The 1,153,433-nt window shown below is 47.2% G+C and overlaps 4 protein-coding genes and 2 long non-coding RNA genes across 24 annotated transcripts; 2 read left to right on the forward strand and 4 right to left on the reverse strand.

Annotated features, from left to right (window-relative positions):
• Window positions 1-175,170: 175,170 nt before the first annotated feature.
• On the reverse strand, window positions 175,171-178,326 carry LOC147097345 (uncharacterized). The gene has a single exon (XM_085972021.1). The coding sequence runs from the start codon at window positions 177,829-177,831 to the stop codon at window positions 175,768-175,770; it is 2,064 nt and encodes a 687-aa protein (XP_085828147.1). The 5' UTR covers window positions 177,832-178,326; the 3' UTR covers window positions 175,171-175,767.
• A 20,305-nt stretch (window positions 178,327-198,631) lies between these two features.
• pkma (pyruvate kinase M1/2a) lies at window positions 198,632-245,589 on the reverse strand. 4 transcript variants are annotated; one of them, XM_085972251.1, is made up of 12 exons: window positions 245,460-245,548; window positions 244,882-244,973; window positions 232,084-232,265; window positions 228,760-228,851; window positions 224,479-224,610; window positions 222,371-222,557; window positions 221,085-221,355; window positions 214,822-214,972; window positions 212,888-213,040; window positions 206,190-206,356; window positions 199,401-199,582; window positions 198,632-199,268 (listed from the first exon to the last, which is right to left on the reverse strand). In XM_085972251.1, exons 3-12 carry the CDS (start codon window positions 232,244-232,246, stop codon window positions 199,162-199,164), a joined length of 1,605 nt encoding a protein of 534 aa, XP_085828377.1. In that variant the 5' UTR covers window positions 232,247-232,265; window positions 244,882-244,973; window positions 245,460-245,548; the 3' UTR covers window positions 198,632-199,161. The 4 variants fall into 4 exon arrangements, with proteins under 4 accessions (XP_085828377.1, XP_085828376.1, XP_085828378.1 ...); XM_085972250.1 differs by lacking the exon at window positions 244,882-244,973 and having other exon boundaries at window positions 245,460-245,589; XM_085972252.1 differs by lacking the exons at window positions 206,190-206,356; window positions 244,882-244,973 and adding an exon at window positions 205,607-205,773 and having other exon boundaries at window positions 245,460-245,584.
• A 114-nt stretch (window positions 245,590-245,703) lies between these two features.
• Window positions 245,704-312,497, forward strand: LOC147097347 (uncharacterized). The gene is made up of 3 exons (XR_015074367.1): window positions 245,704-246,080; window positions 246,205-246,259; window positions 311,115-312,497. It is a non-coding gene; the product is annotated as an uncharacterized LOC147097347 (long non-coding RNA).
• Window positions 312,498-337,451: 24,954 nt separating this feature from the next.
• Window positions 337,452-459,281, forward strand: LOC147097348 (protein mono-ADP-ribosyltransferase PARP6). 15 transcript variants are annotated; one of them, XM_085972238.1, is made up of 25 exons: window positions 337,452-337,632; window positions 355,299-355,457; window positions 363,205-363,321; window positions 365,434-365,511; window positions 378,929-378,967; window positions 385,666-385,760; window positions 390,762-390,822; window positions 397,521-397,611; window positions 400,270-400,336; window positions 403,012-403,161; window positions 404,757-404,907; window positions 406,875-406,928; window positions 412,210-412,305; window positions 416,416-416,508; window positions 419,840-419,965; window positions 420,645-420,710; window positions 430,426-430,508; window positions 436,515-436,563; window positions 439,832-439,944; window positions 441,991-442,063; window positions 445,541-445,610; window positions 451,040-451,122; window positions 453,887-453,950; window positions 456,727-456,811; window positions 458,821-459,281. In XM_085972238.1, the coding sequence occupies exons 2-25, from the start codon at window positions 355,455-355,457 to the stop codon at window positions 458,921-458,923; spliced, it is 2,010 nt and encodes a 669-aa protein (XP_085828364.1). In that variant the 5' UTR covers window positions 337,452-337,632; window positions 355,299-355,454; the 3' UTR covers window positions 458,924-459,281. The 15 variants fall into 15 exon arrangements, 11 of the variants coding, with proteins under 11 accessions (XP_085828364.1, XP_085828365.1, XP_085828367.1 ...); XM_085972239.1 differs by lacking the exon at window positions 337,452-337,632 and adding an exon at window positions 354,879-355,170; XM_085972241.1 differs by lacking the exon at window positions 337,452-337,632 and having other exon boundaries at window positions 354,879-355,457; window positions 451,040-451,119.
• On the reverse strand, window positions 347,054-367,834 carry LOC147097349 (uncharacterized). 2 transcript variants are annotated; one of them, XR_015074366.1, is made up of 3 exons: window positions 367,452-367,740; window positions 348,508-348,629; window positions 347,054-347,218 (listed from the first exon to the last, which is right to left on the reverse strand). It is a non-coding gene; the product is annotated as an uncharacterized LOC147097349 (long non-coding RNA). The 2 variants fall into 2 exon arrangements; XR_015074365.1 differs by having other exon boundaries at window positions 347,054-348,629; window positions 367,452-367,834.
• Window positions 459,282-478,561: 19,280 nt separating the features above from the next.
• Window positions 478,562-823,639, reverse strand: LOC147097350 (CUGBP Elav-like family member 4). Its single transcript, XM_085972256.1, has 12 exons — window positions 823,596-823,639; window positions 585,202-585,237; window positions 571,541-571,669; window positions 569,415-569,494; window positions 562,386-562,529; window positions 559,670-559,814; window positions 556,426-556,575; window positions 550,506-550,568; window positions 541,802-541,882; window positions 537,110-537,253; window positions 510,151-510,300; window positions 478,562-481,450 (listed from the first exon to the last, which is right to left on the reverse strand). The coding sequence occupies exons 3-11, from the start codon at window positions 571,644-571,646 to the stop codon at window positions 510,173-510,175; spliced, it is 1,041 nt and encodes a 346-aa protein (XP_085828382.1). The 5' UTR covers window positions 571,647-571,669; window positions 585,202-585,237; window positions 823,596-823,639; the 3' UTR covers window positions 478,562-481,450; window positions 510,151-510,172.
• Window positions 823,640-1,153,433: the final 329,794 nt, after the last annotated feature.

A 1,153,433-nucleotide genomic window follows, 5' to 3' on the forward strand; every position in this document is an offset into this window, starting at 1 on the left:
AGCCCCTAGCCAGCTTTCATATAGGTTTCTTCGGTAGTTTTTCTACCCTCCCATTTCGTCAATGGCCCGGGGTTGGTCGATTATCTCCCGATGTTTTACCCCGGGGCGGGACGCCGACTCGAACCGTCTTCTTCTCCGAACTCCAGCTGCTATTGAAGGTAACGGTTATTACCAAAGATCCCACGAAGATGATGAAGAAAGGAACCTCTCTCTTCCCAATATCTAAGATGAAGCCTCTTTTGCTACCCCCGGTGTCTCCCAATTATACTTCTCAGTAGAAGCCCTTATCTCGCGCCAAATCAGGTTAGTCTTTTGTTTTAATTTTGGCGGGCTGGTTGCACAATGGGGTAGTTATTATATTTTAAACTGTTCTTGGATGGCCGGTAACGGGCCATCTCTGGTCTGGAATGACCTTCATTGTTTTTAATGTCTTCTTGATGTCTTTAACGGGTCCTTGATGCGTTCTTTATGAATATGGAACTGTTCCCCTTTGTCTGGGTAAACATTTAGATGGCCTTTATCTACAGGCCGATCTGACTGGATCTGCATCCAATCTTTATGTATGTGTGGGTGTCTGGTTTCGTTCTCTCAGAAACGGCTTCCAGAACCTACTGTGGGTTGAATCCACAAAGCTGTCTGAGGACTGCAGGAACCATTTTAAAGTGTCCCAATAAGTTGGTCACGGGGTCTGGAGGCCATTTTGAATGCCCCTTTTTCCTGGGCTTCTTTTAAAATAGTCTTTAAAATCATGGCCTCTTCTGCCATTCGACCCTTATTAATACAATATCAATTTTGCGAATCTTACAGCCCTAAGCTCTGGAATTCCCTCCCTAAACCTCTCCACCTCTCTAGCTCTCTCTCCTCCTTTAAGACACTCCTTAAAACCTACCTCTTTGACCAAGCTCTGCCCTAATATCTCCATATTAGGTGTCAAATTTTGTTTTATAATACTCGTGTGAAGCGCCTTGAGACGTTTTACTACGTCAAAGGCGCTATATAAATGTGAGGTGTTGTTGTTGTTGTTGATTTACATCATTGAGCCTTATCCATTTGAAGATTTACCACACATTTTTTACTCTGTGTGTTTTGAGGCAAATATTTTACTAATTGCAACTAAATAGCTTGATTAATTGGGAAGTCCCACTCCAGGACTTGAGCACATAATCTCGGCTGATACTTGAGTGCAGTTCTGAGGGGGCACTGCACTGTTGGAGGCGCCATCTTTCAGATGAGATGCCAAGCCGAAGCAAATGTTCAAAAGAGTTGATTGATTGTCAAATTTGTACTGTATGTACCTTTAAGGGGAGAACTACTTTTTACAGCTCTTGTATACTGTAGTGCCGGCAGTGACCACACCTGTATAGAACCCTGAGTAGGGATCTGTACTGTTTAGTTTTAGAGCAACCCTCATCCAGTAAACACCTGTTGATTGTTCCTCTGCAGTCTCTGTCGATTATTTGAAGGATGCACTACCTAAAGATATCCAGATTTAACATTGGCGACGAGTCATTTCGAACCTACCTGCAACTCTGAAGAAGAAGGCCGATTCCACCAGTGCGGGCGTCGACCATCCAGGGAGGACTTGAGCATCGCAGAGGAGGCTGTGGAGAGCTGGGCTTGGTTCTCCAGCCGTGACGATCCAGTGCAGCGGGCTGGCAGCAGGTACGGCGCAGACCCTTCCCGGACAGCGGCGGTGGGAGCTGACCGACGGCACAGAAATAGGCCGAGCAGCGTCAACGGGTAAGAGAGAGGGCGCAGCCGGGGTTGAAGACCGAGCGGCGTCAACAAGAGAGGGTAAAGCGCACAGGGCGCAGCCGGGGGTGAAGACCAAGCGGCGTCGACAGAAAAAAAAAAGAGAGAGAGGGTAAAGCGCACAGGGCGCAGCCGGGGTTCTGGACCGAGCGGCGTCAACGAGAGAGGCGCGCAGGAAAACGCGCAGAGCGTGGCCGGTGTTCAAGGGCTGAGCAGCGTCCGCGGGGGACGAAAGGAAGCGCGGGAGATGCCATTTGAGCCGCAACGGAGAAGAAGGGAGAGCGCAGGAGACACCATTTTGAGCCACAGTGGAGAAGAAGGGAGAGCGCGGGAAGAAAGGAAAGCGTGGGAGACGCCACTTTGAGCCAGCGGAGAAGAAGGGAGAGCGCGGGAGATGCCATTTTTAGCCAGTCTAACCACACCCAGGGATGCCGAAGAGTGGCAGTGTCACAGCGTTCGGCAATGAAGTCGAAGATTGGGCGACATATGTAGAACGCATAGAAGTGTACTGCAAGGCGAATGAAGTGCCAGATGCCAGGAAAGCACTGGTATTGTTGAATTCCATGGGTGCAAAAACGCATGGCTTACTGCGAAACCTAGTAACCCCAGAGAAGCCAGTGGAAAAGGATTTTGAAAGCATAGTGGCAATCCTACAGGACCACTTAAACCCCACACCGCTGCTGATAACAGAAAGATTTCAGTTCCATAAAAGGAACCAACATAAAGACAAAAGTAATGCTGAGTATTTAACGGAACTGCGCAAGCTATCGAAACACTGCCACTTTGGAACGGGACTAGCAGATACTTTAAGGGACAAGTTTGTGTGTGGGCTTCAAAGTGAAGGAACCCAGAAACGGCTTCTATCAGAAAAGGATCTTACGCTGGACAAGGCTTTCAGCATGGCAGTATCACACGAAGCAGCCGCACGGGGCGCTGCAGAGATATAACGGAGACCGCAAGAATATGGCACAAATGAAATGTCATATGGAGCAGGGAAGTGTTATTGCTATGGCAGAACAACACACGACCATAAGGATTGTTGGTTCAAGGACCAAGTGTGCAGACAGTGTGGAGAAGTAGGACACATAGCAGGAGTCTGCAGGTCGGGTAAGAAAACCAGCAGCAAGAAATCTCCACAGGAGAAGTACAAAAAGGTACATAAGGTGCCGGAGAGTAGTTCAGACGAACAGAAAAGTGATACAGACTCTGGAAGCAAGGAGCTGGGTTGTCTGAAACTACATAATGTAATCAAAATGGAGGATCACCAAACTATCTGGGTCACGCTCAAGATAGACAGAGTCCAAGTGAAAATGGAATTGGACACAGGATCAGCCCTAACAGTTATAAACCGAAGGGACTACAAGCGGCTATTCTCACATATACCCTTGAGAGATACAGAGATTGTCTTGAAGACATACACGGGGCAAAAAGTCTACCCCAAAGGAAAAATAAGGGTGAACGTGATATACAACAGCAAGGAAACACCAAAAATGGACCTATATGTATTGCCAGATGGAGGACCACCACTACTAGGACGTGAATGGATCCGGAAGATACAGTTAGATTGGCATGCCATACAAGCACTGACGGTAGATGCCAAAAAGGATGACGACGTCACACCTGGACGACTGTCAAAAATGCTAACTGACGCACAAGAAGTGTTCCAGGAGGGACTCGGAACATTAAAGGCATAACAGCGACGATCAAAATAGAGGAAAATGCAAGCCCAAAGTTTTTTAAGGCCAGACCGGTGCCTTATGTGATCCGCCCAGCCGTCGAAGCAGAGCTGGAAGGTTTGGAACGTTCTGGAGTACTGTCCAAAGTGGACTGGAGCGAGTGGGCTACACCCATCGTTCCTGTAATGAAGAGGTCATTGAGTAATACGCCTGGGGAACCAAAGAAGGTTCGCATCTGTGGGGACTTTAAGGTGACAGTGAACCCAATCCTTCACACGGTACAATATCCGCTTCCGCGGATTGAAGATATTTTCGCCTCGCTATCTGGAGGAAAATGCTTCACTAAGATTGATCTGGCCCAGGCATACCTGCAAATGGAGGTAGAAGAAGCCTCAAAACAGTACCTCACGATCAACACTCATAAAGGTCTCTACCAATACAACCGGCTGGTGTTCGGGGTAGCATCTGCTCCGGCTATTTGGCAAAGGGCAATGGATCAAGTCCTGCAAGGGATTCCAGGGACTCAGTGTTATTTGGACGACATCCTGGTCACGGGCGAAAATGACAGTGATCACCTCGCCAACCTGGAGCAGGTGCTCACTAGATTGAAGGAATATGGGCTCCGAGCTAATCGCCACAAATGCGAGTTTTTCCAGAAGCAGATCTCGTATTGTGGCCATGTTATTGATGAAGAGGGGTTACATAAGTCCCCTGAAAAGATTGAGGCAGTAGTCAAGGGTCCAGCACCGGAAAATGTGTCACAACTGAGGTCGTTCCTCGGGCTGGTGAACTACTACCATAAGTTCTTGCCAAATTTGTCTACAGTACTACACCCACTGAACACCCTACTGCAAACGGGGGTACCATGGAAGTGGAATGACGAATGTAAACGAGCTTTCCAGAAGTGCAAAGAATTGATCACATCAAAAGAGGTGTTGGCTCATTTCAACCCAGCACTACCAATTCGGTTGGCGTGTGATGCATCACCCTATGGTATTGGAGCGGTGCTGTCGCACAAATTCCCGGACGGCTCGGAGAGGCCAGTAGCCTTTGCGTCTCGGTCACTAACCTCAGCCGAGCGTAACTATGCCCAGATTGACAAGGAGGCCCTCAGCCTAGTGTGGGGAGTGAAAAAGTTCAACCACTATCTGCACGGGCAAAAGTTCACCTTGCTGACAGACCACCAACCACTTCTCTCCATCTTTAATCCAAAGAAGGGCGTTCCGGTGATGACTGCGCAACGGCTACAAAGATGGTCCCTTTTTCTAGGGGCGAACCATTATGAAATACAGTATAAGGGCACGAAACAGCATGGAAACGCTGATGGGCTATCACGCCTGCCACTGCCTACTGCGGAGAAAGCACCAGCAGTGGACCCTGTCGAAGTATTTTATTCGACTATAATTGAACGCTTGCCAGTAGAGAAGGAGACCCGAAATGACCCGACACTGTCTCGGGTATATGACTTGATGGTGAAGGGATGGCCAACACATGGCGACTCACTGTTGCCAGCATTCTCATCCAGAAGAGAACAGCTGTCAGTATGCCAGGGGACCTTGATGTGTGGATCCCGAGTGGTAATTCCACCCAAGTTAAGGGAGAGAGTGCTCAATGAGCTTCACGAAGGCCATCTGGGAGGGGTGAAAATGAAAATCCTTGCTAGGGCTTATGTGTGGTGGCCGGGGATCAATCAGCAAATCGAGGACCTGACAAAGAGCTGCTCAGGATGCCAGAAGGTCCAAAATGCACCACCACATGCCCTTCTACACCCATGGGAGTGGCCCTCCTCTCCATGGCAACGGGTGCATATTGATTTTGCTGGTCCATTCATGGACTCAATGTTTTTAATAGCCGTGGATGCGCACTCAAAATGGCCTGAGGTAATCAAAATGTCCTCCACCACCACGGAGAAAACGATTGCAGTCCTACGGACCATATTTGCCAGGAACGGCTTGCCAGAGCAGATTTGCTCTGATAACGGACCACAGTTTGTGTCCGAAGAGTTTCGGAAATTTATGAAAAGGAATGGGGTAAGGCATTACTCATCCACCCCGTATCATCCAGCCACAAATGGATTGGCTGAGAGGTTCGTACAAACCTTTAAAAAGGCAGTAAGGGCCATGTGCGATGACGACATTCCACTGCAGCATAAGGTGGCCAATTTCCTGTTAGCCTACAGAAATGCGACACATGCAGTTACCAACCAGACCCCGGCCATGATGTTCTTTAACCGAAGGTTGAGATCTCGTCTGGATTTGCTCAGACCAAATGTACGAAGAAATGTTGAGAATAAGCAATTCCAGCACATCAATGAGAAGCCGACAAGGAGCTTCAATGTAGGGCAACTAGTCTTGGCCCGCGACTACCAAACAGAGAAATGGCAACCAGGAACGATATGCACACGGCAGGGGCCACTAATGTACACAGTGGATGTTGGGGAGAACATTGTGAGACGCCATGTCGACCAGATCCTAGCGTCACAGGAACGAGTCAACCCCATGTCTCGCGTACCTGGTAATGAACCCGACATACAGGTAGCATCTACCCCAGAAACAGTAGTATCGGAAGCTGATGAACCAACCGACGACAGGGGGCCAGAATCGCCTCCGCACCAAGAGCAAGACACTCAGGAAAGGCGTTATCCAGAAAGGATCAGGAAGCCGCCCCAAAGCCTGAATTTATAAATGGACTATTTTCAGTTAATATTGCATGTTATAAGTGTTAATTGTTAAATGAATGTTATGGTACTGTTAATCTAAAGGGGAGGAATTGTAGTGTATGTACCTTTAAGGGGAGAACTACTTTTTACAGCTCCTGTATACTGTAGTACCGGCAGTGACCACACCTGTATATAACCCTGAGTAGGGATCTGTACTGTTTAGTTTTAGAGCAACCCTCATCCAGTAAACACCTGTTGATTGTTCCTCTGCAGTCTCTGTCGATTATTTGAAGGATACACTACCTAAATATACCCAGATTTAACAAAATTCATCTATCCAAATCCACTCGGAATATATCCTCTTGTGATGTGACTTGATGTAAAATTCCTCACTCGCTGGTGGCAAAGTAAACTTCCTTTCTTCCTAGAAATGAAAGCTAGAACTACCGAAAAGATTTGGGAAGGTCAGAAAATCACCTTTAGAACATGAGCTGTGTTCTGCTTCCGGTCATTAAAAGAGACTGGCATTTATGCAGCACTTATCACATCTCTCAAAAACGTCTCTGGTTCACATATGATAAATTACTTTGCAACGCAGCGACTGCTGTTGTACAGGCAAATATAATAACAGAGTGCAGCAATTTGCCTTATCAGCCCAGAGCTCGTGAGTCATTGTACCAGCACACACATTAAGGTTCTGGTGATCCAACCAAGATGACCATTGCAGTTTACAAAGTACTGGAGGTAATTCTGAACCAATTGAAATAACCCTTGTTTGACATTGCTAATGCAATTTCTCCTCGATTGTATCATCTATATTATGAAACTCATTATGGATCTAATTTTCGCTGCCACATATATCATACTTGTATAGAAACATAGAAACATAGAAGATAGGAGCAGGAGTAGGCCATTTGGCCCCTCGAGCCTGCTCCGCCATTCAATGAGATCATGGCTGATCATCCAAACTCAGTACCCTGTCCCTGCCTTCTCCCCATATCCCTTGATCCCTTTAGCCTTAAGAAATATATCTAACTCCTTCTTGAATATATTTAATGAATTGGCCTCAACTGCCTTCTGTGGTAGAGAATTCCACAGGTTCACCACTCTCTGGGTGAAGAAATTCCTCCTCATCTCAGTCCTAAATGGCTTACCCCTTATCCTTAGACTGTGACCCCTGGCTCTGGACTCCCCCACCATCGGGAACATCCTTCCTGCATCTAGTCTGTCCAGTCCTGTTAGAATTTTATAAGTTTCAATGAGATCCCCTCTCATTCTTCTAAACACCAGCGAGTATAAGCCCAATCGACCCAATCTCTCCTCATACGTCATTCCTGCCATCCCAGGTATCAGTCTGGTGAATCTTCGCTGCACTCCCTCCATGGCAAGAACATCCTTCCTCAGATAAGGCGACCAAAACTGCACACAATACTAAAGGTGTGGTCTCAACAAGGCCCTGTACAACTGCAGCAAGACATCCTTGTTCTTGTACTCGAACCCTCTCGCTACGCAGGCCAACATACCATTTGCCTTTTAAACGTATGAAGACTCATCCTTGGTCTACTTATGGTGCTATGCAATTCTAGATTGAATGAGCATTTACAAAGTACATATTCCATTGCACATTGAGTCTTACCAGCCCTATCCTTTCCAAGGTTCACCAGGAAGAGCCAAATGTTCATCTAATGAAGCGGAAGGGTTCAATAGAGACTGAGTAAATGTTATGTTGGATCTCCAAAGAATTTCCCGAATGTCAGGGAAACCATGTGATCTATCCTTATAGATCAAGGCTCCCTTTGAGCATAGCCGCGCAATAAATTGCTCCGTCCTGTTCAGCATACCATGCATGCAGAATACCATGCATTTAATTTTAAAAGCATCAAACGATCTAATCCAAGTATCCGTGCTGAGGCAAAGTAATGGGCTTAGAATTCCCATTGATACATATGATGGCCTGGCCCCATCCGTCGGATTGTCCCTGGAAACACATTAGCGAAACGTTGTATGTTTCCAGAGGTGAAAGGTCAAGCGGCTGCACTTGCCCGTTGCAGAACTGTGTTCCTAAATAATGTAAAACAACAACTTGAATTTATGTCGCGCCTTTAAAGTAATAAAAGGCACTTCAAAGGAGCATTACCAGACAAGATTTGGCACTGAGCCCCCTAAGCAGATATGTGAGGTAGGTTTTAAGGAACGTCTTAAAGGAGGAGGGAGGTGGAGAGGTTCAGGGAGGGAATTCCAGAGCTTGGGGCCTGGACAACTGAAGGCACGGCCACCAATGGTGGGGGGTGAAGGAAATCAGATGCCAGAATTGAAGTAACACAGAGATCGTGGAGGGTTGTAAGGCTGGAGAAGGATACAGAGATGTGGAGGGACGAGGCATGTTAAATGCAAGGAAACTTTTAGCCTTACCCAGCTAGAATTCACACCCTGGTTTTTAAGAAATGAAGCATGTTGACAGTGTCAAGGTTTACGTAGAGCAAAACTGGAAGTTCCCACTATGTATAAGGCGAGCCCAGTTCTGGGTAGAGTTAATACAGCCAGTGTCAGGGCTCTGTGCAGTCAGTTGCCACCTAAGCTGCATCTAAAATGTTGGTTCGTTGAAATATCTGACGTTTTACAAAAATAGAACTGTAGAAATCCATTAAGGTCACCATTGGCAGCCGTGCTTTCGGTTGATTCCTGGGATGAAGGGGGTTGACGTATGACGAAAGGATGAGCAGGTTGGGCCTACTCATGAAGAATGAGAGGTGATCTTATTGAAACATATAAGATTCTGAGGGGGATTGACAGGGTGGATGCTGAGAGGATGTTTCCCCCCGTGGGGGAATCTAGAACTAGGGGGCATAGTTTCAGAATAAGGGGTCGCCCATTTAAGACAGAGATGAGGAGGAATTTCTTCTCTCAGAGGGTCGTGAATCTTTGGAATTCTCTGATGTGCCTCAATGAATCCGAGACTCGACGTTTATGGAGCAAAGCAAGGCTTTTATTAACTCAGAAAGTAATACACATTGGAGAAGTGTCTCTCATCCAGAGATCTGCTGTACTGCTGTGAGACACACTGGGGCTTGCTTAAGTAGGGGCCAGGTATGGGCGGAGCCCTACACACAATACAATACAGGTAAGGAAATGAAACTGAAACTAAACTAAACACAGGGAATACAGTGCCTGATGAATGGCATATTTCATCACATTCTCTACCCCAGAGAGCTGTGGAGGCGGAGTCATTGAATATATTCAAGGCGGAGATTGACAGATATTTGAACTACAGGGGAGTCAAGGGGTACGGGGAGAGAGCGGGAAAGTGGTGTTGAGGCCAAGATTGGATCAGCCATGATCTTATTGAATGGCGGGGCAGGCTCGAGGGGCCGAATGGCCTATTCCTGCTCCTATTTCTTATGTTCTTATGCCTAGGTCCCGTGCTTTGCAATTCCTCTGTAAAATGCAGCCTCTCCGCCTCTCGCTCATCCTTTAGAGAGGCCCTCCTTAAAACCACCACTTTGCATCTTGGGTCCAGCGTTTATTGCTCTGTGAACCTTCTTGACATGTTTTTCTACACTACAGGTGTTATATAAATGCTTGTTGTTTTTTTTGTTGTTGACCTAAATCTCTCCAAATTTGGGTGGCTAAATTGCCTAAATCTGTACCATTTCCACAGTCCGTATTGGGCTTGTTTTTAAAAAAAACTCATAATTTTTTCCTGTGAGTGTATGGCAGTTTTGATCCTCATACGGAGTACAGTTTTTTTTTGCTCCTGTCCTAAATATTAAAAGTTGCATTTGCACGAAGCCTTGTGTTTATGCAGCTCTGAGATGTTGGACTTCAAATAACTCTAGCATCCAAAAATATGAGCATACATAGAGATTGTTCATTTAGTTTGTTTTCTTATGCAACATAAATGGCTAGAAGGATGTGCTTGCAGATCTCACTGCCTTTCTCCTTAGAGGTACCTGAAGCAATCCCTATGCCAGCCTGAAGGACCACTGTGATGATTTATTTGCATCTGCCATAAGAAGGCATACGGGATACTTTCCTTTATTAGTCAAGGCATAAAAGTGGGGAGGTTATGCTTGAACTGTATAAAATACTAGTTAGGCCACAGCTAGAATACTGCATACAGTTCTGGTCACCGCATTACAGGAAAGATGTGATTGCACTGGAGAGGGTACAAAGGAGATTTACGAGGATTTTGCCAGGACTGGAGAATTTTAGCTATGAGGAAAGATTGGATAGGCTGAGGTTGTTTCCTTTGGAACAGAGGAGGCTGAGGGAGACTTTATTGAGGTGTGTAAAATTATGAGGGGCCTAGATAGAGTGGATAGGAAGGACCTATTTCCCTGAGCAAAGAGGTCAGTAACCAGGGGGCATAGATTTAAAATAATTGGTAGAAGGATTAGAGGGGAGTTGAGGAGAAATGTTTTCACCCAGAGGGTGGTGGGGGTCTGGAACTCACTGCCTGAAAGGGTGGTAGAGGCAGAAACCCTCATTGTATTTAAAAAGTACTTGGATATGCACTTGAAGTGCCGTAACCTGCAGGGCTACGGACCAAGAGCTGGAAAGTGGGATTAGGCTGGAGAACTCTTTTTTGGCTGGCACAGACACGATGGGCCGAATGGCCTCCTTCTGTGCCGCAATTTTCTATGATTCTATGATATTTTATCATCTAATGCTGCTGATAGATTAGTCTGTTTATTCCTAAACATTCATTGCATAGCATATTTGGAGATCGGGCAGGAAACTGGAGTTGAGGTCGAAGATCAGCCATGATCTTATTGATGGCGGAGCAGGCTCGAGGGGCCATATGGCCTACTCCTGCTCCTATTTCTTATGTTCTAATGAAACCCTGGTTCAGAGATCAGATACTTCGACCAATGCAATGATTGGCATGAAGGATGCAATTCACAGCAGCACTGGTCTCTCTCTGTAATTTCTTTCTTCTTCCTTCTCCAATTTTATCCCTTCCTCTTCGGAAGCTGCTGGCTCAAACTGGGTCAGAGCTTAGGATCCAGGTAGCCGAAAGCACGACCGCCAATGGTGAAGGGAAAATAATTGGGGATGTGCAAGAGGCCAGAATTGGAGGAGCGCAGATATCTCGGAGGGTTGTAGGGCTGGAAGAGGTTACAGAGATAGGGAGGGGCGAGGCCATGGAGGGATTTGAAAACAAGGATGAGAATTTTAAAATCGAAGCGTTGCTGGACCGGATGCCAATGTAGATCAGCGAGCGCAGAGCTTTATAGGGGTGAAACATGAATGAAAGGGTAAAAAGATTGTAATGACATAGAAAGTGACAGCGCATTACATGAAGTGATTGATGCTGCAGTAATACTGGGTATATTGTGGTGAATGTCTACAAGAGAGGCATGTGATTAGATAGAGAACAGCAGATACCCTGGCGAGATCCAATGATAGTAATCTCGCCAAGAGGTTCTTGAACCATGAGCAAAAAGCTCAAATTGTTTAAAGCTGTCACAGGAAGCCTTGCAATCACTCCCATGTACACATGTTTTCTTATACTGGGCTGGTGAGGAGGGATGATATTACTTTGTTTTGGGGTCTTTATTCCACCCGCCCCTCCCAAGTAATGGGTTCCATAGCAGATGCTTAAAATCCACATAGTCGATACATGGTGACATCTAGCGTAAAGCAATACAAACTGTGACTTAAGACAGTAATGAGACAAGGAATGTATTGCTTACATAACCACTGCAAAACTTAGTAATTACAGGAAACTCTTTTTTATCCGTCACCGACGGAACCGGTGTGGTGCCGGTTTATCAAAAAGTCCGAATTACAGAGAGGTATAGTAAAAGGTACGAGAGCCCCGTACCCAGCAACAGATCCAGGCTTCCCTGTTGCTTAGCAACAGGTGCAGGAACCCCGGCCACAAGATCCAGGCGTCCCTGTTGCTTAGCAACAGGTGCAGGAACCCTGGTTACACGGCCACAGATCCAGGAACGGCCACTAATATGAAGTAAAACTTACCTGAACCTACTCCTGAATTTTGCCGGTTAACAGAGATTTCCAGTTATTTAGGTGCCGGTAAATCGAGAGTTTCCTGTAATAGTGGATTATCATTTGATGAGAAAAACACACAGTGCAATATTACAGCAGCTGAATAGCTGAAACTACATACTGAGGTATTTACTCAAAATGGGGGAAGCGATTTATTGCTAAGGATAAATAGAGGGCACTATTATTCTACAGCATATTTCAAGAATTAAACAAGGAATTTTGCAATGTCTGAACTTTTTTTAAATTCAGATTTTGACAAGACACTTTTACAGAGTATGTCCTTCCAATGCACGGGATGAGGAAAGAAGAATGAACATACAACAACAACAACATGCATTTATACAGCAACTTTAAAGTAGTAAAACGTCCCAGGGCGCTTCACAGGAGCGATTATCAAACAAAATTTGGCACCGAGCCACTTAAGGAGACATTAGGACAGGTGGCCAAAAGCTTGGTCAAAGAGCTAGGTTTTAAGGAGCACCTTAAAGGAGGAGAGCGAGGTAGAGAGGCAGAGAGGTTTAGGGAGGGAATTCCAGAGCTTTAGGCCGAGGCAGCTGAAGGCGCGGCCGCCAATGGTGGAGCAAAGGAAATCAGCGATGCGCAAGAGGCCAGAATTGGAGGAGCGCAGAGATCTCGGGGGGTGGTAGAGCTGGAGGAGGTTACAGAGACAGGGAGGGGCGAGACTGTGGAGGAATTTGAAGACAAGGATGAGGATTTTGAAATCAAGGCGTTGCCGGACCGGGAGCCAGTGTAGGTCAGCGAGCACAGGGGTGATGGGTGAACGGGACTTGGAGCGAGTTCGGGCACGGGGCAGAAGAGTTTTGGATGAGCTCAAGTTTATGGAGGGTGCAAGGTGGGAGGCCGGCCTGGAGAGCGTTGGAACAGTCGAATCTAGCGGTAACAAAGGCATGGATTAGAGTTTCAGCGGCAGATGAGCTGAGACAGGGCAGAGACGGGCGATGTTACGGCGGCAAAAGTAGGTTATCTTTGGTGAGGGTGAGGATGTGGGGTCAGAAGCTCAGCTCAGGGTCAAATAGGATGCCACAAAATTCTATTTCAGCCTCAGACAGTTGCCAGGGAGAGGAATGGAGTCAGTGGCTATGGACAGAGGCCACGATTTTGCTCACCTCGGCGGGTCCGGAGCAGGCGATGTCAGTGGCGGGTCGCAGCCCTGCTGTTGGCTCCATCCCGCTGTCTAAAATTAATTTACGTTGATAGGGCTTTGTAAGCCCGTGCAGCACGTTTCCAGGCCAATTAGAGCAAGCGGGTCTGATGACGTCATTCATGACGCGTCATCAGCCGGTTTCCTTAAAGGGACCATGGCCAACTTTCTTTTGACATTTGTGCTGTCAGTGTTCTACAGCTGCACAAAATTGACACTCACTGCACAGAGGCAAAGGGCTGCACCCAGGTTCTCCCATGACTCCCTCCATATTCTTATGGAGGGAGTCACAGCGCGCAGGGAGAACCTCTTCCCTTCCGATGGGCAGAAGACACCTCCCCAAGAGACCAAAACAGCCTGGTTGCACATTGCACAGGAGGGCACAAGCAGGGATGTGGTCAGGAGGACCTGGGTGCAGTGGCGCAAACGTTTCAATGATCTCAGTAAATCACGAAACATTAGTACAAAGCCACACTCAACCTCATCCTGCTGTGCCTCTCATCACATCCCCATCACTCTGCCTTCCCTACCCTACTCCTGCACATCCTTACTCACACCAACTTACCTTGCACCTCCACCCATCCCTCTCTATCTACATTATCACTTCCCCATCTCACTAGCCACCCCTCACACTCACCCTTATCCTAGTGCAATCATACCAATGAACAACACACAAGGGTAGCCACTTGGGTGTTTTCGGCAATGTTTATGTAAGGTTTCTGTTAATGTGGTGTCAAACATTGAAATCTTTATTTTCAACACTTTGCATTCTTGGACAGATTTGTGTGCACCTTTGGAAGTGTCTTAGTGAGTTGCAATGAATGGTGAGGCGTAACGGTACGTCCCGCAATGGAGATGAGTGTGAAAGGAATGGCTTGGTCATTGTAGGGATGCTTTGTGGTGTTGGTGTGGGGTGGTGCTAACCTGGCACATCGTATGACAGCCAGGGTGTACAGCTTCAAGTGAAGTAAATCTGGCCATGATGAGACCATCTCTGGCCTCCCGGGCAGCAGTGTGCTCGAGTGCTGATGCCGTGTCCTGTGTAGCATCAGGTGATTGCGGAGAAGGTTGGTGTTGTTGTTGGTGCTGCTGGTGTTGGGGCTCATCGTGGTCTGATTCTGAGGTGAGACAGTATAAATGGCATCATGTTGATGGAATAGATGGCAGGTGAAGTACAGATGACAGAAGCAATCAGTCAATGGTAGGAGAGGTAATGAGGTGAGAGTGGATGGAGACTTCACAGAATCACAGAAACCCCACAGTGCAGATAGAGGCCATTTCGGCCCATCGAGCCTGCACCGACACATATCCCACCCGATCCCCGTAACCCCTACACCAACACATATCCCACCCTATCCCCGTAACCCCACGTATTTAATCCCCCTAACACTAAGGATCAATTTATCATAGCCAATCAACCTAACCCGCACATCTTTGGACTGTGGGAGGAAACCGGAGCACCCGGAGGAAACCCACGCAAACACGGGGAGAATGTGCAAACTCCACACAGACAGTCGCCCGAGGCCGGATTCGAACCCGGGTCCCTGGCGCTGTGAGGCAACAGTGCTAACCACTATGCCACCGTGCTGAAAGACTTGCAGCATCCTGAATCTGTTGTGGAAATGCAGTGAGGAACAGCTTGTGGCTGAGGAAAGTGACCAGGTGGGAGCTTTTACTGTACATTTAAATCTGTCAAGTAATCAGCTGGAGCAATGGCCACTGAACTCCTGCCTCAGGTTGACAGACGTGGTCACCAAACAGCATGGTTCCCACGGCCATGAAGTTAGTGTTAAAAAGTAAGGTAAAAAAGCCTGTTAAGGGTCTGGTAAGTAAATTATAATTCATTTAATTGGGTTGCCTGCCGCTGCCTATTGGGTCTGCTCAGCGGTGACAAACCCGACATTGGGAAAGGCACGTTGCGGCGGGTTGACAGTGGGTTCTCGAGCCGCTGTAAAAAAAAAAACACTTTCCCACCCGACCCGCCACCGATCTCGCCTGCTGACACCCCGGAAAATTCCGGCCAATGGCTTTGGTCTTCCTAATGTTTAATTGGAGGAAAGTTCTGCTCATCCAATAACGGATGTCAGACAAGCAACACAACAAATCAGAGGCAGTGGAGGTGTTGAGAGCAGTGGTGGTGAGGTAGGTGCTGGGTGTCGTCAGTATACATGTGGAACCTGACGTCATGTTTTCGGATTATGTCACCGAGGGGCAGCATGCAGATAAGAAATAGAAGGGGCCTAAGGATAGTTCATTGGGGGAACTCCAGACTTAACACTGTGAGAGCGGGCAGAGAACCCACTGCAAGTGATTCTCTGGCTACGACTGGATAGAAAGCAGTGGATCCAGGCAAGGTCAATCCCACCCAACTGGACAACTGAGGAGAGGCGTTGGAGGAGGTTGGTGTGGCCAACCATGCCATAGGCTGCAGACAGGTTGAGAAGGACGAGAAGGGAGAGTATACCATGGTCACAGTCACATCGGATGTAATTTGTGACTTTGATAAGGGCCATTTCAGTGCTGTGGCAGGGGCGGAAACCTGATTGGAGGGGTTCAAAGTTGGAGTTGCGGGAAAGATGGACACGGATTTGGGAGGCGATAACACGTTCAAGAACTTTGGCGAGTAAAGGGAGGTTGGAGATGGGGGCGGTAGTTTGCAAGGACAGAGGGGTCAAGGTTTTTTTTTTGAGAAGGTTGTCAGTATACAGTACATAAAATCAATGCTGTTCCACCACAGTTACAGGAAGAGGAGTAGGGGGTGTTGTTCCTCATTTGTTACGCGTGTGGGCAAGATTTCTATCTGTGTTATTTTAATGTCATTGTTAACCTTCTCAAAATAAATGGGATAGTGATTTTACTAAAATAGCAAACAGGAATCTTATTTTCATGATGCTGTTGTCTCTCAGAACAATGTCTCACCACAGCCTATGCAGTATCCATGTGTGAATGATTATTGGTGTGTCAGAAAGCCGACCAGATGTGATTGAATCAGTTGTATGGCCCAGCACAGGCGGCTACACAGCTACCTGAATCCCAACTGGCCATTATTAAAGTCCTGCAACCATTGAGACCCAGCCTTCCACATGGAGTTCATGGTAGGGATCAATTGTGTACATAAGACCTCGGCATTAAGGGGAAGTACGGTGGGAAAAGTACAGCACTGTCACTCAAACATCACATTAAATGGAGCAATACTTTGGTTGCACTGTATTCGAACTTCTGTTCAGAGATGTGTTTTGTGATTTTGTCGAATTAAGGTAGCAGCACAACAAAAGATGGCCTTTGGTGTAGTTCAGGGTGTGCAGAGGGACAGTGTCACTGAAGGTGATGTGAGCTGTTCAATTGTGTCCAGGTGGATAGGAGCATTCCTTAAAGACTGAATTGTACCTTGGATGAGCACTTGGTGACCAGCCTTTCTGGTGTTTCAGGAGCCACATCCTCGTAGCCAGTGTCCGCCTCCTGCTTTGGTTTCAAGTTGGGATTGGCTTCCTCCTCCTTAATGGTTAGGCCTCTTTGTTTTGCAAAGATTTTGGAGAAAGCAGCAGAGGATGTGTTCTTGGAGTCCCTTGGAGCTTCACTGGAAGGCAACCCCTGATCTGTTCAGAGATCTGAAACATCAAGAAGAATTTTTTTTTATTCGTATATGGGAAATTGTTGTCACTGGCAAGGCCAGCATTTATTGCCCATCCCCAGTTGCCCTTGAGAAGGTGGTGGTGAGCCGCCTTCTTGAACTGCTGCAGTCCGTGTGGTGAAGGTACTCCCACAGTGCTGTTAGGGAGGGAGTTCCAGGATTTTGAGCCAGCGACGGTGAAGGATCGGCCGATATACTTCTAAGTCAGGATGGCGTGTGACTTGGAGGGGAACTTGGAGGTGGTGGTGTTCCCATGCGCCTGCTGCCCTTGTCCTTCTAGGTGGGAGAGGTCGCGGGTTTGGGAGGTGCTGCCGAAGAAGCCTTGGCGAGTTGCTGCAGTGCATCTTGTAGACGGTACACACTGCAGCCACGGTACGCTGATGGTGGAGGGAGTGAATGTTTAAGGTGGTGGATGAGATGCCAATCAAGCGGGCTGTTTTGTCCTGGATGGAGTCGAGCTTCATGAGTGTTGTTGGAGCTGCACTCATCCAGGCAAGTGGAGAGTATTCCATCACACTCCTGACTTGTGCTTGTAGATGGTGGAATGCCTTTGGGGAGTCAGGAGGTGAGACACTCGCCGCAGAATACCTAGCATCTGACCTGCTCTTGTTGCCACAGTATTTACGTGGCTGATCCAGTTAAGTTTCCGGTCAATGGTGACCCCCAGGATGTTGATGGTGGGGGATTCGGCGATGGTAATGCCATTGAATGTCAAGGGGAGGTGGTTAGACTCTCGCTTGTTGGAGATAGTCATTGCCTGGAGCTTCTGTGAAAGAATAATAAATGTTTGGGATAATATGCAAGGGAAGTGAACAAAAAAATGAAGGATGCTCAAAGTACAGTTGGATGATAAGATAGGAAGAATTCGGGTACAATAGTATAAACCCAGCTCTTAGTGAACATGGGCAATCTCAATCTAATTCAGAGAGGCCATCGGAGGGTTTGTGTGGTAAATGTTGCACTGGTGCAGTAAAGATATTTTTCTGAAGCTGAATATTGCACAATCTTTTGGTGCAAGCACATAAACTAACACAAGATCAGAAAATTCCCCCCAATATTTCCACCAATTAAATTCTAAGCCTCAAGATTCCCTTCTGCAGGACCTATTTGTGGCTTTGATTTAATCTATTAGGAAGAATGTTAGACTTTTTATTCGACCCAGTAAGCCTGTCCCTTTTTAGATCAGCCACACCTATCCGCCATCTCACCAAGGCCGAGAAAGTACTGATTGTGATATTATTGGATGAATGCTTGGCCTCCAACCTAAGGACAATGACCTCCGCAGTATGCAAGTAAGTATAATTCTCCCTACTCTTTGCATGAAGCAGCTTCCGCTCAATCTCACCAACAACAAACTTTCCAAACAGGTAGCCAATGGTCTGTGCCTGTTGCTGGGAAGCATCAAGACATTTGAGGCCCCTTCCGAACAGACAATTGTACCTAATAGGTACCAAAACTAACTAAAAAGGCTAAGGAAATGTTGGCCTGTATCTCAAGCGGGCTGGAATACAAAGGGTTATGTTACAGTTACATTTGTGTCACCTGTTGCTCAGTTGCTAGCATTCTTGTGTCTTAGTCATGAAGGTTGTGGGTTCAATTCCCATGCCAGGGACTTTCGCACAACATCTAGGCTGACACTCCAGTGCAGTACTGAGGGAGTGCTGCACTGTCGGAGGTGCCATCTTTTGGATGAGACATTAAAACGGAAGCCCGGTCTGCCTTTTCAGGCGGACGTAAAAGATCCCATGTCACTGTTCGAAGAAGAGCAGGGGAGTTATCCCCGTTGTCCTGGCTAATACTTAAGCTTCAACCAACATCCCTAATACAAATTCTCTGGTCATTATCACATTGCTGTTTGTGGGAGCTTGCTGTGCGCAATTGGCTGTCGCGTTTCCTACCAAGAAAGAAAGACTTACCTTTATATAGCGCCTTTCACGACCACCGGATGTCTCAAAGCATTTTACAGCCAATGAAGTACAGTCATTGTTGCAATGTGAGAAACGCGGCAGCCAATTTGCACACAGCAAGCTCCCACAAACAGCAATGCGATAATGACCAGATAATCTGTTTTTGTTATGTTGATTGAGGGAAAAACATTGGCCAGGACACCAGGGATAACTCCCCTGTCTTCTTCAAAATAGTGCCATGGGATCTTTTACGTCCACCTGAGAGAGCAGACGGGGCCTCGGTTTAACATCTCATCCAAAAGACGGCACCTCTGACAGTGCGGTGCTCCCTCAGCACTGCACTGGGAGTGTCAGCCTAGCTTTATGTGCTCAAGTCCCTGGAGTGGGACTTGAACCCACAACCTTCTAGGACTCAGAAGGCAAGGGTGCTACCAACTGAGCCACAGCTGACACTGACACTACAGCAGTGACTACACTTCAAAAAGTACTTGCGCTTTGGGACGTCCTGAGAGCGGGACAGGCGCTACATAAATGCAAGTCTTTCTTTTCTTTTTATAAAGCCTTGGTCAGGCCCCATTTAGAACACTGCGTTCGGTTCTGGGTACGGCACCTCAGGAAGGATGCAATGGCCTTGGAGCGGGTGCAGCACAGACTCGCCAGAGCCTAGCCCACACTCGTTTAACTCTTGGAGCTTGCAGAGAGACGCCTTCATCCCCTACTTCTGAGATTGGATTCCAATTTAGCTGCTGTGGGTAAACGAAAAATATAACCCAATGCCCGTGCCACAACAACTCTCAATTCAAACCAGCTCCGCCCCCAGACATTCCAGTCTGCATTCAGTGAGAATCTACCCCCAACTCTGGCAAAAAAAAATTAAATCAAATTCAATATTTCATCAGGAACGACAGATGTATCATTTCAGACACCCGATTTCTAAATCATATCACATATGAGGCCCAACAATTTAGCAACATCTTTGTCCAGTTCACTTGATCTGCTAGACCACATATCATACCCCATAGGCATCATTTATTTTATGCGACACATCTGTCTCCCTTGATAACACATCTCTATATTTTAATTATTTTTGATCCTGAAATGTGAGCAGAGAATAACAGATACTGGGAGCCACTGCAAGGCAGTAGTCCAGTCGAGAGATCGGGCTACATCAAACGACAAGAATGGCTTTATTTAGTCTGTGTGTTGGATCCGACTGCTTGCGGAATCTATTGAGTTGAAACACAACGACATGCTGTGAAAATTAATGATAATAGTGTTACCGCAGGTTTAACACACAGACAAAGATGTCAATTTGCCAAATTGGGCACAGGGACTCTCAATTTTTAAGTGCGCTCAAGGGTCACCGAGCTCGCTTTGTTCAAATTTGCAGCACGAACCCGCCATGTGTACAGCGCCTAATTCAGCTTCCCGCTGGGTCCTGTAGCTTGTCAGCCAAACTCGAAGCCTCATGATCAATTCAGGCCAAGCCTCTGCTCGATCCCCACCTGACCAACTTTGTAAGTACTTGAAAAGGTCGACGATGGCGCCTCGCGGTGCTGTTTGTGGGACGGCATAAGGTAATAGTAGAGCGAACATTTGTGTAAAAAGTTGACCAAATATATTTTTGTAAATATGTAAACAATGCGTAAAAAAGTAATATAGCTCGTCTCTCCACCATTGGCGGCCATGCCTTCAGCTGCCTACATAGGATTACATTCCCGTCTTTCCTCATCAATTCAATTCAATTCAATTCAAATCGCTTTATTGGCATGACAAGGTACATCTTATGTTGCCAAAGCATCGAAAAACATTCATGGTTGTACACAAAAATACAGATCTATCCATACAGTGTATAAACAGATATATCCCTGAGTGTATAAATATACATTCATATAATTTGTATATACTCTTTTCTTATATTTAGTGGTTGTCCCTCTGTTTATGGCAAGCTGTAACATAGTGTGCCGCTAAGGTTACACAATTTCTCTCTTCCCCTAGTAGGTATGGGAGTTTTTGGTCGTCATTCAAATTTCTGAATTCCGGGCATATTTTTGTGAATTTTGGGTAGAAATTCTCCCTTATGCCCTGATATTTTCTACAAGCTGTGAGGAAGTGCATCTCTGTCTCCACCACTCCCTGACTGCAGTGAGAGCATATCCTGTCCTCTCTTGGTAGCCGGGTCTGCCTGTGTCTACCTTTTTCGATCGCCAGGCTATGTTCACTAAGTCTGTACATTGTCAAGGTTTTTCTCAGTTTGCTATCCTTTACCATCTAACGCTATCCTTTACTCATCTAATGCTATTGGCATAACCCTCTATTCCCTTCTCCCTCATATGCTTATCGAACCACCCCTTAAATGCATCTGGTTCGACAGGCTTCGTCATACAGTTCTGGATGAGCAAGAATTTTCTCCAATTAAATATTGGGAAGACCGAAGCCATTGTTTTCAGTCCCCACCACAAACTCTGTTCCCTAGCCGCCGACTCCCTCCCTCTCCTGAACATCTGTCTGAGGCTGAACCACACTGTTTGCAACCTTGGTGTCATATTTGGCCTTGGTGAGGCCACACCTTGAGTTGTGTGCAGTTTTGGTCGCCTTATCTGAGGAAGGATGTTCTTGCCATGGAGGGAGTGCAGAGAAGATTCACCAGATTGATACCTGGGATGGCAGGGATGACGTATGAGGAGAGATTGGATCGATTGGGCTTATACTCGCTGGAGTTTAGAAGAATGAGAGGGGATCTCATTGAAACTTATAAAATTCTAACAGGACTAGACAGACTAGATGCAGGAAGGATGTTCCCAATGGTGGGGGAGTCCAGAACCAGGGGTCACAGTCTAAAGATAAGGGGTAAGCCATTTAGGACAGAGATGAAGAGGAATTTCTTCACCCAGAGAGTGGTGAACCTGTGGAATTCTCTACCACAGAAGGCAATTGAGGCCAATTCATTAAATATATTCAAGAAGGAGTTAGATATATTTCTTAAGGCTGAAGGGATCAAGGGATATGGGGAGAAAGCAGGGACAGGGTACTGAATTTGGATGATCAGCCATGATCTCATTGAATGGCGGAGCAGGCTTGAGGGGCCGAATGGCCTACTCCTGCTCCTTTCTTCTATGTTTCTATGTTTCTATGAAATGATCTTCCAACCACATTTCCGCAGCATAACAAAGATCGCCGACTTCCACCTTCGTAACATCATCCGTCTCCGCCCCTGCCTCAGCTCGTCCGCTGCTGAAACCCTCATCCATGCCTTTGTTACCTCTGGACTTGACTATTCCAACGCACTCCTGGCCGGCCTCCCACATTCCACCCTACGTAAACTTGAGGTCATCCAAAACTCGGCTGCCCGTGACCTAACCCGCACCAAGTCCCGTTCGCCCATCACCCCCTGTGCTCGCTGACCTACATTGGCTCCCGGTTAAGCAGCGCCTCGATTTCAAAATTCTCATCCTTGTCTTCAAATACCTCCATGGCCCTCGCCCCTTCCTATCTCTGTAATCTCCTTCAGCCCCACAACCTCCCCCGAGATATCTGCTCTCCTGTAATTCTGCCCTCTTGAGCATCCCCAATTATAATCGCTCAACCATTGGTGGCCGTGCCTTCTGTTGCCTGGGCCCTAAGCTCTGGAATTCCCTGCCTAAACCTGTCCGCCTCGCTACCTCTAGTTCCTCCTTTAAGATGCTCCTTAAAACCTACCAAGCTTTTGGTCACCTGCCCTAATTTAATCTTATGTGGATCAGTGTCAAAATTCTTTTTGTCTTAAAATACTCCTGTGGGACTGGGGACGTTTTACTACATTAAAGGCGCTATATAAATACAAGTTGTTGTCATTGATGTTGTCTGCCATGATAACGCCTTCAGTAATTTGTAAAAAGAAAATTATATTATAACGGAACTGGTGCCTGGCTTATGTTTTAATTCAGTGCATTTGATTTGGTTATGAGCAGCCTACAGATTTAAGTACTGACTGAAAAAGGAATAATGGCTCTGTTGTTCTATATATTAATATAAAAATATGTTCAGGGCTGTTGGTAAGAACGGCCTGATTAAATAAGACCAGTTGAAATCAATCGAAACAGAATTATAGCCGCTAATGCTTTTCTTCTGTAAGTGCCCTGTTCTTGAAATATAAAATTTCCGAGTTTTCATTTAAAATGGAATTCCCTCCCTAAACCACTCCTCCTCTCTACCTCGCTCCTTCTTTAAGATGTTCCTTAAAACCTACCACTTTGGCCAAGCATTTGGTCATCAGTCTTGTTATCTCCTTATGTGGCTCAGTGTCATAGAAACATAGAAAAATAGGCAGGAGTAGGCCATTGGGCGCTTCGAGCCTTGAATATCTCTTAATGTCTCTTCTTTCATCCCCTCCCCCATTTCCCAGCCCCCCAAACTGCCTTTTGTTTCATTTCCTGCCTTTTCTCTCAGTTCTGTAGAAGGGTTTCGACCCAAAACGTTGACACTATTTCTCTCTCCACGGATGTTGCCTGGCCTGCTGAGTTTTTCCAGCATTTTCTGTTGTTATTTCGGATTTCCAGCATCCACAGTATTTTGCTATCGTATTAGATTGAGAAGGCATATGGGATATGGGATCCTTGGCTTTATCAATAGACGAATAAAGTACAAAAGCAAGGAGTTTTGCGAAACCTTCATAAAACACTGGTTAGGCCTCAGCTGGAGTACTGTATTCAATTCTGGGCACCACACTGTAGGAGGGAGATAAAGGCCTTAGAGAGGATGCAGAAGAGATTTACTAGAATGGCACCAGGGATGAGGGACTTCAGTTACATGGAGAGACTGGAGAAGCTGGGGTTGTTCTCCTTGGAGCAGAGAAGGTTAAGAGGAGATTTGATCGAGGTGTTCAAAATCATGAGGGGTTCTAGGCAGAGTAGATAGGGAGAAACTGTTTCCATTGGCAGAAGGGCCGGTAACAAGAGGACACAGATTTAAGGTGATTGGCAGAAGAACAAAAGGCGACAGGAGGAAACATTTTTTTTTACAGAGCGAGCTGTTATGAACTGGATTGCACTGCCTGAAAGGGTGATGGGAGCAGATTCAATAGTAACATTCAAAAGAGAATTGGATAAATACTTGAAGGGAAAAAATCTATGGGGAAAGAGCAGGGGTGTCGGATTAATGGGACAGCACTGCCAAAGAGCTGGCACGTGCATGATGGGCTGAATGGCCTCCTTCTCTGCTGTATCATTCTATGATTTATCTCATTGCTGTCTGTGGTACCTTACTTTTCCTAAATTGACTGTCTACCTACATTACTTCAGTGGCAATACTTCAAAAGTACTTCATTGGTTGTGGGATGTCCCATAAGAACATAAGAATTAGGAGCAGGAGTAGGCCATACGGCCCCTCGAGCCTGCTCCACCATTCAATAAGATCATGGCTGATCTTCAACCTCAACTCCACTTTCCCGCCCGATCCCCATATCCCTTGATTCCCCTAGAGTCCAAAAATCTATCGATCTCAGTCTTGAATATACTCAACGACTCAGCTTTGGGGCAGAGAATTCCAAAGATTCACCACCCTCTGAGTGAAGAAATTCCTCCTCATCTCAGTCTTAAATGGCCGACCCATATCCTGAGACTATGCTCTGTCGTTCTAGACTCTCCAGCCTGGGGGGAAACAATCTCTCAGCGTTTATCCTGTCGATGCCCCTCAGAATCTCATATGCTTCAATGAGATCACCTTCATGCTTCTAAACTCCACAGAGTATCGGCCCAATCTACTCAATCTCTCCTCATAGGACAGCCCTCTCATCCCAGGAATCAATCTAGTGAACCTTCATTGCACCGCCTCTAAGGCAAGAATGTCCTTCCTCAGTTAAGGGGACATCCCGAGGACATGAAAGGCAATATAGAAATTCAAGTTCTTTCTTTATAAAGTATAAACTTTTCTTCCCCTGCTTCCCCCTTATTGATTATGTTAAACTTTAGATCCTTTGCTGCTGGTTTGAGGATTATAGTTGACATCTACACCCGCTTGATATTATTTAATTTGTATTGCTAGCGACAGCGAAGAATTATAAATCATAAAATAAGCAACGACAAGTTTAATCAGGTAATAACGCAGTCAGTATTTATTAGAATAATAGCCTGAAAGCTAATCTTTTATTTCCAATGTTATTAGTTTAACAGCTACACCTTGCACTGCAGTGAGATGCAAGCACCCTGGCCCTGCAGGTATAAACTACCAGATATCAAACATGCATTTTTAAACAGTATCATTACAATGTTATGCTGCTTTCAGCCGCTCAACTAGAGTGGAGATTATTCACAAAGTGTTGATGATAATGCAAGAAGAAGGCAGATGACTGCGCGAACTGATACTTCTTCTCTCTTAGGCAGTCCCTCGGAACCGAGGATGACTTGCTTCCACATTAAAAATGAGTTCGCAGGTGACTGATGAGTCCAATGCGGGACCTACAGTCTCTGTCACAGGTGGGGCAGACGGTGGTTGAAGGGGCGGGTGGGTGGGGTGCTTGGGTTGACGTGCGCTCCTTGCGCTGTTTGCGCTTGCCTTCCGCTTGCTCCCGGCGAAGAGACTCGAGGGGGTCGATTTTCCTGGAGCAGTCAGCCGGGGTTTCAGGCATGTGGGGGGGGGGAAATCCCGAATTCGGGGGTCCCGACACCATCCCGCCCAAAACCCCACCCCACGCAAGTTTCAGGGACGGCGGGTACCCGCCCCACACTGGGACCCACCGAAACCAGGCGGGAAGGGATTAGTGCCAATTAACTTAACAGGCAGTTTTTAGCCTAATCCCTATTTTGAGGGGTTTCGTGTGGGATTCCCGACAGCTCCAAACCACGCCAGGTTAGAGCAGGCAGGCCGTCGGGTTGAAGGAGTTGGAGGGGTCGTGATGTCGGTGTTCAGGTGAGTGATGGGTGCATGAGTGCAAAGGTAAGTGTGTTTGGTGTGTCTAAAGTGTGTAAAGAACTTTTACTTACCTGTACTTACCTTGACAGCCTTTCTTCCTGTAGCCGTCGGGAGCCCATCACTCAGCCGGCACTTAAAGCTGAACAGCTGCGATCTGTGAAAAGTGACAGCCTTCAGCTTTGAGTGCTGCTGAGAGTTCTAACTGAGTCTGCGTAGAAGGACTCATGTTAGAACTCAGACTGTCAGTGCTTCACAGCTTCAAACAGCTGTGAAACGCTGATATTTCATCTGTCAAGAACTCTTGACAGATGAAATTGCAGTCTGTGACGTCACCTGTTGCCCGGTGGCCCTTAATTGGCCTGCTGAGCCCACTGGGTGGGCTCAACAAGGTCAATCAAGGGAAAATCGCGCGGATTGGCCGGACGTCGAAGTAGGCGGGTCTAAAACCCGAAAGTTGTAGTCCCGCCTTCTTTCCGACAGCTTCAGGAAAATTGACCCCGAGGTGTTCGGCGCCTTCCCGGATGCTTCTCCACCACTTTGTGCAGTCTTGGGCCAGGAATTCCCAGGTGTCAGTGGGGATGTTGCATTTTTCAAGGAGGCTTTGAGGGTGTCCTTGAAGCATTTCCCCTGCCCACCTGGGGCTCTCTTGCCGTGTCGGAGCTCCGAGTAGAGCACTTGTTTTGGGAACTGATAACATATAAGGTCTCACTCGGCATCTGATTTGATCAGTTTTTGAGTTTCTCTCTCAGTTGTTGAAGGTGTTCGAAAGTGAACCCATGCATATTCAGCCAAGTGTTTGATGCTTTTGGGAGTTTTCAGCAGGTCTCATCTGAAACACTAACAGCATTGAATATATCACTGGGTATGGGACTACAAGGACTGGCATTGCTGCACGCCAGCCATTCGATACGTGGCAATTGATGGCAGATTTATTTCATAGAAACATAGGAACATAGAAGATAGGAGCAGGAGTAGGCCATTCGGCCCCTCGAACCTGCTCCGCCATTCAAAGAGATCATGGCTGATCATCCAAATTCAGTACGCTATCCCTGCCTTCTCCCCATATCCCTTGATCCCTTTAGCCTTAAGAAATATATTTAACTCCTTCTTGAATATATTTAATGAATTGGCCTCAACTGCCTTCTGTGGTAGAGAATTCCACAGGTTCACCACTCTCTGGGTGAAGAAGTTCCTCCTCATCTCTGTCCTAAATGGCTTAACCCTTATCCTTAGACTGTGACCCCTGATTCTGGACTCCCCGGCCATCGGGAACATCCTTCCTGCATCTAGTCTGTCTAGTCCTGTTAGAATTTTATAAGTTTCAATGAGATCCCCTCTCATTCTTCTAAACTCCAGCGAGTATAAGCCCAATCAACCCAATCTCTCCTCATACGTCATTCCTGCCATCCCAGGTATCAGTCTGGTGAATCTTCGCGCACTCCCTCCATGGCAAGAACATCCTTCCTCAGATAAGGCGACCAAAACTTCACACAATACTCAAGGTGTGGTCTCACCAAGGCCCTGTACAACTGCAGCAAGACATCCTTTGCTCCTGTACTCGAATCCTCTCGCTATGAAGGCCAACATACCATTTGCCTTCTTAACCGCCTGCTGAACCTGCATGCTTGCCTTCAGCGACTGGTGCACAAGGACACCCAGGTTTCGTTGCACTTCCCCTTCTTCCAATCTATTGCCATTCAGATAATAATCTGCCTTCCTATTTTTGCCACCAAAGTGGATAACCTCGCATTTATCCACATTATACTGCATCTGCCATGCATCTGCCCAATCACCCAACCTGTCTAAATCATACTGGAGTTTCTCGGCATCCTCCTCACAGCACACACGCCCACCCAGCTTTGTGTCATACCCTTGACGGTTAAATATGTATGAGGCACCACGTAGTGATGGAACAAAGCCTTTCCACTGCAGACCTCAAGGTCAGAGAGGGGTCACTTTGGTCCTCATAATGCTTTGTGCAACTTCATTTTTAATCATTTTGTTACTTAGGGAAGCAGTTTTTAAATTGATAAGCGCCATTTTTGTACCGATCAAGGCAAGGTGTTTACTTCTCAGACCCAATGTCTTATCAAGCACTCAGATACATGATGGTGGTTCGATACAGACTAAAGATCTCTCTACACTCCAACACTGTACCTTGTGTCCTGGGCCAATATTTATCCCTCAACCAACATAACAAAAATAGGTTATCTGGTCATTATCACATTGCTGTTTGTGGGACCTTGCTGTGCGCAAATTGGCTGCCGCGTTTCCCACATCACAACAGTGACTGCACTTCAAAAAGTACTTCATTGACTGTAAAGCGCTTTGAGACGTCCGGTGGTCATGAAAGGTGCTATAGAAATGCAAATCTTCCTTCCTTTTTTCTTTCTTGCTGCTAAGGTGAGCTCCTCCTACTGCAGTGTGAATTTTCTACTGCCTCTGTCTTTTGCCAAGCCCAAAAGCATTTGCGGGATTTCTCACAACCACAACAACAACTTGCATTTATATAGCGCCTTTGATATAGTAAAACATCCCAAGGCGCTTCACAGGAGCAATTGTCGAACAAAATTTGACACCGAGCCACATAAGGAGATATTAGGACAGTTGGCCAAAAGCTCGAACAAAGAGGTCGTTTTTATGGAGCATCTTAAAGGAGGAGAGAGAGGTGGAGAGGCGGAGAGGTTTAGGGAGGGAATTCCAGAGCTTAGGCAGCTGAAAGCGCGGCCGTCAATGGTGGAACGAAATAAATTGGGGATGCGCAAGAGGCCAGAATTGGAGGAGCATAGAGATCTCAGAGGGTTGTAGGGCTGGAGGAGGTTACAGAGATAGGGAGTGGCGAGTCCATGGAGGGATTTGAAAACAAGGATGAGAATTTTTAAATCGAGGCGTTGCCGAACCGGGAGCCAATGTAGGTCAGCGAGCACAGGGGGTGATGGGTGAACGGGACTTGATGCGAGGTAGGACACGGGCAGCAGAGTTTTGGACGAGCTCAAGTTTACGGAGGGTGCAAGATGGAAGGTCGGCCAGGAGAGCATCAGAATAATTGAGTCCAGAGGTAACAAAGGCTTGGATGTCACGGGAAAAAAACACTTAGGGGGAAAAATTGGGTATCGCCCATTTTGGGGCGCTAATATCGGCTGGGCGCAAAGTTTAGCGCCTGGCGCTAATTATCGCCTCCAACTGCAAAATTAGCCTCTATCGCCCCTGGAGGTGATTTGAGCGCTAAATCAGGCGCTACACACCTCTCTTAAGGTGCTAACGTCAGGGAGTGAGGCGCTACCACAGAACACTACCGAAGCTCAGGCGATGTCCGTTACCATGGAAGCCAGACAGACTGGCGCCGGCCAGTTCTTAAAGGGGAGGGGCCATCTTGCTGGCCAGCCACTCCCTGCTCATTGCAGCCTTGAATCTCGGCCTGGAGAGACCTCAAAAGCAATTGTGTTGGAAGCACTAATGGATAGGCCCAGGGAAAGAGCTCGGCGCTTAGGAACCTCAAAAGTGGGGCTGAGGGCGGTAAATCTCTCCAGACGTCTCTTTCCCTCTCAACCTGCGTGTACGAAATATGTTGCCGACAAGAAAAGGCAGGAAGCGCCCGCCTTTAAATAGCGCTCCCCCAGCCCCTTCCCGACTGGAAAACGCTCCCCTCTACCTGTCGTTCCTAGCGACAGGCGCCAAGGCAGGGGGCGCGACTCAGTATCCGGTCCGGGGCGCTACCGGGGCGTTGCACGCTTGACTGACATCACGATCTGCGGGCGCAGGAGATCGTGGCGGTAGTGTCTAGCGCCGCCGCAAAACGACTGGTCAATTTGGCGAGCGGCGCTAAAATCGCTGCGCTTGGGTGCTAAGTTCCTAGCGCCACATTAGCGCCCCCCTGGAGGCGCTAACGGGAGGCGCTAACCAACTGAATTTTTCCCCCCTTACTCTATCAATGATTTCTCGGTACGGGTGTGTTGGTCTGAACTCACTCCTGCTGTTCTGACTCCTCCTGCATCTTCTGGGAACGTCGGGAATGGCAGTCTGAAAAGGAGCGATCAACAGTTGGAAGAATGTCCACTGGATCACTGAAAGCGCACCTGCCGCATCAGGTTTGACATTTAACAACGGGATAGTCACTCAATGTGTGGGTATCTGCACACTGTTTGACTAAAGATGTTGACCGAATGTAAATGCACATAAAAACAAACACTGGTGATCTGAACAAAGTTGGATTACATGTTCTGAATGCAACTTAATATGTTAGGGATTATATCGCGGTACATTCTTCAATAAAAAAAAATAACACGGGCAGGAGTTTGTGTGCCTGCAGTGTTATTGGGACAATTCAGGGAATGAATCAATTGGATTCTATGCTTTGAATATTCTCAGAATCCGCTGTGAAGGCCACTCACTCACCACTAATTTGTTTCTTTTCGTTCAAAAGTGCACTGCCAAAACACACAGATATGAATAGGAATACCTAGGTCCGTGTGCATGGCCCATTCAAAAGCATTTCCTTTGCTCTCAATGCCACGCCTCTGTCCATTCGCTGTGTTATCTGCTCACATGTAGGACCGGACGTCTAGCTCACTAATAAAAACAGAAAATGCTGGAAATACTCAGCAGGTCAGGCAGCATCTGTAGAGAGAGAAACAGAACTGACCCTGTCAGAACTGACAAAGGGTCATCGACCTTTTTTTAAAATTCATTGATGGGATGTGGGCGTCGCTGGCTGGCTAGGCCTGCATTTAGTGCCCATCCCTAATTGCCCTTGAGAAGATGGTGGTGAGACGCCTTCTTGAACCGCTGCAGTCCATATGGTGTAGGTGCACCCACAATGCTGAAACGTTAACTCTGTTTCTCTCTCTCTACAGATGCTGTCTGACCTGCTGAGTATTTCCAGCATTTTCTGTTTTTATTTCAGATTTCCAGTATCCGCAGTATTTTGCTTTTGGCTAACTCACTACTTGGGGTTGAAATGGGGGAGGGACTCCAGGGGGAGGGGCTCTTGGGGGAGGGGCTCCCATGGGGGGCGGGGCTCCTGGGTGAGGGGCTCCTATGTATTCCATCATTGAGGTAGATGCTACTGTAGTTGACCTTCAGGAGCGGACTCACCTACTCCTGGCCCAGTGCTGCTCCCTTGTCTATTCTGGACTCCCCAGCATCACTCGCCTCTCTCCAGCTCCTGCCATTCTTTTACGAAGAGATGAAATTTTCTTTCCGTGATTAGATGATTTAAATATCAGAAAAATAGTGCCTTAAAATTACAGGTGTTAAACTGCTGTCATGTGGCATTGTTCTTAAACAAAGAACTTGCATTTACTGAGCGTCTTTTATGACCTCGCGCGGTCCCAAAGTACTTCACAGACAATAAATTACTTTTGAAGTGCAGTCAGCAAATGTCGCAGCTAACTTAAGCACAGCAAGGTCCCACAAACAGTAATGACATCAATAACTAGTTAATCTATTTTGGTGGTATTGGTTGAGGGATAGATGTTGGCCAGGACACTGGAGGAACTCCCATGCTCCTCCTTGAACAGTGCCATGGGGTCTTTTATCTCGACCCAAACAGGTAGATGGGGATCTCAGTTTAGCATCTCATATAAAAGACTGCAATTCTGACAATGCAGCACACCCTCACTACCGCACTGGAGTGTCATTCTGGGTTACGTGTCCTGCAGTGGGGCTTGAACCCAGGACATTCTAACTCAAAAAGAAAGACTTGCATTTATATAGCGTCTTTCATGACCACCGAACATCTCAATGAAGTATTATTTGAAGTGAAGTCACTGTTGTAATGTGGGAAACCCGGCAGCCAATTTGCACACAGCAAGGTCCCACAAACAGCAATGTGATAATGACCAGATCATCTGTTTTTGTTTAGTTGGTTGAGGGATAAACATTGGCCCCAGGACACCGGGGATAACTCCCTCTGCTCTTCTTTCAAATAGTGCCGTGGGATCTTTTAACGTCCACCTCAGAGGGCAGACAGGGCCTCGGTTTAACGTCTCATCCGAAAGACGGCACCTCCGACAATGCAGCACTCCCTCAGCACTGCACTGGGAGTGTCAGCCTAGCTTTAATGTGCTCAACATCTCTGGAGTGGGACTTGAACCCACAAAATCTTCTGACTCAGAGGCAAGTGTGCTACCCACTGAGTCACTGGCTGACATCAAGGGCAAGAGTGTCGTTCAATGAGCAAAGCTGACACTTCAGTCTGTCAACAGAGCAATTTAACACTGCAGGTAGCGGTATTAATGATGTAGAGTTGGCATTGCCAAGTTAAATGGTTACATTTTGAAAGCCTCCACTCCTTGTATGGAACCCCACTAAATAGGGACATGGGGCACAGAACGGGCCATATGGTATTTTATTCCTATAGCCAACCTGCACACCTATCTAGGACATTTACCCGACATTTATCCTATAAAGGTAACTCCGCCTCACCCTTTCGTCATGGCGATGGAATTCTGAGGAGGCAAACTGTCACACCCACTGCCATCCAATTACCAGTTATATTTTTATCGCTAATTATAAGTCTTTTCTTTACTAACATGTCTACAACGTACTAAAGGTTTTGCATATAGCGTACACTTCCACTGCATGTCACATTGACTTCCTGTGGCATTTTCCTAGACGCATTTGACAGAACGGAATTTGGCTTATTGTTTTCTGACTAACTGTGAGCACTGCCATGGGAGATTGGCTGGTAAAAGTGAAAAATAACATTAAAATTTTTAAACCCTTTTTTAAAGGGGTTGTAGTTTTCGTTTTGCTTCATTTTGGCCATAGTTATGTGGCAGCAAAGCTAAAGTGGTGTGAGGTGAACTCCTCAGAAATCCTCCGAGAGAGTTTAGGGACAAAAATTACCGAGAATTACATAGCGGTTGCAGCACAGAACAGGCCATTTAGCCCAATAGCTCTCTGCCGGTAATTATGCTCCACTTAAGCCTCCTCCCACCCTACTTCAGCTAACCATATCGGCATATCCTGCTATTCCTTTCTCCCTCACATGCTTATCTAGCTTCCCCTTAAAAGCATCGATACTATTCGCCTCAACCACTCCCTGTGGTAGCGAGTTCCACATTCTCACCACTCTCTGGGTAAAGAAGTTTCTCCTGAATTCCCTATTAGATTTATTATGATGATCTTATATTTATGCCCCCTAGTTTTGAATTCCCTCACAAGTGGAAACATCTTCTCTACATAGAAACATAGAAGATAGGAGCAGGAGTAGGCCATTCGGCCCCTCGAGCCTGCTCCGCCATTTAATGAGATCATGGCTGATCATCCAAATTCAGTACCCTGTCCCTGCTTTCTCCCCATACCCCTTGATCCCTTTAGCCTTAAGAAATATATCTAACTCCTGCATTTAATAAGTTGGCCTCAACTGCCTTCTGAGGTAGAGAATTCCACAGGTTCACCACTCTCTGGGTGAAGAAATTCCTCCTCATCTCAGTCCTAAATGGCTTACCCCTTATCTTTAGACTGTGACCCCTGGTTCTGGACTCCCCGCCATCGGGAACATCCTTCCTGCATCTAGTCTGTCTAGTCCTGTTAGAATTTTATAAGTTTCAATGAGATCCCCTCTCATTCTTCTAAACTCTAGCAAATATAAGCCGAATCGACCCAATCTCTCCTCATACGTCATTCCTGCCATCCCAGGTATCAGTCTGGTGAATCTTCGCTGCACTCCCTCCATGGCAAGAACATCCTTCTACGTCTATCGTATCAAACCCTGTTATAAAGATTCTGTCTGTTCCTTTAAGCAAAGCCTTAACGCCCGACATAATACTTGTACTAGATTAGTGGACAAAGGTATTTACTATCGCACAGTATGATTTCAACCCAATTTCCTTGAACCTTATATAAAAATAGAAAATGCTGGAAATACTCAGTGGGTCAGGCAGCATCTGTGGAGAGAGAAACAGAGATAACGTTTCAGGTCGATAAAGGTCAGGGTGGATGGAAGGCAGTCTTAACTTGTCCCATTACCATCTCCTTTTGCCTTGCACCATTATTCCTCTTGTCTCTTAATCTCTCCTGCCTGCCATCCTATCACAGACCTTCCCTTTTGTTCTTTCCTCCCCTCCCCCCCTTTCCCGGCCCCTACACTTGCTTAAAAACCCGTTCCATCTGCAGCTTTTTCCAGTTCTGACAAAGGGCCCTCGACCTGAAACGTTAACTCGGTTTCTCTCTCCACAGATGCTGCCTGACCTGCTGCATATTTCCAGCATTTTATGTTTTTATTTCAGATTTCCAGCAGCCGCAGTATTTTGCTTTTGTACCTAGAACCTAACGACCCAGTGTCCTGAATATTTTTAGAGGCGTATACACTAAGTATGCCATTAAACCATGGCCCAGTCATTTACTGTGTACTAGCCATACGGTGAAAACACGCAGTTATACGTTCGAGCACTCCAAATTATATAGTCTACTGAAAGGTCCCATTTGAATTCTTAACCCATCCTGTTCATTCAGATGTTTAATGACCCTCTGTGCTCTTCCAACATTTCCAGTTTGTCTTCAGATTGACAGTTTTTAGTTTTATTTCTGGGATTTCATTGTAGACATTAAACTGCACACTCTCACCCTATACAGTGTCAGCCATGGCTCAGTGGGCAGCACTCTCACCTTTGGGTCAGAAGGTTGTGGGTTCAAGTCCCACTCCAGTGACTTGAGCACAAAAATCTAAGCTTGACACTCTTGTGCAGTACTAAGGGAGTGCAGCACTGTCGGAGGTGTTGTCTTTCAGATGAGATGTTAAACTGAGGCCCCATCTGCCCTTTCAGGTGGACGTAAAAAATCCCACGGCACTAATTTGAAGAAGAGCAGCGGAGATCTTCCCGGTGTCCTGGGGCCAATATTTCTCCCTCAACCAACATCACTAAAACAGATTATCTGGTCATTATCACATTGCTGTTTGTGGGAGCTTGCTGTGTGCAAATTGGCTGCTGTGTTTCCTACATTACAACAGTGACTACAAAAGTACTTCATTGGCTGTAAAGCACTTTGGGACATCTGGTGGTCATGAAAGGCGCTATATAAATGCAAGTCTTTTTTTCTTGCGGCAGGAAGCTCGGTAATGGTACAAGCTATGGAGCTGCACTGGGAGGCACCGGTAATTACCTTCAAAATCAAACGCAAGATAAATTAATAACCCTGAGTGGGATGAATCAGATGGTTGCTTGTAGCAGGCAAACCACCATGTGAAAACCTGCCCATTGTAAATGGCTGTAAATTGGAAGAATTGTAAATTTCCTGAATAAGTCCATTCAATTTCCCAATGTTGTTAACAATCAGTCTAATTAACAGATGAAAAGATAAAGGCTTGTTTAAACAATCAGCAGAAATAATAACACAGGCTCAGCTGTTCCGCGAAAATCAAGGTGCTGTTTAGCACATGTGTGAGCTTGTTGCTCTTTCAATCAGGCGTGAACTGTAACCCTTACTGAGAGCAAGCACGAGAAGCTCTCTCCGCTAACGTCAGCTGGTAAAAAGGATTTGCTGTTCAAAGCGAATCACTTCTCCATTATCCAGGCATCATTACTCTGCTTGTTTTCCCTGAATGGCTTGTGATTTTCCATGGAGGGACATGAGCAGCCTGACACAAATAAACCGGGAGCCGAGCTCAGGGGATTTCAGAACATAAAATCAAGGATGAGGAAAAGGCCACTCGGCCCATTGCAACGGATCCTGGCGACCAATCCACAGCCCACCGCCCGAACGGGACGTCAATGATACATTTTCCCTGCGTTAGCTTATTGATTTGAATTCTGTGCTACCGGTAACAGTGCACACGGGGTTAATTATTGTTTCTGTGGGCTGTTGCTGCAAGGTATAGAAATACACATTTCATTCGGAGGACAACAACAACTTGTATTTATATAGCGCCTTTAAAGTAAAGCGTCCCAAGGCGCTGCACAGGAGCGATTATCAATCAAAATCTGACACTGAATCACGTAAGGAGATATTAGGACAGATGACCAAAAGTTTGGTCAAAGAGGTAGATTTTAAGGAGTGTTTTAAAGGAGGAGAGAGAGGTAGAGAGGTGGAGAGGCTGAGGCAGGGAATTCCAAAGCTTGGGGCCCAGGCAGCTGAAGGCACGGCCACCGATGGTGCTGCGATTAAAATCGGGGATGCGCAAGAGGCCTGAATTGGAGGAGCGGTGAGATCTCGGAGGGTTGTGGGGCTGCAGGAGATTACAAAGATAGAGAGGGGCGAGCCCATGGAGGGCTTTGAAAACAAGGGTGAGAATTTTAAAACTGAGCCATGGCTTAACCGGGAGCCATAGTAGGTCAGCAAGCACAGGGTTGATGGGTGAACGGGACTTGGTGCGAGTTAGGAGAAGGGGCCACAGAGTCAAACTGGTGAAAGACAAATATTGGACTGTCATCAGGAAGATCTTCACACAAAAAGAGTACTTTTTTTTATTCGTGCATGGGATCTGGCATCGCTGGCAAGGCCAGCATTTATTGCCCATCCCTAATTGCCCCTTGAGAAGGTGGTGGTGAGCCGCCTTCTTGAACCGCTGCAGTCCGTGTGGTGAAGGTACTCCCACAGCGCTGTTAGGGAGGGAGTTCCAGGATTTTGACCCAGTGAGGATGAAGGATTGGCGATATACTTCCAAGTCAGGATGGTGTGTGACTTGGAGGGGAACTTGGAGGTGGTGGTGTTCCCATGCGCCTGCTGCCCTTGTCCTTCTAGATGGAAGAGGTCATGGGTTTGGGAGGTGCTGCCGAAGAAGCCTTGGCGAGTTGCTGCAGTGCATCTTGTAGATGGTACACACTGCAGCCACGGTACGCCGGTGGTGGAGGGAGTGAATGTTTAAGGTGGTGGATGGGGTGCCAATCATGCGGGCTGCTTTGTCCTGGATGGTGTCAAGCTTCTTGAGTGTTGTTGGAGCTGCACTCATCCAGGCAAGTGAAGAGTATTCCATCACACTCCTTACTTGTGCCTTGTAGATGGTGAAAAGGCTTTGGGGAGTCAGGAGGTGAGACACTCGCCGCAGAATACCTAGCCTCTGACCTGCTCTTGTTGCCACAGTATTTATGTGGTTGGTCCAGTTAAGTTTCTGGTCAATGGTGACCCCCCAGGATGTCGATGGTGGGGGATTCGGCGATGGTAATGCCGTTGAATGTCAAGGGGCGGTGGTTAAACTCTCGCTTGTTGGAGACAGTCATTGCCTGGCGCGAATGTTACCTGCCACTTATCAGCTCAAGCCTGAAATACAAAAGGAGTATAGACAACAACAACAACTTGTATTTATATAGCGCCTTTAATGAAGTAAAACTTCCCAAGGCTGCATGGGAGTATTTTAAGACAAAAAATTTGACACCGATCCACATAAGGATAAATTAGGGTGGGTGACCAAAAGCTTGGTCAAAGAGGTAAGTTTTAAGGAGCGTCTTAAAGGAGGAAAGAGAGGTAGCGAGGCGGAGAGGTATTGGCAGGGAATTCCAGAGCTTAGGACCTAGGCAACAGAAGGCACGGCCACCAATGGTTGAGAGATTATAATCAGGGATGCTCAAGAGGGCAGAATTAGAGGAGCGCAGATATCTCAGGGGGTTGTAGATCGATAAACATATGGAAATTCCTTGAACTTTGAGAATGTAGCCTTGAGGTTCCCTCATGGACAATAGAAATTTCAAATGATTACATCTTTAGAATTATATTTGATTGATGCTGAAACATGGTTCCCAGAGCACCTGAAGTACTGTGGTAGCTTGCCCAGGTCATCACTCTTTATTCGTATGCCTAGATGGTGAAACTTGCCAGGCAGTGTTCAACCATTGAAGGCATTAGTGCCAAGTGTCACCCTTTCCTCACTGGAACCTCCACGTGTGTGTTTTCCAGTAGGAGATATAGCTTGTGATCAAAGGCAGGAGCTCTGACTGATCAATCCCCTCCCTCACCCAGGTTAATCATGGTCCTAGGGGGAGAAATTCGGTATCGCCCCGTTTGGGGCGCAATTATCGGCCGGGCACAAAGTTTAGCGCCTGGCGCTAATTCTCGCCTCCGACTGAAAACTTGGCTTCTATCACTCCTGGAGGTGATTGGAGCGCTAAATCAGGCGCTACACACCTCTCTTAAGGTGCTAACGCCGAGGAGCGAGGCACTACCTCAGAGCGCTGGCGAAGCTCATGTGATGTCAGTCAGCATGGAACACAGACACACTGACGCCGGCCAGTTCTTAAAGGGGAGGGTCGATCTTGCTCTCCATCCACACCCTGCTCATTGCAGCCTTGAATCTCAGCCTGGAGAGACCTGTACATCAAATCTGCTGGAAAGAACAATGGAGAGGCCCAGGGAAAGAGCTCAGAGTGCAGCCCCCATAGTCTCTTCTAAATCGATGCAAGGAATGATCAAATCAAAATGAACCTGCAAAGTGCTGTTCAGTACCCAAAACTCCTTCACACAGCGTTGAATCTCTCCAGAAGTCTCTCTCTCTCTCTTTCAGAATGCGTGATGCAAAAATGTCGCCAACAAAAAAAGGCAGGAAGCGGTCACCTTTAAATAGCGCTCTCCCAGTCCCTTCCCGACTGCAAAACGTTCCCCTTTACCTGTCATTGCTAGTGGCAGGCGGAAAGGCAGAGGGCGCCAGTCAATATCCGGTCCGGGGCGTTGCACGCTCGACTGACGTCACGATCTGTGGGCGCAGGAGATTGTGGCGGTAGTGTTTAGTGCCGCCGCAAAATGGTCAATTTTGCGAGCAGCGCAAACATCACCACGCCCGGGCGCTAGTTGTTTTGCGCCCCATTAGCGTCCTCTTAGGGCGCTAACGGAAGGCGCAAAGCAACTGAATTTTTCCCCCCTGGTGTCACCCTAGCTCAGCACAGATCATCGATCAAAGCCGTGATCACTGTCATTCAGTATTGCCATTCTAATCCGCTTTACTGCCGTTTGTTTTGAGTTGTTTCTGCTGGGAAACTGCTGAAAAGAGTCAAGGTGGGGTGGGAGGGGGAACAAAATGGAAGCACGTCCATATATGGGTTAAATGGGCTAGTGTCACTGATTGGCTGAGGGCGGATGATGTCATGGTCATGTGGATGCCACATGGAGTTGGGTATCTATAAAGAACTGCCTTAAGGAGGCGGACAGAACAGGAGCAAAGTACAAAGGGCAGACAGTTTTAAGACATAATCGCCTGTTTGTTAAAGGATTGAGGGGCAATATCCATCTTCTGTACTTACAGCCTTGTTACTGTGTGTAACTAGTTGTACTCATCATTAAAATTACTGAACTGTCTTGCCGAACTGTCGTACCACAATGGAGAGTGTGCTTAACCCCTCAACAGTCTCCTTAAAAAGAACAAGACACCTCCCTTTGTTATCCTGGCACTCAACTAACACATGCAGCCACTGGGGCTGAAGACGTGTTCCTTTGCCTATCAGTGTGATTGTGATGTAAAGCATCGCACTGAAACCTGCCTCTGACACCAATGTCTGATACTCTCAGAGGGCCAGGAATGCTGCAGTGATTGAGAAACAAAAACTGCACAGCTGAACTGCTCAATGTGTCTGGCACCTTTCCAAACATTTGGATGAAAAATATTCCCTATAGGGATGGACATTAATGTGACAATACCGCCACCACCCCCCCACCCACAAAAAAGTTTCGCTTCCTGCCTTTACTCATATGTTTCAGGCACCTCAAAGCACTGGAAAGGTACCACCAACGCTGCCTCCGCAAGATCCTGCAAATCCATTGGCAGGTTAGGCGCACCAACGTCAGTGTTCTTGCTCAGGCCAATATCCCCAGCATCGAAGCATTGACCATGCTCAATCAGCTCCGATGGACGGGTCACATTGTCCGCATGCCCGATACGAGACTCCCAAAACAAGCGCTCTACTCAGAACTCCGACACGGCAAGAGAGCCCCAGGTGGGCAGAGGAAACGCTTCAAGGACACCCTCAAAGCCTCCTTGAAAAAGTGTAACATCGCCACCGACACCTGGGAATCCCTGGCCCAAGACCGCACAAAGTGGAGGAGAAGCATCCGGGAAGGCGCCGAACACCTCGAGTCTCCTCGCCGGGAGCAAGCGGAAGCCAAGCGCAGGCAGCGCAAGGAGCGCACGTCAACCCAAGCACCCCCACCCCCCGCCCCTTCAACCACAGTCTGCCCCACCTGTGACAGAGACTGTAGGTCCCAGCATTGGACTCATCAGTCACCTGAGAACTCATTCTTAATGTGGAAGCAAGTCATCCTCGGTTCCGAGGGACTGCCGAAGAAGAAGGGATGTTTCTTGCTATGCTATTTGAACAAACTGCTTCCAAACTTGGTAATATTGGACAAAAGCAAAATACCACGGATGCTGGGTATCTGGAATAGAAACAGAAACCGCTGGAATCACTCAGCTGGTCAGGCAGCATCTGCGGAGGGAGAAACAGGATTAACGGTTCAGGTCCATGGCCTTGTGTGGTAAAATTGGAGATGGTTTTTGGGACCTTGTCACGTGATATGGTGAAGTTAAGTTATTAAAGTTCTCAATTAACCGGCCACAGCACCGAAGTAAAGATTAGAACTCCCCCGACCCCGTACCGCTCGCTGTTCAATTTGGGACTTGGCCACAGGAGCAGGAAAGTATGTCACTGAGAAAGTGAGAATGGCACGATGTCAAAGAAGGACTTACATTTCTGTGGTGTATGTAACCGTTCCACCTCTAAGAGAACTATTTTAAGAGTTGCACTACTTTATCTTGGCTGCTGTATACGGTAATACCGGTGGTGACCACACCGGTATATAAGTGCTGTGTAATAATTTATTGGGCAGTTCCGCCCTGACCTTCGACTAGTAAAGACCTGTTAAAATTTACTCTTGTGGTCTGTGTAATAATTCTCATTATAACACACAGACTTAACAGTGGCGACAAGTACGATCTTACCCTGCGGCAGAGATACATCCAAGGCAGTTTAACGGGCGTTGAGAGGAGGCATCCGCCCTCATCATTCTGCTGAGAAAAGACTCGGGTCTGCAGAGCAAAGGAAGAATTCTGACACGAAGCCTTCCAGCAGCAACAGGCAGTCATCATCCCTTCTATCACGGTGGTGGGTAAGCCGATCAGCGACGAGCAGCAAGTCGGCCACGTTGGCTGTGAAGTAGGGGAGGGAAAAACGGAGGATATAAGGGCGGAGAACTCGACCACGGCCGGGGAAAAGAGCCGGACAGAAGTCGGGGCCAGAGGCGCTGAGACTGGGGCAGCGTAAGGCACGGGAGCCGCGGTGAATGCAAACGCAGCCGGTGTAAAAGACCGGGCTGCAAGCGGGCTGGGAGACGCAACAGCGTCGAGAGAGAGCTCGACCGCGACCGGGGAAAAAGGCCGGGCAGCTACCGAGGCCGCGAGGCGCAGCGACCGGGTCAGCGTAAGGCGCGGGAGAATTTTTTTTTTTAAAAACGCGGAGAGCTCAGCCGCAGCCGGAGGAAAGGACCGGACTGCAAGAGGGGCTGGGAGGCACGATTTGAAAACCGCTGGGGAGGGCGAATGCAGCAATACAGCAATCGCCATTACAGCCAGCGGGGGAGAAAGGCAAATGCGGGAAGCCGCCATTTTCGTAGGCGGGGGAAGAAGACAAGCGCGGGAAACCGCCATTTTGAAAAAAAAATAAAAGAAAAATTTCTTTTTGTTTCTCAAGAAGGTTGCGAAGATGCCTAAGCATGGTAACATCAACGATTTCGATCCCAATGTTGAAGATTGGGCCACGTATGTAGAACGCATAGAGATATATTGTAAGGCAAATAAAATATCAGATGAAGATAAAGCACTAACCTTACTAAACTCAATGGGTGCGAAGACATACGGGCTATTGAAGCATCTTCTATCACCAGCTAAACCGGCGGATCAGACTTTCGCTAAAATTGTTGCTGTCCTGAAAAATCATTTGAACCCCACACCGCTGATGTTAGCGGAACGATTTAAATTTTATGCGAGAACGCAACTGAAAGAGGAAAGCAACGCGGAGTATTTAATTGAACTGCGTAAGCTAGCGAAATACTGCCAGTTTGGGGAAAGCCTGACAGAGGCACTGAGAGACAAATTCGTGTGTGGATTGTCGAAAGAAGGAACACAAAAGCGGCTGCTTGAAGAGAATGATCTTACACTTGATAAGGCTGTCTCTATTGCAGCATCGCACGAAGCCGCAGCGAGAGGCACTGTGGAAATGCAGCTGAAGGCAGCGGTACTCAGCGTAGATCAAATGGCTTCGGGCACAATGGAATGTTATCGTTGTGGGAAGACAACACACGATCAGAACCAATGCTGGTTTAAAAACCAGGAATGTAGAAAATGTGGCAAGCTTGGTCACATAGCTAAAGTATGCCGGTCAGGAAAGAAGACCAGCAACAAAAGGTCACCGCAGGAAAAGTGCAGAAAGGTACATAAGGTGGCTGAGAAGAGTTCGGATGAACAGAATTCGGATTCAGACTCCAACAGCAAGGAACTGGGTAGTCTGAGAATTCACAATGTGAGTAAGGAAGTTGACCGACAAACTATCTGGGTCACACTGCAGATAGCAGGAGTCCAAATGAAGATGGAATTGGACAACGGATCGGCGTTGACAGTCATGAATAAGCAAGATTACAAAAGGTTATTCAAACATATTCCCCTACGGGATACGAAGATAGTATTGCAGACATACACGGGGCAAAGAGTATACCCCATCGGAAAGATAAAAGTCAAGGTGGTACACAAGGGCAAAGAACACCAAGGAATGGACTTATATGTACTACCTGAGGGAGGTCCACCACTTCTGGGACGGGAGTGGATCAGGAAAATAAATATGGACTGGCACTCCCTAAACGCAATAATGGTAGATTCCGGAAAAAAAGATGTCAAACCTGAACGATTGTCCAGAATATTGGATGAGGCTAAAGAGGTGTTCCAACAGGGACTGGGAACACTGAGAGGAATTAAGGCAAAAATCAAGATTGCAGAACATGCAAACCCAAAATTTTTCAAACCTTATGCGATACGACCTGCTGTGGAAGCTGAGCTGGAAGGGCTAGAACGTTCAGGAGTACTGTCTAAGGTGGACTGGAGTGAGTGGGCCACGCCCATTGTTCCCGTCATGAAGCGTTCATCGAGTAACAAGCCAGGGGAACCGGGGAAGGTCCGCATCTGTGGAGACTTCAAGATCACAGTTAATCCGGTGCTTCACACGGTGCAATATCCGCTTCCGCGGATTGAGGATATCTTTGCTTCATTGTCTGGCGGGAAACGCTTCACCAAGATAGACCTGGCGCAAGCGTACTTACAGATGGAAGTTGAGGAAGAGTCGCGCCAGTATCTCACAATCAACATGCACAGAGGCTTGTATCGATATAATAGACTGGTTTTTGGAGTGGCTTCGGCTCCAGCAATTTGGCAGAGGGCCATGGAGCAGGTATTACAGGGAATTCCAAGCACTCAATGTTACTTGGACAATATCCTGATTACAGGAGATGACGATGAGGAACACCTTGCAAATTTGAAACTGGTGCTCACCAGGTTGAAGGAATATGGCCTTCGAGTTAATCGCCAGAAATGTGAGTTCTTTCAGAAACGGATCTCGTACTGTGGTCATGTCATTGACCAGGAGGGGCTGCACAAGTCACCTGACAAGATCGAAGCTGTTGTGAAGGCTCCCGCTCCGGAAAATGTATCCCAGTTGAGGTCATTCCTAGGGTTGATTAACTATTACCATAAGTTTCTGCCAAATCTATCCACGGTGCTGCACCCGCTGAATGCTCTTTTGCAGAAAGAAGTACCATGGAAGTGGAGTGAGGACTGTAAGAAGGCCTTTCGCAAAAGCAAGGCATTGATCACCTCAGAGGAAGTGTTGGCTCACTTCAACCCAACACTACCTATTCGTTTAGCTTGTGATGCTTCTCCTTATGGTATTGGAGCAGTACTCTCACACAAGTGGCCAAATGGCTCGGAAAGGCCAGTCGCATTTGCATCCAGATCATTGACCTCCGCTGAGCACAACTATGCTCAGATAGATAGGGAGGCTCTCAGCCTGGTGTGGGGGGTAAAGAAGTTTAATCATTACCTGCAGGGCCAGAGGTTTACACTGCTGACAGACCACCAGCCGTTGGTATCCATATTCAACCCTAAAAAGGGCATTTCCATTATGACAGCGCAAAGGCTACAGAGGTGGTCCCTTTTCCTAGGGGCACACCAATATGACATAGAATACAAAGGATCAAAACAGCAAGGGAATGCTGACGGTTTATCGCGCCTACCGTTGCCAACGGTAGAAGAGGCGCCTACAGTGGACCCAGTGGAGATGTTCCACTCAACCATAGTGGAATGTCTACCAGTAACAAATTCTACCATTGAAAAAGAAACGCGAAATGACCCGACTCTCTCACGAGTCTACGATTTAACGGTGAAGGGATGGCCAGCACATGGCGAACCACTGTTGCCAGCATTCTCGCAAAGAAGAGAACAGCTGTCAGTGTGCCGAGGAACCTTGATGTGTGGATCCAGAGTGCTGATTCCACCCAAACTCCAGAGTAAAGTGCTAAAGGAGCTTCACGAGGGGCATCTGGGTGGAGTGAAAATGAAGAACCTAGCCAGAGCGTTTGTATGGTGGCCAGGTATCGATGGAGACATCGAAGAAATGACCAAGAACTGTCTAGGATGCCAGAAGGTCCAAAACGCCCCACCACAAGCCCCTCTACATCCATGGGAGTGGCCCTCATCTCCATGGCAAAGGGTACATATCGACTTTGCTGGTCCATTTATGGACTCAATGTTCTTAATCGCGGTGGATGCACACTCCAAGTGGTCGGAGGTAATAAAGATGTCCTCCACCACCACGGAAAAAACCATCACAGTATTAAAGACCATATTTGCCAGGAATGGGCTGCCAGAACAGATCTGTTCTGATAATGGACCGCAATTCGTGTCCGAAGAATTCAGGAAGTTCTTAAAAAACAATGGGGTTAAGCACTACACGTCCGCCCCATACCATCCCGCCACCAATGGATTAGCTGAAAGGTTTGTCCAGACCTTCAAGAAGGCCATAAAGGCCATGGGTAATGAAGACATAAATCTACAACATAAGGTGGATAACTTCTTGTTGGCGTACAGGAATGCAACACATGCGGTCACAAACCAAACTCCCGCCATGATGTTTTTCAATAGAAGACTAAGATGCCGGCTGGATTTGATCAAGCCAAACATCAGAAGGGACGTAGAGAACCGGCAATTTCAAGGCATGAATGAAAGGCCAACTAGAACCTTCCAGATAGGTCAACAAGTTTTGGCCCGGGACTACCGTACCGAGAAATGGCAGCCTGGAACTATTTGCACACGACTAGGACCGCTGATGTATACCGTGGACATTGGTGAAAGCATAATAAGGCGCCATGTTGACCAGATCATAGAGTCATCCGAAAAGGGACAACCTACTCCACAACTCTACGCCTAATGATGAAGCAGAGATACCCATAGTATCTACCTCCGATCCGGTGATACTGGAATCAGATGAACCCGACACTGGCATTCAAGCCGAATCGACCTTGCCAAAAGAACCTACTACACCACCGAAAACTACTACACCACCGAGGCGTTATCCGGACCGAGTCAGGAAGCCTCCAGAGAGACTGAATCTGTGAACTGTTGTACATGAAGTTGTGTATATATGTTATTATGTTATGTTAATGGGGAATATATACTGTTAAGCTAAAAAGGGAGGATTGTGGTGTATGTAACCGTTCCACCTTTAAGAGAACTATTTTAAGAGTTGCACTACTTTACCTTGGCTGCTGTATACTGTAATACCGGTGGTGACCACACCGGTATATAAGTGCTGTGTAATGATTTATTGGGCAGTTCAGCCCTGACCTTCGACTAGTAAAGACCTGTTAAAATTTACTCTTGTGGTCTGTGTAATAATTCTCATTATAACACACAGACTTAACAATTTCTATAGCGCTTTTCACGGCCACCGGACATCTCACTTTATAGCCAATTAAGTACTTTTTGAAGTGTAGTCACTGTTGTAATGTGGGAAACATGGCAGCCAATTTGCGCACAGCAAGCTCCCACAAACAATGTGATAGCGACCTGATAATCTGTTTCAGCGATAAATATTGGCTAAGAAACCAGGGATAACTCCCCTGCTCTTCTTTGAAATAGTGCCAAGGGATCTTTTACATCCACCTGAGAGAGCAGGCGGGGTCTCGGATAACGGCTCATCCAAACGATGGCGCCTCCGACAGTGCGGCACTCCCTCAGCACTGCACTGGGAGTGTTAGCCTGGATTTTTTGTGCTCAAGCCTCTGGGCTGAGACTGGAACCCACAATTTTCTGCCTCAGAGGTGAGTGTGCTACCCACTGAGCCATGGCAGAGCTGATGGTAGATTCTGGTTTCTGGACTAGCTGACTGGCGCTAGGCGAGTATTATATTGTCGAGGGATAACCTGACTCATGTGTCCTGTGGCCAACATTTATCCCTCAACCAACATCTGGTCATTCTCACATTGCTGTTTGTGAGAGCTTGCTGTGCGCTGATTGGCTGCCGCGTTTCCCACATTACAACAGTGACTGCATTTCAAACGGGCTTCATTGGCTGTAAAGCGCTGTGGGGTGTCCTGAGATTGTGAAAGGCGCTATATAAATGCAAGACCTTTCTTTTTAGCGATTTGCCTGAGACAAGTTACTTTCCAAGAACAAGGACAAAGCTCGCTCCAAGGCTCCGCCCATGGCGTGGAGCCTCCCTGGTTACAGATGCCGGTCGAAAACCCGGCCCCAACTTCACGGACACAATCTGCGTCATGCTCCATTTTCCATCGAGCAACTTGGGGCCAGGAGACTGCAGGGACTGCTTGCAGCACTGATCGCACTGTCACAAATACTATTATAGAATTACATTGGCCCAGAAATTCGGGTCGGAGGCTTCCCGCGGGTGCAAGCCTCCGACCTGCACTTACCTAGCGCGCCGGCCGTTGTGCTGTGGGCCCGTGTGGGATTCCTATCCTGGGCCTCCTCCAACTGCCGGCGCGCAGTGCTTGTGTATCCCAGGGGCGCAGTTAGTTCGAAGCGTCCCCTGGGATCACATGGGCCATGGAGAGCCAATCGTAGCAGGGAATCTGTATTCATAGATTTGACAGGAAGACCTGTCAAATCCATGAATAGAGTTCAGCCCCAAAACATCACTAAAACTTCAAATAACTTTTTTTTTTAATCACATTTTTAAAATAACTATAAATTACATAAAATAACTATTTTAAACAATAATTAAAATTTTTGAAAAAATTAATTACAGTTTCTAACGGGGCTAAAAATAAACTTACCTTTCTTTAAAGTATTTAAAAATAATAAACCTGTGGAAAAAATGTTTTAATTTTACTTAATTCACCACTTACCTTGTTAAAAGTAGGCCTTGCGCCTGCTTTTTAAAAGTGTAACTGCTGGAGACTTACCCTCCCAGAGAAATCTGTGAAAAAAACGGAAGTTCCAGGCGCACACGCTGCCTCTCCGGCGCACGCGTTCGACCTGTGAATCCCTTCTTTCAAGGGAACGGAAGTTCCGGTTTCCCGCGCATGCGCAGTGCATGCACGAAACTGGCACTTTCGTTGGGCCTACGTGTGAGTACCCAGCGCGTACTCACCTGTGGGGACCCAAAGTTCTGGCCCTATATTATAGAATTTACAGCACAGAAACAGGCCATTGGGCGAACTGGTCCATGCCGGTGTTTATGCTCCACATGAGCCTGCTTCCACTCTACTTCATCTCATACTTCATCTCAGCCCATCAGTATATTCCTTTCTCCCTCCTGTGTTTATCTAGCTTCCCCTTGAATGCACCTATGCTATCAGAGGTGACTAGCTGTTGGCAATTGAAAAGGAGATCTGCCCTGCTTCATGCTACCATCTGGTGGCTATAACATATGTCTCCCTCTTCGTGGCCTGTGGCTGGTTTACTCTCCATCATCGTCTACTACATGTGCACCGTACTCCATTTTAGTGTTAATTCCCTCTGGTTAAGAAATCCAGTATCAGCATTTAGCAAATGAAAAGGTGAACTTAACATAAGTCTAAGCATTAGGCACTTTGTACTAATTAGGACAAACTTCTTTACTCAGGGAGTGGTGAGAAGGTGGAACTCGCTACCACAGGGAGTGGTTGAGGCAAATAGCATAGATGCATTTAAGGGGAAGCTAGATAAGTACATGAGTATAATGTATTATCACATGGTTTATCAATAGACATGTGGCCCGATTTCCGTTAGAAAAATTGCTTTTTTCTGTTCACGAATGACTTTATTTTGAGCTTGAGCATTCTCCTCTGCACCGTCGGTCTCAATAATGTTATTGGCCCTCAAAAACACCTCCATCCGCTCAATGCAAGAACTGAATAGCTTGTGAGCTCATGCCGAGGCTTCTGATGAATCCCGTAGGCGAGGCCATGATTGTCCCAATCCCGTCGAACAGTGACTCAGCACACTACCTGTGTACCTGTGAGAATCAGCGCCGCTGTTGCTGTGTGTACATACACACGAAGGCGAAGCACAGACAATTCTGCATCAGCATTAACAGTAAAACATCGCAAAAATTCAGTTTAGGTGTCACAAATTCACCTTACACTTTTCCACTCAAAGGTTTAACACTGTGTCCTTCCATGATCCCTAAAAATGGCTTTGGGATCCCATTCTCATCACCAAAAATGTAAAATATGTGGGTAGAACAAATGAAGGACAGAGACAGGATGAGTTGCTAGTCCATGTGCTTGCTTTGTTAGGCCAGAGCGAACTGAGCATGCTCATACTAAACCATGTGACAAACCATGTGACAATACATTACACTGAGGGAGAAAGGAATAGAAGGAAATGCTGACAGGGTGAGATGAAGTAGGGTGAGAGGGGGTTCCTGTGGAGCATAAACACTGGCATAGACGGGTTGGGCCGAATGGCCTGTATCCGTGTTGTAAAATTCTAACGTAATTCTGCACTTCTCCAGTTAGGCGCATGAATAAATGAACTGACATTTCGGCCAATCCTCTACTTGCTCAGTGCACACTTGGCAATATTCGGTCAGATAAGGGGTAAGCCATTTAGGACAGAGATGACGAGGAATTTCTTCACCCAGAGAGTGGTGAACCTGTGGAATTCTCTACCACAGAAGGCAGTTGAGGCCAATTCATTAAATATATTCAAGAAGGAGTTGGATATATTTCTTAAGGCTAAAGGGATCAAGGGATATGGGGAGAAGGCAGGGACAGGGTACTGAGTTTGGATGATCCATGATTGCATTGAATGGCGGAACAGGCTCGAGGGGCCGAATGGCCTACTCCTGCTCCTATCTTCTATGTTTCTCTGTTTCTATGTCAGCCTCCCTTTTATAGCCATAGGGGATCACTTTGTGAAGCCCCCAACGCGGACCCTCGCTAGCGACGAGTGCGGGTCGGAAAATTGGGGCTACAACGCCGTGCCCTAGCTCCACCATGGTGCTCACTGCTAGTGCAGCTGCGCACAGGGAGTGGAAACTCGCACACCAAACCCCCATAGCGAGGGATTGCGCCCGAAGCGGAAGCTCTAACCCCCCTTAGATGTATTTACATACGTTCATTCTACGCAACAAGAGCGATTAGGCAAGTGGCCAGGGGTCAATCGAGGGTCACGCCCTTGGGAACACAAAGGCGCCTGTGTTGTCTCGGCAACTCTGTCAGGGCCACTTACTAATCGATAGCGGCAGTATGTGGGCAATCCCAGTACTGATCTCCGCACAGTGTGTGCTCCAAATCTCTCTGGTAAAGAGCTTGTTGCTGCGACTGGGGCGCTCTGGCACTGCAAGGGCTGCTTGGTTGAGTGTGATAGCTTATCCTGAGGCGGAGATGGACCACGATTGCCCCACGGGAGCCGTTTCACTGATGAGGAAGAAATGTAATACTTCTAAATGTTAATCAGTTTTGGATATTAAGGCAATACCTAAACCAAAATCATTTACTGCTCGCATTTCCAAATTTGATTAACGTCTTAAAGCACTGCAGTTCTCTTGCACGGTGCAAAGCTTTATAATGTCATCAGCTAATATTAATTGGAAAGATAGTCTTGTTCCAATTCGGGCTTTCTCCCAAACACTTTTTTTTTCAGGGAGGAAAGAGTTTAATTATGAAGTGAAACTAGAGACGTTGGGGATCTTTCCATTCGAACAAACCGGGTCAAGAGGCGATCCAATAGAAGTGTTCAAAATTATCAGAGGTTGTGATGAGGTAAATAGGGAAAAAATTTTGCCACTTGGTAACAGAAGAGCTTAAATTTAAGATCATTGCCAAAAGAATGAAGGAGAAGGTTTTTAAATACAGAGTAAAGCTCGGAAATTGAATACTCTGCCAGAAACAGTGAAGGAAGCAGAATCTCTTGTAGTTTTTAAAGCTCTAGAATTCCCTCCCTAAACCTCTCCGCCTCTCTACCTGTCCCTTCTCCTATAAGCCGCTACTTAAAACCTACCTTTGACTAAGCTTTAGGTAACCTGTCCTAATGACCCAGAAATCCGGGTCCCCACGGGTGAGTACGCGCTGGGTACTCATGCGTAGGCCCAACGAAAGTGCCGGTTTCGTGCATGCACTGCGCATGCGCGGGAAACCGGGACTTCCGTTCCCTTAAAGGAAGGGATTTACAGGTCGAACGCGTGCACCGGAGAGGCAGCGCGTGCGCCTGGAACTTACGTTTTTTTTCCAGGTTTCTCCGGGAGGGTAAGTCTCCAGGAGCTATGCTTGTAAAAAGCAGGTGCAAGGCCTGCTTTTAACAAGGTAAGTGGTGAATTAATTCAAATTAAAACATTTTTTCCACAGGTTTATTATTTTTTAATACATTAAAGAAAGGTAAGTTTGTTTTTAGCCCCGTTAGAAAATGTAATTAATTTTTCAAAAATTTAAATTATTGTTTAAAATAGTTATTTTATGTAATTTGTAGTTATTTTAAAAATGTGATTTAAAAAAAATGTATTTGAAGTTTTAGTGATGTTTTGGGGCTTATAGTATTTATAGTTTTGACAGCTCTTCCTGTCAATTTTATGAATGGGCATTTCCCTGCTACCATTGGCTCTCCATGGCCCACATGATCCCAGGGGATGCTTCGAACTAACTGCGTCCCTGGGATACGCAAGCACTGCGCACCGGCAGTTGGAGGAGGCCCAGGATCGGAATCCCACGCGGGCCCACAGCACAACGGCCGGCGCGCTAGGTAAGTGCAGGTCGGGGGCTTGCACCCGCGGGAAGCCCCCGACCCGAATTTCTGGGCCATTGTCTCTTCATGTGGTTCAGTGTCAAATTTTTTCAGATAACACTCCTGTGAAGCGCCTTGGGACGTTTCTACTATGTTAAAGGCGCTATATAAATGCAATTGGTTGTTGGAATTCCAAAGCTTAGAGCCTAGACAGCTGAAGGCACGGCCACCAATGGTGGAGCAATGAAAATCGGCGATGCGCAAGGGGCCGGAATTGGAGGTGCGCAGAGGTCTCGAAGGGCTGTAGAGCTGGAGGAGGATACAGAGTTAGGGAGGGACGAGGCCATGGAGGGAACATCGGAACAGGAGTAGGCCATTGCACCCCTCGAGCCTGCTCCGCGCCATTCAATGAGATCATGGCCGATCTGCGACCTAACTCCATATACACGCGCAAATACAAAAGCAAAATACTGAGGATACTGGAAATCTGAAATAAAAAACAGAAAATGCTGGAAACACTCAGCAGGTCAGGCAGCATCTGTGGAGAGAGAAACAGAGTTAACGTTTCAGGTCGATGATGAAGGGTCATCGATCTGAAACATTAGCTGCGATTTTTCCTATCGATGCGGCTTGGGGGCGAGACAGCTGCCTTCCGGGTTCCAGTCCTGCCCCCAATGACATCAGACGCACAGACGCGATTTTGCATCAATTGGCCTTGTTAAGCCCCGCCCTGCAGGCTTGCCAGCCAATTAAGAGGAAGCCGGTGTTAGATGGCGTCAGTTGATGACACGTCATCTGTCGGTTTTCTTAAAGGGGCCATGCACAATTTTTTTTGACAGCTGGTTTTTCAGCGTTTGGCAGCATTGAGGTGCTGCAAACACTGACTGTCACTGTACAAAGGTGAGCCCTTGTACCCAGGCTCTCCAGTGACTCCCTCCTTAGGCTAGAACCAATGGCAGCTGCAGGTGAGGTGACAGAAGAGATCTGTCACTGACTGGTGAGAGAGGTTCTCCCAGTGAGGTGGGACTACACACACAATCCAAAACTTGTCACCTACAGAAAAGTGTAAATGCATTCAAAATGATTTTCCCAACATTTTCTTACCTCTGAAACTCATCTGTGTACCATTGGATCCTTCACACCACTTCTGCAGCTGTCATCAATGAAGAAACATTACAGTAGACCCACAGCACACCACAATTACCCAGGCGTGGTGTCCGGATGTCGGGAAGCCCGCAGTAGACCTGTCAAAATTGCAAAAAGCCTCTTAACTGCCTATTAATAACCTGTTAACAAGCAGTTAAGTGCCGATAATTCTCTTCCCGCCGCTAGGTGTCGGGTCCATGTGCAAATCGGGGACCCGACACTTGGGAAGATTGTTTGGAGGCGGCTTGACAGTGGGTTTCCGACCCACTGTCAATCTTTGCGATTTTACCGAATGTCCCGCCTCCAAACCCGCCCCCTGAGCGCTGGCAAAATTCCGGCCGTTAACTCTATTAATCTTTCCACAGATGCTACCTGACCTGCTGTTTGCGAAAGAGAGTTCCTGAAATGTTGACTCTGTTTCTCTCTCCACGGATTGCCAGACTGGGAGGCAATGTAGTTCAGCGAGCACAGGGATGATGGGTGAACGGGACTTGATGCGAGTTAGGATACGGGCAGCAGAGTTTTGGATGGGCTCAAGTTTACAGGGGGGTAGTCAAATCTTCCCTTTCACAGCTGAAATGTTGTGCAGTCCGTAAACGATGTGAGCTACAACCTCCCACGGAATTTCCTGTCCTTACATCAGAACGAATGGGTCAGCTCCTGTTTTGTACAGGTTGAAGACGGTGCGGTCAATCAGTTGTGATCAAAGGTGCAACAGAAGAGAATGATCACGGGGGGAAGACAAGTGATTAATTGCTCATTAGCATTCTGCATCTCAAACACCTGCTAAAGTCCTTGAGGTGTCCAATTCAATTTGCACCTAGAACAAAGCCTTTTTAAAAAACCTTTAACAAATTTCCTGATCAACCAGGCATGCCAAGTTCATGGAATACCGGTTTGCATTCCTTTTGTAACTTAGCAAAGAGAGGTCAACCTCAATTTTGACCTTGGCTATTAACAAAAAAATACATATAATAGAGACAGAATTTTCCTATTTGTCTCAATTCTGTGAAATTGCAATGGTGTATTAATTTGTTTTAAAAAGAACAAGGTGTGATAATGTTGAAGTGGGAAGGGAAAGTTCCTTCCTTCATGGCAGCTGTCCTTCATTCTACCAGCACAATTCACACCCCATCATGAGCCATCCTTTATTCCTTAACCTGTCCCATTACCAGCTCCTCTCGCCTTGAATATCTCTTAATGTCTCTCAATGTCTTTTAATCTCTCCTGCTTTCTATCCTATCACTGGCCTTCCCTTTTGTTCTTTCAACCCCTCCCCCTTTTCCCAGCCCCAAACCTGTTCCATTTCCTGCTTTTTTACAGTTCTGACGAAAGGTCATCGACCTGAAACGTTAACTCTGTTTCTCTCTCCACGGATGCTGCCCTGGCCTGCTGAGTTTTTCCAGCGTTTTCTGTTGTTATTTCAAGTTCCTTGGTGTCTTTCTGTGTAAAAGGTTGTTGTTCAAATCCACCATCCTGACTCAATGTCAGTAATTTAAAAGAAAGGCTTGCATTTCTCTCGCGTCCTACACAACCTCAGGACATCCCAAAGCACTTTGCAACCAATGAAGTATTTTTGAAGTGTAATCACTGTTGTAAGGTAGGAAACATAGCAGCCAATTTGTGCACAGCAAGCTCCCACAAACAGCAATGAAGTAAATGAGCAGATTATTTGTTTTAGGTGTTGGTTGAGGGATAAATTTTGGCCAGGACATCAGGGATAACTCCCCTGCTCTTCTTCAAAATAGTGCCGTGGGATCTTTTACACCCATCTGCGAGAGCAGGCAGGGCCCATCCATCTCATCTGAAAGATGGCACCTCCGACAGTGCAGCACTCCCTCAGTACTGCACTGTGCTCTAGTCTCTGGAATGAGACTTGAACCCACAACCGTCCAACACAGTGGCTACCACTGAACCATGGCTGACAGGTGGCATGGACCCACTGAATTCATTTGTCTGAACGTGTACTGATGTAATAAAACTCACTCCGCACTTGGTTTGAGTATAAAGCAAGGCTTTAATCAACTTGTTTCAGAACATGGAGGTCTAGTTGTACTTCACTAGTTCCTGTCTTACAAAATGTCCCTGAGCAAGCTGGGCCCACACCCGAGTATTTATACTCCTTGGACGGCGCCACCAGCTGGCCATCCAGCGTTATTTCATGAGTAGTTTCTTTATGATGATGAGATTTATAACATGTACCATTTCTGGGTAGCCTGCCTTAAACACTGAAACATTGCAAGAAATTGCGCTCTTTGTTGGAAAGCGAATTTGCCGAGTGCTCTCCAGTGTGACGTAGACCAGAAGTTCCAAGCTTCCATTCTTAGTCTGTTCACCCATCACCCCTGTGCTCGCTGACCTACATTGGCTCCCGGTCCACCAATGCCTCATTCTCTTCCTTGTTTTCAAATCCCTCTATGGCCTCACCGCCCCCCCTCCCCACGCCCCCATCTCTGTAACCTCCTCCAGCCCTGCAACCATCCGAGATCTCTGCACTCCTCTAATTCTGGCCTCTTGCGCATCCCTGATCTTAATCGCTCCACCATTGGCAGCCGTGCCTTCAGCTACCTAGACCCTAAGCTCTGGAATACACTCCCACTGTGCCTGCACCACAGCGTTAATCTTCGGACTCAATATCGAGTTCAACAATTTCAGATCATAACCTCGGCCGCTATTATATTTTTATATATTTTTTATCCACACTTTTGGCTTGTGCCTTTTCCTTTTTTTCTCTCCCACATGGCAGCTGTCTCTCACTCTGCCAGCGCATTTCACACTTCATCTAGAGCCATCTTTTGTCTCTTTACCTGTCCTATTACCATCTTGTCTCGTCTTGAATATCTCTTAATGTCTCTTCACCTCTCAGACCTTCCCTTTTGTTCTTTCATCCCCTCCCCCATTTCCCAGCCCCCAAACTGGCCTTTTAATCTGTTTCACTTCCTGCTTTTTTCTCAGTTCTGAAGAAGGGTTTCAGCCTGAAACGTTAACTCTGTTTCTCTCTCCACGGATGTTGCTGAGTTTCTCCAGCGTTTTCTGTTGTTATTTAATCTTCTATTGTTTAGCCCGTAAGAAGCAGGGTGCCTCGCTGATCAATGGAAACAATTGCCTCCAGTCACAAAGCTTTTCATTTCCACCTCCAGTCTAGACCAAAAATGTAATTGTGTGGCGGAGACCACATAGGGGCAATAACACAATTCACTATGTATAGCCAATGGTGTTATATGTACGTACTGGGTTGGGTTATCGGGGCAGGGTCCCTTTAAGAGCGTCAGTAGCATGGTGACGTCATGCGTCGGTAGCGTGATGACGTCATAGCCCTGCAACGAGGCTGGGACCCTCAGTCCTCATGGAGAGTGAATAAAGACGCGTTTTGCCTTTGCTGCAACAAAAGTCTCAGAGCCTGTTGATTTCTAGCGACTCCAACATTGGTGACCCCGCTGCTCTTTTGGACAATTCCAAAGACCTCATCCGAAATGGCGATGAACGCCGTTTCCATCAAATTACCCGAGTTTTGGGAACGACAGGCTGCCGCTTGGTTCGCCCAGGCCGAGGCTCAATTTGCACTCCGGGACATCACCGCGGATGACACGAGGTACTACTACATCGTCTCTGCTCTCGGCAGCTCCACCGCGGCCAGAGTCGTGAGCCTGCTCGAGAACCCCCCGGAGTTCAACAAATTCGAAACGCTGAAAACGCACCTCTTAGAAACTTTTGGACTCAACCAAGCCGAGCGCGCACGTCAGCTTCTCTCTCTACCCGGGCTTGGCGACTCCAAGCCCTCAGAGCTGATGGACCACATGCTGGCCCTCCTGGGCATACACAGGCTGTGCTTCCTCTTCAAGGAACTGTTCCTTCAACAGCTGCCAGGTCAGGTACGGTCAGCGTTAGCCAACTCTTCCAGTACCGATTTCCGCGACCTGGCCAAGGAGGCCGACAAATTTCTCTCCGCCGGGCAACAGTACTACGCAGCCACACGGAGCCCTGCCCCCACCGATACAGCCCAACGGCGGCAGCCCCCAAGCCTCTGCTTCTACCACGCGCAGTTCGGCCCCAAAGCCAGGAAGTGCCGGCCCCCGTGCAGTTTTCCCGCGTCGAAACAAACGAAAGACCACTCATCGGCTGCTATGGCTGTCGGCCGTTCAGGCAGTTTGTTATTTATTACGGACACCGACTCCGAATGTCGTTTTCTTTGTGACACGGGTGCCCAGGTGAGCGTCCTGCCCGCGTCAACCACAGACGTGCAAGGGGGGAACCACGGCCCCGTCCTCGAAGCCGCCAACGGCAGTTCCATCCGCACCTTTGGGAAACGGAGACGTGGCGCTTTGTTTTGGCGGGCAGCGGTTCACCTGGGACTTTGTCACGGCAAAAGTGTCCACCCCCCTTCTCAGCGCTGACTTCCTCTGCGCCAATGGCCTTTTGGTGGACGTCAATAACCGACGTCTCATCAACGCTGAGACTTTCAGCTCGCTCCCGTGTTCCCTCAGCGGGTCCAGCACGACAAAGTTGTCCAGTGCACTCTCGGCCTCCGACGAGTTTTCCCACCTCCTCGCCGAGTTCCCTGACCTCACGAAGCCCACGTTCTTGTCCGCCGCCACCAAACACAGGGTAGGACACCACATCTCGACCACCGGTCCGCCCGTCTACGCCCGTGCTCGGCGCCTCAACCCAGGGAAATTCGCCATCGCTAAAGCCGAGTTCGACACCATGGAGCGCCTCGGCATCATCCGCCGGTCGAACAGTCCGTGGACCTCGCCCCTCCACATCGCTCCGAAACCAGGCAGCAGGTGGCGTCCGTGCGGCGATTACCGGCGCCTCAACGACGCTACGACCCCCGACCGCTACCCAATTATACACATCCAGGACTTTTCCGCCCGCCTGGCCGGGAAAGTGGTATTCTCGAAAGTGGACCTCGTCCGGGGTTACCACCAGGTCCCTGTCCGGCTGCAGGACATCCCAAAAACCGCGGTGATCACCCCGTTCGGGCTGTTCGAATTCTTCCGCATGCCATTCGGCCTCAAAAACGCCACCCAGGCTTTTCAACGCCTAATGGACACCGTGTTACGGGACCTGACATTCCTGTTCGTATACCTGGACGACATCCTCATCACCAGCGCCTCCAGGACGGAGCATATGTCGCACCTTCGGACTCTCTTCCAACGCCTCAGCCAGCACGGCCTAATCGTCAACCCGGCCAAGTGCCAGTTCGGGCTGTCCTTGATCGACTTTCTCGGGCACCGCATCACGAAGGACGGGGTGGTGCCACTGCCATCGAAAGTGGAGGCCGTGATGGACTTCCCGCGACCCCTCACCGTGAAGGCCCTGCAGGAGTTTTTGGGCATGGTGAACTTTTACCATCGCTTCGTCCCCCGAGCAGCCCAGCTTATGCGGCCCCTTTACGAGGCCCTCAAAGGCAAGCCCGACAAGCTCGCCATCGACTGGTCCGAGGAGATGGCCAATTCTTTCACGGACACGAAAAGGGCCCTGGCTAACGCGACCATGCTGGCGCATCTGTTACCTGATGCGCCGATCGCTCTCACCACCGACGCCTCGGACTATCTGGTCGGCGCCACCCATGAACAGTGGGTCAATGGCACCTGGCAGCCGCTCGCCTTCTTCAGCCGGCAGCTCCGCCCCAACGAGCGGAAGTACAGCACCTTCGATCGCAAGCTTCTCGGCCTCTACCTCGCCGTCTGACACTTCCATTTCCTACTGGAGGCTCGCCCGTTCACTGCGTTCGTGGACCACAAACCGTTGACCTTCGCCATGGCCAAAGCTTCCGAGCCGTGGTCGGCTCGTCAGCAATGCCAGCTGGCCATCATCTCAGAGTTTACAATGGATATCCAGCATGTGGCTGGGAAAGACAACCCCGTCGCCGACTGTCTCACCCGAGCCGTCGCCAGCGCCGTACACCTCGGCATCAACTACAACAGCATGGCGGCCGACCAGGTCTCCGACCTGGACGTCCAAGCCTACAGGACGGCGGTCACGGGCCTTCAACTAGCGGACGTCGCGTTCGACGATGCCGGCACCACACTCCTGTGCGACGTCTCCGTTGGGCAGCCACGTCCCGTCGTGCCCGACGGGTGGAGACAGCAAGTTTTCGACGCCGTCCATAATCTTTCCCACCCGGGCAGGAAGCCGTCACAGAAGCTGGTGGTGGCAAAGTTCGTCTGGCATGGGCTCAGGAAAGACATTTGCTACTGGGCCAGCACCTGCATGGTATGCCAACGCTCGAAAGTGCATCGCCATACTAAGGCCCCGTTGGCGCCTTTCGCGGTGCCTGAGAGGCAGTTCGACCATGTTAACGTGGACCTGGTGGGGCCACTGCCGCCCTCCCGCAGGTTCACCCACCTCCTCACAATGGGCGACAGCACCACCCGATGGCCGGAAGCCATCCCGCTGTCTTAAACGACGTCCGCCGATGTGGCTCGGGCATTCATCAGCACTTGGGTCGCCCAGTTCGGCGCCCCATCTGACATTTCCTCCGACCGGGTGCTCCAGTTCACGTCGGAGCTCTGGAACGCTGTCACCCGAGGCCTCGGGTTGAGACTCCACCGCATCACAGCATACCACCCTCAGGCTAACGGATTGTGCGAACGGTTTCATCGCTCCATGAAGGCCGCGCTCCGGGCCAGCCTCTGGGACGACAGTTGGATCGACAGACTCCCGTGGGTCATGCTGGGACTCAGGACTGCCCCCAAGGAGGACCTCCAGTCCTCGTCCGCCGAGCTCGTCTACGGACAGCCGCTGCGGGGTCCCGGGGATTTCGTCCCCAACGCAACGGAACCTTGGTCCGCAGCCCATCAGCGGTCCGACCTTCTGGACAATGCCAAGGTTTTCGCGCCGGTGCCCACGTCGCAGCACGGCCTCCCGCAGTCCCACGTTCCGCTCGACCTTCGTGCGGCGGAGTACGTTTTCGTCCGCCACGACGCCCACCGGGGACCTCTTCAGCCACCCTACGATGGACCATTCCGCGTCTGTAGTGTCCGTGTGTTGATAAAGACACTGAAGACAGGAGTTGGTTCATAGGTGTTTACTAAGCAAAGTCTGGGGGGGGTTCTAACGGATATACACAATATACAGGCTTATATAGCCCGAGTGGCCATTACCGGCATTACAGCACACCTGGGGCTCTTAAAGGCACATACACTACAATTCCTCCCCTTTTAGCTAACCAGTACATCATATTTTAAGTAATTATTAATTACATGTTATAAGAAAAATAATATACACATTGCTGTAGTTAATTAATTATAAGTCAGTCTCTCAGGAGGCTTCCTGACTCGGTCCGGATAACACCATGGGGGTGTAGTAGTTTCTGGTGGTGTAGTAGGTTCTTTTGGCAAGGCTGATTCGGCTTGAATGCCAGTGTCGGGTTCATCGGGTTCCAGTATCACCGGATCGGAGGTAGATATGGGTATATCTACTTCATCGTTAGATGTATAGAGTTGTGGTGTAGGTTGTCCCTTTTCGGATGACTTTATGATTTGGTCAGCATGGCGCCTTATTATGCTTTCTCCGATGTCCACGGTATACATCAGTGGTCCTAGTCGTGTGCAGATAGTTCCAGGCTGCCATTTCTCGGTACGGTAGTCCCGAGCCAAAACTTGTTGACCTATCTGGAAGGTTCTAGTTGGCCTTTCATTCATGCCTTGAAACTGTCGGTTCTCCACGTCCCTTCTGATGTTGGGCTTGACCAAATCCAGCCGGCATCTTAGGTTTCTATTGAAGAACATCATGGCGGGAGTTTGGTTGATAACCATCTGTGTTGCATTCCTGTATGCGAATAAGAAGTTATCCACCTTGTGCTGAAGTTTTATGTCTTCATTACCCATGGCCTTTATGGCCTTCTTGAAGGTCTGGACAAACCTTTCAGCCAATCCATTGGTGGCGGGATGGTATGGGGCGGACGTATAGCGCTTTACCCCATTGTTTTTTAAGAACTTTCTGAAGTCTTCGGACACAAATTGCGGTCCATTATCAGAACATATCTGTTCCGGCAGCCCATTCCTGGCAAATATGGTCCTTAATACTGTGATGGTTTTTTCCGTGGTGATGGAGGACATCTTTATTACCTCCGGCCACTTGGAGTGTGCATCAACCGCGATTAAGAACATTGAGTCCATAAATGGGCCAGCAAAGTCGATGTGCACCCTTTGCCAGGGAGATGAGGGCCACTCCCATGGATGTAGAGGGGCTTGTGGTGGAGCGTTTTGGACCTTCTGGCATCCTAGGCAGCTCTTGGTCATTTCTTCGATGTCTCCATCGATACCTGGCCACCATACAAACGCCCTAGCTAGGCTCTTCATTTTCACTCCACCCAGATGCCCCTCGTGAAGCTCCTTTAGCACTTTATCCTGGAGTTTGGGTGGAATCACCACTCTGGACCCACACATCAAGGTTCCTCGGCACACTGACAGCTGTTCTCTTCTTTGCGAGAATGCTGGCAACAGTGGTTCGCCATGTGCTGGCCATCCCTTCACTGTTAAATCGTAGACCCGTGAGAGAGTCGGGTCATTTCTCGTCTCCCTTTCAATGGCAGAATTTGTTACTGGTAGACATTCCACTATGGTAGAGTGGAACATCTCTACTGGGTCTACTGTAGGTGCCTCTTCTACCGTTGGCAACGGTAGGCGCAATAAACCGTCAGCATTCCCATGCTGTTTTGATCCTTTGTATTCTATGTTGTATTGGTGTGCCCCTAGAAAAAGGGACCACCTCTGTAGCCTTTGCGCTGTCATAATGGGAACACCCTTTTTAGGGTTGAATATGGAGATGAGGGGTTGATGGTCAGTCAACAAGGTAAATTTTTGTCCGTGTAGGTAATGGTTGAATTTCTTCACTCCCCATACCAGGCCGAGTGCTTCCCTGTCGATTTGGGCATAGTTACGCTCAGCTGAGTTTAATGAGCGTGACGCAAAGGCTATCGGCCATTCTGAGCCATCAGGGGATTTATGGGATAATACTGCTCCTATGCCATAAGGGGATGCATCGCACGCCAGTCTGATTGGCAGTGATGGGTTGTAATGAGCCAAAACTTCTTCGGATGTGATTAAGTCTTTGCATTTATGGAAGGCACGTTTACAGTCTTCGTTCCATTTCCAAATCACTCCTGTTTGTAGAAGTTCATTAAGAGGGTGTAGAAGAGTTGATAAGTTCGGTAAAAATTTATGATAATAATTTATTAATCCCAGAAACGACCTTAATTGTGAAACATTTTCAGGTGCTGGGGCTTTTATGACTGCTTCAATTTTTTCAGGTGACTTATGCAACCCTTCTTTATTAATTATGTGGCCACAATATGATATCTGATTTTGGAAAAATTCGCACTTGGAGCGATTTGCTCGTAGGCCCCGTTCTTTCAGCCTAGTGAGCACCTGCTCCAAATTGGCAAGGTGCTCGTTGTCGTTTTCTCCTGTTACAAGGATGTCGTCTAGGTAGCATTGAGTCCCCGGAATCCATTGCAGGACTTGCTCCATAGCTCTTTGCCAGATAGCTGGAGCTGATGCTACTCCAAAAACCAGTCGATTGTACTGGTACAGGCCTTTGTGTGTGTTTATCGTGAGATACTTTTTAGAGGCCTCCTCAACCTCCATCTGTAGATATGCCTGTGCCAAGTCAATTTTGGTGAAACGTTTCCCTCCGGATAGTGAGGCGAAAATATCTTCTATTCTTGGAAGAGGATACTGTACTGTGTGAAGGATCGGGTTTACAGTCACCTTGAAGTCTCCACAGATGCGAATTTTTCTCTGTTCTTCAGATTTATCATTATTCAATGCTTTTTTTATGACTGGAACGATGGGTGTTGCCCACTCGCTCCAATCTATTTTGGATAATACGCCTGCTTTTTCCAAATTCTCCAGCTCTGCCTCGACTGCTGGACGAATTGCGTATGGCACCGGTCTTGCCTTAAAAAATTTGGGAATTGCTGTATCTTCCACTTTTATTGAGGCGGTGATGCCTTTCAAGGTTCCCAGTTTCTCTTGAAACACTTCTTTGGCGTTGGCCAAGATGTCTTTTAATCGTTCAGGTATGATGTCATCATTGTTTTTTTTCTTACTGGTCACCGTCAGTGCTTGAATGGAGTGCCAGTCTAAACGTATCTTTCTGATCAATTCACGTCCCAACAACGGTGGACCACCATCTTGTAGAATGTATAAATACAACTTTTGTATTTCTTTGCCGTTGTATACAACAGGCACCCTTATTTTTCCTTTGGGGTATACTTTCTGCCCCGTATATGTTTTTAAGATAATGGATGTGTCTTTTAGAGGTATATGCGAAAATAGCCTCTCGTAATCCCATCGATTTATTACGGTTAGAGCTGATCCTGTATCTAGCTCCATTTTAACTGGGGACCCTGCTATCGTGAGGGTAACCCAAATGGTTTGGTAATCATCTTTGGCAAGTACATTATGTAATTTGAGGCAGCTTAGTCTCTTGTTTTCGGAGTCGCTATCGCTCTTCTGGTCTTCGGAGCTACTGTCCGTCATCATTTGTACCTTCCTGTACTTTTCTTTATTGATTTTTTTTTTTTCTGTCTGTGGATTTATTTTGTCCAGATCGGCATACCCGTGCAATGTGTCCAATCTTTCCGCATTGCCTGCATGCTTTGTCCTTGAACCAGCAGTCCCTCTGGTTATGGGTAGATCTGCCGCAGCGATAACATCTTTCGAAACCCTGTGTCGTTTCATGGGTGCCGAAGTCCTGTGTCTTTTGTTGTATCTCTGCAGCTCCCCTTGCTGCTGCTTCATATGATACAGCCATACTGAAAGCTTTGTCCAATGTTAAATCCTTTTCAGAAAGCAGCCTTTTTTGTGTTCCCTCACTTAAGAGACCGCAAACGAATTTGTCTCGAAGATAATCTGCTAGTCCTGCCCCGAATTGGCAGTACTTTGATAGCTTTCTTAATTCGGTTAGGTAATCAGCGTTACTTTCATTCTTGTGTTGATTTCTCTTGAAGAATTTGATTCGTTCCGCTATCAGCAGCGGTGTTGGGTTTAAGTGCTCCTGCAGGGTATCAACAATTTCTTTAAAATTCTTGTCCTTTGGTTTGGCTGGTGTGATTAAATTTCGTAACAGCCCGTATGTCTTTGCGCCCATTAGGTTCAGCAGTACTGAAGCTTTTTTTTCATCTTCTATTCCATTTGCAATGCAATATACCTCTACTCTTTCCATGTATGTGGTCCAATCCTCTATTTCGCTATCAAAAGCATCAATATTGCCAGACTTAGGCATTTCAGAAAAGATATGGCGCTTCCCGCGCTTTTTTTTTCTTTTCTGCAGCAAAGATATGGCGTTTCCCGCGCTTTCCCGCTGCTGCTGCCGATGACAACGCTGTTTCCCAAGGTTTCCATTCTTTTTAAAAAATGTATTTACAGTTGGAGAGTCGTTCCCGCCGGACTTTCTCACAGGTCTGAACGCTGACCTGCTTGCCGCGCCGGCCGTCTCCTGAGTGTTCCCTCCCAGTCCGTTATTGCTTGCCTCTGATTTCGCTGCCTGTCTCAGCTGTAGAGCCAGCCGCTGGAGCCCCAGCCTGATGCCCAGGAAGGATTAGCGCAGTACCTGCCACCAGCTTGGCCAGCTGGTGAAACCACAGCTTCTCTCACTTTCTTGAGTCTTCTGGACGCCCAAGGAATCGATGTCCTTGAGGTGCTGCCGAATTGCAGGTAAGTCCGTTTCCACTTCGTCGCCACTGTAGTGTCCGTGTGTTGATAAAGACACTGAAGACAGGAGTTGGTTCATAGGTGTTTACTAAGCAAAGTCTGGGGGGGGTGGTTCTAACGGATATACACAATATACAGGCTTATATAGCCCGAGTGGCCGTTACCGGCATTACAGCACACCTGGGGCTCTTAAAGGCACATACACTACAGCATCCTGGAAACCAGGGACAAGACCTTCGTAGTGGATGTCGGCGGTAAGCCGGACTGCATTTCTGTGGATCGTCTTAAGCCGGCCCACCTGGATCTGGATCGACCCGTTGAGTTGGCACAGCCCCTGAGGCGGGGCCGACCTCCGGTTTCTGCACCCTCAGTCCACCACCGAGCGCCCGAGGCCCCTCCGACGAACCCCCCGGTCCCCGCCCCGGAATTGAGGAGCCGTTCCGACCGTGTGATCTGGCCCCCCCAACGACTGACATTGCCAGTGCTAGTGAATTCTGGGGGGACGTATGTGGTGGAGACCACATAGGGACAATAACACAATTCACAATGTATAGCCAATGTTGTTATATGTACCTAAACACAATTCACTATGTATAGCCAATGTTGTTATATGTACGTACTGGGTTGAGTTATCGGGGCAGGGTCCCTTTAAGAGCGTCGGTAGCGTGATGACGTCATGCGTCGGTAGCGTGATGATGTCATAGCCCTGCAACGAGGCTGGGACCCTCAGTCCTCATGGAGAGTGAATAAAGTAACACGCGTTTCGCCTTTGCTGCAACAAAAATCTCAGAGCCTGTTGATTTCTAGCGACTCCAACAATTGCATTTTTTTTTAAATACAAGTTTTCAGCCTAATCTGCAGGGAACATTCAGTCATGTATTTCTAACCTCTGTCACAAAGCAGGCAGCTGAAAGGGCGATTCTGCAATCCCAGCACGGAAGCTGTGTCCACAGGGATTCTGGTCAGAGAGTCCGCGCTACAGGTATTTACATGTGATAAATCCATGTAGTGAGACAAGGCCACGAAGAGGCGATATCGTAGAATTAACACGAGTACTTTATTAACAAACAGAGTAACAAACATCATGCCTGCATCCTGGCATTTCACCTTTGCTGACCTTGACAGGAAGCAAACCTCTGACCTTAGTGCAGCATTGGCTACAGCACCACCTGGTAGATAACCTTAATCATAACATCCCAGATTACTATATCCCTCCCCCCTTAAGATTTCAGTATGAATTTCTCAACAAACAACCATTCCTGAGGGTCACATAAGGAGTCTCCATTCATCATGTTCCATACTTGATGAATCTAACAGTTCAGCATCAATCTCTCTGGTGGCTTGCGAGGCCTTTGTGAACATCTAACAGTAAAGTCCCTGCTCGTTTATGGTGAAGCCACCAGCTGCTCCTGAGCAGTGCTCAGAGTATCTGACTCTGCAACGATGGTTTCCTCTTGACGAATAGGTTCCGGTGGAACTGGCTCTGTCCCTGGTGGTGGCACCACAGATGCACTTGGATAACTGGGGGCAACCCTGTCTTCAGTCATTGCATCTGGAACCTTCATTTCAATTTCCCCTTGTCTGGGAAGTATCTGATCTACATGTCTGCATACTACCCTACCATCTCCCAACATGACCTTGTATGATACTGGACCTGTCATTGAGTCTATGAAGCCAGGAATCCACTTTGGTCCATAACTGAAATTCCTGGTAAGGACCGCATCTCCTTCTCCAAAACTTCGGCTCTTTGTTCTTTTGTCATGGTTCTCTTTTTGTTTGTTTTGTCTGTTTTCCATTTTCATTTTTAGGTCTGGGTGGACAAGGTCAAGAGTGGAGCGTAGTCTACGACCTAATAAGATCTCAGCAGGAGAGAGTCCTGTGGTGGATTGAAGTGTTATTCTGTAGCTGAACAGAACCCGTGACACTTTGGCTGCTAAATTCCCTTCTGCACTTTTTTTCATCATCTCCTTAAATGTTTGTACGGTTCTCTCCGCAAGTCCATTCGAGGACGGATGATATGGAGCCGAGGTCACCTGCACTATGCCATTTTTTCTCAAGAACTCTTTTGTCTCTGTACTCACAAAACAAGTGGCATTGTCACTCACCACGATCTCAGGTAGCCCTTGATTACTGCAGCTCCGATGCAGGCAGTCTATAGTAGTAGTGGCGGAAGCAGAATTTACAGGATAAACATCCATCCATTTGGAATGCGCATCAATGATTATGAGGAACATCTTTCCCATGAATGGACCCGCATAATCTAAGTGCAATCTTCTCCATGGTTTATCCAGCCACTCCCAGGGGTGGAGAGGAGCTGCTGCTGGTGCCTTCCGGTGTTCCTGACAAGTGCTGCACGTCTTGACTAGATTTTCTATCTCCTCATCTAGCTTTGGCCATCACAAGTAACTCCTAGCCAAGGCTTTCATACGCGAGACCCCAGGATGACACTGATGTAGTTGCTCTAGGATAGACTGTCGTGCTGGCTGTGGAATAATCACTCGTGCTCCCCACAACACGCAATCATCCTGCACACTCAGCTCTGTTTTCCTGACACTGTAGGGTGTGAAGTCAGCCCCTTCCGGATGCTGTGGCCATCCCCTCACCACTTATTCTCGAACTCTAGACAGTACTGGATCTTTACCGGTCCATGTTCTTACTTGCTCTGCAGTCACAAGTGCTGTGTCAGTGTCCTCCAACATCAAAACTCTGTCCTCTGGAGCTGCACGGATAGGTGTGCCTGGCAGTGGAAGACGGCTCAAGGCATCTGCGTTCCCATGGTACTTGCCCGCCTTGTAGACGATGACATACTCATATGCCCTCAACGTCACTGCCCACCTCTGGATCTGGGGTGACACCATCTGTGGAACTGCTTTCATTTCATTGAAAAGAGAGAGAAGAGGTTTATGATCGGTGCATATGGTGAACTTCCTGCCATATATGTACTTGTGGAACCTCTGTAACCCAAACATTACTGCTAACCCCTCTTTGTCTAACTGGGAATAGTTTTTTTCTGCTGGTGTTAGAGTTCGGGACATAAACCCTATTGGTCTTTCAGTTCCATCTTCCATGCAGTGTGAAAGAACTGCCCCCACCCCATAAGGTGAAGCGTCACAAGAGAGAATGATGTCTTTCTCTGCATTGTAGTGAACCAGCACATCCGACGACAGCATTAGTTTCTTGGACTCACAGAATCACAGAATCACAGAAACCCCACAGTGCAGATAGAGGCCATTTCGGCCCATCGAGCCTGCACCGACACATATCCCACCCAATTCCCCGCAACCCCTACACCAACACATATCCCACCCTATCCCCGTAACCCCATGTATTTAATCCCCCTAACACTAAGGGTCAATTTATCATAGCCAATCAACCTAACCCGCACATCTTTGGACTGTGGGAGGAAACCGGAGCACCCGGAGAAAACCCACGCAAACACGGGGAGAATGTGCAAACTCCACACAGACAGTCACCCGAGGCCGGATTCGAACCCGGGTCCCTGGAGCTGTGAGGCAACAGTGCTAACCACTATGCCACCATTCAAATGAAACCCCCTGCTCCTCTCTCCACTGCCACTGTGTCTCCTTGCGCAGTAGTTTGTGAAGAGGTGCTAACACGGTTGACAAGTTTGGTAAAAACCTGTTATAATAGTTCAGCAGTCCCAGGTAAGCTTTTAACTCAGCCACATTTGTAGGAGCAGGGGCGCCTGCAGTGCTTGTACCTTCTCCTTGAGTGGATGGAGCCCGGTGGCGTCCACTCTGTGTCCCAGGAACACTGCCTCATTCCCCAGGAAAGTGCACTTACTCCTCTTGAGCCAGAACCTTGCCCTCTCCAATCTCTGTAGTACCTCTCTCAGAGTGCTCAGATGCTCCTGGTCGGTTCTTCCCGTCACCAGAATGTCATCCAGATAGATGGAAACATGTGGAATCCCTTGCAGTACACCTTCGATTGTCCTCTGGAAGATAGCTGGACTAGATGAGACACCAAACGGTAAGCGGTTATATGTAAACAAGCCCTTGTGTGTATTTATGGTGACATACTTCTTTGATTCGTCATCCAGTGTAATCTGCAAGTAGGCATGACTCATATCCAACTTTGTGAATTTCTTTCCTCCAGCCAGGTTTGCAAAGAGATCCTCTGTTTTGGGAATCAGATACTGCTCTAGTTTGGACACCCGATTGACTGTCAATTTATAGTCTCCACAGAGTCTTACCGAATTGTCCGGTTTTAAAACAGGTACTGTGGGAGCTGCCCATTCCGAACATTTCACTGGCTCCAGTATGTTCTCTCTCAATAGATGGTCAAGCTCAGCCTCTACCTTTGGCTTCATGGCATAAGGCACAGGTCGTTGTTTAAAAAACCTTGGCGGTGCCTCCTTGTCTACATAAATCTTAGCTGGGGGGCCATTAAATGTGCCAAGTTCCTCCTTGAACACATTCTCATGTTCACTCAACACTTCTTGCAAAGTCAACTGTTTGCCCGCATCTATTTGATGTACTGCTCCCCAGTCTAATTTAAGTTCTTTTATCCAGCCCCGACCTAACAGGTTTGGTCCGGTACCCAATACTATAACTACAGGTAGCTGTTCCACTGTGTCCCTGTGTTGCACAGTTACATTAGCTGTACCTAATGTCACTACTCATTCACCTGTATATGTTTTAAGATGCAGGGAGCAAGGCTTTAACTCTGGAACTTTTGCACGGTTCCACAATTTTGAGTACTCTGCCTTGTTCATTATGGTCACGCCGCACTCTGTATCCACTTCAAAGTTCACCTTAGAGTCATTTACTGTCAGTTGCAATGTGATAGGAGCCACTTTTGGAATGTTCTCTAACATGCTATACATTATGAACATGTCCTCTTCTTCCTCAGCTTCCCCACTGATGTGGTGTGCTCCATGTTTTTTCACTTCTCTCCCTTGGTTTTGCTGTCCTCCCCCTTTTGGTTTGGATTCCTCCACAGGTGATTTTGCCCTGCAAGCTCGTTTTATGTGTCCTTGTTTCCCACACTTGTAGCACTTTTCCTCCAGAAACCGGCATTCACTCACCAGGTGATTGCCCTTGCATCTATAACATGCCTTCATATGCTCACATTGTGGTTTCTGATGCATGTTCAACTTGTGCACAACAACCTGACCTGCAACTTGCGTAGCATTAGCTCTGTCTGAACCCTGTATTTCTTTTCCATCTTGGTTCACTGTCTCTATGGCTTGAACAAGTTCCAATGCTTTTTCATAAGTAAGCCCAGTCTCAGATAATAATCTACGCTGCATTCAGTCGTCCATAATTCCGCAAACTAGCCTATCTCGCAGCATTTCCTTCAGGTTGTTCCCATAATTGCAATCTTGTGCTAATTTATGCAACACCACTACATAGTCCATTACGCTCTCTTCCTCTTTCCTGTTCCTTGAATTAAACTTGAACCGCTGTACAATCTCACTAGGTTTAGGGTTGAAATGTTCTTTTAGCAAAGCCACTAATTCAACAAATGATTTGTCTCCAGGCTTTTCAGGACTGAGCAGATTCTTCATTAAACTGTAGGTTTGGCTTCCCACTGAACTAAGCAGAATGGCTTTCCTTTTTCCGGCATCATTTATTTAATTTGCTTTGAAAAAATAACCTAACACTTCACAGTATTCCTCCCAGGTTTGTGCTTGACTATCAAAAGCAGAAACCATTCCTACCATGGCAGCCATGCTCTCTTCCAGCTGGTAGCTAACCATAGCTCGTAATTTTGTTGTTTAAACGTCCTGGCAGACTTTTCTTCTTTATCCAGGGTCCTTAATTACCTCGTCGCCAAGTGTGATAAATCCATGTAGTGAGACAAGGACGCGAAGAGGCAATATCATAGAATTAACACGAATACTTTATTAACAAACAGAGTAACAAACATCATGCCTGCATCCTGGCATTTCACCTTTGCTGACCTTGACAGGGAGCAAACCTCTGACCTTAACAGGAAGCAAACCTCTGACCTTAGCAGCAGCATTGGCTACAGCACCACCTGGTGGATAACTTTAATCATAACATCCCAGATTACTATAGTACCCCTCCCCATCTCCATCTCCCTCAAGCACAGTTCCCTGCTGGGAACATGGGATTGTGGAATCACTGTCCTAGAAGTGTCAACATTAGGCAACCCTAGGTGTGGGTCACCTGTCACATCAGGTAGGATGCCAGAGGGGTAAGGTTACCCACTCTGGTTGGATGTATTCTTGGAGCGGGTATTCTGCAGCGAGTGTCTCATCTCCTGACTCCCCAAAGCCTTTCCACCATCTACAAGGCACAAGTCAGGAGTGTGATGGAATACTCTCCACTTGCCTGCATGAGTGCAGCTCCAACAACACTCAAGAAGCTCGACATCATCCATGACAAAGCAGCCCACTTGATTGGCACCCCATCCACCACCTTAAACATTCACTCCCTCCACCACCGGTGTACTGTGGCTGCAGTGTGCACCATCTACAAGATGCGCTGCAGCAACTCGCCAAGGCTTCTTCGGCAGCACCTCCCAAACCCGCGACCTCTACCACCTAGAAGGACAAGGGCAGCAGGCGCATGGGAACACCACCACTTCCAAGTTCCACTCCAAGTCACACACCATCCTGACTTGGAAATATATCATCGTTCCTTCATCGTCGCTGGGTCAAAATCCTGGAACTCCCTCCCGAACAGCACTGTGGGAGTACCATCACCACATGGACTGCAGCAGTTCAAGAAGGCGGCTCACCACCACCTTCTCCAGGACAATTAGGGATGGGCAATAAATGCTGGCCTTACCAGCGATGCCCACATCCCATGAACGAATATAAAAAAAGCTACCCCAGGACCTCCAATCGCCCCGCCCGGTCAAATGGTCTTTTCTCCCACCTCCAACATTTTTTAAACCGAATAAACAAAAGTGTTGAAAGAAGAAAAAAAAATGCGCAAGTTTGATTTTAAAGCATCTTGTGATTTTTCTCCCTGGGTTTGCTTGCAGCAGTGTCCTGGAGACCTGGAGCTTTGGTGACCCTACTGAAGGGGTGCCGTGTGCACCATTAAAAGCAGCACACTGTGTTACCACGTGAGTCACAGGGGATGGCCTGTCTGGGCTTCAGCCTAAGGTCACCGCCTTGGTTATCACTCCAAGTCACTGATAATCTTTAGTTATCGATGACTGACGTGCGTCTCCTAGGGGGTGATTTTGCCAATGGGGATGTGATGGAGGCGGGGCTGTTGCTTGTTAGGTTTCAGTCCCGCCTCCATCGACGTCCGACCAACCCATTCTATTTTGCCTTGATTGACCTTGTTAAGCCCACACAGCGGATTTAGCCGGCCAATTAAGGGAAAGTCGGTGACAGAGAACATCACCATATGATGATTCATCTGTCAAAAAATTTTGGCAGATGAATTGTCATCGTTCGACAGCTTTGAGAAGCTGTCAAACACTGACATTCCCTGTTGTTTGGTGAGTTCTTGTACTCAAGGCTCACCAAACCTATTTCCTGAGCAGAAAGCAGATGGCTGTTGCCTCGGAGAACGCGGCAACCATTCTGTCATCTCTGCTGTGGAGATGCCGGAGCTTCCGGATCCCCAACGATTGAAGCCTGCAGGAAGAAACAAAGGTAAGGAAACTTTTTCTATCGCTTTACACTCACCTCACATACTTACCTCTCCACACTTGCACCCATCACTCACCTCCACAGCACACTTTTGGACCCCTCCGACCCCCGCAGACACACTGCTCGCCTCGCTCACCCCGACGGGATTTCCCAACGTCGGGAAGCCTGCGCTTGTGTTGGAAAAATGGGGATAATCCTCTTAACTGCCTGTTAACTACCTGTTAACAGGCAGTTAAGTGGCTGTAATCCCCTTCCCGCCTCGAGGAGACGGATCCCGGCGCGGGTCGGGTACCCGCCTCCTGGGAAGATGGCACGCAGGCGGGTTGGGGGGCGGGATGGGTACTGTAGTGTATGTACCCGTCTACCTTTAAGGGAACTATTGAATGTAACCGTTCACCTTTAAGAGAACTACTTTAGGTGTGGCACTATTTGTTTGGCTTCTGTATACTGTAATACCGACAGTGACCACACCAGTATATAAGGGTTGTGACAGGATTACTAGGGCAGATTCGCCCTGACCTTCGAATAGTAAAGACCTGTTTGTTTGTTACTCCTGAAGTCTGTGTCGTTATTAACCGTACAACCCACAGACTTTACAGTGGCGACGAGTCCGATTGTACCCTGCGGCAAGACTACCAAAGCAACAAAGAGCGTCGAAGAGAGGCAACCGCCCTCGTCGTGCTGCTGAAAGAAAACACGAGGCTGCAGCAGGAGGACGGAGGAAGACTTTAGCAACAAAAGCTTCCATTAGCAACAGGCACTGACTACCCTTCTACCACGGTGCGGAGTGAGCCGATCAGCTGGAAACAAGGCGGCCGCGGAGACTGTGAGTAGGGGAAGGTGTAGAGAATATCCGGAGGATAAGGGCTGTGCACTCGACCACGGTCGAGGGGGAACGGAGCCGGTCAGAAAGCCGGGTCCAACGGCGTCGTGAGACAGTCGGACCTCGATCGGCGGGAAAAGCCGGGCAGCGACCGCAGCCACGAAGCGCTGAGACTGGGAGTAGGCGCGGGAAGAGAAACCCAGCTGCAGCCGGGGAGGGAAACACCGGTCTGCGAGAGGGCTGGGAGGCGAACAGGAACCGTGCGGGTGGGAGAGAGAGCGACAGAGCCGAGCAAGGGGAGAGAGACTGCGCGAGAGCCAGTCCAGCGGCTGAGCTGTTCTCCACCAACGGGGTACCCAGAGCCGGTAGAACCGAACGTGCGGGAGAGGGAGAGACAGAGCCGAGCAAGGGGAGAGAGGCTGCGCGAGAGCCAGTCCAGCGGCTGAACTGTTCTCCACCAACGGGGTACCCAGGGCCGGTAGAACCGAACGTGCGGGAGAGAGAGCGACAGAGCCGGGTACAGAGAGAGAGACTGCGCGAGAGCCAGTCCAGCGGCTGAACTGTCCTCCGTTAACGGGGTGTACCCAGCGCCGGTAGAGCCGTGTGGGCGGGAGGAAAAGACAGAGCCGAGTAAGGGGAGCTGTGCGAGAGCCAGCCCAGCGGCTGAACCTGTCCACTGTGGGGAAAGCGTACCCCTTCCACCAGGAAGAAACGCGGGAAACCGCCATTAGGCGGAGGAGATGACAGAAGCGGGAAACCGCCATTGAAGTGGGCGGGGAGAGAAAGGAAGAGCGGGAAACCGCCATTTTCACGGGAAAACCGCCATCTTAACTGACATACCGCCATTGAAGTGGGCGGGGAGAGAAGGAAAGAGCGGGAAACCGCCGATTTCGCGGGAAAACCGCCATCTTAGAAATAAACAAATAAATAAGAATACTTAAAGAAATACTGGTGCTGCTCCCAAGGGAAGAAAGATGCCTAAGCGAGGGAATATTAACGACTTTAATTCTGAAATAGAAGACTGGGCCACGTACGTGGAACGCATAGAGATCTATTGCGAAGCCAACAAAATAGAGGAAGACGACAAGGCGATAACATTGCTAAACTCGATGGGGGCAAAAACATACGGGCTCTTGAAGCATCTAATAGCACCAGATAAACCAGCAGATCAGACCTTCGAAGAGATTGTGGCTGTGCTGAAGGACCACTTGAACCCCACACCGTTGATGCTGGCTTAACGATTCAAATTCTACGCAAGAACGCAGAGGAAAGACGAAAGCAATGCGGAGTACTTGGTCGAACTGCGTAGGCTAGCGAAATACTGCCAGTTCGGAGGGAATCTGACAGAAGCACTGCGGGACAAGTTCATATGCGGATTGTCCAAAGAAGGGACGCAGAAGCGACTACTGGAAGAGAACGACCTCACACTGGACAGGGCTGTCCTTATAGCTGCATCGCACGAAGCCGCAGCGAAAGGAACGGCGGAAATGCAACTAAAGGCGGCGGCACTCGGGGTGGACCAACTTACTTCAAGCACAACAAAATGCTACCGTTGTGGGAAGACAACGCATGACCAGAATCAATGCTGGTTTAAGAACCAAGAGTGTAGGAAATGTGGCAAACTGGGTCACATCGCGAAGGTATGCCGGTCAGGGAAGAAGACCAACAATCAAAGGAAGCCACCACAAGAAAAGTACAACAAGGTACACAAGGTGGCTGAGAAGAGTTCAGACGAACAGAATTCAGACTCAGACCCAAACAACCAGGAGCTGGGTAGTCTGAGAATCCACAATGTGGGTAAAGAAACGGATCTACAAACCATCTGGGTCATACTAAAAATAGCTGGAGTCCAAGTAAGGATGGAGCTGGACACTGGATCAGCTCTATCAGTCATCAACCGAAGGGACTACCACCGGCTATTCTCTCACATACCTTTAAGAAATACCAAGTTCGTATTACAGACATACACGGGGCATAACGTATACCCCATGGGGAAAATAAGAGTCAAGGTGAGAGATAGGGGTAAAGAACACCCAAGAATGAACTTGTACGTATTACCTGAAGGAGGACCACCACTTCTAGGACGGGAGTGGATTAAGAAAATAGATATGGAATGGCACTACCTAAAAGCCATAATGAGGGAGGACTCGGTGCAAGCTATCAGCTCAGATTCTGAAATGGATGACGATAAGACCAATTCAAATATGGAAGACAAGGCTAAAAGGGACTTGCCGACGATGGGGAAGGAAACGAAGACATGCAGAAGGACTTATGTTACCAAGAAGAATAAAGCTGCAGAGCAGAACTCCAGGTTGACAGAGAATTCTGAGCCTGTTCAAGCAAAGGATTCATCCACGACGGAAGAACACCGAGTTCGGACTCAAACTTATGTCAAAGTATGACAACAATTAGAACAGTTGAGTGACCGTCTCGTACAAGAGATGAAAAATATGGAAAAGTTCTGGGACACCGAATGGGAGAACCTGGAAAGACAACAGAGACAGCTAGCTCAAGCAGAGAGCGACCATAGAGCCATCGTGGCCAAATACCAATCACATTCCCCTGATGCTGTTCAGGAACTAGAATATTTACAGAACGAACCAAAGGAAGAGGAATCTTCAGGAAGCCAGGATTTTATCCCAGTTCATCTCTACGACTCGTTGCAAGCAGAGTGTAACAAGTTGAAAGAACAGTATGAACAGGCCCAGACTACAATCCTGGAAGGGGTTAACTCGGCAACCTCCGAAAAGCTAGTTTTAGTGAAAGCATCTGAACAGCTAAAGGTTGAACATGAGCGAGAATTACAAAGGCTGCAGGAAATGTTTGAGGAGCTCCAGGCCAAGACAGACTCATCGGTAGAGATTCCATCCATCGAGGAAAAATTAGAGGTGGAAGACATAGCAGAACATGAAATTCAAGATGTCCAAGAACTCATTAAATTATTGAAGGCAACCCAGGACAAATATGAGGCGACAATGGCCGAGGTTCAACAACTTGAAGAACATATTCAACTAGGAATCCGGGCAGTGAAAGGAAAGGCAACTGGAAGGATCACAGAGACTGTAGGAATGGCCCCTGAACAGGAGTTAGAGAACATCAAGGCGCAACTTCTTCGAGCGCTTAAAACCAAAGTACCGGAGGAAAGGAAGGTGAAAACATTGGAGGGAAAGGTGGATGAAATGGAGAAGACTCTAATCCACAGTGTCCCCGTAGAAGAGTTAACGGCCAGCCAACTCTTACACACGCTGAGGGACAAGACTCCAAAATGGGAACACGAGTTTCAGGGTTCAAAGGGAAAGAATTCGGAGCTTCCAAAAGTCACGGAGATAGCTGAGGTGGCAACACAGCTTTTAAAAGGATGCCAAAAGTACGCTGAATTGCGTCAAGGGGAACAGAAGGGGGTGGAAACAGATACTCCAGTAGAAGGATTAAATAGCCTGACAACGACATCCCCGATGGAAGGGAAGGTATTGAACTCACAAATGAGGCCAGTAGTGAAGGAATGGCAGACATCCCCGGAAGAGCGGAATGAATATGAATGTTTGAAGAAGTCTTTTCAAGAAAGATGGTTGGGGAAGGAACCACCGTCGGCTAACGTCCAGATGGATAAGAAGGAAGTAGAAGGGCCTCTCACTGGCCTAACTCAGGACGACCCCGAATATTACCATGACCTGTTGAGTGACACTGAATATTACGAGGATCTGGTCTGCTCAGTTTGTGATGAAAACTCCCAAAGTGCTGAAATCCGGATGAAGCACTTAAGGTCTAAGGAACATAGAGAGTTGGTGGCGCTACAGCTGGCAGCCGAGAAAGGAGCTCCGAGAGTTTCAAAAAGGCAGAAAAGGAAAAGAAGAAGCAGAAGATAATAACTGTCTAAAATATTAGCACTTCTACCATCTCAGGTGGGACACTACAAAAGGAACTAAATTAGTTGAAAAACTGGAAAATATCAAGACAGCCAGTTGGTTGTAAAAGTCCGCACTGCTGGTTCAACAGGACGAAAGTTCAAGCTGTTACGTCAAGAAAAAGGCTATGGAGGAGTCACGCTAGCCATGTGAACCGGCTACACCAAAGAGATGTTGTTTGGAACGAGTCAAGATCAGAGACTGAATCTATGAACTGTTTCCGCAGAGACTGAACCTGTGAACTGTTCCCACCAAGATTATATCTGTAAATTGTTTTATATGACATTGACTCCACCGAGATTATATCTGTAATTTGTTTTATAGGAAGTTGAAGATATGTATGTTTAACGGGGACTCTGTAAGTAATAAGCTAAAAAGGGAGGATTGTAGTGTATGTACCCGTCTACCTTTAAGGGAACTATTGAATGTAACCGTTCACCTTTAAGAGAACTACTTTAGGTGTGGCACTATTTGTTTGGCTTCTGTATACTGTAATACCGACAGTGACCACACCAGTATATAAGGGTTGTGACAGGATTACTAGGGCAGATTCGCCCTGACCTTCGAATAGTAAAGACCTGTTTGTTTGTTACTCCTGAAGTCTGTGTCGTTATTAACCGTACAACCCACAGACTTTACAGGTACCCGCCCCCAGATTCTGCCATTTTCCCGGCAGTCTCGCGTCCAAACCCACCTCCCCAGGGCTGGTAAAATCGCGCCCTAAGTAGCTACACAGAGAAGCATTTTCAGCCACTCGCCAATCTGTAAGAGGCTGCCTCACACTAGGAATTAGAAAAACAGCTAAAAACGAGGCCCTACCACAATCTTCTGAAGTGAAACCAAGTTCTGGCACCCTTCTGTACTCACAGTTATTTCTATTTGTATTAATTTTTATTGAGATCTTAAGAAAGTAGAATCAGGATTTATGAAGCCATTATACATTATATGTGAAATTGCGCCTACATTTTATGAAGCCATTGTTCAATTAAAGGTACATTCACAATTATATTTTATGAGGTTGTTGTATATTTAGGTGTACAGTGACAAATTTTATGTGTAGATAATCCCATACACAGCTAATTAAGTCACTGCATCTCCCGAATGTGGGAGAAATGTGTCATCACATCCAAGCTGGCTGCATGGGGAGCGATGCAGGCCGGGGGGGGGGGGGGTCAAAGGCAGCCTGTTTGGCCCTGGGTTCAGGGTCTTATTTAGGCTTGCGGATGGTGAGGAATGACCCTGCATACTGGTGGCTGTGTTAGTTAGGGTTGGTACCCCTTGCAGGCCAATGGCTGGGCTGGGTTGCTGTGCTGAGGGGGTAGTTTGTGTTGAGTGGGTCTCCAAGAACAGGCCTCAGACTGTCCAGTATTTCCCCCACCTGATCCAGGCAGAGGCCAAACATTACTCGTCGTGACCATTCCCGTTACAGAAACATAGAAGATAGGAGCAGGAATAGGCCATTCACCCCCTCAAGCCTGCTCCGCCATTTAATGAGATCATGGCTGATCATCCAAATTCAGTACCCTGTCCCTGCTTTCTCCCCATATCCCTTGATCCCTTTAGCCTTAAGAAATATATCTAACTCCTTCTTGAATACAGGAAACTCTTATCCGGCACCGACGGGACCGGCGTGCTGCTGGTTTATCAAACATTCCGGATTACAGAGAGATATAGTAAAAGGTACGAGAGCTCCGTACATGGCCACAGATCCAGGCGTCCCTGTTGCATGGCAACAGGTGCAGGAACCCCGGTTACACGGCCACAGATCCAGGAACAGCCACTAATATGAAGTAAAACTTACCTGAACCTACTCCTGAATTTTGCCAGTTAACAGAGATTTCCAGTTATTTAGGTGCCGGTAAATCGAGAGTTTCCTGCATATTTAATGAATTGGCCTCAACTGCCTTCTGTGGTAGAGAATTCCACAGGTTCACCACTCTCTGGGTGAACAAATTCCTCCTCATCTCAGTCCTAAATGGCTTACCCCTTATCCTTAGACTGTGACCCCTGGTTCTGGACTCCCTCGCCATTGGGAACATCCTTCTTGCATCTAGTCTGTCTAGTCCTGTTAGAATTTTATAATTTTCAATGAGATCCCCTCTCATTCTTCTAAACTCTAGCGAATATAAGCCTAATCAACCCAATCTCTCTTCATACGTCATTCCTGCCATCCCAGGTATCAGTCTGGTGAATCTTCGCTGCACTCCCTCCATGGCAAGAACATCCTTCCTCAGATAAGGCGACCGAAACTGCACACAATACTCAAAGTGTGGTCTCATCTATAAGATGATACTGATGGCGAGAGGCCAGTGAGGCACACTCAGTGTACGTGTTGGGTACAAGCACAGAGCCCTGCCTTCTCCAACTTCAACAAGGGTCCAAACGGGCAGTGAAAGTGTGAATCAGCCTGAAAACAGAACACCGCATCCTTCAGAATAAAAAGACTTGCATTTATGTAGCGCCTTTTGACATAATAAAACTCACTACACACTTGGTTCGAGTATAAAGCAAGGCTTTAATCAACTTGTTTCAAAACATGGAGGTCTAGTTATCTTTCACTAGTTCCTGTTTACAAAATGTCCTGGGAAAGCTGGGCCCACGCCCGAGTATTTATACTCCTTGGACGGCGCCACCAGCTGGCCGTCCAGTGTTATTGCATGAGTCTTTCTTCATGGATCATAAGATTCATAACACCTTTCATGACCTCAGGACATTCCAAAGCATTTCACAGCCAATGAAGTATTTTTGAAGAATAGTCACTGTTGCAATGTAGGAAACGTGGCAACCAATTTGCGCACAGCAAGCTCCCATTAACAGCAATGTGATAATGATCTGGTAATCTGTTTTGAGGTGTTGGTTGAGGGATAAATATTGGCCCAGGGCAGCGGGGAGAACTCCCTTGCTCTTCTTCGAAATAGTGCCGTGGGATCTTTTACGTCCACCTGAGAGCGCAGACAGGGCCTTGGTTTAATTCTTACAGGGCTTGACAGGGTAGATGCAGGGAGGATGTTTCCCCTGGCTGGGGAGTCTAGAACCAGGGGTCACAGTCTCAGAATAAGGGGTCAGCCATTTAGGACTGAGATGAGGAGAAATTTCTTCACTCAGAGGGTGGAATTCTCTACCCCAGAGGGCTGTGGAGGCTCAGTCGTTAAGTATATTCAAGGCAGAGATCGATGGATTTTTGGATATTAAGGGAATCAAGGGATATGGGGATAGTGCAGGAAAGTGGAGTTGAGGTAAAAGATCAGCCATGATCTTATTGAATGGCGGAGCAGGCTCGAAGGGCCAAATGGATCGGCCATGCACCTATTTCTTATGTTCTTATGTTCTTATATCTCATCTCTGACAATACAGCATCCCCTCAGTACTGCACTGGTGTGCCAGCTTAGATTTTGTGCTCGATTCCCTGGAGTGGGACTTGAATATGACAACTAACACCACATCCTCATTGTTGTTCCTTCATTGCTCTGCAGTGATATCCTGGAATTCCCAATCTAACGCCATTGTGGGAAACGCTATCACCGCAAAGACAGCAGTAGTTCAAGAGAAAGGTCCACCACTATCACCAATTCATGGCAACAAGGCTGGGAATAAATGTGACACTGCCAGCGTCACCCACATCCTGAGATGAAATAAAATCAAAAATCGAAGCTTGATATTACCCGACCACTACTTCTCCCCTACTCTTTAGAGCCCTGTTAGCATCCTGCACTAGGAATCTTGGCTCGTCGTCGACACTTCTATATCTTTTTAAAAGGGACAGTAACTCGTTCTATAAATAATTGTTCTTTTTCACTTGAACAGACAGTTAATTAGGCTTATAGTAAAAACAGAAAATGCTGGAGATAATCAGCAGGTCAGGCAGCATCTGTGAAGAGAGAAACAGAGTTAACGTTTCAGGTCGATGACCTTCTGTCAGAACTGGAAAATAGCAGGAAATGGAACAGATTTTTAAGCAAGTGTGTGGTAAACCACTGTCATACCTGTCTGTGTCTGTATGTGTATTCCACTAGGTACAGGTCTGGACATGCCTCGGCTGACTCCTCCCACTATTCCAGGTATATAAGTGACTACCTCCCAGTCCCTTAGTATTCTGGACGGGTCGACCACTCGAGACAAGACCTTCATTCTTTAGTTAATAAAAGCCTGATTGTTACTCGCTCAACTTCAGTCTTTTGAGTAATTGATGGCGCATCAATTTTATTAACTAAATTTTTTATAATGGAGAAGATCCTCACACCAGCATGCCTGGACCTGGACAGTCGGGAAGCGGACGCTTCCACCAAGTTTGCTCACTGGCTCACGTGCTTCGAGACATTCCTGACTGCCTCCACTGCGGTCGAAACGGATGCGGACAAACTGTCTGTCCTGTTCTCCAAGGTGAACCACCGAGTGTACTCAGTCATCCGGGATGCGACCTCGTACACAGCCGCCCTCCAGCTCCTCAAGACCCAGTACACGCGCCCTGTGAACGAAGTATACGCTAGGCACCTTCTGGGGAGTCGCAAGCAACAACCTGGGGAATCGACTGAGGAATACCTCCAAGCACTGTCCGTGCTTGGCCGGGCCTGTGGGTGTAAGGCGGTAACGCCCACTAAGTACACGGAGGAACTGATCCGGGATGCCTTCGTAGCGGGCCACAGGTCCAACTACACCAGACAGCGACTGCTGGAGCAGAGTGACCTCACCCTCGACAAAGCCTCCGACATCGCACTAACGCTGGACGCAGCCTTCCGGGGCATGGATGCCTACTCCTCTGCACCGTGGACGCCGCGGGGAACGACAACCTGGGACACGGTAGGACAGCCCCATAGCACCGTGCCACCCCAGCCACAGCCCAACAACGGCTCAACTACCGCAGCAGTGTCCCAAAGCCAGACAGCAGTATCCCAAGGCCAGAAATGCTACTTCTGTGGCCAGGCCAAACACCCCAGAGCGCGCTGCCCGGCGAAGAATGCAACCTGCTCGGGCTGCGGGAAAAAGGGACACTACGCCAGCGTCTGCAAGGCCAAAGCCACCCCGAACGCCAGCAGCGCCGCGTGTGGGCCGTGCGAGCCGCCATCTTGGGCCTCCCCAGCCATGTGCGAACCACCGCAGCAGCAGCCATCTTGGACGACTCCAGCCACATGGGAATCATGGGCGCCGCCATCTTGGACACCAGCCGGGACGCAGCAGACCGCCAACCCCCCCCCATCTGATACTCGCAGCGACACACCGACCCCTACGCTGGCCTCTGTGACGCTGGACCAAACGAGACCGCACCAGCTAGCTCGGTCCAAAATGGACGTTAAGGTAAACGGCCATGCAATAAACTGCCTTTTTGACTCCGGGAGCACAGAGAGCTTCATCCACCCCGACACGGTGCGGCGTTGCTCTCTCCCAGTCCTGCCTGCGCACCAGCGGATTTCTATGGCCTCCGAGTCCCAGTCAGCGGACATTGGCGGCTACTGCATGGTGACACTAGTAGTAGACGGGACTGTGTTCAATAATTTTAAACTCCTGGTCCTGCCCGACCTCTGCGCTGCCGTTCTACTGGGGTTGGATTTCCAGTGCCACCTCAAAAGCGTTACGATGGCGTACGGTGGCCCCCTCCCCCCACTCACAGTCCGCAGCCAGCAGCCTCCAAATTGCCCGCCGCGCACTAGATGCAACCTCTCCACACTCAGAGTCCCACCCCCCCCACTGTTTGCTAACCTCACCCCCGACTGTAAGCCCATCGCCACAAAGAGCAGGCGATACAGTGCCGGGGACAGGGTTTTCATCAAAACCGAAGTGGAACGGCTCCTGAAGGAGGGGATTATTGAGGGCAGCTCCAGCCCCTGGCGAGCCCAGGTTGTGGTCGTTAAGACCGGCGAGAAACAACGCCTGGTCATCGACTACAGCCAAACAATAAACCGCTACACCCTGCTGGACGCCTACCCACTCCCCCGCATAGCTGACATGGTCAACCAGATCGCGCAGTACCGCGTCTTTTCGACCATTGACCTGAAATCAGCGTACCACCAGCTCCCCATCAGCCCTGAAGACCGCCAGTATACTGCTTTTGAGGCAAACGGCCGCCTCTATCACTTCCTTAGGGTTCCCTTCGGCGTTACCAACGGGGTCTCCGTCTTCCAAAGGGAGATGGACCGGATGGTCGATCAAAACGAGCTGCAGGCCACTTTCCCTTACCTAGATAATGTGACCATCTGCGGCCATGACTTGCAGGACCATGACGCAAACCTCGAGAAATTCCTCCGCACCGCCCAACTCCTGAACCTGACATATAACAAGGAGAAGTGCATATTCCGCACAGACCGCCTCGCCATCCTTGGCTGTGTTGTAGAACACGGGGTCATCGGTCCCGACCCGGACCGGATGCGTCCCCTTATGGAACTCCCACTGCCCCACTGCCTAAAAGCTCTGAAGAGGTGCCTAGGGTTTTTTTCCTACTACGCTCAGTGGGTCCCCTACTATGCAGACAAAGCCCGTCCGCTGATCAAGTCCACCTCTTTTCCCGTGACGGCAGAGGCCCGCTTAGCCTTCCACCGTATCAAGGAAGACATTGCCAAAGCCACCATGCACGCAGTGGACGAATCCATCCCCTTCCAGGTGGAAAGCGATGCGTCCGACTTCGCTCTGGCCGCCACCCTTAATCAGGCGGGGAGACCTGTGGCATTCTTCTCACGAACCCTCCAGGGCCCGGAGACCAGACACTCCGCGGTCGAGAAGGAGGCCCAGGCTATCGTGGAGGCTGTGCGTCATTGGAGGCACTACCTGGCCGGAAAACGATTTACCCTGCTCACTGACCAGCGTTCAGTTGCTTTTATGTTCAACAACAAGCAGAGGGGCAAAATCAAAAATGACAAGATCTTGAGGTGGAGAATCGAACTTTCCACCTACAATTACGAGATCTTGTACCGGCCTGGGAAGCTCAATGAACCCCCAGATGCCCTATCGCGTGGCACCTGCGCCAGCGCGCAGATCGATAGGCTGAGGGCCCTCCACAATGACCTCTGCCACCCGGGGGTCACCAGGTTCTTCCACTTCATCAAGGCCCGCAACCTGCCTTACTCCATTGAGGAGGTCAGGACCATGACCAAGAACTGCCAAGTCTGCGCTGAGTGCAAACCGCACTTTTATAGACCAGACAGAGCCCACCTGATAAAAGCCACTCGCCCTTTCGAACGCCTGAGCGTCGATTTTAAAGGGCCTCTCCCCTCCTCCGACCGCAATGTGTACTTCCTCAACATCATTGACGAGTACTCCCGGTTCCCGTTCGCTATCCCCTGCCCGGACATGACCAGTGCCACGGTCATTAAATGTCTGAACAGCCTCTTCACCCTGTTCGGTTTCCCCAGCTATATCCATAGCGACCGGGGCTCATCGTTTATGAGCGACGAACTCCGCCAGTACCTGCTCGCTAGGGGTATAGCCACAAGCAGGACCACCAGTTACAACCCCCGGGGGAACGGACAGGTGGAAAGAGAGAATGCAACTGTTTGGAAGGCTGCCCTACTAGCCTTAAAGTCTAGGGGCCTTCCGACCTCCCGCTGGCAGGAGGTGCTCCCCGATGCGCTCCACTCGATTCGGTCACTTCTCTGCACTGCCACCAATGCCACCCCTCACGAGAAAATGTTTGTCTTCCCAAGGAAGTCCACATCGGGGACATCGTTACCGCCATGGCTGACGTCCCCAGGGCCGGTACTACTGAGAAGACACGTGAGGGCCAATAAAACGGACCCCCTGGTCGAGAGGGTCGACCTCCTCCACGCCAACCCCCAGTACGCTTACATTGCGTACCCGGACGGGCGGGAGGACACAGTCTCCATACGAGACCTCGCACCCTCGGGGACCGCTGTAACCCACTACCCATTACCACCCCCCCCCACGACCCGATATCCAACCCCAGCAGCCGGCTCGCCTTGGACCGTCACCCATGAGGACTACACTCCAGGGCCCCAGCCTACACGGGACGCGACGCCGGAAGCTCCACCACCCCTGCCGTCGCCACGTCGATCACAGCGGCAGACAAGACCTCCGGAGAGACTCCAATACACGAACTTTTAAATACACTTCACCCCGCCGGACTCATTTTTAAACAAGGGGTGAATGTGGTAAACCACTGTCATACCTGTCTGTGTCTGTATGTGTATTCCACTAGGTACAGGTCTGGACATGCCTCGGCTGACTCCTCCCACTATTCCAGGTATATAAGTGACTACCTCCCAGTCCCTTAGTATTCTGGACGGGTCGACCACTCGAGACAAGACCTTCATTCTTTAGTTAATAAAAGCCTGATTGTTACTCGCTCAACTTCAGTCTTTTGAGTAATTGATGGCGCATCAATGTGTAGGGGCTGGGAAAGGGGGGAGGGGATGAAAGAACAAAAGGGAAGGTCTGTGATAGGATAGACGGCAGGAGAGGTTAAGAGACATTAAGAGATATTCAAGGCCCTCTCCCAGCTCCCGCACTTGCTTAAAAATCTGTTCCATTACCTGCTTTTTTCCAGTTCAGATGAAGGGTCAAAGACCTGAAACGTTAACTCTGTTTCTCTCTTCACAGATGCTGCCTGACCTGCTGAGTATCTCCTGCATTTTTCTGTTTTTAGTTCAGATTTCCAGCATCTGCAGTATTTTCTTTTTGTTTTTTGCTAATTAGGCTTTATCCCTCAACTTCTCTCCCTCTCTCTCCTCCTTTAAGACACTCCTTAAAACTTACCACTTTTACAAGCTTTTGGTCGCCTGTCAAACCCTGCTGTGAAGCAGCTTGGGACGGCATTACTGCATTAAAGGCACTGTATAAATGCAAATTGTTTTTCTAAGTTCTCAGTCGAAAGGAAAAAGAGACTCAAAATAGGCTGAATACAGAAATCACGGGTCACTCTAGACATGAGAAAGAAATCGATGCTGCATTCAGCAGGAGATCCTGTGTTTCAAGATTAAGACCGAGGTATAAATAAGTCACTCCTTTGAATGCTCGTCACTTTGGTGGGAGTGTACAATGGAGCTGGCTCTAATCAGCCTAGGAACACGCGGTCTGGCTGTCAGATGGAGCTCACAGACTCTCTGGGCATCAGCTGGCTGCTGCGCCACCCGCATCTGTTGGTTTCAGATTGATCTGACATGAAATTGATCTAAAACGGTAGGGTTCCTATTGACGGGAGAATTCAAAGCCCGAGTATTAAGCTAGAACGCATTGATTTCCCATCTCTGATCAAGTGTAAAAGAATATTTAACCATTAGCTTCGAAGAGGAAAACAATGCCTTATTTATTCAATCATATTAAAAACGAATTGCGATTAACTGTTGGATCCATCAGTTCTTTAATTCAGTATATTTCCATTCATTATTAAATGGACAGCAAGTTCAGGGGGGGAATCCTGTCTCCCCGGCCTGACCAGTTTCACTTGTTCTTAGCTCACGCACTGTGACTTGAACTAAACAATAAAGAAAAGGTGCATTTATATAGCACATTTCACAACCTCAGGATGTCCCAAAGCGCTTTACAGCGCTTCAGTGTTTGAAGTACAGTCACTGTTGTAATGTGGGAAACGCGGCAGCCAATGTGCGCACAGCAAGCTCCCACAAACAGCAATGTGATAATGACCAGATCATCTGTTTTTTAGTGATGTTGATTGAGGGATAAATATTGGCCGGGACACAAGGGAGAACTCCCCCTGCTCTTCTTCGAATTAGAATCTTTTACGTCCGCCTGAGAGAGAGCAGACGGGACCTCGGTTTAACGTCTCATCTGAAAGGCGGCACCTCCGACAGTGCAGCACTCCCTCCGACAGTGCAGCACTCCCTCAGCACTGCACTGGGAGTGTCAGCTTAGGTTTTATGTGCTCAAGCCTCATGGAGTGGGACTTGAATCCACAACCTTCATAAATTAGAGACGAGAGCACTACCCATTGAGAAACAGATACTGTTACGAAACTACTCAGATATCAGTGACATAGCTTTTTAAAATGTGACTTGCATTTATATAGCGCCTTACCACATCTCCAACCACTTCACACACAATTAATTATTTTGAAGTGCGGTGATTGTGGTATGTAGGAAAAATTGTAATCTATTTCACACTCGGTTATAACCCACAAACAGCAATGAGATAAATGACCAGGTAGTCTGTTTTTGGTGGTGTTGGTTGAGGGATGAATGTTGGCCTAGACACCAGAAAAAGTCCAAAACAGAAGCAAAACACTGCAGATGCTGGAGATCTGCAATACAAACATGCGAATTAGAAGCAGGAGTCGGCCCCTCGGCCCCTCGAGCCTGCTCCGCCATTCAATAAGATCATGGGCTGATCCGATTACTCCACATTCCCGCCTGCCCCCGATAACCTTTCACCCCCTTGCTTATCAAGAATCTATCTACCTCTGCCTTAAAAATATTCAAAGACTCTGCTTCCACCGCCCTCTGGGGAAGAGAGTTCCAAAGACTCACGACCCTCTCTGAGAAAATACTTCTCCTCATCTCTGTCTTAAATGGGCGACCCCTTATTTTTAAACAGTGACCCCTCGTTCTAGATTCTCCCACAAGAGGAAACATCCTCTCCACATCCACCCTGTCAAGACCCCTCAGTAATAAAAACAGAAGATGCTGGAAACAGGTCACAGAGAGAGAAACAGAGTTCATGTTTCAGGCCCGATGCCCTTTCCAGCTCAGATTTCCGCGGTATTTTCCTTTTGTTTCAGTGTTTAATTCCCTGCCACTTTTCTTCCTGGTATGCCCGCCTTGAAGAAGTCCTGCTCTTCTCTCTGACGGGAAGTTCTGGCGAAAGGTCATCGACCTGAAACGCTAACTCGTGTTTCTCTCTCCACAGATGGTGCCTGACCTGCTTGAGTGTTTCCAGCATTTTCTGTTTTTTAGACCAGAAGAACTCTCTTGATCTTTCTTCAAATACCACGTGATCTTTTAGAACCAGCTGAAGAGAGAGAAGGGGCTTCAGTTTGACGTCCCTTCCAAAAAGGCAGCCCCTCCAACAATGCGGCACTCCCTCAGTACTGCACTGAATTGTCGGCCTACATTGCGTGCTCAAGTCCAGGCGTGAGGTTGGAACTCACGGTCTGCTGACTCGGATAAGCGTGCTACCAGTGAACCAAGCTGACACTCAAAGGGCATATCAGGAATTTAAAGGCACACCCCGCACGATATTCCATCTATTGAGACAGAAAGTCACCCCCTGTGTGTAACGACATTGTAAACCCATCCAAAAAAACGATGTGATTAGGATTTTCGGACACCTGACCCACAGAGCAAATGGTTCCCCTTGTCTCGCGTTAGATCTACATTGATACTGACATAAATCTGGCACCAAGTCCACGGGAATAGAAATAATGTTAAATTCTCCGCCGCCCGGCCAATTTTCCAAATTGGCACTGCCCGCAGGGACGCCTCATCTGCCAGCTGCATGGATGGCGGGCAGCGCCACCCCACCGGCCGCGCAAACTTTGCACCATCAGCCCAGCTTCCCATCTGGCTGACTGCAATGCAAAAGAAAAGTTTCAGCCAGTTATGAAATGAATTCACTACTTTAACAAACCATTTCACTGCAGGCAGGAGCTCTCCGCAGCTGCGCCCAGGGATCAGGTGGGAAATGTTTCATAAATTAATAATTAAATAATAAATGCCGCCGCCAAAACAATTAGCATAACACTATGACTGGGGCGTGATTACTCTGGAGCTTTCTGCAAATTGGATTTTTTTTTTAAATGGATATATATTTAAGGGGCTTTTGATTCATGTTTGACTTTTTAATGGTGTAGCTATTGTTTTTCTTCAGAATATGTACAAAAGCAGGCTTACTTTTGATTTCTTTGAGTGCTAACTCACATACAACGCTGTGTTATCTCCCCATCCACCACCTTAAACGTTCACTCTCTCCACCACCAGCGTACCGTGGCTGCAGTGTGTACCATCTTCAAGATGCACTGCAGCAACTTGCCAAGGCTTCTTCGGCAGCACCTCCCAAACCCGTGACCTCTTCCACCTAGAAGGACAAGGGCAGCAGGCGCATGGGAACACCGCCACCTCCAAGTTCCCCTCCAAGTCTCACACCATCCTGACTTGGAAGTATATCGGCCGATCCTTCATCGTCGCTGGGTCAAAATCCTGGAACTCCCTCCCTAACAGCGCTGTGGGAGTACCCTCACCACACGGACTGCAGCAGTTCAAGAAGGCGGCTCACCACCACCTTCTCCAGGGCAATTAGGGACGGGCAATAAATGCTGGCCTTGCCAGTGATGCCCACATCCCGTGAATGAATAAAAAAGGGAATGGAACTCCTGAGTGGCAGCTTGCGTTAACTCGGGCACTTGATTTGATGCAGCGTAATAAATACCACAATTTTCTACACTTATTGTACGGACCACAATTTGCTACCCGACGAATGTGCCCCAAAAAATATTCCAGAGGCAGTGATATTTTAAGATAATTGTTAAAATAACCAGAGGGGAGAAGAAGAGACTGTTGCAAAAGGGCAGGGGGGGGTGGGACCAATTGGACGGCTCTTTCAACGAGCTGGCACAGGCATGATGGGCCAAATGGCCTCCTTCTATACCGTGTGATTCTATGATTCCAGCAACGTGGCAGTTTCTGAGCAGATCGTGGCAGTTTCTGAGCAGATTCAAATGCTTGCCTCAACACATCACTTGCCCGAGCAATAATGGACACTCAACCAACAAGCCACTCGTACCACACCCACAGTCCTGCTGCCGAGCTACTTATTAAGTTTCTACTGAAATACTTACGTGAGCTGAAATTAGCAAAACCGCCAACACTGCTGTTGAGTGCCAAGACCACTAGTTCTTTCCATTCAGCTGAGAGTATGAGAGACTCCAGTTGCCGTCATATTGTGAGGTCTCCTCCTTTAAAAAGATACAGCAGGTGTTAAAATTATTGCTTCCAGGGAGGCTCCTTGTTCATAGAACCATAGAAATTTACAGCACAGAAGGAGGCCATTCGGCCCATCATGTCTGCGCCGGTTGAAAAAGAGCTATCCAGCCCAATCCCACTTTCCAGCTCTTGGTCCGTAGCCCTGCAGTTTACGTCACTTCAAGCGCATATCCAAGTATTTTTTAAATGTGATGAGGGTTTCTGCCTCTACCACCCTTTCAGGCAGTGAGTTCCAGACCCCCACCACCCTCTGGGTGAAAAAAAGTTCTCCTCGACTCCCCTCTAAACCTCCGACCAATTACTTTAAGTCTCTGCCCCCTGGTTATTGACCTCTCTGCTAAGGGAAATAGGTGATTCCTATCCACTTGTTCATTCGATAAGGAATAATCAAATTTAGAAGCACTGGGCTGGATTTTGTCAATGGGAAGCTTTTGGAGGCGGGACTGCTGCTTGCCGGCTTTCAATCCCGCCTCCATCAGCCTCTAGCCAACCAGTGGGATTTTCCCCTGATTGACCTTGTTAAGCCCGCCCAGCGGGCTCAGCAGGCCAATTAGGGGAAAGTCAGTGACAGAGCACGTCAATGTCTGATGTGCCAGCTGTCAAGATTTTTTGAAAGAAGAAATGTCAGCGTTTGACAGCTCTGTGAAGCTGTCAAACACTGGCATTCTGTGTAGTTTGATGAGTCCTTGTGTTCAGGACTCATCAAACCTTTCAACTTTGCAGAAATCACCTGGCTGTTGGTTCGGTGGATCCAACAGCCAGTCTGTGAAATTTACAATGAAGATGTCGGGACTCCGGCTCCACAGTGGCTGAAGGCTGTAGGCAGAAACAAAGGTAAGTGAACATTTTCTAACTCTTTACACTCACCTTACATACTTACCACTTCACACTTTCACCCATCACTCACCTCTACATCGCACTTTCAGACCCCTCTGACCCCAGCAGACCCCCTTCTCGTCTCCTACACCCTGGCGGGGTTCCCCGAGGTCGGGAAGCCTGCACTTCGGATGGAAAAATGGGGATAATCCTATTTTCTGCCTGTTAACTACCTGTTAACAGGCAGTTAATAGGCTTTAATCCCTTTCCCGCCTCAAGGAGACGGGACTCGGGGCAGGACGGATTCCCGCCTCCTGGCAAGAGGGCACGGAGGCAGGTTGGGGGCGGGTTTGCGACCCGCCCCCAGATTCTGCAACTTTATCGGCAGTCCTTAAGGCTAAAGGGATCAAGGGATATGGGGAGAAAGCAGGGACAGGGTACTGAATTTGGATGATCAGCCATGATCTCATTGAATGGCGGAGCAGGCTCGAGGGGCCGAATGGCCGACTCCTGCTCCTATCTTCTATGTTTCTATGTCCCGCCTCCATACCCGCCTCCTCGGGGCTGACAAAATCCAGCCCACAGAGCTTCACAGCACGGAAAGAACCCATTCGGCCCATCGTATCTGTGCTATCTCTTTTCTCGGGCAGTCCAAAATGAATCCCACTGCCCCACTTTCTCCCATAACCATGCATCATTCCCTCCTCTGGCTTTTTATTTTGGAAAGTCTTGTGAAATCATATGAAAGCACAATATAGCAAGACATAAAAGGAGCAACATGGTATTGTAAATTGTGGGGCATTATTCCATGTGATCGCTCATTAATCTGTTCCTCAGTGTCAGCACACAGCTACCATTTGGGGAATAGCATTATCTTAAACATAGTAACGCCTCAGTTAAAAGAACAAAGTTTAAACCGTCTTAGTTACCAAGCTCGGCTTAAAGGTTGGCTCGCTACACTTTAGAGAAACCTAGACATTGGCATGATTTGATCGGTGTTTATGGGATGATGAAGGGATTAGATTGTGTTTGTACAGTTTGTTTCAACTAAATAGGTTAGGGAGGATCAGGGGTCACAATTTCAAGTTATATAAGGCCAGAACTACGGTAGATGTCAGGAGGTGGTTCTTCTCCCCAGAGAGTTGTGGGCCTGTGGAAAAAGCTGTTGGTTCGTGCGGTGAATGCTGATTTGTGGAATTAATTCAAGCGAGAACTAGACCTGGTTCTGGCTGGGGGTGGAGAGCACCTCTTACGGTAGAAGGTAGATGTCCTGCAATGTAAATCAGGGCCAGCGTGGTCTCCTGGATTAATTTCGATCGCCTAAGAGGGTCGGAGAGGAATTTTCCAGATATTTTTCCCGAATTGGCCTGGTTGTTTATCCAGTTTATCGCCTATCCCAGGGGATCACAAGGCTTGCAGGTGGGGTGGGGAATGTCTGTATTGTGATTCACACAGCATCAAAATTATATGGAACAGGCTAGTTGGACCAGTAGGTCTTTTCCTGTCCATCGTTTTTCATATGTTCGTGATTTTGTGTGAAACTATTAATTTCAAAGTGCAATTTCTAGTTCAATGTATAGGCCTGTGGTCACTAGAGTTTAGAAGAATGAGAGGGGATCTCATTGAAATGTATAAACTTCTGACCGGGCTAGACAGACAGGATGCAGGGAGGATGTTTCCCCTGGCTGGGGGGGTCTAGAACGAGGGGTCACAGTCTCAGGATACGGGGTAGGACAGTTAGGACTGAGATGAGGAGAAATTTCTTCACAGAGGGTGGTGATCCTGTGAAATTCTCTACCACAGAAGGCTGTGGAGGCCAAGTCACTGAATATATTTAAGAAGGAGATTGATAGATTTCTAGACACAAAAGGCATCAAGGGGCATGGGGAGAGAGCGGGAATATGGTATTGAGATAGAGGATCAGCCATGATCCTATTGAATGGCGGAGCAGGCTCGAAGGGCCGAATGGCCGACTCCTGCTCCTATTTTTTTCTACATTTCTATTTGTGCACATGCATTCCATAAAACACACCATTGAAAGTCAGTGTAGGATCCCCTCGGTCACCTGGTCAAGCTGTTACTGCAGAACACTGCCAGCACTTGTAACACTCTGAACAACTCTGTACTGACACAGTGGCTGCTGCAAGGCGACTTCTAATAGCCCAGCTCACTCCCGAGCTCCTTTCAGAGTCAGGTTGACACATAGCAAGTTGTACGTTCGATAATCAGGGGTCGGGATCAATAACCTCTCCCGGCCGATTCCCACCCCTCTCCCCCCGCCCCGGTGATGTCGTCAGCACCCACGGAGCAAAGCACTTCCCACACACAAACAGAGAAATAAACAGATGAGAATCAGGGGGCGCAAATGCTGAGGTTGTCCTTCCAAGGGTAAAACTTACCTCAGGGTGAACGGCTTGGATTTCTAACAGGAAGAAGAGTTTAACCCTCCTCCCACCCTTCAATTCCTAATCCCTCGTGGAGTCAGCAATTAACAGAGACACACATTTTAATGAGATATTTTTCAGATAATTAAACATCTCCACAGCAGTATTAAAATCTACTGGAACCAATTCAAAGATTGCATTGCACAAATCAACACCAAGATCGGAGGGGAGCATGGGGAGGGCCGCAGTGACAGTAGTGGGGAATAACCGAGTTAGTTCCCTTAAAGGGGAATGGCTCAAGATGGCTCATCAGTACTCATGCTAAAACTGGGAAGTTAAGGCCTTGGGATCAGCATGGCCATCCCTGCAGAGCGCAGCACACATCGACCTTCTCTCTCCCCCACAAAAAAGGCATCATTTTGACTAATGAACCTATTCAGGTCTTGCTCTCCGCGGTCAGTCTCCATTTACTGCTAATCTACACAGGATTACATAGGTTATACGGCACAGAGACAGGCCATTCGGCCCAACCAGTCCATACCGGCGTTTATGCTCCACTCGAGCCTCCTCCCGTCTTTCCTCATCTAACTCTATCAGCATAACCCTCTATTCCCTTCTCCCTCATATGCTTTCTACTCTCTATGTAAAATTGATATTGATTTGTCTCTTATTTTTTTACAAACCTGTCGGTAAAATAATTGATTCTGTGGAGTTGTATTGTTACCAAGCCATTTCATACCAACCTTATCATAAAATGTTGAAACGCCAACCATTGCTCTTCAACATTCTCCCACTTTGTGACAAAATGGAATTTGTCCTTTGCAGTACTTTTTTTTTTCCTCAGCAAGCTTGAAACTCGGTTACAGGAATCCTCCGATGTTTGTCCGGTTCCTGGATTCCTTTAACGTAGATTCCTACCTGCTCACTTGCCATTGCCTCCTTTGCTTCCCTTGGTCCTTGCTACTTACTGGTCCCTGGCATTTTCACAATCCTATTTCACACGTCATCCTCGGTTACTTTTCCCCTTCCCTTCTCTTTTTGATTTTCTGCACACGGCATTCCGCAGTGTTGCGCGCAGCCGGGTAATTTACTCCTCGGCCTCCGACTAACCTGCTCTGTAACTATGGAGCAGGACAATGCAGGAATCTGATCCAAAAGAATCCAAGGTTTACGTCACTTAGCCACTACTTTATGGCCCTTTACCCAGATTTTTCAGCTTCAAACACATTTTGGGAGCGATTTCAACCCTACTCGTTCAGCAGAAACCTGGCGGGCGGGCAGTTAAAATCACCCCTGGTTCTTACCTGTCCAAAAGCCGCCATGATCGCAAGGTCTGCAATTTTAACCTGCTCTCCTGAGCAGGCAGCAAGGACACACGCCCGGAGCCAACGGAGGGGTCCTTCTTTACAATAGCAAAATACTGCGGATGCTGGAAATCCGAAATAACAACAGAAAACGCTGGAAAAACTCAGCAGGCCAGGGCAGCATCGGTGGAGAGAGAAACAGAGTTAACGTTTCAGGTCAATGACCCTTCGTCAGAACTGGAAAAAAGCAAGTTTAGGGGCTGGGAAAAGGGGGAGGGGATGAAAGAACAAAAGGGAAGGTCAGTGATAGGATAGAAAGCAGGAGAGATTAAGAGACATTGAGAGACATTAAGAGATATTGGCCCAGAAATTGGTGTCGGGGGCTTCCCGCGGGTGCAAGCCCCCGACCTACACTTACCTAGCGCGCCGACAGTTGAAGCCTGGCCCCTTGTGCATTTCCTCTCTGTGGCCCGGTTCAGCTCCCGGCGCGCTGTGCTTGCGTGATCCAGCGGCGTAGTTAGTTCGATGAGCCGGCTGGGATCACGTGAGCACTGGGCAACCAATCGGAGGATGCAAAAGTTCATTCATGAGTTTGATAGTAAGAACTGTCAAACTCATGAAAACTCCGGGTGCCCAAAACAATACTTTAACTTCAAATAAAAGTTAAAGAAACATCCCACTAATTAAATGAACTATTAATAACTCTAAAAAAAACTAATTTAAACAATTATTCAAATTTTTGAAAAAAATAATTTTTTTAAAAATCGGGTCTAAAAATATACTTACCTTACTGTAAATTCTTTAAAAATAATAAACCTGTGGAAAAAAAATTCTAACTTTAATTAATAGACCACTTACCTTTTAAAACTAAATCCTTACGTCTGCTTTTTTCACGCGTAAAAACTGGAGGCCTTCACGCACGGGCAAAGCTTAAAAAAAGGAATTTCAGCGCGCACGCGCAGACTCCTGCGCGCACGCATTCGACCTCTGAACCCCTTGGTTCGGAGGAAAGGAAATGCCGGTTTTCCGCGCATGCGCTGTGCATGCTGAAAACCGGCACTTCCATCGGGCCCACGCGTGAGTACCCCGTCCGTACTCACGCGTTGGGACCCGAATTACTGGGCCATTCAAGGCAAGCGGAGGTGGTAATGGGACAGTTTAAGGAACAAAGGATGGCTCTAGGTGAGGTGTGAATTGCGCTGGCAGAATGAAGGACAGCTGCCCTGTGGGAGGGAAGAAAAAAGGCCAAACAAAAGTGTGGATAAAAAAAATGTATATATATGTGATAGGGGCCGAGGCATATAGGCACGTTGCGGCCCGATGACATCACCGAGACCCGACTGTAATTTTAACTCGGGCTTGAGCGGGGAATCCACCTGGAGTTAAAATCGGGGCAAGGCTTGGCCGAGGACTTGTTGGGGTAAACTACGAAAGTTAGCACGCCCAGCGAAGAGTGTCACTCAAACGCAAATCCATATTGGGAATTTAGAGGGAAAATCTCGAAGACAAGGGAAGTACAGGAAACTTTCGTTTATCCGGAGGTTAAATGTCCGGAAAGCTCTATCCACCGGCAAAATTCAGGAGTCGGTTCAGATAAGTTTTTTTTCTTTTCGCTGCTTTTTTTCTCCAGTCAGGCTCTGCAAGGTCTAGCTGAAGCTGTTGCTTAGCTACAGAGACGCCTGCAAGCTACGGCCGACTGTTTTGAAGCTGTTGCTAAGCAACAGGGTTTTTTGCTAGATACGGAGCTCAGAAGCTCCGTATGTTTTAACATTAGCGCTGGTTTGTCCGGCAGTTTTGATGGGACGGCAACAGCTCGGTCCCATCAGTGCCGGATACCAGAAAGTTTCCTGTACCCTGATCTCGATTCCCGAATTCAAGGCGATTTAGACAAGTTGAGCGAGCGGGCAAATACATGGCAGATGCAGTATAACGTGGATAAATGTGAAGTTATCCACTTCGGTAGGAAAAACAGAAAGGCAGAGTATTATTTAAATGGTGATAGATTGGGAAATGTTAATGTACAAAGGGACCTTGTACACCAGTCACTGAAAGCAAGCAGTTAGGGAGGCAAATGGTATGTTGGCCTTCATTGCAAGAGGAATTGAGCAAGGATGTCTTACTACAGTTATACTGGGCCTTGGTGAGACCACACCTGGAGTACTGTGTGCAGTTTTGGTCTCCTTACCTAAGAAAGGATATACTTGCCATAGAGGGAGTGCAGCAAAGGTTCGCCAGACTGATTCCTGGGATGGCAGGACTGTCGTATGAGGAGAGATTGGGTCGACTCGGCCTGTATTCGCTAGAGTTTAGAAGAATGAGAGGGGATCTCATTAAAACGTATAAAATTCTGACTGGGCTAGACAGACTGGATGCAGGGAGAATGTTTTCCCTGGCTGGGGGGGTCTAGAACAAGGGGTCACAGTCTCAGGATATGGAGCAGGACATTTAGGACTGAGATGAGGAGAAATTTCTTCACTCAGAGGATGGTGAACCTGTGGAATTCTCTACCACAGAAGGCTGTGGTGGCCAAGTCACTGAATATATTTAAGAAGGAGATTGATAGATTTCTGGACACAAAAGGCATCAAGGGGTATGGGGAGAGAGCGGGACTATGGTATTGAGATGGAAGATCAGCCATGATCATATTGAATGGCGGAGCAGGCTCGAAGGGCCGAATGGCCTACTCGTGCTATTATTTTTCTATGTTTCTATGAATTCCTGTCTCATGAGGCGCTGGTCTGGGAGAGCTTACTCAGAAAAACTACCCACTGTCTGGTGAATGTAACAAATTCTTCTCTCCCTCCCATTCCAGCTGATAAATTGGGCGGGACATTCTACATTGTGGGACTCTTACGGAAAAGATTTTGCACCAAAGAGTTACATTTGCATTTTATTTTATCCAGAGGATCCTTCCGAGACGGTCTACATGTCTGTACTTTGGAGCAATCAGCAGCAATAAACTCAACAGGGGAGCCTCACTCTGAAGGAAACTTGATAGGATTCTCTCCAGCTGTCACGAAGCAATGTGATTTCCCATTAATTATTTTCCGAGCACAGAATAATCGAAAAAGCATTTCAGAACTGGCCCACGACAACTTTCAAGCGGGGACTTGCCACTTTTTAATTGCGCGTGCTGCTTTCATTTTACTCCTTTCACAAGACTTGGATTAGTTTACGAAGGGAGGCCGCGAGGCGACACCAGCTCCCTTCGGACCGTGAGTAAAATCCTCAGCTCCCTGTGGCTCCCCTCCCCTCCCCTCCCATTCTCGCTGACCTCTCCGTCTATAGCCTCACACACTGTGTCCTCAGACAAGCTGGAGGCCCTCCGCGACCGGTGGGCACCGGAGGGACTGGAGTGTGCAGTCGACGCTGGGAAACAGCTTACGCTTTAATTTGCGAAGTTTCCTTAAATTTTTTTCTCATCATTTGGAGTTTATCGATTGTGCCCAGTGTTCCCGTTAAGCAGCGCAGCGCTCCAGGGAAACCGCGCAGCAGCATATGTAAAAACCGCACGTGCACGGTATTTTCGAACAGCTCGCGTTGCAACCCCTTAAAAGGGCCGTGCAGGGCCCCCAAAAAAATGACAGGGGACATTGGTTGTGCATCTTTTAGAAATGGGGTTGTTTGGTTAATTTTTTCCTTGGGATGTCAAACTTTGTCTGATAATCGCTCCTGTGCAGTACCTTGAGACGTTTACCTACGTTAAAGGTGCTATACGAGTCGCTGTTGGCCCATGCCGCACCTTCCCTGGGCCCCGACCCCGCTGCTGGTCCACACTGCGCCACTCCTGGGCCTTGACCTCGCTGCTGGGCTCGTCCTCGCTCCTGGGTCCCGGCCTCGGACATGAATGATGTTGTCTCTCACAGGAACAAATTAGCACTGATATTCTCGCGATCCCTGGCCCCGAGCTCCACTCGCGATCCACTAGTCACTGGATCACTAGTCTCATGGAGAAGCGTAGTCTTGACGGCAGAGAGGCCTGGGAACTTGGGAGCTAAGTTTAAGTGAAGAGCCAGTGCTCACTGAGAGCAAAGAACTGGCATGGTCGGGGGATGGACAGTGGGCTCAGGTAACTTTAACCATGCAGCTTGAACTTGCAGTCAGGGATAAAATGCACCCACTATTAGAGCCAGGGGAACTTAAACAGCAGACGAGAGGAGACTGGGGGGGGAAAAGAGCAAAGGATGGCAACGGATGGTCAAGGATGGCAAAGGAGCTCCCTAGGGAGCTGCCAGCACAGGAGCCATCAAGTACAAGTTGTTAACGATAGCAAAATACTGCGGATGCTGGAAATCCAAAATAACAACAGAAAATGCTGGAAAAACTCAGCAGGCCAGGCAACATCCATGGAGAGAAAATAGAGTCAACGTTTCGAGTCAAACCCTTTGTCAAGACTGGAAAGGCACAGGAAATGAAATAGATTGAAAGGCCAGGCTGGGAGAGAACAAAAGAGAAGTGAAGAGACATTAAGAGGTATTCAAAACGAGACGAGATGGTGATAGGACTAGTGGAGACAAAAGACGGCTCTAGATTAGGTGTGAAATGCGCTGGCAGAATGGGAGACAGCTGCCATGTGGGAGAGAAAAAAAGGGGGGAAGGGCCAAAACAAAGGTGTGGATAAAAAAATAAGTAAAAATGTAATGGGGGCCGAGGTTATGATCTGAAATTGTTGAACTCGATATTGAGTCCGGAAGGCTGTAAAGTGCCTAATCGGAAGATGAGGTGCTGTTCCTCGAGATTACAAGTACAAGTTGTTGTTGTTGTTGATTCAACGCATTAACTCCCTCTCTGCGATTACAGTTGCTTCTGTTCCGCTCCTTCACCACTCACCTCCACCCCACCGCCCCCCCATCCCGCCCGCCCAAATCACTACTAAAATGCTTTTGCATCTTTCGGTTCTTGATCAAAAGGTTTGACCCAATATGCTAAGCAGTCTTTTCCCTCTACGGGTGCTGACGAAGCTACTGTCCGACGTTCTCTAGTTTGTGTTTCAGCTCTCCAGCCTGTGCAAAGGTTTCCTTTTTCCCCTTCCACTTTTAAGAGGTAGCTTCTGTGTTACGGATGGACGGCGGTGAGCTGGGATACTGTACTTTCATCAGAACGCCACCGGGCGCAAGTGACAGCTCGGTTTTTGTGACGCATGCTTTGACAGGAGCTGTGCCATCATGTCACGACGTTTCAGGGAAGGGGTTAATAAAGGTTTGCCAAATGGTATTTGTTCCAGGCGCTGTCCCTTTAATTTCCTGCACTGAACCAGTCAAAGGAATGCGAGGAAAATGCTGGCCGTATACAGTCAATAGCCTTTTGTCAAAAGTCTGCATGCTCTTTCTGGTGTTTGTGTTCGTTGCCCCTTGAGATCTACAGACATGACCCGCAGTGTTTGTCTGGCACGCTACGGAATAACGTGGACAATTTAAAAACCCAACTCTTTAAAAATAAGGGGTCGCCCATTTAAGACAGAGATGAGGAGAAATCTTTCCTCACAGAGGGTCATGAGTCTTTGGAATTCTCTTAATCAGAGGGCGGTGGAAGCAGAGTCTTTGAATATTTTTAAGGCAGAGGTAGATAGATTCTTCATAAGCAAGGGGGTGAAAGGTTATCGGGGGTAGGCAGGAACGTGGAGTAATCAGATCAGCCATGATCTTATTGAATGGCGGAACAGGCTCGAGGGGCCGAGTGGCCTACTCCTGCTCCTAATTCGTATGTTCGTACGTATGTTCCTGTGTACTTTCTCCCCCCACTCCAGAGACTTAAGCACAAAAATCTAGGTTGACACTCCCAGTGCAGTGCTGAGGGAGTGCTGCACTGTCGGAGGTGCCGTCTTTTGGATGAGACATTAAACCAAGGCCTCGTCTGCCCCCTCAGGTGGACGTAACAGATCCCATGGCACTATTTCGAAGAAGAGCAGGGGAGTTCTCCCCGGTGTCGTGGCCAATATTTAGTTAAAAAATAGTCAGTAAATACTGAATTGCACGAAATAAGAACATAAGAATTAGGAGCAGGAGTCGGCCATACGGCACCTCGAGCCTGCTCCGCCATTCAATAAGATTATGGCTGATCTTCGACATCATCTCCACTTTCCCGCCTGATCTCCATATCCCTCGATTCCCCTAGAGTCCAAAAACCTATCTGTCTCAGTCTTGAATATACTCAACGACTCAGCATTCACAGCCCTCTGGGGTAGAGAATTCCAAAGATTCACCGCCCTCTGAGTGAAGAAACTCCTCCTCATCTCAGTCTTAAATGGCCGACCCCTTATCCTGAGACTATGACCCCTAGAAATAGTTGTCGAAATACATTTTGAGTAGCGACTTTGTAATTGGCGCATGTTTTGATCGCACCATTTGCCCGATATGGGCTGCTTCCCATGATAAGTGAGGTCGGTGTGAGTGGAGGCCACTGTATTATCCCTTCTGTTTGTATAAAGCTGGGCTGACACCCCCAGTGCAGTACCGAGGGAGTGCTGCACTGTCGGAGGTGCCGTCTTTCGGATAAGAAATTAAACCTGTAGTGCATGTACCTTTAAGAGAGAACTACTTTTACTGCTCCTGTATACTGTAGTACCGGCAGTGACCACACCTGTATATAAGCCTTGAGCATGCCTCTGTACTGTTAGTCTTTAGACTACCCTCCTCCAGTAAACACCTGTTGATTGTTAATTTACAGCCTCCGTCTAGTTATTGGAAAACATCATACTTTAAGAATCAACGGATTCAATAGTGGCGACGAGGTCGATTCGAATCTACCTGCAACTCTGCATTTCCTTTCAAGGATTCGCTCCGGGAGGACGGTGGAAGAAAGTCGAGGCCAGAAGCACGGGCGTCGACCACGAGCAACCGCCCAGTCATCCGGCAGAGAGTGAACATCGCAGGGGAGGCTGTTGAGGGCTGGGCTTGGTTCTCCAGCCACGACGATCCAGCAACAGACTGGCAACAGGTACAGCGCAGACCCTTCCCGGACAGTGGTGGCTGGAGCCGACCACGGGGTAAGAGAGAGGGTGAAGCGCACAGGGCGCAGCTGGGGGGGTTGAAGACCGAGCGGCGTCAACGGAAAACAAAAAGAGAGAGAGGGTAAAGCACAGGAGAACGCGCAGAGCACAGCCAGGGCTCAAGGGCTGAACAGCGTCCGCGGAAAAAAAAAAAGGAAGCGCGGGAGACACCATTGAGCCGCGGAGAAGAAGGGAGAGCACGGGAGATGCCATTTTAGAAGCCGCAGCGGAGAAGAAGGGCGAGCGCGGGAAGAAAAGAAAGCGCGGGAGACGCCATTTTGTGCCAGCGGAGTAGAAGGGAAAGCGCGGGAGACGCCATTTTAGACAGTTTAATCACACCCAGGGATGTCGAAGAGTGGCAGTATCACTGCGTTTGACAATGAAGTTGAAGATTGGGCGACATATGTGGAACGCATTGAGGTGTACTGCAAGGCGAATGAAGTGCCAGATGCTAGGAAAGCACTGGTTTTGTTAAATTCCATGGGTGCAAAAACTTATGGCTTACTGTGAAACCTAATAACCCCAGAGAAGCCAGTGGATAAGAATTTCGAAAGCATAGTGGAAATCCTACAGGATCACTTAAACCCCACACCACTGCTGATAGCAGAAAGATTTAAGTTCCACAAAAGGAACCAGCATAAAGACGAAAGTAAGGCTGAGTACTTAACGGAACTGTGCAAGCTATCGAAACACTGCCAGTTTGGATTGGGACTAGCAGATACGTTAAGGGACAAGTTTGTGTGTGGGCTTCAAAGTGAAGGAACCCAGAATCAGCTTCTATCAGAAAAGGATCTTACGCTGTACAAGGCTTTCAGCATGGCAGTATCACACGAAGCAGCCGCACGGGGCGCTGCAGAGATACAACGGAGACCGCAAGAATATGGCACCAATGAAATGTCATATGGAGCAGGGAAGTGTTATCACTGCGGCAGAACAACACACGACCAGAAGGATTGTTGGTTCAAGGACCAAGTGTGCAGACAGTGTGGAAAAGCAGGACACATAGCAAGAGTCTGCAGGTCAGGGAAGAAAACCAGCAGCAAGAAATCTCCACAGGAGAAGTACAAAAAGGTACATAAGGTGATGGACAGTAGTTCAGATGAACAGAAAAGTGATACAGACTCCAGAAGCAAGGAGCTGGGTTGTCTGAAACTACATAAGGTAATCAAAATGGAGGATCACCAGACTATCTGGGTCATGCTCAAGATAGATGGAGTCCAAGTGGAAATGGAATTGGACACAGGATCAGCCCTAACAGTCATAAACCAAAGGGACTACAAGCGGCTATTCTCACATATACCCTTGAAAGCTACAGAGATTGTCTTGAAGACGTACATGGGGCAAAAAGTCTACCCCAAAGGAAAAATAAGGGTGAACGTGATATACAAAGGCCAGGAAATACCAAAAATGGACCTATATGTATTGCCAGATGGAGGACCACCACTACTAGGATGTGAATGGATCCAGAAGATACAATTAGATTGGCATTCCATACAGGCACTGAAGGTTGAGGCCAAAAAGGATGACGACGTCACACCTGGATGACTGTCAAAAATGCTAACTGACGCACAAGAAGTGTTCCAGGAGGGACTCGGAACATTAAAAGGCATAACAGCGACGATTAAAATAGAGGAAAATGCAAGCCCAAAGTTTTTTAAGGCCAGACCGGTGCCTTATGCGATCCGACCAGCCGTCGAAGCCGAGCTGGAAGGGTTGGAACGTTCAGGAGTACTGTCCAAAGTGGACTGGAGCGAGTGGGCTACACCCATCATTCCTGTAATGAAGAGGTCGTTGAGTAATGCGCCTGGGGAACCAAAGAAGGTCCGCATCTGTGGGGATTTTAAGGCGACAGTGAACCTAGTCCTTCACGCGGTACAATATCCACTTCCACGGATTGAAGATATTTTCGCCTCGCTATCTGGAGGTAAACGCTTCACCAAGATTGATCTGGCCCAGGCGTACCTGCAAATGGAGGTGGAAGAAGCCTCGAAACAATACCTCACGATCAACACTCATAAAGGTCTCTACCAATACAACCGGCTGGTGTTCGGGGTAGCATCGGCTCCGGCTATTTGGCAAAGGGCAATGGATCAAGTCCTGCAAGGGATTCCAGGGACCTAGTGTTATTTGGACGACATCCTGGTCACGGGCGAAAATGACAGTGATCACCTCGCCAACCTGGAGAAGGTACTCACTAGATTAAAGGAATATGGGCTACGAGCTAATCGCCACAAGTGCGAGTTTTTTCCAGAAGCAGATCTCGTATTGTGGCCACGTTATTGATGAAGAGGGGTTACATAAGTCCCCTGAAAAGATTCAGGCAGTAATCAAGGCTCCAGCACCGGAAAATGTGTCACAACTGAGGTCGTTCCTCGGGCTGGTGAACTACTACCATAAGTTCTTACCAAATTTGTCTACAGTATTACACCCACTGAACACCCTACTGCATACGGGGGTACCATGGAAGTGGAATGACGAATGTAAACGAGCTTTCCAGAAGTGCAAAGAATTGATCACATCAAAAGAGGTGTTGGCCCATTTCAACCCAGCACTACCAATTCGGTTGGCGTGTGATGCATCACCCTATGGTATTGGAGCGGTGCTGTCGCACAAATTCCCAGACAGGTTGGAGAGGCCAGTAGCCTTTGCGTCTCGGTCACTAACCTCAGCCGAGCGCAACTACGCCCAGATTGACAGGGAGGCCATCAGCCTAGTATGGGGAGCAAAAAAATTCAACCACTATCTGCATGGGCAGAAGTTCACCTTGCTGACTGACCACCAACCACTTGTTTCCATCTTTAATCCAAAGCAGAGCGTTCCGGTGATGACTGCACAATGGCTACAAAGATGGTCCCTTTTTCTAGGGGCGAACCAATATGAAATAGAGTATAAGGGCACGAAACAGCATGGAAACGCTGATGGGCTATCATGCCTGCCACTGCCTACTGTGGAGGAAGCACCAGCAGTGGACCCTATCGAAATATTTTATTCATCGATAATTGAACGATTGCCAGTAACTAATGCGGATATAGAGAAGGAGACCCGCAATGATCCGACACTGTCTTGGGTATATGATTTGACGGTGAAGAGATGGCCAACACATGGCGACTCACTGTTGCCAGCATTCTCATCCAGAAGAGAACAGCTGTCAGTATGCCAGGGGACAGTGATGTGTGGATCCCGAGTGGTAATTCCACCCAAGTTAAGGGAGAGAGTGCTCAATGAGCTTCACGAAGGCCATCTGGGAGGGGTGAAAATGAAAAGCCTTGCCAGGGCTTATGTGTGGTGGCCGGGGATCGATCAGCAAATCAAGGACCTAACAAAGAGCTGCTCAGGATGCCAGAAGGTCCAAAATGCACCACCACATGCCACTCTACACCCATGGGAGTGGCCCTCCTCTCCATGGCAACGGGTGCATATTGATTTTGCTGGTCCATTCATGGACTCAATGTTCTTAATAGCAGTGGATGCGCACTCGAAATGGCCTGAGGTGATCAAAATGTCCTCCACCACTACAGAGAAAACGATTGCAGTCCTAAGGACCATATTTGCCAGGAACGGCTTGCCAGAGCAGATTTGCTCTGATAACGGACCACAGTTTGTGTCCGAAGAGTTTTGAAAATTTATGAAAAGGAATGGGGTAAGGCATTACACATCCGCCCCATATCATCCAGCCACAAATGGATTGGCTGAGAGGTTCGTACAAACGGCGATAAGGGCCATGTGCGATGATGAAATTCCACTACAGCATAAGGTGGACAATTTCCTGTTAGCCTACAGAAATGCGACACATGCAGTTACCAACCAGACCCCGGCCATGATGTTCTTTAACCGAAGGTTGAGATCTCGTCTGGATTTGCTCAGACCAAATGTGCGAAGGAATGTGGAGGATAAGCAATTCCAGCACATTAATGAGAAGCCGACAAGGAGCTTCAATGTAGGACAACCAGTCTTGGCCCGCGACTACTGAACAGAGAAATGGCAACCCGGAACGATATGCACACGGCAGGGGCCACTAATGTACACAGTGGATGTCGGGGAGAACATTGTGAGACGCCACGTCGACCAGATCCTAGCGTCACAGGAACGAGTCAACCCCATGTCTCGCGTACCTGGGGATGAACCCGACATACAGGTAGCATCTACCCCAGAAACAGTAGCAGCGGAAACTGATGAACTAACCGACGAAAGGGAGCCAGAATCGCCTCCGCACCAAGAACAAGAACCTCAGGAAAGTCGCTATCCAGAAAGGATCAGGAAGCCGCCCCAAAGACTGAAGCTATAAATGGACTATTTCAGTTTAATGTGCATGTTAAAGTGTTAACTGTTATTTGAATGTTATGGGTACTGTTAATCTAAAAGGGGACGAATTGTAGTGTATGTACCTTTAAGAGAGAACTACTTTTACTGCTCCTGTATACTGTAGTACCGGCAGTGACCACACCTGTATATAAGCTTTGAGCATGCCTCTGTACTGCAGTCTTGAGACTACCCTACTCCAGTAAACACCTGTTGATTGTTAAGTTACAGCCTCCGTGTAGTTATTGGGAAACATCATACCCTAAGAATCACGGAGTCTAGGTTCGGATCAGCCTATTGAATGGCGGAGCAGGCCCGAGGGGCCGTATGGCCTACTCCTGCTCCTTCTTATGTTCTTATGTTCCTCTCTTTGGCCCTGCACTGCAAGGGAAAGGTTGACTGCTCGGGGGACAAGGGCCACAGCTTGCACACTTAGCTCATGACTCCTCCAGTAAACACCTGTTGATTGTTAATTTACAGCCTCCGTCTAGTTATTGGAAAACATCATACTTTAAGAATCAACGGATTCAATAAAACCGAGGCCCCGTCTGCCTTCTCAGGTGCGCGTAAAAGATCCCACGGCCACTATTTCAAAGAGGAGCAGTGGGGAGTTCTCCCCGGTGTCCTGGGGCCAATATTTATCCCTCAACCAACATGACGAAAAGCAGATGTCCTGGCTGTTACCTCGTTGTTGTTTGTAGGATCTTGCTGTGCCCAAATTGGCTGCCGCGTTTCCTACGTTGCAACGGTGACCACGCTTCAAAAGTGCTTCGTTGCCTGTAAAGCGCTTTGGGACGTCCTGAGGTCGCTATATAAATGCAGGTTAATTTTTCTTCCCCCCCCCCCCCCCATTCGGCAAGCTTAAGCTCTGTGCTTCAGTGATGTGCTCCATCTGGTGGCCAAGCCTAGACCTGCTAAAATGTACCCATTACTAAAGCAAAGTTTGAACAACCTGCCTCAGCTGGAATTTGAACCTTGGTCCTCAACAATTTTCGCACTAAAGCCAGCAAGCTATTTCTGTTTCCTTTCCAAAACTGTCCCAAGAGATTCCTGCGCTCAGGTTTAAGTGTGTTAGCTTTAGCCTGTAAAATATAGAGAGGGACAAGAGAGCTAAAGTGTTCGAAATGAACCGCGCTTCACCCAATTAAGGTGATTCTGTGTCTAACTGAACTAAATTTTGTAGGTCACTGGATTCTGAAAGACGGCCGCAATCATTCTGTGATTATAATTACTTCTATCAAAGTGCAGTCAATTGTGCAGCGATCCATTAACTGAAAAGTGGTCCTTTTCATTATTAAGATAGGGTAACATCGCACTTTCTCTAGTTTGATCACTGTTAATGAGTGCATGCTGCGTTCTGATGGTCGGTCTTCCTGCTGCTTCCCCAGCACTTGCAGCTCGGTGGGTAGAGAGCGCGGTGCGGATATTATAATAGCATCGCTGCCAAGTTCGAGAAATATAAAGAAAATTAAAAAAAAAGGGGGGGAATATAAAGGCGAATGCTGGAAAGCTGGAAGAGAAACGGGAAACTCTGGAAGTGCACAGCAGGTACATTTGCTTCTCTAAAGTGAAAAGGCGGATTAGTGTTTCAAGTAGAAATCCTTGCTCAGAACTGGAAAGGGAAAGTAAATAAGCCCTGACATGAATCAGTCATTCAGGAAAGAAAGACTTATGAAATAATGCTGAGCGGCCTATGGGTGGCGCTGTCCAGGGAGAGTATAAATACTCGGGCACGGGCCCAGCTTGCGCAGGACATTCTTAACAGGAGCTAGTGAAGGACACAACTAGACCTCCATGTTGTAAAACAGTTGATTAAAGCTTTGTTTAACGCTTAGACCAAGTGCCTAGTAGTTTTCTTACGTCAAGCCCCTTTTATAGGGCTGACCAAAAGAAGGGAGAGAGAACAACTGATGGTGAAATATCCTGAATATTGATTAAAAACAATACAACAGTTAATGGGATTTTCTTTGTACTTAATTAATTCTCAGGATATGGGCCATGCCAGCATTTATTGTCCACCCCGAGATGCCCTACATAGCAGCCACCTTTTGTATTCCCAAGTTACTTGTCATTAAAAGCAATATAATACTAACATAGAAAACTAGGAGCAGGAGTAGGCCATTCAGCCCTTCGAGCCTGCTCCGTCATTCAATATGATCATGGCTGATCCTCTATCTCAATACCATATTCCCGCTCTCTCCCCATACCCCTTGATGCCTTTTGTGTCTAGGAATCTATCTATCTCCTTCTTAAATATATTCAGTGACTTGGCCGCCACAGCCTTCTGTGGTAGAGAATTCCACAGGTTCACCACCCTCTGAGTGAAGAAATTTCTCCTCATCTCAGTCCTAAATGTCCTACCCCATATCCTGAGACTGTGACCCCTCGTTCCTCTGCATTGGCCGCTGCCCTTACAAGGGGTGGAAGGAAAGGTGACCTTCAGTGGAAGAGACGAGGAGGAACTGAACAGAATTGCCACAGCGTGGGGGAATATTGTGCATTGTTGGACTCAAAAGTGTGGAAAATAGGATAGGTGGAGTGTGCAGAACAAGCGTGGAGAATGTTGAATAGACCTGAATAATACCTGCGTGAAGCAACCTCCTGTATTATGGCCAATTGTGAGTGAGCAAATAGATTGGTTAAACGATATTCCAAAAGGTACCCAGCTACACCATAAATGACTTAAAGCCTCCTTGAAAAAGTGCAACATCCCCACCGACACCTGGGAATCCCTGGCCCAAGACTGCACAAAGTGGAGGAGAAGCATCCGGGAAGGCGCCGAACACCTCGAGTCTCTTCGCCGGGAGTAAGCGCAAGGAGCGCATGTCAACCCAAGCATCCCACCCACCCGCCCCCTTCAACCACCGTCTGCCCCACCTGTGACAGAAACTGTAGGTCCCACATTGGATACATCAGTCACCTGAGAACTCATTCTTAACGTGGAAGCAAGTCATCCTTGGCTCCGAGGGACTGCCTAAGAAGAAGAAGAAATGACTTACGCCCTATAAATATTGTTTGCAATATTAGCATACATATGAAAGCTATTCCTTTGTCCTTTAATAGTAACTTACCATATATAGTCCAGACTAGTATGTGGGGAGACCAGGTAACCAGGACATGCAGACGTACCCTTTTTAATAAGTTACAGATGTCACACTCCAGATGTCACACTCCAGATGTCTCACATCATTACAGATGCAAAAGATTGCTTAAAGAAAAAGACAGGCATTGGCATGGAGCCTGACACTTACAAGCAATTACAATACCCTGTGATTGAATTTAGAAGTTTAGAAGCAGTAGTAATTGCCTATAATTGCTATTTACTTTATTTCCCTACAGGCAGTAGCTGGGCAATGGCCTCTGAAAAACCCGCACCTCAACAACTAAATGTTACAATCGTACTGGACCCCAGACGACCCGTGAGAACTGTCATGGGAGATTTTTTTTTTTTTTAACTCATTCTTGGGCAGCATTATTGCCCATCCCTAGCTGAGATGGTGGTGGTGAGCCGCCGCCTTCTTGAAACACTGCAGTCCATGCGGTGCAGGTGCTCCCACAGTGCTGTTAGGGAGGGAGTTCCAGGATTTTGACCCAGCGACGATGAAGGAACAGCCGATATATTTCCAAGTCAGGATGGTGTGTGTGACTTGGAGGTGGAAACTTGGAGGTGGTGGTGTTCCCATGCACCTGCTGCCCTTGTCCTTCTAGGTGGTAGAGGTCGCAGGTTTGGGTGGTCGACTAATTTAAAATATACAGGTTCACGCCTTTCTTAAAACTGCAAAGGGGTGGGATATAAAAGCTATGCAACGGTAAGCTGATAAGACAGTCAGTTCTAGGGTTCAGTGTTTGAGTCACTGTCATATTCTCGCTGGTCTATTACAGGCATGTTATCTCATGTTTGTTCTTCTGAGCTTCCTTGATTCTTTAAATCGGTGTCGACCACATAGAAGGGTCTTAAGAGTAAGAAAACCCCATGACAAACGGATTGAGAAATTCCTTCTGGCTATAACCACAAACCCAGATAAACTCAGAGTCCTGTAGAAGCTGTCTTATTACAGCAGCCGTTACGAAGTGCTATTTGGTTCTCAGACAGATTGGAGATACAGGGGGTCATATTATTCTTTGCCTCTCTTACAGAGTCCGACACTCAACAAAGGTTGCAATGCTAAAATACTGAAAGTAAAAATAGTGCAATACATGTCATAGAATCATAGAATGGTTACAGCACAGAAGGAGGCCATTCGGCCCATCAAGCCCGTGCCAGCTCTCTGCAAGAGCACTTCAGCCATTCCCAGTCTCCCGCCCTTTCCCCGTAGCCCTGCAAATTTTATTCCTTCAGGTACTTATCCTACTCCCTTTTGAAAGCTATGATTGAGTCTGCCTCCACCACCCTTCCAGGCAGTGTATTCCAGATCCTAACCACTCGCTGCATAATACCATTTTTCCCTCACGTCGCCTTCGGTTCTTTTAGCCAATCACCTTGAATCTGTGTCCTCTGGTTCTCGACCCTTCCGCCAATGGGAACAGTTTCTCTCTATCTGCTCTGTCTAGATCCCTCATGATTTTGAACACCTCTATCAAATCTCCTCTCAACCTTCTCTGCTCCGAGGAGAACAACCCCAGCTTCTCCAGTCTATCCACGTAACTGAAGTAATCTAATGTCGTCTAACGAACGCCACTGTCTCGATGGCAATTACGGATGGGCAACGAATGCTGGCCTTGCCTGCGAATGAATTTTTAAAAAAAGACTTCTATGGAAATCCTAGTCACTTTTTGCAGACTAGCCATCCCAGGATTTCTCTAATCATAGCTGAGAATACGATTAGTTTCTTGCAATATCATTTTCTGCAGCGATAAGGATGGCTTTGTTACAAATGGTGTTCCAAATGGGGTTTGCGTGTTTAGCAACAAACTGAAATGTAGAGCATGAGTAAAATGTAACTGGAAAATCTATCGATGTGCATTCACCCTTACACTTTGGACGCAATAATCCATTTGTGGGCGTTGCTGGATATCCACTGCAGGATGAATGTTTAAGACATCAATAAGACATTCCGGTTCGAAAGATAAAAACAGGAATCTCTACAAGAGTTATCGGGATCTGGAATTTATTCCAGTGAGTGAACGAAACCCAACGACTCAAAGTCCTGTGTTCAAGGTTTCTCGGTGGATTTTATTATTCAGCCGACGTAACCTGGTAACAATCTGTCCATTACTGAATTACTTGAAAAGGTTGGGAACTAAAGTTTTTTTTTTAATTTTAAAATTCAATGTTTTGTCGTTCTTGCCTTATGTGTCTTCAGAAATGATGCGAAAAAAATAAGGTAAGTGGTTTAATAGCAGCAAATGCTGGACTGATATAACAGTAATACACGTATTAAAAATTGAAACATATAAAATTCTTAAGGGGCTTGACAGGGTAGATGCAGGGAGGATGTTTCCCCTGGCGGGGGAGTCTAGAACCAGGGGTCACAGTCTCAGCATAAGGGGTCGGCCATTTAGGACTGAGATGAGGAGAAATTTCTTCACTCAGAGGGTGGTGAGTCTTTGGAATTCTCTACCCCAGGGGGCTGTGGAGGCCCAGTCGTTGAGTATATTCAAGACAGAGATCGATAGATTTTTGGATATTAAGGGAATCAAGGGATATGGGAACAATGCAGGAAAGTGGAGTTGAGGTCAAAGATCAGCCATGATCTTATTGAATGGCAGAGCAGGCTCGAGGGGCCAAATGGCCTACTCCTGCTCTTATTTCTTATGTTCTTACGTAATGGATTACAAGTTAAAATAATGGAATGGTTACATATTAGCTATTCATTGACTCACTCGTGGAAAATAAAAGGGGACATACAGGGTAGGATAAAGAAAAAAAAGGGAGGCGTATGACAGGTACCGAGAGCTAAATACTTCAGAATCTTTAGAGGAGTACAGAAAGTGCAGGGGTGCAATTAAAAAGGATATTAGGAAAGCAAAGAGAGAGCATGAAAAATCAAGGAAAACCCAAAGATGTTTTATAAATATATTAAGAGTAAGAGGATAACTAAAGAAAGGGTTTAGAGATCATGTGGGTAATCTGTGTGTGGAGGCGGGAGATGTCGGTAGTGTTATGTCCGTGTATCTTAATGTTGTGTCCTTCAATAATCAGACAACAGACTGCAGGGAACGATTCAACAGGTGTTTACTGAATGAGGGTTGCTCTAGAACTAACTGTACAGGTCACTACTCAGGGTTTATATACAGGTGTGGTCACTGCCGGTACTACAGTATACAGGAGCCGTAAAAAGTAGTTCTCTCCCTTAAGGTATATATACATTACATACATTACAATTCCTCCCCTTTTAGATTAACAGTACCATAATACTCATTTAACAATTAACATTTTTAATATACAATGTTATATGAAAATAGTCCATTCATATATTCAGTCTCTGGGGAGGCTTCCTGATTCTTTCTGGATAACGCCTTTCCCGAGTGTCTCGCTCTTGGTGCGGAGGCGATTCTAGCACCCTGTCGTCAATTGATTCATCAGCTTCCAATGCTATTGTTTCTGAGGTAGATGCGACCTGTACGTCGGGTTCCTCACCAGGTACGTATGGCCGAGACATGGGGTTGACTCGTTCCTGTGACTCTAGGATCTGGTCAGCATGGCGTCTCACGATGTTCTCCCCAACATCCACTGTGTACATTAGTGCATATCGTTCCTGGTTGCCATTTCACTGTTCGGTAGTCGTGGGCCAAGACTGGTTGCCCTACATTGAAGCTCCTTGTCAGCTTCTCATTGATGTGCTGGAATTGCTTACTCTCAACATCTCTTCGTACATTTGGTCTGAGCAAATCCAGACGAGATCTCAACCTTCGGTTAAAGAACATCATGGCCGGGGCCTGGTTGGTGACTGCATGTGTCGCATTTCTGTAGGCTAGCAGGAAATTGTCCACCTTATGCTGCAGTGGAACGTCGTCATCGCACATGGCCTTTACTGCTTTTTAAAAGGTTTGTACGAACCTCTCAGCCAATCCATTTGTGGCTGGATGATACGGGGCGGATGTGTAATGCCTCACCCCATTCCTTTTCATAAATCTTCGAAACTCTTCGGACACAAACTGTGCTCCGTTATCAGAGCAAACCTGCTCTGGCAAGCCGTTCCTGGCAAAAATGGTCCGTAGGACTGCAATAGTTTTCTCCGTGGTGGTGGAGGACATTTTGATCACCTCAAGCCATTTCGAGTGCGCATCCACGGCTATTAAAAACATTGAGTCCATGAATGGACCAGCAAAATCAATATGCACCCGTTGCCATGGAGATGAGGGCCACTCCCATGGGTGTAGAGGGGCATGTGGTGGTGCATTTTGGACCTTCTGGCATCCTGAGCAGCTCTTTGTCAGGTCCTCGATTTGCTGATCGATCCCTGGCCACCACACATAAGCCCTAGCAAGGCTTTTCATTTTCACCCCTCCCAGATGACCTTCGTGAAGCTCATTGAGCACTCTCTCCCTTAACTTGGGTGGAATTACCACTCGGGATCCACACATCAAGGTCCCCTGGCATACTGACAGCTGTTCTCTTCTGGATGAGAATGCTGGCAACAGTGAGTCGCCATGTGCTGGCCATCCCTTCACCGTCAAATCATATACCCGAGACAGTGTCGGGTCATTTCGGGTCTCCTTCTCTATACCAGCGTTAGTTACTGGCAAGCATTCAATTATAGTCGAATGAAATATTTCGACAGGATCCACTGCTGGTGCTTCCTCCGCAGTAGGCAGTGGCAGGCATGATAGCCCATCAGCGTTTCCATGCTGTTTCGTGCCCTTGTACTCGATTTCATATTGGTGCGCCCCTAGAAATAGGGACCATCTTTATAGCCGTTGCGCAGTCATCACCGGAATGCCCTTCTTCGGATTAAAGATGGAGACAAGTGTTTGGTGGTCAGTCAGCAAGGTGAACTTCTGCCCGTGCAGATAGTGATTGAACTTTTTCACTCCCCACACTAGGCTGAGGGCCACCCTGTCAATCTGGGCGTAGTTACGCTCGGCTGAGGTTAGTGACCGAGACGCAAAGGCTACTGGCCTCTCCGAGCCGTCTGGGAATTTGTGTGACAGCACCGCTCCAATGCCATAGGGTGATGCATCACACGCCAACCGAATTGGTAGTGCTGGGTTGAAATGGGCCAACACCTCTTTTGATGTGATCAATGCTTTGCTCTTCTGGGAAGCTCGTTTACATTCGTCACTCCACTTCCATGGTACCCCCGTTTGCAGTAGGGTGTTCAGTGGGTGTAGTGCGGTAGACAAATTCGGCAAGAACTTATGGTAGTAGTTCACCAGCCCGAGGAACGACCTCAGTTGTGACACATTTTCCGGTGCTGGAGCCTTGACTACTGCCTCAATCTTTTCAGGGGACTTATGTAACCCCTCTTTATCAATAACGTGGCCACAATACGAGATCTGCTTCTGGAAAAACTCGCATTTGTGGCGATTAGCTCGGAGCCCATATTCCTTCAATCTAGTGAGCACCTGCTCCAGGTTGGCGAGGTGATCACTGTCATTTTCGCCCGTGACCAGGATGTCGTCCAAATAACACTGGGTCCCCGGAATCCCTTGCAGGACTTGTTCCATTGCCCTTTGCCAAATAGCCGGAGCTGATGCTACCCCGAACACCAGCCAGTTGTATTGGTAGAGACCTTTATGAGTGTTGATCGTGAGGTACTGTTTCGAGGCTTCTTCTACCTCCATTTGCAGGTACACCTGGGCCAGATCAATCTTAGTGAAGCGTTTCCCTCCAGATAGCGAGGCGAAAATATCTTCAATCCGCGGAAGCAGATATTGTACAGTGTGAAGGATTGGGTTCACTGTCACCTTAAAGTCCCCACAGATGCGAACCTTCTTTGGTTCCCCAGGCGAATTACTCAACAACCTCTTCATTACAGGAACGATGGGTGTAGCCCACTCGCTCCAGTGCACTTTGGACAGTACTCCTGAATGTTCCAAACCTTCCAGCTCTGCTTCGACGGCTGGGCGGATCGCATAAGGTACCGGTCTGGCCTTAAAAAACTTTGGGCTTGCATTTTCCTCTATTTTGATCATCGCTGTTATGCCTTTTAGTGTTAGTGTTCCGAGTCCCTGCTGGAACACTTCTTGTGCGTCAGTTAGCATTTTTGACAGTCGTCCAGGTGTGACGTCGTCATCCTTTTTGGCATCTACAGTCAGTGCTTGTATGGAATGCCAATCTAGCTGTATCTCCTGGATCCATTCACGTCCTAGTAGTGGTGGTCCTCCATCTGGCAATACATATAGGTCCATTTTTGGTGTTTCCTTGCCGTTATATATAACGTTCACCCTTATTTTTCCTTTGGGGTAGACTTTTTGCCCCGTGTACATCTTCAAGACAATCTTTGTATCTCTCAAGCGTATATGTGTGAATAGCTGCTTGTAGTCCCTTCGGCTTATGACTGTTAGGGCTGATCCTGTGTCCAATTCCATTTTCACTTGGACTCCTGCTATCTTGAGCGTGACCCAGATAGTTTGGTGATCCTCCGTTTTGATCACATTATGTAGTTTCAGACAACCCAGCTCCTTGCTTCCGGAGTCTGTATCACTCTTCTGTTTGTCTGAACTACTCTCCGTCACCTTATGTGCCTTCTTGTACTTATCCTGTGGAGATTTCTTGCTGCTGGTTTTCTTTCCCGACCTGCAGACTCTTGCTATTTGTCCTACTTTTCCACACTGTCTGCACACTTTGTCCTTGAACCAGTAATCATTATGGTCGTGTGTTGTTCTGCCGCAGCGATAGCACTTCACTGTTCCGTATGACATTTCATTTGTGCCATATTCTTGCGGTCTCCGTTGTATCTCTGCAGCGCCCCGTGCTGCTGCTTCATGTGATACTGCAATGCTGAAAGCCTTGTCCAGCGTAAGATCCTTTTCTGATAGAAGCCGTTTCTGGGTTCCTTCACTTTGAAGCCCACACACAAACTTGTCCCTTAAAGTATCTGCTAGTCCCGTTCCAAACTGGCAGTGTTTCGCTAGCTTGCGCAGTTCCGTTAAATATTCAGCATTACTTTCATCTTTATGCTGGTTCCTTTTGTGAAACTTAAATCTTTCTGCTATCAGCAGCGGTGTGGGGTTTAAGTGGTCCTGTAGGATTGACACTATGTTTTCAAAATCCTTTTCTACTGGCTTCTCTGGGGTTACTAGGTTTCGTAGTAAGCCATACATTTTTGCACCCATTGAATTCAACAATCCAAGCGCTTTCTTGTCATCTGGCACTTCATTCGCCTTGCAGTATACTTCTATGCGTTCGACATATGTCGCCCAATCTTCGACTTCATTGTCGAACGCTGTGATACTGCCACTCTTCGGCATTTTTGGGTGTGGTTAGACTGGCTTAAAATGGCGTCTCCCGCGCTTTCCTTTCTTCCCCACTGCGGCTTAAAATGGCGTCTCCCGCGCTGCTGCCAACGCCGCTCTCGGCGGTCCTCGTGGCAAATGGCGACGCCCTGTGGGTTTCGTGCGCTGCTCCTGCGCTGCTGCCAACACCGCTCTCTGCGATCCTCGTGGCAATGGCAGCGCCTCGCGTTTTCCTGCGCGCCTCTCTCCCCCGTTGACGCTGCTCGGCCCTTGACCACTGGCTGCGCTCTGCTCTCTCTCGTCTCTCTCCCCCGTTGACGCCGCTCGGTCCTGAACACCGGCTGCGCCCTGTGCGCTCTGCCCTCTCTCTCTCCCCCGTCGACGCTGCTCGGCCTTTTTCTGTGCCGCTCGGTCGGGCTCTAGCCCGCCGCTGTCCGAGAAGTGTCTGCGCAGTACCTGTTGCCAGCCCGTTTCGCTGGACCACCGTGACTGGAAAGCCAAGCCTGGCTCTCGACAGCCTCCCCTGCGATGCTCAAATCTCCGCTGGATGACTGGCCGGTTGCCCGTGGTCGACGCCCGTGCTTCTGGACTCGACCTTCTTCCACTGTTCTCCAGGAGCGAATCCCTGGGAGGTGATGCAGAGTTGCAGGTAGGTTCGAATCTGTGTCGTCGCCAATGTTATGTACGTGTATCTTAATGTTGTGTCCTTCAATAATCAGACAACAGACTGCAGGGAACGATTCAACAGGTGTTTACTGAATGAGGGTTTATATACAGGTGTGGTCACTGCCGGTACTACAGTATACAGGAGCTGTAAAATGTAGTTCTCTCCTTTAAGGTATACATTACATACATTACAGGTAGGGTTCTTAATGAATACTTTGCATCTGTTTTCACAAAGGAGAGGGGCGAAGCAGACATTGCTATCAGGGGGGGAGGAGTGTGAAATATTAGATGAAATAAACATAGTGAGAGAGGAAGTATTAAGGGGTTGGCAGCTTTAAAAGTGGATAAATCCCCAGGCCTGGATGAAATGTATCCCAGGCTGTTAAACGAAGCAAAAGAGGAAATATCAGAGGCTCTGACCATCATTTTTCAATCCTCTCTGGCTTCAGGCGTGGTACTGGAGGACTGCTAATGTGGTACCCTTGTTTAAAAAGGGAGAAAAGGATAGACCGAGTAATTACAGGCCAATCAGCCTAACCTCGGTGGTGGGAAAATTATTGGAAAGAATTCTGAAGGACAGGATAAATCTTCATTTAGAAAGACACGGATTAATCAAGGATACTCAGCATGGATTTGTTAAGGGAAGGTCGTGTCTGACAAAACTTGATTGAATTTTTTGAGGAGGTAACAAGGAGGGTAGATGAATATACTGCATTTGATGTAGTGTATATGGACTATACCAAGGCTTTTGATAAGGTTCCACATGGCAGACTGGTCATGAAGTTAAAAGCCCATGGGATCCAGGGCAAAGTGTCAAGTTAGATTCAAAACTGACTCGGAGGCAGGAAGCAGAGGGTAATGGTTGATGAGTATTTTTGTGACTGGAAGGCTGTTTCCAGTGGGGTTCTGCAGGGCTCAGTACTAGGTCCCTTGCTTTTTGTGGTATATATCAATGATCTAGACTTGAATATAGGGGGTATGATTAAGAAGTTTGCATTTGATACTAAAATCGGCTGTGTGGTTGATACTGAAGAAGGAAGCTGTAGACTGCAGGAAGATATCAATAAATTGGTCAGGTGGGCAGAACAGTGGCAAACAGAATTCACTCCAGAGAAGTGTGAGGTAATGTATTTAGGGAGGGCTAACAAGGAAAGGGAATACACATTAAATGGTAGGACACTGAGTAGTGTAGAGGAACAAAGGGACCTTGGAGTGCATGTCCACAGATCCCTGAAGGTAGCGGGCCAGGTAGATAAGGCATACGGAATACTTGTCTTTATTAGCCGTGGCATAGAATACAAAAGCAAAGGAGGTTATACTTCAACTGTATAAAACACTAGTTAGGCCTCAGCTAAAGTACTGCGTGCAGTTCTGGTCACCATATTACAGGAAAGATGTGATTGCACTAGAGAGGGTACAGAGGAGATTTACAAGGATGTTGCCGGGAGTAGAGAATCTTAGCTATGAGGAAAGACTGGATAGGCTGGGTCTCTTTTCTTTGGAACAGAGGAGGCTGAGGGGAGACCTTATTGAGGTGTATAAAATTATGAGGGGCCTAGATAAAGTGGATAGAAAGGACCTATTTCCCTTAGCAGAGCGGCCAAAAACCAGGGGGCACAGATTTAAAGTAATTGGGGGAAGGTTTAGAGGGGATTTAAGGGGAAATGTCTTCACCCAAAGGGTTGTGGGGGTCTGGAACTCACTGCCTGAAAGGGTGGTAGAGGCAGGAACCCGCACCACATTTAAAAAGTACTTGGATGTGCACTTGGGATGCTCTAACCTGCAGGGCTACGGACCAAGAGCTGGGAAGTGGGATTAGGCTGGATGGCTCTTTGTTGGCCAGCGTGGGCACGATGGTCCGGAATGGCCTCCTTCCGCGCTGCAGCTACCTATGATTCTGTGAGCGGCTGGTGAGCAGGCCCGGGCGTTGGGCTGAAGATTGTCGGACAGGAGGAATGGTGGAAAATGGAATGGCGGCGCGCACCGACGCAGCGGCTTTGCTTCTCCCAGTCATGGGAGCTTGCAAGATCACATTTCGTTGTTCATGTACTTGTGCAATGACAATAAAGTTGAATTATTATATTGCCACACAAAACAAGCAATGCATCTACATTGTTAGAAAGTGTGGTTTCCTAAATATTCTTTAGGTGCTAAGAATTATTTTGCTTAGCTTGTTAAACAATTTCGTGGGGACCGCTTGGTGGGGAGTAACTGTGCAACGATATCCTTATTTCTTTAATGTGATAATTGAAACAGAGTATGTGTGTCAACAAGAGAAGTTAAGCTACAGCAAGAAAATCAGTGAATCAGAGCTAAATATCTGAATTGATCAAAAATATATGTGCAATTTAATGTTGTTTTTTCCCCTATTGAATGTTAGAATAGCAGTGTGACTTGGAGGTCACCATACAACAACAACAACTTGCATTTATATAGCGCCTTTAACGCAGTAAAACGTCCCAAGGTGCTGCACAGGAGCGTTTATCAGACAGAATTTGACACCGAGCCACATAAAGAGATGTTAGGGCAGATGACCAAACGCTTGGTCAAAGAGATAGGTTTTAAAGCACGTCTTAAAAGGAGGAAAGAGAGGCGGAGAGGTTTAGGGAGGGAATTCCAGAGCTTAGGGCCCGGGCAGCTGAAGGCACGGCCGCCAATGGTGGGGCGACTGAAATCTGGGATGCTCAAGAGGCCGGAACTGGAGGAGCGCAGAAATCTCAGTTGGGAAGGTGGGGTTTGTGGGGCTGGAGGAGGTTACAGAGATAGGGAGGAGGCGAGGGAGGAGGCGAGGCCGTGGAGGGATTTGCAAACAAGGATGAGAATTCTGAAATCGAGGCATTGCTTAACCGGGAGCCAATGTAGGTCAGCGAGCACAGGGGCAGATGGGCGAATGGGACTTGGTGCGAGTTAGGACACGGGCAGCTGAGTTTCGGATGACCTCAACTTTATACCAGTGACATAAAATTTATTTCACTGGACTATCTACCCATATGTGACTTTCCTTAGAATGTTTTGCAGTCTATTATTGTAAAAACAATAATACCTGGTGCTATTATGGTGGGGATTAATATCTTGCAGCAATTTTGGATGTTTTCTGAGACATACACGTAATCAGGTGACTAAATGTTCCATTTTAATCAATGCGGCTATTGGTCAGAACAGGACAGGATCCAGAACTGGCAGTCTGAGCAGACATACATACAGTACGACTTAAAACAGAAATACCTCTTTACTATAACACAAAAGCAAAATACTGGGGATGCTGGAAATCTGAAATAAAAACAGAAAATGTTGGAAATGCTCAGCAGGACAGGTAGCATCTGCGGAGAGAGAAATAGAGCTTACGTTTCAGGTCGATGACCCTTCGTCAGAACTGGGAAAAGTTAGAGATGTAGCTGGTTTTAAACAAGTGCAGAGGGCAGGGAAAGGGGGGAGGGGAGTAAAGAACAAAGGGAAGGTCTGTGATAGGGTGGAGAGCAGGAGAGATTAGATGACAAAAAGGATGATTGCCCATTACCATCTTCTTTTGCTTTGTACTATCATACCTTTTGTCATTTAATCTCTCCTGCCTTCCAGCCTATCACAGACCTTCTGTTCTTTCCTAACCCTCCCTCCTTTCCTTGCCCCTGCACTTGCTTACAACCAGTTACATCTCTAACTTTTTCCAGTTCTGACGAAAGGTCATCGACCTGAAACGTTAACTCTGTTTCTCGCTCCACAGATGCTGCTCTGACCTGTTTTTATTTATCCATGACCTCTCTACTGTGTTCTCTACTGTTTGGAAAAGCCAAAAGAGAGTTTGTGCTGTTGCTAAGTTTCCTTATGTGGTTTTTCAACAAAGTATACCTTCTAGTATTTATAGAACCCAATACAAAGCACCAGGGCCAAATGGGCGGCCCTTACGCCTTGCATTGCTCTGACACAAATGACGGAAAATGTACTGGATGGCATTTTTCTGCAATAGGTATGGTTAGCCCGCCCATATGTGAGTGGATGTGTTGTATGTTCCCCATCACTTCTGGTGGGAAATCGCTTTGGTGCAGGAATTGGCCGAGTCCTGGCAGAACAGGCCACTGACCCATTGCCCACTCCGCTCAGCCCAATTCCACCGAGAAGAGTTGGTGGCGGAGGAAAGTTGAAAAATCTGTGCCAGCGAGCCGACATTAGGATTGTCTAACTCCAAGAGCTTGTAGTTTAGTTGTAATAAATTTCACAAGAGCGCCTATTTAATAATGAAGTAGTGCCAGGTAGCGAACCTCATTAAATTACAGAATTCTGCTAATCAGTGCTTTCGAGAAGCCAACCATTAATCAGGAACGCTCTGCTGCTGACCTTCTGAGTCAGAACAAATGAGCAAAAACTGGATCTTTACACCTTCCTTGAATGAATCAATTTGTCAGGTCTGAGTGTGCAGCACTCACATGGAGGTGGGCTGCCTTATGGCCATCTGAATTAGCGAACTTCCCTGCTGGATCAATGGCAGAATTCAACAGCTGTTCCCAACAGACTACAAAATAATGGCCTGTCATAAACAAATGGGAGAAGATTAATGGTGCTCAGTTTGGTCTGTCACATTAGAGAAATCTATTAGTCCACCAGCTAAAAGTGAACTCAATCATTCAGAGGCAGCCTCCAGCAACTAATATGAAGACCTTGAGGTCTTTTCAGGCTTTGACCTTGAAGAAAGTAAAAAGGTCCTTACTATCCAAACCAGTTGACCATTGTTTTCATCGCACTCCATTTGTGAGGTACTGTAGCTCGGTTTGATGAACCCCAATTCATCATGGTCAAGTCAATGAAGTGGCAGAGCCACAATTGGACAATATATCAGTCCTTCAATTTGTCCAATAAGTGTGTGTAATAATAACCATCTGTGGAGAATGTAAATATTTTAATGACCTTAGTTACTACTAACAATGTTGGTGCAGTAGGTAATCGATGGATGTCAATATAATGGGTGAGTACCATTAAAACTGTCACAAAGGTCAGTGCTGTCCACACAAACTTCAAACATACATACAGGCCAAGTACATGTGGCCACTCCCTATCTCTGTAACCTCCTCCAGCTCTACAACCCGCCGAGATCCCTACGCTCCTCCAATTCTGGCCTCTTGCGCATCCCCGGTTTTCATCACCCCACCATTGGCGGCCGTGCCTTCAGCTGCCTAGGCGCTAAGCTCTGGAATTCCCTCCCTAAACCTCTCCGCCTCTCTCTCTCCTCCTTTAAGGAGCTCATAAAAACCTACCTCTTTGACCAAGCTTTTGGTCACCTGTCCAACTATCTCCTTATGTGGCTCAGTGTCAAATTTTGTCTGATAGCGCCTTGGGATGTTTTACTACGTTAACGGTGCTATATACAGGTACGGTAGCATAGTGGTTATGTTACTGGAGGCCTGGACTAATGATCTGGTAGACGGGAGTTCAAATCCCACCACGGCAGCTGGGGAATTTAAATTCAGTTAATTAAATAAATCTGGAATAAAAAGTTAGTATCAGTAATGGTGACTATGAAACTACTGGATTGTTATAAAAACCCATCTGGTTCACTAATGTCCTTTAGGGAAGGAAATCTGCTGTCCTTACCCGGTCTGGCCTATATGTGACTCCAGACCCACAGCAATATGGTTGATGCTTAACTGCCCTCTAGTGGCCGAGCACACCACTCAGTTGTGCCATAATGGCCCAGAAATTCGGGTCGGAGGCTTCCCATGGGTGCAAGACCCTCCGACCTGCACTTACCTAGCGCGCCGGCCGTTGAGCTGTGGGCCCGCATGGGATTCCGATCCTGGGCCTGCTCCAACTGCTGGTGCGCAGTGCTTGTGTATCCCAGGGGCGCAGTTAGTTCGAAGCGTCCCCTGGGATCACGTGGGCCATGGAGAGCCAATGGTAGCAGGGAATCTCTACTCATAGATTTGACAGGAAGTCCTGTCAAATTTATGAATAGAGTTCAGCCCCAAAAATAACTAAAACTTCAAATAATTTTTTTTTAAAACATCACATTTTTAAAATAACTATAAATTACATAAAATAACTATTTTAAACAATAATTTAAATTTTTGAAAAAATTAATTACAGTTTCTAACGGGGCTAAAAATAAACTTACCTTTCTTTAAAGTATTTAAAAATAATAAACCTGTGGAAAAAATGTTTTAATTTTACTTAATTCACCACTTACCTTGTTAAAGTGTAGCTCCTGGAGACTTACCCTCCCGGAGAAACCTGCAAAAAAAACGGAAGTTCCAGGCGTACGCGCTGCCTCTCCGGCGCACGCGTTCGACCTGTGAACCCCTTCCTTTAAGGGAACGGAAGTTCCGGTTTCCCACACATGCGCAGTGCATGCACAATACCGGCACTTTCGTTGGGCCTATGCGTGAGTACCCAGCGCGTACCCACCCGTGGGGACCCGAATTTCTGGCCCAATGGCTACGAAAAAGACCTTCACCACACGGACTGCAGTGGTTCTCGAGGGCAATTAGGGATGGGCAATAAATGCCGGCCTTGCCAGCGATGCCCACATCCCGTGAATGAATAAAAAAATATATAAATGCAGGTTGTTGTTGGCTAATAAGGATCTGAACATCTTCCTTCATTAGGACAATAACTTAGAAGAGGAAGGTGATGGTGACCTGCAACACCATCTGTAAATGTTTCACTACCATATTATAGATTACATTTGGAACATGTTGCTAACTGTAAAATAACTCTCTACTTAAGCATCAAAGGGAATAATTTGCCTGCTGTATAACACAGACCCATATGTGGAAGATCCCACCCTTTCACTTAAACATAACTCAATACACTGCACTGCAAACTATGTTTTAATAAAAAACAAGGACCATTAAAGCTGTCATTCCCTAAGGAATTCTCAAGCTGCATAATCACCTTAGCTGCTAAAGTTTACCTGGAATGGCTTAGACTGTCCCTAACTGGTATCTGCCATGGCTGAAAACAGCCGCTGAATACCTTAATCTGAAAGCAGGAAGTGAGGCAACCCGAAATAACAACAGAAAATGCTGGAAAAACTCAGCAGGCCAGGCAACATCCGTGGAGAGTGAAATAGAGTCAACGTTTCAGGTCGAAACCCTTCGTCAGGACTGAAAAAACACAGGAAATGAAACAGGTTAAAAGGTCAGTTTGGGGGTTGGGAAATGGGGATGAAAGAACAAAAGAGAAGTGAAGAGACATTAAGAGGTATTGAGAACGAGACGAGATGGTGATAGGACTAGTGGAGACAAAAGACGGCTCTAGATTAGGTGTGAAATGCGCTGGCAGAATGAGAGACAGCTGCCATGTGGGAGAGAGAAAAAGGGGGAAGGGCACAAAACAAAGGTGTGGATAAAAAATATATAAAAATGTAATGGGGGCCGAGGTTATGATCTGAAATTGTTGAACTCGATATTGAGTCCGGAAGGCTGTAAAGTGCCTAATCGGAAGGCAACCCATTCAGCCCAGTAGCTTGCCATCTGGTGTCCAAGCTTAGCAGCTGCATGACTCTATAGATAAGACATTTCCTGGCAGCGTCGGCGATAACGATAGAATTTAGCTCTATCCCTTTGGATTATAGGTGCTCGCCAGCGGAGGAGGAGAGACAATCAGTCGTGAGTCATCCTGGGCTACCCGCAAGCATTCACTATCGGTGCTTCTCGGGACAGCCAATGAAAGGGGCATCGCCGACATCCTGAGAGCAGGCAAAGAAATAAAAGTCAGCCCAACCGGGACCTTGGTGTGCATGTCCACAGATCCCTGAAGGCAGCAGGTAGATAAGGTGGTTAAAAAGGCATATGGGATACTTGTCTTCATTAGCCGAGGCATAGAATATAAGAGCAGGGAGGTTATGATGGAGCTGTACAAAACGCTAGTTAGGCCACAGCTGGAATACTATGTGCAGTTCTGGTTGCCACACTATAGGAGGGATGTGATTGCATTGGAGAGGATGCAGAGGAGATTCACCAGAATGTTACCTGGGCTGGAGCACTTCAGCTATGAAGAGAGACTGGACAGGCTGGGGTTGTTTTCCTTAGAGCAGAGAAGGCTGAGGGGGGACCTGATTGAGGTGTACAAAATTATGAGGGGCATAGATAGGGTAGATAGAAAGGAACTTTTCCCCTTAGTAGAGGGGTCAATAACAAGGGGGCATAGTTTCAAGGTAAGGGGCAGGAGGTTTAGAGGGGATTTGAGGAAAAACTTTTTCACACGGAGGGTGGTTGGAATCTGGAACTGATTGCCTGAAAGGGTGGTAGAGGCAGGAACCCTCACAACATTCAAGAAGCATTTAGATGAGCACTTGAAACTCCATAGCATACAAGGCTACGGACCAAGTGTTGGAAAATGGGATTAGAATAGACAGGGCTTGATGGCCGGCGCGGACACGATGGGCCGAACGGCCTCTTTCTTTGCTGTATAACTCTATGATTCTATGATTCAACCCGCTTGGCTAGGAATGATTCAGGATATGGAGGGAAGGGTTGGAATTAACTAAGAGGAAAAGCAAGAGTGTTTTAAAATAGGGGCAAAAACAATTACAAATATTGGAACAGGTAGTGAGCAATGTTTCCTGCGAGCTGCGCTTCTTTCCGCTTGGCCTGTTTCTTTTAATGCGCTGTCCCTTTAAATTTCTGCGCATGCGAGACATTTACAATGTAAAAGCTGGTGAGCGGCCTGCGCGGGACCGTGCAGAGTACGGCAAGGCCGGGCACATGCACCTTAGCGGGAACATTGATAGTGAGCCATTATATATTGTATCCCTGCTTTACTATTATTTAAATAAATGCCAGGTATTTTATGTGATTTGATCAAATACATTGGGGACAGTTCCGAAAGTAGAGAGCACCTTAATGAAAAATAAGAGCAGGATTAGGCCTTTTGGCCCCTTCGAGCCTGCTCCGCCATTCAATAAGATCAAGGCTGATCTGCTACCTCATCTCCACCTTCCTGCACTATCGCCATATCCCTTCATTCCCTTAATATTGAAAAATCTATTGATCTCTGTCTTGAATATACTCAATGACTGAGCCTCCACAGCCCTCTGGGGTAGAGAATTCCAAAGATTCGCCACCCTCTGAGTGAAGAAATTTCTCCTCATCTCAGTCCTAAATGGCCAACCCCTTATTCTGAGACTGTGACCACTGGTTCTAGACTCCCCAGCCAGGGGAAACATCCTCCCTGCATCTACCCTGTCAAGCCCTGTAAGAATTTTATATGTTTCAATTAGATCACCTCTCATTCTTCTAAACTCCAGAGAATATAGGCCTAGTCTACTCAATCTCTCCTCATAGGACAATCCCCCCATCCCAGGAACCAGTCTGGTGAACCTTCGTTGCACTCCCTCTATGGCAAGTATATCCTTCCTTAGGTAAGGAGACCAAAACTATACACAATACTCCAGGTGTGGTCTCACCAGGGCCCTATATAATTGCGGTAAGATGTCTTTACTCTTATACTCAAATCCTCTTGTAATAAAGGCCCAACATACCATTTGCTTTCCTAATTGCTTGCTGTACCTGCATGTTAACTTTCAGTGATTCGTGTACAAGGACACCCAGGTCCCTCTGAACACCAACATTTCCCAATCTTTCACCAGTTAAAAAATACCCTGTTTTTCTATTTTTCTGACCAAAGTGGATAACTTCACATTTCTCACCTTGATATTCTCCTGAGTCATAGGAGCTGTCTCTTGCCTAGTGTTTCACCATTATCCCAAACCAGAGAGCTATAGCAAGTAACAGGTAAAGCCCCAAGAACATAATGGCCTGGATTTTGCGATAGTTAACAGGTGGTTTTTAGCCTAATCCCTATTATTATCCCTGAAGTGTGGGCTTCCTGACGGCTCCAAACCATGCCAAGTTAGCGAGGTGGACCGCCGGGCTGAAGGTCTTGGAGGCGTCGAGATGTCCGCTGTTCAGGTGAGTGATGGGTGCATGAGTGCAGAGGTAAGTGTGTTTGGTGTGTGTAAAGTGTTTAAAGAAGTTTTACTTACATTTACAGCCTTCCTTCCTTCAGGTCTCGGGAGTCCCTCATCTCACTGGCACAGAAAGCAGAATGGCTGCGAGCTGTCAAAGTCTGCAGCATTCTGCTTTCTGTTCCGGGGAGATCTCTAAATCAGCCTGAGAGGAAGGAATTAACTTAGAGTACAGATTGTCAGTGTTTGACAGCTTCAAAGAGCTGTCAAACGCTGATATTTCATCTGTCAAAAGCTCTTGACAGATGAAATGCCAATCTGTGGCGTCACCTGTTGCCGGGTGGCCCTTAATTGGCCTGCTGAGCCCGCTGGGCAGGCTCAACAAGATCAATCAAGTGAAAATCAAGTGGGTTGGCCACAACTCGATGGAGGCGGGACTACAACCCCAAAAGTTGTAGTCCCGCCTCCTACACGCCCCCATTGATAAATTCCAGCCCTCAGTATCTGTAGAGAGAGAAACAGAGTTAACGTTTCTTTCTCTCTACACGTATGCTGAATGCTTCCAGCATTTTCGGTTCTTATTACTAAATAATTATTGGCTTTGGTTTTAAATCAGTTTATTGTGCTGAGTCTCAATCCCAGACCCAAGTATTGCTCAGGATAATAGCTACCATTTAGCAGAGAGCTGCCTCAGCTGACTTTTTATCTAGTTAGGTGAGACAACAAGCTGTTCAATAGCAGGAAATCAGTGCCTTGTGTATCAGATAACTAATGTTCTGAGTCCACATGATATCAATTGACACTAATCTTCTAATCCCCATTGATTTGCAGTTTGCCAACCCCCTTTGCAGTTCACACTTTGCACACCTCACCTCTGAAACTGGAGTTCCTCCAACAACAAAAAAAAGCTAATTGAAGAGCAACGGTCGACAAAGTTCCTTTCAATTCAGACTCTGGTGTCCGTGAGCCAGCTGTAGTGTATGTACCCGTCTACCTTTAAGAGAACTATTGTATGTAACCGTCCACCTTTAAGAGAACTACTTTAGGTGTTGCACTACTTTGTTGGCTTCTGTATACTGTAATACCGACGGTGACCACACCGGTATATAAGTGCTGTGTCAGGAAGTATTGGGCAGATTCGCCCCGACCTTCGAATAGTAAAGTCCTGTTTTAAGTTACTCTTGGAGTCTGTGTATTAATTAACTAAACAACCCACAGACTTTACAGTGGTGACGAGTCCGATCGTACCCTGCGGCAAATACTTCCGAAGCAGTTAACGAGCGTCGAGAAGAGGCAACCGCCCTTGTCGTTCTGCTGGAAAAAAAACTTGAGGCTGCAGAACTAGAAAGGAGGAAGAATTTAGAGACAAAGACTTCCATCAGCAACAGGCACTGACTGTCCCTTCTGCCACGGTGAGGAGTGAGCCGATCAGCACGAGAAGCAAGGCGGCCACGGTGACTGTGAGTAAGGGAAAGTAAAAAGAATAACCGGAGGATAAGGGCGGTGCACTCGACCACGGTCGAGGGGGAAAGGAGCCGGACAGAAGTTGGGCCCAGAGGCGCTGAGACTGGGGCAGCGTGGAGCAAGGAAGCCGCGGTACAGACAGGCTGGGGGACGCAACGGCGTCGTGAGACAGCTAGACAGCGACCGGCGAAAAAGGCCGGGCAGCGACCGAAGCCACGAAGCGCTGCGACCGGGAACGTAGGCGCGGGAAGAGATAAACTCAGCCGCAGCCGGGGAGGGAAGCACCGGACTGCGAGAGGGCTGGGAGGCGCGATTGGGAGCCGAGCGAGCGGGAGAGGCAGAGCCGACCAAGGGAGACTGAGCGAGAGCCAGTCCAGCGGCTGAAACTGTTCTCCGTCAACGGGGTGTACCCAGCGCCGGTAGAGCCGAGCGAGCGGGAGAGAGACAGAGCCCGAGCAAGGGGAACTGAGCGAGAGCCAGCCCAGCGGCTGAAACTGTTCGCCGTCAACGGGGTGTACCCAGCGCCGGTTGCCCTGCCGAGAAAAGGGAAAGCACTGAAGCCGACGCGCAGGCTGTGAACCTGAAAGCCAGCGGCCGTAGCCCGTGGGGAAAGTGTACCCCTCCCGCCAGGGAAGAAACGCGGGAAGCCGCCATTAGGCGGGGAAGAAGACAGAAGCGGGAAACCGCCATTGAAGTGGGCGGGGAGAGAAGATAAGCGCGGGAAACCGCCATCTTGGGGGGAAAAAAAAGAAAATTTAAAGAAATAATTCGTGGTGTTATCAGGAAGAGAGGAAGATGCCTAAGCGTGGTAACATCAACGATTTTAATTCCGAGGTAGAAGACTGGGCCATGTATGTGGAACGCATTGAGATCTATTGTGAGGCCAATAAAATAGAAGAAGATGACAAAGCTATAACCTTGCTAAACTCGATGGGCGCGAAGACATACGAGCTCTTGAAGCATCTACTAGCACCAGCTAAACCGGCGGATCAGACTTTCGATGATATTGTGACTGTTCTGAAGGATCACTTGAACCCCACACCGTTGATGTTGGCGGAACGATTCAAATTCTATGCGAGAACGCAAAGGAAAGACGAAAGCAACGCAGAATACTTAGTCGAACTGCGTAGACTAGCGAAACACTGCCAGTTTGGAGGGAATCTGGCAGAGGCACTCAGAGACAAATTCATGTGCGGAATATCGAAGGAAGAAACACAAAAACGACTGCTCGAAGAGAACGATCTTACACTTGAGAAGGCTGTCCTTATTGCTGCATCGAACGAAGCCGCAGCGAAAGGAACGGCGGAAATGCAACTAAAGGCAGCGGCACTCACGGTGCAGCAAATTACTTCGGGTACAACGAAATGCTATCGTTGTGGGAAGACAACACACGACCAGAACCAATGCTGGTTTAAAAACCAGGAATGTAGGAAATGTGGCAAGCTCGGTCACATAGCTAAGGTATGCCGGTCAGGAAAGAAGACCAACAATAATGAGTCACCACAAAAGAGGTACAGAAAGGTACATGAGGTGACTAGGAAGAGTCCGGAAGAACAGAATTCGGACTCACACTCCAACTGCAAGGAACTGGATAGTCTGAGAATTCACAATGTGAGTAATGAAGCTGACCGACAAGCTATCTGGATCACACTACAGATTGCAAAAGTCCAAGTGAAAATGGAAGTGGACACCGGATCGGCATTGACGGTCATGAATAAGCATGATTATAAAAAGTTATTCAAGCATATTCCCCTACGGGATACGGAACTAGTATTGAAGACATACACGGGGCACAAAGTATACCCCATCGGAAAGATAGAAGTCAAGGTGAGATACAAGGACAAAGAGCACCAAAGGATGGATCTGTATGTGTTGCCTGAGGGAGGTCCACCACTTCTGGGACGGGAGTGGATCAGGAAAATAAAGATAGACTGGCATTCACTAAACACCATGACGGTAGATTCCGGAAAGGAAGATGTCAAACCTGAACGGTTGTCCAGAATATTAGATGAAGCTAAAGAGGTATTCCAGCAAGGACTGGGAACACTGTGAGGAATTAAAGCAAAGGTTAAGATTGCAGAACATGCAAGCCCAAAATTTTTCAACGCCAGATCGGTACCTTACGCGATACGACCTGCTGTGGAGGCAGAACTGGAAGAACTTGAACGATCAGGGGTACTGTCAAAAGTGGACTGGAGTGAGTGGGCCACGCCCATTGTTCCCGTCATGAAGTCTTCACCAAGTAACAAGCCAGGGGGACCGGGGAAGGTCTGCATCTGCGGAGACTTCAAGATCACAGTGAATCCGGTGCTTCACACGGTACAATACCCGCTTCCGCGGATTGAAGATATCTTTGCTTCGTTGGCTGGAGGGAAACACTTCACCAAGATAGACCTGGCACAGGCATACTTACAAATGGAAGTCGAGGAAGAGTCGCGTCAGTACCTCACCATCAACACACACAGAGGCTTGTATCGTTATAATAGACTGGTTTTTGGGGTAGCTTCGGCTCCAGCAATTTGGCAGAGGGCCATGGAGCAGGTATTACAAGGAATTCCAAGCACGCAGTGTTACTTAGACGATATCCTGATTACGGGAGAGGACGAGGAAGAACACCTCACAAATTTGAAACTGGTGCTCACTAGGTTGAAGGAATATGGCCTTTGAGTTAATCGCAAGAAATGTGAGTTCTTCCAAAAACGGATCTCGTACTGCGGTCATGTCATTGACCGAGAGGGGCTGCACAAGTCACCTGACAAGATAGAAGCTGTCGTGAAGGCCCCCGCTCCGGAAAACATATCACAGTTAAGATCATTCTTGGGGTTGATTAATTATTATCACAAGTTTCTGCCGAATCTATCCACGGTGCTGCATCCGCTGAATGCTCTGTTGCGGAAAGAAGTACCATGGAAGTGGAGTGAGGAATGTAAAAAGGCCTTTCGCAGAAGCAAGGCGTTGATTACCTCTGAAGAAGTGTTGGCTCATTTCAACCCAACGTTACCTCTGCGTCTAGCTTGTGATGCTTCCCCCTATGGAATTGGAGCAGTACTTTCACACAAGTTACCAAATGGCTCGGAAAGGCCAGTGGCATTCGCGTCCCGATCATTGACCCCCGCGGAGCGAAATTATGCTCAAATAGATAGGGAGGCCCTCAGCCTTGTGTGGGGCGTAAAGAAATTCAATCATTACCTGCAGGGCAAGAAGTTCACATTACTGACAGACCACCAGCCGTTGGTGTCCATATTCAACCCTAACAAGGCCGTTTCCACCATGACAGCGCAAAGGTTACAGAGGTGGTCCGTGTTACTTGGGGCACACCAATATGACATCGAATACAAAAGGTCCAAACAGCATGGAAATGCTGATGGGTTATCGCGCTTGCCATTGCCGATAGTAGAAGAAGCGACTACAGTGGACCCGGGAGAGCTGTTCCACTCATCCATAGTGGAATGTCTACCAGTAACAAATTCGATGATCGAAAACGAAACCAGAAATGACCCGACTCTCTCACGAGTCTATGATTTAACGGTGGAGGGATGGCCAGCACAGGGCGAACCAACGCTGCCAGCATTTTCGCAGAGAAAAGAACAGCTGTCAATGTGTCGAGGAACCCTGATGTGTGGATCTAGAGTGGTGATTCCACCCAAACTTCAACAGAAGGTGTTAAAGGAGCTGCACGAGGGACATCTGGGTGGAGTGAAAATGAAGAACCTAGCAAGAGCGTTCGTGTGGTGGCCAGGCATTGATGGGGACATCGAAGAAATCACTAAGAGCTGTCTAGGATGCCAGAAGGTCCAAAACGCGCCACCACAGGCTCCTCTGCATCCATGGGAGTGGCCCTCATCTCCTTGGCAAAGGGTACACATCGACTTTGCTGGTCCATTTATGGACTCAATGTTTCTAATAGCGGTGGATGCACACTCCAAGTGGCCGGAGGTAATAAAGATGTCCACCACCACCACGGAAAAAACCATCACAGTGTTAAGGACCATGTTTGCTAGGAATGGGCTGCCGGAACAGATCTGTTCTGATAATGGACCGCAATTTGTGTCCGAAGAATTCAAGAAATTCTTAAAGAGCAATGGGGTTAAGCACTACACGTCAGCCCCATACCATCCCGCCTCCAATGGATTGGCTGAAAGGTTGTCCAGACCTTCAAGAAGGCCATAAAGGCCATGGGTAATGAAGCCATTAACTTACAACATAAGGTGGATAGCTTCTTGTTGGCGTACAGGAATGCAACACATGCGGTCACAAATCAAACTCCCGCCATGATGTTTTTTAATAGACGACTAAGATGCCGGCTGGATTTGCTTAAGCCAAACGTCAGAAGGGACGTAGAGAACCGGCAATTCCAGGGCATGAATGAAAGGCCAACTAGATCTTTTCAGATAGGTCAACAAGTTTTGGCCCGGGACTACCGTACCGAGAAATGGCAGCCTGGAACTATCGGAAAATGGCTAGGGCCGTTGATGTATACGGTGGACATTGGGGACAGTATAATAAGGTGCCATGTTGACCAGATCATAGGGTCAGCCACAAATGGCCAACCTACTCCACCACCTTACACGGTTAATGTTGAGACAGAGATACCCAGAACACCTACCTCCGATCTGGTAATACTGGAATCAGATGAACCTGACACTGTCCTTCAAGCCGAATCGACCTTGCCAGAAGCACCTACTACCCCGCCGGAAGTTACGACACCACCGAGGCGTTATCCGGACAGAGTCCGGAAACCTCCAGAGAGACTGAATCTGTGAACTGTCTTGCATAAAGTTGTATATATGTTATAATGTATGTTTAATGGGGAATCAGTATGTTGTAAGCTAAAAAGGGAGGATTGTAGTGTATGTACCCGTCTACCTTTAAGAGAACTATTGTATGTAACTGTCCACCTTTAAGAGAACTACTTTAGGTGTTGCACTACTTTGTTGGCTTCCGTATACTGTAATACCGACGGTGACCACACCGGTATATAAGTGCTGTGTCAGGAAGTATTGGGCAGATTCGCCCCGACCTTCGAATAGTAAAGTCCTGTTTTAAGTTACTCTTGGAGTCTGTGTATTAATTAACTAAACAACCCACAGACTTTACACCAGCTCTTGGTGTTCATGCTGTTTTCCCCATAGCCCGGCAGCGAACTCAGAGAATCAAACAACGCCAGGCTCCCAGAAACTGAACTAGATGACCAACATACAAGCGACTGTAATCCCTCTTTACGGTTCACATTTAACAGATGCAGTGTGCAAGATGTGAAACGCATGGAGGTCAAGTAGCTGTAGATCAGGGGACACCATTCAGCGCCAGAGTATTTGTACACCAATATATTAGTTCTAATATAATTACAATGGAGAAAAATGTTTGATGGTGGAAAACAACTGAATAAAATGGCGGGGAAGAAATCTGTTTTTTTTTATTTGTTTATGGGATCAGGGCGTCGCTGGTGAGAAGGTGGTGGTGAGCCACCTTCTTGAACCGCTGCAGTCCGTGTGGTGAAGGTGCTCCCACAGTGCTGTTAGGGAGGGAGTTTCACGATTTTGACCCAGCGACGATGAAGGAACGGCTGATGTATTTCTAACTCAGGATGGTGTGTGACTTGGAGGGGAATTTGGAGATGGTGGTGTTCCCATGCGCCTGCTGCCCCTTGTCCTTCTAGGTGGAAGAGGTCGCGGGTTTGGGAGGTGCTGTCGAAGAAGCCTTGGCGAGTTGCTGCAGTGCATCTTGTAGATGGTACACACTGCAGCCACGGTACGCCGGTGGTGGAGGGAGTGAATGTTTAAGGTGGTGGATGGGGTGCCAATCAAGCGGGCTACTTTGTCCTGGATGGTGTCGAGCTTCTTGAGTGTTGTTGGAGCTGCACTCATCCAGGCACGTGGAGAGTATTCCACCACACTCCTGACTTGAGCCTTGTAGATGGTGGAAAGGCTTTGAGGAGTCAGGAGGTGAGACACTCGCCGCAGAATACCCAGCCTCTGACCTGCTCTTGTTGTCACAGTATTTATGTGGCTGGTCCAGTTATATTTTTTAAGGCTAAAGGGATCAAGGGATATGGGGAGAAAGCAGGGACAGGGTACTGAATTTGGATGATCAGCCATGATCTCATTAAATGCCAGAATAGGCTCGAGGGGCCGAATGGCCTACTCCTGCTCCTATCTTCTATATTTCTATGTTCTCCATAACCTTCTCATGTGTCGAGGCAGAGTGAATCCCAAAGAATGCCTGTAGGTTTTAGAAGCATATTTTCCTTTCAATAAGAAGCAATGGCCTAGAAATTCAGTTAAGGCCCGCCAGCAGGCTAACGCCCAAAAGTTAGCGCTGCGCGCGGAGCCACTAGCGCCCGCCGGAAATTCAGTTTCAGCGCCCCAACTCGAAGGCGGCCGCTATTCAAGGGTTTCGGCGTCCCCGCTTGGGGCGCTGAAACAGAATATCGGCGCGCTAGGTGCCGCAGCGCCACCCGCTGCGGAGCGGCAGGCTGCGGTACTGCAGGCCTCCTCCTTCTCTTAAGGGGGAGGTGCCTGCAACAGCGAGATCGCCGCTGGATTGTGCCGGCAAATGAGCCCGGCACCACGGAGAAGTGCCGGGCTCGCGGAAAGCAGCCGGCAATGCCGCGGGGGGGGGGGTGGAGGAGGCCGGGGAAGGAGGTGCGGGCAGGCGGCCGCCGAAAAAGCGGCCGGCCGCACCTCCACCTTAAAGCGCCCCAGTAGCGCAGCAGTACGGCCCCGTTTTTCCAGCGCTGTTTGCGGCAGCTGCAGAAGAGGCGGCCGCAACTAAATATGGGGTTTGGGCCGGAAGCGGGGCGGAACCGGGGCACTGCGCACACTGATGACGTCATCGGTGTCGGCGCAGCGCTACCGGCTACCGCCGCCATTACCGCAGCGCTGAATATCAGCGCACCCTCTTACACTGGCGCAGAAACCCTATTTGGGCGGTAACTGGGCGCAAAGCCCACTGAATTTCTAGGCCAGACTCTTTGAAGACAGTCCTGAGCAAACAGATCAATGCAAATATTCCAGGAAATGATTATCATCCTGGTGATTTTTACAGGTTCCCAGGAATAGGTTCGTGACACCCAATGAAGCATTTTGAGACAACCATCACCAAGAGAACTCTACATAAAAAGTACGGCAGAGGAGCCCCATGGACACACAAAATGGATTGCCGAGCCTGAAACTGTCCTCACTCACGTACACATTCCAAGCAGGAGTCATTGGATAGCAATCAGGAGCAAGAATCCTGGCGGATGTTTGCCTCCCTAAACTAGAAGCTAGATGGCCAACCGTAATACCTACAGCCTTGCGCTCTGACCGAGATCAACCAACTCAGCAAAGACTAGGGAATGGGTCTTGCTGGGTCTGTGTGGCTTAACCTGACGCTGCCTTAAACAGCTGAGCCATCAGGAGAGCGAGATTGGCTGAATTAATAGCAAGGTTCACTTGCTCCAGTTCCACATTATATGGAATAACTTATACATGGGAATCTTCCACCAGCTGCCGTGAAAGGGGCATTTCCAGTTAAGCTGCAATCACCTTTCTTTGAAAAACAAAAATGACTAAGTATTCCCCAATGGTTGGTTGTGCTGCTAGAAGTGCCGACTAATCATCAAAGCAAACTGTCCTGCTGGCCCAGCTGTGACTGAAATACTAGCACATGGAGAAATCGCAGGGGGCCCAGCATGATAGAACCTTGCACCGGAGAAACCTCACACCAGCTTCAGGACTTGGCCTGGAGGGTGTTGCACGGAGCAGTCCCATGCAATATGGTTGACGTAATAAAACTCACTACGCACTTGGTTTGAGTATAAAGCAAGGCTTTAATCAACTTGTTTCAGAACATGGAGGTCTAGTTGTACTTCACTAGCTCCTTGTCTTACAAAATGTCCCTTGCAAGCTGGGGCCCACGCCCGAGTATTTGTACTCCTTGGACGGCGCCACCAGCTGGCCGTCCAGTGTTATTTCATAAGTAGTTTCTTGATGATGAGATTTATAACAATGGTTTTTAACAGGTTCACGGACTCCCAGCCTGCCTGCCTTTTCTGCAGCCTGGAGGAGTCCGCGTTCCACGTATACACGGAATGTGAGAGGTTGCAGCCCCTCTTTCATTATTTGAAGGGGCTGCTGCTCGATTTTTGGTTACACTTCAGTCCCACGCTCCTGATCTTTGGTCACCCGGTGCGGGAGGGAAGCGGGCAGATCGGAGGACCTCCTCGTAGGACTGCTCCTGAGGCCTGGCCAAAAAGGCCATTAACTGGTCCAGGCAGTGGGCGGTCGAGGGGAATCGTTCGACCCGACTGCCTGCCTCTCTTTCGCGGCCATGTTCGCGCCCGGGTGGCCCTGGAGATGGAGCATGCGGTGTCCACCGGCACGCTCGAGGCCTTCTGCAACCGGTGGGTGCCGCGGGGACTGGAGTGCATCATCACCCCGGCCAATGAAATTTTAATTTAATTTGTTAAGGTTTATTTAAAGTTTTATTAAGTTACAGACTATTTGGTTAATCACCCAACTAAAAGAGTACACCAGCTTCAGCAGATTCTAAAGGGATACCAAAGAAGGAGTTCATTAAAAGTGTAGTTATTTATGTTTAGTGTGTCTGTGTGCGTGTGAATGCATGTGTGTGTGTGTGTATGTGTGTGCGCGCGCACATGTGTGAGCGCATATGTCAGTCTGCGCACACGTGTATGTGTCTGTGTGCGCGCATGCGTGTATGTGCGTGTGAGCGGGTGCGCACGCACTGGTGTGAATGTGTTTTCCGTGCGCGCATGTGTGAGTGTGCCCACATGAGCTAGCGTGAATGTGCGCGTCTGCTTGTGAGTGTACCGGGAGGAAATGAAACAGCAGGAAAGAAGGAAAGTGAAGAATCAGTGAATGACCATGAGGGAAATCTTGGTGGATCACCCCTTGATGTCACTTTAATGATGCTGCATTCCTATCAAATTAAATCCAATTCCCCTGACACGCAGGAACAGTGTGCCTGTGATTTTTCATTAAAACGTTGCCTTGCCAATGCATGTTATGTTTGTGATAAAGCTTTCAATCGGATCTTTGAAAATTGTTGTTAAGAATATAACAGATGATGTATTATTGATCTGCCTAGGACTTTAAAACCTCAATCCTGACACTGACACATCTTGCGAGTTTATGTTCATGTAGTGCAAAAAGTAACATCACGTACATGCATACAATGTCATTGATATAACAGTACAACTATCGTAAGAAACAGCCCACTTGAATTTATAAAGTGCAGATCATACCTGATAAAAAAATCTTGATTTATTTCAGGATGTTGCAGATAAAGTACCATTTCTAGGAGAATAACTGGTGGGGAATAAGAATTAGGAGCAAGATTCAGCCCCTCAACCCTTCAATAAGATGATGGCTGATCTTCTACCTCAAATCCACTTTCCTGCCCTAACCCTACATGCCCTTGATTCCCTTAATATTTAATCTATTTGTTTCTAAATGAAAGGTTATTGAATCTTCACTGGGAATGTCCCTTTAGAGGCAATTCATGGAAGATTCCTGTGTCTGAAAGAGTTTATTTAGACTTTCAGAAAACATCTGGCAAAGTTCTACACAAAGTGCTTTTTTATTATGGGAGCATTTGATGGGACAGTGTCGAGGAAGCTTAACTCAGTCTCTGCCTCATGCTGCAGCTAACCTGGGAGCGTTTGAAGGAAAATTGTCGAGGGAGCTTAACTCTGTCCCAATCTCATGCTGGCCCTGCTCTGGGAGTGTTTGGTGAGACAGTGGACAACCAAGGGTCTAGCAAGAATGAGGAACTGAACGATATTAGTATTAGTAAAAATGTAGTACAGGTTGAGCATCCTAAATCCGGAGTTCTGGAATCCGGACTCCGGGATGATTGGTGGCAGGGGTCCGGAATCCGTAAAATGTTCCGGAATCCGGACACCCTGAGGGAGGCTTACCAAAAATGTAACCTGGGCCCAGGCATTTCCGGACTCGGCACGTGTTTCTGATGTCCGAAGTCCGGAAATATCACAACCTGGGCTCGGGCGTTTCCGGACTTCGGACATCAGAAACACATTCCGAAGTCGGAAAAAACCCGAAAACCGGTTCAGCCTCGGTCCCAAGGTTGCCGGATTCGGGACGCTCAACCTGTACTGGTGAAATTAATGGGATTGAAAGCCAATAAATCCCCTGGACCTGATGGCCTACATCCTAGGGTTTTGAAAGAGTTGGCTATAGAGATAGTGGATGCATTGGTTGTCATTTTTCAAAATTGCATAGATTTTAGAATGGTTCCCACGGATTGGAAGGTAGCAAATGTAACCCCACTATTTAAGAAAGGAGGGAGAGGGAAAACGGGGAACTACAGACCAGTTAGCCTGACACCAGTAGTAGGGAAAATGCTAGAATTTATTATTAAGGGTGTGGTATCAGGGCACTTAGAAAATAATAATAGGATTGGGCAGAGTCAACACGGATTTATGAAAGGGAAATCGTGTTGTAACTAGTAGAATAGATGAGGGGGAACCAGTGGAGGTGGTGTATTTGGATTTTCAGAAGGCATTCGATAAGGTGCCACACAAGAGGTTATTAAAAAAAATAATAATAGGGCTCATGGGATTGAGGGTAATATACTAGCATGGATTGAGGATTGGTTAAGGGACAGAAAACAGAGAGTAGAAATAAACGGGTCATTTTCGGGTTGGCAGGCTGTAACTAGTGGGCTACCGCAAGGATCAGTGCTTGGGCCTCAGCTATTTACAATCTGTATCAGTGGTTTGGATGAGGGGACCAAATGTATTGGCCCGTATTTTCCAATCGCAGGCCTCCCGCAGGCGCAGACCTGCGATCTGGAAAAATCTGTGCCCTTACCCGAGGGCTCCCGGGACGCACACGCTTCCGCTCCTGGGCCTCCCCAAACTCCAAGTGCTCAGGGCCCACGTATCCCAGAGGCGCAGGTAGTTCACAGCATCCCTGGGATTACGTGGGCCATTGGGGAGCCAATCAAAGAAGGGAATCACCCTTCATACACTTGACAGGAAGACCTGTCAAATATATGAATGGAGATCATCCCAAAAACATAGTAAAAATTTAAATATATTTTTTTAAAAGCACGTTTTTAAAATGACTTGAAATTACAATATTTTAAGTATTTTAAACAAGAACTTAATTTTTTGAAAAAAACAAAGTTTTTTACAAGGCTAAAAATAAACTTACCTTTTTTTAAAGTATTTTTAAATGATAAATCAGTGAAAAATTTTCTTTTTTTTTTACTTTTTTCAACTCTTCTCCTGGTAAAAGCAGGCCGTACACTTTTACCAGGCGCAAGAATTGTAAGGGTTTCCTGCGGGCGGAGGGACTCCAGAAAGTGGAACTCTCCGCCCGCAGAGACCCTTCTCCAGGGCAGCTGAAGGATCTGTCAAGAGCTTTCTTGACAGATCGGAAATGCCGGTTTCCAGCGCATGCGCTGTGCATGCCTGAAACCGGCATTTCCGATGTCCCTACGGGTGGGTACACAGCGCGTACACACCCATAGGGATCGGAATATCTGGGCCAATATATCCAAGTTTGCTGATGATACAAAGCTGGGTGGGAATGTAAGTTGTGAGGAGGATGCAAGGAGGCTTCAAGGGGATATAGACAAGCTAAGTGAGTGGGCAGGAACATGGCAAATGGAATATAATGTGGAGTAATGTGAAGTTATCCACTTTGGTAGGAAAAATAGAAAAGCAGAGTATTTTTTAAATGGTGAGAGATTGGGAAATGTTGGTGTTCAGAGGAACCTGGGTGTCCTTGTACATGAATCACTGAAAGTTAACATGCAGCTACAGCAAGCAATTAGGAAAGCAAATAGTATGTTGGCCTTTATTACAAGAGGATTTGAGTATAAGAGTAAAAGGTGTCTTACTGCAATTATATAGGGCCCTGGTGAGACCACACCTGGACTATTGTGTAGAATTCTGGTCTCCTTACCTAAGGAAGGATATACTTGCCATAGAGGGAGTGCAACGAAGGTTCACCAGACTGATTCCTGGGATGGGGGGATTGTCCTATGAGGAGAGATTGACTAGACTAGGCCTATATTCTCTAGAGTTTAGAAGAATGAGAAATTATCTCATTGAACCATACAAAATACTTACAGGGCTTGGCAGGGTAGATGCAGGAAGGATGGTTCCCCTGGCTGGGGAGTCTAGAACCAGGGGTCACGGTCTCAGAATAAGGGGTCGGCCATTTAGGACTGAGATGAGGAGAAATTTCTTCACACAGCAGGTGGTGAATCTTTGGAATTCTCTACCCCAGAGAGCTGTGGGGGCTCGGTTGTTGAGTATATTCAAGACAGAGATCGATAGATTTTTGAATATTAAGGGATATGGTGATAGTGCAGGAAAGTGGAGATGAGGTAGAAGATCAGCCATGATCTTATTGAATGGCGGAGCAGGCTCGAGGAGGCCAAATGGCCGACTCCTGCTCCTGTTTCTTATGTTCTTATGTTACTAAAAAAGAGAAAGAAAGAGACAGTGACAGAGAGAGGAAGATGTGCATTGATATAGCTCCTTACCATATCTCAGAGTTGTCTCAAAACACTTAAATTACAACCTGAATTCGAAGAACAGTAACTCGTTATACAGGCAAACATGACAGCCATTTTTGCACACGGCAAGATCTACAATGAATCCCAAATTTATCTCATTTTGGTGGAACTAGCTACATAAGAACATAAGAAATAGGAGCAGGAGTAGGTCACACAGCCCCTTGAGCCTGCTCCGCCACTCAATAAGATCATGGCTGAACTTTTACATCAACTCCACTTTCCCATCCTATCGCCTTAGTGCTGAAGTGGGGAAAGTGTTAAAATAACATCGCTGGCAGCTCACAGAATGGTGTAAGAGAGACAGTTGCTAACATGAAAGACCACATCCATAAGGTGTGGTCAAAATAACTGACCTTTGAGACTAAAAACAACTCAGTTGAGACATGATGTCTAGCACTTCAGCTGCCCTGAGTATTTTATTATCTGGGTCACAATGCTTCCAAGTTATCTTTTAATCAGCGTTCGGCAGTTTGGGCTAATAATTGAGGAGGCAGCTTACACATGTTTACCTTAGGACATGTAACCCAATCCGTGAAGGAGCAAGCGGGCCAAGATCCAATTAGGTTGCAAGAATGAATTGTGCATGAGGCTGCCATGCTTATTTGAATGTATAAAAATGTAGGGCTTGCTGTAACAATTTGGAGAAGTCTGGCTAAAGACAGAGCAGACTGTCTCCCCACCGATGTAATAAAGACAACTTGACTATCGATCTGAAAACCTTGAGTCCAGTGTTGGTTTAAAATACCCCACATCAGTGCCTAAAAATCTATCGGTCTCAGTCTTGAAGGGAGGAAAGATGCTGAGGACACTGGGAGACTGTCGCGCTCTTTTTCAAATAGTGCCACGGGATCTTTAACATTCACTTGAGCCAATGGAACATGCAGACGGGGCCTCGGTTTAGCATCTCATCTGAAGGATGAATCACTATCTTAGTTTTTGCAGTGGAGTATTAGCCTTATCTTATATTTTTGCTTCGGGGCTCAAAGCTAGACTGTTTTGACTCCGAGATGAGAGCCCTTTGAACTGAGTCAAGCTGATACACAAGTCAACGACTTGGCATCACTTGGAATGACTTGAAAACACACCAATGGTTACCATCATTGCCTAGTTTTTTTTTTATTCATTGATGGGATGTGGGCGTCGCTGGCTAGGCCTGCATTTAGTGCCCATCCCTAATTGCCCTTGAGAAGATGGTGGTGAGCCGCCTTCTTGAACCGCTGCAGTCCATATGGTGTAGGTACACCCACAATGCTGTTAGGAAGGGAGTTCCAGGATTTTGGCCCAGCGACAGTGAAGGAACGGCGATACAGGTCCAAGTCAGGATGGTGACTTGGAGGGGAACTTGTAGGTGGTGATGTTCCCATGCGTCTGCTGCCCTTGTCCTTCTAAGTGGTAGAGGTCGCGGGTTTGGAAGGTGCTGTTGAAGGAGCTTTGGCGAGTTGCTGCAGTGCATCTTGTAGATGGTACACACTGCAGCCACAGTGCGCTGGTGGTGGAGGGAGTGAATGTTGAAGGTGGTGGATGGAGTGCCAATCAAGCGGGCTGCTTTGTCCTGAACGGTGTCGAGCTTCTTGAGTGTTGTTGGAGCTGCACTCATCCAGGCAAGTGGAGAGTATTCCATCACACTCCTGACTTGTGCCTTGTAGATGGTGGAAAGGCTTTGGGGAGTCAGGAGGTGAGACACTCGCTGCAGAATTCCCAGCCTCTGGCCTGCTCTTGTAGCCACAGTATTTATATGGCTGGTCCAGTTCAGCTTCTGATCAATGGTAACCCCCAGGATGTTGATAGTGGGGGATTCAGCGATGGTAGTGCCATTGAATGTCAAGGAGAGATGGTTAGAGTCTCACTTGTTGGAGATGGTCATTGCCTGGCACTTGTGTGGTGCGAATGTTACTTGCCACTTGTCAGCCCAAGTCTGAATGTTGTCCAGGTCTTGCTGCATATGGACGCGGACTGCGTCAGTATCTGACGAGTCTCGAATGGTGCTGAACAGTGTGCAACCATCAGCGAACATCCCCACTTCTGACCTTATGATGGAGGGAAGGTCATTGATGAAACAGCTGAAGATGGTTGGGCCTAGGACACTGCCCTGAGGAACTCCTGCAGTGATGTCATGTGATTGAGATGAATGACCTCCAACAACCACAGCCAACTTCCTTTGTGCTAGGTATGATTCCAACCAATGGAGAGTTTTCCCCTTGATTCCCATTGTAACATTATAGCATATCTTTCACCTTGCTGCCATCATCAGCCAATCAATTTATACTCACGGAATGCTACGAGTGACCTTTACTTGAACCGATGGATAATCACTGTTGGTCACCAAGTGATTATTCACTCCTCGGACTGATGGAATTGCAGAAGTAATATCATCAGATAGAAGGGATAACATGATCAATAGCTGTCATTTTTAAGACCTCAACAGTTCCTCAAAGGCAAACAGAGTACTATTGATTTTATGATGCTTCTTGCAGCAGTGCTTTAGGTTGATCAGTTTAAATTGATCAGATTTGCAATCTGTGAAACCATAACACACAGGCGGGCGAAGCAAAGACTACAATGAACATTTGGCCAAGGGACTCAACCCGAAACATCTGCTCTCCCTGCAGATGTTGCCTGACCTGCTGAGTGATTTCAGCATTCCCTGTTTTTGCAGAAGAGCACGCACTTTGGCCTTGATTTTCCACTTCAGTGCTCTGTCTCACACCAGGAACACATATTGGGAAAAACCACTTCCCCTCCCAAGCCATGACTGGAAAATCAGTGTCCGGGAATACGGAATTTCCCTATGTGCACCTCTGCGCTAGAAGATCGTGATTTCATCGAAGTTTTCAAGATATTAAGGGGAACCGATAGGGTAGATAGACAGAAACTATTTCCGCTAGTTGGGGTATGTAAGGGTAGCGGGCATAGCCTAAAAATTGGAGCCAGGCCTTTCAGGAGTGTTATTAGGAAACACTTCTACACACAAAGGGTGATAGAGGTTTGGAACTCTCTTCCGCAAATGGCAATTGATGCTAGATCAATCGTTAGTTTTAAATCTGAGATTTTTGTTAACCAAAGGTATTAAGGGATATGGGGCAGAGGCGGGTAGATGGAGTTAGGTTGCAGATCAACCATGATCTCATTGAATGGCGGAACAGGCTCAAAGGGTTAAATGGCCTACTCCGGTTCCTGTGTTCGTATGTTGGTGAAAATCCCAGCCTTTATTTCCAATAGTTCAACCTGATGGTTTTACTTTGAGACAAAGAAAACTTAATTTCGTTGGTAGCCACTAATCTTTGAAGGTCCAACCTTCACAGTGTCAAGTTCATTGAGAAAAAAAATCACAAAGGACAGAAGTTTTCTAAATGTCCAATATAAAAAGGTGGTTTAGCCAGTGACTAACTGACACAAAGGGCACGATCTGGAGAGGCGGGTTTGGAGGTGGGACTGCCAGGAAAATGGCAGAATCTGAGGGCGGGTGCCCAACCCGACTCCGTGCCATCTTGCCAGGAGGCGGGTAGCCGTCCCGCGCCGGGTCCCGTCTCCTTGGAGGCGGGAAGGGATTACATCCACTTAACTGCCTGTTCACAGGTAGTTAACAGGCAGAAAATAGGATTATCCCCTTTTGCCCACACAAGTGCGGGCTTCGCGAAGGCTCCGAACCCTGCCAGGTCACCGAGACGAGTAGGGGGTCGGAGGGGTCCAAAAGTGTGCTTTGGAGGTGAGTGATGGGTGCAAGTGTGGACAGGTGAGTATCTGACGTAAGTGCAAAGTGTTAGTAAAAGTGTACTTACCTTTGTTTCTTCCTGCAGGCTTCAGTCGGTGGGGATGCGGAGAGTCTCGCACCTCCGCGGTAGAGATGACAGATGGCCGTTGCATTCTCCAATGCAACAACCATCTCATTTCTGCAAAAGAAAGATGTTTGATGAGGTCTTGAATTCAAGACCTCATCAAAGTACAGAGAATGTCAGTGTTTGACAGCTTCACAGAACTGTCAAACGATGACAATTCATCTGTCAAAAATATTTGACAGATGAAACGTCATACGTTGACCTTCTCTGCAACCGGCTTTCCCTTAGTTGGCCTGCTAAGCCCGCCGGGCGGGCTTAACAAGGTCAATCAAGGGAAAGTAGCGTGGGTTGGCCAGAAGTGATGGAGGCGGGACTAAAACCCGACAAGTGGGAGTTCCACCTCCAAAAGCTCCCCATTGAGAAAATCACCCCCACACAGACCAAAAAGGTCCTCGGTGAATGTCGGATAAAGAGGAACGTATTTATATCATGCCGTTCAGGTCCTCAAGATGTCCCAAAGTACTTTGCTGACAATTAAGTAGTTTTTGAATTTTAATCACAGTTGTAGTACTGTACAGGCAAATGCAGCAGCCAATTTGTGCACAACAGTGAGAAAAAAGGCCCAGAAAATCTTGTTTGAGTGGTGTTGACCAGGATAAATGTTGTCCAGGATTCATGGAGAAACGCCCAGCTCTTCCTCAAATAGCGCATGGGACCTTTTACATCTGCCTCCGAGGAGCAGACGGGGCCTCGGTTTAACGTCTCATCTGAAAGACGGCAGTGCAGCACTCCCTCGGCACTGCACTGGAGTGTCACCCTAGATTATGTGCTCAAGTCTCTGGAGTGGGACTTGAACCCCTAGCCTTCTGACTCAAGGTACTACCCCAAAGCCCACATCGAGGATACGTGGCTGTGATGCTCCTGTGGTAAAAAGGCCGCTGACAATCACTCAATGCCCAGAGCAAATCCAATCTTAAATAATATGATGAGATAGGGTAACACAGTAGGATAGCAATTAGCCTCAATGCCCTGGGTTTGGGAAGAGAGAAAAACACAATCAGTCAGGCTTCTCATTTGTGATTACAATCCAACTGGAAAGTGCATCCATGAGGACATCTGTTGAGGATAGGATCAGGCTTGTCTGTGGTGTCAAAATGCCTGCTCACACTTACTGTCAGGGCAACCTATGAAACTGTACTGAGACTAACCCCAGGATAGGAGATCAGAGGGAAAAGAGTTCTGGTAGAAATCTCTATTAGAAACACCCATACTGTGAATAAATCATTCCCATTGTTCATACACAATAGAAAATTATGGGGAATCAATTCTTGCATCTTCTTTAAGAGTGACACGGGTTGCATTGTATACCAGCGGTATGTTTCTAATATTTAGCTCAGTGTCTGTTTCCAATAGAGATTACTGGAAAGCAATGAGGGAAGAGAACCCGTGTTTATTGTGTTGCCACTCCCGAGATGTAGAACACTGATGCCAGCTGTAAGGCCCTCCCCACCACCAGCGCCCCCCCCCACCACCCCCCCCACTCCCGCCGCCACCCCAGCTAACTGGGCAGAGGCTGGAGATGGAACGCAGGATCACAAACGGTCTGTATGGTCCACTGAAGGAGGTCACTGACCCCGTTGCGCAGACTCATATCATTTGTCTTTGTCTTTGCTGAGCCGTTCCACATGCCATCCATAAGTGAAATAAGTTTGGAAAAGGATGAAAGGAAAAAAATATGATTTTTTAATGTAATGTTCACATGTGTGTATGTTTTCAATGTTTCCACTTTATGGTTGTAAGAACATAAGAACACAAGAATTAGGAGCAGGAGTCGGCCATTCGGCCCCTCGAGCCTGCTCCACCATTCAATAAGATCATGGCTGATCTTCGACCTCAACTCCACTTTCCCGCCCGATCCCTATATCCCTCGATTCCTCTAGAGTCCAAAAATCGATCGATCTCAGCCTTGAATATACTCAAAGACTCAACATTCACAGCCCTCTGGGGCAGAGAATTCTAAAGATTCACAACCCTCTGAGTGAAGAAATTCCTCCTCATCTCAGTCTTAAATGGCCGACCCCTTATCCTGAGACTGTGCCCCCCTAGTTATAGGCATTCCAGTTGTAGAAGCAATGACATTAGTTTTATACCGTCAGCCAGGATTATTCATGAAAGGATCTTGCAGCTGTATTAAAGGACAGCCGCATTCTTCTTCCAGGTCATTCGCCAGCAGAGTCACAAACAGGGTGGGGGGGTGGGGGGGGGGTTGCTGCCATGGAAACTGGACCTTCTGAGGAGGGGAGCTGACCGGGAAGCCGGACTAGGCCATGTTAAGCATACAAATTAGCCAGCTGCTACTTCCCCTTTGCAAGGATACATAGCCACTGGCACATGACACCTCCGAGTCAGCAAGTCGTGGCTTCCATCCCACACTCCAGGGCCTCCAGCACATAATCCAGGCTGACACTCCAGTGCAGCCTTGAGGGAGTGCTGCACTGTCAGAGGTGCCATCTTTCAGATGAGACGTTAAAAGCCTCCCCAGAGCAAGGGGGAGTGAGTTTGCAGAAAGAAGGCTGTTTCCTTGGGGGAAATTCCAATTTTTACTCATGATATTATGGAGGATATGTAGTGAAGACTCACACTATGGATACAAGTAGAAAACCTAATATGGTAAATATAAAAGGAAGACTTGCATTTCTATAGCGCCTTTCACGACCTCAGGACGTCCCAAAACGCTTTACAGCCAATGAAGTACTTTTTGAAGTGTAGTCACTGTTGTAATGTAGGAAACGCGGCAGCCAATTAGCGCACAGCATGCTCCCACAAACAGCAACGTGATGATTAACAGATCATCTGTTTTAGTGATACTGATTGAAGGGTAAATATTGGCCAACACACTGGGGATAACTCCCCCCTGCAATTCTTCGAAATATTGCCATGGGATCTTTCACATCTACCTGAGAGAGCAGACGGGGCCTCAGTTTAACGTCTCATCCGAAAGACGGCACCTCCGACAGTGTAGCACTCCCTCAGCACTGGCACTGGGAGTGGAAGTGTCAGCCTAGATTTTTGTGCTCAAGTCTCTGAAAGTGGGACTATGAACCCATCAACCTTCTGACTCAGAGGCGAGAGTGCTACCCACTGAGCCACGGCTGACACTTAAATATAATAGTGATTGACGGATTAAGCTATAAGGTAAAGTGAAGAGCTGTATTCACATCAAAGGATGTGTTGCTCAGTGAAATCATGAACTTTTGTTGCATCATGTATTATTTCCCTGCAACAACCAGTCAATCAGCTATGAGTCAGCAATGTTTGTGTGATACACAACAGGGAGTAAAATGTGGCACAGTTGTGAAAATGTTGCCATTTGTGCAGTAGTGAAAAATCCAATCGGTCAGGTATTATAAAGTTCTTTATTCAGCGAGTGCTATTGGTAATTCTAAAGCTCAGAAGTGTGATAACTAACTGTAGTCATAGCCTGTGCATGTTTTCCAAACTGCCTACTCTAATTATTGTAATTATTTGTATGCAAATAGATGTTGCAGACTATTTGATAGAGATTGATTGCTATGATTAGATAACAACTCCATTATAGAAACATAGAAGATAGGAGCAGGAGTAGGCCATTCGGCCCCTTGAGCCTGCTCCGCCATTCAATGCGATCATGGCTGATCATCCAAGTTCAGTACCCTGTCCCTGCTTTCTCCCCATATCCCTTGATCCCTTTAGCCTTAAGAAATATATCTAACTCCTTCTTGAATATATTTAATGAATTGGCCTCTACTGCCCTGTGTGGTAGAGAATTCCACAGGTTCACCACTCTCTGGGTGAGGAAATTCCTCCTCATCTCAGTCCTAAATGGCTTACCCCTTATCCTTAGACTGTGACCCCTGGTTCTGGACTCCCCCGCCATCGGGAACATCCTTCCTGCATCTAGTCTGTCTCGTCCTGTTAGCATTTTATAAGTTTCAATGAGATCCCCTCTCATTCTTCTAAACTCCAGCGAGTATAAGCCCAATCGACCCAATCTCTCCTCATACGTCATTCCTGCCATCACATGTATCTTGTATTATCGTTGTATCTTGCGACTACCGGGATGGTAGAAGGCAAGCTAGATGGGCCTTGGTCTTTTTTCATTTGGCAATTCTATGTTCCTGTGAGACAAAACAGGTGGCACCTTTTATCGCAAATAGGAAGGGGTAAGTCAATGTTTGAAGCAAAGGAAGATGTAGGGCTTTATGGAGATGCAGGGCTTTATGAAGATGCAGGGCTTTATGAAGATGCAGGGCTTTATGGAGATGCAGGGCTTTATGGAGATGCAGGGCTTTATGAAGATGCAGGGCTTTATGAAGATGCAGGGCTTTATGGAAATGCAGGGCTTTATGGAGATGCAGGGCTTTATGGAGATGCAGGGCTTTATGGAGATGCAGGGCTTTATGGAGATGCAGGCTTTATGAAGATGCAGGGCTTTATGAAGATGCAGGGCTTTATGAAGATGCAGGGCTTTATGGAGATGCAGGGCTTTATGAAGATGCAGGGCTTTATGAAGATGTAGGACTTTATGAAGAGGGTGGACAGACCAGCAAAGAGCCTCCTCTTGTGGTGTAATCGTCTATGGTTCTAAATTTCATGGATGTGTTACCCGCAGCTGCAGTGTACGAGCCTATTCCAATTCCAAGCAAAAGGTTGTGCACAAGGTTGCATCATTTAATGAACAGGATGGACGTTGATGGCCTTTTCACAGCTCTGTGTATGTTTTTACATAGAGTTTAACAGCACAGAAACAGGCCATTCGGCCCAACTGGTCTGTGCCAGTCTTTATTGCTTCACACGAGCCGAAACAGAAGAAATCATGGACTCCGAAGAGAGCGGTTAGTCCCATCAAGCGCACTCCTTCGGAGGCCCTGCACAAACATCTCTATCGTGGACTCTACCCCAGGTCTGTAACAATCTGAGGGAAAATTCTGCAAAGCACTGCCAATTAGCTGAATGGCTACGCATTCTACCCCAAACTCCACTACAGGGATGCCACCAATATTCCCTGCAGGTATTTTTGGTGCCGCGCGGCCCCTTTAAGGGGTTGCACGGGCCATTCAAAGTACCGCGCACGCACGGTTTGTGCATTGAAAAGCCGGCAAGTCGGCTGCGCGGTTTCCCTGGAGCGCTGGGCGGCCGCGCAGCTTAAAGGGAGCATTGGGCGTCACCCTACCAAGCAATGACTGAGCGACTAATGCTTACCCCAGGACAACTTTTTGCTACCAGCAGCAACACCATTGCTGCAGGGAGCTATTGGGAACACATGGCTTGGGCTAATATGATTGACCATGTCCAAACCACTAATCAGTGCGTGGCCCAAAGGACTGGGAAATCGAAAAACCAGATTAAGAAGTACTTTGATAAAAAGGTTAGACCTTTCGAATAGGAAGTCATGGTGAAAAGCCATGGGGCTGGATTTTCATTGAGGAGGCGGGTAGGAGGCGGGACTACAACTTTCGGGGTTGTAGCCCCGCCTCCATCGAGTTGTAGCCAACCCATGCAATTTTGACTTGATTGACCTTGTTGAGCCCACCCAGCGGACTCAGCAGGCCAATTAAGGGCCACCCAGCAACAGGTGACGTCACAGATTGACATTTCATCTGTCAAGACCTTTTGACAGATGAAATATCAGCGTTTAACAGCTGCTTGAAGCTGTCAAACACTGACAGTCAGTACTCCAGGTTAATTCCTTCCTCTCAGGATGATTTAGAGGCCTCCCCAGAACAGAAAGCTGAATGCTGGAACTTTTGACAGATCGCGGCCATTCTGCTTTCTGTGCCGGTGAGATGAGGGACTCCCGAGACCTGAAGGAAGGAAGGCTGTAAAGGTAAGTAAAACTTCTTTAAACACACCAAACACACTTACCTCTGCACTCATGCACCCATCACTCACCTGAACACCGGACATCTCGACCCCTCCAAGCCCTTCAGCCTGACAGCCCGCCTCGCTAACTTGGCGTGGTTTGGAGCCATCGGGAATCCCACACTTCAAGAATGAAAATAGGGATTAGGCTAAAAACTGCCTGTTAACTACCTGTTAACAGGCAGTTAATTGGCACTAATCCCCTTCCCGCCTCGGGGAGGCGGGTCCCAGTGTGGGACGGGTACCCACCTCCTTTGAAACTGGCATGGAGGCGGGTTGGGGGCGGGATGGGTTCGTGCCCCCCCCCGATTTCGGGATTTTAACCCCCCACACGCCTCCAAACCCGCCTCAACGGCCCAATGAAAATCCTGCCCATGGTGTTAAAACTATGGGAAAAGGAATCGTGTTTCTACCTAAATGGTGCGGGCCTTTTCTAATTTTATTTATTTATTGGATCTGGGCGTCTCTAGCAACACCAGCATTTATTGCCCATCCCTAATTGCCCTTGAGAAGGTGGTGGGGAGCTGCCTTCTTGAACCGCTGTTCTTATTAGCGATTTGGTACAACTGAGGGGCAGTTAAGAGTCAACCACATTGCTGTGGGTCTGGAGTCACATCTAGGCCAGACCGGGTAAGGACAGCAGATTTCCTTCCCTAAAGGACAATTAGTGAACCAGATGGGTTTTTAATAACAATCCAGTAGTTTCATGGTCACCATTATTCCAGATGCAATTAATTAGCTGAATTTAAATTCCCCAGCTGTTGTGGTGGGATTTCGAACTCATGTCTCTGGATTAAGTCCAAGGCCTCTGGATTACTAGTCCAGTTAAATAACCGCTATGCTACCGTCTCCGTAATTGTGGATAAGGCAAGCCCAGCTCTGTACCTTTTACACTCTTTAACCCTCAAAGACAACTAAGTGAAATTGCAGAATATCTATCCATCTCCATTATTGAATCCCGGTCACTTGATTTCCACAATTCATATTTTCTTGGACACAGTACCAGAGTAACCATTGTGTTCCATGGAATATTTGATTGAGTGGAGTTCCTCTGTCCATACTTATCATTATAAGCTTCAATCCTATTCCCAACCGGATATTTATCCAGTTCCTTTTTGATGGAGTACGTCAACATAGTATGAACTGCTTTTCCTCAGAGAATGCTCCACCTAGCGACTTACTCTGTACAGAAAAAAAGCGCCTTCTCATCTCTAGTCTTGCTTAAGGTGTAGCGGGTGGCCTGTGGGGTCCAGTCAGTTATGCCTCTGACTGTTTATGAGCGGTTCGAATCGCTCCCACGCCCCTGGGTTCTAGACACCAGACTTAGGTACAAGGCGGCGGTACAGAGAAGACTCGAGTAGACAGGCGATCGGATGTAAACAAAAACCAAGATTTTATTGAAGAGGAAAAATTGATAAAATCTTATGGAAAATTACTAGCATACACTTCTACAGGCAAAAATACCAAAGAATAACTATACTTATACAGGGAATGGGGAACACACGGCACATCGAGGGAAAACAACTATCTTAACAATCCCCTTATCCTTATCCCACCCCCTATACCTAACTAGGTTAAACTATGAGGGGTCAGAACTTCATGCTCACCAATCAAAAGGGTTTGTTGGACTCAAAACAGCGGCAGTGTTCAGGGTTCGCTCTTGGTGCTCTCTGGAGCCTGCCGTCGTCACATGGTCTCCGGGCGTTGCAAGGGCGTTGTCCAGGTTCGAGTACCCCAAAGTTAAAGGCCTAGAAATTCATTGTAGCCACTTTTGGGGCGGTAAAGTTGGGCGGCCGCTAAAGTTTGCGCCCGCCGCCAAATCGAGGCCACTTCTCTGATATTCATTAGCTTCACCCTAAGAGTTTGCTCGAGCGCTAAAACTGGCACTGGACGCCTCTCTTTAGGCGCTAAGCCGGAGGTGCTGAGCGAGAGCGCCGAGGGCGGGTGCAGCGCAGGTGCGGCCATCTCGTGATTGACAGCAGACACCCTGGCGCTGGCCAGCTCTTAAGGGGGAAGGGTCGACTTGGTCTGCTGCCACGCCCTGGATAGTGGAGCCCTACAGCTAGGCCTGAATACTGCTGCTGGACCCAAATAGCGCCTGAAGCCATGCAGAAGGCCCGTGACGAGCGCAGCGCTTCTCAGAGCGTGATCTGAGTGTGCTGGTTGGTGGTGTGGAGAAGAGGCACCATATTTTGTACCCGGACAATGGCAGGAAGGCGCCGGTCTGCGCCTACCGGAGAGCCTGGAGGCATGTCACCAGCAAGGTGTCAGCCAACAGTGAGGTCCCCAGGACCGGTGTCCAATGCCGCAAAAAGTTTAATGACCTCACTCGGATTGTCAGGGTGAGTACCCTTTCCAGTGACCTCCTCATCCTTGCATGTGCACCTCACATTATGGGCAAAGGGACCTGAAAGCCCTAATGGCCAGCCCTCATCCAGCAGCTATGGGACAGGCATGAACATCAATTGCACATTCTGCACTTAACACACTGGCCAAGCTATTCCACCATGGGAGGCAGTGCACACAAGATCAGGGCGACACACTGGCCAGGCTATTCCACCATGGGAGGCAGTGCACACAAGATCAGGGCGACACACTGGCCAGGCTATTCCACCATGGGAGGCAGTGCACACAAGATCAGGGCGACACACTGGCCAGGCTATTCCACCATGGGAGGCAGTGCACACAAGATCAGAGCGACACACTGGCCAGGCTATGCCACCATGGGAGGCAGTGCACACAAGATCAGGGCGAAACACTGGCCAGGCTATTCCACCATGGGAGGCAGTGCACACAAGATCAGGGCGACACACTGTACTTAGAGGCCGTCCTTTCTCTTGCAGGCCAAGCTGGCCAATAATAGGAAGAGCCGGACTGCGACCGGGGGAGGCCGACCCCAGATCCAGCCGCTCACCGAGCTGCAACATCGCGTGGAGCGCATCATGGGTGGCCGGGTGATTGGCCCCGTTGCATGTGGAGGTGCCGACCCTGTTCTGGGCACCAATGGTAAGGACATCAACGTTTGGACCTCTCTCGTCCCACTTGCGCATCAGATCTACATCCTTTGCCACTGTCCGACCAATGCGCTGAATGCCACCACTCATGCATCCCTCGCTGATGCCCTCTCCTCACTCTAAAGCTACTCTTGTGCCTTCCTGCTTTCAGATGGTGAGGAGGAGGTCCCTGAAGTTGCCAGTGACAGCCCCTCAGAAGAGGAGGAGGAGGAGGAGCAAGAGGAAGGCGGCCCATCAGGGGAACCTTCAGCCGTGGCAACCCATGCGAATGTAGGGGACACGTCTTCCCTGGAGGGGAGCGTGGCGGAAGTGTCGGAGGGGAGGGGAGCTCATGGGACCTGCGGCCTGCAGAAACGCGGGAGGGGGGTGCCAGCTCGGCGGCCTTCTCCCCAGAGGGGGGAAGGGTCGGAGGGGAGTCCAATTGCTGGGCCCAGCGGCGTCCAGCAATGCAGGAAGGGTCGGCCAGCTCGGCGGCCTTCTCCCCAGAGGGAGAGTCCGGCCTCCAGTCCGGAGATGATCTTCGCCGAGGAGATGGAACGCCTCAAGGACTTGTCCGCGGACTAGGAGCGCCGGCACACGGAGCTCATGGGGGTAGTGGCACGGTTGCCTGAGGCCATTGAGTCCCTCTCTCGGAGTGTCACCGACGTCGGGGCCTCACAGGCCATCAGTTTGGCGGAATTCGGGGCAGAGCAGGCAGCGAGTCGGGCGGCATTCGGGGCAGCTCAGGCAGCGAGTGGGCAGCTGATCAGTGGTGCCGTGCAGTCACTGGGTGCTCTGATGAGGTCACTGAACAGGTCAACACGGGCACTGACTGCTGCCACACTCGCTGTGTTAGCCAGGCATCGCCAGGGCACCCGGCGCGCTGCAGCAGCACAGCGGTCTGTCCCTTGGCAGATTGGTGCGCATGCTGCAGTGCTGGCCCGGGCGAGTGCCAGTGTCTCAGGCGACCAGCGAGCGCCTGCCATCCGCCAGCTTGCCCCCATTCCTCCAGCCGCCACTGCCACTCCCCCAGTGGAGCTGCCAGGAGCTGCTGCAGCGACTGATGCTGGCCAGCCACAGCTGCAGCATTCAACAGCCACCTGCTCGACGGCCAGACCTCGACTAGGCCGACCCCCAAGGGCATCTGCCGTCACGACATGTGCCCCTCTGGAGCCTGCCCCCAGCCTTGCAGCAGCCAATGGCCTTACTTTGAGGAGGAGCAGCAGGGCGGGCAGGGGCCACACAAAGATGGCCAAGGCATCGCCCTAGCGGCCCAAAAAGTCGAATGTGTGGCCAGTTGTGTTTGTTTTTTGAGGCCGAGAATTGGATGTTTGTTTTTTGAGACCGAGAATTGGATGTTTGTTTTTTGAGGCCGAGAATTGGATGTTTGTTTTTTGAGGCCGAGAATTGGATGTTTGTTTTTTGAAGGCCGAGGATGTGATGTTTGTTTTTTACGAAGGCCGAGGATGACGGCCATTTTAGTTGCACTGTTTTGTTAATCCTCTCCAGGTTGTGGGAGCGAGTAATGTGTTTGAGTGTTTTTTGGGGGTTTCGTCTGTTTTTGGTTTTCATGTGGGAAGGGCCCTGAGTTTGTACAATAAAGCATTTTATTTATTAACATTGTCCATGTTTGATCTTTGAAGTGTTTGTTGCCTTAACCGGCTGAGGGCTTGCGGAGCGGCTGCAATCATATTCTTTCATTGGCACAAGCCATTCCCTGACAGGGGGCCTAGAAGTGACGTTCAATAAGCCGCCGACGGGCGGCCCTTGGACCTTCTGCCTCCCTCCTGGGCTGGTACTCCTCGTCCTCCTCCTCCTCATGCTCCTCCTGCTCCTCCTCCTGAGGTGGGGGTCCAACGTGAGGTGGCAGTGCCTGAGTCCTGCGGATAGCCAGGTTGTGCAGCATGCAGCATGCAGCAAACGACGACGAATTGGGAGACTCGCTTCTGCAAATACTGGAGGGCTCCCCCGGAGCGATCGAGACAGCGGAACCATTGCTTGAGGACGCCGATTGTTTGTTCTATGATGTTCCTAGTCGCTTGATGTCTCTCGTTGTATGCCTCTTCAGCAGGGGTCGTGGGCGCGCGGAGCGGGGTCATGAGCCAGGTACACAAAGGATAGCCTTTGTCTCCGATAAGCCATCCTCTTGGGTGAGGCTGTGCCTGGAACATGTCAGCCACAGTTGTCTGTCGCAGGATAAAGGCATCGTGGCTGCTGCCTGGAAAGCGGGCATTGACAGCTAGGATGCGCTGCCTGTGGTCACACACCAGCTGTACGTTGAGGGAATGGTAGCCCTTCCGGTTGCGGTAATTCTCGGCATGCTCCAGGGGTGCCCGCAAAGCCACATGCATGCAGTCAATGGCGCCCTGCACCATGGGGAAGCCCGCTATTCTTGCAAATCCCACTGCACGCTGCTGCTGCTTGTCCAGGGTCATGGGGAAGGAGATGAATTGATATCTCCTTCTGAAAAGGGCTTCGGTCACCTGGCGGATGCAGCAATGCACGGCGAACTGGGAGATGTTAGCGATGTCCCCAGCAGCGGATTGGAAGGAGCCGGTGGCATAGAAGTTGAGAGCCACCGTCACCTTCACTGCCACCGACAGAGACGTCCTGCGCATCAGCTGTGGCTGCAGATCTCTCTGAAGCAGCTGGCAGATGTCTGCAACCACCTCCCTTCTGAATCGCAGCCTCCTTACACACATCGCGGCAGAAATGGTCAGATAGGAGGACTGCTGGCAGTATACCCTGGGTGGGTAAGGCCTCAGTTGGCAACGCCTGTTGCCCCCTCTGCATCTAGCCAGGGCTGCCACTCTCTCACGGCGTCAGTAAGCCCTTCTGGCATAAGGCTGAAAGTCAGCGTTGGCACCCAATGCAGCCCCCATTATATGCTGGCAAACACTGAGCTCTCAATGAAGGCAAAGGTAATTGCTAGGCTCTGGCCTGAGCCAAAAATACCTGTCCTAGTGTTGGTCCAAACCAGTAAGCTCTCCTCCTTGGTCTCTCTCCAAAAAACCGTTGCACAAGAGTGAATGCTGCAAAATGGCTGGCCGTTATAGTGCAGGGTAAGTGCCCTTTAATTAGCGCTCCCCGCGGCCCGCCTCGGCTGTGTACCGTTCCACTTCACAGTCGTTAGGGCCGCCCGGCGCACAATGGCCCTGCGCGAGTGAAGTTCCGGTTCAGGGCGCACAAAGGGCGTTGCACTAGTAAATGACGTCATGATCTGCGCGCGCAGCAGGGCGCGCGCTAAGACTTTGCACCGGCGCTAAATGTGTACTGAAGTTGGGGCGAGGCGCAGATCGCGCTGCACCCGGGCGCTAAGTGCCTAGCGCTCGAGAGCTACTCCTCCTAAGGCGCTAACGGCTGGTGCGCCCAACTGAATTTCTAGGCCAAAGTCTCTGTTTGGGTACTTTACCTTGCAGGGATGATTCTTCATCGCCAGCTGACAGTTTGAGTTGGTGTGCAGATATTCGCAGGTCGGCCAAGGCTGAAGGCCCGATAATTCGAAGCCTGCCCTCAGCCCGTCTCTTCAGTTGGTCTTCCTCAGGTGGTCTTCCCTCCTCCCCTCGTCGCGTCCCGCCTCGCCTGGCCTGAATTGTCCGTGTCCGCCCGATACGGTGCCGGGGCGATTCCAGATGGAGTGGGGAAAGGCACGGGCAAAGGCCAGGGGGTAAGCGCGGGATGGGGAAAGAGCGGCCGCCACGAGGGCGAGGGGCCGAAGAGCGGAGAGAGCAGAGAAGAGCAGCCCGCGATTGCTACCCGGGGGCCTTCAATTATATTTTTTTCGAAAACCCTTATCTGCGCGCCAAATCAGGTTAGTTCTTTATCTTAATCTTGGCGGGCTATTTTAAATAATGGTAGCAATCCATACTAACTGGTTTTAGCTGGCCGGTAATCGCGTCTACCGGCCCGATAATCGACTTGTGTTGTCAATAAAGTTCCTTGATGGGCCTGTCCAGCCTCGATGGTTCTTTTAATCTGTTTGCGATTATATATGTAGACTGCTTGATGGCCTTAACTATAGGCCTAAACTGATTTTAGATTTGTCTCCAATTCGGTCTAATACATAATTCAGAGTCCTGTCTGGTTTCAAAATACAAAGTCTCTCTTCACAGAAACTGCAGCTTGGGTTTCGATCCACAAGCTGCCTGCGCTGCAGAGTCCATTTAAAATCTCACAGGCTTTTTGCCACGAGGCACGGACGCCATCTTGGGCTTATACTCACTGGGGTTTAGAAGATTGAGAGGGGATCGCATCAAAACCTATAAAATTCTGTCAGGTCTGGACAGACTAGATGCAGAAAGGATGTTTCTGATGGCCGGGGAGTCCAGAACCAGGGGTCATAGTCTAAGGATAAGGGGTAAGCCATTTAGGACTGAAATGAGGAGGAATTTCTTCACCCAGAGAGTGGTGAACCTGTGGAATTCTCTGCCACAGAGGGCGGTGGAGGCCAGTTCATTAAATATATTCAAGAAAGAGTTGGATATATTTCTTGAGGCTAAAGGGATCAAGGGATATGGGGAGAAGGCAGGGTGAGGAAATCTACATGATATAAGGGGTTAATTTCAAGTGCTTGCTGGGTAAAAGTTTTCAGACTTGACACAGGTAAAGAGTCGATGTGTAACTAGAGCTATTGCACGAACCTGGATTACAGCCAAGAGCAGATGTCTGCCCACCTAATAAGAATGTAGAAGTGAAACAATGGGTTCCGTTTGATTTACCCAGTGACCTGATAACTTGCGACCGTAAGCAAACCTAGCCTCCCAATACATGATTAAGATTAAAGAGGACCTCCGGTTACACGATTCATGCCCTGTTATAGATTAACGGTTGACTTATGTGTCCAGGATCCTTCTGTCAATATGTCATAAGACCTGATGATTAATCTAAAATGTATCCTGATAGAGGAACAAAGGAATGTCAATCAAACTTGTTTGTTACACTGTATAAATATGGAACGCTTACGCTGTATCATTGGAATAGTAGCCTCACCCCTTGAGTAGAGGTGCTGATTCCCCTTGCAAGAGAAATAAAAGGCCTGTCCGTCTGACGAATCCAAGAGTGTATTGAGTCATTACCCAGAGCTAAGAAAAAAGGCACTTCTACAAGGGACAGGGTACTGAATTTGGATGATCAGCCATGATCTCATTGAATGGCGGAGCAGGCTCGAGGGGCCGAATGGCCTACTCCTGCTCCTATCTTCTATGTTTCTATGTTTACCCTTTTTGATTTAAAATGTCCACGCAGGGTCCCGTTTATTAATAACAATCTTCGCGGAAATGTAGAAATTTTGCAAATCTTACAAAGGCTCGATAGTTTTGTAACTGTGTCCTTTTAGCTCCAATGCCTAAATTTTTATCTGTATGAGCCCAGAAATTACCGTCGGCGATATTACCTCCTAAGTATGATGTCCTAGTTTGCTCTTTTATTAACGACATTAACCTAATTAAAAGAAGAAATGTTCTTGCCTCCTTAAAGTTGCAATCAATGAAACAGAACTCAAATATGTTAAGTTTTCATTTGCTATTGTTCGCAGCACCTGTGGTGTTTATGATTATTTGGTCATTCACAAAGAAGCTTCTAAAGACACCAATCACTGGTGTGAAATCCTGATTTATTTTATATTCATTGCTGTGAAATTAAAAATGGTGTTACACACTTGTGAAAATATCATTCGCTGTGCTATGAAACATCGCTGTCTTCATGCGCACGGACTGCGGAGTCTATTTGCTCCAGAAATTCAGATTCCTAGACCCCCCAAACTGTGATATTTGTCAAATCAAACGTGGACGCAACAAATTCAAGGAGGGGACTTTTTTTTTTACTTACCCAGAACACAATTAAGAAATAGAATATGAGCACACAGACAACTTAAAATTGTAACCCTTAACGGATTTTAAAATGTTCAGTTATATTAACATTGAAATTATGAAAAAATTATCCTGTTTCCACATCGAAGCTTCATGGGTTGATGATGAATATATTACAACAGTAACGCAGCTTCACTCTGTTTACCTCACTGAAGAGAAGGACCTTATTTGCGGTCTTGATGTAAATCCATTAGCGACACTGGTACAATTTTCTTGATGTATTCACTGAGGAGGAATAATTTTCTCATACATTTCTTGCAACCTCTCTATAGCCCCCTCCTCACCTTGCTAATAACAGACAGAAGCTGAGATTGATGAACACTTAGATTGCATTAAGTAATACTCAATTCCAAATGAAAGGACCTTAGGGTAATTAAGCTGCGATCTTCTATACCAATTTAATTAAACATTTTTTCTGATTTCATTTGATTCCACTGTTTTGTAAATTTCTTTTAAAGGGCTTGATGAATGGATAAACCTCACAGGAATATTCATGGCTTATTATAATGTTGCATTGGCTTTCGCTTTGTTCATGCATTTATCGCCATTTGTAGATCTGTTTTTTTTTAATATTCATTCCTGGGATGTGGGCGTCGCTGACAAGGCCAGCATTCATTGCCCATCCCTAATTTCCCTTTAGAAGGTGGTGATGAGCCGCCATCTTGAACCACTGCTGTCCTCGCAGGGAAGGTGCTCCCATAGTGCTGTTAGGGAGAGAGTTCCAGGATTTTGACCCAGCGACGATCTCAGGTTTTAACCTATATTGCAAGCAAATTTATGGCTGAGGTCTTGAGAGTCCCACAGACATTGGGTGAAGGCTAACAATTCATTTACATGAGCAATAAAGGATAAGCTATATGTCTCAGCTCCTGCACTATTTCATTTTTGCTTTTATACAGCACCTCAGAACATCTCAATAGATTCTTGCTTGACCTTTATTTAGCCCCTAGTCCACACAATAAGAAATCAGCAACTCACTATGCTCACGGGGCGGGATTCTAAAGGTGCTAGCCTGGGTCGCAACGTTGCCAAGAGTATCATATGCTTTTTTTTTTAATTTGTTCTCAGGATGTGGGCATCATTGGCAAGGCCAGCATTTATTGCCCACAAGCCTTTTACAGCTGAGTGTCTTGCTCGGCCATTTCAAAGGGCAGTAAAGAGTCAACCACATTGCTGTGGGTCTGGAGTCACATGTAGGCCAGACCAGGTAAGGATGGTAGATTGCCTTCCCTAAAGGGCATCAGTGGGTTTTTACAAGAATCTGGTAATTTCATGGTCACCATTACTGATTTTAACTTTTTATTCTGAGATTTGAACTGAATTTAACTACACCAGCTGCCTACAGTGGGATTTGAACTAAGCTCACATTATTAGGCCACTTTTCTGGATTACTAGCCCAGATAACATAACCACTGTGCTACCGTGCACCAACAAGCTGTATCAACAAGCAGTAGCACTCACTTTTCTAACAGAAACTGAACTGTGCTAAAAAAAATTAGCTTCCATAGAATGCATGCGATCAGGGAACCTAATACTTACAGTCTGTACTGTGCAGATACCGAGAAAGACACTGCATAGAGCAAACACCTCTAAGATACAGTCCCCACAACTTGCACCATGCTTATCACAGGCAGTCGCCTATATCGACCAAATGGCATGAACCATTTGCCACCACCATAAGAGTCAATTACAAAGGCACTGCTTATAAGGTATTAAGCACGCCAGCTATTTCAGGCATTTCTTTGCACCTCGTTAGCACAGTATTTACCGATGGGCGATGTCCATCTTTTATCCCCACCAAGGATTCCAGGAATGGCCTGTACTGTACATGCTATGTAATAGCACTGCGATGCCCTGCTCTTATTCTGGTGCCCAGGTGTTTTATCATTCAGGCTCTGTGAATGCCATCTAGTGACAATGCTGCAGAATAATCCAAACTGAAGCATGTCAAATGACTTTCATGGGTTGTGATGCAGGCATTAGCATGCTTTGTAGAAAATTCCTCTGCGCTGTTTTTAATGCCTTTCTAAATTCACTTGTTGTTAGACTGAGGAATATCATTCTACTGCACGATAACGTTTGTTAAATACCATTGAGAGGACTTTCAATCCTTCTCTTCTCTTCTCTTAGGCAGTCCCTCGGAGCCGAGGATGACTTGCTTCCACATTGAAAATGAGTTCTCAGGTGACTGCTGAGTCCGATACGGGACCTACAGTCTCTGTCACAGGTGGGGCAGACGGTGGTTGAAGGGGCAGGTGGGTGGGGTGCTTGGGTTGACTTGCGCTCCTTGCGCTGTTTGCGTTTGGCTTCCGCTTGCTCCCAGCGAAGAGACACGAGGTGTTCGGTGCCTTCCCGGCTGCTTTTCCTCCATTTTGTGCGGACTTGGGCCAGGGATTCCCAGGTGTCGGTGGGGATGTTGCACTTTTTCAAGGAGGCTTTGAGGGTGTCCTTGAAGCGTTTCCTCTGCCCACCTGGGGCTCTCATGCCATGTCGGAGCTCCTGATAGAACGGATTCTTTTACCCTCAGTCTGGTTCAGCAATCACTGAGTCAAATACAACCGGAGAGTTCAAACGATTTATTATCCGCGGAGTCTTACTCTGATATATCGGCACCGACTCCTGCAAGAGTCTGACGAATCCAACAGAGTAAGCAATTTTTCATACAGCGTGCTACATTATTATACCTGCATTGAGAAAGCATTAACACATCGTACATTCTGCACCAATCCTGAGCTGTGCACGTATACTTTTAATTTGATTTCCTGGCCTGGCAGTTCGAGCTGGGCAAGCCACATTTTACTGAATGGGTTACAGCTAAGTAAACATCACGGTAATGCATTTACAATCATGGTAATGCGTTTACGATCACCTATTCTCTGTATAACTTCTGCACGCCGCCCTACATTGTTCCTCATCAGCAAGGTGTAACATCGTGGGCGTCAGCCACATTAGCAGCTAAAGATCAGGTTAGCCTTTTTTTACTTCTTTGCTGCCTTTACAGTTTCTAGTTTCTTTTTCATTGACCTTGGTATTCTCATTCCCTCCTTTTATCATTCTATGATAACCAACCGTTATTCGGTTACGTCTATCCTATTTAGTCGATCAAATTCTTCATTATCATCGTACTTTACTTCCTTCATTTCACATTCATTGGTCTGTCTTACTATTAACATCTTCGGGCCACCTATTTTCTCCAAAGCTAGCTGCATTCTTCCTAACACACATTTCATGATTGCTAGTCCAACAAAAATACAGACGATTGCAACTACTAGGTACATAGCCATATTTATCAACCAGTCATACCATCCTCCAAATCCCCAGTTTCCCCAGTTACTTGCTCCCTTCATATCATCCATTTGTTCCCTCATCTTTGTGATAAAGCGGGTGATGTTCTCTGTCTGGTCTCGGACTCCCATAAGGCATTTATCTTTTACTATTGCACAGACACCACCTTCTCGGGCCAGCAGGTAGTCTAGGGCATATCTGTTCTGCATAGTGAATAACCTGAGTTCCGACAATTCTTTAGTGACTGCGTCGAGGGCCCCCATGGTAGCATTACCCAGGATGGTGAGGCCACAGATAAGGTAGTTCCGGTTATTGGCGGCCAAATAGGCTCCAGTGTAGCCTATAGAGAACAGGCCAGCAAATCCATATCCTACAGAGGTTCCGTGTCCTCCTAGGGATTCAGGATCTTTCCACTTGGAGCAAAACTCTTTTGAGGCTGCCCTGGCTACTATTCTTCAGTGGGATGTCCATTGGGAGGGGCAAGGTACTGTGGTAGGGGTTAAGGTAGCGATGGCTACAGTCCGAGGGGCGGTATCTACTACCATGAAATTAGTGGCTTTTCCTTGGCCCAAGAAAAAGTAGCCTGGTTTGGTATATATCACGGATATGTGTTTCTGCCTTGTGCTTAAATGGCTTGGGGGAAGGAAATAGTCAAAACCTCGGATCTCAAGAGTATCAGCAGGCTGGGTATTAGCTATTTTTACTAGTATAAAGGTTTCCCCCCCTACCTTCAGAGTTGTCCCATCCCCTTCTCCACATAAAACTTGTACTCCTTCGGTTATCGACACACATACGGATTGCTCACATGTGCAGCTACCGGTGTCAGGTCCTATCGTACACTGATGGTGGAGGCAGCGTGTCACCAAGCAGGTGTAGTTCTGTTTAACCCATACTGACCTACAACCATAGCCTGTCCCATTCCAACAATTCTCATAGCCACCAGGGTTCCTGCTTAGTTTCAGGCAATTGGCGGGCAGGGTTAAGGTATAGGGTAATGTTATATTGGTTGTGGGAGGGGGGAGGTGAGTATCTAAAAGAAAGTCCGGGGGAACAGTAACTGGGGTTGGGGCAAACACCCCCTCAACAGATATCAGGGGCGGATAACAAACAATTGACTCTGGTGAGTATAGGGCTGCGTGAGTCTGGAGGAATAGGTTGCCCGTCGGGGTTTCTTCAGGGAAAGTGTGTTGGAGATCTCGTTTACGTCTCTTTGTGAGGGTACCTTCTACCCTAAAATAGTCGAAGCTGCTCATAGGGGGCAGCCCATTTCTCTTCCTTTCCGGATTGAACTTCAGATAACGACTTTGTCCTTTGGTATCGGTAGTTCTACTGCATGGCCCTGCAGTAACAGACTTGGTCACCTGGCGTCGACAAACGTAATCAAATTTACACTCGGTCCAATAGCATGGCAATGTTCCTCTGTGTTTGTTTCTCAGCACTAGTGAGCGGTGGGGCTGTCTAATAAGCCCAATGTAGGTGTCCAAGTTGATCACGTTCCATTTCCCGAACCCGCCTGGGTTATCATCATTGCACCGAAGCACGTCTCCTTGGCATAGATGGTGTACCCGCTTGGGTTGGTTCCGCCGGCATGTTCTCCTTCTGGGCTGTTGAGTTATTCCAGGAGTGAGCAGGACACTGATGGAGAGGATCCACACTGGCGTCTGCATGGCTGGTCGGCGCGGCACGTCTGTTTAAGGAGAGATTTCTTGGAAGCAAGAGAGTTTAGCATTCTTTAAGTTTTAGGCATAGCATTACTGACAATTTTACAGTGGTGGAGGTGAACCCAAGCACTCTTTCCCTCTACTTTGGCAGCAGTTGGGGTGGTGAGTAGGACTTGATAGGGTCCTTCCCAACGAGGTTCCAATCCTTTTCGCGTCCAATTCTTGATCAATACATACGCTCCGGGCTTGATTTTGGACGGACTGACTATAGGAGGGAGGTCGACGTAGGCAGCGCGTACCCGGGAGTGCAGACTTCTCAATGCCCTGGTTAATGACAAAATATAGTTAGTCATTTCTGCCGTCATGTGGTGAAAGTGGACAGTCTTTGGGACTTCCTGGTTCCACGGGGTTTTGAGAGGTCTGCCATATATGATTTCAGCAGGGCTTAACCTTGCTGCACCAGCCGGGGTAGTACATATTTGGAACAAGGCCACGGGGAGTAATTTGAGCCAGGTAGTTCCCGTCTCGGCCTGTAATTTGGCAAGTTTATTTTTCAAGGTCTGATTAGCCCGTTCGACCAGTCCGGCGGCCTGTGGCCTGTAGGCACAATGTAGCTGCTGTTGGATGCCCATTTGAGTGCAGAATTCCTTGGTTACCTGACCCACGAAGTGAGGGCCGTTGTCTGAACTTAATCGGTTTGGAATTCCGTACCTGGGAATAATATCTCTCATTAAAACTTTTACAACAGTGGAGGCTTTGTTATCCGTAGTCGGGTAGGCCTCAATCCACTTACTAAATACATCAACAATAACCAGTACATATTTATAACACTGACACCTCTCTAACTCAATGTAGTCCATCTGGAGGGTCTCAAAAGGACCCATGGGTAACGGCGTCTTACCCATTTCACAAGGTATGCCTTTTCCCGGGTTATGCTGCTGACAAATGAGGCAGCGACTGCTAATACCTTGAGCCAGAGATTGTAATCTAGGATGCCACCATGTAGCTAATAACGTGTCACTAGTTGCTCTGGCACCACAATGAGTTGCAAAGTGTATACATTCAATAACCCATAATGCTAGCTCATCTGTCATACAAGTTTGCTCGGCAGGGGTGACCCATAGTTTAGACACACAATCATATGTACAACCGAACTGTTTCCACAGTCCCTTATCACAGTCAGGAGCGTCCTCCTGTAACTTAATGACGTCTTGGATGGTTGGCATTGGCTTTTCCGAGGGAGACTTGCTTTTATTTGAGCTTTTAGTCTGGCTCATCATTCTAGGCACAACCACTCGTTGTTCCTGGGACGCTTCCTGATATACCTATCAATTCGTCCAATAAAAAGCGACGAGTTAGGAACGTAACTAAAGGTTTTTATTGACTAAATAACAGAGCCCACCCTCGTGGGTGATCGGGTCCAACAAGGAGGAATACCAGCCAGTCGACTACCTTTATACCTGGGCAGGTAGGTGGAGCCATGGGCGGAGTCGGAGGTGGTCAGCCCAGGTATAACAGCGCGACAAGAGGCGACCTCGTATAGTGATACAACAGTGAGAACAGTGATAACAATACAACAGTGATAACTATAGTGTAACGATAGTGAACGATAAAAGTGGTTTACCACATTCACCCCTTGTTTAGATTTGAGTCCGGCGGGGTGAAGTGTACTACCAGTTCTGGTATGTCAGTCTGTCCGGAGGCCTCGTAAGCCTCTCCGATCGTCGCAGCGGCGGTGCTGCATTATCCGGTGTTAATGCTGGTGTCTGCGTGGTCGGCGAAGGCTCGTGGGGTTCCGGCATGCCGTCTACCTGGGCTGGAATTGGGGGGGTGGTGGGGGGGGGTAAAGGTGGTGTCTCCGGAGTGCCCGAGGGTGCGAGGTCTCGTAAGGAGACAGTGTCCTCCCGCCCGTCTGGGTAAGCCACGTAGGCGTACTGGGGGTTGGCGTGCAGGAGGTTCACCCTCTCGACCAGGGGGTCCGTTTTATGGGCCCTCACGTGCTTTCGCAGCAAGACGGGCCCCGGAGAGGTCAGCCAGGTTGGTAGAGTGGTTCCCGTAGTCGACTTCCTGGGGAAAACAAACATTCGTTCATGGGGGGTGGTGTTAACGGCAGTGCAAAGTAGTGACCGGATGGAGTGCAGCGCTGTCGGGAGGACTTCCTGCCAGCGGGAGGTTGGGAGGCCCTTAGACTTTAAGGCTAAGAGGACGGCCTTCCATACCGTCGCGTTCTCTCTTTCCACATGGCCGTTCCCTCGGGGGTTGTAGCTGGTGGTCCTACTTGCTGCAATACCTCTCGCTAGTAGGAACTGACGGAGTTCCTCGCTCATGAAGGAGGAGCCCCGGTCACTATGTATATAGTTCGGGAACCCGAACAAGGCGAAGAGGTCGTTCAGGCACTTGATGACCGTGGTGCTGGTCGTGTCTGGGCAGGGGAAGGCAAAAGGGAAACGGGAGTACTCATCAACGATGTTGAGGAAGTACACATTGCGGTCAGATGACGGTAGAGGCCCCTTAAAGTCGATGCTCAGGCGCTCGAAGGGACGGGTGGCCTTGATCAGGCTTGCTCTGTCCGGCCTATAGAAGTGCGGTTTGCACTCGGTGCAGGTCTGGCAGTTCCTGGTCATGGTCCTGACCTCCTCGATGGAGTAGGTCAGGTTGCGGGCCTTAATGAAATGGTAAAGTCTGGTGACCCCGGGGTGGCAGAGGTCATTGTGGAGGGTCTGAAGTCTATCAATATGCGCGCTGGCGCATGTAATTCGTGAAAGAGCATCAGGGGGTTCGTTCAGCTTACCTGGCCGGTACAAGATATCATAATCGTAGGTGGATAGCTCGATTCTCCACCTCAAGATCTTGTCATTCTTGATTTTGCCCCTCAGCTTGTTATTAAACATGAAAGCAACCGAACGTTGGTCGGTGAGGAGGGTAAATCGTTTGCCTGCCAGGTAATGCCTCCAGCGCTGTACCGCCTCCACAATTGCCTGGGCTTCCTTCTCGACCGACGAGTGTCGGATCTCGGGGCCCTGTAGGGTCCTTGAGAAGAAGGCCACCGGCCTCCCCTCCTGGTTAAGGGTAGCGGCTAGGGCGAAGTCGGATGCATCGCTCTCCACTTGGAAGGGGATGGACTCATCCACTGCGTGCATTGTGGCCTTGGCTATGTCTCCCTTGATGAGGGAGAAGGCCGCGCACGCTTCCTCCGTGAGGGGGAAGGATGTGGACTTCATGAGGGGTCTGGCTTTGTCCGCATAATTGGGCACCCATTGGGCACAGTAGGCGAAGAGCCCCAGGGTTCTCTTAAGTGCCTTAGGGCAGTGGGGGAGGGGTAGCTCCATGAGGGGGCGCATTCTTTCGGGGTCGGGGCCGATGAGTCCATTCTCTACTACACAGCCAAGGATGGCAAGGCGCGAGGTGTTAAACACACATTTCTCCTTATTGTAGGTGAGGTTCAGCCGTTGGGCCGTACGGAGGAATTTCTCCAGATTCACGTCATGGTCCTGCCGGTCGCGGCCGCAGATGGTGACGTTATCTAGATAGGGGAATGTGGCCTGCAGTCCGTTCTGGTCAACCATCCGGTCCATCTCCCTTTGGAAGACCGAGACCCCGTTGGTGACACCGAAGGGGACCCTAAGGAAGTGGTATAGTCGCCCATTCGCCTCGAAGGCGGTGTACTGGCGGTCCTCGGGGTGGATAGGGAGTTGGTGGTAGGCCGACTTAAGGTCGATGGTCGAGAATACGCGGTATTGTGCAATCTGGTTGACCATGTCAGATATGCGGGGAAGGGGGTATGCGTCCAGCTGGGTGTATCTGTTTATGGTCTGGCTGTAGTCGATGACCAGGCGATTTTTATCGCCGGTCTTAACGACCACGACCTGGGCACGCCAGGGGCTGTTGCTCCCCTCGATAATGCCCTCTTTCAGGAGGCGCCGCACCTCAGAGCTAATGAAGGCTCTGTCCCCAGCGCTGTACCGCCTGCTCTTGGTGGCGACGGGTTTGCAGTCGGGGGTGAGGTTAGCGAACAGGGAAGGTGGCGGCACCTTGAGGGTGGATAGGCTGCAGGTGTTACGCGGTGGGCGGTTTAACATTCGCTGGTTGTCGACTGTGAGTGGGGGGAGGGGTCCACCGTATGCTAGGGTTACACTTTGGAGGTGGGATTGGAAGTCCAGCCCTAGTAGGACGGCAGCGCAGAGCTGGGGGAGGACGAGGAGTTTAAAATTTTTATACTCCGTACCCTTAACCGACAAGGTCACAACACAGTAGCCGCTAATGTCCGTGGCGTGGGACCTCGATGCCATCGAGATTCGGTTGCGCGTTGGCAGGACAGGGAGGGAGTAGTGGCTCACCGTGTCTGGGTGGATGAAGCTCTCCGTGCTTCCGCTGTCGAACAGGCAGGTCGTGGCGTGGCCGTTTACTTTGATGTCCATCATCGACTTGGACAGGTGGTGTGGGCGGGCTTGATCCAGAGTGACGGAGGCTAGTGTGAAGGTAAGCGAGTCGTTGTCGTCTACGGGCGAGGCGGTCGTCGGGTCCGGGGGCCCGGTGGCAGTCGGGCGTGGTGGGTAAAATGGCGTCTCCCACGAGGTAGGACAAAATGGCGGAGAAGATGGCTGCCCCCATAGCTCACATGAGGCACTATTGGGGTCGGTTGCCTTGATCAAAGATGGCCGCCCCATGACTCACGTGTGGGGATGCTGGCCTCAGTTGCCTTGAAAGAAGATGGCCGCCCCCACAGTTCGCATGAGGCACTGCTGGCCTCTGAAGATCCGCTCCTGCAGGCCTTAGAGAAGTGGCCTTTCTTCCTGCAGGTAGAGCAGGTAGAGTTCCTGGCTGGGCAGCGCGACCTCGGGTGCTTCTCCTGGCCGCAAAAGAAGCAGCCGGCAGCCCGATCGCGGGTGCCCGATGTCGGAGCCGGTACCGGGGGTGGCGGTCCCGGTCGGGTCCGGGACGCCGACGCTGAGGTAGGTCCCGGGGGCGGCGCTGCGAAGGGTATTGCGGTAGGGGTCGGGCCCGAGTCCCAGGGTCGCGAGCAGTACCTGGAAAACGCCTCCTGGTCCTGATGGGCCACCTCTAGGGAGAGAGCGAGGGCTTCAGCTTTGTCCAGGTCGAGGTCTTTAGCTTCAAGCAGTCTTTGCCGTGAGTAGTCGGACCGTAGGCCTTTCACAAAGGCATCGCGGATATTATCTTCCGTATTTTCAATAGCCGTCACCGCTTTAAAGTCACAGTTCCTGCCGAGTGCTCTTAGCGCCCGTAAAAATTCAGCTACAGACTCTCCTGGTTGTTGCGGGCGGGATCTGAGGAGGTGCCTGGTGTACATGTAATTTACCGGGCTCCGGTACTGCTGTTTCAGTAGGTTGATAGCGGCCTCGTATGTAGTCGTGTCCTGGATGAGTGCGTATACTCTCGGGCTCGCTTGGGCGTTCAGAACTCTTAGTTTGGATCTCTGAGGGACGCCGGATTCTTCCAGGTAGGATTCGAAGCAGTCCAGCCAGTGTTTGAAGTTGAGGGCTGAGTTTGCTGCCTGTGGGTTTAGATCCAGGTACGGTGGTTTGAGGGCTTGCAGCCAAGCCGGCTGGTGTGGCTGGTGTAGCCCGGTGTCTGAAAGCTGCTGTGGCTGTGCTTCTGGGAGGGCTCCTGGCTGGTCAGTAGTAGACATCTTTAAAATTTAGTCAATAAAATTGATATACCTATCAATTCGTCCAATAAAAAGCGACGAGTTAGGAACGTAACTAAAGGTCTTTATTGACTAAATAACAGAGCCCACCCTCGTGGGTGATCGGGTCCAACAAGGAGGAATACCAGCCAGTCGACTACCTTTATACCTGGGCAGGTAGGTGGAGCCATGGGCGGAGTCGGAGGTGGTCAGCCCAGGTATAACAGCGCGACAAGAGGCGACCTCGTATAGTGATACAACAGTGAGAACAGTGAGAACAATACAACAGTGATAACTATAGTGTAACGATAGTGAACGATAAAAGTGGTTTACCACACTTCCCTAGCTTCCTGGTCAGCGCATCTATTCCCTATATCTACTGGGGTTTGTCCTGCTGTGTGTGCGGAGCACTTTATCACGGAGATCTGTTTTGGTAGCATGAGGGCTTGTAGTAAGTCAGATACTAATTTCTGATGGGATATCTGTGTTCCTGCAGAGGTTAGGAACCCTCTGTTTTTCCATAATTGTCCGAAATCATGAACCACTCCGAAGGCATATCTTGAGTCTGTATAAACGTTAACCTTTAAGTCCTTCCCTAAGATACAAGCTCGTATTAATGCGAACAGTTCTGCTTGTTGGGCGGAATACGGAAACTCAAAGGCGGCAGACTCCAAAGTGTTACCGTCCTGATCTACGATTGCATATCCAGAAAGTCTTTTCCCAAGGGGACTGACGGACACACTTCCATCTACATACATGGTTGTGTCAGGACTCTGCATTGGGGCATCAGATAGATCATCCCTGACGGAGGTATCCTCCTTGATTAAAAATAGACAATCATGTCCTGGGTCTGTTTGTTCGAGGGGTGGTTCTGTGAGAAAACATGCTGGGTTGGTAGTAGTACAATGCTTAAAAGTTTAGGATTATTCAACAGGTATATCTCGTACTTATTTTGTCGGGCCATAGTGAGGTGCTGAGTTTGTAATTGGCCTAATAGTGCAGTTACCGAGTGCGAACTGTATACTGTAATATCTTGTTGCAAAGTTAGATTGGCAGCCGATTGTAGGCTATTATAGATGGCGGTCAGAATCTGGGTGCATACGGGATGCCCTAGCGCTACCGGATCTAACTTCGAGGAGTAGTAAGCCACCGGCCTATGCTTGTCCCCATGTTTTTGAGTTAGGACAGCAGTAGAACAATCAGTGAGGATAGTGCAGTATAGCTGGAAGGGCCTGTCATACAGGGGTCTCCCCAGCGCTGGTGCTTGTGACAATGCTTCCTTTAGGTTTTCAAACGCTCTCAAGGCGACAGGATCTAGCTGAAACTCGCCCTCCATACTGGTGTATGGTGTTAGTCGTTTGGTTTCTAGAGCGATGTTGGGTATCCATTGTCTACAGTAGTTTACCATCCCCATCCATTGTCTCACTTGTTTTGCACTACGGGGTACGGGGAACTGACAGATTGGCTCAATCCTGCTTCTCTCTAGACTCCGCTCGGTTGCTGAGAGCATGAAGCCGAGGAACTTAACTTTCTGTTGAGCCACTAGTACCTTTGATTGAGAGACCACGTACCCTAGTGAGAATAGGTGATTAAGCAACTGGGCGGTGTCTTCCCGGTTACTTTGTTCGTCAGGGCTAGCTATTAGCAAATCGTCCACGTATTGGACCAGAGCGGAACCATGTTTCAAGGTCAAAGTCTGCAACTGTCCTTGTAGGCACCTAGAGAATAATGTTGGAGAGTTTACAAAGCCTTGCGGCAGTCGGGTCCACGTATACTGTTGTCCATTATAAGTAAAGGCAAAGAGGTACTGGCTTGCCGGTTCCAGTGGCAAGGCGAAGAAGGCGTGTTGGAGATCGACTACTGCAAAGATTTTCGCTTGTGCAGGGACCTGGGCCAGAATGTGAGCTGGATTAGGTACTAGTGCATGAAGCGGTTGTACAATAGCATTGATAGATCGTAAGTCCTGTACTAATCTGTACTGGTTTGGCTTTCCTGATTTTGGAACTGCAAGTATGGGCGTGTTGCACGGGGACTGGCATTTAATCAGGATTCCTTGTTTCAGTAGTCCCGTGATCAGTTTATCAATGCTAGGTATCGCTTGTTGTTTCAGCGGATACTGTCGTATGGAGGGTAGTACAACATTTTCCTGTAGGGCGATTTGGATGGGAGTTATTTTAACGCATCCTACCTGTGTGGGGTCTTCTGCCCACACTTGCGGATTGACGTATTCCGGTACCTCATTCCCAATGTGGTGGTGCAACTGTGTCAAGGCTGCCTTTGGTTCTTGGTAGAACAGGATAGTTCGACCGCCTGACAGGGCCTGCTCCTGCCGGTTATCTGGGTTAGCTTGTTCAACTGCCTGTTTTACCATGGGTCCCAGATCTTTCGCACGGTAGGGGGAGTTCACTTCCCGGGTGATGTGTGGGGCTACAGTTAGGGGTTGCTTCCTGTGGTAAACCACTGTTTGTATTCCACTGTGTACATGCCTGTACATGCCTCGGCTGACTCCTCCCACGAATCCAGGTATAAAGGTGACTGCTCCACAGCCCCTTTGTATTCTGGACCGGTCGACCACTCGAGGCACACCTTCATTCTCTTGTTAATAAAAGCCTGTTAATTACTCGCTTAATCTCAGTCTTTTGAGTTATTGATAGCGCATCAATTTTATTAACAAGAGAATGAAGGTGTGTCTCGAGTGGTCGACCGGTCCAGAATACCTTCAGGCACTGTCTGTGCTTGGCTGGGCCTGTGGTTGTAAGGATGTAAAGGCCGCCGTGTACACAGAGGAACTTATCCGGGATGCTTTTGTAGCGGGCCACAGGTCCAATTACACCCGACAGCGACTGTTGGAGCAGAGTGACCTCGACCTCAACAAGGCCTCTGAACTCGCACTATCATTGGACGCAGCCTACCGGGGCATGGATGCCTACTCCTCTGCACCGTGGACGCCGCGGGGAACGACAGCCTGGGACACGGTAGGACCGTCTCATAGCGCCGTGCCACCCCAGCCACATCCCAGCAACGGCCCAACTACCGCAGCAGTGTCCCAAGGCCAGACAGCAGTGCTCCAAGGCCAGAAATGCTACTTCTGTGGCCAGGCCAAACACCCCAGAGCGCGCTGCCCGGCGAAAAATGCGATCTGCTCGGGCTGCGGGAAGAAGGGACACTACGCCAGCGTCTGCAGGGCCAAAGCCACCCCGAACCCCAGCAGCGCCGCGTGTGGGCCGCCATCTTGGGCCTCCCCAGCCATGTGCGAACCACCGGAACAGCAGCCATTTTGGACGCCTCCAGCCACATGGGGATCATGGACGCCGCCATCTTGGATGACAGCCGGGACGCAGCAGGCCCCCAACACCGCCTCATCTGATACCCGCAGCGACACACCGACCCCTACGCTGGCCTCCGTTACACTGACCAAGCGAGACCGCACCAGCTGGCCAGTTCCACAATGGACATTAAGGTAAATGGTCACGAAACAATCTGCCTTTTTGACTCTGGGAGCACGGAGAGCTTCATCCACCCCGACACGGTGCGGCGTTGCTCTCTCCCAGTCCTGCCTGCGCACCAGCGGATTTCTATGGCCTCCGAGTCCCAGTCAGCGGACATTGGCGGCTACTGCGTGGTGACACTCGTAGTAGACGGGACTGTGTACAATAATTTTAAACTTCTGGTCCTGCCCGACCTCTGCACTGCCGTTCTACTGGAGTTAGATTTTCAGTGCCACCTTAAAAGTGTTACGATGGCGTACGGTGGACCCCTCCCCCCACTCACAGTCCGCAGCCAGCAGCTTCCAAATTGCCCGCCGCGCACCAGGTGCAACCTCTCCACACTCAGAGTCACCCCCCCCCCCCCCCCCCCCCCACTGTTTGCTAACCTCACCCCCGACTGTAAGCCCATCGCCACAAAGAGCAGGCGATACAGTGCCGGGGACAGGGTTTTCATTAAAACCGAAGTGGAGCGGCTCCTGAAGGAAGGGATTATTGAGGGCAGCACCAGCCCCTGGCGAGCCCAGGTTGTGGTCGTTAAGACCGGTGAGAAGCAGCGCCTGGTCATCGACTACAGCCAGACAATAAATCGCTACACCCTGCTGGACGCCTACCCACTCCCCCGCATAGCTGATATGGTCAACCAGATCGCGCAGTACCGCGTCTTCTCGACCATTGACCTGAAATCAGCGTACCACCAGCTCCCTATCCGCCCTGAGGACCGCCAGTATACTGCCTTTGAGGCAAACGGCCGCCTCTATCACTTCCTTAAGGTTCCCTTTGGCGTCACCAACGGGGTCTCCGTCTTCCAAAGGGAGATGGACCGGATGGTCGATCAAAATGCATTGCAGGCCACTTTCCCATATCTGGACAATGTGACCATCTGCGGCCATGACTTGCAGGACCATGACGCAAACCTTGAAAAATTCCTCTGCACCGCCAAACTCCTCAACCTGACGTATAACAAGGAGAAGTGCATATTCCGCACAACCCGCCTCGCCATCCTTGCCTGTGTTGTGGAACACGGAGTCATCGGCCCCGACCCCGACCGGATGCGTCCCCTTATGGAACTCCCACTGCCCCACTGCCTCAAGGCCCTGAAGAGGTGCCTAGGGTTTTTCTCTTATTACGCCCAGTGGGTCCCCTACTATGCGGACAAGGCCCGTCCGCTGATCAAGTCCACCTCTTTTCCCGTGACGGCAGAGGCCCGCTTAGCCTTCCACCGTATCAAGGAAGACATTGCCAAAGCCACCATGCACGCAGTGCACGAATCCATCCCCTTCCAGGTGGAAAGCGACGCGTCCGACTTTGCCCTGGCCGCTACCCTCAATCAGGCGGGGAGACCCGTGGCCTTCTTTTCACGAACCCTCCAGGGCCCGGAGACCAGACACTCCGCTGTTGAGAAGGAGGCCCAGGCTATTGTGGAGGCTGTGCGTCATTGGAGGCACTACCTGGCCGGAAAACGATTTACCCTGCTCACTGACCAGCGTTCAGTTGCTTTCATGTTTAACAACAAGCAGAGGGGCAAAATCAAAAACGACAAGATCTTGAGGTGGAGAATCGAACTTTCCACCTACAATTACGAGATCTTGTACCGGCCCGGGAAGCTCAATGAACCCCCGGATGCTCTATCGCGTGGCACCTGCGCCAGCGCGCAGATTGATAGACTGCGGGCCCTCCACAATGACCTCTGCCACCTGGGGGTCACCAGGTTCTTCCACTTCATCAAGGCCCGCAACCTGCCTTACTCCATTGAGGAGGTCAGGACCATGACCAGGAACTGCCAAGTCTGCGCTGAGTGCAAACCGCACTTTTATAGACCAGACAGGGCTCACCTGATAAAAGCCACTCGCCCCTTCGAGCGCCTGAGCGTTGATTTTAAAGGGCCTCTCCCCTCCTCCGGCCGCAATGTGTACTTCCTCAATATTATTGATGAGTACTCCCGTTTCCCGTTCGCCATCCCCTGCCCGGACATGACCAGTGCCACGGTCATTAAATGTCTGAACGACCTCTTCACCCTGTTCGGTTTCCCCAGCTATATCCATAGCGACCGGGGCTCATCGTTTATGAGCGACGAACTCCGTCAGTACCTGCTAGCTAGGGGTATTGCCACAGGCAGGACCACCAGTTACAACCCCCGGGGGAACGGACAGGTGGAAAGAGAGAATGCGACAGTTTGGAAGGCCGCCCTGCTAGCCTTAAAGTCTAGGGGCCTTCCGACCTCCCGCTGGCAGGATGTGCTCCCCGATGCGCTCCACTCTATTCGGTCACTGCTCTGCACTGCCACTAACGCCACCCCTCATGAGAAAATGTTTGTCTTCCCAAGGAAGTCCACATCGGGGACATCGCTACCGCCATGGCTGACGTCCCCAGGGCCGGTCCTACTGAGAAGACACGTGAGGACCCATAAAACGGACCCCCTGGTTGAGAGGGTCGACCTCCTCCACGCCAACCCCCAGTATGCTTACATTGCGTACCCGGACGGGCGGGAGGACACAGTCTCCATAAGAGACCTCGCACCCTCGGGGGCTGCAGTAACCCACTACCCACTACCACCCACCCCCCCAAACGATCCGATATCCAGCCCCAGCAGACGGCAGGCCTGGGCCCCGCGACTCGCTCGACATCTACGAGGACTACACACCAGTGCCCCAGCCTACGCGGGACTCGACGCCAGAAGCTTCACTACCCCTGCCGTCGCCACGTCGATCACAGCGGCAGACAAGACCTCCGGAGAGACTCCAATACACTAACTTTTAATACACTTCACCCCGCCGGACTCAATTTTAAACAAGGGGTGAATGTGGTAAACCACTGTTTGTATTCCACTGTGTACATGCCTGTACATGCCTCGGCTGACTCCTCCCACGAATCCAGGTATAAAGGTGACTGCTCCACAGCCCCTTTGTATTCTGGACCGGTCGACCACTCGAGGCACACCTTCATTCTCTTGTTAATAAAAGCCTGTTAATTACTCGCTTAATCTCAGTCTTTTGAGTTATTGATAGCGCATCACTTCCACAATTCCAAGGGAACCTCAACATATTCTGCTTTCCCCTCCGGTCCCGTAACTATGGCTCGGAGAACAACATCCCACTCAGTTCCTCCATAAGCTTGGTAAAAACTCTCCAATTCCTTATCCTTTCCACTTCGATCATAAGCTAGGGTTACATGAGATGGGGGTTCATCCTTTAAGTCCAGAGTCCACCATTGGGGGGTGATAGAGACGTAACATTGTCTTTTAGGGGCCCATGGTTTTACAGTTATTCCTTCGTTCCCACACTCAAGTCTTAATTGAAATGCACATAACAGGTCTCTGGCCATGAGATTGCAATCCAGCCCATTTGTGATCACGAATTGGTGTTTTACGGACTCATTTCGAAATGCTACTTCAACTGGTTCTGATATCGGGTACTGGCACACTTGTCCTTGGAATCCGGACAGGCTTTGTGTCTCCCCGGATTTAGGGAGATTGAGCTCCGATCGGACGGATGACATAGCTGCTCCGGTGTCTACCAGAAACGTATGCCAGTTCCCTCCAATCAGTAATGATAGAACGGGCTCCTTGTCCGACTGGAACCCGTTCACCACGAGGTTGGCTAGTCAGTACTGGGGAAACGGATTATTCTGGGAGAAGTCTGTATATCTCCCTCGTCCCCGATTTCCCTGCCAACCTCCCCGTTGTCCTTGCATATGGCCCCCTCTTCCTTGTCTTCGGGAGGGACATTCCCTGCTCCAGTGGCCTTGCTGACCACAGTTAAAACAGGCATCTGACCCTGCTTGCCTCCCTCCTCTTCCTCTATCGCCGAAATTTTGTCTCGGGGGAGCGTAGGGTGGGCCATAATTAGGGACGGTCGGTCCGTTGGGATGGCTGATATATCTGTACCCTTGTTTATCAACCCACCCTGGGACGCAGTACTGGGGCTCCATCTGATATCCTATCACATCTTGGGTGGGCTTTGACTCTTCCTTTTTCATCACATACTCAGTCTTGACTTTGACCTGGGGTTGACTCTCCTGACTCTTACTCTCTTTCCAATAATATTTCACTGCCCTGGCCATCTGGCTGGGACTATTCTCTGACCAGTCCATATTGTTAGTCTTAATTGCTTCAGACACCGAGGTTGGTAGACAATTTATCAGAATAGCACAGTATTGCGGTGAGTTTGCTCCGTTCTGGAAATTAGCATCTCCTGACTGACTCCGATACACCTCAGAGAATCTCTCTAGGAATTCCTCTGCTCCCTCGCCCTTTCGTGGTTTAGTATCCAACACCTTGGATATATCAATGGGTTTCTGCAGGGTGGTGGTTAAAGCAGTGAGTATGGCGCGTTCACGAGCAGCACCCTGTGCGTTTTGAGCCTCTAATGCGGCATGGTCCGCAAAGCCTAGGTTAACCAAGAACCGTGCATGTTCTGCGGGAGTCAAGATCTGCTGTACTAACGCCCATAAGTCTCTTGATTCAGCATTATAGACGAGTATAGTAGTCCAGAGGAATTCTACAAACAAGGTGGGGGATTTCTTCCTATCTGGCATCCCGGTTAAGATAGCCATTATCTCGTTAGGTTTCCAGGGGTAGAAGATACCTATGGTCCGGGGGTTATCGGCGGCCACGGGAGTATTCGCGTTAAAGGCAGGGTTAGGCATTTGTCTCACCGGCAACTGCCGGGGTGTCGGTTTATGTCTGGCGGGTCTCTCGGTATCGGATTCTGATTCCAGGGATGACAAGTCGTCTCCTGAATCTCCACTGTCAATGTCACTATGGTCCCGGCACTCTAAAAAGGACCTTAAAGCCTTGAGGGTACTCTGGCTCTGACTCTCTAGTCTCTGACTTTGAATCATCTGCCTTTGATTTCTCCGTTTTCGTGACCTTGATGGATTGGGTTGGGGTGGGGAGGGTGGCGTCGGGGGCGGATTATTCTTAGTCCTGAGTCGGGTGTAAAAAGCAACAGGGTCAGTATACTGGGGACCCGGTTGTTGGTCTCCCATCTGGACCGGCGGGGGATTATTCACTTGAACCGTGACTGACGGCGGTGGGGAAACGGCACTGGCAGATACTTGAGGTGTCGGCGCGGGGGTTTGTACAGTTGGTACGGGTGCCACCGGGGGATAAATGTTAACGTACGGGGGGGGAGCACGGGGAACAACATGAGCCCTGTGATTCCATACTTCCAAATCATCATCACCATCTCCCTCTGTCAAGGCAAGGCCAACCATTGGATTACGTAATCCACTCTTATCAGTCTTTCCAGACTCGCCCATGGTCTTTTCAGACTCCTGTTTCGAGCGTTTCTCATGAGCACATTCCTTTTTCAATACCTCTACTGGTTTGACTACCCCTCTTTCGGTAAGTCCTATTCCTAATTTTAAGGCATTATCCTGCCAACTTGCTAACAAGGAAGTTTCTTTTAGTTCCTGGCAGTACTGTCTCCATAGGGCAATTAGTTCTTTGGCTGTGGTACCCCTGTTACTTCTCCAAATTAGTTCTTGAGCCTTTTTAGCGGCATCTAGGTTCTTAGTTCCTCCTAGTGGCCATTGATCACTTCCTAATTTCTTATTTAATCCTCCCGACAACTGTCTAAGTTGCTTTGCTTTGTCAGGATGTTGTTCACAAAGGGTCTGTAAGGCGCTACCCGATTCAGTCGTGGTATCTAAACAATTGCCCATCTTACCCCCCTTGTGAACTTTACACAGTCGCGTTTTAAACTTGTTCAGAGCCTAGGCGGGCCAAGTGATATACAAGGTCGATGCCTTACCTGACACAAGTGCTTATTTCTAAGTTTACACAGTTCCTAGTTATTCCCTCAGTACGTATACTGACCCTCAGTGATATCCGATCACTGACCTAATCACCTATCTCTTCCAGTATTCGCCAGACTGACCTGGATCTCGGCGGGACACCACACGGGAGTTAGCGATTGGCCGACTTGTCGTCAGACTGGCGGAATCGGAGGAAAACCGAGGTAGTACAAGAAACTACTTACATCGGGGGCCCATTTCCTCCCTCCACGTCCGAGACGATTCAGCTCTTAATTCGCGAACTCTCGGTGACTGTCCGTTGAGATCCCACTTCTGACACCAAATGATAGAACGGATTCTTTTACCCTCAGTCTGGTTCAGCAATCACTGAGTCGAATACAACTGGAGAGTTCAAACGATTTATTATCCGCGGAGTGTTACTCTGATATATCGGCACCGACTCCTGCAAGAGTCTGACGAATCCAACAGAGTAAGCAATTTTTCGTACAGCGTGCTACATTATTATACCTGCATTGAGAAAGCATTAACACATCGTACATTCTGAGCCAATCCTGAGCTGTGCACATATACTTTTAATTTGATTTCCTGGCCTGGCAGTTCGAGCTGGGCAAGCCACATTTTACTGAATGGGTTACAGCTAAGTAAACATCACGGTAATGCGTTTGCGATCATGGTAATGCGTTTACGATCACCTATTGTCAGTATAATTTCTGCACGCCGCCCTACATTGTTCCTTATCAGCAAGGTGTACCATCGTGGGCGTCAGCCACATTAGCAGCTAAAGATCAGGTTAGCCTTTTTGTTTTACTTCTTTGCTGCCTTTACAGTTTCTCGTTTCTTTTCCATTGACCTTGGTATTCTCACAAGCACTGCTCCTTACTGGGAACGCCCGATTGGGGAATCAGCCCTACAGTTCCCTCTGAACTACTAGTTGATATTGCCGCTTTTCAGTGTTAAGGGCAGTGACTGACCCCACAACTAGGGTTGGCAAGTCTGGTTGGACGCATCTCCTGGGGGTTTCGTCGCATGTTCTCCCGTCTCCAACCGCCCGCCCCCTACACTCCCCGCCATTGGTCACCCCACACGTCCATCTCACGCCAACTGGAAAGAGAACAGGCTCTTCCTTGCCTGATTGGATGACTCTTGACTGTCAGTCAAACCGCCTTTTTTCCCCAACATCCATTAATTTTAGAAAAGTGTTCAAGGATAATGGGAAAAAAAACCCACAATTTATTTAATGATTCCCCCAGGTTGCTCGCAGCAGTGTCCTCGAGATTAACCTAAATTCATGGAGACCCCAGGACCAGTCTGGAGGGTTGGCAAGGCAACCCTATCCACAACACAGCAGAGATAACGACTGATACTGCGATCCTGGGAAAGAACAAAAGGGCTGGTCTGTGATAGGGTGGAAGAGATTATATCATATCAAAGATAGGAAGGAGAGATTATATTATATTAAAGATATGATAATACAAAGCGAAAGGAGATGGTAATGGGACGAGTAAAGAAACAAAAGATGGGTTTAGAGGAGGTGTAAATAGGAATGGCAGAAACATCAACAGCTGCCATGTGAAAAAATAGGGGCAGAGGTTATGGTCTGAAATTGTTCAACTCGATGTTGAGTCCAGAAGGCTGTAAAATGCCTAATGGAAAGATTAGTCTCTTTCCTCCCCGCCCCCCTTTCCAAGCCCTTGCACCCGCTTAAAATCTGTTCCATCTCTAACTTTCTCCAGTTCTGACGAAAGGTCATCGAGCTGAAACATTAACTCTGTTTCTCTCTCCACAGATGCTGCCTGACCTGCTGCGTATTCCCAGCATTTTCTATTATCCAAGAGTTGAGAAGCCAGTGTCGAACCCAATCCGCTGCCCAGCCTCCACTTCGAATTATCTGTAGATCGTTTCCATCCTGATTTCAATTTCTAAACTATAGTCCAGCACCACAAGTTATGTTTACAATAATAACAGCAGAAAACGCTGGAAAAACTCAGCAGGCCAGGCAGCATCCGTGGAGAGAGAAACAGAGTTAACGTTTCAGGTCTGGGACCCTTCAAATACTTTGAAAAAGGCACATTTAACAATTTGGGAGAAAATTGGATCTTAGAGCAAAGTGCCTGGCTCAGAAACAAAGATTTGACTGACATGTGCGACTGCTACATATCAGCAGTACATTATCTGCAAAAAAAAATGAAGGACTCATCACTTGAAAACAACATATAATAAACTGAAAAGGTTCATAGTAACAGGAGTGCCCAAGGTCAATTACTCTAAAGTAACTTGGCAGCTTCCTGTATCAAAACGCAAATAGGCCCACGCTACGGAGATATAATGCGGAGACATTTATAGGGGTAGCCTCACCCGCTTAGTGTCGGGTCATTGGGAGGGATCGTACTGCAAGATATGGGCCTGCGTCTGTTAACAGGAAGAGTTCTACTGAGAAAAAATATATCGCTTTATAGGATTATAACTTCTTAATATGGTTCCTCTTGTGAGGAAGTTTATTTTTTAATTTGTTTATGGGATGTGGGTGTCGCTGGCAAGGCCGGCATTTATTGACCATCCCTAATTGCCCTTGAGAAGGTGGTGGTGAGCCTGCCTTCTTGAACCGCTGCAGTGCGTGGGGTGAAGTGGCTTACAGAAAACGACTTGCTATTTTACCTGCAGCTGTTAACTGATTCAACAGTGTGTTTAATTGACTCGTAAAATGCAGTACCGCGCAATTTTGCTCAAGTCAAAGTTTATTAGGGGAGAAGTTCTACTTTGGCGCCCCTGCCCCGTAACAGTCAGCATTATAAATAGCTATGTCAACATTTCCCATTTAATCTTGCTGTGCCAACTGTCACAGTGTACGTGTAAATTCTGGCCACTAGACGGCTCTGTGGAGTGAGTTTCTAAAGATGCAAAAGAACCTATGGCGCTATTTTGAAGAAGAGCAGGGGAGTTATCCCAGGTGTCCTGACCAATATTTATCCCTCAATCAACATAACAAAAACAGATTATCTGGTCATTGTCACTTTGCTGTTTGTGGGAGCTTGCTGTGCACAAATTGGCTGCTGCGTTTCCTACATCACAACAGTGACTACACCTCAAAAATTACTTCATTGGCTGTGAAGCGCTTTGGGATGTCCGGTGGTTGTGAAAGGTGCTATATAAATGCAAGTCTTTCTTTATTTTTGTAGCTGTTATAGAGAGAAAACATATGCTCAAGGGCCATAAAGCCTTTCCACCATCTACAGGAAGCTTTCTGGTATCCGGCACTGACGGGACCGAGCTGGTGCCGTACCATCAAAACTGCCGTAGAAACCAGCGCTAATGTTAAAACATACGGAGCTTTTGAGCTCCGTGTGAATCAACAAACCCTGTTGCTTAGCAACAGCTTCAAAACAGTCGGCCGCAGCTTAAAAGCATCTCTGTAGCTAAGCAACAGCTTCAGCCAGACCTTGCAGAGCCTGACTGGAAAAAAAAAGCAACGAGAAGTAAAAAAAACTTATAGGAAACGGCTCCTGAATGTTGCCGGTAGATAGAGCTTTCGGACATTTAACCTCCGGTTAAACGAAAGTTTCCTGTACAAGGCACAAGTCAGGGGTGTGATGGAATACTCTCCACTTGCTTGGATGAGTGCAGCTCCAACAACACTCAAGAAGCTCGACACCATCCAGGACAAAGCAGCCCGCTTGATTGGCACCCCATCCACCACCTTAAACATTCACTCCCTCCACCACCGGCGTACCGTGGCTGCAGTGTGCACCATCTACAAGATGCACTGCAGCAACTCGCCAAGGCTTCTTCAGCAGCACCTCCCAAACCCGCGACCTCTTCCACCTAGAAGGACAAGGGCTGCAGGCGCATGGGAACACCACCACCTCCAAGTTCCCCTCCAAGTCACACACACCATCCTGACTTGGAAATATATCGTCATTCCTTCAACGTCGCTGGGTCAAAATCCTGGAACTCCCTCCCCAACAGCACTGTGGGAGTACCTTCACCACACGGACTGCAGCGGTTCAAGAAGGCAGCTCACCACCACCTTCTCAAGGGCAACTAGGAATGGGCAATAAATGCCGGCCTTGCCAGCGACGCCCACATCCCATGAACAAATAAAAAAAAATAACTGGCCTGGTTGGTAAAGGTAAAAAATGTGTTCAGTGGCTTTAATGAATTATTCATATATTCAGTTCTTTTTTCTCTCTGTATATTTTTAGCCTTTGGATTGAATTCCACTTTCCCCCCTCTCTATTGAAGACTGACAGAATGTCAGTTCCTTTCGAGCTTGGCATACGGTTACTTATTGTAGAGTGTGCATCGTTTACATAAGTACACCGTCACATACATATTCATCCAATCTTCATGGAAAGCAGCCATAGAATCACTTGGACATCCCGCATGAATAACAATGAGCAGCTACAGACACTATTGTGTCCACACACAAAGCGGCAGAAAAAGTGTTGAGAGCCAGGAGAATGGGGAGCGCCGAGTCGCTCAAAGGGCACGAGCAGTAAAATGCCTCTTCTGTCCAAAACGAGGAAAGGCAGGATGTGATCAATGGGTGACTCGGCTAATCTTCCGGACTGCCCCCAATTTGGTACGAGGCAGCCGCGGTGACCACACGAACACGGGCTTCTGTCCGCAATACGAGAAGGGCAGGGGAACTCCACTTCACTCAACTAGTTTTGCATCAGAATAGACAATTGCAGCCATCTATTGGAAACTTCGACAAAAGCATGTTACGACAAACTGCGTAATTAAGACAATTACACCGGATTTCCCAGTTGCGTTCTGCTCTGTGAAGTAAAAGAAGCCTTTTGTAGTCCAGGCAGGCAAGCTGGTGTTGCTTTGTAATTACTCAGGTTTGATTTCGAAGTCCTGTTTAATTAAAGTTTATACTCACTACAGACAGAAAACTTGTCCATTTAGTGTTATTTACCATTTAGAGTAGCCAGATTTTTTTTTTAAAAATCACCCGTCACCACAAAGCCATTTATTTTTAGTCATTGCCTAGAAATCATGCTGTGCGATAGAAATGAATTTAATGCCTCTTTTAAAATATCGAAAAATAGTAATTGAACATGGACGTGTTCAGCATTTGTACACCAACATCACATAGCTTCATTTTTAGGCCTATATTGTGTGTCAGCTGTGGCTCAGTGGGTAGCACTCTTGCCTCTGAGCCAGAAGGTTGTGGGACTTGAGCACCAAAATCTAGGCCGACACTCCAGTGCAGTGCTGAGGGAGTGGCGCACTGTCGGAGGTGCTGTCTTTCAGATGAGCCGTTAAACCGAGGCCCCGTCTGCTCTCTCAGGTGGATGTAAAAGAGCCTATGGCTCTATGGGGGGAGGGGTGGTGGCATTTTTATGCTTGGGAAAGAAAAATGTTTTATTACCTACTGGATAATTAGAATTGAGCAATTTCAAGTTAACAGGACAGGACTGCAGAGGCTAAGCAAAGATACTTTATCATATAGTCTCAGAAATGTAGCAACGCCTTCTCATCCTGTAGTATTACGTTTTCCACATTCTTATTTTAAATTAGGTAAGGGACATATTTTTCAGATGAGGCTTCCTCCTGAAGCATTCCTTTACTGTCAAACACTGCTGTTTCTGTGCTTGAATGTATTGCCGATGTGATTATCAAAATGTTGGTGAATAATTTAGTGCGAGTTAGCATTCCAGTCCACAGTCTTCCTTTGATTCAGATTCATTAGGCCCACAGAAAACACACATGCTGAAGGTAATTATACGCACCCGTAGCAAGACTCCAGTCTACTGGTATTGCACATTCCCACGTGCAGGGTACAAAGACATTAAAAAAAATCACTGGCCTTGAAATGATGCTGTGTGAATATTAGCACATGAAAACTTAATGCATTTGTGCGAAATGTCTTGCATTTTAACAGGGCCGTTGACTTGCTTAAAATACATGAGCTAATGCCTCCACTGAAATGGTCACCAGAGAATTTCGTACAAACGTCTTAAGTAGTTGTCGGCTAATATCTGTACAGCATCAATACAAGACCACCGTGCCTTTTCTGCCCAGCAAAGCTGAGGAACCATATTTATATTAAAGCATTTCAGCCGGGCTCCCTTAGTTCAGCGGGTTTACAGTGAGTGGCGAAGCCACACAGTCCAAGTAGCCCCCAGTTCGATGCCTTTCTTCAGCTTAATATTGGCAAGACTGACTCCACCCAGTTTGGCTCCTGTCAGAAATGGTGTACTCCGATTAAAGAAAGAGGACGCAGGACGTCCCAAAGCACTTCACAGCCAATGAAGTACTTTTTGAATTGTACAGGAAACTTTGTGTTATCCGGAGGCTAAATGTCCGGCAAGTTCGAGCCACCGGCAAAAATCAGGAGCCGTTTTTTTTCTTTTCGTTTCTTTTTTCTCAACAGTCAAGCTCTGCAAGGTCTGTAGCTAAGCAACAGCTTCAGCTAGAGACGCTACAGAGATGCTTGCCGACTGTTTAGAAGCTGTTGCTAAGCAACAGGGTTTGTTGATTCATACGGAGATGAAAATCTCCGTATGCTTCAACATTAGCGCTGGAGTGTCCAGCAGTTTTGAGGGAACGGCAACAGCTCAGTCCCGTCGGTGCCGGATAGCACAAAGTTTCCTGTAGTCACTGCTGTAATGTAGGAAACGCGGCAGCCAATTTGCACACAGCAAGCTCCCACAAACAGCAATGTGATAATGACCAGTTAATCTGTTTTTGTTATGTTGATTGAAGGATAAATATTGGCCCAGGATTCCGGGGAGAACGTCCCTGCTCTTCTTCAAAATAGTGCCATGGGATCTTTTTACGTCCACCTGAGAGGGCAGACGGGGCTTCGGTTTAACATCTCATCTGAGAGACGGCACCTCCGACAGTGCAGCACTCCCTCCGTACTGCCTAGATCCTTGTGCTCGAGTCTCTGGAGTGGGACTTGAACCCACAACCTTCTGACTCAAGAGACTTTTTCCACTGCTCTGCAAATCCATTTTTGCTCGTCATGCCTCAAGATTTTAGATTTGTTTATGTCTTTGTTGTCTCGGTGCCTCATTATGAAGTGTTCTGATACTGTACTTTGTTACTGTGGGCATTCGAGAGTGCTCCCAAATGAGCCACAGCTGACACGACTGATTCCATTCCCCTTTCTGACTGCTCGTTAAAGGTTGAGCCCAATGGTACGTAGCCTTGGTATACTGCTCCACCCTAAGCTGAGCTTCAAACTCCATTCCATCACTAAGACTGCCTGCTTCCACCTTTTGCAATATTTCTCACCACTGGCGAAACTCTTATCAATGACTTGATTCCTCCAACACTCACTTCGCTGACCCCCTCCAAGCTCTAACCTACACCACTTCAACTCATCCAGAACTTGGCCAATCACCTCCTGTCGCACACCCCTAGCATCCCCCATCCTCAATGATCTCCATTAGCCGTGTCCAAAAGTACACTGATCTCAAAGCCCTGACTTTCAAACCTCTTCGTGGTCTCGCTCCTCCCTACCTATTCAATGTTTGCCAAACCTGCAACCCAGCAGACAACCTCCACTCTCTTCTGACTCCAGTCTATTGCACACACCCTCCGCTCACTCAATGATGGGAGAGAGCTCGGACCATCACACCCTTGCACTCTAAATTCTCTTCCTAAAACTCTCAACTTGCTATGCATCTCCTAAGCTTCAGAAGTCTGCTCAGAGTCTACCTCTTGGACTATGCTTTTGGCCATTTCCCCTGATTCACTCCCTCTTCCTGTTGAGGCCCTCCTCCCTCGAAAGTGCACAGCGACAACTTGTGAAAGGCGTCACAAATTTACAAGCTGCTGTCGGCACAATGGGGACGAGCACCATTGTGGCTCTGCAAAATCGAAGAATTGCATTGCTTCCCTACATTTCTCGTTAGGTTTCTCTTTTTTGAGCAAATAGTGAAGTACATCAAGGGAATACAACAACAATGGTGATATCTGCAGCGAAAGCCTAATCATGTTCAGGGGCACTGATTAGGTAGCTGTCAAAAGATTATACTTCAAAACCACATCGCTAAAACCATCAGGTTCATGGTCTTGAAGTAAGATGACACGTTGATTCTCATCTTTTATGAATAAGCAATTGTATTTAAAAGGCTCTGCGATGTGACTATGGATCACTGATGGCTGATGGATGAGACAAAGTAAAGAACAGGAGAGTACAAGGACACTTTGAATTTCAGGGCAGGGTAAGTATTAAGAAAAATAGTGGCATAAAAGACACATAGCTTGTTGATGATGAATTTTATGTCAAATAAATGAATGAGGAGGGAGAAGGACAGTTAAGGGCACATTTCCTCTGATCACTGTGGTAGCGACATGCAGTGGTGAGATTTCGTATTATCGCTAATTCTAACAAAATTAGAAAAAGGATCTTCTTTATAAATAAAATGTCACCAAAACATAACAACCAAAGGAAATCTCACCTCATGTAAACTCTGGACCAAAGAGCCAAAGTCCTTCAATAATGATGGGTGGCTACCAGTTTGGGGTACAGGGCATACGGAATGCTTGCCTTTATTAGCCGTGGCATAGAATACAAGAGCAGGGGGGTTATGCTTCAACTGTATAAAACACTAGTTAGGCCTCAGCTAGAGTACTGCGTGCAGTTCTGGTCACCACATTACAGGAAAGATGTGATTGCACTAGAGAGGGTACAGAGGAGATTTACAAGGATGTTGCCGGGAGTAGAGGATCTTAGCTATGAGGAAAGACTGGATAGGCTGGGTTTGTTTTTCTTGGAACAGAGGAGGCTGAGGGGAGACCTTATTGAGGTGTATAAAATTATGAGGGGCCAAGATAAAGTGGGCAGAAAGGACCTGTTTCCCTTAGCAGAGGGGGTACAGATTTAAAGTAGTTGGTGGAAGGTTTAGAGGGGATTTGAGGGGAAATTTCTTCACCCAGAGGGTTGTGGGGGTCTGGAACTCACTGCCTGAAAGGGTGGTAGAGGCAGGAACCTTAACCACATTTAAAAAGTACTTGGATGTGCACTTGGGATGCTGTAACCTGCAGGGCTACGGACCAAGAGCTAGGCAGTGGGATTAGGCTGGATAGCTCTTTGTTGGCCGGCGCGGACACGATGGGCCGAAATGGCCTCCTTCCGTGCTGTAACGTTCCATCTCTTGTTCTACAAAACGCCCCACAGTTCTTGGAAAACAGCACCGTTAGATAGTGCAAAGTCTCTCAAAAGAATTGTGAGGAATAGCACACATTCAGTGGAAGTAAGGCACGTGCCAACCCTTCACACAGACCGAACTGACCCAGCGACAGCACCTTACTCAACTGGCTCCCACAAACTCACCATACTTGGGCTAGGTACTGGAATGATGGATGGGGTCAGACCTCAATTGGTAACAGCAGAATTCTAACATTTCAAATTAATCTAATAATTACGTAGAATTTACAGCACAGAAAGCAGGCCAACTGGTCTCCGCCGGAGTTTATGCTCCACTCGAGCCTCCTCCCACCAAACTTCATCTAACCCTATCTGCAGATCCTTCTATTCCTTTCTCCCTCATGTGTTTATCTAGCTTCACCTAAAATGCATCTATACTATTCGCCTCAACTACTCCTTCTGGTAGCAAGTTGCACATTCTAACCACTCTCTGGGTAAAGATGTTCTCTTGAATTTCTTATTGGGTTGATTAGTGACTCTTATATTGATGGCCCCTAGTTTTCGACTTCCCCACAAATGGAAATATCTTCTCTACATTTACCCTATCAAACCCTTTCATAATTTTAAAGACCTCTATTAAGTCACCACTCCGCCTTCTCATTTCTAGAGGAAAAAATGCCCAGCCTGTTTAGTCTTTCCTGATAGTTATAACCTCTCAATTCTGGTAACATCCTTGTGAATCTTCATTGCACCTTCTCCAGTGCCTCGATATCCTTTTTGTAATATGGAGACCAGAACTGTTCTCAGTGCTCCAAGTGCACTCTAACCAAGGGTCTATACAAGTTTAACATAACTTCCCTGCTTTTCAATTCTATTCCTCTAGAAATGAACCCCAGTACTTTGTTTGCACTTATGGCCTTGTTAACTTGCGCTGCTACTTTTAATGATTTGCGATTGTCTACCCCTAGCTCCCTTTGCCTCTCTACCCCATTTAGACTCTGATTTTCCAAAGAGTACGTGGCCTCCATATTCCTCCTACCAAAATGCACCACCTCACATTAACTCCATAAAAAGGTCATTAAACAAGCTAAAGGCTCATGGGGTTGGGGGTAATTTAGTAGCATGGATAGAGGATTGGTTAACGGACAGAAAACAGAGAGTAGGGATAAACAGGTCTTTTCCAGGTTGGCAGGCTGTAACTAGTGGGGTGCCGCAAGGATCAGTGCTGGGGCCTCAGCTATTTACAATCTATATTAATGACCTAGATGAAGGGACCGAGTGTAATGTATCCAAGTTTGCTGATGATACAAAGCTAGGTGGGACAGTAAGCTGTGAGGAGAACACAGAGTCTGCAAAGGGATATAGATAAAGTGAGTGGGCAGTAGGTGGCAGATGGAGTATAATGTAGGGAAATGTGAGGTTATTCACTTTGGTAGAAAGAATAGAAAAACAGAATATTTTTTAAATGGTGAGAAAATTTTAAATGTTGGTTTTCAGAGAGATTTGGGTGTCCTCGTGCAAGAAACACAGAAAGCTAGCGTGCAGGTACAGCAAGCAATAAGGAAGGCAAATGGCATGTTGGCCTTTATTGCAAGGGGGTTGGAGTATAAGAGTAAGGAAGTCTTGCTACGATTGTACAGGGCCTTGGTGAGACCACACCTGGAGTACTGTGCACAGTTTTGGTCTCCTTATCTAAGGAAGGATATACTTGCCTTGGAGGCGGTGCAACGAAGGTTCACTAGATTGATTCCTGGGATGAGAGGGCTGTCCTATGATGAGAGATTGTGTAGAATAGAACTCTCTCGAGTTTAGAAGAATGAGAGGTGATTCTGAAGGGGATTGACAGGATAAATGCAGAGAGGATGGTGCTACGAAGAGGCAAACAGGAGGGCACTCCTTGCGACCATCTTAGCCAGCACCACCGCCACCTCGGGGGGGGGTCGGGTGTGGGGCAGTTCCATCTTAGCACCTCTCGCCCTTCAGCCTTGACAAAGGCTGCCAAAGGGTCGAGAATCTCGAGATGCGTTTTGAGCTTTTCCAAAATCCTGCAGGATTTAGTGTCTCCCTATTCTAACACTTCCCTTTAATGTCTGCTTCCAATAGTGTGCTCCCTGACCTCAAACAAACCCGCAGTTGCAACTGTGCATGTTTATACAAATGCTTGGCCCCAAAGAATTGAGTTGCTATTAGTATTATCATTCTGGTGTGATTGGCACCGGTTTCCAATCATTTAGAACTGGGGTTTTATAACTTACCCAACTGTTGCACTGAAGTACCCTCAACGTTTAGCTCTTTCCCCAATTTTCTCCCCTGTATTTCCCTGATACCAGAACTGAGAGGTTATAACTCTCAGGAAAGACTGAACAGGCATGGGCTCTTTTCTTGAGAAAAGAGAAGGCTGAGATGTGACTTAACAGAGGTCTTTAACATTATGATGGGGTCTGATAGGGTCGACGTAGAGGTGATCTTTCCACTTGTGGAGGAGTCCAAAACTGGGGGCCATCAATATAAGATGGTCACCAATAAATCCAAAAAGGAACTCAGGTGCAACCTCTTTACCCAGAGAGTGGTGAGAATGTGGAACTCGCTAGCACAGGGGAGTAGTTGAGCCGAATAGCAAAGTTGCATTTAAGGGGAAGCTAGATAAGTACATACATAGAAACATAGAAGATAGGAGCAGGAGTAGGCCATTCGGCCCGTCAAGCCTGCTCCGCCATTCAATGAGATCATGGCTGATCATCCAAACTCAGTACCCTGTCCCTGCCTTCTCCCCATATCCCTTGATCCCTTTAGCCTTAAGAAATATATCTAACTCCTTCTTGAATATATTTAATTAATTGGCCTCAACTGCCTTCTGTGGTAGAGAATTCCACAGGTTCACCACTCTCTGGGTGAAGAAATTCCTCCTCATCTCTGTCCTAAATGGCTTACCCCTTATCCTTAGACTGTGACCCCTGGTTCTGGACTCCCCCGCCATCGGGAACATCCTTCCTGCATCTAGTCTGTCTAGTCCTGTTAGAATTTTATAAGTTTCAATGAGATCCCCTCTCATTCTTCTAAACTCCAGCGAGTATAAGCCCAATCGACCCAATCTCTCCTCATACGTCATTCCTGCCATCCCAGGTATCAGTCTGGTGAATCTTCGCTGCACTCCCTCCATGGCAAGAACATCCTCCCTCAGATACGCGAGGGAGAAAGGAATAGAACAGCATGCTGATAGAGTTAGATGAAGTAGAGTGGGAGGAGGTTTGTGTGATGTATAAACACTGGCATAGACCAGTTGGCCCGAATGGCACGTTTCTGTGCTGCAAATTCTACATTCTCCTGAAGAAGTGGAAGTACTCTCAGGTATGGTGTCGTGGATATCATGGGGAAAGGTCAGCGAATTAGGATTAAAAAAAGTTAGGGCAACTATAGCTAACAAAATGGAAGGGCAAACTCAGCTGGCCAAATGTTGCAGGAAATTTTGCCAGTAAGCATGAGACAGAGTTACAGCTAAAACTGCAAAGAAAAAATAGCATGTCAAACAACGGGCAGAAATTAACAAATTTCAAGTTATATTAATTATTGTTGAGCATATGCCTCAGTGATCAACACATTATGATGCAGAAAGTTTCAGACAGATATTAAAGAGCCCTGTTGATCAGTGCTATCCCAGATGCATAGTCAGCTTCGCTGTTTGACACTGTAATTTGTTAAACAACTTGCAAAGTTGTAGGCGGAAGCCGAGAACAGGATGAATACTGTCATCTCGAGAACACTTTGAGATCTGGCATGCTAAATGTTTCTCACTTCATTGGTCAGACTGACAGCTCACTGACATACAGTGTACTTTACATTGTTTCTGACATGTTCAGATCTCAAAAATAAAAGACGTTTGTGCAAATCACTGCATCTATTCAGGTAAAGGAGCACTGAAACCAGCAAATTTTGAAATAAAAAAAACCAAAATCCTACCTGTCACAATAGGATATTTAAAAAAAAAATCACGTGCTCTGACTCAAGTTAAATAATGAAACTTTTGAATAGACAAAATAACCAAGCTCTAAAGGGACATTTCTTCATCTGTTTTCTTATTACAGGTAATAGTCCGTTGAATTCACAGTAAAAGGATCTTGTTCAGTAAGAGACTGCCATCTGCAGCCCACAATAATGTAGTTGCAAAAAAAATGCACAAGCTCAAGATGTCCTCAGAATAGTTGCAAGTGTCCATTCTACAGTAACCTGGCCTTTAAGCTGTAGAGACGCTGCCAGAGGATTGATTTTTACAGGAAAGACTGGAATACCGTAGGCTACTGAAAGGAGCCAACTCAGCAGCGACCTCAGGCTGTGAAAATAGTAGATAGAGGATGGAAAAGGTAAATCAGAACATGGCTTCAAACTAAACTGTGACAGTTGGAGAAGTGGCACGGTTTCAAGCAAGCAAAAGCCAATTTTATCACTGGAGACGTTCTTCCCACAAAAAGGTGAGTAAGATGGAATGGATTTCCAGATAAAGCAGTGAAAGCTACAAATATGGTACAGGTAGATGCTGAACCATGGGGTCTTTCTGGTGGGGTGAGCCAGGATGGATCAAATGGCCCCCGTCTTGCTCCATATAATAGAATGTTACAGCACAGAAACAGGCCATTCAGCCCAGAACATTTGGGCTTTCTCCCCCCACCCCCCCCACCACACAATCGACTGATCGAATCCCACCCTCCTGTTCGCTCCCCCTACTCTTGAATGCTCTTTTTCAAGCAACTTTTGAAAAGAATTGATGGGTTTCTGCTTCACCAATTCTGTGGCAGGGAATTTACTGAGTGGCAAGAATGTGGAACTCGCTACCACAGGGAGTGGTTGAAGCGCACAGTACAGATGCATTTACGGGGAGGCTGGACAAGCATATGAGGGAGAAGGGGATAGAGGGTTATGCTGATAGAGTTAGATGAGGAAAGACAGGAGGCGGCTCGAGTGGAGCATAAGAAGTAGGAGCAGGAGCAGGCCATTCGGCCCCTCGAGCCTGCTCCGCCATTTAATAAGATCATGGCTAATCTGATCTTGGCCTCAACTCCACTTTCCTGCCCACGCCCCATAACCCTTGACTCCCATTCTTCAAAAATCTGTCTATCTCCGCCTTGAATATATTCAACGTGAGCCTCCACAGCTCTCTGGGGAAGAGAATTCCAAAGATTCACCACCCTCAGAAGAAATTCCTCATCTCAGTTTTAAATGGGCAACCCCCTTATTCTGAAACTATGCCCCCTCGTTCTAGATTCCCCCACGAGGGGAAACATCCTTCCTGCACCTATCCTGTCGTGCCCCCTCAGAATCCTATATGTTTCAGTAAGATCACTTCTCATTCTTCTAAACTCCAATGAGTATAGGCCCAACCTGCCGGCATGGACTGGTTGGGTTGAATGGCCTGTTTCTGTGCCGTACATTCTATGGAATGTAATGAATTCCACATTCTATCCCACCATTTATCTAAACAAACTATTTCTAACCACCCCTTTAATTGCTTTTACCATGATCTTAAAACTTGCGCCCTCTCGCTGTCATCTCATTGACCAGTGTAGACAATCTATTACTAATCTTATCATACTCTTTAAGACCTCTATCAGGTCATCCCTTAACCTCCTCAGCTCTAGTAAAAACAGCCCAAATTCCCAAGTCTCATATCTATTCTGTGATCCAACCATCTTCCCAAGTTATTGTTTTATGCTTTATTATTATGTAACATATGTGTTAAAGTTCAACTCAATACTCTCTTTATAAATGTTCAGTTTAAAAGAAATATCAACTAGCATCCTTACATTCTTTTCTACTGCCTTCCTTAAGTGTTGCTCACCTCAACTTCAAATAAGGTTAGGTCAGCATTTGTAGCTTTATATCCGACCCTCCTCGCCCAAAGAAAGGAATTAGATATAATCATTAACCAGAAGGTGAAACGGTCTTTGTCTGCAGTGATATTTTAGTGCATTTGGCACTCATTACAAAATTGTTATTGATTTTTGACCTTTTATGATATCTTTTATGCATTTTTCACATCAGATAGAGGTATAATTCATCACCATAAATGAATTAAGGGACAAAATCCTTGACTAATAACTTTTACACACCTGTATATCTATTAATTAATAATGATAGGACTTCGGGACAGTTGGTTCCAATTCAAGATTCTCGATTCTCAAAGCACTTGATTTGAAAGAAATTCCCTAAACTTACGTTGTTCTCTTTTCTCCAGCAACCTAATTTTTCCTCAATAATTAAATCTGCAATTTAAACTCAAATTAGAACTGGATAAATACTTGAAGGGAACTTTAAAGAGCAGGGGGAGTGGGATTAATTGGATAGCTCCACCAAAACAGACACAGGCATGATGGGCAGAATGGCCACCTTCTGTGCTGTATCTTTCTATGATTCTAGTACAGTTCCATCTACAGGCTGCAAGGTATAACAAGACCCCCCTCCCCCAAAATCACATCAGCAAGTAGCAGTACTTGAGTTCTGGGAGATTATTCATTGGAAAAAAATTAGTTAACAGCATTACTCATTTACACTTCACTCTATTGCCTCTCATCTTTCTCTTCTGTTCGCTCCTCCCTCCCTGCCTCTGATGCAAACTCGAGTCCCCAAAGTTCAGCTGCTCAACGAGAGCCTATATTAGAGCCTCCCTGAAGCAAGATAGAGACCCAGAGCATAACTGGGGAGGCAGGTACCAGAGAGGTGGTAGGAAAAAGGGTCACCTAGGGTTCCCATTCCTGATTCAACGATCTGTAGATCTTGTTTGAAACAGAGTTCAATATGGAGCAACAATATGTTCACTTGCAAAATTTTATGGTATGCAGATCAAATGTGTCAGAACATTATGTACAAAGGTTTTTTTAAAAAAAAACTCCCCACTCCAGAAGCCACAGACTCAGTGGGTGTGTATCTACAAACGCCAAGTGTCCGCTCATACTTTGCATAATCAAACTTGAAAAAAGCTATTTGACCACAGGAGCATCACAGCTGAGCCTGACTTTTTTCACCCAACGAATACAAATACACATCATCCAGTAGGTGTCACCTGACAGTAATCAGGAATGGGAATCCTGGTCGATTTTTCCCCTCTGTAGCACAAAAGGCACTAAGGCCAACTGCAGCACCCCTACCTCTGCTCGGCTAAGATCAGATAACTCTGCATAGGCCGAGGCTTCGGCCTGGAACCTTCCTCGTCTACGTGACTGAGCATCATGTCAGCCATTCACAGAAATGGCAAAATACTGCAGGTGCAGGCCATTTCTCCAGCAGTTTCCCCATTGTTGCCAAGCATTGAAGTGAATGACATGTTTGAAACCACTTACCAAAATAATCAAAGGGTTGGTCATGGTGATCTGAAGTTGTGTTCTCTTCAATGTGAAGCGTTGCTACCAAGCCTTGGTCGACAGAAAATTACTTTGAGAGCCCAGTTCCACCGTTGAATTTTATTTTAGGCAAATGTTATTTTCTTGAGCAATTTTGGTCAAGGTATTTTGACATTTAATGGCTTTTGAAACCAAAAAATGTCACCTCAATTTCCCCCTCCCCACTAAATACAAAACTTACGCTGCCTGAAATAAGACCTGCACACAGGTAAGATTGTGTTCGATTCATTTCATCTCCCAACTGTGGAAAGCAAATCCAAAAATCGTTAAAAATGGCTCATTTCCAGTTGTTGGGTGGTTTAATTTGCTTGATTCAATCTAAAGGTGTCAGCAGCTAGAGGAACTCTTTACAAGTTTATTTGGACTTTAAGGTGAAGGTTCCACGTGAACTTAAAATTAAAAACCATATTCCAGCATAGATCGAGGGACCGGCTAAGAAGTTAGTTTAAAAAGCAGGAAACACAGTACGCAAGAAAGGTTTAATGTCACGCTGTGACTAGGTGTTGAGCAGGGAACCAGAGTTCTGAGCTTCCAACATATATAGATAACCCTGAAGCAGAAACCAATTTAAAAAACTAAATTTATAAATGCTAAATAGCGAGAGTGCAGACATTGCATTGATGAATCTGGATAATTGAATGGAAAATTTAATGTAATGCTGATAAATATTAAGCATTGTATGTTGAATGTGGTTAGATATATTTCTTAAGGCTAAAGGCATCAAGGGCTATGGGGAGAAAGCAGGGACAGGGTACCGAATTTGGATGATCAGCCATGATCTCATTAAATGGCAGAACAGGCTCGAGGGGCCGAATGGCCTACTTCTGCTCCTATCTTTTAAGTTTCCATGAATGAAACAAATTGGAACCCAAGTACGTTTATGAGGATTAACAGAGACCCAAGTTACAATTATGCTACAACCGCATCAGTGTAAAGCTGTGGGTTCAAATCCCACACCAGGAATTAAAATGTCAGGGCAGCACCGAGGGAGAGCAGCACTGAATGAGAGGTTAAACAGAGACCTTGCCTGCCTGTTCCTGTGGTTCATGAAAGATCCTATGCCACCATGTGAAATGTTCTTTCCCTACCATCACTGCCAAAAACACACGTCCACCTCATTGTGGTTTATAGGATCTTGCTGTGCGCAAAATGGTTGCTATGGCTTGGCAATGGAACAAGTGACTACACTTCAAAAATTCATCAGCTGCAAAGCACTTTACCACATCCTGAGTGAGTCAAAGAGCTATATAAACAGTAGCACAGCAATATTTTATAGCCCAATGTGTTTCATCCTTGATCAATGAATCGTTGGACCCATATCACGGGGTTGCAGTACAATGATTTTTTGTTCTCAGCAGGTTTGACAATTTAGTTTTGGGGGTTGAATTTGGGGGGGGGGGAAGAAAATTGATTTTTCATGTTACTTACTGATTCCTGTAAGAGCCAGCATGCAGCTACACTGGTGAGCTCCTCAACTAGGGCAAGCCCCATACTCCTGCTGGACCATTCTGTATTTACAGAGAATGACTTGGTAAAAATGCCACAGTGGAAAAACATCTGCTCCTGTTCCAAGTAATAATGAGCAGTTCTTGGAATCTTAAACCTCATTAATTTGGGCCTACAACTAGTTCATAAGCTTACTCAAGTCAGAATTTGTGTAGTGGGCTATTCAGAGTTTGGCCCATATCAGTGCCCCACTTTAAATCTTTCAAGCGCTTAAATTCCCCAGTGTTTCAACTTCAAATTACCTGTAATACATTCCACATTATAAATCTGGGGAAAAAATCTCCTTCAGCTGCTGAATATAACCAATTCTCAACTATGCTCACTGATCCCCATTACCCTAGCAATACCTATGGCATAGTTTCCATGGCTACACCATGCTAAAATGGGGTGCCCAAAACTGCACAGTAATCATCTTTCTGGTTCCAATCCATTGCCAGACTAGATGCAGGATGTTCCTGATGGCAGGGGAGTCCAGAACCAGGGGTCACAGTCTAAAGGGGTAAGCTATTTAGGACAGAGATGAGGAGGAATTGCTTCACCCAGAGAGTGGTGAACCTGTGGAATTCTCTACCACACAAGGCAGTTGAGGCCAACTTATTAAATATATTCAAGAAGGAATTAGATATATTTCTTAAGGCTAAAGGGGTCAAGGGATATAGGGAGAAAGCAGGGACAGGGTACTGAATTTGGATGATCAGCCATGATCTCATTGAATGGCGGAGCAGGCTCGAGGGGCCGAATGGCTGACTCCTGCTCCTATCTTCTATGTTTCAGTTCACTGACTCATGAATGTTAGCGATGGTACCACCCAATTTAACTGCAGTGGAGGTCATATTTTTCCGTGGCTTCAGAAACCTGACCATGAAGTGATCAGATCACAAGCATTTCAAAATCTGGCAGACTCCCAACTTACAATTCCTCATCTCTGACCACTTGAAGCCTGCATTAACAGGACCAGGAGGAGAGAATATAAGCTGCGGAGAAACAATGCACTGTTCAGTAGATGTGGAAAGACTGCAGTAGCACAATATGGACCGAAGTGTCAAATTAACACACTCAATTAAGCCTCGAGGTAGATTTTCCAGAGACAACTGTGTCTGGTACTATATCTAGACAAGATTCAAGGTCTGTCTAGATCCCTATGATGAGATCGGAGCTTAATGTCTATGATACTGGAAGTGTCAGTTGGTACCTTGCCGATTTAAGTTTTTTTTTTTTTTTTTTTAATTCGTTTATGGGATGTGGGCGTCACTGGCAAGGCCAGCATTTATTGCCAATCCCTAATTGCCCTTGAAGGTGGTGGTGAGCCACCTTCTTGAACCGCTGCAGTCCATGCGGTGACACAGGCCATACCACTGGCTGAAGCATTATTTATACAGTAGGATAATGACAACCAAAAAGCAGAAGCTGTCCATCAATCTTGGATAGTCAGTCAACAGCTACACAAGCCTCAACAAATGCTCAACTGAAAGCATTGCGCAGATGTTACTTCTGCAGTGGTGTGGTTGGCTGGTGACAATATCCAATGCTCAACTGGCTGCGCGGTCCCTTGTATTATAAATCCAAACTGGGCTCAAAATGTGGTCAAATCGAGCTACTTTGAGGCTGCCCAATTTAAGCTAACTCGAAAGGTGGAGCACAAGTTTGCACTACAGGGAGACGGAATCATGCTGCTGAACCATGGGAAGAAACGAAGGGCCAATCAAATGATCAGATTGTGCGGCAGAGTAGATGTGACTTACACAAATGGTGTCATTACCCATTTGATTATGATACAAAAACAAGGTCTGGGAAATTACTAATTTCCTTTTGTTAACCAGCACAACTGAAAGCAAAATTTCCTTCTACTCTTTCCTAGTTAAGTCGTACCTGAATATCCTCTACTGCAGGGGTGTCCAAGCTTTACCATCTTCAATGGACACAATTAACACCCAACAGATCTTCATTTAGAAATTATCCACCTGAGGGACATGTAGACCAACCCTCGCCAAATCTTCACAATCACAAAAATTCAACAGAGCAAAGCTGTGACTGACAAGATTGAGGTATGTGCTTTGAAGGCCAGTTTGCCAAGACCCATAGGCCAGTTTTCAACCTTCCATCCTCTTCCCCACCTACAACCATACGTCGCTCTTCCACTTCCCATTGTGAAATCATAAAATTGCCAATTTAGTTACCAATCAGGAACAATTTTTCACTTTTAACCCATAGCCAGTTGGAACTGGATCAAGACTGCCTATACTGGTTTCATAGCACCCTTGCAGCCAGGAGACTTGAACTCCATCTGGGCCGGGTCTAAACAGTTCCGAGAAGTATCCAATTAGACTGGGTGGTGTAAACCGAACATCGTGACGTGTGAGATTGTCCCTTTCATAGAGCGATCTTATTTGCACAGGCGTAACAAAATTCAAGTTTTCTTAAATTTGCAAAGGTTAAATGGTACTAGTGATGTTACACCAAGTCTAGGTGCTTAAGATGGTTCACTATTTGGCCCCAAATAGCTGCAAACTCTCAACTGTGTACTTTACAGTACATACTTATCCCAGGATCCCACTTGCCAGCCAGAACACACACAGGACTGGTTAGTTCACATGGTCCAAGGTCTACAGTAATCAGAATATTCCTAGGATCCAAGTAGGAGGACACGCCAGGCTAAAGCAGCTGGTGTTTGATTATGCTTGAAAAGACGACGAGACAACTGGTGTAACGTGTGGGAGCTAGCTTTTATTGATGTCATCCACAAACGTGCAACAGTTAAGCTGCATTCTACTCCTATATTCACAACAGCGTGTTGTACCAAGTGACATATCTGGCCTAATCTCAGACACCGCAAATCAGGTAGGATTTAAACAGCTAGTACCTCTGAATAATGCACAACTCATTTAACCAAAGCACTGCCCGATTAATACTGGGGTGCATTATTGGACACTAACTTTTATAGGTCTCAACCACAAAAAAAATATATAAATAAGGGTGTGTGAAGGTACAACACAGTACACTGACTGAAACATTAGATAATGGTCTTACATCAGACAGCCAGGTGCAGTACAGCAGAGCAGAGTGATCAGGAGCAGAACATGTTAAACAAGAATGTTGCATTTTCTTTACTTTGCTTAAGTGGAGGTGCTTGAAGGTTAGCAGCCAGCAGCTGCTCTGCAGTACAAAGCTGTAGCTGCCTAAAGGGAGGAGGAGGAGGTGGTACTGCAGCAGACATCAGAAACGATTCCTGCACACTCAGGACACTTGCAGCACGCGCATGGTGTTGGTGGATCCAGAACCTGGGCGCCAGCCGGTCAGCACAATCACTAGGTCACAGGTCTTGAAGAAACCACGAGTCTTGCCTGCAAGTTTTAAAAAAAGACTCGAGTAATTATGCAGGAATAAAGACACAAGCGCAGTTGAAATCCGTTCCCAAAGATTCACGTAGCTTTCTCCCTACAAGGAAATAAACCTGCCCGATGTGCTCAACTTACCGACTTCCATGGCAAAATTCACTCGGTGGTCAACGTCGTCAGACCACGCTGCATCAGCTGGGTCTCTGAAGAGGACGGGGAAAATGCCCCGGTAAAGGTGGGCCTGACGTGCAGTCTGAGCATCACGAGTTACAGCAATGATGGGAGCTCGTGGGCGGTATCTAGATACCAGGTGTGCCGACCTAAGTGAAAACAGCAATGTTAGTACTCAAACAGCAATGGGGTAGTAAACAGTTAAGATTTTACAATAGGGAGATTTTCCAAAGCACTTGCACTTCGTGATACAGCCTGCTCACTGTCTCACATACAGCCTCAAACTTGTTCTGAAGTATTGAGATGCAATTTGATTAGAAACTATACAGTAAACATTTCACCACTCTGTCTGCAGGTCTAAGGGCCGATATTCATTTCCACCCAACTCTCCTGAAGGCACCAACTCATGCCGAGTGCCACAGGTGCATGCAGCCCCAATGCCTCGAGGGGCCATTCTTTTGTGCAAGAACCTGGACAGCAAGTGTTGTCAGGCTAGTCAACAGAGTTCCACAACCAAACCCAACGTTAGCATGGAACCAGAAATGCCCTCTCTTTTCCAGAATAGGGAGAAACTGGATCCTTCATTTTAGTATCTGGATCAAGACCTAGAACCTTGAATTGTAAAGCTGAGCTTGCACAAAGAGCAATATATAGTCAGTCCCCCTTAATTTATTTTGGGTGCGCAGCCCCTTTAAGGGTCTGTGCGGCCCATAGTTTCATGTATGCGCGCAACTCATTGAAAAAGCCGGTCCTGGGTTGCGTGGGACCGGCAAACAGCTGCACGGGAACATTGGTCAGTAATCTGTTGCACAAGGCCTAATGCATACATCTTTTCTCCGTTCACGATGCAGTGTTAATTATACTCAACCTCTAGCACTGAAAATTAACTATTCAACTATTAATTGTGGATTTTAACAATGTCAAATTAACTTTTTTTTTTACATTTCCTCTTAATCCAGCCTTTTCTTCCCTCCCTATACCAATTGGACATTGGATTCGCCCACTTACTCCCTTCAGTCCTTGCAGTGTTCATTTCTCAATCCAGTGGGTTAGTGAGAGGCACAGTTGCTTGCCCTGTTCAGTCAGGTTCCCGATGCCTAGTTTCCCCTCACTGTACCATTAGAAGCTCGCACGTTCAGCAACTTGCCACCCCAAAAAATTAACCCAAACCGGCAAGGGCAAGTCTAATTAACAGCAGATGCCGTGAGATGCTCTGCTACCACAAATTCTGGCCCAAAGTTTAGCCCAATTGCAAGCAGGAAAATCAACCAAGTCTTTCCATAGCATCCATTTTCCAGGTCAGGAAGGTTTGGCCTGGCAGAGGGAAGGAAGAGGAAAGCTGGGGACTCAGCTGGCATTTAACCAAGATAAATATCCTTTTACTGCTGAGCAGAAAACAGCCAGTCTGTTGTAGGGCAGGTTTCCTGCACATCCCAGAGCAACCATGTTCATTTTCCAATGTGCTTTTAGGCCAGCCCTCAGCATTATAGGCAGAGATCGGAACAAGAATTTGGGCTCACTGTTGGTCACATAGCTGGGCTCTGTATTCATGCAAGCCACCATGAGAAGTAATATATCGCTACAGCTTCTACCTATTTCATCAAAACAGAGAACCCACCTAGCTCTTAATGTGCATCAGACATTCATCTACTCAGCAGCACGACACGAGATCCATTTGTGGAGAATAGGAATGAATCATTCAGGATACTGAAGTGCTCAGCATATTAGATTTGAATTACACGATAAATCCAATTTGACATTACAAAAAAAAAAATCTGATGGCTATTTTACTTTCCTTCCCATCACACAGGAATTAGGAGTATCATAACATTTCATGCGCAGGGGACAAGCCAATTTATGTCTAATATATAGTTGGACTGCAATTTCTAAAGATCAATTCATTTTAGTCATCCAACTCACTTGAGGCCACTGGCATCCAAAGTATTTGAATACCCAACATAAACAAACAGCAAGCTGAAGCTGTATTCAATTCCATTTATGAAATGTGTCTAATAGAAGTATAATCACGGCGTTGCCCAGCAAAATCAAAATATGGGCAAAAAAGTGCAACCCCAGGACAGTGAATTCCATCCTGCTTGAATTTTCTGCTCAAGCCAAGAAATGTTCACACTGAGGAAGCACTACAGGTTAAGGCATAGTGCCATGTCCTTTCTGTCCCAACCTCAAAAGCACCAAGTCACTAGATCAGGGTGAAATGCTTATTTTCCACACTAACCATGACTGTCCCAAATTAGCAGGTAATTGTGCACTGAGCTCATGGGTTCAGACTGCCCAGCGTCCTACAGGACACAGCCAATAGAGACAGTCACCCTATCAGTATGGACTGGAATAAAGCAAACAGGCCAGAGAGATTGACAGGGTAGATGCTGAGGGATTGTTTCCCCTGGCTGGAGTGTCTAGAACTAGGGTGCATAGTCTCAGGATAAAGTTGGGGTCAGCCATTTAAGACTGAGATGAGGAATTTCTTCACTCAGAGGGTTGTGAATCTTTGGAATTATCTACCCCAAAGGGCTGTGGATGATGAGTCACCGAGTATATTAAAGACCAAGATAGCTAGAATTTTGGACTCATGGGGAATCAAGGAATAAGGGTATCGGGCAGGAAAGTTGCATTGAGGCCAAAGATCAACCATGATTTTATTGAATGGCAGAGCAGGCTCGAAGGGCCATATGGCCTACTCCTGCTCCTAATTCTCATGTTCTTAGGCCGGACAGCTTTCTAACTATAGTTCTCAGCATTGTTAGAACCCGTGCTCCCCATTTTCTGCTAAGTACAAGAAACTCTCTCTTTACCGGCACCTAAATAACTGGAAATCTCAACCGGCAAAATTCAGGAGTAGGTTCAGGTAAGTTTTACTTTATATTAGTTTTACTTCATATTAGTGGCCGTGTAACCGGGGTTCCTGGATCTGTGGCCGTGTAACCGGGGTTCCTGGATCTGTGGCCGTGTAACCGGGGTTCCTGCACCTGTTGCCATGCAACAGGGACACCTGGATCCGTGGCCGTGTACGGGGCTCTCGTACCTTAGTAAGTATACCTCTAATCTGGACTTTTTGATCAACCGGCACCACGCTGGTCCCATCGGTGCCGGATAAAGAAAGAGTTTCCTGTACTGGGCTGGCAGTGTTCACTCTACTGTGCTGCCTTAATAAAAGCCCTAAATACACCAAGACTTAACTTTCAAAGCGCACTTGAAAATAAGCTGAAACTTCAAGTAGCAACCTTCTATACCCTGCATTCTACAGGTTTAGGTAACTAAAATTGGAAACTAAGGACTGGATTAATGGATTGTACAAAGTAGTTGCAATGAGTAAGAAACCACATTCAGAATCAATTCCTGGCTTAGAATCAAACCGTTTGACAATTAGCCAACAGCGCAACGTGAACCCAAGATAGTGATGGAGGCAGTTAAATTTTATGCACTTTAGCATTCTGCTCTGCCACAATGCACCGTTGCACTACGGAACCAACAGCCACTTCAAAAAGGTCAGGGCAGCATACAACTGCCTGCACCGTTCCATTTCAATCCCAGGAAAAGCTGGCTACGGATGTACAGTAATGGCTGCGCTCACCACTTTCATACAGCCCTGAACCCGAGCTACAAAAACCTGGACACTACCATCGGCGTGTGCAACGCCTAAAAGGTTCCAAAGCCCCACACACAATCTCAGAGAGAAAAACAGCGCTGCAGCACGACAATGTAAAGTGGCTGAACACTGCACCACTGCTATCATGAGCCAGACAAGTCTAAATGTCCGATGAATAGCAAGAATGCGATGTCATGGATATATAAAGGGGTGAGGACGAAACTGAATCCAAAGAAAAGGGCGTACGCAAAGTACACGAGTAGCAGCTTGAAAAAGGCTAGACACAAAATTAGGAAGGCAAAGAGGAAATACGAAATGAAAATATCAAAGAAATAGTATTCTATAGGCACGTAACTAACTAAAGGAGAAGATATGGATAGGGTCACAATAACGATAAATCCACAGGAGGATACTGAATAGATAATTTTTCCAATGAAGAGGCCAGAGGAAATGCCAACAGTAGAAGGAAAGAGGGATATTTAGGATAGAAAAGAGAGAGACACTCAAGGATAAAGCCCTGGGTGCAGGTAGGGAGAAGATAACAGCAGCACTAGTATCCATGTACAAAAATTCAAATGGACAAAAGGAAATAGTGCCAGGGAACTGGTGAATAGCAAATATAATTCCTATCTTCAAGAGATGCAACTAACCCAAGGAACTAGACCAGTTAGTTTAACTTCAGTGGTAGCAAAGAGATTAGAAACTTTGCCAACAGATGAAACATGTAGAAGAATGTAACGAAAATCAGGATGGGTCTCAAAGTACAGTCACCTTTAACCAATCTTATCGAATTCCTAAGCGTAGTTGTGGGCAATGCAGTGGATGTAGTATGGGCTTTCAGACAGCCTGTGATAAAGGTGCCACAAAGAGACTCCTCAAAAGTCAGGGCAAGTGGAATCGGGGACAAGTTAGCAGAATGGATTAAGAGATGGCTGCGAGAGAGAACTGGGCTTCATTTCTAGAGGAACAGAACAAAAAATAAAACTTTAGACCACACAGAGAGACACTCTGCAGTTTTGGTCACCGTACTACAAAAAGGATATTAAGGCACATGAGAGTGCAGAAAAGATTTACAAGGATGTTACCAGAATTGAGATGATACAACCATCGTGAAAAAAACCCAGCAGGCTAGGGCTCTTGTCTGTGGAATGGAGACTCAACTAAGGAACCCCGTCATAATTTATTGGGGCTCAATTAGGGTGGATGTGGTAAAAATGTTCCAACTTGTGCGAGAGCCCAGAACAAGCGAGCATAAATACAAGATAACCATTAAGAGATGAAATAAAGAATTGAGGAGGGATTTTACAGTGGTGAGAGAGAGAGTGGAACTCAGTGCCACATGGAGTGGTTGACAGATAGCCTAGATGCATACATGAGGGAGAAAGGGAAGAGAGATACAGGGGCAAGTTGGGAAGAGGTCATTAGAGTGGAATGTAAACACTGGCATAGACCAGTTGGGGCAGTTGCTAGTCTGTAAATTCTATGGAGTTATTTAAACGTTTTGCTGATAGTGCAAAATCGCCAATATCTAAATCAGCCATCCATTATACAGCTACTGAAGTCAATGAAAAGGAAAATAGGCAGGGGGTGTATAAGAGACGGCCTATCCAAGGTCACCCATTTTACACTATCGCCCAAAGTTAAATTATCTCCCATGCAATGTCCCCTCTAATTTTCTTTCCTTTAACTGGCTGCGCGACCCATTCAAATTATCACGCATGCGTGGTTTCTTCCATTTAAAAGCCAGACCACTGCGCAGCTAAGTGCAAATGTTGCTCCCATGTATGCAATTTTATGTACAGAGGGGGGAGAAAGAAAGCAAAAATGGATAAATGGTCATGGAATACACTTTAAGAACCTAAAAGTCTGAAAGACAAAATAGTGTAGCCAAATGTGTCGGACAGCATGGGGCCACATACTTCAGTTACGACAACAGCAAAAAGAGAAGCATTGTTGAAGTTAACCAATAATAATTGGTAAAATGACTGCACATGCATCAATGTCTATGGAGGCACTCCCACACACAGTTGTCTTGAAGCTCCTTTGCTTCGTTTTACAGCACACTTGTCAAACAGAAACCCAGGTAATAAGGCCAAAAGAGTGATTCAAGAGGAAGAGACTAAATGTCTTTTCATAGCACAGTGCTTAATTCACAGGCTCAGGTCTCAGTCGCCAGTTACTGGTTGCCCTTCTAGCCCATGAAAAAGAAGCTGCAACTTGATGAGCCAATACTCCTAAAAATAGATTTTAGGCCCAGTTGCTAGAGCAAGAAATCCACAAGACAGCGCTCAGGTTGCAAGCTGTCTATACACCAGTTTCAAATTACATCTGCAAAACCATCTATAACCAAGTACTGAATGCAATACTAAGTGTACAGAATTTGGTCTTGCAACATCTTTTTAGTGCAGGAGTATGACTACAGATATCTGTGATTTAAAATCGGATTGACATTTGCAGTTTGGACTTCTCGATACACCCTGCAAGGAAAATGATAACCAGCTGACCAGACAAAAATAGGCGAGCGAAATGTCAACGGTTCAGGGACAAGCAAGGGAATCATTCCTACCTTCCAGACTTAGTCAGCACTATCACAGCTGCAGCACAGCACTTGAAAGAGGCCTCCACAGCACCGATGGCTGCTACTTCTGATGGATCTCGGGAAAGAGGCGCTAGGCGACGCAGCTCTTCGAATAGCTGCCTGTGATACATGGCAGCCTCGGCCTCGCGAGCAATCTGCAGGTGCCACATAAAACAGCACCAGGGGAAGGGAACATTCTCGTCAGTCACCGCCACTTCTGCTCCGTTCATCCTGCCTACACCCTGCCGTTTCAGGCTACCCTCACCTACCTGTCAGCCAAGCTCAGCTCAATTGATGATGTGTTGCAATCGTCGGACCCGGACAATGCTTTCTAGCCTGGCAGTTGGATGAAGCCAATAGGTTGGGCATATTCCTTCAGGATCAACATGAACAAACACTTGGGGCATTTCAAATATCTAGCCTATTTTATTATAATTTCCCCATAGCGTTTTCCAACCACAAGAAAGATTCAGCTAGCCAGCTGCCAGGCCATTTAACAATCCAGAAGCCTGCAAGGAGAAACGGTTACCTCTAAAACCTTCTGCACAGCATCACTCATTTACTACTCTACCTGCCAGATTTGGTCAAGACTATGATACCAGCAGCAAGGCATTTTAAAGAGGCCTGTACAGCACCAATGGCAACAGTCTCCGTGTGGTCTACCGTGGGAGGTGCGAGATGGGAGATCTCCGAATACATCTGTCGATGATACATTGCAGCCTCTGCCTCACGAGCTATCTGTGGGCCACAAATAAGACAGGAGAGAAAGATGCAAGGGAGTCAGGTATACATGATATATTAGTGAAAGCAATATTTAGGTAGTTGTGCAACGTTTGTATAGCAGGAATATTTAAATAGAATGAGAATAAAAGCCCAATTGTATTTTGATGGCTCTCCAGCTAGAATAAACTAATGCTGTAACCCTGAACTAATGCCCTTGTTAGAAAGGCATTGTTTCCCTCACTAAAGCTGCAAAGAATCTATCAGACATTTGAAACCAATGCAGAACTTTAATTTTCAATTGGTAAAGGTGATCAATCTGTTGAGATCCAAGTTGTGAAGTTTCATTTGAAGCTATGGTCTCTAGCCATTGCATATAAGTTGCACAACTACCACCTAAACATGCCAGTGCTCCAGATCATGCAAAAGATTAAAGGCTAAATACATGCAAATTTAGCATTCAATTGAAAAGTTAGAACTTAAGGCAAAGCTCAACAGCAACTGGCACCGTTAGTTGGTCTGATTTATTGGGATTGTTGGTCTACTGATTTATTGGGATTGGATGGGTCCTCTGATAATTAAGATTTGAGATGAATATGGGGGGGGGGGGGGGGGGGGGGGGGGTGTAAAAGGGAGAAATGAGAAAAAGAGAATACCACAAGGTCTTCCAGGGAAGTGCTGTTGGAACATCACCAATTCTTCTTCCTCCGTTTGGAGTTGAATTGTCCCCTTGCGCCAAGAGATTTATAAACTGAAGATCTCAGATCCTGTGCATAAGGTTTTAAACTCTCAATTCCAACACAATATTGATGTGGCACTAGGTTCAAAAACTTCCAAAAAAACATGAAAAGTTGGCTTCCACACCAGTAGAGTGGTCAAACACAAATGGAAATATGTTTACACCCATATTATGGGGAATAATTTCCAGACAAAAAGTATTCTATAAGTGAGCAAACTTAAGTGCAGTGGTTAAGTCCACTGAGCTAAGAGGTATAAGCCCATGAATCACATCGGTTACATATTCATTCTTGCTTTGTGCTAAGTTAATTGTGGAGGGTGCAACAATTCGTTTTGGATCCAGGTTGGGAGGATAAAGGCCATTACTGATTTAATGCTTCATCGAGCCTCTTCTAGGTGTCTTGCTACTGCAAATTGTAGCTGGACCATTAGCAAGGCCAACGTGCACGTTTGGGGTCACTGAAGCAAAATATTCAGTATAGATGGGACATGGCACTTAACTCTGGACGCACCTTTGTTTCTTGTACAAAACAAACATTTAATCCCTTCAAGAAATTCATTTAGGTCTTAAGGATTGAGCAATTGCAATTTATTTTACAAGACTTCATGCAAAGCATAGCTTGGTAGAATTTGTTCTAAAAAGCCAAGACATCCTTGAAGTTATTTTACAGAATCTACAAGAAATACACCTGCCAGTAAACTCCTCGATAATTTACATCGAGTGGTTTTGTGGCTGGGCAGCAAAGATCAATCTGGTTCTTTCACACTGCCATTAGTTTGAAGTCCAGGTCGAGTACTTGTTTCTGGGGTGCTGGCTCGCTGGTGGTGCTTCACGCTCCAGGCCACCTGTCCCTGGTTCTCTTCCTCAATAGCAAGCAGGGCAGAACCAGAAAAAGAGCCATTTTTACTTCTTTTTAAAAAAAGGACTGGAAAATGGCTGTTTGTATTAACAGAATGGTTTCAATGCTTCCTGGAGCAGCCGATTTGTGCCTGCTTCAGGTGCCTGCACGTTTGAAAATCTGGTCGCAAATTGGAGAGCCTCTGAGCAACTGCAGGGAACTCACGAGCAACACTAACTTGGGGACGGGGCCATTATGAGCGGAAAGGCAATTGGGCGGAGAGACCAATTATCGCAAAAGGACGCCATCTGGACACAAATCAATTGTGCCCACTTTTCTACGATCTTTTAGGCCGGGTATTTGCTTCAAGTCTCGATTGCACGTGTCCAGTCACTGGGCGCAAATATGCAGGAAGTTCCAGGCCATTAACTTCTCCAGTGCAGTGAAGCATTCATTGAGAATATTTGATGCACCAAAATCAAGGTAGCGTGAAGTGAAAGAACCAAACAAACCCAGCTTGTTGACTTCAGCTGGGCCCTACCACTGAACAAATTCTAAACAGTTGCTGTCCCAATGTATTCAAAAGATGAAAAAAAAAAATCACACCACTTCTGAATTTAAAGCAGCTCTCGAGATTAATGGTACCATGATCCAATTTTATCTTCTTTCCAGTTTTAACACTAGCTCAGGGGGCACATACAAGCTAAATCCAATTTAAAGTTAGAACTTTCTCATGCATCAGAACCCATGATAAAGCAATGTAGCCCACACATCTTCCAAATCCCAGAGAATGCTTTGCTAGCTCAGCAGAATAATCAATTACCAAGAGGCTGGACATTTAGCATTGTCTTTTCAATGGCCTAAAGCAGATCTCAGTCAACTTCTTGGATCAGCATGACTCAAAGCAGCATTAGCAAGACAGCATCAGTGAGCAGTTGCATGGCTGAAGGCAGGATTAGCAAGGCAAACATAGACGGTTATAAAACTGGTATCAGCAAGTTTACAGAAGAGAATTTTGACCCAGTCCAATAAGCATTAACAATGGAGTTAAATCAGTCAATCCATTAGAGTTTGAATGATTGCGGTTACTGCGCAAGAATATCTTCACTTCAGACATTCCCAATTTCAACCACAGTTGGGGGTGGGAAGGTACCAAGGGAAAGCAAACCCTTTCCTTAAAGAAAATGGGGTTATGCATGGCCACTCAACCAATCTTTGCAAAAATTCCAATGTCTCGGAGCAGACAGCTATCCACTTTCTCCCAATACTGGAGGAGTGTCACAGCCCAGTGGGTCTCCCCTCTCCAATCAACTTGACTTGCTTACTAGCGTGAGCATTGAACCATTGGAGCAAGCCCAGACTAATGACCAAGCATAAATATGTGAAGCCCTAAAGGATTTTGGGGGGGGGGGGGGGTTGGGTACAAAGAGTCCAAAAAATAGCAGGCTGAGACAAGAGGATTAATCAGCAGGTGCAGTGACCTACAGGCTAGACTGTCCCAATCGGCCAGCGAAAGGCGGAAGCACAGCGACAGGTGGCTCGGGCGAATTTGCCTTGGTCAACTTCAGAGCCGTGTCTAAAATGATATTACTGCAGATCCAGTTTACAGTAAATGCCATTTGGAAAGCAGCTGTGTGTATTCAATGTTTTGACCTTTTACTGGGCAAAACTAAGTACTTGCGATGCAAGATAGCATCATCATCAGTGGGAGGGGCTGAAGTAGCAGTAAAAAAAAAAAAATCCCTCCTTCGCCCCAACAGTTAGTGCAGTTTGGGTAAAGCTACTGCAGTCTTGGCAGGACAGTGACTGCTGTGCCTCCACATTTACAGATGCAATAATCAACCAGATTTCATGCAACAAAAGAGTTAAATCTTCAAATAAAGTCACCTATGCAGTCGACTTCTCAATCTCATGCATTTGATCATTCAATTTTAAGTACCAAATTCCCACCACTTTGCACTGCATAGTTAGTTATTGGATAAGTCAACTTAAGCACAATAACGTAGACTGTAGCCACACCCTGTACTGCGAATTTGTCATTAGTTGTTGAAGGTGCTGCAATACTTGGAAGCGTCAAGCAGATCATTTGCACAAGTTGGTGGCTAAACCGGGCATCTCATGTACAAGGCGTGCTCATTTCATTTTGCTCCAGCCAGTCTGCAGCAGAGCAAGATTGGAGTATTGGATTCGGTTACTGAGTGCTGCTGAAATGCTTTCAATTTGAAGTCTGTGCCATGCCAAATAGTTTTCAGTACAATAAAATCAAGAACTAAAATCAAAGTTGATTTGGGAGTGTCCTACACAATTTACCAGCAGCTTACATTTTTACAGAAAGATTGATAACTACTGGTGAACAGAACATGTTCAGTCAACCTGCGAGATCAAGGTGATATTTTTCCTGTTGCAGCAAGGTGCAAGTGCACATCCCGTCTTCAGTTAATCCTTGCAGGCACCAATCTTAAGGAATGTGGGTGGGTGAATACTACAGTGAGGGTAAAGGCTTGCAAGAGATCACTTCAAATAGTGAGCATTACAAGATTTTTTTTTTTAAATGTTTTAATTCATTCACAGGATGTGGGTGTCACTGGCAAGGCCGGCATTTATTGCCCAACCCTAGCTGCCATTGAACAACCGAGTGGCTTGCTAGGACATTTCAGAGGGCAGTTAAGCATCAACCATACTGCTGTGTGTCTGGAGTCACATAGGCTAGACCGGGTAAGGATGGCGGATTTCATTCCCTAAAAGGACATTAGTGAACCAGATGAGTTTATGACAATCCAGTAGTTACATGGTCACCATTACGGATACTAGTTTTTTATTCCCGATTTATTTAATTAATGGAATTTAAATTCTCCCGTGGTGGGATTGGAACCCAGGACTCTGGATTGCTAGTCTAATAACAACCACCATGCTACCGTTTCAGTTTGGGCATGTTGTTTTAACAGGCTTCAAACTCACTTAATTAGTTCATTACTGCAGATCCTTTTCCTCCCTCCCACCAGATCCTAGGACCTTGACAAAAGCAATCAGAAACTCCCAACATGGCTTTTGGAAAAGGCGGTCAAGTCTCACCAACCAGGTTGAATTTTGAGGAAGTTATGTAGGTAGCCCAGTTGAAATGGTTTTCCTCAATGTACCACACAACAGGCTACAGGAAACTTTTTTTTAATCCGGCACGGACGGGACCGACGTGGTGCCGGTTCATCAAAAATTCCAGATAACCGAAAGCTATAGTAAAAGATACGGAGAGCTGACAGCTCCGTATAAAGCAACAAACCCTGTTGCTTAGCAACAAGTGCAGAACAATGGCCACAAGTTGCAAGCGTCTCTGTAGCTTAGCAACAGCTGCAGCCACACCCTTGCACAGCAACAGACGGAGGAACGCAAGTCAATATGAAGTAAAACCTACTCCGAATTTTGTCGGTTAACCGAGATTTCCGGTTATTTAGGTGCCAGTAAATCGAAAGTTTCCTGTACTTAATAAAATAGAGCACTGTTGGATTAGCCAACATATTGTGCATGATGAATTGGTTGCATTCTTGTAGGCAGGTTTTATTAATAGCAGTGGTTCTGCACAGGTTATTACAAGTCCTGCAGGAATCTCTGAAGGTTTGTACCCAGTGTCTCAAGAGGAAAAGCAATGAGATTGCAAGTAATGGGAGGAAATATTAAATACAATACTCTTGTACAAGACCTTAGATTAGGCCTCACTAGCTGATAAGTGTCCTACTTTTTGGCTACCTCACATGGTGCGTGACAAGGGATCAGAGGAACACTACTAGATTGATACCTAGTTTAAAAGCTCTTAATTAGCACAATAGGCTGACGGCACTGGAGCTTTTTACTCTTTAAAAAAAAAAAAAATGCAGACAGAATATTTGATTGAGGTCTTTAAGATAATGAAATGATTAGATTTGGTCTCAATGGATAGTCTATGAGTTAGCTAGGTTAGGGAGGACCAGGGACATGAATACAAATTATGTAAGCAAAGAACTAGGTTAGATGCCAGGAGTCGATTCTTTCGGATTTATCAACCTATAGGACAAGTTGCCACTCAAAAGAGCTAGACAGGTTGCAAGCAGAGATTGACATTCCTGGGTTTAAAAAGGTAGGTGGGGGAAATGTACCCCCAGACAGCATGGTCTCCTGGGGAGTGTTCTACCACTTCTAGCTCACAGGGATTAAGTGTTTCTCTTTCCTCCCCCCAAAAGTTAGCCTAGCAGCTGGCTGGGGAGGGGCAGTAGAGAATCATGGTGTGAATAAGTTGCATCACGACAATATTGAACAGGCCTGATGGACCAGCTAATCTTCTCCAGTCAGCCGTTTTCATGTGTTTAACTGCTGCAGGACACACAAACGCAGGTGTCCAGAAGAGTACAAGGATTTCACTACTCAGGCTCCAATACTCAAATCTTGTTGTGTAGCATGGTTTAAGCCACTGATTTATTTTAGCAAGCCAAACTAGCCATGGTTACATTTTCTCTGCCGCTTCGCCCCCACCCTGCTGCAAGCGTGACAGATTCAGCATGACTTTTCCCACCCCCCCAATATGAAGCCAACTGCATTGATCTGGCAATGAGATGAAATGATTACATCCAGATAAAAATCACATCAACTTGCTATCGGGTAGTTAAGGTAAACCAACCAACAAATATCAAGTAGCCCCAAGGCAGAAAGCAAAGCATCATGAGCAACTATTTAGTTCATTTTAATTAGCATTTAATGCAACAGCTCAAGAATCTGCAGATTGGAAAAGGACTGAAACTGCAAATGCAACATTAATGATATTCTCCCGTGCCCACAGTTAGTCAGTCATTGTGCTTTCCCCAAAATGGTTTCCCGTCTTCCTTACAGGAACCTGAAAGTAGGAGTCTCATCGTACTACTTTTACATTCATCATTAGTTCCTGGATCAAATTCCTTGCAAGTATTAAAGGAGTAGTCAAGTCACAAGGTTACTGTTAACTACGTACCAGGTGCTGCATTTGCACAGCCTCAAGAGGGTAGTCTCCTTTCGCAGTCTCTCCAGACAGCATGATACAGTCTGCACCATCTAGTACAGCATTAGCTACGTCACTGCCCTCAGCTCGGGTGGGTCTGGGTTTCTTGATCATGCTCTCCAACATCTGAAAGAGAAAACCAGAAACGAGGGTCTAAGATGCATTCTATGAAATTTGGAAGCAAGCACTTCAAGCTCTATTAGAGTCCACCTCGCTACACAATTGCTAAACAGGTCTGACATCATTACCCTCACTTTATAGAAGATTCACCAGACTGATACCTGGGATGGCAGGAATGACTTATGAGGAGATTGGTCTTATACTCGCTGGAGTTTAGAAGAATGAGAGGGGATCTCATTGAAACTTATAAAATTCTGACAGGACTGGACAGACTAGATGCAGGAAGGATGTTCCCGATGGTCACGGAGTCCAGAACCAGGGGTCAGAGTCTAAGGATAAGGGGTAAGCCATTTAGGACTGAGATGAGGAGGAATTTCTTCACCCAGAGAGTGGTGAACCTGTGGAATTCTCTACCACACAAGGCAGTGGAGGCCAATTAATTAAATATATTCAAGAAGGCGTTGGATATATTTCTTAAAGGCTAAAGGGATCAAGGGATATGGGGAGAAAGCAGGGACAGGTACTGAGTTTGGATGATCAGCCATGATCTCATTAAATGGCGGAACAGGCTCGAGGGGCCGAATGGCCTACTCCTGCTCCTATCTTCTATGTTTCTATGTATGCAGTGTACTTCATTGTTAATAGAAGCTGCAGTTAAAATCTCTAGCTCTGCTGGATAATCAATATTCGAGGGAAAGAAAGTCCAACAAGCTTTGCTGAAGCACAGCACTATTCCAAATTATGGTAAAGGTCTAAAGTGGAGTCCTCCAAGAAATCTGGAACTTAGAAAATAAAATGCAATACAAAATTACTCCCCACACCAGCTTATGTCATTCATATTTATACCTATAGGAGGTGGAGCCGTTACGGAGTAGCACAAGCATTTCCACTGGGAGGTTCTTCTGCGGCCGAATACAGACATGCAAGCCAGATATTAGGGATGGGCAATAAATGCTGGCCTTGCCAGCGACGCCCACATCCCGTAAACAAAGAACCAAATGGGTCATGCACTGGCACTTAACCCCTGGGACCTACATTCAAACGCAACCCAGTCAAGTCAGAGAATGAATGCAGCCAACAAGCAAAGGCGACCAAGTTGCCAAAGTGAAAGGCGTTTGGGCAGTCAATGGATCTACAGCATAAAGCTGCCGCTCATTCAACATTGGGCAATCTTATTCAGATGTCAATAGGTGTGAAAGAATCAATGGTTCAGTTAAGGGTACTCTTCCAGGTTTGGGATGAGGCACAGGAGCTTTACTCTCCATAACCACACTAACTGATGTGCTAAATCCCGACAGTGGGCAATGAAATGGGGAAGTTACATTTCTTCAACACCCCCACTTTGAGGCGCACAAGTAGGTTTTTTTTTTTTTTAATTTCAGTTTTGTTTCAACATAGCGTATGATCGCAAATCTTGTGCAAGAACCACAGAAATGTGAATGTCTGCAATTTCAATTAAGTTTTTTTTTAAGTGCAAACTGTGAGGCAATTAATCTCAACAAGCCTGAGAAAGGAGGCCAGTTCAGTGTAGACTATTTGGTTACGGGACATCACAAGCCTTTCTTGCTGTGAAAGGAGGTCAGCTCCGGTACACTGTTCAGTTATGAGGACACTCATCAGGCATGAACCAGTTAGACTTTCAAGATTGTAAAATTCATTATAAATGTATCATTGAAATGTAGCCCCCAGTGAGTACAAGAGGATGGAGTTAAAAACCTCACCTAGCTGCAGGCTATGAAGGGCTCCTTTGTATAGCACAATACTGTTTGAAAAAGGTAACTACATACTTGAGTAGCACAGATGACAGGTTTGCCAGCTCTGTTGCAGCGCCCAATCATCATTTTCTGAGCAAGAAAAACTTTTTCACCAGGAATTTCAATACCCAGGTCTCCACGAGCAACCATAATGCCATCACTAGCCTCCAGGACCTCATCAAATCTGAAAAGGAGAAGTATCCATTTTAGAAGCCGATTTATGACAGCCATTGTGGGATCTTCATCGTTATCCAGATCAAGCAAACAGCTATACAAGAAATTCTCGATTTACCGGCATCTAAATAACCGGAAATCTGCTAACCGGCAAAATTCAGGAGTAGGTTCAGCTAAGTTTTACTTCATATTAGTGGCCGTTCCTGGATCTGTGGCTGTGTAACTGGGGCTCCTGCACCTGTTGCTAAGCAACAGGGACGCCTGGATCTTGTGGCCGGGGGTTCCTGCACCGGTTGCTAAGCAACAGGGACGCCTGGATCTGTTGCTGTGTACGGGGCTCTCGTACCTTTTACTATACATCTCTGTAATCCGGACTTTGATAAACCGGCACCACGCTGGTGCTGGATAAAAAAAAGTTTCCTGTACTTTGAGAATATAGTTGTCAAACACCGATTCTGGGCTAATTAGAGGAAGGATACGTCATTCTTTAAGTTACAGAAATACTTCTAATATTGGTCACTCATTATTCCACTTAGCCTAGCGAATACAGCAGTAACTAATTCAGTATCAAAGCAGAATCTAAACTAAGACTCCGGAGAGTCAGGACATGAAGATACCCGATTACACAAAAGGTACTAGGGACTTGCTCAAATAGGAAAATGTTACTTATATCGGCCTTTTATTTATGGTGGGGTCAAAACAGGATCCAGAAGTAAAAATCAGGAATTTCTCGTCTGAAAAGCAGAAGGTTGAAACAAGGTTCAAATCAAATGCTCATTTTACTGGATTCAGCCTCAAGGGCTTATGCAAACCTTCATCTTAAAGTACAAAGAGGGTTGAAAGTAATGAATGTCATTTATTAATTTCTGCACACCATTCTTGTACAGGCACCTAGAGTGGACGCTTTAGTTTCTGCACAAGTTAGTATTTGTAGCTGCAAAAGCTAGATCATTCCATGGGTCAGATCTGTTCCAACACGCCCAGTAGTTGTAATCCAGTCACTGAGCAACAGTTTCGTTAAATTTTTGAGTTTAAGCAGATTTTACAAAAAAAAGTTGGGAGCCGAGTGTCAAAAAGTGGGAGCAATCACAAAAGCTAGAGAAAATAGCATAATTTTAAAGCTACCCAGACTAATCTTCAGTATCAAACTAATTTTGAGTTGTATTTGTTAGATACAGGTTTACTTTTGCTACCCCTAGGGCTCATGGGATTGGGGAGTAATATGTTAGCATGGATTGAGAATTGGTTAATGGGCAGAAAAGAGTAGGAATAAACTGGTCATTTTCAGATTGGCAGGCTGTAGCTACAGGAAACTTTCTGGTATCCAGCACAGACGGGACCGACCTGGTGCCGGTCCATCAACAATGCCGGATAACCGAACGCTATAGTTAAAACATACGAAGCTCAGAGCTCCGTCTAAAGCAACAAACCCTGTTGCTTAGCTTCAAAACAATCGGCACAAGTTGCAAGCGTCCCTGTAGCTTAGCAACAGCTTCAGCTACACCCTTGCACAGCCACGATTGGAGAAAAAAAAGTAACTAAAAGTAAAAAAAGTTATCTGAACCGACTCCTGAATTTTGCCAGTGGATAGAGCGTTCCGGTTAATCGAAAGTTTCCTGTAGTTGGGTAGTGCAAGGATCAGTGCTTGGGCCTCAGCTATTTACAATCTATATCAATGACTTAGATGAGGGGACCAAGTGTAATGTATCCAAGCTTGCAGATAGCAGGGAATCTCGAGCGGCAGAGCAGGGCTATAAAAGGCCCCAGAGACCAGGTAAGGCCTCACAGCGTCGGCGGGAATCTCGAGCAGCAGAGCGGGGCTATAAAAGACCCCAGAGACCAGGTAAGGTGTACCAGTCTCTGAACTCGGAGGGAAGGAGAGGTGTAAAAAGTAATCCAAGTGTGACGTCACCAGAAAGCGGGTAAGTGATTGGTTGTTAAGTATTTCTCTTTTTTAAGCTTAAACTCTGTGGTTTATAGTTTCTAAGGTGCGATATTCATCATCTAGAATCGGAGCAGAGGGTATTTAAAAATAATATTAATAAATTTAATTAATTACATAGAATGGGAGATCAGGTGATGTGTTGCTGCTGCTATGTGGGAGCTGGTGGACACCATTGATGCTCACGGTGATCACACTTGCAGTAAGTGTTGGCTGCTCGAGGAATTCCGGCTCCGTGTTGAAGAGCTGGAGTCCGAGCTTCAAACACAGACATCAGGGAGGGGGGAGAGTTACCTGGACTCTATCAGGAGGTAGTCACACCAATTAGATTAATTAATTCAGATGTAGTCCGTGGCCAGGGTCAGGATGGTGTGACTAGAAGTGAGGCAGGTACGGGGATCCAGGAGGTAGTGTTGGAGGAGCCGCAGCCCTTGCTCTTGTCCAACAGGTTTGAGGCTCTTACTCCCTGTGAGGATGGGAACAGGGGCTGCAGGGAGGATGAGCAACCTGGCCACAGCACCGTGGAGCAGGGGGCCATTCAAGTAGGGGGAGATAAAAGAAATGTTGTAGAGCGAGAGTCCTGAAGGCTGTGTTGCCTGCCCGGTGCCAGGGTTAAGGGCATCTCCTCTGGGCTGGAGAGAAACTTGGAGTGGGAGGGGGAGGATCCAGTTGTCGTGGTCCATGTTGGTACCAACGACATAGATAGGACAAGGAAGGAGGTTCTGCTGAGGGAGTTTGAGCAGCTAGGGGCCAAATTAAAAAGCAGAACCACAAGGGTAATAATCTCTAGATTACTACCTGAGCCACATGCAAATTTGGCTAGGGTAAATAAAATTAGAAAGTTAAAGGCTTGGCTCAAAGACTGGTGTGGGAGAAATGGGTTTTGCTTCCTGGGACACTGGCATCAGTACTGGGACAGGAGAGAGCTGTTCCGTTGGGACGGGCTTCACTTGGCCAGTGCTGGGACTAGAATCCTGGCGAATCGAATAACTAGGGCTGTAGAGGGCTTTAAACTAATTAGTGGGGGGGAGGTTTTAAGAGAGCGAAAAATAAAAGTGACAGCAGAGAAGGCAATAGAGCAAGGTAGCAGTGGGGGAAATTAAAAACCAGAGCGTGTCAGGAAGGGACAGAATGTATAATGATAAAGGTAAAGTAGTAAAAGGGGTAAAAACAGGAATAAATTGTCAGAAAACATTTGAAAGTTCTTTATCTGAATGCACGCAGCATTCGTAACAAAATTGACGAGTTGACGGTACAAATAACTACACATGGGTATGATCTGGTGGCCATTACTGAAACATGGCTGCAAGATAATCATGACTGGGAACTAAACATACAAGGGTATTTGACAATTAGAAAGGACAGACAGGAAGGAAAGGGAGGTGGGGTTGCTATGTTAATCAAGGATGGAATCACTGCAATAGTCAGAAATGATATTGGGTCAAAGGATCAGCAGTGAAACAGTTTGGGTGGAGATAAGGAATAATAAGGGGAAAAAGTCAGTAGTGGGCATAGTCTATAGGCCTCCTAACAGTTGCAACTCTGTTGGCTGGATTATAAATCAGGAAATAGTTAGGGCTTGTAATAAGGGAACAGCTATAATCATGGGGGATTTTAACTTTCATATTGACTGGACTAATCAAATTGGGCATGGCAGCATTGAGGAAGAGTTCATAGAGTGTATTAGGGACGGCTTCCTTGAGCAGTATGTAACTGAACCAACCAGGGGGCAGGCAATCTTAGATCTGGTCCTGTGTAATGAGACAGGATTAATAAAAAATGTCCTAGTAAAGGATCCCCTTGGAATGAGTGACCATAATATGGTTGAATTCCAAATTCAGTTTGAGGGTGAGAGAGTTGGATCTCAAACCAGCATACTAAGCTTAAATAAAGGAGACTATGAAGGTATGAGAGTAGAATTGACTAAAGTGGACTGTGGAAACAGATTAAAGTGTAAAACGGTACAAGAGCAGTAGTCTACATTCAAAGAGATATTTCACATCTTTCAAGATAAATATATTCCACTGAGGAAAAAGGGGAGTAAAAGAAAAGACAGCCATCCGTGGCTAACTAAAGTAATAAAGGGTAGTATTCGACTGAAAACAAGGGCATATAAAGTAGCCAAATCTAGTGGGAGGGTAGAAGATTGGGAAGCATTTAAAAGCCAGCAAACAATAACTAAAAGATTAATTAAGAAAGGGAAGATCGATTATGAAAGTAAACTGGCAAAAAATATAAAAACAGATAGCAAGAGTTTCTACAGCTATATAAAAAGAAAAAGGGTGGCTAAAGTGAACGTTGGTCCCTTAGAGGATGGGACCAGGAAACTAGTGGTGGGGAACATGGAGATGGCAAAGACGAACAAATATTTTGTATCAGTCTTTACAGTAGAGGACACAAAATATCCCAACACTGGACAAACAGGGGGCAATGGGGGGGGGGGGGGAGGAGCTAAACACGATTAAAATCACTAAGGAAATGGTACTCAGTAAAATAATGGGACTTAAGGCGGATAAATCCCCGGACCTGATGGCCTACATCCTAGGGTCTTGAGAAGTGGCGGTAGGGATTGTGGATGCATTGGTGATCATTTTCCAGAACTCCCTGGACTCAGGAAAGGTCCCAGCAGATTGGAAAACTGCTAATGTAACACCCTTATTTAAGAAGGGAAGTAGACAAAAAGCTGGAAACTATAGACCAGTTAGCCTAACATCTGTGGTTGGCAAAGTGTTAAAGTCCATTATTAAGGAAACAGTAACAGAGCATTTGGATAAACAATTTAATAGGACAGAGTCAGCATGGTTTTACAAAGGGGAAGTCATGTTTGACAAATTTGCTCGAATTCTTTGAGGATGTAACATACAGGGTGGATAAAGGGGGACCAGTGGACGTAGTGTATTTGGACTTCCAAAAGGCATTTGACAAGGTTCCACACAAAAGATTACTGATCAAGATAAAAAAAATCACAGGATTGGGGGTAATATACTGGCATGGGTGGAAGATTGGCTAACAGAAAACAAAGTTGGGATAAATGGTTCATTCTCGGGCTGGCAATCAGTAACTAGTGGTGTTCCGCAGGGGTCAGTGCTGGGACCCCAACTCTTTACAATCTATATTAACGATTTGGAGGAGGGGACCGAGTGCAACATATCCAAGTTTGCCGACGATACAAAGATGGGAGGGAAAGCAGTGAGTGAGGAGGACATAAAAAACCTGCAAAAGGACATAGACAGGCTAAGTGAGTGGGCAGAGATTTGGCAGATGCAATGTAATGTTGGAAAGTGTGAGGTTATGCACTTTGGCAGAAAAAAATCAAAGAGCAAGTTATTATCTAAATGGAGAGAAACTGCAAAGTGCTACAGTACACAGGGATCTGGGGGTCCTGGTGCATGAAACAAAAAGTTATTATGCAGGTGATCAGGAAGGCCAATGGAATCTTGGCTTTTATTGCAAGGGGGATGGCGTATAAAAACAGGGAAGTCTTGCTGCAGTTATACAGGGTATTGGTGAGGCCACACCTGGAATACTGCGTGCAGTTTTGGTTTCCATATTTAAGAAAAGATATACTTGCTCTCGAGGCGGTTCACTCGGTTGATTCCAGAGATGAGGGGGTTGACGTATGAGGAAAGGTTGAGCCTCTACTCATTGGAGTTCAGAAGAATGAGGGGCGATCTTATTGAAACATATAAGATTGTGAGGGGGCTTGATCGGGTGGATGCGGTGAGGATGTTTCCACTGATGGGTGAGACTAGAACTAGGGGGCATAATCTTAGAATAAGGGGCTGCCCTTTCAAAACTGAGAGGGTAGTAAATCTATGGAATTTGCTACCCCAGAGAGCTGTGGAAGCTGCAACATTAAATAAATTTAAAATGGAGACAGACATTTTCCTAGCAGATAAGGGAATTAGGGGTTACGGGGAGAGGGCAGGGAAGTGGACGCGAGTCTAGATTCAGATCAGCCATGATCCTATTGAATGGCGGAGCAGGCCCGAGGGGCCGTATGGCCTACTCCTGCTCCTAGTTCTTATGTTCTTAAACAAAGTTGGGTGCGACAGTAAGCTGTGAGGCGGACAGAGTCTGCAATGGTGTACAGACAGGGTGAGTGAGCAAGAACATGCCAGATGGAGTATAATGTGTAAAATATTAGATATTGGTCTCAAGGTAGTCATTAACTACTCACCGGCGAACTCCCTCATGGTTCTCAATTTTGCTGATAATTTTGATGTGCTTTCCTTTTTCACCCAGGGCAGCCCGGACAGCATGAACATCAGCACCTTTGCGTATGAAAGAGGCAAACACCATGTCGACACCTTGCTCCACGCCAAATTTTAAGTCATCAAGATCTTTCTCTGAGAGTGCAGGAAGGTCAACTGCTGCTCCGGGCAGGTTTACACCCTTCTTGCTACCCAGGACACCTCCATTCTCAATCTCGGTGTCACAATAGTCTGCACCTGTAATGACATGAACAGGATTCGTAAGTGGGTCACAGACTGCACACAGAAAAGACAAGTCTATAAAGCAAGTAAACTTAATAGGACATTGAAAAAGGGAAAGTAACTGACTACAGATCATACCAAGAGGCAGAAGGAAGAGTCACTCCAGGGCAGTTAGAGGCTTTTAAAAAGAAACTTTGTGCATAATCTAAGATTTTGATACAATTTGACCACCAAGCTAACAAATATTTTATTGACAGCTAAGCCATGTGTTAGACTGAAGATTCTTCAGAGATTCTTCAGAGAGAGATCACAGTGCCACACAACATCTCAGGAGTGATTCTCTTTAAAAGGGTGCATAATGCAGTACTATGAAACATCATACTTCAGAGACTGAAAATATACAATCCCATACAGGATATGAGGATGTGTCGCCAGGGAAGCAATCACAACTGCTCCTTAGTGTTTAATAGCTTAAAACACACTTGCTTGTGTTTGCAGGATGTTGAACTGAAACTATGATATTTCTAATCAGCATCTGGCCCAGGAGAGGAAAACGGCATGGTTCCGAGTGCTCAAATGTCTGACAATGGACATCTTTACTAATTGACGTTAAGAAAACTACTAGGCACTTGGTCTAAGCGTTAAACAAAGCTTTAAATCAACTGTTTTACAACATGGAGGTCTAGTTGTGCCCTTCACTAGTTCCTGTTATGAATGTCCTGCGCAAGCTGGGCCTGTGCCCGAGTATTTATACTCTCCCTGGACAGCACCACCCGCAGGCCGCTCAGTTGATTCATGTCACTAATTACACCAAAGGGCAAACTAGTGAAAGTCACAATCTGAACCTCAATCCGGCTTTGAAGGAAAAATGAAGGGCCGATGCAGTTTAGTCAGTGCCAGAGAAGAGTGAAGTTCTCTTTATAAAACAAAAACTACAGGAATTTTTTTTGGTGCAAAGCAAACTAGCTTGACAGAAACCACTAGGCTTTCTAGAAAAGTGCAGATCATGATAGATCAATATTGCACTTACCTTTGGCCAGCACCCGAAGAGCGATTAAGCCATCATCTATGTAGATTTTACTACCTATTTCAACCACTTTTGGCAGATTCTTGTAGTCTAACCACAGCACATGTTCGTCACATTTCTCTTGATAGGCATCATCTAGTGTGATTTTAAGTTTAGCTCCTTTCTTCAGTTCAACTTCAGCAGTGCCACTCTGCAGAATAAAAAGGATAACTGGCTTTAGTAACAACTTGGTGAGCCACAGTTATACCTTGAACTATAGAGACATCTGGGAGACGCTACAGATGCATTCGCACCCGAACGACCAGATTTAGGAACAGCTTCTTTCCCAGGGCTGTCATCCTACTGAACTCCACAAATAAACTCTAAAGCCTGCACATCTGCCAATGCACTTTATTATGTTTATGTATTACAAGCCAAATGAATGTTGAATGTTTAAATGTCTTAATCTAAATGTACACTCTCGGGAGCCGCAAGCCTACATTTCGTTGTACTGCACTTGTGCACTAACAATGACAATAAAGTTGATGATTATGACAGGTTTGGGAACTGTTGCCTAGGCAAAGACATATACAGATGGACAGTAGCACAGAAGAGTTTATTAAGACTGGAAATGGCTTTAGGATGTTACACTCAAATTAACAATGCAATTGTTTGATGCAAAAAATGGGCGAGTTACAACTTTTATAAAGACATGCAACTGTGCAGTTTATGACTTCTTCACAAAAGTTTAGTCACCCACTAATGAGCAATGCTGAGAATGACGATACTTTTTTTTTTATTTTTTTAAAAAGCATAAATGTAATTTGTAAAGAAACTGGGCAATTAGTAACTGAATGATACAAATGGCAAGCTGATCTCATTTCAGAGTATATCTATGGCCAATGTTCACCCGAAGGTGCACGGGCACGCATTGGGAGGTCCCGCGTAGGCCGCCCACAAGCTGTTGCTACTGGGAGATACTGCGCAGCAAATTTAAAGGGATCACGCACGAAAAAAGGTAACTGTATGGCAAGGTGGTGTTTTTTTTATTTTTTAAATTAACTCCCTTTTCCACACCTCCTGGCAATATTCCAGCAGGTGGATACTGTACAGGCACCGGCATAAATGCATTCAAATTTGAGGATTTTTACATAAAATTTGCCTTTTTAGCATTTCATTTTGTAGCGCATAAACCCAAAGACCAGAGATGATTAGAAACTCATGCAATCACAGCTCTCCCATTTTAATACTGCACCCAGCAATGCACATGTAAATTACATAAGAGTAAAGCACATTTTCTGCATTCAAGTCTGCTTGGTTGCCTTTTGGGGTTTTTTTTTTTTTTTTTTTTAAGGAACAGTTTGTGACCGCACTTCGTAAGATGCAGTGTTGAACTGGAGAGCTGTGATGAGTGCAGGAGTTTAGAATCATCTGATAGTCTTTGGTTTAAGAGTGTGTGTTGTGCACTACAAAGAGGAAATGCTCAAAAGTTTAATTCCATGTAAAAATGCCAACAAAATTTGAACGCATACAAGTTGCGCCTGGTGAAACAGCTGAGCCCAAATACAGGAAACTTTGGTTTATCCGGAGGTTAACTGTCCGGAATGCTCGAGCCACTGGCAAAAATCAGGAGCCGTTTCGTTAGGTTTTTTTTCTTCTTTTCGTTGCTTTTTTTCCCCCCCCCACCAGTCAGGCTCTGCAAGGTCTCGCTGAAGCTGTTGCTAAGCTACAGAGACGCTTGCAAGGTACGGCCAACTGTTTAGAAGCTGTTGCTAAGCAACAGGGTTTGTTGCCAGATACGGAGCTCCGTATGTTTCAACATTAGCGCTGGTTAGTCCGGCAGTTTTGATGGGACGGCAACAGCTCGGTCCCGTCGGTGCCAGATAGCAGTTTCCTGTAGTGTTGTCCACTGCATTTGCTGACAACACCACGATACCGAAAATCCAAGCTTTCCTTTCATTTACCACCTCAAACATCACTTAGTTGATCCAGTAATCATCAAAAATAAGAGCTGGACCACCCCTACTTTGCCACGCCTCCCACCACCACGCAGGAGTGGAATCACCTGTACGGATTTCATTTCGAGTGGAATAGCACCGAGTTGAAGTGAAGCATTTACACAAGCTACTTACTCCCTTGATGAGTCCAGTGCGGATTTCAGGTCCCTTTGTGTCCAGAGCAATGGCGACTGGTCTGTAACTGATGGGGTTCGCGACAAAACTTTCGGTGGCCTCACGGACATTCTTGATAGTGTCTGCGTGGTACTGCAAACAAGAGTTCAGGTTACCTTTCCGAAAGTTGTTACCGAAATGAAATGCCTTCAGAAAGGCTACAGGTAAATCTTAGCTTCTTAAAAAGTTTTAGAACTTTAAAATGTTAACAGTTCGATTTTACATTCAGGTTCGCTTGTGTGCACAGTAGTTCCTGACTGCAGTAGAATATACGACACTACTGTACAATGTAATTTTACCCTTGCGAGAATGCCTTTGCATGTGTGCTGCCAAGTTTTTTTGCACGAAAAGCCTCAAGTGAAGTTACTGATTGTAGAGCATCCTATGCAGATAAAGGTCATGTTTAACACCCCAATAAAAAACACTAATCAACTTGATCATTTGCCCCTACAAGACAAAATCTACACACAAATGTTCATTAACTTTTCTGGGTGCGCGGCCCATTCAAAATACCACACATACATTGTTTTCCCCCCATTGAAAAGTCGGCGAGCCGGTTGCGCAGGAGGTCCAGATAGCTGCGCAGCCATGCAGCTTAAAGGGAACAGTGCACACCACCCAAGCGGCTCCCCACGCTGACACTGCCAGATACAAAAGGCAGCACCATAGTCAAGTGATTTGGCGCTCAGGACTTTCGGCACATGCTCTACAATATTGCATGCGTGCAACATTCCTTAATCCCATTTCCAGTTGGGTGCAGTCTGGCACAGAATCGCATGGATAGACAAAACAGGCTCGCTAGCAGAGTTACTATTACAGGCACTAAAGCCTTCTTCCCATCTCCCACCCCCTCTATTCTGCCACAACAGCCACTTCAATATTCAGAACTCGTACTCAATGGAGTAGATGCTTCAGCAGCAATGAATTCCGCAACTGTGTGCTCCAGTTACTCAAATGACCCCAGTTCAAACTTATAATCTTTATTGATGAGCTGCTGTCAATATTCTCTGTCCAGTGCATTACTTTCACTGCCAGTTATCTGGCCATTTGAACAAATACAATGCTTGATTTTTGTACAAATATTTTAGTAGTTTTTCCCACGGTCACAGGAGAATAGCAACAGGCTCAAAGTATCTTCATGCTCTAAAGACCAGACACAAATGAATCTGGTCAGAGGACAGCCATTTTAAAATATTAGGCAAGATGGCCCAGTCTTTTCAATCACTAGCAGTTATAGCACTAAGCATTTTAACAACTGTTTCACTTCCCTGGGAAGTGTGTTTATCTATAAAAGTGATAACCTCAAGGCATTATTACATTTGAATTTGTGCAATAGTATTGCAAAATATACCATTAGGCTTAGGTAATTATAAAGCTGTATAGCAATGGAATCCGAAGAGCTGAATATGGCAGTGAACGCATAGGATGTTATGCAATCTGATTCGGTACAACTTCGGGTTAAAACTTATCCAAAATGTTAGCGTTGGCTTGGCATCGCTGCCGTCTCCTCCTTTGCAAAGGGATAGAAAATAAATTGAGTTAGCAAGAATCAAACTATTTGGAACTTCAAGGCACGGCCAGGGTCAAGCAGAAGCTTGTAGTACCTGTAAGCTGGAAATCAGATCTGAATTGCTTTAATGTTCTGCAACAGAACCAATTTGTATAGCAGCAGCTGTTCCGACTTTCATTCTTCTATTCTCTGGAAAACTGCCATTTTGAGTCAACCACACAAAACAGCAGTACCATCCGGTATGGGTTCATGGAACAGCTCTAAAAGGATTGCCAGAGATCAACATTTTGTTCATTCGGCAGCTGAACTGCTTAGCTACACTGCAGAACCACTATAGGTGAAGGAGAAAGCAGCTAAATCTGCTCTGCCAAATTGTGAAAAGTCAGACATTAGTCCTGGCTGCAAACAGGCCAAGCAACCCCATTTACAGCCTTGCACACAAAGCTGAAGCCATCAGGCTCATCCAATGGTGCCATTGGCCCACTTGATTGGCACCCCAGCCACCACCTTAAACATTCACTCCCTCCACCGCCGGCACACCGTGGCTGCAGTGTGTACCATCCACAAGATGCACTGCAGCAACTCGCCAAGGCTTCTTCGGCAGCACCTCCCAAACCCGCGACCTCCACCACCTAGAAGGACAAGGGCAGCAGGCACAAGGGAACACCACCACCTCCAAGTCACACACCATCCTGACTTTGAAGTATATCGACCATTCCTTCATCGTCGCTGGGTCAAAATCCTGGAACTCCCTCCCGAACAGCGCCTCAGACTGCAGCGGTTCAAGGCTGTGGCTCACCGCCACCTTCTCAAAGGCAACAAGGGAGGGGCAATAAACGCTGGCCTTGCCAGTGACGCCCACATCCCATAAACAAATTTTAAAAAGTACACCATCTGATATGGTGTTGAGCCATACCAACAAGTTCCTATGTTTGATTTCCAAGGTGTGTAATGGATGCGATGGTAGAATAGATGCTCCAAATAATGCAAAAGGTGGATCTAAGGCAAGTAAAACATGTAGAAAATCCTATGAAGTTGCATTAGTAAAGCATCTGGGTAGGAACTTAAATAGGCCAAATCTCTTCATAGGATTTTCTACATGTTTTACTTGCCTTAGATCCATCTTTTGCATTATTTGGAGCATCTATTCTACCATCACATCCATTACTATAGGACACACCCTGCTATTTGAAGCACTTGGAAGAGATTCAATTTGTTACACAGCACAGCCAGAGAATCTATAAATAGACTCACTTGATCAATGGAACATATTCCATTTCACTTGACCTCTACGATACAGACATGCACACCAAGTGACACATTCCAGTCTCAACAGCTGAAAAGGTCAAGCAGATGGTCAGCTGGCCTCGCTGACCAGTCTGCATTTGATAGGTCAAGCATGCAAAATCCTGATCATCGATACTTCCAAGACCCGATGTGCGCCATTTGCTTTGAGCTGCCAATTAGTGGCTCATGTTCCTATCGGGTTTGTCGTAATTAGCTTTTCAATGCTACCAAGCCCTGAAGCTCCAAGGAAAGCGGCATCAAACGATATTGTACAATTTGAATATTTTTGACCTTGTGGCAACAGTAACGTCTGCTACCCACTTTCCAAGAATGGAGAGCTTTCCTTAAATACTACACAAGTGTTCACGTCTATTGCAATCATTCCATCTGCAAATCCTCCATCTTAAAACTAGCACTCCATTTACTCAGCCAAGAGTCAGAGGAAACTTTGTAAAGTTGGAAGCAACAAGACATACCTTGCTAGTGTAATTTTGCCCAACATCTTCGGTGAATATAAAACAGCAGCCACTAGTGGCCAAGGTTGAAACTTCCATTTTAGGTATAGCTACTGGTAAATTAACCTCAATTCACCCAGCATATGGTTTTTGCCAGTGACGACACGTTTGTGGGAGCTTGCAAATTGGCTGCCGCGTTTCCTACATTACAACAATGACTACACTTCAAAAGTACTTCAATGGCTGTAAAATGCTTTGGGATGTCCTGAGGTCATGAAAGGCGCTGTAGAAATACAAGCCTCAGTAACTATGGCTCTAGAGGACAGCATATTTCAAGTTGAAATGAGTCAGGGAAAGACTTGCTTCAACTACTCCCAATGTTAATGGAAGTAAAATCTTACCATTCTAAGTAAAAAAGTAACTGGAATGCTCCATTATTCCATTACTGTTTGGATGATGTATTCCATGCAGCAGTTTCATTTTTTTTTTTTACACTGGAACAACTGATCAAAAGTGTCACTGGTGAACATACCAAAACTGGCTTGCAGGGAAGGAAACCTGAACTCTCTTGTTGGGGCAAGAAATTGGCCTTTTATGAAATGGAAGAATATGAATTTACTTTTTTTTTAAATATACAAGTTTCCTAGTCCACCCTCCTGATAGTGCCAACTCTTACAGATAACAGTAGTCCTCCAGTACATTAGCCACGAGGCCAATCTTCATGTGAGCTGAGATAACTACAACTCAACAATAGACAGCATTAGTCAAGATTTTGCTAGCCTAAAATACACACGTTAACAGGGGTCATTAAATAGTTGTCAGGAGCATGAACCCTGGCTCATTGCCCCACTCCTAGCCAAGGGTGTTTGACACCCCCCTCTCCACACTTTAAAAGGTCACCCTGATGGAGTCAGCCAACTGCACGTAACAGAATTAAATCAGAACCGTCATGCTTAATGCTGCACCAAAAGCTTTGACAAATGCAGATACCTCATGTGTTCCGTGAGAAAAGTTCATCCGGGCCACGTTCATCCCAGCTTTGATCATCTCCTTCAGCATATCAATAGATCTGGAGGCAGGCCCTGGAAATAACCAGCGTAATTACATCAGTTCCTTCCAAGCACACAATCAGCGACTGCATTTCTATTTGCCTCCGACGGAGGGGAAATACAATGTGATGCCACCACACACTGGAATTCTCAGCGTGATGAGATAGAGAAAAGAGTAAAGTCAGAGGCTTATGGCTGATCCTCTTGGGGATCCAATGCAAGACAGTAGCTTTCAAATGCAACTAACATTTCCAAGTTAATAGATAAAAGGATAAACTTTCCTTTCCTAAAGGATGCAACAATCAGCAAGAGTATATCAACACAGACAGCAATGGATCAGGTGGAGATAAAGTGCAATCCTTTCAGGAAGCTATCAGGTTCAATTTAGGCCTCCAGATCAGGCAGAGAGATTAGCACTAGAAGGGAAGCATGTTGAGTACACAACACGATTGTTAAGGAAGGCTTCAACAAGGATAAATTAGAAAGTCCACGTTGAGTGAAAGGAACATTTCTGAACATCATATTGATTACACAATTAAAGGAACCTTCATTAGGAATGGAGACATCATCAAACAAGTTATAAATAACCAGGATGATGGAGGGGATTGTAGAGACAGCACCTCACTCAATCTGGTTGAAGTTAAAAGATAGGATTCCCAAGCACAACCAGCCCAACTTTAGGAAAACAAATCTTGAAGGGATGAGGAAACCATGATTGGAAGTTCAAAGGAAAAATATAAATGAGAGAAAATAAAACACTAGGAAAGGAGGAGCTTATTGGCCAAAAGTAGAGTAAGAAATATGGGGAGAGGAAAGTGTCAAGTTTAACATTGCAGGTGGAACCACAGGATAGATGAATACACGGTAAAAAGGGGTAAAATAAAACCCAAATTAAGACTTTATGCAACATTCACTACAATATATTTGCAGCAAAAAAAATCTATGAAGAGGCTTTGACAGCAAGGGACTGCAAATTGAAAAAGGTGCTTCTGTTGACAAAGAGCACTTTCCAACAGGAGGTATAACAAAAATAGAAATGATGGGCACCAAGGGTCCAACAGAGGACAAGGCACCTACTCCCCACTTAACTGCATAAGATATGTAACAAAACTAGTCACATTCCGGTGGGTAAATTTAAAGTAATCACTGGAAACCAGAATGGTGACGATTTAAGAGATCAAACCAATAAATAAAAGAACATAAGAAATCGGAGCAGGAGTCAGCCATTCGGCCCTTCGAGCCTGCTCCGCCCTACGGCCCTTCGAGCCTGCTCCGCCATTCAATGAGATCATGGCTGATCATCTTCCTCAACTCCATTCACCGGCCCTATCGATTGATGCCCTTACTAGTCAGAAATCTATCCACTTTGGTTTTGAATATACCCAATGACTGAGCCTCCACAGCCCTCTGGGGTAGAGAACGCCAAAGATTCAACACCCTCTGAAGAAATTTCTTCTCATCAGTCCTGAATGGCCTACCCTTTATCCTGAGGCGGTGGCCCCTGGTTCTAGACTCCCCAGATAACCCTGCATTTTAAAAACACACCGCAGAAATGACAACCCACTGAGCTGGACATCAGTAAAACTTGAGAGCATCACCAAGCACTGAAGGATGTCAACCTGGCCTATAGGAGGGACAGTAATGCCCACCAAGTCTGTTGGAGTGTTTTTTTTTGAAGAAATCAGATTAAGCAGTCAAGGGGAACTTGAGGATCCTGCATATCTATATTTTTAGCAAACCCAACAATGCCATGCGAGACACCCGGCCACCTTGCAATCTTGTGGATGAAAGGCAGTGCCCCGTTTTGTCCCTCAGCTCTCAAAGTCCTAAGATGTGAATGAGCTTGAAGTGGGGTATTTGCATATGGCTCTCATCACTCTATACCCCTATATTGAAGCTACAGGCAGAGATAACAAAAGTGGATACTTTAGGCACATAAACCAAGAGAGGCTCAGAAACTAGGAATATTTGAACTGGGGAAATAGCAGACGCAGTAAACTCTCTTAACCGGCACCTAAATATCCGGAAACCTCTCAACCGGCAAAATTCAGGAGTAGGTTCAGGTAAATTTTACTATATATTAGTGGCCGTGTAACCGGGGTTCCTGGATCTGTGGCCGTGTAACTGGGGTTCCTGCACCTGTGGCCGTGCAACAGGGACTCCTGCACAAGTGCCGTGTAACCGGGGCTCTCGTACCTTGCTCAGTATACCTATCTAATCTGGAGTTTTTGATCAACCGGCACCACGCCAGTCCCGGATAAAAAAAGTTTCCTGTATTAGCAAATACAATGTGTATTTTAAATAATCCACAGCAAGGGGGCACAGTCTTGATCACAAGCTCAGGAGAAGGAGGAGAACAAACAATGGAAAGTTTAGATTCAACAACTAACAGAGGGGGGGGGGGGGGGGGGGGGAAAACCATACTTCCTAGAATACAGCAGTCAATAAATTCAAGACAAGTGATTTTTTAAAAATATAAACGAGGCACAACTGTCTCTCCTGTACATTTTGAAGTTAGTTTGTTCAGAGCCGTGCAGCTGCAAAATATTATCAAAGTCGAATGCAAAGATGTCAACTAATTCCATACCACATCACGGAAGACCTCTCCTGGTCCCTCAATACCTCCTCTCTGGTGAAGGCGGCCCAGCAGCGCCTATATTTCCTAAGGAGGCTGAAGGGATGTAACCTGTCACCCCTGATCCTCTCTAACTTTCGCCGCTGCACAATAGAGAGCATCCTGACAAACTGTATCACAGTATGGTACGGCAGCTGTAGCTACTATGACCGGAAAGCCCTGCAGCGGGTAGTCAAAACTGCCCAACGCATTACCGGCACCCGGCTACCGACCATAGAGCACATATACCAGAAACGCTGTTTACGGAGGTCACGGTCCATCATCAAAGACCCTACCCACCCCAGCCACAGTCTGTTCGCCCTCCTGCCATCTGGGAGACGCTACAGATGCATTCGCACCCGTACGACCAGATTTAGGAACAGCTTCTTTCCCAGGGCTGTCATCCTACTGAACTCCACAAATAAACTCTAAAGCCTGCACATCTGCCAATGCACTTTATTATGGTTATGTTAATGTATTACAAGCCAAATGTATGTTGAATGTTTAAATGTCTTAATCTAAATGTACTCTCTCGGAAGCCGCAAGCCTACATTTCATTGTACTGCACTTGTGCACTAACAATAAAGTTGATTATGATTAGGATAAATCCAAACTATAGAAAGCATTTTGTGGCTATTCTCGAATACTTACCAATAGTACAGATAATGCCAGTGTTCCGTGCAGTTGTTGCTTCGGAGTCGATATCCAACAGACACAGGTGCTCCAGGAAAGTGTCAGCCATGGCAGCATTCAGCTGCTGGCGCTGAACGAAAGCGGTTCCCATTTCGTGCGCAGTGTCTTGCGTGGTGGGCATGGCAGCTGCAGATTCGATCCTGAGGGAGGGAAACAGAGAATACTTAGTCTATAACAACAGAAAACGCTGGAAAAACTCAGCAGGCCAGGCAACATCCGTGGAGAGAGAAACAGAGTTTCAGGTCGAAACCCTTCTTTAGAACGGAGAAAAAAAGCAGGAAACCAATTAAAAGGCCAGTTTGGGGGCTGGGAAATGGGGGAGGGGATGAAAGAACTAAGGGGAGGTCTGAGAGGTGAAGAGACATTAAGAGATATTCAAGACGAGATGGTAATAGGAGAGGTGAAGAGACAAAAGATGGTAAAGAGACAAAGACGGTTCTAGATGAAGTGTGAAATGCGCTGGCAGAATGAGACAGCTGCCATGTGGGAGAGAGAAAAAAGGAAAAGGCACAAACCAAAGGTGTGGATAAAAAATATATAAAAATAATAGGGGCCGAGGTTATGATCTGAAATTGTTGAACTCGATATTGAGTCCGGAAGGCTGTAAAGTGCCTAATTGGAAGATGAGGTGCTGTTCCTCGAGCTCACGTGGAACAATGCAAGAGGCCACAGACGGTGAGGTCCGAGTGGGAATGGGGCGGTGAATTGAAATGACTGGCGACCGGAAGCTCGGGGTCACCCTAGTCTGTATTTAGTCAATAACCCCCTCACTTGAAATTTTTGCAGCTTAAGATTAATTATTACACAGGTAAAGGGGTGACTGTGGGTTTTTTATTTAAATGGCAGGTACTGCGCTGAGTGCCCAATGGCCTAATACGTACCCCAGCAGGGAGTTTACAGTTCCTATCCTTCCACATCTCCTGGACATCCCAGAGCTTCACACCAAGTACTTTTGAAGTCACTTGTGTAAGCAAACACAACCATTTAACTCAAATGGAAATGGTACCAGTGAGCCAAAGCTGCAGTAACATTTGATGAAGCCACAACCTTTGTCACTGGTGAACCACTCCCAGAGACCCAGTGCGCTAGACATTCCACCAGTGCCACCTAACGAGTCAACACGTCTAGAATGGCCCAGGATCAAGTGGTCTGTGCTGAGCTGGCCAGTCTTCATTAGCTCAAATTAAGGCACCCAAACTGGTCTCAGCAATCCTGGGCAATGGAGAGAAAGAAGCCAGATCTATTCTAGACCATCTAGTGCAACTTCTGGAAAATATGTACAAACAAACATCAGAGGAGAACAGGAATGGAACAGTCTATAATGCTCCCACCCAGTCCAACAGCCTGTTGGCACACTCACTCTAGGCTTACATTAATATTGAAAACTTGGGCAAGATACTAGAAGGGTTAGCAGGACCCAAGTACTATAAAAGCAGAATGTAAAGTTACATATCAAGATCGAACAGGTTTTTTTAAATATAAAGAAAATCTTTTGTTGGGATTTGTCTGGTTCAGTTAGGAATACGTTCCCTAGCCACCGATTTCATTTCCCCTCTCTGGCCCCTGTCGCAGGCTAAACCAGGCTGTTGACAACCTCAGACCTATTTAACCCAAGCTGAGCTTCCCACCCCATAACCATCCACATATCTGAATGCGGAGTCTTGGCGAAATACTGTTATAGCTAAGCTTCTTGAGGAGCAGGACATCTGACAACTTCCTCATTTCCACGTTTAACTGTGCATATGGGGACAGAGGAGTTGCTGTCCGATTCACTCGAACAGCGAGCCAGTTATTGCTACTTCAAAATCTGGGCCAGTATCGCCCGTCTCCACCCATCTGCTGCTGAAACTCACACCCGTGCTCATTACCTCCAGACTAGACTATTCCAATGCTTTCCTGACCAACTTTGCAGAAACTTGAGCTTATCCAAAACTCTGCTGCCCGTATCTTAACCCGCACCAAATCCCATACTTGCTAAAGTGGCTCCTGCGCCACCAGCGCCTCAAATTTGAAGTTGCCATCCTTCTGTTCAGATCCTTTCCTAGCCTTGTCCCTCCCCGTCTCTAACCTCCTCTCGCCCTACAACCATCCAGAAACTCTGCATTCCAATTCTGGCCTCTTCTGCACCCCGTGCTCTGGAATTCCTTTACTAAACCTCTGCACTTAGTCACCTCTCCGCCCCTTTCCTTACAGCAAGCTTTTGATTACCTATCCTAATGTCTCCTTTGGCGCACTATCAATTATCTGATTACACGCCTGTGAAACCCCTGGGGATGTTTTATGATATTGAAGGTACTACATCATTGCAAGTTGTTGCATTTAATGATAGGCTGAAATTAGGTCACAAAAATTTAGAAGTCTGTTGATTTAAGATTAGATTACATGAAATAAATTTGTGCTGAATTTCAAAATTACAACCATGAGGAAGAGATTGTTGACTTCAAGACACTTAAGTTGATCTTTAAGATTGGCATCCATGTACTGTACCAGCTCTCCATGTTTAAACTACTGGAACCAGCTCCCTTAACCTGGCAGTGGGATTGCAGACCAACTGAAAGTGGAGTACAGGATACTTTCGATTAACCGGCCCCTAAATAACCGGAAATGTCGGTTAACCGGCAAAATTCATGAGTCGGTTTCAGCTAACTTTTATTACTTGCACAGCAACAAATTGAGGAAGGCAAGGGTTTGGCTGCAGCTGTTGCTAAGCTACAGAGACGCTTGCAGCTTGTGGACTTGTTCTGAAGCAACAGGGTTTGTTGCTTTATACGGAGCTCTAAGGTCCGTATCTTTTACTACAGCGTTCGGTTATCCGTAATTGTTGATGAACCGGCACCACGTCGGTCCCGGATACCAGGAAGTTTCCTGTACTGATAAGAGTGCTGCATTACTGGAGATGCTGTCCTTTGAATTCAAAACAACATTTTAAACCAAGGCCCTAACTATTCATGCGGTTCAGGCGCAAGTTAAAGATTCCATGGCATAAAGAAAGTGCTCCTGACAGTCAGGCCAACTATCAAATAGTTAATCGAGTCGGTCAGATCGTTACCACACACGGGACTGTGCGCACAAAATGGCTGCTGCACTAAAAAAGTGAATTCACTGACTTTAGTGTTGTGTAATTAATGAACCCAAGGAAATTCAGCAAGTGCAAACTGGGGTTGCTGCTGGCTCTGACAGACTTGTGCTTCAATAACCGGTGGCACAAACCACTCACCCATACAAAAGCAACTAAAATGATTGAAATCAAAATGGAACACAACTTCAGCATTTGGCCATAGGCAGTCATGCAAGCTCTACCACAAATGTACATTAGGAATGTCATTGTGTAAACAAATCATTAACAAAAACTGCTAGCAAACCTAATTTATTCAATGAGTAGCAGCTTTCTTGCACAATATTGAGAATAACTAGAGTATAACTGACTGGCAAACTTTAAAAACAGCAATTATAAGCAGAATGTAGGTCACAACAGCTCGACAAGTGCAGCTAAATTCATTAAGCAGCTAGCCGGTGTAAAAGCTGTGCTCACAGGATAATCTTTACCAAGGACAGATTGACTCCATGCTTAAGTATAGAGGGCATCATGGCTTTAAATACACTAGTTGGCACTGCACGTTAGTAACCAAGTCTTCTTCAAATCAGGAGGCTTCCTGAAGTCAAGACTTGTATTTCACATTAAAATCACAAACTAGCATCCTATTTTCAATATTCTTGATTCAAGCAGCACAAACAAGCAGCCATCAACTCCAAGCCCAATGTTAATCACTGGGACAGGCCTGCACCACCAACTGCTGACGCTCGCCCACGTTCATACATGAAGGATAAGCACTACTGCTCCTCTTAGGCAGTCCCTCGGAACCGAGGATGACTTGCTTCCACACTACAAATGAGTTCTCAGGTGACTGATGCGTCCAATGCGGGACCTACAGTCTGTCGCTGTCGGGGTTGTCCATGAGGGTCCTGATGTTCCAGGTCCCAAACTTCATTTTAAAGGGTGGAAGATGGCCGTGCGTGAATTATTTTAACGTGGGGTAGCCGTTGCACACCAGCTACCACACGGGTTGACAGAGCAAGGTCTTGGTCCAGTGGCAGGGGGATCCAAGACAATTGGAGACCAGGCTCTGCTACATCGGCCTAGCACACACAAACATACTTCAGTACAACACTTGCCAACACCAAGTCAGTATCTCCATGAGGGAAGAAAATTGGAGGCTATAAACTTTCAAGTTGGCTTCTGAATAACTTCAATTTATAGAACACCTTTAATGTGATGAATGTCGAGGTGTTCCACAAGGCATATGAAAAATGGATGCCAAGCTGGGAAGGAGAAATTGAGGGTTAGCCAAAAGCTTAGGTTGAGTAGATGGTTTTAAGAGGGTTCTGAAGCAGAAAAGGAGAAGGGGTTTAGGGAAAGAATTCCAGGGAGGTGGACTTAAGTCAGTAAAAAGCGTCACCAACAGTTGGGCCGGAAGAGAGAGAGATTGAGAAAAAAGGAAAGCAAGGGGTTTAGATTGGAATGGGGTGGGTTAGTGGAAAACGCAGCCAAGGGAGATTGAGGCCATAATGGGATTGAAAAATTAAAGATTTTTGAATGAAGCATAAGAACCATTGTAGGTCAGTGAAAAATAGGGTGATGGGCAAGTGGAGCACATTAGGTGTGGAGTTTTGAACAGGAAATGCACTGGAGTACAATAGCAAAATACTGCAGATGCTGGAAATCCAAAATAACAGAAAATGCTGGAAAAACTCAGGTCAGGCAACATCCGTGGAGAGAAATTTGAGTTGACGTTTCGGGTCACCCGAAATGTCAACTCAAATTTCTCTCCACGGATGTTGCCTGACCTGCTGAGTTTTTCCAGCATTTTCTGTTGTTAACGCACTGGAGTAGTCAGGTATGGAGGCAGCAAAGGTACTTGTAATGCTTTCAAAGCAGAGGGACGGAGATCAGGGCAGACATGAGAGCAAGCGGTCTTGGTGATGGAAAGGATACGTGGCCTGAAGTTCAGCTCGGGGTTGAACAGGCCTTCAAGGTTGTGAACAGTAGTGCACGGAGGCTGTGGTGTGGTCAGAGAAAGCAATGCTATCAGTGGCAAAGCGTCAGTCTGATAGGAGCCAAAGAGAACAGCACTGGTCTGGTCTTTCCAGAGTGGAGTTGGAGAAAGTTACAAGACTCATCCAAGATTGGCTCAAGGTGACACCAGAGTTCCTCAGCTCAGGCTTAACTTGCACCAAAGGTTCAATATGCATCTAAAAAAGGGAGGTTGGGTGTAAAGAGTAGAGAAAGTAGGTTCACCAATTTATTATCTTAACACTTAAGCAGCTCTGGATGCATAAGATGCAGTGAAATTCATTTACTGCCTTTTTAATAGATAATTGTATTACAGGAAACTCTCGATTTACCGGCACCTAAATAATCGGAAATCTCAACCGGCAAAATTCAGGAGTAGGTTCAGGTAAGTTTTACTTCATATTAGTGGCAGTTCCTGGATCTGTGGCTCCTACACTTGTTGCTAAGCAACAGGGACGCTTGGTCTGTGGCTGGAGTTCCTGCACATGTTGCTAAGCAACAGGGAAGCCTGGATTTGTTGCTGTGTACGGAGCTCTCATCGTTTAACTATACCTCTCTGTAATCGGACCTTTTGATAAACCGGCACCACGCCGGTGCCGGATACCAAAGAGTTTCCTGTAATGTAATTTAAAGTCAACATTTAGAACAGTCGTCAATAATTGCAAAATGTCTGGCTGTACAAATTGCAAGCTAGCTTTGTACATACAGAATCTGCTTGGTTCTTCGGTCCTCAAGTGCAAGTCACTGGTTACCAGCCCCCCCATTCTTTTGTCCTCCAGTTTTGGCCACCTCCCTCTGCTCCACTGTTCCTGAGGCTCTGCCACCAATGGTGGAGCAGAGGGAGATGGAACGCACAGCAGCAGAAATGGAGACTTGGAACTCTCCCTAAACCCCTCTGCCTTGCTCACCCCATCTTTAAAGGGCCTCCTCCAAATCCACCACATCTCACTTCTACTTGGTATTTGTTTCTCCTCTGAAGTGCCCTGGGACCATTACATTAAAGGGGCTATATAAATGCAAGTTACTGCTGGTACAATAGTTCCAATATTTGCAAACAGATTGTATGATTCTAAACCAAAATGTAGCACAGTTCCTGAGCAACAAAATGCATCCAGTAAGTGGTAAATTTAATTTTAGATTCAAGAACCACATACACTTGAATGAAGGAACTTTTCGTACCACCATAATTTGCACTTTGGATTCTTATTGTCAATGATTAATACCATTGCATTTCCTGTAAGATAGCAACAGGAGAGTCTGTGTTGAAGAATCCTTCCCCTACTCAAAAATCCCAAGTAATCTTCGCATTTTGCACTCGTCCACTACACATCTCCACAGCAAGTGCTTTAGATTCAGTAAAAAAAAATACCAGCTGATTCCAAAATTAATTTACAATAGAAGGAATAAAATAGAAATGGCTGAGGGAAATGCATGTTTCTGCAGAAGTGCTAACATACCGCATCATCTGGGCTCAATATCTGAGTCACACTTTCCTACACAAGTGACCACACGCCATTGGTCAAGAAGCTCTGGAATGTCGAGGTCGTAAAAGCTGCTCTTTAAATGCAAGTTTTTTCTTTTCCTCTTCTGCTACAACCTTCAGCACACCGTACTATTTTATGGCACACACATTTGGGCACCGTTCCAGTTTGCAAAAGAATACCCATGAGTCAAGACAATCAGACTATCCAACCGTAAAAGTCACGAGAATGCCTATCTTCAATCAACATCCGTATCTGCATTTCCCAAAAGGCGTCACTGATTAGTAATTGTGGGTGGCTATCGTGCCTATTCTCGCCACTCCCCCAGCCAAGATCAGTTAACAGTGTGAACCAAATTCAGGGCCTTCCATACAGCTCACTACCTGGGATGGAACTGCATTTACCCACTCGGTACTCCCTCTTCTCAAAACCACCATACACACAAGAAAGGAAGCATACTGACGTCTTGCTAAAAGTGGCAGCAAAAACAGTGGCAGTCTTAAGAATGTATCCCTCATCAGCAGGCGGAAGTTTTAAGCAACTTGTACTTCATTTATACCAGAAATGCAAGGGTATACCCATCAGGAAAGGATGAACAGGCTGGGTCTCTTTTCTCTTGAAAAGAGAAGGCTGAGGGGTGACCAAAAGAAGCCTTTAAAATTATGAAAGGTTTTGCTAGACTAGAGAGAGTGTTTCCACTTGTGGGGAAGTGCAAAACTAGAGACCATCAATACAAGATAAGACACCAAAAAATCAAATAGGAAATTCAGAAGAAACTTCTTTACCCAGAGAGTGGCGAGAACATGGACCTCACTACCACAGGTAGTGGTTGAGGCGAACCGTAAAGATGCATTTAAGGGGAAGCTAGATAAGCATACGAGGGAGAAGGGAATAGATGGTTATGTTGATAAGAGTTAGCTGAGGGAGGATGAGGAGGTTCGAGTGGAGCATAAAACTTCAACATGGACTGGTTGGGGTGAATGGCCTGTTCCTCTGCTGTATATTTCATGTAATAAAGGAAACTACGATGGTATGAGGCACAAGTTGGCTAGGCTGGATTGGGGAACATTACTTAAAGGGTTGACGGTGGATAGGCAATGGCAAACATTTAATGATTGCATGGATGAACTACAGAATTTGTTCATCCCTGTCGGGCATAAAAATAAAACAAAAAAGGTGGCGCAACCTTGGCTAACAAGGGAAATTAGGGATAGCATAAGATCCAAGGAGGACGACATATGAATTGGCCAGAAAAAACAGCAAACCTGAGGATTGGGAGCAGTTTAAGATTCAGCAAAGGAGGACAAAAGGATTGATTAAGAGGGGGGAAATAGAATATGAGAGTAAGCTTGCAGGAAACATAAAAACTGCCTGTAAAAGCTTCTATAGATATGTGAAGAGAAAAAGATTGGTGAAGTCAAGCGTAGGTCCCTTGCAGTCAGAATCAGGGGAATTTATAATGGGGAACAAAGAAATGGCAGACCAATTAAATACATACTTTGGTTCTGTCTTCACAAAGGAGGACACAAATAACCTCCCAGAGATGTCAGGGAACATAGGGTCTAATGAGAGGGAGGAACTGAATGAAATCAGTATTTGTAGGGAAATGGCGTTAGGAAAATTGACGGGATTGAAAGCCGATAAATCCCCAGGGCCTGATAATGGCCCTAGAAATAGTAGATGCATTGCTGGTCATCTTCCACAATTCTATAGACTCTGGCACAGTTCCCATGGATTGGAGGGTAGCTAATGTAACCCCACTATTTAAAAAAGGTGGGAAAGAGAAAACAGGGAATTATAGACCAGTAAGCCTGACATCAGTAGCAGGGAAAATGCTAGAGTCTATTATAAAAGATGTAACAGCAGAGCACTTGGAAAAGAGTGACAGGATCGGACAAAGTCAACATGGATTTACAAAAGGTAAATCATGCTTGACTAATCTACTGAAAATTTTTGAGGATGTAACTGGTAGAATAGATAAGGGAGATGTGGTGTATTTGGATTTTCAGAAGGCTTTCGATAAGGTCCTGCATAAAAGAGATTAGCGTGCAAAGTTAAAGCACATGGGGTTGGGGGTAAGGTACTGACTTGGATAGAGAACTGGTTGGCAGACAGGAAGCAAAGAGTTGGAATAAACGGGTCTTTTTCCGAGTGGCAGGCAGTGACTAGTGGGGTATCGCAGGGATCAGTACTAGGACCCCAGCTATTCACAATATATATTAATGATCTAGACGAGGGGACTAGATGTAATATCTCCAAGTTTGCAGACGACAAAGCTGGGTGGGCGCATGTGCTGTGAGGAGGATGCCGAGAAACTCCAGTATGAATTGGACAGGTTGGGTGATTGGGCAGATGCAGTATAATGTGGATAAATGCAAGATTATCCACTTTGGTGGCAAAAACAGGAAGGCAGATTATCTGAACGGCAATAGATTGGGAGAAGGGGAAGTGCAACGAGACCTGGGTGTCCTTATGCACCAGTCACTGAAGGTAAGCATGCAGGTGCAGCAAGCGGTTAAGGTGGCAAATGGTATGTTGGCCTTCATAGCAAGAGGATTCGAGTACAGGAGCAAGGATGTCTTGCTGCAGTTGTACAGGGCCTTGGTGAGACCACACCTTGAGTATTGTGTGCAGTTTTGGTTGCCTTATCTGAGGAAGGATGTTCTTGCAATTGAGGGAGTGCAGCAAAGATTCACCAGACTGATACCTGGGATGGCAGGAATGACATATGGAGATTGGGTCGATTGGGCTTATATTCGCTGGAGTTTAGAAAAATGAGAGGGGATCTCATTGAAACTTATAAAATTCTAACAGGACTAGACAGACTAGATGCAGGAAGGATGTTCCTGATGGCAGGGGAGTCCAGAACCAGGGGCCACAGATAAGGGGTAAGCCATTTAGGACAGAGATGAGGAGGAATTTCTTCACCCAGAGTGGTGAACCTGTGGAATTCTCTACCACAAAAGGCAGTTGAGGCCAATTCATTAAATATATTCAAGAGTTAGATATATTTCTTAAGGCTAAAGGGATCAAGGGATATGGGGAGAAAGCAGGGACAGGGTGCTTAATTTGGATTATCAGCCATGACCTCATTAAATGGCAGATGGCCTACTCCTGCTCCTATCTTCTATGTTTCTATGTAACAGTCAAGGTTTGATCTTCATATCCAAGAACCTTCAAAGTAATTTTGAAGCTGCTAACTATAGGGAGGAGAGCTCCATTAACTAGACCCAGACTACAGTAATGACCCAAAAACTCTTGCAGCAGATTAAGAGGCATTTATAAATTAAAGCAAACCTTCATCCTTCTAAAACCACACCGAAGACACCTGGATCACTGCTAAGTAATGGAGACCACTAATGCTTCAGAACAACCTTGTCAAGTGATCCAATGATATGGTCTTTTAAGGTCATGAATCCTATAATTCTGCTCCAGACCTCAAACCAATTTACAGCTGCGATTGTAGATTAGAAACCTGTTTCAAGACCTGTCAAACTTCCAAATGTGTAACTCTCAATTGCACCCACCTCATGAAGGTTAAAGCCACATGTTCTCCAATGGTTGAGGAGAATGAAAGAATTGAGCAAGCCAGCAAGTAGCTAATAGACACCTACTCTGGCAGTTAAAATACATGGTCTGCAGTCCTAGGAAAAGTGAGAACTAGATCATGACATTAAATCACTTGAAAGGCAAACTGAAAGTGCTCAAGTACCAAGTGCAACCATGGTCCTGGTCTGCCTATAGTTGAAAGCTGTAATCCACTACAATAAACCACAACCAGTGATATGGTCAGTCTTGATTAGGGATCTTCAAGAGATATTGCAAGTCTCATGGTATTGATCAAGACTACAGCATCTAACCCAGGAGAAAGATGTGGGATTTCTCCAGCGTATTGGAAACCCCCATAAAGGGTCAACAAATGTCCCATTGGTTTAAGGGACCTAGTTTGAGACACAGATGCAGGAATCAGGTCTCCAATCTGGGTCTCTGGATTATACAGTGGAGACCAGCTATACTAGAAACTGGCCCCCCCAACACAGGCAGTCAATGGCTTAATCATTTATGCGCAATTGTAACATGGAATAATACTTGTTCAACATTTTATTCTCACAGCAGGGGGTTTTATTACAACACAAAGCCAATCACATTCTAACTGAACAAAAAGTTAAATATTTTACCAGATTATTTTAATGCACGACTGATGCAATGAATTGCACATATTACTAAACATGGATTAATCAGATATGACATACAAAAAGCTGGGATTGTATTGCGGTTACAGTAATTTTGGACTTCAAGCTCATGGGGAAGATTAGGTACATCATCTCCAAAAATTCTGCGCAGCATCTATTGCTGCAAGCATTAAACTATAAACTCAATTCCATTTAAATTGTTCTGATCCAGACAGCTGCTTTGCTGGTGGGGGCAGAGAGAAGAGGCTCGATGAAGCAGGATATAAAAGGAAACGTGGCTTTTTTCTGCAAACAGATTTTGAATATATAAATGCTGCACTGGAACAAAATACTGACATGTCAAGGTCATCCAGCTCTGCGCTAGTTCTCTCTTCACTGATGCTACCTGACCTGCTGAGCGTTTCCAGCATATCTGTTTCTCTTAGATTTCCAGCATTTTGCTTTTATGGCACCATTAAATTTAGTGAAATGGAAATCAAAGGCAGGGGGAGAAAAAGGGAATGTGGAAATTAGCCTGCAACAAAAATCAGGGCAAGGGAAGGTTGGCTACGGTCGGATGTTGAGATTAGATGCTCTCTCCCTGCAGGACTAAACCTACGCACTAACAGTCACGTCCCAATAGCACTGCGGGTACGTGCCGTCTGACTCGCATCCAGACCCTGACTCAGAAAAGGAGGGCGGAAAGAATTAAGAGAAAAAAAATCCTGCGAGTACGCGAAAGGGGGAAAAAAACGTTCATCATTCCGGAAAATGACTGAATCACTGGGTTTGGGGCGGGGAATAGAATTTCAAAAGGTGGATGAGACAACCCTGAAACATCTCAAATGACTGGCACTTTAATCAGGATTGAGATTGGGGGTGGTACCAAGCTGCAAACTGAAGCGCTCCTCTTTGCCCATTCAAACAGAACAAAGGCTCGCCTGAGAACCGGCCAGAGAAAAATGTAGCATCGACCGCATGGCGACTGCTGCAAGTCTTCCGGTTTTCACAGCTCAAGCAAGCATAGAGACTCCATCTTCCCTTTCCGCCCCCACGCACAAAGAAATGCAGCAACCTGCACCGATCCTCGAGTCTGTAACTCCATACAACCCGAGTAACTCCCTCTGCCAGCTCTTGGCAGGTTTTACTGACACTATTTTCCAATGACGTCTGAAAACACGACAAAGAAATCACTTAAGCTGAAACTGAATGTTAATGTACTGGATAGAATGGAACTAGCTGGGAAAGACTAGCCCTTCGAATATAGTGAATTAGGAAAACAGGTAGGTTAACCTTTAAAAAAGGTAAATTAAGATTTCTATTTTCTTTAGAATATGGACTGCAGAAATTCTCTTATTTTACACGAATCCTATGGACCACTTTAAGGGACCAAAAATCCTGCTCAGTTAGATTAAAACATCCTAGAAATGTATCTCGTAATAGAGATAAGAAATAGCACACGATTATATAGTAGATTAGGATATATATATCTTCAAATAGTGAAGCAAGCCGGATAATTCGATAGCAAAGACACATCGGGGGTGAAGGTCTTGCCTGACGAGTGCCAGGTATCACATTGCAGACCACGAGGACTCATGACTGCCTCCTTCACCATCGGGCCATGGATATCGCTCTCCATCCTTCGTGTAAATCACTCCAGTTAATGGAGATTAAAATTAACCCAGGGAGCAGGTTACCATTCTGCAGGTGGAAAATGTTTAAAGCGACCTGGTTTCAATTGACAATTTCTTTTTTAAAAGATTTTAAATTGCTTTGGTGAGGAAACTCAGGTTAAAATTCCAATCTCCAATAAAAGCTGGATGCAAATTAGAATTGAAATGGCAAGAAAATGATGCATTACAAAAAATAAGCATGACGCAGAATCACATTTCAAGGGCATAAAGCGCATTTATTTCATCCCCTCCCACAGCAGGCCGGGAGCATCCGGTTTTAGCCTCGAGGTTAGGAGCATATAGATGGAGAACCAAAAAAACCATTTAAATTCAGCTATTATCACAAAATTATACTTAACGTTTTAAGACTGGAATGTGCTGTAGTTAGCAGATCCTCGCCTGCGTGCAAGCACAGTGCCGCATGATGAATGGGGGCAAGAAACAAATTGTCCTTCAGGAGGGAAAAGAATTTGAGACAGAGGTAAAAAAAGGACATTTAAGAAAAGACAATTGAGGGGAAAAAGAATTGAGAAAAAAGACAATTTTAAGGTTAAAAAAAGACAATTTTAAAAAGGTAAAAAAAAAAGACAATTTTAAGGGTAAAACAATCAAGGTGAATAAAGAATAAGGATTAAAAGGGAGTTAAGAAACAAGTAGGCTTTAAGAATTGTTGTAAAAAGGGTAAGCGAATGGTATCCGATTGGAAGAAGTGGATTTGTGCCGAGCCGGTGCGGGCATGGCCGGGCCGGGGGGCGGTGGAGCCGGGCCACCGCAGGCGGTGGTGAAGGGAGCCCGGGGCCGACCAGAGCAGCGCTCCTACCAACCGTCGCCAGCCCATTGTACCTCAGGTCACACCCAGGGCCCGCGATGTGGAAGGAAACTCCCCTCCCCTCCACGTTCCCACTCTACCCCACCACCATTTTCCTCCCCAACCAACCTTGCAACAACCGCACGTCAGCACAGCTCCGCCGACAGAGTGCACGCCACCCGCCGTCGCCCCTCCTTATATAGCCTCGCCTTCCCACCTCGTCACCGCCGCACTGTGGCCCTCCGCCGGAGGACCGGACCGCTTCACTCTGGGAGGACCGGTCCCCCGGCACGGCCCGATCCATCCGCCTCGCTCTGGGAGGACCGGGCCGCTTCACTCTGGGAGGATCGGCACGGTCAGATCCGACCCATCCGCCGGCCATTCTAACCCGGCTTTCTGTTCTCCTCCCCCTGACAGGATGCGACGTGGAAAAGCGAAATCATTTTCATCCCCACAGCTTACGTCCCCCAAGACGGTCCCGAAGAAGCCGCAATAGCTTCCAAACGGAAGGACTACTTTTCTTTTTGCCTTGGGGGGATGGATCTCAGCGCAGGGGCTGTGACGCAGTTGCCAGCCAATGGGAGGAGGCGCTGAGAGCCCCCACTCAGGCTCCAATGGAGCAGGCTGAGCGAGTGAGGTGCAGCAAGTGGCTCATCCTTGCTCAGTAACACCCAATCATAGAATGATGTGTACGGATTCTTGGTTTATTAAATAGTTGCAGTTTGTACTGTAAACATTATTGACTTACCTGTAAGGTTTATTGTTGTATTTATATTGTTGACCATAAATTGGTCAATGAATGTAATGGATTTACTATGTAACTGTTGAGTTGTATAAGTACTGTTGTACTTGAATGTTAATTTTTTTTAAAAAGGACAACCGGTTATACCAAGCAAAAATGAACAGTTACTAGATTGCCAGTAGGACTGGTATGTATTTTTTTTTTATTATGGGTACCTGTATTGTTGACATTGTTTTTGTCTGGAAAATTTATTATTGTATTTGTACTGTTAATCTTAAAAGCTGTTTTTTTTAAGGCTTAGCCTTCTTGTGGTTAATGAATGTAATGGATTTATCATGTAATTGATGAGTTGTAACAAGTACTACCAGATTTAAATAAAAGAGATAGAGCACAGAAGGAGGCCACTCAGCCCGTCGAGCCCGTGCCAGCTCTCTCTGAGGAAGGATGTTCTTGCCATGGAGGGAGTGCAGCGAAGATTCAACAGGCTGATACCTAGGATGGCAGGGATGACGTATGAGGAGAGATTCACAGAAACAGAAATCACAGAAACCCCACAGTGCAGATAGAGGCCATTTCGGCCCATCGAGCCTGCACCGATACATATCCCACCCGATCCCCGTAACCCCTACATCAACACATATCCCACCCTATCCCCGTAACCCCACGTATTTAATCCCCCTAATACTAAGGGTCAATTTATCATAGCCAATCAACCTAACCCGCACATCTTTGGGTCAATTGGATTGGGTCAATTGGGCTTATACTCGCTGGAGTTTAGAAGAATGAGAGGGGATCTCATTGAAACTTATAAAATTCTAACAGGACTAGACAGACTAGATGCAGGAAGGATGTTCCTGATGGCGGGGGAGTCCAGAACCAGGGGTCACAGTCTAAGGATAAGGGGTAAGCCATTTAGGACTGAGATGAGGAGGAATTTCTTCACCCAGAGAGTGGTGAACCTGTGGAATTCTCTGCCACAGAAGGCAATTGAGGCCAATTCATTAAATATATTCAAGAAGGAGTTAGATATATTTCTTAAGGCTAAAGGGATATGGGGAGAAAGCAGGGGCATGGTACTGAGTTTGGATGATCAGCCATGATCTCATTGAATGGCGGAGCAGGCTCAAGGGGCCGAATGGCCTACTCCTGCTCCTATCTTCTATGTTTCTATGTTTCTGCAAGAGCGCTTCAGCTGATCCCACTCTTCCCCCCCCCCCCCCCGTAGCCCTGCAAATGTTCTTTCCTCCAGTTGCTTATCCCAATTCCCTTTTGAAAGCCGTGAGCCTCCACCACCCTTTCAGGCAGTGCATTCCAGATCCTAACCACTCATAAGAACATCAGAAATAGGAGGAGGCCATTTGGCCCTTCGAGCCTGCTCCGCCATTCAGTAGGATCATGGCTGATCTTCTACCTCATCTCCACTTTCCTGATCTAACCCCATATCCCTCGATCCCCTTAATATTCAAAAATCTATCACTCGCTGCGTAAAAAAGGGTTTTCCTCACCGCCTTTGGTTCTTCTGCCAATCACCTTATTCAATTCAATTTTATTTGCCATGTATGCAGCAGACGTGTGTACTGCACAATGAAATGTTGATTTTTACGAGTCCTCCCAGCATTGGAATAAATATGGCATAGCAATGATAAAAATACTAATAGAAATACAGTAATAATAAATAAAACAACAGTAATAAATAATAAATTATTCGTTCATGAGGCTTATGGCCTGGGGGTAGAAGCTGTTTCAAAACCTGCTGGTACGAGACCGTATGCTTCAGTATCTCTTAGCGGACGGGAGCAGGGCGAAGAGGTTGTGGCTGGGGTGGCTCGTGTCTTTGATGATTCTCAGGGCCTTCCCCCGGCACCTCTCGGGGTAGATATCCTGCACAGCAGGTAGTTTAATTCCTATAGTATGTTGTGCAGCTTTCACCACCATCTGTAGAGCCTTGCGGTCTATGGCGGTGCAGTTGCCATACCAGGTAGTGATGCAGCCGGACAGGATACTCTCGATGGTGCACCGGTAGAAGTTGGTGAGAATCTGGGGGGGCCATTCCAAATTTCTTCAGTCTCCTGAGGAAGAACAGGCGTTGGCATGCCTTCTTGGTTACGATGTCGATGTGATGGGACCACGTTAAGCCCTCCGTAATGAATCTGTGTCCTCTGGTTCTCGACCCTTTCACCAATGGGAACAGTTTCTCTCTATCTACTCTGTCTTGACGCCTCATGATTTTGAACACCTCTGTCAAATCTCCTCTCAACCTTCTGTGCTCTGAGGAGAACAACCCCAGCTTCATCAGTCTATCCACCTAACTGAAGTCCTTCATCCTGGAAGCATTCTTGTAAATCTTTTCTGCACCCTCGCTAAGGCCTTCACATCCTTCCTAAAATGCAGTGCCCAGAATTGGACACAATACTCCAGTTGAGGCCGGACCAGTGTTTTATAAACCATAGCTAAGGTTTACTCCTTTTTAGTTTAAAATGTTGCAGATTTTGTGATATATCTCACTCCTAAAAAAATAAATGCAGCACCTTATGCTTAAATGGGTTGATCACTCTCTTTGTGAACTTAAATTTCACTCCTTCTGAGTCAGAAGGTTGTGGTTTCTAGTCCCACTCCACAGACACGACTATCGGACGTCCCAAAGCACTTCACAGCCAATTAAGTACTTTTTGAAGTGTAGCCACTGTTGTAATGTAGGAAATGCGGCAGCCAATTTGCGCACAACAAGCTCCCACAAAGAGCAATGTGATAATGACCAGATAATCTGTTTTTTAGTGATGTTGATTGAGGGATAAATATTGGCCCAGGGCACCTGGCATTCTTCTTCGAAATAGTGCCGCGGGATCGTTTACGTCCACCTGAGAGAGCAGACGGGGCCTCGGTTTAATGTCTGTGATGTTAGGGGAGGAGAAGAACAAATTAAACTCTGACATTTAGTTCCTGCAGTTCTAAATAGCACTATCAATGCGCATTTTGCAGTACAATTTAGTAATGACACTGTGGAGAATCTGGGCATAGATTTTTAACCCTTTCACTGATTGCATTTGCAGTTTAGTACAATAAGAAATATAACAAGGTTACTGTATTGTATTTATTCCAGGATTGTTATGAATATAGTCAATGCCTCTTTATATTTATATATAACAGCAATCCTATATAACAGTCACCATTGCAGATTTTATCACCCATTCTCTCCTCAAGGTGGTATCTTTTGCTGGGGTACGGTTCCATGGATTCTGGAAGCTCTTTGGTAACTTGCCCAAGAGGTCATTCTTCACCTGTTGGCCTAGAGAGTTAGGGCTGAATTTTCATTGAGGAGGCGTGTGGGAGGCGGGACTACAACTTTCGGAGTTGTAGTCCCGCCTCCATCGAGTTGTGGCCAACCCACACGATTTTCATTTGATTGACCTGGTTGAGCCCACCCAGCGGGCTCAGCAGGCCAACTAAGGGCCACCCGGCAACAGGTGGTGTCACAGATTGAAATTTCATCTGTCAAAAGCTTTTGACAGATGAAATATCAGCGTTTGACAGCTCTTTGAAGCTGTCAAACACTGACAATCTGTACTCTAAGTTAATTCCTTCCTCTCAGGCTGATTTAGAGATCTCTCCAGAACAGAAAGCTGAATGCTGCAACTTTTGACAGCTGGCGGCCATTCTGCTTTCTGTGCCGGTGAGATGAGGGAGTCCCGAGACCTGAAGGAAGGAAGACTGTAAAGGTAAGTAAATGTAAGTAAACTTCTTTAAATACTTTACACACACCAAACACACTTACCTCTGAACTCATGCACCCATCACTCACCTGAACACCGGACATCTCAAACCCTGCAGCCCGACGGCCCACCTCGCTAACTTGGTGTGGTTTGGAGCCATCGGGAATCCCACACTTCAGCAATAAAAATAGAGATTAGGCTAAAAACTGCCTGTTAGCTACCTGTTAACAGGCAGTTAATTGGCACTAATCCCCTTCCTGCCTCGGGTAGGCGGGTCCCAGTGCGGGGCGGGTACCCGCCTCCTTTGAAACTGGCATGGAGGCGGGTTGGGGGCGGGATGGGTTTGTGCCCCCCCGATTTCGAGATTTTAACCCCCCACATGCCTCCAATCCCGCCTCCACGGCCCAATGAAAATCCTGCCCTAAGTGTTGACTGACTGTTTGACTGCAGAGGGCCTCACATCCAAATCTGATCCTTTTTCATCCTAGTTCCCCATCCACACAAACAACAACAACAACAATAGTAAGATACTGCAGATGCCGGAAATCTGAAATAACAACAGAAAATGCTGGAAACACTCAGCAGGCCAGGCAGCATCCGTGGAGAGAGAAACAGAGTCAACGCCTCAGGTCTGTGAGTTCTGATGAAGGGTCACAGATCTGAGGTGTTGACTCTGTTTCTCCCTCCACGGATGCTGTCTGGCCTGCTGAGTGTTTCCAACAACAACAACTTGTACTTATATAGCGCCTTTAATGCAGTAAAACATCCCAAGGCGCTTCACAGGAGTATTTTAAAACAAAATTTGACACCGAGTCACATAAGGAGAAGTTAGGGCAGGTGACCAAAAGCTTGGTCAAAGAGGTAGATTTTAAGGAGCTTCTTAAAGGAGGGAAGAGAGGTTTGGGGAGGGAATTCCAAAACTTAGAGCCTTGGCAGCTGAAGGCACGGCCGCCAATGGTGGACGATTAAAATCAGGAATGCTGAAGAGGCCAGAATTAGAGGAGCTCCGATATCTTGGGGGGTTGTTGTGGGGCTGGAGGAGATTACAGAGATAGGGAGGGACGAGGCCATGGAGGGATTTGAAAACAAGGATGAGAATTTTTAAATCGAGGCGCTGCTTAACCGGGAGCCAATGTGGGACAGCAAACACACACATTGTCATTGGACAACAATCCTTAACGGGAACCCTGGTTAATTTTCCTCCTTCTTTAGCCCATTGTAGCATCCCAACTGCTGCCCCAGCTAAAATCGTTCACTCAGCACAGACCGAGAATTGTATTTGAGTCCATCTGTGCCTTTACTCACATCAGGGAGCTCTCACTGTTATAGATTTATAGCAAACCGTTCCTTTAGATGTTACCCAGAGCTGAAAGATTTTGCAGTCTTTACAGCCCTTTCCCTAATTTTAAAGATTAAGGCCTAGAAATTCAGTGGCCTGCGCCACCAGTTTGCGCCCAAAGAGGGCTTTTGCGCCACTGTGCAAACCTACCGCGATATTTAGCGGGGCGCTAATGGCGGCGTTAGCCAGTAGCACTGCGCCGCCACCGATGACATCATCGGTGTGCGCAGCGCCCCGCTATCGCCCCGCTGGCCATATTTGGTTGCTGCCGCCTCCCCCGCGCCGGCCGCAAACAGCGACCGGTACACGGGGCCTACCTGTGCCGGTAGTGGGGCGCGTTAAGGTGGAGGTGCGGCCAGCTGCTTTTTCGGCGGCCGCCTGCCCGCACCTCCGTCCCCGGCCTCCTACACCACCCCACCGCCCCCCCCCGCGGCATTGCCGCCTGTTTCCTGAGAGCCCGGCGCTTCTCCTTGGTGCCGGGCTCATTTGCCGGCACTCGCGAGCGGGGATCGCGCTGTTGCAGGCACCTCCCCCTTAAGAGTGAGAGGAAGGCCTGCAGTACCGCAGGCTGCCGTGCCGCAGCGGGTGGCGCTGCGGCACTTTGCGCGCCGATATTCAGTTTCAGCGCCCCAAGCGGGGCGCCGAAACCCTTGTTTAGCGGCCGGCTTCCACTTGGGGCGCTGAAACTGAATATCCCGCTGGCGCAAGTGGCTCCGCGCGCAGCGGTAATTCCGGCGCCCAGGCGAGCTGGGCGCCCCAAACTGAATTTCTAGGCCTAAGTGATAGTTACACAAATTCTTCGGACAGAAGACTCTTATCCATACAGATATAATCATAAACATGCCAATGCTCCAAGTGAAGGAGACAAGACATACTGTATGTATATTAAGATATAAGAGCATCAAAGCTCTTTCCACAGTTCCATCACCATATCACCTCGTAGTAGTCAGACTCATATGTATCTCCAGCTCATTGGGAAATATGGCTTCCTGTATAGTTTTAATAATATTGCATTTTGACTACACTGCCTCAGAATATATTTTAGTGTGCATACATTACAGATAATTGTTGGATTATAATCATGTCTCAACCTCGCTACAGTAACTAAGCAAAGTCGGCGTCACCATTTCAGACTGTAGCACTAAGTCACCAAAGGACAGTTGGCTGAATTTTAACATCAGGCAAATGCTGGGAGCCATTCTCGCATCCCTTTTCTTTTGTCAAATCCTTGCGTCTGAGAGGAAGTAATGCATTTAAAAGATCAGGAAGTGGGAAAAGGAAAAACAAAAGCACTGCCTAACAGAACTGAAAGATGATCCCCCATCAAAGCGCTTTAATGTTAGGCCCAATAGTGACACAGCACAGAACGGCAGGATATGCGCTGATGGATCACAGGAACCGGAGTAGGCAATTCAGCCCCTGGAGTCTGTTCCACCATTCAATTAGATCACGGCTGATCTGTATCTTAACTCCACCTATCCGCCTTGGTTCCTTAACCCTTAATACCCTGGCCTAACAAAAATCTATCGATCTCAGTTTTGACGTTTTCAACTGACCCCCCCAGCCGTGACAGCTTTGAGGTCGGAGAGAGAAATGAAGCTTTGCAGTTCTACATATAGCAAAATCTCAGTATGAGGCACGCAGTCAGTAGAGGCATTAAGCAGAGCGTCCCAGAGAGAGAGAATTTATGGCTGAGCCCCAACTCCTGGCTGCGGTCCTCGAGTTTATTATTAAAGTAACTGAGGTAGGGATCTGGGGGAATGGTGTGTGGACTGAGATATATGGAGCCAGAAAGGAAAGAAAATAAGAAAATGAAGCAGGAAAATAAAGAACCTATTCCTCGGTAACCTTGCAGATTATAAGTAAAAGTCACGATTTAGGACTATCTGAGTTCCAATAAACCCCTCAGGCTAACTGATGTTCTTTGTATGTGTTACTAATCCGTGGTGTGGAGATGCCGGTGTTGGACTGGGGTGGACAAATGTAAGAAGTCACACAACACCAGGTTATAGTCCAACAGTTTTATTTGAAATCACAAGCTTTCGATTTCTTGTGATTTCAAATAAAACTGTTGGACTATAACCTGGTGTTGTGTGACTTCTTACATTACTAATCCGTGGTTTAGGTTTACAGGCAAAAGCATTTTGGCCGTGTGCACGTTTAGTATTTGCATTGAAATATGACACTACAAAGCACTTGGGTATAAAATTTAGCCTCGTGGCTTATGGGAGAGAATGGTGCTGATTCATAGACCACCCCACCCCCACTCCGACTAGCTGTATAAGTGTTCAAGTATTGTAGCATGGTTAACTTTGAAAGGCTTCACTTTAGCTATTTGAAAGCAAGCACCTTCCAAGGAATCAACAGGGCCTTTTATGGTATATGACAGATCAAAGGAAAGCGTCTAAATGCACCACTCTCCCAAAAGTACTTTTAAAATGCGTCATCGGTCTCTCGTGAACTCGCGGCAGAGGGAAAGGACATGCACAGAGTGGCCGTGACTAATTGGCCACGGTGCATGCGCAAATCAGTGAGGGAGTGCTGCATTGTCTGAGGTGCTGTATTTCAGATGAAATGCTGAGTTGAAGTCCTACCTATTCAGGTGCTTATTAAAAATGCCCTCATGCTAGTTGAAGGAGCGCAGGGAGTTGGATTCTGGCCAACATTCAGCCCTCAATCAAAATCAGATTATCACAAAATCACACAGCACAGGAGGAGGCCATTCGGCCCATCGTGCCTGTGCCGGCTCTTTGAAAGAGCGAGCCAATTCGCCTCCTGCTCTTTCCCCATATCCCTGTGAATTTCACCTTTCTTAAGTATATATCCAATTCCCTTTTGAAAGTTACTATTGAGTCTTCCACCGCCTTTTCAGCTAATGCATTTCAGATCATAACATTAATTAGTTATTAATCTCATTTACCGTCTGTGGAACCTTGCTGTGATTTCCTACTTAACAACAGCGACTGTACTGCAGACATAACTAATTGGTTGCGAAGAAGATGTGATATATAAATCCGAGTTCTGTCTTCTTACCTTGTAGGCTATTCCAAATATGTACCATGCTTTGAGTAAAGCCCTCATATGCAGTAGCTCATTAGAAAATGTGCGGGCATTAGCATTTGCATCCAGATACTGCTGTTTGTATTTTTTTTAAGAGGTTGTGGTAAATGTCCTGTTTTCACCATAGCTTCGTTAATATCAGCTTGTATTTGGCAGGAAAAAAAAGGTTTATCTTCGGAAATAAAGGTTGGCTGCAGGGAAAAGCACTTTGACATGTAAATTGCTTAATCCATTCTTTCTCAGTCATTGCTGTTTGCATGAGCATTCCGGTGTGAATAGGTGGAATACATTTAAGCTGTTCATCCTTCCTCCATTCATCCCGGTTACAAAGCATTGCCATTGCAACTGAGATACACATTGAGGTCGTCTTCAGGGGTCACCGGGGTCAGTCCTCAACTCGTGGGAATTTTGTACCATCCATTATTGTATCTGCAAACATTGTGTATCAAGGAATGATAAGGAAACCCCCTACCCTTGGAAAACAGGTCAGTTCATCCTTGAAAGGCCACAATGGATATCGCACAACCTGCGCTTTTTTTCCACTCACGGGGACAGAAGAATATTTTCACAAAGGGTTCATCCGCAGCTGCTGGCGAATGACCCTGCTCACAAAGGCAAGCCCTCGGCTGATGTCACAGAATAAGGTCATCGTGGAGCATGTCAACATTTCCTTTCTTAAAAAATCAAACCTTACATTTCTGCTTATTCCCTATTTCCATTCTGCATTATAGATCTGTCTGCCATGGCTCAGTGGGCAGCACCCTTGCCTCCGTAGTCGGAAGGTTGTGGGTTCAAGTGCCCACTCCAGGGACCTGAGCACAAAAATCCAGGCTGACACTCCCAGCGCAGTGCTGAGGGAGTGCTGCACTGTCGGAGGCGCCGTCTTTCGGATGAGACATTAAACCGAAGCCCCCGTCTGCCCTCTCAGCCCTCTGGCACTATTTTGAAGAAGAGCAGTGGGAGTTATCCCCAGTGTCCTGGACTAATATTTATCCCTTAATCTACATCACCAAAAAAAAACAGATTATCTGGTCATTATCACATTGCTGTTTGTTGGGAGCTTGCTGTGCATAAATTGGCTGCCTGCATTTCCTACATTAGAACAGTGACTACACTTCAAAAATACTACTTCATTGGTTGCAAAGCACTTTGGGACATCCGGTGGTTGTGAAAGGTGCTATATAAATGCAAGTCTTTCTTCTTCTTCGCATATTTTCTCATTGCTTGGTTGCGTAAACCCTATTTCCTACAGGGAACCCCTGGCCTCCTGTGGTGAGCTGGGGAGAGGCCATCTGCTTTCCAATCAAACATCCACAACTTTGGTAGGTACGGCACAGCACGTTGATTCCGTGAACCCCCCCCTCCCCCCCAAAAGATGGGCCTTGGTTTTATCAAATGCTCCTTCAGTGATGCAGCTGGTCAGGGAACAGATCAGTGTGAGCTGCGAAGGCGGCCTATCGCTTGAGCTGCAAACAAAATCTTCTGTTAAATCAACATTTACATTTCAATTGATTATGGTCAGAGGGCTTTGATGGAAGCATTATGTGGGCTTGTTCAATTGTCCAATTAATCTTAGGGCGCAGGCTCAGTTAGATTCGCTAAATTGCTGAGACCACACCTTGAGTACTGTGTGCAGTTTTGGTCGCCTTATCTGAGGAAGGATGTTCTTGCCATGAAGGGAGTGCAGCGAAGATTCACCAGACTGATACCTGGGATGGCAGGAATGACGTATGAAGAGAGATTGGGTCGATTGGGCTTGTACTCGCTGGAGTTTAGAAGAATGAGAGGGGATCTCATTGAAACTTATAAAATTCTAACAGGACTAGACAGACTAGGTGCAGGAAGGATGTTCCCGATGGTGGGGGAGTCCAGAACCAGGGGTCACAGTCTAAAGATAAGGGGTAAGCCATTTAGGACAGAGATGCGGAGGAATTTCTTCACCCAGAGAGTGGTGAACCTGTGGAATTCTCTACCACAGAAGGCAGTTGAGGCCAATTCATTAAATATATTCAAGAAGGAGTTAGATATATTTCTTAAGGCTAAAGGGATCAAGGGATATGGGGAGAAAGCAGGGACAGGGTACTGAATTTGGATGATCAGCCATGATCTCATTGAATGGCGGAGCAGGCTCGAGGGGCCGAATGGCCTACTCCTGCTCCTATCTTCTATGTTTCTATGTTTCTATAAATGCTCTCACTGAACCTTTGCCTTCTGGATACACTGGCATCATACAAATTAACAGATCATTTTTTTCTCTTGTGAATTTTTACATCATTTCTTTCGGTATAGATCATTTCAGCCATTGACACTAATCCCTATGTCGCTTTGGAGTTTCCTCTCAGTATCGGTTGTTTTGTCTTCGCCTTCTACAATTTCATGACTGTTCTTTCATTTCTTTAATTGCGCTTTTAATTTAATTGGAATAGATTTTGTTTGCTTGAATTGGGATTAAACACAATTTCTGATCACAGTAATGAGCCTTGAATACACTCCAGGATTTCAGCGCATTACCCAGGCTGACACTCTAGTGCAGTATTGAGAGAGGACTGCAGTGAAATGCTAATTCGATGTCATATTTGCCTGTCCCAGTGATTTGGATGCACATAAAAGATCCCACAGCACTATTTGAAAAGCGAGGCGTGATCTGGCCAATATTCCGCCCTTGATCAATGCCACCAAGAGCAGACTAATTGATCGTTCATCTCATTTGCTGTTTGTTGGATCTTGCTGTGCACGCATGAGCTGCTGCATTTACCTACATAATAACACTTGAACCCAAGACCTTCAGACTCAGAGGTGAAAGTGCTACCAACTGAGCCAAGGCTGACCAATGCCATAAGCGGTTCACGTGTCTTATTGTGCCCAATTGTGCCCAAATTGCCCAATATCTAGGTACGCAATGAAATAATACAGGAGTGAAACAATGGTTACACCTTGTGATCCGAACTGATACTGTGTCTTTCAAGCGTGCACTTCCCCAATCTTTCCGGAGGCAGACTGATAGACAGGCCACATCGTCAGCATGCCCGATACGAGACTCCCAAAACAAGCACTCTACTCGGAGCTCCAACATGGCAAGAGAGCCCCAGGTGGGTCAAGTGGAGCAAGTGTCAGTAGGGAAAGACTGATCACAGTATCATAAGGTTTAGATTAGCTATGGAAAAGGACAGGGCGCAATCTAGAGTAAAAATACTTAATTGGAGGAAGTGTTAAGCCAGGTGTTAATCCAATATTGCTGTACCAATGATTCGCAAGACATGATGGACTACTTGACATGCAGTGAATAGTTTAAATGTAAAAACTGATGCAGGACTGTGGGAATGCAGTACAAATAGATAAGAAAGAACAGAAACAGAATGTTTATAGAACAGAGTAGAGACAGTCTCAGGGCTGAATTTTGTTGAAAGCTAAAGTGAATTTTAAACAGAACTCTGTAAAAAGAAACAAATGACTTGTGCAGCGCGTGATCGCCTAGTTTTCTGTATTCTCATGATGACTTGCAATTTGTGAAAATGTATAAATATTGTAGCCCCGTGAGTCTCGGGGCTCACTCTTTGGGAGGCATACTTGTGTGCAGAGACACAAAGAGTTTCTCAGAGTGAAGTCCAGGTACCTTAATAAAACTTTACTTATTTTACAGTTTCTGACTTTGTGTATTACTGAGAAAGTGATAGAACGACCAGCGTGTTTAGTCTCCTAAAGCAGCAAACCCTGACCCCAAGTTAGGGGTAGATCCTCCTCACAGAAGCGAGGGGTTAACAGAAGGACAATTTCAGTGGGTTAAGAATGGATCTGGCCCAGGTAAATTGGAATCAAAGATTGGCAGGCAAAATTGTAATCGAACAAGGGGCTGCCTTTAAAGAGGACATGGTTCAGGTACAATTGAGGTACATTCCCACGAGGGGGAAAGATAAGGCAACCAAAGACAGAGCTCCCTGGATGACGAAAGAGATAGAGAGTAAGATAAAGCAGAAAAAGAGGGCGTATGACAGATGTCAGGTTGAGAGTACAAGTGAGAACTAGGCCGAATATAGAAAGTTCAGAGGGGAAGTGAAAAAGGAAATAAGAGGGGCAAAGAGAGAGTATGAGAATAGATTGGCATTTAACATAAAAGGGAATCCAAAAGTCTTCTATAGGCATATATATAGTAAACAGGATAGTAAGAGGAGGGGTGGGACCGATTAAAGAAATTAAAGCTAGTATTAAGTCAAAGAAGGAAGCTTATAAAGTTGCCAGAAAAAGCGGTCAGCCTGAGGATTGGGATTTTTTTAGAAATCAGCAAAGGGGGACCAAAAAGTTGATAAAGAAAGGGAAAATGGAATGTGAGCACAAACTAGTGAAAAATATAAAAATGGATTGTAAAAGCTTCTATAGATATGTGAAAAGGAAAAGACTGGCAAAGGTAAATGTAGGTCCTTTACAGTCAGAGACGGGAGAATTTATAATGGGGAATGAGGAAATGGCGGAGAAATTAAATAAATACTTTGTTTCTGTTTTCATGGAGGAAGACACAAAAAACCTCCCAGAAATACGAGAAAACCAAGGGTGTGACAAGAATGAGGAACTTAAAGAAATTATTAGTAAAAAAACAGTACTAGCAAAATTCATGGGACTAAAAGTCGATAAATCCCAAGGACCGGATGACCTACATCCTAGGGTTTTGAAAGAGGTGGCCATTTGATAGTGGACGCATTGGTTGTCATCTTCCAAAATTCTATAGATTCTGGAACGGTTCCTGCAGATTGGAGGATAGCAAATGTAACCCCGCTATTTAAGAAAGGAGGGAGAGAGAAAACAGGGAACTACAGGCCTGTTAGCCTCACATCAATAGTTGGGAAAATGCTGGAATCTATTATAAAGGATGCAATAACTGGGCACTTAGAAACTAATAGTAAGATTGGGCAGAGTCAACATGGATTTATGAAAGGGAAATCCTGTTTGACAAACCTATTGGAGTTCTATGAGGATGTAACTAGTGGAGTAGACAAAGGGGAACCGGTAGATGTGGTGTATCTGGATTTTCAGAAGGCCTTCGATAAGGTCCCACACAAGAGGCTGGTGAACAAAATTAGGGCACATGGAATTGAGGGTAATATACTAGCATGGATTGAGACTTGGTTAACAGACAGAAAACAAAGAGTAGGGATAAACGGGTCTTTTTCAGGATGGCAGGCTGTGACTAGTGGGGTACCGCAAGGATCGATGCTTGGGCCCCAGCTATTCACAATCTATATCAATGATTTGGATGAGGGGACTAAATGTAACATTTCCAAATTTGCTGATGATACAAAGCTAGATGGCAGTGTCAGTTGCAAAGAGGATGTGAAGAGGCTTCAAGGGGATCTCGACAGGCTCAGTGAGTGGGCAAGAACATGGCAATGGAATATAATGTGGATAAATGTGAAGTTATCCACTTTGGTAGAAAAAACAGAAAGGCAGAGTATTTCCTAAATGGTGAAAGATTGGGGCATGCAGATGCTCAAAGGGACCTGTGTGTCCTTGTACATGAGTCACTGAAATTGAATGTGCAGGTGCAGCAAGCCATTAGGAAGGCAAATGGTATGCTGGCCTTCATTACAAGAGGATTTGAGTATAGGAGTAAAGAAGTCTTACTCCAATTATGTAGGGCCTTGGTGAGTACTCCAATTATATAGGACCTTGGTGAGACCACACCTGGAGTACTGTGTACAATTTTGGTCTCCTTACCTAAGGAAGGATATACTTGCCATAGAGGGAGTGCAACAAAGGTTCACGAGATTGATTCCTGGGATGGCGGGACTATCGTATGAGAAGAGATTGAGTAAACTAGGCCTGTATTCTCTTGAATTTAGAAGAATGAGAGGAGATCTCATTGAAGCATTCAAAATTATTACAGGGCTTGATAGGGTGGATGCTGGGAGAATGTTTCCCTTGGCTGGGGAGTCTAGAACCAGGGGCCACAGCCTCAAGATAAAAGGTAGGCCATTCAGGACTGAGATGAGAAGAAATTTCTTCAGACAGAGGGTGGTGAATCTTTGGAATTCTCTACCCCAGAGGGCTGTGGAGGCTCAGTCATCGGGTATATTCAAAACAGACGTCGATAGATTTCTGACGAGTAAGGGCATCAAGGGATATGGCGATAGGGCCGGTGAATGGGATTGAGGCAGAAGATCAGCCATGATCTCATTGAATGGCGGAGCAGGCTCGAAGGGCCGAATGGCCTACTCTTGCTCCTATTTCTTATGTTCTTATGTTCTTACGACTAGGGACCAAAATGAAGACAGAGGGCATGGCTGAGGTACTAAATGACTACCTTGCATCTGTCTTTATCAAGAAAGAAGATGCTGTCAAAGTCATAGTGAAAGAGGAGGTAGTTGAGATACTGGATAAAGAGGTACTAGAAAGGCTGGCTGTACTTCAAGTAAATAAGTCACCAGGACCGGATGGGATGCATCTGAGGATGCTGAGGGAAGTAAAGGTGGAAATTGTGGAGGTACTGGCCATAATCTTCCAATTCTCCTTGGATACGGGGGGTGGTGCCAGAGGACTGGAGAATCGCAAATAAGGATAAACTCAACAACTACAGGCCAGTCAGTTTAACCTAGGTAGTGGGGAAGCTTTTAGAAACGATAATCCGGGACAAAATTAACAGTCACTTGGACAAATGTGGATTAATTAAGGAAAGCCAGCACGGATTTGTTAAAGGCAAATCGTGTTTAGCCAGCTTGATCCAGTTTTTTGATGAGGTAACAGGGAGGGTTGCTGAGGGCAATGCGGTTGATATGGTGTACATGGACTTCCAAAAGGCATTTGATAAAGTGCCACATAATAGACTTGCCAGAAAAGGTGAAGCCCATTGAATAAAAGGGACAGTGGCAGCATGGATACGAAATTGGCTAAGTGACAGGAAACAGAGTAGTGGTGAACGGTTGTTTATTGGACTGGAGGAAGGTATACAGTGGTGTTCCCTGGTCGTTGGTACTGGGACCGCTGCTTTTCTTGATATATATTAATGACTTAGACTTTGGTGTACAGGGCAGATGACACAAAACTTGGAAGTATAGTGAACAGTGAGGAGGATAGTGATAGACTTTAAGGGGACATAGACAGGCTGGTGGAATGGGCGGACACGTGGCAGATGAAATTTAATGCAGAAACATGAGAAGTGATACATTTTGGTAGGAAGAACGAGGAGAGGCAATATAAACTAAAGGGTACAAGTCTAAATAGGGTGCATGAACAGAGAGACCTGGGGGTATATGTGCACAAATCGTTGAAGGTGGCAGGGCAGGTTGAGAAAGCAGTTAAAAAGCATACGGGATCCTGGGCTTCATAAATGGAGGCACAGGGCTGGATTTTCCAAGCCCCGAGGAGGCGGGACAGCCTGTAAAATCAGAGAAATTGGGGGCGGATGGCAAACCCGCCCCCATCCCGCCTCCATGTCCACTTGCCAGGAGGCGGGGAGATGTGCAGCTTCGGGTCCCGTCTCCTGGAGGCGGGAAAGGTTTTTAATCCTTTTTACTGCCTGTTAACAGGGAGTTAACAGGCAGAAAAAAGGATTAGTGCCATTTTATCTTCACAGGTGAAGGCTTCCCGACCTCGGAGAACCCCGCCGGGTTGGAGGAGACCTGCGGTGGTCGGAGGCACCTGGAAGTAAGGTGTAGAGGTGAGTGATGGGTGCAAGTGTGGAGTGGTAAGTATGTAAGGTGAGTGATTAGTTTAAAAAAGTGTTCACTTACCTTTTTTCCTTCTAAGCCTTTAGCCGTGCTGGATCGGGAGAGCGGACATCCACCTTGTCAATTTCAGGTAATGGCTGATGGACCCTCTGACGTTGACGTGATCTGTCAGTGACTTCTTCCTTAATTGGATTGCTGAGCCCGCCGGGCGGGCTTAACAAGCTCAATCAGGGGAAAATCCCTCTGAATGGTCAGGCAAGGATAGAGGCGGGACATTGACACGACAAGCAGCAGTCCCACCTCCAACTCACCTCCATTGACAAAATCCAGCCCATAGAGTACAAAAGAAAGGAAGTTATGATGAACCTTTATAAAACACTGGTTTAGCCTCAACTGGAGTATTGTGTCCAATTCTGGGCACTGCATTTTAGGAAGGATGTGAAGGCCTTAGCAAGGGTGCAGAAAAGATTTACAAGAATGGTTCCAGGGATGAGGGACTTCAGTTACGTGGATAGACTGGAGAAGCTGGGGTTGTTCTCCTTAGAGCAGAGAAGGTTGAGAGGAGATTTGAGAGAGGTGTTCAAAATCACGAGTGGTCTAGACAGAGTAGATAGAGAGAAACTGTTCCCATTTGCGCAAGGGTCGGTAACCAGAGGACACAGATTTAAGGTGATTGGTAGAAGAACCAAAGGCGACGTGAGGAAGAACTTTTTTACGCAGCGAGTGGTTAGGATCTGGAATGCACTGCCTGAAAGGGTGGTGGAGGCAGACTCAATCAAGGCTTTCAAAAGGGAACTGGATAAGTACCTGATGGAAAAAATTTGCAGGGCTACGGGGAAAGGGCGGGGGTGTGGGAATAGCTGAAGTGCTCTTGCAGAGAGCCGGCAGGGGCTCGACAGGCCGAATGGCCTCCTTCTGTGCTGTAACCATTCTATGATTCTAAGTTTTTCTTTCTTAAAAAGTCCAAGGCCTAGAAATTCAGTGGCACCCCGTTTGGGGCGCCAGTCTCGCCAGGGCGCCGGAAGTATCACCCCGGAAGAAGTCGTGAACGCCCGCCGGAAATTCAGTTTCAGCGCCCCAGACGGAAGTGCAGCGCTATTCGAGGCGCCCCGCATCCGTCTTGGGGCACTGCAACTGAAGTTCGCAGCGCAACGTGCCGCAGTGCCACACGCTGCGGCACGGCGTGCTGCGGTACTGCAGGCCTTCCTCCCCTTCTTAAAGGGGAGGGGCCTGCTGCAGCACAATCTGAGATCGCGAGTGCCGGCAAAAGAGCCCGGCACCGAGGAGAAGTGCCAGGCTCTTGGGACACAGCCGGCACAACATGGGGGGGCTGCTCAGGAGGCCGGGGACGGCTGCGCGAAGAGGTGTTGGCAGGCGGCCAGCAAAAAAAATGGCCGCCCCGCACCTCAGCGCCTCTACCGCCGCAGGTAGGCCCCCTTGAACCGGTTGCAAATTGCGACCGGCATTACAGCGGGGGGCGCTACCAAATTTTGCGATCGGGGTGGTAGCGGGGCGTTGCGCACACCGATGACGTCATCGGTGGCGGCGCAGCGCTACCGGCAAACGCCGCCATTAGCGCCCCGCTAAATTTTGCGGGAGGCGTGGCCAGTGGCGCTAAAACCACTAAGTGCCCTCTTTGGGCGCTAACTGGTGGCGCAGCACACCGAATTTCTAGGCCCAAATCTGTCCAAGACTTGATTGTGCACCCATATGTAGGGACATTCTTCTGGCACCTCTCTCTCGCTCCGGATTAGGAGAAAATTTGCCATCCAATTAGTATTTTTTATCTCAGTCATAAGGGTAAATTTGCTAATCCTGAACTTTCAGCGGGGGGAGGGAGGCAGGCCCTACTGTGCATAGTCTTCAAAATTAAAGGCTCCAACTGAAAAGTGTATTCTTTTAAAAACTCACATTACAAATGTTGACAGTTACAATTGGAAAGACACATTTAGGATCAATGGAGAAAACATCATACTGCGCAGGCAACATAGTTAGGACAGATTAATTGTTAAATGTTGAATCAAATGGAACCCAATAGAGATGATTCCATGATCACAGCGGAGAGTTCTGCTCACAGAGATTATCGGTTAGAGATTAGGGGCAACTATGTTATATTCTTATTTCCATATCTTATCTCCAGAGTCAGCTGTGGCTCAGTGGGTAGCACTCTTGTCTCTGTGTGTCAGAAGGTTGTGGGTTCAAGTCCCACTCCAAAGACTTGAGTGCAAAAATCTAGGCTGACAGTCCCAGTGTCAGTGCTGAGGGAGCGCGGTGCTGTCTTTCAGATGACCCTGTCTGCTTTCTCAGGTGGATGGAAAAGATCCCACGGCACTATTTCGAAGAAGAGCAGGGGAGTTATCCCTGGTGTCCTGGCCAATATTTATCTCTCAATCAACATCGCTAAAACAGATTATCTGGTCATTATCACATTGCTGTTTGTGGGAGCTTGCTGTGCGCAAATTGGCTGCTGCATTTCCCACATTCCAACAGTGACTCCACTTCATTGACTGTAAAGGGCTTTGGGACATCCTGAGGTTGTGAAAGGCGCTGTAGTAATTCTTTTCTTTTTTTCTCCAATCCACGCTCCCTGTGAGTGTGGTTATACCTGCTGAGAGGCAGGGATTATCCAGAATATTTATTCTGCCTATCTTGGAGTAATAGGGGTAGATTCCTGGGGTAAAACTGACAGTGCAGATTGACCAATGTTACGCCTGGGCAATGAGCTGAAATTCTACCCCTTGAACTCCAATACACTGATTGCAATAGGAGGGAAAAATCGAGCAATAACAGGCAGTCAATCCACAGCACCTAGGCCACCAGTTGAAAATCTTCCCCATAGAGCGATGGATAGTTTTAAAAGTTAATGGATGCCCATTGGCAGAATATCTTGTCTCAATGGTACTAAAAGTCCCTGCTTAATTTATCTATCTTCACACACATTGGGCTCGATTTTCATCGGGCCGCTGAGGCGAGATTGGAGGCGTGTGGGGGGTTAAAATCGCGAAATCGGGGGGTACGAACCCATCCCGCCCCCAACCCGCCTCCATGCCCATTTCCCAGGAGGCGGGTACCCGACCTGCACTGGGAGCCGCCTCCCCGAGGCGGGAAGGGGATTAGTGCCAATTAACTGCCTGTTAACAGGTAGTTAACAGGCAGTTTTTAGCCTAATCCCTATTTTTATCCCTGGAGTGTGGGATTCCCGACAGCTCCAAACCACGCCAAGTTAGCGAGGCGGACCGTCGGGCTGAAGGGCTTGGCGGGTTCGAGATGTTCGGTGTTCAGGTGAGTGATGGGTGCATGAGTGCAGAGGTAAGCGTGTTTGGTGTGTGTAAAGTGTTTAAATAAGTTTTACTTACCTTTACTTAATAATGCAGGCTTCCTTCCTTCAGGTCTCGGGAGTCCTTCATCTCACCGGCACAGAAAGCAGAATGGCAGCGAGCTATTAAAATCTGCAGCCTCTGCTTTCTGTTCTGGAGAGATCTCTAAATCAGCCTGAGAGGAAGGAATTAACTTAGTGTACAGATTGTCAGTGTTTGACAGCTTCAAAGAGCTGTCAAACGCTGATATTTCATCTGTCAAAAGCTCTTGACAGATGAAATGTCAATCTGTGATGTCACCTGTTGCCGGGTGGCCCTTAATTGGCCTGCTGAGCCCACTGGGCGGGCTCAACAAGGTCAATCAAGTGAAAATCGAATGGGTTGGCCACAACTCGATGGAGGCGGGACTACAACCCCGAAAGTTGTAGTCCCGCCTCCTACACGCCTCCAGTATCAAAATCCAGCCCACTGCGTATGAGCTGCAATTCTCACAGGTAGATTGGAAGACTTGCAACATATGCATGTAAGAAAAAAGCACTGGTATCATTGCTACAACTATTTTTACATTCCTGTAAAGCTGCTTTGGGCTGGTTTACCATGTTTGTTGCTCTTGAACCAGAAAGTAAAGTTTCAAATAAAAGTTAAGGCAATCCAAAAATTGCGCTAGTCATACTTACATAGTAGTTGCCCTCTTTACTTTTACAGTGTCAGCTGTGGCTCAGTTTGTAGCACCCTCGCCTCTGAGTCAGAAGGTTGTGAGTACAAATCTCCAGGGATTTCAGCACAAAAATCTAGGCTGACACTCCAGTGCAGTGCTGAGGGAGTGCTGCATTGTTGAAGGTGCCATCTTTCGGATGAAACGTTAAACCGAGGTTCCTGTCTGGTCTCGCAGGTGGATGTGAAAGATCATCATTTCGAAGAAGAGCGGGGGAGTTATCCCCGGTGTCCTGGGCCAATATTTATCCCTCAATCAACATCACTAAAACAGATGATCTGGTCATTACAGGAAACTTTGCGATATCCAGCACCGACGGGACCGAGCTGCTGCCGATCTATCAAAACTTCCGGATAGACCAGCGCTAATGTTGAAGGATACGGAGGTTTTCATCTCCGTATGTGACAACAAACACTGTTGCTTAGCAACAGCTTGTAAACACTCGGCCCGTACCTTGGAAGCGTCTCTGAAGCTGTTGCTAAGCTACAGAGATGCTTTCCAGAGCCTAACTGTTAAAAAAAAATGCTAGGAGAAGAAAAAAAACCTAACCAAAACGGCTGCTGATTTCTGCCGTTAGATCGAGGTTTCCGGACATACAACCTCCGGAAAAACCAAAGTTTCCTGTATCACATTGCTGTTTGTGGGAGCCTGCTGTGCGCAAATTGGCTGCTGCGTTTCCTACATTACAACAGTGACTACACTCCAAAAAGCACTTCATTGGCTGTAAAGCGCTTTGGGACGTCCCTGAGGTCGTGAAAGGTGCTATAGAAATGCAAGTCTTTCTCCAATCCACACTCCCTGTAAGTGTGGCTTCCCTGCTGAGAGTCATGGATCATCCAGAATATTTATTCTGCCTGTCTTGGAGTTATATAAATGCAAGCCTTTCTTCTTTCTTTCTTACTGAGGCATTGATTTGATGTGCTGGTTTTTGGATGAGACATTAAACTGATGTCCCGTCTGTCTGTTCAGGCGGATATTAAATATTGCATGGCATTATATCAATAAGAACGGGATGCTTTCCTAGTGTTCTGGCTAACATTCCTCTCTCAGTCAATGCTGCCGCAAAACTCATTGTTGTTTGTGTCATATTGCTGATGTAGATTGGCAGCTTGCATAACAACCGTCCCTACATTCGAAAAATAAAAGAAAGATTTATATTTCTATGATACTGGGCACGTTTCTCAAAAACCTCTCAAACTGCCTCACTTAATGTTGTTGTGCAAGCATTGTGTCCAAAGCAATATGATGGTTTAAAGTGGTAAATATAAGTTTGGTTACTATTTACAGGAAACTCTCGATTTACCGGCACCTAAATAACCGGAAATCTCTGTTAACCGGCAAAATTCAGGAGTAGGTTCAGGTAAGTTTTACTTCATATTAATGGCCGTTCCTGGATCTGTGGCTGTGTACGGGGCTCTCGTACCTTTTAACTATACCTCTCTGTAATCCGGACTTTTTGATAAACCGGCACCACGCCGGTCCCGTCGGTGCCGGATAAAAAAGAGTTTCCTGTAAATAGAGCTAACATAGCAAGGGGCATTGTATGGTAGTGTAAAGAACAAATGTTGGATTCAGACCAATTTCTATACAAAATCCATCCATTTTGCAAACTAAGGCAGTTCAGGGACGATTCACACAGTTGATTCCTGAGATGAGGGGGTTGACTTATGAAGAAAGGTTGAGCAGGTTGGGCCTATACTCATTGGAATTTAGAAGAATGAGAGGTGATCTTATTGAAACATATAAGATACTGAGGGGGCTCGACAAGGTAGATGCAGAGAGGATGTTTCCCCTCGTGGGTTTCAGAATAAAGGGTCGCCCTTTTAGAACTGAGATGAGGAGGAATTTCTTCTCTCAGAGGGTCGTAAATCTGTGGAATTCTCTGCCCCAGAGAGCCGTGGAGGCTGGGTCATTAAATACATTTAAGGTGGAGATAGACAGATTTTTACAAGATAAGGGAGTGAAGGGTTATGGGGAGCGGGCGGGGAAGTGGCTTTGAGCCCAAGATCAGCCATGATCTTATTGAACGGCGGAGCAGGCTCGAGGGGCCAACTTGTCTATTCCTGTTCCTATTTCTTATGTTCTTATGTAAAGGAAACATTTACATATTGTTAATGTAGCTCTTCCATTCGCTCAGTCAGTAGCTCAGTAGGTGTCAGCCTTCGCTCAGCCATAGCACCCTGAGTCAGAAGGTTGTGGGTTCAAGTCCCACTCCAGAGAATTGAGCCCATTATCTCACTGACACCTCTCTGCAGTACTAAGGGAAGGCGCAGTACTCACAGATGCCGTCTTTCGGATGAGACGTTAAACCGAGGCCCCCATCTGTCCCCTCAGGTGGACATAAAACATTCCGTGGCACTATTCTAAGAAGAGCAGGACGTGTCCTGGCCAATATTTATCCTTCAACCAACATCACTAAAAAACAGATTATCTGATCATTATCACATTGCTGTTTGCGGGAGCTTGATGTGCGTAATTGCCTGCCACGTTTCCTACATTACCACAGTGACTACACTTCAAAAAGTACTTAATGGGCCAGAAATTAGGATCAGGTGCTTGCCGCGCGTGCAAGCCCCCGATGTGCACTCACCCGACGCGTGTCACTGGTCCGGTTCAGATGTCGGCGCGATGTGCTTTCCTGATCCAGCGGCGTAGTTAGTGCGATGTGCCGGCTGGGATCAGGTGAGCACTCTGCAGCCAATCAGGGGAGGGGAAACTTCATTCATGAGTTTGATAGTAAAGACTGCCAAACTCATGAAAAGTACGGGCGCCCAAAAGACTAGTTTAACTTTAAATAAAATTTAAAAAAATATCCCAACAATTAAATAAACTATAAATAACTTTAAAAAACTATTTTAAACAATTAATAACATTTTTGAAAAAAGTAATTTTTTACGAAATCGGGTCTAAAAATAAACTTACCTTACTGTAAAGTCCTTAAAAACAATGAAGCTGTGGAAAAAATGTAATAATTTTAAATAATAGACCACTTACCTTCAAGAATCCACTCCTTACGCCTCCTTTTTATATGTCTAAAAAGTTCAGGCCCTTGCACACGCGCAAACCTGTCAAAAAGAAAGAAGTTCAACGCGTGCGCGCAGAGTCCTGCGCGCACGCGTTGGACCTCTGAACCCCTTGGAGGAAATGCCGGTTTCCCGCGCATGCGCTGTGCATGCTGAAATCCGGCACTTCCAACGGGCCCACGCGTGAGTACCCCGTCCGTACTCACGCGTTGGGACCGGAATTACTGGCCCAATGTGCTTAGGGACATCCGGTGGTTGTGAAATGCGCTATATAAATGCAAGTCTTTTCTTTTCTGTTTTTTGGTTTTACTTGTGTTAAAACAATCACTAATTTGGTAAATGCTCCAACGTATTGACACTTCTGTCAACTGCTAGCACTCGGATTAACCGTTCTCCATTGTGTTTACTCTGAATTACAAAACTCAAACTGGCAATAAGTACCACAGGCATATGGGTAAATATGTATTTATAAAATCTACCTGACTCCTGTAAGAGGATAAGGGTTTAACGATTAATCAAACACCATTATGAAATGAACTGAATTTTATCATGGTTCTATATTTTCCTAAACTCGAAGGAAAATCACCAAATATATATATATATTGAAAATATTTTTGAAAATGTAATGGCTTGTCTAAATATAATGACAGTATTAAACCATGACATTGCAGAACAATGGCCTCAAAGGATCTGAGAAGTAAATGTTTGTGAATTAGATGATATGTTGGAATAATCTCTAAAATGGAATATAAATCAGTTTGCATTAAATGCAATGAATTCTTTTATATTGTAGAGTAATAATTCTGCTTTTGAATTGTCAACATAATCGATATATTTAAGAAAAATATATATATTTAAAAGAATATTTATACATAGTCGTACCTAGTGCACTGTCTTGTACTTACACTTTGACATTACTTGTAGCGTTGCCCATCCCAATACACTGGAATTTTAAAGGGTTTGAAATATTCCTCACTTTCACAGAGCATTCAAGACACAGGTTGCTGTCCCACCAATCAGAGCAAAGTGAGGGCGGGGGGAGCTTTATCTGGTCATTATCGCATTGCTGTTTGTGGGAGCTTGCTGTGTGCAAATTGGCTGCTGCGTTTCCTACATTACGTAGGGCAGGAATGACGGATGAGGAGAGGTTGGGTCGATTAGGGTTATATTCGATAGAGTTTAGAAGAATGAGAGGGGATCTCATTGAAACTTATAAAATTCTAACAGGACTAGACAGACTAGATGCAGGAAGGATGTTCCCGATGGTGAGGGAGTCCAGAACCAGGGGGTCACAGTCTAAGGATAAGGGGTAAGCCATTTAGGACAGAGATGAGGAGGAATTTCTTCACCCAGAGAGTGGTGAACCTGTGGAATTCTCTACCACAAAAGTTGAGGCCAATTCATTAAATATATTCAAGAAGGAGTTAGATATATTTCTTAAGGCTAAAGGGATCAAGGGATATGGAGAGAAAGCAGGGACAGGGTACTGAATTTGGATGATCAGCCATGATCTCATTGAATGGCGGAACAGGCTCGAGGGGCCGAATGGCCTACTCCTGCTCCTATCTTCTATGTTTCTATGTATTACAACAGTGACTGCACTTCAAAAGTACTTCATTGGCTGTAAAGCGATTTGGGACATCCTGAAATCATTAATGGCGCTGTTGAAATGCATGTCTCTCTTTCAAGCGGTAGTCTGTCCTGGTCCTCCCAGAGATAAAGCTGCAGTGGCAAATATAAAGAGGCGCTGCTGTAGTGAGCTGCTACTTTGTTCCCAGCTCTCTGCCACAGCCTGGGAAGGCTGAAAAGTGGAGTAAATCCCGCCCATCCGCGACCATCGCAGGGAATAGAGTGTACAATAAACACACTCAGTAACATTCTGATTCAATTTCCGTTTGGACCTGGTCTTCATGGTTCAGTTCTTTTATGAGTTGTGACTCCAAAAGTAGCAGGTCCAAACTAGCTTCTCTGTTGACGACACTGGGGCCAACCCCCACTCTCGTTTTTTATGGATGCATTAAAGGCGTACGCATTTTATCCACCTCAGAAAGATGAAAGGCAGAGTGAACGCTGCCGGAGCGAGTACCCAGGACTGTGCGACCTCGGGTCTCAGATTCAACTGACCAGAGATACCTGATCTGCTGCTCTCTCGGCAGAGTGCCCTTGCACAAGAAAGCTTTCCTTTTGTTTTTCCTCTCACTGCGTCACCATTTCTAAGTGCGCTATGCTTTCCTGCAAAAACTGCGGATGGGAGTTACAAACTCACGTCAGTCACCTCTGATTGAAGGACAAGCACAGCTCTGATTGCAGTGATAATCAAATCTTTATCAAGATAAGGCCAAGAGGCTTTAAGCACACCTAATTCTAAAAGTGTAAACATACACACCATTTTGATCCGCATCTGACCTTGCATAGACTGGTAACTTAATGTTGTATTGCTTATATATATATATATATATATACACACACACATATGCATATGAGCAAAAGAACCAGAGGTAAGATAAGGAGAATTTCTTTTACACAGCGAGTGGTTATGATCTGGAATGCGCTGCCTGAAAGGGCGGTGGAAGCAGATTCAATAGTAACTTTCAAATTGCAATTGGAAAAATACTTGAAGGTGAAAAAATTGCAGGGCTTTGGGGAATAAGCAGGGGAGTGGGACTAATTGGACCGCTCTTTCAAAGAGCCGGCACAGACAGGATGGGCCGAATGGCCTCCTTCTGTGCTGTGTGGTTCTATGATATGTTTTAAAACCATATTTTTCATTCTCTTTTCCCATCTGCTATTGTTCTCTATTTTTATCACTTGCATATTTCACTTATTTTGAATCTTACTGTATTTGGTTTAATTTATTCAATTGTTTCAGTTTTACAATCTTGTTTTCCCGTGCCGCTGTGGGCTCGACCCTCATTCCAGAGATAAGGCCCACCTTGATAGAATCTGGTCGATTAATGGCTGAAAACTGGTCCAAAAGTTGGTTGCTCCATTAAATGTTTGGAATTCTCTACCCCAGAGGGCTGTGGCAGCTCAGTCGTTGAGTATATTCAAGACAGAGAGCGATAGATTTTTGGATATTAAGGGAATCAAGGGAGATGGGGATAGTGCAGGAAAGTGGAGATGAGGGGAGAGCAGACCGGCCCTGTAATGATATCAGCAAATAGTGATGGTATTTGCCTGTTTGATTATGATGCCTTACCAGCATGTTTGCCTGATTGATTACTTATGCCTGACCAGCAGAGGGCATGTGAGAGACAAGCAGTTTAGTTTTACTTTCGTTTTAGATGGATCTCTAAGATGGTGTCTCCTGTAATGCTGTTAACTGACTTGAACATACTTTAGATAAAAAGACATCTCTTTCATGAATGTGTCGTCATTGAACCCACATACAAATCGATACATGGTGTCAGAAGTGGTTGAAAGAGATGAAGAGGAAAAATCTGAAGTTAAATCAGCTCTCCACACATTAGCAAGCCAAAAGAGAACAGCTAACGAAGTGAAAAAATGGAAGGTTTACACCCACCGGCGAAGCTTCAGTTGACAGGTAATGTGGCTGAAAATTGGAGAAGGTTCAAACAACGTTTGGAGTTGTATTTATCAGCAATCGGAGCTGACGAGAAAAGTGATAAAATGAAAGCATCAGTGTTCTTACATGTCGTGGGTGATGAAGCGCTGGAGGTGTATAATAACTTCACATTCGCTGCTGATGGAGACAAAATGAAGCTAGGTAAAATAATGGAACAGTTTGAGGCCTACTGCATACCTAAACGTAACGTGACGTTTGAGAGGCACAGATTTTTCACATGTGTACAGAAAACGGGTGAGACTATTGATCAGTATGTGACTGAACTGAGAAACCGAAGCAAAACATGTGAATTTGGGGGACTGACCGACTCGCTGATAAAAGACAGACTGGTGTGTGGTATTCCAGATAATGGTCTAAGGGAAAGACTGCTAAGAGAGCAAGATCTAGACCTGGGAAAAGCCATAGCACTGTGTAGGGCTACAGAGACTGTGAAGTCGCAGGCAAAGGAGCTGTTCAGTGACAGTAGCTGCAACGTGGATGCAGTGAGTAAGAACGGACACAAACCGTTTAACAAAAAGAGCGCCAATGTGAAAAAAGAGGCGTGGCCAGTGAACAAAAATGAAAGGGGCAATCGAAAGTCATGTGGTCGATGCGGTACACAGCATACACCAAAAAAGTGTCCAGTATATGGTAAAAAATGCAATAGTTGCAACAAAAACAACCATTATGCCCGTTGCTGTAAGAACCAAGTGCAACAAAGCAAGGTCCATGCAGTAGATGAAAGCGAGATAGAGGAGTTCTATGTAGATGTTGTGTCTGAAAACAAAAAAGAAAAAAGAGACTGGATGTTGACACAAAGTGAATAACATACACATTCCATTTAAATTGGATACTGGAGCACAAGTTAATGTGATATCAGAGACTGATTTTAAGAAAATTAGACCCAGACCAAAGATACATGGAATAAAAGTGAAAGTGACAGGATACTCAGGTACTGATATACCAGTGAAAGGAAGATGCATTGTCAAAGTAACACACAAGGACAGAGAGCACACGCTAGCATTAATCGTGGTGCCAAAGGATGTGCAGGCCATACTAGGTTTAAAAGCCTGTGAGAGACTGAACCTGGTAAAGAGAGTCCTCGTTGTGGAAAGCGAAGGAGAGACAGTCTATGATGAACTCATGAAAGAGTACAACGACCTATTTAAGGGTCTAGGCTGCATTCCAGGAGAACACACGATCAGAGTAGATAAAAGTATGACACCGGTCATACATCCATGCAGAAAAGTTCCGTTTGCTCTTCAAAAGCAACTGAAGGCAGAGTTGGACAGGATGGAAAGCCTGAACGTGATTCAGAAGATAGATGAGCCAACTGAGTGGGTGAGTTCCCTCGTCGTTGTGGACAAAAAGAATGGAAAGCTCAGAATTTGCCTGGATCCAAGAGATATAAACAGAGCAATAAAGAGAGAGCATTTCAAGCTTCCTACATGTGAGGAAATCATGTCACAGTTTGCAAATGCAAAGTATTTCAGCAAGTTAGATGCATCATCAGGATTTTGGCAGATGAAATTGGACGAAGCAAGTTCAAGACTGTGCACGTTCAACAGTCCATTTGGCAGATACAGATTCCTAAGGTTATCATTTGGCATTGCCTCAGCTCCTCAAGTGTATCACAAAACTATCCATATGATCTATGAGCACCTGGAGGGAGTTGATACATAAATGGATGACATCATAGTATGGGGAACCACAAGAACTGAGCATGACGAGAGACTGAAAAAAGTGCTGGAAGCAACAAGGAAAACAAACATATGGACTCAGAAGGGAACTGTCCTGAGTGAAGTTCAACCAAGATCATACACCATTCAGACAGATGAGGGTGCTGTTCTGAGAAGAAGTCGTCGAGATCTTCTCAGGGGACCAGCCACAGCAGGTCAAAAGACTGATACTGTTGAACAACCTGATCACACAGCAGATCAAAAGACTGATACTGTTGAACAACCTAATCACACAGCTGAGAAATCATCATCGGAGGCAACAACTCAGATTCAAGGACAATCAATCAGAAAATCCTCAAGACACACGAAGCCTCCTGAGAGACTCATTGAGCAAATTTAAAGACTATTGTTACAGAAGGAAGTAATGTTATCTTATTCTTTCTTCAAGTTCCAGTGTATTTACATATTTCATGTGAACACACAAAGCAAGGTTAAAAAACCTTGATAATGATAATGATAATGTAAGTTCATTAAGTGTTACAGTTAAAATGCAGATTAATACAAAGAAAACATGTTGTTAGTTAAAAGTAAAATACTTTTGTTTTAAGAAAAGGAGATGTAATGATATCAGCAAATAGAGATGGTATTTGCCTGTTTGATTATGATGCCTTACCAGCATGTTAGCCTGATTGATTACTTATGCCTGACCAGCAGAGGGCATGTGAGAGACAAGCAGTTTAGTTTTACTTTTGTTTTAGATGGATCTCTAAGATGGTGTCTCCTGTAATGCTGTTAACTGAGTTGAACATACTTTAGATAAAAAGACATCTCTTTCATGAATGTGTCATCATTGAACCCACATACAAATCGATACAGGCCTCACTGTGTCTGTATCACAGACCCCGGGGGAGAGCAGACCGGCCTCACTGTGTCTGTATCACAGACTCCGGGGAGAGCAGACCGGCCTCACTGTGTGTGTATCACAGACCCCGGGGAAAGCAGACCGGCCTCACTGTGTCTGTATCACAGACCCCGGGGAGAGCAGACCGGCCCCACTGTGTCTGTATCACAGACCCCGGGGAGAGCAGACCGGCCTCACTGTGTCTGTATCACAGACCCCGGGGAGAGCAGACCGGCCCCACTGTGTCTGTATCACAGACCCCGGGGAGAGCAGACAAGCCCCACTGTGGGTGTATCACAGACCCCGGGGAGAGCAGACCGGCCTCACTGTGTGTGTATCACAGACACCGGGGAGAGCAGACCGGCCCCACTGTGTCTGTATCACAGACCCCGGGGGAGAGCGGACCGGCCCCACTGTGTCTGTATCACAGACCCCGGGGAGAGCAGACCGGCCTGACTGTGTGTGTATCACAGACCCCGGGGAGAGCAGACCGGCCTCACTGTGTCGGTATCACAGACCCCGGGGAAAGCAGACCAGCCCCACTGTGTGTGTATCACAGACCCCGGGGAGAGCAGACCGGCCTCACTGTGTCTGTATCACAGACCCCGGGGAGAGCAGACCGGCATCACTGTGTCTGTATCACAGACCCCGGGGAGAGCAGACCGGCCCCACTGTGTGTGTATCACAGACCCCGGGGAGAGCAGACCGGCCTCACTGTATGTGTATCACAGACACCGGGGAGAGCCGACCGGCCTCACTGTGTGTGTATCACAGACCCCGGGGAGAGCAGACCTGCCTCACTGTGTGTGTATCACAGACCCCGCGGAGAGCAGACCGGCCCCACTGTGTCTGTATCACAGACCCCGGGGAGAGCAGACTGGCCTCACTGTGTCTGTATCACAGACCCCGGGGAGAGCAGACCGGCCCCACTGTGTCTGCATCACAGACCCCGGGGAGAGCAGACCGGCCCCACTATGTCTGTATCACAGACCCGGGGAGAGCAGACCGGCCCCACTGTGTGTGTATCACAGACCCCGGGGAGCGCAGACCGGCCTCACTGTGTCTGTATCACAGACCCCGGGGAGAGCAGACCGGCCTCACAGTGTCTGTATCACAGACCCCGGGGAGAGCAGACCTGCCTCACTGTGTGTGTATCACAGACCCCGCGGAGAGCAGACCGGCCCCACTGTGTCTGTATCACAGACCCCGGGGAGAGCAGACTGGCCTCACTGTGTCTGTATCACAGACCCCGGGGAGAGCAGACCGGCCCCACTGTGTCTGCATCACAGACCCCGGGGAGAGCAGACCGGCCCCACTATGTCTGTATCACAGACCCGGGGAGAGCAGACCGGCCCCACTGTGTGTGTATCACAGACCCCGGGGAGCGCAGACCGGCCTCACTGTGTCTGTATCACAGACCCCGGGGAGAGCAGACCGGCCTCACAGTGTCTGTATCACAGACCCCGGGTAGAGCAGACCGGCCTCACTGTGTCTGTATCACAGACCCCGGGGAGAGCAGACCGGCCCCACTGTGTGTGTATCACAGACCCCGGGCAGAGGAGACCGGCCTCACTGTGTCTGTATCACAGACCCCGGGGAAAGCAGACCGGCCTCACTGTGTCTGTATCACAGACCCCGGGGGAGAGCAGACCGGCTCCACTGTGTCTGTATCACAGACCCCGGGGAGAGCAGACCGGCCCCACTGTGTGTGTATCACAGACCCCAGGGTGAGCAGACCGGCCCCACTGTGTGTGTATCACAGACCCCGGGGGAGAGCAGACCAGCCTCACTGTGTGTGTATCACAGACCCCGGGGGAGAGCAGACCGGCCCCGCTGTGTTTGTATCACAGATCCCGGGGAGAGCAGACCGGCCCCGCTGTGTTTGTATCACAGATCCCGGGGAGAGCAGACCGGCCCCACTGTGTCTGTATCACAGACCCCGGGTAGAGCAGACCGGCCCCACTGTGTGTGTATCACAGACCCCGGGCAGAGGAGACCGGCCTCACTGTGTCTGTATCACAGACCCCGGGGAGAGCAGACCGGCCTCACTGTGTCTGTATCACAGATCCCGGGGAGAGCAGACCGGCCTCACTGTGTCTGTATCACAGACCCCGGTGAGAGCAGACCGGCCCCACTGTGTCTGTATCACAGATCCCGGGGAGAGCAGGCCGGCCTCACTGTGTCTGTATCACAGATCCCGGGGAGAGCAGACCGGCCTCACTGTGTCTGTATCACAGACCCCGGTGAGAGCAGACCGGCCACACTGTGTCTGTATCACAGACCCCGGGGAGAGCAAACCGGCCTCACTGTGTCTGTATCACAGACCCTGGGGAGAGCAGACCGGCCCCACTGTGTCTGTATCACAGACACCGGGGAGAGCCGACCGGCCTCACTGTGTGTGTATCACAGACCCCGGGGAGAGCAGACCTGCCTCACTGTGTGTGTATCACAGACCCCGCGGAGAGCAGACCGGCCCCACTGTGTCTGTATCACAGACCCCAGGGAGAGCAGACCGGCCTCACTGTGTCTGTATCACAGACCCCGGGGAGAGCAGACCGGCCCCACTGTGTCTGTATCACAGACCCCGGGGAGAGCAGACCGGCCCCCACTATGTCTGTATCACAGACCCGGGGAGAGCAGACCAGCCCCACTGTGTGTGTATCACAGACCCCGGGGAGCGCAGACCGGCCTCACTGTGTCTGTATCACAGACCCCGGGGAGAGCAGACCGGCCTCACTGTGTCTGTATCACAGACTCCGGGTAGAGCAGACCGGCCCCACTGTGTGTGTATCACAGACCCCGGGCAGAGGAGACCGGCCTCACTGTGTCTGTATCACAGACCCCGGGGAGAGCAGACCGGCCTCACTGTGTCTGTATCACAGACCCCGGGGGAGAGCAGACCGGCTCCACTGTGTCTGTATCACAGACCCCGGGGAGAGCAGACCGGCCCCACTGTGTGTGTATCACAGACCCCAGGGTGAGCAGACCGGCCTCACTGTGTCTGTATCACAGACCCCGGGGGAGAGCAGACCGGCCTCACTGTGTCTGTATCACAGACCCCGGGGAGAGCAGACCGGCCTCACTGTGTCTGTATCACAGACCCCGGGGAGAACAGACCGGCCTCACTGTGTGTGTATCACAGACCCCGGGGGAGAGCAGACCGGCCCCGCTGTGTCTGTATCACAGACCCCGGGGAGAGCAGACCGGCCCCACTGTGTCTGTATCACAGACCCCGGGGAGAGCAGACCGGCCTCACTGTGTCTGTATCACAGATCCCGGGGAGAGCAGACCGGCCTCACTGTGTCTGTATCACAGACCCCGGTGAGAGCAGACCGGCCCCACTGTGTCTGTATCACAGACCCCGGTGAGAGCAGACCGGCCACACTGTGTCTGTATCACAGACCCCCGGGGAGAGCAAACTGGCCACACTGTGTCTGTATCACAGACCCTGGGGAGAGCAGACCGGCCCCACTGTGTCTGTATCACAGACCCCGGGGAGAGCAGACCGGTCTCACTGTGCCTGTATCACAGACCCCGGGGAGAGCAGACCGGCCCCACTGTGTCTGTATCATAGACCCCGGGGAGAGCAGACCGGCCCCACTGTGTCTGTATCACAGACCCCGGGGAGAGCAGACCGGCCTCACTGTGCCTGTATCACAGACCCCGGGGAGAGCAGACCGGCCCCACTGTGTCTGTATCACAGACCCCGGGGAGAGCAGACCGGCCCCACTGTGTCTGTATCACAGACCCCGGGGAGAGCAGACCGGCCCCACTGTGTCTGTATCACAGACCCCGGGGAGAGCAGACCGGCCCCACTGTGTCTGTATCACAGACCCCAGGGTGAGCAGACCGGCCCCACTGTGTGTGTATCACAGACGCCGGGGAGAGCAGTCCGGCCTCACTGTGTGTGTATCACAGGCCCCGGGGGAGAGCAGACCGGCCCCACTGTGTGTGTATCACAGACCCCGGGGGAGAGCAGACCGGCCCTGCTGTGTTTGTATCACAGACCCCGGGGAGAGCAGACCGGCCCCGCTGTGTTTGTATCACAGATCCCGGGGAGAGCAGACCTGCCTCACTGTGTGTGTATCACAGACCCCGCGGAGAGCAGACCGGCCCCACTGTGTCTGCATCACAGACCCCGGGGAGAGCAGACCGGCCTCACTGTGTCTGTATCACAGACCCCGGGGAGAGCAGACCGGCCCCACTATGTCTGTATCACAGACCCCGGGGAGAGCAGACCGGCCCCACTGTGTCTGTATCACAGTCCCCGGGGAGAGCAGACCGGCCTCACTGTGTCTGTATCACAGACCCCGGGGAGAGCAGACCGGCCCCACTGTGTGTGTATCACAGACCCCGGGCAGAGGAGACAGGCCTCACTGTGTCTGTATCACAGACCCCGGGGAGAGCAGACCGGCCTCACTGTGTCTGTATCACAGATCCCGGGGAGAGCAGACCGGCCTCACTGTGTCTGTATCACAGACCCCGGTGAGAGCAGACCGGCCCCACTGTGTCTGTATCACAGATCCCGGGGAGAGCAGACCGGCCTCACTGTGTCTGTGTCACAGATCCCGGGGAGAGCAGACCGGCCTCACTGTGTCTGTATCACAGACCCCGGTGAGAGCAGACCGGCCACACTGTGTCTGTATCACAGACCCCGGGGAGAGCAAACCGGCCTCACTGTGTCTGTATCACAGACCCTGGGGAGAGCAGACCGGCCCCACTGTGTCTGTATCACAGACCCCGGGGAGAGCAGACCGGCCTCACTGTGCCTGTATCACAGACCCCGGGGAGAGCAGACCGGCCCCACTGTGTCTGTATCATAGACCCCGGGGAGAGCAGACCGGCCCCACTGTGTCTGTATCACAGACCCCGGGGAGAGCAGACCGGCCTCACTGTGCCTGTATCACAGACCCCGGGGAGAGCAGACCGGCCCCACTGTGTCTGTATCACAGACCCCGGGGAGAGCAGACCGGCCTCACTGTGTGTGTATCACAGATCCCGGGGAGAGCAGACCGGCCTCACTGTGTCTGTATCACAGACCCCGGTGAGAGCAGACCGGCCCCACTGTGTCTGTATCACAGAGCCCGGGGAGAGCAGACCGGCCTCACTGTGTCTGTATCACAGATCCCGGGGAGAGCAGACCGGCCTCACTGTGTCTGTATCACAGACCCCGGTGAGAGCAGACCGGCCACACTGTGTCTGTATCACAGACCCCGGGGGAGAGCAAACCGGCCTCACTGTGTCTGTATCACAGACCCTGGGGAGAGCAGACCGGCCCCACTGTGTCTGTATCACAGACCCCGGGGAGAGCAAACCGGCCTCACTGTGTCTGTATCACAGACCCTGGGGAGAGCAGACCGGCCCCACTGTGTCTGTATCACAGACCCCGGGGAGAGCAGACCAGTCTCACTGTGCCTGTATCACAGACCCCGGGGAGAGCAGACCGGCCCCACTGTGTCTGTATCACAGACCCCGGGGAGAGCAGACCGGCCTCACTGTGCCTGTATCACAGACCCCGGGGAGAGCAGACCGGCCCCACTGTGTCTGTATCACAGACCCCGGGGAGAGCAGACCAGCCCCACTGTCTCTGTATCACAGACCCCAGGGTGAGCAGACCGGCCCCACTGTGTGTGTATCACAGACGCCGGGGAGAGCAGTCCGGCCTCACTGTGTGTGTATCACAGGCCCCGGGGGAGAGCAGACCGGCCCCACTGTGTGTGTATCACAGACCCCGGGGGAGAGCAGACCGGCCCTGCTGTGTTTGTATCACAGACCCCGGGGAGAGCAGACCGGCCCCGCTGTGTTTGTATCACAGATCCCGGGGAGAGGAGACCGGCCTCACTGTGTCTGTATCACAGACTCCGGGTAGAGCAGACCGGCCCCACTGTGTGTGTATCACAGACCCCGGGCAGAGGAGACCGGCCTCACTGTGTCTGTATCACAGACCCCGGGGAGAGCAGACCGGCCTCACTGTGTCTGTATCACAGACCCCGGGGGAGAGCAGACCGGCTCCACTGTGTCTGTATCACAGACCCCGGGGAGAGCAGACCGGCCCCACTGTGTGTGTATCACAGACCCCAGGGTGAGCAGACCGGCCCCACTATGTCTGTATCACAGACCCCGGGGGAGAGCAGACCGGCCCCACTGTGTCTGTATCACAGACCCCGGGGGAGAGCAGACCGGCCCCGCTGTGTCTGTATCACAGGCCCCGGGGGAGAGCAGACCGGCCCCACTGTGTCTGTATCACAGACCCCGGGGGAGAGCAGACCGGCCCCACTGTGTCTGTATCACAGACCCCGGGGGAGAGCAGACCGGCCTCACTGTGTCTGTATCACAGACCCCGGTGAGAGCAGACCGGCCCCACTGTGTCTGTATCACAGACCCCGGGGGAGAGCAGACCGGCCCCGCTGTGTCTGTATCACAGGCCCCGGGGGAGAACAGACCGGCCCCACTGTGTCTGTATCACAGACCCCGGGGAGAGCAGACCGGCCCCACTGTGTGTGTATCACAGACCCCAGGGAGAGCAGACCGGCCCCACTGTGTCTGTATCACAGACCCCGGGGAGAGCAGACCGGCCCCACTGTGTCTGTATCACAGATCCCGGGGAGAGCAGACCGGCCCCGCTGTGTCTGTATCACAGACACCGGGGAGAACAGACCGGCCCCACTGTGTCTGTATCACAGACCCCGGGGGAGAGCAGACCGGCCCCGCTGTGTCTGTATCACAGACCCCGGGGAGAGCAGACCGGCCCCACTGTGTCTGTATCACAGACCCCGGGGAGAGCAGACCGGCCTCACTGTGTCTGTATCACAGATCCCGGGGAGAGCAGACCGGCCTCACTGTGTCTGTATCACAGACCCCGGTGAGAGCAGACCGGCCCCACTGTGTCTGTATCACAGACCCCGGGGAGAGCAGACCGGCCTCACTGTGTCTGTATCACAGATCCCGGGGAGAGCAGACCGGCCTCACTGTGTCTGTATCACAGACCCCGGTGAGAGCAGACCGGCCCCACTGTGTCTGTATCACAGATCCCGGGGAGAGCAGACCGGCCTCACTGTGTCTGTATCACAGATCCCGGGGAGAGCAGACCGGCCTCACTGTGTCTGTATCACAGACCCCGGTGAGAGCAGACCGGCCACACTGTGTCTGTATCACAGACCCCGGGGGAGAGCAAACTGGCCTCACTGTGTCTGTATCACAGACCCTGGGGAGAGCAGACCGGCCCCACTGTGTCTGTATCACAGACCCCGGGGAGAGCAGACCGGTCTCACTGTGCCTGTATCACAGACCCCGGGGAGAGCAGACCGGCCCCACTGTGTCTGTATCATAGACCCCGGGGAGAGCAGACCGGCCCCACTGTGTCTGTATCACAGACCCCGGGGAGAGCAGACCGGCCTCACTGTGCCTGTATCACAGACCCCGGGGAGAGCAGACCGGCCCCACTGTGTCTGTATCACAGACCCCGGGGAGAGCAGACCGGCCCCACTGTCTCTGTATCACAGACCCCAGGGTGAGCAGACCGGCCCCACTGTGTGTGTATCACAGACGCCGGGGAGAGCAGTCCGGCCTCACTGTGTGTGTATCACAGGCCCCGGGGGAGAGCAGACCGGCCCCACTGTGTGTGTATCACAGACGCCGGGGGAGAGCAGACCGGCCATGCTGTGTTTGTATCACAGACCCCGGGGAGAGCAGACCGGCCCCGCTGTGTTTGTATCACAGATCCCGGGGAGAGCAGACCTGCCTCACTGTGTGTGTATCACAGACCCCGCGGAGAGCAGACCGGCCCCACTGTGTCTGTATCACAGACCCCGGGGAGAGCAGACCGGCCTCACTGTGTCTGTATCACAGACCCCGGGGAGAGCAGACCGGCCCCACTATGTCTGTATCACAGACCCCGGGGAGAGCAGACCGGCCCCACTGTGCCTGTATCACAGACCCCGGGGAGAGCAGACCGGCCCCACTGTGTCTGTATCACAGTCCCCGGGGAGAGCAGACCGGCCCCACTATGTCTGTATCACAGACCCCGGGGAGAGCAGACCGGCCCCACTGTGTGTGTATCACAGACCCCGGGGAGCGCAGACCGGCCTCACTGTGTCTGTATCACAGACCCCGGGGAGAGCAGACCGGCCTCACTGTGTCTGTATCACAGACCCCGGGTAGAGCAGACCGGCCCCACTGTGTGTGTATCACAGACCCCGGGCAGAGGAGACCGGCCTCACTGTGTCTGTATCACAGACCCCGGGGAGAGCAGACCGGCCTCACTGTGTCTGTATCACAGATCCCGGGGAGAGCAGACCGGCCTCACTGTGTCTGTATCACAGACCCCGGTGAGAGCAGACCGGCCCCACTGTGTCTGTATCACAGATCCCGGGGAGAGCAGACCGGCCTCACTGTGTCTGTATCACAGATCCCGGGGAGAGCAGACCGGCCTCACTGTGTCTGTATCACAGACCCCGGTGAGAGCAGACCGGCCACACTGTGTCTGTATCACAGACCCCGGGGAGAGCAAACCGGCCTCACTGTGTCTGTATCACAGACCCTGGGGAGAGCAGACCGGCCCCACTGTGTCTGTATCACAGACCCCGGGGAGAGCAGACCGGCCTCACTGTGCCTGTATCACAGACCCCGGGGAGAGCAGACCGGCCCCACTGTGTCTGTATCATAGACCCCGGGGAGAGCAGACCGGCCCCACTGTGTCTGTATCACAGACCCCGGGGAGAGCAGACCGGCCTCACTGTGCCTGTATCACAGACCCCGGGGAGAGCAGACCGGCCCCACTGTGTCTGTATCACAGACCCCGGGGAGAGCAGACCGGCCTCACTGTGTCTGTATCACAGATCCCGGGGAGAGCAGACCGGCCTCACTGTGTCTGTATCACAGACCCCGGTGAGAGCAGACCGGCCCCACTGTGTCTGTATCACAGATCCCGGGGAGAGCAGACCGGCCTCACTGTGTCTGTATCACAGACCCCGGGGAGAGCAGACCGGCCTCACTGTGTCTGTATCACAGACCCCGGTGAGAGCAGACCGGCCACACTGTGTCTGTATCACAGACCCCGGGGGAGAGCAAACCGGCCTCACTGTGTCTGTATCACAGACCCTGGGGAGAGCAGACCGGCCCCACTGTGTCTGTATCACAGACCCCGGGGAGAGCAAACCGGCCTCACTGTGTCTGTATCACAGACCCTGGGGAGAGCAGACCGGCCCCACTGTGTCTGTATCACAGACCCCGGGGAGAGCAGACCGGTCTCACTGTGCCTGTATCACAGACCCCGGGGAGAGCAGACCGGCCCCACTGTGTCTGTATCACAGACCCCGGGGAGAGCAGACCGGCCTCACTGTGCCTGTATCACAGACACCGGGGAGAGCAGACCGGCCCCACTGTGTCTGTATCACAGACCCCGGGGAGAGCAGACCGGCCCCACTGTCTCTGTATCACAGACCCCAGGGTGAGCAGACCGGCCTCACTGTGTGTGTATCACAGACGCCGGGGAGAGCAGTCCGGCCTCACTGTGTGTGTATCACAGGCCCCGGGGGAGAGCAGACCGGCCCCACTGTGTGTGTATCACAGACCCCGGGGGAGAGCAGACCGGCCCTGCTGTGTTTGTATCACAGACCCCGGGGAGAGCAGACCGGCCCCGCTGTGTTTGTATCACAGATCCCGGGGAGAGGAGACCGGCCTCACTGTGTCTGTATCACAGACCCCGGGGAGAGCAGACCGGCCTCACTGTGTCTGTATCACAGATCCCGGGGAGAGCAGACCGGCCTCACTGTGTCTGTATCACAGACCCCGGTGAGAGCAGACCGGCCCCACTGTGTCTGTATCACAGATCCCGGGGAGAGCAGACCGGCCTCACTGTGTCTGTATCACAGATCCCGGGGAGAGCAGACCGGCCTCACTGTGTCTGTATCACAGACCCCGGTGAGAGCAGACCGGCCACACTGTGTCTGTATCACAGACCCCGGGGGAGAGCAAACCGGCCTCACTGTGTCTGTATCACAGACCCTGGGGAGAGCAGACCGGCCCCACTGCGTCTGTATCACAGACCCCGGGGAGAGCAAACCGGCCTCACTGTGTCTGTATCACAGACCCCGGGGAGAACAGACCAGCCTCACTGTGTCTGTATCACAGACCCCGGGGAGAGCAGACCGGCCTCACTGTGTCTGTATCACAGACCCCGGGGAGAACAGACCAGCCTCACTGTGTCTGTATCACAGACCCCGGGGAGAGCAGACCGGCCCCGCTGTGTTTGTATCACAGACCCCGGGGAGAGCAGACCGGCCCCGCTGTGTTTGTATCACAGATCCCGGGGAGAGCAGACCGGCCCAACTGTGTCTGTATCACAGACCCCGGGGAGAGCAGTCCGGCCTCACTCTGTATGTATCACAGGACCCGGGGGAGAGCAGGCCGGCCTCACTGTGTCTGTATCACAGACCCCGGGGAGAGACCAGACCGGCCCCACTGTGTCTGTATCACAGACACCGGGGAGAGCAGACTGGCCCCACTGTGTCTGTATCACAGACCCCGGGGAGAGCAGACCGGCCTCACTGTGTCTGTATCACAGACCCCGGGGAGAGCAGACCGGCCCCACTGTGTCTGTATCACAGACCCCGGGGAGAGCAGACCGGCCTCACTGTGTCTGTATCACAGACCCCGGAGAGAGCAGACCGGCCCCACTGTGTCTGTATCACAGACCCCGGGGAGAGCAGACCGGCCCCATTGTGTCTGTATCACAGACCCCGGGGAAGGCAGACCGGCCCCACTGTGTCTGTATCACAGACCCCGGGGAGAGCAGACCGGCCCCACTGTGTCTGTATCACAGACCCCAGGGAGAGCAGACCGGCCTCACTGTGTCTATCACAGACCCCGGGGGAGAGCAGACTGGCCCCACTGTGTCTGTATCACAGACCCCAGGGAGAGCAGACCGGCCCCACTGTGTGTGTATCACAGACCCCGGGGAGAGCAGACCGGCCCCACTGTGTGTGTATCACAGACCCAGGGGGAGAGCAGACCGGCCCCGCTGTGTTTGTATCACAGATCCCGGGGAGAGCAGACCGGCCCCACTGTGTCTGTATCACAGACCCCGGGGAGAGCAGACCAGCCTCACGGTGTTTGTATCAGAGACCCCGGGGAGAGCAGACCGGCCCCACTGTGTCTGTATCACAGACCCCGGGGAGAGCAGACCGGCCCCACTGTGTCTGTATCAGAGACCCCGGGGAGAGCAGACCGGCCCCACTGTGTCTGTATCACAGACCCCGGGGAGAGCAGACCGGCCCCACTGTGTGTGTATCACAGACCCCGGGGAGAGCAGACCGGCCCCACTGTGTCTGTATCACAGACCCCGGGGAGAGCAGACCGGCCCCACTATGTCTGTATCACAGACCCCGGGGAGAGCAGACCGGCCCCACTGTGTGTGTATCACAGACCCCGGGGAGCGCAGACCGGCCTCACTGTGTCTGTATCACAGACCCCGGGGAGAGCAGACCGGCCTCACTGTGTCTGCATCACAGACCCCGGGTGGAGCAGACCGGCCCCACTGTGTGTGTATCACAGACCCAGGGCAGAGGAGACCGGCCTCACTGTGTCTGTATCACAGACCCCGGGGAGAGCAGACCGGCCTCACTGTGTCTGTATCACAGACCCCGGGGAGAGCAGACCGGCCCCACTGTGTGTGTATCACAGACCCCGGGGGAGAGCAGACCGGCCCCACTGTGTGTGTATCACAGACCCCGGGGAGAGCAGACCGGCCTCACTGTGTCTGTATCACAGATCCCGGGGAGAGCAGACCGGCCCCACTGTGTCTGTATCACAGACCCCGGTGAGAGCAGACCGGTCTCACTGTGTCTGTATCACAGATCCCGGGGAGAGCAGACCGGCCTCACTGTGTCTGTATCACAGACCCCGGTGAGAGCAGACCGGCCCCACTGTGTCTGTATCACAGACCCCGGGGGAGAGCAAACTGGCCTCACTGTGTCTGTATCACAGACCCTGGGGAGAGCAGACCGGCCCCACTGTGTCTGTATCACAGACCCCGGGGAGAGCAGACCGGCCTCACTGTGCCTGTATCACAGACCCCGGGGAGAGCAAACCGGCCTCACTGTGTCTGTATCACAGACCCTGGGGAGAGCAGACCGGCCCCACTGTGTCTGTATCACAGACCCCGGGGAGAGCAGACCGGCCCCACTGTGTCTGTATCACAGACCCCGGGGAGAGCAGACCGGCCTCACTGTGTCTGTATCACAGACCCCGGGGAGAACAGACCAGCCTCACTGTGTCTGTATCACAGACCCCGGGGAGAGCAGTCCGGCCTCACTGTGTGTGTTTCACAGGCCCCGGGGGAGAGCAGACCGGCCCCACTGTGTTTGTATCACAGACCCCGGGGAGAGCAGACCGGCCCCGCTGTGTTTGTATCACAGATCCCGGGGAGAGCAGACCGGCCCCACTGTGTCTGTATCACAGACCCCGGGGAGAGCAGACCGGCCCCACTGTGTCTGTATCAGAGACCCCGGGGAGAGCAGACCGGCCCCACTGTGTCTGTATCACAGACCCCGGGGAGAGCAGACCGGCCCCACTGTGTGTGTATCACAGACCCCGGGGAGAGCAGACCGCCCCCACTATGTCTGTATCACAGACCCCGGGGAGAGCAGACCGGCCCCACTGTGTGTGTATCACAGACCCCGGGGAGAGCAGACCGGCCTCACTGTGTCTGTATCACAGACCCCGGGGAGAGCAGACCGGCCTCACTGTGTCTGCATCACAGACCCCGGGTGGAGCAGACCGGCCCCACTGTGTGTGTATCACAGACCCAGGGCAGAGGAGACCGGCCTCACTGTGTCTGTATCACAGACCCCGGGGAGAGCAGACCGGCCTCACTGTGTCTGTATCACAGACCCCGGGGAGAGCAGACCGGCCCCACTGTGTGTGTATCACAGACCCCGGGGGAGAGCAGACCGGCCCCACTGTGTGTGTATCACAGACCCCGGGGAGAGCAGACCGGCCTCACTGTGTCTGTATCACAGATCCCGGGGAGAGCAGACCGGCCCCACTGTGTCTGTATCACAGACCCCGGTGAGAGCAGACCGGTCTCACTGTGTCTGTATCACAGATCCCGGGGAGAGCAGACCGGCCTCACTGTGTCTGTATCACAGACCCCGGTGAGAGCAGACCGGCCCCACTGTGTCTGTATCACAGACCCCGGGGGAGAGCAAACTGGCCTCACTGTGTCTGTATCACAGACCCTGGGGAGAGCAGACCGGCCCCACTGTGTCTGTATCACAGACCCCGGGGAGAGCAGACCGGCCTCACTGTGCCTGTATCACAGACCCCGGGGAGAGCAAACCGGCCTCACTGTGTCTGTATCACAGACCCTGGGGAGAGCAGACCGGCCCCACTGTGTCTGTATCACAGACCCCGGGGAGAGCAGACCGGCCCCACTGTGTCTGTATCACAGACCCCGGGGAGAGCAGACCGGCCTCACTGTGTCTGTATCACAGACCCCGGGGAGAGCAGACCGGCCCCACTGTGTCTGTATCACAGACCCCGGGGAGAGCAGACCCGCCCCGCTGTGTTTGTATCACAGTTCCCGGGGGAGAGCAGACCGGCCCCACTGTGTCTGTATCACAGACCCCGGGGAGAGCAGTCCGGCCTCACTGTGTGTGTATCACAGGCCCCGGGGGAGAGCAGACCAGCCTCACTGTGTCTGTATCACAGACTCCGGGGAGAGACCAGACCCGGCCCCACTGTGTCTGTATCACAGACACCGGGGAGAGCAGACTGGCCCCACTGTGTCTGTATCACAGACCCCGGGGAGAGCAGACCGGCCTCACTGTGTCTGTATCACAGACCCCGGGGAGAGCAGACCGGCCCCACTGTGTCTGTATCACAGACCCCGGGGAGAGCAGACCGGCCTCACTGTGTCTGTATCACAGACCCCGGAGAGAGCAGACCGGCCCCACTGTGTCTGTATCACAGACCCCGGGGAGAGCAGACCGGCCCCATTGTGTCTGTATCACAGACCCCGGGAAAGGCAGACCGGCCCCACTGTGTCTGTATCACAGACCCCGGGGAGAGCAGACCGGCCCCACTGTGTCTGTATCACAGACCCCGGGGGAGAGCAGACTGGCCCCACTGTGTCTGTATCACAGACCCCAGGGAGAGCAGACCGGCCCCACTGTGTGTCTATCACAGACCCCGGGGGAGAGCAGACTGGCCCCACTGTGTCTGTATCACAGACCCCAGGGAGAGCAGACCGGCCCCACTGTGTGTGTATCACAGACCCCGGGGAGAGCAGACCGGCCCCACTGTGTGTGAATCACAGACCCCGGGGGAGAGCAGACCTGCCCCGCTGTGTTTGTATCACAGATACCGGGGAGAGCAGACCGGCCCCACTGTGTCTGTATCACAGACCCCGGGGAGAGCAGACCGGCCTCACGGTCTTTGTATCACAGACCCCGGGGAGAGCAGATCGGCCCCACTGTGTCTGTATCACGGACCCCGGGGAGAGCAGACCGGCCTCACTGTGTCTGTATCATAGACCCCGGGGAGACCAGACCGGCCCCACTGTGTCTGTATCACAGACCCCGGGGAGAGCAGACCGGCCTCACTGTGCCTGTATCACAGACCCCGGGGAGAGCAGACCGGCCCCACTGTGTCTGTATCACAGACCCCGGGGAGAGCAGACCGGCCTCACTGTATTTGTATCACAGACACCGGGGAGAGCCGACCGGCCTCACTGTGTGTGTATCACAGACCCCGGGGAGAGCAGACCTGCCTCACTGTGTGTGTATCACAGACCCCGCGGAGAGCAGACCGGCCCCACTGTGTCTGTCTCACAGACCCCGGGGAGAGCAGACCGGCCTCACTGTGTCTGTATCACAGACCCCGGGGAGAGCAGACCGGCCCCACTGTGTCTGTATCACAGACCCGGGGAGAGCAGACCGGCCCCACTGTGTGTGTATCACAGACCCCGGGGAGCGCAGACCGGCCTCACTGTGTCTGCATCACAGACCCCGGGGAGAGCAGACCGGCCTCACTGTGTCTGTATCACAGACCCCGGGTAGAGCAGACCGGCCCCACTGTGTGTTTATCACAGACCCCGGGCAGGGGAGACCGGCCTCACTGTGTCTGTATCACAGACCCCGGGGAGAGCAGACCAGCCCCATTGTGTCTGTATCACAGACCCCGGGGGAGAGCAGACCGGACCCACTGTGTGTGTATCACAGACCCCAGGGTGAGCAGACCGGCCCCACTGTGTGTGTATCACAGGCCCCGGGGGAGAGCAGACCGGCCCCGCTGTGTTTGTATCACAGATCCCGCGGAGAGCAGACCGGCCCCACTGTGTCTGTATCACAGACCCCGGGTAGAGCAGACCGGCCCCACTGTGTCTGTATCACAGACCCCGGGGGAGAGCAGACCGGCCCCGCTGTGTTTGTATCACAGATCCCGGGGAGAGCAGACCGGCCTCACTGTGTCTGTATCACAGATCCCGGGGAGAGCAGACCGGCCTCACTGTGTCTGTATCACAGACCCCGGTGAGAGCAGACCGGCCACACTGTGTCTGTATCACAGACCCCGGGGGAGAGCAAACCGGCCTCACTGTGTCTGTATCACAGACCCTGGGGAGAGCAGACCGGCCCCACTGTGTCTGTATCACAGACCCCGGGGAGAGCAAACCGGCCTCACTGTGTCTGTATCACAGACCCCGGGGAGAGCAGACCGGCCTCACTGTGTCTGTATCACAGACCCTGGGGAGAGCAGACCGGCCCCACTGTGTCTGTATCACAGACCCCGGTGAGAGCAGACCGGCCTCACTGTGCCTGTATCACAGACCCCGGGGAGAGCAGACCGGCCCCACTGTGTCTGTATCATAGACCCCGGGGAGAGCAGACCGGCCCCACTGTGTCTGTATCACAGACCCCGGAGAGAGCAGACCGGCCTCACTGTGCCTGTATCACAGACCCCGGGGAGAGCAGACCGGCCCCACTGTGTCTGTATCACAGACCCCGGGGAGAGCAGACCGGCCCCACTGTCTCTGTATCACAGACCCCAGGGTGAGCAGACCGGCCCCACTGTGTGTGTATCACAGACCCCGGGGAGAGCAGTCCGGCCTCATTGTGTGTGTATCACAGGCCCCGGGGGAGAGCAGACCGGCCCCACTGTGTGTGTATCACAGACCCCGGGGGAGAGCAGACCGGCCCTGCTGTGTTTGTATCACAGACCCCGGGGAGAGCAGACCGGCCCCGCTGTGTTTGTATCACAGATCCCGGGGAGAGCAGACCTGCCTCACTGTGTGTGTATCACAGACCCCGCGGAGAGCAGACCGGCCCCACTGTGTCTGTATCACAGACCCCGGGGAGAGCAGACCGGCCTCACTGTGTCTGTATCACAGACCCCGGGGAGAACAGACCGGCCCCACTATGTCTGTATCACAGACCCCGGGGAGAGCAGACCGGCCCCAGTGTGTCTGTATCACAGACCCCGGGGAGAGCAGACCGGCCCCACTGTGTCTGTATCACAGACCCCGGGGAGAGCAGACCGGCCCCACTATGTCTGTATCACAGACCCCGGGGAGAGCAGACCGGCCCCACTGTGTGTGTATCACAGACCCCGGGGAGCGCAGACCGGCCTCACTGTGTCTGTATCACAGACCCCGGGGAGAGCAGACCGGCCTCACTGTGTCTGTATCACAGACCCCGGGTAGAGCAGACCGGCCCCACTGTGTGTGTATCACAGACCCCGGGCAGAGGAGACCGGCCTCACTGTGTCTGTATCACAGACCCCGGGGAGAGCAGACCGGCCCCACCGTGTGTGTATCACAGACCCCGGGGGAGAGCAGACCGGCCCCACTGTGTGTGTATCACAGACCCCGGGGAGAGCAGACCGGCCCCACTGTGTCTGTATCACAGACCCTGGGGAGAGCAGACCGGCCCCACTGTGTCTGTATCACAGACCCCGGGGAAAGCAGACCGGACTCACTGTGCCTGTATCACAGACCCCGGGGAGAGCAAACCGGTCTCACTGTGTCTGTATCACAGACCCCGGGGAGAGCAGACCGGCCCCACTGTGTCTGTATCACAGACCCCGGGGAGAGCAGACCGGCCCCACTGTGTCTGTATCACAGACCCCGGGGAGAGCAGACCGGCCCCACTGTGTCTGTATCACAGACCCCGGGGAGAGCAGACCGGCCCCACTGTGTGTGTATCACAGACCCCGGGGAAGAGCAGACCAGCCTCACTGTGTCTGTATCACAGACCCCGGGGAGAGCAGACCGGCCTCACTGTGTCTGTATCACAGACCCCGGAGAGAGCAGACCGGCCCCACTGTGTCTGTATCACAGACCCCGGGGGAGAGCAGACCGGCCCCGCTGTGTTTGTATCACAGACCCCGGGGAGAGCAGACCGGTCCCGCTGTGTTTGTATCACAGATCCCGGAGAGAGCAGACCGGCCCCACTGTGTCTGTATCACAGACCCCGGGGAGAGCAGTCCGGCCTCACTGTGTATGTATCACAGGCCCCGGGGGAGAGCAGGCCGGCCTCACTGTGTCTGTATCACAGACCCCGGGGAGAGACCAGACCGGCCCCACTGTGTCTGTATCACAGACACCGGGGAGAGCAGACCGGCCCCACTGTGTCTGTATCACACACCCCGGGGAGAGCAGACCGGCCTCACTGTGTCTGTATCACAGACCCCGGGGAGAGCAGACCGGCCCCACTGTGTCTGTATCACAGACCCCGGGGAGAGCAGACCGGCCTCACTGTGTCTGTATCACAGACCCCGGAGAGAGCAGACCGGCCCCACTGTGTCTGTATCACAGACCCCGGGGAGAGCAGACCGGCCGCATTGTGTCTGTGTCACAGACCCCGGGGAAGGCAGACCAGCCCCACTGTGTCTGTATCACAGACCCCGGGGAGAGCAGACCGGCCCCACTGTGTCTGTATCACAGACCCCAGGGAGAGCAGACCGGCCTCACTGTGTCTATCACAGACCCCGGGGGAGAGCAGACTGGCCCCACTGTGTCTGTATCACAGACCCCAGGGAGAGCAGACCGGCCCCACTGTGTGTGTATCACAGACCCCGGGGAGAGCAGACCGGCCCCACTGTGTGTGTATCACAGGCCCCGGGGGAGAGCAGACCGGCCCCGCTGCGTTTGTATCACAGATCCCGGGGAGAGCAGACCGGCCCCACTGTGTCTGTATCACAGACCCCGGGGAGAGCAGACCGGCCCCACTGTGTCTGTATCACAGACCCCGGGGAGAGCAGACCGGCCCCACTGTGTGTGTATCACAGACCCCGGGGAGAGCAGACCGGCCCCACTGTGTCTGTATCACAGACCCCGGGGAGAGCAGACCGGCCCCACTATGTCTGTATCACAGACCCCGGGGAGAGCAGACCGGCCTCACTGTGTCTGTATCACAGACCCCGGGGAGAGCAGACCGGCCCCACTGTGTGTGTATCACAGACCCCGGGGAGAGCAGACCGGCCCCACTGTGTCTGTATCACAGATCCCGGGGAGAGTAGACCGGCCCCACTGTGTCTGTATCACAGACCCCGGTGAGAGCAGACCGGTCTCACTGTGTCTGTATCACAGATCCCGGGGAGAGCAGACCGGCCTCACTGTGTCTGTATCACAGACCCCGGTGAGAGCAGACCGGCCCCACTGTGTCTGTATCACAGACCCTGGGGAGAGCAGACCGGCCCCACTGTGTCTGTATCACAGATCCCGGGGAGAGCAGACCGGCCTCACTGTGCCTGTATCACAGGCCCCGGTGAGAGCAAACCGGCCTCACTGTGTCTGTATCACAGACCCTGGGGAGAGCAGACCGGCCCCACTGTGTCTGTATCACAGACCCCGGGGAGAGCAGACCGGCCCCACTGTGTCTGTATCACAGACCCCAGGGTGAGCAGATCGGCCCCACTGTGTGTGTATCACAGACCCCGGGGGAGAGCAGACCAGCCTCACTGTGTCTGTATCACAGACCCCGGGGAGAGCAGACCGGCCTCACTGTGTCTGTATCACAGACCCCGGGGAGAACAGACCAGCCTCACTTTGTCTGTATCACAGACCCCGGGGAGAGCAGACCGGCCTCACTGTGTGTCTATCACAGACCCCGGGGAGAGCAGACCGGCCCCACTGTGTCTGTATCACAGACCCCGAGGAGAGCCGACCGGCCTCACTGAGTGTCTATCACAGACCCCGGGGGAGAGCAGACCGGCCTCACTGTGTCTGTATCACAGACCCCAGGGAGAGCAGACCGGCCCCACTGTGTGTGTATCACAGACCCCGGGGAGAGCAGACCGGCCCCACTGTGTGTGTATCACAGACCCCGGGGGAGAGCAGACCTGCCCCGCTGTGTTTGTATCACAGATCCCGGGGAGAGCAGACCGGCCCCACTGTGTCTGTATCACAGACCCCGGGGAGAGCAGACCGGCCTCACGGTGTTTGTATCACAGACCCCGGGGAGAGCAGACCGGCCCCACTGTGTCTGTATCACAGACCCCGGGGAGAGCAGACCGGCCCCACTGTGTCTGTATCACAGACCCCGGGGAGAGCAGACCGGCCCCACTGTGTCTGTATCACAGACCCCGGGGAGAGCAGACTGGCCCCACTGTGTCTGTATCACAGACCCCGGGGAGAGCAGTCCGGCCTCACTGTGTCTGTATCACAGACCCCGGGGAGAGCAGACTGGCCCCACTGTGTCTGTATCACAGACCCCGGGGAGAGCAGACTGGCCCCACTGTGACTATCACAGACCCCGGGGAGAGCAGACTGGCCCCAGTGTCTGTGTATCGCAGACCCCGGGGAGAGCAGACCGGCCTCACTGTGTGTGTATCACAGACCCCGGGGAGAGCAGACTGGCCCCACTGTGTGTGTATCACAGACCCCGGGGAGAGCAGACCGGCCCCACTGTGTCTGTATCACAGACCCCGGGGAGAGCAGTCCGGCCTCACTGTGTATGTATCACAGGCCCCGGGGGAGAGCAGGCCGGCCTCACTGTGTCTGTATCACAGACCCCGGGGAGAGAGCAGACCGGCCCCACTGTGTCTGTATCACAGACCCCGGGGAGAGCAGACCGGCCCCATTGTGTCTGTGTCACAGACCCCGGGGAAGGCAGACCAGCCCCACTGTGTCTGTATCACAGACCCCGGGGAGAGCAGACCGGCCCCACTGTGTCTGTATCACAGACCCCAGGGAGAGCAGACCGGCCTCACTGTGTCTATCACAGACCCCGGGGGAGAGCAGACTGGCCCCACTGTGTCTGTATCACAGACCCCAGGGAGAGCAGACCGGCCCCACTGTGTGTGTATCACAGACCCCGGGGAGAGCAGACCGGCCCCACTGTGTGTGTATCACAGGCCCCGGGGGAGAGCAGACCGGCCCCGCTGTGTTTGTATCACAGATCCCGGGGAGAGCAGACCGGCCCCACTGTGTCTGTATCACAGACCCCGGGGAGAGCAGACCGGCCCCACTGTGTCTGTATCACAGACCCCGGGGAGAGCAGACCGGCCCCACTGTGTGTGTATCACAGACCCCGGGGAGAGCAGACCGGCCCCACTGTGTCTGTATCACAGACCCCGGGGAGAGCAGACCGGCCCCACTATGTCTGTATCACAGACCCCGGGGAGAGCAGACCGGCCCCACTGTGTGTGTATCACAGACCCCGGGGAGCGCAGACCGGCCTCACTGTGTCTGTATCACAGACCCCGGGTAGAGCAGACCGGCCCCACTGTGTGTGTATCACAGACCCCGGGCAGAGGAGACCGGCCTCACTGTGTCTGTATCACAGACCCCGGGGAGAGCAGACCGGCCTCACTGTGTCTGTATCACAGACCCCGGGGAGAGCAGACCGGCCCCACTGTGTGTGTATCACAGACCCCGGGGGAGAGCAGACCGGCCCCACTGTGTGTGTATCACAGACCCCGGGGAGAGCAGACCGGCCCCACTGTGTCTGTATCACAGATCCCGGGGAGAGTAGACCGGCCCCACTGTGTCTGTATCACAGACCCCGGTGAGAGCAGACCGGCCCCACTGTGTCTGTATCACAGACCCTGGGGAGAGCAGACCGGCCCCACTGTGTCTGTATCACAGACCCCGGGGAGAGCAGACCGGCCTCACTGTGCCTGTATCACAGGCCCCGGTGAGAGCAAACCGGCCTCACTGTGTCTGTATCACAGACCCTGGGGAGAGCAGACCGGCCCCACTGTGTCTGTATCACAGACCCCGGGGAGAGCAGACCGGCCCCACTGTGTCTGTATCACAGACCCCAGGGTGAGCAGACCGGCCCCACTGTGTGTGTATCACAGACCCCGGGGGAGAGCAGACCAGCCTCACTGTGTCTGTATCACAGACCCCGGGGAGAGCAGACCGGCCTCACTGTGTCTGTATCACAGACCCCGGGGAGAACAGACCAGCCTCACTGTGTCTGTATCACAGACCCCGGGGAGAGCAGACCGGCCTCACTGTGTGTCTATCACAGACCCCGGGGAGAGCAGACCGGCCCCACTGTGTCTGTATCACAGACCCCGAGGAGAGCCGACCGGCCTCACTGTGTGTCTATCACAGACCCCGGGGGAGAGCAGACCGGCCTCACTGTGTCTGTATCACAGACCCCAGGGAGAGCAGACCGGCCCCACTGTGTGTGTATCACAGACCCCGGGGAGAGCAGAGCGGCCCCACTGTGTGTGTATCACAGACCCCGGGGGAGAGCAGACCTGCCCCGCTGTGTTTGTATCACAGATCCCGGGGAGAGCAGACCGGCCCCACTGTGTCTGTATCACAGACCCCGGGGAGAGCAGACCGGCCTCACGGTGTTTGTATCACAGACCCCGGGGAGAGCAGACCGGCCCCACTGTGTCTGTATCACAGACCCCGGGGAGAGCAGACCGGCCCCACTGTGTCTGTATCACAGACCCCGGGGAGAGCAGACCGGCCCCACTGTGTCTGTATCACAGACCCCGGGGAGAGCAGACTGGCCCCACTGTGTCTGTATCACAGACCCCGGGGAGAGCAGTCCGGCCTCACTGTGTCTGTATCACAGACCCCGGGGAGAGCAGACTGGCCCCACTGTGTCTGTATCACAGACCCCGGGGAGAGCAGACTGGCCCCACTGTGACTATCACAGACCCCGGGGAGAGCAGACTGGCCCCAGTGTCTGTGTATCGCAGACCCCGGGGAGAGCAGACCGGCCTCACTGTGTGTGTATCACAGACCCCGGGGAGAGCAGACTGGCCCCACTGTGTGTGTATCACAGACCCCGGGGAGAGCAGACCGGCCCCACTGTGTCTGTATCACAGACCCCGGGGAGAGCAGACCGGCCCCACTGTGTGTGTATCACAGACCCCGGGGAGAGCAGACCGGCCCCACTGTGTCTATCACAGACCCCGGGGAGAGCAGACCGGCCCCACTGTGTCTGTATCACAGACCCCGGGGAGAGCAGACCGGCCCCACTGTGTCTGTATCACACACCCCGGGGAGAGCAGACCGGCCCCACTGTGTGTGTATCACAGACCCCGGGGGAGAGCAGACTGGCCCTGCTGTGTTTGTATCACAGATCCCGGGGAGAGCAGACTGGCCCCACTGTGTCTGTATCACAGACCCCGGGGAGAGCAGACCGGCCTCACGGTGTCTGTATCACAGACCCCGGGGAGAGCAGACCGGCCCCACTGTGTCTGTATCACAGACCCCGGGGAGAGCAGACCGGCCCCACTGTGTCTGTATCACAGACCCCGGGGAGAGCAGACCGGCCCCACTGTGTCTGTATCACAGACCCCGGGGAGAGCAGACTGGCCCCACTGTGTCTGTATCACAGACCCCGGGGAGAGCAGTCCGGCCTCACTGTGTCTATCACAGACCCCGGGGGAGAGCAGACCGGCCTCACTGTGTCTATGACAGACCTCGGGGAGAGCAGACCGGCCCCACTGTGTCTGTATCACAGACCCCGGGGAGAGCAGACCGGCCCCACTGTGTCTGTATCACAGACCCCGGGGAGAGCAGACCGGCCCCACTGTGTCTATCACAGACCCCGGGGAGAGCAGACCGGCCCCACTGTGTCTATCACAGACCCCGGGGAGAGCAGACCGGCCCCACTGTGTCTATCACAGACCCCGGGGAGAGCAGACCGGCCCCACTGTGTCTATCACAGACCCCGGGGAGAGCAGACCGGCCCCACTGTGTCTATCACAGACCCCGGGGAGAGCAGACCGGCCCCACTGTGTGTGTATCACAGACCCCGGGGAGAGCAGACCGGCCCCACTGTGTCTGTATCACAGACCCCGGGGAGAGCAGACCGGCCCCACTGTGTCTGTATCACAGGCCCCGGGAGAGCAGACCGGCCCCACTGTGTCTATCACAGACCCCGGGGAGAGCAGACCAAGGTTAAACCAAGGTCCCATCTGCTCTCTCAGGTGGGCATAAAAGATCCCATGGCATTCTTTCGAAGAAGAGCAGGGGAGTTTTCACCGGTGTCCTGTTGATTTTATGATTCCAATATTTATCCCTCAATCAACATCACTAAAGCAGATTATCTGGTCATTATCACATTGCTGCTTGCAGGAGCTTGCTGTGCGCAAATTGGTTGCCACGTTTCCCTCATTACAACAGTGACTACACTTCAAAAGTACTTCATTGGCTGTAAAGCGCTTTGAGACATCCGGTGGTCGTGAAAGGCGCTATATAAATGCAAGTCTTTCTTTCTCTTTTTCATAAAATACCATTGAGGGATTTAAACTTGCAACCAATGGATTACTAGTTCAGTCATAACCGCTACACCGTCACACTCTATTTCAAGCCAGGTGATGTCCCAGCTTCGTAACTACTTACGCTCCTTTTCCAGGTGTAAAGTGCAGAGAGAACAAGATTCAAATGCGCTGTCACCGAGGCTGCCTCTTCGCCATTATTCCAGAATACTTACCGAGGCTGTGGCTTCTTGCAGGAAACACCTCGCAAGGCAGAATAATTGCTGACAATCCCAGTTCTTCACACGAATCAGCCACAAAACGTCATGTCTTTTTCCAAGTGTTCTGCCCAGAATTCTGTTCAGGTCAGAGTAATGCAGAAAAAACAAAGTAAGGGCCCAGATTTTCCAGGGGCCTATGACGGCATATGCACAGCCTGCACAGCCGTAAGTGCCCCGCAAGCTCCGGATTTCCACACGCAATGAAGTTTCAGCTCGACAGATCGTACGCACTCGCAGGAAATGGACATTCGCTGGCGGAGAGTCGGGCTATTTGCCCAGCTACTGCCCAGCGAATGCCCACAAAACCCTTACGCCTGGTAAAAGCAAGCATAGGGCCTTCTTTTACCAGCTTAAGGGTTTAAATAAATATTAAAATTCAATTTTAAATCATTTAAACATTCAAAAACCTTCAAAGTTAGTTTAGGTTATTTATGGCCCCTTGAAAAATGTTTACATTTATTTTTGAAATTGTTTATAATGTTTAATGAAATGGTATTTTAATTCATTTTAAATATGTGATGATTTATTTTTATTTAGGTTTTGTGAAAATGTCTATTTTATGTCATTCCTAATAAGCTTACGGTGATTCCGTACATAAATGGAATCCGCATAAGCATAATGGGAATCCCCGTTTTTCATTGGTTGGGCCGGCCCATGTGACCCCAGGGATGCTTGCGAACCGCGAGTGCCCCTGGGATACGTGGGCCTTTACGCTGGCATACGCCCGCAGGCCCAGGAGCGCAAGAGTCCGAAGATACGGTGGCACCAGGTAGGTGCGGCGTTTTCTTGTGGGTCGGAGGCATTCACCCGTGGGAATCCTCCGACCGCAATTTCAGGACAATTATTTACAGTCTTTATTCATTCCAGAGATGCAGAGTCTGGTTCGGTGTTCAAAATTCAGCTGAAAGCGCTATGAGGTAATTATACAATGTGCCTCGCCAACAGGGGTCCTTGCCAGTCAACGGCGGGCATTGGAAAATGGCTGGCAGCCCAGCCGCCATTTTCCAATACGTATAACGGGAATTACCCCCTTTAAATGGTGTTCTTCTTAAAATAGGCTTGAGAGAAGAAAAACTTAGCCACACCTGGAGATTTCCCCTCATCTTCAGATTTTCACTCCTCATAGTTGATGGTACAAGGTACAAGATTTAAGGTTTGGGGCAAGAAATACAGGGGGGATGTGAGGAAAAACTTTTTTACGCAGCGAGTGGTGAGGACTTGGAACTCGCTGCCGACGGAAGTGGTGGAAGCGGACACACTCAATGTTTTCAAGGGGAGACTGGATAGGCACTTGAGGGAAATAAACTTGCAGGGCTACGGGGATAGAGCGGGGGAATGGGACTGACTGGATTGCTCCACAGAGAGCCGGCACAGACTTGATGGGCCAAATAGCCTCCTTCTGTGCCATTATGACTCTATGGGGGAAAAATTCAGTATCGCCCCGTTTGGGGCGCCATTATCGGCCGTGCGCAAAGTTTTGCGCCTGGCGCTAATTATCGCCTCCGATGGCAAACTTGGCTTTCATCGGCCCTGGAGATGATTGGAGCGCTAAATCAGGCGCTTCACACCTGTCTTAAGGCGCAAAGGCCGAGGAGCGAGGCGCTACCTCAGAGCGCTGGCGAAGCAAGGAAGGGCAAATCAAAATGAACCTGCAAAGTGCTGCTCAGTACTCAAAACTCCTTCACACAGCGTTGAATCTCTCCAGAAGTCTCTCTCTCTCTCTCAGAATGCGTGGTGCAAAAATGTCACCGACAAAAAAAGGCAGGAAGCGGTTGCCTGTAAATAGCGCTCCCCCAGTCCCTTTTTGACTGCAAGACGCTCCCCTCAACCTGTCGTTGCTAGCGGCAGGCGGTAAGGCAGGGGGCGCCACTCAATATCCGGTCCGGGGCGCTAACGGGGCGTTGCGCACTCGACTGACGTCATGATCTGCAGGCGCAGGAGATCATGGCGGTAGTGTTTAGCGCCACCGCAAAATGTCTAGTTAATTTTGTGAGTGGCGCAAACATCGCCGCGCCCGGGCGCGAGTTGCTTTGCGCCCCATTAGCGCCCTCTTAAGGCGCTAACGGGAGGCGCAAACAACTGAATTTTTCCCCCTTTGACCCCTATCTTGAAGGCATTGGGGAGTAGATATTGCTCTTCAACGGGTTGGCAAGGGGAGGGTGGGGGAAAATCCTTCGTGCAAGAACCGGGTACAAGCTACTGGTGACTTTCTGTGCACATTACTCTCCACTGTGTGTGGACATAATTGTGCCGGGGTGTTGGAACTGACAATGAAGAAAAAGAAGTCAGAACCCTTGATGGTCTGTTGGGTAAAGAGATAGCACAATGCAGCATCGCACCAGGGGAAAAGTTTCAGCTACAATCCCTTATTTGTATATGGATTAGGTGGACCTCAGCAGTAGTAAGGTTGAATGAATGAATTAACTTGCATTTCTATAGCACCTTTCACAACCTCAGGACGTCCCAAAGTGCTTTACAGCCAATGAAATACTTTTGAATCGTAGTCGCTGTTGTAATGTAGGAAACGTGGCAGCCAATTTGCACACAAACAACAATGAGATAAATGACCAGATAATCTGTTGTAAGGCCAGGCAACATCCGTGGAGAGAAATTAGAGTCAACGTTTTGGGTCAAAACCCTTTATCAAGACTCTTTATCAAAAGGGTTTTGACCTGAAACGTTGACTCTAATTTCTCTCTCCACGGATGTTGCCCTGGCCTGCTGAGTTTTTCCAGCATTTTCTGTTGTTATTTCGGATTTCCAGCATCCGCAGTATTTTGCTATCGGAATCTGTTGTAAGTGTTGGTTGAGGGATAAACATTGGCCACGACACCAGGGAGAAGTCCCCTGCTCTTTTTTGAAATGGTGCCGTGGGATCCTTTACGTCCACCCGGCAGAGCAGACGGGTTAACATCTCATCCGAAAGACGGCATCTCCAACAGTGCAGCACTCCCTCAGTACTGCACTGGGAAAATCAACCAGTGCTCAAGTCTCTGGAGTGGGACTTCAACCCACGATCCTCCGATTCAGAGGTGAGAGGGCGACTCACTGACCCACAGCTGACACCATGGCTGCATCATGGGTGCAAAACCAGCCTTACTGCTGCTGGGTTTTTAAAAATTCATTTTTATGGGATGTGGGCATCGCTGGCAAGGCCAGCATTTATTGCCCATCCCTAATTGCCCTTGAGAAGGTGGTGGTGAGCCGCCTTCTTGAACCACTGCAGTCCGTGTGGTGAAGGTGCTCCCACAGTGCTGTTAGGGAGGGAGTTCCCGGATTTTGACCCAGCAACAATGAAGGATCGGCGATATACTTCCAAGTCAGGATGGTGTGTGACTTGGAGGGGAACTTGGAGGTGGTGGTGTTCCCATGCGCCTGCTGCTGTAGTGTATGTACTTTGCAGAAGGAACTATATTCTGCAGACGCTGTATACTGCAGTACCAGTAGTGACCACCCCTGTATATAAGCCTGTGTAGTAACTTTTGCATAGTAGTTCCAGGTTGTCTCCACTCAGTAAAGACCTGTTATAACCAACTCCTGCAGTCCGTGTCTCAATTATACACGGACATAATAGCTGCCCTTGTCCTTCTAGGTGGAAGAGGTCGCGGATTTGGGAGGTGCTGCCGAAGAAGCCTTGGCGAGTTGCTGCAGTGCATCTTGTAGATGGTACACACTGCAGCCACGGTGCGCCGGTGGTGGAGGGAGTGAATGTTTGAGGTGGTGGATGGGGTGCCAATCAAGCGGGGCTGCTTTGTCCTGGATGGTGTCGAGCTTCTTGAGTGTTGTTGGAGCCGCACTCATCCAGGCAAGTGGAGAGTATTCCATCACACTCCTGACTTTGAGATGGAACAATGAGCTGCGGTTTCTGATGTCCACTGTGTGGGTGCCTTCAGGGTTAGGGTGAGGGCAAGATTGGGCTTGGCACTCCACCGTCGAATAGCCTGTCAGCACTCACCATGGCCCACACAAGAAAAGAAGGCTGCCTGGAGTGAGGTGACAAACGGCTGCAGCAGGAGGTTAGAAAACGGGGAGGAAACAAAAGCGAACACCAGAAGAAACCTTCTCCACTGTCGATTGACGAAAATAAATGTGGTTTCATTGGATCAAAAGAAAACAAATTCTAGTTTAAAAAAAATCAGATTTAAGAATGAGATTGATCCACCCAATTTTACAAACCTACCATGCTGTAGATAGGATGTTCATAAATAATAAGAATTATTATTAAGTATTTCACTGAATTGAGTGAAGAACTCCCTCTTCTGGTGAAGGGACGAGCATCATTTGGCCACAGCAGCAGCAGTCACATTTTATGGCAATCGCAGAGCACTTTAAATCTTATTTATTAAAGCCCCGAGGTAACTCGTGCTAAGGGTGTGATTTTTAGCTGTCTTGGGATCGTCCATCAGAAGACAAATACGATAGATGTCATAGCAAAGAATTGCTCAGCTGGAAGCAAGCGTCATCATGTGGCTCAGTGGGTTGCAATCTCTTGCTTCTGAGTCAGAAGGTCGTGGGTTCGAGTCCCGCTCCACAGACTTCAGCACAAAAACAATCTAGGCTGACACTCCCAGTGCAGTACCGAGGGAGTGCTGCACTGCTGGAGGTGCTGTCTTTCGGATGAGATGTTAAACCGAGGCCCTGTCTACCCTCTCAGGTGGACGTAAAAGATCCCAAGGCACTATTTCAAAGAAGAGCAGGAGAGTTCTCCTGGCCAATATTTATCCCTCATCCAGTATCACTAAAAGAGATTATCCGGTCATTATCGCACTGCTGTTTGTGGGATCTTGCTGTGTGCAAATTGGCTGCCGCTTTTCCTACTTTACAACGGTGACTACACTTCAAAAAATAAAGGGGGAGAATTTCACTGTTGCCCCTCTTGGGTCGCAAAGTTTGCGCCAGGCGCTAGCGATTTCAAACGTTTGAAAAATTCGCCGTTTGAGCTCCAAGAAGTGGAGCACTAAATCAAGGAGCACCATCGGCAGCGGGCGGGGCGGAGGCTTCAGCAGCGCTGCACACTGGGCCGTGCAGCGCCGCCGCATTCAAAGGCTCCTTCCCTCCCTTAAAGGGAAGGGCCATCGCTGCAGGCTCCGCAATAGAAAAAGTGCCGACCTGGACCACCAAGGCAGCCGCGATCCCGCGTGATCAGCCCGGAACTCAAGCTGAGAGCCGGGCTGATCGATCGCGGGCAGGAACCCGCGAAAAAAACTGGAACAAGAAAGGTAAGTAAGGATAAGGGGTAAGCCATTTAGGACAGAAATGAGGAGGAATTTCTTCACCCAGAGAGTGGTGAACCTGTGGAATTCTCTACCACAGAAGGCAGTTGAGGCCAATTCATTAAATATATTCAAGAAGGAGTTAAATATATTTCTTAAGGCTAAAGGGATCAAGGGATATGGGGAGAAAGCAGGGACAGGGTACTGAATTTGGATGATCAGCCATGATCTCATTGAATGGCGGAGCAGGCTCGAGGGGCCGAATGGCCTACTCCCGCTCCTATCTTCTATGTTTCGATGTTTCTATGTTATGCTTACCTCGGCCACCTCGCCTTTAATCATCGGCCCCCGGAAGCGTCCGTCCGTCCGATGTACGCCTCCTGCAGCTGTCGGTGTTTTCGACCGGCGCCGCTGCAGGGGGTGGAAGTCAATTTTGTGTCCGGGGCGATTCCGTCACGATCTCTGGGCAAAGGAGAACGGGGCGCAATGCCGTAGCGCCGCGGCAAAACTCCGGCCGGGTATGGCGGGAGTCAATGACAGCGCCGCGCCCGGTCGTAAAGGCACCCAATTTCGCCCCCAAAGTACTTAATTGGCTGTAAAGCACTATGGGATGGCTTGAAGTCACGCTCCCAGCTCCTCACTGAGCAATGCTGTGTGCGACTTTAAGCATTTTTCTGTGCACTGTCAAGAATTAAATGAACAAATGGAAACATTGCTGTACAGCTTTTGACTTCGAGTTTGACAACAACAAAAACAACAGCTTGTAGTTATATAGCGCCTTTAATGTAGTAAAACATCCCAAGGTGCTGTACAGGATTATTTTAAGAGAACAAATTTGACACCGATCCACATAAGGATAAATTAGGGCAGGTGACCAAAAGCTTGGTCAAAGCGATAGGTTTTAAGGAGCGTCTTAAAGGAGGAAAGAGAGGTAGCGAGGCGGAGAGGTTCAGGCAGGGAATTCCAGAGCTTAGGGCCCAGCCAACAGAAGGCACGGCCACCAATGGTTGAACGATTATAATCAGGGATGCTCAAGAGGGCAGAATTAGAGGAGCGCAGATATCTCGGGGGGTTGTGGGGCTGAAGGAGATTACAGAGATAGGGAGCGGGCGAGGCCGTGGAGGGATTACCGCTCAAATGCACCAACAGAGGAATGGCGAAGAGGGGAGAGCTGCCCCTCTGCAGGGAAAATTTTAAGCACCATTTTCCTGTGGGCCTGGGAGGCCTTAGAACTGGCTTCATTAGTTTTCCTGGGTAAATATTTAACAGTACTGTATTTGCAGTGATGGGGTCAGCAGCTTCAGAATGGTGGGCCAACAAATCACTTCAGAGTCAGGGTTGCCAACTCTAGCTGGAGGTATTCCTGGAGGCGTCATCACATGACCTCCTCCCTCCAACAACCGCACGCGCCCCCACGCTTAACCCACTGGTCGGACATGTTCCTTCTCATGAGACAATGCCTTCCCTCGCCAACCGGAAAGCCAACAGACTCTTCATTACCCGATTGACTGTCAAACAGCCTTTTCGTTTCCATTTTTATAACTAGTGTTGAAAGAAAATGATTTTTCTTTTAAGGCCCCTATGATTTTTTTTCTCCCGGATTTTGCTCCCAGCAGATGAATCATTCATTCTTGGAGACTCCAGGGCAATCCTGGTGGGTTGGCGACCCCTACTTCAGAGAGAATAATGGCCCAGAAATTCGGGTCGGGGGCTTCCCGCGGGTGCAAGCCCCCGGCCTGCACTTGCCTAGCGCGCCGGCCGTTGAGCTGTGGGCCCGTGTGGGATTCCGATCCTGGGCCTCCTCCAACTGCCGGCGCGCAGTGCTCGCGTATCCCAGGGGCGCAGTTAGTTCGATGCGTCCCCTGGGATCACGTGGGCCATGGAGAGCCAATGGTAGCAGGGAATGCTTCATTCATAAGTTTGACAGGAAAAGCTGTCAAACCTATAAATACTATAAGCCCCAAAACATCACTAAAACCTCAAATAATTTTTTTTTAATCTCATTTTTAAAATAATGATAAATTACATGAAATAACTATTTTAAACAATAATTTAAATTTTTGAAAGAATTAATTACAGTTTCTAACGGGGCTAAAAATAAACTTACCTTTCTTTAAAGTATTTAAAAATAATAAACCTGTGGAAAAAATGTTTTAATTTTAATTAATTCACCACTTACCTTGTTAAAAGCAGGCCTTGCGCCTGCTTTTTAAAAGTGTAACTGCTGGAGACTTACCCTCCCGGAGAACCCTGGAAAAAAAACGTAAGTTCGATGTGCACGCGCTGCCTCTCCGGCGCACGCGTTCGACCTGCGAACCCCTTCTTTCAGGGGAATGGAAGTTCCGGTTTCCTGCGCATGCGCAATGCATGCACGAAACCGGCACTTTCGTTGGGCCTACGCGTGAGTACCCCGTGCATACTCACCCGTGGAGACCCGAATTTCTGGGCCATTACCAGTACCAGGTGTGCAGCACTGAATTCTCTATGACTTCTACAATTTCCATTAAGATTGGGTCAACTTTCTGTAAATTCATTTTGTTGCTGGAATAAGCCATATCTAAGAATATAAAAACATGTAGAAATCAATACCAGGTCTACCTTGTAGCTTTCCTACCTTACGACAGTGACGGCACTTCAAAAGTACTTCATTGGCCGCGGAACACTTTGGGACTTTTTTTGGACTCTAAGGGGGAAAAATTGGGTCGTGCCCCCTTTGGGGCGCTAACTTCACCAGGGCGCTACTTTTAGCACCCTGAAAATATTATCGCCACCCCGCACCGGAAATTCAATGGTAGCGTCCCAAGCAGGATGTGGGGCTCTACTGGAAGTGCTCCCCCTCCCTCTTGGGCCGCTACCACTCAATACGGCGGCGCTACGTGCAACAGCGCCACGTGCGTCAGCGTGTAGCGCCGCGGTACTGCAGGCCTCCCTCCCCTGATTAAAGGGGAGGGGCCTAGAGCAGCGCGCACCGGGGCCCTGCTGGACCACCGGGGAGCGAGGTGCCAGCAAAAGAGCCCGGCACTCAAGAGGAGTGCCGGGCTGACCGATCGCGGCCGGCGCCCCGCAGGTGGAGGCGAGAGGAGGCAGGTGCTGGTAGAAGGCCCCAAAAAAAAATGGCCGCCCGGCACCTGCCCTTTAATTTGCGCCGGCGCGGTTGCAAACACGGCGCCCTGACCCTGTCGGACACAGCGTCCGGCGGTAGGTCAGGGGGTGCGAGCGAAGTTTGCGTCGGGGCGCTGCGCACGGCGATGACGTCATCGGCGGAGGCGCAGTGCCACAGAGTGCCACCGGCTACCACCGCGGTAATTTTGCGGGAGGCGTTAGCGGCGCTGTGCGCCTGGGCGCTAGGGTGCTTTGCGCCCCATTAGTGCCTCCCTCGGGTTAGGGTTAGGGTCGGGGCTCTAACGGGGGGCGCAACGCAAACCAATTTTTCCCCCCCGAGAATCCCTTTTTTACTCTGTTTAACAGCCCAAATGAACCCCCCAAAACGGGTGTTAATTTGATGGAAAATCCAGGCCAATGGATTCAAATCAGGGTACTTAAACGTGCTTTATCGTTGACGTGGCTGGAACGTTCAATATGTATGAAAGCTGATTCAATTTCTACATTTTAAAAATATTCTTAAATATGGTTTATTCCAGCAATAAACTTAATTTTACAGATGGGTGACCCATTCTCAATGGAAATAATAGAAGTCATAGACAATTCAGTGCTGCACAGCTCAAAAGCTTCCTATGAGAAAAGCTCAGAGGTCACTGCTCCATCAGTTGCTGCTATTAATATAACAGTGCTTTAATAGATTGCCTATGCCCACAAATCATACATTTTAAATGATGTGTTAACACTTCACTTGCCTACTCAAGATGCAGCATTGCTGTCGTGCAGACCATACAAACAATTCACTGATGGCAACATGTCCCTCCCAGTTTGCAGATATTGTCATGTTTCCACATAGATGCCACACCTGGGTTCCTCCGTCTCCTGAGACCTCTGCCAACAAGCAAGGGCAAGAGCAACAATGACTTGGAAGCAGCATCAGCTCCAAGTGGGTCAGTATCTTGGAATTCCCTAGCTAACATGAGTGTGGGAGCACCATCACCACAAATGGCTGCGGCGGTCCAAGGAGAAGACCCACCACCACCATCTCGGGGCAACTAGGAACAGGCAATAAAAGCGTCCTTGTCACCCACATCCCATCATTTTTCTGCTTAAAGAGGCAGGCACTTTCTTTTGCCGAAATGCTCAGACCCTGACTGTGCTGCACCCACCGTCCTCCTAATTGGATATCAAGGGGGCAAAATTGGGTTGCTTTGCGCCTCCCTAAGAGGGCGCTAACGGGGCGCAAAGCAACCAGCGCACGGGCGCAGCGCCGCCCACACCTCCCGCGAAATTCAGTGGGAGGTTAGTGGCGGCGCTAACCGGAAGCGCCCCGCGGCGCTGCGCCACCGGCGATGACGTCATCGCCGTGCGCAGCGCCCCGCTCACGCCCCGGCCACGATCTTCGGGAGCGCCCCCTGACTTACGGCCGGACGCTATGTCCGACGGGGTCAGGGGGGCCTGCCTGCGGCCGGGGAGGTGCAATTTAAAGGCGAGGTGTGGTGCGGGGCGTCCCAGGGCTCCTGAATGGCCCCCCACCGCGGAATGCCGGCTGCGCTCCAAGAGCCCGGCACTTCTCTTGAGTAACGCCCCGCTTCCCTCTTGCGGCGCAACCACTCAAGTTCCGGCGCGCGGGCACTAATGTTTCCGGGGCACTAGGCAAAGTTAGCGCCCTTCAAATGGGGCGGTACTCAATTTTTAGCCCCAGAAGTCTGATCCAACATTGTGATGCGGTCCCACAATAGCTATTTGTGCCGTCCATGTTCCTGAATCCTAATACTGCAACCACCCTTGTCACCTGAGGAGATTTGACTCTAAGGGGATTTAACCATTTAGGTTTGCAAAATATTGACGATTTCAATTTGGCAAGCATGGTTCAGAATTGATTGATGTGGATAAACCGTTACTTTTGTAAATCTGCATTCACCTACATAACAACGTTCAGTGACCTTCAAAGTAATTCACTGTACATGGAGCGCTTTGAGATATTTCTGAGATGTGATTAAAGTGTCACATAAACATCGTTTTTTTTCTCTCCGTAGCAGAGACCGTGGTTATGTCAGTTAGCGCGACGGGAAACCAATCCAATATTTATGAAAAATTTGGAATGGACATGACTGGCACATTTTCATATTTAGTCAGTGTGGTGGGCCATTATTACAGCCACACAGAGTGTAAATGTGTTATAAATTTTGCAATTTGGGAGCTTTTGATAGCATCCACAGCTGTCGAAAACAACTGTCGGAAAGCAAGAGATAAGCACTGGCAGGCTGGCACTCCCACACTCAGTTCGTTGAGTGCTCAAAAATGAATCCTCTCATCATTGCGTTTAACTTTGTCATTTTTGTATTATGTTTGCACCATAATATCACATATTATTAGTCATAACACCGCCAAAGGTAAATATTATGAAGCAGCTCACTAAATCATGAGGAGACAAAAAAAAACAATTTAAGATTAGACTTACAATCTGAAAAGGTCCCGAGGGATGGTCACTAAATATTTATGCGGGTGATTGTTTTCTCGGCAGATTTCAAACTACTCAAATGTACTTTTAGGGGCAAATCTCAGAGGTACTGCCGACCTCCCTTCACAATCCTGGCAGGAGACCGGGATAACCCCTTGTAAAACAGCAAAGCAACTGTTGGGTTAACTCTCCGCTGATTGTGGGTGTTTCCTGTTTAACTTGTGAGGGACGAAGCCCCTATCTGCCTATTACAAGGCAAATTATGGCTGGCGGGAGTGGGGGGGGATGAACCAGGGACAGGGACATGCACCACCCAAACTGATTAAAGAAAGAAAGAAAGACCGTGGCGTCTTTCACGACCTCAGGACGTCCCAAAGCGCTTTACAGCCAATGAAGTACTTTTTAAAGTGTAGTCACTGTTGTAATGTAGGGAACGCGGCAGCCAATTTGCGCACAGCAAGCTCCCGCAAACAGCAATGCCATAATGACCCGAATAATCTGTTTTTTGTGATGTTGATTGAGGAGAAAATATTGGCCCCAGGACGCCGGGGAGAACTCCCTTGTAGGTAGGGAGTGATTTGCCCTCATTGCTGCCTGTGGGATCTTGCTGTGCTCTTTTGCTGCATTTGCCTACACAACAACAGCGACTGTACTCCAAAAGGTAAGTCGTCGGCTGTGAAGCACTCTGGGTTGTCCTGAGGACGTGAACGACGCCACATAAGTTCTTTTTATCTTATTAAACAAAAAAGTGTTTAAAATGCAGTCCTTTTTACAACAGCAATTAGAGGAAACTCTCTTTTTACCGGCACCTAAATAACCGGAAATCCCTCTTAACCGGCAAAATTCAGGAGTAGGTTCAGGTAAGTATTACTTCATATTAGTGGCCGTGTAACCAGGGTTCCTGGATCTGTGGCCGTGTAACCGGGGTTCCTGCACCTGTTGCCATGCAACAGGGACGCCTGGATCTGTGGCCGTGTACAGGGCTCTTGTATCTTGGTAAGTATACCTCTCTGTAATCCGGACTTTTTGGATCAACCGGCAGCACGCCAGTCCCGTCGGTGCCAGATAAAAAAGAGTTTCCTGTAGTAGGCCCCAGAGCTTAGATTATCTTTTTTCAGGAGCAAGACAATGGTTTGCTGGGGAAAGAGGGGAGAGGCACGGTCTCTTAATCTTCCTCGCCTGAGATTAAGTAGGCAAAGTCTGATGGCAGGATCATCAAAACACCAAAGCCGTGACCAATGTTAATGGGATGTCCTTCTGTGTCGCTGTGGCACTAGCTTCCTTCTATCTGAAGTGGTGTGGAAGTGGAAATCGAATTGCAAGTCTAATATTGACTTTTGTGTTATTGCAGGATACAAGCTGCCATGCATGCTTAAGCTCTGCTCTCACTCCAGTGACTAATGCAATTCAGCATACAATAGCAAAATACTGCGGATGCTGGAAAGCTGAAAAAACAACAGAAAACGCTGGAAAAACTCAGCAGGCCAGGCAACATCCGTGGAGAGAGAAACAGAGTCAATGTTTCAGGTCGAAACCCTTCGTCAGAACTGAGAAAAAAGCAGGAAATTAAACAGATTAAAAAGCAAGTTTGGGGGGCTGGGAAATGGGGGAGGGGATGAAAGAACAAAAGGGAAAGTCTGTGAGAGGTGAAGAGACATTAAGAGATATTCAAGGCGAGAAGAGATGGTAATAGGACAGATTAAGAAACAAAAGATGGCTCTGGATGAAGTGTAAATTGCGCTGGCAGAGTGAGAGACAGCTGCCATGTGGGAGAGAAAAAAAAGAAAAGGCACAAACCAAAAGTGTGGATAAAAAATATATAAACATGAAAGGGGCCGAGGTTATGACAGCATAGTTGTTTTCATTCCTCTCCTTAGACCGCAGCCTCTCCGGCTTGTAGCAGTCGGCGCAGACTAACATACACCCTTATTAAAAACTGGACAGGCTGTTTCGGGGGGAAGCAGTGAAAAACAACTCAAGCGGAAGGTGGCTGACGTAACCAGGTTGCATTCGTATGGTAACGGCCTGTCCTTAGGAACAATGGTCCGAGAGGCCCAATCCCAAGTCTTGAATAACGAAGCTGGCGACTCATTGTTTCTGGAGAAGATGAGCTCGGCTGGGAGAGCGAAACGAGATCTCAACCATCCAAACCTGGGAGGAAGCCTGGAAACCATTTTCCCTAAGGCCATGTGTCCATTAAAACCACAGACAGCGGTCTGTGTATTGGGGGGGTATATCAGAGAGCCGTTTTGGATAGCTCTCTCTCTCTCTCCTTCCCTCCACACAATGGAACATCAAGAGGAGCAGAGCCTTGCTCTTCCAACCGAGACAGACTTCGACTAAGGCTGGGACTCGCATGCCGCAAGGCCGGTATGGAACCAGGTAGCCGAGACGTACGGGAAGAAGCTGCAAGCATGATCAAAGGGCTATCTAGGTGAGCATTGCCAAGCCTGTACACCCACAAGATCACTTAGCTGTGTGAGGGGGTGCCTGTATGTTCCTACCAAACTAGAGGGGGTTTAGCATTGGAAGGGTCCTGTGATAGTTTAGTTCACGGGAGGATGTTTTTAGGCCGTGGTAAGTCAGCACGGCAGGGGCTTGTTGGACAAGTCAGGGTTGTACTGTTTTAAACTGCATTGTTGTGTTCACACCACTCGTACTGTATGCGAGTGGAGTGGTTTTTGTCAACCTTAATAAACACTGTACGGGTGAGCCCGAAAACGCTGTCCGTGTTCCAATCTGTCCTCAGTAATCCCTATCATCCAGAACTTGTAGTAAGGGGGTTTGCGTGCTCGCTACAGGCGGGGCAAAACCACTTACAATAATTGGCGATTGCGGCGGGGGCCATAGGAAATTGGCCACCGCAGAAACCGGTTACAGGCTGACTTGTTACTTGAACTCCCCCTTCCCATTAGTTTACGAAGAGTTGCTGGGCAGCCTACAGCACAGCCCGAGAGGAGAAACCTGAATATTTATTGCAAAGGGAATGGAGTAGAAAAGTAGGGAAGTCCTGTTACAACTGTACAGGGCGTTGGTGAGACCACACCTGGAGTACGGCGTACAGTTTTGTTCTCCTTATTTAAGGAAGGATATGCTTGCATTGGAGGCAGTTCAGAGAAGGTTCACGAGGTTGATTCCGGAGATGAAGGGGTTGTCTTATGAAAAAAGGTTGAGCAGGTTGGGCCTATACTCATTGGAGTTTAGAAGAACGAGAGAGGATCTTATTGAAACATATAAGATTCTGAAGGGGCTTGACAGGGTAGATGCAGAGAGGATGTTTCCCCTCATGGGGGAATCTAGAACTAGGGGGCATAATTTCAGAATTTTAAATCGGAAATGAGGAGGAATTTCTTCTCTCAGAGGGCAGTGAATCTTTGGAACTCTCTTCCGCAGAGAGCTGTGGAGGTTGGGTCATTGAATTGAATATATTTAAGGTGGAGATAGACAGATTTTTGAATGATTTGGGAGTTAAGGGTTATGGGGAGCGGGCAGGGAAGTGGAGTTGAGGCCAAGATCAGATCAGCCATGATCTTATTGAATGGCGGAGCAGGCTCGAGGGGCCGAATGATCTACTCCTGCTCCTATGTCTTACTGTTAACCCCTCGCTTCTGTGAGGAAGATCTACCCCTAACTTGGGGGTCAGGGTTCGCTGCTTTAGGAGACTAAACACGCCGGTCAGTCTATCACTTTCTCAGTAATACACAAAGTCAGAAATTGTAAAATAAGTAAAGTTTTATTAAGGTACCTGGACTTCACTCTGAGAAACCCAATTGCGTTTGCACACAAGTATGCCTCCCAAAGAGTGCGCGCTTAGACTCACGGGGCTACAATATTTATACATTTTCATAAATTGCAAGTCATCATGAGAATACAGAAAACTAGGCGATCACAAGTCATTTGTTTCTTTTTACAGAGTTCTGTTTAAAATTCACTTTTGCTTTCAACAAAATTCGACCATGAAGACTGTCTCCAACAGTTATCTAAACATTCTGTTCCTGTCCTTTCTTATCTATGTGTACTGCATTCCCACAGTCCTGCATCAGTTTTTACATTTAAACTATTCACTGCATGTCAAGTAGTCCATCATGCCTTGCGAATCATTGGTACAGCAATATTGGACTAACACCTAGCTTAACATTACGTTCTTATGTTATAAATCCAAACGCAGTTGGAAACTCAATGGGGGGGGTAGATCTCAACTTGGTACCATAGTGTAAAGTGCTTGCTCATGAGTCAGCAGCCCACTTTACATCTCTCCTGAAGTCAAGACTGGGGAGAGATGTAAAATGGGCTGCCAACTAATGTCCCCGCTAATTTTTGTGGGGGGGGGGGGCGCATGGCCCCTTTAACGGGCATGTGCGGTTTTTCCATTGTAAAGCCCCTGAGCGGCCTGCACGGGACCTCCAGACCGCTGCACGGCCGTGCAGCTCAATTGGGAACATTGCTGCCAATTCACCATCACCCATTTTATACTATCGCACAAGATCTACCCACAACCTCTTCTGCCTTCTTGTATTTTGGGTAGATATGAACTCATGTCACAAATTCCCTCGTTACTGAATGTTAAAAACCTAATACACAAAAAAATACACTCGATGAGCTCACTCCTGCTGTGCTTCTGACTGGACCTCAGAAAATGAATGGAACTAAACATAATCCAGACAACTCCAGACAAGCTGGCTTCAGCCAGTCACTCAGGATTCCTAGGTGCTATTTAAAAGGATTATCATTTCACGGTACTTTGTTATCTTCTGAGGAACCTATGTGACTGACATCACCTCTCTCTCTTTAAAAATCTTTCATTCACAGCATGTCATTTAAGTTTCCATCCGTATAACAAAACTAAGGGTTGCCGTGGGATCTTTTATGTCCACCTGGGAGGGCAGACGGGGGCCTCAATTTAACGGCTCATCCGGAGACGGCACCTCCGACAGTGCAGCACTGAAGTGTCAGCCTAGATTTTATTCTCAAATCTCGCTATTTTGAAGAAGATCAAGGTGTCTGGGGCTCAAATTTATCCCTCAAACAACACCTAAAAATGTGATTATCTGGTCATGATCACATTGCTGTTTGTGGGAGCTTGCTGTGTGCAAATTGGCTGCCGCGTTTCCTACATTACAACAGTGATAACATTTCAAAAGTACTTCATTGGCTGTGAAGTGCTTTGGGACGTCCTGAGATTCTGAGGTCGCGAAAGGCGCTATATAAATGCAAGTTATTTCTTTGTGCACAAAACAGAACATGAGCAGGAGGAAGTTCCAGCAGCAATGATGTTCTAGAGCTGCATTTACCAAATGGAACCCTCCCTGACTAGTGTGAGGGATCTTCCTCAGTAGGGCAAAGAGCAATATTTACACAGAGTCACACACAGTGCTGTCACTGAAGGACGCTGGCTCTAAGGCACACCGATGCCTAGGATTGGGTGTGTGTTAACAGTACCACCGAACAACAGCCGATGATGCTATTTTTGGCAGGAATGGAGCTTTATTGTTGCTAGGCTGATCTTGCGGCAGAGCTTTAGACACAGACACTGACTAAGAGCACTGTTTAAGGTGATTACTGGGATAAGCCAGCCTATAATTTCTTTAATTTTGTCATATTCTTGATGGGAGAAGTTGGCAGGGGTGGGACTAAGAGGAGAAGGGAGAGAGCATCTTTCAGCCATTTACTTTTCAGCTAATTTCCAAGTACATACTAGTGGTAGATAAGTCTGATTTGAAGTAGGTTCATTATCTCCAATGGGCAAATACATGGCAGATGCAGTATAACGTGGATAAATGTGAAGTTATCCACTTCGGTAGGAAAAACAGAAAGGCAGAGTGTTATTTAAATGGTGGTAGATTGGAAAATGTTGATGTACAAAAGGACCTGGGTGTCCATGTACACCAGTCACTGAAAGCAAATATGCAGGTGCAGCAAGCAGTTAGGAAGGCAAATGGTATCTTGGCCTTCATTGCAAGAGGATTTGAGTACAGGAGCAAGGATGTCTTACTACAGTTATACAGGGCCTTGGTGAGACCACACCCGGAGTACTGTGTGCAGTTTTGGTCTCCTTACCTAAGAAAGGATATACTTGCCATAGAGGGAGTGCAGCGAAGGTTCACCAGACTGATTCCTGGGATGGCAGGACTGTCGTATGAGGAGAGATTGGGTCGACTAGGCCTGTATTCACTAGAGTTTAGAAGAATGAGAGGGGTCTCATTGAAACATATAAAATTCTGACAGGGCTAGAAAGACTGGATGCAGGGAGGATGTTTCCCCTGGCTGGGGGGGGTCTAGAACGAGGGGTTACAGTCTCAGGATACGGGGTAGGACATTTAGGACTGAGATGAGGAGAAATTTCTTCACTCAGAGGGTGGTGAACATGTGGAATTCTCTACCACAGAAGGCAGTTGAGGCCAAGTCACTGAATATATTTAAGAAGGAGATAGATAGATATCTAGACACAAAAGGCATCAAGGGGTATGGGGAGAGAGTGGGAATATGGTATTGAGCTAGAGGATCAGCCATGATCATATTGAATGGCGGAGCAGGCTTGAAGGGCTGAATGGCCTACTCCTGCTCCTATTTTTCTATGTTTCTATGTTTCTCATCCTTGTTTTCAAATCCCTCCATGGCGTTGCCCCTTCCTATCTCTGTAATCTCCTTCAGCCCCACAACCCCCCGAGATATCTGCGCTCCTCTAATTCTGCCCTCTTGAGCATCCCTGATTATAATCGCTCAACCTTTGGTGGCCGTGCCTTCAGCTGCCTGGGCCCTAAGCTCTGGAACTCCATGCCTAAACCTGTCCGCCTCGCTACCTCTCCTCCTTTTAAGATGCTCCTTAATACTTACCTCTTTGACCAAACTTTTGGTCACCTGCCCTAATTTATCCTTATGTGGATCGGTGTCATTCTTTTTAGTCTTAAACACTCCTGTGCAGCGCCTTGGGACATTTTACTACGTTAAAGGCACTATATAAATAAAAGTTGTTGTTGTTGTTATTCTAATGCTTTATCTAATCTATGTATTTTTATTGAAAATAAACTTTGCGCAATATTATTAAAAATTGCATTGTATTAAACTATAAATATGATTTATCTGACACAAAGCAAGCCGCCTACATGAATATATTAAGAAAATCAGGACTCATAGGATAACCAAGTACAATCCATAAAAAGAACAAAGTGAAAATATATTGGATATAGAGTCACCTCACAGCATGAAGATAGTTTTTTTTTTGGCTTTATTTTGTCATATCCAGACTCTGTTCCAACACCCTTCCAGCTGCCCATACATTCTCCACCCTCTTTAAACTTCAACCATCACAGCCCCAGGATAACACTGCAGGAGTTCCTCAGGGCAGTGTCCTAGGCCCAACCATCTTCAGCTGCTTCATCAATGACCTTCCCTCCAACATAAGGTCAGAAATGGGGTTGTTCGCTGGTGACTGCACAGTGTTCGGCGCCATTCACAACTCCTCAGATAATGAAGCAGTCCATGCCCACATGCAACAAGACTTGGACGACGTTCAGGCTTGGGCTGATAAGTGGCAGGTAACATTCGCGCCACACAAGTGCCAGGCAATGACCATCTCCAACAAGCGAGAGTGTAACCACCGCCTCTTGACATTCAATGGCATTACCATCGCTGAATCCCCCACCATCAAAATCCTGGGGGTTACCATTGACCAGAAATTAACTGGACCAGCCACATAAATACTGTGGCAACAAGAGCAGGTCAGAGGCTAGGTATTCTGCGGTGAGTGTCTCACCTCCTGACTCCCCAAAGCCTTTCCACCACCTACAAGGCACAAGTCAGGAGTGTGATGGAATACTCTCCACTTGCCTGGATGAGTGCAGCTGCAACAACACTCAAGAAGCTTGAAACCATCCAGGACAAAGCAGCCCGCTTGATTGGCACCCCATCCACCACTTTAAACATTCACTCCCTACGCCACCGTGGCTGCAGTGCGTACCATCTACAAGATGCACTACAGCAACTCGCCAAGGCTTCTTCGGCTGCACCCCCCAAACCCGCGACCTCTTCCGCATAGAAGGACAAGGGGCAGCAGGCGCATGGGAACACCACCACCTCCAAGTTCCCCTCCAAGTCACGCACCATCCTGACTTAGAAGTATATTGCCGATCCTTCATCGTCGCTGGGTCAAAATCCTGGATCTCCCTCCCTAACAGCACTGTGGGAGCACCTTCACCACACGGACTGCAGCGGTTCAAGAAGGAGGCTCACCACCACCTTCTCAAGGGCAGCTAGGGATGGGCAATAAATGCTGGCCTTGCCAGCGACGCCCATATCCCGTGAATGAATAAATGAAAAAAAAAGAAGTGTAGCCACTGTTGTAATGTAGGGAAATGCAGCAGCCAATTTGCGCATAGCAATGAGATAATGACCATTAAATCTTTTTTGGCGATGTTGGTTGAGGGATAAATATTGTCCAGTACACTGGCGAGAACTCGTCTGCTCTTTTTTGAATAGTGCAGTGGGATCTTTTACATCTACTTGAGAGGGAAGATGGGGCCTCGGTTTAACGTTTCACCTGAAAGATGGCACTTCTGACAGTGCAGAGCTCCCTAGATTTGGTGCTCAAGTCTCTGGAGTGGGAACTGAACTGCCAACGTTCTGACTCAGAGGCGAGAGTGCCAAGGCTAACACCTTGACAGTAGGGCAAGTGACTTGGTGTGGCATGAGATCACCACAACAGATCCTGTGAATTTCTACACTTGCCATGTGAAGCACAATTTGCTTCCTGATTACTGCAAGCTTGCATTTATAAAATGCCCGTGGAGATAAGAATGACGTATGAGGAGAGATTGGGTCGATTAGGCTTATATTCGCTGGAGTTTAGAAGAATGAGAGGGGATCTCATTGAAACTTATAAAATTCTAACAGGACTGGACAGACTAGATGCAGGAAGGATGTTCCTGATGGCGGGGGAGTCCAGAACCAGGGGTCACAGTCTAAGGATAAGGGACAAGCCATTTAGGACTGAGATGAGGAGGAATTTCTTCACCCAGAGAGTGGCGAACCTATGTAATTCTCTACCACAGAAGGCAGTTGAGGCCAATTCATTAAATATATTCAAGAAGGAGTTAGATATATTTCTTAAGGCTAAAGGGATCAAGGGATATGGGGAGAAGGCAGGGACAGGGTACTGAGTTTGGATGATCAGCCATGATCTCATTAAATGGCAGAACAGTCTCGAGGGGCCAAATGGCCTGCTCCTGCTCCTATCTTCTATGTTTCTATGTAAAAATACCAGTTTCTGATTTGCTATTACTCAGATCCAATCACTTGCCCTAACAATCTATTTTCAGCACGATTAATTGAATCTGGTCAAACAGCCAACCTTTTAGCTTGCTTAACATAAGCCTAAATATTCAGGTTTTTACCACGACATTTAAGTTGAGTGTAAATAATTGGTCAATTAATAAATAGTATCTACGCTTCCAGCTACCGAAAGCTTAGAAAGCTGACCAGGCTTTTCTTGTGCATACGTGGTTGTTATAGTCATATGGAAACAATATATTATCGCTCTAATTTAGAAAAATTACACTGAGATGTGTTATTTGTACTGTAAATATAAAGGCAACAGCATGTCACTGCAATGACAATACAGTATTGGCAACGCTATTTCAGTGAGTCATGGTCTGATTCAGCACACCACATTGTGGCTAAAACTCAGTAACTCACAGCGTCACTCAGTAAGGGAGCTTGTTTTTTGTCATGCGTATGCAGATATTGTCGGGCACACCATTGCTATATCCTTCAAGACCTGCTCAGTCTTTAAATTCATTGAAATGGCTTAAATATAAACTGAGTTATACCTTATTGGAAAATAAACCAAATGGTATTGGACCTCATAACTAGGCCTTCTGGTTTTTGAATTGAAGCAATAGTACCTAACTATGATCGAAAAATTTGAATTTAGTGTTTACTGGAGTTGTTAACACTGAAGAAATACATTTTGTTCAGCTCCTGGACTCTGCTGGTCTCTCACTCCATTTCACAGCCTTAGTTCACAAACAGGCAACCATCTCAACTGAATCCTGACTCTTCTCCATGACCCTCATTGACTCTCTGTTTCACAGGTCTTCTCAGGCTCTTCTCTTCATGGCCCTCCAACTCTCTGTGCTTTAGTAGGCCCTCCCAGGTTTCCATTGGACAGTCTGCTCTATGGGCCTCCTGGTTTCTCCATGCCATAGCTCTCCCTAGCTCTCCTTTCCATGGCTCAACTCAGCTCTTGCTTCCATGGCTTATCTGGACCCTCATCCATGCCTTTGTTACCTCTAGACTTGACTATTCCAATGCACTCCTGGCTAGCCTCCCACATTCCACCCAAGTAAACTTGAGATCATCCAAAACTCGGCTGCCTGTGTCCTAACCTGCACCAAGTCCCGTTCACCCATCACTCCTGTGCTCGCTGACCTACATTGGCTCCCAGTTAAGCAACGCCTCGATTTCAAAATTCTCATCCTTGTTTTCAAATCCCTCCACGGCCTCGCCCCTTCCTATCTCTGTAACCTCCTTCAGCCTCACAACTCCCCCCACCCCCACAACCCCCCCCCCCCGAGATATCAGCGCTCCTCTAATTCTGCCCCCTTGAGCATCCCTGACTATAATTGCTCAACCTTTGGTGGCTGTGCCTTCTGCTGCCTGGGCCCTAAGCTCTGGAATTCCCTCCCTAAACCTCTCCGCCCCACTACCTCTCTTTCCTCCTTTAAGACGCTCCTTAGAACCTACCTCCTGCCCTAATTTATCCTTACGTGGATCAGTGTTAAATTTGTTGTCTTAAAATACTCCTGTGCAGCGCCTTGGGACGTTTTACTACATTAAAGGCGCTATATAAATACACGTTGTTGTTGTTGGTGTTGTATCGTGGGCCTCCCGGATCCTCCACTCCACTGCCCTCTCAGAGCCCTCTGCTCCATGAACCTTGACCATTTTAATGCTTGCTCATCCAGATTGTACTGCTGGTTTTCATCTGATCCGGGTCAAATATTGATTTTTTTTTTAAACTAAAGGAAACTGAAAGTTCCGATAAAATGATGATTTGAAAAATACGAACATTTGCTGCCTTAAAAAATGAAACGTAAAAAAAAAAATCCACTGAAGCTGGAAACCCAACTTCAAGTGGTGACATTTTAAAGGCGTGGGTTTTAGTGTCCAGCGTCAAGAGGAATTACTCACGTCACATGCTGGACTGCTTTTTATATTTTATATTTCCATTAGCAGTGTAGTGGATTCTCTGCTGGTAGTTGTGCAATTTCCAACAACTGCTTGCATGTATATAGCACCTTTAATGTAGTAAAACATCCCAAGGCGCTGCACAGGAGTGTTATCAAATAAAATTTGATGCTGAGCCACATAAGGAGAAATTTGGGCAGGGCTTGGTCAAAGAGGTAGGTTTTAAGGAGCATCTTAAAGGAGGAAATAGAGGTAGAAATTTAGGGAGAGAATTCCAGAGCTTAGGGCCTTGGCAGCTGAAGGCACGGCCGCCAATGGAGGCGCGATTATAATCAGGGATGCTCAAGAGGCCGGAATAAAAACTTGCAAATTGGCTTTTATTTCCCCCCCACTCCATCCCCGACTCCAATTTTCTTCCTTCGTCTCTGCTCCTGGAAGTTACATAGAATATCGGCCAAACCAGTCCGTGCCGGCGTTTATGCTCCACTCGAGCCTCCTCCCATCCTTCCTCATCTCACTCTATCAGCATATCCTTCTAATCCTTTCTCCCTCATGTGCTTATCTAGCTTCCCCTTAAATGCATCTATACTATTCGCTTCAACCATAAAGGAAATAGCCATATTCCAAGAGATACACCATCCTATGAACAGATTTCTGATATTATTAATACAGGACATACTGGGTTTAAAAGTCTGGAAAACCTCGGCAACACAGGCTGTCAATATAGGCTTTTGAGATAAGATTAGTTGTTAACACAAAAGTTGTAAACACCACACAAGCTTCTGAAATGGGAACTGATTGTTAATACTGAGACAATGGTCCTATTGAGACAGTAAGTTGCAGCTTCCAGAATGTCTGCAGTTTGGAACCAGCACAACAGCAATGCTCAAGTAAAGTGTTAAAAACAAACACTTCGAACAGGAATACAGAATATTAAAAAACCATGTGCCTTTGTAAAAGTAACATCAAATAAAACAGGAAACACTGTTAAGTCCGTGAATAATTGAGACACGGACTAGCAGGAGAGAAAACAAACAGATGTTTACTGGTGAAAGGCAATAACGAAACTAAACAACAGAGGCTCTCTAGCACCTTTTATACAGGGGTGGTCACTGCTGGTACTGCAGTGTGAGACCAGTTATTCTCTTAAAGGTACATACACAACAATTCCTCCCCTTTTAGATAAACAGTACATAACATTCATTTAACAACTAAATGATAACGAATTACAATCACAATTACTGTTGCTAGATACATTGGTTAAGTTTAAGCAATTATAAGTTCAGTCTTTGAGGAGGCTTCCTGATTCTGTCTGGATAACGCCTCTTTGGGGTAACAGGTTCTTCTGGCAATGTTGAGTTGGAATCAATGTCGTTGTTTGGTTCATCTGCTTCCAATATTACCGGTTCTGCGGTAGCTGCAATTGGAACGTCGATTTCATTACCAGGTGTGTCAGATAGTGGTGTGGAGTTGACGTTTTCCAGTGACTCTAGAATCTGGTCAGCATGGCGTCTTACAATGCTCTCCCCAACGTCCACGGTATACATGAGAGGTCCTTGTCGTGTACAAATCGTTCCTGGCTGCCATTTCTCAGTGCGGTAGTCCTGGGCCAAAACTGGTTGCCCAATCTTAAAACTCCTGGTCGGCCTTTCAGTCATATTCTGAAACTGCCTGTTCTCCACATCTCTTCGGACATTTGGCTTAACCAAATCCAAGCGGCATCGTAGTCTTCGATTGAAGAACATCATGGCTGGAGTTTGGTTGTAACCGCATGTGTCGCATTCCGGTAGGCAAACAAGAAGTTGTCCACCTTGTGTTGTAGGGGTATCTCTTCATTACACATTGCCTTGATAGCCTTCTTGAATGTTTGGACAAACCTCTCGGCCAATCCATTAGTGGCTGGATGATATGGGGCAGATGTGTAATGCTTAACACCATTGTTCTTTAAGAACCTCCGGAACTCTTCAGACACAAACTGTGGTCCATTGTCAGAGCAAATCTGTTCAGGCAGCCCATTCCTGGCGAATATGGTTCATAAAACTGTGATAGATTTTTCCGTGGTGGTTGAGGACATTTTTATTACCTCTGGCCACTTTGAATGTGCATCCACCGCAATTAAAAACATCGAGTCCATGAAGGGACCAGCAAAATCAATGTGCACCCTTTGCCATGGAGATGAGGGCCACTCCCATGGATGCAGAGGAGCTTGTGGTGGGGCGTTTTGGACCTTCTGGCATCTTGCACAGCTCTTGGTCATCTCTTTGATTTCTCTATCGATTCCCAGCCACCACACAAACGCTCTGGCTAAGCTCTTCATTTTTACCCCACCCAGATGACCCTCATGAAGCTCATTGAGCACTCTATCCGTCAACTTAGGTGGAATTACTACTCTAGATCCACACATCAAGGTTCCTCTGCACACTGACAGCTGTTCTCTTCTCGGCGAGAATGCTGGCAGCAGTGGTTCGCCATGTGCTGGCCATCCCTTCACCGTTAAATCATAGACCCGTGATAGTGTCGGGTCATTCCGTGTTTCCTTTTCTATGTTTGCATTCGTCACAGGAAGACATTCGACTATGGTTGAGTAGAATAACTCCATTGGATCCACTGCAAGGTCTTCTTCTTCCACCGTCGGCAACGGTAGACGTGACAATCCATCAGCATTTCCATGCTGTTTAGTTCCTTTGTACTCGATGTCATATTGGTGTGCCCCTAGGAAAAGGGACCATCTCTGCAGCCATTGTGCTGTCATTATCGGTACGCCCTTCTGAGGGTGGAAAATGGAGACAAGAGGTTGATGATCGGTTAGTAGAGTAAATTTTTGACCGTGCAGATAGTGATTGAACTTCTTCACCCCCCACACTAGGCTGAGGGCCTCTCTGTCAATCTGGGTGTAGTTACGCTCGGCAGAAGTTAACGAGCGTGACGCAAAAGCTATCGGCCTCTCCAAACCATCAAGGAATTTATGTGACAGTACCGCCCCAATGCCGTAGGGAGACGCATCACACGCCAGCCTGATTGGCAGTGCTGGGTTGTAGTGAGCCAATACTTCCCTTGAAGTGATTAAGTCCTTACTCTTCCGAAAAGCACGCTTACAATCACCGCTCCATTTCCATGCTACCCCCGTTCATAGCAGGGCGTTCAGTGGGTGCAGAATTGTCGACAAATTCGGCAAAAACTTATGATAGTAATTCACCAACCCGAGGAATGACCTCAGTTGTGACACATTTTCAGGCGCTGGGGCCTTAACAACCGCTTCAATTTTGTCAGGGGACTTATGTAACCCCTCTTCATCAATCACGTGGCCACAATACGAAATCTGTTTCTTAAAAAATTCGCACTTGGGGCGGTTGGCTTGTAGCCCATGTTCCCGTAGTCTAGTGAGCACCTGTTCTAGGTTGTTAAGGTGTTCACTGTCATCTTCACCTGTTACAAGGATGTCGTCCAAGTAACACTGAGTCCCCGGAATCCCTTGCAGGACTTGTTCCATCGCTCTTTGCCATATCGCCGGAGCCGATGCTACTCCGAATACCAATCGATGATACTGGTAAAGACCTTTGTGAGTGTTTATCGTGAGATACTTCCTAGAGGACTCTTCAACCTCCATCTGCAAATATGCTTGTGCCAGGTCAATTTTTGTAAAACGCTTTCCTCCAGACAGCGAGGCGAAGATGTCTTCTATCCTTGGAAGAGGATATTGTACTGTGCGAAGGACAGGGTTCACCGTCACCTTGAAATCCCCACAGATGCGAATCTTCCTTGGCTCTCCGGACTTATTGCTTAACATTTTCTTCATGACAGGAATGATGGGTGTCGCCCACTCGCTCCAGTCGACCTTAGACAACACGCCCGCCTTCTCCAGATTCTCCAGCTCTGCCTCGACAGCTGGACGAATTGCATATGGTACCGGTCTCGCTTTGAAAAACTTGGGAACTGCATTCTCTTCTATTTTTATCGAGGCGGTTACGCCTTTAAGCGTGCCCAGTTCTTGTTGAAATACCTCTTTGGCGTTAGCTAAGATTGTTGACAATCGTCCAGGAGTGACGTCTTCATCTTTTTTACCGTCCACCGTCATTGCATGAATGGAATGCCAATCTAAGTTTATCTTCCTGATCCATTCCCGTCCCAATAACGGTGGTCCACCATTTGGCAGTATGTAGAGATACAATTTCCGTATTTTCTTGCCATTGTATTCGACAGGCACCCTTATTTTTCCTCTGGGGTATACTTTTTGCCCTGTATACGTCGTCAAGATGATGGATGTCTCTCTCAAGGGTATGTGTGAAAATAGCCGCTCGTAGTCTCGTCGATTCATGACGGTTAGCGCTGATCCTGTATCCAATTCCATTTTAACTTGGAACCCTGCTATCATGAGGGTGACCCAAATGGTTCGGTGATCCTCTTTTGCGATTACATTGTGAAGTTTGAGACAGCTTTATCTCCTGTTCTCGGATTCACTATCGCTCATCTGGTCTTCGGAACTACTGTCCGTCATCTTTTGTACTTTCTTGTACGGTTCCTTAGTAGCCTTTGTGTTGTCGTTGGTCTTCTTCCCAGACCTACAAACTCATGCAATGTGTCCAATCTTCCCGCATTGTCTGCATATTTTGTCTTTGGACCAGCAGTCCTTCTGGTCATGGTTAGTTCTGCCGCAGCGATAACATTTTGCAAATCCCCGTGTCATTTCGTGGGTGCCGTATTCCTGTGGTTTTTGTTGAATTTCTGCAGCTCCCCTGGCTGCTGCTTCATACGATACTGCCACGCTGAAAGCCTTATCTAGCGTCAGCTCTTTTTCTGCGAGTAACTTCTTCTGTGTTCCTTCACTCAGGAGTCCACAGACAAATTTGTCCCGTAGGGTATCTGCCAGTCCTGCTCTGAACTGGCAGTGCTTTGATAGCTTGCGTAGTTCCGTAAGATACTCAGCATTGCTCTCATCTTTGTGCTGAGTTCTCCTGTGGAATTTAAATCTTTCTGCTATCAACAGCGGTGCAGGGTTTAAGTGTTCCTGTAGAACAGCAACAATTTCGTTAAAACTCTTCGCCTTTGATTTGGCTGGAGTAATCAGATCCCGCAATAGGCCGTACGTTCTAGCGCCCATTAAGTTTAGCAATATCGATGCCTTTTTCCCCTCCGCTATTTCGTTTGCCTCGAAATATACCTCGACTCTTTCCACATACGTGGTCCAGTCCTCTAATGTATTATCAAAAGCAGTGATACAGCCAGTCTTCGGCATCTTGCAAATCTAAAATGGCGCCTCCCGCGCTTTGCCTTCTTCCCCGATTTAACAAAATGGCGCCTCCCGCGCTTTGTCTTCTTCCCCGCTGTTGTTAGCGCTGCGTTCCACGGTTTCCTGCGCGTTAAATATTGATTCTTTTTCTTTTATTATTTTCCCGTCGTGGAGCGGACCCTCTGGGACACTTCCCTCCCTCTTCTTAGGTCTGAACGCTGCCCGGCTTCGAAGCACCGGCCGTGCCCTGTGTGCTCCACCCTCTCTCTCTCTCTTTGCTTCCTGACTCGCTGCCCGGCCCCGTTGAAAGGCCACCTGATCAAGCTTCAGCCCGCCGCAGCCCAGGAAGGATCAGAGCACTACCTGCCACCAGCCCGATTAGCTGGGAAACCACGGACCGAGGAACCCAGCCTGGCTCTGGACAATCTCTCCTGCAAGTTTTGAACCCAATGATTGACGGTCGATGCCCGTTTCTCGAGTTTCAATGGACTCTATTTTTTTTTTTCTTTCTTCTGGCTCCAACCTTCAACAACGTCGTCGGAGCTGCTGCCGAGTTGCAGGTAAGTACGTTTCTTACTCGTCGCCAGTGTTAAGTCCGTGAATGATTGAGACACGGACTAGCAGGAGAGAAAACAAACAGATCTTTACTGGTGAAAAGCAATAACGAAACTAAACAACAGAGGCTCTCTAGCGCCTTTTATACAGGGGTGGTCACTGCCGGTACTGCAGTCTGAGACCAGTTATTCTCTTAAAGGTACATACACAACAAACACGATTATATATGCAACCAATTGAAGTAGCTAAGAAATGCATGTAACACCCTAGTTGAAGTGTTTTTGATTTACATGTTGTAAAAGATACCTACAGAAAACTTTGAAGATATAATATCAATAGATGTGTTGAACTTGGAACACATAGGAGTCACGACTTCTGCTTTCAAACAGCAGAGGTGATTTAGAAATTGAATGGAAGTCCTTCGATAAAAATGACATCAAGAGATAAATCTGTTGTAGCCATTTTATGATACGTTTTGAAACACCTATACAACAGACAGGATTTTGAGAGTTGGCAGCTGAACTGACAGCAAGATAGAGAAAAGTCAACAGAAAGAATAACTAGAGATAATTAGCTTACAGCAGCTGAAAACTTCAAAGAATAAACTACTAAAAAAAGGTATAAAAATAAAGATTTTCAGATGGAAAGTCAGAAGTTGCTGGAAAGGGCAAGCGATTATCAACTTCAGAGGCACGCTCTGTAAGTTTTTAATTCTTTGAGTCTCGGGGATCAAAAAAGTACTCTTATTTGATTTTGGTGGATATTCTGGATTAAGATTAATAGAAATATAAAAATGTACAAAGCTAAGATTTGAGAATAAGGATCTCTGAGAATAAGAAATGTAAGCTATTTGTATTTTGAACTGTTAAAGTTGCGATTGACTCAACAGCTGTTAACTGTATGTTGGCTCTTAAATAAATCTATATATTTTTAGAATAGTCCCAAGTAGTATTTCTGTATCAAACTCGTGAACTCAATTTCTGTACACTCTTTTGTAAGGAGTTGCAGAATTCTGGCAGGGGGGGTATTCTGGACCCTCATAATATCCGGAAGGTTACAGTCTAGTTAAACTTATTAAAAGTGCTATCTGGAGGACGGTAACATCTTTACATCATTCCTTTCCTTTAGGGAGAGATAGCCTGGACCTTTAGACCCAATTAAGCGTCTTATAGAATTCGGCTATCTCTAACTTTAGTTGAAGGTGAACGTCTGGGGAATACGCCTGATCTGGGGTAGCCCGAAAAGGGCTAGGACTTGTAATTATCCCATCACAACCACTCCCTGTGGTAGCGAGTTCCACATTCTCACTGCTCTCTGGGTAAAGAAGTTTCTTCTGAATTTCCCTTTTTGATTTCTTGGTGACTATCTCATATTGATGGCCTCTAGTTTTGCTCTTCCCCAGAAGCGGAAACACTCTCTCTGTGTATCAAACTCTTTCATAATTTTGAAGACCTCTATTTGTTCACCCCCTCAGCCTTCTCTGTTCAAGAGAAAAGAGACGTTCTCCCTGCCTGTTCATCCCTTCTGAGTCTTGCTGGCCATTCTCCAGTACGTCACCTAATTGGCCAGCCTTCATGTGCGGACAGCGAGTACTGGCAGTCAGCACAACTGTTCGGAACCTCACAGCCGAGTCTTCACCTGACTTCCGCACACATGCACCTTCCAGCAGGAATCACTGGTTAACAATTAGGAGTGTGAACTCCGGCTGATATGACTATTCCCTTGCTCAGGGAGACAGAGAGCTGCTGTAGCATCTGCACTGAAATTCTGGCAGAGAGCAGCTAGTTCGACAAGAAGCAAGGGCTGAATCTGGGACTTTGCTGGTTTATAGCACTCAATTCCATTTTGGACTTACTCACAGTTTGTAATTTTTTTTCTTGCGATGTAAATCCACTTGCTACTTTGGTGATGGGGCATTCATGCCCCAGATATGACAACAAGGCCATTTTCCTTAACGGCAGTAGGATTCAAGATATGCATCTTCTGGGTCTCGATGCCTGAGCATTTCAAAACAGTCAATAGACGACATACTTTAAAAAAAAAATTCATTCACGGGATGTGAGCATCGCCGGCAAGGCCAGCATTTATTGCCCACACCTAATTGCCCTCGAGAAGGTGGTGGTAAGCCATCGCCTTGACAACCTAGTAGCTTGCTAGGCCATTTCAGAGAGCGGTCAACCACATTGCTGTGAGTCACATATAGGTCAGACCGGGTAAGGAAGGGAGATTTCCTTCCCTAAAGGACATTAGTGAACCAGATGGGTTTTTACGACAACTTTCATGATACTAGCTTTTTAATACCAGATTTATTTAATTAACTGAATTTAAATTCCCCAGCTGCCGTGGTGGGATGTGAACTCACGTCTCCGGATCATTAGTCCAGGCCTCTGGATTACTAGTCCAGTAACATAATCACTATGCTGCCGTACCTGTACCCTGACATGAATCTTGTCATTCATGTGGAAATGACTTATGAAATAATACTGGGCGGCCTGCTGGTGGCGCTGTCCAGGGAGAGTATAAATACTCGGGCATGGGCCCAGCTTGCTCAGGACATTCTTTAACAGGAACTAGTGAAGGACACAACTAGATCTCCATGTTGAAAAACAGTTGATTAAAGCCTTGTTTAATACTCAGACCAAGTGCCTAGTAGTTTTCTTATGTCATACCCATTAAACTTAAGTACAATAAAGATGCTATGATAATGATAATATGATAATAAAAGACAGCACAACACTCAAGGCCACCAGAAGACTTGGAGAGGTAGGTGGGGGCGGGGCGGGGGGGAGATTTAGCTGTCAACATTACTGAGAGTCGAGGCAGAGATGAAATGTGATAAGAGGCAGTCAGGACAACTGCGTAACTTCAGTGTGATGTCTGGTGTGACGACTGCCCTCAATACTTATATATAGGCAGATAAATTCTATCTATTTTCACTAAATTTAACTCTTTTCTCTCACCAACTATTTTCAGAACCAGGATCACCTCACAAAGTTCTCTCATTGGTGTAAAAACATAATTTTCCCCATAAAAATCGGGTGGGCTTGGAGCACAGGGCAGTTAAAGTGTTAAAAATGGGATTCCCAACCTGATCCCGCCTCCAACCCGCCCACAAGGGAGGATGGGGCGGGCAACCAACCCGTTCCCAGGGGGAGCTACTACAATTTAAATATTGTAATGAGGATAGAAGCCTCTTTTTTCCCCTCCATTTTGTTTTTACCTGCAGGTGGACGGGTTTCACATGATTCGTGAATCCCGGCAGTTAAAGTGAGGCAGGGACTGCTGCATCCAGGAGATAAGTAGCTTTATACCTACCTCCAGGATCCAGAGTCCCGACCTAACCCACCACCCGTGATTGGAGATCACCTCACGAGGCCTCCTATCCCCAACATGAGGCCTGCCCACTGCCCCCCAACCACAGGCCTCTCCCCCCAACGATCCTCCAGTGGCTGGCCAGGCTCCTCTCTCCCCCCCCACCTCCCCGCCGATCCCCAGCTGACTCCGAGCCCCCAACCCTGTCGACCCTCCGATCCTCCGGACGCCCCCCTTGATCCCTGGCTGACAACGCCCCCCCACCCCCCCCGCGATCTCAGACCAAGTCCCTGCCGATTCCCGACTCCCGCGATCCCTCACCCAGACTGAACCCTCCCTCCCTCTCCGCATCTGCAGGCCTACCCGCCCGCAGCCAGATAGCCTCTCAATCTGGCTGGCTGCGGCTGGGAATCCAAGGCCTCACATGCAAATCAGGCCCTGCCGTTAAAGTCAGCAGGGCCTGCAAGAAACCCGGCCTCCCGGGTTTCCCGCCCGCCTCGGAGGCCCCCCGCCCACCTGGAGAAAATTCCAGCCATAGTCTGGCCTATATGTGGCTGCAGACCCCCAACAATGTGGTTGACTCTTAACTGCCCTCTGCAGTTCAAGACGGCGGCTCACCACCATCTTCTCAAGGCTCTTCGAAAGAGCCGGTGCAGATTCAATGGGCCGAATGGCCTCCTTCTGTGCTGTACTATTGTATGGTTCTATGATGAGAGAATTTGTCGGTGGCCCAAGTTAGAAAACACACTGACTTGTTCGCAAACAACAGTGCAGTCTTCCACCTACGCACGGAAGACTGGATCTCCATTTTCTGAATTGGCCTCCATTATTTACCAGCATCAAGGCCAGTAGCGGAAAGGTGCAAACTGAACGTGGGAGAGTGTGGCTGATGAACATCACTCTCCCACCAGCCGTCAAAGCCTGGTTTGAAGCATCTGCGGATAGACAGAGAGAAGAGAGGCGGGGGGGGGGGGGTGGGGACAGCTCATTGCAGAGTCTATCAGGGCTCACCGGCAAAGTGGAAAAGGTCATTTGAAAAATGTTGTAAAAAGAGTGAGAAAAGAAATTAAAGGATTAACTACAAGGGCAGGCATTAACATTCTCATCTCTTCATTGAGTGAATGACACATTTATTCACATGTGGGCTTGGTGTTAAAAGGTTCTGTTGTGTTTGTATATTAAATTCGGGTTAGACATGCCTAGTGGAAGTATTAAATAAAAAATGCACTAAATTGTGGATAACGAAGGCATTGCTGCACAAAAATATTAATTATAACAATTTTACAGAGAATAAAATGGATATCTCGGCAAGAGTGCAAGGCATTGATCTAGCTGCGTTCAAATGACATCATATATCGTGACCTCCAAGATTAAAGTCTCTGCTGTTTTATTATTCATAATACAGGAAACTCTCTGGTATCCGGCACCGACGGGACCGGCGTGTTGCCGGTTGATCAAAATTTCCGGATGACGGAGAGGGTTATCTACCGAGGCTATTTTTAACAAAGAAAAATTAAAAAAATCAAGAAATGTGCAGTATACAGTAATTGGGTACTCACCTACAGAATGTTGTGTTAAATGGATGGTGGAAGATGCTTGATTAAGTACAGTACTGCCAGTTGAGGGTAATGCAATGCAATGACTACCAGCAGCGTGGGAGACACACAGTACCCCTGTAAAATGGCGGATCGGAAGAGGCTACGGGCAGCGCGGGAGAGTCAGACTCCTGTTACAGGGGTATTGAGGTGTTCTGACTTCCGACAGCGCCAAGAAGCCGAATTGTGGCAGTTTGGAGAACTACCCCCACTGACTAACTCGGCCACCGCGGGAGACTCGGACTCGGACTCGGCAACATTTCCGGTTATTGAAGTGTTGTTTTCGGAGTGAGAATTTTGCCGGTTAATAGAGAATTCTGGATATTTAGGTGCCGTTTAAACGAGAGTTTCTTGGTATATACTTCACCTAATGTGGGTGTTTTTGCTCAGTGTTGGGGCCTATTTGTGTGTCAGCAGCAGCTGTCATCACCGGTGCTGTCAGCGTGGTCTGTCATTGACTTGTGATGCTGTTCACACTGGAGGACTCGTGACTGTGATGTTATTAAGGGATACGCTTGCAGAAATAATCCTCAATTGATTACCAGGAAATTCTGCATTCAGTAAAACTGGTGTGCACCCATTGAGCAATCTCACTGGTTAAGTCACCATGAGATTTCCCCCCCCCGCCCTTATTGATAATTGGAAGCCATCTCATTGGGCCAATAGTGATCACGGAGCCGTTCCAATTGTGCCATTTTCTAGCAATTGCATCGACTGCACTGAATCGAGTGACAGACTTGAGCTTGATTGACGGTGCTCTTGATCAATGGCAGTAAAGGCAGATAAGGCAAGGGACAGGGATTCGGCAAGTTGGCTCGGGATTGGGTCATTGGTTTCTGATACCCATGTGACCATTTCCACGGTAACCACTGCCCATTGGCTTTGAGGGCAACGATCGGCCTGCGGGACCAACCTGACTGTAAAATCTTGCCATTGGTCTATGATAATTGAGTGCTGATTGTACAACTTTCTAAAGACACCTTTGAAAACATTGCCATGAAAATCAACTCGTATTATGCTCTGTATTTTGAATGCACACACGTGGAGTGTATACTGAGGTACTCATACTGAGCAAATGTTGTTATTTCTTTTATTACAAAGTATTTACAGCACAGAAACAGGCCATTGGGCCCAGCTGGTCCATGCCGGTGTTTATGCTCCACACGAGCCGCCTCCCACCCTTCTTTATCTAACCCCATCAATATATTCTTCTATTCCTTTTTCTCTCATGTGCTTATCTAGCTTCCCATTAAATGTATCTATGCTATTTGCCTCAATTATTCCTCATGGTAGTGAGTTCCACATTCTAACCACTCTCTGGGTAAAGAAGTTTCTCCTGAATTCCCTATTAGATTTATTAGCGACTATCTTATATTTATGGGCCCTCCTTCTTCTTAGGCAGTCCCTCGGAACCGAGGATGACTTGCTTCCACATTAAAAATGAGTTCTCAGGTGACTGATGAGTCCAATGCGGGACCTGCAGTCTCTGTCACAGGTGGGGCAGACGGTGGTTGAAGGGGCGGGTGGGTGGGGTGCTTGGGTTGACGTGCGCTTCTTGCGCTGCCTGCGCTTGGCTTCCGCTTGCTCCCGGCGAAGAGACTCGAGGTGTTCGGCGCCTTCCCGGATGCTTCTCCTCCACTTTGTGCGGTCTTGGGCCAGGGATTCCCAGGTGTCGGTGGGGATGTTACACTTTTTCAAGGAGGCTTTGAGGGTGTCCTTGAAGTGTTTCCTCTGCCCACCTGGGGCTCTCTTGCCGTGCCGGAGCTCCGAGTAGAGCGCTTGTTTTGGGAGTCTCGTATCGGGCATGCGGACAATGTGACCCGTCCATCGGAGCTGATCGAGCGTGGTCAGAGCTTCGATACTGAGGATGTTGGCCTGAACAAGAACACTGACATTGGTGCGCCTATCCTGCCAATGGATTTGCAGGATTTTGCGGAGGCAGCGTTGGTGGTACCTCTCCAGTGCTTTGAGGTGCCTGCTGTACATGGTCCATGTCTCTGAGGCATACAGCAGGGCGGGTATCACTGCTGCTCTGTAGACCATGAACTTAGTGTCTTATGGGCCCTAGTTCTGGTCTCACCCGCAAGTGGAAACATCTTCTCTGTGTCTACCCTATCAAACCCTTTCCTAATCTTAAAGACCTCTATCAGGTCACCCCTCAGTCTTCACTGTTCTAAGAGCCTCAGCCTGTTCAATCTTTCTATATTTAATTAATTCCAATATACAATTGCTGTTAAAAAGGTGCAGAAAATTTGAATGGGATGGCATTGCTATGCATTTGGGCTTTGGAACAGTGGCACTAAACTGATGTCCATCAGATAATCGCCTGTATTTATATTGGGCCGTATTTTCCGATCGGAGGCTTCCCGCGTGCGGAAGCCTCCGATCTGGAAAAAATCTCCGCACTTACCTGAGGGCTCCCGAGGTGCATATAGTTCCGATCCTGGGCTGCTCTAACTACAAGTGCGCAGGGCCCAGGTATCCCAGGGGCGCAGGCGGTTCGCAAGCGTCCCTGGGATCACGTGGTCCATGGGGAGCCAATCAAAGAAGGGAATCTCCCTTCATACACTTGACAGGAAGACCTGTCAAATATATGAATGGAGATCACCCCCCAAAACATAGTAAAACTTTAAATAATTTTTTTTTTTTAAATCACATTTTTAAAATGACTTGAAATTACAATAAATTAAATACTTTAAACAAAAATTTAAATTTTTGAAAAAAAATATAAAGTTAAATATGCAGCTAAAAATAAACTTACCTTTTTTTTAAAAGTATTTTTAAATGATAAATCTGCGAAAAAAAATTTTAAAAACTTTTTTCAACCCTTATCCTGGTAAAAGCAGGCCTTACACCTGCTTTTACCAGGTGTAAGAATTGTAAAATTTTCTGCGGGCGGAGGGCCTCCAGAAAGCGGAACTCTCCACCCGCAGAGGCCCTTCTCCAGGGCAGGCGTCCGATCTGTTGAGGGGATTCTTGACAAATCAGAAATGCCAGTTTTCAGCGCACGCGCTGTGCATGCCTGAAACCAGCATTTCCGATGTCCCTATGGGTGGGTACACAGCGCGTACACACCCGTAGGGATCGGAATACCTTGGCCATTGTCCTTTGCCTCCACTCTCCCGTGGGTCCATTGGAGGGGCAGGCAAAAACTGGTTGGACCTCCAATCCTTATCAATTCCTCTCTGAGGTAGATTGCACTAAAGTGTGGATCAGGAAACTTCGCAGATTGGAATATCAGTTTGAGGTAGCAACTCGGAATTGCTTTACATCTCTAACACAGTACGATGTGGAGCAAGCCCTCCATGCACAGTGACGTCCCATTTTTAATATATTACGGGTGGATCTCCTGTGGCCCTGTTCATGGTCAGTCAGGTACTAGGTCATCTTAAAAAGCCTGCCGGTTTATGCACAATGTGTTATTTTGCTGAGGTGGAGGCATCCTTTTAAGGCAACAAAGTCTCAAAGTTGTTTAGGAAACACAAACTCGGGTTATTCAGAGTTTAATCGCTGTTTAGCCTGGGAAATTTAGCAAATTGTAAATTGCTGGTCAGTTTCAGCTCCAGGTCAGAAATACCAGCATTAAGTAACTTTAAAAAAATAATCTTTCCTTTTTTTTAAGGATCATTTTGCATCTGCAACAAAGTATGATGTGTGGTATGCATTGACGTAAAATCTTAATATAGTACAGGTAGACAGATAGACATTGAGAAACCTTGGTGAAAGCCAAACTCCATCGTAAAAAACACCACCAACTTTTAACACAGTAGGAGAGAAGATGAAACCAGTCATTATTCAGGTTACATCGAGTTTGTATTTTTAAAAGTCGGTATATTTTAGGGAGCAGTGCAGTCTGAGAGAGGTAAGGAGCTCTACGTCCAGGAAAACATGAGTTAGTGCTCAGTGATTTAGGAGGAAAAATTCGGTATTTCCCATTTTGGGGCGCTAATATCGGCCGGGCGCAAAGTTTAGCGCCCGGCGTTAATTATCGCCTCTGACTGCAAAATTCGCCTCTATCGCCCCTGGAGGTGATTGGAGCGCTAAGCATCTCTCTTAAGGCGCAAACGTCAGGGAGCGAGGCGCTATCTCAGAACGCTACCGAAGCTCAGATGATGTCCGTTACCATGGAAGCCAGACAGACTGGCGCCGTCCAGTTCTTAAAGGGGAGGGGCCATCTTGCTGGCCAGCCACTCCCTGCTCATTGCAGCCTTGAATCCTGGCCTGGAGAGACCTCAAAAGCAATTGTGTTGGAAGCACTAATGGATAGGCCCAGGGAAAGAGCTCGGCACTTAGGAACCTCAAAAGTGGTGCTGAGGGCCAAAACTCCTTAGGACAGCATTAAAACCAATAATTTTGCCGATAAGAAAAGGCAGGAAGTGCCCGCCTTTAAATAGCACTCCCCCAGCCCCTTCCCGACTTGAAAAAGTTCCCCTCTACCTGTCGTTCCTAGCGACAGGCACTAAGGCAGGGGGCGCGACTCAATATCCGGTCTGGGGCGCTACCGGGGCGTTGCACGCTTGGCTAACGTCATGATCTGTGGGCACAGGAGATCGTGGCGGTAGTGTTTAACACCGCCGCAAAATGACTGGTCAATTTCGCGAGTGGCGCTAACATCACCGTGCCCGGGCGCTAAGTTCCTAGCGCCCCGTGAGCGCCCCCCCGGAGGCACTAACAGGAGATGCTAACCAACCAAATTTTTCCCCCTTAGCGTCTTGATTTCAACATCTCATCCAACTGTGCAGCGCTCCCTCAGTTCCGCACTGGAGTCTCAGCTAAGATTTTTATTCTACCCGTCTCCTGGAGTGGGGCTTGAACCCACAACCTTCGAGTGTGATACCCACTGAGCCACGTCTGACACCTAGGAGAATCCAAAGAGGAGAATCCAGAGAAGCAATGACCATTGTTTTAAATAGGGAGAGACAAAAAAGAGGTTCAAACAGGGAGAGAAAGGGCGGAGGCTATGGATGAGATCATGATGAGGAGAAACTTCTTCACTCAGAGGGTAGTAAATCTATGGAATTTGCTACCCCAGAGAGCTGTGGAAGCTGCAACATTAAATAAATTTAAAATGGAGATAGACAGTTTCCTAGCAGATAAGGGAATTTGGGGTTACGGGGAGAGGGCAGGGAAGTGGACGTGAGTCTAGGTTCGGATCAGCCATGATCCTATTGAATGGCGGAGCAGGCCCGAGGGGCCGTATGGCCTACTCCTGCTCCTACTTCTTATGTTCTTATGTTCTTCTGATTTTCTTTGAAACGACAAAATCTAGTAAATATTAAACCAAGCAGGCTTTCTAGTTGAAGCGAGGATCCCAAAAAGTACTTTAACCTGAGTTTTCTACCGGTACTTTACATTTAAGTGAATAAAACTTTTATTTGAACATTTAAAATGCAGATCTGTAACAGCCATATAAAACGCATCAGGCACAATGTGGCCATTTCAATCAAAGGATCATTTAATGAGCGAGATTGCAACAGGAGTTCCTGAGGGTGGCTCCCAGACTGTCTCTGTTATCTCACTGTTAAATACTCCATACGACACAGTTCTACCACAAATAATTTTAAAAACAAGAGATATTTTCAGTGATATACCAGCTGTTAAAAACAGACAGCCCGGCAGACTGCACGTCGGGTATAAAACTGAGTGAAAGACAATTAATTAGATGGACTCGGTACACAATGCCATGGAAAAATCAGATCCCCCTCAATGTTGTCTTGCTGGTGCCTTTATATGGCTCGGGTTTGGTAGGTCATTCAACTGGCAGTCACGTGACTCGCTCAGCACAGAGCATGCCCGAAGCTAACAGTGCCACTGTGCAGCTCAGAGTACAGCTAAATACAAGAGCTGGGAGAACACAGAGCTCAAGATTCATCCCTATCCGTCTCTCGGTTCCTGCTTTTCCTTTCCAGCATCTCTCCTGTCACAGTGATACAAAGCCAGCATACTGGGAGGTGGGGGTGGGGGGGGAAACCAGATCCTCAACATCCTTGGCCACAGTGAGTACCTTTATTGTTACTTTTCACAGCAGTATGAGCTCCTTTAATCAAACAATGACAACAGGCACTGCCGCTGAACAGCATTAAACCCACCTCCCAGACTGTTCCAAGTCAAATACTCCCCCACCCAGTCCTTCCCTTTGTTACAATTTAATATCTGCAAATTCTGTGCGTACATGCATTAAAACAATGTTTTTTTGTGTGTGTGTGCGTGCTTTGTTGATAGTTGCTTAATTTAACCAGACCGAACACCCTTAGCCAACCAGTTGTTTTGAGCTCCAAAGGGTGACATACTGTGCGGTTCTCGTCCCTCTCAATATTTGCATTCCCTTTCTCCCCGACTGGGGAGCTACTGGGCCTGGCTGCTGCCGGTCGGACGGAAAATAGAAGGGAAAAAGTAATCGGCAAATGCGGCCTTAGCGACAGAGCTGTCCGTTGCTTTTGCACTTTAGTTTTATAAATTAGTATTAAAATGGCACGGATGTAAAGTCATCTTTTCTGAGCAAGATTTAATAGGTGTTGGGGGTGGGGGGGGGGTTGGTTGGCGGTGGGAGAAAGAAAAGGAATTTTGTGTTTCTGGATTGGGTCATGCAATGTATTGATTTTATTGACTGAGCAAGTCTATTGTTGTAACAACAGATCGGGACTTGTAATTACCTTTACAGTAAAACGCACATCATTTGATTTTGTCAATTAGGCTTTCGGGCCCAATTTTTAATCCCGTGCAGTGGCTATATTATGCTAATGAAATCTAATTGTATTGGTTTAAAATCATTTTGTTTGAATGAATTATTAATTTCAATTTAAAATCTGAAGCGAGAGAATTATGAAAATTTGCACAGGTTTATGAATTCAGTGTTTGTGGTAATCCAGCACAATTTGTACCTGTGTGTCGTGTTTACGTGCACCCAGAATGGCCCTCCTGTCCAACGCACAGATTACAGGGCCACCACCATTTAATGTAGGGCTAGCCAACGGGTGGCAATCTCTTGAGCCCTGGAAATCTAGTGTGCAAATCCCGGGCAATTCAGTGCTATCTGAGCTTCTGTTTCTTGTTCAGCAGTTGGTTCTGTTCGAATTTCGTAGGCCTGGAGGTTTGGAAAGGGCTGTTATTCGTCCTGTTGTCTTATTGGTGGATAGATCCTAAATCAGCAATTTGAGATATATGCAGACGAATGGGTACAGGGATTCCAACTTAAAAGGACTCCCCCCTCCAAGGCTCCACACCTATGTGGCACACAAAGACTAGAGCTTGGGCAACCTTGATTTAATGCAAATAAGAATTTGTCACATGGTTTAACTATTTGCGAAGTGGATTGTTCATTGTGTACTCATCGGGGCCGCCATTCCTCAGCTTATGCTTCTCAGCAAAGAAGCAGCTACGAGGAAAGAGTGGCGGGATATTGGGAGGAAGTGCCACCAGGCTGTTCCTCCGTATCTATTGTGACTCTGAGCATTCCCACCCTCCCTCTTCTCAAAACAAGAGCAAAAAAAAAACACGTCAATAGTAATAACAAAATGGCCAATTGAACTTGTTGCGGCCTTGTTAAAGGTCACTAGCGAAGGACTCGCACAGCCAAGGAGGCATTTCAACAGGTGAGTATTTGACCCCAGGTCAGACTTGGCCTTGGTGAGCGTACACTTGGGAACAGCAGGACAGCAGTGATTAGTGCAGGATATTTTGACCAAAGACTTGAGTGTATGGGCCATTGCCTGGCTTATCGTGGTGGAGTTGTAGGTGCTGGAGGAGGAGAGGAAGGACCCAGAGTGTGGAGGCCATTGGAAATTTGAGTCTCAGCAACTACTACAGGAAACTCTTTGGTATCCGGCACCGACGGGACCGGCGTGTTGCCGGTTGATCAAAAATTCCGGATGATGGAGAGGGTTATCTACCGAGGCTATTTTTAACAAAGAAAAATTTAAAAAATCAAGAGATGTGCAGTATATAGTAATTGGGTACTCACCTACAGAATGTTGTGTTAAATGGATGGTGGAAGATGCTTGATTAAGTACAGTACTGCCAGCTGAGGGTAATGCAATGCAATGACTACCAGCAGCGTGGGAGACACACAGTACCCCTGTAAAATGGCGGATCAGAAGAGACTACCGGCAGCGCGGGAGAGTCAGACACCTGTTACAGGGGTATTGAGGTGTTCCGACTTCCGACAGCGCCAAGAAGCTGATTAGTGGCAGTTTGGAGAACTACCCCCACTGACTAACTCGGCCACCGCGGGAGACTCGGACTCGGCAACATTGCTGGCTATTGAGGTGTTGTTTTTGGAGTGAGAATTTTGCCGGTTAATAGAGAATTCCGGATATTTAGGTGCCGTTTAAACGAGAGTTTCCTGTACCATGGAAAGCAGACTCTCCACACTGAACTAACTGGGAATGATGGAGAAGCAATGCCTGAGGAGGCTCAGGCTGAGTGAGGGGGTTGTGAGTGAGGCCTGCCATTGGTTCCATGTAGACCCCCAGGGACAATCAACCATTCACACTGGCAGTGAAGCACGCCACTGCCTCCAGTTTTTCCTGCCACAGCGCACGTCCAGACAGCTATCGATCAGGAAGCAGTCACTCTGCCTCTATTAAGGAGATAACTGAAGCTCTGTGCGCCTTCATTACCCTTCCCAATGTCAAGTCTGACCTGGAGTTAAATAGTCACCCATTGAAGTACCTCCTTGGCTGTGCGAGTCCTTCGCCCATGACCATTAACAAGAGCGTAACAAGTTCAATTGGCCTTTGTATACAACTATTGACGAGTTTTCTGCTCCTATTTTTGGGGTGGGGCGTGGGGCAGGAATGTTCAGAGCAGCGCTAAATACGGAGGAATAATCCGTCAGCTCTTTCTCCCTATATTCCACCACCCTTCACTCGTGTCTACTGCTTTGCCAAGAATCACAAGCAGAGGGATAGTTAAACCATGTGCTAAATTCTTCTTTACATTAAGTCGGGGTTGTCCAAGGCCTGGGCTTTCTGGGCCACCATAGGTGTGTGCACATGGAACCTTGGTGGTCTCATTTTAATTTGAAGTCCACGTTCCCATTAATCTGGATAAATCTCAACCTACTAGCGCCAATAGACCACAGTGTTCTCATTTAGGATTTAGCAGCCAATGAGACAACATGTCTCGCAAACCTCTGCATACATCACTGGCGGAACCAACAGTAGATCAGCCAGGGCAAGTGTGAAGACAGGTATATGGGCATCTCATTGCCCTTGTTCTTCCAGTGAGCTCTGCATTTGGGAGCCATTATTTCCTTTTGAATGTATTTACAGTCACGGAACTGCTATTGGCCGCTCCTGATTAATTTTGCTGCGTGCCGCATATGCTTGGGTTGTTTTGACAATCAGACAACTGACACTTGAAAGGAACTTTTCCCCTTAGTAGAAGGGTCAATAACCAGGGGGCATAGTTTCAAGGTAAGGGGCAGGAGATTTAGAGGGAATTTGAGGAAAAACTTTTTCACCCAGAGGGTGGTTGGAATCTGGAACTCACTGCCTGAAAGGGTGGTAGAGGCAGGAACCCTCACAACATTCAAGAAGCATTTAGATGAGCACTTGAAACGCCATAGCATACAAGGCTACGGACCAAGTGCTGGAAAATGGGATCAGAATAGACAGGGCTTGATGGCCGGCGCGGACACGATGGGCCGAAGGGCCTCTTTCTGTGCTGTATAACTCTATGACTCTATGACACTTCATTTCCTGCACAATGAAAGAATGACAGATTGCCAAGTGTAGCAACTATGATTTTGTTTCATTGAGTTGGGCAGCGCTTGTTGTGTTCAATGTGTTCTGCTGCCGCGCTTGCCCCTTGTGCGTCGTGAGCACCTCTGTGCTGATTGCCAATGAGCCCCGCCACCAAGTGCTTCTCTAACTGAAGGAGCAGCACTGCTGGTTGGCCGCACAGCCAAATGCAAAGCTGCAGGGGGTGCAGATTTATTCGCGGATGGACCTGCTTCAGTGCTGAAGTTGCCGTGATCTCAATGCTTTTAGAGGCGGCAGCTATTGTCACTTGCGCAAGGCCACGTGATGGCACAGAACGATCATGGACAACCAATGATGGCCAGGGCTACCTGAGCGACTCCGTGCGTGCCACTGCTGGTGGGGCATCTCCTCTAAATGTCCATTGAGCTTTGGGGCATTTATAAAGCTTTAAGAATCCTTCCCTCATGATTACAGTTCTGGTCGCCATATTATAAAAAAAGGATATAGAGGCACTGGAGAGGGTGCAGAGAAGATTTACAAGGATGATACCAGAAATGCGAGGGTATATGACATGAATCTTGTCATTCATGTGGAAATGACTTATGAAATAATACTGGGCAGCCTGCGGGTGGCGCTGTCCAGGGAGAGTATAAATACTTGGGCATGGGCCCAGCTTGCTCAGGACATTCTTTAACAGGAACCAGTGAAGGACACAACTAGATCTCCATGTTGTAAAACAGTTGATTAAAGCTTTGTTTAATGCTTAGACCAAGTGCCTAGTAGTTTTCTTACATCAGTATACATATCAGGAAAGGATGAACAGGCTGGGTCTCTTTTCTTTTGAAAAAAGAAGGCTGAGGGTTGACCTAATAGAGGTCTTTAAAATTATGAAAGCATTTTGATAGAGTGGATAGAGAGAGAATGTTTCCACTTGTGGGGAAGAGCATAACTAGAGGCCATCAATATAAGATAGTCACCAAGAAATCCAGTAGGGAATTCAGAAGAAACTTCTTTACCCAGAGAGTGGTGAGAATGTGGAACTCGCTACCACAGGGAGTGGTTGAAGCGAATAGTATAGATACATTTAAGGGGAGGCTAGACAAGCATATGAGGGAGAAGGGAATAGAGGGTTATGCTGATAGACTTAGATGAGGAAAGACGGGAGGAGGCTCGAGTGGAGCATAATCGCCGGCATGGACTGGTTGGGCCGAATGGCCTGTTTCTGTGCCGTATATCCTGTGTAATTACCCAAGCAGGGTTGATCGTGACTGTATCAAAACCCAGATTTCACAAAAGATGCTCCTGCTGTGATGAGAAGCTGCATAACTGAGGCCTCCACTGTAGATGTCACTGGCATGTGTTCAGTAGCTGTTTGCGGTGCTCCAGTGTATCACTCATGAGAGATTGAGTTACATATCTCAATGCTGGACTCTTCCAAAACTACCCAGACCATCTTCTGAAGTTGGGTGCAAATCTTCACGGACCCAATTCCTTCTAAACACTCCTTCCCACATAAATCTATCGCTGTTTGCTGATGCAGTGTCAATATTTGGATATATACATTTGGAAGTTGACTATTTCCATGTTTTTATGACACGGAAGTCTTGCCTTTAAGCATAGGAGCTGTGGGGATTGAGACAGGATGATGTGGCCCATGGAAGTTCCTTCCTGCAGTGTACTCACTCTCCCATCATGGTGCGTATCGTGTGACTTGCATAACCTCGCAGTTTCCATCACTCAATACCTTACATAAGAACATAAGAAATAGAAGCAGGAATAGGCCACTTGGCCCCTCGAGCCTGCTCCACCATTCAATAAGATCGTGGCTGATCTTGGGCTCAAAGCCACTTCCCTGCCTGCTCCCCATAACCCTTCACTCTCTTATCTTGCAAAAATCTGTCTATCTCCACCTTAAATGTATTTAATGACCCAGCCTCCACAGCTCTCTGGGGCAGAGAATTCCACAGATTTATGACCCTCTGAGAGAAGAAATTCCTCCTCATTTCAGTTCTAAAAGGGCGACCCTTTATTCTGAAGCTATGCCCCTGAGTTCTAGATTTCCCCACGAGGGGAAACATCCTCTCTGCATCTATCTTGTCGAGCCCCCTCAGTATCTTATACGTTTCAATACGATCCCCTCTCATTCTCCTAAATTCCAATGAGTATAGGCCCAACCTGCTCAACCTTTCTTCATAAGTCAACCCCCTCATCTCTGGAATTAACCTAGTGAATCATCTCTGAACTGCCTCCAATGCAAGTATACCCTTCCTTAAATAAGGAGACCAAAACTGTACGCAGTACTCAAGGTGTGGGCTCACCAATACCCTGTACAGTTGTAGCAGGACTTCCCTGCTTTTATACTCCAATACCTTATTTGGTTCTTGCTAACATTTCCCTATGGCTGTTGTTTTTACAGGTATCTTTTACAATTATAATTTCCTCTCATGTCCTTTGTTACTTTACAGTACCTTTCCTTACCTTGTCTTCCTTTGTTAAGTTATGCAACTTCTTAGGGACCTCCTATGAGGTCTTCCGAGCCATAGGCACATCATTCTTCCGAGCTGTGAGGCGCTGTCACGTTCTGGGCCTATTTCGAGTACTGGGGAGGGGGCTGGCCTCCCCCAGAAAAAAAGTCTGTGCGTTACTTCATGATGCTATTAACCAGCAGTCGCACAGCCTTGGCGCACAAACTGGCTTCACGTTGAGCTACTTTTAGCCAAAATTTCAGATTCCACAGCTCGGCTCCCGGACTCTTCTAAATTTATGAAGATTTAGTGGCTTGTCCACTGCTTCGCAAGTGTGAAAAGGTCATTGCTGCTGGTTTGCCTTCATTGTACGACACTTTATCATTATTGCCAGCAGACATGCATTTTTCATAGTCGGCATTTAGGGATGCTGTGAGATCGTTTCTCACAATGGTCCAAAAACATACTTGTCACCCTCCTTCATCCAAAACTCGGCTGCCCGTATCCTAACTCGCACCAAGTCCCGTTCGCCCATCTCCCCTGTGCTCGCTGAGCTACATTGGCTCCCGGTTAAGCAGCGCCTCGATTTCAAAATTCTCATCCTTGTTTTCAAATCCCTCCATGGCCTCGCCCCTCCCTATCTCTATAATCTCCTTCAGCCCCACAACCCCCCGAGATATCTGCGCTCCTCTAATTCTGCCCTCTTGAGCATCCCCGATTATAATCGCTCAACCTTTGGTGGCCGTGCCTTCTGTTGCCTGGGCCCTAAGCTCTGGAATTCCCTGCCTAAACCGCTCCGCCTCGCTACCTCTCTTTCCTCCTTTAAGACGCTCCTTAAAACCTACCTCTTTGACCAAGCTTTTGGTCACCTGCCCTAATTTATCATTGTGGCTCGGTGTCAAATTTTTTTGTCTTAAAATACTCCTGTGCGGCGCCTTGGGACGTTTTGCTACGTTAAAGGCGCTATACAAATACAAGTTGTTCTTGATCAGGAGAAGGCTGGTGTCTTCGTTCCAAATATTGGATTGCTGCTGCCGAAACCCATTTCACTATAAGTCTTTCACATCCACAACCCTTCTGTGTCTGGATGGCTGTTAGTTGCCCGAGGTGACTACCTCTTGCACACACACAGTCTGCAACATAACACACTTTTGTAGATGCTTCAAATATTGCGACGAAGGAACGAAATTGTGTTTTTTAAAGTAGATTTTTACTGTAATTTGAAATTAACTTTTGTTGTAATTGCAAATGAATTAACATAAAAGATAAATATCAAAGCGTGTGTTATGTTGCAGCAGGTTCCTGTCTCACTTTTTCTCTGACATCACACTTGGCTCCCCAATCTTCATCCATAGTGGGGAAGGAAAAGTGTAGAATGATCCTGGGTCCAGATGTGTCTCTGCAGCTGCCCCCAGAGGTGCTCAGTAATCATCAGTTGATGGTCACCGTAAAATTCCCCCCCTCCCCTCCCAAAGGTGGATTGTTGTACTTTTTTAAAAATTTGTTTTTATGGGATGTGGGCGTCGCTGGCAATGCCAGCATTTATTGCCCATCCCCAATTGCCCTTGAGAAGATGGTGGTGAGCCGCCTTCTTGAACCGCTGCAGTCCGTGTGGTGAAGGTACTCCCACAGTGCTGTTAGGGAGGGAGTTCCAGGATTTTGACCCAGCGACGATGAAGGATCGGTGATATACTTCCAAGTCAGGATAATGTGTGACTTGGAGGGGAATTTGGAGGTGGTGGTGTTCCCATGCGCCTGCTGCCCTTGTTCTTCTAGGTGGAAGAGGTCGCGGGTTTGGGAGGTGCTGCCGAAGAAGCCTCGGCGAGTTGCTGCACTGCATCTTGTAGATGGTACACACTGCAGCCACGGTACGCCGGTGGTGGAGGGAGTGATTGTTTAAGGTGGTGGATGGGGTGCCAATCAAGCGGGCTGCTTTGTCCTGGATGGTGTCGAGCTTCTTGAGTGTTGGAGCTGCACTCATCCAGGTAAGTGGAGAGTATTCCATCACACTCCTGACTTGTGCCTTGTAGATGGTGGAAAGGCTTTGGGGAGTCAGGGGGTGAGACACTCGCCGCAGAATACCCAGCCTCTGACCTGCTCTGTTCTGAGGTGCTTCCTCTGTGGCACTCAACTGGTAAATACCTAACATCACTGGTCGTGTCTCATAATGGAACTGGATGTTTTCTGGACTGAAGCAAAAACCATGCCCATAGGAGATATCCTCGTTAAATGCAGAAAAGACTTCAAATATTAGGCAATGTAAGTTAGAAGGGAACTTATTGCACAACTTTTTACATGAGGACTTGTGGAATAAGTTATCAAGCGAGGCTAATCACGTCAGGATTAAATAACTTCAAGAGGGAATTAGCGGTATTTCTGTAATGATTTTCTCATCCTTGTTTTCAAATCCCTCCATGGGCTTGCCCCTCCCTATCTCTGTAATCTCCTCCAGCCCTACAACCCTCCCGAGATCTCTGCGTTACTCCAATTCTGGCCTCTTGCACATCCCTGATTTTCATTGCTCCACATTTGGCGGCCGTGCCTTTAGCTGCCCAGGCCCTAATCCCTGGAATTCCCTCCTTAAACCTCTCCGCCTTTCTGCCTCGCCCTGTTCCTTTAAGCTGCTCCTTAAAACCCACCTCCACCTGTCCTAATATCTCCTTCAGTGGCTCAGTGCCAAATGTTGTCTGATAACTCTCCTGTGAAGCACCTTGGGATGTTTCACTGCATTAAAGGTGCTATATAAATGCAAGTTGTGTTGTTGTTGAATGAAAAGGGATGAGGGATCTGATGAGAGGATGGGTAGGAGGGATTGATCTATCAACCAAGAATGGGTACATCTTACAAAACTCTCAATCTATCTGGGAAGTCCCTTGATCACCTATGCTGGTTCCCATGCTCTAGTTCCTAACTCTCTATTTTCCAGGTGATGGGCCTTCAATAACCACAAAACTAGAAGTTATAGACTTAAACAAGTTGGCTTTTAATCACTAAGATCAGAGCTAACATCTCAACACACCAACTGGTTCACAGGAATGAGTCATACAGATCCTGGGATCTTTATGTAAGAGAAGTCAGGGGCGGAGCCAAGAGCCAAGACCTGGAACCTCCCAGGTTAGTCGGGAAAGAGGAAGTGAAACTGTACACAGTGAGGGAGGGTAATATACATGAGTGCAAAACGAATACAGGATCAAGACAAACAGATTTCATTACACCAGGCAAATCTCCAGAACCTGTGACATGATATATATGTTTTATAAATGGAAAGCCATTTTATTTAAAAGAATCATTTTCACCATAGCCATCTTTACAAGCCAATGAGACATAAAAGCTAGCGTGACGTCCTGCCTAGCTATAAACCTCTTTGCTTGGAAATTCCAACAACAGTGCCACAGAAGAGTACGCTGGTTGTCCTATGAAGGAAGTGAAAGAGAACATTGAATAGGCACTGTTGCAAAAGAAAATGGCAGCACGCCATCATCACACATGTCATCATCTAGTGCATCAAATCTGTAGCCGTAGAGTTGATATATTACTTATTACAGAGACTTCTTGGCATCTCCCTAATGACTCCACAATCTAGCTGAAGCATCTTGCTAAAAGGGTATACACAGCTTTATTGGACTTTGTTGGATAAAGCTTAATGGCCTTTCCCTGTTCCTAGTTCCCCACATGCTTTTATGTTCACTTATATAGCTGTTGTGCCGGCCAGAGATGGTAGTGAAATTAACAGCATCTCCTCTCCCCACTAACTTATATTGCCCGAAAACACCAACCTTGCTACTGCGATGGGTATATAACTCACTTACAGCGAGTATGTGTGGCAGGTGATGGACAGAGACTGCCAGGTACATTTAATTTTGCACGGTAAACATTCAAGCAAATGAGCGTCTAGCAGGCAACTATTTGCTTGAAGAGCATGGTGCTTGAAAGCTTTAACATACCAACAACAACTTGAATTTATATAGCGCCTTTAACATAAAGAATGTCCCAAGGCGCTTCACAGGTAGGTGTAAAGAACATGGACACCAAGCCAGGGAACGAGAAATTAGGACAGGTGACCAAAAGCCTTGTCGAAGATGCCACAGAATTTAATTGCATTAAGAGCAGTTCTTGACTATCACATTTTCTGATAGCTCGTGATCTTTGATATATTTGCGGGTTCCTCTCTTAGGGAGAAACTATACGAGTCCCCTTTGCTAAAATTGCTTCCCTTTTCAGTTTCCAAAGACAGCCTTACAAAGGGGATCAACTCCAGTAATGGCTAATTGAACAAGCAAATGATGACATTAATAGCATTTAGATGTAGCATTCAGCTAAAAGGTAAAAGAAATCCAGACAGCAGCTGATAGTTTGTGGGACTGCAACATGCTATATTGATGCAGTGAAGCTGCTTATGTACTGCCATCTCTACATTTAATGGTAACAAGCTCTTTTAAATGATTCATTCCAACTCCTCTATTGCTCTTTATATCACAAGACTATGATACAAGGAGAAGGTTACCCTGTGACACTGAAGTGATATGATACATAGAAGCATTACGCGCAGAAACATTATTTCATACTTTGAATGCTTCTAATGCAAATAAGATAGACATTTTAAATTTATATTTTTGTCCTTCAATATTCTGATTTCCTCCTCTTGCTCTTTCTTAAATTGGAACTCATGCAAGGGTACAGTTCCACTCCATGTGCATTGTACCTCCATTGGTTGCATGCCCACCGGGGTAGAGAACAATACAAGGTGTGGGAGAAAGCAGCTTTCATTGTTCTACCATCTCAGTCTGGCAGAGCACCACCTCCCAAGTCCGCGACCACCATCACCTAAAAGTACAAGGGAAAGAGATGCATGGGAACACCATCAAATTCCCCTCCGACTCACACAACCATCCTGATTTTGGACATACGTACATCATTGTACCTGGGTCAAAATCCTGGAATTCCCTACCTAACAGCACTGAGGGAGCAGCTTCACCACACGGATTGCAGCGGCTCATTGGGAACATGCTGGAGGGAAGCTTTGAAGAAAATGTGGGTGGACGGATTTAAGGTGAGGGAAGATCAGGCTGGGCTCCAATAGTCTAACACCTTGCCAACACTCACCATATAGGCTCACATATAAAATACGCGCGTTCTTCCTTTAAGTTACCTACACACTAACAGAAAGCTACCAGTGCCTCTAGGTGTCAATTTTTTTTGTCTTATAACACTCCTGTGCAATGCCTTGGGGCGTTTTACTGCGTCAAAGGCGCTATATAAATACAAGTTGTTGTTGTTGTAGAATTGTACTCCAGCATGTCACTAGGGGTGAACTACAAAGCAATAGTTATTTTTGAATGTCAAATTTTGTCAGTTGGCCCATCCCTAATTTTCTTCACCTTCCTCTGATTTCCAGCTTTCCCATTTATACCGCTTTGCTCCGCTGTTGTGGCCACTTGCTGTTCTTTGTTCAAACGTGGCAGTGTTTCATAACTCAACTCTATGGAAGTGGATAAGCATCCAAGTGCATAACATCATGACATCTGTCTATGTGCCAACTGCAACAACAGGCAGAGCTCCCAACAACCATCATTTTGTCTCCTATGGAGACTGGCATGAAGACATTTGCAATTCTAAACGTACATTAGTACATGACGAGTAATCCAATGTCATAGGTAGCTTGCAGGTAAAATGACTGCATTCATACAATGTGGGTTGCCAAAATGTACGTAACCTGTGTTTAACAGTAACTTGGAAAACTTATGGGTCTTCACCAATGTTCCCCCTAATTTTTTTTGGCTGCGCGGTCCCTTTAACGAACTTTGCGGCGGCCCGTTCACAGTTGCGCCCATGCGGGGAATTTCACATTTGTGAAGCTGGCCCCAGGCTGCGCGGGACCGGCAGACAGCCGCGCAGCTTGAAAGAAGGTTGGTCTTCACCCATAGGCTCAGTGTCGGCCGTGGCCCATTGGTAGCGCTCTCTCGCCCCTGCGTCAGAAGGTTGTGGGTTCAAGTTCCACTCCAGAGACTTGAGCACATGACCCGAGGCTGACACTCCCAGTGCAGTACTGAGGGAGTGCTGCACTGTCTGAGGTGCCGTCTTTCGGATGAGATGTTAAACCGAGGGCTCTCTCAGTTGCAAATAAACGTAGGTATTACTGAACAGACAAATGTTCCCAATATCATCTACATGCACGGAACTATGAGGACACTGATGCATTCTCTCCCCCAAAAGGCTGTGGATGCTGGGTCAACTGAAGTTTTCAAGACTGAGATTGATCGACAGATTTTTATTAGGTAAGGGTATTTTCCTCTGATCTCTAGTGGAATTTCCACAATTCCTCCATTCTTGAGGCTGCTTCCTAGAAACGTGGCTCCTTTTGTGCGAATCAATTCTTTCCCCTCAACAAACCTTCGCTTTTTGTAAAGCCCACTTCTATCCAAGACTTGAATACAACTTCCATATCTAAGGAGTCCCTTTTACGAATTGTCCTGCACTCCAGATTTTGAATATTATAGAAGTTTCTCCTCTGCTAGCCATCTTGTTTATCACTTCTAACCTCCAGCCTCTTTCTGTCTCACTTTGTCTTTTTCTACCACAACATTTCTTGTCTTTGTCTGTGTTTTACTGACATGACTATGATCACTGCTCTTCTGAGCAATTGTCTCCTGCTCATCCTGAACTCCCATTACATTGTCTTACACATATTTCCTCTTCCCTGAACTTTCCAGGGGTTGAAACCGAGGTTGATAGTGTCCCCATATTCGTTTTATGGGATGTGGGCATCGCTGGCATGGCCAGCATTTATTGCCCATCTCTAATTGCCCTTGAGATGGTGGTGGTGAGCCGCCTTCTTGAACCGCTGCAGTCCGTGTGGTGAAGGTACTCCCACAGTGCTGTTAGGGAGGGAGTTCCAGGATTTTGACCCAGCGACGATGAAGGAACGGCTGATATATTTCCAAGTCAGGATAGTGTGTGACTTGGAGGGGTACTTGGAGGTGGTGGTGTTGCACCTGCTGCCCTTGTCCTTCTAGGTGGTAGATGTTGCAGGTTTGGCAGGTGCTGCCGAAGAAGCCTTGGCGAGTTGCTGCAGTGCATCTTGTAGATGGTACACACTGCAGCCAAGGTGCGCCGATGGTGGAGGGTGTGAATGTTTAAGGTGGTGGATGGGGTGCCAATCAAGCGGGCTGCTTTGTCCTGGATGGTGTCGAGCTTCTTGAGTGTTGTTGGAGCTGCACTCATCCAGGCAAGTGGAGAGTATTCCATCACACTCCTGACTTGTGCCTTGTAGATGGTGGAAAGGCTTTGGGGAGTCAGGAGGTGAGACACTCACCGCAGAATACCCAGCCTCTGACCTGCTCTTGTTGCCACAGTATTTATGTGGCTGGTCCAGTTAAGTTTCTGGTCAATGGTGACCCCCCAGGATGTTGATGGTGGGGGATTCGGCGATGGTAATGCCGTTGAATGTCAAGGGGAGGTGGTTAGACTCTCGCTTGTTGGAGATTGTCATTGTCTGGCACTTCTGTGGTGCGAATGTTACCTGCCACTTATCAGCCCAAGCCTGAACATCGTCCAGGTCTTGTTGCATGCGGGCATGGACTGATTCATTATCTAATGCTTTTCCCCAGGACCTCAAAGCTGTGTAACTCCTTCCCTTCCTCCGACAATCTACACACTCTTAAAACCCAAGCTTGGAATCACCAGCCATTACTTCATGATCGAAGCTTGCTTATCTCCTACACTTCTTCACCTGGTGGTTCCTACACTGTAGACCTTGGCTGTTCACCTCGGTTTCGTTGGGAAAAAATTAATTGTGTCACAACCCACGAGGTGAAGCTCAGGTGCATTATAAGTGTCGTCTGAATGCCTTCTATTAAGTTGCAGCTTGATAGCAGCTAGTATTACAGTAATAGGGAGGACACTATTCTGTTTAGGATCATCAAAGAAAGCTGCTATCAATGTACCTCATACTGTTGTCTGAGGATATTCATACAGAAGGGCTAACACTTTGAAAAACTTAGAAAAAACCTTATCGAAAATTGTTTGAGAAAAGTATTTAAAGCTATATAATTAATATTCATAGAGATTAATCAATGTTCCTTTTCGCTCATTCTTGCAGGGTGGATTCAGTTTCTTTCTCGATGATAATTCTATTACTGGGAGAAATTGTTTCTGTAGCAGTGTGCTGGTTTCCTGTGCGCAGGTTCAAGTCACTGTAATGAATTTATTCCTGTTTTCTTCAGGATTGAGAAACTAATTTGGAAGTGATGAGGTAACGTGGCAAAGAGCAACCTTGGCAAACACAGTTGTGATTCACCCTGTGTTTTTTTAAATGCGTCTTGTTTTGTGCTATTTAAAAAAAAACGTACTTCCTTCTCGTTTCTTTAGACCTTCTTGCGCTATAGATTGCTTTCTGAGTCAGAGGTCAAGCACAAAACATTTCACCCAGGGCTGTCGCCAAAGGCAGTTTTGAGCTGCCCACGCCTCCCTCTCTGTGAGCGCGACTGGTATTCCCCTCCCCCATTCCGACAAGGCCAAAATCAAAATGGCTGGTGTGTGCGCCACTCTGTGGCCCAGTGTCTTGAAACACCAATCTGCTGTGCCGTTACATCTCCTTTACCTGTAGAGCATAAAACTACAGCAGCGCCCTTAAATGCAGCAGGAAAACCAGGAACCAATTCCAAAAAAAAACAATCTGGGAACTTGGCCAGTGAAGAAATTTTCAGGCCTAGCTTTTTAGACTTTTGTTAACTGCGACATTGTCGGCCCCATGTTGAAGGGGATTAGGGCAAGAATCAGCCTGAATTTGCCAAGTAGACACCCCATCACTGTGCCGTATATGTTCACGGTTGTGGTGGAGAATTCTGATAGCAATACAAACTTTCTTTTTCCTGTGCCACAATCAAAAATAATTCTTTTACGCTTTGAGGTAAAAATATGGTTGTGTCAGTCTTTGATTCCATGTTTACTGCACATGTGCCAGCACAAAGCGGATGAAGGAAAAGGTCATTGTACTGGTAATAAGAACAAGGTATTTTTAGAATAAGTAAAGGCCCTCAGGCCCACAAAGCCCATCCCCTTTTTGGAAAATCAACTTCCTCACACCGTATCCCTCAATCCTTTTTCCAGAAACGCGTGACCGGCTCTTGAACCCATTCATTCTGTCAGCCTCATTTTGCTTCCAAGGCAACTTCTTCCAGCAGTATATTATCTTGGGGCTGGAAAAGTTCTGCTTGTCTCTTTATCTTACTCTTCACTTCCTATTTTTTTAACCTGTATCGCCAAGTATTGGAACCCTTCATTACAGCAAACAATTTGCCTGCAGCAACTCTGTCAATTCCCTTGAAAACTTCAAGTTTGGTCTCCTCTTATCCAAAGTCAACTTCCTCAACTTTTCCAGCAAACTTAAATTACTGATTTCAACAACAACTTGCATTTACATAGCGCCTTTAACATAGTGAAATGTTCCAAGGTGCTTCACAGGAGGGTTATCAGACATGGCCTTCGTAGCGAGAGGGTTTGAGTACAGGAACAAGGATGTCTTGCTGCAGTTGTACAGGACCTTGGTGAGACCACATCTTGAGTATTGTGTGCAGTTTTGGTCGCCTTATCTGAGGAAGGATGTTCTTGCCATGGAAGGAGTTCAGCGAAGATTCACCAGGCTGATACCTGGGATGGCAGGAATGACGTATGAGGAAAGATTGGATCGATTGGACTTGTACTCGCTGGAGTTTAGAAGAATGAGAGGTGATCTCATTGAAACTTATAAAATTCTGACAGGACTGGACAGACTAGATGCAGGAAGGATGTTCCCGATGGTCGGGGAGTCCAGAACCAGGGGTCACAGTCTAAGGATAAGGGGTAAGCCATTTAGGACAGAAATGAGGAGGAATTTCTTCACCCAGAGAGTGGTGAACCTGTGGAACTCTCTACCACAGAAGGCGGTGGAGGCCAGTTCATTAAATATATTCAAGAAGGAGTTGGATATATTTCTTAAGGCTAAAGGGATCAAGGGGTGTGGGGAGAAAGCAGGGACCGGGTACTGAATTTGGATGATCAGCCATGATCGCATTGAATGGCGGAGCAGGCTCGAGGGGCCGAATGGCCTACTCCTGCTCCTATCTTCTATGTTTCTATGTTTCTATAATTTGACACCGAGCCACATAAGGAGATATTAGGACCGGTGACCAAAAGCTGAGTCAAAGAGGTAGGTTTTAAGGAGCGTCTTAAAGGAGAGAGGTAGAGAGGTTTAGGGAGGGAATTCCGGAGCTTAGGGCCTTGGCAGCTGAAGGCACAGCCGCCAATGGTGGAGCAATTAAAATCGGGGACGCGCAAGAGAGCAGAATTGGAGGAGCGCAGCGATCTCGGAGGGTTGTAGGGCTGGAGGAGGTTACAGAGATAAGGAGGGGAGAGGCCATGGAAGGATTTGAAAACAAGGATGAAAATCTTTCAAATCGAGGCATACTGGACCTGAACCAATGTAGGTCAGCGAGCACTGGGGTGATAGGTGAACGGGGCTTGATGAAATTTAGGATAAGCTCAAGTGTATGGAGGATAATCATCACTTGCTCGTCTGTCATATCCTCCTCAGGCCACTAAGATCCTTCCCCATGATTAAGTGACCGGAACTGCAAACAATATTCCAACTGGGATCTGCTAAATATCCGCTCAAGCGATAATACGAGCTCCCTTGATTTGCACTCCATCCCCTTTGCTAATACAACTGGGCATACCTTAATCTAATTCATTACGTTATCTTGTTTAATACACGACTGGGCTGATTAGAAACACTGGAAAGTTCAAGCAATCTACCCCGAAACCAAGCTCAGAGCAACAAACTGACTTAATGGATTGCATCAGCTCAGATCCAGTCCTGTCTTTGGTAGATCATTTCCAGCAGTCCGTAACAGCAGCTACAGGCAAACTGCATGTTTGTTTTTATATTTGCTTTTGTGATGATCTATCTTTGCAGTAACAGCTGAAAATGATATTTGTATGAAATATGAGATGTTGCAATTTGCAAGCGTACGGCTACTGGTGCAGACGTTCCATCGTTCCCCTCCCCCCCCCCCCCGCTAGTTGGGAACTGTTCCCCTTGTACACTTCAGTGTGTACAGCTGTCAGCCCTTTTCAGCCAAGACACTTCTGCCGTCTCCTCTACCCCTGTGAAGTCAGCTGAGATCGGACTATTGTTTCTACTCCTGATGACATCTGTTCTTCATTAAAGATCCCTGGGCACAATGGTTCCACACTTTGCAGATGTCAATCTCTTGTGTGCCCAGTGTGCATAGTGAGCAGCTGCCAGTTTTACCTCCGCTTGCTTGACAGAAACAGATGGGGAGAGAGAAAGAAAATAATTGGAATCAACATGTCCAGAGTTCAGGCAGTAGATTCTTGCTATTAACACAGTTATTTTAAATGTTTTGAAGCATTACCTTTTCAGATCCTGAATTTGTACTTCAAAGTTACAGACACTATTGACCTGTTTTTTTTTTGCTTTGCTTTCAATGACAGAGGAAGGTGTTGGGAGACCATCCGTTGTCAAGGAGATTGCAGGGTGCAGACGCTTGTTTGACAGGCCTTTTTCTTCATTATTTCCAACCCACTCTTGGCAGTATGGAGGACCGAGGCCTGGTCCGAACACAGATGCAGCTCTGAATTTCAGCGCAAATGGTGAGCGGACTTCACCGATTTTCGCGCGGGTTGCACGTTATTCCCCGAGGGTGTCCGATGACACTGTAAGTGTGTCTCATGTCGCACACCGCCCTCTCACCCCACCGCCGTCATACTAATGTTTCATTAATTGAGCGAACTGAGTAAAAGGACATCAATAATTGATGATTTCACCTTAATATCATCGGAGCGGTCACAGAATGTGCCAGCAATCGGTGTTATTTAAATAAGATACCTTTCTGCACATTAATCGTAAACGGCCGGTCACTTGCGTTCATTCTTTAATTGCTGCAAGTCACAGGTTATATTTCCTAACATCTATATGTGTTTAATTCCCTCTGTATGGTGTTTTTCCAAGCACTGGTTAAAATATTTGCATAAATTCCTATCTGCAGTATTCAAACACATTTAAAATATATTAAAATAAGACAGACGGCAACTTGGGCAAAGATGTTGTCCAAGGAGCTGGAAATAGTGCAGAGAGAAACTGGATCGAAATCGTGGAAATGCTCAGCTTTTTAATTTTATTTTCAAATCACACGCCCTCTGTCTCGTTGCATTCCTGTATTAGATCATTTTTTTAAAAAGAAAAATGAAGACTTGCTTTTCTACAGCGCCTTTCATGACCTCAGGACGTCCCAAAGCACTTTATAGCCAATGAAGTACTTTTTGAAGTGTAGTCACTGTTGTAATGTGGGAAACGCTGCAACCAATTTGCGCACAGCAAGCTCCCACAAACAGCAATGTGATAATGACCAGATAATCTGTTTTATAGTGATGTTGATTGAGGGATAAATATTGGCCCAGGACACCGGGGAGAACTCCCCTGCTCTTCTTCGAAATAGTGCCATGGGATCTTTTACATCCACCTGAGAGGGCAGACGGGGCCTCGGTTTAAGTGAAAGACGGCACCTCCGACAGTGCAGCACTCCCTCAGTACTGCACTGGAGTGTCAGCCTAGATTTTTGTGCTCAAGTCTCTGCAGCGGGACTTGAACCCGCAACCTTCTGACTCAGAGGCGAGCGTGTCACCACTGAGTCACAGCTAACACCAAACTATCGTACATGGTACAGTGACTGGGAACCGCTTCGGGACTTCCTGAGGATGTGATAACGCTTTATATAAGTGGAAACTAATGCTGTTAGTTTGCTGTTATTACCCACTGCAATTTCCGGCCCATTGTCTTTCTGCGAATCATATCAATTATGGTTCCACCCCCTAAATACTCAACAGAGTATCTTATCTACTGAAGGGCTAATAAATTGCCTGTGACCTTGCCCACAGTCAGTTAATGAACATACATTGGGGGAAAAAGTGGGTGGCGCCCCTTGTGGGGCGCTAACGTCATCCAAGAGGAGTGTCGGGCTGAGCAATCGCGGCCGGCACCCCGCATAAAAAAGGGGAACGGGGGGGGGGGGCAGGTGATGACAGTTGGCCAAAATTAAAATGGCCGCCCGACACCTCCCCTTTAAGTAGCGTCACCGCCGCTGCAAAAACGCCCCCTGATCCTGTCGGACAGATCGTCCGGCGATAGGTCAGGGGGCGCAAGGGAAGTTTGTGGTCGGGGCGCTGCACACGGCAATGACTTAATCGCCGGCGGTGCAGCGCCGTGGGGCGCTACCGGCTACCGCCGCCGCTAACCTCCCGCTGAATTTTGCGGGAGGTGTTAGCTGCGCCGCGCCTGGGCGCTAGGGGATTTGCGCCCCGTAACGAGAGGCACAAACCAACCCCAATTTCCCCCCCCCCATTGTTTTGACATACAAGATGGTGACGGAGTTGGCCGAGAGACTTCACAAACCCGCTCCACAGAACCCCCTAGTGGGCAGAGCCTGAAACTACACACTGACAACTGACAGAGCAAAATTAATGGGAAATGTTGACATGGAACTTATAATGGTAAAAGTTGACAGTAAAGCATGACCAAAATCCATGACAGAAAGATTAGATTGGATAAGTGGATGAAGGAAGAGGGGTTGAAGGGATATGGGAAAAGGGTAAGTAAATGTGATTAAGACTATTTGCTTGCATGGAGGGTCCACAGACTGGATGGTCCGAATGTAACGTCGATGTATTTCTATATACTGTATAATTCTTATAAAGGCAGTGTTTCATGCGTAATTTTTCAAAAAAGATTTCATAGAATTTCTGTTTGTGGACAGAAAGTGCACTCTCTACACAAGATTTTTTTTAATAACATATGGATATAATACTGTAATAATGATTTCCTGTACATTCATGTTGCTCAGGGGAATTGTTAAACGCTCAACGTGTAAAACCATTGAACCTTCCTTTGCCCAGAGTAATTTTTCGACAATATAAGGTATCATTAGGAGCGCTACAATTGGCTTCAGTCCATCTGAACTAAGGAGAGTGGGGAGAAAGTCAACAAGGTTTCATTTAAGAACATAAGAAATAGGAGGAGGAGGAGGCCATTTGGCCCCTCGAGCCTGCTCCGCCATTCAATAAGATCATGGCTGATTTTCAGCCTCATCTCCACCTTCCCGCCCAATCCCCATATCCCTTGATTCCCTTAATATCCAAAAAATCTATCGATCTCTGTCTTGAATATACTCAACGACTGAGCCTCCACGGCCCTCTGGGGTAGAGAATTCCAAAGATTCACCACCCTCTGAGTGAAGAAATTGCTCCTCATCTCAGTCCTAAATGGCCGACCCTTTATTCTGAGACTGTGACCCCGTGTTCTAGATTCCCCAGCCAGGGAGAGCATTTTCTCAGCATTAACCCTGTCAAACTTTTTAAGAATTTTATATGTTTCAATTAGATCACCTCTCATTCTTCTAAACTCTCGGCAATATAGCCCTAGTCTACTCAATCTCTCCTCATAGGGCAACCCCCTCATCCCAGGAACCAGTCTAGTGAACCTTCGTAGCACTCCCTCTAAGGCAAGTATGTCTTTCCTTAGTTAAGGAGATGAGAACTGTACACAATGAGCAGTGCCGGAAGAGTATGGATGTCAGATAAGGGCAGGATTGTGCTGTGATTTCATCCACAGTCCAATAGCCTGACACCACTCACTGCCAAGTCTAACAGATGAAGAAAAGTCACTTGTGCAAGGTGCCCAACTTGAGTGTCCATGGAAACTGTATCCGAACACTAATCAGTGACACCAGAAGAGAGGGAGTTTGAGGGTGAAAAAAAATGACCAAAAAATGTCCTTCTTGTGGTACAGTTAGATAAAACACCGCTGGATTGAGCGCAGACTGTGTGATGTGCCACATTAAAAGAATTCATGCACAGGCATCTTCCACCCTTTAAAATGAAGTTCGGGACCTGGAATGTCAGAACCCTCATGGACAACCCCAACAGCGACAGACCGGAACGCGGTACTGCTCAACCACCGTCTGCCCCACCTGTGACAGAGACTCCAGGTCCCGCATTGGACTCATCAGTCACCTGAGAACTCATTTTTAGTGTGGAAGCAAGTCATCTTCGGTTCTGAGGGACTGCCTAAGAAGAAGAAGAAGATCCTACAGTTGAGATTGTCTACACACTCCTATGCCCATTTGATGAGGGTGAGCAGTGCTATCATTGTGAAGATGGTGAAAAAGCCTGTAAGTCCTGCATGGGACTAGCAAATAATGTTGGGAAGTTTAACGAGCCTCCAAGGTTCTGGCAATTTTCTTCAATGTAAATGAAATCGGGAAAGATGCATCACGGGCGGCTGATCCGATATTGCTCGTTTTACCCTGTCGCCTAAAGTCAAAATTGCCCCCAGCATGTGATGCATATGGACTTTCAAATTATGGCCGAAAAATTCGGGTGGTTTGCGCCACCCGTTGGCGCCATGAAATGCAAAAAAAAACCGGCAGCTGGCACTCTTCCGCCAGCTGTTGGCGGGTACCGCGGCAGGCCACCATTTTGGGCAGGTCATCAGCACTGCTGTTAACTGCTATAGGCGAGAGTATTTTAATGAGGTGGAGCGTGACGTCAATCGGCCTGCAGCGCCGAGTTGAAGCCAGCTCGTCCGCTTTGGAGTTCTCCGCTCGCGCCGCCGCCCGCGCTAAATCACGCCATTATTTTCTGCCGCTAAAAGGTCTTTCAGCAGCGTTAACGGCCCTGAGGAGGCTGGTGGGACCTGTGAGGGTGGACGCCAGAACCTCAAACGCCTCCGCTGCCAAGGTTCTTCTTTTAAGCTTTCAGTTCTTGCTCATCAGTGGCGGGTGCAGAGGGTCGGTAGGAAGGGGGAAGGGGCGGGCGGGGGGGGTGGGGGGGGTTGCATATTCTGGCAGCTTTCCGGGAGGCCGACAGTGTTTGAGGGTCAGAAAATCAATGGGTGAACCCCATTGCAACGGTTGAAGGTGATCTGCGATAAAATCTCTTTTATCTGCATTCATGTCATAAACAGACAAAGAAAATCGATAAACATTGGGTGGCAGCTAATATTTTTGGAGCATGTACGACAACTGTTCAGGTCACTCCTTTCCTCCCCGTTCCGCTACACAGCGAGCGGGAGACCGCAGCGACCTTTGGCCTCCTTCTGAGACTAGCGCTAGCAAATCACCGCCACGGTGATGATAATGAGCAGGCGGCACCAAAATGCCGGGACTGCCTGTGCTCTCTCGGCTGGCGGCCGTTATCCTTGGCCGCCAATGTTGCCAGCAGGTTTCCCAGCGTTGCCCAATTTCTTAGGCCTATGTCTTTTAATTTGTAATTTTATTTTGTAAAGTATTCCAAATGGTGAGAAACGTTCAGCAAAAAAAAAAGCTGACCAATTCTTTCATACTGTGCTGAAGTACCAGCCTAGACTGATACGATAGCAAAATACTGCGGATGCTGGAAATCCGAAATAACAACAGAAAACGCTGGAAAAACTCAGCAGGCCAGGGCAGCATCCGTGGAGAGAGAAACAGAGTTAACGTTTCAGGTCGAAGACCCTTCGTCAGAACTGAGAAAAAAGCAGGAAATGAAACGGATTAAAAAGCAAGTTTGGGGGCTGGGAAATGGGGGAGGGGATGAAAGAACAAAAGGGAAGGTCTGGGAGGTGAAGAGACATTAAGAGATATTCAAGGCGAGACGAGATGGTAATAGGACAGGTAAAGAGATAAAGGATGGCTCTAGATGAAGTGTGAAATGCGCTGGCAGAATGAGAGACAGCTGCCATGTGGGAGAGAGAAAAAGGAAAAGGCGCAAACCAAAAGAGGGGCCGAGGTTATGATCTGAAATTGTTGAACTCGATATTGAGTCCGGAAGGCTGTAAAGACTCCACAGCCTAGACTTCTGTTCTCAAGCCCCAAGGTGGGATTTGTAGCCACGACCTTCTACACTCAGAGGTGAGAGTGCTACCACTGAGCCAAGGCGTCACGATGGGCTGTTCTACAATGTGGGCTCACACCCATGAAGGACTGGAATGGGACCGGACTAATATATCTCGCTAGAACTCTTACAAGCTGCACGTTCCAGAAGTTCTAATCTATTGTACCACACACTCCACAATTATTTTTCCTTCCAAATTCCTGTCCCACCTCTGCCATCCCCACCACTGCTGACAATGTTGACTCCTTGCTGGGGCATGGTTACATGGGTGCATCTCCTCCAAGTGATGCATTACTGATGTGGGAGCCTTGACAGCGAGTGCTGGCAGGCTATGCTCACCTCAGAGGTGGGCACCACAGCCAAGCTTGATCCTATCTGCATCCAACATCCACCCGTGCAAACTTCCAGCGAGGTCTCTTGATAGGGAGCAGGAACCATGGCTGATTTTTCCCTTCCCTAACCGCATAAGACCAACGGCAGTGCCGTGGCTCAGTGGGCAGCACTCTCTCGGCACTGAGTCAGAAGGTTGTGGGTTCGAAACCCCACTCCAGAGACTTGAGCACAAAAATCTAGACTGACACTGCAGTGCAGTGCTGAGGGAGTGCCGCGCTGTCGGAGGTGCTGTCTTTTGGATGAGATGTTAAACCGAGGCCCCGTCTGGGAGATAAAGGATCCCACGACACTATTTTGAAGAAGAGCAGGGGAGTTAGCCCCGGTGTCCTGGGCCAATGTTTATCCCTCAACCAACATCACTAAAACTGATTATCTGGTCATTATCACATTGCTGTTTGTGGGACCTTGCTGTGCGCAAATTGGCTGCTGCATTTTCCTACATTACAACAGTGACTACACTTCAAAAACTACTTCATTGGCTGTAAAACACTTTGGCCTAGAAATTCAGTATAGCCACGTTTGGGGCGCTACAGCTGGGCGGCCGCTAAAGTTTGCGCCCGGCGCAACTTCGCGCCACCTTCGCCGATATTCAGTGGCATCGCCCCAAGAGGTTGCTGCTACGCTAAAACAGGTGATGCACGACTATCATTAGGCGCTAAGCCGGCGGCCCGGGGCGATACCCCTGAGGGCGGGCGCAGCGCAGGTTCGGCGAGTTGCTGATTGACGGCAGACACTCTGGCGCCGGTGAGCTCTTAAAGGGGGAGGGTGGATTTGTTTGCCTGCCACACCCTGCACACTGCAGCCTTGAAGCAAGGCCTGACCACTGCTGCTTGATCTGTACAACGCCCAGGACTATGGAGAAGGCCAACGTTTGCACCCATTGCAGCCCCCATTATATGTTTCCAATCAATGCTATGGCTCTGAAGTTAAAGACAAGTGCAAAGCTGTGGCCTGAAGCCACAAGTACCTGTGCGAGTGTTGAGCCAAACCAGAAAGCTCTCTACCTTTGTCTCTCTGCAAAGATCCGTCTCTCACAAAGAAGGAGTGTTGCAAAATGGCTGCCATTTCTACTGCAGGAGGAGTGCCCTTTAATTTGCGCCCCCCTCACCCCGCAGCGACTGGGAACCGTTCCCCTCTACCAGTCGCTAGGGGCGCCAGGCGCACAATAGGCCGGCGCCACTGAATTTCCGGTTTTGGGCGCACAAAGGGCGTTGCACGATGAAATGACGTCAGGATCTGCGCGCGCAGCTGAGCGCGCGCAAAGGCTTTGCGCCGCCACTAAATCTTTACTGAAGTTGGGGAGAGGCGCAGATCGCGCTGCGCCCGGCCGCTAGCCACCTAGCGCCCCACATCTCCTCCTCCTAAGGCGCTAGCGGCTGGCGCAAACAACTGAATTTCTAGGCCTTTGTCCTGAAGTCATGAAAGGCTCTGTGTAAATGCACGTCTTTCTTTTCCTTATGTCTACCTCCACCTTGGCTGAGATCAGCTACCTCAGCACAGAGAGGACCTGGGACCATCCTGAACTCAAGTTACTCACCAAATCAACTTTCTGATCTATTGCCAAGCAATTTACAATCCACAAGTGTTTACACAGAGAGTTTTGAGGCTGTGGAATTCAGCTCCAGGGGGCGGTTGAGGAAGAAACTATGTCAACAGTGAAGATTAGATTGGATAAGTAGAAGGGACATGGGAAAAGGGTAAGTAAATGTGATTAAGACTATTTGCTTGCATGGAGGGTCCACAGACTGGTTGGGCCAAAATGGCTTTTTTCCCTGTTGTAATGTTTATGTATTTCTATATACAGTATAAAGGCAGAGTTTCATGCATAATTTTTCAAAAAAGACTTCAATGGAATCTCTGTGACAAATCATAAGATTGTGATGCAATGAAATCATTTCCACATGGTGTTTAAATACTAGCAGTTTGTTCACGGGGGCTGAAGGTAAAATCCTTCAGTCGACTCATTTCAATGCCACCTGTGAGCCTGTGTTTATTTTTTTTGCTGTTTGATTGTACCTTCCAAATTGTGACGGAATTGGATGCTTTTGTGTTCTTAAATCTGGTACTGGTTTCACCTCAGGCTGGGAACAGTACAGAGCGAGGTGCCGCCTGTCTCACGAGGCTTTCCCCAGTCGTGTGGCGCTTTCCTCACTCGAGTCTGAAAGGATGGTCAGGAGCCAATCAAAGCTGTCAACAGGTGGGTTCACATTAAGAAACACGACTCTCTATGACCTACACAGTATTAGAAACATAGAAGATAGGAGCAGGAGTAGGCCATTCAGCCCCTCGAGCCTGCTCCGCCATTTAATGAGATCATGGCTGATCATCCAAATTCAGTACCCGGTCCCTGCCTTCTCCCCATATCCCTTGATCCCTTTAGCCTTAAGAAATATATCCAACTCCTTCTTGAATATATTTAATGAATTGGCCTCAACTGCCTTCTGTGGTAGAGAATTCCACAGGTTCACCACTCTCTGGGTGAAGTAATTCCTCCTCATCTCTGTCCTAAATGGCTTACCCCTTATCCTTAGACTGTGACCCCGGTTCTGGACAACCCGGCCGTCGGGAACATCCTTCCTGCATCTAATCTGTCTAGTCCTGTTAGAATTTTATAAGTTTCAATGAGATCCCCTCTCATTCTTCTAAACTCCAGCGAATATAAGCCCAATCGACCCAATCTCTCCTCATACGTCATTCCTGCCATCCCAGGTATCAGCCTGGTGAATCTTCGCTGCACTCCCTCCATGGCAAGAACATCCTTCCTCAGATTACCATCTATCAGGATTAAATCCTCTCTTTTTATTAGAACTTATTTACCGATTTTTTTTTGTACATTCTCTTCTCCCTCATTAATCTCCTGCTCACCATTTCTTAAATTTAAACTGATTTCCTCTTTTCAATCCCACACTTGCTCTGTATCCAACCAGGTGATTCACTGGCTGAGATGTGGTAGGTCACCTGCCCCCAGGTACACGATGGGCATCTGCCCTGTAACCCTTCCGCGCCACCTCTGGCGAAGCACCCAGATTTCCTCGGGCACTTAACCTGAATGGCGTTACCAAGAATGGGACCTTGCCATGTTGGCAATTGCTTTGGTGAACCCGCCTCACACCAGCCCGTGACACAAGAGGCTAGAATACTGGATCACATACTTGATTTTTCTTCAATCGTGTGATGTCCTCCGAACCTATAATACTTTGCTTGCCAATAGGAAAATCAAATTAAAATATTAAGGGGCAAAAATTGGGTTGCGCCCACTTTCGCTACTTTTAGCCCCCCAAAAAAGTTAGCACCCCTGTGCCCAAAATTCGATGGGAGCGACCCAAGCAGGAGATGGGGCGCTACTGGAGGCGCTACCCCTCCCTCTTGGCGTGCTCCAGCCCGATATTGCGGTACTACGTGCCACAGTGCCACGTCGTGCTGCGGTACTGCAGGCCTCCCTCCCCTTATTAAAGGAGAGGGGGCCTTGCGCAGCACGAATCGGGGCCCAGCTGGGCCACCAGGGAGCGGGGTGCTGGCAAAAGAGCCCGACACTCAAGAGGAGAGCTGGGCTGCCTGATCGCGGCCCGCACCCCGCGGGGGGACGGCAGGTGTCATAAGTCGTGCCATTCATGTAGAAATGACTTATGCAATATACTGGGCGGCCTGCTGGTGGCGCTGTCCAGGGAGGGTATAAATACTCAGGCACGGGCCCAGCTTGCTCAGGGACATTTTGTAAACAGGAACTAGTGAAGGACAACTAGACTTACATGTTGTGAAACAGTCGATTAAAGCCTTGTTTAATACTCTGACCAAGTGCCTAGTAGTTTTCTTACGTCAGCAGGTACTGCAGAAAAAATGGCCACCCGGCTCCTCCCCCTTAACTATCGCCACCCCGGCTGCACGTACACCCCCCTGACCCTGTCGGACATAGCATCCGGCGGTACATCAGGGGGCGCAACCAAAGTTTGTGGCCGGGGCACGAGCGGGGCGCTGCGCTCGCCGATGACGCCATCACCGGAGACGCAGTACCGCGGGGGTGCTACTGGCTACTGCCGCCGCTAACCTCACGCTGAATTTCACGGGAGGCGTTCGCGGCGCCACGCCCGTGTGCTAGTTGCTTTGCGCCCCGTTAACGCCCCCTTAGGCAACCGAATTTTTCCCCCTTAAATTCCATGACTATATATTTTTTTTAAGTTGACCCCAAATCATGATTTCTGTTTGATTTTTATTGTTGACAGGAGCTTGGCAATACTTTGCAGCTGTACATTATCTGTGTTCAGGTGGCACGAGACATGAATCTCTTTTTATATCTGTGACTTTTCTTCAGGACATCAAAGGTCAGTACTGGACTGACGAAGATTCTGATGGGGACAATGACTCTGATGAGTTCCTGTATGGCGTGCAGGTAAGCAATCCCTTGACATTGCACACTTGGGGTACAGACTCGGGTGAGAGTCTGCAATGCACCGGCAATAATCCCTTCTGCGAGTTCATCGTTAAAAAGCCACTGGTTTCGTGGATGGGGAAGGAAAGAGTATCAACAAGTCTAAAGAAACACTATCTGAAAGGGTAGAGGAAGCAGATACAATTGTAACTTTCAAAAAGGAATAGGAAACGAAAAATTGGCAGGACTATGGGGGAAGAGTAAACGAGTGGGACTAATTGGAGAGCTCTTTCAAAGAGCCAGTACAGACATGATGGGCCGAATGGCTTCCTTCTGTGCCATGTGATTCTATGACTCATTGAATCATCTAATGCACAACAACTTACATTATGCAACGTCTTTCAGGTAAAGAATGTCCCAAGGCGCATCACAAATAGCCACTGGGGAAAAATCGGATCTCGAGCCAGGAATTGGGAGAGGTGACCAAAAGCTTGGTTGAAGAGATGGAATTTGAGGAGGTTTGTAAAGGTAGAGAGGGAGGTGTAGAGGCAGGGGAGCTCAGAGAGGGAGTTCCAGAGTGTAGAATCAAGCCGACTGAAAGCTGGGGTGAAGGGACTGAAGGAAGTGCTTGGGAGGGAATAGAGGGCTACAGGAGTTTGGGGATATGCCATGCCATATTTCCATTGGACAGTCGATACATAGAAACATAGAAGATAGGAGCAGGAGTAGGCCATTCGGCCCATCGAACCTGTTCTGCCATTCAATGAGATCATGGCTGATCATCCAAACTCAGTACCCTGTCCCTGCTTTCTCCCCATATCCCTTGATCCCTTTAGCCTTAAGAAATATATCTAACTCCTGCTTGAACATATTTAATGAATTGGCCTCAACTGTCTTCTGTGGTAGAGAATTCCACAGGTTCACCACTCTCTGGGTGAAGAAATTCCTCCTCATCTCAGTCCTAAATGGTTTACCCCTTATCCTTAGACTGTGACCCCTGGTTCTGGACTCCCCCGACCATCGGGAACATCCTTCCTGCATCTAGTCTGTCTAGTCCTGTTAGAATTTTATAAGTTTCAATGAGATCCCCTCTCATTCTTCTAAACTCTAGCGAATATAAGCCTAATCGACCCAATCTCTCTTCATACGTCATACATAGGGCACATTACCAGAGAAAGTAATTAATTTGTGAAATCAACTCATGAAGGAAGTGGACCAATACCGATCAAGAAAGGAAATTCAGGGTATACAGATATTCATAGGTCTGTTTGATTGAGATGGGGGTGTAGAAATCTTGCATTTAGGTTGGGGAATCCATGATTATGGTGTTTGTGCGTGGAATGAGAAGGGAGGGGACTTGATGAGCTGAATTGCCTTTTCTTGTTGCAATGTTCTATTATTGACACACTGTGACATGAATTCTATCATTGTGCGCGAGTATAGAATCATAGAATCATAGAAATTTACGGCACAGAAAGAGGCCATTCGGCCCATCGTGTCTGTCAGCTGAAAAAGAGCTCACCAGCCTAATCCCACTTTCCAGCTCTTGGTCCGTAGTCCTGCAGGTTACGGCACTTCAAGCGCATACCCAAGTACTTTTTAAATGTGATGAGGGTTTCTGCCTCTACCACCCTTTCAGGCAGTGAGTTCCAGACCCCCACCACCCTCTGGGTGAAAAAAGTTCTCCTCAACTCCCCTCTAATCCTTCCAACAATTACTTTAAGTACTTTGACAATGAAACAAAAAAAGGCTTGCCATAAAATCTTATACGTTAAGAGCATAAAGTTATGAATTTATCTGGAAGATTATATTCCTCTTTCCTTGTTTTAATATAGCAAATGCACGTTATGGTTTCATGGTCTGATCACGGACAACGAGTAACAATGAGTTTTTTCCACAAATACCCTTGCTGCTAATCACAAAAATACCGACAACCAAATAATCAGAAAGACTACACAAACCTCTCACAAAACGGCGACAGGATTTACAGTTCCAATCTCCAGTAGGTTTTCTTTCCAAGCTCTCACCAATAAAAATTCTGAAGGATGAAAATTGTTTTTATGATTTTTCAATTAATGACAATTGTTGATGTGGAAACCTCTCCAGTATGGCTCAACAATCAGTCAGTCAGTGGCTGTGCGCTGTTTAGAGGAGTGCTGTGTGCTGCTGTAGATATTTCAATGTGCGCCAGCTTGTTATGCAAAACAGGGAGTGCGATTCCCATTGAACAGAGGTGAAATCATGCCAGTGCAGATGACAGTTGATTCTTCCCTATTGAATTCATCAAGGACAGCTGAGGTTACATGTGTTCTGTTCTAAAATAGAATGCCAACTAAAAGGGGAAAATTTCACAAATAGATTTAAAGTAAATTGGAAGCAGGTGAACAAACTGCACAGATGGTCAAAGCTCCATAGCCTATGTTATATCACACATGCTGGCATAGTGTTGCCAGTCCCAGGGGGCTTTCACAAGCAAACCAAGCTTTGAAAGTCTCCTTTTGCGGCGTAGAGGTAAACCATGCCAAAAACGCTCTTATTTAGGAGTCGCGCTTGATCGCACCCTGTCATATAGACAACATCTCCAGAACCTTGGGAAGAAACTAAAGAGTAGGGTCAACTTGATCCAGACACTCGGCGGATCCACACGGGGAGCAGACGCTCAAACCCTCCATACAGCAGCACTCGCCCTGGTGTACTCTACAGTGAGTAGTGCTCTCTGGCATGGCTATTGAGTTCGCATGTCAAATCGTTGATGTCCAGCTGAATTCCACTATGAGAATGATCACCGGTATGCTTTTATCGACACCATCGCCTTGGCTGCCCATGCTTGCAAACATCGCACCACCACACCTACGCCGCGAATATGCAGTCTCCAGAGAACACAACTGCTACACCAGCAAAGACATGCTGATCCAGGCCGACTTGAACAACCTACCACCAACCCATCTCAAATCTAGAAGGCCATTCTGGACCGTCGCCGAAGCCTTTCAGCGATCTCCCCTCAGCCTTGATGTCCAATGGCGAAATGCTTGGAAGAACTGTGACATATGGAATGGATTCCTTATAGAGGACCTTGAAGGATCAACCTGAAGGATCAAACCTTCCTCACAAACAGCGGACAACCATCAACCGCCTCAGAACCAGTCATGGCAGATGCTGCCACCTTCTTCATAGATGGAAGATTAAAGCATCCCCATCATGCGACTGTGGAGCTCCTAATCAGACCCTGGAGCACATCATTGAGCACTGCCCTCAGAGGAAACTCGTAGGCAGCCTCCAAGATATCCACGCTGTTACACCGGAAGCTTTGGCCTGGATATCTGACTTAGATATTGACATTTGATTTGCTTTGCTGCTACCATAGGACAGAAGAAGAAGAGTACTACACCACAAGACTTTTTCATATGAAGGACCCTTGTGCCATAACAACAAGATGTCAAAGACCTCCGTAACATGCCCATGGTTTAATGGCATATTATAGAGGTGCGCAGTCAGCATAATCGATCTCAAGGATCCCAGCTTTATTTCGCTGGAGCAATTCTGAGCTTGGCAGTGCTGGCTTGATTTGTTATAACTGAGACAAAGCTCAGCCATTATCTCTGCAGATTTGTCATTCCTGTATGCCAGACTTCACCCTTGCTCCTGCTGGCTGCTGCCACAGCCCCATTATCCGCCTCGCTCCCATTACTTCCCCAGTTTGAGGAAGAATTAGTTCCATTCTAATGAAGCTAGAGTTTATCCATGTGAATGCAGCACGAATCAAACTGCCGCGTGATATAGCGTCAAACTCAATTATTTCATTTCCAGCTCTGGGTAGAGTAACAATTTGCAAACAAGGATCACATGCCCCCGGTCACTGTTTGTTATAGATTCCACTGTCTCAGAGTCCAAGCATGCAAAGGACATCTTGAGAACTCACTCATATTTAAAGTCAGTCAAGAATTGAAGAAAAGTTACCACGGCGACAAAACCTTTTGTAATTGAGAATATACGAGCTGAGAAGTTGCCTCACAATACTGTCAAATCAATACAAACAGAAAAACCATATTGTGAATAGTGGGGGAAACTCTATAAACTAACTCACGTTACTGGGCTCTTTATATTCTGCAGGAGCGATTTGTCCAATTACATCATCACTATTTAAACAATAATCTTCAGAACAAAATTGAATAGGGAAAAGCAAAAGGATGCTGAGATTCATCACAGCTCTTTGTACTGGCTTGATTCTTAAAGATGATCGCTCACTTGTTAAACTCAAAAGCGAAAGATATTTGACTTGCGTGTTAGAATACACAAGGCTGCAAACTGAAATAACAACAGAAAACGCTGGAAAAACTCAGCAGGCCAGGCAACATCCGTGGAGAGAGAAACAGAGTCAATGTTTCAGGTCTGTGACCCTTCGTCAGAACTGAGAAAAAAGCAGGAAATGAAACAGATTAAAAGGCTAGTTTGGGGGCTGGGAAATGGGGGAGGGGATGAAAGAACAAAAGGGAAGGTCTGTGAGAGGTGAAGAGACATTAAGAGTGTCCTTTCCCTCCTCTAAAAGGCAACCTAAATCTATTAATGGTGCAAAGGATTAAAGCAGACCTTTGTTTGTTGGGAATCCAAACTGGGAGACTTCTGGATGTATTAAGACACATCATTTGTGGGTCAGTATGGATTTCAGCTAACATGCTGTGGCCAGTTGAAGTGGACACACCTACAGGCTTTTCTGGTCGATCAATCAAGCAGGACGTTGTTAAAAATCAGATCACAATATCAATGACCGAGTCCAAAGTTGGGTTTCACCAAGAATAGAGGTTCTAATTCCAGATCTTTGAACTCCGATTGAATGTACCCGAGCATATACATCTCTACAGACGCTTGAACAAAATTGTCACACAACCATTGCAGCAAAATTCCTCTGACCCATTGCCCCTTAACATACCGTTTGATATTATTAGTGACACTCGGGAGCAGAGTACAAACTGTATCATTACAGACCGGCCTGGTAAATGTTGGCGCTGTTCCATTACGACTACTATACTTTAAACAAAGCTATCAGCTCCCTCAGACTCACAAACATAACAGGAATGTCGTTAGAACGCAAATTGTTGCTTCACTGAAATCTCATTCAGTGCAATAGCGGAAAGTACAGCTGGGGAAGTATCTCAAGAGTTTCATAGGTACAGTTTTAACAACAGTTAAAGGTCAAGCTGACTGTCTTAGTCACTGTGATAAGCTTCATCAGTTATTACATAGAGCTTACAGCACAGAAACAGACCATTCAGCCCAAAAGGGCCGTGCTCGGCGTTTATGCACCCCAGGAGCCTCCTCCCACCCTACTACATCTCACCCTATCAACATAACCTTCTGTTCCTTTCTCCAAGAGAAGAAAGAGTGTCCTTTCCAACTGAAAACTGATAAACCTCCTTGTTCTATCTCCCCCAGATCCCTCACCTGCTGTCACTCATGTCATTGCTACAGGGTCAATACCTTATAACAAGTCATGGCGCATAAGCTGAATGAAAACTGCATTAATAAGTGAGAAAGGCATGTGCTAGAATGCAGAGTTTTCCTCGTTTTAAACCTTTATCTTATTGCAAGACCTGTTCAGATTTTAAAAGGCCCTTCAACCCCTTTAAACTTGTCCATTGAGTATGACGCCCTAACGTTTTCCCACTATAGCTCAAATGTGTCCTCATTGTCAGCTGTGGTAGCACCCTCGCCTCTGAGTCAGAAGGTTGTGGGTTCAAGTCCCACTCCAGAGACCTGAGTACAAAAATCTAGGCTGACACTCCAGTGCAGTGCTGAGGGAGTGCTGCACTGTCGGAGGTGCCGTCTTTCACATGAGACATTAAACCGAGTCCCTGTCTGCTCTCTCAGGTGGACATAAAAGATCCCACGGGCACTATTTTGAAGAAGAGCAGGGGAGTTATCCCCGGTGTCCTAGCCAATATTTATTCCTCAACTAACAAAAACAGATTATCTGGTCATTATCACATTGCTGTTTGTGGGAGCTTGCTGTGCGCAAATTTGCTGCCATGTTTCCTACATTACAACAGTGACTCCACTTCAAAAAGTACTTCATTGGCTGTAAAGTGCTTTGAGATTTCCGGTTGTCATGAAAGGTGCTATATAAATGCAAGTCTTTCTTTCGTACTCGAAACAACCAGAATGGGCCTCTATAGGAACAGGAGTAGGCCATTTAACCCCTTGAGCCTGTTCCGCCATTCAATGAGATCATGGCTGATTTGCGACCTTAACTTCATCTATCCGCCTTTGGCCCATATTCCTCAAAACCTTTGGTTAACAAAAATCTATCAATCTCCGATTTAAAATGAACAATTGATCTAGCATCAAGTGCCGTTTGTGGAAGAGAGTTCCAAACTTATGGCACCTGCAGCAATTCAGCACTCCCTCAGTACTGCACTGGAACATCAGCCTCGATTAATGCACAGGCCCCCTCGTGCAGGCATCATACCAGCAGAGGTGAGAGTGCAACTAACTGATCCAAACTGACACAGTCATGGATAACAATGTTGGGAAATTGAATGTTTTTCCCTACTTTTTTGCATCTATAAGCTCGAGCTCATACACAACACAGATTAAATAGAAGATAGAACTCCCATACACCAAGCCAACAACCCAACCTCAGAAGTAGCTAATAGTCCCTTGCTTGTTATCTATTACTGCAGTAGAGAAACTGGTATGGGCTGGTGAGGTCTTTGTAAGAGACACATGCTGGACCTTTGTGTGGAATAGGACAACCCAAACCCCAAATCGCCTGAATCTGGCAAACGCCCAATACTCGGAGAAGGTTATCAAAATGGTTCACTTTGGGCTGATTGGCTCACAGCTCTAGTAACTACACTGAATGTTTCTCTGACCAAAGACTGGAATGCAAACCAAGTTTTGGACATTGTTGACAGAATATCGATGAAGATAGCAAGAGAATACGATTTGGGAATGTGAGAATTTAGAACTCAACTTGACCAGAAACCAAAGTTGATTTGGTCCAGTGCAGTGTTAGAAATTATGTCACGTGTGATACTTAGATTGTTCATGGGCTTAACATCAGTTGTGCAGATACTCTTGAGTTTCCCATTAGAGCTTGATTGCATTTGTTAAGCTTCTGTGGGAACTCTGTTGGAACTTTTAAAAGCAATTTCAGTCATAAGCGTTTCATTACCTTAAGCATTACTACTTAGCTCAGATCCACAATGTGACGGTGAAACAATTAGGCTAGAAGCACTCTTCATTGCTGTGATCTTAATAAGCAGTCTCTATAATATAGGTGATCAATTTTATTTTTATTTGTTTATGGGATGTGGGCATCGCTGGCAATGCCAGCATTTATTGCCCATCCCTAGTTGCCCTTGAGAAGGTGGTGGTGAGCCGCCTTCTTGAACCGCTGCAGTCCGTGTGGTGAAGGTACTCCCACAGTGCTGTTAGGGAGGGAGTTCCAGGATTTTGACCCAGCGACGATGAAGGATCAGCGATATACTTCCAAGTCAGGATGGTGCGTGACTTGGAGGGGAACTTGGAGGTGGTGGTGTTCCCATGCGCCTGCTGCCCTTGTCCTTCTAGGTGGAAGAGGTCGCGGGTTTGGGAGATGCTGCCGAAGAGGCCTTGGCGAGTTTCTGCAGTGTATCTTGTAGATGGTACACACTGCAGCCACGGTACGCTGGTGGTGGAGGGAGTGAATGTTTAAGGTGATGGATGGGGTGCCAATCAAGCAGGCTGCTTTGTCCTGGATGGTGTCGAGCTCCTTGAGTGTTGTTGGAGCTGCACTCATCCAGGCAAGTGGAGAGTATTCCATCACACTCCTTACTTGTGCCTTGTAGATGGTGGAAAGGCTTTGGGGAGTCAGGAGGTGAGAGACTCGCCGCAGAATACCTAGCCTCTGACCTGCTCTTGTTGCCACAGTATTTATGTGGCTGGTCCAGTTAAGTTTCTGGTTAATGGTGACCCCCAGGATGTTGATAGTGGGGATTCGGCGATGGTAATGCCATTGAATGTCAAGGGGAGGTGGTTAGACTCTCGCTTGTTAGAGATAGTCATTGCCTGGCACTTGTGTGGCGCGAATGTTACCTGCCACTTATCAGCCCAAGCCTGAACGTCGTCCTGGTCTTGTTGCATGTGGGCATGGACTGCTTCATTATCTGTGGAGTTGCGATTAAGGGCTCTGGATCCATATTGTCAGCTTAATAGATGTATTTCTTTTTGTTAAGAGCTATTTGGTCTTGCATGGGTATTCATGAATAACCATACCCGTGAACCTTTGGAATTCTCTTCTCCAGAGAGCTGTGGAGGCTGGGTCATTGAATATATTTAAGGTGGAGATAGACAGATTTTTGAACGATAAGGGAGTCAAGGGTTATGGGGAGCGAGCAGGGAAGTGGAGTTGAGGCCAAGATCAGATCAGCCATGATCTTATTGAATGGCGGTGCAGGCTCGAGGGGCCAAATGACCTACTCCTGCTGACCTACTCCTGCTCCTACGTCTTATGTTCTTAATGCACACTTTAAGTAAAAGTTGTGCATGCCAGTGTGAGTCCTTTGAGCTGCAAGTCTTTCAGAGCCACTGAAATAAATTGAGAGCCTTATGGTCTGGGGACCTCGAAGACGCTCACTTCCAAAATGAGTGGGCTCTTGGGCTCACTCTCCCCAATATTCAATAACCTCAACAATCCCTGGGGCACAGTCTGACCACATGAAGTCTACACATCCCAAGTTTCCGAAGGAGTGCAGATAAAAAGACACACAGCTTCCACAAAAGAACAAGTTAGAAAGAGACTGTTATAGCTGGAAATAAAAACAGAAAATACTGGAGACACTCAGCCGGTCAGGCAGCAGCCATGGAGAAAGAAACAGAATTGAGGTTTCAGGTCGATGACTATAGTAATCTGGGATGTAATGTTTAAGTTATCCACCAGATGGAGCCAAATATTAAGGTTTCACATTCACCAGTTTTTAAGGTAATGGGTCATGTATTCAATGTCCTGGTACACCAGTTTATACGGTAATGTGGCATTGCATTATGGGTATGACTCAGAGGTGAATCCTCCATCTTGCCATCATGCAGTAAGAATTGGGTGTTTTGCTTGCAGCCTGTAAGAGATGTTTCTCTGCTACACCGTGTAATTAAACAGTTGGGTTTGGTTCCTAATATCTCGCTTCCCTCAGTTTCTGACCTTACCACTCGGATATCACAATGACCTTTCATCAGAACTGAAACGTGAACTCTGTCTGTCTCTCTCTCTCTCTCTCCCCCAGATGCTGCCTGACCTGCTGAGTGCCTCCAGCATTTTCTGTTTTTATTTCAGATTTCCAGCACCCACAATATTTTGCTTTTGTTTTGTAATGGGATACAGTACTCATAGAAAACCAGGGAAAATACAACTGATACAGTAATTAAGTTATCACTGGGAAATGAATGAAGGAGAAGACTTGATTATCGACATTATAAGATGCTATCAGGCTAAATTAAATTTTATTTATGGGTGGAAGTAATTAACGGACTCTGCAAGACATCACTGGGAAAGATAGGAAAGGAGACTGGATGTTAGAGCATTTGATTAGACTGCGCAGGACCCGAGAGCTTCAACACACTGTGCCATTGAGTGGCAGAACGTGAGTTTGTGCCCTTGAAGAGTTTCTGATCTGCTCCATGTTCCATGAGGAAGCCCCAAGGATATACTCAATGTAGAAATACTGGGTGACCTGACTGCACAGCAAGAGAGACTTAACAGTGAAAAATAGAGGGTGGGTGGGGTCGTCAGGCACTGACCCCGGGGACTAGGCCTGTATTCACTAGAGTTTAGAAGAATAAGAGGTGATCTCATTGAAGCATATAAAATTCTGACAGGGCTAGACAGACTGGATGCAGGGAGGTTGTTTCCCCTGGCTGGGGAGTCTAGACCGAGGGGTTACATTCTCAGGATACGGGGTAGGACATTTAGGACTGAGATGAGGAGAAATTTCTTCACTCGGAGGGTGGTGAACCTGTGGAATTCTCTACCACAGAAGGCTGTGGAGGCCAAGTCACTGAATATATTTAAAAAGGAGATAGATAGATTTCTAGACACAAAAGGCATCAAGAGGTATGGGGAGAGAGCGGGAATATGGTATTGAGATAGAGGATCAGCCATGATCATATTGAATGGTGGAGTGAAGGGCCGAATGGCCTACTCCTGCTCCTATTTTTCTATGTATGTTTCTAAACCAGCAGTTCCTCCACATAATGCTGGAAAATTTGGAGGGGGGGAGGGGTTAAACCCCAGCCTCTCTCGCTCTCTCTCTTAAGCACCTCTCACCTGATAGCTATTGCTCACCATTAACAAGAGCCTGGAGGCAGGTTAGTCTTTCAGTCTGGAATGATGTGTGGCATGGGGAAGAGAAACAATAATGATTCTTCTTTCACATTTTCATTCCAGCGGAGATCGGAAATCTAGTGTCCCCAAATGGGCAAATGCGAATTAGTTGAAGAGTACCTGAATTTTTATTGTTCAATTCTGGTTTTGATTCACCTCTTTTGTGCATGTGTGTCACCAGTTTGGTAACCTGCCCTAATGGTGGGTGACAGACACTGCTGTCCACAGTTGAAAATAACGTGAAGAGGTAAGAGTCTAGGTTGTCCATTGTGTGATAGCTGCTGGCCCAGGGAGGTAGTGCCTGAACTCTACCAGTGCGCTGGACCCCTTGCTAACTGATGGGAAGAGTGCTAACGTGGCCTCACGGCAGCGATGCATCTACCCGTCTCTAAGTAGTCTAAAGCAGAGAGTGGTACCTCTTTCCTCTCAACTGGGTCATCACAAAACGTTTGCTGCAGATTCGGAAGTGGCAGCCCACAGACAAAAGTAGTTTCCGAACAGAGAACGGAGACAATGCTTCTCTGCAAGTGGACGGTGCTTTTTAAAAAAAAAAAATAAAGACTGGATAATTCAAAGCCATATCTGGGTCAAATTTAGATTTTCTAACAATCCAGATTTGACCCAGTTTAGCGTTGGAATTTGCGATGCTGTTCATTCCCATGCAATGTGTGCCACTGAATGGCATTCTCTCCTCCATTTAAGAGAAGAGGCACACAGAAGGCGGCAGAAAAGTTCTGTCTTGCCTCTCTATAGATGTCTAGGGAATGGTTTACGCGTTGCATCTCACTGCGGGTGTGGACAATAAAGAAAGATACATTCCCCCCCACAACGTACCATCTTCTGCAGTGCTTCAAAGTTTACAAAATCATCTTCTTGCTTCAGGCAAGTGTGAATTTAGCTTTAAAATAAAAAAAACTGCACGCAAGATGTATCCGCATGTTTAGCAACAGTAGCATGTTTTGGTGGCAGCGGGCAGAATATGTCCACTGCACTGTCGCAAGAAACTTTATTTTGGATGACCTCAGTAGTGGAATCGCACTGTTACAATGGTACGGGTAACCAACCAAAGTGATCGGAAGTGGATCCCTGAGATTCCCCGTGCCCCGAGTTCCAGATCTCACTTGTAGGTCTAGGAAGGTACCAAATGGAGATCAGGGGTGCATATGTCAGTCCATCACGTCACTAGCATGTGCAACATGGGCACTGCTCAGTGGGAAGGTTCTGACAAATGCCTTGGAATGCATATAGTCAGCATATGCTGCTTAACGTTGCGGTGAGGTAGAAACACAATGAAATATAAATAATCGATAAGTCGCAGCTAGACAGCAACGCCTTTAATGTTTCCCCATCTGCCCGGGATTATTCCACTTCAGATAAATGGATGGAAAATTGCGGGTTGAGTACAGAACCAAAAAACACAAGCCAGCCAGCATCTACATGTAGAAAAGCTTCATGTCTGGTGCATGCCATTCAAATTGGCAAAAGGATATTTAAAAAAAAAAATAGAAACATAGAAACATAGAAGATAGGAGCAGGAGTAGGCCATTCAACCCCTCGAGCCTGCTCCGCCATTTAATGAGATCATGGCTGATCATCCAAATTCAGTACCCGGTCCCTGCTTTCTCCCCATATCCCTTGATCCCTTTAGCCTTAAGAAATATATCTTAATAGAGAATAGAGAAAGACTGGCAGTCATTTCATGCTAGTTTCTTCTGATCTGGAGCCAGAAATTTACAAGCGCTCGTCAATCTACAAATTTCCCTCACCAACCTTTAACTGACCTCAGGATGCACAGCACTTATTCGACTCTGTGTGGGCTTAAAGGGGTGGAGCATGTTAAATACCGCCGCAACTTAGCAGCAGAATAATAGACTGCGTTGCATGGTATAAGGCTCCTGTCATTATAAAATAGCATATTGTCTGACTGACCATGAGCAATGCCATGGGAGATCTACTAGTTTCACCCCATCGCTCCCCCGCCTATGATAACGGAGAGCTCATTTAACGAACTAGATGTGTACATTCCTCAGGTGAGCTGAAATGTCATGCACCTCTCTTAGGGCTAGTTTGCTAATTTTATTGTCTAGGGGCTAGAATTTCCCAGGGCCGTGGAGGCGGGAATGGAGGCGTGTGGGGTGTTAAAATTGCAAAATCGGGGGGCATGAACCCATCCCGCCCCCAACCCGCCTCCATGCTCGTTTCCCAGGAGGCGGGTACCCAACCTGTGCTGGGAGCCACCTCCCCGAGGCGGGAAGGGGATTAGTGCCAATTAACTGCCTGTTAACAGGTAGTTAACAGGCAGTTTTTAGCCTAATCCTATTTTTACCCCTGAAGTGTGGGCTTCCCGACGGCTCCAAACCACGCCAAGTTAGCGAGGCGGACCGTCGGGCTGAAGGACTTGGAGGGTTCGAGATGTCCGGTGTTCAGGACAGTGATGGGTGCATGAGTGCAGAGGTAAGTGTGTTTGGTGGGTGTAAAATGTTTAAATAAGTTTTACTTACCTTTACTTACTAATGCAGGCTTCCTTCCTTCAGGTCTCGGGAGTCCCTCATCTCACCGGCACAGAAAGCAGAATGGCCGCGAGCTGTCAAAATCTGCAGCCTCTGCTTCCTGTTCTGGAGAGATCTCTAAATCAGCCTGAGAGGAAGGAATTAACTTAGTGTACAGATTGTCAGTGTTTGACAACTTCAAAGAGCTGCCAAATGCTGATATTTCATCTGTCAAAAGCTCTTGACAGATGAAATGTCAATCTGTGACATCACCTGTTGCCGGGTGGCCCTTAATTGGCCTGCTGAGCCTGCTGGGCGGACTCAACAAGGTCAATCAAGGGAAAATCGAGTGGGTTGGCCACAACTCGATGGAGGCGGGACTACAACCCCAAAAGTAGGAATCCCGCCTCCTACTCGTCTCCATTGATAAAATCCAGCCCTAAGAGTCTGTTAATGAGAAGAAATACATTGCCCATTATCCCTTGTTAAACCCCGCTCCCCCCCCCCCATACACTTGAACATTGATGATTTGTTGTAATAAAAAGTACTGGACAGATATTGCTCAAAAAATAATACAGTCCTTCCTCTCTAATAGATACATGAAATGGCCCAGTCAGAAATATCAACCCAACAGGTAGGACCTCCTTTGGACAGATCACAGTAAAGCTTTCCGCTAGTGAGAGCATTCAAAATGTTGTTTATTTTACAACTGCATTTGACGGAACCGCTTTGTTATGCTAGCATCCCCTTAAAGATCAGTGATCGTTTGCCAGGGAACAGCTGAGCCGAAATAAGACTTTTGATCTTAATTAAATGGGCCTCGAAATTCGTCTCGGGCTGCGGCGCAAATAAACAGGCGGTATCGGCTCGGTCGCCTGTTATACGTTCCATGTCCAGTTCCGTCGTGGAACGGAATATCGGGCGCTGCGTGTGTAACGGGCGGCCCGAGCCGATAGCGTCCATTTTGTGCCACCGCCCGTTGACGAATTTCTAGGCCACTGTGGCTAATGTCTGTCGAAAGGAAGACGTTAAACCAAAAAAAAAAACCTACTGTAAGGTGTGATGACTGAGTATAAGAATGTTGCAGCAGATGACTTGGTCCAGTTCTGAACCATTTAAAGATTTTCGAGACCCTTCAACAGGATTTGATGTATGAACCTTTAATATTGTTTAATTGAAATTTCAATCTACCTCCGCATTCTGTTTGATGCACACAGCCTGAAGGACTGGGAAATATTATCGGTGGTTCCTGATGATGTATTTTTCCACTGCGGGACTGACTTGGGTTTAAAGAATGTGTAAAAAGGTGTTTGTTGAACACTATTGCATTGGAGAATACTTCTGGCTCTCAGGCAGACCCTCTGTTTTAATATAATTTCATTTGCCACACAGGTCCCCACTGGACTGCTGCTTTTTGTCACTCTGCTTAATGATGTGACTTTGTGTTACAGTGTAAAGCAGTTACAATTTTCAGAAATGCCTAGTAAGAGCAAAAGAATGTCCTGTAAACTTTAGATAGGTCACTTAAAGAGGAGGTGTTGAACAGATCGCTGTAGAAATAGAAGCAACTTTATTTTAAAGGCACGACGAGCTGCAACAGAGACTCAGTTACAAACTTTTAAACAGCAATTTGATAAATCATGATTAAATCCATATTAAAAACCTTATTTCTGCACACACATCCTGTCTACAAAACCTTACATCCTGTTATGGTTTTGTCATATTTTGCATGTCACCTTTTTCCACTGTAAATTCCCATGTCCACATTTATGATGGAAACAACCTATGTAAAGATGTCACGCTGTAATTACACCCTCCCGCCAGTGGTGGCGCCGTAGCACCTCAGTTTTGCATCTGCCAGCTCCTCGACTTCTAGAGAAAATCGTAGGCTCCAACCAACTCGACTTCTCCGCTTCTTAATTTGCTGTAAGCGTTACTATTTAATTATAAACAATAATAATCAAATTATTATAGAAAAGGACAGAATTTTTAACATTACAGAATTATGGCTGTCTGGCCTGGTCCAATAATTCAGGGCTGACAGGGCTGGCAGGTAATAACAAATAATATTTATTATTTTAAAACACTGTTAGCAGAATTTGATTTTAACCTATTGTTCAGGCAAGAGATTGATACCAAATTACTATCCTCTTAATAATATGAATTCTGGAATCTACACTTTTAAATGATTCAGACACAATGTCAGTGCTTTCCATTGCATTCCATCATTCACTTATGCTACAATTCCAATCCGCTTGGCGGCTACGCCTTTTCTGTTTTCTCCATCAGTCCCCTGGTCTTGCTGGGGTTTACACCAAAGGCAGCCACTCCGAAGTGACCTTCTCCCATGCCTTCACTGCTAATGCTGAGAGTCAGTCCATCCAGGCACGCGAGAGAAGCCTAAGGATGACCCTTTAAACTTACCTTGCCCTCTGTGAAGAGAAAACCTGCTGCTGACACTACAGGAACGTAGTGGTGGAGGATCAAGCCTGCGACCCACCTTTTGAAGCAATGATCTTGGACCACTGCAGCACCCTACAAAGGCATGACCTTTGTATTTACACCCCCCGCACCTGCTGACTAGTATCTGTCTGAGCCTCTCGCCAGCATCTGTCTGAGGCTGAACCACACTGTTCGCAAACTTGATGTCATATTTGACACTGAAATGAGCTTCCGACCACATATCCGTGGCATAACTAAGACCGCCTATTTCCACATCGCCAGTCTCCGCCCCTGCCTCAGCTCATCCGCTGCTGAAACCTTCATCCATGCCTTTGTTACCTCTAGACTTGACTATTCCACCGCACTCCTGGCTGGCCTCCCACATTCCATCCACCCATCACCCCCGTGCTCGCTGACCTACATTGGCTCCCGGTTAAGCAACGCTTCGATTTCAAAATTCTCATCCTTGTTTTCAAATCCCTCCATGGCCTCGTCCCTCCCTATCTCTGTAATCTCCTTCAGCCCCGCAACCCCCTGAGATATCTGCGCTCCTCTAATTCTGCCCTCTTGAGCATCCCTGATTATAATCGCTCCACCATTGGTGGCCGTGCCTTCAGCTGCCTAGGCCCTAAGCTCTGGAAATCCCTCCCTAAACATATCTTATCGAAACATATAAGATTGTGAGGGGGCTTGATCGGGTGGATGCAGTGAGGATGTTTCCACTGATGGGTGAGACTAGAACTAGGGGGCATAATCTTAGAATAAGGGGCTGCCATTTCAAAACTGAGATGAGGAGAAACTTCTTCACTCAGAGGGTAGTAAATCTATGGAATTTGCTACCTCAGAGAGCAGTGGAAGCTGCGACATTAATTAAATTTAAAACGGAGATAGACAGTTTCCTAGCTGATAAGGGAATTAGGGGTTACGGGGAGCGGGCAGGGAAGTGGACGTGAGACTAGGTTCGGATCAGCCATGATCCTATTGAATGGCGGAGCAGGCCCGAGGGGCCGTATGGCCTACTCCTGCTCCTACTTCTTATGTTCTTATGTTAAACCTCTTCGCCTCTCTATCCCACTTTCCTCCTTTAAGATGCTCCTTATAACCTACCTCTTTGACCAAGCTTTTGATCACCTGCCCTAATTTCTTATGTGGCTCGGTGTCAATTATTTGTCTTATAACACTCCTGTGAAGCGCCTTGGGACGTTTTACTACGTTAAAGGTGCTATATAAACATAAAGTTGTTGTTGTTGACTCTTGCTAGCAGATGATTCCATTGGAGCCATTAGCCTTCCAGTATCTCACTTGAGTGGCAAGTCTTCATTTGTGAGATTTGGTCTGTTATTAGACCGCGAGTCTCCTCACAGCTATCGCCTATCTTCACCCAATATCGTCACACATGCATTTTCAGTAGGGGCTCACTGGGTAATTATGGGCAGTTCTGGGCACCACACCTTAGGAAGGATATATTGGCCTTGGAGAGAGTGCAGCGTAGGTTTACCAGAATGATACCCGGACTCTGGGGATTAAATTACGAGGAGAGATTATACAAACTAGGGTTGTATTCCCTGAAATTTAGTAGGTTAAGCGGTGATCTGATCTAACTTTTCAAGATATTAAAGGGAACAGATAGGGTAGATAGAGAGAACTATTTCCGCTGGTTGGGGAGTCTATGACTAGGGGGCAAAGTCTAAAAATTAGAGCCAGACCTTTCAGGAGTGAAATTAAGAGACACTTCTACACACAAAGGGTGGTAGAAGTTTGGAACTCTTCTGAAAACAGCAATTGATGCTGGATCAATTGTTAATTTTAAATCTGAGATTGATAGATTTTTGTCAACCAAAGGTATTAAGGAATATGGGGCAAAGGCGGGTATATGGAGTTGGGTCGCAGATCAGCCATGATCTCAATGAATGGCGGAACAGGCTCGAGGGGCTAAGTGGCCTCCTCCTGTCCCTATGTTCCTAATGATCAGGTGTAGAAATTGGCTGATTATTTTACCTCCCTAATCCAGTTGCAAGGGACCGTCGGCAGCCCAGCACACATCAGGGCTGGAGCCTGAGGCCTCCCTGCTCTGTATGACCCAGTAGCGCAGCAGCCAGTGTTTACCCTCTAAACCATCAAAAGAACACAGGAACAGGAGGAGGCCATTCAGCCCCTGGAGCCTGTTCCACCATTCAATTAGATCATTGTGAGAAGTCACACAACACCAGGTTATAGTCCAACAGCTTTATTTGAAATCACAAGCTTTCGGAGCGCTGCTCCTTCGTCAGGTGAAGTGAAGAGATGCATATAGGCACAGCATATATAGTCAGAGAACACTGCCAGATGATTACAGGTAATCTTTCTAACTGCCCTTTATCCCACCTCGGCAGAGAGATAATCACAGCAATCAAAGGTGTGGATGGTGTCCAAACAGGTCAGTCAGGAAAACATTACATCAAAGAACAATGAGGTGGGGTCACCAGGGGTCAAATGTTGCAGATGCTGGGGTCTGTATGAAAAACAAAAAACAAACAAAGAACAATAAAAAAAAAGATTTTTTTGCTGGAAATCACAGCAGGTCTGGCCGCATCTGTGTAGAGAGAACAAGCCAAAAACACAGATGCAGCCGGGCCTGCTGTGATTTCCAGCAAAAAAATCTTTTTTTTTATTGTTCTTTGTTTGATTTTTGTTTTTCATACAGACCCCAGCATCTGCAACATTTGACCCCTGGTGACCCCACCTCATTGTTCTTTGATGTAATGTTTTCCTGACTGACCTGTTTGGACACCATCCACACCTTTGATTGCTGTGATTATCTCTCTGCCGAGGTGGGATAAAGGGCAGTTAGAAAGATTACCTGTAATCATCTGGCAGTGTTCTCTGACTATATAAGCTGTGTCTTTATGCATCTCTTCACTTCACCTGACGAAGGAGCAGCGCTCCGAAAGCTTGTGATTTCAAATAAAGCTGTTGGACTATAACCTGGTCTTGTGTGACTTCTCACATTTGTCCACCCCAGTCCAACACCGGCATCTCCACAATTAGATCATGGCTGATCTGTATCTTAACTCCATCTACCGGCCTTGGTTCCATAACCCTTAATACCCTTGCCCAACAAAAATCTATCAATCTCAATTTTGACATTTTCAATTGACCCCCAGCCTCAACAGCTTTTTAGAGCAGAGTTCCAGATTTCCACTACCCTTTGTGTGAAGAAGTGCTTCCTGACATCACCCATGAACGGCCTGGCTCTAATTTTAAGGTTACGACCTCTTGTTCTGGACTTCCCCACCAGAGGAAATAATTTCTCTCTTTCTACCCTATCAATTCCTTAAATCATCTTAAACACCTCGATTAGATCACCCCTTCATCTTTTATATTCAAAGGAATACAAGCCCAGTCAATGCAACCCGTCCGCATAATTTAACCCTTTTAGTCCCGGTATCATTCTGGTCAATGATATTGTATTGATGATTTTAAAAGCAGCACTGGTAAGGCAACATGTAAAAAAGTGTAACAGATTTATAAACAGAGTAGTATTCAACTACTTTACTGGCGACAGAAAAAGCAGCATTGCATTTCCATAGTTTTCTCTAGAAAAGAGAAGGCTGAGGGGTTGACCTAATAGAGGTCTTTAAAATTATGAAGGTGTTTGATAGGGTAGACGTAGAGAAGATGTTTTCACTTGTGAGGGATTCCAAAACTAGGGGTCATAAATATAAGATCGTCACTAATAAATCCAATAAGGAATTCAGGAGAAACTTCTTCACCCAGAGAGTGGTGAGAATGTGGAACTCGCTACCACACGGAGGAGTTGAGGCAAATAGCATCGATGCATTTAAGGGGAGGCTAGATAAGTACATGAGGGAGAAAGGAATAGAATGGTATGCTGATAAGGTTAGATGAATTGGGGCAGGAGGAGGCTCGTGTGGAGCATACTCGCCAGCATAGACCAGATGGGCCGAATGGCTTGTTTCTGTGCTGTAAGTTCTATGAAATTCTAAGTAACATGTAAAGTCAGAACCATGCATTAGAAAACTTTAACAATACAGGCAGTTATTGTAGCTGCTGCAGTCTGAAATTATATCAGTTTCTCAAGTTAAACTAACTTTATCAGAGAACCACTGGGGTACGTTCACATTGCAGCAGATGCAGCTTCTGATGCAACTTAATCTGTCCCGCAGAGTGACTCGTGCCGCTCATGTGGAAGAGACTGTTCCTGGATCCTGGTCTACCCTCAAAACCTTCCCAACACGACAACATGGGCCCTGTAAAAATTGAAGAGAAAGGACTTTCCCCTTTAAAGCTGAATCCAAACATCACTCATATCATTGAAGCACATACAGGAAAAGGAGGGAGAGAGACAGACAGAAAGAGTGAGAGAAGAGGAGAGAGAGAAAGAGAGAGTGAGAGAGCAAGGGAGCGACAGAAAGAGAGAGACAGAAAGAGTGAGAGAGAGAAGAGAAGAGAGAGGAAGAGAGAGCAAGGGAGCGACAGAAAGAGAGACAGACAGAAAGAGTGAGAGAGAAGAGAAGAGAGAGAAAGAGAGAGCGAGAGAGCAAGGGAGCGACAGAAAGAGAGAGACAGACAGAAAGAGAGCAAGAGAGAGAGAGCGAGAGGGAGAAAGAGAGAGACAGGCAGAAAGTGAGAGAGACACATAAAGAAAGAGACGGAGACAGCGACAACGAGAGAGAGAGCGAGAGGGAGAAAGAGAGAGACAGGCAGAAAGTGAGAGAGACACATAAAGAAAGAGACAGTGAGAATGAGAGAGAGAGAGAGGAGAGCAAGAGAAGAAGAGACTGAGCTGGCCTGAATCCTAGGAAGGCCGAAACATCAGCAGTGCCTGCAGTGACAGCTCTTTCTCAGGCAAGCCCAACAATATATTACAGTGTGTGTCTGTTTTTATAGGGTAGCTGTGCAGCTGATCTATACCGACACCCACAGCTCGATGCAGACATCGAAGCGGTGAAGGAAATTTATGGAGAAAATTCTGTGTCTGTCAGGTAAGTATTTAACGTTGCGATTTTCAAGTGTTGCAGAACTGATGGTAATTTTTATTGCGCTCTTTTTCAGTCTGACATTTTGTTTATCATTTTATGAGTTTCTTCAGGGAATAAGAGCTAAAGATTCTTTAAAAAAATAATTCCTATTTAGATCTTTTTAGCTCCATTTTTCCTCGCTTTTTATTTTTGCTTCCAGGCTTCGTTCCATCTGCCGGAGGGATAGGATAGTCCGGGATGTAAATTCTCTCCCTGCTGCCGTCGTTGCTGCTTTCTGATTACCACTGCAGTATGGGACTGGGCCTGTTAGCTTTACCTTCCACTCTGGCCAAAGATGGAGCACTCCGAACCTACAAAAAGGGCTCAAGCCTAGCAGCCTGACAGACAGCTGAGGCGTCTGAATGGCGGTCAAGACTTGGATTCAAACTTAGGCCCTCTGAGGCGGCCCTCAAACCCGCACCTTCCCGATATACAAGGCCACTTAATCCAAAGTTGTTTATTCATTTTAAGTTATTAAAGGTTCGATGAAATTTGCTTGTCTTTTCACGTCCTCTTTTATGATATGATGAAAGGCATGCAATTTATCATTCTGATATCTGAACATATTTTTAAAATGTTGTATCTTGCGCTTGACTAGTTGGGGGCCCCTTTAAAGACAATATTGTGCTGGTTCAGTGGGGCAGACTGTAAGCTACTGGTATTAATTCTGTGCCAACGAAAAACAGCGCATTTTGATCTCCGTGGTTCACCATTCCTTTTCTTGAGTCCTTCCTCCTTTCTGCAGCTCCCTCCCCCAGTTTGAAAAACCTCCTTAAGACCCACCTCCCCTACCTCATCTCCTAACTCCTGCTCACCGTCTGATGACCCTTGTAAGGCACCTGTGCACACTCTGCTGTGCCAGAGACGTTATGCAAGTGCAGGCTGGGATTCCTTCGCGGTCCTGAAAATGCTGTGGAAAAGAGTAAATTAAAGCGGTACTGTCTGCATGGGCAATTATTTTGCAGATTTATTTACGTAAATAGCCTTGTTTCTAAACATATTTGTCTATAAGTAGCCTTGCCTATAAGTAGCCTTGTCTGTAATCACTTTGTCTCATCTATAAGTAGCCTTGTCTATAAGTAGACTTATCTATAACTATTTTTGTCTATAACTATCTTTGTCTATAAGTAGTCTTTGTCTATAAGTAGTCTTGCCTATAAGTAACTGACGTAATAAAACTCACTACACACTTGGTTTGAGCATAAAGCAAGGCTTTAATCAACTTGTTTCAGAACATGGAGGTCTAGTTGTACTTCACTAGTTCCTGTCTTACAAAATGTCCCTGGAAAGCTGGGCCCACGCCCGAGTATTTATACTCCTTGAATGGCGCCACCAGCTGGCCGTCCAGTGTTATTTCATGAGTAGTTTCTTTGGGGATGAGATTTACAACAGTAATCTTGTCTATAAGTAGACTTATCTATAACTATCTTTGTCTGTAACTATCTTTGTCTATAAGTAGTCTTGTCTATAAGTAGACTTATCTATAACTATCTTTGTCTGTAACTATCTTTATCTATAAGTAGCCTTGTCTATAAGTAGACTTATCTATAACTATCTTTGTCTATAACTATCTTTGTCTATAACTATCTTTGTCTATAAGTAGCCTTGCCTATAAGTAGTCTTGTCTATAACTATCTTTGTCTATAACTATCTTTGTCTATAAGTAACCTTGTCTATAAGTAGTCTTGTCTATAACTATCTTTGTCTATAAGTAGCCTTGCCTATAAGTAGACTTATCTCTAACTATCTTTGTCTATAACTAGCTTTGTCTATAAGTAGTCTTGCCTATAAGTAACCTAGTCTATAAGTAGACTTATCTATAACTATCTTTGTCTATATGTAGTCTTGTTTATAAGTAGTCTTGTCTATAACTATCGTTGTCTATATGTAGTCTTGTATATAAGTAGTCTTGTATATAAGTAGTCTTGTCTATAACTATCTTTGTCTATAAGTAGCCTTGCCTATAAGTAGACTTATCTATAACTATTTTTGTCTATAACTAGCTTTGTCTATAAGTAGTCTTGCCTATAAGTAACCTAATCTATAAGTAGACTTATCTATAACTATCTTTGTCTATAAGTAACCTTGTCTATAAGTAGTCTTGTCTATAACTATCTTTGTCTATAAGTAGCCTTGCCTTTAAGTAGACTTATCTCTAACTATCTTTGTCTATAACTAGCTTTGTCTATAAGTAGTCTTGCCTATAAGTAACCTAGTCTATAAGTAGACTTATCTATAACTATCTTTGTCTATATGTAGTCTTGTCTATAAGTAGCCTTGTCTATAACTATCTGTGTCTATATGTAGTCTTGTATATAAGTAGCCTTGTCTATAACTATCTTTGTCTATAAGTAGCCTTATCTATAACTATGTCGATACGTAGTCTTGTCTATAAGTAGACTTATCTATAACTATCTTTGTCTATAAGTTGAGTTTTCTAAAATTCTAATGAAACACATTAATTTTGATATTACACCAGCTCTAACATGCTGAAACTAAAAATCTTAAGCTTAGCTCAGTTGGTAGCATTCATGCCTCTGATTTAAAAGGTTGAGGGCTCAAGTGTAACTGCAAAACTCGAGCATCGAGCTTAAGCTGACACTTCAGTGCAGTATGGAGGAAATGCTTCTTTAGGTTGAAATGTTAAACCGAGGCCCCGTCTGCCTATTCAGGTGGACGTAAAGGATCCCACGGCACTATTCAAAGAAGAGCAGTTGGGTTCTCCCAATGTCCTGGCCAACATTTGTCCCTCAACCGACACAGCAAAACAGATGAACTGGTCATTCATCTCATTGCTGTCTGTGGGATCTCGATGCGAATTGGCTGCCGCGTTTCCTACATTTCCAACAGTGACTAAACTTCAAAAGTAATTCATTAGCTATGAAGTGCTTTGAAACACCCTGAGGGTGTGAAAGGCACTGAATAAATGCATCTTTTCCTTTAACCTGTCTGTAATGCCACCGCTCATTCCAAAATACTTTAACAAGTTACATTTTCACCCGAGTGTGTCCTTTTATTTATGGGTGGGCCAGCCTTGTGATGTTTAAAAGTAGCTCACACTAGTTTGTGCCGGTGGGGAGAGACCCTTGAAAGAGAAATATTGTACGGTTCATAAAAATGCACAGAATAAATGCTCACGTTGTGAAGCAGGCGGTTCCCGTGGCCACAGTTTTACCCTAAGGCCCTGTATCCAATTAGTTTCATCCCCCTGAGCTACCAACGCTCTCACTCTTGCCAGAATTACTACTTAATTCATCCTCGGGATTTGTGCGTCGCTGGCAAGGCCGACATTCGCTGCCAAGCCCTAGTTGCAATAGGTGGTGGTGGACCCTCCTTCTTGAACCGCTGTAGCGGTTTGATATACCTGTTATGAATCTTATGATCCATGAAGAAAGACTCATGAAATAACACTGGACGGCCAGCTGGTGGCACCGTCCAAGGAGTATAAATACTCGGGCGTGGGCCCAGCTTGCTCAGGGACATTTTGTAAGACAGGAACTAGTGAAGTACAACTAGACCTCCATGTTTTGAAACAAGTTGATTAAAGCCTTGCTTTATACTTGAACCAAGTGTGTAGTGAGTTTCATTACGTCAATACCCAAGTGGCTCGCGAGGCCACTTCAGAGGGTGGATAAGAGTCAGCCACATTGGTGTGGGGACTGGAGTCACATATGGGCCAGACCGGGTAAGGACGGCAGGTTTTCGGCCCTAACGGACATTAGTGAACCAGCTGGGGTTTAATGATACTCCATCAGCGTCATGGTCACTTTTACTGAAACCAGCTTTTTATATCCAGATTTTTATTTAAAAACATTTATTTTTACACTAACTTCAAACTGCTCAAACTGCTATGGTGGGATTTGAACTCATATTCTCATGAATTATCAGTCCAAATCCTTTGGGGTACTAGTCCAGTAACACAGCCATGACACTGCCGTACCCCTTTTGGCATCTGCGTTGGATGACTTGCCAGCCCAGATTTTACATGTCAATTTTCAAGAGTTCCAAGTTGGAAGGCTTGAATTGGACGACATTTCCCTGGGGATTTCCAGCCATTTCTTCAGGGTTTCCATCGATCTTCTGCTGAAGTTACGGCCGAGGGGTCGGGAGAACCCCTTAGAAATTCCAACTGTTGGGGGGGGGGGGGGAGTGAGTCTAGGTCAAGGGGGCATAACCTTAAAATCAGAGCCAGGCCATTCAGGAGAGAAGTTGGGAAACGCTTCTGTAAAGGGTGGTAGCAGTGTGGAACTGCCTCCCACAAAAAGCAGTAGGTGCTAGCTCAATTAATAATTTTAAATCTGAGACTGATAGATCTTTGTTAGCCAAGGGTATGGAGCCAAGGCCGGTGGATGGAGCTAAGATGCAGATCAGCCATGAATCTCACTGGATGGCGGAACAGGCTCGAAGGGCTGAATGGCCTCCTCCTGTTCCTGTGTTCCTACATTCCAAGTGCATATTTTGAACATCACAACTGAGGAGGCCTAACACCTTGGACATTTAGACAGGCTGTGATTTTTAAAAAAAATTCACACACGGGTTGTGGGCGTCGCCGGCAAGGCCAGGATTTATTGCCCATCCCTAATTATCCCTCGAGAAGGCGGTGCTGAGCCACCTTCCTGAATAAGTGGCGCTTCAGAGGGGCAGTTAAGAGTCAACCACATTGCTGTGGGTCTGGAGTCACATATAGGCCAGACCGGGTAAGGACGGTAGATTTCCTAAAGGACATTAATGAGCCAGATTTTTTTAATTATGACAATCCGGTAGTTCCATAGTCACCATTACCAATTCTATCTTTTATAATTCCAGATTTATTTAATTGAATTTAAATTCCCCAGCTGCCGTGGTGGGATTTGAACACGTCTCCGGATCATTAGTCAGGGCTCTGGATTACTAGTCCAGTAACATACCACTATGTTACCATACCCCACTACACCCTTTACTTATTTTAAATATTTCTTTCTGCAGGGAATATGGAACGATTGATGATGTGGATGTGGACCTGCACATTAATATGAGTTTTCTTGATGTAAGTACTGACTCCAGTGTCGATTGCTTCACATTCCTCTTTTTGCTGTGCATTGTACTGATTTATAGCTGTAAAGATCAATATGTAAAAGCCCAACACACGTAGGGAGAAATATCAGTGGAAACAAAATATGATATTCCCACTGGCCTATAACATCATAATTATTTAACATATCACAAAGTAGTTTAAATATAATTTTCTTTTACATAAATTCAGGTGAAAATAAATTAGAAGTAATATATTAAAAGTCTTGCATTTAGGGACCACTTCTTGCAAGTGTCGCTCTTACTTTCTTTAACAGTTCATCTTGGTGCCCTGGCCAATATTTATCCCCCCAATCAACATCGCCAAAAAAACCCAGATTATCTGGCCATTACCACATTGCTGTTTGCGGGAGCTTGCTGTGCGCTAATTGGCTGCCGTGTTTCCTACATTACAAGAGTGACTCCACTTCAAAAGTGCTTCATCGGCTACAATAAAGCGCTTTGGGACGTCCGGTGGTTGTGAAAGGCGCTATCAAAGTGCAAGTCTTTCCCCCGCCACCCCCCGTCACACTTTGTTGCCAACACCTCTACTGTAATAAAACAGCATGCCCACTGATTCGCTGTCAGCAATGCCATGGGAGGGTTGTGGTTTAAAAAAAAAATAAAAGTCCTGCATTTAACCTGCGTCCGTCACATAAAAGCCAAAAAATAAAATAAAATCCAATCTTTAATCGCTCATTTTCCTAACCTTAGTAACCTGACCTCTTCCAAAAGGCAGGATCCAGAATTTACAAGCAGCTGCCAACCTACAAAAACCAGACATGCTTAGTTCAAACAAATCCAAAGTGGTTGTACTCGAACAGTGGGGTTAACGGGACAGCCTAGCTTGAGCACAACTAAACCTTAGCAGTTCACAATTATGAACCCGACTCCTGGCTCCATGAGAACAAGGCCACTGGAGAAAGAGATAGTCAATGCTGGGCAGCGAAGAGATACAGCAAATTTTCTCCTATTTGTCAGACTGACCATTTTTAAAAAGGACGCGACTGCTGCCAACAAAATAAAGTAGTTGTGCGTGCGCAGTTTCAGTGGCTTTTTGGTTGTTCTCGCCGAACTTCCCACAGATTGGCCAGAGAGAAAGGCGGGGAGGGGGGTGGGGAAAAGTGAGCGCTGCCGCCGATCTGAGCCGCGTCAGGAGAAGAAAATAAAAACTGAAAGTTGAATTTGTGTTTCTGTCAGCTTATGAAAGTAACATTTGTGCGCTGCCGCGGGCCAAACTGAGCCGAAAGGATTCTGAAAATTAAAAAAAAATTTTTTTAGTGGCTTATGAAAGTTAACAATTTATGCGCAGAATGCTTCTCTGCAGCTTCCGGTTCGTTGGCAGCAGTCACTCTGTTTAAAAAAAAAAAAAGTTACATTGAATTCAGTGAAGTTTACAGGCTTTCTTGGGTTGTGGCACATTGCAGGTCGCGAGGCATGACACTTGCACATACATGCAACAGGGGTCTTACATAGCTCAGCATATTACGTAAGAACATGAGAAATAGGAGCAGGAACAGGCCACTTGGCCCCTCGAGCCTGCTCTGCCATTCAATAAGATCATGGCTGATCTTGGGCTCAAAGCCACTTCCCCACCCGCTCCCCATAACCCTTCACTCCCTTATCTTGTAAAAATCTGTCTATCTCCACCTTAAATGTATTTAATGACCCAGCCTCCACGGCTCTCTGGGGCAGAGAATTCCACAGATTTACGACCCTCTGAGAGAAGAAATTCCTCCTCATCTCAGTTCTAAAAGGGCGACCCTTTATTCTGAAACTATGCCTCCGAGTTCTAGATTTCCCCACGAGGGGAAACATCCTCCCTGCATCTACCTTGTTGAGCCCCCTCAGTATCTTATATGTTTCAATAAGATCACCTCCCATTCTTCTAAATTCCAATGAGTACAGGCCCAACCTGCTCAACCTTTCCTCATAAGTCAACCCCCTGATCTCTGGAATTAACCTGGTGAATCGTATTGCATTAGCACTAGCTATTGAAGGTTACCAGACCAGGATGGTGCGTTGGGATCTTGGGCTGGACGAAATAGGTGGGTTATTGGGCACTGCCTGAATGAGGCTCATTCACCTATAGGGGGCGCCAGTCGAAGCGAAGCGGGCCACATGAACATCGCGGAAATGTAATAATTACAACACCCAGTGCTCGTGGGAAAAGAATTGAAATGAATACAATCACGTTCGCGAAGCAATTAAAAATAGCCTGCTGGCAGCCAAAAAAACAATTAGACCAACTCCATATGCTCCGCAGTTTGCTTAGGGGAGGCTGAGCTGCTTTTTCTTCCTGTTTGTTGCAAGACTTCACCCTGAGGAGTTGATTTGGTTGGCGTGGCTCAGGCAGAGAGAGCCGTTCAAAATGTCACGTCGCTTCCTTTGGTGCTAGGGTTGTGTGGATTTTAGTCATTCACTCCGCCCCGGGGAGAAATTAGCATCGTGTGGTAGTTCCTCCACGAGTCAAATGCTGATTAGTACTGGTGGAGGGAGGACTACGAGTGGGAGCAGCAGCATGAATCCTACCGTAATGCTGCACTTATTTAAGCTGCTCCAGGTCTGACTACAGAGGCTAATATCTCCGTGGATTGCTCCAAACCACGTCATACACCCAACCAGGACTACCTGGCTCCAGCCCAGTGGAAGGAAAAATGCTCTTGTATTGAAATTGTTCAAATAAAATGAAATGAAGAAATGGATTTTTCAATGAAACTCCGAGGCAGACTACAAAGGGTTATATTGTCTGGTCTGTTAAGCAGGTGAGTCTCGCCTAACTAGTGGTCCTACTGAAATAACAACAGAAAATGCTGGAAAATCTCAGCAGGTCAGGCAACATCCGTGGAGAGAGAAATAGAGTCAACGTTTCGGGTCGAAACCCTTTTTCAAAACTGGAAAGGAAATAAAATAGATCGAAGGCAGGGCTGCGATAGAACAAAAGAAGTAAAGAGGTATTCAAAACCAGACGAGATGGTAATAGGACAGTGGAGACAGTGGTCCTACTGGTTGGGGGTGTCACTGCCCATGTCTTCATTCAGGCAGATCACTGCTGTTGCCTTATTTCGATGGAAGTAATTCTGCCCCGGGGCCTTTACTTGGCTCACCTTCACTTCGCCTGTGGCCCTGCAGTGACTTGTTGACCCAGCTACTGTTGGGCCTCTGCCCAGCCTTAGGTTAGGCCTAGCTGGGGATTTAGTGGAGTTCCCTTTCATTCACGTGATCTCCGGCAAAATGAAGACAACTGAATGGTGCTAGGAAAGGAGGGTGCGCCCCTTCTGCCATAGAGCAAATGAAGAAGCTGCAATGAGACAGAACAATTTCGTAGAGCTCCTACATGCCAAACGTCCAGGTAATACGCTGACCGCCAGTATTTCGCACCTGCAGTCCACACATCTCTCATTGCCGGTAAAAATCAGTAGGGTTTTAATCTTCCTATGCTGCACTAAAGTTATCCGATGAGCCACTGTGACTCAGTTGGAACCATCTCGCTCTGCTCCCAGTGGCTAACTGATCCTTCTGATGCCAGAGGTTGAACTCTGCTGCATGTGGAAAGAAGCTAAGATGGACACGGGAAGTGACGTCAAAGGGAAGCGGCCTATCTGCCAGTATTTACATTGACTCCCAGAGACCAAACCCAAATAAATCACTTCAAACTATTAAACGTCTGACATGAATCAGTCATTCAGGAAAGAAAGACTTATGAAATAATACTGAGCGGCCTGCGGGTGGCGCTGTCCAGGGAGAGTATAAATACTCGGGCACGGGCCCAGCTTGCGCAGGACATTCTTAACAGGAACTAGTGAAGGACACAACTAGACCTCCATGTTGTAAAACAGTTGATTAATGCTTTGTTTAACGCTTAGACCAAGTGCCTAGTAGTTTTCTTACATCAACGTCCATTGCTCCCAGTAGAGGCTAGGTATTCTGCGGCGAGTGTCTCACCTCCTGACTCCCCAAAGCCTTTCCACCATCTACAAGGCACAAGTGATGAGTGTGATGGAATACTCTCCACTTGCCTGGATGAGTGCAGCTCCAACAACACTCAAGACGCTCAACACCATCCAGGACAAAGTAACCCGCTTGATTGGCACCCCATCCACCACCTTAAACATTCATTCCCTCCACCACCGGCGTACCGTGGCTGCAGTGTGTACCATCTACAAGATGCACTGAAGAAACTCGCCAAGGCTTCTTCGGCAGCACCTCCCAAACCCGCGACCTCTTCCATCTAGAAGGACAAGGGCAGCAGACGCATGGGAACACCACCACCTCCAAGTTCCCCTCCAAGTCACACACCATCCTGACTTGGAAATAAATTGCCGTTCCTTCATCGTTGCTGGGTCAAAATCCTGGAACTCCCTCCCTAACAGCACTGTGGGAGCACCTTCACCACATGGACTGCAGCAATTCAAGAAGGCGGCTCACCACCACCTTCTCAAGGGCAATTAGGGATGGGCAATAAATGCTGGCCTTGCCACCAACGCCCTCATTCCAGGAACGAATTTAAAAAACAGATACCGCTAGGCAAACAGCCCTAATATACAAATGTAGTCTCCCATCAGCAATTAACATGTACAGTGGGTCACAAAACCTATAATTAATGCATATTCTTGAAAATATAATTTAAAAAAAACCTGCAAATAATCAAATTAGATAAGAGTCCTTTATATTGTAGCCCCAACTGAAGACAGAATTTCACGTTCTCAAACCGGGTTAATTTTAGTCGTATCGAAGCCCCCTGTTAGTAAAATGAAAAAAAACTGCACATTAGCAGTGCTGGTGTGAAGAAGTGACCCATCACGATGAAGGAGGCATCTTCTTCTTCTTAGGCAGTCCCTCGGAACCGAGGATGACTTGCTTCCACATTAAAAATGAGTTCTCAGGTGACTGATGAGTCCAATGCGGGACCTACAGTCTCTGTCACAGGTGGGGGAGACGGTGGTTGAAGGGGCGGGTGGGTGGGGTGCTTGGGTTGACGTGCGCTCCTTGCGCTGCCTGCGCTTGGCTTCCGCTTGCTCCCGGCGAAGAGACTCGAGGTGTTCGGCGTCTTCCCGGATGCTCCTCCTCCACTTTGTGTGGTCTTGGGCCAGGGATTCCCAGGTGTCGGTGGGGATGTTACACTTTTACAAGGAGGCTTTGAGGGTGTCCTTGAAGCGTTTCCTCTGCCCACCTGGGGCTCTCCTGTCGTGTCGGAGCTCCGAGTAGAGCGCTTGTTTTGGGAGTCTCGTATCGGGCATGCGGACAATGTGACCCGTCCATCGGAGCTGATTGAGCGTGGTCAGAGCTTCAATGCTGGGAATGTTGGCCTGAGCAAGAAAACTGACGTTGGTGCACCTATCCTGCCAATGGATTTGCAGGATCTTGCGGAGGCAGCGTTGGTGGTACCTCTCCAGTGCTTTGAGGTGCCTGCTGTACATGGTCCATGTCTCTGAGGCATACAGCAGGGCGGGTATCACTGCTGCCCTGTAGACCATGAGCTTAGTGCCGGGCTTGAGGTCCTGGTCTTCAAACACTCTCTTCCTCAGGCGACGAAAGGCTGCACTGGTGCACTGAAGGCGGTGTTTGACTTCATTGTCGACGTCTGCCCTTGTTGACAGTGGGCTCCCGAGGTATGGAAAGTGGTCCATGTTGTCCAAGGCCTTGTCGTGGATTTTGATAATCGGGGGGCAGCACTGTGTGGCGGGGGCAGGTTGGTATAGGATGAAAGTAAAGGCAGAAATGGGTTGAACTTCACAGTGCTGTTCAGTTCAAAAGGATCGTTGCATTGCAGCTGGACTCGGGCAGTGCAAGCTGCATATTGGCCATTCATTGTTAAAATCACCCTTTCCCCAGGTTCAAATGGCGCTTAGAACCCTGTGGCAGTCTGGAAGGAGCCGGAGGCCAAGAGGTTTAGGACTGCAGTGAACCTGACGGCAGCACGCAGTACTGTCCCAGCTGTACCATTGGGTTGTAGGTCTTGTTGTGGGAGGTGACTCAACTCTGTGACAGCCTCCCTAGAGAAGCACAGCCTTCTTAATGCACTGATAACCAGAGAACTGTAAGTATGGGGGAGTGGGACTAACTGCGGTGCTCTTGCAGAGAGCCGGCTCGGGCTCGACGGGCCGAATGGCCTTCTTCCGTGCTGTAACCGTTCTATGAACACAGCCAATGGAACCAAAGAAGCCCATTAGAACACAGGCACGTGACCCACCAGGTCGCACACTCGGACAGGATCCAACCTAACCTTCAGCATAATGACAGGCCCAAGGCTTCTCTCTATATATACAATATGTGACCTCTTCCTGGGGACAGAGTAGAAAGCCCAAGCAGTTTGATATTTTCCCAGCAATACAAACCGACAGCAGCAAGATTTTCTTCCAACCGCTCCAAGCGTTCATAGATTAAAGAAATTGTGCAGAGCCCGTGATAGTTTTACACATCCCGATGGAGGGAGTTGGCTTCTTTGGCCTAATGACCTTTACATGTTTTGCACTTTATGTTTTTAGGCTGTTATACAACAGCATTCATTAAAGCCCACATATGTGCAGGCATTTTGTTAGTTTCACAGTCGTAAAATGTAAGTTGATTGTACCCGGCTGTTTCAGGATCAGATATCAAGCTAGAATCTACTGCCTACAGATGGCGTCCACAGATCGGGGCTTGCTGTATGTAACCAATGTAATTTGTTGATAGGAGGAGATCGCAACAGCCTGGAAGGTGGCGAGGGTAGAGCCCATTGTACTCAGACTGAGATTTTCTCTGTCTCAGTACCTGGATGGACCTGGTAAGTGACAATTCCATTCAAGTCTCTTCTCGAAAATTACCCGAGCGGATTGTATAGCAGGCTCTTCAATTTGATCCAAGCAAAACTCAGAAACTGGGCATTTAATAATAACCCTTAACAATACAAATCAGCAACGTCTCCAACACTTAACTTCTCTCTCTTCTCCCCCAGAACCTCTGGGCTTTGCCGTATACACCCATGGTCCCCCTCCTCACGAGTGGGTGAAGCCATACCTCCACCTCCTCAAAGGCCAGCCTACCTTGGGACAACGCTGTAAAAATGACAAGCGTACAATCAAAGCAGAAGAGATGTAAATGGTTGAATGTGGCATTCAGGAGACATTTGGCTGTTTACAGCGAATTAGGACACTTTCACCAACCCCCCTACCCTCCACATCCCCCCCCCCACCGCCCCCCGGAACCGGAGTGTCTGCATCCAACCCATCTGATTGAGTTTTAAGTCTCCCCGTCTGACAGCAGGAGGAATTCTAAGTGAAATAAGGCTGAGGAAGCCCAGCTCACCTGCTGGTAGGCGAGAACCCCCACACCAAACTCTCTTATTTGGATTTAGTTAACAACAAATTGGCTTGCCACACTCTTTTCTAAAGTTACTGATAAGCTTTTCAGGGGCTGTTCTTCTGATGGTTTCAGTTTGCTGTCATATTAGTTCCCTTTAGTCGGCATAATGTGGTATTTAATTTAACAAAAAAGTTGATCATTGTGATATAACCAGTAATGAAATAAACTCAACTGGATACTATATGCTACATGATGCATGTGAAACAGTCCTTAACTGAAAAATAAGACACCAAGTAAGTTAGACTGCTAACTTACAAGATCTGGCTTCTGGGTTATCTATTATACCACGTGGTCATTCATTTTGAGGTAAAATACCACTTCCTATCAGTGCATAAATGCATTACAACAACTTACATCTATACAGCACCTTTAACATCAAAACAGCACGGTGGCATAGTGGTTAGCACTGTTGCCTCACAGCGCCAGGGACCCGGGTTCGAGTCCGGCCTCGGGTGACTGTCTGTGTGGAGTTTGCACATTCTCCCCGTGTTTGCGTGGGTTTCCTCCGGGTGCTCTGGTTTCCTCCCACAGTCCAAAGATGTACGGGTTAGGATGATTGGCTATGATAAATTGACCCTTAGTGTTAGGGGGATTAAATATACGTGGGGATACGGGGATAGGGTGGGATATGTGTTGGTGTAGGGGTTACGGGGATCGGGTGGGATATGTGTCGGTGCAGGCTCGACGGGCCGAAATGGCCTCTATCTGCACTGTGGGGTTTCTGTGATTTCTGTGAAAGTCCCAAGGTGCTTCACAGATGTGCCATTCATTGTGGAGATAAGAACATAACAACATAAGAAATAGGAGCAGGAGTAGGCCATTCGGCCCCCTCGAGCCTGCTCTGCCATTTAATAAGATCATGGCTGATCTTCTACCTCATCTCCATCTTCCCGCACTATCCCCTGATTCCCTTAATATTCAAAGATCTATCGATCTCTGTCTTGAATATACTCAACGACTGAGCCTCCACAGCCCTCTGGGGTAGAGAATTCCAAAGATTCACCACCCTCTGAGTGAAGAAATTTCTCCTCATCTCAGTCCTAAATGGCCGACCCCTTATTCTGAGACTGTGACCCCCTGGTTCTAGACTCCCCAGCCAGGAGAAACATCTACCCTGTCAATCCCTGTAAGAATTTTGTATGTTTCAATGAGATCACCTCTCATTCTTCTAAACTCTAGAGAATATAGGCCTAGTCTACTCAATCTCTCCTCATAGGGCAATCCCCCCATCCCAGGAACCAGTCTGGTGAACCTTTGTTGCACTCCCTCTATGGCAAGTATATCCTTCCTTAGATAAGGAGACCAAAACTGTACACAATACTCCAGGTGTGGTCTCACCAGGGCCCTATATAATTGCAAGATATTCAACAGTCGTCCATGTGATGGAAGCACTCCTGAGTTTGGTCTCTGCTGCAAAAATAGTTAATATGCAGCTTCTTATATTACCAACAATATTAAGAATAAAGTGTGAGATCTTCTAAGCATGAATTATCGCAACCTTTAACTCAGATTCATTTTGAACTGATTCTAAATGTTGTACTCCACGTTGTTCAATAATTGAGTAAGACAAAGTCTCAAAAGGATAGAGCTGGGAGTGCTTGTCTACCCTACACTATCTTATGTACCAGCTTGACTTGAGTCAAAAATCTGTGGGTTCAAGTCCCACTTGAGGACTAGAGCCCATTATTTAGGTTGACTCTCTGATGCAGTACTGATGGAGGAGATGTTAAGCTCTCTGGTCTAACGATTCTGCTCCACATTAGAGTTCTCAAGGGATTATCTGAAAGAGGAGTTCTACTGGTGCCTTGGCCGATATTCCTTCCTCAAACACCACCAAAAATAGAGTAGCTGGTCATAACTGATCTTGGGATCTTGCTGTGCATAAAATGGCTGTCGCATTTCCCTGCATTTCAAAGTAATTCACCTCCTGTCAAGTTCTTTGACGTGCTTCTGAGCGGTGCTAATGCTCTATCTAAAAGCAACTCTTGCTTCTTTACGTCTTTGAGCATCACCAATTTGACTATTTGTCTTGAAAGTACCATGCGCCCTTACAAGCGACGTTATTTTAATCACCCAACAGAGCCTTCAGTAGACGTTTTCCAGCCATCCAACAAAGAGGGATTTGGCCTTGGGCTACAACTGAAGAAGTAAGTACAATAGTCTCCACCAAACAAAGTCACGAAAACAGACTATCTGGTCATTAGCTGTTCGTGGGATCTTGCCATGCACAACAGTGGCTGCCGCGTTTCCTACATTACAACAGTGACTACGTTTCAAAACAGCACTTCATTGGTTGCAAAGCGCTTTGGGATGTCCTGAGGTTATGGAAGGCGCTATATAAATGCAAGTCTTTCTTTTTATAAGAGGATATTTTAAAAGCGGATTATATTTACATGTAATTATGTAGGCATTTATGTATAGTATACTAATGTATCTCTCTAACATAATAAAAGTCTTACTAAATGGCAGAAGCATGGCAGATGGAGTTCAATGCGGAGAAGCGTGAGGTGATGCACTTTGGGAGGACTAACATGGAAAGTCAGTATGTTATCAATGGCATGATTTTGAAAAGTGTAGGTGAGCATAAAGACCATATATACACATCCTTAAAGGTAGCAGGGGAAGTTGATAAGGTGGTTAAAAAAGCAGATGGGTTACTTGAATTTATAAATCGAGGAACAGAATCATGCTAGAACTTCATAAATCACTGGTTAGGCCACTGCTGGAGTATTGTGGACTAATCCTGGGCGGCACATTTCAGGAAAGATGTCAAGGCCTTAGAGAGGGTACAGAGGAGGTTTACCAGGATGTTACCAGGGATGAGAGATATCAGTTATGAGGAGAGGTTGGAAAAATTCAGACTGTTCTCCTTGGAACAGAGAAGGTTAAGAGGTGACATAATGGAGGTTTTCAAGCTGATGAGAGGTTTTGATGGAGTAAACAGGGAAAAAAATATTCCCTCTGGTGAGTGGGCCAATAACTAGAGGTCACAGATTCAAAATCATTGGATAAAGGTCGAGAGGAGAGATGAGGAGAAGTTTTTTTCACTCAGAGTTGTCGGGATCTGGAACGTTCGACCTGAAAAGGTGGTGGAAGCTGATTCCATAAATAATTTTAAAAGGGAGTTGGACGGGTTCTGGAGGATGAGCAACTCACAGGGTTACAGGACAAAAAGCTAGGGTGTGGGACTCAGCACGACTGCTCTTTCAAAGAGCCAGCACAGGCACGACGGGCCGAATGGCCTCCTTCTGTGCTGTAAGTTTCTATGGTAAAGAGGCTTGATGGTGCTGGTTCTGATGAAGGGCCACACCTGAAACATTAACCCGCCTTTCCCTTTCGGATGGTGATTCACCTTCTGTACACGGACAAAAAGCGCGGGGGGGGGGGGAGGGCGCGCGGGGACTGAGCACGACTGCTCTTTCAAAGAGCCAGCACAGGCACGACGGGCCGAATGGCCTCCTTCTGTGCTGTAAGTTTCTGTGATTCTATGAAGCCTTGCATATCACATGCATTTCCTGTAAGCGTCACACTGACGTCCTGTAACAATTTTCCCATCACATTATAGTTGAAAGCAGCCCTATCTTTATAAAACAGCATAGCCTCCGTCTCACTAAGCAATGCATGGGAGATCTGGTGGTGTATGTGAAATAGACACATATAGCACAAGGAGCACAACATTGTGAGCCTTGGCAGAAATCTGGATCTCTAGATTTTCATAGGACCTCCCAAGGCCTTTTGGATGAGACATTAAACCGAGGGCAAGTCTGCCCTCTCAGATGGACGTAAAAGATCCCATGACACTATTTCGAAGAAGAGCAGGGGAGTTCTCCTAGCCGATATTTGACCGTCAAACGAAGAGATTATCGGGTCATTATCACATTGGCTGCCTTGTTTGATGGTGATACTGAGTGTCGTATTTCACTTCCCAGCACTAACGACCCTCAGTGTGATCAAAACAAATTTTACAAAAAGAACTATGAATAATTTCAAATTTAGCCACGAGTACTCAAATACGGAGCAAATAAACTTTTAATTATAAAATGATGGTCCTGAATTTCCTTGGACCTTCTGGTGCTTTGCCGCCATAACTATGAGGAGAGAATGAGGAGACTAGGCCTATATTCCCTAGAATTTCAAAGAATGAGAGGCGATCTTATTGAAAAATATAAAATTCTTACAGGGCTTGACAGGGTAGATGCTGGGAGGATGTTTCCACCCAGAGGGCTATGGATGCTCAGTCCTTGAGTATATTCAAGACAGGGTAGATGCAGGGAGGATGTTTCCCCTGGCTTGGGAGTCTAGAACCAGGGGTCACAGTCTCAGAATAAGGGGTCGGCCATTTAGGACTGAGATGATGAGAATTTTTTTCACTCAAAGGGTTGTTAATCTTTGGAATTCTCTACCCCAGAGGGCTGTGGAGGCTCAGTCATTGAGTATATTCAAGACAGAGATCGATAGATTTTTGGATACTAAGGGAACCAAGGGGTATGGGAATAATGTGGGAAGGTGGAGTTGAGGTAGAAGATCAGCCATGATCTTATTGAATGGCGGAGCAGGCTCGAGGGGCCAAATGACCTACCCATGCTCCTATTTCTTATGTTCTCATAACCTTGTCGGAGGCGAGGCGGAAAGCCCGTTTAATCGGGTAAATAGGTTTCCCGTCGCACTTCCGACTAAATTATGGCATAGCGGAAGCAGCTCCGAGGAAATTCCTGGCCAACGCTCCTAGAATTCCCGAGACAGAGAAGCCCCGTGTTGTTTGGGGGCGTGCGAAGGTGGGGGGGGATACGCCGCTCAATCTCTTGTGTTTCCTCCTTTGCAGAATTCTGGGAATGTTTACTTCCCAGCAGTGGAAGCACCTGAGCAATGATTGCCTGAAACACCAGCAGGAGAAGAGGCAGAGTTGGTTCAAGTCAAGCGGCACGGTGAAGAAATTCCGGTCAGGATTCAGCATCTTCTCGCCGATCCCAAAGTAAAGGACGTCTGGGGTTTTGCTGCGTGTTTTTTTTACAAAATGGTAGCACTAAGGGGAAAAATTCAGTGGGCCTCGATAAGTGTAGGGTTCGCCAACTCTGATAGGACGTGTTTCTGGAGGTTTCATCACATGACCTCACGCCTCCAACTGCCACTGCCGGTCAAACAGCCTTTTTCCACCCCCCAATCTCCAAATATTTTTACCACTAATAAAGGAAAGTGTTCGAAGAAAATGAAAAAAAAATAATGCTTCGTTGCGATTTTTCTCCCGAGTTGCTCGCCGCAGTGTCCCGGAGATTAATCATTAATTCCCGGAGACTCCAGGGCAATCCTGGAGGGCTGGCGACCCCTGTGATAGAGACTTCTTTAAGCTCTGGTCAATTATTTGAAGGTTGAGAGGAGATTTGGTAGAGGTGTTGAAAATCACGAGGGGTGTCTGAGCAGAGTAGATAGAGAGAAACTGTTCCCATTGGCGGAAGGGTCGAGAACCAGAGGACACAGATTTAAGGTGATTGGCAAAGGCGACATGAGGGAAAACCTTTTTACGCAGCGAGTGGTTAGGCTCTGGATTGCACTGCCTGAGAGGGTGGTGGAGGCAGATTCAATCGTGGCTTTCAAAAGGGAATTGGATAAGTACCTGATGGAAAAAGATTTGCAGGGCTGCGGGGAACGGGCGGGGGAGTGGGACTAGCTGAAGTGCTCTTGCAGAGAGCTGGCACGGGCTCGACGGGTCGAATGGCCTCCTGTGCTGTAACCATTCTATGATTCTATATATGATTGCATTAATAAATGTTAGTGATGTTCCTCATGAGCAATATGTGCCATCCTGCTGTTCATGAGTGGTAGGATGCACATCTGTGCCTGCAGTTCTCTTAATCTCACCTGGCCCATCGCTGTAGGGTGGGAGGCAATCGGCGTCCTTAGAAAGGGTGAGGAAAAAATTAGGCAGGTCACACCCAAATCAAGTGCCTTTACTCATCTCAAGGTGCCCAGCTGCAGAATGGCATTGGAATGATGCCACCTTGCCACCTTCTCAGCCAGGGACTGGTGGGTGGGAAGCCTAAAGAAGATAGGGAGGAAAAGGCAATATTTCACCAAACGAATCGAATATCAAACCCATTTTTAAGTCTATGGCAGTCGACGGTTTTTTAGTGACAGAAAAAATAACAAGGTAGGTGCAAAGGAAAACTGAGATTAATGACAAAGTGCAGGGCAAGTACAAAATACAGCTGTTCCCTTCCATACTTGAATGCCATGCTTGGGGTTCTATTCTATTTAGGCCATGACTTCAGTGTGAACAAAGAAGCATTAGTTAAAAAGAAAGTTAGCAGTGTAGTAGTGATGGATAGAGTCCTTTTCATGCTAAGTTTCAATGAGGTGAGAGTCCTACTGACCCGTCGCTGATGACCATATTCAACCTGTAGGAGCAGTCAGTTATTTCCATCGTTGGTAAGATGGGTTATTAAAATAATTGGATAATTAAGCGGTGGGTGTCCACCAAATGGAAAATATAGGACTTTACGTTCTGGTAACTCGTGAACATTTATATTAATCCACCAACCGCTGAAAATATCTCTCCACTTCTCATTTTAGATCTCCAAGTTTCCCCCTCATCCAGGACTCCATGCTAAAGAGCAAACTCGGGGTGCCCGATCTCCGAGTCAATCGCATCATCAATCGTTCCATCTCCTGCACTATGAAAACCCCTAAACCAGAGCTCTTTGGATACCCCTCCGCCAATCAGGCAGGTTTCGCCCCGTGTAGTGTAAATGATCTGCAACTGCTGGCTCACTTAAATGGAAAATGAATATGTAAAACTTACTGGTGTAGCGTGGATCTGTAAGATTAGGATCACAGGTCACACACAGATTACCCAAAGGGTCTTAGGAGTTGTAAGGCTTTTTATTAAAGAGCTACAGTTTTAAAGCATAATCAAATATTACATGTGGTTTAAGCTAAGTATAATAAACATACAACCCATGACAGATGAGGGCAATCTACAGCCCTGGAACGGAACGAAATAACCGGATGGACGGTGAGGCATTACGGTGGATTCCTGCAGCCTGCTGCAGCGGTCACTTCCGTTGGGTCATCCCTCGAGCTGTTGGAGGTGTTAGGCTGTCAGCCACCTCAGAGGCTAAACTTGACCAAGGTGTTAGGCCGTAGCCACCTCGGGGAAGCCTTCGCCCCTAACTGCCTGATTTCCTCTCTCGGTCGTCTATATAGTTATTTCAGTGGGCTGGTGATTACCTGGTGTCAATCATTTGTTCCCCATCCTGTTGTCCAATTGTGAAGCGGGAAGGCTTCCCTCGCTGTCCCTTTCTGCATGGCTGACGAGGCCTCCCTCTTATCTTTCTGAGGAATGTTTTGTTATGTTTCTTTAAGGACATTGTATGACTTTTCAACTCCATTTTGTCTATTATCCCACCACCCTGTGTGGTTTTTGCATTTTACGATTCCCTTATTACTTCTATTTGTCTTTTGGTGCTTGATGTTCGAGCTTGCTGGCATTTCTGCCATCTGTTCCCGGCTGCATGTTGTCAGCCTCTGTTCTAAGGATTAAAACCCCATCTTTGAATCTAACAGATCTTTAAACCGACGAATTTCACAGTTACGGAAGAATGACATTCATCTCAATTGCTTTAGTTTCGAGTGGCCTCCCAGCAGAAATGCACAGAGCACTTTTCAGTCACGACAATTTACCATTGTCCAGATTGACCGTGACCAACAATACCAAATCATTGCAAACTAAATTCTTTTCAATGAGATACTGTAGTTCATGACACCCTCCCTCCTTCTTCCTGTGGGCGAGCACCTGACATCTGCTTGCTTCCCTCCCCTAGTGCCATGGATGGCACGAGGAACGTGCCCGTGGAAAATGACTGAAGGTTCACCTGTGCCAAATAGCACCAACACACTGTTTGTGAACTCAAATTATTTTACAATGTAGGAAGAATATGATTTAAACCATCATATTGGGCCAGATTTTGCGGACCATCTCATTGGGTGCCCGGTTAGTTGGGCATTTTCCTCCACCCTTGAGCTCAATAACTACAGTGACACCACCTTAAACATCCACTCCCTCCACCGCCGGCGCACCGTGGCTGCAGTGTGTACCATCTACAAGATGCACTGCAGCAACTCGCCAAGGCTTCTTCGGCAGCACCTCCCAAACCCGCGACCTCTTCCACCTAGAAGGACAAGGGCAGCAGGCGCATGGGAACACCACCACCTCCAAGTGCCCCTCCAAGTCACACACCATCCTGACTTGGAAATATATCGGCCGTTCCTTCATCGTCGCTGGGTCAAAATCTGGAACTCCCTCCCTAACAGCACTGTGGGAGCACCTTCACCACACGGACTGCAGCGGTTCAAGAAGGCAGCTCACCACCACTTTCTCAAGGGCAATTAGGGATGGACAATAAATGCTGGCCTTGCCAGCGACGCCCAGATCCCATAAGCGAATAAAAAAAAATAACTACATGTCCTTCTCACCACCAGATCAGCCACGATCACATCGAATGGCGGAACAGGCTCGAGGGGCTAAATGGCCTACTCCTGTTCTTATGTTCCTATCTCTTTTGTTACTTGCAGGACTGCAGTTGCACATACCAGAGCTGCATTGCTCATCTAATTGAGGCCAGTATTAATTTATCATGAAGTAATGCTCCATTGCTCAATGTCTTACCGATCTTATCCATTTATCCACAGGCTGGGAGTCACTGTAAGAACATTCCAACGTTAGAATATGGCTTTCTTGTACAGGTAAACTCTGAGAAAGTTGTGGTGTTAATAGTTAGCTGAACGTAATGGGCGCTCCTGTTTCTTTTGGCACCATCTTCCCCCACGCTTGTTGCATCTAACCATCTTCCCATGTCCTCCTCCTTTGTTCAGTTTATTTTTAAACCTTCTGTCAATGAATACTGAGAAGCACAATTGAGAGGCAACCAGCGAGCTATAATACTGGAGATCCAAAAGGAATAGTCGCAAAGTGAATGTTGACACCACTGTGTCAGCCAATGAGGTCGAGGCGGGGCGGGACTTATGGTATGACTTACAGCAAACCATCCATTTACTCAGCAAACAGAGTCTATTTAACAAGACTCTCTATGAACTACAGCAAACAGAACTCATGACCGAAACTACAGCAAAGTCCCCCGATAAAAGCAGGATTATTTCTCCAGCAAAATACAGTGAGTGGGGGATAGTTACCGAATGCAAATTATGTGCATAAAATTAATCCCAGTCACTTATAGCAGTGCGCTCTCCAGGTGTGATTGACGGGGAAATTACCCAATCATCTCCATCCTGGCCGGGTCTCGTGGTGTCACTGTATGCAACCTTCTAGTCGAGACATTTGGCCCCTGGCATCTCTGAGGGGGCAGTGTCTTCATTTTCAGACTATTATGGGAAAGGGAAAGAGTCCTTGACACATGGGAAACAATTACAAAATTAAAGTGTTAATGAAAGAATAAGGGAATATTCAAGGGGGGGCGGGCAGCAGTTTGGCGATTGTGGTATTTTATGGGTTCGTTTTTGGGGCATATAAAGATATTGCATCTCGTGCAAAATTTTTTTGGTCACACTCCAGACATCACACTTTGTTGTAGATGCAAAACAATCTAAAAAAAAAAGTCATTGACCTGGAGCTTGAAATTTACAACTGTCCTCGGACCTCAATAGGTCTGTAGCTACTTATAAGTAATTAGTTACTTGGTTATTGAGAGTGCAGGCCAGTTACTAAGCTGAACGTCATAGCCATTCTTCACACTAAGCTATGCCCGCTGGCAGTTTTTTCAGTTGGAAGTTGGTAACCCCTCCAGGTATATTGAGCATGTATCTGCAGATAAGGTACAGTAGATAATGTTTATATTGTAGTCTGTTAGGGAAAAGAATCATTCTCATTGCAGTGCGTAGCGAATTAATTAATGTATTTAATGAGAAAATGTCTTTAATATGTTGCTACACATAGAGATCAAAGCAGCCCTTCCCTTTTAATAGTTATCTCTGTGAAGCTCAAGGTGCTACATTTTCCTCCCCTTTTTGTCCCTCTGTTCTTCTCCTCTTAGCCTTGCCAGCTCCCAGCTCCCCGCGGCAGGTGAAGTGGAGGCAAGGTCCAGGTAATGGTCCCTCCTGAGTAACCGTTGCCCGTGGCGCCTTGAGATCCGCCAGAAGCAAGTCTGATTTAATTGCGACAAGTTTGACATCTCTGTATTGTGCTTTGTGCAGTCAACTGGTCAAACCCCGCCCCCCCGAGAAGGGTCGACCGATTTATGCGAGGCTTTGAGTGATACACGGCCTTAGGTCATGTTGGGTCTCAGCTGTTAAATCGCTTAAATTATAAAACCCGTTATTTCGTTTTCCAGCTCCACCAAAGCTGGAACATAACCGTGTCTTGGCCAGCGAGTGCCATTTTCCAGCACTGTATGAAAGATCAGATTCAGTATTAACTTGCAAAAGGGAATTAGATACATACTTGAAAAGGCAAATATTTGCAGGGCTATGGGGAAAGAGCAGGGGAGAGTGGGACTAATTGGAGCGCTCTTTCAAAGTGCCGGCACAGGCACGATGATCGAATGGCCTCCTCCTGTGCTGTATCATTCTATGATCCTGTTCATACCCTTCCCCTCTCTTGCATGCCTTCAAACACACAAAGAATCCTGCAGCCATGAAACTCTTACATGGAACCAGGAGAAGATTTCCTTTTGATAGAACGGAAAACTTGCACATCCCAAAATACAGCATCTGGTCTTAGAATCATAGAATATTACAGCACAGATGGAGGCCATTCAGCCCATCGAGTCTGTGCCAGCTCTTTCGAAGAGCAATCCAGTCAATCCCACTCCCTCGCTCTTTCCCTATATCCTGCGATTTTATCTCCTTCAGGTATTTATCCAATTCCCTTTGTAAAGTTACGATTGAATTTGTTTCCACCACCATATCAGGCAGTGCATTCCAAATTTTAACCACTTGTTGAATGAAAAGTTTTTTCCTCATGTCGCTTCTGGTTCTTTTCCAATCACCTTAAATCTGTCCCTTTTACCTTAACCAGCCAGCAGTGTCTGTACACCAACTGCAGTGTAAGCGGTTAACTAGCAGACAAATGGCCCAGAAATTCGGGTCGGAGGCTTCCCGCGGGTGCAAGCCCCCGACCTGCACTTACCTAGCGCGCCAGCCTTTGTGCTGTGGGCCCGCGTGGGATTCCGATCCTGGGCCTCCTCCAACTGCCGGCGCGCAGTGCTTGCGTATCCCAGGGGCGCAGTTAGTTCGAAGCGTCCCCTGGGATAACGTGGGCCACGGAGAGCCAATGGTAGCAGGGAATGCTTCATTCATAAATTTGACAGGAAGAGCTGTCAAACCTATAAATACTATAAGCCCCAAAACATAACTAAAACTTCAAATAATTTTTTTTTTAAATCACATTTTAAAAATAACTATAAATTACATGAAATAACTATTTTAAACAATAATTAAAAATTTTGAAAAAATGTATTACATTTTCTAACGGGGCTAAAAATAAACGTACCCTTCTTTAAAGTATTTAAAACCTGTGGAAAAAATGTTTTAATTTTAATTAATTCACCACTTACCTTGTTAAAAGCAGGCCTTGCAACTGCTTTTTAAAAATGTAACTGCTGGAGACTTACCCTCCCGGAGAAACCTGCAAAAAAAATGTAAATTCGATGCGCACCCGCTGCCTCTCCGGTGCACGCGTTCCACCTGTCAACCCCTTCTTTCAAGGGAACGGAAGTTCCGGTTTCCCGCGCATGCGCAGTGCATGCACGAAACCGGCACTTTCGTTGGGCCTACGCGTGAGTACCCAGCATATACTCACCCGTGGGGACCCGAATTTCTGGGCCAATTGCCTTTAACCAGCAAGTGCAAATAAAAAAGTAGTAGCCCGTAAGATTGACATTGATTTTTCTGTGTTCTGCAGAAGCGCAAACCTCCCAGTGTGGCATTTATTCCTCCGTCCCTGCTTCCCAAAGTAGCACGTGAGAACGGCAAAACAGTCCAACCCGTGGATAACCTCCATAGCTTAAATCAACACAACAACAACAACTTGTATTTATGTAGCGCCTTTAACGTAGTAAAACGTCCCCACAGGCGCGTTATCAAACAACATTTGACACCGAGCCACATAAGGAGATATTAGGACAGATGACCAAAAGCTTGGTCAAAGAGGTAGGTTTTAAGGAGCGTCTTAAAGGAGGAGAGAGAGGTAGAGTTGCGGAGAGGTTTAGGGAGGGATTTACCAGAGTTTAGGGCCCGGCCCAGGCAGCCGAAGGCACGGCCGCCAACGGTGGCGCGATGAAAATCGGGGATGCGCATGAGGCCAGAATTGGAGAAGAACAGAGATCTCGGAGGATTGTAGGATCACTGATATTCCTTTATCACTGCCGGGATACGTGCTCCAGCAGTTCGATTTGGGTACCGAGTACTTTTTTTTCATAATCTGTGCAAAAGTCCACTTCCACAGGCCAGTACATGCTTCCTCTGGTGCGCTGATCATGCTACTCTGGCTCTCGGCCACCTTGGCATGCCTTCTTTCATTCAGTGCCACTGAAAGCATGACATAGAGGAAGCACCCAATATTGTGGTCAGTTTCCTTTGAGCACAGGAGCCTCCATCTACTGTACAATAACCATCCGCCAAAGCAAGTGTGCAGGTACCAGTGGTTGTGTACAGAGCATCTCCCACCCAACTTGACTGACATCCCTTCATAGACATCTCCTCTTCTCCCAAACAAGTCAATTGCAAGATTCCCTGTGGCTCCCTTTCCAGATCCCTGGAGGACACCACTAGACACATCCTGCCAATTGAAGTACACACCCGTTATCCCTACGCTCTGTCTCCTACTTCCTAACCAATTCCCTACCCATGTCAATAGATTGCCTCCAATTCCATGAGAAAGGAAAAAAAAGAAAGACTTGCATTTATATAGCACCTTTCACAACCAGCATGTGCCCGAGCTCTCCCACCGATCACCAGGCCCAAAGCCCTTTACAGCCAATGAAGTGCAGTCACTGTTGTAATGTAGGGAAACGTGGCAGCCAATTTGCACACAGCAAGCTCCCACAAACAGCAATATGATAATGGCCAGATAATCTGTTTTTGTTATGTTAATTGGGGGATAAATATTGGCCAGGACACCGGGGATAACTCCCCTGCTCTTCTTCGAAATAGTGCTGTGGGATCTTTTACATCCACCTGAGAGAGCAGGCGGGACCTCGGTTTAGCGTCTCATCCGAAACACGGCACCTCCGACAGCGCAGCACTCCCTCTGGAGTGGCTGCACTGGGAGTGTCAGCCTAGATTTATGTGCTCAAGTCTCTGGGGTGGGACTTGAACCCACAACCTTCTGACTCAGAGGCGAGAATGCCACAAACTGAACCACTGGCTGACACATTTTTGCTAATAGTCTCAAGAGGAATGAGCTTTAGTGTCAGCCGTGGCTCAGTGGGCAGCACCCTCGCCTCTGAGTCAGAAGGTTGTGGGTTCAGGTCCCACTCCAGAGACTTGAGCACATAAAGCTAGGCTGACACTCCCAGTGCAGTGCTGAGGGAGTGTTGCACTGTCGGAGGTGCCGTCTTTCAGATGAGACGTTAAACCAAGGCCCCCTTCTGCTCTCTCAGGTGGACGTAAAAGATCGCACGGCACTATTTCGAAGAAGAGCAGGGGAGTTATCCCCAGTGTCCTGGCCAATATTTATCCCTCAACCAGCATAACAAAAACAGATTATCATATTGCTGTGTGCAAATTGGCTGCCGCGCTTCCCACATTACAACAGTGATTACACTTCGAAAGTACTTCATTGGCTCTAAAGAACTTTGAGATGTCTGGTGGTTGTGAAAGGTGCTATATAAATGTAAGACTTTCTTTTCTTTCTTGATGGACCGAATGGCCTTTTTTTTTGTCCTTCACTGTTCTTCTATTCTGGTTACAACATACCAATGCAGCTCAACATCTGTGCATGTGTACCTTGAAGAATTCACTTAGTTACAGGCATATTGTCATTCATTTATATCTGAATGTTTGTGTTCAGACCATGAAATACGCAGAGCAAAGGATTCCCACTCTGAATGAATACTGCGTTGTGTGTGATGAGCAACATGTCTTCCAGAATGGATCAATGCTGAAGGTAAGCACAATTTAATTGATTTTGCGGTAGGGTAGACATAGAGTGGACGATCACTTGGTTTGATGGACGCAGCCCAGGATTATGGGGTGGCCGAACAGTGATTAACATGACTGGGTTCCCAAACGGCAAGTTTACTGTCTTGGCTGGATTGCCAAGTCAAGGAATGGTATTGCTGTGTGGAAGATTGGCCAATGTCCTCTAATGGGTGGAGGGAGAATTGGAGGGCAAGTCACCTCTCAAGAGACAGTTCCACAGAAACATTGGCTAAAGCTAAATCTGATCCAGGAAATGTTGACCGCTTCAGGCTTATGTTTAACTCAACCAGAACAACAACAACTTGTATTTATATAGCACCTTTAACGTAGTAAAACGTCCCAAGGTGCTGCACAGGAGTATTTTTAGACAAAAAATTTGACACTGAGCCACATAAGGATAAATTAGGGCAGGTGACCAAAAGCTTGGTCAAAGAGGTCGGTTTTAAGGAGCGTCTTAAAGGAGGAAAAAGAGGTAGAGAGGTGGAGAGGTTTAGGGAGGGAATTCCAGAGCTTAGGGCCCAGGGCAGCTGAAGGCACGGCCGCCAATGGTGGAGCGATTATAATCGGGGATGCTCAAGAGGGCAGAATTAGAGGAGCGCAGATATCTCAGGGGGGTTGTGGGGCTGAAGGAGGTTACAGAGATAGGGAGGGGCGAGACCATGGAGGGATTTGAAAACAAGGATGAGAATTTTGAAATCGAGGCGCTGCTTAACCGGGAGCCAACGTAGGCCAGCGTGCACAGGGGTGCTCCGAATATAGAGAAATAACTTAGAAACAGACAGAACTTGTAGGGTTTTTTTATTGAAAATATAACTCATATAGGCACAACTTAGATACTATAGCAATTTTTGGTATATTTTACAACCAGAAGAGAAATGGCAAGCAAGAGAGACGGCAAGAAAAAGGAAACCAATCTCTCATGTCTATGCACACACACACGCACCAATTCCTACCCACACACATGTGGCCTAGAAATTCGGTTGGTTGCGCCAGGGATTAGCGCCTAAAGAGGGCAATAACTGGGGCGATAGCCAAATTCCGGTGGGGCGCAAGGCGTTTAGCGCCTCGCCCCATATTGAGTATGCATTTAGCACCGGCGCTAATGCTTAGCGCCCGCTCATGGGCGCAGGCTAATTATGATGTCATCTGAGTGTGCAACGCCTTTTCAGCGCCCCAGACGGGAAATTCAGTGGCGCCCCCCCTCCGTAGCGCCTGGCGCTATTAGTGACAGTTTTCCTGGGCCTTACCAAGTCGCTTTCGGGCTGGAGGAGCGTTATTTAAAGGGGACTGGGGTGGTTTAAAAACGGCACACATTTCTGTTGCACAACTTCCTCGAGAGCTACAAAGAGTTGCTGACCTGCACACTGAGAGCCATTTGACCACTGGGCCCACGCTGGCAGAGGAACAGCAGCCTTCTGACCATCGCCTTGCTGTTGGTGAGCCTTGACAACGGGGATCCTTCCTATGGGCACTTATTATGGGGCCTGCATTGGAGGGGAACGTCCTGCTGCTGAATTATCTGGAAAGAGCACTGAGACGCTGGGAGAGGGGGGCGGGCATGGCCAGACGGAGGAGGGCCAACAGACGTCGCCACAGCAGACCTTACGCTGGCAGGGTTTTCCGACAGCAGTTTTCCTACATGAACATGCCGGAGGAGCAGTGTGTCAGAAGGCTGCGATTTAGAAAGGAGGTGGTGACTGAGCTGTACCAGCTGCTTCAGCCAGATCTGCAGCCGGTCTGATACCCCCAAGCCTGTGAAGGGCAAGATGCATGTAAATAGCAGGCATGGCCATTGTAAATGAAGAAAGTGTTTCATTACACAAAATGTGGTTCCTTCAAACATGAGAAAGCTATGGCAACAGAAAGCAAAACTAATACATTGACACATAACTGCCTCTCACACCCGGGAGACTGTCCAAAACATGAATCACATTCCGACCATCTTCCTTGGCCTTGATTCCACTGCGCCAACCAAAGCATCCAATGCCCCATCAGTGAGGCGTTCCGCCCTCTGCCTCACCCTTTCCATTTCTTGCTAGGCTGGTGCGCCACAGGTAGGCTCACACCACTTTGAAGGCCTACAAGACAGTGAGTGTGTCTGGTGATGCCAATTGACCTGCCCCTTTAAGAGCTGGCCGGCGCCAGTGTGTCTCAGGGAAAGTGATTATTGACAGCACCTGCGCTGCGCCCCGCTGCAGCGATATTGGGTAGCGACTCCGCGTTAGCGCCTTAAGAGTCGCGTGCAGCACCTGATTTACCGCCGCAAACACCATCAGGGGCGCAACGTCCCAATATCGCGCCAGGTGGCGCTAAGTCACAGCTGGCGGTACTCTTAGCGCTTCGCCAGATCTAACGCCCCAAACGGGGCTATACCGAATTTCTAGGCCTGTCTCCTAAAGTGCCCCGTTAAAGAGACAGGTGATTCTCAGCCTTTGCTTCTGGGTGAGTTTGGGCCTAAATCCCAGAGATGTTGTAACTCATTCCGCACCCAGTTCTTGGCATTAGCTGTATAAAGCAGTTGCACCCATTACCTTAATTTTTTCGTATTTGCTATTTTATTTTAGTAGACATGCTGGTCACAGGACTGCTTCTTAACTGCAAAACAATTCCATTATCATATGCCCCTTTGACATCTGTGACGATTTATTCTGCGCTGAAACGTCTCACAGTCTTCAATCAATATAACTTTGGTATTTAAAAAAAAACGTCCTCCTTTGTTCTAGAAATGCTCTCTCTCCCACCCCCCACCCCGAAGGTATTAGCTTCTTGCTGGTGTGTGGTTCCCTGATCAATGGGCAGCCTCAAGTACCTTGCCCACATGGCCATTCGAGACAGACTATTTGACTGGCACAGTTGGGCCTGATCCCATCCTCACCGTATATCTGGACACACAAACTTCCAACAGGGATTACTCAACAGCAGTCGGGAGATTTCTGTCTTTTTCTCTTTCCCATCGCCAGTTGAAGGCCCTTCACTGCTACCCTGGCTGAGATTGGAACATAGGAACAGGAGTAGGGCCATTCAGCCCCTCGAGCCTGTTCCCCCCCCATTCAATTAGATCTGTATCTTAAACTCATTTACCTGCCTTAGTTCCGTATCCCTTAATACCCTAACCGAACAAAATTCTATCCATCGCAGTTTTGAAATTTTCAATTGAACCCCAGCCTCAACAGCTTCTGGATCAGCTTACTCAGTAACCAGCTGAGCCACTCGGGGAGTTGATGTTCCTACTTTAACGTTTTTGATTTTATTGAAACTATTATTTATTATAAGATAGAAAACTGCTCACTCCAGCCACCCATCACTCCACTTGCTACTGCAGATAAATATGGGTTACACAAAGATCACGAGGTTTAGTGATGGTTGATCCTGAATTATCGTTTAAACAGAAAGACAGACTTGCACTTTCCACAGATCTATGTTTCTATATTTCTTAAGGCTAAAGGGATCAAGGGCTATGGGGAGAAAGCAGGGACAGGGTACTGAATTTGGATGATCAGCAATGATCTCATTCAATGGCGGAGCAGGCTCGAGGGGCCGAATGGCCTACTCCTGCTCCTATCTTCTATGTTTCTATGTTTCACAACCTCAGGATGTCCCAAAGTGCTTCACAGCCAATGAAATACTTTTGAAGTGTAGTCACTGTTGTAGTGTCGCAGCCAATTTGCGCACAGCAAGACCCCATAAACATCAACGAGATAAATAACCAGATAATCTGTTTTAGTGTGATATTGGTTGAGGGATAAATATTGGCCAGGACACTGGTCTTCTTCGAAGTAGTGCCGTGGGATCTTTTACAGACACCCGAGAGAGCAGACGGTTTAACGTCTCATCCGAAAGACGGCACCTCCGACAGTGCGGCACTCCCTCAGCACTGGCACTGGGAGTGTCGGCCTAGATTTTGTGCTCAAGTCTCATGGAGTGGGACTTGAACCCACAACCTTCTGACTCAGAGGGGAGAGTGCTGCCCACTGAGCCACAGCTGACATTCACATTTACAAAGGCCCGGGTCTTGCATTAATCACGTACGGTGCTTGAATTCGAGCAGACTGACAGCTTTCTTTCTTTACTCCAGCCCGCTGTCTGCACACGGGAGCTATGCGTTTTCTCATTCTACACACTGGGGGTGATGTCGGGAGCAGCAGAAGAGGTTGCCACTGGAGCAGAGGTAGGTAAACAAGTTTTGCCTGTTGCAGAAATGGAAGCGATTGGAGGCCTCCAACGCCTCAATGATAAAGTCGCCATTCCGAACCGTAGAGACCAGGTTGGTATTCCCCAGTCTGTGGCGAATTAGCCGACCTGAGCCTGATCACACAAATACCCGCACCTTGGGAAGGTAAAAAAAAAAATCAGCTCGCTGTATCCAACAACCCCCCTACTGGAAGAATTAATTATGCTTAGCTGTGGTGTCCTTCACATGGTTGAACGCTCACATGTAAAGAATAGTCGCTTGAGCAAGATACTGGAGGACAGCTGGCACCCGTGCAACCAGAGACCCAACGTCTTCAGGAGCAAAGGCTGAAAAGCTCGAGAGAAGATAAAAGTATTGCAGATATAAACCGAAAGTGTTCTCCGCGAAAACGAAAACAGCTCAGATTTACTGATCGATGTTAACCCCATGGATTAACTGGCGATGAAAAAAATCAGAAAATCTAAAGCAGCATTGGCTTCCTTTCAACGCGACTTCCCAGGAGATGGTGGGGGATTATGATATGAGGCGCAGCAACAAGGTGCGGAAGGTGCTGCACAGTAGGAGTGCAACAGTGCCGAGCGGTTTCACTGTTATCACTTCATTGAATTGGGATGAAACCCCATGGCACACGAGCATCCATGGTCCATTTTGTTTGGTTATGGCTGGGAACTGGTTTTTTGCCGTGTTTAGATTATTTCACCCGAAGGGATGGCTACTGGGAAATCTTTGTAAGGAAATTTCTTGTGTCCATCACAAATGAGTCTCTTACCGGACTTAAGGAGACAAATCAGTCCAATTATTTTTTAGGCAGCGACTGCTGCCAATGAAGCAGAAGTAGTTGCCCGCTCGCACGCGCGCGCAGTCTCCGTGTTTTTTTTCCCGGTTGTTCGCTAAACAGAAAAGAAAATATTGTCGGCATTGTAATGATATCAGCAAATAGTGATGATATTTGTCTGTGTTTGATTACTTATGCCTTACAGCATACTTGTCTGTCTTTGATTGCTTGTGCCTGAGCAGCAGAGGTCATGTGACACAGACAAGCAGGTTGAGAGTTTCAGTTTCATTTTAGCTGCAGCTGAAAGCATGGTCTCCTGAAAAGCTGTATGAATTCTTGAACAAACCTTAGATTAAAAGTTATTCTCGTTTATATAAATGTCTCATCATTGAACCCACAAGGAAATCAATACAGGCATTACAAAGGAAACACTTCCAGAGAGAAAGGAGGAGGAGGAGGAGGAGGAGGGGAGGGAGGAGGAGGAGGGGGGAGGAGGAGGGGAGGGAGGAGGAGTAGGAGGAGGAGGAGGAGGGGGGTGGTGAAAAGAGATCGATCGCTACAGCCGAACACAGTCGAGTCAGGAAAAGAAAATCTGCTCCAGCAAAACACAGTAAGCGTCCACTTTTCTTCATTTTCTTCTCCTCTCCCTTCACACGGAGCTGGTGCTCCGTACAAATAAATCTTCGCAATCACTCCCCCCACTGCAGAAATATCACGCATTAAAGCTTAAACCAACCCGCGCGCTATTATTGTACGTTAATAAGCCAACCCATAGCTCCATAGATTTAGGCCTGCGATATGATTATATTATTCTACATTCATACTTAAACCGCCACAAAAGAGTGACAAGGAGGGAGGGCTATCCTGTCATCCTCAGAGTCACCCAAAAGAAATGGACCTTAATACTGTCACTTAGACTGAAAAGTGTACAGTCCATCCCTGCAAATAACAGAACCCCTTACTTCCTAATACGATAGCAAAATACTGCGGACGCTGGAAATCCGAAATAACACCAGAAAACGCTGGAAAAACTCAGCAGGCCAGGGCAGCATCCGTAGAGAGAGAAACGGAGTCAACGTTTCAGGTCAAAACCCTTCGTCAGAACTGGAAAAAAAAAAAGCAGGAAAAGGGATAGATTTTAAAGCAAGTGGGGGCTGGGAAAAGGGGGAGGGGGTGAAAGAACAAAAGGGAAGGTCAGTGATAGGATAGAAAGCAGGAGAGATTAAGAGACATTGAGAGACATTAAGAGATATTCAAGGAACAAAGGATGGCTCTAGATGAAGCGTGAATGGCGCTGGCAGAATGAAGGACAGCTGCCACGTGGGAGGGAAGAAAAAAGCCCAGAGGAAAGTGTGGATTACTTCCTAATCCTTAGCATGTATGAAACCGAATGCATTGAGCAGAGGAATGAGACATATTCACATAATGGATTACATAGAATTAACAGCATAGAAACAGGCCTTTTGACCCAACAGGTCCATGCTGGGGTTTATGCTCCACACGAGCCTCCTCCCACCTTTCTTCACCTCACCCCATCAACATATCCTTCTATTCCTTTCTCCCTCATGTAGTTGTCTAGCTTCTCCTTAAATGCATCTACGCTATTCCATGTGGAAGCAAGCTCTACAATTCTAACCACTCTCTGGGTGAACAGGTTTCTCTTGAATTCCTTGTTGGATTTATTACTGACTATCTTATATTTATGACCCCTAGTTTTGGACATCCCCACAAGTGGAAACATCTTCTCTAAGTCTACGCTGTCAGCCACTTCATAATTTTAAAGACCTTGATTATGTCAATGAAGAAGTTAAGGAGCAATATATTCTAAAATAACTTGGACTAAAAATTGAGTCGCGCCCCATTTGGGGCGCTAACTTCCCTTTTAGCCTCCCTCTTGGGGCGCTGCGAGGGAATATCACGGCGCTACATGCCGCAGTATTGCAGGCCTTCCTCCCCTTCTTAAAGGGGAAGGGCCTTGCCCAGCACGACCCGGGTCCCAGCTGGGCCCCCGGGGATCAGGAGTGCCGGCAAAAGAGAAGTGCCGGGCTCATGGAGTGCAGCCGGCACTCCGTGGGGGAGGGGGGGGCATTCAGGAGGCCGGGGACAGGACCGCAGGCAGGTGCTGGCAGGCGGCCAGCAACAAAATGGCCGTCCCGCACCTCGCCTTTAAATTGCGCCTCCCCGGCCGCAGGTAGGCCCCCCTGACCCCGTAGCGTCCAGCGGTAAGTCAGGGGCTGCTCCCGAAGATCACGGCCGGGGCACTGCGCATGGCTATGACATCACCACCGGGGTGCTACTGGTTAGCGCCGCCGCTAATCTCCCGCTGAATTTCACGGGAGGTGTGGGCGGCGCCGTGCCCGGCTGCTAGCTGCTTTGCGCCCCTTAGGGCACTAACGGGAGGTGCAAAGCAACCGAATTTTTACCCCCTTAAGCATTTCTTCTTTTGAATAGCCTCGACTAATCCCGAGTTTGAACTAGACGTAGGGAATGCTACTTGCCTCAAAGAGTGATAACGAGGACTTTTTCCTTCAGGTGGTGGACCTGTTGGTGGCAATGTGCCGAGCTGCTCTGGAGTCTCCGAGGAAAAGCATTATATTTGAGCCTTACCCTTCTGTCGTGGACCCGAGTGATCCCAAAACACTTGCGTTCAACCCCAAGGTGAGCTGTTTTAAAAAAAACTTCACATCAAACTCCAACAGTACAACCCTAATAGCTGATCTTATATGATTGAGATGACGTCACCTCATCGAATTCACTTCTGTTTATCCCTGTGTTGCTGCAGACGGGAGATTTTGGATTTGTCCCCATTTTCCGCTGAATCTCTTTTATCCCTTCATCCCATTTATCTCGGTGTGCTTGCCCCCGTTCACCCATTCCACGTTATGTAAATACAAAGAAAAGAGCAAATAATCTAAGTACGCCAACACTGCATTACCTCAGAGGTTAATTACCGTCAACAGACATTTTTGTTCACAATAAACTTCATTGGGATCTTCAGTAAATACGGGCAAAGTTACAGTGGGTCCATAACTAAGTTGGAGGAATTTCTACCCAAGAATAGCTGGAATTTTAGGCACGATCACCAAAGAGTTCCATTGGATCTTGTGTCCATCTGAACTTTAAAGTCGGCCCTTTATTTTCTATTATCTCACCAATTCCTTGTTCATTTTACAACTCCCATCAGCTTGGACTTTAACTGCAAGCCTCTTGCGAGGAAATTTCTTTGCCTGGTCTTTGGCCATGTTGGCAGCTTAGGCTGTTGTGAACTGCTATCACAATCGTGCTGTCGCCCACGAGATGACCTGTGTCTTACCATTTTCCTGTTCCCCATTTGTAGAAGAAGAACTACGAGCGACTACAGAAAGCCCTGGATAGTGTAATGTCCATCAGAGAAATGACACAGGTAGGTCAACAGTGCATACTCTACATGGTATTATATTAGTTTCAAACTGGAAATGTTACTGGAGACAGAAAATTACCAACATAGATTAAAAACAATGAACATAGACAGTTATTGGGGTAGATTTTCAATCTGGGCGTAAAACTAGCATCGTAGATCAGCCGCCCATTCAGAAACCACCTGATTTTCATTGCCATTGGTTTCAATCAAAATTAAAATTGGACAGTTTCTGTGACGAGTGGTAAATCTGAAACACCAGATTTACGTCTGGGTGGCAGGTTAAAAATGTATCAAAATTTTTAGTTGTACCAGCAGTAGCCAATAATATTTATTCTCTTCTTATTAAAAACCTCAACTTGGCTTCGCGACTCCTTACCTCCCTCAGTCTTCTCCACCTTCTGCAATCTAAACCTCATGCAGAAGCTTTCTTTCACCTCCCCTTTATGATTGGTTCAATGTTTCTACTGCGAAAAACAACCAATCAGATACACTAGCAAAATAAAATTAAGCCGCCTGACATGAATCTTGTCATTCATGTGAAAATGACTTATGTAATAATACTGGGCGGCCTGCTGGTGGCGCTGTCCAGGGAGAGTATAAATACTCGGGCATGGGCCCAGCTTGCTCAGGACATTCTTTAACAGGAACTAGTGAAGGACACAACTAGATCTCCATATTGAAAAACAATTGATTAAAGCCTTGTTTAATACTCAGACCAAGTGCCTAGTAGTTTTTTTACGTCACCACCATTACTGTTTGCTGCTTAACTTTGCATTGCTACCCAAACAGAATTATGGAAAAGCAAAGTAATAAGTTGTAATTTATTTTAGTGTTACCTGCTGATATTTTTGACCCCATGACCATCATCATCATTTGCTGCTCCCTTCCTGGACCTCTCACTAGTACCCTTCACTTTCCCAACTGCTTACGAGCCAGACCTCCCATCCAACATAGCCAAGGTCCATGCCCTCCAATTGCTATCCGCTTGTCTCAACCTTGCTTTCCAACTTGGTTCTGGATCTTGGCTCCTTCTGGCAGCTTAGCACAGTGGTAGCACTGCCGTTTGAATCACAAGGTCGTGGGTTGGTTAGCCCTGGGGCTTGGCCACATAATTTAAGCGGACACTTCAATCCAGTTCTGAGGGAGCTCGGCATTGTTGGAGGTCTTGATTTTTGGACGAGAAGTTAACCTGAGGCCCTGGCTACCTGACTAGGGAGATGTAAAAGATCCTACGGCACAACCGAAGAAGAGCAGGAGAGTTACCCTGGACATCGGACCAACATTTATCTTTCAACCCACACAACCAAAATAGTTTAAATGGTCATTTATCTCATTGCTGTTTACGAGACCTTGCTATACACAAATTGGCTACCACTCTTGCCAACAAAACAAGAATAAGCAAACTTCAAAATAATTCATTGGTTGTGAAGTACTTTGGGACAGCCTGAGAACGTGAAAGGTGCTTTACAAATGCAACCTTATCTGAGGAAGGATGTTCTTGCTATGGAGGGACTGCAGCGAAGATTCACCAGACTGATACCTGGGATGGCAGGAATGACGTATGAGGAGCGATTGGGTCAATTGGGCTTATACTCGCTGGAGTTTAGAAGAATGAGAGGGGATCTCATTGAAACTTAGAAAATTCTAACAGGACTAGACAGACTAGATGCAGGAACGATGCTCCCGATGGCGGGGTGTTCAGAACCAGGGGTCACAGTCTAAGGATAAGGGGTAAGCCATTTAGGACTGAGATGAGGAGGAATTTCTTCACCCAGAGAGTGGTGAACCTGTGGAATTCTCTACCACAGAAGGCAGTTGAGGCCAATTCATTAAATATATTCAAGAAGGAGTCAGATATATTTCTTAAGGCTAAAGGGATCAAGGGATATGGGGAGAAAGCAGGGACAGGGTACTGAATTTGGATGATCAGCCATGATCTCATTGAATGGCAGAACAGGCCCGAGGGGCCGAATGGCCTACTCCTGCTCCTATCTTCTATGTTTCTATGCAAGTTCTTTCTTTACTCATGAGGAACGCTGAAGGAGATGAATCGGTATATTGTGAAGATTGGTGGAAGCGAACTCCATGGTACACTTTTGAGTTTCAGGTTCATAGTTGTACACAATTTAATTCTATAGGTGGGGGTCAGTGAAATTGGACGGGCGGGGACGCAAAAACAGACGGAATTGCTTTTGCCGCCCGCTGGTACCACACGCCCGATATTCAGTTTTATTGAAGTCAACGGAACCAAAAATCGGGCGGGCCGTATAACGAGCGACCGATGCGATATCGGCAGTTTTGCGTCCAAGTCCAGTTTAAGCCCCCACCCCCCCTCCCCGTGTGTCTATGATGCTGTTGGGAGTTCCAGGTGAATGCTGCAATCTTGTAAGAAATTCACTGGCATTTCTGTTTTGGTGGAATAAATATTACCTTCTCGAAAAATGTTTCCAGCATCAACCTGGCTGCAGCAGCAGATTCCCAGAACTCGGAGAGCTTTGTCCGGTTCCTGCCAAAAAAATAATTAGCCTGTTGCTCTTGTGACTTAAAGTAGGGGATTTCTATTATGGAGCACCCGATTGCTTTTCATTTTAATAATTTAAAAATGGTTCATCAGATTTTACCCCCAATTCATGAACAATTTCCACTTAATGGTCATCAGATTCATAGAATCATGGAATAGTCCAGCACAGAAGGAGGCCATTCGGCCCATCGAGTCTGCGCCGGCTCTTTCGAAGAGCAATCCAGTCAGTCCCACTCCCCCGCTCTTGCCCCATATCCCTGCAGTTTTTTCTCCTTCAAGTATTTATCCAATTCCCTTTTGAAAGCTACTATTGAATCAGGCAGTGCATTCCAAATCCTAGCCACACGTTGCGTAAAAAAGTTTTACCTCATGTCGCCTCTGGTTCTTTTGCCAATCACCTTAAATCTGTCGCCCTCTGGTTATTGTCCCTTCAGCCATTGGAAGCAGTTTCTCTTTATTTAATCTATATCCAAACGCTTCATGATTTTGAACACCTCTATCAAATCTCCTCTTAGCCTTCTCTGCTCCAAGGAGAACAACCCCAGCTTCTCCAGTCTATCCACGTAATCGCAATCCCTCATCCCCGGAACCATTCCACTAAACCTCTTCTGTACCCTCTCCAAAGCCTTCACGTCCTTCCTAAAGAGCGGTGCCCAGAATTGGACACAATACTCAAAAGCATGGGTTTGTGAATATGGTCCCCAAAATTACTGGTTAAAAATCCTGAACACCCATGTAATAAAAACACAATTTTAATTATGTCGTCACCGTAAACCATGAGCTCTGCCCAAGATCTCCCAAGAAAACCTTGTTATGCTTGTTAAGTGACCTCCAATTGTCAGCTTGTGGGTACTTTATGGAAACAAAACTTAAAGAGTCGAAAAGAATATTTGAATCTGCGGCTGTAAATGGACTATCCTTAAAGAATGATTTATCAACTCGGTAACTGAAAACAACTGATTAGCATTTTGCTGGATTTGGCCAAGGAACTGGTCACTCAATCTTGATGCATCAAAAAATAAACACGCTTAGAAACTGCATTCACGTACATCAATCACCACTGACACATCACCTCAGTAACTGAAAACGCTTTATTAGATTTTGAACGAGCTTCTTAAATGGGTTCCTTTTGAAAATGGGCAGATAGGAAGCTTTCCCCGTGTCTTGCCTACAAGCAGCAGTAGGAACTGTTACTGTCACCAAGCGCCTACGCATTTGAGTTTTAAAAGTATCTTCTAATGCGTGATTTTGGTTAAAGGTCCACAAGAGCGATGATGATTGACAGCAATTTGAAACAGATGCCTGTAGCTCCTAACAGCTCACCAAAAGAGGCAGACAGTCTGTCAAATGAAATAAGTGAAGGAGGAGGGGGAAAAAAAACTGTGAAGGAAAGGAAAACACTGAAATTGCAAACAATAAAAAGCTGAAGTGTTTACGTGAAGTGTGCAGAAGCCAACTTGCGTGCTTTCCTGTACCTCTTGTTGGTCAAACACTGATGAGAGTCACAGCATAGCCTCCGACTTGGGTACCCTGTCCACCGTTGGTGGCCGTGCCCTCAGCTGCCAAGGCCCAAATTCCCTCCCTAAACCTCTCCGCCTCTCTTTCCTCCTTTAAGACGCTCCTTAAAACCTACCTCTTTGACCAAGCTTTTGGTCATCCGCCCTAACTTCTCCTTATGTGGCTCGGTGTCAAATTGTGTTTGATAACGCTCCTGTGAAGCACCTTGGGATGTTTTACGAGTTTAAAGGCACCATATAAATACAAGTTGTTGTTGTTCTGACTGAAAAAAAGAGGAAAAATTGAGCTACAATTAAGAAAGAATTTATTTCTGATGTGTAAAACACTTAAAAATTCCAAAGCCAAATTATCCTGTATGTGGTGAATTGGGTTCCCACCGGATTCCTGTCTTCACTTGTGTCTTGGAAGTTCTTCCAGAGCATTAAAAAAAAATGTCTATCTTAGTTTCTTCCATCATAAAGCCTTGGGGGGGAAAATTCAGTTGTTTGCGCCTCCCGTTAGCGCCTTAAGAGGGCGCCAATTGGGCTGCAAAGCAACTAGCGCCCGGGCGCGGTGATGTTTTTGCTGCGCGTGAAATTAACTAGACATTTTGCGGTGGTGCTAAACACTACCGCCACGGTCTCCTGCGCTGGCAGATTGTGACGTCAGTCGAGTGCGCAACGCCGTTAATGCCCCGGACCGGATATTGAGTGGTGCCCCCTGCCTTACTGCCTGCCGCTAGCAACGACAGGTTGAGGGGAGCGTTTTGCAGTCAGAAAGGGACTGGGGGAGCGCTATTTAAAGGCGACCGCTTCCTGCCTTTTTTGTCGGTGACATTTTTGCACCACGCATTCTGAGAGAGAGAGAGAGACTTCTGGAGAGATTCAACGCTGTGTGAAGGAGTTTTGAGTACTGAGCAGCACTTTGCAGGTTCATTTTGATTTGCCCTTCCTTGCTTCGCCAGCGCTCTGAGGTAGCGCCTCGCTCCTCGGCCTTTGCACCTTAAGACAGGTGTGAAGCGCCTGATTTAGCGCTCCAATCACCTCCAGGGGCGATAAAAGCCAAGTTTGCAGTCGGAGGTGATAATTAGCGCCAGGCGCTAAACTTTGCGCACCGCCAATAATGGCGCCCCAAATGGGGCGATACCGAATTTTTCCCCCTTGGAGTCAATTTGGGACATTCTTCCTCTGGTGCTATCAGCTACAACACCCAGTTGACAACTCATCACGTATCAGCCTCGACAGTGAGTGTCAGTAGACCTCTCACAACCAGGCCTGATAATGTTACCTTAAGTTTTCACATGCAACTATCGGGGGTCATTGGGTAGTGATCGGGGATTCTGGAGGTTGTTGGAGCACCCCATAACTAATGTCCCCACTGAGATGAGCTAACTGCATAAATTGGGGGGTCAAAGCTTGCCGCTTCCTGAGCAGAGTATTTTGAGTTACACACTGGGGGGAAATCAGAAGAGCTTTCAACATTGTTTTGATTGTTGACTTTTGCCTCAGCAATCCCCGTGAGACTTGAGGTCGTGATCTAACGTACCCGCTCAGACGTTTCGGCGCGCTTACGATAGGAATGTGACTGTAACCCAAATCGCTCAAGCTAATCCTCAGGGCACCAAGCAACTCTTTCCAAAATACACACACGCATGTAGGACGTAAATGATGGAGTGTTGCAGATTAGGAAGTCACCAATGAATATCACACCAATAAGTAGCCCAATTTCTTATATTGAGAAGACAACATGGGGCTGTTTTTCCACATCGTACTGCCTCTTCTGTGTGGCAGTTTCTGAAGCGTTAGAAACATAGACATAGAAACATAGAAGATAGGAGCAGGAGTAGGCCATTCGGCCCCTCGAGCCTGTGCTGCCATTTAATGAGATCATGGCTGATCATCCAAATTCAGTACCCTGTCCCTGCTTTCTCCCCATATCCCATGATCCCTTTAGCCTCAAGAAATATATCTAACTCCTTCTTGAATATATTTAATGAATTGGCAACTGCCCTGTGTGGTAGAGAATTCCACAGGTTCACCACTCTCTAGGTGAAGAAATTCCTTCTCATCTCTGTCTTAAATGGCTTACCCCTTATCCTTAGACTGTGACCCCTGGTTCTGGACTCCCCCGCCATCAGGAACATCCTTCCTGCATCTAGTCTGTCTAGTCCTGTTAGAATTTTATAAGTTTCAATGAGATCCCCTCTCATTCTTCTAAACTCTAGCGAATACAAGCCCAATCGACCCAATCGCTCCTCATACGTCATCCCTGCCATCCCAGGTGTCAGTCTGGTGAATCTTTGCTGCACTCCCTCCATGGCAAGAACATCCTTCCTCAGTTAAGGCGACCAAAACTGCACACAATACTCAAGGTGTGGTCTCACCAAGGCCCTGTACAACTGCAGCAAGACATCCTTGCTCATGTACTCGAATCCTCTCGCTACGAAGGCCAACATACCATTTGCCTTCTTAACCGCCTGCTGCACCTGCATGCTTACCTTCAGCGACTGGTGCACAAGGACACCCAGGTCTCGTTGCACTTCCCCTTCTCCCAATCTATTGCCATTCAGATAATAATCTGCCTTCCTGTTTTTGCCTCCAAAGTGGATAACCTCGCATTTATCCACATTATACTGCATCTGCCATGCATCTGTCCAATCACCCAACCTGTCCAAATCATACTGGAGTTTCTCGGCATCCTCCTCACAGCACACACGCCCACCCAGCTTTGTGTCGTCTGCAGCCAGTGTGAAATTTATGATAAACACAAACTTTATCATTCATTATTGCCTGAACATACTAGTTACTCTTTTTCATTTTATCTGAATTGCAGTTTTAGATGATTTCGAGAGATAGAAGATTTGCAGCACAGACAGTGTAAAAGTAAATCATGTGGCTATACTTAGAACACATGGGAGATAAGAAAGAAAGGAGTTATTTTCATATATTACCTTTCATATCCTCCGAACATCCCAAAACGCTTCACTGCCAATGAATTACTTTTGAAGTGTAGTCAGTCTTGTTATATTCGCTAGAGTTTAGAAGAATGAGAGGGAATCTCATTGAAACTTAAAAAATTCTAACAGGGCTAGACAGACTAGATGCAGGAAGGATGTTCCCAATGGCGGGGGAGTCCAGAACCAGGGGTCACAGTCTAAAGATAAGGGGTAAGCCATTTCGGACAGAGATGAGGAGGAATTTCTTCACCCAGAGAGTGGTGAACCTGTGGAATTCTCTACCACAAAAGACAGTTGAGGCCAATTCATTAAATATATTCAAGAAGGAGTTGGATATATTTCTTAAGGCTAAGGGGATCAAGGGAAATGGGGAGAAGGCAGGGACAGGGTACTGAATTTGGATGATCAGCCATGATCTCATTGAATGGCGGAGCAGGCTCGAGGGGCCGAATGGCCTACTCCTGCTCCTATCTTCTATGTTTCTATGTGAGAAAACGCTAACCTCTGCAGGGCCAAGTCCCACCTACAGTAATGAGATGAATTTGCTTTGGTGGCGTTGGTTGAGGAGTGAAGGGACCTCCCTCCCCCTGCTCTTCTTCAAAGAGTGCCATGAAATCTTTTACATCTACCTGAGCAGGTAGCCAGGGTCTCGGCTTAACGTCTCATCCAAAGAAAAACTCAGCACCCCCAACAATGCAGCAAAATCTCAATACTGCTCCGAAGTCTAGATTATGTGCTCAAGTCCCGCGGATTGGGAGGTAGCAAATGTAACCCCGCTATTTAAGAAAGGAGGGAGAGAGAAAACGGGGAACTACAGACCAGTTAGCCTGGCATCATTAGTAGGGAAAATGCTAGAATCTATTCTTAAGGACTAATAATACAGGGCACTTAGAAAATGATAATAGGATAGGGCAGAGTCAACACGGATTTATGAAAGGGAAATTGGATGAGGGGACCAAATGTAATATATCCAAGTCTGCTGATGATACAAAGCTAGGTGGGGAGGATGCAAATAGGCTTCAAGGAGATATAGACAAGCTAAGTGAGCGGGCAAGAACATGGCAAATGGAATATAACATGGAGAAATGTGAAGTTATCCACTTTGGTAGGAAAAATAGAAAAGCAGAGTATTTTTTAAATGGTGAGAGATTGGGAAATGTTGGTGTTCAGAGGAACCTGGGTGTCCTTGTACACGAATCACTGAAAGTTAACATGCAGGTACAGCAAGCAATTAGGAAAGCAAATGGTATGTTGGCCTTTATTACAAGAGGATTTGAGTATAAGAGTAAAGATGTCTTACCTGAATTATATAGGGCCCTGGTGAGACCACACCTGGAGTATTGTGGACAGTTTTGGTCTCCTTACCTAAGGAAGGATATACTTGTCATAGAGGGAGTGCAACGAAGGTTCACCAGACTGGTTCCTGGGATGGGGGGATTGTCCTATGAGGAGAGATTGAGTAGACTAGGCCTATATTCTCCAGAGTTTAGAAGAATGAGAGTTGATCTAATTGAAACATACAAAATTCTTACAGGGCTTGACAGGGTAGATGCAGGGAGGATGTTTCCCCTGGCTGGGGAGTCTAGAACCAGTGGTCACAGTCTCAGAATAAGGGGTCGGCCATTTAGGACTGAGATGAGGAGAAATTTCTTCACTCAGAGGGTGGTGAATCTTTGGAATTCTCTACCCCAGAGGGCTGTGGAGGCTCAGTCATTGAGTATATTCAAGACAGAGATCGATAGATTTTCGGATATTAAGGGAATCAAGGGATATGGGGACAGTGCAGGAAAGTGGAGTTGTAGAAGATCAGCCATGATCCTATTGAATGGTGGAGCAGGCTAGAGGGGCCGAATGGCCTACTCCTGCTCCTATTTCTTATGTTCTTAGTGGTACCAACTGAGCCAACCTAACATATGCAGAGAAACATGTAAGATATGCAAAGTGTGTATGATATGAATGGGTACTGTACTCTATCTAAACAAAAATTTACAGGAAGAAATTGCCTGTCTCAACCTCAATTGCCAGACTTGTTAAATGGGGATGCAAAAAACTGCACACATAGGATATGGGACATGTACAAATCACACCCTTCCAGGCATGCATGGCTATCTACCTTTTACCCAGAGCTATTTGCTCAATTTGAACAGCTGAAAATACCTTATTTTGAATTTGTACTTAACTAGCTGCATTCTGCATGGGCTCTGGTCGGCCCACACCTTGGTTGTTGTGACCCATTTTGGTCTATGAAACACCAAGAGAATATGTACACCCTGAAGATGGTGTGAAAAGAAAGACAAGACCGATCCCTAGCATCAGAGTGCTGAATTACGAGGAACAACCGGAGAATCTTGAGCTTTTTAACACTGAAAGGGTACAACGGATAGGTGGACCCGAGAGATTTCCCAAGATGGTAAATGGTACAGAAGAGTTAAAGCTGGAGCATTACTTCAAGGCAAACTTGATCAGGGGACAATGGGACACAGATTCAAACTGGTGAAAGGCAAATTTAGGACTGATATAAGGAAATTCTTCATTTAAGGTGAGTGGAGGCAAAAGCTTATGGAGTCATTTAAGAAATAGCTGGAGGAGTGTAGGTTGGATTTGGATGGATGAGGTAGGGCGGGTTGAATGGACTACCTCATTCCCATATCTCGTCTGATCTCATGAATTGATTTTTCTTTTTAAACTAAGGCTAAGTTGCAAAGTTTTCTCAACGGCTTAACTACTTGTCATGTCTCTTATAGGGATCATATCTGGAGATCAAGAAACAAATGGACAAGCTGGACCCTCTGGCTCACCCATTGCTGCAATGGTATCTCAACTTAGTGTGTGTGTTTTTGTAGTGTCTTTTGATATTGTTCACCTAGTGCCATTATATTTCTGAACATTTTTCCACCCCTGACAGTGCATACTAAATATTTGTGTATTGAGATATTTTGAAGACAGGATTTAAGCACCATCAGCTGCTAGTATTAACTGTAACATAAATGAAAGGGAAATATGCCCAGTTGCATTGTGCATTCCAGTATAGATTAGTTGGAGTTGAATGTCTTGATGAGGTTTAATGGACGATCCACCAGAACGTGTTTACAGGCTGCTTTTAACTAACTGAAAGCTTAAAATATGACAATAAGGGAAGACCAGCAAGAATACAGATATCACAGTCTATAATCAAGGGATATGGGGGTAGTGCAGGAAAGTGGAGTTGAGGTAGAAGTTCAGCCATGATCTTATTGAATGGCGGAATAGGCACGACGGGCTTTATGGTCTACTTTTGCTCCTATTTCTTATGTTCTTATAACTCATTAAAACATGGAATATATTGTCATTACTTTTTCCAGTTTAAATTAACTTTAAAATATCACAATAAAAGTGAATATATTGGCTGAAAAGTCTACATTAGTAACTCTTTGAAGGGACAAAGTACAGGAAACTTTCTGGTATCCGGCACTGACGGGACCGAGCTGGTGCCGGTTGATCAACACTGCCGGAGAAACCAGCGCTAATGTTAAAACATACGGAGCTTCTGAGCTCCGTATCTAGCAACAAACCCTGTTGCTTAGCAACAGCTTCAAAACAGTCGGCGCAGCTTGCAAGCGTCTCTGTAGCTAAGCAACAGCTTCAGCTAGACGCTTGCAGAGCCAGGAATGGAGAAAAAAAGCAACGAAAAGTAAAAAAAAGTTATCTGAACCGACTCCTGAATTTTGCCGGTGGATAGAGCATTCCGGAGATTTAACCTCCTTTTAAACGAAAGTTTCCTGTATCCTTAAATTACAACAGCCTTGCCTATCTCATGTATCAGCAGTGAGGCGTGGGGATGGAACACAGCACCAGGCCATATACATGCATAAATCTTGCTGTTAGTTCACTGAACAGTCAGCATATGTTTTATCCCAGGTTCTGCAAGGGCATTTTCAAAGGATCTCATCTGATTGGTTTGTCCATTTGACCCTTTGTGAATTGGTTCCAGAATACTGTATTTGAATTCACTCAACACCTCACTAATATAAATAACACTTCTATAAATAGCTCTGTGAACAAATCTGTTTAGTTAGTTTGGCACAAAAGTGTCTGCCAAGGCTGCTGTCTGTTTTCTGAAGTGATGTGAACTGTGGTGGAGTTGCTACATGCTATCCAGTAACTACAAAAGGGTTCATGGCTCATCTGGGCCATGTTATCTCAGATTATTCTATTCACCACATCCTATTTTATTTTGTAGGGAGTGCGGGTTTGTCTGTGGAAGTGGAGTTTATCCACTGGGCAAAAAATATCTGGAGTGAACTTCAATTGTAATAGTGACATCTAAGGTCTTCTTCTTCTTCTTTCGTCAAAATCCAAGTCAGATATCCAGGCCAAAGCTTCTGGTGTAACAGCGTGAATATCTTGTAGGCTGTCTGCGAGCTTCCTCTGAGGAAATTCGCATCTCAACAATGTGCTCCAGAGTCTGATCAGAAGTTCCACAGTCGCATGATGGGGATGCTTTAATCTTCCATCTATGGAGAAGGTGGCAGCATCGACCATGGCCGGTTCTGAGGCGGTTGATGGTTGTCCACTGTTTGCGAGGAAGGTTTGATCCTTCACGTTGTACTGTGGAGTCCTCTATAAGGAATCCATTCCATAGGTCACAGTTCTTCCAAGCATCTAAGGTTATGTTGCACTTCAAATGCCTAGATGTGGGAGCTGGGTCTCTTCTGGTGGGATGTGTCCCATTTTATCTTTAATAATGTAGTGGGAAGGCCATTAGATAGCTGGAGAGTAAAGAGATGTTCCCCCATGTAATGCAACTATATATTTATCTACCTGTAACGGATAAGGGCAGCATTGTTTATTTACTAATCAAACAAGACTTACTGGAGTTAAAAGAAATGTTGTAGTGGTAGGGGATAGTATCGTTAGGGGGATAGATAGAGAGTCCCGAAGGCTGTGTTGCCTGCCCGGTGCCAGGTATAAGGATATCTCTTCTGGACTGGAGAGAAACTTGGAGTGGGAGGGGAGGATCCAGTTGTCGTGGTCCATGTTGGTACCAACGACATAGATAGGACAAGGAAGGAGGTTCTGCTGAGGGAGTTTGAGCAGCTAGGGGCCAAATTAAAAAGCAGAACCACAAGGGTAATAATCTCTGGATTATTACCTGAGCCACGAGCGAATTTGGCTAGGACCAATAAAATCAGAGAGTTAAATGCATGGCTCAAAGACTGGTGTGGGAGAAATGGGTTTTGCTTCCTGGGACACTGGCACCAGTACTGGGGCAGGAGGGAGCTGTTCCGTTGGGACGGGCTTCACTTGGCCAGTGCTGGGACTAGAGTCCTGGCGGATCATATAACTAGGGCTGTAGAGAGGGCTTTAAACTAACTAGTGGGGGGGAGGTTCCTAGAGAACAAATAATAAAAATGACAACAGAGAAGGTCACAGACTTAGGTAGCAGTGGGGAAATTGAAAACCAGAGCGTTTCAGGAAGGGGCAGAAGGTATGGAGTAAAAGGTAAAGTAATAAAAAGGGCAAAAGCAGGAACTAAGTGTCACAAAACATCTTTGAAAGTTCTCTATCTGAATGCACGTAGCATTCGTAACAAAATAGACGAGTTAATGGCACAAATAACTACATATGGGTATGATCTTGTGGCCATTACAGAAACATGGCTGCAGGGTGACAATGCCTGGGAATTAAACATGCCAGGTTATTTAATGATCAGGAAGGACAGGCAGGAAGGAAGGGGAGGTGGGGTGGCTATGTTAATAAAGGAAGGAATCACTGTAATACAGAGAAATGATATTGGGTCAAAAGATCAGGATAATGAAACAGTTTGGGTGGAGGTAAGGAATAATAAGGGGAAAAAACACTAGTGGGCGTAGTCTATAGGCCTCCGAACAATGGCAACTCTGTTGGACGGAGTATCAATCAGGAAATAGTTGAGGCTTGTAATAAGGGAACATCTATAATTATCGGGGATATTTTTAACTATCATATTAATTGGACAAATCAAATTGGGCAGGGCTGCCTTGAGGATGAGTTCATTGAGTGTATTAGGGATGGGTTTCTTGAGCAGTATGTAACTGAACCAACCAGGGGGCAAGCAACCTTAGATCTGGTCCTGTGTAACGAGACAGGATTAATTAGTAAAGGATCCCCTTGGAATGAGTTACCATAACATGGTTGAATTCCATATTCAATTAGAGGGTGAGAAGGTTGGATCTCAAACAAGCATGCTAAGCTTGAATAAAGGAGACTATGAAGGTATGAGAGTGGAATTGAGTAGAGTGAATTGGGAAAATAGATTAAAGGGTAAGACGATACATGATCAGTGGTGTACATTTAAGGAGTTATTTTACAACTTCCAAAAAATATATATTCCACTGAGAAGAAAAGGGTGTAAAAGAAAAGACAGCCATCCGTGGCTAAGTAAAGAAATTAAGGATAGTATTCGACTAAAAACAAGGGCATATAAGGTAGCCAAATCTAGTGGGAGGATAGAGGATTGGGAAAACTTTAAAAGACAGCAAAAAATAACAAAAAGATTGATTAAGAAAGGGAAGATAGATTATGAAAGTAAATTAGCAAAAAATATAAAAACAGATAGTAAGAGTTTTTATAGTTATATAAAAAGAAAAAGGGTGGCTAAAGTAAATGTTGGTCCCTTAGAGGATGAGACTGGGAAATTAATGGTGGGAAATATGGAGATGGCAAAAACACTGAATGAATATTTTACATCAGTCTTTACAGTAGAGGACACTAAGAATATCCCAACACTGGACAAACAGGGGGCTAAAGGGGAGAAGGAGCTAAACACGATCAAAATCACTAAGGAAGTGGTACTCGGTAAAATAATGGGACTCAAGGCGGATAAATCACCTGGACCTGATGGCTTACATCCTAGGGTCTTGAGGGAAGTGGCGGTAGGGATTGTGGATGCATTGGTAATAATTTTCCAAAACTCCCTGGACTCGGCAAAGGTCCCGGCAGACTGGAAAACTGCTAATGTAACACCCTTATTTAAAAAGGGCAGTAGACAGAAGGCTGGAAACTATAGACCTGTTAGCCTAACATCTGTGGTAGGTAAAATTTTGGAGTCCATTATTAAGGAGACAGTAACAGGACATTTGGATAATCATAATTTAATAGGACAAAGTCAGCATGGTTTTATGAAGGGGAAGTCATGTTTGACAAATTTGCTGGAGTTCTTTGAGGAAGTAACATATAGGGTGGATAAAGGGGAATCAGTGGACGTAGTGTATTTAGACTTCCAAAAGGCATTTGACAAGGTGCCACACAGAAGATTATTGCTTAAGATAAAAAATCACGGGATTGGGGGTAATATTCTGGCATGGATAGATGATTGGCTATCTAACAGAAGGCAGAGAGTTGGGATAAATGGTTCATTTTCAGACTGGCAATCAGTAACTAGTGGTGCTCCGCAGGGGTCAGTGCTGGGTCCCCAACTCTTTACAATCTATATTAACGATTTGGAGGAGGGGACCGAGTGTAACATATCAAAGTTTGCAGATGATACTAAGATGGGAGGGAAAGTAGTAAGTGAGGAGGACATAAAAAACCTGCAAGGGGACATAGACAAACTAAGTAAGTATGCAGAGATTTGGCAGATGGAATACAATACTGGAAAGTGTGAGGTTATGCACTTTGGCAGGAAAAATCATAGAGCAAGTTATTATCTTAATGGCAAGAAACTGGAAAGTACTGAAGTACAAAGGGATCTGGGGGTCCTGGTGCACGAAACACAAAAGGTTAGTATGCAGGTGCAGTAAGTGATTAAGAAGGCCAATGGAATGTTGGCTTTCATTGCTAGGGGGATAGAATATAAAAATAGGGAGGTACTGCTTCAGTTGTACAAGGTATTGGTGAGACCGCACCTGGAATACTGCGTACAGTTTTGGTGTCCATACTTAAGAAAGGACATACTTGCTCTCGAGTCAGTACAAAGAAGGTTCACTCGGTTAATCCCGGGGATGAGGGGATGGACATATGAGGAGAGGTTGAGTAGATTGGGACTCTACTCATTGGAGTTCAGAAGAATGAGAGGCGATCTTATTGAAACATATAAGATTGTGAAGGGGTTGGATCGGGTGGATGCGGGGAGGATGTTCCCGATGATGGGGGAAACTAGAACTAGGGGGCATAGTCTTAGAATAAGGGGCTGCTCTTTCAAAACTGAGATGAGGAGGAACTACTTCACTCAGAGGGTGGTAGGTCCATGGAATATGCTGCCCCAAAAAGCTGTAGAAGCTACATCATTACATAAATTTAAAACAGAAATAGACAGTTTCCTAGAAGTAAAGGGAATTAAGGGTTATGGGGAGCGGGCAGGAATTTGGACATGAGTCTAGGTTCGGATCGGACATGGCCCTGTGGGTAGCGGAGCGGGCCCAGGGGCTGTGTAGCCTGATCCTGCTCCTATTTCGTGTGTCTAATTCTGTTAGATTCAGGAGATGGTTCTGTGATAGTGGATTGGCGGTTAGGATCAGATCAGCCATGATCTTATTGAATGGCGGAGCAGGCTCGAGGGGCCGATTGGCCTACTCCTGCTCCTATTTCTTATGTTCTTATGTTCTTATGCACCATCTCTGAGGAGATCATTGAATCATGCAGCACAGAAGGAGACCATTTGGCTCATCGTGCTTGTGCCTGCTCTTTGAAAGAGCTCTCCAATTAATCCCACTCCCCTGCTCTTTCCCCCCCTGCAAAGAGATCTCTTACAAATTTTGCTTCAGATTCTCTCAGTGGAAATATTTAATCTTAATCCTTTACCAAGTGATGGGAGGGGTGGGTTGGGGGAAAATATGGAAATTTAGCAACGCATTCTTCTGTGTTTATTTTCCAGGATTATCTCGAGCAACAGGTCGCACATCGTGAAGCTACCACTCAGCAGAGTAAGTGGCTTCATTCCGTTAAATAAAACCGGCTTAATTTTTTTTTTTATTCGTTCATGAGTTTGACCAAATATAACGTGCTGCTCCGCATTAACCGCCCATCACAAGGGAAGGAGGAAGTGTTTCTGCTCAAATAAAAAGCAAAATACTGCAATTGCTGGTAAATCTGAAATTAAAACAGAAAATGCTGGAAAAGCTCAGCAGGTCAGGCAACATCCGTGGAGAGAGAAACAGAGTCAACATTTCAGGTCGAAACCCTTCTTCAGAACTGAGAGAAAAGGCAGGAAATGAAACAAAAGGCAGTTTGGGGGTTGGGAAATGGGGGAGGGGATGAAAGAAGAGACATTAAGAGATATTCAAGGTGAGACGAGATGGTAATAGGACAGGTAAAGAAACAGACAATGGCTCTAAATGAAGCGTGAAATGCGCTGGCAGAGTGTTATCGTATTATTCTATGCATGTGCCCGCATGACCATTGGACAGAGCATTTGGAGAAATCGAGTGGAACTCCTTCATTTGAACAGCCTGCTATCTAACTGCTGTTGAAGGGGACACTGCCCTCGTGAGAAGTGGCTGGCAGCAAAGATTTTATTGGAATGGCCCAGATGACCTGATGACCCAGGTGCCAACTTACACCATGTGGAACTGAGTCAAACAAACAGTGAAGGTCCCAGGTTAGATCCCTTGCCCATAGTGAATTCACTGATCTGATTACTGATCGCTTTCCTGCATGTGGACTTCAGGCGAAGACTGGATCGGGCTCAGCTGTCATATTCTCCGATTGAATATCAGGCCTAAATTTTGCTCTGTCGTGAGGTTTCTGCTGGAAGCACTTCAAGACAGGGCTGCTACCCACCGACGTGACCCCAGCAAATCTTCGGGAAGCGGGGTGGGGGGGGGGAGTGGGGGGGTCAAGCTGATTCACACATTCATGGTGGGCTGTTTCGGGATCTCAACTCTGGGTATGGGGGTAGGGGAGGGAAATAGCTGTGGTCCATCACACCAGACAAGGTGCCCCTTGTCATGAATCTTATTAGGACTCATGAAGTAACACTGGGTGGCCAGCTGGTGGCGCCGTCCAAGGAGTATAAATACTCGGGCGTGGGCCCAGCTTGCTCAGGATGTTTCTGTAACCAGGATCTAGTGATGTAACTAGAATCTCATGGTTTTGAAACAGTTGATTAAAGCCTTGTTTTATACTCACACCAAGTGCTCAGTAGTCTTTTTACATCACCCCTTTTTTGTAACTCCATCCTCCAGCTCCTTAAAGAAGCTGGCGGCCAGGAAGACATTGTGATTCCTGGCACCCAGCGCTGTGAACGGATGAACGGCCTGGCCTATTCAACGGCGCTTAGCATTTCCGGAAGTGGTGGCAGATGCAAGGGACCATTCCTGCTTCGACCCGCTCCCCCCAAAAAAAAACAGGCGTAAATTCAGAGGAAAATCTGGGCCCTCACCCCACTGTCTTAGCTTACGCATGGAGAGTGTCCACTTAGGCGCTTGGCAGCATTGGAATTGGAACCCAGTGAGAGTCAGCAGCGAAGCAAATCATCTCAAAAAAACGAGTCAACTAACGGCCTGAAGTTATGGATGAAAACGCGTGGTCCTCTTTTTATTTTGGCTCCAATCCTAACCCGAGCAGACTTGCAGGGAGATAATAGGAAAGGCAGCTTGAAGCAGCCTTCCGGTTGGCACGCGTTCCCGTTACAAATTAGTGTAGAATTTGGCAGTTCGTTTGGCACCCTTACCTAATGAAGCTCAAGTTAAACGGTGTGGTTAAGGTGCACAATCCACAGTAGCATCTGGGACCTTAATATTGTGCCTACCGCAGAGTGACTGACAATAAATTGGACAGATATTGCTGCCAATGCTAAACGTCATTTGTAGCACCAAGATCATTAAAAATCGATTCTGTTTTGCAGCAAGACGTGCGTGTGCCGTTGATTCAATATATAGTGCACCTGCTGTTGGAGAATCGGCCATAAGGAAACTTGACAGTCCCCAAATGGTAACCCATGCCAGAAGAAGTCCCAAACACTCGCACCTTGTGGGCCACAAGCTGGCGCGAGTTCCTTATCTATCTTGGATTGACGACATTGTATGCCACCTTCCCGCTGGACCACTGCGCAGTGGCGCAGAAAGATTTCAGAGATCCCTGTTAGTGTTTGTGACATCCTGTTGTGAAGTTCCCTGGCCACATCTTCCCCCCGCCACACTCCCCAGTGCTGCAATGCAGACGGAATTATGCAGAATTAAATATAACGATATTTTGGGCCATCTTGTGATGCTTGTAGTGCCGGGGTGAATAAAATTTAGCCCCCGTTAAATAATACCAAATCCCTCTATAAGAACATAAGAAATGGCAGCAGGAATAGGCCACTTGGCCCCTCGAGCATGCTCTGCCATTCAATAAGATCATGGCTGACGTTGGGCTCAAAGCTACTTCCCCGCCCACTCCCCATAACCCTTCACTCCCTTATCTTGCAAAAATTTGTATAAATTGTATATGTCCTCATGATGGCAGCTATGCAGCTAGTCTCCAGTGAAACATTACACTGGATTGAAAAATATCACTAACATTGTGGCCATTTATATCACTGATTTGGTACCTGATGTTATATTTTGATATCAAATCCAGAATGCATGGAAGGAGGGAAAACCAATGTTAAAAAACTGAATATCTCCACGTTACTACACTGAATACGAGAGGGTCCGCGAAACACTGAATCATACTTTACTTTTCATGTTAAAAGCTGTGCACCTGGCCTGGCGAGTCAAGGTATTGCCTGGCACAGTACAAAGCAATGCAGACCAGAAGGTCCCAGCTTTGATCTTCGTTCCCTGGTGTGATAGCTGATCCCAGCAGAACCAGAGGTGTGTTGCACTGCCCCTGGGCTGGGGAGGAGGGAAATAAAGAATCAGCAGGGGGTTCCTGCTCTTGATTACAATCCAGTGATCTCTACTGGAAGGTGCCCGTGCGTGGACATTATCAAGCTCGTCTTGTGGCGTTGGCACTCAACTGCCCCGAGGATGGACTCTCAGGCGACATGCCCGAGAGTTGCTGTAGAACCATACCCCAGCTCGGAGACAGCACCTTCAGGAGAATGGCGGGGGGTGGATTTATGTAACTCCAGTGGAAGAGCACGACGTGAAGTGACTCCTCGATGTCATTGAGGGGAGGGAGAGGTGGGGGGGCGGGAGAGAGGGTCCAGGTAACTGTAGGCAATGCCATGACTTCGTGAACCTGCCATGTCTTTTTTCTTCACAGCAGTTGAAATTCATGCACACGTCACATCAGTTCCTCCTGCTGAGCAGCCCGCCAGCCAAGGAAGCTCGTTTCCGCACTGCCAAAAAGCTCTACGGCAGCACCTTCGCTTTCCAGTGAGTTTCAGACCTTTGCCTCGCCGACTGTTGGCAACCCGAGAACAATGGAACATTGGCAGAAAGCGGGCGTTCACCGGCGGTTCCAAGATGTCTTTATTTTCAGATTCCCCTGGGAGCAACACTTTTTAAAATGATATAAATGTAACGATCTGGAACGCGCTGCCTGAAAGGGCGGTGGAAGCAGATTCAGTAGTAACTTTCAAAAGCCAATTGGATAAATACTTGAAAAAGTGTGCAGGGCTACGGGGAAAGAGCAGGGGAGAGTGGGACTAATTGGATAGCTCTTTCAAAGAGCCGGCACAGGCACGATGGACTGAAAGGCCTCTTTCTGTGCTGTGTGATTCTATGATATAAATGTGCTGTACACTAGGAAAGTCATGCAAAAAAGGCTCAAAGATGAATAATGACTTTACAGCACTTTTTAATCAGAAAGTAACACTCAGAAATAGTTCCATGTGCTTCAATTGAGTATCCTTAAGCGGCGATATGATTTACCAGCAGGTTATCGTTAGCTGGATGAGGTGGCCAGAGGTGCTATTGTGGCAAAATCAGACGTAGCGGCTGCCAGTCTGTGATCCCAGTTATAAGACACCGAGACCGAATCCATCTGTACCCTCATGGTGGCAGCTACGTGTTACGTTGTGCGGTGACTGGCAGGCACCTCAGCGGGAGCCTGCAATTATATAGCACCGTATCACAATCTCCGCATATCGCAGAGTGTTTTCTGTCTTGCCCAATGAATTACTTGAGAAGCGCAGCCACTGTTATTATGTGAGTAAAGGCAGATTTGTGCCCAACAGCAATGAGATAAATGACCAGTTAATTTAACCGAAGAATGGTGAGAATGTGGAACTCGCTACCACAGGGAGTGGTTGAGGCGAATAGTACAGATGCATTTAAGGGGAAGCTGGATAAGTACATGAGGGAGAAAGGAAGAGAAGGGTATATTGATAAGGTTAGATGAAGTAAGGTGGGAGGAGGCTCGTTTGGATCACAAACACCGTCATAGGCCAGTTGGGCCCAATCACCTGCTTTGTGCTGTAAATTCCATGTAATTTGTTTTTGATTGTGTTATTTAAGGGGAACATAACATAAGAAATAGGAGCAGGAATAGGCCACTTGGCCCCTCGAGCCTGCTCCGCCATTCAATAAGATCATGGCTGAAATAACAACAGAAAATGCTGGAAAAACTCAGCAGGCCAGGCAACATCCGTGGAGAGAAAATAGAGTCAACGTTTCGGGTGAAAACCCTTTGTCAAGATCATGGCTGATCTTGGGCTCAAAGCCACTTCCCCGCCCGCTCCCCACAACCCTTCACTCCCTTATCTTGCAAAAATCTGTCTCTCTCCACCTTAAATGTATTTAATGACCCAGCCTCCACAGCTCTCTGGGGCAGAGAATTCCACAGATTCACGACCCTCTGAGAGAAGAAATTCCTCCTCATCTCAGTTCCAAAAGGCCGACCCTTTATTCTGAATCTATGCCCCCCGAGTTCTAGATTTCCCCACGAGGGGAAACATCCTCTCTGCATCTACCCTGTCGAGCCCCCTCAGTATCCTATATGTCGCAATAAGATCGCCTCTCATTCTTCCAAATTTCAATGAGTATAGGCCCAATATTGGCCAGGAGACCCACTGAACTTCCTGCTCTTCTTCACATAGTGCCATGGGATCTTTTACATCCATGTTGACAAGCAGGTGGGGCCTCGGTTTATTATGTGAGCCAAAGGTGGCAACTCTGACAATACAGCACTCAATCGGCACTGCACTGAAGTGTCAACCTAAATTATATGCTCAAGTCCCTAAGTGGGGCTTGAACTCATAACCTGTTGACTCAGAGGCTAGAGTACTACCAACGGACACCTTTTTAAAAGCCTTTTGACATTCTGACTCTCAGTGGTATTGCACAAGAGCAAGTCCTGAATCTGCATCCTTGAAGGTGGAGAAAAGTAGACAATTAATTTCTAGTAGTGGTGAAGATTGAAGTATTTTACTGTCTAATGAATTTGTGCTAAAGGTTATCTCACTCTTCCTTCTTTAACAGTGGCTCACACATTGAGAACTGGCATTCTATTCTAAGAAATGGCCTAGTCAATGCGTCTTATACGAAATTACAAGTAAGTATTCCCATACGAATGCGACAACAGAATATCAATTGCATCCCTATTGTCTTAAGAATGTAAGGCGCATTCTCTCAGTTAGAATATTACGGTCATTTTTTGCCACCTTACTCTAGGAAGGATGTTAAAACCATGGAGAGGCTGCAGAAGAGATTCCCTAAGGTCATACCAGGGATGAAAGGTTTTAGTTATAAAAGAGAAACTGGGGGACCATTCAATGGAAAATAGGATTAAGAGATCTGATAAAATTATCAAGGGTTTTGACAAGGTTAATAAGTTAACGTGAGGAGATAAATTTAAGATCACCAAAAGAATGGAGTGGGCCTTTGGCGTAGCGGTAGCATCCCCGCCGCTGGGCCAGAAGGCGTAGGGTTTCGAACCCCGCTCCAGACAGTCCCGGCAAGTGGAGTCGGAGCTCTGGCTCTAAATTCTGGGTTGACATCCAGCGGGATACTTGCGCCCGTGGGTGTGGGTGGCCCCCCCCCCTCGTATGGGTTGTGGGAGCCCGTAAAACCCTCCCGCCATAGGACTAACCACCCTAATGGCTGGTATGAAGATGGTTACGGTCACAGAAGGAGCGTTAATCGCGGCCAGAAATCCTTCCACCACTTCATACAGTTCCCCAAAGGGAACAGTGTGAAGACACGTACGACGACGACGACCAAAAGAATGGAGGGAGAGTTGAGGAGAATTTTATTTTCATGCAGAGAGTAGTTAGGAGATGGGATGTCTTACCACAAACAGCTGAAGCAGAATCCTTAATAGGTTTTAAAAGGGAATTGATAAATATTTGAGAAACAAAAAATAAAAAAATGGTATGAAGGGCAAAGGACTGGGATGAAGTGAACAGCTCTTTCAGAGAGCGATGGACTGAATGACCTCCTTCTATGCTGTCAACCTCTATGATTCTAAAATGACCGTGTTAAAATGACAGGTTGTCAGAATGACTAGTGATGTAAGAAAACTACGAGGCACTTGGTCTGAGTATTAAACAAGGCTTTAATCAACTGTTTTTCAACATGGAGATCTAGTTGTGTCCTTCACTAGTTCCTGTTAAAGAATGTCCTGAGCAAGCTGGGCCCATGCCCGAGTATTTATACTCTCCCTGGACAGCGCCACCAGCAGGCCGCCCAGTATTATTTCCTAAGTCATTTCCACATGAATGACAAGATTCATGTCAACTAGTCTTAGGGTGCAATTATAAACCGGCCTGACACCAGGTGCTGAAGTATAGTTCTAGCCTACACTGCTGATCCTGTCTGACTCTACTTGGACAAGTGGGAGCTCGGCATGGGAATAGCACTGTTCCTGGATCTTAAATATCTTGAGAGAGAATGGGCGTCTCCGTATTCCCGGTACAATTAAATAACTCCCCACACCAAGAGTACTTTTTATGCCAGATTCGTTACCGCTTCGGAGTTATACTCTACATGGTGTTAAACTCGAGCAGTGTGATACTGCCTGCTCCATGTTGCAGCTATAAACACACCCCTTAGAAAAAGCTTCAAAGTATTGTGGGAAGGCTCCGAGGGGCATCTGGGTGGCCAATCGTAAAGTTGATGTTTACTCCGAGGCCAGATTGCCTTTCTGTTTGATAAATATTTATTCCCTGTTCATTGGGAAAACATGCTCCCTTACTTTTGATTCTCCTCCCCATTTCAGGCTTGCCACCTTTTACTGGAGCCTCTGCTCTCTCCCCTTTTTTCCCCCACAACCACATGGGGTGGTGGGAGGGGGAAAGCAACAGACTGGCCGATGGGCTTGACAACAGTTGTTGTAGTCTTGCGCTGAAGCCAGTTGACAGGGAGTGCACTTGTATCAGGGGGGAGATGAATGTATCCCTTCCTTGACGACCCTTCCCTTCCCTCCCGCCCCTCCCCACCCCCAACCTTACGTCACCCCACTCAAGGAAAAGTAACAAAAAGGGATTGGGTGTGGAGCAAGAGTTGGGAGAAGTCTTGGTGACGGTGACCAAATGAATGGCCATTGAGTGAGGTTTTAAGGAGTCTATTGAAGGTGGGAAGGGGGCATGGGAAGCCAGAACAGAATTCCAGTGCACAGGGTGTGACGGCTAAAGGCTCTACGAGTGATGGCGGACAGGGTGAGGGGAACAAATGGAGCCATGGGACTCCAACCTATAATATCTGGGTGGGAGCTCTACGCCCTGACATACCAGCTGGTGGTGCATTGTAAATACGTTCAGTGCATTTTACAAAAAATAATAAAGGCGAGATCATGAGAGCAAAGGGGAAGCCATGGCAGAGAACAGTGGAAGATGAACCTTCATACATAATAGTAACAGAGTTGAGAGAATAACATAATCCTGGGAAATGTTTTACAGGACTGTAATCTAACTCAAATGCAACACTACACGCAAATACTGCAAACTAGCCCATGTAACATACACATATCACGTACCTAATTAACAAGCTTTACATACAAAGCTACCACTTTCATGGTTGTTTTGCCCACCGAAGGTGCTGGGTAAATGAATACCAATTTTTCCATCACCTGCACAGTTTGCTCTGTTGTCCAGTAGCAGGTCCTCTGGTTCGGGGCATTTCCAGTTTCTAGCAGAGACCGAAGACCAATAAGGTCCCTTCCAACACAAAAAAAATTATACTACTGTTGCCTCCCCGACAACAAACAATTTGGAAAACGTTTTTACCCCCCTCCACCTCTCCTAAAGGTGCTGACAAATGCTGGCGTGCAATTGCATCGAACATGGTGTCCCTCGAGGTGCTTACCAGAGTGGTCCATATAGGCTACTTGACCATTCCGGGGAATCACAGCTTAGCCTGATCCTGTTCCCACCTCTTGCAGCTTCCAGGAGGAGCTCCTGGACAGTAATGAGGAGCAGGAGCTGTGCCCGATTTCCCCCCCACCTCCAACCCCACCCCCCCCCCCCCCGCCCAAGACCAGAAGCCTTGGCGGCATTTATCCTGCCCTTATTGGTGGCCAGGCCGAGATTACTCAGCTCAGCAGAGCGGCCAATCAATCCGTGGCCTACTCAGAGTGGCTCAGTTCTGCACGAGGCACTTATCAAGCAAGCCATTGGGAGTTTGTGATTTTTTTTTCCCCAACTGAAATGAGTTCATTTGATTCCTAACTTTTGCAACCCAAGAAAATTGGTAGGAATCCGCTTTGTAATGTTGCTTTCCAGTTAAGATTTTCTAACACTCCCTCAACAGTACCAATAATACAATTCGCATTTCAGATCTAAGTCCAGGTCTCAGTGTTCACCCATCCTAGAAATAATTAATAGGAACATTTCACCCCACCCATCGAGAATTGTTTTTTTTTGGTCACAGCTCCATATGGGTTTTTTCTGGCTTTACTGAGTACCAGGTGTGATGTTCGTACTCCATGTAGCTTGCTGTCCGTGTAAATATTGTGATATACTTAAGCCTTTGATTACAGTCCAAGTATTTGCTCATCTATAGTCATAACGATCACACTGCTGTCTCTTACAAGCTGCACGGTGCAGCCTATGGCAAAGGGATCTATCTCAGCCCGATCTCCAGCATTTCTTTCGGATACTCAGGTAAGTGAGCTTTCTGTGCACCTCGTTGCAGCTGCTTAGAAGTGAGTTTAAAAAAATCTGCCATCAGCTCCGAAATATAACACTCCCTTTCACAAACGGCCAACCATTTTGAAAGAAAGACTTGCATTTCTATAGCGCCTTTCGCGACCACCAGATGTCCCAAAGCGCTTTACAGCCAATGAAGTACTTTTTTTTTGAAGTGTAGTCACTGTTGTAATGTGGGAAACGCAGCAGCCAATTTGCACACAGCAAGCTCCCACAAACAGCAATGTGATAATGACCAGATAATCTGTTTTTGTTATGTTGGTTGAGGGATAAAATATTGGGGAGAACTCCCCTGCTTTTCTTCGAAATAGTGCCGCGGGATCTTTTACGTCCAACTTGTGACAAAATATAAATAGAAGGGAATGGACCGGGTGACAGACATTGCTTGTGCAGTTAAAGGAATACACCAGGAGAAGGCTCTGTATTGATCGTGTCCTTGTTAGACACCTTCCAAAGATTTCATATATTTTTAAAAAACATGAAATTTAACCATACAATCTCGCCACATCTAACTGCCATCATTTGCTCATTAGATCAGTGCTGGACAAACTTTGCTATTGGTTTTGCTGATCGCTACAAAACTTGTCCAGTAGTAGACTGGAATGTGACGGGGAACTTTCAATAAATATAGAGGAACTTAGGGGGAAAAATTGGGTTGCATTGCGCCTCCTGTTAGCAAAGCACCTAGCGCCCGGGTGCGGCGCCACTGACGCCTCCCACGAAATTCAGCGGGAGGTTAGCGATGGCGGTAGCCGGTAGCGCCCTGTGGCGCTGCGCCTCCGGCGATGACATCATTGCCATGCGCAGCGCCCCGCTCGCGCCTTGGCCGCAAACTTTGCTCGTGCCCCCTGACCTATTGCCGGATGATATGTCCGGCAGGGTCAGGGGGGCGTTTTTGCAGCTGCGGCGGCGCAAATTAAAGGGCAGGTGCCGGGCGGCCATTTTTTTTGGGCCGCCTGCCAGCACCTGCCCACTTCTGCTTTTTTATGCCCAGCACCCCGCTCCCCGGTGCTCCAGCAGGGCCCCGGTGAGCACAGCGCTGGGCCCCTCCCCTTAAATCGGGGAGGGAGTCCTGCAATACCGCGGCGCTACGTGCCGACACGCATGACACTGTTGCACGTAGTGCCGCAATATTGAATGGTAGCGCCCCAGGAAGGAGGGGGAGCGCTTCCAGTCGCACTCTGCCTGCTGCTTGGGGCGCTACCACTGAATTTACAGCGCTGGGGCGCTACTTAGTATTCTCTGAGAGAGACCATCTCTGCCAACACCCGTCCCAATGTGAGGACTCTTATCAGCTTCATCGGCCTTGGAGCAATTCCCAATTTAACCCCAAGCCTTTGCTTGGCTCAGCTGTTAGTAGATGTGAACTGATCTGAAGAGCAATGCTTTATGAGTGACTGAAAGCATGCAACAAGCTAACAAAATATATATTTTATAGTAGTTACTGTTTGCGATATGAGCAAATGGCACTTTAATGTGTTCACATGAGATTCCTCCGTCTGTTATTTCAAGATAAATGGATTTATATCTCTGCTAAAATAATGGGGGAAGGATTGTTAGTGCTTGTAGTGCCACAGTCATTTCAAGCCTTAAAAAGTTTTTCACAAATAGACACCACCTCTATCATAATTTTAATAGTTGCTCTTCAACTAGGCAATCTTCAACTCAGTTATGGCACTTGGGGGGGGGGGTGAAATTGTGTGCCTTTGTGCTTCCCATTAGCGCCCCCGGCGAGAGATTAGCAGCAGCGCTACAGCGTTGATCTCCTTCGCCCGGAGTTCGTGACGTCATCGCTGTGTGCATCGCCCCGGACCTGAAATTGACTTCCGCCCCCTGCAGCAGTGCCGGTCGAAAACACCGACAGCTGCAGGAGGCGTGCATCGGGCGGCCAGCTGCTTCAGGGGCCAATGATTAAAGGCGAGGTGGCCGAAGTAAGTAAAAAAAAAATTACCTTTGTTTTTTTTCGTGGGTTCCTGCCCGCGATCGATCAGCCTGGCTCTCTGCTTGAGTCCTGGGATGATCGCGTGGGATTGCGGCTGCCTTGGTGGTCCAGGTAGGTACTTTTTCTATTGCAGAGCCTGCAGTGATGGCCCTTCGCTTTAAGGGAAGGAAGGAGCCTTTGAGCGCGGCGGCGCTGCACGGCCCAGTGTGCAGCGCTGCTGAAGTCTCCGCCCCGCCTGCTGCCGATGGCGCTCCAAGATAATCAAACGCTCCACTCCCTTCCTGGAGCGCAAAACCGAATTTTTTTTAAAGTTTAGAAACATTAGCGCCTGCCGCTAATTTTCTCAACTTTTAAAAGTTAGCTCCCCAAACGGCCCTATAATGAATTTCTCCCCCTTGGTGTTTCTGAACTCGAGGTTGGCTTGTTTGGTAGTGTGTGTGTGTAAGGTGCAGTGAAACCTGTCGCAAACATCTCGCGAGATCACCTGCCCACGGTGACCATCAAAGTCTAGTCCTAACAATTACACAACGGATGAAAATTGGACAGAATATATTTTAGAAGACCACCTGTCTAAGTAATGACCACCTGTGGGGAATGAATCCTCTTGGTCGCTGTGTGTAGGGACTCTGTAAATATTTTTCACGAAAGTTTCCTTTGTTTGGTATTTCTGGTGCGATTATAAACATTCCAGAAGAAAGCATTCACAATTTGGGGAAACCTTCACAAACACATTCATTGTTACACATGGCAATTTTTGCTCCCTGAGCATCATCCCAGCGATGACCATTTGAGACAGATTTCATCCATCGTGTTTGAAAGGAGTTCATTTCATCTTAATCTTGGCCAAGTTCTGGTTATACTTTGACCACCGTGACTGGAAGGTCCCCTTAGTCACTTCATTCTATCACTTTATTCTGACGAAGGGTCATCAACCTGAAACATTAATTCTGTTTCTCTCTCCACTGATGCTGCCTGGCCTGCTGAGTTTTTCCAGCCTTTCCTGTTGTTATTTCACTTTATTCTATGTTTCTTTCTTGCTAATCTCACATCTTACATGTTTTACAAAGACCCTACTTACATGAAGTCATCAAGCAGCAAATAATTACTATCTTATTTTGACACATTCATTGCAGAACATGATAGAACATAAGACATAGGAGCAGGAGTCGGTCATTTGGTCCCTCGAGCCTGCTCCGCCATTCAATAAGATCAGGGCCGATCTGATCTTGGCCTCAACTCCACTTCCCTACCCGCTCCCTATAACCCTTGACTCCCTTACCGTTCAAAAATCTGTCTATCTCCACCTTAAATATATTCAATGACCCAGCCTCCACAGCTCTCTGGGGAAGAGAATTCCAAAGATTCACGACCCTCAGAGAAGAAATTCCTCCTCATTTCCGATTTAAAAGGGTGCCCCCCTTATTCTGAAACTATGCCCCCTAGTTCTAGATTCCCCCACGAGGGAAAACATCCTCCTTGCATCTACCCTATCAAGCCCCTTCAGAATCTTATACGTTTCAATAAGATCCCCTCTCATTCTTCTAAACTCCAATGAGTATAGGCCCAACCTGCTCAACCTTTCTTCATAAGACAACCCCTTCATCTCCGGAATCAACCTCGTGACCCTTCTCCGAACTGCCTCCAACGCAAGTATATCCTTCCTTAAATAAGGAGATCAAAACTACAGGGTTAGAGATTGGTTTACCAACTGTATAGCTATTAAGATCAGGGCATTTACCAACTTCTAAACAGCTAGATTTTTTCCCTCCACTCTAATTTCCTCTCTTCCTAGAGTGCAATTTCACATGATAATCTTCATATGTGTGCCTAGACAACGAGTGACAATAGGCTATTGGCCATGGGATTGGGAGAGGAGCAGGGCTAATCAGTGCCAATCCCAATCCTATCTTCACCCCACATCCACACAGCCGCACATTTCAGCAGGGGTCACTTTTGGTGATCAGGAGCGGGAACTATGGCTGATCTTTAAATCCTTTTCTAAGCCCGACGATGCTGGGATTAACTGTAGTGCCACCTGGTTGCGGTCAACCATCTCAGCACGGACTGGGGATTGAACCAGGATCTTCCTGACCTGTATTGCACTCGGTGAGGCACTCGCCAACTGGGCCATTGGGTTTTATTGACAGAATACGTCAACAAAGCATGGAAACTCAGATGCAAACTAATTGAGTGTGTGGCAGTTATCAAACGCTAGCTTTTCTGGCTTTGCGTATATATCACATGGCAGAAAGTTGCTGTTATTGCGAAATTTATTAACCCACCCTAACCCAATTAGGTCAGGGTATCAAGGGGTATGGATCAAAGGCGGGTGGATGGAGTTGAGGTACAGATCAGCCATGATCTAATTAAATGGCGGAACAGGCTCGAGGCGCTAAATTTTCAAACCGTTCTCGGTCCCACTCCTGTTCCTATGTAACCTCTGATGCCAAAAGAAGCAGTTGACAAAAGAGCAGTTACATGTAGATGACGTGGAATACAGGAAACTCTTTATTATCCGGCACCGACGGGACCGGCGTGGTGCCGGTTTATCAAAAAGTCCGGATTACAGAGAGGTATAGTTTAAAAGGTACAAGAGCTCCGTACACAGCAACAAATCCAGGCTTCCCTGTTGCTTAGCAACATGTGCAGGAACTCCGGCCACAGACCAAGCGTCCCTGTTGCTTAGCAACAAGTGCAGGAACCCCGGTTACACAGCCACAGATCCAGGAACTGCCACTAATATGAAGTAAAACTTACCTGAACCTACTCCTGAATTTTGCCGGTTAACAGAGATTTCTGGTTATTTAGGTGCTGGTTAAAAGAGTTTCCTGTAATATGAGTGAATAGATTCAAAATGCACTGACGCAAAACTAACATGTACACAGGGACTAAAAACAGAAAATGCTGGAGATACTCAGCAGGTCAGGCAGCATCTGTGAAGAGAGAAACAGAGTTAACGTTTCAGGTCAATGACCTTTTGTCAGATTCTGACGAAAGGTCATTGACCTGAAACGTTAACTCTGTTTCGCTCTTCACAGATGCTGCCCTGACCTGCTGAGTATCTCCAGCATTTTCTGTTTTTATTTCAGATTTCCAGCATCTGCAGTATTTTCTTTTTTCTTTATGTATATAGGGACATTTGGGTATATTTTCCAACCAGTGGTGTTTCTAATATGAGCACTTAACAGACTCATACTCTTTTTTTTTCAAACGGGTGCATTAAAAAGTTCACAGAGGAATTTAGTATGAGTGCATTAGCATCTGTACACGAACAGCGCCAGTCAGTCAGAAAATACAGCCCAGTCAGAACCTGTACCCCATTGAATTCTTGGTGGTGTTTTCTTCATCAGTTTGATGAAATCATTAAAAAAAAAAAGAAATAACATTGTGGTCATTCTGTCTTTTGTGAAGTGGAACAGTAAACGAGCGTTTCCTTTTGTAGGAATGGGCAAAGGGCAGCATCGCATGCCATCAAAGGACGAACTGGTACTGCGCTACAACCGGATGAACACAATTCCCCAGGTATTAGTACCACACTTCCTTCTTAGTCCCTGTAACAGACCGTGACTGCAAAGCTTTGTAACTGTTCATTAACCCAAACGATTAATAATTCTTGTTAAACTGGATGATGGAGTAGAAATAATGGGTGATGGGTTTGGGATAAAAACAGCCCAATTTCAGCTGGTCTATCTAATCATACAGTACAAACCTTCATTGATGGAAGATGACTCCCTTCTACAACTTTTCAGCTTCCTCATTCTACTGTTTTTCTGCTGACTTAGGTGCGTGGACAATATAGGCAAGTCAATTCAAAGAGCTTGAAATTCCAAGCCCCGTGGAGGCAGGTTTGGAGGCGGGAGTTGTGGAAAAATTGCAGAATTGGGGGCCAGGAACCCATCCCGCCCCCCAACCCGCCTCCGTGCCAATGTCCCAGGAGGCGGGTACCCGACCTGTGCTGGGAGCCGCCTCCCTGAGGCGGGAAGGGGATTAGTGCCAATTAACTGCCTGTTAACAGGTAGTTAACAGGCAGTTTTTTGCCTAATCCCAATTTTTTAGCCCTGAAGTATGGGCTTCCCGATGGCTCCAAACCACGCCAAGTTAGCGAGGCGGACCGTCGGTCTGCAGGGGTTGGAGGGGTCGAGATGTCCGTTGTGCAGGTAAGTGATGGGTGCATGTGTGTGGAGGTAAGTGTGTGAGGTAAGTGTAAAGTGTTTTAATAAGTTTTACTTACCTTTACTTTCTCCTGCAGGCTTCCTTCCTTCAGTTCTCGGGAGTCCCTCAGTTCATCGGCACAGAAAGCAGAATGGCCGCTGAACTGTCAAAAGCTGCAGCCTCTGCTTTCTGGTCTGGAGAGCTCCCTGAGTCTGAGTAGAAGGACTCAAGTTAGAAGTCAGATTGTCAGTGTTTGACTGCTTCACAGAGCTTTTGAGGTGCATCAGGACTTTCTTCTGTTTGATTGGGTGGTCAAGGCCTTTCGGCACTGAGGGAGATAATGTTGAGCCATGGTGGCGGTTGGGTGGTCTGTTGTGTGTGCCGTGCTTGGTTGTGCCCAGTGCTGCATCCTGTTATGAATGCTATCCACAGATAGAGGGGGAGCCCCTATGGATTACAGGTGTACTTTTCCAGTGGGGCTCCCAGGTAAGTGAGTTGTTAATTGATTTCCCACTCTGTGTTTCCTTCCCCTCCGACCTGTGGGAATGTTTTATCTGCGATTTGAACAGTGTTCCCGTGCGTGTATTACCATATTTCCCTTTTCCATACTGCTGTATTTTAGGTTTTCCTTCCAGCTCTCATTCCCACCTCCTTTGATATTCCAAGTTGCACTTGGAGCATACACTTTTATCTGCCGTCAGGCTGTTGGACAATGTTGGCCGTCAGCTGATTCTTAGACCTTTGCTCAGTGTTGTCCAGCTTTCTGGTCACACAGGATCGGTGGGTGAAGCTTGACTATCAATTCCTAACGTGTTTCCGAGGCTTATGTCCCATTGTATTGCATTTAATATCGCATTACACAATAATCAGAGAGGTTGCAGCCCCTCTTTCATTATTTGAAGGGGCTGCTCCTCGATTTTTGGCTGCACTTCAGTCCCACGCTCCTGATCTTTGGTCACCCGGTGCGGGAGGGGAGCGGGCAGATCGGGAAGACCTCCTCGTAGGACTGCTCCTGGGCCTGGCCAATGTGGCCATTAACTGGTCCAGGCAGCGGGCGGTCGAGGAGGTCGTTCGGCCCGACTGCCTGCCTCTCTTCCGCGGCCATGTTCGCGCCCGGGTGGCCCTGGAGATGGAGCGCGCGGTATCCACCGGCACGCTCGAGGCCTTCCGCGACCAGTGGGCGCCGCGGGGACTGGAGTGCATCATCAACCCCCCGGCCAATCAAATTTTAATTGAATTTGTTAAGGTTTATTTAAAGTTTTATTAAGCTCCAGACAATTTGTTTAGTCACCTAACCAAAAGAGTACACAATAATCAGGGTGAGGAGAGGGGAATGGAATTTCCCTGGTTCCCACCTGACGACCTGCAGGTGGACATTTAATGGCTTTCCAACTGCCTTCCTTGTGGCCATGGCATCTTAAGTTTTTTTTATTGTAGCTACTTTTGGGCTCTGGGGGGCTGATTTCTGCCAGGAATTGGCATTGGGAATCCAGCGCTGTTCTGTCACCTACCTGATGATGGCGCCACTGCGAATTGTAGGTGTTTGAAGTGTGACGGCGGAGGGGTGACTTCTGGCAGGCGACGGGTGACTAATAGTCAGAAGACTTACAGCTGCTCGATCTCCTGGGCTGGTTTCGATCACACAAGGGGGGTCGGAGAGGAATTTTCCAGAGTATTTTTCCCTCATTGGCCCAGGGTTTTTCTCTGGGGGGTTTATTTTTTGCCTTTCCCAGGAGATTACATGGCTGCTGAGGGGGGTTAGGAAGTATCTAGTCACGATGCTCTGGCCATCATGAGTGTAGGGTAGGCTTGATGAACCAGCTGGTCTTTAACTGCCTGTAACTTTTGTATATTCGTAGTTCCCAGCTCCAATTAAAAGGAAACATGGCTCTGTGTGTATGTGTGTGTAGGGGAGCAATTTCAATGCAAAGTGCCATCTCCATATTGTTGAGAAGGCAGGGACATTACAGTCTACGCCATTCTTTAAAAAATCCATTCATTCTTCCTGCGCCAAATCGCAAGAAGTACATTTGCACTAAAACAAAAATCCCAGTGTCTGTTTTCAATCTCCCAGAGCACACGGTTCAGTTATTTCTTGTGTTATCACCTGACTAATATTTATATGTTCCTTCTACAGACGAGACCCATTCAGTCCAGATTCTTACAGAGTCGAAACCTGAACTGTATAGCACTTTGCGAAGGTAGGAGCCATTTTTTTGCGCATATCCAAGAGGATTGATAGCGCTATCTACCTGTTTGCTAAGCAATTCCTCCCTCCCCCACCTCACAAGCCATCTCTTGCAGATAGTAAACAAGGGACTTCTTTTTCTAAAATAACAACAGAAAACGCTGGAAAAACTCAGCAGGCCAGGCAACATCCGTGGAGAGAGAAACAAGAATTAACGTTTCAGGTCGAAACCCTTCTTCAGAACTGAGATATTCAAGAAATATATTCAAGAAGGAGTTGGATATATTTCTTAAGGCTAAAGGGATATGGGGAGAAAGCAGGGACCGGGTACTGAATTTGGATGATCAGTCATAATCACATTGAATGGCGGAGCAGTCTCGAGGGGCCGAATGGCCTACTCCTGCTCCTATCTTCTATGTTTCTATGAGAAAAAAAAGGCAGGAAATGAAACAGATTAAAAGGCCAGTTTGGGGGCTGGGAAATGGGGGAGGGGATGAAAGAACAAAAGGGAAGGTCTGGGAGGTGAAGAGACATTAAGAGATATTCAAGACGAGACGAGATGGTAATAGGACAGGTAAAGAGACAAAAGATGGCTCTAGATGAAGTGTGAAATGCGCTGGCAGAATGAGAGACAGCTGACGGAGAGAGAGAGAAAAAGGAAAAGGCACAAACCAAAAGTGTGGATAAAAAATATATAAAATATAACAGCGGCCGAGGTTATGATCTGAAATTGTTGAACTCGATATTGAGTCCGGAAGGCTGTAAAGTGCCTAATCGGAAGATGAGGTGCTGTTCCTCGAGCTCACGCTGAGCTTCCGTGGAACAATGCAAGAGGCCGCGGACGGTGAGGTCTGAGTGGGAATGGAGCGGTGAATTAAAGTGACAGGCCACAGGGAGCTCGGGGTCCCCCTTACGGACTGAACGGAGGTGTTCCGCAGAGCTTCTTTTTCTAAGGTTGTCTTGTTTTCTGGTATTCACTCCCTCAGAGGAAGTTCCTCGTCTCTGTTCGATGGTTTCCACCAAACGTAAATCTGAAATTATGAACCGAATGTGGCAAGAATCACAGCATGAGACTGCTTTTCTTGTTTTATCACCTGACAAGGAGAGATTACACAAATTAGGGTTGTATTTCCTAGAATTTAGAAGGTTAAGGGGTGATCTGATCGAAGTTTTCAAGATATTAAGGGGAACAGATAGGGTAGATAGAGAGAAACTATTTCCGCTGGTTGGGGATTCTAGGACTAGGGGGCATCGTCTAAAAATTAGAGCCAGACCTTTCAGGAGTGAAATTAGGAAACACTTCTACACACAAAGGGTGGTAGAAGTTTCGAACTCTCTTCTGCAAACGGCAATTGATGCTGGATCAATTGTTAACTTTAAATCTGAGATGGATAGATTTTTGTTCACCAAAGGTATTAAGGGATATGGGCCAAAGGTGGGTATATGGAGTTAGGTCACAGATCAGCCATGATCTCATTGCATGCCGGAACAGGCTCAAGGGGCTAAATGGCCTCCTCCTGTTCCTGTGTTTTCAGCCAGTTACCATCGTAGAACTGCCCCATTCCAACAATCCAACTTAATCAGGGAGAAAGTAATTGGGTAATTGGTTGCCAATTGGTACATCCCATTCTGAAATATTTGCATTGTTATTAGGAAGAGCTATTATTGGATGACCTTATTATCAATGATACTGTTGGCTAGGTTGAATCTAGTCCAAAGTAAAAAGTGCTGGGAACCCTAACGTGTTCTCATGGAATGGTTCAGTGTTGACTTGTTTTTTTTTGTCATTATGCGACTTATTGACAAGTCACACATTAGTGCCTCTTCCTGTAATTTGCAGATTTCTGATGTGTGTGTGAATGGAAATATACCAACGATCAGTGGTTATAATCCACAAAGCTACATAAGCAAAAGGACCGAACATCAGCACAACTCAAGCTTATATAGGACCTGCAGTTTAGCAACACATCCCGAGGAGCTTCACATCAGAGGTGGGAGGGGAATGGACATCTTACAGGAGTTAGCACAGATAAGGGGGGGAAGTGACTGAAGGTACAGTTGAAGAGACAGATTTTGAAGAGGCTTTTGAAGGTGGGGAGAGATACAAGAAGGCTGAGGGTGTTCAGGAAGGGAAGTCGAGAGTGCAGAGTTGTGATGGCTGAAGGCTCAGGCCACTATCGGTAGAATGAGGAGGGGAGGGGGCCTGTGCACAGTAAGGCTACATCAAAGAGTAAAGGAGGTTGCAGAGATAGAGTCGGGCGAGGTCATGGAGGCACTCCTGAATGAGGATGAGGATTTTGAAATCAGTGCTTCAGGGGACGAACCTATGGAGGTCAGTGAGGACAGCAGTGATAGGTGAGCAAGCTAGTACAGTATAGGAAGCGAGCACTTGGAGCATTCCAACCCACTCTAAGCACTGCTAAAAACTAACCACTGCCACAAATAAAATCTGACCATCAGTTTAATGACTTTGGGTATCCAGGAGTACATAGGAAATTCATGGACGTGTGTCATCTTTGCAGTGGGGGCCCCACACAGTTTAAAAACCTCTGGAATAAAGCACTTATGTCATTTATGTCAACCTCCGCGAATTAACTAACAATATTAATCATTAAGAACAAAACTGGTTAAAATTAGTCGCTTCTCAGCGGCGTGAACTATCTTGAAATTTGCATGACCTTAGCCAAGATCATCAAAGAGCGAGTGACGAAACAAATTGTTAATGAGACTGAAAACGATGTTACTTTTTAACCAGTCTCTTTGTCATCTTCTGTCTTTCTTTCTCTCAGTTATAACTTCAAAAGATCTCCAGAAACATGGAAACATCTGGGTCTGTCCTGTCTCCGATCATGTCTGCACTCGTTTCTTTTTTGTGTGAGTATCATGAACGGCGTGAGGCTGAGCCCGATCCTGATCATCACCCTGAGTTTGCCACGATAAATTGGTCTGGTTTCAGGACTATATGTAAATCAGGATTTCTGCTAGGGACTAGGAATGTCGTCAATTGGCTCATTGCCCTTTCACCTGTTAGGCCTGGGTTTCAGTGTGGACCAGGCTGATGGGGATGAATACAGCATACCACATGACAGAAGAAAACTACTAGGCACTTGGTCTAAGCGTTAAACAAAACTTTAATCAACTGTTTTACAACATGGAGGTCCAGTTGTGTCCTTCACTAGTTCCTGTTAAGAATGTCCTGCGCAAGCTGGGCCCGTGCCCGAGTATTTATACTCTCCCTGGACAGCGCCACCCGTAGGCCGCTTAGTATTATTTCATAAGTTTTTCTTTCATGAATGACTGATTCATGTCACCACATGTTTGCTGATGTGATATCACATTTAAGCAGTGGGTCTTCACTTCCATCTGAAACTATTCTGATGCCGTAGCTTTGACAGGTCCACATAGCCTAGTCACTACAGTTCTGCACTAGCAATCTTAAGGTTGCGAGTTCAAATTCGTCGCTGGGTCAAAATCCTGGAACTCCCTCCCTAACCGCACTGTGGGAGTACCTTCACCACACGAACTGCAGCGGTTCAAGAAGGCGGCTCACCACCACCATCTTCTCAAGGGCAATTAAGGATGAGCAATAAATGCTGGCCTTGCCAGCGACACCCACATCCCATGAATGAATTTTTAATTTAAAAATTGCAAGTCGTGAAATGAATTCAAGTTGTCCAGTAATTTGTGGGCTGGCATCAGATAAAAGGACGATGAAAGTTGCCAGTTTGTTGTAAAAACCCAACTGGCTCACAAAGGTCCTTCACAGAAGGGACCTGTCACCCATTACCTGGTCTGGCCTACCTGCAACTCTTGTCCCACACCGGATGGTTGGTTCTTAAATAGCTTGCCAGTGTTGCCCACAATCTAATAGAAAAAATGTTCCAGAGAAATCCCATTCACTAATGGAGAAGTCAATAGGCACGAGATTCAGTATCAGTCCAGTTTAAAATTAATGGGTTAACACCTCTGTTAGGAGAGTACAGATAAGAAGTACCTCAAGTATTTGTGCAATAACATCGCCAATGGTAATTTCTACTCTATAATCTTCTTCTTCTTAGGCGGTCCCTCGGAACCGAGGATGACTTGCTTCCACATTAAAAATGAGTTCTCAGGTGACTAATGAGTCCAATGCGGGACCTACACTCTCTGTCAAAGGTGGGGCAGACGGTGGTTGAAGGGGCGGGTGGGTGGGGTGCTTGGGTTGATGTGCGCTCCTTGCGCTTGGCTTCCACTTGCTCCTGGCAAAGAGACTCGAGGTGTTCGGTGCCTTCCCGGACGCTTCTCCTCCACTTTGTGCGGTCTTGGGCCAGGGATTCCCAGGTGTCGGTGGGGATGTAGCACTTTTTCAAGGAGGCTTTGAGGGTGTCCTTGAAGCGTTTCCTCTGCCCACCTGGGGCTCTCTTGCCGTGTCGGAGCTCCGAGTAGAACGCTTGTTTTGGGAGTCTCGTACCGGGCATGCGGACGATGTGACTCATTCATCGGAGCTGATCGAGCGTGGTCAAAGCTTCGATGCTGGGGATGTTGGCCTGAGCGAGAACACTGACGTTGGTGCGTCTATCCTGCCAATGGATTTGCAGGATCTTGCAGAGGCAGCGTTGGTGGTACCTCTCCAGTGCTTTGAGGTGCCTGCTGTACATGGTCCGTGTCTCTGAGGCATACAAGAGGGCGGGTATCACTACTGCTCTGTAGACCATGAGCTTGGTGCTGGGTTTGAGGTCCTGGTCTTTAAACACTATAATCTACTCTATAATGTTTCCTTAGGTTGTTCTACTGCAATACAGTGTTCGTGCTTTCCAACATTTCTTCAAGCATAAGTAGGCTCTCAGAATGAACGTCACATTTCTAGACAACAGTTCTGAAGCTCATGACATTGTCCTTTACAGGTATGAAGATGGGCAAGTTGGAGATGCCAACATCAATACTCAGGACCCCAAAATCCAGAAGGAAATTATGCGTGTGATTGGAACTCAGGCTTACACGAGCTGAGTCCCAGCGGGATGCTGAAGACAAATTCCAAAGGATTCCCCACAGACTTGAGACCTGCCACAATCATTCCCAATCTTCCTATCCTGGCTTTTGCAAGGATTCTTTATAAATATTTTCAGCAGAAAAGCATTTTTAAAGCCAGGATAAGAGAGAGAAGTCAGACTTAGTCAGTTTGTCCCTCATGATGCATCAGTGCTGTAATGGTGTTCTAATATATATATATATATAAAAAATATATATATATCTATATATATATAGAATGTGCTTTTTTGTATGACTGTATTGTGTATGTTTGACAAGAAAATGTCATCAGTTTCATTAAATTATGTGTATGAAAAAATAAATATTTTGCACAATTTTGACTGGATATGTGATAATATATTTACTTGCTTTAGTTATATTTAAAAAACAACGTTGAACATAAGAACATAAGAAATAGGAGCAGGAGTAGGCCATTCGGCCCTTCGAGCCTGCTCCGCCATTCAATGAGATCATGGCTGATCTTCTGCCTCAACTCCATTCACCAGTTCTATCGCCATATCCCTTGATGCCCTTACTAGTCAGAAATCTATCAACTTCTGTTTTGAATATACCCAATGACTGAGCCTCCACAGCCCTCTGGGGTAGAGAATTCCAAAGATTCACCACCCTCTGTGTGAAGAAATTTCTTCTCCATCTCAGTCCTGAATGTCCTACCCTTTATCTTGAGGCTGTGGCCCCTGGTTCTAGACTCCCCAGCCAAGGGAAACATTCCCCCAGCATCCATCCTATCAAGCCCTGTAGTCATTTTGAATGCTTCAATGAGATCCCCTCTCATTCTTCTGAATTCAAGAGAATACAGGCCTAGTTTACTCAATCTCTTCCCATACGACAGTCCCGTTATCCCAGGACTCAATCTCGTGAACCTTCGTTGCACTCCCTCTATGGCAAGTATATCCTTCCTTAGGTAAGGAGACCAAAATTGTACACAGTACTCCAGGTGTGGTCTCACCAAGGCCCTATATAATTGGAGTAGGACTTCTTTACTCCTGTACTCAAATCATCTTGTAATGAAGGCCAGCATACCAGTTGCCTTCCTAATGGCTTGCTGCACCTGCACATTCACTTTCAGTGACTCATGTACAAGGACACCCAGGTCCCTTTGAGCATCTGCATTCCCCAGTCTTTCACCATTTAGGAAATACTCTGCCTTTCTGTTTTTTCTACCAAAGTGGATAACTTCACATTTATCCACATTATATTCCATCTGCCATGTTCTCGCCCACTCACTGAGCCTGTCGAGATCCCCTTGAAGCCTCTTCACATCCTCTTCGCAACTGACACTGCCATCTAGCTTTGTATCATCAGCAAATTTGGAAATGTTACATTTAGTCCCCTCATCCAAATCATTGATATAGATTGTGAATAGCTGAGGTTGAGGACCCTTGTCACTTCTTTCTTGGCAATTATTTAGAAGGACAACAGTCTGCATTAGCAGTTGTCTTGAAAAATAATCAGTGCTTCCTTTTATGTAGATGTCCCTTGTGTTTTCTTAAGTTAGCAACTAGTCGGTGTTGATCACCTACTGCATTTTGATGTCAGCTAGCCTCAATAACTTCAACTATTTGCATAATGTTAGCTGTAAATGTGTCAACTGTGGCTACGAGTCAGAAGGTCATGGATTCAACTCCCGCTCCAGAGACTTGAGCACAAAATCTAGGCTGACAATCCCAGTGCGGTACTGAGGGAGTGCTGCACTGTCGGAGGTGCCGTCTTTCGGGTGAGACGTTAAACCGAGGCCCCGTCTGCTCTCTCAGGTGGACGTGAAAGAACCCATGACAATATTTCGGTGTCCTGGCCAATATGTATCCCTGAATCCCTAAATGTATCCCTAAAATAGATTATCTGGTCATTATCACAATGCTGTTTGTGACTTTGCTGTTTTGGCTACCGCGTTTCTACATTACATTAAAATTACTACGCTCCAAAAAATTACTTAATTGGTTGTAAAACACTTTGGCCTAGAAATTCGGTGGGCTGCGCCACCAGTTAGCGCCTAAAGAGGGCACTCAGTGGCTTTAGCGCCACTGGCCACGCCTCCCGCGATATTTAACTGGGGCACTAATGGCGGCGTTAGCCTGTTGCGCTGCGCCGCCACCGATGACATCATCGGTGTGCGCAGCGCCCCGCTACTGCCCCGATCTCAATATTCGGTAGCGCCCGCCTCTGTAGCGCCATTCGCAAATTGCGCCCGGTTCACGGGGCCTACCTGTGGCGGCAGTGGCGCAAATTAAGGTGGAGGTGCGGGGCGGCCGTTTTTTTCAGCGGCCGCCTGCCAGCACCTCCGTCCCCGGCCTCCTGATCTCCCCCCGCGGCAGTGCCGGCTGTTTTCTGAGAGCCCGGCACTTCCCCTCGGCGCCGGCACTCGCGATCTCTGATCGCGCTGGTGCAGGCCCCTCCCCCTTAAGAATGGGAGGAAGGCCTGCAGTACCGCAGCGCGCCGTGCCGCAGCGTGTGGCGCTGCGGCACGTTGCGCTGCGATATTCAGTTTCAGCGCCCTAAGAGGGACGCGGAGCGCCTCAAGCCTCGCCCCGTGTCCCTCTTGGGGCGTTCAAGCTGAATTTCCGGCGGTCGCAACTGCTCCGATCGCTGCGCTAATTCCGGCGCCCAGGCGAGCTTGGCGCCCCGTTTGCGGCTCCACCCAATTTCTCCCCCTTTGGGACGTCCTGAGGTAGTGAAAAGCGCTTTATAAATGGAAGTCTTTCTTTCTAAATAGAGATGGCCAAACATAATATGCAATAATTATTGGCCATCCTGTCCTAGGTTGTTTTCCTATTGATCCTATCATTCTTTTATTGCCCATATGATTCTAACTCCACTGAAGTGAACACAGCTCACATCGCCATTCAACTTGAATCTTGTAACTTTTGGAATCTCAAACTGAGTTTCAGATAATCCACTCCAGCTAAACTGAGTTTCAGGTAATCCACTCCAGCTAAACTGAGTTTCAGATATTTGGTTAAACGGGCCCAATTGTTTTGCAAGGCGGAAACTCCATGTGGAATAGTTTGACAGTTGCAGGCTCAACCCTCGTTGCATACTCCCTCTGTTAAAATGTAGATTTGTCACGTTACGCTGTTTCCTACTCTTAACTCCTTCTCAATTCAAAACTCTGGAACCTCTCGCCTCCCTTGGTTTTCCCTCCGCTCTACAATCTGCGGGTTTTAAACCCCAATATTGGGCATTACTTAACCACTATTTCTTGATTTACCTCAAATCTCTCCTACTCTTCCCAGTTCAGTTTGTGCTCTCCATTATGGACCTTTACCCAGGCTACACAATTAAAGAAAATAATGCAGAGAGTTCAAGAAACTGTTCCAAGATCAGATTCAATGACTGTTACTGTGGTACTTCAATAGAGCAGCCTTTATACTTGGAGCTTAGCATTAAAGTCTGGCTTTGAAGTATCATGGTTAGAAATCCAGATTGACTTTCAGGTCATACCATCAACATGACCTATGACCTTTTACCTTTGACTACAATATTAGGACAATATCCCTCTAAGCCTGGTCTATCTCCTCTTGATTAGCCCCTCCCACTTCTCATTGTGCCCAATCACTCAAGCCGATAGATATATTTTGGTACCAACTTTATTTGGTAACAATTTCCAGAATGTGGAATTTAGTTCTAACTGTAGCTTTATAAAGGATTAATTTTAAAAAATCCTATACTCAAACAAGTCTCCTTGGTTTTTAAATTTCAGTCTAAATGGTTTTACCATTGATTTTCAATTTATTCCAAAGTGATGAGCCTTTCCATTTTCTGCAGGGAGGTTGTTTTCCCTCACTCTTGTTTGCGTGTGTGATGTCATTTTGGACTTTATATCAAACGTTTCGTGGGCTGGTATCAGTTGTAGCTGGAAGAGTGTGATGGACAGGCAGGAAGCAGATAACATTTTGAAAGTAATTCAGCTGTCCAGGTTGGTTCATGATCTGACCTGATATGATGTTGGCTGATGCATCTGTCCCTTATAAATGCGCTATGTGTTGGTGTTCCTTGATGACCCCATGCTGGAGATTTTTTAATATTCATTAACGGGATGTGGGCGTCGCTGGCAAGGCCAGCATTTATTGCCCATCCCTAAATGTCCTTGAGAAGGTGGTGGCGGGCCGCCATCTTGAATACAACCGGGTGGCTTGCTAGTGGCCATTTCAGAGAGCAGTTTAAGAGTCAACCACATTACTGTGGGTCTGGAGTCACATATAGGCCAGACTGAGTGAAGACGGCAGGTTTCCTTCCCTAAAGGACATTAGTGAACTAGGTGTGTTTTTACGACAATCCGGTAGTTTCATGGTCACCGTTACTGATACTAGCTTTTTCAGATTTATTTAATTAATTCCAGATTTATTTAATTCACTGAATTTAAATTCCCCAGCTGCCGGGGTGGGGTTTGAACTTGTGTCTCTGGATCACGGCCTCTGGATTACTCGTCGAATAACATAACCACGATTTGTTACCAAAACTTTAACTTTTGGTGAATTTTGACACACGGCTATTATGTCCGTGTGTAATTGAGACACGGACTGCAGGAGTGGCTTACAACAGGTCTTTATTGAGTGGAGACAAACTGGAACTAACTATGCAAAGTTACTACACAGGCTTATATACAGGGGTGGTCACTACTGGTACTGCAGTATACAGGGGCTGCAGAATATAGTTCCTTCTGCAAAGTACATACACTACAATTCCTCCCCTTTTAGCTAAACAGTACATAACATTCGATTAATAATTAAATAACATATTTACAATTACAGTTGTCATATACATTAGCTGAAGTTAAGCAATTATAAGTTCAGTCTTTGAGGAGGCTTCCTGATTCTGTCTGGATAACGCCTCTTTGGGGTTTCAGGTTCTTCTGGCAGAGTTGATTCGGAATCAACATCGTTGTTGGGTTCGTCTGCTTCCAATATTCCCGATTCTGAGGTAGATGCAATTGGTACTTTGGTTTCATCACCAGGTGTATCGGATCGTGGTGTGGAATTGACGTTTTCCAGTGACTCTAGAATCTGGTCAGCATGGTGTCTTACAATGCTCTCTCCAACGTCCATGGTATACATTAGAGGTCCTTGCCGTGTACAGATCGTTCCTGGCTGCCATTTCTCTGTGCGGTAGTCCCGGGCCAAAACTGGTTGACCTATCTTAAAACTCCTGGTCGGCCTTTCATTCATATTCTGAAACTGCCTGTTCTCCACATCTCTTCTGATGTTTGGCTTAACCAAATCCAAGCGGCATCGTAGTCTTCGATTGAAGAACATCATAGCTGGAGTTTGGTTGGTAACCGCATGTGTCGCATTCCGGTAGGCAAACAAGAAGTTATCCACCTTGTGTTGTAGGGGTATGTCTTCATTACACATTGCCTTGATAGCCTTCTTGAATGTTTGAACGAACCTCTCAGCCAATCCATTGGTGGCTGGATGATATGGGGCGGATGTGTAATGCTTAACACCATTGTTCTTTAAGAACATCTGGAACTCTTCAGACACAAACTGTGGTCCATTGTCGGAGCAAATCTGTTCAGGCAGCCCATTTCTGGCGAATATGGTTCGTAAGACTGTGATAGTTTTTTCTGTGGTGGTTGAGGACATTTTTATTACCTCTGGCCACTTTGAATGTGCATCCACCGCAATTAAAAACATCGAGTCCATAAATGGACCAGCAAAATCAATGTGCACCCTTTGCCATGGAGATGAGGGCCACTCCCATGGATGTAGAGGGGCTTGTGGTGGGGCGTTTTGGACCTTCTGGCATCCTGTACAGCTCTTGGTCATCTCTTCGATTTCTCTATCGATTCCCGGCCACCACACAAACGCTCTGGCTAAGTTCTTCATTTTTACCCCTCCCAGATGACCCTCATGAAGCTCATTGAGCACTCTATCCTTCAATTTGGGTGGAATTACTACCCTGGATCCACACATCAAGGTTCCTCGGCACACTGACAGCTGTTCTCTTCTCGGTGAGAGTGCTGGCAACAGTGGTTCGCCATGTGCTGGCCATCCCATCCTCGTCGCCAGTATTATGTCCGTGTGTAATTGAGACACGGACTGCAGGAGTGGGTTACAACAGGTCTTTACTGAGTGGAGACAAACTGGAACTAACTATGCAAAGTTACTACACAGGCTTATATACAGGGGTGGTCACTACTGGTACTGCAGTATACAGGGGCTGCAGAATATAGTTCCTTCTGCAAAGTACATACACTACAATGGCAAGGTTACTTAATTAGTTCTCAGGATATAGCTAATACCGACAAGGTCACATTAATGGCCCATTTTCTCTGTCCTGCTCTGAGAAGGCAGTGGTGGGCCATCTTAGCGACTGTTTGTTTTACAACTGTGAATGGCTTTCTTGGCCACTTCAAGGGGCAATAAGAGTCACACCAATTTGAGTGGACTAAACTCACCTGTAGGTCAGATCAGGTAAGTTCCATTCTCTCAAAGATCTTTGTTGGGTTTTTTTTACAACAATCCGGGAGATTTCTTGGAAATTTCACCAGCTGCTAGCCCACAGATGACCAGATTTATTGAATTCGATTTCACAAATTGCCATGGCAGGATTTAAATCCACAACCTCCAGGTTATTAGTGAAGTACAATTATCTGCTGTATCCACTTACAGAGAGAGGGGGGCTTTGATACTTTTTCCAGCTCAGATTAGCAACTCGATCAAATGTGTCGCTGCAGGATAAACTTGCCCGTATTCTGTACCAAAAATATACTTTAATACATAAGAGAGCCTCCAAACTGGCACCAGGGTGAACTTTTCCATTTCTTTCACCAAACACCAAAATACTGTATACCATAAGTCATAGATAGTTAGGACAGAATGATATTAAAGGAAGGGGAGAGGTGCTCTTCAGAAATTACTCTAAAATTCATAGTTGGATGATGTGTAGGGTTTCATGCTATCTGTTTAAAATTTTGCCATAATGCAACAGTGCAACGGGGTTCTCTGCAAAGACACCATTGATTAAGGATATGAGCTCTGTATGGGTCTCCTTTGTTTCTTCAGTTCAGTGGAAGCTATGGGGGAGGATGTCCTGTGATCCGACTGAAGCTTCTCTCCATCAGTGGTGGATGACATCTTCGCTGACTATAGAAGCATAGAAAAATAGGAGCAGGAGTAGGCCATTCGGCCCTGCTCCGCCATTCAATATGATCATGGCTGATCCTCTATCTCAATACCATATTCCCGCTCTCTCCCCATACCCCTTGAAGCCTTTTGTGTCTAGAAATCTATCTACAGTATCTCCTTCTTAAATATATTCAGTGACTTGGCCTCCACAGCCTTCTGTGGTAGAGAATTCCACAGGTTCACCACCCTCTGAGTGAAGAAATTTCTCCTCATCTCAGTCCTAAATGTCCTACCCCATATCCTGAGACTGTGACCCCTCGTTCTAGACCTCCCCAGCCAGGGGAAACATCCTCCCTGCATCCAGTCTGTCTAGCCCTGTCAGAATTTTATACGTTTCAATGTGATCCCCTCTCATTCTTCTAAACTCTAGTGAATATAGGCCTAGTCGAACCAATCTCTCCTCATAGGACAGTCCTGCCATCCCAGGAATCAGTCTGGTGAGCCTTCGCTGCACTCCCTCTATGGCAAGTATATCCTTTCTTAGGGAAGGAGAACAAAACTGCACACAGTGCTCCAGGAGTTGTCTCACCAAGGCCCTGTACAACTGTAGTAAGACATCCTTGCTCCTGTACTCCTATGCCCTTCCATTGGAACTTCTGACAGAACTTATACATCCAACGCCACTCAGTCGTGGAATATATGAATCCTGGGATGCACTTCTTCAATGAAATTAATAACAGAATTGGATAAATACCTGAAGGGAAAAAATTGACAGGGATATAGGGAATGAGCAGGGGAGTGGGACTAGTTTGGATAGCTCTACCAAAGAGCTGGCACAGGCACGATGGGCCAAATGGCCTCCTTCTGTGCTGTGTCATTCCATGATAAAGCAACATTTTGCGTGGCTGAAGGTACACACAGTGCGGAATGTTTAGGCATAGGCTTCTCACTAAATAAAGCAGCAATGGAGGGCGATGGATGTGAGCACTGGCGCAAAGAGAACTCGAGACAATCTTCTGAACTGTGGGAAGGGAAGTCACAATTAGGTTCCGCCAAAAAGCTTACTTAAAGGGATTGGTGCCCAGTGTCAAACCCCCTTCCCCCACTGAACATTTTAATTTAATGTACTAAGTAGAGAACAAAATATTAATTTTTCTGTCATCTTGTAATAAAGCCCTCCAAAATGAATCCTATTTATAAAAGCAGCGAGTTAAGGAGTTCATGAGACACGCGGCCAACTAATTCTCAACAATAAACTTTCAAGGTAAGCAATTTAGGGAAATGAACATAAGAACATAATAAATAGGAGCAGGAGTAGGCCATTCGGCCCTTCGAGCCTGCTCCGCCATTTAACAAGATCATGGCTGACCTTTTACCTCAACTCCACCTTCCCGCGCTATCCCCATATCCCTTGATTCCCTTAGTATCCAAAAATCTAACGATCTCTGACTTGAATATACTCAACGACTGAGCCTCCACAGCTCTCTGGGGTAGAGAATTCCAAAGATTCACCACCCTCTGAGTGAAGAAATTTCTCATCTCAGTCCTAAATGGCCGACCCCTTATTCTGGGACTGTGACCCCTGGTTCTAGACTCCCCAGCTAGGGGAACCATCCTCCCTGCATCCACCCTGTCAAGCCCCTTAAGAATTTTATATGTTTCAATGAGGTTCGATAACGTAGGAAATGTGGCAGCCAATTTGCGCACAGCAAGCTGGCACAAACAGCAATCTCATAATGACCAGGTAATCTGTTTATAGTGATGTTGATTGAGGGATAAATATTGGCAAAAGAACTCCCCGGCTCTTTTTCGAAATAGTGCCGGGGGATCTTTTACGTCCACCTGAGAGAGCAGACGGGGCCGCAGTTTAACGTCTCATCTGAAAGACGGCACCTCTGACAGTGCAGCACTCCCTCAGCACTGCACTGGGAGTGTCAGCTTAGATTTTCGTGCTCAAGTCTCTGGAGTGGGACTTGAACCCACAACCTTCTGACTTAACGGCAAAAGAGTGCTATTTACTGAGCCACAGCTGCCACTGTTAAGTCAACCCCATGATCACATATAACCTCAGGATGATAGATGGAGCTCTGACCCACATAGAACTTACATTGATAGGTATTTATACAGATACCCATTAGTAGTTGCATACCTTTAGCACAGGAGACATACGCAATTTGAACAGGAGATGGAGACTGTTTATAAGGCTGCTCCCGGTACCTGAGACGAGATACAAGGAATCCTCTTCTATCACCAAGGCAACTTTTCCTGTTTGTTGATATTAATTACTAACATTTTGCCGAGAAATGGGTTGTCAACTCTCCAGGATTGCCCTGGAGTCTGCAGGAATTGAAGATTCATCTCCGGGACACTACGACGAGCAGCCCGGGAGGAAAATCATAGGGACATTAAAAAAGTGTTTTTTTAATAACTTTCTTTGAACACTTTTGTTTATTAGTTCTAAAAAATAATGGGAATAAAGGCTGTTTGACTGACAGTCAAGAATCGCCCGATTGGTAATGAAGACTCTATTCGCTTTACAATTGGCGGTGGGAAGGCGGTGCACCGTGAGGATAGATCTTGCAGCACTGAACTAAACAGTAACAAATCGATTTTTTAAATTCAATTTAATTTGGGTGTCGCTGGCAAGGCCAGCATTTATTGCCCATCCCTAATTGCCCTTGAGAAGGTGGTGGTGAGCCGCCTTCTTGAACCGCTGCAGTCCGTGTGGTGAAGGTGCTCCCACGGCGCTGTTAGGGAGTTCCAGGATTTTGACCCAGCGACGATGAAGGAATGGCCGATATACTTCCAAGTCAGGATGGTGTGTGACTTGGAGGGGAACTTGGAGGTGCTGGTGTTCCCCTGCGCCTGCTGCCCTTGTCCTTCTAGGTGGAAGAGGTTGCGGGTTTGGGAGGTGCTGCCGAAGAATGAACCTTGTGGAGAATATCATAAACTTCAGTGTTAAAGAAAAAAGAAAGACTTGCATTTATATAGCGGCTTTCACGACCACTGGATGTCCCAAAGCGCTTTACAGCTAATGAAGTACTTTTTTTTGAAGTGGAGTCACTGTTGTAATGTAGGAAACACGGCAACCAATTTGCACACAGCAAGCTCCCACAAACAGCAATGAGATAATGACCAGATAACCTGTTTTAATGATGTTGGTTGGGGGATAAATATTGGCCCAGGACACCAGGGCTAACTCCGCTGCTCTTCTTCAAAATAGTGCCTTGGGATCTTTTACGTCCACCTGAGAGAGCAGACGTGGTCTCAGTTTAACGTCTCATCCGAAAGACGGCACCTCCGACAGTGCGGCACTCCCTCAGCACCGCACTGGGAGTGTCAGCCTAGATTTTTTACGAGCTCAAGTCACTGGAGTGGGACTTGAGCCCATAACTTTCATAACCCAGAGGTGAGTGTGCTATCCACTGAGCCACAGCTGACACTATTACCAATGAGTATAAAAATGGGGAACCAAGAACTTTTAGAACATCTTCAAATAATAAAACAAGAGACAGTATTGAAGCTTTCTACTGGACCGTGCTTTATTTCAGTCGTAGCAGAATAGCATTAACTACAGAACTACTGCATTTTTACACTACATTAAATTGTCAGAATTACAGGGCATGTCCTGCTTGTGTATACAACCTCTAATTTAAATTACATCTCTGGCAGGAAAGAAAAGGGGGTGGAGGGGGGGAGAAAATCGCCCCCCCAAAAATAAATAAGAGCAGTTGAGACAATTAAATTATTAAAAGTCAGGAAGCAACAATGGTTACAAATTACACCCAGAATACCTTAAACCTGATCATAAATAGCAAATAATAAATTATTTAAATATTGGATCTTAAATAGACAGACCATACAAATATCCGCTGTGGCCTGATTTTTTTTAAAATTTCATTTAATATTATTCCTCATGGTAAAACACTGAAAATCTTAAATTCTTTTTCTGTGAATTATAAAGAAAACCATTGATAAAGAAAGAAAAATATGCTATAGTATATATACAAGTGCAGCAAGATCTCAGTAGCTAGTTTGCAGTACCTGTAATTAGAGGAATTTGTTAATTAAAAGCTCTTATCGGTTATGCATTATTCTTCTGGCTTAATGCAAGTGTGATCGTCTTTATCCTGGCTGACTTTCACGAATGTAAAGTCTATGCAGAGCAGAAGCAAAGGCATTTACAATATCTGTGGTAATGTACGATATGTTATTCCTCTTTGTTAACTGCTGACTTTTTTTTTACATGTTACTGCTGTTTTAACGCCTCTCTTCACAGTAGAAAATGACTAAAATAAGGTCCCACAATGTAAATCACTTGTTTCTCAGGCAATGCAGTATCTATTTCTTACCGTTAAATCAGAGAAGCTTCTATTGATGATATGGTCAATCCAGTCATATTCGGGTTAGTGCGTTTGGCATATTATATTATCTAGGGTGTGTAGTGGTTATATTACTGGACTAGTAATCCAGGGAACATGAGCTAAAATCCCAACCATGGCAGTCTGAGAATTTGGGCATTGGAGGGGGAGGGTGTGTAGGAGGTCTCTGGTCACAAGGCTCCGGCCATCATGAGTGTGGGACAGGCACGACGGACCGGCTGGTTCTTTTCCTGCCGGTCATTTACGTCAGCTCGTAATCAACATCATTTCAATTTTCGGTGCGCGGTCCCTTTTTAGATTTGCTGCGCGCGGTAGCTTTTCCAGCGGAACGGCTGGCGCGCGGCCTGCACGGGACCGTCCGATCGGAGCGCGGCCCACGCAGCTTAGGGAGAACATTGCTCGTAATGTCAGGAAGGGGGCGAATGATTCTCAGCAAGGCCAGGGTTATTGCAATGTCACAATGGGATAGCGAAATATTTCACGTAAAAAAAAAACAGGTGTTGGCTTAAATCGATGACACAGCAGGTGCTGTCCACTTGCAGTATAAATAGAGGAGACTGATAGCTTGCCCGGAAATCCAATATTCATTTCAAAGAGTGTTTGGATTACTCAGGAGCAACAGAGATGTGAATTAGAAATGGCCTCATCTATGGAAACGATAATTGTATCGAACATTCTTTTCACTCTCTTTAAAAGTTTCAAAAGGGTTTAAAAAAAAAAAATAGTAAGGCCTTTTCCTTTATAATGCCAGAAAAGCAGTCAAACTTTTCACCAAACCCCCATTGTGACACGCCAACAGTGGAAAGTATAGAAGATGCTTCCACCACTTCTGGCCTTAGGTTTGGTAAGCGCGCGGGCTTGGAATCTCTGCCAAGGTTTTCCAGAGGGAGCTCAACGGAACCCCTCCAACCACACCCCCCCCCACTCACTTCCACCCCATCGGAGAAACGGCTAAACACGGCCGTCTATGCTGTTTCTCCGGAGATTCTGCCAAAATTATGGCAGGAGGTCCCTGCGGAAATTCTCTTTGTGCACTTAAGTGCAACGTCAACCAATCGCAGGGCATCTAAAGGAGTTTCTCACTGGTATCTACCATCACCAGTAAGATACCAAGAATAGAAGAGATGGTCATTCACATACAAGCCCAGCTGAATTATTTTTTTGCAGTAGAACTGCTGTTGGATTATTTCATAGGTGCACTCCTCATAAAAGGCAAACGTCAACCTTAGGGACTTTTCTAAGGTAACTTTGTAACACACAGTCTAATCGCCGTGAACATTTTCAGTGCTTTTGAACCATACGGGACGGATTAAATTCCCTTTCTTTTCCTTTGTGCAACAAAAATTTACAAAATGGCACCAAAAGCAAACGCCTTGAGGCACAACATGATAATACAAGTAAACTCTTTGCTGTTTGTGTGCACACGAATATTTGGCTTGCAATCTATATGTTTCTCTGACAATGGCATTTTTCGACTTGCCAGAGTGAGCTTTCAACACTGGACTGCCCGTCTTCCTCAGTCATCAGAAGAAGACTGATGCAAGGTAAAGGATTTTTCAAAATAAAGGGCTAGAAATTCGTCTTGGGCGGTGGCCCATAAACAGGCGGTATCGTATTGGCCGCCCGTTATACGCACAGCGCCTGATAGTCAGTTCCGTTGTCTGCATATCAGGCAATGGATCTGTATATCAGGCACTGCGTATAACAGGCGGCTGATCCGATACCGCCCGAGACGAATTTCTCAGCCCGTGTTCCTTCTTGGCCAGCATCAACCTGTACTTTGCACAGTATGGGGTTGAGGAGGGGGTGGGGGGGGTGCAGTGAAATGATTTGTGTCTATTTGATTATACTCGTCCATCTGTTGTGGCTGTGCCTCAGGGGAGCCAAGTTCAAGTGGAGTCTTCAGGTGACGTGGGGTTAGAGGTCGGGGCAATTGAACCAGGGTATGCAGATGTAAGTTTATGGCAATTCGGGGAGCAGAAGAGTTGGTTGGAGCACGGGGAGGCGGCGGGGGGGGGGGGGGGGGGGGTGGTTGTTTTCTGCTGAACAGGCTGAGGAGATGGGAGGTGCAAAAGTGAGGCGTTACAGCACCACCGCTGTTGAGAAGATGTAATTGCAACGTGACAAGTTTACATAGGCGGTTTTCATTACGAAAGCGGGGATCGGAATCTATAATGGGAAAGGTTAACAAAAAAGTGCAACAAAATTTGACATCAGGAAGTAAGGTTTTGTAGACAGGAAATGTGTGCAGATGTAAGATTTTAATAAGATATGAAGAGGTGTGCAATGATATGAAATGAATGCAATTTAATATACTGATGTAAAATGGCCTAAAAAATGAAACTGGGTTGTGGATTCAAAATGGGCAGCTTCGATTTGAAAATTTACAATGCTTAGGTTTTTAAAACCCAAATTTCATGTTACTTAATCATTACCTGATTTATGTCATCTTCTCTTTTAATCTTCTCAAACCTTAAGCCTACAGCTTGGTTTCTCAATCAAGCCCAGTGAGATGGGATGAAAAGCTCGAGGTCAAATGAGCTTGGAGTCTCAATAGACCTGATCTAACATGATGTGCTCATTGGCTTGGCATCTTTTTGGTGCAATCTATTTTAGGTTGGTGCTGTTGACTTGAAGAACAAGAACACGTCAATTCGAGCTTGCAGGAAGGGCTGGAACTCCTGGTGCATTTGCGATGTCCCAAGACACTGTCTATTAAGACGGCATTGGACCAGATTCCACACATTCTTGCTTTCATGGGGAAATATCCTAACAATATGGAGTTTGCATTTAGAAGTTCCTTTCAATAGTCGGGAGGGGTGGGTGGGGGTCTCCGCTATGGATGTAATGTCATTGAAATGCTTGATATGTAAATGTAAAGTAAGGAGATGATCGTCAAGGAACTGCGAGTCATATTAACAGAAGAATTGCAAAAAATATGATTGCTTACTGCATCATATACATAATACCATTCTAATAGGTTGAAAATGCACTGCGTGACATTAGTAAGGAACCTGTTAGTACCTTTCCTATCAAATGTCTTTGTCCACTATCTGACAAATACATTACCCTTTATTTTAATTAAGTTAAAGCCTTCATTTAGTTGAGAACAGAGGAATTTTACTTGAACGGATTCACTACTAAAATTGCACGGTGCGATTTCAACCAATGTGGCCCTAATTTCTATCTTCTGATTTAGGACTTTGTTATGGGTGTTGTTACTAAAATATGTTAAATGATTAACTTTAACTTTCTCTCAATCTACAGCTATATAGAATCTATATTCTCAGCATTGTGTGACACCTGATCTCTGATTCATCTCATTTTTGGGGGTGGGAGGATTCATTTTCGTGCTAATCGAGGTGAGGGAGGTTAATGCTGGGAAATGAAAGACTTCCCTATTTCAGGCATTTGGTCTTAGTGTGAGGACTTTCTGGCCATTGGACGTCCATCATCCTCAACCGCATCAACCTGCCTTAACCATCAACCTCAGAACAACACTTCCTATTGCACTGTGAGACAGTTCCATTTTCCACTATCTCGGTCAGAATGCCAAATGAAGGGCAGTTTTGTGTCTAAATGAGTTTGGTATTAAAATCTTACAGCCAACAGATGGAGATGACTGGCACACCTCTTCATTCCATCAATCTGGCTTGGATATGAACTCATGTCCCAACGAAAATGCAGTGCACTGACACAACTGCATCAACCAGTCCCCTCAAAGAAAACACTTTTCCAAAGAAGGCCTGTCTTTCTTCAGATCACAAAGAAAACATCTTTTTTTTTAAAAATCGGTAATTAGGCATCGCAAAAAGAGAGCGCAGAGAGAGGTGACTGTAATAAGGACGGAAGCCATACAAGGTTGAAAAGTACAGAAAGGCTTTGAGAAGTTGGAAAGGGATGGGATCAGGCCAGTACGATTCACTTGTACTTTCCTTTGCTGTCAACGGCGGCCCTAACTTTGAAGATGGGGCTGTAAAGTAAATGAGAGCTGCAGCCTGCTGAAATGCTGAGAGCTTCCTAAAGAAGGGACTTCTGCAGGTGCGTGTGGAGGCAACAGGTTCCTGATGGAAGAAGAGGCTATCGTCTTTTCTGGCCAAAGCCAGCCCACCCTAGATATGACGTCTTCTTCACTGGCATGTACAATCTTCCTCCAGCCATTGGAAAAGATCTGGCGGTCAGAAAACAAAGTATTGAACAGTGACCTTAATAACAACAGGAAATACTGGAAAAACTCAGCAGGCCAGGCAACATCCGTGGAGAGAGAAATAGAGTCAACGTTTCAGGTCGAAACCCTTCGTCAAGTGACCTTAAGACAACTGCACATGCCCAAACTTACAAACGCTGAAGGAATTTTACAACGAGTATATTACGCACTGGGTATTGTAGGAGTGCTTCAATATAAAGAAAGGCAACTGACTTCTCATAGCCGAACAAATGCTTTTCAACCCGTATCCACCAAGTCATGGATAGTTCAGCATTAAATCTACAAAGTTCCAGACACTATCATTGGCAGGACAACTGTGCAAAAGGCAGGAGAAATGTTATGAGACGTTGCAACTGAAATTCTGTGCTTATATTTTGATCTGGAATTAAGGAGTCTTAAGGCAGCACAACTGTATGGGACAAGCTGGACGGGCCAGCTGGTCATTTCCTGTCCGACATTTACGTATGTTTCTACGCTTATGCAAAATGTTGAGATGCAACAGCAGCAATTCTTGTGTTCCAGGCATAAATTGGGAGGTCTGCTCGCAACTCTTGTGATGCTGCTCCAGTTTTAATCTTGTAGAGGGCTGACAGTTTGGGCACATCTCACTGGTTTTGTACCATGCTGATTCTAGTATGAGAAGGTAATAATGTGGCTTTTTACTTTGGTTAAGTCCAGGAACAAAAGAAAGGTTTTCTAAGCAGCATCATTGGCTTCTGGTGGCAAATAGGACTGAGACTTCTTGAGGACTCCTATTCTTCTATGAACTATTCCAGCCATCCTCTCTCGATTCCTGTACTACATTTCAGAGGTGACGACCAGGCCAGTGAATACAATGCTTGTAACTGAAGAGTGGTTGATACTGTCACAGGGTATAGGCAGGAGAGCAACATCGCTGTCAATCTCTCTCAACAAACTCACTGCCTTTGTGTTCTTGGTGCATTTTTCTACGCACTGTCCCAATTTTGCTTGCAGTGATTTGTCCCTGTTCATCATTCAAAACGGGAGAGTATCCGTTCTAGCGAGGCTGGAGCCATCAGCAATGAGAACAACATTGCCGATGATATCTAACAGGCAACCAACGTGGATAAGAATCACAGAGGGGCTCGGCACACTTCCCTGAGGCGCCCCTACATAAGAGCTGCAATAAGACAAGAAAGATCGTTTTTTCGTGACCCGGTGTGTGATTCTCTAAGGGTGTTGTGTAGGCAATTGAAAAGAAAGAATTGCATTTATATAGCGCCTTTCATGACCTCAGGATCCCAAAGCGCTTTACAGCCAATCAAGTATTTTTGAAGTGTAGTCACTGTTGTAATGTAGGAAACGTGGCAGCCAATTTGTGCACAGCAAGCTCCCACAAACAGCAATGTGATAAAGACCAGATCATCTGTTTTTGTTATGTTGATTGAGGGATAAATATTGGCTAGGATACCGGGGATAACTCCCCTGCTCTTCTTCAAAATAGTGCCACGGGATCTGTTACGTCCACCTGAGAGAGCAGACGGGGCCTCGGTTTAACGTCTCATCCGAAAGACAGCACCTCTGACAGTGCAGCACTCCCTCAGTACTGCACTGGGAGCGTCAGCCTAGATTTTAGTGCTCAAGTCTCTGGAGTGGGACTTGAACCCACAACCTTCTGACCCAGAGGCGAGGGTGCTACCGCACTGAGCCACTGGCTGACCAGATATGCGGCATGAAGCCAAATTTCACATTGTGCTTGGGACATCATACCTCAAACGCTCTAAAAATACTGAGAGTTTCTGCTTTGGATTTGAATTGGTGATTGAGAATCACTCATTTATCAATCACCACATTAAGAGTGCCTAACTTTGACCGATTTAAACTCAATTTGTGACCAGGTGGCAGTTTCCTGTGTTTGAGGTCCTGCATAGTTTCTCAATAACTATAGTTTTATTGAATGTTGGTATAATTGGCTGTTGGCTACACTAGTTCGTAGCAATCGCAATATGACTTTGATCACTTCAAGTGAATAACCATGTCTACAGCCACCCACTCAGTTGGAACAAGACCATTTGCTGAGGACAGTTGAGACAAAGATAAGCTGGGAGCTTTTTGTTTCTCTTCCCTCCCACAGGGCAGCTGTCCTTCACTCTGCCAACGCAATTCACACCCCATCTAGAGCCATCCTTTGTTTCTTAACCTGTCCCATTACCATCTCCTCTTGCCTTGAATATCTCTCAATGCCTCTTTACCTCTCCTGCCTTCCATCCTATCACAGACCTTCCCTTTTGTTCTTTCATCCCCTCCCCCCTTTCCCAGCCCCTAAACTTGCTTTCCATTTCCTGCTTTTTTCCAGTTCTGACGAAGGGTCTTCGACCTGAAGCGTTAACTCTGTTTCTCTCTCCATGGATGCTGTCCTGGCCAGCTGAGTTTTTCCAGCCTTTTCTGTTGTTATTTCAGATTTCCAGCATCCGCAGTATTTTGCTGTTGTATAAGCTGGGAGCAGATGGTTCTTCTTTAGGGCGTGGAGAATAGAAGTATCTTCGTCATTAACACCAGAAATTCTCACAAGATCAAGCTTTTGAAGTCGATATTGGATGTTCTTGTACTTGATTGCGATTTGGCTGATTGGGCTGCTTGCTGCACGAGAAGGAATCAGGTCTTGGATCGCAGCAACAAATATAGTTTTCAGGAACTTAGGAGCATTCGGAACAGGAGGAGGCCATTCAGCCCCCTGAGCCTACTCTGCCATTCAATTAGATCATGGCCGATCTTTACCTCAACTCTATTTACCCGCCTTTGCGCCATATCCCTTGGTACCTGATAACTCCAGCTAGTCCACAGAGATGTCGGATGTGACTGTCTTTCTCAAGAGAAGGGAATTGCACTGTTTTGGGTCTGATATTGGAAACAGATTGGACTATCTTCCACCAGACCTTGGAGCCTCTTGGAGAATCGTGTGGATTGGAATTGTTAAGACTTGTACTTCTAAAGATCCAATGGATGAGAATTTTAAATTTGAAGGGTCGGGAGGATCACGAGCCAATGTAGACCAGCAAGACAAGGGCGATGTGACCTTTGACGGTAATTTTCTCACTCTTCACATGACTGCTGGAGAACCGGCTCTGCATACTGGGAACCTCTGTCCATTAATCTTACTGGGTGAAAAATGACAGGCAGCGAGCCCATGATCTCCTAATACATGTGACCAGTGGGGGACAACCACACTGAGGTAAGAAAACTAATAGGCACTTGGTCTAAGCGTTAAACAAAGCTTTAATCAACTGTTTTACAACATAGAGGTCTAGTTGTGTCCTTCACTAGTTCCTGTTAAGAATGCCCTGCGCAAGCTGGGCCCGTGCCCGAGTATTTATACTCTCCCTGGACAGCGCCACCCGTAGGCCGCTCAGTATTATTTCATAAGTCTTTCTTTCATGAATGACTGATTCATGTCACACACCGTGGTAGAATTAACTTGGAAAATTAATCCCCCCCCCTGCACATCAAGCTGGGCAACAGACCAGATGAGTGAGGCCATTAATCACTCTGAATCAGGTGACAGTACAACCATGATGCTCTTCTGCTTTTTTAATTAACTTTCCCAGTTGCCAGTCAGAACAAGAGCTCACCCGAGGCAGGGAATCCACACAGTGAGTTTGTAGGAGGAGCAACGTGGAATTCTTCACTATTTTTCCAAGAGTGATGTTTCTCAAAAAATGAAAGGGAAAAAGATCAACTGAATCTTTGGAACAGTTCTTTAAAAAAAAGGCTATGGACTCTATGGGAGCTACCATTGCTGATATTCCCCTCGTCCCCACCATTTTGACCCCATGAGATTATTTCCTCAAATCTCAGCCAAACGCTGCCCAGCATTTTGAAAAGAACTCAAGATCATTCTGATCACTGTTTGCATGAGGTGGTTAATAATGTTCAGAGATGGTCACATGTCCCATCCCCCCCCGCCCCCCACTGTCCGGAGGTCAAAGGTTTGGTTTCAAATTACTCCACTGGCATTAGTCAGTTCGCCGCCTGCCCATGACATAAAGTGCTTGGTGACGGCAAAGGAAACGAGAGAAGTACAACTACCTGTACCAGTGTATCTCCATCGTCACTGTCCGCCATCATGGAAATGTCTGAAACCAGGAGCAATCCACACCCTTCCCCAAACTGTTGGCACCGGATGTATCTCATCCCCCGAGCTAGAGACCTGATACTTTTAAGTACTGGTCATTGCTTGTAAGTGATGGAAGGTGGCTCCATTTTTTTAAAATTCGTATATGGGATGTGGGCGTCACTGGCAAGGCCAGCATTTATTGCCCATTCCTAATTGCCCCTTGAGAAGGTGGTGGTGAGCCGCCTTCTTGAATCGCTGCAGTCCGTACAGTGAAGGTGCTCCCACAGTGCTGTTGGGGAGGGAGTTCCAGGATTTTGACCCAGCGATGATGAAGGAACGGCCGATATATTTCTAAGTCAGGATGGTGTGTGTGACTTGGAGGGGAACTTGGAGGTGGTGGTGTTCCCATGCGCCTGCTGGCCTTGTCCTTCTAGGTGGAAGAGGTCGCGGGTTTGGGAGGTGCTGCCGAAGAAGCCTTGGCGAGTTGCTGCAGTGCATCTTGTAGATGGTACACACTGCAGCCACGGTACGCCGGTGGTGGAGGGAGTGAATGTTTAAGGTGGTGGATGGGGTGCCAATCAAGCGGGCTGCTTTGTCCTGGATTGCGTCGAGCTTCTTGAGTGTTGTTGGAGCTGCATTCATCCAGGCAAGTGGAGAGTATTCCATCACACCCCTGACTTTTGCCTTGTAGATGGTGGAAAGGCTTTGGGGAGTCAGGAGGTGAGACACTCGCCACAGAATATCTAGCCCCTGACCTGTTCTTGTAGCCACAGTATTTATGTGGCTGGTCCAGTTAAGTTTCTGGTCAATGGTGACCCCACGATGTTGATGGTGGGGGATTCGGCGATGGTAATACCGTTGAATGTCAAGGGGAGGTGGTTAGACTCTCGCTTGTTGGAGATAGTCATTGCCTGGCACTTCTGTGGCGCGGATATTACCTGCCACTTATCAGCCCAAGCCTGAACGTCGACCAGGTTTTGCTGCATTGCTCAGATGGGGGTCAAGAAAGGAACAGCAATTATCTGAGTCGCTTTCTCTACTGACATTTACAGAGCCTCCCTTTCATAGTTCCTGATTAAGTAAAAACAATGCAAATAGTGTAGCTGCTGAGGTTGGCCAATTCAGCATCCCCAACCTCTTATCTCAAGAGGTTTTCTTTTAGGATACATTCATACGATTTTAAGAGTTGGTGCTCAAGATGATCATTAAAAGTTGTTGGGTTTGATATGTAAATGAAGAAAAGTTGAGTGGCAGCCTCGGGAAGTCTGAAGGCAAGGAAAATTAGTGAGAAATGTAAATGGAACATGGGTGCCAAGTCTGACGGCCTCTGCATCACAACATAAAGTGTGAATGTGTGGAAGATAATTATACAAGGCTAGGGTTGAAGGCAATGTTTGGACAACTGTACCAAAATGGCAGGATGCATTAGTACTAACAATGCATGCAAAGCACAGAAATGTTCCATTCATCGGTACTGTCAACCATTATCTTAAACAAAGGCAAAACCAATGAACTGTACAGGGAGTACTGCTTACTTAAACTGTGTACGTTCGTGTGCTCAGCCACCTTGGACAGACCATTGTTGCTTTTGCCCCACTGAAGCCGGCAGCTCCAGTTTTGTTACTCTTTCGTTGTGTGGTTAGTGCACCTTACCTATGAGTGGGCGTTGTAAACAAGACCTCGCTCGCACACATTCTCGTGCGCGCGAGTGTCCCCTCCTGCAGTTCGGTCGCGACGAGCTCACAAAAAAAGACAGCACTCCAGAGCAACAGAACCACTACATTGCCTGAGAAACAGAACGTTAGTCATCACTGGGCTGATCTAATATGAACAGATTTAGTATTTATAGTACTAAATAAATACTTAGGGACAGCAACAACAGCATTTCTATATTTTACAAGTAACCTCTAGTGCTCTTACGGTGAAAGTTCCAGTATTTCATCAGCTACTGTACATAAGGACATAGCTTATGAGCCAGGTCTTCTGTAATATAAAATGAATGTTCCGCTCCCATATATTTGCAGAATCGATTGTCTCTCCACTGTCTGAGCGCCTCCCAAAATACTTAAGTGTTCCTAAAATAACTCTTAAATCCTATGAAGCCTTTTCTTGTACGCAAGTATTTTTCCCTAAATCACCATGAAATGTTATGATCTATTTTTTTTTGACTTACTTACAACTATAAGATAAGATTTAAAAAAGTTTGGTCCTTTGGTCCCTAATCATCTAAGGAATGATGTGATCTTTACAGTAGTAGAACTGTTAAATCCCTGTGCCAGCTTCAGAAATGTCCCTTTATCTGTAATATCCTGCCCGGTTCAGAGGCAAGGATGTGTCGTGTTGGCTGTAGGCACACAATCTTATCCAGCTGGCTTTGGTTTTTTTTTTAAAGTCAGTAATTACCATTTAATCCTCTGAACAACAGTTATTCAGTGCTTGTGGATTAACTCAGTCATGGTGTGTCTCAATGTCCTTATCACAGTTCCAGTGCGAATATGATTTTTTTTTTCTCGTCGTGATTTTTTTTTTGTTTGTTTGTTTTAGGTTTTTTTTTTTTGTTTTGTTTTCCATCCAACTTCCTTCTCTCGTTTTTTTTTCCTCTCTTCCCCCGAAAATCGCTCCCGAAGTGTTTTCCCCCTTTTTTGAAATCTAAATCTGTTTTCCTCCACAGTGATATGCAGCAAAATAAAAAGAGTCATAGTTTTCAGACTGCACTTGTGACAAAGGATCACTGAATGCGGCGGTGCTTCCATCCTGAGAGAGAGAGAGAGAAAGAGAGAAGGACAGAAAGGAGAAAAAAGATGAATTAATACGACAGGAAGACAGCAATTGGCAGTGACCAATCATAAACACTTCAGTGGCAAAGCTAGGCCCTAGAATTACCTAAAATGGATGACCTCACGTCAGATGTGGCCTAACTGGGCCCTCAGAATACAAGGCCTTTTCTCAGAACAGTGTTAAATGCCTCGTTAAGATAAAGATTGGGTGAACGCGTGCCGTAAAGGGAAAGATTTTCCCGTGAAACGAGTATGAGGAATTTCCTCCCTTTTTGCACCCAATGGTTGCAGCAAGCATTTCCAGCTCCGCCGCAACATGGAGATTCCTCCAATCTACCCCGGCAATCCGGCCTCACCACAACCTCAAGTGTCACAACAGCTGATACCTGGGATGGCAGGAATGACGTATGAGGAGAGATTGGGTCGATTGGGCTTATACTCGCTGGAGTTTAGAAGAATGAGAGGGGATCTCATTGAAACTTATAAAATTCTAACAGGACTAGACAGACTAGATGCAGGAAGGATGTTTCTGATGGTGAGGGAGTCCAGAACCAGGGGTCACAGTCTAAAGATAAGGGGTAAGCCATTTAGGACAGAGATGAGGAGGAATTTCTTCACCCAGAGTGGTGAACCTGTGGAATTCTCTACCACACAGGGCAGTTGAGGCCAATTCATTAAATATATTCAAGAAGGAGTTAGATATATTTCTTAAGGCTAAAGGGATCAAGGGATATGGGGAGAAAGCAGGGACAGGGTACTGAATTTGGATGATCAGCCATGATCTCATTAAATGGCGGAGCAGGCTCGAGGGGCCGAATGGCCTACTCCTGCTCCTATCTTCTATGTTTCTATGTTTCTGTAGCGCATCAGTTCCATTTGCTACACTGCGTTGTATAGTTTTTACAGAAATTGAGTTTGAATGTTGCAATTGGATTAGTAGCAGGCACTTAAATGTATTTACAAGTGACTGCAAGCCTACTTTGTTGACAGCTAACTTCTTTGAGAGAAACTATTTCTGCTGGTTTGGGAGACTAGGACGAGGGGACCATAGTCGAAGAATTAGAGTCAGACCTTTCAGGGGTGAAATTAGGAAACACTTCTACACACAAAGGTGGTAGAAGTTTGGAACTCTCCTTCGCAAACGGCAATTGATGCTGGGTCAATATTATGTGATTGATAGATTTTTGTTAACCATAGGTATTAAGGGAAATGGGGCAAAGGCGGGTATATGGAGTTAGGTCGCAGAAGGGCCATGATCTCATTGAATGGCGGAACAGGCTCGAGGGGCTAAAAGGCCCACTCCTGTTCCTATGTTCCACATGAGCCTCTTCCCACCCCTCTTCATCTAACTCTATCAGCATAACCTTCTAGCATCCTGTTAAATGCATCTATGCGATTCGCCTCAGCTACTCCTTAGACGGGCTGTGATTTACTTATTTTAAATATTTCTTTCTGCAGGGAATATGGGGCGATTGATGATGTGGATGTGGGCCTGCACATTAATATGAGTTTTCTTGATGTAAGTACTGACTCCAGTGTCGATTGCTTCACATTCCTCTTTTTGCTGTGCATTGTACTGATTTATAGCTGTAAAGATTAATATGTAGAAGCCCAACACACGTAGGGAGAAATATCAGTGGAAACAAAATACGATATTCCCACTGACCCATCATACACGGACTCTGATAGAGTGGGTTCGATGGGCTGAATGGCCTTTTCTCACTCTGGAGTTTCTCATGTTCTTAAAGCCAATCTTCAGCCACCATTTTAAGCCCGAGACTGTCGGGCTGATTTTACAAAATGGTGCTCCCGGGTAAGAAGCCTCACCTGCCAGAAGAGGATATTGGGAATTTGAGGGAGTGCTTGCTGCGATTCTCTGGCCGTGGGTGGAAAGAAAATCGCAGGAAGCGGACGCCCAATTTCCCGATTTTCGCTGCCAGCGGGCAAGACTCTCTGCGGGCGTGCGATTGTGTAAAATCAGCTCCTGGGCCCTTCATTTGCATTGTTTAAACTGAGCTCACCACTGTTAGACCAGATTGCAGGCACCCATCTTACCCCTCGTTTTCCACCCGACAATACTGGACATGGACAGGAGTGCGGTAAAGTTTATTGGGAGGTTAAGGATATTTATGCTGGCCCGAATGACAGATAATTAAACGGTAAGTGTCGATAGTCTAAAGAGCGGAGATCTGACCCTCAAGTCTCCATCGTCTCATCGTTCCCCTTCACCCTCTGTAAAGGGAAACTTTCCCCACTGCTGGTTTACCATTTCTGTCTCTCTGTAACATGACTGGTCTTGAATAAATAGTATCTATTAATTAGCTAACAAGACTTTTGTCATCAATGGGCTTTTCCGAACTCAACTGTGTTGCCATCAAGTGAGCGTTAAGCTGTGAATAGAAGCCATCAATGAAGCAGGGACATGATTCAAAACTTCTGAAGCAATGGAGACATGCAAGGATGGAGCTGCCAATTGGGTTATCCTTTCATACAAGTTTATATGAGTAATGATATTCTTATTAATGGCCCAGAAATTCGGGTCCCAACGCGTGAGTACGCACGGGGTACTCACGCGTAGGCCCAACGAAAGTACCGGTTTTGTGCATGCACTGCGCATGCGCAGGAAACCGGCACTTCCGTTCCCCTGAAAGAAGGGGTTCGCAGGTGGAACGCGTGCGCCGGAGAGGCAGCGCGTGCGCATCGAACTTCTGTTTTTTTTGCAGGTTTCTCCGGGAGGGTAAGTCTCCAGCAGTTACACTTTTAAAAAGCAGGCGCAAGGCCTGCTTTTAACAAAGTAAGTGGTGAATTAATTAAAATTAAATCATTTTTCCCACAGGTTTATTATTTTTAAATACTTTAAAGAAAAGTAAGTTTATTTTTAGCCCCGTTCGAATATGTCATTAATTTTTTCAAAAATTTAAATTATTGTTTAAAATAGTTATTTCATGTAATTTATAGTTATTTTAAAAGTGTGATTTAAAAAAAAATTATTTGAAGTTTTAGTGATGTTTTGGGGCTTATAGTATTTATAGGTTTGACAGCTCTTCCTGTCAAACTTATGAATGAAGCATTCCCTGCTACCATTGGCTCTCCATGGCCCACGTGATCCCAGGGGATGCTTCGAACTAACTGCGCCCCTGGGATACACAAGCACTGCGCGACGGCAGTTGGAGGAGGCCCAGGATCGGAATCCCACGCGGGCCCACAGCTCAACGTCCGGCGCGCTAGGTAAGTGCAGGTCGGGGGCTTGCACCCGCGGGAAGCCTCCGACCCGAATTTCTGGGCCAATGTGTTCTTACCAGTTTAGCGAATCTGCGAATCGCATTTCAGGTATTAAATGGGTATTTGGTCATTAAAATGGATCGCAAAAACAGAAGGGATGTAGAGAAAAGTTATCTGAATGAGATGAAACGGAATTGCAAAAAATGTCAATATAGAAGGGAACACAGTGCGTTCAAATGTTGTAAAACAGGTGAAAAGGGGATTGAAACATCAACTTGATTTGAATGCTAATGTGTCCATGCAGCTAATGATGGGATCGCTGCAGAATGGAGAAGTGTAGAAGGAGACATATGGACATAGGAATGTACAGGACCAGAAATGACCACTGCTATCCGGCTTTCTGGTCCCAGTGTCTAGGAAATCTCATATCCCACCATACCAGAATGGTTCCGGGGATGGGGGATCTTAGCTACAAGGACAGGTTGGAGAAGCTGGATTTGTTTTCATTGGAGTAAAGGAGGTTGCGGGGTGATTTGATCGAGGTGTACAAGATTAGGACAGGTTTGGATAGGCTAGACGGAGAAAGGCTGTTCCCACTAGTTGATGGTACAAGGACTAGGGGACACAGATTTAAGGTTTTGGGCAAGAGATACAGGGGGGACGTGAGGAAAAACCTTTTTACGCAGCGAGTGGTGAGGACCTGGAACTCGCTGCCGACGGAAGTGGTGGAAGGAGCCACTCAATGTTTTCAAGGGGAGACTGGATAGGCACTTGAGGGAAATAAACTTGCAGGGCTACGGGGATAGAGCGGGGGAATGGGACTGACTGGATTGCTCTGCAGAGAGCCGGCACGGACTCGATGGGCCGAATGGCCTCCTTCTGTGCTGTTATGACGCTATGACTATGACCTCTTATATCCCTCTATCCAACTATTCTCCAGGTATTTATCCAACTCCCTCTTGAATTTGCTGAGACAATCACCACTGCCACCCCCACCCCCCCCACCACACCTTGGCACACATTCACCACACTTAAATTTGATATGGCAATAGGGCCGGTGAATGGAGCTGAGGCAGGTGGTCAGCCATGATCTCATTGAATGGCGGAGCAGGCTCGAGGGGCCGAATGGCCTACTCCTGCTCCTATTTCTTATGTTCTTAAACTCTCTTCTCACCTTCCCTCTTCTAATTTCTAGACCTCTCGTGGAATATGCTTCTGTATTAAATGTATTGACTTTTGTCTCGCCCGTGGCCAAAACCGATCCAAGCGAAGAAACCCAGCTGTCGTGACCTTCTTGCTGTAAGCTTAGTGTTTAACCTTTTGAGCTATCCTGGCACTAGGAGGATGTGTCCTGGCTAGCAGTCTGGTATTATAAATATCTCCACACGTGATTAGGATGGATAAATTACAAGGAACATGAGTACATTCCATTCACCCTCATGGGTGCAGATACCCATCATGAAACACTGCTGGGCTGAGTGTATTCTAGCAGTACGTTTTCCTTCTCCCACCTCTTTCAGGTCTCTCCTCATTCCTCAGGTATGATCCTAGACAATGAGCGCCGTCGGGCTATTTGTTTTTGGAGGGCAAGACCAGCTGACGCCCGCATTCCAGCAGGGACCATTGGGCAGCGATCCGAAGCAGGAACCCCGGATGACTTTTTCTTCCCTCCCAACTCCCTCGTTCGGGGGGCAGGGGGCACCGGGGCCCACTGGGGAGCTCGTTTTTTTCCCCCAAACCCGGCTGAAATCGGCTAACTCGCCAGAGACCGAAGCTGGGATCCTCCCGCTCTGTGGGGCTCAACGCACAAAATACTGGGTCATGTAAAAAGACTACTGAGCCCTTGGTGTGAGTATAAAACAAGGCTTTAATCAACTGTTTCACAACAATGAGATTCTAGTTACATCACTAGTTCCTGGTTACAGAAACATCCTGAGCAAGCTGGGCCCACGCCCGAGTATTTATACTCCTTGGACGGCGCCACCAGCTGGCCGCCCAGTGTTACTTCACGAGTCATGATAAGATTCATGACACTGGGTACTTAAGCGGCCGAAGAAAAGTAGCGGTGTTCCTCAAACTTTACCAGGTTGAAGTAGCACAAAGCCTACATGAGTCTCTGCTCCCTCTTCCGAGCATAGGATGTCCATCTTAGGATGTTTTTAATTAAAGCTAAAAGAGCTGGGGAATATTTTGATATTGAAGTGTATTTCGTGCGTGTATGGTTCTCTGGAGTGAATTCGAATGTGTGGCTACATGGCAGGGGTGTGGAATGGTCAAGCGTTAAAGGGACAGCACATTCAACTGTAACTTGGCCTAGCTCTGCCACGGAATAACATCAAGTTTAACAATCCATCCAGTCACTACGTCTGAAAGATGCACTGCATCTGAGGTTACGGGTACTGTACAACCAAGCTTGTTAAATTAGGAATTTTCACCAAAAAACAAATTTTAAAGTAAAACAAAAGAACAAATTAAGTGATTCAAATGCTGGCACTGGTGCATGCTGGGATAGAAAGAACAATCATGCTGAATTTAGGTTCCATTGAACGCAAACACTGTAGCTCTTTCCGATACCAGAAATAAAACACAATCACAAGTGGCAACCCCACAGCAACAGCAATATCCATCGGAGGACCCTTTTCATTTGCTTTTAATGATCAGCACAGAGCTCGGTGAGGTCAATAGATGAGGTGACATAAAATTGCCTTACAGTATGCAGCCCTGAGCCCACTGACTCATGAGGCCCTGCTGCCTTGCACTCGTTTTTCTTGTGGGTCGGCTCGCTCGCTAAGCTGAGGACCGTGTTAACATCGATTCGGGATTGAGGAGAGGAGGCTACCAGAATGGTTTTCAGAGGGGAGCGCAGCGCATTGCACACACTTTAATATGGCACAAAAGGGGGTAATCGCGAGGAGGGTCTTTTGAGAGGCAAACAGCGGGCAACCGCCAAACCGCCTCGGAACCGGCCATGGTGCGGGAGAAGCAGGCCACCACACGTGGAGCCGAGCCGGCAACAGTGAGGAGGAGGCTGCGGTGACGAGGGGGACGGAGCGGCTGAGGGACATCGTGCTCCCACTGCCACGGGATGCCAAAGAATTGACTTTCTGAACACGGCGCTGTAATAATAGCTGACGTGTCCCGACGGGGAGTAAGCATTCCATTGTACTAGTACATATGGCAAATAAAATTGAATTGAATTGAATTGGATTGGTGGATGCTGCCACCTTCTCCATAGATGGAAGATTAAAGCATCCCCATCATGCGGCTGTGGAGCTCCTAATCAGACCCTGGAGCACATCATTGAGCACTGCCCTCAGAGGAAATTCACAGGCAGCCTACAAGGTATCCGCGCTGTTACACCGGAAGCTTTGGCCTGGATATCCAACTCAGATATTCACATTTGATTTGCTTTGCTGCTACCATACGACAGAAGAGGGGCAATGTCTTGGGTTAAAGCATTGACGGCAAAAATAAATTGGGACTGATTTTTATCCTCCGTGAAGACTGGTTCCTGGGATGGCGGGACTGTCGTATGAGAAGAGATTGAGTAAACTAGGTCTGTATTCTCTTGAATTCAGAAGAATGAGAGGGGATCTCATTGAAGCATACACAATTATTACAGGGCTTGATAGGGTGGATGCTGGGAGAATGTTTCCCTTGGCCGGGGAGTCTAGAACCAGGGGCCACAGCCTCAGGATAAAGGGTTGGCCGTTCAGGACCGAGATGAGAAGACATTTCCTGTCAGATGCTTAAGTTACAGTATCATTCAGCTGGAGAAATCAATTCGTAATGTCCACTAACGTTAATTTATTGGAGTATTTAGGAATAAATATAGAAAACTGTAAAATGTTTTCAGCAGGCGTTTGAATAACTTCATACGTTTTGAGCCAGAGATCTTTGTCAATTTAATTTCGATCACCACTGAATAGAAAAGGGAGGGAGCCAGAAATTAATGACGTCTTTCCGTATTTGTGAGAAGGTTCAAAGTCTCGAAATGGTCAATGACTTTCCTGTCTTAATTGGTTTTGTTTCTGTGTGTTTAGCTCTATTACCTTCCTGTTGCAGCTGTCTTTTACCTCGGTAGGAGTTTGGATGGACGGGAGCGCCAGGAGATGGAACTTGTGACGAAGGCAAATGGTATGCTGGCCTTCATTACAAGAGGATTTGAGGACAGGAGTAAAGAAGTCTTACTCCAACTATATAGGGCCTTGGTGAGACCACACCTGGAGTACTGTGTACAATTTTGGTCTCCTTACCTAAGGAAGGATATACTTGCCATAGAGGGAGTGCAACAAAGGTTCACGAGATTGATTCCTGGGATGGCGGGACTGTCGTATGAGAAGAGATTGAGTAAACTAGGCCTGTATTCTCTTGATTTCAGAAGAATGAGAGGGGATCTCATTGAAGCATACAAAATTATTTCAGGGCTTGATAGGGTGGATGCTGGGAGAATGTTTCCCTTGGCTGGGGAGTCTAGAACCAGGGGCCACAGCCCCAGGATAAAGCGTAGGCCATTCAGGACTGAGATGAGAAGACATTTCTTCACTCAGAGGGTGGTGAATCTTTGGAATTCTCTACCCCAGAGGGCTGTGGAGGCTCAGTCATTGGGTATATTCAAAACAGAAGTCGCTAGATTTCTGACTAGTAAGGACATCAAGAGATATGGCGATAGGGCCGGTGAATGGAGTTGAGGCAGAAGATCAGCCATGATCTCATTGAATGGCGGAGCAGGCTCGAAGGGCCGAATGGCCTACTCCTGCTCCTATTTCTTATGTTCTTATGTATGAAAGGGCAGCGATTAATTTACAGGCTAACTCCTCATGAGATCAGATTTATGAGTTTTATAAAGTTTACAAAAAAATACTTAGGTGAATGTGGAGGATCAGGTGTGCCCCACAGCAGTCCCGAAGATAATTGCCGGTCCCCGCTCAGCCCCATCCCAATCGCGTCCTCCCTCCCCCGTCGACCCCCCTCCCTCCCCACCCAACTGCATGCTCACGGAACCGGCGAGCTGCCTCTGTGCTACCCACAGCCGGAGCAGCTCGCTGACAATGTGGTCCGCGGCCCAGCTTCGGGTGAGCCTCGGGCTGGAAACGGACTGAACCGAATTCCCACCCCACAACGTGTTCACCTGAAGTTCCTCAATCCGCCATTTTAACCAGGCTTACATCTCCAGGAAAACAGTGGGGAGAGGAATGCCAGGTGAATGTATTAAGCGATTGTACATTAGCATTCCCCCCGCTTTAATGTCAAAGCCTGAGCTAGCATTTATTTTTATTTACAGTAACTTCCTAGCTTTGCTTTTTAATTGAGACGGAGCAAGCAGAAAACTCCCAGCGATCGAATGAGTAGAGATTGAGTAGATTGGGCCTGTACTCTCTGGAGTTTAGAAGAATGAGAGGTAAGGTATAAGATTCTGAGGGGGATTGACAGGGTCGATGCTGCGAGGTTGTTTCCCCCTGGCTGGAGTGTTTAGAACTAGGGGTCATAGTCTCAGGATAAGGGGTCGGCCATTTAAGACTGCGATGAGGAGGAATTTCTTCACTCCGAGGGTTGTGAATCTTTGGAATTCTCTGCCCCAAAGGGCTGTGGATGCTCAGATTTTGAGTATATTCAAGGCTGAGATCGATAGATTTTTGGACTCGAGGGATATGGGGATTGGTCGGGAAGGTGGAGTTGAGGTCGAAGATCAGCCATGATCTTATTGAATGGCGGAGCAGGCTTGAGGGGGGGGCCTTATGGCCTACTCCAGCTCCTAATTCTTCTGGCCTTATGTGGCTGTGCTGGGATTTTGCAGCAGAGAAGCATACAGGCAATTTTGTATCACATTTTTTCCAAAATAATTTTGATGTAATGGAATGATATGCAATAATACTGGAACCATATGAACAACAGGCACTGGGCTATATATCAAGTGAAAAAGGTCCCTGAATTTCTTCAATATTTTGGTAGATAATCAATAAAGTGGAGACATCAAAAAGGCATCAATTGCTCACATAGATACTCGTGACCAGTAGTGAAATAGCAAGGAAATTGCAGGAATAAAGCCAACTGTATATCTATTTTTTTTCTCAATAATATGTCACACATTTAATATGGCACCACAACACGGAACTCACACTACAAACAGCAAAGGTCAAAAGGTCACGATCTGGTTAAGATAGACCAATCAGCACTCCAAGTTTACTTACAACGACCACTAACGGTACCATGGGCAATACGGATAACGCACGTCACAACCGCAAAAAAAAAACGTGACCTCACGTCATGCAACGCAGCGACAGTCCGTCACATGACGTCATCAAATGACACCTTCACTGCAAACGGGCAACTTACGGGTCGGGACATGTCTCCCCCGTGACCGCTAGAGTCGCTAGGTAACGTCATAGAGTTTGAGAATGACTTGCGGTCATCTGGAGCTATGATAAGGCCCTGCCTTGTATGGTTGTGGTTAGTTGTAAAAGAAGAAAAAATGTTTGGAGATGCAGAATAATCCCGTCATCTTGACTTTCTTTTCTCTTTAGTCTGACTTTCTTATCGTTCTTACAAAGCATTTTACCTCTGTAGTACACAACTCTTTTGACAACAAAAAAAGACATTGAACAGGGTGCAACAACATAACTTACACAACAGAACAAGATAATGTGTTCAAAAGGGCATTATTACACCTTTGGGTTCCGTGCCTGACTCGGACTATGGGTAGTAGGACTTTATCAGAGCTTCATTTCATCACCGTGTCTGGGAAATCAGGTTGTCATCATGATCCTCTGCTACATTTTACGTTGCAAAGAATTATTTGGGAACAGAAGCCTCGGCTGGAGTATTGTGTCCAGTTCCGGGCACCACACTTTCGGAAGGATGTCAAGGCCTTGGAGAGGGTGCGGAGGAGATTTACCAGGATGATACCAGGGATGAGGCACTTCAGTTACGTGGAGAGACTGGAGAAGCTGGGGTTGTTCTCCTTGGAGCAGAGAAGGTTAAGGGGAGATTTACCAGGATGATACCAGGGATGAGGCACTTCAGTTACGTGGAGAGACTGGAGAAGCTGGAGTTATTCTCCTTGGAGCAGAGAAGGTTAAGGGGAGATTTAATTCAGGTTTTCAAAATCATGAGTGGTTTTGATAGAGTAAATAGGGAGAAACTGTTTCCACTGGCAGGAGGGTCAGTAACCAGAGGACTCAGATTTACGATAATTGGCAAAAGAACCAGAGGGGAGAGGAGGAGAATTATTTTTACACTGTAACAGTAGGTTCCATGCGGTTATTGAATATTGAAATTCGCTAACTGCTGCTACACCGTGGCCTCTTAAATGGACTGTGCCACACACAGATATATTAAAGTTACTGATACCAGTGAAACACCTGGGGATGAGGGGATTGCCCTATGAGGAGAGATTGAGTAGACTAGGCCTATATTCTCTAGAATTTGGAAGAATGAGAGGTGATCTCATTGAAATGTATAAAATTCTTACAGGGCTTGACAGGGTAGATGCACGGAGGATGCTTCTCCTGGCTGGATAGTCTAGAACCAGGGGTCACAGTCTCAGAATAAGGGGTCGGCCATTTAGGACTGAGATGAGGAGAAATTTCTTCACTCAGAGGGTGGTGAATCTTTGGAATTTTCTACCCCAGAGGGCTGTGGAGGCTCAGTCGTTGAGTATATTCAAGACAGAGATCGATAGATTTTTGGATATTAAGGGAATCAAGGGATACAGGGATAGTGCAGGAAAGTGGAGATGAGGTAGAAGATCAGCCCTGATCTTATTGAATGGCGGAGCAGGCTCACGGGGCCAGATGGCCGACTCCTGCTCCTATTTCTTATGTTCAGTGAGGAATGCAAACTAACACAATGTAGTAGATATTGGGGAAACTGAATGGGAAAAAATGTCGACACTGCTTAACTGGTTCTGCAAAACTGGTCACTTGAGTACAGTTTTTGGCCTAGGGTTCAGGGTCTGATCCCAGGGTCCCCCAGGTCAGGGTCTGATTCCAGAGCCCCAGGCCAGGCTCTGATCCCAGGGCCCCAGGCCAGGCTCTGGTCCCAGGGCCCCAGGCCCAGGCTCTGATCCTAGGGCCCCAGGCCAGGCTCTGATCCCAGGGCCCCAGGCCCAGGGTCTGATTCCAGGGTCCCAGGCCAGGGTCTGTTTCCAGGGCCTGTCTGAAAGTTCAGTCAGTAGAATGGAAGGTTCTGAGCTTCAAACACTAGCGGCCTTGCTGCAGTCGGTAGTGAACAGGCTTGTTCGCAAGCAACGTAAGCCAGGCCTAGTCAGCCCGTAGCTTCTCCACTATTTAAGATGGCACTCACTCTTACAGCCCAGCTGAGGACTAGCAAGCCTGGCCCAGCCGTAGCAAAAGCCCAGGACGCCAATTTGTGGCATTGTAGTCAAGCACCAAAGCACTGGGCTATTACAGAGGGCTTGACATTAACTTGAATTTGAACCTGTTTTTTGAAATTGAAACACCAATATCAATGGAAGAGATCACCTGTGTACAATACAGATATGTCCACGGCCCCATTGTTATTTGAACTATTTGAAAATCAGGCACAAATAGGCCACCCAAAGGTATAATAAAACAAACAGTGACGATGGTTCCTCGGCAACAATGCTGAGATGGCTGCTCTTGGGACCTGCAGCCGCAGTACCCTGTACTTCATCATCTGCTCTGAACAAAAACGTTTTTAAATATCCAGAGTCTCATTTTAGCTCCGTCACCACGAGAGCCCATCACAGTTTGTGTGGTACCAACTCCTTGCGAAGGTCAATTTTGATTTTTGGGGTTTTTTTTGGTTTAACCGATTGCCGAAACCGAAACCACGTATTTTTTACGTTACCGGGCAGACTTTGCCTTAAGGTTAAAAACAAAAAAAAAAGGTGGAACAGAGGAAAAACAGCATCAGTCGGATGTTGCCCCCTTCAAAAATAAAAAAACACACAGCGAATGACACAATCAGACACAGACTCAGATCTGAGCGGAGTAGATCTCAACAGTTCACATGAATGAAACCATTTGGCGGTACTTTCACTTATCACAGCAGGGAAAACGCCTTGGGACGTTTTACTAGGTTAAAAGGCGCTATATAAATACACGCTGTTGTACGTGAAATGCTTTGCGACGTATCAGAGAGTCACAATGAGATGCTGTATAAAACAAGCCTGTCTTTCTTTTAACCAAGGTTTAGGTGGGGCAAAATTAAACTGGGGGTGGGGGGGGAGGAATGAAAAGTAAAATCATCTCATTGAGGCAGAGGGTTTCGGAGGGTTATTTTGATGTGGTAATGAAGAATGGTTTATTGGATAGCTGGATAGCCAGCTTATGTCTCTTTACCTGCCCTATTACCATCTCGTCTCGCCTTGAATATCTCTTAATGTCTCTTCACCTCTCAGACCTCCCCTTTGTTCTTTCATCCCCTCCCCCATTTCCCAGCCCCCCAAACTTGCTTTTTAATCTGTTTCATTTCCTGCTTTTTTTCTCAGTCCTGACGAAGGGTTTCGACCCGAAACGTTAACTCTGTTTCTCTCTCCACGGATGTTGCCTGGCCTGCTGAGTTTTTCCAGCGTGTTCTGTTGATATAATGGTTTGTTGGAGCACGGATAAAGGTGACACCTTGGTTACAATGACGGGGTGCGCACGTGTCAAAACGGTTTCGAACGAGGAGGCAACGGAAAATAGGACAGCGTCCCGTTAACACTGCGATTCGAGTCCCAGCCCTAATTACAGGCGTCTTGAGCGAGTTTGTAAAAGACTTATCCCCCCCTCCTCAACTTCCCTTTCGCTTCAAGCAAATGTTTAATTGTAGAACGGTCACCAGCCGCCACCACCCTCCCCCCGGCTTCTGGAACGAGCAGCCCAGTCTCCGAGCACACAGCAAGCACCGCTCTTCAAAGTAACTCACGGCCTGTGTGAAGCGGTGCGTGCGCACAGCAAGATCCCACAGACGACCAGGAGGGGGATGACCGACAAGTTCAAACTAGTTTAATGGGAACCAGAGCTCTGGTTTTGTTTTTCTTCTTCTTCTTTTAAATAGAAATTCATTTTTTTCCCCCCCATTTACTCCTATGTGTGGTGATGGGGAGACGTCCGTCCAGGTTAATAAGGTTTTCAATAAATTAGCATCTGATTTTAGATTTGGCAAATGTGGTAACGGGAATATTAATTATGAACGACCTGAAGAAATTTGATATTATTTCATCCTTAAAACCGAATCAGCTCTCCCAACACTCCTTTATAGTGGATTAAACAAGCCCTCGTAAAACTCATTAATCTCGCCAGTCTGCCAGCGTTTTCAAGCTCAAATAACTTCATTGGAACAAGTGCCCCCTCTTGTGGTACAGGAAAGAATCACACCTCTGTTCAGGGACCTTCAGAACTCAACATACACTCAAAATGGAAATTATCCCCGGTGACACCTCTGCCCCATTTACATCTCGTACGGACCCTTTTCCCTCCTCCAGCAACACCCTTGGCAGACAAACAAAATGAGTCCAAGCTAAAGAGAACTATCTTTTTGGAAAACAAAAATATTTTAAACGTTTAATTCACAGGCGTCATAACGGCACAGAAGGAGGCCATTTGGCCCATCGAGTCCATGCCGGCTCTCTGTAGAGCAATCCAGTCAGTCCCATTCCCCCGCTCTATCCCCGTAGCCCTGCAAGTTTATTTCCCTCAAGTGTCTATCCGGTCTCCCCTTGAAAACATTGAGTGTCTCCGCTTCCACCACTTCCGTCGGCAGCGAGTTCCAGGTCATCACCACTCGCTCTGTAAAAAAGTTTTTCCTCACGTCCCCCCCTGTATCTCTTGCCCCAAACCTTAAATCTGTGCCCCGTAGTCCTTGTACCATCAACTAGTGGGAGCAGAGAAGGTTCACGAGGTTGATTCCGGAGATGAAGGGGTTGCCTTATGAGGAAAGGTTGAGCAGGTTGGGCCTATACTCATTGGAGTTTAAAAGAATGAGAGAGGATCTTATTGAAACATATAAGATTCTGAGGGGGCTCGACAAGGTAGATGCAGAGAGGATGTTTCCCCTCGTGGGGGAATCTAGAACGAGGGGGCATAGTTTCAGAATAAGGGGGCACCCTTTTAAATCGGAAATGAGGAGGAATTTCTTCTCTCAGAGGGTCGTGAATCTTTGGAATTCTCTTCCCCAGAGAGCTGTGGAGGCTGGGTCATTGAATATATTTAAGGTGGAGATAGACAGATTTTTGAACGATAAGGGAGTGAAGGGTTATAGGGAGCGGGCAGGGAAGTGGAGTTGAGGCCAAGATCAGATCAGCCATGATCTTATTGAATGGCGGAGCAGGCTCGAGGGGCCAAATGACCGACTCCTGCTCCTACGTCTTATGTTCTTTCTCCGTCTAGCCTATCCAAACCAGTCATAATCTTGTACACCTCTATCAAATCACCCCGCAACCTCCTTTGCTCTAATGAAAACAAATCCAGCTTCTCCAACCTGTCCTTGTAGCTAAGATCCCCCATCCCCGGAACCATTCTGGTAAATCTCCTCTGCACCCTCTCAAGGGCCTTCACATCCTTCCTAAAGTGTGGTGACCAGAACTGGACGCAATATTCCAGTTGTGGCCTAACCAGCGCTTTATAAAGGTTCAGCATAACTTCTCTACTTTTGTACTCAATACCTCTATTTATGCTTTGCTAACCACTCTCTCAATATGTCCTGCCACCTTCAGGGACCTATGAAACATAGAAGATAGGAGCAGGAGTAGGCCATTCGGCCCCTCGAGCCTGTTCCGCCATTCAATGAGATCATGGCTGATCATCCAAACTCAGTACCCTGTCCCTGCTTTCTCCCCATATCCCTTGATCCCTTTAGCCTCAAGAAATATATCTAACTCCTTCTTGAATATATTTAATGAATTGGCCTCAACTGCCTTCTGTGGTAGAGAATTCCACAGGTTCACCACTCTCTGGGTGAAGAAATTCCTCCTCATCTCAGTCCTAAATGGCTTACCCCTTATCCTTAGACTGTGACCCCTGGTTCTGGACTCCCCCGCCATTGGGAACATCCTTCCTGCATCTAGTCTGTCTAGTCCTGTTAGAATTTTATAAGTTTCAATGAGATCCCCTCTCATTCTTCTAAACTCCAGCGAGTATAAGCCCAATCGACCCAATCTCTCCTCATACGTCATTCCTGCCATCCCAGGTATCAGTCTGGTATGCACATTAACTCCCAGGTCCCTCTGTCCCTGCACACTCTTTAAAACTGTGCCATTAAGTGTATATTACCTCTCCCTGTTCCTTCTGCCATAATGCATCACCTCACACTTCTCCGTATTAAATTCCATCTGTCACTTGATTGATGCAGTGGTTTGAAACACGGACCCTGTCCCTCCAGGATCGAGATTTGAATCCAGCGCAGATTACTGTAACAAGGTGCTCGCTTCTCTTTGAACCATACATATGGTTTGAGAGGAAAATAGCAACGAAAAAATGAAACCAAAGGGCTTAACCCATTAAAAGGTCAGTCAAATTCATGCATTTTTTTTCCCCCAAAGTGTCAGGTCTTTGCACAATCCAAAAATAATTCAGCGCAATACAGCAGAGCCTCAAAAACATGAGCGCTTTGAATCTAGGGGATAAGCATCTGGCTGTATTTTCTTTTTTTTAATACAATGCTGAGGCTGGCAATTTTCCAGGGACTAAATAACGAGATAGACTTTAATTTTGTTGAGTACTGTGGAGACGTTTTACCCACACAGCACAATCTGGTTTCTCGGACCGCAAAAACACTTGCAGGTTTTGAATGCGATGCTTGCATTTGTGAGGTGCCCATACTCGTCTGTAGAAACCAGATTCATTAGATGCAGAGAAGCTGTTTCCACTTGTGATGAGGGAGGGGGGGGGCCGGAGTCTAAAACTAGGGGTCATAAATATGGCGGTAGTCACTAATAAATCCAAGAAGGAATCTGAGAAAATTCTTTACCCAGGGAGTGGATAGAATTAGGAACTCACTACCCCGCAGGGTAGTTGAGGCAAATAGCAGAGATAAATTTCAGGGGAAGCTAGATAAGCATGTGAGGGAGAAATGAATAGAAGGATATGCTGATAGGGGTGAGATGAAGAAGGGTGAGAGGAGGCTGGTGTGGAGCATAAACACCAACATTAGACGGGTTGGGCCGAATGGCCTGTATCCATCCATGTTGTAAAATTCTAACGTAATTCTGCACTTCTCCAGTTAGATGCGTGAATAAATTAACTGACATTTCGGCCAAACCTCTACATGCTCAATGCACACATGGCAATATTCGGTCAGCCTCCCTTTTTACTTTACCTGCTTACAGCCATAGGGGATCATTTTGTGAAGCCCCCGAAGCGGCCCCTCGCTAGCGGCGAGTGCGGGTCGGAAAATCGGGGCTACAATGCCGCGCCCTAGCTCCACCATGGTGCTTACTGCTAGTGCAGCTGCGCACAGGGAGTGGAAACACTAGCACAAACCAGTTGGGCCGAATGGCCTGTTTCTGTGCTGCACATTCTATTTAAATCTATGTAAACCCTTCGACTGTCTGGTCTGAAATCAGTCGCCGGCCACAATAATAGTGATATTAATAGTAACATCTTGCATTTATATAGCACCTTTAACCTAGTAAAAGGTCCCCAAGGCGCTTCACAGGAGAGTTATCAAACAAAATTTGACCCGAGCCCCATATTAGGACAGGTGGAGGTAGGTTTTAAGGAGGAGAGAGAGGTAGAGCGAGGCGGAGAGGTTTAGGGAGGGAATTCCAGAGCACAGGGCCCAGACAGCTGAAGGCACGGCCGCCAATGGTGGACCGATTAAAATCAGGGATGTGCAAGAGGCCGGAATTAGAGGAGCGGAGAGATCTCGGGGGTGTTGTGGGGCTGAAGGAGATTACAGAGATTGGGGGAGGGCGAGGCCATGGAGGGAATTTGAAAACAAGGATGAGAATTTTAAAATTGGGCCATTGCTTAACCGGGAGCCAATGTAGGTCAGCGAGCACAGGGGGTGATGGGTGAACGGGACTTGGTGCGAGTTAGGACACGAGGCAGCATTTTATGAAGTAGCTGATTTTAAGCACGCTTTGATAAAAATTGTCCAAAAGAACAGGTCTTATGGCCTCTCCCCGGGCTCCCCACTGCCAACGCATGTGATTGTCCTCCGGCTCATCGCCTTGGGGGTCAGTTCCAACAGCTGGATTTGTTCAATTTTTCAGTGAATCCGCGCTGTCTGATATTGTAAGTGAAAGTACCTCAAATGTGCCGACATAAAACACAGACAGACAGACGCACGCACGCACAAACTAACGCTCCACTCTACCCTGACGCCTAATGCTCGCAAATAAATGAGGACACGCACTGAAGATAAACAGGTTATGCATTGGAAAATCAAACGTACCTTTTGAAGTGATTTTAAATGAGCAAACATTTTAAATATAACACAAAAACAAACAGTTTGCAGTTAAAGACAGACAATATTCCCTGTGTCGGGCATGCCGACATCTCCTGTTTAAGCTCTAGTTAGGACCAACTCTATGTAATCTGGGTTGGGTTGACCGGAGACAGCATTCCAGGCAGAATGGTCACAGCTTTGCGAGAACATTGACGTTGGCACCATCTAGTGGGGGAACGTCAGCATTACATGAGAAATACAATTGCTATAAACACAGTAGGTTAACGGTGGGGGGGTGTTATTGCCTCAATGGGAAAAATCTTTCGGCAGGCTCAGTTCTGCTTAGCTCCCCTGTGTGGCCATATTTCCGCTGCATGAATTACAACACAAGTTCAGAGGCGATTCACTCGGTTAATTCCAGAGATGGGGATGTGGGAAGGGAGGGAGGGGGGGGGGAGTTGACTTATGAGGAAAGGTTGAGCAGGCTGGGCCTATACTCATTGGAATTTAGAAGAATGAGAGGTCATAGAGTCATAGAGTAATACAGCACGGATAGAGGCCCTTCGGCCCATCGTGTCCGCGCCGGCCATCAAGCCCTGTCTAATCTAATCCCATATTCCAGCATTTGGCCCGTAGCCTTGTATGCTATGGCATTTCAAGTGCACATCCAAATGCTTCTTAAATGTTGTGAGGGTTTCTGCCTCCACAACCCTTTCAGGCAGTGAGTTCCAGACTCCAACCACCCTCTGGGTGAAAAAGTTCTTTCTCAAATCCCCTCTAAACCTCCCGCCTTTTACCTTGAATCTATGCCCCCTAGTTATTGACCCCTCTACTAAGGGAAAAAGCTCCTCAGCATCCATCCTATCTATGCCCCTCATAATTTTGTACACCTCAATCATGTCCCCCCTCAGCCTCCTCAGCTCCAAGGAAAACAAACCCAATCTGCCCAGTCTCTCTTCATAGCTGAAGCGCTCCAGCCCTGGTAACATCCTGGTGAACCTCCTCTGCACCCTCTCTAACGCGATCACATCCTTCCTGTAGTGTGGCGACCAGAACTGCACACAGTATTCAAGCTGTGGCCTAACCAGTGTTTTATACAGCTCCATCATAACCTCCTTGCTCTTATATTCAATGCCTCGGCTAATGAAGGCAAGTATCCCATATGCCTTTTTTACCACCTTATCCACCTGTTCCGCCGCCTTCAGGGATCTGTGTACCTGCACACCCAGATCCCTCTGACCCTCCGTTTGAGAGGGGGCTCGACAAGGTAGATGCAGAGAGGATGTTTCCCCTCGTGGGGAAATCTAGAACTCGGGGGCACAGTCTCAGAATAAAGGGTCACCCTTTTAGAACTGAGATGAGGAGGAATTTCTTCTCTCAGAGGGTCGTAAATCTGTGGAATTCTCTGCCCCAGAGAGCTGTGGAGGCTGGGTCATTAAATACATTTAAGGTGGAGATAGACAGATTTTTGCAAGATAAGGGAGTGAAGGGTTATGGGGAGTGGGCAGGGATGTGACTTTGAGCCCAAGATCAGCCACAATCTTATTGAATGGCGGAGCAGGCTCGAGGGGCCAAGTGGCCTATTCCTGCTCCGATTTCTTATGTTCTTATGTTAACACAAAACTTTCCAAGTGTATTTTCTTCTAACGAAGATAAAGTCTCGCGGGAGAAGTTTCTGTTCCTCCCCCCACCCCATCCTACCGGCCCCAGTTTTATCGAGGGGAAAAAAAAACGCCCGGAGCTGAATCCTGTGGAGGACGTCGGTCAAAGCGTCAGCTTTCTTGCCGGTGTGGGGGCCTTTCAGTTTAGGCCTTGCTCGCTTGTTGAGGTAACATTTCTGACAGACGGCCCCCCCACGCCCCCCTCCGAGGTTCCAGAGAGCAGCCTGATGGCAGATGTGAAGGGAGCCACTCGCCAGAAAACGACATTAAAGGCCGGGAGTGCACGCAGAGTGGCAGGATCCAGGGGTTTGGGAGCAGCCCTTAGGCCCCATCCGACGTCACGGCTCCTGCTGTGTGCTGCGGGCTCTCTCTGGGACATGTGGAGACACTCCTTTGTAAGTGACAACACTGCAGCAACCTAGCTAGGAGGGGTGGGGAGGAGACTCTGCACCAGTAAGATAGGATCATAGGGACAGGAGGAGGCCATTCGGCCCCTCAAGCCTGTTCCGCCATTCAATTTGATCACGGCTGATCTGTATCTTAACTCCATCTTAATACCCTTGCCTTAAGGAAGGATATACTTGCATTGGAGGCAGTGCAGAGAAGGTCCACTAGGTTGATTCCTGGGATGAAGAGGTTGACGTATGACGAAAGGTTGAGCAGGTTGGGCCTATACTCATTGGAGTTTAGAAGAATGAGAGGGGATCTTATTGAAACATATAGGGGGAAAAATTCGGTATCGCCCCATTTGGGGCGCCGTTATCGGCCGTGCGCAAAGTTTAGCGCCTGGCACTAATTATCGCCTCCGACAGCAAACTTGGCTTTTATCGCCCCTGGAGGTGATTGGAGCGCTAAATCAGGCGCTTCACACCTGTCTTAAGGCGCAAAGGCCGAGGAGCGAGGCGCTACCTCAGAGCACTGGTGAAGCAAGGAAGGGCAAATCAAAATGAACCTGCAAAGTGCTGCTCAGTACTCAAAACTCCTTCACACAGCGTTGAATCTCTCCAGAAGTCTCTCTCTCTCTCTCTCAGAATGCGTGGTGCAAAAATGTCACCGACAAAAAAAAGCAAGAAGCGGCCACCTTTAAATAGCGCTCCCCCAGTCCCTTTCTGACTGCATAACGCTCCCCTCAACCTGTCGCTGCTAGCGGCAGGCGGTAAGGCAGGGGGCGCCACTCAATAGCCGGTCCGGGGCGCTACCGGGGCGTTGCGCACTCGACTGACGTCACGATCTGCCGGCGCAGGAGATGGTGGCGGTAGTGTTTAGCGCCGCCGCAAAATGTCTAGTTAATTTCACGAGCGGCACAAACATCGCCGCGCCCGGGCGCTAGTTGCCTTGTGCCCCAATTGGCGCCCTCTTAAGGCATTAACGGGAGGCGCACACAACTGAATTTTTCCCCCATAAGATTCTGAGGGGGATTGACAGGGTGGATGCTGAGAGGATGTTTCCCCTCGTGGGGGAATCTAGAACTAGGGGGCATAGTTTCAGAATAAGGGGTCGCCCATTTAAGACGGAGATGAGGAGGAATTTCTTCTCTGAGGGTCGTGAATCTTTGGAATTCTCTGCCCCAGAGAGCTGTGGAGGCGGAGTCAGTGAATATATTCAAGGCGGAGATTGACAGACATTTGAACTACAGGGGAGTCGAGGGGTATGGGGAGAGAGCGGGAAAGTGGTGTTAAGGCCAAGATTGGATCAGCCATGATCTTATTGAATGGCGGAGCATGCTCGAGGGGCCAAATGGCCTACTCCTGCTCCCGTTTCTTATGTACTAACAAAAAACTGTCAATCGCAGTTTTGACATTTTCAATTGACCCCCCCAGCCTCAACCACTTTTGGCAGGGGGGGTGGGGGGGGGGGAAGAGTTTCAGATTTCCACTAACCTTTGTGTGATGTTTCTACCAAAACATCAGAAAAAAACCTCTGGCCCTATAAATCGGGGTGGCGGGGGGAAGTAATTTCAACACAAGAACTTCTAAACTTTCCTGCCTCTTTAGGTTTTTCTCAAGCTAGATAGTAAGATCCTTTAAAGATAAGATTTAAAGAAATAATGAGTAACAGCAGTTAGGATGGTCAGTGTAATTGCACTCTATTCCGGTTTTGGTTAAGTGCCTCGATACCGCCCCTTTAATTGCCTAGACAGTGAGGGGGAACCAGAGCTTGGATTTTCTGACTGCCTACTCTGGAGGTGAAGCTCATCCTGATCGATGCTTTTACCGGAAAAGACAACTTGAGGGAGAAAGGGGATTTCCAGCTTGGCACGGACCTAAGGTCGACACGGATGAAGAAAGCCAATTAGCCCATTTTCCCCCTCAGCCTTCAAGCATCCAACAGCTTTCTTAGTGATTCCAGGGTTCGTGCCTTCACCGCTCTATCGAAATATCCATTCCACACGTTGATCCCTCTTTATATGAAGAACTTTCTGCCATCAGTCCTAAACCAGTTTGAACCCATGTCCCCTTGGTCTACTGTTGTGGCTCAATTGGCTGTAGTGTTCCTGATTTACCTTTACTATGCCATTTACTTCCTTGTAACATGTGGACTCTCCTCAATCATCTCCTTTGAAGAACGAAAAGACAAAACTTCTCCAGGCTTCCCTCATAACCCAATTCTCTGACATTGGGGGTCAGCCTCATGGTTACTGGCCAGGGGTTTCAATGTCTCCCTTGGGTCTTGGACGGCTAGATCGAGACACCGTACTCTTTGTCGTGCTCGGACTATTTAGCCTCAGCATCATTTACTCCAACTTACACTTTTGAAAGTCCTGTGTCATAAGCTTTCCGCAGCATGTCGGTTCCTCAAAAAAGTCAAGGTGGCCCATCAGGCCGGACCGCCCCCCCATTGACTGCTATTTGCAATTTTACTCCTGTTAATTGATCCCATTACTGCACCCAGTGTTGACGGGAAGCTGGAATGTCTGTATTTGCCTGGGTCTGTTTTGCCACCCTTTTCCAAAATGGAGACTATGGTTGGCGGGGGGGGGGGGTCATTTTACCCTAACCCTCCTCGCATAAAACAGTGGATCAGGTCGGATCCGCCACTCTTTTGACTTCAATGGAATGTAAAATCAAGCGGGTGTATGATAGGCGGCCGCTCCAATCCCGTAGGTTTCCGGCCACGGGGGTTAGGTTGAAGTGATCCGTTATACCTACTTGTTTCTACTCTAACAGGGCCTCTCTTGCATTCAAAGACTCATTGATAATGATCACCAATAGCTCACAAATCTCGTCGCTTGTCTCTCAGTACCCTAGTACCATCCATTTTAGGGATTTGCGAGTTTTGCTCTGTTTCAACCCATCGACGGTCTACATCTCATTTATGTCAGTCATTCATTCTGTATAGCTTATTGCCAATTATGGAGGACATAAAGTATTCATTTTGTATATTAACTATCTTATATTTATCTTCAATTTCTTCCCTACAACATTCTTTAGGGTTCATTTCTCTTCCGTAACTTTTTTCATTCATTCCTGGGTTGTGGGCATCGCCAGCATTTATTGCCCATCCCTAATTGCCCTTGAGAAGGTGGTGGTGATTACTCTTGACAACTGAGTGTCTCGTTAGGCCGTTTCAGAGGGCAGTTAAGAGTCAACCACATTGCTGTGGGTCTGGAGTCACATATCGGCCAGACCGGGTAAGGGCAGCAGATTTCCTTCCCTAAAGGACGTTCATGAACCAGATGGGTTTTTACGACAATCCGGTAGTTCCGTGGTTACCATTACTGATACTAGCTTTTTATTCCAGATTTATTTAATTAACTGAATTTAAATTCCCCAGCTGTCGTGGGGGGATCTGAACTCATGTCTCTGGATCATTAGTCCGGAATTATTACTGAATTACTAGTCCCGTAACATAACTACTATGCTACCGTTCCTGATAATAATTCTACTGAAACAATTTCTCACCATCATGCTTTACTTCTCCAACATTCCTCATTTCCAAGTTCCTCTTTGTCCCTTCTAACCTGTTCCTCGATGTTTCTTTATTCATGCTAATGGTTTTCCCTCATCTTTCTTTCGATAGAATTTACTTTCCAGCTCGTCTTGCTTCTGATTGATTCGATTACCAATCTAAGCTTGGGTGTTTATTTATCCTGCATGCTCAGCGCTGTGCCTTTAAAGGTGTTCCACATGTCTTTGAATTATGTGTTGCGAGGCACTTCAGCGCCCTGAGTCAACGGGAGGAACTTTACTCCCTTTATACCCATCACTTCAAGCCAGATTACTCTATCAATCCAACACAAATTCGCAGGATATGAGTTGCCCAGTCAGTGAACGGAGTTTGGTTCTCACAAAGGAAGGTTAAATGGATCTGCATCTTTCAAAAAGTTCTGGTCTGACAGCCAAAAGTCCAGTTTACATAAAATTGAGAAGGTGTGACGCCAATGAGGTCATGACCATCGTTTGTAATAATATCAAAGATGGCATTTTTTGATATCAAAGGAAGCTACAATTCTGATGGGATGGTTAATAGGGATGTTATAGTATCATTTTAAATATAAAAACAATTAGAATATTTTTCCAGTAATTCATAATTATATTGATGTCAGGCTTAATATCCTTAATGTCATTAATTTTCACATTCTGGAATATCCCTTCACTGTTTCATGAGAATCCCAACCTCCCAGTGCACAAGATTTGTAATATTTGGGGAATATTAGTGGATGACTGAAGGAGTCTGAGTTGCCATCCTTTGATGAGACATTAACAGAGGCCCTATATAAATAGGATCAGGAGTAGGCCATTCGTCCTCCTGAGCCTGCTCCGCCATTCAATAAGATCAATTGAATGGGTAACAAATGATTGACGCGAGGTATCCACTGCCCCCTCCAAAATAAGGTATAGAAATGGTCAGCCGAAAGGGAAAAATAGGCAGAGAGGGGAAGGGCTTCCCCCGGGGTGGATTCATGCTGGCTTCGGCTTAACACCTCCACCAGCCTCAGGAGACAACCAAAGAGGAAGAGATAACTGCCGCAGGCTGCAGGGATCCGAGACCACCGTTCTGCCTCAACCTCCATCCGTTCTAGGGGCTGGTAAACCATTCTCATCTGTTACGGGTTGTATGCCTACTGTGTCTATCCTGATTGCGTGTTGTATTTAACGATATTTGAACTGCCGCTCCTTAATAAAACCACCTATGACTCCTTTTGGGTAACCTGTGTGTGACCTGGGATCCAAAACTTACCTGGCTGATCTACTTTAACTCCACCTTCCCACACTATCCCCGTACACTGCCTGCCCAGGTGAACGTTGGTAATCGGGAAAGTGGTAGGGTTTCGTATTCTGGACAATGGTCTCTCTCAAATGGGACAAAGAGTCTTCCTTGTCTTGTAATCTTCACCGGCTACAGCGCTGGGTGTGGGAGATCAAACTGTCAACGAATCAAGATAATCTCTCTTAGCTTTTAAGTCCTGGGCTTATTTTTAAAGTTCAACAATAAAGCTGCCTTGTGACAGTTCCAAAAAGTGCAAATCATCATTTGAAGTCTTGGACAGTCAGAAAACATCTTTAAAATATATCCCTGCACAGATGTGAAAAAGGTAGGGAAACTCCATCCAGTCCTACACACAGAGGAGTTGAAATCATGCTGTGTGATATTAGTAATGATTGTATTAGTGCATTCATATGAACTTCCAATGCCCAATACCTATATATTGCTTTGGTCTTCTTATCTAAGGAAGGATATACTTGCCTTGGAGGCGGTGCAGCGAAGGTTCACTAGATTGATTCCTGGGATGAGAGGGCTGTCCTATGAGGAGAGATTGTGTAGAATGGGCCGATACTCTCTGGAGTTTAGAAGAATGAGAGGTGATCTCACTGAAACATACAAGATTCTGAGGGGGATTGACAGGTTCGATGCTGAGAGGCTGTTTCCCCCTGGCTGGAGTGTCTAGAACTAGGGGGCATAGTCTCAGGATAAGGGGTCGGCCATTTAAGACTGAGACGAGGAGGAATTTCTTCACTCAGAGGGTTGTGAATCTTTGGAATTCTCTGCCCCAGAGGGCTGTGGATGCTGAGTCTTTGAATATATTCAAGGCCGAGATCGAGAGATTTTTGCACTCTAGGGGAATTGTGGGATATGGCGATTGGGCGGGAAAGTGGAGTTGAGGTCGATGATCAATCATGATCTTATTGAATGGCGGAGCAGGCTACTCCTGCTCTTATTTCTTATGTTCTTATATTATCAAATTAACAGCTGCATGTATTTCCTTCTCCATTATAAATTCTTATGTCCATATTTATAATGGAATTCCCTATGTAAACATGTCACGCTGTACTTACAGCCTCCTGCCAGCAGTGGCACTGTAGCACTTCAGTTTGGCGTTCTCCACTTCCTCAGCCTATATTTCAGAGAAACTCCTACACCCCAACCAACTCTAATCCTCTGTTCCCCAAATAGTCCTGAAGTTTGCTATTTAACTGTAAATGACATCAAATCAAAGTTTTATGTAAAAATAAGAACAGAATGTATCATTTTAAAATAGGGGCTGAATTCCATCTGTGTTCCCTGGTCCAATTATCCCCTTACCCTCTAATCCTGCTTCACCCGAGCACTCTGCCTGGCCTGAACTCCCTGTGTGCAGCACCACAGGAGCAGGACTATTTTAATAGAAATGGTTGTCCCAAATGGGGCTTAAATAACCCACAATTGGAATTTCACATGATCGTGTCATTACATTTATTGTCAAATGTCACGCAGCACGATTTCAACCGCTGGGGCCATCTGGGGCACCGTTTAATGTACGACACGAACAAACAGTTTTGGTGGAAGCACATGAATCACACACACACACACCCACCCACAGATAGTCATACGTTCAAATACCCATACACCCCACCCATACAAACACCCACACACAGATACTCATACATACAAATACCCATACACCCCACCCATACAAACACCCACACACAGATACTCATACATACAAATACCCATACACCCCACCCATACAAATACCCACACACAGATACTCATACGTACAAACACCCCATCTATACAAATACCCCTACACACACACCCACCCACAGATACCCATACGTACAAACACGCACACACACAAATACCCACACACATGGAAACATAGAAACATAGAAGATAGGAGCAGGAGTAGGCCATTTGGCCCCTCGAGCCTGCTCTGCCATTCAATGAGATCATGGCTGATCATCCAAATTCAGTACCCTGTCCCTGCTTTCTCCCCATACCCCTTGATCCCTTTAGCCTTAAGAAATATATCTAACTCCTTCTTGAATATATTTAATGAATTGGCCTCAACTGCCTTCTGTGGTAGAGAATTCCACAGGTTCACCATTCTCTGGGTGAAGAAATTCCTCCTCATCTCTGTCCTAAATGGCTTACCCCTTATCCTTAGACTGTGACCCCTGGTTCTGGACTCCCCTGCCATCGGGAACATCCTTCCTGCATCTAGTCTGTCTAGTCCTGTTAGAATTTTATAAGTTTCAATGAGATCCCCTCTCATTCTTCTAAACTTCAGCAAGTATAAGCCCAATCGACCCAATCTCTCCTCATACGTCATTCCTGCCATCCCAGGTATCAGTCCGGTGAATCTTCGCTGCACTCCCTCCATGGCAAGAACATCCTTCCTCAGATAAGGCGAACAAAACTGCACACAATACTCAAGGTGTGGTCTCACCAAGGCCCTGTACAACTGCAGCAAGACATCCTTGTTCCTGTACTCGAATCCTCTCACTACGAAGCCCAACATACCATTTGCCTTCTTAACCGCCTGCTGCACCTGCATGCTTACCTTCAGCGACTGGTGCACAAGGACACCCAGGTCTCGTTGCACTTCCCCTTCTCCCAATCTATTGCCGTTCAGATAATAATCTGCCTTCCTGTTTTTGCCACCAAAGTGGATAACCTCGCATTTATCCACATTATACTGCATCTGCCATACATCTGCCCAATCACCCAACCTGTCCAAATCATACTGGAGTTTCTCAGCTTCCTCCTCACAGCACACACGCCCACCCAGCTTTGTGTCGTCTGCAAACAAATACCCACACACCCCACCCATACAAATATCCACGCACCCCACCCATACAAATATCCACACACCCCACCCATACAAATACCCACACAAAAATAGCCACACACCCCATCCATACAAATACCCACACACCCCATCCATACAAATACCCACACACCCCACCCATACAAATATCCACGCACCCCACCCATACAAATATCCACACACCCCACCCATACAAATATCCACGCACCCCACCCATACAAATACCCACGCACCCCACCCATACAAATACCCACACAAAAATATCCACACACCCCATCCATACAAATACCCACGCACCCCACCCGCTGGGGCCATCTGGGGCACCGTTTAATGTCCGACACGAACAAACAGTTTTGGTGGAAGCACATGAATCACACACACACACCCACCCACAGATACTCATACGTACAAATACCCCCACACACACACCCACCCACAGATAGCCATATGTACAAATACCCACACCCCACCCATACAAATAGCCACACACACAAATACCGCCCCCCCACATACGTGGACCCACACCCACACACACCAAAATGGCTGCCATATTTTGTGTTTGTTTCCTGTGAAAATCATTGCTAAAACCTCATCTACGAAAATAAATTGTGAAGGTCCTACACTGCGAGGCGAGATTGTCAGATTGTGTTGTTTAAAGAAAATGATTGTATTTGAATGGAGCTTGCTCTGTGATAATTCAGAAGGCCGCAAACACCGTTTTGACACAATTTCCTACGTTACAGTGCCAGCGGACTTGGGGAACGCGAGGCGGCTTTCTGACGTTTCTCGATACGGACTAGCAAGTGACTGGGGTGGGGGTGGGGTGGGGGGGCCACAGACACTGCCACCCAATCATCACTGGGCAAAGGAGGCACCAGCGCTGAGCTGCCATAGCTGCCCACGAGACAACAAAACCCCTTTTAACCTGCTACTGCCTGAAAGAGGGAAACAACATAGGATGGAGAGAATAGCTGGAGGCTCGGAGGGAGTGCAGCAAAGAAATCACGAGAACATCTTCAACCTTAACGCTTCCCAAAACAGCACAAGTATCGCTCCCATTCATTATTCCTGAGTTAAGCTGGACTTATTTATTAAGACACGTCGCAATATCGAATTAATTCTGCCTTCACGCTCAAAAAGAGTGACTTCCCTTCTGTTTTTTGGCTTAATCCCAAAGTGCTGCTGTAGTAAAAATGTGACAAGTACACTTTTTTCTAATTATTTTAACTTGGCCCGGATTATATATCTTTCGTTGCAAAAAAAGCGAGTGCTTACTCTGACATTCACATTACGGCAAGGCTGGAGTGAGTAAGCTGTGGTAATAGTCTTGTTTTGACTGCAGCACTGTGTGGTGCCATGTAAACAGCAGCCTGTTCCATGCTCACACAGTGCTGGGATGTCTACCTGTTTTAGGAGCGTGGGAAGGTCAGTAAGGTCGGTTAGCATCTTTTGGTCTTTTCAGTTGCACTTTTAGCCTCTTCATCCCAATCTGAAAGCCGTTCATAGCCTGAATGGCAGCCTGAGCACTGGTAGGATTGTCAAAACTCACAAACCCTGGAAATAGCAAAAGACACATTTCAGAATGGTGAAATCTACTGATTGCTTAGTTCTGAGGCCCCTGAGACATGGCCAGGGATTCAGACGCAAATGTCAATCACATCCTCAATTTAAAGACCTGACCTTTTGTTTTGTTTTTTCCTGCCTTGGTCCTCCACGACCCACGACCAACATTCCTGCTTATTTATTTATTTTTATTTTTTTCGGGCCCATTCGATTGCTCACCCGTGTGCGCGGTTGCTTCGATCGTAGAGCCGTTGAAGTGGCCTGCGCGGGACCCTCCCAATCGCAGCGTGGCCGCGCGTGGCTTAACGAGGGAACATTGCCCATGACCCATGACCATCAGACCGACCTGCTTACTCGTGCAGTTCTCATGAAGTTGCTCAAGGCAAGCCGGAGGACGCGTCCGTTTGATGATGACAGGTACGTTACACCACGTAACGCACAATGTGCAAGTGAGGGGAGGGGCTTACGCCCCGACAACCCCGTTATCCTCACAGACTTAAAGGGACTGACTGCCTTGAGGGAAGCTGCTAAGATGCAGCGCTTCTTAAAGTGGAGTGGCCCTTTAAGGCTCCGCGGCTCCCTAATTGCTGTTGCTCAGAGGAGTTTTTTTTTTGGGGGGGGTGCGGGTGGTGGGGTGAAAATAAATCCCATGATGCAGCTTCCCAACCCCTCAACCAGAAACTGAGAAGAAGGGAATGGTTCAGAGAGTTGTCGGGATCTGGAACGCTCGACTCGAAAAGGTGGTGGGAGCTGATTCCATCAATAATTTTCAAAGGGAGTTGGATGGGTTCTGGAGGATGAGCAACTCACAGGGTTACAGGACAAAGAGCGGGGGTGGGGAACTGAGCACGGCTGCTCTTTCAAAGAGACAGTACAGGCACGACGGGCCGAATGGCCTCCTTCTGTGCTGTAAGTGTCTATGAATCTAAGTGGTCTCTTAGTGCCCTCAATCGGAAGCTGCTTACACACCCCTGGCTCCTCACCATAGAGGACATCAAGGTCAGAAGGAACCAGCAGGAAATGATTGGCTTTCTTTCTCCATTTTTTTTTACAATACTTTTTCTTTAAAGTACCCTCGTTCATTGACAGGTTCCCTGCCATCAGTGATGATGTGCTGAATATGATATTTGAACCAATTTTGAGACGTGAAGGGATGAATTGCTCTTATCAAATGGATAAATATTTTATCCTAGTTCTATCATCATTATAGAGGAATAGAATTGAAAAGCAGAGAAGTTATGTTAAACTCATAGAGAACCTTGGTTAGACCACACTTGGAGTACTGCGTACAGTTCTGGTCTCCATGTTATATAAAGGATATAGAGGCACTGGAGAAGGTGCAAAAAAGATTTACAAGGATGATACCAGAAGTGCGAGCTAATAACTATCAGGAAAGATCAAACAGGCCGGGGCTCTTTTCTCTAGAAAAGAGAAAGGTGAAGGGGGTGACCTAATAGAAGTCTTTAAAATTATGAAGGGCTTCGATAGGGCAGATGTAGAGATATTTCCACTTGTGTCCAAAACTAGAGGCCATCAATATAAGATAGTCACCAAGAACCTGTGGAATTCTCTACCACACAAGGCACTTGAGGACAATTCATTAAATATATTCAAGAAGGAGTTAGATATATTTCTTAAGGCTAAAGGGATCAAGGGATATGGGGAGAAAGCAGGGACAGGGTACTGAGTTTGGATGATCAGCCATGATCGCATTGAATGGCGGAACAGGCTCGAGGGGCCAAATGGCCTACTCTTGCTCCTATCTTCAATGTTTCTAAATCCAATAGGGAATTCAGGAGAAACTTCTTTCCCCAGAGAGTGGTGAGAATGTGGAACTCGCTGCCACAGGGAGTGGCTGAGATGTTTAAGGGAAAGCTAGATATAGGGAGAAAGGAATAGGATGCTATGCTGATGGGGGTTAGATGAAGTAGAATTGGGAAGAGGCTCGGGTGGAGCAAGAATAGACCAATTGGACCGAATGGCCTGTTTCTGTGCTGCAAATTCTATGTAATCGCCACTTATACTCTGACTGCCTTTCAGCCTTCTTCAGACTGGGAAGGTTGCGGTGGGACAGCTCTCAAATTTCTCCGTGACTTTTGCTGCCGCCGCTGTACGCTTGACCCAGTACGCTTGACCCAGCGGGAGAGCGGGAGTGCAGGAGCGATGCCTCTCCGAGCTCTTCATTCCCCTCCCCCTTCCCTGCTCCCGAGAAACAGGAGGACATTTCCACGTCCTCTGCCGCTTGGCCCCGGCTGACCTTTAGCCAACAACCCAGCTGTTGAGATGAATGGAGGCTGAATAACTGGGATTGGAATTCGAGCATTTGGAACGGAAGTTCACCACTCAATCTCTGGAGCGACCACTGCAAGTACATCGGCTTCTTTTTAAAAAATATCGGGGGTGGGGGGGCATTTATGCTTTGTTAGCTATTTTAATAAAGTGGACACAAGGGAGAGCATTTTACACTTCCTCACAAAAAAGTAACAGGAAAATATACTGCAAGATGTCAATTAAAAACGAACAAAAAAGTGATGATAGGGCCAATTCTGGATTGACCCTGAAAATAGTGCCTCACTTGAGGGGACAGTGGATTGTAGAATCAGGCTCTGATCTCCTTGCCCGATTTGCACTCCCATTAAGTCAGGCACCATAACAAGAGCCTGACCTTGCAAAATTCTTCCCAGTTTATATATTCTTATAAACAGGAAACTTTGATAACAGTCACCCCAATAAGGCCCTAATGTTTTCCTCTCCCTAAAGACTTATGTGTATCCTTGAACATGTCATGTCTGATTTATACTGGATCTGGAGTCAATGGAGTTAAGTCTTGTCTTCACCACAATCTGGCAAAGCAGATCACCCGCCAGTTACAGATTCGCCTGATTTTCATCCCATTGATGGATGGAGGGAGCAGGGAGGTTATGATGGAGCTGTACAAAACGCTAGTTAGACCACAGCTGGAATACTGTGTGCAGTTCTGGTCGCCACACTATAGGAAGGATGTGATTGCATTGGAGAGGGTGCAGTGGAGATTCACCAGGATGTTACCTGGGCTGGAGCGCTTCAGCTATGAAGAGAGACTGGACAGGCTGGGGTTGTTTTCCTTAGAGCAGAGAAGGTTGAGGGGGGACCTGATTGAGGTGTACAAAATTATGAGGGGCATAGATAGGGTAGATAGCAAGGAACTTTTCCCCTTAGTAGAGGGGTCAATAACCAGGGGGCATAGTTTCAAGGTAAGGGGCAGAAGGTTTAGAGAGGATTTGAGGAAAAACTTTTTCACCCAGAGGGTGGTTGGAATCTGGAACTCACTGCCTGAAAGGGTGGTGGAGGCAGGAACCCTCACAACATTCAAGAAGCATTTAGATGAGCACTTGAAATGCCATAGCATACAAGTCTACGGACCAAGTGCTGGAAAATGGGATTAGAATAGACAGGGCTTGATGGCCGGCGCAGACACGATGGGCCTCTTTCTGTGCTGTATAACTCTATGACTCTATGGGCTGGATTTTGATACTGGAGGCGTGTAGGAGGCGGGACTACAACTTTTGGGGTTGTAGTCCCGCCTCCATCGAGTTGTGGCCAACCCACGCGATTTTCCCTTGATTGATCTTATTGAGCCTGCCCAGCGGGCACACCCGGCAACAGGTGCCATCACAGATTGACATTTCATCTGTCAAGAGCTTTTGACAGATGAAATATCAGCGTTTGACAGCTGTTTGAAGCTGTCAAACACTGACAATCTGTACACTAAGTTAATTCCTCCCTCTCAGGCTGATTTAGAGATCTCTCCAGAACAGAAAGCTGAATGCTGCAACTTTTGACAGCTCGCGGCTGTTCTGCTTTCTGTGCCGGTGAAATGAGGGACCCCCGAGACCTGAAGGAAGGAAGCCTGTAAAGGTAAGTAAAGGTAAGTAAAACTTATTTAAACACTTTACACACACCAAACACACTTACCTTTGCACTCATGCACCCATCACACACCTGAACACCGGACATCTCGAACCCTCCAAGCCCTTCAGCCCGACGGTCCGCCTCACTAACTTGGCGTGGTTTGGAGCCATTGGGAATCCCACACTTCAGGGATAAAAATAGGGATTAGGCTAAAAACTGCCTGTTAACTACCTGTTAACAGGCAGTTAATTGGCACTAATCCCCTTCCCGCCTCGGGGAGGCGGGTCTCAGCACAGGTCGGGTATCCGCCCCCTTTGAAACTGGCATGGAGGCGGGTTGGGGGCGGGATGGGTTCATGCCCCCCAATTTCGCGATTTTAACCCCCAACACGCCTCCAATCCCGCCTCAACGGCCCAATGAAAATCGAGCCCTATGACTCTATTGAGGACTACAACAGCACTTCTGGACTAATATAACAGGATCTCCATTTAAAGAAAGAAGGAACTTGCATTTATATAGCTCCTTTCACGACCTCAGGATATCCAAAAGCGCTTTACAACCAATGAAGTACTTTTTCGAAGTGAAGTCAGTGTTGTAATGTAGGGAAATGTGGCAGCCAAATTGCACACAGCAAGCTTCCACAAACAGCAATGATATAATGATCAGATAATCTGTTTCTTAGTGATGTTTGGTTGAGGAATAAATATTATCCAGGACACTGGGGAGAACTCTCCTGCAGTTCTTTGAAATAGTGCCACAGAATCTTTTAGGCCCACCTGTTTAACGTGTCCTCTGAAAGACGGACTTCCCACAGTGCAGCGTTCCCTCAGTACTGCACCGGAGTGTCAGCCTAGATTTTATGCTCAAGTTTCTGGAGTGGTGACTGAAACCCACAACCTTCTGACTCAGAGAGCTGTTACCCACTGAGCCACAGCTGACACTTAGGCCAGAATTTTGCCGGTGCTCAGGGGGCGGAAATCATGAGTGATTTTAATCTCCATATTGATTGGACAAATCAAATTAGCCAGGGTAGCCTTGAGGAGGAGTTCATAGAGTGCATGCGGGATGGTTTCCCAGAACAGTATGTAATGGAACCGACCAGGGAGCAGGCTATCTTGGATCTGGTACTGTGTAATGAGACAGAATTAATAAATGATCTCATAGTAAAGGATCCTCTAGGAAAGAGTGATCATAGCATGGTTGAATTTCAAATTCAGTTGGAGGGTGAGAAAGTTGTATCTCAAACCAGTGTCCTGATCATAAACAAAGGCAATTACAATGGCATGAGGGTAGAACTAGCTAAAGTGGAAAAACAAATTAAAGGGTAAGACAGTTGAAATGCAGTGGCGGACATTTAAGGAGATATTTCATAACTCTCAACAAAAATATATCCCAGTGAGAAAGAACGATTTTAAGAGAAGGGAGCACCATCTGTGTCTAACTAAGGAAGTAAAGGATGGTATCAAATTGAAAATGAAGGCATACAATGTTGCCAAGATTGGTGGGAGACCAGAGGATTGGGAAATTTTTAAAAACCAGCAAAGGATGACTAAAAAAATAATAAAGAGAGAGAAGATGAATTATGAGAGTAAACTGGCAAGAAACATTAAAACAGACAGTAAGAGCTTTTATGGGTATATAAAAAGGAAGCGGGTAGCTAAAGTAAACATTGGTCCCTTAGAGGATGAGACTGGGGAATTAATAATGGGGAACGGGGAAATGGCAGAGACTCTGAACAAATATTTTGTATCTGTCTTCACGGTAGAAGACACTAACAACATCCCAATAATGGATAATCAAGGGGCCAGAGGGAGGGGGTAACTAAAGACAATCACTATCACTAAGGAAATAGTACTTGGTAAAATAATGGGACTAAAAGACCACAAGTCCCCTGGACCAGATGGCCTGCATCCCAGGGTCTTAAAAGAAGTGGCTGCAGAGATAGTGGATGCATTGGTTGCAATATACCAAAATTCCCTGGACTCTGGAGAGGTCCCAGCGGATTGGAAAACTGCAAATGTAACAGTCCTATTTAAGAAAGGAGGGAGACAGAAAGCAGGAAACTATAGACCAGTTAGCCTAACATCTGTCGTTGGGAAAGTGCTGGAGTCCTTCATTAAGGAAGCAGTAGCAGAGCATTTGGAAAGTCATAATGCAGTCAAGCAGAGTCAGCATGGTTTTTTGAAAGGGAAATCATGTTTAACAAATTTGGTGGAGTTCTTTGAGGATGTAACGAGCAGGGTGGACAAATGTGAACCAGTGGATGTGGTGTATTTGGATTTCCAGAAGGCATTCGATAAGGTGCCACATAAAAGGTTACTGCGTAAGATAAGAGCTCACGGAATTGGGGGTAATATATTAGCATGGATAGAGAATTGGCTAACTAACAGACAGCAGAGAGTCGAGATAAATGGGTCATTTTCTGGTTGGCAAACGGTAACTAATGGGGTGGCTCAGGGATCGGTGCTGGGGCCTCAACTATTTACAATCTACATTAATGACTTGGATGAAGGGATTGAGTGTTATGTAGCCAAGTTTGCGGATGATACAAAGATGGGTGGGAAAGCAAGTTGTGCAGAGGACTCAAAGAATCTGCAAAGGGATATAGACAGGCTAAGTGAGTGGGCAAACATTTGGCAGATGGAGTATAATGTGGGAAAGTGCGAGGTTATACACTTTGGCAGGAAAAATAAAAAAGCAAATTATTATTTAAATGGAGAGAGATTACAAAATGCTACAGTTCAGAGGGACCTGGGGGTCCTTGTGCATGAAACACAAAATGTTAGCATGCAGGTACAGCAAGTAATCAAAAAGGCAAATGGAATGTTGGTCTTTATTACAAGGGGGTTGGAGTATAAAAGCAGGGAAGTCCTGCTATAACTGTACAGGGTATTGGTGAGACCACAGCTTGAATACTGCGTACAGTTTTGGTCTCCTTATTGAAGGAAAGATATACTTGCATTGGAGGCAGTTCAGAGATTATTCACTAGGTTAATTCCAGAGATGAGGGGGTTGACTTATGAAGAAAGGTTGAGCAGGCTGGGCCTATACTCATTGGAATTTAGAAGAATGAGAGGTGATCTTATTGAAACATAAGATACTGAGGGGGCTCGACAGGGTAGATGCAGAGAGGATGTTTCCCCTCGTGGGGAAATCTAGAACTCGGAGGTGCAGTTTTAGAATAAAGGGTCACCCTTTTAGAACTGAGATGAGGAGGAATTTCTTCTCTCAGAGGGTCGTAAATCTGTGGAATTCTCTGCCCCAGAGAGCTGTGGAGGCTGGGTCATTAAATACATTTAAGGTGGAGATAGACAGATTTTTGCAAGATAGGGGAGTGACGGGTTATGGGGAGCGGGCAGGGAGCCCAAGATCAGCCATGATCTTATTGAATGGTGGAGCAGGCTCAAGGGGCCAAGTGGCCTATTCCTGCTCCTATTTCTTATGTTCTTATGTTCTTAAACCCGCTGTCAACCCGCCTCCAATCAATCTTCCCAAGTGTCGGGTCCCCGATTTGCGGCGGGAAGAGGATTATAGCCACTTAACTGCTTGTTAACAGGCAGTTAACAGGCTTTTTCCAATTTTGACACTTCTACTTCGGGCTTCCCAATGTCCGGACACCACGCCAGGTAAGTATGGCGTGCTGTGGGTCTGCTGTAATGTTTATGCATTGATGACAGCTGCAGAGTGGTGTGAAGGACCCAATGGTGCACCAGTGAGTTTCAGACGTAAGAAAATGTTGGGAAATTCATTTTTAATGCATTTAGACTTTTATGTAGGTAACAAGTTTTGATTTATATGTGTAGTCCCACCTCATTGGGAGAACCTCTCTCACCAGTGACAGATTGCTTCTGTAACCTCACCTGCAGCTGCCATCTGTTCTAGCCTAAGGAGGGAGTCACTGGAGAGCCTGGGTGCAAGAGCTCACCTTTGTACAGTGATTGTCAATGTTTGCAGCACCTCAATGCTGTCAAACACTGAGAAATCAGCTGTCAAAAAAAATGTGCGTGGCCCCTTTAAGAAAACCGGCAGATGATGCGTCATCAAATGATGTCATCTGACACCGGCTTCCTCCTAATTGGCTGGCAAGCCCGCAGGGCGGGCTTAACAAGGCCAATTGACGCAAAATCACGTCCGCGGGCCGGCTGTCATTGGGGGCGGGACTGAAACCCGGAAGCCACCTGACCCGCTCCCAAGCCGTATCGATCGATAAAATCGCGGCCTTAGTTTATGTTTGACATACAGAGAGAACAACGCTGCTATTAGGAGTTCCAAAACTTTTACTTCTCAGATTTTATTAGCAACCAATTTTATGGAGACAGACCAAGGTTGCCCATCTGTTGTCTTTTTCCAGTCTCTCTTAGTAGCCAGATACCTCTAAAAGTATGTGGGCTGGATGTGATTAACAGTAGCATGTCCTACAACTGTCCAAGGAGCCATGCTCATTTTGCTGTCCCTAAAAGCTGGCCTGAATTAGATAATGAGGCTGTAAAACTGTCCCACTGAGCTCATTAGGTCTGGTGCACTGCAGTAAAAGGAGATGGTGTAATATTCTGTCATGGTTAATGATTGAGTGGTGTGGGATTACCAATGGGGTACAGTAGGAAATGGAACCTAATTCACTGAGTGATGTTGGAAAGACATAAATTCCTGAGTCTACATAATCCTGATAATCCTGGTCACTTACTTTCATTTATATCACAAATTACTGGTACCAAAAAAAAAATAATGATTATATAATTAGAAATGCTGGTGAAGGTCAAAGGTGAATACCCAAGATAAACCCAATTTGGACATTTTGAGTATGGGTTGGGGTTAGCCTTTCCCTTCAATGCTGCTGAAGGTTCTTGGTGAGATAGGTCACAGAGCAGCATCATTGTCTCAGGCCACAAGACACATACAGGTATTGCAATTCCTTCATTGTCGCTAGGCAAAATCCTGAAATCCCTATCCAACATCATCGTGGGACCAATATCACCGCAGGGATGGCAGCGGTTCAAGAAGAAGGCGGTCCCCCACCACCTAAAGGATGGGCAACAATGTTGGTCTTGCCAGCGTTGCCCACATCCCGTGAACAACTAAATAAAGGAAAATTAAGAAATTAAAATGGTCTAATGCCTTTTGGATTACATATGGGTTATGTTGACTCTGGTGTGCATTGTTTGAGATGATGAGATTTAAAGACATTTTGGCTTCTCTTTGCTAGTGACAGATTCCTACACAGAGCCCAGGAAACTCATTTTTAGCCGGGTAGTCAATGTGACCACAGTTCAGGTGATGTTGGGCGGGATCGCTGTGGAGTTTGACCACTAGCTGTCACTGAGTTTGTGCATACACTCATTTATGAGACGTCGTTTTATTTTTAAGCTTGCTCACTTCTTCTGGGCTAACTAATCGGTAATAAATGCTGGCCTTGTCAGCGATGCCCACATCCCATGAACGAATAAGAAAAAATTATAACAGCTCACAGCTGGCGTGTCTAAACAAGCGCACTATAGTGGTAATTTTATGAGGCCGTTCTCTTTGAGGGGAAGCTTCATCTGTCAAGACCGCATATCGGAAATTCCAGCCCAACCGACCACGATTTCCAACCCATCATTTGATCTGTTGGTAGGGGGTAGAAAAAGGAAGCAAAGAACTTCCATTTCTACAGCGCCTTGCACAACCTCAGGACGTCCCAAAGCGCTTTACAGCCAATGAAGCACTTCTTGAAGTGTAGTCACTGTTGTAATGTAAGGAAACACGGCAGCCAATTTGCACAGCAAGCCCCCACACACTGCAATGTGATAATGACCAGATAATCTGTTGGTACTTAGGAGTTGTGATCGGGTGGTTGGTTAAAGGTCCTATGATCTGATTGGTCAAAGGGATTCTACAGCACTACATTATTAAATCATACATTTGACAAGATACAGGAAACTCTTTGGTATCCGGCACCGACGGGACCGGCGTGTTGCCGGTTGATTAAAAATTCCGGATGACGGAGAGGGTTATCTACCGAGGCTATTTTTAACAAACAAAGAGTCAGACTCCTGTTATTGAGGTGTTCGGACTTCCGACAGCGCCAAGAAGCCGAGTAGTGGCAGTTTGGAGAATTACCCCCACTGACTAACTCGGCCACCGCGGGAGACTCGGACTCGGCAACATTGCCGGTTATTGAGGTGTTTTCGGAGTATGAATTCTGCCGGTTAATAGAGAATTCCGGATATTTAGGTGCCGTTTAAACGAGAGTTTCCTGTACAGGATAGATAGTTAGAGAGAAAGAGATGGCTAGAGAGATAGATGGAGAGAATGAGAGTTAGAGCGATAAATGGGTAAGAGATAGAGAGATGGGTGTAGTGAATTACAGAGAGAAAAATTGGGGAGAGAGCTTGCGAGAGATAAATTGAATAAAGGGAGATGAATAAGGATATAGAGAGAGAACGACAGAGAGCGAGAAAGAGATAGAATTATTTGATCCTGTCATTGCATTGTTACTTAGGTGCCACTGAAGGACAATAACCTGGAGTGGTTCCAACTACCAGCATCAGTGGGATTTTAAAGGGATTCAGAGAAGTCCAAATATTCAAGGACTAAATGGAGCACACTGCTGTTCTCCGACGGTTGACAGACAACCTGATTTCATACGACCAGGGAATTAATTCAGGACTGTATGCATATTTCAGTCTTGAAATGGCGGTGACATTTTCCACGACCTGACCCTATGAATAAAGTATTACCATCATATTGTGGTCAGAGCTGCTGAAAATTCAGAGCCGAGTGATATGGAGATATCAAGTAGCGTGACTGACAGCTCATTTTAACCGGCTGGAGTCTCTCCATACTGAAATGTGTGAATTATCAGGCTCCCGGCTGCCATTTATAGATCAGATCACACAAGAGCAGGTCACGTTACAACTTTGGGCGGGCAGATATGTTAATGTTACCCTTTAGAGCAGCACCTCGATAACAATATCTGCCCAGCTCTCAAAATGCAAGTTGTTTTTTTTCCCCCCGAATTATTCCACAAAATTCTTTGGTACAACCTTAAAGGGACCTCAGCCTCCTCGTTTCCAGGCAGGCTCGTGGGGAGGCTGAGGGCATTACATTCTTAGACCTCTGCTGCCGAGATGCCCCGTTGGGTGTTCTGCCGAGTTCGTGCTACGGTCTATCTACAGGACACTGATTGGCAAGCAAATTCCTCATGAAACCGTCCCGTCCGAATGGTTAAGCTTTTATTTTTCCTTCAGTTGCTAATCCGTCATGTCCCTGTGGACTTTGCATCAATGCCCGGAATTCTAATAGTTATCAAAACCTCTTTTACTCATGATAAGCTGGAAGACCGACTGTGATGGCGCACTGGGCAGCCTGGGGCCTGGAGTGCCCTTGGGGCCTGGAGTGTGGTTTCTGAAGTTCACTGCAGCCTAAACACTATGGGGGAAAAATCTGTGTTGTTTGCGCCTCCCGTTAGTGCCTTAAGAGGGCGCTAATGGGGCGCAAAGTAACTAGCGCTGTTTGCGCCGCTCGCGAAATTAACTAGACATTTTGCGGCGGCGCTAAACACTGCCGCCACGATCTCCTGCGCCGGCAGATCGTGACGTCAGTCGAGTGCGCAACGCCCCGGTAGCGTCCCGGACCGGATATTGAGTGGCACCCCCTGCCTTACCGCCTGCCGCTAGCAACAACAAGTTGAGGGGAGCGTTTTGCAGTCAGGAAGGGACTGGGGGAGCGCTATTTAAAGGCGGCCACTTCCTGCCTTTTTTTGTTGGTGACATTTGTGCACCACGTATTCTGAGAGAGGAGAGTGACTTCTGGAGAGATTCACCGCTGTGTGAAGGAGCTTTAAGTACTGAGCAGCACTTTGCAGGTTCATTTTGATATGTACTTCCTTGCTTCGCCTCGCTCCTCGGACTTTGCGCCTTAAGACAGGTGTGAAACGCCAATCACCTCCAGGGGCGATAAAAGCCAAGTTTGCCGTCGGAGGCGATAATTAGCGCCAGGCGCTAAACATTACGCACGGCCGATAATGGCGCCCCAAACAGGATGATACTGATATTTTCCCCCTATAAGCGGTCCGTCTATTACTGTAATACTTTCCTGAAGCAATATATCGTACAGCTGACACGGGGGTAAGATTATCACACACCTCCCTGCTGTCAAAAGATACAGGACCCTACAGATATCACTGGGTAGACTCCCACCAGCCAATGTCCCTGCGACATCTGTTCCACTGGCGTAACTTTGGCGGAAATTTGGCGTAGACGCCCTTCATGCGCCTAAACGGGGTTTCCGGCAAAGTCATGGCAGCAGAGCGGGAGAAGACCCAGCGAGTACATACCAGTGATGCAGGTGCAGAAATCGTAATGGAATGGAGTGAAATTCATGCAGGGAGCACTGACCTCCTTGCACGAATATACGCTCCTGTCGCGCAAACTTTATTCAGGAGCATTTATTTGTAAAATGTACCCTAATATTTGTAATACCGTTAACGCACCACTCTACAAAACCTGCTTTAGATGCAAATGATATGGTTCTTCCCTTCTCAAAACCACTGATACCCAGTTACTTATATTCTAAGATTATTTTGTCTTTGCTCTACCTGTCTTGCTTAAGATGCAAGGTTAACTTATTTCTTTATTTTAACTGCCCCCCTCCCCACCCCACACCTCGAAATCTTCCTCCAGTTCCTCAGTTATTGACAGGATTCTAAAAGACAATGGGGGCTAAATTCGGTTGATTTGCTCCTCCCGTTAGTGCCCTAAGAGGGCGCTAACGGGGCACAAATCAACTAGTGCCTGGGTGCAGCGCCACCAATGCCACCCGCAAAATTCAGCAGGAGGTTAGCAGCGGCGCTAACCGTTAGCGCTGCGCAGCACCGCCGGCAATGCCGTCATCGCCGTGCGCAGCGTCCCACTCGCACCCCGGCTGCGATATTGGGTGGCGCCCCCCGACTTACCGCCGGACACTATGTCCGCTGGGGTCAGGGGGGCCTACCTGTGGCCGGGGCGCCGCTAGTTAAAGGGGAGGTGGCAGGCGGCCATTTTTGTTGCTGGCCGCCTGCCATCACCTGCCCCCTCTGCCGTCCCTGGATCCCGTGAAGCCCCCGCCCTCCAGCTGCTCTCCATGAGCCCGGCACTCTTCTTGAGTGCCCGGCTCGTTTGCCGACACTTCCGATCCCTGGTGGCCCAGCTCTGCCCCGGGACGCGCTGCGCCAGGCCTCTCTCCTGTAAGAAGGGGAGGAAGGCCTGCAGTACCACGGTGTGTCGCGCCACGGTTTTGGCTCGCAGCGCCCCCTCTCGGGGTGCTACCTGGGAAAATTGGCCGCGGGGGGCGCTAACCTTTTCGGGGCGCTAAAATTAGCACCGCGGCGAAGGTAGCGGCCCAAAGGGGGCGCTGCTGAATTTTTACCCCAATGTTTTCCACTATCCAGGGAGGTTGGTTTTCCCCATCGTGAAGCCGACACCTAAGCAGGTGGTCACTTGACGTGGTCCAGGCCCACCTGATGGGACCGGCTCCAGCCACAATGCCCCCGATTGGCATCAAGCGCTTTCATGATAACTTTCCCACTGGTCATGAATCATGTAGTGTCCGTGTGTTGATAAAGACACTGAAGACAGGAGTTGGTTCATAGGTATTTACTAAGCAAAGTCTGGGGGGGGGTTCTAACGGATATACACAATATACAGGCTTATATAGCCCGAGTGGCAATTACCGGCATTACAGCACACCTGGGGCTCTTAAAGGCACATACACCACAATTCGTCCCCTTTTAGCTAACCAGTACATCATATTTTAAGTAATTATTAATTACATGTTATAAGCAAAATAATATACATTGCTGTAGTTAATTAATTATAAGTTAGTCTCTCAGGAGGCTTCCTGACTCAGTCCGGATAACGCCTCGGGGGTGTAGTAGTTTCTGGTGGCGTAGTAGGTTCTTCTGGCAAGGCTGATTCGGCTTGAATGCCAGTGTCGGGTTCATCGGGTTCCAGTATCACCGGATCGGAGGTAGATATGGGTATCTCTACTTCATCGTTAGATGTATAGAGTTGTGGTGTAGGTTGTCCCTTTTCGGATGACTTTATGATTTGGTCAGCATGGCGCCTTATTATGCTTTCTCCGATGTCCATGGTATACATCAGTGGTCCTAGTCGTGTGCAGATAGTTCCAGGCTGCCATTTCTCGGTACGGTAGTCCCGGGCCAAAACCTGTTGACCTATCTGGAAGGCCCTAGTTGGCCTTTCATTCATGCCTTGAAACTGCCAGTTCTCCACGTCCCTTCTGATGTTGGGCTTGACCAAATCCAGCCGGCATCTTAGGTTTCTATTGAAGAACATCATGGCGGGAGTTTGGTTGGTAACCATATGTGTTGCATTCCTGTATGCGAATAAGAAGTTATCCACCTTGTGCTGAAGTTTTATGTCTTCATTACCCATGGCCTTGATGGCCTTCTTGAAGGTCTGGACAAACCTTTCAGCCAATCCATTGGTGGCGGGATGGTATGGGGCGGACGTGTAGTGCTTAACCCCATTGTTTTTTAAGAACTTTCTGAATTCTTCGGACACAAATTGCGGTCCATTATCAGAACATATCTGTTCCGGCAGCCCATTCCTGGCAAATATGGTCCTTAATACTGTGATGGTTTTTTCCGTGGTGGTGGAGGACATCTTTATTACCTCCGGCCACTTGGAGTGTGCATCAACCACGATTAAGAACATTGAGTCCATAAATGGACCAGCAAAGTCGATGTGCACCCTTTGCCAGGGAGATGAGGGCCACTCCCATGGATGTAGAGGGGCTTGTGGTGGAGCGTTTTGAACCTTCTGGCATCCTAGGCAGCTCTTGGTCATTTCTTCGATGTCTCCATCGATACCTGGCCACCATACAAACGCCCTAGCTAGGTTCTTCATTTTCACTCCACCCAGGTGCCCCTCGTGAAGCTCCTTTAGCACTTTATCCTGGAGTTTGGGTGGAATCACCACTCTAGATCCACACATCAAGGTTCCTCGGCACACTGACAGCTGTTCTCTTCTTTGCGAGAATGCTGGCAACAGTGGTTCGCCATGTGCTGGCCATCCCTTCACTGTTAAATCGTAGACCCGTGAGAGAGTCGGGTCATTTCTCGTCTCCCTTTCAATGGCAGAATTTGTCACTGGTAGACATTCCACTATGGTAGAGTGGAACATCTCTACTGGGTCTACTGTAGGTGCCTCTTCTACCGTTGGCAACGGTAGGCGCGATAAACCGTCAGCATTCCCATGCTGTTTTGACCCTTTGTATTCTATGTTGTATTGGTGTGCCCCTAGAAAAAGGGACCACCTCTGTAGCCTTTGCGCTGTCATAATGGGAACACCTTTTTTAGGGTTGAATATGGAGATGAGGGGTTGATGGTCAGTCAACAAGGTAAATTTTTGTCCGTGTAGGTAATGGTTGAATTTCTTCACTCCCCATACCAGGCTGAGTGCTTCCCTGTCGATTTGGGCATAGTTACGCTCAGCTGAGTTTAATGAGCGTGACGCAAAAGCTATCGGCCGTTCTGAGCCATCAGGGAATTTATGGGATAATACTGCTCCTATGCCGTAAGGGGATGCATCGCACGCCAGTCTGATTGGCAGTGATGGGTTGTAATGAGCCAAAACTTCTTCGGATGTGATTAAGTCTTTGCATTTATGGAAGGCACGTTTACAGTCTTCGTTCCATTTCCAAATCACTCCTGTTTGTAGAAGTTCATTAAGAGGGTGTAGAAGAGTTGATAAGTTCGGTAAAAATTTATGATAGTAATTTATTAATCCCAGGAACGACCTTAATTGTGAAACATTTTCAGGTGCTGGGGCTTTTATAACCGCTTCAATTTTTTCAGGTGACTTATGCAACCCTTCATTATTAATTATGTGGCCACAATATGATATCTGATTTTGGAAAAACTCGCACTTGGGGCGATTCGCTCGTAGTTCTTTCAGCCTAGTGAGCACCTGCTCCAAATTGGCAAGGTGCTCGTTGTCGTTTTCTCCTGTTATAAGGATGTCGTCTAGGTAGCATTGAGTCCCCGGAATCCCTTGCAGGACTTGCTCCATAGCTCTTTGCCAGATAGCTGGAGCTGATGCTACTCCAAAAACCAGTCGATTGTACTGGTACAGGCCTTTGTGTGTGTTTATCGTGAGATACTTTTTAGAGGCCTCCTCAACCTCCATCTGTAGATATGCCTGTGCCAAGTCAATTTTGGTGAAACGTTTCCCTCCGGATAGTGAGGCAAAAATATCTTCTATCCTCGGAAGAGGATACTGTACTGTGTGAAGAACCGGGTTTACAGTCACCTTGAAGTCACCACAGATGCGAATTTTTCTCTGTTCTTCAGATTTATCTTTATTCAATGCTTTTTTCATGACTGGAACGATGGGTGTTGCCCATTCGCTCCAATCTATTTTGGATAATACGCCTGCTTTTTCCAAATTCTCCAGCTCTGCCTCGACTGCTGGACGTATTGCGTATGGCACCGGTCTTGCCTTAAAAAATTTGGGAATTGCTGCATCTTCCACTTTTATTGAGGTGGCGATGCCTTTCAAGGTTCCTAGTTTCTCTTGAAACACTTCTTTGGCGTTGGCCAAGATGTCTTTTAATCGTTCAGGTATGATGTCATCATTGTTTTTTTCCTTACTGGTCACCGTCAGTGCCTGAATGGAGTGCCAGTCTAAACGTATCTTCCTGATCCATTCACGTCCCAACAACGGTGGACCACCATCTTGTAAAATGTATAAATCCAACTTTTGTATTTCTTTGCCGTTGTATACAACAGGCACCCTTATTTTTCCTTTGGGGTATACTTTCTGCCCCGTATATGTTTTTAAGATAATGGATGTGTCTTTTAGAGGTATATGCGAAAATAGCCTCTCGTAATCCCGTCGATTTATTACGGTTAGAGCTGATCCTGTATCTAGCTCCATTTTAACTGGGGACCCTGCTATTGTGAGGGTAACCCAAATGGTTTGGTAATCATCTTTGGCAAGTACATTATGTAATTTGAGACAGCTTAGTCTCTTGTTTTCGAAGTCGCTATCACTCTTCTGGTCTTCGGAGCTACTGTCCGTCATCATTTGTACCTTCCTGTACTTTTCTTTATTGATTTTTTTTTTCCTGTCAGTGGATTTATTTTGTCCAGATCGGCATACCCGTGCAATGTGTCCAATCTTCCCGCATTGCCTGCATGCTTTGTCCTTGAACCAGCAGTCCCTCTGGTTATGGGTGGATCTGCCGCAGCGATAACATCTTTCGAAACCCTGTGTCATTTCATGGGTGCCGAAGTCCTGTGTCTTTTGTTGTATCTCTGCAGCTCCTTTTGCTGCTGCTTCGTATGATACAGCCATACTGAAAGCTTTGTCCAATGTTAAATCTTTTTCAGAAAGCAGTCTTTTTTGTGTTCCTTCACTTAAGAGACCGCAAACGAATTTGTCTCGAAGATAATCTGATAGTCCTGCCCCGAATTGGCAGTACTTTGATAGCTTTCTTAATTTGGTTAGGTAATCAGCGTTACTTTCATTCTTGTGTTGATTTCTCTTGAAGAACTTGAATCGTTCCGCTATCAGCAGCGGTGTTGGGTTTAAGTGCTCCTGCAGGGTATCAACAATTTCTTTAAAATTCTTGTCCTTTGGTTTGGCTGGAGTGATTAAATTTCGTAACAGCCCGTATGTCTTTGCGCCCATTAAGTTCAGAAGTACTGAAGCTTTGTTTCATCTTCTATTCCATTTGCAGTGCAATAAACCTCTACTCTTTCCACGTATGTGGTCCAATCCTCTATTTCGCTATCAAAAGCATCAATATTACCAGATTTAGGCATTTCAGAAAAGATATGGCGCTTCCCGCGCTTTTTTTCCTTTTCTGTAGCAAAGATATGGCGCTTCCCGCGCTTTCCCGCCGCTGCTGCCGATAACAACGCTGTTTACTGCGGTTTCCGTTCTCTTTTTTTTAAATTTACTGTTGGAGACTCGTTCCCGCTGGCGGTCTGAACGCTGATCTGCTTGCCGCGCCGGCCGTCTCCCGAGTGCTCCCTCCCAGTCCGTTATTGCTTGCCTCCGATTTTGCTGCCTGTCTCAGCTGTAGAGCCAGCCGCTGGAGCCCCAGCCTGACGCCCAGGAAGGATTAGCGCAGTACCTGCCACCAGCTTGGCCAGCTGGTGAAACCACAGCTTCTCTCACTTCCTTGAGTCTTCTGGACGCCCGAGGAATCGATGTCCTTGAGGTGCTGCCGAATTGCAGGTAAGTCCGTTTCCACTTCGTCGCCACTGTAGTGTCCGTGTGTTGATAAAGACACTGAAGACAGGAGTTGGTTCATAGGTATTTACTAAGCAAAGTCTGGGGGGGGGTTCTAACGGATATACACAATACTCAGGCTTATATAGCCCGAGTGGCAATTACCGGCATTACAGCACACATGGGGCTCTTAAAGGCACATACACCACAAATCACAAAAAAAGAGAACTAAGCAGCACCATCAGCTCAGGATTTTTATTTAATTGTCTTAAAATGTATTAAACGCTGAAAAAAAATGAACATTTTATATTTTTTATTTTTCCAGTGCCTCAGGTGTGGTTTGCAAATTTTCCGCCTAGTTATCACAGTGCACTCAGCCTATTGTAGTTCAACAGGAAGAGGGCAAAAACTACAACTTCCGTGATGCATACTTCTCTCACATATAGAATTTGTCCACAGTAGCTGGAAGTCCCCAGGAACCAAGGCCCTATTGAAATTTCCAACTCAAACTCCAGGCCCCAGGCCCCAGGTGTCATACCTAGGCCCCAGGCCCAGGCATCATATCCAGGCCCCAGGCCCCAGGCATCATACCCAGGCCCCAGGCCCCAGGTGTCATACCCAGACCCCAGGCCCAGGCATCATATCCAGGCCCCAGGCCCCAGGCATCATACCCAGGCCCCAGGCCCCAGGTGTCATACCCAGACCCCAGGCCCAGGCCTCATACCCAGGCCCCAGGCCTCATACCCAGGCCCCAGGCCCCAGGCATCATACCCAGGCCCCAGGCCCCAGGCCTCATACCCAGACCCCAGGCCTCATACCCAGGCCCCAGACCCCAGGCCTCATACCCAGACCCCAGGCCTCATACCCAGGCCCCAGGCCCAGGCCTCATACCCAGGCCCCAGGCCCAGGCCACATACCCAGGCCCCAGGCCCCAGGTGTCATACCCAGGCCCCAGGCCTCATACCCAGACACCAGGCCTCATACCCAGGCCCCAAGCCCAGGTGTCATACCCAGGCCCCAGGCGTCATACCCAGGCCCCAGGCCCAGGCCTCATATCCAGGCCCCAGGTATCTTTATTAACATATACATGAGAACATAGGAATTAGGAGCAGGAATAGGCCACTTGGCCCCTCGAGCCTGCTCCACCATTCAGTAAGGTCGTGGCTAATCTTGGGCTCCAAGCCACTTCCCTGCCCGCTCCCCATAACCTTTCACACCCTTATCTTGCAAAAATCTGTCTATCGCCACCTTAAATGTATTTAATGATCCAGCCTCCACAGCTCTCTGGAGTACAGAGTTCCACAGATTTACGACCCTCTGAGAGAAGAAATTCCTCCTCATCTCAGTTCTAAAAGGGTGACCCTTTATTCTGAAACTATGCCCCCGAGTTCTAGATTTCCCCACGAGGGGAAACATCCTCTCTGCATCTACCTTGTCGAGCCCCCTCAGTATCTTATATGTTTCAATAAGATCCCCTCTCATTCTTCTAAATTCCAAAGAATATAGGCCCAACCTGCTCAACCTTTCTTCATAAGTCAACCCCTTCATCTCAGGAATCAACCATGTGAGTCGTCTCTGAACTGCCTCCAATGCAAGTATATCCTTCCTTAAATAAGGAGACCAAAACTGTACACAGTACTCCAGGTGTGGTCTCACCAATACCCTGTACAGTTGTAGCAGGACTTCCTTGCTTTTATACTCCAACCCCCTTGCAAGAGGCGGGGCCTCAATTTAATATCTCATCTGAATGATTGCACCTCTGATACTACAGCACTCTTTCAGTACTGCATCAGACTTTAAGAGTTTAGATTACGCGCTCAAACTCCTAGAGGGATCATTTTAACCTCAGGGATAGTGTAAAACGCGTGATCTCAAATGAGTTGCTCACTATGCACCCCGCTCCATTTTCCTTTGCATTAAAGTCAACTCAATATCGGCCACTTTACATTATTGGCCACAGTGAAAATTACCCTCCGAGAGTAGGCCTGAGCTCCATATGTTATGGCCCAGAGGTGGGAACGCTACCCAACCGAGCCAAGCTAACAGAAGATTATTAGTATTGGGAGACTGAGAACTTCCCATTTCAGACAACCCACGTCTGCATCTAACTGTAACCTGGGAGTGTTTCTCAGCGTCAGAAAAGCGGAATCTCCATTTTCCCCCTCATTGACTCTTTGCAGTCTCCAAGATCGTCAAGAAAGAAAGACTTCTATTTATATAGCGCCTCTCAGATATGTCTCAAATCACTTTACATGGAATGAATTAGAGGTGCACAGCAAGGAGACAAATGCCATTTTTGGGGGTGTTGTCTCAAGGTGCTTGTCAGGGTGAACTCACTCCTCATTAGTATCCTGGTACCTTTAACATCCATCTGAATAGGCAAGCATGTTAAAGCCACCAGGGGACCTTATTATTGGCAAGCTCTGTGAATAGTCACCCGCTGTTGAGCCTCCAAACTCATTTCGTGCAAGATCCTTCAAGAAAGCGGCGAAGGATGGTGCCTATCTCAGCCGCCTGTGCTGGATCCAAGCCCAGGTCCCGGAGGTTAGAATGTGCTACCGCTCTGCAACAGCCTTCCGCCTTTTTGTGTAGCAACACACCTATCATTTCTATAGTGATTAATTCCCGCACTTAACAGCGAGTCCCCCTGTGTACGCATTTGGAGATAAACTTGCAATCATCATTGCTGTTGGTCCTCATGAGGGCAATGTCGATCAAAGCTCTGATCCCTAATGTCTTCATGAACAGAGATGAGAATAGAAGAACGCAAGGAGCGAAGGCGGCACTCTGCTGCTTTTCATATACTTACGACATACCTTAACTCCTTCAGCTTGTGCCCCTCAACTTTTCTACTTAAAATCTTAAGACCCAATCTTGACTTTACATAGAATTACATTTAGGGACGATAGGACAGTTATAAAGCCACTCCTGACGTTTAAATTACATGGAACTTACAGCACAGGAACAGGCCATTCGGCCCAACTGGTCCATGCCAGTGTTCATGCTCCACGCAAGCCTCCTCCCACTCTAATTCATCTCACCCCATCTGCATATCCTTCTACCGAGACTCTACCTAATCACTACTCCCCGGCTTCCTCACCTTCTCTCTTACTGTTTACAACCTGTTTCGGTCTATGGGGCTTGGTCATAAGAACATAAGAAATAGGAGCAGGCATCGGCCATTTGGCCCCTCGAGCCTGCTCCGCCATTCAATAAGATCATGGCTGATAATCGACCTCAACTCCACTTTCCCGTCCGATCTCCATATCCCTCGATTCCCCTAGAGTCCAAAAATCTATCGATCTCAGCCTTGAATATACTGTAAGACTCAGCATCCACAGACCTCTGGGGTAGAGAATTCCAAAGATTCACAACCCTCTGAGTGAAGAAATTCCTCCTCATCTCAGTCTTAAATGGCCGACCCCTTATCCTGAGACTGTGACCCCCCTAGTTCTAGACTCTCCAGCCGGGGGGAAACAGCCTCTCAGCATCTACCCTGTCAATCCCCTTCAGGATCTGGTGTGTTTCAATGAGATCACCTCTCATTCTTCTAAACTCCAGAGAGTATCGGCCCAATCTACACAATCTCTCATCATAGGACAACCCTCTCATCCCAGGAATCAATCTAGTGAACATTCGTTGCACCGCCTCCAAGGCAAGTACATCCTTCCATTGATAAGGAGACCAAAACTGTGCACGGTACTCCAGGTGTGGGCTCACCAAGGCCCTGTACAATTGTAGCAAGACTTCCTTATTCTTATACTCCAACCCCCTCCTTCATTTATGTTTCTCAGGTGTGAACTGCCCACACAAATTGCTTTCTTTCACGTTCATTTTATCGTTTATTCACGAGGGAAGTGCCCCTCAGTACAATACCATTAGACAATTCCATTAGGTTAACAATTCCTGTATAATTTTGAATTAAAACTTCAGTGTAATTCTCCAGTTGCTCCCACCTGTAAATATTATTCCACAACAATGAAATCAAAGTGTCTTCTGCCAGTCTTCAATCAATGTCACTCCCACATTACTCTTTATGGCCACCAGTGTATTTTATTGAGCTTCTATAGCATACATTTTAGTTTTTTTTTTCAAAATTATAGACAGTGACCATAGGCTGCAATTTAATCTCAGGATCCAGGTGGCATTGATGCACCACTTGAGGTGCTCCTCCGATGATGTAACGGGTACACGCACTTGGCCTGTATGGGACTGAATCACATGTACTAGAAGGTCGCAAGCTTGATCTGTGCTGATTAGCGGAATTCAACCGCGGCAGGAGCTGCCTGTACAACAGTTGGCCTCAGTACCCGTGGGCCAGGAAACGGGGGAGATGTTAGATTGAGTCAAGAAGGAGTTAGATATATTTCTTAATGCTAAAGGGATCAAGGGGTATGGGGAGAAAGCAGGGACAGGGTACTGAGTTTGGATGATCAGCCATGATCTCATTGAATGGCGGAGCAGGCTCGAGGGGCCGAATGGCCTACTCCTGCTCCTATCTTCTATGTTTCTATGGCCTAGAAATTCAGTTGTTAGCGCCAGCCGTTAGCGCCTTAGGAGGAGGAGAAGTGGGGCGCTAAGCGGCTAGCGCCCAAGCGCGGCGCGATCTGTGCCTCTCGTGAACTTCACTCAAGATTTAGTGGCGGCGCAAAACCGCAGCGCCCGCTCAGCTGCGCGCGCAGATCGTGACGTCATTTCATGGTGCAACGCCCTTGGTGCGCCCCGAACCGGAACTTCAGTGGCGCCACCCTTTGCGCCTGGCGCCCCCAGCGACTGGTAGAGGGGAACGGTTCCCAGTCGCTGCGGGGCGCGGGGTGGGCGCTATTTAAAGGGGACTCCTCCTGCATTATAAGTGGCAGCCATTTTGTGCCAGTCCTTCTGTGTGAGAGACGGATATTTGGAGAGAGACAAAGGCAGAGAGCTTTCTGGTTTGACTCAGCGCTCGCACAGGTACTTCTGGCTTCAGGCCAGAGCTTTGCACTTGGATTTCACTTTCAGTGCCATAGCCTTGAATCGCCACATATAATGGGGGCTGCAATGGGTGGAAACGTTGGCTTTCTGCATTGCATTCAAAGGGCTCAGAGACGCCGTGAGAGAGTGCCAGTCATGGCCAGACGGAGAAGGGCCAACAGGCGTCGGCACAGGAGGCCTTACCCACCCAGGGTATACCGCCAGCAGTTCTCATATCTGAACATGTCTGAGGAGCAGTGTGTTCGGAGGCTGCGATTCAGAAGGGAGGTGGTCACTGAGATCTGCCACCTGCTTCGCAGAGATCTGCAGCCACAGCTGAGGAGCAGGACGTCTCTGTCGGTGGCAGTGAAGGTGATGGTGGCTCTCAACTTCTATGCCACCGGCTCCTTCCAATCTGCTACTGGGGACATTGCCAACATCTCCCAGTTCGCGATACATTGCTGCATCCGCCAGGTGAACAATGCCCTTTTCAGAAGGAGACGTCAGTACATCTCCTTCCCCATGACCCTGGACAAGCAGCAAGAGCGTGCAATGGGATTTGGAAGAATAGCGGGCTTCCCCATGGTCCAGGGCGTAGAACTGATGAACCAGCAATGGTCAGGCCTTGCTTCAGGGCTGCAGTGTGCAGGGCATGGCAGCCAAACAAGTCGACCCTTCCCCTTTAAGAGCTGACCGGCGCCAGCGTGACTGCCTTCATTCAGAAACTCGCCGCACCTGCGCTGCGCCTGCCCTCGATGTTAGCGCCTCGGCACGCCGGCTTAGCGCCTTATGATAGTCGTGCATCGCCTGCTTTAGCGCAGCAGCAACCTCTTGGGGTGATGCAACTGAATATCGGCAAAGGTGGCGCTAAGTTGCGCCGGGCGCTAAATTTAGCGAACGCCCGGCTGTAGCGCCCCAAACGTGGCTATACTGAATTTCTAGGCCTATGAGTCTACAGCACAGAAACAAGCCATTTGGCCCAAATTTTTTTTTTTATTCGTTCATGGGCTGCCTTCTCGAACCGTTGCAGTCCGTGTTGTATATGGTCCATGCCGGCATTTATGCTCCACACGAGCCTCGTCCCACCCCTCTTTATCTCACCCTATCAACATAACCTCCTATTCCTTTCTCCCTCATGTGCTTATCCAGCTTCCCCTTAAATGCATCTCTGCTATTCGCCTCAACTACTCCCTGTGGTAGCAAGTTCCACATTCTCACCACTCTCTGGAGAAAGAAGTTTCTCCTGAATTCCCTATTGGATTTATTAGTGACTATCTTCTATTGATGGCCCCTAGTTTTGGGAAGTGACAAGGGACCATAAGCCTATGGTCAAAGTCAAGGCAGGGGGAAATCAGTCATGTTTTCAAGCTTGTGCGATTCCATGCTGGAAAGTGTGGACAGGACCAGGCTGGACTGCGATGCCCTTCCCTAGCCAATAACCCGATAAGCCTCACTTAGCTAGGCTCAAATATAGCAAGTTGGGTAAGTGACTGAAGAGCTGCGGGGAGCCCAGGGAACTGTACTCCAGCAAGAATCAGCACCATTAGGGACAAAATTGGGATTGAAAAACATTGGTCGAAAAATTAGGGCTTGGTTCTCAAGTCACCCCAGAGTAAAGGATAACTTTTACAATCCTTAGAAACCATCCATAGTTTGACATCATATCATTCGAAAACAGCAGACTGACTCATTCCTTTCCATAGCTGTTCCACCTCGATCACATTACAACTGGCTTAATGGTAGAATAGCTTATTGTGCTTCAGCTTAACATGCGCAAACATACATGAAATTACCCGTTCATACCTAAAACAGGTGATACACAAGCCTCACTGCCGCACGCCACACTTACTTTATCACATTTTCACAACTCATTTACCTAATGAAGGAACCTTACCTCATTTTAAAGGCAGTCGTAAAACTATGAATAGATCCATGGCTCAATTTTTTGTTTTATTAGCGATGGGGAGGGGGGGTGGGGCGGTGGCGAGGGCCGAGGTTTAACGCCTACACAAGATATTGACAGATTCCAGTTTATATTACCACAGACAGACGACAAGCCAGCTATCAGTGTGGCAGATGCAGACCAGAGAATCAGGACTACAGTGTTCCAGACAGATCGATGACCCCACTCTCTCATCAAACCAGGGTCTGCATCAGCAGTGGAACCTTGTAAAATTAGCCCTTATATTACGTCTCAGTTCATCCATTTAGAAAGAAACTACTGCCCTTTCCCTCCGAGCAGCAAGTGTTTCTTAACTAACTCTGAAGTCTAGGCCTCCAATGCCCAACCAAGAAGCCCAATTCGCATATTGATTACTTTTTGTGTGAAAAAAGCTATCTGACTCCTCGTTTCAACCTGTGCCCCCTTGTCATACTACTAGTTTGAAGTCATTACGTAGAAATACACAGGATATACGGCACAGAAACAGGCCATTCGGCCCAACTAGTCCATGCCGGCGTTTATGCTCCACTCGAGCCTCCTCCCGTCTTTCCTCATCTAAATCTATCAGCATAACCCTCTATTCCCTTCTCCCTCATGTGCTTATCTAGCCTCCCCTTAAATGCATCTATACTATTTGCCTCCACCACTCCCTGTGGTAGCGAGTTCCACATTCTCACCACTCTCTGGGTAAAGAAGTTTCTTCTGAATTCCCTATTGGATTTCTTGGTGACTGACGTAAGAAAACTACTCGGCACTCGGTCTAAGCATTAAACAAAGCTTTAATCAACTGTTTTACAGCATGGAGGTCTAGTTGTGTCCTTCACTAGTTCCTGTTAAGAATGTCCTGCGCAAGCTGGGCCCGTGCCCGAGTGTTTATACTCTCCCTGGACAGCGCCACCCGCAGGCCGCTCAGTATTATTACATAAGTCTTTCTTTCATGAATGACTGATTCATGTCACAGACTATCTTATATTGATGGCCTTTAGTTTTGCTCTTCCCCACAAGTGGAAACACTCTCTGCTCTGTGTCTGCTTTATCAAAACCTTTCATAATTTTACAGACCTCTATTAGGTCATCCCTCAGCCTTAACTTTTCAAGAGAAAATAATGTTTTGAATTAACCTTTTCTATACTGGTTGTTGTCTTATATACCTCAATGAGGCCCTGTCTTAATCACCTCCTTTTAAGCCACTTAGGCCAAGCTTTTCCAGTCTCATGTCCCAGTCCACCAAATGCTAATTCCTGATAAAATATAGGGACAATATCGCCTGATGCTAATTCATATCAACACTTTCAGTCTATATCTAATAAAGCTACTGCATTTCCCTCACATGTCAGGCTGAGTAAGTTCTCCCAGTCAGTTCCTCTGATGATAGCATCACTCACAGAACTGTTCCTAAAATAAATGCATCTAAATTTTAATATGAATCACAGTTGTATTTAGAGATTTAGAGGAGGTCTGATGGGATCGCTTCTTTAACTGAAACTCCATCTTGCCTAACTTTCTTATTCCCATCTTCTGTCATCGGAAGTCCTGGTTCTAGTTAGCGTTCAGTGCAAGCTCACTTAACACCTTCATACTGCCCAGTAAAAAATCCAGTAAAAGATACCTCAATAGAAAATCCTACAGGATTGCAAACGGTTTTTGCCTCTGCAAATTCTCCACTCTGTTAGTGCCCGGCATCACTATTTCTGCCCCAACAGATCAAACGCAATCAAAGGTCCCGCCCCCCAATTCCCCCTCCCACCCCCACCTGCCCCTCCACCCACCCCCCAGTCAAATAAGGGATTTCACTCACCGAAGCATTTACTTTGGTTGGTGGCACGGTCAACAAAGACTTTGGCAGAGATGACATTGCCAAAAGGCATGAACATCTGCATGAGCTCAGCATCCCCAAACTCCTGCGGCAGATGGTAGATGAACAGATTGCAGCCCTCTGGTCCTGAAGGAGAACAAATAGCGCCGTCAGATATTTACAGTATTCAAGTGCCAAGACACTCAGTATTAAATCATTCCACATCAGAGCATGCAGAAGAATGGATGGCCAAGGGAGTGACTACCTACAATGAGCACAACACATCAGCCCAGAGGGGGCGCCACGTGTCTGCGGTTTAACTCTGGAGCAACCAGTCTATTGTAACATATTGTATATCTTCTTCCATGCCTATTTGTAAATCTCTCTTCTCTTAGGCAGTCCCTCGGAACTGAGGATGACTTGCTTCCACATTAAAAATGAGTTCTCAGCTGACTGATGAGTCCAATGCGGGACCTACAGTCTCTGTCACAGGTGGGGCAGACGGTGGTTGAAGGGGCGGGTGGGTGGGGTGCTTGGGTTGACGTGCGCTCCTTGCGCTGCTTGCGCTTGGCTTCCGCTTGCTCCCGGCGAAGAGACTCGAGGTGTTCGGCGCCTTCCCGGATGCTTCTCAGTGGGAGTTTGCTGTGCACAAATTGGCTGCCACATTTCCTACATTACAACAGTGACTACACTTCAAAAAGTACTTCATTGGCAATAAAGGGCTTTGGGACGTCCAGTGATCGTGAAAGGCGCCACAGAAATGCAAGTCTTTCTTTTACTGACGCCAGCATTTGTAAATAGCCAATGATTCTGTCTTCAGACAGGTTAACTATGAGGGTAACAATAGCAAAATACTGTGGATGCTGGAAATCTGAAATAACAACAGAAAATGCTGGAAGCACTCAGCAGGCCAGGCAGCATCCGTGGAGAGAGAAACAGAGTTAACGTTTCAGGTCTGGGACCCGTCGTCAGAACTGGAAAACTCTAGCCTTTTCCAAAATAACAACAGAAAATGCTGGAAAAACTCAGCAGGTCAGGCAACATCCGTGGAGAGAAATTTGAGTTGACGTTTCGGGTCGAACCCTTCTTGAAGAAGGGTTCGACCCGAAACGTCAACTCAAATTTCTCTCCACGGATGTTGCCTGACCTGCTGAGTTTTTCCAGCATTTTCTGTTGTTATTTCGGATTTCCAACATCCGCAGTATTTTGCTATCGTTCTAGCCTTTTCCAGTTCTGATGAAGGGTCCCAGACCTGAAACGTTAACTATGAGGGCGCTGAGGCGGTCAGTAACTAAGAACTACGAGCACGTGACATTCCAGTATCTAAAGCAAAGTGATCTCGACATCTTGGGACAAGAATGTGTAGTTGATGGAGATGTGTGTCAAAAATACCGGGCAATAAGGCACCTGTGCGCCAACAGATGTCAGTGGCCATTGTAGTGTAGTGGTTATGTTACTCAACTAGTAATCCAGAGACGTGAACTAATAATCCAGAGAAGGTGAGTTCTAAATCCTACTCGGTAATCTGAATTCAATTAAAAAAATCTGGAAATATAAAGCTGGCGTCAGTAAAAGAAAGACTTGCATTTCTGTAGCGCCTTTCACGACCACTGGACGTCCCAAAGCCCTTTATTACCAATGAAGTACTTTTTGATGTGTAGTCACTGTTGTAATGTAGGAAATGTGGCAGCCAATTTGTGCACAGCAAGCTCCCACAAACAGCAACATGATAATGACCAGATTATCTGTTTTTTTTTTATTATGTTGATTGAGGGATAAATATTGGCCAGGATACCGGGGAGGACTCCCCTGCTCTTCTTCAAAATAGTGGCCATGGGATCTTTTACCAGAGAGAACAGACGGGGCATCGGTTTAACATCTCATCCTAAAGACGGCACCTCCGACAGTGCAGCACTCCACTGGAGAGTCAGCCTAGATTTTTGTGCTCAAGTCCCTTGAGTGGGATTTGAACCCACAACCTCCGGACTCAGAGGCGAGGTTGCTACCCACTGAGCCACGGCAGGCACAAAGGCAGTAAAAGTGACCATAAATTTGTTGGATGGTCGTAAAAACCCAACTGGTTCACTAATGTCCTTTAGAGAAGGATACCGGCCGTCCTTACCTGGTCTGGCCTATACATGACTCTGAAGTGGCCTAGCAAGCCATTCAGTTGTATCAAACATCTACAGACGAAGGCCATCATCACCACATCATCACCACCACCACCTTCTCAGAGCGACGAGGGACGGGCGATAAATGTCAGGCTTGCCAGCGACGCCCACATGCCCAGAATTAATGAGTGCTTTATAGTTGCCTCTGGCTGTAAAGTATACTTGTGTGGGTGTCCAAAGAGGTCACAGCTATGATCTCCTCTACAATTAGATGCTGACTGTCTGGCTTCGCACATGAATAATGACCACTTGGTGCAATAGAACCTCTGGCACCTGTGCTCAGCACAGTTCAGTGTCTTCAGGAGAAAGCTAAGAGAGAACGAATTTTATTTTTCCAACAAGTACCTAATGCTTATTCTGTTCCCTCCCATGACTTTAACGGGTTACAGCCAGCACTACATCCCAGAGTCATTTTAAAGGGACATTGACATCTCATTTGGGAAGGAACAGATGGAAATGATTAGGGTACCAAATTAAAATAGCCTAATTGGTTACTTAAACTAAAGGGTACAATTATAAAGTGGGTGCACAAACAGAGAAACCTGGGGGTGTATGTGCACAAATCATTGAAGGAGGCAGGGCAGGGCAGGGCAGGGCAGGTTGAGAAAGTGGTTAAAAAAGCATACAGGATCCTGGGCTTCATAAATAGAGGCATAGAGTACAAAAGTAAGGAAGTTATGATGATCCTTTATAAAACACTGTTTCGGCCTCAACTGGAGTATTGTGTCCAATTCTGGGCACCACATATTAGGAAGGATGTGAAGGCCTTAGGGAGGATGCAGGAAAGATTTACAAGAATGGTTCCAGGGATAAGGGACTTCAGTTACATGGATAGACTAGAGAAGCTGGGATTGTTCTCCTTAGAGCAGAGAAGGTTGAGAGGAGATTTGATAGAGGTGTTCAAAATCATGAGGGGTCTGGACAGAGCAGATAGAGAGAAACTGTTCCCATTGGTGGAAGGATCGAGAACCAGAAGACGCAGATTTAAGGTGATTAGCAAAAGAACCAAAGGCGACATGAGGAAAAACTGATTTTACGCAGCGAGTGGTTAGGATCTGGAATACACTGTCTGAGAGGGTGGTGGAGGCAGATTCAATCCTGGCTTTCAAAAGGGAGTTGGATAAGTACCTGAGGGAAAACAATTTGCAGGGCTACGGGGAAAGGGTGGGGGAGTGGGACTAGCTGAAGTGCTCTTGCAGAGAGCCGGCACAGGCTCGACGGGCCGAATGGCCTCCTTCTGTGCTGTAATCGTTCTATGATTCTGTTCTATGATTCTAGAAGCAGCAGTATCCATGGTGATGCCCTTCCATTCTGTGTATGTGTAGGTGGCCCCTTGATTCAGTATGCTTATGCTCCACTGTTTTGCATTAGAGAGTGGTAGGACCCAGATCCTCCTCTTCCCCTCGTCCCCGAACTTGCTCCATTCACTGTGAGTCCTCGATCTCAGCCAGGCTACACTGAGAGAGGAACAACATGTTACTCAACCTGTGCCACTGGCTGCCTCAAACTTCTATTGGCAGAGATGTGGGAACAGGCCACCTAGCCGCCATATTGTATTATTTTATGGCTATCAATCAGTTAAGCTTAAAAAGCCGCCACAGGAATTTCTTCACCCAGAGAGTGGTGAACCTGTGGAATTCTCTACCACAGAAGGCAGTAGAGGCCAATTCATTAAATATATTCAAGAAGGAGTTGGATATATTTCTTAAGGCTAAAGGGATCAAGGGATATGGGGAGAAAGCAGGGACAGGGTACTGAATTTGGATGATCAGCCATGATCTCATTGAATGGCGGAGCAGGCTCGAGGGGCGGAATGGCCTACTCCTGCTCCTATCTTCTATGTTTCTATGTTGGGAGAACGACTGCGTGGCAAGAGGTGGGATGGGTAAACCTAGAGGGAGAGAGACGGCTTAAAATAGTTCCATTTCCACAACGAAGCTGGTACGTGGATAGCGAACTGTTAATGCCGCTCACGAACCATGAAAAGAATCCAGTCAACTTGCAATCACGTTGGGTACAATCTGTCGGGAATCCCTAGTGTTCATTTTTAAGCTTAACTGATTGATAGCCATAAAATAATACCAAAAGGCCAAGGCCTGCCATGACAAGTGAGCCTGATTGGATTACTCGTGAAGGATGACTATGGTCACCTCATGAGTGGAGATATTTGTCATGTCATACGACACATATACTTGTAGATTTTCCACTAAAAAAAAAAGTGTTCATAATCCAAGAAAGTCACTCGAAGCTTGCTTTGTCATGTCACATTGAGACCATGTCGATAGAAATATAGTTTCCATTTCTGCTGGGATTTAACCACCCATCAGTCATATAAATCAGGGCCTGTTTTACTTCAAGCCAAAATGCTCCCAGTCACTCTCCAATTCCCGATAAACACACACCTTTTGTTGGCTAGAATTATACACCGAAGTGAATCTTTCTTTGCTGGCCACTTTGAACAATGCTGTTTCAAAAGCGGCGAGTACATTTGAAGTAAAACTGAGCAAAGCCTCCTTTGTCTTACCTTCTCTTTGTTGCTGAGGAATTATGGGGGGTTGCTGTGGAAACGCTTGACTAATAGGAGCATAGGCTGCTGGGTAGGCTGCTGTTGAGTTGCAAACAAAAATAAGTCAGTCTCACAAACCATTTAATTCCTTCAGCATATTCAAACAATGCAAATAATCAGTTAATTTAGATACTGAAAAGGGCAGAACAGGAAATGTCCAAAGATACTGGCACATTACTTTAAAGTAAAGATAGAGATGCCCTGTTATTAGAAAATGAAGTTCAATAATAACCACCGTGGACTAGAGCAACATTGGGTTCAATAACAATACTGCCATATCCCAAAACCCTGTCTCAGTTAAAAGCCTGTGGCCTTCAGAGACAAAACCCTTTTTTTTCCCCATTCCCTATTTTGGTTCTTAATAGGCAGGCTGTATTGTCAAAACATTGCTACATTTTGAAATTGTATTTAGGAGTTCAAGGTTACTGGTGACCATTCAATGGTCAGCATGGGCCGGACAGTGTGCACAAGATCCTGTGAGTTATTTAAGATGTGTTTTTTTGCTTTGAGGACTCGCACCGTCTCCCAGCCCCGCTCATCGCTCGGCCATTTTGGAACGCATTGCTTCGACGCTGCGTGGCGGTGTTGGCACACCGACAGGCCGTGCTACGTAATGGCACGATGCGGCTTCATGCCCGCGGTTTCTCACGAGGCCAACCTCGCCATCTCAGCTACCGAGGCAGGCAAAGAGCAAGAGGATAGACAGCTTCCTGGAGGGAGTGAGGGAAATGAAATGGGAGGGTGATTGACCGCTCCCCCCTCCCCCACCCCCCCCCCCCACCCCCAGGGTCACTCTGATGCATCTCCCTTCCATCTGATTCTAGAGTCGCACTGGCAGAGGCCTGGCTGCACTCTCAACTGGGAAATGGAGCATGGAGCAGGAGGACCTAAACAAGGGGAGAGAGAAGGAAAGAATTATTTGATATTGCAGCTCATGTTTTCTTATTGGCAGGAACTGAAATAGCTTATCTATCCACATGGCAGCTGTCTCCCATTCTGCCAGCGCATTTCACATCTAATCTAGAGCCATCTTTTGTCTCCACTAGTCCTATCACCATCTCGTCTCGTTTTGAATATCTCTTAATGTCTCTCCTCTTTTGTTCTCTCCCAGCCTGGCCTCTTATCTATTTCATTTCCTGTGCTTCTTTAGTCTTGACAAAGGGTTTTCACCCAAAACGTTGACTCTATTTTCTCTCCACGGATGTTGCCTGGCCTGCTGAGTTTTTCCAGCAATTTCTGTTGTTATTTCGGATTTCCAGCATCTGCAGTATTTTGCTATTGTACTAGCTTATCTATCCATCTACTTAAAAAAAAAGGATTCTTAGCACCCTAATACTAAACGCCAATCCCGCACTCCCAAAAGGGCTCAAAGGGAGCACAGGCCCAAGATAGGGTTACTCTGATTATCTGTTCCATACTTCTGGTGAGTGCTGGGAGTGTGAGAGCAGGAAATTAACCCTTTTAGTTTTTCCCACACATAATCACACAGAATTTTTTTTTAAGATCAGGAAAAGGCTATTAAGGCCAAACAAGGGCACGACCTTAAAATTAGAGCTCGGCCATGCAATGGGCGATGCCAGGAAGCACTTCTTCAAACAAAGGGTAGTGGAAATCTGGAACTCCCTCCCCCCCCCGAAAGCTGTTGAGACTCCGGATCAATTGAAAATGTCAAAATTGGGATTGATAGATTTTGGTTAGGCAAGGGTGTGAAACCAAGGTAGGAAGAAGAAGTTAAGATACACAAAAACCACGATTGATTTGAAGGCTCGAGGTTGCTGAATGGCCTCCTTCTGTTCCTATGTTGCTTAAAAGCCTTGGGACATTTTTAATCACCATGTCATTGAATATATTTAAGAAGAAGATTGATAGATTTCTAGACACAAAAGACATCAAGGGGTATGGGGAGAGAGCGGGAATATGGTATTGAGATAGAGGATCAGCCATGATCATATTGAATGGCGGAGCAGGCTCGAAGGGCCGAATGGCCTACTCCTGCTCCTATTTTTCTATGTTTCGATATATAAATGCAGGTTGTTGCTCATTTCTGATTGAAAATTAATCCGTGTGCGGAATGACAGTCTGACTCCTGCTGCAATCAGGTTAGGAGTTTATATTTCCATTTATTTCTTTGAAAAATAAATTGTGGCATAATGCCCAGTCCATGCCACTCCTGGCCTGTAATTATTTAGCACAGACTGCCAACTCCTCCTGACTCAGGGCGGCGAAGGCGCCAAATGGACTCACAAAAGGGAAAAAAAAAACGCTTTGGTTCCAGCCGCACTTTTATTTGTTGTTGCGATGTGCCACTCATTCGGGGGGGGTACAAGTATTTTTCTTCATTTTATTCCAAATGAAAATAATTAGGGAATTCAATCTCCAACCCAGCCGGTTGCTCCACCCCTGGGTCTGCCGGAGTGACAGACGCAATCTGGAGGTGGTGGTGTCAAGCACTGCACTGGGAGATGGGTTGGATGAAGGATGCACCGGAACAAACCTACAATCTGCTCAGCTCACCTGCCTGAAAATGCCAGCCCCGGCCAGCTCAACCTCGACTCTAACTTTGCTTCTCATTAAAAGAGAGTTCTCTTTTGTAGTTTTCTTTTACCGATTGCCTCCCCCTTTTGCTCCCCCCTTGCCCCACTTCTGACATACGCTGAATAATACGTACAGCCCAGAAACAGGCCACTCGGGCCTAACTGGTCCGTGCCGGTGTTTATGCTCCACAGCAGCCTCCTCCCACCCCTCTTCATCGCACCCTATCAGAATATTCCTTTCTCCTTCATGTGTTTATCGAGCTTCCCCTTAAATGCCTCTATGCTATTCGCCTCAACTACTCCTTGTGGTAGCGAGTTCTTTTGTTGTTGCTAGGGCACTAGCAGCTCTCCACTGCCTCATTCCATTCTTCACGTGTGAGCTTACGGAGTGAGTGTTAGCCAGCTATTTGGTCTTGGGGTTGTTTTTTTGTAGGGGGACTGATCCAGAGTCAAACCAGATTCTGCCCCTCACCTGATTGTCCACGTACACCAACAGGGTCACTGGATAGCAATCGGGAGCGGGGAACCCGGGCGGGCTTTTATCCCCACCCTCCCGGTTCCAGGGGCCACTGAGGACACTTGGGGTGAGCTGACTGCTGCTGCTGAAATCAGGTGGGCGGCAGAAGAGGAGGGATTGAACCTGGAACTTTTGTAGTCTGCGCGGTTGAATGCTGCCCAGAATCACATTGAATTTACAGCACAGAAACAGGCCATTCGGGCCCCGACTGGTCCGTGCCCGGTGTTAATGCTCCTCATGAGCTTCCTCCCACCCCTCTTCATCTCACCCCATCAGCAGAGCTCCTGAGGATGGGGTGGGATGGGGAAGGGTAGGGGGTGCACTAACCCAGCCAAAGCCATCAGGTTAAGTTTAACAGTACACATTAATTAAAATGATAAGTTTCCATCAAAATTTCTGGGGATGGGGCGGTGGGGGGGGGAGGGGGAGGGGGCCAGAAATATCAGGTGGAATCCAGTTCCAGCTGTTGTTCTGGGTTCTGCCCCTTTTTTTCCAAGTTGAGGTCGATAAGATTTTTGGATATTAAGGGAATCAAGGGGTATGGGGATAGTGCAGGAAAGTGGAGATGAGGCCGAAGATCAGCCATGATCTTATTGAATGGCGGGAGCAGGCTCGAGGGGCCGAATGGCCTCCTCCTGCTCCTAATTCTTATGTTCTTGAAATTCTGGGCCACCATCACACAATCTGGGGTCACCCACCGACTGGCCAGGATTGGCCTGGAGTCACCTGGAATTGAAGATTAATCTCCGGGGACAACTGCTGGGAGCAACACCCGGGGAGAAAAAGTCATCGGGGCACGAAAAAGAATCGTCTTGTTTTCTTCATTACCTTTGATCACTTTTATTTATTAGTTAAAGGAAAAATGGCCGTTTGACCAACAGTTTAAAGACTCACCCAATCGGGTTCCAGAGTCTGTTCAAGATGGGCATGTCGCGCGACCAATGGTGGGAGTGTGGGGGCGGGGCGGTTGGAGGCCGGCGGTCATGTGATAAAACCTCCTGGAATATGTCCATTCAGACAAGAGCAGGTCAGAGGCTGGGTATTCTGCGGCGAGTGTCTCACCTCCTGACTCCCCGAAGCCTTTCCACCATCTACAAGGCACACGTCAGGAGTGTGATGGAATACTCTCCACTTGCCTGGATGAGTGCAGCTCCAACAACACTCAAGAAGCTCGACACCATCCAGGACAAAGCAGCCCGCTTGATTGGCACCCCATCCGCCACCTTAAACATTCACTTCCTCCACCGCCGGCGTACCGTGGCTGCAGTGTGCACCATCTACAAGATGCACTGTAGCAACTCGCCAAGGCTTCTTCGGCAGCACCTCCCAAACCCGCGACCTCTTCCACCTAGAAAGACAAGGGCAGCAGGCGCATGGGAACACCACCACCTCCAAGTTCCCCTCCAAGTCACACACACCATCCTGACTTAAAAGTATATTGCCGATCCTTCATCGTCGCTGGGTCAAAATCCTGGAACTCCCTCCCGAATAGCACTGTGGGAGTACCTTCACCACACGGACTGCAGCGGTTCAAGAAGGCGGCTCACCACCACCTTCTCAAGGGCAATTAGGGATGGGCAATAAATGCTGGCCTTGCCACCAACGCCAACATCCCATAAACGAATAAAAAAAATTTTTTAATTGGCAATCCTAATACAATTTAAACAAGGGATGTATGCTATGTGAGCAACTCCCTGTACCTGATGGTGTCCAGCGTTACTAGGATTGTGTGTGGGGGGGAGGCGGGGGTCTGAGGGGCAGTTTAGAAATCTGAAGATGGGATTTGAAATTGTTCGCAGGGCGATCAATTGCATTGCCAAGTCTGTCGGTCGATGGAACCATATGTGCGCCAAGAACAGCACGGGCGTTCCCCCCCTGGGGTCAAGGATGGGGTCAGGGCGGTTGTCAATGGGAGGGCAGATGTTTCCCTTCAGGCCTCCCATCTCCGCAAAACCTTCCAGAATTTCACGGCTTACTTCTCTGGTAGATAGTTGGTGCAGTATTAGTAATGCTACAATCGCAAATGTCAAATGACAGCAAAGAGCCCTTTCAGAGTTCGCCCCGCTGTGTTCTACACTGTTAGTCAAATGTCAAAGCATTCTGGAAACCAAGGACTCAGATTCCAAGGATTAAATAGTCTCATCTTCATGGATAGATCAAATATCTCAGATTTTTTATGCTCATCGTTACCCCCTTGGGCAACAATTGCAGACACAGATGGCCGATTAAGCAGTTCAAGTGATGAAATAGTTTTCATCGTTCCAAGTTGTCTTGTTCACTCTGGGCTAGACAGTTGTCACTGAGGGGAACAAATGTAAACCGCCCGCCAACATCATAAAGCCACCGTTCTGTCAGAAATTATATATCTAACCTCATTCAGAAGTTGTGGGCCTTGTAATTGCTACACCGAGCACTTCAGGGGATGAAGTAACTATTGCCCCAGAGTCAGAATGTGAATGGCATTCTGTGGCGGTTTATGTCCACATTTTTGAGGACTTCACAATGAGGAAGAATCTTGACCTACCTGCGGGACATGGCAGGATACAGGAATCACTGTAATCTGCCTGTAATTTTTGTCTTTAAAAGGTGGTTCTCTCCTCACTGGGGAGATGTTGGACGAGGCTCGTGTCCATTCCAGAAACTCCACCACAAATACTTCCCCCCGGGTGACTCACTCGCTGTGTGAACTGCCCAGTGTTGACCAGATAGGGCCCAGGCTCGAAGAGCCAGGGCGGTAGCAGTTGTACTACAAAGTGGTCGCGGTGCCTGCTGAGCTCGCGACGGAAATAAAAATCAATCCAGGTCCACGCTTCCGATTGCCAATCCGGTAAACTCCTCCCGGGTGCAAATCCACAGGGTCAAGCTCATTGCGGTTGCTCCCGATACTTGAAAGCTTTGTCAACGACTCCCTCAGCACTACACTGGGAGCGTCAGCCTAGATTTTTGTGCTCAAGTCTCTGGAGTGGGACTTGAACCCACAACCTTCTGACCCTGAGGCGAGGCGTGCTGTCCACTGAGCCACGGCTGACACTGGGATTTAAGATTTGGCCACTAACGAGGTAACATGAGTAGGAACAGCAATTTTCCTGGCTCTAAGGCCAATGTCATTAGTACAGGGCAAAGCCAGAGAATAGAGAAGCTTAAAGGGTAGATCTTCCTGGCCCTTCACTTGGGTGCAGTGGGTTGCCTGGGCACAGCGAGTGAAGGACAATTGGCCAGGGAGGGAAGCGCGCCTGATAGGGAGTCCGACCAATTTACTGCTCAAAGAGGGAATCAGAAACAGGTGAAGCGGGGAGGTGCTAATCCAACGTCGTGTCACACAAAGAGTAGTAGAAATCTGGAACTCTCTCCCCCAAAAAGGCAGTGGATGCCGAGGGGTCAGCTGAAACTTTCAAGACTGAGATCGATCGATTTTTTTGGTTGGGTATGGGGATCAAAGGATATGAAGCAAAGGCGGGTAAATGGAATGTAGGTGCAAATCAGCCGTGATCTAATTGAGTGGTGGAGCAGGCTAGAGGGAGTTGAATGGCCTCCTCTTGTTCCTCGGTATGCAAGTGGTGATTGGACGAGACGACACCCAAAATCAAAAGCATATGGAACATTGGTCACAGGAAGGGAGAGTCACAGCGCTTGTGCACACTACTGGCAACGCTCATTAATGTAACAAGATTAACACTGACTTCAATGTTTCAACAAAGTTAGCTATTTCCACCCCCCCCAACAAAGAGGCTGGTGTGCCCCTCCCCCACCCACCCAGAATGCTCCAATGCCCTCTGAACCTGTCAATTAAAAAAAAATGTACATACTAGGCACTTGGTCTAAGCGTTAAACAAAGCTTTAATCAACTGCTTTACAACATGGAGGTCCAGTTGTGTCCTTCACTAGTTCCTGTTAAGAATGTCCTGCGCAAGCTGGGCCCGTGCCCGAGTATTTATACTCTCCCTGGACAGCGCCACCCGCAGGCCGCTCAGTATTATTTCATAAGTCTTTCTTTCGTGAATGACTGATTCACGTCACATACTTTAAGTTCTGGTAATTGATAGCGTCACAGTTTTTACAGTGCAGGTTAGACATCATCATTAAGTCAACTTCATAGGGTCCTGATGGTCATTATAACAATGCCACCAAAACAGAGTAAGACCCTCCCCACAGACGTTGCAGTGTTTCGTACAAACAATCGATACCTGGGAGTCTCTTCAAGGCAACAAACTCGAATATTCCTTTCACAGCTTGTGGAGTCACCCCGAACTTAATGCCTTGGAATTGCTCCTCAGTATCTATTTTTTTTACAATTTCTTCCCCCCCCCCGCCCCCTCCCCAAAGTGCTGATTCTTGCCCTGGGGCAAAGGTCCCACTGGCAATTCACCCAAACGACCGCTGTGCATGCACGAGCCTGGACTGCGATGCACCACCGGCCTACTTGACCAGAGCAGAGCCTGGTTCAGGCCCTCACTCCACAGGCGTCCAGCGCAGCAACGATGGGCGGGTATCTTGACCGATGGTCAGCCTCCCTGGCCCAGAGGTGTCCGACGCCACATGTAGCATCCCAACTGATGGCTCAGCTCACCAACGCAACACAGACCACTGATCAAACCTGGAGCTCTTCTGCTCTGCCTGCCTCAGTACGACACTGGGTGTTTTTTTTTCAATGTTATCTTCTTTATCACATTCATAGAATGATACAGCACAGAAGGAGGCCATTCAGCCCATTGTGCCTGTGCCGGCTCTCTGGTAGAGCGATCCCAATTAATCCCACTCTTTCTCCATAGCCCTGTAAATTTTTCCCCTTCAAGTATATATCCAATTCCTTTTTGAAACATAGAAACATAGAAGATAGGAGCAGGAGTAGGCCATTCGGCCCCTCGAGCCTACTCTGCCATTCAATGAGATCATGGCTAATCATCCAAACTCAGTACCCTGTCCCTGTCTTCTCCCCATATCCCTTGATCCCTTTAGCCTTAAGACATATATCTAACTCCTTCTTGAATATATTTAATGAATTGGCCTCTACTGCCTTCTGTGGTAGAGAATTCCACAGGTTCACCACTCTCTGGGTGAAGAAATTCCTCCTCATCTCAGTCCTAAATGGCTTACCCCTTATCCTTAGACTGTGACCCCTGGTTCTGGACTCCCCCGCCATCGGGAACATCATTCCTGCATCTAGTCTGTCTAGTCCTGTTAGAATTTTATAAGTTTCAATGAGATCCCCTCTCATTCTTCTAAACTCCAGCGAGTATAAGCCCAATCGACCCAATCTCTCCTCATACGTCATTCCTGCTATCCCAGGTATTGAAAGTTACTATTGAAGCTGCTTCCACCGCCCTTTCGGGCAGCGCGTCCCAGATCACATCAACTTGCTGCGTAAAATAAAAATGTTTCCTCATCCGATCCAGTTATGATAAAGAAACAAATCCTTCGATCTAAGGAGAGCTCCTCGCTCTCCCCCTACACCCCCCCACCACCTGTCTCATGCAACGGTTGCCCGTTACGATGTCAGTACAACACCAAACTCCTTTTTCTTATTAAAATCAACAGAACCGAAAGAAAACAGGCCATTTTTTTTTTTTTTTTACGGAAACAGGCCGTAATTAACGCATGCAATATTAATGACCTGTATAGTGTTGCATGCCTGCGTAAGCTTGCTGCAAGGGATCGGCCACTGTTGGACTTTGTGCTGAGGAGAGAAAAAAAAGAGGGAGGAGAAGCAGAAGAATGAATAAAGCAGATCCGTCAGCGTAAAACACGGAGACGTACACCCGCAACAATACCACCTGAAGCAGAATGGAGCCAAGAGAGAGAGCCAGCGAGAGAGTGTTTGGGGGGGGGGGGGGGGGGAGATTAAGGTGAGACCGAAGGCATAGATTCTGCAGCATATAATAACCACATGCGCTCAAGGTACAAACACAAACAATCCCGAAGCACACACATTGTATATGTACGTATATGATCTCCTGGACTGGTTTTGATCGCCTGAGGTGGGGGAGACTTTTTTTCTCTTATTGGCCCTGGGTTGATTTTTTGCCTCTCCCCGGAGATTGCCTGGTTGCGGAGGGATAGCAAGTGTCTCGTCGCGATGCTCCGGCCATCGTGAGTGTGGGGCAGGCGCCTGATGGCCCGTCATTTTCAGAGGATCACTTCACACCCCATCTAGAGCCATCCTTTGTTCCTTAACCTGTCCTATTACCACCTCCTCTCGCTTTGAATATCTCTTAATGTCTCTCAATGTCTCTTAATCTCTCCTGCTTTCTATCCTATCACTGACCGCCCCTTTTGGTCTTTCATCCCCTCCCCCTTTTCCCAGCCCCTAAATCTGCTTTCCATTTCCTGCTTTTTTCCAGTTCTGACGAAAGGTCATCGACCTGAAACGTTAACTCTGTTTCTCTTTCCACGGATGCTGCCCTGGCCCGCTGAGTTTTTCCAGCATTTTCTGTTGTTATTTCATATATCACTGAGTCTGGCACAATGTTGGATGTGTGCCTTCTAGAGGTGGAAGTCATGGAGTGCACCTTGAGATGCCCCTGCGTGGCTGGCTGCTGAGCAGCCACTTCATTAACTTATCGCTTCAAACTTCACTCATCAACTCGTCTTTGAATCGATCGAGTCTTTATTTGTGGGAGGGGTGGGGGACAGCCAGTTCATGTTAAACACATTCCTAGCTTTTCCCATCTTCTGAACTGTGCATCAAACAACGACGGTTGTCCTAATCCAACTGTATCTAAAAGAAAATGTTTCATTACACAAAAAAAACAACATGTGTAATACAACAAACAGACACTGGGTGGAAAATGCATCGTTTTCCGGGTTTAGGAATCCTATGCACCGGCAGCAATTTAATGCATCGCATTCCATAGGATGGAGTGTGAAGACCCTGGAATTCCATAGTCTGGGAAATTATGTGACACACTGGACTGAATGGAAAGTTAGACCACGGAAAATAATTTAAGACGTTGAAATCCTGTAAGAGGAGACTGAACAAGAAGTGACTCGAGACATTGTAATCTTGGATTCAAATACGCATTTAAACGGGAGTCAATAAAATTGGCTTGGTCAATATGTGCCAGTAGAATAAAAGTCACAGAATGATAGCTTAATAACACGCAGACATACGTGATGGATAGTAATGATCTGTAGAAGTGGGTTTAAAGGCTATTGAAAACAAATGGACATAAAACTTTCATGTCAATCATCTGTCTGAAATGAGCTTTGAATTGAAAGCCACCTGTAAAAGCTGGAACCTCAATCCCTTGCGTACTTGTACTAAAAACATTTATTAACCCCAACTCTCACTCAAATGGTCACTCAGGTTGACTATTAATACATCCTACATTCAGATACGATGTCCTAGTTAGAGGTTAGAGCTCAGACTCGGGTTCAAGCACCTACAATTGAATTGATCTGAAATCTGTTTGCCATTACATACATATTTTCTCAGTGAACAAGGGGTCAGGGTAGTCTCCAGGTAGGGTTGGATATCTTAGAACCATACAGCACGGAAGGAGGCCGTTCGGCCCATCGTGCCTGTGCCGGCTCTTGGAAAGAGTTGTCCCATTAGTCCCACTCGACCTGCTCTTTCCCTGCAAATTTGTTTTTTTGACGTATTTATCCAGTTCCCTTTTGAAACATAAGTGGCAATTTTGTCAATGGGGGTGCGTTGGAGGTGGGACTGATGCTTGTCAGGTTTTAGTCCCGTCTCCATCGACTTGTGGCCAACCCACGCTATTTTCTCTTGATTGACCAATTAAGGGGAAGCTGGTTACAGAGAACATCAGCGTATGACTTTTCATCTGTCAAATGAATTGTCATCATTTGACAGCCCTGTGAAGCTGTCAAACACTGACATTCTCTGTTGTTTGATGAGTTCTTGTATTCAAGGCTCATCAAACCTCTTTTGTGAGCAGAAATTAGATGGTTGTTGCATCGGAGAACGCAGCAGCCATTCTGTCATCTCTGCCGGTGAGATGCGAGACTCTCCACATCCCCAACGGTTGAAGCCTGCAGGAAGAAACAAAGGTAAGTAAACATTTTCTATCACTTTCCACTCACCTCACATACTTACCTCTCCACAGTTGCACCCATCACTCACCTCCACAGCACACTTTTGCACCCCTCCGACCCCCGCAGACCCACTGCTCGCCTCGGTGACCCTGGCGGGGTTTGCCGACATCGGGAAGCCCGCGCCTCTGGTGGAAAAATGGGGATAATCCTCTTAACTGCTGGTTAACTACCTGTTAACAGGCAGTTAAGTGGCTGTAATCCCCTTCCCGCCTCCAGGAGACGGGACACGGCGCGGTTCGGCTACCCGCCTCCTGGGAAGATGGCACGGAGGCGGGTTAGGGGCTGGATGGGCACCCACCCCGAGATTCTGCCATTTTCCTGGCAGTCCCGCCTCCAAACCCGCCTCCCCAGGGCTGGCACGATTGCCCCGTTAGTTTTGAATCTGCTTCCACCGCCCTTTCAGGCAGTGCATTCCAGGTCATAAACTTGGATGCTTAGTCTTACTGTTAGCACCTGGGAAATAGATAGCTCAATTGGGCACACCCCAGACCACTAGAGGAATAGATGCCTTGGACATGTAGGCACTAGACCTTGGGAACCAGGTTAAGCATGTGTAGCAGAAATGCAGCATTTTCCTTTTACAAATCAGCCCATTTGTACCTTCCACTTGCTGACAAAAGAAGCCACTGAATAGAAAGAGATTGGGGTTTGACTTGTGACTGCGAGTGGAGTTATGGAATAAATATTTTTTTAAAGTCCCACAATGCTTGTGTGTCAGTTCCTATAAGGTGCAGGCGTGCCAATTCACCAAATCTAGTCAATTTTTTTGTTGTCAAATAAATGCATTTCTAATTGAAATCCATTTTGGTGCTTTTCCCCAGCACTGTTTGATAACAGTAATTGTTCTTTCTGTCAAGAACTGGCCATGTTTTGTTTTACAACAGGAGTTGCGTAACTCAATCATTTTTCTTTACATGTTTGAAGTGAAGACTGAAATTTATTTCGAGTAGGTAGTCTATTTTTATCAAACAATCCATCCATATGTCTATACATCAATAAATCTATCTAGGTTCTGTCTCGCCATGCATCCAATGATCAAAGTCATCTATATCCAACTTGACAATCCATCCATTTATCCAGCCTGACAATTCATCTAATCATCCATCCATTGATCCATCTAGATAATTCTACACAGCATCTTTCAATCAAGACTTTCTTTATACCTAGTTATCTATCGCTAATCTATCTATCTGATCTACACATCTGTCTAGCCAATGCAATATAATCTAACCTTCCACTTTTCAATCTAAGCATCCCTCTAGGTATTTAACCAGTCATTTCTTAAAATCGTCTATCCATCCATCATCTGTTTATCCCTCTGGCCATGTATGTGCCTATTCCTCCATATATCTACCCATCCAACCCTCTATCTCTCAATCTAACCATTTGGCTGTCTGCCTATCTAACCATCTATCTAGTCATTCATTCATCTATTTATTTAATCCATTTATCCATCTATTATTTAGAAATCTACTATATCTACATAGCCATCCACTTCATTAAAAAAGAGTGCAAGTCAAAGACGACAACCAACTGGACCAGATCACAGACCATTAATGACTGGCCAAAACTTTGTTTTTGCTTCAAAGTAGCTATTTGATACAAAATAAGTTCAGGTTATGCTGACATATAACCTCAATTACTTTTAAGTAAATAAATTCTGTCTAATTATACCATTTAAAAATCCATTTGACTGATAGTTTCTATTTTAATGAGGTACAATTGCATTCTATTGCTGCAATGTGGTGCTCAATGATTATAATTACAGAAGAGTTCTAAGTTCTATTAGTGGGATTATGAAAATGAACACATCTTATTAAACTGAGCCAAGCATAGCCTGGTAACTTCACAGTAAGGAGAAACAAGTACAAACTCGAATAATGAATGAAAATTGATCCATGTTTATTCAAAATTACACATCTTGGAAAAAACCAACGCAAACACATCCGTGTGAGTACAACCACCATTTGAGAGTTCAGGAAAACCATACCTTGCCTGAAGCAAGGTCAACTGTGGATGTGCACTTACTCTCCCATTGGCTTAAGTCGAACTCAATGGCACCCAAGGGAACACATCAACCACCGTCATTTAAAAGACAGAACAGCTGGGTTTTTTTTACATAGAATATATTAACATCGTGTTCCATCTAAAAATTAAACAGGATGTGTTAGAATATTGTGCAGGGCAGGGGGGAACCAATTACTCTGATCACTAAGGGAAGTACTGTTGCATGATACAGAGTTTCCATAATAGCAAGTGACGTAAGAAAACTACTAGCCACTTGGTCTGAGTATTAAACAAGGCTTTAATCAATTGTTTTTCAACATGGAGATCTAGTTGTGTCCTTCACTAGTTCCTGTGAAAAAATGTCCTGAGCAAGCTGGGCCCGTGCCCGAGTATTTATACTCTCCCTGGACAGCGCCACCAGTAGGCCGCCCAGTATTATTTCATAAGTCATTTCCCATGAATGACAAGATTCATGTCAGCGAGCGTGCGTCATAAAGTAAGGGCTATAATGTTGTAGTCCCAACTCTGCTCCCTCCCGCCGGCGGGGCTCTCTGCTGGAAGTGGAGTCTCAGAAAATTACCCGTTACATGCATTCATGACTTCCTCCAGTTGGCATTTCTAGTGAGGCTGTAAATGCGTTCTCCACTTACGATGCTGTGACACCTTGGTGCCCAGACTGGCTCCTTCCCCCAGTATTATGCCATTGGACAGTTTCCTTTACCCTACATTTTGTAGAGAAAAATCAAAGGACCAAGCACAGCAAGGTCTTATCCTCTGTGATCCAACCTTGTTCGCCAAACACTCTATAGAGAGCAGCAAACTATTAGCACACACAATGTAAATTTCTGATACAGGTATACCACAATCATCGATGTGCCATGCACTGCGAATGGGGATATCATACAAAACACCCTCACAATGATATTCTTGGATATATCACAATTTCTGATCTAAGAAATTTTGGAGTGGATGTTCCTGGCTTTGCATCTGGCCATTCTGGATTGTTGGGATGCAGGGACAATAGGGCAAGGAGGAACATATGGCCACAAAAGGAAACTAAAATGGATGGGAATTTTGAGGAAATCTGGTGGCTACTCATACGGGAATGTGTTCCTTCTTGCCAGAGTTTCCTGTGTTGCACCCTGACGATTCAGAACATCTAGATGCAGGACCAGGAACATCTTACTCGATGTTATCTGTAGATACTTCATGGACGTGGAACCCTTAAGAGCAGTCCTGTCTCTCGCTCGCTCGCTCTCTTGGCAACTTGCCCTTCACTACAAGATTAGTTTAGTCTGGCCCCCAAAGGAAGGTTTTTAATTGTACGCCTGAGCAACCTTGTTTTAAACCCAGCATGTAGTTCTCTTTGCTTTAGAATTATGGCTTCAGATTCACCCCTTCCCACCCCGCCCCCCCCCCCAAAAAAGGCAAGTCTCCATAAACTTGTGGTTCGTTTTCCCAGAACGTACCTGGGTACGGATGGATGCCATTGGCATAGATGGTATCTGATGTTGGCTGCCCATTGGTCTGTGGTGGCATGGCACTGAACCCATTGACTCCAATGGGCGTGGCTATGCTGGGTACAGCTGCTGCACTGATACCAGGGGGTGTACTGGTGCCTACAGAAGAAAACGAACAACAATCTGTGAAGAAAATACACTCCGGTAAGCGAAAGCCTGAAGCAAAAAACTAGGTTGCTTAGTTACAGTGGCTGCCATTTATCTCCTTGCGAGGCCACAAGTCCCATTTGTAAATAGCGATCAGCGGTGTAAGATGATATCACCGCACTGCTTCCCCGACATGCAATAAATTAGGACCGCCAACCTATCCAATTAGTGGGGTTATTATTGTTCCAATGAATTGGAGATGGGCCAAGCAAGGGAGATAACTGGAGTAATGTTTTCAGATGAATATAAAAACATTAAAGCAAGCACAAAGTTCAGACATGTATTGCTCTAATTACTACATTTAATTAAGTACTAAAGGGGTTCACAAGTCGTAGTGGAAACAGAACAAGGTTTTTATGCATTTATGATGGCACTGCAGACAATACCTGGAGGAAATCTTCTCCATAGGTTTTCAGCACACATTTCATACTCTTTTCACAAGCACTGGTTAATTCGCTCATGTTCAATTCATTTAACACAGGCATTATGCCATTTAAAATAAACAGTTTGACAACTGTGTTAAAGTTGCGCAGACAGGAATTTGCTCCAAGCACGCTAACCAGTGCACTAAAAAGACTGCACGCAGGAAATAACCTCCCCTCCCCCGCCCCCCCCCCCACCGCATGTGGATCAGTGCTTAATGAATGGATACATTTATCCAGGTAGAAGGATTAGAGGGGAGTTGAGGAGAACTTTTTCACCCAGAGGGTGGTGGGGGTTTGGAACTCACTGCCTGAAAGGGTGATAGAGGCAGAAACCCTCAACGCATTTACAAAGTACTTGGATATGTGCTTGAAGTGCTGTAACCTATAGGGCTACGGACCAAGTGCTGGAAAGTGGGATTAGGCTGGATAGCTCTTTTTTGGCCGGCACAGACACGATGGGCCAAATGACCTCCTTCTGTGCTGTAAACTTCTATGATATAGATAGATATAATGGATATAGATATAGATATAGGAGATATATATATCTACTATATATATATAAAAGGATCCGTCCGTCTGTCTGTCTGCGTGTCTGTCTGTCTGTGTGTATGTCCGCTATACACTCAAAAGTTATAGAGCATACCTACACATATGTTATATCAAAAGAAAGCTTATGATTAGGGGAGTGTCATAGGCATATTTACTTTTTGGTCAGACAAAAATTATTCGGACAGTATACAAAGAACGTTCAAAAACCTGATGGTTGACCAATCCTACGGGGGAATCCGCTCATTAGCGTTGATTGACTTGATGGTTGACCAATCCTACAGGGTGGGCGGGGCCCAATCCTTCAAACTGCCATTTTACAAAAAAGCCTTGGCAACGCCGGGCCCCCCAGCTAGTATATATGCATATAATGTCTCAGAGATAGATAGAAATAGATAGAGATAGATAGATAGATAGATAGATAGATAAAGAGGTATAGAGAGAGATGTAGAGAGATAGAGAGAGAGATACAGAGATAGAGATAGATAGATAGTGAGATAGAGAGAGAGATAGAGATAGATAGATATATCTTGAGACTTCCTACATGTTACACTTGTTTCTTGTTGCCACAATTTAGTAACTCTTCTGACATTGGCACTCATTAGATAAACTGCCTGAAGTGTAACAGTGAAGGTTGCTTCTATTACCTTTAATAGGTAACAGTGTAAAGCCCACTTGCTCAGCGGTTATGTTCCTGCCTCTGGGTTAGAAAGCATGTGTTCTGAATACTGGATTGATGTCCAGCGGGGGGAAATTGCGTCCGAGGGGCGCGGGTGGCCTCCCTACCCACCCCCATCGCAAAGGGTAGGTGGGGCTCTTTAGCCTTGGTTGCAGCCCACCTAGGAGAAGGTACTGCGAACATTAAAACCCACGAGGAAGGCAACAGGAAGCCACCTCAGCTACTCTTCCCTAAGTAAGTAGTAAGTGTGTGAGCAACTTGAGTTCTAGGACCTGCCCTAGGGCAGAACATAATGGACTGCAAGGTCCGCTATGTAGTCCTCCCATTACTGGTGGCACAAGTCACACACATCTGCTGCCATTTTGGCCTGTTGCAACGAATACAAAAAAGATAAAAGAAAGACTTGCATTTCTACAGCACCTTTCACGACCTCAGGACGTCCCAAAGCGCTTCCCAGCCAAAGTACTTTTGAAGTGTAGTCACTGTTGTAATGTAGGAAACACGGCAGCCAACTTGCAAGCTCCCACAAACCAGATAACAGGAAACTCTCTTTTAACCGACACCTAAGTATCTGGAAATCTCTCTTAACCATCAAAATTCAGGAGTAGGTTCAGGTAAGTTTTACTATATATTAGTGGCCGTATAACCGGGGTTCCTGGATCTGTGGCTGTGCAACAGGGACTCCTGGATCTGTGGCCATGTAACTGGGACTCCTGCACAAGTGCCATGTAATCGGGGCTCCTGCACCTGTGGCCGTGTACGGGGCTCTCGTACCTTGCTAAGTATACCTCTCTGTAATCCGGACTTTTTGATCAACCGGCACCATGCCGGTCCCGTCGGTGCCGGATAAAAAAAGTTTCCTGTAATGTAATGACCAAATAATCTGTTTTTTAGTGATGTTAATTGAGGGATAAATATTGGCCAGGGACACCGGGGATAACTCCCCTGCTCTTCTTCGAAATAGTGCCATGGGATCTTTTACATCCACTGGAGAGAGCAGACGGGGCCTCGGTTTAATGTCTCATCCAAAAGATGGGACCTCCGACAGTGCAGCACTCCCTCAGCACTGCACTGGAGTGTCAGCCTGGATTTTTGTGCTCAAGTCTCTGGAGTGGGACTAGGAAACCACAACCATTCATAACTCAGAGGCGAGCCACGGCTGACCCTACAAGAGGGCCAATGGTGCAGCTCAGTATGATTCCAGAAGATGGGGCTGGGGGGGCACGCCCAGAGCTCAGTGTTATAGCTGACAATGAGGCGGTCGGACAACGGCGGTTTTGATTTTTTGCGCGAGGCAAACCCGGGGTCACAAAACACGCGCTGCATCACCACAATCGCCGCGACCACAGAGGAACTAGAGTGGACCATGGGCCTTTGGCGCAGGTCAGTGACATACCTGACGACGGTGTCATTGGCGTCGCTACGAGTCCATTCACATTAAAGGCCGCCATCTGCTGCATTTGTGCTGCTGCAATTGCAGCCATTGGGTTCAAGTAGGTGCCCTGTGCTGCCGCCATTAGGGCTGCCTGCTGCTGCATCAACTGAAAGAGAACAGAAATCGAGCTTTTCACATAAAAGCCCTTTACTGAGTCTTGCATCGTCAAGCCCGCTTACACACGGGTTGATTCCCTCACAGACATTTTCACACATATTAGCGATGGGGCAAAAATAATATGCCTCAAAACTGAATAGTGACGCATTGAGTGCTTGGGCACAATATGGCACCAGGGCAACCTCTAGCCAGGAGAGCCCAGTCCATTCGCCAGCCAGAAGAACCCAGTCCATTCACCAGCCAGGACAACCCAGTCCATTCGCTAGCATCGACACCCTTCACCTCAACCCACCTAAAAAGGCCCGAGAGGATCGCACCTTGGCTTGAAATGCTATCGAGACGAAAGCGGATCGGAGCAGGTTCCACTTTCTCTGGTGTGGTGGTAGTGAGGGCAAGGAGTATTCGGAAGCAATAAATACCGAAATTTGAGGTTGGGTAGAATGAGCCTGATTGTATTGGACCAGCTCTGTGATGGGCCAGATTGAAGTAAATTGAGTGGACAGTGGCTGGCATGTACCGATGGCACGGGAGAAATGATTTGAACAAGACGACGATAACTTAAGCAGCGATAGAACTGTACATGTACTGTCTTGTTAAATGCCCAACAGACCAGGTGTTTGAAGGGTGAGGCTGAAGAGCAGAATCCCTCATTCTTTTACTCTAACCCCAATTCAACAAGACAAGTACACATGAGGTTGCTATTAAATCATGGTTAACATTCTGTTTTTCCTTTAGTTACTGTATCAAGCATTAATGCATTGTGGCATTCTGAAAATATCCTCAGATTCTGACAGATTCTGACATAAGTGGGCAGAACAGTGGCAAATGGAATTCAATCCGGAGAAGTGTGAGTTAATGCATTTGGGGAGGGCTAACAAGGCAAGGGAATACACATTAAATGATAGGACACAGGGAAGTGCAGAGGGACCGTGGAGTGCACGTCCACAGATCCCTGAAGGTAGCAGGACAGGTAGATAAGGTGGTTAAGAAGGCATACAGGATACTTGCCTTTATTAACCGAGGCACAGAATATAAGAGCAGGGAGGTTATGCTTGAACTGTATAGCAGCTAGAATACTGCGTGCAGTTCTGGTCACCACATTACAGGAAAGATGTGATTGCACTAGAGGGGGTGCAGAGGAGATTTACGAGGATGTTGCCAGGACCGGAGAATTTTAGCTATGAGGAAAGATTGGATAGGCTGGGGTTGTTTTCTTTGGCACAGAGGAGGCTGAGGGGAGACTTAATTGAGGTGTATAAAATTATGAAGGGCCTAGATAGAGTGGATAGGAAGGACCAATTTCCCTTAGCAGAGGGGTCAATAACCAGGGGGCATAGATTTAAAGTAATTGGTAGAAGGATTAGAGGGAAGTTGAGGAGAATTTTTTTCACCCAGAGGGTGGTGGGGGTCTGGAACTCACTGCCTGAAAGGGTGGGAGAGGCAGAGACTCTCATCATATTTAAAAAGTACTTGGATATGCACTTGAAGTGCCGTAACCTGCAGGGCTACAGACCAAGTGCTGGAAAGTGGGATTAGGGTGGATAGCTTTGTCGGATGGCGTGGACAAGATGGGCCGAATGGCCTCCTTCTGTGCCGTAAATTTCTATGATTCTAAGTAAATATTAAATCACATTGCTCAGCATTTCATTGTATTAACAGCCCGAGTGATAAGATAGCATTTTTCTCAACAGGTATCGGATGCTCAGAACACACTTATGAATTTATCGATCGTTTTACGAGCAGGGACCAGGGAAACTGGGGCTGTTTTCACTCAAACACAGCAGGTTAGTAGGTGATCTGATAGAAGGGGTGCAGAATTACGAAGGGGCTTTGCCAAGTTAAATCGGGGGAAAATGATGTCAACTGGTTAGTGAGCCTGTGACCAGAGGGCATAAACTTAAGATTAGCACCAAAAGAACAAAGGGAGTGGTTAGAAGGAATTCTTCTAACACAGAGGGCTGTTGCGACACGGAGCGCAGTTGCAGAGAGAGGTGGAAGCAGAATCCATAAAGGGAACGGGACAAAATGGCTAACATTTTTTTAAAAAGAGGGGTGGCATGGGCATGATGGGCCGAATAGGCGGGGGAGTCCAGAACCAGGGGTCACAGTCTAAGGATAAGGGGTAAGCCATTTAGGACAGAGATGAGGAGGAATTTCTTCACCCAGAGAGTGGTGAACCTGTGGAATTCTCTACCACAGAAGGCAGTTGAGGCCAATTCATTAAATATATTCAAGAAGGAGTTAGATATATTTCTTAAAGCCAAAGGGATCAAGGGATATGGGGAGAAAGCAGGGACAGGGTACTGAATTTGGCTGATCAGCCATGATCACATTAAATGGCGGAGCGGGCTCGAGGGGCCGAATGGCCTACTCCTGCTCCTGTCTTCTATGTTTCTATGTTTCTATGAATGTCCTCCTCCTGTGCTGCAAGACTCGTTGGTTCTGTGCAGTTGGGCCTCTGGATTAAGGAGCAAAAATAAACACATCACATCAGCTGCGCCCTATTTAGTGAACTGCGGCGTTTACGTATAACAGCCGGACGTGGTGCTGGGTTACCTACCGCTTGAGTGTAGGCTCCATATGCGCCAAACTGGATGGCCATCGGATTAAAGATGCCCAGCTGCCCCGCCATCTGGTGCATACGTCGCAGCGTGCGCTCTTTATCAGTGTCTGCAAATTTCACCACCAGGCTGGACGATGCCCCCTGGGGGAAGGAAGAGAGACGTTCAAGCGGACAAGGAAGATCTTGGCTGGCCCGTCGGGATTTCCGCGCAGTTCACAGGGTTTGCCATTGCTGTGGGATTATATTTTCAATGATCATTTTCTTTCACTGCCTGGTTCATAACGACACAAATTCTTGGCGAAGACATTTGGTCAAGCCTGCTCCTTTTAACGAGTGGATCAATCGCAGAATACCATGACAGTAGGGATGAACATTCAGAAACTGAAGTACTGAAGCTAAAGATCAATTGCTTAATACATTGCAGGTGAAATATGACCCTTTCTAAAGTCACTTCACCACCTGTCCGTTTTTGCAGCCAGAATTTTTAAGCAGGCTGCCGTCCTGTGCGTGTGTTTTTTTAAAACATTTTGACGTACATCAAGAGGTTGATACTCCATGACATTTGGATTACATAAAGCTCAGTACTGTTGAAGGAAATGCCAGTGAGCAACTGGGAAGAGCCCACTTTACATCAGAAGGGAGCCTTGATGCAAGAGGCACACTAGACCAAGGTGATGACGCACACTCGCACAACATCACTGACATGAATCAGACATTCATGAAAGAAAGACTTATGAAATAATACTGAGCAGCCTACGGGTGGCGCTGTCCAGGGAGAGTATAAATACTCGGGCGCGGGCCCAGCTTGCGCAGGACATTCTTAACAGGAACTAGTGAAGGACACAACTAGACCTACATATTGTAAAACAGTTGATTAAAGCTTTGTTTAACGCTTAGACCAAGGGCCTAGTAGTTTTCTTACGTCAATCACCAAGCAACCAGATGCCTGGGGCAGAGAGCGGGTAGTGGCTTCCATGACCTCCACATGATCTGCGGCACTTGTCACATGCAAGACTTTCCTTGTATCTTTAATGACTGTTGGGTAAACTTAGCTACCATGCGCGACAGTAACTTAATTAATATTTTTCCCTCCGTGTACTTTTTTTTTGTATTTTAAATGACAATTTTTATTCACACCGCATCAAAATTATGGGCATCCTTTTTGTAAGAAAAAAAAGTTGCATTTCTATAGCGCCTTTCATGACCTCAGGACATCTCAAAGCGCTTTACAGCCAATGAAGTACTTTTGAAGTGTGGTCACTGTTGTAATGTGGGAAACGCGGCAGCCAATTTGCTCACAGCAAGCTCCCACAAACAGCAATGTGATAATGACCAGATAATCTGTTTTAGTGATGTTGATTGAGGGATAAATATTGGCCAGAACACCGGGGAGAACTCCCCTCCTCATCTCAGTCTTAAATGGCCTACCCCTTATCCTGAGACTATGCCCCCTAGTTCTAGACACTCCAGCCAGGGGAAACAACCTCTCAGCATCTACCCTGTCAATCCCCTTCAGAATCTTGTATGTTTCAATGAGATCCCCTCTCATTCTTCTAAACTCCAGAGAGTATAGGCTCATTCTACACAATCTCTCATCATAGGACAGCCCTCTCATCCCAGGAATCAATCTAGTGAACCTTCGTTGCACCGCCTCCAAGGCAAGTATATCCTTCCTTAGATAACGAGTCCAGAACTGTGCACAGTACTCCAGGTGTGGTCTCACCAAGGCCCTGTGCAATTGTAGCAAGACTTCCTCACTCTGATACTCCAACCCCCCTTGCAATAAAGGCCAACATGCCATTTGTCTTCCTTATTGCTTGCTGTACCTGCACGCTAGCTTTCTGTGTTTCTTGCACGAGGACACCCAAATCTCTCTGAACACCAACATTTGAAAGTTGCTCAGCATGTCCTTTAACTTACACATGTTAAGATGTATTTTTCTGCCTCCCCGTGTCTCAAGTGTTCGTCCCTAGAGGCCATGTGAAGAGATGTGTTCGAAAGAACAGAGACAAATAGACAGCACAACTTTAATGGGGGAGATTAAATAGAAATGAAAAGAAAGACCGTGTCAAGTGAATGGAGCGTCTATTTTAAACCACAGGACCTGTTTCCTACATTACAACAGTGACGACACCTCAAAAGTCCTTCACTGGCTGTAAAGCGCTTTGGTCGGGAGGTCGTGAAAGGCACTATATAAATGCAAGTCTGACTCTTGCTTTTCACTCTGCTCCCACCTCATTGAAAGGAAGAAAGACAGGTTTGCATTTATATAGCACCTTTCACGACCTCAGGAGGCCCTAAAGCACTTTACAGCTAATGAAGTACTTTCTGAAGTGTAGTCACTGTTGTAATGTAGGAAGCGCAGCAGCCAATTGGCGCACAGCAAGCTCCCACCAACAGCAATGTGATAATGGCCAGATATTCTGTTTTAGTGATGTTGATTGACAGATAAATATTGGCCCAGGACAGGCAGGCAATACATTCTGTTTTTTTTTACACTGTTTACCTGTCAGTTTGTCAAGTAAATGGACAACAAGAATAACATTGCCAAAAACCTCTACCCAGCAACGTGCTCTCTCTGGCCTGGCTCTTGTTACTCCAGTGAACAATTTGCCAAAGCGAACCTGTGTAAACTGTGAGACCTGAATCTATCAAGGTTGGCATACAAATGAAAATCAATTCTACCCCCCCCGCCACCACCCCGACTTCCACAACAGACCCCAGTTTCTATCGAGTCCACTGCTTCCCGTGGCATCTGGGCAGCAAGACTGAACCGAATGCGAGTGAGGCCGCCATCCTAATTAAAGGGCTCTCTCGCCGTCCCCGGGATTCAAGCTACTAACTTAAAGATAAGCCAACGAGCGATTTTCATGCAGGGAGAAGAGTGTTAACTTCCAAACCACGTAGATACAAGACGCGCACCACCAGACATTCCCTCAGTCCATTGACACCAGCATTTCAGGAACGGATAAGCTCAGAATTTGACTGAATCTGAGCTGAAACCTTCATAAATGTTACAGGCAGAGCACCGAAGAGTGTTTTGTGGCGGAAGCTAGTTTTTATTAACGCATATGAATCATCTATCGATGAGGAGAAATATTTTTACACAGCGAGTTGTTGTGATCTGGAACGCGCTGCCTGAAAGGGCGGTGGAAGCAGATTCAATAGTAACTTTCAAAAAAAGGGAATTGAATATATATACACACTTGAAAAGGAAAAAAATTGCAGAGCTATGAAGAAAGAGCGGGGCAGTGGGATTAATTGGATAGCTCTTTCAAAGAGCCGGCACAGGCACGATGGGAAGAATGGCCTCCCTTTGAGCAGTATGATTCTATGATCTAATATTTTACAGGGACACCTCAGCCAATTCACGTTGAATATGCACAGAATAATGGATACTTCAGAGCCACTGTGAGGCAGTAACCTAATCGAGGGTGTTCAAAACCTTGATCGAGCAGCTTCAGCAGTTTTTAAACTATGATCTGAGCTCCAAGATTAATTTTTAGGACATTTGGGGCTCAATTTTCAGTGTGCCGTGGAGTCGGGATTGGAGGCGTGCGGGGTGTTAAAATCCCGAATTCGGGGGTCCCGACCCCATCCCGCCCCAACCCGCCTCCATGCCAGTTTCAAAGGAGGCGGGTAACCGCCCCACACTGGGACCCGCCTCCCCGAGGCGAGAAGGGATTAGTGCCACTTAACTGCCTGTTAACAGGTAGTTAACAGGCAGTTTTTAGCCTAATCCCTATTTTTAAGCTTGAACTGTGGGATTCCCGATGGCTCCAAACCACGCCAAGTTGGAGGAGTCGGGCCGTCGGGTTGAAGGACTTTGAGGGGTTGAGATGTCAGTGTTCAGGTGAGTGATGTGTGCATGAGTGCAAAGGTAAGTATGTTTGGTGTGTCTAAAGTGATTAAAGAAGTGTAAATTACCTTTTCTTACCTTTTCAGCCTTCCTTCCTTTAGGTTCAGGGAGTCCCTCATCTCACAGAAAGCAGAATGGCCGCGATCTGTCAAAAGTGACAGCCTGCAGCTTTCTGTGCAGGAGAGATTTCTAACTGAATCTGTGGAGAAGGACTCATGTTAGAAGTAAGACTGTCAGTGTTTGACAGCTTCAAACAGCTGTGAAACGCTGATATTTCATCTGTCAAAACGTCTTGACAGATGAAATTTCAGTCTGTGACGTCACCTGTTGCCGGGTGGCCCTTAATTGGCCTGCTGAGCCCGCTGGGTGGGCTCAACAAGGTCAATCAAGTGAAAATCGCGTGGATTGGCTGCATCTCGATGGAGGCGGGTCTACAACCCCGAAAGTTGTAGTCCCGCCTCCAACCCGACTCCTGAATGAAAATCCAGCCCATCGTGTTTCAGTATTTTATGAAAACTTTGCTGTTAGCCCATGGCTGTGTTGGCAGTTTCTGTCTTTGTGTCCTGTGCAAAATGGTGAACGTCAGTGTCACGTGTGGCTCAGTTGGTAGCCATAGAAACATAGAAAAATAGGAGTAGGAGTCGGCCATTCAGCCCTTCGAGCCTGCTCTGCCATTCAATATGATCATGGCTGATCCTCTATCTCAATACCATATTCCCACTCTCTCCCCATACCCCTTGATGCCTTTTGTGTCTAGAAATCTATCTATCTCCTTCTTAAATATATTCAGTGACTTGGCCTCTGCAGCCTTCTGTGGTAGAGAATTCCACAGGTTCACCACCCTCTGAGTGAAGACATTTCTCCTCATCAGTCCTAAATGTCTCAGCCCGTATCCTGAGACTGTGACCCCTCGTTCTAGACCCTCCAGTCTGTCTAGCCCTGTCAGAATTTTATATGTTTCAATGAGATCCCCTCTCATTCTTCTAAACTCTAGTGAATACAGGCCTAGTCAACCCAATTTCTCCTCATACGACAGTCCTGCCATCCCAGGAATCAGTCTGGTGAACCTTCACTGCACTCCCTATGTGGCAAGTATATCCTTTCTTAGGTAAGGAGACCAGAACTGCACACAGTACTCCAGGTGTGGTCTCACCAAGGCCCTGTATTACTGTAGCAAGACATCCTTGCTCCTTGTGGTAAACCACTGTTATTGTTATTCACTGTTGTTGTTGTTGTTGCACACTGTTGTACCGATGCATGCCTCAACATGTCTCGGCTGGCTCCACCCACAGGTCCAGGTATAAAGGTGATTGACCTGCAGCCCCCTGCCTTCTTGGAACCCAGTCAACCACGAGAGGCATGCTCTGTTCTTTGCTAATAAAAGCCTTTAGTTACTCTCCTAACTCTCCGCCTTTTATGAGTAACTGATAGCGCATCACTCCTGTACTCAAATCCTCTTGCAATGAAGGCCAACTTACCATTTGCCTTCCTAACTGCTTGCTGCACCTGCATGTTTGCTTTCAGTGACTGTGACTGGTGTATAAGTACACATGGGCCCATAAAGACCAGCAAAGTCACAGTCTGATCCATGGTCTGTGCTGAGTTAGCCAATCTCAGTCAGGGTGGCAGGTTAGGTGCTACAATTGAACATAAGTGATCCTAGTGGGTGGGATAAAGCAGCTAGGTATACCATCCTGATCATTATCCCGCGACCCCTGCCAGATAGATCAGAGGGCAGCCTCACCCTGTCTCCCCTGTTGTGTGCACGTCAGGTGAGGACAGCAGTGAGGCTTCACTGAAAGACACCTCATGAAAGAAAGAAGTTACATTTATATTCTCCTTGGAGCAGAGAAGGCCAAGAGGAGATTTGATAGAGGTGTTGAAAATCATGAAGGGTTTAGATAGAGTAAATAAAGAGAAACTGTTTCCAATGGCTGAAGGGTCAATGACCAGAGGGCACAGATTTAAGGTGATTGGCAAAAGAATCAGCGGCGACATGAGGGGAAACTTTTTTTTAAGGAACGAGTGGTTAGGATTTGGAATGCACTGCCTGATAGGGCGGTGGATACAGATTCAATAGTAGCCTTCAAAAGGGAATTGGATAAATACTTGAAGGAGAAAAAATTGCAGGGATATGGGGAAAGAGCGGGGGAGTGGGACTGACTGGATTACTCTTCGAAAGAGCTGGCGCAGACTCGATGGGCCGAATGGCCTCCTTCTGTGCTGTGCTATTCTATGATTCTATGATACGGTGCCTTTCATGACCTCAAGATGTTCCAAAGCACTTTACAGCCAATTAATGACTTTTTGAAGTGTAGTCACTGCTGTTATGTAGGCCAACGCAGCAGCCAATTTGCGCACAGGAAGCTCCCACAAACAGCAATGAACAAGTGAGCAATCAGTCTGTTTTTGTGGTGTTGGCTGAGGGGTTAAATATTGGCCAGGGCGCCAGGAGGACTCTCCAGATCTTTTCTGAAGAGCGCTGTGGGATCCTTTTACACCCGTCTACACAGGCAGGTGGGGCCTCGGTTTAACGTCGCTTCGAAACGTGATGCCTCCAACAGTGTAGCACTCCCTCGGCTCTGGTCTAACGTTTCAGCCCTAGATTAAGACTATCCCACGGGGTTGGGGTTGGAGTTGGAGTGCGGGGGGGGGGGCGGGGGGGGGTATCCTGCACGATTGAAGCTCACTGAAAACATGGCCACTTGGGGTGAGGCATTGATGGCCAGTCAGTGCCGGCAGAAGTGTATCTCTCCACGAAGAAACGACAGCACGGGGAGAGGAGAGAAAATGAAGGAATCAAGAGGCAAGTAAAAAAGGCAATGGTTCATTCAGGCCTCTGGTCCTGGCTTTACACCGCTGATAGGGTGGTGCCGGACCTCTTTCGTGCTGATGAGGGGAAGAGGTTAAAGACTGTAAGCTCAAGCCTAGCAACGGTTCCCATTGAAAAATAAGAACTGCATTGCACTGTCCGAGGCCCAGGCTTTGCTGATAAGCATATTTATCTCCTTATTTTAAAATGGAGCAGCGGCAGGCAACCGTGCTGCAGTAGCGTTTATGATATCAGCGACAATGCAAGATAAGTAAATACAATCTTTTACACACAGCGCCGCGCATTCAGCAGACCACAAATTATTCATGAGCTTGTTTCTTAGCGTCTGACTTACTGGCATAGTCTGGCTTCCGTGCAGGCTGTTAATGGCTGCTTGGGCTTCAGCGTGAGAGGAATATTTTACAAACGCACAGCCTGGGAGAAGAAAAGGAAGAAAACACAAAAGCAGAGAGGGTTATCTTATTGTGCGATTATTGCTCCCGACGCCCTGCTCCGGTGATATTCAACAAGGTGCACGACAATAAATCCCACACGCTCGAAACATTCCATAGAATTACAATGAGTCTGCAGCCCAGACACAGGCCGTTTGTCCCCAACTGGTTCATGCCGGTGTTTATGCTACACACGTGTCTTCTCCTCCCACCCCTCTTCATCTAACCCTATCAGCATATCCTTCTATTCCTTTCTCTCTCATTATCTGGCTTCCCCTTAAAGGCACCTATTCTATTCGCTTCAACTATTCCATGGGGTAGCCGCTACTGGAACATCAGCCAGTAGGTTGTGGGTTCAAAGTCCCACTCCAGAGACATGAGCACATAGAAACATAGAAGATAGGAGCAGGAGTAGGCCATTCGGCCCCTCGAGCCTGCCCCGCCATTCAATGCGATCATAGCTGATCATCCAAATTCAGTACCCGGTCCCTGCTTTCTCCCCATACCCCTTGATCCCTTTAGCCTTAAGAAATATATCTAACTCCTTCTTGAATATATTTAATGAATTAGCCTCTACTGCCTTCTGTGGTAGAGAATTCCACAGGTTCACCACTCTCTGGGTGAAGAAATTCCTCCTCATTTCTGTCCTAAATGGCCTACCCCTTATCCTTAGACTATGACCCCTGGTTCTGGACTCCCCGACCATCAGGAACACAAAAATCTAGGCTGACACTCCAGTGCAGTGCTGAGGGAGCGCTGCACTGTCGGAGTTGCCATCTTTCAGATGAGACGTTAAATGCATCGATGCTATTCGCCTCCACTACTCCCTGTGGTAGCGAGTTCCACATTCCCACCACTCTCTGGGTAAAGGAGTTTCTCCTGAACTCCCTATTGGATTTATTAGCGATTATTTATGGACCTCTGGTTTTGGACTCCCTCACATGTGGAAACATCTTCTCTACGTCTACCAGCCCACCTTTCAGCCTTCTCGTTTCGGGAGAAAAAGAGTCCCAGCCAACAAGACCATATTGGTTAATTGCCACATTAATTTAACCATCTAAGTGATTGAAACCAGACTGGCTGTCCTCTTACTGAATTCAGTCAACTACCTCATTAATGGATGACAAGTAATCATTCATTTAATCAATTAGTTCCCAGTTTAAATGTGTCTGCTCACCCAAAACGAATGTTGGTTTGATAACTAAGCTAGCTAACTCCTATACTGGTTAGCAAATTAGCAAATTAGTAAACCACTGATATTCAAGTCAGTTACCAGGTTATTCATGTCAATCAATTCATTAAACTAAGCTACCTAACACCACCTCACTCTCGTAGGACTGCTTCTGGGCCTGGCCAAAGTGGCCATCAACTGGTCGGGGCAGTGGGCAGTCAAGGGGGTCATTCGGCCCGAATGCCCTGCTTCTCTTCAGTGGCCACGTTATCGCCCGGGTGGCCCTGGAGATGGAGCACGCGGTGTCCGCCGGCTCGCTCGAGGCCTTCTGCGGCTGGCGGGCACCGCAGGGACTGGAGTGCATCATCATCACTCCTGGCAACCAAATTTGAATTTAATTTACAGTATTAAGTTTCATTTAATGTTTTAAGTTACAGTTTATTTATTTATTGCTTCACCAAAAGAGAAAAGCACCACGTCACTAAGTTACTAAGTTAATTCAGTTACCTAATCTCCAGAGCATCTAGCTGGTATACCAGGCTGATTAAGTTGGCTAACAAGTAGAGACCATCCAACTTAGCTGCCCTTTAAGAACATAAGAAATAGGAGCAGGAGGAGGCCATTTGGCCCCTCGAGCCTGCTCCGCCATTCAATAAGATCATGGCTGATCTTCTACCTCAACTCCACCTTCCCGCACTATCCCCATATTCCTTGATTCCCTTAATATTCAAAAAATCTATTGCTCTCTGTCTTGCATATACTCAACGACTGAGCCTCCACAGCTCTCTGAGGTAGAGAATTCTATATGTATATATATTTAAGGAAAGCAACAGATTGAGGTTGGAGGGGATGACAAACCTTTGCTGGTTCCATCCGGGCCTCGAAGAATGGTGCACTCTTCAATAGCGCCAAAGGATTCAAATAGCCTTCTGACATCGTCCTCTGTTTGCTGTTTCCCCAGCATACCCACAAAGAGCTTTCTGTCTTCTGAAACAAAGAAAGGGCATCTTAATCCTCTAAGGAGCCAATGGCCATTGCACATTTCAAAATACCATGGGTGTACTATTTATTATAAAGCTATTCCCCCTTAAGAAAGGGGGCAATTACTACAGGAAACTTTTTTTTATCCGGCACGGACAGGACCGACGTGGTGCCGGTTCATCAAAAATTCCGGATAACCGAACGCTATAGTAAAAGATACGGAGCTGAGAGCTCCGTATAAAGCAACAAACCCTGTTGCTTAGCAACAGGTTCAAAACAATGGCCACAAGTTGCAAGCGTCTCTGTAGCTTAGCAACAGCTGCAGCCACACCCTTGCACAGCAACACATGGAGGAAGGCAAGTAATAAAAATTACCTGAACCTACTCCTGAATTTTGCCAGTTAACCGAGATTTCCGGTTATTTAGGTGCCGGTAAATCGAAAGTTTCCTGTAAATATTTTGCAGCTCCCAGTGAGGCAAGTTATGAAGGAGAGTCAGTAAAATGGATGAAGCGTGGACCATTTCCTAATTAATACGATCATTTAGAACAAAAATAGGGGCAATAACTTATATATAAATAAAGCTAACATGTGCCTCTCTACGCGCCAGTGAGATTCAGATTTTCCACAGCAGTGCCTTCCAGAGATTAATGAACTCTGCTCCGTGTCTGCACGTTCGCTGAATCTCTCAGCAGAATGTCTGACAGAAGTTAGCCCTGTGAAGTGCCACAGTTCACGCACGGCCTCTCGCAAGAAGCAGCTGATGTGACGGGGTGTGACTTGTTGCTGTGGCCCTTATGCATCATTGCGGTGTTTCGGTTTTATATCTTGTCGGATCAAAGTTGTGGGAGGGGGGCGGCGCCAAGAACCTTCTGAGTGCTCCTCACACACCAGGTCTTAAAGAAAGCACTTGAAAAGATCTCTTTGTTGCCTGTATTTTTCTTAAAAAGGCACGTCTACCTTTTCCTAGTGTAAGATTCTTGGATCCTGTACTCGCTATTGGCTGAGAAAACCGGTACCCATGCACGCTTGCAATCTGAGAATGTGTCTGGTCTGGACATCTGCAGCTAGCAACAATAACGAATTGTTCACTGAATCAGAGAATCTCGCGCAGTTGCAAAAAACAACAGCAACTTGCATTTATATAGTGCCTTTAACATAGGAAAATGTCCCAAGGCGCTTCACAGGAGTGCTAACAAAACATATTTGACACCGAGCCACGTAAGGAGATATTAGGACAGGTGACCAAAACAGAGGTAGGTTTTAAGGAGCATCTTAAAGGAGAAGAGACAGGTAGAGAGGCGGACAGGTTTAGGGAGAAAATGCCAGAGATTAGGGACTGAGAAGCTGAAGGAACGACCACCAATGGTGGAGTGATAAAAATTGGGGATGTGCAACAAGCCGATAATTGGAGGAGCGCAAAGCTCTCGGAGGGTTGTAGTGTTGGAAGAGGTATAGAGATAGGGAGGGGTGAGGCCACGGAGGGATTTGAAAACAAGGATGAGAATTTTAAATTTGAGGCGTTGCTGAACTGGGAGCCAATGTAGGTCAGCGAGCACAGGGGCGATGGATGAACAGGACTTGGGGCGAGTTAGGATATGGGCAGCAGACTTTTGGAGCTCAAGTTTATGGAGGGTGCAATGGTGAATTCTTCTCTGACCACTTCTCTGGCTGGCCTCCTTATGTTTCCTCTTCTCGGCTAATTAAAAGCCAGAAGAGTGAAGATGGATGCTATCTTATCAAAACAGGAAGACTGCTAACAACACTGGTCAGCAGCCTATGGAACAAGAGGGCACCCAGGAAAGTTAACACGGCCCCAGTGTTTCAAAGGGTTAATGATGTCAAGAAAAGAATAAGAATTAATCTTTGACAGACATTTCAAGAACGTTTTTAAGGATTACTGCTAGGGGTTTAATGCCTATTTCCCCCTTAAAGTTAACTCCCTGCTAGGGAAGGTTAGAAGGATGGGCAAATAGATGGCAAACACAGTTCAATGCAAAGAAATGTGAAGTCGTAACTCTTGAGAAAAAGGGGCAGTAAGAGGCAATATATCCTATGCGGTAAGAATTTCAACAGAGAGGAGGAATAGAGAGCTCCACAGGTGCATGTGCATCGATCTTTAAATGTACAGGAGGATATTTTAAAAAGCAAATGAGTTTATGGATTTTATACATGTCTTATTAAATAGAAAAGGAAAGAGAAGATGAACATGTACAAGACTGGCTCGGCTGACACCAGGAATGAAAGGTTATAATTATGAAGAAAGTCTCAAAAATTGGGGCTTTACCCCATAACAGAGAAGGTTAATGGGAAATCTAATGGAGATTTTCAAAATTAGGAAAGGGTTTGAGAAAATAAATAGTGAAAGTTTGTTTCCACAGCTTGGCAAAATGGTAACGAGATACCAATAGAATCAGGATTATCATGGGTAGAATGGAGCAGGACAATTAGAAGGGTTATTTTTGCACAGAGGGTTATTTAGAACATGGAATGCTTTACCAGACATGGTTACTGAGGCAGAGACTATGGGCAGGATTTTACCAGCCCTGAGGAGGCGGGTTTGGAGGCAGGATTGCTGGGAAAAATTGGGAGCGGGTCCCAACCCCACTCCCAACCCGCCTCCGAACCATTTTCCTGGGAGGCGGGAAAGGGATTAGAGCCAATTAACTGCCTGTTAACAGGTAGTTAACAGGCAGTTAACAGGCTTTTCCCCATTTTACACCTGCTGTTGCAGGCTTCCTGATGTCGGGAAACCCCGCCAGAGTCGGCGAGGTGAGCAATGGGTCTGCGGGGATGAGAGGGGTCGAAATGTCAGCTGTAGAGGTGAGTGATGGGTGCAAATGTGGACAGGTAAGTACGAGAGGTGAGTGTAAAGTGTTGGAAAAAGTTTCCTTACCTTTGCTTCTTTCTGCAGGCTTCAACCTTTGAGGATCCGAAGGTGCCTCATCTCAACGGCAGAGATGACAGAATGGCTGCTGCATTCTCAGGTGTAGCAGCCATCTGCTTTCTGCTGAGGAAAGAGGTCTTGGTGAGCCTGTATGCAAGGGCTCACCTTAGAACAAAGATTGTCAGTGTTTGACTGCTTCTCAAAGTTGTCAAACACTGACAATTCATCTTGTCAAAAAAATTTCAACAGATGAAGCGTCATAGGCTGATGTCATCTGTCACCGGCTTTCCCTTAATTGGCTGGTAAGCCCGCAGGGGCGGGGTTAACAAGGCCAATCAAGGAAAAATAGCGTGGGTTGGTCAGACGTCGTTGGGGGCGGGACTGAGACCCGGAAACCAGCAGTCCCGCCCCCAGCACGTCTCCATTGAGAAAATCCAGCCCTATGTCATTATTTAAAAGGGAATCAGATTCATACTTGAAAAGAAAAAGGATACAAAAGGATATCTGAAACGGGGAGGGAAATGGGATTAGAGCCGATGGCTGCAACTGAAGAGTTCGCACCAATGCTGGCACTGTGGGCAGTATGGCCTCCATCTGTGCTGTAATTTCCCTGATTCTGCTGATGGGATGAAAGCCTCTTAATGAATATGAAATAAAAATGTTAAAGAGTTTTTTCCCCTTCACTGGTAAAATAAAACTAAGTAAACCTTGCAATTATAATGGCCTTGAAAATCCGTGGTGCTTCAACCGGTCTCCTGTTGTAACTCTGGTGCCAGACCAGTGGAAGTCCTAGGATGCTGCACAAACTCAGAGCCCAATTATCCATTTAATAATGAGATGGGGACTTTCTGTTTGCCTGCTTTAAGTTTATGAGCCAGAAAAAAAACCCACTGTTATGAAAATATGTAATATGTATGTGAAGGATTAAGCTTACTATCTAATGGTAATGGGGAATGCAGTTGAATGCTGATTATACATAATGATAAGGTATGAAAGATGATTAAACTGCTATTTCAATTGTTGATTCTTCTGCAACGACTGGGCTTGTTAAGTTCTTGATCCTAAAGTTAATTTGACAAAATTTGAGTACGTATGCCACTCAATTTTTCTTCCACTATGCAATACCTTGGGCTGGATTTTATCAGCCCCAAGGAGGCGGGTATGGAGGAGGGACTGCCGGTAAAATTCCAGAATTTGGGGGCGGGTGGCAAACCCGCCCCCAACCCGCCTCCGTGCCCTCTTGTTAGGAGGCGGGAATCCGTCCTGCCCCAGGTCCCGTCTCCTCGAGGCGGGAAAGGGATTAAAGCCTATTAACTGCCTGTTAACAGGTAGTTAACAGGCAGAAAATAGGATTAGCCCCCCTTTTTCCTTCACAAGTGCAGGCTTCCCGACCTCGGGGAACCCCACCAGGGTGTAGGAGACGAGTAGGGGGTCTGCGGGGTTCGGAGGGGTCTGAAAGTGCGATGTAAAGGTGAGTGATGGGTGAAAGTGTGGAGTGGTAAGTATGTAAGGTGAGTGTAAAGAGTTAGAAAATGTTCACTTACCTTTGTTTCTGCCTACAGCCTTCAGCCGCTGTGGAGCCGGAGTCCCGACATCTCCATTGTAGATTTCACAGACTGGCTGTTGGATCCTCCGAACCAACAGCCAGGTGATTTCTGCAAAGTTGAAAGGTTTGATGAGTCCTGAACACAAGGACTCATCAAACTACACAGAATGTCAGTGTTTGACAGCTTCACAGGGCTGTCAAACGCTGACATTTCTTCTTTCAAAAAATCTTGACAGATGACACGTCATACGTTGATGTGCTCTGTCACTGACTTCCCCCTAATTGGCCTGCTGAGCCCACTGGGCGGGCTTAACAAGGTCAATCAGGGGAAAATCCCGCTGGTTGGCTAGAAGCTGATGGAGGCGGGATTGAAAGCCGGCAAGCAGCAGTCCCGCCTCCAAAAGCTTCCCATTGACAAAATCCAACCCAAAATATTTACCCATATTGAATTTCATCCGCCCCTATTATGTCAATTTACAGTGTTTTAGCTAGCTTATTTTGTATATCTTTAGCTGTCTCATCAGGCCGGTTTCAACTGGCAATTAAAAAATTTACATTGGTTAACCCAATTCAGACCCAAATGTTGGGAACTTAAATAGGCAAGGCTATATCCCAATCAGTTGAACTTTGTTTCGTTCTGATTGCTAAATCTTTAATTGACACAGCTCTTCAAAAAGCTCATGAAGGTAAGTGCGAATGAGGGAGGCCACTTAGCCCATGTTAATCCACAGAAAACTATGGTTCTCCCTATCACGTCATCTAACGGTTTCTTGAATGATTACAGCGGCTGTTGCCTCCACAATAAACAGTGTTGTCACAAAGAAGTTCATTTTGAGAGCAGTCCTGAGCTTGCCTATTAACAGATGTTGGTCGACAGAAGAGAAATGGCTGCAGTCAACAGCTGGCTTTCATTTAGTTCAAGTTCAACTCAGTCCACCAGATCTTGGTGGACTGTAATCTTCTGAATTATCACATAATCCTAAATTTTATAAAGGGAGATAGCTCATCATTCGGACTTTCCTCAGTTCTCCATTGTTTCTATGCCTTATGCCTTAAAATGCCAGGCCGGATGCTTGCTAGCAACCTAAATTAAGTGTAGAATTCCTTCCATGGCATTGCGAAAAGGCACAATGGGCTGCGGGTAACAATCTCGATTTAAGATACCAACGGAGAATCAGTCTGATGTGCCGCGGAAGAAATTCTGCAGAATGCTTCAGCTCTCGGGCTGCCCCGGCCTTGCAATTTTAAAGCACAAAGCAAAATAATATGGGATGAGCTGAGAGACAGGAGGCAGACTTCTGCCTTTGTGATATTTAGGATTACGTGACAATCCAGAAGAAGATATTTGTCCACCATATACGTGCTTGAATCGCACCATCCGTGGCCTGGCCCTTTGCCCGAGTCCTACATATACTTTTGTTCTAGTCCAAAGTCCTGACTGCTGCCTGGAAGTGTATCTTACATCCTGTCTCAAAACTGTCCAATGGCCAGCCTTGTCCTTGGGCTCAAGGTCGCTTGTAGCCCTTGACTGCGGGCTGCATTCTAATTGGTGGCAATTATTCACAGCACCTTGATATGGGGTTGATCCGCAAGAAAACAAATCATCAAAGAAAACACCCGATGACTCATACATAGTGAAGTCACGAGGGATAAAAGAACATTGGTCATGAGCCGGATAAGGTCACGTAGGCATAATAATTATACGCCCTTTCACGGTTTTTATAAAAGATACCATGCCTCTTTATCATATGTTTTGCAGGTACAGAAGATGCCACATAATGTCATGTGACGCACCAAAGTAAATTGGGCGCCTCCGAGTCTGCCAGGTAACATGTGCCAATTAGTGCCGGTTGAGTTGTCGCAATACTGCAGAATCACGGTTCTCATCCAACCAGATAATGACCTGCTTGTGACATGCACCGCTCATCTGGGCACAGAGGTCATCTCTGGATGCTCATTCTGCCTACTTTCTCATTCAATGCGTCTGTATGTGTTATGCGGACGGACGGAGGCGGGGGGCGGCGGAGTGGGGAGGTGGGAGGGCAGGGTGAACCGAGATATCTCAGTATGTAACAGAGCCCCTTGTGATTGAGTGTACCTCGGGGATGCCAGTGACATTAAAAATGAATGGGCAGGCTGATCTATTTTATTGTGTGCCACCTCTGTGCAGGGGGGTCTCTTTGTTCTGTTGCCATGGTAATGGCTATTCCTCAACGCCATCATTACAAGGGAAGTCAAGTTCCAAAGATGACATTAATTTCCATCGTGTTTTCCAGCTGCCAAGGAACCAACTGTGGGCCTTCCCAATTTGATTCATGAGCCGACTTTAGAAATGGTTCACTCTGCTTCATTTGTTCAGTCCGCAAGGCTCTGATCATGTTATTTGTTTAATATTAAGCATGGTGCAATAATTATACAAATAAAACTTGCATTTATATAGCGCCTTTCACGACCACCGGGCATCCCAAAGCGCTTCACAGTCAATGAAGTAGTCACTGTTGTAATGTAGGAAACGCAGCAGCCAATTTTCACACAGCAAGCTCCCACAAACAGCAATGTGATAATGACCAGATACAGGAAACTCTTTGGTATCCGGCACCGACGGGACCGGCATGTTGCCGGTTGATCAAAAATTCTGGATGACGGAGAGGGTTATCTACCGAGGCTATTTTTAACAAAGAAAAATAAAAAAAATCAAGAGATGTGCAGTATACAGTAATTGTGTACTCACCTACAGAATGTTGTGTTAAATGGATGGTGGAAGATGCTTGATTAAGTACAGTACTGCTAGTTGAGGGTAATGCAATGACTACCAGCAGCGCGGGAGACACACAGTACCCCTGTAAAATGGCAGATCGGAAGAGACTACCGGCAGCGCGGGAGAGTCAGACTCCTGTTACAGGGGTATTGAGGTGTTCCGACTGCCGACAGCGCCAAGAAGCCGAGTAGTGGCAGTTTGGAGAACTACCCCCACTGACTAACTCGGCCACCGCGGGAGACTCAGACTCGACAACATTGCCGGTTATTGAGGTGCTGTTTTGGGAGTGAGAATTTTGCCGGTTAATAGAGAATTCCGGATATTTAGGTGCCGTTTAAACGAGAGTTTCCTGTAATCTATTTTTAGTGATGTTGATTGAGGGATAAATGTTGGCCAGGACACCGGGATAAATCCCTTGCTCTTCTTCGGATAGCATCATGGGATCTTTTACGTCCACCTGAGAGGGCAGACAGAGCCTCGGTTTAACACCTCATCCGAAAGATGGCACCTCCGACAGTGCAGCACTCCCTCAGCACTGCACTAGGAGTGTCAGCCTAGATTTATTGTCTCTGGAGTGGGACTTGAACCCACAACTTTCTGACTCAGAGGCGAGGGTGCTATCCACTGAGCCACAACTGATACCCTAAATGTGCAGATAATTAAAATAAAAACAAGCTAGCAACAGTATAAACAGCCCTTGTGCTACCAAGATAAATGGAGGATTCTGCGGACGGGTACTTAGCTGCTGGGTTATCTTTTGCGACTTACAAAAGTACAGTAGTTATCCAGCCACTACAGACACCAATATCATCACTACTTTCGTTGACAGTCTGGCATAAATACATTGGGTTGACATCACAAGGTGCAACATGATCGTATTAACACATTTTAATGAAATTTCTTTTTCCACCACCTTAACCAAGGTGTTAACCCCAGGTTACTGAAATTGGGGAATTTCAAAGGCACACATTAATGTGTTGGTTGCCAATATCGCACAACAACTTGTATTTATATAGCGCCTTTAACGTAGTAAAATGTCCCAAGGCGTTTCACAGGAATGTTATCAGACAAAATCTGACACTGAGCCACATAAGGAGATATTAGGGCAAGTGACCAAAAGCTTGGTCAAAGAGGTAGGTTTTAAGGAGCGTCTTAAAGGAGGAGGAGAGAGGTGAAGAGGCGGAGAGGTTGAGGGAGGGAATTCCAGAGCTTAGGGCCTTGGCAGCTGAAGGCACGTCCACCAATGGGGGAGCGATGAAAATCGGGGATGCGCAAGAGGCTAGAATTGGAGCACAGCATGTGTTCAACCCACAGAAATGTTTGTAGTCACCCTTGGTTTCTTGATGCTCGCTAACCTTTGACAAGCCAAGCGGGCTCCATCCCGGAGCAGGAATTTGTCAGGAACAGGCCTTTAAATGACCAATACATAATCTAGTTGCATAGCAGTTAAGCGTGTCTGTAAAGAATAACAAGTACTTAATGCACAAATTCATAAAATATACTCTAAAGGGTGGAGCTGAATAGCCAAGTATCTGATGGGGTAGCTGGCTATGTTGTCATAGGGCTGAGTTAGCGAGTAGAATTTGCTAGCTTGCTATTGTCCACTAGAGCTTACATTTAGGAATATATAAACTACTCCCCACCTGCCATTGCCCAAACTACATAAACTAAACTTAGCCTTCGAAAAGGCTTCAATAATAAAGCGTGAGGATTTATAAATGTTCTTTTTGTTCAGTTATTTTATATGAATATGCGTATCTAATTTAGAGGCTTCACTTAACGTTCAGTATTTGACAATGTTGGTATGAAGCAAGTGGTTTAATCCAGACTGCACTAGCAAGGAGTCTTCAAGATGGAGTCTGTAAGCAAATCTTTAACTGCTGTATTTAAAGTGATCTTGAACTTTATTAAGGTTAGTCCTCTTGGTTTTAATCTTGGACTACCATGAACCCCAAAATAAATTGAAAGGAGACCTTTATATCTACTGAAGTGGATAGTTATTCCTTATCTCCCACCCCCCTTCCCTCCCCCTCCCCATTCCCCTTCCCTCCCCCTTCCCCGTCTGCTATCCCCTCCCTCCCTTTCCTCTCCCCCTCCCATCCCAATCATGTCCCTCTCCTCATCCCCCTTCCTTTCCCCTCCCCTTGCCCTTCCCCTCCTCTCCCATTCCCCGTCCTCCTCTCCGTTTCCCCTCCCCTGCCTTTCCCTCTCCCCTCCTCCTCCCCCTCCATTTGTCCTCCTCTCCCTTTCTCTCTCCCCTTGCCCCTCCCTTTCCCCTTCCCCTCCTCCTCCCCCTCCCCTCCCCTTACCTCCCTCCCCCCTCCTCCCCTCCCTTCCCCTCCCCCTCCCCTCCTCCTTCCCCTCCATTTCCACTCCCCCATCCCCAGTCCCCTTCCCTCCCCTCCCCTCCTCCTCCCCTCCATTTCCACTCCCCCATCCCCAGTCCCCTTCCCTCCCTCCCCCTCCATTTCCACTTCCCCATCCCTATGCCCCTCCCCCCCCTCCATCATTTCCACTTCCCCATCCCTATGCCCCTTCCCCCCCCCTCCCCCTCCATTTCCACTCCCCCATCCCCATGCCCCTTCCCTCCCCCTGGCCCCCTCCCCTTCTCCTTTCCCCCTGCCATCAAACGAATTAGAAAGTGGTTTAAGACTTCCCCTCATCATCATGAAGTATACAGACACGAACAACTTTGCAACAAAATCACTGGAGAGTAAGCCAAGTCACATTTCACAAAGATTGCAATGGTAATTTGGCAGAGACTTTTTATTTTAAATTGCTTTGCCCATTTCAAGAGAGCTGAGGGAGCTGTCAATACTTGCATCTGAATTGTTAAGATGCAGAAGTGCCAAAGACCAAAAGATGTCCACAGACCTAAATCTGACTATTTTACACAAGGAACTGGGAACCATCAGAAAACTCATCAGATTTAATAACTGGCTGATCAATACATTTTTTTAAATAGCATTGGGTGTATAGTATCTTTCATTTTGGTTAATGCTTACTCATAGATCATGTAGTAAATCAACAGAACACAATAATCCCTAACTAACAACCAGAATTAATGCCTTCAAAGACACTCATTAAAAGATCCTTTTATCCCCTGACCTCTTCCTATCCTAGTTAATCAAATTTCTGATTGATTGATTTGGTAATAACACTGGAATACCTGGAACAGTCCTTTTGTTTTTTTTGTTGCTTTTTCTCCCCTCATTGTTGAAAGATGCTGATTCGTGTTGGGGCATTGGCAGCCGCCCTCCCCCAACCCGCCCGCCCACCCGCCCCCCCCCGCCCACCCAACCCCCAGCTATCTTCAGCGAGTGAGCGTTCTTCTTGGCGTGAGCCTCGGCAGTGCAGGCTGAGTGGGCATCACTGCTGAGCCTAGTCTTCCCCCTCACTTGACTTCTATACAGGAGCACTTCCAATAGGAGCCACTGGATAGCAATCACAGAATAGGACAGCACAGAAGGAGGTCGTTTGGCCCACCGAGTCTGCGCCGGCTCCTTCGAAGAGCAATCCAGTCAGTCCCACTCCCTCCCACCGGCTCTTTCACCTCAAACTGACTGTTTCCATCTCTTTAACCCGAAGGAGCTCTGGTAAGAGTGCAAGGTCAGACAGGAGGTTCTGACGAAGGGTCACAGACCTGAAACACTAATTCTGTTTCTCTCTTCATGGATGCTGCCTGACCTGCTGAGTGTTTTCAGCATTTTCTGTTGTTATTTCTTATGTTCTTATATTATTTTGAGACCTCCTTGAGACCCCCCAAAAAATCGATAGGATTAAATAGTGACTTTCAAAAATAAATGTCTTTACACAGAGAGTTGTGAAAATGTGGACTAGCCTGCCTCAGAATACCATCACCTTTTGTCCCTAATTCAACAGGAAGGGCACTGTGGACAAAGCTGTAGAACTTTAACAATGGACAACCCTTGTACGGAGTGTCTATGGACACCACTGTGTCAGCCAGTGAGTTGGAGACAGGGCGGGACTTACAGCAGGATTTACAACCAACAGATTATTTTACAGCGAACAGCAAAGTGAACAAAGTCTATTTACAGAGTCTATTTAAACACGAGCTAGAGCAAACAGAACTCATGACCAAAACTGCAGCAACTTCTCCCGACAAAGGCAGGGTTATTTCGCCAGCAAAATGCAGTGAGTGCGGGATAGTTACAGAATACATTTATCTGCATGAAATCAATCCCAGTCACTTACAGCAGGCATGATTGACGGGGAAATTACCCACGCATCTCCATTCTGGGCGGGAATAATGGTGTCTCTATATGCAGCCGTCATTGTATGACACAGTACTCTAAACTCAGGGTTAAGGGCAGTTCTCCTAGGTACAGGCAGAAGTAATTGATAGAAGGATTAGAGGGGAGTTGAGGAGAACCTTTTTCACCCAGAGGGTGGTGAGGGTCTGGAACTCACTGCCTGAAAGGGTGGTAGAGGCAGAAACCCTCATCACATTTAAAAAGTACTTGGATGTACACTTGAAGTGCCGTAACCTACAGGGCTTTGGACCAAGAGCTGGAAAGTGGGATTAGGCTGGATAGCTCTTTCTCGGCCGGCACAGACACGACGGGCCGAATGGCCTCTTTCTGTGCTGTAAATTTCTAGGATCCTGTGATTCTAATTGTGGGAAAGGGTGCTTATTGTGTAAATATTAACATTTTGCGAGTCAGATAGAATTCTCCTTTTCATTATTCTCATTCACGAGCTGGAACAGTTCCAGAGTCAGAAGGTATTTAGTCACGCCTCAGTGAGTTTCCCTTCAAATTAACCAATTTTCCATTTCGCTCATTAATGCTTATCTTCCTGTCTAGGTTTGCCCTGAGGGGCTTAGGATTGCACAAGGATTGAACCTGTAGGTTCACGGGGCTGGAGACACAAGAGTGGAAAGCAGAAGACCGAAAGCAGAGCAGATTTGGTAGATGATTGGCATCTGGAGATCTTAATCGTTTCTATTTTAGTGCGGATCACAAAAAAAAAATGAAAACCTTAATATGAGAGCACGTTGCAGTTATTGTAACCCCTTAAAGGGACCGCGTCGCCAAGAGTTTCTGGTTCGGAAGCCAAAACGAGTCCTGTTTGTTTGAGAAGGTTGCTGATGATACTGATGATGGCATTGCTGGTGGTGCTCCCAGAGTCTGATCATGTCAGAGACGGAGGTGTGAGGTGGGGTATCAGATGGTGAACAAATTAAGCCAAAGCCCAGAAATGTAAACAAAAAACCATTTTCTTGGCCCAATAGGAGATCAAATCAAAAACAGGTGTACTGTTGTTGTACAAGCAAACTCTTCATGGAGCTTTGTAAATTGTCGGAAACGTGTGAGAGCAAGCAAGAAAGATGATCCTGGATATTGGAAATTTGGTATGAAGAGAGCTTGATTAATTCTGGCCTAAAGAAAAGTTTGAAGATTATGAAGAGAAAAATGATGTCAAAGGACAGGAGGAGCGTGTCATTATTGAAAGTTCAAATTTAAAATCAATAAAATGCTGAATAAACTCCTTGAAAAAAGGGAATGATGGGTTTTCGGATCCTCGGCTACAGATATAAAGGACATATGAAAATATAAAGGTAAAGGGGCGAGGACATTGTAATGGAGAGCTTGTCAGCTCTCACTTAAACATAGTTTTGAGTAAGACACACTGGCCGTCAATCTCTGGGATCTTGGTTCAAATCCAGAGCTTACTGATGGGATGAAAGTCTTATCTTTTAGCTGCCTGTCCTACGTGAAATGCACTTGTCAGTCTTAATCTGGTTGCAAGTGGGCATGGATCCAAAGCACAGACCTACCCTTAATTTGACGCTAAGTTGACAATCTCATAGGGTGGCGTGGGTGATGGAGAAGCGCCACACTGATGGGAAAATGTTACACTGGCGCAGTGAAGGATGATCTTCCGAGGCTGGGGCTGTGGGACAGCAGATGGAACTTCACTCTGCAGCTAACCATATTACATCTAACCCGTGAATGCTTGAACTTGATACTAGATGATGGAATTGGAAAAATATTCCATTTCCCAATATTAAGCTCCCTCATCTTGGTGAGCACATGATACACAAAAAAAAAATGACAAAGAAATATGAAATGAATACTACATTCTCACAGCGATAACTGGCACGGGAACATAACACACACCGCTATATTCATATGGCAAGAGAAATATTGAAATGGTGATCCTCCTGTAGCTTGTCAGATGAAAATCATGTGCCCAAGCCTGCGCGCACTACCTGCCAACTTATGCATACATAGTTTCATTGCTTATAATCCATCTGCCCACATTCACAATGGCCTGTTTACACACAGATAGTCTGAGGCACCTGATCTCTCACAAGGACCTTACCTGTTAACTGCAGAGAATTTGGAAGAGGCCAGCCGTCTGCAAAAAAGTCACACATATAAACTGTATTGTATCTGCACAACTTAACTGATATGTTATCTTAAGATACACCATAAGAGCACAAGATAATTATGGATGAGGAAGACCATTCAGTCCATCTTAATTCAACCATCCAACATGACCCCAAAGTCCCCTCACTGTAGGCTTGCCAACTCTGGGTTGGACATATTCTTGAAGGTTTCAACACGTGACATCTTGCCCCCAACTGACCTGCCCCAGTCAAGAAGTCTTCTCTCCCCATCTCCGACCTTTTTACTGACTAATAAACAAAAGTGTTCCAAGAGAATGAAGAAAAGAACACAATTAAAAAAAAAATGCCCCCTATGATTTTTCTCTTGGGTTTTGCTCACAGCAGTGTCCAGGAGATGAGTCTTTAATTCCTGGAGCTCCCAGGACAATCCTGGAGGGTTGGTGACCCCCTACCTCACTTGTGGCATCTAATTCGTTCTGAAATGATTCCAGGATTCTAGGATTCTATCCAGCAGCCCAGTCCAATGAGTTGGTCACACTGTGTAAAGAAGAACTTCTAGATATCAGTCCACAATCTCATAGAGTCATAGAGTTATACAGCACAGAAAGAGGCCCTTCGGCCCATCGTGTCCACGCTGGCCATCAATCCCTATCTATTCGAATCCCATTTTCCAGCACTTGGTCCGTAGCCTTGTATGCTATGGCATTTCAAGTGCTCATCTAAATGCTTCTTGAATGTTGTGAGGGTTCCTGCCTCTACCACCCTTTCAGGCAGTGAGTTCCAGATTCCAACCACCCTCTGGGTGAAAAAGTTTTTCCTCAAATCCCCTCTAAACCCCCTGCCCCTTACCTTGAAACTATGCCCCCTGGTTATTGACCCCTCTACTAAGGGGAAACATTCCTTTCTATCTACCCTATCTATGCCCCTCATAATTTTGCACACCTCAGTCAGGTCCCCCCTCAGCCTTCTCTGCTCTAAGGAAAACAACCCCAGCCTGTCCAGTCTCTCTTCATAGCTGAAATGCTCCAGCCCAGGTAACATCCTGGTGAATCTACATTTAAGCAGTTTGAACCAGCGGGACCCCTTGTTGCTCTCTCGCAATTTAATTTCATTACAGTTCCAATACCCTTTACAATCTTAAATGTCACCATTAGATTACTTCTCAGACACCTCCCAAATCTTCTCCATGTCTTTCCTCATGACTTAGACCTTTGACCTTAGGGATCAACCTTGTGACCCCAGCCTTTATTGGCCATCCCTAGTCATGCCTGTGACTCTTCTCTGCACCGCCTCCAACACTTAACTGTCTCCCTTGCTTCTCCCTGACCCAAAATGAACCTCTAGATTATTCTTGTGGAATTTGAAAATAACTCCAAAGGCAACACAATGACTCAGGGCGTTAAGAGGGCTTGGCTCTTAGATCCATCCTCTGCCCAAAAAGCAGAGGATCCTGAGTTCAGGTCCCAGGGCCGCATATCACTCCAGCTAGTTTGGTGAGCTTCACATGGAAGCTTACAGTCCACCCGTAAGAGAGCATCACACAGAGGCAGAAGAAGTTTTTAGGCTATTTCATTTATTCATTTTCGGAATGTGGGCAAGACCGGCATATATTGGCCATCCCTGGATGCCCTGAGAAAGTTGGATACAACTGAATGGCTTGATAGGCAGCTATGAGTAAACCATGTTGGTATGGGACTGGTGTCACATATAGGCCAGACAGGGTAAGAACAGCGGGCATCCTTCCCGAAAGGGCATTAGCCAACAAGTTGGGGTTTATTATGACAACCCAATAGCTTCACGGTCGTTTTTACTGGCTCAGCTTTTTATTTCCAGGTTTTTCGGAATTCAAATTCAAACTCAGGTGGGATTTGAATTCACGTTCTCTGGATCATTAGTCCAGACCCCTGCATTACTATTCCAGTAACATAAACACTACGCTACCGTACTCATACGTTCACATTTACCTGATCTCGTTCTGTTTCAATACTTTAAGACTATTCCTCTTTTTTCTGCTAGTTATACATTTTATTTTTAGTCAATTTTCTCCCCTCCTCTCCTAAGATGTTGAACAATGCTGGGTTAGAGTCCTATGCATGCGGGCACCCTTCTGGTACCTCAGTTCGGTGGTCATCTGTCAAGTGCGAGCCCAGAGAGTGCACGCCATCAGGTTTTTCATATGTCTATGGCTGGAATCATGGCCAACTCCCATCCTATTCTCACTTGACGTCCACACAAGTCCACCTCCTAACACAGGCCACCAGATGATGATCTGAAGTGGAAACTCAAGCTGATTTTTGTCCTCCCCCCACCCCAGGGTAACTCGAACCTGGGACTTTCTGGTTTAATTTCCACACTAGGCCATTGGGGAGCCTCAACGTTCTTAATCAAGATGGGTCAGTATACATTTTCTGCAGTTTGTCTGGCACAAAATATGCTGATGTTAAAGATATCAAAATAGGGCCAACTGAAGTCTATCGTAGAACATGAAAAAATTCACTACTGCCAACAATACAGCATAAACAATGGGCCAGTAATTTCGGTCCTAACGCGTGAGTACGGACGGGGTACTCACGCGTGGGCCCGTTGGAAGTGCCGGTTTTCAGCATGCACAACGCATGCGCGGGAAACCGGCATTTCCTGTCCTCTGAACCAAGGGGTTCAGAGGATGAATGCGTGCGCGTAGGAGTCTGCACGTGCGTGCTGAAATTCCTTTTTTCCCACAGGTTTGCGCGTGTGTAAGGGCCTCTCCTTTTTACGAATGGAGGCATAAAGACTTCATTCTTTAAGGTAAGTGGTCTATTACTTAAAATTATAACATTTTTTCCACAGCTTTATTGTTTTTAAGGACTTTACAGTAAGGTAAGTGTAGTTTTAGACCCGATTTTAAAAAAAAATATTTTTTTCAAAAATTTGATTAATTGTTTAAAATAGTTTTTTAAAGTTATTTATAGTTTATTTAATTATTGGGATGTTTTTAAAAATTTTATTTAAAGTTAAACTAGTCTTTTGGGCGCCCGTACTTTTCATGAGTTTGACAGTTCTTACTATCAAACTCATGAATGAAGTTTCCCCTCCCCTGATTGGCTGCACAGTGCTCACCTGATCCCAGCCGGCATATTGCACTAACTACTCCACTGGATCAGGCAAGCACATCGCGCTGACATCTGAACCGGGCCAGTGACAGGAATTCCAAGCAGGCCCAGGCTTCAGATGTCGGCGCGCCGGGTGAGTGCACATCGGGGGCTTGCACGTGCGGCAAGCCCCCGAACCTAATTTCTGGGCCAGTGTCTTTGAGTTATTAGCAAATATCTTGACGAAATATCAATAGTAATGATTCTGCGACAGAATCTGAAGGAATCGCAGCCACGTTGCTATTCTTCAGCGATACTCGAACATTGTGCGAATCCACTCAACAACTGCCTGCTATCAGAGCTTATATCACAAGACAGATCTGGATGTGGGTGGCCATTCACATCGAAGCTCATCTATCCACAGAAAACCTTTGTGTAAGGTTTCGCATGGTATTCGTTTCTTTCATTCTATCACACGAGGAGAGACCAGAGAAGCTGGGGTTGTTCTTCTTAGAGCAGAGAAGGTCAAGGGGCGATTTAATTGAGGTGTTCAAAATCATGACAGAGTAAATAAGGAAAAACTGTTTCCACTGGCAATAACCAGAGGGCACAGATTTAAGGTAATTGGCAAAAGAACCAGAGGTGCGATGAGGAGAAATTTCTTATGCAACGAGTTGTTATGGTCTGGAATACACTTCCTGAAAGGGTGGTGGAAGCAGATTCAATAATAGGATAAAGACTTGAAGGGGAAACATTTGTAAGGTTATGGGGGAAAAGGCTAATTGGATAGCTTTTTCAAAGATCTGGCATAGGCACAATGGGCCGATTGGCCTTCTGTGCTGTATCATTCTATGTTTCTAGTACATAAAGAGTTAAGAACTAGCTTCACTCACGGAAGAATGTTCCAGCTCGTTTTTCTTACATTTTGTTGCAATAACTGGTTGTCTTGTCTAATGCAGTGTTGTCAAAGAGTAATTGCTGACTAGGTGACAAGCTCGTATTTTAGTGCCTTTCACGAGTTGCCCCAACAAGGTGGTTGGTGGTGGGCCTTCTTCACCTGCTGCAGTTGTGGTGATGGGCCGCCACTAATACCTGCTGATGAATGAAGACAGTTGGAAAGCAGGGATGTGTGAGGGGGGTGGAGGGAGGGAAGGGAAAATCAGAGTGACGTCATGCTTGGGAGAGTCACATATCACTGGACTCAACATCGAGTTCAACAATTTCAGACCATAACCTCTGCCCCTATCATTTTTATCTCTCTCTCACATGGCAGCTGTCAATCATTCTGCCATTGCCATTTACACTTCATCTAGAGTCATCTTTTGTTTCTTAACTTGTCCCACTACCATCTCCTTTTGCCTTGCACCATTATCCCTTTTGTCACTTAATCTCTCCTGCCTTCCATCCTATCACAGACCTTCCCTTTGTTCTTTCCTCCCCCCCCCCTTTCCCTAGCCCTACACTTGCTTGAAGACCTGTTACATCTCCAACTTTTTCCAGTTCTGACCAAGGGTCATCGACCAGAAACGTTAACTCTGTTTCTCTCTCTCCACAGATGCTGCCTGACCTGCTGAGTATTTCCAGCATTTTCTGTTTTTATATCATCCTTCCCAACACTGTCTAGGTAATATTTTCCCATCCATTAGTAGACTGGAGGAGGTGTGTGGGGCTAAGGTTGCCATCGCTCCAAGATTGTCGGGAATTAAAGCTTAATCTCCTGGGACACTGCTGCACACAACCCGGGAGAAAAACTGTACGTGTATGAAAAGAATTGTACGTTGTTTTCATTTCCCTTCGAACATTTTTGTCTGTCAGTTGTAAAAATATTAGAGTTGAGGAAAAGAGGCTATTTGACTGGATGGAGGCGGGAGGTCATGCGATGAAACCCTTGGGACTACGTCCAACCACAGTTGTCGGCCCTATGCGCGGCTGGGGCAAGATCTGGGGGCTGAGGAGAAACGGGGATCCAAATCCTCACAGGCAAAGAGGAGAATAAAACGACTGCATGGCACCACAGAGATTGTGTCAGTCTACAGTATCTCATTTCTAATATTCTTAAAGATGCACCATTAACAGGGCACTCTTGGAAGAAAAGATGCATAACAGAGAGAGAGAGGACAGTCACACCTCAGTCTGCGCACACAATACAGGGATTATCCTTTGGTTGGTATACAGTGATATTGCCACCTCATTCCATCTACACAATAAAGGTACAGTATTATCAGCGCCACGATTACAGTGCTGTTCACATCTCATTCCATGCACATAATAATAGGATTACGCATAGGTATGATTACAATACAGCACAATGGGCCAGATGTTTCTTGATTTGCATATAAACAGACTTTAGACTGCTAAGATTTTCATTGTAATAGGTTCTCTTTACATTGTGAAGAATACGGCCCAATGCGAAAGCACGGTTAACCTTTTAACTGCCAGCAGCCTGTTCTGGGAAATTTTAGACTCCCAGAGCCGGCCATTTTCTTTCCAAGTCGCACTCTGATGCTGAAGCAACCAGTAAGATTACAGCAAGAAAGCCATTAAGAATAGAGTTATTGCTGCAATATTACCCTTCACATCTTAAACATTGGAAAACAAATAAGAGACAGTGGAGGGGTCGAGAGAGGTGGTGGTGAGGTAGAGCTGGGTGTCACCAGCGTACATCCTGACATCGTGTAGTCGGATGATGGCGCCGAGGGGCATCATATGGATGGGAAATAGGAGGGGGCCAAGGACAGATCATTGGGGGACCCCAGAGGTAACGGTGCAGGAGTGAGAAGAGAAGCCATTGCAGGCGATTCGCTGGCTACGACGGGATAGATAGGAATGGAGCCAGATGAAGGCCGTCCCACCCAGCTGGACAACAGAGGAGAAGCATTGGAGGAGGATGGTGCGGTCAACCGTGTCAAAAGCTGGGGACAGGTCGAGATAAGGATTTATAGTTTACCACAGTCACAGTCACATAGGATGCCATGATGTTGATAAGGGCCGTTCCAGTTCTGTGGCAGGGGTGGAAATCTGATTGAAGGGCAACAGTGCAGCACTCCCTCAGCAGTGCTAGCCTAGATTTGGTGCTCAAGTCTCTGGAGTGGGGACTATGAACCCACAACCTTCTGACTCAGAGGCGAGGGTGCTGCCCACTGAGCCACGGCTGACATCTAATTGATTGGCATAAATCACGTACGAAGGCCCAGACTGAATCCTAAACAAAGGGCTCAGCTTCAGCTTCACTCTAGCGTTAGAACATAACATATGAAACATAAGAAATAGGAGCAGGAGTAGGCCCCTCGAGCCTGCTCTGCCATTCAATAAGATCATGGCTGATCTTCTACCTCAACATTTTATTGCCCATATCCCTTGATTCACTTAGTGTTCAAAAACCTATCGATCTCAATCTGGAATATACTCAACGACTGAGCCTCGGGGGTAGAGAATTCCAAAGATTCACCACCCTCTGAGTGGAGACATTTCTCCTCAGCTGAGTCCTAAGTGGCCGAGTTAGGACGGGCCCCGATCCGTATTCAGGTTGCATTTACATTATAACTGCAGCGTTGGTGCAAACCGAAACCATCTCACACAAATGCTCCAGTTATAGTGTAGATGCAATAAAAACAGAAAATGCTGGAGATACTCAGCAGGTCAGGCAGCATCTGTGGAGAGAGAAACAGAGTTAACGTTTCAGGTCGATGACCTTTCGTCAGAACTGATGAAAGGTCATTGAGCTGAAACATTGGGCTCGATTTTCAGTGTGCCATGGAGTCGGGTTTGGAGGCGTGCGGGGGGTTAAATTCCCGAAATCGGGGGTCCGGACCCCATCCCGCCCCCAACCCGCCTCCATGCCAGTTTCAAAGGAGGCGGGTACCCGCCCCGCACTGGGACCTGCCTCCCCGAGGCGGAAAGGGATTAGTGCCAATTAACTGCCTGATAACAGGTAGTTAACAGGCAGTTTTTAGCCTAATCCCTATTTTTAAGCTTGAACTGTGGGATTCCCGACGGCTCCAAACCACGCCAAGTTGGAGGAGTCAGGCTGTCGGGTTGAAGGACTTGGAGGGGTCGAGATGTCGGTGTTCAGGTGAGTGATGTGTGCATGAGTGCAAAGGTAAGTATGTTTGGTGTGTCTAAAGTGATTAAATAAGTTTTACATACATTTTCTTACCTTTTCGGCCTTCCTTCCTTTAGGTTCGGGGAGTCCCTCATCTCACCGGCACAGAAAGCAGAATGGCTGCGAACTGTCAAAAGTGACAGCATTCAGCTTTCTGTGCAGGAGAGATTTCTAACTGAGTCTGTGGAGAAGGACTCAGGTTAGAAGTAAGACTGTCAGAGTTTGACAGCTTCAAACAGCGGTGAAACGCTGATATTTCATCTGTCAAAACCTCTTGACAGATGACATTTCAGTCTGTGACGTCACCTGTTGCCGGGTGGCCCTTAATTGGCCTGCTGAGCTCGCTGGGCGGGCTCAACAAGGTCAATCAAGTGAAAATCGCGTGGATTGGCCGCATTTCGATGGAGGCGGGACTACAACCCCAAAAGTTGTAGTCCCGCCTCCAACCCGACTTCTGAATGAAAATCCAGCCCGTTAACTCTGTTTCTCTCTCCACAGATGCTGCCTGACCCGCTGAGTATCTCCAGCATTTTCTGTTTTTATTTCAGATTTCCAGCATCTGTGGTATTTTCTTTCTGTAATAGTGTAAATGCACCCTGATTACCTGTGGTGGTGCACTGTTCCCTTCTGGCGTCTTTCTTCTCAGATGAAAGACTGCACTGCAACAACTCTTTTTAGGCACAAGCACTCAACAGTTGAATTAAATCCATTAATGTTTAAACAACCAAAAAACAATGCTCCTGGTAAGGATTCCTATTTAGTCTGCTCCTAACAAATTATGGAATCAAAATGTCTTCCATCACTCATTGGGAAGGACCTCTGGATAGAGCCCTAGGATCCTGGAATCATTTCAGAACCAATTAGACGATGCGGTGACTCGGGTCGCCAACCCGCTAGGCTTGCCCTGGAGTCTCCAGGGATGGAAGACTAATCTCCTGGACGCCGCTGAAAGCAACCCAGGAGAAAAATCATAAGGGCATTCGAATAAAATTATGTTTCCAAAAAAAATAATTTGTCATATGGAGTCCACACAGAAGGAGGCCATTCGGCCCATCGAATCCGCACCGGGTCTCTGTGGAGCAATCCAGTCAGTCCCATTCCCCCGCTCTATCCCCGTAGCCCTGCAAGTTTATTTCCCTCAAGTGCCTATCCAGTCTCCCCTTGAAAACACCGAGTGTCTTCGCTTCCACCACTTCCGTCGGCAGCGAGTTCCAGGTCCTCACCACTCGCTGCATAAAAAAAGTTTTTCCTCACCCCCCCCCTGTAACTCTTGCCCAAAACCTTAAATCTGTGTCACCTAGTCCTTGTACCATCAACTAGTGGGAACAGCCTTTCCCCGTCTAGCCTATCCAAACCCGTCATAATCTTGTACACCTCTATCAAATCACCCCGCAACCTCCTTTGCTCAAATGAAAACAAATCCAGCTTCTCCAACCTGTCCTTGTAGCTAAGATCCCCCCATCCCCGGAACCATTCTGGTAAATCTCCTCTGCACCCTCTCAAGGGCCTTCACATCCTTCCTAAAGTGTGGTGACCAGAACTGGACGCAATACTCCAGTTGTGGCCTAACCAGCGCTTTATAAAGGTTCAGCATATATCTTTGAACACTTTTGTTTGTTTACTAGTTACTGGGAATGGGGGAAAAAAAAGGCTGTTTGATTGACAGTCAAGAATCAGCCAATCGGGTAATGTAGCTTTGGAAAGTGGTGCGATGCTAGGATGGGCATGTTGGAATCGTAGAACCACACAGCACAGAAGGGGGCCATTCAGCCCCTCGTGCCTGTTCCGGCTCTTTGAAAGAGCTCTCCAATTTAGTCCCACACCCCAGCTTTTTCCCCGTAACCCTGCAAATTAGTCCTCTTCAAATACATGCCCGATTGCCTTTTGAAAGTTCCTATAGAATCTGATTCCACCAGCCTTTCAGGTCGTGCCTTCCAGGTCTTATCAACTCTCTGGGTGAAAAAAAAACCCTCATTTCCCCACTCGTTCTTTTGCCAATTATTTTAAATCTCTGATTTCTGCAGTGTTGGCCGTGGCTCAGTGGGTAGCACATTCACCTCTGAGTCATGAAAGTTGCAGGTTCATAGTCCCACTCCAGAAACTTGTAGCATAAACATCTGAGCTGACACTCCCATGGGAGTGCCGCACTGTCGGAGGTGCTGTCTTTCAGATGTGATGCTAAACCGAGGCCCTGTCTGCCCTCTTCGTTGGACATAAAAGATCACATTTTGAAGAAGAGCAGAGGGAGTTCTCCCTGGTGCCCTGGGCCAATATTTATCCCTCAATCAACATAGCAAAAACAGATTATCTGGTCATTGTCACATTGCTGTTTGTGGGAGCTTGCTGTGCACAAATTGGCTGCCGTGTTTCCTACATTACAGCAGTGACCACACTTCAAAAAGTACTTCATTTGCTGTAAAGCTCTTTGGGATGCCCTGAGGTTGTGAAAGGCGCTATAGAAATGCAAGTCTTTCTTTCTGTTTTATGGGTGACCAATGGTGGCAGTGCAGAGGTCGGGAGGTTGGAGGTCAGTGGTGAAACGGCCAACCAGAGTTGGCGACCTTAGCTCTCGGGCAAGATTACTCCCGGATCAGCGTGTTCCCGGGATTGAACAATTACCCATGTCGTGCAAACATTTATCTTTAATTGATAAGCAAGGGGGGTGAAAGGTTATCAGGGGGTAGGCGGGAATGTGGAGTAATCAGATCAGCCCATCATCTTATTGGATGGTGGAGCAGGCTCGAGGGGCCGAGTGACCGACTCCTGCTCCTAATTCGTACGTAAACTCATTTTTGAAGGCTGCGGCTGAGGGAACAGCGCAGACAATGGGCATTTTCAACTGCTTGACGGATGATTTACCGCGCTTCTTCAATAAAAAAAAACGGACACCCAAAAAATGATCAAGATTGTGCTTTGAAGAAAATGCAAGGTTTCTTTTCGGACGGTCAAAGTAACTCAACGAACCTTCAACTGTTACGTTAAGCAAAAGGCACGATGGGCCGAATGGCCTCCTTCTGTGCTGTACCGCTCTATTCTACGATTCTAGATGCTGGAAATCTGAAATAAATACAGAAAGTCTGCACCCTTTCAGGTATACCCACCATTTTGCCACCACATTCCCGAGCCATGGCAACCCTCTCCACGTTGCCAGATTTTCTATGCTTCCCTCCACCTCTGCTATTCTGCTGTTACCGTTTATACCTCCTCTGGACCCATCTTTAGTTTTCGGGTTTGTCCCATTACCGCCCCCTTTTGCCTTGCACCATCATCCCTTTTTATCATTGAATCACTCTTGCCCTCCACCCTATCACCGACCTCTCCCTTTAGTTCTTTCCCTGCGCCCCCCCCCCCGTCCTTTCCCCTGGCTCCGCCCTTTTGCTTAAAACCTGTTAAATCTCCAACATCTTCCAGTGCTGACGAAAGGTCATCGAGCTGAAACGTTGACTGGCCTGCTGAGGGTTTCCCAGCGTTTTATGCTTTTACTTCTTGTTATTATTACTTGTCCATTTACAATAGGCGAGGAGTCCCAGCCTCTCTGTGCTTTCTGTTTTTTTTAATTCATTTTTATGGGATGTGGGCGTCGCTGGCAAGGCCAGCATTTATTGCCCATCCCTACTTGTCCTTGAGAAGGTGGTGGTGAGCTGCCTTCTTGAACCGCTGCAGTCCGTGTGGTGAAGGTGCTCCCACAGTGCTGTTAGGGAGGGAGTTTCAGGATTTTGACCCAGCGACGATGAAGGAACGGCCGATATACTTCCAAGTCAGGATGGTGTGTGACTTGGGGGGGAACTTGGAGGTGGTGGTGTTCCCATGCGCCTGCTGCCCTTGTCCTTCTAGGTGGAAGAGGTCGCGAGTTTGGGAGGTGCTGCCGAAGAAGCCTTGGCGAGTTGCTGCAGTGCACCTTGTAGATGGTACACACTGCAGCCACGATACGCCGGTGGTGGAGGGAGTGAATGTTTAAGGTGGTGGATGGGGTGCCAATCAAGTGGGCAGGGTTTGTCTGTGGATGGACTCTCACAGTCTGGTTGGGACTGTGAGAGTCCATGCACAGTGAGGGATATGATTTCCTTCACAATTGCGGACTATGGTTGCTGCCCAGCTTGGCGTCAACGAGTCTTTTTTGAGTGGCCTGTCTGGAAATTTCTACATTCAGAACTAAACCCTAAAACTTTTTTTATAACTTGGAAGACCATTTTCCCCCATTTACTTGTAATATCGAGACAACAGTCAGTAAGGTTTTCGATGAAATTTCCAATATGACCAAAGGAAATGCTGAACTCAATTGAACATTAAGCCCAGAAGTCGCTGCTGAAATGCTACCTACCGGCCTGTAGATGGTGCTGCCCTTCCAAATTACCGCAGCTATTCAGCTGCGACAGATTGGTGCATTTAGTGATTAACCCTTTGCGGGCTGCTGCAGCAACCTCCCTGCACCAAAATATAACTGTTTTTTTTACTTCATAACACGAGTTAAGAAGCCAGCAGGAACTCAGCGTCCTCCCCGAATCTGACCTCGCAAGACCTGACACCACAGATCTGCCGGCGATTACATTTCAAATGGACGGCGCTCGACTGTAAATGTGAAAGTGTTTGTTTTTTTTGCACGCTGGAAAGGGACCGGGCGCTACTGTCATTCTGGGTACGTGGTGCTCAGAATCTCAGAGTCGGCCGAGTCCAGGCCTACAGCAGGCCTGACTCCAAGAAGCTTTTAGACATTCCGCTCTCTTAGGCGGACGTAAAAGATCCCGCGGCACTATTTCGAAGAAGAGCAGGGGAGTTATCCATAAGAACATAAGAAGTAGGAGCAGGAGTAGGCCATACGGCCCCTCGGGCCTGCTCCGCCATTCAATAGGATCATGGCTGATCCGAACATAGACTCACGTCCACTTCCCTGCCCGCTCCCCGTAACCCCTAATTCCCTTATCTGCGAGGAAACTGTCTATCTCCATTTTAAATTTATTTAATGTTGCAGCTTCCGCAGCTCTCTGGGGTAGCAAATTCCATAGATTTACTACCCTCTGAGTGAAGAAGTTTCTCCTCATCTCAGTTTTGAAAGGGCAGCCCCTTATTCTAAGATTATGCCCCCTAGTTCTAGTCTCACCCATCAGTGGAAACATCCTCACCGCATCCACCCGATCAAGCCCCCTCACAATCTTATGTTTCGATAAGATCGCCTCTCATTCTTCTGAACTCCAATGAGTAGAGGCCCAACCTACTCAACCTTTCCTCATACGTCAACCCCCTCATCTCCAGAATCAACTGAGTGAACCTTCTCTGAACTGCCTCGAGAGCAAGTATATCTTTTCTTAAATATGGAAACCAAAACTGCACGCAGTATTCCAGGTGTGGCCTCACCAATACCCTGTATAACTGCAGCAAGACTTCCCTGTTTTTATACTCCATCCCCCTTGCAATAAAAGCCAAGATTCCATTGGCCTTCCTGATCACCTGCTGCGCCTGCATACTAACTTTTTGTGTTTCATGCACCAGGACCCCCAGATCCCTTTGTACTGTAGCACTTTGCAGTTTCTCTCCATTTAGATAATAACTTGCTCTTTGATTTTTTCTGCCAAAGTGCATAACCTCACACTTTCCAATATTATATTCCACCTGCCAAATCTCTGCCCACTCAGTTAGCCTGTCTATGTCCTTTTGCAGGTTTTTTATGTCCTCCTCACTCACTGCTTTCCCTCCCATCTTTGTATCGTTGGCAAACTTGGATATGTTGCACTCGGTCCCTTCCTCCAAATCGTTAATATAGATTGTAAAGAGTTGGGGTCCCAGCACTGACCCCTGCGGAACACCACTAGTTCCCCGGTGTCCCGGCCCATATTTATCCCTCAACCCGGCATAACAAAAAGAAAACCCAGATTATCTGGTCATTATCACGTTGCTGTCTGTGGGAGCTTGCTGTGCGCAAATTGGCGGCCGCGTTTCCCACATTACAACAGTGGACTCCACTTCAAAAAGTACTTCATTGGCTGTGAAGCGCTTTGAGACGTCCGGTGGTCGTGAAAGGCGCTAGATCAATGCAAGTCTTTCTTTTTTATTGATGGTTAGAACTGGGTTGAGGGAGACGCTGTTTGTGGGAGCTTGTTGGGCGCAAAACAGGCTGGTGTTGAGATACCGCGGCAAACGTGGGAGTCGAGACCAGAGCTATTGAAAACACAACTGCTTTATTCCAACCACATGACAAACAGCTACTAGAAAAGCCCGCGCATCCACTTAAATACTTCCCAGACAGGAAGTGCTCCCGGCAGCCTGTCCCTGCGGGAAACAAGTTGCTGGAGGAAAGGGCCCCCGGCTGGGGGCTTCCGCTTAGACTGTCTGTGCCGCCGTGAGCGGATTATGTCCAGTGGTGGCGTGTCGCCACAGAGCTCCCCCCAGAATCCGCTTAGGAGGAGTGGACGAGTCGTGACGGTGGTCTAATGGTTCTGCCGCAGCGGCTCTGAGTGGTCGTCGGTCTGGTTGGTTGGGTCGGGCGGTTCGCCGCCGGCTGTGCTGGCTTGCCGGGGGGACGGCCTCTAGTTGGAGGCTGGGCCACGGGGACCTGTTCCCCTGGTTCTGTGTGTGCTGGTTTGAGCCGGTCGATGGAGACTGTCTCGACCCTGTTGCCGAGTCGCAGCTTGAAGACCTTGTCCCCGATTTGTAGTACCTCGTACGGACCGTCGTACGGGGGTCGCAGGGGCCCGCGGTGCGCGTCGTGTCGCACGAAGACGAAGCGCGCCTGCTGTAAATTTGGCGGGACGTGAGGTGCGAGTTCGCCGTGTCGGTTGACCGGAAGTGGGGCGAACTGCTGAGCGGAAGAGAAAGAGCCGAGCCGCTGCTGTTCGGCCGACCAAGGCTTGGTAGGCTCCGGAAGGAATTCGCCTGGGACGCGCAGCGGTTGTCCGTAGACTAACTCCGCTGCCGAGGACTGGAGGTCTTCCTTGACCGCGGTGCGTAGGCCGAGTAGTACCCACGGTAGGCGGTCAGTCCAGGTACTGTCCTGCAGGCCGGCGCGGAGTGAGGCCTTGAGTGACCTGTGGAAGCGTTCACAAAGTCCGTTGGCCTGCGGGTGGTACGCCGTGGTGCGGTGGAGCGTCACCCCGAGGTTGCGTGCTGTGGCCGTCCAGAGTTCAGAGGTGAACTGGGCGCCTCTGTCGGAGGTTATGTCGGCCGGTACGCCGAACCTCGCAACCCAGGTGTTAACGAACACCCTGGCGATGTCGGCTGTGGTGGTGGAGGTCAGCGGCACTGCCTCAGGCCAGCGTGTGTAGCGGTCGACCATCGTGAGGAGATAAGTTTGGCCTTGCGATGGCGGCAGGGGACCGACGATGTCGACGTGTACGTGGTCGAAGCGGCGGCTGGGTACCTCGAAGTCTCCCAGGGGTGCTTTGGTGTGCAGCTGTACCTTAGCCCGTTGGCAGGCGAGGCAGGAGGTGGCCCAAGTCCGAACATCTCTGCTGAGGCCGCGCCAGACGAAGCGCTTGGAGAGGAGTTTGACGGATGCACGGGAACCCGGGTGAGAGAGCCCGTGGAGCGCGTCGAAGACGCGGCGGCGCCAGGTCTCAGGGACGACCGGCCTGGGTTGGCCAAGTGAGACGTCGCACGTGACTGCCGTGGCTTCGGGCCCGTGCGCGACCTTGGCTAGGCGTAGCCCTGGCAGGCTGGTAGCCGCCGAGAGGAGGTCTGGGTCCGTGAGCTGGGCCGCTGCTAGTTGTGCGTAGTCGACCGCGAGGTGATTCGCACAGACGGCGGGACGGGAAAGGCAGTCAGCGACCATGTTGTCTCTACCGGAGATGTGCTGAATGTCCGTAGTAAACTCGGAGACGGCCGCGAGCTGGCGTTGCTGCCTAGCGGACCAGGGTTCGGTGTGCTTGGCCATCGCGTATGTGAGTGGCTTGTGGTCCACATACGCGGTGAAGGGGCGGCCTTCCAGGAGGAACCTGAAATGGCGGACCGACAGGTGGCGTGCGAGAAGCTCGCGGTCGAAAGTGGAGTATTTGACCTCCGGGGGGCGCAGTTGGCGGCTGTAGAAGGCAAGTGGCTGCCACGCGCCATTGACCCACTGCTCGAACACGGCCCCGACCGCGTGGTCGGAGGCGTAGGTGGTGAGCGCGACCCGGGCATCGGCCCTCGGGTGCGCGAGCAGAGTGGCGTCGGCGAGCGCGTTTTTGGTGGCGTCGAAGGCGGCTGCCGTGTCAGTGGTCCAGGCTACGTCCATCTTGCCGGATTTTCCTCGGAGGGAGTCGTATAGGGGCTTCATGAGGGCTGCGGCTCTGGGGATGAACCTGTTGTAGAAGTTCACCATCCCGAGGAACTCCTGGAGGCCCTTGATGGTTGTGGGGCGGGGGAATTGCTGGACGGCCTGCACCTTGTTGGGCAGGGGGACGGCCCCAGCAGGGGTGATGTGGTGACCGAGAAAATCGATCTCGGTTAGGCCGAATTGGCACTTCGCCGGGCTGAGGATGAGCCCGTGTTGGGCTAGGCGCCCGAACAGGATGCGAAGGTGTTCGAGGTGTTCCTGTTTGGAGGAGCTGGCCACGAGAATGTCGTCTAGATAGGCGAATAGGAAGTTCAGGTCCCGGAGGACTGAGTCCATAAGGCGCTGGAAAGCCTGTGCTGCATTCTTGAGGCCGAAGGGCATCCTCAGGAACTCGAACAGGCCGAATGGGGTGATGACGGCCGTTTTGGGGATGTCCGCGGGGTGTACGGGGACTTGGTGGTAACCGCGCACCAGGTCGACTTTGGAAAAGACGGTTCGTCCGGCCAGTCGGGCCGAGAAGTCCTGGATGTGTGGCACCGGGTATCGATCGGGGGTGGTGGCGTCGTTGAGGCGGCGGTAGTCCCCGCAAGGGCGCCAGCCTCCGCCGGGCTTGGGGGCGATGTGGAGGGGCGAGGCCCAAGGGCTGCTGGAGCGGCGGGTGATGCCGAGTTGTTCCATGGTGGTGAACTCGGCCCGCGCGATTTCCAGCTTGGCCAGGTTGAGTCTGCGGGCGTGGGCAGAAACTGGGGGGCCGGTGGTGGGGATATAGTGTTCCACGCCGTGCTTGGCGGCTTTGGCCGAAAAGGTCGGGTTAGTGAGGGCGGGAAACTCAGCTAGGAGTGCCGAGTAGTCGTCCGTGGCTCTAGCGAGGCAGTAGGTCGTCAGGCCGGCCGAACGGGCCGGGGTAAAGGCGCCGGGGATGGGGGCCATACTGTTGATGTCGACGAGGCGGTGCCTCGGAATGTCGACAAGGAGGCCGTGGGCGCGTGGGAAGTCGGCGCCGATGAGTGGGCAGAGGACCTTGGCTGTGAGGAACTCCCAGCGGTAGCGGCGGCCCGCGAGGTCGAGCGTGACCATGCGGGTGCCATATGTGCGGATTTCAGAGCCGTTGGCTGCAGCCAGTGTGATACCCCGTGTGCCGCGTTGGATCTCGAGGGCGGAGGCGGGGGTGATGCTGTGCTGGGCCCCTGTGTCGCACAGAAATCGGCGGTTGATTCTGTCGTCAGTGACGTACAGTAGGGGCTCCTTCTGCCCCGCGGCCATCGCGGGGGCCGGTGCGGGGGGGGGTTTGAAGGTACACGGTGGCGTGCAGCGTTGAGCCCTAGCGCCAAAACGGGTGTGGTAGTAGCAGTGACCCGGAGTGGTAGGGCGGTCGGGCCTAGCGGCCCGGGAAGACCGCGTGGTCGTTGCTGTGAGGTCGGGCGCGACGTCGCGAGCGGCCTGTGCAGAGAGCAGCCGGTCGGCCTTTTCGGCTATATCATTCAGGTCCGTGGAGTCAGACTCCACAATGAGCGGGCGGATGCTGGCGGGGAGCTGCCGAATGAAAAGCGTGCGAAAAAGGGCGCCGGGATTTTTGTCGTCTGAGAGGGACAGCATGTGGGAAAGCAGGTCTGATGGTGAAGCGTCACCAAGGCCGGGGAGGTCCAGGAGTTGGCAGTGGCGCTGGTAAGAGGACGTTTGAAATTTTTTAAGTAGCGCAGCCTTCAGATGTTCGTACTTGCCATCCGTTGGTGGATTCTGCAGCGCTGCCCAAACCTTGGGGACTGTAGCGTAGGTGAGCGAGGCGACGAGGTAGTCGTACTTCGTGGCGTCGACTGTAATGCCTTTCAGCCGGAATCTGGACTCAGCTTGAACGAACCAGGCTTCGGCGAGGTTCTCCCAAAAGTCTGGTAATTTAACCGTGACTGCGTTTGTATCCGCCATGCTAGCTTAGGATTCGTCCTGAGCGTCGGGGTCACCAGTGTTGAGATACCGCGGCAAACGTGGGAGTCGAGACCAGAGCTATTGAAAACACAACTGCTTTATTCCAACCACATGACAAACAGCTACTAGAAAAGCCCGCGCATCCACTTAAATACTTCCCAGACAGGAAGTGCTCCCGGCAGCCTGTCCCTGCGGGAAACAAGTTGCTGGAGGAAAGGGCCCCCGGCTGGGGGCTTCCGCTTAGACTGTCTGTGCCGCCGTGAGCGGATTATGTCCAGTGGTGGCGTGTCGCCACACTGTCACGTTTACTACATTGCAACAGTGACTACACTTGCGAAGGGTCATCGACCTGAAACGTTAACTCTGTTTCTCTCTCCACAGATGCTGCCTGACCTGGCGAGGGTTTCCATCATTTTCTGTTTTTATTTCAGATTTCCAGCATCTGCAGTATTTTGCTTTTCTGTGGGTGTTTGGAGATGCTGATTTAAGACAATGGAAAATAAAGGCAAGCAGCTTAGCTTGTCCCCTCTTATGAAGCGGCCTTTTACATGGAATTACATAGAAATTACAGCACAGAAACAGGCCATTCGACCCAACTGGTCCATGCCAGGGTTTATGCTCCACACGAGCCTCCTCCCACCCCGACTTCATCTCACCCCCATCAGCACAACCTCATATTCCTTTCTCCCTCATGTGTTTATCTGGCCTCCCCTTAAATGCATCTCAGCTCTGCCAGCATCGCTGCAAAAATCACCTTTTTTTTTTAAACGCAGCCAATATTTTCACAGAAGTCTGCCTCACTTAGACATCCACGATTAACTTCGAAAGGGCAGTTAGCATTAACACCTAAACACAGCTTCTTCACTTCAGGTGTGCCTTGGGCTGCAGTTTTGTAAAGTTGGATCATAGTATTTCTTAAGGCTAAAGGGATCAAGGGCTATGGGGAGAAGGCAGGGACAGGGTACTGAGTTTGGATGATCAGCCATGATCGCATTGAATGGCGGAGCAGGCTCGAGGGGCCAAATGGCCTACTCCTGCTCCTATCTTCTATGTCTCTATGTTTAAACATGGCTTCCCTCCACGTACTGCAGTTTGGTGTGCGTTTCACACGCAATGGACACTGAGTACTGGGATGAATTCGGTCTCATTTTTCATATCCCCAGTTTAAAAGTTCACCTCTCTGAGCTGCTTTTAGATTGCAGTTATACTGCCACTTCTGCGTTACTTCTTTTTTTAAATGTGTTTGCGGGGATATGGGTGATACTGGGAAGGCCGCATTTATTTATTTATTTATTATTCATTCATGGGGTGTGGGCGTCGCTGGCAAGGCCAGCATTTATTGCCCAACCCTAATTGCCCTGGAGAAGCTGGTGGTGAACCGCCTTCTTGAACCGTTGCAGTCCGTGTGGTGAAGGTATTTTTTTCATAGCGGCTTGGTACAACTGAGTGGCTTGCTGGGCCATTTCAGAGGGGCAGTTAAGAGGCAACCATATTGCTGTGGGTCTGGAGTCATATATCGGCCAGACCGGGTAAGGGCGGTAGATTTCCTTCTCTAAATGACATTAGTGAACCAGATGGGTTTTTACGACAATCCGATAGTTTCACGGTCACCATTATTGCCCATCCCTAGTTTCCCCAAACAATTGTTTTTATAACTATCATTTTAGGAGTCAAACAGATAGTGTGAGACTGGAGTCTGGTGCTGGCCAGATGCGAAGGATCCCTTAGAGAACCAGCTGGGTTTTTACAACAATCCGGCAGTATTTAATGCTTTCCCCCCCCCCACTAGTGCCGGCCTATAATTTATTGAGTTCAGCTTCACAACTTGCCATGGTGAGGTTTGAACTCATGACCTCTGGGTCGCTCGTCCAATTACACAATCTCTACGCTTCTGTATCCTTCACAGAAATCCAGAAGGGTCAGGGGTCAGATGTTCAATCTAACTCCGTATCTCATTTCGGCAAGAGGACTGGAACCTTCAGCGGCTGGGGTGTGCGAATAGAACTCAAATTCTCAGGCAACAGGGTCATTCCGGTTTCCCAGCCCCCAACCTAAAATCCAGGGGGGCTGAGGCCAACACAACTCCGACGGAGATCAGGTAACGCAGCAAAGGCCGGCAGCTGACCCTGCGACCTTCTTCATCTGCAGCCGGGAGCTACTGACCCGCTAAGCTCAGCGAGCCATCGAAGGGGCCGTGATCGGTTATTTCAAAATGATCATTCACAGGACTGGAGTTGCTTCAGTGGAGCGGTTCTCGGTTGAGTGCGGAACCTGAAATGGAGGCGACAAGCATCTCTTTCAAGTGAGAGATTTGCGGTGTCTGAGGGGGTGGGGAGAGTATGTTGCGGTGAAAAGTGTTTTCCTCTTTTATTTACCCTCTCCTTCAGGAGATCTCTACAGACCAAAAGCAATTTTCATACACTTCCATTCAATCAACTTCTGCTAAAGGCATGCGGAATTAGACTGAGTGTAAAGAATAATGTCCATTGACAGCTTGCCTTGTACACTTAGTACCTTCAGTGAATTAGCTGGCATTTCTCTAAGCCGTACTTTACCAAGGGATCTGCCCCGGCTTTGACCTTTATTTTTACACTTCACAAGACTTTGGATGTTTGCAGCTCACAGGTTATCCTCGAAACTCAAGAGGGGTCTGGGGCCTAAGTCCACCGCACAGTTCTGCACTTGACTCTATTTGAAAGTCAGGTCCGGGACTTATATATTTTTTGAAACGTATTTCTTTTTTTTATCCCACGCACGTTGTGCCCACAAGGGTAAGGGATGTTCGTGCTGGAGAATGGGGGCCCGTTAAATTTTGGACATTGAAATACGTTACTGGCTGGTGCGGTGGGCTGTTGACTCCCTGCATTGCCCTCAAGCGGGAGCTGGACCGGTTCTTGACTGGGCCAGTGCCCACATCATATAAAAAAAAGAAAGACTTGCATTTCTCTAGCGCCTTTCACGACCACCGGACGCCCCAAAGCACTTTACAACCAATAAAGTACTTTTTGAAGTGTAGTCACTGTTGTAATGTAGTAAACGTGACAGCCAATTTTGCGCACAGCAAGCTCCCACAAACAGCAATGCGATAATGACCAGATAATGAAGCCGTTCCTTCATCGTCGCTGGGTCAAAATTCTGGAACTCCCTCCCTAACAGCGCTGTGGGAGCACCTTCACCACACGTACTGCAGCGGTTCAAGAAGGTGGCTCACCACCACCTTCTCAAGGCAATTAGGGATGGGCAATAAATGCTGGCCTTGCCAGCGACGTCCGCATCCCAATAACGAATTAAAAAAAAAATCTGTTTTAGTGATGTTGGTTGAGGGATAAACATTGGCCAGGACACCGGGTATAACTCCCCTGCTCTTCTTTGATATAGTGCTGTTGTAGGTATTGATGTATTCCTAACTAATAACTGAGGTCGACTCAGGAGAACAATCAAACAGGTCTTTAATGTTGGATTTGACGAATTCCAGAAAACAACAAAGGTCGATGCAGGAGAGCCATGGAGCAGGTCTTTACCGAACGGGGATGCCACGAGGACCGCCTGGGCAGTCCCGAGGTTTGTGTCATGGCGTCATTGCGTTTTCCCGCGCTTGGGCGGTCACGTGATTTGCGTCATGACATCATCGCGTTTACCCGTGTTTGGGTGGTCACGTGATGTGCGACGTGACGTCATCTCATTTACCCGCGTTCTTAAAGGGGCAACGCCCCATACATGCAAACTCTATATAAAAAACGTTAAAGAGAATTATGTACAGTAAGTAAGAGACATTCGGTGGTACCGCTACACTGTGGTATCTTTTACATCCACCTCAGAGGGCAGACAGGGCCTCGGTTGAACGTCTCATCTGAAAGACGGCACCTCCGACAGTGCAGCACTCCTCTGGAGGATCAGCTTGGATTATTTGTACTCAAGTCTCTGGAGTGGGATTTGAACCCACAACATCCTAACTTAGAGTTGAGAGCGCTACCAGCTGAGCCACAGCTGACACTAACATAGAAGGTAAGTGTCTCTACAGATAACACATGGTCCATATGATCTCCTGGACTGCTTTGGATTACCTGAGGGGAGGGGCAGAGAGGAATGTTCCAGAGAATTTTTTTCCCTTTTTGGCACCGGGGTTTTTCCTCTGTTTTTTTTTATTGGTGTCTCCCAGGAGATTACGTAGCTGCGGAGAGGTAGGAAGTGTCTGGTCACGATGCTCTGCCCACCGTGAATGTGGGCCGGACTTGATGGGCCAGCTGGTCTTTTCCTGCCCGTTTATTCTGCGTGCTCGTGCGGCACTCGGTGTCAGCAGCAAGCACGGTCAGCTCAAGTTGCATGTTCAGACGCAATGTGAAGTTCCCCATCCTACCCCAAGAACATGCTCCGGTCAAAGTGGTCCCACGGCACCAGGGTGATACTTTAACTTCTCTGCGTTAACCTCTCCAACCAGGATTGCAAACTTATTGCCAACTTCATACTGAACAAGAGACACCTCTGTGCTGGGGAACCACACTTCCTTCGAACTGGGTTGGTGGTTTACGGAAGGCTGGAGACAGAGGAGCCTTTCATCTCAGCCGTCTGGGCTGGATGTGAATCCAGGTAGCTTCGGTTAAATGTCTAACCCAAGCTCCACCAATCAAGTTAATGGGTATTCGCTGTTTGTAACTGGAGGAATACGCAATGAGCAGTGATATTGTTTTAAAGAGTGTGTAGGGACAGAGGGACCTGGGAGTTAATGTGCATAGGTCCCTGAAGGTGGAGGGACATATTGAGAGAGTGGTTAGCAAAGCATATGGAATCTTGGGCTTCATAAATAGAGGTATTGAGTACAAAATTAGAGAAGTTATGCTGAACCTTTATAAAGCATTGGTTAGGCCACAACTGGAGTATTGCGTCCAGTTCTGGTCACCACACTTTAGGAAGGATGTGAAGGCCCTTGAGAGGGTGCAGAGGAGATTTACCAGAATGGTTCCGGGGATGGGGGATCTTAGCTACAAGGACAGGTTGGAGAAGCTGGGTTTGTTTTCATTAGAGCAAAAGAGGTTGAGGGGTGATTTGATAGAGGTGTACAAGATTATGACGGGTTTGGATAGGCTAGACAGGGAAAGGCTGTTCCCACTAGTTGATGGTACAAGGACTAGGGGACACAGATTTAAGGTTTTGGCAAGAGATACAGGGGGGACGTGAGGAAAAACTTTTTTACGCAGCGTGTGGTGAGGACCTGGAACTCGCTGCCGACGGAAGTGGTGGAAGTGGAGACACTCAGGGGGAAAAATTCAGTCGCGCCCCCTTTGGGGCACTAACTTCGCCGGGGCGCTACTCCCGAAAAAAGTAGCACCCTCGCGGCAGAAATTGAGTGGTAGAGCCCTAAGAGGGAAGCAGAGCGCTACTGGAAGCGCCCTGCCTCCCTCTTGGGGCGCTAGTGGGAATATCACAGCGCTACATGCCGCGGTATTGCAGGCCTTCCTCCCCTTCTTAAAGGGGAGGGGCTTACTCGGGGCCCAGCTGGGCCACCAGGGATGGGAGTGCTGGCAAAAGAGCCCGGCACTGAAGAGAAGTGCCGGGCTCAGGGTGCTCAGGAGGCCAGGGACGGCAGGTGCTGGCAGGTGGTCAGCAACAAAAATGGCCGCCCGGCGCCTCGCCTTTAAATAGCGCCGGCCCGGCCGCAGGTAGGACCCCCTGACCCCGTCAGACATAGCGTTCAGCGGCAATTCAGGGGGCGCTACTGAAGAGCGCGGCGGGGCCGCCGCTAACCTCCCGCTGAATTTCGCGCGAGGCGTTGGCGCCGCACCCGGGCGCTAGTTGCTTTGCGCCCCATTAGCGCCCGGCGCAAAGCAACTAGCGCCCGGGTGCGGCGCCGCCAACGCCTCCCGCGAAATTCAGCGGGAGGTTAGCGGCGGCGGTAACCGTTAGCGTCCCGCGGCACTGCTCTGTGTTTTTTCCCCCTCAATGTTTTCAAGGGGAGACCGGATGTGCACTTAAGGGAAATAAACTTGCAGGGCTATGGGGATAGAGCGGGGGAATGGGACTGACTGGGTTGCTCTACAGAGACTCGATGGGCCGAAAGGCCTCCTTCTGTGCCGTTATGACTCTGTCATCAAGTCACCGATCGTGATTACCTCCCCAAATTCAGAGTAGGGCTTCAATAAGAATTCTGTCATCAAAAATGTTAGTAATACATTAACAACTCAAGTTGGCTTCCATTGCCAATCAAACGAAAGCTGCATGAGTCAGTCCTTCAGGAGGGAAGGAATGGAAAAGGGGACAAAATTAGACGGGGTTTGCGGGGCCGATATACTTAAAATAGAAGCTACAATACATTGTCCATCACTTCTACTTTTGTCCAGGTTTAGAAGAGGAAGGTGCATCTGTTAATGAAACGATATACTGTTCCAATTCTCATTGTTGCCCTGGAGTCTCCCTACATGGAACTGATGGCAGTGTGGGTTGTAGAATATGCATTACGATAGGGAAGCTGTATAGTACATAGATAAGCAAACACCTTGCAGTATCATTTCATAATGCTGCTCGGATAGCTGTCTTGGGGATTCTTCTGCGTGTTAAATACTACAACGTGTTAGCTGAGCAGGTGAAACATGCAAAGAGAAAGTGTGAGCTGTCTCGTCTTCAGTTTTATTTGGGAAATTGTTTGATTTTTGTATTTTCATCACATTTTATCTCGGTCGATGGTCCCAATGGCCCTATGCTCTCTCCCCATCGAGAGTATTGGCAGTGCTGCTCCACATCAACAGCCAAGGCTTGTGCAGTAGGTGAGGCTCAACCTGCCTTCGCCATTCGCACACTCACATTCGCCCTCACGCACTCTCACACTCATTCGCACACATTCTCACTCGCACTCGCGCGCACATGCCGCTCTCATTCTCCGACACACTCTCCCTCTCACACACACTCATTCACGCACACACTCTCACACACACTCACATGTACACATGGTCTCATTCTCCTACACACTTGCACGCTCACTCTCACACACTCACTCGCTCTCACACACACTCACTCGCGCACACACTGTGCAGTAGGTGAGGCTTAACCTGTTTTTTCACCATACGCATACTCACATTCGCCCTCATGCACTCTCACCCTCACACTCATTCGCACGCATTCTCACTTGCACTCTCACACACACTCACTCACACGCATGCTCTCATTCTCCTACACACACTCACTCGCACACACGGTCTCATTCTTCCACACGCTCGCACACTCACTCACATACACTCACTCGCTCTCTCACATGCTCACTTGAACACACACTGTGCAGTAGGTGATGCTCAACCTGTCTTCACCACTCACATACTCACATTCACCCTCACGCACTCTCACTCTCACTCATTGAGTGTGTGAGAGCGAGTGAGTATGTGCATGAATGAGTGTGTGAGAGTGTGTGAGAGTGCGAATGATAGTCTGTGCAAATCAGCGTGTGTGAGAGTGAGAGTGTGTGAGAGCGCGAGTGAGAGTGTGTGCAAATGAGTGTGTGAGAGTGAGAGTGTGTGAGAGTGTGAGTGTGAGTGTGTGCGAATGAGTGTGTGAGAGTGAGAGTGTGTGAGAGCGCGAGTGAGAGTATGTGCAAATGAGTGTGTGAGAGTGCGAGTGTGAGTGTGTGCGAATGAGTGTGTGAGAGTGAGAGTGTGTGTGAGAGTGTGTGAGAGTGCGAGTGTGAGTGTGTGCGAATGAGTGTGTGAGAGTGAGAGTGTGTGTGAGTGTGTGAGAGTGCGAGTGTGAGTGTGTGCGAATGAGTGTGTGAGAGTGCAAGTGTGTGTGAGAGTGTGTGTCTGTAGGAGAGAGCGGGTGTGCACACTGTCACTCTCCTACACACTTGTGTTCTCACTCTTTCACACACTCATTCGCGCGCACACTCACTCGCACTCACGCTGTTACTCTCTTACACACTCGCACTCTCTCACACACACATACATACACTTGCACTAGTAGGGATCTAAAGCAGCCTGATATTTCCTCTGCCCCCTAGCTCGGGTAGGGTGAAGCCAATTCTCGCAGTCCCAACTGTTGCCCTGGTGGAGATAAGGTATCTCAGCATGGACTGTGGATTGAGGGTGGGATGTTCTGCTCCACCTGACCACACCAGGTAATGCATTTACCTGTCGAATCAAAGAAACTTAGATTTTTAAAAAGAGAAGTCAATGAGCTCAAGGTAAGGATGCAGTCTGTCCAACAAGGAAACGAAGGAGATGGCCCTAATACGATCGCTGACTGGATTTCAGACAGACTAAAGAAGATTTAACAACACCAAGAGTGAGTGGGTGTAGAAACCGCATGTAGGCTTTGGATGTTCTATTATAAAACACCTCTTAACTCAAGAAAGCTCCTCATTCAGAAAGTAGGGTCAACATCGAGAATTCCTCGCTGGAACACGTGCCACATTTAATTAAAAGGCAGACGTAGTCGGGGCTAATTTTCTACGAGGCTGTCAACATTCATTAACACCAGAGTGCGAAAAACAAGCAGTGGAGAAGAGATTCAAAAGCACGGGTTCATAAAGGTTTGTGTTATGTAGTGAGGTAAAGACAATAGTCAAGTGAAATTAAATAAGACGTTCTCTACAATGGCGCCTTTAGGATCTATTCCAAGTACGAGTTTTATAATGGGGGAATATGAGATATTTCTAACAAACATGATTTGTGGCAGTATTAAATGGCGGCCATCACGGTCAGTGGTTCCGTGTCAGTGCTTCTTTCCCTCCTCTTGTTCCGCTCACTCAACCACAAGAACAACATACGAACATACGAATTAGGAGCAGGAGTATGGGATTGTGAGTTGTGAGGAAGATGCAAAGAGGCTTCAAGGCGATTTAGACAAGTTGAGTGAGTGGGCAAATACATGGCAGATGCAGTATAACGTGGATAAATGTGAAGTTATCCACTTCAGTACTAAAAACAGAAAGGCAGAGTATTATTTAAATGGTGATAGATTAGGAAATGTTGATGTACAAAGGGACCTGGGTGTCCTTGTACACCAGTCACTGAAAGCAAACATGCAGGTGCAGCAAGCAGTTAGGAAGGCAAATGGTAAGTTGGCCTTCATTGCAAGAGGATTTGAGTACAGGAGCAAGGATGTCTTGCTACAGTTATACAGGGCCTTGGTGAGACCACACCTGGAGTACTGTGTGCAGTTTTGGTCTCCTTACCTAAGAAAGGGTATACTTGCCATAGAGGGAGTGCAGCGAAGGTTCACCAGACTGATTCCTGGGATGGCAGGACTGTCGTGTGAGGAGAGATTGGGTCGTCTAGGCCTGTATTCACTAGAGTTTAGAAGAATGAGAGGGGATCTCATTGAAACGTGTAACATTCTGACAGGGCTAGACAGACTGGATGCAGAGAGGATGTTTCCCCTGGCTGGGGGCACTAGAATGAGGGGTCACAGTCTCAGGATACGGGGTAGGACATTTAGGACTGAGATGAGGAGAAATGTCTTCACTCAGAGGGTGGTGAACCTGTGGAATTCTCTACCACAGAAGGCTGTGGAGGCCAAGTCACTGAATATATTTAAGAAGGAGATAGATAGATTTCTGGACACAAAAGGCATCAAGGGGTATGGGGAGAGAGTGGGAATATGGTATTGAGAGAGAGGATCAGCCATGATCATATTGAATGGCGGAGCAGGCTCGAAGGGCCGAATGGCCGACTCCTGCTCCTATTTTTCTATGTTTCTATGTTTCTATGAGTAGGCCACTCGGCCTCTCGAGCCTGCTCCGCCATTCAATAAGATCATGGCTGATCCGATTACTCCACATTCCCGCCTACTCCTGATAACCTTTCACCCCCTTGCTTATCAAGAATCTATCTACCTCTGCCTTAAAAATATTCAAAGACTCTGCTTCCACCGCCCTCTGAGGAAGAGAAAAAATGTCTCCTCATCTCTGTCTTAAATGGGCGACCCCTTATTTTTAAACAGTGACCCCTAGTTCTAGATTCTCCCACATCCACCCTGTCCAGACCCCTCAGGATCTTATATGTTTCAATCAAGTCACCTCTTATTCTTCTAAACTCCAGCGGATACAAGCCTAGCCTGTCCAACCTTTCCTCATAAGACAACCCGCCCATTCCAGGTATTAGTCTAGTAAACCTTCTCTGAACTGCTTCCAACGCATTTGCATCCTTCCTTAAATAAGGAGACTAATACTGTACACAGTACTTGCATTTATATAGCACCTCAGACATAGTAAAAGATCCCAAGTCGTTTCACAGGAGCGTTATCAGGCAAAATTTGACACCGAGCCACATAAGGAGGTATTAAGACAGGTGTCCAAAAGCTTGGTCAAAGAGGTAAGCTTTAAGGAGCATTTTACAGGAGGAGGTGAAGAGGCGGAGAGGTTTAGGGAGGGAATTCCAAAGCTTAGGGCCTAAGGAGCTCAAGGCACGGCCGCCAATGGTGTGGCAAAGAAAGCGGGGATGTGCAGGAGGCCACAATTAGAGGAGCACAGCGATCTCGGACACTCTCCACCTGCGCACTCTGCTTTGCCTTCCCTTCTGCTCCCGCTTGCTCTATTCATTCATCCCCTCACACCGCAGGCTGAGCATGTTGTGGCCACGCTCGCTCGAAGTGATTGACTGTGATTTGCCCCCAGCACTCCCTGAGAATGCATTCCTCAGGCAGCCATTTGCTCTTTACGCGCACTGCAAGGAGCGAAGTTCAGGCTGTGACAAGTCCTGTGCCTTCGGGCAGTGTCAGCCGTGGCCCAGTGGGTAGCATCTTTGCCTCTGAGTCAGAAAGTTGTGGGTTCAAGTCCCACTCCAGAGACTTGAGCACAAGAATCTGGGCTGACACTCCCAGTGCAGTGCTGAGGGAGTGCTGCACTGTTGGAGGTGCCGTGTTTCGGATGAGACGTTAAACCGAGGCCCCGTCTGCTCTCTCAGGTGGACGTAAAAGATCCCACGGCACTATTTCGAAGAAGAGCAGGGGAGTTCTCCCCGGTGTCCTGGCCAATATTTATCCTTCAATCAACATCACTAAAACAGATTATCGGGTCATTATCACATTGCTGTTTGTGGGAGCTTGCTGTGCACAAATTGGCTGGTGCGTTTTCGACATTATAACAGTGACTACACTTCAAAAAGTACCTGATTGGTTGTAAAGCACTTTGGGACATCCGGTGGTTATGAAAGGCGCTATAGAAATGCAAGTCCTTTGTTTGTTATTTGAGGACCCAGCCGAGCGGGGAGCAGAGCTAGCAAGGACACATACCCTGTGATTTTCATCCATTCATTCTGATAAATGGAAAGCTATAGACTGTGTGTCCGAGATGCATTGTGTGAGCAGGGATCCCAGCTAGGAGGATGTGAGCACAGAATTGTCCCGATAGTTTACTAAACAGGGAGTCATTAGCATGTGTCATATCAAAGCTTGATGTACATCAAGAATACTGCTTCCTGGGCATTGAACCTTGGGCATCAGGGTTACTCTAAAGTCTCATCTGCAATAGAAAAAAATAAAGATTCATGACCTCAGGATGTCCCAAAGCACTTTACAGCCAATGAACTGCTTTTGAAGTGTAGTCACTGTTGTAATGTAGGCAGCACAGAAGCCAATTTGCGCACAGCAAGCTCCACAAACAGCAACGAGATAATGACCAGATAATCTGTTCGACCGATGTTGGTTGAGGGATAACTATTGGCCAGGACACCAGAGAGACCTCCCCTGCTCTTCTTCGAATAGTGGCCGCGGGATCTTTTACATCCACCTGAGAGAGCAGGGACCTTAGTTTAAGGTCTCTTCCAAAAGACAGCACCTCCGACAGTGCGGCACTCCCTCAGCACTGCACTGGAGTGTCAGCCTAGATGTTGGTTCTCAAGCCTCTAGAGTGGGACTCGAACCCATGATCTCCTGATTCAGAGGTGAGAGTGACATTGATATGACTCTTACTTGGAGAATTTGCATTGGGAAAGATAAACAATAAGAGCCTTGTAGGCCTTTACGGGCCATTTGCAAAAGTCACCATTGGTCCAGTGAATCATCGAATCATAGAATAGTACAGCACAGAAGGAGGCCATTCGGCCTATCGAGTCTACAATGGCTCTTTCGAAGAGCAATCCAGTTAGTCCCACTCCCCCGCTCTGCACTGCTTTGCACCAGAGGTAGGGAACAAACCAATCTTGTGAGGTGGCGTTCCTTGCTTCCAGAGGCACCAATGGCTCCAGGATAAACTACAGTGCTGTGTTTGAAGATAGGGTTGTGATCTAAATGGAATATTAGTGAGGGGTTTGTTACCTGTATTCCTTTGAACACATGTGCATTTTGTCAGAAAATGTGGCAAAAAAAGATGAATCATAGTCAGTTTGGGGCCAACAGGGAATTAAAAATGATTCACCACCAAGGAATGGACTGAAGCAAAGGCACAAGACCATCAGGGGACTTAACATCCAACTGTAAGATCACTAGGGAATGAACTGAGGCACAAGTCCTTACACGAGGGAACATGAAACACATACTGCACTAGACCTCGAAGGAACGGGCAAAGACGTAGGACCCAGATCATCAGGGAGCCTAACAAATGCCCATCTCAAGACGGTTAAGCACTGTCACCACATCACCAAGAAAATCAGATCCATAATCAATAGAATGAAATTATTAACACTGCAGGAATCTCCTACTATTTTCTATCTCTCTAATCATGAGGTGGGGTTGGGGGGAGGGGGGTGGCGGTGTGCTAATATGTGTCCTGGGTGTGTGGGCAGACAGAAAACCATGGTGGGGGGGGCATGAGAGGGGGGAGCGAGTACATGAATTAATAGAGTTCTCCAGCTCGACAAGACCCCACACCGGAAATGTGTGTTCATAAAGTTTAATCATAGAATCATAGAAATTTGCGGCACAGAAGGAGGCCATTCGGTCCATCGTGTCCGTGCTGGCCGAAAAAGCTATCCAGCCTAATCCCACTTTGCAGCTCTTGGTCCGTAGCCTTGCAGGTTACGGCACTTCAAGCGCATAGCCAAGTACTTTTTAAATGCAATGAGGGTTTCTGCCTCTTTCAGGCAGTGAGTTCCAGACCCCCACCACCCTCTGGGTGAAAAAAGTTCAATTCAACTCCCCTCTAATCCTGCTACCAATTACTTTAAATCTATGCCCCCTGGTTATTGACCCCGCAAAAAAAAAACCACAGGCAAAGCCAATTTACCTCCACAAAAGATGTGGTGTGGAGATGCCGGTGTTGGACTGGGGTGGACAAATGTAAGAAGTCACACAACACCAGATTCGAGTCGTCGTTGGCATGTTCTCTCTACACAGATGCGGCCGGACCTGCTGTGATTTCCAGCAAAAAAAATGTTTTTTTGTCTGTTTTTTGTTTTTCCATACAGGCCCCAGCATCTGCAACATTTGACCCCTTGTGACCCCACCTCATTGTTCTTTGATGTAATGTTTTCCTGACTAACCTGTTTGGACACCATTCACACCTTTGATTGCTGTGATTATCTCTCTGCCGAGGTGTGATAAATGGCAGTTAGAAAGATTACCTGTAAACATCTGGCATTATTCTCTGACTATATAAGCTGTGTCTTTATGCATCTCTCCACTTCACCTGACGAAGGAGCAGCGCTCCGAAAGCTTGTGATTTCAAATAAAACTGTTGGACTATAACCTGGTGTTGTGTGACTTCTTACATTTGTCCACAAAAGATGGACAGGTTCCAGAGTTCATTCTAATGATTATTGGTTTTCATTTCATGGCTCTCCATTGGTTTGAAAGCAGCCTCGAGATGTTCCCTGGTGGTCTGGCTCCTATGTTCTTGGCCCAATGTCTTGAGATCTAGTGCTGCATGTGTCTTAAGTTCATGCTGAGAAGCATATGCCAGAGTCCACTCTTTGTTGGTCTTGTCTACGTGTTAGAGTATCTGGTAGCCTAACGACCTCGCCTCAGTGCAGCCCCATGTAATATAAGAATGTAACTTGCGATGAACACATTCCAGATACAATCGCACAATGCACTCATAATACATTCCTCTGTGCAGTATCTTTCCTCAGGCACTAATCTCTTTTTGAGTAATCATACTGCACGCGGAAATGTAACATGAACATATTAAGTGGCTATACATGAACTTTCTCAATTGGAGGTTCTGCTCTCCAGTGTCTGTTCAGTCCCCAGTGGTTCCAATCAGACCATCTTTAATCCAGGCCACAAGTGCATCCCCATGTAATATAAGAATGTAACTTTCGCTAAACAAATTCCTGCTGAAAAATGATACCTATCTAGTAAATCACCCCCGCCCCCCCCGCCACCCCACCAAAAAAAGGACATTCCCTCAACCAGGAATAAGTGATCCCATGGGATGCAGGCAAATAAAAGCCATTGGAGTCTTTTTCCCTTCCGGAAACTGCGATCCAAGATTGCTGTCAAAAACAGAGGCAGAAATGTCACACACTGAGATGCCAAGTCAAGCTTCCTTTTAGTATGTGATTGATTTCTCCCGTATCAAACCACTGTGTAGCCTGAATGGTTGCCTTATATGGCTGAAGTCGTATAATGCTACATTATTGATCTAAATGACATAGCAAATCAACACCAAGTGACTCATTGTTGGCCTGAATATGATTCAGTAACTTGACACTTGATCAGCCAAGAGCAATCGAAGTGCCTTTGGGGTGAGGGAGAATCCCTGGAGTATTATGATAGCAAAATACTGCAGATGCTGGAAATCCGAAATAACAACAGAAAATGCTGGAAAAACTCAGCAGGCCAGGCAACATCCGTGGAGAGAAATTAGAGTTGACGTTTCGGGTCGAAACCCTTTTTCAAAACTGGAAAGGAAATAAAATAGATCGAAGGCCAGGCTGCGATAGAACAAAAGAAGTAAAGAGACATTAAGAGGTATTCAAAACCAGACGAGATGGTAATAGGACAGAGGAGACAAAAGACGGCTGAGATTAGGTGTGAAGTGTACTGGCAGGATGAGAGACAGCTGCCATGTGGGAGAGAGAAAAAAAAGGAAAGGGGGGTGGGGAAGGGAAGACCCAAAACAAAGGGGTGGAAAAAAATATAAGTAAAAATGTAATAGGGACCGAAGTTATGATCTGAAATTGTTGAACTCGATATTGAGTCCGGAAGGCTGCAAAGTGCCTAATCGGAAGATGAGGTGCTGTTCCTCGAGTTTACGTTGAGCTTCCGTGGAACAATGCAAGAGGCCAAGGACGGTGAGGTCCGAGTGGGAATGGAGCGGTGAATTAAAATGACAGGCGACCGGAAGCTCGGGGTCACCCTTACGGACTGAACGGAGGTGTTCCGCAAAGCGGTCACCCAATCTGGAGTATTATGGTCTGCTCAGAGAGTGCAGCCGGGTTCTGAAGGCCACAAATCCCACACACTGAACATGTTCCTGTTGGACTTATGCAAACCGTCACCAGCCTTGAGGCACCCATTACCAAATGAGCATGGCGGGGCCGGTGCAGTGAGGGCTCCAGGTTTCCGCGACTGCTGGGATTTTTAAGCTGTCGGGCGGCGCATGTCAATAAATTCAGAAACGATAAAATATCGCGATCGGTTCAGTTTAACATCTTTCGGCCGAGATGTTAAACCGAGGCCCCCGCCTGCTCTCTCAGGTGGAAGTAAAAGATCCCACGGCATTATCTCAAAGAAGGGAAGGGGAGTTCTCCCCGGTGTCCTGGGCCAATATTTATCCCTCAACCAACACAACAAAAACGGATTATTTGGTCATTATCACATTGCTGTTTGTGGGAGCTTGCTGCGCGCAAATTGGCTGCCACGTTTCCTACATTACAACAGTGACTACATGCCAAAAAAGTACTTAATTAGCTGCAAAGCGCTTTGGGACATCCGGTGGTCGTGAAAGGCGCTACCTGAACGTAAGTTAGTTCTTTCTTTCTGTCTTGCGCTGTATCGATGACGGGTGTGTGCCTGAGTTTTGTACACAGTTGTTGAATTATTGTAGGGTGAGATGCTGCTGTTTATTAACTACCCCCTATTACACTAAAGTTTGAGAGTGCACGTAGCGGTCAGAGTCTTTTGGGTAGATTTTTCTCTTTGCCATACTTGCCAACACAAATGTGGTGGAGGATGAACTCTGCCTTCCGACCCCCACCCCCGACTAACCCACACTGAGCCCCCATTTAAATATGTTTGGCGGGACCCCGATAGTATTTCCACCTGCGCTTGGTTGGGGTGGGTGGGGAGATATGGCAGTCACTCCAGGAATCCGGTACCTGCAGCAGTTTAAAGGGCCAGGCACTAAATGATTTCGGTGAAGGGTCCCAGACCTGAAACGTTAACTCTGTTTCTCTCTCCACGGATGCTGCCTGACCAGCTGAGTATTTCCAGCATTTTCTGTTGTTATTTCAGATTTCCAGCTTCCGCAGTATTTTGCTATTGTAAATGATTTTGGTGCCTCCGACAATCAAGGAGAAAAACATCCCGTCGTGGATCTGTCCATGGCGCGCCTCCAAATTGATTGCATTCATTTGCACTCCATCTTCCACCTTTCGTGCCCCTGACACATACATTGAGCGAAGGCGCGACTGGGTGTGGCCGTGATGCCTGCCTGGTAAAAAAATAGTCTGCAAAAACTCGCAGTCGAGGTCCGCCCATGGTCAACTGATTGAGATACCAGAGAGCTGTCACTCTCCGCTCCATCACATCGCAGCGAGTGGCAGAATCTTCAGAGAGAAAATTGGGAGAACATCCATAGATTTAGATCTTCCTGTCATCATTTTCAAAAACCCTTGCTTACTCTCCAAAATAACATTGTCCCTTAGTATCTTTGCGTGGCTTCAAACAGTCTGTTCCACTTTCAGGAGTCGGAATCCGTGCGTTGTCTGGATTCAGCTCTCTCTCTCTCTCTCAGACGGTCGACACAAAAGAGCGCATAATAGGCTCAGCAAACAAGGATCCCAGTCCGGCAGCACGCTTAATGTGGCCTTTGAAGTCGCACAGTGTGAGAGGAGGACTTTCGTTAGACGAATGTCTCCAGCTGCCACACTTAATCAACAAACCCTGACAGGGAAATATCCAGGCGTGATGGATGGCAGAGGTTCTCCACCATACCTCTGTTGATAACGCTGATGATATGCTCATAAGTTATGGTGTCTACAGATTCGATATATGATTGTATGGTTCCAGTCACTACCCATTAGCCTAATGTGGTTGATATGTGTAGCGGCAGTGTACAAGTGGGAAACAAATCTTTTAGATAAATGTTGTCCCGATCTTTGGCCATTGTGGTGTTGGGTTTTCAGTCAGTTTTCCCCAACGTGACTGTTGGTTGCTATTACAGATGGAATGCAATGTGTGAAGAACAACAAAAAGGATTATAGCTTATGCGGTACAGTGATACCAAACATAAGGCCTGAAGTACAAGGCCTGCCAACATTGTGTCTGATAATTGCTGTGGGATTTGCCTGTTCTCCGTGTCACTGCACTGGAGCATAAGTTGAGCGCTAGGAATGTAGAGGAATGGCGGGGTGAGGAAGAGGAAAACAGTAGACATTGGCTTTCATCATTTCTCCCCTCTCATTCTCTCCCACCTCTCCCCAGCTCCTAAGCTGAGAGAGCGTGTACGTAGCCAATGCCACTCTGTAACTATGAGCTCGAAAGTGCGCAAAAGTGGCGTGTGGTGACTCACCCTTGGATCACCCAATCCTCTGTTGCTATGTGCAAGGCACCATTCCCATAGAGCATGCCTGGCAGGAGGTGATAGCCAGGCTCAGTGAGGTGTGCACTGCTTGCAAGACCTAGGAACCAATCCAGAAGAAGGTGGCACATAGAAACATAGAAGATAGGAGCAGGAGTAGGCCATTCGGCCCCTCGAGCCTGCTCCGCCATTTAATGAGATCATGGCTGATCATCCAAATTCAGTACCCTGTCCCTGCCTTCTCCCCATATCCCTTGATCCCTTTAGTCTTAAGAAATATATCTAACTCCTTCTTGAATATATTTAATGAATTGGCCTCAACTGCCTTCTGTGGTAGAGAATTCCACAGGTTCACCACTCTCTGGGTGAAGAAATTCCTCCTCATCTCAGTCCTAAATGGCTTACCCCTTATCCTTAGAAGGCACATCTTAAGCTAGCTGCCAAGATCAGACTATCCAACGATAACATTTACCAAGTAGATACCCCAAGTGCAACATAGAATTACAAAGTATTTACAACACAGAAACAGGCCATTCGTTCCAACAGGTCCATGCTGGTGTTTATGCTCCACACGAGCCTCCACCTACCCATCTTCAGCTCACCCTATCAACACCTTCTATTCCTTTCTCCCTCGTGTACTCTGACAAAACGACTGTGATTGAAAATGCAGCAGTTGGGGATTCAAACAGCGCCTAGGAAACTAGAGGAGACCAAACAACAGCTTCAAAAAAGCTGACACGTTCCCAAAAAGAGTAAAAGAAACAACAACAAAGTTGCAAGCTGAAGGCGCACGTACACAGTGACAGACGTGTGTCCAATCCGCAGCCTATCCTGGATGTCACTAAGTGACCATGCATCGTGCCGCTAAGCTGCGCTGTAACGACTTTACAGATGAAGACTTTTGAAGATGCGAACGTGTAAAGGCTTTCAATTGTAAGTTGCAGCTTGAATGCATGCCCTGCTGGCGCACGGGCATGCACGAGGAGCAATGCTAAAGTTGTGTGAGTGTTTGCATAGGCCAGCAGTGAACTTGCAGCAGGCTGGCAGTCAACTGCGAGCAACAGGCAACAGGCAACTTAAATGATGCAGTTAAGGGGAAGCGAGATAAGTACACGAGGGAGGGTGAGATGAAGAGGGGTGGGAGGAGGCTCGCCTGGAGCATAAAACACCAACATAGACCTGTTGGGCCCAATGGCCTGTTTCTGTGCTGTAACTTCTACGTTACACTTGGAGTATCTACAGGAAACTTTCTGGTATCCGGCACTGACGGGACCGAGCTGGTGCCGTTAGATCAAAACTGCCGTATAAACCAGCGGCAATGTTAAAACATACAGAGCTTTTCAGCTCCGTGTGAATCAACAAACCCTGTTGCTTAGCAACAGCTTCAAAACAGTCGGCTGTAGCTGCAAGCGTCTCTAGCTGAAGCTGTTGCTTAGCTACAGACCTTGCAGAGCCTGACTGGGAAAAAAAAAAGCAACGAGAAGTAAAAAAACTTATAGAAAACGGCTCCTGAATTTTGCCGGTAGATAGAGCTTTCCGGACTTTTAACCTCCGGTTAAACGAAAGTTTCCTGTACTTGGTAAATGGTATCGTTGGGGCGTCTGATCTGAGCAGCTATCTTAAGATGCGCCACCTTCTTCTGGATTGGTTGCCAGGTCTTGCAAGCAGTGTGCACCTCACTGAGCCTGGCTATCACATAATAACATCGAAGATAGGAGCAGGAGTAGGCCATTCGGCCCCTCGAGCCTGCTCCGCCATTCAATGCGATCATGGCAATTCAGTATCCTGTCCCTGCTTTCTCCCCATATCCCTTGATCCCTTTAGCCTTAAGAAATATATCCAACTCCTTCTTGAATATATTTAATGAATTGGCCTCTACTGCCTTCTGTGGTAGAGAATTCCACAGGTTCACCATGCTCTGGGTGAAGAAATTCCTCCTCATCTCTGTGCTCCTGCCAGGCAGGCTGTGTTGCTACCCTACGAGAATGGTGCCTTGAACATAGGGACACAGGAACAGGAGCAGGCCATTCAGCCCCTCGAGCCTGTTCTGCCAATCAATTAGCTCATGGCTGATCTGTATCTTAACTCCATCATACCCGCTTTGGTTCCGTAACCCTTAATACTCTTGCCCAACAAAACTGACGTGCCAAACAGTGCAACCCACTTCAAACCCACCTCCTATAGCAGCTCTTTGCCAACCGACTCTCTTTGTTGACTTTGCCCCCGAATCTCATCCGCTGTGCTAGGAGTGAACCCATTCCCCACCGCATCCCCAAGGAGGAGCTGGTTACCCTAGACCCCCCCGGTGCCTGCACAGAGGACAGGGGTTTGAATGCGTCTGGGATCAGAAAAGAGTTAAAAGCCAAGGTTTCGATTTTTACAGACAATTCTAGACAGCTGCACTCTTCGCAGAAGGTAATTGGACCAAAGCCCCAGGTGTTTGAAGACCTCGGTGACAGCCCATTGCAAAAATCCACCATAGATCTGAATGAACGATAGCACAGAGGTCTCGACCTTCATCATAACAAGAATAAATGCTGTTCAAAACTTCATCTGCTTGTATCAGGGATCTTGCTGACAACTGCAGATGGAATCAGCTGGCAATCAGATAACCTTTACTAGCGGTGGGAGCTTATTTCAGAGAAAAGAGAGAAAAAGACAAAGAGAAGCATATAAGCCCGAATGATATCTTCGGAATGCAAATTAAAACGTTGAAGGTAAGCTTTATCAAAGCAAATAAAACGCCGCATCTCCATAAAAACCATCACGGTTTTACTGACAGCTGACAATTTCTGGTCTAACCTTTCGATTTGTCTACAAACAGCATTAAAAATTCATACGGCCTTTTCAAAAACATCGCTCGCGCTGCCAAGTGTTCATTTTCCTTCCCAAACTGCTGCATCTTTCAAGGAAAACACCTTTTCAGGACCGCAACAGGGAAAAGAAAAAGTAAAAAAACGAGAATAAAAGTGTTTCGAAAATAGGTGGGATAAATTCCTCCCGTCCGTTACTTACAGTAGCGTCACAAACAAATCCAGGAAGATTTGCTATGGTCGTCACGGCTACAGAAGCTTCAGAATCTCTCTGCCCCCAACAATGCACCTCAATCCCAATCTCAGAAGACCATTTGCCTCTTGGTGGTTTCCATTTGCCCCACCAGCCATCTTATGGTTTATGTGCATGAGATTGTGTTAAAGTGCTTTGGACCTGTGCCCACTCGGAGATGGATTGACATTTATTTCATGTAGGACCCTCAGAGCCAGCAGACAAAGGAGATATTCAACCAATCAGCCCATGTCTAATCAACGGCACCACACAGTGCCCAGATTTATACATATATATATATAGTTAAGATTTTCCTTAACATGCCTTTGTCACCTCCAGACTCAACTATTCCAAAGCTCTTCTGGACAACCTCCCATCTTCCAGAAACAACTTCATCCCAAACCCCGCTGCCTATATCCTATCTCACACCACGTCCCGCTCCCTTGTCAGGGACTGGTAGGAGTAGAAGCGAGGTGTCGGACATCGGTAGCACTGGGGGAATTCCTAGGGTGTGGGAGAAGGGTTCCGAGGTGTGGGACCAGTGGGAAGGTGTGTGGAGTCTGTGTGACATTGATGGAAGTGTCATCTTGGAATCTGGGAGCACTTCAATGGCAGTATTGGGGCATGGAAACAACAACAACTTGCATTTATACAGCGCCTTTTACGTACTAAAAAGTATTAATGTGCTCCACAGGAGTGTTAGCAAACAAAATTTGACACCGAGCCACATAAGGAGATATTAGGGCAGGTGTCCAAAAGCTTAGTCAAAGAGGTAGGTTTTAAGGAGCGTCTTAAAGGAGGAAAGAGAGGTAGAGAGGCGGACAGGGAATTCCAGAGCTTAGGGCCGGGGCAACAGAAGGCACGACTGCCAATGGTGGCGTGATTAAAATCAGGGATGCTCAAGAGGCCAGAATTGGAAGAGCGCTGTGATCTTGGAGGGCTGTAGGGCTGAAGGAGGTTACAGAGATAGGGAGGGGGCGAGGCCAGGGAGAGATTTCAAACAGTAGGGAGGGGGACTGTTGGGTGCGGAAGTTTGGGGAGGGTGGATCTTAAGGGATGAGAAATAGTGGGAATGTGATTGGGAGGGTGGGCAGAAGTGGCGAGAAGGGGGTCAGGAAAAATCGACAGGTGCGCAGAGCTGAAACAGTGAGGAGGGAGCGGGAGGAGAGGGTGTAGGTGGGTGGGAGCTGAGCTGGAAGCCGCTGCTTATAGGGATGGGAGGGCAATCCTGCGGAAGGGGCATGTGGGAATAGGAGGACCAGGAAGTGCATGTCTGAGTGCCCAGTACAGTAGCCCTGATGTAAAGCCCTAACGTAAAGCTCGGCTTTTTATTCTCTTGACCAAGGCAAACAAGTCCATTTTAATAACTTGAAATATATACTTAAATAGCTAAAAATCGCATTGACATTTGGCACACAGAAAAAGTGTAGTGGGAACAGCTGATCGATAGCTCAATTTTAGTGCGTGGCAAGGACCTTCACACTTGCTTCTCCATAATGGGCATCATTGCCACCCTGTCACCTCATTAAATGGCGGCATCGAAGACCCTGTTCATTTTTCTTTGCCAGGCGTGACAGAGGCGTGACAGGATCACGACAAATGTGTGACATGGGCATGCTCAGAACCATGCCACGGGAAGTAAGCGTGTCAAGAACGGAACGCAGTCACAAGACTTTTAAGATATTATAGATCATGCACTCATATGGAATCTTGCAGCACAGAAGGAGGCCATTTGGCCCATCGTGTCTGTGCCGGCTCTTTGGAAAAAGCTCTCCAATTAGTTCCACTCCCCCCTGCTCTTTCCCCATAGCCCTGCAAGTTTTTTCTACATTAAACCAGTGACTCCACTTCAAAAGTACTTCATTGGCTATAAAACACTTTGGGACGTCTGGAGGTCGTGAAAGGCACTATATAAATGCAAGTCTTTCTTCCTTTTTATGTTTCCAATTTCCTTTTAAAATAAGGTAAATACTGAAGAGTTGCTTTCATTGAAGCTTTTTATGCAGAGAAATGTTTGTATTTTACACTTTCCTTCCTCTTATGACCTGTTCCGCTTGAGGTTTCCTTAGTTGCTAGCAATGACCCTTAGTTTTCTTCAGAATGAATTTCTCTCAATCGATCCAATGCTGAAGGAGATAAACTGCGAACGCAAATGTAGATAGGCTCTTGTCTACATCGCCTTATCTGAGGAAAGATGTTCTTGCCATGGAGGGAGTGCAGCGAAGATTCACCAGACTGATACCTGGGATGGCAGGAATGACGTATAAGGAGAGATTGGGTTGATTAGGCTTATATTCGCTAGAGTTTAGAAGAATGAGAGGGGATCTCATTGAAACTTATAAAATTCTAACTGGACTAGACAGACTAGATGCAGGAAGGCTGTTCCCGATGGCGGGGGAGTCCAGAACCAGGGGTCACAGTCTAAGGATAAGGGGTAAGCCATGTAGGACAGAGATGAGGAGGAATTTCTTCACCCAGAGAGTGGTGAACCTGTGGAATTCTCTACCACAGAAGACAGTTGAGGCCAATTCATTAAATATATTCAAGAAGGAGTTAGATATATTTCTTAAGGCTAAGGGGATCAAGGGATATGGGGTGAAGGCAGGGACAGGGTACTGAATTTGGATGATCAGCCATGATCGCATTGAATGGCGGAGCAGGCTCGAGGGGCCGAATGGCCTACTCCTGCTGCTATCTTCTATGTTTCTATGTTTGGAAGCAACTGTGGTCAGCCCAGCTAAGAATTCATAAAATAGCATTCAACTGAGACAAGCAAGCCTGTGCGACAGGTCAACCAGGCAACCTCATCAAATGGACTCAAGCTCTCAAAGCACCAATTGTGGTCATTCTCCACCGATCCAGAAACAAGAACCAAATAAATCCGAATCTGTTCTATCCGACTGGAAGCTGGCCAAACCCACATTCTGCCACAGGGACCTGGAGATATAGGAAAAACCTCCAGAATTTTAACTTGACTTCCTCCCAGAACAAAAAAGGCAGCTGAAGTATTTGGGCAGGGAGGACGAGATTAACCATCATGAAAGGTCGGAGGGCTTCTGTCAAAAGAGAATTCTATCCAGGGAGAATTACTGGTGAAACTGAGACAAGCAAGCTTGTGTGGCAATGGTAGCATAGTGGTTATGTTACTGGACTAGCCAATCCCTGAGGCCTGGACTCCTGATCCATGAAACACGAATTCAAATCCCACCACAGCAGCTGGGGAATTTAAATTCAGTTAATTAAATAAATCAGGAATAAAAAGCTAGTATTAGTAATGGTGACCATGAAACTATTGGATTGTAGTAAAAACCCATCTGGTTCACTAATATCCTATAGGTGAAGGAAATAAGAACATAAGAAATAGGAGCAGGAGTAGGCCAATCAGCCCCTCGAGCCTGCTCCGCCATTCAATAAGATCATGGCTGATCTGATCCTAACCTCAAATCTACGTCCACTCTCCATCCCACCCGAACCCATGTGATCTCCCGGGAGAGGCGAAAAACCAGATAAAAACCCAATGGCCAATTTGGGAGAAAAAATCTGGGAAATTCCTCTCCGACCCATCTAGGCAGTCGAAACTCGTCCAGGAGATCACTCTGTCCCTGTACCTGTATTTCCTGTAGTCTTTACCCGGTCTGACCCGCAGCACTGTGGTTGACCCTTAACTGCCCTCTGAAATGGCCCAGCAAGCCCACTCAGTTGTACCAAACCACTACAACAAATTCACCACATGGACTGCAGTGGTTCAAGGAGGAATCTCACCACCACCTTCTCAAGGCCAATGAGGGATGGGCAATAAATGCCTGCCTTGCCAGTGACACCCTCATCCTATGAATTAAAAAAAAGAAACTGGAGAATCTGTCTGAGGAGGGGCGCTCCATATATAAGTGCATTGATGGCTCCCCTTGCAATCTGAAAACTCATTGATGACTAAAGAATGGGGGAGATGTTAAGTGTGCAAAATGTTGCACAGTTATTCTGTCCAGTTCTGGACACTTTAGGAAGGATGTGGGGAGTGCAGAGGAGATTTACCAGAATGGTTCCGGGGATGGGGGATTTTAGCTACAAGGACAGGTTGGAGAAGCTGGATTTGTTTTCATTAGAGCAAAGGAGGTTGCGGGGTGATTTGATAGAGGTGTACCAGACTTAGGTAGCAGTGGGGAAATTAAAAACCAGAGCATGTCAGGAAGGGGCAGAAGGTATGGAGTAAAAGGTAAAGTAATAAAAAGGGCAAAAGCAGGAACTAAGTGTCACAAAACATATTTGAAAGTTCTCTATCTGAATGCACGTAGCATTCGTAACAAAATAGACGAGTTAATGGCACAAATAACTACATATGGGTATGATCTTGTGGCCATTACAGAAACATGGCTGCAGGGTGACAATGCCTCGGAATTAAACATACCAGGTTATTTAACGATCAGGAAGGACAGGCAGGAAGGAAGGGGAGGTGGGGTGGCTATGTTAATAAAGGAAGGAATCACTGTAATACAGAGAAATGATATTGGGTCAAAAGATCAGGATAATGAAACAGTTTGGGTGGAGGTAAGGAATAATAAGGGGGAAAAAACACTAGTGGGTATAGTCTATAGGCCTCCGAACAGTTGCAACTCTGTTGGACGGAGTATCAATCAGGAAATAGTTGAGGCTTGTAATAAGGGAACATCTATAATTATGGGGGATTTTAACTATCATATTAATTGGACAAATCAAATTGGGCAGGGCTGCCTTGAGGATTAGTTCATTGAGTGTATTAGGGATGGGTTTCTTGAGCAGTATGTAACTGAACCGACCAGGGGGCAAGCAACCTTAGATCTGGTCCTGTGTAACGAGACAGGATTAATTAAAAATGTCCTAGTAAAGGATCCCCTTGGAATGAGTGACCATAATATGGTTGAATTCCATATTCAATTAGAGGGTGAGAAGGTTGGATCTCAAACAAGCGTGCTAAGCTTGAATAAAGGAGACTATGAAGGTATGAGAGCGGAATTGAGTAGAGTGGATTGGGAAAATAGATTAAAGGGTAAGACAATACATGATCAGTGGTGTACATTTAAGGAGTTATTTTACAACTTCCAAAAAAAATATATCCCACTGAGAAGAAAAGGGTGTAAAAGAAGACAGCCATCCGTGGCTAAGTAAAGAAATTAAGGATAGTATTCGACTAAAAACAAGGGCATATAAGGTAGCCAAATCTAGTGGGAGGATAGAGGATTGGGAAAGCTTTAAAAGGCAGCAAAAAAGAACAAAAAGATTGATTAAGAAAGGGAAGATAGATTATGAAAGTAAATTAGCAAAAATATAAAAACAGATAGTAAGAGTTTTTATAGTTATATAAAAAGAAAAAGGGTGGCTAAAGTAAATGTTGGTCCCTTAGAGGATGAGACCGGGAAATTAATGGTGGGAAATATGGAGATGGCAAAAACACTGAATGAATATTTTGTATCAGTCTTTACAGTAGAGGACACTAAGAATACCCCAACACTGGACAAACAGGGGGCTATAGGGGGGGAGGAGCTAAACACGGTCAAAATCACTAAGGGAGTGGTACTCGGTAAAATAATGGGACTCAAGGCGGATAAATCACCTGGACCTGATGGTTTACATCCTAGGGTCTTGAGGGAAGTGGCGGTAGGGATTGTGGATGCATTGGTAATAATTTTCCAAAACTCCCTGGACTCAGCAAAGGTCCCGGCAGACTGGAAAACTGCTAATGTAACACCCTTATTTAAAAAGGGCAGTAGACAGAAGGCTGGAAACTATAGACCGGTTAGCCTAACATCTGTGGTCGGTAAAATTTTGGAGTCCATTATTAAGGAGACAGTAACAGGACATTTGGATAATCATAATTTAATAGGACAAAGTCAGCATGGTTTTATGAAGGGGAAGTCATGTTTGGCAAATTTGCTGGAGTTCTTTGAGGAAGTAACATATAGGGTGGATAAAGGGGAACCAGTGGACGTAGTGTATTTAGACTTCCAAAAGGCATTTGACAAGGTGCCACACAAAAGATTATTGCTTAAGATAAAAAATCACGGGATTGGGGGTAATATTCTGGCATGGATAGAGGATTGGCTATCTAACAGAAGGCAGAGAGTTGGGATAAATGGTTCATTCTCAGACTGGCAATCAGTAACTAGTGTTGTTCCGCAGGGGTCAGTGCTGGGTCCCCAACTCTTTACAATCTATATTAACGATTTGGAGGAGGGGACCGAGTGTAACATATCAAAGTTTGCAGATGATACTAAGATGGGAGGGAAAGTAGTGAGTGAGGAGGACATAAAAAACCTGCAAGGGGACATAGACAGGCTAAGTAAGTGGGCAGAGATTTGGCAGATGGAATGCAATACTGGAAAGTGTGAGGTTATGCACTTTGGCAGGAAAAATCGTAGAGCAAGTTATTATCTTAATGGCAAGAAACTGGAAAGTACTGAAGTACAAAGGGATCTGGGGGTCTTGGTGCACGAAACTCAAAAGGTTAGTATGCAGGTGCAGCAAGTGATTAAGAAGGCCAATGGAATGTTGGCTTTCATTGCTAGGGGGATAGAATATAAAAATAGGGAGGTATTGCTTCAGTTGTACAAGGTATTGGTGAGACCGCACCTGGAATACTGCATACAGTTTTGGTGTCCATACTTAAGAAAAGACATACTTGCTCTCGAGTCAGTACAAAGAAGGTTCACTCGGTTAATCCCGGGGATGAGGGGATGGACATATGAGGAGAGGTTGAGTAGATTGGGACTCTACTCATTGGAGTTCAGAAGAATGAGAGGCGATCTTATTGAAACATATAAGATTGTGAAGGGGTTGGATCGGGTGGATGCGGGGAGGATGTTCCCAATGATGGGTGAAACTAGAACTAGGGGGCATAGTCTTAGAATAAGGGGCTGCTCTTACAAAACTGAGATGAGAAGGAACTACTTCACTCAGAGGGTGGTAGGTCCATGGAATATGCTGCCCCAAAAAGCTGTAGAAGCTACATCATTACATAAATTTAAAACAGAAATAGACAGTTTCCTAGAAGTAAAGGGAATTAAGGGTTACGGGGAGTGGGCAGGAATTTGGACATGAGTCTAGGTTCAGATCGGACATGGCCCTGTGGGTAGCGGAGTGGGCCCAGGGGCCGTGTAGCCTGATCCTGCTCCTATTTCGTGTGTCTAATTCTGTTAGATTCAGGAGATGGTTCTGTGATAGTAGATTGGCGGTTAGGATCAGATCAGCCATGATCTTATTGAATGGCGGAGCAGGCTCGAGGGGCCGATTGGCCTACTCCTGCTCCTATTTCTTATGTTCTTATGTTCTTATTATGGCGGGTTTGGATAGGCTAGATGGGGAAAAGCTGTTCCCACTAGCTGATGGTACAAGGACTAGGGGACACAGATTGAAGGTTTTGGGCAAGAGATACAGGGGGGATGTGAGGAAAAACTTTTTTACACAGCGAGTGGTGAGGACCTGGAACTCGCTGCCAATGGAAGCGGAGACACTCAGGCCTAGAAATTAGCTATAGCCCCGCCAGCTCGCTGGCGGCCAGAATTTACCGCTGGGCACGGAGCCACTCGCGCCCAGTCGATATTCAGTTTCAGCGCCCAAAGTCGAGGACGGCCGCTGTTCAAGGTTGTGGCCGCCCCCGCTTGGGGCGCTGAAACTGAACATCGGCGCGCTAGTGGCCGCAGCGCCACCCGCAGCGGAGCGGCAGGCTGCGGTACTGCAGGCCTTCCTCCCTCTCTTAAGGGGGGGGTGCCTGCAGCAGCCGGAGCCCCAATCGCGAGTGCCGGCAAAAGAGCCCGGCACAACGGAGAAGTGCCGGGCTCCCGGAAACCAGCCAGCAATGCCGCGGGGGGGGGGGGTGTGGAGGAGGCCGGGGAAGGAGGTGCGGGCAGGCGGCCGCCGAAAAAGCGGCCGGCCACACCTCTACCTTAAAGCGCCCCACTAAGGCTGCTGTACGGACCCGGTCTCCGAATGTTATTAGCGGCCACCACGGAAGAGGCGGCCGCTACTGAAGATGGGGGTCGGGCCGGTGTCGGGGCGGTACCGGGGCGCTGCGCACACCGATGACGTCATCGGTGGCGGCGCAGCGCTAACGGCTACCGCCGCAATTAGCGCGTCAATGAAGCTCGCCCGAAGTTTGCAGACTGGCGCAGAAGCCCTCTTTGGGCGGTAACTGGGCGCAAAGCCCACTGAATTTCTAGGCCCATGACTCTATAACTGGAACACTTTTAAATGCTACCCAACAAGCTGACGGGATTTCAGAATGTCCTTCCAAATTTCTCTGTTGCAATAAATGGCTCCCTTCCATTAGAAATAGGAGCAGAATTAAACCATTTAGCCTGTTCCGCCATTCAATAAGATCATGACTGATCTTCGACCTCAACTCCACTTTCCTGCCCGATCCCCTTAGTGTCCATTCTGTGATGTTATAATAGAGTGGCTTTGGAGGTGAGAGGTAGCCTGACTCTTAAGGTTGAATAGATAAAACACCTCATTCTGTTTACGGCTCTCACTCTTTAACATTCTGTAGCCTGCCTTGCTAATACAATTTGTTTCAAAGTCTACAATATGCACGGGGAGAAGATTGCGTGTTATGACCTTGTTATACATAATGCAGCGAACATTGCTCATAATTTGCCAAGAAGCCTTATTTGTAATGTTCATGAAATTATCTGCAAAGATATTACTTCTCCCATCGTGCACAGAAATGAATGCAACACCGGCTTTATAGTGTCGCAAGTGTTAAATCTTCATGTATCCTTACGCACTAGAAAGTTGAAAGGATAAATTATAAACTAATGGTTTTTGATGCAAGCTATTTACACACTACAATCTGGCAAATCAATTCACAGAATAACTCATTGGCAGGTACTGTACAATAGATACAGATGGGTCTTCAGGGGCCACTGACTCAACATGGAGTGCGTTAAGTATCTTCCCATCCAGCAGCCGAAACACAGCTGGACATATTAAAGAAAGTCCTTTGGTGGCTGTAAAAAGCCGGCAGAAGATGATTAGAGGAGGTTACTCTGTTCCTGTCTGTCAACTAAACATAGAAGTAATGACTGTGGTAGCTGCACTCCGATTACATTAGATATATATTAGCTAAATGCCTGCTTTAAAGCTGTAGTACATTCAGGATGCGCATCACAGAATCCGTGGTATACAGAACTTATTCAGCAGGGGACCCAACTAAATATCTGCCACTGGCTGCTATGTTTTCTAAGTATGATTACAACCGGGGACTTGATGCAGAAAGGGGGCTTGATTCAGATTCAGATTCAGGTAAATGGTTGCGCCAAGTTGACAACATGTCACAAATGAATGAATGTAAATTGCTGCGTATGTCACCTGAATTGTAATGCGCAGGCATCTAATAGATGTGAATGCTCTCCGTTTGGACCACAGGATTTCAAGAAAAATTCAACTGAGCCCCGAATGTTTTACGCACGCTTGTGGTATTGTAGTTGAAGCGGTTAATTCTTTTAGATGAATATGACATTTGCATTAATGGTACTGCTGTAGCTAGGTGTATGTACAGAGCTATACTGCTAGCTCTGCACTTCTGTGCACTCAGGCACAGTGGGGCTCTTCACACCTATTAAAAAATTACTATTCATTCTTGGGATGTGGGCGTCGCTGGCAAAGCCGGCATTTACTGCCCGTCACTAGTTGGCCTTGAGAAGGTGCGTGGTAGGCCTTCTTCTTGAACCGCTGCAGTTCATGTGGGGAGGGGAGTCCCACAGTGCTGTTGGGTAGGGCGTTCCAGGAAGCTCACTCAGCGACGATGAAGGAACGGCCGATATATGTCCAGGGATACCTCCCGCTGATCCGTGAGGACATGGTCACGGCAGTGATAACGGAGGAGTCAGTGGTCCTACTCGTCTCATCAACTTAGTTGAATAAAACAGTGCTGGGGCATTTTATGAGGAGAAAATAGGGTAGGTGGATAGCAGATTGGCACTGCCCTGTTTGTGGAAATGGTCTGATCTCGAAAACTGACCATAGTGAAGTGCTTATATTTTACTTAATGCAGCTTAGAGGCGTTTGTCGCAGTTCAGCAGATGCGGCATCAACAAGCTCTGCTGGTGACAAGTCTGATAATTTTACAGGTTAATCACGGATTCAAGAGAAGGGTTATTCCTATCACGTAAAGGAGTGGATGTTTACGTGCACCAAAGCACAGAGGAATGTTGCTGAAGTGTAAGCAGCATAAAGGTGACCTTCAACGCAAAGGAACGGAAAAGATTGCTGGAAAGGTCAGAGCTCAAGACATGTCACGGCGCAACTCTTTTGAAGGACAAGTCCTTTGAGAGGCATGACAGTGCTTTGAAAGAAGGATCTAAAGCTGCTGGAATTGACTGAGAGGCCCACACTAGAATGTTAAAGAGGACCACTAGAACATGTCACTGCCAGAACACTGTGTGCCAATTGGCCGGCAGATAGACTGTCCTTGTCTTGACTTTCACAAGTTTTGATCTTATCTTAATTTGTTTATACTATTAATGTTTGACGCAATTATTATTTTGCTTTTGTAAGACTATTTGATACGGTTCAGAGAAGGCAAAGAGATAGTTTAGATTGCTGGAACACAAAGCGGTGGAGGTTATGCTACAGTTGCATAAAGATCTGGTTAGACCGCATTCAGTTCTGGGTACCGTACCTCAGGAAGGATTATATTGCACTTGGAGGAGGTGCAGTGTAGATTCACCAGGGGCTAAAAGGTTGAAGTTATGAGGACAGGTTGCATAAACAGGAAACTCTTTGGTATCCGGCACCGACGGGACCGGCGTGTTGCTGGTTGATCAAAAATTCTGGATGACGGAGAGGGTTATCTACCGAGGCTATTTTTAACAAAGAAAAATTAAAAAATCAAGAGATGTGCAGTATACAGTAATTGGGTACTCACCTACAGAATGTTGTGTTAAATGGATGGTGGAAGATGCTTGATTAAGTACAGTACTGCCAGTTGAGGGTAATGCAATGCAATGACTACCAGCAGCGTGGGAGACACACAGTACCCCTGTAAAATGGCGGATCAGAAGAGACTACCGGCAGCGCGGGAGAGTCAGACTCCTGTTACAGGGGTATTGAGGTGTTCCGACTTCCGACAGCGCCAAGAAGCCGAGTAGTGGCAGTTTGGAGAACTACCCCCACTGACTAACTCGGCCACCGCGGGAGACTCGGACTCGGACTCGGCAACATTGCCGGTTATTGAGGTGTTGTTTTCGGAGTGAGAATTTTGCCGGTTAACAGAGAATTCCGGATATTTAGGTGCCGTTTAAACGAGAGTTTCCTGAACTAGGCTTGCATCCCTTGAGTATAGAAGATTAAGAGATGATCTACTTGAGGTGTTTAAGATGATTAAATAGTTTGAGAGGGTAGATGGAGAGAAACTATCTTCTCTGGTGGGGGAGTCTAGAACAAAGGCGTATAACCTTAAACTTAGAGCCAGGCCATTCAGGGAGCACTTCTTCACACAAAAGGTAGTGGAAAACTGAAACTCTCCCCCCCAAAAAAGCTGTTGAGGCTGGGGGTCAACTGAAAATGTCAAAACTGAGATTGATAGTGTCATAAATCTCATCATCGAGAAACTACCTATGAAATAACACTGGACGGCCAGCTGGTGGCGCCGTCCAAGGAGTATAATACTCGGGCGTGGGCCAGCTTGCCCAGGGACATTTTGTAAAGACAAGGAGCTAGTGAAGTACAACTAGACCTCCATGTTCTGAAACAAGTTGATTAAAGCCTTGCTTTATACTCAAACCAAGTGCGTAGTGAGTTTTATTACGTCAGATAGATTTTTATTTGTAAAGGTTTTAAGGGATATGGAACCAAGGCGGGTAAATAGAGTTAGGATACACATCAACCATGATCTAATTGAATGGTGGAACAGGTTCGTGGGGACAACTGGCCTCCTCCTTGTAGTGTATGTATCCGTCTACCTTTAAGAAAACCATTGTATGTAACCGTTCACCTTTAAGAGAACTATTTTAGGTGTGGCACTACTTTGTTGGCTTCTGTATACTGTAATACCGACGGTGACCACACCGGTATATAAGTGCTGTGTCAGGATTTATTTGGCAGATTCGCCCTGACCTTCGAATAGTAAAGTCCTGTTTTAAGTTACTCTGGTAGTCTGTGTATTAATTAACTAAACAACCCACAGACTTTACAGTGGCGACGAGTCCGATCGTACCCTGCGGCAACAATACTTCCGAAGCAGTTAACGAGTGTCGAGAAGAGGCAACCGCCCTCGTCATTCTGCTGGGAGAAAACTCGAGTCTGCAGAGCTGGAAAGGAGGAAGAATTCAGAGACAAAGACTTCCATCAGCAACAGGCACTGACTGTCCCTTCTGCCACGGTGAGGAGTGAGCCGATCAGCACGAGAAGCAAGCCGGCCACGGTGACTGTGAGTGAGGGAAAAGTAAAAAGAATAACCAAAGGATAAGGGCGGTGCACTCGACCACGGTCGAGGGGGAAAGGAGCCGGACAGAAGTCGGGCCCAGAGGCGCTGAGACTGGGGCAGCGTGGAGCAAGGAAGCTGCGGTACAGACAGGCTGGGGACGCAATGGCGTCGTGAGACAGCTAGACCGCGACCGGCGAAAAAGGCCGGGCAGCGACCGAAGCCACGACGCGTTGCGACCGGGAGCGTAGGAAGATATAAAAACTCAGCCGCAGCCGGGGAGGGAAGCACCGGACTGCGAGAGGGCTGGGAGGCACGATTGGGAGCCGAGCGAGCGGGAGAGGCAGAGCCGACCAAGGGAGACTGAGCGAGAGCCAGTCCAGCGGCTGAAACTGTTTGCCGTCAACGGGGTGTACCCAGCGCCGGTAGAGCCGAGCGAGCGGGAGAGAGACAGAGCCCGAGCAAGGGGAACTGAGCGAGAGCCAGCCCAGCGGCTGAAACTGTTCGCCGTCAACGGGGTGTACCCAGCGCCGGTTGCCCTGCCGAGAAAAGGGAAAGCACTGAAGCCGACGCGCAGGCTGTGAACCTGAAAGCCAGTGGCCGTCGCCCGTGGGGAAAGTGTACCCCTCCCGCCAGGGGAAGAAACGCGGGAAGCCGCCATTAGGCGGAGAAGAAGACAGAAGCGGGGAACCGCCATTGAAGTGGGCGGGGAGAGAAGATAAGCGCGGGAAACCGCCATTTTCGCGGGAACCGCCATCTTGAAGAAAAAAAAAAGAAAATTTAAAGAAATAATCCGTGGTGTTATCAGGAAGAGAGGAAGATGCCTAAGCGTGGTAACATCAACGATTTTAATTCCGAGGTAGAAGACTGGGCCACGTATGTGGAACGCATTGAGATCTATGGTGAGGCCAATAAAATAGAAGAAGATGACAAAGCTATAACCTTGCTAAACTCGATGGGCGCGAAGACATACGGGCTCTTGAAGCATCTACTAGCACCAGCTAAACCGGCGGATCAGACTTTCGATGATATTGTGACTGTTCTGAAGGATCACTTGAACCCCACGCCGTTGATGTTGGCGGAACGATTCAAATTCTATGCGAGAACGCAAAGGAAAGACGAAAGCAACGCAGAATACTTGGTCGAACTGCGTAGACTAGCGAAACACTGCCAGTTTGGAGGGAATCTGACAGAGGCATTGCGAGACAAGTTCGTGTGCGGGTTGTCAAAGGAAGGAACGCAAAAGCGACTACTCGAAGAGAACGACCTTACACTTGACAGGGCTGTCCTTATTGCAGCATCGCATGAAGCCGCAGCGAAGGGAACTGCGGAAATGCAGCTAAAGGCAGCGGCACTCAGTGTGGATCAAATTACCTCGAGTACAACAAAATGCTATCGTTGTGGGAAGACAACACACGACCAGAACCAATGCTGGTTTAAGAACCAGGAATGTAGGAAATGTGGCAAACTGGGTCACATAGCTAAGGTATGCCGGTCAGGGAAGAAGACCAACAGCCAAAGGAAGCCATCACAGGAAAAGTACAACAAGGTACACAAGGTGGCTGAGAAGAGTTCAGACGAACAGAATTCGGACTCAGACCCAAACGGCCAGGAGCTGGGCAGTCTGAGAATTCACAATGTGAGTAAGGAAGCTGACCTACAAACTATCTGGGTCATGCTAAAAATAGCTGGAGTCCAAGTGAAAATGGAGTTGGACACTGGATCAGCTCTATCAGTCATAAATCGAAAGGATTACCACCGGCTATTCTCACATATACCCTTAAGAGATACCAAGTTCGTATTGCAGACATACATGGGGCATAAAGTATACCCCATGGGGAAGATAAGAGTCAAGGTGAGAGATGGGGGTAAAGAACACCCAAGAATGAACTTATACGTACTACCTGAGGGAGGACCACCACTTCTGGGACGGGAGTGGATCAAGAAAATAGACATGGAATGGCACTATCTAAAAGCCATAACGAGTGAGGACTCGGTGCAGACAATCAGCTCAGATTCTGAAACGGATGACGATAAGACCAACCCAAATACGAAAGACAAGGCTAAAATGGACTTGCCGACTAAGGTTGGAAGAACGAAGGCATGCATAAAGGCTTATGCTCCAGAGAAGAACAAAGTTTCAGAACAGAACTCCACCGAACAACGACAACATAGTTTGACAGAGAATTCTGAGCCTGTTCAGTTTACGGACATATCCATGACTGATGAACACCGAGCTCGGACTCAACTTTATTTCAAATTACGACAGCAAGTAGAACAAGTGAGTTACCGTCTCGAACAAGAGATGAAAACAATGAAAAAGTTCTATGACACCGAATGGGAGAATCTGGAAAGACAACAGAAGCAGCTAGCTCAAGCAGAGAGCGACCATAGAGCCATTGTGACCAATTACCGATCACATCTCCCTTATGCTGTTCAGGAGTTAGAATATTTGCAGGAAGGAGCAAATGAAGAGGAATCTTCAGGAAGCCAGGATTTTATTCCCGTTCTTCTCTACGACTCCTTACAAGCAGAGTTTGAGAAGTTGAAGGAACAGTATGAACAGGCCCAGGCTACAATCCTGGAGGGGATTAACTCGGCAACCTCCGAAAAGCTAGTTTCAGTAGAAGCATATGAGCAACTAAAGGTTGAACATGAGCAAGAAGTCCAAAGGCTGCAGGAAATTCTTGATGAGCTCAAGGCCAAGACAGACTCATCGGTAGAAGTTCCATCCATAGATGAGAAATTAGAGGTGAAAGACATGGCAGAACATGAAAGACAAGATGTCCAAGAACTCATAAAAATATTGAAGGAAACCCAAGACAAATATGAGGCGGCAATGACCGAGGTTCAACAACTTGAAGAACAGATTCAACTGGGAATCCTTTCAGTGGAAGAAAAGGAAACTGTAAGAAACACAGAGACTGTAAGAATGGGCCCTGCGTAACTAGTGGTGTTCCGCAGGGGTCAGTGCTGGGTCCCCAACTCTTTACAATCTATATTAACGATTTGGAGGAGGGGACCGAGTGTAACATATCAAAGTTTGCAGATGATACAAAGATGGGACGGAAAGTAGTGAGTGAGGAGGACATAAAAAACCTGCAAAGGGACATAGGCAGGCTAAGTAAGTGGGCAGAGATTTGGCAGATGGAATACAATACTGGAAAGTGTGAGGTTATGCACTTTGGCAGGAAAAATCATAGAGCAAGTTATTATCTTAATGGCAAGAAACTGGAAAGTGCTGTAGTACAAAGGGATCTGGGGGTCCTGGTGCACGAAACTCAAAAAGTTAGTATGCAGGTGCAGCAAGTGATTAAGAAGGCCAATGGAATGTTGGCTTTTATTGCTAGGGGGTTGGAATATAAAAACAGGGAGGTATTGCTGCAGTTGTACAAGGTATTGGTGAGGCCGCACCTGGAATACTGCATACAGTTTTGGTGTCCATACTTAAGAAAAGACATACTTACTCTCGAGTCAGTACAAAGAAGGTTCACTCGGATAATCCCGGGGATGAGGGGGTGGTCATATGAGGAGAGGTTGAGTAGATTGGGACTCTACTCATTGGAGTTCAGAAGAATGAGAGGCGATCTTATTGAAACATATAAGATTGTGAAGGGGCTTGATCGGGTGGATGCGGTGAGGATGTTCCCAATGATGGGTGAAACTAGAACTAGGGGGCATAATCTTAAAATAAGGGGCTGCTCATTCAAAACTGAGATGAGGAGAAACTTCTTCACTCAGAGGGTGGTAGGTTTGTGGAATTTGCTGCCCCAGAAAGCTGTGGAAGCTACATCATTAAATAAATTTAAAACAGAAATAGATAGTTTCCTAGAAGTAAAGGGAATTAAGGGTTACGGGGAGCGGGCAGGAAATTGGACATGAGTCTGGGTTCGGAATGGTCATGGCCCTGTGGGTAGTGGAGCGGGCCCAGGGGCCGTGTAGCCTTGTTCTGCTCCTACTGTGTTCTAATTCTGTTAGATTTCAGGAGATGGTTTTATTCCTGTTCCTGGCTGGGGTGGAGATCGCCTTTACAGAAGGTAAGTACTGTAGAAAATATAGGGACAGAGTGATCTCCTGGAAGAATTTCGATCGCCTAGATGGGTCGGAGAGGAATTTCCCAGATTTTTTTCTCCCAAATTGGCCATTGGGTCTTTATCTGGTTTTTCGCCTCTCCCGGGAGATCACATGGGTTCGGGTGGATGCAGAGTGATAGAAGATTTGAGGTTAGGATCAGATCAGCCATGATCTTATTGAATGGTGGAGCAGGCTCGAGGGGCCGATTGGCCTACTCCTGCTCCTATTTCTTATGTTCTTATGTTCTTATGAGTCACGCTAGCAATGTGAACCGGCTACACCACAGAGATGTTGTTCGGACCGAGTCAAGACCAGAGACTGAATCTGTGAACTGTTCCCGCAGAGACTGTATCTGTAAACTGTTTCCCGCATAGATTATACCTGTGAATTGTTTTACATGAAGTTGAATATATGTTATGTTTAATGGGGGACTAAGTATGTTGTAAGCTAAAAAGGGAGGATTGTAGTGTATGTATCCGTCTACCTTTAAGAAAACCATTGTATGTAACCGTTCACCTTTAAGAGAACTATTTTAGGTGTGGCACTACTTTGTTGGCTTCTGTATACTGTAATACCGACGGTGACCACACCGGTATATAAGTGCTGTGTCAGGATTTATTTGGCAGATTCGCCCTGACCTTCGAATAGTAAAGTCCTGTTTTAAGTTACTCTGGTAGTCTGTGTATTAATTAACTAAACAACCCACAGACTTTACACTCCTGTTCCTATGTTCCTATATTTAACTACTTTACACAGAGAGTGGTGAATACATGATATAGATTGCCTGGGGGGATAAAGAAAGAACGTGCATTGAAATGCCACCTTACCACATCCTCAGGATGCCTCACAACCCATAAATTATTTTTTGAAGTATAGTGAGTATTGGTATGTAAGCAACCACAATCAACAAGTTGTGCATAGCAAGATGTCACAAACAGTAAATGAGATGAGTGGCCTATTAAACTATTTTTTAATGGATTTAGTTGAGAGAATTATTGGCCAGGATAGCAGGAGAACATAACAAATAGGACCAGGAGTCGGCCATACGACCCCTTGAGCCTGCTCCGCCATTCAGTAATATCATGGCTGATCTTCTACATCAACTCCAGTTTCCCACCCGATCGCCATATCCCTTGATTCCTTCAATATCCAAAAATCTATCTATCTAAGTCTTGAATATACATAGATACATAGAAGATAGGAGCAGGAGTAGGCCATTCGGCCCTTCGTGCCTGCTCCGCCATTTAATGAGATCATGGCTGATCCTTTAATTCAGTATCCCGTCCCCGCCTTCTCTCCGTAACCCTTAACCCCTTTTGCCCGTAGAAATATATCTAATTCCCTCTTAAATATATTTAATGAGCTGGCGTACACTGCCCTCTGTGGCAATGAGTTCCACAGGTTCACCACTCTCTGAGTGAAGAAATTCCCCCTCATCTCTGTCCTAAATGGTTTAGCCCTTATCCTTAAATTATGTCCTCTAGTTCTGTTTTCACCCGCCAAGGGAAACATTCCTTCTGCATCCAGTCTGTCTAGACCTGTCAGAATTTTATACACTTCTATGAGGTCCCCTCTCAATCTTCTAAACTCCAGTGTGTACATCCCTAAACTACATAGTCTCTCCTCATAGGTCATTCCCGCCATTCCTGGTATCAGCCTGGTGAATCGCCGCTGCACCCCCTCCATGGCAAGAACATCCTTCCTCAGATGAGGCGACCAAAACTGTACACAGTACTCGAGGTGTGGTCTCACCAGTGCCCTGTACAGCTGCAGCAAGGTATCCCTGTTCCTGTATTCTAACCCTTTTGCTATGAAGGCCAGCATACCGTTTGCCTTCTTGACCGCCTGTTGCACCTGCATGCTCGCCTTCAGTGACTGGTGTACAAGAACACCCAGGTCTCTCTGTACTTCCCCCTCTCCCAATCTATTGCCATTTAAATAATAATTTGCCCTCCCGTTCCTGCACCCAAGGTGGATAACTTCGCACTTGTCCACATTATAGTGCATCTGCCATTTATCCGCCCAATCGCCCAGTCTGTCCAAATCGCTCTGGAGCTTCCTGGTCTCTTCCTCTGAGCCCACCCCACCTCCTAGTTTAGTGTCGTCTGCAAATTTGGAAATGCTGCATCCGACTCCCTGATCCAGGTCATTAATGTAAATTGTGAACAGCTGGGGGCCCAGGACAGATCCCTGTGGTACCCCACTTGTTACTGCCTGCCATTCAGAAAATGAGCCGTTTATTCCAACTCTCTGTTTTCTATCTGACAGCCAGTTCCCTATCCACGCCAAAACTTTCCCCTTTATCCCATGAGCCTCAATTTTCCATGCTAATCTTTTATGTGGGACCTTATCGAAGGCCTTTTGGAAGTCCAGGTACACCACATCTACTGGCTCTCCCCCATCTATTCTACCAGTTACTCCCTCAAAAAATTCCAATAGATTAGTCAAGCACGATTTACCCTTTGTAAATCCATGTTGACTCTGTCCTATCCTGTCCCCATTTGCTAAGTGCTCCGCTATTTCATCCTTAATGATGGACTCCAGCATTTTGCCCACAACTGATGTAAGGCTTACAGGTCTGTAATTACCTGCTTTTTCCCTACCCCCCTTTTTGAATAGTGGGGTAACGTTAGCTACCCTCCAATCCATCGGCACTGTTCCCGAGTCTAATGAATTCTGAAAAATCATCCTTAGTGCATCCGCTATCTCTAGGGCCACCTCCTTCAGTACCCTAGGATGCATGTTATCAGGCCCTGGGGATTTGTCCACCTTCAATCCCTTTAGCTTCCTTAACACCATATCCTTAGAGATATTGATTTGCGTCAGTTCCTCCTTTGCCAATGTCCCTATTTTTCCCGATATCCCAGGGAGGTTTTTTGTGTCTTCCTTCGTAAAGACTGACCCAAAGTATGCATTTAGTTGATCTGCCATTTCCTTATTTCCCATTATATATTCCCCCGTATCTGACTGCAATGGACCAACTTTGGTTTTCACCAGTCTTTTCCTTTTGATATATTTATAAAAGCTTTTGGAGTTAGTTTTTATATTTTCCGCCAGCTTGTTTTCGTAAGCTATTTTGCCCCTCTTGATCATGCCCTTTGCCCTCCTTTGCTCTATCTTAAACTGTTCCCAATCTTCCGCTCTGGCGCTTTTTTTGGCTATTTTATACGCCCTATCTTTGGATTTTATGCTGTCTCTAATTTCCCCTGTTATCCACGGTTGAGTCACCTTTTTAGATTTCCTTTTATGCCAGATTGGTATAAACAATTTTTGCAATTTTGTCATTCTATCTTTAAATGTTTGCCATTGTTTATCTACCTCCAGTCCTCTCAGGAACGTTGTCCAATCAGACCTACTCAGTTCCCGTCTCATGGCATCATAATTCCCCTTGTTTAAATTCAGGACCTTAGTCTCTGAGTCAATTTCTTCGCTCTCCATTTCGAGTGAGAAATCGATCATGTTATGATCGCTCTGACCCAAGGGTCCCCGTACAACAAGATTACTGATTAGTCCCTTCTCATTGCACAGTACCCAGTCCAATATAGCCTGTTCCCGAGTTGGTTCCTCGACATATTGATCCAGATAACCATCCCTTAAACACTCAAGGAATTCCTCCTCCTCATTATTTTTACTGATTAGGCTAGTCCAATCTATATGTAAGTTAAAGTCACCTATGATGACAGCTGTGCTCTTATTGCACGCTTCTCTAATTTCCCTCGTGATGCCCTCCCTAACCTCTATTTTACTATTTGGAGGCCTATATACCACTCCTATTAATGTGACCACCCCCCCCCTCCCCCCCCGCGGAGTGCCGGCTGCGCTCCAAGAGCCCGGCACTTCTCTTGGGTGCCGGGCTCTTTTGCCTGCACTCCCGATCCCCGGGGGCCCAGCTGGGCCCCAGGTTGCGCTGCACCAGGCCCCTCCCCTTTAAGAAGGGGAGGAAGGCCTGCAATATTGCGGCATGACATGTCGCAGTGTGTGGCGCTGCGGCACGTAGCGCCACGATATTCACTCGCAGCGCCCCAAGAGGGATGCGGGGCGCTTCCAGTAGCGCCCCGCTTCCCTCTTGGGGTGCAACCACTCAATTTCTGGTGCGGGGGCGCTAATTTTTCTGGGGCGCTACTTTTAGCACCCCGGCAAAGATAGCGCCTCAATTGGGGCGCTACTCAATTTTTAGCCCTTAGAGTTTAGAAGAATGAGAGGTAATTTTATTGAAATGCATAAAATTCTTAGAGGGCTTGACAGGGTAGATGCTGAGAGGTTGTTTCCCCCTGGCTGAAGTGTCTAGAACTAGGGGTCACAGTCTCAGGATAAGGGGTCGGCCATTTAAGACTGAGATGAGGAGAAATTTCTTCACTCAGAAGGTTGTGAATCTTTGGAATTCTCTACCCCAGAGGGCTGTGGATGCTCAGTCAATTCCCTATTGGATTTCTTGGTGACTATCTTAGATTGATGGCCTCTAGTTTTGCTCTTCCCTGCAAGTGGAAACATTCTCTCTGTATCCACTCTATCAAAATTTTTCATAATTTTAAAGACCTCTATTAGGTCACCCCTCAGCCGTCTTTTTTCAAGAGAAAAGAGACCCAGCCTGTTCATCATTTCCTGATATGTATACCCTCACATTTCTGGTATCATCCTTGTAAATCTTCTCTGCACCCTCTCCAGTGCCTCTATATCCTTTTTATAATATGGCGACCAGAACTGTACACAGTACTCCAAGTGTGGTCTAACCAAGGATCGATACAGGTTTAGCATAACTTCACTACTTTTCAATTCTATACCTCCAGAAATAAACCCTAGTGCTTGGTTTGCTTTTTTTTATGGCTTTGCTAACCTGTGGCGCAACTTTTAGCGATTTGTAGGAAGTTGCCTGGGCTGGGGAATTTTAGCTCTGAGGAAAGATTGGATAGGCTGGGGTTGTTTTCTTTGGAACAGAGGAGGCTGAGGGGAGACTTAATTGAGGTGTATAAAATTATGAGGGGCCTAGATAGAGTGGATAGGAAGGACCTATTTTCCTGAGCAGAGGGGTCAATAACCAGGGGGCATAGATTTAAAGTAATTGGGAGAAGGATTTGAGGGGAGTTGAGGAGAACTTTTTTCAGCCAGAGGGTGGTGGGGGTCTGGAACTCGCTGCCTGAAAGGGTGGTAGAGGCAGAAACCCACATCACATTTAAAAAGTGACATGAATCAGTCATTCATGAAAGAAAGACTTATGAAATAATACTGAGCGGCCTACGGGTGGCGCTGTCCAGGGAGAGTATAAATACTCGGGCACGGGCCCAGCTTGCGCAGGACATTCTTAACAGGAACTAGTGAAGGACACAACTAGACCTCCATGTTGTAAAACAGTTGATTAAAGCTTTGTTTAACGCTTAGACCAAGTGCCTAGTTGTTTTCTTACGTCACCCTCATCGCATTTAAAAAGTATTTGGATATGCACTTGAAGTGCCGTAACCTGCAAGACTACGGACCAAGAGCTGGAAAAGTGGGATTAGGCTGGATAGCTCTTTTTTTGGCCGGTACAGACACGATGGGCCGAAGGGCCTCCTTCTGTGCCGTACATTTCTATAATTCTATAATTCAGTGATATGATCCAAAAATAAAATAAATGTAATTTGCTATTCTACACAGAGTAAATTTGTACGCACTGGGGGTAGTTGAATTTAGGGTTAATTTAAGAAAAAGCTGCAGTCTTGCTGGAATCTTTCTGATACCTGGGATGGCAGGAATGACGTATGAGGAGCGATTGGGTCGATTGGGCTTATACTCGCTGGAGTTCAGAAGAGTGAGAGGGGGATCTCATTGAAACTTATAAAATTCTAACAGGACTAGACAGACTAGATGCAGGAAGGCTGTTCCCGATGGCGGGGGAGTCCAGAACCAGGGGTCACAGTCTAAGGGTAAGGGGTAAGCCATTTAGGACTGAGATGAGGAGGAATTTCTTCACCCAGAGAGTGGTGAACCTGTGGAATTCTCTACCACAGAAGGCAGTTGAGGCCAATTCATTAAATATATTCAAGAAGGAGTTAGATATATTTCTTAAGGCTAAAGGGATCAAGGGATATGGGGAGAAAGCAGGGACAGGGTACTGAGTTTGGATGATCAGCCATGATCTCATTGAATGGCGGTGCAGGCTCGAGGGGCCGAATGGCCTACTCCTGCTCCTATCTTCCATGTTTCTATGTTTCACCACATCACTGTCGTCTATAATCAGCTCCTGGAGGAACGGCATGTGCCCATTTGTAAAGGTTGCTCTGCGTTCAGTAGATAGTGCATAGATTTTAATTCGGATGGATTTGAAATAAGCGCCCCTCAGTCTGAGGGAAAAACGTGGCTGCTGCGTCGCTCTTATTCTGCCGGCTGTGACTGATGGCCTGCACGAACTCAGCACCGCACCGCAAAGGCAGTATTGCGGAGCCTGGTCTAATGTCTGACAGACAACTCAGAGCCCCCTGCCTTGTCAATGTGAGCTTCGGCAGCTGCGCCACACCGTATGTGGTGGGTGATTAAAGGAAGTCTACTCGCACCAGCACAGCATCAACAAGGGGAAGTGTCACTGCTAGCACATTAAACCGCTCTTACTTACGGAAGTTTCCCCGCCCCCCCCGCCGCCCCTCTCGGCCTCACTTGTCACAAGCCCAAAGAACGGTCGTGCCCTTCTAACAGTGTTCCTCGTTAACCGCTGCCAGCTGCTAATACCACCAGCCCCTGCACTTGTTGCTCTCGCTACGAGCTCCCCTGATTCAGTCGGTGAGAGTCCTAATGAGGTGTCGCTCTGAATCTCACAGACCAGGGCAGCATCAGGTTTGCAACCCCAGTCTGTGATTTCATCTAAAGAAGGAAAAAGACGTGCATTTATGTAGTGCCTTTCACGGCCTCAGGATGTCCCAAAGCGCTTTACAACCAATGAAGCGCTTTCTGCCCTTGCTGTCTGATTTGAGCATAAATAACATAGAAACATAGAAGATAGGAGCAGGAGTAGGCCATTCGGCCCCTCGAGCCTGCTCCGCCATTCAATGAGATCATGGCTGATCGTCCAAATTCAGTACCCTGTCCCTGCCTTCTCCCCATATCCCTTGATCCCTTTAGCCTTAATAGAAACATAGAAGGTAACAGTGAGTGCCGTTAGCCTCATTGTTACTTTGACAGGAAAATCTCGGCCAATTTTTTGAAAACACAGTAAGAACATTCAAAGCGTTTATTTTTCAAGCTACTGCAATATGCGGCTGGTCAATAAAGATATGTTATCTGTATTGTTCCATTATTCTCTTCTAAATGCCAAGTTGACCCCTAAAAGCGTAATATAAGTAATATTATTATAATTAGAAACAAAATGGTCTTTAGACATAGGACATAATGGCCCAGTAATTCGGGTCCCAACACGTGAGTACGCACGGGGTACCCACGCGTGGACCCGATGGAAGTGCCGGTTTCTTGCATGCACAGCGCATGCGCGGGAAAACGGCACTTCCGGTCCCCTGAAAGCAGGGGTTAAGAGGTGAAACGCATGCGACGTATGAGGCAGCGCGTGCGCGTTGAACTTCCTCTTTTTTGACAGGTTTGCCCGTGCGTGAAGGCCTCCACTCTTTGCACATTAAAAAAGCAGACGTAAGGACTTCATTTTAAAAGGTAAGTGGCCAATTAATTAAAATGAGAACATTTTTTCCACAGGTTTATTATTTTTAAATACTTTACAGTAAGGTAAGTGTATTTTTAGCTCCGATTTTTTATAAAATTATTTTTTTCAAAAATTTAAATTATTGTTTAAGATGGTTATTTAATGTTATTTATAGTTGATTTAAATAGTGTGATTTTTTTTAAAATTTATTTGAAGGTTAAGTACTGTTTTGGGCGCCCGGAGTTTTCATGAGTTTGACAGGTCTTTCTGTCAAACTCATGAATGGACCTTTCCCTCCTCCGATTGGTTGCCCAGTGCTCACGTGATCCCAGCCGACGCATCGCACTAACTACGCCGCTGGATCACGCAAGCACAGCGCGCCGGGAGCTGGACCGGGCCACAGACAGGAAATCCACGCAGGCCCAGGCCTCAACTGTCGGCGCGCTAGGTAAGTGTAGGTCGGGGGCTTGCACCCGCGGGAAGCCCCCGACACGAATTTCTGGGCCATTACAGTACATTACTAATTAGTTCTGCTGAGTGTCAAGCAGATTGTAAATGAAAGAAAGGGAAAGAAAGATCCTGAACGGAATGGGCTGTGATTTGAAAGCACACACTGGACTGGTATTCTGCGCAGAAGGTTCGAGAAGACAAAGTAGGCCAAAGGCAATGCTTCTTTAACAAACTCAAAGAGCCAGTTTACAAAGAGTAAAATCCCTGTCCAGGCCCAGGAATTTGATGACCTCGGTGTTTTCAGGTTTCCACATGAAGAATGCCCACTTGAGTGAGAGAGCAACGTCCATGGAACCCTGTCCCGTGTAAGTTAAGGCTTTCAGGAGAAAGGGATGAAAGAGGGAATGAGAGGGGGCAGAGCGCTAGTCAGAAGTGTAGAACATTTTTATAAGAACATAAGAACATAAGAAATAGGAGCAGGAGTCGGCCATTTGCTCTTTTGAGCCTGCTCCACCATTCAATAAGATCATGGCTGATCTTCTACCTCATCTCCACTTTCCTGCACTATCCCCATATCCCTTGATTCCCTTAATATCCAAAAATCTCTGTTTTGAATATACTCAACGACTGAGTCTCCACAGCCCACTGTGGTAGAGAATTCCAAAGATTCACCGCCCTCCAAGTAAAGACATTTCTCCTCATCTCAGTCCTAAATGGCCGACCCCTTATTCTGAGACTGTGACCCCTGGTTCTAGACTCCCCAGCCAGGGGAAACATCCTCCCAGCATCTACCCTGTCAAGCCCTGTAAGAATTTTGTATGTTTCAAAGAGACCACCTCTCATTCTTCCAAACTCTAGAGAATATAGGCCTAGTCTACTCAATCTCTCCTCATAGGACAATCCCCCCATCCCAGGAACCAGTCTGGTGAACCTTTGTTGCACTCCCTCTATGGCAAGTATATCCTTCCTTAGGTAAGGTGACCAAAACTGTACACAATACTCCAGGTGTGGTCTCACCATGGCCCTATATAATTGCAGTAAGTAAAGCATGTAATCGTTAGCTACCAAACATAGACTCAGGCAATACAGAAACACGCCACATTATAGAAAATTCTTTAACGCACCAACTCTTGAAAGCCCTTGTGGTAAAATTGATAACTCTGGATGATAATAATTCCAAATTCTTAGCCTTTTTTCCCCAGCGATGTGTCAGCGTCACGAGAAACACGCAGAGGTTTTCACGCTTATTCCTCTCCAAATTGTGTGAGTCATAAGATTAATAATACACGATTGTGCAGCTGATATCCCTTACCACCCACTCTAGGTCAAACCTCCTGTTTGGAATTTGAGTGTAATTATGCCCTGACAATGTTAAATCCAAGGATCAGCAGCCTTGCTTCTCAACAACAGTAACTTGCATTTATATAGCGCCTTTAACATAGTAAAACATCCCAAGGCGCTTCTCTCTTAGGTAATCCCTCGGAACCGAGGATGACTTGCTTCCACATTAAGAATGAGTTCTCAGGTGGCTGATGAGTCCAATGCGGGACCTACAGTCTCTGTCACAGGTGGGGCAGGCGGTGGTTGAAGGGGCGGGCGGGTGGGGTGCTTGGGTTGATATGCGCTCCTTGCGCTGCCTGCGCTTGGTTTCCGCTTGCACCCGGCGAAGAGACTCGAGGTGTTCGGCGCCTTCCCGGATGCTTCTCCTCCACTTTGTGCGGTCTTGGACCAGGGATTCCCAGGTGTCAGTGGGAATGTTACACTTTTTCAAGGAGGCTTTGAGGGTGTCCTTGAAGCGTTTCCTCTGCCCACCTGGGGCTCTCTTGCCATGCCGGAGCTCCGAGTAGAGCGCTTGTTTTGGGAGTCTCGTATCGTGGATGTGACCCATCCATCGGAGCTGATTGAGCATGGTCAAAGCTTCGATACTGGGGATGTTGGCCTGAGCAAGAACACTGACGTTGGTGCACCTATCCTGCCAATGGATTTGCAGGATCTTGCAGAGGTAGCGTTGGTGGTACCTCTCCAGTGCTTTGAGGTGCCTGCTGTACATGGTCCATGTCTCTGAGGCATACAGCAGGGCAGGTATCACTGCTGCTCTGTAGACCATGAGCTTAGTGCTGGGTTTGAGGTCCTGGTCTTCAAACACTCTCTTCCTCAGGCGACCAAAGGCTGCACTGGCACACTGAAGGTGGTGTTGGACTTCGTCGTCAACGTCTGCCCTTGTTGACAGTAGGCTCCCGAGGTATGGAAAGTGGTCCACATTGTCCAATGCCTTGTCCCAAGGCGCTTCACAGCAGTGTTATCAAACAAAATTTGACACCGAACCATAGAAGGAGATATTAGGACAGATGACCAAATGTTTGGTCAAAGAGGTAGGTTTTAAGGAGCGTCTTAAAGGAGGAGAGAGAGGTGGAGGCCGAGAGGTTTAGGGAGGGAATTCCAGAGCTTAGGCCCAAGCAGCTGAAGGCACGACCGCCAATGGTGGAGCGATTAAAATTGGGGATGTGCAAGAGGCCAGAATTGGAGGAGCACAGAAATCTCGGAGGGTTGCAGGGCCAGAAGAGGTTACAGAGATAGGGAGGGGCGAGGCCCATGGAGGGATTCCAAAACAAGGATGAGAATTTTAAAATCGAGGTGTTGCCGGACCGGTAGCCAATGTAGGTCAGCGGGCACAGGGGTGATGGGTGAACGGGACTTGGTGCGAGTTAGGACACGGGCAGCAGAGTTTTCGATGAGGTTAAGTTTACAGAGGGCGCTCGTCATAGATGCTCCACTCAGTTGACCAGCTCAAGCCAGGACTTGATGGCACCAATTGACAGTCTAAGGCACATGATCATGTTACCAGCGTTTTTTTAAATTTCATTCAAGGTGTCGGCTGTGGCTCAGTGGGCAGCACTCTCATTTCCGAGTCAGAAAGTTGTGGGTTCCCCTCCCTATTCCAGACACTTGAGCACAAACATCTAGGCTGACAGTCCAGTGCAGGACTGAGGGAGCGCTGCCCTGTCAGAGGTGTTGGCCTAGAAATTGAGTGGGGTTAGCGCCCAATTAGAGGCGCTAGAGGGCCTTGCGCCGGAATTATAGCCGCTTCGGAAATTGATTTGGGCCCTACCATCGGCGTTAGCCGGTAGCGCTGCGCCGGCACCGATGACGTCATCGGTGTGCGCAGCGTCCCGGTTGCCGTGGTAACGCGGCCGGACGCCGAAATTCAGTTGCGGCCGCCTCGCCCGTGGCAGCCGCAACCAACGATTTTTCAAAAGTTTCTTGCTGGACTTAGCGCCGGCGCATTAAGGTGGCGCGGCGGCCAGCCGCTTTCCCGGCGGCCGCCTGCCCGCACCTCCCTCCCCGGACTCCTCCACCACCCCCCCGCGGCACAGATGTGTGTGGGCCTCGAGCCCGGCACTTCTCCGAGGTGCCGGGCTCATTTTTCGTGCGATTCCACCGGCCAGCGGTCGGCTGCAGGCAGCTCCTCCTTAACAGAAGGAGGAGGCCTGCAGTACCCCAGCCTGCCGCACCGCATCGGGTGCCGCAGCGGGGGATTAGCGCCGCAATCCTGCATTCAGCGCCCATTGCGAGGCGCTGACACCCTCCATTAGCGTCCGCAGCCGTCTGGGCGCGGCGCAGCTGAATTTTTGGCGGGCGCAGCGGCAATTAACGCTGGCGCTAAATTTCGGGCGCTACAGCCCTGGCGGAGGCAAACTCAATTTCTAGGCCGTTGTCTTTTGGATGAGATATTAAGCCGAGGCCCTCTCAGGTGGACATATAAGATCACTTGGCACTATTTCGAAGGAGAGCAGTGGAGTCCTGGTAATATTTATCCCTCAACCACCATCACAAAAAAAAACAGATGATTCGGCCATTATCACATTGCTGTGTGTGGGAGCTTGCTGTGTACAAATTGGCTGCTGCTTTTCCCCACATTACAATGGTGACGACACGGGAAAGTACTTTGTTGGCTGCAAAGTGCTTTGGGACCATGAAAGCTGCTATTAAAATGCAAATTGATTTTTTTTTTTCCCTTTAAGTCTGATTGTATCTCGACGGATAGGGTCAGTTTAACGAGCAGGTGTTCCTCAGAGCCTCGCACGCTGGGTATGCGTCGGGAGTTTCAGGAGCGGCACTCCGTGAGTCGCTTCAATAGGCAGAAAATGGCGAGGTGCTCGCCCAGGAACCATACCCTGCCAGGAATGCGCATTCCTAATGTTTGTCCTGTAATGTCTGCTAGTTTTTCCTTGAGACCTCACACACTGTGCCTCTACTACCCCCTTCCAACACTCTGCGTCATCAACCAAACTCCTCTTTCTCTCCCAGTAAACCTTTAGTTCACTGCGACCTCTGAATTTCTCCCGGCTGTTACTACAAGTTTTGATTTAAAAAAAGCAGTACTGTATCTCAGTGACACACTCCTCCTTTCGGTTGACCCTCTAATGCACTGTGAATAAAAATAGAAACTGTAGAATGCTGAAAATCTTAATTTTTTTTTAAAAGGTCTCATTAAAAACAACAGGTCGGTCATCAACTGAAAGAGAAAGACAGACTAACATTTCAAATTGTGACGGAGGGGCACCATCAGATATTTAACCTGACATTCATACTTTCAGTTACTGATGGCCCTGCTATGTTTTTCTAACACTACTTTTAACATAAATTTCTGTGATTTTGCACACGGTCATAAATATAAGATAGCCACCAATAAATCCAGTAAGGAATTCAGGAGAATCTTCGTTACCCAGAGAGTGCTGAGAATGTGGAGCCTGCTACCATAGTTGCGGTGAATAGCAGAGATGCATTTAAGGGGAAGCTAGATAAACACACGCAGGAGAAAAAAATAGAAGGATATGCTGATAAGGATATAGATGAAGTAGGGTGAGAGGATGCGTGTGTGGAGCACAAATACCGGCATGGACCAGATGGGTCAAATGGCCTATTTCTGAGCTGTACATTCTACGTAATGGTCAGCTGATGAATGCAAGTACTTTTCTTTTACAAATTGGGAGAGACATTTCAGAAACCTGCTCCACAGAGCCGCCCAGTGGCTAAACCCTGCAGCTACATCGTGACTGTTCACATAGCAAAATTAATTGAGGAATGTTTACATAGCAACTTACAATGTTCAGAAAATTTGATTTGCGTACAGGAGCAAGGATGTCTTACTACAGTTATACAGGGCCTTGGTGAGACCACACCTGGAGTACTGTGTGCAGTTTTGGTCTCCTTACCTAAGAAAGGATATACTTGCCATAGAGGGAGTGCAGCGAAGGTTCACCAGACTGATTCCTGGGATGGCAGGACTGTCGTATGAGGAGAGATTGGGTCATTTGTAGCGAGCGCATGAAGCAAATTGCACCTACGGATCCCGATTCCACGCATCAACTCTAATGGACGGAACATCCCAGTCTGCACATGCACTGTTTCTCGCAAAGATGTTCCACACGAGCGCCAATCCCTGTCAGGAACACCGGATTGAGAAACCGGCCCTATAAACGTCAAATCCATGCTCCTGCTGATGTGTATATTTTTAGTTCGTTAATACTGTATTCACTAGAGTTTAGAGGAATGAGAGGGGATCTCATTGAAATGTATAAAATTCTGACAGGGCTAGGCAGACTGGATGCAGGGAGGATGTTTCCCCTGGCTGGGGAGGTCTAGAACGAGGGGTCACAGTCTCAGGATACGGGGTAGGACATTTAGGACTGAGATGAGGAGAAATTTCTTCACTCAGAGGGTGGTGAACCTGTGGAATTCTCTACCACAGAAGGCTGTGGAGGCCAAGTCACTGAATATATTTAAGAAGGAGATTGATAGATTTCTAGACACAAAAGGCATCAAGGAGTATGGGGAGAGAGCGGGAATATGGTATTGAGATAGAGGATCAGCCATGATCATATTGAATGGCGGAGCAGTCTCGAAGGGCCGAATGGCGGAGCAGGCTCGAAGGGCCGAATGGCCTACTCCTGCTCCTATTTTCCTATGCTTCTATGAAAAGCATAACCAAAAATTGTGACAACCCGACAGTTTTAATGGTCACCTTATCTGATGCTAGCCCACAAATTTCCAGATTTATTGGATTCAATTTGACATCTTGCTCTAGTGGGATTTAAACTCATGATTTCTGGATTACTAGGCCAGTGCCATAACCATTGGGCTACCTAACCTGTATTGATGCTTTGGGAATCTGGATGATGATCCGGTGCCAGCTAGGTGTGGCACTTGTAGCGAGCGCATGAAGCGCATGTATATTTTTCGTTCGTTAATACTAACAGTGCGCCGATTTAATATTTATCCATCAATTAGGCAACAAAGAGGCTTTTCCTGAACATCCAGGCCCATGATATTCATACACGGCAAAGAAAACACCTAAGGGCAAATCGAACTGCATTGCCAGTTCTTTCAGAGCTAGATTGCCTGGGTGTCAGGCCTACTTGTGGTCTGAGGGCCCAAGGTTAAGAACATAATAACACAAGAATTGGGAGCAGGTGTAGACCATCGGCCCCTCAAGCCTGCTCCGCCATTCATTAAGTTCATGGCTGATCTTCGACCTCATCTCCACTTTCCCGCCCGATCCCCATATCCCTGGATTCCCTTAATATCCAAAAATCTATCAATCTCTGTCTTGAATATACTCAACGACTGAGCCCTCTGGAGTAGAGAATTCCAAAGATTCACAACCCCTCTGAGTGAAGAAATTTCTCCTCATCTCCGTCCTAAATGGCTGACCCCTTATCCTGAGACTATGCCACCTAGTTCTAGACACTCCAGCCAGAGGAAACAGCCTCTCAGCATCTACCCTGCCAATCCCCCTTCAGAATCTTACATGTTTCAATGAGATCACCTCTCATTCTTCTAAACTCCAGAGAGCCAATTCTACTTAATCTCTCCTCATAGGACAACCCTCTCATCCTAGGAATCAATCTAGTCGGACACTTCCACCCTGCTGCTAGGCCTTGTATCAAAATGCAGGTGGTCGGGAGCGTGATACACGGTTGTAAAATAATGCGGCTGGAGCGGAGATGGGTTAGATTGCATTCATCGAGTAGTTCATTAGTGTTGGACTCTCCCCTGCACCGACCAGATTGTATTGTGCTCTCGAGCCAACCATTATTCTCGGCTTTTCTTCCCCCAGTTATGCAGATTGCAAGCAAGCAGAAAATCCTGGTTTGTGTTTACCTGCCTATTACAAATCCTGTTATCCTACAAATTACAAAGAATCAACAGCCCGTTTCCAATAAGCCGGCAGTGATCGTCAAGTGGTTGCTATGGAGCTCTTTTTAAGTTTTGAACACAGTGTGAAGATGAGGCTGCAGTTGCTACGGTGGATTAGTATAATCCGGGCTGCAGAATAACTCGAAAACCAAGCTGTGCCTGTCACGTGGAGGAATTGAATGAACACAGCACCTTCCGCTATCTATGATCGGATTATAGATTATCCCAATGTTAAAAAGTAATTCAACTGAACACAATTGTAGGCAAGTAATACCTTTACCTATTTTTATTAAATCAGAGTCGCGCTTGAAGCATGATAATTGGGACACCTCAGAGGAAATTAAATTGCACCATATCATCCCTGACAGAATAAAACTCACTACAGGAAACTTTCGATTTACCGGCACCTAAATAACCGGAAATCTCGGTTAACCGGCAAAATTCAAGAGTAGGTTCAGGTAAATTTTACTTCATATTCTATTTGCCTTCCTCCATCTGTTGCTGTGCAAGGGTGTGGCTGCAGCTGTTGCTAAGCTACAGAGACGCTTGGAACTTGTGGCCATTGTTCTGCACTTGTTGCTAAGCAACAGGGTTTGTTGATTTATACGGAGCTGTCAGCTCTCCGTATCTTTTACTATAGCTTTTGGTTATCCGGAATTTTTGATGAACCGGCACCACGTCGGTCCCGTCGGTGCTTGATAAAAAAAAGTTTCCTGTATGCATTTGGTTTGAGCATAAAGCAAGGCTTTAATCAACTTGTTTCAGAACATGGAAGTCTAGTTGTATTTCACTAGCTCCTTGTCTTACAAAATGTCCCTGGAAAGCTGGGGCCCACGCCCGAGTATTTATACTCCTTGAACGGCGCCACCAGCTGGCTGTCCAGCGTTATTTCATAAGTAGTTTCTTGATGATGAGATTTATAACAATCCCCATTAAGTGAAGTCTATCAGTACGGATGAAAATAAAACTAGAACAAATCTGTGCCTGCCCAACATGTAAGGTTCCCAACACTCCAGGATTGCCCTGGACTCCTCAGGAATGAAAGATTAATTTCCTGCGCACAACCTGGGGAGCAAAATCAAAGGAACTGTAGCGATTCGTGTGCATCGCCACTAAAAAATCGATTTCAACTTCGACGAACTATAAATAAGTTGTTTATTTACAGGAACAGGTTAAATACAACAGGTAAGGTAGCAGGTAAGATGGCTCACTGTAGGAGCACCGTGGTGTAGGTCTTTCCCCAGCGGGAGTGCCACGAGGACTGAACAGAAGTTTCCAAGCTCAACTGCTAGCAGGTTCCGAGCTCAACTGCCAGCAGGTTCCAAGCTCAACTGCCAGCAGGTTCCGAGCTCAACTGCCAGCAGGTTCCAAGCTCTGATGTCATGACGTCATCACGCAGAGTACAGGAATGAAGCCTGAGTGCAGTAACAGATACATTTAAAGGTAAGTTAAAGGGAATTATGTATCTCAATGTAAGGGACAACCGGTGGTACCGCCACATAGGCCCCCCCAGAATTCGCTTTAACGAAAGTCCAAGGATGAGATGGTCTGATGAGCTGGTGGTCACGGCGGTCGTGCTGTCTCGACTTGGTAGGCGAGGTCTGAAGATGCTGCTCGTGAGTGGATCCTTACGCGCGTCGTGGCGAATAAAGTGTATCCGTCAGGCGAAGGAACATGGAAACGTGCGAAACAGCAGGCCTTGTCAGAGTGACGGTCAGGTTGGGCGGACGCGGACGATCGCTCTGTTGATGTTGGAACAAGTCCTTGTTCTGACGAACCCTGCCAGAAAGCCAAACGAGCAATCCAGAAGGACTTGACAGGCGAGGTCGATGAACTCGCCAACAGGTGAGCGAAACCTTCAGGAGGCTGGAACACGCGGAACGGTGCATGCCATAGTGCTACGACGTTAACACAACAGAGGGTGAAGAGTTGCTGCGTTGATCAGTGATCGGTGAGGCCAGCAACTTTCACATGGCTGATCGCGGCCAAAGGATGCCCGTTGGACCCGTCCTCGATGAGTGCAGCGTCAGTAGAGGTTTGCGTTTGTTAAAGGGAAAACTGGAGAAAGGGCGGCAACGGTCCGGGTTGTTGTTGCTTTCAGGAGGGGTCAACTCTGCCTGGAGGGAGGCAACACTTGTAACTGTTGTAGATTTAGGAGAAAACAGCCGCAAGGGCGGCAACGCTTTTTGTTCGCGCCGAAACGTGTAGTAGGTAACACAACCAGCAGGATGATGGGCTGGTGCGTCGTCGGCGGGGAAAGAGTCTTCGTTTTTCACGAGGGATAGGTCCTCGTGGTTCGCAAGGGATGGGTCTTCGTGCGTGAGGAGTGCGTCCTCGTGTTTCGTGGGGGTGAGTCCTCGTGGTATCCCCGCAGGGCGCGCTCTGATTTTGTGGGCCCGAACATACTGTACCCCACGCTTGGAGAGATGTATACTTGCTGTTGCTTTGGGCGTAGAGGCAGACGATCTGTGTGGCGGTAGGAAAGATGAGTACGGGGACCGTAAGCAAGTGCGTGGTCGGCGCCGCATCGATGTTCTCGTCGAACGGGGCTTCTACCTTTTATAAAGCACGAGGGAGACTGTGGCTCCCTGGATGGCGGTAGCGACAGCAAAACGGCTGGTGCTTCCATGGCGTGCTTCTTTTGTGAAAATTGCTCACAAAAAAAAACGGGGTCCGGTTGAGTTTTGTCCGTGTCAAACGGGATCTGCTCCAGACTGTGTTTACCTTGCGAATACGTTCGCAAAGACGGGGTCGCCTTTGGAGGAATCAGTGTTAGGCGGTTGCTGTTTCGTGGTTGTTCATCGGTTGTGCGTCGGTTGTCTTGTGGGAAGACGAGGTTCAGGCGCGCGTTGCTACCGTGAAAATCGTTCACGGATATGGGTTCACCAATTGTAGTGTTGGAATTGATGAGCTCCCGTACTCACGTCGTTGGGTCACCAATGTAGCAATTCGTGTGCATCGCCACTAAATAATCGAGTTCGACTTCGACGAACTATAAATAAGTTGTTTATTTACAGGAACAGGTTAAATACAACAGGTAAGGTAGCAGGTAAGATGGCTGACTGTAGGAGCACCGTGGTGTAGGTCTTTCCCCAGCGGGGGCACCACGAGGACTGACTAGAAGTTTCCGAGCGCAACTGCTAGCAGGTTCCGAGCTCAACTGCCAGCAGGTTCCAAGCTCAACTGCCAGCAGGTTCCAAGCTCTGATGTCATGACGTCATCACGCAGAGTACAGGAATGACGCCTGAGTGCAGTAACAGATACATTTAAAGGTAAGTTAAAGGGAATTATGTATCTCAATGTAAGGGACAACCGGTGGTACCGCCACAGAACAATAAAAAAAAATGGTGTTTTATTAACATTTTCTTTGATCAGTTTTGCTAACAAAGTATCGGACTGTTGAGAGACTATTGACTCTCAGTGAAGAATCATCCAATTGGGTATTGAAGACTCGACTCACTTCACTTCAGCCAGAGGGTTCAAGTACAGGAGCAAGGATGTCTTGCTGCAGTTGTACAGGGCCTTGGTGAGACCACACCTTGAGTATTGTGTGCAGTTTTGGTCACCTTATCTGAGGAAGGATGTTCTTGCCATGGAGGGAGTGCAGCGAAGATTCACCAGGCTGATACCTGGGATGGCAGGAATGACATATGAGGAGAGATTGGGTCGATTGGGCTTATACTCGCTGGAGTTTAGAAGAATGAGAGGGGATCTCATTGAAACTTATAAAATTCTGACAGGACTGGACAGATTAGATGCAGGAAGGATGTTCCCGATGGCCGGGGAGTCCAGAACCAGGGGTCACAGTCTAAGGATAAGGGGTAAGCCATTTAGGACTGAGATGAGGAGGAATTTCTTCACCCAGAGAGTGGTGAACCTGTGGAATTCTCTACCACAGAAGGCAGTAGAGGCCAATTCATTAAATATATTCAAGAAGGAGTTGGATATATTTCTTAAGGCTAAAGGGATCAAGGGGTATGGGGAGAAAGCAGGGACAGGGTACTGAGTTTGGATGATCAGCCATGATCACATTAAATGGCGGAGCAGGCTCGAGGGGCTGAATGGGCTACTCCTGCCCCTATCTTCTATGTTTCTATGTTTCACGATTGGCGTGGGAAGGCGTGAGGATGGACCTGTCGGGTGACCAATGGCAGGAGTGTGGGGCGGGGCAGTCGGAGGCAGGCGGTCATGTGGTGAGATCTCCAGGACTATGTCCAAGCAGAGCTGGCCACCCTACTAACACATCTCAGAGGAAAAAGCCTTCATACGTTTGGCAGGCGTCTCACACAGGAGATTACGAGCTCCTGCACTTCCACCGCAGGGCTGCAATCTGTTGCACGTATTGCCAGTAACTCCTGGCTATACAAGACCCTGGTTAGTCCATAAAAACAGAAAATGTTGGAAATACTCAGCAGGTCAGGCAGCATCTGTGGAGAGAAAAACAGAGGGGTAGATTTTCCTGAACCTGTCAGGAAGAAGGCGGGACTTCAGCTTTCGGGTTTTTGACCCGCCTACATCGATGTCCGGCCAATCCACGCGATTTTCCCTTGATTGACCTTGTTAAGCCCGCCCAGCGGGCTCAGCAGGCAATTAAGGGCCACCCGGCAACAGGTGACGTCACAGACTGAAATTTCTTGACAGATGAAATATCAGTGTTTCACAGCTGTTTGAAGCTGTGAAACACAGACAGTCCGAGTTCTAACATGAGTCCTTCTGCACAGACTCAGTTAGAACTCACACCGGCACTCAAAGCTGAAGGCTGTCACTTTTCACAGATCGCAGCCGTTCAGCTTTAAGTGCCGGCTGAGTGATGGGCTCCTGACGGCTACAGGAAGAAAGGCTGTGAAGGTAAGTACAGGTAAGTAAAAGTTCTTTACACACTTTAGACACACCAAACACACTTACCTTTGCACTCATGCACCCATCACTCACCTGAGCACCGACATCGCGACCCCTCCAACTCCTTCAACCCGACGGCCCGCCTGCTCAACCTGGCGTGGTTTGGAGCCATCGGGAATCCCACACAAAACCCCTCAAAATAGGGATTAGGCTAAAAACTGCCTGTTAACTACCTGTTAACAGGCAGTTAATTGGCACTAATCCCTTCCCGCCTAGTTTCGGCGGGTCCCAGTGCAGGGCAGGTACCCGCCGCCCCTGAAAGTTCCATGGTGCGTGGTTTTGGGCGGGATGGTGTCGGGACCCCCAAATTCGGGATTTCCCCCCCCCCACACACCTGAAACATCGCCCGACGGCTCGGGGAAAATCGGGGCCAGAGTTAACGTCTCTGGTCGATGACCCTTTGTCAGAACTGGAAAAAGCTTTTTCCAGTTCTGAGGGTCATCGACCTGAAACTTTAACTCTGTTTCTCTCTCCACAGCTGCTGCCCGACCTGCTGAGTATTTCCAGCATTTTCTGTTTTTCTTTCAGATTTCCAGCATCTGCAGTATTTTGCTTTTGTCCTGGTTAGACCATATCTGCAGTATTGTAAGCAGTTCTGGGCAGCACACCTTAGGAAGGATATATTGACCTTGGAGGGAGTGCAGCGTAGGTTTACCAGAGTGATACCCGGACTTCAAGAACATAAGAATATAAGAAATAGGAGCAGGAGTCGGCCATTTGGCCCTTCAAGCCTGCTCCGCCATTCAATAAGGTCATGGCTGATCTTCTACCTCATCTCCACTTTCCTGCACTATCCTCATATCCCTTGATTCCCTTAATATTCAAAAGTCTATTGATCTCTGTCTTGAATATAAATGACTGAGCCTCCACAGCCTCTGGGGTAGAGAATTCCAAAGATTCACCACCCTCTGAGTGAAGAAATTTCTCCTCATCTCAGTCCTAAATGGCCGACCCCTTATTCTGAGACTGTGATCCCTGGTTCTAGACTCCACAGCCAGGGGAAACATCCTCCCTGCAAGCCCTGTAAGAATTTTGTATGTTTCAATGAGATCACCTCTCATTCTTCTAAACTCTAGAGAATATAGGCCTAGTCTACTCAATCTCTCCTCATAGGGCAATCCCTTCATCCCAGGAATCAGTCTGATGAACCTTCGTTGCACTCCCTCTATGGCAAGTATATCCTTCCTTAGGTAAGGAGACCAAAACTGGACACAGTACTCCAGGTGTGGTCTCACCAGGGCCCTATATAATTGCAGTAAGACGTCTTTACTCTTATACTCAAATCCGCTTGTAATAAAGGCCAACATACCATTTGCTTTTCCAATTGTTTGCTGTACCTGCATGTTAACTTTCAGTGATTCATGTACAAGGGCACCCAGGTCCCTCTGAACACCAACATTTCCCAATCTTTCACCATTCAAAAAATACACTGCTTTTCCTACCAAAGCGGATAAGGGTTAAGTTACGAGGAGAGATTACACAAACTAGGGTTGTATTCCCCGGAATTTAGAAGGTTAAGGGGTGATCTGATCGAAGTTTTCAAGATATTAAGGGGAACAGATACGGTAGATAGAGAGAAACGATTTCTGCTAGGACTAGGGGCCATAGTCTAAAAATTAGAGCCAGACCTTTCAGGAGTGAAGTTAGGAAACACTTTTACACACAAAGGGTGATAGGAGTTTGGAACTCTCTTCTGCAAACGGCAATTGATGCTAGATCAATTGTAAATTTTAAACCTGAGACTGATAGCTTTCTGTTAACCAAAGGTATTAAGGGATATGGGGCAAAGTGGGTAGATGGAGTTAGGTCGCAGATCAGCCATGATCTCACTGAATGGCAGGGCAGGCTCGAGGAGCTAAATGGCCTCCTCCTGTTCCTATATTCCTACTTCTCTAAAATGAGAGGGAAAGCAAAGGGACACTATGGAGGCAGAGTTGTGCCAGTATCCATAGTTACCGTGAAAGGCCTTTACCAAAACCTACACATCCTGTTATTTTAATAGAGGCCTATTGCCATCGAAAGCTGTCTCTTGTGGGGATATATTTCCTTTTATCTCTAATGTTAGTGAAAAAGGTTGTGTGAGTATAATGCAGGCTGCATCAACTATTGATAAAAGGATTTACTGTAAGTTACAAAGGTTTGTGAAGCGTTTACAGATAAGCCAGGGCTGCCACCTAAATTTCATACTATTTTTATCTTGCTGTGCTCCCCCATCTGGCTGTAGTCTCTCTGCTCCTTTAAGGCGCTCCTTAAAACCTACCTCTTCGACCAAGCTTTTGATCACATTGTGGCGGAGTCACTGAATGACTCTGGGTAACTGTATATAATTCCCTTTAACGATGTTCTAACACCAGCCTAAGTCTGTACCATTGTGTTAGACATTACTTCGTTTTGTATATAGTGTTTGTATGCATGGGGCGTGGCCCCTTTAAGAGAAACGCGGGTAAACGCGATGACGTCATGTCATGTCGCAAACCACGTGACTGCCCAGGCAGTCCTCGTGGAAGCTCCATCTTGTACAGACCTGTTTTCGTGGTTCTCCTGTATCGAGCTTAACAAACTGTTTAAACTCGTTTAGTTTTACATTAAAAGCCTGTTTGTTTGATCGCCTGAGTCGACCTCAGTTCTTAGTTAGGAATTCGTCAATTCCTACAACCTGCCCTAATATCACCATTGGCGGCCGTGCCTTCGGCTGCCTGGGCCCTAAGCTCTGGAATTCCCTCCCTAAACCTCCCTGCCTCTCTCTCTCCTCCTTTAAGGTGCTCCTTAAAACCTACCTCTTCGACCAAGCTTTTGATCTGTCCCAATACCTTCTTATGTGGTTCGGTGTCGAATTTTGTCTGATAATCGCTCCTGTGAAACGCCTTGAGATGTTTTACTACGTTAAAGGTGCTATACTAACTGCAAGTTGTTGTTGTAGAGGGCATTGCAACAGCTGAAAATTATGTACTGTTCCAAAGAGATGTTCCTAAGAGGGTGCTAATGGGGCGCAAAGCAACTACTGCCCGGGCGCGGCGATGTTTGCGCCGCTCGCGGAATTGACCAGACATTTTGCGGTGGCGCTAAATACCACTGCCACGATCTCCTGCGCCCGCAGATCGTGAGTCAGTCGAGCGTGCAATGCCCCGGTAGCGCCCCGGTCCGGATATTGAGTGGCGCCCCATGCCTTTCCGCCTGCTGCTAGCAACGACAGGTCGAGGGGAGCGTTTTGCAGTCGGGAAGGGACTGGGAGAGCGCTATTTAAAGGCAACCGCTTCCTGCCTTTTTTTGTCGGCGACATTTTTGCACCACGCATTCTGAGAGCGAGAGAGAGAGACTTCTGGAGAGATTCAACGCTGTGTGAAGGAGCTTTGGGTACTGAGCAACACTTTGCAGGTACATTTTGATTTGACCTTCCTTGTATCGATTTAGAAGAGACTGTGGGGGCTGCACTCTGAGCTCTTTCCCTGGGTCTCTCCATTGTTCTTTCCAGCAGAATTGATGTACAGGTCTCTCCAGGCCGAGATTCAAGGCTGCAAATAGCAGGCTGTGGATGGAGAACAAGATTGACCCACCCCTTTAAGAACTGGCCAGTGTCTGTGTTCCATTGCTGACTGACATCACCTGAGCTTCGCCAGCGCTCTGAGGTAGCGTCTCGCTCCTCGGCGGTAGCGCCTTAAGAGAGGTGTGTAGCGCCTGATTTAGCGCTCCAATCACCTCCAGGGGCGATAAAAGCCAAGTTTGCAGTCGGAGGTGATAATTAGCGCCAGGCGCTAAACTTTGCGCCCGGCCGATAATTGCGCCCCAAACGGGGCGATACCGAATTTCTCCCCCAAGTCCAGCAATCCCTGCTGATGGTGGGAAACATCTGGACTGAATGCAGTGACTGGAAGACTGAGAGGGTGGCCAAATATTAGATTGTCTATGAGAGATAGAGTAAAGAAAAATACTTGCATTAATATAGCACTTTCCACATCCTCGGGATCAGAGAATCACAGTACTGGGCTAGAAATTCGGTGCATTTGCGCCTCTTGTTAGTGCCATTGGGGGGTACTATTGGGGCGCAAACGACTTTTCGCCCGGGCGTGCTGCCGCTCACGACTCCCGCGAAATTCAGCGGGAGTTTAGTGGCGGCGGTAAATGGGAGCACCCTGTTCCGCCGCGCAGGTGATCACCGTGCGCAGCGCCCCGTTTTCGCCCCGCCTACAAAATTGGCCCACGCCCCCCTGAATCTGCGCCGGGCGATGACAGTGACCGAGTCAGGGGGTGGGAACGGAGCGGCAGGAGGCTCGCGGGGCGCGAAGTAAAGGGGGGGCGGAGTGCGGGGAAAAAAACATCGGCCGACTTACTTGTCACGGCCCATTGCGTCTTTGAATGCAGGGTCCGTGCCGCGATCTGGATTAGCGTTCCACCTCCCTCTTGGGGGCGCTGAAACTGAATTTAGCGATCGCTGGCGCAATTTTTTGCCAGGCGCTAAATTTAGTGCCCAGACGATGAAAATGGTCGCTAACTAATTTTTATCCCATAGAATGGTTACGGCACAGAAGGAGGCCATTCAGCCCATCGAGCCTGTACTGCCTTTCTGCAAGAGCACACATCAGCTAGTCCCACTCCCCCGCTCTTTCCCCGTAGCCCTGCAAATTTTTTTCCCTTCAGGTATTTTCTCCAACTCCCTTTGAAAGCCACGATTGAGTCTGCCTCCACCACTCTTTCGGGCAGTGCATTCCAGATCCTAACCACTCGCTGCGTAAAAAAGTTTTTTCTTAACGTCGCCTTTGGTTCTTTTGCCAATCACCTTTAATCTGTGTCCTCTGGTTCTCGACCCTTCTGCCAATGGGAACAGTTTCTCTCTATCTACTCTGTCCAGACCCCTCATGATTTTGAACACCTCGATCAAATCTCCTCTCAACCTTCTCTGCTCCAAGGGGAACAACCCCAGCTTCTCCAGTCTATCCACGTAACTGAAGTCCCTCATCCCTAGGATCATTCTCGTAAATCTTTTCTGCACCCTCTCTAAGGCCTTCACATCCTTCCTAAAATGCGGTGCCCAGAATTGGACACAATACTCCAGTTAGCGTTTTATACAGGTTCATCATAATTTCCACGCTTTTGTACTCGATACCTCTGTTCATGAAGCCCAGGATCCTGTAGGCTTTTTTTTAACTGCTTTCTCAACCTGCCCTGCCACCTTCAACGATTTGTGTACAAATACTCCAGGTTAGGGATGTCCCAAAGCACTTCACAGCCAATGAATTACTTTTTGAAGTGCAGTTATCGAGGCAAACACAGCAGCTAATTTGCGCACAGCAAGCTCCCGCAAACAGTAAATGAGAGAAGATCATTGAGGGGGAAAAGTGCCATGAGATCTTTTACATCCACTTGAACAGGCAGACGGGGCCTCAGTTTAACACCTCATCCAAAAGACAGGACGTCACTTGGGTTACTGACCGACTTACCCAGCTTGTTCCAACACTCACTGTGGATTGACCCTGTTCGAATTTCCTCGAGGCTTTCCTTATCCATTTTTTTTTTTGCCGCCCCCCGCCCCGCCGAAGATCGCTAACACCTGTGAAAACAAGCTGCCTGGCACATCGATGCCATAGCTGACATAGGGTTGGCCAATCTTCTCATGATACGCTGAGCAACTTTCTGGTTGTCCTCCCCCAGCACAGCCAGCTATCAAGTAAACAAGCCAGAAAACTTAACCTTCCTCAGACTTGGAAGCAGCGTTTCATTTTAATTTCCTGTTTGGAACGTCGAATTAGCAGGGCCTTCTCCGAACAGTTCTTGATAATTAAGTGTGAGTTAGCACTTAGCATCTCCGAGGCTCTTCGTCAGTTAGTGTGAAAACCGTCCAAGAATGGATTCAGCACTTGTTGGGGAAACTTGAGCATTTATTTTCACAGTTGTTAAATTTAATAATGTTAACCCTTCAGAGTTGACAGTCCCAGATTTTACACCTAATATTAAAAATAGAACAGAGTGCACATAGGGAACCTTGAAACTTATGGATGGGTTAATACGTTAACCCATCAAGAGTAAAGTCTGTGCATGATTTTCACGGGATAGCAAGAAAAGGCACAGACATGATGAGCTGAATGGCCTCCTCTGTGCTGTAAGTCTGTACGATCCTATGAAAATTACAGCTGAGGAAGGCCATTCGGCCCATCTTAGTTCATCCTTACCATCTCCCCACTGCAGACCCTCAAATGATTCCAAGGTTTTTGCCTCCATAACAAACATAGAAACATAGAAGATAGGAGCAGGAGTAGGCCATTCAGCCTCTCGAGCCTGCTCCGCCATTCAATGAGATCATGGCTGATCATCCAAATTCAGTACCCTGTCCCTGCCTTCTCCCCATATCCCTTGATCCCTTTAGCCTCAAGAAATATATCCAACTCTTTCTTGAATATATTGGCCCAGAAATTCGGGTCTCCACGGGTGAGTACGCATGGGGTACTCACCCGTAGGCCGAATGGAAGTGCCGGTTTCCTGCATGCACTGCGCATGCGTGGGAAACCGGCACTTCCGATCCTCTGAAAGCAGGGGTTCAGAGGTCGAACACGTGCGCGGGAGAGGCTGCGCGTGCGCATCAAACTTAGTTTTTTTTACAGGTTTTCATGCAGAATTTAGAAATATAAAAAGCAGGCGTAAGGCCTGCTTTTTACAAGGTAAGTGGTGAATTAATTCAAATTAAAACATTTTTTCCACAGGTTTATTATTTTTAAATACTTTAAAGCAAGGTAAGTTTATTTTTAGCCCCGTTAGAATATTTTTTTTAAAAATTCAAAAATTTAAATTATTGTTTAAAATAGTTATTTAATGTAATTTATAGTTTATTTTAAAAATGCGATTTAAAAAAAAAATGCATTTGAAGGTTTACTGCTATTTTGGGGCCGTAGTATTTATAAGCCTTGACAGGTCTTCCTGTCAAGACTTATGAATGGAGCATTCCCTGCTCCGATTGGCTGCCCATGGCCCACGTGATCCCAGGGGACGCATCGAACTAACTGCGCCCCTGAGATACGCAAGCACTGCGCGCCGGCAGCTGGACCAGGCCCCGGATCGGAATTCCACGGGACCCTACAGCTCAACTGCCGGCGCGCAAGGTAAGTGCAGGTCGGGGGCTTGCACCCACGGGAAGCCCCCGACCCGAATTTCTGGGCCATTTAGTGAATTGGCTTCAACTGTCTTCTGTGGCAGAGAATTCCACAGGTTCACCACTCTCTGGGTGAAGAAATTCCTCCTCATCTCAGTCCTAAATGGCTTACCCCTTATCCTTAGACTGTGACCCCTGGCTCTGGACTCCCCCACCATCGGGAACAGCCATCCTGCATCTAATCTGTCTAGTCCTGTTAGAATTTTATAAGTTTCAATGAGATCCCCTCTCATTCTTCTAAACTCCAGCGAGTATAAGCCTGGAAGTCCATCACTCTTTGCGTGAAGATGTAGTTACTGACATTAATCTTAAATTTACCTTCTCCGACTGGGTCCATATTGCAAACATGGTCTTCTCCACGCACCCCCCCCCCCCCACCTAAGATGTCTTCCTCGTCCTCTGCCAATAAAACAGGTCTGTTAATATTCCACAACCCCTAAATCCCCTTTCCTGACATTATTGATTCAGTTACTTTTTAAAGGTATCAACTGATCCTGAATTAACGTCATTGTTGTGTTTACACCTTAAAAGGAAAGATGCTAAGTGGCAAAGGTAGTAGAGGGGTTGCTTCATAACCAGATAGTCATGGTACTTAAGATCTTTGGAATGACCTTAAGATTGGTCCCTGATGATGGAGCAGTGAGACAAGGGAATGAGCTGCAATCAGAAGTGCAAAGGAACAGAAGGGGGAGGGTGATATGTTGCGGGAGAAGATTCCCCAGATTGCGGGGGGTGGGGGGCGGGTGGGGGTGCAAGACCAATAAGGGATATAAAGTGAGAGCGAGGATTTTTAAAAATTCGTTCCTGGGATGTGGGCGTCGCTGGCAAGGCCGGCATTTATTGCCCATCCCTAATTGGCCCTGGAGAAAGTGGTGATAGGCTACCTTATACAGGAAACTCTTCTTTATCCGGCACCGACGGGACCGGCGTGGTGCTGGTTTATCAAAAAGTCCGGATTACAGAGAGGTATAGTGAAAGGTACGAGAGCTCCATACACAGCAGCAGATCCAGGCTTCCCTGTTGCTTAGCAACAGGTGCAGGAACCCCGGCCACATGATCCAGGCGTCCCTGTTGCTTAGCAACAGGTGCAGGAACCCCGGTTACACGGCCACAGATCCTGGAACGGCCACTAATATGAAGTAAAACTTACCTGAACCTACTCCTGAATTTTGCCGGTTAACAGAGATTTCCGGTTATTTAGGTGCCGGTAAATCGAGAGTTTCCTGTACTGAGTGGCTTGCTAGGCCATTTCAGAGGGCAGTTAAGAGTCAACCTCATTGCTGTGGGTCTGGAGTCACATATAGGCCAGACCGGGTAAGGGCAGCAGATTTCCTTCTCTAAAGGACATTAGTGAACCAGATGGGTTTTTACAACAATCTGGTCACCATTACTGGTACTAGTTTTTTATTCCAGATTTATTGAATTAATTGAGTTTAAATTCCCCCAGCTGCTGGGTTGGGATTGTGAACTCATGCCTCATGGATTCTTAGTCCCGGCCTATGAATTATTTGTCCAGTAACATAACCACTAAGCTACCGTACCCCCTTGAAGTCACTTTGTTGGGACAGAGAGAGAGAGAGGACAGAATTGACAGGAGTGAGGAGCTTTGTGCGGGAGAAGACTCCGGCTGGATGAGCTGAAGTTTGTGTAGGTTGGAGGCGTGGGATGAGAAAGGGCCATTCATCACATCAGGCCAACTTCTTCCAGGGCCCATTCTCAATCCCTCGGGAGGATTCTACTTCATTTACCTGAGGGAAAATCGTGAACAAATACTCCGTAACCCCAAAGGTAATCAGTGAACCTGTAGACTGTCAATCCCCACATCTCTGCTTATCAATCGTGACCAGATGCCTCTATAAATGACCCTCTTTCCCTTTCTCCCTCTCTCTCAGCATCCCCTAGAGAGGGGAAGGAGGCAGTGTTGCCCTTTGGAGTGTCGCCTCTGAGTCAGAAGGTCGTGGATTCAAGTCCCACTCCAGGGACTTGAGCACATAAATCTAGGCTGACACTCCAGTGCAGTGCTGAGGGAGTGCTGCACTGTCGGAGGTGCCGTCTTTCGGATGAGACGTTAAACCGAGGCCCTGTCTGCTCTCTCGGGTGTCCACCGAAAAGATCCCACGGCACTATTTCAAAGAAGAGCAGGGGAGTTATCCCCGGTGTCCTGGCCAATATTTATCCCTCAACTAACACAACAAAAACAGATTATCTGGCCATTAGCAGATTGCTGCTTGTGGGAGCTTGCTGTGCGCAAATTGGCTGCCGCGTTTCCCACATTACAACAGTGACTCCACTTCAAAAAGTACTTCATTGGCTGTAAAGCGCTTTGAGACGTCCGGTGGTCATGAAAGGCGCTATAGAAATGCAAGTCTTTCTTTATTTTGAACATCTGAGTTTATACTAATCTTTGCAATCTTTAATCTCTTTCATCTTCAAATGTTTCTTTTTTGAAGTTAATCAGCTGAGTTTACCAGAGTCTTTTGCACAGATTTTATAATCGGTCGTGAACATAAAATCGCAATATCCAGTCTCACTCATTTTGAACTTGCTTCCTCCAGTTCCGTGTGTACAGCAATAATAAAATATTCTGCTTCAACCTTCGTCATCTCTGCCTCTCAGAACGTAGAATTTGTTTTAACCTTTATATATATATATAATATTCTACACAAAGTGCCTGTTCCCAAGACCACCGCTGATTAATGTAATTCCAGATTGCTGAGCTAAGAAACACAACAGGAATGTATTTGAATGAGAAAATTAATATTAACTTGGCAATGTGAATCTGCATCTCGTTCTGCCTCACAGAATATATTTTTTGTGCTCCCTCGCTTGAAACCATGCTCTGCAAAGCTGTGCCTCTCGTGCATATCCACAAAATTCAAAGAAAGGGGAAAAAACATGTAGTACAAGTCAACTGGCACCAGGGGGCGCTCACACACTTTGAAAATGTTCGACAAAGCTGCATTTATATGAGCGACTAGCGACATCTTATGGTCAACTATTGTATCCACGCCTTTCAGGGCAATCTCTTCACGGGAACACTTCCGCAGCCCTGCTCTTTTTTTTCTGTATTCACATTTTGTGTATTGTGACCTAATAGAGGTCTTTAAAATGATGAAAGGTTTTGATAGAGTGGATACAGAGAAAGTGTTTCCACTTGTGGGGAAGAGCATAACTAGAGGCCATCAATATAAGATAGTCACCAAGAAATCCAATAGGTAATTCAGAAGAAACTTCTTTACCCAGAGAGTGGTGAGAATGTGGAACTCGCTACCACAGGGAGTGGTTGAAGCGAATAGTTTAGATGCATTTAAGGGGAGGCTAGACAAGCACATGAGGGAGAAGAGAATAGAGGGTTACACTGATAGAGTTAGATGAAGAAAGACGGGAGGAGGCTCGAGTGGAGCATAAACGCCGGCATGGACTGGTTGGGCCGAATGGCCTGTTTCTGTGCCGTATATCCGATGTAATCCTATGTAAACTGGCATCTGACAATTGATCTTAAGAGGGGCCCACTGTATGATTCCAGAAATGAGTTCAATTGGGAATGGACTGAGACACGAGTGATTTGCTCAATTCCTCTGTCGTAAGGTAGTAGCAAGGCAAATCAGATGTCAATATCTGAGTCAGATATCCAGGCCAAAGATTCCGGTGTGACACAGTGGGCTGGATTTTCCTAAGCCCCTGGAGTCGGGCTGGAGGCGTGCGGGCGATAAAAATCGGAGATCCGGGGGTCCCGACCCCATCCCGCCTCCAACCCGCCTCCATGTCAATTTCATAGGAGTCGGGTTGCCGACAAGTGCTGGAACCCGACTCCCAGAGGCGGGAAGGGATTAAAGGCAATTAAACTGCCTGTTAACAGGTAGTTAACAGGTAGTTTTTTGCCTATTCGCGATTTTTATTGCTGGTTTGTGGGCTTCCCGACAGCTCCAAACCACGAAAAGTTTTCGAGGCGGGATGTGGGTCTGAGGTCTTGGAGGGGTCGAGATGTCCAGTGTTCAGGTGAGTGAGGGGTGCAGGAGTGCAAAGGTAAGTGTTTTGCAAGTGTTTAAAGTGTTTAAATAAGTTTAACTTACTTTTACTTACCTTTACAGGAGTCCTGCATTCCGGTGTCAGGAGTCGGCTGCAAGAACCACAGAAGCTCCGATTTTTAAAAAAAAATCAGCTTCTTGGTTTCTGCATCAAAATGATTTTAAAGTTATCCTGAGAAAGGACTGAGGCTGAATTAGCAGTTTTTCAGTGCTTGACAGCTTCAAACAGCTGTTAAACACTGATATTTCATCAGCCAAAAGTTTTTGACAGATGAAATGTCAATCTCTGACGTCACCTGTTGCCGGGTGGCCCTTAATTGGCCTGCTGAGCCCACAGGGCGGGCTCAACAAGGTCAATCAGAGGAAAATCCAGTGGATTGGCCACATCTCCATGGAGGCAGGACAACAAGCCCGAATGTGGGTTTCCCACCTCCAACCCGCCCCCGTAGCAAAATCCAGCCCAGTGGATATCTTGTAGGATGCCTGTGAATTTCCTCTGAGGGCAGCGCTCAATGATGTGCTCCAGGGTCTGATCAGGAGCTCCACAGTCGCATGATGGGGATGCTTTAATCTTCCATCTATGGAGAAGGTGGCAGCATCTACCATGGCCGGTTCTGAGGCGGTTGATGGTTGTCCACTGTTTGCGAGGATGGTTTGATCCTTCAGGTTGTACTGTGGGGTCATCTATAAGGAATCCATTCCGTATGTCACAGTTCTTCCAAACATTTGCTCAATCATGGCAGATCATGCAGAGATTGACCAGAGTCAGCCGGCATTTATACAGGAGTGATCAACTGATTGATGAGGTTCCAGTTCCACTCCAGGACTTAAGCCCATAATCTAGGCAGAGGCTGAAAGGCAGCACTGAGAGAGTGCTGCATTTTTGGAGGTGCCGTCTTTCAGATGAGACATTAAATCGCGGTTCCATTTATGTTTCAGGAGCTCAGGTGGAGCTTAAAGCTTCCCACAGCACTATTCAAAAAAGAGCAGGGATATCGGCGTGTAGCCTGTTGAACATTTTCTCCTCAATCAACGCCACCAAAAATAGATTGACTGGCCATTCACTACATTGTTGTTCGTGGAACCTTGCTATGTCCAAAATGGCTGCCACGTTGCTCACATAACAACAATGGTTACACTTCACATTGTATGTGAAGTATTTTGGAATGTTTCTGAGAGTTTGGTACGGTGCCATATAAAAACAAGTTCTATTTTTTAAAAGAAAGAACAAACTTGCATTTATATAGTGCCTTTTATGACCTCAGGAAGTTCCAAAGTGCTTCCCATTTGAAGTGTAATCACTGTTATAATGTAGGGAGACTTTCTTCTTCTTCTTCTTAGGCAGTCCCTCGGAACCGAGGATGACTTGCTTCCACATTAAAAATCAGTTCTCAGGTGACTGATGAGTCCAATGCGGGACCTACAGTCTCTGTCACAGGTGGGGCAGACGGTAATTGAAGGGGGCGGGTGGGTGGGGTGCTTGGGTTGGCGTGCGTTCCTCCCACTGCTTTCGCTTGGCTTCCGCTTGCTCCCGGCGAAGAGGCTCGAGGTGTTCGGCGCCTTCTCCACTTTGCGCGGTCTTGGGCCAGGGATTCCCAGGTGTCGGTGGGGATGTTGCACTTTTTCAAGGAGGCTTTGAGGGTGTCCTTGAAGCGTTTCCTCTGCCCACCTGGGGCTCTCTTGCCGTGCCGGAGCTCCGAGTAGAGCGCTTGTTTTGGGAGTCTCATATCGGGCATGCGGATGATGTGACCCGTCCATCGGAGCTGATTGAGCGTGGTCAAAGCTTCGATGCTGGGGATGTTGGCCTGAGTGAGAACACTGACGTTGGTGCGCCTATCCTGCCAATGGATTTGCAGGATCTTGCGGAGGCAGCGATGGTGTTACCTCTCCAGTGCATTGAGGTGCCTGCTGTACATGGTCCATGTCTCTGAGGCATACAGCAGGGCGGGTATCACTGCTGCTCTGTAGACCATGAGCTTAGTGCCGGGTTTCAGGTTCTGGTCTTCAAACACTCTCTTCCTCAGGCGACCGACGGCTGCACTGGCACACTGAAGGCGGTGTTGGACTTTGTCATCGACGTTTGCCCTTGTTGACAGTAGGCTCCCGAGGTATGGAAAGTGGCCCACGTTGTCCAAGGCCTTGTCGTGGATTTTGATAATCGGCGGGGGCAGTACTGTGTGGCGGGGGCAGGTTGGTAGAGGACCTTTGTCTTACGGATGTTTAGTGTAAGGCCCATGCTCTCGTACGATCAGTGAGACAGGCCTATTTAAAGCTGAAGTGTGCAATGATTATTTTTTCAATATTTAGGTAAGCGAGCAAATATGGCAATCAGTTAAAGATTCCTGCAGTGTCCAAGCACGACTCCCAAAAAAATGATATCACTGCGTGTGGCTGGATACCTCTGCGGGTTAACCTTCTCACCAACACTAGACTGAGCAAAGATTCAATGCGATGTGCAGAGGTGTAAAAATAAGGAAGCACACTTTGGTTTGTGAAATGTGAAAGACTGCTTACCGGCTCGGAGATCAGGAAGGGTCAGGACAAAAGGCAAGGGGAGGACACTAAACAGGGAAGACAGGGGGAGCTTGATTGGGGAGCGGAGGATGGGAGTTGGGAGAGTCCCGGTGAGGTACTGAGATTGGGCAGGAAATATCGGAGACCAGGTGATGACCCAACATTGGGAAAAGTGTAGCAGGCTTGGGGGGAGGGAAAAGATGACTTTGGACCTCTGGTTCCCAAAGCTCTCCAGCACTGGGGGTTTTCCTCACCTCATGTCTGTTGTAGACTCATTGATCGAGATTGATTGCTGTGATCAGTCAACAACTCCATTCTCATTGTATTACACGACGACCAGGATGGTAGAAGACCAATTAGATGGACCGTGGATTAACAACAGAAAACGCTGGAAATACTCAGCAGGCCAGGCAGCATCCGTGGAGAGAGAAACAGAGTTAACGTTTCAGGTCTGGGACCCTTCGTCAGGACTGGAAAAAGCTGGAGATGTAACAGATATTAAGCAGGTGCCGAGGCAGTTGGGGGGGGGTTAGGAGGGGAGGAAGGAATTGAAAGAACATCCTGTACTTTTGTAAGAGGCAGGAAAGATAAAATGTTGCAAATGGGAATGGCAAAAATTATACTGCATGAAAAATGGGGAACACCTCCGTTCAGTCCGTACGGGTGACCCTGAGCTTCCGGTCGCCTGTCACTTTAATTCACCGCTTCACTCCCACTCTGATCTCTCTGTCCTCGGCCTATTACATTGTTCCAATGAAGCTCAGCGTAAGCTCGAGGAACAGCACCTCATCTTTCGATTGGGCACTTTACAGCCTGCTGGACTCAACATTGAGTTCAACAATTTCACATAATTATCCCTACCCCCGTTTTTCATGCAGTATGATTTTTGCCATTCCCATTTGCAACATTTTATCTTTCCTGCCTCTTACAAAAGTACAGGATATTCTTTCAATTCCTTCCTCCCCTCCTAAACCCCCCCGCCCCGTCTCTGCACCTGCTTAATATCTGTTACATCTCCAGCTTTTTCCAGTTCTGATGAAGGGTCCCAGACCTGAAACGTTAACTCTGTTTCTCTCTCCACAGATGCTGCCTGGCCTGCTGAGTGTTTCCAGCATTTTCTGTTGTTATTTCAGATTTCCAGCATCGGCAGTATTTTGCTATTATAGATGGACCTTGGTATCTCCTTCTTGAGTAATTCCTATGTTCCCATGGAAAGACAGGACAAGGCCTGGGAGGTGACCACATAATTGTGACTTGGTTGAAGAACTTGATTCAGGGGTAGAATTTCTAGCTTTAACTAGACATTGGAGACCATGGCATCGCAGAGAGTCTCACTTTATGAAAAAATAGAAAATAAAATACACAATAATGTGGCGGAGCCACTGAATGACTCTGGGCAACTGCATATAATTCCCTTTAACGATGTTCTAACACCAGCCTAAGCCTGTACCATTGTGTTAGACATTACTGTGTTTGGTATATAGTGTTTGTATGTAGGGGGCATGGCCCCTTTAAGAGCGCGGGAAAACGCGGGCAAACGCGATGACGTCACGTTGCAAACCACGCGACTGTCCGGGCAGTCCTCGTGGAATCTCCATCTTGTTAAGACCTGTTTTCGTGGTTCTCCTGAATCGATCTCAACAAAACTGTTTGAACTCGTTTAGTCTTACATTAAAGACCTGTTTGATTGATCTCCTGAGTCGACCTCAGTTATTGGTTAGGAATTCGTCAATTCCTACATTGGTGACCCCGTTTTTTGTGAACGTTTTTCGCAAAAAGAACACAGCATGGAGGCCAACGCCGTTTCGCTGAAGCTACCGCAGTTCTGGGAGCAGCAAGCGACCTCGTGGTTCATTTAGGTCGAGGCACAGTTCGCCCTGAGGGACCTCGTTGCGGATCAGACCAAATATCTCTATGTGGTCTCCGCACTCGACAGCTCTACCGCCTCGCGGATCGTCAGCCTCCTCGAAAACCCTCCAACGGAGCGCAAGTATGAAACCCTCAAGGCGCGGTTGCTGCAAGTTTTCGGGCTCACTAAATCGGAGCGCGCCTGTCGATTGCTCGCTATGCCCGGGCTCGGGGACTCCAAGCCTTCGGAGTTGATGAGCCAAATGCTCACACTCCTGGGCTCAGAACCGAATGATTCCTATTCCGTGAACTATTCCTCAGCCAGCTGCCTGAGCAGGTGCAAGCTACCCTGGCCAGATCCGAGGTGGAAGACTGCGTGGCACTCGCGGCGAAGCGGACAAAATTTTCGCGTTAACGCGGCATTACTGCACCGCCGAGGCGCCCATCCCCCACAGACGCCACCCCAGCTTGTCAGCCTACTGGGCTGTGTTTCTACCACGCGCACTTTGGTGCGAAGGCGCGACATTGCCGCCCTCCCTGCAGCTTTCCCCCCCAAAAAAACAACTGCGACTACTGAGGAACGGGTCTAACGGGTGCCCCGTGGCCGCCATGGCGATTGGCAACGCGGGCAAGTTGCTTTTCATCACTGATACGCTCTCCGGTCGTCGTTTTCTGTGCGACACTGGAGCGCAGTGCAGCATTTTACCCGCGTCCGCCCTCGATGTGCAGGCAGGGAATCACGGCCTCGCCCTTGAAGCAGCCAATGGCGGAGCAATTCGGACCTTCGGCAGACGGCGAGTGGAGGTGTGCTTCGGGGGGCAACGTTTTCACTGGGAGTTTGTGACGGCCAAGGTTTCTCAACCCATTCTTGGCGCGGATTTCCTGTGCGCCAACAAACTCCTGGTCGACGTGAAGAACCGGCGGTTGATCAACGCGGCAACTTACAGTTCTATCCCTTGTTACCGCAGTAACACTACGTCGCGCACCGTCGCCTGTGCTTCCCCGACTCCTGACGAGTTTGTTCGTCTGCTCGCCGAATTTCCCGACCTGACAAGACCCACGTTCTCCTCCACAGCCTCGAAACATGGTGTGGAACACCACATCACCACCAACGGCCCCCCGGTCTACGCGCGGGCCCGGCGCCTGGAACCTGGCAAGCTGGCGGTCGTAAAGGCGGAGTTCGCAACCATGGAACGGTTAGGGATTATTCGCTGGTCGAATAGTCCCTGGTCTTCACCCCTCCATATCGTCCCGAAGCCTGGCGGCGGATGGCGACCATGCGACGACTATCGACGTCTTCTCGAAAGTCGACCTCGTACGGGGCTACCACCAGGTCCCAGTGCACCCACAGGACGTCCAGAAGACCGCAGTCATCACCCCATTCGACCTCTTCGAGTTTCTGTGAATGCCGTTTGGGTTAAAGAATGCCACCCAGGCTTTCCAACGCCTGATGGACTCCGTGCTGCGGGACCTCAAGTTCCTCTTCGTCTACCTGGACGATATCCTGATTGCCAGTCCCACTGAAGAAGAACATATCTGTCACCTACGCACCCTTTTTCGACGCCTCAGCCAACACGGCCTGATTATCAACCCGGCCAAGTGTCAGTTTGGCCTGCGCCAAATTGATTTCCCGGGACATCGCATCACTGCAGAGGGAGCGGTTCCTTTGCAAGCGAAGGTAGAGGCGGTGATATCCTTCCCACGCCCACAAAGCATTAAGGCCCTGCAGGAATTCCTAAGCATGGTAAACTTTTACCACCGTTTCATGCCTAAGGCAGCACTACTCATGTAGCCCCTGTATGAGGCCCTCAAGGGCAAGACTGGCAAGAACCCGGTAGACTGGACGGACGACATGGCCCGAGCGTTCGACGACACCAAAAGCGCCTTAGCCAACGCAACCATGCTGGCGCACCCACTGCCAGGAGCCACCATCGCCCTCACCACTGACGCGTCAGACTACGCAATCGGCGCCGTGCAAGAGCAGTGGGTGAATGGGACGTGGCAGCCGTTGGCATTCTTCAGCCGTCAACTACGGCGGAATGAGAGAGCGTATAGCATGTTCGACCGGGAGTTGCTCACCCTTTGTCTGGCCATCCGCCATTTTTGCTTCCTCCTGGAAGGATGTCCTTTCACCGCCTTTGTGGACAGTAAGCCACTAACTTTTGCCATGGCCAAGACCGCCGAACCGTGGTCATCCCGACAGCAACGTCAACTGACCTACATATCCGAATTCACCACGGATATACAGCATGTGGCCGGTAAGGACAACCTGGTGGCAGACTGCCTCTCCCGCACGACCATCAATACGGTTCATTTGGGCATCGATTACGCCCTTATGGCAGCGGACCAAGCCTTAGACCCAGAAGTCCAAGCCTGCAGAACGACCGTCACTGGCCTTCGGTTGGCCGACGTCAAGTTCCATTCGGCAGGTACCACGCTGTTGTGTGACGTCTCCGTATGGGACCCTCGCCCGGTCGTGCCGGTCGTCTGGCGCTGTAAAGTGTTCGACGCCATACATGGGTTGTCACACCCAGGAATGAAGGCCTCTCAGAAGCTGATGTCAGCGAAATTCGTATGGCATGGCATGCACAAGGATGTCCGCGACTGGACCAACACCTGCGTGGTCTGCCAAAAGGCCAAAGTACAGCGCCACATCAAAGCTCCGTTGGCCACCTTCACAGTTCCGGAGCGACGTTTTGACCATGTCAATGTGGACCTGGTAGGACCACTCCCATCCTCCCATGGTTTTTCACACATCCTGACCATGGTTGACCGCACCACCAGATGGCCGGAGGCGGTTCCCCTGTCATCCACTACTTCGGCAGACATGGCCAGGGCATTCATTTCCACCTGGGTCACCCGTTTCGGAGTGCCCGCAGATATTTCTTCCGACAGAGGACCGCAGTTTTCCTCCGAATTCTGGAATGCAGTGGCCCAAGGACTCGGTGTCAAATTACATCGCACCACAGCCTACCACCCACAGGCGAATGGCCTCTGTGAATGTTTCCACCGATCACTGAAAGCCGCCCTGAGGGCCGGCCTCCAGGACGCTGGATGGGCAGACAAGCCACCGTGGGTCCTGTTGGGCCTTCGCACGGCCCCCAAAGAAGACCTTCGCTCTTCATCAGCGGAGCTGTTGTACGGTCAGCCGCTGCGAGTCCCAGGGGATTTCCTGCCAGCTTCGACGAAGCCATGGTCCGCATCTGACCAGCTTGCTAGTTACCAGGAGGCGGCCAGATGCTTCGCACCGGTGCCCACTTCGCACCACGGGTTGCAGAGTTCGCACGTTCCAACGGAGCTTCACAAGGCTGAGTACGTCTTTATTCGCCATGATGCTCATAGGGATCTACTCAAGGCCCCATATACTGGTCCCTTCCGCGTGTTGGAGGCAGGGGACAAAACCTTCATGGTAGATGTCGGTGGTAAACCGGACCACATTTCAGTCGATCACTTAAAGCCAGCACATCTGGACCTCGACCGCCCCGTTGAGACAGCACAACCGCCGAGACGAGGTCGGCCACCCATCGCCGTTACAGCAGACCAAGCGCAACCGAACGCCAGCCGCCCAACAGCCTCCGCCTCAGGAGTACAGGAGCCGTTCTGACAGGCTCATCAGACCCCCTCGCCGTTTGACTTTGTCCGTTAAAGCGAATTCTGGGGGGGCGCATGTGGCGGAGCCACTGAATGACTCTGGGCAACTGTATATAATTCCCTTTAACGATGTTCTAACACCAGCCTAAGCCTGTACCATTGTGTTAGACATTACTGTGTTTTGTATATAGTGTTTGTATGTACGGGGCGTGGCCCCTTTAAGAGCGCGGGAAAACACGGGCAAACGCGATGATGTCACGTCGCAAACCACGTGACTGTCCGGGCAGTCCTTGTGGAATTTCCATCTTGTTAAGACCTGTTTTCGTGGTTCTCCTGAATCGATCTCAACAAAACTGTTTGAACTCGTTTAGTCTTACATTAAAGACCTGTTTGATTGATCTCCTGAGTCGACCTCAGTTATTGGTTAGGAATTCGTCAATTCCTACAATAAAGTGTAGGTGCTGGATTAGCAAAGAGACTGAGCTGGCCAACTAGATCTATCCCAGTCAAAGATCTAGGTGACACTAAAACAAAAGCAAAATACTGCTGGAAATCGGAAATCAAAACAAAAAAAAATGCTGGAAACACTCAGCAGGACAGGCAGCAACTGCGGAGAGAGAATCAGAGTCAACGTTTCAGTTCTGATGACCTTTCGTCAGAAATTAATTGGTGCAGTTCGGATGAAAGGACATCGATCTGAAACGCCACCTCTGTTATTCTCTACAGGTGCTGCCTGACCTGCTGAGTGTTTTCCAGCCTTTCCTGTTTTTATCTAGGTGACACGGATGCCTTGGGTACATATGGCCACTGCCATCGTAGAGAGATAATTAGAGATCACTGCCCTTTTAAGACACTGTAAAACAATGTTTAAATTTTTTTATTCGTTTATGGGATGTGGGCATCGCTGGCAAGGCCAGCATTTATTGCCCATCCCTAATTGCCCTCGAGAAGGTGGTGGTGTGCCGCCTTCTTGAACCGCTGCAGTCCGTGTGATGAAGGTGCTCCCACAGTGCTGTTAGGGAGGGAGTTCCAGGATTTGACCCAGCGACGATGAAGGAACGGCCGATATATTTCCAAGTCAGGATGGTGTGTGACTTGATGGGGAACTTGGGAGGTGGTGGTGTTCCCATGCACCTGCTGCCCTTGTCCTTCTAGGTGGAAGAGGTCGCGGGTTTGGGAGGTGCTGCCGAAGAAGCCTTGGCGAGTTGCTGCAGCGCATCTTGTAGATGGTACACACAGCAGCCACAGTATGCCGGTGGTGGAGGGAGTGAATGTTTAAGGTGGTGGATGGGGTGCCCATCAAGCGGGCTCAGTGTCAGCAAAGTTTGCAGAATCTTACCTCATTTCTTGCCAAACTAACCCTTTTTTATTGTTTATTCAGGTTTAGAAAGCAACTTTTCAGAGATGACCGATGTTTAACAGCGGCTGGCCGAGGTACTCTCGGGGCAAACGCTCTGTGACCACATCTTCACAGTGGCCGGCTGCACCGGCAAACACTGGGAACGAGCGCTGAGCTCTTCTGCTGTCTGGCGGAGCTGACTAGGGAGGAAAATAATAGCATTTTTCAGGAGAACTTCCATCACAATCACTTCAACAATACTCGGGATTACACGGTAAAAGGAGAGCAGGCTGTAATTTAGAGTTTTCATTTAGTCCTGGGCAAAGATAAGAAATTGAAAAGAAATCATTTCACCGCTGACAGTCTATTTTCATTTTGCTCCATAATGTTCTCTCTGTGCCAGCGTGTCAAATAGAAGGGGGATTGTAGGTACTATTGTGATTGCGTCTCTGAGTCTACAAGGACTACCATGATTTGCTGATCAATCTGCTGTAAACTGTAGTCGATTAACACTTTTATGGTTCATTAATTGCAAACGTACAGTGGAAGACAGAAAATAAAATGAATGGTTATTATAAGTGTCGGAGGTGCCGTCTTTCGGATGAGATGTAAAACCGAGGCCTCATCTGCCTTCTCAGGTGGATGTAAAATATCCCAAGACACTAAGTCACACACCATCCTGACTTGGAAATATATCAGCCGATCCTTCATCGTCGCTGGGTCAAAATCCTGGAACTCCCTCCCTAACAGCACTGTGGGAGCGCCTTCACCACACGGACTGCAGCGGGTCAAGAGGGCGGCTCACCACCACCTTCTCAAGGGGCAACTAGGGATGGGCAATAAATGCTGGCCTTGCCAGCGACGCCCACATCCCAAGAACAAATTTTTTAAAAACTGTCACGAAGAAGAGCAGGTGAGTTCTCCCCGGTGTCCTGGGCCAATATTTATCTTTCAACCAACATCACTAAAAACAGATGACCTGGTCATTATCACGTTGCTGTTTGTGGGGCCTTGCTGTGCGCAAATTGGCTGCCGCGACTACACTTCAAAGGTATTTTGGGACGTCCTGAGGTTGTGAAAGATGCTATCACCACAGCTGACACCTTAAAACATGAAGCAGTTCCAGACATGGCTATAGATGGACAAAATGGCTGCCCTGAATAGCCTACCATTTTCAATTCTTGCCATGATATGAGACTATATCAACGTATTGGCCCTGAATTTGCAGTTGGAGGCTTCCCGCGGGGACCTGGTGGTCTGGGAGGTACGGAGGCTCGCGGTCCTGGGCCTCTCTGGGTACCCGCGGGCAGGAGCCCACGCATCCCAGGGGGCGCAGGCGTTTCGCAAGCGCCCCCGGGATCATGTGGGCCGGCCCAACGAATGAAAGAAGGGGAATCCCCATTCATGCTTACAGGGATTCCGAATCTACGGAAACCCCATGAGCATGAATGGGAATACCCCCAAAAAATACACCTCGACATCAAATAAATAAAAAATAAAATCACATATTTAAAATGAATTAAATTGCCATCTTTTTGAAAAATAAATTTACATGTTTTAAAGGGGCTAAAAATAAACTTAGCTTATTTAACAAGTTTTTAAATGTATAAATTATTGATAAAAATCTCATTTTTCTGTTTTTTAAAACTCTTACGCTGGTAAAAGCGGGCCTTAAGCTTGCTTTTACCAGGCGTAAGAATTTCACAGGCATTCGCTGGGCAAATAGCCCAACCCTCCGCCCCTGCGGATGCCCTTTCCCCGGGCATGTGGAGGATCTGAGTGCCGGGTTTTCACACGTGCGCTTGGCATGTCTAAATCCGGAACTTGCGCGGCCCTTACGAGCGCGTACGCACCTTGTAGGGGCCGCAAATTATGGCCCAATAACATTTCATATGCGTTATATTCGCAATTTGTTCATTTATTACCATGCACACAGGTCTGGTACTGAAAGTACCAGATATAGTGAAATGTGTATCTCGGAATGGTTTCCTGCCTCTGTTAATAGCTGTTATAACTCTGGTAGTCCACCGCTGGTCTCCACAATGATAAATCTCTGTTGCCATGGCAAACTACAATTACTATAAAGAAACACTGACTTATACTGGCAGCCAAAAAGATTTCACTAAATTGCCATAAACACTGAACAAACTAGAGTTTTTCCCACATGATTCCTGCTGACCTCACGGGATCCTCATCCCGACTGCCTCACCACAGAAATGGCCTCCTTGAATCCAAAGACAAATGACGTTTCTCTTTTACAGTTTCCTCACTGAGGAGAGAGTGGCGTTGACTTGCAGTCGCTGTGGGTTTAATTCCAGTACGGTCTTGGGAACTGCTGAAAGATATCAGGCTGGGGCCACCGCCTCAATGAAATGAAGGTGATTGAGGTCAAACTCTTGGGGTACCGGGAGGCAGGAAAGATTTGTCAAGGAGGGAGTGCAGCGTAGGTTTACCAGAATGATACCCGGACTCCAGGGGTTAAATTACGAGGCGAGATTACACAAACTAGGGTTGTATTCCCTAGAATTTAAAAGGTTAAGGGATGATTTGGTGGAAGTTTTCAATCTCAATCTCTCGTCACAGGACAATCCCCTCATCCCAGGAATCAGTCTGGTGAACCTTCGTTGCACTCCCTCTATGGCAAGTATATCCTTCCTTAGGTAAGAAGACCAAAACTGTACACATTACTCCAGGTGTAGTCTCACCAGGGCCCTATACAATTGCAGTAAGACATCTTTACTCTTATACTCAAATCCTCTTGTAATAAAGGCAAACATACCATTTGCTTTCCTAATTGCTTGCTGTAGCTGCATGTTAACTTTCAGTGATTCATGTACAAGGGCACCCAGGTCCCTCTGAACACCAACATTTCCCAATCTTTCACCATTCAAAAAATACTCTGCTACCAAAGCGGATAAGGGTTAAGTTACGAGGAGAGATTACACAAACTAGGGTTGTATTCCCCGGAATTTAGAAGGTTAAGGGGTGATCTGATCGAAGTTTTCAAGATATTAAGGAGAACTGATGGGGTAGATAGAGAGAAACTATTTCCGCTGGTTGGGGAGTCTAGGACTAGGGGGCATCGTCTAAAAATTAGAGCCAGACCTTTCAGGAGTGAAATTAGGAAACATTTCTACACACAAAGGGTGGTAGAAGTTTGGAACTCTCTTCCGCAAACGGCAATGGATGCTGGATCAATTGTTAATTTTAAATCGGAGAGTGATAGATTTTCATTAACCAAAGGTATTAAGGGATATGGGGCAAAGGTGGGTAGATGGAGTTGGGTTACAGATCAGCCATGATCTCATTGAATGGTGGAACGGGCTCGAGGGGCCGTATGGCCTCCTCCTGTTCCTGTGTTGTTCCTATGTCAAGTCTCACAGATTTTGTTTTATTTTGGTTCTATAGGCTTGATGTTTTGGGGCTGGTTTCCTAACTGCATTGAAAATTTCCCAAATTTGTGTTTATCCAACACCTTGAATGTAGAAGTATGTCCCAAGGCGCTTCAGGGATTGGCCTCAGTGCCTTACACTACAGAGGAGAAAAAAAATCAGCCTTGATTTCTCACTCTTGACGATTAAGCAATGAGCAAAAGAGAACGATGAGCCAAAGGAGGAGTGATTAGGAGGGGTGACCAGACGCTTGGTCAAAGAGGTGGGTTTTAACGAGGATGGCGTAAGAAAACTACTAGGCACTTGGTCTGAGTATTAAACAAGGCTTTAATCAACTGTTTTTCAACATGGAGGTCTAGTTGTGTTCTTCACTAGTTCCTGTTAAAGAATGTCCTGCACAAGCTGGGCCCGTGCCCGAGTATTTATACTTTCCCTGGACAGCGCCACCAGCAGGCCGCCCAGCATTATTGCATAAGTCATTTTCATGTGAATGACAAGATTCATGTCAAAGGGTTTTAAAGAAGAGGTAAGTGGAGAATCATAGAATCATAGAAAGTTACAGCACAGAAGGAGGCCATTTCGGCCCATCGTGTCCGCGCCGGCCAACAAAGAGCTATCCAGCCTAATCCCACTTCCCAGCTCTTGGTCCGTAGCCCTGCAGGTTACAGCATCCAGAGTACACATCCAAGTACTTTTTAAATGTGGTTAGGGTTCCTGCCTCTACCACCCTTTCAGGCAGTGAGTCCCAGACCCCCACAACCCTCTGGGTGAAGACATTTCTCCTCAAATCCCCTCTAAACCTTCCACCAATTACTTTAAATCAGTGCCCCCTGGTTTTTGACCCCTCTGCTAAGGGAAATAGGTTCTTTCTATCCACTTTATCTAGGCCCCTCATAATTTTATACACCTCAATAAGGTCTCCCCTCAGCCTCCTCTGTTCCAAGGAAAACAAACCCAGCCTATCCAGTCTTTCCTCATAGCTAAGATTCTCTACTCCCAGCAACATCCTTGTAAATCTCCTCTGTACCCTCTCTCGTGCAATCACATCTTTCCTGTAATGTGGTGACCAGAACTGCACGCAATACTCTAGCTGAGGCCTAACTAGTGTTTTATACAGTTGAAGTATAACCCTCCTGCTCTTGTATTCTATGCCACGGCTAATAAAGGCAAGCATTCCGTATGCCTTCTTAACCACCTTATCTACCTGGCCTGCTACCTTCAGGGATCTGAGGACATACACTCCAAGGTCCCTTTGTTCCTCTACACCACTCAGTGTCCTACCATTTAATGTGTATTCCCTTTCCTTGTTAGCCCTCCTCTTGAGAGGCTGAGGGAATTCCATTTGCATGTCCTGGGAGTGATTGTGGCAATTGTCAGTTATTCGTGAGATTGTGTGACATGGGGAGGGGAGTTGGATGGTGCTTGTAGACTGGATGGGTAAGGCTGGATGACCAGATAGTTTGTCCCACTCCTTCTCTTTCATATCAATCAATGACAGTGACAGCAACTTGTATTTACATAGCGCCTTTAATGTAGAAGGTTGTGGGTTCAAGTCCACTCCAGGGACTTGAGCACATAAAGCTAGGCTAACACTCCAGTGCAGTGCTGAGGGAGTGCTGCACTGTCGGAGGTGCCGTCTTTCGGATGAGACGTTAAACCGAGGCCCCGTCTGCCCTCTCAGGTGGACTTAAAAGATCTCATGGCACTATTTCGAAGAAGAGCAGGGGGAGTTCTCCCCAGTGTCCTGGACAATATTTATCCCTCAACCAACATCACAGAAACAGATGATCTGGTCATTATCACATTGCTGTTTGTGGGAGCTTGCTGTGCGCAAATTGGCTGCCGTGTTTCCCACATTACAACAGTGACCACACTTCAAATTGTACTTCATTGGCTGTAAAGCGCTTTGAGACGTCCAGTGGTCATGAAAGGCGCTATAGAAATGCAAGTCTTTCTTTTAGAAAAACATCCCAAGGTACTTCACAAAGGCATAATCAGACAGAAATGGGAGCCAAGCCAAACATGGAAATAACAACAGAAAATGCTGGAAAAACTCAGCAGGCCAGGCAACATCCGTGGAGAGAAAATAGAGTCAACGTTTCGGATCAAACCCTTTGTCAAGACTGGAAAGGCACAGGAAATGAAATAGATTGAGAGGCCAGTATGGGGGCTGGGAGAGAACAAAAGAAGTGAAGAGACATTAAGAGGTATTCAAAATGAGACGAGATGGTGATAGGACTAGTGGAGACAAAAGACGGCTCTAGATGAGGTGTGAAATGCGCTGGCAGAATGAGAGACAGCTGCCATGTGGGAGAGAGAAAAAAGGGGGGGGGGGAAAGGGCCAAAACAAAGGTGGGGATAAAAAATAAGTAAAAATGTAATGGGGGCCCGAGGTTATGATCTGAAATTGTTGAACTCGATATTGAGTCCAGAAGGCTGTAAAGTGCCTAATCGGAAGATGAGGTGCTGTTCCTCGAGCTTACGCTGAGCTTCTGTGGAACAATGCAAGAGCCCGAGGACGGTGAGGTCTGAGTGGGAATGGGGCGGTGAATTAAAATGACAGGCGACCGGAAGCTCGGGGTCATCCATGGAGATATTGGGCTGGGCGACCAAAAGCCTAGTGAAAGAGATGGGTATTATGGAGCGACTTAAAGGAGGAGAGAGAGGCGGAGAGGTTTTTGAGAGGGATTTCCAGAGCTTGGGGCCTAGACGGCTGGAGACACAGTGTAAAAGAGATACCTTTCATTTCTTTCTAGCGACACGCTGTAGAAAGCTGCAGATCCCAGAACAACAATAAGACACTATTTACAATCATAAATTGTAAAGACAGCCAGCCAGGGAGTGGTGAGAAGGTGGAACTTGCAACCACAGGGAGCAGTTGAGGCGAATAGTATAGATGCATTTAAGGGGAAGTTGGATAAGCACATGAGGGAGACAGGAATAGATGCTGATAGAGTTAGATGAGGAAGGATGGGGAGGAGGCGCGAGTGGAGCATAAACGCCGGCATGGACTGGTTGGGCCGAATGGCCTGTTTCTGTGCTGTATATTTTACGTAATTGTCTTCAGTGCTCCTGGGCTGGGGGAATCAGCCAGGATTCTCACTCCTGACCCAGTGACACTTGCTGCAAAAGGTTGTCACTGGGGCGGGGACAGGACTAAGCTCAGCTGTGATGCCCTACCTGATCAAACAGCCAATCAACGTGCAAAAACCGGCACTCCAGCACCTTTAGAAAGGAAAAAAACAGAAAAACAGGCTGGAAAAGTAAAGCAAACCTGAAGTGTTTGTCAATATAACCCAGGGGCAAATGGGAGGCAGATTTATTCGAGGGAGTTTTGCCAGATAGGCTGAGAAATTCAATTCTAACTTTGCAGCATTTTTTCAGGCATCTAATTTCACCACGAGCTAACTGCGCAGTTCAAGCCCAAAGTGATGCAGCAAAATGGACGCTGACTTTCTGAACAGACGATATTCGCAGCTCCTTGTGTTTGTTCAGCATCATCGCTGGAGACACGCAAATATCTCCATGGAAATGACCGCCTCTCTCTTTCTCTCTGCCTTCCCAGTGCGTTTCATGAATTCCGCCCGCGGGGATCCGGTGGTTCCTGTGTTTGAAGTTATTTTAAAAAATAAATAAAAACAAGCTCAGATGGAACTAAACGGCAGGGTCTGTGCATCGGTTTGGAGTCTGATACCGAGTGGCACAGCATGCTTCGCTTGAACTATGTGTTTTTTCAAACTTACACTAATCAAATCTGACGGGACAGCAACTGAAACTCCGACCAGAGGATCGCTTTCAATCACCATGTTTACATTTTTCTCTCCTCAGAGCACTGGCCTGGAAAAAAACCCATATTTTTTCTTAAAGCTTTTTCTTATCATTTACATTGGGATCTCCTGTGATATTGCTCATGGTTAGTCTGGGCTCACCATTGCTCCCCATTGTAGAGCTAATTGCAAAAGCTACCGATCCCTGCGATCAACTCGCCCTTTGCGCTCCTATGCCAACGCTCTCCTGCCCGGCTTTCCACATTGCACCCTCCGTTAACTTGAGGTCATTCAGCACTCTGCTGTCCCGTGTCCTAACTCGCAACAAGTCCCGTTCACCCATCGCCCCCCGGGCTCCGTGACCGACATTAGCTCTCGGCCCGGCAACGCCTCGATTTTAAACTTCTCATCCTGGTTTTCAAATCCCGCCTCCTCCCTATCTCTAACCCACAAGCCCCCTGTTATAAATCTCATCATCATCAAGAAACTACTCATGAAATTATGCTGGACAGCCAGCTGGTGGCGCCGTCCAAGGAGTATAAATGCTCGGGCGTGGGCCCAGCTTGCCAGGGACATTTTGTAAGACAAGGAACTAGTGAAGTACAACTAGACCTCCATGTTCTGAAACAAGTTGATTAAAGCCTTGCTTTATACTCAAACCAAGTGCGTAGTGAGTTTTATTACGTCACCCCCTCTCTGAGATCACTGCGCTCCTCCAATTCTGGCCTCTTGCGCATCCCCGATTTTCTTCGCTTCACCGTTGCCGGGCCGTTCCTTCAGCTGCCTGGGTCCTAAGCTCTGGAAATCCCTCCCTAAGCCTCTCCGCCTCTCTCTTCTCCTTTTAAGACACTCCTGCAAGCCTACCATTTTGACCAAGCTTTGGTTCCTTTCCCCTAATATCTCCTTATGTGGCTCGGTGTGAAATTTTGTTTGATGACGCTCCTGTGAAGCGCCTTGGAACATGTTACTATGTTAAACGAGCCATATAAATGCAAGTCCTTGTTGCTGTGACATGTTTTTAATGGATTTCAAGTTTTGTGGTGGAGATCGAGAGCAGTTTGTGTATGTGATGTGGGGAGGGGAGGGGAAACTGAGCAGCATCATGCTTTCATCACTATTCTTTCATCTCTGGCATATGGTTCGAAGCCAGCCTAGACCGATGGAATGAAATTCTCCTCTTCCTGACACTTTCAAGGTCCTACATTTTGAGGGGCTGCCTGGCCCATTCAAAATACCACGCATGTGCAGTTCTTCCCGTTGGAAGGCCAGTGAGCCGGCTGCGGGGGGAGGTCTAGAGCGCAGCGCGCGGCCGCTTAAAGGGAACATTTCAAGGGAGGTCATTTTGACTCTGGATGATAGTGTAAAGTGGGTGATATTGATTCAGCTGCCTGTTATACATCTCTCCCCATTTTCAAATCGCGTGAGTTGGATAACAGGCGATTGATCCAATTTTGCCCATTTTACTATCATTGTACAAAGTCAAAATTACGCCCCAGGTACAGGGAAACTCTGAAGGACTGGAGCTTTGATAAGGGTCGCTACTACCCCACACACCCCAGTCCCTTTACAATCCTCAGGGCCAGGTACCAATATGTCTTTCTACACCATTGATGCATTGCGTTGGAAATGGGATTTCCAGAGCTTAGGGCTCTTGCCTGGATGCGTGCAGCTCCAACAACACTCAAGAAGCTCGACACCATCCAGGACGCAGCAGCCCGCTTGATTGGCACCCCATCCACCACCTTAAACATTCACTCCCTCCACCACTGGCGCACCATGGCTATAGTGTGTACCATCTACAAGATGCACTGCAGCAACTCGCCAAGGCTTCTTCGGCAGCACCTCCCAAACCTGTGACCTCTACCACCTAGAAGGACAGCAGGCGCATGGGAACACCACCAGCTCCAAGTTCCCCTCCAAGTCACACACCATCCTGACCTGGAAATATATCGTCCGATCCTTCATCGTCGCTGGGTCAAAATCCTGGAACTCGCTCCCTAACAGCACTGTGGGAGCACCTTCACCACACGGACTGCAGCGGTTCAAGAAGGCGGCTCACCACCACCTTCTCCAGGGCAATTAGGGATGGGCAATAAATGCTGGCCTTGCCAGCGACGCCCACATCCCATAAACAAATTTTTAAAAAGACAAGCGATAGGGATTGGAAACATGCCGCTTCCCTCAGTCAGACAACTGAGCAAGGGATCTGGGAGCAGCTCTGCCAATTTAAATTAATTAAAAAAAAATTGGCTGTGTCTGGTCGTGATGCTCAAATCATCATGACTCTGGGGCGGACTTGATGGACCAGCTGATCCTTTCCTGCCCATCATTAATGTATGTTTGTAATTACTTTAGTGATCTCATTGAAACATATAAGATTCTGAGGGGGATTGACAGGGTAGATGCTGAGAGGTTGTTTCCCCTGGCTGGAGAGTCTAGAACTAGGGGGGCACAGTCTCAGGATAAGGGGTCGGCCATTTAAGACTGGGATGAGGAAGAATTTCTTCACTCAGAGGGTTGTGAATCTTTGGAATTCTCTGCCCCAGAGGGCTGTGGATGCTGAGTCTTTGAGTATATTCAAGGCTGAGATAGATAGATTTTTGGACTCTAGGGGGATCAAGGGATATGGGGATCAGGCAGGAAAGTGGAGTTGAGGTCGAAGATCAGTCATGATCTTATTGAATGGCGGAGCAGGTTCGAGGGTCCATATGGCCTACTGCTGCTCCTAATTCTTATGTTCTTACATTCTTTTCCTGTAACTGTGTGAACGACTGCCTCATTTTACCAGCCCTTTGCCCGGGCTCAGAGGTGGAGAAGTATCTAGTGCTACATCGGAAAGCCAGTGTAGACCATTCTCCCAATCAAGCCTGCACCTTCCGCATTCCACGTGTAACCTACTGTATCATGGAACCGATCCCGCCCATTTCATTTCCAAAGGGAATGTTCTGTATAAAAATCCCTGAACCCCCAAAAGCAATCAAGCTCTAAAAGATTCACCCAGCCTCACAATTCAAACACAGCCGACTCTACTCTGTAGTTATTATTCCCCCCTCCTTCCATTGTCCCCTCACTGCAGACAGCTGCAGAGGACATTCATGTCTCTTGAAGCATCTGACAATCTCACCTCTATAGCTATCCCCAAAGTGATAACTGATTGACAGATAGCCATGCGCTCGAGCATCTGTTGAGGGCTCCCTCAAATCAGTTCTTACTGCCCTCTACATATCGTGTTCGGCCAAATTGCATGCTGTATTTACAAACACCGTAACTGCATTTGGAAGGGACATGGTCTCAATTGTCAAGTGGCTTCGGCTGTGCCACAGTGAGTGCATTGAGCTAAAGCATTTACTCCCAGGCAACTTGGCACAGCAGAATCCAACTGGCAAAAAAATCAGTGTGATTTTGAAAAATGTATTTCACACATTCAAGGTGGATTGCTCTGAAGGCCACAAGGCTATGTTTATGCTCGAGAACAGAATGACCGTGTCTTCAAAACCTCGGCCAGTGAAGGAGAAATTCTCTTGTGAAAACCTGCCTCGCTCGGCTCAGAACCTAAGAAATAGGAGCAGGAGTGGGTCATTCGCTCCCTCGAGCCTGCTCCGCCATTCAATAAGATCATGGCTGATCTTGCTCTTTCCTGCACTATCCCCATATCCCTTGATTCCCTTAGTTCCCAAAATCTATCGCTCTCTGTCTTGAATATACCCAATGACTGAGCCTCCACAGCCCTCTTGGGTAGAGAATTCCAAAGATTCACCACCCTCTGAGTGAAGAAATTTATCCTCATCTCAGTCCAAAATGGCCGACCCCTTATTCTGAGACTGTGACCCCTGGTTTTATTTTCATGATAAGTTTTGTTTTATTATTATGGTAGTGAGGGCTGGCTCTTCATTTTTAAAAAATTTGTTCTTGGGATGTCGGCAACACGGGAAAGGCAGAATTTATTACTCGTCCCTGTTTCCTTGAGGGCATTAAAAGTCAGTGTGGCTCTCTAGTCACATGTAAGTCAGACTGGGCCGGGGTGCTGAGTACCCCCAACAGCAATTTCTAGGCTATGGTCTCAGCCGTGACTCAGTGGGTAGCACACTTATCTCTGAGTCAGAAGGTTGTGGGTTCATAGTCCCACTCCAGGGACTTAAACACAAAAATCTAGGCTGACACTCCCAGTGCAGTGCTGAGGGAGTGCTGCACTGTCGGAGGTACTGCCTTTGGATGAGACGTTAAACCGAGGCCCCGTCTGCTCTCTCAGGTGGACGTAAGAGATCCCGCGGCACTATTTCGAAGAAGAGCAGGGGAGTCATCCCTGGTGTCCTGGCCAATATTTATCCCTCAATCAACATCACTAAAAAAAATAGATTACTTGTTCATCATCACATTGCTGTTTGTGGGACCTTGCTGTGCACAAATTGGCCCCACGATTCCTACATTACAACAGTTCAAAAGTACTTCATTGGCTGTAAAGCTCTTTGAGGCCTCCTGAGGTCGTGAAAGGCGCTATAGAAATGCAAGTCTTTCTTTGTCATCGCTCCACAAAGTCAGGCTTGAACCTTCATGAAATGAGAGTAGTCTGATACAGATATCTGTTCCGAAATTCACGGAGGAATCCCACCCTATGTTTTCAGGGAATTGGAGACTAAAGGAGAATAGCCCCTGCCTGGAGCACCTGAGAATCCGATGCAGCACAGACATACTCCCAGACTGACAGAGTCGCACAGCTCACATATACTCCCAGACTGAGAGAGAGTTGCACAGCTCACATATACTCCCAGACTGACAGCGAGTCGCACAGCTCACATATACTCCCAGACCGACAGAGAGTCGCACAGCTCACATATACTCCCAGACTGACAGAGAGTCGCACAGCTCACATATACTCCCAGACTGACAGAGAGTCGCACAGCTCACATATACTCTCAGACTGACAGAGAGTCGCACAGCTCACATATACTCTCAGACTGAGAGAGAGTTGCACAGCTCACATATACTCCCAGACTGACAGCGAGTCGCACAGCTCACATATACTCCCAGACTGAGAGAGTCGCACAGCTCACATATACTCCCAGACTGACAGAGAGTCGCACAGCTCACATATACTCCCAGACTGACAGAGAGTCGCACAGCTCACATATACTCCCAGACTGAGAGAGAGTTGCACAGCTCACATATACTCCCAGACTGAGAGAGAGTCACACAGCTCACATATACTCCCAGACTGACAGAGAGTCGCACAGCTCACATATACTCCCAGACTGAGAGAGAGTCGCACAGCTCACATATACTCTCAGACTGACAGCGAGTCGCACAGCTCACATATACTCTCAGGCTGACAGGCTCCTTCGAGCAGAGAAGGATAAGAGGACATTTGGCAGAGCTGTTCAAAATCATGAAGCGTTTTGATAGAGTAAATCAGGAGAAACTGTTTCCAGTAACAGAAGTTTCAGTAACCAGAGGACACAGATTTAAGGTGATTGGCAAAAGAAGCAAAGGCGACAGGAGGAAACATTGTTTTACGCAGCGAGTTGTTGCAATCTGGAATGCGCTGCCTGAAAGGGTGGTAGGAGCAGATTCAATAATAGCATTCAAAAGAGAATTGGATAAACACGTGAAGGGGAAAAAAGGACAGGGCTATGGGGAAAGAGCAGGGGAGTGGGATTAATTCAATAGCTCTACCACAGGCCCGATGGTCCGAAGGGCCTCCTTCTGTGCGGTATCGTTCTATGATTCTATGAATAGTATACAGTGCACATATGATCCCAGATTGACAGGGATTCACACACCTCACAGACAATGTCCCCCGTAAGCCGCACTGCCTCCTGCGCGGCCTGCCTCCCTCAATGCACGGCTCGTTCAAAGTTCTGCACGTGAGCGGTATCTGCAATGTGAAAGCTGGTGAGCGGCCTGTGTGGGACCTTGCAAATGACCGTGCGGCCACGCAGCTTAGCGGGAACATTGCTCACATATACCTACAGGGAATCAGAACGTGCAAAGGTATCTTTAGGATGCAGGGAATCAGACATTTTGTACACACAGCAGGCCGACACCATCTGCATATTTCGCCCTCTCCCGGGCTAATGGGGAAATCAGATCCTGCAGCCACAAACCCCTGATGGACATTTACAGAGACTCCCTGCTTACCACCTCGATCACCAGTGAACAGGCCATTAGGGCAGGGAACTTCTGTCCTTTTCCCAGAAATCAAAATGATCACCTACACTCTTCCCCCACCTCCCACCCCGGACCAATGAGATAGCATTTAAAATATGCCTCCCCCGATCAGAGGGAAATCAGATATATGCACTCGGACCCCCATCCTCCCAAGAGCACCATGGAATCAACCACTGTATACATGTATACTCCAACGGAGCACCCAAGTTTCATGCGTTTTGCCCACAGACCATCACAGGGTTAGCGACATCCCCGGTCCCCTGACAGGAAGGCAGACATCAGTGTTGCAAACCCATCAAAGAATACCAAGCTACTACGTGTAATATGGTAATGCATTACAGGAAAGGCGTGATTGCACGAGAGAGGAGATTTACGAGGATGTTGCCAGGACTGGAGAGTTTTAGCTGTGAGGAAAGATTGGATAGCCTGGGGTTGTTTTCTTTGGAACAGAGCAGTCTGAGAGGAGATTTAATTGAGGTGTATGAAATTATGAGGGGCCTAGATAGAGTGGATAGGACGGACCTATTTCCCTTAGCAGAGAGGTCAATAACCAGGGAGTATTAGATTGAAAGTAATTGGTAGAAGGATTAGAGTTGAGGAGAACTTTTTTCACCCAGAGGGTGGTGGGGGTCTGGAACTCGCTGCCTGAAAGAGGCAGAGTAAAGGTAGGATGGCCCCCTTCTGTGCTGTAAACTTCTATGATTCTATGCCCCTACATACCCCACCCCCACCCTAAACATTCTGAACCCGTATCTAACTGTTCCAATATATTGGGATTTGGCCCAAATTTGAACTGGTGAGGACTGGGAGATCAGACCTGCTCCTATCCCTGGTTACACGTTCTCTTTCCGCACGAGTGCCTTTGTATGGACTTGCAGCCGCTGCTTTATAAACTGGAGTCTAATGCAATTTGTCATCGTTCTTTACTTAGAAAGACGGCGTTGAAAAATATTTTATGTGTCACTGAATTAAATCAGGGCAGTAAAAAGGGCCTCGCGCCTAAAAGTATTCCTCATGATTTTATTTTCCCTCCCCTTCTGCTCCAAATGATTCCATGATTGGTGTCATAATTTAGAGACCTGTGTTTTTAGCATTTCGAATACATTAAGCGCTGCAATAACATTTCAGCAGATTGATCTGTAATTACTGCTGTTCCTTGTTAGAGCACTCCTGATATACCACGTCCTCTGATTCATTCTTTATGGCTTCTTTGTTTATTAACTCTATAAAACACACTCGCTCTCTTTGTCATGCCCCTTGCTTTGATCTTAAAGGTTGCGCTGTGTGTGGGAAGGGTCAATATCCCAACATTTACCGTACTTGCTGTCATTTTTCTTAATTTTCACTTTTAGGAAAGAGAAATGAACATTCGACCCCCAGATGTTCCAATTCTCTTTTATATAGAAATTACATAGAATTTACCACACAGAACAACCCATTCAGCCCAACTGGTCCACGCCGGTGATTATGCTCCACACAAGGCCCCTCCCACCCCTCTTCATCTCACACTATCAGCACATTCCTTTCGCCCTCATGAACTTATCTGGCTTCCCCTTAAATGCATCCATGCTATTTGCCTCAACCACTCCCTGTGGTAGCGAGATCCACATTCTCACCACTCTCTCTGGGTAAAGAAGTTTCTCCTGAATTCCTTATTAGATTTATTGGTGACCATCTTATATTTATGGCCTCTAGTTTTGCTCTTCCCCACAAGTGAAAGAGGAAACCAACGTGAATGTTCCAGGCCCAGAGCGCTAGACACAACTAAAGCTGAAAAGAGTAAACGAGGAGACAAGTTAAATCAGGAAGCAATGATTAGATGACGCCATGTTTTATGAAAGAACAAAACAATGACTTGCATTTATATAGCGACTTTCACAACCTCAGGATATGCCAAAGCGCTTTACAGCCAATGAAGTACTTTTGGAGCGTAGTCACTGTTATAATGTAGGAAATGCGGCGGCCAATTTGTGCACAGCAAGGTCGCACAAACAGCACTGAGATAATGACCAGATGATCTGTTTTAGTGATGTTGGTTGAGTTCTGCACACCGGAGAGAACTCCCCTGCTCTTCTTCAAACTAATGCCCTGTCATCTTGTACGTCCACCTGAGAGAGCAGACAGGGCCTTGGGTTAACATAATCATCCAAAAGACGGCACCACCGACAGTGCAGCACTCCCTCAGTACTGCACCGGAGTGCCAGCCTAGGCTAGGGCCTCGAGTCTCGGGAGTGGGGCCTGAACTCACAATCTTCTGACTGCGAGGTAACAAAGCTACCAACTCAGCCAAGGTTGACACCTTAAAAGATTGGCTGAAGGTTGTTTGGTGGCAAGATGTCTTTTTTTTGAGGTTGGACCAGGATTGGAATTTTGCGGAGAATAGTGTTCCAGTTTGGAGTTCCATGTCACGTTTGGCACTCTTTTCTACTGATAGCCAACAACAGGCGTTTATATAGCACCTTTAATGTGGCAAAACGTCCCAAGGTGCTTCACAGGAGCAATTAACAAACAAGATTTGACACCGAGCCACATAAGGAGATGGTAGGACAGGTGGCCAAGAACTTGGACAGCGAGGTAGGCTTTCAGGAGCAACCTAAAATAGGAGAGGCAGAGAGATTTAGGGAGGGAATTCCAGAGCTTAGGGCCGAGGCAGCTGAAGGCACGGCTGCCAATGGTGGAATGTAGAAAATCGAAGAGGCCAGAATTGGAGGAGTGCAGCGATCTCGGGGAGGGTTGTGGGGTTGGAGGAAGTTACAGAGATAGGAAGGGGCGAGGGTCATGGAGGGATTTGAAAACAAGGATGAGAATTTGAAAAGCGAGCCGTCGCCGGGCCAGGAGCCAGTGTAGGTCAGCGAGCACGGTGTGGGTGATGGGTGAACGGGACTCGGAGCGAGTTAGGACTCGGGCGGAAGAGCTTTCGATGAGCTGAAATGAGTTGGATGTACGCGGGCAGCACTCCCAAGTCACATCACAGCTGTGAATCTTCACGGTGTCACTGAAGACGGAATCAAATGCTCGACCTCAGGCTGCCCAATTGTGCAAAGATATGGCCTTCAGTTCAGCTACAGGTACACTGCTGAAACCACAGTCGTGTCGTTTATATGGGTATTCTGATCCCCTTGTTTCGTGCGGTTTTTCTCTCTCTCCTCTCTTGTTCGCGTACAAACTCACTCACAATAAACATCTCAGTTATCTCCCCTCTCACAAAGGAAAGTACAATTGTTTAATCTTCCGTGAAAAGATCACACGTATATCCCTCCCACAGAGTTGGGTTTATTTTTAGATCTATCGGTGGCATCTCTTTGTGAAATTATAGTACGTTTAAAGGTTATTTCTTATTACATGCAATTAAAGGGGCAGTGTATTTATCTAAATTACCACATAACCCTAAATGTTCAAAAGGGCGATACATGTAATCTTACTGGTGCCTCAAAGTCAGTTCCTTTAATCCTGCGCACTTGGTTTTAAAATGGCTGCTGAGGAGCAGCCTAGCAGCGGCCATTTTGTGTGGAATTGTCTCTTCAGTGGCCAGGCCTTCCACCTCGAGACATCATGAGGAGGGAAGGCTATAGTCCCAAATCACAGCGGTACAGGAGTGGAGCTTCGTGTAGCTTAAGAAAGGTTTTCACGGGAAAGATTTGCTGCTGGTTTCTTGCCATTGGGTACAGGGGGCTGACACAGAGGGCAGGATTTTCATTGGGCCATGGAGGCGGGATTGGAGGCGTGTGGGGGGTTAAAATCTCGAAATCGGGGGGGGGCACGAACCCATCCCGCCCCCAACCCGCCTCCATGCCAGTTTCAAAGGAGGCGGGTACCCGACCTGCACTGGGACCCGCCTCCCCGAGGCAGGAAGGGGATTAGTGCCAATTACCTGCCTGTTAACAGGTAGTTAACAGGCAGTTTTTAGCCTAATCCCTATTTTTATTGGTGAAGTGTGGGGTTCCCGACGGCTCCAAACCACGCCAAGTTTGCGAGGCAGGCCGTCGGGATGAAGGGCTTGGAGGGGTCGAGATGTCCCGTGTTCAGGTGAGTGATGGGTGCATGAGTTCAGAGGTAAGTGTGTTTGGTGTGTGTAAAGTGTTTAAAGAAGTTTAATTACCTTTACTTACCTTTACAGCCTTCCTCCCTTCAGGTCTCAGGAGTCCCTCATCTCACCAGCGCAGAAAGCAGAATGGCCACAATCTGTCAAAATCTGCAGCATTCAGCTTTCTGTTCCAGAGAGATCTCTAAATCATCCTGAGAGGAAGGAATTAACTTAGAGTACAGATTGTCAGTGTTTGACAGCTTCAAACAGCTGTCAAACGCTGATATTTCATCTGTCAAAAGCTCTTGACAGATGAAATGTCAATCTGTGACGTCATCTGTTGCTGGGTGGTCCTTAATTGGCCTGCTGAGCCCGCTGGGCAGGCTCAACAAGGTCAATCAAGTGAAAATCGCGTGGGTTGGCCACAGCTCGATGGAGGCGGGACTACAACCCCGAAAGTTGTAGTCCCGCCTCCTACACGCCTCCTCAATGAAAATCCAGCACGGTGGCATAGTGGTTAGCACTGTTGCCTCACAGCGCCAGAGACCCGGGTTCGAATCCGGCCTGGGGCGACTGTCTGTGTGGAGTTTGCACATTCTCCCCATGTTTGCGTGGGTTTTCTCCGGGTGCTCCGGTTTCCTCCCACAGTCCAAAGATGTGCGGGTTAGGTTGATTGGCTATGATAAATTGACCCTTAGTGTTAGGGGGATTAAATACGTGGGGTTACAGGGATAGGGTGGGACATGTGTTGGTGTAGGGGTTACGGGGATCGGGTGGGATATGTGTCGGTGCAGGCTCGATGGGCCGAAATGGCCTCTATCTGCACTGTGGGGTTTCTGTGATTTCTGTGAGGGCGTGCGCACATGTATCTCCCTTGTTGTGACATTTAACGTGTTTCTATCTCCCAATTCAGCTACGCATTATCACCGTTAAGTAAGAGACAGCCTCTTCGCTTGAATGTTTATGAAGTTGAAAGCTGCAAACCACATAAAAAGGATAAACTCCTGTGTAGGTAATGGCAGGCACTTGGGGGCAATTATCAGACAATAATTCACTGGTGAGAGTAAAGTTAAAGCAGTTTATCAGGGGTCACCTGAGACCCAAAATTAAACTGCAGTCTTAAAATCCCACTGCTGCGGCGCTGCTAATGTTTAAGCTTGCAAAGCTTAAGGGTGTTGTTTACAGGGAGCTTGATAAGGAGAGGAGCATTCTGCCACGCAACATCCTATGACTAAGATGGTGCTGTGTTTGCTGTCGCCTGCTCCTTTAAGGCCTAACTGTGGCGAAGAGGTGCACCCTGAGGTCAACTAGAATGTGAGAGTATTCCGGTCGCCTGTCATTTCAATTCACCACCCCATTCCCACTCGGACCTCACCGTCCTCGGGCTCTTGCATTGTTCCACGGAAACCCAGCGTAAGCTCGAGGAACAGCACCTCATCTTCCGATTAGGCACTTTACAGCATTCTGGACTCAATATCGAGTTCAACAATTTCAGATCATAACCTCGGCCCCTATTACATTTTTACATATATTTTTTATCCACACCTTTGTTTTGGCCCTCCCCCCTTTTTTTCTCTCCCACATGGCAGCTGTCTCCCATTCTGCCAGCACATTTCACACCTAATCTAGAACCATCTTTTGTCTCTTTACTAGTCCTATCACCATCTCGTCTGGTTTTGAATACCTCTTAATGTCTCTTCACTTCTCTTTTGTTCTTTCATCCCCATTTCCCAGCCCCCAAACTGGCCTTTTAATCGGTTTCATTTCCTGTGTTTCTTCAGTCCTGACGAAGGGTTTCGACCTGAAACGTTGACTCTATTTCTCTCTCCACTGATGTTGCCTGAGTTTTTCCAGCATTTTCTGTTGTTATTTCGGATTTCCAGCATCTAGAGTATTTTGCTATCGTATATGTGAAAGCAGATGTTCTGCTTGGGCGACCCCTTCAATTCCTGCCTTCCCCGCTGGAGGTTCTTGGCTCCGAGCTGGCTGGCTTGCTGCCCTCAGATCCGTCACCTAAGCGACCTTTCTTTACACAAGTGAGCTTTGCCCGAGGTTGTTTGGACGCAACCAAATGGAGAGAAGCATCACGGCCAAGCTTGGTCAAGTCATCGCCTCGGCCGAGATTCTCCTCCTGCCCAGCGGTGTTCCGGTGGAGCAGGGCTGTTGACAACATTCCTGACAACACGGGGGCCCCCACCACCGCGCCCCCCTCCCCACTTCATCCCGGTCCCAAAAGATTCGGGAGAGGCACAAGTGCCCCAATGTTTGCAACAGATGTCCAACTGAAGGCCCTGGTCAAGGCCAGGGGCTTCAGCAGGAGGGAGAAGAGGCTACAAGGCCCACTCCCTCCACGGAGATACCTCAGGCCACTACTGCTGGCTCCCGGAGGCTACCACCACCTTCCCCATGGCAACTGTGGAATGTGGTGGTGAGTGGGTTGGATGGGAGGGAAATTAGCCAGGGAACCAGGAACCTCCACCACCATTAACATGTAGGAGGTGGCGAATGGGTGGCCAGGTGTGGACCCAGCAGAGGAGGGGACTCAGGTGGTAAGACATCGGGAGGGCTCTTCTCTTCCCCCCCAGCCCCCTGGATTTTCCCTCATTCGCCAACGTTAACTGAGGAGAATCCAGCCCTAATGTCCTCATCCACATTGTGCATCCTTTACAATGAGCGTCACTACTCAGCACTCAAGAGTGGGCCTTAGTGTCAGCCTGTAGCTCAGTGGGTAGCACTCTCGCCTCTAGGGTCAGAAGGTTGTAGGTTCATGTCTTCACGCCAGATACCTAAGCACAAAATCCAGGCTGACACTCCAGAGCAGTGCTGAGGGAGTGCCACACTGTGCCATCTAATGGATGAGATGTTAAACCGAGGCCCCATCTGCCCTCTCAGGTGGACATAAAAGATCCCACGGCACTATTCGAAGAAGAGCTCGGAGTTCTCCCCGGTGTCCTGGACAATGTTTATCCCCCAGACAACACCTACAACAGATTAGCTGGCCATTTATCTCATTGCTGTTTGTGGGAGCTTGCTGTGCGCAAATTGGTTGCTGCGTTTCCTACATTACAACAGTAACTACACTTCAAAAGTGCATTGGGTTATCGTGAAAGACACTATATAAATGCAAGACCTTCTTATTAAGCTGAAAGTTATTTATTTTAACCTGGGCTTGTCAAGATTCGGGTTGTATTTCTGAAGGGGCTGTCGGACTAAATTTGTAAACCTGGGCATTAACATATGCATACTTTACAGTGATGTCACCACTAGCTGTGGCTCAGTGGTAACACCCTCGCCTGTCAGTCAAAAGGTTATGGGGTCAAGTTTCAAACCATGAGACTCGAGCACAAAATCTAGGCTGACACTCCAGTGCAGCGCCGAGGGAGTGCTGCACTGTCAGAGGTGCCGTCTTTCAGATGAGGCCTTGTTAAGCCCTCTGCCGCCTCAGGTAGACGCGAGAAGATCCCGTGGCACTTAATTTTGAAGAGCAGGGGGGAGTTCACCCCGGTGTCTTGGGGCCAATTTTTATCCCTCAACCAACATCACTAAAAACATTATCTGGTCATTCTCACATTGCTGTTTGTAGAAGCTTGCTGTGCGCAAATTGGCTGCCGCGTTTCCTAAATTGCAAGAGTGACTGCACTTCAAAAAAAGTATGTCATTGGCTGTAAAGCGCTTTGGGACATCCTGAGGTCGTGAAAGGCGCTATAGAAATGCAAATTATTTCTTTCTTTAGTTCCACAATCGGCAGTGCACAAGCTGATTGAGCCACCGGAGGGGCGAGGCTCTGTTTAATGTGAGGGTGTATTCTTCATGACCTATTATAGAAGCAGTGCGGCTGGTGCTGAACGGCCAGCAACTTGAAGCCCTATGTTTCCCTGGGTTGGACAGCACTCCGATAAGCCTGTTGCGACATCAGTTTGGGATTTTATTGGGAAATCATGTGCAGTTGATTAAATCTAGTTTGAATCACACCCCTGTAATTACTAAATGCTAAGTTTTTATAGGCCTGTTATAAATCAGCCCAAGCACTGTACTTAAATGCCTAACTGCCTTGCATTCAGCACCAATATGGCCGTGCGATGATAACATTATTCAGAACCTTACAGAGATGGATTCTCTTAGATTTCAGCACCATGTTCAATAATGAATGAAGATGGCGTGTTAATCATGAATAATATCTGGTGTATAACGATAACTTGACATCTTTTTTTTCTTAATTACAGTGTTGCATTCTGCATGAAATGATAAGATACGATACTTTATACGTACTGAGGCTATTTTCATTCAGGTCTACCCACCCCCATCCTGGTTCGGCTATCATCTCTGGCTCTCTCGCCTCTGAGTCAGAAGGTTGTGGGTTCAAGTCCCTTGACAACACTTTATAGCCAATGAAATACTGTTGAAGTTTAGTCACTATTGTAATGGCCCAGAAATTCGGGTCGGGGGCTTCCCGCGGGTGTAAGCCCCCGACCTGCACTTACCTTGCGCGCCGGCAGTTGAGCTGTAGGGCCCCGTGGAATTCCGCTCCGGGGCCTGGTCCAGCTGCCGGCGCGCTGTGCTTGCGTGTCCCAGGGGCGTAGTTAGTGCGATGCGTCCCCTGGGATCATGTGAGCCATGGGCAGCCAATCGGAGGAGGGAAAAGCCCATTCATAAGATTGACAGGTAGACCTGTCAAAACTTATAAATACTACGGGCCCAAAATAGCAGTAAACCTTCAAATAAATTTTTTTTTAAATCACACTTTTTAAATAAACTATAAATTACATTAAATAACTATTTTAAACAATAATTAAAATTTTTGAAAAAAATAATTTTATATTATAACGGGGCTAAAAATAAACTTACCTTGCTTTAAAGTATTTAAAAATAATAAACCTGTGGAAAAAATGTTTTAATTTTAATTAATTCACCACTTACCTTGCAAAAAGCAGGCCTTAGCCTGCTTTTTAAATGTGTAAATCCTGCAGGCTTACCCTCCCAGGAAAACCTGTAAAAAACACCTAAGTTCAAAGCGCACGCGCAGCCTCCCCGTTCAGAGGATCGGAAGTGCCGGTTTCCCGCACATGCGCAGTGCATGCAGGAAACCGGCAATTCCATTCGGCCTACGGGCGAGTACCCCGTGCGTACTCACCCGGGGAGAGCCGAATTTCTGGGCCAATGTAGGAAACGCGGCAGCCAGTTTTGCACACAGCAAGATGATAATGACCAGATGTTCTACTTTAGTGATGTTGAGCACAAAAATCGAGGCTGACACTCCAGTGCAGTGCTGAGGGAGCGCTGCACTGTCGGAGCTGCCGTCTTTCGGATGAGATGTTAAACTGAGGACTATCGTAAGACAGGGGGTATCCCTGAAATTGAGATTCTGCTAACGCAATCAAAGGAATGTGAGGTTTGACAACTGTCAGCCGTGGCTCAGTGGGTAGCACTCCTGCCTCTGAGTCAGAAGGTTGTGGGTTCCAGTCCCACTCCAGAGATGTGAGCACAAAAATCCAGGCTGACACTCCCAGTGCAGTGCTGAGGGAGTGCCGCACTGTCGGAGGTGCCGTCTTTTGGATGAGACATTAAACCGACGCCCCGTCTGCTCTCTCAGGTGGATGTAAAAGATCCCATGGCACTATTTCGAAAAAGAGCAGGGGGAGTTATCCCCGGTGTTTATCCCTCAATCAACATCACTAGAACAGATGATCTGGTCATTGTCACATTGTTGTTTGTGGGAGCTTGCTGTGCGCAAATTGGCCGCTACATTGCAGCAGTGGCGGTGCCTTGTTGGCTGTAAAGGCGCTTTGGGACGTCCGGTGGTCATGAGAGGCGCTATAGAAATGCAAGTCTTTCTATCGGGGATAGAGCAGGGGAATGGGACTGACTGGATTGCTCTTCAGAGAGCCGGCACGGACTCGATGGGCTGAATGGCCTCCTTCTGTGACTCTATGACCTGTCTGCCCTTATCGGGTAAACGTAAGCAATCCCATGGCACTACTTCGAAGAAGAGCAAAGGAGGGAGGCGGGGGGTGGGATTTGCCCCGGTGTCCTGGCCAATCATTACCCCTCAACCAACATCACTAAAATAGAATATCTGGTCATTATCATCTCGCTGTGTGCAAAATTGGCTGCTGTGTTTCCTACATTACAATAGTGACTAAACTTCAACAGTATTTCATTGGCTATAAGGTGGGGTGGGACGTCCTGAGGTTGTGAAATTTGCTATATAAATGCAAGTCTTTTTATTTCACATGTATTATATATTGGGGGGGCACGGTGGCATAGTGGTTAGCACTGTTGCCTCACAGCGCCAGGGACCTGGGTTCAAATCCGGCCTCGGGCGACTGTCTGTGTGGAGTTTGCACATTCTCCCTGTGTCTGCGTGGGTTTCCTCCGGGTGCTCCGGTTTCCTCCCACAGTCCAAAGATGTGCGGGTTAGGTTGATTTGGCTATGATAAATTGACCATTAGTGTTAGGGGATTAAATACGTGGGGTTACGGGGATAGGGTGGGATATGTGTCGGTGCAGGCTCGATGGGCCGAAATGGCCTCTATCTGCAATGTGGGGATTCTGTGTGTGTGTGTGTGTGTGTGTGTGTGTATTCTTCTACAATAATGTTAAGCAGGCTTCGACAGTGTCAAGGACAATTCTGTACCGTGCTTGTCAATTGGTAACCGTGACAACACACAACTCGCCTCTCAAAGCTCCTGAGACAGACTGTTATTTTGTATATTATTTGCCCCTCTCAATTTTCACCCCCTTTCTTATATTCCCTTAACTCATGAACCAGTAGCTGGCTGCTTGGCCTCAGCCCCAGGCTCCTCTATAATTGTTTACCCAGGGATGACTACTCTTCAATATCCGGCTTAAGTTATGGCAAGTCTGTGTCTCACTGAACTTTCAGTGGACCTGTGTGTCATGGGCCTGTATTAAGGGCTGTTTTTTTTTTCAGTTGTCAGCTTTTCCGGGGCAGTACCAGCTTTATTTGAAGTTATTGATTAGCTTTGGATAGTTTTCTGGTTGGGGTTTGTGAGTCAGACTCACAACCAGTGCACGTAAAAAGGCCTTTCGTTATGGGGAGCAACCTAGAGACAAGACGAGTCTGTATGCAGACTGGCAAATATAAAGATCAACTTGTAAAAATGTTTAATTCTCATCTTTGCTTTCAAATTCCTCCAGGGCCTCGCCTCTCCTTATCTCTGTAACCTCCTCCAGCCCTACAACCCTCCGAGATCTCTGCACTCCTTCGATTCTGGCCTCTTGTGCATCCACGATTTTCATCGCTCCACCATTGGTGGCCGTGCCTTCTGTTGCCTGGGCCCTAAGCTCTGGAATTCCCTCCCTAAACCTCTTCACCTCTCTACCTCTCTCTCTCTCCTCCTTTAAGACGTTCCTTAAAACCTACCTCTTTGACCAAGCTTTTGGTCACCTGTCCTAGTATCTCCTTCTGTGGCTCGGTGTCAAATTTTGTTTGATTACGCTCCTGTGTAGCGCCTTGGGATGTTTTACTATTTTACAGGTGCTACAGTAAACTCTTTTGTATCCGGCACCTACGGGACCGGGATGGTGCCGGTTGATTAAAAATTCCGGATAGTGGAGAGGTACACCTACCAAGGCAATTTATATATCGGCCGACCTCAGACCAGAAGAAGATAATTCTGTGGGGGTGTTTCGAACTCAGGGGGGGAGGTGGGACACAGCGTGGCAATGGCCCAAGCTGGTTTTGTAAAAGCCGAAGGAGCAGAACCTGCTTATTCTGGCCCCACAAATATACAGTAAAACTTCCCTTTGGGTGGGCGGCCAGCTGATACTGTGCGGGGAAGATTGCAGCGCCCACAGCGCCGGCGGGAACAAGTGGTAAGTCATTCCCCACCATTTTCGGGACACTACTGCCCCGTTCCTTCTGGGGCGGAAGCCTCAAAACCTACTCCTGAATTTTGCCAGTTATTAAAGAATTCCGGATGATTAGAAACATAGAAGATAGGAGCAGGAGCAGGAGTAGGCCATTCGGCCCCTCGAGCCTGCTCCGCCATTCAATGCGATCATGGCTGATCATCCAAATTCAGTACCCTGTCCCTGCTTTCGCCCCATATCCCTTGATCCCTTTAGCCTCAAGAAATATATCCAACTCCTTCTTGAATATATTTAATGAATTGGCCTCAACTGCCCTGTGTGGCAGAGAATTCCACAGGTTCACCACTCTCTGGGTGAAGAAATTCCTCCTCATCTCAGTCCTAAATTTTTAACCCTTACCCTTAGACTGTGACGCCTGGTTCTGGACTTCCCCGCCATCGGAAACATCCTTCCTGCATCTAGTCTGTCAGGTCCTGTTAAAATTTTATAAGTTTCAATGAGATCCCCTCTCATTCTTCTAAACTCCAGCGAATATAAGCCCAATCGACCCAATCTCATATGTCATTCCTGCCATCCCAGGTATCAGTCTGGTGAATCTTCGCTGCACTCCCTCCATGGCAAGAGCATCCTTCCTCAGATAAGGATTAAGTGCCATTTAAACAAGAGTTTACTGTTTATAATTGCAAGTTGTTATTGTTGATGTAAGGCAAGATGATAATCGATGGAGTCAAATATCGTGCTCTGGACAGTGGACGAATTGGGTTGCCTCATGTGCAACTAGGAGGAGAAGACTCTAACTAACCAATAGGAGAGTTGTATCCCTTCTCTTTTCTACCCCCCTCTCCTGCAGGCTGGGCTACAATTCCATGAGCACTGGGCACCCTCCAGTACCATGTCCAAGTGATCATGCTCCATGATCGAGTGTCGGCAGGACATTACCAGCGACCCACCCGAGCTATTTGTTTAAAAAGTTGTCTTTGCAAAGCCAGAGTGACGTGAGGCTGCCTCCTCGCGATGGGCTCAGCCCGAACACAAAACCCAAGCCGATTCTAGCCTGGCTGCAGCTACGAACATACGAAGATGACGGGCAGGATATGACCAGCTGGTACCATCAAGCCTGCCCCACACTCATGATGACCGGAGTATTGCGGCCAGACACTTCCCAACCCTAACCTGCCGTTATGTCATCTCCTGGGAGAGGTCAATGGCCAATAAGGGAGAAAAGTAATCTGGGAAATCCCTCTACAACCAACTCAGGCAATCGAGACCAGTCCAGGAGATCAGGTGGACTATACCATGTCAGCAGTGACTCAGTGGGTAGCACCCTCACCTCTGAGTCAGAAGGTTGTGGGTTCAAGTCCCACTCCAGAGACTTGAGCACAAAAATCTAGGCTGACACTCCAGTGCAGTGCTGAGGGAGTGCTGCACTGTCGGAGGTGCCGTCTTTCGAATGAGACGTCAAACCGAGGACCGGTCCGCTCTCTCAGGTGGACGTAAAGAGATCCTACGGCACTATTTCAAAGGAAAGCAGGGGAGTTAACCCTGGTGTCCTGACCAATATTTATCCCTCAATCAACATCACTGAAACAGATTATCTGGTCATTATCACATTGCTGTTTGTGGGAGCTTGCTGTGCGCCATTGTCTGCTGCGTTTCCCACATTACAACAGCGACTACACTCCAAAACTAATTAATTGCCTGTAAAGTGTTTTTGGATGTCGTGAAAGGCGCTATAGAAATGCAAGTCTTGCTTTCTTTTTATGTCTTATCTGTAAAACCCCTTACCTTCTATATGATGCGATCTCTGCCCCAGTCTGTACCACACAATTTGCATTGCTACAAAGTTAAAAACGATGGCAACAACGCCCCCCCTCCGCAAAAAAAAAATGTGTGGCACAAGAACTGCCATTTCATTGCAGCTTTTGCACTCAGGAGAATACTTGCCTTTCGAGTTCAGTCTGTTAGAGAAAGAGTCAGGTTTTCCTTTTGCAGTCTCTACACTGGAAGGCTTTTGCTTGAGTGATAACCGTTTACTTAATACCATTAGGAGGGTAGTTTGTTGTACTGAAAGCTGCTTTAGTGTTTGAAAAGAGGTAAAAATACTGCACTGTTCTAAGTGCTTTTTTATATAAACATCTAACACTGCTTCTGAAGGGAATGTGGATTTTTAATGCTTTATTTAAACCTTTGCTGCTTTCCTGAATTTGGTAAGGATAAACACAGTCAATCAATCCATTAAAAGTGTATTTTATTCATTTAAAATCTTTCCAAATGAAGCCAATGGTTTTTTTTTTCATGACTTGGTCGAAGAAAACATTGTTTTAACAAGTATCTGTGGCATGAAAAGATACAGGCTTGGAATTGCATTTCGATAACTCTATCCAGCGTAAAGTTGTGTAGAGAGAGGTGATGTTGTACATTTTTACTCACTTCTAGCTAGGTTTGGTTTTCGTGGCCATAACTGTGCGTCTTCGGTGATTGGGGATTAGCCAGGAGTTTGTATTTTTGTTGAGAGAGTTTTTAAAGGTATTGTGGTAATGATTCACTTTTAGAAAAAAGTAAAGACCTTGCATTTATATATCGCCTTTCACGACCTCAGGACCTCCCAAGCAATGGGGGTTATTTTGCCAGCCCTGGGGAGGCAGGTATGGAGGCAGGACTGCCGAGAAAATGGCAGATTTTGGTGGCGGGTTCCAGCAGCCGTCCCACGCCGAGTCCCGTCTCCTTGGAGGCGGGAAGGGATTAAAGCCTATTAACTGCCTGTTAACCGGTAGTTAACAGGGAGAAAATAGGATTATCCACTTTTTGCCTTCACAAGTGCGGGCTTCCCGAAGGCTCTGAAACCCGTCAGCTCAGCAAGGCGAGCAGTGGGCCTGTGGGGTCAGAGGGGTGCAAAAGTGCGTTGTGAAGGTAAGTGATGGGTGCAAGAGTGTAGAGGTGCGTATCTGAGGTAAGTGCAAAGTGTTTTTAAAAGTGTACCTACCTTTGTTCCTTCCTGCAGGCTTCAGTCGGTGTGAATGCGGAGAGTCTCGGACCCTCCGTGTTGCAGATGACAGGTGGCCGTTGCATTCTCAGATGCAGCAACCATCTCATTTCTGTAAAAGAAAGAAGGTTGATGAGGTCTTGAATTCAAGGCCTCATCAAACTACAGAGAATGTCAGTGTTTGACAGCATCACAGAGCTGTCAAACGATGACAATTCATCTGTCAAAAATTTTTGACAGATGAAACGCCATATGTTGACGTTCTCTGTAACCGAGTGTCCCTTAATTGGCCTGCCGAGCCCGCTGGGCAGGCATAACAAGGTCAATCAAGGGAATATAACGTGGGTTGGCCACAAATCGATGTAGGCGGGACATCGACCCGCCAAGCAGCAGTCCCGCCTCTAATGCGCCCCCAGTCACAAAATCACCCCCAATGTTCCCTTTAAGCTGCGTGGCTGCGCTGCGCTTTAGGGGTCCTGTGCAGCCACTGAGCCAGCTTTTAAACTGAACAAACCGCGCACGCACGGACTCATGATTGGGCCGCGCGGCCCGCATGGCCCCTGACATGAATCAGTCATTCATGAAAGAAAGACTTATGAAATAATACTGAGCGGCCTGAGGGTGGTGCTGACAGGGAGAATATAAATACTCGGGCACGGGCCCAGCTTGCTCAGGACATTCTTTAACAGGAACTAGTGAAGGACACAACTAGACCTCTGATGTGCCTCAATAATCCCGAGACTCGATGTTAGCGAAACAAAACAAGGCTTTTATTAACTTAGAAGATAACACGGATAGGAGAGAGGTATCTTCCCTGGAGGTCTGCAGTACTGGCTGTGAGGCCAGACTGAGCTGGCTTACATAGAGGCCAGGTATGGGCGGAGCCCTACACACAACACATTCCATACATTCCAATACACAATACAATGGTGAGGAGAAACCTGAAACCAACCACAGTCACAGGCAATACAATGGTAAGGGGGAACCTGAAACCAACCACAGTCACAGGCAGTGATGAATGGAATATTTCATCACATTCACCCCTTCTATAGATTTAGTCTGTTCGGGGGTTTGGTAGTCCTCTGCGACCGACGTGGCTGTTGTGGTGTCGCGGGTGTCGGCTGGGTGTCCCCGGTGGCCTCCTGGGTCTCTGCCAGGGGTGCCGCCAGGGTTGTTGAAGGGGTAGTTGGTGGGGTTGCCGTTGGTCGATGTTCTTCTGGGGGTGATGAAAGAGTAGTGGGTGGGTAAGAGTTGCTGTGGTCGTTGTTGCTGCTATTGCCGTGGTTGTTGTCGTTACCGGCTGGGGCGACGTCTTTTATTGACACGGTGTCCTCCCTTCCGTCGGCGTGCCGGACATACGCGTATTGGGGGTTGGCGTGGAGTAGGTGCACTGGCTCCATGAGAGGGTCCGTCTTATGGCCCCTCACATGCCTTCGCACGAATACCGGACCCGGGGTGGAGAGCCATGACGGCATGGATACGCCTGAGGTGGATTTCCGGGGGAAGCTAAACATTCGTTCATGAGGCGTGGCATTAGTGGCAGTACACAATAGCGACCGTATCGAATGGAGCACATCTGAGAGGACTTCCTGCCAGCGGGAGATAGGGAGGCCCTTGGTCCTTAGAGCTAGAGTGACTGCTTTCCATACTGTCCCGTTCTCTCGCTCCACTTGACCATTACCCCGGGGGTTGTAGCTGGTGGTACGGCTCGTGGCGATACCCCTGGACAGCATGTACTGGCGTAGCTCTTCACTCATGAAGGACGCCCCCCTATCCGTGTGGATGTAGCTCGGCATACCGAACAGGCAGAACAGGCTGTTGAGGCATTTAATGACTGTGGCGCTGGTCATGTCTGGGCAGGGGAAGGCGAATGGGAACCGGGAGTATTCGTCCACAATGTTCAGGAAGTAAACATTGCGGTCGACGGACGGGAGGGGGCCCTTGAAATCTAAGCTGAGCCGCTCAAAGGGCCGTGTAGCTTTGATTAAGTGGGCTCTATCGGGGGTGGTAGAACCGAGGCTTGCACTCAGCGCAAGTGCGGCAGTTCCTGGTCAGAGACCGAACTTCCTCAATCGAGTAGGGTAAGTTGCGGGACTTTATGAAGTGGAACAGCCGCGTGACCCCTGGGTGGCAGAGGTCGTTGTGGAGGGTCTGTAGCTGATCCCCGGTGGCGCTGGCACACATCCCTCGTGAGAGGGCATCTGGGGATTCGTTAAGGGCCCCTGGCCGGTAAATGATGTCATACTCGAAGGTGGAGAGCTCGATCCGCCACCTAAGAATCTTATCATTTTTGATCTTCCCCCTCTGTTTATTATTGAACATAAACGCTACCGACTGCTGGTCGGTAAGTAGGGTGAAGCGTTTGCCGGCTAGGTAGTGGCGCCAGTGGCGCACTGCCTCCACGATGGCTTGGGCCTCCTTTTCCACGGAGGAGTGTCTGATCTCGGGCCCTTGGAGGGTCCTCGAGAAGAAAGCTACGGGCCGCCCCGCCTGGTTGAGGGTGGCCGCCAAGGCAAAGTCAGACGCATCACTTTCCACTTGAAATGGAGTGTTCTCGTCCACTGCCTGTAGCGTGGCCCGCTCAATATCCTGCTTAATGCTTTTGAAGGCGGCGTGGGCCTCAGCAGAGAGCGGAAAAGAGGATGCTTTCAAGAGGGGGTGGGCTTTGTCGGAGTAGTTGGGGACCCATTGGGAATAATAAGAAAATAACCCCAGGCACCTTTTCAGGGCTTTGGGAGTGTTGGGCAGGGGCAGCTCCCGTAGGGGGCGCAATCGGTCGGGGTCTGGTCCGATTTCCCCATTCTCCACCACGCTGCCTAGTATGCAGAGGCGCGTGGTGTTGAAAATGCACTTGTCCTCGTTGTAGGTGAGGTTGAGTTTTTGTGCGGTTTTCAGGAACCTCTCGAGGTTCGAGTCGTGATCCTGCTGGTTGTGACCGCAGATGGTGACATTGTCGAGGTAGGGGAAGGTTGCCTGCAAGTGGTGGTCATCGACCATGCGATCCATCTCCCTCTGGAAGACCGAGACCCCATTCGTCACCCCAAAGGGGACTCTGAGGAATTGGTAGAGGCGTCCGTTCGCCTCGAAGGCGGTGTACGGGCGGTCCTCTGGTCTGATAGGGAGCTGGTGGTACGCTGACTTGAGGTCGATGGTGGAGAACACCCGGTATTGGGCGATTTGGTTCACCATTTCTGATATGCAGGGTAGCGGGTAGGCGTCTAGTTGGGTGTACCTGTTGATCGTTTGGCTATAGTCGATCACCATCTGTTTCTTCTCGCTACCCCTTACCACCACCACTTGGGCGCGCCACGGGCTATTGCTGCATTCAATAATGCGCTCTTTCAGGAGCCTGTCTACCTCGGTTGCGATAAACCGCCTGTCCTCCCAGCTGTACCTCCTGCTTTTGGTCGCTATTGGCCGGCAGTTAGGGGTAAGGTTCGCGAATAGCGAAGGCGGCTTTACCTTCAGGGTAGCCAGGCCGCACACTGTGAGGGGCGGCTGGGACCCACCGTACTTGAGCGTGATGCTTTGGTGGTTGCACTGGAAATCCAGGCCCAAGATCACGCTCGCGCATAGATTCTTCATGATTAATACTTTAAAATTATCGTATACAGTCCCGTTAATGGACAATTGTACCGTGCAGTAACCCAGAATGGTCGATGTCTGGGTTTTATCAGCCATAGAGATGGTACCCCGAGTAGGGACCACCTTTAGGGAGAGTTGTCGTGCCAGTTCCGGGTGGATAAAACTCTCCGTGCTTCCACTGTCAATTAAACATTTAACCCCGCACCCGTTTACCTCGATGTCCACCATTGATTTGGATAGCGGGTGGGGCCTGGTCTGGTCCACTGTGACCGATGCCACTGTCGGGCCCTGATCGAGACAAGATGGCGTCCGCGCTGTCTGCTCACAAGATGGCGGACCCCACGAGGTCGGGCAAGATGGCGTCCAAGATGGCCGCTCCCACGGCGCACACGCGGCGGTGGCGGGTTTTGGTTTTCCAGCGGGGTTCCCTCTGCACACCTTCCCAAAGTGCCCCTTCTTGCCGCACTTAAAGCAGGTGGTGCCTTTCGCCGGGCACAGGTTTCTGGTGTGCTTTGGCTGCCCGCAGAAGTAGCAGTTGGGTCCCCGACGCGTCGCGGCTGTCGTAGGGCTTCTGGGGGGGGGAGAGCGGGGCCCCGACGGTGTCGGGCTGCCGGGCGGGGAAGATGCCTTCCAAGATGGCGGCGCCCTTGGTGCACACGTGGCGGCGTGGACGGCGTGGGCTGAAGAGTAGGCGTCCAAGTTTCTCTGGGCCACATCCAGGGATCGCGCGGTGTCCGCAGCCTGTTTCAGGTCCAATCCTGTTTTTTCCAGCAGTCTTTGCCGGATGTAAGTAGAGCTGAGGCCTGTGATAAAGGCATCGCGAACAAGCTCGTCGGTGTACACTGCGGCTTTTACATCTCGGCACTTGCAGTCTTTGCCAAGCATTTTCAGGGTGCCTAGGAACTCCTCCACCGATTCCCCAGGTCGCTGTGCGCGAGTGGCGAGCAGATGCCTAGCATACACCTCATTCGTAGGCTGCTGGTAATGCGCCTTTAAGATGTCGCAGGCGGCCAGGTACGTGTCGGCGTCTTGGATGAGGGGGTAAACCCGGTGGCTTACCCAATTCCGCAGAATTCCGAGTTTCATACTCGCAGCGTCCGTAGCGTCTTTGACGGCTGCGGAATTGTCCAGGAAGAATTCCATACACATAAACCAGTGTCCGAAGCGTGCTGATGCGTCCGGAGCATGCTGATCCAAATCCAAACGTTCGGGTTTCAGGAGTTGATCCATTGTGTTGAAAAATAAGTTAATAAAATTGATGTGCCTCAATAATCCCGAGACTCGATGTTAGCGAAACAAAACAAGGCTTTTATTAACTTAGAAGATAACACGGATTGGAGAGAGGTATCTTCCCTGGAGGTCTGCAGTACTGGCTGTGAGGCCAGACTGAGCTGGCTTCCATAGAGGCCAGGTATGGGCGGAGCCCTACACACAACACATTCCATACATTCCAATACACAATACAATGGTGAGGAGAAACCTGAAACCAACCACAGTCACAGGCAATACAATGGTAAGGGGGAACCTGAAACCAACCACAGTCACAGGCAGTGATGAATGGAATATTTCATCACAACCTCCATGTTGTAAAACAGTTGATTAAAATTTTGTTTAACGCTTAGACCGAGTGCCTAGTAGTTTTCTTATGCCAGCCCCCCAAAAATTACAGGGAACTTTGGCCCCAAAGCACATTACAGCTAATGAAGTACTCTTGAAGTGTAGTCACTGTTGTAATAAGAAAATAAGAAACAGGAGCAGGAGCAGGCCATTCGGCCCCCTCCAGCCTGCTCCGCCATTCAATGAGATCATGGCTGATCTGATCTCGGCCTCAGCTCCACTTGCCCCGCCCGCTCCCCATAACCCTCGACTCCCCTGTAGCTCAAATATCTGTCTACTCCACCTTGAATATATCCAATGACTCCGTCTCCACTGCAGGAAACGCGGCAGCCAATTTACAGTCCTGGCGCGGAGCATTACGTGGCGGGAGTGCTGATCGGAGTATCGGACACAGGGGATAGCGTGCCCATTACACACGTTTCTACTGACCCGATAAAGACCGAGAGGCAAGTGGGGAACGCAACATCCTACTCTCCACGCCCTCATTACAGCATCCCCGGCGCGTTGAAATCAAAACTCACTGCACTGTCTCTTCGTCCAATTCATCCTTTCCCAGGGCCCTTAAACTGTGAGACTTATTACCCCCTCCACCCCCCGCGCCCCCACTCACTTGTCCGACAGTCAGCTACACCGTAGGAACAGGACGATTTCCCGCCCTCTTCACAAAGGGGCTGTCGTGAATCTTATCATTCATGAAGAAATGACTCATGAAATAACACTGGGTGGCCAGGTGGTGGCACCGTCCAAGGAGTATAAATACTCGGGCCTGGGCCCAGCTTGTTCAGGATGTTTCTGTAACCAGGAATTAGTGATGTAACTAGAACTCATGGTTGTGAAACAGTTGATTAGAGCCTTGTTTTATACTCAACCAAGTGCTCAGTGAGTTTTCTTACAACAGGGGCAAAAACGAAGCCGGAGATGCCCGCCTGGCACCCCCCACAGCTCACCCGCTGAATTTACACCCATTTTGGGTGGGAGTCGATAATCCCCTCGCCCTTTCACTCGAATCAATACAGGCAGGCACACGTAGACTCATAGGCTAGTGTACCAAGCACAGTGCCACTCTATACACAATGAGAGTTGGTGCATAAAGAAAGACTTGCATTTCTATAGCGCCTTTCACAACCACCAGACACCCCAACGCGCTTTACAGCCAATTAAGTACTTTAGAAGTGCAATCACTATTGTAAACGCGGCAGCCAATTTGCACACAGCAAGCTCCCACAAACAGCAATGTGATAATGACCAGATATTCTATTTTAGTGATGTCGGTTGAGGGACGATGTTTGGCCAGGACACTGAGGGATAACTCCCCTGCTCTTCTTCAAAATAGTGCTATGGGATCTTTTACATCCACCTGAGAGAGCAGACAGGGCCTCAGTTTAATGTCTCATCCGAAAGACAGCATCTCCGACAGTGCAGCGCACCCTCAGCACTGCACTGGGCGTGTCAGCCTAGATTTTGGAGCTCAAGTCGCTGGAGTGGGACTTGAACCCACAACCTCCGATAGAACTCAGAGGCGTGGGTGCTACCCACTGAGCCACTGGCTGACAGCTCCACTTGCTCAGGATCAACTCCGGTGCTTTCAGTACTTTCATTCCTTTTCATGTTGTCTGTAAAGCAAATCAGGGAAAATGGTCTGGCGGTTGATAGAAGCAGCTGAGTTTTATTGGTAGAAATAGGTTTTTTTTCCAGTGGCTGTCAAACCCATGAGCTACAACAACATGAAGCAACCCTTAACGTATACAAATCTACTTCATTTAGGTTGCTGTGGTCACACAACAGGGTGCATTTCCTCCTATTTGTCTCTGTAAGATAAAGGAATTATTGCTCAGGATGGCTTTCCCCTTAATGGAGATAAATAGCAGCAATATTTATTGAGACATAAAGCAGATAAATAGGAGCAATAATTATCAAAACATAAATTATTTACCAATAATGCTAGCATGTTTATGGTCGCTCGTTCGACTGACTGGAGTGACCAAGGGCACCTTTTTGATTTCTGCACTAAATCACACATAAGTCAATACTCTCCACATGCTCGGGATTTTCTCTGGAGGTAACGCCGGCTGCAGTTTCATTTAAAACGCTGACAATATCCTGATCAGAATGAAATAGGTCATTTTATGAGAGCGCGCGCAATGAATGGAGAGAGGGAGAAGCGGCAGGCAGGCAGCCGCAGTAACCGAGCAAAGCGGGGCAACCTTGAACGCCCAATGCCAGTCCGCAGCCGCGCAGCGGAAATCGAGAATAATGGAATGCCTGCGAGCGGCTACATGGTAAAAATGTAATCGCGGGGTTCAGATAATATAAACACGCACCAGCAAAAACACGAATGCTTTCCAAGCGCCACGTGTTAAAACGCAGCTTTGAAATTCCTCCCTGTTATTAAGGAAGAACGTACTCTCATTTCTACCGCACTTTTCCCGACGTCCCAAAGCGCTTTACAGCCAATGAAGCACTTTTTTTGAAATGGAGTCACTGTTGTAATGTAGGAAACGTGGCAGCCAATTTGGGCACAGCAAGGTCCCGCAAACAGCAATGTGATAATGACCAGATAATCTGTTTTAGTGATGTTGGTTGAGGGATGATGTTTGGCCAGGACACGTCCCCTGCTCTTCTTCGAAATAGTGGCCGTGGGATCTTTTACATCCACCTGAGAGAGCAGATGGGGCCTCAGTTTAACGTCTCATCTGAAAGGCGGCACCTCCGACAATGCTGGTTGAGGGATAAATATTGGCCGGGACACCAACCAACCCTGAAGCGGGTGGACGAACAGAGCGACATGGGGGCACGTGTGCACAAATCATTGAAGGTGGCAGGGCAGGTTGAGAAAGCAGTTAAAAAGGCTTACGGCATCCTGGGCTTCATGAATAGAGGGTATAGAGTACAAGTGTGGGAATTATGATGAACCTATGTAAAACACTGGTTCGGCCTCAACTGGAGTACTGTGTCCAATTCTGGGCACCACACTTTAGGAAGAATGTGAAGGCCCTAGAGAGGGTGCAGAAAAGATTTATCAGAATGTTTCCAGAGATGAGGGACTTCAGTTACTTTGATAGACTGGAGAAACTGGGGTTGTTCTCCATGGAGCAGAGAAAATTGAGAGGAGATTTGATAAAGGTGTTCAAAATCATGAGGGGTCTGGACAGGATAGATAGAGGGAAACTGTTCCCATTGGCAGAAGGGTCGAGAACCAGAGGACATAGATTTAAGGTGATTGGCAAAAGAACCAAAGGTGACGTAAGAAAAACATTTTTACGCAGCAAGTGGTTAAGATCTGGAATGCACTGTCTGAAAGGGTGGTGGAGGCAGATTCAATGGTGGCTTTCAAAAGGGAATTGGGTAAGTATCTGAAGGAAAGAAATTTGTAGGGCTACGGGGAAAGGGCGGGGGAGTGGGACTAGCTGAAGTGCTCTTGCAGAGAGCTGGCACGGGCTCGACGGGCTGAATGGCCTTCTTCCGGGCTGTAACCATTCTATGATTCTATGGCCTAGAAATTCGGTATAGCCGCGTTTGGGACGCTAGTCCTGGCGATGCGCAAAGTTTAGCGCCAGGTGCAATTTAGCGCCACCTAGCGCGATATTGGGTTGCAGCGCCCCTAAAGGTGATTGCGGCGCTAAATCAGGCACTGCACGCTACTCTTAAGGCGCTAACCCGGTGGCGCAACCCAATTTCGCGGCGGCGGGGCACAGCGAAGGTGCTGTCAATAATCACTTTCCCTGAGACACACTGGCGCCGGCCAGCTCTTAAAGGGGCAGGTCAATTGGCATCACCAGACACACTCACTGCCTTGTAGGCCTTCAAAGCGGTGGGAGCCTACCTGTGGTGCACCAGCCTAGCAAGACATGGAAAGGGTGGGGCAGAGGGCGGAACGCCTCACTGATGGGGCATTGGATGCTTTGGTTGGCGCAGTGGAATCAAGGCCAAGGAAGATGGTCGGAATGTGATTTATATTTTGGACAGTCTCCCGGGTGTGAGAGCCAGTTATGTGCCAGTGTATTAGTTTTGCTTTCTGTTGCCATAGTTTTCTCATGTTTGAAGGAACCACATTTTGTGTAATGAAACACTTTCTTCATTTACAATGGCCATGCCTGCTATTTACATGCATCTTGCCCTTCATAGGCTTGGGGGTATCAGACCGGTTCCATTCCTGTTCTTGGAATGGCAGCAAGCATTCCGTGAGAGGGGCCTAGAAGCTACTTCTGATCAGCCTCTGATGCGCAGCCTGAGAAGAGCCGCTCGCGTAGAAGTTCAGGCCAGCAGGCATCTTCTCAGCCACCGACAGAGATGTCCTGCACCTTAACGGAGGCTGCAGATCTGGCTGAAGCAGCTGGCACAGCTCAGTCACCACCTCCTTTCTAAATCGCAGCCTTCTGACACACTGCTCCTCCGGCATGTTCATGTAGGAAAACTGCTGTCGGAAAACCTTGCCAGCGTAAGGTCTGCTGTGGCGACGTCTGTTGGCCCACCTCCGTCTGGCCATGCCCGCCTCCCTCTCCCAGCGTCTCAGTGCCCTTTCCAGATGATTCAGCAGCAGGACGTTCCCCTCCAATGCAGCCCCCATAATAAGTGCCCACAGGAAGGTTCCCCGTTGTCAAGGCTCACCAACAGCAAGGTGATGGTCAGAAGGCTGAAGATCGTCTGCCTGCGCTGGCTCAGTGGTCAAATGGCTCTCAGTGTGCAGCTCAGCAACTCTTTGTAGCTCTCGAGGAAGTTGTGCTCCAAAAATGGCTGCTGCTTTTAAACCACACCAGTCCCCTTTAAATAATGCTCCTCCAGCCCAAGAGCGACTTGGTAAGGTCCAGGTAAGCTGTCACTATTAGCGCCAGGCGTTACGGAGGGGGGCGCCACTGAATTTCCGGTCCGGGGCGCCCAAAATGCGTTGCACGCTCAAATGATGTCATAATCAGCCTGCGCCCATGAGCGGGCGCTAAGATTTAGCGCCGGCGCTAAATGCATGCTCAATATGGGGCGAGGCGCTAGGCGCCTTGCGCCCGCCCGGAAATTGGCTAGCGCCCCACTTCTCGGCCTCTTTAGGTGTTAATCACCGAATTTCTCCGCCTATGATTCTAACTCCCCTGCTCTTTGTCTAATAGTGCCGTGGGATCTTTTTAAAAGGAAGATTTGCATTTATGTAACGGCTTTCATGACCTCATAAGAACATAAGAACATAAGAAATAGGAGCAGGAGTAGGCTAATCGGCCCCTCGAGCCTGCTCCACCATTCAATAAGATCATGGCTGATCTGATCCTAACCTCAAATCTTCTATCACTCTGCATCCACCCGAACCCATGTGATCTCCCGGGAGAGGCGAAAAACCAGATAAAAGACCCAATGGCCAATTTGGGAGAAAAAAATCTGGGAAATTCTTCTCCGACCCATCTAGGCGATCGAAATTCTTCCAGGAGATCACTCTTTCCCTATATTTTCTACAGTACTTACCTTCTGTAAAGGCGATCTCCACCCCAGCCAGGAACAGGAATAAAACCATCTCCTGAAATCTAACACAGAATTAGAACACAGTAGGAGCAGAACCAGGCTACACGGCCCCTGGGCCCACTCCACTACCCACAGGGCCATGACCATTCCGAACCTAGACTCATGTCCAATTTCCTGCCCGCTCCCCGTAACTAGGAAACTATCTATTTCTGTTTTAAATTTATTTAATGATGTAGCTTCCACAGCTTTCTGGGGCAGCAAATTCCACAAACCTACCACCCTCTGAGTGAAGAAGTTTCTCCTCATCTCAGTTTTGAAAGAGCAGCCCCTTATTTTAAGATTATGCCCCCTAGTTCTAGTTTCACCCTTCATTGGGAACATCCTCACCTCAGGACATCCCAAAGCACTTTACAGCCAATGAAGTACTTTTTTGAAGTGTAGTTACTGTTGTAATGTAGGAAATGCGGCAGCCAATTTGCACACAGCAAGTTCCCAGCAATGTGATAATGACCAGATAATCTGTTTTACTGAAGTTGATTGAGGGATAAATATTGGCCCAGGAGATCCGTCTAAGGGGGCAGACGGTGCCTCAAATTAAGGTCTCATCTGAAAGATGGCACCTCCGACAATGCAGCACTCCCCTGGAGTGACAATGTAGGATATGTGCTCAAGTGCCCTGGAGTGGGACTTGAACCCACAACCTTTTGATATCAGAAGCAAAGAGTGCTTCCCAGTGAGCCATGATTGTCATCTTATGCAATGGCTCATGGTGAGTCAGAGGCTAGGCTGTTACAGAACAATACAGGTGCGATGGATGAAGTGTGACTGCTGCTTGTGGGATCTTGCTGTGCACAGACAGACTGCCATGTTACCCTGCCTTACAACAGTTCCAAAAAGTACTTCTTTGGTCTTTGAAGCATTTTGGGAGACCCCGAGGTCGTGAAAGGCGCTATATAAATGCAAGTTCTTTATTTATCTGCGCACCTGTGAAGCAGTGACCTCTGTTAGTGTTGTTCAGCTCCAGAACATTTGGGCAGATTTTCGCCTTTAGCTCCCGGGCAGAGAGGAAAGTCAGGTGAACCCCGTTATGGGCATGCGACGCCTAATTTTCCTCTCTGTGCTGCACCGTGGAGATAGTTTACAACCAGGTGGTCAAGCTGAAAATCTAGCACATTAATTGTCTTCAATTCACTCCTGTTGAAAAAAACGAGAAAGACACCTTTTAAAAAGCAAGGCACCCTCTTTCAAAACGTAGAGACTTTTGAGTAATCTGGCTTAATGTTCTCACATCCCCCCCTATTTATCCAGCGCTGTTAAAACACTGTCCGTGCCGCATTCATTTGTGCCAATTTATTTTAATGGCAGCGCAGTAAAAGTGACATATTGTCAATAAGTTTTACTCCATCAATAAAAAAAAAAGTTTGGCAACTGGACGAGGCGGGAGCAGAGTGCTGAAATGAAAATGTGACCTTTACAGTTGGGGGGGGGTGGTGGGGGGGGAAATCGTCAAGGAAAGAGACCCTAATAACCATAAAAACAAAGAAAATACAGTCAAAAGATCAGAAGAGCGACATGAAACAATTTGCCTCTTAAAAGGGCGACAGATCCCAGCACGCTGCCGCTGCAAACACCATTAGCCGCAACATGGATTTCTGTGCGGAAAGAGGTCTGGCTGTGCCGTTAAGATTAAAAATGTTAAGTAAGAAAACTAAAATGACATTATAATTTACTGGGCTGCCTCCTCGCATAATACAAAAATGTCAAACTTGTCACTTGACCTTTTGAAGAGCAAGTTATGGAAAGTAACGTGGTTAATAATGCAGTATTGGAGCTTTGTTCACCAGTTGCGGCAGTGCCTTTTAGACCCAATCGATCTGAAATAGGGCGCGCTCTTGCCAATTAAGTGTGGGACGTGGAAACACAAGAACATTATTTTGCCTGTCTTAAGTGTCTGAGATCCACAAACTATTTGAATCGCCATCCATCCAAAAAAAAACTGTGAACTTTGGACATAACCTTAAAAATGTCAAGGTGGCGTCCGTGGCGGTCGCAGGGTAAGCGCTCTCCCTGAGTCGGTCGGCCCACTCCCGCTACAGACGCTGTGCATCGGCGCTGATGAGTTCGGCGAGTCGGCGGGGAGGCAGCAGAAGCAGCGACGGAGGCCACGACGACCCACTGTAGCACGGCGGCCGGCAGCTCCTCGGCGGGAGGCTCGGAGGTCGAACCGGTAGGAGGGGAGGCGGCCAGCGGACCGAGGGCGGGAAAAGCAGGCCCTGGAAGGTCAGACACCGCGGGAGGCTCGGAGGTCAGACCGGGTGGAAGGAGAGCCAGGGAGAAGCAGGCCCCGGGACGTCGGTACCACGGCGGCTGAAGATTGTCGGGCAGGAGCGCGGGAAAGGCGGAGCGAGGCGAGAGCGGACCCTATTGTGATGGCGTCGATGAAGATGGCTGCCGTCCTTGCGGGCTCCGTGCGTACCAGCAGCTAAGTGTCCTTTGCTGCTTGGTGCGCTCTGCTCGTTAAGAAAAAAGCATTTCACTGACTGGATTCACTTGTTGTAGGTGGGAGAGTGAAACAAAAGGAAATGGGGGGGGGGGAAAGGAGTGGAAAAATTACAAGTAAAATCCCACCTGGCAGCTATCTCTTGCCCTGCCAGTACACTTCACACCTAATCTCAGCCTATTACCATCTCGTCTGGCTTCGAACACCTTTTATTGTCTCTTCTACTTCTTTTGTCTCTTTCACTTCTTTTGTCCGATCGCAGCCCTGCCTTCGATCTATTTTCTTTTCTTTCCGGTTTTGAAGAAGGGTTCGACCCGAAACGTCAACTCAAATTTCTCTCCACGGATGTTGCCTGACCTGCTGAGTTTTTCCAGCATTTTCTGTTGTTATTTTGGATTTCCAACATCTGCAGTATTTTGCTATCATCCAAACTCAGTACCCGGTCCCTGCCTTCTCCCCATATCCCTTGATCCCTTTAGCCTTAAGAAATATATCCAACTCCTTCTTGAATATATTTAATGAATTGGCCTCAACTGCCTTCTGTGGTAGAGAACAGGTTCACCACTCTCTGGGTGAAGAAATTCCTCCTCATCTCTGTCCTAAATGGCTTACCCCTTATATTTAGACTGTGACCCCTGGTTCTGGACTCCTCCACCATCAGGAACATCCTTCCTGCATCTAGTCTGTCTAGTCCTGTTAGAATTTTATAAGTTTCAATGAGATCCCCTCTCATTCTTCTAAACTCCAGCGAGTATAAGCCCAATCAACCCAATCTCTCCTCATACGTCATTCCTGCCATCCAAAGTGTGGAACTCACTCCCACAAGGAGCAGTAGACGCTAAGCTCAATTAATCATTTTAAATCTGAGTTCGCTAGATTTTTGTTAGCCAAGTGTATAAAAGGGTATGGAGCCAAGGTGGTTGGAGTTAAGATACAGATCAGCCATAAATGATGGAATAGGATCGAGGGGCTGAATGGCCTGTTCCTATGTCTGAGTCTCCTTCCAAAACATGAACTTGTCTTACATCTTCCCCTCACCTCCCCTTTCAGCATTCCGAAGGGACCGCTCCCTCCGCGACACCCTGGTCCACTCCTCCATCACCCCCAACACCCCTTCCCCTTCGCCTGACACCTTCCCGTGCAAGCGCAGGAGATGCAACACCTGCCCTTTTACCTCCTCCCTTCCCACTGTCCAGGGCCCCAAACACCCCTTCCAGGTGAAACAGCAATTTACTTGTACTTCTTGCAGTCTAGTATACTGTATTCGCTGCTCACGATGCGGTCTCCTCTACATTGGGGAGACCAAACGCAGATTGGGCGACCGCTTTGCGGAACACCTCCATTCAGTCCGTAAGGGTAACCCCGAGCTTCCGATCGCCTGTCACTTTAATTCTCCACTCCACTCCCACTCTGACCTCATCGTCCTCGGCCTCTTACACTGTTCCAACGAAGCTCAGCGTAAGCTCGAGGAACAGCAGCTCATCTTTCGATTAGGCACTTTATAGCCTTCTGGACTCAACATCGAATTCAACAATTTCAGACCATAACCTCTGCCCCTATCATTTTTTTTCTCTCTCACATGGCAGCTGTCTTTCACTCTGCCATTTACACTTCATCTAGAGTCATCTTTTGTTTCTTAACTTGTCCCATCACCATCTCCTTTTGCCTCGCACCATCACCCCTTTTGTCTCTTAATCTCTCCTGCCTTCCATCCTATCACAGACCTTCCCTTTTGTTCTTTCCTCCCCTCCCCGCTCTCCCGGCCCCTGCACTTGCTTAAAAACCTGTTCCATCTCCAACTTTTTCCAGTTCTGACGCAGGGTCATCGACCTGAAACGTTGACTCTGTTTCTCTCTCCATGGATGCTGCCTGACCCACTGAGTATTTCCAGCATTTTCTGTTTCTATTTCAGATTTCCAGCATCCGCAGTATTTTGCTTTTGTAACTTCTCTTTACTCTGATTCTGCGCGCCTCTTGCACGTTCCTGGACCTTCCTTCTGTCGCCCCAGAGATTACTAGCTGGCTGGGTGAGGGAGCGAGGGGAGGAAATCAGACACTTTAATGCTAGGAGTTAGGTGACGTGCATAAATGCCCCACCAAATTCTCCCTTCACCATAATAAAATATTTGCATTTATGCTCATCGCGCTGAAACATCCCAGAATGTTTGACACAGTTTTTTAAAATAATTCATTCCTGGGATGTGGGCATTGCTGGCAAGGCCAGCATTTATTGCCCATCCCTAATTGCCCTCGAGAAGGTGGTGGTGAGCCGCCTTCTTGAACCACTGCAGTCCATGTGGTGATGCTGTAGGGAGGGAGGGAGGGAGTTTCCAGGATTTGGACCCGGCGACGATGAAAGAGCGGCCGACATATTTCCAAGTCAGGATGGCGTACGACTTGGAGGGGAACTTGGGAGGTGGTGGTATTCCCTTGCGCCTGCTGCCCTTGTCCTCCTAGGTGGGAGAGGTCGCTGTAGTGATCAATAGCATGTCATTCTATAGTGGACACTAGGTGGAGCCGTAGAGCTGCATATAGCTGTATGTATAAGACTACACTACCCAGCTGTACATATATTAAGACTACATTACCCATGAGGCACTAGGCTACCCACAAGGCAGCAGTCAAGATGGAAGCCTCTACAGATACAGTACCTAGTCCACATGTGCTCAATAAAAGGTCTAGCAGAAGCTAGCTGTGTTCATAATAAGAATGTCTAGTTATTAATGAACATAACATGGTACCAGGGTGGTGAAGATCTGCTGAAAATTGTGAAAAGCGACATGGAGAATTTGAAGCCACCAGAGTGTTTGAATCTCGAGGGAAATGTCGACTACAATTGGCAGATTTTTAAACAACAATTCGAACTCTACATTGCAGCCATCGGATTCGGTACGAAGCCAGACGCAAGGAAGATAGCGTTGCTGCTTACGGTTGCAGGCTCACAGGCGATAGAGGTATTTAATACATTTGTATTTAATCCAGTGGAGAACAGAGAAAAATTAGAAGATGTGCTAAAAAAATTTGATGCACATTGCTCTCCCAAAAAGAATGAGACCTGTGAAAGATACATCTTCTGTTCTCGGACACAGCAGCAAAATGAGACTTTTGATAGCTTTATAACTGATCTGAAACTGAAAGCACAGACATGTAATTTCTCTGAGCTCAAAGCATCCATGATTCGTGATCAGATTGTGTTTGGTATTCATGATAAAAAAGTCAGGGAACGTCTGTTGAGAAAAACCGAACTAAATTTGGAAAATGCGGTGAAAATATGCCAAGCCAGCGAGCTAGCTCGAAAGCACGCAAAGACTTTCAGTGAAATCAATAATGATGCGATTGTAATGAGTGATAATGCTGCTGTCGGTGCTGTGTCCTACAAGGGGAAGAAACGTGGGCAGAACAGAAATGAAAAGCAATCGGAGGATGACATTTTTAATTGTAAACGCTGTGGTTACAAACACCAGTTAAAACAATGCCCAGCATTTGGAAAAATGTGCACAAAGTGTAATGGAAAGAATCACTTTGTCAAACAATGCTTTTCAAAAGTAAAAACTAAGAATGGGCAACGAGTTAATGTAATTGAGGACACTGATTTAAGTGAGACATTTTTCGTACGAATGGTGTCATGTGACGATATCAAAAAAGATACAGAAAATGTACAGCCCTCAGAAATGGACAATGCTGAACATAAAGTCAATGCAGTAAAAGTGGACAAATGGAGATAAATGGAGCATTAGTTACATTGAAACTGGACACTGGGGCAAAAGCAAACTTAATCAGTAAGAGTGACATAAAAAATATGAAAGAAAAGCCCAAAATACAGAAAAAGTCAGTACTACTGAAGAACTATAATGGACAGAAAATAGATAGCTTAGGTGTATGCAGACTTAAAGTGACAGTCAAAGACAAAGTGCATCATCTTATGTTTTCTGTTGTGGCTGAAAGACTTGATTCGATACTAGGTGACAAAGCTTGTGAAGACTTAGAACTGGTCAAGAGAGCCTGCCGCATAAACTGTGCCATTAGCAGACCAGATGACTCAGGTGATGAAGCAGAGAGCCCATCAAGGATGAAAAGGCCAAAGGGTATCCATGTCTTCAAAAAGCCTAGTTTCTCCAAGAAGAAAGAAAAAGACTTTAAGGTCAAAGAGAAGCCAAAGGAAGAAAAGCACAAAGAGGAAAAACAGAAGGAGAAAAAGTCCAAAGATATAACCGCAGCAGATGTTGTTAAGCAGTGGAAAGAGAAAAAGAAAAAGAAGAAGCCTGCACCAGAGCAGGAAGCAGTTCCAGTGGATACTCCTTCTTCCCTCAGGCCAATCTTTGGTGTTCCATTAGCCGAGGCTGCTGAGAGGACTATGCTGTATGATGGGATCCAGCTGCCAGCAGTTTTTCGAGAGTGCATTGACTACATTGAGAGTTATGGCATGAAGAGTGAAGGAAACACTGAAACCCTCTCCAAGCAAAGATCGCAAGGAGACCTCGATCTATACAAGAGCAGATTGATGACAATGCCGCAACTGCATCTTGTCATTCACTGCCAGAACAATCTCATGAAGACACATCAGACTTACCCGTGTTGAGAAGATCCACACGTGAAGTAAAAGAGCCTGATAGACTTAATATTTGAGTACAATGTAAAGCTTTGAAAATGTGTTGACTGTTTTGAAAATGTTTATGTTTATAGAGCACTAACAAAAGTGTTACTGATATTATCTTTATTGTTTTCTTGAAAGTTGATTGATATTGATTTTGTTAAACCTCAAAGAAAGAGGGATGTAGTGATCAATAGCATGTCATTCTATAGTGGACACTAGGTGGAGCCGTAGAGCTGCATATAGCTGTATGTATAAGACTACACTACCCAGCTGTACATATATTAAGACTACATTACCCATGAGGCACTAAGCTACCCACAAGGCAGCAGTCAAGATGGAAGCCTCTACAGATACAGTACCTAGTCCACATGTGCTCAATAAAAGGTCTAGCAAAAGCTAGCTGTGTTCATAATAAGAATGTCTAGTTATTAATGAACATAACAGTCGCGGGTTTGGGAGGGGCTGTCGAAGAAGCCTTGGCGAGTTGCTGCAGTGCAATTCACTTTGAAATGCAGTGACTGTGGTGGGGTAGACAACCATGGCATTCTTTGTTGGCAACATCCCACCCAGAGCAAGCAGGTGCTTCAGCAGTTAATGTGAAAAGCATTCTGGGCCAGAAATACCTCATGAACAACAATGAGATAAATACACACATTCCCCATCGCCCCACATCCCCACTGCCCCCATGGATTTTCAGGGCCACAGCGTATTACCTGGATTTTCTGTGCTTAGTCAACAACAACTTGCATTTATATAGCACCTTTAACGTAGTAAAAATGCCATTAAGGCACTTCACAAGAGCGATTATCAGACAAAAGAAAATTGACACTGAGCCAAAGATATTAGGACAGATGACCAAAAGCTTGGTCAAAGAGGTAGGTTTCAAGGAGCGTCTTGAAGGAGGAGGTGAGGAGGTGGGGAGGTTTAGGTAGGGAATTCCGGAGCTTAGGGCCTTGGCAGCTGAAGGCACGGCTGCCAATGGTGGGGTGAAGGAAGTTGGGGATGCACTAGAGGTCAGAATTGGAGGGACGCAGAGATCTTGGAGGGTTGTCAGGCTGGAGGAGGTGGACGGAGATAGCAAGGGGTGAGGCCATGGAGGGATTCGAATTCGAGGATATGAATTTTAAATATGAGGCGTTGGTGGATTGGGAGCCAATGTAGGTCAGCGAGCACAGGGATAATGGGTACAACTAACTGAGCTTGGCGTAATTGTTTTATTGTCCATTTTCGAGTGAAATATGTGGTACACTTCATCTCGGCTTGGGAATCTATGCCCAAGTCAGCTTAGATGTTGGGACTGAGCCAGTTCGGATATCTTCTCATGCAAGTGCTCTCTGGGCAGAAATCTGTGGACTTCGCCTTCCTGCTTGACTGAAGCTTCCCACCTTAACTACTGCATCTTACCCGTAGGGATAGCTGAAGGCAGCCCGATCCTGAGAACTGTGCTCGCTGGAGGACAATTACACTGTCGACAGGGTCTTATTACTGCAGCAGGGCTACCAAGTCGAGTAGCTCGCTAGAACTTGGAGCGGTAAAAGGAAAAACCTATGAATGCTCGGTATCTTCAACAAAATCAGAAAATCCTAGAAATGCATTGCAGGTTAGTCAGGACCTGAAAGCGATAGACAGGTTAATATTTTAGGTGTTGTAACAGCAATTCCGTTTGATACAAGAATTTAGAGCCAAGTGTTGCATCTGCTTTGTAATTAAATAACCAGTTATTTTCAGATTGCATCAAGTGAGTTGTTTGTTGGTGTCCTGGTCGACATTTATCCCTCAACCAACACCTAAAACAGATGATCTGGTCATTATCACATTGCGGTTTGTGGGAGCTTGCTGTGCGCGAATTGGCTGCTGTGTTTCCTACAGCGACCGCACTTCAAAAGTACTTCATTGGCTGTAAAGCGCTTTGGGGCGCCCTGAGGTCATGATAGGCGCTATAGAAATGCAAGTCTTTCTTGTTTTTAAAAAAAAACTATGGTTCCTCTCCCGCCACCACAGCTTCTAACTGGCTTTCGGATGATACTTGAGTTTTTGTCACCCTGGAAATTCATTTCAGTCTCTGGATGAAGAGCTGCTTCCTGATATTTATCAGTCCTGAACTTGCAGTGTTGACCGCATGAAAAATGAGTGCGGAACACGTTCCAATATGGTGCAATATATAAAGCAAAAAGCAACACTTAAAACAGAGTAACTCCAAAATCTCCCCATTCGAAACCTTACCTCATACGAATTTATGATATTAAAATGCAATATTAATTGAGTATTAATGGTGTATAAGAATGGCAATTAAAACCTAAACTGCACCTATTCGGTGCATGTCCAGGGTTCAAGTCTACAATTGGTTTAAGGCTCTATATTTGCCATGGCAACCATGACAATTAACTATAATATTTGTAAATGTTAGCTGCAGACTTTTAAATTGGAAGGAAATGTCAGATGAAGCATTTCTTCTAAATGTCACTATGGGTGCCCTTTCTGTGGAGGCCATAAGATAACAGACAGGAATTTAAATATTTCGGTTTCCACCACCCCCCCCCTCTTCCTGGCCCGCCTAAATAATGATGTACATATTAAACAATGTGCTGCAAGCCAATCTGTAACAAAATAATACAATGCAACTAAGGGCAGCTGACTGGTACAGATTCCGCAGATCAGTTGCACGTTGTGTTCACGCCCAGGAGTCCCCCGCACAGCCAGTCAATGCTGCCAAATGGATGGGGAGGGGACAGTTGTCAAGTGGAGACCCGCCATCTTGCCTGCTCCTCGCACTGATAACCGTCCTGATCATGCATGCCCAGCTAAAAGTCAGCAGTGGCTCAGTGGGTATCACCCGCGCCTGTGAGTCAGAAGATCACGGTGGGTTCAAAGCCCCACATCGTAGACTTGCGCACAAAATCCAGGCTGACACTCCCAGTGCACTGCTGAGGGAGCGCTGCACTGTCGGAGGTGTCGCCTTTCAGATGAGACGTTAAACCGAGGCCCCCTGTCTGCCCTCTCAGGTGGACGTAAGAGATTCCACGGCCACTATTTCGAAGAAGAGCAGGGGGAGTTGTCCCCAGTGTCCTGGCCAATATTTATCACTCAACCAACATCACTAAAAAAAAACAGATTATCTGGTCATTATCACAGTGCTGTAATTGTGTGTAATTTGGTTGCCATGTTTCCTACATTATAACAGTGACTACACTTCAAAAGTACTTCAGTGTCTGTAAAGTGCCAAGGTCTGAAAGGTGCTATATAAATGCAATTCTTCCTTTCTGGTGAAAAGAGCAAAATGGATTGCAAATGATTCCTGACGTAAGAAAACTACTAGGCACTTGGTCTAAGCATTAAACAAAGCTTTAATCAACTGTTTTACAACATGGAGGTCTAGTTGTGTCCTTCACTAGTTCCTGTTAAGAATGCCCTGCGCAAGCTGGGCCCGTGCCCGAGTAGTTATACTCTCCCTGGACAGCGCCACCCGTAGGCCGCTCAGTATTATTTCATAAGTCTTTCTTTCATGAATGACTGATTCATGTCAATTCCTTTGTGGCATACTGAACTCGGGGATCACTACAAAACAAGGATCTATTCCCCGCGCCTCCCCCCCACCCCACTTATCTTTCATTTAATTTGAAGGCAAAAGAAAGTTTGTCCAATGGACCTGTTATAAATCTCCATCATCAAGAAACTACTCATGAAATAACGCTGGACAGCCAGCTGGTGGCGCCGTCCAAGGAGTATAAATACTCGGGCGTGGCCCCAGCTTTCCAGGGACATTTTGTAAGACAAGGAACTACTGAAGTACAACTAGACCTCCATGTTCTGAAACAAGTTGATTAAAGCCTTGCTTTATGCTCAAACCAAATGCATAGTGAGTTTTATTACGTCAGGACCAATATCGGAGCACTCGCACATTTAAGAAAGTGAGAAGTTTGGAATGAGAACAGGCCATTCAGCCCATTGAAATCCATTTCTCTGGTACCCTAAACTCTCAGCCTTGCAAATACTGCAGGCAGACTAGACAATGGTGCCTGCACGGCTCTGAAGGTTAGTTATTGTGTTACTGTTACTCTCACAGGCTGTTACTGAGCTGCATCTTGCGGCGTGCGCCGTTGGTTTGACCTTTTTCCCGCACCGGTCAGCGCAGTAACTTGCTGGGAGTGTGAGCTGATAACGGCGCGGCGAGGGCAACTGGGACCTCAGTGAACGGCGGGACCAACCGAGGCCCCAGAGGCCCCATTTCGTTCTCGATCCTTAAACCTCATTGGTTAAGTCTATCTCCTTAACCGCTGAGGTTTAAGGATTGAGAAACAGAGGAATGGCGGAGAAGGAGGGCACAGGTCGGGTGGCAATTCTGCTGCGCGATATTAGTAATGAACAGGCCTCAAGAGAGGGGGAAGTTTTGATTTAGCTACTTTACGCAGAAGGTGCCGAATTTATGGAATGGGCTTCCAAGGGAGGCAGTAGGGGCAGATTGTAACAGAGCTAAACAGACACCTAGAGGAACAATTTATGGAGGGATACGAGAGAGATTGTGGGAGATGGGATCTGCTAGATACCTAGGGACCGGATAGCTGGACCAGAGCAGCCTTTTGCAGTCCTGTACGTCTCTATATTCCTTATAACAATTGGATCCTGCGATGGGAAGAGGTGCAGGTTCTTGCTAGATGGGTGAATTCAGGTGGGCCAAATGGCCATTATCGTCGGTATTCACGAAATCCCTTTGTCTGTCATGCTAAAAAAGGTACTAATCTTAAAAGGGTTCATTTAAGTAGCAGAAAAATTTCACACAAACACTTCTTGCTGATATCTCACAGCAGGTTTCTAATCAAATTCAACGGGTATGGTGGCATTGTGGTTATGTTACTGGACTAATGAACCCGAGGCCTGGTTTAATAATCCAGGGATGTGAATTCAAATCCCACCCCAAACAGCTGGGGGAATTTAAATTCAATTAATTAAATAAATCTGGAATTAAACACTAGTATTAGTAATGGGGACCATGAAACTACCGGATTGTTGTAAAAACTCATCTGGCTTACACAGTCTGGCCTACATGTGACTCCAGACCCACAACAATGTGGTTGACTCTTAACTGCCCCTCTGTGGCTCACCACCACCTTCTCAAGGGCAATTAGGGATGGGCAATAAATGCTGGTCTTGCCAGCAATGCCCACATTTTTTTTCGCTTATGGGATCTGGGCATCACTGGCAAGGCCTGCATTTATTGCCCATCCCTAGTTGCCCTTGAGAAGGTGGTGAGCCGCCTTCTTGAACCGCTGCAGTCCATGTGGTGAAGGTGCTCCCACAGGGCTGTTAGGTAGCTAGTTCCAGGATTTTGACCCAGCGACGATGAAGGATCGGTGATATAATTCTAAGTCAGGATGGTGTGTGACTTGGAGGGGAACTTGGAGGAGCTGGTGTTCCCATGCACCTGCTGCCCTTGTCCTTCTAGGTGGAAGAGGTTGCGGGTTTGGGAGGTGCTGCCGAAGAAGCCTTGGCGAGTTGCTGCAGTGCATCTTGTAGATGGTACACACTGCAGCCACGGTGCGCCGGTGGTGGAGGGAGTGGATGTTTAAGGTGGTGGATGGGGTGCCAATCAAGCGGGCTCCTTTGTCCTGGATGGTGTCGAGTTTCTTGAGTGTTGTTGGAGCTGCACTCATCCAGGCAAGTGGAGAGTATTCCATCACACTCCTTACTTATGCCTTGTAGATTGGTGGAAAGGCTTTGGGGAGTCAGGAGGTGAGACACTCGCCGCAGAATCCCATGAATGAATTTTAAAAATGCATTTTCTGACACTATTTTAGAGAGAATAAATTTCTAAATTCATTTGGAGCAGAACAAGAGCTAAGGGTTAATCTATCGTGGGATTTGCATCCTTCAGCACTCCTTTGCAAAACATCTTGGAAGAGTAAAATTCCAGTCATAAACTGCATGTTAATTTACCAATTTATTTTAGCCAAAGTATGCTTTTATTGTAAAGGTTGAAATTTCTTTTATTTTCATTTAACTTGGTTTCCCTTGTCATTTTCTAAGAAGCAAATTTAAACCCAAAGCACTTGGCATCTCACTGTAAGGTGCTCTTACTGGGGTACAAGTTCCACAGGTGCACCCCATCCACCACCTTAAACACCTTTCCAGTCTCATCCCTTTCGATGTTAGCATGCAGAGCGAGTTGAAACGGGTTGCTCACCAGGGGAGCAGTGCAGCCAAGCCTGATCCTCATCCGACATCCACACTCACACGCTCGCACAGCCACACACAAATGACGCACACACACACATTCTCACACAAATGTACGCACATCCACATACACTCACATACAAATGTGCACACACACTCACACACAAACGTATACACTCACACTAACGTACACACACAATCACAAACACACAGGCACACACATACACACACACGCTCTCACAGGCACACAAACGTACACAAACACACACTCACACACAAACATACATGAACGTACACAGACACACACTCACACAAACATACTTACAAACACACACTCTCTCACACACACACAAACACACACTCACACACAAACATACATGAACGTACACAGACACACATTCACACACAAATATACTTACAAACACACACACTCTCACACACAAACATACACGAACGTACACAGACACACACACACAAACATACTTACAAACACACACTCACAAACACACACAAACATACACAAATGTACACAGACACAGACACACAAACATACTTACAAACACACACACTCTCACTCGCACACACAAACACACAAACATACATGAACGTACACAGGCACACACAAACATACTTACAAACACACACACACAAACATACATGAACGTACACAGACACACACACACATAAACATACTTACAAACACACACACACACAAACACACACACTCTTACATGCACACACACTCACTGACACACACTCACACAAATGCAAACACACACACTTTCCAGCAGGGGAATTGACTGAATGGCAATTAGGAGTTGGAATACTGGCTAATTTCTGTCCCTCCCTAGATCGGGCCACTGATCCTAATTTAACTGCTGGTGTCAACGAACACAGCACAAAATGCGGACTGAACCTGGAGCTTTCCTGCTTATTAATTTTATTGGCGTCGGTTGGATCTTGCTGTGCATAAAATGGCCTCCACATTTGCCCACATATCAACAGTCAATACACCTTGAAGTATTATACGCGAAGTGCTTTGACCTGCTTTTGTGTGATGTGATGAGGAGCAGTATACAGTCCAAGATTCTCTTTCTTACTAGTATATCAAGGTCTGTTAAATAAGCTTCTCTCGCCTGTCCTTGAGCCACTTCCCTCCACAATTTCAGACTCACAGACAAATAACGAACTCAGTGATTAATGAGAAGCGTCCTGCTGGACTGCTACATTTGTTTTATAGTCGCTAAGGCAATCGTCTTCCTTGGGATCATAAGTTGCATAGAGTCATAAGGGCACAGAAGGAGACCATTCACCCCATCGAGTCCATGCCAGCCCTCTGCAGAGCAATCCAGTCAGACTCATTCCCCCACCCTATCCCTGATAGAAAGAATAAAAGACTTGCATTTCTATAGCGCTTTTCACTACCACCGGACGTCCCAAAGTGCTTTACAACCAATGAAGTGTAGTCACTGTTGTAATGTAAGAAACGCAGCAGCCAATTTGCACACAGCAAGATCCCACAAACAACAACGTGATAATGACCAGATAATCTGTTTTAGTAATGTTGATTGAGGGATAAACACCAGGGATAATTCCCCTGCTCTTCTTCGAAATAGTGCAGTGGGATCTTTTACATCCACCTGAAAGAGCAGGCGGGGCCTCAGTTTAACTTCTCATCCAAAGGTCGGCACCTCCGACAGTGCAGCACTCCCTCAGCACTGCACTGGGAGTGTCAGCTTAGATTCTTGTGCTCAAGTCTCTGGAGTGGGACTTGAACCCACAACCTTCTGACTCAGAGGCAGGTGTGCTACCCACTGAGCCATGGCTGATATTTGTCAAACTTCACATTCCCGTGATTGCGTTAGCAGATTCTCAATTTCAGGGATTCCTCCTGTCTTATGATAGAAGAGGAAAACCATTGTTTACTTATGAAATGGAGCAAAGCCTCCAATATTCTCATCCCTTCTGCTAATAGAAAATACACCAAATGTGCTGGGGCTGTGTTGTTAGCACTAAATAAAAACATGTCAGTATAAATCCTTCTCTTTAGGGACATCATTCTCCGGGAACTGTCACTGAAACTGCTTAAAAATATATAAATTTTCCACCTGTGTGGTGTTTAATTAAATGATGCTGTGAAGGAATAGCCATATTCAGAAAAATACACCATCCTATTAACAGAATTTTGACTTTATTAAAACATGACATACTGGGTCTGGAAATCTGGAAGCCTCAACAATCTAAAGCTGTGAACAACATACAGGATATTGAGATAAGTTAAGTTGTTGACACTGAGGCAATAGCCTTATTGAAGTAGAAGGTTGGAGGTTCCTAAAAGTCTGAAGCCTTGGAAAGAACACAATACTATACCCAGTTTATTGTTATAAACCAACACTTCAGAAGAAATCACATAAATTAAAGAAACGTGTGCCTTTGTAAAAATGACATCAAGTGAAAGAAACACCTGCCATCAAATCATTTTTATGTTAAACTTAGAATACAGGAGACACGAATCTGTGGTACAATCAGCTGAGGTGATTAAGAATTGCATAGATCATCCTAAGTAAGGTGTTATAAATGCAAAAGATACAAACAGAAGACCTTTGTAAGAATGACATCAAATAGATACATCTGCTCCACATTGTTTTTATGATAAGTTTTGAACACCTAAAGGTAGAAACAGAAGTCTGCTTGCTACAGCTGAACTGACTGTAAGAATAGAAGAAGTCAACAGAAAAATGACGAGAGATAATTAGCTTATATCAGTAGAAAACTTCAAAGGATATACCACTGAGAAAGAGTATAAAAATTGGGCTTTCAAATAGAAAGACAGATTCGCTTGAAGGGGCAAAGCGATTCTCAGGCTTCAGAGGCAAGCTGTGCAAGTCTTCAACTCTTTGTATCTCGGGGATCAAGGTACTTGTATTTGATTTTGGTGGATATCCTGGAATAGACTAAGAAATGTAAAAATGTAACGAAGTTATGATTTGAGAATAAGGATCTCTGATAATAAGAATTTTAAGCTTTTGTATTTGGAACTGTTAATGTTGCGACTGAATCACCAACTGTAATTACATGTCGGTTCTATAATAAATCTATATAATTTTTTTAGAATTGTCTCACATACTACTTCTGTATCAAACTCGCGAACTCAATCTCTGTACACTCTTTGGTGAGGAGTTACAGAACTCTGGGGGGGTTTTCTGGACCCTCATAGTATCCGGAAAGTTACAGTCTAGCTAAACTTATTAAAAGTGCTATCTGGAGGATGGTAACATCTTCAGGCTGTTCCTTTTTTTTAGGGAGAGATAGTTTGGACTTTTAGACCCAATTAAGCATCTTTAGGATTCGGCTACCTCTAACTTTAGTTGAAAGTGAACGTTTGGGGAATACGCCTGATCTGGGGTAGCCCGAAAGGGGCTAGGACTAGTAATAATCCTTTCAATGCCTGTCGGATATCTGATTTTTGTTTTTAATTCCAATGTTCTCCCCTCACTTGAAGTCATTAACTGTTGGTGGGCATCAGTTGACTTTGGGCAGGTCACCATTGGGTAGGTGGCCATTCTCTGTGCCCAAGTCTAGACAGCAAGTGTCAGCAGGTTATTATGAGGATGTAACAGCTGAACATAGCTCTGTCCAGCATCTTATGTGTCTCACAGACCCGAGTGGACTAACTGTGGGCAGGCATGTTGGCTGGTCTTCCTGATCTAGATCAAATTTGCGTTGGTTAAAATCACTGAGCAAGCATGTTTCGAATGTTGAACTGTTAGAGAATGTGTTTGCATATCACAAAGTCATTTCCACGTCATAAAATATTCGTGTATATGTAAGGAAAAGCCTACTACAAAATGCTGGGAAGGAAATAGTCAAAAATCAAAATTTGCTGGGAAGGGGAACAGAGGCAATAATTTCCCAAAGCCCTCCCAGAAAGAAAACCTTGTACATAAAGTACAGTATCCCCATTTCTAAAACAGCCCCGACACTACTGCTTCCTGCTATAGTGATCTCAGTTGAGATTAGCCAAATTAGCACAGACCTGCATGGATAGCACCACACTAGTTCATTTACATAGCTAACTAGTTACTTTGGGGGAAAAATTGATCCCTAAGAGGGCGCTAATGGGGCGCAAAGCAACCAGTGCCGGGCGCTGCGACGTTTGCGCCGCTCACGTAATTGACCAGACATTGTGCGGCAGTGCTAAACACTACCATCACGATCTCCTGCGCCTGCAGATCGTGACATCAGTAAAGCGTGCAACGCCCCGGTAGCGCCTCGGACCGGATATTGAGTGGCGACCCCTGCCTTACCGCCTGCCACTAGCAACAACAGGCTGAGGGGAACGTTTTTGCAGTCTGGAAGGGACTGGGGGAGCACTATTTAAAGGCGGCCGCTTCCTGCCTTTTTTTAAAAATCGGTGACAGTTTTGCACCACGCATTCTGAGAGAGAGAGAGAGAGAGAGAGAGAGACTTCTGGAGAGATTCAACACTGTGTGAAGGAGTTTGCAGGTTCATTTTGATTTGACCTTCCTTGCATCATTTAGAAGAGACTATGGGGGCTGCACTCTGAGCTCTTTCCTTGGGCCTCTCCATTGTTCTTTCCAGCAGAATTGATATACAAGTCTCTCCAGGCCAAGAGTCAAGGCTGCAATGAGCAGGCTGTGGATGGAGAGCAAGATTGACCCTTCCCTTTAAGAACTGGCCGGCGCCAATGTGTCTGTGTTCCATTGCTGACTAACATCACATGAGCTTCACCAGCGCTCTGAGGTAGCGCCTCGCTCCTCGGCGTTAGCGCCTTAAGAGAGGTGTGTAGTGCCTAATTTAGCACTCCAATCACCTCCAGGGGCGATAGAAGCCAAGTTTACAGTCGGAGGCGATAATAAGCGCCAGGCGCTAAACTTTGCCCCCGGCTGATAATTGCGCTCCAAACGGGGCGATACCGAATTTCTCCCCCATAGAGTCCACTGCACAGAAAGAGGCCATTCGGCCCAACTGGTCCACGTTGGTGTTTGTGCTCCACATGAGCCTCCTCCCACCCTACTTCATCTAACCCCCATCAGCATAGCCTTCTATTCCCTTCTCCCTCATATGCTTATCTAGCTTCCTCTTAAATGCATCTATACTATTCGCCTCAACTACTCCTTGTGGTAGTGAGTCCCTCATTCTCACCACTCTTTAGGTAAAGAAGTTTCTCCTGAATTCCCTATTGGATCTAGCCTACATTTATGACCTCTAGTTTTGGAGTCGCTCAGGGGGAAACATCTCTACGCCTACCCTATCAAACCCTTGATAATTTTAAAGACCTACGAACATATGAAATAGGAGCAGGAATAGGCCACTTGGCCCCTCGAGCCGGCTCTGCCATTCAATAAGATCATGGCTGATCTTGGGCTCAAAGCCACTTCCCTGCCCGCTCCCCATAACCCTTCACTCCCTTATCTTGCAAAAATCTGTCAATCTCCACCTTAAATGTATTTAATGACCCAGCCTCCACGGCTCTCTGGGGCAGAGAATTCCACAGATTCACGACCCTCTGAGAGTAGAAATTCCTCCTCATCTCAGTTCTAAAAGGGCGACCCTTAATTCTGAAACTGTGCCCCCGAGTTCTAGATTTCCCCACGAGGGGAAACATCCTCTATCAGCCTTCTCTTTTCTAGAAAAGAAAGAGCCCCCGCCTGTTCAGATTCCCTGATAAGTATATCCTCTCAGTTCTGGCACCATCCTTGTGCATCTTATTTGCACCTTTTCCAGCGCCTCTACATGCTTCTTTATAACACGGAGACCAGAACTGTGCACAGTACTCCAAGTGCGCTTTACTAATCAGTCGGGTGAGCTACTGGTTAAAATGCTTACTTGTGTTTTTGAATTGTAGCCGAAATATTCTGCAAATAATGTTAAGTGACTTTTCAATTCCGAGGCAGTTGCAAGAACTGCTTCATCAATCGTAGAATTGTGCTCGTACCCTGAAACATATTCCTGGACATTTCATACATACACTTCCATAAAAATAAGTACCTACCACATGAGGGAACATGTATGAGGTAATGAAGCTGCCTGGTAAGGTCAGGGAGATGAAACAAAACCATGATTACATTGCGTGATTTGACTTGAAGTTATTTGAACTTTGAACAAGCCATGTACATATTATTGGTTTCTAACATTTATAAGAACAGACATTTCCTTCTTTTTCACGATATATCCTCGAGGCTTTCTCTCAACCTTTAGAACGGTGAGGGATCACGCATGAAGGTATACTGGGAGAAGCAATGCACAAAAAGCACTCGCAAAACTGAAAGAAAGAACGCGCTTGGAACATTAATGCAAACGCAAGATACTGCGGATGCTGGAAATCTGAAATAAAAACAGAAAATGCTGGAAATGCTCAGCAGGTCAGAGCAGCATCTGTGGAGAGAGAAACAGAGTTAACGTTTCAGGTCGATGACCCTTCGTCAGAACTGGAAAAAGCTGGAGATGGAACAGGTTTTTAAGCAAGTGTAGGGGCCGGGAAAGGGGGGAGGGGAGGAAAGAACAAAAGGGAAGGTCTGTGATAGGGTGGAAGGCAGGAGAGATTAAGAGACAAAAGGGACGATGGTGCGAGGCAAAAGGAGATGGTAATGGGACAAGTTAAGAAACAAAAGATGGCTCTAGATGAAGTGTAAATGGCGATGGCAGAATGATCGACAGCTGCCATGTGAGAGAGAGAGAAAAAAAAAGATAGGGTCAGAGGTTATGGTCTGAAATTGTTGAACTCGATGTTGAGTCCAGAAGGCTGTAAAGTGCCTAATCGAAAGATGAGGTGCTGTTCCTCGAGTTAACGGTGAGCTTCATTGGAACAGTGTAGGAGGCCGGGGATGGAGAGGTCTGAGTGGGAGTGGAGCAGAGAATTAAAGTGGCAGGCAACTGGAAACTCGGGGTCCCCCTTACGGACTGAACGGAGGTGTTCCGCAAAGCGGTCACCCAATCTGCGTTTGGTCTCCCCAATGTAGAGGAGACCGCATCGTGAGCAGCGAATACAGTATACTAAATTGCAGGAAGTACAAGTAAATCGCTGTTTCACCTGGAAGGAGTGTTTGGGGCCCTGGACAGTGGGAAGGGAGGAGGTAAAAGAGCATAGAAGGAATAGAAGGATATGCTGAGAGGGTGAAATGAAATAGGGTAGGAGGAGGCTCCTGTGGTGCATAAACACCAGCACAGGACAGTTGGGCCAGACAGCCTGTTTCTGTGCTGTAAACTCTATGTAATGATCAAGGATCATTTTTTTGCTGAGTATTTACAATCGGGTTTTTGCAGCTCACTATATCAGGCAAGAGTTCTTATTTCAGGAGATGTCATAAAACCCTTTGCCAGAGGTTAGACAGTAGAGGAAATGACTGCATTAATGCCACCAAAGCAAGATACAACATACAGAAGGAGGACATTCAGCCCATCATGTCTGTGCCCGTTCTGTGCTAGATCAACTGAAAACTAATCCCATTGACCCACCCTTCCCACATAGCCCTATATCTTCCTCTGGTTCAAATTTTTATCCAATTTTCCCTTAAAAGATGCATTGGTCTCTGGCTCAACCATGTTGCAAAGCTCTAACAACTCAGAGCAAGAAGAAATTTCTCCTCACCTCTCTCCTCACTCTCAAAGTGTCAATTTTAAAGTCATGACTTCTCATCACAAACTCCCAAAGGAAATAGTCTCTCCTTAATCAAAACCCTTCGTAATTAAAAAACCTCGATTAAATCTCCTCTTAGCCTTATCTGCTCCAATGGAACTAGTCCCAGTTTCTCAAGTCTCTCGTTATAACTATAGCTTCCTACCCATGCCATCATCCTGCTGAATCTACATGTACCATCTCGACGGCTTTAAATTTTTTAAATTCGTTCACGAGATGTGGGCGTCACTGGCAAGGCCGGTATTTACTACCCATCCCTAATTATCCTCATCTAGGTGGTGGTGAGCCACCTTCTTGAACCGCTGCAGTGAAGGTACTCCAACGGTGCTGTTATACTTCTTTGCAGTGGTTTGGTACAACTGAATGGCTTGCTAGGCCATTTCACAGGGCAGTTGATAGTCAACCACATTTCTGCAGATCTGGAGTCACATATAGGCCAGACCGGGTAAGGACGGCAGATTTCCTTCCCTGAAGGACATTAGTGGGTTTTTACAGCAATCTATTGCTTTCATGGTCACCATTACTGACACTAGCTTTTTATTCCAGATTTATTTACTTAAATGAATTTAAATTCCCCAGCTGCCATGGTGAGATTTGAACTCGTCTCCCACAAATCATTAGTCCAGGCCTCTGGAATACTAGCTCAGTAACATAACTACTATGCTACCGTACCCAGTAACATGGCCATTTTATAAATGGGGTGCCCAAAACTGCACACTGTGGCCTAACCATTTGCAGAATTTTTCCTCTCCTTCTTCGCACGTGTATTCCACGCCCCTATTCATAAAACCTACAATATTTGCTGCTCTTTTCCACGGTGTTACCCACCTGCACTCGCACCTTCAGGCCATTTTTGTATCTGAACCTCCTGGTCTCTCTGATCTCCCGTCCGACTAGGCCTCGCTCCCAACTACAGTGTAAATAACAGCACTAGGCCCAGAGGAGAAACAAAGCTGGTAGCTGCACCACGACTGATGTGGAAGAAAAAGTGCAAAAATATAGACGACTGCTTTTAAACTTAAAAGGGAGGTGGGACAGGCGTTTGGTGAGAAAAATCAGTCCAGGTTTATAGAGCGTTAACTGTTTTTGAACTCTGGAGCCAGTCACATGGGCTAAAAAGGTCTTTATTCAGACCTGTACATTTGTACGTTAATATAAAGTTAGAGTTTATCAAATGTTAAGGAAAGACTTGCATTTCTATAGCGCCTTTCATGACCTCAGGACGTCCCAAAGCGCTTCACAGCCAATGATGTACTATTTGAAGTGTAGTCGCTGTTGTAATGTAGGAAACGCGGCAGCCAATCTGCGCACAGCAAGGTCCCAGAAATAGTATTGTGATAATGACCAGATAATCTGTTTTGATTTTAGCGATGTTGGTTGAGGGATAAACATTGGCCAGGACTCTGGGGATAACTCCCCCTGCTCTTCTTCGAAATAGTGCCATGGGATCTTTTACGTTCACCTGAGAGAGCAGATGGGGCCTCGGTTTCACGTCTCATCCAAAAGACAGCACCTCTGACAGTGCAGCACTCCCTCAGTACAGCCTAGATCTTATGCTCGAGTCTCTGGAGCGGGGACTGTGAACCCACAGCCCTCTGACACAGAGGCGAGGAGTGCTATCCACTGAGCCACGGCTGACACTGCCCTTGAAACCTGTTTTGCCTTTTTCAGGGCAGAGAAAAACTTTGCAGAAGAAATGGGTTGGGTTGACTCCACAGCAGAAGAGATTATATACGGGCTATGAAAGCAACGGGCTCGATAGGGCAGGAGGCCTTTTCTCCTTCCATGTTTTTCACAGGGTCAAAACTGTGAAGCCTGAAGAGGACGTAAAACACGAAGTGACATTCAAGTGGAATACATTTAAAGGGCAATTCTCATCAAGTAAATTGTTTTACAGGCCCATTTATTAGGTTAGTTAAATAAAGTAGAGTGCAATGATGGAATCAGTAATGCCAATCAGGTCCGAAGCTGTTGTAAACATTCTGTATATAAAAATTGCACTCTAAAAATCCTCACTGTGACTCAAACTCTATATGGCAGCAGAGAAGCAGGTCTGAAACAGCCTTCCCGAGGACTTCCCTTTCAAGTATCTGCGATAATATTTGAACTGGTTTTCTCTCCCTGACCTATGTTAGTGCCAAGGTTTACAAAGTAGCCCGACAGCCCCTTCAAAAATACCAAGCGAATCTCGGCAAGCCCAGGTTAAAATAAATGACATTCAGCTTAAAAAGAAAGACTTGCATTTATAGAGTGCCCGTCACCCAAAGCACTTTAAAGTGCACTTTTGAAGTGTAGTCACTGTTGTAATGTGGGAAACACGGCAACCAAATCGCACACTGCAAGCTCCCACAAACACCGAAGAGATAAATGGCCAGCTAATCTGTTTTAGTGATGTTGATTGGGGGATAAATGTTGGCCCAGGACACCGGGGAGAACTCCCCTGCTCTTCTTCGAAATAGTGCAGTGGGATTTTTTACGTCCAGCTGAGAGCGCAGACAGGACCATGGTTTCACGTCTCATCCGATAAACAGCACCTCCGACAGGGTAGCACTCCCTCAGTACCGCACTGTAGTGGCAGCCTAGATTCTTGAGCCCTAGGGGGAGAAATTGGCCTCAATTGCGCCTCCCGTTAGTGCCTCCGAGGGGCGTTAACGGGGTGCTACCAGCGTTGCGACCGGGCGCGGCGAGAGTACCGACGCCCGCGAACTTCAACGGCAAGTTAGCGGCGGCGGTAAACCCTAACGCCACGATCTCCTACGCCCCGAAGATCGTGACATCATCCGGTGCATGGCACCCCCCGGTACCGCCCTGGAGACGAACTTGGCTTCCGCCCCCCTTGCAGCATCGCCATTGGGTGTCAACACCGGCAGCTGCAGGAGGCGCTGTCACCGAGGAGGGCCGCTTGGGGACTGGTAATTCAAGGGATTGCCGGCGGGGCAGGCGAAAAATGTTTCCTCAGGACTCTGTGCATTTTTTTTCCTATATCTCAGGTGCCGCGGTTGATCAGCCCGGCACTCTGTTGGATCGGCGCCGATCGGAGGTGCCGTCGGTGATCAGGGGATTTGTTTTCTTGCATAGCCTGCAGCGATGACCCTTCCCTTTAAGGGAGAGAAGGAGCCTTCCAACGCGGCAGCTTCACACCTAATCTCAGCTGCCTTTTGTCTCCACGGGCCTATTACCATTTCGTCTGGCTTCGAATACCTTTTATTGTCTCTTTTTCTTCTTTTGTTCGATCGCAGCTTTGCCTTCGATCTATTTTCTTTTCTTTCCAGTTTTGAAGAAGGGTTTCGACCCGAAACATCAACTCAAATTTCTCTCCACGGATGTTGCCTGACCTGCTGAGTTTTTCCAGCATTTTCTGTTGTTATTTCGGATTTCCAGCATCTGCAGTATTTTGCTATAGTACTAGTGCGGCACACCTACCGCCCCGCCTGCTGCCTGTTGCGCTCCAGGAAGAAAGTGGAGTGCTTGATTTAGCTCGCTGCTTCCTTCCTGGGGCGCGAAACCGCATTTTTTTAAAATTGAAAAGCAGTTAACGCCTGGCGCTAATTTTTTCAACTTTTAAAAGTTGGCGCCCCCAAAACAGGGCGACACCAAATTTCTCCCCCCACCCCCCCCCCCAACCTTCAAGCTCAGAGGCCAGAGTGCAGCCCGCCGAGCCATGGCTGACACTGTAAGCCAAGATACAAGTCTCACTGACACATTCGGAACACTTTTCCCGGAAGATCTCGAAGCGGTAAAACATCACCTGACTTTTTCCAAACTGCTGAATTTAGGCAAAAAAAAAGGTAAGTGTTGTCAAGAAGGAAAATGAAAGGATTAGAGCGAGTTCCTAATAAAAAAAAAACCATCCCAGCAATTATCACATTACGTGTGAAATTACCACTCTGGGGTTTTAAGACGTCCTGTCGCAGCAGTTTTATTTTTAAGCAAAACTACCTTTGCTGCTCAAGGAACAGGAAAAAATGCAAGACGTACGAATTTCTGGATCTTCTGTTGTTCGGAGTTTTAACAGCACTTGTGTGTTTGGTGTCATCAAAAGCACTGTTACTGCGGCGGAGTGTCTTGCAAGTCACACCACTGTGTTTATACACGGAGCGGGGCTGAGCGAGGCACTCGGCAATCGGAAAACCACTTTTGCGTTGTCAATCGTGTCTGCTGCTGCTACAAACTATTTTTAAGATTTGGTTTTAAACTTGTGCCCTGAAATTATCTGGCAGGCTACTGCCAAACAATCGTGAGAGTGCTGGAAATATCTTGCTGTTATTTTAAACAGATTGATATCACAGATACAATGGCAGAAAGGAATCTGAGAGGAATGCAGCCATGTTAGGCTCCTAGTACCCCAAGGCGTCATTTCAAAGCCTCAACAACAACAACATGCATTGATATAGCACCTTTAACATAGTAAAACATCCCAAGGCGTTTCACAGCAGCTTTAACAAACAACATTTGACACCGAGCCACATAAGAAAACATTAGAGCAGGTGACTAAAAGCTTGGTCAAAAATTTAAGGATTTTAAGGAGCGTCTTAAAGGAGGAGAGAGAGGTAGAGAGGGGGAACGGTTTAGGGAGAGAATTACAGAGCTTAGGGCCCAGGCAGCTGAAGGCACGGCCGCCAATGAATGGTGGAGCGATTAAAATCAGGGATGGGGAAGAGGCCAGAATTAGAGCAGCGCAGATATCTCGAAGGGTTGTGAGGCTGAAGGAGATTACGGAGACAGGGAGGGGGGGGCGAGGCCGTGGAGGGATTTGAAAACAAGGATGAGAATTTTAAAATCGAGGCGTTGCTAGACCGGGAGCCAATGTAGGTCAGCGAGCACAGGGGAGATGGGCGAACGGGACTTGGTGTGAGTTAGGACACGGGCAGCCGGGTTTTTGGATGACCTCAAGTTTAGGGAGAGTCGAATGTGGGATATAAATACTAATACTGCTTTGAGAAAGTACACACTGGTACAGCAGCTGTGGTAAAACTGCTGTTGTTACGCACTGGGTGGGGATGTCAAGTCAAGTTGTACCAAGTTGAACTGAGTTGTACAGGGCCTTGGTGAGACCACACCTTGAGTATTGTGTGCAGTTTTGGTCGCCTTATCTGAGGAAGGATGCTCTTGCCATGGAGGGAGTGCAGCGAAGATTCACCAGGCTGATACCTGGAATGGCAGGAATGACGTATGAGGAGAGATTGTGTCGATTGGGCTTATACTCGCTGGAGTTTAGAAGAATGAGAGGGGATCTCATTGAAACTTATAAAATTCTAACAGGACTAGACAGACTAGATGCAGGAAGGATATTCCCGATGGCGGGGGAGTCCAGAACCAGGGGTCACAGTCTAAGGATAAGGGGTAAGCCATTTAGGACTGAGATGAGGAGGAATTTCTTCACCCAGAGAGTGGTGAACCTGTGGAATTCTCTACCACAGAAGGCAGTTGAGGCCAATACATTAAATATATTCAAGAAGGAGTTAGATATATTTCTTAAGGCTAAAGGGATCAAGGGATATGGGGAGAAGGCAGGGACAGGGTACTGAGTTTGGATGATCAGCCATGATCTCACTGAATGGCGGAGCAGGCTCGAGGGGCCGAATGGCCTACTCCTGCTCCTATCTTCTATGTTTCTATGTTTCTATGAGAGAAAAAGAGAAGCTCCAAGCACTTGAAATCTATGTATCAAACTTGCTATGTTCGTTGCACATTTCTAATTGGGGCATCACCATTCTGTCACCCCTCTAGGTGGTGTTGCAAGAGGGCTTTCCCATTGTAAAATGACCAGTCACGCCCGCAGCGGCACACCTCTACCACTAGAGGGAGCTTTGTTGGCCCCCAGTAGCTGCAGATCCCCATACCTACAGCCACAACGTCACAAATACACCCAATAGGGAAATTCACTTGCTCCTGACTTTCTGTGGCCAGCGCCACAGGAGACCCACGAGCCTGCGATAAAATACAAGGATGCTGTAAACGTGCAGCAGGTGGGCCGTCATCCGAAAGAGAAAGAGGGAGAAATGCTTCGGGCGGGACCCCTTCATCAGAACTCGCAGGACGATTTCAAAGAAAAATACTTGCATTTATTTAGCGCCTTTCACGACCACTGGACGTCCCAAAGCGCTTTACAGCCAATGAAATACTTTTTGAAGTGTAGTCACTGTTGTAATGTGGGAAACGCGGCAACCAATTTTGAATACAGCAAGCTCCCACAAACAGCAATGTGATAATGACCAGATCATCTGTTTTTGTTATGTTGATTGAAGAATAAATATTGGCCCAAGACACCGGGGATAACTCCCCCCTGCTCTTCTTTGAAATAGTGGCCATGGGATCTTTTACCTGCACCTGAGAGAGCAGACGGGGCCTCGGTTTAACGTCTCATCCGAAAGGCAGCACCTCCGGCAGTGCGGCACTCCCTCAGCACTGCACTGGAGAGTCAGCCTAGCTTCACGTGCTCAAGTCTCTGGCGTGGTGACTTGAACCCACAATCTTCTGACTCAGAGGCAAGTGTGCTACCCACTGAGCCACAGCTGGCACAGATTTCAGGGCTGCTTTTTGGAATATTACCTTCATCGTTCCTTGTCCAGCTGTTGGCTCAGCAGCTGCCCTTTGCCACAAGTTGCTGTTTTTGCTCTTTTAAACTGAACGGGGTCGATCTTGATTTGAACGGAACTAAAAATGGGGAGCGGTGCGAAACGGGCTGCCAGCCGCCGTCACCCATTTGACACCATCTCACAAAGTCAAGATCAGCCCCCAACCACTGTAAAAAAAAAAGATACTTAAGGCTTAATTGCAACGGGAAAGGTCTCATAACTAAAAAAAAAGAAAGATGCATCACTTAATATTCTGCCTTGGACCATCTTTCAACAGGATGGCACACAAGCGGGACAGTGTAGGACATTATTACTGCACATAATGTACCTTGCGCAGTGCACATAAAGAAACCTTACAACACCCATTCTGAATCAGGGCCCAAATAGGCTGAAAATCTGCCTCTGTCTGCGCTGCCAATATTGCCCAGTAGATCTTTCGTTATCTTACAGAGTCAGCACGCTGCAACTATCAGAGTTCACCCTCTACTATCTGTATTGCACTAAATCTCAGGCCCAGTGAAATAAAGCTTAAGTCCTTTTCTTCTTGGTCAATTCAGAGAGGGACAAACGAACAGTGATGGGATGGAAATTAAACCCTACGGTCTTTGACATGAATCAACTGGCCGGCCTGCGGGTGGCGCTGTCCAGGGAGAGTATAAATACTCGGGCACGGGCCCAGCTTACGCAGGACATTCTTAACAGGAACTAGTGAAGGACACAACTAGACCTCCATGTTGTAAAACAGTTGATTAAAGCTTTGTTTAACGCTTAGACCAAGTGCCTAGTAGTTTTCTTACATCAGTCTTCTTATGGCCTCTCGTGTGAAGCGAGTTGGAGGGCGTGCGATTGCCTGTCCTTCTCTCGGGAAAACATTTTGGGGCGAGTTGGGTTTGAATCCTCACGCGGAGGTCCTCATCCTCTCTCATCTACCTGTCAGTGCTCGCATGGCATTTCAGCTCCAGAACAAAAGGCGCCGAGGTTTAAAGCCTTGCCATATTGGTGGGGGGAGGTTCTGGCAGGTTATGTTATTCAAACGGTCCAACATGTTGGCCACTAGAGCCTGTTCAAGCCGCAGCAGATGCTAAATCTGTTACACTGCAAGCCATTGCAATTTATTCCCCCCCTTTTCTAAGTATATAATATGGGGGCAAAATTGGGTGCCTCTGCGCCTCCCGTTAGCGCCTCTGGGACGTTGTGACCGGGCGCGGTGCTGACATCGACTTCTGCCATATTCGGCGGGAGTTTTGCGGCGGCGCTAAGGCGTTGCGCCCCAATCTCCTTCGCCCGGAGATCGTGGCGTCATCGCCCCGGTACCGCCCCGGACCCGAAATTGACTTCCGCCCCCCTGCAGCAGCGCTGGTCGAAAACACCGACAGCTGCAGGAGGCGGGCATCGGGCAGCCGGCCGCTTCGGGGGCCGATGATTAAAGGCGAGGTGGTCGAGGTAAGTGGGAAAAACACTTACCTTTCTTGTTCCAGTTTTCTTCGCGGGTTCCTGCCCGCGATCGATCAGCCCGGCACTCTGCTTGATCGCGGCTGCCTTGGTGGTCCAGGTAGGTACTTTTTAAATTGCAAAGCCTGCAGCGATGGCCTTTCCCTTTAAGGGAGGGAAGGAGCCTTTGAACGCGGCGGCGCTGCCCGGCCCAGTGTGCAGTGCTGCTGAAGTCTCCGCCCCGCCTGCTGCCTGTTGCACTCCAAGTAGGAAATGGAGCGCTTGATTTAGCGCTCCACTTCGTTTCTGGGGTGCAAAACCAATTTTTTTTAAAGTTTAGAAACATCACATTTTTTTAATTTATCGCCCCAAATGGGGCTATAATGAATTTCTCCTCCTTTGGAGTTTAAAATGTCCTGGGATAGACATGACTAGTGTAATAATAATGGAGTTCAAAAGAGTCGCAGCTTATATTAGGCTAAGTAAATAACCGGTGCAGACTGGTTCCTTCTTTGAGGCAGAGGGCCTGCAGCATAGCAAAGGATGCATTGGCTTCTGGGTGAAGGCTCGAACTAAACTGTCTCCATTTACCAAATGATTTTCATCCTTGTTTTCAAATCCTTATTTTCAAAAATTCTCATCCTTGTTTTCAAATCCCTCCATCGTCTCCCCTCTCCCTACCTCTGAAACCTCTACTGATCACGTCCTCATACACAGTTGTCTTTTGCTGTTCAAGATTGGTGGAAAATAATCTTAAAACGCCCTCATCTTACATCAGACCGTCCAAGAGGTGAGACGAGGCCCACAGAACGAACTCCTATTAAAATTCAGAATGGTGCATATTTAGATTTGTTTTCATATACTAGGAAATAACTAGAGGGTGCAGCCAAAGGCAACTCTATCTATTATCTATTTATCTATCTATCTATATTTACTGCACATCTTATCATGTGCTCCACACAACAAAGTTGGAAAACAGTGACTGTTGTTATGGAGGCAAAAGCAGCAGCCATTTTAAATCAGCAAGCAGCGGCCATTTTACTCCAGCAAGCAGCAGCCATTTTACTCCAGCAAGCAGCGGCCATTTTAAATCAGCAAGCAGCGGCCATTTTACTCCAGCGAGCAGCGGCCATTTTATGCCAGCGAGCAGTGGCCATTTTATGCTAGCAAGCAGCGGCCATTTTATGCCAGCAAGCAGCGGCCATTTTATGCCAGCAAGCAGCAGCCATTTTATGCAAGCAAGCCCACAATCTTCCTGTGGCCTGGTTCATCCTTCAACAACCCTGGGTGAGCAGGTGATGGGAACCTCTGCAATTTGACCTGCGTTTGAGGCAGCAGTGCCTCCTGGGAGATAGTTTTCCAGGCAGGAGAAGCAGTGTGTGAAGCTTTACCATTACTATTCCGAGTTAACTTTTCTGGATTTATACAGAACGCTACAGTGGTTCCAGGCTTTGTTTTTTAAAAATCGTGTGTCGAGTGTCTTTTTTTTTATTCGTTCATGGGATGTGGGCGTCACTGGCAAGGCCAGCATTTATTGCCCATCCCTAATTGCCCCTTGAGAAGGTGAGAAGGTGGAGGTGAGCCGCCTTCTTGAACCGCTGCAGTCCGTGTGGTGAAGGTACCCCCCACAGTGCTGTTAGGGAGGGAGTTCCAGGATTTTGACCCAGTGATGATGAAGGATCGGCGATATATTTCCAAGTCAGGATGGTGTGTGACTTGGAGGGGAACTTGGAGGTGGTGGTGTTCCCATGCGCCTGCTGCCCTTGACCTTCTAGGTGGAAGAGGTCGCGGGTTTGGGAGGTGCTGCCGAAGAAGCCTTGGCGAGTTGCTGCAGTGCATCTTGTAGATGGTACACACTGCAGCCACGCTGTGCCGGTGGTGGAGGGACTGAATGTTTAAGGTGGTGGATGGGGTGCCAATCAAGCGGGCTGCTTTGTCCTGGATGGTGTCGAGCTTCTTGAGTGTTGTTGGAGCTGCACTCATCCAGGCAAGTGGAGAGTATTCCATCACACTCCTGACCTGTGCCGTGTAGATGGTTGAAAAGCTGCCAACACTTCAGATATACAGCAGAACAAACCTAAATTCAGCCTACACAAGCCAGGTTCTAGCAGCCCAAAATATTCCAGCCTATCGAACGGTTTTTACTAGCCAAATACCTAAATGAGTTGGCAAACCATTAAAACTACATTCCACTCGTTGCTGAGCAACTAGGAGTTGGAAAAAAACCGGTAACATAAATAGTTAATGATGATCCATTTCGATCGGGAAATATCTGCAACCTACAACACCTCGGGAGACTCGAGCACAGAGATTTCCAGTCCTTCCGTCCACTCTAACCTTGAATGGCCTTCCTGGAGATGTTTACTGCGTCGAACCTTGGCAGAAACTTCAGAAGCGCTCGCACACCAGGCGTGAAGGTGACATTTTAAACGACAATGGTCCATTACATGAAGGGCATGTGCCATTCAATCTGACTGTTTACCAGCAGGACGAAGAAGCACCTGCCTCTGGGGAAGCCCAAGCTTCCTCAGAAGTAGGGTTTCAACCGAGCAAATGGAACTTCCACCTCATTTAAAAGCGGACATTCTTGAGCAACTAAGACGTTATTAGCATTCACAAGTCATATGGAAGACTCCAAATTAAAGGGGCAGTGTCATTATGAGTGCATGGATTTTATCAGCGCAGTCCAGATTATAAATCCTATCAGCAAAAGTCTCCCCGACTTTCCAACTGCTGTTGCTATATAAACTCATGTTGTAACCGTTTAAAAAAAATCACACCTCATGGACGGTACATAAAATGAAAGACTTGCATTTATATAGCGCCTCAAAACATCGCAAAGCACTCTACAGCCAATGAAGTACTTTTCTTATTGAAGTGGAGTCGCTGTTGTAATGTAGGAAACGCGGCCGCCAATTTGCGCACAGCAAGCTCCCACAAACAGTAATGTGATAATGACAGGATAATCTGTTTTTTCCAGTGATGTTGGTTGAGGGATAAATATTGTCCAGGACACCGGGGACGTGGAGGAGGGGGCCGAGGTGAGAGATTTACTCTGCACAATGTGGAATGAAATTGTAGCGCTTTTCTTTAGAAAAATGATCTTGTTACACCTAAGTGCAAATTTTCTAATCATGTAATGCCAAAGCAGGGCCTCACCCACCTGTGATGAAATAACTCTGTGTTCTGGCATTTGTATTGTTGTTGTTGTTGTTGTACTTGTAATGTCTGGAATGTTCCACCGGGGTAACCACTAATGCTCCTCCCTAGCCCCGCCCCTCTTCTGGAATGTTCTACCAAGGGCTGGGTCGGTGATGAACTATGTTAACTTGATGCCATGATTCTTACTTAATAAAAGCCTTCAGTTTTAAGCTTTAACCTCATGGATTCAGGCAGTTATTTGGCACATTAATTTTATTAAGTAACAACTTTTGGAAGATGGATCGATTTTTGAAACCAGAGCATCTGGATATCGATCCCCATTCGGCAGACGCGTCGAAGAAATTTACGCATTGGCTTCGATGTTTTGAACACTTCATCGCATCGGTCGATTCGACAGTTAACATGCTGGTTATAACAAGTTGGGTCTTCTAACCAACTTGGTAAGTCATCAAACTTACTCTATAATTGAAGATATTACAACATATGAAGAGGCCCTCGCAGCTCTTAAGGCCCAGTACCTTAAGTCGGTTAACGAAGTATACGCCAGGTATCTCTTGTCTACTCACAGGCAATTACCCTTACCCGAGGAATCTCTGGACGATTTCCTGCAGGACCTTAAGGCTTTGGCTAAGGATTGCAACTACAAGACTGTCTCTGCCATAGTGTATCAGGAAGAAGCCATCCGCGATTCTTTCATATCTGGCCTCCGATCTAATTATATTAGACAGAGACTCCTCGAGAACAACTCGTTAGTTTTAAAAACGGTCGTCGCTACTGCTCGATCGTTAGATGTAGCCCAGAAGAATTTAGAAGTGTGTGCATCAGCCCATGCGTCTCTCTCAGCCTCGTGTGTTCCGAGTATGGAGGCATCCATAACACCAATGGAGCCTCCACTTAATCCTATTGTTGCGGCTGTACCCCATGGGTCTAAGTGTTATTTTTGTGGCCAATTTAAACACCCCAGGCAAAGATGCCCAGCCAGAGAGGCTACCTGTTTTAAATATAAGAAACGGGGACATTTTAGTAAAGTGTGTAAGGGTAATCCTGTACCCGATGTCTTTTCTGCTGCCACCTATCGTTTTACTCTAGCCTCGGCTACGGTTGACCAGACCATACCGTGTTCCTTGTCGAAATCTATGATGGACATCAAGATTAATGGTCGTCCTACTGGGTGTTTGATAGACTGTGGCAGTACTGAAAGTTTTATACACCCCAACCTTGTTAACTCCTGTTCATTGAAGGTGTATCCTACTCGAAGTGAAATTGTGATGGCATCCAAGTCCCTTAGTTCGGAAGTAACTGGATATTGTAAAGTCACATTGACCGTTAAGGATACGGAGTATAAGGACTTTAAACTCCTCATATTACCTCAGTTGTGTGTGAACTTAATATTAGGCTTGGACTTCCAGTGTCAGCATGCGAGCGTTACCCTTAAGTATGGTGGATCTCAGCCTCCACTCACAGTCTGCGGCCTTTCTACTTTAAAAGTAAGTCCGCCTTCTTTGTTCGCGAACCTTGCTCCTAATTGTAGACCTATAGCGACTAAGAGTCGACGGTATAGTTCAGAAGATAAAACATTTATAAAAGAGGAAGTGGAAAGGCTTCAACGGGAGGGAATCATTGAACACAGTAATAGCCCGTGGCGTGCCCAGGTGGTGGTGGTTAAAACTAATGAGAAGAAAAGACTTGTGGTCGATTATAGCCAGACTATAAACTTGTATACCCAATTAGACGCCTATCCTTTGCCTCGTATTTCTGAGATGGTGAACCAGATAGCTCAGTACCGCGTGTTCTCCACCATTGATTTAAAGTCTGCCTACCATCAACTCCCCATTAAAATAGAAGACCGACCTTATACGGCCTTCGAAGCTAATGGGCGCCTGTACCAATTCCTTAGGGTGCCCTTTGGAGTGACGAATGGGGTATCCGTCTTCCAATGGAAGATGGATCGTATGGTGGATGAATACGCGTTGGAAGCAACATTCCCGTACCTGGACAATGTTACTATCTGTGGGCGCGACCAACGGGAGCATGATCAAAATCTCGCGAAGTTCCTAGAGACCGTAAAGAGGTTAAACCTGACCTACAATGAAAACAAGTGTACCTTCAATACTACACGTTTGTGTATTCTTGGTTGCGTTGTGGAGAATGGGGTAATCGGGCCAGATCCTGAAAGATTACGCCCACTTAAGGAATTACCTTTACCTCACACTGTAAAAGCTTTAAGAAGGTGTCTGGGATTCTTCTCGTACTATGCCCAGTGGGTGGCTAACTACTCAGATAAAATCCGACCTCTTATTAAGTCAACGTTTTTTCCGCTATCAGCGGAAGCTCAGGAGGCTTTCCTTAATATCAAACGGGACATTGAGAAGGCAGTGGTATGTGCCGTGGATGAGAAGATCCCTTTTCAAGTGGAAAGTGATGCATCAGATTTTGCGTTGGCAGCAACTCTTAACCAAGCTGGTGGACCAGTAGCTTTCTTCTCTCGTACATTGCAAGGACCAGAAGTTTGACATTCTTCAGTGGAAAAGGAGGCACAGGCGATTATCGAAGCAATCAGGTATTGGAGACATTATCTCGCTGGCCAACATTTTACGCTCATTACTGACCAGCGATCCGTGGCCTTTATGTTCAACGCTAAGCAGAGAGGCAAGATCAAAAATGATAAGATTTTAAGATGGCGAATAGAACTGTCAACATATGACTATGATATTCAGTACAGGCCTGGAGTACTTAATGAGCCATCGGATGCTTTGTCACGAGGAGTATGTGCTAGTCTAGGTATAGATAAGCTTCAAAGTCTCCACGACGCACTCTGCCACCCTGGGGTTACCAGAATGAACCACTTCATTAAGTCCCACAATCTACCCTACTCCATTGAGGAGGTCCGGACAATGACCAGAACCTGTCGTGTTTGTGCTGAATGCAAACCCCGCTTCTATAAGTCGTCCGAGCCAGCTCATCTTATTAAAGCAACTCGACCATTTGAGCGTTTGAGTCTCGATTTTAAAGGTCCCCTTCCATCGAGCGACCGTAATGTCTATTTTCTTAATATTATAGACGAGTACTCTCGGTTCCCTTTTGTTATCCCCTGTCCGGATGTGACTAGTGCTGTTGTAATTAAATGCCTCTGCCAACTGTTTTCCTTGTTCGGCATGCCTAACTATATACATAGTGATAGGGGTTCTTCCTTTATGAGCGAAGAATTGCGACAGTTTTTGCTATCGAAGGCGATTGCAACGAGTAGAACTACCAGCTACAACCCTCGTGGTAATGGGCAGGTCGAGAAAGAAAATGCGACAGTGTGGAAGGCTATCGTACTGTCTCTGAAGTCGCGAGGCCTGCCGACCTCTCGCTGGCAGGATGTCCTGCCAGACGTGCTGCATTCCATAAGGTCTCTTTTGTGTACAGCGACGAATGTCACCCCTCATGAAAGGATGTTTAGTTTTCCAAGAAAAGCTACTAATGGAGTAATGTTACCCACATGGTTGACGACCACGGGCCCTGTGTTGTTGCGCAGACGTGTGAGAGGCCACAAGACTGATCCACTGGTGGAGGAAGTACAACTCCTCCATGCTAATCCCCAGCATGCGTATATTCAATATCCAGATGGGCGAGAGGATACGGTCTCGATTAAAGATCTTGCACCTGCTGGAGCTCGAAAAGAGTTCGACTCTGAGAGTAGAGTTTTCAATCGTGGTATTGGACCTTCAGAGACACAAACCCTCAGTGTGGAAAATACTGATGATTCTGGGAATTCGAATGAACCGGAGTTAGTACTCTGGGAGGAGCCTCAGCAAGAGTTACGTCGTTCCCAGAGGATTATCAGACCTCCTGACAGACTGAATCTATAGCAGGGGGTGAATGTGATGAAATAACACTGTGTTCTGGCATTTGTATTGTTGTTGTTGTTGTTGTTTTTGTTGTACTTGTAATGTCTGGAATGTTCCACCGGGGTAACCACTAATGCTTCTCCCTAGCCCCGCCCCTCTTCAGGAATGTTCTACCAAGGGCTGGGTCGTTGATGAACTGTGTTAACTTGATGCCATGTTCTTACTTAATAAAAGCCTTCAGTTCTAAGCTTTAACTTCACGGATTCAGGCAGTTATTTGGCACATCACCACCCGAGATGCATATAGGTGAAATTTATTTCTTCTACCTCATCTCCACTTTCCCGCACTATCCCCATATCCCTTGATTCCCTTGATATCCAAAATTCTATCGATCTCTGTCTTGAATATACTCAACGACTGAGCCTCCACAGCCCTCTGGGGTAGAGAATTCCAAAGATTCACCACCCTCTGAGTGAAGAAATTTCTCCTCATTTCAGTCCTAAATGGCCGACCCCCTAATTCTGAGACGGTGATCCCTGATTCTGGACTCCCCCAGCGAGGGGGAAACATCCTCTTTGCATCTACCCTGTCAAGCCCTGTATGTGTGCTCGGGCACACAGCAGAAATCTCCCCACGCATCTCCCGAATGTGCAAGCGGGAAGGATGCTAATTCCAATAGCTAATTTAAGACTCTGCCTAGGAAGACGCCCAATAACTGATGCGAAATCCAAAATTAGCTGGTACTTTGTCATTTCAGGGAGTATTCAGCTTCTGACTCATGTTTTACACTCATTGGTGTTTTTAATCAGCCGTTGGTAATTTCATAGGTTTCTCCACAAATCGAGTGGTGGTTTTCCACCCGGTTGTCTTGCTAGCTCTGGACAGGGTGGGCGGGGGCACCAGGAAACTACACAGGGTCTGCTTCCATCCAGAGCCCTCTGCAAACACACCCTGCGATGTTCTCCTTACGGGATCCGGGCCTGCATTATTCACGCGTGTTAAGTCTGAGTGGCTGCCTAATTATGTGTGCGACCAGCATGCTAATGAGCGTCCTTAGCAGCTCTGCTCATATTTCCCTCCCAGCATTATAAACGGCCGTTAAAGGGGAAGTGGTTGAGGCTCCAAATTAAAGGAATGGTTAGATTGCCAATGTATCTACTTCAATTTTGCAGCGCATGTTTGTGCATTCATTTAATCATTTATGTTTCTGCTAATGTTTAGATTATGAATGCACTTTTTGCAACTAATATTTGATGTAATTTTCCATTGGTTTCCAGGTCAGATCATGGAGAGAATGTTTATGAAATGAGAGAAGCAGCAGAATCATTACTGCCCCAATATCACAGAGAAATATAAGAATCATAGAAGTTTGCGGCACAGAAGGAGGCCATTTGGCCCATTGTGTCCGTGCCGGCCGAAAATGAGCCGTCCAGCCTAATCCCACTTTCCAGCTCTTGGGCTATAGCCTTCTAGGTTACAGCACTCCAAGTGCATATCCAAATACTTTTTAAATGCGGTGAGGGTTTCTGCCTCTACCACCCTTTCAGGCAGTGAGTTTTCTTTCTTGCCTTTAACCTATGCTATACGTGACCCGGGATAATGCTTCATATTAGCACTGGGAGATGATAAGAGGAAAATAAGAGGAAAATGACCCATTCTCCAGGAGTGACATCTCCAACCTCGACAAGCTTACATTAAAAAAAAATGGTTCCTACCCTACTGAATGAGTGAGGAAATGCACTTAAGTGGTACTTAAGAGAAGGTCCCAGATTCAATCCCTGGTCAGTGCTGAGTTAAGCTGGTCCCTGAGAGAGCAGCAGCAACCCTGCACCAGGACTGGGAATAACTCAGCCAGAATTCCCTACTCCTGGTGTCTTCCCAATGATCCTTGCTGGAAAGAGGGCAGGTGCAGAGATCAGGTGAGAACGGGATCCGTATACCACATGTGATGCCCGTCACGAGTGGAATAGCCCACCGACACTCACGGTCTGAGCTCACATATTAAAGAATGGCGATTGAAACGCCTCGACAGAACATAAGAAATAGGAGCAGGAGTCGGTCATTTGGCCCCTTGAGCCTGCTCCGCCATTCAATAAGACCATAGCTGATCTTCTACCTCATCTCCACACCTTCCCACACTATCTCCATAACCCTTGATTCCCTTAATATTCAAAAATCTATTGATCTCTGTCTTGAATATACTCAACGACTGAGCCTCCATAGCCCTCTGGGGTAGAGAATTCCAAAGATTCACCACCCTCTGAGTGAAGAAATTTCTCCTCATCTCAGTCCTAAATGGCCGACTCCTTATTCTGAGACTGTGACCCCTGGTTCTAGGCTCCCCAGCCAGGGGAAACATCCTCCCTGCATCTACCCTGTCAAGCCCTGTAAGAGTTTTGTATGTTTCAATGAGATCACCTCACATTCTCCTAAGCTGACACTACAGAAACTCTCTCCAAGAGTTCTGTACAACAGGCAGATGCTTAAGGAAGATGGGATAACGTGTCCCGCCCACAATACTAATGTTCATTCCATCAGGTGCCACGCCATCCAAATGGAAGCTACATCAAGTGCGGTGCCCTGTGGCATGCCACTCTTATTTTAATGTTGGGTGTGGGTCGAAAGCGGCCCATTCTCCGTACTTCAAGATGTTAGTGATGAGATGAAAAGCATGCCAGGGACATTAGTAGGCACCAGATTGGCTGAACCCACTAAGATGCCACCAGCCATACTGCAGGTTCTGTCAGTGACCATTCGGGATCAGTATGCGCCTCCTCCACCCAGAGTACGCCCTGTGCCCTTGCTACCTCTCAGTGCTTCCCCCAAGTGCTGTTTGACATGGAGGAGCACTGATTCAGAATTTGAGATCTTCTGCGAAACAATGACATTAATGTTCTAATTGGTTCATGGAAAATCAATGGAAAGCATTTTCCTTACAAGTAGATAAATAAACACCATGACTATAATAAATAAATGTCTTGTAAATAAAATGGAGAGCATATTCTTTACTAGTCTGCATTTTTATAGTGAATGTCAAGAAATATGTGAAAAGATCTTTTCTTCTTAACCAAATGTCATTGCAGCAGTTCTAAGCATTACCAAGGCACTCTACTTAGTATACATCTTTAAATAAGGACTTTGAGAGCAAACTTGATCAGTAGTTCAGTCCTTCCAGAATTTTGCTCATTTGAATGAGTGTTTTTTTTTAAGTCTGAGTATAAACAAATACAACCGAGTCAGCTACTGTCACCATTTAGAAGACATTACAAAATATATGAGTGTCTCACCTCCTGACTCCCCAAAGCCTTTCCACCATCTACAAGGCACAAGTCAGGAGTGTGATGGAATACTCTCCACTTGCCTGGATGAGTGCAGCTCCAACAACACTCAAGAAGCTCGACACCATCCAGGACAAAGCAGCCCACTTGATTGGCACCCCATCCACCACCTTAAACATTCACTCCCTCCACCACCGGCACACCGTGGCTGCAGTGTGTACCATCTACAAGATGCACTGCAGCAACTCGCCAAGGCTTCTTCGACCGCACCTGTGGTTTCAGCTGTGGCTCAGTGGGTATCACACTCGCCTCAGTCATCCCCAGTATCCTGACCAATATTTATCCCTCAATCACCCATCACGAAAAACAGATGATCTGGCCATTATCGCATTGCTGTTTGTGGGAGCTTGCATTTCCTGCATTACAACAGTGACCACACTTCAAAAAGTACTTCATTGGCTGTAAAGCACTTTGAGACATCCGGTGGTCATGAAAGGTGCTATAGAAATGCAAGTCTTTCTTTATCAAAAATTGTGCTTGAAAAGTAATCCATTTAGAAGAGTTTTGCATTTGTTTGTGGTGAAAACTGATTTTATGGGCTAGCATGAGAAAAAAAACGACGATGAAAGCTTCTGGCTCACTTTAGGAAGGGGAACCATTTATACCTACCTGGTTTGGCCTACATGAGTCTTCAGTCCCACACTCTATGGGTGAATGGTAATGCCTACAGGGCCACTAGGGATCAGCCTTGCCAGCATTGCCCACATACCAAGAACAAATGGGAAAAGCAAGCTGAAATCCTAAATCAAGTGCTTAGTTGGAAAATATAAGCAGAAGTATTCTCTTCACTACTACTGGAATCAGAAACTGGGTTCTAATTTTCTGCCTAGTCTCTCCTCTCCCAAGGGTGTCGTGGTGCTGCTCCTTAACCTGCCACTTTTCAACAGGGCTCACTGGATAACAGTCGGGAATGGGATCCCTGGCTGAATTCGACCTTCTTTACCTCAACTGCGCTAGTTAATGCATTGAAAATCTAACTTTTGTTTTTGAAAGATTAATGGGGAAAAATTGCGTCGCGCCCCCTTTGGGGCGCTACCGAAAAAATTACTGCCACCCCCCCACTGCGGCCGAAATTCATCGGTAGCGCCCCAAGAGGGAAGCGGGGTGCTACTGAAGCGCCCCGCCTCCCTCTTGGGGCGGTGCGAGTGAATAACGCGGCGTTACATGCCGTAGCGCCTCTTAGGACGCTAACGGGAGGCGCAAAGCTTAACATGAATCAGAAATTTTTAATTTCGTTATTTGACATTTTTTCCTGAGGGAACATGCCCCTCCCCTCCCCTCCCCTCCTCCCCCTTAGCAATGCACCAGGAATTCACCATAACTAATAGGTGTTTTAAAATGGAAACACCATTCATTAGTCACACATATGTGAATCTTACACAACCGAAAGCTAAACTATTCACTGCGGAAGAGGCTTACACTGGGTCCAGCTCAACTGCATTTTAAAATTTTCCCCCTTCTGCTGCAGAAGTAGGAGGTAGCACCTCCTTTGCTGACTCTGTACTATGTTTTGCTATCTTTGTCAAACAGTACCAGTTGTGCCAGTAGATATAGCGAGAGGAAAGGGAAGTGTTGTTGTGACTGGAAATATCCCTCATACGACATATGGTTTGGTTTCCCACCTGCAATCTGTGTGATCCTCAATCTCCATTTGAGAAAGTATTATGCAGTCAGAAGGAGTGGATTGTCAGAATATCTAAATTTGTTTTTATGGCTTGCACTCTCTATTTCATTGACATTAAGAACATAAGAAAGTCTAGTGTGATAAAAGGCCTATCAAGCTCACTTCATCTATTATGGTTTACTTACGGCCAATGTCTATTGATCACCAACTTTGGGGCAAAATTATTTCCTTCCCTGCCCTCCCTGAAAATAACCAAAGTTATACTATCATCTCCATAACCCTCATCCTTTTCCTCAGACATTGATCCAGCTCCCCTTCTAGAATTGTCAATTGACCTCAAAGGAGCAATCTTCTCTACAATGGTCTTTCTTTTAATGAATGTTCCTCTCTTGTGCTCCCTGAGGTTCATATGCCTAAGTCTTTCAGGCTCTTCTTCCTCCCTGCATCTTTTACCGTGTTAACAACAATTTGTATTTATATAGCGCCTTTAACGTAGTAAAACGTCCCAAGGCGCTTCACAGGAGTATTATAAAACAAAATTTGACACCGAGCCACATAAGAAGAAATTAGGGCAGGTGAGCAAAAGCTTGGTCAAAGAGGTAGGTTTTAAGGAGCGTCTTAAAGAAGGAGAGGTAGAGAGGTTAAGTATCCTTGGTGTCATATTTGACCCTGAAATGAGCTTCCGACCACATATCCGCAGCACAACTTCGACTGCCTATTTCCACCTCTGTTACGTTGCCTCTCTCCGCTGCTGCCACCCTCATCCATGCCTTTGTTACCTCTAGACTTGACTATTCCAACGCACTCCTGGCTGGCCTCCCACATTCTACCCTACGTAAACTTAAGGTCATCCAAAACTCGGGTTGCCTGCGTCCTGACTCGCACCAAATCCCGTTCACCCATCACCCCTGTGAAATTCTCATCCTTGTTTTCAAATCCCTCCATGGCCTCGCCCCCCCCCTACTTCTGTAACCTCCTTCAGCCCCACAACCCTCCGAGATATCTGCGCTCCTCAAATTCTGCCCTCTTGAGCATCCCTGATTATAATCGCTCCACCATTGGTGGCCGTGCCTCCTGTTGCCTAGGCCCCAAGCTCTGGAATTCCCTGCCTAAACCTCTCCGCCTCGCTACCTCTCTTTCCTCCTTTAAGATGCGGCTTAAAACCTACCTCTTTGACCAAGCTTTTGGTCACCCGCCTTAATTTCTTATGTGGATCTCGTCTTATAATACTCCTGTTAAATGCCTTGGGACGTTTCACTATGTTAAAGGCGCTATATAAATACAAATTGTTGTTGTTTTATTCATTGCATTATGGCGGAGCCACTAAGGGACTCCAATCAATTGTACATAATTCCCTTTAATAATATGTTGGCTGCAGCCTGAGTCTGTATCTTTGTTTTCACTGTTTACATGTACAGAGCGCGATCACTTTAATAGCGCGGGCAAACGCGATGACGTCACGCCATTCATCACGTGATCCCCCACCAGTGGGAAAAACGTGATGACGTCATGACGTCAGCCACGGGACCGCCCTAGCTGTCCTCGTGGAGCCTCCGAACTGACTAGACCTATATTCGATGTTCTCCTGTAGTTATCCGTTAAGCTCTGTTACTTTTCATTAAACCTCGTTGATTTGATCGCCTGAGTGGACCTCAGTCTTTTGGATAGGAACTAGACATTCCTACAGCATCATTTTAACTCTGGAGGTGGAAAAGTGCATAGGGTGGCCAGATGTGTTTGTGTGTGTTGCAATGGGGAGGTCATTCATATTGGTCAGTGACAAAAAATTGTACGCTTATCTCCCACACTGATGCATGGTTATCACTTACACGGGAATGCACGAAACGGGAATGACCTCAGCTACAAAAGAATCAACGGTGTCCATGCACCCAAACACATTTATGCTTCCCGTCAATAAATGCGTTTTCTTTCATCATTGTTTTATGGTCACAGAGGATGGGCTGGTGATTTGCACCCTTCCCACTACCAGCGACACTCAACACACAGTAACTGGGAGAGACACCAGAATATGATTGTATCCCATTGGCTGTGAAAGGGAGGATGAGGGGCAATATTTCACCCATGTTTCTCAAGCAATTATTTAGGTCATGTACTGTCAACATACTGATACTTAGTTCTAGTTCTAGACACAAAAGGCATCAAGGTGTATGGGGAGAGAGCGGGAATATGGTGTTGAGATAGAGGATCAGCCATGATCGTGTTGAATGGCGGAGCAGGCTCGAAGGGCCGAATGGCCTACTCCTGCTCCTATTTTTTTTCTATGTGAAGGGCCCTGCAGTAGCACCTTAAAGGGGAGGGTTATTGGCATTGGCAATAAGAAGCAGGACTTAGAAGCAGCAGGCAACGTACGTACAACAACAAGTTGCATTTATATAGCACCTTTAATGTAGTGAAACGCCCCAAGTTGCATAACCGTAGCAGCAGCTGCATTAAATTTGAAAGACTCCAAGATGCAGAAGCCACAAGCGATGGCCATCAAAATGCCTCCCGAATCTCCATCCAGCGTTCTCTTACTGCAGGTGAGAATCCCTTTAATTATCACTCAAAATAGCTGCCTCTCGACTTGTACCGCCCATGGTTGGGGACGGGAGCAGGAGCTGGAGTGAGTCAGACAGGCTGAGACGAAAATGGCATTGCGATGTTAACTGAGTCATTTGTCCCCAAACTGCATTTTTGTCTGGGTGTCTCGTACAGACTCATTTCTCTTATTTTGAAGGAGGCGAGCATGCCAGGAGATCTCAGAGACGCCATAATCATGGCAATCTTCAAGAAAGGTGACAAGTCCGATTGCGGTAATTACAGAGGAGTTTCCCTGCTGTCTGCCACAGGGAAAGTCATCACAAGAATCCTCCTCAATCGCCTTCTCCCAGTGGCTGAAGAGCTCCTCCCAGAGTCGCAATGCGGATTCCGCCCACTAAGGGGCACAATGGACATGGTCTTCACCGCACGTCAACTACAAGAGAAATGCAGGGAACAGCACCAACTGCTGTACATGGCCTTCTTTGACCTCACAAAGGCCTTCGACACTGTCAACCGTGAGGGATTATGGAGTGTCCTCCTCAAATTCAGCTGCCCTCAAAAGTTTGGCATCATCCTCCGCCTGCTTCACGACGACATGCAAGCCGTGAGAGATGCATTAGTAACATGGTGGCAGAATAGGAACCCGTTGTAATGTAGCGATATAGAAAAGATTACAACAGTTTAAATACAGTAATCAGCCAAATTGAATTGCTGCAGCACTTCTAAGATAGCACATCACATGCACAGAACAGATAAAACAAACTGTCCCATTGATGCTGTGAGCCATATGGTTAAAGGGACAGGCATATTTGAACTAGTCAAAATTGGGAATTACTTAAAAACAAGCATGCATCACCCCCGCCCTCCTTCAATGTAGATTGATTCAGTTCAGATTTTAGCTCAGCCCTTTTGCATTCTATATTCATTTAGCATTGGTCTGAAGCAAAAATGCTACAATTGTAGTTTCAATGCTGCTTGGGAAAAAGTGAGGACAATGAAAGTCGACAGACAAAAATAGAGACAAACTTACTGATGGAGATTGCAGACCTCTGTTAATTGTCAAATAAAGTTACTCAATTTTCCAATTTTCGGATTGGTAGTTATGTCCCTTTAAGAAGACATATCCTTCCCGATTAACCCTTGAATTTACAAGGCTGTCACCAAAGTTGAGGGGATGCAACTATCAGGAAAGATTGAACAGTGTAGGGCTCCTTTCTCTGGCATAGAGAAGACTAAGAGGAACCCTGATGGAGGCCCTTAAAATTAGTTTCATAGAATGGCTGTGGCGAAACGACATAGAATCACATCAAATCCACAGCACAGAATTAGGCCATTCGGCACAACTGGTCTATGCCGGTTTTTATGCTCCACACGAGCCTCTTCCCACTCGAATTACCTCTTCCCACCATAACCCCGTATCTCTCTATTGCCTTCTCCCTCATCAAAGCCTCCCCTTAAATGCATCAATACTAGCTGCTTCAGCCACGCCGTGTAGCAGCGAGTTCCATATTCTCACTGCTCCGTGTAAAGAAGTTCCTCCCAAATGCTTTATTTGTTCTATCAGTGGCTATCGCATTTATGCTCCCTTGCTCTGGACTCACCCACAAGTGGAAACAGTTTCCCCACAGCCATTCTATCGAACTAATTTTAAGGACCTCCATCAGGTTTCCTCTTAGTCTTCTCTATGCCAGAGAAAGGAGCCCTACACTGTTCAATCTTTCCTGATAGTTGCATCCCCTCAACTCTGGTAACATCCTTGTAAATTCAAGGGTTAATCGGGAAGGATATGTCTTCTTAAAGGGACATAACTATCAATTGGAAAATTGAGTAACTTTATTTGACAATTAATAGAGGTCTGCAATCTCCATCAGTATGTTTGTCTCTATTTTTGTCTGTTGCTCTTCATTGTCCTCACTTTTTCCCAAGCAGCGTTGAAACTACAATTGTAGCAGTATTGCTTCAGACCAATGCTACGGATACATTGGCCCGGATTTTGCGGTCAGTGCCGAAGGGACGGTGCTCACCGTTCATTGTGCTTACAGCCGCCCACAGACTTTCCGTGGGCTTTTCAGCGGAAACTTACTGTCATCGGGCCTTCTGCTACAGCGCGGCGCCCTCTACAGGGGATCTGGGGCCTGTGTGAGCCGGGCAAGCAACGGTGTATCGCTTCGACCAATCAGATTGAAGAATCCTGACTGAGCCAGGCAGAGTCTAAACTAGGAAGTGTAAGTTAGAATATTTAATTCAATGTAAAATCATGTACAGAAAGTGATATAAAAAGAGTGATTGGATTAAGAGAGAGAGATAAAAGAGACAGAAAGAAAAAGTAAAAAAAGTTTAATTTTAATTTTTAATTTTTAAGAAATCTCCAACAATATTTAAAATTTGAAGGAATGAGACTCCACACTTGTAAAATTAAATTTTCAGTGCCGGAGAGATTGTTTGGCAGTAATTAAGACTTATCATGTCATTAAAAACGTACTTATATGTGAATGGACTAGCCCTACCTTTTTCTGGCATGTTTATTGGGTATCTAGTGGGCAAGTACAGCAGCTTCACGCCCTTCATGTGTTGGAATGCCAAATCTCCCGGCGAGGTGTCGGTGTAGCGAAGCTTGTGGAGGAGCAGGGAAAATTTCACAGCAACTTCCTGATTTCCGCGTTTAACTGCGCCTGTGCGGACACTGGAAGTTGCTGTCCGCTTTACTCCTTAATAACAACAGTGAGCGCTGATAGCCTCACCGATATTCCTACCGCAACATCCGGGCCGATGTTAATCAGGAACCGAATGTAACTCTGTGCCTGAAACTTTAACGTTGTCCTTTCTTTATAGATGCTGCCTCACTTGCTGAGAGGTTTCAGCATTTTCTGTTTTTTTTTCCACTTTTAACTTGTGGCATGTGAATGCACCATAAGCCCATCTCTTTCTGTCTCTCCCAGCACCCCCTCAGTGGAAGCAACTCTTGTTTCCTGGAGACTGATGAAGTGTTCAGGATATATCTCGTTACAAAAATAATGTTTAATAAAAGAGTTGACAACTCTGTTTTATGGGGTGGGATTAAGAGTCAGGAAAGGCAATGCACGTTAAACAGAGGAGCAGATGGATGTTAGTGTGCAGATACATGGGTCATTAAAGGTGGCAGGACGAGTAGATAAAAGGCCATAAAAAGGCAAACAGAATCCTTAGCTTTGTATCTAGAGGCACAGAATACAATATCAAAAATATAATGTTGAACCTGTACAAGATCTAAGTTAAGAACATAAGAGATAGGAGCAGGAGTCGGCCTTTCGGCCCTGCGAGCCTGCTCCGCCATTCAGTAAGATCATGGCCGATCTTCTACCTCAACTCCACCTTCCCACACTATCCCCATATCCCTTGGTGCCCTTAGTATCCAAAAATCTATCATTCTCAGTCTTGAATATACTCAACGACTGAGCCCTCTGGGGTGAGAATTCCAAAGATTCACAACCCTCTGAGTGAAGAAATTTCTCCTCATCTCAGAACTTAGGCTGCAGTTGGAGCATTTCGTACAGTTTTGGGCACCCTATTATAGAAAGGATATAACAACAATGGGGAAAAGTGCAGTGTAGATTCACTGGGCAGTTACAAGGAATGAGGGGGTCATACTTATGAAGACAGACTTGAGAAGTTAGTGCCTTTTTCTCTGGGGCTGAGAAGGCTTGGCATGATGCAATAGAGGTCTTCCAGCTTCTGAAGGGTTATGATAAGGCAGATAGTGACAGATAGTTTCAGTTAGTCAGTGGGATAATAACAAGAGGCTAAAATGATCTCAAACAGAATTTATTTACACAACGAGTGATTAGGATCTGAAATTCTCGGCCGGCAACTGATTTTGAGGTAAAGGCCACAAATTATTTCAACTGAGAATTAGATATTTGCTTGCAAAGGGGAATATTAAAGGGTATGAGGAAGCAAACCTGATTAGCTGGATGGTTCATGTGGAGAGAAACGCCATCACAGATTGTTCCCCAGCTCCGCTATGCATACAAAATTGCATCATTGGTATAGAATCCCGTATGCCCCAAATCGCTCTGATTGATGACATTGATACTAAAGAGTCAACTCTTCTGGTCATTAAGGTTGGTTGAGGAGCTCAGTGGTTGTATTGTAAGGGTCAGGGGTAGGGTTGTACCATCTCTGCTTGCCCTACGAAATATATTAATGTGAATAAATTCACAAAAAAATATTTTAGATATGTATAAACAAAATATATTCATGTGAATAGCACTGTGGAACTCGCTACCACAAGGAGCGATTGAGGTGAATAGAATAGGTGCATTTAAGGGGACGAGGGAGAAGGGAATAGAAGGTTATGCTGATGGGGTGAGATGAAGTAGAGTGGGAGGAGGCTCGTGTGGAGCACAAACACCGACATGGACCAGTTGGGCCGAATGGCCTCTTTCTGTACTATAAATAATTCTATGTAATCAAGCCCATCACACACATCTTCCTGCGGCTACGCATCTCCTTGCCTGGGGACTGCGCATGTAGCAAGCAAGACCAAGAAAAGATAAGGGGAAAAATACTTTTCTAGAAGAGAGCTTCACGCTCAAAAAAAGGTAACACGCGCGGCCGTAATAGCTCAGAATGCCAGATTGCAGCGTTGGATTGCGATGTGATACCTTGCACTGAAATATCTCCATTTTTCCCACAACATTTTAAATGAAGGCAATGCGCAGCCGGATAAACAGTAAATCCAAGTTTACAGCCAGTGTCAGCCACAGGTAGTGGGGCTGTGTCACTGATACGCAATAACATTCACGCTGACAGGTTCGCAACTTGACATCGTTAACCTGTCTTTAAAATCTCGAAATAATTTATCATTGGTTATATGACGAGAACATAGTATGAAGAAGAATATTTAAAAAGAAACAACTTGCATTTATACAGCGCCTTTCACAACAACAATAAGTTGTATTTATATAGCGCCTTCAACTTAGTAAAACGTCCCAAGGCGCTGCACAGGAGTGTTATAAGACAAAAAATTTGACACCGAGCCACATAATGAGAAATTAGAGCAGGTGACCAAAAGCTTGGTCAAAGAGGGAGGTTTTAAGGAGCGTCTTAAAGGAGGAGAGAGAGGTTTAGGGAGGGAATTCCAGAGCTTAGGGCCCAGGCAACAGAAGGCACGGCCACCAATGGTGGAGCGATTATAATCAGGGATGCTCAAGAGGGCAGAATTAGAGGAGCGCAGATATCTCGGGGGGGTTGTGGGGCTGGAGGAGATTACAGAGATAGGGAGGGGTCGAGGCCATGAAAACAAGGATGGGAATTTTGAAATCGAGGCGCTGCTTAACCGGGAGCCAATGTAGGTCAGTGAGCACCGGGGTGATGGGTGAACTTCAAGATGTCCCAAAGCACTCACAACCAATGAAGTACTTTTGAAGTGTTGTTCTGTAAGGAAACGTAACAGCCAAACTGTGCAGGGCAAGCTCCTGCAAACAATAATGAAATAAGGACCAGATAATCTGGTTTAGGTGATTTTGGTCTCAGGATAAATTTTGGCCAGAACACCAGGGCAATCTCCCTTGCTCTTCTTCTAACAGTGCCACGGGTTTCTTTATGTTCATCTGAAAGGGCAGACGGGCCATGGTTTAACGATTGGGACTTGAACCCATGACCTTTTAACACAGACCTTCTGATCTTCAGAGGCAAGAGTGCTACCACTGAGCCAAGTTTACGTATATTTTTATATATCTGCATATATATATATAGGCCTATTACAGGTTTCGGGCCTCGATATTCTCTCACTCCTGCAAGCAGTTTGAGCACCTTACAGTCAGGAGTGTGCATGTACTCTCCAATATCAAACTGCAGGAAACTCTCATTTAAACGGCACCTAAATATCCGGAATTCTCCATTAACCGGCAAAATTCATACTCCGAAAACAACACCTCAATAACCGGCAATGTTGCCGAGTCCGAGTCCGAGTCTCCCACGGTGGCCGAGTTAGTCAGTGGGGGTAGTTCTCCAAACTGCCACTACTCGGCTTCTTGGCGCTGTCGGAAGTCCGAACACCTCAATAACAGGAGTCTGACTCTCCCGCGCTGCCGGCAGTCTCTTCTGATCCGCCATTTTACAAGGGTACTGTGTGTCTCCCACGCTGCTGGTAGTCATTGCATTGCATTACCCTCAACTGGCAGTACTGTACTTAATCAAGCATCTTCCACCATCCATTTAACACAACATTCTGTAGGTGAGTACCCAATTACTGTATACTGCACAGTTCTTGATTTTTAAATTTTTCTTTGTTAAAAATAGCCTCGGTAGATAACCCTCTCCGTCATCCGGAATTTTTGATCAACCGGCAACACACCGGTCCCGCCGGTGCCGGATACCAAAGAGTTTCCTGTATACCATTGCAGAACTCAGGCGTGTAACAATAGGACCCCTGTGTGATCCGATCTGGATATTTGTGTCCTTTATATGTGCCCCTACAATCCTTTTGAATATGGACCAAGAAAACGCGTCGTATGATGCGGGCAAATATGAATTATTTCTCGGGCAGCAAGCAAACATGCAAATCAACAATTATGATTGGACGCAATTGAATCAATACAAATTATCTTGGTCAATAATTAAAAAAATCATGAACATGCTCCAGTTACCCACGTCAGTGGGTCACCTCACTTGATTTAAGTAAAATAACTTCCAACTACCCTCCTGTAGTCTAAACTTTTTGAGTCCGGTGAAAGACTATCCTAACAGTTCTCTGCGGCAAAGCCCGACTGTCAGTTGTGTTGCTGTTCTGATGTTTATAACTCTGTGTTCACAAATAGAAGGGAATCCTTATTCCCCTCTAGTTGTGAACACAGGGAGATAAACAGTGTGTACCATCTACAGTGCGTACAATCTACAAGATGCACTGCAGCAACTCGCCAAGGCTTCTTCGGCAGCACCTCCCAAACCCGCGACCTCTACCACCTAGAAGGACAAGGGCAGCAGGCGCCTGGGAACACCACCACCTCCAAGTTCCCCTCCAAGTCACACACCATCCTGACTTGGAAACATATCGGCCGTTCCTTCATCGTCGCTGGGTCAAAATCCTGGAACTCCCTCCCTAACAGCACTGTGGGAGCACCTTCACCACACGGACTGCAGCGGTTCAAGAAGGCGGCTCACCACCACCTTCTCCAGGGCAATTAGGGACGGGCAATAAATGCTGGCATTGCCAGCGATGTCCACATCCCAGGAACAAATAAAAAAATAAAACATTCCAGACAACCCCTGCCAAGCACCCAGTGACTGCCCAACACAATGAGAATCAGATATTTAATGAGGCTATCAAATCTCTCATTGTTTTTGGTCTTTACAGAATTAACTTCAATGCCTAAAAAAAAATGCGCAATTACACTTCGCTTTAAGAAAGCAACATTTAAATGCAACTCCTTTCCAAATCCTTTCTGGGAGAAAATGATCAAAAATCCCAGCGTGTGACAAGCACCCAATTGCATCTCTTAAAAGCTATCAAAGTGCTTGACAGACAATAAATTATGGTGAAATGCAATGACTGTTGTTATGCAGGCTAATGCAACAGCCATTTTGCACATTGCCAGATCCCACATACAGAATAAGATGAATGGTCAGTCAACTGATATTATATAATGTATATATAATTATATCGTTTAACTGGTAATGCATCTCATTTCAAAATAGCTATGTGAATAGCTTCAAGATATTTTATATATATATAGATATAAACATGCATACATATATCTACATACATGCACACAGAGAAAGGAAGGGGAGAGAGAGAGATCACATCTATCACACCTCCCAAACCCGCGACCTCTTACACCTAGAAGGACAAGGGCAGCAGGCGCATGGGAACACCACCTCCTCCAAGTTCCCCTCCAAGTCACACACCATCCTGACTTGGAAACATATTGGCCGTTCCTTCATCGTCACTGGGTCAAAATCCTGGAACTCCCTCCCTAACAGCACTGTGGGAGCACCTTCACCACACGGACTGCAGCGGTTCAAGAAGGCGGCTCACCACCACCTTCTCAAGGGCGATTAGGGATGGGCAATAAATGCTGGCCTTGCCAATGACGCCCACATCCCGTGAACGAATAAAAAAAAAAGATGGAACACTTCAAAGTATCAGAAGTATTAAAAAAGGGAATGACAGGCAGCCACTTCATGCTAGTTTCTTCTGTCCTGTAGTTGGAAATCTATAAGCATTCACCTCAGTGACAGCAATTAACCTCTAATTGGCCCCAGGATGTTTATAGCAATGAGATACGCAAGCGTAAAGTGGCAGGTGAGATTAAATACAGCTCCACTTTAACAGCTGAATAATCCAACTTAGTGAGCAACACCAGCAGAGATCCGCTATACACACTGATTACAAAGCAAACCAAAAAAAAAAGCTTGCACTGAAAAGTAACAGTCCTAAAAGAATCCTTAGAATCATAGAATGGTTACAGCACAGAAGGAGGCCATTCAGCCCGTCGAGCCCGTGCCGGCTCTCTGCAAGAGCACTTCAGCCAGTCCCACTCCCCCGCCCTGTCCCCGTAGCCCTGCAAATTTTTTTCCTTCAGGTATTTATCCAATTCCCTTTTGAAAGTGATGATTGAGTCTGCCTCCGCCACCCTTTCAGGCAGTGCATTCCAGATCCTAACCACTCGCTGCGTAAAAAGGTTTTTCCTCATGTCGCCTTTGGTTCTTCTGCCCATCTCTTTAAATCTGAGTCCTCTGGTTCTCGACCCTTCTGCCAATGGGAACAGTTTCTCCCTATCTATTCTGTCCAGACCCCTCATGATTTTGAACACCTCTATCAAATCTCCTCTCAACCTTCTCTGTTCTAAGGAGAACAACCCCGGCTTCTCCAGTCTATCCACGTAACTGAAGTCCCTCATCCCTGGAACCAATCTTATAAATCTTTTCTGCACTCTCTCTAAGGCCTTCACATCCTTCCTAAAGTACGGTGCCCAGAATTGGACACAATACTCCAGTTGTGGCCGAGCCAGTGTTTTGCAAAGCTTCATCATAACTTCCTTGCTTTTCTACTCTATGGGTTGGATTTTACCAGCCCTGAGGAGGCGGGTCTGGAGGCAGGACTGCTGGGAAAATCAAAAAGAATGGGAGCGGGTTCCGAACCTGCTTCCAACCCACCTCCAACCAATCTTCCCGGGAGTCGGGTACCCAATTTGCGGGTACCAACTCCTAGCGGCGGGAAGAGGATTATAGCCACTTAACTGCCTGTTAACAGGTAGTAAACAGGCAGTCAAGAGGCTTTTCCCATTTTGAGACTTCTGCTGCAGGCTTCCCAATGTCGGGGAACCCTGCTAGGGTAAGTGAGGCGTGCTGTGGGTCTGTTGTAATGTTTGTGTATAGATGACAGCTGCAGAAGTGATGTGAAGGATGCAATGGGACACTGGTGAGTATCAGAGGTAAGGAAATATTGTGAAAGTCATTTTTAATGTGTTCAGATTTTTCTGCAGGTGACAAGCTTTGAAGTATTTGTGTGGCCTCACCTCATTGGGAGAAGTGACAGATCACTTCTGTTCCCTCACCTGCAGCTGCCATCCGTTTCAGTCTAAGGAGAGAGTCATTGGAGAGCCTGGGTGCAAGGGGCTCACCTTTGTACAGTGAATGTCAGTGTTTGACAGCATCTCAATGCTGTCAAACACTGTCAAATCATCTGTCAAAAAGAAATGGATCACATGTCCCTTTATGAAAACCGGCAGATGAAGCATCATCTGACACCAGCTTTCCCTTAAATGGCCGGCAAGCCCGCAGGCCAATCAGGGGAAAATAGCGTCTGTGCATTGGACGTCACTGGGGGCGGGACTAGAACCTGGAAAGCAGCAGTCCCGCCCCCAACTCATCTCAGCAGGTAAAACCCAGCCCTAAGCCTCTATTTAAGAAGCCCAGGATCCCATATGCTTTTTTAACCGCCTTCTCAACCTGCCCTGTCGCCTTCAATGGTTTGTGCAGATATACCCCCAGGTCTCTCTGTCCATGCACCCCCTTATTGAAGGCTTTCACCTGCTGGTTCTGTGCTTTGTGGAAATCTAATCAACACCATATTAAACAGTTGTAAATATACACATATATAAGAACATAAGACATAGCAGCAGGAGTCGGGCATTCAGCCCCTCGAGCCTGCTCCGCCATTCAATGAGATCATGGCTGATCTGATCTTGTCCTCAACTCCACTTTCCTGCCCGCTCCCCATAACCCTCGACTCCCCTGTTTTTCAAAAATCTGTCCATCTCCGCCTTGAATATATTCAATGACCCCGCCTCCACAGCTCTCTGGGGTAGAGAATTCCAAAGATTCACGACCCTCTGAGAGAAGAAATTCCTCCTCAATTAAATAATATAATCAATCAAAAGGGATTAACTCAAGGAACTAAGTATTAACAGATAGCCTACCAACTATTTGGTTGTCGAATTTAGCTACGGTTGAAGTTTGGGGATAACATTTCCCTAAGTATTTAAATTTCTATTGCACACTTGTACTTTTTAACCTGTTTTTCCCTCACTGGCAGATGTCAGCCTGAATGTGCAAAAACGAGCATACACCCACCCTACCCCCAATCTTTGGCCTGATATCATATTCTGCACCACGAGAATCCTCAACTGCAGTCTGGATCGTTTGCGGACACGTTTGGTGAAGCTTTCATCAGCTCTCATTTGTCCTGTGCGCTCCAAGGTCATCCAAGGTTAGACTCAGTGCCAGAGGTGATTGAATCACATCTAACGTTGAATGAATCATTCTCCAAGGATCAAAATCAATCAGCGCCAGGAACATCCAGTCAATTCAGACTTCAACACCCTCCTCCGTCACCTTTCCAAATTACGGACCTTTTATAGAAATGGAGAAGTCCAATTATCGCCAGTTCTTTTTTTAAAGTGGAGATGCTGTCCTTTTGTGTATCCTCAATTGCATTTTTAATCCTGATAGAAATGCAGTATAATTGATTTGAAGGAAAAAGTGTGTTTACAAGTCGCTAACTGTATGTCTAGTTTGCAAACTAGTGGGGCAGCAAAGGATTCAAAAAACACATTTGAGCTTCCTTGATGGTCCATTTGGTGAAGACAGTGTGTAACTGGACCAAGTAAACAAGGAAGGTCCCACATTTGCTCCCTAGTCTACTTCTAGTCAACTATTCTCAGTCAGGATAATAGTTGGGTGTGCTAAATTGACCTGAGTGCCAAGTTTGGTGGCCGATGACTTCATCTAAAAAGTGGGAGTGTGCGGAACTCAAGTGAGAAGAGGTTGGGGCTTGGCTGTGATACCCTTCCACCCCCCACCCTCCAGTCAAATGTTACTCTGTGGGAAGGAAGAATGACCAAGGCTATAGGAAGGATGTGATTGCATTGGAGAGGGTGCAGAGGAGATTCACCAGGATGTTACCTGGGCTGGAGCACTTCAGCTATGAAGAGAGGCTGGACAGGCTGGGGTTGTTTTCCTTAGAGCAGAGAAGGCTGAGGGGGGACCTGATTGAGGTGTACAAAATTATGAGGGGCATAGATAGGGTAGATAGAAAGGAACTTTTCCCTTTAGTAGAGGGGTCAATAACCAGGGGGCATAGTTTCAAGGTAAGGGGCAGAAGGTTTAGAGGGGATTTGAGGAAAAACTTTTTCACCCAGAGGGTGGTTGGAATCTGGAACTCACTGCCTGAAAGGGTGGTAGAGGCAGGAACCCTCACAACATTCAAGAAGTATTTAGATGAGCACTTGAAACGCAATAGCATACAAGGCTACGGACCAAGTGCTGGAAAATGGGATTAGAATAGACAGGGCTTGATGGCCAGCGCGGACACGATGGGCCGAAGGGCCTCTTTCTGTGCTGTATAACTCTATGACTCTAAGTAGGCAGTTCATGACTGTGGAGCTACTAACTCAGCACAAGGGACAAGGGAAGAACATTGGACGATACGCACACAGCCCACTGTTGCTATTCATGCAGATACTGGAACAGAACTTCATAAAGCCACATCAGGGAGAGTTCTGTACAAAATGTCTTCCTGTTGCCTGCCTTCCATGAGCAGCTCTAAAGCATAAAACACAGTTTTAAAAAAAAGGAACATCTGTCCAGGCATCTTCCTATTACTATTGAGGATTATGTGACAACTCAGGAGATACATTGCCCCTTTAGAGTCTATTTGAGTGTTATATATAGAATAATCGATCGCATCCAGCCCCTTTACTGACAGGAGGTGGCAAGAGATTGCTGCCGTATAGACATGGCCCATATATAATTTGTCTTTCATCTTATAAAGTGACAATAATTCTCACTCATGCCTTATGGAAAAGAGAATCATCCGCCATCACCTCCATAGATTATCCTTTATTGCCCCCATACTTGGGTCTATAGGTCTTTAGAAAATGACCATTACATATAATTTTTGCCATCAATATTTTAATCCCATCTCGAGGCTTGGTTTGCAAACTAATTGAAATGATCTGATGGGTGCATTAATGGTCTACTTTTGCCACTTCTCCAACGACCACTCCCACACAGACAGTCATCAGCACAATGGAAGTCCTTTTGCCCGATCATTCTAGCATAGAGCCGCCTTTCCTAAAACCCAGTCTGTGCTGAATCAACTGATTTCAAACAGGGTAGCAGTACAGGAGCTCCAGTTTGCCCCACCACCCCTGCCCCTGTTGGAAAGTGTGTGCGTGTGTGTTTGGGCAGCTGATGAGGGCAGGATTGGGCTTGGCTATGATGCCACCCATGGTAAAATGGCCAACTCACGGTTGAGGTCCACACATGAAGGTGAGGCCCCAGAGGGCTGCCACCACCTGTGGAATCATGCTGAAGATAGAGCCTTCATTGCAAGAGGATTTGAGTACAGGAGCAAGGATGTCTTACTACAGTTATACAGGGCCTTGATGAGACCACACCTGGAGTACTGTGTGCAGTTTTGGTCACCTTACCTAAGAAAGGGTATGCGTGCCATAGAGGGAGTGCAGCGAAGGTTCACCAGACTGATTCCGGGGATGGCAGGACTGTCGTATGAGGAGAGATTGGGTCGTCTAGGCCTCACTAGAGTTTAGAAGAATGAGAGGGGATCTCATTGAAACGTATAAAATTCTGACAGGGCTAGACAGACTGGATGCAGGAAGTTTCCCCTGGCTGGGGGGGGTCTAGAACGAGGGGTCACAGTATCAGGATACGGGGTAGGACATTTAGGACTGAGATGAGGAGAAATTTCTTCACTCAGAGGGCGGTGAACCTGTGGAATTCTCTACCACAGAAGGCTGTGGGGGCCAAGTCACTGAATATATTTAAGAAGGAGATAGATAGATTTCTAGACACAAAAGGCATCATAGAAACATAGAAGATAGGAGCAGGAGTAGGCTATTCGGCCCTTCGAGCCTGCTCCGCCATTCAATGAGATCATGGCTGATCATTCAAATTCAGTAGCCTGTCCCTGCCTTCTCCCCATAACCCTTGATCCCTTTAGCCTTAAGAAATATATCCAACTCTTTCTTGAATATATTTAATGAACTGGCCTCCACCGCCCTCTGTGGCAGAGAATTCCACAGGTTCACCACTCTCTGGGTGAAGAAATTCCTCCTCATTTCAGTCCTAAATGTCCTACCCCTTATCCTTAGACTATGACCCTTGGTTCTGGACTCCCTGCCAATGGGAACACCCTTCCTGCATCTAGTCTGTCCAGGCCTGACAGAATTTTATAGGTTTCGATGAGATCCCCTCTCAATCTTCTAAACTCCAGTGAGTATAAGCCCAATCGACACAATCTCTCCTCATACGTCATTCCTGCCATCCCAGGTATCAGCCTGGTGAATCTTCGCTGCACTCCTTCCATGGCAAGAAATTCCTTCCTCAGATAAGGCGCCCAAAACTGCACACAATACTCATGGTGTGGTCTCACCAAGGTCCTGTACAATTGTAGCAAGACATCAAGGGGTATGGGGAGAGAGCGGGAATATGGTATTGAGATAGGGGATCAGCCATGATCATATTTGTAGTGTATGTGCCTTTAAGTCAGAACTACTTTTACAGCTCCTGTATACTGTAGTACCGGCAGTGACCACACCGGTATATAAGCTTTACGCATGCCTCTGTACCCCCAGACTAGAGACTACCCTCCTCCAGTAAAGACCTGTTTATTGTTAATGTACAGCATCCGTGTGATTATTTAATAACAGCATATCCACTGAATCACGGATCCAACAGTGGCGATGAGTGTCGATTCGAATCTACCTGCAACATAAAAAAAAAAGTCGAGGCCAGGAACACGGGCGTCGACCACGAGCAACCGCCCAGCTGTCAGGCAGAGATTGAACTTCGCAGGGGAGGCTGTGGAGAGCCGGGCTTGGTTCCCCAGCCACGATGAGCAGCAAGGGACCGACGACAGGTCCAGCGCAGACCCTTCCCGAGCAGCGGCGGCTGGAGCCGACCGACGGCGGAGAGAAAGCCGAGCAGCGTCGACGGGGTAAGACAGAGGGTGAAGAGCGCAGGGCGCAGCCGGGGGTCGAACACCGAGCAGCGTCGAAAAAAAAAACCGGAGAGAGAGAGGGTAAAGAAACAGCCGGGTTCTAGACTGAGCGGCGTTGAAAAATATAAAAAGAACGCGCAGAGCACAGCCAGGGCTCACGGACTGAACAGGGTCCGCGGGGCGAAGAAAGGGGAGCGCGGGAGACGCCATTGAGCCGCGGAGAAGGAAGAGCACGGGAGACGCCATTTTTAGAAGCCGCAGCGGAGAAGAAGGGTGAGCGCGGGAAGGAAGGAAAGTGCGGGAGATGCCATTTTGTGCCAGCGGAGAAGAAGGGGAAGCGCGGGAGGCGCCATTTTTGACAGTTAACTCACACCCAAGGATGCCGAAGAGTGGCAGTATCTCTACGTTCGACAATGAAGTCGAAGATTGGGTGACATATGTGGAACGTATTGAGGTGTACTGCAGGGCGAATGAAGTGCCAGATGCTAATAAAGCACTGGTTCTGTAAAATTCCATGGGTGCAAAAACGTATGGGTTACTGTGAAATCTAATAACCCCAGAGAAGCCGGTAAACAAGAATTTTGAAAGCATAGTAGAAATCCTATAGGACCACTTAAACCCCACACCACTGCTGATAGCAGAACGATTTAAGTTCCATAAAAGGAACCAACACAAAGACGAAAGCAATGCTGAGTACCTAACAGAACTGCGCAAGCTATCGAAACACTGCCAGTTTGGAGCAGGACTAGCAGATAAGTTAAGGGACAAGTTTGTGTGTGGGCTACAAAGTGAAGGAACCCAGAAACGGCTTCTATCAGAAAAGGATCTTACGCTGGACAAAGCTTTCAGTATGGCAGTATCACACGAAGCAGCCGCAAGGGGCGCTGCAGAGATACAACGGAGACCGCAAGAATATGGCACCAATGAAATGTCCTATGGAACAGGGAAGTGCTATCGCTGCGGCAGAACAACACATGACCAAAAAGATTGTTGGTTCAAGGACCAAGTGTGCAGACAGTGTGGGAAAGCAGGACACATAGCAAGAGTCTGCAGGTCTGGGAAGAAAACCAACAGTAAGAAATCTTCACAGGACAAGTACAAAAAGGAACACCAGGTGATGGACAGTGGTTCAGACGAACAGAAAAGTGACACAGACTCCGGAAGCAAGGAGCTGGGTTGTCTGAAACTACATAAGGTAACCGAAATGGAGGATCACCAGACTATCTGGGTTACACTCAAGATAGACGGAGTCCAAGTGAAAATGGAATTGGACACAGGGTCAGCTCTAACAGTCATAAATCAAAGAGACTACAAGCGGCTATTTTCACACATACCCTTGAAAGCTACAGAGATTGTCTTGAAGACGTATACGGGGCAAAAAGTCTACCCCAAAGGAAAAATAAGGGTGAAAGTGACATATAAAGGCCAGGAAATACCTAAAATGGATATATATGTATTGCCAGATGGAGGACCACCACTGCTAGGATGTGAATGGATCCGGAAGATACAATTAGATTGGCATTCCATACAGGCACTGAAGGTTGAGGCCAAAAAGGATGACGATGTCACACCTGGACGACTGTCAAAAATGCTAACTGACGCAAAAGAAGTGTTCCAGGAGGGACTAGGAACACTAAAAGGAATAACAACAATGATTAAAATAGAGGAAAATGCAAGCTCAAAGTTTCTGAAGGCCAGACCAGTGCCTTATGCGATCAGACCAGCTGTTGAAGCAGAGCTGGAAGGGTTGGAACATTCAGGAGTACTGTCCAAAGTGGACTGGAGCGAGTGGGCTACACCCATCGTTCCTGTAATGAAGAGGTCGTTGAGTAATACGCCTGAGGAACCAAAGAAGGTCCGCATCTGTGGGGATTTTAAGGTGACAATGAACCCAGTCCTTCACACGGTACAATATCCGCTTCCACAAATTGAGGATATTTTCACCTCGCTATCTGGAGGTAAATGCTTCACCAAAATTGATCTAGCCCAGGCGTACTTGCAAATGGAGGTAGAAGAAGCTTCGAAACAATACTTTACGATCAACACCCATAAAGGTCTCTATCAATACAACCGGCTGGTGTTTGGAGTAGCCTCAGCTCCGGCTATCTGGCAAAGGGTGATGGATCAGGTCCTGCAAGGGATTCCAGGGACCCAGTGTTATTTGGACGACATCTTGGTCACAGGCGAAAATGACAGTGATCACCTCGCCAACTTGGAGAAGGTGCTCACCAGATTAAAGGAGTATGGGCTACGAGCTAATCGCCACAAGTGCGAGTTTTTCCAGAAACAGATCTCGTATTGTGGCCACGTCATCGATGAAGAGGGGTTACATAAGTCCCCTGACAAGATTGAGGCAGTAGTCAAGGCTCCAACACCGGAAAATGTGTCACAACTGAGGTCGTTCCTCGGGCTGGTAAACTACTACCACAAGTTCTTACCAAATTTGTCTACGGTATTACACCCACTGAACACCCTACTGCAAACAGGGGTACCATGGAAGTGGGATGACGAACGTAGACGAGCTTTCCAGAAGTGTAAAGAATTGATCACATCAAAAGAGGTGTTGGCCCATTTCAACCCAGCACTACCAATTCGTTTGGCATGTGATGCATCACCCTATGGTATTGGAGCAGTGCTGTCACACAAATTCCCAGACAGGTTGAAGAGGCCAGTAGCCTTTGCGTCTCGGTCACTAACCTCAGCCGAGCGCAACTACGCCCAGATTGACAGGGAGGCCCTCAGCCTAGTATAGGGAGTAAAAAATTCAACCACTATCTGCATGGGCAGAAGTTCACCTTGCTGACTGACCACCAACCACTTATCTCCATCTTTAATCCTAAGAAGGGCGTTCCAGTGATGACTGCCCAGCGGTTACAAAGATGGTCCCTGTTTCTAGGGGCGAATCAATATGAAATAGAATATAAAGGCACGAAACAGCATGGGAACACTGATGGGCTATCGCGCCTGCCACTGCCTACTGTGGAGGAAGCACCAGCAGTGGACCCTATCGAGATATTTTATTCGTCAATAATTGAACGATTGCCAGTAACAAACGCGGATATAGAGGAGACCCGCAATGATCTGACGCTGTCGCGGGTATATGAATTGACGGTGAGGGGATGGCCAACACATGGCGACTCACTGTTGCCAGCATTCTCATCCAGAAGAGAACAGCTGTCAGTATGTCAGGGGACAGTGATGTGTGGATCCAGAGTGGTGATTCCACCCAAGTTAAGGGAGAGAGTGCTAAATGAGCTACATGAAGGTCACCTGGGGGGAGTGAAAATGAAAAGCCTTGCTAGGGCTTATGTGTGGTGGCCGGGAATCGATCAACAATTCGAAGACCTAACTAAGAGCTGCTTAGGATGCCAGAAGGTCCAAAATGCACCACCACATGCCCCTCTACACCCATGGGAGTGGCCCTCCTCTCCATGGCAATGGGTGCATATTGATTTCGCTGGTCCATTCATGGACTCAATGTTCTTAATAGCAGTGGATGCTCATTCAAAGTGGCCTGAGGTGATAAAAATGTCTTCAACCACTACAGAGAAAACGATTGCAGTCCTACGGACCATATTTGCCAGAAACGGTTTGCCAGAGCAGATTTGCTCTGATAATGGACCACAGTTTGTGTCTGACGAGTTCCAAAAATTTATGAGAAGGAATGGGGTATGGCATTACACATCCGCCCCGTATCATCCAGCCACAAATGGATTGGCTGAGAGGTTCGTACAAACCTTTAAGAAGGCGATAAAGGCCATGTGCGATGATGAAATTCCACTACAGCATAAGATGGACAATTTCTTATTAGCCTACCGAAACGCGACACATGCAGTTACCAACCAGACCCTGGCCATGATGTTCTTTAACCGAAGGTTGAGATCTCATCTGGACTTGCTCAGACCAAATGTGCGAAGAAATGTTGAGGACAAACAATTCCAGCACATCAACGAGAAGCCGACAAGGAGCTTCAATGTAGGGCAACCAGTCTTGGCCCGTGACTATCGAACAGAGAAATAGCAACCCGGAACGATATGTACAAGGCAGGGGCCATTAATGTACACAGTGGAAGTCGGGGAGAACATTGTGAGACGCCACGTCGATCAGATCTTAGCGTCACAGGAACGCGTCAACCCCATGTCTCGAGTACCTGGGGATGAACCCGACATACCGGTAGCATCTACTTCAGACCCAGTAGCAGTGGAACCCGATGAACTACCCGATGAACAGGGGTCAGAATCGCCTCTGCACCAAGAACAAGAACCTCCGGAAAGGCGCTATCCCGAAAGGGTCAGGAAGCCGCCCCAAAGACTGAATCTATAAATGGACTTTTGTTGTTTAATGTACATGTTGAAATGTTAATTGTTATTTGAATATTAGGGGTACTACTAATCTAAAAGGGGAGGAATTGTAGTGTATATGCCTTTAAGTCAGAACTACTTTTACAGCTCCTGTATACTGTAGTACCGGCAGTGACCACACCGCATGCCTCTGTACCCCCAGTCTAGAGACTACCCTCCTCCAGTAAAGACCTGTTTATTGTTAATGTACAGCATCCGTGTGATTATTTAATAACAGCATATCCACTGAATCACGGATCCAACAATATTGAATGGTGGAGCAGGCTCGAAGGGCCGAATGGCCTACTCCTGCTCCTATTTTTCTATGTTTCAATGTTTCTATGAGTCAGCACCTTCAGGAGAGGAGGTAAGAAACACCTTGTTGGCAACAGCAGAAAACAGCTCCACAGTCATGGACTGCCTACATTTGTAGAATGAGCACATTTTATGTTATATAATGCTAGTACCTTCATTGTGTAAGTGTTATCTAGTTAGGGCTACATTGCGTGGAGAGACACCCTCCAATTCCCGCGTGTCCCTATTCATCTAGCGATATGTACGACCCTATAGGTGCATCCAGGATCGGGTTGATCTCCCATTAGTGCACCCATAACAACCGAGACTCCTCCCTCGATTCGACAGGAGACCCCATCAGTGGGTGGCACTCTCTCGCCTCAGAGTCAGAAGGTTCTGGGTTCAAGTCCCACTCCAGAGACCCGGAAACAAAATCTAGACTGACACTTCTCGGTGCAACAGGGATTTCTGCACGGTCGGAGGAGCCGTCTTTCGGACGAAACTTTAAACTCATCTGCTCGCTCAGTACAGGAGGCCCCTTGCAGCAGCGGAGAGTCTGTGACCTCAGCAGCATAGAAACGGGAGGAATGACTGAAGAGATTCCAAGATCTCCATCTTAAGCGGAATGAATCTCGGAAATTGAATCACCAGGCGGTGGCAGAGGAGGACAGGATCCTGAAACTGCCAGCCAACTGGGAGTCCAAAAGAGCACGATTGGATTGGGAGCTAAATGTGGAAGAGAAAAAAAAGGCGTGATCAAGATGGTGTCCATGGCGGTCGCAGGGTAAGCGCTCTCCCCGAGTCGGTCGGCCCACTCCCGCTACAGACACTGTGCATCGGCGCTGATGAGTTCGGCGAGGAGGCAGCAGAAGCAGCGATGGAAGCCACGACGACCCGCTGTAGCACGGCGGCCGGCAGCTCCTCGGCGGGAGGCTCGGAGGTCGAACCGGTAGGAGGGGAGGCGGCCAGCGGACCGAGGGCGGGAAAAGCAGGCCCTGGAAGGTCGGACACCGCGGGAGACTCGGAGTTCAGACTAGGTGGAAGGAGAGCCAGGGAGAAGCAGGCCCCGGGACATCGGTACCACGACGGCCGAAGATTGTTGGGCAGGAGTGCGGGAAAGGCGGAGCGAGGCGACAGCGGACCCTATTGTGATGGCGCCGATGAAGATGGCTGCCATCCTTGCGGGCTCCGTGCGTACCAGGCAGCTAAGTGTCCTTGCTGCTTGATGCGCTCGGCTCGTTAAGAAAAAAGCATTTCACTGACTGGATTTCACTTGTTGTATTTGGTTAGGTGACAAATAAAATTGAAATTGAAATTGAAATTGAGGCGGACGCAAAGGATCCCAGGGCACTATTTTGAAGAAGAGCAGGGGAGTTCTCCCCGGTGTCCTGAGGCCAATACTGATCCCTCACCCAATATGACAGAAACAGATTATGGCAATGCTGTTTGTGGGAGCTTGCTGTGCGCAATTGGCTGCCACGTTTTGTACATTACAACAGTGACTGCACTCCAGAAACATTACTTCATTGGCTGGAAAGCGCTTTGGGACGTCCTGAGGTCGTGAAAGGCGCTATATAAATGCAAGATCTTTCTTTTATTCCCCATGTCCATTTAAGAGCAATCTACTACATTGCCTAGTTTATCAAAAGTGTAGCTGGCATCATGGTACGCACATGGCAGCGTGCAATTACTTCCATGATTAACAACTGTTGACAGCTATCACAACCGCCCATTCCCCATATGGCTTCAATCCTTCGCTGTCTCCTTTCACTGAAAAGGGCCAGTGCCAAGTCTGTTAATCACGGCAAGCGTGATTCTTAAAATGCAAGTCCCTGATCACGACTTCAAGTTTCATGGTGGGTTTCTGGAAGAAAAAGGGAGACGGGCGAGGTGGGTGGAGAAAAGGTAAATGATTGCAGGCGTCATCCTCGGGTCTACGATTACACTCAGCTCGCTGGCCCCCTGAAATCCAAAAACCGTTAAGAACTTAAAGTCATCTTAAAATACCATCAGTTACCCTGTAATTGTTTATTTGATGAGATGACACCCTGCATTTTTTTTTTAACGCTCCGCACTCACAGAAAATCAATGCGATACATAGCTCCTTGAGATTGAAAAATGCATTGGGCGCTGTCCACCAATTGATAAAATAAGAGACATAGTTTGCCGCTGTCCTTCACTTATTCAGCGTTAATTGCACTTTTCATTACTTCTGCAGGGGCGGCTTTCTTTGTATTCACGTGGCGACCTTTTTCCTTCCCAAATATAAAAAAAAATTCCGGTGACCTTTGTTGTCACTGTCTTAATCTGTCATTCCGAACAGTTACTGTGCCTCACTAGTTCTGAAGATGCTAAATCATACTGCAAAGGCAAGATTGGGCCATTGCTGCAATCGCCACGTTCTGTAAAATGGTCTATAAGCAGCAGCACCAATCAAGCCCCCTTTTTATCTGTGTGTGTGTAGCAGGAATTAAAGATTGGTGCTGTTCTCCTTCGCACTTAATGAGGTGTATTGATCCCAACATGAATCAGGGTCACTGGACCCGGCCCAGCAGAAATCTGAAGCCCTGCGATTAAGATCGAAATTTGTGTTGTTACAGATAATGGGGAAAATGTGCAGCTACAAGAATGTGGTAATTGAAACGAGAATAAAAGGGCTTGATGAAATTGACCTCCATCTACTGTACTGACACTCCAATGGGGGAATTTAACCATAGCCCCTTTGTAGACTCCGAACAGCAGGAGATCCCAGTCAGCTTTGTTCTCACGTTGACCCTTAACATGTAACAAAATGTGCTAGCTGCTGCAGCGAATCAATTGGACGATTAAATAGATGAACTCAATTAAGATTTAAAAGGGAACGATTTATAAAAATCCTCTCTCTTTATTTGCAGAAGCTATTCCCTGTCAGATGACCTCTTCAGGACACGGACCTGACCAGCAGACATCTTCGAGGTCAATGTCAAAGTTACCCTTTTTGGTGGGACCTCCATTGTTTTTACTTCTGTGGCCAGCCGAAAAGGGGGTGTCCTTGCCCCCAGGAGAGCTGTTTAAAATGATGTCCTAACAGGGCTGCTATTGTTCGTGATTTGCCCAGGAACTAAAGTAACTCATTCTCAGCAAAGTGCACATGACAAGAATTCCCTGGGCTCACCACATGTCTATAGGGTTGACTTGCAAGTTCTATACCTCCTCAAGCTGTTTTGGCATGTTGTTATAATTTTAATAGTCAATTGAGAAGATGAACTACTGTCTTGTAAAAGGTTCATTCCTACATGACTTTTTGGATTGAATGAATCCAAATGGAAAACAGATCAGGATAAAGAAGTAAAGGGAATTAAGGGTTACGGGGAGCGGGCAGGAATTTGGACATGAGTCTAGGTCCGGATTGGACATGGCCCTGTGGGTAGCGGAGTGGGCCCAGGGGCCGTGTAGCCTGATCCTGCTCCTATTTCGTGTGTCTAATTCTGTTAGATTCAGGAGATGGTTCTGTGATAGTGAATTGGCGGTTAGGATCAGATCAGCCATGATCTTATTGAATGGCGGAGCAGGCTCGAGGGGCCGATTGGCCTACTCCTGCTCCTATTTCTTATGTTCTTAAAATCCCTGATACTCTATCCCAAAAACGTGCATTAACCCCCAAATTTGACCAACCGATTCCAATACAGCAGTCTCACAGTGATATCTAGGCTATACTCTTGTCCTGACTCTCACATTTTCATCTCCTCTAACCACTTTGTTATGTTTTATAAATAATACTTCTACAAGACAATGCAAGGCAAGTCCTGAAATGTTGATGATGCTTAACCGTAACATTGACAACGGGCCAATTATTCCATTCTACAATCAGAGAGAGCAACCTTGGTAACAATGGCTTAAATAATTACTAAGAGCACAAGTGTATGATTCAAGATTCACTAATGTAACTTCAGACAGGGGCTCGGAAGATTCTGATTATAAAGTATCCCCTTTTCCTCCAATTCAAAGTTTTATCTTCTCGGAAGCTTTACCTGCGAATATTCCCTCCTCCTCCCCTCATGATCCGAAATTAACTAACTTGAGAAGCGACTACAACAGTGCAAAATGAACATGCTTTGCTGAAATAGTGGGCTTAATCAGCCGAATAGAATCCACTTGTTCCGTGCTTTCTTAAGTTCTTACACAATCCAAGATGATGATAAACTGGGAGTCCACCACGATTATTTCAACAGTCTCAATTCTTAGGAGTATTATCTGTGCAATCTTGTCACTGAACCATCTAACTGAAAAACTCTCCATTCAAAACACTTCAAAAAATATTAGTATTGGAATCTTGGTTCACCAATGTCTTGAGCCATTGTAGTTGTAACAGTTTACACCTGGATTGCAGGCCAGAAATTCCTGACAATAATCCTGTTGCAAGTTTTACACTGCAGGTCAATCCATTTTGGATTCCCTGCACAATGAAATGTGTAAAAAAGGTAACAATACTCGACTGCACGTAAACTCAACTAATAGGCTTTACTGTTTGAAGCAGGCAGGAGATTAACAAGGTTTCACTTACCCTCTGGGTCTTATTAATCTCCATAGTGTTTACTAGGCTCATGTGGATGGAATAATACAACAGTTGCACAAATATCCCTTGACATCATCCCATTTGTTGAAACATTTCCAGAATACAAAAGGCTAGATCCTATTTTTATTGGGCCCTTTAGAGTGCATGCTGACTGCTGACACACTGTGCCTCATGGTATTGTTCCCATTATTCTATTTAAATCTGGCCTCCAGTGCATCCCCGACTTCCTTCACCCTACCACTGGCGGCCGCGCCTTCAGCTGCCTAGACACTAAGCTCTGGAATTCCCTCCCTAAACCTCTCCACCTCTCTCTCCTCCTTTAAGACTCTCTGTACTACCTACCTACCTCTGTGGCCAAGCGCCCGTCCTAATGTCACCTTCTTTGGCTCGGTGCCGATTACGCTTCTGTGATGCATCTGGGGTTGTTTTGCTACATTAAAGGCGCTATATAAATGCAGGTTGTTGTTGCTTGCCGTTAATGATGTGCTGTTAAATGGGATACAATTCCACAGGTACTGGCTGGCTCTCAGGTGCCACACCCAAACAATCATTCCTCATGCACACTGCAAGAAACTGCTCTTAAACCATTGGGGGAGGACGATCAGTTGATCCTACCCTCAACAGATGTTCCTGCTGCACACATTCCAGCAGAGATCACTGTACAGCAATCGGGAGCAGGGAAAACTGGCTCATTTTTCCCCATCTTAGCCAAAGGGGTGTTGAAGCCATGCACACAGCTACCTTAACTCAGACCTGAAGCCTTGCTGGTCTATAAGGCTCAATACTGTACTGAGTGATGCAGTTCACCATTCAGCCACCAAGGAAGCTCTTGTCATTTGTCATCTGAGTCAGAAGGTTGTGGGTTCAAGACCCACTCCAGAGACCTAAGCACAAAAATCTAGGCTGAAACTCCAGTGCAGTGCTGAGGGAGTGCTGCACTGTCGGAGGTGCCGTCTTTCAGATGAGACGTTCAACCGAGACCCCATCTGCTCACTCAGGTGGACATAAAAGATCCCATGGCACTATTTAACATAGAAACATAGAAGATAGGAGCAGGAGTAGGCCATTCAGCCCCTCGAGCCATTCAATGAGATCATGGCTGATCATCCAAATTCAGTACCCTGTCCCTGCCTTTGCCCCAAATCTCTTGATCCCTTTAGCCTTAAGAAATATATCCAACTCCTTCTTGAATATATTTAACTAGCTGGAGTGCCCGGCGGTGCCGAGGGTTTTTTGAGGGCACGTTGTTATGAAAAAAGTAGAAATAATTTTTATATATATAAATGAGTTTGTCTGTCTGTCTGTCTGTGTGGGAAGGAGAGAGAGAGGGGAAGAGAGAGAGACTGGGGGGGGGGAGAGAGGCCCGAGGATCGAGAGAGAGACTGGGGGGAGAAGAGAGAGATGGGGGGAAGAGAGCGACTGGGGGGTAGAGAGAGAGAGACTGGGGGGGGAGAGAGAGACACTGGGGGGGGAGAGAGAGAGAGAGACTGCGGGGGAGAGAGAGAGAGAGACTGGGGGGGGGAGAGAGAGAGAGAGAGACTGGGGGGAAGAGAGAGAGAGAGAGACTGGGGGGAAGAGGGAGAGAGAGACGGGGGGGGAAGAGAGAGAGAGAGAGAGAGAGACTGCTGGATTTAGTTCGGGATTAGCCTGGAGAGAGAGGGGGGGAAGGAACGCCTCAGGCCTGGCCCGATGGACCCCTGCGAAGGAAGGAAGGAAGAAGGCGAGCTCTCCCTCCCTCTCCCACCCCCTCACTCTTTCCCTCCCTCACCCTCTCTCTCTCCCTCCCCCCTCTCTCTCTCTCTCCCCTCTCTCTCTCCCTGCCCCTGTCTCTTCCCTCTCCCCCTCCCTCCCCGCTCTCTCTCCCTCCCTCTCTCTCCCTCCCTTTCCCTCCCTCCCCTCTCCCTCTCTCTCCCTCTCCCCCTCTCCTCTCCCTGCCTCTCTCCCTCCCTCCCCCTCTCTCTCTCCCTCCCCCTGTCTCTCCCTGCTTTCCTCTCTGTCCCTCCCGCCCCTCTCCCTCCCTCCCCTCTCCCTCCCTAGTGCCTCAGGCCCGGACACTGAGCCGAGCCCCGGGACCGGGCCGAGGGGGGGAAAGGCCGAGTCCCCGGCCCGCGGCCGCAAACGGAGCCGAGCCCCGGGACCGGGCCGAGGGGGGGAAAGCCCGAGTCCCCGGCCGCAAACGGAGCCAAGCCCCGGGACCGGGCCAAGGGGGGGAAAGGCCGAGTCCCCGGCTGGGGCCTCCAGCTCCACAACAGAAGGCAGAGAGTTGGGATAAATGGTTCATTCTCAGACTGGCAATCAGTAACTAGTGGTGTTCCGCAGGGGTCAGTGCTGGGTCCCCAACTCTTTACAATCTATATTAACGATTTGGAGGAGGGGACCGAGTGTAACATATCAAAGTTTGCAGATGATACTAAGATGGGAGGGAAAGTAGTGAGAGAGGAGGACATAAAAAAACCTGCAAGGGGACATAGACAGGCTAAGTAACTGGGCAGAGACTTGGCAGATGGAATACAATACTGGAAAGTGTGAGGTTATGCACTTTGGCAGGAAAAATCGTAGAGCAAGTTATTATCTTAATGGCAAGAAACTAGAAAGTACTGAAGTACAAAGGGATCTGGGGGTCCTGGTGCACGAAACTCAAAAGATTAGTATGCAGGTGCAGCAAGTGATTAAGAAGGCCAATGGAATGTTGGCTTTCATTGCTAGGGGGATAGAATATAAAAATAGGGAGGTATTGCTTCAGTTGTACAAGGTATTGGTGAGACCGCACCTGGAATACTGCATACAGTTTTGGTGTCCATACTTAAGAAAAGACATACTTGCTCTCGAGTCAGTACAAAGAAGGTTCACTCGGTTAATCCCGGGGATGAGGGGATGGACATATGAGGAGAGGTTGAGTAGATTGGGACTCTACTCATTGGAGTTCAGAAGAATGAGAGGCGATCTTATTGAAACATATAAGATTGTGAAGGGGTTGGATCGGGTGGATGCGGGGAGGATGTTCCAGATGATGGGTGAAACTAGAACTAGGGGGCATAGTCTTAGAATAAGGGGCTGCTCTTTCAAAACTGAGATGAGGAGGAACTACTTCACTCAGAGGGTGGTAGGTCCATGGAATATGCTGCCCCAAAAAGCTGTCGAAGCTACATCATTACATAAATTTAAAACAGAAATAGACAGTTTCCTAGAAGAAAAGGGAATTAAGGGTTACGGGGAGCGGGCAGGAATTTGGACATGAGTTTAGGTGCGGATCGCTCATGGCCCTGTGGGTAGCGGAGCGGGCCCAGGGGCCGTGTAGCCTGATCCTGCTCCTGTTTCGTGTGTCTAATTCTGTTAGATTCAGGAGATAGTCCTGTCATAGTGGATTGGCGGTTAGGATCAGATCAGCCATGATCTTATTGAATGGCGGAGCAGGCTCGAGGGGCCAATTGGCCTACTCCTGCTCCTATTTCTTATGTTCTTATGTTCTTACAAGGTGGGGAGACCTTCCCTGGAAGACAACTGAGTTCCTTCATACTTGAAATGGATCACTTCATTTCTAACTGTTCCTAAAAACTATTTAAAACTGAATTAATTTGTTCTTTTCCTTAGTTCCCTGTATTAAAGTTCAGGTTTTTAAGCACCCCATAGCTAAGAAGACAACTGCACTACATGATCTGGCATTAAGCCATATAGAACAGGAAGGTGGCAGCTGTTAAAAAGTGAATAAAAGTAAAAGCTGAGGTAAAGATGGCCGAATTAACGGCAGTTTGAAAGATTAGGCCTCGCCCACACACGCCATGAAACGCCCCCCGTGACGCAGCGCGCTCCCCCCGTAGGATTGGTCAACCTTCACGTCACTCAATGCTAATGAGCGGATTTCCCCGTATGATTGGCCAACTGCTAATGAGCGGAATTTTGAACGTTTTTTGTCTACTGTCCGAACAATTTTTGTCTGACCAAAAAGTAAATATGCCTAGGACACCCTCCTAATCATAACTTTTCTTTTGATATAACATATGTGTAGGTACGCTCTATAACTTTTGAGTGATGCCCAGACAGACAGACAGACAGACAGACACCACTATCCTTTTATATATATACTAGCTGGGGAGTCCCGCGTTGAGGGCAATTTTGGGGCGCGCGAGGGCAATTTTGGGGCGTTTGGTCTCCCTGCCCCTGTGTGTCCCCCCTCTCCCTGTCATGTCCTCTCCCTGTCCTATCCCTCCCTCCCTCTCTCCCTCCCCTCTCTCCCTCCCTCCCCTCCCCTCCCCTGTCTCCCTCTCCCCGCCCACCCCTCCCCCACTCCCCCGCTCCCCCACTCCCCTCTGTCCCTCTCTCCGGCCCCTCCCCCTGCCTAGCGAGCCCCATGTTGCGAGGGCAATTTTGGGGCGCGAGGGCAATTTTGGGGCGTTTGGTCTCCCTGCCCCTGTGTGTCCCCCCTCTCCCTGTCATGTCCTCTCCCTGTCCTATCCCTCCCTCCCCTCCCTCCCTCCCCTCCCCTCTCTCCCTCCCCTCCCCTCCCCTCTCTCCCTCCCTCCCCTCTCTCCCTCCCCTCTCTCCCTCCCCTCCCCTCCCCTCCCCTGTCTCCCTCCCCTCCTCTGTCTCCCTCCCCTCCCGTCTCCCTCCCCTCCCGTCTCCCTCTCCCCCGCTCCCCCACTCCCCTCTGTCCCTCTCTCTGGCCCCTCCCCCTGCCTAGCGCCTGAGGTCCGGTGCCGTTGCTGAGGTCCCCCGCGTATCGCGCGGCTGATGGACGGCCGCTGCGGGCGGGTGGGCAGCGCATGCGCGGTGAGTGTGGGCGGCGCATGCGCAGTGAGTGCGGGCGGCGCATGCGCGGTGAGTGCGGGCGGCGCATGCGCGGTCAGTGCGAGCGGCCCGCGGGAGCCGGCACGGCCGTTAGCGAGCGGGAAACTTCGGGCGGCGCGCCCGCGCTCCGTCCGCGACACCTGAGAGGGGGAAGTAGAGAGAGACAGAGAGGGAAGAGGAGAAGGAGAGAGAGGGAAGAGGAGAGAGGGAAGAGGAGAAGGAGAGAGAGGGAAGAGGAGAAGGAGAGAGAGAGAGGGAAGAAAGAGAGAGAGAGAGAGAGAAATTTTTTCAGCTTCAGGCCCCGAGTCCCCCCTGCGCGAGGGTGAGGAGGAGGGGGGGGGTTGCTAAACACAATATAAAACTCAAATAAATTGTTAAATTAATTGCCCAACACATAATTGAAATATTTACCTTAGTTCCCTAACACACAGAAAGTGTGGGGGGAAAAATCGTGGAAAATCAAGATGGCGGCCACTCACCTCGGTTCAGAAGGATAAGGCCCGCCCACACACGCACCGATTGGTCGACCGGTCAGGTCACCGAAGCGTAGGATTGGTCAATCGTCGAGTCACTCGACACTCAACTGTAGGAAGACCTCGACGTCAGACGGTCGCTAATGAGAGCGGAACGCTGAACGTTTTTGGGATACCGCGGGCGGGATTTTTGTCCGGCCGAAACGTAAATAGGCCTATAACCGGTCCGGAATCGCAAGCTTTCTTTTGAGGCAACGCGCGCGTCGGTACGCTCTGTAACTTCCAAACGCATAGAGACCAGGCGGACAGACAGACAGACATCGGGACAGACAGAAGAGCCGCTTTATATATATAGACTAGCTGGGGAGCCCCGTGTTGCGAGGGCAATTTTGGGGCGCGAGGGCAATTTTGGGGCGTTTGGTCTCCCTGCCCCTGTGTGTCCCCCCTCTCCCTGTCATGTCCTCTCCCTGTCCTATCCCTCCCCTCTCTCCCTCCCCTCTCTCCCTCCGTTCCCTCCCTCCCTCCCCTTCCCCTCCATCCCTCCCCTCCCTCTCCCCTCCCCCGCTCCCCTCCTCCCCTCCTCCCCCGCTCCCCCACTCCCCTCCTCCCCCTCTCTCCGGCCCCTCCCCCTGCCTAGCGCCTGAGGTCCGGTGCCGTTGCTGAGGTCCCCCGCGTAACGCGCGGCTGATGGACGGCCGCTGCGGGCGGGCGGGCAGCGCATGCGCGGTGAGTGTGGGCGGCGCATGCGCGGTGAGTGCGGGCGGCGCATGCGCGGTCAGTGCGAGCGGCCCGCGGGAGCCGGCAAGGCCGTTAGCGAGCGGGAAACTTCGGGCGGCGCGCCCGCGCTCCGTCCGCGGCACCTGAGAGGGGGAAGTAGAGAGAGACAGAGAGGGAAGAGGAGAAGGAGAGAGAGGGAAGAGGAGAGAGGGAAGAGGAGAAGGAGAGAGAGGGAAGAGGAGAAGGAGAGAGAGAGAGGGAAGAAAGAGAGAGAGAGAGAGAAATTTTTTCAGCTTCAGGCCCCGAGTCCCCCCTGCGCGAGGGTGAGGAGGAGGGGGGGGGGGGTTCCTAAACACAATATAAAACTCAAATAAATTTTTAATTAATTGCCTAACACATAATTGAAATATTTACCTTAGTTCCCTAACACACAGAAAGTGTGGGGGAAAAAATCGTGGAAAATCAAGATGGCGGCCACTCACCTCGGTTCAGAAGGATAAGGCCCGCCCACACACACACCGATTGGTCGACCGGTCAGGTCACCGAAGCGTAGGATTGGTCAATCGTCGAGTCACTCGACACTCAACTGTAGGAAGACCTCGACGTCACACGGTCGCTAATGAGATGCTAATGAGCGGAACGCTGAACGTTTTTGGGATACCGCGGGCGGGATTTTTGTCCGGCCGAAACGTAAATACGCCGATGACCGGTCCGGAATCGCAAGCTTTCTTTTGAGGCGACGCGCGCATCGGTACGCTCTGTAACTTCCAAACGTATAGAGACCAGGCGGACAGACAGACAGACAGACAGACAGACAGAAGAGCCGCTTTATATATATAGATAGAATAGATAGATAGATGAATTGGTCTCTACTGCCTTCTTTGGTAGAGAATTCCACAGGTTCACCACTCTCTGGGTGAAGAAATTCCTCCTCATCTCTGTCCTAAATGGCTTACCCCTTATCCTTAGACTGTGACCCCTGGTTCTGGACTCCCCGACCATCGGGAACATCCTTCCAGCATCTAGTCTGTTGAGTCCCGTTAGAATTTTATAAGTTTCGATGAGATCCCCTCTCATTCTTCTAAACTCCAGCGAGTACAAGCCCAATCGACCCATTTCATATGAGCATACGAATTACGAGCAGGAGTAGGCCACTTGGCCCCTCGAGCCTACTCCGCCATTCAATAAGATCATGGCTGATCTGATTACTCCGCATTCCCGCCTACCCCCGATAACCTTTCACTCCCTTGCTTATCAAGAATCTATCTACCTCTGCCTTAAAAATATTCAAAGACTCTGCTTCCACCGCCCTCTGAGGAAGAGAGTTCCAAAGACTCCCGACCCTCTGTGAGAAAAGATTTCTCCTCATCTCTGTCTTAAATGGGCGACCCCTTTATTTTTAAACAGTGACCCCTAGTTTTAGATTCTCCCACAAGAGGAAACATCTTCTCCACATCCACCCTGTCAAGACCCCTCAGGATCTTACATGTTTCAATCAAGTCACTTCTAAACTCCAGCAGATACAAGCCCAGCCTGTCCAACCTTTCCTCATAAGACAACCCGTCCATTCCAGGTATTAGTCTAGTAAACTTTCTCTGAAATGCTTGTTTCGAAGAAGAGCACGGGCGGCACGGTGGCATAGTGGTTAGCACTGTTGCCTCACAGCGCCAGGGACCCGGGTTCGAATCCGGCCTCGGGTGACTGTCTGTGTGGAGTTTACACATTCTCCCCGTGTTTGCGTGGGTTTTCTCCGGGTGCTCCGGTTTCCTCCCACAGTCCAAAGATGTGCAGGTTAGGTTGATTGGCTATGATAAATTGACCCTTAGTGTTAGGGGGATTAAATACGGGGGGTTACAGGGATCGGGTGGGATATGTGTCAGTGCAGGCTCGATGGGCCGAAATGGCCTCTATCTGCACTGTGGGGTTTCTGTGATTCTGTGAAGAGCAGTAGAGTTATCCCCAGTGTCCTAGTCAATATTTATCCCTCAATCAATATCACTAAAACAGATGATCTGGTCATTATCGCAATGCTGTTTGTGGGAGCTTGCTGTGTGCAAATTGGATGCCGCATTTCCTACATTCCAACAGTGACTACACTTCAAAAAGTACTTGATTGGTTGTAAAGCACTTTGAGATGTCCGGTGGTCGTGAAAAGTGCTATAAAAATGCAGGTCTTTCTTCTTGTAAATAAAGAATCAAACAACAAATAAAGTCAGTGGCTGTTTGAAGCATGCGGATTGCATTGTTCCAATTCTTGCCCAGTTAATGCCCGGTTCTCCAAGCTCTGCTTGCCTTATCTTTGCTGCAGGCTGTCCTAAATCCCACGAATATGAGGTGATTTTATTTTAAAAGGCATAAAACATTTTGAACAGTCGCAAGGCAGAGAGCTTCGTAAAAACAGATTTACAAGACTGGCACTATTCGTTCAAAAAGATGTTTCATGTAAAAACAGCAACAGCACGGCAATCTATTTGTTACCATCTTAGCTATTACTAGCGCACTCTCTGAGGAGCAAAGTCACATCACAGAACTAAAAAATAGTTGCCTTGCAAGCCAAATTCCTGGATGACTCAGGGTGTTTAAAGTTGCAAAGTCACCTGAATCATGAACACCTAGCACAATATAATTATAGCTCGGGGGCAAATTGGCAGTAAAAATCAGTCTAGTTGCAAAGGTACAGCTGTTTTTGAGGGCACTGCAATGACACTGTACCTTGGCCGCCATTTGAATCCGACATGTTGTGCCAAGAGGACTAGAATAAGGGTCCTTCCTTGCTGTTCGACAAGACGTATAAAAGCCCACTCAGCCCTGCCTCCAGGTGGCACCCTGTCACTATCTCATAGAGAACATAATGTCGGGAGTCACCCCAGATGTTCTTCGCCATTGTTTAGCAGCTGTATCTGGAACAGGAGGCCCAGGGATCATGGGCAGGATTTTCATTGGGCCGTGGAGTCGGGATTGGAGGCGTGCGGGGGGTTAAAGTCCCCGAGTCGGGGGTCCCGACACCATCCCGCCCCCAACCCGCCTCCATGCCAGTTTCAAAGGAGGTGGGTACCCGCCCCGCACTGGGACCCACCTCCCCGAGGCGGGAAGGGGATTAGTGCCAATTAACTGCCTGTTAACAGGTAGCTAACAGGCAGTTTTTAGCCTAATCCCTATTTTTAATGTGGAAGTGTGGGATTCCCGACGGCTCCAAACCACGCCAAGTTAGAGGAGTCGGGCCATCGGGTTGAAGGACTTGGAGGGGTCGAGATGTCAGTGTTCAGGTGAGTGATGTGTGCATGAGTGCAAAGGTAAGTGTGTTTGGTGTGTCTAAAGTGTGTAAAGAAGTTTAAATTACCTGTACTTACCTTTACAGCCTTCCTTCCTTTAGGTTTCGGGAGTCCATCATCTAACTGGTACAGAAAGCAGAATGGCTGCGATCTGTCAAAAGTGACAGCCTGCAGCTTTCTGTGCCGGTGAGATTTCTAACTGAGCCTGTGTAGAAGGACTCAGGTTAGAAGTAAGACTGTCAGTGTTTGACAGCTTCAAACAGCTGTGAAACACTGTTATTTCATCTGTCAAAACGTCTTGACAGATGAAATTTCAGTCTGTGACATCACCTGTTGCTGGGTGGCCCTTAATTGGCCTGCTGAGCCCGCTGGGCGGGCTCAACAAGGTCAATCAAGTTAAAATCGCATGGATTGGCCGCACCTCGATGGAGGCGGGACTACAACCCCGAAAGTTGTAGTCCCGCCTCCTTCCCGACTTCTGAATGAAAATCACCCCCCATGTCTGTCTTCTTATGTGTGGTGTGGGGAGACCAAGAGAGGGCATGTGGAGAAAATAGCTTCACAAAAAAATATTCGGCAACTTAGATTCTTTTGACATGAGGCATAGAATATAAGAGCAGGGAGGTTATGATGGAGCTGTACAAAATGCTAGTTAGGCCACAGCTGGAATACTGTGTGCAGTTCTGGTCGCCACACTATAGGAAGGATGTGATTGCATTGGAGAGGGTGCAGAGGAGATTCACCAGGATGTTACCTGGGCTGGAGTGCTTCAGCTATGAAGAGAGACTGGACAGGCTGGGGTTGTTTTCCTTAGAGCAGAGAAGGCTGAGGGGGCACCTGATTGAGGTGTACAAAATTATGAGGGGCATAGATAGGGTAGATAGAAAGGAACTTTTCCCCTTAGTAGAGGGGTCAATAACCAGGGGGCATAGTTTCAAGGTAAGGGGCAGGAGGTTTGGAGGGGATTTGAGGAAAAACTTTTTCACCCAGAGGGTGGTTGGAATCTGGAACTCACTGCCTGAAAGGGTGGTAGAGGCAGGAACCCTCACAACATTCAAGAATCATTTAGATGAGCACTTGAAACGCCATAGCATTCAAGGCTACGGACCAAGTGCTGGAAAATGGGATTAGAATAGACAGGGCTTGATGGCCAGCATTGACACAATGGGCCGAAGGGCCTCTTTCTGTGCTGTATAACTCTATGACTCTATGGGCTCGATTTTGGGGAGCTTTTGGAGGCGGGACTCCCACTTTTTGGGTTGTAGTCCCGCCTCCATCGACTTGTGGCCAACCCACGCTATTTTCCCTTGATTGACCTTATTAAGCCCGCCCAGCGGGTTTAGCAGGCCAATTAAGGGACACCTGGTGACGCCAGCGATTGACATTTCATCTGTCAAGAGCTTTTGACAGATGAAAAATCAGCGTTTGACAGCTCTGTGAAGCTATCAATCACTGACAATCTGTCTTCTAACTTGAGTCCTTCTACTCAGACTCAGTTAGAGATCTCTCCAGACCAGAAAACAGAGGCTGCAGCTTTTGACAGCTCAGCGGCCATTCTGCTTTTTGTGCCGGTGAGCTGAGGGACTCCCGAGAACTGAAGGGAGGAAGCCTGCAGGAGAAAGTAAAGGTAAGTAAAACTTATTAAAACACTTTACAATTACCTCACACACTTACCTCTGCACACATGTACCCATCACTCACCTGCACAACGGACATCTCGACCCTTCCAACCCCTGCAAACCGGCGGTCCGCCTCGCTAACTTGCCGTGGTTCGGAGCCGTCGGACAGCCCACACTTCAGGGCTAAAAATAGGGATTAGGCAAAAAACTGCCTGTTAACTACCTGTTAACAGGCAGTTAATTGGCACTAATCCCCTTCCCGCCTCAGGGAGGCGGCTCCCAGCACAGGTCAGGTACCCGCCTCCTGGGACATTGGCACGGAGGCGGATTGGGGGCGGGATGGGTTCCTGGCCCCGATTCTGCAATTTTCCCACCACTCCCGCCTCCAAACCCGCCTCCACGGGGCTTGGAAAATCGAGCCCTATGACTCTATGATGGCTTTTTTCAGTTTGAAGACTTGCCGTCTGCCTTTCAAAACAGTAATTCGCACCAACGAGTGGTTACTTCGCTTTTTCCATTTGCTGTAGAGTTGATGGGCCTGAGTTTCCAGTCAGGCCCAGGGGCACATCTTGGGTAGAGGTGCCCGATGGGGGCTGGCATTTGGAGTTGGGACTCAGTTAGCGGGTCACAGCAGCGGGTGGATATACCACCCCCCCCCGCACCCCCGCTGCAGTTATGGCTTCTCTGCTGGCACTGTGGATTTTCGACAGGTTGGCGTGCAATAGGACGTACATTTAAGGATCACAACGGCAACGAGACAATTTGGGAAATGGTAGGCAAACAGATCAGTTTCAATTGGATGAAGCACAAAGCACCACCATGGCCCCGATATTTCCGGGGAAACATGGAAGATACGGAGCAGGGTAGTGCGGGGGAAACCCGCCAGGCCGGGCCCACGGAGGTCCTGACTAATTTGACGGCAGGACCTCATTATTATTATTTTTTTTATTTCCGGCCAACTGGCCAAATCGGCAAGCTGGCAGGCGGGAAAAGCAACAGCAGGAGGCCGCAGCCAGGGACTCTTGGGGGACGGTGCATGGGAATCGGAAGGGGGGAGGCCGGAGATCGAGACTTGGCGGTGGGTGGGGAGAGAGAGGCCATCGTGGGAGGGAGGAAGGTCGGAGATCAAGGCTGGACGGGGGGGGGGGGCATTGGGGAGGTTGGCAATCACGGCGGGGTGGGGGGGAAGAGAGAAAGGCCGCGATCGGCAGGGGAAGGGAAAAGGCTTCCTTGAGGGGCTATGGGGGAGCTCGCCTGCTCCTCATGGCCCACAAGAAAGGCTGTAAACCGGCAGCTCAGGCCTACCTTTCACTGTGGGATTTCCTGAGGCCTGGGAAGCCTGCGCAGCCCCTGTTAAATTTAAATCCGGCTTCCAATTGCACAAAAAGGAGATTTGATAGAGATGTTTTAAACCATGAAGGGTTTAGATAGAGTAAATAAAGAGACATGGGGCTCGAATTCCCAAGCCCAGTGGAGGCGGGTTTGGAGGCGGGAGTGGTGGGAAAATTGCAGAATCGGGGGCAGGAACCCATCCCGCCCCCAACCTGCCTCCGTGCCAATGTCCCAGGAGGCGGGGTACCCGACCTGTGCTGGGAGCCGCCTCCCCGAGGCGGGAAGGGGATTAGTGCCAATTAACAGGAAGTTAGTAGGCAGTTTTTTACCTAATCCCTATTTTTAGCCCTGAAGTGTGGACTTCCCGACGGCTCCGAACCACGCCAAGTTAGCGAGGCGGACCGTCGGTCTGAAGGGGTTGGAGGGGTCGAGATGTCCGTTGTGCAGGTGAGTGATGGGTGCATGTGTGCAGAGGTAAGTGTGTGAGGTAAGTGTAAAGTGTTTTAATAAGTTTTACTTACCTTTACTTTCTCCTGCAGGCTTCCTTCCTTCAGCTCTCAGGAGTCCCTCAGCTCACCGGCACAGAAAGCAGAATGGCCGCTGAACTGTCAAAAGCTGCAGCCTCTGCTTTCTGGTCTGGAGAGATCTCTAACTGAGTCTGAGTAGAAGGACTCAAGTTAGAAGACAGATTGTCAGTGATTGGCAGCTTCACAGAGCTGTCAAACGCTGATTTTTCATCTGTCAAAAGCTCTTGACAGATGAAATGTCAATCACTGATGTCACCAGTAACTAGGTGTCCCTTAATTGGCCTGCTGAGCCCGCTGGGCAGGCTTAACAAGGTCAATCAAGGGAAAATAGCATGGGTTGGCCACAAGTCGATGGAGGCGAGACTACAACCCAAAAAGTGGGAGTCCCGCCTCCAAAAGCTCCCCATTGACAAAATCCAGTCCATTGTTTCCAATGGCTGAAGGGTTGGTAACCAGAGGACACAAATTTAAGGTGATTGGCAAAAGAACCAGAGGCGACATGAGGAAAAACTTTTTTACGCAATGAGTGCTTAGTGACATGTATCAGTCATTCATGAAAGAAAGACTTATGAAATAATACTGAGCGGCCTGCGGGTGGCGCTGTCCAGGGAGAGTATAAATACTTGGGCACGAGCCCAGCTTGTTCAGGACATTCTTAACAGGAACTAGTGAAGGACACAACTAGACCTCCATGTTGTAAAACAGTTGATTAAAGCTTTGTTTAACGCTTAGACCAAGTGCCTAATAATTTTCTTACATCAGTTAGGATTTGGAATGCACTGCCTGATAGGGCGGTGGATACAGATTCAATCGTAGCCTTCAAAAGGGAATTGGATAAATACTTGCAGGAGATAAAATTGCAGGGATATGAGGAAAGAGCGGGGGAGTGAGACTGACTGGATTGCTCATCGAAAGAGCCGGCGCAGACTCGATGGGCCGAATGGCCTCCTTCCGTGCTGTCCTATCCTATGATTCTATGTTATTGAAGTGTCCCGCCTCTCCTTGCTACCCGCTGCTGTAAAAATGGCGGCAGGTGCGTACACGGCGGGGTTGGAGAGGTTTGTAAATTTTTAACCCAACCCTCTTTAATATCATGGCCCATGTCTCCCACCAGAGCAGTTGAAAGAAAGATCATGTGGTGGGGGGGAGGGCAATTTTAACCTCACCCGCCCATCGGGAAACTAGTGGGATCGAGAGCAACACTGATTTTACACCCCATCCTTTAGGTTAGCATTAGGTTAAAATGGCCACCATCCACCCCTCATATATTTGTCATTCAACAATCTTTTATAAAGAGGAGTGATAATATACTGAGGACAATCCAGGAGCCTAAGACAACCAGGCTTTGCACTCCTATTGCGTTAGTGAAGCAGTCGGCAAGGCAACAAGGTTTTGGCAGAAGCAAGCTGCTCATGTTAAAATGAACAATGGGGCAAAATATCTGTAATGCTCAGTGTGTGTGTGTTCTGGGCTCATTACATGCTGCCTCGGTGTTAATAGGCAATCTACACGCTTTGTTTAAATACATAGCAAGAGAACAGGTTGAAAGCAACTACACGTGGAATGCAGGAAGAGTAAAAGATGCAACCTATACAACTTCTGTATCGTCTCTTTATCAGTAGCTCTCTCTTCACGAGAAGTGGAGAGGCCCAGAAAATCGGGTCGGAGGCTTCCCGCGGGTGCAAGCCTCCGACCTGAACTTACCTAGCGCGCCGGCCGTTGTGCTGTGGGCCCGTGTGGGATTCCGATCCTGGGCCTGCTCCAACTGCCGGCGTGCAGTGCTTGAGTATCCCAGGGGCGCAGTTAATTCGAAGCATCCCCTGGGATCACGTGGGCCATGGAGAGCCAATGGTAGCTGGGAATCTCTATTCATAGATGTGACAGGAAGACTTGTCAAATCTATGATTAGAGTTCAGCCCCAAAACATCACTAAAACTTCAAATAAATTTTTAAAAACATCACATTTTTAAAATAACTATAAATTACATAAAATAATTATTTTAAACAATAATTTAAATTTTTGAAAAAATTAATTACAGTTTTTAGCAGGATGAAAAATAAACTTACCTTCCTTTAAAGTATTTAAAAATAATAAACCTGTGGAAAAAATGTTTTAATTTTACTTAATTCACCACTTACCTTGTTAAAAGCAGGCCTTGCGACTGCCTTTTAAAAGCATAGCTCCTGGAGACTTACCCTCCCGGAGAAACCTGGAAAAAAAACGGAAGTTCCAGGCGCACGCGCTGCCTCTCCGGCGCATGTGTTCGACCTGTGAACCCCTTCCTTTAAGGGAATGGAAGTTCCGGTTTCCCGCGCATGCGCAGTGCATGCACAAAACCGGCACTTTCGTTGGGCCTACGCGAGATTACCCACCGCGTACTCACCCGTGGGGACCCGAATTTCTGGTCCAGTCTAATAACAAGGGTTAAGAATACGGCAGCCTAAGAAACATATTGGGCCTGTAATTCGATTAATCCAAATTGAACATGGTCAGCAAATTCGCACAAGGGGGAAATGACTTGGTTTTAAAATTTCCTTTTTCACTGACCCTCAGTTTTTTGTTGCTAACTTTTTCCCTGCTCAGGGTTCTTTAATCAGAAAGTGCGAACGAGCATCTCAGACTGGCTCATCTCACACTTTTCACTTCCGTCTGATTAAATAAATTCTCTTATCGCCGTAACACAGAAGACTGAGGGGGTGACCTGACAGCAATGTTTCCTGTAAGCTGTGCTTTGTTCCGCGCGGCCTGGTTCGTTTAGTGCGCGGTCCCGTTAAGTTTCCACGTGTGCGCGGTATTTACAATGGAAAAGCCATGGAGTGCCCTGCGCGGGGGATCTTTCCCATTACTGCGCACTTAGAAGGAACATTGCCTGATAGAAGTTTTTAAAATTATTACGTAGGATTACATAGGATCTATGGCACAGAAACAGGCCATTCGGCCCAACCAGTCCATGCCGGCGTTTATGCTTCACTCAAGCCGCCTCCCGTCTTTCCTCATCTAAATCTATCAGCATAACCCTCTATTCCCTTCTCCCTCATATGAGTGTCTAGCCTCCCCTTAAATGCATCGATACTATTCGCCTCAACCACTCCCTGTGGTAGCGAGTTCCACATTCTCACCACTCTCTGGGTAAAGAAGTTTCTTCTGAATTCCCTATTGGATTTCTTGGTGACTATCTTATATTGATGGTCTCTAGTTCTGCTCTTCCCCACAAGTGGAAACAGTCTCTCTCTGTATTCACTCTATCAAAACATTTCATAATTTTATAGACCTCTATTAGGTCGCCCCTCAGCCTTCTTTTTTCAAGAGAAAGGAGACCCAGCCTGTTCATCCTTTCCTGATAGGTATAACCTTTGCATTTCTGGTATCATCCTTATGAAGGGGTTCGATAGGGTAGATGTAGAGAAGATGTTTCCACTTAAGGGGGAGACCAAAACTAGGGGCCGTAAATATAAGTTATCCACTAATAAATCCAATAAGGAATTCAGGAGAAACTTAGTGGTTAGAATGTGGGACTCGCTATCAAAAGGAGTGGTTGAGGCGATTAGCATTGATGCATTTAAGTGGAACTTAGATAGGTACATAAGGGAGAAAGGAGTACAGGAAACTTTGTGATATCCAGCACCGACGGGACCGAGCTGTTGCTGTCCCATCAAAACTGCTGGACAAACCAGCGCTAATGTTGAAACATACGGAGCTTTTGAGCTCCGTATCTGGCAACAAACCCTGTTGCTTAGCAACAGCTTCTAAACAGTCGGCCATATCTTGCAAGCGTCTCTGTAGCTTAGCAACAGCTTCAGCGAGACCTTGCAGAGCCTGACTGGTGAACAAAAAGCAAACAAAAAGAAAAAAAAACTAACGAAACGGCTCCTGATTTTTGCCGGTGTATCGAGCATTCCGGACAGTTAACCTCCAGATAAACCAAAGTTTCCTGTAGAAGGTTATGTTCGGGTGAGATGAAGAGGGTGGGAGGAGACTCGCTTGGCGCATGAACACCAGGATGGACCTGTTGGACCAAATGGCCTATTTCTTTAGAAAATACGAACGTAAGAATTAGGAGCAGGAGTACGCCATACGGCCCTTTGAGCCTACTCCGCTTTTTTATTTTTTTCACCTCTGGTTTTTGTTCCTGGTCTGTCTCTCTCCCCCTCCAGCCCAGATCTTCCTATGCCCTTATCTGCTCATTCACTCCAGGCAGTAAACACCACTGTCGAATCTGTCGCTTGTGGCCACATCAATACTCATTCAATCGGGTAAACAGCTTGAGGGAAATTGACTGCATTTGCAATCGGAAACACGATTTCCCCATTCTGCTGCTGCCTCCGTCTCCAGTACTCACTCAGCAAAAGAGTCACACGCATGCGCGCGCGCACACACACACACATCCAATTTTTCACATCAGGCCAAGCTACTCCGGAAAGCCAAGGTTCAATGGCCTCTCCATGCAGGCAGCAGTGAGGATTAAAGCCTGAGCCACAGCCATCACGGCTCGGTCCCTATTAGCAAGCTGTCACAGTTACGACGCTGGAACCGTGCTCCGAATGAAGCCACTGGAACGACGCCTCGAGAAATGATAAACCTGAATGGGAAGGCATGAAATTGGAAAGGTGAAGAGGCACGATGGCAGGCAGAGGACTTGCTGGGGTGAGAGAGAGAGAGAGAGAAAAAAACTGCATGTGATGAGGCAATCAAGATATCCTGGGAGGACTTTAAATTAGACAATCTCACAGCGCTAGAAAGAACAGGTGGTATCACAAACCAATCATGTATTTCTCTATCAAATTACAATCACCCTGTACTAGGTTAGGCAGAATACTAACACAACGATTAGACTTTTAGCAACACTTTCTCTGTTTTTTATCCCCTGCTCATTCTCCCCCTCACTTACATGTATGAGAAAGATTGTTCCTATGCTGAGTTTCAAAATTGACAAAGGTCTGGGGGGTTTCGGGGGGTGGGGGGTGGAATTGAACAGAGCCAAGTCTTTCCCCATCCTTTTCTAGGTTTACCTGATTCCTTTTCATTTATTTTTTCACCTGTTTCCTTCCTTCCTCCTCTCTCCCAGCCTCTCCTTCCTTCACTTAACACACATACACACACACACACACACATACACACATGCAGTGGATCCGGCGAGAGGGTAAGACCCCAAATAAAGGTGCGCTGGCAAAGACACATTGTTCATTTCCCCTCCCCACCGAGGAAATTCGGAACTCACTGCTATCCAATCTGATGGGAAAGAATGAGCGGATGACCTGGACAGGATATCTATTTATTGAAACAGTAATTGGATGTATTCGACATCAGACAGGAGACTGCTCGCCAAATCCTACCGGGGAGCAAACAAACAGATGCTGTTTAGATAACAAACCCTTTCTATCAGACATTATCAAGAAGGGAGCCATCATTTAATACCAAGAGGAACAAAGCGAATGAGGTCAGATCTATTAAGACCCGGTGATAAAATGTGTACTCTTTTTCCTTGTAAAACATTTGCACAACTTTTAAGAGAAATCCCACTGCTTTCATTCTAATTATGGGATAGAATTGGTATTCCGAGCTGAGGCGCATTATATTCAGTGAAGGAGAGGAGAATAGTAATAGCCTCATATCTGAACCTAGGAAGGGTTGTTAATAGGCTGACACGCTGTCCAGTTATTTTACCATCTCCCTGGGTTAGCCGGAGTGTTTCAGCCAATATTTTGTGATGACTAGCTGCCCTATTACGACAGTCAATTTTCTATTAACTGAATAAACACCAAATGCTACTAGTTCGCCAGAGTGGAGACTCAAAAGGAAGGATGACAATTTCATCACGCCACTTAGTACAAAGTCCGTGAGTTGTGTGTCATTTATTAATATTAATATAGAAATGGCACAGAGAGGCTGTAAATTGGATCTTTTATTCCATTCCTTTCTGCGACCACTGGTTTCGACCCGTTCCGATTGGTTATTGTTCAAATGGGCTACAATGGAACATAGAAACAGGAGGAGGCCACTCAGCCCCTAGAACCTGTTCTGCCATTCAGTTCGATCATGGCTGATCTAGATCTTAACTCCATTTACCCACCATGGTTCCGTGTCCCTTAATACCCTTAGCAAACAAAAATCTATCAATCTGAGTTTCGAAATTTTCAATTGACCCCCCCAGCCTCAACAGCTTTTTGGGGGAGAGAGTTCCAGATTTCCACTAGCCTTTGTGTGAAGAAGTGCTTCCTGACATCACCCCTGAACGGCCTGGCTCTAATTTTAAGGTTAGTTCACCTTGTTCTGGACTTCCCATGTTTATATTTGATGTAATAAAACTCACTACACACTTGGTTTGAGTATAAAGCAAGGCTTTAATCAACTTGTTTCAGAACATGGAGGTCTAGTTGTACTTCACTAGTTCCTGTCTTACAAAATGTCCCTGGCAAGCTGGGCCCACGCCCTAGTATTTATACTCCTTGGACGGGGCCACCAGCTGGCCGTCCAGTGTTATTTCATGAGTAGTTCCTTGATGAATGATGAGATTTATAACAATATTCAAATAAGAAAATTAGAACATTAAGAATTAGGAGCAGGAGTTGGCCACTCGGCCCTTCGAGCCTGCTCCACCATTCAATAAGATCATGGCTGATCTTCGACCTCAACTGCACTTTCCCAAAAAATCAACAGTGACTACTCCTCACAAGTAATTCAATGGCTTTGGAAAGTCCAGAGATAACAAAAAGGAGTTATATGAATGCAATGTATTTATTTCTTCCACATTTAAGAAAAGCGTGGAGACTGCCTAGTTACCAGCTGGACAGGGTGCAAGGATCCCACAGTTTTTTTTCAGCAACAGTAATAGTATACATGGATGTTACACTTAGGAAGATCCAGACAGCAAAGGATCACTGTGCTCAGCACCTACTGTAGGGGTTGGCTGGTGCCAACATCAGGTACATGGGCCTGAAGGATTTTTGAACTTTTAAAATGGATATGTACCCTTTTAAAATGGAGTTTGGACTTCTCCACTTTTTAAAAAAAAAGGACTGACTTTTGGTTTCTGTGAAGATAGCAGGAACTGTCTGTCTTTTGGGTTACCATGGGACCAGTCCATCAACTCTCCAGGAACGCCCGAAGTGAGCGCCTCGCTGGACCGCCTGAATGTAACTCTCTAGGCCTCATCGCATGCCTCTGTTAGGCACGGTTTTGTCTCTGGAGTCGAACGGAGCCGGGACCATGTGAATCAACAACAAGGGCTGGTAATTATATCCAGCGTACACCTCTAGAAATCCCCAGGACCGCCCGCATGTTTGGCTGCTGAGGAACTGCAAGTGTCCAAGACGCAGGCTAACACGGGGGTGTGTGTGAGGAAGCTTCCGAGTGTGGGCTCTGACCAAACCGGGAGAGGGGTTTAGTTCGAAGGGTTTTTCCCTTATCTAGGCTTAGATTCTGGGAAGGGGTTGGTTCGGCATAACCGACAGGGTGGGTATTTTAGTCTAAGGTTATAAGCTAGTGTCCACGGTCACCTACTCGCTATGCCGTAAGCGAGAGGAGTAGGGGTTGTCATTTTGTGAGTGTAATAAAAGGAATCGATCTTTGACCAACCTGAATGGTTTCATTTCATCTGAGTCAATTATAATCTATCCATAGTGACTCCTTGGGCTGGATTTTCATTCAGGAGTCGGGTTGGAGGCGGGACTACAACTTTCGGGGTTGTAGTCCTGCCTCTATTGAGATGTGGCCAATCCACGCGATTTTAACTTGATTGACCTTGTTGAGCCTGCCCAGCGGGCTCAGCAGGCCAATTAAGGGCCACCCGGCAACAGGTGATGTCACAGACTGAAATTTCATCTGTCAAGAGGTTTTGACAGATGAAATATCAGTGTTTCACCGCTGTTTGAAGCTGTCAAACACTGACAGTCTTACTTCTAACCTGAGTCCTTCTCCACAGACTCAGTTAGAAATCTCTCCTGCACAGAAAGCTGAAGGCTGTCACTTTTGACAGTTCGCAGCCATTCTGCTTTCTGTGCCGGTGAGATGAGGGACTCCCAAGACCTAAAGGAAGGAAGGCTGAAAAGGTAAGAAAAGGTCATTTAAACATCTTTAAACACTTTAGACACACCAAACACACTTAGCTTTGCACTCATGCACACATCACTCACCTGAACACCGACATCTCGACCCCTCCAAGCCCTTCAACCCGACGGCCCGCCTCGCAAACTTGGCGTGGTTTGGAGCCATCGGGAATCCCACACTTCAGCATTGAAAATAGGGATTAGGCTAAAAATTGCCTGTTAACTGCCTGTTCTACATTCTACTCTACATCATTCCTTTTACACTGAAGTTATTAGACTTCGATTTTAACTGCGGCTGCCTGGCGGAAACCAAGTTGGGGGAGTGGGAGGCAGTTAAAATAGAGCGGTGGACTTATCTACTCCTCTCCGTTGCCCATCTGACCGGCTGCAATTTTAAACTGCCTGAAGCAGGCGGGGTCCTCTTTAAATATGCAGATCAGGCCCCGATGATGTCATCGGGGCCCGATCTGTGATTTTAACCTCAGGCCTGAGCCGGGGATGGGGCAGAGCTGTGGTGGCTTCTCCTGCAGGCCAAACCTGCCAGGTCCAGGAGCCAGGGCCAGAGAGGCCCAGTACTGGGTCAGGAGGAGCAGGAGTTCTGTGGGTTTTCCCGGGACAGGGGAGGCTCAAGGTTTCCTCGTGGAGCCTGCAGGGGCAATCCTGCTCCTCCTGGCCCACGAAGAAATCCTGGGCCTCCCCTGCTCCGGGAATCTCCCCCATACTGCCGGGGGGACCATTCCGTCTCTGCTGTCTCTGACCGGTACCATTTTAACAGCCAGGGAGCTTCCCACTTGAGAAAGGATAGTTCTAAGACCCCTCCACTCCTCAGAGTCCACGTTCCCCCAACCCCTCTCTCAATGGAGGTAGTCTCACAGAGCTTCTGCTCGACACCTCATGGACTATCACTGTAGTGCAGTGTCAAGCAGGGTTTCTGAAGTGCTTGGGGGAATACCTCCTGGGAGCTCTTTGAAGTCACCCAGAACTTACTTAAGTGTATCGGGTGTGCAGATGTGCAGCATTTAATGACTGCTGTGGGACTCTGCGCATGACGTTAAACCCAGGCCCCGTCTGCCCTCTCAGGCAGACATAAAAGATCCCACGGCCACTGTTGGAAGAAGAGCAGGGGGAGTTCTCCCCGGTGCCCTGGCCAATATTTATCCCTTAACCAACATCACTAAAAACGAACAGATTACCCGGTCATTATCACATTGCTGTTTGTGGGAGCTTGCTGTGCGCAAATTGGCTGCCGCGTTTCCCACATTGCAACAGTGACTGCACTTCAAAAGTACGCCATTGGCTGTGAAGCACTTTGGGGCATCCTGAGGTCGTGAAAGGGGCTATAGAAAGGCAAATTCTTTCTTTATGGGTGTAAGTAGTGACATGAATCAGTCATTCATGAAAGAAAGACTTATGAAATAATACTGAGCGGCCTATGGGTGGCGCTGTCCAGGGAGAGTATAAATACTCGGGCATGGGCCCAGCTTGCGCAGGACATTCTTAACAGGAACTAGTGAAGGACACAACTAGACCTCCATGTTGTAAAACAGTTGATTAAAGCTTTGTTTAACGCTTAGACCAAGTGCCTAGTAGTTTTCTTATGTCAAGTAGGTCTGCGCAGAGCTCTCTCCAGGCTGGGAGGACTTGAATCAGAACCAGGCAGCGGCTACATAATCTAAACAATGTACTGCCGGCTTCCGATTAAACATTGCTACAATATAAATGAACCTTAAAGTGACAGCACAATCTTCGGTAAACATAATTGCTCAATGGTTGTAATTTTTACATTTCTCTACCTTACCAAACAAGACGGCAACCCCAGTGGCAAGCGTAGCCCGCGGCGGCCATTTAAAGAGCAACGCAGTAAAACGTCCCACGGCACTTCACAGGGGCATTAGCAAACAAAATGTGACCCCAAGCCACGTAAGGAGATATTAGGACAGGGCTTGGTCAAAGAGATACGTTTTAAGGAGCGTCTTAAAGGAGGAGAGAGAGGTGGCGAGGCGGAGAGGCTTAAGGAGGGAATTCCAGCGTCTGGGGCCTTGGCAGTGGGCGGCAATAGTGGAACAAGAAAAATAAAAAGATAAAGACTCCCATTTATACAACACCTTTCATGTCCTCAGGATTTCCCAAAGTGCTTCACGGCCAATGAATTACTTGTGAGGTGCAGTCATTGTTGTTATTTAGGCAAACGCGGCCGCCGATTTGCACACAGCAAGGTCCCCTAAGCAGCAATGAGATTAAGGACGATTTAATCTGTTTGGTTGAGGTTAAGGGATGAATGTTAACCTAGACATCGGGACAGCGCCCTGCTCTTCTTTGAAAAGTTGCCACGGGATTTTTGATGCCCACCTGTAAAGGTAGATAGGGCCCCGGCTTAACTTCTCACCGAAAATCCCTCCATGGCCTCGCCCCTCCCTATCTCTGTAATCTCCTTCAGCCCCACAATCTCCCGAGATAGCCGCGCTCCTCTAATTCTGCCCTCTTGAGCATCCCTGATTATAATTGGTCAACCACTGGTGGCCGTGCCTTCTGTTGCCTGGGCCCTAAGCTCCGGAATTCCCTGCCTAAACCTCTCCGCCTCGCTACCTCTCTTTCCACCATTAAGATGCTCTTTGACCAAGCTTTTGGTCACCTGCCCTAATTTCTCTTATGTGGATCGGTGTCAAATTTTTTTTGGTCTTAAAATACTCCCACGCAGCGCCTTGGGACGTTTTACTACGTTAAAGGCGCTATATGAATACAAGTTGCTGTTGTTGTTGTTGAAAGACGGCACCTCCACCAGTGCAGCACTCCCTCAGCACGGCACCTGACCTGCCAGCTTAGCTTATGTGCTCAAGTCCGTAGTGAGGCTTGAGCACACCACCCGGAGGCAAAGAGCGTGATCACTAAGTCAAGCCGACGCCCATGTTTCCGGCAGCCAATCCGCTAAGGCCAGAAACAAAACCACTTTAAGGATCTGTCGCCCGTCATCACTGTAGGCACAAAGGCGGCTGTTTCTGGGGGGGGAGTGGGGGGGGGGATAGGCAGCCTTGATATGTAAATGGGGTATAGCCGGCACGCTCTGTTGAGACATAGGCAGAGCAAGACGGAATTCTTCAGCTGCTGAACCGAAGACTTTTTTTCCCCCAACTGCTTAAAAAATATATTAAATTAAGGGAGCCTATGACATTGAGTACTTTTTATTCCAGGCTCCTTTCTATTGTAAGTACAATAAGCATTAATGTTGGTGCCTTCAGGCTTGATTAGATATGTAATCTCGTGTGAAAGGGAATGAGAAGGGAAAACAAAGGATAAATGAGCTCTTCACTGCTAAAGTGCGCGGCCGCCATTAAATTAATTGTTTCCATTCATGTGTGACGTCCATCAGATGTTATAATGGCTGGACTTTCACAAAGGCAAACCAAACTTCCTTTTCTTAACTCTTAAACTGCCTGCTCCCTGCAATATAGTCTGCTCCTTCCTCCCTGCTCCCAACCTCTCTTAAATTCTGCTTCTCCAGGTTAGTGCTGGGGAATGGAACTCTTCTTAGGTCTAGCAGATCACCGCCAAGTGCACAATAGCACAGAGCGGACGTCCGATGGAAGGTCGACGACCTCAAGCATTAACTCTGCTGCTCTCTCCACAGATGCTGTCTGACCTGCTGAGTATTTCTGGCACTTCCTGTTTTTTTTATTGTGGGTAGAGCACAGCTTGCCGCAGAGTGAAAGCTCCCTCTACTCTGCATCGAGCTCCAAAACGAACACCCCTTGCGCCATTTTAGGAGCATTCCGATTCCCACACCCCGTTCCCTGCGGCCTCCCTCTCTGAGCGAGTTTGGAAATGAGTGCGGAATTAGGGGCAGCTTTGTGCTCTTGGCCCCTAGCCACTGGGAACTGGATCAAGGCAACCCAGACTCCAGTCACGTAGGGTTCCTACAGCCAACAGACAGAGCAGATCTTTTTATTAAATTCATTCTTGGGATATGGACATCAATAGCAAGACCGGCATTTATTGCCCATTCCTAGTTGCCCCTTGAGAAGGTGGCGGTGAGCCGCCTTCTTGAACCGCTGCAGTCCGTGTGGTGAAGGTGCTCCCACAGTGCTGTTAGGGAGGGAGTTCCAGGATTTTGACCCGGCGACGATGAAGGAACGGCTGATATATTTCCAAGTCGGGATGGTGTGTGACTCGGAGGATATAAAAATTGATAAACGCTTGGAATTATCTACTAAAACAAGATAAAAAGAGGCAAAAACAACAGCCTTTACGTAGCACCTTTAATGTAGAACGACGTCACAAGGTGCTTCAGAGAAACGTAATGAAACAAAACTGGACACTGAGTCAAAAAAGAAAATATTAGCAGAGATCATCCCATCACTCAGGCTGCATTTAAACTTAGAAGTAAAAAGTGTCAAAGGCCAGTGTCAAAACCCACTGCACCACTCAATTCACTCCCACAATTTTGGCTCTCTTCTACATATTGTGGCCTTTGCTTATTTCTGTCTTTAATCCATTCTATCCTCTGTTGCCCCTTTTGCTCCCAGCCCCGTTAACACAAGCCTATTGTTTTTCTCCTCCTCCATAGTCAAGAAACAGTCAGAACAAATTGAAGCATCCCCAATCCCAGCTCTCATTGCAGCCTGGACCATACGCTACTCTCCACAGTGCGTTCTATGCGCTGTTCCCTGCAATGTGTTCCACCGAGATACAAAAGAAAAAAGCTGTGGACGCTGGAAATCTGAGATTTAAAAAACGCAAAAAGTGCTGGAAGTACTCAGTAGATCAGCCAGCACATGAAAAGAGAAAGACTTGCATTTATATAGCACCTTTCATGACCACCGGACATCTCAAAGAGCTTTACAGCCAATATAGTACTTTTTGAAGTGTAGTCACTGTTGTAATGTGGGAAACGCGGCAGCCAATTTGCGCACAGCAAGCTCGCACAAACAGCAATGTGATAATGACCAGATAATCTGTTTTTGTTATGTGGATTGAGGAATAAATATTTGCCCAGGGCATAACTCTCCTGCTCTTCTTCGAAATAGTGCCGTGGGATCTTTTACATCCACCTGAGAGAGCCTCGGTTTAACATCTCATCCGAAAGACAGCACCTCAGACAGTGCAGCACTCCCCTGGAGTGTCAGCCTAGCTTTATGTGTTCAAGTCTCTGGAGTGGGATTTGAACTGCACAACCTTCGGACTTTAGAGGCGAGTGTGCTGCCCACTGAGCCACGGCTGACACCAAAAGATGGGTTTGTATTTTAAGCAGAGATCTGTCATCAGTTCCGATGAAGGATCGCTACCTGAAATATTAACCTGTCTTTTATACCCAACATTTCCAGTTCTTATTAGCTATGCATTCTGCCCCTGTTCCCTGTTGGTGTAGAATATCCTCTCTCTATACATCCTCTGTTCCGAGCTTGGTTCAATGGATCTTAAGCCTCACCCCTAATTATCTTTACTGCATTTCCCTCAGCTCACTGCTCCCTACAGTCTCCTTCTTCCACCCATCTCGCTGAAGGATAATCTCTGTGAGGTAAGACTCTCAGCATGGGATCAACGAAAGCGAGGATGGGAGAATGGGGCTCGGAGGTCGGTGGGCCTGATTAAAACGCTGCTCCCATATATTTTTTTTTGCAGTGACTAAAATTAACGACTGGAAAATTGGGAGCGCGGCAAATCAGGAACGTTGACCCCCTGAACCCCATTCCCCGATCCTGCATGCCTGTCAAGCGAGACTCCTGGCTCTTCCTTGCCAAATTTACCTTTATATCCCTCAATTACATCTTGCTCCATAAACGCTTCCAGCTGTCTCTTGAATCATTTGTGTTGTTCACTTTAATGGCCTTTCCCTGGTAACATATTGCATTAGTCCTTGGATTAGAGGGTTCCATTTGACCTCCCGACTTGCGGAATCATTTTCATCTGAACAACATCAATGTGACTTGATTTCAATCAATAGAATACATCCATTTTAAATCATTTCCAAAGTGCTCATGTATAAAAAGAAAAGCTTTGAACATAATCATTATATAAAAATAATACATTTACATTCATCCACTCACATGGCCTCCATTTTACACTCTAATGAAGTCTAATGCAATGGGTTTGAACATGTCCTAACATCACTTTGTTCTTTTATTCAGATTACTACACGTGCATTCATACAGTTGCTTGCCATCAAGCACTATATATCCTGTGCAGCCGCATAAAAAACTTGGGTGTTCTAACTTGAAAAAACTGCCTGGTCTCCTTTCCTTTCTTCCCAGATCGTTGCATTCTTCAAATGCTCTGCATTTCCAAGTTCGTAAATCAGAAAACAAATGGAAAAAAAAAACGTACTCTTCACTTAAAGTTCCACCTTGTTTTTGTGACTTGCTCGTGAGGAAACATCCCTCTTGTCATGCTGCGGTTATATAAGCTTTTCCTCCTCCTCTGCATCATCACTCTTTTTGCAGTCCCGACTCATCGCGTGGTCTCCTACTCCAGCTCATTCCTTCCCAAGATCCCAAAGCAGTGGAACTCCTTCCCTCCCTCCCTCAGTCTTCCCTTTCTCCTACAACCTTCAAGCTTTTGAGACCCACGCTTGGCATCACCTTACGACCAACAACAACAGCTTGCATTTATATACTTCCTTCAACATAGTAAAACGTCCCAAGGTGCTTCAATGGAGCGCTATCATAAAAATTTAACACTGAGCCACATAAGGAGAAATTAGGGCCGGTGACCAAATGCTTGGTCAAAGAGGTAGGTTTTAAGGAGCGTCTTAAAGGAGGAGAGAGAGGTAGCGAGGTGGAGAGGTTTAAGGAGGGAATTCCAGAGCTTTAGAAGCGCCACTTCCCAATCCCAATCTACCTTATGTTCTCTTACTATTTTCATCTGAACCTGCCCTGTAGCTGTGTTCTCCACCTAGATTTCTCAATATTAAAAGAGAATGATCTGGATACCAGTGGGATTTTTTTTATGGCATTGGGGAGGACATGTGCTCCAGTCACAAAGGAAGTAGTCAATATATTGGGACCTTCCTCCTCTATGTTGCTAAGCACATAGTTCAACGTGTTCTCTCTCCCTGCCATAAAAACATCCCATCGATATCCAAATAGTTTGAAAGTTCCTCTAATATTAAGAAGTATGGGTGAGGAACGCAGGCTTACAGGACAAGACACCACCAAGATGGAAAATAACAGAAGAGAACACCAAGTAAATGGTGTCGCAGTGGTTAGGAGACACCAAGTTCTGGCTTTCAAAGCTTGAAGATTGTAGTGGGAAGGAAAGACTGAGGGAGACTGAGGAGTCGCGCAGTTTCAAAATCCTGGGAAAGGAGGAGTTGGAATAGGGTTCTACACGATGACTTGCGATTGCAGCTTGAGCAGGAAGCGGCGTGGCAAGGAGGGCTGTGTTTTCATGAGCCGAGCTGAGCCGGCGTGCGGGCACTTGATGGAGTTGGCACGCTGCGGTTGGGCAGCGGCAGTTACGCCACCAGGTGCAGCTGGTACTCACTTGACAGGAGGGACAGCCCACTGCCACTGGAGATGCGATTGGCACAGGGCATTTGGCAGAAGGGGCGACGTCACCAGCTGCAGTTTGGCACTTGGCACCAGCAGCACCACAATCATCAGATGCAGTAGGCACTCTTGCGTTTGACAGTGATGTTACCAGACACAATTGGCAAAAGGTGCCTGATAGCGGCAGCAGCCTCACCAGATGCAGTTGGCATAACTGGCACACATATCCTGCACAAATAGTGCCGTCTCGTGTACAAATGCCACAGTGATCATGTGAGATACCGGTCTTAGATTTTACATGGACTGATTCATATGGCCAATCTTTTTTTTGAATAGAAAAAGAATACATTTACATAATTTATCTTTTGCACACGTTTCTTCCCTATGTCATAACTGTCTACAGAATATAAAATCCTCACGGGCAATACTTCAAGAATAAAAAATTGGCACTGTAAAAAGAAAATAATATTCATTCAGAGTGAATTTCTGCGGTCACTGTTTCAAAAACAATACCTATCGCATTGAAACATGTAAAGCCCTTCGCACAATGAATTCCTTACAGAGACTGATGAATATGGCATTCTGCTATAGCGACATCTCACAATGAGATGACTGAGAAGGTAATGTCTTCCTTGGTGGTGTTGGTTGAGGGTGGAATGTTGGCCAGGACACGGGGAACTCCTAGCTTTTCTTTGAATCGTGCCGTGGGTTCTTTAGCATCCACCTGAACCCCTGGAACATCTCATCCAAACATGAGGCAGCACTGCCTCAGCATTAAACTGGAGTGTCAGCCTAGACTATGATCTCTAGTGGCCTCTGAGGCAGAAGGTTGTGGGTTCAAAGTCCCACTCCAGAGCCTTGAGCACAAAAATCTAGGCTGAGGGAGCGCTGTGGAGGAGCTGTCTTTCAAGTGAGACAGTAAACTGAGGCCCCGTCTGCTCTCTCAGGTGGACGTAAAAGATCGACATGGCACTATTTCGAAGAAGAGCAGGGGAGTTCTCCCTGGTGTCTTGGCCAATATTTATCCCTCAATCAACATTTTCAAGATGCCAATGCTGCCAGGCTTTCGTTGCAGCTTTGAGCTGGCAGAACCTCAGTTGAAGGTCGAAAGGATGGCAGCTCTGACAACGCAGCACGATAGCGGCGTCAGAACGGAGCATCAGCCAAGTTGGCCTGCTCCGATTCTGAGCGTGGGGGTACCTGAACCCGTGACCTTCTGGCCCAGAGCCGAGAGTGCAACCAACTAGGCCAAGCTGACACTGCGTGGCAGACAGAACGCCCGATTCCACCTTAACTGCGACCTCACTTGGTTTGCCCTTCCCGATGTGCCCAGGTAGGCAATGTCAGCCTTTAACAAGAAGCATTTCAAATGGCATTAAATTTCAATGGACATGACTAGCAGCCGAACAGGACAATAATAGGGCAGAATGCCCCATGAAAGTCTGTGCTTATTCCACTGTTTATTTTTTTTTTAAGAGTTATTTTAGTCCATTTTTTTTTTTTGGACAGCTCTTTTATCCTAGATTGCCGTGATAAATGAGTTCATCCATTGAAGCCTGGGCCACACGTCCAATTCATCTCTTTAAATGTTCTGGCTGCAACCCAAGCTGTGCCATTTGGACATTGTCTGCTGAAGGCGGCCTTTAATTTATGCAGCGCTGCAGTAGAAATAGGATTTTAAAAGAGGTTTCTCTAGTGTGTCTATAAGCAGAGAGAATTGATCCCTGCCACCTGAATCTGAAACTGAACCATGTGCGTGCCACCACTTGGCGCACTCAGGCCTGCTATCTCCGCACCGCACTGAACAGCCCTTGTCATTCAATAGGCAATAACTCATTTTCAGAAGGCCCTCTTAGTGAAAGATCTCAATTGACCAGAAATGAAACCATTTGTGCTTTGAAAGACAAAGAAAAACTTGCATTTATATAGCGCCTTTTCACGTCCTCAGGACATCTCAAAGCGCTTTACAGCCAATGAAGTACTTTTTAAAGTGTAGTCACTGCTGTAATGTAAGGAGCGCCGGCAGCTAATTTGCGCACAGCAAGCTCCCACAAACGAGCAATGTGATAATCACAGAAACCTCACAGTACAGATAGAGGCCATTTCGGCCCATCGAGCCTGCACCGACGCATATCCCACCCGATCCCTGTAACCCCTACACCAACACATATCCCACCCTATCCCCGTAACCCCACGTATTTAATCCCCCTAACACTGAGGGTCAATTTTTATCATGGCCAATCAACCTAACCCGCACATCTTTGGACTGTGGGAGGAAACCGGAGCACCCGGAGAAAACCCACGCAAACACGGGGAGAATGTGCAAACTCCACACAGACAGTCACCCGAGGCCGGATTCGAACCCAGGTCCCTGGCGCTGTGAGGCAACAGTGCTAACCACTATGCCACCGTGCTGACCAGATCTTCTGTTTTTTTTTTAGTGCTGTTGGTTGAGGGGTATATATTGGCTAGGGTGGGGGGAGCTTCCATGCTCTTCTTCGAAATAGTGCCATGAGATCTTTTACCCGAGCGGGCAGATGGGGCCTCGGTTTAACGTTTAATCTAATAGGTGGCACCTCTGGCAGTGCAGCGCTCCCTCATATGTTGGATGCGAGGAAAACTTGCCAAAAAAAGGCCCAAATTTCTTGCCACCTTTTCACCAGAGACTTCATTTTATATTTGTTTCTCTCTTACCCAGTGTGGCACTAAACTACACAGACACCAGGATGGTTCCTGATTTACTCCTGAATTTTGCCAGTTAACAGAGATTTCTGGTTATTTAGGTGCTGGTAAATCGAGAGTTTCCTGCATTGAATCTGCTTCCTCCACCCTTTCGGGCAGTGCATTCCAGATCCTAACATCGCTGCGTTAAATCTACCGTTAACCTTCTCTGCGCTAAGGAGAACAGTCCCAGGTTCTAGGAACATAGAAACAGGAGACAGCCTGTCCTGCAGTCTAGTCTAGTCTAGATCTGGTGGCGGAAATGGGGATGTTCACTGATGACTGCACAGTGTTCAGTGCCATTCACAACTCCTCAGATAATGAAGCAGTCCATGCCCGTATGCAACAAGACCTGGACGACATTCAGGCTTGGGCTGATAAGTGGCAGGTAACATTCGCGCCATACAAGTGCCAGGCAATGACTATCTCCAACAAGCGAGAGTCTAATCACCTCCCCTTGACATTCAACGGCATTACCATCGCTGAATCCCCCACCATCAACATCCTGGGGGTCACCATTGACCAGAAACTTAACTGGACCAGCCACATAAATACTGTAGCAACAAGAGCAGGTCAGAGACTGGGTATTCTGCATCGAGTGTCTCACCTCCTGACTCCCCAAAGCCTTTCCACCATCTACAAAGCACAAGTAAGGAGTGTGATGGAATACTCTCCACTTGCCTGGATGAGTGCAGCTCCAACAACACTCAAGAAGCTCGACACCATTCAGGACAAAGCAGCCCACTTGATTGGCACCCCATCCACCCCCTTAAACATTCACTCCCTCCACCACCGGCGCACCATGGCTGCAGTGTGTACCATCTACAAGATGCACTGCAGCAACTCGCCAAGGCTTCTTTGGCAGCACCTCCCAAACCTGCGACCTCTTCCACCTAGAAGAACAAGGGCAGCAGGCGCATGGGAACACCACCACCTCCAAGTTCCCCTCCAAGTCACACACCATCCTGACTTAGAATTAGATCGCCGATCCTTCATCGTCGCTGGGTCAAAATCCTGGAACTCCCTCCCTAACAGCACTGTGGGAGTACCTTCGCCACATGGACTGCAGCGGTTCAAGAAGGCGGCTCACCACTACCTTCTCAAGGGGCAATTAGGGATGGGCAATAAATGCTGGCCTTGCCCACGATGCCCACATCCCATAAACGAATATTTAAAAAAAATACATCAGACTGGTATAGTGAGTAAGCCCTCCAATAGTGCTTCAAGGAGGAGCCCCAAGATGCAGAGCTGCATCTTCAATTCCTTACCCCAGCGTTAGCAACATTCAATCGTGTTGTCCCGGGAACGTGCCACAACCAAACCAACTCGTGCCCCGTAGGGACGGAGAGAAACCGCGAGAGACGAATTACGCAGATTGGCTCTCGACTAAGATTAGCTGTAGAGCAGCAGAGGCAGAGTCTGCACAGTGGGCTGGCGACGTGGGCTCTCAAACAGGCATGGCTGTTTGAACGAGGCATCATAAGGAGAAGGAAGAAAAACAATGGAAGGAGAAGCGTCAGTGCACGTTAATTTTTGAGGGGTGAACTTATTTAGGCAGCAAATATCTGACGAGTAACTTTGAGAAAGGATCTAGGAGCCTGAGTGAACTTCTCACGCTGTTGTGCACTTGTATCCTGTATGAGTAACGCATGTTGACAATCATGTCTCACTAGGGAATGTGGCTTCTTCACATACTGTCTCTGTATGTGAGTCTTGCCTTTCTACCAGAGAATTATTTTGGTTTCTCAAGGCTTTACAGTCCCATCATCCTGAGAGGTTATTATCATTGAGCGAGGGTAGTGGCCACAGTAAATGTGTGCAGGCGCGACTAGATGAATGGTTACTGAAGGAAGGGGTATATACGCAGCTGTGATCCGTACAAAGCCTCCTCCAAGCAGCTGCCATTTTTCTCAGCTTTTATTTTGACTCCAGTTACCAGATTCGAAAAAGAAATCTCAATCGCTTATGATACAGTTGTACGGTAGGGAGGCTTCGTTGGTTGAGTGGTAGACTGGGCTCTGGAGGGCCCTGACTTTGAATGTGACTCAGCCTTTCAGTCCCCAGGTGGATCTTAGCTGCAGAGGGGCGGAGCAGGAGACTGCGGGGAGAGGCTGTGCTCAGTGCTTGCTGCTCCCACAGAGTATCTGTCCTCGAACTCTCTCCCCATGCCAGCAAAAGAAACAGAGATCAACCCTGCCTTACACTACCTTCTTGTGGTGGCGAGATATATCTGTCCATTATAGGATTACTCCTCCTACCCCCTTCCCAGTTTTGCTCAACCACTTTCTATTTGCAGAATGAAGAAGGGGGCCAGCTCCCCTTTTTAAAATATTAAACGATTACAAATCCAAAATCTAAGGCAAACATCGACGCTGTACAAAAAAGCCAGCAGACAGACACAGTCACCAGATCCTATACCACATTCACTGATGGACAGAAATTAAAATCAACGAGTGGTTTATAAGGTATACAAGCTATGATTTTCTCTCTATATCACAAATCCCAACATCAGTGCTTGCTCCATCGTGTGGTACAGTATCATTATATGTCAACCCACACGATCTGTCGGTGAAGCCTGCTGTCAATCAGTAACTGTCACGATGATGACTTTGGATAAAGGAAGAAGAAAGCTAATGGTTATGCATAATAAGAAAAACGTGTGTGTTATAAAGAGTAAAGGCAGTCTTGTATGTGCTCTCTAGACAGTTAGAGTGAGCTTAATATTTCTGATATTGGCTCATCCCCTTCATAGTAGTACTGTAGAAATATGGAATCCTCTCCCCCAAAAGGCTGCGGATGCTGGGACAATTGGACCTTACAAGACTGAGATCGATAGATTTTTGTTAGCTAAGGGTATCAAGGGATACGAGTCAAAGGTGGGTAAATAGAGTTGAGGTACAGATCAGCCATGATCTGATTGAACGGCAGAACAGGCTTGAGGGGCTGAAAGGCCTACTCCTGTTCCTATATGTCATGTAATACACTGAAGAGTGTGTGTGGGCCAGAATATGGCTAAAGTTTTATTTGCAACTATCTAAATCTCTAATTATAAAGGGTTTTCAGGCTGAATTTGAACTTAGAAGAACAGGGTTCTAGCAATGAGACAACCTTCATGAAGAGGGTCACGGAGTATGTAATTAAAAGGGAATGGTCATGGTTTGGTCATGTAAGCCCTTTGTGTTTTGCTTGTCTGTGCAATGACATGCATCACATGACACGGTCTTCATTTTGTGATTGTGAGAAAAATGATGAACTCATCCAGTTCTTCTCCCCCCTCCCAAATAACAAAATAATCTGTAAACACTTTAAGAAGACACTGCCCTTTAAAAAAAATAAGTGTAAACATCATCACAATATTAAAATTGTTGTCATACTGAGCCAATAAACTTTCACATTCACTCGTTCATTTCTGATTGCTTTTTGAAAATGCTTAACATTGATTGCTGATGAAATCATCAGAAGAATTTGCTTGGATACTGCTGACATCATCAGAGGAAATAGCTTAGTCACTGGTGACATCATCAAGGGGAATTCACATGCCCGCTGATTACATCGTCTGGAGAAGTAGCTTGGATACTGGTGACATCTTTGGGAAGTAACAACAACTTCTTGCATGTGTACAACATCTTTAGCACAGCAAATGTCACAAGGCACTCATGGGGTGGAGGGAGAATAAATCAATTATTAAAATAGATAAAGGAACAGGGCGCTGAGCCATGGAGGGAGGGTGATAGGAGAAGGTGTCTGAAAACTTGGCCAAAATAATGGGTTTTAAGAAAGTTTTAAAAGGCAGAGAGAGGTGAAGGGGTGGTGGGGTTCAATGGCCAGGTTCCAGAGAGCGAGGCCAATGTGACTGAAGGTTGGGAGGAAGGAGAACAGGATGGACAAAGGGCTAAAATCAGCAGATCAAAAGGTGCAGGAGTGGAAATAAGGCTGCACGAGGTTGTGGAGATTGGGCGCCGTTGAGGTACATGAGGAAAGAGATTTTAACTGTAATGTGTTGGCAGACAGGAACCAACAATAGTCAGCAAGGACTGGGGTGGGGCGATGATCAGGACAGGACTGGGGTGGGGCGATGATCAGGACACGATACAGGTGACTACATGTTGGCCGATTTGCAGTTTATGGAGGATGGGAGTTCCAGCAAGAACACTGGAGAAATTGAGTCTTAAGGTGACAGAAGAATGGATAAAGGTTTCACAGTTGTGGTGAGGCTAAGGTAGGGGCAGAGGTGGGCAACACTTTTGAGTTGGAACTAAGTGGTCTCAACAATGGATAGGATGTGGGGTTTGGAACTCAGCTCTGGGTCAAGGAGGATGCCAAGATTTGACATGGTGAGTGGCTAAAAAGGGCAATGGAGTCAGTAGGGCAAAAGTGCGGTGCTTATGGCTTCGGTCTTCCTGATGCTTGGTTGGAGGAAATTTTGTCTAATCCATGACTGGATGTCAGGCAGGCCGAGGCAATTGTGGGGTTGAGGGAGGTGGTGGAGAGGTGCAGCTGGGTTCGATCAGCATAACATCTGGAAGCTGACCCCATGCCTGCAGAAGTTGTTGCTGAGGGGCAGTTTGTAGATATAGCTTCAGAGGAAGCTGGAAGCTGATGGCATAATCATGGGATGCGCGTTAGATGCCAATGGTGTCTTGGGGAAGTGGGTTGGCTGCTGATGACATCATCAGGGAAAGTAGATTGGACGCTGATGACATCATCAGAGGAAGTAACTTGGCTTTGATGACATCATTGGAATGTAAATTGGATGCTGATGACATCATCAGAGGAAGTAACTTGGCTTTGATGACATCAGGGAAAGTAAATTAAATGCTGATGATATCATCAAGGAAAGTAAATTAAATGCCGATGACATCATCAGAGGAAATAACTTGGATACTGATGACATCATCGGGGAAGTAACTTGGCTGCTGATGACATCATCAGGGAAAGTAAATTAAATGCTGATGACATCATCGGGGAAGTAACTTGGCTGCTGATGACATCATCAGGGGAAGTAAATTAAATGCTGATGACATCATCAGGAGAAGTAAATTAAATGCTGATGACATCATCAGGGGAAGTAACTTGGCTGCTGATGACATCATCAGCGTGAAGTAAACCGGCTGCAGATGACATCATCAGGGAAAGTAAATTAAATGCAGATGACATTATCAGAGGAAGTAACTTGGATGCTGATGACATCATCGGGGAAGTAACATGGCTGCGGATGACATCAGCTCAGACGGGTCATTCACATTCGACACCGTCGGGGAGCTGAATTAACTGGCACGGTTGGAATGTTAACAAATAATCCAACATTGCTCCCGCTCAGCATTGAGCTCAGCAACTTCCTCCTGAGACAGAGAATGTGGACACCACCAATCACAATGTAAACAATTAAAGAAAGAAATGGAGAGAAGAACAAGAGAAATCCAAAATTAAATATAAATGTTTCTATCTATTCCAGTGTTGTCACGAGGCTTTCAATAATGCAGAATCATTGGTGCGTGAAATTTTCATACTATGTCCATTTGAACTGCGAAAATCCCTCAGTGGCACCACTACAGATTTCCTTCTATCAAACTTGGTTAGTGTCTGGAGAGAACATTTTGAGTTATATGGCACTAGGGTGAAGTATAGGTAGTTACAGATCCAGCAGAAGCGGTGGGAATAATTTGGGTCGATGAATTAAGCGTCACCAAAGAGGAACATTGACTTCAGTGCGATTATTCCTTTAGTGCGTTGGTTTACCAGTGTGCTAAATAAGGTGAGCGACAACACAGGGTGTGGTTTATACAAGGGGGTCTAGCAGTTCTTTAGGCAAGGCATTTAAAGTAAATTCCCAGTGCGTGCTTTGAACCGGAGCTGCTCTAGTCTAAGCCCTTATAGTTTAACCCTGGCCCAACACGTCCTGATCCTAGGCCTGGTTTCACAAGTGTCTGAATTCCTGTCACTCTTTGAGCAGAGAAGATGGCCTATCTCTCCATCTGCCACAGCACATTGCTTGACGTCACAACGCTTACTACACTAACAAGGAGAGGAAACCAATGCCCATAAGCAGTTAACCTGTGTTTCCAACCAGCCAGGGACGGGGCTGGGGCCAACAGATTAGATTCATCATCCTTGATGCTGACGGCAATTGCCTTAACACTCTGACATTGCCAACAAAAAAAAACAGGATTATTTGTAAACAGCACTCCTGGACTGTCAGTAGAGCAACACATTTGTGTATTTGCCAATTGAGAGAAGGGACATTAAGTGGAGAAATTAAATTGTACTTGGCATGGAATGTTATTTGTCAGTAAATTCAGGCACATGATTATCGATTACAATTCTCGGCTAGCTGGCTACACACAACAACACAATTTGGTGACTTGTCAGACCTAAGCTGCTTCAGTGGACGAAGGCCCTTTTTAAAGGCACACGTCTAATTTTGTGGAGTTGATAACTACCTCCTCGGCCTTCGCTGTCTGCAGGCTTCACCTGAATCGGGCGGTTCATCTGCAACGATAAGAAAGAAAAGGCGGTTAAGGCACTCGGGAGTGAAATACGTTAAACAGAAGAGCTAGAAAAAAAAAACCCACCCGAGAGGCTTTCCCCTCCACACTCGACAAAGCAAAAAAATACACTTGAGCCCGTAACCTTCTGACTCCGAGTCGGGAGTGTTACCACTGAGTCGAGGCTGATACCTGGAATCACCGAGAAGAGGTCTCCCATCAGGAACAATGGGTGTTAGCTGTAACATAAAACCGGCTGATGCAAAGCCTCACCCCCAAATAGCGAAGTTTAGAAACATAGAAAAATAGGAGCAGGAGTCGGCCATTCGGCCCTTCGAGCCTGCTCCGCCATTCAATATGATCATGGCTGATCCTCTCTCTCAATACCATATTCCCGCTCTCTCCCCATACCCCTTGATGCTTTTTGTATCTAGAAATCTATCTATTCTCCTGCTTAAATATATTCAGTGACTTGGCCTCCACGGCCTTCTGTGGTAGAGAATTCCACAGGTTCACCACCCTCTAAGTGATGACATTTCTCCTCATCTCAGTCCTAAATGTCCTACCCCGTATCCTGAGACTGTGACCCCTCATTCTAGACCCCCCAGCCAGGGGAAACATCCTCCCTGCATCCAGTCTGTCTAGCCCTGTCAGATACAGGAAACTTTCGTTTAACCGGAGGTTAAAAGTCCGGAAAGCTCTATCTACCGGCAAAATTCAGGAGCCGTTTTCTATAAGTTTTTTTACTTCTCGTTGCTTTTTTTTCCCCAGTCAGGCTCTGCAAGGTCTGTAGCTAAGCAACAGCTTCAGCTGGAGATGCTTGCAGCTGCAGCCGACTGTTTTGAAGCTGTTGCTAAGCAACAGGGTTTGTTGATTCACACGGAGCTGAAAAGCTCTGTATGTTTTAACATTGCCGCTGGTTTATACGGCAGTTTTGATCTAACGGCACCAGCTCGGTCCCGTCAGTGCCGGATACCAGAAAGTTTCCTGTATTAAGATAAAAATGAAAATGATTGGAACTTACAACGTCAAAACAGTTGATTGGGCTGACTTGCTAATCTCTCAATTGGTTAATCTTTAGATATACTGCAATTGCAATAAGCATATTCAAACTTTACAATAAGCGGACTTTGAGGTAGTGAGAGATTTTCTGACCATTTAGTGGCTCAAAAATCTAGCTCACCATCTAACTCCTGGTATATGTTCTCCTACTTAAGAGTACTTAGTAGATGTCAGTTCAATTCATGTGTTGCAGACAATGCAAGGTTATGGGCACAACTTTCCACATTTCACTCTAAAAGCATCACACTCTCTCAGGTACAGTACTAGAGACAGGCTCTGTGTGCTATGAGAATCTCTCGGCCTCCATTTACTGCCCTCACCTGCCCACCCAATATCCCACATCAAACCCGACATTTTCATTTCACTCAGTATCTGCTGTTAAAACTTTGTGTCACATTAGTGCCAACTCGACTGAGGGCTGACCAAATGCCTTGAATAATGAATAAAGATGCTTTTAAGGGAAAGCCAGCATTTCAAAAAGACGCAAGAATGCAACGAGATAGCCTGTACAGTAAAATGGTTCAAATCTTTTTCTTAGCCGTCAGACAGGAAAACAGTTGGGGAGCTACAAACAGCATCAGTGTCACTGATTTAGAGGGAGGGGAAAATTCAGCCGCTCCTGATGGCTATCCAGTGGCCTGTGCTTGAAAGTGTGGACGTTAGACAATGACAGAGTTCGGACCTTGCTGTGATGCTCTCTGTGTTGGTATGGTCCAAAAGGCAGGCTTGCCTTTCAAAACCTCAGGGCATCCCAAAGTTCTTTACAGATAATGAAGTTCTCTTGAAATGTCGTCACTGTTGTGATATTGGAAACGCAGCAGCCAATTTGCGCACAGATCCCACAGACAGAAATGTGATAATGACCAGATCATCTGTTTTAGGTGTTGGTTGAGGGATAATAATTGGTCGGGACACCTGGGAGAACTCTGCTATTCCTCTTCACAATAGTGCCGTGAGATCTTTTACGGCCACCTGGGAGAGCAGACGGGTCCTCCGTTTAAGAACGTAAGACGTAGGAGCAGGAGTCGGCCATTCGGCCCCTCGAGCCTGCTCCGTCATTCAATAAGATCATGGCTGATCTGATCTTGGCCTCAACTCCACTTTCCCGCCCGCTCCCCATAACCCTTGACTCCCTTATCGTTCAAAAATCTATCTCCACCTTAAATATATTCAATGACTCGGCCTCCATGGCGCTCTGGGGTAGAGAATTCCAAAGATTCATGACCCTCTGAGAGAAGAAATTCTTCCTTATCTCCATTTTAAATTGGCGACCCCTTATCCTGAAACTGCGCCCTTGTTCTAGATTCCCCCACGACGGGGAAACATCCTCCCTGCATCTACCCTGTCAAGCCCCATCAGAATCTTATATGTTTCAATAAGATCATCTCTCATTCTTCTAAACTCCAATGAGTATAGGCCCAACCTGCCCTCATAAGACAACCCATTCAACTCAGGAATCAACCAAGTGAACCTTCTCTGAACTGCCTCCAATGCAAGTATAGCCTTCCTTTAACGTCTCATCGGAAAGACGGCACCGCCGACAGTGCAGCACTCCCTCAGTATGGCACTGGGAGTGTCAGCCTGGATCACGTGCTGAAACCTCTGGAGTGGGACTTGAACCCACAAGCTTCTGACTCAGAGGCGAGAGTGCTACCTGTTATGAATCTTATGATCCATGAAGAAAGACTCATGAAATAACACTGGACGGCCAGCTGGTGGCGCCGTCCAAGGAATATAAATACTCGGGCGTGGGCCCAGCTTGCCCAGGACATTTTGTAAACAGGAACTAGTGAAAGATAACTAGACCTCCATGTTTTGAAACAAGTTGATTAAAGCCTTGCTTTATACTCAAACCAAGTGTGTAGTGAGTTTTATTACATCACTACCCACTGAGCTACAGCTGACAGCTCCAACCGATGTTAACTAAACTCAAATGTGAAGAATGACCGGCTGAGTGAGGTACTGATGCTGTACTCCAGCCTGAGTAAGAATAGGAGCAATGGAATTTCTTTTCCAGTAATTGTTTCTCTGCATATTTAAAGGATTTTTTAAATCGCTGCGTTTCCACAATCAAAGCTCCATTTTTCTTCTTGGTAATTAATTTTTTATATATCAGGATAATAGACACCCCCCCACCAATTCACACTGCCCAAATTCAATTCCTTAATCTGTCATAAATTCTTTATTTTAAAATTAATCTTCTCCTCTAATGGCCTTGTGTTTGTCCGACACTCCTCGCTCTTGATAGTAAATAATTCATTCAGGAATTAAGCCTGAATGAGATTTACCTACAGAGTAAAATACGTCCTCACCAGCAGACTGTTCTTCCAAAGTGAACTGGTTTCTGCAAAGTGCCAGCAACAGAGGAGGTTCCCACAGTCTGCTGCATTCAGGTATTAATCGTTCTAAAAACAAATGATCCTAATAACAAATGATAAATGCAATTTATTCCCTTAAAGTGAACCTGTTTGCTACCAAATGTAATTCATTTGTCAGTAATATTTACGTCATGTCTATGCTGAAATATTGATATACATCTTGACTTCTTGTGATTGAAAAATCCTGGCTTCAATAAATGGAACTGTGTAAATGTGAAAGGTAATAATTTCAGATTGAATTTTAAAAAATACATATCAAAAGAAAGAGAGAACTTGGATTTATACAACGCGTTTCATGACTGCAGCACGCCCCAAAGTGCTTTACAACCAATGAAGTACTTCATCAAGTGTAGTTACTGTCGAACCTTGCGCACAGCAAGCTCCCACAAACAGCAATCTAATGATGACCTGATCATTTCTTTTTTTCACTGATGTTGGTTGAGGGATAAACGTTGGCCAGGACACCGGGGAGAACTCCCTCTGCTCTTCTTCGAATACTGCCACGGGACCTTTTACGCTCACCCGGGAGGGCAGAACGGGGCCTCGGTTTAATGTCTCATCCGAAAGACGGCACCTCCGACAGTGCAGCGCTCCCTCAAAATAGAGAATACAGGAAACTCTCTTTTAACCGGCAAAATTCCGAAGTAGGTTCAGGTAAGTTTTACTTCATATTAGTGGCAGTTCCTGGATCTGTGGCTGTGTAACTGGGGTTCGTGCACTTGTTGCTAAGCAACAGGGACGCTTGGTCTGTGGTCGGAGTTCCTGCACATGTTGCTAAGCAACAGGGAAGCCTGGATTTGTTGCTGTGTACGGAGCTCTCGTACCTTTTAAACTATACCTCTCTGTAATCCAGACTTTTTGATAAACCGGCACCACGCCGGTCCCGTCGGTGCCGGATAATAAAGAGTTTCCTGTACGAAGGATTTTTCACCACAGTGAAGCTTTAAGGAGCTGATTCCCTCGGTGTTCCAGAGGAATCCCACTGTACGGCCAGCTTGGAAAAAGGTGAGGACCTGGATATGCTATGTCCTGACAATCTCAGTTCTAATTGAAAGGGACGGAGCATCTGCCTGCTTCTTGCAAGGCCAGCCTTTATCAGAGGGGGTGTATCTGGGGACCCCCTATGATGGGTATCCCTGCTTCCCCAGCAAATAAGGGACTCTGCGTAACTGTTCAGTGAGACTAGCTCCATCAGCCTGCAGAGGAGTGGACGTAGGTCGTATGGGTGGGACGGGCAGAGGGGGTGGGGGGTGGGTCAGGACGTGTAGTGTCCAAGCTATGGAGGTGTTGTCACTCTTGCACAAGGAGCCTTAGGGGGTAATGAAATGAGATTTCCTGAAGGGGGTAGTCCCATACCCTCAGATGGCAACCAGGTGCCAGCCAACCCAAATCCCAGACCAAACGCAGATTGGGTGACCGCTCTGAGGAACACCTCCGCTCAGTCCGTAAGGGGGACCCCGAGCTTCCGGTCACCTGTCACTTTAATTCTCCGCTCCACTCCCACTCTGACCTCTCTGTCCTTGGCCTCTTCCACTGTTCCAATGAAGCTCAACGTAAGCTCGAGGAACAGCACCTCATCTTTCGATTAGGCACTTTACAGCCTTCTGGACTCAACATAAAGTTCAACAATTTCAGACTATAACCTCTGCCCCTATCATTTTTTTTCTCCCTCTCACATGGCAGCTGTCTTTCATTCTGCCATTGCCATCTAGAGCCATCTTTTGTTTCTTAACTTGTCCCATTACTGTCTCCTTTTGCCTTGCACCATCATTCCTTTTGTCTCTTAATCTCTCCTACCTTCCATTCTATCACAGACCTTCCCTTTTGTTCTTTCCTCCCCTCCCCGCTTTCCCAGCCCCTACACTTGCTTAAAAACCTGTTCCATCGCCAGCCTTTTCCAGTTCTGACGAAGGGTCATCGGCCTGAAACGTTAACTCTGTTTCTCTCTCCACAGATGCTGGCTGACCTGCTGAGCATCTCCAGCATTTTCTGTTTTTAAAGCAAATAAGGTGTCCTCCTCTGACCATAGAACATCCCTGGAGCCAATGCTGAAGGAGGCAAATATTGGGATCGCGTCCAGTTCATTTGTGGGGTCAACATTCTTACTCACAAGGAAGAAAAGATTTGCATTTATGCTGGACTTGATCACATCTCTCTAAAACATTTCAAAGCCTTGGACACAATGAAAAGTTGATGGATTGTACTCAATGGGACATGGGCGGTGGAGTCACATAGAATGCACAGCACAGAAACAGGGCATTCAGCCCAACTGGTCTAGCTTGAGGGAGAAAGGAATAGAAGGATATGCTCATAGGGGTAAACACAGAAACATAGAAGATAGGAGCAGGAGTAGGCCATTCGGCCCATCGAGCCTGCTCCGCCATTCAATGAGATCATGGCTGATCATCCAGATTCTGTACCCTGTCCCTGCCTTCTCCCCATATCCCTTAATCCCTTTAGCCTTAAGAAATATATCTAACTCCTTCTTGAATATATTTAATGAATTGGCCTCAACTGCCTTTTGTGGTAAAGAATTCCACAGGTTCGCCCTGCTCTGGCTGAAGAAATTCCTCCTCATCTCAGTCCTGAATGGCTTACCCCTTATCTTTAGACTGTGACCCCTGGTTCTGGACTCCCCTGCCATCAGGAACATCCTTCCTGCATCTAGTCTGTCTAGTCCTGTTAGAATTTTATAAGTTTCAATGAGATCCCCTCTCATTCTTCTAAACTCCAGCGAGTATAAGCCCAATCGACCCAATCTCTCCTCATATGTCATTCCTGCCATCCCAGGTATCAGTTAGGTGAATCTTCGCTGCACTCCCTCCATGGCAAGAACATCCTTCCTCAGCTAAGGCGACCAAAACTGCACACAATACTCAAGGTGTGGTCTCACCAAGGCCCTGTACAACTGCAGCAAGATATCCTTGCTCCTGTACTCAAATCCTCTCGCTATGAAGGCCAACATACCATTTGCCTTCTTAACCACCTGCTGCACCTGCAGGTAGACGAAGAGGGGTGGGAGGAGGCTCGTGTGGAACATAAATGCCAGTATAGACCAGCTGGGCCCAGTGGCCTATTTCTCTGCTGTACATTCTATGTAATTCTATGTGACTCTGCCACCCTTGTCCCACTGAGTACAAACTCGGTTATTAACGACCTCCATTGACTCCCATTCCCCAGTGCTTTGAACTTCATCTAAAAATGCCTTCACGGCTTCGCTCGATCTAACTGCATGACCAGCTCCGACCCTATATCCCAGATAGAAACCCGAGCCAATTTTCTCTCCCTAGCCCAAAGGAGCTTAGGTCAACTGTAGCACCCTGAAACGTTCCTTGACTGAGATCAACCAACCCATGATAGGCTAGGTATCAAACCGGGGTGCTCCTGGTTTCTACGGCATAGCTATTTTCAGGATTAACTTGCGGAACCATTGGGAGGATTGGGGATGGAGGTGCCTTCTTCCATCATCATTTTCATCACAGTGTCCTGGCCAATATTTATCCCTCAACCAACATCACTAAAACAGATTATCTGGTCATTATCACGTTGCTGTTTGTGGGAGCTTGCTGTGCGCAAATTGGCTGCTGTGTTTCCCACATTACAACAGTGACTACGCTTCAAAAGTACTTCATTGGCTCTAAAGCGCTTTGGGATGTCCGGTGGTCGCGAAAGGTGCTGTATAAATACAAGTCTTTCTGTTTTGTTGTCATGTGACTCCAGACCCACAGGAACTCTTAACTGCCCTCATGAAATGGCCACTCTGCCATATATTTGATGCAGGAAGGTTGTTCCCGATGGCAGGGAGTCCAGAACCAGGGGTCACAGTCTAAGGATATGGGGTAAGCCATTTAGGACAGAGATGAGGAGGAATTTCTTCACCCAGAGAGTGGTGAACCTGTGGAATTCTCTACCACAGAAGGCAGTAGAGGCCAATTCATTAAATATATTCAAGAAGGAGTTAGATATATTTCTTAAAGCTAAAGGGATCAAGGGATATGGGGAGAAGGCAGGGACAGGGTACTGAGTTTGGATGATCAGCCATGATCTCATTGAATGGCGGAGCAGGCTCGAGGGGCCGAATGGCCTACTCCTGCTCCTATCTTCTATGTTTCTATGTTTCTATGTCACACACAGTGTATTTACAGAGAAATGAAATCAAAAAGCGCATTTTCATGACAATGGTTGTTAATCAAAGCCACCCACTGCCCCATTCCGGTGACAACTGTCCCTGTTCTCTGTGAGTGGCCAGATGAGCCACCACTGGTCCTGACCAGCCCTGTGCATTCCTGCATCCTTGTGAAGCCTCTTTAATATCCAGTCGAAGTATTTGCTGACAGCAGCACATTGACTTTTTAAGATATGAACTGGTGCTGTCAGCTCACATTTATTCCTTCCCGAATGCCTTGTGAAATAAAAGATAGTTGAGTAATGCTCGCGTGGCAGTGCTGCTTCATAGACTGGCGGGATGCTATAATTTGCGAGGCTTGGTTGCGATGTCTGTGCATAACAACAAAAACCAATAAAGGTTGTAAGCCCACTAACATCCCCAGGTACTCAGCTTCTCCCATCAATAATCTGAGTTGAAACACAATCCACAGGGGTGTAATCACCCTAATCCTACCTGGGGACATTGTGAAGAATTGCTCTGATGGATTTACTTGGCATCGCAGAGCAAAACGCAATTTGCAAAGGGCTATTTGGACCAATTCAACTCAGAACTTTGAAGGAAAACGGATTAAAAACAGAATGCGCTTCTTCTGAGATCAGCTTGACTAATGTTTATTCGACCGTACCGTGTCTGCTTTACAGTCCAAGGCAAACTTCTTGCATAGTTGCAGATAGGGAGTTGGCTCTCATTAAGGCAGAGGCGTCCAAGCCATTTGTCTTTGTGGGATGTACCATGGAAGCATTGAGGGCCACATATAAAGTTTCAATCCATGATCCATGATATTGCAAGTTGTTGGTACTAATGGATCTGGAGGATGAGTGGGTAATGGTACAGGAAACTTTTTTTTATCCGGCACGGACGGGACCGACGTGGTGCCGATTCATCAAAAATTCCGGATAACCGAACGCTATAGTAAAAGATACAGAGCTGAGAGCTCCGTATAAAGCAACAAACCCTGTTGCTTAGCAACAGGTTCAAAACAATGGCCACAAGTTGCAAGCATCTCTGTAGCTTAGCAACAGCTGCAGCCACACCCTTGCACAGCAACACATGGAGGAAGGCAAGTAATAAAAGTTACCTGAACCTACTCCTGAATTTTGCCGGTTAACCGACATTTCCGGTTATTTAGGTACCAGTTAATCGAAAGTTTCCTGTAGTAGGTTCAAGCTTTTGCTGCACTTTGAACGCCACATATGTCTATTACCATGGGAGCCACGTGTAAAGTTTGTAACCGGGTTCCCATTCATTTGCAGCTATCTCAAGTGGGTGACAGCGATAGATCTTGGTGTCAGCCATGGCTCAGTGGGCAGCACACTCGCCTCTGAGTCAGAAGGTTGTGGGTTTAAGTCCCACTCCAGCGACTTGAGCACATAAAGCTAGGCTGACACTCCAGTGCAGTGCTGAGGGAGGGCTGCAGTGTCAATAAGTGCCGTCTTTCGGATGAGATGTTAAACCGAGGCCCTATCTGCCCTCTCAGGTGGATGTAAAAGATTCCGTGGCACTATTTCGAAGAAGAGCAGGGGAGTTATCCCCGGTGTCCTAGGCCAATATTTATCCCTCAAACAACATAACAAAAATAAATGATCTGGTCATTATTGACATAAGAAAACTACTAGGCACTTGGTCTAAGCGTTAAACAAAGCTTTAATCAACTGTTTTACAACATGGAGGTCTAGTTGTGTCCTTCACTAGTTCCTGTTAAGAATGTCCTGCGCAAGCTGGGCCCATGTCCAAGTATTTATACTCTCCCTGGACAGCACCACCTGCAGGCCGCTCAGTATTATTTCATAAGTCTTTCTTTCATGAATGTCTGATTCATGTCAATTATCACATTGCTGTTTGTGGGAGCTTGCTGTGCGCAATTGGCTGCTGCGTTTCGCACATTACAACAGTGGCTACACTCCAAATAGTACTTCATTGGCTGTAAAGCGCTTTGCTTAGGAAGTCAGGCACTTCAAGGTAGCACGTCTGTGCATTTTGATCTTCATAACGTCACTGCATTAAGTGTGGGCTAAACAAAAACAAAAAACAGGCTGAACAAACGCTGTACTCCTTTAAGTATCATTTTTGCAGCTACCTCGCCAGCCTCCTTTTGATCCGATGTCTCTATGGAGATTTGTCGAGAGCCAAGTGCATTAAAATTCCTGCTCTGGTTTGTGGCTCCTCGAGTTGGATGCTGTGAGTGGCTCATTAGCATATACTACTGAAAATTCACAACAGATGCTAAACATTCTGGGCATCTAACCATTATAGCAACATCTTCACAACATGGTAAACGTGTGAAGCCGGTGTTTCATGACATCACCGCATTGCACTGTGCTCGCTCTGACAACTCCGGTTAAAACAGAGTACACAGTCCCAAGCTGATAGGGAGCGTTCGAAGAGATGCAGAATGGGAAAAGCCTTGACGATTTTTAGCGTTGGGGTTGTCAGTGATACTTTCCTAATTTCGGCAGACCCCCATCGCATCGAGTGTTTGCCCCCTACTTGCCTGGTGCAGCGTGATAAATGGCATCTGTGTCTGTTGAATAATGGCTTTATCGCAGAGTTGCGAATGTTTTATCAGTGCAAATATTGTAGCATCTTGCGCGCCTGTACGGACTGCCTGTAGTTGGGATGGGTTTCAAAAAGACTTGAATAATGCATTGTTTGTTCTGTCAGCTGTGAGTTCAACACATGTTGATTTATGTTTGACAAGGGTGTTTGAACACAATTGGCTGGCTGACTGATTTTTGATGCAATGCAACTTGGTAGAAGATAGATATCGCGTCGGGATTGACGTGCATTGCATTGGAGGTGGGAAATACTACGCTGCAGCATGGTATGCTACAGTCTGTGCCAGAGATACTCCACATGTTATCAGCTGTGGCTCAGTGGGTAGCACTCTTCCCTGCGGGTCAGAAGGTTGTGAGTTCATAGTCCCCACTCCAGAGACGTGAGCACAAAATCTAGGCTGACACTCCAGTGCAGTACTGGAGGGAGTGCCACCCTGTCGGAGGTGCTGTCTTTCGGATGCAACGCCTTCTGCCCTCTCGGGTGGACGTAAAAGATCCCACGGCACTATTTTGAAGAAGAGCAGGGGAGTTCTCCTCCGGTGTCCTGGGTCAATATTCATGCTTCAACTAACATCACTAAAAAAAAACTGGCCGTTAACATATTGCTGTCTGTGGGAGCTTGCTGTGCACATATTTGGCTGCCGCATTTCCTATATATTATACTTCAAAAGTACTTCTAAGACTGTAAAGCACTTCAGGACGTCCAGAGGTCGTGAAAGGAGCTATATAAATGCAAGTCTTTCTTTATGTACGTTATTGATCTGTGTTGATAGGTACACAGATTTGTGTGCACCTTTGGAAGTGGCTTAGTGAGTTGCAGTGAATGGTGAAACATATGCGTACCCACCCACCCCCCCATGCCCGCAATGGTGTTGAGTGTGAAAGGAATGGCTTGGGCATTGTAGGGATACTTTATGGTGTTGATGTGGGGTGGTGCCAACCTGGTGCATCATGTGGCAGCCAGTGTGTGCAGGGTCAAGTGAAGTAAATCTGGCCATGGTGAGGCCATCCCTGGCGTCTTGGGCAGCAATGTGGTCGGGTGCTGATGCCCTGTGTCCTGTGCAGCATCAGTTGATTGCGGAGAAGGTTGGTGTTAATGTTGGTGTTGCTGGTGTGCCGGGGATGTTGGCGTTAGGGCTGATCATGTTGGGATTCTGTGGACCAAAGTGAGATTTTTTCAAGGGCACCAATGCTGATGGAATAGATGGCAGGTGAAGTTGAGATGACAGAAGCGATCTGTCAATGGTGAGAGAGGTTGTTCCAATGAGGTGACACTGGATAGAGAGTTTGCTCCAAACACTTGCAAGCTGCATAAAGCTCAATCTGTCTTCCAAATGCAGTAAGTAACAGCTTCTAACCTTGGAAAGTGAAGACCTGTGAAATGGGAGCTTTTATAGACCATTTGGAGCTGTCAAGTTAGTAATTCATCCCATGCTGACACAACACCCGACCCCCTTACCTGACCTGATCCCCGAGCAGCAGGGAAGCCATTGGCGAACTCTAAAAATCTAAAGTCTGGAGCCATCTTTTGTTTCTTAACTTGTCCAATTACCATCTCCTTTTGCCTCGCACCATCATCCCTTTTGTCTCTTAATCTCTCCTGCCTTCCACCCTATCACAGACCTTCCCTTTTGTTCTTTCCTCCTCTCCCCCCTCTCCCTCCCCTGCACTTGCTTAAAAACCTGTTCCATCTCCAGCTTTTTCCAGTTCTGATGAAGGGTCATCGACCTGAAACGTTAACTCTGTTTCTCTCTCTACAGATGCTGGCTGACCTGCTGAGTATTTCCAGCGTTTCCTGTTTTTCTTTCTAAAAAACTAAAGGTGAGCTTAAAATAGGTTTTAAGTGCCTGTTGACAAGCTCTTAATGATCTAAATTGCCTCCCCTGCCGCTTGATGTCGGGTCTGTTCAGTGCTTACAGTCCAGACACCTGGGAGAGAGTGTGGAGGCGGGTTCACAGTGGGGTCCTGGCCCGCTGCCAATCGTTTCAAATTTCACAGCTGACCTGCCTCCGATCCTGTCCTCTCAGCACCGGGAAGAACTCCGGCTCATGTCCCTCCATCCCCCCCCATAAAAGGGGAGTCAGACTGAGTCCTGGGGCACAATTTTGCCAGCCCTGAGGAGGCGGGTATGGCGGTGGGACTGCCGGGTTAATGGCAGAATCTGGGGGCGGGTGCTCATCCCGCCTCCATGCCATCTTGCCAGGAGGCGGGTAGCCGACCCGCGCTGGGTCCCATCTTCTTGGAGGTGGGAAGGGGATTACAGCCACTTAACAACAGGCAGATAAGAGGATTATCCCCATTTTACTCCCACAAGTGCGGGCTTCCCGAAGGCTCCGAACCCCGCCAGGGTCACCGAGGCGAGCAGTGGGTCTGTGGGGGTCGGAGGGGTGCAAAAGTTAGCTGTGAAGGTAAGTGATGGGTGCAAGTGTGGAGAGGTGAGTAGGTGAGGTAAGTGGAAAGTGTTAAAAAAAAGTTTGCTTACCTTAGTTTCTTCCTGCAGGCTCCAAGAGTTGGGGATGCGGAGAGTCTCGCACCTCCGCGGCAGAGATGACAGATGGCTGCTGCATACTCCAATGCAACAACCATCTAATTTCTGCTAAAGAAAGAGGTTTGATGAGTCTTGAATTCAAGAACTCATCAAACTAAAGAGAATGTCAGTGTTTGACAGCTTCATAGAGCTTCATCTGCCTCGCTACCTCTCTCTCCTCCTTTAAGACGCTCCTTAAAACCGACCTCTTTGACCAAGCTTTTGATCACTGTGGTAAACCACTGTTGTTAGTATTGTTGTTCACCACTGTTGTTAGTACTGTTGTTCACTGTTAGTACTGTTGTTCACTCTTGCATATTGTTGTACTTGTCTGTGCATGCCTCAACTGACTCCGCCCCTGGCTCCACCCTCATGGCTGGGTATAAAGGTCGCTGCTCAGAAGCCTCCGGCCCTTTTGGATACCAGGCAACCACAAGAGGCATGCTCTGTTCTTTGGTAATAAAAGCCTGTTTATTACTTTCTCAATCTCCAGTCTTTTGTAGCAATTGATAGTGCATCAATTTTATTACCAAAGTTAAATGTTGGCTGCGGATGCTGATCAACCGATGGCGCAAAACGCTGAGCAGCAGGCGCTGCTGCGAGCCCTCAGACCAACATGCCTGGACCTAGACCCCCAAGAAGCGGGTTCGTCGACTAAATTCGCACAATGGCTGCGTTGCTTTGAGGTGTATCTGGAAGCCTCGACCGTGACTCTTGATGAAAATAAACTGAAAATCCTGGCCTCGAAGGTGAGCCACCAAGTCTATACTTTAATCCAAGATGCGACGACCTACGCGGCGGCTATCGACCTACTGAAAGGGCAGTATGCACGCCCGGTTAACACGGTCTATGCCAGGCACCTTTTAAGATCTCGCAGACAGCAGCCCGGGGAATCGGTGGAAGCCTTCCTACGGGCACTGCGGGTACTCGGACGTGGCTGCGACTGCAAGGAAGTATCGGCCGCGGCACATGTGGAGGGACTGATACGAGACGCTTTCGTTGCGGGTCTAAGGTCCGACTACTCCCGGCAGAGGCTGCTGGAGAAGGGTGAAATAGACCTGACAAAGGCAGTGTCCCTCGCGCTCTCGCTCGACGCGGCCCACAGAAATATGGACGCTTTCTCCCCTCATCGCCCCGCGCCTTGGACGCCGCATTCTTGGGCCATGGGACCGCCACCTCCGACTGCTGCAGCGATGTCCAAGGCACAAAAATGCTATTTTTGTGGCCAAGCTAAACACCCTAGAGCACGCTGCCCCGCGAAGAATGCTACCTGCTCCGGCTGCGGGAAGAAAGGTCACTACGTTAGCGCCTGCAAAGGGAAGACCGCTAACGCCAGCAGCGCTGCGTGCGAACCGTGGGCGCAGCCATCTTGTCTGCCATCTTGGGCTCCCCCAGCCGCGTGGGGATCGGGACCGTGGGCGCCGCCATTTTGTCCGCCATCTTGGACGCCTCCGACTTCGGTTACGGGGGACCCGGACTCCACCACCGCCTCATCGGACGACCGCATCGACACGCTTGAACATACGCTGGCTTCCGTGACGCTGGATCAATCTCTCCCGCATCAACTGTCCAGGTCCATGATGGACATTACGGTAAACGGCCGCGCCACTACCTGCCTTTTTGACAGCGGGAGCACGGAGAGTTTTATACACCCCGACACGGTGCGCAGTTACTCTCTCCCGGTCCTGCCGACGCGTCATCGCATCTCTATGGCTTCCAAAGCCCAGTCAGCGGACGTCGGTGGCTACTGTATGGTGACTCTTTCAGTGCGGGGTACTGAATACAAAAATTTTAAACTTCTGGTCCTGCCCCATCTCTGCGCTGCCGTCCTACTGGGGTTGGATTTTCAGTGCCACCTTAAGAGTGTCACTTTAGCGTATGGTGGACCCCTCCCCCCTCTCACAGTCTGCAGCCAGCAGTTTTTAAATCGCCCGCCGCGCGCCATTTGCAGCCTCTCCACCCTTAAAGTCTCCGCCCCCTCCTTGTTCGCTAACCTCACCCGCGACTGTAAGCCCATCGCTACCAAAAGTAGGCGTTACAGTGCCGGGGATAGGAGCTTCATTAAATCCGAGGTAGCGAGACTCCTGAAGGAAGGGATTATCGAGAGCAGCAATAGCCCATGGCGAGCACAAGTGGTGGTGGTGAAGGCTGGCGGCAAACAGCGCCTAGTTATTGACTACAGCCAGACGATCAACCGCTACACCCAGCTGGATGCATATCCACTCCCCCGCATATCTGACATGGTCAATCAGATAGCACAATACCGGGTGTTCTCGACGATTGATCTGAAGTCGGCATACCACCAGCTCCCCATCAGGGCTGAGGACCGCCAGTACACAGCTTTTGAAGCTGACGGTCGGCTCTATCACTTTCTCAGAGTTCCCTTCGGCGTCACCAATGGAGTTTCTGTCTTCCAACGGGAGATGGACCGGATGGTTGACCAGAACGCGCTCCAGGCCACTTTCCCATATCTAGACAACGTCACCATCTGCGGCCACGACCAGCAGGACCACGACGTTAATCTAGAGAAATTCCTCCGGACGGCCCAGCGGCTGAATCTCACATACAACAAAGACAAATGTATGTTTCGTACTACGCGCCTCGCTATTCTTGGCTGCGTAGTGGAGAACGGAGTCATCGGCCCAGACCCCGATAGAATGCGCCCCCTTATGGAGCTCCCCCTCCCCCACTGCCAGAAAGCACTGAAGAGATGCCTAGGGTTTTTCTCTTACTATGCTCAGTGGGTGCCCAACTATGCGGATAAAGCCCGACCCCTCATCAAGTCCGCCTCCTTCCCCCTGACAGCAGAGGCCTGTGCAGCCTTCACTCTCATAAAAGGAGACATTGCGAAGGCCACAATGCACGCTGTGGATGAGTCCCTCCCTTTTCAAGTGGAGAGCGACGCATCCAACTTTGCCCTAGCTGCAACCCTTAACCAGGCGGGGAGACCCGTGGCCTTTTTCTCAAGGACCCTCCAGGGCCCCGAGATTCGACACTCCTCTGTCGAAAAGGAGGCCCAGGCCATTGTGGAAGCCGTGCGACATTGGCGGCATTACCTGGCCGGAAAACGATTTACCCTGCTCACTGACCAGCGTTCAGTGGCTTTTATGTTTCATAATAAGCAGCGGGGCAAAATCAAGAATGACAAGATCTTAAGGTGGAGAATCGAACTCTCCACCTACAATTACGATATCTTGTACCGGCCCGGGAAACTCAATGAGCCCCCAGATGCCCTATCACGTGGTACGTGCGCCAACGCGCAGGTTGATAGACTACAGACCCTCCACAATGACCTCTGCCACCCGGGGGTCACCAGGTTCTTCCATTTTATCAAATCCCGTAACCTGCCCTACTCCATCGAGGAGGTCAGGACCATGACCAAGAACTGCCAGATCTGTGCTGAGTGCAAGCCGCATTTTTATAGGCCAGACAGAGCGAGCCTGATCAAAGCCACGCGCCCCTTCGAGCGGCTGAGCATCGATTTTAAAGGGCCCCTCCCCTCCTCTGACCGCAATGTGTACTTCCTCAATATAATTGATGAGTACTCCCGTTTCCCGTTTGCCATCCCTTGCTCGGACATGACCAGTACCACGGTCATTAAATGTCTGAATGACCTCTTCGCCTTGTTCGGTTTCCCTAGCTATATCCATAGCGACAGGGGCTCATCTTTTATGAGCGACGAACTTCGGCAGTACCTGCTCGCGAGAGGCATTGCTACAAGCAGGACCACCAGCTACAACCCCCGGGGTAACGGCCAGGTGGAAAGGGAGAATGCGACAGTCTGGAAGGCAGTCCTTTTAAACTTAAAATCTAAGGGCCTTCCGACCTCCCGCTGGCAGGAGGTCCTCCCTGCAGCGCTCCATTCCATTCGGTCGCTGCTCTGTACACCCACCAATGCCACTCCTCACGAGAGAATGTTCTCCTTCCCCAGGAAGTCCGCGTCGGGGATTTTGCTACCAACATGGCTGACTTCTCCAGGTCCCGTCCTACTGCGGAAGCACGTGAGGACCCATAAGGCAGACCCCCTGGTCGAGAGGGTGAGCCTCCTCCACGCCAACCCGCAGTATGCTTACGTGGTGTACCCGGACGGGCGGGAGGACACAGTCTCCATTCGAGACCTCGCACCTGCAGGTGCTCCTGAAACACCCTCTTCGCCACCCACCGCTACTCCTGCCTACCCCCAGGACACAGTCCCCGCACGAGACCTCGCACCTTCGGGTGCCTCTGAGAGACCACCATCGCTACCTCCCATTACCCATGCTCTGACCCCTGTAGACGGCATGCAGCAGCCCCAGGGTCCGCCACCTGCTACACCTCCTCTGAATGAGACACCGGGTTCACCGTTGGATGCTGCACCATCACCACCGCTGCTGCGACGCTCAGGACGGCTTACAAGGCCTCCTGATAGACTTCAGTACACGAATTTTTAGTGCACTTCACCCTGCCGGACTCAATTCTAAACAAGGGGTGAATGTGGTAAACCACTGTTGTTAGTATTGTTGTTCACCACTGTTGTTAGTACTGTTGTTCACTGTTAGTACTGTTGTTCACTCTTGCATATTGTTGTACTTGTCTGTGCATGCCTCAGCTGACTCCGCCCCTGGCTCCACCCTCATGGCTGGGTATAAAGGTCGCTGCTCAGAAGCCTCCGGCCCTTTTGGATACCAGGCAACCACAAGAGGCATGCTCTGTTCTTTGGTAATAAAAGCCTGTTTATTACTTTCTCAATCTCCAGTCTTTTGTAGCAATTGATAGTGCATCAATCACCTGCCCTAATTTCTCCTTATGTGGCTCAGTGTCAAATTTTTTGTCTTAAAATACTCCTATGCAGCACCTTGGGATGTTTTACTATGTTAAAGGCGCTATATAAATACAAGTTGCATTTGCTTGTCATTAGGGGATTCCGTTCAGAAACAACAGCAATGGAATCCTCTTTTCTGATCGGAGGACCTGGCCCATGTGGTCCCAGGGATGCTTCCGAACCGCCTGCGTCCCTGGGATCCGTGGGTTTTTACGCAGCCTGCTGGCCCAGGACCCGAAGTCTCCGAAGCCCGGGAGCCAGTCGGTAGGTGCGGATTTTTTTTTCCGGGTCGGAGGCGCGCAACCTCCGGCCCGTTAAGTAAATGTGGTAAAAATACAAGAAAGGTGAAATAAATTCAGGTGAAGATATTGGTCCAGCACAATATCTCACTACCCTCGCAGACCAGAACAATCTGAGGTTTGGTTCTGGTTAGTTGGTCTCGATTGGGCTAGCAGTCGGAATACTACAAGTGACCACAGTGCCTCTGGGTCAGGCAATGGGGGAAAGAAATTATCAACCAGGATTCCCACTCCTGATTGCTTCCCAGTGACTCCTGCATGGAAGTGGATGTCTGAGGGCTGGATCGGGATCGGGATCAGGCTCGGCTTTGATGCCCTCATGATCGGAAATGAAGCCTATGCTCATTATGCGGAAAAACATTTTGAGGAAGCTCCCTTTTGTGCCAGGCACTGGAAGGTGGTTGTGCCCCTTGCATTGATACAGGAGCAATATTTGAGGGAGTGGGACTGAGGGAAGAGCGGAATTTGTTTTTAAATATCTGATTTCATGATTTTTTTCTCTCGCAATCTCTCTTTCATATCAGCTTGTTTGGAAAACACCAGCATTACGTATTGAGTTCAACAATTTCAGATCATAAACTCGGCCCCTATTTTATATTTTATATATTTTTTATCCACGCTTTTGGTTTGTGCCTTTTCCTTTTTATTCTCTCTCCCACATGGCAGCTGTCTCTCACTCTGCCAGCGCATTTCACACTTCATCTAGAGCCAACCTTTGTCTCTTTACCTGTCCTATTACCATCTCGTCTCGCCTTGAATATCTCTTAATGTCTCTTCACCTCTCACAGACCTTCCCTTTTGTTCTTTCATCCCCTCCCCCATTTCCCAGCCCCCAAACTTGCCTTTTAATCTGTTTCATTTCCTGCTTTTTCTCAGTTCTGACGAAGGGTCACAGACCTGAAACGTTAACTCTGTTTCTCTCTCCACGGATGTTGCCCTGGCCTGCTGAGTTTTTCCAGCGTTTTCTGTTGTTATTTCGGATTTCCAGCATCCGCAGTATTTTGCTATAGCATTACGTCCGTGTTCTGTCGGGGAATGCACACTCGGCAGGCACGGAGATTTATGAGAAGAAACTGATCTCTCGGAGTTTAGCGGTTCTGTTTTCAATTCTGCAATGAGTTGAAGAGTTGTCTTTCTCATCTTTGCAGTAAAGTTTAGCACAGCGTCAATCTCAGGCTTCCAGAGACAGAATCAAACTTTAGACTGGGAGCGATATAGAATTCTGGCTATTTTTCCAGAAAGATTTCATGGATTGGCGCAGTAGAAGTGAGAATTCAATTTTCTTTGGGTTTCATTAAACCTTCAACTGAATCTTGATCCCAGCCTACCTGTTGACCACTGATCAGTTTGGCCACACTGCGACCAAAATACCAGCTCGTGCTTCTTAGATCTTCATCCAGCTGCACTCTCGACCATGGACCACCCCTGCTCGAGCCTAAGCTGGACTTGTCCTTATATTTACAAGCACGGAGTCAGTGGACCACAGTCAGGAATGAAGAACCTTTGGGTAATTGTAAATAAATAACAAAGGAGAGTATCTTTTTTATCACACCCTTCATGTAATGAAAGAAAAGATTGAAGGTGCCTTTTTAGTGCTTCATGCACAAGGAATTACTTTGACCGTTGTTATACAAGCAAAAGCTGTAGCCCTTGCCTGCATAGCAAGATCCCACAAACAGCAATGAGATAAATGCACTGCTTTTCAGTGGTGTTGATTCAGGAAAGGACTGTTGGCCCGAACACTGGAAAAAACACCCTGCACCTGTCCAAATCGTGCTTTGGTAATGACCATTGATGTCTACCGGAACAACCAGTCACGGATTACATTTAACATCTCATCCAAAAGACGCACCTCGGACAATGCAGCATTCCCTCAGCACTGCACTGAAGTGACAGCCTAGATTACGTGCTCAACACAGCACTGGAGCTTGAATCCACAAGCTAATGACTCTGACGGAGAGGTGCTACCAAGCAAATGCTGACACTAACAGGAGGAACAACCTGGATATCAATTTTGGAAGTAGGGAGCAGTTAGCAAGATGAAAGAAGGCACAGTCAAAGTCTGAATGAAGGAAGAGAAGGCAGCAAGGCAAAGAGGCTCAGGAAGAGAATTCCAGAGTGCAGGGCATTGCAGCTGAATGGCCCTGCCATCAATGATAGAACAGAAAGATAGAATCTTGACACCATCCAGGACAAAACAGCCCGCTTGGTTGGCACCCCATCCACCACCTTAAACATTAACTCCCTCCACCACCGGCGCACCGTGGCTGCAGTGTGTACCATCTACAAGATGCACTGCAGCAACTCGCCAAGGCTTCTTCGGCAGCACCTCCCAAACCCGCGACCTCTTCCACCTAGAAGGACAAGGGCAGCAGGTGCATGGGAACACCACCACCTCCAAGTTCCCCTCCAAGTCACACACCATCCTGACTTGGAAATATATCGTCCGTTCCTTCATCGTCGCTGGGTCAAAATCCTGGAACTCCCTCCCTAACAGCACTGTGGGAGCATCTTCACCACACGGACTGCAGCGGTTCAAGAAGGCGGCTCACCGCCACCTTGTCAAGGGGCAATTAGTGATGGGCAATAAATGCTGGCCTTGCCAGCGACGCCCACACCCCATAAAAAACAAATTTAAAAAAAGAAAGAGGGAATTTTGCTGTTGACCAGTGTCGGAAAGGTTGAAAGTTTTTTGCTGGGATACTGGGCTGGATTTTAATGTTCTCAAAAGGTGCTGCTTCAAAGGTTTACTGGGTCCAACTGAGGAGGAGTGGAGGGGGTCTGGGGGGAGATTTCCTGTGATTGTTTTATGTTAGCAACATTATATACACAGCAGCAAAGCTCTTCTGCTGGTTATTTGAATATGTCCTTTCAGAGAACTTTTCCAATTTCACTAGATACAGAGAACATGAGAAAACTTCCTGCTATGCTTACACATAGTGACCAACGAACATCTCCTTCAATGTCTGACTATTCATTGGACAATTAACATTCCAATTGGATGTAATGGAAAGCATCGCAGGTGCTTAAAGTAGACAACTTGTCAATATCATAAAAACAAAGGTTGGGACAGCATCGATGTTCTGCCACTTGATGTGATGCGGTATTAGTGACACATTCAGTAAAGAATAAAAAAAAGTCACGCTATATTTACAAAGCAGGCTGAAGTGAAATAACGGTAAAATAGATTCCCTGCTTTGAGCCCCTGAATGCAGCATCCTGCAAGAGAGACATGGATCAAATTGGACACGGGAATCCAGTTTTGGAAATGTAGTTCCAAGAGTGGATTTTATAGTTCCATTGGACCTTAACACAAGAAAAGTTAAAAGCAATTTATATATATATATATAAATATTTATCATGTGCTCAGGACATCTCAAAGAGCTTCACATCCAATGATTCACTTGTTGACATGCTATATAGGCAATTTGTGCACAGCAAGGTCCCACAAGCAGCAAATGAGACAACTGACCAATTACAGGAAACTTTGTTATATCCGGCACCGACGGGACCGAGCTGTTGCCGATCTATCAAAACTGCCGGACATACCAGCGTTAATGTTGAAGCATATGGAGGTTTTCATCTCCGTATCTGACAACAAACACTGTTGCTTAGCAACAGCTTCTAAACAGTCGGCCCGTACCTTAGAAGCATCTCTGTAGCTTAGCAATAGCTTCAGAGAGACTTTAGAGACTTTGACTGTTGAAAAAAAAGCCACGAGAAGAAAAAAAAACTAACAAAACGGCTCCTGATTTCTGCCGGTAGATCGAGGTTTCCGGACATACAACCTCCGGATAAACCAAAGTTTCCTGTAATTTGTTTTGGTGGTGTTGGTTGAGGGAAGAGTGTTGCTCCAAGCACCAGGAGAGCTTGCTGCTCTTTCTAAGTGCAAAAGGATCTTTCACATCCACCTGAACAGACAAGCAGGGCTTCACTTTCACACCTCAACTGAAAGAGGCCATCTTTGACAATACACCTCTCCAGCACTGGAGCCTCATCCAAGATCACCCGCTCAAGTCCTGGAGTTGGGTTTGAGCCCATTACCTTTCTAAGAAAGTGCCAGCCACTGAGCCAAAAATGAGAAAGGCCTATTTGGCCTATCAAAGCTTGTCCCTCTGTCACCCTAACCCTCCAAGTTTAGCATCCAACTGCATTTTAAATGACCCCAACAATCAGTGCTTCCTCTACTCATGATCAACATCACTAAAAAACAAATGATCTGGTCATTATCACATTGCTGTTTGTGGGAGGTTGCTGATCGCAAATTGGCTGCCGCGTTTCCTACATTACAACAGTGACTAGTCTTCAAAAGTACTTCATTGACTGTAAAGAGCTTTGGGACGTCCTGAGGTCGTGAAAGGTGCTATATAAATGCAAGTCTTTCTTTCTTTTCTTCTTTTCCTCTGCTTGGCACATTAGTCCAAAAACTTTTAGGATCTTCTTCGTTAAAAGTTGTTCTTAATGTTGGTTTTAAATTTTACTTTTCACTAATTCAAATGTACTTTCTCTGGCCCAACTAGCCTGACTATCTAAGAGTCAAGGGGGGGGAAATTTGATTGATTTGCGCCTCCCGTTAGTGCCCTCAAAGCAACTAGCGTCCGGGCGTGGCTCTGCTAACGCCTCCCGCGAAATTCAGCGGGAGGTTAGCGGCAGCGGTAACCATTAGCGCCCCGCGGCGCTGCGCCTCCACCGATGACATCATCACCATGCGCAGTGCTCCGCTCGCACCCCGGCTGCGATCTTCGGTAGCACCCCCTGACTTACTGCCGGATGCTATGTCCGATGGGGTCAGGGGGGCCTACCTGTGGCCGGGGGCGGTGCAAATTAAAGGGGAGGTGCCGGGTGGCCATTTTTGTTGCTGGCCGCCTGCCATCACCTGCCCCCGTTGCCGTCCCTGGCCTCCTGTGAAGCCACCCCCGCACTCCCCCCCCTGCGGAGTGCCGGCTGTGCTCCATGAGCCCGGCACTTCTCTTGAGTGCCGGGCTCTTTTGCCGGCACTCCGGTCACTGGTGGCCCAGCTGGGCCCCGGGTCGCGTTGTGCAAGGCCCCTCCCCTTTAATAAGGGGAGGAAGGCCTGCAGTACCGCGGCACGTAGCGCCGTGAAATTCACTCGCAGCGCCCCAAGAGGGAGGCGGGGTGCTTCCAGTAGCGCCCCGGCGAAGTTAGCACCCCAAAGGGGGCGCGACCCAATTTTGCCCCCAAGAAACCTCATTGATGCAAAAAAATTCCAGGGATTTGGACAGGCCCTTTTTTTTTTTTACTGATTTCCACATAGAATCATACAGCACAGAAGGAGGCCATTCGGCCCATCGTGCCTGTGCCAGCTCTTTGAAAGAGCCGTCCAATTAGTCCCACTCCCCCCGCTCGTTCCCCATAGCCCTGTAAAAAATTTCCCTTCAAGTATTTATCCAGTTCCCTATTGAAAGTTACTATTGAATCTGCTTCCACCACCCTTTCAGGCAGTACATTCCAGATCATAACAACTCGCTGCGTCAGAAAAATTACATATTATAATATGTAGCTCCATGTTAAAAACTAGATACAGGAAACTTTCGATGTACCGGCACCTACCAGAAATCTCGGTTAACCGGCAAAATTCAGGAGTAGGTTCAGGTAAGTTTTACTTCATATTGTACTTGCCTTCCTCCATCTGTTGCTGTGCAAGGGTGTGGCTGCAGCTGTTGCTAAGCTACAGAGACGCTTGGAACTTGTGGCCATTGTTCTGAACCTGTTGCTAAGCAACAGGGTTTGTTGCTTTATACGGAGCTCTCAGCTCTCCGTATCTTTTACTATAGCTTTCGGTTATCCGGAATTTTTGATGAACCAGCACCACGTCGGTCCCGTCGGTGCCGGATAAAAAAAGGTTTCCTGTAGGTGAATCCGTCCAATGGCCCAGATGGAGTTAAAAAGAGGGGAGGATAATGACACCAGGTTACGATGTTTTCTAAACTATTTCCCCTCATCCATTGTTGGAATCAGAGAATTTTACAGCATAGAAAGAGGCCATTTGTCCCTTAGCACCTTCCCTGGGGTCCTGAATCAGCTTTCCATTTAGTCCCATTCTACGGCTAGATGTAAGGGAATAGATTAGATAACATTGTGTGTTGGTTCATTCCCTTTCACCATGCCCAATGTTTTTTCTGTTTCAAGTATTCACCACCTTCCTTAATGTTACACTCATGAAGGAGGCGTCAACACAATAATCTAGGCTGACGCCCCCAGTGCAGTGCTGAGGGAGTGCTGCACTGTCGGAGGGGCCGTCTTTCGGATGGGACGTTAAACCGAGGCCCCATCTGCCCTCTCAGGTGGACGTCAAAGATCCCACGGCACCATTTCGGAGAAGAGCAGGGGGAGTTCTCCCCCGGTGCCCTGGGCCAATATTTACCCTTCACTCAACATCACTAAAACAGATTACCTGGTCGTAATCACATTGCTGTTTGTGGGAGCTTGCTGTGTGCAAATTAGCTGCCGCGTTTCCTACATTACAACAGCGACTACCTGTCAAAAAAAAAAGTACTTCATTGGCTGTAAAACACTTTGGGACGTCCGGTGGTCATGAAAGGCGCTATAGAAATGCAAGTCTTTCTTTTTTCTTTCTCTCCCTGGCTATGTTCTTTTAACACATTTGCAATGTTATCAGAAATCACCGAGGGAACCGTCACAAACTTATCTACAACATCATGACAGATAGCAACCAGAGCAGTCCTTACCCGCCTGGTAAACACTAAACTTTGGAGAATATGCCTTTTTATTCCGTGAAATGTCCTGATCCACCCAACGACAATTAATTTTCGTTAACTTGCTTTTAAGGGGGGGGGGGGGTGGGGGGGGAAGCCAATCAATGGAGCAGTTTCACCTTTGACCCCGGGCCGGGCAGTTTATTAACTTAAGCTGAGAATCATCAGATTTATATCTTGTTGAGGTCAAGGTTTAGCAATTGTGACCCAGGACCTTATATTATCGCTAATGCCTCCAAGGAATGAAGTTACATTGTCAATTCTTAGTCTAATTTTACAAAACACAAGAGCAGGCTGCTCAGTAAATCAATAAATGGCTACTTCGTGTCACTAAACCTGATGTAGTAAAGGATGGCTTGCGTGATCATAAAGCTTGTGTGCTCACATTTTGTCTCACGCTTCTGACTGCTGCTTTCTCAGATGGGAGTGAAATTGCTCTCTGTGCTGTTTGTAACAAGGGGGGGCTAATCCACCCGCGCAAAATTCACCTTTTCACTACTTTAGCAAAGTCATTTACTTCCATTCACAGTGGCCCTGAAATTAGGTTCGGGGGCTTGCCGAGCGTGCAAGCCCCCGATGTGCACTTACCCGGCGCGCTGACATTTCAATCCTGGCCCGCATTGCATTTCCTCTCACTGGCCCGCTTGAGGTCCTGCCGCGCTGTGCGTGCGTGACCCAGCGGCGTACTTAGTGCCATGAGCCGGCTGGGATCACGTGAGCACTGGGCAACCAATGGGAGGTTGCAAAAGTTCATTCATGAGTTTGAGAGTAAGAGCTGTCAAACTCATGAAAACTCCTGGCCCCAAAACACTACTTAAACTTGAAAGAAAATTAAAAAAAACATTGCACTGCTTAAATGAACCATAAATAACTGTAAAAAAACTATTTTAAACAATAATTTTAAAATTTGAAAAAAATTATTATATAAAAAATCGGGGCTAAAACTAAACTTACCTTACTGTAAATTCTTTAAAAATAATAAACCTGTGGAAATTTTTTTTACTAATTGTATTAATAGACCACTTACCCGTAAAACTAAGTACTTACGTGTGGTTTTTCAATGCGTAAAAACCGGAGGCCTTTGCACATGCGCAACTCTCTAAAAATAAATGAAATCCAAGTCGCACGCGCAGACTCCTGCGCGCACGCATTCAGCCTCTTAACCCCTTGGGTCAGAGGAGAGGAAATGCCGGTTTTCCCCGCATGCGCTGTGCATGCTGAAAACCGGCAATTCCTCCGGGCACACGCGTGAGTACCCCATCCATACTCACACGTTGGGAGAGGAATTACTGGGCCAATATATATTAATTATCTAGATGAGGGAACTAGATGTAATATCTCCAAGTTTGCAGATGACACAAAGCTGGGTGGGCACGTGTGCTGTGAGGAGGATGCCAAGAAATTCCAGGATGATTTGGACAGGTTAGGTGATTGGGCAGAAGCATGGCAGATGCAATATAACGTGGATAAATGTGAGGTTATCCACTTTGGTGTCAAAAACAGGAAGGCAGATTATTATCTGAATGGCAATAGATTGGGAGAAGGGGAAGTGCAACAAAACCTGGGTGTCCTTGTGCACCAGTCGCTGAAGGTAAGCATGCAGGTGCAGCAGGCGGTTAAGAAGGCAAATGGTATGTTGGCCTTCGTAGCGAGAGGGTTTGAGTACAGGAACAAGGATGTCTTGCTGCAGTTTTGTGTGCAGTTTTGGTCGCCTTATCTGAGGAAGGGTGTTCTTGCCATGGAGGGAGTTCAGCGAAGATTCGCCAGGCTGATACCTGGGATGGCAGGAATGACGTATGAGGAGAGATTGGGTCGATTGGGCTTATACTCGCTGGAGTTTAGAAGAATGAGAGGGGATCTCATTGAAACTTATAAAATTCTAACAGGACTGGACAGACTGGATGCAGGAAGGATGTTCCCAATGGCGGGGGAGTCCAGAACCAGGGGTCACAGTCTAAGGATAAGGGGTAAGCCATTTAGGACAGAAATGAGGAGGAATTTCTTCACCCAGAGAGTGGTGAACCTGTGGAATTCTCTACCACAGAAGGCAGTAGAGGCCAATTCATTAAATATATTCAAGAAGGAGTTGGATATATTTCTTAAGGCTAAAGGGATCAAGGGATATGGGGAGAAAGCAGGGACAGGGTACTGAATTTGGATGATCAGCCATGATCTCATTGAATGGCGGAGCAGGCTCGAGGGGCTGAATGGCCTACTCCTGCTCCTATCTTCTATGTTTCTATATTTCTTTAAAATAGAATCAGGGAACGATACAGCACAGAAGGAGGCCATTCGGCCCATCGTGCCTGTGCCGGCTCTTTGGCAGAGCTGTCCAATTAGTCCCACTCTCCCCTGCCCTTTCCCCACAGCCCTGCAATTTTTTTCCCTTCAAGCATTTATCCGATTTCCCTTTTGAAAGTTACGAGTGAATCTGCTTCCATCACCCTTGCAGGCAGTGCATTCCAGATCACAACTCGCTGCGTAAAAAAAGTTCTCATCTCGCCACATAAGCGGAAACCAGTGGAATTTAGTATCACTGCTGCCGCTGAAACCCTCATTCATACCTGTCCCAACTCCAAACTCAATTGCTCCAAATCCTCCACCCTCTATAAACTTCAGCACATCCAGAAGCTCATATTCTACCTCGTCCATCGCTCCCGTTTTAGTTACCTCTTCTCTCCGTCTTTTAAGCCTTCGTGACATCCTGCATAGAATCATAGAATGGTTACAGCACAGAAGGAGGCCATTCGGCCCGCCAAGCCCATGCCGGCTCTCTGCAAGAGAGCAGGAATATGGTATTGAGATAGAGGATCAGCCATGATCATATTGAATGGCGGAACAGGCTGGAAGGGTCGAATGGCCTCTTCCTGCTCCTATTTTTCTATGTTTCAGCAACCCCCCACCCCCCCCCCAGCCTCAACAGCTTTTTGGGGGAGAGAGTTCCAGATTTCCACTACCCTTTGTGTGAAGGAGTGCTTCCTGACATCACCCCCCAGCTCTAATTTTAAAATTACGCCCCCTTTGTTCTGGACTCTCTCAACAACAACAATTAAAAAGAAGAAGCACCTGACCCAAGCGAGGAGCTCGGAATGGAGTTATACTGCAGCTTCTGTGAACGCAAGCAAGTGCGAGGTGGTTTCCTGAAGGGTGCCTAGCAAGTCACTGCTTTAATGCACTTGATAATCCCCTGCCGAAGCTGCACTGACGCGCACCCAATACTGCTTCGCATTGCTGCAAAAACAACAGTACAACTGCAGCCTTAAATAAATTAAACCATATCCATAATGTGGAGCTCCTGGCCAAGTCGAACACTTCAGTGCAAATTGCTGAACCAATGAGCGAAATGTTCCAATTACCCAGTAACAGTTTAGAAGTTTAATCACATTTATTTAAAGTACAGGTTCCTGTTAAGTGTGTTCAGTTGTTTAGACTGAATTTCTGAATGAATCATTAAATAGGCTCAGATATAAAGATTCACAAAATTGGCCGTTGACTTTGGATCAGGATCTCTACCCAGTTCAAATAACATTTCTTGGCAGCCGAGGTAAGTATTCATCAAGATTCAAATGCATTGCCAAAAAAGGAAACTGATATCAGACTCTAAAGATTGGGATTTGGCTCGGGATTTAAGGGGGCCACACCCCTTCCTGTCAGCCATGTCTGGGAAGGTCTCTCTCCAGCTGAAGGTTACTGTACTCACAGACGTAGCAATGGGATTCATTAAATAAGTACCGCCGGAAGCTCCGAGTGGTCTTCCACGCTGTCCTTCAACTCTGGGACCTGGCTACTACACCAGCTCAGGATGATGGGATGTAGACTCCCTCTTACATTACAACAGTGACTACATTCAAAAAGTACTTCATTAGCTGTAAAGCACTTTGGGACGTCCAGTGGTCGTGAAAGGCGTTATAGAAACGCAAGTCTTTGAGGGAAAAATTCAGTTGTTTGCGCCTCCCGTTAGCACCTTAAGAGGGCGCTAATAGGGTGCAAAGCAACTCGCGTCCGTGCGCGGCGATGTTTGCGCCGCTCGCGAAATTAACTAGACATTTTGCGGCGGCGCTAAACACTACCACCACGATCTCCTGTGCCGGCAGATTGTGACGTCAGTCAAGTGCGCAATGCCCCGGTAGCGCCCCGGACCGGATATTGAGTGGCGCCCCCTGCCTTACCGCCTGCCGCTAGCAACGACAGATTGAGGGGAGCGTTTTGCAGTCAGAAAGGGACTGGGGGGGCGCTATTTAAACGTGACCACTTCCTGCCTTTTTTTGTTGGTGACATTTGTGCACCACATATTCTGAGAGAGAGAGAGAGAGACTTCTGGAAAGATTCAACGCTGTGTGAAGGAGTTTTGGGTGCTGAGCAGCACTTTGCAGGTTCATTTTGATTTGCCCTTCCTTGCTTCACCAGTGCTCTGAGGTAGCGCCTCGCTCCTCGGCCTTTGCGCCTTAAGACAGGTGTGAAGCGCCTGATTTAGCGCTCCAATCACCTCCAGGGGCGATAAAAGCCAAGTTTGCCGTCGGAGGTGATAATTAGCGCCAGGCGCTAAACTTTGCGCACGGCCGATAATGGCGTCCCAAATGGGGCGATACTGAATTTTTCCTCCTTTCTCTCTTATATAGAAATGTTAGAACAGGAGCAGGCCATTCAGCCTCTCCAGCCTGTTCCGCCATTCAATTAGCTTATGGCTGATCTGTATCTTAGCTCCATCTACCTGCCTTGGTTCCGTTACCCTCAGTACCCTAGTCTAACCAAAATCTATACACCTCAGTATTGACATTTTCAATTGACCCCCCAAGCCTCAACAACTTTCTGAGGGAGAGAGTTCCAGATTTCCACTAGCCTTTGTGTGAAGAACTGCTTCCTGAATTCAACCCTAAACGGCCTGGCTCGAATTTTAAGGTTATGCCCCCTTGTTCTGGACTCCCCCCACCAGAGGAAATAGTTACAGCTGTATTAGTCCTACATAATACAGGAAACTCTCTATTTACCGGCAAAATTCAGGAGTAGGTTCAGGTAAGTTTTACTTCATATTAGTGGCCGTGTAACTGGGGTTCCTGGATCTGTGGCCGTGTAACCGGGGTTCCTGCACCTGTTGCCATGCAACAGGGATGCCTGGATCTGTGGCCGTGTACAGGGCTCTCGTACCTTAGTAACTATACCTCTCTGTAATCCGGACTTTTTGATCAACTGGCACCACGCCGGTCCCGTCGGTGCCGGATAAAAAAGAGTTTCCTGTAATATGATTTTGGGCAGCCTCCACTCAACTCCTAGTGGGTCTAGTCCAAAGCTGCATAGAATTTGGCATTAAGTTGTCAAACTCACTGAGGCAAAAGCTGCCATGGAAAGTAGATACACTCATACTGCTACCATGAATTGTTCAGCAGAGGCTAGGGGTTAAGGTTCATTTTGGGGCAAAATAGAGGGAGTTTAACTCTGCAGGTGGATATATGCTGAGGAATTACTGTTGATGATATCAGTGGATGAATGCTTAAGGAAGGATGTCAAGGCCTTGGAGAAGGTACAGAGGAGGTTTACCAGGATGATATCAGGGATCAGGGACTTCAGTTATGTGGAGTGATTGAAGAAGCTAGGATTGTTCTCCTCAGAGCAGAGAAGGTTAAGGGGAGACCTAATAGAGGTATTCAAAATTATGAGAGGTTTTTGAGAGAGCAAGTAAGGAGAAAGTGTTTCCTCTGGCAGGTGGGCCAGTAACCAGAGGTCATAGATTTAAAATAATTGGCCAAAAAACTAGAGGGGAATTGAGAAATCATTTCACACAGAGGGTTGTTATGATCTGGAAGGCACAACCTGAAAGGGTGTTGGAATCAGATTCCGTAGGAACTCTCAAAAGGCAATTGGACATGTAATAGAACTCATTTGCAGGGTCATGGGGGAAAAGCTGGGGGGTGCGACTAAATTGGACGCTCCTTCAACAAGTCGGCACAGGCACGACTGGCCGACTGGCCTCATTCTGTGCTGTATGATTCTATGGGGGAAAAATTCAGTTGTTTGCGCCTCCCGTTAGTGCCTTAAGAGGGCGCTAATGGGGTGCAAAGCAACTAGTGCCCGGGCACGGCGATGTTTGCGCCGCTCGCAAAATTAACTAGACATTTTGCGGCGGCGCTAAACACTACCGCCACGATCTCCTGCGCCGGCAGATCATGACGTCAGTCAAGCGTGCAACGCCCCGTTAGCGCCCCGGACTGGATATTGAGTGGCGCCCCCTGCCTTACCGCCTGCCGCTAGCAACGACAGGTTGAGGGGAGCGTTTTGCTGTCAGAAAGGGACTGGGGGAGCGCTATTTAAAGGCGACCGCTTCCTGCCTTTTTTTGTTGGTGACATTTTTGCACCACGCATTCTGAGAGAGAGAGAGACTTCTGGAGAGATTCAACGCTGTGTGAAGGAGTTTTGGGTACCGAGCAGCACTTTGCAGGTTTATTTTGATTTGCCCTTCCTTGCTTCGCCAGCGCTCTGAGGTAGCGCCTTGCTGCTCGGCCTTTGCGCCTTAAGACAGGTGTGAAGCACCTGATTTAGCGCTCCAATCACCTCCAGGGGCGATAAAAGCCAAGTTTGCTGTCGGAGGCGATAATTAGCACCAGGCGCTAAACTTTGCGCACGGCCGATAATGGCGCCCCAAACGGGGCGATACTGAATTTTTCCCCTATGATTCTAATCTGTTTGTACAGTACGATGTTCCTTTGAGAGATAGAACTTGCATTTATGTCCTGAGTATGTCCCAAGATGCTTTATTCACTAATGGATTTCTTTTGAAATTTAGTCACTGTTGGGATGTTGGCAAACAGGGCAGCCAACTTGCACACAGCAAGATCTCACAGACAGCACATTTTAATCGTGTTGGTTGAGGGATGAATGTCGGCCAGGACACCAGAGGAGCTTCCTTCCTGCTCTTCTCTGAACCGTGCTGTTGGCTCTTTTACACCCACTCGAACAGGCAGATGTAATGTCTCTTCCAAAAGACAGCGCTTCTGAGAATGTAGCCGCTCCCTCAATGCTGCACTGGAGTGTCAGCCTAGATTAAGTCGCAGAGTGGGGCTTGACCCTGCAACCTGTAAAAGATGTTCCCACTGTGGAGGAGTCCAAAACTAAGGGCCCATAAATATAAGATAATCACTAATAAACCCAACAAGGAATTCAGGAGAAACATCTTCACCCAGAGGGTGGTGAGAACGTGGAACTCGCTACCACAGGGAGTAGTTGAGGCGAATAGTATAGATACATTTAAGGAGAAGCTAGATACAGGTGTACGATCCCTTATCCGAAACCCTTGGGGCCAGCTGTGTTTCGGAATTCGGAATTTTTCGGATTTCAGAACGGATGATGCTCATAAATGGACAAGAGGCGGCCGTCGGGTTTACCCCACAACTACACCACGAGTAACCTGGCTAGGTAACCAGATTACTATAAAGAAATAGTTAACAGCAATGTTTCCTCAAAGTTGCACACGGCCACGCAGTAATCTGCAAACTCCCGTGCAAGCTGCTCAAGCTTTTACACTGGAAATACCGAGAGACGCTCCACGAAAATTTTTTTCGGTTTTCAGAGCTTTTTGAATTTCGGAAGTGCGGATAAAGGATAGTTGACCTGTAAGTACATGAGGGCGAAAGGAATAGAAGGATATGCTGATAGGGTGAGAAGAAGTAAATGGAGTGGGAAGAGGCTCGTGTGGAACATTTAATTTTATGTAACCTTCTCACTGAGAGGCAAGATTCCTACCAGCTGAGCCAAGCTGGCACCTCCCGACAAAGGAAGTTAATATTAAGGTGTCACTACTTTTTATTAAAATATATTGCACGACACAGTTTTTAAGTCACTTTGAGTGCCTTGAAATACGGTGACTTCAGAGAAGCAGCTTCCCCCCCACCAGAAAAGGTACCTTCCCATAAAGAAGTTAAGGAGATTAAATCCTTGCTTCTGCCGAGGTCCAGTATTGTAATCTGGGTTCCGCATTCAAATCCACACAGCCCGGTGTTGCCGAGTCCTGGTTACACCACCAACCTTCAATGGGGAGCTTCACGATTTGCTTTTGCTTAACGAGTGTTTGATGTGTGTTGGGCCCACAAGTGCGGACAGTTTGTTTTTTTTGGCAGTGGCAGAAAAGAGCGAATGAAGGCGAGTGGGGAATTGGTGATGGGATGCAGGAGTTGGCACAGAAGAATGAGCTGCCTGTTATGGAGCGAGGGGGTTTGCCCCGTGTTGGGGGAGGGCGGTGGGAAAAGAATGGGGCGGGCGGGCGGGGGGGGGGGGGGGTGGGGTCGCAAGTTCGCTCGCTTGTGGCGACGCTTCCGAGTTGCGTGTGGTGACGGTACTCCCACAATACTCTTGGGCAGCGAGCGCCAGAATGTTGGCCCAGCGGCGATGAGGAAACGGCCGGTATAGGTCCAAGCCGAAATAACAACAGAAAATGCTGGAAAAACTCAGCAAGTCAGGCAACATCCGTGGAGAGAAATTTGAGTTGACGTTTCGGGTTTGACCCTTCTTCAAAACTGGAGAGAAAAGGAACTGGATCGAAGGCAGGGCTGCGATCGGACAAAAGAATAAAAGAACCAAAAGAAGTAAAAGAGATTAGAAGCTAGACGAGATGGTAATAGGCTGTGATTGGGTGTAAAGTGTACTGGCAGGGTAAAAGATAGCTGCCAGGTGTGAGAGAGAAACAAAAGGAAAGGAGGGGGGGGAAGGAAAGGAGTGGAAAAATATAAGTGAAAATGAAATAGGGGCCAAGGTTATGATCTGAAATTGTTGAACTCAATATTGAGACCGGAAGGCTGCAGAGTGCCTAATCGGAAGATGAGGTGCTGTTCCTCGAGTTTACGTTGAGCTTCCGTGGAACAGTACAAGAGGCCAAGGACGGTGAGGTCCGAGTGGGAATGGAGCGGTGAATTGAAATGACCTAGGTCCAAGCCGGGTCGGTGTCTGCGATTTGGAGGGGAACTTGGAGACGGTGGTGTTGCTGTGCGCCTGCCGCCCTCGTCCTTCCAGGTGGCGGAGGCCGCGGGTTTGGGGAGGTGCTGTCGAGTTTCCTCACACTTTTACGCTGGCAACGCATCCAAAATTGCAAGCACAGCTGGGGTGGGTCTGGTTAAGCTGGCACTGGTTCGGTGAGGGTTGACCGGCTGATTTATAATGACAAATGGAGGTCGGGTTTTGGCTAATTGCTTCTCAGGTTGAGCGTACAGGTCAAACTGTCGGCAACCAATGCCAAGGAGTTTGTTTTTAAAATTTAAATGATGAACCAGGAGCAATCATTCTCTTATGCCACATTCGCCATCTGGATTCTTGTTAATTGTCCAAACTTTCAATTTGCCTCTGTAAATGAGGGATAAGTAGATATGTTTAAAGGGGATGTCGCCAGAAGCCATGCTGTTAAGCACAGCTGGACGAGCTTGTCAATCCAACACATCAGCCTGGCAGAGCTGGGAAATTTATTAAACCAATATAAGTTAAGTAAAATTCAATCTGTGCTTTTAAAATACAGAAAGACTTGCATTTATATCGCGCCTTTCACAACCGCAAAACGTCCCAAAGCGCTTTACAGCCAATGAAGTACTTTTGAAGTGAAGCTACTGTTGTAATGTAGGAAACGCAGCAGCCAATTTGCGCACAGCAAGCTCCCACAAACAGCAATAAGATAATGACCAGATTGTCTGTTTTTTAGCCGTGTCGTTTGAGTGGCAAATATTGGCCCAGGACACCGGTGAGAACTGCCCCTGCTCTTCTTCGAAATAGTCACACGTGGATCTTTTACGTCCACCTGAGCGGGCAGACGGGGCCTCGGTTTAACGTCTCATCCTAAAGACGGCACCTCCGACAGTGCGGCGCTCCCTTGGAGTGTCAGCCTAGATTTTGCGCTCAGGTCTCTGGAGTGGGACTTGAACCCACAACCTTCTGAGTCAAAGGCGAGGGTGCTGCCCACTGAGCCACGGCCGACACGAGTTCAAACTGCAGTGGGTACGGTCTGTAGTGATCCTCTCTGCCCAGGAGCAGCACAGCAGATGTTTCCATGATCACGTCGAAAGCAATGACACTGCCCCTTTAATTGCAGAGAAAATAAAGCAATGTGATGTCTCATTCTCAGCACGGCAACTCTCAGCACTCCCACCCCCTCCCCATTTCTGCGTCACTCTGGCTGTGCAGGCCAAGGCAATTAATGAACAAGAGATTAAAACGGTGTCTCATTCCCGAGCTCCCTTCCCTCCCAGGCGCCGAATAATCCCAGCAAGTCTCCACAGGGGCGGGGGACAGCACAATATGGACCCGTCTCAGCGGGTGTAAGTAATATCGCCCCCTATTGTCACTCCCCCTCAGCTGGTGCAGCTTAATGAGTCTAAGCAGCCATAGCGGTTAGAGTCCCGGGCACCCTGGCATCCGGCAGTCAGCGGCAGGCTTCGCAGGGTAGCGTGGGTTTCTGGCTGGGTGCCAGCTCCTGGATTGAGCGTGCTCGTTTGTCATTCCGCGTGGGAAAGCCATTTGGAATTTACTTAGGCCACGGCTACCTATTGATGCACGGCTGCCGTCATCTTTGTCGAAACTGCCTCTTCTTCCTTAACCAAGAGAACACTTTATTTATTCGCATGAAGTCATCCCGCCGGTGAAAAATTACCGGCAACAAGAAAAAACAGAACAGAAAGGACGTGCATTTATATAGCGCCTTTCACGACCACCAGATGCCCCAAACCGCTTTACAGCCAATGAAGTACTTTTTTGAAGTGAAGTCGCTGTTGTAATGTAGGAAACGCAGCAACCAATTTGCGCACAGCAAGCTCCCACAAACAGCAATGTGATAATGAGCAGATTTTTTAGTGATGTTAGCACAAAGCTGTGCCCGTTGTCATGGCAACTTCTGTGGCACTTTACAAAGAAGCTTAAAAGACATCTACAAGATGCACTGCAGCAACTCGCCAAGGCTTCTTCGGCAGCACCTCCCAAACTTGCGACCTCTTCCACCTAGAAGGACAAGGGCAGCAGGCGCACGGGAACACCACCACCTCCAAGTTCCCCTCTAAGTCACACACCATTCTGACTTGTAAATATATCGGCCGTTCCTTCATCGTCGCTGGGTCAAAATCTGGGGAACTCCCTCCCTAACAGCACTGTGGGAGCACCTTCACCACACAGACTGCAGCGGTTCAAGAAGGCGGCTCACCACCACCTTCTCACGGGCAATTTGGGATGGGCAATAAATGCTGGCCTTGCCAGCGACGCCCACATCCCATGAACGAATTTTTAAAAAGTTGAGGGATAAATATTGGTCAGGACACCCGAGAGAACTCCCCAGCTCTTTTTTGATATAGTGCCATGGGATCACCTGAAAGGGAAGACGGGGCCTCGGTTTAACGTCTCATCTGAAAGACGGCACCTCCGACAGTGCAGCGCTCCCTCAGTGCTGCACTGGGAGTGCCAGCCTGGACTACGTACTCCAGTTTCTGCGACAGGACTTGAGCCCACAACCTTCATGACTCAGTCGATGAGAGTGCTGCCCACTGAGCCACAGCTGACACTAATACACATGTATTGCATAAATACCGAAATCTGATCGCATTTGGACGGACGGTTGATGATGTCATGGACTCCCCCTCCCCTCCCTCTTGTGATGACTGGGAATTCCAGTGTGAAAACCTGTGATTTAGTGCAGTCAAATCCAGGCTTGAAAACCTTTCCTTTATGAGAAGGAATCATATATTGTTTTGTAGGGAGAATTTTTGATGTATTTTAAATTGAGGGCTGGCAGCATGCCATATATCTATATATATATATAGAGACAAAAAAATCCTGTGACTTTAGCCTGTCTGAGGGCCCTTTACGCTCGCGTGAACTGCACTGAAAAGTTGCCAGCATTGACTTTGAAATACATCAAAGTTCACCCGACAAAAAAAAAATATGATTCCCTCTCATAAAGGGAAGGTTTTCGAGCCTGGATTTGACTGCACTACATCACAGATTTCCACATACCTGTGAGCAATGCCACAGAGGATCTGTTCCAATTGGTTGTGGGTTCGAGTCTCACTCCAGGGACTTGAGCACAAAAATCCAGGCTGACACTCCCAGTGCAGTGCTGAGGGAGTGCCGCACTGTCGGAGGTGCCGTCTTTCGGATGAGACGTCAAACCGAGGCCCCTTCTGCTCTCTCAGGTGATCCCATGGCACTATATGAAAAAAAGCAGGGGAGTTATCCCCGGTGTCCTGGGGCCAATATTTATCCTTCAATCCACATAACAAAAACAGATTATCTGGTCATTATCACTGCTGTTGGTGGGAGCTTGCTGTGCGCAAATTGGCTGCTGCGTTTCCCACATTACAACAGTGACTACACTCCAAAAGTACTTCATTGGCTGCAAAGCGCTTTGAGACGCCCGGTAGTCGTGAAAGGCGCTATATAAATGCAAGTCTTTCTTTTTTTTTCAATTAACAGTGTGCTGACATCTTTTAAAGTGTTTTTAAGATACTTTAACGTGGACACACGACACTTTACACCCTGTGGTGGCGATGCTCAGTCAAATCGACTTCTTCACATATACAACGTTTATAAACTAGATCAGTTGTACTGCAGCTATGAGTCTCAGGCCGGTATCTATAGAGCGTGATGTACATCCAGCAGGCCCGAATTCCACTCTTGACTCCCATAACACGCTCACTATGGGCATTTTCATGTGAGGACAGGGCAGCTAACACAACTAGCATTCAAATGAAGTCTGAAAATGTAGCCTTCCTGGAGGTGACCTAACACGCTTGTTAACCACAGATGACCCGTACGTTCAACCTGAGAACCAGTTAGACAAAACCCAATCGCCGTTTGACATTATAAGTCGGCTGATCTACCAGTGCCAGCTTAAAGCAAACCCACCCCAGCTGTGGTTTCCATGACACTTGCAATCTGGACACGTCGCCAACGTAAAACTTTGAGAAAATTTGTAACTCCGTCCTTCGACAGCACCTCCCAAACCTGTGACCTCCACCTCCTGGAAGGACGAGGGCAGCAGGCGCATGGGAACACCACCACCTCCAAGTTCCCCTCTGAGTCACACACCATTCCGACTTGTAAATATATTGGCCGTTCCTTCATCGTCGCTGGGTCAAAATCCTGGAACTCCCTCCCTAACAGCACTGTGGGAGCACCTTCACCACACGGACTGCAGCGGTTCAAGAAGGCAGCTCACCACCACCACCTTCTCAAGGACAACTAGGGATGGGCAATAAATTCTAGCCTTGCCGGCGATGCCCATATCCTGAGAAAGAATTTTTTTTTAAACTGCTGGGCTGTAGTACAGTTAGGCGCTGGACTGCCAATCCGATACCCGAGTTATACAGCCAATCTTTGCAGTGAGGCACATTCAATAGTGCTTGACATAATGCTCTCAAAAAGGCCTTAGACACCCTTATACTGCCTCAGCAACACAAGATCAAAGCACAACTGAGGAAGGCCATTCGGCCCATCTTAGTTCACCCATCCACAACAAAACCCTACAATACCCCCTGTCCCAACATCCAAATATCCCTCAATTGGCTTCAAGATTTCGCTTCAACGAGTTTGCCCTGAAGACCATTCCGGTGTCTGATCACGCTCCCTCTAAAGAACTTCCTGATGTAAATTTGTCTTCCAAGTCAGTAAATTACTTCACCGATCAAACACTTCCACACACAACCTCAAAGATCACATTGCCAAAAAAAAACTATTTTACTAAAAAATAAATTATGATTTAAAAAAAAATCAAAATGTCAAAAGAAATATCTGAGGAAGGACATACTTGCCTTAGAGGCGGTGAAACAAAGGTTCACTAGATTGATTCCTGGGATGAGAGGGCTGTCCTATGATGAGAGATTGTGTAGAATGGGCCGATACTCCCTGGAGTTTAGAAGAATGAGAGGCGATCTCATTGAAACATACAAGATTCTGAGGGGGATTGACCGGATAGATACTGAGAGGCTGTTTCCCCTGGCTGGAGAGTTTAGAACTAAGGGACATAGTCTCAGGATAAGGGGTCGGCCATTTAAGACCGAGATGAGGAGCAATTTCTTCACTCAGAGGGTTCTGAGTCTTTGGAATTCTCTGCCCCAGAGGGCTGTGGATGCTGAATCGTTGGGTATATTCAAGGCTGAGATCGATAGATTTTTGGACTTTAGGGGAATGAAGGGATGTGGAGATCGGGCAGGAAAGTGGAGTTGAGGTCAAAGATCAGCCATGATCTTATTGAATGGCGGAGCAGGCTCGAGGGGCCGTATGGCCGACTCCTGCTCCTAATTCTTATGATCTTAGCTTACTAAAAAATAAATCTTATTAAAAAAATCAAAATGTAAAAAGAAATGCCATGCTAAAATAAGTACATTTTCTCCCAATCTAAAAAAAAAAAAATCTTCTTTTCTTTTTTAAAGACAGGTTGGAACAAGGTGAGAAATTTAGAGCCCATTTTTGTGGTGCTGATTTTAAGGCACTGAGGAAAGTGTTTCGAGATCGCCCGTCAGTTGTACCACTAGATGTGAACACTAGAGGGAGACACGCTGGCACAGCACCACGGTAAACCCAGCAGGAAATTCAGGGTGAAACAACAGGAGCAGCTCTTCGGAAACCAGCCAAGTTACTTAACCCCCTGAGCACCGCCAACAGCAGCCTTCATTTCAGTGCATCTGCTCACACAGGCCCCAGTACGTCATCGCGTCTTGGGGCCTTACCCTTTCCTAACTTCAACGCAGCCTGTCTAAATAAAATGAAACAGAAACTCACCCTGATGACGCAAGGCATTAAAGGCAAGGCACCCTTTTAGGAAAAGCAACATTTGAAACCGGTTTTCAGCCAATCGGATTCGATAGGATGGGGAGTTCCGGCTCCAGTAAAGATAGATAGAATAGGTGAGAGAAATAAAACCAAGACAACACAGGAAAAGGAAAAACTGGAAACAGGCACGGGTAAAATAGGGAAGGAAAAGCAGAGAAAATAGAAGTCATAACTTTAAGGTTGTGGGTTCAAGTCCCACTCCAGAGACTTGTGCATATAATCTAGGCTGACACTCCCAGTGAGGGAGTGCTGCACTGTCGGAGGTGCCGTCTTTCGGATGAGACGTTAAACCGAAGCCCCCCGTCTGCTCTCTCAGGTGGACATAAAAGATCCCGCGGCACTATTTCGAAGAAGAGCAGGGGAGTTATCCCCGGTGTCCCGGGTCCAATATTTATCCCTCAACCAGTATCACTAAAAAAAAAATGATCATTATCACATTGCTGTTTGTGGGAGCTTGCTGTGCGCAAATTGGCTGCCATGTTTCCTACATTACAACAGTGACTGCACTTCAAAAGTACCTCATTGGCTGGGAAGGGCTTTGGGACAGCTTGAGAATGTGAAAGGCGCTATATAAATGCAACCTCTTTTCTCTTTTTAGTAATATTTTAGCAAGCAACATAAACAAGTGGGAGGCACAAAATGTGACCAGGAAAAAATTGAAATCTGGTCTTCTGATATAATTTTCTCCCTCCTACACATTCCCCAACAAATCCACCTGCTAAACTTGGTGTAAGTAAAATAAAAGACATATTTTAGGCTGCCGTAGGATAAGGATTCCACACGTAGCCTGTTGTGGCTGCTGGGTCTTACAGGTTAAGATCATCATAGTCTTTTCATACTGCTCAGTTACTTGAGGGCTGTGAGTTCAAATTGCAAGTACGGGAAGAGTCCCTTTAGAAAGGCTCGGGTCTTACTGACTCGCAAACTAATCAGTGTTCTAGTTTCCATTCCATCCTGCATGTTGTTGATCCAGGAGAGGCAGGATTGGAATCTGCACTTTCTACTGTTGCAAATTAACCTCTGTTAAAAAGCCAGCTGTATCCTCCTGGCCCAGAGCTCGGGCATACAAATGTTTGCTGTTAAGTACAGGTTCGCACAATAGGAGGTCGGAAACCGTATACATAACCAACTGTATAAACAAAGCAGTGGGACAGTATGGCCGCAATTTTGCCGGCGCTCAGAGAGGCGGGTCAGAGGTTAAAGTGCAATTGATTGACGGCGGGTCCCGAACCCGCCTCCAAACAGCCTCCCCAAGTGTCGGTTCCCCGATTTGTGAATGGACCTGACACCTAGCAGAGGGAAACGGATTAAAAGCAATTACCTGCCTATTAACAGGTAGTTGTCAGTAGTGTTCAGCCTGTTTTTCGATTTTCCCATTTCTGGGTCGGGTTTCCTGACGTCCGGACACCACGCCAGGTAAGTGTGGCGCGTTGCGAGTCTGGTGTAATGTTTGTGAAATGATGACAGCTGCAGAAGTGGTGTGAAGGATCCAATGTTGCACATGGTGGGTTTCAGAGCAAAGGAAATGTTGGTTACGGCATTTTTAAAACATTTACAGATTTCTTTAGCTTACAAGTTTTTAAATCCAACTATATGTCCAGTGCCACCTCATTGGCAGAACCTCTCTCACCAGTGACAGATCACTTCTGTCATCTCACCTGCAGCTGCCATCTATTCCAGCATATGAAGGGAGTCATTGGAGAGCCTGGGTGCAAGAGCTCACCTTTGTGCAGTGATTGTCAGTGTTTCCAGCACCTCAATGCTGTCAAACACTGAGAAATCAACGGTCAAAATAAAATTGCGCATGGCCCCTTTAAGGAAACCGGCAGATGACGCGTCATCAAATGACATCATCAGACCCGCTTCCTGTTAAGTGGCCGGTAAGCCTGCAGGGGTGGGGTCAATCAAGGGAAAATCACGTCTGTGGAGCGGAGGCAGCTGGGGGGCGGGACCAGAACCCGGAAACCAGCTGACCCACACCCATCCCCACAACGAACGCAAAATCGCGGCCTATGTCTCAGTTACGTAGAATTACATAGAATTTACAGCCCAGAAACAGGCCATTCGGCCCAACTGGTCCATACCGGTGTTTATGCTCCACACCAGCCTCCTCCCACCCTACTTCATCTAACCCTATCAGCGTATCCTTCTATTCCTTTCTCCCTCATGTGTTAATCCAGCTTCCCCTTAAATGCATCCATGCTATTCGCCTCAACCACTCCCTGTCGTAGCGAGTTCCACATTCTAACCATTCTTTGGGTAAAGACGTTTCTCCTGAACTCCCTGTTGGATTTATTATCTGGCACCACAGACACAACAACTCTTCCAAAAATGACCAGTTCAAACAAGGCCCTTCAGTGAATCTACTGGTTAATCTGTTAGTGGAAATGTTATCTTACCTGGTCTGGGGTCAGGTTGCGAGAACTCTGGGGCCTTGGGTAGATCTGTGGCCATGGAGTTGTGGTGGCCTCGGGGCCTCGGTTATAAGCTACGGAACCGATCTGAAATGCTGGGCATAACAAACCTATCGAGGGTTGACATTTACTTTCCGTGAAGAAACCAAGGGTGAAGGTTCAAGGCCAACAGTGTAGGACAGCGCCACGGTTAAATGGATTAGGACAGAGATGAGGTAAATTAGGGTTTGTGATGCCTGAAGATTGTAAGAGTAAGAAAAGGTTGAGGGAGGTAAGGGGCCCCACTGTTTTGAGGTTCTGGGAAAGAGTGAATCATAGGCGACAAGTACAATGAGTCTAGATTTCCACAAAGTGAGCAACATTGAGGAGAGAGTATTAGGAGCTTAGGAGCAACAGGAGGGGCAAGCTCGCAGGAGCACTGAACACTCCTCTCTTGCCCCATCTCATTTCTCACATACATCTCTTGCACAATCTTCCACCTCGCTAAAATAGAGATATGACAGGACGGAGCGAGCCTTTGGCCAAGAGCTGAGAGAAGGGTCACCTCTACATAACAAGCTTTTAGTTACGGCTTAGTTAGAACTGTGGGATAAATGTTAGAAGAGTCTCCCCAGAAAAGGGAGAAGAATTAAAGTAGACCTGACACATAGCCTGTTGTTACTCTTTCCTCTGGCGCGTTAGCAACATCGTAAATATGGACGGAGGATTTACTCTGGTCGCTGTGCGTTAGCAACAGTGTTATTGTAGCGGGACGATTTCTTATTTCGAGCAAAATCGCAAATGGTGGTACTGGTGGTGGCCTGGGAGAAGCCTGTGAACCTGCCCAAAGTGTCAGACCAGACTGAAGAGGACAAAGGAGGAAAAAACACAAAACAACAACTTGCATTTATATAGCGCCTTTAACATAGTAAAACGTCCCAGGGCCCTTCACAGGAGTGTTATGAAGCAAAATTTGACACCGAGCCACATAAGGAGAAATTCGGGCAGCTGACCAAAAGCTTGGTCAAAGAGGTAGGTTTTAAGGAGCGTCACAAGGAGGAGAGAGAGGTAGCGAGGCGGAGAGGTTTAGGGAGGGAATTCCAGAGCTTCAGGCCTCGGCAGCTGAAGGCACGGCCGCCAATGGTGGAGTGATTAAAATCAGGGATGCTCAAGAGGCCGGAATTAGAGGAGCGCAGATATCTCGGGGGGGGGGGCTGAAGGAGATTACAGAGATAGGGAGGGGGCGAGGCCATGGAGGGATTTGAAAACAAGGATGGGAATTTTAAAATCGAGGTGTTTCCTTAACCAGGAGCCAATGTAGGCCAGCGAGCACAGAGATGATGGGTGAATGGGACATGGTGCGAGTTAGGACACGGGCAGCAGAGTTTTGGATGACCTCAAGTTTATGTAGGGTGGAATGTGGGAGGCCAGCCAGGAGTGCATTGGAACAAATAAAAGGGGGTAAAGTTATTTAAATACCTCTCCTATCCCCCTAAAAAAACCTATCAATCATAAAAATAACCATTTCTGTTTACTGTACTGAGGCTCCACTCCACATCCTCCACTTTAGTGAAGACCAAGGTTTGGAGCCTAGTACAATGGTCCTGTCCACTGGAACCTGTACAGTATAAGAACATAAGAAGTAAGAGCAGGGGTAGGCCATACGGCCCCTCGAGCCTGCACCGCCATTCAATAAGATCATGGCTGATCTTCTACCTCATCTCCACTTTCCCGCCCAATCTCCATATCCCTCGATTCCCCTAGAGTCCAAAAATCTATCGATCTCAGCCTTGAATATACTCAACGACTCAGCATCCACAGCCCTCTGGGGCAGAGAATTCCAAAGATTCACAACCCTCTGAGTGAAGAAATTCCTCCTCATCTCAGTCTTAAATGGCCGACCCCTTATCCTGAGACTATGCCCCCAAGTTCTAGACACTCCAGCCAGGGGGAAACAGCCTCTCAGCATCTACCCTGTCAATCCCCCTCAGAATCTTGTATGTTTCAATGAGATCACCTCTCATTCTTCTAAACTCCAGAGAGTATCGGCCCATTCTACACAATCTCTCCTCATAGGACAGCCCTCTCATCCCAGGAATCAAATCTTCTCAACCAGCCAGGATTCAAGGGAAACAGGCCACTTTCAAACTGTGTGTTTCACAGGATTGAAAAGTAGCTTGGGACAGTTGTGTGAGGAATCCTCTTGTCTGCAATTCAGCTTATTAAAAATCAACTGGGACCAAGCCTTTTATGTCTTGAAAAGATGGCTTCATTTCTGACTGATTCAGCTGCAAACCGTCCTTCAAAGGGCTGAAAGCAGCCATCAAACAAATCCCCCGAGAGGCGGTGGGGGGGGGGTGGGGAGCGGCGGCGGGGGAAGCTGGAGACAGAACTTTACAGCCCCTGTTCCTCATTTTTAGGATCAATCAGCCAAAGAACATGGTCCCAGATGGCTGCCCGGGTCTAACGGGAAGGGTCCCTGTAAAACTATTCTCATCTATTAATTGGGTAAAGATCTGGAGGTGTCGGGAGGACAGAGTGTTAGAAATATCAGAATTCCCTCACTATTGTTGACATTCACGTCAAGAGATCCGGGACTGGCTAAATGTACGACGTGGTGTGATTATAAAAAAAAAGAAAGACTTGCATTTCTATAGCGCCTTTCACGACCTCAGGATGTCCCAAAGCACTTTACAGCCAATGAAGTACTTTTTTGAAGTGTAGTCACTGTTGTAATGTGTGAAACGCGGCAGCCAATTTACGCACAGCAAGCTCCCACAAACAGCAATGTGATAATGACCAGATAATCTGGGCTGTTTTTTTTAAAATGCTGTTGGCTGAGGGATCAATGTTGGCCAGGGCACCGTGAAGAACTCTCTGCTCTTCTGCGAAATAGTGCCGCGGGATCTTTTACGTCCACCTGAGAGGGCCTCGGTTTAACGCCTCGTCCGAAAGACGGCACCTCCGACAGTGCAGCGCTCCCTCGGCACTGCGCTGGGAGTGCCAGCATATCCTCCAACTTACTGATGAGAGGCGCAAGGGAGATCCAATAATCAGACAAAGAACAAAGTTCGGAATTGCTTTCCCGCTCTTTTTAACCTCACTGCAGTTCAGTCTGGTATCTTGCTGATAAAAGTCCTCCATCATTCAAGCCCGATTGGAAATTCCACCCTCAAGAATCATCGCTCCGACTTTCCAGCAGCTTAATATATTCAAACCTTCTTTCTTTTCCTCTCTTCCCTATTCAATCAAATGTCTAATTTTTTCCAAAAATTCTTATCCTTACTAAATGTCACATCATCTAGCCTGCCCTCATCTCTTCCCCTCCTTCCCCTCCCAAAGCTACAGCTGCTCTCTCGCCAAGAAATGGGGGCGGGGGGTGGTCAGAGGTCACCCGGTGGAACAGAAGCAGACAAATGGCTATGGCAGGCACCTAGAGAGTTCATGCCAACAAAATATCTTTCGGCCGCCCGAGGATGAAATGTGTGCCTTGACAGATATACCTTATCAGAGGCAGCTCAGCCCAGGTCCACTCAGTCCCCACACATTTGCCTCAAAGGCAAAAAGCTGTCTGCCAGGTCCGGGAAGAAAAGAAAAATGCTAAATGTTACCGTTGGAACTCAAAAAAAAAACCTATTTATAGCTTGCCCAAGCGCTGCTCCTTCTGCATCTCTGGCTCTGTCGCTAACTTGACAGATTCACTGTAATCCTTTCCTGCCTCAGACTTTGTGTGGGGAACTTGATTTTGTTGATGAAAGTCGATCTAACATGCGTGCAATATTACGTATGACCGGGCACCCTTGGCCCAGAAATTCGGGTCCCCACGGGTGAGTACGCATTGGGTACTCACGCACAGGCCCAACGAAAGTGGCGGTTTCGTGCATGCACTGCGCATGCGCAGGAAACTGGCACTTCCGTTCCCTTAAAGGAAGGGGTGGAACGCGTGCACCGGAGAGGCAGCGCGTGCGCATCGAACGTACGTTTTTTTTCCAGGTTTCTCCGGGAGGGTAAGTCTCCAGCAGTTACACTTTTAAACAGCAGGCGCAGGGCCGGCTTTTAACAAGGTAAGTGGTGAATTAATTAAAATTAAAACATTTTTTCCACAGGTTTATTATTTTTAAATACTTTAAAGAAAGGTAAGTTTATTTTTAGCCCCGTTAGAAAATGTAATTAATTTTTTCAAAAATTTAAATTATTGTTTAAAATAGTTATTTCATGTAATTTATAGTTATTTTAAAAATGTGATTTAAAAAAAAATTTATTTGAAGATTTAGTGATGTTTTGGGGCTTATAGTGTTTATAGGTTTGACAGCTCTTCCTGTCAAACTTATGAATGAAGCATTCCCTGCTACCATTGGCTCTCCATGGCCCACGTGATCCCAGGGGATGCATCGAACTAACTGCGCCCCTGGGATATGCAAGCACTGCGTGCCGGCAGTTGGAACAGGCCCAGGATCGGAATCCCACGCGGGCCCACAGCTCAATGGCCGGCGCGCGAGGTAAGTGCAGGTCGGGGGCTTGCACCCACGGGAAGCCTCCGACCCGAATTTCTGGGCCATTATGTTTTGTGTTGCCTCTGCTGAGGCGATTTTTAAAAGGAAAGTTTGGTTTGGAAGCGACGATGTTTTAGCCGCACGAGAATCATGGAGCAGCTAATTATAAATCAGATTACATGCAAGGATTAAAAGGCTTTCTTTTCCGGGCCAGCGAGGGTTGTTGTTTATCCCGATGTGCTGTTTGGAATGCAGGTTACTGTCTGCACTTCTCCTTTGGCTGTTCTGAGTTGTCTTTGCGGGTCATCAACAGCAACAACCTGCATTTATATAGCGCCTTTAACGTAGTAAAACGTCCCAAGGCGCTTCACAGGAGCAGTTATCAGACAAAATTTGGTGCCGAGCCACATAAGGAGATGTTAGGACAGGTTTTGGTCAATGAGGTGGATTTTAAGGAGCGACTTAAAGGTGGAGAAAGAGGTAGGGTGGCGGAGAGGTTTAGGGAGGGAATTCCAGAGCTCGGGGCCCAGGCAGCTGAAGGCGCGGCTGCCAATGGTGGAGCGATGAAAATCTGGGATGCGCAAGAGGCCAGAATTGGAGGAGCGCAGAGATCTCGGAGGGTTCTGGAGGAGGTTCCAGAGATAGGGAGGGGCGAGGCCATGGAGGGAATTGAGCACTTGGATGAGAATTTTAAAATCGAGGCGTTGCCGGACCGGGTGCCAATGTATACCAGCGAGCACAGGGGCGATGGGCGAACGGGGCTTGGTGCGAGTTAGGACACGGGCAGCAGAGTTTTGGATAGGGGAGGCGTGAGTCTACGCCATGAGCTGCTGGCCACAGAAAGGGAGGACAGGAAAAAATTCAGAATCTCTCTGGAACTAAAGGGATCAGGGATATGGGGAGAAAGCAGGGACAGGGTACTGAATTTGGATGATCAGCCATGATCTCATTAAATGGCGGAACAGGCTCGAGGGGCCGAATGGCCTACTCCTGCTCCTATCTTCTATGTATCTATGGTATCTATGGAATGACCTTGCACATCTCTTACCAGTCGGCTGAAAGGCGGCATTCAGGGAATTCTTGTGAGAATGTTTTAGAGGGACACAAGGGTGTCTTCTTGGTATCTCAGTGAGTTTATTCTATAGAGGGTGCAATATATAAACATCAATAGAGGGTGCAAATAAATGATACATGTTGAGATACCTGCTGCAATATTCTCCCCCTTCCCCAAACCCTTTCAAATGGAGACTGGACTCAGTGTGGCGAACCCCAAACTCAATTGTGAAGTCTCCCCTTCCCCTCTGTTCACCCACACACAAAAATCCTTTCAGATGAAAAGCACGACAAAAAAAAGTTTTTTTGAAAATTGAAGATTAAGACCAGGAGACAGCACGCGCACCCATTCATTTGTCTAAATAATTGCAAGATGATAGTTTATTCTCGTCAATCTGAGTGGGAGGCAGTTCACCGCTAAGCTACAGGCCTACCCAACCTAAATGATTTGATCTGCAAAAGGCAGTTGGAAGCTGGCAGCGCTGATGATAAGAGATCTGGTGTACTGAGCAGGCCGTCTCGTAATGCACTGTTGGCATCTAGTCTCCAGGCTGACTTTCCATGTAATACGTGTTGAAACTGGGCTGACTGACCCATATACAGGAAACTCTTTTTTATCCGGCACCGACGGGACCGACGTGGTGCCGGTTGATCAAAAAGTCTGGATTACAGAGAGGTATACTTACCAAGGTACGAGAGCCCCGTACACGGCCATGGATCCAGGCATCCCTGTTGTATGGCAACAGGTGCAGCAACCCCGGTTACACGGCCACAGATCCAGGCATCCCTGTTGCATGGCAACAGGTGCAGGAACCCCGGTTACACGGCCACAGATCCAGGCGTCCCTGTTGCATGGCAACAGGTGCAGGAACCCCGGTTACACGGCCACAGATCCAGGTGTCCCTGTTGCATGGCAACAGGTGCAGGAACCCCGGTTACACGGCCACAGATCCAGGCGTCCCTGTTGCATGGCAACAGGTGCAGGAACCCCGGTTACACGGCCACAGATCCAGGCGTGCCTGTTGCATGGCAACAGGTGCAGGAACCCCGGTTACACGGCCACAGATCCAGGCGTCCCTGTTGCATGGCAACAGGTGCAGGAACCCCAGTTACACGGCCACAGCATGGCAACAGGTGCAGGAACCTCGGTTACACGGCCACAGATCCAGGTGTCCCTGTTGCATGGCAACAGGTGCAGGAACCCCAGTTACATGGCCACAGACCCAGGCGTCCCTGTTGCATGGCAACAGGTGCAGGAACCCCGGTTACACGGCCACAGATCCAGGAACCCCGGTTACACGGCCACTAATATGAAGTAAAACTTACCTGAACCTACTCCTGAATTTTGCCGGATAAGAGAGATTTCCGGTTATTTAGGTGCCGGTAAAAAGAGAGTTTCCTGTATAACAAATTTCAAGGTGGCCATTCTTCAGGAAAGTCAACAGTGCCTGTTTTAATCATTAGTGCAACCAGCAGCGAGGGACGTCTTGCTGCAGAAAGGTGTACAGTTACATATACGCAGGTGATTGGTGGGATTGGATCAATACCCGCCTTACTGGAAGCAGCTACAAGGGCTCCCCTACCCCAAGCCCACCTCCATCAAAAGACGGTCTCACTAACAATGCAGGAGCAGATGATCTGTCCAAACAGAGAACCATCTCCCGCTCGGAAGAAAACAATAACATCAAAAATGCCCCTCGGCTGATAGTGGAAGCTTCTAGAGAGCGGGCAGATGCTCCGTACCTGTATCCCAAGAATGCTTAGGTGTGCACCAGCATTCTAAGTATGGACAAGCAGTCAGAGACATCATGTTCAATGCTGCCTGAGGTTTGTATATTGCCTGCACACAGATGTCTTTTAACAGTTTTATTAGCATGTGCTTGTAAGTCAATAAATACAATAAGGTACACAAATTTATTGACCTGATCAGTCCCCTGGGATTCTCTCACAGATCTCTTCCCCACCCCAGTCCCAGGACCTCATTTTAAAAACCTACACTGTACACCAACAACAACTTGTATTTATATAGCATCTTGAACATAATAAAGCAGCTCAAGGTGCTTCACAGCAGTGTTTATCAAACAAAATTTGACACCGAACCACATAAGATGTTAGGGCAGATGACCAAAAGCTTGGTCAAAGAGGTAGGTTTTAAGGGGCATCTTAAAGGAGGAGAGAGAGAGGTAGAGAGGCAGAGAGGTTTAGGCAGGGAATTCCAGAGCTTAGGGCCTCGGCAGCTGAAGGCACGGCCACCAATGGGGGAGCGATTAAAATCGGAGATGCTCAAGAGGCCAGAATTGGAGGAACGCAGGGATCTCGGAGGGTTGTAGGGCTGGAGGAGGTTACAGAGATAGGGAGGGGTGAGGACATGGAGGGATTTGAAAACAAGGATGAGAATTTTAAAATCGAGGTGCTGCCGGACCGGAAGCCAATGTAGGTCAGCGAGCACAGTGGGTGATGGGTGAACGGGACTTGGTGCGAGTTAGGATACAGGCAGCAGAGTATGGATGGAGAAGAAAATAAGATTTAATGTGCTGTCTCTTTAACTGTGAGCATAATGCTGTTTACATCATAGTTGGGAAAAAAATCTGGTTTAATGTCGAGGTCCGCTGTGGTTTAACCTGCAACTTTTCAAAAGCTGACATTTTATCAATTCCCATAAATCATCCTCGGCTGCCGAGTCCTCAACAAAAACCATGTTGGATGCATTTTTGTCCCTGACTTTAACATCTTAACATGCGTTGAGACAGATTTTAGCAGATTGTTCTTTTAATATTAACTGTAAAAAAACAACAAAGTGAAGGTCCTCGCAGCTCGTTTGCATGGAAACTGGGCATTTGCATAATTAATATGTGGCATTTTTGTGATCGCATCTTTTCTCTCAAAAAACTATGAATAGAAATAAACCTGGTTACGTATTTAGATTAAATCTTTAACCCTTTAACTGGCAATTATCAGCCAAACACTGTATGGAGTAGCTACAGTGTATTAATTGAGACGGTCCCAGGTTTGATCTCAAGTCACTGTTTAGTTTGGTGGTATGGGGACTATAGTTGACTTTAGTGCTGCTGAGATACAAAGGGAAAGAATCACCCAAGGTTCCGGTTCCTGATCGCTCTCCAGCTCTGGAATGCCTGTATGGTGATATTAGGTGATGAAAGGATAAGCCTTGGTTTTGATGTCGTACATGGTTGGAAAGCTTGCCAGCACTCACCGCCTAGGCTCAAACTTGAAGAACACACACAAATGCAAAGTACTGGAGGGTGCCCAGTGCCAATGGAACGGTGCTCTGTGTACTGTTCAAGTGAACAGTACATAAAATTACTGCTGGAGCTGTTTCTGGCTGGGGTGGAGAGCACCTCCTACAAGAGGTAGGTTAGGAGGTCATACCAATCAGGAACGACTGAACATTTTTCCCTCAAAAAATGACTGAGGGGTGGCCTGATAGAGGTCTTTAAAATTATGAAGGGGTTTGATTGGGTAGACATAAAGAAAATGGTTTCACTTGTGGGAGAGTCCAAAATGAATAGAGTCACCAATAAACCCAATAACAGAATCAAGAGAAACTTCTTCACCCAAAGAGTGGTAAGAATTTAAAACTCGTTACCACAGGGAGTAGTTGAGGCAAAGAGCATAGATGCATTTCAGGGGAAGCTAGATAAACACATGAGGGAGAAAGGAATAGAAGGTTATGCTGATAGGCTGAGATAAAAAGGGGTGGGAGGAGGTTCGTGTGGAGCATAAACACCAGAGTAGGCCAGTTGGGCTGAATGGCCTGTTTCTGTGCTGTAAGTTCCAAGTAATACCTTGTAATGTTAATCAGGACTAAGGGGCATCAGAGAGGAATATTTTCAAATTTCCCCCCTCTAATTGGCCTGGGTTTTTAATCTGGTCTTTCACCTCTTCCAGGAGATGACATGGCTCTGGGTGAGGTGGGGAGTGTATGTATTGTGATGCATAAGGCATCACGACTGTGTAGGATAGGCTGGATGGACCAGTGGGTCTTTTCCTGTCTGTCAGTCTTTCATATGTTCGTACTCTACCAAGAGGGGAAATGCTTCAGGAGAGAGGAGGGGACGAGAAGGGGAGAAAATAGCAGGGGGGAGAAAAGCAAAATCACGGAACTGGCTTAATTTCACTCCCCCCACCCCCCAAGTACTTTTACAATATAAGTTACATTTTAAAAAGGTAGGGGTTACATGCACCTTATCCAAAGTATTTAAATTCAAAATAGCCCACGCTTAAATAGAACTTTGTAATTCTTCCCCACCAGGAGGTGATGTGGGAAACAATTGTGACCAAAGACTCGGATGAATAGTATGCAGCACCGACACCAGTAATTGAACACAGGAGCTGTCCCTTCAGCACCATTGCTGTTTTCAGCGTCCAACATCATACTGGAGATTTAACCGAATAGATACCATCAGCACGGCAGCTGTCTTTTCAGCACCACTGACATTTTCCTTTATAAACCCACCTCTTTCAGTAAAATACGCTTTGGGACTAAATAGATATGAAATCAAGGCAGTGAAATTGTTCCTTTAATTACACTACTTATCTTTCATTATTGAGGTCTCTCCCTCTGTTTTTTCTTATGCATGTGCTCACACTACCACACTAACTGCTGCTTTAACCTAAAGGGACTCATTCTCTGGGAACCTGACTCCCATATCCATCTAGAAACATAGAAGATAGGAGCAGGATTAGGCCATTCGGCCCCTCGAGCCCGCTCCACCATTCAATGAGATCATGGCTGATCATCCAAATTCAGTACCCTGTCCCTGCTTTCTCCCCATATCCCTTGATCCCTTTAGCCTTAAGAAATATATCCAACTCCTTCTTGAATATATTTAATGAATTGGCCTCAACTGCCTTCTGTGGCAGAGAATTCCACAGGTTCACCACTCTCTGGGTGAAGAAATTCCTCCTCATCTCAGTCCTAAATGGCTTACCCCTTATCCTTAGACTGTGACCACTGGTTCTGGATTCCCCCGCCATCGGGAACATCCTTCCTGCATCTAGTCTGTCTAGTCCTGTTAGAATTTTATAAGTTTCAATGAGATCCCCTCTCATTCTTCTAAACTCTAGCAAACATAAGCCTAATCGACCCAATCTCTCCTCATACTTCATTCCTGCCATCCCAGGTATCAGTCTGGTGAATCTTCGCTGCACTCTCTCCATGGCAAGATCATCCCTCCTCAGATAAGGCGACCAAAACTGCACACAATACTCAAGGTGTGACCTCACCAAGGCCCTGTACAACTGCAGCAAGACATCCTTGCTCCTGTACTCGAATCCTCTCATTATGAAGGCCAACATAACATTTGCCTTCTTAAATGCCTGCTGCATCTGCATGCTTACCTTCAGCGACTGGTGCACAAGGACACCCAGGTCTCGTTGCACTTCCCCTTTTCCCAATCTATTGCCATTCAGATAATAATCTGTCTTCCTGTTTTTGCCACCGAAGTGGATAACCTCGCATTTATTCACATTATACTGCATTTGCCATGCATCTGCCCAATCATCCAACCTGTCTAAATCATACTGGAGTTTCTCTGCAACCTCCTCACAGCACACACGCCCACCCAGCTTTGTGTCATCTGCAAACTTGGAGATATTACATCTAGTTCCCTTGTCTAGATCATTAATATATATTGTGAATAGCTGGGGTCCTAGCACCAATCCCTGCGGTACCCCACTAGTCACTGCCTGCCACTCGGAAAAAGACCCGTTTATTCCAACTCTTTGCTTCCTGTCTGCCAACCAGTTCTCTATCCAAGACAGTAACTTACCCCCAATCCGATGTGCTTTAACTTTACACGCTAATCTCTAGAAAGAACATGCATCTCTGTAGCCCATTCTTCTTAAAGATGTCCATCCCTGTAATGGCATATCTTCATCTCATCTCCGTACTACTCTATCGGACTAGAACTATCTCAGTTCTGACGGAATCTCGCTCCTGGTAATGTGGCGGCAGAGTTCAGCTTATTAACATCTCCTGGTAGCCAAGGAGTTTACATTATTGACAATCGGATGGACGGCCGGGTGTTAGCTGTCCAGCACATTGATTATGCAGGTGGTCTATAGAAGCCACCGATTTACCTCACTCGCCACTCTTCTTTCCAGGCCTCGGATTCTGATTATCCCAGTTTCCTTATCTAAGGAAGGATATACTTGCCATAGAGGGAGTGCAACGAAGATTCATGAGATTGATTCCTGGGATGGCGGGACTGTCGTATGAGAAGAGATTGAGTAAACTAGGCCTGTATTCTCTTGAATTCAGAAGAATGAGAGGGGATCTCATTGAAGCATACAAAATTATTACAGGGCTTGATAGGATGGATGCTGGGAGAATGTTTCCCTTGGCTGGGGATTCTAGAACCAGGGGCCACAGCCTCGGGATAAAGGGTAGGCCATTCAGGACTGAGATGAGAAGAAATTTCTTCACACAGAAGGTGGTGAATCTTTGGAATTCTCTACCCCAGAGGGCTGTGGAGGCTCAGTCATTGAGTATATTCAAAACAGAAGTCGATAGATTTCTGACTAGTAAGGGCATCAAGGGATATGGCAATAGGGCCAGTGAATGGAGTTGAGGCAGAAGATCAGCCATGATCTCATTGAATGGCGGAGCAGGTTCGAAGGGCCGAATGGCCGACTCCTGCTCCTATTTCTTATGTTCTTATGTTCAGTAGGACCCAGAGCCAAATGGAATCCGAATTCATCCAAACCTTCATCGCGACTGTCTGAAATCCATTCTGCCTCAACCTGCTGAAGCCGAACCTCATCCAATTAGGGCAGTTGAGTGTGAATGTCAGTGTAGGGCAGGAGTCAAAGACACAGGCTTGGTTGTTAGCCTGGAGCAGCTGAGGAGCCTGCGGAGAGCTCCCATTTTAACAAGTATCAGCTATCTTTTACCTACCGACGGAAACAATAGCCTATTTTAAAACAACAATGCTCATTTTCTTCTAAAACAGTGCTGACAGTGTTGTTGATAAGGTGAATGCTTGTATTTGTATGGGGAGCTGCTGTGTAAATGAGAATAAGGATCACAGTGCAGTCTAAGCCCTTTCTTAACTGTACGCGAGAATGTGGAAACTTGCCATTGATGTGCCAGTCAGAATCTCACCCTCTGTTCTTCAGACAGCTGAAAAGAGACAGCATCTCCTTTGCTGGCCCACCAAGATCCTTCAGAAACCATTAAAAATCAACTCAACACACAACAGCCTTCACAAGTTGCTCAACTGCAATGAAAATATTGCAGACAATGGTACTTGTCAAAGCTGATAGAAATTAATAGTTGTCAATCAGGAGCCAGTACAAATCCTGCGGGCGGGAGCGGTTTAGTTGGTGCTGCATTCCCATGCTGATTTTGTCAAGTGCTGGAGACATCATTCAAAAACTGATTGGTTCTCTCGCCCACCCACTCCCATATTTTCCCCAACCCCCTCCTCTCCTCAAGATGCTGACTCCTGATAGACTATAGTTCTATGAGCTGTGGCTTCCCTCTGGTGCCTCACTCAAGTTTGACTCTGGACAGCAAGCGTCAGCGGCCTATTTGGCCATGAAGGGCGTCACAGCTGTGGCCAACCTGTCCTGCCTCAACCTGCACAAACGTACACTTGCCAGCAAGGACAGAAATCAGAAGTGTACCGTTTTTCTTTTCCCCTCTTCTCTACCGATGGGTGCCGAGGCGATATATCGCACCCCCATGCCAACCTGGCTGAGATCAGCAAACATAGCGCAAACCAGGAATTGAACCTGAGGAATACCTGGTGACGTAAGAAAACCACTAGGCACTTGGTCTAAGCGTTAAACAAAGCTTTAATCAACTGTTTTTCAACATGAAGGTCTAGTTGTGTCCTTCACTAGTTCCTGTTAAAGAATGTCCTGCGCAAGCTGGGCCCATGCCCGAGTATTTATACTCTCCCTGGACAGCGCCACCAGCAGGCTGCCCAGTATTATTTCATATGTCATTTCCACATGAATGATAAGATTCATGTCAGCTGGTTTGTATAGCTCAGATCCAAACTGGGCCATGCATGTCCAAAATAAGCCACCTTTTCTTGTGTTTTTCTCTAATCCTTAGGTTGGCCTCTTCCACATGCACTACTAGCCATCACCCAGCCACAAAAAGTGAGAGGACAACCTAGTCCACCTAACCTATGTTCAGAGATGCTGAGCAGAAGAGGGATTACAGGAAACAAGAAGTGTGCTAACTCTAGTTTTGTGTAAGAAAACAGAAAGAAAGACTTGCATTTCTATAGCGCCTTTCACGACCACCAGACGTCTCAAAGCGCTTTACAGTCAATGAAGCACTTTTTGAAGTGTGGTCACTGTTGTAATGTGGGAAACGCAGCAGCCAATTTGCGCACAGCAAGCTTCCACAAACAGCAATGTGATAATGACCAGATAATCTGTTTTAGTGATGTTGGTTGAGGGATCAAATATTGGCCCAGGACACCGGGGAGAACTCCCCCAGCTCTCCTTCAAATTAGTGCCATGTTATCTTTTACGTCCACCTGAGAGAGCAGACGGGGCCTCGGTTTAGCATCTCATCCGAAAGACAGCACCTCCGACAGTGCAGCACTCCCTCGGCACTGCAGTGGGAGTGCCAGCCTAGGTTATGTACTGACGTCTCGGAAGTGGGACTTGAACCCACAACCTCCTGAGTCAGAGGCGAGAGGTGCTACCCACCGAACCACGGCTGACAGATGGGAATGGAGACAAGCTGGGCTCAATCGACAAGCTCCTTCCCGTTTAAAAAACCTGGTTAAAGTGTTTTTTTTTGCGAATGTTGTTAAAACCCTTCCCTAAATATTCGGCAACTCCCTCTCATCTCTTTTAATTCTCCAGCATCAGCATACTGTTTGTAGGATGCACTGGTCATAAACACAACCATTAAAAAAAAAGCTACTTATTAACTGTCTCAACAGCTCTAGACGTTTTATGAGCAAATAAAATCATCTCCACTTCGGTCAGCTAATTAACATGGGCCCCAGAGTTTGCATTTTCCAGTGGGGGGGTCAGTGAGCTAAAACCTAATTAATAACAGCTCACAGCTGTGGATAGGGCCGACAATTAATGCTGTCCCAGGGTAAAGCTCAGAACTCCTTGGATACTTGACGGCTGCTAACACAGCCTCCACACTCCATGCAGTGATAGAAGAAAGGAGTGACAAGGGCTTAAACAAAACCCAAAACAATGAATTTAGAAGAACTCACAGAGCTCTGGCTGCGAGCACCAGCTGTCCTTCAAGATCATGAAGCGCGATACACTTTCCAATTTTTTGTTCCTTTCCCATTTCCACCCCATTCCGGCTCCCAGTTTTCCCCTAATTCTTGAAATCAACAACAACAACAACAACGTGTATTTATATAGCGCCTTTAATGTAGTAAAACGTCTCAAGGTGCTTCACAGGAATATTATAAGACAACAAATTGGACACCGAACCATATAAGGAGAAATTAGAGGCAGGTGACCAAAAACTTGGTCAAAGATGTAGGTTTTAAGGAGCGTCTTAAAGGAGGAGAGAGAGGTAGAGAGGCGGAGAGGTTGAGGCGGGCAATTCCAGAGCTCAGAGCCTAGTCAGCAGAAGGCACGGCCACCAATGGTGGAGTGATTATAATCAGGGATGCTCAAGTGGGCAGAATTAGAGGAGTGCAGATATCCTGGGGGGGTTGTGGGGTTGGAGGAGATTACAGAGATAGGGTACCCTGTCATGCACGCCACAAGCAAGGGGAGGAACATGGAAACAGGAGGAGGCCATTTAGCCTCTTGAGCCTGTTCCGCCATTCAATCAGATCATGGCTAATCTGCCACCTAACTCCACATACCCGCCTTTGCCCCAGATCCCTTAATACCTTTGGTTAAGAAAAATCTAACACTCTCAGATTTAAGATTAACAATTGATCTAGCACCAATTGCCATTTGCAGAAGAGAGTTCCAAACCTCGAGCACCTTTTGCGTGTAGAGACTCTACCAAATGCTCCGAATGGGGAGCCTCGCCCATTGGGAGTGCAGGACAGAAAACAATGCAAAGCGACCCATGTGGCAGGGGCGGCGCGGAAATTTAAACTAACTCACCGGGCCGGAAATCCACGGCATCGGATGCAACGCTGGTTTTACACACCGCCCGGTGTGGAGTCAATGTAGAGTAATATTGGGAGGAGTGCAAAACGGGCATTCCACTCCATCCCGTGAGCTTCACGCCCGGTGTGTTAGGGTAAAATTACCCCTCCCCCCCCTCCCCGCCATGGTTTTCCCAGTTTATATATCTGCCAGGTATGGCTCACTGGGAGCATGCATTCATTAAGTCATAGAGTTATACAGCACAGAAAGAGGCCCTTCGGCCCATCGCGTCCGCGCCGGCCATCAAGCCCTGTCTATTCTAATCCCATTTTCCAGCACTTGGTCCGTAGCCTTGTATGCTATGGCATTTCAAGTGCTCATCTAAATGCTTCTTGAATGTTGTGAGGGTTCCTGCCTCTACCACCCTTTCAGGCAGTGAGTTCCAGATTCCAACCACCCTCTGGGTGAAAAAGTTTTTCCTCAAATCCCCTCTAAACCTCCTGCCCCTTACCTTAAAACTATGCCCCCTGGTTATTGACCCCTCTACTAAGTCAGCCCTGTATCTTTGCACTGTCTTGACACATGACAGTGTTCAGGGCTGAAGTGAAAATGAACTCTAGGCTCGAATATTGCTGAGCACTTCAGGCTTTCAAACAGCAAGACCCTCCTTCCACAGCCAAGAGAGCGCACTTATTAAGAATTTTTATTGATAATATTGATCTAAAACTTGGTGCAATACAGTAAATGGCTTCTTAAGAATAATATCGCCAATACTGGCAGCCCAATTTCAAGAAGGGGGCCTTGTGTCAGCTGTGGCTCAGTGGGTAGCACCCTCACCTCTGAGTCAGAAAGTTGTGGGCTCAAGTCCCACTCCAGGGCCTTGAGCACAAAAATCCAGGCTGACACTCCCAGTGCAGTGCTGAGGGAGTGCTGCACTGTCAGAGGTGCCATCTTTCAGATGAGGTGTTAAATCGAGGCCCTGTCTGCTCTCTCATGTGGACGTAAAAGATCCCGCGGCACTATTTCGAAGAAGAGCAGGGGAGTTCTTCCTGGTGTCCTGGGCCAATATTTATCCCTCAATCAACATCACTAAAAAACAGATTATCTGGTCGTTATCACATCAATGTTTGTGGGACCTTGCTGTGCGCAAATTGGCTGCCGCGTATCCCACATTACAATAGTTCAAAAATTACTTCACTGACTGTAAAGCGCTTTGAGATGTCTGGTGGTCATGAAAGGCACTATATAAATGCAAGTCTTTCTTTCTTTCAAACAGGCCCCTATTTACATATGCAAAGGGACTGGCGCCTGTTCAAGCATGGGCCCTGGACGCCTAAACTGGAGCCTTTACCAATATGGGAGGCGCACTTCTGGTGTGGAATGTCCGCGTGCAGGCCGCCCGCCATTTTTGGACGCCTAGGTGCTCGTTTTGTGCCCGTTTTAGGCGCGGCGTCAACTAATTTCTAGGTCATTATTTCTCCATCGATTCCTGTGAATTAACACCCATTAAATCCCTGGTGAACTGATGTAGAACTGAGGTGGAAATAAAGCTCACTCAATGGTGGTAATCGAAAGATACACTGCTGAGGCCAATTTAAAACATTTCCTTTCAAAAAAAATTTCCCCCGAAAATAATTTTAGGGTAAAAGACGACATTGCCGTTCGGCGTGCTTGAGAGCCAATGGGTGGAACACTGAAGTGACAGGAAATATTTGGTCACAAGGCGAGTTTCCTTGATTGTTTGAGTGAGGATCAAGCAGTGGACAGGGGCTTCCCCAGAGGAGGGCGGTATCAGGAGGAACCCTAGACCCAGACTTTTCTTCTACACCTCAAAGGGGGCCAATTATTGAGTATTGACCAAAGCCTGGGGTCAGGTCTTGAACCCACACCTTTAGCGAAGCACAAGGTGGCCCTAGAATCATAGAATTCTACAGCATTGAAGGAGTCTATGGGGGAATCTAGAACTAAGGGGCATAGTTTCAGAATAAGGGGTCGCCCATTTAAAATGGAGATGAGGAGGAATTCCTTCTCTCAGAGGGTCGTGAATCTGTGGAATTCTCTTCCCCAGAGAGCTGTGGAGGCTGGGTCATTGAATATATTTAAGGTGGTGATAGACAGATTTTTGAACGATAAGGGTGTCAGGGGTCATGGGGAGGGAAGTGGAGTTGAGGCCAAGATCAGATCAGCCATGATCTTATTGAATGGCGGAGCAGGCTCGAGGGGCGAAATGGCCGACTCCTGCTCCTATTTCTTATGTTCTTATGAGTCCCTTTGGCCCATCGTGCCTGTGCCGGCTCTTTGAAAGACTTATATCCAATTAGTTCCACTCCCCTGCCCTTTCCCCATAACCCTGAAAATGTTTCCTTTTCAACTATATATCCAATTCCCCTTTGAAAGTTACTATTGAATCTGCTTCCACCGCCCTTTCAGGCAGTGCATTCCACAGCATAGCAACAAAAAATTCTCCTCATCTCCCTTCTGGTTCTTTGGTCAATTACCTTAAATTTAAAGGTAAATTAAATTTAAATCTAAAAGGAAAACAGAGAGAGACACTTATCGCATCACCATCAGATGGCAGCATGACACGCTGCTGATCTCTCGCTCGGTCGCCGACCACCTTTACTTGTGACAGTGGGGTGCGCACCGCGGACAATGCCCGCAGCCTCCTGCCCGCTCTCCCGCATCCCAAGATGCAGCGCTCAACTTAAACACCTCGGAATGGACAGAAGGCTGAGTGAACTCGACTGGGGTGCAAACCTAGGACATTCCCGTCTCCAGTCCAGCGCTCCACTCGTTAAGCTTCCCACCACTTCCTCCCAATGGGAAGAAAATAAGGAAAACTTAAAACCAAGGGGGGGGGGGGCGGAATTGGGCAAACATTGACATCAAGACAAAATTAGAAGTAAAGGAAGCAGATTCAATAATAACTGTCAAAAATGGAATTGGATAGATACTTGAGGAGAAAAACATAATAGTATGGGCGATGGGGATAGGGCAGGCGAGTGGGACTAATTGGAGAGCTCTTTCAAAGAGCTGGCACAGGCACGATGGGCCAAATGGCCTCCCTTCTGTGCTGTGTGATTCAATGATTTTCCCAGTTGCTCTACTTTGATTTAGAAATGTTTGCTGGAAAGTCTTCTCCTTAGGCAGTCCCTCAGAACCGAGGATGACTTGCTGGAAAGTACAGCATGAACGCTTACTGATGGCAGGCTGTCCCGTCGCCTCTGCTCCGGTTATGATGGAGCTGTACAAAACGCCAGTTAGGCCACAGCTGGAATACTGTGTGCAGTTCTGGTCGCCACACTATAGGAAGGATGTGATTGCATTGGAGAGGGTGCAGAGGAGAGTCACCAGGATGTTACCTGGGCTGGAGCGCTTCAGCTATGAAGAGGGACTGGACAGGCTGGGGTTGTTTTCCTTAGAGCAGAGGGGGTACCTGCTTGAGGTGTACAAATTATGAGGGGCACAGATAGGGTAGCTAGAAAGGAACTTTTCCCCTTAGTAGAGGGGTCAATCACCAGGGGGCATAGTTTCAAGGTAAGGGGCAGGAGGTTTAGAGGGGATTTGAGGAAAAGCTTTTTCACCCAGAGGGTGGTTGGAATCTGGAACTCACTGCCTGAAAGGGTGGTAGAGGCAGGAACCCTCACAACATTCAAAAAGCATTTAGATGACCACGTGAAATGCCATAGCATACAAGGCTACGGCCCAAGTGCTGGAAAATGGGATTAGAATAGACAGGGCTTGATGGCCGGCGCGGACACGATGGGCCTCTTTCTGTGCTGTATAACTCTATGACTCTATGACACACACCGTAGACAAGATGGCTGACTTCTGGGCTGAATTGTGCCTCTACTTTAGAAGCTTAATCTGCGGCCACGCCCCAGCAGAAAGTTATGCGCTGCACAAGAGTATTCAACCTAGCTGGTCGATGTAAGTCTGGCTCAACCTCCCCACTCACTTGCTCGCTGATAGAAAAAAATAAGTGCCACCTCACTGCTCCCCAATTTTTCTACTTTATTATTGCAGTTGGTGGGATAGTCAGTTCGGGTTCTTATTAATGCACAAAGAAAATACTGCAGATGCTGGAAATCTGAAATAAAAACAGAAAATGGTGGAGAAACTCAGCAGGTCAGAGCAGCATCTGTGAAGAGAGAAACAGAGTTAATGTTTCAGGGTCGATGACCTTTCGTCAGAACCTGGAAAAAAGCAGGAAATGGAACAGATTTTTTAGCAAGTGCAGGGGCTGGGAAATGGGGGAGGGGATGAAAGAACAAAAGGAAGGCCTGTGATAGGATAGAAGGCAGGAGAGGTTACGAGACATTGGCCTCGAAATTCAGTGGGCTGCGCCACCCGTTAGCGCCCAAAGAGGGCACTTAGTGGGTTTTACGCCACTGGCCATGCCTCCCGCTAAATTTAGCAGGACGCTAATGGCGGCGCTAGCCATTAGCGCTGCGCTGCTACCGATGATGTCATCGGTGTGCGCAGCGCCCTGCTACCGCCCCGATCGCGAAATTTGGTAGCGCCCCCTGCTTTAACGCCGGCCGTCTGCCAGCACCTCTCCGCGCCGCCGTCCCCGGCCTCCTGAACCCCCCTGAACCCGCCCCCCCCGCGTTGTGCTGGCTGTGTCCCAAGAGCCCGGCACTTCTCCTCGGTGCCGGGCTCTTTTGCCGGCACTCGCACTCTTCGAGCGCGCTGCAGAAAGCCCCGCCCCTTTAAGAAGGGGAGGAAGGCCTGCAATACTGCAGCGCGCTGTGCCGCAGCGTGTGGCGCTGCGGCACGTTGTGCTGTGATTTTCAGTTGCAACGCCCCAAGAGGGGCGCCTCGAGTAGCGCTGCGCTTCCGTCTGGGGCGTTGAAACTGAATTTGCGGCGGGCGGCCGCGACTCCTTCCGGGGCGGTACTTCCGGCGCCCTGGCGAGACTATTGAGAGATATTAAGAGATATTCAAGGCAAAAGGAGATGGTAATGGGACAGGTTACGAAACAAAGGATGGCTCTAGATGAAGTGTAAATTGCGCTGGCAGAATGGAAGACAGCTGCCCTGTGGGAGAGAACAAAACAAAGGTGTGGATAAAAAATTATATATATGATAGGGTCCGGGGTTATGATCTGAAATTGTTGAACTCTATGTTGAGTCCAGAAGGCTGTAAAGTGCCTAATCGAAAGATGAGGTGCTGTTCCTCGAGCTTACGCTGAGCTTCCGTGGAACAATGCAAGAGGCCGAGGACGGTGAGGTCCGAGTGGGAGTGGAGCGGAGAATTAAAGTGACAGGCCACCGGAAGCTCGGGGTCCCCCTTACGGACTGAACAGAGGTGTTCCGCAAAGCGGTCGCCCAATCTGCGTTTGGTTCTTCTTAAGATCAGCTGGGCCTTTCTACGCAGGAACCCGGCACTGAACAGCACTGCCCCTACCAAGTGCTTGGCGTCTCCCTTTTGTCTTGACAAAACAGGCATCCTATACAAGTGTACGTGACTTATTTAATCTCTCCTTAAATCACAAGGATTTGGAGCCCTGATTAACAAAATTTAATTACATTAGTTCATCGCTGCTCAAGATCATTGAAAGTTAATTCATTTTTCTATTCTGCAGCTGCAAAGCTAAAGTGCTCCCCAGTGTGTATTCTGGGAGCCTAAGTCCACAAATACAGATGCTTCTCTGAATGAAATTTCGAAACCCTGAATGAGAAGCGAGAGCTATTTATTAGTGGTTGACCGGGCACAGCTTTTTTTTAACCGCATGGAAAGGGGTTAGAGGCCGATCCACCGTGCGGCCTATGTATTTTCAGTTCCCCCACCCCCTCGCCTCCGTCACCCCACCCCAAGCTCTCCTCTTCAAAACATCAGTGGCCAGAAACAGATGTAACCAAAAAAAAAAATACCGAGCTCTCCTGCAGCAGCTGTTCCGACATATGCTGGTGGGAGATCTCCATCAAGGTGACCAAGGTCAGTAATCTGGGGGGGGGGGGGACGCGGGTGGTGGGAAGCGTAGGGGCCTGTTTACTTGTTCAGTGTCGGAGCCGTTGTGCGGTGAGGCCGAACCAAACGGGCAGCTAAGAATCAACTCCCAGTCAAGTACGAGTATATTTTACACAGAATCTACGGCACAGAAACAGGACATTCGGCCCAACTGGTCTGTGCCGGTGTTTATGCAAATCCATTGGTTGGATAGGCGCACCAACGTCGGTGTTCTCGCTCAGGCCAACATCCCCAGCATCGAAGCTTTGACCACGCTCGATCAGCTCCGATGGACGGGCCACATCGTCCGCACGCCCGATACGAGACTCCCAAAACAGGCGCTCTACTCGGAGCTCCGGCACGGCAGGAGAGCCCCAGGTGGGCAGAGGAAACGCTTCAAGGACACCCTCGAAGCCTCCTTGAAAAAGTGCAACATCCCCGCCGACACCTGGGAATCCCTGGCCCAAGGCCAGAGCACAAAGCAGAGGAGAAGCATCCGGGAAACATAGAAGATAGGAGCAGGAGTAGGCCATTCGGCCCTTCGAGCCTGCTCCGCCATTCAACGAGATCATGGCTGATCATCCAAACCCTAGCACCCGGTCCCTACACCGACAGCCATCCCACCCAAGCCCTACCCCTGTAACCCCACGTATTTAATCCCCCCTAACACTAAGGGTCAATTTTTATCATGGCCAATCAACCTAACCTGCACATCTTTGGACTGTGGGAGGAAACCGGAGCACCCGGAGAAAACCCACGCAAACACGGGGAGAATGTGCAAACTCCACACAGACAGTCACCCGAGGCCGGATTTGAACCCGGGTCCCTGGCGCTGTGAGGCAACAGTGCTAACCACTATGCCACCGTGCACCATACACCTCGAGTCTCTTCGCCGGGAGCAAGCGGAGGTCAAGCGCAGGCAGCGCAAGGAGCGCACGTCAACCCAAGCACCCCACCCACCCGCCCCTTCAACCACCGTCTGCCCCACCTGTGACAGAGACTGTAGGTCCCGCATTGGACTCATCAGTCACCTGAAAACTCATTCTTAATGTGGAAGCAAGTCATCCTCGGTTCCGAGGGACTGCCTAAGAAGAAGAATGCTACACAGGAGCTTCCTCCCACCCTATTTCATCAGTATATACGTCAATTCCTTTCTCCCTCATGTGTTTATCTAGCTTCCCCTTAAAGTGCTTTTCGCCTCAGCTACTCCATGTGAGAAACCAGAATTTCGATTTAGAAATCTTCCAAGGGGACTTGGGACTATATATTTTTTTACACTAGCCCTGTTTGGATTACATGCTGACACAAGAGTGCCAGACAGCGAGAGCCAGTGCTGACAAGGAGTATAAAGTATTCATAAGGTCTAGCACTGCACCAGTTAATTCTATGCCAGCTGCCGGAGCAGGCATTGGCACGCTGGCTCTCAGGAGAGCTTCCTCGTCAACCCGAAGCTTGGCATCCACATCCTGTGCTCCCCAGAGCTAGACGTACAGGCTCCACGCTGCAGGGATGCAGCTAACTGATCCGTAGGGAACCCTCGTTCAAGTCTGGGTTCGTGAGAAGCCTCTCCGTCCCACTCTAGCCGTGTGCTATCCAGTGCAGTATGTAGAGTCACAATCAGGTCTGGGGCTACTGGTATTCATCCTACTATTCCTTAGGAGTGAAACTGGCTTTCATTTTACTTTAAAATTATGACCTATTTTTATTTACCCGGCGAGTGGCTAGAATGTGGAACCTGCTACCACAGGGAGTATTTGAGGTGACTAGCATAAATGCTTTTAAGGGAGGGGAAGGAAGGGAGCGATGGAGGAGAAGGAACGGAGGGATGGAGGAGGAAGGGAGGGAGGAGGAGGAAGGAAGGGAGGGAGGGAGGGAGGAGGAGGGAGGGAGGGAGGAGGGAGGAGGAGGGAGGGAGGGAGGGAGGGAGGAGGAGGGGGGAGGGAGGAAGGAAGAACAGATTTGCATTTATATAACGCCTTTCACGGCCACCTGATGCCCCAAACTGCTTTACAACCAATGAAGTATTTTTGAAGTACATTGACGGTTATAATGTAGGAAACGCGGCAGCCAATCTGCACACAGCAAGCTCCCGCAAACAGCAATGTGATAATGGTCAGATAATCTGTTTTAGTGATGTTGATTAAGGAGGTGAAAGGGCTGATAGGGTTAGATGAAGAGAGGTGGGAGGAGTTTCGTGTGGAGCATAAGCCAGTTGGGCCGAATGGTCTGTTTGTGTGCTGTAAATTCTACGCAATTCTATGATATATCTCAACTCTCAAAAATAAACACTGCATCGTGTACATAAATAACTGGGTGATTGGTCTCCTTCCCGTCATGAGTTCCCCAGTATGGACATCCCCAAGAATCCTCTTGTGGAACTCAAGCTTGCTCTCACTCCCACTCATGTCAGACTTGCCCCCCACCCCACCATTCACAATGCTTTAGTGGTCTTGCAAAACAAATGCCGTTTTCTCTAATTTATTGATAAACCACTGACTCTTTTTCCCCTCTTAGACCTTCACTTACAACTGTAGCCTTTTGAAGGGTTGTTGCATTAGCTTAAACAAACTGCCCCGTTAATCTCTGGGACCAGCCCCAAACAGATGGGGTAAAAGTCAGCCCTAGGAACAGGAGGAGGCTCTTCAGCTCCGCGAACATGTACCACCATTCCATTAGATCATGGCTGATGTGTATCTTAACTCTGTTTACCCGCCTTGGTTCTGTAACCCCTTATACCCTGGCCTTGCAAAAATCCATCAATCTCGGTTTTGAAATTTTCAATTGCTCCCCCAGCCTCAACAGCTTTTTGGGGGAGAAAGTTCCAGATTTCCACGACCCTTTGTGTGAAGAAGTTCTTCCTGAAATCACCCCTGAACGGCCTGGCTCGAATTTTAAGGTTATGCCCCCTTGTTATGGAGTCCCCCCACCAGAGGAAATAGTTTCTCTCTATCCACCCTGTCAAATCTTTTAATCATCTTAAACTCCTCAATTAGATCACCCCTTAATCTTCTAGACAAGGGAAACAAGCCCAGCCGATGCAACCTGTCCTCATAATTTAACCCTTTTAGCCCTGGTATCATTCTGGTGAATCTGCGCTGCACCCCCCACCTCCAAGACCAATATATCCGTCCTGAGGTGCGGGGCCCAGAACTGAACCGCACTTTTCTCTCTGATGGCTGTGGAGTTCAGTGTCAGACGGGTTTCGGCAATCGCTAGCTTGCTCCTAGTGGGCACCAGTCCACGGCACAAACTGTTCAGGGTTTGGCAGGCAGTGAGGTGTCACAATTGTCATGTTACGCTAATGCAGTCGGGGTGCACTATTGATGTTGGGTGGAGCCACGCTGGCGTCTGACTTTCAATCCCTGTCTGGACTGCTCCAGCAAGCTGTTAGCCTGTCTGTTTTAAAGGGGTTATGACTCTGTCTGTGTAGCACAGACAGGGATGTAGCATGAACGGGTTAACCAGCACGCTAAATATAGTGCAGAGGGAATTAAATCCTCCAGTGAAAAATATGAGGAAATAATTAATTGCCTGGTGCTAACAAATCTCGCCCGATATGCACAATTCACGGAGCAGAGTAAATTAAAGTCATTTTTCTAATAAAAAAGGAGCAGGAGCAGCCTAAGCTCTAGAATTCCCTCCCTAAACCTCTCTCCGTTCCTTTAAGAAGCTCCTTAAAACCTACCGCCTCCTGTCCTAATACCGCATGTGGCTCGGTGTCAAATTTTGTCCCATAGCACTCCTGTGAACATTTCACTATGTTAAAGGCGCGACATAAAAGCAAGTTGTTTCCCGACGCCATCCCGGTATAACGCGAGCGGGCACCAGTGCAAACGCTGCCATTTGTATCCACGAAATGGATAGGAGGGTACCACTCGAATACAATGGGGTCACAGTGCAAGACAGATTTAGCTTCAAGCTTGGTCCTTTGAAATATTCCTGCTCTTTTACTGATAAGATGTGTATTTGGACAATGCAAATTTCAGGGGCTATCAGGGTTTAATATGAAGCAAAGTCTATAAACAGCAAGATGCAGCCACTTAGCTCCTGCAATGTGTGCTGCAGCAGCTGTTCGGGTTAACTGTTAACTAAGGAACCAGATGGTGGCAGCGATCAATTTAACAGTCTCGCTTAGCCAAATCCCCTTCCTGATTTTTTTTATTTTTTTTTTATTTTTCCCTTTCCCATCACCTCTGCCTCACAGCCAAAGCTCTCGTACAAATCTACACTCCCTTGCCTGGCAGCCGAGAGAGAGAGAGAGAGAGAGTCCTGTCCTCAGAGCTGCTCTCTGCCTCGATCATCTGAACATGAACAAAAAAAAAGAAAAGTTGCCGGCGCCATTCGATGGTCATAAACCTCAATTGAAGCGGATGAATCCGACCGCACCGTGACAGACGCAAGGAGTCTGACACTTGGCATCAATCACCTCCCTTCTCGTATGCAGGCACACACTGCAAGGTGGCGGCCAGTTCACATGGATGTAAAACGCCGTTGCAAGGGGGAAAAAAAACCAAATGCATATTTGGGGCTTCTTCTTCTTATGGTGTCCACGGACAGTCTATACATAGCCCAGCCAGAACTGGACACATTTTTGCGCCTTGTTGTTGGATTCAGCAAGATCTGCAACAGTGCAGGGTTCCTCTAATGATGGGCATTGCAGAAGTCTGTGCCTCAGTTCCACATTCACAAGTTGTCGGGCTGGTTGAATATCCCCATTTGCTTAGTGACACCTTTGAGCAACCTACACCGGTCCTAAGTCTGTTAAGGCACTTCCAGATTGCCCAGTTGCAATTAGCTCCTGGGGGAAGGCTTTCACCAGGTAAAATTTCCATCGCTGGGGGTTGTTCAAGACTGGCGAGCCGATCTTTCCACAAGGCGATGCGGGCTTCAGATGAGGTTGATTGTAATGGAACAACACTGGGGCTAAAACATACACACACACAGACTGGAAGTTCCATCATGATTTGTGTGAACTTGTACATGTAAATAGACAACTCTTTTTGAAAAGCGTCTGAACTAGGTGCAAATCTGTCCCATCGCGAAATGCAATGAAGATCTAACAACCACTCCCATGAAGTTTAGTGATAGCAGAACTCATTTGCATTTTACCTAAAGCAAAAACACACAGCCAATCGATCAAGAGAATAAAGTCACACAAGCGTCCGCTAAGGTTGCAAATCTTACATTTCCGAAGCAGTTTCATTTCTGTGTAGTCATCGGGTGAAAAATTGAGTAGTGACCCCTAGCGCCCCGGAAAAATTAGCGCCCCCGCGGCTGAAATTGTGTGGTTGCGCCCCAAGAGGGAAGTGGGGTGCTATTGGAAGGGCCCTGCCTCCCTCTTGGGGTGCTGCGAGGGAATGTCGCGCCCCGGTATTGCAGGCATCCCATCCCTTCTTAAAGGGGAGGGGCCTTGTGCAACGCGACCCGGGTCCCAGCTGGGCCGCCGGGGATCAGAGTGCCGGCAAAAGAGCCCGGCACTCAAGAGAAGTGCTGGGCTCATGAAGCGCAGCCGGCACTCCACAGGGGAGCTGGTCAGGAGGCCGGGGACGGCAGTGGAGGCAGGTGCTGGCAGGCGGCCAGCAACAAAAATGGCCACCCGGCATGTCGCCTTTAAATAGCGCTGCCCCGGCCGCAGGTAGACCCCCCCTGACCCCGTCGGACATAGCGTCCGGTGGTAAGTCAGGGAGCGCTATCGTAGATCGTGGCCAGAGCGCTGTGCACGGCGCTGACATCATCGCCGGCAGCACAGTGCCGCAGGGCGCTAATGGTTACAGCCGCTGCTAACCTCCCGCTGAATTTCGCACGAGGCGTTGGCGGGGCCACACCCGGGCGCTAGTTGCTTTGCACCCATTAGCGCCCACTTAGGGCACTAACAGGAGGCGCAAAGCAAACAAATTTTTCCCCCATTGAGTCATAACGGCACAGAAGGAGGCCATTCAGCCCATCGAGTCTGTGCCGGCTCTCTGTAGAGCAATCCAGTCAGTCCCATTCCCCCACTCTATCCCCGTAGCCCTGCATGTTTATTTCCCTCAAGTGCCTATCCAGTCTCCCCTTGAAAACATTGAGTGTCTCCGCTTCCACCACTTCTGTCGGCAGCGAGTTCCAGGTCCTCACCACTCGCTGCGTAAAAAAGTTTTTCCTCACGTCCCCCCTGTATCTCTTGCCCAAAACCTTAAATCTGTGTCCCCTAGTCCTTGTACCATCAACTAGTGGGAACAGCCTTTCCCCGTCTAGCCTATCCAAACCCGTCATAATCTTGTACACCTCTAACAAATCACCCCACAACCTCCTTTGCTCTAATGAAAACAAATCCAGCTTCTGCAACCTGTCCTTGTAGCTAAGATTCCCCCATCCCCGGAACCATTCTGGTAAATCTCCTCTGCACCCTCTCAAGGGCCTTCACATCCTTCCTAAAGTGTGGTGACCAGAACTGGTCGCAATACTCCAGTTGTGGCCTAACCAGCGCTTTATAAAGGTTCAGCATAACTTCTCTACTTTTGTACTCAATACCTCTATTTATGAAGCCCAAGATCCCATATGCTTTGCTAACCACTCTCTCAATATGTCCCGCCACCTCCAGGGACCTTTGCACATTAACTCCCAGGTCTCTCTATCCCTGCACACTCTTTAAAACTGAGCCATTAAGTGTATATTGCCTCTCCCTGTTCCTTCTGCCAAAATGCACCACCTCACACTTCTCTGTATTAAATTCCATCTGCCACTTGTCTGCCCATTCTGCTAGCCTTTCTATGTCCTGTTGCAGTCGATTGGTATCATCCTCACTGTTTGCCACACCCCCAAGTTTGGTGTCATCGGCAAATTGAGAAATGAGAGACTTGCAAACGTGGAAAGGAACGGATGAAAACGATGTCTCAAAATGGGGAGGTTATGTCTAAGATTTGGATAATTCTATCTGTAATGATGCAAGCAAAATGCATCGATACTGTTAACATCTGGCCAGGTGCTTCTCTCTAGTATCATTGGGCTATTGGGTGCTCCTCTTACACTGTACGTGCTGCTGTTGTACAGGTTTCCTCCACTCACAACCTAGATTTCAGTGAACTATAATGGGTTGCTCAGCAGAGCAAGAGATTCCGCGAGCGCCGCTCTGATTTAGCCCGTGACAGTGGCGTAGGCTTCCATTGGACCGTTTCAGAATAGCCAAGGAAAGACAAGACGGCTGGTTTGGCGACGGTCCCGGGAATCTCGGGAGAATGTTTACTCTCAGGTTATAGCTGGCCGTGTGTTAGAACTGGAGAGCCCGAGAACAGATCTCGGCGCAATACCAGACCACTTCAATTACATGCATCATCACTTCTTCGACAGCATCTCCCAACACTCAAGAAGATCGACACCATCCAGCACAAAGCAGCCCATTTGATTGGCACCCCGTCCACCACCTTAAACATTCACTCCCTCCATCACCAGCGTACCGTGGCTGCAGTGAGTACCATCTACAAGATGCACTGCAGCAACTCGCCAAGGCTTCTTCGGCAGCACCTCCCAAACCCGCGACCTCTTCCACCTAGAAGGACAAGGGCAGCGGGCGCATGGGAACACCACCACCTCCAAGTTCCCCTCCAAGTCACACACCATCCTGACTTAGAAGTATATTGGCCGTTCCTTCATCGTCGCTGGGTCAAAATCCTGGACCTCCCTCCCTAACAGCACTGTGGGAGCACCTTCACCACACAGACTGCAGCGGTTCAAGAAGGCGGCTCACCACCACCTTCTCAAGGGCAATTAGGGATGGGCAATAAATGCTGGCCTTGCCAGCAACGCCTACATCCCGTGAATGAATTAAAAAAAACTTAGTAATGATTTGTTTGGTATCAGCAGACAGACTTAAAACCTCTGTACAATGTTCCTTCCTGCGTTACATAAGAACATAACATAAAGAAGTAAGACCAGGTGTAGGCCATACGGCCCCTCGGACTTGCTCTGCCATTCAATAAGATCATGGCTGATCTACAACCTCAACTCCACTTTCCTGCCTGATCTCCATATCCCTTGATTCCCCTAGAGTCCATAAATCTATCGATCTCAGCCTTGAATATACTCAAAGACTCAGCATCCACAGCCCTCTGGGGCAGAGAATTCCAAAGATTCACAACCCTCTGAGTGAAGAAATTCCTCCTCGTCTCAGTCCTAAATGGCCGACCCCTTATCCTGAGACTATGCCCCCTAGTTCTAGACTCTCCAGCCTGGGGAAACAACCTCTCAGCATCTACCCTGTCAATCCCCCTCAGAATCTTGTATGTTTCAATGAGATCACCTCTCATTCTTCTAAACTCCAGAGAGTATAGGCCCATTCTACACAATCTCTCCTCATAGGACAGCCCTCTCATCCCAGGAATCAATCCAGTGAACCTTCGTTGCACCGCCTCCAAGGCAAGTATATCCTTCCTTAGATAAGGAGCCCAAAACTCAACAGAAGTGCCAACCCATTTCAAATAAATGGGTGAACACCTCTGTAAAATCAGTGCTCCGAAGAACGTGTTAACATTTGTACAGACATCACAAGCATTCATTTCTGGCCGTTAGTATTTAATCCTCTGGAACTGGCAAAGCAGCAAGGCCAGTAAAGTGTTTCAAACCTTAAAAGGGTTTCAGAGGGTCGAGAAGGTGAAGCTATTTCCTATGGTGGGGGAAACAAGAACAAGGAGACATTAGAACTGGGCCATTCGGGAGTGGAATCAAGAAGCACTTTTTCATTGAAAGGGTAGTGGGAATTTGGAACTCGCTCCCCCAGAAGGCTGTGGAAGCTGGGAGGGTAATTGGACACATTTTTGTTAGGACATCAAGGGATATGGAGCAAAGTTGGGTAAATGGGGTTGAGGTGCTGTTTGTGGATTGGTCTTGGAAGGGTTCTGGGAGCAGCTCACACACCCGCCCGGCTTCTCCACTTTTTGGGGAATTGGGAGAAATCATAGGCGGGCTGGACAACTCTTAAAGAGTGAATTAATACTAAAATGGGAGGTCTCCCCATTACTCCAGCCTTCCCTTCTGATTAATAAATGTAAGCCTTGGTATTGAGCTAAAGAGACCAGGAAGGCCTCGGGATCTGTTCCACAGTCTGCACTGTTCGCTGATCTTTGCTGGGTCACTGAAATTGGTCACCGTGCCGTTGGATTAGGGACGGAAAAGCGAACCAGGGTTCCCGCTCCCGATCGCTGTCCAGTGACTTCTGTTGGAAAGTGCAGGAGTATCGGGCGAGGACAGGGTCAAGCTCACCTGTGAAGCCTCCCGCAGTCGACACTCTCTGCTCACCTCATTGTTCTTTGATGTAATGTTTTCCTGACTGACCTGTTTGGACACCATTCACACCTTTGATTGCTGTGATTATCTCTCTGCTGAGGTGTGATAAATGGCAGTTAGAAAGATTACCTGTAATCATCTGGCATTATTCTCTGACTATATATGCTGTGTCTTTATGCATCTCTCCACTTCACCTGACGAAGGAGCAGCGCTCCGAAAGCTTGTGATTTCAAATAAAACTGTTGGACTATAACCTGGTGTTGTGTGACTTCTTACATTTTAAATAAAAGAAGTGAAGAGTAGAAGTTTGAAATGAATGAATGATTAATACAGTTATGCTGGCAGAAAGTAAAGAGGACGTCTTTAATTTGGTTAATAAAGCCCCTCTTTCATGTAGTTGATATACTTAACAGTCACTCTCGTGATAATAGATGAAAAGTCAAATGAAAGGAATTGCTCTTAACTTATCTTCAAACCAAAGGACTGACAGTTTCTACAGCTACAGAAATCCATACATCATTACATACAGGTACTTTTTCAGGACATTAATTTACTCCCCCCCCCAACTATCTTATATGAGTTGGGAAGAATATTAAGAGAGATAAGACATAAAAGAAATTAGTCAAAGTGGCAAAAAAATCTGCAGCACCGACATACTCCAACTGAAAATTGTATTTTATACAGTAAACCTGCACTGTAACAAGGACTTGGCTCCATCAATCACCATGGGAAGCAAATTCGAACACTTCATTTCACCATTATATATTCTCTATAGCTTTTGGAGAAGACAGTACAAATGATCTGTGCTTTTAAACGTGCTGCATTCTGGAATTCGTTGCCCTAAACCCCTTTACTTTCTCTACCTCTCTCCCCCATCTTCAGTTATGCTTGCATTGGAGACAGTTCAGAGACGATTCACTCGGTTAATTCCTGAGATGAGAGGGTTGACTTATGAGCAGGTTGGGCCTACACTCATTGGAATTTAGAAGAATGAGAGGTGATCTTATCGAAACATATAAGATACTGAGGGGGCACGACAAGGTAGATGCAGAGAGGCTGTTTCCCCTCGTGGGAAAATCTAGAACTCGGGCGCACAGTTTCAGAATAAAGGGTCGCCCTTTTAGAACTGAGATGAGGAGGAATTTCTTCTCTCAGAGGGTCGTAAATCTGTGGAATTCTCTGCCCCAGAGAGCTGTGGAGGCTGGGTCATTAAATACATTTAAGGTGGAGATAGACAGATTTTTGCAAGATAAGGGAGTGAAGGGTTATGGGGAGCGGGCAAGGAAGTGACTTTGAGCCCAAGATCAGCCATGATCTTATTGAATGGCGGAGCAGGTTCGAGGGGCCAAGTGGCCTATTCCCGTTCCTATTTCTTATGTTCTCATGTTCTTATACAGATAGGGTTAGATGAAGACGGGTGGGAGGAAGCTCGTGTGGAGCATAAACACCGGCATAGTCCAGTTGGGCCAAATGGCCTGTTTCTGTGCTGTACATTTTCTGTCATTTCAAAGCTTCCTCAACTCGCATCACGCCAAATTTCCGTCTTCTAATTCCGGCCACCGTTCTCCCACCGCCCCTTTAATCGGGGGGCATTTCACCAAGTTAGAGGTGCAAATAACTTGTTGCTGATGAGGTGGGTTTCTTTCGGGTCGTAATGGAAGCTTAACTAAGGCCTTTTTCCTCTGAAGGAATACAGGAACTCATCAAACAACAGAGAATGTTAGTGGTTGACAGCTTCACAGAGCCATCAAATGATGACAATTCATCTGTCAAAAAATTTTTGACAGATGAAATGTCATACACTGACATTCTCTGTAACCGGCTCCCCCTTAATTGGCCTGCTGAGCCCACTGGGCGGGCTTAACAAGGTCAATCAAGGGAAAATAGCGTGGGTTGGCCAGAAGTCGATGGAGGCGGGACTAAAACCCGACAAGCGGCAGTCCCGCCCCCAACGCGCCCCCTTTGGCAAAATCGCCCCCCCTGTATTTTTACAAATCACCTTGGGCACGAATCGCACACTTTCATTCGCGTCTAACCATTCTGGTGTAACCTGCACCCATATCAGAAAAGGCATGGGCTCAAATCATGAACTTTCCTGTGATTTAAATTATGGCAGAGAGCTTCTTTGAGTGAGGAGAAATTGGATTCTATTATACTCACTGCAAAAAGGTAAGTTTCAGGCACAAGGATTTTTTTTTAAAGTTTCGATTATTTTGAGGTGAGGGATGTCACTGCTGGGAGATGGAATTGTTTCAAGTTTTTTAATTATGGGATTAGAATAGGTAGGGCTCGATGGCTGGCGCAGACACGATGGGCCGAAGGGCCTCTTTCTGTGCTGTATAACTCTATGGGGGAAAAATTCAGTATCGTCCCGTCTGGGGCGCGATTATCGGCCGTGCGTAAAGTTTAGCGCCTGCCGCTAATTATCGCCTCCGACTGCAAACTTGGCTTTTATCACCCCCGGAGTTGATTGGAGCGCTAAATCAGCCGCTACACAGCTCTCTTAAGGCACAAAGGCCAAGGAGCGAGGCGCTACCCCAGAGTGCTGGCGGAGCTCATGTGATGTCAGTCAGCAATGGAGCACAGACACACTGGCGCCGGCCAGTTCATAAAGGGGAGGGTCGATCTTGCTCTCCATCCACACCCTGCTCATTGCAGCCTTGAATCTCGGCCTGGAGAGACCTGTACATCAAATCTGCTGGAAAGAACAATGGAGAGGCCCAGGGAAAGAGCTCAGAGTGCAGCTTCCACAGTCTCTTCTAAATCGATACAAGGAAGGGCAAATCAAAATGAACCTGCAAAGTGCTGCTCAGTACCCAAAACTCCTTCACACAGCGTTGAATCTCTCCAGAAGTCTCTCTCTCTCTCTCTCAGAATGCGTGGTGCAAAAATGTCACCAACAAAAAATGGCAGGAAGCGGTCGCCTTTAAATAACGCTCCCCCAGTCCCTTTCTGACTGCAAAACGCTCCTCTCAACCTGTCATTGCTAGCGGCAGGCGGTAAGGCAGGGGGCACCACTCAATATCCGGTCCGGGGTGCTAACGGGGCGTTGCACACTCGACTGACGTCACAATCTGCTGGCGCAGGAGATCGTGGCAGTAGTGTTTAGCGCCGCCGCAAAATGTCTAGTTAATTTCGTGAGCGGCGCAAACATTGCCACGCACGGGCGCTAGTTGATTTGCGCCCCATTAGTGCCCTCTTAAGGCACTAACGGGAGGTGCAAACCAACTGAATTTTACCCACTATGACTATGACAGCCAGTGTCAGTATCCAGCTCTCTCACCTCAGGTATAGGAAGGTTGCAGATTTGGATCCCGATCGCTAACACAAATGATTTATTGCCGCACTTGATTACTATCCTTCAGATTCACTCCGAAGTGGACATTTTCAATGCCTCAGGAACCTTTCAGTCAAAGGTGCTGTGCTCAGGGACCAGATTGTGTTGCACGCCCCGACTGCCATATTGCACTGTGCCAAACCAGGTATCCCAGCGATGGTCCTTACTGCAGAGGCACAAGGGGCTGAGGAGTGACTCGCCAGCATCCCTGTATCGTGTGCATTTGACACTGCGAGTCAGAATGTCTCGCTCTTGTGGGATTCCCGGGGGAGGTCAGAGCGGTGGGGTTTTTTTTTACACCCTTCCGATTTGGCCACCGCCGACCCATGGAGCATTTTGCCTGCAACAGCGAAGTCAGCGGGGCAGCTGAAGGGGAGTCCAAAAAAAGTTAAAGGCCCTCCTGTCTGCCATAGCCATGCTGGATGCTAGTTGCATGAAAAGAAAGACTTGCATTTACATAGCGCCTTTCACGACCACCGGACGTCTCAAAGCGCTTTACAGCCAATGAAGTACTTGTTGAAGTGGAGTGATTATTGTAATGTGGGAAATGCAGCAGCCAATTTGCGCTCCCACAAACAGCAATGTGATGATGACCAGATCATCTGTTTTTGTTATGTTGATTGAGGGATAAATATTGGCCCAGGACACCAGGGAGAACTCCCCTGCTCTTCTTCAAAACAGTGCCGTGGGATTTTTTACTTCCACCCGAGAGAGCAGACAGGGGCCTCGGTTTAACGTCTCATCCAAAAGACGGCACCTCCGACAGTGCAGCACTCCCTCAGCACTGCACTGGGAGTGTCAGCCTAGCTTTATGTACTCAAGTCTCTGGAGTGGGACTTTGAACCCACAATCTTCTGATGCAGAGCACAAGTGCGCTACCCACTGAGCCACAGCTGACAGTTCGTTTAGCCTTCCCTAGGTGGTAAATACAATGTCATCCCATCAGTATGTCCCACTTTGAAGACTTCCATCCACATTTGGACACATAGTCAATGGGCAATGGCCACTTATGGCAGTGGCCAATAGGAAGCCAGCAAAATGGTTCCCACCCAAATTCATGCCTCTGCCCATGCCAGATCTGCTTGAAATTGGGACAGAGCGGGAGCACAGAGCGGGAGCAGGGGGGATCCTGAACCCCTTCCCCAAGTCTTCATCGCTTCTTTCTTCACCTTCCAACGACAACTGCTCCATCAAGGTCTGCCGCACCTCCTCACTACCTCAGCCGCCAGACTCTTAATCTTCATGAAGAGCGGAAAGTTCTCCCGCTGCCCTGAACAACATTCGTCCCTCAACCCAACCAAGAAAACACAGACGAGCCGGTCATTCATCAGAGTGCTGTTTGTGGGATTGCGCTGTGCACAAAATGGCGGCCACATACCAGTCACTCAGTCAACGGAACTCATTTTACACGAAGTGCCTTTGAGAGCTTCGAGAGACATGATGAATTGCTATGTAAATGGAACGCTCTCGTTTTTCAGACTAAAGCTATATTTTATTCCTTTTTAGGATTCGTTCCCTTAGGCTTAAATTTAAAGTAATAATTTTGAATGAGTGAGAGGTAATTTTACTGAATTGAGAACAGAACTACTTAAGAGATGCTTTAAAAGAAATTGTCAGGTTGGGCTCCGAATCTGGATTCAGGCTCCACGTACATTATAACTGTAATGAAATTGCTTCACACCAACATTACTTTGCCGTGTAAATGCACCCTTAAAAGTTGCAGCTGCTTTTCTTGCATTAGAATCCAAGGTGGGTCCACTTTTCAGTATTTATCATTTTCTTCACTTCGAGGTTCCGTTGCCCTGCCGGTTAACAATACCGCCACAGGATGTTATTTTATTACAACTATCACATGGTGTCTGGCTTCGAGGATAAAGGATAAAAATCAACAATTCGAAAAGCAGCTAGCTCATTAAATCACAGTCAGGCCCACATAGCTCCCTTACCTTTGCTGGCTGCCATCGATAGTACTGGAGCGAGATTTCCTCAGCTTTCCCAATTATAAAGAAAGGCTCTACACTTTTTATTTAGACACAGTGCACTGAGGAAATCTTCCTCCTTCAATCGCTGAAACGTTCTGCTTTTTTTTTTGAGTGTGTTTCTGAAGCTCCAGACGTATAATTGTAAATTTTTAATCGTTTCAAACTCTACGATGATGAAAAGCAAGAAAGACTTGCATTTCTATAGCGCCTTTCACAACCCCAGGATGTCCCAAAGCGCTTTACAGCCAATTAAGTTCTTTTTGAAGTGTAGCCACTGTTGTAATGTAGGAAACATGGCAGCCAATTTGTGCACAGCAAGCTCCCACAAATGGCGACGAAATAAATAACCAGATAAGTGTCAGCTGTGGCTCAGTGGGTAGCACACTCGCCTCTGAGTCAGAAAGTTGTGGGTTCAAAGTCCCACTCCAGGGACTTAAGCACATAAAGCTAGGCTGACACTCCAGTGCAGTGCTGAGGGAGTGCTGTGCTGTCTTTCAGATGAGACATTAAACCGAAGCCCTGTCTGCTCTCTCAGGTGGACGTTGTTTTGATTTCTTTTTGGGTTCAATAAAGACTCATTTCTGAAAGAGAATGTTGTTTAATCTAAAGTCTTGTTCAAGACTTTCTACAGCTTTTTACAGAACACACTATGCTGTGATGCATCTAGAATGAAACTGAAAGTAAAACTTCTCTGGACTCTTTGGCTCTCACATGACCTCTGCTGGTCAGGCACAAGTAATCAAAAACACAGACAAATATGCTGTAAGGCATAAGTAATCAAACACAGACAAATATCATCACTATTTGCTGATATCCTTACATCTCCCTTTCTTAAAACAAAAGTATTTTACTTTTAACTAACAACATTTAATGAACTTACATCATCATTATCATGATCAAGGTTTTTTACCCTTGCTTTGTGTGTTCACATGAAATATGTCAATACACTAGAACTTGAAGAAAGAATAAGATAACATTACTTCCTTCTTTAACAATAGTCCTTAAATTTGCTCAATGAGTCTCTCAGGAGGCTTCACGTGTCTTGAGGATTTTCTGATTGATTGTCCTTGAATCTGAGTTGTTGCCTCAGATGATTGGTTCTCAGCTGTGTGATCAGGTTGTTCTTGTTGCAACTATTGCAAGTTTTACCATATGCTGGACACTTTCTTGGTGGATGCTGTGTTCCGCATCGACTACATGACTTCCGATTGTCCCTTTCATTTTCGTTTGCTGGCCACGCCTCTTTGTTCACATTGGCGCTCTCTTTGTTAAACGGTTTGTATCCGTGCTTTCTCACTGCATCCACGTTGCAGCTACTGTCACTGAACAGCTCCTTTGCCTGCAACTTCACAGTCTCTGTAACCCTACACAGTGCTATGGCTTTTCCCAGGTCTAGATCTTGCTCTCTTAGCAGCCTTTCCCTTAGATCATTATCTGGAATACCACACACCAGTCTGTCTTTTATCAGCGAGTCTGTGAGTCCCCCAAATTCACACGATTTGCTCCGGTTTCTCAGTTCAGTCACATACTGATCAATAGTCTCGCCGATTTTCTGTGCACATGTGAAAAATTTGTGCCTCTCAAAGGTCACGTTGCGTTTAGGTATGCAGTAGGCCTCAAACTGTTCCATTATTTTATCTAGCTTCATTTTGTCTCCATCAACGGCAAATATGAAATTATTATATACCTCCAGTGCTGCATCGCCCACTACATGTAAAAACACGGATGATTTCTGTTTATTACTTTTATCGTCAGCTCCGATTGCTGATAAATACAACCCTACACGTTGTTTGAATCTCCTCCAATTTTCAGCCACATTACCGGTCAATTGAAGCGTCGCCAGTGGGTGTAAACCTTCCATTTTTTCACTTCGTTAGCTATTCTCTAATGGTAAGCAACGATGTTCTCTTCTGGCTTGCTAATATGTGGAGAGCTGATTTCGCTTACTTGCCACAACTGCTTTCACTGTCCCATCAAGTTGCTAACTTCAGATTTTTTCTCTTTCAGCCACTTCTGACATCATGTTTTGATTTCTTTTTGGGTTCAATAAAGACTCATTTCTGAAAGAGAATGTTGTTTAATCTAAAGTCTTGTTCAAGACTTTCTACAGCTTTTTGCAGAACACACTATGCTGTGATGCATCTAGAATGAAACTGAAAGTAAAACTTCTCTGGACTCTTTGTCTCTCACATGACCTCTGCTGGTCAGGCACAAGTAATCAAAAACACAGACAAATATGCTGTAAGGCATAAGTAATCAAACACAGACAAATATCATCACTATTTGCTGATATCCTTACAGACGTAAAAGATCCCATGGCACTATTTTGAAGAAGAGCAGGGGAGTTATCCCCGGTGTCCTGGGGCCAATATTTATCCCTCAACCAACATAACAAAAACAGATTATCTGGTCAGAATCACATTGCTGTTTGCGGGAGCTTGCTGTGTGCAAATTGGCTGCTACGTTTCCCACATTACAACAGTGACTCCACTTCAAAAGTGCTTCATTGGCTGTAAAGCGCTTTGCACGGTCCGGTGGTCATGAAAGGCGCTATATAAATGCAAGTCTTTCTTTCTTTCTATAATCTGTATTTAGTGACGTTAGTCATAGAGCATAGAGCACATATACCAGAAACGCTGTTTACGGAGGTCACGGACCATCATCAAAGACCCTACCCACCCCAGCCACAGTCTGTTCGCCCTCCTGCCACCTGGGAGACGCTACAGATGCATTCGCACCCGTACGACCAGATTTAGGAACAGCTTCTTTCCCAGGGCTGTCATCCTACTGAACTCCACAAATAAACTCTAAAGCCTGCACATCTGCCAATGCACTTTATTATGGTTATGTTGATGTTAATGTATTACAAGCCAAATGTATGTTGAATGTTTAAATGTCTTAATCTAAATGTACACTCTCGGGAGCCGCAAGCCTACATTTCGTTGTACTGCACTTGTGCACTAACAATGACAATAAAGTTGATTATTATTATTATTATTATTATTATTGAGGGATAAATATTGGCCAGGACACCAGGGAGAACTCCCCTGCTCTTCTTCGAAATAGTGCTGTGGGATCTTTTATATCCACCTGAGAGGGCAGACGGGGGCCTCGATTTAACGTCTCATCCAAAAGTCGGCACCTCTGACAGTGCAGCGCTCCTTCAGTACTGCACTGGGTGTGTCAGCCTAGAATTTGTGCTCAAGTCTCTGGAGTGGGACTTGAACCTCACAACCTTCTGACTCAAAGGCGAGAGATGAGAAGTATGTTATTCAGTTGTCCGATTAAATTACTTGACTCCCTTGTGGCCGTTAAGATTACGACAACACATGTGGGTTAAACAATCAGCTGCCAGACAATGTATAGCTGCTGTGGTTGTAAAAGAAGACTAGCAGTTACTTCGTCGCAAACACTGGAGGGAGGTCATAGGTCACCGAAGGTCCATGTGATTGTGAAGCGACTGAAGTTTCTGGCTAGGCTCTGACACAATGAAAGAGTTAAGTTCGCAAACGCAAGAAGGGGGGATGAGGAATGAACACTGACCGAAAGTGAAAGGCTCAAATCATTTAGGAAAAGATGAATTCCCTCTCCTCCCTAATTTGGAAGTTGACCAGCTTTTGGTTTTCAAAATTGCGGCTTAGCGGACTTAATTTTTCTGGAAACATATTGCGCGCTCCGTCAAAAAAATGTCCCGAGGACATACAGTTTAAACCAATACAACATCGGGGTACGGTAGCATAGTGCTTATGTTACTGGACTAGTAAACCAGAGGCCTGGACTATAACCTAGAAATATGAGTTCAAATCCCATCACGGCAGTTGGGGAATTTAAATTCAGTTAATTAAATAAATCTGGAATAAAAAGCTAGTATCAGTAATGGTGACCCTGAAACTACCGGATTGTCATAAAAATCCATCTGGTTCACTGGTGTCCTTTAGGGAAGGAAATCTGCCGCCCTTACCCGGTCTGGCCTATATGTGACTCCAGACCCACAGCAATGTGGTTGACTCTTAACTGCCCTCTGAAATGGCCAAGTAAGCCACTCAGTTGTACCAAACCCGCTACGACAAAGTCCGCACTGTGGGAGCACCTTCACCACACGGACTGCAGTGGTTCAAGAAGGTGGCTCGCCACCACCTTCTCAAGGGCAACTAGGGATGGGCAGTAAATGCTGGCCTTGCCCGCGACGCCCACATCCCGTGAATGAATTTTTTTTAAACGGTGCAGTGTTGAGGGCGTGCTGCATTGCGGGAGGTGCCATCTTTCAGGTGAAACTTTAAGCCAAAGGCACGTCTGCCTGCTCAGCTGGACGCTAAAATCCCATACCACTGTTCGAAGAAGAACAAGTAGATCTCATGGTGTCCTGGTCAACATCGCTCCCTCAAGCTGTGTCACCAAAAATGGATTAACTGGCAATTCAGCTCATTGTCCCATTGGGATCTTGCTGTGCACAAAATGGCAGGTGCATCGGCCTACATAACAGGCATTGTGAAGTATCTCACTGTGTATAAAGCACTGAGAGATGTGATTAGGCACCGAATAAAGGTAGATCTTTATTGTTGAGAATCAAAATTGAGCAGAATATAAGGGGAAAAGAGAGGGGGTTGTCCTTCAGCCGTATGGTATTGATTGCAATATGAGCGGCACAGACGCTTTGCCAGTTTGCTCAGCTGTCGAGCATCAATCTTCCAACACACCATGAATTCATGGGTAAACGCTCATTTCTATACAATCACCCACATCGAAACAGAAGAATTACGAGGCCAAAAAAAGACCAGGATCCATCTAGCTCGCCTTCTAGCATCTTGGTCGTTGCATGATACAACGATAATGGAGTTGTTGACCGATCATAGCAACCAATCTCTATCAATGAGTCTACAACGGACCCAATCGAGGAAAACCCCCAGTGGTGGAGAGCTTCAGGAACCAGAGGTCCAAAGTCACCTGTTCCTCCCAAACATGCTACACTCACCAAATATCAGGTCTCAAATCACTCGTATATCCCAAAATATCATTTTCTGAAAATGATCTAATTTAAGTGAATCACTGTTAACTGCCTCCACCATCTCCCGAGGGTTACCTGCACTTATCTCATTACTTAGTTTGCTGATATATTCCTGTTGAAAGAAAAAGAAAAGAAAACTTGCATTTATATAGCGCCTTTCATAACCACCGGACGTCACAAAGCGTTTTACAGCCAATGAAGTACTTTTTGAAGTAGAGTCACTGTTGTAATGTGGGAAACGCGGCAGACAATTTGCGCACAGCAAGCTCCCATAAACAGCAACGTAATAATGACCAGGTAATCTGTTTTAGATGAGGGATAAATATTGGCCCGGGACACCAGGGAGAACTCCCCTGCTCTTCTTCGAAATAGTGCCGCGGGATCTTTTACGTCCACCCGAGAGAGCAGATGGGGCCTCGGTTTAACGTCTCATCCAAAAGACGGCACCTCCGACAGTGCAGCATTCCCTCAGCACTGCACTGGGAGTGTCAGCCTAGATTTTTGTGCTCAAGTCTCTGGAGTGGGACTTGAACCCACAACTCAGAAGCGAAGGTGCTACCAACTGAGCCAAGGTTGACACTATAAATGAATAGTTTGTAACAAGTCAAAGCTTCTGGTGCTAAAGACAGCCCCTGAACCCCCGGCAAATTTGGTTACACATCACACCTTTATCACTTAGCTGAGTCTTTATCCTCATAAATGTTATCTCCAGTTGGAAAATCTGCAATCGCTTTGGTCTAAAATGTAACCTATGACTCTCCTGATGGCCTGGAAGTCAAAGGGACAGTCCAGCGTAGTCTCGCCTCGGAGTCAGAAGGTTGTGGGTTCAAGTCCCACTCCAGAGACTTGAGCTCAAAATCTAGGCTGACACTCCCAGTGCAGTGCTGAGGGAGCGCTGCACTGTCGGAGGTGCCGTCTTTCAGATGAGACGTTAAACCAAGGCCCCGTCTGCTCTCTCAGGTGGATGTAAAAGATCCCGCGGCACTATTTCGAAGAAGAGCAGGGCAGTTATCCCCGGTGTCCTGGGGCCAATATTTATCCCTCAACCAACATCACTAGAACAGATTATCTGATCATTATCATACTGCTGTTTGTGGGAGCTTGCTGTGCGCAAATTGGCTGCCGCGTTTCCTACATTAAAACAATGACTGCACTTCAAATGTATTTCAGTGATTGTAAAGCACTTAGGATGGCCTGAGACATTGCGCGATATAAACGGGTCTTTCTTTTCTTCTAACTTCTTTCTATTGACTGTAAGGTCACAGGTTCAATCCCAGGCCCGTGTGTTGAGTTATCCGATCTCAGTTCGAGGGCTACAATTTTTAATTTTTTAAAATTTATTCATTCACGGGATGTGGGCGTCGCTGGTAAGGCCGGCATTTATTGCCCATCCCTAGTTGCCCTCGAGAAGGTGGTGGTGAGCCGCCTTCTTGAACCGCTGCAGTCCGTGTGGTGAAGGTGCTCCCACAGCGCTGTTGGGGAGGGAGTTCCAGGGTTTCGACCCAGCTCTGTAAATTTGGTCGAGCGAGAGGACAAAGCAACAAGCGCACCACCCCTGACTGCAGTCCAGTGACGGCTGCTGCTAAGTGCTAAGTGAAGGTCAGAGACAATGTACCACTAGTTTATAGACACAGGGCTAGAAATACAAGAGGAAAATGCCCTCTTTGGACTGGACTGACAACACAACAACAACTTGTATTTATATAGCACCTTTAATGTAGTAAAACGTCCCAAGGCGCTACACAGGAGTATTTATAAGACAAAAATTTTGACACCGAGCCACATAAGGAGAAATTAGGGCAGGTGACCAAAAGCTTGGTCAAAGAGGTAGGTTTTAAGGAGTGTCTTAAAGGAGGAAAGAGAGGTAGAGAGGCGGAGAGGTTTAGGGAGGTAATTCCAGAGCTTAGGGCCTGGGCAACAGAAGGCACGGCCACCAAAGGTTGAGTGATTATAATCAGGGATGCTCAAGAGGGCAGAATTAGAGGAGCGCAGATATCTCGGGGGATTGTGGGGCTGCAGGAGATTATAGAGATAGGGAGGGGTCGAGGCCATGGAGGGATTTGAAATTGAGGCGCTGCTTAACCGGGAGCCAATGTAGGTCAGCGAGCACGGTACAAACGTAAAATCACACAGCAATTTCAAGTAAGAACCATAGAACGATAGAAGCTTACAGCGCAGAAGGAGGCTGTTCTACCAGAGGTGGATTAATGCACGGGCCCGTACCAAGGGGCCACCAGTCGAATATGGAGGCCCCACACCCCTTGCAAATACGGGGTCCCGGTGGGGCGCACCATAGTGCAGCAAAACCGCAAGCAAGTGCCGGATCAAAATAGTCGTATCGTTGCAAAATACTGTCAGAAGGGGACGAGGCAGATTCGTTACAGTAAAAATCTGACACTTGCATTCGCAGCTCTGGTTTGCGTTTTAATGGTCTGTGGCAGGGTGGGTGGCTGTGCAGGGTGGTGCCCAGCGCCCCAGCGTTCTGCATCCCCTTCACTGTATTGGTGCTGGCTCTTCAACAGAGCAGTGCAGAACTAATCCCACTCTCTCCACATAGCGTTGTATCTCCCTCTGCTTCAAGTGCTTATCCTGTGCGGGTGGACCATGTAAATATATAGTATGCCAATCGTATGCTCCCGTGGAAAATATACTGTGATTGTCAGGACTGGATAAGTCACTGCTTGCAACGCACCACAATCGATGTAGATTGTAAGATTGACCTTATCCCTCCGCTGACTTTGTCATTCATCAACCTAACTTTCTGCATCATCTATCACAGCACGCCACTGATCCTGACGCGTTTCCTTATCTCTTCATGTTCGTTTGTTGGAGGGTTTAAATCGCGACAGAAATGCAAAGGGGGATTTGTCTTCAGCCCAACGCTCGCTGCATTCCAATAGGCAGCTTTTTTCACCGGAGTCTGAAGCTATTCGCTCGGGAAAGGGAGCTCCTGACAAGCTGGCAATTTAAACACTCCCTCCTCATTCCACAGTTGCTGCACACTTCTAGCTAGGCAATTATTAGCAGCGCTAAGAAGCACTTGGCTGACAGCTTTCACCCCTTAATTTATGTCTGCATGATCAAACTTCAGTTTACGCCATGCCCTCCTCTAATCCCGCCACACAGGCATATGGCACAGACAGCTGTAGGACAATGAGTGGCAGACGGTAGAAGGGCCCAGAGTTCCCGCTCATGTCAAATCAAGGACTGGGCCTTGTCACTTTGGCTGTCACCGTCATAATGCCCAGGCAAATAACTGTGACCTTCACCGCATGTGCAGAATGCAACATTACAATACAGGCTGACAACAGCAATACTCTCTGGCGCGTTTTAGTCTGGCAGGGCTTGGCATCACTAAAACACTTCGCCCCTTCGAATTCAATTCAGCCCTATCATCGCCCACTGAATCCTGCCCTCCGAGCCGACTTATGTATTGGGAAGGAAAATCGCCAAGCTTTATTTTTTTTAAGTCTGTCGCTGTGCGCCCACAAAGAAATCGTATTGCATAAAACAACATGCTATCCCCGCAGCCAGTGTTCATTAGGTCAGCGGCTCGTGTGCATTCAAATCTTATTCACGGATCCGAGCTAACCTCCCGTGATTTTGCTCATGGGTCTGGCGCACCATTATGGTATCAGATGGTAAGAGGAGGTCGATGGTCAGCCATGATCTCATTGAATGGCGGAGCAGGCCCGAGGAGCCGAATGGCCGACTCCTGCTCCTATTTCTTATGTTCTAAAGAACTTGCATTTATATAGCGCCTTTTCACGACCTCAGGACGTCCCAAAGTGCTTTGCAGCCAATACTATTGAAGCGTAGTCATTGTTGTAATGCAGGAAGCACAGCAGCCAATTTTGAGCACAGCAAGCTCCCACAAACATCAATGTGATATTGGCTAATCTGTTATTTTAGTGATGTTGGTTGAGGGATAAATATTGGCCAGGACACCGGGGAGAACTCCCTCTGCTCTTTTTTCAAAATAGTGCCGCGGGATCTTTTACGTCCACCTGAGAGGGCAGATGGAGCCTCGGTTTAACGTCTCATTCGAAAGACGGCACCTCTGACAGTGCGGCACTCCCTCAGCACTGCACTGGGAGCATCAGCCAGAGTTATGCGCTCATGTCTCTGGAGTGGGGCTTGAACCTTCTGACTCCGAGGCGTGACCTTAACACCTTGACCCTTGCCCTGCCTGTACCTTTAAGGTCATTGCTCCAATAGGCAAATCCAGGAAACTGCATGTGGTTATAAACTGCTTGTAAGTTACAGGCTCCAAGTCAATGACTAGTATTCTGGGATTTTTTTTTAAAAATATGACATTTGAGTTATAGCAACGTTTGGATATATTGTACCATTATTCAAGATTGGAGTGAACAGAAAGTTATGAATAACAAGTCCAGAATTTAAAGCTTTGCTGAATTTATTTCTTCTCAGATTGTCGAGATATCGATGAAGGAAAGATGCAAATGAGTTTAAACTTTTCTTAAGTTTTATACATTTCTTGGGAGTTTGCTGTCAAGACAGATGGTCAGTAAAGTTGAGGAGATTTATTTATGTAAGTGTGGTGTTTTACTAATATCCCTACATTACAACAGTGACCACACTTCGAAAAGTATTTAATTGGCTGTAAAGCGCTTTGAAACGTCTTGAGGTTGTGACAGGTGCTATAGAAATGCAAGTTCTTTTCTTTAAATGCAAGAATAAATTTATATAATATATATATATCTGCAGTGGGTTAGGGGAAAAAAACATTAATTTTCCAGGATCCAATCAAAATATTTACTTCACTATCTCTGAGAAGATCTTGTATAAACTTTGATCTAAAACCAGCCACTGGAGATGAGAACCATTCCCCCATTCATTGACCATTCCCACCCCCACCCCACCCCCCGCATTGCAACATTGTCACTTCAAACTCACCAATACATAGAATGTACAGCACAGAAACAGGCCATTCGGTCCAACTGGTCCGTGCTGGTGTTTATGCTCCACACGAGCCTCCTCCCACCCCTCTTCATCTCACCCTATCAGCATAACCTTTATTCCCTTCTCCCCCATGTGCTTGTCCAGCCTCCCCTTAAATGCATCGATGCTATTCGCCTCAACCACTCCCTGTGGTAGCGAGTTCCACACCCTCTAGGTGAAGAAGTTTCTCCTGAACTCCCTATTAGATTGATTGGTGGCTGTCTTACAGTGATGGCCTCTAGTTTTGGTTTCCCCTACAAGTGGAAACATCTTCTCTACATCTACCCTATTGTCGTTTTCATAATTTTAAAGTCCTCTATCAGGTCACCCCTCGGCCTTCTCTTTTCGAGAGAAAGAAGCCCCAGCCTGTTCAGCCTTTCCCGATAAGTATAGGGGAAGGGTTTTGTTGCGTAGGACTTTGCACAGATTCTAAACTGCGATGTTCAGTGCAATACCGTGGTCACATTAGATCCCACTGCGGAGCAACCATCAAGCTATTTGTACAATCGAAGAGGGTTTTAGACATCACTCTTCTCTTTGCCATTAATCCAGCCGGGACCCTCAATGTTCGAATGTTTGTCAACACAAATTTCTGGATTGCAAGCAAACTAATTGCTGACAATGGAGCTTTAAGTGATGAAAGCACAGCAAATGACAAGCGCGTGATAAATGATCAGATCAAGCCAGGCGCCAACTACCGAGGGATTCCAATTAAATCATCATCACCCTTTAGGAAAGGATGCTTGGCTGTAATTATAAAGCAGGAGGGATGAACAGAATTGCACTTTTTTTTATATTAAATAAAAAGCTTGATGGCGCCACGTTTAAGAGTTGCCGCCCATTTGGTTGTCGACAACTGGTCCCAGGTTTGAGCGGGCTGTCCAGGTATTTCTAAAACGTTAAAAAGAAGTCTGCCTTTCAAAATCAGGGGGTCTAAATTCCTCTGCTGCCACACAGGTTAATGCCTTGCTCGAAAATTCCTCTCTGCCCGATTTTAACTGCGTCATCGACTGCTTCTTTTGAGCCGGTTAACGACTGCGTCGATAGGGCCCATGCCCCTCACCAAAGGAAATAAAACACCGAGAAATTAATCCCCCCCCGCTGCCCCATCGCTTACCTTTGTGTCTCGTGATGTGGAGGCACCAGTCCTATTGAGGGTCTTGATGAATGTTCAAAAAAGGATAAAACAATCATCAGAACTCAAGCCATTGTTTTGCCCCCCACAAGCCTTGCTTCACCGCAATCAGTGCCCCCGCCCCACCCCGCCCCTCCGATCTATTGGATGCGGTATCTGTAAGCACATTATTATCTAGAATAAAGAAATCTACTGAAACTAAGGTGAGTTGATATGTCAGTGTGGCAGAGTCAGTGCTGTCACATTCCTGACCGGAGTTACCCCGAAGATCACACCTTTAATTCCCTTCATCACAGCTCTCAGTACACTTGCTTTATCCTGCATATTTCATTGGTTGTGATTCCTGTAGACACACAAATGTAAATTTATGAAGTTATTTATGTGAGAGCTGTTTTTTTTTAATAATGTTTTTAACACCGGTGCATAGGAGAATTGTTTTGAAGCTAAACTTATACGCTAGCTTGGAGATTTCTTTCGGGTGAGGCGTTAACCCGAGGCCCCGTCTGCTCTCTCAGGTGGGTGCAAAAGATCCCGTGGCACTATTTTGAAGGACAGCAGGGGAGTTATCGGGTCATTGTCTCATGTGGGATCTTGCTGTGCGCAAATTGGCTGCTGCGTTTCCTACATTACAACAGTGACTACACTTCAAAAGTACTTCATTGGCTGTAAAGCGCTTTAGGATGTCCTGAAGTCATGAAAGGTGCTATAAAAATGCAATCTTTCTTTTTTTTAATCCTCTCCTGCTTAATATATTCCCATAAATGCCGGCTCTACTTTGTCCTTACTCTCGCAGCTCTCTCAGGGAGTGTTATCCCAGTCTCTCCTGTTATGTGAGACATGAGAACATAAGAAATAGGAGCAGGAGTAGGCCATTTGGCCCTTCGAGCCTGCTCCGCCATTCAATAGGATCATGACTGATCTTCTACCTCATCTCCACTTTCCTGCACTATTCCCATATCCCTTGATTCCCTTAATATTCAAAAATCTATCGCTCTCTGTCTTGAATATACTCAACGACTGAGCCTCCACAGCCCTCTGGGGTAGAGAATTCCAAAGATTCACCACCCTCTGAGTGAAGAAATTTCTCCTCCTCTCAGTCCTAAATGGCCGACCCCTTATTCTGAGGCTGTGACCCCTGGTTCTAGACTCCCCAGCCAGTGGAAACATCCTCCCTGCATCTACCCTGTCAAGCCCTGTAAGAATTTTGTATGTTTCAATGAGATCACCTCTCATTCTTCTAAACTCTAGAGAATATAGGCCTAGTCTACTCAATCTCTCATCATAGGACAATCCCCCCATCCCAGGAACCAGTCTGGAGACTGGTGTGTACCTTGAGGTGAGATGACACTAGAAAAGGAAGAGACAGACAGATTATGTTCCCTCCCAAGCCTGGGATGAAAACTCTGCAGAATACCAGGAATCTCCACACAGCGCAGTGTAGGATCCAGACCATGACCGTGATCACTCAAAGAGCGAGTTTCCAACCTCAGCTTGTAGGGGGAGCTGCTGAGCAGGACCTCAATGTCCTTCCACAGGGGAAAATAAATCTTAAATTAAACCCAGACACAACACCAGGAAGCTGAAGAACTCTCCTCCTTGGGAATATAATGTTTCATACTGGGAGAGTATCACTTCTCTCATAGTACTCCAAAAAGTTTTAGGAAGTACCCAAAGAGGCCAAAATGCACCCAACACAGTGCTTCTAAAACACAGCTTTGCATCGGACTGCAGCTATACTGCACCTGCTGACAAGTGATGTGAGAATACTTACTAAAAGCGATGCGTCAATGTGTTCACAAGGCAGATCACCCCCCTCCCCCAGATTGGGGGACAGTAAAGGACACTGGGGGAAAAATTGGGTTGCTTTGCGCCTCCCATTCTTAGGGCACTAACGGAGCGCAAAGCAACTTGCGCCCGGGCGCAGCGCCACCCATGCCTCCCAGGAAATTCAGCAGGAGGTTAGCGGCGGCGCTAACCGGTAGCACCCCCGCGGCGCTGCGCCACCAGTGATGACATCATCACTGTGCGCAGCGCCTCGCTCGCGCCCCGGTCGCGATCTTTGGGAGCGCCCCCCGACTTACCGCCAGACGCTATGTCCGACGGGATCAGGAGGGCCTACATGCGGCCGGGGAGGCGCTATTTAAAGGCGAGGTGCGGGGCGGCCATTTTGTTGCTGGCTGCCTGCGGTCCCGTCCCTGACCTCCTGAACGCTCCCCCCCGCCGCGGAGTGCCGGCTGCGCTCCACGAGCCAGGCACTTCTCTTGAGTGCTGGGTTCTTTTGCCGGCGCTCCTGATCCCCAGGGGCCCAGCTGGGGCCTGGGTCGCGCTGCACAAGGCCCCTCCCCTTTAAGAAGGGGAGGAAGGCCTGCAATACTGCAGTGCATGGCACTGCGGCACGTCGGGCCGCGATATTGACTCGCAGCGGCCCAAGAGGGATGCGGGGCGCTTTCAGTAGCGCCCTGCTTCCCTCTTGGGGCGCAACCACTCAATTTCTGGCATGGGGGCGCTAATTTTTCCGGGGTGCTAAAAGTAGCGACCCAGCGAAGTTAGCACCCCAACTCAATTTTTAGCCCACTATATATATATGCAACATTTTTTTTTACCAAAAATATAGCAGCACTGTAAATAATCTATGTCAACTTGGGTATTTGCTATTTTTCAAAACTAAACTGCAATATTGTCATATATGTTCTTTCTTTATCATAGGAGGACTGATAAGAACATAAGCATTAGGAGCAGGGGTAGGCCATATGGGCCCTCAAGCCTGCTTCGCCATTCAGTAAGATCATGGCTGATCACAGAATCACAGAAACCCCACAGTGCAGATAGAGGCCATTTCGGCCCATCGAGCCTGCACCGAAACATATCCCACCCGATCCCCGTAACCCCTACACCGACACATATCCCACCCTATCCCCGTAACCCCACGTATTTAATCCCCCTAACACTAAGGGTCAATTTATCATAGCCAATCATCCTAACCCGCACATCTTTGGACTGTGGGAGGAAACCGGAGCACCCGGAGGAAACCCACGCAAACACGGGGAGAATGTGCAAACTCCACACAGACAGTCACCCGAGGCCGGATTCGAACCCGGGTTCCTGGTGCTGTGAGACAACAGTGCTAACCACTATGCCACCGTGCTGCCGTGCTTCGATCTCAACTCCACTTTCCCGCCCGATCCCCATATCCCTCGATTCCCCTAGAGTCCCAAAATCTATCGATCTCAGCCTTGAATATACTCAACGACTCAGCATCCACAGCCCTCTGGGGTAGAGAATTCCAAAGATTCACAACCTTCCGAGTGAAGAAATTCCTCCTCGTCTCAGTCTTAAATGGCCGACCCCTTATCCTGATACTATGCCCCCGAGTTCTAGACTCTCCAGCCCAGGGGGAAACAACCTCTCAGCATCTACCCTGTCAATCCCCTTCAAAATCTTGTATGTTTCCATGAGATCACCTCTCATTCTTCTAAACCCCGGAGAGTTTGGGCCCAATCTACTCAATCTCTCCTCATAGGACAACCCTTTCAGCCCAGGGATCAATCTAGTCACAAAATATCTTACACTGATACCCCATACTCACCGCTTACTACCTCACAATTTCAAAGTCAAGTAAGACCGTAGGCTGAATACATCAGATCATACTAATAAAGGAGATTTCAAGATGTGTTTTCTAAGTATTGAGTGCAGCCAGTGACTGCAAGGCTCCAGTGCTGTAGATCCGAACTAGTACACTTGAGTTTGACTCTTAACCTCAACTGGCATTTGCACTTGGGTTTCTTACAGAGGGCCGATTTTAGCAGACGGTGCCCGGACATCTGAGGGAGGGAGAGAGAAAGTCCCTTCACACAATGGCTTGTGTAGAACTGTTGGCATATTGGACAAGGAGTGCCACCGAGAGTGTGTGTGGAGATGAGTGCCAGCTGCATTGTATTGTTCTCGGTGGAGGATAGCACAGAAAAACAAAAACAATTGTGCAATCTCGCAAAAGCTGCTTAACTACAAAGGATCTGAAATAAATAGGTTAGTCAATGGCTGTGCTCATTTTTGTCACTACGTATTAAGGTCCACTTATTTCGCCTGCCATCTCACATGCTTAGAGTGGCTGCCTACACCAGCTTCAGAGAGAGACGCACAGTAAGTGAGAAATGGAGACAGAGGGCGGAGAGAAAGAGCAGGGAAAGAATCAGAGAAACAGAATCAGAGAAACAAACCTTAGAGAAAACAAGTGCATAAGGAGAGAGACAAAACACCCACAAGAAAATTACAGACAAAGCACAGAGAGAAAGATGGAATGCACAGAAAGGGATAGATTGCTGGTAGAGAATGAGATAGTGTACTGACAGCAAGAGGAAGAATACAGATTGGAAAGGAGCACAAACAGAAAGACAGAACACAGGCAGAAAGACAGAACATAGAGAGAAAGAGAGGGCAGGCAGACAGAGCACAGAGTGTGAGAGGCAAAGAACGAGTGAGTGAGAGACAGAGAAAGAGAGAGAGGCGGAGAAAGAGAGAGTGAGAGGCAGAGAACGAGTGAGTGAGAGACGGAGAAAGAGAGCGAGGTGGAGAAAGAGAGAGTGAGAGGCAGAGAACGAGTGAGTGAGAGGCAGAGAAAGAGAGAGTGAGGCAGAAAAAGAGAGAGTGAGAGGTGGAGAAAGAGAGAGAGAGGCAGGGAAAGAGAGAGTGAGAGGTGGAGAAAGAGAGAGAGAGGCGGAGAAAGAGAGAGTGAGAGAGAAAAAGAGAGAGTGAGACAAAGAAAGAGAGAGTGAGAGAGAAAGAGAGAGTGAGAGGCAGAGAAAGAGAGAGTGAGAGGCGGAGAAAGAGAGAGTGAGAGGCAGAGAAAGAGAGAGTGAGGAGAGAAAGAGAGAGTGAGAGAGAGAAAGAGAGAGTGAGAGAGAGAAAGAGAGAGTGAGAGGCGGAGAAAGAGAGAGTGAGAGAGAGAAAGAGAGAGTGAGAGAGAGAAAGAGAGAGTGAGGCAGGGAAAGAGAGAGTGAGAGAGAGAAAGAGAGAGTGAGGCGGAGAAAGAGAGAGTGAGAGAGAGAAAGAGAGAGTGAGAGAGAGAAAGAGAGAGTGAGGCAGAGAAAGAGAGAGTGAGGCAGAGAAAGAGAGAGTGAGAGGCAGGGAAAGAGAGAGTGAGGCAGAGAAAGAGAGAGTGAGGCAGAGAAAGAGAGAGTGAGGCAGAGAAAGAGAGAGTGAGAGGCAGGGAAAGAGAGAGTGAGGCAGAGAAAGAGAGAGTGAGAGAGAGAAAGAGAGAGTGAGGTGGAGAAAGAGAGAGTGAGGCAGAGAAAGAGAGTGAGAGGCAGGGAAAGAGAGAGTGAGAGAAAGAGAGAGTGAGAGAGAGAAAGAGAGAGTGAGGCGGAGAAAGAGAGAGTGAGAGGCAGGGAAAGAGAGAGTGAGAGAAAGAGAGAGTGAGAGAGAGAAAGAGAGAGTGAGGCGGAGAAAGAGAGAGTGAGAGAGAGAAAGAGAGAGTGAGAGACAGAGAAAGAGAGAGTGAGGCAGAGCACAGAGAGATGGAATGCACACAGAGAGATAGCATTCTGACTCAACCTCACTCTCTCTCTCTGCCTTCATAAACTTGCTAAAACCCCAGGAAGCATCTGACACAGTCGAATGCCTTTATAATTTTTTTTTAGCCAAATATTCAATTCTGAACGTTCTTAAAGCCTTTCAACAGGAGCAGCGGGATCGAAGTGAAATTAATAAAAACGATGGTGAACACCATATCCTTGCACCAACTCTACAGTAATGCCGTTAGCTTTGATCCTACGTGGGCTGCACATTCTGCACCTTGTGCAGGTTACGGTAATGATATTGTACTCAACTGCCACCTTTCACACCAACATAAAGAGCAGTTCATACCTTCGTAATAGGGGAAGTGTCTCGATTCAGTGCACTGTCAAATACAGGAAACTTTTCAACAAAGTCTGTCCCTGCTATCTGAGGCGACTGACATTGACTCGCAATAAGTAACAGAGTAATTGGCGAGTGTGCAGTTTCGGAGCGGGGAGTGCGCTCCCCCCCTCCCAGCTTGGCCACCGAGTTTAATAGACGATCATTTATATGCATTTGCAGTTTGAACACATTTAATTAGATGTAATGATCCCATAGTTGCTGGGGCAATGACACATGGAAAATGAGATGGCACAAGATTTAAATTAACTGTCAGTCAGCCTGTCTGGCAGCAGAACCGCCTGAAAGTGAGTCAGGGCTCGCAATATATGTGCTGTATCCAACCAGTTAATCCAAGGCAACGCTGGATTACAGGCTGTGATCAGATCCGTGCCTTCAACAGATGGGCCGGACAGAATCATCGCTCTTCGGAGCTGTTTAAAATTCATTCATCACAAAATCAAGGTTAAAGAGACTGTGTCTCCTTGCTTAACCCCTTCCAGACCTGGACACTGCATGAGCATGAACTTCGAGGTACTGAAACAGACAGATGCACTCCAAACAAACCGAATGCACGATGCCTATGATGAAACTGCAATTCCTCGTTAGTTAACAGTTTATCGTCAATGCGCTGCATTATATTTGGAGTGGTGAACCTGTGGAATTCTCTACCACAGAAGGCAGTTGAGGCCAATTCATTAAATATATTCAAGAATGAGTTAGATATATTTCTTAAGGCTAAAGGGATCAAGGGATATGGGGCGAAAGCAGGGACAGGGTACTGAGTTTGGATGATCAGCCATGATCTCATTAAATGGCGGAACAGGCTCGAGGGGCCGAATGGCCTACTCCTGCTCCTATCTTCTATGTTTCTATGTAATACATATCTATTCTCATCCTTCTTTTCAAATCCCTCCAAGGCCTCGCCCCCCCGCCTCCCTATATCTGTCATCTCCTCCAGCCATACAACCCTCCGAGATCTCTGTGCTCCTTCCATTCTGGCCTCTTGCTTATCCTCTATTTTAACCGCTCTACCATTCAGCCTTCAGCTGCCTAGGCCCTAAGCTCTGGAATTCCCGCCCTAAACCTCTCCACCTCTCTGCCTCGCTCTCCTCCTTTAAGACGCTCCTTAAAACCTACTTCAGTGACCAACCGGCCCCAATATCTCCTTAAGTGGCTCGGTGTCAAATCTTGTTTGATAACGCTCCTGTGAAGCACCTTGGGATGTTTTACTATGTTAAAGGCGCTATATGAGAACATAAGAAATAGGAGCAGGAGTAGATCATTCGGCCCCTCGAGCCTGCTCCGCCATTCAATAAGATCATGGCTGATCTGATCTTGGCCTCAACTCCACTTCCCTGCCCGCTCCCCATAACCCTCGACTCCCTTATCGTTCAAAAATCTGTCTATCTCCACCTTAAATGTATTCAATGACCCAGCCTCCACAGCTCTCTGGGGCAGAGAATTCCAAAGATTCACGACCCTCTGAGAGAAGAAATTCCTCCTCATCTCAGTTCTAAAAGGGCGACCCTTTATTCTGAAACTATGCCCCCCGAGTTCTAGATTCCCCCACGAGGGGAAACATCCTCTCTGCATCTACCCTGTCAAGCCCCCTCAGAATCTTATATGTTTCAATAAGATCCCCTCTCATTCTTCTAAACTCCAATGAGTATAGGCCCAACCTGCTCAACCTTTCTTCATAAAAATGCAAGTTGTTGTTGTTGGGGAGTAAGAAACTATAGGTCTGATTTTAATTATTGGACTTGGTGGAAAACAAGCAGCATCGGATTGGGCGCCTGTTGTACCAGTTGTATGAAGCATGTTTTCACTTTTGTCCTCGCCGATTCTATAAGACAGTTTCCCATTGAATTGCATTGGAATCAGGGTGTTTGACTCGACTTTGAATGGGCATGTCGTTCATTTGTTTATGTGCGAGGAATTGCTGTGGTCTTCAGAGGCGGAGCAATCATAAAACACATTATTATTTGAATGCTCTTTGTGATGTGACCACACATAGCAACCAAGCAATTCTTACTGGGTGGTCGGTTTGTTAGATATATAGAATCATAGAATCATTAAGCGCAGACGGAGGCCATTCGGCCCATCGTGCCTGTGCCAGCTCTCAGAGAGAGCTCTCCAATTAGTCCCACTCCCCCTGCTCCTTCCCCATAACTCTGCAATTTCTTTTCTTTTCAAGTATATAGCCAATTCCCTTTTGAAAGCTACTACAGGAAGCTTTGTGATATCCAGCACCGACGGGACTGAGCTGTTGCCGTCCCATCAAAACTGCCGGACAAACCAGCGCTAATGTTGAAACATACGGAGCTCCGTATCTGGCAACAAACCCTGTTGCTTAGCAACAGCTTCTAAACAGTCGGCCGTACCTTGCAAGCATCTCTGTAGCTTAGCAACAGCTTCAGCGAGACCTTGCAGAGCCTGACTGGTGAAAAAAAAAGCAACGAAAAGAAATAAAACCTAACAAAACGGCTCCTGATTTTTGCCGGTGGCTCGAGCATTCCGGACAGTTAACCTCCGGATAAACCAAAGTTTCCTGTATTGAATCTGCTTCCTCCACCCTTTCAGGCAGCGCATTCCATATCATAACAACACGCTGCATTAAAAAAAACATTCTGCTCATCTCCCCCATGGTTTTCCCTTGCACTATCTTCAATGGAAAGTAAAATCACAGCCGAGATGTCTAACGGGTGGCCAATTCGCTGCCGGCCATTTCTCACCCCCCTCCAAGAGTTAAAAGCAGCCTTTAGAATTCAAGACCGAGTGACGAGGCTGGATGTTGTCAAAAAAATGGCTAATGCTGAATAATGCAGGGCACAAACAGAACTAACGTCTCGTCACATTCAGGTTGTCGTCACCTAATACTGGCTTTAAGAAGAATCATCTGTCTGCACCAGATATCTGGGTTGTAGCACAGAATTTCTACATCAGCCCCCTCCAGAGTTCATCTCCTCCAGGGTTTGAACTAGAAAAGTCCAAAGTCTCTTTTTGGAACATCTCTACAGACCCTGTATACCTCTGGGGTCACTTTGTTCTGTTGCCACTTTTTTATGATTGGTGTCTGCTCCAGCCAGCAATTCACAGAAGCTATTTAACCTTTTAATTACTAATGCTTGCTGATTTTGTTCTCCCGCCCTTATTTTTTTTGCGACTGTCTGCCCAGCTTCTGGTCTGCAAATCGTCTGCTCGAGCCTCTCATACCCAAATCCAATCTGTGAGTGGAACCCACACTCCAGCACTGAAAGAGTGCCGCACTGTTGGAGATGCCACCCTTTGGGTGGGTTATTAAATAGAGGCCGGTGGAGGAGGGAGGTGGGGCTTCCTCGAGGGGCACAGGATTCTTTGGGATTCATGTGGAAAGAGGTTGGAGGGGGGGGCGTGGGGGGCGTGGGGTCCCCAATAATGGAACCATTCAGGGGGCACTTGGGAAATCTCTCCATTTCCCATAGGGCCAGTCCTCTCCTGCTTCAGGTGCCTTGGTTGCCTGCAGGTGGACCTTCAAGGAAACATAGAAACATAGACGATAGGAGCAGGAGTAGGCCATTTGGCCCCTCGAGCCTGCTCCGCCATTCAATGAGATCATGGCTGATCATCCAAATTCAGTACCCTGTCCCTGCTTTCTCCCCATATCCCTTGATCCCTTTAGCCTTAAGAAATATATCCAACTCCTGCTTGAATATATTTAATGAATTGGCCTCCACTGCCTTCTGTGGTAGAGAATTCCACAGGTTCACCACTCTCTGGGTGAAGAAATTCCTCCTCATCTCTGTCCTAAATGGCCTACCCCTTATCCTTAGACTGTGACCCCTGGTTCTGGACTCCCCGGCCATCGGGAACATCCTTCCTGCATCCAGTCTGTCTAGTCCTGTTAGAATTTTATAAGTTTCAATGAGATCCCCTCTCATTCTTCTAAACTCCAGCCCAATCGACCCAATCGCTCCTCATACGTCATTCCTGCCATCCCAGGTATAAGGAGCTGAAGATACTCTTCAAATGAAGAGAAGGGAGTTCTCCCAGTGTCCTGACCAACATCCCTCCAAAAATACACCATTAATGTTCGATAGCAAAATACTGCAGATGCTGGAAATCCGAAATAACAACAGAAAATGCTGGAAAAACTCAGCAGGCCAGGCAACATCCGTGGAGAGAAATAGAGTCAACGTTTCAGGTCGAAACCCTTCGTCAAGACCATTAATGTTGCCTGAAACACAGTTGGTGCAAAATGGCTACCTAATTTGTCTGCATAAGTCACAGCCACTCAGAAGTAGTCATTAAATGAAGCAGTTTAAGATCTTTTGCAATGATAAGGGGCAATATATTGTGCTATCTTGTTATCACTTCCCTCGCCAATGCACCATTCCCCGGGCAATTTGCGCTCTTGCGTTCCGATTAAGGCCGCTAGGGCAGGCTGGCCCAGGGGTGGAAGGCTGAAGGATTCGCTCTCTCTTTCTCTCCTTTCAGGGGAGCAGCTGGCCTCAGCCTTACCCCTCCCCCTGGGGCTCCAGCCTCGGCAGTACGCCCAAAATTGGTGAATCGCTGGGTACCGCACGATTGTACAGGTGAGCCCATGACCAAGCAGTCTTGTGGTGCCCTGCAATCGGAGCACAGAACTAGACAGAACAAATAGTAAAACTCAGCCCAGCTCCTTTTTAACCATTTGATTTTTTTTTGAAAGGGCCCTTTGGAGAGTGCAGTGAATCCGTTTTCCTCCCAGAATACTAATTAACGTGTGTCCTTTGTGTTGTAAATCTGAGCAAAGAGTTTGGATTTGACAAACTCCTTTGATGTGATTGCTTTGATCTTAATGCAAATAGTGTTATTCATGACCATCTTCTGTGAGGATTCGTTCCCCCTTCTCCCGCCCCCGTGAAGACTTAAGTCGCAATACTGAAATAGATGCTCGAGTGACAGAAACAAGCCAATAGTCTATGCACCGCGCAGCAATAACAGGATGTTTTCACTAAAGCTTCTGCTATACTTTTTTTTTGCTCTGGTCTCAAGGCAGGGACCTCAATGCAACTTGCATTCATGTAGCGCCTTTAACAGTGTTTAAAACGTCCCAAGAAGCCTCACAAGAGCATTATCAAAATAACATTTGACAGCGAGCCACATCAGGAGACAATAGGACAGATGACCAAAGAGGTAGGTTTTTTGAAGAAGCATGGAGAGGTTTAGGGAGGGAATTCCAAAGATCAGGGCCTAAGCAGCTGAAGGCATGGCCGCCATTGGTGGAGTGAAGAACATCTGGAACGTGCAATAGGTCAGAATTGGGGGAGCGCAGAGATCACGGAGGGTTGTAGGGCTGGAGGAGGTTACAGAGGTAGGATGGGGCGAGGCTATGGAGGGATCTGAAAACAAGGATGAGAATTTTAAAATCAAGGCAATGCCGGGCAGGGAGCCAATGTAGGTCAGCAAGCACAGGGGTGATGGGTGAACGGGATTTGGCACAAGATAGGATATGGGCAGCAGAGTTTTGAATGAGCTCAAGTTTACGGAGGGGGGGAGGTGGGAAGCTAGTCAGGAAAGCATTGGAATAGTCGAGTCTAGTTCATTCTTCCAAGTTTATATTACTGCCTTGGTCCGTTCACTACCTTGACCTGTTGGAGACTGGTTCAGGAGACAGGTTTGGGTCTACTGCATCATATCGCAATACCACAGTCCATGTAAATTATATAGGGCCCTGGTGAGACCACACCTGGAGTATTGTGTACAGTTCTGGTCTCCTTACCTAAGGAAGGATATACTTGCCATAGAGGAAGTGCAACAAAGGTTCACCAGACTGATTCCTGGGATGGGGGGATTGTCCTATGAGGAGAGATTGAGTAGACTAGGCCTATATTCTCTAGAGTTTAAAAGAATGAAAGCTGATCTTATTGAAACATATAAAATTCTTACAGGACTTGACAGGGTAGATGCAGGGAGGATGTTTCCCCTGCCTGGGGAGTCCAGAACCAGGGGTCACAGTCTCAGAATAAAGGGGTCGGCCATTTAGGACTGAGATGAGGAGAAATTTCTTCACTCAGAGGGTGGTGAAAAGGGTACCCCAGAGGGCTGTGGAGGCTCAGTTGTTGACTATATTCAAGACAGAGATCGATAGATTTTTGAATATTAAGGGAATCAAGGGATATGGGGATCAGGTGGGAAAGTGGAGATGAGGTCGAAGATCAGCCATGATCTTATTGAGTGGCAGAGCAGGCACAAAGGGCCGAATGGCCGACTCCTGCTCCTATTTCTTATGTTCTTATGTAGGCCAGAGAGTCCTGGCGCTGTTTTGCACCACACTGCAGGCATACTGACACACTGATCATCACTGTGTTTAGCAAGCTATAGAAGTTGTTCTGATGGACATCCATAGGGACCTTCAAAAAAAAGGGACTCTTCCGTCATTAGCTTTGTGGCAGTCAGGTTGTTTATGGTCTGCACAGCATTAACACAGTGAGGTCTACACACTGGGAGTAAATGATATTTGAGCAAGGGAAAGTGGCTTATTGTCTTCCTCGGGGCATGAACTGTCATCTGCCCAAGATGATCAAAGTGTAGCTCACTCGCTGGTGTTTTGTTCAGGCTTCTCCTGTTGGATATGTTGCACTGGTAAATGTTGCTTTCTTTTAATTGTTTCCCCCTCAGAGTTTTTGGCCTGGTTCCTCCAGAGCCTGTGTCACTCCCAATCAGAGAGCGGGCACCCTGTTGCCAGGTCTCACTCGATGGTGCCCTTGACCACCAGACATTAAACCAGTGTATGCTTCCTTTCTGCTTTCCTTGTGTGCCTTGTAACGTGAACTGGTCAGTCGTCAATGTTTAGACATTTAATCAGCAAACATTAAGGCATCATCCTACCTTCAGCCTCACCCCTATTCTAACCCTTGTCTGGTTTTTGGAATTGGAAAAAGGAGACGGTGTGTGTTGTGAGGGATGCTCATTAAACAACATTTGGGTTGCCAACTTTGGCTAGACATATTCCTGGAGGCTTCATCACAAGACCACCCGCCCTCAACTGCTCCACCCGGTCAAACAACCTTTTTTCCCCCCCTTTTTAAAAATTCTTTCATGGGATGTGGGCACCGCTGGCAAGACCAGCATTTATTGCCCATCCCTAGTTGCCCTTGACAAGGTGGTGGTGAGCCACCTTCTTGAACCGCTGCAGTCCGTGTGGTGATGGTGCTCCCACAGTGCAGTTAGGGAGGAAGTTCCAGGATTTTGACCCAGCGACGATGAAGGAATGGCCGATATACTTCTAAGTCAGGATGGTGTGTGACTTGGAGGGGAACTTGCAGGTGATGGTGTTCCCATGCGCCTACTGCCCTTGTCTTTCTCGGTGGAAGAGGTCGCGGGTTTGGGAGGTGCTGCCGAAGAAGCCTTGGCGAGTTGCTGCAGTGCATCTTGTAGATGGTGCACACTGCAGCTACGGTACGCTGGTGGTGGAGGGAGTGAATGTTTAAGGTGGTGGATGTGGTGCCAATCAAGCGGGTTGCTTTGTCCTGGATGGTGTCGAGCTTCTTGAGTGTTGTTGGAGCTGCACTCATCCAGGCAAGTGGAGAGTATTCCATCACACTCCTGACCTGTGCCTTGTAGGTGGTGGAAAGGCTTTTGGGAGTCAGGAGGTGAGACACTCACTGCAAAATACCTAGCCTCTGACTTGCTCTTGTTGCCACAGTATTTATGTGGCTGGTCCAGTTAAGTTTCTGGTCAATGGTGACCCCCAGGATGTTGATGGTGGGGGATTCGGCGATGGTAATGCCGTTAAATGTCAAGGGGTGGTGGTTAGACTCTCGCTTGTTGGAGATAGTCATTGCCTGGGACTTGTGTGGCGCGAATGTTACCTGCCACTTATCAGCCCAAGCCTGAACGTCGTCCAGATCTTGTTGCATGCGGGCATGGACTGCTTCATTATCTGAGGAATTGCGGGTGGCACTGAACACTCTGCTATTTTGTTGTAACAAGTGTGGAAAAAAACCATCATTTTCTTGAATGCCCCTATGATTTTTCTCCCGGGTTTTGCTCCCGGCAGTGTCCAGGAGATTAATCTTCAATTCCTGGAGACTCCAGGGCAATCCTGGAGTGTTGGCAACCCCTACCCCCACATAGACGTCTACAGCGGCCGGTTGCGTTCTCTGCATCGGAACACACTCCAAAGTTGTTTGTGAATTGGGTGTGTTCAGATTTGCCCAGTTGTTATATATTCAATCTTCTCCCACTTCCCTGTAACACAGAACACTCGAGGCTGGGCATAAGACTGATTGCACTGTTAAGGAGCACTGCACTTCAATTTCAGAGATCCCCAAATTGGAATTCCGAGCCCGAATCTCAGATCTAGATTCCCCTGATGTGCTGCAGCCGTAGGCTAATTTTCATTCAAGTGTATGGTTGTGCAGTCGATGCACAACATAGGCATCAAATTAAGTGGCTCCAATCTCACCTTTGTAAATGCTAATCTATTCATTCCTCATCTGATCAGGTCAATTTAGCAGCTCATTATACACTAAATACAGTCCGACAGTCTAGCCAGTGTAAATGGTATTTTTCTTATTTCATCTCTTCTCTCCCCCTTCATGCCTCCCCCCCCCCCCCGACTCCCCATGCATTTGATAGTAAAGAACTAACTTGCATTTATATAACGGCTTTTATAACTCAGTCGTGGCTCAGTGGGTAGCACCCTCGCCTCTGAGTCAGAAGGTCCTGCCTTCCAGTCTCACTCCAGAGACTTCAGCACATTACCGAGGCTGACCGAGGGGATGGACATATGAGGAGAGGTCGAGTAGATTGGGACTCTACTCATTGGAGTTCAGAAGAATGAGAGGCGATCTTATTGAAACATATAAGATTGTGAAGGGGTCGGATCGGGTGGATGCGGGGAGGATGTTCCCGATGATGGGTGAAACTAGAACTAGGGGGCATAGTCTTAGAATAAGGGGCTGCTCTTTCAAAACTGAGATGAGGAGGAACTACTTCACTCAGAGGGTGGTAGGTCCATGGAATATGCTGCCCCAAAAAGCTGTAGAAGCTACATCATTACATAAATTTAAAACAGAAATAGATAGTTTCCTAGAAGTAAAGGGAATTAAGGGTTACGGGGAGCGGGCAGGAATTTGGACATGAGTCTAGGTTCGGATCGGTCATGGCCCTGTGGGTAGCGGAACGGGCCCAGGGGCCGTGTAGCCTGATCCTGCTCCTATTTCGTGTGTCTAATTCTGTTAGATGCAGGAGATGGTTCTGTGATAGTGGATTGGCAGTTAGGATCAGATCAGCCATGATCTTATTGAATGGCGGAGCAGGCTCGAGGGGCCGATTGGCCTACTCCTGCTCCTATTTCTTATGTTCTTATGTTCTTATGACACTCCCAGAGTGCTTTACAGAGGGGTGAGATGGGGCATTGAGCAGGAAGGGAGCGTCTGAGACTGAAGGTGTATTCAAAGTGGTAAAAGCAGAATAAGCTGGAGATGCACAGCCGAGGTCAGGCAGGCTCCATAAAGAGAAAAAACGGGTTATGACGTTTTGGGTAAAATCTTTCATCAGCTCGAACGAAACCTAAAGCGTCGTATTCTGTTTTTTCTCTTTACCGAGGCTGACTGACCTGCTGCATGCTTCCAACATTTTCTATGTTTACTGTCACCACTGCCCTCCACCAACTTCCATTGCTTTTTATTCACAAACACATTCACTTTAACATTCTCTATCCCTGGCCTCGGCCCACCCAACTTTAGTAGTCTTCTCCCACCCAATGTCCCAGCACACCCTCATCATTTCGGACTCTACCTACTGCGTCTCCCCCTGGCCCCGCTCTTCAACCACCTGTACTCGGGCATGCGCTCCCTAAGCCTCTACACCTTGCTACTTCTCTCCTTATTTTCAGATGCCTCTTCAAAACTTCCCTCTTTAACCACACATCATGTAACTTCTCTTCCACCTCTTAGCCTCTTATCTCCTGTGAAAAGCCTTAGGACATTTGTTATGTGACAGGGGCAATATGTCCCTCTAAACTTAGGCAGTGGAAGGACTGGTGTGAGACCAGACTGTGCTGCAAGTGCAGTTGGCAATTATCATCTCTAATTGAACTGACAACATTTTGACTAAGTCTTTTTACATTATGGGTATCTAACCATATATTCTGGTGGACAATCTGTATATGTTTAAACCCCCCACTCCCTGTTCTTCATAGCATATTTGGCAACCTGGCCCACTTAAGATGCCTGTCAGTCTCATAGGGTGATTCATCTGTCAATTCTCATCCTTGTTTTCCAATCCCTCCATGGCCTCGCCCCTCCCTATCTCTGTAACCTCCTCCAGCTCTAAAACCCTCTGTGATCTCTGTACTCCTCCAATTCTGGCCTCTAGCGCATCCTTGATTTTCATCGCTCCACCATTGGCGGCCGTGCCTTCAGCTGCCTAGGTCCTAAGCTCTGGAATTCCATCCCTAAAGCTATCCGCCTCTCTACCTCCCTCTCCTCCTTTAAGACGCTCCTTAAAACCTACCTCTGTGACCAAGCTTTTGGTCACCTGTTCTGGTCTCCATATTATAAAAAGGATATAGAGGCACAGGTGAAGATGCAAAAGAGATTTACAAGGATGATACCAGAACGGAGAAGTGATACCTATCAGGAAAGATTGAACAGGCTGGGGCTTTTTTCTCTAGACAAGAGAAGGCTGAGGGGTGATAGAAGTCTTTAAGATTATGAAAGGTTTTGATAGGGTAGATGTAGAGAAGATGTTTCCACTTGTGGGGGAGACCTAAACTAGGGGCCATAAATATAATATCGTCACTAATAAATCCAATAGGGAATTCAGGAGAAACTTATTTACCCAGAGAGTGGTTAGAATGTGGAACTCGCTACCATATGGAGTAGGTGAGGTGAATAGCATCGATGCATTTAAGAGGAGGCTAGATAAACACATGAGGGAGACAGGAATAGAAGGTTATAACAATAATAATCAACTTTATTGTCATTGTTAGTGCACAAGTGCAGTACAACGAAATGTAAGCTTGCGGCTCCCGAGAGTGTACATTTTGGTTAAGACATTTAACATACATTTGGCTTGTAACATAAACATAAACATAATAAAGTGCATTGACAGATGTGCAGGCTTTAGAGTTTATTAGCAGAGTTCAGTAGGATGACAGCCCTGGGAAAGAAGCTGAAAAGGGGTGGGAGGAGGCTCGGGTGGAGCATAAACACCGGCATGGACCAGTTGGGCCGAATGGCCTGTTTCTGTGCCGTACGGTCTATGTCATTCTATGTAGCCACCCTGCTCCCAAACCAAGGTTAAACCTGGGGCATCCATGAGCCCAAGGTATAATATATTGGAATGTACCAACATACAATGCGCCAGCACAGTACATGTACTTAACAGGATCACTCTGCACCTTTGCCTGTTTCCACACAGAAGAATGAAATATAAATAGCCCAAGATGAGGGCTTCAGCAGCTTTGATTTGAAGTAACAGCTACTTTACATAAAATTCAAATTAAACCATCTTGTAATAACATGGCTAGCCATGACTGAACTGTGTAGTACTTACATCCTTATGATAATTCTACCATAACAGAATGGCACAGCATCAGGCTGTAAACTATTATTGTAGGCCGCCGGAATTATCATCTAATCCTCTTTTGACTCCACTTCGCACTATTAAAGCAGTTAAAAGTGTGAAACCTGTAATTCTAATCTCACAAACAGGCGCTGCTCGTCAGCCGTGAGGTGCTGGAGTGGCAAAGATAAACAATACCACCGCAGCAGCCGAGGCATCTGAAGGGCGCCGCAGACAACCGTCTGCTCAGCGTCTGATAACGACAAGCCTCTTTTTTTTTCTCCTCTTGGGCTCGGGGCTGCGCGTCACCCAGGCGCGGAGCTTGCGATTCAACGAGATGGAGGCGAGGAGCAGAGCTGTCCGGAAGCGTCACAGTTCGACAATAAGGCTCAGCTGTAGCAACATGGGAACAGGAGGAGGCCATTCGGCCCCTCGAGCCTGTTCCGCCATTCAATTAGATCATGGCTGGTCTGTATCTTAGCCCACACCTACCCACCTTGGATCCATATCCCTTAATACCCTTGCCTAACAAGAATCTATCAATCTCAGCTGTGAAATTTTCAGCCTCATCAGCTTTTTGAGGGAAGAGAGTTCCAGAGTTTCACTAGCCTTTGTGTGAAGAAGAGCTTCTTGACATCAACGGCCTAGTTCTAATTTTAAGATTATGCCCCCTTGTTTTGGACTCCATCACCAGAGGAAATGGTTTCTCTCTATCTGCCCTAGCAACTCCTTTAATCATCTAAACATATAAGAACATAAGAAATAGGAGCAGGAGTAGGCCATTCGGCCCCTTCGAGCCTGCTCCGCCATTCAATAAGATCATGGCTGATCTTCTACCTCATCTCCACTTTCCTGCACTATCCCCATATCCCTTGATTCCCTTAATATCCAAAAATCTATCCACCTCTGTCTTGAATATACTCAACGACTGAGCCTCCACAGCCCTCTGGGGTAGAGAATTCCAAAGATTCACCACCCTCTGAGTGAAGAAATTTCTCCTCATCTCGGTCCTAAATGGCCGACCCCTTATTCTGAGACTGTGACCCCTGGTTCTAGACGCTCCAGCCAGGGGAAACATCCTCCCTGCATCTACCCTGTCAAGCCCTGTAAGAATTGTGTATGTTTCAATGAGATCACCTCTCATTCTTCTAAACTCTAGCGAATATAGACCTAGTCTACTCAATCTCTCCTCATAGGACAATCCCCCCATCCCAGTCAACCTTCGTTGCACTCCCTCTATGGCAAGTCTATCCTTCCTTAGGTAAGGAGACCAAAACGGGACACAATACTCCAAGTGTGGTCTCACCGGGGCCCTATATATATAACACCTCAATTAGATCACCCCTTAATCTTGTAAATCCATGGCATACAAGCCCAATCTCTGTGACCTCTCCTCATAGTTGAACCCTTTTAGCCCCAGTATCGTTCTGGCGAATCTGTGTGGCGGCCTGTAATTCCCCTGGGGAATCATCTTGTTGAGTGTTCCCGTTATTCCTGGTTTTGGTGTTTGCAAACTTTGAGAAATGGAATCTATCTCACATTCCATCGTTGTAAATGTTGCCTTTATTACAACATGTTTCCTACATTACACCAGTGACTACACTTCAAAAAATGTACTTCTTTGGCTGTAAAGCACTTTGGGACGTCCGGTGGTCATGAAAGGCGCTATAGAAATGCAAGTCTATCTTTCTTTATCGGAGAGAAATTTTCCAGAATATTTGTTTTCCCTTATAGGCCCTGGGTGTTTCTCTGTTTTTTCGTGCCTCTCCCAGTAGATTATATTTTAAACAGATATTGGGAAGAATTGATTTACTCAGTGTAATAAACTGCTAGACAGGGGAGTAAAGACAAGAAGAAAAATGTTCAAAAAGCAACTGGACATTATAATGGCGGATTTAGGGTACTAGAAGGTTGAATTTCGATGGGTCAAATGGCCTTTTATTGTCGTTGACTTTCCTTCTTCCTACTTAGGTGTCAGCTGTGGCTCAATGAGTAACACTCTCGACTCTGATTCAAATGGCCGTGGGTTCAATCCCACTCCAGAGACTTGCGCACAAAATCTAGACTGACACGCCAGTACCGAGGGAGTGCTGCACTGTCTTTCCGATGAGATGTTAAATGGAGGCCCTGACTGCTCTCTCAGGTGGACGTTAAAGATCCCGTGGCTGATTTCAGAGAAGCGCAGGGGGAGTTAGCCCCGGTGTCCTGGTCAATATTTATCCCTCAACCAACATCATTAAAAAAACAGATGATCTGGTCATTATATCATAGTTGTTTGTGGGATCTTGCTGTGTGCAAGTTGGCTGCAGCGTTTCCCACATTACAACAGTGACTACACTTCAAAAGTACTTCATTGGCTGTAAAGCGCTGTGGGAGGTCCTGAGGTCGTGAAAGGTGCCATAAGAACATAAGAAATCGGAGCAGGAAATAGGCCACTTGGCCCCTCGAGCCTGCTCCGCCATTCAATAAGATCATGGCTGATCTTGGGTTCAAAGCCACATCCCTGCCCGCTCCCCATAACCCTTCACTCCCTTATCTTGCAAAAATCTGTCTATCTCCACCTTAAATGTATTTAATGACCCAGCCTCCACGGCTCTCTGGGGCAGAGAATTCCACAGATTTACGACCCTCTGAGAGAAGAAATTCCTCCTCATCTCAGTTCTAAAAGGGCGACCCTTTATTCTGAAACTATGCCCCCGAGATCTAGATTCCCCCACGAGGGGAAACATCCTCTCTGCATCTACCTTGTCGAGCCCCCTCAGTATCTTATGTTTCAATAAGATCACCTCTCATTCTTCTAAATTCCAATGAGTATAGGCCCAACCTGCTCAACCTTTCCTCATAAGTCAACCCCCTCATCTCTGGAATTAACCTAGTGAATCATCTCTGAACTGCCTCCAATGCAAGTATATCCTTCCTTAAATAAATGCAAGTTCTTTTGTGCTTATTTCTTTTCATTCTTATGTTCTGTGATATGCTGGGCTTCTCAAGCTGGTGGACCTGCTCCAATTACACCGCAATATAAACACTCGAGACAGCAAACAGCGGTAGATTGTGACTTTCATTTCTGGTCACTGAGCTTCTCTTGATGGCCAGTGAAGATCTCTACAAGCCAGACACCAGCTCAAAACCTGGCAAGAGTTAAAGAAAATGAAAATCATGCCAGTAGAGAACGTTTTTAAAAAAAAATTATAATTTGAGGTTCAGGAAAATGAGCGCAGGGGAGAAATAAAAGGGGGAAAGGTACAAGTAATCTTTTTCCATGCAAAGAGTTTTTATGACATGGAACTGGAAGTGGCTACTGAAATCAAGGTACATTAAGGGAAAATTAGATAAATATTTTGAAGGAAGATGTTGAGGAGTACGGAGAAAGAGACGAGAAATGAGATTAGATAACAATAACTCCACGGTGTCTACCGTCACCATGGACACAATGGCTTCCTTCTGTATCAAAATTCCCATGATTCCTTAAAACAGACGATACTCCAGCTAGGGACTGCAACGAATGAATGACTGGAGTACAAAGATTTGTGAGCGAATGCTTGCTCTCTTACATATGAGGTCAAGGTCATCTCGTGAATCTCTGGTGGACCTGAGTTAACGGTATTACATTGTGGGCAGCTCCAAGTGGGAATTCTAACAAAGGGCAATGAGAATTTTTTTTTTTAAATTACATTCGCTCTCTTTTGCCTTATGGGAAAGGTTCTTCCTTCTTAAAAATAAAAAATAAAAGTATTTTCATTCAGAAATTGAACGAAAATGGCTGTGGTTCCCTGATGGTTCAGAGGGCAAATGCACTGCCCACTGTAGTGTTGAGCCGTAATGGGTGGGGAAGTTTGCAGATTCAATATCCCTGTTGAGATAAAAGAAAGACTTGCATTTATACAGCATCTTTCACGTCCTCAGAATGTCCTACAGCCAATGAGGTACTTTTGAATTGAAGTCACAGCAAGCTCCCACAAACAGCAATGTGATAATGACCAGATTATCTATTTTCATGATGTTGATTGAGGGATAAATATTGGCCCAGGACATTGGCGATAACGCCCCCTGCTCTTCTTCGAAATAGTGCCCTGGGATCTTTTACACCTACCTGAGGTTTAACATCTGAACCAAAAGACGGCACCTCCGACAGTGCAGCACTCCCCTGGAGTGTCAGCCTAGCTTTATGTGCTCAAGTCTCTGGGGTGGGACTTGAACCAACAACCTGCTGACTCAGAGGCGAGGGTGCTACCCACTTAGCCACAGCTGACACTTGACAACTTGGGGTAGCAAGTACCACATTCTAGCCACACTCTGGGTAAAGGAGTTTCTCCTGAATTCCTTTAAGAACATCAGAATTAGGAGCAGGAGTAGGCCATACAGCCCCTCGAGTCTTCTCTGCCTTTCAATAAGCTCATGGCTGATCTTCTACCTCAACTCCACTTTCCCGCCCACCTTTTCTTATACTCATGGCTCCTAGTTTTGAAAACAGGATCTCGACTTAACGTTTGACCCGAAGATCAGGATTTCCGACAATGCTGCCCTCCCTCGACGTTTCACTGGAGCGACAACTTAGATTACATACTGAACGACTGGCGTGTGGCTCCAACCCACAATTTCTAACCCAGCGGTGAAACCGCTGCTAACTCTGCCGCGCTGACAATTTCATAATCATGGGGCCCCTTTAAATAAAAACGGAAGGATTCCCAGGAAATCTGGAAAACGAATGTGAAGAATTCTATCAACGGAGTAAACTTCACAGTGACGATGGTACTACCTGCGAGGAAGTTACTGCCTACAAGTGGCTTCAATGCCACTGGACTGAGAAGGGGAAAATTTGTCAGATTTCCTGCTGTTCCTTCCTCTCCAGCGATTCCAGGGTTTCTCTGTCAAACAGCCCATGGTGTTTCCCGTCTCGGCCTACACATGAAGAATCGGCCAGTCGGAGAAGACACTGGGAGAGAAGGGGGGCTTCTGGTGATCAGGTATGAGTGAGCACCTTCAAAAGAGGAGGAAGGAAAATTTGAGGGTGTAGAAAAACACTCTAATGGGCACAAAGCAATTGGCTCTCCGTGGCAACTGCACACATCACTCATTATTTCGACAGCACCTCCTTCCCCTGTGATTTCTACCACGGAGGAGGGCATCACCTTGGGAAGGCCATCATCTCCAAGGTCACACGCCACCCTGACTCGGACATTTATTGCCATTCCTTCATTGTCGCTGGGTTCAAGATCCTGGATTTCCGAACCCAACGTCAGCATAGAGGCGCCATCACTGCAAGGACTGCACCGGTTCAAGGGGAAGGCCCACCGCCACCTTCACAGGACAACTGGAGAAGGCCCACCGCCACCTTCTAAAGACAACTGGAGAAGGCCCGCCTACACCTTCACAGGACAACTGGAGAAGGCCCACCGCCACCTTCTAAAGACAACTGGAGAAGGCCCGCCTACACCTTCTAAAGACAACTGGAGAAGGCCCACCGCCACCTTCTAAAGACAACTGGAGAAGGCCCGCCTACACCTTCTAAAGACAACTGGAGAAGGCCCGCCTACACCTTCACAGGACAACTGGAGAAGGCCCACCTACACCTTCTAAAGACAACTGGAGAAGGCCCACCTACACCTTCTAAAGACAACTGGAGAAGGCCCACCTACACCTTCACAGGACAACTGGGCTTGGGCAGTCAATATGGCCTGCACCGCCCACATCCCCAAAATCAAAGAGAGAAACAGGTTTGTCTCAGGTATTTCTTGGAGACGACAGATGCAGCAACGAAATGTATGGAATAACCAATGCTGCCATTCCCCAGGATGTTAGTGCGTAAAAGGAACATATAGTTTATTTTGCAGAGAAGTTATATACCCCGTTGATCCAACTAGACACCAGACACTCCTGATTCTGTCTTGCGTGTGTAGTTTAGTTGCTCCCACTAGCTGTATAAATATATCAGATTCTAGTTGGCTGCAAACTGGGCCTCCTTCGAGAGGAGGTCGTGAAGTTTGATTAATCACTCACGAAACAAGTAAAAGAAGTAATTATGTTTACTCCAGCTGGCTGCCTTTTTTCTTCATACCCAAGTGCAGCTTAGCTCCAATGAAAAGGTTAATGAAGAAAAATCAGAGCCAGCAATGTCAGAGGATTTACCACTCGGAATGGTCTATCTCGGCAGATTTCTCACCCTGGAGATCAGAGAGAAGGTTAAAAGTACTAAGATGTCCGCCCATTCTTCACATTAAACAGCCAACACTCCCGGCCCACTCCTTATATTGAAACAAATCTCCAGTCAGCATCACATAAATCACCGGCGCACAATGTATCACCGGAGCCAAGTCATAGTGTACAGCATCAGTTCTTCAAATGACCCCTCTCTTATCGCACTGACTGCTGTACGCAAGGTGATTCAGGCATTCCATTCCTTTCTGTTAGGGAGAGCCTGATAATGTCACCAGAGATAGATACAGATCCGCACAGTGAACATCAACAGTTAGCTTATCGGACAGCCTTCCTCAAAGCAGGAATTAAATCTCCTCCTTTTAACAGCCCCCTGCACAACAGACACACAGACACACACTCATCCAAATTGTCCATTTGAATCTAGGCTCTTCTCTTCCCATTTGACCCCAAAGGTTCGACCCCATAATTTTTTTCTTCTTCACCCAACAAGTCGGCGTTTTACGACTCTTTTTTATTAAGGTTACAGTAATCTGAAGTAAAGGCTGCTATAAATTTTTCTCCCCACTGGATTTAGGGCTTAGCACTGACAACAGTGATGTGTGAGTTGGTGTTCTACGCAGACAGAAAGAGAAAACCCAGCAGCAAAACACACACGCACACATTGACATATAAACATCTTGGCTGCCTTCCTGTTTGAAACGCATTTCAGGTTTTTTTTTTGTTGCTTTTCACAATTGGTTGTGACACAGTGGCCAAGAAAAATCTCCATTCCAGATACATCAGCAACTTTGCAATGCAAGATGAGAAAAGCTGCCTTATCAGTCGCACTGGTATCAGAGGGAGACTTCTTCTGTTCCTCGATCAGGTTCCAGGCGATGTGCACACACTGGCTGTCCTCGGTTCTTTGAAACATATTTCAAAGGGGTAATATTGTTTTGGGAAAATCTGTAGAAAATTAAATGTCACAAGTTGTGTCATGCAGAAGTGAGAAGAGAGAGAAAAAAGAACTTTCTTTTGCCTTCTCATTCCTGCTCTCTCACTCACTCTCTCTCTCTCTCAATGATGGATACATTCTTCTTTCTCTGTCATTTATCATCTCTAATGATGCTCAATATCGCTCTATCGTTCAGTGATGAACACCTTCTTTCTTAGTCACGTACTCTTTCCCCTCCCTTTCTAAGGCCTCAGCTGCTTGCTCCAGTTGTTCATGTGGGGGGTGGCGGGGGCGGCCGTTGACTCGGGGGGGCGGGGGTGGCCGTTGACTTGGGGGGGCGGAGGCGGCCGTTGACTCGGGGGGGCGGGGGCGGCCGTTGACTCGGGGGGGCGGGGGCAGCCGTTGACTCGGGGGGGGCGGGGGCGGCCGTTAACTCGGGGGGGGGGCGGGGCGGCCGTTAACTCGGGGGGGGCGGGGGCGGCCGTTGACTCGGGGGGGCGGGGGCGGCCGTTGACTCGGGGGGGCGGGGGCGGCCGTTGACTCGGTGGGGGGGCGGGGGCGGCCGTTAACTCGGGGGGGGCGGGGGCGGCCGTTAACTCGGGGGGGGGGCGGGGGGCGCCATTGACTCGGGGGGGGGCGGGGGCGGCCGTTGACTCGGGGGGGGCGGGAGCGGCCGTTGACTCGGGAGGGCGGGGGCGGCCGTTGACTCGGGGGGGGCGGGGGCGGCCGTTGACTCGGGGGGGGCGGGGGCGACCGTCTGCACAGGACCACATGGCAGAGATGACAGGGAGATGGAGTGGATCTGGACGCTCTCATGGCAGATCTCTGCTCTATGGAACAGGAACGCAGCAACATCAGTAAAGAACCTTCCACACAAGACAGTGTTGTGAAAAAATCTCTCAAGGAGGAGGTGCCTGGTAAGATGCACAGCAAAGAAGTCAAACCTGCTCAGAAACAATCTGTCACTCGAACATCCTCCAAGCAGGGCAACTTAAAGGGCTCTTCTTCAGTAAGAAGCCCAAAATCTTTGCACACCAACTTTTCACTGGATGATATCACTGCCCAACTGGAACAAGCCTCCCTCAGTATGGACGAAGCAGCACGCCAGACCAGTGCCATGACACAAGATATTAAACCTTCTGTGTCCCGTCAGCATAGGAGAACAGGATCAGCTGGAACTGTCAGCGATGCAGACATCCGCTCAACCAATACCTCATCTCGATCCAGTATTACTTCTGCCACATCAAGCCAGGATTCTTTGGATATTGACAAGGTCGCTCAACCGCAGGATCTCGATTTGAACCAGCAAGGTCAACCCACGACAGAGCATGTTCCCTCGAGTCGCCACAGTAAACAGGTCAGACGCCACCTTGACTTTGCGGAGGAAGACTTGGAGCTGAGGACTATTGTCGGGCAGGAGTGCGGGAAAGGCGGAGCGAGGCAAGAGCGGACCCTATTGTGATGGCGCCGATGAAGATGGCTGCCATCCTTGCGGGCTCCGTGCGTACCAGGCAGCTAAGTGTCCTTTGCTGTTTGGTGCGCTCGGCTCGTTAAGAAAAAAGCATTTCACTGACTGGATTTCACTTGTTGCATTTGGTTATGTGACAAATGAAATTGAAATTGAAATTGAAATTGAAATTGAAATTGGGTGCAGAAGATCCTATGGCAACTATTCGAAGACGATCAGGGGGATCTCCTGGTGTCCTAGCCCACAATTTCCCTCCAACACCACGGCCCAAAAGTAACTTAATAGAGCATTCATCTCATTTGTTGCCTGCCATAGCTCTCCACACAACAACAGTGACTGCTTTTCAAAAGTAATTCAGCGGTTGTGACGCACTGCAGGACGTCCGCAGGATGTGATCAGACTATGTAAGTGTAAGTCCTTTCCTTTGGATGGCATGTTTGGATGAATGAGAGAGGAACGCTTCGATGAGCAAGAGAGAGTGAGATTGGAGGCCAGAGGTGGAAGAAGGATCAATAGTGAATGTTGGACGGAGATGTTCTACTTGGCGACCCAGAGGTCCAATTCACTCTGTTCTAACAATCAGTTAAATTATTCATGCAAATCCCTACCATTTGGCTCCCCAGACAAACAACAACAACTTGCATTTAAGATGCTCCTTAAAACCTACCTCTTTGACTGAGCTTTTTGTCACCTGCCCTGATATCTCCTCATGTGGCTCGGTGTCAAATTTTGTTTGATAATCGCTCCTGTGAAGCACCTTGGGACGTTTTACGATGTTAAAGGGGCTATATAATGCAACGCCAGCAACAGCTTGCATTTATATGGCGCCTTTAACGTAGTAAAATGTCCCAAGGACATTCACAGGAGCGATTATCAAACAAATGTTCACACCGAGTCACATAAGGAGCCATTAGGACAGGTGACCAAAAGCGCGGTCAGAGGCAGGTTTTAAGGAGCGACTTAAAGGGGGAGAGAGAGGTGGAGAAGCGGAGAGGTTTAGGGAAGGAATTCCAGAGCTTGGGGGTCTGGGCAGCTGAAGGCACGGCCGCCAATGGTGGAGGGATGAAAATCGGGGATGCTCAAGAGGCCAGAATTGGAGGAGCGCAGATCTCGGAGGATTGTAGGCAATGTACCCTCTAATTTTTTTTTGGATGCCCGGTCCCTTTAACGGGCTGTGCGGCCCATGCAAAGTTACACGCATGCACGGAATTTCACATTTGCAAAGCCGGTCCTGGGCCGCTCGGCCTCGCGCTCGCGGCTTAGCGAGAACGTTGGTCGTAGGGCTGAAGGAGATTCCAGAGACAGGAAGCGGCGAGGCTGCGGAGGGACTTGGAAACAAGGCAGATCATTTTAAAATCGAGGTGTTGCCGGCACGGGAGCCAATGTAGGTCAGAGCGAGCACTGGGGGGGGGTGATGGATGAATGGCTCTTGGTGCGAAATTTGCAAAGTCAGGCTAGCATCAGCTTTGAATGTTTAGTTTGCTTTTTAACACTGGCAGAGCTAAGACGTGCATGATGAAGTAGTGTACGAATGACTGTTGTCCCCAGGGTGTTGTGCTACAGCTTGCTAGACCACACAAAATATGAATATAGTGATATTATATTACTGCACAATACAGTGTGAGCACATAATTCGGCAGCACTTCCAACTTGAGTCCCATTTCAGTGACAGGACCACTAGAAATTTTACTGCCGTAATGTTTGATGACTGTTTCTTACCCTGCAGACTTTATACTGTATTGTCCTGTGAATTTATGAGTTAAGAAAAAACTAATTTCTCCTGAGTTCTTATGTTAGCTCCCTGACAGGCTGACAGAGAGCTGGGCTGCACATGAATTGCCCCCCTGTGTCCTCAGTTTAGATAAAGGCAAACTATTTTTGATGGGGCGTGCAATCTTGCGGTGCCCTTCAGGGTGTACTTTGACCAATAATGTCATGTTTTAAGATACTGCTACTTGGCATGCGCAGGACTAAAGATGCAGCTAGCACCAATTTCATGGCGTACTCTTTACCCCAGTGGTAAAATATACCGCCTTTCCTTTGCTCCCACTCACTTCCAACAACAACAGCAACTTGCATTTACATAGCGCCTTTAACGTAGTAAAACGTCCCAAGACACTTCACAGGAGCGATTATCAAAGACAATTTGACGCCGAGGCCACAGAAGGAGATATTAGGACAGAGGACCAAACGCTTGGTCAAAAGAGGTAGGTTTTAAGGAACGTCTTATCTGAGGAAGGATGTTCTCCTTATCTGAGGAAGGATGTTCTTGCCATGGAGGGAGTGCAGCGAAGATTCACCAGGCTGATACCTGGGATGGCAGGAATGACGTATGAGGAGAGATTGGGTCGATTGGGCTTATACTCGCTGGAGTTTAGAAGAATGAGAGGGGATCTCATTGAAACTTATAAAATTCTAACAGGACTAGACAGACTAGATGCAGGAAGGATGTTCCCGATGGTCGGGGAGTCCAGAACCAGGGGTCACAGTCTAAAGATAAGGGGTAAGCCATTTAGGACAGAGATGAGGAGGAATTTCTTCACCCAGAGAGTGGTGAACCTATGGAATTCTCTACCACAGAAGGCAGTTGAGGCCAATTCATTAAATATATTCAAGAAGGAGTTAGATATATTTCTTAAGGCTAAAGGGATCAAGGGATATGGGGAGAAGGCAGAGACAGGGTACTGAGTTTAGATGACCAGCCATGATCTCATTGAATGGCGGAGCAGGCTCGAGGGGCCGAATGGCCTACTCCTGCTCCTTTCTTCTGTGTTTCTATGTCTTAAAGGAGGAGAGCGAGGTAGAGATGCGGAGAGGGCATTCCAGAGCTTAGGGCCTAGGCAGCTGAAGGCACAGCCGCCAATGGTGGAGCGATTAAAATAGGGGATGTGCAAGAGGCCAGAATTAAGTGCAGAGATCTTGGAGGCTTCCAGTTCACCACCCCACACTACCAGCTCCTGACTGGGGCAGAGAGCACATCTCTGGCATTCTCTGCCCCAAAGTGCTATGGCTGCTCAGTCATTGAGTATATTCAAGGCTGAGATAGGTAAATTTTTGGACTCCAGAGGAATCAAGGGATATGCGGATCGGGCAGGAAAGTGGAGTTGAAATCTAAGATCTGCCATGATCTTATTGAAAGGCGGAGCAGGCACGAGGGGCCATATGGCCTACTTCTGCCCCTAATTCTTATGTTCTTATACAGAAGCTAAGTGGCTTTATAGATAACACATGGCCCAGGTGATCTCCTGGTGTGGTCTCGATCGCCTGAGGAGCTTGGAGAAGAATTTTCCAGGGTATTATTTTTCCTTATTGACCCTGCATTTTTTTCTTTGTTTTTTTGCCATGGCTGCGGGGCGTGGGTGGGAGGTGGGGGGAGGGAAGGTGTTATGCTCCGGCCACCATGGTGCGGGGCAGGTCTGATGGACCAAATGGTCTTTACCTGCCCGTCAATTGTGTACATTCGTATGTAACTGCGAAGCTGCAGCAAGTAACTCATACAGACTCCAAACACAGAGCCCCCTGCAGCACAGGCTGAGTAATTACTTGTTCAGTTCAGTACGTAAAGCACCAATCCCAACTGTGGGGCCTGGGGGAGCAGTAACTGACCAGCAGAACTGTCATTGTAATGCAATACTTAATATGAAATGCTGCCTGTGAATTCTCAGTCAAGGAAACACATGGACAGAACAGTACGGAGATGGCCAAAAAGGAAGGCTTCGTACCAAATCCAGCTGCAGTGAAAATTAGTTCTGGTACGATCATAGACAAAACCAAACCCCAATTATCTTCACTCCCGTGCTTCTGGTTTCCCATCACACTGGAAATCCCTTCAGCAGGGCTATGGGTCTCAAGTTGCCCTGGGTTGTGGCCCTAATTAAAGATTTTAGCTCTTTGCCTACGTGCTGACTCCCTGTGCGAAATATGAGCAGTCGGTATTTGGACTTCTCCACATTTCGGACCAAAAAAAAAAATCAGCACATCTGCTGTTTCGACCGAGGGAACAAGCAGTTTGGCTTGGAAGCGCGACCCACAGTTCAATGTGTGAGAGGAAACCTTCTATCCAACAAATAGGGGGCAATTAGCACAAGTTCTCTGCATTGTGGGCAAGCAACACGCTAGTCAAGAGAGACAGTCTTGGCCATCTCCATACTGTTCTGTCCATGTGTTTCCTTAACTGAGAATTCATAGGCAGCATTTCAAATTAAGTATTGCATTACAATGACAGTTCTGCTGGTCAGTTACTGCTCCCCCAGGCCCCACAGTTGGGATTGGTGCTTTACGTACCAATCTGAACAGGTAATTACTCAGCCTGTGCTGCAGGGGGCTCTGTGTTTGGAGTCTGTATGAGTTACTTGCTGCAGCTTCGCAGTTACATACGAACGTACACAATTGACGGGCAGGTAAAGACCATTTGGTCCATCAGACCTGCCCCGCACCATGGTGGCCGGAGCATAACACCTTCCCTCCCCCCACCTCCCACTGGCAACAACAGGAACGATGCATTGTGCAACTTCTGAAGGTGCTTCAAATACTTCAGAGTCTGAGTTTGTAGGGAAAAAAATCAACTTTGTAACTGGGACAATCAACTGTGACGGGGATGAATGGTGATGACTTCAGTTTTAGCCATTCAAGGCTCACAAGATCTTTACAGATGTGAAAGGCCATTCAGCCCATCTTTGCTCATCCATCCAGGAACACTCTACACCGCCTTATCATGATATCCACCCATTTCTGAAATTACATCAGATTACACAGGATATACGGCACAGAAACAGGCCATTCGGCCCAACCAGTCCATGCCGGCGTTTATGCTCCACTCGAGCCTCCTCCTGTCTTTCCTCATCTAACTCTATCAGCGTAACCTTCTATTCCCTTCTCCCTCATGTGCTTATCTAACCGCTCCTTAAATGCATCTATATTCGCTTCAACCACTCCCTGTGGTAGCGAGTTCCACATTCTCACCACTCTCTGGGTAAAGATGTTTCTTCAGAATTCCCTATTGGCTTTCTTGGTGACTCTTATATTGATGGCCTCTAGTTTTGCTCTTCCCCACAAGTGGAGACACTCGCTCTGTCTCCCTGATGCCTTCATTCCACCTGCTGTTCATTTCCTGACGTCAGTCTTAAATTTGGCTTTTACTAGTTTGAACCTGTGACCCCTTGATCTCGTGATTTTGTTCGGAGTAATTTTTCAGATTAACCTTTTCCATGCAGTTCTCTATCTTAATTGACTTAATTTGGTCACCTCCCAGTCATCTCTTTTCAAGGCTGAAAGTTTCTGCAGTCTTTCCTCAGAGCTCAGTCCGTCGACTATCTCCGTTGTGCCTTGGTGATCAAAAGTGGACACAATACTCAAGGCATTCACAAGATTTCACCAAATTTAAGCTAAGATTCAGAGTAATAATACCAGGTCATGTCACATCACTTTAGATAAAAAGGGGTGACCAGGACTGGAATAGATCAGTGTGATCTATCTGGCTGGTCCAATTGTCTATCCAATTCCACAATACGACTCATGACCCCTCAATCAAATTTCTCCCCGTGTAATTATCCAATTCTTTCATAAATTAGCTAATACAATTAGCCCCTACTGCCTCCCTTGGTGATCCATTTCATAATATCACCACCATCTCAGAACATAAGAATATACGAAATAGGAGCAGGAGTAGGCCATTCGGCCCTTCGAGCCTGCTCCGCCATTCAATAAGATCATGGCTGATCTTCTACCTCAACTCCACCTTCCCGCACTATCTGTTTAAAGTTGTTAAATTGTAATCTGTCTTTTTACCCTCCCTCTTCTAAGTCTGTTGTAGAATCTGTGACTAGGAAAAACATATTGGCATTTAGGATCTTCAATCCACCAGTAAGATGAACCATATTCTCTTTGAACAGTGACTGCTGCCAAGCTCTTAGACCGTGAGTGGCATCACAACTAAGCCAGATCCTGCCCTCATGTGTCATCCACCCATGCACGCTTAGCAGTAGGGGGGTCACTGGAGAATGATTCAGGGGCGTGACCCCTGGCTGATTTTGCCCTACCTAGTTGGTCTGGAGATAATGAGGCCAATTGAATTGTCACTTCTCTGACGCTTAAATCAACACAGACTGGGTACTGAATCTGAAACCATCCTGTTCTGTGCGACCTATCAGTACATCAGGATGTCTTGCTGCAGTTGTACAGGGCCCTGGTGAGACCACACCTTGAGTATTGTGTGCAGTTTTGGTCGCCTTATTTGAGGAAGGGTGTTCTTGTCATGGAGGGAGTGCAGCGAAGATTCACCAGACTGATACCTGGGATGGCAGGAATGATGTATGAGGAGAGATTAGGTCGATTGGGCTTGTACTCGCTGGAGTTTAGAAGATTGAGAGGGGATCTCATTGAAACTTATAAAATTCTAACAGGACTGGACAGACTAGATGCAGGAAGGATGTTCCCGATGGCCGGGGAGTCCAGAACCAGGGGTCACAGTCTAAGGATAAGGGGTAAGCCATTTAGGACAGAGATGAGGAGGAATTTCTTCACCCAGAGAGTGGTGAACCTGTGGAATTCTCTACCACAGAGGGCGGTGGAGGCCAATTCATTAAATATATTCAAGAAGGAGTTGGAGATATTTCTTAAGGCTAAAGGGATCAAGGGATATGGGGAGAAGGCAGGGACAGGGTACTGAGTTTGGATGATCAGCCATGATCTCATTAAATGGCGGAACAGGCTCGAGGGGCCGAATGGCCTACTCCTGCTCCTATCTTCTATGTTTCTATCAGGTTATCCAATGATCAGTGGTTTGAGTACACGATCTAGCTGCCGCTGATTAGCATCTTTGCTGCAAAACTGAGGGTCTTCCGAATGAATGACACTAAGAAGACTTACAAATAGCCCAACAGTTGGAGGTTCCACCAGCCTCTGGCACAGTACACCAGGCTGTGTCTCAGTATACCAGGCTGTGTCTCAGTATACCAGGCTGTGTCTCAGTATACCAGGCTGTGTCTCAGTATACCAAGCTGTGTCTCAGTATACCAGGCTGTGTCTCAGTATACCAGGCTGTGTCTCAGTATACCAGGCTGTGTCTCAGTATACCAGGCTGTGTCTCAGTATACCAGGCTGTGTCTCAGTATACCAGGCTGTGTCTCAGTATACCAGGCTGTGTCTCAGTATACCAGGCTGTGTCTCAGTACACCAAGCTGTGTCTCAGTATACCAGGCTGTGTCTCAGTATACCAGGCTGTGTCTCAGTATACCAGGCTGTGTCTCAGTATACCAGGCTGTGTCTCAGTATACCAGGCTGTGTCTCAGTATACCAGGCTGTGTCTCAGTATACCAGGCTGTGTCTCAGTATACCAGGCTGTGTCTCAGTATACCAGGCTGTGTCTCAGTATACCAGGCTGTGTCTCAGTATACCAGGCTGTGTCTCAGTATACCAGGCTGTGTCTCAGTACACCAGGCTGTGTCTCAGTACACCAGGCTGTGTCTCAGTATACCAGGCTGTGTCTCAGTACACCAGGCTGTGTCTCAGTACACCAGGCTGTGTCTCAGTACACCAGGCTGTGTCTCAGTACACCAAGCTGTGTCTCAGTATACCAGGCTGTGTCTCAGTACACCAAGCTGTGTCTCAGTACACCAAGCTGTGTCTCAGTATACCAGGCTGTGTCTCAGTACACCAAGCTGTGTCTCAGTACACCAAGCTGTGTCTCAGTATACCGGGCTGTGTCTCAGTATACCAGGCTGTGTCTCAGTATACCAGGCTGTGTCTCAGTATACCAGGCTGTGTCTCAGTATACCAGGCTGTGTCTCAGTATACCAGGCTGTGTCTCAGTATACCAGGTTGTGTCTCAGTATACCAGGCTGTGTCTCAGTATACCAGGTTGTGTCTCAGTATAACAGGCTGTGTCTCAGTATACCAGGCTGTGTCTCAGTATACCAGGCTGTGTCTCAGTACACCAGGTTGTGCCACAGTTTGCTACATAGGGGTAGATTTTCCTGGAGCCGTCAGGCGGGGTTTCAGGCGTGTGGGGGGGGGAAAATCCCGAATTTGGGGGTCCCGACACCATCCCGCCCAAAACCCGCCTCCGCGTAAGTTTCACAGGAGGCGGGTACCCATCCCGCACTGGGACCCGCCGACTCGAGGCGGGAAGGGATTAGTGCCAATTAACTGCCTGTTAACAGGTAGTTAACAGGCAGTTTTTAGCCTAATCCCTATTTTGAGGGGTGTCGTGTGGGATTCCCGACGGCTCCAAACCACGCCAGGTTAGAGCAGGCGGGCCGTCAGGTTGAAGGACTTGGAGGGGTCGCGATGTCGGTGTTCAGGTGAGTGATGGGTGCATGAGTGTAAAGGTAAGTGTGTTTGGTGTGTCTAAAGTGGGTAAAGAAGTTTAAATTACCTGTACTTACCTTAACAGCCTTTCTTCCTCTAGGTTTCGGGAGTCCATCACTCAGCTGGCACTGAAAGCAAAATGGCTGTGAGCTGTCAAAAGTGCCGGTGACAGTTCTAACTGAGTCTGTGTAGAAGGACTCAGGTTAGAAGTCAGACTGTCAGTGTTTGACAGCTTCAAACAGCTGTGAAACACTGATATTTCATCTCTCAAGAACTCTTGACAGATGAAATTTCAGTCTGTGACGTCACCTGTTGCCGGGTGGCCCTTAATTGGCCTGCTGAGCCCGCTGGGCGGGCTCAACAAGGTCAATCAAGGGAAAATCACGCGGGTTGGCCGGACGTCGATGTAGGCGGGAATAAAACCTGAAAGTTGAAGTCCCGCCTCCTTCCCGACAGCTTAACGAAAATCTACCCCATAGTCTCTCATAAGGCAATTCCCTGAAGCTGGCTATAGCCACAACTCCCTGAAACAAAAGGAGGACAACATAAGAACATATGAAATAGGAGCAGGAATAGGCCACTTGGCCCCTCGAGCCTGCTCCGCCATTCAATAAAATCATGGCTGATCTTGGGCTCAAAGCCACTTCCCTGCCCGCTCCCCATAACCCTTCCCTCCCTTATCTTGCAAAAATCTGTCTATCTCCACCTTAAATGTATTTAATGACCCAGCCTCCACGGCTCTCTGGGGCAGAGAATTCCACAGATTTACGACCCTCTGAGAGAAGAAATTCCTCCTCATCTCAGTTCTAAAAGGGCGACCCTTTATTCTGAAACTATGCCCCCGAGTTCTAGATTTCCCCTACGAGGGGAAACATCCTCTCTGCATCTACCTTGTCGATCCCCCTCAGTATCTTATATGTTTCAATAAGATCACCTCTCATTCTTCTAAATTCCAATCAGTATAGGCCCAACCTGCTCAACCTTTCTTCATAAGTCAACCCCCTCATCTCAGGAATCACAAGTAGGCGAAACAGGCCGGTGGGTCACCCCTGGAAGCACTCAGATACCTGCGAGCTGGCTGCTGGTGCTGGGTATTGGTGAGTCCGTCTCCCAGCGCACAGGTCAGGCGCGGTGATGGGCAACCACAAGGAGTCTCGCCAGACTCGGCAAGGCTGGCTACTGAGGAGACTCGAGATAAAGAAAAAAAACTCAGATGTTCTTGGTGACCGGCCTTAGCAAATACGGCAAGTCTACTTTTGCGTATTGCCATCGGCGACGTGTGGAATCCTAATCCGTTTTACTGCAGTTTGTTCTAAGTTGCGTCTGCTGGAAAACTGCTGAAAAGAGCCTGGGGGGTTGAGGAACAAGATGGAAGCATGACCATATATGGGTTAAATGGGCGACAGTGTCACTGATTGGCTGAGAGTGGCTGATCATGAGGATACCGCCGTGAGTTGGGGGTATATAAAGAACTACAGGAAACTCTTTGGTATCTGGCACCGACGGGACCGAGATGGTGCCAGTTGATTAAAAATTCCGGATGACGGAGAGGGTTATCTACTGAGGCTATTTTTAACAAACAAAGTCAGACTCCTGTTATTGAGGTGTTCGGACTTCCGACAGCGCCAAGAAGCCAAGTAGTGGCAGTTTGGAGAACTACCCCCACTGACTAACTCGGCCACCGCGGGAGACTCGGACTCGGCAACATTGCCGGTTATTGAGGTGTTGTTTTCGGAGTATGAATTCTGCCGGTTAATAGAGAATTCCGGATATTTAGGTGCCGTTTAAACGAGAGTTTCCTGTACCTTAAGGGGAGGACAGAACAGCAGCAAAGAACAAGTTCAACGCATGGTTGCCCGTCCTCTAAAGGACTGGTGAATAACCAACTCTTGTACTTACTGCCTTGCTACTGTGTGTAACTAGTTGCACTTGATCATTAAAATTGCTGATTGCCACCGTATTGGCTGTCTTGTGGGATTGATCTACACATGTATCTAGGTGTCACTAACAATCACTGCAGAAGCAGGTGGTTCTGCAGAGGCTGGGAGCAGGTTTCGGGCCCACATTTAAAATGAAAATGTATTCATTCATGGGATGTGGACCTCGCTGGCATTTATTGCCCATCCCTAAATTGCCCTCGAGCAGACGGTGGTGAGCCGCCTTCTTGAATACAGCTGAGTAGCAGTTAGGGGCAGTTAAGAGCCGACCACATTGCTGTGGGCCTGGAGTCACATTATAGGCCAGACCGGGTAAGGACGGCAGATTTCCTTCCCTTTGTGAAGCAGATGGGATTACTAGTCCAGTAGCATAACCGCTATGGTACCGTGCCCCCGTGGCCACCTTGTTGGCCTGCGAACCGGTTGTGTGTAAGGGGGCCTAAAGCAGGGTTAGAAAACAAAATGGAGGTGCAGGCCAGGTTCAGCAGCACCTGTAAACCTGTCCGGGAAAGATTCATTTCTGCTAATTGTGGGATACTGCAGCTGTAATTCAAACAGAGAAGGCAGCACCAATACGCCTTTCAGTACCAAACACAACAAATTAACTTTAGCTTCTTTTTACTATCGATTCCTCTCACTTTTATTGATTTTTGCTTTTGTTGTTTAAACAGCCAGCACATGGCTCAGTGAGTTAAATCACCACCTGCTAATGTTATGGATTCACACGGATCAAGAAAGTCCCAGCTCTGTAAAGAGTTAAAGAAAGACTTGCATTTCTATAGCGCCTTTCACGACCTCAGGATGTCTCAAAGCACTTTACAGCCAATGAAGTACTTTTAGAAGTGGCGTCACTGTTGTAATGTAGGAAACGCGACAGTCAATTTGCACACAGCAAGATCCCACAAACAACAATATGATCATTTGTTTTTCAGTGGTCTTGGTTGAGTGATAAATATTGGCCAGGACACGTGCTCTTCTTCGAAACAGTGCCATGGGGTCTTTTACGTCCATCTGAGAGGGTAAATGGGACCTCAGTTTAATGTCTTATCTGAAAGACGGCATCTCCGACAGTCAGTGCTGCAATGGGAGTGTCAGCCTGGATTTTGTGCTCAAGTCTCTGGAGTGGGACTTGAACCAAGTTGAAAGGTTGCGAGTACAAATCCCTCTCCAGAGACTTGAGCTCAAAAATCTAGGCTCACACTCCCAGTGCAGTACTTAGGGAATGCTGCACTGTCAGAGGTGCCGTCTTTCGGATGAGACGTTAAACCTGTTTTCTCAGGTGGACGTAAAAGATCCCCATGGCACTATTTTAAAGAGCATGGGAGTTATCTTTGGTGTCCTGGCCAATATTTAACCCCTCAATCAAGATTATCTGGTTATAAAACAGATTATCTGGTCATTATCACTTTGCTGTTTGTGGGAGCTTGCTGTGCTCAAAATTGGCTGCCGTGTTTCCTACATTACAACAGTGACTATGCTTCAAAAGTACGGCATTGGCTGTAAAGCGCTTTGGGACATCCTGAGGACATTCTTTTTTCTACCCGGTAACCCCTGTTAGAAAGAGTATGCACGCAGATGTTGGGTCAGGATAGGATCAGGCTTAGCTACGAGACACCTTCCCCACCGTCATGCTCAAGTTACCCGGTGATATCCATTGTCCAAACTCGTATAGAAACATAGAAACATAGAAGATAGGAGCAGGAGTAGGCCATTCGGCCCCTCGAGCCTGCTCCGCCATTTAATGAGATCATGGCTGATCATCCAAATTCAGTACCCTGTCCCTGCCTTCTCCCCATATCCCTTGATCCCCTTTAGCCTTAAGAAATATATCTAACTCCTTCTTGAATATATTTAATGAATTGGCCTCAACTGTCTTCTGTGGTAGAGAATGCCACAGGTTCACCACTCTCTGGGTGAAGAAATTCCTCCTCATCTCGTATGAAGAATGTCCTCTTGAGCGAGGTACCAGAGGGCCGCCTGTGCCGACGATACCAGGCCTCGGCGTCAAGCAGAGGCTTTGCAAGAGGAGAGAATATAAACAGTGAGCACTGATGACTTGTTCGGGGTGGGAGAGGGGGGGATCTGACTTGAAGGAGCTCCTGAGACTGACTGTGCAAAGGAGCTGAACCAACACACACACACACAGGTGAAGAGACATGATCGCTGAGGCACCAAGTTTATCGGCTATATTTCAAATGAAGTTAATTCAGTTTCTTCACACGGTCAGGATGTCGTCGAAATTCACCGAAGAACTAAAACAATTTTTTTTTTAATTTAAGCGAAATAAAACTGAGAGGTGCGAATGTTTCTTTAACTGCTTTTTTCCGCAAACAATGCATGACTTTCAGCGCCGACTGGATGGAGCCCCTCCCGAATTCAGTAAGTCCAGTCGGAAAGTGTGCATGTATGGACATTAGGTCGAGTTTAACAACCCTCCAGGATTGGCCTGGAGTCTCCAGGATTTGAAGATTAATCTCCGGGACATGGCTCCGAGCAAACCCAGGCAGAAAAATCATAGAAAGAAAGACTTGCATTTATATAGCGCCTTTCACGACCACCGGACATCCCAAAGCGCTTTACAGCCAATAAAGCACTTTTTGAAGTGTAGTCATGTAGGAAACGCGGCAGCCAATTTGCACACAGCAAGCTCCCACAAACAACAATGTGATAATGACCAGATAATCTGTTTTTTAGTGATGTTGGTTGAGGGATAAATATTGGCCCCAGGACACCGGGGAGAACTCCCCTGCTCTTCTTCAAAATAGAATCTTTTACATCCACCTGAGCGAGCAGACGGGGCCTCAGTTTAACGTCTCATCCGAAAGACGGCACCTCCAACAGTGCAGCACTCCCTCAGTACTGCACTGGAGTGTCAGCCTAGATTTCTGTGCTCAAGTCTCTGGAGTGGGGACTTGAACCCACAACCTTCTGACTCAGGAGCGAGAGTGTTACCCAGTGAGGCACTGGATGACTTAGGGGCATTAAAAGAATTGTGTGTTTATTTTCTCATTTTCTTTGAACGCTTTTGTTTATTCGTTTTTAAAATATTGGAGATGGGGGGGGAAAAAAAGACTGTTTGACCGGGCGGGGCTGTTAGAGGCAGAAGGTCGTGTGACTTGTTTCAATCAGTGGTTTTACAATTCTCTTCATAACATACAGTAGAATTAAGACACTGAAGGAAATGTATTCAGCATCCCTCCATCCCTTCTCCTTGATACCCGTCTATCCAGAGTGCTGCCAGGTTGTTTTAAGATGCGCTTCCGTCAGTCTGGCCTCTTGAGCATCCCCGATTTTCACCGCTCTATCTTTGGCGGCCGTGCCTTCAGCTGCCCAGGCCCCAAGCTCTGGAATTCCCTCCCTGAACCTCTCCAGGAATGAGTCCAACCAGAGTTGGGAACCCTAACATCGGGTGAGGATGGAATCGGGCTTGGCTGTGATGGCCACCACGGCTGAACAGCCAACCGGCTCTCACTTTCACACGAGGGGGGTGATTTTTTTTTCCCCTGTCATCGCACTCCTGCAGGGGGCCTCGCCCACCAAGGATGGACATCGGAAATTCCGGCGTGTTCCGAACGTAAAATCCCGCGCAGTCTACGGCTGGAATTCTTAATCTGCTCTCTGGGGAGCGGGGGGGGGGTGGGGGGAAGTGGGGGAGAGAGTCGAGTTATAAAATGACCCCTTCGAAGAATCTTCATTTGGATGAGGTACTGCGGGGGGGGTGGGAGGGGTAGTTTCTAGCGGCTGAGGGGCTGTTCTAACTGCCCCGCCCCACCACACCCACTAGCATCAGTCAGTGCTTTCAAAAGGGGAGGAACCTTGAAAAAATAAAAAGCACCATTCACAATCATTTTTGAAAAATATTTTGAGGAACTCAATTCTCAAGTTCGAACTGCGCCCACCTCCTGACGCGGAGGGCTGACGCAACCCAAAGATAAATAACAACCATAGGAGGCTTATTTGCACAAGTTCATCTCCCAGCACAAAGAAACCACAGCCCTGCCACACAGAACTCAGCAGACCTGCACCAGGCCTCGACTGACAGAGCAACCTGATGAAATCGCGCACTAAAAAAGATATATGCTAATGTATGCTAATAGATTCAAAAAGCCGAGAACAGAAGTGCCTGAGGGTCGTTTGATTGGCAGCCCTGCTCTTTGTATATTATTATATGGCTCTTCATTTCCATCCTCTATTTACACGCAAGTGACTTGTTTCAATCAGTGGTTTTACAATTCTCTTCATAACATACAGCAGAATTAAGACACTGAAGGAAATGTATTCAGCATCCCTCCATCCCTTCTCCTCGATACCCGCCCGTCCACAGAGCTGCCAGATTGAACTTTCTGTTTTAAGATGTGCTGCCGTCAGTCTGGCCTCTGGAGCAGCCCCGACTTTCATCGCTCCACCATTGGCGGCCGCGCCTTCAGCTGCCGGAGCCCTAAGCTCTGGAATTCTCTCTCGAAACCTCTCCGGCTCTCTCTTTGCCTTTAAGGCGCTCCTTCAAACTTACCTCCGTGATCTCACCTGTCCTAATATCTCCTTATGTGGTTGGGTGTCAATTTTCCGTTCGATAACGCTCCTGTGAAACGTCTTGTGGACGTTTTGCTACGTTAAAGGCGCTATATAAATACAAGTTGTTGTTGTTGTTGTCTCCAGCGCCTTTTGTTAAAGTTCTTCAAAAGTGTGATCGACTTCTCAGTTTTATGCACCTTTTGTAAAGTCAAACCCATCCCGGCCAGGGATCCTTCAGCCAGGCTTATTTTGCGGGACTGACCGTAAGTGTTCAAACTCACTGAACGCTTAAAAGAGGAGGGAGTGCCGAATCCAAAGTGGGATGAAATGTAGACGTTCAAAGACTTCCGATATCCAGGAAATCCAACCGTTGGGATAATGAGCAGGTTTGGGCGAAGGATGGACCATTTGAGTTCAGCTATGGTTGGGTCACAGACGGAACAAAAGTTACTGAGTACGTGCAGTGAGTCAACTGGACAGCTGTGTCCCTCTATCCACACTTGTCCCTCCCAAAAGAATGGTGCTAATCTAAGAGATCTGAATTTGGGCAAGACTTGGGTTGTGCTCCTCGATATCTCATGTCTGGCTCCAATCAGTTGCCTCGTCTTCAGTTGGTTGGCAATCTATTCAAGAAGACAACGTCAATCTTCCGCCTCTCTGCCATAAAAGTCAACTTAAGAACATAAGAACATAAGAAATAGGAGCAGGAGTAGGCCATTCGGCCCCTCGAGCCTGCTCCACCATTCAATAAGATCATGGCTGATCTTCTACCTCAACTCCACTTTCCTGCACTATCCCCATATCCCTTGGTTCCCTTAATATCCAAATATCTATCGAGCTCTGTCTTGAATATACTCAACGACTGAGCCTCCACAGCCCTCTGGGGTAGAGAATTCCAAAGATTCACCACCCTCCCGAGTGAAGAAATGTCTCCTCATCTCAGTCCTAAATGGTCGACCCTTTATTCTGAGACTGTGACCCCTGGTTCTAGACTCCCCAGCCAGGGGAAACATCCTCCCTGCATCTACCCTGTCAAGCCCTGTAAGAATTTTGCATGTTTCAATGAGATCACCTCTCATTCTTCTAAACTCGAGAGAATATAGGCCTAGTCTACTCAATCTCTCCTCATAGGACAATCCCCCATCCCAGGAATCAGTCTGGTGAACCTTCGTTGCACTCCCTCTATGGCAAGTATATACTTCCTTAGGTAAGGAGACCAAAACTTTTCCCGTATCCAGCTGGTCTTGGAATATGATGAAAATTGAACTAACTTTGGCATGTAGATTTGAGTTAGATGCTTCAAATCCATTGCCATTTGTTCTTTAATTAGATAGATTCATACAAGAAAGCCCTTCAGCCCATTTAATCTTCATACCAATCTTACTGTCTTCCCACTGCAGCTTATTAATATCCACCTGAACATGCAGACAAGACTTTGGTTTAACATGGGAGGACAATACGCCTGCGATTTTTTGCTATGCTCTGGCCGCGTGCAAGCTCGTGAGACCCGTGCACCATTTACCGACTCACCCAAGCAGCACTCCCTCGGTGCTGCACGGGGGAAAGGATGCACTCAAGTCCGGGATTCGAGTCCATACCTTTCTGAATCAGAGACAAGAACGATTGCCTTCTTGCCAACGGTGATGTCAGGAAGCACTTCTTCATGCAAGTGGGGGTGTAAATCTGGAACTCGCTCCTGCAAAAAGCTGTTGAGGCTGGGCGGGTGTGTGTTGGCGGGGGGGGCGGAGTCAATTGAAAATTTCCAAACTGAGATTGATAGATTTTTGTTAGATAATAAGGGTATAAAGGGATATCGCACCAAGGCGGGTAAATAGAGTTAAGCTACAGATCAGCCATGATCTAACTGAATGGAAGAGCATGCTCGAGGGGCTGAATGGCCTATTCCCATTCCCATGTCCCTAATTGAGCTAAGCTGATACAATGGAAAGTACTGCTGCAGAGAATTGAACTCCCACTAAGGGAGTTCGATTGAATTCTGTGTAGACCTGAACTGATGCAGTATTTGTAACTAAAACCACTCAGCCAAGGTAGTGCCAGTGAAGTGAATCTGATTAAAAAATAAATTCGAAGAAAATCTTACACCTTCTTTGAATTTCTGCCGCCGCGAAGTGTTTTGGGACGTCTTACTGTGCTAAAGACACTGTACACACGCAACCTGTTGTACTGTATTGATCCCTTTGCTTCTAAGAAGTGGCTCATTTTTTCTGCAAGGTAGCACAAGAGCCCAGAATACGCAAGAGCTGGGACTATTCAGGATTCCAAGAACGCTTGGATCACTGCGTTCTCATAAACATTGGCCTCGAGCATTGGAGAAGCTCACAAAGACATATGAGTAATGCCACAAACACTGAACTTCAAAGTACTGAAGACTGGATCTTCCTGTGGGCAGTACAACTATATCTAACTTTTGGAACGATATAACCTGCTGTCTCCCAGGTAAAACATTTCCCCGATGTCGGCGGAAATACATCACCCACCGGCGATTTAAATAGAGAATCAAGGCAGGGCTGGGACCGTCAGTAGTCTTGGTATTTGAGGGAAGAGGTACGGGAGGGATGAGGGGGCTTGGCAAGGTGACGAGAAGGCACAACAGCGAAGAGGGAAGATTTCAAAACCAAATGCAACAGCAAAAGCAAAGGAGAAGGAAAACAAATAAGAGAGAAGGTTAAGGAACAGCAACAACAGAGCAGAAATAACATGAACAAAGACGAACAAGAGAGGCAAAGGGCAAGAGAAGCAACATGTGAAAAAATAGTAAGTTGCAGACACTGAGATATGAAGGCAATAGGAGAAGAAAGTAAGCAAAGAACTGAAGTGTTGCTTTTATTCGTGAGCTTCCATTTGCAGAAAATTTGTGGTAAATATAAAGGAGAGAGGCCAGTATGATCCACCGAACACCTAATCAACAACAGCTACATTTATATAGTGCCTTTAACCTACAGAAATATCCCGAGATGCTTCACAGAGGTTTGTGTAAAATGGATGCTAGGTCAAGGAATGTAAGATTAGTGGGCAGGTGACCAAATGTTTAGTGAAAGAGGTTTTTAAAAAAAAATCTTATTCGTTCATGGGATGTGGGCGTCGCTGGCGAGGCCGGCATTTATTGCCCACTCCTAATTGCCCCTTGAGAAGGTGGTGTTGAGCCGCCTTCCTGAACCGCTGCAGTCCATGTGGTGAAGGTGCTCCCACAGCGCTGTTAGGGAGGGAGTTCCGGGACTTTGACCCAGCGACGATGAAGGAACGGCCGATATAGGATGGTGTGTGACTTGGATGGGGAGCTTGGAGGTGGTGGTGTTCCCATGCGCCTGCTGCCCTTGTCCTTCTAGGCAGTAGAGGTCGCAGGTTTGGGAGGTGCTGCCGAAGAAGCCTTGACGAGTTGCTGCAGTGCATCTTGTAGATGGTACAGACTGCAGCCACGGTACGCCGGTGGTGGAGGGAGTGAATGTGTAAGGTGGTGGATAAGAAGGGTCTTAAAGGAGGAGGAGAGGTTTAGGAAGAGAATTCCAGAAAGTGAGGCATAGGCATGCCCCATGATTGATTACATTCCCTGAAGTGGGCCTTTTAATTCCCTACCAACACTGGGCACCTATTACATACAGACATTGCTATTGTGGTAATAACAGGAAATGTAACACTCCATTAGTACTATCCTAGTTGGCTTCCTCCACCCCTTTTTGAGGAGATGCTTCCAGCACCTATTCGAAGTGACACCGGGAGATTGGACCAGAGCCAGAAATGGGTGTTGGGATGGGGGATGGATATATTCCTCCCCTCTGTTCGGCCTCCAACCGACCAAAGTTAAACCACAAAAATCGGCGTGGCTCAAGGGAACTTCCGAATTGGAGCACTGTTCGGATAGCACCTTATTGTGCGTAACAGCTCCTCCTTAGCCAGAGGGAAAAAAATACCCATCCAAGATCTCAGAATTGCTAGGTTGGGACCTGGATCTTCAATAGGTAGAGGAGGCGAGGCAGGATAGCCATCTTTATCGTGCTCGGCCTTCCTAAAAGTGAATTGGGCAACATATCCCATCGGATGGGGTCAGTGTCACATGCTGCTTTGTTGAGTGGGAAATGGGGTAGTGCCTTGTCCACAGTGCTAAGGTTAGTCCATTTTTTTGGTTAAATGGACTGCGCTATGACTCACGAGGTTAATGCGCCACTATTTGTTCCTCGGCCCAGATTAAGTCAGCTGCAGAAAGCAATGAAGGGCCCTGATGAAATTGCTGATAGATCCGCCGATAGGATCTTCACGGTGGTGGTACGTTGCAGCTCTCTCTATAAAAATCATGCTCGGGGAGTCGTGAAATGCTGACGTGAATTAAACTGGAGATACTGGTTGGGGGGGGGTGGTGTTGGGGGGTGGGGGGGGGTAGAAAAGAAAACTTTTAGATGAAAAAAAAAGGGCTGATTGCCTGAGGAATATTTCTATAGATTTTTAAGGCATTGCTTCGAATTCTAAGGGCTGTGTGTGTTGGTGCTATTCAGAGAGGAGAAAATACTGTCTGAGCTGCTGTGACTGACTTTCAAGACATTTAGAAATTCAGCGGGTATAAGCCTGTCGGAATAGAGAGCAGATTTATTTTATTTTTTTGTTGCGCTCTGTCTATAAGCATTATTCAGGTACATCACCTCCCTGAACCCGCAGGCTTTCGAGTGCTTTCATATTCTACACTAGAGGATCGGTCCAATGCCCAACCACACAACAAATGATTGTTGCCATAGGGACGGGTAAGTTATTTTTTTCATCTGTTGCTATGGTTCTCTCTCTCTGTGTGTGGCTTTCCCTGCAAAGGGGCATCTGCTGGCAAACTAGGGTTGCCATGGAGACGCGAAGCACACAAATTTTTTATTTTTGGAATCGCTACCAATAAAGCCACGTAAACAGGAGCGTTTTGGGGAATATCAAGACTTTCAGGGTCCAGAGCTTACTGCGGGCGACAGCATAGAAATGACAGCGTGGAAAAGGAGGCCATTCAGCCCAGCATGTCTGTGCGGGCAAACAGGCGAAACGACATCCCCTTTAGCTGCGATTTAAGCGATTGTGCCCTGCCCGGGGCTGGAATACAAAGGGATGGAAGTTAGACCACCAGCTGGATGCTGCGTTCAGTTCTGGGCACCGCACCTCAGGACCGATATATTGGCCTTGGAGGAGGGGGGAGTACAGCGCAGATTCACCAGAATGATACCGAGCCTAAAAGGGTTAAAGTATCAGGACGGGTTGCATAGACTGGTCTAAGGTTGATAGATTTTTGTTAGGTAATGGTATTATGGAACCAAAGCAGGTGAATGGAGTTAAGATAGGGATCGGCCATGACCAAACTGAATGGCGGAACAGGCTCAATGGGGCTGAATGGCCTCCTCCTGTTCCTATGTTCCTAGGTGCTCGCCCATTTAAAATAACTGGGTTAGCGTCTCCCTTAAAATAGGAATCTTATACAAGTTGTTTTCAAATCCTTCCATGGCCTCACCCCTCCCTATCTCTGAAATCTCCAACAGCCCCACAACCCCACCGAGCTATCCGCGCTCCGCTAATTCTGGCCTCTTAAGCATCCCTGATTTCAATGGCTCCACCATTGGCGGCCGTGCCTTCAGCTGCCAAATGCCCTAAGCTCTGGAATTCCCTCCCTAAACCTCTCCGCCTCTCTATCTCACTCCTCCTTTAAGACGCTCCTTAAAACCTTTTGGTCATCTGTCCTAAAATCTCCTTATGTGGCTCAGTGTCAAATTTTCTTTTATAACGCCCCTGTGAAGCGCCTTGGGAAGTTTTACTATGTTAAAGGCGTTGTATAAATATGTTGTTGTTATCGAATGTGCTAAATGGCCATCCAATATTATGACCGACAGTGATTCCTGCACTTTTCAGTTTCCGTTCAACTTCTCTGTGTCTGCATAGAATTTGAGGCTCAAGTGATTAACTGAGTGCCATGAATCTTATCATGACTCATGAAGTAACACTGGGCGGCCAGCTGGTGGCGCCGTCCAAGGAGTATAAATACTCGGGCGTGGGCCCAGCTTGCTCAGGATGTTTCTGTAACCAGGAACTAGTGATGTAACTAGAATCTCATGGTTTTGAAACAGTTGATTAAAGCCTTGTTTTATACTCAAACCAAGCACTCAGTAGTCTTTGTACATCACTGAGCGTATTAAAGAAAAAATGATATTGAGGAGTGGATTATTGGAAAAATTTGGTGCGTGGTTGTAGGAGAGCGTAGCCCTCCATCCCCCATTTGGGTTAGCTGACCTCAGTTGCCGTGGTCGTAGGAGTTGCTACAATTGTCCACATTTTACCCTGAACTAGGGAAAAGGACATAAAAATATCATGACGAGTTCATTATTCAGTGAGCTCTGGTGTAAAGTGCACTGTGTGCAGATGTTGGGTGTACAGGATTATAACGAGATGTTCCCCCCCTGAGATGGAATAGCAAGCTGACACTCACATGAATAATGGAGGTACTGGAGAGTCCATAGAACCATTGCCTAGCAAGTGTCAACGCCTTTAACAAAAGATGGGAGAAAATTGGCAGAAAAAAATATAGGACAACTCAACCTGCTAACCTCAAGGATGAGTGACATCAGGATGATATGACCGATGACCTTTTAAGGCCATAGATACAGCAAGAAATTTTATATTACGGATTCACCTCAGCTTTCATCCCTCGGTCACTCAGTCTTTCCATCGAATCACGGCTCAGAATTTATTCCTCCCAGTTTCAGCACAATTAAGAACGTACAGAAAAGGACCAGCTGCCCGATCGAGTGGTGCCATTCAGTCATGTTGCAACTAAGCATCCTGACCCTCAGTGCGCATTTCCGCTCACATCTGTCGACAGCTTTTGAGAGAACAAAGCCGTTGGCTTGCATGGTATGAAATAAGTAATAAATTCAAAATGTTAGATTGACAGAAATTTAAGTCAGTAACCAAGGTGCAGCATTTTAAAACAGTGGGCTCCCCACTGCCAGTTGAGTGATTATTTTTTTTATCCTTATAGTCTGGGCTGCATTAAACCACTGTCCTAAAGTTGAAGGAAGTTCTGGTCATCGAGAATCGAGGGAGACACTCAAAATCATTGGAAGCAGCATAAACAGGAACCCACGAGGCTGAGTGCAAGTCTTAGCGGAGGCAGTGTGAAGAATCAGCCTATGTGAAGAATCAGCCTATGTGAAGAATCAGCCTATGTGAAGAATCAGCCTATGTGAAGAATCAGCCTATGTGAAGAATCAGCCTATGTGACTTCCTAGTCTTGGAGGTCTGAGTTATAGGAACAGGAGGAGGCCATTCAGCCCGTCGAGCCTGTTCCCCGCCATTCAGTTAGACCATGGCTGACCTGCATCTTTTGGAGACCGAGAGTTCCAGTCTTCCACTAGCCTTTGTGCGAAGAAGTGCTTCCTGATATTTCCCCTGAACAGCCTAGCTCTAATTTTAAGCCTATGGCCCTTGTTTTGAACTCCCCGCCCGCCAGAGGAAATAGTTTCTCTCTGTCTACCCTATCAACTCCTTTAATCATCTTAAACACCTTGATTGGATCACCCCTTAATCTTCTATACTCGAGGGAATATAAGCCCAGTCTGTGCAACCTGTCCTCATAGTTTAACCCTTTTTAGCCCAGTTATGAGGAAAGACTGGAAGAAGTCTGGCTTTTTAGCCTTGAAAGGAGACCTCTGCGAGATGATCTGATGGAGATATGTAAGATTGTAAATGGTATTAATAAAGGTAAATCTGAAAAATGACTACATATTAACTTCTGAGAGTAGGACGAGGGATCACAGATTCACCTCATAAATGGCAAATATCAGGATGTTCTTTTTCACAGAGAGTGATCGACATATGGAGTGGACTCCCAGGCAAACTCCATGGAACCATTAAAGAAGCGAACAGAAGCTACAACTTTAGGTGTCATTCTAGATGGACGGACTAAAATGGGCTGAATGGCTTTCCTCGTCTGTAATTATCCTGTGATCTTTAGGCCGACTGGATAGCAGTCGGATATATTATCTATGGACTGATACCTGGGATGATAGGGATGACGTATGAAGAGAGATTGGGTCGATTAGGCTTATATTCGCTAGAGTTTAGAAGAATGAGAGGGGGTCTCATTGAAACTTATAACATTCTAACAGGACTGGACAGACTGGATGCAGGAAGGATGTTCCCGATGGCGGGGGAGTCCAGAACCAGGGGTCACAGTCTAAGGATAAGGGGTAAGTCATTTAGGACAGAGATGAGGAGGAATTTCTTCACCCAGAGAGTGGTGAACCTGTGAAATTCTCTACCACAGAAGGCAGTTGAGGCCAATTCATTAAATATATTCAAGAAGGAGTTAGATATATTTCTTAAGGCTAAAGGGATCAAGGGATATGGGGAGAAGGCAGGGACAGGGTACTGAATTTTGATGATCAGCCATGATCTCATTGAATGGCGGAGCAGGCTCGAGGGGCCGAATGGCCTACTCCTGCTCCTATCTTCTATGTTTCTATGGATTCATTCCAACAACAACTTGTATTTATATAGCGCCTTTAACGTAGTAAAACGTCCCAATGCACTTCACAGGAGTGTTATTATCAAAATATTTGACACCAAGCCACATAAGGAGAAATTAGGGCAGGTGACCAAAAGCTTGGTCAAAGAGGTAGGTTTTAAGGAATATCTTAAAGGAGGAAAGAGAGGTAGCGAGGCGGAGAGGTTTAGGCAGGGAATTCCAGAGCTTAGGGCCCAGGCAACAGAAGGCACGGCCACCAAAGGTTGAGCGATTATAATCAGGGATGCTCAAGAGGGCAGAATTAGAGGAGCACAGATATCTCAGGGCATTGTGGGGCTGGAGGAGATTACAGAGATAGGGAGGGGTGAGGCCATGGAGGGATTTGAAGAGATTTGAAGGGATTCCAGATTCATCATCTTTCTAACATCTGCTTCACTTTGTTCAGAGAAATATTGGGGTACATTTTCTGAGGTAGCCTCCCGTCACCAATGCATATCGAAAAGCTATCTGTTCGCTCCATGTGGGGATCGGCAGCTTGAATAAAACTGACTACTGTGGGGCTGTGGGGGAGAGCATTGATGCGATTGGTAATAGACTCAGGGATGCTAGGGAGAGGTTTCTGACAGCCCGAAAGCCACCATCTCAGTTGGGTAGTCAGGGGTTAGGTGGCGACAAAAGCATTTCCTCAGAGGGGACAGAGGAAAACCAGAGGTTAAGTCAACTGTGTGGTACGGTAGCATAATCCCACCATGGCAGCTGGGGAACTTAAATCCAGTTAATTAAATAAATCTGGAATAAAAAGCTAGTATCTGTAATGGTTACCATGAAAGTGCCGGGTTGTCGTAAGAACCCATTTGATTCACTAATGTCCTTTAGGGAAGGAAATCTGCCACCCTTACCCGGTCTGGCCTATATGTGACTCCAGACCCACAGCAATGTGGTTGACTCTTAACTGCCCTCTGAAATGGCCTAGCCACTCAGTTGTACCAAACCGCTACAAAGAAGTAGACTTCACCTCATGGACTGCAGGGGTTCAAGAAGGTGGCAATTAGGGATGGGCAATAAATGCTGGCCGAATTTTTTTTTTCAATGACGTCTAGTGGTGAGGCACTAAACGGATTGCAGAATGCAGAAGATTGAAGATCATCTTTGTGGCTCAAACCTCACAGCTGTGTTTTTTTTTAAAATAAATCTCTGACCCTTGCCATGGAAGAGGCTGCCAGGAGGGTCAGTAACCAGAGAACACAGATTTAAGGTACTTGGCAACAGAACTAAAGGGGAAATGAGGAGAATTTTTTTTTGACGCAGAGAATCGTTATGATCTGGAATGCACTGCTTGAAAGGGCGGTGGAATCAGATTAATCAGTAACTTTCAACAAGTGGATTGGATATATACTTGAAAAGGAAAACATTTTGCAGGGCTATGGGAAAAGAGCAGGGGGGGGCGGCGGGGAGAGCGGGACTAATTGGAGAGCTCTTTCAAAGAGCCGGCACGGGCGCGATGGGCCGAACGGCCTCCTTCTGCCCTGTGTGATTCTGCGAATCAAGCCAGGGAGAGATCTGCAGCCCAATTCTTTGCTGAGCTGGCTGGACGAAGATCGGTAAGAGCTATGCCTGCAATGGGCGACAGAGCAAAAGTGAAGAAAAGTGTGAAAGGAAGAAAAGAATCTGGTGGAAAAGATCATGAATCCCGGCAGAAGTGTAACAAACTAGGCCAACTCGAAAACTAAATTTCTTCAATTACACTCCTAATTGGCCTGAAGCAGAGCAGTAATCTATTCCAATCTATCTCTTCCCCATGGTTATATTTTTGGTGTGATTCCTACAATAAATTCTTATCATATCCCAGCGGCAGATACAGAGACAAGATAAATAGTCAAGGGGATTTGCGCAGGACTGAGATTTCTTCTAATTCCAGACCTGTGGCAGGTATGGGAATGTGATATTCTGACTCATACTTCACACTGGGCCGAGCTTCTGTTGGTTGCCACGGTTTATTGTGGGTGATGAGCTTGTGTGTTTGGAGGCCGGGTTCTGATCTTCTTCAAAATAAATCACACTGAAAAACAGAATAGAACCTCAAACAGCTAGCCTGTATAGGTGGCATGTCCAACGCTACACTGAATGAGTGTTGCACGTTTGAAGAACTTGATTTGATTTTTGTCCCTGCTGCAAGGCAGTCATCCCAAAAATGTAGGTATTTCAGGAATAGTGTGATGCACTATCAACAACACCAAAGACTACGAGTTGAACTTATACGAAGTAGGCTTTTATTGACTAAGAACTGGAGCATGCCTCTGCTAGTGGATCCATCCTAAGAGCTCCCGGGGGAAGGGTGGTGAGTCACCTTTATACCCGGGCTTAGGGGTGGAGCCAGGGGCGGAGACATGCCCGGACCTTGACAGAGTTAACAGTGGTTTACCACACAGACATGTACAGAGTTAGCAGTGGTTTACCACATAGTGGGACATGAGCCTCCCAGGAGAAACAGGCATGTATTCTCATCCCTAGTGACTAGATACACCAAGAGCAATCATTGATGGATCGCACGAGAGAGACCAATAGCCAAAAGACCACTAGGAAAGATCGATGCATCCAATCTCTCTCACACACACACGCACACTCACTCTCTCTCACACACACTCACTATCGCACACTCACACACTCACACTCATTCTCATGCACATTCACTGTCACACTCACTCAATCACTCACTCACACACTCATTCGCAATCACACACACATGCACACTCACTCAAAATCACTCACCCACACACTCACAATCACTCACCCACACACTCACACTCAGTCTCACACACTCACTCACTCAATCAATCTCACACATGCACACTCACTCACAATCACTCATTCACCCTCACTCTCTCTCACACACTCACTCAGTCACTCACTCACCCTCACTCTCTCTCACACACACTCACAATCACACACACACTCACTCTCTGTCACACACACACACACTCTCTGTCTCACACACACTCACTCACACACACACCATAACTCACACACTCACACTCACTTTCACACACACTCACTCACAATCAATCTCACACACACTCACACTCACTCTCTCACACACTCACTCACACACACGCACACTCACTTCACAGTCATTCACTCACTCTCACTCTCTCTCACACACTCAGTCACACACTCACAGACTCACTCACAATCACTCACTCGCACACACTCACCCACACACACACATATATACACACCAAATGAGATCACTAAGGAGTGAAGATCCATCCACACATCCCCCCCACACTCCCAGCTGGTACCATTAAGGAATATCAGGGCCACACACTGGAATATCGGGTGCGGGGCTTCACACGCCCATTGTGCACTGAGCTGCACCTTGTGGCCAAGGCATTTTTTGTAGACTGACTGGCACAGGCTCATTACAGTATATCTTTGTAATTTGATCAATTGATAATATGATTGATGGGAAATGGTGAACGGTGTTGCACCAATTTATTCGAATTATTTTCTACTTCAACAAAATAGGATTTGGGAGGTTGGCTGTAGGAATGGGTTAAAATGCTGCCCTTTCTCCTCTGTGACTTGGGTTTGAACCCAGCCAGAATAATGGACTGTAAGTGTCCCACATACAATGAGTTTGTGCAGTTTTACCCCAACTGCTAGTAAGCATGGGCCACATTACAAAACTATCTCTGATGTGGCAATCTCTCTTGAGAGAAGTCACCAAGGATGGGGCTGATGGTAGAGGGTGGCGATGAGGTAGGTTGTTGAGGAAGAGAAGAGGGGCCTTTATCTTGACCTATACCTCACCCGCTGGATGCTGGCACTCCACTCCCGGCTCAGGGCCTCACTCGAGACCATACGCCGCAGTTCGGCCACTTTACACCATAGCGTCAATTCCAGAACCTGCTCTCCTGTCGAGTCAGGCTTTGTACCAGGTGCAGGGCCTTCCAAAATAATCTCTGCAGTGCCTTAATGGGGAACTGTTCTTTCCCAGTAGTGCTATCCCCCAACTCGATGAGAGCTAAACCACCAGTTTTTTTTAAGTGTCAGATACCCAAATGATTGAATTGAGTAGAATCATACAGCACAGAAGGAGGCCACTCGGCCCATCGTGCCTGATGTAAGAAAACCACTAGGCACTTAGTCTGAGTATTAAACAAGGCTTTAATCAACTGTTTTACAACATGGAGATCTAGTTGTGTCCTTCACTAGTTCCTGTTAAAGAATGTCCTGAGCAAGCTGGGCCCATGCCCGAGTATTTATACTCTCCCTGGACAGCGCCACCAGCAGGCCGCCCAGTATTACTTCATAAGTCATTTCCACATGAATGACAAGATTCATGTCAGTGTCTGTGCCGGCTCTTTGAAAGAGCGGTCCAATTATTCCCACTCCCCTCTGCTCTTTCCCCATAGCCCTGCAAATGTTTCCTTTTCAAGTATATATCCAATTCCATTTTGAAAGTTACTATTGAAGCTGCCCTTTCAGGTAGTGCATTCCAGATCATAACAACTCGCTGTGTAAAAACATCTCTCCTCCTCTCCCCTCTGGTTCGTTTGCCAATTATCTTAAATCTGTATCCTCTGGTTACTGACCCTCCTGCCAATGGTAACAGTTTCTCCCTATCTTTCGGATGAGACGTTAAACCGAGGCCCCGTCTGCTCTCTCAGGTGGATGTGAAAGATCTCAAAGCACTATTTGATAGAAGAGCAGGGGAGTTATCCTCGGTGTCCTGGCCAATATTTATCTCTCAATCAACATAACAAAAACCAGATGATCTGGTCATTATCACATTGCTGTTTGTGCGAGCTGGCTGTGCGCAAATTGGCTGCTGTGTTTCCTACATTACAACAGTGACTAGACTTCAAAAATTGGCTGTAAAGCGCTTTGGGACGTCCGGTGGTCGTGAAAGTCTTCATTTTTTCCATTCTATTTACTCTATCAAAAAACCTCTCATAATTTTGAGCACTTTCATTAAATCTCCCCTCTCTGATCTAAGGAGAACAATCCTTAGATTCGAGTAAGCCCCCAAATGGTTAAACCTGGACAACATTTAGACTTCCAACAGTTTGCACTCAACACACGAGGGGGCCCGGCCTTTAAAGAACGCGCGGGCTCTTTATGGGCTTGTACGTGACCAGGAGCGGTTTGATCAGCAGCGGATAAGTCAGGAGTGCGTGGGGAACTGGGGGCGGGGGGGGGGGGTGGGGGAACCCAAAGGTTTGACTCCTGTCAGTAGTGTGTTTTTATCAGATTTACATACAAAGGTTATTCTGTTGTACTACATTATCGCACAACACGGTTCTGTTGCAGCAGTTCTGAGGGCCTCAGGCTCTGTCTTGCCATTGCAGTCTAAAGCAGCTGACCTTTTGTACCCAAAGCAGCTCCTGTTATATTCACTGTCACTGATAAATTCCCTATCATTGGTTGTGCAATTGCGTCCTAGATCACTATGTACAACAGACTTGATTTTGGGTAGCGGAAGAGAGCAGGTTTTTTTTTCTTTGAAGCAGGCAGCTAATACTGGACCTCATCTCCATTTCATTCCTCGGCTTCATCCGATTTGTCTACTTTCATCTGCGTCCTTTCTGCTCAAGGCGTCTTCACATAGGCATAAACAATGATTAAATTTGCACACATAAGACCCTGCCTGCTCCAGTAATATATAGAGGCATCAAGTCACAATCCGCAGGAGATTTAAAGCAATATTAGGCTGTGGTAAATTGGACTGAAGGAGCCTGTGCTACTATGCGTCTGAACAGTGGCACTACACTGAAGCACAGCAGACTGACAATCTATTATTATTTGCAACTGGGTGTGCTGAAGGTATTAAGGACCGAAAGTTTTTCAATTACCGGAATGCAAAGCTCAATTAATAATAAACACACAAGGGTCTTCATTTTATCCTGGAGGCACTGAATTACGATTCCGCAGGACCTGCCAGGCCACAAGGGGACCTCAGCCCACGTGGCCAAGCTTTGCGGTGAGTGGCAGCAGGCTGCTCGACCCTGGAGGGCACCACAGCCGTAGCTGATTAGGTGCTCAGCCGCGTCCACACTTAGCGATCGAGATCAAGCACGTTGGACTTGGCCTCGCAAGTCCAGGGCATTGATGCCGATAGTAGCGCATCAAGTACTGGCCCAACTGGTAACTCATGGATGAGCTGGATTAGGCCGAGCACTTTCTGGTCTATTTGGTTTAGAACCACAGCCATACGAGTCACACAAGATGCACTGCAGCGACTCGCCAAGGCTTCTTTGGCAGCACCTCCCAAAACCGCGGCCTCTTCCACCTAGAAGGACAAGGGCAGCAGGCGCATAGGAACACCACCACCTCCAAGGTCTCCTCCCAAGTCGCACAGCATCCTAACTTGGAAGTATATCGGCTGATCCTTCATCGTCGTTGGGTCAAAATCCTGGAACTCCCTCCCTAACAGCGCTTTGGGAGCACCTTCACCACACGGACTGCAACGGTTCAAGAAGGGGGTTCACCACCACCTTCTCAAGGGCAACTAGGGATGGGCAATAAATGCTGGCCTCACCAGTGACGCTCACATCCCATAAACTTCTAAGAATCTACGGGGCGATATTCATATTTGGCATGCATTGGGCGCTGCCCGATTGACTTCCATCATCAATGCTCCTTTAAGCACAGGAGGAGGGGCTGCCAGAGCTAATTGTGCAGCTTAAAATTCTCGTCCTTTTTTCAACTTCGTCCATGGCCTCGCCCCTCCCTATCTCTGTAATCTCCTCCAGCCCTACAACCCTCCGGGAGCTCTACGCTCCTCCAATTCTGGCCTCTTGCGCATCACTAATTTTCATCGCTCCACCATTGGCGGCCATGCCTTCAGGCTCCAAGCTCCAGAATTCCCTCAGGGGCTGATTCTGCGACTGGGAAACCCTCCCAGGCAAGGAGGGGGCACTGGCAAAGGTGTGCTTGTTGGGAAATCGTGGGCCAGCAGACCTTGCTTTTCCATGTGTTTAAATTAATGGTCGTGAAATCAGCAGGTCCACGGTTTTTTGAACGGTGTTTCTTCCCCAGTGCCCACCTCGACCAGCAGCGCCCGATCGGGGCATCAGAATTCGTGAGACCATTTGCTCATGGTGCACTGGCACCCCTGACAGACAGAAATCTGATCACCCGGCATCATTCTCTGCACTCCTCCCTGGACGGGGTGCGCAGTTAACCAGGTCCAGAAAGGGCCCGACTCCAATCAGCTTGTTTCCTACACATCAACAACAACCTGCATTTATATAGCGCACTTTAACATAGCAAAACATCCCACGGCGCTTCACAGGAGCATTATCAGACAAAATTTGACACTGAGCCATGTAAGGAGATACCAGGACAGGTGACCAAAAGCTTGGTAGGTTTTAAGGAACGTCTTAAAGAAGGAGAGATTGGGAGGGCGAGGAGGAATTCCAGAGCTTAGGGCCCAGGCAGCTGAAGCTGAACAACAATTTGCATTTATATAGCGTCCGTAACTTAGTAAAATGTCTGTTGGCGCGTGGAGGACAAAGCAGCCTGCTTAATTGGCCCCCCATCCACCACCTTAAACATTCACTCCCTCCACCACCGGCGTACCGTGGCTGCAGTGTGTACAAGATGCACTGCAGCAACTCACCAAGGCTTCTTCGGCAGCACCTCCCAAACCTGCGACCTCTTCCACCTAGAAGGACAAGGGCAGCAGGCGCATGGGAACACCACCACCTCCAAGTTCCCCTCCAGGTCACTCGCCATCCTGACTTCGAAGTATATCACCGATCCTTCATCATTGCTGGGTCAAAATCCAGGAACTCCCTCCCTAACAGCACTGTGGGAGCACCTTCACCGCAAGGACTGCAGCGGTTCAGGAAGGCGGCTCACCACCACCTTCTCAAGGGCAACTAGGGATGGGCAATAAATGCCGGCCTTGCCAGCGACGCCCAGATCCCATAAGTGAATTTTTTTAAATGCCAGGGATTGAACCCAGGGTCTCATACATACAAAGCATGCGCTCTACCACTGAGCTACATCCCATGCAGCTGAGCCGCAACCTGCTGACTGGAAGGTGATGTCAGCAGTTTATTACAATTCACTTCCATTTCATTTGTGGATCTGGCATCGGGTTCAATGACCGCAACAATTCAAACTGAACGGCCAAATCAAATTTCAGCTGTCTCAGGTATCCGTGACGAAAATGTAAACTATTTATCCACAGAAATATCTGCAGGAAAATGGAAATTCGGAGTCTGCACCTAGAGTATTTATGTGTCTACTTTCTGTCTAAGTGCTAAGGGACCTAGTTGTCTTCTTTTGCAGGTTAATTAATAGGATTTCCCTACCCGAGACCCGATGTTTCACTATAATTGAATTCATGGTTACAGTTAGGATAGGGCAAATAATAGAATAAGAGGGTGTAACTAAAAAGGAACACAATTCATGTTCTCCCAGTGGGTCCCTCTCCCTCCTGCCCCACAGTCTTTCCTCTATCTTACCGTAGAAGTTGGTGTTTCATTTACCTTTTTAATCTTGAGCTGTATCGATTGCTGATGGATGTCACATGGTAAATCTGTCTATTTGCACCCTATCTAGGTCAGCCTTGGCTCAGTGGGCAGCACCCTCGCCTCCAAGTCAGCAGGTTGTGGTTTCAAATCCCACTCCATGACACTTGAGCACAAAAATCTAGGCTGATGCTCCAGTGTAGTACTGAGGGAGTGCTGCACTGTCGGAGGTGCCGTCTTTCAGATGTGATGTTAAACTGAGGCCCTGTCTGCTCTCTCTGGTGGATGTAAAAACTCCCATGGTACTATTTCGAAGAAGAGCAGGGGAGTTCTCCCTGGTCAATATTTATCATTAATACAGATGATCTGGTCATTATCTCTTTGCTGTTTGTGGGACTTTGCTGTGCACAAATTGGCTGCCGTGTTTCTGACATTACGACAGTTAATTGGCTGTAAAATGCGTCGGGACGTCCTGAGATTGTGAAAGGCGCTACCGAAATGCCAGTCTTTCTTTTTAATCTATGTATCTAACTAATAAAATATTTTGAGGCCGAATTTCGGGGACAGGCCTTTCGGGGAGGATCACAACATCCACCCACGACATGGATGCACCCCGACCTCATCCCACATTCCAGGGTCATTGTCCTGTTGGTGGGCACCCAAGCCATTCACAGCGCATCTGCAGTGCCCACCTCAGGCAATTGCCAGTGGTGCCCAGTCTCGGGGCAAGTCGGAGGGCTGAGAGTGTAAAAACAAAAAAAAAAGCTGCCAACATTCTTTAAATTATTTCCATACTGCAATCTGTCATGGAAAACTGGAAACACCCCAACCTTCTCAATTTTAAATCCCCGTAGCAACGCTTTTGCAATCACCTGCGTGATTGTGGGCAGGTCCGTTGTGCGCCAGCCCCTAAATTGGATGGAAATTACGACAAGTGGAAAAAGAGATAGAAGGAAGGGGTACTTTTGTTTCATTCTTCATGGTCACCACTTGGACTGGGTACCAGAGATCTACCAGTGACCATGAATCATAGAACCATAGAATAGTGCAGCACAGAAGGAGGCCATTCGGCCCATCGAGTCTGTCCCGACCCTTTCGAAGAGCAATGCAGTCAGTCCCACTCCCGCTCTTTCCCCATATCCCTGCAATTTTTTCTCCTTCAAGTATTTATCCAATTCCCTTTTGAAGGCTACTATTGAATCTGTACCCAGCACCCTATCAGGCAGCGCGTTCCAAATCCTAACCACTCGCTGCGTACAAATGGTTTTCCTCCTGTCGCCTCTGGTTCTTTTGCCAATCACCTTAAATCTGTGTCCTCTGATTATCGACCCTTCAGCCATCGGAAACAGTGTCTCCTTATTTACTCTATCTGAACCCTTCGTGACTTTAAACACGAAACATTCAAGGAAGAAAAATCTTTGCAGAAGACTTGCTGCCTTCCAGTTTCTACACGGTTCACGTGTGAGGATGGTGACGTGAGTTGGCCTGTGAGTATGAATCAAATCAAATCAAATCAACTTTTATTGTCATTGTTAGTGCACAAGTGCAGTACAACGAAATGTAGGCTTGCGGCTCCCGAGAGTGTACATTTGGATTAAGACATTTAAACATTCAACATACATTTGGCTTGTAGTATATTAACATAAACATAACCATAATAAAGTGCGTTGGCAGATGTGCAGGCTTTAGAGTTTATTTGTGGAGTTCAGTAGGATGACAGCCCTGGGAAAGAAGCTGTTCCTAAATCTGGTCGTACGGGTGCGAATGCATCTGTAGCGTCTCCCAGATGGCAGGACTTGATTTAAAAAATCTCATCTGCATGTTTACATCCCTCCATGGTCGCCCTATCTCTGTGACCTTCTCCAGCCCTAGCACCAATGTTCCCTCTAATTTTGGGGGGGGGGGGGGTTGCACGGCCCCTTTAACGTGCTGCGCGGCCCATTCAAATTTCAGCGCATGCGCGGTTTTCCCGTTAAAAAGCCGGGAAGTGGGCTGCACGGGACCTCCAGACCACTGCTTAAAGGGAACATTGCCGACCACCCTCCGAGATCTCCGCGCTCCTCCAATTCTGGCCTCTTGTCCATCGCCTACTTCCTTCACCCTAACATTGGCGGCCGTGCCTTCAGCTGTCTGAGCCCTGAGCTCTGGACTCCCCTCCCTTTTTGGCCACCTGTGCTAAAGTCTCCTTCTTTGGTTCGGTGCCAGTTTTTATCTGATTACGCTCCCGTGCAGCGCCTTGGGACGTTCGTTCACCGCATTAAAGGCGCTACTAAGAAATGCAAGTTGTTGTTGTTAGATGAAATAAGATGGGCTGAATTACCTTGCTCATCCATAATTATCTTGTGATCGGGACTTGCGACTGATTGAACACACTTCGAGGCCTTATCGCCAAAGCAAATCCCATCACTGTATTTAGCAAAAGTTTATTCTTATTCAAAACTAAAAGATAATTTTAGATTGAATAGGAATGTAACGGCTGGAGATTCAGTGACATGCAAACAACTCAATCATGTCGTGTCCTTTGTTAATCAATCTGCAGGCTGCCTTGCCGAGACAGTCTGTTGGAGCAACACAGTCTCTTTAAGTAACCTTCGCTGACTTTCTTCGCCTTAATCTAAGCGTGATATTTTAAAGAAAAGAAGCGGGTGGGGGGAAAGAGAAAAAAAAACCCTGAAAATGATTCAATTCATTGAGCTATTAGTGTGAATGAGGATAATGGGAGTCCATGGAAATAAGGTCCTTATCTGTGAGGTGCAGCAACTGATAACTGGCACACGGGGTGTAAATATATGAGCGGAAACTTTTTCTTTCCCCTGGCAACCAGGTTGGAAGCAATGCGTCATCAACTATCATTATATGTGCATTAAGTGCAGATGAGTTTCCATGGCAACAATCCTCAGTATTGCTTCACCAGGGAGACCATAATGTCACAGCCGTAGATGATGTCTGGGGCTCGGATAAGACTATCTCATGAAAATCACCGCTCGGCGAACACATTCCTGCTTGCTCCATTCTTTCTCTTTTCATTCCACATCGAACGTGACAACCAGCCAGCAAATGATTCTGTTTGGGTTTTTTTTTTTCTTTGTCAGCACCCCCCCCACCCGCCCTCACCAATACGGCAGACCGATGTTTGCGGTTGACTCGAAAGCAGGGTCGCTTTATTGAGAAAACAATCTAGTCGCATCTTTGCATGACACTAATTCGCCAAAGTTACTGTCTGAAAGAACAAGTGGCTAATTGCTAAGCGCGTCTCCCTCCGATAGCAACAGTCTGTCATACTTTGAGATGCAATATTCAGCAGTTTACGGGAACTTTAGAATTCAATCTGAGGCTGTTTTCCCTCTGTTCTATTAAGGCCGTATTGATTTCCCCGCATTTGTAGACCTATTGATATTTGAAAATGTCAGAAAGGATAAAGGCTAAAAAAAAGTTCAGAAAAATTACATTCTTTTCATTTGATTTCTTGGTATATAAAACACTGACGTGTAAAGTTCTATGCCGGGGGGGTGGGCTGGAATGTTAACTCTATGAGAACCAAGGATTCAGAGACCTTTGAGGGAGAAGTTTGGTGTGTGTGGCGCTCGTTTTTCAGGTGCTAATTGGGCATCACACATACCAATTTCTGGGCACGAGGTCCTGCACCTGATCTGTGTCGGAGGCATGGCCACATCATATTGGTCCTCGGTCCACTTAGGCATTCCAGGCGGCTGCCTGAAAGCAGCCTTGTCCCAATTTAAATATGAAAATTCATGGAAAACTTAAGTCGATGTGGAGCCAGGAGGAGTGCCCGGCTCCTTAGCATTACTGCCCCTGCCCCCACCCCCCTCTTGTTTGCCTCGTCCGTGTTTCCTGGACTTTCCTGTGGGCCAACTCGGTGTCTGAGCCGGCCAAAGTTGGGAAGATTCGGGCCATCGAGCTATTTGGGGGGGGGGCGCCGCATTGGCACTCTCAGCTCGCTACTATTATTACAATGAGGCCCGAGGACCAATTTCTCATGATCCTCGGGCCTCTGTCTTCAGGCACAGGGCTCATTCCTTGTGAGCATTCAGTGCCCGAAAACAGGCCCAAACCAATTCCTACCCCTTTAAGTTCAGGAACTTGTCGAGCCCAGTCTTTATCTTCTGAACTACCTTGGTGAGGTGGTCCTTGTGGTAAGTGTGTAAGCTGGAAGTTACCCTGAGACAGAGCTGGGCTTGGGTCATGTGCCAACCGTTCTCCAACCAAGAAGAGGTTGAGTTCTCGTGACGCGTTGCCATAGGGAAGATGGAAGCATGACGGCTCTGTCTGTGATACGCTGGGCTTAAGTCTCCCTTTTGTTTTTGCAAAAGTCACTGATGGTTGATGGTTCAAGTTGTCCTCTGACAAAACAAGTCTTGAAATTGGGCTTGAACTTCTAGCATAGTGGTAATGTTACTGGACTAGTAATTCAAAGTGCTTGGACTAATAATCTGGTAGACGAGAGTTCAAATCTCACCACGGCAGCTGGGGAATTTAAATTCAGTTAATTAAATAAATCTGGAATAAAAAGCTAGTATCAGTAATGGTGACCATGAAACTATCGGATTGTCATAAAAACCCATCTGGTTCACGAATGTCCTTTAGGGAAGGAAATCTGCTGTCTTTACCCGGTCTGGCCTATATATGTGACTCCAGACCCACAGCAATGTGGTTGACTCTTAACTGCCCTCTGAAATGGCCTAGCAAGCCACTCAAGGGCAATTAGGGATGGGCAATAAATGCTAGCCTTGCCAGCGACACCCACATCACGCGAATGAGTAAAAAAAATACTTCTAGCCGTCTTGCTCAGGGGTGAGCAGTTCTGCCAATTGAGCCATGCATTATTGAGACCAAAGACCCTACCAATGGTGTTCTGTTACCAACTGTTAGAAGACGTGCAATAGCAGCTCAATGGCGCGACGCATCTCCTTCCTAAGAGGAAGCACCTAACCTCTACAAACCATCTCCCCTAATGGCACAAATCCTACGACAAATAGCAAGAAGGCAACCAGGGCACGGCAGGTTAGCTGACAAGTGTTTGTTTATTTGAAAGCATTCTTAGCACATGGGATTTTCGCACTATAAAATGAGATGGGCCCAGGCCACTATTGCAGAGCTATTGATTCCCAAGTTGTCACACTGACACAGCATTGCTCTCCTGTTAAATGCTCCTCAAAAATATTATTATTTGCTGGTCTCTTGGTATCGCAGATGAGATAAATACCTTCAGCAACGACAGTGCAAGGAACGTAAGTGCTTATTTATCCTCACCTCCATAGTAATTGTGTTCAATAAAGCTATAATGGTAGACATACATCACTAGAGGTCAGGTGGAGAATACCAACACAGCAATAATATTTACAAACACTGTGCAAGTTGGAAGATTCAAACCCTGAATGCCCAAATTGCTTCCCTCCTGAATAGATTACATGGATCTCGCTGTGGCATTGCTCATGGAGAACCAATGACTTGCTGTTTTATAAAGTGCGTTCAATTTACAAGATGCACTGCAGCAACTCGCCAAGGCTTCTTCGACAGCACTTCCCAAACCCGCGACCTCTTCCACCTAGAAGGACAAGGGCAGATGGCGCATGGGAACACCACCACCTCCAAGTTCCCCTCCAAGTCACAAACCATCCTGACTTAGAAGTATATCGCCAATCCTTCATCATCACTGGGTCAAAATCCTGGAACTCCCTCCCTAACAGCACTGTGGGAGCACCTTCACCACACGGACTGCAGCGGTTCAAGAAGGCAGCTCACCACCATCTTCTCAAGGGCAACTAGAGATGGGCACTAAATGCTAGCCTTGCCAGCGGCGCCCACATCCCGTGAATGAATATTAAAAGGGACAGAAGCCTTGCGCCATGACATACACAATGTATTATTCTGCTGCTGAGATGGACCTGCGCCACGTTAAAATCTAATTGTTGTTAAGTAAGCACAGGGTGAGGCCAATCAAGAGTTTAATTGCCGATTGGAAGGTGCTTGTGAATTTCAGTCTCCAGGTCAATAACGGGCTTTCTTAAAGATTGCTTTTGTATCTGTAGCAAATGTGTTGGCCTTTTGAACTGTGACATCTGGCACGGGACAGATGTTGGCTAGATGAAGGAGTTTTACATGTATGTAAACTTTCTCTTTGATTTTCTCCTTTCACCACCTCCCCCCGCCCACCCCTCCACCCCCTGCATTGCCAGAGATGCCATCATTCGAAGGGGATGTTAAACCTGCCCTGTCTGCATGCTTCCCCCTTAAACCCACCCACCCACTTCCGATGGGTGTTGAGCAAACCACAACAAGAGAGCGACGAGTTCTCCCTTTGACTGACGTACCTAATTTTTCAGCCCCCCACCCCCGCCCAGCGGGAACGACCAGACGAAGGGAAACTTTGTGTGGAGCATACAACTTGGTGCCCGGCCTCAAAGCTGAGCGTCGTGGAAAGCTACGGAGAGTTACTGCTCTCGCATGCGCAGCGGAGATTGGCCCGGCGGATGAAACGTAAAAAAATGAGCTGATGCTCGCGCCGCAGATTAGTTCATCAACGTGGAATCCATCAAATCCCATTATCCCCGTCAGATGACCTACCCTGAACAGCCAGCTGCGTTGTGCGTGTGTCTTTTTGTTTAAATAGAGATGATATCCAAGCAACTGGAATGGAGAAGGCTTTATAATTTAGGATTTATAATAGCTTTATATGGCAAGTGCCGGCATTTTGTGGCAAGATAAGGTGAGGCATTGTGCTGGCGCGCACCACTGCCCGAGATAACACTTATCTCACCACTAACTGCCGGTGCTCAACATACAGATGCATAATAAAAATCACACTACAGGGTCTTTGAGCGGCTCACAATTTGGGTTAATTTATTAGCTGATGCAAGTGTTGCAAAGGCAAAGCAATAATCCGCACAGTCCCATACAACATTAAAGCTGCCACTTAACGCCAGAGTTTCCTTCTCAATTTCACCCTGTCCTCTTCTAAGGGGCTCACACTAGCTGGAGAGTGGTGCCAGAGTTACTAGTTACTAGGAGACACCTAGCCACCTATTCCCCCTTAGAATCGTAGAATCCTACAGCACAGAAGTTGGCCATTCGGCCCATCATGCCTGTGCCGGCTCTTTGAAAGAGCTCTCCAATTAGTCCCACTCCCCCCTGCTCTTTCCCCACAGCCCTGCAAATGTTTCCTTTTCTAGTATATATCCAATTCCATTTTGAAAGTTACTATTGAATCTGCTTCCACCGCCCTTTCAGGCAGTGCATTCCAGATCACAACATCTCGCTGTGTAAAAACATCTCTCATCCTCTCCCTCTCTGGTTCGTTTGCCAATTATCTTAAATCTGTATCCTCTGGTTACTGACCTTCCTGCCAATGGTAACAGTTACTCCCTGTCTTTTGGATGAGACTTGTTCATTTTGACTTAAATTTGCCCTCCGCAAGTGGGCGACACTTACGAGGCTACATTTATAGCCCATCGCTAGTCGAGGGGGCCTGGACTGCAAGGCTCAGTACCACACTGAGTCACTATGGGACCTTCTCATTACTGTTCCTATTTCAGCCGAGCAGTCCGTTCCTCTGGAAGTTGAAGAACTTCCGTACAATTTGAGAAACCAAGATATCCTCCATCACGTATAATGTTCCACAAAACCCATACTTCAGTCTGCTACAGAACACAGTGCACAAAGGCAATCTTCCAGTCTTCACTAGTGTCAGCTGTAGCTCAGTGGGCAGCACTCTCGTCTCTTCAGTTAAACAGTGTGGTAGCCCAGTGCTCCCAGGCCAGGACCGCACGGTTAGATGCACAGTCAAGCTCCCTCTACATTGCCCCAACTTCAGATGACCAATTTCACCCTTTAAAATGAAGTTCGGGACCTGGAATGTCAGGACCCTCATGGACAACCCCAACATCAACCCAAGCACCCCACCCACCCGCCCGCCCCTTTAACCACCGTCTGCCCCACCTGTGACAGAGACTGTAGGTCCCGCGTTGGGCTCATCAGTCACCTGAGAACTCATTTTTAGTGTGGAAGCAAGTCATCCTCGGTTCCGAGGGACTGCCTAAGAAGAAGAAGACTCTCACCTCTGAGTCAGAAGGTTGTGGGTTCAAGTCCCACTCCAGAGACTTGAGCACGTAATCGAGGCTGACACTCCCACTGCAGTGCTGAGGGAGTGCGGCACTGTCAGGGGTGCCATCTTTCAGATGAGATGTTGAACCGAGATCATGTCTGCTCTCTCAGGTGGACGTAAAAGATCCCATGGCACTATTTCGAAGAAGAGCAGGGGAGTTACCCCGGTGTCTTGGCTAATATTTATCCTTCAACCAACATAACAAAAACAGATTAATTTTGGCCCAGAAATTTGGGTCTCCACGGGTGAGTACGCGCTGGGTACTCACCCGTAGGCCCAATGGAAGTGCCGGTTTCCTGCATGCACTGCGCATGCGCGGGAAACCAGCACTTCCGTTCCCCTGAAAGAAGGGGTTAAGAGGTGGAACCCGTGCGCGGGAGAGGCAGCGCGTGCGCATCGAACTTACGTTTTTTTTGCAGGTTTTCCCGGGAAGGTAAGTCTCCAGAAGTTAGGCATGTAAAAAGCTGTCGTAAGGCCTGCTTTTAACAAGGTAAGTGGTGAATTAATTAAAATTAAAACATTTTTTCCACAGGTTTATTATTTTTAAATACTTTAAAGAAGGGTAAGTTTACTTTTAGCCCTGTTAGAAAATAAAATTGTTTTTTTCAAAAATTTAAATTATTGTTTAAAATTGTTATTTCATGTAATTTATCGTTTATTTTAAAAATGTGATTTAAAAAAAAAATTATTTGAAGATTTAGTGATGTTTTGGGGCTTATAGTATTTATAGGTTTGACAGCCTGTCAAACTTATGAATGAAGCATTCCCTGCTACCATTGGCTCTCCATGGCCCACGTGATCCCAGGGGACGCATCGAACTAACTGCGCCCCTGGGATACGCAAGCACTGCGCGCCGGCAGTTGGAGGAGGCCCAGGATCGGAATCCCACGCGGGCCCACAGCTCAACGGCCGGCGCGGTAGGTAAGTGCAGGTCGGGGGCTTGCACCCGCGGGAAGCCCCCGACCCGAATTTCTGGGCCATTATCTGGTCATTATCAAGTTGCTGTTTGTGGGAGCTTGCTGTGTGCAAATTGGCGACTGCATTTCCCATGTTACAACACCGACTACACTTCAAAAAGTACTTCATTGGCTGTAAAGCACTCTGGGATGTCCTGAGGTCGTGAAAGGCGCTATAGAAATGTAAGTTTCTTTTTTTCTACTAGTCCCTAATTATCTTGCTCATTGGACTCTTTCCAGTCTTTCTCTCTTTCAATGAAAATATTGCACGTTGTTCCTCTGAACTTTCCTCGTCCCTTCTAAGGTCTGAACAGGCCATCCCACCTGCTTGTCCTCCTCTCTGTGTTCCCACTGCATTGAGTTTAATGGGTCAATTTTGCAAGGCCCTGCACACCAGCCCAGCCTCGAATGCAATGAGCTTGCTTTGGAAATTTGCAGGCGGTTCGATGACAATTTTCCGTCCATCGATTTAATGGATGGCAAAGTGTGATTTCCCAGTAAGTGCCAGTATCATGCGGCCTTGTAAAATTTACCCTCAAGAATCATTGCACCATCTCTTACTCAAACCTATTCTTTCCCAGAGCCTCTAAATGATAACCTCCTTTCCTCAGTCAGTCCTCCCTTCCTCCTGCAATCAATAAAGCTAACGCTCAGTGCCTCTATTTAATGATTTACAGTCAACTCTTTCCTATCCGGCACCCACGGGACCAGGATGGTGCCGGTTGATGAAAAATTCCGGATAACAGAGAGGTAGGCAATTTGTAACACAAAAAAAAACACTGACTAACTCGGCCACCGCGGGAAACTCGGACTCGGAAAAACAAAAAATGGATGGATTCGCCAAGATTACCGGTTATCTATTTTGCCGGTTAGTAAAGAATTCTGGATGATTAAGTGCTGTTTAAACAAGAGTTTACTGTATTTTGTCTTCTCCCCAGCATGGTAATGTCCTGCATTACAGGCTTTGGGCTTCATCTTAAGTTCTGGCTTAAAAAAAAATCAGTATGTTGGTCCAAACTATGTCCCTGTGAAATAAATCTAAGTGTGTGATTAACTATCACAATATTCTAAAACCCTCGCTATACTCATTCAAAATACTAATTTTACAATCTTAAATCATATCTTCCCGACACCTCCTGCTCATTGCTAATGTGTCCAGCCAACATTCTTTGCATAAACTCCACTTGGAAATCATGTAACTCTGTACCTCCAGATTAAGATGGCCTTTAAAACTTCATTCTTAAGAAAAATATTCTTACTTGCAAATCAGTAAGGGAGCAAACAGTCATCATGAACTGGAAGGAATCTGTGCACCAGAGGCTGCAATTATGTTGGCGTTGGTTATCGCACACCTTTTACCTCCTGGCGATATAATTACCAACACGGTGACTGTTCTGTTCCCCTGACATGTTCAGCTTAATGTTCGCATTTTTATCACAACCAGACTGCACTTAATAAAAGAGAAAGGATAATTTTTTTGATAAAGTTGCAAAAAAGTTTTAAAATCACCATACTGCCTGATATGCTCCAGGGGATATGTGAACCACTTGGACTGATTTTGAGCCATGAAGGTCAGGACAGTCCCAGTTCAATCTCTGATGGCAATAGGGGAACTGCATTGAATAACATATAATTAACAGCACAAAAACAGGCCATTCGGCAGCACCTCCCAAGCCTAGGACTACTACCACCTAGAAGGACAAGGGCAGCAGGCGCATGGGAACACCACCACCTCCAAGATTCCCTCCAAGTCACACACCATCCTGACTTGGAAGTATATCGCCGTTCCTTCATCGTCGCTGGGTCAGAGTCCTGGAACTCCCTCCCTAACAGCACTGTGGGAGCATCTTCACCACACGGACTGAAGCGGTTCAAGAAGGCGGCTCACCACCACCTTCTCAAGGGCAATTAGGGACGGGCAATAAACGATGGCCTCGCCAGCGATGCCCAGATCCCGTGAATGAATTTTTAATAATGGTCCATGATCCAAACAATCTCCACGGGATGAGGTGTGCATCCTGAGAGATGGTTCATTTGTACCAGTTAATGGGGTATCCCCAAATCAGCTGAAAGCTGGAAAAAATGAATATATTGATGAGAGTGAGATTTGTTGGATGCTGCTGGAACCTGGAACTGAAGCTCCAAGATGTTGAGTTGCCATAGTAATCTACCCTTCTGCATCTAACCCCATCAACATATCCTTCTATTCCTTTCTCCCTCACATACTTATCTAGCTTCCCCTTAAATGCATCTCTGCTATTCGCCTCAACTACTCTTTGTTCCACATTCTAACCACTCTCCGGGTAAAGAGGTTTTTCCTGAATTCTGTATTGGATTGATTAGTAGTTATCTTGTATTTATGGCCCCTAGGTTTGGCCTCCCTCACAAGTAGAAACATCAACTGACTTCGACATTCCTAGATTAGGGAAGGGGGAGACAATGCAGCCAAAGTTTCCATTGCTGACCTCTGACAGAATTTATTTTTAATTCATTCACGGGATGTGGGCGTCGCTGGCAAGGCCAGCATTTATTGCCCATTCCTAATTGCCCCTTGAGAAGGTGGTGGTGAGCACCCTTCTTGAACCGCTGCAGTCCGTGTGGTGAATGTACTCCCACGGTGCTGTTCGGGAGGGAGTTCCACGATTTTGACCCAGCAACGAGGAAGGAACGGTGATATATTTCCAAGTCAGGATGGTGTGTGACTTGGAGGGGAACTTGGAGGTGATGGTGTTCCCATGCGCCTGCTGCCCTTGTCCTTTTAGGTGGTAGAGGTCGAGGGTTTGGGAGGTGCTGTTGAAGAAAATGGCCGTGTGTGGACTTCGGGGGAGAGCAGAGTTGAGCTTGGCTGGGGAGTCTTTGCTGGTTGAAAAGTCTGTTCACTCTCTAGTCTCACACAAGAAAATGGTGCCTGGGTAACATAATGGAGGTTCTGTCAAAACCGGTGGAACTGTTCTCGATGCCAATCTTCAGGGGAGGAAATTTGGGAAAATGGAAGTCACTGCACGTGGTCGGGTTGAGGTCTTCTGCTAAACCTATGCACAAGTCTTGTGATGATCAATGTTTTTTCTGACTACTTAAGGGAATATCTTTCAAGTGACAATTTCTATCATTGTGTTGCGAATGTGCTGAGGTGGCAGAGTCCACTTGTATAAATATGGTACAGTCAATCTCACTGAGTACTTGCCAAGTGTTAATATTCTGTTGTTTGCTCGTTGAAGTGGATGGGTCTACTTGTTGGAAAAATAGAAGGGTTGATCCTGTTGAATCTTTGTCAAGTGACTCTTTCTGTAATGTGAACAGTGATTGAAATTCCCAAACCATTTTCTACCTTTAACCAGTGCAGTCATTTCCATTAACAACCATTTTAACCGAGAGTGCAGGCAGATCTAGGAAAAAGGCTGTCTCCTTAAGTTGGTTGGCTTTGTAACTCAGGCACTGTAACACTGAACAAGGCCTGTGAATATTACAGTACCAAAAGTATTGCCTTATTAAAGAAAGAATGAAAGGAAACTTGAATTTATATCGTAAGTACTCAAAACATCCTGAAGCGCTTCACAATCAACAAATTACTTTTGTCGAAATGCAGTCTCTGTTGTTTTTGCAGGCAAAAGTGGCAGCTAATTTGTGCCCAGCAAGATGCACCAAACATCGAGTGAGATTAATGACCAGTTAATCTGTTTTTTGGTTGAGGTAGGAATGCTGGTGAGAACAACTCCCTGTCGTGCCGTGGGATCTTTCATGTCTATTTCAACGGGATTATGCGCTCAAGTCCTGGGGTGAAGCTTGATACCACAATCTTGTGACTGACAGGTGAGTGCCACCCATTGAGTCAAATGTAAGGAAGGAAGTTAAAGGAGGAAAGAAGATTTGCATTTATATTGGATCTCACCGCATCCCCAGGACGTCCCAATGTGCTTCACAACCAATGAATACTTTTTGAAGTGCAGTCGCTGTTGCAATATAGGCGAACACAGTATCAAATTTGCACGTAGCAAGGTCCCTAATAGAAAATAAGAGGAAGAACCAGTTACATTGTTAAGGATGGTGTTGGTTGATGTTTCTATACCACAGAAGGCAGTTGAGGCCAATTCATCTATATATATAAATAAAGGAATCGATCTGTCTGTCTGTCTGTCTGTTTGTCCTTCTGTCTGTCTGTCCTCGGGTATGCGTCTGTCCGGCTATGCGCTCGAAAGTTATACGGCGTACCTACGCGCGCGTTACCTCCGAAGAAAGCTTACGCTTCCGGGACGCTCGTAAGCATATTTACTTTTCGGTCGGACGAAAATTGTTCGCGCCTTATGCAAAAAACCTTCAAAATTAAACTCATTATCTGCTAGCATTGATTGACTGACGTCAAGGTTCGACCAATCCTGTGCCGTCACGATTGACCAATCCTACAGTACGGTCCCCTGATGGTTGGCCAATCGGTGTGTGTGTGTGTGGGCGGGACTAATCGTTTTCATCTCGGGGATCTGGCAGCCATTGTTTCACTGCCATTACTTCAGCTTCCAGCTCAAACTACTTTGATCATCCAGCTTTGAAAAAGTTAGTATCTCTTTTAAAAATAACATAAGATTTACCAAAAACATTTTATAAGTACTTTCACTTTCATCTTTCAAGGTATTAAAAGGTAGAAATGTTGCCCAGCAGCAGATTCACACAGGGAGAGAGAGACAGGGCCTGAAAGCCCTTTGATCATCCAGCTTTGAAAAAGTTAGTTTCTCTTTTAAAAATAACATAAGATTTACAAAGGGACACAGACAGGGCCCAAAAGCCTGGGACTCGATTTAAAATGTTGCCCGGCACCAGATTCACAGAGGGACACAGAGAGGCCCCAAAGCCTGGCACTCGATTTAAACCGCCCGGCCCAAAACAGCCCTGGCAAAGCCGGGCTCCCCCCAGCTAGTTAAATATATTCAAGAAGGAGTTAGATATATTTCTTAAGGCTAAAGGGATCAAGGGATATGGGGAGAAGGCAGGGACAGGGTACTGAGTTTGGATGATCAGCCATGATCTCATTGAATGGTGGAGCAGGCTCGAGGGGCCGAATGACCTACTCCTGCTCCTATCTTCTATGTTCCTATGTCTTATATTGGCCAATAAACCAGGAAAACTCCACTGCCCTTCTTTGAATAGTGCTATGGGATTTTCTATGTCCATCTAAACGACTCTGCTTTTTATCCAAACGCAGATTGGGTGACCACTTTGCGGAACACCTCCGTTCAGTCCGTAAGGGTGACCCCGAGCTTCCGGTCGCCTGTCATTTTAATTCACCGCTCCATTCCCACTCGGACCTCACCGTCCTTGGCCTCTTGTATTATTCCACAGAAGCTCAACGTAAACTCGAGGAACAGCACCTCATCTTCTGATTAGGCACTCTGCAGCCTTCCGGACTCAATATCGAGTTCAACAATTTCAGATCATAACCTCGGCCCCTATTACATTTTTTCTTGTAATTTTTCCACTCTTTTCCCTCCCCCCCCTTTCCTTTTGTTTCTCTCTCACACCTGGCAGCTATCTCTTGCCCTGCCAGTACACTTCACACCTAATCTCAGCCTATTACCATCTCATCTAGCTTCGAATACTTTTTATTGTCTCTTTTACTTCTTTTGTTTCTTTTACTTCTTTTGTCTGATCGCAGCCCTGCCTCCGATCTATTTTCTTTTCTTTCCAGTTTTGAAGAAGGGTTCGACCCGAAATGTCAACTCAAATTTCTCTCCACGGATGTTGCCTGACCTGCTGAGTTTTCCAGCATTTTCTGTTGTTATTTCTGCTTTTTATCCTTGGTTTTGCCAATTTTCCAGGCACAAAGGAACAAGGGATGGAAACCCATTTATCTGGTCCCTGTCCTCTTTGCGATTTGTGTGCATTCCCCTGGGCACGGGCAGAAAGCCCCCTCCTGAAATAAGGGGGGACAGCATTCAAAGCCAATATTGATGAGATGGGAGTGATGACAGAAAAACCGCCTGCTTCATTTCCCTGGGTCTCTGCCAGGTGGAGGTCCAAACGATGAAGCGCCCACCAGAGACAGGCCTCAGAGGCTGCGTCCAGCTCTCGCAGACCGAAGGATCTGATGAAGACCCTGCCCTCGTTTGGGGCACAAATCCATTCACAGCGACATCTCAGTATGGCTTCAGTCGGGTGCAGTGCAGCAGCTAATGCCTGAGTGGATCGAGGGAGGATTATCAGCCTCCTCCCCCACCCACTTAAATACAACTTTAATTTTAAATATTTTTACAAAATCAAACAATTTTACTTGCCCTGTTGTCCTTTTTTCCCCAGTTCTCTCTCTCTAACTTCCTTACTTTCATTTTAATATATTTTTTTAATGAAATTTGCAAGGTGAACCATTTTTTATATGTTAAAACAGGAAGGGGTTGACAAGAGAACAATGCCAGAGTGATAAGGGTTAGCTCAGTGCTGTTATCAGCACTTCAGAAAAATATAATAACGTGTGGAAATTCTGTATTATGTTAGAAACGCACGGCAGCCACCAGTGAAGGTTTTGCCCTGTCCATCTTGGGCTGTGTCTGGAGAAAGCATTTTTGCGCCAGGGTAGATGTTATACTTTGTAACCTCCTCCAACCCTACAACCCTCTGAGAACTCTGCATTCCTCCAACTCTGGCCTCTTGCCCACCCCCCTACTTCCTTCGCCCCACCATTGGCGGCTGTGCCTTCGGCCGTCTAGGCCCATATCTTTGGAATTCCTTCCCCAGGATCCCTTTTGCCTTCTCCGCCTCTCTCTCCTCCTTGAAGACGCTCCTTAAAACCTACCTCTTTGACCAAGCATTTGGTCACCTGCCCTAGTGTCTCCTTATGTGGCTCGGTGGCCTGTTTCTTTCCGATAACGCTCCTGTGAAGTGCCTTGGGATGATTTCCTACGTTAAAGGCACTATATAAATGCAAGTTGTTCAATTAGCACTCCCACTGATGAGAAGACATATTGTGAGCTTAGACACGGAGGCCTTCACACCCCACGTGATTATTCAGTGGGCAGCACTCTCGCCTCTGAGTCAGAAGGTTGTGGGTTCAAGTCCCACTCCAGGGCCTTGAGCGCATAAAGCTCGGCTGACACTCCAGTGCAGTGCTGAGGGAGTGCTGCACTGTCGGAGGTGCCGTCTTTCGGATGAGACGTTAAACCGAGGCCCCGTCTGCTCTCTCAGGTGGACGTAAAAGATCCCATGGCCACTATTTCGAAGAAGAGCAGGGGAGTTCTCTCCGGTGTCCTGGCCGATATTTATCCCTCAACCAACATAACAAAAACAGATTATTTGGTCATTATCACACTGCTGTTTGTGAGACCTTGCTGTGTGTAACTTGGCTGCCTCATTTCCTACATTACAACAGTGACTCCACTTCAAAAGTACTTCATTGGCTGTAAAGCACTTTGAGACATCCGGTAGTCTAAAATTTATGGATGGAAAATCACGCAGAGAACTTGACTCCCGACTTCCCAATATGTGCTCCTGCTTTATGAAGCTCTGTATCGGAGTGTCAATTCATAACATCGACTGGCTTGCATAACACGAATGCGAAATGACTGGTTCTGTCACCTGCGGTGATAGCAATCTGAATGAAGGGTCTCAAATAGAGTCTTATGGGCACATTAATACCATAAGTATGTTTTTTTTAATATAGAGTACTCCTCGTGACAACACCTGAAAATTGCCCTACATTCTCTCTGGATTCTCACTGGACTGAAATCAAGATTCATCTCATTGCCTGCTCATGAAGTGAATAGTTTTTTTTTAAAGCCCCAGACTTCACATTTTTTGCCCCGGTTAGTAGCTTACAATGCCTGTCGGAGGGGACTTGAATTATTTTAACCATCACCAGAAACTGAAAATTAAAAGCAAAGACAGTTCACATTTCTGAACAATTTTTCCACTCCATGCGAAAGCCCATACGAAAAGCAAATCATGCAACAGAAAATTATTACGGATATTTGCTCCCGATAAGTAAATACAAAGAGAGGAGCCGGCTGTTCACTGTGCATGAGGACTGGCTGTACCTGAAAATTGAATGTTCTTGCCCTCTACTGATGAAATTTAGATAACACCGTGCGTGAAGAGATACCAATGCTTGCTCCAACTGGGTTCTGTCGTTCCAGTTTATAATACTCGAAATAAAACGGATTCTAATCTCTTATTAAAGGATTGCTTTTCTTCTATTCTCACCATTTACTTTGAAAGCATTTTCTTCATTTCCCTTTGAATTTCCCCCCCTCCTCCTGGAATGCCAGCCTCTCAGCTCCTTTTACGCAGGTATGTGGCCTATTTAAATTTTTCAAGCTAGTTTTTTCCCCCATTCTTGGCGGGCGTTCCATCAGCCAGCCCTCAACCAGCTGCTTGCTGCTATGAGGACCCTTCCCTCCTCTATGTAACAGCAACAACAATGTGTATTTATGTAGCGCCTTTAACGGAGTAAAACATCCCCAAGGGGCTTCACAGGAGCGACAATCAAATAAAATTTGACACCGAGCCACATAAGGCGATATTAGGACAGGTGACCAAAAGTTTGGTCATAGAGGCAGGTTTTAAGGTGCGTCTTAAAAGTAGAGAGGTTTAGGGCGGGAATTCCAGAGCTTAGGGCCGAAGCAGCTGAAGGCATGGCTGCCAATGGTAGGGGGATGAAAATCGGGGATGCGCAAGAGGCGAGAATTGGAGGAGCGCAGAGATCTCGGAGGGTTTTAGGGCTGGAGGAGGTTAGAGAGACAAGGAGGAGGTTACAGCGATCGGGAAGGGCTTAAATACTCTTTACTCCACTAGGTAATATCCCTTCCTTGCTACAGTGCGCTCCTCAATTCAAAATTGCTTAATTTGGATTATGCTAATTAGGATTGAAATCATGCACAAAGGCCTCCTCGTGTTGTTTTATCAAATTGCATCATTCGTACTACTGGATAATTACATTTCCTTTCGAGCGAAAAATGACTTCAAATCAAGAGGAATAGGCTGTACAACAGTTCTGGTGCTCCCAGTCACAGAGAAACTATATAAGACACATTCTTTATACAGAGTGATTAGCAACGCCACGTGGAAACGTCCGGTTTTCTGGCAACCCCATGATGTCATCCATCTGCCCGCATACCAGGGTCTTCCAAGAATGTCTGTGACTGGGCGTGGGCACAAGGGTCTTCCGGTGACGTCAACTCACCCATTCCTGCTGCCATTCCTCCATGAAATTTACCTCACCAAACCTAAAACCAAGAGCGTATTCCAAGTCTAACAGGGTGATCCCGGTCTAATGTGGAGAGAGGGAGAGAGTGATCCCGGACTAATGGGGAGAGAGGGAGAGAGTGATCCCGCTCTAATGGGAAGAGGGAGAGAGTGATCCCGGTCTAATGGGAAGAGAGGGAGAGAGTGATCCCGGTCTAATGGAGAGAGGGAGAGAGTGATCCCGGTCTAATGGGGAGAGGGAGAGAGTGATACCGGTCTAATGGGGAGAGGGTGAGAGTGATCCCGGTCTAATGGGGAGAGGGTGAGAGTGATCCCGGTCTAATGGGGAGAGGGAGAGAGTGATCCCGGTCTAATGGGGAGAGGGAGAGAGTGATACTGGTCTAATGTGGAGAGAGGGAGAGAGTGATCCCGGTCTAATGGGGAGAGGGAGAGAGTGATCCCGGTCTAATGGGGAGAGGGAGAGAGTGATACTGGTCTAATGTGGAGAGAGGGAGAGAGTGATCCCGGTCTAATGGGAAGAGAGGGAGAGAGTGATCCCGGTCTAATGGGGAGAGGGAGAGAGTGATCCCGGTCTAATGGGGAGAGGGAGAGAGTGATCCCGGTCTAATGGGGAGAGGGAGAGAGTGATACTGGTCTAATGTGGAGAGAGGGAGAGAGTGATCCCGGTCTAATGGGGAGAGGGAGAGAGTGATCCCGGTCTAATGGGGAGAGGGAGAGAGTGATCCCGGTCTAATGGGGAGAGGGAGAGAGTGATCCCGGTCTAATGGGGAGAGGGTGAGAGTGATCCCGGTCTAATGGGGAGAGAGGGAGAGAGTGATCCCGGTCTAATGGGAAGAGAGGGAGAGAGTGATCCCGGTCTAATGGGGAGAGGGAGAGAGTGATCCCGGTCTAATGGGGAGAGAGGGAGTGATCCCGGTCTAATGGGGAGAGGGAGAGAGTGATCCCGGTCTAATGGGGAGAGAGGGAGAGAGTGATCCCGGTCTAATGGGGAGAGGGAGAGAGTGATCCCGCTCTAATGGGGAGAGGGAGAGAGTGATCCTGGTCTAATGGGGAGAGAGGGAGAGAGTGATCCCGGTCTAATGGGGAGAGGGTGAGAGTGATCCCGGTCTAATGGGGAGAGAGGGAGAGAGTGATCCCAGTCTAATGGGGAGAGGGAGAGAGTGATCCCGGTCTAATGGGGAGCGAGGGAGAGAGTGATCCCGGTCTAATGGGGAGAGGGAGAGAATGATCCCGGTCTAATGGGAAGAGAGGGAGAGAGTGATCCCGGTCTAATGGGGAGAGGGTGAGAGAGTGATCCCGGTCTAATGGGAAGAGAGGGAGAGAGTGATCCCGGTCTAATGGGGAGAGAGGGAGTGATCCCGGTCTAATGAGGAGAGAGGGAGTGATCCCGGTCTAATGAGGAGAGAGGGAGTGATCCCGGTCTAATGGGGAGAGGGAGAGAGTGATCCCGGTCTAATGGGGAGAGGGAGAGAGTGATCCCGGTCTAATGGGAAGAGAGGGAGAGAGTGATCCCGGTCTAATGGGGAGAGGGTGAGAGTGATCCCGGACTAATGGGGAGAGAGGGAGAGAGTGATCCCGGTCTAATGGGAAGAGAGGGAGAGAGTGATCCCGGTCTAATGAGGAGAGAGGGAGTGATCCCGGTCTAATGGGGAGAGGGAGAGAGTGATCCCGGTCTAATGGGAAGAGAGGGGGAGAGTGATCCCGGTCTAATGGGGAGAGAGGGAGAGAGTGATCCCGCTCTAATGGGGAGAGGGAGAGAGTGATCCCGGTCTAATGGGGAGAGGGTGAGAGTGATCCCGGTCTAATGGAGAGAGGGAGAGAGTGATCCCGGTCTAATGGGGACAGAGGGTGAGAGTGATCCCGGTCTAATGGGGAGAGGGAGAGATTGATCCCGTCTAATGGGGAGAGGGAGAGAGTGATCCCGGTCTAATGTGGAGAGGGTGAGAGTGATCCCGGTCTAATGGGGAGAGGGAGAGAGTGATCCCGGTCTAATGGGGAGAGGGAGAGAGTGATCCCGGTCTAATGGGGAGAGGGTGAGAGTGATCCCGGTCTAATGGGGAGAGGGAGAGAGTGATCCCGGTCTAATGGGGACAGAGGGAGAGAGTGATCCCGGTCTAATGGGGAGAGGGAGAGAGTGATCCCGGTCTAATGGGGAGAGGGTGAGAGTGATCCCGGTCTAATGGGGAGAGGGAGAGAGTGATCCCGGTCTAATGGGGAGAGGGAGAGATTGATCCCGTCTAATGGGGAGAGGGAGAGAGTGATCCCGGTCTAATGGGAAGAGGGAGAGAGTGATCCCGGTCTAATGGGGAGAGGGAGAGAGTGATCCCGGTCTAATGGGGAGAGGGTGAGAGTGATCCCGGTCTAATGGGGAGAGGGTGAGAGTGATCCCGGTCTAATGGGAAGAGGGAGAGAGTGATCCCGGTCTAATGGGAAGAGGGAGAGAGTGATCCCGGTCTAATGGGGAGAGTGTGAGAGTGATCCCGGTCTAATGGGGAGAGGGTGAGAGTGATCCCGGTCTAATGGGAAGAGAGGGAGAGAGTGATCCTGGTCTAATGGGGAGAGGGAGAGAGTGATCCTGGTCTAATGGGGAGAGGGAGAGAGTGATCCCGGTCTAATGGGGAGAGGGAGAGAGTGATCCCGGTCTAATGGGGAGAGGGAGAGAGTGATCCCGGTCTAATGGGGAGAGGGAGAGAGTGATCCCAGTCTAATGGGGAGAGGGAGAGATTGATCCCATCTAATGGGGAGAGGGAGAGAGTGATCCCGGTCTAATGGGGAGAGGGTGAGAGTGATCCCGGTCTAATGGGAAGAGAGGGAGAGAGTGATCCCAGTCTAATGGGAAGAGAGGGAGAGAGTGATCCCGGTCTAATGGGAAGAGAGGGAGAGAGTGATCCCGGTCTAATGGGGAGAGGGAGAGAGTGATCCCGATCTAATGGGAAGAGAGGGAGAGAGTGATCCTGGTCTAATGGGGAGAGGGAGAGAGTGATCCCGGTCTAATGGGAAGAGGGAGAGAGTGATCCCAGTCTAATGGGAAGAGGGAGAGAGTGATCCCGGTCTAATGCGAAGAGGGAGAGAGTGATCCCGGTCTAATGGGAAGAGAGGGAGAGAGTGATCCCGGTCTAATGGGGAGAGAGGGAGAGAGTGATCCCGGTCTAATGTGGAGAGGGTGAGAGTGATCCCGGTCTAATGGGGAGAGAGGGAGAGAGTGATCCCGGTCTAATGTGGAGAGGGTGAGAGTGATCCCGGTCTAATGGGGAGAGGGAGAGAGTGATCCCGGTCTAATGGGGAAAGAGGGAGAGAGTGATCCCGGTCTAATGGGAAGAGAGGGAGAGAGTGATCCCGGTCTAATGGGGAGAGAGGGAGAGAGTAATCCTGGTCTAATGGGGAGAGGGAGAGAGTGATCTCAGTCTATTGGGAAGAAAGGGCGAGAGTGATTCAGGTCTTTAGGGGAGAGGGAGAGAGTGATCCCGGTCTAATGGGGAGAGAGTGAGAGTGATCCTGGTCTAATGGGGAGAGAGGGAGAGAGAGTGATCCCGGTTTATAGGGGAGAGGATGAGAGTGATCCAGCTCTAATAGGGAGAGGGAGAGAGTAATCCTGGTCTAATGGGGAGAGGGAGAGAGTGATCCCGGTGTAATGGGGAGAGGGAGAGTGTGATCCCGGTCTATTGCGGAGAGGGAGAGAGTGATCCTGGTCTAATGGAGAGAGAGGGAGAGAGTGATCCTGGTCTAATGGGGAGAGGGAGAGAGTGATCTCAGTCCATTGGGAAGAGAGGGTGAGAGTGATCCAGGTCTAATGGGGAGAGGGAGAGAGTGATCCAGGTCTAATGGGGAGAGGGAGAGAGTGATCCAGGTCTAATTGGGGGTGGGGTGGAATGGAGAGGGCGAGTGTGATCCTATTTATAAGAAAACAAAGGTGTGTCCTATAATACATTTTTGCAGCACCTCAATGCTGTCAAACACTGAAAAATCATGTCAAAAAAAATGTGCGTGGCCCCTTTAAGAAAACCGGCAGATGACGTCATCAACTGACGTCATCTGACACCGGCTTCCTCTTCATTGGCCGGCAGGCGGGGGGGGTGCTTAACAAGGCGAATTGACACAAAATCGCGTCAGTGCGTCTGATGTTGTTGGGGGCAGGACTGGAACCCTGAAGGCAGCTGTCCCATCCCCAAGCCGCATCGTTAGGAAAAATCGCGGCCTTCGTGTCTGTCTTCACAGAAGAAGACGCAAAAAACCTCACGGAAATAGTGGACAACCAAGGGTCTAGTGAGAATGAGGAACGGAAAGGTATTAGTATTAGAAAAATAGTACTCAAAAAATTAATGGAACTGAAAGCCGATAAATCCCGTGGACATGATGGCCTACATCCTAGGGTTTTGAAAGAGGTGGCTATAGAGATAGTGGATGCATTGGTTGTCATTTTCCAAAATTCCATTGATTCTAGAACGGTTCCCGCGGATTGGAAGGTAGCAAATATAATCCCACTATTAAGAAAGGAGGGAGAGAGAAAACGGGGAACTACAGACCCAGTTAGCCTGACACCAGTAGTAGGGAAAATGCTAGAATCTATTATTAAGGACGTGGTAACAGGGCACTTAGAAAATAATTATAGGATTCGGCAGAGTCAACACGGATTTATGAAAGGGAAATCGTGTTTGACAAATCTGTTAGCGATTTTTGAGTTTGTAACTAGCAGAATAGATAAGGGGGAACCAGTGAATGTGGTGTATTTGGATTTTCAGAAGGCATTCGATAAGGTGCCACACAAGAAGTTATTAAACAAAATTAGGGCTCTTGGGATTGGGGGTAATATACTAGCATGGATTGAGGATTGGTTAACAGACAGAAAACAGAGAGTAGGAATAAATGGGTAATTTTTGGGTTGGTAGGCTGTAACTAGTGGGGTACCGCAAGGATCAGTGCTTGGGCCTCAGCTATTCACAATCTACATCAATGATTTGGATGAGGGGATCAAATGTAATATATCCAAGTTGGCTGATGATACAAAGCTGGGTGGGAATGTAAGTTGTGAGGAGGATGCAAGGAGGATTCAAGGGGATATAGACAGGCTAAGTGAGAGGGCAAGAACATGGCAAATGGAATATAATGTGGAGAAATGTGAAGTTATCCACTTTGGTAGGAAAAATAGAAAAGCAGAGTATTTTGTAAATGGTGAAAAACTGGGAAATGTTGGTGTTCAGAGGGACCTGGGTGTCCTTGTACACGAATCACTGAAAGTTAACATGCAGGTACAGCAAGCAATTAGGAAAGAAAATGGTATGTTGGCCTTCATTACAAGAGGATTTGAGTATAAGAGTAAAGATGTCTTACTGCAATTATATAGGGCCCTGGTGAGACCACACCTGAAGTAGTGTAGAATTTTGGTCTCCTTACCTAAGGAAGGATATACTTGCCATAGAGGGAGTGCAACAAAGGTTCACCAGACTGGTTCCTGGGATGGGGGGATTGTCCTATGAGGAGAGATTGAGTAGACTAGGCCTATATTCTCTGGAGTTTAGAAGAATGAGAGGTGATCTCATTGAAACATACAAAATTCTTACAGGGCTTGACAGGGTAGATGCAGGGAGGATGTTTCCCCTGGCTGGGGAGTCTAGCACCGGGTGTCACAGTCTCAGGATAAGGGGTTGGCCATTTAGGACTGAGATGAGGAGAAATTTCTTCACTCAGAGGGTGGTGAATCTTTGGAATTCTCTACCCCAGAGGGCTGTGGAGGCTCAGTCGTTGAGTATATTCAAGACAGAGATCGATAGATTTTTGGATATTAAGGGAACCAAGGGATATGGGGATCGGGCGGGAAAGTGGAGATGAGGTGGAAGATCAGCCATGATCTTATTGAATGGTGGAGCAGGCTCGAGGGGCCGAATGGCCGATACCTGCTCCTATTTCTTATGTTCTTAAAGCCTGCTTCTTTGACCAAGCTTTTGGTCACTGGTCCAAATATCTCCTTATGTGGCTCGGTGTCAAATTTTTGCTTGGTAACGCTCCTGTGCAGCCCCTTGGGGACGTGTTGCTATGTTAAAGGCGCTACATAAATGCAAGCTGTTGTGGTTAGGCATCTCGTTGGTTGGGAGGGCAGGGGATCCACCGGGGCAGAGACTGAAGTCGGAGCTGCGGTAGCACCTTAAAGGGGAGGGCTGAAAAGATGGGGAGGGTGGGGGTCAATAGAATAGCAGACTGAATTGGCAGAGATAGGTCAAGAGCAATAAGGAGCTGAACATAAAAGGGGCCTTTAGGACTTAAAAGTCCCAAAAAATAATCAAGGGAAAGTAACTGCCAAACCTCAAATGCAGCTTCTAATCCCTTTAAGTAGCATTGTGCCTTGACCAATGTTCCCTCTTATTCTTTTGGGGGTGCTTTAAAACCCCAGAATCACTCGAGAGACACCAAGATGCCCCATTAAGGAATTGGACGGCCCATTCGCATTTGTTTACTTTGGAAAAGTGGTCTCGGGCCGCGCGGGATCCGGCAGAGAGGTGCGGTGGGCACGTTGTGGGAATCGTTGCTCTTGCCCGTGCACTGCCCGTGGTTTGTGAGCGGGATGAGGGAGCAGCGGTGATTTGAAATAGCAGCCGGCGCGGGATCCTTCACGTCCAGCTGGGAGGGCAGACGGGGGAACCTCGGTTTAGCCTCTCATCCGACGGACGGCACCTCCGACTGCGCAGCACCACCTAATCTGAAGGTAGGGCAAGGGGCCACAGTACTATAGCTGCATTGAGTACTAATGTCACAAAGTCTCTCGCAGGACGAGTCAGCGGCATGTGAAATGGGCTTTTGAGTGGGTCTGTTTGTTCAAAAGAGCCCAGAGTCACTTAAGAGATATCTAGGGGGCGATTTTGCCAGCATTGGGGTGGCGGGTTTGGAGGCGGAACTGCCAGGAAAATGGCAGAATCTGGGGGCGGGTACCCATCCCGTCCCCAATCCGCCTCCGTACCATCTTCCCAGGAGGCAGGTACCCAACCCGCGCCGGGTTCCGTCTCCTCGAGGCGGGAAGGGGATTACAGCCACTTAACTACCAGTTAACAGGTAGTTAACAGGCAGTTAAGGGGATTATCCCCATTTTTCCAGCAGAGGTGCGGGCTTCCCGACGTCGGAAAACCCCGCCAGGGTCACCGAGGTGAGCAGTGGGTCTGCGGGGGTGAGAGGGGTCCAAAAGTGCGCTGTGGAGGTGAGTGATGGGTGCAAGTGTGGAGAGGTAAGTATGTGAGGTGAGTGAAAAGTGACAGAAAAAGTTTCCTTACCTTTGTTTCTTCCTGCAGGCTTCAATCGTTGGGGATCCGGAGGCCGGAATCCGGCATCTCAATGGCACCGATGACAGAATGGTTGCCGCATTCTCCGTTGCAACAGCCATCTGCTTTCTGCTCACAAGAGGTTTGGTGAGCCTTGAGTACAAGAACTCACCAAACAACAGGGAATGTCAGTGTCTGACAGCTTCACAGAGCTGTCAAACGATGACAATTCATCTGTCAAAAATTTTTGACAGATGAAACGTCATACGCTGACGTTCTCTGTCACCGGCTTCCCCTTAATTGGCTGCTGAGCCCACTGGGCGGGGCTTCACAAGGTCAATCAAGGGAAAATAGCGTGAGTTGGCCACAAGTCGATGGAGGCGGGACTAGAAACCGACAAGCAGCAGTCCCACCTCTAACGCGTTCCCATTGGCAATATCACCCCCCTAGATGTTGTTCTGGGGCGATTGTAGGTCCTTTCTCAATGGAAGGGCTAGATTGGGTTGAATGGCCTTCCTCAACGTCTATCTTGTGACCCAGCTCTCAAAGCTGCAGTTATCGTGTGGAGCATAAACACCAGCACAGGCCAGTTGGGCCGAATAGCCTTTATCTGTGCTGTACATTCTACGTAATTAGACACTGCTATCCTGCAGGATTGATTGAGTAAATGCTGCTGTGCCCCTTCCTCCATGGTAAGAAATAAAAACACGGTGGTAATTAAAATATCCAATTGATACAAAGCTCCAGGCTTTCGCAGCAGGCGCAATAGCCCATAAATTGCCCGCTAACTACTTGGTTATTTCTTTTGTTCTCTACATTCACAATTTCCCCCGTGTCCGGTCCCGCAAGCCAGCCGATGGGAAAGAAAACCACTCGAAGAGTAGGAACGCAGGCAAGACTTCATGCAATCCTATCATGCTGAACAATCTAACAAGAAATTAAACGAGTGATGAGAAATCAGCGGGTAAATACCAAACTCTATATGTTGGGACTGAGCGTGTCGGCCTCGTACTGTATTTTGCCCCAGACTTAATGAAAATCAGCCCTAATTACATGATTATTTTGTAATTATCTTTGTATTGCTTTGTACTCCCTTGGCTGGCTGAATTATTATGAATCCTGCATTCATTTTGATTTAACCTCTTCCACCCTACTTCTCCTTCTCACCGCTTGCCTCGTACAGGAGAAGATTGATCCTTGTTCTTGCAAATAGATATAAATTTTTTTTTCATTTTCCAGTTCCTTTTAGCACTCCCAAGTTTAGAAAGTACGGGCGTGATCTTGCCAGCCCTGGGGAGACGGGTTTGGAGGTGGGACTGCCGGGAAAATGGCAGAATCTGGGGGCGGGTGCCCAACCTGCCCCCAACCCGCCTCCCTGCCATCTTGCCAGGAGGTGGGTAGCCGTCCCGCGCCGGGTCCCGTCTCCTTGGAGGCGGGAAGGGATTATAGCCTATTAACTGCCCAACAGGTAGTTAACAGGCAGAAAATAGGCTTATCACCATTTTGCCTTCACAAGTGTGGGCTTCCCGAAGGCTCCAAACCCCGCCAGGGTCACCGAGACGAGTAGTGGGTCTGCGGGGGTCGGAGGTGTGCAAAAGTGCGCTGTGAAGGTAAGTGCTGGGCGCAAGTGGGGAGAGGTGAGTATCTGACGTAAGTGCAAAGTGTTAGAAAAAGTTTACTTACCTTTGGTTCTTCCTGCAGGCTTCAGTCGGTGGGTATGCGGAGAGTCTCGCACCTCCGCGGTAGAGATGACAGATGGCCGTTGCATTCTCCAATGCAACAACCTTCTCATTTCTGCAAAAGAAAGATGTTTGATGAGGTCTTGAATTAAGACCTCATCAAACTACAGAGAATGTCACTGTTTGACAGCTTCACAGAGCTGTCAAATGATGACAATTCATCTGTCAAAAATTTTTGACAGATGAAACGTCATACGTTGACGTTCTCTGCAACCGGCTTTCCCTTAATTGGCTGGACGGGCTTAACAAGGTCAATCAAGGGAAAATAGCGTGGGTTGGCCAGAAGTCGATGGAGGCGGGACTGAAACCCGACAAGTGGGAGTCCCGCCTCCAAAAGCGCCCCATTGGCAAAATCACCCTCATGTCTCAGTTTCCGTTGACTGAAGAAATTACAGGCCAAACTCACTTGATAGCCAAAGAGCAAAGACTTCCATCCCAATCGTGTGGGATGCATTTGAACCCAGGTCCCAGAGGTGAAAGAGGTGCTAACCCACTTCATCGCCTAGTCTCACCGCCTTCAGAACATTCTGAAACTAGGCACCATTAAACTGCACTTGGAACACTGTGCTATACAACAGCACCGATGATTTTTATAGTACCTTTAGCACTTTAATATAGGAAAACATCCCAGGGCACTTAAGGAGAAACCTACGTGAGCTGAAGGAGAGATTAGGAAGGGTGACCAAAAGCTTGGCCAAAGAGATGGGTTTTAAGAAGCGTCTTAAAGGAAGAAAGGGAGTTGGGAAGGAAATTCCAGAAAGAAGGAACCTATAGTGCCTTTCACAACCTCAGGACATCCCAAACTCTTTACAACCAATGAAGCACTTTCTGAAGTGCAGTCACTGTTGTAATGTAGGAAATGCGGCAGCCAATTTGTGCTCAGCAAGCTCCCACAAACAGCAATGTGATAATGACAGATAATTTGCTTTTTTTTAGTGCAATAGTGCCGCGGGATCTTTTATGTCCACCTGAGAGGGCAGACGGGGCCTCGGCTTAACGTCTCATCCGAAAAATGGCACCTCCGACAGTGCAGCACTCCCTCAGCACTGCACTGGAGTGTCACCTTGGATTTTTGTGTTCAAGTCTCCTGGAGTGAAACTTCAACCCCCAACCTTCTGATCCACAAGGTGAGGGTGCTACCCACTGAGCCACGGCTGACACAATCATCCTGTTCCTTGACCGGGAAAGTGAGATGTTGGTGACTGAAAGCACGGCCACCAATGGTGGGGCGAAAGGTGGCCTGCAATGATAAAACTGGCTGATACAGTGTTGTAAGCCTAACCTCAGCCCTAGCCCCCACACCTAATAGTAAAAGTGAATTAAAATTGGTATTTATTACTAGGTGCTTACATATACTAGTGAATATCGTGCATAGTGAAACCCTTCCTCTAATATACCCGTGTCTTCTCAGGCATTCCTAATTGTATAATTCTTCTCTTGAGCTGTTAGACCATCCATAATCGTCATACTTTTCATTAGAGTACCGTGTGCGCCTTATCCTCACTCCATCACCACCACCCCGCCCCAACCAAAGCATACCACAAAAAATGAAACCTATCCGTTTCTGTTTATACATAAAATGTGTCCGTGGAACATTAACTCAGAATACACTTTGTACTCTGTGAAAATCATTAAAGGGGTGTCAAGGCCATTAGGTGTACCGGCCAGATTCAAAAAGCCGTAATTTGCTTAGCAACAGAAGAGCAGCAATTATGACATAATCGATATAGCAACCATTGCCACAGTATAGTCAAGCACTTAAGCAGCTTGTTATTACTTTAGGTTTGTTTTTACAGTATGCAGTAAAACAAAGAGAACTGAAGGTACATTGGCTCTATCATCCAATAGTTCTGTATTCCAAGACCCTGGCCTAGAAATTCGGTATGGCCCCGCCAGGTCTTTTGCGCCCGAAATTTTGCGCCCGCCAGGATTCCCGTAGCGCCCGCCTAAAATTCAGTTGCGACGGGCCAAGACGGCGGCGGGCGCTATTGCAGGGTTTGGCCGCCTCGCTAGGGGCGATGAATGTCACTTTCAGGCGTCCAGCTCCCGCTGCGGCAGCCGATGCGGTGCGGCAGGCTGGGGTACTGCAGGCCTCCTCCTTCTCTTAAGGAGGAGCTGCCTGCAGCCGTCAGATCACCGGTGGATTCCCCCGGCAAATGAGCCCGGCACCACGGAGAAGTGCCGGGCTCGCGGGACTCAGACATCAATGCCGCGGGGGGGTGGTGCAGGAGTCCGGGGAGGGAGGTGCGGGCAGGCGGCCGCCGGGAAAGCGGCCGGCCGCCGCTCCACCTTTATGCGCCGGCCTTTCGAAGCTGCAAGACCCCGTTTCACAAACGCTGTTTGCGGCTGCCACGGGCGAGGCGGCCGCAACTGAATTTGGCCATCGGGCCGGAATAGCATTGCAACCGGGGCGCTGCGCACACCGATGACGTCATCGGTGCTGGCGCGGCGCTACCGGCTAACGCCGATGTTAGGGTCCATCTGAATTTTGGGCGATAAAAAACTTCAGGCGCAAACCACTTTATAGCCAATAAGTGGGCGCAAACGCAACTGAATTTCTAGGCCCCTGTCTTTTCAAACCTTTTTGAGAGAGATGGCTGCCATCTTGTCAAACCTGAGGCAGCAGTACAGACTCGAAAAAAAGCCATTCTCCTTTTTCTTACGGTTTTTATTTGTTAATTTTTCATTTCCCAATTTCCACTTTTTAATTTCTTTCTTCCCATCTCACACACCTTGCCCAGGCATAAGGGGTGGACAGGTAACATACTCCTAGGCCTCTGATAATGGCTTTTCAAATGGACACTAGAAGGATAGGAACATAGGAACAGGAGGAGGCCATTCAGCCCCTCTAGCCTGCTCCGCCATTCAATGAGATCATGACTGATCTACGACCTAACTCCATAAACCCGCCTTTGCCCCATATCCATTAATACCTTTTGACGTAATAAAGACTCACTGCGCACTTGGTTGAACATAAAGCAAGGCTTTAATCGACTTGTAACAAAACATGGAGGTCTAGTTAGTAGTCACTAGCTTCCTGTTTCCAGATTGTCTCTGGCCAAGTTGGGCCCACGCCCTAGTATTTATACTCCTCAGACAGCGCCCTCAGCTGGCCGTCCAGTAGTACTTCCTGAGTTGCTTCTTGTAGAAGTTGCGATTTATGACATCTTTGGTTGACAAAAATCTATCAATCTCAGATTTAAAATTAACAATTGACAGAGCATCAATTGCCATTTGTGGAAGAGAGTTTGAAACTTCTACCACCCTTTGTGTGTAGAAGTGTTTCCTAACTTCACTCCTGAAAGGCCTGGCTTTAATTTTTAGGCTATGTCCCCTAGTCCTAGAATCCCCAACCAGTGAAATTAGATTCTCTCTATCTACCCTATCTGTTCCCTTTAACATCTTGAATACTTCAATCAGATCACCCCTTAAACTTCTAAATTCCAGGGAATACAACCCTAGTTTGTGTAATCTCTCCTCGTAACTTAACCCTTGGATATACGAAATAGACTTGCCATCCCATTTGGACTTCTCATGAGAAATACTTCACCTACCTTCCTCTCTCTGCTTTCCTGACTAGTCCTAACTGAGGTCAGGTTAAATCAGGACTCTGGATCGTGGTCCTACCGTTTTGCAGCCATTGAGCTACAGTAATCAAACTGATCTTACAACATTGCTTCTTCACAAAAAACCTATCCAATATTGATTCTTAGCTAAGGAGAATCTCAACAGGGACTTCTGCCCCTCCTAAGAAGTATCTCGCATACACAATCCAGGCCATGTTATAAAGGCATTTGAGAAACTACGTTTCCAAAATTTAGAGAGAGCCCCAGTAATTTTGCTTTGACCTTCCTCTCACATAAAAGTGATACAATACCTCCTCCTCCTCTTCTTAGGCAGTCCTTCGGAACCGAGGATGACTTGCTTCCACATTAAAAATGTGTTCTCAGGTGACTGATGAGTCCAATGCAGGATCTACAGTCTCTGTCACAGGTGGGGCAGATGGTGGTTGAAGGGGCAGGTGGGTGGGGTGCTTGGGTTGACGTGCGCTGCTTGCGCTTGGCTTCCGCTTGCTCCCGGCGAAGAGACTCGAGCTGTTTGGCGCCTTCCCGGATGCTTCTCCTCCACTTTGTGCGGTCTTGGGCCAGGGATTCCCAGGTGTCGGTGGGGATATTGCACTTTTTTCAAGGAGGCTTTGAGGGTGTCCTTGAAGCATTTCCTCTGCCCACCTGGGGTTCTCTTGCCGTGCCGGAGCTCCGAGTAGAGCGCTTGTTTTGGGAGTCTCGTATCAGGCTTGCGGACGATGTGACCTGTCCATCGGAGCTGATCGAGCGTGGTCAAAGCTTCGCCGTACTAGGTGGCTTAGAGTGTAAGCCCACTTGTGGAATGTGGTACATGAGCCATTCCGGCTAGGTTGATCCTGGGCCTGTACTGGGTTATCTGATCTAAGACAGGGCAGCAGGTCAGTGCTAGAATTGACTTCTCAGCTAGGGCAGGGGAATAAATAACCCACAGCTCCTGCTCTTGATCATTATCCAAGAACTGCTTAAAAGTGCGCTTGGGTGGCTATCTGATGAGCTCAGAATCGGACTTGACTGTGATGCTCTTACAGTCGAATATCCCGCTGATGCTTGCCGTCCAGGCCGAGGTACTATCAGCAATTGAGGAATTCTAAGCCAAGGAACAAATTATACATTCCGCGCATACCATACGAAAATGACGGGCAGGGAACGACAAGCTAATCCATCAAGCCTGCCCCTCACTGCTGATACCTGGAGCATCATGACTAGACACTGACTAGCCCTCTCCCTACCCCACAGCCATATAATCACAGGCAAAAAAAAAAGAACAGGGCCAATAAGGAGAAAAGAAAATCTGCAAAAATTTGCTCTCCGACCCCCTCAGTTGATCTAAACCAGTCCAGGAGATCGCATGGACAATGCCGACTGTCATCTGTTAATCCACTTACTTTCTATGTGCTGCGATCTCCGCCCCGGCAAAGAAGCAGCTCCCTCTTGAAGGTGTGCAGCGCGTCAACCCCCGCCGCAGACGTCGGCCACGCATATATATTATGGGATACCTTGTAACAACCCACCAACAGCTGAGCTATCCAGCTCAATAGTCAGGTCTCGAAATGCAGTTGTCTGATTGATTCTTTTGACTGTAAAAGTGAATGTCCTCTGCTGGCAGGTTAAGCTGTGAGAGGGTCTATGTATTTAGCTCGCATTAGAACCGTCACACAAGCCACTGCATTTTAATTAATCAAGAGCACAACGCTGATGGCGCTGCCGTTTAGTTCTCAGCAGCAGTCCCTGGCCATCTACACATAGTGTCTCGTAATCAGGTCCCGCATGAGAGACACTCTTAGCGTTGTAGACTCGTTTCGATGCGTGGCCATTTGTAGCACGGGGCGGGTATTTAAAGTACAACCGCATAGGGGTGTATGATAAAACGATGGGGTGTTCTGGTTGATTTTCGAGAGATGTTTAGGAACGAGAGAGGATTGCTTGTCTAACTCAGCTGTTGAGAGCGTGGGGAGAGAGGGGGAGTGGGAGAGAGGGGGAGTGGGAAAGAGGGGAAGAGGGAGTGAGGGGGAGTGGGAGAGGGGGAGTGGGGGAGAGGGGGAGTGGGGGAGAGGGGAGTGGGGGAGAGGGGAATGGGAGAGAGGGGAATGGGAGAGAGGGGAAGAGGGAGCGAGGGGAATGGGAGAGAGGGGAAGAGGGAGTGAGGGGGAGTGGGAGGGGGGAGTGGGGGAGAGGGGAGTGGGAGGGAGGGGGAGTGGGGGAGAGGGGAGAGTGGGAGAGAGGGGAGAGTGGGAGAGAGGGGAATGGGAGAGAGGGGAATGGGAGAGAGGGGAAGAGGGAGTGAGGGGGAGTGGGAGGGGGGAGTGGGGGAGAGGGGAGTGGGAGGGAGGGGGAGTGGGGGAGAGGGGAGAGTGGGAGAGAGGGGAGAGTGGGAGAGAGGGGAATGGGAGAGAGGGGAAGAGGGAGCGAGGGGGAGTGGGAGAGAGGGAGTGGGGGAGAGGGAGTGGGAGAGAGGGGAAGAGGGAGCGAGGGGGAGTGGGAGAGGGGGAGTGGGAGAGGGGGAGTGGGAGAGAGAGGGAGTGGGAGAGAGAGGGAGTGGGAGAGAGGGGAAGGGGGAGTGGGAGAGGGGGAGTGGGAGAGGGGGAGTGGGAGAGAGGGGAAGTGGGAGAGTGGGGAGCGGGAGAGAGGGGGAGTGGGAGAGAGGGGAAGGGGGAGTGGGAGAGGGGGAGTGGGAGAGGGGGAGTGGGAGAGGGGGGAAGTGGGAGAGTGGGGAGCGGGAGAGAGGGGGAGTGGGAGAGGGGGAGTGGGAGAGAAGGAGAGAGGGGGCAAGTGGAAGAGAGGGGAAGTGGGAGAGTGGGGAGCGGGAGAGAGGGGGAGTGGGAGAGGGGGAGTGGGAGAGAGAGGGAGTGGGAGAGAGGGGGAGTGGGAGAGAGGGGAGTGGGAGAGAGGGGGAGTGGGAGAGAGGGGAGTGGGGGAGTGGGAGAGGGGGAGTGGGAGAGAGGGGGAGTGGGACTGATTGAAAGTCAGACCAAGACGTAGTGGGAGAGAGAAGGAAGGAGAAAGCGGAGGAAGAGAGAGAGAGAGGGAGGTGGAAGACGGAGAAGAAAGAGAATGAGAAATAGATAGAGAAAGGTAGAAAGAGAAAGGCATCAACAAGTGGTTTAAAGACGTACTTTCATAATGCAAAAAAGTACATGGCAACTTTCTTGTTTGGGAAGGAAGAACAGTGACAACGGTCCTGCACCATTTTGTCACAATGATGTCATGTGCAAGTGACTCACTGATGTGTTTTAATGTGAATGTGTCATGGGCTGTGTGTTCATAAAAAAAAGTTAAACATTTTTATCATGAAGACTGTGCTCAACAGAATGCCACCGAACATATAAAGAGATGGGCTCTATCTTACATACACAAGATTTCAACTGAAGACCTAAGAAAGAGAGAGAGGCAAAGGGAGAAACAGAAGCAGAGAAAGAACTGAGAGACACTGAGACAGAGGAAACCTTTGACAGAGGCAAAGGCCTAGAATTCCTATCACCGTTACTTTATCACCACTGGCAACCCAACCGAAAACACTGGAAAAACTCAGCAGGCCAGGCAGCATCCGTGGAGAGAGAAACAGAGTTAACGTTTCAGGTCGAAGACCCTTCGTCAGAACTGGAAAAAAGCAGGAAATGGAAAGCAAGTTTAGGGGCTGGCAAAAGGGGGAGGGGATGAAGAACAAAAGGGAAGGTCAGTGATAGGGTAGAAAGCAGGAGAGATTAAGAGACATTGAGAGACATTAAGAGATATTCAAGGCGAGAGGAGGTGGTAATGGGACAGGTTAAGGAACAAAGGATGGCTCTAGATGGGGTGTGAATTGCGCTGGCAGAATGAAGGACAGCTGCCATTTGGGAGAGAAGAAAAAAAGGCCAAACAAAAAGTGTGGATAAAAAAAGAAAATATATATATATATGTGATAGGGGCCGAGGTTATGATCTGAAATTGTTGAACTCTCTGTTGAGTCCAGAGGGCTGTAGAGTGCCTAATCGAAAGAGGAGGTGCTGTTCCGCGAGCTTAATCAATGCTTTCCCGCCTGTGTTAAAATAACGCAGATTGCAAACTCCATAGAGAACGGCGGGATGATTGAGAGACAGACGAGATCTGTGAAATGAGAGTGAGTGAGTGAGAGATAGAAAGAGAGAACTGAAAGAGAGAGAAAGAGACAACTGTGAGAAACAGAGAAAGAACTGGGAGAGGCAAAGAGAACTGAGAGACAGACAAACAAGAATGAGAGATGGAGAAATTTTGAGAGAGAGTCAGGTTTAAAACAGAGAGAGAGACAGAGAGAGAACATTGAAAGTCAGGGAGAAAACTTTGAGTGAGAAAGACAGACATAGAGAATTGTGAAAGGGAAAGAAGTGTGTGTGCACATGTATATCTCTTGTACTCTTATGATAAGATGAGTCACATGTTGGTGACACATCCTACCCATGTTGCAAGCCTCTATTTTATAAATACGCCCATCAGTACTCACCCCAACATTATTGGAAGCCTCTCCTTTATAACATTATATCCGTCACACCCAGCGCTTGGTTTAAGTACCCTTGTGTGATGAAATAACTCTGTGTTCTGGCATTTGTATTGTTGTTGTTATTGTTGTTGTTGTACTTGTTAATGTCTGGAATGTTCCACCGGTGTAACCACTAATGCTCCTCCCTAGCCCCGCCCCTCTTCTGGAATGTTCTACCAAGGGCTGGGTCGGTGATGAATGATGGCTGCCCTGTGTTAACTTGATGCCATGATTCTTACTTAATAAAAGCCTTCAGTTTTAAGCTTTAACCTCATGGATTCAGGCAGTTATTTGGCACATCAATTTTATTAAGTAACAACTTTTGGAAGATGGATCAATTTTTGAAACCAGAACGTCTGGATATCGATCCCCATTCGGCAGACGCGTCGAAGAAATTTACGCATTGGCTTCGATGTTTTGAACACTTCATCGCATCGGTCGATTCGACGGTTAACAAGTTGGGTCTTCTAACCAACTTGGTAAGTCATCAAACTTACTCGATAATTGAAGATATTACTACATATGAAGAGGCCCTCGCAGCCCTTAAGGCCCAGTACCTTAAGTCGGTTAACGAAGTATACGCCAGGTATCTTTTGTCTACTTGCAGGCAATTACCCGAGGAATCTCTGGACGATTTCCTGCAGGACCTTAAGGCTTTGGCTAAGGATTGCAACTACAAGGCTGTCTCTGCCATAGTGTATCAGGAAGAAGCCATCCGCGATTCTTTCATATCTGGCCTCCGATCTAATTATATTAGACAGAGACTCCTCGAGAACGACTTGTTAGTTTTAAAAACGGTCGTCGCTACTGCTCGATCGTTAGATGTAGCCCAGAAGAATTTAGAAGTGTATGCATCAGCCCATGCGTCTCTCTCAGCCTCGTGTGTTCCGAGTATGGAGACATCCATAACGCCAATGGAGCCTCCACTTAATCCTATTGTTGCGGCTGTACCCCATGGGTCTAAGTGTTATTTTTGTGGCCAATCTAAACACCCCAGGCAAAGATGCCCAGCCAGAGAGGCTACTTGTTTTAAATGTAAGAAACGGGGACATTTTAGTAAAGTGTGTAAGGGTAATCCTGTACCCGATGTCTTCTCTGCTGCCGCCTATCGTTTTACTCTAGCCTCAGCTACGGTTGACCAGACCATACCGTGTTCCTTGTCGAAATCTATGATGGACATCAAGATTAATGGTCTTCCTACTGGGTGTTTGATAGACTGTGGCAGTACTGAAAGTTTTATACACCCCAACCTTGTTAACGCCTGTTCATTGAAGGTGTATCCTACTCGAAGTGAAATTGTGATGGCATCCAAGTCCCTTACTTCGGAAGTAACTGGATATTGTAAAGTCACATTGACCGTTAAGGATACGGAGTATAAGGACTTTAAACTCCTCATATTACCTCAGTTGTGTGTGAACTTAATTTTAGGCTTGGACTTCCAGTGTCAGCATGCGAGCGTTACCCTTAAGTATGGTGGATCTCAGCCTCCACTCACAGTCTGCGGCCTTTCTACTTTAAAAGTAAGTCCGCCTTCTTTGTTCGCGAACCTTGCTCCTAATTGTAGCCCTATAGCGACTAAGAGTCGACGGTATAGTTCAGAAGATAAAACATTTATAAAAGAGGAAGTGGAAAGGCTTCAACGGGAGGGAATCATCGAACACAGTAATAGCCTGTGGCGTGCCCAGGTGGTGGTGGTTAAAACTAATGAAAAGAAAAGACTTGTGGTCGATTATAGCCAGACTATAAACTTGTATACCCAATTAGACGCCTATCCTTTGCCTTGTATTTCTGAGATGGTGAACCAGATAGCTCAGTACCGCGTGTTCTCCACCATTGATTTAAAGTCTGCCTACCATCAACTCCCCATTAAAATAGAAGACCGACTTTATACGGCCTTCGAAGCTAATGGGCGCCTGTACCAATTCCTTAGGGTGCCCTTTGGAGTGATGAATGGGGTATCCGTCTTCCAACGGGAGATGGATCGTATGCTGGATGAATACGCGTTGGAAGCAACATTCCCGTACCTGGACAATGTTACTATCTGTGGGCGCGACCAACGGGAGCATGATCAAAATCTCGCAAAGTTCCTAGAGACTGCAAAGAGGTTAAACCTGACCTACAACGAAAACAAGTGTACCTTCAATACTACACGTTTGTGTATTCTTGGTTGTGTTGTGGAGAATGGGGTAATCGGGCCAGATCCGGAAAGATTACGCCCACTTAAGGAATTACCTTTACCTCACACTGTAAAAGCTTTAAGAAGGTGTCTGGGATTCTTCTCGTACTATGCCCAGTGGGTGGCTAACTACTCAGATAAAGTCCGACTTCTTATTAAGTCGACGTCTTTTCCGCTATCGGCGGAAGCTCAGGAGGCTTTCCTTAATATCAAACGGGACATTGAGAAGGCAGTGGTATGTGCCATGGATGAGAAGATCCCTTTTCAAGTGGAAAGTGATGCATCTGATTTTGTGTTGGCAGCAACTCTTAACCAAGCTGGTAGACCAGTAGCTTTCTTCTCTCGTACATTGCAAGGACCAGAAGTTCGACATTCTTCAGTGGAAAAGGAGGCACAGGCAATTATCGAAGCAGTCAGGTATTGGAGACATTATCTCGCTGGCCAACGTTTTACGCTCATTACTGACCAGCGATCCGTGGCCTTTATGTTCAACACTAAGCAGAGAGGCAAGATCAAAAATGATAAGATTTTAAGATGGCGAATAGAACTGTCAACATATGACTATGATATTCAGTACAGGCCTGGAGTATTTAATGAGCCATCGGATGCTTTGTCACGAGGAGTATGTGCTAGTCTAGGTATAGATAAGCTTCAAAGTCTCCACAACGCACTCTGCCACCCTGGGGTTACCAGAATGAACCACTTCATTAAGTCCCACAATCTACCTTACTCTATTGAGGAGGTCCGGACAATGACCAGAACCTGTCGTGTTTGTGCTGAATGCAAACCCCGCTTCTATAAGCCGTCCGAGCCAGCTCATCTTATTAAAGCAACTCGACCATTTGAGCGTTTAAGTCTCGATTTTAAAGGTTCCCTTCCACTGAGCGACCGTAATGTCTATTTTCTTAATATTATAGACGAGTACTCTCGGTTCCCTTTTGTTATCCCCTGTCCAGATGTGACTAGTGCTGTTGTAATTAAATGCCTCTGCCAACTGTTTTCCTTGTTTGGCATGCCTAACTATATACATAGTGATAGGGGTTCTTCCTTTATGAGCGAAGAATTACGACAGTTTTTGCTATCGAAAGGGATTGCAACGAGTAGAACTACCAGCTATAACCCTCGTGGTAATGGGCAGGTCGAGAAAGAAAATGCGACAGTGTGGAAGGCTATCGTACTGTCTCTGAAGTCACGAGGCCTGCCGACCACTCGCTGGCAGGATGTCCTGCCAGACGTGCTGCATTCCATAAGGTCTCTTTTGTGTACAGTGACGAATGCCACCCCTAATGAAAGGATGTTTAGTTTTCCAAGAAAAGCTACTAATGGAGTAATGTTACCCACGTGGTTGACGACCACGGGCCCTGTGTTGTTGCGCAGACATGTGAGAGGCCACAAGACTGATCCACTGGTGGAGAAGTACAACTCCTCCATGCTAATCCCCAGTATGCGTATATTCAATATCCGGATGGACGAGAGGATACGGTCTCTATTAAAGATCTTGCACCTGCTGGAGCTCGAAAAGAGTTCAACTCTGAGAGTAGAGTTTTCAATCGTGGTATTGGACCTTCAGAGACACAAATCCTGAGTGTGGAAAATACTGATGATTCTGGGAATTTGAATGAACCGGAGTTAGTACTCCGGGAGGAGCCTCAGCAAGAGTTACGTCGTTCCCAGAGGATTATCAGACCTCCTGACAGACTGAATCTATAGCAGGGGGTGAATGTGATGAAATAACTCTGTGTTCTGGCATTTGTATTGTTGTTGTTGTTGTTGTTGTACTTGTTAATGTCTGGAATGTTCCACCGGTGTAACCACTAATGCTCCTCCCTAGCCCCACCCCTCTTCTGGAATGTTCTACCAAGGGCTGGGTCGGTGATGAATGATGGCTGCCCTGTGTTAACTTGATGCCATGTTCTTACTTAATAAAAGCCTTTAGTTTTAAGCTTTAACCTCATGGATTCAGGCAGTTATTTGGCACATCACCTTGTTGCAATGTTCTCTGTTGTACAATCTACCCATTGTTGTAAGAATCTCCTGTTAACACTATTATGGTCAGGAATTGTTCATGTTCCACCTGCCACCCTCAGACATTGCAGGATCGATTTCAAGCCCGCCCAATCTCATTGGCGTGAGGCTCAAGCCATCTTGAGGGCTGGGCATCATTTATATTAGATTGGAGAGCGGTGAGCACTGTTCCGGGGGAAGCCTTTAGACTGAGGTACATGAGGAGAAAGTAGGACAGGTGGCTAAAATATTGGTCAAAGAAGTGGGTTTTAAGGAGCGTCTTAAGGGAGGAGAGAGAGAGACGGAGCAGTTTAGGGAGGAAATTCCAGACTTTAGGGCCGAGACAGCTGAAGGCACGGCCACCAATGGTGAGGCGATGGAAGTGGGGGATGCACAAGAGGCCAGAGTTGAAGGAGGGCAAAGATCGAAGGGTTGTAGGACTGGAGGAGATTAGAGAGATAGGGAGGGGGCGAGGCCATGCAGTAACTGAGGCCATGGAGGGATTTGAACACAAGGATGACCATTTTAAAATCGAGATAATCAAAAACCGATTAACCGCTCATTCATCTCATGACTGTGTGTGGGAGCTTGCTGTGTACAAAATGGGTAGAGCGTTTGCTTTCAAAACAGCCTCAACTACAGTAATTAATTGGCCGTAATGCGCGTTGGAGACATCCTGCATCTGTGAAAGGCGCTAGATGAACGCAAGCTCTTTCCTTTGCGAAACATGAAGTTACATCCGCGTCTCAAGTTTACAGGGAAATGGGAGAGAAAAACGTGTTCTTTCGAACGACGGAGGGGAAATCATTACTGCAGTCCTTAAAAGCTCCGCTTCCTTTGCCAATAGAGAGTACGAGGGAAAAAAAATATGCGCTCTAGTGTAAGTAATTCAAAAGACGTTTGAGAAAGGGAAATGTCACCTGTGCCAAATGACTAACTAAAGCTTTGGCGTCAGGTACTTCTTCATGTCTTGCACTTGTCTTCTGAGGGAAAGCTACTTTGCGACCTCCGCTTTGCATTTGCATCCGTAAGACAGCCATGATATACTGCATTATTAACAGCTAACAAATAGGTTGCATAATGCACTTTTTAAACATGGAGTCGGGTGGGGTGGAAGAGGCGGGGGGGGGGGCCGCGTAATTGTTCAGCGGGGTGGCGCACGCTGTGTGCAATTTGCGGACGGACTATTATTTTTCAGTTTCAGCACATTTCCTTTCCGTCCATAAGCATTCAAAATACACTATTAAAGTCTGTCACCTTGCCAAATTACTTTCCATAAATCATCTGCCGCCCGTCTGATGTGGGTGAAAAAGCATAAAATCTTCCTAGCGACCTTCAGTTACAGGGCCGAGGTTGCAAAACAGTTGCAAAAAAAAAAAACAGCTTGTTCGCCGGGGCTCTTGAAAGAAAGCAAGTCAGAAATGTAACCTTGGGCTCATTATGCAAGGCTCATTTGCATATAAATTAGAATATCATTGGAGACACCAAGCGCTACCTGCATTGGTGATCCAAGACTTGTCGGGCCTACAGTTGAGGCCTGCTTTTCGGCTGGTGCCCGATAATTTATAATAATTTAATGTCTTTCATTAATCATCATTTATTTTGCCTGTTTGCATCAGTGCAGTGCATTACCAGCTCACGTCTGCTGTGGATGTATACTCAATGTGCCTCTGACAGAGCCATATTAGCCTGTGCCTTGCCAAGCATTAGTTTACACGCTCAGCTAATGTAATAAAAATTTCAATTTTCACCTGAACATAAATCAAAATCAGCTCCACTTTACAATACTGTAAAACTTTCCGGGGACCTAGAAGGGCTAATATTGCAAGTCACTGCAGACTCAGCCATTCATCGCCGACAACGGAAAGTGTCACAAATTGATGCCAGAGCAAAAATCCAAGATTTGTACAGCTGTGTTATTCCGATCGAGCCTGTTACTAAGTGATATGCCAGGCCCTTTTTTTTTCTCCCCTGTGTTAACTCCGTGGCCTCTGCTGGCTCTGATGTTCAGCCAGTGTTCACGCGCCATGCAAAATGTCATGAGTCTGATCATGACTCATGAAGTAAAACTGGGCGGCCAGCTGGTGGTGCCGTCCAAGGAGTATAAATACTCGGGCGTGGGCCCAGCTTGCTCAGGATGTTTCTGTAACCAGGAACTAGTGATGTAACTAGAATCTCATGGTTGTGAAACAGTTGATTAAAGCCTTGTTTTACACTCAAACCAAGTGCTCAGTAATCTTTTTACATCACAAAGTACGTTTTACACCGCCTTAGCATCCGTGGTAAATAATTTCAACTGTGGTACAGTGTGTTAGTGGCACACTGGGCTTGATTGATGCTCAGACAGAGGGCCAATACTGGTAGCTGAGAAAGGACAAGTCAGTTCACGCCAATTGGACAGCAAAGTCCCGAAGAACTAATTCTCAAACTTTGCTCTTTTAAGATAGGCTTCAACACCACCGCCTCCAAGTCACACACCATCCTGACTTGGAAATATATCGGCCGTTCTTTCATCGTCGCTGGGTCTAAATCCTGGAACTCCCTCCCTAACAGCGCTGTGGGAGCACCTTCACCACACGGACTGCAGCGGTTCAAGAAGGCGGCTCACCACCACCTTCTCAAGGAGCAATTAGGGATGGGCAATAAATGCTGGCCTTGCCAGCGATGCCCACACCCTGTGAATGAATAATTATTTTAAAAAATCATGTAAGCAGTAAGGTTGCCAACCCTCCAGAATTGCCCTGGAGACTCCAAGAATCAAAGACTGATCGCCAGGACACTACTGAGAGCAAACCCAGGGAGAAAAACCATTAAAAGCATTGTGCACTTTTAAAAACACATTTCTTTGAAGACTTTCGCTTACTAGTTATAGAAAAACTTTGGAGATGGGGTAAAAGGCTGTTGGACTTAAGTTGGGAATCTTCCAATCGGGTAGCGAAGAGTCTGTTCGCTTCTCAATTGGTGCGGGCGGGCGGGGCGCCACGTGGGCGGACGTCGCGGGCGACCAATGGTGGGGGCGGGGCAGTGGGAGTCGGGAGGTCATGTGATGTGACCTCCAGGAACAAGTCCAACCAGAGTTGGCAACCCTAGTAAGCAGCCTGATTGCAACCCGGAACCGTTGTGGGGACATCCCCAATCGGAACACAGCCTGAATGTAGGCCATAAGTTCACTTGAATAACTGACCCCTGCTTCAATGAAAGAAAGAAAGACTTGCATCTATATGGCGCTTTTCATGACCTCAGGAGATCCCAAACACTTTACAGCTAATGAAGTACTTTTTTGAAGTGTAGTCACTGTTGTAATGTAGGAAACGTGGTAGCCAATCTGCACACAGCAAGCTCCCACAAAAGGCAATGTGATAATTTTTTAAAAATATTTGTTCATGGGATGTGGGCTTCGCTGGCAAGGCCAGCATTTATTGCCCATCCCTAATTGCCCTTGAGAAGGTGGTGGTGAGCCACCTTCTTGAACCACTGCAGTCCGTGTGGTGAAGGTATTTCCACAGTGCCGTTAGGGAGTTCCAGGATTTTGACCCAGCGACTATGAAGGAACGGTGATATACTTCCAAGACAGGATGGTGTGTGACTTAGAGGGGAACTTGGAGGTGGTTGTGTACCCATGCGCCTGCTGCCCTTGTCCTTCTAGGTAGTAGAGGTTGTGGGTTTGGGAGGTGCTGCCAAAGAAGCCTTGGCGAGTTGCTACAGTGCATCTGGTTAATTGAGGGATAAAGACCAGATAATCTAGTTTTTGTAATGTTGATTGAGGGATAAATATTGGCTAGGACACCGGGGATAACTCCCCTGCTCTTCTTCGAAATAGTGCCATAGGATATTTTACCTCCACCTGAAAGAGCAGACGGGGCCTCGGTTTAACGTCTCATCCGAAAGACGGCACCTCCGACAGTGCGGCACTCCCTCAGCACTGCACTGGACTGTCAGCCTAGATTTTTCTGGTCAAGTCTCTGGAGTGGGACTTGAACCCACAACCTTCTGACTCAGAGGTGAGAGCGCTGCCCACTGAGCCACAGCTGACACTGGGAGGGCTGCACCGTGATGCTGGCATCACATAGTGTTGGCTGAAGCAAAGCTGATCGTGACTGAACCACAAGGGGCTGCTTTCCCCATTTGATCAGCTGGCTCCTGAACTGCCAACACTCCTGATTCATGAAAGGGATTTACCTTTTTTTTTGTTCAGAGCTGTATCTACTGTCGGGCCTGTGTAGGATACAGTGAGAATTATATAGAATACAGCACAGAAACAGTCCATTCGGCCCAACCAGACCATGCCAGCGTTTATCCTGCACTCGAGCCTCCTCCCATCCTTCTTCATCTAACCCTATCAGCGTAACCCTCTATTCCCTTCTCCCTCATGTGCTTATCTAGCTTCCCCTTAAATGCATCTATACTATTCACCTCAACCACTCCCTGTGGTAACGAGTTCCACACTCTCACCACTCTCTGGGTAAAGAAGTTTCTTCTGAATTCCCTATTGGATTTCTTGGTGACTATCTTATATTGATGGCCTCTAGTTCTGCTTTACAAAAGAAGAGCAGCTTCCTTATCAAAGCTTCATGTATTCCAGGTTTGAGACCTCTAATGGATCAGAGCGCGCTCCTGGTGCAAGCAAGGAAACAAGTCGATACAGTTGGGTTGAATTCATACCCTGTGATACTGGTATTGAACACGTTAACACGGTTGCATCTAATACCTCTGTCCATTATTTTAATTACATAGGATTACACAGGATACAGGAAACTTCGCGATATCCGGCACCGACGGGACCGAGCTGCTGCCGATCTATCAAAACTTCCGGATAGACCAGCGCTAATGTTGAAGGATACGGAGGTTTTCATCTCTGTATCTGACAACAAACACTGTTGCTTAGCAACAGCTTGTAAACACTCGGCCCGTACCTTGGAAGCGTCTCTGAAGCTGTTGTTAAGCTACAGAGACGCTTTCCAGAGCCTGACTGTTAAAAAAATGCTAGGAGAAGAAAAAAAACCTAACCAAAATGGCTGCTGATTTCTGCCGTTAGATCGAGGTTTCCGGACATACAACCTCTGGATAAACCAAAGTTTCCTGTATATGGCACAGAAACAGGCCATTCGGCCCAACCAGTCCATGCCGGTGCTTATGCTCCACTCGAGCCTCTTCCTGTCTTTCCTCATCTAACTCTACCAGCGTAACCCTCTATTCCCTTCTCCCTCATATGCTTGTCTAGCCTCCCCTTAAATGCATCTAAACTATTTGCTTCAACCACTCCCTGTGGTAGCGAGTTCCACATTCTCACCACTTTTTGGGTAAAGAAGTTTCTTCTGAATTCCCTATTGGATTTCTTGGTGACTATCTTAAATTGATGGCCTCTAGTTATGCTCTTCCCTACAAGTGGAAACATTCTCTCTGTATCCACTCTATCAAAACCTTTCATAATTATAAAGACCTCTATTAGGTCACCCCTCAGCCTACTTTTTTCAGGAGAAAAGAGACCCAGCCTGTTCATCCTTTCCTGATATGTATACCCTCGCATTTCTGGTATCATCCTTGTAAATCTTCTCTGCACCCTCTCCAGTGCCTCTATATCTTTTTTATAATATGGCGACCAGAACTGTACGCAGCACTCCAAGTGTGGTCTAACCAAGGTTCGATACAGGCTTAGCATAAATTTATTATTTATTATCATCATTTATTATTCTGTGAGCTTGGCTCAGTTAGTAGCACTCTCACGTGTGAGTTAGAATCAAGAGCTACGTTGACATGCCAATGAAGGTGCTGCATTGTTGGAGGTGCTATCCTTCAGATGTTGATGTTAAAGCAAAGTCCAATCTTTAATGTTCAGGCGGACATTAAAGATGCCACGACTCCACTTGAAAAAAGCCAGGAGTTCTCATGGTTTCCATATTTAAGAAAAGATATACTTGCTCTCGAGGCGGTTCAGAGAAGGTTCACTCGGTTGATTCCGGAGATGAGGGGGTTGACGTATGAGGAAAGGTTGAGTAGGTTGGGACTCTACTCATTGGAGTTCAGAAGAATGAGAGGCGATCTTATCGAAACATATAAGATTGTGAGGGGGCTTGATCGGGTGGATGCGGGGAGGATGTTTCCACTGATGGGTGAGACTAGAACTAGGGGGCATAATCTAAGAATAAGGGGCTGCCCTTTCAAAACTGAGATGAGGAGAAACTTCTTCACTCAGAGGGTAGTAAATCTATAGAATTTGCTACCCCAGAGAGCTGTGGAAGCTGCAACATTAAATAAATTTAAAATGGAGATAGACAGTTTCCTAGCAGATAAGGGAATTAGGGGTTACGGGGAGCGGGCAGGGAAGTGGACGTGAGTCTAAGTTCGGATCAGCCATGATCCTATTGAATGGCGGAGCAGGCCCGAGGGGCCGTATGGCCTACTCCTGCTCCTACTTCTTATGTTCTTATGTTCTTATGTCCTGGACTCATTCAACCAACACCGCTAAAAACAGATTGATCGGAGCATTTATCTCACTGCTGTGTGTGGGGCCTTGCTGTATATAAAATGTCTCCCAAAACAACAGCCATTATACTTCAAAGTTATTTATTGCCTGTGAAGATCTTTGAAATGTGATAAGCTGCTTTATAAACTTAAAAAAAAATAAAATCACAGGCAAATTATCAAGTTCATTGCTAATATTGCAGAAAGGTCAATCCTGTGGAGAGATGGAATCAAGGAGTTTTGTTACAATGGGAGCGTCGTAGCAATAATTTATCATAATACAGGAAACTTTGTGTTATCCGGAGGCTAAATGCCCGGCAAGCTCGAACCACCGGCAAAAATCAGGAGCCGTTTTGTTAGGTTTTTTTTCTTGTCGTGGCTTTTTTTTCTCAACAGTCAAGCCCTGGAAAGTCTCTCTGAAGCTGTTGCTAAGCGACAGAGATGCTTCCAAGGTACGGGCCGACTGTTTAGAAGCTGTTGCTAAGCAACAGTGTTTGTTGTCAGATACGGAGATGAAAACCTCCGTACGCTTCAACATTAACGCCGGTGTGTCCGGCAGTTTTGAGGGAACGGCAACAGCTCGGTCCCGTCGGTGCCGGATCGCACGACGTTTCCTGTAGAAGGTTAACAATAAAGAGAAGCTGTCGGAGTGGCATTTATTAGCAGTTTGTAACAATAAGTGAAACTAATGAGAAGTTTGTAACCGATTCCGTTAGAATGGTATTTTTCTAATAGCAGGCTGGGTTTGCGTGCAGTCACAAAAAAAGATTTGTAATAATGAGGCTGGAACTTACAGCTGCCATTGGATCAAAGGCTGAACGTGTTTGCATGATATTCCTAAGTCTGCAATTTTTTAACACAGCTGTTGACCTATTTATTTAAAATAGGCTAACATTCATGTTAAATAGAGAAGAAGGCCATACAAACACATTAAGCATTTGTTCACGAACATCACCCACAGTAATGTTTGATCTATGGAGTTTATAATGAAATTTGTTCTGTTGAGATTCTGCTATGCCTGCTCCTCTTCATTCAAATTATTTAATGCCTCCCAATTTCTCCTGAACATTAAATTCCCACTTTGCTGTGTTATTTACACTGCTTAATTGAAATTATTACATCATTCAATTTTTTCGAAGCCGCCTTTGAATTATCAGGAGGACACTGTGTGCGCGGATTGGACCCCAGACCATAAAACCCGTTACCCTTTCTTTTAAAGGGGAAGTTACAAGTATGTTCGGACTCTGAGAGTTAACTTATGGCTGAGGGAGTCGAGTGGAAAAATGAGGCTGCTGTCCCAACGAGCGACACAGATGTTTGCAGATGTGGGTCTTTTTTTTCCTCAAAGTATCTTCACACCCCAAGGCAACCAGTGCCCTCCCAAGGGCCAGAGTCATTGAACTGCAGAGCCATTTTCGAGACGCTGAATGGTCCTTCCGAGGGCAGGGCTGATGGCAGTGGCGGTGCGTACTTTTCAAAAGCAGCTCTCCCCCCCGCCCCCATCTCCAGGAAGACCTCCTGCTCCGTCAAAGCTGCTCCGTCAGGGGGGGCTGCCACTCCGAGCCTGCCCACCACACCCCTCTGGACTCAAAATGGTTCCAGATGGCATGGCTGTGGTTGCTGTTGGCGACCTGACTGATTGCCGCAACGCATCCAGACTTGTGGGCAGCTCCATGTTTTTTTATTCATTCAGGAGGCCTTAAAGGACTAATTACTGCAATGCCCTTGCCCATCTGTGCGCACACTTGCTTCTGCAACTGAGGCTGATAGCAGCCATAACACCAGATAAAATTAAGTCCATTGATAAATGAATACAATTAAAATTGTGCATTTGAATCTCCGATTTTCGTTTTTTTTAAAATTCATTCAAGGGATGTGGGCGTCGCTGGGAAGGCCAGCATTTATTGCCCATTCCTAATTGCTCCTTGAGAAGGTGGTGATGAGCCGCCTTCTTGAACCGCTGCAGTCCGTGTGGTAAAGTTGCTCCCACAGTGCTGTCAGGGAGGGAGCTCCAGGATTTTGACCCAGCGACGATGAAGGAACGGCCAATATACTTCCAAGTCAGGTTGATGCGGATCTTGGAGGTGGTGGTGTTCCCATGCGCCTGCTGCCCTTGTCCTTCTAGGTGGTAGAAGTCGTGAGTTTGGGAGGTGCTGCCGAAGAAGCCTTGGCGAGTTGCTGCAGTGCATCTTGTAGATGGTACACACTGCAGCCACGGTGGAGGGAGTGAATGTTTAAGGCGATGGATGGGGTGCCAATTGTCGCGGATCGTGTCGAACTTCTTAAAAGTTAAACAAGAGTGCGAAATAACCCGCATTCCTTTACATTGATATCCAATGTTTTTAATTGGTCAGTGTAACAGCCTACACTTTCTATAGTTCAGAACATCTTACTGAACAGAAGGAGGGCCATTTGGCCCATCGTTCCTGTGCCGGCTCTTTGAAAGAGCTATCCAAGTAGTCCCACATCCCTGCTCTGTCCCCAGGGCCCAGCAAATGTTTCCTTTTCAAGTATATATCCAATTCCCATAGAAAGTTACTATTGAATCTGCATCCACCACCCTTTCAGGCAGTGCGTTCCAGATCACAACAACTTGCTGTGTAAAAAAAATCTCATCAAAAGGATATACAGGGAGAGAGGGAGCGAGCGAGATGTTTCGTGTACTGATGCCATTAAGGGGGCCAGAACTAGGCTGCTTAAAGAATTCTCTCTATTCTAATGGTACAATCCCGCTCGGTGGGTCTCTATAGTGGACGAGGTTTGTTTGAAGTACTATTCCTTCATAGGCAGTGGTTACAAAGTCTCTGATTATCAGCTTCAACTCTTATTGTAAAGCAAGAATATACTCCACAGAGACAGTAATGGGAACATGTAGGTTGCAACCAAGTAGATTTTAATCCTGTAGGGATACGGGGGCTGCTAGTTAAACCCAGAGGAGTTTAAGGGGAGTCAGAGCCTGTCCGCCAACTCAAATGGGGTTGTCATTTTAACAAGTGGCTGTGTGAGCGAGGCAGTAGCGGTAGATTTGCGACGTTTGTAATAACACTTGTATTTATAGTGCACTTTTCCACGATTAAATTTCTCAAAGCGCTTTAACATAATGGCTTACATTTTTAAAGTGACGGTGTGGTGGAGACAGATTATGGAAATGTTGGAAGGGAGGGAATTGTCATGTTCTGGCTGAGTAAAGGAACGCCTTCCATTTTGTTCATCTGTGCGTTGGTGCAGTCTGTTAGGATCGTTGCCCTTTCCACGTTCACCCAGTAATTTCGATGACCACTATTACCGGCTAATACAGTCAATTTCCGATAAGTCAAAGTCACGTTGTGCGTGTTGAAAAAGAATTGAAGTATCCAACAATTTGAATGAAGCAATGCAAACAACACCAGCAAGATATGCGAATAATAAGTCCTTCGCCTGAGATGTTAAACACAGAAGATAGGAGCAGGAGTAGGCCATTCGGCCCCTCGAGCCCGCTCCGCCATTTAATGAGATCATGACTGATCATCCAAATTCAGTACCCTGTCCCTGCTTTCTCCCCATATCCCTTGATCCCTTTAGCCTCAAGAAATATATCCAACTCCTTCTTGAATATATTTAATGAATTGGCCTCAACTGCCTTCTGTGGTAGAGAATTCCACAGGTTCACCACTCTCTGGGTGAAGAAATTCCTCCTCATCTCTGTCCTAAATGGCTTACCCCTTATCCTTAGACTGTGACCGCTGGTTCTGGACTCCCCCGCCATTGGGAACATCCTTCCAGCATCTCGTCTGTCTAGTCCTGTTAGAATTTTATAAGTTTCAATGAGATCCCCTCTCATTCTTCTAAACTTTAGCGAATATAAGCCTAATCGACCCAACCTCTCCTCATACGTCATTCCTGCCATCCCAGGTGTCAGTCTGGTGATTCTTCGCTGCACTCTCTCCATGGCAAGAACATCCTTCCTCAGATAAGGCGACCAAAACTGCACACAATACTCAAGGTGTGTACAACTGCAGCAAGACTTCCTTGCTCCTGTACTCAAATCCTCTCGCTATGAAGGCCAACATACCATTTGCCCTCTCAGGTGGACGGTAAGGATCCCACGGCACTATTTCAAAGAAGAGCGGCGGCGGGGGGGGGGGATTCTCCCTGGCACCCTGGGCCAATATTTACCCCTCAACCCACATCACTAAAACAGATTACCTGGCCATTACCACATTGCTCTTTGTGGGATCTTGCTGTGCGCAAATTGGCTGCCGCGTTTCCTACATTACAGCAGTGACTGCACTTCAAAAAAAGTACTTCATTGGCTGTAAAGTGCTTTGGGACGTCCTGAGGTCATGAAAAGCACTATATAAATAGCCAAGCCTTTCTTATCTTTTGACGATGGGAATATAATGCTAAAAATAATTAGAATTATCAGATAATTTGAATGAAGCAGCTTTGAATTTATCACCAACAGTCGTTTCTAGCTGTGAATCAGATTGCAATCCTGTCTGTGCTTGTTCTTTTAAATTCAAAATAAGGTAGAAACATTTCACTGGACAAAAAAAATAATTTAGTGGCTTTATTATGAAGCCTCATTTCGACTGTGTACTAATCTCCCTTGTTAGAGGGTTAATGTTCAGGCTGGATCACTACTGATGCAGCGTGCATGCGCAAAGGAGAATGATTACTCTATAATGAAGGCAAGGCAGGACTTTGCCTAATATTCTTTGTTATTATCGTAGCTCCTTGTGTTGAAATAGAGACCCTTTTTTAATGGGCCAAGTTTGTGGGGTCAAAGTTTGCCTTTATTGCCTAGGTGTTAAGCATCATTTGGGTGGAGGAGAGAGGGGAACATCGGAGAGGAGAGGATGGATTGTAAGGAAGAATTTGCATTTATACAGCGCCTTGCTCAAGATAGTTCAGAGTGCTTTACAGCCAATGAATTCTTGATGTGCAGTCACTTATTGTAATGTAGGAAGCGAGGCGGCCAATTTGCGTACACAAACAGCAGTGAGATAACGACCAGATCAACTGCATTAGTGATGTTGGTTGAGGGATAAATATTGGCCCAGGACACCGGAAAGAGCTCCCCTGCTCTTTTTCGAAATCGTGCCGTGGGATCTTTTACGTCCACCGGGTGAGCCTGTGGCAGAGGCTGCCCCACTCTCCTTCAATTCATCTGAATGGATGAGAGATCGGGCGGGCTGTGTTGTGGTTTGGTGATCCTTCCCTCCCCCGCTCCCCCCACCCCCGATATTCCTCTCATTGCTCCGCCCAGTTGGTAGAGGTGCAAATCCACGCCAGTACGTTTAGATTTCAGAAGGTTTTGACCAGCATTGATAAAAACCTTGGGCTGAAAGTTCCTAACAAACTGAGCTGTTCATGAATCCCTACACTTTAACGGGGAAGCTAGATAAGCACATGAAGGAGAAAGGAATAGAAGGATATGTTGATGGGGTGAGATGAAGAGGGGTGGGAGGAGGCTCGTGTGGAGCATAAACGCCAAGCATAGACCAGTTGGGCCGAATGGCCTGTTTCTATGCTGTAATTGCTATGTAATCCACTTAATAACATTAATGCATACAGCACTGTAGATAAAGGGAACTGCTTCAGCCCAAACTCCAATGAGAACCAGCTGCTTTTTCCATCCTTCTTCAATGTTCTCCCCATCTCTTGTGAAGATGTTGACTGCTTTTTGGGGTATAGTCCCATGGAGCCCTCCAGCATTTTGCTCAAGAGCCCATTCTATGCAGCGAGTGCCCAGAAAGGATAGGACGGTGGGGGAGGGCAGAGTTAAAACCAAGCCCGTTATCGTCTGACTCTCACTTACCTATTCCAGCAGAAGTCATAGAAACATAGAAGATAGGAGCAGGAGTAGGCCATTCGGCCCCTCGAGCCTGCTCCGCCATTCAATGCGATCATGGCTGATCATCCAAATTCAGTACCCTGTCCCTGCTTTCTCCCCATATCCCTTGATTCCCTTAGCCTTAAGAAATATATCCAACTCCTTCTTGAATATATTTAATGAATTGGCCTCAACTGCCTTCTGTGGTAGAGAATTCCACAGGTTCACCACTCTCTGGGTGAAGAAATTCCTCCTCATCTCAGTCCTAAATGGCTTACCCCTTATCCTTAGACTGTGACCCCTGGTTCTGGATTCCCCCGACATCGGGAACATCCTTCCTGCATCTAGTCTGTCTAGTCCTGTTAGAATTTTATAAGTTTCAATGAGATCCCCTCTCATTCTTCTAAACTCCAGCGAGTACAAACCCAATTGACCCAATCTCTCCTCATACGTCATTCCTGCCATCCCAGGTATCAGCCTGGTGAATCTTCGCTGCACTCCCTCCGTGGCAAGAACATCCTTCCTCAGATAAGGCGACCAAAACTGCACAAAGTCGCCAGGTGGTGATCAAGAATGGGAAGCCTGGCTGATTGTTACCCTCCACACCTCAGAGACACTGAGGCCAATCGTAACGGCCCGATTGCCATCCTGGCTATGATCAGCAAACTCAGTGCAGATTGGAGTTTGAACCTGGATTCTTCCTTGTCAATATTACCAGTGCAACACTGGGCAATGCACTTACCAAACTGAGTCACCAAGGAAAGCCTACTTCCTTTTGTAATTAAAAATATCTAATTAATTATTGATTTATTCCATTATAATCATTTATGATTTTTATATATATATATTTTCCCTACACATTTCTACCTCTTAAGGCTAAGGGGATCAAGAGATATGGGGAGAAAGCAGGGACAGGGTACTGAATTTGGATGATCAGCCATGATCGCATTGAATGGCGGAGCAGGCTCGAGGGGCCGAATGGCCTACTCCTGCTCCTATCTTCTATGTTTCTATGTTTACCTCCCCTCCTACCTTACCCCATCTTCTCAATAACTCCATAAATTCCCTTCATTCAAGAGAAGAGAGGTAGCAGCGAAGATAATGGGCCTAGGCAACAGAAGGATGGACGGTTATTAAAACATTCCACTCTGTTCAGGCAAGCAGGTTTGTGTGACTCAGCACCCCTTCCACATTGTGGATCCATGCGCCGCACCATCAGACAGCTGAGGCAGTATCTTTTTATCTTTAGCGATTTTCTTTTGGCCGTTCTTTCGAGGAGAGACGTGCTTGAGGGTGAATGTGTTCGGGGGCCTCAAATAGTTAAAGTACGGCTCTCAAGGCTCAGACAAATTCCACCTGCTCCGTGGGAGTCGTAACACCGCTAATCTTAGCTTGCCGAAATAATGAGCGAATGTGCTTAATTGAATGAAGATTTTTCTGCCGAGGCTCTTAACCCATAGTTGGAGATGGAATGATTAACTACTAGCTAACCTATCAGGGGATTTTGAGATTCATGCCTCCTTACTTCCCAAATACAAGCAAGAGAATCTCTTTCTTACAACTGAACTAGCAAGAGAATGGCAAAGCTCTCTGCACCGTCATTTCTTAATTAAAGAAAGAAATCCCTGTAAATATTATATTTCTTCTATTTTAATCATCGCAATGGAAGTTAACTACTACCCTGGGATATAATTAAATCGTGCTGTATGGGTGTCCTATCAAGAGGTGAACCTGTTGAACAAGCTATAAGGCACTCCGAATTTCTTTAAGGGGGGGGGATGTGTTAAGAGTGGGAATCTGCATTCCCTGTTCCCAAAGTGGAAGGGCAGAGGATGCTGGGAGCTATATGCCCTGAAGGATTCTGGGTAGATGAATGGTGCCCCTCATGACCGCAACGTGATAAGGAGTGAGTAGAACAATCCAATTAACGCCAAATTAGCTAATTGGAGAAGAATTCAAAATCCCAGGGTGGGGGGGGGGGAATGAGGAGAAATTCTTTTGACGCACGGAGTTGTTTTGCAATGGTGGTGCAAGCAGATTCAACAGTGACTTTCAAAGGGGAATTGGATAAATGCTTGAAAAGGTAGAAATTTGTAGGGCTACTGGGCAGGAGCAGGGGGGGAGGGGGACAAATTGGATGGCCAGCACAGAAACGATGGGCCGAATGGCCTCCTTCTGTGCTGTATGTGACGTAAGAAAACTACTAGGCACTTGGTCTAAGCGTTAAACAAAGCTTTAATCAACTGTTTTACAACATAGAGGTCTAGTTGTGTCCTTCACTAGTTCCTGTTAAGAATGTCCTGTGCAAGCTGGGCCCGTGCCCGAGTATTTATACTCTCCCTGGACAGTGCCACCCGCAGGCTGCCCAGTATTATTTCATAAGTCTTTCTTTCGTGAATGACTGATTCATGTCAGTATGTTTCCACATAGAAAATTGTTTTGGCTCTGAATTTCTCCCTTCCTCTTCTGTGGGTGCTGACTCTTGCAGAGACACAGTTCTAAAAGTGGCGGGCACCCTCTCATGCCACAATCACAAAGGGGGTGTTCTTCAGAGCTGAGCCTAGGCGGGCAGTGAGTATCGGGAGGCTATTTACCCAGGAAAAGCATCACGGCTAAACCTGATCCAGTCCTCACCTGAATAGTTCTGAGACCCGAGTAGCACCAGTTTACCGTTCTGTGCATTAAGATTGTCTGGATTTTTACCATTTAAGATTTCTCTATTTCTTTTTAAAAAGTCAAATTGAGCTCACCTTCTAAGCTGGTAGTTGGTTTGCTCCTTCTCCCTTCCGATGGGTGTTAGATCTTTTTAAATTCCCGGCACATGCGATTTGTTCTTGGTCAGATCATTTGATTCACCCCAAAAAAGTTTGTGCACAGGCATTAAGGGGACGAAAGAAAAATGAGAAAGGAGCAATATTTGACAAATAGCTGCTCAGCGAGGAAAAGCCACAAGCGATCGATCCCGAAAGAAAGACATAATTGGAAAAATAAACAAATGGATGTCACTCGCAGAGGCATTGCACCTCTGGTCGTCCGAATGTGCCATGCTGCGCGCTCTTGTTTCCCCCTGTATCCTCACTGTGTTGGCATTGTTAGGGTGATTCCACATTCTTTTGCTCCCAGTGAGGAGATACGCTCATAGGGAGCATGGGTTAGTGTTGGGCCTCAACACTGTAGCTCCAATTCTCCAACCTCCACTCCCTTTCAGACCAGCTCCCAAGCGAGAGCATGGAGTCATCTCTCAATTCCTTACCCCACCTCCTAAACTAACTTATTCATAGAATGATACATAGAAGCATAGAAAAATAGGAGCAGGAGTAGGCCATTCGGCCCTTCGAGCCTGCTCCGCCATTCAATATGATCATGGCGGATCCTCTATCTCAATACCATATTCCCGCTCTCTCCCCATACCCCTTGATGCCTTTTGTGTCTTGAAATCTATCTATCTCCTTCTTAAATATATTCAGTGACTTGGCCTCCACAGCCTTCTGTGGTCGAGAATTCCATAGGTTCACCACCCTCTGAGTGAAGAAATTTCTCCTCATCTCAGTCCTAAATGTCCTACCCCGTATCCTGAGACTGTAACCCCTCGTTCTAGACTGCCCCAGCCAGGGGTAACATCCTCCCTGCATCCAGTCTGTCTAGCCCTGTCAGGATTTTATACATTTCAATGAAATCCCCTCTTATTCTTCTAAAGGCTAGTGAATACAGGCCTAGTCGACTCAATCTCTCCTCATACGACAGTCCTGCCATTCGAGGAATCAGTCTGGTGAACCTTTGTTGCACTCCCTCTATGGCAAGTATGTCCTTTCTTAGTTACAGCACGGATGGAGGTCATGCGGCCCATCGTGCCTGTGCCGGCTCTTCGGTAGAGCGATCAAATTAGTCCCAATCCCCCCCGCTCTTTCCCCATAGCCCTGTCATTTTTTCCCCCCCATGTATTTATCCAATTCCCTTTTGAATGTTACTATTGGGTCTGCTTCCACCGCCCTTTCAGGCAGTGCATTCCAGATCGCAACAACTCGCTGTTTAAAAAATGTTTCCTCCTGTTGCCTCTGGCTCTTTTGCCAATTGCCTTCAATCTGTGTCCTCTGGTTTCCAACCCTTCTGCCACTGGAAACAGTTTCTCCTTATTGACTCTATCAAAACCCTTCATGATTTTGAACACCTCTATCAAATCTCCTCTTAACCTTCTCTGCTCTCTTCCTTTCCCAGATCTCAAAAGCGAGGAACTCCCCATCTCTCTGGTCCCCCATTCCTTCCGCAATCTCCAGTTGTTAAAAACATAAGCTTGGTGCCACCTTCTCGTGTCGCCTCCTCTTCCGCGTTGCTCAATGTTTCAGTAGCCGGTGAGTTTGATTACCAAGACTGGGTAGTGGGGGCAACTCACCTCAGTTTACAATCGGAGCTTGGAGTGGGGGGAATTTTCCAGTCTTGGCATCAGCACCAGAAGGTGTACAGGTCCTGCCCCAGCCTTTCAAATCCCAATGCAAACGCACCCCAACCAAGGCTGACGGATTGTGTGGGGCAGGCTCGATGGGACAGCTGGTCTTTTCCTGCCCGTCATTTCCGTATGTGCGTAGATTGTGCGGTAAAAGGAATGTGATGGAATACTCTCCACTTGCCTGGATGAGTGCAGCTCCAACAACACTCAAGAAGCTCGACACCATCCAGGACAAAGCAGCCTGCTTGATTGGCACCCCACCCACCACCTTAAACATTCACTCCCTCCACCGCCGGTGTACAGTGGCTGCAGTGTGTACCATCTACAAGATGCACTGCAGCAACTCGCCAAGGCTTCTTCGGCAGCACCTCGCAAACCCGCGACCTCTTCCACCTAGAAGGACAAGGGCAGCAGGTGCACGGGAACACCACCACCTCCAAGTTCCCCTCCAAGTCACACACACCATCCTGACTTGGAAGTATATCGGCCGATCCTTCATCGTCGCTGGGTCAAAATTCTGGAACTCCCTCCCCAACAGCACTGTGGGAGCACCTTCACCACACGGACTGCAGCGGTTCAAGAAGGCGGCTCACCACCACCTTCTCAAGGGCAACTAGGAATGGGCAATAAATGCTGGCCTTGCCAGCGACGCCCTGATCCCATAAATGAATTTTAAAAAAATGTATGGAACATCAGAGCCCACAAAGTAACTCTACCATTGCTTACAGTCTTACTTCCAATTCTTTGCTTACGTTTAATTTGAAAGACAAGAATAATATTAAATTCTTAAAGCGAGTAAATTATTTAAAAAAAAATGAAATTCATGAAGACCCTAACTAAGAATTAATATGAGATAATATATTTGCATCTGGTTGATGCATCGTATTGCTTATTAAGAATTGTTTCTCTTGCCCCCCAAGGTTGGATCATCCCTCCGCATGGTCTAGTAAAGGGGGTCGAGTGATTCTTTTTGTGTGTTATAACATACAATTGGCGCTGCTTGTTAAAGGATTGCGTCCATCGTCAAACAAACATATGTAAAAAAAAAAATATTTCGCTTCTGTGGTAAACCACTGCTAACTCTGTACATGTCTGTGTGGTAAACCACTGTTAACTCTGTACAGGCCCGGGCATGTCTCCGCCCCTGGCTCCACCCCTAAGCCTGGGTATAAAGGTGACTCACCACCCTTCCCCCGGGAGCTCTTAGGATGGATCCACTAGCAGAGGCATGCTCCAGTTCTTAGTCAATAAAAGCCTACTTCGTATAAGTTCAACTCGTAGTCTTTGGTGTTGTTGATAGTGCATCAATTTTATTGACTAAATTTTCGACATGGAGCAAATCTTGAAGCCGGAATGTTTAGACCTGGATCCTCAAGCAGCAGATGCAGCCAATAACTTTGAACACTGGCTGAGCTGTTTCGAAGCCTTCCTGGAGGCCTCCAGCACTACCGTCACTACAGATGACGCGAAACGGCTTGTCTTGAACTCACGGGTGAGCCACCAAGTCTACTCGATCATCCGAGACGCCACAACTTACGTGGCCGCCATCGCGACGCTAAAGGAACAATTCGTGAGGCCTGTTAACGAGGTCTACGCCAGACACCTCCTGGCTACCCGAAAACAGCGCCCTGGGGAATCGGGCGCCGAATATTTACTGGCACTGAGAGTCCTCGGCCGGGCCTGTAATTGCAAAGCGGTGACGGCCAAGGAATGCACGGAAGACCTGATCCGAGATGCCTACGTAGCCGGCATCAGGTCCAACTATACACGGCAGAGGCTGCTGGAACAGAGGGGGCTCAGCCTGCAGAAGACGGTGGCCCTCGCTAACTCGTTAGACATGGCCCTCCAGAACATGGACGCCTACCCCCCTGACCGGATGGCCACGTGGATGTCACGGGAGCAGCCATCTTGGGACCCGGTAAGGCCACAAGCCGCCAGCAGCCCAACTACAGCTGCAATGACCAGAGGCCAGAAATGCTACTTCTGCGGCCAGGCCAAGCACCCCAGACAGCAATGCCCAGCAAAGGACGCGACCTGCTCCAAATGCGGCAAGAAAGGCCACTACGCGAGAGTGTGCAGGGTGAAATCGACCCCCAATTCCAGCAGCGCCGCGTGTGAACCGTGCAGGCTGCCATTTTGGACCCCACCAACCACGTGTGAGCCGTGTGGGCCGCCATTTTGGGCACCACCAGCCGCAGGGGAGCCGCCATCTTGGACACCATTTCGGGACCAGGCCCCCGGCACGGGCGAATACTACAGCGACCCACCGACCTCGACGATGGCCTCCATCACCCTGGACCAATCTAGGCCCCATCAACTAGCCAGGTCCATGATGAACGTAAAGGTAAATGGCCATGCCACAAATTGCCTTTTCGACTGCGGAAGCATGGAGAGCTTCATCCATCCTGACACAGTGCGATGCTACTCCCTATCGGTTATGCCCACACGCCACCAGGTCTTTATGGCCTCAAAGTCCCATACGGCGGACGTCGGCGGCTATTGTGTAGCGACTCTGACAGTGAACGGCGTGGAGTACAGAGATTTTAAATTCCTCGTCCTGCCACAGCTCTGTGCTCCCGTACTGCTAGGATTAGACTTCCAGTGCCATCTGGAGAGCGTCACGATGGCATATGGCGGGCCCCTGCCCCCACTTACAGTCTGCAGCCGGCAGAATTTAAACACGGCGCCGCGCAAAGTATGCAGCCTGTCCACCCTGAAGGTCAAACCCCCCCCCGTTGTTCGCTAACCTCGCCAAAGACTGCAAGCCAATTGCTACTAAAAGCAGGCGGTACAATGCCGGGGATAGGAGCTTTATTAAATCAGAAGTAGAAAGACTCCTGAGGGAAGGGATTATCGAGGGCAGCTCCAGCCCATGGCGAGCCCAAGTGGTGGTAGTGAAGACCGGCGAAAAACAGCGCCTGGTTATTGATTACAGCCAGACGATCAATCGATACACGCAATTAGACGCATACCCACTTCCCCGCATATCTGACATGGTCAACCAGATAGCACAATACCGGGTATTCTCGACGATTGATCTGAAGTCGGCATACCACCAGCTCCCCATCAGGCCTGAGGACCGCCAGTACACGGCCTTCGAGGCTGACGGTCGCCTGTACCACTTCCTCCGAGTCCCCTTCGGCGTCACCAACGGGGTCTCGGTCTTCCAAAGGGAGATGGACCGGATGGTTGACCAGAACGCGCTGCAGGCCACCATCCCCTATCTAGACAACGTCACCATCTGCGGCCATGACCGGCATGCCCACGACGCCAACCTAGAAAAATTCCTCCGTACGGCCCAACGGCTGAATCTGACATACAACAGAGAAAAATGTATGTTCCGCACCACGCGCCTCGCTATTCTTGGCTGCGTGGTGGAAAACGGAGTCATCGGCCCCGACCCCGACCGAATGCGCCCCCTCCTGGAACTACCCCTCCCCCACTGCCTAAAAGCCCTGAAGAGATGCCTAGGGTTCTTCTCTTACTACGCCCAGTGGGTGCCCAACTATGCGGACAAAGCCCGGCCCCTCATCAAGTCAACCTCCTTCCCCCTGACGGCAGAGGCCCGTGCGGCCTTCACCCTCATAAAAGAGGACATTGCGAAGGCCACAATGCATGCAGTGGATGAGTCCATCCCTTTCCAAGTGGAGAGCGATGCATCCGAATTCGCCCTAGCCGCAACCCTTAACCAGGCGGGGAGACCCGTGGCCTTCTTTTCACGGACCCTCCAGGGCCCCGAAATTCGACACTCCTCAGTCGAGAAGGAGGCCCAGGCGATAGTGGAGACTGTACGGCACTGGAGGCATTACCTGGCCGGTAAACGTTTCACCCTGCTCACTGACCAACGGTCAGTAGCATTTATGTTTAACAACAGACAAAGGGGGAAAATCAAAAATGATAAGATATTGCGGTGGAGGATCGAGTTATCCACCTACAACTACGATATCTTATACCGGCCCGGGAAACTTAATGAGCCCCCAGACGCCCTATCCCGTGGGACATGTGCCAACGCACAAGTCGTTAGGCTACGGACCCTCCACAATGATCTCTGCCATCCGGGGGTCACCAGGTTCTTCCACTTTATTAAAGCTCGCAACCTGCCTTACTCCATCGAGGAGGTCAGGACCATGACCAGGAACTGCCAGGTCTGCGCCGAATGCAAACCGCATTTTTATAGGTCAGACAGGGCACACCTGATTAAAGCCACCCACCCCTTCGAACGTCTCAGCGTCGATTTCAAGGGGCCCCTTCCCTCCTCTGACCGCAACACGTACTTCCTCAATATTATTGACGAGTACTCCCGTTTCCTCTTCGCCATCCCCTGCCTGGACATGACCAGCGCCACAGTCATCAGGTGCCTCAACGACCTGTTCGCCATATTTGGCTTCCCCAATTACATCCACAGCGACAGGGGCTCGTCGTTCATGAGCGACGAGCTGCGCCAGTACCTGCTCGAGAAGGGCATAGCCACGAGCAGGACTACCAGCTACAACCCCCGGGGTAACGGACAGGTAGAGAGGGAGAACGCAACGGTGTGGAAGACCGCCATGCTCGCCCTAAAATCCAAGGGCCTCCCAATCTCCCGCTGGCAAGATGTCCTCCCCGATGCGCTCCACTCCATACGATCACTGCTCTGTACTGCCACAAACGCCACCCCTCACGAGAAGATGTTCGTCTTCCCCAGGAAATCCACCTCGGGGACATCACTACCGCCATGGCTGACGTCTCCGGGACCCGTCCTGCTCAGGAAACACGTAAGGAGCCATAAGACGGACCTCCCTGGTCGAAAAGGTTCACCTCCTCCACGCCAACCCACAGTACGCCTACGTGACGTATCCTGACAGGCGGGAGGACACAGTCTCAATTCGAGACTTCGCACCCTCAGCTACCACCCGAAACACCATCGATCACCATCCACTACCTCCACCCACCACCACTACCCACGACGCACCACTGGGGTGTCTACCACGAACTGACGACATGCCGGTGCCATCCCTACCCCGAGAGGATGACACGCCAGTGCTCCGTCCCACGCGAGAAGCGGCCGCGGGCAAAGAACCGCCGCAACCGGCACCACGAAGATCATTACGGCAGACAAGACCCCCGGAGAGACTTTCGTATACGAACTTTTGAAACACTTCACCCCGCCGGACTCTTTTTTAAACGAGGGGTGAATGTGGTAAACCACTGCTAACTCTGTACATGTCTGTGTGGTAAACCACTGTTAACTCTGTACAGGTCCGGGCATGTCTCCACCCCTGGCTCCACCCCTAAGCCCGGGTATAAAGGTGACTAACCACCCTTCCCCCGGGAGCTCTTAGGATGGATCCACTAGCAGAGGCATGCTCCAGTTCTTAGTCAATAAAAGCCTACTTCGTATAAGTTCAACTCGTAGTCTTTGGTGTTGTTGATAGTGCATCAGCTTCCCACTGGATTATAATTTTTTTTAAATTTTTAATTTAGCAACCAAGTCACGTCATGGATATTTGAGGAAATGTTGCCCAGGGCTCTTTGCGAAGTTACAAAATCCTCAGTAACAGCAACACAATTACGGCCATCGCCTGCCAAAAACATTAAAAAGCTATTTTGCTTCAATCATTCCTTGTGCTATTGTTCTGTGAAATTGCTCTGTTCTCTCGCATAAATATTTTTAAAAATATGGTAGCTATATTAAGGCAATTCCACCCCTCCCCTGCAAACACTGAGCAAATACTCCCGACAGCAATGAACTTGCAGGTGTTGTGGGATCATTGCACGATCATTGCATTTTAATATACTGGTGGACCTGGCTTGGCATTCTCATAGCAAATTAGAGGATGCAGTGTTTCATAAGGACAGGGGCATTATCTCTCTCTCTCCGAGGCAGTCCCTCGGAATCAAGGATGACTTGCTTCCACGCTAAAAATGAGTACTCAGGTGACTGATGAGTCCAATGCAGGACCTACAGTCTCTGTCACAGGTGGGGCAGACGGTGGTTGAAGGGGCGGGTGGGTGGGGTGCTTGGGTTGACGTGCGCTCCTTGCGCTGCCTGCACTTGGCTTCCGCTTGCTCCCGGCGAAGAGACTTGAGGTGTTTGGCGCCTTCCGGGATGCTTCTCCTCCACTTTGTGCAGTCTTGGGCCAGGGATTCCCAGGTGTCGGTGGGGATGTTGCACTTTTTCAAGGAGGCTTTGAGGGTGTCATTGAAGCGTTTCCTCTGCCCACCTGGGGCTCTCTTGTGGTGCCGGAGCTCCGATTAGAGCGCTTGTTTTGGGAGTCTCGTATCGGGCATGGAACCTGTGGAACTCTCTACCACAGAAGGCGGTGGAGGCCAGTTCATTAAATATATTCAAGAAGGAGTTGGATATATTTCTTAAGGCTAAAGGCATCAAGGGGTATGGGGAGAAAGCAGGGACCGGGTACTGAGTTTGGATGATCAGCCATGATCACATTGAATGGCAGAGCAGGTTCGAGGGGCCGAATGGCCTACTCCTGCTCCTATCTTCTATGTTTCTATGTTTCTATGTATGCGGACGATGTGGCCTGTCTATCGGAGCTGATCGAGCGTGGTCAAAGCTTTGATGCTGGGGATGTTGGCCTAAGTGAGGCAGGGACATTATAGTATGCAATACGCAATGTATCATTCTGCTGCTGCATGCTGAGTGGCTCAGTTGGTAACACTCTTGCTTCTGAGTCAGAAGGTTGTGGGTTCAAGTCCCACTCCAGGACAGAAACCTGCACTGATGCTCCAGTGCAGCACTGAGGGAGAGTGGTGCTGTCTTTTAGATGAGATGTTAAATAAAGACTCTATCTGCCTGTTGGGGTGCCTGTAAATGATCCCATGGCAATATGTGAAGAGCTGGGAGGTGAAAGAATCTTGTCAAGGACTAGAATTGATTGCAAGGTAATCGGTTCACTTCTTCTGTCCCTAATTTTTAAATGTTTGTTGTAAAATAAGACTTGCATTTCAATAGCGCCTTTCACGACCTCAGGATGTGCCAAAGTGCGTTACAGCCACTGAAGAACTTTCTGAAGTGGAGTCACTGTTGTAATGCAGGAAACGCAGCAGCCAATTTGCGCACAGCAAGCTCCCACAAACAGCAACATAAGAACATAAGAAGTAGGAGCAGGAGTAGGCCATACGGTCCCTCGGGCCTGCTCCGCCATTCAATAGGATCATGGCTGATCCGAACTTAGACTCACGTCCACTTCCCTGCCCTCTCCCCGTAACCCCTAATTCCCTTATCAGCTAGGAAACTGTCCATCTCCGTTTTAAATTTATTTAATGTTGCAGCTTCCACAGTTCTCTGGGGTAGCAAATTCCATAGATTTACTACCCTCTGAGTGAAGAAGTTTCTCCTCATTTCAGTTTTGAAAGGGCAGCCCCTTATTCTAAGATTATGCCCCCGAGTTCTAGTCTCACCCATCAGTGGAAACATCCTCACCGCATCCACCCGATCAAGCCCCCTCACAATCTTATATGTTTCGATAAGATCGCCTCTCATTCTTCTGAACTCCAATGAGTAGAGGCCCAACCTACTCAACCTTTCCTCATACGTCAACCCCCTCATCGCCGGAATCAACCGAGTGAACCTTCTCTGAACCGCCTCGAGAGCAAGTATATCTTTTCTTAAATATGGAAACCAAAACTGCACGCAGTATTCCAGGTGTGGCCTCACCAATACCCTGTATAACTGCAGCAAGACTTCCCTGTTTTTATACTCCATCCCCATTGCAATAAAAGCCAAGATTCCATTGGCCTTCCTGATCACCTGCTGCACCTGCATACTAACTTTTTGTGTTTCATGCACCAGGACCCCCAGATCCCTTTGTACTGTAGCACTTTGCAGTTTCTCTCCATTTAGATAATAACTTGCTCTTTGATTTTTTCTGCCAAAGTGCATAACCTCACATTTTCCAATATTATATTCCATCTGCCAAATCTCTGCCCACTCACTTAGCCTGTCTATGTCCTTTTGCAGTTTTTTTATGTCCTCCTCACTCACTGCTTTCCCTCCCATCTTTGTATCGTCGGCAAACTTGGATATGTTGCACTCGGTCCCTTCCTCCAAATCGTTAATATAGATTGTAAAGAGTTGGGGTCCCAGCACTGACCCCTGCGGAACACCACTAGTTACTGATTGCCAGCCCGAGAATGAACCATTTATCCCAACTCTCTGTTTTCTGTTAGATAGCCAATCTTCCACCCATGCCAGTATATTACCCCCAATCCCGTGATTTTTTATCTTGATCAGTAATCTTTTGTGTGGAACCTTGTCAAATGCCTTTTGGAAGTCCAAATACACTACATCCACTGGTTCCCCTTTATCCAGCCTGTATGTTACGTCCTCAAAGAATTCGAGCAAATTTGTCAAACATGACTTCCCCTTCATAAAACCATGCTGACTCTGTCCTATTAAATTATGTTTATCCAAATGCTCTGTTACTGTTTCCTTAATAATGGACTCCAACATTTTGCCAACCACAGATGTTAGGCTAACTGGTCTATAGTTTCCAGCTTTTTGTCCACTTCCCTTCTTAAATAAGGGTGTTACATTAGCAGTTTTCCAATCTGCCAACATGATAAGGACCAGCTAATCTGTTTTTTTAGTGAGTTGGCTGAGGAATAAATATTGACCAGGTCACTTGGGGGAACTCCCCTGCTCTTAGTATCGTGCTGTGTGGATCTTTTACATCCACCTGAGAAGACAAACAGGGCCTGGGTTTAACGTCTCATCTGAAAGACAGCACCTCTGACAGTGCAGCACTCCCTCATTACTGCACTGGAGTGTCAACCTAGCTTTAAGTGCTCAAGTCTCTGGAGTGGGACTATGAACCCACAACCTTCTGACTCAGAAGCGAGAGTGCTACCCACTGAGCCACAGCTGACACCTTATACGCCCTGCAGGCTGCCAGATCCACTCCACTGTATCAGGCATCATTGCAGCAGCGTGCTTCAATCCAATGAGGTAACAGACCAGGAAACTGCCTGAAAGATGCAGATGAGGATGGCGCTGGGCTACTTGACAGGGTCAGTGGTGACACAGTCAGGCGAGAAGTCTCTCCCCATCACACTTACGGCAAGATTCTTGCAATATAGAAACATACCAGTCATTGCGATGAGAGAGTTTCCTCCCTTTACATGTCATTCTCATGTCAATATCGTCACTTGGAAGTGACAGGAGCATGTAAAAAAAGAGAAACTGTTTCCATTGGCAGGAGGGTTGGTAATCAGAGGACACAGATTTAAGATAATTGGCAAAAGAACCAGAAGGAGATGAGGAGAATTTTTTTTTGTAATGAAATGCAATGAGTTATGATGATCTGGAATGCACTGCCTGAAAGGATGTTGGAAGCAGGTTCAGTGGCAACTTCCAAAAGGGACTAGGATATATACTTGAAAAGGCAACATCGACAGGCCAATGGGGAGTGGGGCTAATTGGACAGCTCTCTCAAAGAGCCGGCACAGGCACGATGGGCCGAATGGCCTTCTTCTGAGCTGTAAGATTTCATGTGCTTCAGCACAACGTGCATCATCACATTGTGTGTTTGTGGACAACAAGGGCTGCTAAAGACCTTCTCCCAAAGACATAATTGATGCTAATGCATAGACAAGAGTGGAGAATTGATATCCTCGTAGAAGCAACTCCTCTTGTACTCCGGATTCTCGATCATCCATTAGAGGAGACCCTACCTGTGTATAATGGGGATAATTGAGAGTCCTCCTATACTTGGTCTGATGTATTGAGTTTTAATTCTGATTGGGCTATTTAGATTAATCAAGTTCCCAGCAGGTGAAGACAAGACCCTCATTTTTCCATTTTAAAAATGAGATCTCTTTATTCTGGCAGAAATTGATGGTCATGTAAGCCCTGCTGGCCAATTTGACCTCATGCTAAACATCAGAGCTGCCCGAACACTAAATTCTACCAGAAAGTGGGCCTTCAGGCTATAACTAGTTACCCTGCTGGGCCTGTTAAAAAGAAAGAATTTAGAAACTTTCAACTGCATTTTAACAGGTTTATCCAAACAATTTCATGATTGTTTTGCATAAACCCGACTTCCATGACAATTCTTGCAGATACTCGAGACTATGGATAACAGGAGAGTGGACAACGGGAGCGCAGATATTCTGTGTGCTGTTTTGGTTGCCTTATCTGAGGAAGGACGTTCTTGCCATGGAGGGACTGCAGTGAAGATTCACCAGGCTGATCCCTGGGATGGCAGGAATGACGTATGACGAGAGATTGGGTCGATTGGGCTTATACTCGCTGGAGTTTAGAAGAATGAGAGGGGATCTCATTGAAACTTATAAAATTCTAACAGGACTAGACAGACTGGATGCAGGAAGGATGTTCCCGATGGCCGGGGAGTCCAGAACCAGGGGTCACAGTCTAAGGATAAGGGGTAAGCCATTTAGGACAGAGATGAGGAGGAATTTCTTCACCCAGAGAGTGGTGAACCTGTGGATTTCTCTACCACAGAAGGCAGTGGAGGCCAATTCATGAAATATATTCAAGAAGGAGTTAGATATATTTCTTAAGGCTAAAGGGATCAAGGGATATGGGGAGAAGGCAGGGACAGGGTACTGAATTTGGATGATCAGCCATGATCTCATTGAATGGCGGAGCAGGCTCGAGGGGCTGAATGGCCTACTCCTGCTCCTATCTTCTATGTTTCTATGTTTCTATGGGATGTAGATAGTTGTGAGTGTGGATAATGGGAGTCTGGAGAACTGAAGGTCCACCGTGAGTTTTCTTTCCCAAACTTAAAAAGGAACAGGCTGTATATTACATAGAATTTAAAAAAATGAAAATGATCAAAGATGAGACCAACATGGTCCAGGAGCTGAAAACCTGATTGCCTCTCGCTCTGCATTGCCCCTTCCTTTGAAGACATCCTGCAGATTGTTTCCCAATAAACCTTCAGTAATGATATTATAAAATGATTCGACAGTCTTGCACAAGAGTCATTTATCCAACCACTGTGTCTGTGAAAGAAAAATCCTGCCTATATTTAAAGCCATTTATCACTGTGCTGAGACACCGGCGTGTTTACAGGGACAGCAGAAAAGCTACAGAACATTCAACTAAACAGCGAACATTTGAACTTTCAACTCTATGTGCACACGACCCCCATTATTATACAAAGATATTCACACTGAGCGATGACACTTGGGAGTGGGCTAAAGGCTGCAACCTAGTCATGGGGATTTGAGATGATATTTATAGCTTTGCTCCCTCTGTTTATGAGGTCACCTCAATTCTTAGATTAAGTTACTAGCCGTGTAACTGACTCTCGGCTATTTATTCACCTCACACATAGAGTTACTGGGTCCACCGAACATATTTCACGTGCTGATCCGACAACACTGAAGTTACAGGAAAGTTAGACTTTAGGCAAGGTTTGCTAGATCTGTTTGCTACATAGAAACATAGAAACATAGAAAAATAGGAGCAGGAGTAGGCCATTCGGCCCTTCGAGCCTGCTCCGCCATTCGGCCCTTCGAGCCTGCTCCGCCATTCGGCCCTTCGAGCCTGCTCCGCCATTCAATATGATCATGGCTGATCCTCTATCTCAATACCATATTCCCGCGCTCTTCCCATACCCCTTGATGCCTTTTGTGTCTAGAAATCTATTTATCTCCTTCTTAAATATATTCAGTGACTTGGCCTCCACAGCCTTCTGTGGTAGAGAATTCCACAGGTTCAAAACCCTCTGAATGAGGAAATTTCTCCTCATCTCAGTCCTAAATGTCCTACCCTGTATCCTGAGACTGTGACCCCTCATTCTAGACCCCCCAGCCAGGGGAAACATCCTCCCTGCATCCAATCTGTCTAGCCCTGTCAGAATTTTATACGTTTCAATGGGATCCCCTCTCATTCTTCTAAACTCTAGTGAATACAGGCCTAGTCGACCCAATCTCTCCTCATACGACAGTCCTGCCATCCCAGGAATCAGTCTGGTGAACCTTCGCTGCACTCCCTCTATGGCAAGTATATCCTTTCTTAGGTAAGGAGACCAAAACTGCACACTGTACTCCAGGTGTGGTCTCACCAAGGCCCTGTGTAACTGTAGTGAGACATTCTTGCTCCTGTACTCAAATCCTCTTGCAATGAAGGCCAACATACCATTTGAATTCCTAACTACAAATGGAATCCTGCTCCGAAGTGAGATTGAACATATTCATTGAAAGAATGACTTGCATTTATTATTGCACCATGGTCCATCTCTCAGAAAAGTCTCTGAACATTTCAGTGAGTTACTTTGAAGTGCAGTGACTGCTGTTATGTTGGCAAATGGGCGAGCCATTTTGCATACAGCAAGATCCCACAAACAGCAATGAGATGAACGACCACTCAGTTTGTTTTTTTGACGGTGTTGGTTGAGCGAGGAAGGTTGGCCCAGATAGTGGAAGAATTCCCTGCTCCGCTTCGAATAGTGCCACGGGGCCTTTTTTGCAGCCAACTCGAACAAGCGATGGAACCTCGAATTAATACCTGATCCAAAAGATAAGCACCTCAGCGTTCCCTTAATAGCATACTGCAGTGTCAGCCCAGATTTTGCACTCAAGTCCTGGAGTGAGGCTTGAACCAACAACCTTCAAACTCTGTGGTGTGATGGCTACCCACTGAGCGAACGCTGACACCTGCAGTCAGCTGCATCCTGCTCATTTCTCCAGGATATTAATAAACCACGATCGCTACTGTGCCAGAACGTTCACTGGGAGGTATGAGCTGAGCAAACAGAGTCTTCAGCTTGGTCCTTTGGGACAGCACACAGTACAGGGAAAAAGTCACTCAACTGGGCCCTGCCCATCTGGGACTAGTTCCAGGCTAGATATTAAAATGGCAACAATCTTTATGAAAAACAATGTCAATCAACATCTTTCATTCGTGTGATAATGGCCAGATAATCTGTTTTAGTAATGTTGCTTAAGGGATAAATGTTGGATAACTCCCCCTGCTCTTCTTCGAAATAGTGCCATGGGACTACGTCCACCTGAGAGAGCAAACGGGGTCTCAGTTTAACATCTCATCCAAAAGACGGCACCTCCGACAGTGCGGCACTCCCTCAGCACTGCACTGGAGCGTCAGCCTAGATTTTTGTGCTCAAGTCCCTGGAGTGGGACTTGAACACACAACCTTCTGGCTCAGGAGGCAAGAATGCTACTTACTGGGGCACGGCCGACACAAGAAACCAACTCGTAACTTCAAAGACAATCAGGCGTCTAAAGGGTAAATTACAGCTCTTGATGGGTCCCATCGCACTTCACTTGAATTATCTTAAAAGGGGCACGATATTTGTTGCCGGGCCGAAAGAATATTTCAACAGCCGTACCTCATTCCCGTCGCGAACAAGTTGACAAGCAGCGCCACATTTAAATGCAAATTGTGTTGCGGGCTGGTGAATGCAAAATAACAACTTGCCAAGCATTTCTTTTTTCATTACAGGTAGTGCCTCTTTAAACAAACAAGACTCATCAAGCAACGCGCACTGCTTGGGGTCACAAAGAAGCCTTTTTAATCATTTTGATTTAAAGCCAGAATTATGCCTGGGCTCCAGGAGATGCCTGGCATTCGGTTGTTACAAATGGCCTGAGTGCGAGGGCTCCTATTTTCTTCTGAGGGCATAGGCGCCAAGTTGTTTCGATGCTTTCCACCCGCCAATTGTTTGGGAGTAATTTAATGATTTAACATCTGAGTTTGGGGTTCCAAAAAGTGAAATATGGCCCGTAATTTACTTATCGATTTATTGCACCGTTTTATAGCAGAACTCAATTAAATCAAAATGACTTGTTTACAACGAGATGCTTAGACAGGCGACACACGCATAAACATCCAAATAATAGGGGACATCAACATAATCTGACATTATACACGCAATTAACATTCTAGATATTACCACGGAAACCACCCAATTCAGAGGAATATATCAAGGGAAGAAATTCTCAGTTAACACCCGTGATGGATTTATCCACTTCACTCTTTATTGCAGCTTCTCCTTAACCCCAAAAATGGAAAACGTATTTATTGAAGGGTTGCGCTCTATTTTCAATTGTAACCACACCAAAAAAAAGTGACCTTTAAGATGCATTTTCATACTGCGCACACAATCAATCGGACTGCCAGGTTTCTGATCGCATTCCCTTCTCCATCTTGCTCTGGAGTTGGCAGGGAGCAGAGATCAGACACCTCCCTGCGAGAGAGGCAAAGAATGTGAGATCCATTCGCAGTCTGCTCCTGCACGTCTCCTTGTTGACCCGCTCAGGGCTGGAACGTTAGGTGATGCCCAGGATTTGCTTTCTCAACCTTGAATATTAAAAGGGCAAGAGGTCGGATGAGGGAGATAAATAGTTCCTAGGGTATGAGGGGAATGAGTTATACAATGTAATGGATCTTGATTTCTTGATCCCTTGATTTCTTAAGGCTAAAGGGATCAAGGGATATGGGGAGAAGGCAGGGACAGGGTACTGAATTTGGATGATCAGCCATGATCTCATTGAATGGCAGAGCAGGCTCGAGGGGCCGAATGGCCTACTCCTGCTCCTATCTTCTATGTTTCTATGTTCAGTGCAGTTGGTGACACTGGGAGGAGGGACAGAAACATGAAAAAATAGGAGCAGGAGTAGGCCATTCGGCCCTTCGAGCCTGCTCCGCCATTCAATATGATCATGGCTGATCCTCTATCTCAATACCATATTCCCACTCTCTCCCCATACCTCTTGATGCCTTTTGTGTCTAGAAATCTATCGATCTCCTTCTTAAATATATTCAGTGACTTGGCCTCCACAGCCTTCTGTGGTAGAGAATTCCACAGGTTCACCACCCTCTGAGTGAAGAAATTTCTCCTCATCTCAGTCCTAAATGTCCTACCCCGTATCCTGAGACTGTGACCCCTCGTTCTTGAACCCCCCAGCCAGGGGAAACATCCACCCTGCATCCAGTAGTAGTGTGTAGTTTGGCATATTTGGGTCTCCATCTCATTTGCCTTCCTCATTCTGAGGGGAAATGTCGGACTACCGCAGCTTGCCCACCTCACAACAAGACGGAATGGCATTGGGAATTCAGCAACTTGATCATTACTTCGCTCCACTTGATTCATGTGCAGCCTCTAATTATGCCATCCTGTACACTCCTCCTTCTCCTATACCCTCAGTGGGCAGCACCCTCGCCTCTGAGTCAGAAGGTTGTGGGTTCAAGTCCCACTCCAGAGACTTGAGCACAGTATCTAGGCAGACATCCTAATTGCAGTACTTGAGGGGGTGCTGCACTGTCGGAGGTGCCGTCTTTTGGATGAGAACCGAGGTCCTGTCTGCCCTCTCAGGTGGACATAAATGATCCCACGGCACTATTTTGGAGAAGAGCAGGGGAGTTCACCCCGGTGTCCTAGCCGACATTAAATCCTCAACCAACATCTTTAAAACAGATGATCTGGTCATTATCACATTGCTGTTTGTGGGAGCTTGCTGTGCACAAATTGGCAGCTGTATTTCCTACATTACAACAGTGACTACACTTCAAAAAGTACTTCATTGGCTGTAAAGCACTTCACAGAAATCACAGAAACCCCACAGTGCAGATAGAGGCCATTTCGGCCCATCGAGCCTGCACCGACACATATCCCACCCGATCCCCGTAACCCCACATATTTAATCCCCCTAACACTAAGGGTCAATTTATCATAGCCAATCAACCTAACCCGTACATCTTTGGACTGTGGGAGGAAACCGGAGCACCCGGAGGAAACCCACGCAAACACAGGGAGAATGTGCAAACTCCACACAGACAGTCACCCGAGGCCGGATTTGAACCCGGGTCCCTGGCGCTGTGAGGCAACAGTGCTAACCACTATGCCACCGTGCTCCCCGTGGTTGTGGTTGAGGTTGTGGTTGTGAAATGTGTTGTATAAATGCTAGTTCTTTTTTATTCATTTTTTTTTGAGCTGAAGTCAAAATTCACCACACTCAAACTTATTGCTTCTCAGGACCTCGAGTTGTTATTGTTGAAGTGCTCAGACCCACTGGGATCCAACTTCTCAGCCCAGGCCAGTTCTGAAGTTGGATGGCGGGATGGGTGTTTGATTACAAAAACACAATTGCACCGAACAAGGCATCCCTGTTTATGTCTGATGGCACACGGCAAGATTTAGCCTCAGAGGTCAGGCAGTCCTGGTGTTTAAGCCTAAGTCAACAAACATTATCTCCCTGTAGTCATGAGAATTGACAGTGTGGGTTAAGCATCTCCTGGTGGTGAAGTGTGGTACAAACTAGTCTCCAGCAGGGTCGGGCATGATAAATGGTCTGAACCCAGGAGTGGAGAAGGGGATGGGCAGAAGCTTTTTAAAAATTTGTTTATGGGATGTGGGCGTCACTGGCAAGCCCAGCATTTATTGCCCACCCCTAATTGCCCTTGAGAAGGTGGTGGTGAGCCGCCTTCTTGGGCCACTGCAGTCCGTGTGGTGAAGGTGCTCCCACAGTGCTGTTGGGGAGGGAGTTCCAGGATTTTGACCCAGCGGCGATGAAGGATCGGCCGATATAATTCCAAGTCAGGATGGTGTGTGACTTGGAGGAGAACTTGGAGGTGGTGGTGTTCGCATCGAAACCCTGGTGGAAAGGGCATAAGGCATTGACATCTTTTAGGCTGATTGGGCTAAACCTGTGAGATACGTGGTGATACGTGTCTAAATACATGGGGCAGGATTTTCATTGGACCGTGGAGGCGGGATTGGAGGCGTGCGGGGGGTTAAAATCCCGAAATCGCGGGTCCCGACCCCATCCCACACCCAATCCGCCTCCATGCCAGTTCCAAAGGAGGCGGGTACCCGACCTACACTGGGACCCGCCTCCCCGAGGCGGGGAGGGGATTAGTGCCAATTAATTGCCTGTTAACAGGTAGTTAACAGGCAGTTTTTAGCCCAGTCCCTATTTTTAATGTTGAAGTGTGGGATTCCCGACGGCTCCAAACCACGCCAAGTTAGCGAGGCGGACCGTCGGGATGAAGGGCTTGGAGGGGTCGAGATGTCCGGTGTTCAGGTGAGTGATGGGTGCATGAGTGCAGAGGTAAGTGTGTTTGGTGTGTGTAAAGTGTTTAAATAAGTTTTACATACCTTTACTTACCTTTACAGTCTTCCTTCCTTCAGGTCTCGGGAGTCCCTCATCTCACCGGCACAGAAAGCAGAATGACTGCGAGCTGTCAAAAATTGCAGCATTCAGCTTTCTGTTCCGGGGAGATCTCTAATTCATCCCGAGAGGAAGGAATTAACTTGTAGTACAGATTGTCAGTGTTTGACAGCTTCAAACAGGTCTTGACAGATGAAATATCAATCTGTGACGTCACCTGTTGCCGGGTGGCCCTTAATTGGCCTGCTGAGTCCGCTGGGTGGGCTCAACAATGTCAATCAAGTCTAAATCACATGGGTTGGCTAGAACTCGATGGAGGCGGGACTACAACCCCGAAAGTTGTAGTCCCGCCTCCTACCCGACTCCTCAATGAAAATCCAGCCCATGGAGAGGGACTATGCTTCTGACCTCTTTTACACTGGCTGGCAGAGTTACACCTGAACTTGGAAAGATGGGTCTAAAGCCTGGTGACATAGATAAAGTATCTAATGCGAAGCTGCAGAGGACGGGGAGATGGAGGGCTCGCTCTCTGAATCCTGGAGGAGGATGATTAAAGAATGGTTCTTTGCTGGGAGTGGACGGGAGGAAAGCATTTGCGTGTGAGGGGAAGTGGGGACTTATTTCCTACTTGGTGCGTCGGACATTGCTGAGATCAAGGACTCAAAGGGACAGCGGATCAGAAGAGGAAAACTCGCATCTCGCCACCGCATGGTGCTGTATACTGCTCAAATTCAACCGCATAATTTAAGAGATATAAACCACAACAGTTGAGAATTGGGAGAAGACAGCAGGGTTTAGCTTCAGCTCTATAAAAAGACTCTATTTTTTTCCCCTTCCCTTTCATCAAACTTGTATTATGACATTGCGAGTCATATTTCAGACAGTTTACAGTGATGACCCAGAAACAAACCATCTCACTTTGTAGTTAGGAAATGGTTTCCTTTCTGAGGCATTAAGTCATTAGCATAATGAGTACATCATATTAATTTATAATACTGTGGTGATTAAGATCCATGTCTGTTTTTGCTCAAACGTTGGCAGCTCTTTATTCAGTACTTCAAATCAACGACTTGTCACGTAGCTCTTCCCAACTATTCCAGATTTTCACTCATGGACTGCTGTCTTTCTGAATCTCTCCGGGCTGAACTCCCAGTACAGTGCTGTGGCGGGGGTGGGGGGGGGGGCGGGTGCTGCACTGTCGGAGGTGCCGCCTTTCAGATAAGACAGTTAACCCCGCCTCCCTCTCAGGTGGATGTAAAAGATCCCGCGGCACTTATTTCGAAGAAGAGCAGGGGGGAGTTCTCCCCGGTGTCCTGGGGTCAATAGTTATCCCTCAATCAACATAATTTAAAACAGATTATCTGGTCATTATCGCATTGATGTTTGTGGGAGCTTGCTGTGCGCAAATTGGTGGCCGCGTTTCCTACATTACAACAGTGACTCCACTACAAAAGTACTTCATTGGCTGTAAAGCGCTTTGGGACGTTCTGAGGTTGGGAAAGGCGCTATAGAAATGCAAGTCTCTCTTTTCTTTCACACCAGTTTAACCAAAGCTACTGTTTTTTTTTCCTGCATTGTGGATTTGCTGCTTTGCAGGCCATGCAGAGTCATAGATACATAGAGTCACAACGGCACAGAAGGAGGCCATTCGGCCCACCGAGTCCGTGCCGGCTCTCTGTGGAGCAATCCAGTCAGTCCCATTCACCCTCGCCCTATCCCCGTAGCCCTGCAAGTTTATTTCCCTCAAGTGCCTATCCCGTCTCCCCTTGAAAACATTGAGTGTCTCCGCTTCCACCACTTCCGTCGGCAGCGAGTTCCAGGTCCTCACCACTCGCTGCGTAATAAAAATTTTCCTCACATCCCCCCCCAAGGTATCTCTTGCCTTGTTCAGTCTAATGTTTCAAACTGAACAAGGCAATCTTTGTCTCCCTAAGCCTACTGATTTGGAAGGTTTACATTATAAGCTTCTTCTTTCAATCTAATGCTATCCTTAACTTCATTACTTAGCCACGGTTGGATCACTGTTCCCATGGAGTTTTTGTTTCTCAATGGAATGTATTTTTGTTGAGAATTATGAAATATTTCTTTAAATGTTAGCCACTGCTTATCTACCGCCATACTTTTTAATCTATTTTTCCAATCTACCTTAGCTAACTCGCCCCTCATACCTATGTAATTGGCTTTATTTAAGTTTAAGACTCTAGTTTCAGACTTAGGCAAGTCACTCTCAAAATTAATGTGAAATTCTAGCATATTATGATCACTCTGCCCCAGACGATCCTTTACTATGAGATTGCTAATTAACCCTGTCTCATTACACAATACAAGATCTAAAATAGCCTGCTCCCTGGTTGGTTCCATGACATATTGTTCTAGGAAACTGCCCCGGATGCATTCCATGAACTCGTCCTCCAGACTACCTTTGCCAATTTGATTTGTCCAGTCTTTATGAAGATTGCAGTCCCCCAAGATTATTGCATTACCTTTGTTGCAAGCTCCTACTATTTCTTGATTAATATTCTGTCCAACGGTGTAGCTACTGTTAGGGGGCCTGATGTAAGAAAACTACTAGGCACTCGGTCTAAGCGTTAAACAAAGCTGAAACGGACAATAGTTTTTCAGAAATAAAGCTAGTCAAATGTCAGGGATAGTTTTATTTCTGCAATATTTGCCCTTAACTAAACAGCTGACACGTTTAAAAAATATATTTTGGTTAAAAACAAAGCAGTTTAAGTGCATTAACTCTGCTCCCTCCATCTTCCCCTTTTTTCCTTCAAGTTTCTCTTCTCTACCTTCCTCTACTTTTGTTTTGCGCTCAGTCCAACAATCTCGCCAACTTAGAATCGTCTTGGTCAGTTCCACGCTCGGCAGCACGTTCACTGACTTGAGTCATTAGGGAGTCGAGATGATGCATCTTAAGGCAAAACATCAGAAAGTTTACAGCCCTTGGGAGATTATGGAAAAGGAGGGGGAGTAGCCCTGATAATAAAGGATGACGTAAGGACAGTAGCGCGAAAGGATCTCGGCTCGGAAGATCAGGAAGTAGAATCAGTATGGGTGGAGATAAGGAATAACAAGAGACAGAGAACACTGGTAGGAGTAGTATATAGGCCCTGACATGAATCAGTCATTCATGAAAGAAAGACTTCTGAAATAATACTGAGCGGCCTGCGGGTGGCGCTGTCCAGGGAGAGTATAAATACTCGGGCACGAGCCCAGCCCAGCTTGCGCAGGACATTCTTAACAGGAACTAGTGAAGGACACAACTAGACCTCCATGTTGTAAAACAGATGATTAAAGCTTTGTTTAACGCTTAGACCGAGTGCCTAGTAGTTTTCTTACATCAGGCCCCCTAACAGTAGCTACACCGTTGGACAGAATATTAATCAAGAAATAGTAGGAGCTTGCAACAAAGGTAATGCAATAATCTTGGGGGACTGCAATCTTCATAAAGACTGGACAAATCAAATTGGCAAAGGTAGTCTGGAGGACGAGTTCATGGAATGCATCCGGGACAGTTTCCTAGAACAATATGTCATGGAACCAACCAGGGAGCAGGCTATTTTAGATCTTGTATTGTGTAATGAGACAGGGTTAATTAGCAATCTCATAGTAAAGGATCTTCTGGGGCAGAGTGATCATAATATGCTAGAATTTCACATTAATTTTGAGAGTGACTTGCCTAAGTCCGAAACTAGAGTCTTAAACTTAAATAAAGCCAATTACATAGGTATGAGGGGCGAGTTAGCTAAGGTAGATTGGAAAAATAGATTAAAAGTATGGCGGTAGATAAGCAGTGGCTAGCATTTAAAGAAATATTTCATAATTCTCAACAAAAATACATTCCATTGAGAAACAAAAACTCCACGGGAACAGTGATCCAACCGTGGCTAAGTAATGAAGTTAAGGATAGCATTAGATTGAAAGAAGAAGCTTATAATGTTGCAAAGAATAATAGTAAGCCTGAGGATTGGGAGAATTTCAGAAACCAGCAAAGGTTGACCAAAACATTGATAAAAAGGGAAAAAATAGAATGAGAGAAAACTAGCAAGAAATATAAAAGCAGATTGTAAGAGTTTCTACAAGTATGTAAAAAGGAAAAGAGTAGCAAAAGTAAACGTTGGTCCCTTAGAGGCTGAGACAGGAGAAATTATTATGGGGAATGAGGAAATGGCAGAAATGTTATGCAAATATTTTGTATCTTTCTTCACAATATTTTTTAAATGGTGAGAAACTTTCAAATGTTGGTGTTCAGAGAGATTTGGGTGTCCTCGTGCAAGAAAAACAGATGTGCAAGAAACATAGTAAGCTAGCATGCAGGTACAGCAAGCAATAAGGAAGGCAAATGGCATGTTGGCCTTTATTGCCAGGGGGGTTGGAGTATAAGAGTAAGAAAGTCTTGCTACAATTGTACAGAGCCTTGGTGAGACCACACCTGGAGTACTGTGCACAGATTTGGTCTCCTTATCTGAGGAAGGATATACTTGCCTTGGAGGCGGTGCAACGAAGGTTCACTAGATTGATTCCTGGGATGAGAGGGCTGTCCTATGATGAGAGATTGTGTAGAATGGGCCTATACTCTCTGGAGTTTAGAAAAATGAGAGGTGATCTCATTGAAACATACAAGATTCTGAAGGGGATTGACAGGGTTGATGCTGAGAGGTTGTTTCCCCCTGGCTGGAGTGTCTAGAACTAGGGGGCACAGTCTCAGGATAAGGGGTCGGACATTTAAGACTGAGATGAGAAGGAATTTCTTCACTCAGAGGGTTGTGAATCTTTGGAATTCTCTGCCCCAGAGGGCTGTGGATGCTGAGTCTTTGAGTATATTCAAGGCTGAGATCGATAGATTTATGGACTCTAGGGGAATCAAGGGATATGGGGATTGGGCGGGAAAGTGGAGTTGAGGGGGATGATCAGCCATGATCTTATTGAATGGCGGAGCAGGCTTGAGGGGCCGTATGGGCTACTCCTGCTCCTAATTCTTATGTTCTTGTTATGAACGCCTTTAATAGAAAAAAACTGCTGCTTCGGCCTCATTTGAATCCCTGTAATTATTCCACCTTGTTGTAGCAATCAATTCAATCGTAGCGTCGCTTCCAGTATCAGTACACAGAGATTACTAGTTATTTGATTTTGTGCTGATGAAATTGACCTGAAATTAACAAGTAGATCATCAGCAAATTGGATACTGTAACTTTAATTGGGTTTTTGCTGAGCCGCACCACTTCTGGCCCCTGAAGTGGCAGCGTTTCCAGGCAGCGCCACAGGCAGAACGAGGGAAGTGCCAAAGAACCCGCTGCAAGGGCCGCTGGCGGAAAGAAGAGGTTTGGCGTATTCCGTACAGCGTCCTTATAAACAGCATTGCCAAGAGGAGAAGTTATCAAAATGATGAGGGGGGGGTTGGTGGGGGGGCTTCGATACGGTTAATCAAGAAAAATTATTTCCACTGGCTGTAACTACAGGGGATAAATTTATTACTGAAAGACGGAAGAAAGAGGTCAGGATAAATATATACAGGGCATTCCATCTTTGTAAAATGCTGTGCTTATATAGTATATACAAGGCACTATAGCTCTGTAAAATGCTGCCCTTATAATATATATAGGAGCATTATATCTGTAAAATACTGCCCTTATTAATATATATAGGAGCATTATATCTGTAAAATACTGCCCTTATTAATATATATAGGAGCATTATATCTGTAAAATGTTGCCCTTATAGTATATATAGGAGCATTATATCTGTAAAATACTGCCCTTATAATATATATAGGAGCATTATATCTGTAAAATGCTGCCCTTATAGTATATATAGGAGCATTATATCTGTAAAATACTGCCCTTATTAATATATATAGGAGCATTATATCTGTAAAATACTGCCCTTATTAATATATATAGGAGCATTATAGCTGTAAAATACTGCCCTTATTAATATATATAGGAGCATTATATCTGTAAAATACTGCCCTTATTAATATATATAGGAGCATTATATCTGTAAAATACTCCCCTTATAGTCTATATAGGAGCATTATATCTGTAAAATACTGCCCTTTATGGTATATATAGGAGCATTATATCTTTATAAAATACTGTCCTTATGGTATATATAGGAGCATTATATCTTTATAAAATACTGTCCTTATGGTATATATAGGAGCATTATATCTTTATAAAATACTGCCCTTATGTAGTCTATATAGGAGCATTATATCTGTAAAATATGATGCTTGTAGTATATATAGGGCATTACACCTCTGTAAAACAGAGTGATTATTATAATATATACAGGACTGTTATAGTTCTGAAAAGCACAGGTCCTTATAAAAATCTATAATTGCATTCCACTCGCATGACACTATTTCTGTTAAGTAAGACCATTTTGGGCAAAGGTGGACAGCCGTGACACTCGCCTCTCCCTCCACCCTCCCATTACCCATCACATTCATTTTCAGGAAATACTATGCATCGCTCTTCAAGCCTTTGTGAAAAAGACACAGCGAGGCAGATACAATCAGCTATAGAATGAAGTCATTATCTTCTAACACGTACAGCTCAGTAATCACAATATTAGCGTTAAATCTTCGTACGCAGTTTAAAAACTGAATGACTGTCTTTCAAGATGCTTTAACAGATAACAGGCTCCCTTTTATGCAATGAAGGTACTTCAATGAATAAACCACATCACTATGTCCTCAGGGATTGTAAACAATCATCAACAGGAGTCTGTTCACTCTGATCCAAATGATTTTATTTTACAAATTAGCACTTTTCTATACTAAACATTCTCGCTGGTGCTCTGTCAGATGTGAGTAAAATTTGTCTTTTTTCCCCTCAGTTCATTATTCGCCTTTTCCTCTTGTCCTCCGCCAATGAAATCTGTTCAGGATTTTTCCCATCTCCATCTGTTCGTATCAACACGAAAGAAATGCCAGGGAAATATGAACTGGAATGAATTGCACTAAAAGGAAAGGCACTGATACGAAAGTAACTGTAGTTCAATGTCATTGGAGAGAGTCCAGGGAGAATTTATAAGGGACAAATCAAGCTGTCTCTCCCAACACTTAAAATATGCATCTAAGGATATGTGCAGAAGTGTTACACTGTTATAAAACAGAGTGCTTATAATATATTGCATTTCTGTAAAACAGACATACTGACATACAAAAATGCTAGATCTCTGTAAAAGAGGCATACAGGAACATTTCACCTCTGCAATATAGAGGGACTATAACATATGCAGGAGTGTTTTAGCTCCCTAAAGCAGCGTGATTTTAATATCACATCTCAGTAAACTAGACATACATGAGTATATTCTACCTCTGTAAAACAATGATTTATAATATAAATCTCCTGTGCCATTCAATATGTGTTTTGAAGGTAATGGCCAAGAAATATGTGAAACGTTAGAAATTATTCAATTAGTTTAACTTTTCCTTTCTTAAATATCTCTGCAACAATATTTAGTTGTGAATAGGTTGTGCTTAAATAAATATACTTAAATTCAGAACTTTTAATCAGAACCTCCCTGCAAATTTGAATAATATTACAGTCCTTGCAGAATTTCTGCTGTTTCTATGTCATTTTCTTTGGTGACTATTCATGCTTTACTTTGCTTTGACATTAAATAGAAACCACTCAAATTCCAATTGTTTACATTTACAAGACCTCGATCATCCCTAGAGAGGTTTCATCATCAGTAACTTTCCATTGTTACACAAAAGTTCGAGGAGTTGTAAGCATAGAAATTCCCACATGCTGGAAATCACAGCGTGCAAACATGTTGAGGCTCTTTGTCCGGCCCACCCTCTTAAGTTTTCCTTTTCCCTGCAGAGAATTTACATCAAGTTGCATCGAGTCTACAGCACAGAAACAGGCCAGTCAGCTCAACTGGTCCATGCCGGTGTTTCTGCTCCACACGAGCCTCCTCCCACCCCTCTTCATCTCACCCCATCAACATATCCTTCTATTCCTTTCTCCCCCATGTGCTTAACTGGCTTCCTCTTAAATGCATCTATGCTATTTGCCTCAACTACTCCTTGTGGTAGCGCGTTCCACGTTCTTGCCACTCTTTGGGTAAATAAGTTCTGCTCAATTCCCTATTGGATTTATTAGTGATTATATTTATGACCCTTAGTTTTGGACTCCGTCTATCAAACACTTTCATAATCTTAAAGAACTCTATCATCTCACCCCTCAGTGAGCCCCAGCCTGTTCAATCTTTCCTGATAGGTATAATCTCTCAGTTCTGATATCATCCTTGTAAATCTTTTTTGCACCTTCTCCAGTGCCTCTATATCCTTTTTATAATCTGGAGTCCAGAACTGTGCAGTCTGAAGAAGGCATGCCAACGCCTGTTCTTCCTCAGGAGACTGAAGAAATTTGGAATGGCCCCCCAGATTCTCACCAACTTCTACCGGTGCACCATCGAGAGTATCCTGTCCGGCTGCATCACTACCTGGTATGGCAACTGCACCGCCACAGACCGCAAGGCTCTACAGATGGTGGTGAAAGCTGCACAACATACTATAGGAATTAAACTACCTGCTGTGCAGGATATCTACCCCAAGAGGTGCCGGGGGAAGGCCCTGAGAATCATTAAAGACGCGAGCCACCCCAGCCACAACCTCTTCGCCCTGCTCCCATCCGGTAAGAGATACCGAAGCATACGGTCTCGTACCAGCAGGTTTCAAAACAGCTTCTACCCCCAGGCCATAAGACTCATTAACGTATAATTTATTATTATTTATTACTGTTGTTTTATTTATTATTAATGTATTTCTATTAGTATTTTATCATTGTTATGCCATATTTATTGCAATGTTGGGAGGACTCGTAAAAATCAACATTTCATTGTGCAGTACACACGTTTGCTGCATATATGACAAATAAAATTGAATTGAATTGAATTGAATTGTCTTCTTATTCATTCTCAGGATGTGTGTGTTGTTGGTATTTTTATCCCTTGATTTAACACAACTGAGAAGCTCGCTAAGTCGCCTCAAAGGGTAGTTAAGAATCAACACATTGATGTTGGACTGGAATCACATACAGGCCAGACCAGGTAAGGTCTTTCCTGATAGTCATAATGTCATGAATCTTACCATCCATGTAGAAATGACTCATGAGATAACACTGGGCGGCCAGCTGGTGGCGCCGTCCAAGGAAAGTATAAATACTCGGGCGTGGGCCCAGCTTGCTCAGGATGTTTCTGTAACCAGGAACTAGTGATGTAACTAGAACTCATGGTTTTGAAACAGTTGATTAAAGCCTTGTTTTATACTCAAACCAAGTGCTTAGTAGTTTTCTTATGTCAAATAACCTCTCAGTTCTGGTATCATCCTTGTTGTTCACAAGTGGCTCAAAAGTAGCTGAGTTCTGCTTGGCAGCTCCATACCACGGTACTCCGGATATGGATCATATGTAGGAAGCTATAGGCATAGCATGTCAGAGCTGAGTTGTGCTGTGCCCCTTGCCACCCTGAATAGGCACAGAATAACTGGCGAAATTTAGGCAAGAGTATTCTGAGGAATCTCCATCGCAAACAAACTCTGACAAATCTAAACAGCCTGCAACTGGTCCACAGCATCAAGTTGTCCACAATTCTGCACTAATTGGTATTAAAATGGCTGCTTTAGTGAACCTGTAACAAAGTGTAACAACGGCTGGTGATGTAGGAAGTAGCAAAGCCGCACCCACTCAAGCCTACCTCTTTGACCAAGCTTTTGGTCACCTGTCCTAATACAGGAAACTTTCGATGTACCGGCACCTAAATAACCAGAAATCTCGGTTAACCGGCAAAATTCAGGAGTAGGTTCAGGTAAATTTTACTTCATATTGTACTTACCTTCCTCGATCTGTTGCTATGCAAGGGTGTGGCTGCAGCTGTTGCTAAGCTACAGAGACGCTTGGAACTTGTGGCCATTGTTCTGAACCTGTTGCTAAGCAACAGGGTTTGTTGCTTTATACGGAGCTCTCATCTCTCCGTATCTTTCACTATAGCTTTCGGTTATCCGGAATTTTTGATGAACCGGCACCACGTCGGTCCCGTCGGTGCCGGATAAAAAAAAGTTTCCTGTATCTCCTTATGTGGCTCGGTGTCAAATTTTTGTTTGAGAATCGCTCCTGTGAAGCACCTTGGGATGTTTTACTAGTGCAAGTTGCTGTTGCTGGTGTAGTTGAGGATAGTCTTCTGAAGTTATGAACGTATATAAAAAAAATACCTGCATTGCTATAGCGCCTTTCAAGACCTCAGGATGTCCCAAAGCACTTTACAGCCAATGAAGTGCTTTTTGAAGTGGAGTCACTGTTGTAAAGTGGGAAACGTGGCAGCCAATTTGTGCACAGCAAGCGCCCACAAACAGCAATGTGATGATGACCAAATAATCAGTTTTCGTTATGTTGGTTGAAGGATAAATATTGGCCCCAGGACACCGAGGCAAAAATACTGGATAACTCCTCTCCGACCCCCCACTTAGACAATCAAAACTAGTCCAGGAGATCACTCTGGCCCTGATAATTCTATGCAGTATCTACCTTAGAAAAGTTGCGGTGAAGGTACATCATTAGAACAGTATAACTCAAGTCCTTTATAGAATCATTGAATCATAGAAGTTTACGGCACAGAAGGAGGCCATTCGGCCCATTGTGTCCGTGCCGGCCGAAAATGAGCCGTCCAGCCTAATCCCACTTTCCAGCTCTTGGTCTATAGCCTTCTAGGTTACAGCACTCCAAGTGCATATCCAAATACTTTTTAAATGCGGTGAGGGTTTCTGCCTCTACCACCCTTTCAGGCAGTGAGTTTTCTTTCTTGCCTTTAACCTATGCTATACGTGACCCGGGATAATGCTTCATATTAGCACTGGGAGATGATAAGAGGAAAATAAGAGGAAAATGACCCATTCTCCAGGAGTGACATCTTCAACTTTGACAAGCTTACATTAAAAAAAAATGGTTCCTACCCTACTGAATGAGTGAGGAAATTCACTTAAGTGGTACTTAAGAGAAGCTCCCAGATTCAATCCCTGGTAAGTGCTGAGTTAAGTTGGTCCCTGAGAGAGCAGCAGCAACCCTGCACCAGGACTGGGAATAACTCAACCAGAATTCCCTACTTCTGGTGTCTTCCCGATGATCCTTGCTGGAAAGAGGGCAGGTGCGGAGATCAGGTGAGAACGGGATCCGTATACCACATGTGATGCCCGTCACGAGTGGAATAGCCCACCGACACTCACGGTCTGGCCTCACATATTAAAGAATGGCGATTGAAACGCCTCGACAGTACACCTCCGACTCTCTCCATCCCCGGGGGGGGAAGGGAGAGAAGTTGAAGAACAAAATTGGCCTGCGAAGTTACATCCTAAATTTGCAGCATCTGTCATTTCTTGGTGACATCATTGCGGAGCAGTGCTGGGGCACTAAGGGTCGAGGTGGGGGGGTTAGGGTCTGTAATCCTGCCAAGTACCGGTCTAGGTAATTGAACGACTGTCACACAGTACTCCTGTCAGCCTCTCAGACAGGCTTAGGATCTTCATCTGCAGGAGATGGGATGTAAATGTCAATCAATCCTCGTGGCAGCAGAACCCCAACGCGACAAAAGGTCGCATCGCTTTCCCGCAGATCAAAGCGAGCCGTCCATCAATAGCCTCGCACGTCAATTGTCAAATTAAGCTGCGTGCAATTGCATTGCTTTATCATACTCTTGACTGGTTCTTCACAAAGTTACCATCTCCCGCTACAAACATAAGTTAAAGGTGGGGGCGGGGGGGACGAGAGGGAGGAATGGAAAAGCTTCTCCAATAGGCTTTATGTCAACAAGAATTTCTCTTTTTAGCCCAGTGAAGATGGCTTTTGAAGTCGCCTGCTAATAAGGTTCTGCAGTATTTACTGCATGGCTGGCCCTGACTGTTTCTTTCTCACCTGGGAATACATGTAATTAGTATAGAATAATAGTATATGGAAGACTGTTTGAAGCAAATCATCTCCCTACCGCTGAGCTGGAGACTCAAAGGAACTGAATTATATAGAAACTGTTCGGAGGGGGAAAGGAAAAGGAAATCGGTCCCGGGTTTGATTGTGTGTGGAGTCGGCTGGACTGATCCAGAAGAAGGACAATATAACTTGCTCCAGTGCTCTGAGGGCCAGTAATCATAGAATCATAGAAGAGTACAGCACAGAAGGAGGCCATTCAGCCCATCGAGTCTGCGCCGGCTCTTTCGAAGAGCAATCCAGTCAGTCCCACTCCTCCCGCTCTTTGCCCATATCCCTCCAATTTTTTCTCCCTCAAGTATTTATCCAATTCCCTTTTGAAGGCGACTATTGAATCTATATCCATTGCCCAGTGCATTCCAAATCCCAACCACTCGCTGTGTAAAAAAAAGTTTCCCCTCATGTCGCCTCTGGTTCTTTTGCCAATCGCTGTAAACCTGTGCCCTCTGGTACATCGTGATCCTTCTCCTGTTCTCAACCGACACCCGGCACTTGGCAACACCGGCGGTGACCCGCCCCCCCCGCCACCAATGGAAAGTGTACCCGTCGGGAGAGCGCAAGAGGAGGTTCAGTCACATAGCCCGCCAATAAGGATGGCGCAAGTGAGACGGCCATCTGGGACCGTAGCGAAGGACAAAAATAACAGCCATGAATCACGGCCTAGCAAGACGCGGCCCCTTCCAGAGGTATGGAGGGAAGAGAATTAGCAAAGGGGAGGGGGGGGGGAAAAAGCAATATCCTACTAATAAGAGGGTCGAAATCAATCCCAGTGGCATCTGAATTTTCTCTATTTGTTCTCAAGATGTGGGTGATATTGGCATGGCCTCAGTTATTGCCCATCCCGAGCTGCCCTGTTGGGCAACTACTTGACCTGCCAGATCACTTCAGAGGGCATTAAAAGTCAACCACACAAGGGGACGCATTTCTTCTACTTGTCTGAAGGGTACTTGGGGAAAAAAAAAGAAAAAACTTGCATTTCTATAGTGCCTTTTTAGGACTTCAGGACATCCCAAAGTATTTCACAGCCACTTTTGACGTGTAAACATAGAAACAGAGAAGATAGGAGCAGGAGTTGGCCATTCGGCCCCTCGAGCCTGCTCCGCCATTCAATGAGATCATGGCTGATCATCCAAATTCAGTACCCTGTCCCTGCCTTCTCCCCATATCCCTTGATCCCTTTAGCCTTAAGAAATATATCTAACTCCTTCTTGAATATATTTAATGAATTGGCCTCAACTGCCTTGTGTGGTAGAGAATTCCACAGGTTCACCACTCTCTGGGTGAAGAAATTCCTCCTCATCTCGGTCCTAAATGGCTTACCCCTTATCCTTAGACTGTGACCCCTGGTTCTGGACTCCCCGACCATCAGGAACATCCTTCCTGCATCTAGCCTGTCTAGTCCTGTTAGAATTTTATAAGTTTCAATGAGATCCCCTCTCATTCTTCTAAACTCTAGCGAGTATAAGCCCAATCGACCCAATCTCTCCTCACACGTCATTCCTGCCGTCCCAGGTATCAGTCTGGTGAATCCCAGGTATCAGTCTGGTGAATCTTCGCTGCACTCCCTCCATGGCAAGAACATCCTTCATCAGATAAGGTGTAATCACTGTTGTAATGTAGGAAGCATAGAAATTTGGAGCTCTCTTCCCCAAAATGCTGTGGATGCTGGGGGACACTTGGAGTTTACAAGACTGTGAGATCGATAGATTTTTTTGTTGGGTAAGGTTATCGAGGGATATGGAACAAAGGCGGAAAAATTGAGTTGAGGTGCAGATCAGCCATATTCTGATTGAATGGCGGACCAGGCTCGAGGGGCTGAATGGCCTACTCCTGTTCCATAATGTTAGTTTGTTACACTAACTCCGGGATTGAGACACATTTTTCTGGGGTGTCCAAGAGTGGGATGGAAGCCTGTGGTGAGGATTGGGTCACCGGCTGAGTTTCCATGACAACCAAAGAGTCTGGCCGCTCCATATGTTACACAAGATTTATCAAATCCAATATTCATAACTTCCCACGGTGGGATTGTGAGCTCATTACCTCTGGGTTGCTAGTCCAGTACCCTAACCATGACGCTAACAACCCTTTAAGCTCCGCTGCACATTACTTTGAAGCACTCCGAGCTTAGGAATACTTCAAAATAACAGAAGGAGGAATTTAATACGGGCGCACCAACATATTTATAACAAATACCACTAAGAGCAGATTCACCACTGACATTTACCAAAGTTGGATTTGTTCCTTTTGCTGTCGTATGCAAACAGAGTTTTAAAAAAGGGTGTATTTCTGTCCATGTTTTTTTTCTTCAGACTTCTCATCAATTTGAGCATCCTTTAATATATCTATCCGTTTGCTATCTTTGTTTGAACGGTGAGAGTTGATGAGATTATCGGGGGAGCCAGCTCTGAAAAGTGGTCGAGCCCGATGGAGCTAGTGAGCAGGAATTAACATGCACAGTGGAAACGATACAATCACTGGAGTAGCATGGGGTTAATGAGTGTATCTGCTGATGTTAATTCAGGTCCCTCGCACTGTCAGGCTCAGTAATTTCTCAAAGCCAGTCCATCTGATGATATTATCAGGACACTGCGTTTCAAGCAAAAACATATATATGCACATCTGTATAGGTGCATCTGGTATATGCACATCTGTATATGTGCATCTGGTATAGGTACATCTGTATAGGTGCATCTGGTATATGCACATCTGTATAGGTGCATCTGGTATAGGTACATCTGTATAGGTGCGTCTGATATATGCACATCTGTATAGGTACATCTGGTATATGCACATCTGGTATATGCACATCTGTATAGATACATCTGGTATATGCACATCTGTATAGGTGCATCTGGTATAGGTACATCTGTATAGGTGCATCTGGTATAGGTACATCTGTATAGGTGCGTCTGGTATATGCACATCTGTATAGGTACATCTGTATAGGTGCATCTCGTATATGCACATCTGTATAGGTACATCTGGTATATGCACATCTGTATAGTACATCTGCTATATGCACATCTGTATAGGTGCGTCTGGTATATGCACATCTGTATAGGTACATCTGGTATATGCACATCTGTATAGGTACATCTGGTATATGCACATCTGGTATATGCACATCTGTATAGGTACATCTGGTATATGCACATCTGTATAGGTACATCTGGTATAGGTGCACCTGGTATATGCACATCTGGTATAGGTGCACCTGGTATATGCACATCTGTATAGGTACATCTGGTATATGCACATCTGTATAAGTACATCTGGTATATGCACATCTGTACAGGTGCATCTGGTATAGGTGCACCTGGTATATGCACATCTGGTATAGGTGCACCTGGTATATGCACATCTGGTATAGGTGCACCTGGTATATGCACATCTGGTATAGGTGCACCTGGTATATGCACATCTGTATATGCACATCTGGTATATGCACATCTATATAGGTACATCTGGTATATGCACATCTATATAGGTACATCTGGTATACATACATCTGTACAGGTACATCTGGTAGATCAAATCAACAGAAATGGCTGCAAAAAGGATGTTAATTACAATTTTTTAAAATGATGTTCAAGGGAAACCTTGATATTGAATTTATTTATTTAAACTATTGGCATTAACATGCTCATAATAGCATCAATATTAATATGAATATCAATATTGCATTCGTCCTACCAAGCTAGCTCTAGAATCTTAAATGCATATTTCTGATAGCAACCAGAACTTCTAAATTACTGTATAGGATATCTGTTCCCCAACAGAAATTCCGATGTGCGCATTTATAATGAAAGCTTGCCGAGGTGGCTTGTCGTGCTGTAATTGCACCTTTTCCCCAGAGGAGGGGCTGCAGCCACACCACTAACAGGAGGGTCCAGTTACAGCAGGGCAAGTTTACAGAGGCAAGGCTTCCATTATAAATGGGGAAGGAAGCATTTAGAATGGAAACAGAAAAACGAGGAGAGAATGTGCGATTTTAGGTGTCAGCTGTGGTAGCACACTCACCTCTGAGTCAGAAGGTTGTGGGTTCAAGTCCCACTCCAGGGACTTGAGCACATAAATCTAGGCTGACAATCCAGTGCAGTGCTGATGGAGTGCCGCACTGTCGGAGGTGCCGTCTTTTGGATGAGATGTTAAATCGAGGCCCCGTCTGCTCTCTCAGGTGGACGTAAAAGATCCCATGGCACTATTTCGAAGAAGGGCAGGGGAGTTATCCCCGGTGTCCTGGGCCAATATTTATCCCTCAATCAACATAACAAAAACAGATTATCTGGTCATTATCACATTGCTGCTTGTGGGAGCTTGCTGTGCACAAACAGGCTGCCGCATTTCCTATATTACAACAGTGACGACACTTCAATTGGTGGTCATGAAAGGCGCTATATAAATGTAAATCTTTCTTTAAAATGAGTACCAAATTACTTCTGGTCTTTCCACCAACCTACAAGGCACAAGTAAGGAGTGTGATGGAATACACTCCACTTGCCTGGATGAGTGCAGCTCCAACAACACTCAAGAAGTTCGATAACCATCCATGACAAAGCAGCCCTTTGATTGGCACCCCATCCACCACCTTAAACATTCACTCCCTCCACCACCGGCGTACCGTGGCTGCAGTGTGTGCCATCTACAAGATGCACTGCAGCAACTTGCCAAGGCTTCTTCGGCAGCACCTCCCAAACCCACGACCTCTTCCACCTAGAAGGACAAAGGCAGCAGGCGCATGGGAACACCACCACCTCCAAGCTCCCCTCCAAGTCACACACCAGCTTGACTTGGAAATATATCGTCATTCCTTCATCGTCGCTAGGTCAAAATCCTGGAACTCCCTCCCTAACAGCACTGTGGGAGTACCTTCACCACACGGACTGCAGCATTTCAAGAAGGCGGCTCACCACCACCTTCTCAAGGGCAACTAGGGATGGGCAATAAATGCTGGCCTTGCCAGCGATGCACACATCCCATGAACGAATAAAAAAGAAAAATTAGCCCCAAGCCTCTAACCTGAAGACTACACTAGGTCTTGACTCCACATGTAGAATGCCAAAGGAAAACAAGTAGATTATTAAACATTCTGGCATATCACATGCACTTCCTGTCCACGGAGCTCATTCCTGTTATCATGATTTTTGGTTACAGTTTTCAGTTAATATATATCATTGTAAATAGCTGTGTCAACATTTCCCATTCAATTTTGCTATGTAAACTGTCACAATACAGTGCAGGCTCTGGCCACTAGGTGGCTCTACGAATTGAGTTTAAGTCCCCCCCACAATTCCCTTGCCATCTTATACATTTATATATCTATATCTCTCTATATATATAAATATATATGCTTGTGTGTGTGTTAAAAAAAACTTATATTCATCAACTGACCATGGGGCAATGGCATGAACAATTTACTGGTTACAGTATGATTTTCATCTGACAGTCCCTGGTCTGGTCCTTTAACAGGTGTGTCAGCTCTTGTATTTGAGTGAGCCAGGGAGGGTGTGAGCGCTAGTGAGCTGGGAAAGTGAGCAGCGGGAGTGAACCGAGAGTCAGCTGGAAGGGCACGCTGGAAGTGAGATGGGGGAGCATGCTGAAAAGGGTACCAGGGCAGCACGCTCCTGAACCCCTCGAGGGACTGATGCTGCTACTCAGCCCTCGCTAAGCATATGTCCCCCCTGAGTGTGAGCACTGAAGATAGGCAATCACTGAACCGTTCTGAATGAAAGCGACAGACACAGAGGTACAGTGAGGGCTGAGGCATTGAACATCGACTTATCCATTTGATTTTTCCCCAAACAATAAATAAATACTTTACAACGTTCTAGTCTGTGAAAGAGGGAATTTAATGTAGAAGTTCAATGTCATATTTAGGCAAAAGGGATAATCATCATGCAGGAAGATAATACATTTAGAAACAGGTTCTATTCTTTACTTATTTTATCATTCAAATATTTTTGAAAACAATTTCATTTATTCAGCTAAAAACCGGAATGTAAATAGTCCAAAGAGACTTCTGTTTGCTATAGATAAACCCCATTGAAGTTTAAATTAATTAATAGTCTGCATGTAATTTTATTTAGAACAAAAAGGAGCATGAATTTATCATTACAAAATCTATATTTTTATTTTACAGGGATGCTCATCATTGTCTGGATTTTTAAGCAAGAAATCCTGCAGGATTAGGTTCTACAATGGGATTATGCCGGAGTATTTATACAGCTCACTGTCTAGCTCACAAAAAATATTTGTGGGAGTGTGTAGTTTTTTTAAATTGAAATATTAACCACTTAGTTCCCAGATTTCATTTGTCCTTCGCCGATTTTCAGCTTTTTTTTCCCCACCTCGTTATCCTCTGCTAAAACCCCATTTTTCACCGTTTATTTTACCTAGATTTAAACGGCAAAGTGCTGCTTTTCCTAAAACCCTCTCGTCCTATTCCCACCTTGTTTTCCAACTGCGAAGCAGTGCGTGGTGAAATGCAGAGAGATTGCATGAAGAATGATGTGGATGACACGCGCACAACCTTCATCAACTAAGATTAGGCATATCTATGATGCCCATCTTCACAAAAGCAGACAGGCCACCCTGCCCCCACCCCCCCAACCCCCGCTGCCCTCCATAGCAATTGCTGGATGATCAAAGACCAAGATCCATCTCGGGGAACATAGGGTCTAATGAGAGGCAGGAATTGAATGAAATCAGTATTTGTAGGGAAATGGTGTTAGGGAAATTGACAGGATTGATGGCCGATAAATCCCCAGGGCCTGATAATCTACATCCTAGGGTACTTAAGGAAGTGGCCTTAGAAATAGTAGATGCATTGCTGGTCATCTTCCAAAATTCTATAGACTCTGGCACAGTTCCCATGGATTGGAGGATAGCTAATGTAACCCCACTATATAAAAAAGGTGGTCGAGAGAAAACAGGGAATTATAGACCGGTAAGCCTGACATCGGTAGTGGGGAAAATGCTAGAGTTCATTATAAAAGATGTAATAACAGAGCACTTGGAAGACAGTGAAAGGATCGGACAAAGTCAACATGGATTTACAAAAGGTAAATCATGCTTGACTAATCTACTGGAATTTTTTGAGGATGTAACTGGTAGAATAGATAAGGGAGAACCAGTGGGTGTGGTGTATTTAGACTTTCAGAAGGCTTTCGATAAGGTCCCGCATAAGAGATTAGCGTGCAAAGTTAAAGCACATGGGATTGGGGGTAAGGTACTGTCTTGGATAGAGAACTGGTTGGCAGACAGGAAGCAAAGAGTTGGAATAAACGGGTCTTTTTCCGAGTGGCAGGCAGTGACGAGTGGGGTACCGCAGGGATCGGTGCTAGGACCCCAGCTATTCACAATATATATTAATGATCTAGACGAGGGAACTAGATGTAATATCTCCAAGTTTGCAGACGACACAAAGCTGGGTGGGCGTGTGTGCTGTGAGGAGGATGCAGAGAAACTCCAGTATGATTTGGACAGGTTGGGTGATTGGGCAGAAGCATGGCAGATGCAGTATAATGTGGATCAATGCAAGGTTATCCACTTTGGTGGCAAAAACAAGAAGACAGATTATTATCTGAACGGCAATAGATTGGGAAAAGGGGAAGTGCAACAAGACCTGGGTGTCCTTGTGCACCAGTCGCTGAAGGTAAGCATGCAGGTGCAGCAGGCGGTTAAGAAGGCAAATGGTATGTTGGCCTTCATAGCGAGAGGATTCGAGTACAGGAGCAAGGGTGTCTTGCTGCAGTTGTACATGGCCTTGGTGAGACCACACCTTGAGTATTGTGTGCAGTTTTGGTCGTCTTATCTGATGTTCTTGCCATGGAGAGAGTGCAGCGAAGATTCACCAGACTGATACCTGGGGTGGCAGGAATGACGTATGAGGAGAGATTGGGTCAATTAGGCTTATATTCACTATAGTTTGGAAGAATGACAGGGGATCTCATTGAAACTTATAAAATTCTAACAGGTCTAGACAGAGTAGATGCAGGAAGGGTGTTCCCGATGGCGGGGGAGTTCAGAACCAGGGGTCACAGTCTAAGGATAAGGGGTAAGCCATTTAGGACTGAAATGAGGAGGAATTTCTTCACCCAGAGAGTGGTGAACCTATGGAATTCTCTACCACACAAGGCAGTTGAGGCCAATTCATTAAATATATTTAAGAAGGAGTTAGATATATTTCTTAAGGCTAAAGGGATCAAGGGACATGGGGAGAAAGCAGGGACAGGGTACTGAATTTGGATGATCAGCCATGATCTCATTAAATAGCGGAACAGGCTCGAGGGGCTGAATGGCCTACTCCTGCTCCTATCTTCTATGTTTCTATGTTTCTAGTTCACCTTCTTGGTAGTCGCACGGTACAACGATAATGGAGTTGTTGACTAATCATGGCAATCAATCTCTATCAATTAGTCTACAATAGGCCCAGCCATGAGGCAAGGAAAACCCCCAGTGGTGGAGAGCTTTAGGAACCATGGGGCTAGAAATTCGGTATATTAGCGCCTCCCGTTAGTGCCTGGTGGGGGCGCTAAGGGGTTAGTGCCCGGGCACGGCGAATGCAGCGACGCCCGTGAACTTCAGTGCTGATTTAGCGCTGGCGATATCTTTTAGCGCCTGGGCCTCTAGCGCATCACAGATCAGGACGTTATAAAGTGCGCAACGCCCCCGTTATCGCCCCCGGATGGAAAATAGACTCGCACTCCCTGCTTTATCGCCTCACGCCAAAAACGCCAGCAAGAGGAGGCGTTGTGAACTCGGCTGGCCGCTTCGGGAGCGGTAATTAAAGGGAATGCTTTTCAGCCAGCGCAACCTTTATTATTTGCACCAGTCTGGTGCCTGCGCACAGTTTTTAACGTTTCCTTGGTGCAAGAGGTCCAAGCCCGTCACTTTGTGAGTGTGTTTGGGGCTGTAATGGCAGTGGCCCAGGTCGCCTTGCAAAACAGAGCTGGTGACAACTAGTTTGTGCAGCATCAATGGCCCTTCCCTTTAAGCGAGGGAAGCAACCTCTGTGATGAAAGAGTGCCGCTTGCAATGCGCTCGAAAATGTTCAGCGCTCTGCCGCTACCGCCCGGCACTCGGACTTTAGCACCCTAAGAGAAGTGGATAGCGCTTTATTTCGCGCTCCACTTCCCTCTTGGAGCGCTAGAACTGAATTTCACGGGAGGCGAGAATGATTAGCGCCCGGCGCTAATTTTTCAACTTTTAAAGTTTTAGCGCCCCAAACTGGGCCATACCGAATTTCTGCCCCCATAGGTCCAAAGTCACCCGTTTCCTCCCAAGCATGCTACACTTACCCTATGTCATGTCTTAAATTACTCGTATACCGTATCCCCAAATATTGCAGCATTCCCCAATATCACAGCTTGCCCTATTCCTGAGCAGCGAGGGGTTCGGGGAGCTGAAGTTCGGCAATGACATATTATACTTCTGCAATGTGGCAAAATTGGTAGACTTTTTAAAAAATATTCATTCATGGGATGTGGGTGTCGCTGGCAAGGCCAGCATTTATTGCCCATCCCTAGATGCCCTTGAGAAGGTGGTGGTGAGCCAGCAAGAGGAGCCCATGTGGTGAAGGTGCTCCCACAGTGCTGTTAGGGAGGGAGTTCCAGGATTTTGACCCAGCGACGATGAAGGAACGGCCGATATATTTCCAAGTCAGGATGGTGTGTGACTTGGAGAGGAACTTGGAGGTGGCGGTGTTACCATGTGCCCGCTGCCCTTGTCCTTCTAGGTGGTAGAGGTCGCGGGTTTGGGAGGTGCTGCCGTAGAAGCCTTGGCGAGTTGCTGCAGTGCATCTTGTAGATGGTACACACTGCAGCCACGGTGCGCCGGTGGTGAAGGGAGTGAATGTTTAAGGTGGTGGATGGGGTGCCAATCAAGCGGGCTGCTTTGTCCTGGATGATGTCGAGCTTCTTGAGTGTTGTTGGAGCTGTACCCACCCAGGCAAGTGGACTCAACTAGGAGGCCAGATAATTAGTGATTTATTTTCAATTGACTACAGTTAACCTATTGAAACAAGAATAAAAAGCTGTTGAGCCTGAGTCAATAGAAAATTTCAAAACTGAGATTTATAGATTTTTAAAATCAAAATACTGTGGGTGCTGGAAATCTGAAATAGAAACAGAAAATGCTAGAAATACTCACCCGGTCAGGCAGGTATTAAAGGTTAAAGAACCAAGGCAGTTAGCTGAAGTTAAGATGCAGATCAGCCATGACCTAATTGAATAGCGGGACAGGCTCGAGGGGATGAATGACCCACTCCTGTTCTTCTATTCCTATATTTCAAAGATAGTGCCATGGTAGGGGCTTGTCTTGAAGCGTTCCTTTCTGTTGGTCCTCTCTCTTCAGGTCTACATTCCTCTTGCTAGGTACAAGGGTGCTCAGGTGACTACAGAAGCAAGGCACGGGGTCTCCATAGGCAGGGCCCACAATAGCGCCCCTCATGGTCTAGTAAGGAAGTGTGCTATATGATATCGCACAAGACCAGACAGAGTGGATGGTTCCAAGATGGATTCCCCATTGGTACTGTGTTCATTTACCTCAGTGGGAGTACAGGGCACAATCTCAAAATTTGCAGATGACACAAAGCTTGGAAGTATAGTGAACAGTGAGGAGGATAGTGATAGACTTCAAGAGGACATAGGCAGGCTGGTGGAATGGGCGGACACGTGGCAGATGAAATTTAACGCAGAAAAGTGCGAAGTGATACATTTTGGTAGAAAGAGCAAGGAGAGGCAATATAAACTAAAGGGTACAATTCTAAAGGGGGTGCATGAACAGAGAGAGCTGGGGGTATATGTGCACAAATCATTGAATGTGACAGGGCAGGTTGAGGAAGTTCTTTCTTAGGCTTCATAAACAGAGGTATAGAGTACAAAAGCATGGAAATTATGATGAACCTGTATAAAACACTGGTTCGGCCCCAACTGGAGTATTGTGTCCAATTCTGGGCACCGCACTTTAGGAAGGATGTGAAGGCTTTAGAGCGGGTACAGAAAAGATTTACACGAATGGTTCCAGGGATGAGGGACTTTAAGTTACGTGGATAGACTGGAGAAGCTGGGGTTGTTCTCCTTGGAGAAGAGAAGATTGCGAGGAGATTTGATAGAGGTGTTCAAAATCATGAGGGGTCTGGACAGAGTAGATAGAGAGAAACTGTTCCCATTGGCAGAAGGGTCGAGAACCAGAGGACACAGATTTAAGATGATTGGCAAAAGAACCAAAGGCGACAGAAGAAAAAACTTATTTACTCAGCGAGTGGTTAGGATCTGGAATGTATTCCCTCAAAGGGTGGTGGAGGCAGACTCGATCACGGCTTTCAAAAAGGAGTTGGATCAGTACCTGAAAGAAAAACATTTGCAGGACTACGGGTAAAGGGCGGGGGAGTGGGACTAGCTGAGGTGCTCTTGCAGAGAGCCGGCACGGGCTCGACGGGCTGAATGGCCTTCTTCCATGCCGTAACCATTCTATGATTCTATGAAAGCATAGGCTACAACTGACCTCAAGGTTAGGGAGTGGAAACACTACCTATAGTTTCTGCTCTTGATCACTAATCAGTGACTCTTACTGGAGAGTGCATCAGATGAGGACAGGAATGGATTTGGCCGCAATGCTCACCGAGATAGAATAGCCCAACTGTCACTCAATGTCTAGGCTCACACATGAGAGAATGATTCGCTCAGCAAGGTACCAGAGGACCAACGGTAATCGGAGGAGGCTGGCCCCAGCAAGAATCAGCTCCTTCAAGAAAGTAGAAATTGGAAAAAATGAGGATCTGAACTCTTAGAACTGACCCCGGGCAGGAATGCTGCCGTTTGATCCTGCACTTTTCTCACTTTATTCCGACACTTTATTCCCCATTTCATCCGACGCCTTGTCCTGTTTAAAAGGAGGTGGCATTCTTCCTTGGCAATTTTACGCAGAAAAGTTGGAATACAAGAGAGAAACCCCATTGAATTAGTGTAAGTGTGACATTCCGCAATGAACCCTGTGAATTCTGGCACTCACCGCCTGCGATATAATCTGCTGCCCAAGTATCAGAGGCAGTAAAAATCGCAGCTTCCAAGCAGATCTGAAAGAGAACAAATCTCTCGCTGCATCAGTCGGCCTACATGTGAGATACATCCATACCTGGGAGCAATAAGGTGCCAATTTGTTAACTGGAACGATTTTGGTTGACAAAAATGTAATCTGCACTTTGCCTATCCTGTTTAAACTTATCAACTAGCTGATTGACGACAATTTGGCACCTGATTCCCGGTCTTCCAAAGTACACGTGATGCGAGGGGTTAATTCTGACTAATCCAGCGGAAAACGAGAAAGCACAACTCTACTGGCAATGGAGGCTTAACTGGTGTCCATTTTCATTTTTGATGGGAACCCACAACATGGATAAAGCAACATAACATTTTCCGTACTGATCTGGTTTTAAAAGGGCGCCCTGATTTGTGAAACTATTTATTGTTGTTTTGTTAGGACAAAGAGGAAGAAAAGGCTGTGGGCAACTTTTGACGGGGACCAGGGTCAGCTTGGCTCAGTTGGTAGCACTCTTATCTGAATCAGAAGGTTCAAGCCCCACTCCAGAGACTTGAGCACATAATCTGGGCTGACACTCCAAGAGGGAGTGCTTAACAGTCAGACGTGCCATCCATTCGGATGAGACGGTGAACCAATCCTGTTGTCTCAACATCTCATGGCATTATTTCAAAGTTGATTTTCTATTGGGTTATGAGCCACTGGCGCCCAGTGCAGCTGTCAACAACCTTCAAATGAACCTGGCAGATGTGCTACAGCTGGCCTTTGGCAAACCCAGTATAGAAAGTCTCACCCGGCAGCTGGTCTAAGTGAATCCTCTGAGTTTATTTTAGCATTGATGTTGACTGTACAAAAATCAGTATATCCAGAACTGGGAGCTCCACCAAAGGTCTCATAGTGGAAAGTGTAGCACGTCTGTACTTATAGGCCAGTTATATTACAGTGTAAAAGAAAGACTTGCATTTATATACAGGAAACTCTCGTTTAAACGGCACCTAACTATCCGGAATTCTCTATTAACCGGCAGAATTCATACTCTGAAAACACCTCAATAACCGGCAATGTTGCCGAGTCCGAGTCTCCCGCGGTGGCCGAGTTAGTCAGTGGGGGTAGTTCTCCAAACTGCCACTACTCGGCTTCTTGGCGCTGTCGGAAGTCCGAACACCTCAATAACAGGAGTCTGACTCTTTGTTTGTTAAAAATAGCCTCGGTAGATAACCCTCTCCGTCATCCGGAATTTTTAATCAACCGGCACCATCCCGGTCCCGTCGGTGCCGGATACCAGAGAGTTTCCTGTCGTGTCTTTCACGACCTCAGGATGTCCCAAAGCACTTTACAGCCAGTGGCGTACTTTTGAGGTGTAGTCACTGTTGTAATGTAGGAAACGCAGCAGCCAATTAGTGCATAGCAAGCTCCCACAAACAGCAATGTGATAATAACCAGATAATCTGCTTTAGTGAAGGGGAAACATTTGCAGGGCTATGGGGAAAGAGCAGGAGAGTGGGACTAATTGGATAGCCCTTTCAAAGAGCCGGCACAGGCCTCCTTCTGCACTATATAATTCTATTCTATGTTGGATGAGGGATAGATATTGGCTTGGACACCGCGGAGAACTCCCCCTGCTCTTCTTCGACATGGTACTGCGCAATCGTTTACTCCCACCTGAGTGGGCAGATGGGGCCTCGGTTTAACATCTCATCCAAAAGGCGGCTCCTCCGACAGTGCAGCACTCCCTCAGTGCTGGAGTGCCAGCCTGGATTATGCGCGCAAGTCTCTGGAGTGGGGCTCGAACCAAGATACAAGCAGAGCTTTGTGTTATCCCCGGGTCCCGGCCAACGGTGCTCCCGCAACCAACAACATGAAAAGCAGATTACCCAGTCGGTCATCTCATTGCTGTGTTTATGGGAGCTTGCTGTGTACTAAAGGTTGCGGCATTTGCCTCCATAATAGAAGCTACACTTAAAAATGATTCATTCTACGTTAAGGGCCCTGCAATGTGACAAGGTTAGAAAGTAAGTCTTACTTTGTCTCCCTTTCATATCACAATGGTGCCTAATTTTGATGGAATTTATTCCACGCGCAGGCTTACATACAAATGAATGCGCCAAGCATCCTTTCCCGTGAAAACGGTGCCCCTTTAATACAATGCTGGCCAAAGTTAGAACTTTAATGATGAACCATCAAACCAACATGCCTGCATTGCATTGCAAAATGTGCCCATTTAGATGCTGAAGCACTCAAACTAATTGACAAACTAGATGAAATGAAAGATGACACCTTCATGTGGTGGAGCCTGCCGCGACATTAATTTCCAGCTCAAATGCTATCTTGAGCACTGGCCCATGTAAAAGATCCCAAGTTGTGATCATGGTGGGTCCCAGTGATGGAAAACACTTCTCGTGTACAGGACTTAAAGAAAACGGCCACTGTGACTTCATATTATTTAAAAGGGCAATGATACCTTAATACACGTATCTATATCACCAATCTTTAATAATTTGTTAACACAATCAATCTTCTGCCAGATGTTCCGGACCATGTGCTGTTGGATGTCAAATCCAGAGGCTAATATTGTTTTTGCTCCATGGGTGGTTCCATTGCTTCTCTCTTGCTGTACAGGATTTTGGGTGAGACAATAAGAACATACGAATTAGGAGCAGGAGTTGGCCATTCGGCCCCTCGAGCCTGCTCCGCCACTCAATACGAACAGGACTAGACAGACTAGATGCAGGAAGGATGTTCCCAATGGCGGGGGAGTCCAGAACCAGGGGTCACAGTCTAAGGATAAGCCATTTAGGACAGAGATGAGGAGGAATTTCTTCACCCAGACAGAGGTGAACCTGTGGAATTCTCTACCACAGAAGGCAGTTGAGGCCAATTCATTAAATATATTCAAGAAGGAGTTAGATATATTTCTTAAGGCTAAAGGGATCAAGGGATATGGGGAGATGGCAGGGACCTCTTTTAACCGGCACCTAAATAACCGGAAATCTCTGTTAACCGGCAAAATTCAGGAGTAGGTTCAGGTAAGTTTTACTTCATATTAGTGGCAGTTCCTGGATCTGTGGCTGTGTAACTGGGGTTCGTGCAGTTGCTGCTAAGCAACAGGGACGCTTGGTCTGTGGCCGGAGTTCCTGCACATGTTGCTAAGCAACAGGGAAGCCTGGATTTGTTGCTGTGTACGGAGCTCTCGTACCTTTTAAACTATACCTCTCTGTAATCCGGACTTTTTGATAAACCGGCACCACGCCGGTCCCGTCGGTGCCGGATAATAAAGAGTTTCCTGTACTGAGTTTGGATGATCAGCCATGATCTCATTGAGGCTCGAGGGGCCGAATGGGCTACTCCTGCTCCTATCTTCTATGTTTCTATGGGCTAGATTTTCAGTATAGACAGTTTTGGGGCGCTAACCTTAGCGCCCGCCCGAAGTTAGCGCCCGCCCGAAGTTAGCGCCCGCCCCAAAGTAGCGCCCCGTTGCCGGAAATTCAGTGGCTTCGCCCTAAGAGGTTGGTGGAGCGCTAAAAGAGGCGTTCCACTACTATCTTTAGGTGCTAAGCCGGCGGTGCAGAGCGCAACACCCGAGCTCGGGCGCAGCGCACGGCAGACACTCCGGTGCCAGTGAGCTCTTAAAGGGGAAGGGTGCATGTGTTTTTTTCAAAGGCAGAGTCTGGGGGGAAGACAGGAGGAGGAGGAGGAGGAGGAGGAGGTGGTGGTGGTGGCCGGAAACATAAATACACCGTTCACAGCAACACACTGCATCCTTCCACACAACACATGCAGACTGCCTTTTATAGTGCAGGAGGAGTGCCCTTTAATTTGCGCTCCCCAGGGTGTGTTGCGTTCCATTTTACAAATGCTCTGGACGCCAGCCGCACAATGGGGCGGTCCAACTGAAGTTTGTATTCGGGGCGGCCAAAGGGCGTTGCACGAGGATGTGACGTCATTTTCTGCGCGCGCATCCGGGCGGCCGCTAAACTTTGCGCCGGCGCTAACGGGCAACTTAATTTGGGGCGGGGCACAAACTGCGCTGCGCCCGGGCGCTACACGCATAGCGCCCGAAAATCACTTCTCTTAAGGCGCTAACTGCTGGCGCAAGCAACTGAAAATCTAGCCCACTGTTTCTATATTCTACCTCAACTCCACTTTCCTGCACTATCCCCATATCCTTTGATTCCCTTAGTGTCCAAAGCTCTATCGATCTCAGCCTTGAATATAGTCAACAATTGAGCCTCCACAGCCCCCTGGGGTAGAGAATTCCAAAGATTCACCGCCCTCTGAGTGAAGACATTTCTCCTCATCTTAGTCCTAAATGGCCGACCCCTTATCCTGAGACTGTGGCCCCTGGTTCTAGACACTCCAGCCAGGGGAAACAGCTTCTCAGCATCTACCCCGTCAAGCCCTCTGAGAATTTTACACGTTTCAGTGAGATCACCTCTCATTCTTCTAAACTCCAGACCACATTAACGATGGGTGGCTTGTTCTAATTGCTACTTGGTACAGCCACCACAGAATTACTCATTAATAAAAGCAGATTTTTTTTGAGGCCTAAATGAGTCAGCAAAATATGAGGAAAAAGAGTGAGTCAGCATTAAAGCGAATGAACCCACTTGCTTTCATGGAGTCAGTTACAAAGGAGGACACTTCCACTTAAGTGAGATCTGAATAGTTGCATCAGTCCAACTTTACACAGATTATAAATTTTACTTGGCAGGATGATTCACAATCCATCTTCTCTACTTGGACGGTTTCATTGTTAAGCTGGCTGGGCATCACAGTTTCAAGTTGCTCACATATTTAATAAGTTAGCTCAAAATTTTTCTTTAGTTTGGCTAATGTAAAATTAAAACTTTAGTATTTATTTCTAGAATCATACAGCACAGAAGGAGGCCATTCGGCCCATCGTGCCTGTGCCGGCTCTTTGAAAGAGCTCTCCAATGACAGGAAACTTTGTGATATCCGGCACCGACGGGACCGAGCTGTTGCCGTCCCATCAAAACTGTCGGATAAACCAGCGCTAATGTTGAAACATGAGCTCCGTATCTAGCAACAAACCCTGTTGCTTTCTAAACAGTCGGCCATACCTTGCAAGCGTCTCTGCAGCTTAGCAACAGCTTCAGCGAGACCTTGCAGAGCCTGACTGGTGAAAAAAAAGCAACGAAAAGAAAAAAAACCTAACGAAACGGCTCTTGATTTTTGCCGGTGGATCGAGCATTCCGGACAGTTAACCTCCGGATAAACCAAAGTTTCCTGTAGTCCCATTCCCCCGCTCTTTCCCAATAACACTGCAAGTTTTTCCTTTTCAAGTTGGGTGTCAGCCTCTGAGTTAACAAGGTTGTGAGTTCAAGGCCCACTCCAGAGTACTTGAGCACAAAAATCTAGGCTAACACCGCAGGAAACTGCTGCACTGTCGGAGGTGCCGTCTTTCGGATGAGATGTTAAACTGAGGTCTGGTCTGCCCTCCCGGGTGGGTGCGAAAGGTCCAGCGGCGTTATTCAAAGAAGAGTAGGGCAGATCTCCCCGGTGTCCTGGCCAGCATGCATCACTCAACCAACATCACTGAAAAAAAACCCCAGATTATCTCATTTCTGTTGGTGGGACCTTGCTGTGTGCAAATTAGCTGCCGCGTTTCCCTATAGTACACTTCAAAAGTAATTCATTGGCCATAAAGCGCTTGTGGACGTCCCACATGATTTCAGTGCTGCTTTCTTAATACCCTCTGAACTAGCCTGACAAGTCATTCAGTTAGGCTGAGCAGTAAAAGTTGTCATGCCATGGTTGCCCACATTAGAAGAACTAATATTTAAAAAAAACTATTTTAGTAATGCAATTCCAGCCCCACTCTATCAGCTGTGGCTCAGTGGGCAGCACACTCACCTCCGAGTCAGAAGGTTGTGGGTTCGAGTCCCACTCCAGGGACTTGAGCACATAAATCTAGGCTGACACTCCAGTGCAGTGCTGAGGGAGTGCTGCACTGTCGGAGGTGCCGTCTTTCGGATGAGACGTTAAACCGAGGCCCCGTCTGCTCTCTCAGGTGGACGTCAAAAATCCCTTGGCAGTATTTCAAAGAGGAGCAGGGGGAGTTCTCCCCGGTGTCCCCGGCCAATACTTATCCTTCAATCAACATCACTAAAAAAACAGATTATCTGGTCATCATCACATTGCTGTTTGTGGGAGCTTGCTGTGCACAAATTGGCTGCCGCATTTCCTACATTACAACAGTGACTACACTTCAAAAGTATTTCATTGGCTGCAAAGCGCTTTGGGACGTCCTGAGGTCATGAAAGGCGCTATATAAATGCAAGTCTTTCTTTTATGGTATTAAACCCCCAACGTTGCTAACACTCATAACCAAGACTCACACATGAATTATGCCCACTTTAGAAAGTAGAGGTCCATCACTTCCCATGGGCTCAGACCCCAGTCAGGGGGGGTCAATGCCTTCAGGAAAGACGAGGGGGAAATTAGAGAACAATTATATCACCGGGCTTCTATTTTAAAAGGCGAACATTGAGATCCATTATCTTAGACACGACAAAACTTTTTGATGAATGGCTGCCATTAGTGAACTTCAATGTGAAGTTGATTCATCAATCAGTTAATGGATTAATCGGTGGGTCTCTTTTGATCACTTATCACAGCTTGAATCTATTGGGGATTTGGGGAACGGGGATGGGCTGTGTGGGGGGGTGGTGGGGTGGTGGGAGAAAGAGGGAGATGGGGGAGAGAACAAAGAATGCGGTAAAACTACCGTCGAAAATGAGCTGCCAAATGTGCCAGGTAAGCAGAAGCACAAAGCCTCGTGTCCCTGTGACAGCATTAATTGATCATGACACAGCAGTGACATGAGGGACTATCAAAATCTAGCAGCACATTCAGTGCCTCAGAGAAGAAAAATGAGGATTTCGAAGAAACTAAAGGCTGGCATCATTCTCACACTGACACAAAAACGTGTTCGAGTCATTCCACTGAACTACGCACCCAACATAAAAAGAATACAATTCATTCAATGAGGTATAGCAATTGAAGACAACATCACTAAAACAGACGATCTGGTCATTATCTCAGTGCCGTTTGCGAGACCTTGCTGTGCGCAAATTGGCTGGCATGTTTTGCAGGGATTTTTTTTAAAATTCGTTTATGGGATCAGGGCGTCGCTGGCAATGCCAGCATTTATTGCCCATCCCTAGTTGCCCTTGAGAAGGTGGTGGTGAGCCACCTTCTTGAACCGCTGCAGTCCGTGTGGTGATGGTACTCCCACAGTGCTGTTAGGATTTTGACCCAGCGACAATGAAGGATCGGCGATATACTTCTAAGTCAGGATGGTGTGTGACTTGGAGGGGAACTTGGAGGTGGTGGTGTTCCCATGCGCCTGCTGCCCTTGTCCTTCTAGGTGGAAGAGGTTGCGGGTTTGGGAGGTGCTGCCGAAGAAGCCTTGGCGAGTTGCTGCAGTGCATCTTGTAGATGGTACACACTGCAGCCACGGTGCGCCAGCGGTGGAGGGAGTGAATGTTTAAGGTGGTGGATGGGGTGCCAATCAAGTGGGCTGCTTTGTCCTGGATGGTGTCGAGCTTCTTGAGTGTTGTTGGAGCTGCACTCATCCAGGCAAGTGGAGAGTATTCCATCACACTCCTTACTTGTGCCTTGCAGATGGTGGAAAGGCTTTGGGGAGTCAGGAGGTGAGACACTCGCCGCAGAATACCCAGCCTCTGACCTGCTCTTGTTACCACAGTATTTATATGGCTGGTCCAGTTAAGTTTCTGGTTAATGGTGACCCCCAGGATGTTGATAGTGGGGGATTCGGCGATGGTAATGCCATTGAATGTCAAGGGGAGTTGGTTAGACTCTCGCTTGTTGGAGATAGTCATTACCTGGCACTTCTGTGGTGCGAATGCTACCTGCCACTTATCAGCCCAAGCCTGAACGTCATCCAGGTCTTGTTGCATGTGGGCATAGACTGCTTCATTATCTGTGGAGTTGCAAATGGCACTGAACACTGTGCAGTCATCAGCGAACATCCCCATTCCTGACCTTATGCTGGAGGGAAGGTCATTGATGAAGCAGCTGAAGGTGGTTGGGCCTATGACACTGCCCTGAGGAACTTCTGCAGCGATGTCCTGGGGCTGTGATGATTGACCTTCAACCACCACAACCATCTTCCTTTGTGCTGGGTATGACTCCAGCCAGTGGAGCGTTTTCCCCCTGATTCCCATTGACTTCAGCTTCACCAGGGCTCCTTGATGCCAGACTCGGTCAAATGCTGTCTTGATGTCAAACGCAGTCACTCTCACCTCACCTCTGGAATTCAGCTCCTTTGCCCATGTTTGGACCAAGGCTGTAATGAGGTCGGGAGCCAAGTGGTCTTGGCGGAACCCAAACTGGGCATCAGTGAGCAGATTATTGGCGAGTAAGTGCCACTTGATAGCACTGTCGATGACACCTTCCATCACTTTGCTGATGATTGAGAGTAGACTGATGGGGCGGTAATTGGCCGAGTTGGTTTTGTCCTGCTTTTTGTGGACAGGACACACCTGGGCAGTTTTCCACATTGTCGGATAGATGCCAGTGTTGTAGCTGTACTGGAACAGCTTGGCTAGAGGCACGGCTAGTTCTGGAGCACAAGTCTTCAGCACGATAGCCGGGATGTTGTCAGGGCCCATAGCCTTTGCTGTACCCAGTGCGCATATGGGGAAAGAGCAGGGGAGTGGGACTAACTGGCTTTCTCTTCGAACGAGCCGGCGCAGACTCGATGGGCTGAATGGCCTCCTTCCATGCTGTCCTATTCTATGATTACAACTTGCATTGCGCACGCACGCTATTCGCTGTCCTACTTCATAATCCTACAAGGTTACTTACAATCGTTTTACAGTTCAAGCTGTCCTTTCGTTTTCCACTGCGCTACTACCGCAAGGGAGGGGCTGATGGAAAATGTATCCGCCCACGCTCATTACAACTGGAATCTCTTGACAGCCACAGAAAAAAGGGGCCAGAGACTTAGGGTAACAGGTTCCCGCCCCGCTTTGAGAGAAAAATTCCCATCGCTAACTTGAAGCTGACAGATTAAGAGGTACTGCAGATCAGAACACCTTTGAAGTGCACAATGTTGCGGGGGGTTGACAGGGAGATGTCATACAGACAACTTGGCCCAAGTCCAAGACATGAGCCTGGAAATGTGGAGCATGCAGAATGCACACACTGTAGAATTATATTTTTTTGTTCAGCGAACTTTATATACAATCGCTTAAGGCACGCATATTACATTCCTTCTGCGCTATATTTTAGCAGGAGTTAACGTTTATTTTAAATAAGCACAAAAGTCGATAATCCGAAAATACCACCTCAGTTCTTTAAAAAAAACTTGCCTTTCTATAGCGCCTTTCACGACCTCAGGGTGTCCCAAAGTGCTTTACAGCCAATATAGTACTTTTTTTTTGAAGTGTAATCACTGTTGTAATGTAGGAAACGCGGCAGCAAATTTGCGCACAGCAAGCTCCCACAAACAGCAATGTGTTAACGACCAGATAATCTGTACGTTTAAGTGGTGTTGGCTGAGGGTTAAATGTCGGCCAGGGCACTGGGCATAACTCCCCTGCTCTTCTTCAAAATGGTGCCATGGGATCTTTGATATCCACCTGAGAGAGCAGACGGGGCCTTGGTTTAATGTCTTATCCGAAAGACGCTGCCTAGTGCAGCACTCCCTCAGTACTGCCCTGGACTGTCAGCCTAGATTTTTATGCTCAAGTCCCTAAACTTAAGAACATAAGAAATAAGAGCAGGAGTCGGCCATTCGGCCCCTCGAGCCTGCTCCGCCATTCAATAAGATCATGGCTGATCATCGGCCTCAACTCCACTTTCCCGCCCGATCTCCATATCCCGTGATTCCCCATGAGTCCAAAAATCTATCGATCTCAACCTTGAATATACTCAAAGACTCAGCATCCACAGCCCTCTGGGGAAGAGAATTCACAAGATTCACAACCCTCTGAGTGAAGAAATTCCTCCTTATCTTGGTCTTAAATGGCCGACCTCTTATCCTGAGACTATGCCCCCTAGTTCTAGACTCTCCAGCCAGGGGAAACAACCTCTCAGCATCTACCCTGTCAATCCCCCTCAGAATCTTGTATGTTTCAACGAGATCACCTCTCATTCTTCTAAACTCCAGAGAGTATCGGCCCATTCTACACAATCTCTCCTCATAGGACAGCCCTCTCATCCCAGGAATCAACCTAGTGAACCTTCGTTGCACCGCCTCCAAGGCAAGTATATCCTTCCTTAGATAAGGAGACCAAAACTGTGCCCGGTACTCCAGGTGTGGTCTCACCAAGGCCCTGTACAATTGTAGCAAGACTTCCTTACTCTTATACTCCAACCCCCTTGCAATAAAGGCCAACATGCCATTTGCCTTCCTTATTGCTTGCTGTACCTGCATGCTAGCTTTCTGTGTTTCTTGCACGAGGACACCCAAATCTCTCTGAACACCAACATTTGAAAGTTTCTCACCATTTAAGAAATACTCTGTTTTTCTATTCTTCTTACCAAAGTAAATAACCTCACATTTCCCTACATTATACAGCTACATCTTAATAGTGTTTTACTGGTCTACATTTAAAGGGACATGTATTGCATTTCATTTTACCCGGGTTGTAAATGGTGTGTCTGGTAACATCATTACAATCACTGCTCATATATGCTGTTAGAAGTCTTCAGCTTGATTTGAGCTCTCCTTGTGGACAATTGTAATGCCCAGAGATGAAAGTAGGGAACAGCTAAGCTCCCACATGCATGAGGAAAGGACATTCGAGCGATGTAAAGGAGGGCTTACTGGCTCCCTTGGAACCATAGGGGTAATTCCACAATCCCAGCAGGAAGCTGCACTGGTCAGGAGCTTGTCAAAGCATTAGAGCTAATATATTTATTATTAATAATAATAATAATAATTCAACTTTATTGTCATTATACAATGCACAAGTACATGAACAACGAAATGTGATCTTGCAAGCTCCCATGAGTCCAGTACAAATAACATTAACATTAAACGTAAATAGCACCGTCCTGGGAGAAGCAAAGCCGCTGCGTCTGTGCGCGCCGCCATTCCATTTCCACCATTCCTCCTGTCCAACAATCTTCATCCCAACGCCCGGGCCTGCTCACCAGCCGCCCCTCCCGGGGCTCCTTCCGTGACCTTCTCACCAACCGCCCCTCCTCGGGGCTCCTTCCGTGACCTTCTGCACCTGGTCTTCCCTGATGGTCACCCCTCCAGGTACTAAACAGGCCTGGCTCTGCTTAGCTTCCAAGCCAAGCCCGATCTCCAAAATGCACCCCTTGGCAGCACAGATGAGATGTTAAACCAAGTCCTGCTCTCTCAGGGGGACGTAAAAGATCCCACGGCACTATTTCGAAGAAGAGCAGGGGGAGTTCTCCCCGGAGTCCTGGCCAATATTTACCCCTCAATCCATGTCACTGAAACAGATGATCTGGTCATTATCGCATTGCTGTTTGTGGGAGCTTGCTGTGCTGCCGTGTTGCCTACATTACGACAGTGACTACACTTCCAAAAGTACTTCATTGGCTGTAAAGCACTTTGGGACTTCCTGAGGTGCAAGTCTTTCTTTTCTTTCTATAGAAGAGGGATCACATGAACCACACCTCATATGTCAGCATGAATCCAGCATGTTCAGAAGAATGAGAGGCGATCTTATTGAAACATATAAGATTGTGAAGGGGTTGGATCGGGTGGATGCGGGGAGGATGTTCCCGATGATGGGTGAAACTAGAACTAGGGGGCATAGTCTTAGAATAAGGGGCTGCTCTTGCAAAACTGAGATGAGGAGGAACTACTTCACTCAGAGGGTGGTAGGTCCATGGAATATGCTGCCCCAAAAAGCTGTAGAAGCTACATCATTACATAAATTTAAAACAGAAATAGACAGTTTCCTAGAAGTAAAGGGAATTAAGGGTTACGGGGAGCGGGCAGGAATTTGGACATGAGTCTAGGTTCGGATCGGCCATGGCCCTGTGGGTAGCGGAGCGGGCCCAGGGGCCGTGTAGCCTGATCCTGCTCCTATTTCGTGTGTCTAATTCTGTTAGATTCAGGAGATGTTTCTGTGATAGTGGATTGGCAGTTAGGATCAGATCAGCCATGATCTTATTGAATGGCGGAGCAGGCTCGAGGGGCCGATTGGCCTACTCCTGCTCCTATTTCTTATGTTATGTTCTTATGTTTAGCATGGGAGGGAATAAAAGGACAAGGAAATCAAGAGGTGCGGGGGGGGGAAGATAAATCTTCTGATAAAAGTTTGTTTCAAATGAAGACATTTGTTGCAGTGAAACCTTTGCTGTACCACATGAAACAGTGACCGCAACCAATATGGCAGCTCAGAACTGGGATTGTCAGCGTGCGCACTGTTCCTCGAATTCAGCCTGCTCTCCAGCTGCAACGCTGCCCTTTTCAGGTCACCTCGCGCATTATCTTGTGTAAAAAGGTCTTCACACTCTCAATCAGGCTCCCAGCGGAGAGGAGCCCGCAGCATAGAACCGGGCTAATTGGTGCCAATCTCGTTTGAGCTGCGAGGCCATGAATATTATATGCATATGAGAGAGAGATGTCACATTAGAGCAACACAGAAGGGGGGGGGGGTCCTTCAGAGGTTACAGCTAAGCGAAATCACCCTTGTCAGCACTTTGTAGAAAAGCCACACATTGCCTGTACTACATTCCATCCAGGTCACACTGGGCCTTGGGAAAGTCTCTTCTGGTAAATGGCTCACATAATAAGTACATTTTCCAATACCAACTCCCCCTCCTTTTCAAACACGAGAGGAAAAGCAAGCTTAAAAATAACTTGCAGCGACAGTTAGGTTTCTTAACCATTGCTGAAACCATTTATGCCCTCGTTATTATTTTTTCTAAATCTCGCCACTATTTCGGACCACACGTAGGTCCGCTTGGCTCAGTCACGAGCCCTCTCGCCTCTGGGGTTGGGAGGTTGTGGGAAAAAGCCTCGTACCAAGTGATAAACTCATACTCCAGGCTGGCACTGCAGTGCAACAATGGGGGGGCGCTGCCTTGCGGAGAGTGCCATGCTTTGGAATGATTAGTGAAACTCGTTCTATTCCCTCGTCCCCCCCGTCCCCTTCTGGAAGGTAACTGATCCCCTTCAGGACCGATCACCCGCTCCCTCCTGCATTTTAGCGCCTTTTACCGAGCGCGTAACAGAACCTGTATCAGGAGGCAGGATTTTCCAAGGAAGCCTGGGAATTCCCTCAGCCAGGCCATTTTGGTGTGGTCAGGGAGCCCAGCAGAACACTCACCCGTGGCCTCGCCCCACCAGAATTTAGAGGGCCAGTACCAATATGGTGGAATCCCGGTTCTGCTCCAATATCCAGGTAAGCTTTCCCATCCTTTCCGGCGCCAGGAATTTCGGGATCAAAATTAGGAAGAAGCTCGTAGAATAAACTGAATACTCAACCCTTGACCGTGAAATACATCATTTACTCCGTGCGTTCAAAAAAAAATACTCAGAATAAGGGGTCGGCCATTTAGGACTGAGATGAGGAGAAATTTCTTCGCTCCGAGGGTGGTGAATCTTTTGGAATTCTCTACCCCAGAGGGCTGTGGCGGTTCAGTCATTGAGTACAGGAAACTTTCGTTTAACCGGAGGTTAAATGTCCGGAAAGCTCTATCTACCGGCAAAATTCAGGAGCCGTTTCCTATAAGTTTTTTTACTTCTCGTTGCTTTTTTTTTCCAGTCAGGCGCTGCAAGGTCTAGCTGAAGCTGTTGCTTAGCTACAGAGATGCTTTTAAGCTGCGGCCGACTGTTTTGAAGCTGTTGCTAAGCAACAGGGTTTGTTGATTCACACGGAGCTCAAAAGCTCCGTATGTTTTAACATTAGCGCTGGTTTCTACGGCAGTTTTGATGGTACGGCACCAGCTCGGTCCCGTCAGTGCCGGATACCAGAAAGTTTCCTGTATATTCAAGACAGAGATCGATAGATTTTTGAATATTAAGGGTATCAAGGGATATGGGGATAGTGCGGGAAAGTGGAGATGAGGTCGAAGATCAGCCATGATCCTATTGAATGGCGGAGCAGGCTCGAGGGGCCGAATGGCCTACTCCTGCTCCTATTTCTTATGTTTACGCCAATTCTCTTGGATTGCGGCCAATTCTCTTGGGTTTGCGCCGATCTTTCACCGGAGTTACAGCGAACGATCAGGACCAACCCCCCAAATGTACAATCTTACACACTCTTCCTCCTCCCTGCACCCTCACAGTGTTGAAGTCAAAGACTTACCACTGGCTGGAAAGGGCTTTGGGACGTCTCAAGGTCGCGAATGGCACTATATAAACACAAGTCTTTCATTTTTTTTCTTTGAACCAACTCGCGTGCATTTGGCACAAAGCCAGGTGGGAGACTACAACCTCCCATTGTCCCGCTCGAGGATCTCGATGGGCCGCACGTGAGCCCTGCACCATTTGCCTTGCTTTTTCTCGCTGGAGCATGAGCAGCACAGGAGATTGCTTTGAAGGCCCGGCAACCACAGCATGCCCACTGAAACTGATCGCCCTCAATCAAAACAGTGGCGCTTATAGTTTGAACGGCGGGCTTTCCCCGCCTCCGGGAACGCTGGGATAGCCTAGCCTTCAAGAGCGTCTCTCGCTTTGCCTCACTCTCCAACAAGCGAAAACAAATGGCTGCAAATCTCAGAGTGGGGTAGGCTGCGGGAGGAGAGACAGAAAATAGAAGGCAGAGAGACTGACAAAAGAACGACAGGAAAGAGGTAAGAGGAAGGAATGTCCTCAGGTTCTGCACCTGAAACATTTACCCATCTTTGCAGCCAACATCACGAAAACAGATTATCCGGTCATTATCACATTGTAATTTGTGGGAGCTTGCTGTGCGCAAATTGGCTGCCGTGTTTCCCACATTACAGCAGTGACCACACTTCAAAAGTACTTCATTGGCTGTAAAGCACTTTGGGATGTCCTGAGATCATGGCTGATCTGTATCTTAACTCCATTTTGGTTCCGTAACCCTAATATCCTTGCCTAACAAAAATCTATTAGTAGATCAACAAAACCTATTGGAAAAATGGGAATAAAATCATAACTTGTAAAAGAAAATCAGTATTCAAAACACTTTAGCCCAATAAGGTTAACCAAATCCGGTTTTTTACAATTCAAAGAACATTGTTACAAAAACACTCCTTTTGTATGAGATGTATTTTGTAGCCATCAACTCCTGCTTTGTAATGGACAATTGGTGGCCAGAGTTAGTGAGATTTGATCCACTAAAGGTGCTATACAAGTGCAAGTTGTTGTTGCAATCCATATAGGAACATAGGAACAGGAGGAGGCCATTCAGCCCCTCGAGCCTGCATTCGCCATTCAACGAGATCATGGCTGATCTGCATCTTAACTCCATCTACCCCGCCTTGGTTCCGTCGCCCTCAATACCCTTGCCGAACAACAACAAAAAAATCCATCAATCTCAGTTTTTGAAATACAGGAAACTCTTTGGTATCCGGCACCGACGGGACCGACATGTTGCCGGTTGATTAAAAATTCCGGATGACGGAGAGGGTTATCTACCGAGGCTATTTTTAACAAACAACGAGTCAGACTCCTGTTCTTGAGGTGTTCGGACTTCCGACAGCGCCAAGAAGCCGAGTAGTGGCAGTTTGGAGAACTACCCCCACTGACTAACTCGGCCACCGCGGGAGACTCGGTCTCGGACTCGGCAACATTGCCGGTTATTGAGGTGTTGTTTTCGGAGTATGAATTCTGCCGGTGAATAGAGAATTCCGGATATTTAGGTGCCGTTTAAACGAGAGTTTCCTGTAATGAGTTATCAGATGGAGGGACCAGAGTCCAGCAATTGTAAAGTGCTTTCTGGCAAGGGGGAGTGGGGATTATAAAAAACCCAGAACAAATACACAGTGCCAGTTACACGCCATAACTGACGACACTTTAATCGGAAGGAGGGATTGGAATAGAGAAAAAGAAATCTCCTTTTCAGCCTTTCTTCTCCCCGCAGTCAATAAACTGAAATTGCAGAAGACAGGATGTAGTTTGAAAATACACAACACAGAACGATGCCATAAACTAACAAGCCAGGAGCGCTGTGTTGTGTGTGTTGTGCAGGGGCTTGGGACAAATGAGTTAACTCTCTCGGTAGCGTGTCCTCTGCCACTCTCAAAGCTGCACAAAGAAGGGGCGAAAAAAACAACAAGAAAAGAAAACAATTTTGGACTCCTCAGATGCATTTAAGATGAAAATGGGTTCAGAGGATTGATGGATGAGGTGACCTTTGCTTTGTTTTATTCCTGCAAAGAATCTATTATTTTTCTTCGTGTTTTTTTGTTTCCTCCGCCCCACACGTCAAGCCTATCTGTTCTCCTCCATCCTGTTAAGAGGTCCCCTGTGCCGCCTACCAGCAGAAATAGGGTGAAGCAGAGTGGGCCTTTCCTCAGCCTCAGTCATAAGCTGCTCTGCAGCAGAGGGGCCGAGGACCATTGTAATTCCTTTGTTGCTTCACCCACCCCACCCACCCCCCACTCGCCGAGACCAGTGCAGACAAAAAAAAAACAATTTCCACTTGTGAGAGAGTCCAAAAAACTAGGGGCCATCAATATAAGATAGTCACTAATAAATCCAATAAGGAATTCAGGAGAAACTCCTTCGCCCAGAGAGTGGCGAGAATGTGGAACTCACTACCACAGGAGTGGTTGAGGTGAATAATATAGATCCATTAAGGGGAAGCTAGATGAGGGAGGAAGGAATAGAAGGATTTTTTTTAAAATTCGTATATGGGATGTGGGCATCGCTGGCAAGGCCAGCATTTATTGCCCATCCCTAATTGCCCTGGAGAAGGTGGTGGTGAGCTGCCTTCTTGAACCGCTGCAGTCCGTGTGGTGAAGGTGCTCCCACAGTGCTGTTAGGGAGGGAGTTCCAGGATTTTGACCCAGCAACGATGAAGGATCGGCCGATATATTTCTAAGTCAGGATGGTGTGTGACTTGGAGGGGAACTCGGAGGTGCTGGTGTTCCCATGCGCCTGCTGCCCTTGTCCTTCTAGGTGGAAGAGGTCGTGGGTTTGGGAGATATATGCTGAAAGGGTGAGATGACGTAGGGTGGGAGGAGGCTCGTGTGGAGCTTAAACACCGGCATGGACCAGTTGGGCCGAATGGCCTGTTTCTGGGCTGTAAATTCGATGTCATTTGCATTGACACGGTGCCTTTCATGCAAAGAGCCGCCAAAGATGTTTCACAGAAGGGAAGCGGAAGAAAAGTCAGGAAAGGAGAGGTGAGAAAAGGTGGTGAAAGAGATGAACTTTGAGGAGGTGGGAGCGGTTTCGGGATGGCATTCCCGAGACCATGGGACCTGGGGCCTTGCTGGTGCACGTGACTCAGCACCACACTGCGCGGTGCAACCACCTGCTGGCCAGTTGGAGGAACTCTAAAAAAATCTGGCTTTAAGTAAAAAATTTGCTTCTACCCTTTATCATTTTAATGAAGTTACCTATCCCTTGGTGTAGAAAGCGCACATGAAGAGGAGCTGTGGGATGTGATTTATACCTCACTCCATGGCACTAACCATAATCTGCAACACAGTAGCTTGCATCAGACCAGCTCACACATTCAATATAAATCGCATCCTGCTGCTTCTCATCCTGGATCCTCTATTTAAATCATATCCCGCACTGCCTCGTAGAATGACAGAAACTTACAGCACAGAAGGAAGCCATTCGGCCCATCGTGCCTGTGCTGATAACCAACAATTAATACCTATTATTTATAGTCATTAATAAATAATTAATGCATTGTCTATTTCTGATTATTTATTAATTATTTAATGATTAAGTATTAATTATCAGAAATAGACAATGCATTGATTATTTATTAATCATTTAATGATTAAGTATTAATTATCAATACATTGTCTATTTCTGATAATTAATACTTAATCATTAAATAATTAATGCAATGTCTATTTAAATCATATCCCACAAATCCTTTATTTAAATCATATTCCACTGCTGCTTTCCACGAATCCTTTATTTAAATCATATCTCACTCTTCCTTGCCATGTATCCTCTCTTTAAATAGTAGTCTGCTGTTAAAAAAGCAAAAGACTTGCATTTCTATAGCGCCTTTCACAACCACTGGATGTCCCAAAGCGCTTTACAGCCAATGGAGTACTTTCTGAAGTGTAGTCACTGTTGTAATGTAGGAAACGCAGCAGCCAATTGGTGCACAGCAAGCTCCCACAAACAACAATGTGAATAATGACCCGATAATCTGTTTTAGTGATGTTGATTGAGGGATAAATATTGGCCCAGGACACTCAAAGAACCCCCCCTGCTCTTCTTCGAAATAGTGCCGTGGGATCTTTTACATCCACCCGACAGAGAAGACGGGGCCACGGTTTAACATCTCATCCGAAAGACAGCACCTCCGACAGTGCAGCACTCCCTCAGCACTGCACTGGGAGTGTCAGCCTAGATTTTTGTGCTCGAGTCTCTGGAGCGGGACTTCAAGGAGGCGAGAGTGCCACTGTTCCTCAGCATATATCCTCTATTTAAATTACAGCCAACAACTCCTAATCGTACACTGTCCACTTCCACACACACCGGTTTTAACAAGGGTTCAAATCTCACAATTCAGCTCTGGGTTGCACAGGGAGTCCATATTTTTTTGTTGTTGTTGGGAGCAATTAATCTTGGGAGTAAAAGGGTTAATGCAATAAAAATAAGACAACATCCAGGAGTTCCGAAGGAATTGCTAACAGCCACACAATACAGATACTAACTAATTGACACTAAATATTGTGTTAGTGGGGCAGAAATGCCATTATTCGGTTTAGTTCAAATCGGTATATGTCAGGCTCTTCTGCCGACATGGTTTCTGTCACAATGAAGCGATACTCGACTGCAGCTCAAAAAGGGCTTTGCTTCCTCCAGCAGCTTGGCGAAATGAATTAGCTGCTTCACAGACAGCTCTCCGGGGTTGTCGACCCTTTGAAAGTTGCGCTACCCTTTCTCCTGGGACTTCGCAGGCTCATCACCATAGAGGCAACACAAAAAACTCTAGCAGATTGATTTAAAGGAAATGCTTCCATTTTAACCCCCTGCTGCCCCCCTCCACAAGACCTGGCAAACCTTTATCCACAAAACAAAACTGGCGTGAGTGGGCGAAGCAAAATGCCTCCGTACGGCATTGTGGTGGCCTGTGACAAATGGCCACTGATTGGCCTGCTGAAGGATCACTCTGGCTCAATGCCCATTGAAAGCAATAGGATCCTATTATTCTTATTATAATAAAAGATAATGATAACAGATTTAAGGTGATTGGCAAAAAAAATCAGAGGTGCCTGATAGGGTGGTGGATACAGAATCAACAGTAAAAGAAAGACTTGCATTTCTATAGCGCCTTTCACGACCACCAGACCTCCCAAAGCGCTTTACAGCCGATGAAGCACTTTTTGGAGTGTAGTCACTGTTGTAATGTACAGGAAACTTTCGTTTAACCGGAGGTTAAATGTCCGGAAAGCTCTATCTACCTGCAAAATTCAGGAGCCGTTTCCGATAAGTTTTTTTACTTCTCGTTGCTTTTTTTTTCCAGTCAGGCTCTGCAAGGTCTAGCTGAAGCTGTTGCTTAGCTACAGAGACGCTTTTAAGCTGCGGCCGACTGTTTTGAAGCTGTTGCTAAGCAACAGGGTTTGTTGATTCACACGGAGCTCAAAAGCTCCGTATGTTTTAACATTAGCGCTGGTTTCTACGGCAGTTTTGATGGTAGAGACCAGCTCGGTCCCGTCAGTGCCGGATACCAGAAAGTTTCCTGTAGTAGCCTTCAAAGGGGAATTGGATAAATACTTGGAAGGAGAAAATTAATGCAGGGATATGGGGACAAAGCAGGGGAGTGGGATTGCTCTTCGAAAGAGGTCGCGCAGACTCGATGGGCCGAACGGACTCCTTCTGTACTGTACTATTTGATGATCCCTTCCTCTCTTCTCTTTCAAGTTTAAGAAAGCACAGCAAGACATAGAATTGTCGATGTTTCTCCTGAATTCCCAATTAGATTTATTAGTGACTATCTTATATTGATGGCCCCTAGTTCTGGCCTCCCCACAAGTGGCAATATCTTTTCTACATCTACCCTATCGAATCCTTTCCTAATCTTAAAGACCTCTATCAGGTCTCCCAGGTCTGGAGAACTTTAACTAGGAGAAAAGATCGGATAGGCTGGGGTTGTTTTCTGTGGAATGGAGGTGGCTGAGGGGAGACTTGATTGAGGTGTATAAAACTATGAGGGGCCTAGATCAAGTGGATAGGAAGGATCTATTTCCCTTAGCAGAAGAGTCAATAACCAGGTGGCATAGATTTAAAGTAATTGGTAGAAGGTTTAGAGGGGAGTTGATGAGAACTTTTTTCACCCAGAGGGTGGTGGGGGTCTGGAACTCACTGCCTGAAAGGGTGGTAGAGGCAGGAACCCTCATCACATTTAAAAAGTACAGGAAACTTTCTGATAACCAGCACTGACGGGACTGAGCTGGTGCCGTAACATCAAAAGTGCCGGACATACCAGAGTTAATGTTTAAACATAGGGAACTGAGAAGCTCCGTGTGAATCAACAAACCCTGTTGCTTAGCAACAGCTTCAAAACAGTCGGCTGCAGCTGCAAGCGTCTGTAGCTGAAGCTGTTGCTATAGCTACAGACCTTGCAGTGCTTGACTGGGAAAAAAAAAGCAACGAGAACTAAAAAAAATATAGAAAACGGCTCCTGATTTTTGCCGTTAGATCGGGTATTCCGGACATATAACCTCCGGATAAACCAAAGTTTCCTGTACTTGGATATGCGCTTGAAGTGCCGTAACCTACAGGGCTACGGAGCAAGAGCTGGAAAGTGGGGTTAGGCTGGAGAGCTCTTTTTCGACCGGCACAGTCACGATGGGCCGAATGGCCTTCTTCCGTGCCGTAAATCGCTATGATTCTATGACCCTCTTGATAGGCTGGAAATTCTAATGTTAATCCAATGTGCGTCACTTGGTCCTAAAAAACAGGAGGAGTTTAAAACTGCTCCAAGCATTAAATGCTAGTTCACCTGGCAATTGTACATTGCAGTAATTTGATTAACAGAAAATGCGTATATTTTTACACACATGGCACAGAAGGAGGTCATTTGGCCCATCGAGCCTGTGCCAGCTCTTTGAAAGAGCTCTCCAATTAGTCTCACTCCCCTGCTCTTTCCCCACAGCCCTGCAAAATTTTCCCCTTCAAGTATTTATCCAATTCCCTTTTGATAGTTATTATTGAACCTGCTTCTACCGCCCATTCAGGCAGCGCATTCTAGATCACAACAACTCGCTGTGTAAAAAACATTTCTCCTCATCCCCCCCACCCCCCCACTCCCGGTTCTTGGTTTCAGGGCCAGGGAGGGAGTGCGGAGCTGGGCTGGGTGGGAGGTGGGTGCGGGACTGGGGGCCTGGGAAGGTTGGGAAGGGGGTGATGATTGGTTTAAGGTTGGCTATGATGCCCCTTGAGGTTGAACGTCTCGCTGGCAGTCCATGGCTCTTGCATGTGTTGGCAGCTTCAGGCGGAGGGTAGAAAATTGAGGGAGGGAGAATTTTTTCAGCATATTAAGTCCCAAAACTCTCCTTGGATTTACTCGATGGGTTCCATGGAGCCTGATGTCATAACCAATATAATTACTATGGTGAGCTGTCTGTCCCTGGACTCTGCCACCTAGGAAAACTTTCCTTTTATTGAAGGACAGGAGTTGTTGGTCTTTATAGCATGAAATATCTCTAAGCTACAGGTTAAGTATAAACTTACCTATTAAATGAAGCCCTTTGTACAACCGTTGATGAATGTTCCTCTTTCAGTGGAGCAGAGAATGAGCAGGATGAGCTGGACATTGATCGGAGGCCTCCTGATCCTGTGTTCCTGCAAAAACGAATTGCTCAGACCAAATACTACCTCTCGGATGAGATCCTGGAGAAAGATGCATTTCTTCTGAAGCACGTGCGAAGAAATAAAATGGGATACGTCAGCTGACATGAATCGGTCATTCATTGTGAAGTGATGCTGAGCGGCCTGTGGGTGGCGCTGTCCAGGGAGAGTATAAATACTCGGGCACGGGCCCAGCTTGCGCAGGGTCATTCTTAACAGGAACTAGTGAAGGACACAACTAGACCTCCATGTTGTAAAACAGTTGATTAAAGCTTTGTTTAACGCTTAGACCAAGTGCCTAGTAGTTTTCTTACATCATCAGCGTTAAACTGCTGACCTCCTTCAAAAAGGTACGTTTTAGTATTGGAGCACAGTTGGGGAATATAACTGCTCCAGTACCCAACAAACAGCTAGGTTAAGGTGCCTCACGTGATCAAAGTACAGTAGTTTGTGTTCTGCATTTAACTGCATGTCTCTTGTGGAAACAGACCTGTTGGTATTAAACACCAACATGGACTGCAGTGATTAGAGCCCTATAACTCAGAAAATGTTTTGCTCTGAACACCCAAAAAGGGTTGCATGGCAGACCAGATTGTCCTAGCCAGAATGGTGGTGGTGGTGCATGGAAAGATCTTTCTTTCAGGACTCTCTACCTCTCTCTCCTCCTTTAAGACGCTCCTTAAATCCTACCTCTTTGATCAAGCTTTTGGTCACCTGTCCTAATATCTCCTTATGTGGCTCGGTGTCAAAGTTTGATTGATAATCGCTCCTGTGAAGCGCCATGGGGACGTTTTACTACATTAAAGGCGCTGTGTAAATACAAGTTGTTGCTCCTGACACCAAAATGCGCTCTGTCAGGACTACTCCAGTCTTGCTGCTTCAATAAAACACTGACGTTTAAAAGAGACCCAAATATATATAGTTCCAATCGGGCAGAAACAAATCCTGGCTACTAATTATTGGCAGCAGCAATCCATCAGCTAGAGTAGGCTGCGTGCGTCTTCACTGGTGTGATCGGAGGACTCCCAACGGCCTCCGCTGTCCACACTTCCACCAGGCCTGCAGGTTAAGCCAAGCGCACAGCAAGAATAATGTCTACATTTTGCAATTGGACTCAGTAACTCAGTGCTTCTGCAGGGTATCAGATAACTGCAGCTTGCCTCGGCTCAGCGCTAGCTCCCATTTGACGCTGAACGTCGCTATCATCCCTCTAGCTTTGACCAATTTCAAACCCATCAAAAATCAAATCTAATTAAACCTCCATGGTCACTTTCCACGGTGTTCACAGTATCCTGACTTTTAAAACGAATTAAATCTCTAGCTAAGTAAAAAAGACACAGGGCCCCTTTATTTTATATCCTTTACTGCTTTGCAGCCCTCCTGTTCCATCGGGTTCTGGTGCCAATAATGTTTGGCGTAATTGCTTGTGAAGAAAATCATTTGAACGCACCAAAGGTTTCACCAGGTACTGGTGGCACACTGAGCAGCTGTGCCAGTATCAGAGTGCCCAAACCGAGTTAGCGCACACTTTACTCTGAAGCTGTGGGCATCTGGTTGATACCCATGCGATGCCACAGAATAAATTTTATTAAAGAGAACTTCTGTTCTTAATAGGACAAGAGCCCTCCATCATTTCACAAATTAATATCAAGGACTCGGCAGAATTTTCCTGTCATTAAATATGATCTGATTACAATACAGGAAACTCTTTATTATCCGGCACCGACGGGACCGGCGTGGTGCCGGTTTATCAAAAAGTCCGGATTACAGAGAGGTATAGTTAAAAGCTACGAGAGCTCCGTACACAGCAACAAATCTAGGCTTCCCTGTTGCTTAGCAACATGTGCAGGAACTCCGGCCACAGACCAAGCGTCCCTGTTGCTTAGCAACAAGTGCACGAACCCCAGTTACACAGCCACAGATCCAGGAACTGCCACTAATATGAAGTAAAACTTACCCGAACCTACTCCGGAATTTTGCCGGTTAACAGAGATTTCCGGTTATTTTAGGTGCCGGTAAATCGAGAGTTTCCTGTAACTTGAAGCAAGATAGGGGACTGGTGACGGAAAGGTGTCATCACGTCAAGAGCCAGATCTTCCTCCATGTTTAAAAGTGGTATCATCTCGGCAACTCCACCTCTTCAAAAATAACTGTTTATTTGTTACACTAAAGGATCGCCTTGGTCGCGGTTAATCAGAGGAAACGATGGGCCAGGTTTTCTGATAGTAATGACAATGAGAGCCTATGGGTTTCCAATTGGAGTCCTGATCGAACTCAGGCAGGTAAGTATCTCACCTGTGCTTTCCACCTCTAATTCTGGCCTCTTGCACATCCTCAGTTGCTTTTGTCACTCCGTTGGTGGCCGTGCCTTCAGTTGTCTAGGCCCTAAACTCTGGAATTCCTTCCCCAAACCTCTCCACCTCATTCTCCTGCTCTCTCAGGTGAACGTAAAAGATCCCACGGCACTATTTCGAAGAAGAGCAGGGGAGTTCTCCCCGGTGTCCTGGGCCAATATTTATCGCTCGACCAACATCACGAAAAAAACAGATTATCTGGTCATTACCGCATTACTGCTTGTGGGAGCTTGCTGTGTGCAAATTGGCTGCTGTGTTTCCCACATTACAACAGTGACTACACTTCAAAAGGTACTTCATTGGCTGTTATGCGCTTTGAGATGTCCAGTGGTCGTGAAAGGCGCTATAGAAATGCAAGTCTTCCTTTTCTTTTCCTGCTTTAAGACGCTCCTTAAAACCTACCTCTTTGACCAAGCTACACTAATATCTCATCAATGTTCCCTCTAATTTCTTTTGGGTGCGCGGCCCATTCAAAATACTGCACGGTGGCGTTTTATTCTTATTTAAAAGCCGGTGTGCTGGCTGTGCAGGAGCTACAGAGCGCTGCGTGGACATACAGCGAAAAGGGAACATTTCATAGAGTCATAGAGTCATAATGGCACAGAAGGAGGCCATTCGGCCCATCGAGTCTGTGCCGGCTCTCTGTAGAGCAATCCAGTCAGTCCCATTCCCCCGCTCTATCCCCGTAGCCCTGCAAGTTTATTTCCCTCAAGTGCCTATCCAGTCTCCCTGTTGAAAACATTGAGTGTCTCCGCTTCCACCACTTCCGTCGGCAGCGAGTTCCAGGTCCTCACCACTCGCTGCGTAAAAAAGTTCTTCCTCACATCCCCCCTGTATCTCTTGCCCAAAAAATTAAATCTGTGTCCCCTTGTCTTTGTACCATCAACTAGTTTCTCCTTATGTAGTTCGGTGTCAAATGATGTCTGATAACGCTCCTGTGACACGCCTTGGAACATTTTTGCTACGTTATAGGCGCTATATAGGTGCAAGTTGTGTTTGTTGTAAGAGGCTGAGAGAAGTGACAGCGCCACCTCTGGCATAAATGGGGCTAGCTTGTAATATTGTTTTTTTGTTTAAAAAAAAGGGGACAACAGTGCCATCTCTGGAGGGAGTAAGAACAGCAGCTGCTACTGTTACAGCGTCCTCCAGTGATTCCAATATGCCAAGCCTCATAACCATAAAAATATCAAAAGGTTTTAAGATACTGAAGGTAAAAATATGGACCAGCCAGACCGACAAGAGACTTTAGGGGGCTATTTGTGAGGCAGAGGCTTGTGTTTGCATCTACACTGCAGAGTCTGTGGGTTTAGATGCCCCTATGCAGGAGAAAGTGGAAAGGAAGGGTACTTTAAGAACATAAGAAATAGGAGCAGGGGTAGGCCATTCGGCCCCACGAGCCTGCTCCACCATTCAATAAGATCATGGCTGATCTTCTACCTGATCTCCACTTTCCTACACTATCCCCATATCCCTTGATTCCCTTAATATCCAAAAATCTATCGATTTCTGTCTTGAATATACTCAACGACCGAGCCTCCACAGCCCACTTTAGGAGCATCCCCTCTCTCGCCAAACCATTGCAAAGGCAGGTGACAGTCAGAACAGCAGCAACAACTTGCATTTAGGGAAGGAAATCTGCCGCCCTTAAGCGGTCTGGCCTATATGGGGCAGCACGAAGCATAGTGGTTAGCACTGTTGCCTCACAGCGCCAGGAACCCGGGTTCGAATCCGGCCTCGGGTGACTGTCTGTGTGGAGTTTGCACATTCTCCCCGTGTTTGCGTGGGTTTCCTCCGGGTGCTCCGGTTTCCTCCCACAGTCCAAAGATGTGCGGGTTAGGATGATTGGCTATGATAAATTGACCCTTAGTGTTAGGGGGATTAAATACGTGGGGTTACGGGGATCAGGTGGGATATGTGTCGGTGCAGGCTCGATGGGCTGAAATGGCCTCTATCTGCACTGTGGGGTTTCTGTGATTCTGTGACTCCAGACCCACAGCAATGTGGTTGACTCTTAACCGCCCTCCGAAATGGCCCAGCGAGCCACTCAGTTGTCAAGAAGCCGGCTCACCACCACCTTCTCGAGAACAATTAGGGGATGGGCAATAAATGCTGGCCTTGCCCGGGACGTCCACATCTTGTGAATGAATAAAAAATATATATATAGCGCCTTTAAAGAAGCCACCAATATTGGTGCGAGACTGTGTTTATGCACTAGCGTAATACATTCGGAACCAAATAACATTCGCACACAGGGAATACCGCACCCTCGCTCCTTCCCTGTAAAACTGAACTCTGCTTGTGGTAACTGGGCTGATCCACTGGAAACTAAGTTGCTCCATTTTTCAGTCAAAACCCAGCGTCAACTGATTTAAATTCATTGAGAAATCAATTACTGCCTCAGAAAAAAAAAGTTCCCATAAAGGAACATCTCTATCAATCAAAATCCCATTACGCAATGTTGATTTTATCTTTAAATATTAAAGTATATATTCTTTAAAAAAAAAAATTAAATTGGTCTTCAGAGTCTGATTAGACAGCATCTAATTGAGTCCAATATTACAGAGATAAAAAGTTGCTGGACAGTATAAAAGACTGGTTCCAGTAACCGTGAAGCAGTGAACTGCAACCCTCTCGTCATTTTTCCCCATGAGAGCAGGTCCCTCCGCACAACACAAAATAAAGCTTCAGTATTGGCCTTGAGCATCTCACCTCGGTAATGTGAAAGACAGGATCGCTTTCATATACTTTAGGGTTATCAATTTGGCTTGGTTGGCAGCACTCACCACCTCGGGGAATCAGAAGGTTGTGTCCCACTCCAAGACTCGAGCACACAATATGGGTCAACGCTGCAATGGGGTAAACATAGAAACATAGAAGATAGGAGCAGGAGTAGGCCATTCGGCCCCTCGAGCCTGCTCCGCCATTCAATGCGATCATGGCTGATCATCCAAATCCAGTACCCTGTCCCTGCTTTCTCCCCATACCCCTTGATCCCTTTAGCCTTAAGAAATATATCCAACTCCTTCTTGAATATATTTAATGTATTGGCCTCTACTGCCTTCCGTGGTAGAGAATTCCACAGGTTCACCACTCTCTGGGTGAAGAAATTCATCCTCATTTCTGTCCTAAATGGCCTGTCCCTTATCCTTAGACTGTGACCCCTGGTTCTGGACTCCCCGACCATCGGGAACATCCTTCCTGCATTTAGTCTGTCCAGTCCTGTTAGAATTTTATAAGTTTCAATGAGATCCCCTCTCATTCTTCTAAACTCCAGCGAGTACAAGCCCAATCGACCCAATCTCTCCTCATATGTCATTCCTGCCATCCCAGGTATCAGCCTGGTGAATCTTCGCTGAACTCCTTCCATGGCAAGAACATCCTTCCTCAGATAAGGCGACCAAAACTGCACACAATACTCAAGATGTGGTCTCACCAAGGCCCTGTACAACTGCAGCAAGACATCCCTGTTCCTGTACTCAAACCCTCTCGCTACGAAGGCCAACATAACATTTGCCTTCTTAACCGCCTGCTGCACCTGCATGCTTACCTTCAGCGACAGGTGCACAAGGACACCCAGGTCACGTTGCACTTCCCCTTCTCCCAATCTATTGCCATTCAGATAATAATCTGTCTTCCTGTTTTTGCCACCAAAGTGGATAACCTCACATTTATCCACGTTATATTGCATCTGCCATGCTTCTGCCCAATCACCCAACCTGTCCAAATCATCCTTGAGTTTCTCGGCATCCTCCTCACAGCACACACGCCCACCCAGCTTTGTGTCATCTGCAAATTTGGAGATATTACATCTAGTTCCCTCGTCTAGATCATTAATATATATTGTGAATAGCAGGGGTCCAAGGACCGATCCCTGCGGTACCCCACTAGTCACTGCCTGCCACTCGGAAAAAGACCCGTTCATTCCAACTCTTTGCTTTCTGTCTGCCAACCAGTCCTCTATCCAAGTCAATACCTTGCCCCCAATCCCATGTGCCTTAACTTTACACGCTAATCTCTTATGCGGGACCTTATCGAAAACCTTCTGAAAGTCCAAATACACCACATCCACTGGTTCTCCCTTATCTATTTTACCAGTTACATCCTCAAAAAATTCCAGTAGATTAGTCAAGCATGATTTACCTTTTGTAAATCCATGTTGACTTTGTCCGATCCTGTCACTGTTTTCCAAGTGTACCGAGGGAGCACTGCCCGACTGGAGCCGCCGTCCTTTGAATCAGGTACAAAAACCGACCTGCCTGCCCGCTCTGGTGGATGTCACAAGTGCAACGGCACAATTTGAAGAAGAGCAGGGACTTCCCTCAGGGATCTGGCCAAAGAATCCTCCTCAACCAATGCCGGTCATTCATCTCATTGCTGCTTGCGGGCTCCTGCTGTGCACAGTCTGGCTGTCACGTTTGCCTGCTTAGCACTTCAAAATAGTTCACTGTACGTGAAGCACCTTGAGATGTTTCTGAGAGGTAAAGAGCGACATAAATGCAAGTTCTTTTTTATATATGAAGGAGCATTGAGCTTCATTGAGTTTCCTCCGGGTGCTCCGGTTTCCTCCCACAGTCCAAAGATGTGCGGGTTAGGTTGATTGGCCATGATAAAAAAAAAATAACATTAAAAAAAAAAAAATTGGCCCTTCGTGTTAGGGGGGATTAAATACGTGGGGTTACGGGGTTACGGGGATAGGGCTTGGGTGGGATGCCTGTCGGTGTAGGGACCGGGTGCTAGGGTTTGGATGATCAGCCATGATCTCGTTGAATGGCGGAGCAGGCTCGAAGGGCCGAATGGCCTACTCCTGCTCCTATCTTCTATGTTTCTATGTTTCTATACCACCTGTAACTCCAGTCCATCGACCAATTTTGTGGGATTTTGGGTGCAGGAAAGGGAAGAGTGTCTTGCTGCTAAGCCAGTTCCCTTGAGCATGAAGTCAACTGACATTGTACTCTTTGGCAGTGTCAGCATCTGACAGTGTCAGCTGTGGCTCAGTTGGCAGCACACCCACTCCAAGGACTTGAGCACATAAATCTGGACTGACACTTCCACTACAGTGCTGAGGGAGTGCGGCACTGTTGGAAGCGTTGTCTGTCAGATGAGATGTTAAACCGAGGCCCTGTCTGCTCTCTCAGGTGGATGTAAAAGATCCCATGGCACTATTTGGAAGAAGAGCAGGGGAGTTCTCCCCGGTGTCCTGGGCCAATATTTATCCCTCAACCAACATCACTAAAGCAGATGATCTGGTCATTATCACATTGCTGTTTGTGGGAGCTTGCTGTGCGCAAATTGGCTGCCGCGTTTCCCACATTACAACAGTGACTGCACTTCAAAAACGTACTTCATTGGCTGTAAAACACTTTGAGACGTCCGGTGGTTGTGAAAGGCGCTATATAAATGCAAGTCTTTCTTTTTTGAGTCCAGCACACATGGTCTAGATCTGAAGTGTTATCATCTGTACTCATGCCAAACCCTGGCCAAATGAGATTCTTCTAGCTGAATGATGGATAAACTATGCAAATTAACTAGAAGCTTCACATACATTTCTAATGTTGACCAAATCTATATTTTAGATTGGCGTGTAAAGCTAAGGTTAGGTGCATTTTGGCAGTGTGATGCTTTAATGTTCCACTTGGCATTTCGACCTCAATGCAAAAGATGTCATTAAGAGGGATTTTATAGATTGATTAAAATTCCAAGTGTTCCTTAAAAGTTCATCACTTTCCACCCAAATGTAGCTAGTAGTCGTTCAACTTTGCACACCAAAAGGTTTTCCTTTAGGCTCGAAAACCATACAACTTGCATTTCTATAGCGCCTTGCACAACCTCAGGGCGTCCCAAAGTGCTTTACAGCCAATTAAGTACTTTTTGAAGTGGAGTCACTGTTGTAATGTGGGAAACAGAGCAGCCAATTTTGCACGCAGCCACCTCCTACAAACAGCAATGTGATAATGACTAGATAATCTGCTTGAGGGATAAATATTGGCCAGAACACCAGGGATAACTCTTCTTTGCGATAGTGCCTGTGGGATCTGTTACGTCCACCTGAGAGGGCAGACGGGGCCTCGGTTTAACGTCTTATCTGAAGACAGCAGCTCCGACAGTGCAGCACTCCTTCAGCACTGCACTGGGAGTGTCAGACATGATTTATGTGCTTGAGTCCCTGGAGTGGGATTTGAACCCACAACCTTCTGACTCAGAGGCAAGGGTGCTACCCACTGAGCCACGGCTGATTAGATCTATCTAACGCCACAATAATGCCAACAGCAAGTAAACACTCTCCAAACATTGGATTTCAAGAGTCGGTAAGTATTAGAAGGTACATAAAATATCAATATAAAACTTTCTGACAACCAAAGAGCTGATGGGAAGGAAAAGAAAGAACAATGAAGCTGGACCTTTTATTTTGGAGATCTATAACCAAAGTAAATCAATGAGATGCCACATGTTATATCTGTTGACAGCTCTACAATAAGAGAATTGCAGCTGAAGGTTTCTTGGGGACATGTTGGTCTGTGTACCAGATGGCTTTATAAACAAAATGACTACCGCTGACTGTTGTGACTTTGCTGGCCAAATTGGACCTTGTCTCGTCATTCACATCAAATTCCTGCAAGTACTTTTTGAAGTGTGGTCACTGTTGTAATGTAGGAAACGCGGCAGCCATTTTGTGCATAGCAAGCTCCCACAAACAGCAATGTGATAATGACCGGATAATCCGATTTTAGTCAATGAGGTACTTTTGAATTGAAGTTGCTGTTGTCATATAAGAAACAGGGCAGCCAATTTGCGCACAGCAAGCTCCCACAAACAGCAATGTGATAATGAAAAGATGATCTATTTTCGCGATGTTGATTGAGGGATATGTATTGGCCAGGATGCCAGGGATAACTCTTCTTCGAAATAGTGCCATGGTACTTTTACGTCCACCTGAGAGAGCAGAGGGGGGCCTCGGTATAACGTCTCGTCTGAAAGACGGCACCTCTGACAGTGCAGCACTCCCTCAGTACTGCACTGGGAGTGTCAGCCTAGATTTTGGTGCTTAAGTCTCTGGAATGGGACTTGGACCCACAACCTTCTAACTCAGAGGCGAGTGTACATGATACATGACAAACATAGGCAGAAAATGGCCAACAAACGAGAATGCCCACGGCACAGTAAGGGTTCGTTCACCATTATTTGCAAACATGGATAATCATAAAGCTTGTCATTTATATTTCCATTTTTGCTAAAGATGGGAGAAAGCACGACATTCATGTAATTGGGGTTATTAAAAAATGAGTACTCGTTTCGTCAATGGCTCAGTTGGTAAAAGCAGGTTTAATACAGATACAACCAGAAAGCCCCAGATTCAGCTCCTGCCCCATTCTACGTTGGCTGACCTCAGCAGGATAGCAGTGGGGCTGCTGCACTTGGCCTCAAAGCCCTTGAGCTAGAGAATGGGAAATCTGCTCGGATTCCCACCTCCCAAAAGCGCGACTGCAGGAAACTCAAATGTGCCGCTCACCTCTAATGCGCTGCTGCCAGAGGTGCCTGAACAACTGCCTGACCTCCCGAGAAATTTTTGTACGTTTAGTGCCCATTTTCCACCCGGAAAAGGACTAATTTCTTGACCATTGCCTTCAGCAGAGTTTGAAGAAATTATCAGAATGAAGGGAATGCCCAACAGTGCCTGCAGCATGGCAGCTCCCTCAACAATCTCCTCGCTGCAAGGGCTGCCCCGGAGACCGCGTGAGATGAGGATTTATGGGACGGGGACGGCGCGAGACTCAACCGGCGATGAAGAACAACTTTAGCACCGAGCGAGGAGTTCTGCCTCCTAACATATTCACATGGGCCACCCTCTCCTTGGTGTCATGCACTGTCAATCACTAATTGCATGCTCCCTCCACAGCTTCAGGTGCTGTGATTTAACGGCACTGCCTCTGATCTGCTCTGACAGGAGCGAGATTTTTTTTTTAAACTACTCAAACGCACCCGACCATTATACCATATTTTTGGTATCATTCTGTCCATCACTGGTGGTTCTGTGCAGGCTTATTTTTTTCCTTTGAACCGTTTGGTTGATGTTCCCATAGAATTTTGCTATCTGTTCAGAGAAGGGTCTTCAGACCATAATACAAAAGCAAAATACTGCAGATGCTGGAAATCTGAAATAAAAAGAGGAAATGCTGGAACTACTCAGCAGGTCGGGCAGCATCTGTGGAGAAAGAAACAGAGTTAATGTTTCAGGTCGATGACCCTTCGTCAGAAGGGTCCCCGACACGAAACAACGGGCCAGAACTTCGGGTCCCCACGGGTGAGTACGCGCTGGGTACTCACGCGTAGGGCCAACGAAAGTGCCGGTTTTGTGCATGCACCGCGCATGCGCGGGAAACCGGAACTTCCGTTCCCTTAAAGGAAAGGGTTCACAGGTCGAACGCGTACGCCGGAGAGGCAGCGCGTACACCTGGAACTTCCGTTTTTTTTGCAGGTTTCTCCGGGAGGGTAAGTCTCCATCAGCTACGCTTTTAAAAAGCAGTCGCAAGGCCTGCTTTTAACAAGGTAAGTGGTGAATTAAGTAAAATTAACACATTTTTTCCACAGGTTTATTATTTTTAAATAATTTAAAGAAAGGTAAGTTTATTTTTAGCCCCGTTAGAAACTGTAATTAATTGTTTAAAATAGTTATTTTATGTAATTTATAGTTATTTTAAAAATGTGATTTAAAAAAAAATTTATTTGAAGTTTTAATTATGTTTTGGGGTTGAATTGTATTCATAGTTTTGACAGGTCTTCCTGTCAAATCTATGAATACAGATTCCCTGCTGCCATTGGCTCTCCATGGCCCACGTGATCCCAGGGGACGCTTCGAACTAACTGCGCCCCTGGGATACACAAGCACTGCGTGCCGGCAGTTGGAGCAGGCCCAGGATCGGAATCCCACGCGGGCCCACAGCTCAACGGCCGGCGTGCTAGGTAAGTGCAGGTCGGGGGCTTGCACCAGCGGGAAGCCTCCGACCCGAATTTCTGGGCCATTAACTCTGTTTCTATCTCCACAGAAGGGTCATCGACCTGAAACATTAACTCTGTTTCTATCTCCACAGAAGGGTCATCGACCTGAAACGTTAACTGTTTCTATCTCCACAGATGCTGCCTGACCTGCTGAGTATTTCCAGCATTTTCTCTTTTTCTTCATGCCATATCTGTATATATATTAAATATGATACAACACAGCGTACAGCCAGGGACAAGTATAACAAGGGCAGAAGTCTAACCAAATTGACCCTTCAACACTCAGAGAAACAGTACTGGGGTTTCAATGAGCAACTCACAGGTTTTCAATATACTAATGCATGCTCCAGCATCCAAGTTCAGCAGGTAATTCTGCATTTGAGCATCTACAGGGGCGGTAGCTTTCAGGGGAATGGCGGGGTGGGGGGGGGGGTTAATTTAACTCATTCCTTCTCAAGAGACTTGAAACTGGGGAACTCGTTACCTCGCGCATTCCCACCACCATATCGGCCAGAAGCTCAATGAAGGCGCAAAAATCGGCCGGCCAGTCCAGGCAAAGAAGAGATACACCGTGAGTTGCGCATCGCCGTAGCTTGCTGGTCAATTTACTCTATCCCATTGATAAGCTTCGCCGGTGACTTAGTAGATAAGGCATGATCTGTGTGACTTAGTGTGGCACAGGCCAAGAGGTCGCAGGTTAAATAGCTGGTTAGTTTTGAGTTACCTGGGGCTGAATTTTCTCAATGGAGGCGTGCTGGAGGCAGGACTTCTGGTTTCTGGGTTTCAGTCCTGCCCCCAGCGACGTCTGACCACCCCAGGCTATTTTCCCTTGATTGGCCCGGCCAATTAAGGGAAAGCCGGTGACAGACGACATCAGCCTATGACGCTTCATCTGTCGAAAAAAATTTTGACAGACGAATTGTCAGCGTTTGACAGCTTTGAGAAGCTGTCAAACACTGACAATCTCTGTTCGAAGGTGAGCCCTTGCACTGAAGGCTCACCAAGACCTCGCTCCTCAGCAGAAAGCAGATGGCTGCTGCATCTGAGAATGCAGCAGCCATTCTGTCATCTCTGCCGTTGAGATGAGGCACCTCTGGATCCTCAAAGATTGAAGCTTGCAGAAAGAAGCAAAGGTAAGGAAGCTTTTTCCAGCACTTTACACTCACCTCTCATACTTACCTGTCCACACTTGCACCCATCACTCACCTCCACAGTGGACTTTTTGATCCCTCTCACCCTCGCTGACCCTGGCGAGGTTCGCAGCTGTCGGGAAACCCGCAAGTACAGGTGTAAAATGGGGAAAAGCCTCAAAACTGCCTGTGAACTACCTGTTAACAGGGAGTTAATTGGCTCAAATCCCCTTCCCGCCGCGAGGAAATGGGCCCCTGCGTGACTCGGGGACCCGCTTCCCGGGAAGATGGCACAGAGGCGGGTTGGGAGCGGGGTCGGTACCCGCTCCCAGTTTCTGCCTTTTTCCCGGCAGTCCCGCCTCCATACCAGCCTCCCCAGGGCTGGGAAAATTCCCCCCCCCTGATCTCAGGTTGAAAGAAAGACTTGCATTTATGTAGCGCCCTTCATGATCCCAGAACCTCCCAAAGCGCTTTACAGCCAATGAAGTACTTTTGAAGTGTGGTCACTGTTGTAATGTAGGAAACGTGGCAGCTAGGTTGCGCACAGCAAGCTCCCACAAACCGCAATGTGATAATAACCAGATAACCTCTTTTTTTGGTGCTGTTGGTCGAGGGGTAAATAGTGACCGGGACACTGGGGCGAACTCCCCCGGTCTTCTCCGTATAGCGGTATGGGATCTTTTACATCCACCCGAGAGGGAAGACGGGGCCTCGGTTTAATGTCTCATCTGAAAGACGGCACCTCCGACAGTGCAGCACTCCCCCAGCACTGCACTGGGAGTGTCAGCCTGGATTATGTGCTCAAGTCTCTGGAGTGGGACTTGAACCCACGACCTTCTGACTCAGAGGCGAGGGTGCTGCCCACTGAGCCACGGCTAACGAGGGGTAATGAAAAGAGGGAGGGAAAAAATCTCCTCTAAACAGACTGGAAACTCTTGCCATCAGTTTATCACCAAGATTATTCATATACTTTCAATAAATTGCCTTAAAATAACCACGGTACTGTGGTTCTACTGTTGTGTGGATAAACTGATTGCATTTTTCTGAAGGGCTCTATAGGTATCGCCAAGGATTCCCACAGCAGCAAACAGCAGCACAAGCCATCTGTAATTTAAGTACAATTGAATTCTAACCAACATCGTCTTCTTGAAATTAAGCTAATCTGATTGGGTGTCTCTGGCCTGCTTCAATTGTTTTCCACTGCAGTGAGAATTCCAATAAACACATACTCCCTCCACAATTTATCAGCTTTGAATTGAATGTGCTCAAGGTGTTGATAGGCCTAATGTGGTGCATTCATTTGCTTCAAGTCAATGAAACTATCTGACAACCACAAACCCAAATTACCTCATCTCTCTGGAGCCTGCCTCCGTCTCTCTTGCTTTTTTCTCTCTCTCTCACACACACACTGTCTCTCACACACACACACATCTCCATCTCTCTCTCATGCACACCGGTCTCTCTCTCACATGCACACACACTGTCTCTCACACACACACATCTCCGTCTCTCTCTCACACACACACACTGTCTCTCTCACATGCACACACACTGTCTCTCACACACACACATCTCCGTCTCTCTCTCACACACACACACTGTCTCTCTCACACACACACACTGTCTCTCACACACACACACATCTCCATCTCTCTCTCATGCACACCGGTCTCTCTCTCACACACACACATCTCCGTCTCTCTCTCACGCACACACACTGTCTCTCTCTCACAAACACACACTGTCTCTCTCACACACACACACAGTCTCTCACACACACACACACATCTCCATCTCTCTCTCATGCACACCGGTCTCTCTCTCATGCACACACACTGTCTCTCTCTCACAAACACACACTGTCTCTCTCTCACAAACACACACTGTCTCTCTCTCTCACAAACACACACTGTCTCTCTCACACACACACACAGTCTCTCACACACACACACACATCTCCATCTCTCTCTCATGCACACCGGTCTCTCTCTCATGCACACACACTGTCTCTCTCTCACAAACACACACTGTCTCTCTCACACACACACACAGTCTCTCTCTCACAAACACACACTGTCTCTCTCACACACACACACAGTCTCTCACACACACACACACATCTCCATCTCTCTCTCATGCACACCGGTCTCTCTCTCATGCACACACACTGTCTCTCTCTCACAAACACACACTGTCTCTCTCTCACAAACACACACTGTCTCTCTCTCACAAACACACACTGTCTCGCTCACACACACACACAGTCTCTCACACACACACACATCTCCATCTCTCTCTCTCACGCACGCCTGTCTCTCTCTCACACGCACACACACTGTCTCTCTCACACACACATCTCCGTCTCTCTCACACATAACTCTTGTCTCTCACACACACACATACCATCTCTCTTGCTCACTCTCACACACACCTCCGTCTCTCTCGCTCACACACACACACACCTCAGTGTCACACACACACACACCATCTCTATCTCTCTCTCACACACATATCTCCGTCTCTCTCACACACACACCATCTCTCTTTCACTCGGTCTCACACACACACCATCTCTCTTTCGCTCGGTCTCACACACACAACTCCATCTCTCTCTGTCTTTCTCTCACTCACACACACTTAGCTTCACTTCTCTCTCTCACACACACCTCTGTCACACACACATACATATACAGGGATCCCACCCCAATCATGGGGGATACGTCCCTGAAAACCCCCGTGGTTAGTAAAACCGCAGTTGGCAAATTCAGTATAAATATGTATAAACACGATAAAAAAGAATATAAAAAGCATAAAAATCATGTTATTTACCTTATTCCTAAATTGAAAACCGCGGATATGCGAATTTCACTGCCGCGGTTGACAAAAATTGTCGCAGAGTGGAAACCGTGTATCGGTGAAATTGGGGCGGGATTCCCCTATAACGTTTTTCTGCACTTAAATTAAATTTTAAATCAATGAATGGAGATAGTTTTCTCCCCAAAATATAAATATTCCTTTCAGAATATATTAGTGATGTCTAAAACATTTTGGCGTGGTTGGAATTTTTTGAAGGTGGAAAAGGTCAATAGCTGCGGCAGGAATGTCACCGATCGGTTTTTGGATAGAGCTGTCCTGAAACTTCAAAAAAGGATTGAAAAGACTGCATTACTGAATAAAATTTGTGGCTCGACTGGTGTTTGTTTTGCTGCTGCTGAAAATCTTTCTAACTGATGCCTCTGCATCACACGACACTAAAAGATGTAGTGGACAAATAATGTTCTACTTTAAAAATCAAACAAGCCTCCGGGTGTTTGGTTTAGAATTTTGAAATGACATAGATCGTACGGCACAGTTACAGCCCAACTGGTCCGTGCCGGTGTTTATGCTCCAGACAAGCCTCCTCCCACTGCTCTTCATCTCACCCTATCAGCATATCCTTCTATTCCTTTCTCCCTCATGTGTTCATCTTGCTTCCCCTTAAATCCATCTCTGCTAGTCGTCTCAACCACTCCCTGTGGCAGCGAGTTCCACATTGTCACCACTCCCTGGGTAAAGACGTTTCTCCTGAATTCCCTCTTCTTCTTCTTTCCAAAGAAATCATTGTGGACTTCAGGAAGTCTAAAGGCGGAAGTCACACCCACATCCACATCAATGGGGCTGTGGTGGAAAGGGTGGACAGCTTTAAGTTCCTCGGAGTCCACATCACGGAAGACCTCTCCTGGTCCCTCAATACCTCCTCTCTGGTGAAGAAGGCCCAGCAGCGCCTATATTTCCTAAGGAGGCTGAAGGGATGTAACCTGTCACCCCTGATCCTCTCTAACTTTTACCGCTGCACAATAGAGAGCATCCTGACAAACTGTATCACAGTATGGTATGGCAGCTGTAGCTACTATGACCGGAAAGCCCTGCAGCGGGTAGTCAAAACTGCCCAACGCATTACCGGCACCCGGCTACCGACCATAGAGCACATATACCAGAAACGCTGTTTACGGAGGTCACGGTCCATCATCAAAGACCCTACTCACCCCAGCCACAGTCTGTTCGCCCTCCTGCCATCTGGGAGACGCTACAGATGCATTCGCACCCGTACGACCAGATTTAGGAACAGCTTCTTTCCCAGGGCTGTCATCCTACTGAACTCCACAAATAAACTCTAAAGCCTGCACATCTGCCAATGCACTTTATTATGGTTATGTTTATGTTAATGTATTACAAGCCAATTGTATGTTGAATGTTTAAATGTCTTAATCTAAATGTAAACTCTCTGGAGCTGCAAGCCTACATTTCGTTGTACTGCACTTGTGCACTAACAATGACAATAAAAGTTGATTTGATTTGATTTGATTTTTGATTTTTTTTGATTTAAAAAAAAATTTTTTTTTAGGCAGTCCCTCGGAACCGAGGATGACTTGCTTCCACACTAAAAATGAGTTCTCAGGTGACTGATGAGTCCAATGCGGGACCTACAGTCTCTGTCATAGGTGGGGCAGACGGTGGTTGAAGGGGCGGGTGGGTGGGGTGCTTGGGTTGACCTGCACTCCTTCCGCTGCTTGCGCTTGGCTTCCGTTTGCTCCCGGCGAAGAGACTCGAGGTGTTCGGCGCCTTCCCGGATGCTTCTCCTCCACTTTGTGCGGTCTTGGGCCAGGGATTCCCAGGTGTCGGTGGGGATGTTGCACTTTTTCAAGGAGGCTTTGAAGGTGTCCTTGAAGCATTTCCTCTGCCCACCTGGGGCTCTCTTGCCGTGCCGGAGCTCCGAGTAGAGCGCTTGTTTTGGGAGTCTCGTATCGGGCATGCGGACGATGTGACCCGTCTATCGGAGCTGATCGAGTGTGGTCAAAGCTTCGATGCTGGGGATGTTGGCCTGAGCGAGAACACTAACGTTGGTGCGCCTATCCTGCCATCTCATGTCACTGATAATTCCCTGTTGGATTTATTAGTGAAAATATATATTTATGACCCCCTAGTTTTGATCTTACCCCACACAAGTGGAAACACCTTCCCTACATCTACCCTATCGAACCCCTTTGTAATCTTACAGCTCTCGATCAGGTCACCTTGATTGACTGTTATGTTCATAAATAAATAGACATTATCATTATGAACAGCTAGCTTGAGCTAGTCACTTTATTCAGCCATGTGGACGTCGTGTGCAGGCATCCATCTTGACTACTGCCTTGTGGGTAACCTAGTGCATCGTAGGTAGCCCACTCTTATATACATACAGCTCCACCTAGTGTACCATTCTAGGATGACATGTTACTGATCATTACAATTGACAGGCAGCCAGCTCGCAACTTGGGATTGTCTTGGTCCAAAATGCCCCTTCCCACTAATCCACAGATCCTTCCCGATCTTCTGCTCTGACTGATCAGGTGCAACACAGCACTAGTACAGTAAAGCCAATCTCAATTGCCGGACTGGGCTTGCGATGTAAAACGGTTTCATGGCCCAGGTCCAGCGGCACAAGTTTACATCCCAGACGGATTACGACCGTTGGAACAATCGCCCAGTTAAGTGCACCTTAAAAATCAATCAGCTTGTACTCGAGAGGATGCTGCATTGACCGTCCTTCCCACCACAGGCCTTGCTGAAAGCTGTGCGCTTGTGTTAGTCTGCGCTGGGACTGAGAGGAATTCAGAAAGAAAGAAAGACTTGCATTTCTATAGCGCCTTTCACGACCACCGGACATCTCAAAGCACTTTACAGCCAATGAAGTACTTTTTGAAGTGGAGACACTGTTGTAATGTAGGAAACGCGGCACCCAATGTGTGCACAGCAAGCTCCCACAAACAGCAACATGATAATGACCAGATAATCTGTTTCTACTGATGTTAATTAAGGGATAAATATTGGCCCAGGACACCGGGGATAACTCCCCCTGCTCTTCTTCGAAATAGTGCCACACAATCTTTTGCGTCCACCTGAGAGGGCAGACAGGGCCTCAGTTTAACGTCTCATCCAAAAGACAGCACCTCCGACAGTGCGGCACTCCCTCAACACTGCACTGGGAGTGTCAGCCTGGATTCATATTAGATTTAGAACCCACAGCCTTCTGACTCAGAGGTGAGAGGTGAGAGGTGAGAGTGCTACCAAGTGAGCCACAGCTGACACTGACTGAGCTCAGCTCAGCTCAGCTGGACATTAGAGCAAATTCTCCTCCCACTGCCCAATGTCAGGGTCCAAGAACGGGCTGCAGGAGGTTTTTTGAACAAAATTATTGGACAGACATACTAGCGGGTACATAGTGTGTCTGCACTGGCAACTATAATGAGCTTGTGGTTCACGTAATGGCCTCTGGGTTAGTCCACTATGGTAATATTTTATAATACAATTACTGCGGCTTTAATATTGTGTCATGCATCACAATTGTTTTCTAATGACAATTGTCTGTGTTGATTCGGATTTCATATTGTAGCAATCAATGGTTGATGTACAGTTAAAAACACCCAGTTGTATTAATCAGAATTCCATGACCTCAGTACATAATGCGGGCTGCGATGGCAGATGGATTTTAAGATTTCAGCATCCTTGCTCTATGCCTGCTTTCCGCAGATTAGCTCGAGGATTTAAATTGGCACAGGAAATTTGATGGTCACATGACTGGCCCCAACAAAAAGGTAAAGTTAAGCATTCTGCCTTAAAAGAATCATTTCTAGGACAGCAGACAGTGTGTGCATGTGTGTGTGTGGCGTGTGCACATTTGTGTCTGTGCGTGGGGCTCGTGTGCGTGCGTGTCTGTGTACAAGTGCGCGGGGCATGTGCGTGTGTGTCTGTATGCACGTGTGCATCTTTGTGTGCATGTGTGTGGTGTGCGTGCATGTCTGTATGCATGTGTGTGTATATGCATTCATGTCTGTGTGTGTGTGTGTGTGTGTGGGGCGCATGTGTATGCGTGTCTGTGTGCGTCTTTGTGCGGTGTGTGTGCATGTGTGTGCGTGCGTGTTTGTGTGTGTGTGGCATGTGACGCGTGCCTGAGTGTGTGTGTGTATATGCATGCGTGTGTGCGTGCGTGCATTGTCTGCATCCACACTATGTACCTTTAAGTGTAACAATAACGTATATAGAGCACAGCAGAAGACTGGGACTGAGGGCTCAGTGAGTTTATCCACTGAGTCATTTGATCCAAGCTGACGTGGCAGGATCTGTGATTCAATTCCCGGTCTCTGGTGCGTTGGGTGACCTCGGGCGGTGTGGTGATGCGGGTACGTCAATTCGCCACAAGGCTCGAGGACAGAAAGTTGGCCAGGGTCCTGCTCCTGGTCACTGCCCTGCTGCCTCCCGTTGGGATAGTGTGGGCACACGTACATGGAAATGGATGTGGATGAGTGCACGGATGTGGATATTGTGCGAAGACAGTGTTAATTGTACTTAAGTGGTGTTTGGTAATTGAGTGTTAATTATATGCAGGTGGTGGAAATTAATTGGGGACTCTCTTACTCTCTCTCTCTCTATATATATACAGTATATGGAAGTAGGCTGGGGAAGGGTTGCGAGCTTATCTGGGGTGGTGGGTGGTGGGTGAGTTGGTTCACAGTATGTAATGTGTGTCTTGTAAGCAAGTGAAGACTGGGCTCTTGTACTCCATCCTTCACCATCTGTCTATCCAACACTTTTTTAAATTCGTTCCTGGGATGTGGGCATCGTTGGCAAGGCCAGCATTTATTGCCCATCCCTAATTGCCCTCGAGAAGGTGGTGGTGAGCCGCCTTCTTGAACCGCTGCAGTCCGTGTGGTGAAGGTGCTCCCACAGTGCTGTCAGGTGCTCGCAACTCGCCAAGGCTTCTTCGGCAGCACCTCCCAAGCCCGCGACCTCTACTGCCTAGAAGGACAAGGGCAGCAGGCGCATGTGAACACTGTCATCTGCAAGTTCCCCATCAAGCTACACACCATCCTGACTTGAAAATATATCAGCCAATCCTTCATTGTTGCTGGGTCAAAATCCTGGAACTCCTTCCCCAACAGCACTGTGGGGGCACCTTCACCACACGGACTGCAGCGGTTCAAGAAGGCGGCTCACCACCACCTTCTCAAGGGAAATTAGGAATGGGCAATAAACGCTGGCCTTGCCAGCAACGCCCACATCCCATGAACAAATTTTTTAAAGGTAGGGAGTTCCAGGATTTTGACCCAGCGACGATGAAGGAACGGCGATATATTTCCAAGTCAGGGTGGTGTGTGACTTGGAGGGGAACCTGGAGGTGCTGGTGTTCCCATGCGCCTGCTGCCCTTGTCCTTCCAGGTGGTAGGGGTCGCGGATTTGGGAGGTGCGGTCGAAGAAGGCTTTTCACAGACAGGGCCATGCTCACTGTAAAAGTTGACTTTTGAACAAAGGCCACTTGGCTGAGGTAGTGGAGAGCGTCTGCAAAACTGTACAGCAGAGCCAAGCCTTTGGAAGAGGAGGAAAGGAAAGAAAGTTAGCCAAGAAAATTGGCAAAAATACAAGGCTTACAGATTGCATCAGCGGGCTACATTGGAATCATGATGTTTTAGATCTCAGTTTGACAGCAGTACTGGTGATTTAAAGCTCCACTCTTTACTGCTGCTCTTACACTGATGTCTGTGGGGTGCCTGTGCCATCAAAGTGCAGGTCTAGTTTAGCCAATGTAAGCCTGCCAGAATCGTGAAGGAAATCAAGCAATAGTGTCCCCATCAGACTCCGCTGTCAGGGGGCTGCATTTAAATAATGGAATACAAACTTATCTTTGTCTTTGGAGACCCAAGCCCTGATCCTGACCTGGATGCAGACTTGTGCTATGTTTGTGTGTGCGCATGCTTGGTGTCCATTTATGTGGTTGGCATGTATGCTTGTTTACATAGATTTTTACAGCACAGAAACAGGCCATTTGGGCCTCGCGAGCCTCCTCCCACCTTACTTCACCTCACCCTGTCAACGTGTCCTTCTATTCCTTTCTCCCTCATGCACTTATCTAGCTTCCCCTTAAATGCCTCTATGCTATTCACCAATCGGCACGTTCCACCTTCTCACTGGCAGTATGATTCAGGTCCGCGAGCTCTGTGTTGCTCTGAGGCCGGTGCTTGTGGTCTACTGCCTGCCTTAAAATAGCAGCCAATGGAATATTATACCGATGGACAAAGTCTTCATCTGCTACTATCATAAACAATGGCCCAGTAATTCGGGTCCCAATGCGTGAGTAAGCACTGTGTACTCACGCGTGGGCCCGATGGAAGTGCCGGTTTTCAGCATGCACAGCGCATGCGCGGAAAACCGGCATTTCCTTTCCTCTGAACCAAGGGGTTCAGAGGTGGAACGTGCGCGCGCAGGAGTCTGCGCGTGCGCGCTGAAATTCCTTTTTTTTTACAGGGTTGCCCGTGCGATAAGGCCTCCAGTTTTTACGCGAGAAAAAAGCAGACGTAAGTACTTAGTTTTAAAAGGTAAGTGGTCTATTAATTAAAGTTAGAATTTTTTTTTCACAGGTTTATTATTTTTAAAGACTTTACAGTAAGGTAAGTGTATTTTTAGACCCGATTTTAAAAAAAATTATTTTTTCAAAAATTTGAATAATTGTTTAAATTAGTTTTTTACAGTTAGTAATAGTACATTTAATTAGTGGGATGTTTTTTTAACTTTTATTTGAAGTTTAAGTACTGTTTTGGGCGCCCGGAGTTTTCATGAGTTTGACAGTTTTTACTATCAAACTCATGAATGAACTTTTGCAACCTCCGATTGGTTGCCCAGTGCTCACGTGATCCCAGCCGGCTCATCGAACTAACTACGCCGCTGGATCACGCAAGCACAGCGCGCCGGGAGCTGAACCAGGCCACTGACAGGAAATCCACGCAGGCCCAGGCTTCAACTGTTGGCGCGCTATGTAAGTGTAGGTCGGGGGCTTGCACCCGCGGGAAGCCCCCGACACCAATTTCTGGGCCAATAGCTTGTAGGCTTATTATTCCAAGTTTCTATTGACATGGGAACCCTTTATAAGAAAAGGAAGAAATCTTGTTTCTTTCACATTCCTACCAAACACCCACAAACTCAACACACCTCCAAATGTAGCAGCGATATTTGAATAGACTAGGCCTATATTCCCTCGAGTTTAGAAGAATGAGAGGGGATCTCATTGAAATGTATAAAATTCTTAAGGGGCTCGACAGGGTAGATGCAGGGAGGATGTTTCCCCTGGCTGGGGAGTCTAGAACCAGGGGGTCACAGTCTCAGAATAAATGGTCGGCCATTTAGGACTGAGATGAGGAGAAATTTCTTCACTCAGAGGGTGGTGAATCTTTGGAATTCTCTACCCCAGAGGGTTGTGGACGCTCAGTCGTTGAGTATATTGACAGATTTTTTGATACTAAGGGAACCAAAGGATATGGGGATTGGGCGGGAAGGTGGAGTTGAGGTAGAAGATCAGCCATGATCACACTGAATGGCGGAGCAGGCTCGAAGGGCCGTATGACCTACTCCTGCTCCTATTTCTTATGTTCTTAATACGTAAATACAATTTTTAACTTCATGTTGAATATGTATTCATGTATTATGAAGAGGGGGTGCAAAATTGACTCTGATAATGCATTAGTAATGAATAGCTCAAATATTCTCTGATCAATCTGTATTGCTACTGACTCATACTGGACATGTCCCATAAGGGAATTACACGATCAATATTCTTATTTCATTACCTCCTTTGAATCCTTTTTAACTTTTACGTGTACAAATTAAGTTATTTTATTATCTGCTTTTCATTCTAACCACCCCCAACCCCCCATCCACAAGCATGTTTGCCCCACTATAGACACTTACCACAACACCCTCTCCACTGTATGTACAATTGCATAACCAATCACAAACCCTTTTTATCAAGAACGATTTATGATTTCCCCACTTAACACCATCGTGGGAGCACCATCACTGCGTGGACTGCAGCGTTTCCAGAAGGCGGCCCACCGCCGCCTTCTCGAGGGCAACTAGGGATGGGCAATAACTGCTCATGGGCCTTGCCAGTGATGCCTGCCCCACCTCCCGTGGATAAATAAACACACAGTGCACAGAGAATAGCTTCCTCCTCTGTTGGAACACACTGGGATGCTCTGCCATTGGACAGTAGGATCTTGCCTAGAATGGGCATGGATGGTGGGCAGTTTTGAATCGCCTCCATCTCGCACCTCTTTCCAGTGTGATGTTCCACGCAGCAGCCTGGCGAAAAACAATGCTTTGATATAACACAACGGGCAGGATTTTCATTGGGTCGTGGAGGCGGGATTGGAGGCATGTGGGGGATTAAAATCTCGAAATCGGGGAGCACGAGCCCATCCCGCCCCCAACCCGCCTCCATGCCAGTTTCAAAGGAGGCGGGTACCCGACCTGTGCTGGGAGCCGCCTCCCCGAGGCGGGAAGGGAATTAGTGCCAATTAACTGCCTGTTAACAGGTAGTTAACAGGCAGTTTTTAGCCTAATCCCTATTTTTATTCCTGAAGTGTGGGATTCCCGACGGCTCCAAACCACGCCAAGTTAGCGAGGCGGACCGTCGGGCTGAAGGGCTTGGAGGGTTCGAGATGTCCGGTGTTCAGGTGAGTGATGTGTGCATGAGTGAAGAGGTAAGTGTGTTTGGTGTGTGTAAAGTGTTTAAAGAAGTTTTACTTACCTTTACTTACCTTTACAGCCTTCCTTCCTTCAGGTCTTGGGAGTCCCTCATCTCACCAGCACAGAAAGCAGAATGGCCGCGAGCTGTCAAAATCTGCAGCATTCAGCTTTCTGTTCTGGAGAGATCTCTAAATCAGCCTGAGAGGAAGGAATTAACTTAGAGTACAGATTGTCAGTGTTTGACAGCTTCAAAGAGCTGTCAAACGCTGATATTTCATCTGTCAAAAGCTCTTGACAGGTGAAATGTCAATCTGTGATGTCACCTGTTGCCGGGTGGCCCTTAATTGGCCTGCTGGGGCGGGCTCAACAAGGTTAATCAAGTCAAAATCGTGTGGGTTGGTCACAACTCGATGGAGGTGGGACTACAACCCTGAAAGTTGTAGTCCCGCCTCCTACACGCCTCCAGTATCAAAATCCAGCCCAACGTGTTCACTCCTCCAATGACGGAGTGTAATAAAAGAACTGCTCGGTGTGAAGGAGAGCTACGTAGACAATGAGGTTTCATTTCTTCTGATACTTTCAACCAAAATGCCTGTCTGCGCTATCTCCAGCCAGTCGTTCACTCTTGGAACTCGATGGAGATGTGTTCAGTAAGTTCCCAAGTTTGATTTTTAGCTTTGGTGGAGCTAACGGATTTTACTTAGCCAACAAGGACCCTAGAATTTGAATAAGCAGCTACAGGTTAGCAAGGAGGGGCAGCGGAGGGGCAGAAATATTTGTAAGGGCTCCTTGCTTCTGATCATTATCCAGTGACCCCCCTACTTGAAAGTGTGTGTAAACGTTGGGTGGTTTTCATCCTGAAGTCCTTGTCCTTTTAAAAGAAAACCTTTTCAAAACACCCGTCATTGCAATCAGCCTTTTGAACAGTTTCTATAGTAAGTCTCATTTTTTTTTACAAGGTTTTCTGATTTAATACTAGACGACTCAGTTAATCCTAAAAGCCTATTTACAATGGATTCCTCTTGGGGACCTTAAAGCACAGCAGAGCGTGCATAGTATAAGTCAAGATGGCACATCTCATGATATATCTCATTATTTGGTTTGTGACACTTGTCATTTTATAATAAAGCTGAATTTCCAACAACAATTTTCATTTGGCTGGTGTCAGCTGTGGCTCAGTGGGTAGCACCTCTCGCCTCTGAGTCAGAAGGTTGTGGGTTCAAGTCCCACTTCAGAGCACATAAAGCTAGGCTGACGCTCCCAGTGCAGTGTTGAGGGAGTGCTGCACTGTCAGAGGTGCCGCCTTTCGGATGAGATGTTAAACCGAGGCCCCGTCTGCCCTCTCAGGTGGACGTAAAAGATCCCAGGGCACTATTTCAAAGAAGAGCAGGGGAGTTCTCCCCGGTGTCCTGGCCAATATTTATCCCTCAACCAACATCCTTCAATCCAACCACACATTGATAGACCCACAATTTCATGGCTCTACGATACCGCGGTTCCCCAAGCATTGAATCATACTGCCAGGGGGCGGCCGTTCGGTCCATCATGCCTGTGCAGGCACTCCAAAAGAGCTCTCCAATTAGTCCCACTCCCCCGCTCTTTCCCCATAGCCCTGCGCACTTTTCCTTTTCAAGTATTTATCCAATTCCCTTTTGAAAGCTACTATTGAGTCTGCTTCCATCACCCTTTCAGGCAGCGCATTCCAGATCACAACAACCGCCGTGTTTAAAAAAAAAATTCTCCTCATCTCCCCACTGGGGTACATTTATCCTGTGGATTGTGGCTGACAATTGGGAGGCTCGCGTTTCCCCAATCAGCTGCTCTCTTCTAATGTTAAAATGCCATAAGATTTTCTTTGAGGATGAGTAGTGCCCTGAGAGAGAGAGATGGCCCTCATTTTAACTCCAGGATTCCCTGCTCAGGCCCGAATTAAAATTACAGTCGGGTCTCAATGATGTCATCGGGCCACAACACGCCTCTGTAAAGAAGGACCCTGTTGGCTCCGGGCGAGTGTCCTTGCTGCCTGCTCAGGAGAGCAGGTTAAAATTTCAGATGTTGCGATCATGGCGGCTTTTGGACAGGTAAGAGCCAGAGGCGATTTTCACTGCCCGCCCGCCAGGCTGAGCGAGTAGGGTTAAAATCGCTCCCAACGAGTGCAGCAGGCATAAAAAGTAATCAGGTAATAGAGTTGACAAGAAATTGTGAGGGTGCCGGTTAGTTCCCTCAGTAACCCCTAGATGGCACCTTCACTTGTTTTTTTCCCTTTGCTAATTGTTACTAGTTTCTCCTGTGTTTATTACTTAACTGCCTTTTATCAGGTTTATTGGTTTCACCTGTTTTTGCTTGCATTTAAGTTCTGTGGTTTCTTCCCTCTGTGCTCAGTCTTGACAAGCCATTTGCCTAGTGGTAGCTTGTCTTGAGCTCTTATGTTTGTAACTGTTTACCTGTGTGATTCTAGTAAAGTACAGTACTTTTATTTAAGACTGCATACCTGCTTCTCGCCTCGTCTGTCTGCACTTGGGTCCAGAACCAGCCTCGCCCTGACAGAAATGGCCTTTAGACAAATATATACAGTACCCAAATCTGCCTTAAGGGGAGTAAATGATGACAACATGTTATTGAAAAAAGCACCAAGCATTCACTTAAAATGTATTAAATTACATATCTGCGATATGAAATTTTGAGTTTCTTCGCAATTCAGGTTGTTGGCATGAGTTGTCACCCATGAAGCATCATTATCATCAACAACAACTTGTATTTTTATGGTGTCTTGCACATAGATAAATAGCCCAAGGTGCTTTACAGAGACATAATCAAACAAAATGGACATAGAGAAGAGTGTATCTGCGCTCGGTATGTTGGTGTGCCAGTGAAAAAGCACACAAAAGTCATTTGAAATGCGTCAGAAACCATACCAAAATTAAGTAGCAATACTTCCATTTTTTTAAAGTAAAGACTATTGGATAGGAAAATCTATTTATGAAGTAGATGATGAGTTTTTTTAACGGCACTTTATTGTTGAACTTTTGTTCCGCGAGTACGAACCATCGCAGCTGAATGAGATTGGGATAATCAGCTCTCATTGTCTCAGGATGAAATAGGACAGAAATGAGGAGGAATTTCTTCACCCAGAGAGTGGTGAACCTGTGGAATTCTCTACCACAGAAGGCAGTAGAGGCCAATTCATTAAATATATTCAAGAAGGAGTTGGATATATTTCTCAAGGCTAAAGGGATCAAGGGATATGGGGAGAAAGCAGGGACAGGGTACTGAATTTGGATGATCAGCCATGATCGCATTGAATGGCGGAGCAGGCTCGAGGGGCTGAATGGCCTACTCCTGCTCCTATCTTTTATGTTTCTATGTTTCTAAGTAGACTGCGAGCCTCGAAATTCCACAAACTGGCCCATCTAGCTTGAATGCACATCTTCAGTGCCTGGCCTATTAACAAATAAGCCCCTTTTTGGGGGTCATTTTAACCGACCTCTCCGGGCAGGAAAACCCTGGGATCGGGTGGAAGGCCAGTTTTACACGCCGCCTAGATAGTACTCTCCAGTGACTTCGGTGCACAAAAATCAGCATTGCGCAGCTGATCCCGTCAGCTCCCGACAGGCGGATTAGGTTAATACTGCGCCCCCCCCCTTTGACTCCCCACCTGCTGCTGTGGCTTTTCTTAACCCGAGAAAATTCAATTGATCTCGAAGCACAACACTGACATACAACCCCTTCTCAAATCTTTTCTGCGAAGCAAAAAAAAAGATCAAAAATCTCCAAGGTGTGACACCTACTAAAACGTATGCTGAACTTCACATTTTCAGCTGAAACATGGGGGTTCTACCAGATACATTGACCCGGCTGACCGGCAGTGTAATTTCCAGCATTTACTTTTTTTGTTTCATTTTCTTCTCTCTGTTGTTGCCTTGGTGACGAGCCCTGATTTCTCCACTCCTCTTGGAAACAGCAACCTACTCACTTCAGTTGCAAAAGAACGAACCGCACACGATCTGTTCGGTGGGTGGCTAACTATACACGTTATGGACTCGACAGAATGACAATACTTGCATGTGGCACCTTATTACGTCACTGAAACAATGATATATGACGTGTAAAATTCGGACCGGGCTAGACAGACTGGATGCAGGGAGGATGTTACCCCTGGCTGGGGGGGTCTAGAACGAGGAGTCACAGTCTCAGGATATGGGGTAGGACATTTAGGACTGAGATGAGGAGAAATTTCTTCACTCAGAGGGTGGTGAACATGTGGAATTCTCGACCACAGAAGGCTGTGGAGGCCAAGTCATAGAGTCATAGAGTCATAGAGTTTTACAGCACAGAAAGAGGCCCTTCGGCCCATCGTGTCCACGCCGCCCATCCATCCCTGTCCTGTCTAATCCCATTTTCCAGCATTTGGTCCATAGCCTTGTATGCAATGGCATTTCAAGTGCTCATCCAAATGCTTCTTGAATGTTGTGAGGGTTCCTGCCTCTACCACCCTTTCAGGCAGTGAGTTCCAGATTCCAACCACCCTCTGGGTGAAAAAGTTCCTCCTCAAATCCCCTCTAAATCTCCTGCCCCTTACCCTGAATCTATGCCCCCTTGTTATTGACCCCCCTACTAAGGGGAAAAGTTCCTCTTTATCTACCCTATCTATGCCCCTCATCATTTTGTACACCTCAATCAGGTCCCCCCTCAGCCTTCTTTGCTCCAAGGAAAACAACCCCAGCCGGTTTAGTCTTTCTTCATAGCTGAGGCGCTCCATCCCAGGTAACATCCTGGTGAATCTTCTCTGCACCCTCTCCAAAGCAATCACATCCTTCCTATAGTGAGGCGACCAGAACTGCACACAGTACTCCAGCTGTGGCCTCACCAGCGTTTTGTACAGCTCCATCATAACCTCCCTGCTCTTATATTCTATGCCTCGGCTAATGAAGGCAAGTATCCCATATGCCTTTTTAACCACCTTGTCTACCTGTTCCGCTGCCTTCAGAGATCTATGTACATGTACACCAAGGTCCCTCTGACCCTCTGTACTTCCTAGGGTCCTACCACTCATTGTGTATTCCCTTGCCTTATTTGTCCGTCCAAAATGCATCACCTCGCACTTTTCAGGGTTAAATTCCATTTGCCACTTTTCCGCCCATCTGACCAACCCGTTTATATCGTCCTGTAGCCTGAGGCTTTCCTCCTCGCAATTTACCACCCCACCAATTTTCGTGTCATCTGCGAACTTACTGATCATACCTTTTACATTCTCATCCAAATCATTTATGTAGATCACAAACAACAAGGGACCCAACACCGATCCCTGAGGTACCCCACTGGACACAGGCTTCCAGTCACAAAAGCATCCTTCGACCATCACCCTCTGCCTCCTGCCACTCAGCCAGTTTAGGATCCAACGCGCCAAGGCACCCTGGATCCCATGGGCTCTTACCTTCTTGACCAGTCTCCTATGCGGGACTTTGTCAAAAGCTTTACTGAAGTCCATGTAAACCACATCCACAGCATTTCCCTCATCCACCCCCCTAGTCACCCCCTTGAAAAATTCAATCAGATTTGTCAGACATGATTTACCCTTGACAAAGCCATGCTGACTATCCCCGATTAATCCTTGCCTCTCCAAGTGGAGACTAATTTTGTCCCTCAGAATTTTTTCCAATAATTTCCCTACCACAGATGTTAGGCTCACTGGCCTGTAATTCCCTGGTTTATCCCTGCTACCCTTCTTGTATAATGGTACTACATTAGCTGTTCTCCAGTCCTCTGGTACATCCCCTGTGGCCAGAGAGGTTCTGAAAATTTGTGTCAGAGCCCCTGCAATCTCCTCCTTTGCCTCCCACAGCAGCCTGGGATACATCTCGTCCGGGCCTGGGGATTTATCCACTTTTTGGCCTGCTAAAACCGCTAGCACCTCCTCCCTCTCGATGCTAATATGTTCAAGTATGTCACAGTCCCCTTGCCCGATTTCTATGTCTGCATCGTCTTTCTCCATAGTGAACACAGATGCAAAAAATTCATTTAAAACCCCGCCTACATCATCTGGCTCTACACACAGATTGCCACTTTGGTCCCTAATGGGCCCTACCCTTTCCCTGGTTATCCTCTTGCCCTTAATATACTTATAAAACATCTTAGGATTTTCCTTTATTTTGCTCGCCAGTGTTATTTCATGGCCCCTCCTCGCTGTCACTGTCACTGAATATATTTAAGAAGGAGAGAGATAGATTTCTAGACACAAAAGGCATCAAGGGGTATGGGGAGAGAGCGGGAATATGGTATTGAGATAGAGGATCAGCCATGATCATATTGAATGGCGGAGCAGGCTCGAAGGGCCGAATGGCCGACTCCTGCTCCTATTTTTCGATGTTTCTATAGAGATCAAAAGAAGACTGGAAAAATGTTGCAAGGTTATTACATAGAATTTACAGCACAGAAACAGGCCATTCGGCTCAACCGGTCTCTGCTGGTGCTTGTGCTCCACATGAGCCTCCTCCCACCCTACTTTATCCAACCCTGTCAGCATAACCTTCTATTCCTTTCTCCCTCATGTGTTTCTCTTGCTTCCCCTTAAATGTATCTATACTATTCGCCTCAACCACTCCCTGTGGTAGCGAGTTCCACATTCTCACCACTCTCTGATTAAAGAAGTTTCTCCTGAGTTCCTTATTGAATTTATTAGTGACGATCTTATATTTATGACCCCTAGCTTTGGACCCCCCCACCCCAACTCACCAGAAGTGGAAGCACTCTCTCTGTGCTTACTCTATCAAACCCCTTCATAATTTTAAGGACCTCTATTAGATCACCCCTCAGCCTTTTCGTTTCTAGAGAAAAGATCTCCAACCTGTTCAGTCTTTCCTGGTAGTTTTTAGCTCTCAGTTCTGGTAGCATTCTTGCAAACCCCTTTTTGCTCCTTCTCCAATGCCTCCATGGTGAATAGCACAGATGCATTTAAGGGGAAGCTACATAAGTACATGAGGGAGAAAGGAATAAAAGGATATGTTGATGGGGTGAGATGAAGAGGGGTGGGAGGAGGCTCGTGTGAAGCATAAACACCAGCATGGACCAGTTGGGTCGAATGGCTTGTTTCTGTGCTGTCGAATTTTTGTAATATTGTAATTCATTGACATGAGTTGGATGTCAAAGAGCTTCACACAATGAATTACTTGCAGGAGTGCAACCGTTTGCTTGAGCAACATCCCACAAACAGCAGGATGAATGAGTAAGGTAATTCATTTTTTTTGATGATATTGGTTGGGGGAATAATGTTGTCCAATACTCCAGATGACCACCCCGCTCTATCACACGTAAAGCCATGGGATCTTGAACATCCAGTATAACAAGCAGACAGAATCTTCTTGTAACATCTGATCCAGCAAATGGAAAAACCCTGAGCTAAGTGTAACTTAAGGAGCAACAGGATAGAATTTCTCTGGTCGCCTCTAGCCCTGATCGGTTGGTACCTGAGTCAGAGGCTTGTGGATTCAAGCACCAGTCCAAGACTTGAAAATATAATCTAGGCTGGACCTCCCATACAGAGTTCACAAGTAATGTACCATTGGAGGGAACTAAAACCCGCTCTCTATCCCATTGGCAGAAACAGGCTCGAGGGACCGTATGGCCTACTCCTGCTCCTAATTCTTAAACACAGGCCCACATTTTTATAGAAACAGGAGTAGACCTCGAACCTGTTCCACCATTCAATCAGATCTTGGGTGACCAGTACCTTAACTCCATTTGCCCGCCTTGGTTCTGTAACCCTTAATACCTTTGCCCATCAAAAATCTGTCACTCTCAAGTTTTGACATTTTCAATTGACTCTCCCCCGCCCCCCACCACACAGACTCAACAGCTTTTTGGAGGAAGAGAGGGAACTAGATTTTTTCACTCCCCTTTGCCTGAAAGGCCGATGATTGGGGGCGATTTTCCCAGCCCTGGGGATGTGGGTTTGGAGGTGGGACTGCCAGGAAAATGGCAGAATCTGGGGGCGGGTACCCATCCCACCACCAACCCACCTCCATGTCATCTTCCCAGGAGGCAGGTACCCGGCCCGGCTGGGTCCTGTCTCCTCGAGGCAGTTAAGAGGATTATCCCCATTTTTCCAACAGAAGTGTGGGCTTTGCAATGTCGGGAAACCCCGCCAGGGTCAGCGAGGCGAGCCGTGGGTCTGCGGGGGTGAGAAGGGTCGAAAAGTGCGCTGTGGAGGTGAGTGATGGGTGCAAGTGTGGAGAGGTAAATATGTGAGGTGAGTGAAAAGTCTTAGAAAAAGTTTCCTTACCTTTGTTTCTTCCTGCAGGCTTCAGCCCTTGGGGATCTGGAGGCTACGGTATCTCACCGGCAGAGATGACAGAATGGTTGCCGCATTCGCCAATGCAACAGCCATCTGCTTTCCACTCAGGAAATAGGTTTGGTGAGCCTTGAGTACAAGAACGCACCAAACAACAGAGATTGTCAGTGTTTGACAGCTTCTCAACATTTTTGACAGATGACAGGCTGGATTTTGTCAATGGGGAGCTTTTGGAGGCGGGACTCCCACTTATCGGGTTTTAGTCCCGCCTCCATCGACTTGTGGCCAACCCACGCTACTTTCCCTTGATTGACCTCGTTAAGCCCGCCCAGTAAAGGTAAGTAAAACTTATTAAAACACTTTACACACACCTCACACACTTAACTCTGCACACATGCACCCATTACTCACCTGCACACCGGACATCTCGGCCCCTCCGACCCCCACAGACCGACGGCTCGCCTCGCTGACCCTGGCGAGGTTCGGAGCCATCGGGAAGCCCACACTTCAGGGCTCAAATTAGGGATTAGCCAAAAAACTGCCTGTTAACTACCTGTTAACATGCAGTTAATTGGCATTAATCCCCTTCCCGCCTCGAGGAGGTGGGGCCCGGCGCGGGTCGGCTACCCGCCTCCTGGCAAAATGGCATGGAGGCAGGTTGGGGGCGGGTTGGGCACCCGCCCCCAAATTCGGCCATTTTCCCGGGAGTCCCGCCTCCAAACCCGCCTCCCAGGGCGGGCAAAATCCAGCCGGAAACGTCATACGCTGACGATCTCTGTCGCCGGCTTTCCCTTATTTGGCCTGCTAAACACGCTGAGCAAGGTCAATCAAGGGAAATGGGTTGGCTGGACGTCGATGGAGGCGTGACCGAAACCCGACAAGCAGCAGTCCTGCCCCCAATGCGCTCCCCATTGGCAAAATCACCCCCATAGTGTCAGTTCACACGACAAAATTCAACCGGCAAGAGCGAGACCCGCACACGGGCAGCCTGTGCAGTAGAAGCACCTCATCAATGATCGCGTCGTGCAAGGAAGGAGCACGCACCGTTCACTGAATGGAGGCCCTGATTTCCATGACAATGTTACGTTTTCTTCCGCTTATGTTCACCAGCAACAGCTGTGCAGGATATTTTACTGTCACTCACACTGCCGTCTGCCAACCTCAGCCATCTGAATACATAGACCCATTAAGAATTAAATAGCTTTTAATGCGCAATCTGCAGCAGCAGATACAAATGATCAGACAGTTAAATAAAGATTATTGGGGGAAGCATTTCCTCCCAAAGTGCCGAACGCCAAAATGCCTGGGAAATAATAAAGTATTATTTTAGAAAGACAACACAGAAAGACTCCAACTGATCCATTTCTGGGTCAAGAAAATCCACTGCTTTTATGATTTAAGAAATAAACACAGCGGTTAGATATATTTTTCTCAATATGCTTGCTGATGTCCTGTTCCATGAATCTTTAGGGTTGCCAACACTCCAGGAATGGAAGGTTAATCTCCACGACACTACCGCGAGCAACTCGGGAGAAAGATCATAGCGACATTAGAAAAAAAGGTGTTTTCTTTTCATTTTTTCATAAACATTTCTGTTTATTAGTCATAAAAATATTGGAGATGGAGGAAAAACTGCTGTTTGACTGACGGTGAAGGATCACCTGATTGGATAATGGAGAGTTTTTTCGCTTTCCAATTGGCCATTGGGAAGGCGGGGGTGTCCGGAGGATGGACGTGTTGGCCGACCAATGGGGAGAATGTGGGGGCGGGGCAGTTTGGAGGTCACGTGATGAAACCTCCCGGCACACGCCCGACCAGAGTCGGCGACCGTACGACTCACGGGTAGGATGAGGGGCGACGGCCGGTTGTTTATGGGGCAGGCTGGATGGACTGGGGGGCGAGGGGCCTCTTCCCGTTCGTCACTTGAGGACGTTCGTGCGCTCGCAATGTTCAGCTGCTCATCTCGCCTATTTCTTGAAGCCCATCGCTCAGGTCCTCTTTGTGGTGGAACATCCTTTTGGTCGCCTTATCTGAGGAAGGATGTTCTTGCCATGGAGGGAGTGCAGCGAAGATTCACCAGACTGATACCTGGGATGGCAGGAATGACGTATGAGGAGAGATTGGGTCGATTGGGCTTATACTCGCTGGAGTTTAGAAGAATGAGAGGGGATCTCATTGAAACTTATAAAATTCTAACAGGACTAGACAGACTAGATGCAGGAAGGATGATCCCGATGGCGGGGGAGTCCAGAACCAGGGGTCACAGTCTAATGATAAGGGATAAGCCATTTAGGACAGAGATGAGGAGGAATTTCTTCACCCAGAGAGTGGTGAACCTGTGGAATTCTCTACCACAGAAGGCAGTTGAGGCCAATTCATTAAATATATTCAAGAAGGAGTTGGATATATTTCTTAAGGCTAAAGGGATCAAGGGATATGGGGAGAAAGCAGGGACAGGGTACTGAATTTGGATGATCAGCCATGATCTCATTGAATGACGGAGCAGGCTCGAGGGGCCGAATGGCCTACTCCTGCTCCTATCTTCTATGTTTCTATGTTTCTATGTTAGTCCAACTAAGTCCTGAGCTTAATTAGAGTCTAATTATTATTATTATTGTTGGAGGTTTCTCCAGATTGGCTCCTGTCCTTGTTCTCTCATCACCCTCTCTGGGCTATCTCAAGACCAGAATAAGCAGCAGGAAATGCCTTTTGCTTTCTGTATATATATATATATATTTTTAAGGCTGTTAAGTTGTGATTTGTCACTGTTTGATGCACAGTGTGCCATCTGGAGGGTAACATCCAGCTACAAAAATAGAAGTATCTGACTTGCATCTGTGTCAGCTGTGGCTCAGTGGGTTGCACCTCTTGCCTCTGAGTCAGAAGGTTGTGGGTTCAAGTCCCACTTCATAAGACTTAAGCACCACAATCTAGGCTGACACTCCCAGTGTCAGTGCTGAGGGAGTGCTGCACTGCCGGAGGTGCCGTCTTTCGAATAAGACGTTAAACCCAAGCCCTGTCAGCTCTCAACAACAACTTGTATTTATATAGCACCTTTAAGGTAGTGAAAGGTGCTTCACAGGAGTATTAGAAGACAAAACATTTAATACTGAGCCACATAAGAAAAAATTAGAAGGGCAGAATTAGAGGAGTGCAGATATCTCAGGGGGGTTGTGGGGCTGGAGGAGATTACAGAGATAAAGAGGGGCGAGGCCATGGAGGGATTTGAAAACAAGGATGAGAATTTTGAAATCGAGGCGTTGCTATACCAGGAGCCAATGTAGGTCAGCGAGCACAGGGAAGATGGGTGAACGGAACTTGGTGCGAGTCAGGTCACGGGGCAGCCGAGGCCCCGTCTGCTCTCTCAGGTGGACGTAAAAGATCCCGCGGCACTATTTTGAAGAAGAGCAGGGGAGTTCTCCCCGGTGTCCGGGCCAATATTTATCCCTCAATCAACATCACAGAAAAAACAGATGATCTGGTCATTATCACTTTGCTGTTTGTGGGAGCTGCTGTGCGTAAATTGGCTGCCGCGTTTTCTACATTACGACAGTGACTACACTTCAAAAAAACACTTAATTGGCTGTAAAGCACTTTGGGACGTCCGGTGGTCGTGAAGGGCGCTATAGAAATGCAAGTCCTTCTTTCTTTACAAATTCGGCACAAAGCAGGGAGCGAACATGGAACCTTCCTGCTCTGTGCGCAACACGTGGTGCTTTTTCCAACAGGCGCAGCCTTTCTGGTTTCCTAATCTAATCTCAAAAGGAACTCATTCATTACCAAAAAAAAAAGGGGCAGGGCTCGGTGAAGCTGCCGCTGGTTTGCCCCAATTCTCCTGCTTAGGCTGTCCCTCGGAACCGAGGACGACTTGCTTCCACACTAAAAATGAGTTCTCAGGTGACCGATGAGTCCAATGCGGGACCTACAGTCTCTGTCACAGGTGGGGCAGATGGTGGTTGAAGGGGCGGGTGGGTGGGGTGCTTGGGTTAACGTGCGCTCCTTCCGCTGCTTGCGCTTGGCTTCCGCTTGCTCCCGGCGAAGAGACTCGAGGTGTTCGGTGCCTTCCCGGATGCTTCTCCTCCACTTTGTGCTCTGGTCTTGGGCCAGGGATTCCCAGGTGTCGGTGGGGATGTTGCGCTTTTTTCAAGGAGGCTTTCATGGGTGTCCTTGAAGCGTTTCCTCTGCCCACCTGGGGCTCTCTTGCCGTGTCGGAGCTCCGAGTAGAGCGCTTGTTTTGGGAGTCTCGTATCGGGCATGTGGACGATGTGACCCGTCCATCGGAGCTGATCGAGCGTGGTCAAAGATTCGATGCTGGGGATAGAAACAAAGAAACATAGAAGATAGGAGCAGGAGTAGGCCATTCGGCCCCTCGAGCCTGCTCCGCCATTCAATGAGATCATGGCTGATCATCCAAATTCAGTACCCTGTCCCTGCCTTCTCCCCATATCCCTTGATCCCTTTAGCCTTAAGGAATATATCCAACTCCTCCTTGAATATATTTAATGAATTGGCCTCAACTGCCTGCTATGGTAGAGAATTCCACAGGTTCACCACTCTTTGGGTGAAGAAATTCCTCCTCATCTCAGTCCTAAATGGCTTACCCCTTATCCTTAGATTGTGACCCCTGGTTCTGGACTCCCCAGCCATCGGGAACATCCTTCCTGCATCAAGTCTGTCTAGTCCTGTTAGAATTTTATAAGTTTCAATGAGATCCCCTCTCATTCTTCTAAACTCCAGCAAGCAGAAGCCCAATCGACCCAATCTCTCCTCATACGTCATTCCTGCCATCCCAGGTATCAGTCTGGTGAATCTTCGCTGCAATCCTTCCATGGCAAGAACATCCTTCCTCAGGTAAGGCGACCAAAACTGCACACAATACTCAAGGTGTGGTCTCACCAAGGCCCTGTACAACTGCAGCAAGACATCCTTGCTCCTGTACTCGAACCCTCTCGCTACGAAGGCCAACATACCATTTACCTTCTTAACCGCCTGCTGCACCTGCATGCTTACCTTCAGCGACAGGTGCACAAGGACACCCAGGTCTCGTTGCACTTCCCCTTCTCCCAATCTCCACAATGAAAGGTTAACCTCCTGGACCGACTGCTGCGAGCAAAGCCGGGAGAAAAATAATAATAGCATGGCGGGGGTGATGTTGGCCTGAGCAAGAACACTGATGTTGGTGCGCCTATCCTGCCAATGGATTGGCAGGATCTTGCAGAGGCAGCATTGGTGGTACCTCTCCAGTGCTTTGAGGTGCCAGCTGTACATGGCCCAGTATACGGGCGGTATCATGTGGTATCTCAGCCGCTGAAGAATGACCCTGCACTGCGGTATGAGTGACAGAGCAACGGCGTTGCTCACTAAATGAGTTGAAGTAACTACTGTCAATGGAAAGCAACATCTCAATGAGAGGCATCATTCTTTCATCCTGGTTTACAGCACCCATCTCTTTACACAGCTGTCAGTCGCAAATCAGTCATCCTTATGTCACACAAACACTCGGCTCGACATTCAACATGCTTCTGAGGCCTTTGATGAGTTGGTATTTTAAATTATCTTCCGTCCAGGATCCAATTTGTCAGAACCCTGGGTGATTTATTGTTAATTTAACAAGTTCTGCTTGAGTTCATGTTTCCAGGGGAAAAAAAAAACCAAGGCCAGGAGCCGTGAGGAATTTTACAGCTTTCATTTAAAGTAAATCGGTTCTGTTCCAGCTCCAAACTAAACCTTCAAAAATAATTCACAGAGAGAGAAAAAAAAAACAAGGGGGTTAAAAAAAAAATTCCTGACTGAACAGGAAGCGGCAATTACTGCAGGTTTATTGCGATGCGCCTTTAATTTTAAAAAAAATGAAGAAAAGAAGTACTGAAAGCTTCACTGTAATACAAAGACAATGGCCCAGAACTTCGGGTCTCCACGGGTGAGTACGCGCTGGGTACTCACCCGTAGGCCCAATGGAAGTGCCGGTTTCCTGCATGCACTGCGCATGCGCGGGAAACCGACACTTCCGTTCCTCTGAAAGAAGGGGTTAAGAGGTGGAACGCGTGCGCCGGAGAGGCAGCGCGTGCGCATCGAACTTACGTTTTTTTCCAGGTTTTCCCGGGAGGGTAAGTCTCCAGAAGTTAGACATGTAAAAAGCAGTCGCAAGGCCTGCTTTTCACAAGGTAAGTGGTGAATTAATTAAAATTAAAACATTTTTTCTACAGGTTTATTATTTTTAAATACTTTAAAGAAAGGTAAGTTTATTTTTAGCCCCGTTAGAAAATATTTTATTTTTCAAAAATTTAAATTATTGTTTAAAATAGTTATTTCATGTAATTTATAGTTTATTTTAAAAATGTGATATTTTTAAAAATTTATTTGAAGATTTAGTGATGTTTTGGGGCTTATAGTATTTATAGGTTTGACAGCTCTTCCTGTCAAACTTATGAATGAAGCATTCCCTGCTGCCATTGGCTCTCCATGGCCCACGTGATCCCAGAGGACACATCGAACTAACTACGCCCCTGGGATACGCAAGCACTGCGCGCCGGCAGCTGGAGGAGGCCCAGGATCGGAATCCCACGCGGGCCCACAGCTCAATGGCCGGCGCGCTAGCTAAGTGCAGGTCGGGGGCTTGCACCCGCGGGAAGCCTCCGACCCGAATTTCTGGGCCAATATTTAATGGGACCAGACATGGGCAACATAGGCCATGTCCAGTCATGGAGCAAAAATACTGCACCTTCCCGGCGTTGAAATGTTGAGTCTCTTGGGGGGACTGACCCTCTCATAGAAACATAGAAGATAGGAGCAGGAGTAGGCCATTCAGCCCCTCGAGCCTGTTCCGCCATTCAATGAGATCATGGCTGATCATCCAAATTCAGTACCCTGTCCCTGCCTTCTCCCCATATCCCTTAATCCCTTTCGCCTTAAGAAATACATCTAACTCCTTCTTGAATATATTTAATGAATTGGCCTCAACTGCCTTCTGTGGTAGAGAATTCCACAGGTTCACCACTCTCTGGGTGAAGAAATTCCTCCTCATCTCAGTCCTAAATGGCTTACCCCTTATCTTTAGACTGTGACCCCTGGTTCTGGACTCCCCGGCCGTCGGGAACATCCTTCCTGCATCTAGTCTGTCTAGTCCTGTTAGAATTTTATAAATTTCAATGAGATCCCCTCTCATTCTTCTAAACTCCAGCGAGTATAAGCCCAATCGACCCATTCAATGAGATCATGGCTGATCATCCAATTTCAGTACCCTGTCCCTGCTTTCTCCCCATATCCCTTGATCCCGTTAGCCTGAATAGAAAGTGTCAGCTTGGCTCAGTTGAGAGGACTTTGTCCTAAGAAGCATAAAGTGGTTGGGTTCAAATCCCATTGGGGTCGCCAACTCCTGGTTGGACATATGGCTGGAGGTTCCATCGCACCCACTCCCGCCTCCAACTGCCCCGCCCGGTCAACCAGCCTTTATCTGCTCCATCTCCAATATTTTTTATAACTAACGAACAAAAGAAAATGAAGAAGAATCCCCCCCGCCTCCCCCCCCCACCCGACGCTATTATTATTTTTCTCCCGGGTTTGCTCGCAGCAGCGGGTCCAGGAGGTTAATCTTTCATTTGTGGAGATTCCAGGGCAATTCTGGAGGGTTGGTGACCCTCAAATCCCACTCTAGATCCACATAATCTCGGTCGATGATAGAGGGTTGGTTTTATCCCCCGCCCTCACCCGGCAGAAACCGGGCAGGGGTGGTTAGTTAACCCTGAGCAGGTTGGTTACCCGCTTGCAACTTGCCCCATACCCGCCACCCATGCTCTTAACCTGCAGGTGGATGAGGCGGCCGCCAAAAGTGGAACTTATTTGCCAATTGGGGCCTTCGGTCTCCACATCGAAAGGTTTCGGTGCTGTACTCTGTCGAGTGGAGGCGGGCAGGCAACAGGTTGGCACGGCAGCACAATTTTCAGAAGGGAGCTGGTCAAGGGACAGAGCTTACCCGGGAAATCGGCCAAAACCACAGCACTGGCCCTCCAAGTCAAGGTGTTGGTGCGGCACTATTTTTGCTCTGCTGTAGAATTCCTTTCGCAGTGAGGGCGTGAGGTGGTCCCCGTACACTTTGCATCTCCTTGCTGTGCATCACTTCGCTGCAGCGAGTTGCTGATGGTACAGAAACTGACAAAAACCCAGTGAAGCTCGTCAGAAGCTCAGCGTGAGTTCCGACTGCTGGGGCAGTCCGACCACCTGCTTATGAGAGCAGCAACAGCAACAAAAAAAATCCACAGAAGGGTCGATAACCAGAGGACACGTTTAAGGTAATTGGCAAAAAGAACTGGAGGCAAGGTGAGGAGAATTGTTTTATTTAGCGAGATGTTGCGATCTGGAATGCGCTGCCTGGAAACAGATTCAATAGTAACTTTCAAAGGGGAATTGGATAAATACTTGAAAAGGAAACAATTGCTGGGTTATGGGGAAAGGTTAGCGGAGTGGGGCTAATTGGATCGCTCTTTCAAAGAGTCGACACAGGCACGATGGGCCGAATGGCCTCCTTCTGTACTAAAAATTCTAATTAATGATACTTAACTAATTACTCACTGCTTGCCTACTTGCATTATGTTTACAACTTTGTCACGTATTTCTGTCCACTAAATTATCTCTACCCCTTTCGTGGGCTCTGACGTAATAAAACTCAGTATGCACTTGGTTTGAGTATAAAGCAAGGCTTTAATCAACTTGTTTCAGAACATGGAGGTCTAGTTGTACTTCACTAGTTCCTGTCTTACAAAATGTCCCTGGAAAGCTGGGCCCACGCCTGAGTATTTATACTCCTTGGACGGCGCCACCAGCTGGCCGTCCAGTGTTATTTCACGAGTAGTTTCTTGATCAGGATGAGATTTATAACAGGCTCCTCCCCCACTTCAGGTGTCAAGCACGCTTTGTGTGAAGAACGTCCTGGTATTAAGCCCAGGATGTTCTGTTCTTTGAAATGAATGGTTGGAAACTCAAGGGCCATGCTCCTGATTACCTGGGCCGCCCGCCACCTCACCAGTGGAAACACCACATCGTGGAATCGCAGCATCGCCCCAATGTCAACCATGAGTACAATGGATAAACCAAGGCTGCTAACACGTTGAAACTTATAAAATTCCAACAGGACTAGACAGACTAGATGCAGGAAGGATGTTCCCGATGGCAGGGGAATCCAGAACCAGGGGTCACTGTCTAAAGATAAGGGGTAAGCCATTTAGGACAGAGATGAGGAGGAATTTCTTCACCCAGAAGATCTGGAATGTGAACCTGTGGAATTCTCTACCACAGAAGGCAGTTGAGGCCAATTCATTAAATATATTCAAGAAGGAGTTAGATATATTTCTTAAGGCTAAAGGGATCAAGGGATATGGGGAGAAAGCAGGGACAGGGTACTGAGTTTGGATGATCAGCCATGATCTCATTAAATGGCGGAACAGGCTCGAGGGGCCGAATGGCCTTCTCCTGCTCCTATATTCTATATTTCTAGCTGCATACAGTGACACCACATGGCCCGACCAGAATGGAGTTGACTGGGTAATTTCCCCCCCACCCCCGTCAATCACGCCTGCTGGAGACGGCACTGCTGTAAGTGACCGGCATTGACTTTACACTCATAATTTGTATTATGTAACGATCCTCCACTCACTGAATTTTGCTGGAGAAATAATCCAGCTGTACTCGGGAGACTCTCTTGGCTGTAGCTTCGCTCGTGCTAAATATTGGCCCCAGGACTCCCCTGACCTTCTGTCGAAGACGTGCCGCGGGATCTTTACGTCCACCTGAGAGAGCGGGCAGGGGCCTCGGTCTAAAGTCTCATCTGAAAAGCGGCGCCTCCAACAGCGCAGTCATCCCTCAAGTCCCTGCAGTGGGACTTGAACCCACAACCTTCTGGTTCCAGAGGCGAGAGTGCTACCCACTGAGCCACGGCTGACACTACAGGCTGGATTTTCATTGAGGAGTCGTGTAGAAGGCGGGACTACAACTTTTGGGGTTGTAGTCCCGCCTTCATCGAGTTCTAGCCAACCCACGTGATTTTGACTTGATTGACCTTGTTGAGCTCGCCCAGTGGGCTCAGCAGGCCAATTAAGGGCCACCCGGCAACAGATGACGTCACAGATTGACATTTCATCTGTCAAGACATTTTGACAGATGAAATATCAGCGTTTCACAGCCGACAATCTGTACTCTAAGTTAATTCCTTCCTCTCAGGATGATTTAGAGGTCTCCCCAGAATAGAAAGCTGAATGCTGCAATTTTTGACAGATCGCAGCCATTCTGCTTTCTGTGCCGGTGAGATGAGGGACTCCTGAGACCTGAAGGAAGGAAGGCTGTAAAGGTAAGTAAAGGTATGTAAAACTTATTTAAACACTTTACACACACCAAACACACTTACCTTTGCACTCATGCACCCATCACTCACCTGAACACCGGACATCTCGACCCCTCCAAACCCTTCATCCCGACGGTCCGCCTCCTCTAACTTGGCGTGGTTTGGAGCCATCGGGAATCCCACACTTCAACATTATAAATAGCGATTAGGCTAAAAACTGCCTGTTAACTACCTGTTAACAGGCAGTTAATTGGCACTAATCCCCTTCCCGCCTCGGGGAGGCGGGTCCCAGTGCGGGGCGGGTACCCGCCTCCTTTGAAACTGGCATGGAGGCGGGTTGGGGGCGGGATGGGGTCGGGACCCCCAATTTCGGGATCTTAACCCCCCACACGCCTCCAATCTCGCTTCCACGGCCCAGTGAAAATCCTGCCCTACAAGTGGATAATACAGCGGTGTCAATATTCACCGGGAACACCTTTTGAGTAAAATTTACCTTGGTGAACGGTGACGGTACGAAAATTAAATCAGTAATTTTAAATATTGCAAGTTCATTTAACAGGGAAGATGTTCTGATTTGCAGTATTTAGCTCTGTTCCACTTAGGGGTTTACCTGTCACGTGCTTAAGCTTTTTAAAACCCAACATCTGCTTCATCTGTTTCTATGGAAGCTCATCTCTGTTTAGTGTATAATAACACAAGTCACTTTCCGTTAAGTGTGTGGTTTTACAACTCCCACCCTCATTCTTAACATAGCCAAATGCAAATCTGTTAATAGTTCATTTAGCTCCTAAAGTCGAGTCAATTTAAATACGCTGCAAGCTCTTCACGCTTTTAACTATCTATTACAATATAATAATGGATAACCACCTGTATTGGCCCGAGGAGATGAGGATAGGCAGGTTTTGATCTGAAGGACATGACCATAGCTTGAAATGCTCCATCAGCTAGTGACTCTCGATAATCTGGTTTCAACGGAACAAAGGACATGGATTCATTGCCACTGTTCTCAAGCTGACATCTTCCCGATCTTTGCCAGGCCATCGAGCAGAGGAAGAGAAAGAAAGACTTGCATTTCCATAGCGCCTTTCACAACCTCAGGAGGTCCCAAAGCGCTTCACGGCCAGTGGGGTACTTTTGAAGTGCAGTCGCTGTTGTAATGTAGGAAACACAGCAGCTAATTTGCACACCGCAAGCTCCCACAAACAGCAGTGCGATAACAACAACAACAACTTATATTTAGATAGCGCCTTTAACGTAGTAAAATGTCCCAAGGTGCTGCACAGGAGTATTTTAAGGCAACAAATTTGACACTGATCCACATAAGGATAAATTAGGTCAGGTGACCAAAAGCTTGGTCAAAGAGGTAGGTTTTAAGGAGCGTCTTAAAGGAGGAAAGAGAGGCGGACAGGGAATTCCAGAGCTTGGGGCCTAGGCAACAGAAGCCACGACCACCAAAGGTTGAGCAATTATAATCAGGGATGCTCAAGAGGGCAGAATTAGAGGATGGCCAGATAATGTTTTAATGATGTTGATTTTTTTTTAAATTCATTCACGGGATGTGGGCATCGCTGGCAAGGCCAGCATTTATTGACCATCCCTAGTTGCCGTGGAGATTGAGGAATAAATATTAGCCAGGACACCGGGGATAACTCCCCTGCTCTTCTTCGAAATACTGTCATGGGATCTTTTACATCCACCTGAGAGGGAAGACAGGGGATTCAGTTTAGCATTTCATCCGAAAGACAGGAACTGCAACAGTGCACTGGAGTGTCAGCCTAGATTTGTATGCTCATATCTCAGGGAGCGGGACTTGAACCCACAACCTTCGAGACTCAAAGGCAAGTGTGCTACCCACTGAGCCACGGCTGACACTCAGGTAGTTAATGAAGCCTGGGTGCTTCCCCAACAAGTGAGAGGGTGGATGAGCCTCGGTCTTGCCCTTCCTTTGCACAACTTAAAGGCAGTACTGGCATCCTACCCAGCCCTTCGCCCACACTGCCAGGCTGACAGCCCTCAAAGGGATGGAAGAGAGGGGCAACACTTTAAAATGAAGGATGAAAAGTCATATTCAAAAAGAAGACATGGGTTGTGGGTTCTCGTGCCTGACTCTTGCTGTTTTGTGAGAAAGACAACACTGGAATGAGAGAGAGAGAGATTTTCAGCAAAGCTTTTTATACTGTAGAAAGACAAGCTACTGTATTCAAATAAACATTGGACTGGATTTTTGCTGTCAGCGGTGAAGGAACGGTGCTTGCCGTTCACCTCGCTGACAGCGGCCCACAAAGTTACCGCGGGCTACTCAGCATAGATTTCCAATAATCTGGTGCCGTTTCCGGCGCAGCGCCCTCTACAGGGGGTCTGTGGCAATTGTGAGCAGCACAAGCATCAGCGTGGCTCTTCAACCAATCAGATTGAAGAATCTTCACTGAGGCACACAGAGTTCAAACCAAGAAGTATAAAGATTTAAATGATGTACAGAAAGCAAAATAAAGATTGTGAAATACAGGTGGGATTAAGGGAGAGAGACAGTCAGAAAATGTAAAACAAAATCTCCAACACTAATTTTCTTCTGAGGGAATGAGGCTCCACACTTATAAAATTAATTTTTCAGGGCCAGGGAGGTTGTTCCGCTGTAATTATTACTTATCACACTGTTAAAAACGCACAGGTGAACGAAGGTGGCCGTATAGAACAAAGCCAATGTGTGCCCAATTTAATCCATGGTATCGATGACTTCTTGCCAAAAGATTGCCCAATTCAGGTTCAACTTAGCCAATGAGGAAACCTGGCACGGCATTCCTGCACTTGCCTGGTTTAACCTGTTGCAGAGTACGGTCCTGTTATTAAATGCAAAGTTAAAAATGATCCACTCTAAAGCACTGCGAATCCTCAGAGTAATGACTTCAAACATGCAATCAATTCCGTTTAGTCCATGATTTAATCAATTAATTGGCTGTTGGTATTGCTGCTGCTCTGCTAAATCTTTGCTTTCATTTCTATCCGTTTGCATCCCATGCCGTACGTTGATACAAGACGCTCCTGGGAATCCAGGCTCAGTTCGGCAGCTTCCCACCTCGGTTACAAGGTGGATTCCAATCACCGCGACTGTCCGTAATTACCCATCCACTGACTTGGTCCATGGCGATCAAGCAGGCATGGCTCACGGGCGGCATGGTGCATCAGAACACTGGCACGTTGCGCCGTGGAATCATGGCACATGGGTTTGCGCCCGTAATGCGGCCTGCAATGTTGATCTCTGATCAGAGGAGGGGCGCGATCTTGCCAGCCCTGGGGAGGCGGGTTTGGAGGTGGGACTGCCGGGAAAATGGCAGAATTTGGGGGCGGGTGCGCAACCCGTCCCCGTGTCAACTTCCCAGGAGGCGGGTAGCTGACCCGCGCCGGGTCCCATCTCCTTGGAGGCGGGAAGGGGATTACAACCACGTAACTGCCTGTTAACAGGCCTGTTAGCAGGTAGTTAACAGGTAGATAAGAGGATTATCCCCATTTTGCCCACACAAGTGCAGGCTTCCCGAAGGCTGCGAACCCCACCAGGGTCACCGAGGTGAGTAGTGGGTCTGCGGGGGTCGGAGGGATGCAAAAGTGCGCTGTGAAGGTAACTGATGGGTGCAAGTGTGGAGAGGTGAGTATCTGAGGTAAGTGGAAAGCGTTAGAAAAAGTGTACTTACCTTTGTTTCTTCCTGCAGGCTTCGGTCGGTGGGGATGCGGAGAGTCTCGCACCTCCGCGGCAGAGATGACAGATGGCTGCTGCATTCTCCAATGCAACAACCGTCTAATTTCTGCTAAAGAAAGAGGTTTGATGAGTCTTGAATTCAGGAACTCATCAAACTACAGAGAATGTCAGTGTTTGACAGCTTCACAGAGCTGTCAAACGATGACAATTCATCTGTCAAAACTTTCATACGCTGACGTTCTCTATAACCGGCTTCCCCTTAATTGGCCTGCTGAGCCCGCTGGGTGGGTTTAACAAGGTCATTCAAGGGAAAATAGCGTGGCTTGGCTACAAATCAACCCGACAAGCAGCAGTCCTGCCTCCAACGCGCCCCATTGGCAAAATCGCCCCCGAGGTGTAAGGTAAAGGCTGGGCCATGGGGAGTAAAAGGATTTAGAACCTGAACTGGCCAGCAGGTCACTCTGCACTGTTGTGATGGACTCTTTAGCAGACAGTTTGTGAGTGGCACTGGTAAACGCCGCCAGGGAATGGTTGGGTCAGGATTCTGAGCTCCTGAGGACATGGCATGTGGTACAGAGACACAAGAGATCAGTAAAGTTCATGGACTATCCAACTTGGAAACAGACAAACCAACACATAAGATCATTGGCGGGGGAGATGAGGAAAAAAAATTTTATGCTTCGAGTTATGATCTGGAACGCGCTGCCTGAAAGGGCAGTGGAAGCAGATTCAATAGTAACTTTGAAAGGGGAATGGGATAAATACTTGAAAAGGAAAGATTCGCATCGCTATGGGGAAAGAGCAGGGGGGAGTGGGATTAATTGGATAACACTTTCAAAGAGCCGGCACAGACACGATGGGCCGAATGGCCTCCTTCTGTGCTGCAAGATATCATATGATTCTATAAAGTCTGCTCCCTGGTCCTTTGAGGTCAAAAGTCTGGCAACCGATTGATACCTTAGCATTGGCTTTAAGTGAATCATCTTCTCAATATATGTTTTCTGTCTGGACAGTTTGGGCTTGAATTTCCAAGCCCCGTGGAGGCGGGTTTGGAGGCGGGAAAATTGCAGAATCGGGGGGGCAGGAACCCATCCCGCCTCTGTGCCAATGTTCCAGGAGGTGGGTACCCGACCTGTGCTGGGAGCCGCCTCCCCGAGGCGGGAAGGGGATTAGTGCCAATTAACTGCCTGTTAACAGGTAGTTAACATGCAGTTTTTTGCCTAATCCCTATTTTTAGCCCTGAAGTGTGGGCTTCCCGACGGCTCCGAACCACGCCAAGTTAGCGAGGCGGACCGTCGGTCTGAAAGGGTCGGAGGGGTCGAGATGTCCGTTGTGCAGGTGAGTGATGGCTGCATGTGTGCAGAGGTAAGTGTGTGAGGTAAGTCTAAAGTGTTTTAATAAGTTTTACTTACCTTTACTTTCTCCTGCAGGCTTCCTTCCTTCAGTTCTCAGGAGTCCCTCAGTTCACCGGCACAGAAATCAGAATGGCCGCTGAACTGTCAAAAGCTGCCGCATTCTGCTTTCTGGTCTGGAGAGCTCTCTAACTGAGTGAGTAGAAGGACTCAAGTTAGAAGACAGATTGTCAGTGTTTGATAGCTTCACAGAGCTGTCAAACGCTGATTTTTCATCTGTCAAAAGCTCTTGACAGATGAAATGTCAATCACTGACGTCACCAGTGACCAGGTGTCCCTTAATTGGCCTGCTGAGCCCGCTGGGCGGGCTTAACAAGGTCAATCAAGGGAAAATAGCGTGGGTTGGCCACAAGTCGATGGAGGCGGGACTACAACCCAAAAAGTGGGAGTCCCGCCTCCATTACGTCCCCATTGACAAAATCCAGCCCTTTATTTATGTTCACATTTTGAAGGCAGCAGACTGGTGCTGAGGTGGGCCATGCTTTCGTTCAATGTGAGCAGTGCTGGTCAACGCAACATAGCAAAGCCATTCAGGCTCTAGCAGTGGTGCGGAGGAAAGCAATGAGGCTGATACCTGGCATTGCAAGAGATGAGCTACGAGGAGCGACTGGGCCAATTCGGCCATTCAGATTTAAAAAAAATTCTCACCCTTATTTTCAAACCCCTCCCTATCTCTGTAATCTCCTCCAGACCGACAACCCTACATGATCTCTGCGCTCCTCCAATTCTGGCCTCTTGCGCATCCCCGATTTTCTTCGCTCCACCATTGGTTGCCATGCCTTCAGCTGCCGAGGTCCTAAGCACTGGAATTCCCTCCCTAAAGCTCTCCCTCTCTACCTTTCCCTCCTCCTTAAAGATACATAAGAACATAAGAAGTAGGAGCAGGAGTAGGCCATACGGCCCCTCGGGCCTGCTCCGCCATTCAATAGGAACATGGCTGATCCGAACTTAGACTCACGTCCACTTCCCTGCCCTCTCCCCATAACCCCTTATTCCCTTATCAGCTAGGAAACTGTCTATCTCCATTTTAAATTTATTTAATGTTGCAGCTTCCACAGCTCTCTGAGGTAGCAAATTCCATAGATTTACTACCCTCTGAGTGAAGAAGTTTCTCCTCATCTCAGTTTTGAAAGGGCAGCCCCTTATTCTAAGATTATGCCCCCTAGTTCTAGTCTCACCCATCAGTGGAAACATCCTCACCGCATCCACCCGATCAAGCCCCCTCACAATCTTATACGTTTCGATAAGATCGCCTCTCATTCTTCTGAATTCCAATGAGTAGAGGCCCAGCCTACTCAACCTTTCCTCATAAGTCAACCCCCCCATCTCTGGAATCAACCGAGTGAACCTTCTCTGAACCGCCTCGAGAGCAAGTATATCTTTTCTTAAATATGGAAACCAAAACTGTACGCAGTATTCCAGGTGTGGCCTCACCAATACCCTGTATAACTGAAGCAAGACTTCCTACTCCTTAAAACCTACCACATTTTTGGTCGCCTGTCCTAATATCTCCTTATGTGGCTCAGTGTCAGATTTTGTCTCACTACGCTCCTGGGAAGTGCCTTGATATGTTTTTACTGTGTTAAAGGCGCTATATAAATGCTAGTTGTTAAAAGGAGATGTCTTAGAAGAGAAGTAACAGAGCTATAGATGATACTCAACGGGATGGCAGCTCCAACAATGCAGCACTTCCTCACCGCTGCACTGAATTGCCATGCTAGCTTACGTGCTCAAGTCTTGGGTGGTGGGTGCAAACCCACAATGTTCAGAGGCACCGAGGGCGATCAACTGAGACAAACGGCCGGTCTTGACGCAGTGTATGCGGAGGTCGCAGTGCTACAGCTGACCAGCCGCCTTCATCTCGCTTTTTGTGCCTCTATCAACATATTCCTACAAGATTTATGCTTGTAATTTTATTCGACAGGCAGGGGCAGAGCCAGCCCCTGATTTAGCTGATTTACTCGGTCACCTTGAACACATGCATTGTATGAACGCAGGTCACAACAGCGGCGCCACAATGGGTTAATTCAGTTTAACTACACACCAGTTAAAAAGAAAGACTTGCATTTCTAGAGCAGCTTTCACCACCGCCAGACGTCCCAAAGCGCTTTACACTCCATGATGTAATTTTGAAATATAGTCACTGTTGTAATGTAGAAAACAACAACAACAACGTGTATTTATATAGCGCCTTTAAAACGTCCCAAGGCGCTTCACAGGAGTATTTTAAGAGAACAAATTTGACACCGAGCCACATAAGGATAAATTAGGTCAGGTGACCAAAAGCTTGGTCAAAGAGGTAGATTTTCAGGAGCGTCTTAAAGGAGGAAAGAGAGGTAGCGAGGCGGAGAGGTTTAGGGAGGGAATTCCAGACCTTAGGGCCCAGCCAACAGCAGGCACAGCCATGGTGGGGCGATTATAATCCGGGATGCTCAAGAGGGCAGAATTAGAGGAGTGCAGAGATCTCGGGGGGTTGTGGGGCTGAAGGAGATTACAGAGATAGGGAGGGGCGAGGCCATGGAGGGATTTGAAAGCAAGGATGAGAATTTTGAAATCGTAGAATTTACAGCGCAGAAACAGGCCACTGGGCCCAACTGATCCATGCTGGTGTTTATGCTCCACACGAGCCTCCTCCCACCCCTCTTCATCTCACCCTATCAACATATCCTTCTATTCCTTTCTCCCTTAAGTGTTTACCTAGCTCCCTTAAATGCCTCTATCCTATTTGCCTCAACTACTCCTTTGTGGTGGCACGTTCTACATTCTAACTAGTGTCTGGGAAAAGAAGTTTGTCCTGAATTCCCTATTGGATTTCTTAGTGGCTATCTCCTGTTGATGGCCCCGAGGTCTAGGCCTCCCCACAGCTTTACGTCTGCCCTATCAAACTCTTTCATAATCTTAAAAGACTATCAGTGCATCCCTCAGCCTTCTCGAGAAAAGAGCTGATTTAATGCTCTTCGGGAAAGCAGAAGATGTTGTCACTTCCCAACCTTGTTCCCCCCTAAGCTCCGAGTGTGCTGTCCCGCAAACTGTCCCTCCTATGTGCGCCATCCTCTCTGGGTTGAAATCAGGGCAATTTTCTAAAGGTTTTCAGAGAGTAAATGGTGAATGAATACACCTAGAGGCTGGTAGAACTGGTACTGGCACAGGCGGCAGGAGACACCACCAGAATGAATTGGGAAGTTGGAAGAATTTATTCACACAGGTGGTTATTAGAACTGGGGACACTCGACCACAAGCTGCCATTGAGGCAGAGAGTATAACATAATTCTAAAGGAGAGCTGGCTAAGTATTTGAAAAATAACACATTACGAGATTGGGGGGAAGGCAGGTAAATGGAATTAGAGTGCAGAGCTCAGCTGGCGAGTTCGCACTGATGCGCTGAATGTCCAGCTTCTTTGTTGCAAATTCTATAATTCACTGGGGGAGAAATTGGGTGAGTAGCGCCACCTGTTAGCGCCTAAAGAGGCAGTCAGTGGCTGTAGCGCCACTGGCTGCGCCTTCCGCGATATTCAGCAGGGGCGCTAATGGTGGCGTTAGCCATTTGCGCGTCGCCGCCACCGATGACGTCATCGGTGTGCGCAGCGCCCCATTCGCGCCCCGTTCGCGATATTTGGTAGCGAACGGCGCAGTTGCGCCGTTCGCTACCCGTGCCCGATTCACGGGGCCTTGCTGTGCCGGCAGCGGCGCAAGTTAAGGTGGAGGTGCGGGGCGGCCGCCTTTTTCGGCGGCCACCTGCCAACACCTCCGTCCCCGGCCTCCTGACACCCCCCCCCCCTGCGGCATTGCCGGCTGTTTCCCAAGAGCCCGGCACTTCTCCTTGGTGCCGGGCTCGTTTGCCGGCACTCGCAAGCAGGGATCGCGCTGTTGCAGGCACCTCCCCCTTAACAGTGGGAGGAAGGCCTGCAGTACCGCAGCGTGCCGTGCCGCAGCGTGTGGCGCTGCGGCACGTTGTGCTGCGATATTCAGTTTCAGCGCCCTAAGAGGGACGAGGAGCGCCTCGAGTCTCGCCCCGTCTCCCTCTAGGGGCAATGAAACTGAATATCTGACGATCGCTAAAGCCTCGAACGCTGCGCTAAATCCTGCGCTCAGGCGACTTTGGCGCCCCAACCCAATGTCTAGGCCACTGTCTCTTACCCTAACGCATTCTTTCCCTCGACTTCAAAATTAGAGAATTCCTTACCCCTGAAATCTACAAGATTTGAAAACCTCAAATTTGGCCTAACCATTTCCCAATTCATCTCGTCTTACATAGAATTTACAACACAGAAACAGGCCATTCGGACCAACTGGCCCATGCCGGTGTTGACGCTGCACACGAGCCTCCCCCAGCCCTCTTCATCTCACCCCCGTCAACACATTCTTCTATTCCTTTCTCCCTCATGTGTTTATCTAGCTTCCAATTAAATGCATCTTCTCTGACATTCTTAGTGACCATGACGGTGTGTTGATCTTGTCCTTTCACCTAAATTTCTCAATAAGAAAAGAATAGCTGTGTGCCAATCCGCTGGTGTAAAATTATTCTTTGTTTTAAAAAGATGTTTTTTTTAAAAAAACTTGTTGCTCCTGTACTTCAGGATGCCGGAGAAGAACATCCAAGGGGCATTTACGCTGGGAGAGCCGACTCCTTCATCCGGAGGTCAGAATCAGACACCTGTGGAAGCACAGGTCTGCGATTATGCCATTGTGATAAGGGAGCCTGTTCCAGCAAGCATAAGTGTGAGGAGTCACTGCACAGACATCAGTCTCCTCCACCCTGATCTTTAATGAAACACCTTTTTTTTATTGAAGGCCACGGGAAGCAGATCGCAAATCCCCACTAGCAGTGTTTCATCAACCCTTAGCAATTGCTTCTTTTGATATAGACGGTTCCTAACAGAACCAGAAAACGGCCAAGACGTTCTTCTGTCACAACCGCCCGAATTTGAGTTGAGGGAGGGAGGAGGGGGTAGAGCTGGGAGAGCACAGGTTGACCCACTGAGTAATTCCTCCCTTATTCCCTTCAGGGAAAAAATAATAAAAAAAGGATGGGAAGAAAAGCAATGAAGGATCATCAAATAAACTTGGGAAAAAAGAGCAAGTGAATCCCAAGGGATTTTGCAGTGCTCCTTTCCTCTGTGTCGCACGTACAATGGCACACAAGTTTATTCAGGAGCTTATCCTTGAGAGCCAGCTGCAGCGCTTAATATTACCACTTATGTTGTTTGGGCATTTTTGTTAAGGTCGTGGACAATAGCTGCATATGTGAGTCTCATTGCTTTGATGTCTGATGGTGTGGTACACATGCATCTATCTGTGCCATCCTTTATCATCCAGTCAGATACTGTTGAGAAGTAATTTTTTTTTTTTACGGGCGAGAAAATTCTAAATCCAGTTCTTTTTCCTCGACTTGTTTTGACACGTAACGTCTACATCCACAGCCACCACCACCACCCCCCCCACCCCCCGCCCTTTACTTGCCCCCTATTTGCACTTTGCGCTGAACACCTACAAGGTGGGGACTGTTTTTTTTTGGTCTTCGGGGATGAGTCATGTTAGCTTCACTTGGAGAAATATGTGCTTGCACAGGAACCCATAAGACAGAAAATGGGAAAATTAAATTACTGCAGAATCTGACATTTTCATTCACTTGTTCCCGCTTTGCATGGACCTTGTAGTGTAGTCATAGTGAAATGCTAGCGCTGGCCCATATGGCAATTTTTTTTTAATCCCCCACATCTCTTAATTAATGACTTTGTAGTCAAACGGGAGGTCAGAATCCCGTGTAAAGTAAAAGATTACAATTCCCTTCACATGTATTTAAAAAAATACCCTTTCTAATTGGTTTTTTGCTTCTGTTTAATGGGAAATACAAAGATATCAGGCAAGGCAAAGGATTCTAATTGTCTGAGAATGCGCACAATTTAATAATTAGCTCTTCTTCCTCCTTTCAATGTGCAAAATGCAAACCTTCAGCATGAAGGGGTAATGCAATCAAATAATAGAGCAATGCTTGATAGTAAGAATGTATTAATTATATAAGGCTTCATTTTATTAACGGTATTGTATGAAAAATGTACTGCAAATCCTTGTAAAGTTACGGAGTTGCTTATCAGGATTATAGGAAGAAACGTAATTACTCTTTATAATATTGTGCATTGGGTGAGGGGTTGCGAGGCTCCCTTCCTGCTGATTCAGGGTACCTCTGTGTCGATGCAATCAGCGAAGGCCTGTTATCGCTTCTGAATTACCTGCGCCACCTTCGTCCTCCTTCTTCAGCCCTCCTGGGATTCAAAATTGCAACCCAATTGTATAGACCCTCTCTCCAACTCCTTCATTCCCAGGGCCTTAAAACTGCGGAAGTCCTGACCTCCCTCAGTTCTTCCCTTTCCCCGACAATCTGCATGCTTTTAAAACCTGTTTCGGGTTTCAAAAGATTTTTCTCGGGTAAGGATATCAAGGGATATGGAACAAAGGGGAGTTGAGGTACAGATCAGCCATGATCTAAATGAATGGCGGCACAGGCTTGAGGGGATCAATGGCCTCCTCCTGTTCCTATGTTGCTACATAACCCAAATTGGTGTCAGAAAATCATTCCTTGCTTCTTAAGTCTTGTGCGAAATCCTTGGCCCTTCAACCCTAGTTTTCTCAATCAAATAAATAATTGCCAATTTGTTGCTGTTTCCCCTGTTAGCACTTGCTCTGAATACAGCCAGTCCTCTACATACTAATTAGAGATGGCGTCGTGCCTAAAGATGATGGATTATGCGGTGGATTCTGACTTGTTTCCCCCTTCCAGCGTCCTCTCTGGCAGGTGTTGACTTTTGCTTGGGTACAGTTCCGTGGGTGCCAAATGCACCTCGCCCAAGTGCCCGCGGGAACCTAGCCAGTGCGCATGGGCAGGCTGCGGCCCCCCACCACCCCCCCCTGTAGCGGGCATCGCAGCCAAGACCTGTTACCTTCCTCGCCCAGAAATTGAGGGATGGTTGATTAGGAAAGCAAAACAGCAGTAGCACCAACCCATGTCCTGCCACAGTCAGAGGCTTGATATCGATCTTCCCGTAGCCTTACATCTGCCAACGGCTTGTGCACAACATTGTGTGGGGAAAAAAAAAATTGACAGAAAACATGACTATTTCTCAGACGCTGAAAAAAGAAATGAATACATTTCTTAAGCCCCGGGAAGATTTAAATTGATTTTTATCTCTTAGTATTAGATCTCCTCTTGCTACGAGCACAAGCTTTCTCGCAAAGCATAATACCCTATCCCTCCCTAACTACAAGAAGTCTAGACAGATACCAGCCCCAGCTGAAGCCGTGCTCCGCAAGTCTCCCTAATGGACTATTCGGTCACGTTCTGCTGTCATCCTACAAGGCACAAGTCAGGAGTGTGATGGAATACTCTCCACTTGCCTAGATGAGTGCAGCTCCAACACCACTCAAGAAGCTCGACACCATCCAGGACAAAGCAGCCCATCCACCACCTTAAACATTCACTCCCTCCACCGCCGGCGCACCGTGGCTGCAGTGTGTACCATCTACAAGGTGCACTGCAGCAACTCGCCAAGGCTTCTTCGGCAGCACTTCCCAAACCCGCGACCTCTTCCACCTAGAAGGGACAAGGGCAGCAGGCGCGCGGGAACACCACCACCTCCAAGTTCCCCTCCAAGTCACACACACCATCCTGACTTGGAAATATATCGGCCGATCCTTCATCGTCGCTGGGTCAAAATCCTGGAACTCCCTCCCTAACCGCACGGACTGCAGCGGTTCAAGAAGGCGGCTCACCACCACCTCCTCAAGGGGCAATTAGGGATGGGCAATATATGATAGCTTTGCCAGTGACACCCGCATCTCAGGAACGAATAAAACAAAATCCTGCTTGCACCTGCCATCAACAGGGCCAGGAGCTGCGACACCATCGATCAGCAGTTGCTCGGTCCCCTCCGGCTTGATAGATTTCCAGCTTTCATCAACGTCGATCCTGAAACACTCATCACCTCTGCGCAAGGGGTGACGCTATCAAACCCCAAATTTCTCTGTCCCCCACCCCCCCCGCCCACCCCACCACCAACCCCGCCCTGCTCTAACTCAATTGGCTGTTGGCACTTTGAACCCTCGAGAGTGAACAAGGCTTAGAAAGGACGGCAATTGTCAGCCAATATTTTATTCCAAGGCCCTGCGTCATCGGGTGTTTGTTGCTGGAAGTAATATTGAGTGGCAAATGGAATTCTAAATCTGACGTGGGACAATTGTATTTACTGGAAACTCAGATAACTTTCATTCCAAGAGAAAAGTTTATATAGTGTCTTTCACAGCCTCAGGGCATCCCATAGAGCTTTACAGCCAATTAAATACTTTTTGAAGTGTAGTCATTGGGCCAGTAATTCCTGTCCCAACGCGTGAGTATGGACGGGGTACTCACGTGTGGGCCCGGAGGAATTGCCAGTTTTCTGCATGCATAGCGCATGTGGGGAAAACTGGCATTTCCTCTCCTCTGACCCAAGGGGTTAAGAGGCGGAACGCGTGCGAGGTTTCAGGTAGTGCGTGCGTGCTGAACTTCCCTTTTTTTTGACGAGTTGCCCGTGAGGAAAAGACTCCGGTTTTTACGTGTGAAAAAAGCAGCCGTAAGTACTTACTTTTAACAGGTAAGTGGTCTATTAAGTAAAATTAGAACATTTTTCCACAGGTTCATTATTTTTGAAGACTTTACAGTAAGGTAAGTGTATTTTTAGCCCCGATTTTTTATATAATAATTTTTTTCAAAATTTAAAATTATTGTTTAAAATAGTTCTTTACAGTTATTTATAGTTCATTTAAGTAGTACAATGTTTTTTTAAATTTTCTTTCAAGTTTAAGTAGCGTTTTGGGGCCAGGAGTTTTCATGAGTTTGACAATTCTTACTATCAAACTCATGAATGAACTTTTGCAACCTCCCATTGGTTGCCCAGTGCTCACGTGATCCCAGCCGGCTCATCGCACTAAGTACGCCGTTGGGTCACGCACGCACAGCGCGGCAGGACCTGAAGCGGGCCAGTGAGAGGAAATGCAATGCGGGCCAGGATTGAAATGTCAGCGCACCGGGTAAGTGCACATCGGGGGCTTGCACGTGTGGCAAGCCCCCGAACCTAATTTCTGGGCCAACGTTTTACAGATATTCTGCTTTAGTGATATTGGTTGAGTGATAAATATTGGCCAGGGAGAACTCCCCTGAAGTGGAGTCACTGTTGTAATGTGGGAAATACAGCAGCCAATTTGTGCACAGCAAGCTCCCACAAACAGCAGTGTGATAATGATCAGATAATCTGGTTTTTTTTTTAGTAATGTTTGTTGAGGGATAACTATTGGCCAGGACACAGCAGAGAACTCCGCCACTCTTCTTTGAATCGTGGGCGGGGGATCTTTTACGTCTACCCGAGAGGGCAGACGGCGCCTCGGTTTAATGTCTCATCCGAAAGACGGCACTCTCTCGGCGCTGCACTGGGAGTGTCAGCCTGGATTATGTGCTCAAGTTTCTGGAAGTGGGACTGAAACCCAGAACCTCCTGATTCAGAGGCGAGAGAGTGCGACCACAACAGATTGAGTTGTCCCTTTAAGGGACAAGACATTTTCAGGTCAGTTTTGTGAGGTACACTCTCATATTGACAGTAATTGGGTGAAATTGTTTATGCCTCTGGATTTTCACAAGAGAGGGGCAGCTGGGTGGAATGGCTTGAATTAAATTAAAAATGATGGTTCGGCTTGTAAATGCAACACCTGGCATGGCACTGAGCCCTATAAACCAGGACAGACAGGTCTTGCGTCTAATCCTCAATGCGCCAGCGAGTGGGGAGTTGAGGTGCTAAATTGACCTCAAAACTAGAGAGGGAGGACAGAATAATCAGGCGGGGCTCCCACTCCTGATCACTGACCTTCTGCTGGAAGGCATGTACACATGGGTGTCGGTTGAGGTCCATCTAGCTCGCCTTCTACCATCCTGGTAGTCTCCTGAGACAATAATAATGGAGTTTGTTATAAATCTCATCATCATGAAGAAAGACTCATGAAATAACACTGGACAGCCAGCTGGTGGCGCCGTCCAAGGAGTATAAATACTCGGGCGCGGGGCCAGCTTGTCCAGGGACATTTTGTAAGACAAGGAACTAGTGAAGTACAACTAGACCTCCATGTTCTGAAACAAGTTGATTAAAGCCTTGCTTTATACTCAAACCAAGTGCGTAGTGAGTTTTATTACGTCAGAGTTGTTGACTAATCACATCAATCAATCTCTATCAATTAGTCTACAATTAGACCCAGCCATGAGGCGAGGAAAACCCCCAGTGGTGGAGCGACTTGGGAACCCTCAGTCCAAAGTCAACTGTTCCTCCCAAGCATGCTACCCTCACCACACGTCAAGTCCCAAATTACACATAGGAACATATGTGCTGGGCTATGGCCACTTGTGTGAGGCATTGAAAAGTTGCTAGCCCCGCGTAAGGAAGGTTACCTGGACAGCACCATTTCCCCACGTAACCTCGATCACAGGGAAGGGCAAGAACAGCAACCTTGTGGGAACACGATCACCCCCCAACGTTCCCCTCCACGTCACGCACAATTCTGACTCGAACGTATACTGATGTTGCTTCTGGGTGCTGGGTCAAAAACCCTAACACTATTATGGGAGCACCATCACCGCAAGGACTGCAATAGTCCACAAAGAAGACCCACTTATCAGAATCTCAAGGCAACCAGGGATGGACACTCAATGCAGCCCTGAACAGCATCGCTCAAATCCCGAGAACAAATTCAAATAAAACTCAGAGCTTTCAGGAGATGAAGGGGAAAGGAATAATTAATTTGAGCCGTGAATTTCCACATCAGTGCCATTGATGTACATGGGGAGCATATATTAAGAAATGCCACTTTTATTTAAATTAATATTTGGAAAATTAGAGCTGGGGGTGCAGAATTTCCCAATATGCACTCCCAGAAAGAACTGGTGCATTGATGTGACAAATGCAGGTCTTCGCTTTATGTTTGGCATATCTATTGTATCCAGTAAATTCAATTACCACAGGTATTCATCTGAAGCATTTATTTACATAGAATTTACAGCACAGAAACAGGCCATTCGGCCCAACTGGTCTATGCTGGTGTTCACAAGCCCTCCTTCCACCCTACTTCATCTAACCCTATTAGCATAACCTTCTATTCCTTTCTCCCTCATGTACTAATCTAGCCTCCCCTTAAATGCTTTTCTGCTTTCACCTCAATCACTCCTTGCAGTAGCGAGTTCCACATTCTAACAATGCTCTGGGTAAACAAGTTTCTCCTGAATTCCTTGTTGGATTTATTAGTGACTATCTTCTGTTTATCTGATAGAAATTTTACTGGCTTGCGCGCAACGAGCCTGATTACTTGCTTTTCTGTGGCCAAAGAGTCTATCCACATGAGGTATTCTTTCCTTAGTGTTCTGGAGAGCCTCTCCTTAGTGGCTCCTCCAACAGCCTCGGGATTTCAGATCCAAGCTTTCACCATCTGAATTTCAAAGCACCAACTCAAAAGCTCAAATCAACAACAGTAACAACTTGTTTTTACATAGCACCTTTAATGTAGTAAAACATCCCAAGGCGCTTCACAGGAGTGTTAAAAAACAAAATTTGACACCGAGCCACATAAGGAGATATTAGAGCAGGTGACCAAAAGCTTGGTCAAAGAGGTAGGTTTTAAGGAGCGTCTTAAAAGAAGGAAAGAGAGGTAGCGAGGCGGAGAGGTTTAGGCAGGGAATTCCAGAGCTTAGGGCCCAGGCAACAGAAGGCACGGGCACCAAAGGTTGAGCGATTATAATCAGGGATGCTCAACAGGTCAGAATTAGAGGAGCGCAGATATCTCGGGTGAGGTTGTGGGGCTGGAGGAGATTAGAGAGATAGGGAGGGGGCGAGGCCATGGAGGGATTTGAAAACAAGACTGAGAATTTTAAAATCGAGGCGTTGCTTAACCGGGAGCCAATGTAGGTCAGCGAGCACAGGGGTGATGGTTGACCGGAACTTGGTGCGAGTTCAGATACAGGCAGCAGAGTTTTGGATGACCTCAAGTTTACGTAGGGTAGAATGTGGGAGGCCGGCCAGGAGTGCGTTGGAATAGTCAAGTCTAGAGGTAACAAAGGCATGGATGAGGGTTTCAGCAGCAGATGAGTTGAGGCAGGGGTGGAGATGAGCGATGTTATGGAAATCCAATTCCATCCATCCCTCAACTCCACCCATAAAATAGAGCAGAGAGTCGAACACAAGAACTGTATACCGCAGCTGGTCGTCTCACTGACTTTTGTGCTGGGAATAGTTTCAGAACTCGCACACTGAAGCTTTGCAAAAGAGAAACCAAATGACTCCCTCCTGAACTGCTCCAGCTAAGAGCTCTAAGGAGGAAGAGACTACAGGTTCTTCATTGCTTGAACTAATCCCTTGTTCATTGCTCGCTCATGGAATCGGTATCTGAGATACGTAACATACAAAGCAATGGAAAAGTTAAATTGCTCCAGTAAAACAATTAGCCTCAACGTTATTTTCGTCAACGGGGCAAATCAGCTTCTTCTTGAGTTTGGGCATGATAGAGCGCCTGAGCACAGCACCTGGAGAAAAAGCTGCTCAGCAATGACTCCGATTAATTTAAAGTACCTGCTCCCAATTGTTAGACCCAAACCTAGAATCAGCACTAAGATGTGCCGAGTCTGATGAATTCTGAACTTTGGTGAAAGAGAAAGACGGCAAAGTTCACATTGGACGGTGGTGGATGATTGCTAAGTAAATATACACCTTGATGTAAGAAAACTACTAGGCACTTGGTCTAAGCGTTAAACAAAGCTTTAATCAACTGTTTTACAACATGGAGGCCTAGTTGTGTCCTTCACTAGTTCCTGTTAAGAATGTCCTGCGCAAGCTGGGCCCGTGCCCGAGTATTTATACTCTCCCTGGACAGCGCCACCAGCAGGCCGCTCAGTATTATTTCATAAGTCTTTCTTTCATGAATGACTGATTCATGTCACACCTGAAGCGCATTTACCTGTATTGTGTGTTTTCTACTAAAATTAGTGCATGTGGCACAAACAGTTTTGCCACAGCCGCAAAGATTGAGTAGACTAGGCCTATATTCTCTGGAGTTTAGAAGAATGAGAGGTGATCTCATTGAAACATACAAAATTCTTACAGGGCTTGACAGGGTAGATGCAGGGAGGATGTTTCCCCTGGCTGGGGAGTCTAGAACCAGGGGTCACAGTCTCAGGATAAGGAGTCGGCCATTTAGGACTGAGATGAGGAGAAATTTCTTCACTTAGAGGGCGGTGAATCTTTGGAATTCTCTACCCCAGAGGGCTGTGGAGGCTCAGTCGTTGAGTATATTCAAGACTGAGATCGATAGATTTTTGAATATTAAGGGAATCAAGGGCTATGGGGATAGTGCAGGAAAGTGGAGATGAGGTAGAAGATCAGCCATGATCTTATTGAATGGCGGAGCAGGCCCGAGGGGCCGGATGGCCTGCTCCTGCTTCTTATGTTCTTATGTTCTGGCACCTGTGGCTAGTTGGAGACTTCATTCGACAATGCAAGGTTAAAACTGCCTTACAATTAGCACTGAGCTGAGCACCTTTGTCCCATCTTCCCTCTTCAGTTGCTAAAATGTAATGAAAAATATGACATTTATTACAGACAAGTGGAACATAGGAACAGGAGAAGGCCATTCAGCCCCTCGAGCCTGTTCTGCCATTCAATTAGATCATGGCTGATCTGTATCTTAACTCCATCGACCCGCCTTGGTTCCGTTACTGCACAGAGGAAGAGAAATTCATGGAGCACACACAGCTAAGGATAAAGTTGAGAGAGATCTAGGAGTCCCACAGCCTTGAAGGTCAAAATGTCCACTCCGCTGCGGAGCTGCGATCAAAAAAGCAAATAGAATCCCGAACTCTACAGACAAAAGAGTAGAGTGCGAGACTGAGGAGATTGTGCTCAAACTGAATAGACCACAACTTGAGCATCATGTCCAGTTCTGGCCACAGACGCAGGAAAGGCGTACATAGACCGGAGGCGGTTCAGAGCAAAGGTATAAAAGGCGGCTCCCGAGAGCCGTAGATGTGACTTATGAGGAAAGATTCGACCAAACCTGGGCTTTTCACTGCTAAAAGGAGGGGACGTTGTGACGATTATTTCAGATAAGCAGCGGCACGAAAATGGCAAATCCGAACTGACGTAATAAAACGCACTCGGTTCGAGTATAAAGCATGGCTTTAATCAACTTGTTTCAGAACATGGAGGTCTAGTTGTACTTCACTAGTTCCTTGTCTTACAAAATGTCCTAGGAAAGCTGGGCCCACGCCCAAGTATTTATACTCCTTGGACGGCGCCACCAGCTGGCCGTCCAGTGTTATTTCATGAGTCGTTTCCTCATGATGATGAGATTTATAACACGAACTATTGCATCAAGCTACATTATGAGAGCAAGTTAAGAGGGCACAGGCTCAAAAGGCAAGTTTAGAACCAATTGCAAGGAGCTCTACGCAGAAACAGTGACCAACACATGGAATGGACTTCTGGGAAGGGTAGTGGAGGTTAACATTCGGGCATCATAACACTTGGTTGTTGCAATGAGGGAAATTTATGGCTTTTCTGCATGATTGAATTAAATGAGCCAAGGCTGGCCTTCCTTATTCTATACGATAGATATACTGATGTATAACTATTGTTACATATACATCTAGGTCCCTGGCGGTCTTATATGGACTGGGTCCAATTCTGATTGTCCAGTCTCAGCTTAGCAGTTAGCACATGTCCAAACTCTGGCAGTGGTTATACATATACTAATTTAAGGGGGAGAAAGGAGAGTGAAGATAGAGAAAGACTTGCATTTATATGGCGCCTTTCACGACCTCAGGAAGTCCCGAAGTGCTTTACAGCCAATGGAGTACTTTTTGAAGTGCCGTCACTGTTGTAGTGTAGGAAACGCGGCAGCCACTTTGTGCACAGCAAGCTCCCACAAACAGCAAGAAGGGAGGCAAGAGGAGTGCGGGGTTGATACTTCCAATTTCGGATAGGTTAGCGGGACACAGCCAACCCCTGGTAGTCTAGCATTGAGAAACCTCGGTGAAAGGCTATGGCCCAGTCTGCAGGACATCAAGGTTGAAAAATAAGAGTAGCCAAGATAGTGAAGTGAATCAGGAGGTAGAACAACAACAACTTGTATTTATATAGCACCTTTAACGTAGTTCAACGTCCAAAGGCGCTGCACAGGAGTGTTACAAAACAAAATTTGACATCAAGCCACATAAGGAGAAATTAGGGCAGGTGACCAAAAGCTTGGTCCGAGAGGTAGGTTTTAAGGCACGTCTTAAAGGAGGAAAGAGAGATGTAGAGAGACGGAGAGGTTTAGGCAGGGAAATTCCAGAGCTTGGGGGCCCCAGGCAGCTGACGGCACGGCCGCCGATAGCGGAGTGATGAAAATCAGGGATGCTCAAGAGGCCAGAATTAGAGGTAGAAATCAAGCGACGCCCGACTCAAGACCTCTCACAGTTCACACACAAGCCTCATCAAATGTAAAACTGGGATTTGGAAAACCCAAGTTACGGACCGTTTAAATCCCAATTGGAATTCCAAGCCTGAATGTTTAACGCTAAATAAAAGTGTGGTTAGGTATTCATTGTTATGGAGGGGAAAGAGTCTCAGCTGGAAACAGCTAAAGGCCATCCAAATAGTTTGTCGTCTTCTTCTCCTCGGGGTCAGTTTATTAGCACTCTCATTCTAACAACATGCTTCCTCTGTTCCTTGTAGCTACCGGGCCTTGTCAGAAAAGCCTGCAGAAATCCTGGTAAATACAACACCTCACCTGAACGGCACAGCTCCCCAGCTGCTCCGTGTATCCTCTTAATGGCCAATTAGCTGTACAGCAATGTCATTTGTAAAGCCCTTAACCCCAACACAATACACTTCCTGACACACATCAAGTCTGGGGATTTTTCCCAGACATTTTGCCAATTTGAGAGTGGCAACGGAAACATCAAAAAAAAACATTGCTGGAAAAATATTGAAGCCGTCAAGCATTTTAATTTAAAAAAAAATAGCTGGCTTGTCTTTCGGTTT

The sequence above is a fragment of the Somniosus microcephalus genome, chromosome 32, assembly GCF_052327205.1.
Source record: "Somniosus microcephalus isolate GS21.2 chromosome 32, FLI_Smic_1.0, whole genome shotgun sequence".
In the NCBI taxonomy this organism is placed as follows: domain Eukaryota; kingdom Metazoa; phylum Chordata; class Chondrichthyes; order Squaliformes; family Somniosidae; genus Somniosus; species Somniosus microcephalus.

Bases quoted from the DNA above. Each gene is read 5' to 3' on its own strand.
- LOC147097350 (XM_085972256.1), bottom strand. From the start codon at position 571,646: ATGCTGGGGAAACAGCAAACAGAGGACGATGTCAGAAGGCTATTTGAA. The intron at 556,576-559,669 runs GTATGTCACTGA...TTTCTTCTGTAG, and splicing joins GCCAATGACACCGTCGTCAG to GCACCAGTACACCCCCTGGT. The intron at 510,301-537,109 runs GTGAGTGAAATC...TGCTATTTCCAG, and splicing joins CAACCAAAGTAAATGCTTCG to GGTTTGTGAGTTTTGACAAT.
- LOC147097348 (XM_085972238.1), top strand. The intron at 363,322-365,433 runs GTGGGTTCACAT...ACTTTTCTTCAG, and splicing joins CCAATCAAAGCTGTCAACAG to GACATCAAAGGTCAGTACTG. The intron at 403,162-404,756 runs GTAAAGGACGTC...TTCTCATTTTAG, and splicing joins ATCTTCTCGCCGATCCCAAA to ATCTCCAAGTTTCCCCCTCA.
- pkma (XM_085972250.1), bottom strand. From the start codon at position 232,246: ATGCCCACCACGCAAGACACTGCGCACGAAATGGGAACCGCTTTCGTT. The intron at 199,583-206,189 runs GTAGAGTAGTAA...GTTTTCACTTAG, and splicing joins GTCTTGACCAAATCTGGCAG to GTCGGCACACCTGGTATCTA. The intron at 199,269-199,400 runs GTAAGTTGAGCA...TAAAACTTGCAG, and splicing joins GAATTTTGCCATGGAAGTCG to GCAAGACTCGTGGTTTCTTC.
- LOC147097345 (XM_085972021.1), bottom strand. From the start codon at position 177,831: ATGGGCAATTGTTTAGATACCACGACTGAATCGGGTAGCGCCTTACAG.